Source organism: Pinus tabuliformis, chromosome 8 (genome assembly GCF_031772625.1).
Source record: "Pinus tabuliformis cultivar Carrire ecotype Pingquan chromosome 8, CPIR1, whole genome shotgun sequence".
Lineage (NCBI taxonomy): Eukaryota > Viridiplantae > Streptophyta > Pinopsida > Pinales > Pinaceae > Pinus > Pinus tabuliformis.
The window spans coordinates 265,297,296-266,450,728 of NC_142294.1; the positions used below are offsets into that span (position 1 = coordinate 265,297,296).

The following is a 1,153,433-nucleotide window of genomic DNA, read 5'->3' on the forward strand; positions in this document are numbered from 1 at the left end:
TTGCCGATTTAGGTCTGCTTGCCATTCACAGTCAAGGCCCTCCTTCTAGTGCCAATTTTGTTGAGGCCTCGAAGATCGCTGCCACAACAAATGGGAAACCACCCGGTCCGGACCTTAGTGCAGCTCCTTTTCCGTTTGGAATAGTGGTTCCGACTGGGGATAATGGGACCAGTTTCCCAAGAACTATAAGTGAATGGGATGGATGAATGACTTATGACATAAGATGGTAATAAGCGGACAGCTAAACTACAAACCAAAATGTAATAACTATAATTGGATCCCGGGACTTATCACTTGGTAAAGCGTAGCGTTTGATGGTCTGTGCTTTAAGGCAGGCATATAGATGACTCTAACACTTTAAGAATAGACGTTTAAACCATTTAAACATTGCTCTGCATAATTAGTTATGCAGAGCGATAAGAGCAAATTACTACACTTAATCATTCATATCATTGATACATACATGAGTGAAAGAGATAACAAATCACCAAAACATTCAATAGTGAAACGAAATGAAGATTCGTTGTTATATCGCATACATGCATTCAACAATAGCAAAGATAATAACAGAGCAATTCATATAATAAGAAAGAACACAGATACAGATAATAGTACCATGTAAGCTGATCGATCAATCCAGGATATTAATCACTATGTCGCAGTTCTTCCTTCAAATCGGAAAGCATTCCAAACAACAGACAGTCGTGCGCAGTTGTATAAAATAGCCTTCCAATCAAAATTAAGAACCGTTGGTCGAGTTTCACAAAAATAATATAGACTGAAGCACAATAGTGCAAACTTCAGCCTTTAAGTCTTATTACAAAATTTTACGACCCTTTCCAAAACAATGAAAGGGTCTATAAATACTATACTAATCTAAATATCTAAACAACTGAAAAGCTATTAAATTGGCATCAATAAATGTTTGTTCCATCTTTCTTGGCAATCTGGCAGTTGGCGGCAATGCTTCATTCGGTGGGTTCTTTGGCTTTACACCTTAGCTGACATATCGCCAGCATTGGCTCTACTTCTGGTGGAGTGTTGAGACACGAAGTTAGCTGGGCATCATATGTAGCATCTTGAATGTCGGGGATCAGGCATCCGAGGGCATCTGTTAAACACTTGAGAGCAGACCTTTGAGTATGTGGCTTGACTAGAAAGAGCCAATATGTATCAGAGGTTAAAGTATTTACTCCTGTAATTAACTTCCTCTGTTCCTCCAAGTCATGGTAATTTGTTTGTTCAAGCATATCTGCTGTTGTTATGCTTCCAGGTGTGCACTTGGAAATCATGTTAGCCAAATAAAGTGTATCATTGACTAGGTCAGTCATATTGCTGGCAATTATTTTACACCTGGAAGCCGCCCTTTCTGCTTTCATTACCTGAGTGTTCCATTCCGTGAAGAGGATGTCTTTGTATGCTTCATGGATTCGGGACAAATTCGCCGCTTTCCCTTCGTTAGTGTCTTGCCACTCAATATAATCGGATATGGTTTCTTCGGCCTGATCTAGCTCATTCCTGGCCTTCTCTATTTGCTCACACACTGTTGTAGATATTTCGCATAATTGCTCAGCCTTAGTAAGTTTTTGACATAAAAGTCTGATCTGAGATATTAATGCGCCATTTATTTGAGTTGCCTCTGCTCTGAAGACTTTCACATTCTGTGTGCTCTTGATACCTTCAAGCTGTGTTGATAGTTGAGCTATTCGCTCATCTTTTGATTTCATCATCAACTCATTTGATGCTTTCAACTGTGATAATGCCTCCGACAATTCTTTTGCCTTCTGAGTTTCACTTTGGTCTATCCTTTGTCTTTCAATTTGCAGTTGCTGGGTTAACAAATTGTTTTCCTGCTGTTGAGCCAGCAACTGCTCTTCCACCTGCGCTGCTTTGTTTTTTGCTTCAATTACCTCTACCTGTAATGCATATATTTCATGGTCCTTAGTCTTCAACATAAGACTTACCTCCGATGCTTTGTCGATGGTTGCTGCAGAATAAGCTCCCGCGAATTGCGACAGCTTTTTCAGAGCATCGGAGGGATCCAAATCCTCCTTCCAGACCATATTGCCCGTGACTGTTTGCTCAGGCAAGATAGAAGGTTGATCAAGCCTTCGTCTTTTCTTAGAGCGCTTAATAACGGCTCTATGCTTTGGGCTGTAGAAAATATCCAGGGGAGGAATTTCTTCCACCTGGAGAACAATTTGATCGGAAGGGTCCTTATTGATTACCTCGACATCCTGTGAAATGGGTGGGCCGCTGGTCCCTCCTAGAACCTGAGAAGAAGTGGTATCGGGCGCATCGCTTGTTTTAGAGGAGCCTTTGTCTTTGGAGCCTTCCTTACCACTGATAATGGAATCGAATTGGTTCCATTGTTTAATCAATTCAGAATCGGTGGAGGTTTGCTTATGTTGCTCCGTAGGGGCTTTGCTCCGTTCCTTTTCTTGTTCTAACTTCTGCTGTTCTTCAAGTGCTTTCCGCTGTTGCTCCTCTAATTCCTTTTTCTGCCTATCTGCCAGTTCTTTCTTTAGTTTCTCTTCTTCCTTCTTCTTCCTCTGCTCTTCTTCCTTCTTTGCCTTTTGCTGCCTTTCTATCTGCTCCTTTTTCTGCCTCTCTGCTTGCTCTTTTCTCTGCTTCTCAGCCTGCAGCTTCTTCTGCCTTTCCTCCTGTTGTTTATCCTGTTCTTTAGTTGTAACCGGAGGTGAATGTATTTGTTGCCGACCAGGCTCGCTTGAGGAAGACGCTGGGGTTGTGGATAATAACTCTAGGGGCAGAGTTTGCAACCTCTGTTCCCTAAGTTTATTAAACTCAGTCAACGCCTCATCATTGTATTTCATTATTGCAAGCTGTTTGGCTTGGCTTATTGTCTCTATACCTACGAACAGGTCATCAAACAGATCCTCTTGATGATCAACTTTTGTCAATTTTGCTTGTTCTAGGGCAGTGTAGGCAGTTTGCTTTGGATCATAGAGTCTGCTTGGGAGAGTGGCCAAGGATAAAGATTGGATTTTTGTTGCTTCTTTTTCTGCGTGCTTGTAATTAAGCAGAGTAAAAACCCCAATTCTTAAAGGAAAAGAGGGCCAACCTTTCTTCTTCTCTTCTTTGAGAGTTTGTGTGACGCTCTCGGCCATAATCTGGTAACAGATTTCCCGGGCTAACAGCTTGTCTGGGATATATAAGGGGAGGACATGCGGCCTAGCCTTACTCCCAAAAACTCTGATATAGGTGAAATACTCCTCCCCGAACCAACTTGCTACGGCTGGTAAGTCGAAAGAAGCTTCATAGGAAATTCTGGAAATGGGTCTGTCATAAATAGAATAGTAAATGGGCACCATGAAACCATTACAAATTTGGTACAAATGGTCCTTGTAAGAGGACTTCCACAATTTCTGATGGTATAGATGAATGGGTGTTGGATCTTGGGTGGTCCATCTCCAACCGAGAACAGGAAACTCAGAATTAAGACACAGAGTATCCATAATGTAAGCAGAATAATAAAATGGCGGGATTTTCCTTTCGGAGACTATAGTTTTGTTTCTGAATTCACGAACAGCTACGACCAACTTATCAGAAAGAATAGTGGCCCAATCCATGATTATAGCATTGATAGCCGCTTCCATTAAGGGAACCATGTCAATATTGATATTAACAGAGTCATGTAATCCCCACAGTCTACACATCATAATCCCCGCATAGTAATAGGGAGAAGCCAAAGAAACGTTGGAGTACTTACCCGAACTTTCATGCTTGTGCTTGGCTGGGTTCTACCTCCAATCTCGGAGGGGTTCGGATGGTGATTCATTTTCACTTGCGAATTTTTCCACGAAGGTTCTGTTGTAGACTAGCTCTGGTTCAGGCAGATGATACATTCGCCTCAAGTCATCAGGCTTGAATGACCCGAAAATCCTTCCGTCCCTTGTATAGAAAGTTCTATCAGTGATGGGGATTTCTTCAATTGCCCAGCGCACCACATCTGTGTAAGGGAGAACCTGCTCTCTGGCCGCTATTCTGTGTAAAAAGGAGTCGGCCAAGTCTTTGAGCGTTGCATCAGATTTCCTTAGTACATCAACACTAGCTGTTCTCACTGTCACTTTTGGTTGCTCGGCCTCCAACAGATTATATGTGCCCTGCCATGTGGTCCTAGCAAGACCAGCGCACGTATTGTCCGAGATTAAGCCTTTCTTCGAAATTGAAGCAGCTTGACCTGCAACAGGTGTTGTAGTAGAACCAGAACTCTTCTTATTTTTCTTCCCCATCACGTTTAGGCTTTTCTCAACAAACGAACTCTACACAAGCGCAAGAGAAATCGTAACACGAGAAATAATGAAAACAAAGCGTAATGGGAAAGATATATATCACTTGAAGCGTGGCGCTATTAATTTTCAAAAAATGGCTGCGGATCCAATCACTGGTAAGGAATCGTATATGCATTAATGGTGATTTTAAGGCCTGCTGTCCATTAAATGACCTTTACGTTGTTATTCAGTTGAATGACCTCCCAACGCGTGCAACAGATATGATATGCCTTAAACGCAAGTATTCGTTAACCGAAGGGGAAAAGTTATTAAATACGCATGCCTTACCTTATCCCTGCATTTAACGGCATTTTGAAAACTGCGCTTTATCCACCGGATTTAAATATAACTTTAAAGCTTAAAGCAATCACTTTTTTGGAAATGCCGATTACCGATGAATAATGTCGCATCGCATGGGGGAAAGAGTTACACTATCGTTTGAAAGTAGCCCTGGCGAACGCCGATAGCGATATCGCATTGCATCGGGGAAAGACCTGAGCGCCTTATGAGAGTGCATAGGATACCGCCGACGACCGATAGCGATATCGTATCGGGTCGGGGTTTAAAACTTAAAGCGTTTTCCCATAAGAGGCCGGGCCGATAGCCGATCGCCGATATAGCGTTGCATCGGGGTGTAAGATATGTGCTCTTTATGTGTATGCATCGAATACCGCCGATCGCCGATAGCGATATCGCATCGGCAAAGACCAAAGTGTCATTTAAATGCATCTCTCTTGTCATTGCGATATGCGATCTTTCGATCGCTTTATCGCAATAACAAAGATTGTTTTATTTTGGAAACATTGTTATTCGAAAAAGGCTCCAATTCACTAACACTTTTGATTATCATACCTTTTTCGAACAAATTCATTAATACCAATTAATTTTTTTAAAAGGGACCCATTTCATATGTTAATCATTTGTAAATACATTCAGAACGAAATGGGGGGTTGTTGTAGGGCACAACAGGATAGTAGGATTGCATAAATGTTAACTTAGCATCCCTTTGAAGAAAACCCTCTTAGCAGCTAGTTATAAAAATGGTGTGTTTTAGCATTGGATTTCTGTCTTTTTCCTTTTTGCAGCTGACAAGATTTTCTTTAGTGTAGATTTCTCTTATCCTCATTGGTAATCAAGCTTCTTCTGAATTAATAGAAGTATGGTTTAAAAACCTTAGTGGTTCATAGTAGTGACAAAGAGTGCACCCATCACATTTACTTGTGTATATAACATTGTCACCTCCAAGTTTTTACAAATGGTGGGTTGATAAAGTAAATTTGGCAGCCCTAGGTGTTGCAGCAATATTGTTGCAGTACTAGTGCTCATCACCACTGCTCCCCGAACCATGTTGCATGTATCTTTCTTGGACACTATTTTTACACCTGCATCATCTAGCTTGCTTACAGAAATCAAATTTCTCGCTAATGCAGGAATATGCAGAACACCCAGAAGTGTTCTAATCCTTCCACCTTTCAACTTCAACTTGAATTTTCCACAACCAATCATCATATTTCTCATACTCATAGAACCACTCTCTATGGGGAGTGAAGTGAATGTATGCACCTGATTTAATCAACCATGACTCAAGATATACATGTCTACTTGAAGAAGAAGCCAAGTACACATCCCTACCTTCATCTGAGGTTGTTTTCTCCTCTACAGAAGGAGCATCATCATATCTCTTTCCTTTCTCAGGAGCTTTAGATTTATAGTCCCTTATGTAGTTCCCTTCCTTTTCACATTTCTAGCACACCTATATAGGTTTTCCTTGAGATTTAGGTCTCTCTCTAGATTTAGATCTCCCACTTGAGGACTTATTTTTGTTTTTGCTCTAGGACCATCCTCATATAGACAAGGAATCACCATTATAGCTCTCCAAATTTTTTCGTCTCATCTCCTCTGTCAGCAAGGATGAGATTATTTCATCAAACTACAAGGCAGTTTCATTGCTACCTCTTGCAACAAACAAACTGTCCCACAAATTTGGTAGAGAACACAACAAACTGACGCACTTATCTTCATATGAAATTTTAATATCAACAAATAATAACTGGCTTACCACAGTATTAAATGCGTTCAGATGCTCTGTCACCGAGTCTCCGTCTTTCATCCTCAAGTTATACAGTTTTTCCCGTAGGAATAGTTTATTCACAAGAGACTTAGATTGGTACAAAGTCCCCAACTTGTCCCACAACCCCTTCGCCGTAGATTCCCCTAATACATTCAACAATACTAAATCTAAGACACACAATTGTATTGTATGTTTTTCCTTCCGATCCAACTTCTTCCAATCTTCATCAGTCATTGTCATTGGTTTAGTACCCGGATCTACTGCAATCCACTGATCTTTATTGCCCAATAGATCCTCCATCTTCATTTTCCACAACTCAAAACTCTGACCATTAAATTTTGTGATCTCTATCTTTCCACTTCTCGCCATCTTCTTTTACCGCAAGAATTGATTCCACAAATCTCCCACTAAACAGGGTCTACCACATGCCCGAGAAAAATCCCTCAGCAGGAAAGGTGTCCCCTTGAAGCCAAAACAACTTTGATACCAAATATAGGTTTTAACCCCATACAAAAATTACCTTCATACGAATTCTAAAAACAGAAAATAAACAATGGTGAGAGCATAACACATAAAATAAATATACACAAAGATTTTCCCCTGGATCCCAAAATCAAGACTACCAGATTGATTTTTCATTATGTTTCTTGCAATGTTACAATACATATATATACATGCCAAAGAATCCATAAACCCAATCCATTAACCTTGGATAAGAACAATTGTAGTTCCCTTGACCGGATCTACAAAATACCATGGACCGAAAACCATCGCGCCCAAAACCATCTGCGAAATCCATGCACAAAACCATAGGTAGGTCCGCCCACCTAATATAGGGCACAAAAAAAATTTCCCCAGGGCACTTCCTCGGACCCCATAGAGGGTGCCTCCTGCCCCCCCTTTGACCCACTCGATACACCCAGTGCAACAAAGCGGGATCTCGACCGCCCTCCAATTTAACTACTGGGGCTAGTCATGTAGAGAATATAACACCACCCAACATGTCCTCCTTTCAAAAGTCATCATTTGAATATTCTATACCGACTATTGATACCTTTTGTATTTCATCTTTGCCATAAGTACATGAAATTCTTCAATGACTTGGTCAAAGCATTTATAGTACTTACAAGTCGCTATGGGGTTTTTCCAATCTCTTGGTAAATGACCTAGCTGGCTACAGTTATAGCAAATGATCTGCCCATATCCTCGACCAACTCCACCACCTCGACCTCTTCCTTGGTAACCTCCTTGACCACCGTGTTGTCAATTGTCCTTATGTCCATGCTCTTCTGATTGCATTCTATAAGCGTCAACACCATGCTCCATCATTAATTCGTAAGCCCCACAATTATTCTCATCGTGTCCTACTGATTTACAAAATTTTCAATATAAATTCCTCAGAGTTTGTTTATATTTCTGTAATAAATAACAATATTTTGAACAATTTTGGCCTCTAGTATTATATATTTTGCACCATAGGCTCGATATTGCATTCAAGGGATTCAGTGCCCCACTATCCATGTAATTCCTGAAGATAGGGCACTCTTCTTTAGAATGGCCCTCTGATGTGCACATCGTACACCACATTTCTTCACTAACTTATTTTATTTTCTTGATGTCTTGTATTTGTAGCGTTACGTTTGATAGTTGATTCTAAAACCATTTCATGCCTGCATTAGTATCTCCTATAGGCAAAGCTTCCAATTTCATTGCAATCTATAAAGCTTCGGCTTGACTTTCTCTCTTTTGTTACATCAATGGAAATCTAATATATGGTAGCAGCACCACTATAAACCATTCTTGATGTTGCTCTGAATCTAGATCGAATTTTACCTGATCCAATAACACCTTAAATCTATGATCAAACTCCCAAACAAACTCAGTGGGTTTCTGTTTGATTTCTTTCAACTTGATGATTCACTTAGACTTAGACTTTGACTTCTTAAACTCTTTTATCAGTGTTGTTTGAATATCTACAATTGTTCTGTTATGATTATTTGAATACATAATATACCATGTCAATTCTCTATCTCAGAACTCCATAATGAGCTACAGTTTCTTTATATTCTCATAATTGATCTGCATTGTTGTCCATAAAAATTCACATAAGAACCAAAACTTCTATGGATCCTCCGATCCAGTTCCTTTGAAAATAGGCATCTTAATATCATGGGACAGAATTCTTCTTGGAGTGGGAGGTGGAAGAGTAAGGGGAGGGTGATGGGCGATAGGAGGGGGAGGGGTAGGGGGAGGGGGAGGGGGAAATCCCAAAATACCTTGTCTATTACTGGATTTTGGCTTCCGCAAACTGTCAAGTTGGAAGGGTGAATCTGCAAAGTTACTTGGGGCTTATTAGGATGGATTTATTCTCTTTCACTTTAAGGTCCACTCAAAAGAGGATTATAATCAGTCTCTATGAAGGTCTTCAAGCCTTTTCCATGAGATATCTTTTTGGTATCTACTCTATATCTCTTTCCATGTCATGTTACTCAGATATCTTGTTTAGATTTATTCTCTCTTATTTTAAACATAAGTAAACTAGTAATTTGATTGCATATGTAAAACTCCCCTTTCACACAGAAGCATCTTAATGCAAAGTTTCCAAGAATGTAAATACTTACGTCACAGTCCTTTGAAGAATCATCATTCCCCTTCATTGTAGGACACAATCGAGTCTACAGTGAACTAAGTAATGAACCCTCCCAAGATGTTACCAATCAAGAAATCAAAAATCATTGAAATCCTATTGTCAGTGCTCTTGAGTCACTGTATCAGTTCAGGGGTCCACACTAGAGGTTCTTCACCTTTTAAACAATTCTTCCTTTCGGTCAACCTCGATATCCACTCGTACAGATCGAGAAAAAATGGAGCAAAAAAATACCTTATTGATCTATAAAAACATACTTTTGTAACCAAGCTTTAGATGTCGGATGAGGGTTTTTGTTTTCTTGATTTGCAAATTCTTGCTCTTTTAGGTCTATCCAGTCTTTAATCTCCTTTTTTGACGGGTAACACATCCACATATCCTTCAATTTGATCTCGGTCCTCACAATGGAAACATTTTTTTGCTTGTTTTGGGGTGACCCAGGTTCAATCTATATTGCACACCAACAAAAAACCTCAATCACTGGTCCTTTCGACAACAACGTGCAAGTAGATTGCAGTCTCACCGAAAGTGACTATGGGAGGATGCAGAAATAGGTTTATGTATCCTTGAAGGATTAGGATATGTGGAATTATTATGTTATATTATTCTTAACATTTATAAAACACTTTCCCACATTAGATTAATCACTTAAACATGCTATATGAAACCATAAATCATCACCGCGTTGAATTAAAATGCAACTATAATAATTGTTACTCTACAACAAATAATAAGAAAATATACCCATAAAAGCACCAATTTACTATGGTTCACCCTATTGTAGTGTTACGTCCACAAGAACTGTTGCTTAATAAAATGAATCTTTGAACAAAAAATAGTTCTTGGCCTGCACACTAAGTTTTGGACTGTCTACGCACTCAACTGCAGAGTCTCGCCTTCTCTACCAAATTACAGATCACCATAATTCACCCATAACATTGATGTAGATCTAAAGATGATTCTCTTCTTATTATTTTACCCTATATATACTATTACATTGAAGGGTTACTTCATCAAAATACCATGGTTGAAATACCATGGTCTCCCTAAACCAAGCAATTATGGTCCAAAAACCATTGATCTCTTGCAAAATGGCGTGCTTTTATAAAAAGGAGGGCCTTCAACCCAACCTAAATCCCTTATGAAACCACGCGATATATTCAAAATTCTCCACTGTGTGGTCCACTTCGCATTTTGCTGCATGCTCCAATGCACGCTCTGTCGCACAAAACATAGTTTTTGCTAAAATATAGGCCAAGTTGGGTTGTCCCCAATAGTAATAACTCACTATCACTTCATTCGTTGACTTGCATCTTTCATAATACCTCTCACTACGTTTCAATTACTGCGGGGCTCCAGCTAATGCATTCACTGACTTCCTGTTGTTCATTCCCGCCACGACTAGCAAAATTGATGTGACCCACCTTCCATAATTATTGCACTGAATAACCTCCCAGCTACATGGATTGACTTCTAAAATGGATTTCATTTCTACAGCTTTAAAGAACATTCAAAGAAACTACAAAAATGACTTAATTTTTAAAAGTGCTATTCCATGCACCGACAAAGAGTAAACACTGCAAATCATAGGTAATTGGAAAAAATAGCACAAACGATTTTATAGTCTAACTCTCATCTTCTACCTTGCACTGTTGCTTTGTTCAAAAGACTTGAAGAACGTTATGACCAATTTGGTTGAGTATCGGGTAAATATAGGTCTAGTGATTCCAAAAACGATGTTGAACAAACACCACATCATAACCCATTTTTATAAGGAAAGAGATGTCGCCCTTTCTTGGGCCTAACCCACCTAGGAGTTTCTTGACATAGCGGCTAGAAATGAAACCTCCAGTAAATGAGACATCATGGCTCTCAGCCCCCTTCTAACTGTGAATAAGAGTGGCAATGACAAGATGCACATAAAAACAATAGCTTTGATAACTGAGCATAAACCCCTACCGACATTGACCAGACCACCATCCATAAAATTCATGCCACATTATTGGTAACCTTGTCGTCTTCTAACAAAGTAATATTCATACCATGCATAAATGTACAAGCTTAAATCTGGGTAAAACACATCCATAACCAAGTGAAGATGCGGCTCAAGAGATGAAGGATAATTTGATAGCAGTTGGTTCGCCCATGGAAAAAATGGTTGTGATGATCACCATATTTCAATCAACTTCCTGAGTCAAGGTACACTCATATTAATCTCATTCCACTCCTGCTCATAAATTTATTGAAAATAAGTGTGATTCTAGCCCTACAAATAGATTGATTACGACCTCTGTTGAGTGGATGTCTCCACGAGTGACAAAGATGCCTAGCCATGCCCTAGTGCTTATCTGACTTGCTACTTTGGAACTGCATGTGCTACCTATACTAGTGAACAGAGAGGCCTTGGGAATTGTTCATTTTGCATTAGGTGAATTGCATGCATCGTAATCCAATGGTAGTGACCTAGAGGTAGAGGTAGTAACGGCTGTTAAGCGCTGCAGAAGATATGGAGAAATCCATGTGAACTAGGGAAGATATATAAGTGATGCCAAATAACATACCATCTAATACTGTCAATTAATGTTAGCATTAGTCTACACATGTGACCACATATGACTGAAAAAATGCACATAATATATTGTCTTCGTCAAGAAGAGGCCAAATAAGACGATGACATTGCATGCAATGCTCATTTAACAGCAAAACACAATAATACCCAGCTTAAAATAATGTTAGCATCACCATTTTGATTATTATAATGCTAGTCTTGCCTGTGGTAGGGACTAATAAGGCATATGTTAAGAAGACATGAAAAATCAATATGTGCAATGCGCATCATTGACTATTTTAGAAGGACACTTAGTCTTATTCTATGTTTGGGATATTCATAAATTTTGGATAAGTATGTTCATAATAATATGGCATGATCCTTGTATTGTGAGGAGCGTTTTCAAAGTGAAAGGTTGTGATCTAGTAGACTTTGAAGTGACCCCTTTAAATTAGCCCTACGTTGGAATTTTTCTAACAAGGTATCATTCATGCGTAGTAAATCTTTGTGACACCTTTGCACATCTATATAAGTGTTTTTAGAATTTTATTTTGTTTTTTTATTTTGAGATCATGTTTATCATTATTTTTGGTTGATTAGTAGATGACGTTAGACATTCTCATATATATGTAGGAATCTTCCATTAGTGGCAATGAATATACTCCAAAATGATGCGTTGTGGATTTATTATCTCACTATATTTTTTTCTGAAACTAGGCTGAGTTTATGATAGTGAAATGATATTTTAAGTATAACCACTACAATTAATATCTATCATACGAATGTCCACATATATTTGTAACTAATATTGCCTTAGTGGAATATCATCTACCATTCACATGATGTTACGATCTTACACTACGCTTAAAATAATTTAAGGGTAACATTAATTCAATGTTATCCACTTTATTAAATATATTCATGTGCCAAGCAAGCTTAATGAATGTAGGTGAAAATAGTTACATAAACAAATAATGTGGGAAATGATCACATGTCAAATTTAATATAAAATTATGAAACAAGTTTTAATGTTCTAAAATTTCTAACAAACATGCATTATAGTTATATATTAAAAAAATAAAGTATAAAAATAACAATTAAATTTATTAAAATTATAAATTATAAAATATATAAAAAAATTCAAATTATAAAAAAATGATATCTACAAGTTTTTTTTATAGACAGTGATGGGTGCTCTGTTAAGACATTATTTAATGTGGAGTCGCTTATTCAATTCCCCACCCCGAGCGAGGTGCTATATTGGACATGATGAAGATATACTCTCACCAACCTTAATTTGTTATATATATATATATATATATATATATATATATATATATATATATATACACTCATTATTTGGAGTTATTTAAAGTGTTTGGGATGAAAGAATGAAATTCTCTCTACCCATATTCAATTTCCACAAGTAACATAATAAATCTCTCTCTCTCTCTCTCTCTCTCTCTCTCTCTCTCTCTATATATATATATATATATATATATATATATATATCATATAAAATATCTAGCTTCTATACACACATATATATTCTCACATTAAGAAAAAATAAACTCATTTAAAAAATAATAATTCCTATAAAAGTCAAGAATTACAAATATATAAGTATTAAATTTTAAGTAATGTTTCACAATATTTTACTGTGAATATGAATAATAATTTATAAGCGTTTATAAATCTACTTTTTAACTAGCCATTTCAGAATTTTACATTATTTATGATATCAAATTGAATTTCATATATTATATTATGGTGGAGTTTGGACCAAATGTATAATGCCTATTAACATGTGAAAATTACATATTCCTTTCCATCACCCTTCATCACCAACAAGAGGCTTTGCTAAACATGGTCATCAAGGATAAACAAACTTACAACTACAAAATATTTGCAAGATAGGAAAAAATCAAACGCATCATGAGAGACATTCACTACAACTTGGATGACATAGCGATAAGGTTGACACAGGTGGAAAGTTATATTGTTTGAGACTATGACATTGAATCCAAAGGTCATGACTAAAAGGATGCAATTATTAATGCAGTCCCTCTCAATTCCATCCCTACTAAATCATCTATACCAAAAAATATCTCATGAATTTGGCTCTCCAGGATCGACAATCAACATCCTTGACTAGTCTACTTATATCTTTGATTTAGTGTCTTTGGGTTGAAGTATCTATGTTGACACTACTATTATACTTTGTAATAGTTATATTAATTCGTCGAAATAGTAAGTTTTTTTGTATAGTGTGGACAAAAGAAGGATGGAATAGTTTGAGTGACTCCTTATTATCTAGGTCTATATATAACTAGAATGACTCTTTTTCTTCTTTTGTAACCAGGATTTTTGGTCCCAACAGGACTTACAATATCTTGATTTCCTTCATAAACATAATTTTATGTAATTCCGTCAGTTTCTGATAATAATAGAAAGTAATATTTATGAAAAAAAATGTATGAATGAATTAGACCTCTAGGCTTCCTTATCCTTATCACTTAAGGTGATAATTTACATTTTCAATAAAACTAGATCTGATATTTAAACTAGTGCCATGATCTGCTTCTTCATCTTGTCCTGACAATGAACCACACTAGAAGGTTTAGAACACATCGGTAAATATTTTCCCTATGTGATTACTACTAAAAACATTTATTAACATTCAATATGGATCACAAATGCTTGAATTAAGAAATCATAATAGATTTTTAAAATTACATTATTAAATTTTTTGACATGATATTAAAATTACCAACTTTTTAATAATAAAATTTCAATCCTTTATTTATACTAAATAATATTTATGTACCATTTATCTTCCTCTTATCTTTGTTTGTACTACTGATTTTTGCCTATCTTTTTCATTTTATCACCAAGCCAATGTCTATATTTTTGCTTATCTACCATCATCACATTGTAAATATTCATTCACAATAACTATGCCCATATTGAGTTTATGTGAAGAATATGCTTTGAATTTTTATTTGATTGACCTGATAGGCTCATTCTATAGCCCAATATGATGTGTAATCTTGTCCGTCCATCATCAAAGTTGTAATTTCGCTCATGTCAACGAAATATTTTTTTTTAAATCTAAAAAAAAATAACTATACAAAACATTTAAAGAATGTCTCACATTATGTCCCTATAATACTAGTGATTCCCCCATTACTATTGTCATTGTAGCCCTTGTTTTTATTATTGTGCCCCTATTGTCCCCATATTGTTGTTATTGTGCCCCATAGAAGCAGACTATTATTATTGTTGTGCCTTTATATTATTATTGTTATGTCGGTTTTGATTATATTGTGACCCCTTAGACTCCTATATATAGAAAGGAGGTTTTTTCATTTCTATCATCCAAGAATTGTTCATTTATGTAATGTAAAGGAGGTTTCCCCCTCGAAGAGATTGATTTTGAAGTCGTTGATATATCTTTGCTTCTATTTTGTGAGCTGGTTACATAACATTTGGTATGAGAGCTTTGCATTATAGGGTTTCATTGTTCCAAACAGGTTATCATGGAATTTTAGCAATAACCTTTTTGATACGACATTTCAAAAGCTAAAATTGAAACCCATTTGATTTGAAATCTCAGTGAACCTTGAGTCCAAATTTCCCATCATTTCCACGGAAGTCATAGTTTTTTGCAGGCTCCCGAATTATATCTCAAACAGGTTACCTTGGAAAATCGTCATAATGTATTGTATGAGCATTAGATTGAAATTTTGTCAAATGTTATAGAAAGATGATAGCCTATAGTTTTCTTTTTATTGGTTTTAGGTCCTAACGTCATTATTGTGACACATGGCACTTTGTTCAAGTTCACTCTACTGAACCAATCTATAATCAGGTCATTGTGGGAGATTTGGCATAACTCTTCCTTGGAAAATCCAATATTGATCAGACTTGCGAGGCAGAAAGAGGATTCAGAGAGCTACCACAGGATGTAATTTTAGACCTTAAATCTCTAGCATGACTCGTGAAGAAGAGGAATAAATGCAACACGATATATCAAAATTACGAGACCAAGTGCAACAAAATTTACTCTCACAAAAACTAAGAAAAGCTAAGATGGATGGTTTAAAGAAAGGCGTGGAAGATAAGATGGAAGGTTTGGAAGTTAATATGGATGGTTTAAATAAAAGTGAAAAAGCTAAGATGGATGGTTTGAAGAAAGGCATGGAAGCTAAGATGAATTATGTGGAAGCTAAGATGGATGGTATAGAAGAAAAAATTAAAGGAAAAATGGAAGGTTTGAAGACATATTTGGCAAATTTTGTACAAGAAATGCTTACTAATGGTGAAAGGGTAGTAAAGGAAACTCATGATCACAAAAAAAGAAATGTTAATCATGATTTCATAGACTCTAACGTTGGATTGGAGACCCACCATGTTCCAAAGATTGATATGAGGAAGTTTGATGCAAAGGATCCTGTAACATGGATACGACAGATGGAGCAATATTTCGATCTCCATAATATGAAAAACACACAAAAGGTATGCATTGAAACTTTATATTTGGAACCAAATCAATTTGCATGGTATCGATGGCTTCGCTCTCGTAAAAAAAATGTTACTTGGGAAAATTTTATGGAAGAAATGATAGCACATTATGAGGATACAAAAAGCATCCTCTTTTTTAGGAAATTGATAAATTAGAACAAAAGGGTTCAATGTTGGAGCACATTGAGGACTTCTAAAAATTGAATATAAGGGTAAAAGATATTCGAGAGGAGCATAGGATTGACATGTTCATAGGGAATTTAAAGGATAACATCCAACATGAGGTTCACCTTTGGGAACCTGATTCATTGGAGAAGGGATTCAGGTTGGCAGGAAAAATGGAAAGCAAAATTATGGAAACAAGGCAGCCTACCACTCACAAATATAAATATGGAAGTGTTGTTGCACCCAGCCTTCCAAAACCGACAAGGTTGACACCACAACAATTGGAAGAAAAAAGAGTAAAAAGGCTTCGATACAGTTGTGATAGAAAATACATTAAAAGTCATAAGTGTGTTGAGAAGAAATTATTTTACATAGAATGTAAAGAGGAGGAAGAAAAGGAATAAGAAATGTTAAAAGAAGAAGATATTCACCAGGAACAAACCCTAGAGAAAGATGAAATGAATCCGACCATATCTTGTAATGCATTGGCCGTATTTACCACTCCTTAAACTATCAAGAATAAAAAGGTAATAGTGTTGATTGATTCGGGTAGTACCCATAATTTTATTCATTGTAAGATATCCAAGGAATTGAATTTCTTCCTATATCCAACACCAAAGTGTTAAGTGGAGGAACCATAAATTTCTCTAGAAAGTGCCATAATATCAAGCTATTCATGGGAGAATATGTTTTGAATAGCCCAATGCTTTCCATTACAATGGGTGGTGCTGATGTTGTACTAGGAGTCCTGTTGCATAAAATATTGTCACCATGACATTCTGTAGTCAGTGTGAGTCTATCACTACTCATACTGTCCTCCTTTGCAAGTCTTAAACTTTAGCTCTTCATGTCAAGCCTTAAAAATGAGAGAAAGTCCTTGAAAATCTCTAAAACTCTTGTTCCACACTTTCTCTTAGAATTACCTGCGGTCCCGCACCCCCTGGTCATGTCCCCTATAGACCTGCCCGCTCTGTCTCTAAAGGAAAGGGTGTGGACCCCTGTAAAAGTAAAAAAGGCGCAAGTTTATTACTAAAAATTCACTTTGGGTTAAATCTGGATGCTTCTAGAAGGAATCTTGAGGTGGAAAGTTCGCTTCTAGGTGGTTCATGCATCCCATAACTAAAGGAGCTAACCCCTTGATGAGAGGAGCTTATCCCTTTGAAGGAGGACTCTATCCCTTTGAAGGTGGACCTGGTAACTTCCTTCCTCTGCACTATAAAATGAGGTGTTGGGCTGGTTGCTAGGGAGGTTGAAAGCTAAATATTTTTGAGAGTAAATGCTGTTGGAATTTAGACTTCCTAATTGAGCTTGAGAGGAGAGACTACATACCCTTTGACTTCATTGGGAAGAGTTTGAAGCTTGTCAAAGTAGGGGAGATTCTTGTTGGACCCTGGGAGGAGCTTGTACAACATCAAGGCACCAAGTTTGTAAAGTTCTTCTTTGTTTAAAGTTAATACAATCAAGTTCATTTTTCTCAATAAGCTGTCTTCTATGGTTTATTTCATGAATTCCTTGATCATCATGATAAATATGGTTTACTATATTGGCTATACAGGTGTTATTTGATGTGTGCTTTCTTGTGTTTACAGGTTCTTTAAAAGGAAGCTCATTTGGATGGTCAAAACATGGCTGCCACAAACTAGCGTTGGACTTAAGGTAGGGTCTAAAACACCTCTTCGCTTTTATTTATAAATCGAAATATTTAGAGAAAGATAGAATTTGCTTGTTTTGCATGTCACTAGATATCTGTAGATACTAGGGAGATCGGTCTTGTCCGCAAGAACAATTTATCTGGTCGACAAGTCCAATGGCTACAATCCTTGGGTACAATAGCTTTTAATTTTCAAGAACTTTTCATGAAATGTTTTTCAAAAGGAAAGCAGTTTGAATTAAGGTGTATCATATGGAAACCGAGAATGATAACCAAATCTAACAAAATGACAAATCTTCTAAAGAAAGTTCAATGAGGCGTAATTTCACAATTATGTTCACTAGAGGTTCCCACATCGAAATCATATATTTCTCCAAATCTCCAAAAAGTCTTGGGCAATCATTCCAAGGTATTTGAGACTCCCAAAGCCCTCCCACCTATTCGTGATCATGATCATGCTATTAATTTGATTCCAGGAAGTGTTCCTCCAAACATCAGGCCTTACAGATATCCCTATGCCAAAAAGAGTAAAATTGAACATATGGTTGCATAAATGCTAGAGTCTAGTATAATTCAACCTAGTCAAAATTCTTTCTCTACACCAATATTATTGGTGCAAAAGAAGCATGGATCATGGTGCATGTTTCCAGATTATAGGGAGCTCAAAAATCTCACTATTAAAGATAAATTTTCCATTCGTGTCATTGATGAGTTATTGGATTAATTGCATTGATCAATTTACTTCACTAAGTTGGATATTTGTTCAGGATATCATCAAATCAGAATGAAGACTGAAGACATTCTAGAAACAACATTTAGAACTCATGAGGCTCATTATGACGTTTTTGTCATGCCTTGTGGCCTTACCAATGCACATTCTACATTTTAAGGTTTGATTAATTCCATTTTCAACAGCTTCCTTCGAAAATTTTTGTTATTTTTTCTTTTATAATATACTAATCTACAACAAGTCTTGGAAGGATCATGTTCAACATGTTGACAAGGTCCTCAAACTATTGGAGGAGAAACAATTATCTGCAAAAAGATCCAAATGTTTATTTTGAGTACAAAAAGTGGAATATTTGGGTAATACTGTATCTTATGAAGGTGTAAAGGTAGACCCTATCAGAATTAAATCCGTTAAGGAATGGAAAATCCCAACATCCATAAAGCACCTGCTAGGATTTCTCTAGTTGACAAGGCATTATCGCATGTTTGTTAAGAATTATGGGAGAATAGCAACACCTCTAATAAAACTATTTAAGAAAGATGCATTTTCATGGACTGCATAAGCAACGAAGGCCTTTGAACATCTTAAAGAGGAAATGTGTCAAGCACCATTCTTAGCTACGTCGGACATCACAAAATTTTTTATTGTGGAATGTGATGCCTCGGGAAATGGAATTGGAGTTGTTTTAATTCAAGAAGAAAGACCCACTACTTTCAAAAGTTTTCCAATCAAAGGAAGGTAATTACACAAAGCTATTTATGAGAAGGAAATGTTTCCAATACTACATGCACTTAAGAAATGGCGACCCTAGCTAATATGAATACACTTCAAGGTAAAAAGGGATCATGATAGTCTTAAATACTTTTTGGAACAAATATTATCTTCAGAAGAGCAACAACAATGGGTGACAAAGATCTTGGGTTATGACTTTGAAATAATCTACAAAAAAGGGAAGAGAAATGTTTTGGCAAATTCACTCTCAAGAAAGGATGATGATGCAAAAGCATTGTTTTGCGTTGTTTCTATTATCTAACCAGATTGGAAAGATGAAGCGAGGGATGAATTGAAGAATGACGAAGAAGTGTAGGAACTCATTCAAAAGTTACAACAAGATCCTAATACATCTGATAAATTTAGCTAGAAAATTGATTCGTTATGGTACAAAGATCACTTATAACTATGTAATAATTCTCAAGTCAAACAAAATATTCTTATCGAATTGCACACCTCCACCTTAGGAGGGCATTCAAGATTTTTAAAAGCTTACCACGATGTTAAGAAGGAATATTTTTTGGATGATCTTAAATTAGATATTCCAAAGTTTGTGGCAGAATGTTTGGTTTGCCAACAAAATAAATTTGAAACAATTAAGACCCCAGGTATATTACAACCTTTATCCATTCCAAGCCAACGTTGAGAGGAGCTTTCAATGGATTTTATCACAGGTTTAGCCAAGTCCAAAGGAGAGAGTGTCATCATGGTGGTAGTTGATAAAGTTACCAAGTATGCACACTTTTGTGCATTATCTCATCCATTTAAAGCCAGTATAGTTTCTACTGCATTTATGGAAACAATTCAAAAGATACATGGAAACCTAAAGATTATTATAAGTGACAAAGATCCCATTTTCACCAGAAATTTTTGGACATAATTATTTTCTTGTCTTAGTGCTCAGTTAGCTCACAGCTCATCTTATCATCCTCAATCTAATGGGAAAACTAAGATAGTAAAAAAATGTTTGGAAGGATATCTTTGTTTCTTTGTATCTAATAAACATACATAATGGGTAAAATCATTTCCTCTCACTAAATGGTGGTATAAAACTTCCTTCCATACTGCAGGCAAAATGACCCCATTTATGGCACATTATGGATATCATCCACCTTCCATCAAATCATATTTAAGAGAAAATTCTAAGGTTCAATTAGTGGAAGATCACATTGAGAATCAACAACAAGTTCTCCAAATCTTAAAGGATAACGTCACTTTGGCCCAGAATAGAATGAAACAACAGGCAGATCAACATCACAACGAAAGTAGTTTTGATGTAGGTGACTAGGTATTCCTACCCCTACAACCATATAAACAAATTTCCCTCAAGCAAGCTACGAAGAATAATAATTTATCATCAAAATATTATGGCCGTACAATGTCTTGCAAAATATTGGTGCTATGGCATACAAATTGGAGCTTCTTGCAGCTTCCCAAGTGCACCTAGTTTTCCATGTTTCATGCATAAAGAAGGTTATATGTGACAAGCTCCCAGTTGAAACAATAATGCTAGAACTTGACGAGGAAGGAAAAATCATATTGGAACCTGAAGCAGTCACAAAATCACGAACTTGACAGCTATGAAATCAATCAATTTCAGAGTATCTGATCAAGTGGAAGAACCTACTCGCTAAAGATTCCGCATGGGAGGATGCTAATTTTATACAGAAGCATCTAGAACTACTCAAACATTGAGGATACCACATTTTTGAAGGAGAGGGGCATGTTAGGTCCCTATAATACTAGTGATTTCTCTATTACTATTGTCATTGTAGCCCTAATTGTTATTATTTTGCCCCTATTGTCCCCATATTTTTATTATTGTGTCCCATAGAAGCCCACTATTGTTATTGTTGTGCCCTTATATTGTTATTGTTATGTCAACTTTGATTATATTCTGACCCCTTAGAATCATATATATAAAAAGGAGGTTTTGTCATTTGTATCATCCAAGAATTGTTCATTTGTGTAATGTAAAAGAGGTTTCCCCCTCGAACAGTTTGGTTTTTAAGTCATTGATCTATCTTTTCTTCTATTTTGTGAGTTGGTTACATCAACTTACAAACATTAAAACTACCAAATTCTTAATAATAAATTTTCAATCTTTTATTTATACTAAATAACATTTACTTACCATTTATCTTCATCTTCTCCTTGTTTGTACTACTTCTTTTTGCCTATCTTTTTCATTTTATCACCAAGCCAATGTCTATATTTTTTCTTATCTACCATCATCACATTGTAAATATTCATTTACAATAACTGCGGCCATATTAGATTCATGTGAAGAACATTTTTTAATTTTTATTTGATTGAGCCAAGAGGTTCATTCTATAGCCCAGTATGATGTGTAAGCATGTTCACCAATCATTAAAGTTGAAATCCCACTCATGTCAGCCATTTTTTTTTTTTTTTGTAATTCTAAAAAAAAATTAACTATACAAAACATTTAAATCATGTCTCCTCATAAAAAAATTTGCAAGTGTAGAAATTGGATCCCTCTCAACTCATGTTAGATTTGTATTTAAGATGGATCTATGCTTTTTTAACAATATGATAATTGTTTATATAATGCACTTTGTAATTAAGATTATCATTTATATTATTTATGTCGTAATTTAAAATTGAACTTTCATAATATTACCTAAAAGATTTCTTAATTTCTTAATTATATTTAATGCTGATCTAACGAACCATATATTTATATAATAAAATACATTAACTTGTTTTTCAAGTAATATATAAAAATTAATATATATATATATATATATATATATATATATATATATATATATATATATATATATATATATATATATATATATATCTAATTCCATTTGATCAAAATCTCTTATTATTCAAATTAATTAACATTAAATTTTGAGAAGGGAGTTTATTGTCTCAAGAGGTGTATTTCTTTTTATTTTTATTTTATAAGGAAATATTCATGCAGATCTACCTCAAGGGATTACATATTTCCTGCTTATTAGTACAGCCTTTAACCTCGAGGGCATCAAGGATAATTGACACTATGACCTCCCATTAGCGAGGTGCTTTAGCAATGGGAACTCGACCAATTGAACTAACCCTTGGGCCTTCAAGATATGTATTTTATTATGTGAGAGATGTATAATTCCCCTCGTTCTCAACCTTTAGTTCACATGTGTCATTTTTATAATTAATATTAACTATTTTTTAAATAAAAATACAGTGTTGCCTATAATAAATTTTGAAATTTTGAAAAGTTTAAATTTAAAGAATTATAAAACATCAATAATCTCACCCTCACCCTGCTCACTAGGCCTTTTGCTGATATTACGAGTATATATCCATGTGTGTAGGGATCCACCTTAATCACATATCTAGCAAGTGACAAGAGGGATCAAATCCTTCGAGGTGAAAACCTCTTTTAGAGTTTGAAACTTTTAAAGAAGTTTTCAATATTTGACCCGCTTGATATAATGTGTGTGTGTGTGTGTGTGTGTATACACACTATGTGTAATGTTTCATTGTTTAATTTATACATATGTCAATTTAGTGGATGAAATAGTAAATGAAACAAACACGTGACAAATCCATGTTGATCAAAGTATTGAAGTTATTTATTTACTTAAATTACACCTTTGACATATGCATGAATTCATATATTATAAAATATTAAAGTTTCCAAAATTATAATAGTTTTAGGAGTTTCACTATAATTAAAATATCTATTGATGAATTATAAGGAAGAAAGTTATGAACTATTATGAAGGAAATTAAGAGCATGAAGAGGCAATAGTTGTTGGATCTCTGACATTAGATAATAACGAGTAGAGGGAGCACAAACACATTGGATATGGTGCTTGATGTGATCAAGTCTAGCAACCAATTGTTTTAACCAATTGATTCCTTTGTATATGTTTGTCTTCTTCTACACATGAAAATACATTATATATTTCTTACTATTTTTTGTGAGCACTCTACCCAACAAGGTTTTCACTTGTCAGTATAGTGATATAGCACTAGAATACAACTTCCTCCTTCCGCTTTTGTTGAAGTGTCAATAACCAAGTGACCGACTTCGTCCATAATCTCAAAATCTGTGAAAATATGTTTGTCCCTAATGAGGCTTTCCAAGTGATGGATTTCATTTTGGATTTTAGGGGGAGGGGGTGGGAGGCAGTCGAATCCTAATTTTGAATGTCCTCTTGGGCCTACTATTGGACTCAGTCTTTCTCTTGGATGTCACCTCCTTACCCCTTTCTCCCCACCACCACCCTGCTAACTTCTCATCCTTTGGCATTTCATATTACCTATCATGCATTTTTAATTGGTGTCAAATTATTTATAAATTATTGTGCTGAGAGGTGCTCTACAACCCAGTATGGTGATAGATCTGACATAAAATGTAAATGTAAACATTTAACATGTAATTTTGAACATTTAATATTTAACATTTTTAATATAATGTTCCTCCTATTTAAAACTCAATCGAATTATTATTATGTATAAACACAATATAAATTTAATATATGAAGAGGTTTACGAACACTCAAAAAACAGGTATTGTAAATAAATGAAAATATAAATAGACTAGAGGTATGGAAAATAAATAAAACCACTTTTTGTACTTACTCAAGGGTATGGTAAATAAATAAACAAACTGGAGTTATTGTAAATAAATAAAACCTCTTTTTATATTTATTCCATAAACCTCTTTACATTTAAAAAACTTAAAAAGGAGGTTTTATTTAGGTGAAGCCTATGTGGAAAATACTATGGGACAAATTTAATTAATACCATGGGCCAAATATCATATTTATAAAATAGGCATGGTAAATACAAAAATATAAAAGAGGTATAAAGAGGCATGGTAAATAAATATAAATATATCAAATGGAATTAGAAATAAACATCTAATTTATACCAAGCCTATGGGAAATAAATAAAACATCTTTTTATATCTACTCCATAAATCTCTTTATATTTACAAACACTAAAAATAGAGGTTTCATTTAGGTGAAGTCTATGGGCCAAATAAGATGGACCAAATTATTATGAATAGCATGCAAAAAAAAAAACTATTATTATTATTATTACTAAATCTAATAGTCATATTAATATACAATAATATTCATATTAATGTATTGTAATATTAATATTATTAAATTTAATAACTTTGGATTAATACAATATTAATTTTTTTATATTATAATATATATTAATATATCGTTATATATATTAACTTTAGATATATATGCAAGGGAAGAACATAGACATAGAGTGATAGAGGTGGAGGGATAGGGGGAGTGACAAGGGAGAGATGGAGATGAACTAAAGGAAACGGGAGATGAGGAATGAAGATAGAGAGCGAGAGAGGAGTGAGAGAGGTAGAGGAGGGTAAGGGAGGGAGACATAAAGATGGAGGTGTGAGAGAGGGAGTTAGTGAGAGGATTGGATGGTAGAGAGAGAGAACGAGAAAGATATAGTGAGAGGATTGGAGAGTAGAGGGAGAAAGAGAGAGAGATGGGGGAAAATAGAAAGAGGTACGAGAGAAAGGGAGAGAGAGAGAGGACTTGAGAGAGAGGAAGAGAGAGGGAGGGAAGAAGAAATACATAAGTAGTGACAAGTGGAGAGAGAGAGGGAGTGGCAAGGGAGAGATGGAGAGAGAGTGTGTATGTTTAGGGGTGAGATAAATAGACAAAGAAGGAGAGATGGAGAGAAGGGAAGGAGAGAGAAGGAAAAAGGGATGGATATAGTAACATATTTTGAGAGAGAGAGAGTGATAGTGGAAGACATAGTACTGGAGAGAGAGGGGGGAGAGAGAGACGGAGAGAGAGAGAGTGATAGTGGAAGACATAGTACTGGAGAGAGAGAGGGGGGAGAGAGAGAGAGAGGGAGAGAGAGAGAGAGATAGGAAAGACGAGAGAAAGGAAGAGAGAGATGGGAGACGATAAAAGGAGGCAGGAGAGAAACAAAGAAAGAGGAAGGATGAGAGAGAGGAATTGAGAGAGAAGAGGAGAGAGATGGATTTGGAGGGGGAGAGAGGGAGGGAATAATAAAGACATAGAGAGGGAGAAGTGGAGAGAGAGAGTGGGGGTGACAAGGGAGATATGGAGAGAGAGTGTATATGTTTGGGGGTGAGATAAAGAGATAAAGAAGAAGAGATATAGAGAAGGAGAGAGAGAAGGAGAGAGGGAAGCATATAGGAACAGAGTTGGAGAGAGAGAGAGAGAGAGAGATAGGGGATGTGAGGGTGTGGAGAGAAGTAGGGAAAGAGAGATAGAGATGGAGGTAAGAAGAAATATATAGAGAGAGAATGTGGAGAGAGAGGGGGGGAGTGATAAGGAAGATGGAGAGATAGAGATAGAGGACAACAGGAGGGAAGATAAATAGAAGTAAGGAAGAGAGAGAAAGCGAGAGGAGGAGGGAGTGATAGATATATAGATTGGAGGAAGAGAGTATATGTTTTAGGGGTGATATAGAGAGATGAAGGGAGATAGAGATATAGAATAAAGGTGAAGAAAGTGAAGAAGACAGAGATAGAGAGAGGGAGGGATGGAGAAGAGAGATTGATAGTCATATGGAGTAAGAGAGCATGTGTGTTTGGGGAGGTGAGATAGAGAGACAACGAAGGAGAGATGGAGGGAGATATAGATATAGATGGAGGGAAGAGAGAGGGAATAATATTTCTTGCACTAGATGAATTGATTTCACTGTAGATGGTGATTTCTAATCCTATTTTATTTCTTAAACTAGATGCATTGATTTTAGTGTAGATGTTTATTTATAATGATATTGAATTACTTGCACTAGATGAATTGATTTCAATGTATATGATTTCTAATCCTATTCGATTGCTTCCACTAAACACATTGATATCAGTGTACACGGTGATTTATAATCATATTTGAGTGCTTCCCCTGGATGCATTAATTTCAATATAGATATTGATTTCTAATTATATTTGATTTCTTTCACTAGATGCATTGGTTTCAATGTAGATGTTTTCTAATCGTATTTGATTTCTTTCAATAAATGCATTGATTTTAGTGTAGATGGTGATTTCTAATCCTATTTGATTTCTTGCACTAGATCCATTATTTTCACTATGATGTTGGTTTCTAATCCTATTTTTTTACTTGCACTAGATGCATTGATTTGAGAATAGATGTTGATTTCTAATCCTATTTTATTAATTGCATTAGATGCGTTGACTTCATTGTAGATGTTGTTTTCTAATATTATTTGATTGCTTGAATTAGATGCACTGATTTCAATGTAGATGATTTATAATCCTATTTGATTGCTTGCACTGAATGCATTGATTTCAGTGTAGATGATGATTTGTGTTCATATTTGATTGTTTGCACTAAATTCATTAATTTCAATGTAGATTTTGCTTTCTAATTATATTTGATTATGTGCAGTATATGGATTGATTTTAATGTAGATTATTTCTAATCCTATTTGATTGTTTTCACTAAATGCATTGATTTCAGTGTAGATGGCAATTTCTAATCCTATTTGAATTTTTGCATTAGATGAATTGATTTTGGTGTAGATGTTGGTTTCTAATCCTATTTGCTTACTTGCGCTAGATGTATTGATTTGAGTGTAGATGTTCATTTCTAATCCTATTTGATTACTTGGATTAGATGTATTGATTTCAATGTAGATGTTGTTTTCTATTCTTATTTGATTTCTTGCAATAGATGCAATGATTTTAGTGTATATGTTGATTTCCGATTTGATTTAATTGGATGTATGATGGTACATTAATTTTAATGTGATTGGATTAACAATGTGCATTGATTTCAATATAATGAGAAAAAATTATTTTCAATGTAAATTGATTTTTGTGTTATAATAATTCAACCTATTAATATTGGAGAACAAGAGAGACAAGGTGTGATGTTTACTAAAACAACTCGAGCTAAATATTTAAATGTTCTATGATTTCATCTATCCTTTTCATATAATCAATATGAAAAGATGACATAACTAACAAGGGTGACAATAAGAATAGTAGAAGAAAATAGTTTGAGATTGATGACAATGAATAATATTTGTGATTGGCTACATTCTTATTATTCACATTTTCTATCATTCAACAATATTACATTGCCACTTTGCATTCAAACATTCTATTTCATCATTTTTTATTATTAAAGTTATTAACGATATTTATCATCTCAAAAAACTAAGGTAACTAAGAAAATTTTAATTTAAAATAACGAGATAAATATCAAACATATTTAGCATAATTAAAATTATTATATTAATATTATATGTATTTACATACTATTAATAAAATTAATCATATGTTCGATAGATTTTCCTTGGCTGCACATGACTAAAACCATCTTAGATCCATCTTAACTCTTGGTCTATCAAGCACCGAGAATCATCAAATCTCTCGAGGTGCAAACTTTTCCTCAAATTCTACACTCAAAAGAAACTTTCACCTCCGGAGATTTGATCTGTCTTGATGCTTAATAGATCCAAAATTAAAATGAATCTAGGCTAATTTTATAAAATCTAAAAAACCCCTTAATAAATCACATTTTTAGATATCTCTAAACGTACATTAATTATATATTTCAAATTTTAAATAACTATATATGCTTTTATTAAGTATCTTAGCCATTACCATGCTAGCCTTTTTCCTTTATTATAAATCATTAAAAATTGTTTTTTATTAAATACTTAGTCATTACCCACGCTTCCCCTTTTCCTTCATTATAAATCATTAAAAAGGGATCCTTTATTGTAAACCATCAAACCCATATATATATATATATATATATATCAAAATTTATTTTTATATGAATAACCATTTTTTATTTGGTGAAAAATAACAAAGAAAATTATATAATTAAATTGTTTATTTAATTACTTAAACTAAATCTATCCAAAATCACTATCAAACTGAATGAATCTTTACATTATTAACCCATAAAATTTCCAATTATCATTTATATCTATATTATTTAAAAACTAATTTAAAATATTATAGATTTGAGGCTTCTGCGATCAACATTTCGTGTAGTGATGTCTTCCAGAGTCATCGCATTCATGTTTTATTGTATCGATGTTTCAAACCAACCTTCATGGTTCATCATCATAATCAGATGTGCGAGAAAGTAAGACAATGATGGGGCAATAAATAGAGGAAAGGTTGAGATGGTAATGTAAGGAGCCGACAGATTTGATACTATTAAGAAATAAATTAAGTTTAATTAATTAAATATCTAATATTTTTTTATATTGTATGTTTATATTTATTTATTTATTTATATATTTATTTATCTTTTTTCTCTAGATTTAATTATAATTATTTAAATATAATATAACATTGCAATATTATAATGTTACTAACTAAAAATTTTATTTTTAGTTATTTTTTATAACAATAATTAATACCTAATGTTATTATTCTAGTATGATATAATCTGACATTATAATATTATAATGTTCCAAATGTTATAATGTTATTTGTCGAGCAACAAAAGTTTTGTATTAATTAATTTTGTTGACTTTAGGATTATTAATGTTAAATTTACTATGTGTTACCATTAATATTTTAAATATTGCAAAATAATTAAAACATGTAATATAATGATGAAACTAATTAGGTCTTCTAAGTATTACTAATTGAATTTTTATTAATTAATAATTTTTGAGATGTATTGCTAATGATTTTCCTAAATTTTTAATGCTAACTTAAGTTTAAATAAAATTATTTGAATTTAATCTCACTAAAGTTCTTTTAGGGATTGAAAGAGGGTTCTTGATTAATGTTATTTATTCAAATATTTGATTAATGTTATTTATTCAAATATTAATAAAATGATATTCGGGATAGGTGAACCATAAGGAGCACCAAGAGATAATGTGGACGGGAGTACCTAGGATATGGTAGAAACCCGAGTTAGTGTAGGAATCCAATTATCACTTATTTTCCAACCATCATCGCAGTTGAGGTTATTGGGGTGTTTTCCTATTTCAATAACTTCTCTAAATTTTCTATGGTGATAATGGTAGATTTTAGCCACAACACAATAGTTTTCTATGTAAATGTGATGATTGGTTTTACTAGAGTGCTCAACAAAAGTTGAGGTTTTGGAACAATTACACTTGATGTCAGTGGCATCTTCTTGAATCTTAGTCAATATAGAATGACCAGTTTCACAAATGTAGGCTTTGGCACATGAACATGGAACCAAATAAACCCCTATGCGGTGTTTAGGATCAATAGGATCCTTTACCAATTTCAGCCATCTCTTGATTGTATTCAAGGATTTGAAAGTGGTTTTTCTATTATTATTTTTTTAAATGTTTGAAATCTTATCAGTGGTGCCTAGAATGTTGGGTATGTGAACCTTGCCTACACAATCATCTATTTGTTATTTATTTTTAGGATTCTCCATTTTTTTGAAAGCTTTGATTCCTTGTTGTCTTGTATATCCATTATTTTCAAAAACATCGAGGAGGTGGTTATTTTCTTGATCAAAATGATCATAATATGAAATTCGTACTGCCCTAGTAGCTAGAGTGCTAAGCACCCTGAGTTTTTGAGCAGGATGATGGTGAGAGTTGGCATGCACGTAGTGTTCTATGTGGGTTTTCTTGCGATAGACCTGGTGAGATATTGAGCCATATTGGTTTCTCTTGCTTAGGATGTCAAGAAAGGGAAGATTGCCATTCTCTTCTCACTTCCATTGTAAACTTGATAGAATTTATTTAACGATTAAGGTGCCCTAGGAATTTGTCCAATTTTTCTTTTCCATGAGGCTAAATGACGTAAGTGTCATCGACAAATATTTTCCAAAGCTTAGGTTTTAAAGGGGAATACTCAATGGCTTTGGGTTCAAAATGTTCTATGAACAAATTGGCAATAATCAGGGATAGAGGTAATCCCATGGCCACACTGCAAGTCTACTCGTATATATCATCCCTAATGCTAAAAAAGGTGGATTTCAGACAAATTTCTACTAATTTAGCTGTGTCAGGATCAATTATTTTTTGGACTACTTCCATGGCTTCATCTATGAGTATATTGGTATAGAGAGAGTTTACATCAAAACTCACTAAGATGTCATTATTGTCTAGTTTTATGTGTTTGATCTCATTAATGAAGTGATTGGAGTCCTTGACAAGGGAGCTAGTGTTCCCTACCATAGGTTTAAGCTTCTTAAGAAGATGTTTCGCAAGATGGTAAGTAGGACCTCCAATGGTATTGACTATGGGTCTAATGGGGATACCTTCCTTGTGAATTTTAGGGATTCCATTAATCTTAGGGGTGTAGGGATTGGTTTCAATAAGATTCTTCATATTGTGTTCCTTGCTCATTTTTATTAAGTTATTAACATATTTGGAGATCTTCCTTATGGGATTATTTTATAGTTTAGTGTAACATCCACTATTGGTTAGGTGGTCTAGCATATTCTCATTATAATCTTCTATGTTCATTATAACAGTCACAACACCTTTGTCAGCATTCAAAACCACAATGTTAGGGTTTTGGTTTAAGGTCTTGTGAGCAAGTTATTCCTGTTTGGAGATATTGCTTTTGGGTGGTTCAACTTTTCTAAGACTGATGGAACAATCCTTTCTAATAATCTCTTTAATATTGTCTGGTAAATGCTTAATCCCATACTCAATGTTGCATAATTGTCTTCTTTGGGGATGGCACGAGGGGAAATAGAAAAATTTAGGCCTCTTTTAAGTAAATCTAAAGTGACTTGGTCAATATTGTTATTGGAAAGATTTATGATGCTTACTTTCCGAGCATCTGGTGTCAATGTCTCATTGTTTCTTTCGATTTCTTGAGTTGTGGATGCTGTCCTATCATCCATTGTGAGTTTATTGTCTTCATCAGGGGCCTTATCGTATTTATTGTTTCTGCTTTCAAACACCAAATGGATTGTTGTTTCATGTTGATTATTTAATGTTTCCATCTCACCAATTTCTATTTCTATGGCTATGAGCCTAACACCTGTGTCATCGATCTTATCGCATTCTATGGTAGTCCCAATCTTCCTAACATCATTGTTTAAAATTGTTGATTGTATTTTGTTGTTTTGTGGTGGATCATTAGTTCCGTTGTTCAAAGATGTAGAGTTCTCTATTCCTACAAATGTTATGTTTGTACCAAGACATGCGTTTGTCTCAGGAGTGATTTCGTTGTTAGCTATATGATCTGCGGATTCCAAACACGCTATCTTTGTATTAATACCAATTTTTGATTCAGCGGAAGTTGTCACCGTGGGCTCAACATTTTTGTGAGAGGTCTCATTGCACTTTTCCATCAACATGAAGCCCAATGCATGTGACCTTGATCTCTATGACATAGAATGCGCCATGTCAGTCATGTGAGAACCTGCGCTAATCCATATAGTTTGAAAAATTCTATGGAATTTATGATTAGTGTTTTGATCAAAGGATTCCCCATAGGCTATAGCCAAATTGTTCCTTTCAGGAACATCGTAAGAATTTTGCTTCACTATGATGTGTTGTGACTTGGGATTGTTTTCTTTCGATATAAGAGAGTTAAGAAAGGATATCTATGTAGGTTTAATTCTAGATCTGTTGGGTGCTGTCTAGGAGTTGGGATGAACGCTGGCTTTCTTTTCCAATTTTTCAAATTTTAGGGTTTGTTTGATGTTTTTCGGTTCCTCAGTTTTAAGAGATTTCAGAGCTGCACCTGAGTCTATTCTGGACCACAGCGCTAGTTCAATATGGTTAGATAGACTAAGGAGTAAATCATGAGGCTTCTTGTTTAATAGGTTCAGTTCTGAATGCAATTTACTTATCTCCGAGAAAAGGAGTGATTGGCTGGTTTGGTGAAAATGTGATTGTTCCTATGGTTTTTGAGGTTGTGTTTGATGCAGGAAAATGGATGAATAATGGAGGCACCTCTGTAGCGTTTGAGAAAGGTGAGGTCTGACTTCTTCATTGCAATTTGTACCCTAGATCATACCAATGCACAAACTTCTTGACATTTCTCCCTTCTGTATAGGTTGAAAATTATATATTTGAGGCCTTTGTGATCAATATTTTGCATAGTGAGGTCTTTCGGAGACATCACATTCATGTTTTATTATATTGACATTTTGAACCAACCTCCATGGTTCATCATCAAGATCACATGTGTGGAAAAGTCACACAATGATGGGGCAATAAATGGAGGAAAGGTTGGGATGGTAATGTAAGGAGCCAACAGGTTTGATAATGTTAGGAATTAGATTAAGTTTAATTAATTAAATATCTAATAATTTTTTTTTATTTTTTTTTCATATTGCATTTTTATATTTCTTTATTTCTTTATTTAACTTTTCTTTAGGTTTTAATTATAATTATTCAAATATAAGATAACATTTGCAATATTATAATGTCATTAACTAAAAGTTTTAGTATTAGTTATTTTTTATAACATTAATTAATACCTAATGTTATTATTCTAGTATGATATAATGTGACATTGTAATATTATAATGTTCCAAATGTTATATTGTTATTTTTCCAGCAATAAAAGTTTTTGTCTTAATTAATTTTGTTGACTTTAGGATTATTAATGTAAAATTTACTCTGTGTTACCATTAATGTTTTAAATGTTGCAAAATAATTAAACATGTAATATAATGATGAAACTAATTAGGTCTTCTAAGTATTACTAATTGAATGTTTATTAATTAATATTTTTTTATATGTATTTCGAAAGATTTTCTTATATTTTTAATGCTAACTGAGGTTTAAATAGCATTATTTGAATTTAATCTTACTAAAGTTCTTTTGGGGATTGAAATAGGGTTCTTGATTAATGTTATTTATTCAAATATTAATAAAATGATATTCGGGATAGGTGAACCATAAGGAGGACCAAGATATAATGGGGACAAGAGTACCTAGGAGATGGTAGAAACCCTAGTTAGTGTAGGAATCCAGTTATAACTTATTTTCCAACCATCATCGCGGTTGAGGTTATTGGGTGTTTTCGTATTTCGATAGCTTCTCTAAATTTTCTATGGTGATAGTGGTCAAAATTTGCCACAACACAGAACTTTTCTATACAAATGTGATGATTGGTTTTACTAGAGTGCTAAGCCAAAGCTGGGGTTTTGTAATGGTTATGCTTGATGTCAATGGCATGTTCTTGAATCCTAGTCAATATAGAATGACTGGTTTCACCAATGTAGGCTTTGCCACATGAACATGGAACCAAAAAAACCCCTTTGTGGTGTTTAGGATCAATAGGATCTTTTACCGATTTTAGGAATACGTTGATTGTATTCAAGGGTTTGAAAGTAGTTTTTATATTATTCTTTTTTAAAATGTGTGAAATCCTATCAGCGGTGCCTAGAATGTAGGGTAGGTGAAGTTTTCCTGCACAATCATCCATTGGTTGTTTATTTTTAGGATTCTTCGATTGTTTGAAAGCTTTAATTCCTTGGTGTCTTCTATATCCATTCTTTTTAGAAACATCCAAGAGGTGGTTCTTTTCTTGATCACAATTATCATGATCTAAAAATGTACTGCCCTGGTAGCTAGAGTGCTAGGCACCCTGAGTTTCTGAGCAGGATGACGGTGAGAGTTGTCATGCACATAGTGTTCTGTGTGGATTTTCTTGCGATAGACCCGGTTAGATATTGAGCCATCTTGGTTTCTCTTGATTAGGATGTCAAGAAAGGGAAGATTGTCGTTCTCTTCCACTTCCATTCTAAACTTGATAGAATTTGATTGACTGTTATGGCGCTCTAGGAATTTGTCCAAATTTTCTTTTCCATGAGGACAAATGACGTAAGTGTCATCGAAAAATCTTTCCAAAGCTTATATTTTAAAGGGAAAGAATCAATGGCTTTGATTTTGAAATGGTCGACGAACAAATAGGAAATTATGGGGGATAGAGGTGATCCAATGGCCACACCACAAGTCTACTCATATATATCATCCCTAAAGGTGAAAAAAGTGGCTTTCAAACAAATTTCTACTAATTTAACTGTGTGAGGATCAATCATTTTGTGGACTACTTCCATGGCTTCATCTATGGGTATATTGGCATAGAGAGCTTTTACATCAAAACTCATCAAGGTGTCATTATGCTCTAGTTTTATGTGTTTGATCTCATTAATGAAGTGATTTGATTCCTTGACAAAGGAGCTAATGTTCCCTACCATAGGTTTAAGCTTCTTAGAAATATGTTTCGAGAGATGGTAAGTAGGACCTCCAATGGTATTGACTATGGGTCTAATAGGGATTTTAGGGGCTCCATAAATCCTAGCCGTGTAGGGATTGGTTTCAATAAGATTCTTGATATTGTATTCCTTGCCCATTTTTATTAAGTTATTATAATTTTTGGAGATCTTCCTTATGGGATTCTTTTCTAGTTTAGTGTAACATCCACTATTGGTTATGACCTAATCCATTTTAATTTAATAACACACTATGACCTTAATAAAATACAATTCAACAAAAAATCATATAAAATAAACATCAATTGAAAATATCTCAACTATAATACACTCCTCAACATAGGATAATATGTAGGAAACCTTAATAAATAATCTTGACTTATAACAAAAAACTAATACAAATACAAAGTAAAAATAACTCATTAATAAACAATTTAATAAATAAATTGAAATAATTATAAGCATAACAATTAAAATTAATAAACTAATACAAATTAAAATTAATATTTGTATTTGTTTTAATTATTATAATTAAAACTAATACAAATACAAAGTAAAAATAACTCATTAATAAATAGTTTAATAAATAAATTGAAATAAATATAATCATAATAATTAAAATTAAAATTAATAAATAAATTGAAATAAATATAATTATAACAATTAAAAATCATAATAATAATTAAAATAAATAAACAAATAAAATAAATAGAATTAAAACAATTAAAATGAAAAGTAATAATTAATTAAAATAATAATTAAAAAAAAACAAATAATTAAAATATATACCATTAAAAAAAATAAAAAATTATATAATCAATATAATTACAACAATTAAAAGTAATAATTAAAATAATTATAATCAAAATAATTAAAATAATTAATTAATTAAAATTAAATAATTAAAATAAGTAATTAATTAATTATAAAAAAAATAATATAATAAAATAAAAAATCATATAATAAAAAATCGATTAAAATAAATAAATAATTAAAACTAACTATCAATAATTAAATATAATTACAACAATTGAAATTAAATTTAATAATTAAAAGAATTATAATTAGAATAATTAAATTAGAAATTATCAATTAAAAGCAAATTAAATTAATTAAAATAAAAATAATTAATCAAAATTAAATTAAAATAATTATATAATTAAAACAAATAAAATTAATACAACAATTAACCATAAACCTAAAAAGAAAAAGAATAATTAAATTAACTACATCTATCGGCTAAGCATCTCTATATATATAAGCGAAAAATAAAACGAGTTTTCCAATATTCTTTCACATCTGGAAGATGAACCACCGTCGCTGGTTCGAAACGTCGATAAAGAGTAATCCTTATGCGATGTATCCGGAAGATAATCTGAACAAATACAGATTTGTTAACATTTTTATTTTATTATTTACCAAAATAATTATAAAATAAAATTTTATATAAATATTACAATTAAATAACATAATAATATTTTCATTAAAAAAATCAACAACCTCAATTTTTGAAAACAAAGTTAAATTAAAACTTTCATAATTCATTAAAACTTATATGCTTGAAAAAATATTTATTTAATTATTTAAGTCAAATGTATCGGAATAACCTTCACCTTGCTTACGACTTTTCAGATATGAATGAGTTTGTTCCTTAGTTACTTATTGAAAAATTAATCTAAATCTTTTATTAAAAAATAATATATAATATCAATATTTTTTTATTTAATAAATTTTATTAAAATATTATATTTTTAATTATTTAATTGATAAGATCATAACAATAAGATTTTTATGATATAGAAATGAATTTTAAAAATATGAAAATCTGTTTTATTTTAATTTACTATTTATAGTGATTCTCAAGGGAATATTCTTAACATATGCTTAGTCTTAATTCTTATCAATAATTGTAGTGTGTTAAAGAGTTTGTTGGTTGCATTGTCTTCTAATAAAATTAAAAATTTATATTAATCATATTTGTGCGACGTGGAGCCCACCAATTTCTTAGGGATTTAAGTTTATTCCAGTTCTAATAAGCTCATATTCTAATTAGATGGGAAAATTAATATATAGGGAAAAAATATTTAGGAAAATGGTCCATTTTACAATAAGATGTGTAATTTTTTTTTTTGTCAAATTAAATTAGATTAGTAACACATAGCTCCCGACCCACCAATTTCCTAGGGATTTGAGATTATTCCCATTTTAATAAGTCCATATTGTAATTAGATGGGGAAATTAATACATAAGTAAATTTATGGCAAAGGCTTCTTATTTCAACTTACAATGGATGAGGCTCTGTTGACTAATTTTTATTTATTAATTGAGGGCCTAGATTGATTCTGATGGGAATATGCTCAGCATTGCATTGAATTTTCTAAGGGATTTGAAATTATTTCAATTCTAATAAATTCCTCCATAATAATGAGGTAAATTTGTGCATTAGTAAGGCATTCTTCTTGTTGCAATAGTTTTTTGTTATATTTATGAAGTCTTCCGCTATATCAACCACATTAATATTTTTAATATTAATATTTTTAATATGGTTGTACTAGTATTAGTTTTTTTTTTTTTTCAAGTAAAATTGGACCCATATTTTTATACAAGGTTAATCAAGTAAATGAATACATTGGTAACACATCCTTCGTGTTGCAATACTTTTTTTTTGTTATATTTATAAAGTTTTAGGCTATATAAACCACATTAATATTTTTAGTGTGGTTGTACTAGCATTAAAAAAATTGCCTTGTATCTTAGTTGTAAAAAATAGAAACTCTTAACACTTTTATTTCTTTTTATGACATCTTATTTTTAAGGTTCAGTAAAATTGAAGCAAATAATAATATTTTTGTTATAATAGTTAATAATAATAATTTTGTTGCAATAGTTTTTTGTCATTGAGCAAAGAGACTCATTCTACAATCTAGTATGAGAGACATGAGTAATTAAAGGTAAAATAAGGTAGTTACTTCTTAATAAGAGGAAAATGTGTAACTCATCCAAATTTTAATATAAAATATTAATAATGATAAATTATTCAAAAATACAATTCAAACAATGAAAAATTACTACTCTAGATCTATCTTTATCACATATTTACCACGCACTAAAAGGGATTAAATGTCTTCACGTGTAAATCTATTTTCAAGTTTGAGATTTCCTATGAGATCTTAGTAGATCCATAGTTAAAATGGATTTATCCATATATATTTATTAATGGGAAATATAAATAAAACTTTTAACTATATTAACCAATTAATGTGAGATAAATTAACTATTTAAATGATTTTTTATATCATTATTATTTTAAAATAAAAAGGGGCAATAATGAAGACTTCCATTATCAGATAGTCTTTTACGGCTATCTTTTCTGGATATCGATGGTACGCTTCCGATGATTGATCAGCTGCGCATATTCGCAAATGGTTCCTCATAAAACAATTTAAATTCCATTGGAGTATACAACATGCTGGGCTGGTTCGGAACACCTACCCTTTACATGTTGGGATGAAAGTCTTTATACAATGCAATGTTATAAGCAACGACAAAGTGGGAGATCTCGAAGATGGCGGCTACGATTTGTATTATACGAATGAGAATAATCTCCCTCGCTGATTAGCTACAGGGAAGTCACACCTGAAGTAGGACCTGTTGGCCCCTCTGCGACTTACTAGTTTTGGGTATGCCGTGCAATGAATTAGCTGGCGTTTAATCTGATTCTTAATTTGAAAAAAAAAACAAGTATGATGATGACTTATATTTTAGATTAAAAAAAAGGTAAGCTTTATTACTCATAAAATCTTTACAGTTTGATATGGATATCTAGAAAACTTTGTCGATGATCTCTGAGCATTGTATATTCCCAAACAGTTCATGGACACAACAATTTCAAATCGCATTTGTACGTACAACTTGGTGGGCTCGTCGGCACACCTATTTTATATCCATTTTCATGATACAACTTGGTGAGTTGGTGGGGAACACGTAGTCTTTACGACAGAAATGTTGCGATGAAATAGTAGTGCTTCACATTTTTCACTTAACAGAGTGTTGGTTGGCTGGCCGCCCATTGATACAATCCAAATGATGTAGGTCTTTATAAAATCTAATCTCATAAACAACGAGAAAGTCGGAGATCTCCAAAATTCCAGCTATGAATTTTATTATACCAATGAGAATATGTATTCGCTATGAATTTTATTATACGAATGAGAATATGCATTCGCTACAGACAGGTCACACATGAAGTAGGTCTTTATAAAATCTAATCTCATAAACAACGAGAAAGTCGGAGATCTCCAAAATTCCAGCTATGAATTTTATTATACCAATGAGAATATGTATTCGCTATGAATTTTATTATACGAATGAGAATATGCATTCGCTACAGACAGGTCACACATGAAGTAGGTCTTTATAAAATCTAATCTCATAAACAACGAGAAAGTCGGAGATCTCCAAAATTCCAGCTATGAATTTTATTATACCAATGAGAATATGTATTCGCTATGAATTTTATTATACGAATGAGAATATGCATTCGCTACAGACAGGTCACACATGAAGTAGGCCCTGCGGTTCCTCTTGCGACTTTGTAGTTTTAATTAAACGTGGTCTTGAAAATTTATACTATTTTTTTCATGAGAAAGAATTTTCTACTAAGGCAATAAATTGTATTTTCAACCATTAAATATACAGTTAAAAGTTGAGTTGGTAAGTAAAATAATACTTTCCCATCCTACTGTAACAAAAAGTGAGCACTAGTTTAAATTTCAGGGCGTTTTAGTATGAGGAAAACAACCCCAACAGGAACTAACCAGTGACCATTCGGTTAATGATGTTTTTCTTCTGTTTAAAAGGAATAGTAAAGAAAAACACACAAGTATTGATTGTCTCTTGCAAAATAATTGTCTATATTTTCTGAGAGCAAGAAATTGAGGTAAAAAAAAAACAACAACCCGAAAAGAGGGGTAACTGGATATCATGTAACTTCAAAGTGCAAAAGGAGCATGATCCGACACACAGATCACATCTTGTTATGTTTCTCTTATGTTCCAACCGTCCATAGCCTATTGTAGACCCTCCTTAGATAGGAGGTCTGCAACCTATGTTTCGTTCCTTGTAAATATGACACACAGTAATAGAATTTAAATGTTCTTTCAGATTTATGAATTCTTCTAACGAAGGATTTAACATATAATCTTCACATATGTACTCTCCATTAAACCATCTGATAACATTATGAGAATCACCAAAAATCTGAACCAAACTGACACCCAAGTGTATAAGCTAGAATAGTAGGAGTTTTAAGGTTTGTATTTCTGCAAAATTGTGGGTTCCTCCTCCAAGCCCCACTGAGGCTTTTAAGCATTTCTATGCATTTAGGTGGATTACAATTCCTGCCCCCAAAGATGTTCCTCTGATTAAAAGCCCCGTAAAAATAAGCCCAAGAGATATCGCCTCTGATATGTTCCTCCCTTCTCCCCTTCTATTATTATTATTATATTATTTATAATATTTATATAATATTATTCTAAATAATATTTTTATAATATAGATTTTATTTTATTTCTTCTAGATGAAGGTGTAACTTCACGGATATAATGGGTTTAGGGACGTGCCCGCTACATTATGGAAAGGATCACATTAAATGGAGGGGGTGGCGTGCCCACCCCATCCATGAATAAATATGAAAGTTATTAATAACCCAATTCTCACGGGTTGTAGTATTCAAAGAAATGCGGGAGGCCAGTGTTTCTCGTTTCAAGCGAGAGAACTGAGGGGAGATAGCTTGGGGCCCAAGAGAAGGTGGTATGGCTTAGCGGTAGCGAGAGTATGGAGACTCTTGTGAGTAATTGGTTGTCATCAAGGTTGGGATACTTGTTTGTGGAATCCATTAGAGAGATTTTGGAGAGGATTGCACTAAGATTGACTTTCTTAGCAAGCTACTTTGGTCAGATCTTTGAGTTTGATCTCAAAGATAAGAGGATATGGAATCCTAATAGCATTTGGTAGCTCTCCCATAAAAGACAATTGTTTCTTGGCTACTCCTAAAGAAAACATCTTGCAAGTGTTTTCTTAGTAACGCAATATCGATGTGTAGAGGTTATCACAACATGGGTAAGTCTGCACTCTTATTCAAATATTGTTAATTTATGGGCATCCATTCCCATTATAGTTTGGTATGGCTATAGTCCAGCATGGCTTAGAGGTTTGGTGATAGTTTTGTATCTTCTTCTTCACCTAAAGAGTGTGCTTGTGTCCCTATCACATGGTTTTTTTCAACTCAAACTACTATAGGCTGCATATATCAGTGCTTTCTTTATGCATGTTATTGGTTGTACCTATTCTTTAGGTGGGTTCTAGTCCTATTGTGCTACCACATTTTAGTCTTTTCATCAGTCCTAGTCTGGTTTAACCTCGTTCAACTATCTATCATAATTTACACATGTTTTGACACGAGTTACATATGCATGATACTCGATACACAATGCCATAGGATGAGAAGTCAATAAGGTGGGTGATGGGGAGGGAGGACGCGACACCCACTGGTGAAACTTCGTCCACCAGCAAGCCCAAGAGGATGCTGAAAATTATCATTTGACAGCTTGCCACCCCCTCCCCCATAAAACCCAGAATGAAATCCATCAATTGGAAAGCCTCGTTGGGGGCAAACATGCTTTGCCCGATTCTGAGATTATAGGTGAAGTGGGTTACTGGGTTCCCAACACTCAAACATTATAGGAATGAGGAAGTTGTATTGCAGGGTTGTATCACTATATTGATAAATGAAAAACCTATTGGGTAGAGTGCTCACAAAAGAAATAAGAAATATATAATATCTTTTCATATTTAGAAGAATTCAAGAATGTACAGAGGAATCAACGGGTGTGCTTTAAAAAAATGGCTGCTAGATTGGCTCACATCAAGCACCATATCCAATGTGTTCTTGCTCCCTTTGCTCGTTAGGATCTAATCACAGAGATCCAACACCTATTACCTCTTCAACCTCATATTTTCCTACGTAATAGTGAGTAATTTTCTGCTTCATAATTCATCAATAGATATTTTAATTATAATGAAGTTGTTAAAACTATTAGAATTTTGGGAACGATAATAATTGATAATATATGAATTCAAGCATATGTCAAAGACATGAGGAATATGTTTAATTATACTAGATTTTGGATAAAAATTTAATTTAAGTAAATAAATAAATTCAATACATTGATCAATGTGAATCTGTCATATGTTTATTTTATTTACTATTTCATCCACTAAATACATATATTTACAAATTAAACAATGGAAAATTACACACAGTGTGTAAGTATATATTTTTTACATAGTATATATATATAAAGAGATTATATCAAGGGTGTCAAATCTCTTAAGGTGAAAACTTATTTGCAAGTTTTAGAGTGTAAAAGATGTTTGCACTTCGAAGGATTTGATCACTTTTAGCACTTTCTACGATTCTTTAATCAAGGATTGTCTAACATACTTTAATTCTGCATCAATTCTTATAGCTCCACCATTTCCTTCTTCACCCACGCATCATGTATTATCTAATTGCCCAACATATAAAATGAGATAAACCTTGATCCAATCACTGAGTACCTTTCATCATCACCTATTTATTCATTCTGTATGGTCCAGTCATATAGATTCTCAAATTCCTTATCAAAGGAAACATAATTTTAACACCTACAGATCTATCTTAGTTTTAATATCGAATTGATCATTAATGAAAGGCAGAATAGAATAGAATATTGAAATTGGGTAATTTTTGCAATTATTTCACGATGTTGTCATTTGAATCGTGTCTATTTCTCTCATTCTTTTGTATCTTGACAAATTCCAAAGGTCTCCTGGAGGAACGCATATCGGTAATTTTCTGTAGCAAAAATAAGAAGTGGCATATTCTTGATGACATTACGTAGAAATCATCCTTCAACAATTTTAGCAGAGGAGGAGAATATATGGTAGGGAATACAACATCTCTAAGGATGTGGTATAGCACTGAAAATATGGTAGTCCCTTAATAATGGAGGCCCCTGAAATTTCGATCTTGATGACCTTTCAGGGGGACGCTTGTATGTCGGGCCTTCGTAGCATTTTAATAGTAGGGAGATATTGGACATCCTAATTTGGGAAACATTTATGAGAAATTGGGAATTGACCAGGTCTCCTCGTGAAATCCATTAGTTATTCATTATAGCCTCTGATTAAGTCAGGGGTTGGGATGCGTTGTGGATTTATCTTGAGCTATATTTAGAGGAGACTTGTCGAGAGTGGTCTCAGGTGGGCTCTCATTATGAACAAGGATTGGATGACAGGAAGTTGTTTTCAAAGTAATTTCAGAGGAAGAAAAAGTGATTGCATTAACATTGTTACTGAGATTGGCAACATAGCCTTCTTGGTGTTGAAGTGAGGATTTATCAGGCCTTTGAATGCTAGTGAAGTGGTTGCTCACGCTTTCACTTCATTATCACAGATCACCTAGACGTGAATGCACAGGACATGTAGGCGTACATCATAGGATAGCATGAAGGGTAGTTGTGTAGTTCAATCACACATATAGGCATACATCGTAGGCGAGCACAAACATTGATTCGCAGTTCAATTTACCATACATATACGAAAATAACTCTTTGGGATTGACTCGGATGAATCGTGTTTTCCCATCAAACTTCATAGAGGAAACACCTTCACTGTAGATATCATTTTACTATACTTTGCAATTTTATTAATCATAAGAAGAAAGAAAACTCATCCAAATTGTACAAAAAAATTAGAGCAAGGGAGTAAATCCACATAGCCTAGTTTTAGAGTATATCTATTGCCAGAGTGAATGATTCCTGCATATATATATGAGAATGTCTAACGAAATCTACTAATCAACGAAAAATCATGCTAAACATGATCTCAAAATAAAATAAAACCCAAACAACACTTATAGACATGTGGAAAGGTGTCACAAAATTTTACTACGTATGAATGATACCTCTTTAGAAAAACACCAACGTAGGGTTAATTTAAAGGGGTCACTTGAAAATCTACTAGATCACAACCTTTCACATTTAAAACATGCCTCACAATGAAAGGATCATGCCATATTACTGCTAACATACTTGTGCAAACTTCATCATTATCTCAAACATATATTACGACTAAGTGTCCTTTTGAAATATTGAAGGATGGGTATTGTCACATATTGACTTTTCACGTCTTCTTATTGGCCTTATTAGTCCTTGCTGCCTATGCCATAGGACTATAGCAATCAATTTTTAATTTTAGCATTAATCTATTTGAAAGTAACATAGAGTTTGATGTTGCCATTTAATGAAATATGATTGATCAACCTATCAAATAGAGCCATTGGTTTTTATGGCCAATAAGAGTCTTTGTCATCTTATTTGGCCTCTTCCCGAGGTGAAGAGGCTACACAGGTTTCATAATAATGAATGGTTTCATTAGTATTTTCAAAAGATAAAATAATGTTGGCATTAGTTCCTGGCATGAAATGTTTGGTTTGCGAGGGCCTCATTCAATTATTTACCGAATGTGCCTGGTACCACGATGCTTAGTCCACCTCCACCCATCAACTTCCACACTCCCGTATAGAGAATTCACATATTTAAACACATGGGTAACACCTGTTGAAATTTTGACACATCTTGAAAGTAGTTTGCATGGTGGTACCCATTTGGTTACTTCCAAAGACAATACCGCAACCAGAATTCATTAGATTTTTTCATATTTCACAAACATGAATTGCTCCAATGTTGGATGCTTTGATGTTGAAGCCACACTACAGATATGGATTTGACGCTAAGGACACACTGCAGATATGGTAGGATGCTTGAACTACATTCTACGGAGAACAAATAACACAGAAAACTAAGGTGATGACACAATGAAACAATGATGGAGAACAAGGAGAACAACAAACTAAGGTTGCTACAAAAAACTAAGGCATTTACTACAAGACTAAGGATAATAAATCTACAGCTATAATAATCTTTATTACATGGGAGAACACAAAATGAACACTTGATCCTTGCAGTGCAGTAATTGAGAATAGTAGGGGTAGCCTCATCTTTGAACTCAAAACTCATACTACTCTGATTATGGAAATGGAAAATTCAGTTTTCCCATATATGGGAAAAGTAGTGCTCTTAGATGAGCCATCATATATGGGAAAGTTAGTTTTCCCATTGTTTTCTATAGTTCATAATTTTGGTTCCAAGGTCTCCTGTTGAAATCTCTAGGCATGTTCCTATATTTAACTTGAGAAAAACTCTGCCAATGATATCACTACCTGAAACTCCACACCATGCCAATAAGAGTATTGTATTTTCTTATTACTGAACATTGCCATTTCACCATTCTGGAGAAGCCACAGTGCGATAATTTTTTCCCTGTGAGTAGAAAAAAATACGAAAAAAAACTTGATTGGATCGAGAAGTAGAATAAGTGGACAAAGGTGCTTATCAGAAATTTGATTTGGGCTCCCCGGGACTCAAACCCGAAGCTCGTTGGATGGAGTATATGATCTTCTCCTTCAATTCAATTATAAAGTTGAAACACTATTTTCTTAACTATTTTCTTACTTGGATTTGTAAAAATGAATACAACTACAATTGCAGGAACTATGTTTATGTAGCCTTGCATACAAGAAGGCCAAATTTCAATCTGCAAATCAAGCAACATAGACTTATTATGATGAAAAATAAGTTGCCTCATCAATATGACCATACTAATGAAAAAAGAAGTTATGTATCAGATTTATAGATTGATAACCATATACCATGATTATCTATAGCCTAAAAAATAGTTTACACTTGGCTTAAATAACTGTTTACCTTAATCCTCATCACATAGAAAAAGATGGAAAAATATAGAAAATAGGACAAATTTTTCATAATATACAAGTTGGCCACCCTTTTTTTCCTTCTTGTTACTTTTATTGGCCTCACAGAGAATCTTCCTCTTATTGTAGAATTCCTCTGTAAATGCTTCTGCCTCATCCATAATTTGATGCAGCCTTTCCTTCTAAATACAAGTGGAGTTTGAAACATCCAAGAGTATCTAGACACAATACATGAAGAGTCTAAAACATCCAATAGTGTCCAAACACAATACAAGTGGAAATTATTCTAAACAATACTGCTGATGCAGATAATTATGGTGATGTAGAGAATTAGAGGCCTAAGGGTGAATTGTGCACAAATAATTCTAACTCCTCTCTCATTTCTTTGTTTTATCGACTGAGGAGTTCCCCGTTTTCCCACCACCTGTTTGATCACTGGTTTTCCCTGCACCATCTATTTGAAAACGGGTACTTACGATAAAGGATTATGAGAATTGTCAGTGAGATATATACTACTGAAGATATGCCACACTTGCACCAAGGAACAAAACTAGTGACAAAACCCTTGTTATGACCCATTGAGAAAGGGATGCTAAAACAAGGGTCAAAGGAGAGTCAAGCGGATTCCCTTTGGTCGAGTGATTTCATTCATTTTACTTATTGGTCCTAATCATGCGGGAAAAGTTATGGCGATTCCAAAACATCATAAGGAATAAAATCATCATAAGTGAGGGCATAGGTGAGAACAACGTCAGAGACATGAGTGGCAGAAGTGATTCCTCTGAAATGAAGTGATGAAAATAAAGAAAGGAATGATTTTCCTTGTTACACACTTCAACTTGCGCTTCTGCGTTGACTCCCTTTAAAACCTCCCCGTATAGCCCTGGTATATGTAGCGCTTATTTATGTATAGAACTGGGTTTGAAGAGAAATCTTTGAGACACCTATGGTCAACATCATATTTGTGGGCATACCACCGAATAAAATTAAAATTTTTGGAAACCAAAATGTTTCATGCACAACAACCTACCCCATGTTCCTCGTGGAATCAAGTTTCTTACTTATCAAAATTGTTTAGCCATAATAAACCGTTGAATCTAATTTTACTCTATCAAATGGAATGGCTTCAACTAATGGTGATAAAACTTTTGAAGAATAAATGAGACCTAGAAATAATGGAAACAACTAAAGAGTAACTGAGATATGGGAATAAATTAGAATGGCACTATGATTCTATCATCATCCCTGTAGAAAAGAGAAAATCTACCTACATATAAAAAATTGGAGGACTGACACTTCAAGCTATGAAATATTGGTGGCTTCTTTCAATCGCTCACTCTGACACATGAAATGTTCTTTCAATCACTCTCTCTAGCACGCGAAGTGCATGCAAGGTCAGCGTCACTATGTCTTTTCCCTTTATTTTTAATTTTACCTTATTTACTATTTATCTTATTTTTATTAAGAAAAATAAAATTATAGGTGTAGGCATCAATTAAACGTGTACACTCCATGCATCCATGGGTGCACACCCTGCAACCATGTCTGAGTGTCCATGGGAATCTCGAGGACCTTCTCTTTCCCAAGTATTTTTGAGGAAGGAATGGTTATATAGATATATATAATATTTTTGAGGAAGGAATGGTATATATATATATATATATATATATATATATATATATATATATATATAGATAGATAGATAGATAGATATTCCCCATTTCACATTGGAGAAATTGCATGTCCATACATGTTTTCCTTAGACAAAGTTGCTACATATTCTCTTTATACACAAGATAGATGTCAAGAAAAGTTAAATAATCTATGCTCCAACAAGTTTGTCAAATTTACAATCACATTTCATTTGCAACCTTAATCTTATGATTACAAATACCAATATTAGAAAAACATTTTATTTTTACTTCTAGATAGTGTTGCAATGCATAGAATTACAAGAGGCCACAATTTTCAATAGCCTATTTTAAAATTAATTACATCATCATGACAATGTTTAACATATCCCCACAAATTTGATGATCCGGTTTCACTGCCAATGCTTGTTTCACTACCAATATGCCATGTTTTTCCAACAAACCAACAAGGAAAAGAAAAACAATGGGAATTGACAACGACCATCAAATTCCAATAAAGGAAACTCAACTTGTGGTAAAAATGAATTGCACCATCAAACTTGTTCTGAAAACTAGAATACATAATTTAGAGCAATGGATGCCTTTCTTTATATATAAAGTTGTGAGTAATATAAAGTTGCGAGATGCCTAGTTCTTGTAATTGGAGAGATTGGATAAAAAATATCTTAAGCTCTTAACAAAGATATCTCGAGAGATTGGATAAAAACCACCTTAATCTCTGAACAAACCTATCTCCCTGCCCCACAACTTCTTTCTTTGATATAAATATGTTTTGATATTATTCGACAAGGAGTTTCACATAAATGAGGCGCTCCTTCTCATGTAAAGTATTGGGGAAGATCTCAAAACATAAATTTAATGAAATGGTTTCACATGGAATTAGAAGAACCTTCTTCACAAACTTCTTCACTCCATATATAAATTATAAAGGATAAATATGTATAAATCAGAACAGGTAAATATCTGGGAATTTTTTATTGAGGTTTGTTATTCCCAAAAAGATGGAATAACTAAATTCCAATTGGATCAATTCTTATTTTCCATCCTCTAAAAATGGTTTAAATAACCGTGTTAACAATTTCAAATATAGGTTAGCTTAAGGATAGTATGTTTATGAGTATTCCTAGTGGAAATTGAAATCACAGTTAATTTCGTGATGATTTTTTTCTTAAAATGTCATTGGAAAATTTTTGAGGTCTAAAATGTGCTTCAAAAGAAACATGTACAACCAAAATAGACTTTATAAGAAACAATAGGATTCAATATGACGATGTAAACCATGGGGGATGATTCACCATTTTTCATGTAAAAAATAAAAATATTAAAAAATAAAGAAAACTATTTTTTCAACTTGTATTTTCAACTTATCTCCCTACGGTTTTACTCAAATTTCGAGCGGGGGCACTCATTGGACCCATAATTTAATTTCTCATCTAAGGAGTATCCATGTTACATACTTTCGATGGACCCTGCTACACCAAAACTGAGAAATACATGAAAACATGATTACAGTCATGATTTTTCATGTATTTCTCATTTTTCATCTAGTAGGGTCCATTGAAAGTATGCAACATGCGTACTCCTTGGATGAGTAATTGAATTCTACTTCCAATGAGTACTCTCAATCAAAATTTGAGTAAAACTACAAAGAGGTAAATTTGAAAACATGAGTTGAAAAAATAGTTTTCTTTTTACCCTCTAAAATTTGATGATGTCAGCTAATCTTATTTTATTATTTCCATTACTATTTTATAATATTCCCTTGGAGGCCCATTTTATACCTCAAATTTTCTCTAATGTTTCCATAATTTGTGAAAATATCTCATCATCCACCAAACATGGCATTGTCATGATTGAATGTGAGGAGTTCTATTTTATTACTATCATTCCCAATAATCAATATGGGTTCTACCAACTTATATGATTAATCGAAGAACATAACGATTTACTTATGACCATATATAGAAGAGGGAACATCATCCATTCCACTCGCCCCCTAGATAAGGGACCAATAGTAAATGCAAGGTGCAATGGAGCAAGAAGGGCAAGTATTTCCTTCATAAAAACATGAAAATGATGACATTTCCTAATAGCTTGGATGTGAAATTTAAATATTGATAATAAAAAATTTCATGCGTGAAAAAAATTGAAGTTTTGGAATCCCATATAAATGATAATATCCACATTCGTAATCATTTAGAAATTGCTTATCCACCTTGCGAATTGAGCAATAGTCCAAGATCTTGTCAACTTCTTGATGAAACAAAGTGTGGTGGAGACTGAGGTATTTCTTGGCTTGGTGTTGAATATGTTAGTGCTTTTCATGAGATAGGTGAGAAGTATGAAATCATGTCTAAATATACACATGTATATCTCAATATTGAGGATTAGAAGAGTAAAACAGGGATAATTTTTCATTAAATACATGTCAACTCATAATACACTGCTTGTTATCCTTGGTAATATTTAACATTAACTCAGTAGAAGCCAATGAATTCTTGGATTTAGATGTCACAAATCCTAGATAAACTCTTGTAATATAATGATCCATTTACAATAGTTACCCTTAATCATTCATGTGCTACAGATATACTATGTTGGGTTATAATGTACAACAACAACTGTTCGTTGAAGAATAATATAATGTTGGAGCCTTTAGATAAATCCAAATTTCACAAGCCTAAATTCTCCACATGAGTATGCTTTAATTATTATCAAATGATTCATTTTCTAAGATAGTAAATCACATTCTCTAGAGATTACTAATATTTCTAGATGAAGACCATACGAGTGGTTGATTCAAATGCTACAGGATATTACAATAAGTTCCTATTTTAGTTAGGCTGATTTAGTTGGGCATTGATGTAGGATATTTCTTTAAAGTGTTTGTTTGGAAGACATACCTTTTCCTGTGGACAAGACATATCTCTCTAGACTTGGAACCAAGTGTAGAAACAAATAGAAAAATGCATGAAAGCATTCCATAATTTATCATTAAATCACAGATGCAAATAAGATGCAAAGATCAGTCCTTTTTTCTAAACTGCTTGATGATGAGCCTCACAATTTTCCTTTGTAGCTTTCAACATTTCTCTCTTGATGCTCTGAGAAGAGACATGCAAGGAAAAAAAACATAAAAGAGATGAAAGCATATAAAACATCAATAATTCAACTTTGTAGCTTTCAACATGTCTCTCTTGATGGTCTGAGAAGAGACATGCAAGGAAAAAAACAGAAAAGAGATGAAAGCATATAAAACATCAATAATCCAACCAAAAACTATGTAGGTGTTCAAGGAATATTATAATAAACGTCATACAAATACCATATGGGAAAGAAACAAGTATGTGTATTAATAATGAAGAAAAGGACAATTACGGCTAAGCTGTGATGTTGGAAGCCTTCTTGCCATGATCCTCCATCCAAACCCATGCAATCAAAAGAACTCCAATGGATAGTTGGACAACATGTAAGTATAGTTTATAAGTCTAAAATCGTAACCCAACAATATTTGAGTGCATCGCACATATAGGAATAAGTGGAAGTTGAGATATCCATGAAGGGACGAGAGAGATCCATAATGAGTTGGGTGGATCCACTATAGCTGGAAGGAGGTCAAAGATAAAGGGAGCTCGAGCTCAATCTCAACTACTTCAGATTAGATACCAACCATAATGCTTGTAGAACAGGAAGGTTTGTCTACTTTTTGTTTTTTACCTCTATAAGAAGACCATGGTGACCTTAACATAGGAAGAATGTGATGTAATTTCTCTATGTTTATTTTTCAACACGCGTCATCAGAGGTTGTAAATTGAATACCTGTGATCTCCTAAAAAAATAGGTTTTTTTCAGGTATTTAACTGAATATTCGTATACATCATGGAGAGGAATTTTTTCCGTATTTCCAGGGGATTTATGATAATAGTTCACTGGATAGTGAAAGATGCATATTTGGAATCATTTGCATAAGTATGACAAATTGATGTGTAACAGGTTGCCCCTAAAGTATAAAGCCAAAATGGGTATAATGGCTAAAGTGATTTATCATGCAAATGTAGGAATTAGGGAATCACCGATTGGAGACCTGCAAATCAGCAGTCAAGTAATTATAGTATAATAATATTATATTATCATTATTGAGATAAGAATTTCCATACTTAACAAGTATCTCAAAAGTAAAGTATTGAAATATTCAAAAATCCATATCAAAGTGGAACCATTGCCACTAGATATACATCGTGGAACCATCCTCGTGGAACCATCCTATAATCATGAATACTCAAAACTCCATGCAACCTAGATATATATAAAAAATATAGGGTCTTCATTTCTATCAATCCACAACACAAATATAGCCATGTGAATAAATCCCTTGAAGTCAAACATGGTAGAAACGATATAATTATCGGCCTGTGATGCAGACCGTTAACAATGTTAGAGAAATCGCCAATAATGGAAATAGCTCTCAAGGTCCTATAGTACAATCTATGAGGTGTGAATAAATGTTTTGATGTCAAACACCCATAGAATCATCCAATCAAAGGCTGATGATGAGAAATAATCAATGAAAGTGAGAAATTTCTCATTGAGGCATGCATGATCCAAGGTACTAAAGGAGGTTTCTATATCAACTTCTTAGATAATGAGTTGAAGCTGATAGGAAGTGATGCGTATCTAGAGGGCCTATGACACAAAACACATGTCAAGTTTTTATGAACAAATTAGAAGTGATTTAGGACTGACTCGGGGATGGCTAAGGAAATTGAAGGCTTCAAATATTGCAAAGTAATTTCAAGTGATGTTGGACTTCTCTTGAACATATTAGCGACACAACATCTCACTTAGAAATGTTTGACTGAGAATAGGAGCAAGACGAATATGAAAACTTTCAGTGAGGTATCCTCAAATGAGAGTTAAATGGATTTACTAACCCTAACACAGAAAAGTGATGAAGTGTCATGTTCAAGAGCGACATATTGCCTCTCCAAATAAAAAAGATGGATGTTCCTTTCCCATTAATATTGAGGAGGATAACATATTCTTGTTATATAAGCTCATTCTTTGGATGAGTCCTTCAGACTATTTTTAAAGAACCCTCGGAAGGAGTGGCTTGGTCTCATCATGATTGACAAGTCCTACATTGTTTGTTTTTTATAATACAATGAAGGGGTAACTTGAATTATTTTTGATGTTTAGAGAGCTTTAAAAATAAATGAGAAGGAAACTCCATAAAGTCCTTTCTCGTAAATTTAGTCACTCGAGGCCCAAAAAGGATAATATAATACACTAGGAAACTATTTTAGTCATGAATGACTAAAGCATTCCTTTTTTGTAACTAATTTAATTAGTGTAGAAAAGGTTTAAACTTATATTGGGTAAATGTTCCTTCGAATTTTTTTATGAGCGTTAATGGAACAAGCTTGCTCGACTATGTTTTCATATTTCGAGAGTTAGGAAAGAGCTTAATGATAATTCTAGGGGATTCCTTTTTCGTATAGTTTTAATGAGCCTGAAAAAGTATACTCTCTCCATTACGTTATATTTCAACATTTAAACCTATTATCTACACACTAAAGCCAAGAAATCAAAAAATCCACTTAAAAAAGGATAAAAGGCATTAATTTTGACTAATTTAGGAAAAAATTAGTAAAAATAATAATTAAAGATAATTCAATTTTCTATAAAAGAGAAAAAACTAATTTTATTTTTACTGTTTGCATTTTTACCAATTTCATACCTAAAAACCCCTTTTCCAAGCTTCGAACATCAGGAGCAGATCATGATCAATCTAGTGAACGATTTCAAGCATTGTTTCTTCTAGGTAGGAGATCTCTCCTTCCTCTCAAGTTTCATAGTTTAATTTTTTATTTTCAACGGTTATTTTTTTAATTCAATAATTTCAAGAAACATAGGTAGTGGTCCAAGATAATCATGCATTATTTCTTCAACCACTCGATGTTCATAGGTTCAAAGAGAAAAGTCGCAATGACATCACCCTGTTTAAAAAAATAAGCACACAAATGTTTCAGAATTTATCATGAAATCTCTTCAAATTTTTCAAATTATTTTGATGTAATATTTTCTTTCTTTTGCTTTAATAGGAGGGAGTATGAACATGATGGTTTCACTGTGGAAAATGACCCCAACACTTTGTTGGCACTTCGATGATGCAGTTTGGCTAAATTCTTTCTAACTCCTGGAATGAGAAATCACTCGACACTCTTATAGTTCTTGGTAAGGGCATGGGATGCAAACGAGAAAGGTTTCTAAATTGGTTCTTGTTCCCTTCCAATTGAAATAGATGGCATCTATTTTCTCAGCAGATTATCCAAGAGAGGAGCTGGAATTCAACAATTTATCCATCGTGGTGGTGGTGAAACCATCGAGTATTAAATTTATCAATACTGCATCCAAGGATCTCGTAAAGAGAGTAGTGGGAAGATTTAGATCAAGGATGTATAAGAATTTTCCTTGAAAACAATCCTTTTTACCATGTCTTGAGTTGCCAAAAACGCAAATCCTGATGTAGCCATGAAGTCTTAGGTGCAATATGTTATTGAATGTATGGAGCCAAACGTTTTTAACTAGTATGAGGGGCTATTTATTAGCATGGAATAGCATCTGACTAAGTGTAAGATAGGTTGGTTGAGATAGTTTTCATATGGCTCAATATTGGTATCTTTCTTCCTAGAAAGGGTACCATTGTTCCAGTCTCAGAGGACAGATGTGGAGGCTCATGAGCTAAGGGAACCACATATAAGGAGGTAAGTTGACCTAATGGCATGTCATGGTGGTGGCTAGATGATTTTATTCACTATTTCATTCTTAAAATGGCTTCGTTGTTAGATTATCATGATCGAAGACTATCATTATGTCAGTACTGACTTTTTCTGGAGTTTGAGATCTAGTTCAAAAAACAAGTCATTCAGTGGAAGGAGTCAGGTAAAAATATATCTTTTTATTCTTTTAACATTTTGAGTTTTTAAATTGTATCAAGTCTCACTCGACTATTATGCAGATATTGGACTAATTCGGCCAGCCAATATTCCCCCTAACCAGAGGTGGAACCAACAAAAGGTAGAGATCAATGAACATAACTTAGAGGTTATTGACACACTATCAGAGTTAGAGAAGAACCCATATGGACTTACCCAGGGTATTCCAGACTGTAGGGTGGATGATATATGACATTGCTACCAGAGGCATACAATGGGTGTGCATGCACAACTACATCAGTTACTTGGACATGTTGTTAGATTGGTAGTTTGATGTCATTAACATTGTGCCTACGGTTTAGGAATTTTAGGTTGGTTTTTTAGGTTTTGATCTTATTAGCATAGTAAAGGATTGAGAGCCTCTTGTGTCTTGAAATTTTTTTTGATGTATAAATTCTTTTGCAAACATAGATATAAATACATATCTATTTTTATCTTGGCTAATTACCTTTGTACAATGATGCATGTCATCGTATTCTTTACAAGTTGTGCAAATATCAATCTAACACATAGTTAACTAATGCATATGTCAATGTATTTAAATTTATTGGAATGTGTTTATATTTAATATAATACAAATTTATTTCCAAGAACTGAACTCTTAAAAATAGTCTTAACATCGATGGCTGTCTCAAACAATAAACACTACTTAGTTGTAGAACTATGAGTTGAGAGTCAAGTCTAGCAACCAAGCAATTAGTAACAAAAGTGATCACATTAGATTATAGTTAAATTACCACACTATACTCCATGGTTTCATTAGTTTTATGACCCAAACATATCCCATGCAGCCTCACTATCTTATCATTAGTTGTGAAAATTAACCAAGAAATAGATGAAATATTCTAAGTATTATGGCTAGCATCGTCAACAAAGCCGATATAAGGTGAAGATTTCGTTGACATCTACGAACTAGGGGCAACACAAGATAAGAAATAGAGCTAAAATTCATTTGCAAAATGAAAACACAACACACCAAAAAATAAAAGTACAAATGTTTACACCCATGCAAAAATCTAGGCATATTAATTTTTTAGATAAAGCCCATTTTTGGGCTCAGATAAAGGAATTCCATCATAATCTACCAGCTCATAAGAGCCTTTTACAAATGCACATTTGACAATGTAAGGACCATGCCACATGGGCTCAATTTCTTTAGCTCCTAACTTGTCGTGTTCTTGATCATATATCAAGACCACATCACCTTCCAAAAAGACTCAAGGATTAACGCTTTTTTCAATTTGTACTTTACAATGGTTCTTATGAGCCTCACTAGCCAAAGTTGCATTGTGATGAGTCTCATCTAAAGGTGCTAAGTATAGAAAACACTCTTCATATATAGAGGTAGTAGGGATAAATTCAATAGCTAGTTTTAATAATGGAATTTCACATTCTATAGGTAATACAACTTCCAAACCATATACAAGTTCAAAGGGCATACACATAGTTGATGTTGTTGTCGAGGTACGATATGCCCATAATGTTGAGAGAAGAATAATATGCAAAGTACACTTTTGAATTCATCATCCATTGAAGCATAGTAGTTAAAAATTTGTTCACGACTTCTATTTGGCCATTGGCTCATGGATGGTTTGAGCTATCATGATGTAGACCCAACTTGGCAGTCAACTATGACAATATAAAGTTTCGGAAGTAGGTGCGATGGTCAATGATAATGGCTTTAGGGACACCAAATCTAAAAATCACGTGATTAAATACAAATACAATCAAGAATGATATTCCTGATTAACTATGTGATTGTAAATTTCACAAACATAACATTTACAGACCACGAGAATATAGAATTTGAACATAGAAGGTTAGAAATATCCATCATGAAATATTTTTTGGGCAGTGGAATACCCTAAAATATGACTCCCACATGCTCCAAAATGATAATCATTCAATTTTTTTTGTCTTAATCATATGTTAAACATTGACGAAAAATTGAATTGCCACCATGAAGATAAGGGTTGTCACCAGCAATGTTGTATTGTTAGGATTGGTAACGGATTGGACAATGTTCACTACATGATAAATTTGGCCTAAATTTTCAGAATAGATATAAATAATATTGTCTCCACACCATGGATAAAGAGACCTGATAAGAAAGAGAGATTCATTTCTGATAGAGTACTCCTCCATAGTTTCTGTCTCAATGTAGCGAAGGTCACATATTAGTTCAAAAAACACAAGTGATTTCTTAGATTTACATTTAATGAATTCCAAATCAAATTCATGTATAATGAAAATCCATTTGGGTTAAGTTTAGGTGTGTTCTATGCTTAGAGAAATTTATTTCAATTTTCACAGTTAGCTCAATATCTTTTCTAGGTTAGCAATCACATCATCATTAAAGTAAATTCCAAATATAACATAAACATAGATCACAGAAGACAAGCCAAGACAAGAGGACACAAGATGTGGTGCTAGCTAGGGACAAACCCCAATGTGGGGAAACCCTTGATTAATTCTTCTTATATGTTCTTCAATAGATCAAAAGAGAGAGAGAGATAGAGAGACAATACATTTACAACATAAGTCAACACTTTGACTTATCTAAATAAGAGCATAGATCATTTCTAAGAAGATGATACATGAGATAGTTGAAATCAGTTGAAGACATGCTACTTCAACTGATTCTCCAAGGTGACTCCTTCACCTATAATTTTGTTCCACCTCGTCATCATGTTGCATCTCATCGTGCTGCACCTTGCTGCACCCATCATAATTACATTGGACCTCATAACCATGTTGCACACATCATACTGCTGCACCTTATGCTGCCACTACTATCCCATTTTTCGTCACATTGTTGTACCATGCCATCATTTCTATCATGTTTTCATTATAACATTGTTGTACCATGCCATCATTGCTATCATGTTTCCCATGCATCTTGCTGCACTATCATGCATTCCAACTTCATGTGCCACCTTGTTGTCATATTCCTAGCACTTATGTCCCACTGTAGCCTGGTTGTACTTTGTTGTTGTCCCATTGTGCCTTTGTTGCCACATGTCATTGTTGTTGTCCCAATTGTGCCTTTGCTGCCACATGTCATTGTTGTTGTCCCAATTGTTCTTGATGGTCCGATGTGTTTGCTGTCCCAATGAGTTTTATGTCCCAATCTTATTGTCGTTGTTCCAATGCGTTTGTTGTCCCAATGTGTTTTCTATCTCAATCTTATTGTCACTATTCCAATGTGTTAGCATCACTATCCTATTACTGCTATCCCAATGAATATCACAGCTCCCTTCCAACACTTTTTGACCCCTGTTTGCCCTTAAGATTGTCCTGAAATCAATGCTGGAATTTCCTTTCTTTGATGCAGCCTAACTCAGAAGTTATCCTCCTCAACAAGCTCCTTTTGGATGTATTGTGTGTTGCACAGGATTGCGCCTATGGCTTTCTTAGGTCTATGTCTAGGGATTCCTTAGGACTGTGTCTAGGGCTTCTTTAGGGCTGTGTCTAGGGCTTCTTTAGGATATCGTCTAGGGCTTCTTTAGGACATCATCTAGGGCATCTTTAGGAAAACATCTGTGGCATCTTTAGGACAATTTTTAGGGCATCTTTAGGATAGCGTCTAGGTCATGCGTAGACACTTGGGCTAGGACTGCGACTAGGCAGATTGTTAAGCCTCCTTTCCTCCTGCATCTTAGGGATACCTCCTCCTAGATTTATCTCACACTATAACCAAAGATAAGTGGAGAGAAATCAAGAGAGAACTTTCTTTGAAATGACTCTCAAGCCATCTCCTTTTATACAAAAAAAATGAGCACATGTGGGTGTTATTTAGTTGCTAGCCAACCTTGACGAATTGTCTTATAACACAAATAAATTCATAACTCCATGAATACTTATTTGAAATGGATAATATTTAGGTCAATCCTACACCTCTCGATGAGAGGGATCCAAGAAAAGCATTAGCTGCCCTAAATAAGATGAACCACATGGAGTTTTTCCCTAGTTTCCAATTTTAACACTCCCTCACAACTAGGGAGAACTCCATCCACTGATCCATCTGCCAGACTGTACTATCTCTACCATCAGTGCCCTGCACTACTCTACTCTGTTGAACCATGAAGAAGAAGAATTGATCAAGAATGTCTCATACCATTCTCTACTAACTCGAAGTCACTTCCATATGAAGAGAGTTTGTCATATCACTCTTACTAATTTCTTAGATTAGTTGCAAGAGAGTGAGTCATGTCGCTCTTACTGACCTAAAGTCAGTTTCATTGATCTGATATAAATCTCACAAGAAAGTGTCTCAAACCACTTATACTGATCAGAGATCAGTTTCATTAATCCCAGATCAATGAAGGTCATCCTAGCATAGGGAGTACGGTAGATACAATGATGCATCCATCGATAGTACTACTATGGTCCCTAACCCCATTTCCTTGCTCATTAGCTAGATGAGAGGTACTCCCCATGAGTCCCAGACTACATGGGTAGGATGCCTCGACAGGGGAATCACTCATCCGATCCATAGGTCACCATGGGGTATCACAGGGGAAGGTTGAACCATTCACCTTGTACACAACACACCATTAGGGGAGGGTGAGTCACCCTATGGTTGCTTGCTGCTCCAAGAAGTACCCCAAGATCCTTGGAGCTCCTAGAGCTCAATGCATGCATCACATAGGACCCTCATAATGGGGTCTCTCAATGACTCCATGTTGTTCAGGAAAGTCACAAATTCGACCTTTCCCCGGGGCTTTGACAGAATGTCTGTGACCTGTATATTAGTATCAGTGCAATGGAGCCTCCTCCCTCATCGATGTACCACATCCCAGATAAGGTAGTATCTAATGTCTATATCCTGGAGAAATCATAGAATATGAGATTCTTCAATAATCAAATCCCCCTCTGGTTGACATAGAAGATCATGATGGTATCCATCAGGGGTACAAACAACTCACTTAGGAGCTTCCGCAAACAGGTAGCTTCACACGAGCTCATACTCATAGCTATGTATTCGGTCTCAATGGAGTTTATAGCGATCGACTTTTTCTTCCTGCTCATCCCAAATATCGAAGCATAACCGAAAGGGAACCAACACTTAGAAGAGCTCTTGCGATCCTCCACATTGCCTACCCAGTCAACATTCGAATAATCATGCAGCTTCATATTTTTGATAGTGTATCTCAATCTATGAGAGATGGTGCCCCAAAGATATCTCATAAGATCCTTGGCACCAATCTAATGAGGCTCAACCATATGTGAGCTCACCATGCTAATTGCAAAACATATATCTGGATGGGATTTTACCAAGAAGATCAACACTAGTATTAGTTTTCGAAACTCAAAGGCATTTCCAAAATTAGTTCCGGTATCCAAACCACATAACTTCTTTAAATTAAGCTGCATCGAGGTAGTCGCGGGTTTGTAGTTCACCATTCCAAATCTGAAATCCAACTCCCTCTTACTTTTGCAAATGAGAGGGTCATCAGCTGTCAGAATGGTGTCATCCTCAGAAGGTGCCAATATGAAAGGTATATCATCCACAACCTTCAAGCAATGGTTTTGATTTGCTTCACTTCTAGTGAATCTCACCTTCATGAGACAACAATTAATCCTCTCGTATTAAACCCAAGGTGTTTTCTTGAAGCCATAGAGGGATTTCTTCCACCTGCATACATTAGATTCCTCATCATGAATCTCAAACCCCTCAAGTTGTTCCAAACCAGTGGACCTGCTTCATGCGTGGAATAGTCCCCATGTATGATTGTCCTTCGGTACATCTGAGACATGTACCTACATGCTCTTTTTGAATTCAGGCATCCATGTCACCATCTAACTCACATAGGGTAGGGCACCCTAATAAATAGACATCCAGTGCTATAGATGAGATGTCACAACTGACATGGTCCCCAATGGACTTCCTGCAACTTGATACAACCCTGAACTCAAAAAAATCTTTGGAAATTTCATTTTCAAAGACATACCTTTCCATCGATGAACGTCATCCTGAAACCTTTGACTTCCATTGCTAAAATGGACACTAGGTTCTTCTTGCGATCAGGTACATAAAAGAGATTCTTATAAATGAATCAATTTACCCTCATTAAATTGAGGGGTAACATTCCCTACACCCTTTCTGGGATCGGTGGCATTGAATCCGAGTATAATCCCATGGTTGTTTCCATCTCTACCAGATTAGAGAGAGCACCCTTCTATTCAATGAAGCTCCATGAATCACTACAATCAATAAGCTACATTCCAAAAGAGTTGGAAGGAGAGGGCCAATACAAGATAAAGCTTCTTTATCTTATCAGAAATAACATTTGATTCTTCGTACCTGGGGTTCCTTGCTTTCTTTGAAGCACTGATTATTTCCTTGATGACCTGCATTACCTGTCATTCCTTAGATCATTGAAGATGTCGGGAATGATTGTTATCACCATCAAGTGATGTGTCCGTACCATTCGGAAACTCCTTCACATGATGGCTGAACTTATTACAAACAAGGCATCTTCCTTTACTTCCACCCTTAGATTCAAACTTCCCATTGAAGTGCTCTTTAGGTAGGCCACCAGAAGTTTCCACTGCACCATTCTCATAATATTCTCTGTTTCAACTTCACCCTTGGTGAATTTGAAGAGGGATGAGGAATCCATTGAGCCTTTTGTCCTGTCCCAGTTGTCTTCGATGATTTCTCTTTTACTCTTTCTTGGGATTTTTGTTCACCTCAGCTCCGATACCATGTTAATTTTAGGTATTTTCTATGCTTAGAGAAGTTTATTTCAATTTTCACAGTCAATTCAATATATTTTCCAGATTACCAATCACATCATCATTAAATTAAATTGCAGAGAGAACATAAACATAGATCATAGAAGACAAGCCAAGATAAGATGACAGAAGATGTGGCAGTAGCCAGGGACAAACCCCAATGTGGGGAAACCCTTGATCAATTCTTCTTATATGTTCTTCAATAGTTCGGTAGAGAGAGAGAGAGAGAGAGAGTACATTTACAACAAAAGTCAACACTTTGACTTATCTAAATAAGAGCATAGATCATCTCTAAGAAGATGATACATGAGATAGTTAAACTCAGTTGAAGACATGCAGATTGAACTGATTCTCCAAGGTGACTCCTTCAACTCATTGTGTTGCACCTCATGATCATGATGCATCTCACCGTGTTGCACCATGTTGCACTCATCATCATTATGCTGAACCTCATAACCATGCTGCAAACATCATACTTTTGGACCTTATGCTTCCATTGGTGTCCCTTGTGCCATTGTTGCACCATGCTACTACAATTGTCCCATGTGCCATAGAAGCACCATACTAGCCATTGTTATCCCATGTGGCAAACTATTGTCCCATTGTTAGTGACATTGCTATACCATGCCATCATTGTTATCATGTTGTCATTATAACATTGTTGTACCATGCCATCATTTCTATCACACTGCCCATGCATCTTTCTTCATTATCATGGATTCCAACTTCATGTGTCACCTTGCTGTCATATTCCTAGCACTTCTATCCCACTGTAGCCTTGTTGTACCTTGTTGTTGTCCCATTGTGCCTTTTCTAGCAGATGTCATTGTTGTTGTTCCAATTATGTGTTTGCTACCACATGTCATTGCTATTGTCCCAATTGTGCCTTTGCTGCCACATGTCATTGTTGTTGTCCCAATTTTGCCTTTGTTGCCACATGTCATTGTTGTTGTCCCAATTGTGCTTGTTGTTCCAATGTGTTCGTTGTCACAATGTGTTTTTTGTCTCAATCTTATTGTCGTTGTAACAATGTGTTTGTTGTCCCAATCTGTTTTCTGCCCCAATCTTATTGTCATTGTTCCAATGTGTTAGCATCACCATCATATTGTTGCTATCCCAATGAATATCACAGCTACCTTCCAATACTTTTGGACCCCTATTTTCCCTTAAGATAGTCCTGAAATCCATAGTGGAGTTTCCTTTCTTTGATGCGACCTAACTCAGAAGTTATCCTCGTCAACAAGCTCCTTTTGGATGTATTGTGTGTTGCACAATGGATTGCAGCTAGGGCTTTCTTAGGTCTATGTCTAGGGTTTCCTTAGGACTGTGTCTAGGGCTTCTTTAGGGTTGTGTCTAGGAATTCTTTAGGACTACATTTAGGGCTTCTTTAGGACATTGTATAGGGCTTCTTTAGGACCCCATCTAGGTCATCTTTAGGACAACATTTAGGGCATCTTTAGGATAGCTTCTAGGTCATGCATAGAAGCTAGGTCTAGGACTGCGACTAGGGCAGATTGTTAAGCCTCCTTTCCTCCTACATCTTAGGGAACTAAAGTCCAATACAAGTGGAGAGAAATCAAGAGAGAATTGTGTGTGAAATGACTCTCAAGTCATCTCCTTTTATACTAAAACGTTGAGCACATGCGGGTGTTATTTAGTTGCTAGCCGACCTTAACGAATTGTCTTATAACACAAATAAATTCATAACTCCATGAATACTTAATGGAATTGGATAATATTTAGATCTATGATACATTGTCGATGAGAGAGATCCAAGAAAAACATCATTTGCCCTAAATAAGATGACCCACATGGAGTTTTTCCCTAGTTTCCAATTTTAACACTCCCTCTCAACTAGGAAGAACTCCATCTTTTGATCCATCTGCCAGAATGTACAATATTTGCCATCAGTGCCCTGCATTACTCTACTCTGCTAAACCATGAAGAAGAAGAATTGATCAAGAATGTCTCATACCATTCTCTACTAACCCGAAGTCACTACCATATCAAGAGAGTGTGTCATACAACTCTTAATGATCCTAGATCAGTTCCAAGAGAGTGAGCCATGTCACTCTTACTTACCTAAAGTCAGTTTCATTGATCCCAGATCAATGGGGGTCATCCTAGGATAGGGAGTACGGTAGATACAATGATGCGTCCATTGATAGTACTACTATGGTTCTTAACCCCATTTCCTTGCTCATTGACCAGATGAGAGGTACTTCCCATGAGTCCCAGACTACATGGGTAGAATGCCTCGACATGAGAACCACTCATCCTATCCATAAGTCAGCACGGGGTCTCACAGGGGAAGTCTGAACCATTCACCCTGTACACTTCACACCATTAGGGGAGGGTGAGTCGCCTTATGGTTGCTTGTTGCTCAAAGAAGCACCCCAAGCTCCCTGGAGCTCCTAGAGCTCAATGCATGCATCATGTAGGACCCTCATAAGAGGGTCTCTCAATGACTACAAGTTGTTCGGGAAAGTCACAAATTTCACCTTTCCCCGGGGCTTTCACAGAATGTCTTCGACGTGTACATTACTCTTAGTGCAATGGAGCCTCCTCCCTCATCGACGTATCATATCCCAAATAAGGTAGTATCTAATGTCTATATGCTGGAGAAATCATAGAATGTGAGATTCCTCAATAATCGAATCCCCCTCTAGTTGACACAGAAGATCACAATGGTATCCATTATGGGTACAAACAGCTCACTGAGGAGCTTCCACAAACAAGTATCTACACACGAGGTCATACTCATAGCTATGTATTCGGTCTCATTGCAGCTTATAGCAACTGATTTTTGCTTCCTGCTCATCCAGGATATCGAAGCATAACCCAAAGAGAACGAACATTCAGAAGTGCTCTTGTGATCCTCCACACTTCCAACCTAGTCAACATTCAAATAATCATGCAGCTTCATATTTTTGGTAGTGTATCTCAATCTATGAGAGATGGTGCCCCAAAGATATCTCATAAGATCCTTCGCACCAATCTAATGAGGCTCAACCATATATGAGCTCAATATGCTAACTACAAAACATATATCTGGATGGGAGATTACCAAGAAAATCAACACTAGTATTAGTTTGTGAAACTTAGAGGCATTTCGCAAATCAGGTCCGGTATCCATACCACATAACTTCTGAAAATTAAGCTCCATCGAGGTAGTCGCGGGTTTGCAGTTCACCATTCCAAATCTGAAATCCAACTCCCTCTTACTTTTGCAAATGAGAGGGTCATCACCTGTTAGAAAGAGGTCATCCTTATAAGGTGACAATATGAGAGGTATATCATCCACAACCTTCAAGCAATGGTTTGGATTGGCTTCACTCCTAGTGAATCTCACCTTCATGGGACACCTATCAATCGTCTCATATTAAACCCAGGGTGTTTTCTTGAAGCCATAGAGGGATTTGTTCCACATGCATACATGAGATTCCTGATCATGAATCTCAAACCCCTCAGGTTGTTCCAAACCTATGAAACTGTTTCATGAGTAGAATGGTCCCCCTGTATGATTTTCCTTTGGTAGATCTAAGACATGTGCCTACATGCTCTTTTTGAATTCAGGCATCCCTATCACCATCTTACTCACATCGGGTAGGGAACCCTAATAAGTAGACCTCTGGTGCTATAGATGAGATGTGACAACTGACATGGTCCCCAATGGACTTCCTGCAACTTGATATAACCTTGAACTCAAAAGCATATTTGAAAATTTCATTTTCAAACATGTACCTTTCCATCGATGAATGTCACCATGAAACCTTTGACTTCCATTGATAAAATGGACACCATATTCTTCTTGCGATCAGGTACATAAAAGAGATTCTTATAAATGAATCAAGTTACCCTCATTAAATTGAGGGGTAACATTCCCTACACCCTTTCCAGGATAGGTGGCATTGGATCCAAGTATAATCCCATGATTGTTTCCATCTCTACCAGATTAGAGAGAGCACCCTTCTATCCGATGAAGCTCCATGAAGCACTACAATTAATAAGATAGATTCCAAAAGAGTCTGAAGGAGAGGGCCAATATAAGATAACACTTCTTTATCTTATCAGAAACAACATTTGATTTTTGATACCCAGGGTTCCTTGCATTCTTTGAGGAGCCAATTATTTCCTTGATGACCTACATTACCTGTCATTCCTTTGATCATTGGAGATGTCCTTGGAATGATTGTTATCATCATCAAGTGATGTGCTCCTTCCATCAAACACTCCTTCACATGATGTCCGAACTTATTACAAACAAGGCATCTGCCTTTCCTTCCACCCTTAGATTCAGACTTCCCATTTAAGTGCTCTTTAGGTAGGCCATCAGAAGTTTCCACAGCACCATTCTGATAATATTCTCTTCTTCAACTTCACCCTTGGTGAATTTGAAGATCGATGAGGAATCCATTGAGTCTTTTTTCCTTTCCCAATTGTCGTCGATTATTTCTCTTTTACTCTTTCTTGGGTTTTGTCTTCACCTCAGCTCTGGTACCATGCTAATTTTAGGTATGTTTTATGCTTAGAGAAATTTATTTCAATTTTCACAGTTAATTTAATATCTTTTCCAGATTAGCAATCACATTAGCATTAAATTAAATTGCAGAGAGAACATAAACATAGATCACAAAAGACAAGCCAAGACAGGAGGACACAAGATGTGGTGCTAGCCAGGGACAAAACAATGTGGGGAAACCCTTGATCATTTCTTCTTATATGTTCTTCAATAGTTCAGTAGAGAGAGAGAGAGAGAGAGAGAGAGAGAGAGAGAGAGGAACTGCATTTTCAACAAAAGACAACACTTTGGCTTATCTAAATAAGAGCATAGGTAATCTCTAAGAAGATGATACATGAGATATTTGAACTCAATTGAAGACATGTAGATTCAACTGATTCTCCAACGTGACTCCTTCAGCTATTGTTTCGTTGCACCTCATGATCATAATGCATCTCACCATGCTGCACCATGTTGCACTCATCATTACTATGTTGGACCTCATAGCCATGTTGCACACATCATACTATTGGACCTTATGCTTCCACTGGTGTCCCTTGTGCCATTGTTGCACCATGCTACCACAGTTGTTCCATGTGCCATAGCAGCACCATACTAGCCATTGTTATCCCATGTGGCATACTTTTGTCCCATTGTTAGTGACATTGCTATCTCATGCCATCATTAATATCATGTTGTCATTATAACATTGTTGTACCAAGCAATCATTGCTATCACGTTGCCCATGCATATTTCTTCATTATCATGGATTCCAACATCATGTGTCACCTTGCTGTCACATTCCTAGCACTTCTGTCCCACTGTAGCCTTGTTGTACCTTGTTGTTGTCCCATTGTGCCTTTGCTGCCACATGTCATTGTTGTTGTTCCAATTGTGCATTTTTTCCCACATGTCATTGCTATTGTCGCAATTGTGCCTTTGCTGCCACATCTCATTGTTGTTGTCCCAATTGTGCCTCTGTTGCCACAGGTCATTGTTGTTGTCCCAATTGTGCTTGTTGTTCTAATGTGTTTTTTGTCCCAATATTATTGTCGTTGTGACAATGTGTTTGTTGTCCCAATTTGTTTATTGTCCCTGTCTTATTATCATTGTTCCAATGTGTTAGTAGCACCATCCTATTACTATTATCCCAATGAATATCACAACTCCCTTCCAACACATTCGGACCCCTATTTGCCCTTAAGATAGTCCTGAAATCCATGCTAGAATTTCCTTTCTTTGTTGTAGCCTAACTTATAAGTCATCCTCCTCAACAAGCTCCTCTCTAATGTATTTTGTGTTTCACAATGGACTACAGCTAGGCATTCCTTAGGACTATGTCTAGGGCTTCCTTGGGACTGTGTCTAGCGATTCTTTAGGATTGCGTCTAGCGCTTCCTTAGGACAATGTCTAGGGCTTCTTTAGTACAGCTTCTAGGGTTTCTTTAGGATAGTGTCTATGACATCTTTAGGAAACTGTCTAGGGCATCTTTAGGACAACGTCTAGGTAATGCATAGAAGCCAGGGCTAGGACTATGACTAGGGACAATTGCTAAGCCTCCTTTCCTCATGCTTCTTAGGGCTACTTCCTCCTAGATTTCTCTCACACTAAAACCCAAGACAAGTGGAGAGAAATCAAGAGAGAAGTGTGTGTGAAATGACTCTAAAGTCATCTCCTTTTATACTAAAACGTTGAGCACATGTGGGTGTTAAATAGTTGCTAGCCGACCTTGACAAATTGTCTTATAACACAAATAAAATCATAACTCCATGAATACTTATTGGAATTAGATGATATTTAGATCAATCGTACACATCTCAATGAGAGGGATCCCAGAAAAATATCAGCCGCCCTAAATAAGATGAGCCACATGAAGTTCGGCCCTAGTTGCCAATTTTAACAATTTGGAATAATTTCCCCCAGGTAATTATTGTGTGAGAAAATATATCGTGGAGTTACAATAAAAAAAAACTATGGTTTTACATAACATAATGTAGTGACAAAATATTTAGGCAACTTCAACAACTACCAAGGCCAACTTTTCTACATGCGAGTATTTAATTTCAAAAGTGGTAAGGTTCCTACGGAAATAGTATGTCACATGTCCATTGTTTGAATCATCCTCTTAAACAAGTACGACAACAGTGTTATCATCTAATGTAGCAAAATACAAGTAGTAATCCAAATAATGATTAGGGGGATGCAACAAGGGTGGATGTGTCAACACATGTTTTAATACATCAAAATATTTTTGAGAAATATCACGTAGGTGAAGGGGATCTCTTTTTTCAAAAATCGATTAAAACACTTGGTAAGCTTAGCATATTTCATAATGAAAGAGTGTAGAAAGTTTGCTCTCCCTTGGAAACTCTTGAGTTGGCATAAGTGAGAAGGAGGAGCAAAATTCAATATAGCCTCTACCTTCAGCGGATCGACAAGAATTCCTTGTTTGGAAATAATGAATCCTAGTAAGCAACAAGATTCCACAAAAAATCATAGTTATGTGGATCTAAACAAATATTATAGTGCTGAAATTGAATGAATATTGCTTTAAATGTATTGGATGATCTTGAAATTTCATGGAAATTTCACGCAAATCATCAAGATATGGTTGTACAATATGTTTGATATCATGAAAAGCACAAGACATAAATATCCTAAAGGTGGTGCCAACATTCTTAAGTCCAAATGAAGGCTTTTGATAGGCAAAAGTTTACCATCGACAAATGAAAGTAGTTTTATGATGATCCAAAGGAAGTATGTGAATTTGGTTATAACTAGAGAATCAAACCATAAATGAAAATATTTCATTCTCTGTTAGGAAACCAGCTCACAAAAAGATAGAAAAGATAGATCAATGACTTAGAATTCAACCTTTTCAAGGGGGAAACCTCCTTTAGTTTAGACAAATGAACTATTCTTGGATGATACAAATTAATAAACCTCCCTTCTATATATAGGAGTCTAATGGGTCACAATATAATCAAGCCGACATATTAATAATAACATAAGGGCACAAAAATAACAATAGTGGGTTTCTACGGGGCATACTAATAACAATATGGGGACAATAGGGGTGCAATAATAACAATAAGGGATACAGTGACAATAGTAATGAGGGAATCACTAGTATTATTGGGGCATAACATGCCCCTCTCCTTCCAAAAAGCATTGTCCTTAGCGCTTTAGTTGTTCTAGATGCTTCTGTATAAAATTCTCATCCTCCCATGTCGAATCTTCAGCAGATAAGTTCTTCCACTTGATGAGATACTCCGAAATTGATCAATTTCGTAGCTATCAAGTTCATGTTTCTGTGACTGCTTTTGATTCCAATATGATTTTTCCTTCCTCATCAAGTTTTGGCAATAATGCTTGAACTGTGAGCTTGTCACCTATAACCTTCTTTAAACATGAAACATGGAAAGCTGGGTGCACTCAGGAAGTTGCAGGAAGCTCCAATTTGTATGCCATAGTAGCAATCTTTTGCAACACCTTGTACATACCATAATACTTTTGTGATAATTTATTATCCTTCTTAGCTTTCTTGAGGGACATTTGGTTAGAAGGTTGTAGCTGTAGGAATACCCAATCAACTACATCAAAACTTCCTTCACTGCAATGTTGATTTTCCTGTTGTTTCATTCTATTCTGTGCCAGTATGAGGTTATCCTTTAAGAGTTGGAGAACTTTTTGTTGATGCTCAATGTGATGTTCCACTGCTTGAACCTTAGAATTTTCTTTTAAATATGATGTGATGTATGGTGCATGATATCCATAAAGTGCCATAAATGGGGTCATTTTGCTGCAGTATGGAAGGAAGTGTTCTACCACCATTCAGCTAGAGGAAACCAATTGACCGATTATATGTTTATCAGATACAAAGCAACGAAGATATCCTTCCAAAAATTGTTTATTATCTCAGGTTTTCCATCAGGTTGATGATAATAAGATGAGCTATGAGCTAACTGACTACTGAGAGAAGAAAATAATTATGTCCAAAAATTTCCATTGAAAATGGGATCTCTATCGCTTATAATAATCTTTGGGTTTCCATGTAACCTTTGAATTGTTTCCATAAATGTAGTAGAAAATGTACTGGATTTAAATGGATGTGATAATGCACAAAAGTGTTCATACTTGGTAATTTTGTCAACTACCACCATGATGACACTCTTTCCTTCGGACTTGGGTAAACCTGTGATAAAATCCATTGAAACCTCCTCCCAACGTTGGCTTGGAATGGATAAAGGTTGTAATAGACCTAGGGTATTAATTGTTTCAACTTTACTTTTTTGGAAAACCAAACATTCCACCACAAAATTTTGAATATCCGATTTAGGGCCATCCCAAAAAAATTCCTTCTTAACCCTGTGGTAAGTTTTTAAAAATCATGACTGCCCTCCAAAGGGAGAAGTGTGAAATTCCAGCAGAATCTTTTGTTTGAGTTGGGAATTCTTACATAGGTATAAGTGATTTTTGTACCATAACGAATCGTTTTTCCAGCTAAATGTATCAGATGTATTGGGATCTTGTTGTAGCTTTCAAATGAGTGCCCTCACTTCTTCGTCATTCATCCTTTCCTCCCTTGCTTCGTTTATCTAATCTAGTTGGATAATGGAAATGGTGCACAACAATGCTTTCACATCCTCTTCCTTTCTTGAGAGTGCATCTGTCACAACATTTTGTTTCCCTCTTTTGTAGATGATTTCAAAGTCATAACCTAACATCTTTGTGACCTAAAGTCATTTCTTAAGTGCATGTAGTATTGCCAACATTCCTTCTCATAAATAGCTTTGTGTAAATACTTTCCCTTGATTGGATGACTTTCGAAAGCAATGGGTCTTTCAGCTTGCATTAAAACAACACCAATTCCATTTCTTGAAGCATCACATTCCACAATAAAGGTTTTTGTCAAGTCCGGCATAGCTAAGACCAATGCTTGGCACATTGCCTCTTTAAGATGTTCAAATGCCCTTGTTGCTTCTGGAGTCCACGAAAATGCATCTTTCTTGAATAATGTTGTTAGAGGTGTTGCTATTCTCCCATAATTCTTAACAAACCTGCGATAATACCCTGTCAACTAGAGAAATCCTCGCAAATGCTTTGTGGATGTTGGGATTTTCCATTCCTTAATGGCTTTAATTTTGCTAGGGTCTACCTTAACACCTTCATGAGATACAATATGACCCAGATATTCCACCTTTTGTACTCCAAAGAAACATTTGGAGCTTTTTGCATATAATTGTTTCTCCTCCAATAGTTTGAGCACCCTGTCAACATGTTCAACATGATCCTTCCAAGACTTGTTGTAGATTAGTATATCATAAAAAAATTCTAACACAAATTTTCTAAGGAATGGTTTGAAAATGGAATTCATCAAACCTTGAAATGTATAGGGTGCATTGGTAAGGCCAAAAGGCATGACGAAAAATTCATAATGACCCTCATGAGTTCTAAATGTTATTTTCTAAATGTCTTCAGTCCTCATTCTGATTTGATGATATCTTGAATGAAGATCCAACTTGGTGAAGTAAATTGATCCATGCAATTCATCCAATAATTCATCAACGATAGGAATGGGAAATTTATCTTTAATAGTGAGCTTGTTGATCTCCCTATAATCTAGACACGTGCAACATGATCCATCCTTCTTGTGCAACAATACTACTGGAGCAGAGAAGGAACTTTGACTAGGCTGAATTATACCAGCCTCTAGCATTTCTGCAACCATACATTCAATTTCACTCTTTTGGGCATAATGATATCTGTACAGCCTGATGTTTGGAGGAACACTTCCTGGAATCTAATGAATAGCATGATCATGGTCACGAATAGGTGGGATACATTTGGGAATCTCAAATACCTTGGAATGATTGTCCAAGGCATTTTGGAGATATGGAGAAATAGATGATTTCAATGTGGGAACCTTTAGCGAACATAATTGTGCAATTACAACTCATTGTTCCTTCTTTATAAGTTTTTTCATACCATTAGAGCTGATTATCTTTCCTAGTTTCCCTGCACTACCCCTTAATTCAACTTCCTTTCCTTCCGCACAAAATTTCATGAAACATTATTGAAAATAAAAAGCTATTGTACCCAAGGATTGTAGCCATTAGACTCCTAGTACAACATGAGCACCACCCATTGGAATGGAAAGCATTAGACTATTCAATACATATTCTCCATGGATAGCTTGATATTATGGCACTTTCCAGAGCAGTTTATGGTTCCTCCACTTGAGACTATCACTTGACACTTTGGTGCTGGATATAGGAAGCAATTCAATTCCTTTTCTATCTTACAATGAATAAAATTTTGGGTACTTCCTGAATCAATCAACACTATTACCATTTTCTTCTTGACATGTCCTTCTATCATGATAGTTTGAGGAGTGGTAATTCCACGCAATGCATTACAAGATATGGTCGGATTCATTTCTTCTTTATCTAGGGTTAGTTCCTGGAGTATATCCTCTTCTTTTGACAATTCTTGTTCCTTTTCTTCCTCCTCTTCGTAATCTATGTAGAATAATTTCTTCTCACCACACTTATGACCTTTAGTGTATTTTCTATCACAATTGTAACAAAGCCCTTTTACTCTTTTTTCTTCCAACTGTTGGGGTGTCAACCTTGTAGGTTGTGGAAGGCTATGGGAAACAACACTTCCATCTTTATAGTTGTGAGTGGTAGGCTTCCTAGTTTCCATAATTTTGCTTTGCATTTTTCTTGCTAACCTGAATGCCTTCTCTAATGAATCAGGTTCCCAAAGGCGAACCTCATGTTGGATATTATCCTTTAAAGTCCTATGAATACATCAATCCTATGCTCCTCTGCAATATATTTTACCCTTATGTTCAATTTTTGGAAGTCGTCAATGTGCTCCATCATTGAACCCTTGTGTTTGAGATTTATCAATTGGCTAAAAAAGGTGTTTCTTTTTGTATCCCCATAATGTGTTATCATTTCTTTCGTAACAATTGCCAAAGTGACAATTTCTTTATGAGATAAAATCCATCGATACCATACAGACTGATTTGGTCCCAAATATAAAGTTTCAATACATACCTTTTGTGTGTTTTGCACATTATGGAGATCGAAAAATTTCTCCATCTGTAGTATCCATGTTCCGGGATGCTTGCCATAAAACTTCCTCATATCAATTTTTGGAACATGGTGGGTCTTCAATCCAACATTAGAGTCTATGAAATCATGATTAACATTTCTTTTGTTCTCATCATGAGTTTCCTTTACTACCCTTTCACCATTAGTGACCATTTCTTGTAGCAACTTATTCAAATTTATCTTCAATTCTTCCATCTTATCATCCATGCCATTGATCCTAGCATTTATGCCATTCATCTTAACTTCCATACCATCCATTTTAACTTGCATGCCATTCGTATTAGCTTCTAAGCCATTCATCTTGGCTTCATTTACCTTTAGTGAGAGTTAAATTTGTCGTACTTGGTCTTGTAATTTTGACATATCATGTTGTATTTCTTCCTCTTCTTCACGAGTCATGCTAAAGCTTTCAGGTTGCTTACTAGGTGTTTCCATTTTATCTATTCGGGGCATTAATTAATGCTAATAATTCTTCACTATTACCTTTGAATTCATTCAAACTAATTTTTCAAACCAATCTTATGCAAAATTAAAAAAAACTACACACCGTTTTTTCACTTTGTAAGAGCTCGACATTGAATCTGTTGTATCTCTATAACTATGGATCTCCAATATCTAAAATCTCATCCTGTAGTAGCCCTTTGAGTCATTCTAACCCCACAAGTCTGATCAAGATTGGATTCTCCAAGGAAGAGTTATGCCAAATCTCCCATTGTGACCTGATTATAGACTAGTTCAGTAGAGATAACATGCACGACATGCCACATGTCACTGTTTCGACCTTAGTAGGTAAAATTGATACACATAAAACTACATGCCATCCTATTTCTGAAACCTCTTATGAAATTTCAATCTAATGTTCAAAACAAATTTTATGATGATTTTCCCCAGGTCACCTGTTTGGAATGTAATTCAAGAGTCTGCAAAAACCCTAATTTTCTCAGATAATATCTCCTCATATATACCAAGACAAGCTCTAAAATTGAGACCTGAAGTTCAGAACGATTTTGGCCCAAATGAGCTTTTGTTTTAGCTTCTGAAATGTCGCAGAAAAACGTTATAGAAAAAATTCCACGATGACCTGTTTGGAGCAGCGAAACCCTAGAATCCAAAGCTCTGATACTAAATGTTAGGAAACCATCTCACAAAAAGATAGAAAAGATAGATCAATTCCTTAGAATTCACCCTCTTCGAGGGGGAAACCTTGTTTACATTACACAAATGAACAATTCTTGGATGATACAAATTACTAAACCTCCCTTGTATATAAGGGAGTCTAAGGGGTCACAATATAATCAAGAGGACATAACAATAATAACATAAGGGCACAAAAATAACAATAGTGGGTTTCTATGGGGCATACTAATAACAATATGGGGATAATAGGGGCACAATAATAAAAATAAGGGATACAATGACAATAGTAATTGGGGAATCAATAGTATTATTAGGGCCTAACATTCTCGGTGAAATCATCAACCATTTGGTCAACATAGGGGGTTGGATAGGTTCCTCCAACAGATTTTCCTAGATATGGAGGATATGTTCTTCCAACAAATTTTCCCACATATAGAGGATAGGTTCCTCCGAGACATTTCCCTCTTGGAGGAAAATATCGACTATAGGATGATTTCACCCCAACTGGAAAATAAGATATTGTTGGGGTCTGTTGATGGATACTTACACCACGAGATAATAAGTTGAAATGTTGGTCAAATGTTGTTGGAATTTCAGGAGTGGAGGTTTTTGAAAATGTCATGGTTTGGGAAATAGGTTTTACATTAATTAACGATAAACCTGATAATATTCGAGAAGACTAAGTTGAAATTTGAGAGGAAGGAATATTAGGTGCAGCTCTTGAAAAAGTGTCGCTGAGTGCCTGATACCCAGTAGGTACAGAGGGTCCACCATATAAAAATTATTTTGGGGGTCTTGTAAATATGGAAGTAGTAATTATTTGGCTAGGTATACTCTCAAGAGCATATGAAGGTTAACTTATAGTTGAAGGTTATGCCATTGTTTGCCTGGGTAAGAAAGATAAAGGAGTGTTTAATCGAGGAGTTCCCTAGGTAAATAAGAAAAAGGAAGTTATTACCAATTGTCTAGTCCTGTTTAGTAATGTCTTCAAGGCGTAATAGACCAAGTTGTAAATGATCTACTTTGTCACCTAAAGTTACAGGTTCTTGAGAAATAATCGATAGAGGAGTAGAAGCTAGACCAAGAAAAGGTGAAAAGTGAATTTTTGAGCTTACTAGTTTGACGAACCAATCTTCAGGTATATCAAGTTCTTAAATTTCAAAATAAATCTCAGACTCAGTTACATTGGCTTAAGGTTCAATTATTTCTGGTTGTAAAGTTTCAATTAGCTCAGGTTTTGATTGAATTATATCTAGTTCTAGAGTTTTAGTTAGTCAATGTTCTACTGTTAGCATTTGAACTGTATCATGTTTTTTTAATCCAGGTTCTGTAACTAAAGGTATCATAGTGTTAGATGATTTAGGTGTAATTTAGGGGGTAAACATTTCATTCTAGGAGAATGTTTAGGTATATGTACCATAATGAATTTTAATTAAGAATTTTAACAAGATTAATTAATCAAATTCACCATTTAGACCTAATGTCTCACTAAAAAGTAAAAAAAAACAATATAACACATTCTAACAAATATAGGGAGAAAAAATGATGTAAACAACCTTTTCACAACAAAATCACTAATTGGTGTCAAACCCAATGTTGTAGAAATTGATGTGAAAAGTGGCTAGAGATAGAGTGGGTGTAACTAGTTATGTTGAAAACCTACTTAATGGTCATGACCTAGTGCAAGTAAATCCACATATGCCATATTGTGTGAGGTACCTTCCAAGAAGGACCAAGTGGGTCTAGTCAATGTTTTTTTCTAGGTAAAATAGGGACTTCTCCCAACAAGTACCTTGGGTAAAAGGCCTAAAATTATGGTGATTAAGGTTACCATGTGCAACAACCTGACTTGGGTAGGACAGTCACCGATCAGACATACGTGAAAGGGAAGAGTAACAAAGCTCAATACCCTTTAAATATCCATCACAAGGAATTATACCTTTCAATCATTTCCCGAGTAACTTTTGGTGCAATATTTAGTGCGTGAAAATCACGCTACTATAAAAAATGAAGTAGAGTCGATCACTTCACTGGGTTCAATATGATCTTGTGCTTAACTCCCGTGTAAGAGGAGCTTCCGAGAGCCAAATTGTAATAAATGGATCTACCCCCTACCACAGAATATTATTGTTTGTTTTCAACTTTGGAGTGTTAAGCGTCACTCCTATTCCAAAGTTGTACACTTGATCTAATGTAGGTGTAATTAGCCCTAGAAATATAAAAAGTCTAATTCATTTTATTAGCATTACTTTTTAGACTGTTTTTACTCAAAATTTTGATGAAACTGAAACTGATGATATTTCAACGACCAAAGTGCTAATGTAGGAAATATGATAATGCAAACTCTTTCATCTAGTGAACTCCTATTTACAGGAAGGAGAAAAATTCTTTTAATTTTCAACAATGCAAAGATCGTATATTTCGCAAATCCTTTTATACCAATATTATATGATTCCAAAAGCACTCTTTCAAAGAAAAAAACATACTTTAAGAAATGTAAGAATTAATTTGTAAGACAAAACAAAAGAAAATTATCCAATGAAAGAATTTTAAGAATGACATAGTCAATGCAAATCAATCCAAGAACATTTTTTTCTTTTTTTTGTGGAAACAATATTTTATGTAACATAATAAAACTTTTTCCAAAATATGAACAACAATATTTTGAGGATGATAATTGTAGATAGAGAAATATGGATCTAATAGAACTAATCGTCTACAAGAGTGACTCTTTACTTCAATATGTCAATAGAGAAACCAAACACAAATATTGTAAGAATGGAAATTTTCATAACGAAGGAATTAAATGAAACCAAAGAAAAATTTCCATTTACAGTAGATTGATAATTAACCCACAAACGAACTTGATCCTTTGATTGAAGATCAAATCGAGAAAGACAAAAAAATGTAAATATTTCCTTAATCATCATCGGTCAACCTTAGAAACCATAACTATGGTCGCAACTGTTGAGAATAAAATCACGATGTTAATGGACTGCCTCTCACAGTAAGGTGTGATGGGCACAAAAACTATGAAAAAAAAAATTACAAACAATGCGATAATTCTAGGTTTTCAAAATTTATGAAGCTTCACTAAAGACTCACAACACAATTCATATTTTCAAAAATAATGGAAACTTAAGAGCATCTTATCCTACAGATATGCCAAATATCCCTAAAATTAGAAACCAAGTCTAGAAACAAACAAACAAACACATGAAAGCATTCCCTAATTTATAATTAAATCAAAAATGTAAATAGTATGCAAAGCTCATAATTCTTTCCATAATACTTAATGATGATCCTCATCGTTGTCCTTTTTAGCTTTCAACCTTTCTCTCTTGATGCTCCAAGAAGAGGCCTACAAATACAAAAATAAACAAGTGATCAAAGAATATAACACATTAATAACTCAACCACAAACTATGTAAGTAATCAAGAAGTTTTACAATAAGCATCATAAAAAATGTATATGGGAAAAGAACAAGTATTTTTATTAATAATGAAGAAAAGGAGAATTAAAACCAGGCCTTTATGTTTGAGGCCTCCATGTAGTGATTCTCAATCCAAACCCTTGCAATCAAAACAAATCCAATGGATATTTGAACAACATGTAACTATAATTCAGAAGTCTAAAATGGTAATCGAAAAATCTTTAAGTGCATTGTAATTATAGGAAGGAGTGGAAGTTGAGAGATCCATGAAGGGAGGAGAGAAACCGACAATAAGTTACATGGATCCACAATAGTAGGAAGCAGGTCCATGATAAAGGGATCTCAAGTGCAATCTAAACCACCTTGGATTAAATACCAACCATGAGGCTTTGAGAAGAGGAAGCTTCATTTCATTTTTATTTTTTACCTTTGTAAGAGGACCATCGCGAGCTCAAGATAATAATATTACAATGGCATCTCTCTATGTTTATTCTGCAACACGTGTCATCATAGGTTGTAAATTGAATACCTGCGATGTCCTCTAAAATTAGGGTTTTTTAAAGTATTTAACTGAGGATTCCTATACATCATGGAGATGATCATTTTTCTTGATCATCCCACGCAAATAAATCTTATTTTTCAATAAGTGCATGATAAAGTTTGTAATATTAACATATGTTGAAATAATGATTGCAAAAAACATTATATCGCTCCAAAGATTTAAAGTTATCCAATGTTCCATTCCGAAGGAAAATATAGTATTTCATCAACATTCAAAGAGTTAACCATGATCCTATGCAAGGAAACAACAAAAGCAAATCAATATTTAGATATAAAAAAAATGTACATGGAATTTTCAAGTGGAAATTATAAATATATTCATTTTTCAAACGCAGTGCAAAGGTGACCTTCACACTTATCCATTCTCTGTGATTGGGGAGCTAGTCATCTAAGTTGACTTCCATAATGGATTTTGGGTTATGGAAAGCATAATACATACTTTGTTGAAATATCTATCTAGAATTATTAGGAACCAAATGATATTTCTCAAAGAGAAAATATTCCCCAAGGATAACTAAAATCACTCTCATCTTGCTCCTACTTATGTGTTTGCATTTGGTTATACTAAAAAAACATCCATAAAAATCGAGATGATATTTCTGGTGTAGTCATTTATAATCTAATTAACGAATAACATAGGTTTTTCATCATCCAAATGTACTATTCAATATTGAAATTTAGTAAAAAAAAATATTTACATGGTGTTGAGTATGATCCTTCAGGAGATTTAATTATCGTAGTAACTTTTGGATCTTTCCTTCGAACCATGTGAGAAAAAAATAACAATACCTGTCTTTATCATAACTTTCATTAATCGAAAGAAATGGAACTTCTAATTGAAATTTATTGTCACTCATAAGCTATGTAGCTTTAAAACCTTAATTTGTAGATTATATATATGGTTTTCTATTGTTGTTAAATATTTGTAAGGGCTTGTGCCCTTCTAAATCTAAAACTTTATCATGTAATACTCTACATGTATTTTTTGAAATTTAATCATTTAAAAATATTAGATCGTCGATGTAGATGTTAAGGAGACTTCCCGAAATCTTGTTGAATTTTGACATATTCCTAGGAGAAAACTTGTATGGCATGGCATATGTCCAATTATTTAGATATGATTTTAAAATTTTTACCTAACTCACTTTGACATATCTTAGATATCAAAGTATTTCACAATATGAAGTGTCCTATAAAGGAGGAAAAATTATAGGAAAATGTCATAATCACTATTTTCAAATTGAATTCAAGACCATTCACAAACTCTAACTTCCATAAGCTATCTCTTTAAAATTATAGAGAACTAGAATATGACATTTATAACAAATTTATTTTGAAATCCTTTCTAAATGTAGTCGAAATTTTATGATATGAATATCACAAAAAACAAATTATATCATAACACCCATGTTCACTCCTTTAAAATTAATCATAGGGGAGATCAAAAACACTTACTTCCATTGAGTTATATGAAAAATTATAGTGAACTAGAATATAAAGTTTATTTGTAAACTATCATCGATATTCCACTATATAGTTTGTCACAAAAGGTCTACTAAAATATATATGAAAATATGAAAACTATTGTATGAGAGTTTACTTTTCCTTATATTTTTTAATTCCTTAATTACAACATTGTGATTATGCATGTAATATATAAAATATATAACATCAAACTAAAACCAGAAACGAAAATGGACATAACATGTTATTTGGAAAACCATTATGGAAGAAAACATGATTGGAAGGTGAGGATGATTTACTCTCTCTTTCTTTAAATTAAAATGGATGCAAGTATAAAGGAGTAATAGTTGTATCCTGTTGGCTTATATAGTAAAGTAAAACTATATATTTTATCTCTCACTATCCACTCTCTACATTTCTCAAATATGGTACAAAATGCACTAAAAATAATGAAACCCATTTTCCTCCTACTGGCCCATTTTGTAACAAAACCTTATAGTCTATTGGCATTTAATTTTGACTCCGTCAAATCTTAATTGGAGTTATAATTTCAACTATTTTATAGTATTCTTCATCCTGATCACATGATTTCCAATTTCCAGTGATAATCATTAATAATGGGGATTATTATGGCATCCTCTTGAATCTTGTGTTGTTGGAAAGGTATATGTGTGTAGAATATTACTAAGAAGTGTGACACTTAAGCGGAGAATTTTTACGCTAAAAAGTAGAGTTAGACATCCCGAACTACTTCTAAAATTTGTCAGATTGCATTGCCCCAAACTAGGACTTGTTCATAGAAATTGTCCCATGATATGATTCCTCTAATTTTTCCACTCTACAAACATCAAGATGGATGGAAAACAATATATGGATCGAACATATATGACACATCCTAATTTTCGGAGGCCTTTTCAACCAAAATTCTCTACTAAATAAGGTGAGGAGAAATTTCCTCCACATTATCTGTAGTGTACCATTTATCATTTCCTAAAAGTTACCCTTTAAAGTCGATCTACCAAAGTTCATGCAACCCATGGATTGTAGTTTTAGACCTCTTCTGCAAGATTGTATCTTATATCAACTCTACTTATGAATCTAGTGTTAAAAGCTTTAATAAAGGTGGCACATATTCCTCTTCTTGATCCAACATGGAAGGATCATAGAGTTTTATATTATCTACATTCATAATTAAGTAAGTGCATATGTATGTGAGTAGAATGAGTCTATGGCATTATCTCCAACCTTATCTAATATCACAAAGAGATCCTACCATAAAGCCCTCATTTTCTCACTGGGACCCTAAAGACTCTATTTGATCACATGTACTGATACTCTATCTCCCACCTTCAATGACTTCTCCATTCTATCTTTGTTCTATGTTGATAATGTCTAGATTTGTATTTTTTCTATAAAATCTATAGTGCATCTTGTACTTGTAGACAGATTTCCTAATCTTATATATATATATATATATATATATCTTAAGGATTCCATTGTAATATCCTCCCACACTCTTTGCCACCGATATGCAATATTTAAAGGTGATGATCGAAAATACACAAAATATGTTTCAAATGAGGAATTACAAGTAGAAGTGCATATTTATTCATTATAAGAGTGGTATATATACATTATATTTTTATTACATTTTTGTATGCTTCTAATTGTAACCCTGCAAAATCTACACTAAAGTCATTTTGACCACTATTTTCGCATTGTATGTGGATGGCAAGTTGTATACCTTTGCAACCTTATCTCCATCTTGCTACATAATGTAGCCCAAAATCCAATGAATAATTTCAGTCACTCTCTCAAATGATGCTCCTTAGCATTCCAAAATGTGTTGATACCTCTCCAAAATAAAAGCTCATTTATGGATCCGTAATAGGGAATTTGAGCAAAGAAATGTCCAAACCGATCAATTACAGTGAGTAGGTATTCGCATTCCTTCCTGGTTTTTGATAAATCTCCCACAAAATCTGCAAAAATACTTCCCCAAGGAGGACTGGGTGTAGGAAAGGCACATACACACTATTTTGTGTTACTAGGCTACTAGGTACAACAAAGCATGAATTATCATAGGAATCTAGCTACATCTTCTTTCTTCATGGGTCAATACACATATCTCTAAAAAAAAATATTGTCTTTGCTACACTAAAGTGTCATGCTACCTTAGTGTTGTGGACTTTCACTAAACAAAACCCTATATCTGAAGATGCTCAAATAAATACTTTTTTGACTTATACCATGGTGGGATGTGTTGTTAATATCTAAAACCAAATGGTGAGAGTCCAACATGACTGACCCTTTTCACATTTGAGCCCTTCTTCGAATTCAATGGCGAGTTTCAATTTACTTCCAAGAGCCATTTAGGGACATATTGAGAATTTTGTCTGACTGGTTTAAAAACTGAAACTGAGCAGTAGAAACAACTCTCATAAGTGTGTAATTAATTGAATTAGAAACTATCCATGGGAGAATGTGTGTCTCTTTCACTAATTCCTTACAACACGAGTTCCCACCTCCAATTTTAATGACATATTGAATTGGGAGGTGGCTCACCTGATCATTTAGAAAAAAGTTGTAGTTTTTAACATTGTCACAATATTTTCTAATTGATGCACTATGGACTTGTTAGGGCACAGAAAAGGATCCCAATGTATTCAACCTTTGTCTTTAAATATTACTAGATCCTCTTAAATAAGATGTTGAGCTTTAGATATACTAAAAGGTAGCTAAGGCTAAGGTGTCAAATTTGATCCTTGGAGTCCCCCATCATGACCAAATTATAGAGATTAAGTGAGTTAAATTGGAGAATACCCTAAGGACAACATAAGTGTATGCTTTTTTGTTGGTTAACATCCATAATATCCATGAAATATATAATTCTACTTGTCCATGATTGTAGAGTAGCACCCAAGCACTTCTATGTTGAGAGTGGATTTTAATTCATAATGCATGACCATTATCCTCATCATTAGTGTTGAATAATTTAACTAGTGTCGGTTGTCATAATTTTATTCGGGTCATAATGAAATCTATTTGTCAAAATAATTAAAAGAAAATCTTATTTATAGCATAAATTACTTATTAGAATATGTTTCATTCTTTATTATTTTATTTCTATGTAAAATCCTACCTTGTAGGCTTCTAGGGTTTCTGTCTTAAGAAATAGTCTTTACCATCATGTAAAAAACCCTTCATGGGATTTATCTATTAAGAAATAAATTTATTTTGATGTAAATTAAGTGATTTAGTTCTAGTCCACCAAGTCGGCCTCAATTTCTACAAGTCGACGTCAAAATGGAACCAGAAATAAGTATGAATAGATAGCTACTCGACCTCATTTAGAAACTCGCTCAAGCAAGTTTGATTTGTAATTTGAAGAAGAGAAAAAGGTGGAAAAAGGACAAGAAGAGAAGGAGAAAACCTAAAGTGAAGAAGGAGAAAACCTCATGAATGAAAAAGACAATTTCATATTGTCTCTATGTCACATGTACGAAGAAACTGAAGTTGTAGAAAGAGCCAAAATTATAGAGTAGCTGGGTCAAAATTCTGGAGTAGCTAGGCCGAAATTCTTGATTAGATGGGTCAAAATTCTATCTATGATGTGGTGCTGATACAGTATTGATACAATATTGATATTTCAAGTTTGGAAGAATTTTTTGAGGGCTGAATTCGTGGAGAGAGAAAAGTATTTTGGTCTAAGATCTTATTATATCTCAATTTGATCTACTAGTGGAAGAGTTTGACTAGGTTTTCCACTATAGAGGGACCAGGGGTTTTAGCCCTGGTTGAGTGCCTATATATTGGTGCCATTGATATTCATGTTTTGATTTGTTTATTGGTTGATGGAAATAAGATAAAAGAAGAACATAAATAAATTTAATAAGACTACAAGAATATCACAAATAAGTATCAACATAAGAGAATCTTTTAGGCTTTGTGGTTTTCTAACATGGCATCAAAGATAAGGTAACGATGATCCGAACTTAAATAGGAACACAAAAAATTAAATATATAGACATAAACACAGATATGAAGTAGAAAAACACTTCATTTCATTAATAGAAAAATACAGAACTATGCTTACAAACAAAATGGAAATAAGATACGTCGAGCGATGGTAGCTTATCTCTGAGAAGAGATGTGGCAGTTACATGCCTCTAAACTATGTTATAATGAGGTTCTAGGGTCTATTTATTATTGGAAGACATGAGAAAACCCTAAACAACCAAAATCCTAACCCTAGGAGATGTAACCACAAGAGTTTGTGGGCCCCGTTGGGGTTAGTTGGGAAGCCAACTTTCCAGGGTCGTAATTTGGTCATATTATCTCTGCTTGGCATGTACAAGACCTTGTTGGAAAGGCCTCCTTGAGAACTACAGGTTTCACAGTAGGCCCTTGCCTATGGCTATGGGCCTACTGTGCACCCAAAAAACATCTTTTAAGGGGTAAAAACTGCTTCGAAAGTTCATAACTCGAAAAACTACTAAAAATAGTAAATACTGAAATGAACAAGGAAACAAATGAAATTGAATGGGGGTCTCGGTGGAATAGGAGGGTCACCACCAATATCCACTTGGATCATTCCTCCGCCCTTAGGAAGCAATGGTCCCTTGCGTGTAGATCCTCCATGAGGTGAGGAAATTTTTGTTGAGCCAAGTCCCTAGTGAAGGAATTGGTCTACTTTGACGACTTGATATAGTTGTATCCTCTATTCGTAAGTGTTCTTGATCTGTGTGTCCATGGTTTGATCAGTTGTGGCCCATTCCATGCAAATCGACTTGAGCTTTGTTGGTGTGAGATGTTCTACAATGTCAGATGTGTACAAGGAACACCAGGTGCAGGCAAAGGAATGGTGGGATGCTGAGCTCAAAGGCATTGCAACTAAAGACCTTAGTGATGGTGTATGGTCCATATCTCAGAAAGTGAAGCTTGCGGTGGGGTCCCACAAGGCACTCCTTCTCCAAATGTAGCCAAATTTTGTCGCCCACCTGCAACTTATGTGATAGTCGATGTTGATCATGGTGTTGCGTGTACTTAGAATTGGCTCTGTCTAATAACTCAATGAAAATCTTATCCCTTTCAGCTTCAGACTGAACGTAAGCCAAATTTTGTTGAGTGGCTGCAAGTGATATGGCTACATCAATGGGGCATAATTGATGAAATCCTAGCCCTACTTGAAAGGGGTTCTTCCATATTGAACTATGGAAAGCTCTATTGTAGCTGTGTTGGACATAGGCGAGACTTTCATCCCACGTGCGTGGATGCTTCATGTTGTACATATGCAGAATGTGTACAATCATCATGTTGACAACTTGTTTGGCGATGAAATTTATAGACTTAGTGTTTTGTATCGAGCATCGACCAAGGACTTGACCAAAATGAACTCAGGAATACGTTGTCCCAATATGAGACAATGAATTGTGGGATCCCAAAGTGTACCTATACTTGCTCAAAGAAGATATTAACAGTGGCCTCTGCTATGATACTCTTCTTGCGGGCCACCATGATGGCCATATTAGAGATTCTTTTGATAGCCATGAAAATGCAATCATTGTTGTGCTTAGTAGAAGGAAGGCCTGACATGTAATCCATGGAGACAATTTCCCAAGGCTGGCTAGGAGTAGGTAGAGGAGTATACAGGCCTTGATTCTTGATAGTTATTTTGGCAATGGCGTAGGTGGTGCAAGATCTAAAGTACTTCCTGACATCCTGATGAATTTTCGACCAATAAAAATACTTCTATAATACCACCATTGTTTTCTCTACTCTGAAATGTCCAATGACCCCACTGTAGTGCACCTCCCAGGTGGCATAACAATGCATACTGAAGGTGAAAATTTGGAACTTTCCTCCCTTCCAAGAATGTCTGGTATATGCTTCTGAATTCTGGATCGCTCTTGAAAGATGTGGTCATCCCGATGTCTCGTTCCCACAAAATTCTAGCACAGTGATCAACGCTTTGACTGGTGGTTAGCTAAGGAAATCAACAACATTATTGGTGTTTCCGTTCTTATACTTAATGTTCAAATGTAATTGTTACAAATAAGTGGATAATTTCTGATGGTGATCGTTCTGCAACTTCTCTGTGTTTGTATGAACTATAGAGGTCTGTGATCTGTGTGGATGATCATTTCCTTCCCAGAATGTAATTATTCCATTAATGATAGGATTGCACAATGGAATGGATTTCTTTCTTGTAAGTGGGGTACTTTTGGACTGTTTCTGAAAGTGCCTCACTGTTGTAAGTCATTTTATGCCCAGGTTAAGTAAGAACCACACGAATAGCATAGTTAAAGGCATCTGTCTCAATCTTAAATAGTTGTTGTAGTTATGGTAATGTGAGCACTAGTTGATAATAGACGTGATTCTTCAACTCGGAGAACTCCTTTTGTTGGGTTTCCGACAAAAAATAATTTTCTTTCACTCCGCCCTTGGTGACTTGACTTAAAGGACAAGTGATATGAGAGAACCCGAACATGATCCTATGGTATAGATTGGCAAGACCCAAAAATATGTGGAGCTCTGTTATAGTGGTTGGGGCTGGCCAATCTTGAATGACTTGTATCTTGGATGGGTCCACATTTACATCCTGGTCACCAATGATGTACCCTAAATATTGAACTTTGATCAGGCTAAACAGGCATTTCTCCAAGTTAGCACACAACTTGTGTTGGCGCAGGGTTTGAAGGACATGTCTAATATAATGGAGGTGCTCTCGTGAACTCTAGCTGAAGATCAAGATATCAGCTAAATACAACACCATGAATGCATTGGAAAAGGGTTGTAAGATGTCATCCATCAATCTCATGAAGCTTTTAGGGGCCTTCGTCAATTTGAATGACATCACCAACCATTCGAAAAGGCAGTTTTCCACAGATAGGAGGGTTCGATAAGCACCTCTTGATAACCTGACCTCAAGTGAATCTTGTTGAACTATTTGTCCCCCTTGATCTAGTCCATAAGGTCATCAATCTACTAGATTGGGTACCTATTCTGGACAGTGATCTTCTTCAATGTGTGATAGTCAATACAGAGCCTCCAGGTTCTATCCTTCTTCTACACCAATACTATCGGGCTACCACAAGGTGATGAGCTTGGATGGATGTGCCCTTTCTAAAATAGTCCCTGAATCTGTCTCTTGATCTCATCATTCTCCAGAACACAACATTGATAGGTCGGTCCATTGGGAAACAATGCACCTGGAGTCAGATCGATGGAGTGATTGAATTGACAGTGCAGAGGTAGCCTTGTGAGTGAGGCAAAAATATCCATGTACTCTATGACGACCTTGTTCATCTACTATCGTTGTGCAGAGGAGACCTTCTTGGAATCCATGGGCACAACCTTCTTCTTTCCCTAGGGAAAATTATGAGGAAAACAAATTACCTCGTTTAGGAAATGATCTTAATACTGCATTGATCTGCAGTGATCAAAGAGATAGCAATAGGTAGGGATACCTCTGATATCTTGTACATGTCACTTCCACAAGTATGGTTGTACTAACAATACATCACAAACTTCAAGAGGAGAAACATCACACAATACCTCATTTTTGAAGGGCTTGATGTTGTAGGGAAGGTGGAATTGCTGGCTGACATGAAGATCTCGTCCTTTGTGAAGCCACCCAATGGTGTATGGTTGTGGATGTGTTATAGTATTTAGGCCCAGCCACTTCATGACCTCTACTGAAATGAGGTTCTTTGGGCTGCTGTTGTTGACAATGAACTGCAACAGATAACCCTTCACCCACATCTATGAGTGGAAGGGGTGTTCCCCCTCCTCTAGATAGTCAAGCTCAATCTTCCAGATCTTGGTGGTGGCCATGGTAGCACTGGGCTCTACATCAATGATCTACTTCCCCTTGTCAGTTCCATTACTAGGATTTGATTTAGAGTCAGAACTTGCGTTTGATTCGGAAGCCTTCAACTTGGCCACCAATGACTTCTTGGCCCAACACTCACTTGTATTGTGAGTGGAGCTCTTATGGACCTCACACCATTTTTTGTGTCCTTCCACATCTTCGGGGTGTTGTTCTATGCTTGCAGCTTTGGCAAGTTCTACTAGGTAGTGCAGCCTTAGCTTCATCCTTTGTTCTGTGGTTTGGGAGCTCCTTTTCCTTGCCTTGGATTCATAGATCCAAAGTCCCACTTCTTCTTTTTAAACTTCTGCTTAATCTTGACAACGTACAGATACATCGTGCTGAGCAAGGAAATGTCTAGGAACTCCATCTCGTCTTGGATGTACTTGTGTAGACAGTCATGGTGCTTGAGCACCAAATCTCTCTTAGTATCCTTGATACCCAACTTCGTGAAAAGGGTATGGAAAGAATTTGTGAACTCTGGCATATCTTGATCCCTTCCCTATCGTAGCATGGTCCACTTTATGTATTTGTCTTCATAGCTCCCCGCAGGATAATATTGTTCCTTGATGGCGTCTCGAAAATAATTCCAAGTGGGTGTGACTGAAAACAATGAGGGTTCACTCTGGTCATTTTGTTCACAGTAGATTTCCCACAAATCCTTGACATGTGGTTTGGCTTTAAGAAGTGAAAAAGTAATATACGACCAATTGGAAAAGTTATGAAATAAAAAATATCCTTCTAATAGATTTAACCATTTATCTATGACATCTTTATCTACCAGGCCTTCAAATATGGTAATAGCGAAGTTAAATTGTACCTTAGAAGGAGTGGCGCCTCTAGGGTGGTTGTTGGATTAAGATGCATCGCATGTGGGTAGCCGTCAAAGGATTTGGGCAAAGTTATCCATCATAGTGTCCATTTGTCACTCGAGCAACATTTTGAAAGGATCTCCTACACCGCCATCTTTATTTTCTTATTCCATGTGAGGTTGTTGGGTTTTGCAAGGCTGATTTGGGAATGGTTCAACTAGATCAAGACCTAACTCATTATACCCTGACCTCGTTGGGGACATGCAAAGAAAAACAGAGAAAGATCAGAAAACTTTAATACCACTAATCCAAACTTAGACAGAAACACAATAGCTTACATATAAAATCATAAACATAGATGTGCAGTAGAAAAACACTTTATTTCATTAATAGAAAAATACTGAACCATGCTTAAAAATAGAACGGAAATAAGATAGCTTGGGCAATAGTATCTTATCTTTGAGAAGAGATGTGGTGGCTACATGCCTTTGAATTTTGTTCAAATGAGGCTCAAGGGCCTATTTATTATTGGAAAGCATGGGAAAACCCTAACACCAGGAGATGTAACACCAAGAGTTTGTGGGCTCCGTTGGGGTTAGTTGGGTAGCCAACTTCCCGGGGTCGTAACTTCGTCATATTATCTCTGTTTGGCGTGTACGATACCTTGTTGGAAAGGTCTTTATGAGTACTACAAGTTTCTCTATATGCCCCTTCCTATAGCCATGGGCATGCCGCGGACCCCAAAAAAAATGTCGTTTAGGGGTCAAAACTGCTTTGGATGTTCAGGACCTGAAAAACTGCTAAAAATAGTAAACGCTAAAATGAACAAGGAAATAGATGAAACTAAATGTGGGTTCTAGGTGGAATAGGTAGGTGGTCACCATTATTCACGTGGATAAAATGAAGGAAAGAGGAAGGCAACTTGAATATCTATTGAAGGATTCAAAGAAAAAGATCATATAAGAACAGGAATGCCTGTTATCTATATCAAGAAAATAAGACATTATAAAATTCTATGGAAACCTCAATGAAGACATAAAATAATCTAGAAGGATCCTCCAACTATAGGGAGTGGAAGAAGAGGATAGGTGTCATCCTTGCTAAGCACAAAGTAGGAAACAAATGATGTAGGAAAAAAAAGTACAGGGAATCAAACATCTTGGCCATGAATCTAATAGTAGGTAGAGTAAAGGACAATTTCATCCCTTGCATATCCAACATAGATACTACACAAGGGATGTACGAAGCTCTATCCAAAATATTCACCATCAAGAGCATTAAAAAAAAAGTGAGTCTAAAAAATGATCTAAGAATAACGAAGATGACAAAAGATGATATTGTTTCTTCATATTCCATGAGGATCTCTTGAATATGAGATGAACTATATTCCATTGATGAAGCAATACTAGAAAAGGAACTTGTGATTGTTTCACTATTAGGTATACCAAAATCATGGAACTCTTTCACATCAGGAATTAGTAGTTGGAAGGACACACCACCCTTTGAAAAAAAATGGAATATTTGTAGTCGAGAAGAATCCTACATCTCATTAGAAAATAATAAGAAGAAGATGAGGAAAATACCTTGAATGCATACACTGTTAATCAAAAGAGGGATGGAGGATATAATAATTTCAAAGGAACAAAGAAGAATGTTGATCTACCAAATATCTAATACTACAATTTTCATAAGATGGGACATTACAAGAGTCAATGTTCTAAAAATCCAAGGAATAAAAAGTGAGAAAGATAACATGCAAATGTTGTTGATGAAGCTCCACCAAAGAAGAAAAATATTGAAGAATCTGCAGTCAAATAATTATTTTCTGATGTCACTTAGGGATGTTATCCCTTGCATATCATTGTACCTTATGTTTTGAAATTTTTTATACTTTATTCTGGTCTCTAGAAATCATAAATCTAATATGTTTTGCTACAAGTTCTTGAATAATTTTGATAAGTTATACGTATCCCTCAAAAAAAATGAATTAAGAGGGAGCCTTCACCATTTTAGCAAAATAGAAGTATATTTTTCTTTGCTTCCATTTTCATGTTTGATTTCCTCCACATACTTAGATTTATTTGTATTGGATACTCATAATCCTTTCTTTGTATTTTCGCTAGAAGAAAATCTTGCAGGAATAAAGGTTGTGGAGGAAACGTCAAGAAAGGACATCTTTCATAAAAATAAGCTTGTTGCTAATGAAACTCTACAAGGTTTGTTAAAGAACAACTGAAGGTATGTTTGATTTTATTTTGTTCTAGAAGAAGGTATGAATATTATTCATTTTGAAATTTGATTCTTATTTCTAATTCTCTCATGTCTACGGTTTTGAATCATAATGATTCTTGTTGGGGTGATTAATCGCTAGATTTAATCTACTCTTATCATCCTATGTCTTGTAATTTTGATAAAACCCCAAGCTTAGGGTTCACTATAAAACCCTAGTCTTTCAATTCTTAGGGTATGTTAATGATGAAACCCTAACCTCCTTAGGGATTATTGATAAAGTTTATATATCTTTTCAAAGTCCTACTCTCGTAACGTATATGAATTTTATGGTAGATCCCTAGCCTTTTAGGGTTTGTTGTTGATCTCTAGAATCCCTAGTCTTTCTTAGGGTTGGTAAATTAGGATTTTTGTTACAACCCTTGTAATATTGGATTTCAGGCATCTGTGGTTCATTTTCTTATAGTTGAATCTCCGAGTACGCACAGTAATAGTCATACTTGTCAACGTTTCAAATCCCAACAAGGATCCATCATCAGGACAATTACTGAATGATGATAGAAGAAGAGCTTACTCAGAGTATAAATAGTCTTAAGATATTTTTAGGATAATTTTATTTAAAGGAAATGAGGCTCGCTTTAAAATTTTTATATTTGTTTTTATTTTTATTATTTTATAATAATTATTGACCATGGTTTAAATTTTTATTGTAATTTTATAATAATTTGTATTTTATTATAAAATCCCTTGTAATAGTCAATATAAAATCCTATAAATGTATCTCTAGGTATATGTGCTTCTGTATAATTGAAACCCTAGCCTAGTCAAAATTGTTGTATATATAATTTTGGAGTTTGATGTTTGTGTCTAGGATTTACAATAAAACCCTAATGTGATACTAATATAAGTGTCTCAGAAATAATAATGGAACCCTAGAAATGAAATGTTGGTATGATAACTTGATTATTGTTATTCATGATTTATTTTTTTAAATATAAGGTTTGTAATAAAATCCTCATAATTGATTTTCTAGTGTATGGTAATGAAACTCTAGAAGTATAATGTTTTCGATTAACGATATGATTTAGTTTTGATGATGAAATATAGTGTTAGTGATAAAACCCTAGGAAACATTTCTACACAAAGTCTAATGGATAAATTTCTTGATTGATAAGACCTAAATAGGTTTTGGTATTGAACATATAAAATCTAATTTATTATGTTCCTATTATAATGACATGATTCATGCTTGTGTATATATATATTTTTGTTTGGTTACACTTGTTGTTGAAATTTTACAAGTACATAGTGTTCAAGATGATGAAGATGCTTACCTCGTATTGGATGATAATTTGATGATGATGTTAAACATGATGGAAAGAGGGAGGTGCGAGAACCTCAATGACAATAAAGTTCAATATATGATCTTGTTTCCATGTGAAGTAATATTTAAAATTCTCTGATGAATTCTTGTTAGGAAGGAGAGAACCTATAAGATAGTTAATGGACTTGTCCTTGTCTATCGAAAAGTTCATATTTCCGTAGTTGAGATGGACCTTGAAGAGAAATGCATGAATCTATGAAGAGACGATGACGATGTTTCTAGTTGAAGAAATACTAATGGTTATTTGTGATTGATAAAATTATGAACAAGACTTGGATTTTTTGGAAGAAGAGTTTGGAACTGCTGGAAAAGTTGAAGTAAATATTCTAACTATATGTGTTTAATATGATTATGACCTAAGTATCATGAAAATCATTAATGACCCATAAGATTTTTGTTAAATATGTATAGTAAAAAGTTTATTACTAATTGGGGTTGTGTTTATGGAAATATCTCCATAAGAAGGTTGAATGTTTGAAGCATTCTTAGGTTGATGGATACATATGGTTTAGTTCATAAGGAGAGATAAGGAATCTTGGGGCAACAATATGCTTTGGAGGACATTTGGTAAACCTATGATGATGTCTAAATCTTGAATCAGGGAGGGTGGCATTGGCCTTAAACTTATGTCCTTTGATACACACGTATATCTCTGGGTTAGCGTTAGAGAATAAGCTTGATGTACTTATAGAGGCTGAAGCTTGGAACACATCTTAGGCCCACCCTGTTAGATTCCCTCATCAGTATCTAACCTGTAGGACTGCATGTGTTGCGACTCTTGATAGAGCACATAATATTGAGATTTTCCATGTATCTATGTATATATGTAATTATGAATACCTCCCTAGTTAAGAGGGAGTGTTGAGAAATGTAATTATTGTCAGTATTTGTAATTGTATTTGCATCATAATGAATGTATTTGTTAAAGGAAAGAAAAAAAATTAGTTATAAAAGAAATTAATTATTAGCATGGGTTTCATGGTTTACTATTTTATTTCTAGGTCAAAGAATTCATTGTAGGCTTCTAGGGTTTATGTATTCAGCCTTACTTGATGCCATCATGTAACAAACCATTCCTAGGCTTTATCTCTCAAGAAAGAAGTTTATTTGATGTAAAATAAGTCATTTATTCCTCCTCCACCAAGTTGGCCTCAAGTTCTACAATTTGGCCTCAAACTAGAGGCATAAACAAGTATAAATAGATAGCTACTTGACGTGATTTGAACACTCATTAAAGAAAGTTCTATCCGCAATTCAAAAAAGAGAAAAAATATGAAAAGGAAAATAAGAGGAGAAAACCTAATGTGAAGAAGGAGAAACACTAGGGAACAAAAACTACCATTTTATCTTGTGTCTATCTCACATGTGAAAAGAAACTCAGGTTGCAGAAAGAGCCGAAATTATGGAGTAGCTAGGTTGAATTTATAGAGTAGCTGGGCCAAAATTCTGGAATAGTTGGGTCAAAATTCTATCTATGATGCAGTGTTGATAAAATATTGTTGCAGTTGAACTTTGAATTTTGGAAGAACAGTTTGATGGCTGATTTGGTGGAGTGAGAGATGTATTTTGGTTTAAGGTCTTGGTCCATCTCAATTTTATTTACTAGTGGAAGAGTTTGATTGGGTTTTCACTTATAGAGGAGTTTTATCCCTGGTTGACTATCCATATGTAGTGTCATTGATCTTCATGTTTTGATTTGATGATTTCTTGATGAAAAGAACATAAAAGAAGAACATAAATAAATTTAATAAGGCTACAATAACATTAATTTAGTAAAGAAACCTATAATTATAAAGTAAATATGATATTCTCCTAGAGAAATTACTTCTAAAAAATCCATTGTTATTTCAAATATTTATTAATAATAGTAAAACCATATTTTGATGAAAAAATATTTGGATAAAATCACTCACAATTAAGACTCAGTAATAATCATAAGATCAAATTTTAAGGAGGAAAAGGTTGCATAAACAATCAACCACATAACTTTGAGGTAAAACCTGCATAAATAATTAATCACATAGCTTGGTAAGGGTTCTCAAGTTTAAGTGATAACATCAAGGAGACGTATAAAGGCCTTAGTCATTTTTTTTTGTTTTTATTTTTTTTAATGAAATGAAATTTAATCCAACATAATTATACTTCAACATTTTGTTTACAAACTTCTATAAATACAACAATCTTCACTCTAATAAAATGATTTTACTGTTCATGGGAATCTTTACCTTCACAAACTGACCTTATTGTTACTTTAATCTTTGCTAAAACAAAATGAGTTTATTGTTCACAAGAATCTTTACCTTCACAGACTCACCTTATTGTTACCTTAACGAAATGACCTTACTACTCACAAGAATCTTTACCTTCACAAACTGACCTCATTGTTACATTAGCGAACTGACCTTACTGTTCACAAGAATCCTTCCCTTGAAAGACAAACCTTAGTCAGCACAAGAATCCTTACCATGACAAACTAACTTACTATTATCAACTGAAGAAACCTTTACCTACAAGTCATAATTTTGTTATCTGAAATGAAGATAAATAAATAAAAATATATTCTAAGTCTTTCATTAAAAATAATGCACAATACAAATAAATTTTTTTCAATCTTTGATTAAACAAGAATGGTTGTGGAGCAACAAGTCCTTGCCAATAAAACAAGAGGTAATCAACTTTGTTTTGTGACTAATTATTCTAGAACTGTTAATGCTCCTTCAGTGGGTTATGGATAAATTTAACATAGTTCTTAGAAGTAGTAATTTACATTTTTTCAACGGGTTATGGATAAATGTAACATAGTTCTTAGAAGTAGTAATTTAGAGTTGAGGTAGTTGACTTTGTATTGCAACTAATTATTCTAGAATTGTTAATGCTCCTTTAGTGGGTTATGGATAAATTTAACATATTTCGTAGAAGTAGTAATTTAGAGTTTTTCCCTGTAGGGTTAGAAGTTTAACAATTTAACAAAGAACTAGTAATTTAGAGTTGTTCATGTAGGGTTAGAAGTTTAACATGGTGTTAGGGCTTAACATCCAAAATCTTCCAGATTTTGTGCATGGAGAGACAAACTATCTGGAATAGAGAGTTGTCAGAATATTTAAGTGTAACACATCCAAGCTTCAACAATCAGAACAAAATAGTGCAATCAAAACAAAATGGTGTTAGTAATTGGCACCCGAACCTGTTGAGATATGATGTGAGAAGACCTTGTGCTTTCAGTGATTGTAGAGTGTAGCAGGTTCTAAAAAAATAATATAGGCACATACTATAAATGTATAAATGAAATATAAATGTATCAAAGCAACTGAGCAGGGAAGCTTATTAGTAAAATGCAGTGTGGACTTTCATTAATTTGTATGTTACTATGGGTCAAACTACAAATGGAATTTTTGATGAAAGAGAGAAATTTGACTCGATACATATGTATGTAATATATCATTTTCTTATTAATTTTTTGCATTATAATGAGTCAAGCTACAAATGGAAATTCTGAGGAATAAGAAACCTTTTGGGTTTTTCAAAATATATTTGAAAGTCTAACAAAAATTTTATATCAACAAATTTCATGGAAATTCTAAAGACTAAGAAACGTTTTGCATTTTTTAATAGATATTTTAAGGGTAAGGGAAATTTTATATCATCGAATTTCATCATGCATGATGCAGTTGTCAAAGAAGAATTACAAACAAGTTACATATTATTAAAATGTTGAAATGCTCGATAAATGGTGTGAACACCACTCAAATATTATTCAAATGTGTATTGTTCTGTTTATAAATAATAAACATAACAGATAGAGGACCTTATAAATATTAGATTATGATTATGACCAATGTTATGATTATGGCATTCGTATATCTTTTAGAGGAAAATGATTATCACCATTATCGAAGTCACCTTTTAAGCATGTTTGGCCAAATAAACTCCAACTGGCACTTTCTTGATGAAGGAATACTCATGTCAATTTAACTTATCACATAAGGCACACACAAGAACCCAAATCAACACAAGTGTCTTATGTTAAGCTCCATTGATTTTACACAAAAGCTACCTTGATTTATGGAGTTGCAGCTTTTCTTAACTTATGGAAACCAACTGCAGTAGTTTCCTTAAGTTAAGAAAATCAACTGCAATTACTAAATTTATAATTGGGAGCTACTAAAGTGGTCCATTACTTTGATCTGATCTCTACCTTGATTTGTGGTTTTTCTAACACATAGCTTTTAGAAGCTTGATGGAAGCTTAGCTATATGTTCATCTGTTTGGTCCCCAAGCTCATATCTCAAACCCCCTTCAGTTCTACACCATCTAGCTGAGATAGCAGAGCTTGGAAGTGCCTTCAGAATTTTGTGTTCTTTTGCTTGGACAGAAGCTGGAGTGCTGAAGGAGAAGCTTGTGGACTGTGGCCTGCATCAATACATCACCAATGGTTGGAGGTAACTCGTATCCCTAGGCAATAAGGTTTAATGATTCTTTGAGTTTATTCCGCATGCAGAATCATTGCTGAATTTGTAGAAATTCTAACATTTGGTATCAAAGCCTTAATTTACTTCTGCCTTGGTGTACGATTCGAATAGCATTAGAAAATTTATTTATGAAGATTGCGCAACCATTAGAATCATATATTCGACCCACGGTTTGCGCAAAATTTCGGATGCATGCCTGAAACGAATAGAAAATATACCTTCAAAACAAACATGAGAAGAGTGGATATTCTTCTCATGCGAACATATATGAATAATGATAAGGGAGATTTAGGTTATTATTGGATGTTAGACTTAAACGCCCTTTCTGTTTCAATATCCAGCGGAAACTTTAGAGCTACATGTTGAGTTTTGTGTCATATAAAGGCTTTTTGCTATCCCAATGTCACTGCATGTAGAAGAATTCTTTTCATTATTAATTCTTTGATGATGAAACCTCGATGCATTTTTGATGGGTTAATTGCAACGGTTGTATTAAATTTGACGCTCTTCCCATGTTCAAGCCAGAAAATAAAATAGTTGCTCTCCGAAATTTATATGGGGCAGGCTCACCTATCCCATATCTGGAATTTTGATCCTCAGGGCCAAATGATAAAATTTAGTTGTGTAGAGATATGATCGCCATTATCTTACGTTTCTGCTTATGTGGAAACTGGCATTGATTAACAAATATGCATGTGGCCGGTAAAATAAATGCCAGACATCGCATTATCTGCTTCAGCGCTTTGATATGAGGTTGCTTATATAAGTGGAGGTCAATGTTTTGATGTGATATCAAATTACATAGAATATATTTTTGATTATTATGTGTTAAGTTTACAATTTGAACATTCATATAATAATAAATTAATTTGGAGACTGGGGAAAAACTAAATATCCGTATGAGACAAGTTTTTTATTCTCATTTCCTCTTCCTTGGTTCCTCGAAATTAAAGAAATTCCATCACGAATTGATGTGATTTAAATATGCTCACCTCTGTACTTAAAGTCATTTTGGAGGCACAGTATAGATTGGGAGAAATAATTTTGGTTTATTATCTCGAGTCGGCGGCCAACCGTCCGTTGGATTATAGCTTGGCTTTAATTCTATTTTGAAGGTAAAGATGCGTATTTTAATCTTTTAGAGAGAATGGTTAGGCTGGAAGCCTGTTACGATTTATGCTCTTCAACGTAAAATAAAACCAGCCATATTTACATTCACTTCCTGCTTAGCAGTGGTTTCTATCATGCAACTATAATTAGACCAATCGAGTTATGTTTAGATTAAATCTGTGAATTTTGTGCTTTTCTTGGCTTTTATTGTCAAGGTTGGTGTTGCCTCAATGAAAATTTCTACACTTTTGTATCTATTGCCATCATAAATTTGCAGTTGGGTGGGGATTCCTTCGACTGCTCGGTGTAAGGTGTGTTGAATATGCAGATTTATCCAAACCCATCTAAACCTGGGTTTAATATGACATGCACCTCGAGGGCAAAAGGTTACATGATGTGTATTGTTTTCTAGTGGGAGCTATGAACCCCAAGGCGCTTTAATATGATATATATATTTTGATTATGTTTTTATGGTTTGGTTATAATTTGTATAGTTAATTTGGATAACTATATAAAATCAACAATGAAAAATGCAAAGTAAGTTTTATAATTGATTACATATGTACATTAAAGTTACATTTATGAACATTTGTAATTAAAGAGAAATAAGAAACAGTTTATTTCTCATTTGGGCATTCAGTTTATGAACATTGAAGAGAAATAAGAAATGGTTTATTTCTCATTTGGGCATTCAGTTTTGATTCTATGTTTATTTCACATGAAGTTCAGATTTAGCGTTGTTGAAAATTAATTTTGTGAGTCAATCTCCGGGTTAAGTTTATAAATTGAACAATCAATTTGTAATCATACTGACTGCTTTAACCTGCTTTTGAATTTGCTGGAGAATTATTACAGTTATATGGAGTTTATTAAAATGTCATTTTGACTTACTCCTTTCAGTAAACATTAATTTTCTCTCTGGTTAAGTTTTGTTTATGCAACAAAATTAATGTCTAGTGATCCATGTAATTTTAATTAATTAGAGAGTAGCCACAACATCTTTAATTAAATAAAATTATATATTGATTGGCAAGATCACATAAAGATTATTTAGACATTAAATTGTAATTAATTACACTGAATATAATAAATTTTATCCCACAGGAATTTTTATTATATTTATGTGATTAATTAGGATAAAATTTCATAACCTACCCACAGGAGTTATGAATTAGTAAGTTTTATCATAAAGTTGTATTGAATCTGTTTGAGTTGAAAATTTAGCCCACAGGCAATTTTCATGTCATTTGATTCAATTCTTTTTAACATCATCATAAAGTTTTATTGAATCTGTTTGAATTGAAAATTTAGCCCACAGGCAATTTTCATGTCATTTGATTCAATTCTTTTTTAGCATGTTTTACATTGGTAAAACATAAAAGTTCATAAAAGTTTTATTGAGTCTGTTTGAATTGAAAATTTAGCCCACAGGCAATTTTCATGTCATTTGATTCAATTCTTTTTTAGCATGTTTTACATTGGTAAAACATAAAAGTTCATAAAAGTTTTATTGAGTCTGTTTGAATTGAAAATTTAGCCCACAGGCAATTTTCATGTCATTTGATTCAATTCTTTTTTAACATATTTTACATTGGTAAAACATAAAAGTTCATAAAAGTTTTATTGAGTCTGTTTGAATTGAAAATTTAGCCCACAGGCAATTTTCATGTCATTTGATTCAATTCTTTTTTAACGTGTTTTACATTGGTAAAACATAAAAGTTCATAAAAGTTTTATTGAGTCTGTTTGAATTGAAAATTTAGCCCACAGACAATTTTCATGTCATTTGATTCAATTCTTTTTTTTAGCATGTTTTACATTGGTAAAACATAAAAGTTCATAAAAGTTTTATTGAGTGTGTTTGAATTGAAAATTTAGCCCACAGGCAATTTTCATGTCATTTGATTCAATTCTTTTTTGCATGATTTACATTGGTAAAACATGAAAGTTATTAAGCCTCAATTTAACATAAGCATGTGATTCTTTATTTTGATGCAGTAGTACAACCTGCAAATTTCTCTGAAATTCGTTCTGACATTCCCCGAACTTGAGGAAGTAATCTCGTTTGTTTGTTATGAATCTAATATGGTTAATGTTAATATTAACACATGGTGGATTGATTCTGGATCAACAATTCACATTTCGAATTCCTTGCAAGGTTTGTAAAACCTAAGGAAGCCAGTGGGAAGTGAGCAAAGCATCTTATCAGGAAAGAAGATGGGCTCGCATGTGGAAGCTAAAAGAACATGTTATTTAACTTTGAGTAGTGGCTTTGTTTTGGAGTTAGAAAAGACCTTTTATGTTCCAAGTTTTTCTAGAAACTTGATCTCAGGCTTATACCTTTTGGATATTCCTTAAACTTTTCACAAAAGAATCTTTCAGCCTATTCTATAAATCTGATTATGTTGGGAATGGTATTTTGTCTAATGGTCTTTACTGCATTTATTTACAAAACAATGTCACATATGATTCAATGCATGTTCACACTGGCACTAAAAGACGATGGCTATTAACACTTCTTCATTAATAACACTTCGTCATTAATAATTGACAACACTTCTTCATTAATAACACATCTTCATTGATTCCCCTCTAGTCATGGTGAGCAATTGGTTTGCAAGCTCAAGAAGTCATTATATGGTTTAAAACAAGCATCCTGCCAATGGTATTTGAAATTCCATAATGTAATTTCTTCTTTTGGTTTTGTAGAAAACACTATGGATCAATGTATATACCTGAAGGTTAGTGGTAGTAAAATTTGTTTTCTTGTTTTATATGTGGATGACCTTTTTGCTAGCAAACCAATGATAAGGGTTTGCTACATGAGGTGAGACAATTCCTCTCTAAAAGTTTTGATATGAATGATATGGGTGAGGCATCTTATGTCATTGGCATTAAGATCCATAGAGACAGATTTCGAGGCAACTTGGGTCTGTCACAGGGAACCTATATTAATAAAATTTTAGAGAGATTCAGGATGAAGGATTGTTCACCAAGTGTAGCTCCCATTGGGAATGTTGGGACGATGTCAGAATGATCCAGGTTTAGACCACTGGAGAGCTGCAAAGAAAGTAATGAGGTACCTTTAAGGAACCAAAGACTACATGCTTATGTATATCCTGTTTGAGGCTGCTTTACATGGTGTATGGCTTAAGAATTTCATTTCTGGGCTTAGAATTATGGATTCTATATCTAAGCCATTGAGAATATATTGTGATAATTCAGCTGCTGGTTTTATGGCTAAAAAGTGGGAGTCGAAATAAACACATCGACATTAAGTTTTTAGCTATAAGGGAACGTGTTAAAGAAAATAAAGTGGTCATTGAGCACGTCAGCACTGAGTTAATGATCAATGATCCTTTGACTAAGGGCATGCCACAGTTAATTTCAAGGATCATGTATTGAATATGGGACTTGGTTCCATTATGCATTTTTTCATTGTATGGACAATGTTAATGAAATTCTTAATTATTGTGATGTTTTTTCTCATATTTATGTGCACCTTAAGTTGATTTGAGAAAATTCATTTAAGAAGGACCAAGAATAAACATAAGGTTTATTCATTAAGATATTGTTGCCACATAAATTATAATAATAATAAATGCATAGTAATACATGGAAGATAATACTCGTCATAAGAGGACTTATCGCCATGATTCATGTATCTATTACTTAATAGAGATTGTCAATGGTTTTTGAGACATTAAGTTTGGAAGTATGGACCAAGTGGGAGAATGTTAAGCTCCATTGATTTTACACAAAAGCTACCTTGATTTATGGAGTTGCAGCTTTTCTTAACTTATGGAAACCAACTGCAGTAGTTTCCTTAAGTTAAGAAAATCAACTGCAATTACTAAATTTATAATTGGGAGCTACTAAAGTGGTCCATTACTTTGATCTGATCTCTACCTTGATTTGTGGTTTTTCTAACACATAGCTTTTAGAAGCTTGATGGAAGCTTAGCTATATGTTCATTTGTTTGGTCCCCAAGCTCATATCTCAAACCCCGTTCAGTTCTACACCATCTAGCTGAGATAGTAGAGCTTGGAAGTGCCTTCAGAATTTTGTGTTCTTTTGCTTGGACAGAAGCTGAAGTGCTGAAGGAGAAGCTTGTGGACTGTGGCCTGCATCAATACATCACCAATGGCTGGAGGTAACTCGTATCCCTGGGCAATAAGGTTTAATGATTCTTTGAGTTTATTCTGCATGCAGAATCATTGCTGAATTTGTAGAAATTCTAACATCTTATGCATTGTAGGTGTCAAGCATAACACTTATTTAGTATGGAGGTGCCTGAATTAGGTTGTTTGATAAATGTTTTCTTTTGTTTTCATTTTAGTCACTAGTTTTTTCAGGGTCTGGTTTTCAAATTCAACTTCCACCACTCTGGCATTATTTCTTACAACCTCCAGTTCCAGAGAGTAGCCTCAGAAGCTAAGATAGAGGCATAGTAGTGTAGCAGCACTTGCAACATTCAATTCGGCAGAGATACCAAGGGCAATTTACGGCATCAACTGATTCATTGTCTAAGTTTTCTGCGACATAACTTAATCAGGGTTTTGGCCTCTATATCAAATGATGTTTTGTGGACCTTTTCTGGTTCGAAATGATGATGCCCAGATGACCAAATCACTGTTTTCCTTAAGCTGAATGACTAAAGCCCATTTTCAAGGCATCTATAACTATAAATTTTGATACTTGGGTTGATCCTTGTGAGACCCTCATCCGAGCAAAGAAAGCACAACAACATTGGTATGCCTCAGGTTCGATATCCAGTAGAGGAAGAATTTCAAAATAAAATCCAAGCCTCAGTTTGGGCTCATAGAGGTTTCATGAATTGGGCCTGTAGGTTCCAGTCACAAAATTGAAAGCTATCAATGTTGAGCTAAAGTTTGGGAAAAATCTAAGCTCTCAGGGAATGGGTTCCCGCACAATGATGTCCTCTAATGGCGGGTGGACACTCAACACTTATTCGTCAGAATTCTTTATACATTTTAACACTTGAGGAGGTCTAGAACCAACTCGGGTACATCAGCAAGTTGTTTAGTAGCATGAACATGGACTGTACTTAGGGACACCAACAAGCTGTTTAGCAACATGAACATGGACAAGCTCTTGAACAAAATTTGGACAACAGAGGAAAGGCATCATTTTCTCAGCTCCCTAGGCATTCTGGCTGGACCTATTTCAAGCTTTGCATGGGCATCACTGAAACTCAACGCATCCAATTTATAGAATTCCACTTCGAAGGTACAACTTGAATGGTTTTGGGGATTCGAATGCACATTTTTTGACTTGAAACAACTTCAAATGTTGTTAAACATCCTAAAAATGAAATGAATGGTTTAATTCAAGTATTTTTTCACAATAATAAACTTACAAAAATATATTTTCCTTTTTAGGTACTGAATCTATAGAAATATAGATTCAATATTTGTTTTCTCGGGGTTTAGAAATATATGATTCAATATTTATTTTTTAATTTTTTAGGCTCTTAAATTAGTAAGGATTTAATATTTTTCTTTTTAAGAATTTAAGCATCTCAAAGTTTTTAAAAGCAATGATTTCATAGAAATTCAAGCTTAAATGCCTCTGGATATCTTAGGATTTTTGTATTCAAGATAGTATTTAAGATATTTTATATAGAGTCTTTTCTAGATATATCCATGGAGTTATAAGCCTAAATATATCTAATAGTGACACCATAGATCAATATGTGAATATCAATATGATTATAGTATTGAACAAAGCTTTAACAATTATAAGCCTAAATATATCTAATAGTGACACCATAGATCAATATTTAAATGTCAATATGATTATAGTATTAAACAAAGCTTTAACAAAATTTACAAAGGTGATAGTTAGCTTGTCAGTCTGACTACCATTACTCTTTCATCTTATACTATTAGCTTGTAAACAGTGACATTTCAACCATAATCAAGCTAAATGCTATTCAAAAAATGGAACCTTATGGAATTAATAGGAAGTGATATCACTGGTTACTACACAATGAGAGATTCAAACCAGCATAATTAATAGTTCATAATCATATACATTAGACTCATCAATTTATTTGAGCTCAGCAATAGCAAATCCATTACTAGATGTTGGCCATAATCTTTTGCAGGTCTACAACAATCGAGTATATATGGGAAAGACTAACAACAACTACACATATACGGGAAGAAATAGATCACATGCACAAGAAGAGGTCTCTCACATGCTAACAACATATAACAAGTAAAGGTAGGAGAGGTATTAATGAAAGAGGTAATTTGTTACCGAGTTTCAGTTTCAGTTTCAATTTTCATGTATGCAGGAAACATGTTATCCTATAGGTGTGACTTTCAAGCAGGCCTGTGATGTAGGTCTCATATGATAAACAATAGCGAAACTTAGTAGCCTTCTCAATAGCCTTCTATGTTAGAGAAGTGAACATGCATAGAAGAGGTTCATAGAAGAGAATAGAAGAAGTGCCAATGTTGGTTAAGATCTCTCCCGAAATATGCGCAAAGGCAGATGTCATTAGTCCCAGAGCTAGATGTCACTCGTGAGAAACTGTCACTAGTCACCAACAGCAAGATGTCACGTCAATAGAGAGATGTCATGGAAGAAATCATCTAGATGTCATGAAAGGCAAGCAGTTACATGGTAATCTTGGTAGTCTCGATGAACGATTGAAGCGATGAATGACTAATAGCTTTGATTCATATCGTTGGTAAACTATAGATAATACAGGGTAATTTTGCTTTATAATTTAAATAACTAAATAAAATTTAATACCATGAACTAATACTAGCATTAGTTTTCTATTGCGAAACATAGGAGATAATATACATGCTTATGGTCTCCCCCCTCGGGAAGAGGCCAAATAAGATGTCCAAGAATTTTAGCGAAATTTTATTGGTCCTTAGGAAAAAGATTGTGTGAAAACTTAGATAAGACGATGAAATACTTAGATACTTTTAGTAGGGACTAATGTTAACTCGACCATTTCAATTACTATAATCTGTGCCTAATGGTAGGGACTAATAATATTGAGAATTATTTTCAATATATTTTTAAACTAATACGTAAAAGTATTTATGCCCTGAAAGTTAAATAAATCTATGTCTAGCTAGTCTCCATACACATTTAATAAAAATATATTTTTGTGATTTAAAAATGGCATGAATACTAGAAGAGTTTATAACCAATTTCAATGGTATTCCATGCATTTTGTTTGTTTTTCCAAACTTTACTAGCATTGGTGGAATGAAATATATATATGAATTGATGTTTAATATGATTCTTATTTGAAATAAAAAGAAGGGCTAATGATGACTTCCATTTTCATATTGAAAAGTAATGGCTTTACTATTGATAGACAATAAATGCCTTTTACGGGTTGTCGGTATCGATAGTATCCTACGGATGATTGACGGGCGATCAATGATCAAATTTGAAGGGCTTGTCTGAATTTTATTTGGAAGGGCATATATTTATCTAACCCTTCAAAGATGAAAAGTTATAAAAAAAATATACTTCTATTAACAAGTGTATATTAAATAAACTATTTATAAAAAAAAATGCCAAAATGAAATAGTGTCCTGAATCTTTAAAATTTAAAAATTGGCTACATTAAAACACTATAGAATCTTAATAGAATTTAGTAAATAAGCAAACATTTTTCTCAAATTCTAAAAGGTAACCATATATTTCTTCTATTCATTAGATAATCTTCAAAAATATTTGAATTTATATCATTGAAAATATAAATCTGTTTGCACAATGCAAAAAAAAAGAAAAATAGTTTTATTTGTTTCTAATTTATAGTATCTATTTTGTTCAGCTTGAAACAATTTAAAGCAAACTAAAAAAATAAATATATACCTTCAACAACCAAGGGAATTGAACTTTTCTCTTAACATTGCTCAATCGAAGAACACTATCAATAGACTTTCATCTCCATTAAAAAATTCAAGCTTTATAGATTCAAAAATTTATGTAATTAAAAGGAATGTTTTCCACATCTAATAGGGAAATATTGTAATATGTAATACAGATTTGCACAGTTGTTGTTGTTGTATGGCTTGGCTGGTTGTTTTTGTTGTTGTTTAAGAATGGTTTTCAAATTTGGTATGCGGTTTCTTTTCGTTGATGTCTTTTTCTAATAATATGGTTTCTTTTCATTAACAATGTCATTTAATTTTTCTATGATTTCAACATCAACTTAAAAACCATCCATAGCTACATGGACACCCACACACACAGCGTATTTCCTAGACGTCAAATGGAGAAAATGAAGCAAGAGACACAATAGTAGTTGTATGGATAGCTATTGGCATTCTATATCTTTTGGGAAGAACAACCTGAAAAAGAAAATTAAGTTGTAGCCATGTAGGCACGGCAATATTATTTTGTGTGGTCATTAATAGAGCCTCAGAGTTTCATTTTAACACTTCTCCCTGGTTCAAAACTCTACATAATTTTATGGGAAGCACACTTGTTATTTCCCAAATTTCTTTTTATAGCATTAATTTCTATGTTTTCAAAAACTAGAGAGTTAGTAAAGAAAAATTCTTTTTAAGATAAGAGAAGAAATACAAGGTTTTAAAAGAAGTTTGATTTTACAAATGCTAGGCTTAATAGTAAGCTTGATTACAGTGAGTTCAAATGGAAGAAATGCTAGGGTTTTGTAAGCATTATGGTTGTGAGTCATAGAATCATCTAAAAATAGAAAAGAGATGGTAGTAGATTTTCCAGAAGAAAAAGCGATATAGATTATATTAAGTCAATATAAAGAACTACAATTGAAAACATATGAAAAGAAGAGATGGTAGTAGTTATTTACAAGAATATAAAAAAACGTTTGAATCACTAAGTGTAGTTACCACCGTCTAATGGGGTAATTTCATAATTGAGAAATCTTGTCTGAATGGTTGTCAAAATTGAACAATCTTGTCTTAATGGTTGGTTGACAAGAAAGAAAGAAAATGTTGCAAATTAGGAATGAAATGAAGATACAACAAAAAATGTTGTTATGATGTAAAAATGTCAATATTATCACTTTAATCTATTTTTAAACATGATAAAATTACATCTTTAACTAATTTATTTCATTTATTACTATAAAATGGGAATGTATTCATTTATTACTATAAAATAAGAATTCAAATTAATAAAGAGATTGCTTTGTCTATATACCCATTTTAGCTAAAAAGAAACCCTAAATAAAGAACCCCATCGGCCTTATTATGCTATCTCAAGATTTCCATGTCGAACATCAGAGTTTCAAAGTAATGATGTCTTCATGGAAAATGTAAGGAACCCCATCGGCCTTATTATACTATGTCAAGACATCTATGTGGAAAATCGAAGTAATGTCATGAATATGTCCTCATAAAGGTAGGATGGAAGATGTTTTCATAGCGGTAGGATGATCAGTACTCGAATATATTTGGCATGATCAGTACTCAAATATATTCAGCTTCCTCGAAGATGTAGTAGATGGCAGTAGTTATTTACAAGATGAAAAAAATTGTGAATCAGTGAGTCTAAGGAGGTAATCTCATAATTGAACAATCTTGTGTTAATGGTGAGTTGACAAGAAAGAATAAAATTTTACAAATTAAAGAAAGTGGAGATACAAGAAAAAATGTGGTATGTGGTTATGATGGAAAAATGTCAATACTGTCACTTTAATATATTTTTAAGCGCTTGACAATTATGAAAAATAAAGTTTCAAATGTTGAACTGCATATTTGTTGAAGGCCATTGATTGGGACCGTGAAATTGTTTGCCTTTATCGACGCTTCATAAGTTTCATAACTCCCCTTCCAATCCCCTGGAAAAATGAATATATGAAAAAATATGAAGTGAAATATTTTAATGGATTGATTTTTTAGAGTTGAGCAGAGCAAGATGTAATTGCAAGCAGAAGTAAATATAAGGAGATAGAAATCCACATCAAACTTTAGAGTTGAATGGAAAGATTAAGAGATTCTGCTTGATACGGAGTATAACCTTGATGGTTCTTATTCCGCAACAATTTCATCATTTCCTCCTTAAGAAGGGAAAAAAGCCGTCGACTTTGCTCAAAGACTTAGTCCAAAAAATCTTCATCAATGACATGATGGACGATATAAAAAAAATACAGAGTCTACACATTACTATATAAAAATCAATCAACGATTCCATACATAATAATTTTAATTAGTTTTGCCTAAATCTATGAACTGAATGAAAGGCCAATGAAATGAAACTTGAAAATTAAAACTGAGAGTTAAAATACCTTGCGAACTTGTGCTACACATTACTATATAAATATCAATCAACCATTCCATACATAATAATGTTAATAGGTTTTTCCTAAATCAATGAACTGAATGAAAGGCCAGTGAAATGAAAGTTGAAAATTATAACTGAGAATTAAAAGACCTTGCGAACATGTGCTGCGCTCCTCGTAAGGTTGGGATTGGAAAAATCAATGCAGGGAAGATTCATAAGCTCAGAATAATCCAACCCAGTCATCGTTAATTCTCTCTTTTGTCATTTGTTTCTTTTAAATCTCTGATACCTTCAAAATATGCATGTTCACGAATACCAATACATAGTCCTACCGACAAGTAACCCTTTATTGGGCATTTTATAATATTATTTTAATTTTATTTAAAACTTGTAAAAATCAAAATTTAAATTATTTTGACTCGTAAATTTTGCTGAGCACTTCTTTGACGTGCTAGAGGGCTTCGGACAGGCTGTGATGTGTTCAAATTTGAACACTGCGGGCGATGTATATCCTTGAAGAGTTTGTCGATACAAGAATTCTAAATCGCATTCGAATATGCAACTTGGTGGGTTAGCGGCGAACACGTTCCATTTACAACAGTAATCTCCAAATGTTGAGATGATATGTCAGCCCTCCAGATTTTTCGCATAAACAGACTATTGGCAGGGGGGTTGCGGATTGATACAACCCAAATGATGGAAACCTTTATACAATCTAATGTTATAAGCAACAAGAAAACCGGATTTTTCAAGATGACGAAATTCAGAGATTGTGGATGAGAATAATATCCCCGGAGGATTCGGTACAGACAGGTCAAACGAAGTAGGATCTGTCGGCCCCCCTCTGATTTGTTTTTTGATTTTTTCTTTTTTCAATGGAAAAAAGGTTTTCGTTTCATTTCATTGTATATTCACTGATATTTTTTAAACAAAGTCACAAGATTTCATGGATTTTTTTGTCTCTGCCCATTAGTATATTTTTACTGTTATCTATCTTGCAACTGAGAGAAAAAGATATCTGTAATCCTCACCTCCAGTTTTACAAAATCATATAAAGCCATCAAAAGATGGATGGATCCAACGTACATAAGTTGGCCATGACATAAAAAGCCATAAAAAAATAGGGAAAATATTCCCTATATGGAGTTGATAGATCCAGTATTCGTAACTTCTAAGTGCTTTCTGTTTGCTTGGACGGTATACCCTTCTTAGAAAGAAGATCTGCAACTTCGTTCTATTACGTGTAGGGCATTTAAGTTGATTGCAGATTCTCTGAATATTCGGGAATCGGACTGACATGGGCGTAGTCAATTTCTTAATCGCGTCCATGTCCATCGGATTCCCAAATATTCGGGAAATCTGCAATAGACTTAAACTCAGGGTTACTTCAAAATGCTATATAAATATAGATAACTTTATCTCGATTACTGATTCACAAAATGAATCAAAATATTCGGTAACATGAGAACCGCTCACGTCCATCTAATTGCCCAATATTAAACAAATCAACAATCGAGATAAAATAAGAGTGTAATCTCAAAACAGGTCCCCGGCAAGCACATTTTCCTCTGCTGGTTTTCACGGGAGGCTAATTTGAAAAGCCATAAGGAACAGTCCAAGATATCGCTTGTTTGGAAGGGGTCCAGACTAGACTACACGAATTCATTGTTTATTATGGCAATCAAGAACACTGAAAAATGATGTGCATAAGGTGGGCTGTGGTATCTCATCCGAATAGATAAGTTGTCTGGATACTCTGTATTCCATAAGATTCTTTATTTATTGAAATTCGTTGTTTCACTATTCAACCCCCGATGGCCCTACATCCAGCATCCTTTAATAGCTTTCTTCACCCCGAAGGAGGCAAGTAACGACGCCGTCCTGACCACTGTATGACATTCCTTTGTTTTCGAAATGGACTGAAAGTAAGCACCCTCTGAAATCTTTATCTGGTGAGTCTTTTATGTTACATTGAGTAAAAAACTCGGGACTATTAGGGTTAGTGTGGCCAGAATGGTTTTAGAGGGCGGTTTCTTTTACTTGTTTTTTTTTATTCTATTATTAGTATAGAATTATTTTAAATAGAGATTTAATATGAATATAGAGAGGACCGTTTCTTTTACTTGTTTTTTTTTATTGTATTATTAGTATAGAATTATTTTAAATAAAGATTTAATATGAATATAGAGATTTTCAATTTTTTTATTTGTAAAATTTTTTATGAGTCAATATTATTTAAATGTTTTGTATAGTTATTTAATTTATTTATTTTTTTTATAACTAATTTTTTTTTTATATATATAATTACTTGCTCACTAATTCTAATATAATACTACAAAAATTCAAATGAAAAAAATACATATCTTAAACATTCAGATATATATATGGTTTTTTTTCCTATAACAACAATGCCTTTTTGTTTATTTTCTTCCCTAAATAACATGGGCTCTTTTTTTCCAAAATCTGTGTTGTTTTTATTTAAATTTGTTTGATAAAAAATATATATATTCAAAAATTAAATATTTTAAACTTATTTACTTGGATTCCTTTTTGATATAAATAGGAGTTGTCTATAATGCGACTTTTTGAGATTCCGGTGACGGAATCCGGCGGAAGAAATTGAGCTGAAATCATGATTTGTTGCAGTTAAAATGGTTTTTTAACTGCATATTCGGATTCAGCACCCTGAAAAACCCCTGGGACAGTTTCATTGTGCAGAAATTAGTTATCAAACTTGGATTTCCATAAATCACTGCCGGATTTTCACCGGAAAAAATCGCCGGAAAGGCTTTCAAAAAGTCGCGTTAAAGACTACGGCATATAAATATATTTAAAAGAATCTATTATTCTCTATAGAATCAGCTCACCGTTACAGTCGAGGCTCAAATATTTAAGAAATTATATTCGAGGCTCAAGTACTTCGAAAATTCAGGGTTGTAACATTATTTCTTCTTCCAAAATTCACGGTTGAGGCTAAAATTTTTTCTTTTCCGATTTTCTCGGTTTTCTAAATACTGCCGGGAAATACGGAAATTGAAAAATAGAAAATTTTCATGGTTCACAATTAGTTACCATTCCCTACACACCATTCCACCGCCATCGATTTGGTGCTCAGGGCTGTTGGGTATTTTTGATGGGAAAAATACCAAAAACCAAACATTCAAACACACAGAGGCAATGCTCTGTTTTACCTCCACATGATCCTCTTGTGCACAGATAAGATTAAAAAAATTTCACTGAGAGACAGAGTATTTCACCACCATAAAAACATTCTACTCATTAAAAACTGATACAAACTTCATCCTCTATTACTGAGAGGGATTCACCACTGTAAAATCCTTTTTATATTCAGTGCTGTGAAAAACAACTTACTGTTGTAATAAAAATTTACATAAGTTTACTTCTGTAAAACAAATTCATTATACGCTCATGGATTTTACAAAACCTTCAGCACATAAAACATTACGAGCTTTGTTCTCATTTCACCTTGCGTTTTCACGGTTCCATTACAAAGGGTCAAAACAAAACATTACCAAATATTTCTTGTGCACTGCTGTGCATACACCCTCTGGTTCTCTTTTACGCTGCTGCGAACACAAACATTCTTTACCTCCCGTGTGGTATAAAAAAAATGTCAACGCAACAACATTGAGCACATTTTTCATGGCTCATATATATGAAACTTAATACAAAAAAAACATATTAAAACATACAACTATCACATATAAAAGAAAACTTCACGTGCCGTACGTGAAACTTAAGTATTCACCTAATCCTATGACAATGCATTAAAAGAAGTATGGTCAACGAAAATTGAGGAACACTCCACGCAACTTGATTTAATGCTGGTCGTATGCAGGTTCAATCGATCAACGGCGGAGAACAATCAATTAAATCGGATGGTGGACAAAGATATCGGAAGCCCTCACTTGAGTGAACGATAGCTCCCGATATGTCAGAGTTGCTTACGTCAGGCGAGAGCCACGTGCCTGCACCAAAACGCATCGGAGGCCAATATACGGAAACTGCTTTTCGTTGGATGGCGGTGCGATATCCCTTGGCGGTTTTATGGTTTCGTTCGGTGGTTTTGGGCTGCGTACGTAGGCAGTTGTTATAGACATTTTTGTGCCTTACAGCATAGAGCATGAAATGTCAATAATCTAAGGGATCCAAAGTCCCTAAACATGTTGTTCCTACCCCTAGAGGAACAAGGTCAGCAAACCACAGCACTTCAGATCAATTCTCCACTGAAAAACACTCAAAAACAGGTCAATTGTGGATCAAAGCAGCTGCTCCACTAAGCATCTGCGCTGAATGTCAAAAGCTCTATGGTGTACCTGCGCTGCATAGCAAGTGCAACAAAGGCTCCCTGCGCTGGGCGTACTTTGACATGTGGAGGAATCTTTTCTCAATGTGCCAGTGCCCAGGAAGCTTCCAAAATGACACTTGGATCAGAAGATTCGCCTAATGATGAGTAAAGAGGTTCTAAAACTCCAAGTGGAAGGTAGAAACTCCGAGTGGACTCAAGGACTGAAGAACAACTGGAGTTGAAGAAGACAACAAGTCACACATCAAGCTGACTTATCTTCACTCCAAAACTCTATATAAGGATCTCATCCCATGGGATCTGGAGGCCGGAATTTAGTGCAAAGAATTGCTGTTGGTTTATAGTTGTGAGTATTGGGTGATTGCTTGAGGGAGGTGAAGAGGAGATTTCTTTCCGTCGGGAAGGTGATGCTGGATTGGACCTCTTACGGTTGTATCACCGCCTGAACCTTACTTCCTTATATTAATAAAGCATTTGAGGTTCTTCTATTCGCATGTGTTTCAATGGTGTATTGTCTTACTTGCGTATTTGATTTATGCTAATCCTTGAATCAATTATGAATGCATGCTTCTTGTAGTGTCCTTTTCTTGTCTTGTTCGCAGGATCTCGTGTAGCTGGGCCCGTGAGAAGACTTGGAGCTGGGAGCAAGCGGCAAATAGAGGAGATTGGATCGACCATTTGCGCAAGACATCGGTAAGTGGATCTCTTCCTTTCATCTCTTGCATGTCATAAAGAAGTAACTTTAGATAGCTTTGCTTCAGCTGTTGCTAAGGAACTATCACCCTTAGAGTGGGATAGGGTCATTCCGTGTTGGATACTTTTCCCCACAACAGCAGCGTTGAAATTATGATTTCAACACTCCCCTTTAATTTCAACAGCTGGGCATTCGGTCATACCGAGACACTTCCTCAAAAATTCAAAGCTTTTCTAATCCAGTGGCTTTGTCAAGATGTCCGCAACCTGTTCTTGAGTCCTGCAATGTTCCAAGACAATTTCTCCATTGTTCACCAATTCTCTGATGTAGTGAAACCTTCTATCAATGTGTTTCGTTCTCTTATGAAACACTGAATTCTTTGACAATGCAATAGCTGAGCTATTGTCACAAAAAATCACTGTCGCTTTTGCCTGCTCTTGGCCTAAGCTTCTCAACATTCTTCTCATCCAAACTGCTTGACATGCTGCTGCTGTAGCTGCCACATATTCAGCCTCTGTTGTAGACAATGCTACAATGGACTTCTTCTTAGAAGCCCATGAAATGGCTTCTGAACCCATATTAAAAACATAACCAGAAGTGCTCTTCCGATCATCTACACTTCTAGCCCAATTGCTATCAGTGTATCCAACCAAATCTGAATGTTCTGAGGCATGATATAGAATTCCAAACATTTTGGTACCTTTGACATACCTCAAAATTCTCTTTGCTGCCTGCCAATGTGCCTCCTTTGGCCTCTCCATGAACCTGGAAATTAAACTAACAGCATACATTAAATCAGGCCTAGTTGCTGTTAAATACATAAGGCTGCCAACAATACTTTTGTACAAACTAGGATCAAAATCCTTGCTGCTGTCCTCTCTGCTGAGCTTTAATCCCATTACTGTGGGAGTGATCGCTGCCTTGCACTCTTGCATGTTAAATCTGCTCAATACTTGATTTACATATCTAGCTTGTGAGATAAAAATTCCTTTTTCATTTTGATCTACTTCTATGCATAAGAAGTATCTCAAGAAACCCATGTCAGTCATTTCAAATTCCTCCTTCATGACTGATTTAAAATTCTCAATGAGCTGATCATCATTACCTGTGAAAATCACATCATCAACATACAAGACAACAATTAAAATTTTACCATCTTTTTCTTTGATGTAGATGGTGGGTTCTCCTTCACACTTGTCGAATTCATTATCCAATAGATATGAGTCTATCCTACTGTACCATGCTCTTGGCGCTTGCTTCAGCCCATAAAGAGCTTTCTTCAATTTGCACACTTTGTGCTCTTCACCTTTCTTCTCATAGCCGAGAGGCTGTTCCACATAGACCTCTTCCATTAACACTCCATTTAGGAATGCTGATTTCACATCCATTTGGTAGACTTTCCATTTGTTTTGTGCTGCTATGGACAGCACTGCTCTCACGGTTTCCATTCTTGCAACCGGTGCGAAAGTCTCCTCATAATCTCTTCCATACTGCTGCTTGTAGCCTTTGACAACCAGCCTTGCCTTGTGCCTTTCTATCTTGCCTTCAGCATTGCTCTTGGTCTTATAGACCCATTTCACACCAATAACTTCTTTGCGTTTTGGTAGCTCAACCAAATCCCATGTTTTGTTTCTCTCTATGGCATTGATCTCCTCATCCATAGCTTCTATCCATTTCTTATCTTTGATTGCTTCTTCGAAATGAATAGGATCATCAACATGACAATACAAGGCAAATAAGGAATTCATTCCTTCGTCATAAATGTCACTTAGATTTCTAAATTTCTTACCTCTTTCATTTGGTGTGCAAGTGCTTGAAGATGCACTTGAATTTCCTCCTTGTGGTGTGCTTGGAGAAGCACTCTCATTTATCCTCAATGGTGTCCCTTGCTGTCCTTATGTTGGCGCTGCTGTTTGGGGATGCATTTCAGCCACCTCCTCTTCATCTTCATCATGAGACAAACAGTTCTTGACATTCACTGTTTTCTCTATGCTTCCATCCCAAGCTTCTTCCTCAATGAATTGAACATCTCTGCTGACAAAAAACTTCTTGGTAGATGGGATATATAACCTGTAGGCTTTGGATTCCTCACTGTATCCAATGAATAGACATTTCTCCCCTTTGCTGTTCAACTTCCTCCTTAGCTGATCTGGTATGTGTGCATAGGCCACACACCCAAAAACTCTCATGTGGGTGACTCCTTGCTTTCTCCCACTCCATGCCTCTTCTGGCACTTTGTTCATGACTGCTTTTGTAGGACACCTGTTCAATATATAAACTGCACTATGTACAGCTTCAGCCCAATACTCATTTGGCAAATGCTTTGCCTTCAGCATGCTCCTCGCCATATCCATGATGGTCCTGTTCTTCCTTTCAGCAACTCCATTTTGTTGTGGGGTGTACCGAGTTGTGAACTGTTTATGTATTCCATTTTCTCTACAAAACTTTAGGAATTCATTTGAGATATACTCACCTCCTCTATCAGTTCTCAATACTTTTATGTGCAGCCCGCTTTGATTCTCCACAAGTGCTTTGAAGTTTTGGAATTTCTCAAAGACTTCACTTTTGTTCTTGAGGAAATATATCCAAGTCTTTCTTGTAAAATCATCAATGAATGTCAAGAAATATAGGCTGCCAGCTAATGATGGAGCTTGCATTGGTCCACACAAATCTGAGTGGATAATCTCTAAGGGTGTCTTTGCCCTTATACTTTTCCCTGATGGAAAACTCTCTCTATGTTGTTTGCCCAATATACAACCTTCACAAAGGCTGTCCGGCTTCTCTATCAATGGTAATCCCTTTACCATTCCTTTTCTACTCAACAAATTTAGGCCTCCAAAATTCAGATGACCAAATCTCAAGTGCCACAACCAATTCTCATCTTTTGGCACGCTTTGGAAAGCCTCTTGGGTGACTGCTGCAATCTCATTTTTGTTTTTCAAATCTGCCCTGATCCGGAGAGGGAACATCCTGTTCCTTGTCATCTTCACTTCAGCAATGCATCTTTTGCTGGGTGGTATGTCCTTGATGGTGCACACATCATTTACAAAGTAAACATTGTAACCCTTTTGGACAAGCTGTCCAACACTCAAGAGGTTACATCTCATTCCGGGGACATAGTAGACATCTGCTATGGTTTTCCTTTCTCCTTGTTTTGTAAATATTTTTATCTCCCCTTTTCCCATAACAGACACTTTACAATCAGTTCCTAGTGTGACTTCTGATTTCACATTTTTATCTAGGGCAAAAAAGAAAGCTATGTTTCCGGTCATATGGTTGCTGCAACCTGAATCTAAAAACCATATGTCCTCACTATGTGTTTCAACCATGTTACATGCTAACAACACACTATTTTGACTGCTGTTTTCTCTTGTAACATTTGCATTTTGTCTGTTGTTCTTATCATGTTGTTTCTTTCTGCAATCACTAGCATAATGTCCATACTTTTTGCAATAATAGCATTGAACATTAGATTTATCATACCTTTGTCCTTGAGCCTGATACTGATCTCTTTGTTGGCTGCTGCCTTGACCTTGGTTCTGATTTGGATTGCTGCCTCTTCCTTGTGCATTTGATGGGCTGTTCCTTCCACCTCTGTTCTGGCTTCTGCCTCTTCCTCTTTTGTTTCCTCTTCCTTGACCTCTTCCTCTTCCAAAGGACATCTGGGTCTTGAAGGCTTGCTCAAGAGATGAGTTTTCATTCCTACTCAACCTCTACTCATGTGTTATCAGTAATGCATGTAGCTCATCAACTGAATAGTTTGAGAGATCGTTTGTCTCTTCAATGGTGGTGACTATGGCATCAAACCTTGAGGGTAATACCCTCAATATTTTCTCCACAATCCTTCTATCTTCAATGGTTTCTCCATGAGTTCTCATTTGTGTGATTACACCAATCACATGAGTGAAGAATGAGTCAATGTTATCTGACTCCTTCATGTTCAAGTTTTCAAAATCCTTTCTCAGCAATTGTAGTTTTGCTGTCTTCACTCTCTCCATGCCTTGATAGGCTGTCTTGAGTGTTTGCCATGCTTCATTTGATGTTTTAGCTCCTGCTATCCTTGGAAATATACTCTGGTCTACTGCTAGATGCAACAATAAAATGGCCTTTGCATCCTTATTCCTATTGCTCTTCAGGAGATCTCTCTCTCCCTGAGTTAATGCATTGAACTCAGTTTCATCTGCTGGTTCTTCAAAACCTTCCTCAACTATTTCCCATAAATCTTGAGAGGCAAACAGGGCTCTCATAGTTATTGACCAGTAGTCATAGTTCTTCCCATTAAACTGTGGGAGCTGGGTGTTAAACATACCCATACCAGTGCTTGTGCTAGCCATTCCTTGACTGTGTATGTTTAAAAACAACTGACTGTTTCTTCAGCAACACAAAAAAAACTTTTGAAATACCTGAATCCTTTGATGTCTGAGTCTTCTGTCTGCCTGAGAAGTTTTGCTGCAGCAACAACCTTCTCCCTTCAGCTTCTTTAACTTCTTTAAAGAGCCTGAGCCTGCTTTGATACCACTGTTGGGTATTTTTGATGGGAAAAATACCAAAAACCAAACATTCAAACACACAGAGGCAATGCTCTGTTTTACCTCCACAGGATCCTCTTGTGCACAGATAAGATTAAAAAAAATTCACTGAGAGACAGAGTATTTCACCACCATAAAAACATTCTACTCATTAAAAACTGATACAAACTTCATCCTCTGTTACTGAGAGGGATTCACCACTGTAAAATCCTTTTTATATTCACTGCTGTGAAAAACAACTTACTGCTGTAATAAAAATTTACATAAGTTTACTTCTGTAAAACAAATTCATTATACGCTCATGGATTTTACAAAACCTTCAACACATAAAACATTACAGGCTTTGTTCTCATTTCACCTTGCGTTTTCACGGTTCCATTACAAAGGGTCAAAACAAAACATTACCAAATATTTCTTGTGCACTGCTGTGCATACACCCTCTGGTTCTCTTTTACGCTGCTGCGAACACAAACATTCTTTACCTCCCGTGTGGCATACAAAAAAATGTCAACGCAACAACATTGAGCACATTTTTCATGGCTCATATATATGAAACTTAATACAAAAAAAACATATTAAAACATACAACTAACACATATAAAAGAAAACTTCACGTGCCGTATGTGAAACTTAAGTATTCACCTAATCCTATGACAATGCATTAAAAGAAGTATGGTCAACGAAAATTGAGGAACACTCCACGCAACTTGATTTAATGCTGGTCGTATGCAGGTTCAATCGATCAACAGCGGAGAACAATCAATTAAATCGGACGGTGGAAAAAGATATCGGAAGCCCTCACTTGAGTGAACGATAGCTCCCGATATGTCAGAGTTGCTTACGTCAGGCGAGAGCCACGTGCCTGCACCAAAACGCATCGGAGGCCAATATACGGAAACTGCTTTTCGTTGGATGGCGGTGCAATATCCCTTGGCGGTTTTATGGTTTCGTTCGGTGGTTTTGGGCTGCGTACGTAGGCAGCGTTGAAATTATGATTTCAACAAGGGGCACTATGGTTAGCAAAGAAATACATGCCGATAAACTAACTATGCACTTGTTGTTCTGTTATCCATGGAAAATAAAAAAATTAAACTATAAATTGAATTTACTCTCCCATGCCTGAACCCAATGTCCGTACTTAACTTTGAATTAACGTATTAATCCACAAATTGAATCCAACATAGGATTTTTCCGAAAAAAATTGGTCCATTTTACTGAATTACACATTTTTAAAGTAAATTGTTTTAAGTTGAGACAAAAAAAAAGATTTGGGTATTGTTTTGAATTAAGTCTTTTAAGGGAGTGTCTTAAATTATTGTTTTAAAAAAATGTCTCTATAAGGATAATATATAACACAAACATTAAAGATAATATATAACACAAACATTATTGCCTTTTAGGAAACAATTTAGTTTTTGTTTCTTGAGAGACAATAGTTGGATTAAAGACATTTTGTCTTTATAGAGACAATGTCTTTAATGGTACCTATTGTCTCTCTAAAGACAATAAAAAATTATTTTTAAAAACAACATACTATCACTTTTGTCTCTTTAGAGACAATATAAAACAATGAATCTAGAAAAATAGCTCAATAAATAAATATAAAAAGTATTTAATTAAAAATAACCTACAATATCACTTTAATCCTAGCTATTGTCTCTCTAGAGACAATGAAAAATTATACTTAAAAACAATATAATATCACTTTTCTTTCTTTAGAGACAATATAAAACAATGAATCTAGAAAATTACCTCACCATCGGAAATAAATCAATATAAAACGTATTTAGTTAAAAATGACCTACAATATCATTCATTAATTAATGTTAGGTCACAGTAGAATTGGTCCACTTACCTTGTTCGTATACAACAAGTGCTCTTCTATTGAGCTATCACCCTTTAAAAAACGAACAACTTTATATTATTATTGTTTGAGATAGTTTGAACCTGATTTGTGAGTTTATAATCATCTAACATATTAATTGATTTACAATTGAAAAACTTAAACTTACTATTGCTTGAGACAAGTTTGAAACCAATTTGAGTTAGTAGTCATCTAACATACTAATCCATTTACAACTATGTATTCAGTAGAGACTAGCTTTTCAATTTGTAATCGCATGTTCAAAAGGTTCACAAGTTGCAGCACAATAAATATAGAGAATTTGTGAAAGTAAATACACAATAATGCAATGTAACACTTTAAGTTTATATACTCCTTACAACCAAAAGAAAGATCAACAATGACAAAAAGTATGAAACATAAATGATTCTTCAACAACTATATCTCATCTATGAATACATGAGATTGTGGTTTTATTCCTTGATTATTTTGTGAAATAGTTTGCAACTAAAAATTTTAGTTGCAACTAGTTGTTCTGTTTGTGATTGATTACTCAGTTTTTACTTTTAGCTAAGCACATGCATTGGAATTATGTAGTTATCCCATACACCTGGGCGAGAAGCATGATATAATCTCAACATCTACTAGACCAAGTAATTAGCCAAGACAATCCCTCGGTAAACCAATGAAAGAAACATTCTAAGATATTGGAAGGCTAAGGATACATAGGATTGTGAGTGAAGCATTTCTAGTAAAGATTTAGCTCCAACTTGTACTCATATCAGAGTAAAGAAGGCAAGAGACAAGTGTTGGGTAGGAAATTCCAATGGCCAAGCATGAAAATGGAATCCATTTCAACCAAATACATTTTGTTTCTATCTTTGTTCCAGTGAAAACCAATTTCTAATTGTCTTTGCTATGGAAATTAACCAATTACCATTTATTTTGTATTCATAAAACATACATGGTGTACCATCAACAGAATAATCACAATCTATTTCAAGCAATATATTATGATCATTGTGTTAACACTCTGTGATTTCCCTAGCCTAAAAAAGGAATTCCAATGGTAACCACAAACTGCTTTAGGCCAGAATCTTGCCCTTCTAGCCTGGAGAGTGATCTCTCACTTAGATTACTCAACAAATATGATATTATGCTAGGTAATAATCTCAACAAAGTTTGATTTTTTGAAGGTATGCTGATGAGAAAATAGACGAATCCATTGGGCATGGAGTAATGTCAAATCAGTTTTTGTCAAGAGAGATGATGGCAAAGAGAGGATTTCTCCATATGAGCAACGTAGGTAGATTTTATGGTGGGATTTAGGTCAAGTTTTGGTAGGGGCGAATGTAGAAAATGTGAAAGACAACACATTAGAGCATCAAACCATGGATAAATTCTAAAATTTCTCTTTAAGCTGAAAACATTGATAACTTGGCAAACTAAAACAGAGCATCATTAAACATGAATTCTAATTCAAACATTTGTTTTTTCAAGCAATAAGATGCACATTAAAAGGATGTAAATGCACATATAAATAACAAGATCAAAGGATCACAAAACCACAAAACTTTCAGACTTACGAATCCATGTAAATCACCTTCTATTTTATTCATTCACTAGCATAGTTTTGAAAAATACAGTGCACAAAAGTCTTTTTCCCTAATATCAACCAACATAACCATTTAAAAATTCTCTAGATCTATATATACATCATGAAGGATTCAATCTCCAACTTTATTCGATCGAAATCATTGACCAAAGAAAACTTTTAACTAGATACATCCAAAAACTAGTGCATATACTCAAAAATAGGCACAGTTCTCCTTACAACCAATCCAAGCCTAAAACATCACCACTTTAGAATATTGACCAATAAACATTAACAAAAGTACCAAATATAATTTTACACCTATTTACATGATCTAAACCACTTCTAGAACTCGAAAATTTCCAAATTTCAAATGAAAAGCACTCACCCTCCAGACTCGCAGTGCATTACGCAGTTTCAAAACAAAATGAAGTAGCTCCCTTGCTCTGTACGGTTGTACCTAATTTTTGTCAAAATGAAGCAAATGGATATGCTTGAAATACTCCTGTGATGGTTTTGAACCTCCCAAATTATATTCCAAATGGTCACAGATGTCCCTTTGACCTCTTCCCTACTTTCGCAACAACAGTGTCTATTTTTGCACTGCCTCCAAAAATCAAACATATAATGACTCCTTTTTAATATAAAGTTCTTGAGACATCAAAGTGGATGCTATAACCTTCATATAACTCCCTCATGATAGAAAAAATTCCAACTTCACTATCCCACCATTATCAACATTTATATAAAAAGTGTAGCAAGACCCTTGGTACGTTTTTGCAAGTTCCATCAAAATTTACTATTTTTGATCTCTTGAAATAAAAACAAAGTTTCAGAGATGAGTTGACATTTCTTGTTGGAGAATCACCTTTGTACTAGCCTCTACAAGAATGTCCAACTTATCTCTCTTCCTCTTCCTTCCAACTTCCTTGACTTTAGTGAGCTTCTCCTTCACCAACCTATGTCTTATTTTTAGGACCAATTTTTGTACATATAATTTTTCCACTTTCCTATGTAGAGGATAGGTCCACTTCAGTTTGTATTTAGCCCTGTCAAGGACTCGTTCAACAGCATGTACCTCTTTAAAACAATTCATCTTATACCTATGATCTTTCTCTATAAGTTTATTTACTAGGTGTTGTATTCCTTCAAGTTGTTTTAGTAGCTTCTTGAATTCTTTCTTCTCATCAAAAACCATAGGTTGAGAAAACTTCTTTACTTTCGTTTTCACCTTGGCAACAAACCTAGTTCTAGGTCTCCTTGAGTTCTCAATTGGCTCCTTCAGCTCTTCGACATCAATGACCATTTTTCCTTTGTCTTTGGAAACATGTGCCAATGTTTCCTTTGATGGTGTTGCTCCACTAGGTGGATATTTTCTTATGACAATTTATGCCTAAGATCCCTATTCTCCTAATCCAACTATGTTATTTTCACATGGTCCTTTTCCAACTGACCTTATAACTCTCCATTTTTTTGGACCCTTTCATCAATTTCCACTTCTCTATGTGTGACATCTAATTCCATAACTTGAACAGGTAAAGATGTAGGACCCACGGGTAATCTATTGGTTGCATCTCTTGTTCTTGGCACCCTTACCACCTTTTCTAACTTAGGGGAGAAATGTAGCTTCTTAGCACATATCTTATCAACCAATTTTCTTTTAGTCAAAGGCTTATTGACTGAGCTTGCTGTTCCAGGTGAAGCTTCTTTAATCACAACTGAAGTACTACCTTCGTTAGTGTTTTGATTGTTCGAAGATTGTGCTTCCCATCCTAAAGAAACCAAAAACTGCTATCAAGATTGCGTATTGTTGCCAAGCTCCTTCATTAGCAGCACTTTAGTTAACGAAAAATGAAACAAACTAGCCTCAACTTGACTTCCTTTTGTATAAAATCAGTGAGACATCTTACATAGACTCCTAAACAAATAATTGGGAAGATTAAAACATTTATTGCCAGTAAAATGCACTAAGATCATAATGTGATAGTGATACACCTTACTGAAACTCCCTTTACATGTGAAGTACCTTTGAAAGACCTGCAACCATTTTCTTCATGATCTTCGAAATAATTCCTTGAAATAGATGAACCATACTACTTCCAGTGTTTTGGCTTTGAACCATTCCTCTCAACTAAAAGGGATTGTAGTGCCCTTTACCATGAAGTATTTGAAGGCCCTTCTCTCCAATATGTCCAATTTTTTCATTCCATAGCATGGTCTTTTCTCCACATACCACTAGATTTTTTTCTCCACTTTCAGGAACCACAGAATTGTTGCACCCATCAGTAACAGTGCTACCTTGTAGCTTGTACAGTGATCTAGTTGGATTTTGGTGGCCACCAAACTATCCCACTTGGACCCCCACAATTGTCTCTTTCAGTTTTTCAGTTTCCGTAACTGTAGCACAATTTACTATTTTTAGCATTTTTTTAAGTCTTGAACTTCTGGGGCCGTTTTGAGGCCCTAAACGACAATTTTTGGAAAAATTGGGAGCAACATGGGTTCCCCAGATAGAACTTTCTAATGAGCTATTCTACGTGTCAAATGGAGATCGGATGCCAAAGTTACAACCCCGAGAAGTTGATGTACCAATTTACCTAAACAGGACCCACAATTTGGCGTTTCATCTTCTAGGGTTAGGTTTTTGGATGCTTAGGGTTTTCCATTATTTCTCAACAATAAATAGGCCTTCAAGCCTCATTGTAACATAATTTAGAGGCATGTATTCGCCACATCTCTTCTTAGAGATAAGCTACCATTGCCCTAGCTGGTTTATTTCCATTTCTATTTGTAAGCATATTTTAGTATTTTATATTAATGAAATGAAGTATTATTTCCGTTGCATGTCTGTGTTTATGGTTATCTCTGTAATTTGTTGCATTCCTGTTTAAATCTGGATCATACATAGTTCCAATCCGAACTCCCCGCACTAGTACTAGTGCTCCCCGAACCATCTCGCAGGTATCTTTCCCGTACACTATTTTTACACTTGCATCATCCATCTTTCTGACAGAAATAAGATTTTTTGCTGATGCAGGAATATGAAGAAGACCCGGAGGTGTTCTAATCCTTCCACCTTGCAAATTCAACTTTACTTTTCTACGACTAACGATTCTATCCTTCCTATCATCCCCTAAGAAAAAATCACCACCATCATATTTCTCATACTCATAGAACGACTCTCTATGGGGAGTGGGGTGAAAGGATGCATGTGAGTCAATCAACCATGCCTCATGATCTACATGTGTACTTGGAGAAGAAGGCAAGTACACATCTCTACCTTCATTTGAGGTGGTTTTTGCCTCTACAAAAGTAGCATCATCAGATCTCTGTCCTTTCTCAGGAGCTTTAGATTTATAGTCCCTTTTGTAGTGCCCTTCCTTTCCACATTTCTAGCAAACCTTTATAGGTTTTCCTAGAGATTTAGATATCCCTCTAGATTTAGATCTCCCACCTGAGGACTTATTTTTTTTCTTTCCTGGGACCTTCCTCATATAGACAAGGCATCACCATTTTGGCTCTCCATATTTTTCTGTCTCATCTCCTTCGTTAGCAAGGATGAGACTATTTCATCAAACTGCAAGGTAGTTGTATTGCTACCTATTGCGACAACCACACTATCCCATGAATCCGTTAGAGAACAGAACAAATTGATGCACTTTTCTTCATTTGAACTTTTAATATTAACATATAATAACTGGCTTACCACAATATTAAATTCCTTGAGATGCTCTGTCACCGAGTTTGCATCTTTCATCCTCAGGTTATACAACCTTTTCCGTAGGAACAATTTATTGACCAAAGACTTAGATTGGTACAAAGTCCCTTAGTTGTCCCACAAAACCTTTGTCATAGCTTCCCCTGATACATTCAACATTAGTGAATCAGAGACATACAATTGTGTTCTTCTTTCTACCTTCCAATCCAACTTCTTCCAGTCTTCATCGAACATTGTCGTTGGTTTAGTACCCAGATCTATTGTGATCCACTGATCTTCGTCCACCAACAGATCCTCCATCTTAAGATTCCACAACTCATAACTATGACCATTAAATTTCTTGATCTCTATCATTCCACTGCTCGCCATCTTCTTTCACCACAAGAATCAATCCTGTTAATCTCCCACTGAACAGGGTGTACCAAAGGCCTGAGCAAAAACACTCAGAGGCAAAGGCTTCCCCTTGAAGCCAAAATAGCTGTAATACCAAATGTAGGTTTTAACCCCATATAGAAATTACCTGCATATGAATTATAAAACTAGAAAATAAACAATGGCGAGAGCATTACACATAAGAAAAATATACACAGAGATTTTCCCTTGGATCCCAAAACCGGGACTACCAGTTTAATTTTTCATTACGTCCCTTTAAATGTTACAATAAATATATATACATGCTAAAGCATCCATAAAACCTAATCCATTAACCCTGGATTAGAACATAACCATAGTTCCCTTGACTAGATCTACAAAATACCATGGACCGAAAACCATCGCGCCCAAAAGCATGTGCGAAATCCATGCACAAAACCACAAGGAGGTCTGCCAACCTAATATAGGGTCCAAAAACAATTTCCCAGAGGCGCTGCCCCGAACCCTGTAGATGGGGGCTATGACCCCCTTGTAAGCCCCTCGTTGCACTCAGTGCAACAAAGCGGGGTCTCCGCCCACCCCCGATTTAACTACTGCGGCTAGTTGTGGAAAGAATATAACACAACCCAATAGGTCCTCATTTCAGCAGTGATCATTTGAATATTCTATGTTGATTGTTAATTCCTTTTTTATTGAATATTTTCCATAAGTACATGACATTATTCAATTACATGGTCAAAGGATTTACAATACTTACATGTTGTTGTGGGGTTTTCGCAGTCTCTCGCAAAATGACCTAGTTGTCTGTAGTTATAGCAAATGATTTTTCCACATCCTCGACCAACTCCACCACCTTGACCTCTTCATTGGTAATCTCCTCGACCAACGTGTTGTCAATTTTCCTCATGTCCATGCTCTTCTGCTTGCATTCTATAATCATTAGTACCATGCTCAATCATTAATCTGTAAGCTCAACAATTATTCTCATTGTGTCCTACTGATTTGCAAAATTTTCAATATATATTCCTTAGAGTTTTTATATATTTTTGTAACAAGTAATATTCTTTTGAATGATGTTGGCCTCTAGTCTTATATATTTTGTACCATAGGATGGATGCTACATTCGAGGGAGTCGGTGCCCCACTAGCCATGTATTTCCTGAAGATAGGGCACTGTTCTTTAAAATGGCCCTCCGATTTGAACTTTGTACACCATATTTCTAGACTAACTTATTTTTTTTCTTGATGTCTTTTATTTGTAGGGTTAGGTTTGCTAGCTGATTCTAAATCTGTTTCATGCCTGCATTAGTATCTCTTATAGACGAAGCTTCCAATTTCATCGCAATCTCTAGAGCTTCGGCCTTACTTTCTATCTTTTGTTACATCAATGGAAATCCGATATAAGGTAGCAACGCAACTATAAACTATTCTTGATGTTGTTGCGGAGCTATGTCAAATTTTACCTGATCCAATAACACCTTAAATCTTTGATCAAACTCCCAAACAGACTCAAGGTTTCTATTTGATTTCCTTCAACTAGGTGACGCACTGTGACTTAGAATTCCACTTCTTAAACTCTTTTATCCGTGTTGTTTTAATATCTACAATTGTTCTATTATGATTATTTGAATAATTCATATATCATGTCAATGCTCTATCTCAAAATGTCGTAACGCGCTACGCTTTCTTTAGATTCTCATAATTGATCTGCTTCGTTGTCCATAAAAAATCACATAACAACCAAAACTGTTATGGATCCTCCAATCCAGTTCCTTTGAAAATAAGTATCTTAATATCGTTAGCCATAATTATTCTTAGAGGGGAAGGGGGAGGACCATGGGGAGGGGGGTGGCAGGTGGAAGGGGAAGGGGTAGGGGGAAGACGAGGGGGAAATCCACAAAAACCCTCGCTATTGCCGGATTCTGGCTTCTGCGAGCTCTCAAGTTAGAATGGTGAATACTGCAAAGTTACCTGGGGATTATGAGTGTGGATTTTTTCTCTCTCACTTTCAGATCCACTCAAAAGAGGACTATAATCAGTCTGTACGAAGGTCTTCAGGCCTTTTCCATGAGACATATTTTTGGTATCTACTCTATATCTCTTTCCACTTCGTGTTACTTTGATATCTTATATAGATTTATTCTCTCTTCTTCTAAACATAAGTAAACAAGCAATCTGATTGCATCTATAAAGCTTCCCTTTCACACAGAAGCATCTTAATCCAAAGTTTCCAAGAATTTAAATGCTTACCTCATGGTCGTCTGAAGAATTTTCATTCCCCTTCATTGTAGAACACAGTCAAGTTTACAACAAACTCAATAATGAATCCTCCCGAGATGTTTTCAATCCAGAAATCAAAAAAACTTGAAATCCTATTGTCAGTGCTCTTGAGTTGCTGTATCAGTTCAGGAGTACACACCATAGGTTCTTCACCTTTTAAAGAGCTCTTCTTTCGATCAACCTTGATATCCACTTGTACAAATCGACAAGAAATGAAGTGAAAGAATATCTTATTGATCTATAAAAACATACTTCTGTAACCAAGCTTCGGACGTCAGACGACTGATTTTGTTTTCTTGATCTGCAAATTCTCACTCTTTCAAGTTTATCCAGTATTGAATCTCCTTCTTCAATGGGTACCACATACATATATCCTTCAAGTTGATCTTTGTCCGGACAATAGAACCGTTTGGTTGTTTGTTTTGGGGTGACCTAGGTTCAATCTATATTGCACACCAACCAAAAGCCTTAATCACTAGTCCTTTCAGCAACAACCTGCAAGCATATCGCAGTGTCTCCCGAATTGACTATGGGAGGATGCAGAAGGAGGTTTATGTATCCTTGCAGGATTAGGATATGTGGTATTATTATGTTATAGTATTCCTAACATTTATAATTTAAAAGCATTTCTACATTAGATTAATCACTTAAACATGTTATATGAAACCATAAAGCATCACTACATTGAAATAAAATGCAACTGTAATAAATGTTACTCTACAAAAAATAATAAGAAAATATGCCCATCAAAACACCAATTTACCATGGTTGTTCCTAGTATGTCCACAAGAACTTTTGCTTAATATAACGAATCTTTGAAGAAAAAATAGTTCCTGGCCTGTGCGCTAAGTTGCGGACTTTCTACGCACTTGGCTACAGAGTCTCACCTTCTCTACCAAATTACAGATCACAATAATTCACCCATAACATTGATCTAGATCTAAATATGATTCTCTTCTTATTATTTTACCCTATATATACTATTACATCGAAGGTTTACGTCATCGAAATACCATGGACTCCCTAAAAGAAGCTATTATGGTTCCAAATCCATTGATCTCTTGCAAGATCACGTGCGTTTACAAAACGGAGGGGCTTTCACCCAACCCAAATACCTTATTACACCATGCAATATATTCAAAATTCTCCACTGTGAGGTCCACTTCACATTCCGGTGCATGCTCTAGTGTGCGCTCCACCCCAGAAAACACGGAATTTTTCCAGAAATCTAGGCCAAGTTGAGTTGTGCCAAATAGTAATAACTCACTATCATTTCATTCATCGACTTGCTTCTTTCTTAATACCTCTCATTGTGTTTCACTTCCCGCGGGGTTCCAACTAATGCATTCACTCCCTGCTTGTTGTTCGTTCCTACCACGACTAGGAAATCACTGTGACACACCTTCCATAATTGTTGCACTGAACAACCCCCCAGCTACATGGATTGACTTCAAGAATGGACTTCATTTCTCTAGGTTTAAAGAACATTCAAAGAAACTGCAAAAATGACTTCATTTCTGAAATTTCTATTCCACACAACGGCAAAGAGTAAATGCTACAAATCACAGGTAATTGGGTAAAATAACACAAAGGATTTTATACTCTGATTCTCATCTTCTACCCTGCACTGCTTCTTTTTCAGAAGACTTGAAGAACATTATGACGAATTTGGTTGAGTCTTGGGTAAATATAGGGCCAGTGATTTCAAAAATGATGTTGAACAAACACCACAACATACCCCATTTTTAAAAGGAAAGATATGTCGCCTTTGCTTGGGCCTAACCCACCTAGGAAAGTTTCTTGACATAGTGGCTAGAAATAAAACCTCTAGTAAATGAGACGTCATGGCTCTCAGCTCCCTTATAGCTGTAAATAAAATTGGAGATGACTAGCTTCACATAAGAAAGCTTCACATAAAAACAATAGCTTTAATAACTGAATGTAAACCCCTATCGGGATTGACCAAGCCACCTTCCATAACCTTGAAACCACATTATCGGTAACCTTTTCATATTCTAACAAAGTAATATTCATACCATGAAGAAAAGTACAACCTTAAATCTCAGTAAAACACATCCACAAACGAGTGAAGATGGGGCTCAAGAGATGAAGGATAATTTGACAATAGTTGGTTCACCCAAGCAAAAAATTGTAGTGACAATCCACATATTTCAATCAACTTCCGGAGACAAGGTACACTCATATTACTCTCATGTCACTCTTGCTCATAAATTTATTGAAAATAAGTGTCCTTCTAGACCTACATATAGATTTATTATGACCTTTGTTCAGTGGATGTCTCACGAGCGACAAAGATGCCTAGCCATGTAGCCATTCCCTGGTGTTTATCTGGCTTGCTACTGTGGAAATTCATGTGCTACCTAGATTATTGAACAGAGATGCCTTGGGAATTGTTCATTTTGCATTAGGTGAATTGCATGTATTGTAATCCAATGGTAGTGACCTAAAGGCTGAGGTAGTGGCGGTTGTTAAGCGCTGCAGAAGATATGGATAAATCCATGTGAACTAGAGAAGATATATAAGTCATGCCAAATAACATACCATATAATACTATCAATTAATGTTAGCATTAGTCTACACACGTGACCATATACAACTAAAAAAATGCACATAATATATGGTCTTCCTCAGGAAGAGGCCAAGTAAGAAGACGAATCTACATGCGATGCTCACTTAACAACAACATGCAATAATATCGAGCTTAAAATAATGTTAACATCATGATTTGGATTACTATAATATTAGTCGTGCCTGTGGTAGGGACTAATAAGGCCTATAATAAGAAGACATGAAAAACCAATATGTACAATGTGCATCCTTGACTATTTTAGAAGAAAACTTAGTCTTAGTCTATGTTTGAGATATTGATAAATTTTGGATAAATATACTCATAGTAACATGGCATGATCCTTGTATTAATATATGTGTTTTGAAAGTTAAATGTTGTGATCTAGTAGACTTTGAAGTGACCCCTTTAAATTAGCCCTACATTGGAATTTTTATAAAGAGGTATCATTCATACGTAGTAAATCTTTGTGACACCTTTGCACATGTATATAAGTGTTTTTAGGATTTTATTTTGTTTCTTCTATTTTGATATCGTGATTATAATTCTTTTTAGTTGATTCGTAGATGATGTTAGACACTCACATATATATGTAGGAATCTTCCATAGTGGCAATAAATATACTCCAAAGTTATGCTTTGTGGATTTATTCTCTCACTATATCTTTTTCTAGAACTAGGCTGAGTTTATGTATAGTGCAATAATTCTCATGAAGCTGGCTCTCAAGGATCGACAATGAACATCCTTGACTAGTCTACTTATATCTTTGATTTATTATCTATGTGTTGAGGTATCTATGTTACCACTGCTGCTATAATTTGTCATACATATATCAATTGGTCGAAATAGTAAGTTTTTTTTCTATAGGGTGTTGAAAAGGAGGATGGAATAGTTTCAGTGACTCCCTATTTTCTAGGTCTATATATGTCTATAATGACTATTTTTTTTCTATTGTAACCAAGATTTTGTTCCCAATGAGAATTACAATATCATGATTACTTTTAGAAACATAGTTTTATGTAATTCCCTCGGTTTCTAATAATAAAAGAAAGTAATATTTACAAAAAAAAAATGTAGCAATGAATTAGACCTGTAGGCCTCCTTGTCCTTATCGGTTTCTGATAATAAAAGAAAGGAATATTTACAAAAAAATTGTAGCAATGAATTAGACCTGTAGGCCTCCTTGTCCTTATCACTTAAGGTGATAATTTACATTTTCAATCAAATTAGATTTAATATTTAAACTGGTGCCATGATCTGCTTCTTCATCTTGTCCTGATGAAGAACCACACTAAATGGTTCGAAACATGTTAGTAAATATCCTATGTTATTACTACCAAATTTTTTCTTAACATTCAATATCGATCACAAATTTTTGAATTCAGAAATCATAATAGATTTTTAAAATTACGTTATTAAATTTTTGGAGATGATATTAAAATTACCATTTTTTTAATAATAAAATTTCAATCTTTAATTTATACTAAATAACATTTACTTACAATTTATCTTCCTCTTCTCTTTCTTTGTACTACTGTTTTTTCCCTATCTTTTTCATTTTATCACCAAGCTAATGTCTATAGTTTTTCTTATCTACCATCATCACATTGTAAATATTCATTTACAATAACTACGCCCATATTGGGTTTATGTGAAGAACATTTTTTTAATTTTTATTTGATTGAGCTGATAGGCTCATTCTACAGACCAATATGATTTGTAAGATTTTCCGTTTGTCATCAAAGTTAAAATTTCGCTCATGTCGGCCAATTCTTTTTTTTTTTAATCTAAAAAAAAAAATATACAAAACATTTGAATAATGTCTCCTGTTAGGTTCCCTATAATACTAGTGATTCACCCATTACTATTGTCATTGTAGCTCTATCGTTATTGTTGTGCCCTTATATTATTATTTTTATGTCGGCTTTGATTATATTGTGACACCTTAGACTCCTATATATAGAAAGGAGGTTTTGTCATTTCTCTCATCCAGGAATTCTTCATTTGTGTAATGTAAAGGAGGTTTTCCCCTAAAAGAAACTGATTTTGAAGTCCTTGATCTATTTTTTCTTCTATTTTGTGAGTTGGTTACATAACATTTGGTATCAAAGCTTTGGATTCTAGGGTTTCTCTGCTCAAAACAGGTTAGCATGGACTTTTCGCTATAACATTTTTGCTATGACATTTTAGAAGCTAAAATTAAAACCAATTTGAGATGAAATATTGATGAACCTTGGGTCTGAATTTCTGATATTTTTGTATTATACTTTTAGAGATAGGATCCACGAAAGTCACAGTTTTTGCAGGCTTCCGAATTATATCTCAAACAAGTGATCTGTGGAAAATCGTCCTAATGTTATGTCTAAGCAACAGATTGAAATTTCATAAAGCATTGTAGAAATAGGAAAGCCTATAGTTTTCTTTGTATTAGTTTAAGGTCCTAGGGTAGAAACTATAGCACGTGGCGCTTCATACATGTTCGTTCTACTAAACTAGTCTATAATCAGGACATCGTGGGAGATTTGGCATAACGCTTCCTTGGAGAATCCAATATTGATCAAACTTTCGCAGTTGGAAAGAGGACTCAGAGGGCTACCATAGGATGCATTTTCATACCTTGGAGATCCAAAATTATAGAGATACAATAGATTCAAAATCGAGCTCCTACAAAGTGAAAAATGGTGTGTAGTTTTTTTGAATTTGCATCAATTTGGTTTGAAAAATTTATTTTCATGAATTCATAGGGCATAGTGAAGCATAATTATCATTAATTGATGCTTCAAAGAAAGAAAATGGAAACACCTAGTAAGCAACCTAAAATATCTAGCATGACTCATGAAGAAGAGGAAGAAATGGAACATGATATATCAAAATTACGAGACCAAGTGCAACAAAATTCACTCTCACAAAAACTAACAAAAGCTAAGATGCATGGTTTAAAGAAAGGCGTGGAAGCTAAGATGGTTGGTGTGGAACTTAATATGGATGGTTTAAATAAAGGCGTGGAAGGTAGGATGGATGGCTTAAAGAAAGACGTGGAAGGTAAGATGGATGGTTGAAAGAAAGGCATGGAAGCTAAGATAAATGATGTGGAAGCTAAGATGGATGGTAGAGAAGAAAAATTTAAATGGAAAATTGAAGGTTTGAAGGCATATTTGACAAAGTTTCTACAAGAAATTCTTACTAATGGCGAAATAGTAGTAAAGGATATTCATGATGAAAACAAAAGAAACTTTAATCATGATTTCATAGACTCTAACATTGGATTGAAGACCCACCATGTCCCAAAGATAGATATGAGGAAGTTTGATGGAAAGGATCTCATAACATGGATACTACAAATGGAGCAATATTTCGATCTCCATAATGTGAAAAACACACAAAATGTACGCATTACAACTTTATATTTGGAACCAAATCAGTTTGTATGGTATCGATGGCTTTGCTCTTGTAAACAAATTGTCACTTGGGAAATTTTTATGGAAGAAATCATAGCATATTACGAGGATACAAAAAGAAACACCCTTTTTAGGAAATTGATAAATCTAAAAGAAAAGGGTTCAATGTTGGAGCACAATAAGGACTTCCAAAAATTGAATATAAGGGTAAAATATATTCTATAGGAGTATAGGATTGATGTTTTCATAGGGACTTTAAAGGATAACATCGAACATGAGGTTCACCTTTGGGAACCTGATTCATCGGAGAAGGGATTTAGGTTGGAAAGGAAAATTGAAAGAAAAATTATGGCAACATGGAAGCCTACCACTCACAAATATAAAGATGGATGTGTTGGTGCGCCTAGCCTTCCACAACCTACAAGGTTAACACCACAACAATTGGAATAGAAAAGAGAAAAATGGCCTTTTTATAGTTGTGATAGAAAATACGCTAAAGGTCATAAGTGTGCTGAGAAGAAATTATTTTACATAGATTATGAAGAGGAGGAAGAAAAGGAACAAGAAACATCAAAAGAAGAGGATATACACCAGGAACAAACCCTAGAAAAAGACGAAATGAATCCGACCGTATCTTGTAATGCATTGGCTGGAATTACCACTCCTAAAACATTCAAGATAAAAGGAAATATCAAGAAGAAAAAGGTAAAAGTGTTGATTGATTCAGGCAGCACCCATAATTTTATTGATTGTAAGATAGCAAAGGAATTGAATTGCTTCCTATACCCATCCCCAGAGTGTCAAGTTGAGGAACCAAAATTTCTCTAGAAACTGGCATAATATCAAGCTATTCATGGGAGAATATGTATTGAATAGCCCAATGATTTCTATTCCAATGGGTGGTGGTGATGTTGTACTAGGAGTTCAATGGCTACAATCCTTGGGTACAATAACTTTTAATTTTCAAGAACTTTTCATGAAATTTTTTTCAGAAGGAAAGGAGGTTGAATTAAAGGGTATCACAGGGAAATTGAGAAAGATAATCATCTCTAACAGAATGATAAACATTCTAAAGAAATTTCAACGCCGCGTAATTTCTCAATTATGTTCGCTAGAAGTTCCCATATCGAAGTCATTTATTTCTCCAGATCTCCAAAAAGCCTTGCGCAATCATTCCAAGGTATTTGAGACTCCCAAAGGTCTCCCACCTATTTCTGATCATCATAATGCTATTCATTTGATTCCAGGAAGTGTTCCTCCAAACATTAGGCCTTACAGATATCACTATGCCAAAAAGAGTGAAATTGAACATATGGTTAAAAAATGCTAGAGTGTGGTATAATTCAACTTAGTCAAAGTTCTTTCTCTTCTCTAGTAGCATTGGTGCACAAGAAGCATGGATCATGGTGCATGTGTCTGGATTATAGGGAGCTCAAAAAGCTCATTATTATAGATAAATTTTCCATTCCTTTGATTGATGAATTATTAGAAGAATTGGATGGATGAATTTACTTCACCAAGTTGGATCTTCATTCAGGATATCATCAAATCAGAATGAATACTGAAGACATTCCAAAAACAACATTTAGAACTCATGAGGCTCATTATGAATTTTTGGTCATGGCTTTTGGCCTTACCAATGCACCTTCTACATTTCAAGGTTTTATTAATCCCATTTCAATCGCTTCCTTAGAAACTTTTTGTTAGTATTTTTTGATAATATACTAATCTACAACAAGTCTTGGAAGGATCATGTTCAACATGTTGACAGGGTGCTCAAGCTACTCGAGGAGAAATAGTTATCTGTGAAAAGATCTGATATTTCTTTGGAGTAAAGAAGTGTAATATTTGGGTCATATTGTATCTCATGAAGGTGTTAAGGTAGACCCTCAAAAAATTAAAGCCATTAAGCAATGGAGAATCCCCATGTCCAAAAAGCATATGCGAGGATTTCTCGGGTTGACAAGGTATTATCAGAAGTTTGTCAAGAATTATGGGAGAATATAAGCACCTCTAATAATATTATTGAAGAAAGATGCATTTTCATGGACTCCAGAAGAAACAGAGGCCTTTGAACATATTAAAGAGGAAACATGCCAGGCATGGGTCTTAGCTACGTCAAACTTCATAAAAAACTTTATTGTGGAAAACGATGCCTTAGGAAATGGAATTGGTGCTATTTTAATTCAAGAAGAAAGACTCATTGCTTTCGAAAGTATTCCAATCAAAGGAGAGTAATTACACAAAGCTATTTATGAGAAGGAAATGTTTGCAATACTACATGCACTTAAGAAATGGTGACCCTACCCAATGGGAAGACACTTCAAGCTAAAAACGGATCATGATAGTCTGAAATACTTTTTAGAACAAATATTATCTTCAAAAGAGCAGCAACAATGAGTCACAAAGATCTTGGGTTATGAATTTGAAATCATCTATAAAAAAGGGAAGAAAAAAGTTGTGGCAGATGCACTCTCCAGAAAGGATGAGGATGTGGAAGCATTACTTTGCACCATTTCTATTATCCAACTGGATTGGATAAATGAAGCAATGGATGAATCAAATAATGACGAAGAAGTGTGGGCACTCATTCAAAAGTTACAACAAGATCCCAGTACATCTGATACATTTAGCTAGAAAACTGATTTGTTATGGTACAAAGATCACTTATACCTATGTAAGAATTCCCATCTCGAACAAAATATTCTTATGGAATTGCACATCTCTCCCTCGAGAAGGCACTCAGGATTTTTGAAAATGTACCACAGTGTTAAGAAGGAACCTTTTTGGAGGGGCTTAAATAAGATATTCGAAAGTTTGTGGAGGAATGTTGGTTTGCCAACAAAATAAATTTGAAACAATTACAACCCCAGGTCTATTACGACCTTATTCCATTCGAAGCCAATGTTGGGAGGAGGTTTCAATGGATTTTATCATAGGTTTACCCAAGTCGGAAGGAAAGAGTGTCATCATGGTCGTAGTTGATAGACTTACCAAGTATGCACACTTTTATGCATTATCTCATCCATTTAAAGCCAGTACAGTTTATACTGCATTTATGGAAACAATTGAAAAGCTACATGGAAACCTAAAGATTATTATAAGTGAGAGAGATCCCGTTTTCACTAGAAAAAAGTGGACAAAATTATTTTCTTGTCTTAGTACTCAATTAGTTCATAGCTCATCTTATCATCCTCAATCTAATGGGAAAAATGAGATAGTAAACAAATGTTTGGAAGGATATGTTTGTTTCCTTGTATCTGATAAACATACACAATGGGTCAAATGGTTGCCTCTTGCTGAATTGTGGTATAACACTTCCTTCCATATTGCAGCAAAAGTGACCCCATTTATGGAAATTTATGGATATCATCCACCTTCCATCACATCATATTTAAGAAAAAACTCTAAGGTTCAAACAATGGAAGATCAAATCAAGCATCAACAACAAGTTCTCCAACTCTTAAAGGATAACCTCACTTTGGTGGAGAATATAATGAAACAACATGTAGATCACCATCACAGTGAAAGAAGTTTTGATGTACGTGACTGGGTATTCCCGCGTCTACAACCATATAAACAAATGTCCCTCAAGCAAGCTAAGAAGGATAATAAATTATCACCAAAATATTATGGTTCATACAAGGTCTTGCAAAAGTTTGGTACTATGGCATACAAATTGGAGCTTCCTGCAGCTTCCCGAGTGGACCTAGTTTTCCATGTTTCATGCTTAAAGAAGGTTATAGATGACAATGTTGGAAATAATACTGAGAGGGGGGGGGGGGGGGGGGGGGGGGGGGTGCGGCAGTGAATCAGTATTATAAAATCAATATAGCTTTTTCATTTCCATATTAAGATTCATATACGCTACTTCAGTTAAGGCAAACCGCGTGTATACGCAACTTTGTGTAATGCAACAAGCATATATATGGTAAACTTATGATTCAGTTACTTGATCCTTAATGAGTGCATTAGAAAATTATGAACAGTAAATAGGAGTAGTAAAATAGAATAGATCATCACACATAAGCAACACACATGAACACCATGATATAAGGTGGAAACCCAATGTGGGTGAAAACCACCTGCTGCAATTCGTCTCTATCTTCTCTAATAAGAAACTTCCTTTTACAATGGTTCTATACTGGTGCAGTCTTATACCAGGACGCAGGCTTCTACCTGCAGAAGGCTACAACCTTCTCTTTTCTTCCAGGGACAACGTTTCATAAATTTTCAGACTGAATCCATAAATACAAAACAATCACCACTGCAATACAATCATCAACTTATACCTGCATCATCAATCTCTAAATCACCCAAAACTGAATCACTAAAACCCTGTCATCAAAATACAGTTACCTGAACACAGACCAGAGCCCAAAACTCTACAACAACCACTAGAACCAACAACAACCTGAAACATCAAATCTCATAATGTATATGCTACTTGACTGTGTCAAAACCACATGTACATGCTCTTTCACCAGAGAGAACCCGCGTACAGATCTAAAGATAATTACTTATACCTTCGCTACCATTTCCAACTTGATTCAGATCGAGCCAAGCATCACAAACCCATAACCAACATACTAGATCTTCACACTTCATCAAACATTCATTACTTGCACTTCCACCATTGGCCTAATGATCTTCTCCTTATATAGGTTTAGGCTTCTCTCAATACCATGGTCCAAAACCATGTAGAAATAATACCTTTGACCCAATACCTGGGGTCAACACTTCAGACCAAATACCACGAACCAATACCAAAATACCATGGACCAAATACCACAGACCAAAACTTAATTTTCCAACATGTATGCACCTTTCCCTCTATGAACCTGCATGTGTACGCATACGCTCCTTTTGTTCTTCTCACCCACGTGTATACGCACTTTCATCAAGGTTAACCTGCGTATATTTCTCTCTTGACCTATTTTACTAAGATATGTTCTCTAATTGAGTTGCCATCACCTGTATCATACCTCTAAGTGAGTTTCCATCAAGGAAAACACTTGTATCATAATGCCAACAATCTCCCCCTTTGGACTTGATGGCAACCACCACACCAAGTCACTCCCTCCCTTTGACATCAAGGACAAAGGGCAGACCAAGAACTTCTCCCCCTCTGCTGTCCATACTCCCCTTGAGTACCTGCTGAAATCTCTGATTGGGCTCCCCCTTTGTATATGCCAAGATGTACCAATCTGTCCATGATCCCCCTAAGAACATGCAAGGTATTTATAACAAAGACCAGCAATCCATTCAAGACCATGATAGTCATTAGCCACTATCATACACCAAATATGATCTGCACCATAAGCATCAGCATCTAGTTCTGTAACCTGCAATACCATTTTTTTGATTAAACAACAAGATGTATCATTTAGCCACATAAGCATCATCACCAAAGACTTCTAACCATAATGCCAACAATGCTTTATTTGAAGTATATGCTCCCCCTAAGCTTATACCAACCATTATATACCATGACCGAACCATTTCCTGAGTCTCTTCTGCTGCCTTTTTCTTCTGAGCTCCATATATGTGACTCTGCAGCCTCTAGCTCGCGTATATACACAACTTATATTCATTATATCAGCGTATGCAAGATGGAATACTGAAGGTCTACGCTTTCAGTTTCCCTTGTGTCTGTTATGTCAGCTAACTGAGTTATGTCACACCTTTCTGTCTCTAATTCTGTCTTCTTCAATTCCTAGAATTGTGATGATGTATAATCCTCTTACTTTGGAGTTTGAATTTTGCTCCTACATTCCATTGCTTTATGTCCAAACTTGTTACATGCATAACATCTTACATGTTTCATGTTCCTTCTATTGCAATCAATTACTTTGTGGCCAAACATATTGCAAGCAAAACAATATCCTTTGAAGTACCTAGAATGTGATGATCCTGTGTGACGGTATTGAGCCATTCTACTTCTGCATCTGGCTGCAACATGTCCAAGATTATGATATACATAACATTCAACATTATTCAATGGAGGAAATAATTTTCTATCACTTCCATAGTTAGGAGTAAAGGATTTTCGTTGAGGAATTTCTTTCCTTGGATGTTGATGACGTTGTCCTCTCATCTCCTTGTTGAACATTTCAGAATTCTCATTAGAGTTCCTTGCCTCACCTTGTGAGCTAGATTCACCTTCAACAGATTCATAAAAGCCAAGACTAGTTTTGATAGTAGGGGATCTTTGACTACCAAGAATGTCATCCAAAATATTAGCACTATCTTGAAATCGTAACAGTTTATCCTTTTCTTCTAATTTCTTTTTAACATATTTACATCAACCTGATGTTGTTCTTCCTTTTCCAAATACTGCTTCCTTATGTTTTCTTCAACTTTTCTTCCTTCTTCCACTTGTTGCCTTAATTCGATTACTTCATGTTTTTTTTCTTCAAGAGCTTCTTCATTCTGCTTCTTTCATTCTTTAAGATCTTCTTTTAGAGAAAAGATATTCGATTCAAGTCTCTGAATTGTTATGCTTTAATCTTTTACTATATCCTGCAATTGCTCCATTACTCTGGTTACTAACTCCAATTGTTCTTTTAATCTGGTAACTTCTTCTGGTTCTACATCCTTATTTTCATATGCCATGAGAATTCTATTTTCTTCATCACTATTGGATGAGTCATTACTTTTATCATCGGTATAATAACTTCTATTACCTTCTTCAGACATCTTTCCTTTGTTATGAGGGCATCTAGCAGTGACCAACTCTACCACATGAAAAGCGTTTGAAAGGTAGATTACCTTTGAACCTTCTAGATCCTTGTTCAAGATTCTTGACAAAATTTACCTCATCTTCTCTTTCTAAAATGTATCTTGATTCATTTGCTGACACTTCGAATGTGGCTTCTCTCATATCTGATGGTCCTCCTTTTCTCATCTCAAAAGCAGTTAAGATTCCATGAAGCTATGTCATAGTGATTTTCTATAGATCCTCCATTTCTTATATGGTAGAAACTTTGGAATCAAATTTAGCAGACAGGGATCTTAAAGCCTTTTCAACTAAGACAACTTCCTTAAATTCTTCACCCAGATTCCTCATACAATTGACAATCTCATCTATATGCAGGAAGTAATTAGCTATGCTTTCATTACCATGCATCTTAATATTTTCATACCATATTCTGAGAGTTTGAAACTTTTCTCGTTTTACCTGTTCATCTCATTCGTAGCTTAGAATGATTTTATCCCATATTTCTTTGGCTGATTTGAACTGCGTGACCTTGACAAATTCTAATTTTGACAAACTTCCCAATAAGACAGTAACCGCTTTGGCATTGAGTTCATATTGCTTTCTCTCTACTGTATCTGTAGGAATTGCTGATGGATATGTGTATCCTCCTTCCACGACTCCCCAAACATCCGTTCCAAGCGACTGTAGATATGCTATGGTTCTTATCTTCCAGTGGACAAAGTTGCTTCCATCAAGGACTTGTGGCCTGATGGATGCCTCTCTTTCTTTATTACCCATTCTGATGGATCTTTCCTTCAAGCGATCAAGCTTCTTCTAAAAGATTTTCTCCGATACCAATTGTTGGAAATAATACTGAGAGGGGGGGTGAATTAGTATTATCAAATCAATATAACATTTTCATTTCCATTTTAATATTCATATACGCTACTTCAGTTAAGGCAAACCGCATGTATATGCAACTGTGTGTAATGCAACAAGCGTATATCCACTAAACTTATGATTCAATTAGTTGATCCTTAATGAGTGCATCAGAACATTATGAACAGTAAACATGAGTAGTAAAATAGAATAGATCATCACACATAAGAAAGACACATGAACACCATGATATAAGGTGGAAACCCAATGTGGGTGAAAACCACCTGCTGCAATTCGTCTCTATCTTCTTTAATAAGAAACTTCATTTTACAATGGTTCTGTATTGGTGCAGTCTTATACTAGTACGCAGGCTTCTACCTGCAGAAGGCTACAACCTTCTCTCATTCTCGAGACTCTCCTAGAAGGGAGATACAACTCCCTTAGCTCTTGTACTAGCTGATGTACTAGTACGTAGGTGCTGGCATACAAAAGGCTAGAACCTTCTCTTTTCTTCCAGGGACCACGTTTCATAAACTTTCAAACTAGATCCATAAATACAAAACAATCACCACTGCAATACAATCATCAACTTATACCTGCATCATCAATCTCTGAATCACCCAATACTGAATCACTGAAACGCTGTCATCAAAATACAGTTACCTGAACACACACCAGAGCCCAAAACCCTGCAACAACCACTAGAACCAACAACAACTTGAAACATCAAATCTCATAATGTATACGGTACTTGACTATGTCAGAACCGCATGTACATGCACTTTCACTGGAGAGAACCTGTGTACAGATCTAAATATAATTACTTATACCTTTGTTGCCATTTCCAACTTGATTCAGATCGAGCCAAGCATCACAAACCCATAACCAGCATACTAGATCTTCACACTTCATTAGACATTCATTACTTGCACTTCCACCATTGGCCTAATGATCTTCTCCTTATATAGGTTTAGGCTTCTCTCAATACCATGGTCCAAAACCATGTAGAAACAATTCCTTGGATCCAATACCTGGGGTCAACACTTCGGAACAAATACCATAGACCAATACCAAAATACCATGGACCAAATACAACGGACCAAAACTTATTTTTCCAACATGTACACACCTTTCCTTCTGTGAACCTGTGTGTGTACGCATACGCACCTTTTGTTCCTCTCACCTGCGTGTATACGCACTTTCATCAAGGTTAAACTACGTATATCTCTCTCTTTACCTACTATACTAAGATCTATCCCCTGATTGAGTTGCCATCACCTATATCATACCTTTGAGTGAGTTTCCATCAAGGACAACACTTGTATCATAATGCCAACAGACAAGATCCTAGTTCAAAAAATATTTCTAGAACTTGACAAGGAAGGAAAAATCATATTGGAACCTGAAGCAGTAACATAAACAAGAACTTGACAACTACAAAATCGATCAATTTCGAAGTATCTCATCAAGTGGAAGAACTTACCCGCTGAATTTTCGATGTGGGAGGATGAGAACTTTATACAAAAGCATTCAAAACTACTCAAGCATTGAGGAAACCACTTTTTTGAAGGAGAGGGGCATGTTAGGTCCCTATAATACTAGTGATTTCCCCATTACTATTGCCATTGTAGCCTTGATTGTTATTATTATGCCCCTATTGTCCCCATATTTTTATTAGTGTGCCCCATAGAAGCCCACTATTGTTATCATTGTGCCCTTATATTATTATTGTTATGTCATCTTTGATTATATTGTGACACCTTAGATTCATATATCTAGAAAGGAGGTTTTGTCATTTGTATCATCCAATAATTGTTCATTTCTGTAATGTAAAGGAGGTTTCTCCCTCGAGAAGGTCGATTTTCAAGTCGTTGATTTATCTTTTCTTCTATTTTTCAAGCTTGTTACATAACGTTACCAACATTAAAATTACCAACTTTTTAATAATAAATTTTCAATCTATTATTTATACTAAATAACATTTACTTACCATTTATCTTTTTGATTTTGTCGCCAAGCCAATGTCTATATTTTTCCTTATCTACCATCATCACATTGTAAATATTCATTTACAATAACTACACCCATATTGGGTTTATGTGAAGAATATTTTTTGAAATTTTATTTGATTGAGCCGAGAGGCTCAATCTACAGCCCAGTATGATGTGTAAGCATGTTTGTCCCTCATCGAGGTTGAAATTTCACTCATGTTGGACAATTTTTAATTTTATTTTCAATCTAAAAAAAAAATTAAGTATACAAAACATTTAAATAATGTCTCATCATAAAAAAAATTGCAAATGTAGAAAGTGGATCCCTCTTTGCTCATGTTAGATCTGTATTTAAGATGGATCTATGTTGGTTTAATAATATGATAATCATTTATTTTGTGCATTTGGTAATTAAGATTATCATTTATATAATACTCAATTATATATACGATATTATTTATATGACATAATTTAAAATTGAACTTTCATAATATTACCAAAAATATTTCTTAGTTTCTTAATTATATTTAATGATGATCTAACGAACCATATATTCGTATAATAAAATGAATTAACTTGTTTATTAAGTAATATATAAAAATTATAATATATATATATATATATATATATATATATATATATATATATATATATATATATATATATATATATATATATATATATATAGGTATATAATTCCATTTGATAAAAAAAAATTATTTTTCAAATTCAATAACATTAAATTTGGAGAAAGGAGTTTATTGTCTCAAGAGGTGTATTTATTTTTATTTTTATTTTATAAGTAAATATTGACGCATATATACCTCAAGGGATCACATCATGCCTGCTTATTAGCAAAGCCTTTAACCCCGAGGGCATCGAGGATAATTGACACTATGACCTCCCATTAGCGAGGTGCTTTAGCAATGAGAACTCGACCAATTGAACTAACCCTTGGGCCTTCAAGATATGTATTTTAATATGTGAGAGATGTATAATTCTTCTCGTTCTCAACCCTAAATTCACATGTTTCTTTTTTATAATAAATATTAACTATTTTTTAAAGAGAAAAACAATGTTGGCTATAATAAATTTTCAAATTTTGAAAAGTTTAAATTTAAAGAATTATAAGACATCAATAATCTCACTCTCACCCTACTCACTAGGTTTGTTGTTGATATTACGAGTATATATCCATGTGTGTAGAGGTCCATCTTAACCAAATATCTAGAAAGTGACAAGAGGGATCAAATCCTTCGAGGTGAAAATCTCTTTTAGAGTTTGAAGCTTGCAAAGAAGTTTTCAATATTTGACCCACTTGATATAATGTGTGTGTGTGCGTGTGTACACATACACTATGTGTAATTTTTCATTGTTTAATTTATACGTATATGGATTTAGTGCATGAAATAGTAAATGAAACAAACATGTGTCAAATCCATCTCGATCAAAGTATTACAATTATTTATTTAATTAAATTAAATCTTTATCAAAAATATCATATAATTAAACATATTGCTCATGTCTTCAGCATATGAATGAATTCTTGTATTATAGATTATTAAAGTTTCCAAAATTATAATAATTTTAGGAGCTTCACAACAATTGAAATATCTATTCATTAATTATAAAGAAAAGACTATCGACTATTATGAAGGAAATTAAGAGCCTGAAGAGGTAATAGTTGTTGGATCTCTGACATTATATACTAACAAGCAGAGGGAGCAGGAAGACATTGGATATGGTGCTTGATGTGAGAATGTCTTGCAATAAGTAAACCTATTGAGTCCTTTGTACATGTTTGACTTCTTCTACACATGAAAATACATTATATATTTCTTACTATTTTTTGTGAGCACTCTACCCAACAGGGTTTTCACTTGTCAGTGTAGTAATATAGCATTGAAATACAACTTCCTCCTTCCCCTTATGTTGAAGTGTCAGTAACCAACTGACCCACTTCATCCATAATCTCAAAATATGAGAAACTATGTTTGTCCCTAATGAGGATTTCCGACTAATAGATTTCATTTTTCATTTCAGGGGGGGAGGGGGAAGGAGGTAGTCAAATGGTAATTTTCAATGTCCTCTTGGGCCTACTATTGGACTTAGTTTTTCCCTTGGATGTGGCGTTGTCACCCCTTTCTACCCACCACCACCATGCTAACTTATCATCCTTTGGCATTTCATATTACCTATCATGCATTTGTAATTGGTGCCAAAATATGTATAAATTATTGCGCTGAGAGGCACTCTACAACCCAGTATAGTGATAGATCTCACGTGAAAACATAAATGTAAACATTTAACATGTAATTTTTAACATTTAACATTTAACATTTTTAATCTAATGTCTGTTCCATTTAAAAATCAATCTCATTATTATTATGTATAACCGCAATATGAATTTAATATATGAAGAGGTTTATGAACACTCAAAAAAGAGATATTGTGAATAAATGAAAATATAAAAAGACTAGAGGTATGGAAAATAAATAAAACCACATTTTGTACTTTTTGTAACTGATTGAGGTATCAACCATGAATTCAGTCACAAATCCTCCTATGATGCGATCGAGCCAATGATCCACAACACGTGTGATCTTATCCTCGGATGCTTCCAATCTGTATACTAACTGCGGGGTCTAGACAATAGGACCATCAAGTCTCCACCTTCCTAGGCTATCCACTTGCTTCATGATCCACTCGTATAGCTCAACCGGAAAGGAACAGAAAAATATCTCGTGAATTTCTGTATATAGGTACCTATCCAACCGTTGTTCCTTTGCCAGTCGCAAGTTTTTGTTCTCCTATGCCACAAATTCATGGATCTTCCTATCCAACTAGTCTCCAATCACTTTCTTAGTTGGATTCCAATGATACGACATCACACTTCTCTTATGCAGATTCTGGTCCCAGCAACAGAACCATTTTTTGGCTCAGTGGGGCATGACACTAGTTTAGCGTTAGTTAGCCAAACGAATCCCTACACTACTAGCGCTTTCGGCATCAGCCCGCAGAGCACAGACTGAAGTCTCACCCGAAGAAGTATGGGTGGATGCTGGAACTAAGTTTTTGCACCCTGTGATGGTTGTGATGTAAGTTTATTCCTTCTATTCTTGCTTTCGCACAGGTCGTTGAGCTCTAGGGCTTTGTCAGTCTAGCACGGGGGCTTCACTCAATGAACCTCTGACCTATCATGTGCGTTCGTGGAATATTAAACAATACCCTTATTTGACTACATATTGGAAAATACCCATAAAAATCACATTATTTAACCCCCTACCACTACAAACCCAATACACTTCCCAATTTAAAAAACCCATACTTACACTAGATATTGTAGGTATCCATTTTTTCATTAACATTTTTTATACCCCTTTATATTTTTTCATTAACTTTGAGGTCCATTTTTTATACCTGCTAATATAAAAACCCTTTACCCCTTATATATCCCCCGATATATTGTCCCATTCTTTCCTCAATATATATTCCCCAATATTAACCCACATGGTATGGTATTGCTCACTCAGTGATCCCCTGTGCAATCCATCCCCTTATTTAGACTTTCGGTACCTCCGCGAAGGGGTACGATTTACCTTTGCATCACCATAACCTATGGTAGGTACTTTCGCGTTGGTAGGGTAGCGTATCATGCAGATTCCCTAACTAGATTAGGCATCTTACTTATATTATTAAACAACCACATTTAGCGTCGCATAAACAAATATCCTTAGTTGTGTTTAATTATCTAACATAATTACATACATTCGTGCATCACATAAGCATTATAAATGAAATTCATACACAAAATGACAAGATGTATTAACATGACAAAAAGATACATAATTAGTAGAAAGCTTCTCTTTATTGATATCTTAAGATGATTATAGACTTTATACACCCTGCGCACACAGCTACAAAGGTCCACACACTCAGCTGCAGACTTCCACCCCAAGCCTCTGCACACTCAGCTGCAGAGCCTCTACCTACACTATTACCCAAAACATAGACTTCTCTCCTTATCGCTCGAGACTTCTTACTTCTTCCAAACTTATTAAAAACCTAGAGCTCACTTACTCAGCTCTTTTTATACAATCCCATGGTCCGCGGACCATGGGTAAGTCTCTACAGCCGACATTACTTTACAAAATAATAGCGGACAACCCTTTATGGCTCATGACACCTTCACACTCCGCGACCCCAAAATGTGGAGTATTTACAACTTTATTTTAAAATTCGACCGAAAACATGGGCTTTTAGCCCCAAAGCTATCCTTGGGGGATCTCCTTTCCAACAATCATTCTTGCTACAATACTGGTGCTCATCACCTTTTGGTGTTGTTACTGGGGAGGTGTCTGAGTAACATGTGATTACTGCTCTCTTTCTTCCATTTATTCCCTCTCATATTCTTCTACTAGTTTCATTTCTGTAAAGGTAATTTAGTTTTCTTTCTTTTCCATTCTACAAGTGATATTTCATTCAAGTAGTTAGTTTTCATTCAGTCAATTAGTTTCCATTCAGTTTGCAATTTCAATTCTGCAATTATTCTCAAAACTAAAAAAGAAATAAAACTTCTTTCATGCCTCATAGGAATAGGGATAACTTAGGGAAAATTCTGCCAAATACCCCCACCACTTCAAGCAAACAACCTTCCCTCTTCTTCGATGGCTATGAATTGGAGGAACCCTTAGGTGAACAACTAGAGATATTTGAAGATCCTATAGGGGGAGAAGAAGAAGAAGAAGAAGCCATTCCAACTGACCCAATGGCTGAAAATAGAAATGATAGATGAAATAGAGAAAGAGTTGAGGGTACCTTTCCCATAAGAGAAACTAATGGGTATACCAAGATGAAGAACATAATCCCCTCTCCTCTTCCTCATCTCCATGGCCTAACCTCAGAAGATCCACACACTTTCTTGTTTGAGTTTGATTTCATATGCAGAACCTATGATTACACAAATGATGAGTAGAAGTTGAAACTATTCCCATCCACTCTCAAAGATGCAACTTTACTGGTTCATGGGTTTACCTGGGGATAGCATCACAACTTGGGCTCAGATGTAGCAAGCCTTCAACAACAAGTATCGAGACTACTACAGGTTCAAAGACACTAAAGAAGAAATTTTTAGGATGACCTTAGGGCATGATGGATCCCTAGAGGATTATGAAGAAAGATTCCAGATTAACTACAAAAGGGCCAGGTGCACACTTGATCCTAAGTCACTGAAGCTAGTCCTGCTTAGAGGGGTAAGGGAAGATCTTCTCGATACCCCAAACCTGCTAGTATGACACGCCATCTACCAACTACCCTATGAAGATATCAAGACTATCTATAGGAACCATTCTAGGGTGGCTAGGAAAAAAGGTAGGGGTAGTCAACCTATGGTAAGTCCATCCTCTTCCAATACATCCATCAAAGGTGAAATTGGAAATATGTTGGAAGATTTTAAGAGTGAGATGCCGGAAACACTTTCCCTACAGATGGACACTATGCACATCAAGAGAATGTAGGAGGAGGCAGAGAGGGCCTTATCCATTGAATCTGATTGAAGTCTGCTTGGTCTGTGAAGAAAACTACTCCATAGATAAGTTCCCTTCTCTACATGGACTAAAAGTTGTCTATCATGGGACTGAAAGGGTGACTGAATAACTCTGCTACATAAATCAAAGGAGACCTCATGGGCCTCATCCATACGAATAGGGCATGCAAGGGTCATCCCATGCCTTTTACAACCCTAACCAGACCACATCCATTCCCTCTTGGGGGCCCCCTACTCATCCTTCCTGGTCTACACCTCCTCCTTGGTCCTTTGCACGTTAGTACCATTCTGAGCCAACCAACTAGTCATTTCAGCCATATGCTCCACCTCAGCCTTAGTGGAAAGCACCGCCCCAAGGATGGAGGCCCCCATACAATAATTCTCAAAATTTATTTCCTTCACCACCTACTAAACCACATATTTTACACATTTCTCCACCTAAATGACCCTAGATGCCTGCCCAACTAAATCTAAACCCAAACAACAGACATGCACAACAAGTATATAGTGGAGAGACATCCTATCATGCTTATGCTATATACATTCAGGAAATCATCCTAAGATATTGGAGAGTACTCCCAGACAACCAACCCCTACCTACACCTAGGGAGAGTGAGGAAGAAAGAGAGGAAATCATGCCTGGAGTAAATCCTCCACCCTTTTCTGAGAGATTAACTCATCCAGTCCAGCCTATCCAAGAAGAGAATGAACATCTAGGTGAATTGAAAAATCTATCTATCAAAATTCTACTTCTCCGAGCTATAAACGATGTACCTATTTACAACAATTTTATTAAGGGTAAGTGCTTAAAACATCCAAGGAGGCGAAAAAGAGACACCACTACCATTAGTTTCATTGGAGAACTGTCTAACTTAATGTTGGGGTAGCTAATTTGTCCAAAGTATTTGGACCCTAGAAGCCTTGTAGTAGATGTGCACATCAATGGCACCATTGTCCGACACACTATGATTGATCTTGGGGCTTACATTTATGTGATGACTAAGGACACCATGCTCTAGCTCAACCTCCAAGGTTCATTGAGAAAGACCACAATAATCTTGCAACTTGTAGATTGTTCCATAGTGACCCCTGAGGAGATTGTGGCACATGTGATGGTCTCCATTGACTATTGGTAGTACCCTGCACACTTCCTAGTTCTCCAGCCTAAGGCCAAGCTTATTGGTTACCCTCTCATCCTTGGGAGGCCTAGGTTATCCACTACCAATGCCTACATCAGTTGTAGGGTTGGAGGTATGACTATAAAAAATGGGCATATGTCCAAGTAGTTAGTCCTGTACCCTCCTGCTCATCCATCTCTAGAACATGAATTACCTTTATGGCTAGAAGAGGAGGAAGAAGATGAAGTTTATTTAGCCCAACTCTATATGTTAGAAACAGACATGGGAGGAGGACAAGTAGATGAAGATGATTTGATTGAACACATAGTCCAAATTCCAATTCCCAGCACATTGTCCTTAGAGGATGTAGTAAAGGAAATGCATAACAAGCATTAAATTAACCTATGCTTAGTTGATTCAAACCCTACCCATGTCAAAACAATAGAATTTGACCCTGAGAGAGCTTTGAAAATCAACTCATTTCTTTTTGTACACAAAGAAGAAAAGTTCTACAACATGTTGAAGGAACATCTAGATGACTTTGCGTGGAGTTACAAGGAAATGAAGGGAGTGCACCCCTCGGTGTGTACTCACCACATTTATATCAAAGAAGTTTTAAAACTAGTCTGATAACCCCAAAGGAGAATGAATCCAGCTCTCAAGGATATAGTCAAAGAAGAACTACAAAAGTTGCTAGATGTAGGATTCATTCACCCTATCTCGGACAGTGATTGGGTCTCTCCTTTGGTGTTGGTTCCAAAGAAAAATGGAAAGTGGAGGATTTTTGTCGATTACAGAGAGTTAAACAAAGCGATAAAGAAGGAGCACTTCTAGATGGCCTAGCAAGGAAAAAGTTTGTCTCTTTCCCAGATGGGCTTGATGGGTAAAATGAAATCTAAATCAGCCCAAAAGACTATGATAAAAGCACGTTTACTTGTCCTTGGGGTATTTTTTCCTATATGGTCCTTCCTTTTGTCCTATGCAATGCCCCTGCCAATTTCCAGAGAGCAGTCGTCAGTATCTTTGTCAAGCTAGTCCATGATGTACTAGAGATTTATATGGATGATTTTACACCCTGTGGGTGTGATTTCCAGGAGGTTCTATCTAACTTGGGTAAGGTGCTAAAAAAATTCATTGAAATGAACCTGTCCCTTAGTCCTGAAAAATGTGAGTTCTTAATGACTGCAAGGACTGTTCTATGTCATTCAATATCCCAGCAAGGACTGCAGGTGGACCCAAATAAAATAACCATCATCCAAAGGGTTCCACCTCTGCAAAAATAGAGAGACGTTAGAAGTTTTCTTGATTTAGTTGGATACTATCAGAGGTTTATAAAATACTTCAACAAGTTAGCTTCTCACTTATCTGGGTTATTGGCCAAAGACTCTGAATTTTTATGGTCAAAAAGTTGTCAAGAGGCCTTGGACACCCTAAAGGACAAGTTGACCACTCTACCTATTCTTCAAGGCCTGAATTGGTCCCTTCACTTTCATATACATGCTAATGCTTCACACAAAGCCATAGGAGAAACTCTAGGCTACATAGATGACAAGTTACCTTATACCATTCATTTCATCAGTAAGAATCTGTCAAAGGCTGAACTGAACTACAGAGTGGCCGAAAAGGAGCTCCTAGTTGTTGTGCATTCATTGAAGACATTTAGGCATTACATTATAGGTTACCAAAAAATTTTACATACTCACCTTGTTGCAACTAAATACTTGATGAACAAACCTGATGTGAATGCCCAGATTATTAGATGATTACTTTTATTACAACAACTTGATCTAACTATTGTTGATAAGCCTGATAAGGAAAATGTTGTTCCAAATTTTTTATCCAGGTTAACTTTTCTTATGGAGGAGGAAGGAATGGTTGATGGTTAGTTACCAGATCAACACTTATTCACCATTTCAGTTCTCTCTCCATGGTTTGCTGACATAGCAAACTATTTGGTGTCTAAATAGTTCCCACGTAATTTGTCCTCTAAAGAGAAAAGCAAGATTGTGAGTAAGAGTTCTCCATTCACTTGGATTGGGGGAAACATCTTCAAACCAGGTCCGGATCAAATTTGGAGAAGATGTGTCAGGGAGGAGGAAGTCTTTAACATCCTTCCGACCTACCATGAAGGGCCTTGTGGAGGTCACTTCGCAACCAAGAGGATAGCATTCAAGGTGTTACAAACTGGTTATTATTGGCCAAATCTTCATCAAGATGTGAGATGGTATACTAGTTAGTGTGATCGGTGCCAAAGGATGAGAAAGCCTACTCGAAGGGATGAAATGCCTCTGCAACCTCAAGTGACTTTCAGGCCACTTGACAGGTGGGGCATGGATTTCATTAGACCTATTGACCCTCCATCCAAGCAAAAGTAGTACATCATTTTGTGCACTGACTACTTGACCAAGTGGGTTGAAGCCAAGGAAATCAAGGCAACAACATAGGAGAAAGTGGTTGAGTTCTTAAGGGAAAATTTATTTTACAAGTTTGGGCACCCTAGAGAACTGGTCACTGATCAAGAAAGCCAGTTTACATCTCACATAATGGAAGACTTGTTAAACTAGCACAATATTAGGCATAGAGGCTCTACTCCCTATCACCCACAAGCTAATGGGCAAGTAGAGGTGACCAATAGAACGTTGGAGGGCATTCCGACCAAAGTGGTTAGTAGCAATAGAAAAGATTGGACAGATAGATTAGTTGAGGCCACTTTGGCCTACAATACCCCTGGAAGACCACCACTGGATTCACGCCCCATGAATTAATCTATGGGAAAAAGACCCTATTGTCCATTTAATTTTAGCACAATACATTGAGGATGGTAGCCCAACTAGATCTAGATCTCAGTAATGCACAAAAAGAAAGATTTCTCTAGCTGAATGGGGTATATGAGTTTAGAATGCAGGCCCTCCTACGCATAGAGGTGACTCAAATTCAGAGGAAGATCTGGCATGACAAGAACATCAAGGACAAGTAATTTCAAGAAGGTGACTGGGCTTTGCTCTATGATTCAAGATATAAGTATTTTAAGTAAAAGTTAAGGACAAGATGGTTAGGGCCTTATTTCATAGAGAAATGTCATGATAATGGTTCAATGAACATTAGAACCACTGATGTAGAGGCCATTCATTTTACTTGTTAATGGGCATAGATTGAAGGTTTACAAGAATCCATTATCAAAGAAAGAGTTTGTCAATGGCATCAACAAGACAATGATGGTGGTGGAGCAAGTCTCAACTTCTACCTCATCAATTCACTGAAAAAGAAAAAAGGGAAAAAGAGAAAACATAAGGAGACTCGGGTGAAAACCTTCATGGGGCGCCTGGGTCCCACTGTTGGGTTGAGAACCTCTTCAGGTAGCCCAATGGTATCAAAAATAAAATAAAAATAAAAAAAAGACATCTAGGCAAAAACATGTTCTAAGGCACGCAAGGCAAGCAGCTAGGATGAAAACCTCTTGGAGGTAGACTAGTTGCTTTCAAAAAGAAAAAAAATAATAAAAAAGAAATATATAAAAAAAAGAGAAAAGAAAAATTTGAGATATTGTTTGCAGGTTAGTAGGAGGAGGATCAGAGCAACAAGAGAGGAACAAAAGGGACCTATATAGTTCATAGTTTTATTTATCCATTCATTATCCTTCATCATTCCATCATTCCCTCCACTTTTCCACTCATTTAGCTCAGTTTGCAAGGGTTCTGTGTTTTCTAAAGGATTCCTTGTAAACCTATAAGATTCCCTGAAAACATACAGGAGGATCTTGTAGGAATTACAGTGGCTTGGGAATACCAAAGGAAGTAACCCTAGAGCAAGGGGATGACCTACGCATGTAAAAAAAAAAAATTCTACACCATCTCATCACCATACCTCTCTCCACCACGATCACCCCTGCATTCATCCGAAAAATGTCGATTTCAATTTTATTTATTTATTTATTTATTTTTAATTTTTTTTATAGTTTTCAAAGAAAAAACATCGATAAAAGACGATGAAGACAAAGAACAAGGGGCTAGCACTTGAAGTCTATTTTCCTCATTCATGAATCACTAGACCCCTTCTCTACCCATGCCAAGCATCCTCATGCTCCAGGAGTGGAAAATGATTAAAAATTTTTGAGGGAGAAGAAGCTACAGGACATCCTATAGGAAATCATGTAGCAGCTTATCCCACAAAACAAAAAATCATAGGTTATAGTTAGCGCCAATAATGGATATCTAGAGGTCAAAGGAGCTCGTCCAAAGCTTAACAACAACATCAGAATCATCATCATGAACACCTAGTACCTGCACATCAAAGAAAAACATCATAGAAAAATGATAGAAAAAAGAGAGGAGAAAAACACAGGCAGCTACTACATAGCAAGGACTTCATTCTTCAACAAACAACATCAAGGAATAATTACCACAGGTATTATCTCACTTGCACTCTCTTATTATCATAATATTATGAAACTTGTGAACGTTGTGAAAGAGTGGGTTTATAAGAAAAGGTGGCCAGTTAACTTCGCCACCTATGCTCAGTCAACAAGGAGAAGACAGTTTGTCATTACACATGTGGCAGCAGTCAAGTCAAGGAAAAAGAGAGATGGGGTTGAAAGTGCTTAAGCTATGAAGTAGGAGTTGATCATGAGGTGAGGAGAATGATGATGTGGTAGTGCGACCAACGGTTCAAAAGTATATATTCCTATCTCAGATTCCAGCACACCACCCCACTCAAATCACCCATATGAGGAATAAATGTTGATCCCCATGCACATTCGCATTCTCTAGGCTACACGCTAGCAAAGTCACTCTTGGCCCTCAAGAGTCTACATGAAAGGCAGAATTTGTTTTTTCCTATGTAGCAGCACCTACAAGATCGTAGACGAGATCCTATAGGATACAGAACAACGCATAAAACATTGGCAGTGAGCAGTTCTACAAGGGAAAAATAGAGGTTGGCTTCATCAAGTAGTGATAAGGAGGTAGGCTCTATACTTTTCCACAATTTCCAAGTGAAAAGAATATAGAATGGCCTTCTATTGTGTTGAAAAAGATTGCAGTATAGGGGAATTGTATACACAAAATTTTCATTTAAATTTCCTCATTCATTAAATTTGGTATCAGACATATACAACCCTCCGTCCATCAGAGAAGGTGATAGGGGGGTTTAATAAGAGGGAACCCATCAGTACAGTGAGGATTCATCAACACCGTCATGTACTAAAGATATTCACAAAGAACAATTGGATGGGTTTCTTTGAGAAATTGAGGGGATATGATGATGAAGTAGCCAAATATTTTTCTCTCTCCCTCATTCCACTAACTAGGACCCATGCCACTATTGTGGTGAAAGGCCTCTCTATAGAACTCACCCCTAAAATCATAGGCAAAATCACCACCCTTCCTTTAGGGATGCCTTGGAGAAAGGAGGATAAGGGAAATAGCCAAATTGCAAAGAAGAAATTCTTTTTAGAAGGAGAGGAGGAAATGGAAGACAAAAATGGAGTTAGAAGAGCAAGCCTACCATATCCTTGGAATGAAATTAGCTACCACCTTATAAAATATATATCATGTGAAGGTAGGTACAGTGTGGTATATGGATACCACTTTAGGCTTCTCCAAGAGTTGAGGTTTGGAGCAGACACACCTCCTCAAAATAGACTCAGCATGGCCTAATTCCTTCTTCAATCAGTGATAATTATGAGCATTAAGGTGAAGGTAGGAAACCATCAACAGCTATCCCATCATGGGTTAATTAGAGTTATCATAGAAGATGCCCTCCAAAACCTCAGACTCCCTATGACATGGGAAACTTTCAGAGACATGAAAACAGAGGAAGGCATAAAAGCCCTTGAGTATGACAAGGGCCCCACTGCTAGTAAAAGTAATGAAGAAGAAAAAAGAAGGATGAGGAAGAAACCCAAAAGGAGGAAGAAGAAACTGAGAGGTATTAACAGGAAGTAGATGAGGAAGAAGAGGAAGAAAAGGAGAAGAAAAGTAGTGAAGAGACAAAATAAGATGGAAAGGAGGAAACAGATGAACATAGTGAGGAACTAGAGGGAGAAGGAAAGGATAAAGACAAAGATGAGAAGGGGAATGCAAAAGGGGAGACAGAAGACAAGGAAGAATCACCCAAGGTATCCCTAGAATCCACTGAGAAAGAGGGAGCAACTGCCCTCACTTCCCTTAGTATGCCTATAAAAAAAAAATGGAAGAGACGGAGACAAACTCCATTGTAGTTTAGGACAAGAGAAAGTACAAGAATAATGCAAGGAAAACATAAAAATCCCACCAAAGTTGCTATTGTTATTGAAGACTCACCCAAACAATAGGAAATGATAGCTCCTCTTGTGAAAAATCAAAGACAAGGATCATCACGACAAGACTCTCCCAATTCTCCTATCAGTTATGTTAGGAGACCTATCACTAGCTCTACCTCATCCCAAGGAAAAGGCCTCCGACACGATACACAGAAGGACCTACTGGAAGTGGAAGATCACATCAAGCATCAACAATAAGTTCTCCAACTCTTAAAGGATAACCTCACTTTGGTGGAGAATAGAATGAAACAACACGTAGATCAACATCACAGTGAAAGAACTTTTGATGTATGTGATTGTGTATTCCCGCGTCTACAACCATATAAACAAATGTCCCTCAAGCAAGCTAAGAAGGATAATAAATCATCACCAAAATATTACTGTTCGTACAAGGTCTTGCAAAAGTTTGGTACTATGGCATACGAATTGGAGCTTCCTGTAGCTTCCCGAGTGGAGCTAGTTTTCCGAGTTTCATGCTTAAAGAAGGTTATAGGTGATAAGATCCTAGTTCAAACAATATTTCCAGAACTTGACAAGGAAGGAAAAATCATATTGGAACCTGAAGAATTCATGGAAACAAGAAATTAACAACTACAAAATCGATCAATTTCAGAGTATCTCATCAAGTGGAAGAACTTACTCGCTGAATTTTCCATGTGGGAGGATGAGAATTTTATACAAAACCATTCAGAACTACTCAAGCATTGAGGAAACAACTCTTTTGAAGGAGAGGGGCATGTTAGGTCCCTATAATACTAGTCATTTCCCCATTGCTATTGTCATTGTCGCCTTGATGGTTATTATTATGCCCCTACTGTCCCCATATTTTTATTATTGTGCCCCATAGAAGCCCACCATTGTTATCGTTGTGCCCTTATATTAATATTGTTATGTCATCTTTGAATATATTGTGACCCCTTAGCCTCATATATCTGGAAAGGAGGTTTTGTCATTTGTATCATCCAATAATTGTTCATTTGTGTAATGTAAATGAGGTTGCCCCCTCGAGAAGGCCGATTTTCAAGTCGTTGATCTATCTTTTCTTCTATTTTCCGAGATCGTTACATAACTTTACCAACATTAAAATTACCAACTTTTTAATAATAAATTATCAATCTTTTATTTATACTAAATAACATTTACTTACCATTTATCTTTTTCATTTTGTCGCCAAGCCAATGTCTATATTTTTCCTTATCTACCATCATCACATTGTAAATATTCATTTACAATAACTACGCCCATATTGGGTTTATGTGAAGAACATTTTTTGAAATTTTATTTGATTGAGCCAAGAGGCTCAATCTACAACCCAGTATGATGTGTAAGCCTATTTGTCCCTCATCAAAGTTGAAATTTCACTCATGTTGGACACTTTTTAATTTTATTTTCAATCTAAAAAAAAATTAAGTATACAAAACATTTAAATTATGTCTCATCATAAAAAAAAAATTTCAAATGTAGAAATTGGATCCGTCTTGGCTCATGTTAGATCTGTATTTAAGATGGATCTATGTTAGTTTAATAATATGATAATCATTTATTTCATGCATTTGGTAATTAAGATTATCATTTATATAATACTCAATTATATATACGATATTATTTATATGACGTAATTTAAAATTGAACTTTCATAATATTACCAAAAATATTTCTTAGTTTCTTAATTATATTTAATGATGATCTAACGAACCATATATTCATATAATAAAATGAATTAACTTGTTTTTTACATAATATATAAAAATTATAATATATATATATATATATATATATATATATATATATATATATATATATATATATATATATATATATATATATATAGATATAGATATATATATATAATTACATTTGATAAAAAAAAAATATTTTTCAAATTCAATAACATTAAATTTTGAGAAAGGAGTTTATTGTCTCAAGAGGTGTATTTATTTTTATTTTTATTTTATAAGTAAATATTGAAGCAGATAAACCTCAAGGGATCACATCATGCCTGCTTATTAACAAAGCCTTTAACCCCAAGGGCGTCGAGGATAATTGACACTATGACCCCCCATTAGCGAGGTGCTTTAGCAATGAGAACTCGACCAATTGAACTAACCCTTGGGCCTTCAAGATATGTATTTTAATATGTGAGAGATGTATAATTCTTCTCATTCTCAACCCTAAATTCACATGTTTCTTTTTTATAATAAATATTAACTATTTTTTAAATAAAAAAACAATGTTGGCTATAATAAATTTTCAAATTTTGAAAAGTTTAAATTTAAAGAATTATAAGACATCAATAATCTCACTCTCACCCTACTCACTAGGTTTGTTGCTGATATTACGAGTATATATCCATGTGTGTAGGGGTCCGTCTTAACCAAATATCTAGAAAGTGACAAGAGGGATCAAATCCTTCGAGCTGAAAATCTCTTTTAGAGTTTGAAGCTTGCAAAAAAGTTTTCAATATTTGACCTGCTTGATATAATGTGTGTGTGTGTGTGTACGCATACACTATGTGTAATTTTTCATTGTTTAATTTATACGTATATGGATTTAGTGGATGAAACAGTAAATGAAACAAACATGTGTCAAATCCATCTTGATCAAAGTATTGAAGTTATTGATTTAATTAAATTAAATTTTTATCAAAAATATCATATAATTAAGCATACTGCTCATGTCTTTGGCATATGCATGAATTCATGTATTATAGTATATTAAAGTTTCCAAAATTATAATACTTTTAGGAGCTTCACTATAATTGAAATATCTATTCATTAATTATAAAGAAAAAACTATCGACTATTACGAAGGAAATTAAGAGCCTGAAGAGGTAATAGTTGTTGGATCTTTGACATTATATACTAACAAGCAGAGGGAGCAGCAAGACATTGGATATGGTGCTTGATGTGAGAAAGTCTAGCAAAAAGTAGACCTATTGATTCCTCTGTACATGTTTGACTTCTTCTACACATGCAAATAAATTATATATTTCTTACTATTTTTTGCGAGCACTCTACCCAACAGGGTTTTCCGTTGTTAGTGTAGTAATATAGCATTGAAATACAACTTCCTCCTTCCCCTTGTGTTGAAGTGTCGGTAACCATGTGACCCACTTCTTCCATAATCTGAAAATCTGAGAAACTATGTTTGTCCCTAATGAGGATTTCTAACTGATGGATTTCATTTTTGATTTCAGGGGGGAGTGGGGACGGGAGGCAGTCGAATGGTAATTTTCAATGTCCTCTTGGGCCTACTATTGGACTTAGTTTTTCCCTTGGATGTGGCGTTGTCACCCCTTTCTCCCCACCACCACCATGCTAACTTATCATCCTTTGGCATTTCATATTACCTATCATGCATTTGTAATTGGTGCCAAAATATGTGTAAATTATTGTGCTAAGAGGCACTCTACAACCTAGTATAGCGATAGATATCACATAAAAACATAAACGTAAACATTTAACATGTAATTATTAACATTTAACATTTAACATTTTTAATCTAATGTTGGTGCCATTTAAAAATCTATCTAATTATTATTATGTATAAACACAATATGAATTTAATATATGGAGAGGTTTACGAAGACTCAAAAAAGAGATATTGTGAATAAATGAAAATATAAAAAGACTAGAGGTATGGAAAATAAATAAAACCACTTTTTGTACCTTTTGTAGCTGATTGAGGTATCGACCGCGAATTCAGTCACAAATCCTCCTATGATGTGATCGAGCCAATGATCGACAACATGGGCGATCTTATCCTCGGATGCTTCTAATCAATATACTAACTCCAGGGTCTAGACAATACGACAATCAAGTCTCCACCTTCCTTGGCGATGCACTTGCTTCATGATCCATTTGTATAGCACAACTGGAAAGGAACAAAAAAGTATCTCGTGCATTTCTGTATATAGGTACCTATCCAGCCACTCTTCCTTTGCCAGTCGCAGGTTTTTGTTCTCCTGTGTCACAAATTCGTGGATCTTCCCATCCAACTAGTCTCCAATCTCTTTCTTAGTTGGATTCCAATGATATCACATCACACATCTCTAATGCAGATTCTGGTCCCGGCAACAGAACCATTTGTTGGATCTGTGGGGCTTGACGCATGTTTAGCGTTAGTTAGCCAAACAAATCCCTACACTACTGGTGCTTTCGGCATCAGCCCATGGAGCATGGACCGAAGTCTCACCCGAAGAAGCACGGAGGGATGCTGTAACTAAGTTTCTGCACCCTGTGATGGTTGTGATGTCGGTTTATTCCTTCTATTCTTGCTTTCACACAGGTCATTGAGCTCTAGGGCTTTGTTAGTCCAGCACGGGGGCTTCACTCAATGAACCTCTGACCTATCATGTGCGTTCATGGAATATTAAACAATACCCTTATTTGACTACATATTGGAAAATACCCCTAAAAATCACATCATTTAACCCCCTACCACTACAAACCCAATACAGCTTCCTAATTTAAACAACCCATACTTACACTAGATATTGTAGGTATCCATTTTTTTCATTAACATTTTTTATACCCCTTTATATTTTTTCATTATCTTTGAGGTCCATTTTTTATACCTGCTAATATAAAAACCCTTTACCCCTTATATATCCCCCGATATATTGTGCCATTCTTTCCGCAATATATATCCCCCAATACTAACCCACGTGGTATGGTATTGCTCACTCAGTGAATTGCCTGTGCAGTCCAACCCCTTATTCAAACTTTTGGTACCTCCGAAAAGGGGTACGATTGACCTTCGCATCACCATAACCTATAGTAGGTACTTTCGCCTTGGTAGGGAAACGTATCGTGTAGATTCCCTAACTAGCTTAGGCATCTTACTTATATTATTAAACAATCACATTTAGCGTGACATAAATAGATATCCTTAGTTGTGTTCAATTATCTAACATAATTACATACATTCGCACATCACATAAGCATTATAAATGAAATTCATACACAATATGACAAGATGTATTAACATGACACAAAGATACATAATTAGTAGAAAGCTTCTCTTTATTGATATCTTTAGATGATTATAGACTCTATGCACCCTGCACACATAGCTGCAAAGGTCCACACACTCAGCTGCAGACTACCACCCTAGGCCTCTGCACACTTAGCTACAGAGCATCTACCTATGCTACGACCCAAAACATAGACTTCTCTCCTTATCGCTCAAGACTTCTTACTTCTTCCAAACTTATTAAAAAAGTAGAGCTCACTTACTTAGCTCTTTTTATACAATCCCATGGTCCGCAGACCATGGGTAAGTCTCTACAGCCGACATTACTTTACAAAATAGTGGCGGACAACCCTTTATGGCTCATGACACCTTCATGCACTGCGACCCCAAAATGTGGAGACTTTACAACTTTTTTTTAAAATTCGACTAAAAATATGGGCTTTTAGCCCCAAAACTATCCTTGGGGGATCTCGTTTCCAAGAATCATTCTTGCTACAATACTGGTGCTCATCACTTTTTGGTGCCATTACCCGGAAGGTGTCTGAGTAACATGTCATTACTGCTTTCTTTCATCCATTTCTTCCCTCTCATATTCTGCTATTAGTTTCATTTCTGAAAAATTAATTTAGTTTTCTTTCATTTCCATTCTACATTCTTTGCTTAATTTTCCATTCTGTAAGTGATATTTCATTCAAGCAGTTAGCTTTTATTCAGTCAATTAGTTTCCATTCAGTTTTGCAATTTCAATTCTGCAATTATTCTCAAAACTAAAAAATAAATAAAACTTCTTTCATGCCTCATAGGAATAGGGATAACTTAGGGAAACTTCTGCCAAATATCCCCACCACTTCAAATAACCAACCTTCCCTCTTCTTCAGTGGCTGTGAATGGGAGGAACCCTTAGGTGATCAACTAGAGATATTAGAAGATCCTACATGGGGAGAAGAAGAAGAAGAAGAAGCCATTCCAACTGACCCAATGGATGAAAATAGAAATGATAGATGAAATAGAGAAACAGTTGAGGGTACCTTTCCCATAAGAGAAACTAATGGGTATACCAAGATGAAGGATATAATCCCCTCTGCTCTTCCTCATTTCCATGGCCTGACCTCCGAAGATCCACACACTTTCTTGTTTGAGTTTGATGTCATATGCAGAACCTATGATTACACAAATGATGAGTAGAAGTTGAAACTATTCCCATCCACTCTCGAGGATGCAATTTTACTGGTCCATGGGTTTACCTGGGGATAGCATCACAACTTGGGCTCAGATGCAGGAAGCCTTCAACAATAAGTATCGAGACTACTGCAGGTTCAAAGGCACTAAAGAAGAAATTTTTAGGATGACCTTAGGGCATGATGAATCCCTAGAGGATTATGAAGAAAGATTCCAGATTAGCTACGAAAGGGCCAGGTGCACACTTGATCCTAAGTCACTGAAGATGGTCCTACTTAGAGGGGTAAGGTAAGATCTTTTGGATACCCTAAACCTGCTAGTATGAGGGTTCATCTACCAAATACCCTATGAAGATATCAAGACTGTCTTTAGGAACCATTCTAGGGTGGCTAGGAAAAAGGGTAGGGGTAGTCAACCTATGGTAAGTCCATCCTCTTCCAATACATCCATCAAAGGTGAAATTGGAAATATGTTGAAATATTTTAAGAGTGAGATGTCGCAAACTCTTTCCCTACAGATGGACACTATGCACGTCAAGAGAAAGTAGGAGGCAGAGAGAGCCTTATCCATTTTCTTCCCTAGATGCACAAGGAGGCACCCTAGGAATGAATGTCCATTGAATCTGATTGAAGTCTACTTGGTCTGTGAAGAAAACTACTCCACAGATAAGTTCTCTTCTCTACTTGGACTAAAAGTTGTCTATCATGGGACTGAAGGGGTGACTGAATAGCTCTGCTACATAAATCAAAGGAGACCTCATTGGCCTCAACCATATGAGTAAGGCATGCAAGGGTTGTTCCATGCCTATTACAACCGTAACTAGACCACATCCATTCCCTCTTGGGGTCCCCCTGCTCATCCTTCCTATTCTACACCTCCTCCTTGGTCCTTTGCATGTTAGTACCATTTTAGGCCAACCAACTAGTCATTTCAGCCATATGCTCCACCTCAACCTTAGTGAAATGCATCGCCCTAGGGATGGAGGCCCCCATACAATAATTCTCAAACTTTACTACCTTCACCACCTAAACGACCCCAGATGCCTGCCCAGCTAAATCTGAACCCCAACAATAGACACGCACAAAAAGTATACAGTGGAGAGACATCCTATCATGCTTATGCTATGGAGATTCAGGAAATCATCCTGAGATATGGGAGAGTACTCCCAGACAACCAACCTCTACCGCCACCTAGGGAGAGTGAGGAAGAAAGAGAGGAAAGCATGCCTAGAGTAAATCCTCTGCCCTTTTTTGAGAGATTAACTCATCCAGTCCAACCTACCCGAGAAGAGAATGAGCTTCTAGGTGAATTGAAAAATCTATGTATCAAAATTCCACTTCTCCAAGCCATAAATGATGTACCTATTTACAACAATTTTATTAAGGATGAGTGCTTCAAACATCCAGGGAGGCGAAAAAGAGACACCACTACCACTAATTTCATTCGACAACTGTTTGACTTAATGCTGGGGCAGGTAATTTGTCCAAAGTATTTGGACCCTAGAAGCCTTGTAGTAGATGTGCACATCAATGGCACCATCGTCCCACACACTGTGATTGATCTTGGGGCTTCCATTAATGTGATGACTAAGGACACCATGCTCAAGCTCAACCTCTAAGGTTCATTGAGAAAGACCACAATAATCTTGCAACTTACAGACTATTCCACAGTGACCCCTGAGGGGATTGTGGCACATGTGATGGTCTCCATTGACTATTGGGAGTACCTTGAACACTTCCTAGTTCTCCAGCCTAAGGCCAAGCTTATTGGTTACCCTCTCATCCTTGGGAGGCCTGGGTTATCCACTATCGATGCCTACATTAGTTGTAGGGCTGGAAGTATGACTATAAAAAATGGGCATATGTCCAACTAGTTAGTCCTGTACCCTCCTGCTCAACTATCTCTAGAACATGAATTACCTTTATGGCTGGAAGAGGAGGAAGAAGATGAAGTTTATTTAGCCCAACTCTATACCTTAGAAATAGACATGGGAGGAGGACAAGCAGATGAAGATGATTTGATTGAACACATAGTCCAAAGTCCAATTCCCAGCACATTGTCCTTAGAGGAAGTAGTAAAGGAAACGCATAACAAGCATCAGATTGACCTATGCTTAGCTGATTCAAACCCTACCCATGTCAAAACAATAGAATTTTACCCTGAGAGAACTTTGAAAATCAACTCATCTCTTTCTATACACCAAGAAGAAAAGTTATGCAACAGGATGAAGGAAAATCTAGATGACTTTGCGTGGAGTTACAAGGAAATGGAGGGAGTGCACCCCTTTACATGGTTACTTGTATTACAACAACTTGATCTAACTATTGTTGATAAGCCTGATAAGGAGAATGTTGTTGCAAATTTTTTATCTAGGTTAACTTTGCCTATGGAGGAGGAAGGAATCGTTGATGATCAGTTACTAGATCAACACTTAGTCACCATTTCAGTTCTCTCTCCATGGTTTGCTGACATAGCAAACTATTTGGTGTGTACATAGTTCCCACTTAATTTTTCCTCCAAAGAGAAAAGCAAGATTGTGAGTAATGGTTCTCCATTAACTTGGATTGGGGGAAACCTCTTCAAACTAGGTCCGGATCAAATTTTGAGAAGATGTGTCAGGGAGGATGAAGTCTTTAACATCCTTCTGACCTGCCATGAAGGGCGTTGTGGAGGTCAGTTCGCAACCAAGAGGATAACATTCAAGGTGTTACAAACTAGTTATTATTGGCCAAATCCTCATCAAGATGTGAGACAGTATACTAATTAGTGTGATCAGTGCCAAAGGATGGGAAAGCCTACTCCAAGGAATGAAATGCCTCTGCAACCTCAAGTGACTTTTGAGCCATTTGACAAGTGGGGCATGGATCTCATTAAACCTATTGACCCTCCATCCAAGCAAAAGCATTACATCATTTTGTGCACTGACTACTTGACCAAGTGGGTTGAAGCCAAGGAAATGAAGGCAACAACATAGGAGAAAGTGGCTTGAGTTCTTAAGGGAAAATTTATTTTACATGTTTGGGTACCCTAGAGAACTGGTCACTGATCAAGAAAGCTAATTTACATCTCACATAATGGAAGACTTGTTAAACCAGCACAAGATTAGGCATAGAAGCTCCACTCCCTATCACCCACAAGCTAATGGGCAAGTAGAGGTGACCAATAGAGCATTGGAGGGCATTCCGACCAAAGTGTTTAGTAGCAATAGAAAGGATTGGGCAGATAGATTAGTTGAGGCCACTTTGGCCTACAATACCACCTGGAAGACCACCACTAGATTCACACCCTATGAGTTAGTCTATGGGAAAAAGGCCCTGTTGTCCATTGAATTTGAGCACAATACATTGAGGACGATAGCCCAACTAGATCTAGATCTCAGTAATGCACAAAAAGAGAGATTTCTCTAGCTGAATGGGGTATATGAGTTTAGAATGCAGGCCCTCCTACACATAGAGGTGACTCAAATTCAGAGGAAGATCTGGCATGACAAGAACATCAAGGACAAGTAATTTCAAGAAGGTGATTGGGCTGTGCTATATGATTCCAGATATAATTATTTTAAGTAAAAGTTAAGGAATATATGGTTAGGTCCTTATTTCATAGAGAAATGTCACGATAATGGTTCAATGAACATTAGAACCATTGATGTAGAGGCCATTCCTTTACCTGTTAATGGGCATAGATTGAAGGTTTACCAGAATCCATTATCAAAGAAAGAGTTTGTTAATGGCATCAACAAGACAGTGATTGTGGTGGAGCAAGTCTCAGCTTCTACCTCATCAAGTCACTGAAAAAGAAAAAAGGGAAAAAGAGAAAAAATAAGGAGACTCGGGTGAAAACCTACATGAGGCGTCTGGGTCCCACTATTGGGTTGAAAACCTCTTCAGGCGGTCCAATGGTATCAAAAATAAAATAAAAATAAAAAAAGATCTCTAGGTAAAAACATGTTTTAAGGCGTGCAAGGCAAGCAGCTAGGATGAAAATCTATTGGATGTAGGCTAGTTGCTTTCAAAAAGAAAAAAAATAGTAAAAAATCAATATACAGAAAAATGTGAAAAGAAAAATTTGAAAATATTGTTTGCAGGTCAGTAGGAGGAGGACCAGAGCAACAAGAAAGGATCAAAAGGGACCTATACAGTTCATAGTTTTATTTATCCATTCATTATCCTTCATCATTCCATCATTCCCTCCATTTTTCCACTCATTTAGCTCAGTTTTCAAGGGTTCTGTGTTTTCTAAAGGATTCCTTGTAAACCTACAGGATTCCCTGAAAACATACAAGATGATCTTGTAGGAATTACAGTGGCTTGGGAATCCCAAAGGAAGTAACCCTAGAGCAAGGGGATGACCTATGCATGTAAAAAAAAAAAAAAATCTACACCATCTCATCATCATACCTCTCTCCACCATGATCACCCCTGCATTCATCCAAAAAAAGTCGATTTCAATTTATTTATTTATTTTTATTTCTTTTTTATTACAGTTTTTAAAGAAAAAACACCGATAAAAGAGGATGAAGACAAAGAACAAGGGACGCCACTTGAAGTCTATTTTCCTCATTCATGAATCACTAGACCCCTTCTCTGCCCATGCCAAGCATCCTCATGCTCCTGGAATGGAAAATGATTAAAAATTTTTGAGGGAGAAGAAGCTACAGGACATCATATAGGAAATCCTGTAGCAGCTTATCCCACAAAACAAAAAATCGTAGGTTGTAATCAGCTCCAATAATGGAGATCCAAAGCTCAAAGAAGCTCCTCCAGAGCTTAGCAACAACATCAGAATCATCAGCATGAACACTTGGTACTTGCACATAAAAAAAAAACATCAGAGAAAAATGATAAAAAAAAAGAGAGGAGAAAAACACATGCAACGACTACATAGCAAGGACTTCATTCTTCAACAAACAACATCAAGGAATAATTACCATAGGTATTATCTCACTTGCACTCTCTCATTAGCATAATATTATCAAACATGTAAAAGTTGTGAAATAGTTGATTTATAAGCAAAGCTGGCCAGTTAACTTTACCACCTATGCTCAGTCAACAAGGAGAAGATAGTTTGTCATTACACATGTGGCAGCAGTCAAGTCAAGGAAAAAGGGGGATGGGGTTGAAAGTGCTTAAGCTATGAAGTAGGAGTTGATTACGAGGTGAGGAGAATGATGATGTGGTAGTGCGACCAACGATTCAAAAGTAGATATTCCTACCTCAGATTCCAGCACACCACCCCACTCAAATCACCCATATGAGGAAATAAATGTTGATCCCCATGCAGACTCGCATTCTCTAGGCTACACAATAGCAAAGTCACTCTTAGCCCTCAAGAGTCTACATGAAAGGTAGAATTCATTTTTTCCTATGTAGTAGCACCTACATGTTCTTAGAGGAGATCCTATAGGATACAGAACAATGCATACATGATTTGCAGTGAGTAGTTCTACAAGGGAAAAACAGAGGTTGGCCTCATCAAGTAGTGATAAGGAAGTAGGCTCTATACTTTTCCACAATTTCCAAGTGAAAAGAATATAGAAAGGCCTTCTATTGTGTTGAAAAAGATTGTAGTATAGGGGAATTGTATACACAAAATTTTCATTTAAATTTCCTCATTCATTAAATTTGGTATCCGACATATACAACCCTCCGTCCATCAGAGAAGGTGACAGGGGGGTTTAATAAGAGGGAACCCATCAGTACAGTGAGGATTCATCAACACCGTCATGTACTAAAGATATTCACAAAGAACAATTGGATGGGTTTCTTTGAGAAATTGAGGGGATATGATGATGAAGTAGCCAAAGATTTTTCTCTCTCCCTCATTCCACTAACTAGGACCCATGCCACTATGGTGGTGAAAGGCCTCTCTATAGAACTCACCTCTAAAATCATAGGCAAAATCACCACCCTTCCTTTAGGGATGCCTTGGAGAAAGGAGAATAAGGGAAATGGCCAAATTGCAAAGAAGAAATTCTCTTTAGAAGGAGAGGAGGAAATGGAAGACAGAAATGGAGTTAGAGGAGCAAGCCTACCATATCCTTGGAATGAAATTAGTTACCACCTTATAAAATATATATCATGTGAAGTTAGGTACAGTGAGGTATATGGATACAACTTTAGGCTTCTCCAAGAGTTGAGGTTTAGAGCAGACACACCTCCTCAAAACAGACTCAGCATGCCCTAATTCCTTCTTCAATCAGTGATAATTATGAGCATTAAGGTGAAGGAAGGAAACCATCAACAGCTATCCCATCATGGGTTAATTAGATTTATCATAGAAGATGCCCTCCAAAACCTCAGACTCCCTATGACATGGGAAACTTTCAGAGACATGGAAACAGAGGTGGTGGGCTCCAGTATTGTAGCAATAATGCTACAACTCCTGGATCTTCCTTCTCTAATTTTATCAACCCGGTAGTTCGTAACAAACTTGGAAGCGACAGTGCTGTATGCACAAGTACTAGCTCTTGTCGCAGCTGTCACTTGGTCAGCTGGCACAAGTCCGCTAGGGCTCAAGCCAACTTCTATATGTTCTCAGAAGAAGCTTTCTAAATGATGAACGAAGACTATCTGAAAGGAAATTAACCTACTTTGCAAGAATGAACCAAAAGCCAACCAAACATGGAAACCCTAGTAAACCCTAATCTGACTAGCTTAATCCTTACAATGCAACGATGAGAATGCAACTTCTAACAATGATGCCATTACTTCTAGTGATATGAGATGCATGAATTTAAACTACTTCCATTGAGGAAAACATGTTTTTATATTTTTGCTTAAGTGGTTGGAGTTATTATGATTTTGTTTCTGATTGGGTTTTTACTCTGCAAGGGTAGTTCGAAGGGAAAGAAAGCTTGGGAAAGGTCAGGAGGGCTAGGAGAGGTTCCAGGGGATCCAAAACATCATTCCAAAGAAGTCCACAACGCTCAGGTGCTAGGCAACCGAGTTTGCAGGCTTCTACAGGATGTCTGCAGGAAATCCTACAGGAAGCTCAGGATTTCTACAGGAAGTCTGCTAACTTCTACAAGATGTGCTATAGTTGGAGTTCTGGGTGATGGAGGAGTCGAGGAGCTGTATGGGTGGATAGGTAGGATGGAAAGGGAGCTTGTGATGGCTCAGGGACAGAGATATGAGATGGAGAAAGAGTGGGTACAGTTGGTTGGTGAGTAGAAGGGTGGAAGCAACAAAAGGTTAAAAAGATGGACCTATGTGAAAAGTAGAAGGGTTGGAAGGCAAACAAGCTGAACAGAGGATGCGTAGGTGACTTGGGTGCGGTTGAGAAGAAGAAGAAGATAACAGAGTGATGCAATGCAGTGTAAAGGAAACAAATCTGCACAAAACCGAGAATTCATTCACCTATTCTAACTATGTTATTAAACCAACGAACAGCAATGTAAGCTTCAGAGAAAAATCGTGCATGGTGTTGGAATGAAAAAGTATTGCTCCAGATCAGAATGCATGGACGGTTCTATGACTGAAATGATTGTGTTGCATCTTGCATGAACGTATAAGACTGCGTTTTTTGGTGGTTGGTACGGTCTACACCCCAATCTCTAAACAGAGATGGCAGTGAGTGCACTGTCAACCTTTTCTTGGAGCTCTAATGAATGCTAATCCTCCTACTCTAATCTAAGCTATTGAAAGCACTTTAACCATGAACTAATCCTACTCAATCACATTAAAGAAATTAAATCAGCAGACTGTGTTTTTCAAATGCATGTCAAAGCAAAGAAATGAAGTGCTGAAAGGAAAGACAAGTAACAATACAAGGAAAAGGAGGTCTATTGCTCTCAGGTTGGGCCCTAACCTGAGAGCTATAGCTCCCTTAAAAACTCAGAATTGAATCCAAAGCTGCCTGCCTTTATTGAATAATCATGAGTTTAACATCATGCCAAAACTGGCTTACAAAAAGCAAAAAACCGAGCTGGAGCTCGTGCTTAGAAATTGCAACAGTAGTTCAAAAGTTCAAAAAGCTCCTATCCAAGGCTACGGCCTCAATATTTATACATGATGAGGATCAAGCTAGCTTCCTTAATTAGTGGAGCTTGGTTGTCCAACTAAAAGTTAAACTGCTGTTCCTGTAGAATCCGTTGGCTGCCTTCAAGCTCGGTGGGGAGAGTTGTTGGAGCTCGGAGTTAGGGTGGAAATCATGAGGAAGGTCATCAAGAATGTGGACAACCTCCCTAAAAACCCACAATGCCACCTTAGCTGTCTCCTTATCTCCATTTGCGTGGTCTTTTGCTCCCTTTAATGCCAAAAAACCTGAAATCATCATGTATTAGCCACATAGATATAATGCCTGCCCTTCTTCCTACAAATAACACGAATATACCAAGAAATGAATGCATAAGTGATAAAAGATGAAGGGTTGAGCAAGGTAAGTAGGCCAAATGAGCCCAAATTGTTACCAAAAATTGGGGCTCATCATCACCCCCCAGCTAAAATATTTGCTCATCCTTGAGCAACTTAGTCCAACTCTTCATCCTTCATTGCTTTTAATGCTACCCTTACATCCCAAGCCTCTGTAGTAGTGTCCTCCTTGCTGATATGAAACCCAGCTTTCTTGTTCACCTCTTCCCATTGTTCACTGTCATCCTTCTCTGTGTTGCCTTCAATCAATCCTAGCAGCAGTGGTGGGCTGAGTTTAAGGCCAATCCAGCTGGCCTGGAGGTTTTGCATGGATTTCTTGTAAAGGTCTACCCTTACCAAAGCTTCCCTCATCCGAGTTGGGGTATGGTACTCTCGGATTTTCAAACTGTGTGCCAATGTATTCCACCTGCGTGTGCATGCTTGGGCAGCATTTTCTCCTAACAGTCTTTCCATGTCTTCAAAATGAGCTATGGCTTGGGCCTGTTGATCCATATATCTTAATGAAGCTCTAGGATCAGTAGACAAGTGTTGGTGCGCTGAGATGAGTGCAACTGGATCCTCTGGTTCTGCTCGAATGAACAATGGCTCGTTCAATTCTCGGTTCATGACCGATTTTGCTTCTGCTGCTCTTTGATCCTCATGGTTCAACCATGAAGCGAACGCCATCAATTGCATATCACCCAAGGAAGTATTGGGATCCCAGGAAACTACATTAGGCAAGGCCAAATTGTGGAGGTAGAACTCCGCTAATTTAGCCTTATCCTCGGACGAACTAGTACTGCAGAATTCAGAAAATTGCTGTGGGTCTTGGATCTGAGAAATACCTCTTTGTGCCAAGGTATTTATTTGGAACTGCAGCCATTGGTCTTTCGAGTACAAACCATAGGATTTTGTAGGTTGTCTGCACTGTATTGCCTCCATGGCCCAACTGGCCATGCAGGCCAATTGTGCCTCTTTTTGCTGCAGCTGTTCTTTTAGAGCTTGCACTTCAATTTTTTCTTGTTGTTCTACTTCCTGTAGAAGTGTCATTGGCTCCTCAAGACCGGTGGTCAGCTCCTTTTTGCCTTTTTGTTCTTCTGTGGTGTCCTTGGAGGATGTACCTGCCCCTGCCCTCAGCTCCTGTAGCTGCAATATTAGCTTCTGGTTTTCTTCCTGTAGGTACACTCTTTGGCAATTAGCCACATGTTTAGCCATGGCTAATTCACTCCTGACCTCCTTGAGTTGCTCTTGTAAAGGACCTATGTCCACCACACCCTTTGACTTGGTGATCTTCATCCACGTGTGTGTACGGACTCTTTCTTCCTCTAATGCAAAAAACAAGGGTACAGTAAATTTCTGCGTTATGATTTTGCCCGCCTCTAAAAAGGTGTAGTATGAACTCAGACTAGGCTGAGGGCTGGGCTCTGGTATATGTTCTTTTTCTACCTCTTTAGGTGGCTCTACCTCACCCTCCCTTGGTGGTGATGAGGGTCCTTCTCCTTCCCTCTTCTCTGTTTCCTATAGCCGGGCCAGAGTTTCCTGTAGAACATTTTCAGCCTCCTGTAGCCGAGCTTTTTCAGTCAACAGGTCTAACTTTTCTTGCCACGTAGTTTTCTTTGGGCTCCCCCTCTCATAGGTGACTGATATCCTCGAGGGGGACGTTTCCTTGCGCGATGTAGGGGCATCTTCAATAATAATCGGGCTACTGGACGATGGCTGTGGCTTGCCCGTCTTTATCCTAACACCTCTTCGAGCTTTAAAGTATAGAGGGGTCTCCCTCTTTCTCTTCTCTTTTGGCTTAGGTGGCATGCTGAGGGTAGCCAGCACAGCTGCTGCCTCCCTTGCTAGAATGTCCGCCTTCTTCTCCTTGGGCTTCACTTTTTCAGGGCTTCCTGTAGAAGACCCTGTTTTAGTCAATTTCGGGCTTCCTGTAGAAGACCGTTTTTCTGTTTTCGGGCTTCCGGTAGAAGCCTGTTTCTGCTTTCCTGTAGACACAGGTGTCCCCACCTTGGCTTGCTTTGTTGCATGAGTTTTGCTTTTTGGTTTGGTTGCGGGTGCTGATGAGGTACTTTTGCTGATGTGGACCTTCTCAGCTTTGTCCGTTCTGCCTTGCAACCTTTTCTCTCTTGTTGTCAAGATGGGTGTGTCACCTTTTTCTTTGTCATCCTTTTTCTCATGCTTCCTCCTTTGTTCTTTCTTCTGCACTGTGGTCGAGGTCTTCTGGCCTGTTTCTTTCTTTCCCACGGCCACTGATTCTTTTTCCTCACTGCTGGAGGAACCACTTTCTTCAGTCAACATCCTTATATCTCCATCTCTTGTCAAATTTCTGAATGCTTCCCATGAGAGGGGAACCTTATATGAATGAAGCGCATCCTTCACGAGAAGTTTGATCAATCCATGGTGGGCTACCTGGTCGGGTATGCCTTCTTTTAACTTTGTGGCACACTCAATTAGAGACTGTAGCAGGAAATAAGGGATGCTCAGTTTATTTTCTACAGGGAGATCAATCTGGTTCCTTAATTCAGTGAGCAACCTAAAGTGATACCCGTACACAATGCTAAAACGGCCTTCACAAGTTATATACTTCATGATTTTCAGGCTAACTTCATTCCATGGTGGCAGCAAACTAGTTCTACGCACCCCATTTTTGTCCTCCGAGAATTCCTCCTCTGGGGCAAAGAATTCTTTCTTGGCCTGTTGGCTCAACTTCCTTTCTTCCTTATCCCATGGAAAACCCATTGGGAGTTCAGTAATTCGACTGATATATTGCGGGGTGAGCTTGAGGCTTAGGCCCCTGAAGTTCACGGTGGCCAATGTTTTGGATTTCAGCCTCAAAGCTTGTAAAAACTCTTCTGCCACTTCGTCGTCATAACCCTGCAATTTGTCACAGAAGGATATCCATTGCACTCTTGTGAAGAGCTCCACTACCTCAAGATTTTCCCTTAACTTTGTTGAATCAGTGGGTTCCCGTCGAATAAACCCACCCAGCATGATGAAAATTGTTGCTTTAACTAGAGGTGGCAAATGCGGAGGAAATTTGGTCTACTGAGACAGAGCGTAGAATTACGCTTCTATCATGCACATAATCCATGAAGCTTATCTCTGAGGACCTTAACACAGCTTAATTACATTGACATCCTGTAGAATGACAGTTTATGCACAGTAGACAACAATTGCAACAATTTCCTACGACCAGACTGTGGACGACGATTCTGCCACCTTCAAAAGCCAATTGCATGGAGAGTTCAGGTTTACCTTTTTATATGCCACCTTTTTATGTGAGGAACCCGCCTTCCTATAGAAACAGCTTTCCTGTAGGAGCAGCGCACGATTTCTGGGAAAGACTGTAGTCGGTCTGCGCTCTCGGTGTTGCTTCACAGGCGTTCTGATAGCCAAAGGCTCGGCGCATCGAACTACAGAGGGATCCAGATAATCACTCGAGTTCCAAACGGTGAATGATAAATGCATGGGGCAATCTAGCCGATTAGATTTGAATCAGCGGAATCCGTGGCGCGGGGGTGAGCTGTCCCTGCCGGACCGTTGGGCGACGTCATCCCATCATTTGCCTTCGAGTTCCCTTACTGCCGCATCACCCCCCCGCAGATCCGCCGCCGTCTCTCCTGTTAAACTCATTTTTCCCGACGGGATTGCTCTCACGTGTGTGCTGCCCATTCCTTTTTTCATCGCCGCCACCAAAACATCCGACTAGACCATTAACTGGTCGACGTGGCCAGTCAAATGGCCATATAGCCGCTCAACCCATTCACCTCACACTTTGCAAACAATTTCAAAGTAAAATTCATGCAATCTGACGAAAGAAAGGGTGGAGACACTTACCTGTGCGGCCGCAACACGATTTTTCGATTTTTGGACGATGATGAGTGGATTCGTTTGCCACTGATGAATTTGCACAGGCCCGGAGGTTCATGTCTACAGGCTGCCGATGATGGATTTGGACACTTTGGCTGCATGCGCCCGCGTTCTCATTGCATATGGCCAGCGCTGTCAATGGTATCCACTCTAGCGGGCTTAACTGTTACAGGACTCCCGCAGGATGTCTTGTAACAGTTCTTCCTCCTCGGGTGCATGCTGCATGATGAAGGATTTGGCCTCACAATCATGCTCCCAGAGCTCATGGATGGCTGGGATGGATATGGTATGAGATCTCAGCGCTTTTTCCATTTAAAAATTGCTTTCTCTTTGATAACTCAACGATCTTCTTTGCTGGTGCAGGTAACTTCATTGCATGTCGACAAGGATGGTAGAACGAGGTGACAACAGTGTGCAAGGGTGACAACAATAGCTTGCATGCGTCCGAACCGATCTTTAGTCGTTAGATCTCCTCATAGAATGGATTCTGGGCCGTCCCGAACTTCTATAGGAAGTTTCCTGTAGAAATACAGAGCTTCCTGTAGAAAGTTTGCGTTTCCTGTAGAAAGTCTGCACCTTCCTGTAGAAAATCTGCATCTTCCTGTAGAAAACTCAAGTCATGATGAAATTGTGCACATACCTTGGAGAAAATCAGTATTCTTGGAGGAGGTGCTGGTGAGGTCTCCTGACAGCATGATAAGGATCCTTAGCTTTGAGTTGAGAGGCTTCCTCTCCTCCATAGAACACTTGCAACCTGCATGCAATTTCACATTATGAACTTGTTGTCCTTGCCTTTTTTCATTGTTTTTTCTTTTTTCTCTTTTTTTCTTTTTTCTCTCTTTTTTTTTGAAAGATAATAGGGGCGCCTCAATGAGGTTTTCACCCTTGCCATCTGCCTTAAGCGCCTCAGAGAGGTTTTCACTCAAGGATCTTTTTCAAATCTCCTTTTTTTTTTTTTGAAAGACGATAGGGGCGCCTCAATGAGGTTTTCACCCCTACCACCTGCCTTGGGCGCCTCAGAAAGGTTTTCACCCAAGGATCTTTATTATTTATTTATTTTTATTTTTTATTTTTTTTTAGATCTTTCAGGGTATGCCCAAAGGAGAGGCAGAACCCTTCTCTATGACCAACACTGATTTCTCCATAGTTTTGATGAACTCTTGTCTTGAGAGAGGCTTCCTGTAGATGTTCAATCGATGCCCATTGACAAGCATGGGGATGGCTTCCTCATCAATGGTCCGAATGAGAACAGATCCATTGCCATGACATTTTTCCACTGCATATTGTCCTAGCCATCTGGTTCTCAACTTCCCCTTGAAATCTTTGTATCTGGAGTCATACAACAAGGCCCAATCTCCCGGCTGGAATTGCTTGTCATGGAGGTGTTGGTCATGCCACACCTTTCTCTGAAGTTGAACTACTTCCGAGTGAAGGAGGGCCTGCATCCGGTGCTCGTCCAGTCCATTCAGCTGCAATAACCTTTCTTGCTGTGCATGGCTGAGATCTAGGTCCAGCTGAGCTGCAATCCTCAAAGTGTTGTATTCAAATTCAATGGACAGCAAAGCTTTCTTCCCATAGACCAGCTCATAAGGTGTGAAGCCGGTGGTGGTCTTCCAGGTTGTGTTGTAAGCCCATGTGGCCTCAACCAGGAGATCTGCCAAGTCCTTTCTGCTGCTGCTCACCACCTTAGTCAAGATCCCTTCTAATGCTCTATTGGTGACTTCCACCTGCCCATTTGCTTGAGGGTGATAGGGGGTGGAAGTCCTATGCTTGATCTTGTGATGAGCTAGTAGGTCTTCAACTAGGTTGGATGTGAACTAGCTCCCTTGATCGGTGACCAGCTCTCTTGGGTAGCCAAACTTGTAGAAGATGTTTTCTCTTAAGAACTCGGCCACCTTTTCTTCTGTTGCTGCTTTGATTGCTTTGGTCTCTGCCCACTTTGTCAGGTAGTCAGTACACACAATGATGTAAGACCTTTGCCTTGAAGGAGGGTTGATTGGACCCACAAAGTCCATACCCCACTTCTCAAATGGCTCAAGAGTCACTTGAGGTTGGAGAGGCATCTCATCCCTTTGAGTCGGTTTCCCCATTCTTTGGCATTGGTCACATTGGCTGATATATCTTCTGACATCTTGATGAAGTGTAGGCCAATAGTAGCCTGTCTGCAGGATTTTGAAGGCAGTCCTCTTTGCTGCAAAATGTCCTCCACAAGGCCTGTCATGACAGGTGAGGAGGATATCAAAGGCTTCCTCCTCCCTTACACAACGCTTTAAGATCTGATCGGGCCCAAGCTTGAACAGATTGCCCTCGATCCAAGTAAATGAGGCACTTTTTCTGATGATTCTTCTCTTCTCTCTTGAAGATAGGTGCGGAGGGAACTGTGCTGAAACAAGGTAGTTTGCTATATCAGAAAACCATGGAGAGAGTGCTGAGATAGAAAACAGATGCTCATCAGGCATCTGGTCATCCACTGTTCCATCCTCATCTGCAGACAAATCCAATCTAGATAAAAAATCAGCAACAACATTTTCTTTACCTGGTTTGTCAACAATGGTCAAATCAAACTGCTGCAACAAAAGTAACCATCTAATAATACGAGCATTCACATCTGGTTTATTAATTAAATATCTAATTGCAGCATGGTCAGTATGTACAAATGTTTGATAGCCAGTGATATAATGTCGGAACTTGTTCAGTGCATGGACCACAGCCAAAAACTCTTTCTCAGTTACATTGTAATTCAGCTCAGCTTTGGACAAGTTTTTACTAACAAAGTAAATGGCATATGGAAGTTTTTGTTCAACTTGTCCTAAAGCTGCACCTATGGCTTTGTTCGAGGCATCAGTGTGGATGTAGAAAGGTAGGGCCCAGTTTGGACCTCTCAAGATTGGGGCTGACACCAACTTGTCCTTTAATTCATTCAAAGCCCTCTGACAATCGTCAGTCCATTTAAACTCCACATCTTTTGCCAACAGGCCAAACAATGGTGAGGCTAGCTTGCTGAAGTCTTTAATGAATCTCCTGTAATACCCTGCTAATCCTAGGAAACTCCGAACATCCCTTACCTTTTAAGGAGGTGGAACCTTCTTGATGAGAGCAATTTTGTTAGGATCCACCTGTAACCCTTGGAAAGAAATGGTATGGCCTAGCACGATCCCTTCAGTCATCAGGAATTCACATTTTTCAGGACTAAGGGACAGCTTCATCTCAATGCATTGGGTTAGGACTTTTCCCAGATTGGACAATGCTTCCTGGAACTTGGCCCCATAAGGAGTGAAGTCATCCATATAGATTTCCACTGCATCATGGACCAGCTCCGAGAAGATGCTCAAGACAGCTCTCTGGAAGGTAGCAGGAGCATTTCATAGCCCAAAGGGAAGAACTCGGTAGGCAAAGGTACCCCAAGGACAAGTGAAGGTGGTCTTATCTTGGTCTTCCGGGCTGATTTGGATCTGGTTGTACCCGCTAAACCCATCCAGGAAAGAGAAGAACTTCTTTCCTGCCAGTCCATCCAACACTTGATCTATGAAAGGTAGAGGGAAATGGTCTTTCTTGGTAGCTTTGTTCAGTTCTCGGTAGTCCACACAGATTCTCCACTTCCCATTTTTCTTGGGAACCAACACCAGAGGGGACACCCATTCACTATCTGAGATGGGGTAAATGAATCCGGAATCCAGCAGTTTCTGCAATTCTTCCTTGACAATGTCCTTAAGGGCTGGATTCATTCTCCTCTGGGGTTGTCTAACCGGTTTACAATCCTCTTTGATGTATATGTGATGAGTATAGACCGAAGGATGGACTCCTTTCATCTCCCTATAGCTCCAAGCAAAAGCATCTAGGTGACTGGCCAACAGGCTACACAGCTCCTTTTCCTGGGAAGGAGATAGGGAGAAGCTGATCTTTAACGTTCTCTCAGGGCCGAACTCCACATTTTTGACTCTGGGAGTGACAGGGTTGGTTGTACAAAGATCCACTAAGGTGCTGGCTTGGGCATCCTCCACCAATTTCTCTAAGGATAGTGCACTGGAAGGTGGATTCTGGATCAAGGTCTCAATCAAGTCATCCTTGATTGGGGGGTCTCTTCTAGTCGTATCTAGGGTGCACAGAGGTGTTGAGTACACTTCATCCTCTTCTCCTTCCTCCAACCAAAGTGGTAAGTCATGCTCTAAGGAGGGTTGGGCAGGAGGGTATAGGACTAGCTGCTTGGACATAGGACCATTTTTGATGGTCATATTTCCTGCACGACAACTTATGTAAGCATCTGCAGTGGCTAACCAAGGCCTTCCCAGAATAAGAGGATATCCAGTAAGCTTTGCCTTGGGTTGCAGAACCAAGAAATCTACAGGGTATTCCCAAGAGTCGACAGAGACCAAGACATCCTCCACAATCTCTTCGGGAGTCACAGTGGAGCGATCTGCAAGTTGCAGAACTGTCGAAGTCTTCCTCAAGGAACCCTGAAGATTGAGTTTGAGCATGGTATCCCTAGTCATCACATTAATGGCAGCCCCCAAATCAATCAAGGTGTGAGGTATGATGGTGCCATTGATGTGGACATCTACTACAGGACTCCCAGGATCTAGATACTTTGGGCAGATGACTTGTCCTAACATAAGGTCAGACAGTTGTCCTAAGACATTGATGGTTGAAGCATCTCCCTTTCGCCTGCCTGGGTGTTTGAAACACTTTTCCTTAACCAGTTTGTTGTATATTGGCACATCCTTGATGGCTTGGAGAAGTGGTATTTTCACACACAACTGCTTGAGCTCACCCAGAAGCTCATCCTCCTCTGAGTTGGGTTGTGTGGTGGCTGTTAGTCTCTCAGGAAAGGGTGGAATAGCCTTTGGTTCACTTTCCTGTTTATCTTCCTCATCCTCTGGGGGAGGAGGTTGGCGATCCGGAAGAGTCTTTCGAGATCGAAGATTGATCTCCTGGATCTCCACAGCATAAGTAGGGCATGATGTTTCCCTAGTGTATACTTGCTGGGCCTGTCTATTGTTGGGGTTCGGGTTCGGTTGAGCAGGTATTTGAGGTTGCCTTGGAGGAGCAGGAGGTAATGGTTGAGGTTGAACTGGTGGTGGAGGCAAAATGGCAGGCAGAGTGTTGTACTGGGGCCTCAACCCCGATTGAGGTGCATTCCACTGAGGCTGCGGCTGCGCATGTGAGTGATATGAATGAGTAGTCGGTTGAGTAGGGTATTGAGGTGGGTAAGACCATGGAGGCAGCATGGACCAAGAAGGATGAGCAGGGGGACCCCAGGAAGGCATAGGAGTCGATTGGTTGGGGCTGTAATAAGCTTGGGGTGCCCCTTGCATCCCCTGCTGGTAAGGTCTAGGTCCTTGTGGCCTTCTTTGGTTGAGGAAATAGAGAGGTTCAGTGGGAGCTTCTGTCCCTTGGTACATGGCTTTAAATCCAGGTAAGGTTGGACATTGGTTTGTGGGATGGTCCTCCTCACAAACGAAACACACTTCAACTGAATGCAATGGGCATTCGTTCTTAGGGTGTCTCCTTGTACATCTAGGGCAGAAGATAGCCAAGGCTCTCTCAGCTTCTTCCTTCTTCTGCTGGATCCTGAATGTGTCCAGCTGCATGGCAATGGTCTGTCTCACCTCACTCTTAAGATCTTCTAATTGATTTGCAAACTCATGTTTGGAGAAAGGGACACCAGCTGAAAGGAGGTTTCCTCTACCTCATTTCCGAGCTGCCTTGGAGTGGTTTCTAAACACAGTCTTGATGTCCTCATAAGGCAGTTGGTAAATACCCCCCCCAGCTAACATGTGAAGGGTATCTAAGAGGTCTTCAGGGACTCCTCGGAGCAGGACCAACTTGAGGGATTCAGGGTCAAGTGTGCACCTGGCCTGCTTATAGCTAAGTTGGAACCTCTCCTCATAACCCTCTAAGGACTCATCATTTCCCATGGTCATCCAAAAGATTTCTCCCTTGGTTTCCTTGGACCTATAGTAGTCCCGGTATTTGGTATTGAAAGCTTGCTGCATCTGAGCCCAAGTAGTGATACTATTCCCAGGTAAGCCCATGAACCAGCGTAATGCTGCATCCTTAAGAGTTGAAGGGAAGAGTTTCAGCTTCTGCTCATCTTCAGTATAGTCATAGGTTCTACAAAGGATAGCAAACTCAAACAGGAAGGTATCAGGATCTTCAGTAGTCAGTCCATGGAAGTGAGGTAGAGCGGAGGGACTAATGTTTTTCATTTTCATGTATCCATTGGTCTCTCGGATGGGGAAGGCACCTTCTATCCTCTCATCTTCTCCTCTATTGTCAGCAATAGCTTCAGATGGGATGGTCTCTAATTCTTCTTCTGCTATAGGATCTTCGTATATCTCAGGAGGTTCACCTATAGGTTCTTCTGGATCACTGTCACCGAAGAAGAGAGAAGGGTGACTCAGTGATGTGGTGGGGGTGTTGGGTAAGAATTTGCCTGTTTTATCTCGATTCCTACGAGGCATGAAATGGAAAGACTTTTTTGATTGCTTTTGTTTTTCTTTGGTACCTACAAAACTGAAGCAGATTGATCTACAACTAACTATCTTACTAAAATAAAGATGCAGAATTGAATTGAAAGCAGGAAAGAACTAATCTACTTTGCTCAAATGAAATTGCAGGAATGGAAATACTAGTCTACGCTTGCAGAATTGAAAATACTACTCTACGCTTGCGAAATTGAAATTGCGGAATTGAAAGGCTAATCTATGAAAGCAGGAAATGTCTATGCTACTTTTGCAGAATGGAAATGAAATAAACTACTTGGCAGAAAGCAAGAGTAGGAAAGTAGAAGAAAAGCAACAATTACTAATACTCTGATGCTTCCCCGGCAACGGCGCCAAAAAGATGGTGGGCTCCAGTATTGTAGCAATAATGCTACAACTCCTGGAGCTTCCTTCTCTAATTTTATCAACCCGGTAGTTCGTAACAAACTTGGAAGTGACGGTGCTGTATGCACAAGTACTAGCTCTTGTCGCAGCTGTCACTTGGTCAGCTGGCACAAGTCCGCTAGGGCTCAAGCCAACTTCTATATGTTCTCAGAAGAAGCTTTCTAAATGATGAACGAAGACTATCTGAAAGGAAATTAACCTACTTTGCAAGAATGAACCAAAAGCCAACCAAACATGGAAACCCTAGTAAACCCTAATCTGACTAGCTTAATCCTTACAATGCAACGATGAGAATGCAACTTCTAACAATGATGCCATTACTTCTAGTGATATGAGATGCATGAATTTAAACTACTTCCATTGAGGAAAACATGTTTTTATATTTTTTCTTAAGTGGTTGGAGTTATTATGATTTTGTTTCTGATTGGATTTTGACTGTGCAGGGGTAGTTCGAAGGGAAAGAAAGCTTGGGAAAGGTCAGGAGGGCTAGGAGAGGTTCCAGGGGATCCAAAACATCATTCCATAGATGTCCACAATGTTCAGGTGCTCGGCAACTGAGTTTGCAGGCTTCTACAGGATGTCTGCAGGGGATCCTACAGGAAGCTCGGGATATCTACAGGAAGTCTGCTAACTTCTACAGGATGTGCTATAGTTGGAGTTTTGGGTGATGTAGGAGTCGAGGAGCTGTATGGGTGGATAGGTAGGATGAAAAGGGAGCTTGTGATGGCTCAGGGACAGGCATATGAGATGGAGAAAGAGTGGGTACAGTTGGTTGGTGAGTAGAAGGGTGGAAGCAACGAAAGGTTAAAAAGATGGAGCTACGTGAAAAGTAGAAGGGTTGGAAGGCAAACGAGCTGAACAGAGGATGGGTAGGTGACTTGGGCGTGGTTGAGAAGAAGAAGAAGATAACAGAGTGATGCAACGCAGTGTAAAGGAAACAAATCTGCACAAAACCGAGAATTCATTCACCTATTCTAACTATGTTATTAAACCAATGAACAACAATGTAAGCTTCAGAGAAAAATCGTGCATGGTGTTGGAATGAAAAAGTATTGCTCCAGATCAGAATGCATGGATGGTTCTATGACTGAAATGATTGTGTTGCAGCTTGCATGAACGTATAAGACTGCGTTTTTTGGTGGTTGGTACGGTCTACACCCCAATCTCTAAACAGAGATGGCAGTGAGTGCACTATCAACCTTTTCTTGGAGATCTAGTGAATGCTAATCCTCCTACTCTAATCTAAGCGATTGAAAGCACTTTAACCATGAACTAATCCTACTCAATCACATTAAAGAAATTAAATCATCAGACTGTGTTTTTCAAATGCATGTCAAAGCAAAGAAATGAAGTGCTGAAAGGAAAGACAAGTAACAATACAAGGAAAAGGAGGTCTATTTCTCTCAGGTTGGGCCCTAACCTGAGATCTATAGCTCCCTTAAAAACTCAGAATTGAATCCAAAGCTGCCTGCCTTTATTGAATAATCATGAGTCTAACATCATGCCAAAACTGGCTTACAAAAAGCAAAAAACCGAGCTGGAGCTCGTGCTTAGAAATTGCAACAGTAGTTCAAAAGTTCAAAAAGCTCCTATCCAAGGCTACGGCCTCAATATTTATACATGCTGAGGATGAAGCTGGCTTCCTTAATTAGTGGAGCTTGGCTGTCCAACTAAAAGTTAAACTGCTGTTCCTGTAGAATCCGTTGGCTACCTTTAAGCTCGGTGGGGAGAGCTATTGGAGCTCGGAGTTAGGGTGGAAATCACGAGGAAGGTCATCAAGACTGTGGACAACCTCCCTAAAAACCCGCAATGCCACCTTGGCTGTCTCCTTGTCTCCATTTGCGCGGTCTTTTGCTCCCTTTAATGCCAAAAAACCTGAAATCATCATGTATTAGCCACATAGATATAATGCCTGCCCTTCTTCCTACAAATAACACGAATATACCAAGAAATGAATGCATAAGTGATAAAAGATGAAGGGTTGAGCAAGGTAAGTAGGCCAAATGAGCCCAAATTGTTACCAAAAATTGGGGCTCATCAAGAGGAAGGCATAAAAGCCCCTGAGTATGACAAGGGCCCCACTGCTAGTAAAAGGAATGAAACGAATGAACATAGTGAGGAACTAGAGGGAGAAGGAAAGGACAAAGACAAAGATGAGAAGGGGAATGGAAAAGGGGAGACAGAAGACAAGGAAGAATTACCCAAGGTATCCCTAGAATCCATTGAGAAAGTGGGAGCAACTGCCCTCACTTCCCTTAGTACGCCTATCAAAAAAGAAGGGAAGAGATGGAGACAAACTCCATTGTAGTTTAGGACAAGAAAAAGTACAAGAATAATGCAAGGAAAACATAAAACTCCCACCAAGGTTCCTATTTTCATTGAAGGCTCACCCAAACAATAGGAAATGATAACTCCTCTTATGAAAAATCAAACACAAGGATCATTAGGACAAGACTCTCCCAATTCTCCTATCACTTATGTTAGGAGGCTTATCAGTGGATCTACCTCATCCAAAGGAAAAGGCCTCTGACACGATACACAGAAGCACCTATTGGAAGCAGAGGCAATCCTACAAGAAACTCAGAAATTTCACAAAGAAGGGAGTATGTAGCAAGAAACAAAAAGGGAGGATCTAGAGCTGAGGGAACGTAGTCCTCAACCTAACCTTGACTCCTACTACATGTTCATTGAAGGGGGTAGGGTCATTCCACATAAATTTTCCATCCCATTATTCTTTGAGCAAGAGAAAGAAAGGGAAAGAACACATAGATGGATGAAAATTTCCAAATCCAAAGGAGTGGAGGACATAGGTCACATGGAGGAGAACGTAAAGGAGATGGGAGGAGAAAGTAAAGGAGATGGGATAGAGGGGAAATGATGAAGGCTCAGTTGGAGGTAAAAAATTCATGGTTAAGAGGACATCTACAAGATGGAGAGAATATATTGGCATCCATGGCCAGTCTATCCTTAGAGGTAATCCAGTGAAAGACGCCAACTAAGTCCTATGCATTACGTATTAAGGAACAGTCTCTGCAGTTCCAAATCAAGAGTTTAGGACATAGAGGCACTATGCCATTCCAATATTATAGACAATTCATTGATCTTTGTGATCAAAGCACATTGGAGGATAGGGCTAAAATGTCAGAGTTCTACCTACATTAATTAGGCTTGACGCATCTGAATGTGTGGGACCCTAATTCAAAACTAAGGGAGTTACAACTGATGACTTTGGAATCATGGATGAACCATGAGGAAGAAAGGGCTACAGAAATGGAGAAACTAATGGCAAGGGAAGAAACAAAACCTCTCATGATAAGATTTGAGTAGTAAAATCCAATGGTTGTCATCAACACCCATAACATGATTGCAAATAACCCCCAACTCTCACCTAGGTACCTTGCTACCCAAGAGCAATAAATCACACACTTTGACAACATGTTTAGGCTCTTAGGGGATGACATCATGCAAGCTTGCCAAAGGATATGGAACACACTGGCCTACAAATTGAAAATCAGAGAGTACCATTCTCCTCAGAGAATGCGAGAAGCACTGAATGGGACACCCATGTACAAGCAAGCTCTCTAAAGACTCAAAGTCAATTGGATTGGCTTGAGACTCAGTCCACCATTGCTCTTAGGAATGCTGGAAGGAAGGAAGGAAGAGGAAGAAAGAAAAAAGTGGGAGGAGATAACAAGGAAGGAAGGATTCTATGCACAGCAAGTGGAAACTATAGCAGAAATATGGGATTTCATGGAGGCCACTAGAGTAATGAAGGACATGGATATTGATTGAGTTGCTCAGAGGATGAGCAACACTTTCAGTAGTGGGGTGATTCTAGGCCTCATCATTGGGTAACTATATGGACCTTAATCCACCTCCTAGCTTATTCAAATCAACTCTTCTCATAATCTATTACATATGTTGATTGTATTTTTCATAATGAGATGAGTCAAAGTGAGATATTATGCCTAGTTGACTAATATGCATTGATTGTAGGTTTTTGAGAGAAAATCATGGAAATGTTGGCTAATTAAGGGATGAAACTGAAATGATACAAGGAGGATAGATTGTAGGATGTAGATCCTCGTCATTTACTCCTCACTCATTCGAATATTCCACCATCAATCAAACTAGCTCGGAGTACAAGCAGCCAAGTCATCGAGATCAAAAGACAATCGAGCAAGTGACAGTCGATGAGGTAGTTTACCTGGTGTTTGGGAGCCAAGCCTCCCTATATTTAAGGAAGTCATTGGAGACTTCAATTGTATACAGAAGAAGGCCTAGAGCCTCATTAGGATTCTAATTTTTGCAGTAAAAACACTAGTCATTTTCAAGTTCAAAACTTATGGAAGACATTGTTATGTAATTTTCTATTTTGATAATGAGAATGAGAATTTCCTTGATCCGACAGTGAGTTGACTTAGGGCGCTGCAACTCTTGAATTGTCTTTAAAATTATTTCATTGCAAGTAGTTGTAGATTTGATTAGTTTGCTTCCATTTGTACTTTACCTGAGCAGTAGCTTAGAAGAGATAAAGAAACATCTCAAACCTATCATTAGGTGGATTTGGCCTCACCCCTTCCTTCAGGGATCATGGTTTGAGGAAGGAACCCCTATGCAGCCCACAAAAGACAGAATTCTAGTTTCTCATGGAATTTAGGGCCTTTTGTACTTAGGCAAACATTTGATCAGTTTGTAAGAATAGGATTTCGTCATCATTTCTTCTATCTTCAATCCTACATTAGATCTCATCAAGGTTTCATATTATTTTGCAAGGTTTCCTCATGCATGAAATAGGTAGCTAGCTCATGAAATTATGTTTTCCTTAGTTAACTGAAATCCTTTCTGTTTACACGAATGTCAATGGTTGATGTTGTGCCAAAGTTTCAATAGCACATAGAGATTTCATGATCAACAACCTCATCCAAACGTCATCCATCCATGATCATTCCTTTCTTTCACTAAAACCCTCAGCAATTTCATCTTTTCACATGAGTACTTCTCCAAGCTTGTTGAGCAAATCCAACCATCTCCCAACACTGGTTTTCAGTTTTGAATTAGTACTAGTCACTCCTAGCCTCATTCCATCAACCAACCACCTTCCCTAAGCCTTCCATCACCTTCAACATCCCTCGTTTTTCTCTCGGTTATATCCTGTAGGAGTACAGGTGATCCTATAGGAATTCAGGACATCGTGTAGAACCCATTAGAACATCCCGTGGGTTGACTTGTAGTGGCCTGTTTCAAGGCTGAAATGTGAAAACGTAGCCTATGAAGATAGAAAAGGACCCCTACTTGTCTCCCAAGCCTTCTAAACATTCATCACCATCCCTAAGCCACCTGCCACATCACCAAAAGAAGTTATCTTTCACAATTTCTCACGAAAAAAGACAAGAAGAAAAGCAGAGTTATTTTATTCATTTACATGCACAACAATAGAATGTTTGATTTTTCAATTTACATACCTAGGATAGTAGGATTACATGAATGTTAACTTAGCATCATTTTGAAGCAAAGCCTCTTAGCAGCTAGTTAGAAAAATGGTGTGCTTTAGCATTTGATTTCAATATTTTTCCTTACTGCAGTAGACAAGCTTTCCCTTAGTGTAGATTTATCTTTTCCTCATTGGTAATCAAGCTTCTTCAGAATCAATAGAAGTATGGTTTGAAAAACCTTAGTTGTATATCATGAGCTTAGCGGTGACAAAGAGCGGACCCATCACATTTAATTGTGTATACAACACTGTCACCTCCACATTGGTACGAACCGCAGGTTAATAAAGTAAAGTTGGTAGCCCTAGAAGTTGCAACATTATTGCTGCAATACTAGTGCTCATCACCACTACTCACCGAACCATCGTGCAAGTATCTTTCTCGAACATTATTTGTACACCTGCATCATCTAGCTTGCTTCCAGAAATCAGAATATGCAGGACACCCGAAAGTGTTCTAATCCTTCCACCTTGCAACTTCAACTTGAATTTTCTGTGACCAACGATTAAAGCCTTCCTATCATCCACTAAGAAGACATCATTATCATCATATTTCTCTTACTCGCATAACCACTGTCTATGGTGAGTGGAGTGAAAGGATTAACCTGAGTCAATCAACCATGCCTTATGATCTACATGTGTACTTGGAGAAGAAGCCAATTACACATCCCCACCTTCATCTGAGGTGGTTTTCTCCTCTGCAGAAGGAGAATCATTAGATCCCTTTCCTTTCTCAAGAGCTTTAGATTTACAGTCCCTTTTGTAGTGCCCTTCTTTTTCCAAATTTCAAGCACACCTTTATAGGTTTTCATGGAGATTTAGGTCTCCCTATAGATTTAGATCTGCCACTCGAGGACTTATTTTTGTTTCTGTTCTAGGGCCATCCTTGTACAGACAAGGCATCACCATTCTATCTCTCCATATTTTTCTGTCTCATGTGCTCCATGAGAAAGGATGAGACTATTTCATCAAACTGCAAGGCAGTTGCATTGCTACCTATTGCAACAATGAGACTCTTCCACGAATCTGGTAGAGAACATAACAAATTGACCCACTTATCTTCATATGAAATTTTAATATCAATAAATAATAATTGTCTCACCACAGTATTAAATGCGTTCATCTACTTTTTCACCGAGTCTCCATATTTCATCCTCAAGTTATAGAGATTTTTCCATAGGAACAATTTATTCACCAGAGACTTAGATTGGTACAAAGTCCCTAACTTCTCCCACAACGCCTTCGTCGTAGCTTCCCTGGATAAATCCAGTAATACTGAATCTGAGAAACACAATAGTATTGTACTTTTTCCTTCTGATCCAACTTCTTCCAGTCTTCATTGGTCATTGCCATTGGTTTAGTACCCAGATCTACTGCGATCCACTGATATTTATCCACCAACAGATCCTCCATCTTGAGTTTTCCACAACTCAAAACTCTGACCATTAAATTTCGTGATCTCTATCTTTCCACTGCTCATCATCTTCTTTCACCGCAAGAATGGATCCTACAAATATCCAACTAAATAGGGTCTACCACATGCCCGAGAAAAACCCCTTAGCAGGAAAGGCATCCCCTTGAGGCCAAAACAATTCTAATAACAAAATTAGGTTTTAACCTAATACATAAATTATCTGCATATGAATTCTAAAAATAGAAAATAAACAATTGCGAGAGCACAACACATAAAATAAATGTACACAAAGTTTTTTCCCTGGATCACAAACTTGGGACTACCAGATTGATTTTTCATTATGTTCCTTCCAATGTTACAATACATGTATATACATGTCGAAGCATCCCTAAACCCCAATCCATTAAACTTAGATTAGAACAACCATAGTTCCCTTGACTGGATATACAAAATACCATGGACCACAAACCATTTCGCCCAAAACCATATGTGAAATCCATGCACAAAACCATAGGTAGGTTCGCCCACCTAATGTAGGGTCCAAAAAAAATTTCCATGGGGTGCTACCCTGGACCCCATAATATACATGTCGAGGCATCCCTAAACCCCAATCCATTAAACTTAGATTAGAACAACCATAGTTCCCTTGACTGGATCTACAAAATACTGTGGACCACAAACCATTTCACCCAAAACCATATGTGAAATCCATGCACAAAACCATAGGTAGGTTCGCCCACCTAATATAGGGTCCAAAAAAAATTTCCATGGGGCGCTACCCCGAACCCTAGAGAGGGGGGCTCCCACCCCCCTGTGACCCACTCTATATGCCCGGTGCAACAAAGGGACACCCCTCTAACCCCGGGTTTAATTACTAGGGCCAGTCATGGAAATAATATAACATAACCTAATAGGTCCTCCTTTCAGCAGTTTTCATTTGAATATTCTATATCAACTATTGATTCATTTTTTATTTCATCTTTTCCATAAGTACGTGACATTCTTCAATGACTTGGTCAATGTATTTACAATACTTACATGTTGTTGTGGGGCTTTCACAGTCTATCGCAAAATGACCTAGCTAGCCACAGTTATAGCAAAAGATCTGTCCACATCCTCGACCAACTGCGCCACCTCGACCTCTTCCTTGGTAACCTCCTCTACCACCGTGTTTTCAATTGTCCTTATGTCCGTGCTCTTCTTCTTGCATTCTATAAGTGTTAACACCACGCTCCATCATTAATTCGTAAGCCGGACAATTATTCTCATCGTGTCCTACTATTTTACAAAATTTTCACTATATATTGCTCAGAGTTTGTTTATATTTCTGTAACAAGTAACAGTCTTCTCATTAATGTTGGCCTCTAGTATTAAATATTTTGCACCATAGGATGGATCCTGTATTCAAGGGATTCAGTTCCCCACTAGCCATGTAATTCCTAAAGATATGGCACTGTTCTTTAGAATGGTGCTCTGATAGGCACTTCGTACACCATATTTCTTCACTAACTTATTTTCTTTTCTTGATGTCTTTTATTTGCAGGGTTAGGTTTGCTAGCTTATTTTAAATCTATTTCATGCTTGCATTAGCATCTCCTATTGGCAAACCTTCCAATTTCATCGCAATTTGTAGAGCTTAGGCTTGACTTTCTATCTTTCTTTACATCAATGGCAATATGATATATAGCAACAAAGCAACTATAAACCATTCTTGATGTTTCTATGGAGCTATGTCGAATTTTATCTGATCTAATAACACCTTAAATCTTTGATCAAACTCCCAAACAAACTCAGTAGGTTTATGTTTGATTTCTTTCAATATGTGATGCACTATGACTTAATGTTTGACTTCTTAAACTCTTTTATCAGTGTTGTTTTAATATCTACAATTGTTCTGTTATGATTATTTGAATACTTCATATACCATGTCAATGCTCTATCTCGGAATGTCGTAATGAGCTGCGCTTTCTTTATATTCTCATAATTGATTTGCTTCGTTTTCCATAAAAATTCACATAAGAACCAAAACTGATATGGATCCCCCAATCAAGTTCCTTTGAAAATAGGTAGCTTAATATCGTGGGCTATAATTCTTCTTGGAGGGGGAGGGGGATGTGAGATAGGAGGGGTAGGGGTAGGGGTAGGGGAATGGGGAAATCAAAAAATACCCTTTCTATTACTGGATTCTGGCTTCTCCTAACTCTCAAGTTGGAAGGGTGAATATTGCAAAGTTACCTAGGGATTATCAAGATGGATTTCTTCTCTTTCACTTTCAGATCCACTCAAAAGAGGACTATAATCAGTCTCTAGGAAGGTCTTCGAGCCTTTTCCATGAGATATCCTTCTAGTATCTACTCTAGATCTCTTTCCACTTCGAGTTACTCTAATATATTGTTTAGATTTATTCTCTCTTCTTCCAAACATAAGTAAGCTAGAAATTTGATTGCATTTGTAAAACTCCCCTTGCACACAGAAGCATATTGATCCAAAGTTTCCAATAATTTAAATACTTACCTCACCGTCCTTTGAAGAATCATCGTTCCCCTTCATTCTAGGACATGGTTGAGTCTATATCGAACGAAATAATGAATCCTCCCAAGATGTTATCAATCCAGAAATTGAAAACCCTTGAAATCCTATTATCAATGCTCTTGAGTCGTTGTATCGGTTTAGGAGTCTACACCAGAGGTTCTTCACCTTTTAAATAGTTGTTTCTTTCGGTCAACCTCGATATCCACTCCTAAAGATTGACAGGAAATGAAGCGAAAAAATATCGTATTGATCTATAAAAACATACTTATGTAACCAAACTTCAGATGTCAGACGAGGGTCTTTGTTTTCTTGATTTGCAAATTCTCACTCTTTTAGGTCTATCCAATCTTGAATATCCTTCTTCAATGAGTACCAGATCCACATATCCTTCAAGTTGATTTTGGTCCCCACAGTAGAACCATTTATTTTCTTATTTTGGGGTGACCCAAGCTCAATCTATATTTCACACCAACAAAAATTCTCAATCACTAGTCCTTTCGGCAACAACGTGCAAGAAGATTGCAGTCTCACCCAAAGTGACTATGGGAGGATGTAGAAAAGGTTTATGTAGCCTTGAAGGATTAGGAGATGTGGTATTATTATGTTATATTCTTATTAACATTTATAAAACACTTTCCCACGTTAGATTAATCACTTAAATATGCTATATGAAACCATAAATCATCATTGTGTTGAAGTAAAATGCAATTGCAATAACCTTTACTCTACAGCAAATAAAAATAAAGTATACCCATCAAAACACCAATTTACTGTGGTTCACCATAGTTTAGGGCTACGTCCACAAGAACTGTTGCTTAATATAATGAATCTTTGAACAACAAATAGTTCTTGGCCTGTGCACTAAGTTATGGATTGTCTACGCACTTAGCTATAGAGTCTCGCCTTCTCTACGAAATTACGAATCACAATAATTCACCCATAACATTGATCTAGATCTAAATATGATTCTCTTCTTATTATTTTACCCTATATATACTATTGCATTGAAGGGTTACATCATCAAAAGACCATGGTTGAAATACCATGGTCTCCATAAACTAAGCAATTATGGTACCAAAACCATTGATCTCATGCAAAATCACGTGCTTTTATAAAAAGGAGGGCCTTCGATTGAACCCAAATCCCTTATGAAACCACACGATATATTCAAAATTCTCCACTATGCGGTCAACTTCACGTTTTGCTGCATGCTCCATTGTGCACTCCGCCCCACAAACCATGAAGTTTTTTCCAAAATCGAGGCCAAGTTGGGTTGTGCCCAATACTAATAACTCACTATCACTTCATTCATTGACTTGTGTCTCTCTTAATACCTCTCACTATGTTTCCCTTCCTACGTGGATCAAGCTAATGCATTCACTCACTTCATGTTCTTCGTTCCCACTAGGACTGGGAAATCGATGTTACCCACCTTCCATAACAGTTGCACTAAACAACCTCCCAGCTACATGGATTGACTTCTAGAATGGATTTCATTTCTACAACTTGAAAGAACGTTCAAAGAAAATGCAAAAATGGCTTGATTTTTAAAAGTTCTATTCCACGCATAAGTAAAGAGTAAACGCAACAATTAACAGGTAATTGGCCAACATAACACAAACGATTTAATACTCTAATTCTCATCTTCTACCCTGCACTGCTGTTTTGTTCAAAAGACTTGAAGAACATTATGCACAATTTGGTTGAGTCTTGGGTAAATATAGGGTGAGTGATTCCAAAAACGACATTGAACAAACACCACACCATACCCCATTTTTATAAGGAAAGAGATGTCACCCTTGCTTGGGTCTAACACACCTACGAAAGTTTCTCAACATAGTGGCTAGAAATGAAACCTCCAATAAATTAGACATTGTGGATCTCGGCTCCCTTCTAACTGTAAATAAAAGGGGCAATGACTAGCTTCACATAAAAAAATAACTTTGATAACTCAGTGTAAACCCCCACCGACATTGACTAGGCCACCTTCCAAAACCTTCAGGCCACATTATCGATAACCTTGTCATATTCTAACAAAGTAATATTCATACCACGCACAAACGTACAAGCTTAAATCTGGGTAAAACATATCCATAACCGAGTGAAGATTGGGCTCAACAGATGAAGGATAATTTGACAACAGTTGGTTCGCCCATGGAAAAAATGGCTGTGACGATCCACATATTTCAATCAACTTCCTAAAACAACGTAAACTTAGATTACTCTCATGTCACTACTGTTCATAAATTTATCTAATATAAGTGTGCTTCTAGACCTGCAAATAGATTGATTACGACCTCTTTCGAGTCAATGTCTCCATGAGTGAGAAAGATGCATAGCCATGCAGCCATGCCCTGGTGCTTATCTGACTTTCTATTGTGGAACTGCATGTGCTACTTAGATTAGTGAATAGAGAGGCCTTGGGAATTGTTCATTTTGCATTAGGTGAATTGCATGTATTGTAATCCAATGGTAGTGACCCAGAGGCAGAGGTAGTGACGGGTGTTAAGTGCTACAAAAGATATGGAGAAATCCATGTGAACTGGGGAAGATATATAAGTGATGCTAAATAACATACCATCTAATAGTGTCAATTAATGTTAGCATTATTATACACACGTGACCATATATGACTCAAAAAATGCACATAATATATGGTCTTCCTCAAGAAGAGGCCAAATAAGACGATGGAGCTACATGCGTTGCTCATTTAACAACAACACACAATAATACCCATCTGAAAATAATGTTAAGATCTTCATTTTAATTACTATAATCCTAGTCGTGCCTACTGCAGGGACTAATAAGGCCTATGTTAAGAAGACATGAAAAATCAATATATGCAATGCACATCCTTGACTATTTTAGAACGACACATAGTCTTAGTCTATGTCTGAGATATTAATAAATTTTGGATAAGTATGTTCATAGTAATATGGTATGATCCTTGTGTTAGTGTTAGTGTTTCACACTGCCATCAGTGATGAAAATCTGCTCTTTAGCATTTCATAGTAGGAGTCCCATACTGATGAGTTTGCATTCCATTAGGTCATGGATTCACTGATGGTAGGGTTTACTTCAATTTTCCTTCATGATTTGTACTTGCTAATCCTCTTCCATATATTTCAGTCATGGCTCATGTTCCCTTTGCAATTCATTTCATTATGTCTTAGGGTTTGGTCTCATTAGCTTTTAGGGTCCCACCATGGTCAAATCCAAAAATTACATGCCAATAATGATTAGCAAGGACATGAGGAGGCCAATAATGATTAGAAAAGCCATAATTTATCATTTTGAAAGCCTAATGTAGTTCTCACCTCAAAACTTGTTTTGAGGTGAAAACAAGGTATGTTGTTTTTTTCTCTATTAATGATGTAATTTTATGTTTTCATATGCAATATTGGTTCACGACTGCTCCTAAACATCTTGTGATGTTGCCAAGCACCTGCCACTGCAAAAAATCAAGTTATCATGAGCACAAATCCACCTGCAAAAGCAAAAGAGAACAAGCACTAAACCCTAATTTCCTCTCCCATTGAGCTAGGGTTGGCTATGGGATTAGAGATATCTGAGCAGAGGAGGCATAAGAGGTATCAAAAGGTATGAGGCCATTTCATATCATCAAGCATCACGTCTCCGTCATTTGTCGAGAAGTCATTCCAAGGAACAAGCCGTTCACCACACATCAGGGCCGGTTTTTCTTCAAACTATGTTCTAGACCAAACAGGGTAGAATTTGGGAAATGTGAGAGCTTTTTTTGTCAACAATAGGCCAAGGAAGAAAAACCTTCTTCACTTTTTACATAGGTATCATGGTTTTAGAGAAATGTCAAAAATACAACCGCTATAAGAGAGTTGTTGCAATTTTGGAGTGATCTTGGGAAAATCAATTTTTGTCCTAGATGGAATGACTAAATGACTATCTTGATGAGTTAAATGATAACTAGACACAAAGAGATTTCCAATGAGCTATCATGAGCTCAATTTGGAGTTGAGGAACACCTCCAAATGTTGACTGAAACAACACTCTACATTTTGGCAACCTCATTCTACACATTTTGACCAGTCTTGGGAGATTGGACTTTTGACACGAAAAATGAACTCCAAATCAAAACATTCAAGATATTATGGAAACTAGACTCGACAAGCTTTCCAACCCACTATTCCTCGTCCAATTTTGACATCGTGAAGGAAGGAAAAAGGCATCCTAAAGTGGCACTTTGCTTAGGGAAGGAGGCGCTGCGCTTAGGGCAAGGCGCTGCACATAGGGAGTTTTTTGCCAGTGTATTTTTGAACGGGAACTACGCTTAGGGAATGGCACTACACATCTAGGCAGGAGTGCTGTGCTTAGAGTAGACAGCCATCCCATCACTCCAAACTTCAAATTTTCGCCCAAATTGCCTCCAATCTCGTATTTGCAAGTAAGTACCTGCTCTTATACAATGTTTAGATTGCAAACTTCATGTTGTAGACCTCTCCTCCATTCTCATTATTAAACCCTAATCCTCTTCCATTAAAACCCTAATCACTTGGTCCATTTCACTATCTAGCTTCATAACTAAACCCTTTCATTCATCATTCCCTCCATACTCATCTACTTTTCATCACCTATATTTCATTTCCATAACCCTTCCTTCACTCTCATAGCCTATGCTATCTTTATAACTACATAAATTCACTTACAAACCCTAGAGCATACCCATCATGCCATTTACATTGTCCCATCTACACTGTCAACATTTGTGCAACTAAATAGCTAGTTCAATGGATAGAGGAAGTGATTTTGATTATGATGAGGAGACAACAAGTGATAGTTTAGTGGGGAGACATAGGCAACAGAGAAAGCCTCATAAGGGAGGAAAAATCATAAGAGAAGAGCCCAATAATTTAAGAGAATTGGAAGCATGTCCACTAGCAGTTTCATGTTTTAGGCACCTTGGATGTTATGAATTTTGTGAACTAGTGGAGAGGGTCCAGTTTCATCATGAGCTTGCTAGAATTTTTTGCAGCTCACTTGCATAACTATGAAGTGACACTGGCTGGAGTAACTTTCACAATATCACCATCTATTATTTCAGAGGGCTAGTAGAGATAACCAAATGATGAGGTACATGGCCTATCACTACAGGACACAGAAAAAGAATTGCAACATGAGAATGAAGAGGATGAAAGCTAGGTTGAGGAGAGACTTAGAGGGAAAGAAAGAGCAATATCAACTAAAAATGTTGGCTGAAGCTTCTTTGGCTAACCAAAGCACTTGATGGTGGTGCTCCATGCCAAATTTGGAAAATTTTGAAAAGTTTTTTTATTTTTGAAATTTTGAAATTCACAACACAGAAAATTTGTCGAGAAGCACAGCACCACTGGCGTTGCGTTTCTTCCTGGGACATCCATTGGAAAAAAATTTGACCTTTTTGGATTCATAATGATGAGGACATGCACCCTGGAAATTTTTAGAAGTTTTGGAGTAGATCTAGTTCACCAAAAGGTCCAAAAACTACCGAAAAATGACATTTCTGCCTTCTTTTGGACACATAGAAGCAATCTTGGGAGATTCAATTTTTGAGGGGGAAAATGATCTCCAAACTTAAAAATTCCAGGTGTTCCAAAAACTAGACTTGAAGGCCTTTCCAATGTGCTACCATGGGTGCAATTTGGCTAAGGGGAAGGCCTCCAAAATTAGGTGGAAAGTGGTGTTGTGCTTAGGGCCATTTTGCTCAAGGAACTAAAATTTGCCTGTTTTGACTGTGAATTTGATTTCTCTCTCCTCATGGATGATTTCACTGATGTAATTGATGACATGGCATGTAAATATAATGGTAAAACAATGTTAGAGGGTATATTTATTAGTTAGAGGTGGTTTTGAGGCAAATGAATCGGTTTCCCCTCTCTTAGAGGCATGTTGTTTGACTTTCTATATTCTAGTTCTTTGTTGGGAAATGGTTGAAACAACCCCTCTTCTCATGGATTCAACCAATGAAAGTGTGGATGAGTAGTTTATATGTCTATATTATGTGATTTCTTGATCATTTGGTGGGGTTGGACTCACTTGGATGCTCTGAGCTTGATTGTACACCATTGTAAGCAGTTTGGCAAGGAAATTAACAAGAATTGCAGCTATTTTTATGGGATCCCTGTGCTATGGTGTTTTAGCATAGTTTCTTCTTTCTTTATAAGTTGTTTACATATTTTGTGTATGCCATCATCTATTTCAATGCTTCTAATTGAATGATATCAATATAGATAGGTAGAATCCATTGTTTGCAGTGATCTACCTTGGGAAATCATTCAGTATTCTATGTTTTCTGATGTTTGAGAAGGATCCATGATTATGAAATGCCCTCCTCAGCTCCTCACCAGTCTTATACACCTCACCTCACTTAATTTCAAGTGCTAAAGCCTATACCTACCTTTCCCCATAGAACACCCTGCATTTTGACCCAATTTCCTAGACCAAAACTACCCAGCTCCATCTGATCCAGCAAACACCAACAAGTTGAATCAAAACCTTTCGAGCTACTATACCTAGCCTAAAATTCATATTTGATCCAGTCACCTTGACTAAGATCATAAAGGAGAGAGCTCTCTCCGGACCTTGTAGGGCAAGCTACGAGGTTAAGTGGTTTGTGGTTACCCTAGAAGCTTTCCTTCTTCATCTTGAGGCAAATCTAGGTGATAACACCTTGTATTATGAGGCGCATTTTCAAAGTGAAAGGTTGTGATATAGTACACTTCGAAGTGACCCCTTTAAATTAGCCCTACCTTGGAATTTTTCTAAAGAGGTATCATTCATATGTAGTAAATCTTTGTGATACCTTTGCACATGTATATAAGTGTTTTTAGGATTTTATTTTGATTTTTTATTTTGAGATCATGTTTATCATTCTTTTTGGTTGATTAGTAGATGATGTTAGACATTCTCGTATATATGTAGGAATCTTCCATAGTGGCAATGAATATACTCGAAAAACTATGCTTTGTGGATTTATTCTCTCACTATATTTTTTCTAGAACTAGGCTGAGTTTATGTATAGTGCAATGATATTTTAATTATAACCACTACACTTAATATCTATCTTACAAGTGTCCACATATATTTGTAACTAATATTGCCTTAGCGGAATATCATCTACCATGCACATGATGTTACGATCTTACACTACACTTGAAATAAATTAAGGGTAACATTAATTCAAAGTTATCAACTTTATTACATATATTCATGTGCCAAGCAAGCTTAATGAATATAGGTGAAAATAGTTACGTAAACAAATAATGTGGGAAATGATCACATATCAAATTTAATATAAAATTATGAAACAAGTTTTAATGTTCTAAAATTTCTAACAAACATGCATTATAGTTATACATTTAAAAAAATAAAGTATAACAATAACAATTAAATTTATTAAAAATATAAAAATATAAAAGATTCAAATTATAAAAAAATGATAATTACAAGCTTTTTTTATAGACAGTGATGGGGTGCTTTATTAAGGCATTATTTAATGTGGAGTCACTTCTTCAATTCCCCACCCTGAGCGAGGTGCTATATTGGACATGATGAAGATATACTCCCACAAAGCTTAATTTTTTTTCATATATATATATATATATATATATATATATATATACACACACACACACACACACTCATTATTTGGAGTTATTTATAGTGTTTGGGATGAAGAAATGAAATTCTCTCTATCCATATTCAATTTCCACAAGTAACATAATAAATATTAGCTATATCTATATATACCTTCTATACACACATATATATTCTCACATTAAGAAAAACTAAACTCATTTAATAAATAATAATTCCTATAAAAATCTAGAAATACAAATATATAAGTATTAACTTTTAAGTAATGTTTCACAATATTTTACTGTGAATATGAATAGTAATTTATAAGGATTTATAAACCTACTTTTTAACTAGCCATTTCATAACTCTACATTATTTATCATATCAAATTGAATTTCATATATTAGATTATGGTGGAGTTTCGACCAAAAGTGTAATTCCTATTAACATGTGCAAATTACATATTTCTTTCCATCAGCATTCATTGTCAACAAGAGGCTTTTCTAAACATAGTCATCAAGGATAAACAAATTGACAACTACAAAATATTTGCAGGATAGGAAGAAATCAAACGCATCATGAAAGACATTCACTACAACTTGGACGACATAGTGATAAGGTCGACATAGGTGGAAAGGTATATTGTTTGAGACTCTGACATTGAATACAAAGGTCACAACGAAGTGGATGCAATTATTAATGCGGGCCCTCTCAATTCCATCCCTGCTAATTCATCTTCAATGGAGAATAATTCTCATGAAGTTGGCTTTCCAGGATCGAAAATCAACATCCTTGACTAGTCTACTTATATCTTTGATTTAGTATCTATGTGTTGACGTATCTATGTTGACATTGCTCTAATATTGTGTCATACTTATATCAGTTTGTCAAAATAGTAAGTTTTTTTTGTATAGGGTGGTCAAAAGGAGGATGGAATAGTTTCAGTGACTCCCTATTTTCTAGGTCTATATATGTCTAGAATGATTATTCTTTTTCTTTTGTAACCACGATTTTTGGCCCTAATGAGACTTAAAATATCTTGATTTCTTTCAGAAACATAATTTTATGTAATTCCCTCGGTTTCCGATAATAATAGAAAGTAATATTTACAACAAAAAAAAATGTAGCAATGAATCAGACCTCTAGGACTCCTTGTCCTTATCACTTAAGGTGACAATTTACATTTTTAATAAAACTAGATCTAATATTTAAACTAGTTCCATGATCTGCTTCTTCATCTTGTCTTGATGATGAACCACAGTAGATGATTTGGAATGCGTGGGTTAATCTTTTTTCTATGTGATTACTACCGAAAACATTTCTTAACATTCAATATGGATCACAAATGCTTGAATTCAAAAATCATAATTGGTTTTTAAAATTACGTTATTAAATTTTTTGAGATGATATTAAAATTACCAACCTTTTAATAATAAATTTTCAATGTTTTATTTATAATAAATAACATTTACTTTCCATTTATCTTCCGCTTATCTTTGTTTGTACTACTTCTTTTTGCCTATCTTTTTCATTTTATCACCAAACCAATGTCTATATCTTTTCTTATCTACCATCATCACATTGTAAATATTAATTTACAATAACTACCCCCATATTGGGTTTATGTGAAGAACATTCTTTGAATTTTTATTTGATTGAGCCGATAGGCTGATTCTACAACCCAATATGATATGTAAGCTTGTCTGTCTATCATCAAAGTTGTAATTTCCCTCATGTCTGCCAAAAGAATTTTTTTTAAATCTTAAAGAAAATAACTATACAAAACATTTAAATAATGTCTCCCATTATGTCCTTATAATACTAGTGATTCCCCCATTACTATTGTCATTGTAGCCCTTATTGTTATTATTGTGCCCCTATTGTCCCCATATTGTTATTATTTTGCCCCATAGAAGTGCACTATTGTTATTGTTGTGCATTTATATTATTATTGTTTTTCAGCTTTGATTATATTGTGACCCCTTAGACTTCTATATATAGAAAGGAGGTTTTTTCATTTCTATCATCCAATAATTGTTCGTTTGTGTAATGTAAAGGAGGTTTCCTCCTCAACGAGACTGATTTTGAAGTCATTGATCTATCTTTTCTTCTATTTTGTGACTTGGTTACATAACATTTGGTATCAGAGCATTGCATTCTAGGGTTTCGCTGCTCCAAACAGGTTATCGTGGAATTTTTGCCATAACATTTTCACTATGTCATTTCAAAAGCTAAAATTAAAACCCATTTGAGTTGAAATCACGATGAACATCGGGTCCAAATTTCCCATCGTTTTGCACTACAGTTTTGGAGATAGGATCCATTGAATTCACGATTTTTGTAGGCTCCTGCATTATATCTGAAACATGTGACCTGTGGAAAATCATCATAACATTATGTTTGAGCATCAGATTGAAATTTTATAAGATTTTATCGAAAGAGGAAAACTTGTAGTTTTCTTTGTATTGGTTTTAGGTCCTAAGGTTGCAACTGTGACACGTGCCGCTTCGTACAAGTTCGCTCTACTGAACTGGTCTATAATCAGGTCATCGTGGAATATTTGGCATAACTCTTCCTTGGAGAATCCAATATTGATAAAACTTACGAGATTGGAAGGAGGACTCATAGGGATACCACAGGAGGTACTTTCGGACCTTGCAAATCTGAAATTACAGAGATACAATATATTCAATATTGAGCTCCTACAATGTGAAAAAAGGTGTGTAGTTTTTTTTAAAATTTTATGTAAGTTTGGTTTGGAAATCTTGCTTGCATGAATTCATAAGGCATACTAAAGCATACTTATCATTAATTGATGCCTCGAAGAAAGAAAATCGAAACACCTAGTAATAAACCTTACATCTCTAGCATGACTCATGAAGAAGAAGAATAAATGCAACATGATATATAAAACTTACGAGACCAAGTGCAACAAAATTTACTCTCACAAAAACTAACAAAAGAAAAGATGGATGGTTTAAAGAAAGGCATGGAAGATAATATGGATTGTGTGGAAGTTAATATGGATGGTTTAAATAAATGCATGGAAGCTAAGATGGATGGTTTAAAGAAAGGCGCAGAAGCTAAGATAGATGGTTTAAAGAAAGATGTGGAAGCCAAGATGAATGATGTGGAAGCTAAGATGGATGGTAGAGAAGAAAAACTTAAAGGAAAAATGGAAGGTTTGAAGACATATTTGACAAAGTTTCTACAAGAAATGCTTACTAATGGCCAAAGGGTAGTAAAGGAAACTGATAATAAGAACAAAAGAAATGTTAATCATGACTTCATAGAATCTAACGTTGGATTGAATACCCACCATGTTCCAGAGATTGATATGAGGAAGTTTGATGGAGAGGATCCCGTAACATGTATTCTATAGATGGAGAAATATTTCAATCTCCATAATGTGAAAAACACACAAAAGGTATGCATTGCAACTTTATATTTGGAACCAAATTAGTTTGTATGGTATCGATGGCTTTGCTCTCATAAACAAGTTGTCACTTGGGCAATTTTTATGGAAGAAATGATAGAAAATTATGAGGATACAAAAATAAACACCTTTTTTAGGCAATTGACAAATCTAAAACAAAAGGGTTCAATGTTGGAGCACATTGAAGACTTCTAAAAATTGAATATAAGGGTAGTAGATATTCCAGAGGAGCATAGGATTGACATGTTCATAGGGACTTTAAAGGATAACATCCAACATGAGGTTCACCTTTGGGAGCCTAATTCATTGGAGAAGGGATTCAAGTTGGCAAGAAAAATGGAAAACAAAATTATGGAAACAATGAAGCCTACCACTCACAAATATAAAGATGGAAGTGTTGTTGTGCCTAGCCTTACACAACCTACAAGGTTGACACCAGAACAATTGGAAGAAGAAAGAGAAAAATGACTTTGATACAATTGTGATAGAAAATACACTAAAGGTCATAAGTGTGCTGAGAAGAAATTATTTTACATAGATTGTGAAGAGGAGGAATAAAAGGAACAAGAAATTTCAAAATAATAGGATATACACCGGGAACAAACCCTAGAGAAAGAAGAAATGAATTCAACCATATCTTGTAATGCATTGGCTGTATTTACCACTCTTCAAACCATCAAGTGAGAAGGAAATGTCAAGAAAGAAAAGTTAATATTGTTGATTGATTCGGGTAGTGCCCATAATTTTATTCATTGTAAGATAGCCAAGGAATTGAATTTCTTCCTATATCTAGCACTAGAGTGTCAAGTGGAGGATCCATAAATTTCTCAAGAAAGTGCCATAATATCAAGCTATTCATGGGAGAATATGTATTGAATAGGCCAATGCTTTCCACTCCAATGGGTGGTGCCGATGTTGTACTAGGAGTCCAATGCCTACAATCCTTGGGTACAATAGCTTTTAATTTTAAGAACTTTTCATGATTTTTTTTTTAAGAAGGAAAGGAGGTTGAACTAAGGGTATCGCAAGGAAACCGAGAAAGATAATCAACTCTAAAAAATAACAGAACTTCTAAAGAAAGGTCAATGAGGTGTAATTGCACAATTATGTTCGCTAGAGGTTCCCACATCAAAATCATCTATTTCTCTAGATCTCAAAAAAGTCTTGAGAAATCATTCCAAGGTATTTGAGACTCCCAAAGGCCTCCCACCTATTCGTGATCATGATCATGCTATTCATTTGATTCCAGGAAGCGTTCCTCCAAACATCAAGCCTTACAGACATCCCTATGCCAAAAAGTGTAAAATTGAACGTATGGTTGTAGAAATGCTAGAGTCTGGTATAATTCAACCTAGTCAAAGTTCTTTCTCAGCTCCAGTAGTATGGGTGCACAAGAAGCATGGATCATGGCGCATGTGTCCAGATTATATGTAGCTCAAAAAGCTCACTATTAAAGATAAATTTTCCATTCCTATCATTGATGAATTATTGGATGAATTACATCGATCAATTTACTTCACCAAGTTGGATCTTCATTCAGGATATCATCAAATCAGAATGAAGACTGAAGACATTCTAAAAACAACATTTAGAACTCATGAGGCTCATTATGAGTTTTTGGTCATGCCTTTTGACCTTACCAATGCATATTCTACATTTAAAGGTTTTATTAATTCCATTTTCAATCCCTTAGAAACATTTTTTTAGTATTTTTTGATAATATACTAATCTGCAACAAGTCTTGGAAGGATCATGTTCAACATGTTGAGAAGGTGCTCAAACTATTGGAGGAGAAACAATTATCTGCAAAAAGATCCAAATGTTTCTTTCGAGTACAAGAAGTGGAATATTTGGGTCATATTGTATCTCATGAAGGTGTTAAGGTAGACCCTATCAAAATTAAAGCCATTAAGGAATGGAAAATCCCCACATCCATAAAGCATCTATGAGAATTTCTCTAGTTTATAGGGTATTATCGCAAGTTTGTTAACAATTATGGGAGAATAGCAGCACCTCTAATAACATTATTGAAGAAAGATGCATTTTCGTGGACTATAGAAGAAACAAAGGCCTTTGAACATCTTAAAGAGAAAATGTGTCAAGCACTGGTCTTAGCTACGCCGGACTTCACATAAAACTTTATTGTGGAATGTGATACCTCAGGAAATGGAATTGGTGTTGTTTTAATGCAAGAAGAAAGACCCATTTCTTTCGAAAGTCGTCCAATCAAAGTAGAGTAATTACACAAAGCTATTTATGAGAAGGAAATGTTTGCAATACTACATGCACTTGGGAAATGGCGACCCTACCTAATGGGAAGACACTTCAAGGTAAAAACGGATCATGATAGTCTTAAATACTTTTTAGAACAAATATTATCTTCAGAAAAGAAGCAATAATGGGTGAAATGATCTTGCGTTATGACTCTGAAATCATCTACAAAAACCGAAAGAAAAATGTTATGGTAGATGCACTCTCAAGAAAGGATAAGGATGTGGAATCATTGCTTTGTTCCATTTCTATTATCCAACTTCATTGGATAAATGAAGCAAGGGATGAATTGAAGAATGACGAAGAAGTGTGGGCACTCTTTCAAAAGTTACAACAAGGTCTCAATACATCTGATACATTTAGCTAGAAAACTGATTCATGATGGTACAAAGATCGCTCATACCTATGTAAGAATTCTCAACCCAAACAAAATATTCTTATGGAATTGCACACCTCTCCCTTAGGAGGGCGGTCAAGATTTTTAAAGACTTACCATATGGTTAAGAAGGATTTTTTTGGGGATGGCATTAAATCAGATATTCCAAATTTTCTAGAGGAATGTTTGGTTTGGAAACAAAATAAATTTGAAACGATTAAGACGCCAGGTCTTTTACAACCTTTATCCATTCCAAGTGAGCATTGGGAGGAGCTTTAAATGGATTTTATCACATGTTTACCCAAGTCTGAAGGAGAGAGTGTCATCATGGTCTTAGTTGACAAAGTTACCAAGTATGCACACTTTTGTGCATTATCTCACCCATTTAAAGCCAATACAGTTTCTACTGCATTTATGGAAAAAATTCAAAATCTACATGGAAACCTAAAGATTATTATAAGAAAAAAAGTTCCCATTTTCAATAGAAATTTTTGGACAAAATTATTTTCTCATATTAGTACTCAGTTAGCTCATAACTCATTTCATCATCCTTAATCTAATGGGAAAACTGAGATAGTAAAAAAATGTTTGGAAGGATATCTTCGTTTCCTTTTATTTGATAAACATACACAATGGGTCAAATGGTTTCCTCTAGATAAATGGTTGTATAACACTTCCTTCCATACTGTAGCAAAAATGACCCCATTTATGGCACTTTATGGATATCATCTACCTTCCATCACATCATATTTAAGAGAAAATTCTAAGGTTCAAGCAGTGGAATATCACATCAAGCATCAACAACAAGTTCTCCAACTCTTAAAGGATAACCTCACTTTGGCACAAAATAGAATGAAACAATAGGTAGATCAACGTCACAGAGAAAGAAGTTTTGATGTAGGTGACTAGGTATTCCTGCGGGTACAACCATATAGACAAATCTCACTCAAAAAAGCTAAGAAGGATAATAAATTATCATCAAAATATTATGGTCAGTGTAAGGTCTTGCAAAATATTGGTACTATGGATACAAATTGCAGCTTCCTGCAGCTTCCCAAGTGCACCTGTTTTCCATTTTTCATGCTTAAAGAAGGTTATAGGTGACAATCTCCCAATTCAAACAATATTGCCAGAACTTGACGAGGAAGGAAAAATCATATTGGAACCTGAAGCAGTCGCAGAAATAGGAACTTGACAGCTACCAAATTGATCAATTTCGGAGTATCTCATCAAATGGAAGAACTTACCCACTGAAGATTCCATGTGGGAGGATGAGAATTTTATACAGAAACATCCGTAACTACTCAAGCATTGAGGATACCACCTTTTTGAAGGAGAGGGGCATGTTAGGTCCCTATAATAGTACTGATTCCTCCATTACTAATGTCATTGTAGTCCTGATTATTATTATTTTTCCCCTATTGTCCCCATATTTTTATTATTGTGCCCGAGAGAAGCCCACTATTGTTATTTTTGTGACCTTATATTATTATTGTTATGTTAGCTTTGATTATATTGTGACCCCTTTGAATCATATATCTAGAAAGGAGGTTTTTTCATTTGTATCATCCAAGAATTGTTCATTTGTGTAATGTAAAGGAGGATTCCCCCTCGAAGAGGATGAATTTCATGTCGTTGATCTATATTTTCTTCTATTTTGAGAGCTCGTTACATAACTTTAACAACATTAAAATTACCAACTTAATAATAAATTTTCAATATTTTATTTATACTAGATAACATTTACTTACCATATATCTCCCTCTTCTCTTTGTTTGTACTACTTCATTTTGCCTATCTTTTTCATTTTATGACCAAGCCAATGTTTATATTTTTGCCTATCTATCATCATCACATTGTAAAAATTCATTTACAATAACTACGCCCATATTGGGTTTATGTGAAGAACATTTTTTGAATTTTTATTTGATTGAGCCAAGAGGCTCATTCTACAGCCTAGTATCATGTGTAAGCATGTCTGTCCATCATAAAAGTTGAAATTTCACTCATGATGGCCAAACATTTTTTTTTTTTAATATAAAAAAAATATTAACTATACAAAACATTTAAATCATGTCTCCTCATAAAAAAGTTTGCAAGTGTAGAATTTGGATCCCTCTCGATTCATGCTTGGTTTGTATTTAAGATGGATCTATGTTGGTTTAACAATATGACAATCATTATCTCATGCATTTGGTAATTGAAATGATCATTTATATAATACTCAATTATATGCGATCATATTTTAAAATTGTACTTTCATAAGATTACCTAAAAGATTTCTTATGTATATTTAATGATGATCTAACGAACCATATATTTATATAATAAAATATATTTACTTGTTTTTTAAGTATATATATATATATATATATATATATATATATATATATATATATAATTCCATTTGATCAAAATCTCTTATTTTTCAAATTAAATAACATTAAATTTATAGAAAGGAGTTTATTGTCTCAAGAGGTGTATTTTATTTTATTTCTATTTTATAAGGAAATTTTCACGGAGATCTACCTCAGGGGATCACATCTTGCCTGCTAATTAGTAGAGCCTTTAACCTCGAGGGCGTCATGGATAATTGACATTATGACCTCCCATTAGCAAGGTGATTTAGCAATGGGAACTCGACCAATTGAACTAACCATTGGGCCTTCAAGATATGTATTTTATTATGTGAGAGATGTATAATTATTCTCGTTCTCAACATTTAATTCACATGTGTCCTTTTTATAATAAGTATTAACTATTTTTTAAATAAAAAAACAAATGTTGGCTATAATGAATTTTCAAATTTTGAAAAGTTTAAATTTTAAGAATTATAAAACATCAATAATCTCAATTTCACCCTACTCACTAGGTTTGTTGCTAATATTACGAGTATATATCCATGTGTGTATAGTTCCTTCTTAATCACAGATCTAGCAAGTGATAATAGAGATCAAATCCTTTGAGGTGCAAACCTCTTTTAGAGTTTGAAACTTGCAAAGAAGTTTTCGATATTTGACCCACTTGATATAATGTGAGTGTGTGTGTGTGTATACACCCTATGTGTAATTTTTCATTGTTTAATTTATACATATATGGATTTAGTGGATGAAACAATAAATGAAACAAACATGTGACAAATCCATCTTGATCAAAGTATTGAAGTTATTCATTTACTTAAATTAAATCTTTATCAAAAATTTCATATAATTAAATATACTCCTCATGTCTTTAACATATGCATGAATTCATATCTTATAAAATATTAAAGTTTCCAAAATCATAGTAGTTTTAGGAGCTTCACTATAATTAAAATATCTATTGATGAATTATAACGAAAAAAATTCTCAACTATTATGAAGGAAATTAAGAGCGTGAAGAGGTAATAGTTGATGGCTCTCTAACATTAGATACTAACGAGCAAAGTGGGTAGGAACACATTGGATATGGTTCTTGATGTGATCAAGTATAGCAACCAATTTTTTTAATCACACCTATTGATTCCTTTGTATATGTTTGACTTCTTCTACACATGCAAATACATTATATATTTCTTACTAGTTGTTGTGAGCACTCTACCCAACAAGGTTTTCACTTGTCAATATAGTGATATAACATTGAAATACAACTTCTTCCTTCCCCTTGTGTTGAAGTGTCAGTAACCAAGTGACCCACTTCATCCATAATCTCAAAATATGAGAAAATATGTTTGTCTCTAATGAGGCTTTACAACTGATGGATTTCATTTTGGATTTTAGGGGGGGCGGGGGTGGGAGGTAGTCGAATCCTAATTTTCAATGTCCTCTTGGGCCTACTGTTGGACTCAGTTTTTCCCTTTGATGTCACGTCCTCACCCCTTGGTCCCCACCACCACCCTGCTAACTTCTCATCCTTTGCCATTTCATATTACCTATCATGCATTTGTAATTGGTGTCAAAATATGTGTAAATTATTGTGCTGAGAGGTACTCTACAACACAATATGGCCATAGATCTCACATAAAAATGTAAACGTAAATATTTAACATGTAATTTTTAACATTTAACATTTAACATTTTTAATCTAATGTCTGTCCTATTTAAAAATCAATTTAATTATTATTATGTATAAACACAATATAAATTTAATATATGAAGAGGTTTACGAACACTAAAACAAGAGGTATTCTAAATAAATGAAAATATAAATAAACTATAGGTGTGGGAAAAAAATAAAAACACTTTTTGTACTTACTCAAGGGTATGGTAAATAAATAAAACCTCTTTTTATATTTATTCCATAAAGCTTTTTACATTTAAAAAACTGAAAAAGGACGTTTTATTTAGGTGACGCCAATGTGGAAAATACTATGGGAGAAATTTTATTAATACCATTGGCCAAATATCATATTTGTAAAAGAGGCGTAGTAAATAAATAAATATAAAAGAGGTAGAATGAAGTATGTAAATAAATAAAAATATATCAAATAGAATTAGAAATCAACATATAATTTATACCAAGCCTATGGGTCAAATACCATGGTAAATAACAAAAGTATGGGAAATAAATAAAACCTCTTTTTATATCTACTCCATAAATCTCTTTATATTTATGAACACTAAAAAAGAGGTTTCATTTAGGTGAAGTCTATGGGCCAAATACCATGGACCAAATTATTATGAATAACATGCAAAAAAATTTCCTTATTAACCCTACTATTAATATTAAAAGATTAATATTATTATTATTATTAAAGCTAATAGTCATATTAATATATTATAATATTAATATTATTAAATTTAATAACTTTGGATTAATACAATATTAATTTTGTTAGATTATAATATTTATAAATATATCATTATATATATTAACTTTAGATATATATGAGAGGGAAGAACAAAGACATAGAGTGATAGAGGTGGAGGGATAGGGGGAGTGACAAGGAAGAGATGGAGATAAACTGAAGGAGAGGGTAGATGAGCAATGAAGAGAGACAGAGAGAGGAGTGAGAGAGATAGAGAAGGGTAAGAGAGGGAGACATAAAGACGGAGGTGAGAGAGAGAGAGAAGGATAGAGAGAGGGAGATAGTGAGAGGATTGGAGGGTAGAGAGAGAAAGAGAGAGAGATGAGGGAAGAGAGAAGGAGGTACGAGAGAAAGGGAGAGAGAAGAAGGATGAGAGAGAGGACTTGAGACAGAGGAAGAGATAGCGAGGGAAGAAGAAATACATAAGGAGTGAGAAGTGGAGATAGAGAGGGAGTGGCAAGGGAGAGATGGAGAGAGAGTGTGTATATTTAGAGGTGAGATAAATAGACAAATAAGGAAAGATAGAGAGAAGGGAAGGAGAGAGAAGGAAAAAGGGATGGATATAGTAACATAGTTGGAGAGAGAGAGAGAGAGTGATAGTGGAAGACATAGTATTGGACAGAGAGAGAGAGGGAGGGAGAGATACAGACAGGAAATACGAGAGAAAGGAAGAGAGTGATGGGGAAAGAGAGAGGATTGGGGGGGGGGGGAGAGAGAGAGAGAGAGAGAGAGAGAGAGAGAGAGATGGGGGAAGATAGAGGGAGGTAGGAGAGAAAGGGAGACGGAGGAAGGACGAGTGAGAGTAATTGAGAGAGTGGAGGAGAGAGAAGGAGTTAAAGGGGGAGAGAGGGAGGGAATAATAAAGACATAGAGTGGGAGAAGTGGACACAAAGAGAGTGGGGGTGACAAGGGAAATATGGAGAGAGAGTGTATATGTTTGGGGTGAGATAAAGAGACAAAGGAGAGATATAGAGAATGGGCGAGAGAAAGAGATAGATAAGCATATAGTAACAGAGTTAGAGAGAGACACGGAGAGAGAGAGGATGTGAGAGAGTGGAGAGAGGTGGGGAAAGAGATATGGAGATGAAGGGGGAGAGTGAGGGACGTAAGAAGAAAGACATAGAGAGAGAAATGTGGAGAGAGAGAGGGAGCGATAAGGAAGATGGAGATAGAGAGTGAGATAGAACAACAAGAGGAAAGAGAAATAGAAGTGAGGAAGAGAGAGGGGAGGGGAAGAGAGAGAGAGAGAGAGGAGGAGGGAGTGATAGATAGATAGATTGAAGAAATAGAGTGTATGTTTTAGGGGTGATATAGAGAGACAAAGGGAGATAGAGGTATATATTAAAGGTGAGGAGAGCGAAGAAGAGAGAGATGGAGAGAGGGAGGGAGGGGCAAAGAGATTGATAGTCATATGGAGTAAGAGAGCATCCGTTTTTGGGGAGGTGAGATAGAGAGACAAATAAGGAGAGATGGAGGGAGATATAGATATAGATGGAAGGGGGAGAGAGGGAAGAATATTTCTTGCACTAGATGAATTGATTTCAATGTACATGGTGGTTTCTAATCCTATTTGATTTTTGCACTAGATGCATTTGTTTTAGTGTAGATGTTTATTTCTAATGATATTCAAGTACTTGCACTAGATGAATTGATTTCAATGTAGATGATTTCTAATCCTATTTGATTGTTTCCACTAAATGCATTGATTTTAGTGTAGACGGCGATTTCTAATCATATTTGACTGCTTCCACTATATGCATTAATTTCAATGTAGATATTGATTTCTAATTATATTTGATTTCTTTCACTAGATGCATTTATTTCAATGTAGATGTTGTCTAATCCTATTTGATTCCTTTCACTAAATGCATTGATTTCAGTATATATGGTGATTTCTAATCGTATTTGATTTCTTGCACTAGATCCATTGATTTTCAGTGTAGATGTTGGTTTCTAATCCTATTTTTTTTACATGGACTAGATGCATTCATTTGAGTGTAGATGTTGATTTCTAATCCTATTTTATTACTTGCATTATATGCATTGATTTCAGTGTAGATGTTGTTTTGTAATCTTATTTGATTGCTTGCATTAGATGCACTGAATTCAATGTAGATGATTTATAATCCTATTTGATTTCTTGCATTAGATGCACTGATTTCAATGTAGATGATTTATAATCCTATTTGATTTCTTTCAATGAATGCATTGATTTTAGTGTAGATGGTGATTTCTATTCCTATTTGATTGCTTTTACTAGATGCATTAATTTCAATGTAGATGTCGATTTCTAATTATATTTGGTTACGTGCAGTAGATGGATTGATTTTAATGTAGATTATTTCTAATCCTTTTTTATTGTTTGCACTAAATGCATTGGTTTCAGCGTAGATGGTGATTTCAAATCCTATTTGATTGTTTGCATTAGATGCATTGATTTTGGTGTAGATGTTGGTTTCTAATCCTATTTTCTTACTTGCACTAGATGCATTGATTTGAGTGTAGATGTTCATTTCTAATCATATTGGATTACTAGGATTAGATGTACTTATTTCAATGTAGATGTTGTTTTCTAATCTTATTTGATTGCTTGCAATAAATGCAATGATTTCAGTGTAGATATTGATTTCCGATTTGATTTAATTGGATGTATGATGGTACATTAATTTTAAAGTGATTGGATTAACAATGTGCATTGATTTCAGTGTAAGAGAATAAATTATTTTCAATGTACATTGATTTTTGTGTTATAATAATTCAACCTATTGATATTGGAGAACAAGAGAGACAAGGTATGATGTTTACTAAAACAAGTCGAGCGAAATATTTAAATGGTTTATGATTCAACTATCATTTTCATATAATCAATATGAAAATATGACATAACTAACAACGGTGACAATAAGAATAGTAGAAGAAAATAGTTTGAGATTGATGACAATGAATAATATTTCTAACTCACTAGGTTCTTATTATTCACATTTTCTGTCATTCAACAATATTACATTGTCACTTTGCATTCACAATTTTTATTTCATCCCTTTTTATCATTAAAGTTATTAACAATATTTATCATCTCAACAAACTAAGGTAACTAAGAAAATTAAAAATTAAAATGACTAGATAAATATCAAACATATTTAGCAGAATTAAAATGATTATATTAATATTAGATGTATTTACATATTATTAATAAAATTAATCATATGTTCGATAGATTTTCCTTGTTTGCACATAACTAAAACCATCTTAGATCCATCTTAACTCTGGATCTATAAGCACCGAGAATAATCAAATCTCTCAAGGTGCAAACTTTTCCTCAAATTTTACATTCAAAAAAAAGATTACACCTCTAGGGATTTGATCCATCTCGACGCTTAATAAATCGAAAATTAAAACAAATCTAGACTAAATTTATAAAATCTAAAAAATTTCTTAATAAATCACATTTTTAAATATCTCTAAACGTACATTAATTATATATTTCAAATTTTAAATAACTATATACACTTTTATTAAATATCTTAGCCATTACCATGCTTGCCCTTTTCCTTTATTATAAATCATTAAAAACTGTTTTTTATTAAATAACTTAGTCATTACACACGCTTTTCCTTTTCCTTCGTTATAAATCATTAAAAACGGATCCTGTGGTATAAACCATCAAACCGATAAAGAGAATATATATATATATATATATATATATATAACAAAATTTATTTTAATATGATTAACCATATGATGAAAAATAATAAAAAAGTTATATAATTAAATGGTTTATTTAATTACTTAAATTAAATCTATCCAAAATCACCGTAAAAATGAATGAATCCTTACATTATTAACCAATAAAATTTCGAATTATCATTTATATCTATATTATTTATACGCTAATTAAAAATATTTTTTCTCAATTCTTATTATTATTTACATAAATAATTATAAAATAAGATTTTATATAAATATTACAATTAAATAACATAATAATATATTCGTTAAAAAAAATCAACAACCTCAATTTTTAGAAACAAAGCTTATTTAAAACTTTCATAATTCATAAGAACTTATTTGCTTTAAATTTTATTTATTTAATTATTTAAGTCAAATGTGTAGGAAATAGCCTTGACCTTGCTTACGACTTTTCACATATGCATGAGTTTGTTCGTTAGTTACTTATTGAAAAATTTAATCTAAATCTTTTATTAAAAAATAATATATAATATAATTATTTTTTTATTTAATAAATTTTATTAAAATATTATATTTCAATTATTTAATTAATAACATTATAATTATAAGATTTTATGATATAGAAATAAATCTTAAAAATATCTAGCTTGTTAGCCAAAAGATTTTTTATTTCAACTTAAGGTAGATGCGGATTTATTGATTTTTTTATTTTTTCCTAGAGTTTTTCAAAGTATACTTAATTGCTAATTTCAACTTAAGGTGGAATTCCAAATCAAGGGAATATTCTTAGCATATGCTTACTCTTAATGTTTATCAATGGTTGTAGTGTGTTAAAGAGTTCTTATGAATTTAAGCCTATTCCAATTCTAATATGTTCATATTTTAACTAGATGGGAAAATTAATATATAAGGAAAAATTATTTAGTAAAATGGTCCATTTTACAATAAGATGTGTAATCTTTATTTTTTTTCTCAAATTCAGTTAGATTTGTGCCACATAGATTAATCCCATTTTAATAAGTTCGTATTGTAGTTATGTGGGGCAATTAATACATAAGTAAATTTTTGTCGAAGGCTTCTTATTTCAACTTAAGGTGGATGAGGATCTGTTGACTAATTTTTATTTTTTTAATTGAGGGTCAAGATTGATTCTCAAGGGAATATGCTCAACATATGCTTAATCTCAATGCTTATCCCAAAGTTTGTTAGGTTATATTGACTTTTCTAAGGGATTTGAAATTATTTCAATTCTAATAAGTTCCTCCATGATAATCAAGTAAATGTGTGCACTAGTAAGGCATTCTCCTCATTGCAATAGTTTTTTGTTATATTTATGAAGTCTTCCGCTATATCAACCACATTAATATTTTTAATATGGTTGTACTAGTATCTAGTATTTTTTTTCAAGTTAAAGTTGACTCATAACCTTTTTATACATGGTTAATGAGGTAAATGAATACATTGGCAACACATTCTTCATGTTGCAATACTTTTTTTGTTATATTTATAAAGTCTTCGGCTATAGAACCCACATTAATATTTTTAATGTGGTTGTACTAGGTTTAGAAAAATTGTCTTGTATCTTAGTTGTAAAAAATGAAAACTCTTTAACAATTCTATTTTTTTTATGACGTCATATTTTTGAGGTTTAAGTAAAATTGAAGTTAATAATAATATTTTTGTTTTTTTTTGTTTTTTTGTTTCTATGGTTTTTTCTTTTTTTTTTTTTTTTTTTTTTTTTTTTTTTTTTTTTTTTCTTTCTGCGTAAAGACTATTTCTATTAAAAAAAAAAAAAAGAGAAAAAATATGTACAAAGAGGTCAAGGCCTCAGAGGGGGGCTGAAGCCTGCCCTCAACCAGAAATTCTGATACACACAAATCCCTTTGACCACCTTTCCAGGATTGAGAGACCTTGAAACATGATTTATAAGTCCCTGACAGACAAGAAAGTAAACCAGAGCTGTGTTTAACACTACAGTACTATCGCCGACTATGGCTTTGCTGATCAACACTCTGTCTTGACAGCCATATACAAAATTAGAGCAAAAACAAGGCTTGCTGAGCCATGACCTGTTACAGTTCATAAGACTATACTGGCTCGCATCGATACAAAAACAAGAGCTGAAGCAAAAACAGAGTTGGCAGTATCCAGAGATGCATAACAAAAAAAGAAATAGATCAGAAGCGAGAATGCCATCAGTAGGCATTGAACCAAATTCATTAAACATGTTTAGGAGAGTCGAGAGCATCCTTTTCCACCTGGTTAGGAGAGCCAATCCACTTGACGACCGCATTATCTACATCTCCCGTGACACCACCATCTGGAGGAATCTCCAAATTCAAAATGCTGCCGGGAGGATGTTCTGGCTCACCTGCAAGAACATTGCGCTGAGTAGAGTCTGCCGGAGGCTGAGGAGCTTCAGGCACATTGCCTTCTTCCTGCATGTTGTCACCGTTGAACATGACCCCCGCCACCTCCCCCTGAAGAACACTATCATCCTGGGACTGAGACGTAGTGGTGTGGGCCGAGCTGCTGGGCTTGTCCTCCTCCTCAGCAAGGATTACAGTGATACTGGCTGACAAAACGGGCTTATTGAGCCAGCTATGGAATTTGAAGCGGGTTGTTTGAAAGGAGTTGTTGCAGGAGAGGCCTGGCATGACCAAAAGGCGGAGAGGACGAGGAGGCAGAGGCTAGAGGGAAAATGTTCTAGGGAGCAGATTGAGAGTCACGACCTCGATTGCCAGTGGTGCCTCGACGGTGAGAAACTCCACGATGACGAACCATTTCCAAATTAACTGAGAGACCAGGGAAGGGAATTCGACAGGACCAAATGGAAAAAGGCCAAGCGCAAGCAGACCAGGCCAGACTCAGAAACTAGATGAGCTTCCAAGCAGCCTGAACGAAGCAGGGGTGCAGGAAGAAAAGCGGACGGAAGTAGAAGGAGCCGAGGAGGGCAATTGCTTGAACCAGAGACCAGGCCATGGATAAATCACCTCGCGCAGTCTCTCGAGCCGAGCGCGCATTCAATACCAAATGCGTGACCATAATTCTGTACCCTGGCGAATTCATATCATATGCTGTGGGTTTGTGGGATCCGCGTCCACGAGCCAAGTGCAGGGACAGCTGCCGGCGGGGAGTTATTCCTCATAAATGATCTGCAGTGACACCCGCATCCGGGTGTGTATCATCCTCTTGATTCATATCGTTCTTCACAATATTATGAAAGTTTGAGAGCTGATCCTCTGAGGCTATGCTGGAGATTGAACCTACAAAGAAATCTACCCCAATTTCCACTCCTATATTAGCAAGAAAATCAGCCAGCTTATTTCCTTCCCGCCTAGTGTGTTTGAAAGAAATTGCTTGGTGTTGAGAAAGCCATTTGTCAATAAGCTCGAGTCTTTGAGCCATTCTCCAACTGCTACTGACCTTGTGTGTGGGGGAACCCTGCATGAGTTTTGTGACCATGTTTATGATGATTTGCGAGTCCCCTTCAATGATGAGTGGAAAAAAACCTCTGTCCTGAGCTAGGGTAAGACCTCGCCATAATCCTTCCAGTTCCGCTGAGTTGTTAGAGTCCCAGCCTTTTGAGCCGAGAAAGATCAGTAAAGGAATGCCATGATGATCTCTGAAGACTCCCCCATATCCTGCTTTTCCTGGATTACCCTTTGAAGCTCCGTCGAAATTGAGTTGAAACATGTTACTGGGCGGCGGAGTCCATCTTGTTGGGATTTGGTTACTCTTAGTAGGGTTGTCTTTATGAGTAGGCTGTTGATTTAAATGTATTTTCCAGTTGGCCCAGACAGATTGTTCCTGCGGCAGTGTTGGAAAATCTTTTTGGGACCAGGCCTTAATGGACAAAGTTTCTTTATTGTTCTGATGTAACCTTGTCCAGATAATATTTTTGTTATAATAGTTAATAATAATATTTTCGTTGCAATAGTTTTTTGTTATTGATCAGAGACCCTCATTCTACAATCCAATACGATGGACAAGAGTAATTAAAGGTAAAATAATCTAGTTACTTCTTTATAAGAGAAAAATGTGTAAATACAATTCAAATAATGAAAAATTACTACTATAGATCTATCTTAATCACATATTTACCAAGCACTAAAAAGAATTAAATTTCTTGATGTATAAATCTTTTTTCAAGTTTGAGATCCCTTTTGACTCTTGGTAGATCCATAATTAAAATAAATTTATATTAATATATTTATTAATAGTAGATACAAATAAAGCTTTCAACTATATCAACAACATTAATATTTTAATGTGAAATGAATTAAATATGTATTATATGATTATTATTTTAAATTAAAAAAGTGTGTTATACGATTATTATTTTGAAATAAAAAAGCGAATAATCCAGACTTCCATTTTCATATAATCTTTTACGGCTATCGTTTATGGATATAGATGGTACCCTTTCGATGATTGATGAGCTGCGCATATTCGCGAATGGTTCCTCATAAAACAATTTTAAATTCCATTTGAGTATACAACTTGGTGAGTTGGTTCGGAACAAATACTTTTTACAACAGTGTTGTTGAAATGTTGAAACATGTGTAAAATTGTTCTTTGTATTTTTAAGCTAGATTGTTTCAAAGATTAGTTATATGTCATAGTGAACTTGACATTTTAATCTTTTATATATATAAAAAGGGAGACACTGAGGAAGAGAAACACCCAAAGAATATATTTTATATAAAAGAGATTATATATTTAAATTAATTTTAATATTTGAATATTTTGATTCAATATTAATTTTGATTATTATATAAATATATAATTAAAAAAATATTTTTTATTTTTTTATTATATAATATTATCGCTCCCCATTAATAGTTTTCTGTAAATTTTGAAGAAATCTCTAACCATTTTGGACACCCGTACCCAAGTTCCCAACATTCCCACTTTCCAAAAATTCATACAACATAGAAAAAAAAGTAAACTATAATACTCATAGAATCTTTGCAATGTGATATTTACATCTGCAAATCTTTGTCCATGACCTATGAGCATTGTATATTCCCAAACAGTTCATGGACTCAACAATTTCAAATCCCATTTGTACGTACAACTTCGTGGGTTGGTGAGTTCGTCAGCACACCAATTTTAAATCCGTTTTGATGGTACAACTTGGTGAGTTGGTGGGGAACACGTAGTCTTTACCACAGTAATGTTGCCATGAAATAGTAGTGCTTCAGATTTTTCACCTAACAGAGTGTTGGTTGGCGGGCCGCGCATTGATACAATTCAAATGATGTAGGTCTTTATAAAATCTAATCTTATAAGCAACGAGGAAGTCGGAGATCTCCAAAATTGCGGCTATGAATTTTATTATACGAATGAGAATATGGATTCGCTACAGACACGTCACACATGAAGTAGGCCCTTCCGCTCCTCTTGCGACTTTGTAGTTTTAATTAACCATGGTCTTAAAAATAATTGTTGTTGAATTTTTTTGATGGTATAGGAAAGAAAAATCTATATTATTTTAAAAATCGATTTGTCTATTAACCCGATAAATTATATGTTCAAAGACTAAATATAGAGTATAAAGCTGCGTTGGTAAGCAAATAATACATTTCCATCCCACTATAACAAAAAAATGAGTAGTAGTTCAAATTGTAGGGCCTTTTCCGATGAGGAAAACAACCCAAACACGAAACGAACCAGTTACCATTAAGAAGTAAACCAATTACCATTCAGTGAATGATGTTTTTCTTCTGTTTAAAAGTAAATGTAAAAAAAAAGACACAAGTATTGGTTGTCTTCCAATATACATGTTTACATTTTCAGAGAGCGAGGACGAAAAAATGAAAACAAAAGCCCAAAACCAAGTGAAACTAGATATGCGACTTCAAAGCGCAAAAGGAGGATGTTCCGAACATACAAAATTTTAGGGGCGAATGTTCGCCCTTTGGCGAAATTAAGGGGTTTTAAATTTTTAGTGGGCAAATATTTTGTATCATAGTACATTTTTACAAATCACCTCAAATAGCCCACCTTATTTTAAGGGAGAGGGTAAAAAAGGTAAATTTAGCCCTTGAAATTAGGAGTTGCAACCTTCCATTCGCCCATTTTCAAGAATAGGTTTTATTTAAGTGAATCCATTCGCCCATTTCCAAGAATAGGTTTTATTTAAGTGAATCCTATTGGCCAAAGGCCCAAATACCATATTTATAAAAGAGGTATGGTAAATTAATAAAAATATAAATAAATGAGAGGTATGGTAAATAAATAAAACATTTTTTATATTTACTCCATAAGTCACCTTATATACATGCAAGGGTGTAAACAAATAAAAATATAAGTAAAGTGGAGGTATGGTAAATAAATAAAACATATTTTTATACTTACTCAAAAGGTATGGTAAATAAAAATAAATATAAATAAACTAGACGCATGGTAAATAAATAAAACCACTTTTTATATTTAGTCCATAACCCTCGTTCTATTTATGAAGGCTCAAGAAAGAGGTTTTATTTAAGTGAATCCTATGGGCCAAATACCATATTTGTAAAAGAGGCATGATAAATTAATAAAACTATAAATAAATGAGAGGTATGGTAAACAAATAAAACATTTTTTTATATTTACTCCATAAGTCACCTTATATTTATGAGGTATGGTAAATGCATTATATTTAGGTGAAACCTATGGGCAAAATACTATGGACAAATACCATGGACTAGATTTTTAGTAATAGCATGCAAAAAACCATTATTAACCCTAATATTAGTATTAATAAAAATAAAATGGCACATGGTATTGATCCATGGTATTCACCGAAATGGCACATGGTATTGACCCACGGTATTCACCTAGAATGTAGCCTATTTAAATGGGTGAATTAAACTAGCATAGATCCATCTTTACTCTGGATCTACTAACCCCCGAGAGGTATCAAATATCGTGATATGCAAACTAGAATAGAGTGAAAAAATATTTGATCCGATCAAGAGTAAAAGTGGATGTTGTAATTTAATGTATGTTAAACATTTTAGCTTGGTTAAAATAAAAAATAAAATAAAAATCAACTATTAATTTTATTAATTTTTATAAATTACTAATAGTAATTTTTAAGCTCCAGGTTTATGATAACCCATGGTATTGACCCATGGTAATACCATGGTATTCATGTGAGCATAGACTATTTAAAGGGGAAGTTCTATCATCTTAGATCCATCTTAATTCTGGGTCTACCAAGTGCTCAGAGGGATAAATATGTTTCATCCCCCTAACAGTGGTAGATGTGGAGTTAAGATGGATATAGGTTGGTTTTTATGAAAATGAAGATATTAAATAGACTTAGGAAATTATATTGTAAAACCATCTTAAGGTGAATGGTTAAAGCATAGACATTGGACAAGTATATTTGTATACTTCTGTTTTAAACTGAAACAAATCGAGGGCTAAAAAGAATGGATTGATTGCACTAGTCATCCTTCTATAACTTTCCAACATATGCTGGAGTAAACAGATTGTAATTTGGGTAATTTTTCTAATTGCAAACAGGAACATACTTGTGTATTGGCAGGGTGGTTACGAGGTCCCTAGAAGTGATGAATTTGAATTTTTCTTGGTTTTATATATAGTATTAGGTTTTTTCTCATGCTTTCTGTGAATGGCACGGGTGAATTTTATCCTACACCCACTAGGGTTCGGTAATTTTGATTTCAAAAGATATTTTAAAGAAATGCAATGATTTCATTTGTGTATTCAATAAATGATTTTATAATTGAGTAAAATATTCGCCATGCCTGGTGAGAGATTCGCCAAAAAATTATATATACATATCATATTATTGATAAAATCGCCTTCCATTTTTCCTATATACCATGGAGATTCGCCCATTTATTATATATGTAAATTTAGGGGGGGTTCTTAAAATCTTCCCTGGTTCCGACGCAAGGATCACATCTTGTTCCATTTCTCTTATGCTCCAGTTGTCCATAGCCTATTGTAGACCCTCCTTAGATAGGAGGTCTGCAACTGTTTTCTGTTCACTTAAATATGACACACAGTAATAGAATTAAAATGTTGTTTCAGATTTATGAGTCCTTCTAACAAACGATTCAACATACAGTTTCGACATGTGTACTCTCCATTAAACCATTTGATAACATTATGAGAAACACCAAAAATCTGAACCAAACTAAAACCCAAGTGTATAAGCCAACATAGTAGGAGATTTAAGGTTTGTATTTCTACAAAATTGTCAATTCCTCCTCCAAGCCCCATTGAGGCTTTTAACCATTTCTGTGCATTTAGTTGGATTACAATTCCTACCCCAAGATGTTCCTCTAATCAGAGGCCCCATCAAAATAATCCTAAGGGATATCGCCCCTTCCTCCCTTCTCCCCCTCTATTATTATTATTATTATTATTATTATTATTATGTTATAATATTTATATAATATTTATCTAAATAATATTTTTATAATATAGATTTTTTTTTTCTAGATGACGGTGTAGCTTCAGGGATATAGTGGGTTTAGGGACAGTGCTTGCTACAATATGGAAAGGATCACATTAAATGTAGGGGGTGGCGTGCTCACCTCATGCATGAATAAATATTGAAGTTATTAATAACCCAATTGTCATGAGTTGTAGTAATCAAGGAAATGTGGGAGGCCAGTGCTCCCCATTACAAGTGAGAACTGAGGGGAGATAGCTTAGGGCCCTAAAGAATGTGGTATGGCCTAGTGCTAGTGAGAGTATGGAGAGGCCTATGAGTAATTCGTTGTCATCGAAGCTGGGATACTTACTTCTGGAACCCACGAGAGAGATTTTGGAGAGGATTGCAATAAGATTGAATCTCTTAGCAAGCTACTTGGGTGAGATCTTCAAGTTGTAGCTCAAAGATATGAGGATATGGAATCCTAATAGAATTTGGTAGCTCTCCCATAAAGACAATTGTTTCTTGGCTTCTCCTAAAGTAAACATCTTGTTAATGTCTTCTTCGGTAACACAATCTCAACGTGTAGAGGTTATCAGAAGCTGGGTAAGTCTGCACTATTATTGTAATATTGTTAATTTATGGGCATGCATTCTGATTAGAGTTTGGTATGGCTATAGTATGGTATGGCTCAGAGATCTAGTCATAGTTCTGTATATTATTCTTCGCCTAAACAGTGGGTTGGTGTCCCTATGCCATGGTTTTTTTCATCTCAAACTACTATACGCCACATATATCAGTGTTATCTTTATGCACGTTATTGGTTGTACGTATTCTTTGGATGGGTTCTAGTCCTATTGTGCTATCACATTTTAGTCTTTCATTAGTGTTAGTCTTGTTTAACCTCATTCAACTATCTATTATAATTTACACATGTTTTGACACTGGTTATAGATGCATCGTAGTCAATACTCGATGCCATAGAATGAGAAGTCAATAAGGGTGATGGTGGGGAGGAAGTGGGGAGGATGCGGCACCCACGGGTGAAGCTTAGTCCAACAACAGGCCGAAGAGGATGTTGAAAATTATCATTTGACAGCCTCCCATCCCCCTCCCCCCAAAAACCCAAAATGAAATCCATCAGTTGGAAAGCCTCATTGGGGACAAACATGCTTTGTCAGATCCAGAGATTATGGATGAAGTGGGTCACTGAGTTCCCAGCACTTGAACGCTAGAGGAAGGAGGAAGTTGTATTGCAATTTTGTATCACTATACTGATAAACGCAAAACCCGTTGGGTAGAGTGCTCACAAAAAAATAAGAAATATATAATATCTTTGCATGGTAGAAGAATTCAAGCATGTACAAAGGAATCAATGGTTGTGCTTTAAAAAAATGGTTTCTAGATTAGCTCACAACAAGCACCATATCCAATGTGTTCTTGCTTGCTTTGCTCGTTAGGATATAAATTGTATATTCAAAAATTAAATATAGACTATAAAGTTAAGTTGGTAAGCAAAATAATACTCCCCCATCCCACTGTAACAAAAAGCGAGCACTAGTTGAAATTCTCGGGTGTCCTTGTATGAGGAAAACATCCCAAATAGGTAATGAACCAGTTAATATTCAATTAATGATGTTTTTTTTTTTTTGTTTAAAAGAAAAAGTAAAGAAAAACAGATAGGTATTGTTTGTCTCTTGCAATATACTTGTTTACATTTTCTGAGAGCAAGAAATTGAGATTGAAAAAACAAAAACAAAAGCCCAAAACTAGGGGCAACTTGATATGTAACTTCAAAGTGAAAAGCGAGGATGATGTTGAAAATGGCAACAAGAAATGCCAAAAATAGCATTGCTATAAATAGTATTTCAGGTACCAGTGTTGGACATAGCAACAAGGAATGAAAAAAATGGAAATGCTAAAAATAGCATTTCTATAAATAGTTTTTCGGGATATATTCCAATTTTAGTTAGTCCCTGAACTAAAATTCAGAAGTAAAATTCAAATTTGATCTTAGCAGCTATTTGTAAAATCATTAATTAATTAATTCATTTTGAGTTAATTAGTTGTAGAAAATCAAACATGAAGTCTATGTGAAGACATGCAATAGTTTCTCCATTGATTGAGGAAGTTATCCCTTGATTAAGGAGATTAGGATGAGTTGTACTTTGAGTTGTAATTAGTTAGCTCAGTTAACTGAGTTAACTCTAGGTAGATTAGTTCCAACAGTTTGTGGAATTAATTGTGAGTTCAATTAGTTAATGCATGCATGCATGTAACTGCTGCACTTCAGATAACTGAATATTCTCTCATAAATAACTCATGCATGTTCGTTCAGTCAGAGACCAAGTTGAGATCAGAGGAAGGGACAACGTACTATCAGTTGGATGATTTCTCCTATATAGGAAACTCATCCATGAAGCAGGAATCAACTCCTTCAGGATTACACAGTTGTTTCAGAGGTCAGTGTTGTGTGTGAGGAGAGAATCACATAGGTTGCAGCTAGAGGACCCATGAGAAAATATGCAAGGAAATATGAGGCTTGGAGGGAAGAGGAGAAGGTTTGTGAGAAGCCTTGGATTGTCTATGAGCAGCATTGAGGGATTGTACTTAGAGCTGGATAGCTGTGACAGCTAAAGCTTTGTGTAATCCTGAGAGATTTCCACTTGTATGATAATACAAATAGAGGGGTTTCTAGCTAAGGCTTTCCCCAAAGTATTCTTCTATGTTTCATGTGTATTTATTCTTCTTCTGGTAATATGTGTTCAGCTTCATCTTGCTCAAAGTTTTTAAGCTTCCGTAAAGTTTGATAGTAGAAGTAGATTATGGTATTTTGCTTCAATACATTGCATAATCAGTTTAATCTACAATGAGAATTTCTAAAAGGTATCAGAGCTAGTTGATCTATAGAGAAATTTCTACATGGTATTAGAGAAAAGGTGATCAAAGCAAAAAACAATATACAAGAAGGGAGAAGTTCAAAGTTTCAAGTTCTTGAATATAGAAATCGAGTTCTTATCGCATCTCAATTTCACCAATGGCGTTAAACGGTTTAAGACTTGAGTATGCCCTTGATGGTAGCTCAAATTATATAGCCTAGAAGGATTGCATGGAAGTAGTATTAGAGGATAATGGTCTAAAGGACTTCAATGATCAAGAAGTCCCCAAGCCAACTGATGCTACAGAATTGGCAGAATGGAAGAAATGTGCGGCTAGAGCAAGGAGAATCCTCCTGGAGGGAGTTCAAGACCACATTGTCTCGAGCCTCCATGGGAAGGAGACACCATTTTGAATGTGGAAAACATTGAAATATCTATATGAGAACAACAACGATCAGAGGAAGCTGGCGCTGAAAGACAAGCTACGGAAAATCAAGTGTGAAGAGGGCGACACGATCTCTACATATCTGAACAAGCTCGCCAACTGGAGGGATGAGCTTGGAAGCGTAGGGATCATGACAGCCGATGATGACATGGTGAGTTTTTCTCTCCTCATTCTTCCTAAGAGCTGGCATAGCTACCAAGACTCAATGAATGGACGAGAGAAACTGCCAGATTCAAAATGACTTTGGTCAGATCTGATGTAGGAGGAGATAAGGAGAAGCACCAAAGATGGTTCTTCATCCAATGAGGATGAAGAAAATTGTGTCTTAGTGAGTAAGGAAAAGAAAGGGAAGAAGAATGATTCTCATCCCAAATCAAGTTCTTCCTATTGTGGGAAGAAGTTTGACAAATCGAAAGTGTGATGCTTTCATTGTCATGAGGTGGGCCATCTTGCAACAAATTTTCCACTGAAGAAATCCAAGATGGGATCCAAGGAAGGATCTGAAGGTGAGGCGTTGGCCTCATAGTTCGAGTTGGATTTCACCCTCTTCGCATGCATGGTTTCTTCCATAGTGGGATGTGGTTGGTTTCTTAACAATGGAGCTTCATTCCACATGACCGGTGATAAGAGTGTGTTCAATACCTTGGAGGAGAAGTATCTCTAGATACTCATAGCAATGGGTAATGATGAAAAGTATATTGTCTCAGGAGTAGGCACAATTGTTTTTCAGAGGGAGCATGGAGCTCACATTACCTTGACAGATGTGAAGTATGTGCCAAGACCGAAGAAAAATTTGGTATCGATCACAATGCTAGAAGACAAAGGCTATGATGTAGTCTTCAGTAAGGGAAAGGTTTTCCTTAGATATGTCACCACGAGACAGGTGAAGCAGATCGATTCACGAGTTAAGAACCTATATGGTCTTGAGGTTCAAGATGCATGCAAAGCCTTGAGGAGCAAGGAAATTTTTGGAGACTTGGTGGTTGAGAGGGAGAGTACATTACCTTTCAACATGGAGTGGCAGAAGAAGTCTTAGACAATTGTCGAGGAGCCACAATTGGTGAAGCAGCTTCAGGAGGTTGTGGAGTAGCCACAACTAGAGAAGCTGAGAGGAGATCAAGTGGAGGCATCCACTCATGCAGAGACCTCCAATAGGGGGAAATTTCGAGCCAAGTGAGCAGAGGGATCACATGCATCCATACCTCTAGGTCGGAGGTGGGGCGATGTGGAGTGACAATCCAAAGAAGGCTAAAATAGGAGTAGGATCTTTGAAGTACCCAGCCTCTTGGATTAGACCTTGCTACGGGAGCCTCAATGAGGAGTAGCCGGACTGGTTGAGTGGGTAGAGACAGATGCAGATGAAGCGACAGAGAGAGCTACAGTGCAAGAATCCCAGGACATAACAGAACTAGCAGGCCACAACAATGGAGAGGCATAAGAGTGTTGCACCAACGCAGGATGGCACAAAGTGGTGTGCAACGGTGTGAGATGCATGGAGTGTTGCTGCAGCTTAGAGGTCACAGAGGGAGCCCTTGTTAGTGACGGAGGGAGCTTCAGCATCAGAGGGTGTTTCTAGCCCAATAGAGAGGTTAGTTCAGAGATTTTTTTGTTTCTAGAGTTGTTGGAGCAAGAACACTTGGGAGAATTGTTGCATACAGAACATTCCAAAGGTTTATGATCAGGTTTGATTTGAATGCCTTTCTTGTTGAGAGGGAGTGTTGAAAATGGCAACAAGAAATGCTAAAAATAGCATTGCTATAAATAGCATTTTGCGTACCAGTGTTGGACATAGCAACAAGGAATGAAAAAATGGAAATTTTAAAAATTGCATTGCTATAAATAGTATTTTAGGATAGATCCCAATTTTAGTTCTAAGTCCCTAAAATAAAATTAAGAAGTAAAATTCGACTTTGATCTTAGCAACTCTTTGAAAAATAATTAATTAATTCATCTTGGGTTAATTAGTTGTAGAAAATCAAACATGAAGTCTATGTGAAGACATGCAATAGTTTCTCCATTGAGTGAGGAAGTTATCCCTTGATTAAGGAGATCAAGATGAGTTGTACTTTGAGTTGTAATTAGTTAGCTCAGTTAACTGAGTTAAGTCCAGTTATATTAGTTCCAACAGTTTGTGGAATTAATTGTGAGTTCAGTTAGTTAATGCATGCATGCATGTAATTGTTGCACTTTAGATAACTGAGTATTCTCTCATAAATAACTCATGCATGTCAGTTCAGTCAGAGACCTAGTTGAGATCAGAGGAAAGGACAGTGTACTATTAGTTGGAGGATTTTTCCTATATAGGAAACTCATCCATGTACTATTAGTTGCAGTTATTTTAGAGGTCAGTCTTGTGTGTGAGGTGAGAATCACACAGGTTGCAGCTGGAGGACCTAGAAGAAAGTGTGCAAGGAAATAGGAGGCTTGGAGGGTAGAGGAGAAGGTTTGTGTTAAGCCTTTGACTATCTATGAGCAGCAGTGATGGATTGTACCGAGAGCTGGATAGCTGTGTCAGCTAAAGCTTTGTGTAATCTTGAGATATTTCTGCTTGTATGATAATACAGATAGCAGGGCTTTTAGCTGAGGCTTTCCCTAGAGTATTCTTCTATGTTTCATGTGTATTGATTCTTTTTCTAGTTATATGTGTTCATCTTGATCTTGCTCAAAGTTTCTAAGCTTTTACAAAGTTTGATAGTAGAAGTAGATTATAGTATTTTTCTTTAGTACATTGCATAATCACTTTAATATACAATGAAAATATCTACAAATGATCCGACACATAGATCACATCTTGTTTAGTTTCTCCTATGTTCCAGCCATCCATAGTGTGTTGTAGACCCTCCTTAGATAATAGGTCTGCAACCGTGTTCCATTCCATGTGTTCCATTCCCTGAATTAAAATGTTCTTTCAGATTTATGAATACTTCTAACTAAGGATTCAATACATAGTTTTCACATATGTACTCTCCATTAAACCATTTGATAACATTCTCAGAATCACTGAAAATCTAAACCAAACTCAAACCCAATGTATAAGCGAGCATAGTAGGAGCTCTAAGGTTTGTATTTATGCAAAATTGTCAGTTCCTCCTCCAAGCCCCACTGAGGCTTTTGAGATTTTTGTGCATTTAGGTGGATTGTGGTTCCTGCCCTAAAGATGTTCCTCTGATTAGAGGCCCCGTCAAAATAAGCCGAAGGGATCTCGCCCCTGATCTGTTCCTTCCTTCTCCCCAAAGAAGGTGGTATGGCTTAGCGGTAGTGAGAGTATGGAGACACTTGTGAGTAATTGGTTGTCATCAAACTTGGGATACTTGTTTCCGGAACCCACAAGAGAGATTTTGGAGAGGAATGCATTAAGATTGACTCTCTTAGCAAGCTTCTTGGGTGAGATCTTTGAGTTGGAGCTCAAAGACAAGAGGATATGGAATCCTAATAGCATTTGGTAGCTCTCCCATAAAAGATAGTTGTTTCTTGGCTCTGCTAAAGCAAACATATTACAGGTGTCTTCTTTAGTAACACAATCTCGATGCGTAGAGGTTATCACAACATGGGTAAGTCTCCACTCTTATTCAAATATTGTTAATTTATGGGCATCCATTCCGATTATAGTTTGGTATGGCTTAGAGATTTGGTGAGAGTTCTGTATCTTTTTCTTCAGCTAAACAATGGATTGGTGTCCTGATCGCATGGTTTTTTTCATCTCAAACTATTATAAACTGCATATATCAGTGCTATCTTTATGTATGTTATTGGTTGTACCTATTCTTTGGATGGGTTCTAGTCTTATTATCCTAGCACATTTTAGTCTTTTCATTAGTCGTAGGTACTCTTTTTTAACTTCTTTCAACTATCTATCATAATTTACACATGTTTTGACACCAGTTACATATGCATGATAGTCGATACACAATGCCATAGGATGAGAAGTCAATAAGGGGGGTGGTGAGGAGGAAGGAGGGAGGATGCAACACCCACGAGTGAAACTTAGTCCACCAACAGGCCCAAGAGGATGTTCAAAATTATCATTTGATAGCATCCCACCCCCTCCCCCATAGAACCCAAAATGAAATCCATCAGTTGGAAAGCCTCGTTGGGGAAAAACATCCTTTGTCAGATTCAGAGATTATGGGTGAGGTGGGTCACTGGGTTCCCACCACTTGAACACTATAGGAATGAGGAAGTTGTATTGCAATTTTGTATCACTATATTGATAAACGAAAAACCTGTTGGGTAGAGTGCTCACAAAAAAAAATAAGAAATATATAATATCTTTGCATGTGTAGAAGAACTTAAGCATGTACATAGGAATCAACAGGTCTGCTTTAAAAAAGTGTTTACTAGACTGGCTCACATCAAGCACCATATCCAATGTGTTGTTTCTCCCTTTGCTCATTAGGATCTAATCCCAAAGATCCAATACCTATTACGTCTTCAGCGTCATAATTCCGTACATAATAGTCAATCATTTTTTGCTTCATAATTCATCAATAAATATTTTAATTATAGTGAAGCTACTAAAACTATTAGAATTTTGGAAACGATAATAATTGATAATATATGAATTCAAGCATATGTGAAAGACATGAAGAATATGTTTCATTATACTAGATTTTGGATAAAAATTTAATTTAAGTAAATAAATAAATTCAATACATTGATCAAGGTGAATTTGTCATATGTTTATTTTATTGACTATTTCATTCACTAAATACATATATTTACAAATTAAACAATGAAAAATTACACAGTGTGTGTAAGTATCGGTATATATTTTTCACATAGTATATATATATATATATATATATATATATATATATATATAGAGAGAGAGAGAGAGAGAGAGAGAGAGAGAGAGAGAGAGAGAGAGAGAGAGAGATTATATCAAGGGGGTCAAATCTCTTAAGGTGAAAACGTATTTGCAAGTCCTAGAGTGTAAAAAAAGGTTTGCACCTCAAAAGATTCATCCCTCTTTTCACTTTCTACCATTCTCTAGTCACTGATTGTCTAGCATACTTTAATTGTTTATCAGTTCTTATAGCTCCACAATTTCATTCTTCACCCTCACATCATGTATTCTCTATTTTCCCAACATATAGAATGAGATAAACCTTGATCCAATCACTGAGTACCTTTCATCATCATCTATTTATTCATTCCGTATGGTCCAGTCATATAGAATTTCAAATTCCTTATCAAAGGAAACATAGTTTTAACACCTCCATATCTATCTTAGTTTTAATATTCAATTGGTCATTAATGAAAAGTAGAATAGAATAGAATATTGAAATTGGATAATTTTTGTAATTATTTCCCAATGTTGTTATCATTTGAATTGTGTCTATTTCTCTCATTATTATGTATCTTGAGAAATGCCAAAGGCCTCTTGAAGGAAATCATATGGGTAACTTTCTGTATCAAAAAAAAGAAGTGGCACATTCTGGATGACATTATGTAGAAATCATCCTTCACCAATTTTAGCAGAGGAGGAGAATATATGGCAAGGAATACAACATCTATCAGGGTTTGGTATAGCACTGAAGATATGGGAGCCCCTTAATAATGGAGGCCCCTAAAATTTCGATCTCAATGACCTTTCCATGGCCTTCAGCAAATTTATTAGCAGGGTATGCTTGTATGTTGGGCCTTCGTAGGATTTTAACACTAGGGAGATATTGGATGCTAATTTGGGAAACATTTATGAGAAATTGAGAATTGACCAGGTCTCCTCGTGAAATCCATTAGTTATTCCTTATAGCCTATGATTAAGTCAGGGTTTGGGATGGGATGTGGATTTATCTTGAGCTAGATTTAGAGGAGACTTGTCTAGAGTGGTTTTAGTTTAGATCTCATTATGAACAAGGATTCGATGATAGGGAGTTGTTTTCAGAGTAATTTTAGAGGAACAAAAAGTGGTTACATACACTTAGTCATTTTTTTATTGGATGAAGGAGGACGAAAATAACTCTTTGGGATTGGTTGGGATGAATCGTAAGGAAACACCTTCACTATAAATATCATTTTACTATACTTTGCAATTTTATTAATCATAAGAAGAAAGAAAACTCATTCTAATTCTAAAAAAAAAAATATAGCGAGGGAGTAAATCCACATAGCTTAGTTTTAGAGTATATCCATTGTCACTGTGAATGATTCCTACATATATATGAGAATGCCTAACGATATCTACTAATCAATGAAAAAGCCTGATAAACATGATTTCAAAACATAAAAAAAATAAAATAAAACCCCAAAAACACTTATATACATGTGGAAAGGTGTCACAAAATTTTACTACGTGTTGTGGGGAAAAGTATCCAACTCGGAATGACCCTATCCCTACTCTAAGGGTGATAGTTCCTTAGCAACAACTGAAAGTAAGGCTTTGATATTTTTCCTTTATGAAAGTACAGAGAAGGAAGAAAAGATTGACCAACCGATGTCTTTCGCTTTTGTCGATCCTGTCTTCTCTCTTTGCCTCTTGTTCCCAGCTCCTTGCTCCCTTTGCCGGCCCAGCTACACAAAGATCCTGCAAAAACAAGAGAGGGAAACTACAAGAAACATGTACTCATAACTGATGCATGGATTAGAATGGATCAAATATACAGATAAAAACAATACATCATTGCAATACAAGTATATAGGAGAACATCAAAGCTTTATTGATAGAAGAAAAAGGTTCTGAGAAGGTTACAACCATAAATGGCTCCAATCCAGCAGCACCTCCCCAGCAGCAAGAAATCTCCTCTTCTCCTCTATAAAAGCAATCACCCAATAGCTCTAACTGTAAACCAACAGCACTTCCTTGGTTTGCACAAAATTCCAGCCTCCCTAGACCTCATGAGAGAGCTCTATATATAGGAGATTTGGAGAAAGGATGAGTCAGCTTGAGGCTGGCTTCAAGCTCACTAGTGTCCTCTCCCACTTCAGTTATACTTCAGTTCTTGAGTCCACTTGGAGATCCTTGCTTCCACTTGGAGTTTAAGAACCTCTTACTCATCACTGGGCGAATTCCCTGATCCAAGTGTCATTTTGGAAGCTTCCTGGGCATTGACACCTTGAGAAATGAGCCTTCCACTTGTCCAAACACGTTCAGCGCAGGTAGCTAGTGTTGGAGTTGACATTCAGCGCAGGTAGCCAGTGTAGCAGTTGACATTCAGTGCAGGTAGCCAGTGTAGCAGTTGACATTCAGTGCAGGTAGCCAGTGTAGCAGTTGACATGATCCAGAATTGCCTTGTTTTTGAGCGTTTTCAGGTGGAGAACTGATTTGAAGTGCTGTGGTTTGCTAACCTTGTTCCTCTAGGGGTAAGAACAACATGTTTAGGGACTTTGGATCCCTTTGATTATGGACATTTCATGCTTCATGCTGTAAGGCACAAAAATGTCTATAACAGTTGCCCCCTAAAGTATGAGGTCGTTTATCGGGTGAAATGCTTTATCCAGAGGATCCGAAGTTCATTCAAGTGCTGAGAGGTGCCCTGTAATACGATACAATACAATACATTATTTTTCATTCTGTTTTCATGATCTAGCTGAGGTGGGCATTCCCATGCTCAGCTTTATAAATACATTTTGGTACATAGAACAGACGATCGTCTGATGGTCCACTGATAATTCTCTGCTGAAATTATCATCCTTTGAATAGGATGATCATCTGCTGCAATGATGTACATGACAAATGTTTTTATATTTCCTGAATATATTTCGCAGCCCGGATGGATGAAACTAGATCCGGGGTCTTCAAACTGACTCGATCTTCACTCTAAGTACAAGTCGATCCATGTGAGAATTGCACTGAAGTCGAACATGGAAAGCCATCGCTTGATTACCGGTCAATGATGAAAACCATTAACAAGTGCGAGAGGAATCATCGATAATGATAATGACCCTCAAGGTACTGCAGTACAATTCACGTGGCGTGAATAAAGGACTTGGCGTCGAACGCCATGCAAAATCTTCTGGTCGAAGGTCATTGATGTATACCGGTCGCCGGAAGTGAGAAACTTGCCATTGAGGCATGCAAGCTTCAAAGTACTGATGGGGTTGTTCCTAGATCAACTTCTTGGATAATGAGCTGAAGTCGACAAGAAGCGATCCGTCAAAGGAGGGCCTTAATGAATCCCACATCAATGACACGGAACGGAGCTAATGATTTTAGTGGAGGTGAAAACAAACTGTGACATATGATTCAAGGTGGCGATCATGAATGGATGAAGGATAATGTATGGCAGTGGATGGGACACGGTTGACACTTTCAGAATGACCTCTCTTGAACATATAACGACACTGATGCGATGGATCGGTAGCATTACCCCAAAATGTGGATGGTTTGGCGAAGACCATGGCGATGAGACTGGTGAATGAAACAACCCAACCCGATGTGGTACGGAGGAAAAGTGTCATGTTCAAGAGCGACTTGCTACCATTAAGCTTTGATGTTCTCCCAATTTTTCCCCAGTCATTTCTGACCAGTACCTCTTTATTTTTGTCAAGCTTGAGGAGGATAACATATGCTTGTTCTATAACCTACCCTTCGGGCAAGCCCATCGCTATGTTTTAACGAGCCTAGCGATAGGGAAACTCGTTCTCGTCTAAAGACAAGTTTGTCGCTATTTAATCATTTTAACGAGTCTAACGACAAGGAAAACTCGGTCCTTTTCATTTTTAGAGAGTCTGAAAAGGTACAGAAAGTTAACTCCAAAATTCCTTTTTCGTCATCTAATCCCTTAAGTCCGAAAAAGTATAAAACAATACAGAAGGGATGAGTGTTCAGTACTTTTAACGAGCCGAACAAAACAAGCGCTCGATCTTTTTGTGCAATAATCCCTCAGGTCCAAAAAGATTAAAATCTAGAGGAGGGATAGCTCTTCCGGTCGCTTTAACGAGCTGGAAGGCCAAAACTCGGCAAACTTTTCATATTTTACGAGTCAGTGAAAAGAGCTCAAAGAAGACTCGTCTTTTGAGGAACGAGTGATTAACAGGGCAGCAGTAGATTCTAGGTACAGGTTGGAATATTCCAACCACGGTAGTGTCACAAGGATGGCTTAGTGAGATCACTCTTCGCAGCTGTTCCTCAAAATGGGTAAACAAACATATGGAGATGAACGATTGGCCAAATGAACGGATGGAGGTGAGACTGCAAGAACACGACCAAGGGCTTTAATATGGCTGTCAAAGGTTACATTCACCAAGGTTATTTACCGGTTCATTTTTTCTGGGTGAGCTTGAACACTAGGGGAAGATTGCTCACAACTTATGTTTATTTTTTAACGAGCATGAACTATGCGCTAAAACTGCTCGGATCTCGCGTTTATTTTTTAACGAGCATGAACATTGCTAAAACTGCTCGAATCTTGCATGCCCCCAGCATCATAATAACGCATGTCAAAAGGAGGGTGCCCCCCAAGCTTCATTGCATTCAACTTGGTGATTGGAATGAAGGTTTACCTTTGAATTTTGAAAAGGGGATTTGTTTCATTTTTTAATGAGGTTGACATAGTAAAAGAACTATCCTCATAACTCCTTGTTTCATTTTTTAACGAGGTTGACACGAGATAAGAACTGTCCTCGGAGCCGACAAAATATTTAGGAATCTTCCGAATCCAACCAGAAGATTGGATTAGATTTCATTTTGTAGGTTTCCACTGTGGCCACTCCCGCCAGATTACTTGGAGGCGGTAGGGCGAAAGTACCCATTAAGGCAGGGTCTTTTAGGAGACCTACTCCGATATTTTGAAGCAAATGATTCCTTCCATGGATCATTGGAATGCTTCCTGTAACTTGTGAACTGTTGGGGAGAAAAGTTTGTTGGTCGACGATTGTAATTCCTTCTTGGAAGGGAAATGCAATCTTCCTGAAGTAGGTCGACACAACCGCGGCCATGGCGTAGATCCAGGGCCTTCCTAGTAGGATGTTGTAATCGAGGTTTCCATCAATTACTTCAACATCAATTCCTACTGTTTTGCCCCCCAGTTCAACTTGCAAGTTACTTAAAATCCCGTATGGAGTGTATGATCGTCCATCAAATGCTTTTAATGTCGTTGACGGTTTCGACAAGGGTGGTGAGCCTAAATCTTTCCAGCAACTCATCGACATAAGACATGTAGATGCCCCCTCATCAATAATTGTTTGATGAACAGTTTTGTTGAGGGCTTTCACTTGAATAAGGAAAGCTAGTTGAGCTGGTAACTGAGGGTCATATCCTTTATGATCAAAGGCCACAAGATTGGAATCCATTGGGCCAATCCCACCTATTGCTGATAATAAAGCTTGCTCTTGGGAGGGGCAATTTTGTGGTACTTCAAGTGTCGACGTAGTGGACGGCGATTGGGCCAGGTCCTTTACTATATTATAATTCTGTGCTCCTTTGGCACGAGGATTAAATGTCGATTTGTGTACTACTCCCTTTGGCGACTTTATCATTGGCTCAGGAACGATGGGTGGCACAACTTCGGTCAAAGTTGTTGTTGAACTACTAGGTCGTTCATTAACCTTGTTGTTCGACAACTTTGGATTCCCGTAATCTTTACTCCTTGTCAAAGCATTATTTTGTTGCTTCGAGGTAGACAACATAAGCACTTGGGATCCGGAAGCATTTTGATTAGCAACCAGATTTTGACTTGGATTAGGAAACGGATCAGTCAATACTGCTGGGGTTTTTGAACTCTTGAAGAGTTTCTTAACTTCAGCTATATGTGGACAATATTTCGTCCAATGATCCTCATCGCATATATGACACCCTGCCGGGGGTTTCCTTTTTCTTCCTGTCTTTTTCTTCTTGCCCCCTGGTTGCTTCAGTTGTTTGCGCTTGTCGGTCGACATGGCATTTACTTCTGAGGCAAGAAGTTTTTCATTTGCATTTTGACTGTAAATTTTGTGCTTGCCAATCACGTCATCGTCGGTGTGAGAGTCATTGTCTGATTTAGGAGGAGGAGGAATTTAGAATTCCGGTCTAGGGGCGTCAGGTATTTTGTCGTAGAGCGTGCCAGACTGAGTATAAACCAAGTCTAGATATTGCGCACGAGCTATAACTTGCTCTTCTGTTACGACTCCGCCCTTGGCCACATCTTCCGTTATGGCCGGAAGTAATGACTTTATAAACCATTCAGCTAATAGCTGATCGGGAACATATGTTTTTACCATCCTTCGACGACGTCGCCATTCATGTATATGATCAGATATATGAGTGGCCGTTGTCTGTTTGAAGTTGGTAAGGAGTTCTGTTCCCGTTTCATACCTTATCGGTAATTGAAAATGGGTTAAAAAGGTTGTAGCTAAGGTACTGAAGTTGTCGAACGAAGCTCTAGGCAATTCAATATACCATTTTGCCGCTGGACCCGTTAACGTCCTCTGAAAAAGGTGAAGTCTTATCGAATCATCATTCAGGGTGTTTGAAGAACACCATAGATGGAATGTCATCACGTGATTCGACAGGTCTTCACCTGGATTTCCATTAAATTTAGGAATGTCTGATGGAAGTTTGTGTGGAATCACTGGCCACCAAGGGGCATAAGTAATTGGATCATTCGTCAGCCGGTTTAGATCTGGTAATTCTAGAGTTGCTACAAAGGGCAACTGTTGATTCAGGTTAGGCGAAGCATATCCAGGATAAGATGGAATCGCCTGAGCAGTGGGTCTTTGCATACCAGCATAATGTTGGCAACTTTGACAAGGTTGATGGGTATAACCATTATAGTATGGTTGCCCATTACTTACAAAGACTTGTTGCTCAGGTCCTTGATATGATTGCTGGAATTGCAGTTGTTGAGTTCTTACCAGCTCTGGTTGTTGGACCATTTGCTGATGCCCAATACTAGATGATTGACCAAGATGAGGAGTCACAGTACTTGTTTGATCCTGAGTCGCTCCAGATAAGGAGGCACTGACCTGAGGTTGCGATTGAGATGTCGAGACAAGAGGCTGTTGTATGGCAACCTGAGAAACTTGGGGTTGACATACAGTAGGCAGCGCTTGTACTTGCGACGCAATCATCATACCAGGTATAGTGGCAACATTCGACACAGGGTGGACTGGTTGCATAGAATATACAACTCCTGGTTGTTGAGGCAGTATTGGTACCCAATCGCTGGATGTAATTCCAGTTTGACCTGAACTTTGTTGTGAACTCACGGATGGGCATCCTCCCGGAGGAGGTAATGAAAGGGCATACTGCCCCCCATATGGTATCAATCCGGAACTCAAGGGGATCGATTGCCCAGATTGACCTCCAAATGGATCAATTTGGTGAGTTTCAACATAAGAAATACCAGATGATAATCCGGATGAAGAAATAGGAACTAACCATGTCGTTGTCCCTGATTGGGCTCCGGCTTGTTGTTGACAATTTTCCGGGACAGATGGTATACCAGCGAACATCGTTGGAGTAGCAGCAGGAGGCTCTGCTGCAGCTGTGTCGGACGACACAGTCCTAGATGTCGACGGTTGTTCAGACATATCTAGTCTATCCAAAAGATTTCTTAGCGATTCTACAGGAACTTCCACTTGTGGTGGACTAACTTCGAAGATCAACGAGGGAAGGGTGATGATTATTCCGCTTAAAATAAATTTTATAACGACGCTTTAGACACAACTTGCTTTTTCAGTTTTAAAGAGTCGAGAAAAAGCTAAAGATGACTCTAGTCTCCTTCGATGTTTTAACGAGCCCGAAGTGACAAATGCTCGGATGGACTTTTTCAGTTATAGAGTTTGAAAAAGGCCAAAAGAAACTACTCTGGAGTTCTAGGCAGAGGGTGTGCCAAACTTTTCGCGAAACCACAGAATACGTTTTACGGTACGGGTGGTCGATCTTCGTGAATGCTGTGTTCACTGCATCGCGATCAGTAGGGCGGCCGACACGGCTTCCTAAGGGTAAAGGATAAATGCCTATAGGGGTCTCCCAATATACGCGACGGTACGCGGGAGCACAAGTCCGTATTAGTGCTATCGTCCCTCAGGAGGAATCACCCACCTTCGTAGAGATCGACAGTCACTACGTTTAACGACGCCGGAACACGTCTCTACCTAGACCTCTATTGTGAGCGTTATGTTACAAAGCGTTTTTAGATTCATTCAATATATTTTAAGTTGATCTTGTTTAGCAGTTTGTCTTTCAGGATCACCACGAGATGTATTGGTACAAATTCCTAAATGCAGCTAAAATGATAAGCAAGCTTTACAATCTTTTTAGCTTTGAAAATCCTAACTACTGAGGGGAGAGAAAAACATTATCTTTCCACACAGAGCACAAAGCACAAACTAATGCACTTTCCCCTAGATCAATCACGCAAACTTATCAAAAAATGCAAATGCAAGATGCATGTATTTCTTTTCTTTTCCCTTAATGTTGATGTAGACAAAAGGAAACTGTCGTATAATTTTCGAATTCAATTTGAAGCGTAAACAAACAAGTTTTGTCTAAAATCAAAAGACGCCTTACAGGTACTTGTTTCGACACTAAAAATGTATGAATTCAAACCATAAAATGAAAAACAAACAAACTCAAACAGCCATGAACAGTAATAAAACTAGCTCTTAAGATCACAAAGACACTTTTACAGTTCAGGATCTAAGAGGCCACAGCTATACTGGTTTGCTTTTCACAATGGGAAACTGTAACTGAAACAAGAAATACTGAAAGAACAATCACAGTTTCATCACACAACTGAGGCTGAATAATGTCAAGGAAAGTTGGTTTACAGCAAGTACTAATGACAAGCAATCAGCAGCAAAATAACAGTGAAAACAGGGCCAAGACTCAGTGGGAAACCTCAGGAAGACATAGCCTAACTGGTTCAGCGCAGGCTCTGGTCTGTCAAACTGACTCTCAGCGCAGTTCCCGAAGGGAGTACCTGCGCTGAAATGCAGACTGCCTTTGGACAGCCTGCACTGAGACACGAGAGTTGCGTTTACAAGGATTTCTGGGTCATAAAAAGCTCAAAAATTCACTGTTTTTGCTGAAATAAAAAGCTATAGGTCAAGTACAAGCTAAGGGATGATCAAGAGGATGAAAAGCTATCACAAAGAGCACAAGAGTCTTTCATAGATCAGCTCTTCAAATCATGAATCTGCTCAGAAAATGAGCAAGAGTAGCAGCCCCTCTACTTCGCTTTTGATATAGTCAAAAGCTTTTCGATTTGGTACTCTTTTGTTCAGGAAATGAATAGCAAAGATACTACAAACACCAACAAGATACTAGGCTCCCCAGTGGAGTCGCCAGTTTGTTGTGGGGAAAAGTATCCGACTCGGAATGACCCTATCCCTACTCTAAGGGTGATGGTTCCTTAGCAACAACTGAAAGTAAGGCTTTGATATTTTTCCTTTATGAAAGTACAGAGAAGGAAGAAAAGATTGACCAACCGATGTCTTTCGCTTTTGTCGATCCTGTCTTCTCTCTTTGCCTCTTGTTCCCAGCTCCTTGCTCCCTTTGCCGGCCCAGCTACACAAAGATCCTGCAAAAACAAGAGAGGGAAACTACAAGAAACATGTACTCATAACTGATGCATGGATTAGAATGGATCAAATATATAGATAAAAACAATACATCATTGCAATACAAGTATATAGGAGAACATCAAAGCTTTATTGATAGAAGAAAAAGGTTCTGAGAAGGTTACAACCATAAATGGCTCCAATCCAGCAGCACCTCCCCAGCAGCAAGAAATCTCCTCTTCTCCTCTATAAAAGCAATCACCCAATAGCTCTAACTGTAAACCAACAGCACTTCCTTGCTTTGCACAAAATTCCAGCCTCCCTAGACCTCATGAGAGAGCTCTATATATAGGAGATTTGGAGAAACGATGAGTCAGCTTGAGGCTGGCTTCAAGCTGACTAGTGTCCTCTCCCACTTCAGTTATACTTCAGTTCTTGAGTCCACTTGGAGATCCTTGCTTCCACTTGGAGTTTAAGAACCTCTTACTCATCACTGGGCGAATTCCCTGATCCAAGTGTCATTTTGGAAGCTTCCTGGGCATTGACACCTTGAGAAATGAGCCTGCCACTTGTCCAAACACGTTCAGCGCAGGTAGCTAGTGTTGGAGTTGACATTCAGCACAGGTAGCCAGTGTAGCAGTTGACATTCAGTGCAGGTAGCCAGTGTAGCAGTTGACATTCAGTGCAGGTAGCCAGTGTAGCAGTTGACATGATCCAGAATTGCCTTGTTTTTGAGCGTTTTCAGGTGGAGAACTGATTTGAAGTGCTGTGGTTTGCTGACCTTGTTCCTCTAGGGGTAAGAACAACATGTTTAGGGACTTTGGATCGCTTTGATTATGGACATTTCATGCTTCATGCTGTAAGGCACAAAAATGTCTATAACACTACGTATAAATGATACCTCTTTAGAAAAATACCAACATCGGGTTAATTTAAAGGGGTCACTTGAAAGTCTACTAGATCACAACCTTTCACATTTAAAACATGCCTCACAATACAAGGATCATGCCATATTCCTGCGAACATACTTGTCTAAACTTTATCATTATCTCAAACAAATACTAATACTAAGTGTCCTTTTGAAATACTCAAGGATGGGCATTGTCACATATCGATTTTTCACGTCTTTTTCAAGACCTTATTAGTCCTTTTTGCCTACGCCATAGGACTATACTAATCAGGTTTTAATCTTAGCATTAATCTATTTGCAAGTAACCTAAAGTTTGATGTTGTCATTTCATGAAATATGATTGATTAACCTATCAAATAGAGCCATTGGTTTTTATGGCCAATAAGAGTCTTTGTCATCTTATTTGGCCTCTTCCCTAGGTGAAGAGGTTATACAGGTTATATACTAAGGAATGGTTTCATTAATATTTTCAAAAGATAAAAAAATGATGGCATTAGTTCCTCCCATGAAATGTTTGGTTTGTGAGGGGCTCATTCAATTATTTATCGAATCTGCTTGATACCACGACGCTTAGTCTGCCTCCATTAATCAACTTCCACACTCCCGTATAGAGAATTCACATGTTTAAACACATGGCTAACACGTATTGAAATTTTGACACATGTTGAAATTAGTTTTCAAGACGGTACCCATTTGGCCACTTCAAGAGACTATATCGCAACGAGACTTCATTAGATTTTTGCATATTTGACAAACATGAATTTCTCCAATGTTGGATGCTTTGATGTAGAAGCCACACTGCAGATATGGCTTTGATGTTGAAGCCACAATGCGGATATGTATTTTATGCTGAAGCCACACTGTAAATATGGCAGGATGCTTGAACTACATTATATGGAGAACAAATAACATAGAAAACTAAGGCGACGACACAATGAAACAATGATGGAGAACAAGGAGAAAAAAAAACTAAGGCGACTATAGAAAACTAAGGTGTCTACTACAAGACTAAGGCTACTAAAACTACAACTATAATACTCTTTATAACACGGGAGAACACAAAACGAACAGTATATCCTTGTAGTGTAGTAATTGAGAATAATAGGGGTGGGCTCATATTTGAACTCAAACCTCATACTACTCTTATTATGGAAATGGAAAAGTCAATTTTCACATATATGAGAAAAGTAGTGCTCTTAGATGAGCCATCATATATGGGAAAGTCAGTTTTCCCATCGTTTTCTACAGTTCATAGTTTTGTTTCCAAGGTCTCCTATTGAAATCTCTAGGTATGTTCCTATATATAACTTGAAAAAAATTCTGGAAATGATATCACTGTATGAAACTCCACACCTAGCCAATAAGAGTATTGGATTTTCTTATTACTGAACATGGCCATTTCACCTTTCTGGAGAAGCCTTAGTGCGATAGTTTGTTCCCTATGAGTAGAAACAGATATGAAAAAACATGATTGGATAGAGAAGCAAAATAAGTGGAAAAAGATACCTATCAGAAATTTGATTTGGGCTCCCTAGGACTCAAACCCGGAGCTTATTGGATGAAGTGTATGATCTTCTCCTTCAATTCATTTATAAAGCTGAAACACTATTTTCTTAACTATTTTCTTACTAGGATTTGTAAAAATGAATACAACTACAATTGTAGGAACTATGTTTATGTAGCCTTGCATACAAGAAGGCCAAATTTCAATATGCAAGCCAAACATTAGTCTGTAAATCAAGTAACATATACTTATTATGATGAAAAGGAAAGTTGCTTCATCAATATGAACATACTAATGAAAATAGAAGCTATGTATTAGATTTATACATTGAGAACCATATACCGTGATTATCAATAGCCCAAAAAATTGTTTAAACTTGGCTTAAATAAGTGTTTTCTTTAATCTGTTGGGTTGTGTTATATTCTTTCCATGACAAACCTATGTAGTGAACCGAGGGGTTAGAGAGGGGGGGGGGGGTGTGGAGCGACCCCTTTGTTGCACCGATTACGCAACGAGGGGGTCACAGGGGGGTTGGTAGCCCCCCTCTATGGGATCCGGGGTAGCGCTCCGCGAATTTTTTTTTTGGACCCTATATTAGGTTGGGCAAACCTACCTATGGTTTTTCGGTCCATGGTTTTGGATGCAATGGTTTTTGGTCCATGATATTGGATGCTTCAGCATGTATAAATATGCATTGTAACATTGAAAGGAATATAATGAAAAAATCAAGCTGGTAGTCTCGGTTTTGGGATCCAGGGGAAAATCTCTATGTATATGTGTTTTATATGTTATGTTCTCACATTGTTTATCTTTTGTGTTTTAGAACTCGTATGCAGGTAATTTTTGTACGAGGCTAAAACCTACATTTGGTATCAGAGCCAAGTTTTGGCTTCAAGGGGACGCCTTTATTGCTAAGGGGTTTCGCTCAGGCCTATTATAGACCCTGTTCAGTGTGAGATCTATGAGATCAATTCTGGTGGTGAAAGAAGATGGCGAGCAGTGGAAATATAGAGATCAAGAAATTTAATGGTCAGAGTTTTGAGTTGTGGAAACTCAAGATGGAGGATCTGTTGGTGGATAAAGATTAGTGGATTGCGGTAGATCCGTGTACCAAACCAATGAGAGTGTCTGATAAAGAATGGAAGAACTTGGATCGAAAGGTAAAGAGCACAATACGATTGTGTGTCCCAGATTCAGTATTGCTGAATGTATCAAGGGAAGCTATGGTGAAGCCTTTGTGGGACAAGTTATGGACTTTGTACCAATCTAAGTCTCTGGTGAATAAACTATTCCTGCAGAAAAAGCTGTATAACCTGAGGATGAAAGATGGAGACTTAGTGACAGAGCATCTGAATGCATTTAATACTATGGTAAGTGAGTTAGCATCTATTGATATTAAAATTTTAGATGAAGATAAGTGCATCAGTTTGTTGTGTTCTCTACTAGACTCATGGAATAGTCTGGTTATTGCAGTAAGTAGCAGTGCAACTGCCTTGCAGTTTGATGAAATAGTCTTAGCCTTGCTGACGGAGGAGATGAGATGAAAAAATATGGAGAGCCAGAATGGTGATGCCTTGTCTATATGACAACGGTCCCAGAACAGAAACAAAAATAAGTCATCAAGTGGAAGATCTATATCTAAAGGGAGATCTAAATCTCCAGGAAAACCTGTAAAGGTGGTGTGCTGGAAATGCGGAAAGGAAGGCCACTTTAAAGGGGAATGTAAATCTAAAGCTCCTGACAAAGGAAAGGGATCTAATGAGGCTCCTTCTACAGAGACGAAAACCACCTCAGATGAAGGTGGGGATGTATACTTGGTTTCTTCAAGTACACATGTAGATCATGAGGCATGGTTGATTGATTTGGGTGCATCCTTTCACTTCACTCCCCATAGAGAGTGGTTTTGCAAATACGAGAAATATGATGGTGGTGATGTCTTCTTGGGGGATGACAGGAAGGCTAGAATCATTGGTCATGGAAAAGTAAAGTTGAAGTTGCAAGGTGGAAGTGTTAGAACACCTCCGGGTGTTCTACATATTCCTGCATTGGCTAGAAATCTAATTTCTGTAAGCAAGTTGGATGATGCAAGTGTAGAAACAGTGTTCGAGAAGGATACCTGCAAAACGGTTTGCGAAGCACTAGTATTGATGCAGGGAGTTTGGATTGGAACTTTGTATAAGCTGCAAGGTAGCACTGTTATTGATGGGTACAATAGTTCTATGGTTCTTGAAAGTGGAGCAGAAAATCTAGTGGTCTCTGGAGAGAAGACCATGCTATGGCATCAAAGGCTTGGACATATTGGAGAGAAGGGCCTTCGAATACTTCATGGTAAAGGTATGGTAGAAGGTAGGAGTAATAGGTCTCTGGATTTTGATTTCTATGAAAATTGTGTATATGGGAAGCAGAATCGGGTGAGCTTCCCCTCTGGTAGTAAGAGGGTGAAATAGACATTAGAACTTGTGCACAATGATGTGTTTGGACCTGTGAAGGTTCCATCACACGGTAGGTCTGTGTACTATGTATCATTTATAGCTGAGTTCTCAAGGAATACATGGATATATTTCCTTAAGAAGAAATTTGAAGTCTTTGACAAGTTTAAAGAATTTAAGGCTCTGGTGGAAAACCAGACAGAGAAGAAGATAAAGGTGGTGAGGATAGATAATGGTGGAGAGTTTTGCAATAAGGAATTTGAAGAATTCTATAAAAGTGTGGTATTGCATGGCAGAAGACTACTCCATATACACCTCAACAAAATGGAGTTGCAAAAAGAATGAAAAGAAAATTGATGGAAAGGGCAAGAAGCATGCTCAGTGGTGCCGGGTTAGGACAGGAATTCTAGGCAGAGGCAGTGGAGACAACATGTTGCCTGGTCAACAGATCACCTTCATCAATGTTGGAGGATAAGACTCCACAAGAGGTATGGACTAGTAAGAAACCCTCTCTTTCACATATGAGGGTATTTGGATGTGATGCATATGTACATGTTCCAAAGGAGAAATGGACCAAGTTGGATAGTAAATCTGAAAAGTGCATCTGTATTGGGTATAAGGATGGTTTAAAGGGTTATAAGCTTTGGAACCAAACAACAAGGAAGGTTGTGTACAGCCAAGATGTGGTGTTCAGAGAGGTGAAAGATGTTTTTAAACATGAACTCCAACCAAAGGAACCCGAGAAGATAGAGTTTGAGCTAAAGGAGGAAGAATTAGACCCTATAGTAGAGGAGGAATCAGAAGATGAAGAGCCACAAACTCTGGGTGTAAGAAGATCAACTTGAGAAAAAAGGCATCTAGAAAGGTATAGTCCATCTGCTTTCTATTCAAATTTTGCTTTATCTATTACTGATGGTGATCCTAGAACTGTGAAGGAAGCAGTAGATTCAAAGGATGGAAAACTATAGAAAGAGACCATCGTTGATGAAATGGCATCTTTGCACAAAAATGAGGCTTGGGATCTGGTAGAGTTGCTGGCTGGAAGGAAACCCATTGGTAGCAAATGGTTGTTCAAGAAGAAGACAAATGTAGAAGGAAAGGTGGAGAAATACAAAGCTCGGTTGGTAGCAAAAGGTTATTGCCAGGTGCGGAGAATTGATTTTGGTGATATTTTTTCTCCTTTTGCCAAGGTAACTTCTATTATGTTACTTTTATCTGTTGTTGTTGCTTTTGATTTTGAGGTAGAACAGATGGATGTGAAGACAACATTTCTTCACAGGAATCTGGAAGAAGAGATATACATGAAACAACCTGAAGGATTTGTGGTGAAGGGTAAGAAAGAACTAGTATGCAAGTTAAAGAAGTCTTTGTATGGGTTAAAACAGTCACAAAGGATGTGGTATCAGAAATTTGATACATTTATATGAGGACTTGGCTTCACTAGAAGCAAAGAAGATCATTATGTGTATTTTAAATTAATTGGTGACCGTGTTATTTATCTGGTCTTGTATGTGGATGATATGTTGTTGGTTGGAAATGACAAAGAAATTATCTAGGATTTGAAGACACAATTGTCCTCCAAATTCGACATGAAATATCTTGGTGCTGAAAACTATATTTTGGGCATGGAAATTAAAAGAGATCGGGAAAAAAGGAAGCTCTAGTTAAACCAGAGGAAGTATGTCAAGACAATACTGCGGAGGTTTAATATGCAAGAGAGTAAATTGGTGAAGGTTCTTATTCCTGTAGGTGTCAGGTTATCTGCTGAACAGTGTCCCAAGACACAAGAAGACGAAGAGGACATGTCCCATGTTCCATATGCAAGTGCAGTCGGTAGCTTGATGTACGCAATGGTCTCTACTAGACCAGACATTACACATGTAGTGGGAGTATTGAGCAAGTTTATTTGAAAATGAGAAAAGGAGCATTGGACAACAGTGAAGCGGGTTTTCAGGTATTTGCGTGGCACTAGTGATTATGGTTTGTGCTACCAAGGAAGACCACGATCCTATATTAGGTTGGGCGAACCTACCTGTGGTTTTTTTGTCCATGGTTTTGGACGTGATGGTTTTCAATCCATGGTATTGGATGCTTTGACATGTATAAATATGTATCGTAACATTGAAAGGAATATAATGAAAAAATCAAGCTGGTAGTCCCGGTTTTGGGATCTAGGGGAAAATATCTATGCATATGTGTTTTATGTGTTATGCTCTCGCATTGTTTATTTTCTTTGTTTTAGAATTCATATGCAGGTAATTTTTGTATGGGGTTATAACCTACATAATCTTCATTACATGGAAAAAGATGAAAAAATATAGAAAGTAGGACAAACTTTCCATAATATACATGTTGGTCACCATTTTTTTCCTTGTTGTTACTTTATTGGCATCACAAAGAATCTTCCTCTTCTTGTAAAATTTTCTCGAAATGCTTTTCCCTCATCCGTAATTTGATGCAACCTTTCCTTCTAAATACACATGGAGCTTGAAACATCCAAGGGTATTTACACAAAATACATGAAAAGTCCAAAACATCCAAGAATATCGAGACACAATACAAGTTGAAATTATTCCAAACAATACCAATGATGTAGAGAATTATAGGCCCGAGGGTGAAGTTTGCACAAATAATTCTAATTCCTTTCTCACTTGTTTGTTTTATGCTCTAAGGAGTTCCCCTTTTTCCCTCCACCTATTTGATAACAGGTTTTCCATGCACCAACTATTCGATAACAGGTCCTTATGTAAAAGGATGATGAGCATTGTGAGTGAGCTATATACTATTGATGATATGCCATACTTGCACGAAGGAACCAAACTAGTGACAACACCCTTGTTATGAGACACTGAGAAAGGGATGCTAAAATGAGTGTCAAAGGAGAGTCAAGATGATTCCCTTTGGTCAAGTGATTTCATTCATTTTACTTATTGGTCCTAATCATGTGGGAAAAGTTATGGCAATATCAAAACATCATAAGGAATGAAATCATCATAAGTGAGGGCATATGTGAGAACAACATTGAAGAGATGAGTGGCAGAAGCAATTCCTCTGAAATGCAGTGACGAAGAAAAACCAAACAATGATTTGGTTGGTTACGCACTGCAACTTGGTCTTTGACTTTAATTTCCTTTAAACCCTCTTCGTATAGCCCTGGTATATGTAGCACTTATTTATGTACATAACTACGTTTGAAGAGAAATATTTCAGACACCTGTGGTCAACATCATATTTGTGGGCACACCACCGAATAAAATAAAAATTTTGGAAACCAAAATGTTTCATGCATAACAACCTACCCCATGTTCCTCATGGAATCAAGTTTACTACTTATCAAAATTGTTTAGCCATAATAAATCGTTGAAGCTAATTTTACTCTATCAAATGAAATCGCTTCAACTAATGGTGCTGAAACTTTTGAAGAATAACTGAGATCTAGGAATAATGGAAACAACTAAAGAATAACTGAGATATGCAAATAACTTAGAAGGGCACTATGATTCTATCATCATCCCTATAGAAAAGAGAAAATCTGCCTATGTATAAAAAATTGGAGGATTGACACTTCAAGCTGTGAAAGATTGGTGGCGTCTTTCAGTCGCTCACTTTGACACATGAAATGTTCTTTCAATCGCTCTCTCTAACACATCAAAAGCATGCAAGGTCAATGTCACTAAGTGTTTTCCCTTTATTTTTAATTTTACCTTATTTACTATTTATCTTAGTTATTGTTAAAAAAAAAGAATTATAGGTGCAGGCATCAATTAATCATGTACACTCCATTCCGCCATGGGTGCACTCCGTGCAGCCATGTCTGAGTGTCTGTGGAAATCTTTAGGACCTTCTCTTTCCCAAGTATTTTCTAGGAGGGAATGGTTATATATATATATATATATATATGCCCCATTTTACGTTGGAGCAATTGCATGTCCATAAATGTTTTCACTAGACAAAGTTGCTACATATTCTCTTTATACACAAGATGGATGTGAGCAAAAGTGAAATAATCCATGCTCCAACAAGTTTATCAAATTTACAGTCACGTTTCATTTGCAACCTTAATCTTATGATTACAAATACCAATATTATAAAAATATTTTATTTTTTACATCTAGATAGTGTTGCAAGGCATAGAATTACAGGAGGCCACAATTTTCAATAGTTTATTTTACAATTAGTTACATCATCAAGGGAAATGTTTAACATATCCCCACAAAGCTGATGATCAGGTTTCACTACCATTGCTTGTTTCACTACCAATATGTCATGTTTCGTGAACAAAACAACGAAAAAAAGAAAAACAATGGGAATTGACAACGACCATCAAATTCCAATAAAGGAAACTCACCTCGTGGTAAAAATAAATTACATCATCAAACTTGTTTGGAAACTAGAAGACATAATTTAGGGCAATGGATTTCTTTCTTTTATATAAAGTTGTGAGTTATATAAAGTTGTGAGATGCCTAGTTCTTGTAATTGGAGAGATTGGATAAAAACTATCTTAAGCTCTTAACAAAGATATCTCGAGAGATTGGATAAATACTATCTTAATCTCTAAACAAAGCTATCTCCCTACCCCGCAACTTCTTCGTTTGATATAAATATGTTTTGATATTATTCGGCAAGGAGTTTCAAATAAATGAGGAACTCCTCATCTAAAATATCGAGGAAGATCTCAAAACATAAATTGAATGAAATGGTTTCACATGGAATTAGAAGAACCTTTTTCACAACCTTATTCACTCAATATATAAATTAGAAGGGGTAAATATGTATAAATTAGAACAAGTAAATATTTGGGAAATTTTTATTGAGGTTTGTTATTCCCAAAAATATGGAATAACTAAATTCCAATTGGATCAATTCTTATTTTCCGTCTTCTAAAGAATGGTTTAAAAGCCCATGTTAATGATTTCAAATATATGTTAGCTTAAGGATAGTATGTTTATGAGTATTCCTAGAGGAAACTAAAATCACAGTTAATTTCATGATTTATTTTATATTTATTTATTTATTTATTTTATTTTTTATTTATTTTTATTTGTTTTTGAAAATGACATTGGAGAATTTTTTAGGTCTAAAATGTACTTGAAAAGAAACATGTACAACTAAAATAAACTTTATAAGAACCAATAGGATTCAATATGATGATGTCAACCATGGGGGCTGATTCACCATTTTTCGTGTAAAAAAGAAAAATATTAAAAAATTAAAAAAATAAATGAAAAAACTATTCCTTCAACTTGTATTTTCAACTTATCTCCTGACGGTTTTACTCAAATTTCTAGTGGGAGCACTCATTGGATGCATAATTTAATTTTTCATCTAAGGAGTATCCATATTGCATACTTTTGATGGACCCTACTACACAAAAAATGAGAAATATATGAAAAACATGATTACTGTCACGACTTTTTCATGTATTTCTCATTTTTCATGTAGCAAGGTCCATTGAACATATGCAACATGGGTACTCTTTGGATGAGGAAATAAATTCTACATCCAATGAGTGCTCCCAGTCAAAATTTGAGTAAAACAACAAAGAGATAAATTTGAAAATATGAGTTAAAAAAGTAGTTTGTGTTTTTTCCCTCTAAAATTTGATGATGTAATCTAATCTTATTTTATTATTTCCATTACTATTTTATAATATTCCCTAAGAGACCCATTTTATACCTAAAATTTTCTCTAATGTTTCCATGATTTGTGAAAATCTCTCATCATCCACCAAACATGGCATTGTCATTATTGAATGTGAGAAGAACCATTTTATTAGTATCATTCCCAATGATCAATATGGGTTCTACCAACTTATATGATTAATCGAATAACATAATGATTTACTTATGAAAATTTATAGAAGAGGGAACAACATCCATTCCACTCACCTGCTAGCTAAGGGACCAATAGTAAATATAAGGTGAAATGGAGCAAGAAGGGCAAGTATTTTCTTCACAAAAACCTGAAAATAATGACAATTCCTTATAGCTTGGATGTGACATTTAAGTATTGATAATAAAAAATTTCATGTGTGCAAAAAATTGAGGTTTGGGAATCCCATATAAATGATCAGATCCACATTCACAATCATTCATAAATTTCTTATCCTCCTTGTGAATTGAGCAATAGTCCAAAATCTTGTCAACTTCTTGATGAAACAAAGTGTGGTGAATACTGAGGTATTTCGTGGCTTGGTGATGAATATGTTAGTGCTTTTTATGAGATAGGTGAGAAGTATAAAATCATGTTTAAATATAGACATGTATATCTCAATATTGAGGATTAGAAGAGTAAAATAGGCATAATTTTTCATTAAATACATGTTAACTCATAATACACTGCTTGTTATCCTTGGGAATATTTAACATTAACTCAGTAGAAGCCAAGGAATTCTTGGATCTATATGTCACAAATCCTAGATAAATTCTTTCAATATAATGATCCATTTACAATAGTTACCCTTAATTATTCATGTGTTGAAGATATACCATGTTGGGTTATAATGTACAATAACAATTGTTTATTGAAGAATAATATAATGTTGGAGTCTTTAGATAAATCGAAATTTTCCAAGCCTAATTTCTTCACATGAATATGCTTCAATTATTATCAAATCATTCATTTTCTAAGGTAGTAAATCACATTCTCCAGATATTACTAATATTTCTAGATGAAGACCATACGAGTGGTTGATTCAAATTTTACTGGATATTACAATAATTTCCTACTGTATTTAGGTGGACTTAGTTGGGGGTTGATGTAGGATATTTATTTAAAGTGTTTGTTTGGAAGACATGCCTTTTCCTATGGATGAGACATATCTCTCTAGACTTGGAAACCAAGTGTAGAAACAAATATAAAAACACATGAAAACATTCCCTAATTTATCATTAAATCACAGATGTAAATAAGATGCATAGCATAGTATTTTTTCTAAAATGCTTCATGATGAGCGTCACTATTTTCCATTGTAGATTTTGACCTTTCACTCTTGATGCTCTAAGAAGATACATGTAAGGAAAAAAACATAAAAGAGATGAAAGCATATAACACATCAATAATTCAACCAAAAACTATGCAAGTGATCAAGGAATATTACAATAAGCATCATACAAATGCCATATGGTAAAGAAAAAAGTATTTCTATTAATAATGAAGAAAAGGACAATTACAACTGGGCCTTGATGATGGAAGCCTTCTTTCCATGATCCTCCATCCAAACCCATGCAATCAAAAGAACTCCAATGGATATTTGGACAACATGTAAGTATAGTTTAGAAGTCTAAAATGGTAACCCAACAATATTTGAGTGCATCGTACATATAGGAAGAAGTGGAAGTTGAGATATCCATGAAGGGACAAGAGAGATACACGATGGGATGGATGGATCCACTATAGTTGGAAGGAGGTCCAAGATAAAGGGAGGTCGAGCTCAACCTCAACCACTTCAGATTAGATACCAACCATAAGGCTTATAGAATAGGAAGGTTTGTCTACTTTTGTTTTTTACCTTTGTAAGAAGACCATGGTGACCTTAACATAGGAAGAATGTGATGCAATTCCTCTGTGTTTATTTTGCAACACGGGTCATCACAGGTTGTAAACTAAATACCTGTGATCTACTAACAAAATAGGGTTTTTTTAGGTATTTAACCAAGTATTCATATACATCATGGAGAGGTATTTCTTCCATATTTCAAGGGGATTTATGATAATAGTTCATTGGATAGCGAAAGATCCATATTTGGAATCGTTTGCATAACTATGACAAATTGATGTGTAACAAGTTGCCCATAATGTATAAGGTCAGAACGGGTATAATGGCTAAAGTGACTTATCATGCAAAGGCAGGAATTAGGGAATCATTGATTGGAGACCTGAAAATCAAGAGTGAAGTAATTATAGTATAATAATATTATATGATCATTACTGAGATACGAATTTCAATACTTAGAGTACAAGTATATCAAAAGCAGAGTATTGAAATATGAAAAAGGCCATATCAAAGTGGAACCATTGCCACCAGATATACATCGTGGAACCATCCTACAGTCATGAATGCTAAAAAATCCATGCAACCTAGACATATTAGACAAAATCTAGGGTCTTCATTTCTATCAATCCACAACATGAATATAACCATGTGAATAAATCCCTTGAAGTCAAATATGGTATAAACGATATAATTACCGACCATTGATGAACATTGTTAACAGATGTTAGAGAAACCGCCAATAATGGAAATGTCACTCAAGGTAATATACTACAATCTACGAGGTGTGAATAAATTTTTTGAACTCAAACATGCATAGAATCATCCAATCGATGGCTGATGATGAGAAATAGTCATTGAAAGTGAGAAATCGCCCATTGAGGCATGCATGATCCAAGGTAATAAAGGATGTTTCTATATCAACTTCTTAGATAATAAGTTGAAGTCAATAGGAAGTGATGTGTATCTAAAGATCCTATGACACAAAACAAATGTCAAATTTTTAAGAACAAATTAGAAGTGATTTGGTACTAACCTAGGGATGGCTAAGGAAATTTAAGGCTTCAAAGGTTGCAAAGTAATTTCAAGTGATGTTGGACTTCTCTTGAACATACTGGCGACACGAAATCTCACTTAGGAAAATTTGACTCAGAGTAGGACCAAACACCAATAAGAAAAATTTTAGTGAGGTATCCTCAAATGAGAGTTAAATGGATTTACTAACCCTAAAACAGAAAAGTGACAAAGTGTCATGTTGAAGAATGACATATTGCCTCTCCAAATACAAAAGATGAATTTTATTTTCTCATTTCCCCCCACCATTATTAGAAAGTACCACTTTATTTTTAAATAATCTTGAGGATGATAACATATTCTTGTCATATAAGCTCATTCTTTGGATGAGTCCTTCAGACTATTTTTAAAGAACCCTCAGAAGGAGTGGCTTGGTGTCATCATGATTGACGAGTCCTACATTGTTTGTTTTTGATAATCAAATGAAGGGGTAACCTAATGTATTTTTCACGTTTAGAGAGATTTAAAAATAAATGGAAAGGAAACTCAAGAAGGTCATTTTTCGTAAATTTAAGCACTCGAGGCCCAAAATGTATAAAATAATACACAAGATAACTATTTTAGTCATGAATGACTGAAGTATTCCTTTTTGTAACTAATTTAATCAATTTAGAAAAGGTTTAAACTTATATTGGGTAAATGTTCTTTCAAAACTTTTTACGAGTGTTAATGGAACAAGCTTGCTCGACTATGTTTTCATATTTTGAGAGTTAGAAAAGAGCTTAATGATAACTCTAGGGGATTCCTTTTTCATGTAGTTTTAATGATCCTGAAAAAGTATACTCTCTCCATTACATTATATTTCATCGTTTAAACCTATTATCTGCACACTAAAGCCAAGAAATGAGAAAATCCACTTAAAAGGGGATAAAAGGGATCAATTTTGACTAATTTAGATAAAAATTAGTAAAAATAATAATTAAAGATAATTCAATTTTCTATAAAATACCAAAAACTCATTTTATTTTTACTATTTTCATTTTTACCAATTTTAGACCTAAAAACCCCTTTTCTACCTTTGAACATCATGAGAAAATCGTGATTAATCTAGTGAATGATTTCAGGCATTGTTTCTTCTAGGTAGGATATCTCTCCTTCCTCTCCATTTTCATAGTTTAATTTTTTATTTTCAACGGTTAATTTTTTAATTCAAGAATTTTAAGAAAAATAGGTTTTGGTTTAAGATAATCATGCATTATTTCTTCATACCCTCGATGTTAATATGTTCAAAGAGAAAACTTTTGATGACATCACCCTATTTAAAAAAATAAGCACACAAATGTTTCAGGATTTATCATGAAATCGCTTCAAAATTTTAAAATTATTTTGATCTAATATTTTCTTTATTTTCATTTAACAAGATTATAATCCATCATGGTCCTCGAATGGAGGGAAAGGGAGTATGAAAATTATGGTTTCATTGTGGAAAATGACCCAAACACCTTATTGGCACTTTGACGATGCGGTTTGGCTAAATTCTTTCTAACTCCTGGAATGAGAAATCACCTAGCACTCTTAGAGTTCTTGGTAAGGGCATGGAATGTAAATGAGAAAGGATTCCAAATTGGTTCTCATTCCCTTTCAATTGAAATAGATGGCATCTATTTTCTCACTAGATTATCCAAGAGAGGAGTTGGAGTTCAACAATTTAGCCATCATGGTGGTGGTGAAACCATTGACTATTAAATTTATCAATACTGCATCCAAGGATCTGGTAAAGGGAGTAGTGGGAAGATTTATATCAAGGATGTATAAGAATTTTCCTTGAAAACAATGCTTTTTACCATGTCTTGAGTTACCAAAAGTGCAAATCTAGACGTAGCCATGAAGTCTCAGATGCAATATTGTTATGAAACCAGCTCAAGAAAAGATAGAAAAGATAGATCAACGCCTTAAAATTCAGCCTCTTAGAGGGGGCAACCTCCTTTACATTACATAAATGAACAATTCTTGGATGATTCAAATGACAAAACCTCCTTTCTATATATAGGAGTCTAAGGAGTCACAATATAATCCAGCCGACCTAACAATAATAATATAAAGCCACAAAAATAACAATAGAGGGATTCTATGGGGCACAATAATAACAATATGGGGGCAATAGGGGCACAACAATATTAATAAGGGGTATAACTACAATAGTAATGGGGTAATCACTAGTATTATAGGGACCCAACATGCCCCTCTCCTTCAAGAATGTGTTTCCTCAACACTTGAGTAGTTCTGGATACTTCTGCATAAAATTCTCATCCTCCCATGTGAAATCTTCAGCGGATAAGTTCTTCCACTTGATAAGATACTCTGAAATTGAACGATTTCATAGCTGTCGAGTTCTTGTTTTTGTGACTGCTTCCGGTTCCAATATAATTTTTCCTTCCTTGTCAAGTTCTGGCAATATTGTTTGAACTGGGAGCTTGTCGCCTATAACCTTCTTTAAACATGAAACATGGAAAACTGGGTGCAATCGAGAAGCTGCAGGAAGCTATAATTTGTATGCCATAGTACCAATCTTTTGCAACACCTTGTACGGACCATAATACTTTGGTGATAATTTATTATCCTTCTTAGCTTGCTTGAGGGACATTTGCTTATGTGGTTGTAGCCGTAGGAATACCCAATCACCTACATCAAAACTTCTTTCACTGCGATGTTGATCTGCCTGTTGTTTCATTCTATTCTGTGCCAACACGAGGTTATCCTTTAAGAGTTGGAGGACTTGTTGTTGATGTTCGATGTGATATTCCACTGCCTGAACCTTAGAATTTTCTCTTAAATATGATGTGATGGATGGTGGTTGATACCCATAAAGTGCCATAAATGGGGTCATTTTTGTTGCTGTATGGAAGGAAGTGTTATACCACCATTCAGCTAGAGGCAACCATTTGACCCATTGTGTCTGTTTATCAGATACAAAGCAACGAAGATATCCTTCCAAACATTTGTTTACTATCTCAGTTTGCCCATCAGATTGAGGATGATAAGATGAGCTATGAGCTAACTGTGTACCAAGACAAGAAAATAATTCTGTCCAGAAATTTCTAGTGAAAATGGGATCTCTGTCACTTACAATAATCTTTGGGTTTCCATGTAGCTTTTGAATTGTTTCCATGAATGCAGTAGAAACTGTACTGGCTTTAAATGGATGTGATAATGCACAAAAGTGTGCATACTTGGTAAGTCTGTCAACTACCACCATGATGACACTCTTTCCCTCAGACTTTGGTAAACCTGTGATAAAATCCATTGAAACCTCCTCCCAACATTGGCTTGGAATGGATAAAGGTTGTAATAGACCCGGTGTCTTAATTGTTTCAACTTTATTTTGTTGGAAAACCAAACATTCTGCCACAAACTTTTGAATATCTGATTTAAGGCCATCCCAAAAAAATTCCTTCTTAACCCTGTGGTAAGTTTTTAAAAATCCTGAGTGCCCTCCTAAGGGAGAAGTGTGCAATTCCATAAGAATCTTTTGTTTTAGCTGGGAATTCTTACAGAGGTATAAGCGATCTTTGTACCATAACGAATCATTTTGCCAGCTAAATGTATCAGACGTACTGGAATCTTGTTGTAACTTTCGAATAAGTGCCCACACTTCTTCGTCATTCTTCCATTCCTCCCTTGCTTCGTTTATCCAATCTGGTTGGATAATAGAAATGGCGCACAACAATGCTTCCACATCCTCATCCTTTCTTGAGAGTGCATCTGCCACCACATTTTGCTTCCCTTTTTTGTAGATGATTTCAAAGTCATAACCCAACATCTTTGTGACCCACTTTTGTTGCTCTTCAAAGGATAATCTTTGTTCTAAAAAGTATTTAAGGCTATCATGATCCGTTTTTACCTCGAAGTGTCTTCCCATTAGGTAGGGTCGGCATTTCTTAAGTGCATGGAGTATTGCCAACATTTCCTTCTCATAAATAGCTTTGCTTAAAAACTTTCCCTTGATTGGATGACTTTCAAAAGCAATGGGTCTTTCATCTTGCATTAGAACAACACCAATTCCATTTCCTGAAGCATCACATTCCACAATAAAGGTTTTTGTGAAGTCTGGTGTAGCTAAGACCGGTGCTTGGCACATTGCCTCTTTAAGATGTTCAAAGGCCTTTGTTGCTTTCGGAGTCCATGAAAATGCATCTTTCTTCAACAATGTTGTTAGAGGTGCTGCTATTCTCCCATAATTCTTAACAAACTTGCGATAATACCCTGTCAACCCAAGAAATCCTCGCAGATGCTTTATGGATGTGGGGATTTTCCATTCCTTAATGGCTTAAATTTTGCTAGGGTCTACCTTAACTCCTTCATGAGATACAATATGACCCAAATATTCCACCTCCTGGACTCCAAAGAAACATTTGGATCTTTTTGCATATAATTGTTTCTCCTTCAACACTTGTAGCACCCTGTCAACATGTTCAACATGATCCTTCCAAGACTTGCTGTAGATTAGTATATCATCAAAAAATACTAACACAAATTTTCTAAGGAATGGTTTGAAAATTGAATTCTTCAAACCTTGAAATGTTGAAGGTGCATTTGTAAGGCCAAAAGGCATGACCAAAAATTCATAATGACCCTCATGAGTTCTAAATGCTGTTTTCAGAATGTCTTCAATCTTCATTCTGATTTGATGATATCTTGAACGAAGATCCAGCTTGGTGAAGTAAATTGATCCATGCAATTCATCCAGTAATTCATCAATGATAGGAATGGGGAACTTATCTTTAATAGTGAGCTTGTTGAGCTCCCTATAATCCGGACACATGCACCATGATCCATCCTTCTTGTGCACCAATACTACTGGAGCAGAGAAAGAACTTTGACTCGGTTGAATTATACCAGCCTCTAGCATTTCTGCAACCATACGTTCAATTTCACTCTTTTGGACATAGGGATATCTGTACGGCTTGATGTTTGGAGGAACACTTCCTGGAATCAGATGAATAGCATGATCATGATCACGCATAGGTGGGAGACCTTTGGGAGTCTCAAATACCTTGGAATGATTGTCTAGGACTTTTTGGAGATCTGGAGAAATAGATGATTCCGATGTGGAAACATCTAGCGAGCATAATTGTGCAATTACACCTCTTTGCTCCTTTTTTAGAAGCTTTGTCATACCATTAGAGCTGATTATCTTTCCTGGTTTCCCTGAAATACCCCTTAATTCAACTTCCTTTCCTTCCGTAGAAAATTTCATGAAAAGTTCTTGAAAATTAAAAGCTATTGTACCCAGGGATTGTAGCCATTGGACTCCTAGTACAACATCAGCACCTCCCATTGGAATGGAAAGCATTGGGCTAGTCAATACATATTCTCCCATGGATAGCTTGATATTATGGCACTTTCCAAAGCAATTTATTGTTCCTCCATTTGCAATCATCACTTGACACTCTGGTGCTGGATATAGGAAGCAATTCAATTCTTTTGCTACCTTACAATGAATAAAATTGTGGGTGCTTCCTGAATCAATCAAAACTATTACCTTTTTCTTCTTGATTTGTCCTTCTATCTTAATGGTTTGAGGAGTGGTAATTCCCACCAATGCATTACAAGATATGGTCGGATTTATTTGTTCTTCATCTAGGCTTTGTTCCTAGAGTATATCCTCTTCTTTTGACCTTTCTTGCTCCTTTTCTTCTTCCTCTTCACAATCTATGTAGAATAATTTCTTCTCAGCACACTTATGACCTTTAGTGTATTTGCTATCACAACTGTAGCAAAGCCCTTTTGCTCTTTTTTCTTCCAATTGTTGTGGTGTCAATCTTATAGGTTGTGGAAGACTAGGGGCAACAACACTTCCGTCTTTATAGTTGTGAGTGGTATGCTTCCTGGTTGCCATAATTTTGCTTTCCATTTTTCTTGCTAACCTGAATGCCTTCTCTAATGAATCAGGTTCCCAAAGGCGAACATCATGTTGGATATTATCCTTTAAAGACCCTATGAACACATCAATCCTATGCTCCTCTGGAATATCTTTTACCCTTATGTTCAATTTTTGGAACTCCTCAATGTGCTCCATTATTGAACCCTTTTGTTTGAGACTTATCAATTGGCTAAAAAAAGTGTTGCTTTTTGTGTCCTCATAATGTGCTATCAATTCTTCCGTAAAAATTGCCCAAGTGATAAATTGTTTACGAGAGCAAAGCCATTGATACCATACAAACTGATTTGGTTCCAAATATAAAGTTGCTATATGTACCTTTTGTGTGTTTTGCACATTATTGAGATCGAAGAATTGCTCCATCTGTAATATCCATGTGGCAGGATCCTTGCCATCAAACTTCCTCATATCGATTTTTGGAATATGGTGAGTCTTCGATCCAACATTAGCGTCTATGGAATCATGATTAACATTTCTTTTATTCTCATCATGAGTTTCCTTTAGTACCCTTTCACCCTTAGTGCCCATTTCTTGTAGCAACTTATTCATATTTATCTTCAATTCGTCCATGTTTGTCTTCAAATCTATCTTCAAATCATCCATCTTAGCTTCCACGTCAATCATCTTAGCTTCTATGCCTTTCTTTAAACAGTCCATCTTAGCTTCTACACCTTTCTTTAAACCATCCATCTTAGCTTCTACATCTTTCTTTAAACCATCCATCTTAGATTCTGTTCCTTTTTGTGTAAGGGACAGTTGTTGCACTTGGTCTTGTAATTTTGATATATCATGTTGCATTTCTTCCTCTTCTTCATGAGTCATGCTAGAGCTTTCAGGTTCCTTACTAGGTGTTTGCATTTTCTTTCTTCGAGGCATCAGTTACCGATAATAATGCTCTACTATGCCCTTTGATTCCTTCAAAATAAGTTTTCAAACCAAGCTTAAGCAAAAATTTAAGAAAATCTACACACCTTTTTTCACTTTGTAGGAGCTCGATATTGCCTCTGATGTATCTCTATACTTTCCAATCATCTAGTTCTGAATTTGTGACCTGTAGTATCCCTCTGTTTCCTCTTTCCAATTCCACAATTCTAACCCAAATTGGATTCTCCAAGGAAGAGTTATGCGAAATCTCCCACAGTGACTTGATTATAGACTAGTTCAGTAGAGCGAACTTGTACGATGTGCCACGAGTCACTGTTTCAACCTTTGGATCAGAAAAATGGATACAAGAAACTATAGTCTGTCCTCTTTCTGTACCTTCTTATGAAATTTCAATCTGATCCCCAGAGAGAAAGTTATGACGATTTTCCTCGGGTCACCTGTTTGGAATGTAATTCAGGAGTCTGCAAAAATACCAACTTCCTCAGATCATATCTCCGCAAATATAGCGCAAAAAGCTCTGAAATTTGGATCCAAGGTTTAGCGTGATTTCTTCTCAAATGGGTTTTTTTTGCGACTTCTAAAACATCACAGAAAAAAGTTATAGCGAAAATTCCACGATGACCTATTTGGAGCAGCAAAACCCTAGAATCCAAAGCTCTGATACCAAATGTTATGAAACCAGCTCAAGAAAAGATAGAAAAGATAGATCAACGCCTTAGAATTCAGCCTCTTAGAGGGGGCAACCTCCTTTACATTACATAAATGAACAATTCTTGGATGATTCAAATGACAAAACCTCCTTTCTATATATAGGAGTCTAAGGAGTCACAATATAATCCAGCCAACCTAACAATAATAATATAAAGCCACAAAAATAACAATAGAGGGATTCTATGGGGCACAGTAATAACAATATGGGGGCAATAGGGACACAACAATATTAATAAGGGGTATAACTACAATAGTAATGGGGTAATCACTAGTATTATAGGGACCCAACAAATATGCTATTTAATGTATGGAGCCAAATGTCTTTAACTGTTGTGAGGGATTGTTTATCAGGAGGAAATAACATCTGAGTAAGTGTAAGATAGTTTGGTTGAGATATTTTTGGTATGGCTCAATATTGGTATATTTCTTCTTAGAAGGGGTACCATTGTTACAGTCTCAGAGGACAAATGTGGAGACTCATGAGCTAAGGGAACCACATATAAGGAGGTAAGTTGACCTAATAGCATGTCATGGTGGTGGCTAGATGATTTTATTCATTTTTTCTTTCTTAAAATGGCTTCGTTGTTAGATTATCATGATCGAGGACCATCATTATGTCAGTACTGATATTTTCTGGAGTTTGAGATCTAGTTCTTCAATGAGGCATGCAGTGGGAGGAGTCAGGTAAAAATATATCTTTTTATTCTTTTAACATTTTGATTTTTTTAATTGTATCAAGTATCACTCCATTATTATGCAGATATTGGACTAACTAGGCCAACTAATATTCCCCCTTCCCAGAGGTGGGGCCAACAAAAGGTAGAGATCAAAGAACATAACTCAGAGGTTATTGATACACTTCCAGAGTTAGAGAAGAACCCGGATGGACTTACCATGGGTATTCCAGACTGTAGGGTGGATGATGTATGGCATCACTACCAGAGGCATACAATGGGTGTGCGTGCACAACTACACCAGTTATTTAGACATTTTGTTAGAGTTGTAGTCTGATTTCATCAACATCATGCCTAGTGTTTAGGAATTTTAGGTTGGTTTTTTAGGTTTTGATGTCATTAGCATAGTAAAGGATTAAGAGCCTCCTGTGTCTTGAAATTTTTTTCATATATAAATTATTTTGCAAACTTAGATATAAAGACATATCTATTTTTATCTTGGCTAATTACCTTTGTACAATGATGCATGCCATCGTATTCTTTGCAAATTGTATGAATATCGATCTAACGAATAGTTAACTAATGCATATGTCAATGTATTTAAATTTCTTGCAATGTGTTTATATTCAATATAATAAAAACTTATTTTGAATTACTAAACTCTTAAAAAAATTCTTAATATCGATGGACTTCTCAATGAATAAACGCTACTTAGTTGTGAACTATGAGTTGAGAGTCAAGTCTAACAACCAACTGATTAGTAACAAAAGTGATCACATCATATTATAGTTTAATTACCACACTAAACTCCATGATTTCGTTAGTTGTACAACCCAAACATATCCCATGGAGACTCACTCTCTCATCATTAGGTGTGAAAATTAACCAAGTAACGGATGACATATTCTAAGTATTATGGCTATAATCATCAACAAAGTGAATATAACGTGAAGATTTTGTTGACATCTCCAAACCAGGTGCAACACAAGATAAGAAATAGAGCTATAATTGATTCGCAAAATGAAAACACAACACACCAAAAAATAAAAGTACAAATGTTTACAAAGTACCCATGAAAAAATCTAGGCATATTAATTTTTCAGATAAAGCCCACTTTTTGCTCAAATAAAGGAATCCCATCATAATCTACCAGCTCATAAGAGCTTTTTGGAAATGCTAATTTTACAATGTAAGGACCATGCCACATGGGCTCAAATTTTTTTGCTCCTATATTGTCGTGTTCTTGATCATATATCAAGACCACATCACCATACAAAAAGACTCAAGGATTAACGTTTTTTTCAATTTGTGCTTTAAAATTGTTCTTATGAGCATCACTAGCCAAAGTTTCATTTTGATGAGTCTCATCTGAAGGTGCTAAGTATAGAAAACACTCCTCATATATAGAGGTAGTAGAGAGAAATTCAATAGCTAGTTCTAGTAATGGAATTTCACATTCAACAGGTAATACAAATTCTAGACCATATACAAGATGAAAGGGCATAAACATGGTTGATGTTGTTGTTGAGGTGTGATATGCCCATAATGTTGAGAAAAGCATAATATGTCAAGTACACTTATGAGTTCATATCATCCATTGAATCATAACAGTTAAAAAAAATTTCACGACCTCTATTTGGCCATTGGCCTATGGATGATTTGAGCTATCATGACATAGACCCAACTTGGCAGTCAACTACGACAACATAAAGTTTCAGAAGTAGGTGCAATGGTCAGTGATAATGGCTTTGGGGACACCAAATCTAGAAATCACGTGATTAAATACAAATACAATCAAGAATGATATTCCTAATTAACTATGTGATTGTAAATTTTACAAACATGCCATTTACGGACCACAAGAATATACACTTTGAACATAGAAGGCTAGAAATATCCAGCATGCAATATTTTTTGGATGGTGGAATAACCTAAAATATGACTTCCACATGCTCCAAAATGATAATCATTCAATTTTTTTTGTCTTAATCAGATGTTAAACATGGACAAAAAATTGAATTGTCACCATGAACATAAGGGGTGTCGCCAACAATGTTGTATTGCTAGGATTGGTATTGGATTCAACCATGTTTAGTACACAATAAATTTGGCCTAAATTTTTAGTCTAGATATAGATATTATTTTCTCCATACCATGGATCAAGAGCCTGATAAGAAAGAGAAATTCATTTGTCATAGAGTCCTGTTCCACAATTTTTGTCTCAATGTAGGGAAGGTTAGATATTGGTTCAAAAAACACAAGCGATTTCTTAGATTTAGATTTAATTAATTACAAATCAAATTCCTGTATAATGAAAATCCATTTGTGTTAATTTTAGGTATGTTCTAGGCTTAGAGAAATTTATTTCAATTTTCACAGTTAGCTCAATAATTAAAGTAAATTGCAAATAGAACATAATCATAGATCACAGAAGACAAGCCAAGACAAGAGGACACAAGTTGTGGTGCTAGCTAGGGACAAAACCCAATGTGGGGAAACGCTTCATCAATTCTTCTTATATTTTCTTCAATAGCTCAACAGACACAGAGAGAGAGAGAGAGAGAGAGAGAGAGAGAGTACATTTACAACAGAAGTCAACAATTTGACCTGTCTAAATAAGATCATAGATCATTTCTAAGAAGATGATACATGAGATAGATGAACTCAGCTGAAGACACACTGCTTCAACTAATTCTCCAAGATAACGGCTTCACCTATCATTATGTTGCACCTGTCATCATGCTGCATCTCACCGTCTTGCACCATGATGCACCCATCATCATTATGCTGAACCTCATAACCATGCTACACAGATCATACTGCTGCACCTTATGCTACCACTGCTATCTCATGTGTTGCACCATGCTACCACAATTGTCCCATGTGCCATAGCAACACCATGCTAGCCACTTTTGTCACATGTGGCATACTGTTGCCCCACTGTTAGTGACACTGTTGTACCATGCAATAATTACTATCATGTTGTCATTATAACATTGTTGTACCATGACATCAATGCTATCATGCTACCCAGGCATCTTGTTGCACTATCATGCACTCAAACTTCATGTGCCACCTTGTTGTCACATTCCTAGCACCGTTGTCCCACTGTAGACTTGTTGTAGCTTGTTGTTGTCCCATTGTGGCTTTGCTGCCACATGTCATTGCTGTTGTCCCAATTGTGGCTTTGCTGCCACATGTCATTGTTGTTGTCCCAATTGTGCCTTTATTGCCACATGTCATTGTTACAGTCCCAAATATGCCTTTGCTGCCACATGTCATTGTTGTTGTCCCAATTTTGCTTGTTGTTCCAATGTGTTTGTTGTCCCAATTTGTTTTCTATCCCAATCTTACTATCACTATTCCAATATGTTTGTTGTCCCAATATGTTTTCTGTCCCAATCTTATTATCACTATTCCAATGTGTTAGCATCACCATCCCATTGCTACTATCCCAATGAATATCAAAGCTCCTTTCCAACACATTCAGACCCCTCTTTGCCCTTAAGATAGTCATGAAATCGACACTGGAATTTCCTTTCTTTGTTGCGACCTAACTTAGAAGTTATCATCCTCAAAGAGCTCCATTCTGATGTATTGTGTGTTTGACAATGGATTATAGCTAGGTCTTCCTTAGGACTGCGTCTAGGGCTTCCTTAGGACAACATCTAGGGCACCTTTATGACACTATTTAGGGTATCTTTAGGACAATGTCAAGGTCATGCGTAGAAGCTAGGGCTAGGACTATGACTAGGGAAGATTGTTAAGCCTCTTTTCCTTCTGTGTCTTAGGGTTGCTTCCTCCTATATTTCTCTCACTCTAAAACCTAAGACAAGTGGAGAAAAATTAAGAGATAAGTATGTGTGAAATGATTCTTAGGTCATCTCCTTTTATACTAAAATGTTGAGGACATGTGTGTGTTATTTAGTTGCTAGTCGATCTTGATGAATTGTCTTATAACACAAATAAATTCATAACTCCATGAATACTTAGATCAATCCTACACCTCTCGATTAGAAGGATCCAAGAAAAATATTAGCTTCCCTAAATAAGATGACCCACATGGATTTTTTTACCTAGTTACTAATTTTAACACTCCCTCTCAACTAGGGACAACTCCATCCATTGATTCATCTACCAGACTATACTATCTTTGCCATCAGTGCCTTGCACTGGTTTTCTCTACTCTACCCTGCTCTGTTGAACCATGAAGAAGAATAACTGATCGAGAATGACTCATACCATTCTCTACTTACATGAAGTCAGTTCCATATGAAGAGAGTGTGTCTTACCACTCTTACTGATCCTAGATCAGTTGCAACAGAGTGAGTCATGTTATTCTTACTGACCCGAAGTTAGTTTCATTGATCCCAGATCAATATCACAAGAGAGTGTCTCAAACCACTCATACTGATCACAGATAAGTTTCATTGATCCCAGATCAATGGAGGTCATCCTAGCTTAGGGAGTACGGTAGATACAACGATGTGTCCATAAATATTACTACTATGGTCCCTAACCCCATTTCCCTGCTCATTGGCTAGATTAGAGGTACTTCCCATGAGTGCCAGACTACATGGGTAGGCTGCCTCGATAGGAGAACCACTCATCCTATCCATAAGTCGCCACGACATATCACAGGTGAAGGTTGAACCATTCACCTTGTACACAGTGCACCATTAGGGGAGGGTGAGTCGCCCCATGGTCTCTTGTTGCTCCAAGAAGTACCCCAAGCTACCCAGAGCTCCTAAAGCTCAATGCATGCATCATGCAACACCCTAATAACGAGGTCTCTCAACAACTCCAAGTCATTCGGGAAGGTAACAAATTTCACCTTTCCCCAGGGCCTTGACAGAATATCTATGACCTATACATCAGTCTTAATGTGATGGAGCCTCCTCGCTTATTGACATACCATATCATAGATAAGGTAGTATCTCATGTCTATATGGTCGAGAAATAAAATAGAATATCAGATTACTCAATAATCAAATCTCCCTCTCGTTGACACAAAAGATCACGATGGTATCCATCATGTGTACAAACAACTTGGTGAAGAGGTTCTGCAATGAAGCAGCTTCACACGAGTTCATACTCGTAGCTATGTATTCAATCTCAATGGAGCTTATAGCAACCGAATTCTACTTCCTGCTCATCTATTATATCAAAGAAGAACCCAAAGAGAAATAGCACTCAAAAGTTCTCTTGCGATCCTCCACACTGCCTACCCAATCAACATTCGAATAACCATGCATCTTCATATTTTCGGTTGTGTATCTCAATGTATGCGAGATTGTGCCCCAAAGATATCTCAGAAGATCCTTGGCACCAATCTAATGAGGCTCAACCATATATGAGCTCACCATGCTAACTGTAAAACATATATTCGGATGAGAGTTTACAAAGGACATCAATGTAAGTATTAGTTTTTGAAACTTAGAGGCATTTCCCAAATTAGGTCCAGCACCCATACCACATAACTTATGAAAATTAACCTCCATTGAGGTAGTCGCGAGTTTGCAGTTCACCATTCCAAATTCGAAATCCAACTCCCTCTTACTTTTGCAAATGAGAGGGTCTACACCTATGAGAAAGAGGCTATCCTCAGAAGGTTCTAGTATGAGAGATATATCATCCACAACCTCCAAGAAATGGTTTGGATCGGCTTCACTCCTAGTGAATCTTAGCTTCATCGGATAGATATCAATCATCTCATATTAAGCTCGGGGTGTTTTCTTGAAGCCATAGAGGGCTTTGTTCCACCTGCATACATTAGATTCCTAATCATGAATGTCAAACCCCTCAGGTTGTTCAAAACCTGTGGACCTGCTTCATGAGGGGAATGGTCCCCTTGTAATATTTTCCATCAGTACATCTCAGACATGTACCTTCATGCACTTTTTGAATTCAGGCATCCCTGTCACCATCTGACTCACATCGGTTAGGGCCCCATAATAGGCGGACCTTCGGTGCTATAGATGAGATGTCACAACTAACATGGTCCCCAATGGACTTCCTGTAACTTAATGCAACCCTCAACTCAAATTAATCCTTGAAAATTCATTTTCAAACATGCACCATTCCATTGATGAACGACGCCGTGAAACCTTTGACTTCCATTAATGAAATGGACACCAAGTTTTTCTTGCAATCAGGTACATAAAAGAGATTCTTGTAAATGAATCAAGTTAACCTCATTTAATTGAGGGGTAACATTCCCTACAGCCTTTCCGGGATAGGTGGCATTGACTCCAAGTATAATCCCATGATTGTTTCCATCTCTACCAAATTAGAGAGAGCACCCTTCTCTCTAATGAAGTGCCTTGAAGAACTACAATTAATAAGCCAGATTCCCAAAGAATCTGAAGGAGAGGGCCAATATAAGATTATGATTCTTTATCTCATCAGAAATAACATTTTATTCTTCATACATAGGGTTCCTTTCTTTCTTTGTAGAGTCAGCTATCTCCTTGATGACCTGCATTACCCGTCATTCCTTCGATCATTGAGGATGTCCTTGGAATGATTGTTATCATCATCAAGTGATGTGTCCCTACCATTCAGACACTCCTTCGCATGATGGCCAAACTTATTAAAAACAAGGCAAATTCCTTTCCTTCCACCCTTAAATTTAGACTTCCCATTGAAGTGATCTTTAGGTAGGCCATTAGAAGTTTCCGCTGCACCATTCTGATAATATTCTCTGCTTTGACTTCACCCTTGGTGAATTTGAAGAGGGATGAGGAATCCTTTGAGCTTTCTTTCCTTTCCCAACTATCTTTGGTGATTTCCCTTTCACTCTTTCTTGGGCTTTGTCTTCACCTCAGCTCTGATACCATGTTAATTTTAGGTATGTTCTATTCTTAGAGAAATTTCTTTCAATTTTCACATTTAGCTAAATATATTTTCTAGATTAGAAATCACATCAACATTAAATTAAATTTCAGATAGAACATAAGCATAGACAACAGAAGATAATCCAAGACAAGAGGACACAAGATCTAGCACTAGCTAGGGACAAACCCCAATCTGGGGAAACCCTTGATCAATTCTTCTTATATGTTCCTCAATAGTTCAGCAGAGAGAGAGAGAGAGAGAGAGAGAGAGAGAGAGAGAGAGAGAGAATACATTTACAACAGAAGTCAACACTTTGACTTATCTAAATAAGATCATAAATCATCTCTAAGAAGATGATACATGAGATAGTTGAACTCAGTTGAAGAAATGCAACTTCAACTGATTCTCCAAGGTGTCTCCTTCATCTATCATTGTGCTGCACCTCATCATCATGTTGCATGTCACCATGTTGCACCATGTTGAACCCATCATCACTATGTTGGACCTCATAACCATGCTACCAAAATCATACATCTGCACCTTATGCTGCCACTGTTATCCCATGTGTCATTGTTACACCATGCTACCATAGCTGTCTGATGTGCCATAACAGCACCATGCTAGCCACTATTATCCCATGTGGCATAGTGTTGTCTCAATGTTAGTGACATTGGTGTACAATGCCATCATTTCTATCATGTTTCCCATGCATCTTGATGCACTATCATGAATTCAAACTTCATGCATCATGTTGCTGTCACATTATTAGAACTGTTGTCCCATTGTAGCATTTTTGTACCTTGCTGCTTTCCCATTGTTCCTTTGTTGCCACATGCCATTGTCGTTGTCCCAATTGTGAATTTTTGGCCACATGTCATTGTTGTTGTCCCAATTGTGCCTTTTCTTTGACATGTCATTGCTGCTATCCCAATTGTGCCTTTGCTGCCACATGTCATTGTTCTTGTCCCAATTATGCTTGTTGTTCCAATGTGTTTGTTGTCCCAATATGTTTTTTGTCCCAATCTTATTGTCATTGTTCCAATGTGTTTGTTGTCCCAATCTTATTGACGTTGTTCCAATGTGTTAGTAGCACCATCCTATTTCTTCTATCCCAATGAATATCACAGCTCCCTTCCAACACTTTGGGCCCCTATTTTCCCTTAAGATAGTCCAGAAATACACGCTGTAATTTCCTTTCTTTGTTGCATCCTAACTCAGAATTTATCCTCCTCAATGAGTTCCTTTTTGATGTATTGTGTGTTGCACAATAGACTGTAGCTAGGGATTCCTTAGGACTGCATCTAGGGTTTCCTTAGGACTGTGTCTAGGGCTTCCTTAGGACTACGTCTAGGGCTTCCTTAGGAATATGTATAGGGGTTCTTTAGGACTACCTCTACGGCTTCCTTAGGACATCGTCTAGGGATTCTTTAGAACAACGTCTAGGGTTTCTTTAGGACAACATCTAGGGAATCTTTAGGACAATGTCTAGGGAATCTTTAGGACAACATCTAGGTCATGTATAGAAGCTAGGGCTAGGACTGCAACTAGGGAAAATTGTTAAGCCTCCTTTCCTCCTGCACATTAGGGCTACTTCCTCCTAGATTTCTCTCACACTAAAACCCAAGACAAGAGGACAGAAATCAAGAGAGAAATGTGTATGAAATGACTCTCAAGTCATCTCCTTTTATACTAAAATGTTGAGCACATGTGGGTGTTATTGAGTTGATAGCCGACCTTGACGAATTGTCTTATAACACAAATAAATTCCTAACTCCATGGACACTTCTTGGAATCCAATTATATTTAGACCAATCCTGCACCTCTCGATGAGAGGGATCCAAGAAAGATATCAACTGTCGTAAATAAGATTACCCACATGAAGTTTACCCTAGTTTCCAATTCTAACAATTTGGAATAATTTCCCCCAAGTAATTATTGTGTGAGAATATATATCATGGAGTTACAATCAGAAAATATTATGGTTTTACATAACATAATGTAGTGACAAAATATTTAGGAAACTTGAACAACTACCAAGGCCAACTTTTCTGCATGCAAGTATTTAATTTCAAAAGTGGTAAGGTTCCTACTCAAATAGTATGTCACATGTCCATTTTTTGAATCATCCTCTTAAAAAAGTATGAAAACAACATTATCGTCCAATGTAGCTAAATACAAGTATTAATCCCAATGATAATCAGGGGGGTGCAACAAGGGTTTATGTGTCAACAAATGTTTTAATGCATGAAAATGTTTTTGAGAAATATCGTCCTAGGTGAATGGGTTCTCTTGTTTAAAAAATCGGTTAAAACACTTGGTAAGTTCAACATAATTCATAATGAAACAATGTAGAAAATTTTCTTTCCCTTGGAAACTCTTGAGTTGGCATAAGTGAGAAGGAGGAGGAAAATTTAGTATAGCCTCTACCTTGAGTGGATCGACATGAATTCCTTGTTTGGAAATAATGAATCCTAGTAAGCGACGAGATTCCACACAAAAGGCATAGTTATGTGGATTCAAACGAATATTGTAGCACTAACATCGAATAAACATTGCTCATAATTGTATTGGATGATCTTGACATTTCATGGAAAGTTCACGTAAATCATCAAGATATGGTTGTACAATATGTTTGATATCATGAAAATCATAAGACATAAATCTCTTAAAGGTGGTGCTAGCCTTCTTAAGTCCAAATGAAATATTTTGATAGGCGAAAGTTTACCATTGATAAATGGAAGAAGTTTTGTGATGATCTAAAGGAAGTATGTGAATTTGTTTATAACTAGGGAATTAATCCATAAATGAGAAGATTTCATTCTCAGTGCAATCATCAACCATTTGGTCAATATAGGGTTTTGGATAGGTTCCTCCAACATGTTTTCCTAGATATGGAGGATATGTTCTTTGAACAAATTGTCCCACATATGGATGATAGGTTCCTCCGAGACATTGCCCTCTTGGAGGAAAATATCGACTATAGGATTATTTCACCCCAACCGGAAAATAAGATATTGTTGGTGTTTGTTGATGGATACTTATACCACCAAATAATAAGTTAAAATGTTTGAAAAATGTTGTTGGAATTTCAGGCATAGAGGTTTTTTAAAATGTCATGCTTTGGGAAATAGGTTTTACATTAACTGACGGTAAACAAGATAAGATTCGAGAAGACTAAGTGGAAATTTGAGAAGAAGGAATATTAGGTGCAACTCTTGAAAAAGTTCCACTGAGTGCCTGATACCTAGTTGTTACAGAGGGTCCACCATATAAAAATTATTCTGGGGGTCGTGTAAATATGGAAGTAATACTTATTTGGCTAGGTGTACTCTCAAGAGCATATGAAGGTTAACTTATAGTTGAAGGTTATGCCATTGTTTGCCTAGGTAAAAAAGATAAAGGAGTTTTTAATCAAGGAGTTCCACTATGTAAATAAGAAAAATGAAGTTATTACCAATACTCTAGTCCTATTTAGTAATGTCTTCAAGGCATAATAGACCAAGCTGTAAATGATCTACTTTGTCACTTGAAGTTACAAGTTCTTGAGAAATAATCGGTAGAGGAGTAGAAACCAAACGGGTAAAAGGTGAAACGTGAATTTTTGAACTAACTACTTCGATGAACCAATCTTCAGGTATATCAAGTTTTAAAATTTCAAAATAAATCTCGGACTCAGTTAATTTGGGTTAAAGTTCAATTATTTTTGGCTGTAAAGTTTTAATTACTTCAGGTTCAGATTGAATTATTTCTAGTTTTAGAGTTTCAGTTAGTCAAGGTTCTACTGGTATCATTTGAATTGTCTCATATTTTGTTAATCCATGTTCTGCAACTAAAGGTATCATAGTTATAGGATGTTTAGGTGTAATTTAGGGGGTGAACCTTGGAATCTAGGAGAGTGTTCAAGTATATCTACCACAATGAAATTTAATTAAGAATTTTAACAAGATTAATTAATCAAATTCACCATTTACACCTAATGTCTCACTAAAAAGTAAAAAAAAAAAATATATAACACATTCTAACAAATGTAGACAGTAAAAACCATGTAAAAAACCTTTTCACAACAAAATCGCTAATTGGTGTGAAACCCAATGTTGAAGAAATTCATGTGAACAGTGGCTAGAGATAGAGTGGGTGAAACCAGTTATGCTGACAAACTACTTAATGGTCATGACCTAGTGCAAGTAAATTCACATATGCCATATTGTGTGAAGTACCTTCCAAGAAGGACCATGCAAGTCTAGTCAATGTTTTTTCTAGGTAAAATAGGGACTTCTCCGCGCCATCACCTTGGCTAAAAGGCCTAAAATTACGGTGATTAAGCTTACCATGTGCAACAACCTAACCTGGGTGGGATAGTCATAGATCACACATACATGAAAGGGAAGAGTAACAAAGCTCAATCCCCTTTAAATATTCATCGCAATGAATTATACCTTTGAAGTGATTCCCAAGTACCTTTTGGTACTATATTTAATGCATGAAAATCACGCTACCATAAAAAATGAAGTAGAGTCGATCACTTCACTAGGTTTGATATCATCTCGTGCTTAACTCCCATGTAAGAGGAGCTTCTGAGAGCCAAATTGAAATAAATGGATCTACCCCCTACCACAAGATATTATTGTTAGTTTTCAACTTTAGAATGTTAAGTTTCAATCCTATTCCAAAGTTGTACACTTGATGTAATTTAGGTGTAATCAGCCCTAGAAATATAAAAAGTCTAATTAATTTAATTAGCGTTATTTTTTAGACTTTTTTTTACTCAAAATGTAGATGAATCTGAAACTGATGATATTTCAAAATGTAGAAAATGTGATAATGCAAAATCTTTCATATAATGAACTCATCTTTATAGGAAGGAGAAAAATTCTTTTAAATTTCAACAATGCAAAGATCCTACCTTTAAGAAATCTTTTTATACCAAAATTAAATGATTCCAAGAGCACTGTTTAAAAGAAAACAACACACCTTATGAAATGCACGAATTAATTTGTAAGACAAAACAAAAGAAAATTATCCAATGAAAGAATTTTCAGAATGACATAGTCAATGAAAAACAATCCAAGAACACTTTTTTCTTCTTTTTGTGGAAACAAGATTTTATGTAACATAATAAAACTTTTTCCAAAATATGAACAATAAGATTTTGAAGATGATAATTTTATATAGAGAAAGATAGATCTAATAGAACTAATCGTCTACAAGAGTGACTCTTTACTTCAATAGGTGAATAGAGAAACCAAATAAAAATATTGTAATAATGGAAATTTTCACAATGAAGAAATTAAATGAAACCAAAGAAAAATTACCATTTACAGTAGATTGATAATTAACCCACAAACCAACTTGATCCTCTGATTGAAGATCAAATCAAGAAAGACAAAAAAAATCAAATATTTCCTCAATCATAATCGGTCAACATTACAAACCATAATGATGGTCACAACAGTTGAGAATAAAATCATGGTGTCAATGGAATTCCTCTCACAGCAAGGTGTGATGGGCACAAAAGCTATGAAAAAATAAAAATTTACAAACAGTGCGACAATTCTAGGTTTTCAAAATTAATGAAGGTTGAAAAAAGACTCACAACACAATTCAAATTTTCAAAAACAATGGAAACTTAAGAAAATATTATCCTACAGATATGCCAAATATACCTGAAATTAGAAACCAAGTCTAGAAACAAACAAACAAACACATGAATGCATTCCCTGATTTATAATTAAATCACAAATGTAAATAGTATGCAAAGCTCATAATTTTTTCCATAACACTTGATGATGATCCTCGTTGTTGTCATTTTTAGCTTTCAACCTTTCTTTGTTGATTCTCCAAGAAGAGACCTACAAATACAGAAATAAACAAGTGATCAAAGAATATCACACATCAATAAGTCAACCACAAACTATGTAAGTAATCAAGAACTCTTAAAATAAGCATCATAACAAATGTATATGGGAAAGGAAAAAGTTTTTGTATTAATAATGAATAAAAGGAGAATTAAAATGAGGCCTTGATGTTTGAGGCCTCCTTGCAATGAGCATCAATCCAAACTCTTGCAATCAAAACAAATCCCATGGATATTTGAAAAAGATGTAACTATAATTTAGAAGTATAAAATGGTAAGCCAATGATCTTTGAGTGCATTGTAATTATAGGAAGGAGTGGATGTTGAGGGATCCATGAAGGGAGGAGAGAGATCGACAATAAGTTACATGGTTCCACTATAGTAGGAAGGAGGTCCAGGATAAAGGGAGCTCAGACTAAATTTGAACCACTTTGGATTAGATACCAACCACGACTCTTTGAGAAGAGGAAGCTTCATTTAATTTTTATTTTTTACCTTTATAAGAGGACCATCATGAGCTTATGATACGAATATTATGATGGCATCTCTCTATGTTTACTCTGCAACACGTGTCATCACAGGTTGTAAATTGAATACCTGCGATGTCCTCCAAAATTAGGGTTTATTTAAGTATTTAACTGAGGATTCCTATACATCATGGAGATGTATTTATTGCATCTTTCAAGTGTATTTATGAAAATAGTTCATTGGTTAGTGAAAGATCAATATTTGACATCATTTTCATAATTGTGACAAATTGATTTGTAACAATGTCAAATGATCATTTTTCTTCATCATCCCACATAAATAAATCTTCTTTTTCAATAAGTGCATCACAAATTTTGTAATTTAACATATGTTGCAATAATCATTGCAAAAAGCATTAATTTTCTCCAAATATTTAAAGTTATCCAATGTTTCATTCCGAAGGAAAATATAGTATTTCATCAACATTCAAATAGTTGACCATGATCCTATGCATGGAATCAACAAAAGAAAATCAATATTTAGATACATAAAAAAGGTGCATGGACTTTTCAAGTCAAAATTATAAATATATTCATTTCTCAAACGCAGTGGAAAGGCAACATTGACACTTAGGCATTCTCTGTGATTGTGGAGCTAGTCATCTAAGTTGACCTCCATAATGGATTTTCGGTTATGAAAAGCATAATACATACTTTATTGAATATCTATCTATAATCATTAGGAACCAAATGATATTTCTCAAATAGAAAATATTCCCCAAGGATAACTAAAATCACTCTCATCTTGCTCCTACTTATGTATTTGGGTTTGATTATATTAAAAATAACATCGATAAAAATCGAGATGACATTTCTGGTGTAGTCATTTATAATATAATTAATGAATAACATATGTATCTCATCATCCAAATGTATTATTCAATATTGAAATTTAGTAAAAAACTAGATTTACATGGTGTTAGGTATGATCCTTCAGGCGATTTAATTATTGTAGTAACTTTTGTATTTTTCCTTGGAACCATGTGAGAAACAAACAACAATACTTGTCTTTATCATAACTTTCATTAATCCAAAGAAATGGATCTTCCAATTGAAATTTATTTTCACTCATAAGTTATGTAGCTTCAAAAACCTTAATTTGGAGATGTTATAAATGGTTTTCTATTATTGTTATATATTTCTAAGGTGTTGTGCCCTTCTAAATCTAAAATTCTATCCTATAAGACTGTACATGTCTTTTTTGAAATTTCATAGTGAAATTTCTTACAGGTGGTATCAGAGATACACATACACTACTGGAATTGAAGTAGCTATGACAAATCCCACAGTATGGATCATCTCATATACCAAGAGGTCCATATATTAATAAATGCCCATCATTTGATAATAATGGTCTTTCGTGATCCATGACATCTATCCATGTGTCTTGGCATCCATTTTCTATAGTTCCATCCATGATTTTGAGGTTTCTTGACTTTGAAGATTTAATAAAATGTTTATAATATAGTTTAGTCACTGATGAGACTAAAGTATAGAAAATCCTTAGATCTGTTGCACCGGTTTTTCCACATTGGGTTTTTCCGGGAACTATTGTGTCCAAAAATAAGTGTCTCCTATATATCTTGTTCTTTGTTGTGTTTTGTGTTTCATGAGATCAAATATTTAATTAGTGTAGGCTGCAGAAGTAATTTGCTTCAATTTTTTGAGGAATCACTTGATAATTAAAAAATCAAGTAGGTGTCGGGAACTTAACATCAAAATTTGTTGTCCAAAGAATTAGAGATCATAAAACAAAACCCAAAGGCAGTCTACCAAAGGCCATCCTAAGAAGCAAATCCATTACAAATCAGAGAAGGATGAGTTAGAAGTATTGTTGCCAATCTTTATATAAACTCCCAGGATAGTTGCAGGATCTAAGCCAAGTTAATGAAAAAAAAAACAACATAAAGCCTATGAAGAATAAAGTTTGGTAAGCCATATACATTTAATGCGCAATTTCTTAAAAATGAACAGGATGAAAATTACCTCGATGACAAAGAATAAAAGGAAGAATAGAGGGTCCACAAAGATACCGAATAGACATGATATTACAAAGAACTAATTCCAATGCTTCACCATTTTAGAGCAGGGATTCAGAACAGAAGGAAATCGATACTTGCTCCATCCAACAATTCTCCCACGCATATTTTTTGATCCACTAAAAAATGAGTTATTATTCTGATGCAAAGGCATACTTTTGATAGTTAGCATAACACCAAGGACAACTAGATCTAAAATTATAACCATGATTTTCATATTCATGTAAAAGTATAAATCTGATGATAGGAGACAATATAATGTGTAATTTATGTATTTCATCTAGCATGGTCTTTTGACGACTAAAGGTATCTCCCTAAGGTTAAAATAAGGTGAAATTTCTTATAGGTGGTATCACAGATATAGATACACTATTGGAATTGAGGTAGCTAGGAAAAATCACACAGTATGGATCATCGCATATGCCAAGAGGTCCAGACATTAATAAATGCCCATAATTTGATAATAATGGTCTCTCCTAATCCACGACATCTACCCGTCTTTCTTGGCATCCATTTTCTATAGTTCCATCCATGATTTTGAGGCTTCTTGACTTTGAATATTTAATAAATTGTTGATAATATAGCTCAGTAACTAATGAGACTGAAGTATAGTAAGCTCTCAAAGTTGTTGCACTGGTTTTCTCGCATTGGGTTTTTCTGGGAACTATTGTGTCCAAAAATAAGTGTGTCCTATATATCTTGTTCTTTGTTCCGTTTTATGTTTCATGAGATCAAATATTTAATTAGTGTAGGCTATAGAATTAATTTTCTTCAATTTTCAAAAGAATCACTTGATAATTAAAAAATCAAGTAGGTGTCGGGAACTATTGTGTCCAACTATAAGTGTGTCCTATGTATCTTGTTCTTTGCTCTGTTTTTTGTTTCTTGAGATCAATTATTTAATTAGTGTAGGTTGCAAAAGTAATTTGCTTCAATATTCAAAAGAATAACTTGATAATTAAAAAATCAAGTAGGTGAATTAGATTTAGATTTGTTGCAGTAGGGTTTCCTTCAATGTAGGAATTTTCACATATATGGGTAGCCAGATCCATAAAGATTATTGTGCATAGAGATGAATGTTAGAAACTCGTATGTTCAGGGTTCAGTGCTATAATTTATAGGATGCAAAGATTATAGACTCAGGAACTTGAGGACCCCCACATGACGCCATAAGGACAATACCTTTCAATAATAATAAAAATCTCATGTATCTGAGAAGTTGCAAGGTAGTCATTTACAGATGTTTTATTAAACCTTTTACCCACTTAAAATCCACTAGAGAGTGTCTGGAAACTGGAAAGCATAGGGAAAGCAATCCCTCAATCTGTAAAGCGCAAACATTTTAAACATCAAAAGTTGTTGTCCAAAGAATTAGAGATGATAAAAAGAAACCCAAAGGCAGTTTACCAAAGGCCATCCTAAGAACTAAATCCTTTACAAATCATAGAAGGGTGAGTTGGAAGTATTGTTGCCAATCTATGTATATACTCCCAGGATAGTTGCAGCATCTAAGCCAAGATAATAAAAAAATAAACAACATAAAGCCTATGAAGAATAAAGTTTGTTAAGCAATATACATTTAATGCACAATTTTTGAAAAATGAACAGGATGAAAATTACCTCGATGACAGAGAATAAAAGGAAGAACAAAGGGCCCACAAAGATAGCGAATAGACATGTATTCCATGTAGATGTTAAGGAGAATTCCTCAAATCTTGTTGAATTTTGACAAATTCCTAAGAGAAAACTTGTATGGCATGACATATGTCAAATTATTTAAATATGATTTTAAAATTTCTACCTAACTCACTTAGAAATGTCTTAGATATCAAAGTATTTCACAATATGAAGTGTCCGATAAAAAAGGAAAAATTATAGGAAAATGTCATAATCACTATTTTCAAATCGACTTCAAGACCATTCACAAACCCTAACTTCCACAAGCTATCTCTTTAAAATTATAGAGAACTAGAATATGACATTTATAACAAATTTATTTTGAAATGCCTTCTAAATGTAGTCGAAATTTTATGATATGAATATCACAAAAAAAATTATATCAAAATTCCCATGTTCACTCCAAAATTAATCCTAGGGGCACTCACAAACACTAGCTTCCATTGGGTTATATGAAAAATTATAGTGAACTAGAATATAAAGTTTATTTGTAAACTATCATCAATATTCCACTATATAGTTCGTCACAAAACATCAACTAAAATATATTTGAAAGTATGAAAGCTATGTTATGAGCATTTACTTTTCCTTATATTTTTCGATTCCTTAATTATAATGTTGTGATTATGCATGTAATATATAGAATATAGAAAATATATAACATAAAACTAAAAACAGAAGCAAAAATGAACATAACATGTGATTTGGAAAATCATTATGGAAGAAAACATGATTGGAAGGTGAGGATGCTTTACTCTATCTTTCTTTAAATTAAAATGGATGCAAGTATAAAGGAGTAATATATGTATCAGGTTGGCTTATATTGTAAAGGAACACTCTATATTTTATCTCTCGCTATCCACTCTCTACACTTCCCATATATGATACAAAATGCACTGAAAAATTATGAAACCCATTTTCCTCCTCATGGCCCATTTTTAACACAACTTGATAGTCTATTGGCATTTAAGTTTGACTCCTTCAAATATTAGTTAGAGCTATAATTTCAACTATTTTATAGTATTCTTCATCTTGATCCATGATTTCCAATTTCCAGTCATAATCATTAATAATGGGGGTTATTATGGCATCCTCTCGAATCATGGCGGCCTAAACAAGAAGGTCAACTCTCAGGTGGCATAACTTTTGCATATTGAGGAAATTTCTTGTGTTGTTCGAAATGCACATGTGTGTAGAATATTACTAGGGAGTGTGACACTTAAGAGGAGAATTGTTACCCTAAAAAGTAGAGTTAGACACCTCAAACTACTAAAATGTGTCAGATCGCATTGCCCCTAACTAGAACTTGTTTGTAGAAATGGTCCTATGATCTGATTCCTCCAATTTTTCCACTCTATAAACATCAAGATTGATGGAAAAAAATATATGGATAGAATTTTTATCACACATCCTAATTTTAGGAGGCCTTTTCTCCCAAAATTCTCTACTAAATAAGGTGAGGACAAATTTCCTCCGCATTCTCTGTAGTGTACCATTTATCATTTCATAGAAGTTTCCATTTAAAGTGGATCTACCAAAGTTAATGCAACCCATGGATTGTATTTCTAGACCTCTTCTGCAAAATTGTATCTTCTATCAACTCTACTTATGAATTTGGTGCTAAATGCTTTATAAAAGGTGGCACATATTCCTCTTCTTGATCCAACATGGAAGGATAATAGAGTTTTATATTACCTACATTCACAGTTAAGTAAATGCATATGTATGTGAGTAGAATGAGTCTATGGGAATTATCTCCAACCTTATCCAATATTGTAAAGAGATCCTACCATAAAGCCTTGATTTTCTTACTATGACCCTATAGCCTCTACTTCATCACATGTAGCCATACTTTATCTCCCACCTTCAATGAGTTCTCCATTCTTTCTCTATTCTATGTTGATAATGTCTAGATTCATATTTTTCCTATAAAATCTATATTGCATCTTGTACTTATAGATTGATTTCCTTAATCTTGTTAAAAAAAATTCCTTAAGGATTCCCTTGTAATATCCTCCCACACTCATTGCCATCGATATGCAATATTTAAAATCGATGATAAAAAATATACAAAATAAGTTTCAAATGAGGAATTATGAGTAGAAGTGTGTATTTATTCATTATGAGAGTGGCATATATACATTATATTTTTATTACAATTTTTGTATGCTTCTAATTGTAACCCGTCAAAATCTACACTAAAGTCTTTTTGACCACTATTTTTCCATCGTATGTCAATGGCAGGTTGTATACCTCTGCAATCTTATGTCCATGTTATTGCATAATGTAGCCCAAAAAATATTGAAAAAATTGTGTCACTATCTCAAATGATTCTCCTCGGCATTCCAAAATTTGATGATACCTCTCCATAATACAAGCTCATTGATTCTTTCTCATTGATGGATTCTTAATAGGGAATTAGAGAAAAGAATTTCCAAACCGATCAATTACAATGAATAGGTATTTTTGTTCCTTCCTGGTTTTTGGTAAATCACCCACAAAGTCCAAAAAAATACTTCCCCAAGGACGACTGGGTGTAGCAAAGGGACATACACACTATTTCATGTTGCTAGTCTTGTAGGTACAAAAAAGCATGCATCATCCTAGGAATATAGCTACATCTTCTTTCTTCATGGACCAGTACACGTATCTCTAAAAAAATTGTATTGTCTTCCCTGCACTAAAGTGTCATGCTACCTTAGCACTATGGACTTTTACTAAACAAAACCCTATATTTGAAGATGCTCAAATAAATACTTTTTTGACTTATAGAGTGGTGGGATGTGTTGTCCATATCTAAAACCTGATGGTGAGAGTCCAACATAGTTGACATTTTTCACATTTGAGCCCTTCTTCGAATTCAATGGTGAGTTGCAATTTCCTTCCAAGAGCCATTTAGGGACATATTAAGAATTTTGTCTGACTTTTGTAAAAACTGAAACTGAGCAGCAGAAACAAGTCTCATAAGTATAGAATTAATTGAATTAGAAACTATCCATGGGAGAATGTGTGTCTCTTTCACTACTCCCTTACAACACAAGTGCCCATCTCTGATTTTCATGACATATCAAATTGGGAGGTGGCTCACCCGATCATTTGGAAAAAAGGTGTAGTTTTTAACGTTGTCACGATATTTCCTAATTGATGCACTATGGAGTTGTTAGGGCACAGAAAAACATCCCAATTTATTCAACCTCTATCTTTAAATCAAACTAGATCCTCTTAAATAGAATGTTGAGATTTAGATATACTAGAAAGTAGCTAAGGCTAAGGTGTCAAATTTGATCCTTGGAGTCCCCCACCATGACCAGATTACAGAGATTAAGTGAGTTAAATTGGAGAATACCCTAAGGACAACATAAGTGTATGCTTGTTTGTTAGTTAACATGCATAATATCCATGAAAGAGATATTTCTACTTGTTCGTGATAGTAGAGTAGCACCCTAGCACTTCTATGTTGAGACTGGATTTTAATTCATAACGCATGACCATTATCCTCATCATTAGTGTTGAATAATTTAGCTAGTGCCGGTCATCATAATTCAATTCGAGTCATAATGAAATTTATTTGTCAAAATAAATAAAAGAAAATATTATTTATAAAATAAACTATTTGCTAGAATATGTTTCATTCTTTATTATTTTATTTCTATGTCAAATCCTACATTGTAGGCTTCTAGGGTTTATGCCTTAAGACATAGTATTTGCCATCATGTAAAAAAACCCTTCATGGGATTTATCTATCAATAAATAAATTTATTTTGATATAAATTAAGTGATTCGGTTCTACTCCAGCAAGTCGGCCTCAATTTCTAGAAGTCAACATCAAACTCGAACCATAAACAAGTATAAATAGATAGCTACTTGACCTCATTTAGAAACTCACTCAAGCAAGTTTGATATGTAATTTGAAGAAGAGAAAAAGGTGCAAAAATGACAAGAAGAGAAGGAGAAAACCTAAAGTGAAGAAGGAGAAACCCTTGTGAATGAAAAAGACCATGTTACCTTGTCCCTATGTCACATGTACGAAGAAACTGAAGTTGCAGAAAGAGACAAAATTATGGAGTAGGTGGGTCGAAATTCTGGAGTAGCTATGCCGAAATTCTGGATTAGCTGGGTCGAAATTATATGTATGATGTGGCGTTGATGAAATATTGATATAGTATTGATATTTCAATTTTGGAAGAATAATTTTAGGGCTGAATTCATGGAGATAGAAGTGTATTTTGGTCTAAGGTCTTATTCTATCTCAATTTGATCTACTAGTGGAAGAGTTTGACTAGGATTTCCCCTATAGAGGGACCAGGGGCTTTAGCCCCAACTGAGTGCCTATATATTTTTTTCATTGATATTCATGTTTTGATTTGATGATTGATTGATGGAAATAATATAAAAGAAGAACATAAATAAATTTAATAAGACTACAAGAATATCATAAGTATCAACATAAGAGAATCTTTTAAGCTTTGTGGTTTTCTAACATGGTATCAAAGCTAAGGTAACAATGGTTTGGACTTAGATAGGAACAAAACAAATTAAATATATAATCATAAACACATAGATGCAGCATAAAAACACTTCATTTCATTAATAGAAAAGTACATAACTATGCTTACAAATAGAAAGGAAATAAGATAGCTCGGGCGATGGTAGCTTATCTCTTAGAAGAGATGTGGTAGTTACATGCCTTTGAACTATGTTACAATAAGGTTCTAGTGCCTATTTATTATTGGAAAACATGAGAAAATCCTAAACAACCAAAACCTTAACCCCACGAGATGTAACCCCAAGAGTTTGTGGGCCCCGTTGTGGTTAGTTGGGAAGCCAAATTTCCGGGGTCATAACTTGGTCATATTATCTCCATTTGGCGCGTACAATACCTTGTTGGAAAGGACTATCTATGTACTACAATTTTCACCACATGCCCTTTCCTATGGCTCTGGGCATACCATAGACCCAAAAAAAACATCGTTTATGGGGTCAAAACTACTTCAAAAGTTCATATCCTGAAAAACTGCTAAAAATAGTAATTGCTGAAATGAATAAGGAAATAAATGAAACTGAATGGGGGGTCCAGGTGAAATACGCAAGTCAACACCAATATCCACCTGGATCATTCCTTCCCCCTTAGGAAGAAATGGCCTCTTGCATGGAGAACCTCCATGAGGTGAGGAAATTTCTGTTGAGACAAGTCCCTAATGAACCAATTTCTGTGGTGAAGGAATTGGTCTACTTTGACAACTCAATATAGTTGTATCCTCTATTTCTGAGTGTTCCTGATCTATGTGTCCATGATCTGATCAGTTGTGGCTCGTTCCATGCAGGATGGGTTGAGCTTTGTTGGTGTGAGATGTTTTGCAATGTAGGATGTGTCAAAGAAACACTTGGTGCAGGTCAAGGAATGGTGGGATGCTCAGCTCAAAATCATTGTCATTGACGACCTTAGTGATGGTGTATGACCCGTATCGGATAAAGTGAAGCTTGCGGTGGGGTCCAGCAAGGCACCCCTCGTCCAAATGTAGCCAAATTTTGTCGCCCACCTAGAACTTGTGTGACACTCGACATTGATCATGGTTTTGTGTGTACTTATAATTAGCTTTGTTCAATATACCATGGACCTACTGGTGGATCTATTGAATTTTCTCAATGAAATTATTAGCTCTTTCAACTTTAGATTGAATGTGAGATGAATTTAGTTTAGTGGTTGCAAATGGTGGCTACATCAATGGGCATAATTGCTGAAATACCAACCCTACTTGAAAGGGGTTGTGGCCTATTGAACTGTGGAAATCTCTTTTGAAGCTATGTTGGACATAGGAAAGAATTTTATGCCATGTCCGTGGATGCTTCGAGTTGTACATATGCAGAATTTTTACAATCATCATGTTGACAACTATTTTGGGGATGGAAAGTTGTGGACTTAGTAAGTTTTGTATCGAGCATTGACCAGAGACTTGACCAAAATGAACTCATGAATCTATTGTCCCGATATGATATAATGGACTGCGGAATCCCAAAGTGTACCCACACTTTTTCAAAGGAGATATTAACATTTGCCTTTGATGTGATAGACTTCTTGCGAGCCACCATGATGTCCATCTTAGAGAATCTTTCGATGACCACGAAAATGCAATCATTGTCATGCTTAGTAGAAGGAAGACTGACATGTAATCCATGGAGACAGTTTCCCAAGGCTAGCTAGGGGTAGGTAGAGGAGTATACATGCCTTGATTCTTGATAGTTGGTTTAGCAATGGCATAGGTGGTGGAGGATCTAATGTACTTCTAGACATCCCAACAAAGTTTCGACCAATAAAAATACTTCTACAATACCACCATTGTTTTCTCTACTCTGGAATGTCTAGTGACTCCACTGTAGTGCACATCCAAAATAATCTTGGCACGCTCACTTAAAGGAACACAGATGCATCCCAGGTGGCATAACAATGCATCTTGAAGGCGAAATTTTGGAACTTTTTTCCCTTCCAGGAGTGTCTCATATATGTTGCTGAATTCTAGATCGCTCTTGTAAAGATGTGTTCACCTTGATGTCTCATGCCCACAGGAGTCAAGCATAATGATCAACGCCTTGGTTGGTGGTCGGCTGAGGAAATCAACAACATTATTGGTGTTTCCCTTCTTATACTTAATGTTCAAATGGAATTGTTACAAATAGGTGGATAATTTTGATGGTGATCGTTATGTAACTTCCCTTGTGTTTGTATGAACTGTAGAGGTCTGTGATCTATGTGGATGATAATTTCCTTCCCCATAATGTAATTATTCCACTAACAATAGGCTTGCACAATGGAATGCATTTCTTTGTTGTATGTGGGGCACTTTCGAACTGTGTCTGAAAGTTCCTCACTGTCGTAAGTCATTTCATGCCCATGTTGAGTAAGAACCACACCAATAACATACTCAGAGGCATCTGTCTCAATCTTAAATGGTTGTTGTAGTTATGGTAATGTGAGCACTGGTGCATAACAGAGGGGATTCTTCAACTCAGAGAATTCTTTTTGTTTGGTTTCCAACATAAAACACTTTGCTTTCACTCTGCCCTTAGTAACTTGACTTAAAGGACAAATGATATGAGAGAACCCCAACACAAACCTACGATAGAAATTGGCAAGACCCAAAAAGATGTGGATCTATGTTAGATTGGTTGGGGTTGACCAATCTTGAATGACTTGTATCTTGGATGGGTCCACATTTACACCCTGCTCATCGATGATGTACCCTAGATATTGAACATGGGTCAGGCCAAAGGTGCATTTCTCCAAGTTAGCACACAGATTATGTTGGTGTAGGGCTAGAAGGACATGTTGAATATGATGGAGGTTCTCTTGCCAACTCTAGCAGAAGATCAAGATGTCATCTAAATACAACACCATGAATGCATTGGTGAAGGTTCACAAGATGTCACCCATCACTCTCATGAAGCTTGCAGGGACATTTGTCAACCTGAACGACATCATCAACAATTTGAAAAGGTAGTGTTCCACTCATTAGAGGGTTTGATACACACCCGTTGATAGCCTGAGTTCAAGTGAATCTTGTTGAACTATTTGTCCCCCTTGAGCTAGTCCATAAGGTCATCAATGTGCTGGATTGGGTACCTATTTTGAACAACGATCTTCTTCAGTTCCTGATAGTCAATACAGAGCCTCCAGGTCCCATACTTCTTCTACACCAATAAAATCGGGCTACCACAAGGTGATGAGCTTAGACTGATGTGCCCTTTATACAATAGTCCCTAAATCTTCCTCTTGATCTCATCATTCTCTAGAACACAACGTTGACAGATCAGTCCATTGGGAAACGACGCACCCAAGATCAGATCAATGCAGCGCTTAACTTGGCAGTGCAAAGGTAGCCCTGTGTGTGAGGAAAAAATATCCATGTGCTCTTCGATGACATTATTCATCTGTTTTTGTTGTGCATAGGTGCCCTTCCTAGAATCCATGGCCACAACCTTGTTCTTTCCGTGGGGTGAATTATAAGGAAAGCAAATATCCTGGTCTAGGAAATTGTTGAGGTATAAAAGGTGTCTTTTTAATTCCTAATTATCTTCACATTAGTTATCAATCGGAGCAAGATTTTCTATTTCAAGAGTGTATACAGTTTGTGGCAGCTATTTGCTCAAGAGTAATGTTTCTAAATTGCAGTATAGTTCTCTCAAATACAAGAATAAATGAATGCAGCTAGTGAACTCAAATTGCAATTAAAAGAAAGCTTAACTTCCTAATGAAACAAAATCAAACATTCATTCAAATATCAATCAAGAATACAGTAACAATAACTCATTTCTCTTTTAACTGATTGATATTCCAAAAGTATTTTCTAATTTGAGCAACAGGGATCTCGGTGTGAGAGCATAGACAGCAATAGTCAATGCTCTTGACAGTGGAGAATCTCAAGATAGCATGCTGAACTAAATTACTAGATTGGAAATAGAATGCTCAACTCAAAGGACTAAATCTAAAATAATAATAAAGAAATACTGAAACAGGTAGCTGAATAGCGACTTGAACCAATACTTCTGCAGCATGTAAAACAGAGTAATTACGTTAAGTCTAAGAATATGAAATAGCAAAGCAATGAAATAAATGGAAATCAAACCAAACCATCATAGGGCAGAAATTGTAAAAGAATGATACAAGAACAGCAAGTGAATGCACTAAGGTTGGGCCCTTAGCCGCTAGTGAACACCGTCGGATTACTTTAGTATGAGAGAAGGAACAACAACTGTATTATATATTAATCATTTGCAAAATAGTTACATCTAGTTCATACTATCTTTTAACAAGGAGAGTCGTTGATCAAAGTAAAAATACAATAGTAATTTCTGAATAATGTCCAATCCTCCTTCTCTTTAAAATCGCTGCCTTTTATAATGGCCAAGTGGTAAGAAGTATAAAATAGTAACACCAATCCCTCAGGATCAAGAGATCCTGAGGGATTCACACAATCTTCCATCTTCAGTTAACTCTCTATCTTTGCACTGATGCTGTGATCTTCTTTGTTCTTATCTAGAACTGCGCACTCCATCCTTGGCTTGCTGCCTGTGCATTGTTTCCTAGCTAGGGAACAACAATTGTTCCATTTTGTCATTTTCCTACATGAAGAGTGATAATAGTTAGCTAAATCGTGATGATAGATAATTTCCTTAGTTTTTACCATAATCCCTTGATATATTAACACTTTAGGGTGTAGAGGGGATATAACTAAGGAAAAGGATAATAAAATAAATAATATATGCATGCCTTTTCCGTGACTCAACACACTCCCCTGCTTACCCTTTTTCATGCCCTCATGAAAACCATGTAGTTTGTGTGCAAAGAAGTCAAAGAATAGGGTGGAGAAGGATTGTCATGAAGTGTCCTAAACCCATGATTCTTAGCCAATGCTTCAAAAATGTGTCCTGTCTAATCTTCAGGTAATTCATATATAGCTTTATAGTCTTCTGTGAGATACCAGACAATAGGACTACGAAATCGACAGCCTAGCCAATATGGCCCTTCCCTCAAGATAAGGTTGCTATGCGTAACAAAGCGATCTGCAGCCAATTTAAATTTTTAATAGTTGAACAGTTCTCTATCCTGTAGATTACGATTGGAAACTGTCCATCTAAATTTAGCTGTTGCTAAGGAGTTGTCTTTGATAGAGAGAAAATACTCTACTCCCTGCTGGACAATTTCTTTGTGAATGGGCCCCAATACCTGGATTACTCCTTCCTTTCACATCAAAATTTTGTGTTTGACCAGCATTTGTAGTGGGTTTTTCGGTTCACCCCTGACCCAAAGGTCCAACCCATTTTCCTGCCTCTGGAAAGTATTATGGGCTTTGAAACACTTCAACTGGTTAACAACAAATGAAATGAAAGCTTGAAATTGTATATCCCCCACAAAAGGGCTAGGATTCTTCTCCATTTCTTCTTCCAATATAAAATTATGCAAATAAAATTCACAGAGTAATCGTTGAAATTTCACTACATGGTGTTTACAACAGTTGATGAAATCTTCCACAGTTTTCAATTCTATGGATTTCCCTGCCCTGACAGCCTTAACTTTTAACTGTAAATACCTTTCTAACAAAAATAAAGCATAGTTCTTAGCAGGGACCTGCATGCTAAAACATCTATGTATAGGGAACAGAGAGTATCCCTTTGATGCATGATTGCCTCTACTCTGATCTTTATTTCCTCGATTCTTTCTTCTGCCTTCCGACACTTCTCGAAGGCCTCACTTTCCGACACGTGGATATCCCATAATTGCCTTTGTAATTCCTGGTATCTTTGTTGGGGAATAGTCTCTTCCTCAAGCCTCTCTATGGTCAGTCGAGCCTGTGCCAGATTCTCTTGAAGATTTGTTATACTAGGATCGCTTCCTATCAAAACATATTTGGCTTGGATATCTGTCTAGGTGTCCGCATTGTTGGAGGGTATTGCCTCCGTTTGAACAACTACATTACAAAAATGTACATTCTCTGTTTGGGCAGCTGCTTCTGTAACAATTGCATGTTGTTCCTTATCAATTTGAATGAATATGGGCTCGGTTTGAGTCCCAACAACCCTTGTATTAGGGAATTCAGTTTGAATGGCTGCATTCAGCATTTTCAGGGTTCTACTTGAAATTTCCCCCTTTTTAATGTCCTTATCTTTTGTTTGATTATTTTCACTATACTCTGTAGCTTCTATTGTTCCTTTCTCAACCTCTTAATTTTGTTTTTCTTCTTTTGGGAGGAACAACTATTACACTCACTGTTTCTGCTCTTAGTGAGCTTGGTTGCTCATTTAGGTTTTGATCTTCAAGGGCCGTGTCTCTCCCCTGACTGGTTTCTATTTCCTTCGTTCGACCCATATCTTTTGTGTTTAAATTGACCTGACTAGGTTCTTCTGGAGGGGTATTCCTCATTTGGTCGACCTCCTCCTAAGTGGCTTCCACCCCTGTTTCTACTTCACTAATTATTTCTTCTGATATACTCCTATTGTGGGCAGAGTTTTCTTCTAATTGTGCTACTTCAACATTGAGGTTGAGCAGAATTTCAAGCTATATATATTCACTCATATTAGTCAAAATTTGGGCTAATTCAACATCATGAAGTAAATCTTGTGGTGGACTTGTGCTGGGAGTTAAGGGAAGTTTTGTTTCATCCCTGTCCTCTTCGCTACTATGCTCTGTTTCCTCCTCAAGTTCTCACTCTAGGTTATCTCTTCCTTCCAACTATAAAGGCTAGTCATTTTCGGGGCTCGATATTTCTAAGGGTTGGCTGCTACTACCCAGAAATTTTTCTATTGTTCCTTGACTTGTCCTAGCATATAGTCTACATTTTTGTGGTCTATTTGCTGCGTTGGAAGTCCTTTTCCTTTTTGGGGCAAGTAAGGCTAACCCGCCTTCTATAGTAAACACTAATTCTTCCCAACTGGTTTGCTGTTGAGCTAGATTGTAGCTTACTATCAACCTAATTAGGCAATGATGACTTACAACAGTCTCTATACGCCAAGATTTGTTTATGCTTTGAGTAGCATCATGCAATAAAAATTTCAAATATGCAAGCAAGTTTACATAACATTTTTGTTTTAAAACTGCTAATAATTTAAGGTGGCATGATCTTACCACATCTTTTATTTTGTCGGATGTGATATGGCTCTGAACGATTCTAGCCAGCTCTATCCATGGTTCTCCCAAAGATGAGGGTTGAACTCCTCCGCCTTTAACAATCAGGTTATGTCCTTCATCCCGAAAGGCAACAATGGCGTCTTGTAGCGTCAATTTTTTATGCATCCATATCGTCCAATTGCTGGTAATCCAGATACCTCAGCTATTACTGCATCCGTTACTATTATTCGCCTTTGTCTTCTTATAAAAGGATCATCTCGCAAATTCTGTAAAAATTCGATAGCCACGGTTTCATTAGGTTGTTGCAGTCATGTAAAATATGCGACCCATCTAGCTTGTACTAGAATTTCTTGGGTGGCATCGGAAATAGCTAGTGTCTATGTCTTACTTCGTACTCATCTCCCCCCATTTTGTCTGAATTCTGCACACTATTAGCTTTACACAGGTAACACAGCAATACACAGAGCCAACAATGGAACAACAAGTTGTTAAATTTAGATAATACTTTTTTTAACATAGATATCGTTAAAAACTTGCTATTATGGGATATCATGTAGCCTAGTACAACCAAATGAAAAATTGACACATATGCAAAAGTTCTTTGGAAGTCACTCGCACCCTCTTGAAAAATGATAGGTCACCTTCGACTGGTTAAATGAAGGAACAACGTACTGACGACAATTGTACAGTGGTAAAAATGGCAAGTTGTACATATTTATGACAAGATCACGAAAATATCGAGTTTCTAAAATTGATGCATAGAATGAGACTTATGAATAAATATGGAGATGCCATGGAGTGATGCAAAAAAAGGGAAAAATGTCATCTAACGTGGGTAAGATGCTATGCAGTCATTATTCCACTTAAACCATTATGATTGACTTTTTAAAATGATATTTCATGCGTAAAGGTTCAAAAGGAACTGGGAGCATAATCTCTTTTGAAATAAAGATAAAGAAATAAGAAAAGGGAGTTATAGTTTCTATTGATGTTGAAAAATATGACTCCAATACCATCAACAGAACTCTGCTTCCCACAGGTGTTTATAACCTTGACAGAGTTTCTTTTTCACCCTTTGTAACCATGATCCTTTATGTATACTTAGGAAAGTGCCTTGTGATGTCAGGATGGAGGCCATTCTCTTGGCTTGGTAACCAGATGTATCATAATGCCATTCACTATGAAGGAGTGAAAGGTGGAAAGGTTCGCTCGTGATGAGATCTCTTGTTCCAAGGACTTTTATTTTTTTGATGTGTCCATTGGATCATATCCTTGGTGTGGTGGAAATAGTGCGAATGCCACTTCACTGCTTCCTTATGATCATGGTAGGTTGGCTCATGGTGAGACCCCCTATCCTCTATCTAACAAATCATAGCATTGTTAGTAAAATATATATATATATATATATATATATATATATATATATATATATATATATATATATATATATATATATTTTTCTTTCCTTCTTTTTCTTTTCTTTTATATAGCACTTCCTACTTATATATAGAGGATGGCTCAACACTCCTTAAGAGTAGGGATGGTGGAAGAAGTTTGAACATATCAATGGAAGAAAATATACCCTTATTCTTATTCAATGATAATAAGCAAAGAGAATTATGAGAATTTGGGAAGAACCAACATGGTACAAATAATCAATCAATTTGAGTTGTAGTTGAAATAAGGACAACAAAGTGATATAGATAGTTGTGTCCTCCCTATTTCTAATCAATACAAAGCAATCTCATTAAAGATGATAATTTCTCTTTGATTTGCTTATTCTAGTAACTTTTAAATTTTGTATCCTTGCATATATGTTTGTATTCTTTCCTTCAAAGGATCATTCACATGAAAAACTTCTAATAAAGAATGTTGTTCTTTAGGAGGAACAACGAAAAATGCACACACAAAAAAAGGTGTTGTTCCTTAAAAGGAAACGCCACTGTTCCTTAGGAGGAACAAAAAAAAGACAAATGGCACAAAAAACTGTTGTTCCTTAGGAGGTACAGCAGAAAGATACAAATTGCACATGAAATTAATGTTCCTTAAGAGGAATAAAAATTGTTCCTTAAAGGGAACAATGGGAAAATGGACGCAAGCGGAAGTGCTGATCCTTCAGGGGAACAGCATTAAAACAAACCAAAGCAACATTGTTGTTCCTTAGAAGGAACAACAATAAGCAAATCATGATTAAACTATTGTTCCTTAGAAGGAACGACAATTGTTCCTTAAATGGAACAACGTAAAGCACTCGCGTATCAAATTGTTGTGCCTTAGATGGAATAGTTGTTGTTCCTTTAAAGGGAACATCAACTGTTCCTTAAACAGAACAGCGAAAACAAATGTAAATGGAACTGTTATTCCTTAAATGGAATGGTTGATATTCCTTAGAGGGAACAATAGTTGTTCCTTAAATGGAATAACATAAAGAAACGCATGTGAAACTGTTGTTCCTTAAATGGAACGACTGTTGTTCCTTAAGAGGAATAGATGTTGTTCCTTAGGAGGAACAACAGAAATACAAGCACACAAGATTGGTGTTTCTTAAATGGAACAACTACTCTTCCCTAAGAGGCACAACAACTTTTCCTTAAATGGAACAACAAAAATACAAACACTTGAGATTGATGTTTCTTAAATGGAACATAAGAGGAACAACAGTTGTTCCTTAAATGGAATAGTAAAAATACAAACACTCTAGATTGTTGTTCCTTAAATGGAACAGCTGTTATTCCTTAAGAGGAACAACAGTTGTTCCTTAAGTGGAACAGCAAAAAGAAATGCACAATATTGTTGTTCCTTAAATGGAACTGCTATTGTTCCTTAAATCGAATAGCACAAAGACATAGTTCCTTAAATGAAATGGCTGTTGTTCCTTAAGAGGAATAGTAGTTGTTCCTTAAGAGGAAAAATAGTTGTTCCTTAAGAGGAACAACAAAATGAAAACACACGCAAAACTGTTGTTCCTTAAATGGAATGGCTATTGTTCCTTAAGAGGGATAGCAGTTGTTCCTTAAGAGGAACAACGAAAGAAAACACATGCAAAATTGTTGTTCCTTAAATGGAACGACTGATGTTCCTTAAGAGGAAGAATGCAGAATTGATGTTCCTTAAATGGAATAACTACTATTCCTTAAGAGGGACAGTAGTTGTTCCTTAAGAGGAACAACAAAGAGAAAACACACACAAACCTGTTGTTCCTTAAATGGAAGGGTTGTTGTTTCTTAATAGGGACAACAGCTATTCCTTGCATGGAACAACACACAAATCGTATATACAGGGGACTATTGTTTTGTGAATGGAACGACAGCTATTCCTTAGAAGGAACATCAACTGTTCCTTAAATGGAACACCACGAAAATTAAATAAAGAGAAAAGTGTTGTTCCTTAAATGGAACGATTGTTGTTCCTTAGGGGAACAATAGTTGTTCCTTAAATGGAACAACACAAAAATCTGTACAAAAAAAAATGTAGTTTATACAAGCAAAATAGAAAGAAAAGTCTATATACAAAATTCAAAAACAAATGAGTTGTTCACTGGATTGATGCTGAGGATGGGTTATCATCTCAGAGATAATTTGCATGGTGGAATCTTCCCGTAATTATTGGCAAAAGGACTCCCTGGTAAGCGGTTTGCGATACAGTCGCATTCGATGATCATTCGCTTTAAAAGAATAGCCAAATCCATCAATGGTTGCCCATGTAATGGTGCCAGTGTCATGCACTCTATGTATCTCATAAGGTCCTAACCATCTGGTTTGGAGTTTTCTGGGGAAATCCCGGAACCTGGAATCATATAGGAGTGCCCAATCTCCTTCGTGGAAGATCTTCTTTTTAGTAAGGGCATCATGCCGTTTCGCTCTCTACTATTGGATTAGTGTAGTGTGTTGAAGAGAAGTTAGCCTGATTTCATCTAATTCATTGACCTGTTGTAATCTACTGATTTGAGCTTCATTTAAATTAAAACCCACTTCCTCGGCTATTCTTAATGTTTGAATCTCGAATTCGATTGAGAAGATGGGTTCTTTACCAAAGACTATTTGATAAGGTGAATATCCCGTGGTATTTCTCCACGTTGTGTGTTATTCCCACAAGGCTTCTGGAAATCTGGAAGCCCAGTCATGTCTGTGTGATGCAACTGTCTTTATAAGTTTTGCCTCAGTTACCTTATTAGTACTTTCTACTTGGTCATTTGCCTGTGGGTGGTATGGAGTTGTAATTTTGTGGAGAATATGGTAATTTCTCAATGTTGCAGCAATCTTGCTACCTACAAATTGTGGTCCTCCATTTGTAATTACATCTCTCAGTAGGCCATATCGCACAAATAATTGGAAAAGAAAATGTATCACTGAATCCTCGGCAGCTCTTGGTAGCACCTCGACATCAACCCATTTAGTAACATATTATGTCGCAACCAGTATGTATGTTTTTGATTGGATGATGGGTTAATAGGACCAATAAAAACTAGCTCCCACCACTCAAAAGGCTCGATTACTAATTGCGGGTTCAGAGACATCTCATCAGATTTTCCAGGGTGTCCTCCCCTCTGGCAACTATCACAGGCCAGTAATAGACTGTTTGTAAGACTTTGTGACCAGTTCTGTAGTCTTCAAAATGTCTGCCGCATGGCCCATCATGGCATGCTTTTAGAATGTCAAACACTTCATCTTCTTGAACACATCTTCTAATGTGCATATCTGCCCCTGTGTGGAATAAGTAGCCCCCAATCCAAGGGAATCAGGTATTGTGTTGCACTATTTGTTTTCTTTCATTAGGCATTAGGGGCTTGGGTAATTTGCCTACTGTCAATTAATTTGCAATGTCCGCATACCATGGTGTTTTGACAATAACAAGAAATAAATGTTCATCAAGAAATTGATCCTCAACTGTTGCTGCATCAACTGGTTTTGGCATTGGTGAGAGAAAATCAACTACAAGGTTTTCTTTTCTAGGTCGATCCTTTATTGTGATGTCAAATTCCTGCAAGAGAGTCAACCATCTTGTCACTCTTCTATTTTTAATAGGTTTATTTGCTAAATATTTAATGGCAGAGTGATCTATATATAAAACTACAGGATATCCATTTATATAATGTCTAAATTTATTTATAGCATATATTACAGCTAAAAGTTCTTTTTTAGTCATAGTATAGTTTAATTCAGCAGGAGATAGATTTTCGTTGATATAATATATTTCATATGGATTTTTATCTTCTTCCTTTCCAAGAATTGCTTCGATTGTTGCGTCTGATGCATCAGATGAAATCTGGAATGGAAAATCCTAGTTTGGGCCCCTTAGCACTGGGCCTGTTGATACAAGCCTTTTTAGATCCTTGAAAGCACTATCACATCTATCTATCCAAATGAAATCAATATTTCCTGTTAGTGCATATAAAGGTGCAGCAATTTGAGTAAAATTATTTATAAATCTTCTATAATAACTAGAAAATCCCAAAAAACTGCGTACCTCTGTTTGTGTGGTAGGGGTAGATATTAATAGAATTATCTTAATTTTAGCCAATCTACCTATATTCCAGTTGTTGAGATATAATGACCTAAGATGAGTCCCTCAGTCATCATCATATGACTCTTTTCATGGCTTAAACAGAGCCTGGTGGCAATGCATCTTTGCAGCACTTTTTCTAATGTTTGCAATGCTGGCTCAAAGTCATCCCCATAAGGTGTGAAGTCATCCATATACACTTCAAGCCCTTCATTTATCAAATCTAAAAAAATGTTGAGTACAACCTGCGAAATGTGGCAAGTGCATTGCACATCCCAAAGGGTAAGACCCTGTAAGAAAATGTTCCCCAAGGGCAGGTAAAGGTGGTTTTATCCTGATCTTCAGGGGAAATCTGAATCTAATTGTATCCACTGAAGCCATCTAGGAAAGAAAAGAACTTATTTCCTACTAAAGTGTCCTAGACATGATCAATGAATGGAAGGGGGAAGTGGTTTTTCTGGGTTGCTTTATTCAGTTCTCTATAGTCAACACATATTTGCCACTTTCCATTCCTTTTCGGCACCACTACTAATGGAGAGACCCACTTGCTGTTAGATATTTGGTAGATAAAGCGTACATCTAAAAGGTTTTGCAATTCAGCTTTCACAATATCCTTTAGATGAGGATTTAATCTCTGTTTGGGTTGGCGAACGGGTCTAGCATCCTTTTCTATATAGATGTGGTGCGTACACAACTGGGGATCAATTCCTTTCATGCATGGGTAATCCCATGCAAAGGATTCTTTATATTTTCTTAGAAGTTGAACTAGCTTTTGCTCTTGGTCAACAGTCAGGTTTTTGTTAATGTTCAAAGTTTTTCCTGGCTCAATTTCTATTGTTTTGCTGTTATAAATAGAGGTCGTTGGTATTGATTGATCGTTAGTATCTTTTAGGGGATCTTCTTCTACTTCACTATCGAATGTTGCTTCCATCATGTGACATTCTAAATGGGATCCAGCTTCTCGTTGGTTAATGAAGCTGTTAATGATGTCATCTTCTGTTTCATCTTTAAATTCGAGAGCATCTTCTATGGTTAGTGGTGATCTAATGTTTTTAGTTAGGTATGATACAGGTTGTTTTCTGGTCTTGATTATTGTTAAACTTGGCTGAGCTGGAGGATATAAGGCCAAATTATTTACATTGCTTCCTCTTGCTATAGTCATGCTGCCTATTCAACATCTAATGTAAGCATCTACAGTTGCTAGCCAAGGTCTACCTAGAATTAAGCAGTGTCCATCAAGTTGGCTTCTAGGGTTGATAATCAGAAATTATGCAGGGTATTCCAAGGAGTCTACATACACCATTATATCATGCAATGTGCCTTCTGGTCTAAATACCGATTGCTCAGCCAACTCCAGTAAGGTTGTGGTTGGGTCTAATGATGTAATGCCAAGCTTTTGACAAGTAGTGGTTGTAAGAATATTGAATGTTGCTCCTAAATCAACTAAGGCATTAGGGAAGGAGCATCCATTTATTTGCACCGTGACTATAGGATTTCCTGGGTCCTCATATTTTACAGGTTTTTCTCTTCCTGATAGTAAGTCAGATAAGGTACCGACTACATGGACAGTTGGATTTGTTGTTGTTTTCCTCTTTGGTTTTTTCATACATAATTTCTTAATGGCTTTTGCATAAATTGGGATATCTTGAATAGCCTAGAGGAGTGGTATTTTTATACACAAATTTTTCAATTCTCCCAGAAGATCAAAATCAGGGTGTTCTATTGGGCGAGGTATGATTAGTCATTTTGGGAATGGCAGAGAAGAGGTGGTTGCTTGTTCATGAGTTTTCTGTCTAACCAATTCTCTTCTTGTGGTGTTTGTTTTATAGGTAATGGATTTTCAATTTGAACATTTTTATCCCCCTCTGATTCTATTATACACTGAGATCTTAATTGAAGGTCATTGCACTCCCTTAACTAGGTTTCTGGTTCTGGTCCTTCAATAATTTGCACAATTGAACCAGTCTGCTATTGGGGTTTGGGTTGGGTTGGGCTGGTAGCTGCGGTCTTAAGTTGGTCTGGGGGTTTTGTTGCAATGTATAAGGTGTTGGTAGTGTGGGTTGAGGGAGAGGGATTGTTCTTGCTGGTTGATTTACGGGTCTTTGCCAGTTCGACTGCCAGTTTTGACTCTATGAGGTGGAGGGTGGCCATTGTGTTGAATATGCGTTATTTTTCCAAAATGGTGGATAGTAAGGAAAGTTTAGCCAATTGGTTTGATTTGTTTGATTTGGCCATGGTAACATGGGGAATTGCTGTTGTGACCAGCTGGAGAAAGGTGGCTGATTCTGCCACATTCCATTATACTGCTGAGCATTATACTGAGGAGGCTGAAAAGAAGAGGATGGATCAATGGGAATACCTGTTTGTCGTGACTGCCACTGGCAGTGCTGATTTAGTAGGTAGACCAATTCTGTTTCTTCTTCTGCTTCTTTGTAGACTGCTTTTAGTCCTGGGAGTGATGGGCAGCTTTCTGTGGCGTGATATTTCATACAGATGGCATAGATTTTGACCATATCTAGTAGGCACTCTTTATAGCTATGCTTCTTTCTGCATGTAGGATAGAATATTACCAAGTTTTGTTGTTCTTCTGCTTGCTTTTGTTTGGCTTGCATAACATGCAACTGCGTTGTCAGAGTCCCTAGAATATTAGTTTTGAAATATTCTAGTATATTGTCGATTTCTGCGTGGGTTATACCTCCACCAGAGACTTTGTCATCCCTTGTGATCATGTCACGTTCTGCTGACTTCAGTCTTGTGCTGCCTCTTGAACACCTGATACACAAATTAATGATGTCAGCAAAATTTTCCTGATATATGTCACCTTTACCCATAATGTTTAATGTTTCAACCCATTGTTCTTTCATCCCTTTAATTAGTGTAGTTTTCAACACATTATCAGGCAAGGGCAAAGATGCATAAGGAGATCTCTGGAGATTGTATTGAAAGCATTCTACATATTCCTCCAGTGTTTCACTAGGTCTTGCTGTCATTTGAAATATCTCATCTTTCAATTCCCTGGATCTACAATAGTCCTGATATTTCTTTAGAAAACCAGTTTTCATCTGATCCCAGTTGTTTATAACGCCCCCACCTAACCCCATAAACCATTGTAAAGCTGCTCCTTTTAATGTGGAGGGAAATAACTTTAGTTTTTGGGGATCGATGGTATAGTCATACCCCCAGCATAATACATCAAACTCAAACAGAAATGCATCTGGATCCTCTGATGTTAGCCCATGGAAGGTAGGAATATTCTGGAGGGGAATGCCTTTCATAGGTGCATTAATTGTTGTGTCCATGATGGGATACTGCAGTGTGGAGGTTTGAGGTGTTTTCTGGTTCTAGGCCATTTGGTCAAATTTGTGCCAATACCCTTCTAGGATTTCCAGAGAGTTGTTTCTAGGATGACTAGAAGGAATAGGAATGAGCTTAACAACACTTCCCTGGTCTGGGACAATGAGTGTTCCCTACTGAGCTACCACCTAGGGGATCTTGGCTCCTCAGTTTCTCTTGTTTCTTCTTGGATAATCTTAACAACACTCCCCTTATCTGGGTTCCTGAGTGTTTGAATTATTTCGAGAGGGGATCTTGGGTCCTCTATCTGACCTGTTTCTCCTCCTCCTTCACGGAGATTACTAGAATTCCCTTCTTGTAAATAAATTGGGTGAGAATTTTCAATTTCTTGAAAATTTTGCTCAGTTTCTTCTGTTTTGTTGTGTACCTTAGCAAAGGCTACAGATGGTGAGTCTATGGCTCGAAAGGAGCTAGTAGGTTGTCTCGAAGCAACTTTCTTAGGGCCTACTGAAGGCTGAGATTCAGATTTCTTAATGATATCCTCTATGAAGGTTGATCAACCAAGGGTCACCGGTCCCTTAGCTTTGTCAGGTTTGGGTAGTGGTTTTGGATTATTTTCAAGTTTTTTCTTCTTAGTCATACACAGAACTCAAATATTTATTTCTACCCTAAGTTCTTAACAATTCTGCTAGAAAGTGGGTAGTCTTAACATGCTCCATACGCAGCTTCTTACCTTCTATTATTAATACCCAATTCCTCCTAACAGGCACTCATCAGATGCACACTACTCCTTAGAAATGGCTACACTCTCCCTGGCAACAACGCAAAAATGTTGAGGTATAAAAGGTGTCTTTTTAACTCCTAATTATATTCACATTAGCTATCAATTCGAGCAAGATTTTCTATTTCAAGAGTGTACATAGTTTTTGGCTTCTATTTACTCAAGAGTAATGTTTCTAAATTGCAGTACAGTGCTCTAAAATACAAGAATAAATGGATGCAGCTAGTGAACTCAAATTGCAATTAAAAGAAAGCTTAACTTGCTAATGAAACCAAATCAAACACTCATCCAAATATTAGTCAAGAATACAGTAACAATAACTCATTTCTCTTTTAATTGATTGATATTCCAAAAGTATTTTCTAATCAGAACAGGTGAGATCTCGGTCTGAGAGCGTAGACAACAGTAGTCAATGCTTTTTAGAGTGGAGAATCTCAAGATAGCACGCTGAAGTAAATTACTAGATTGGAAATAGAATGCTGAACTCAAAGGACTAAATCTGAAATAATAATAAAGAATTACTGAAATAGGTAATTGAATAGCGACTTGAACCAATACTTTTGCAACATGTAAAACAAAGTAATTATGTTAATTCTAAGAATATGAAATATCAAAGCGATGCGATAAATGGAAATCAAACCAAACCATCACACGACAAAAATTGCAAAATAATGATAGAGGAATAGAAAGTGAATCCACCAGGGCCAGGCCCTTAGCCGCCAGTGAACACCGCCAGATTTTTTCAGTATGAGAGAAGGAACAACAGCTGTATTATATATTAATCATTTCCAAAATAGTTACAACCAGTTTCTACTCTGTTTTAACAATGAGAGTCGATGATCAAAGTAAAAATACAATAGTAATTTCTGAATAATCTCCAATACCCCTTCTCTTTACAATCGCTGCCTTTTATAAAGGCAAAGCGGTAAGAAGGGTAAAATAGTAATAGCGATCCCTCGGGATCAAGAGATCCTGAGGGATTTGCATAATCTTCCATCTTCAATTAACTCTCTGTCTTCGCACTGATGGTGTGATCTTCTTTGTTCTTATCCATAACTGCGTGCTCCATCCCTGGCTTACTACCTATATGTTGTTTCCTGGCTAGGGAACAACAGTTGTTCCATTTTGTCCTTTTCCTACATGAAGAGTGATAATAGTTTGCTAAATCATGATGATAGATAATTTCCTTATTTTTACCATAATCCCTTGATATATTAACACTTTATGGTGTATAGGGGATATAACTAAGGAAAAGGATAATAAAATAATTAATATATGCAAACCTTTTCCATGACTCAACAAAAATGATCTTATTGCATTGATTTGAAGTGATCAAAGAGATAATGGTAGGTAGGGCTACCTCCGATATCCTGCACAAATTATTATCCAATGTAATAATCACAGAGCGAGGTCTAGATTCATATACAACATGTCACTTCCACAACTATGGTTGTACTAACAATACAACACAACTTCAAGAGGAGCAACGTCACACAATACCTCATCCATGAAGGGCTTGATGTTGTATGGAAGGTGCCACTTCTGGCTGACACAAAGATCTCGTCCTTCGTGAAGCCACCCGATGGTGTACAATTGTGGATGTGTTATAGTCTTTAGGCCCAATCGCTTCATGACCTCTACTGAAAGGAGGTTCTTTGGGGTCCCGTTGTCGACAATGAACTACAATAGACAACCCTTTTCCCACATCTATGAGTGGAAGGGGTGTTCCAACTCCTCTAGATCTTTAGGCTCAATCTTATGGATCCTGGTGGTGGCCATGGTGGAACTGGTCTCTGAATCAATGAACTACTTCCCTCTGTCAGTTTTGTTATCAATTTTTGATTTAGAGTTAGAATCTGTGTCTAATTTGAAAGCCTTCAACTTGGCCACCAATGACTTCTTGCCCTGACACTCACTTGTATTGTGAGTGGAGCTCTTATGGACCTCACACCAATTTCCATGTCCTTCCTCATCTTCGGGGTGTTTTTCTTTGCTTGCGGCTTTGGCGAGCTATCCTGGTAGCATCGCCTTAGCTTTGTCATTTGTTCTGTGGTTTGGGGGTGCCTTTTCCCTAATTTCGATTCACAGATCCAAAGTCTCGCTTCTTCTTTTTAAACTTCTGCTTAATCTTGACAGTGTACATATACGTCATGTCGAGCGAGGAAATATCTAGGAACTCCATTTTTTCTTGGATGTAGTTGTGTAGAGAGTTGTAGTACTTGAGAAGCAAATGTTGCTTAGTATCCTTGATACCCAACTTCGTGAAAATGGTATGGAAAGCATTTGCGAACTCTAACACTTCTTGGTCCCTTCCCTGCTGTAGTGTGGTCCACTTTATGTATTTGTCTTCATAGCTCCCCACAGGGTAATATTGTTCCTTGATGGCGTCTCAAAAATATTTCCAAGTGGGTGTGACTGAAAACAGTGAGGGGTCACTCTCATCCTTTTTTTCACAGTAGGTTTCCCACCAATCCTTGATGTGTTGGGCAACTTTAGGAAGTGAAAAAGTAATCTTTTCCCAATTGGAAAAGTCATGAAACGAAAAATATACTTCCAATAGACTTAGCCATTTATCTACGACTTATTGACCTATCAGGCCTTCAAATATGGTACTATCGAAGTTAACTTGAACCTTAGAAGGAGTCGCACCTCCAGGGTGGCTACTGGATGAATATGCATTGCATGTGGCTAGTCGTCGAAGGATATGGGCAAAGTTATCCATCATCATGTCCCCTTGTCTCTCAAGGGTTTCCTCGATCAACATTTTGAAAGGATCTCCTACCCCCTCATCTTTCTTTGCTTTTGTCATGTGAGGTTGTTGAGTTTCACGAGCTTGATCTTGCAATGGTTCAACTAGATAAAGACCTAACTCATTATACCCTAACCTCATTGGGGACATGCAAAGAAAAACATAGAAAGATCAGCCCGCTCTAGTACCACTGATCCAAACTTAAACAAAAATAGAATAGCTTACATATAAAATCATAAACATAGATATGCAACAGAAAAAGACTTTATTTCATTAATAGAAAAATACTGAACTACGCTTAAAAACAGAGAGGAAATAAGATAGCTCAGGTGATGGTATCTTATCTTTGAGAAGAGATGTGGCAAAACATGCCTCTGAACTGTGTTAAAATGAGGCTCAAGGTACTATTTATTATTGCAAAACATGAGAAAACCATAAGCAACCAAAACACTAACGCCAGGAGATGCAACACTAAGAGTTTGTGGGCCTCATTGGGGTTAGTTTGGCAGCTAACTTCTCGGGGTCGTAACTTCGTCATATTATCTATGTTTGGCGTGTATGGTAACTTGTTGGAAATGTCTCTCTGAGTACTACAACTTTCACTATAGGCCCATGCCTATAGCTACGGGCATGTCGTGGACCCCAAAAAGATTATGTTTAGGGGGTCAAAACTACTCGGGATGTTCAGGACTCGAAAAAGCACTAAAAATAGTAAATGCTCAAATGAACAAGGAAATAGATGATACTGACTGGGGGTTCTAGGTGGAATAGGTAGGTAGCCACCATTATCCACCTGGATCAAATGAGGGAAAGAAAAAGGCAACTTGAATATCTATTGATAGATTCAGAGGAAAAGATCATATAAGAAGAGGAATGCCTGTTATCTATATCAAGAAAATAAGACATTATAAAATTCTATGGAAACCTCAATGAAGACATAAAATAATCTACAAGGATCCTCCAACTATAGGGCATGGAAGAAGAGGATATGTCTTATCCTTACTAAGCACAAAGTATTGGATTTTGTTCTAGGAAAAGTTGTGAAACCAACAAATGATGCAGGAAATAAAAAGTACAGGGAATCAAACATCCTGGCCATTAATCTAATAGTAGGTATAGTAAAGGACAATTTTATCCCCTACATATCCAACATAGATACTATACAAAGGATGTATGAATCTCTCTCCAAACTATTCACCATCAATAACATTAAAAAAAGGTGAGTCTAAAAAATGAACTAAGAATAATGAATATGAAAAAAGATGGTATTGTTTCTTCATATTCCATGAGGATCTCCTGAATACGAGATGAACTATAATCCATTGATGAAGAAATACCTGAAAAGGAACTTTTGATTGTTTCACTATTAGGTCTAACAAAATCATGGAGCTCTTTTACATCAGGTATTAGTAGTTGGAAGGACACACCACCCTTGGAAAAAAAATGGAATATTTGTAGTCAAGAAGAATTCCACATCTGATTAGAAAATAACAAGAAGGAAGAAGATGAGGACAATACCTTTAATGCATACACTATTAATCATAGGAAGGATGAAGGACATAATAAATTCAAAGGAACAAATAAGAAGGTTGATCTACCAAATATTTAATACTACAATTTTCATGAGTTGGGACATTGTAAGAGTCAATGCTCTAAAAATCCAAAGAATAAAAAGTGAGAAAGATAACATGCAAATGTTGTTAATGAAGCTCCACCAAAGAAGAAAAATATTGAATAATATGAAGTCAAATATTTATTTTCTTATGTCACTTAGGGATGTTATCCCTTGCATATCATTTTACCTTATGTTTTGCAATTTTTTCTTTTATATTTTGATCTCTAGAAATCATAAATCTAATATATCTTGTTAGAAGTTCTTGAATTATTTTGATAAGTTATAGGTGTCCCTCAAAAAAATTGAATTATGAGGGAGCCTTCACCATTTTAGCAAAAGTGAAATATATTGTTCCTTGTTTCCATTTTCATTTTTGATTTCCTCCACACACTTAGATTTATTTGTATTGAATACTCATAATCCTTTCTTTGTATTTTCCTTTAAAGAAAAGCTTGCATGAATAAAGGTTGTGGAGGAAACTTCAAGAAAGGGCATGTTTCATAAAAAATAAGTGTGTTACTAATTAAACTTTACAAGGTTTTTTAAAGAACAACTCAAGGTATGTTTTATTTGATTTTTTTGCAGAAGAAGGTATGAATATTCTTCATTTTGAAATTTGATTCATATTTCTAACTCTCTCATGTCTAGGGTTTTGAATAATAAGGATTCTTGTTAGGGTGATTAATCGCTAGATTTAATCTACTCTTATCATCATATCTCTTGTAATTTTGATAAAACCCTAGCCTTAGGGTTCACTATAAAACCCTAGGCTTTCAATTCTTAGGGTATGTTAATGATGAAACCCTAATCTCCTTAGGGATAATTGATAAAGTTTAGATCTCTTGTCAAAATTCTACTCTCTTAATGTATAGGAATTTTATGGTAGATCCCTAACCTTTTAGGGTTTGTTGTTGATCTCTAGAATCCATAGTCTTTCTTAGGGTTGGTAAATTAGGCTTTTTGTTAAAACCCTTGTAATAGTCAAAATAAATCCTAGAAATGTATCTCTAGGTATATGTGCTTTTGTATAATTGAAACCCTAGCCTAGTCAAAATTGTTGTACATATATTTTTGGATTTTGATGTTTGTATCTAGGATTTAGAATAACCCTAATGTGAGACTAATATAAGTCTCTAAGAAATAATAATGGAACCCTAGAAATGAAATGCTAGTATGATAAGTTGATTATTGTTTTTCATGATTTAGTTTTTTAAATATAAGGTTTGTAATTAAACCCTAGTAGTTTATTTCCTAGGGTATGATAATGAAAATCTATAAGTATAATGTTTTCGATTAACGATGCTCTTTAGTTTTGATGACGAAATATAGGATCAGCGATAAAAGCCTAGTAAACATTTCTACAAGAAGTCTAATGGATAAATTTCTTGATCGATAAGACCTAAATAGGTTTAGGTATTGAATATCTAAAATTTAATTTGTTATGTTCCTATAATAATGACATGCTTCATGCTCGTGTACATATATATTTTTGTTTGGTTACAGTTGTTCTTGAAATTTTAAAGGTACATAACGTTTAAGATGATGAAGATGCTTACCTCATATTTGATGATAATTTGATGATGATGTTAATCATGATGGAAAGAGGGAGGTGTGAAAACCTCAATAACAATAAATTTCGATATATGATCTTGTTTCCATGTGAAGTTATATTTAAAATTCTTTGATGAATTGTTGTTGCAAAAGAGAGAGCCTATAAAATAGTTAATCGACTTGTCCTTGGCTAAACGAAAGTGCATATTTCCCTAGTTGAGAGGGACCTTGAAGAGAAATGCATGACTCCATGAAGAGATGACGACGATGTTTATAGTTGAAGCAATAATATTGATTATTTGTGATGGATAAAATTATGAACAAGACTTGGATTTTTTGGAAGAAGAGTTTGGTACTGCTAGAAAAGTTGAATTAAATCTTCTAACTATATGTGTTTAATATGATTATGATCTAAGTATCATGAAAATCATTAATGAGCTATAAGGTTTTGGTTAAATATGTATGGTAAAATTTTATTACTAATTGGGGTTGTGTTTTTGCAAATATCTCCATAAGAAGGTTGAATGTTTGAAGCATGCTTGGATTGATCGATACATATGGTTCAGTTGATAAGGATAGATAAATCATTTTGGGGAAAAAATAGGCTTTGGAGGAGATATGGTCAACCTATGATGATGTCTAAATCCTGAAGTAGGGAGAGTGGCATTGGCCTTAAACTTTTGACCTTCGATACACACCTATATCTTTGGGTTGGTGTTAGAGAATAAGCCTGATGGTACCTATAGAGGCTGAAGCTTGGAGCACATCCTAGGCCCACCCTGTTAGATTCCATCGTCGGTATCTAACTTGTAGCATTGCATGTGTTGTGACTCTTGATAGAGCACATCATTTTTAGATTTTCCATGTACCTATGCATATATGTAATTATGAATACCTCCCTAGTTAAGAGTGAGTGTTGAACAATGTAACAATTGTCAGTATTTGTAATTTCATTTGGGTCATAATGAAATGTATTTGTAAAGGAAAGAAAAGATAAATTTATTTATAAAATAAATTAATTATTAGCATGGATTTCATTGTTTATTATTTTATTTCTAGGTCAAATCATTCATTGTAGGCTTCTAGGGTTTATGTATTGACCCTTACTGGATGTCATCATGTGACAAACCATTCTTAGGCTTTATCTATCAAGAAAGAAATTTATTTGATGTAAAATAAGTCATTTAGTCCTCCTCCACCAGGTTGGCCTCAAGTTCTACAATTCGACGTCAAACTAGAGGCATAAACAGGTATAAATATATAGCTAATTGACCTAATTTGAACACTCATTAAAACAAGTTCGATCCACAATTCAAAAAAGAGAAAAAAGTGTGAAAAGGACAATAAGAGGAGAAAACCTAAAGTGAAGAAGGAGAAATGCTAGTGAATGAAAAAATACCATTTTATTTTGTCTCTATCTCACATGTGAAAAGAAATTCAAGTTGCAGAAAGAGCAAAAATTATGGAGTAGCTGGGCCAAAATTCTGGAATAGATAGGTCGAAATTCTATCTATGATGTAGTGTCGATAAAATATTGTTGCAGTTGATCTTTGAATTTTGGAAGAACAGTTTGAGGGCTGATTTGGTGGAGTGAGAGAAGTCTTTTGGTCTATGGTCTTGGTCCATCTCAATTTGATTTACTAGTGGAAGAGTTTGATTCGGTTTTCCCTTATAGAGGAGTTTTATCCCTGGTTGACTATCCATATGCAGTGTCATTGATCTTCATGTTTTGATTTGATGATTACCTGATGAAAAGAACATAAAAGAAAAAACATAAAAAAAAATTAATAAGGCTACAAGAATATTAATTTAGTAAAGGAACCTACAATTATAAAGTAAATATGATATTCTCATAGAGAAATGTCTTCTAAAAAAGTCCATTGTTATTTCAAATATTTATTATTAATAGTAAAACCATATTTTGATGAAAAACTATTGGGATAAAATCACTCACAACTAAGACTCACTAATAGCCATAAGATCGAATTTTAAGGAGGAAAAGGTTGCATAAACAATCAATGACATAACTTTGAGGTAAAACCTGCATAAACAATCAATCGCATAGCTTGGTAAGGGTTCTCAAATTTAAGTGATAACGTGAAGGAGATGTATAAACACCTTAGTCATCCTTTTCTTTGTTTTTAGTTTTTTTTAATTGAAATGAAATTTAATCCAACATAATTATACTTCAACATTTTGTTTACAAACTTCCACAAATACAACAATCTTTACTCTAACAAAATGGCTTTACTGTTCACAAGAATATTTACCTTCACAAGTTGACCTTATTGTAACTTTAAACTTTGCTAAAACAAAATGAGTTTATTGTTCACAAGAATCTTTGCCTTCACAAACTGACCTTATTGTTACTTTAACGAACTGACCTTACTGCTCACAAGAATCCTTCCCTTGACAGACTAATCTTAGTCGGCACAAGAATCCTTACCATGACAAACTAGCTTACTATTATCAACCGAAGAAACCTTTACCTACAATTCATAATTTTGTGATCTGAAATGAAGTTAAATAAATACAAATCTAAAGTCTTTCATTAAAAATAATGCATAATACGATCTTTGATTAAATAATATTGAGAATTATTTTCAATATATTTTTAAACTAATAAAAGATACGTAAAAGTATTTATGCCCTGAAAGATAAATAAGTCCATGTCCAACTTGTCTCCCTAGCCATTTCATAAAAAAATACTTAGTGATTTAAAAATGGCATGAATACTCGCAGAGTTTTTAACCAATTTCAATGGTATTCCGTGCATATTGTTTGTTTTTCCAAACTTTACCAGCATTAGTGGAATGAAATATATATACGTACTGACATTTAATATGATTCTTATTTGAAATAAAAGGAATTGCTAATGATGACTTTCATTAAAGAAGTGCTAATGATCACTTCCATTTTCATATTGAAAAGTACTGCCCCTACTATTCATAGACGACAGATGCTTTTTACGACTTGTCGGTATCGATAGTATCCTACGGCTGACTGACGGGCGATGTATATTCTTGAAGAGTTCGTCGATACAACAGTTCTAAATCGCATTCCAATATGCAACTTGGTGGGTTAGTGGGGAACACATTCCATTTACAACAGTAATCTCCAAATGTTGAGATGATATGTCAGCCCTCCAGATTTTTCGCATAAACATACTATTGGCAGGGGTCTTGCGGATTGACACAACCCGAATGATGGAAGCCTTTATACAATCTAATCTTATAAGCAACAACAAAACCGGAGATCTTCAAGATGGCGAAATTCAGAGATTGTAGATGAGAATAGGTCACACGAAGTAGGGTCTTCGGCTCAGACAGACCACACGAAGGATTCGGTACAGACAGGTCACACGAAGTAGGGTCTTCGGCTCTCTAATATTTTTTTTTTCAATGGGAAAAAATGTTTTAGTATCATTTCATTATACATTCACTGAGAATTTTTAAACAAAGTCACAAGCTTTCGTGGATTTTTTTTTTTGTCTGTACCATTGCTATATTTTTATTGTTCTCTACCTTACACCTTACCTTAGACCTGAGACAAAAAGATATGTGTAATCTTCACCTCCAGTTTTACAAAATCATATAAAGTCCTCAAAAGATGGATGGATCCAGCATACGTAAGTGGGCCATAACATTAAAAAAATAGGAAAAGCATTCCCTATATAAAGTTGATAGATCTAGTATTCATAAGTGCTTCCTGTACATACCCTTAGCTGGCTCTGAATGGATAACCGTCTTTGAAAGAAGATCTGCAACCTCCTCCTGTTATTTGTATATGTCGGCCCTGTACAAGATATCAGTTCGGGACGGATCCAGACTAGACTATACTACGCGAATTCATGGTTTATTATGGCAGTGAAGAATATTGGAAATGACAAAAATTGAAGAGAACAAAATGATGGAGCAAAGGATTTTTACAAAGTAGAATGGTGGCTGCGTTAATACATTGTCTTCAATGGTGTAGAGTGCATTAATACAGTGACCTTTCAGACAAAAAAAAATTGGAAAAAAATTACGACTTTTAGCTGATTTTTTTAATTCATTTCGTCTTTGCTTTAGCTGGCTTAGCTGTAGCTAGCTTCTTCTTTCTCTTGCTGCTTCTTCACAGGCTTCTTCAAACATTTTCTACTCTCTCAAATAGTGTTACTCTCTCTCTTCACTCAGGTTGCTTCTCTCTCAGGGAGTTTTATGCAAACTTCTCTGATCTCTAGTGCTCCGTCAAAGAGTCTTACACTCTCTCTCTGCTTCTCTCTCTTTGTTCACATTTCTGCTTCAACTTTCTTAGCCACACAAACAATGATTATGCAAGGAGATCAGTTTAGATGATGGTAGAAACACCTCAAGGTGTGATTTTTATCTTGCAACCAATCTGATTTCATGGGCATCCAAAGAGGGAGTTTAGATGAGAGCAAAAGCACCTCAGGGTATGATTTTCATCTTGGAACCAATCTCATTTCATGGGCATCCAAAAAATAGTCAATCATTTCAATATCTGCTGCAGAGGCAGAATATGTAGCAGCAAATTCATCTGCTTGTCAAGCCTTCTGGTTGAGAAGATTATTGAAAGATATTTCAATTATTTAGAAGGAGCCAACTCCAATCCAATGTCATAACAGTTCAGCTATTTCTTTATAAAAAATCATGTTTTCCACAAAAAGAGCAAGCACGTTGACACTTGTTTTCATTTTGTCCTTGAGCTAGTCAATGATGGGGACATAGTACTTGCTTTCTGTGGTTCCAAATATCAACTAGTAAATATTTTCAAAAGCCATTGGGCAAGAATGTATTTGAATTTCAAAGAGAAGAACTAGGCATTGTAAGTGTGACTACATGTAATAGTCAATGATGAGGACATAGTACTTACTTTCTGTGGTTCCAAAGATCAACTAGTAAATATTTTGGCAAAGCCATTAGGCAAGAATGTATTTGAATTTCAAAAAAACCAACTAGGCATTATAAGTGTCACTACATGTAACAATTAAATGTTAGATATTAATTTCAATAAGAAAAATGATATGAATAAACTTGATTGTCGTATCTCATCCAAATAGATAATTGTCTATATATTCCATAAAATTCTTTATTTATTCAAATCCGTTGTTTCACTATTCAATCCCCCATGAGCCTACATCCAGCATCTTTAATAGCTTTCTTCACCGTGAAGGAGGCAAGTAACGACTCCGTCCTGCCACTTTATGGCATTCCTCAGGTTGGTTTTGAATTGGAGTGAAAGTGAGCACCCTCTGAAATCGTTATCTAGCGAGTCTTTTATGTTACATTGAGTAACAAGCTTTGGATGATTAGGGTTATTTGAGAGTAGTGAGGCCAGAATGGTTTTAGACGGTAGCCCTGTTTATATGAGTTTAAGTATTAGAACCATTTTAAACACTGATTTAATATTGATCAAATTTTTTCACTTATAATTTTTTATTAGTCAATATTATTTAAATGTTTTGTATAATTATTTAATTTAATTTATTTTTAGATTTTCTGTAATTTTTATTATTATATAATTATCTATCTAACTAATTTATTTATTTTTGCTGAAGTAAGTATGGATCCTTCTATATCAATGAGTCAAAAAATAGTATACAGTATATAAGACATCCACCTGACGTCAAAGAAACCGAAAATAAATAAAAGCTTAAGCCTCCAAGGGCTACACCGTACAACTTACCTCTAAAAAATTCAATCCTAAGAAATAACTAACATGACTCCAGACTAACCCTCGGAAAGCCTGCAAACTTTCGCGCGGTCTCCCTCCGGTAAACCCAAACGCATAGATCCGACCCATCAAAACAAAAAGATCAACGGCTGAGGATAAAGACGCCTAGCTAAACAACCCAAAGTTTAACTGTCCTGCCCAACTGTGATGGAGGGCGGTTTTCAAAACCCTCACCCTGCCACGTGTTGCAGGATGAATGGGATCACTACGAAAATGCCAAAACCATTACCACTCTAAGGGCAGCGCAATCAGTCGAAAACCATCTGGGAGGTGGTTTTGCCATCTGGATCCCGAATTTTGAAAGCACCCATTTCCGAATGACTTGGTTTCTCTTGCAAATGAAAAACTTCCTTGGCTTGGTTAGGATATTGTAAGGGTGAGAGTGTTCCATTGAGCAAAGATGCTTGTACCTTGAGTCTGGGTGACCAGACTTGGTTCTCTTCTCTTCAGCAAAATTTTCCCAAAATGAAGACACATCCAGGGGAAAATTAAATCGAACTAGTCTCCAGTCTAAACACATCCTTATCTTCTTCCGCTTGTTCGCAGCATACAACTCTCAATCTTCTTGGTCTCAACTCCTGCCACTTTATCGACACATTATTCTTTGTGCAACGGACTCCCTGGTTGGCCAGAAAATCCACCAGCTTATTTGCCTTTCTGCGAACGTGGTGGAAATTGATAGTGCACAATTCCTGAAGATGGCTTTGAATTCTTTGGAAAACTTGAATTAGATTCCAACGCTTAGAGGCTTTATCCAGCATAGTTCCATTAAGAATTTTTTGCACTGAGTTGATAATTATCCCCAAATCTGCCTCTATCATGACATTTAGACAGTTTTCCTGCTTCAGTAAATCCAAGCATTTTTCCATAGCCATTAGTTCAACCATGTTATTGGTGGCTGTACCTAGGTGGCAATGGAAGATAAAAACGATTCTTCCCTCTGCATTTCTGAAGACACCTTCATACCCTACTCTTCCCCGGTTTGCTTTTGAGGCCCCATCAATATCTATGTAACTAATTTTAATGTGATACCACAAATTCAAATAAAAAAACATATATCTTAAACATTTAAATATATATAATTTTTTCCATGTAACACCAATGTAGCCTTTTCTTTATTTAAATTTGTTTGGTAAAAAATATATATACTCAAAAATTAAATATTTTAAACTTATTGACATAGATTCCTTTCTCATATAAATATATTTAAAAGAATCTATTATTCTCTATAGAATTTGATCACCTTTACAGTAGAGGCTCAAATATTTCAGAAATTTAGTGGAGGCTAAAACTATTTATTTTCGGATTTTCTAGTCTCTCTAAATCCTGCCCGGAAATACGGAAATTGGAAAATAGAAAATTTATCTGGTTCACAATTACTTACCATTCCCTACAAACTACACACTATTCCACCGCCATTGATTTGGTACTTAGGGGGCACTACGGTTCGCAAAGGAATACTTGCAAATAAACTAACTATGAACTGGTTTTTCTCTCCTCCATTAAAAATTGAAAACTTAAACTATGAACTGAATTTACTCTCTCATGCGTGAAGCCAATGCCCATACACAATTTTGAATTAGGGTATTAATTTACAAACTGAATCCAACATCCGAATTTTAGATTTGTTTTTTTTCGTTTTATTGAAAACTATGTTACTACAACATAAAAGGGGTTTAACATAATATTTGAGATAATTTTTAGGTAAATTGTGAAAAATAAAAATAAAAATTGTGTATTGTCTTAAATATTGTGTTTAAGCAAGTGTGTCAAATTATTGTCTTAAAAAATTGTCTCTATAAAGACATTATATAACACAAAAATTAAAGACAGTATATAACACAAACATTATTGTCTCTTAAGAGACAATATAAAACAATGAATCTAGAAAATTACCTCACCTTCGAAATAAATCAATCTTAAAAGCATTTAATTAAAAATAACGTAGAATATCGCTTTAATCCTAGCTATTGTCTCTCTAAAGACAATAAAAATTTATATTTAAAAACAATATAATATCACTTTTGTCTCTTTAGAAACAATATAAAACAATGAATCTAGAAAAATACCTCACCATTGGAAATAAATTAATATAAAAAAGTATTTAATTAAAAATAACCTACATTATCATTTATTAATTCATGTTAGGGCACAATAGAATCAAACCATTGACCTCGTACTTATACAACAAGTGCTCTTCCATTGAGCTATAACCCTTTAAAAAAACGAACAACTTTATCTTATTATTTCTTGAGACAATTTGAACCCGATTTGTGAGTTTATAGCCCTCTAACATACTTATCGATTTACAATTGAAAAACTTAAACTTATTATTGCTTGAGACAAGTTTGAAACCAATTTGTGAGTTAGTATCCATCTAACATAATAATCCATTTACAACTATCTATTCAATAGAGCCTGAATTTACAATTTGTAATTGCATGTTCAAAAGGTTCACAAGTAGTAGCGCAATAAATATAGACAAATTGTGAAAGTAAACACACAATAATTCAATGTAGCACTTTAAGTTTATATACTCCTTACAACCAAAAGGAAGATCAATAATGAGAAAAAGTGTGAAACATAAATGATGCTTCAACAACTATATCTCCTCTATGAATACATGAGATTGTGGTTCTATTCCTTGATTATTTTCTGAAATAGTTTTCAACTAAAAATTTTAGTTGCAACTAATTGTTCTCTTTGTGATTGACTACCCAGTTTTTACTTTTAGTTGAGAACATGCATTGGAATTATGTATTTATCCCATACTCCTGGGCGAGAAGCATGATATAATGTAAGCATCTACTAGACCAAGTAATTAGCCAAGACAATCCCTCGGTAAACCAATGAAAGAAGCATTCCAAAAGACTAGAAGCCTAAGGATATAAAGGATTGTGAATGAAGCATTTCTAGTAAAGATTTAGCTCCCATTTGTACTCATATCCGATTAAAGAAGGAAAGATAAAAGTATTCTATAGGAAATTCCAATGGACATGCATGAAAATGGTATATGTTTCAACCAAAAACATTTTGTTCCTATCTTTGTTCCAGTGAAGAACAATTTGTAATTATCATTTTTATGGAAATTAACAAATTACGATTGATTTTGTCATCATAAAAAATACATGGTGTACCATCAACAAAATATTCACAATCTATTCTAAGCAATATATTATGATCGTTGTGTTAGAACTCTATGATTTCCATATCTTGAATAAGGAATTCCATAGGTAACCACAAACCGGTTTAGGCTAGAATCTAGCACTTCTCGCTTGGAGAGGGCTCTCTCGCTTAGGTTACTCAACAAATATTATATTAGGCTAGGTAACAATCTCAACAAAGTTTGATTTTATGAAGGTATGTTGATGAGAAAAGAGACAAATTCATTGGGCATGGAGTCATGTCAAATCAATTTTTGTCGAGTGAGATGATGGGAAAGAGAGGGTTTCTCCATAGGGACAAGGTATGAAACTTTTTTCGTGGGGTTTATGAAAAATTATTGTAGGGGGTGAATGTAGAAAAGGTGAAAAAGAACATGTTAGAGAATCAAACCATCGATGAATTCTAAAATGCCACTTTAAGCTAAAAACATTGATAACTTGGCAAACTTAAATAGAGCATCATTAAACATGGATTCTGAATCAAACATTTGGTTTTCCAATAAAGAATATGCACATTAAAGGGATGTAAATGAACATATAACCTACAAGATCAAAAGAGGATAAGACCACAAAAAGTTCTGACTCAGGAATCCCTAGAAATCACCTTCTATTTCAGTCATTCACTAGCAAAGTTTTCAAAAATACAATTCACAAAATTCTTTTTCTCTAATCTCAAGCAACATTACCATTTATAAATGCTTTAGATCTCTATATAAATCATGAATGATTCAATATCCTACCTTAGGTGGTCAAAATCATTGGCCAAAATCATATTTTAAGTAGATACATACAAAAATAGTGCATATATTAAAAAAATAGGAGCAGTTCTCCTTACAACCAATCCAAGCCTAAAGCGTCACTACTTTGGAATATTGACCAATAAAAATTTAAAACAACTCCTAAGATAATTTTCCACCTATTTACATGATCTAAACCATTTCTACAAATCGAAAAATTGAAATTTGAAATGAAAAGCGGTGACTCTCAATACTCGTAGCTCATTAGGCAGTTTCACAAGAAAATGAAGTAGCTCCCATGATCTGTATGGTTGTAGCCCATTTATGTCAAAATGAAGAAAATGGGTATGCTTTAAATACTCTTGTTATGGTTTTGAACCTCCCAAATAAGATTTAAAATGGTCACAGACCTCCCTTTCACCTGTTCCTCACTTTCGCAACAATATTATCTATTTTTGCAGCACCTCCAAAACCGAACATCTAATGACTCCCTTTTAATATAAATTTCTTAAGACATCAAAGTGGATGTTATAACCTTCATATAACTCCCTCATAATAGCAAATCTTCCAACTTCACAATCCCACCATTATCAAAATTTATATAAAAATCGCAGCAAACCCCTTGCAACGTTTTTGCAAGTTTCATCAAAATTTACCTTTTCTGATCTCTTTAACAAAAAACAAAGCTTCAGAGCTGAGTTGAGATTTCTTGATGGAGATTCACCTTTGTAGTAACCACTACAAGTATTTCCAACCTACCTCTCTTCCTCTTCCTTCCAACTTCCTTGACTTCAGTGAGCTTCTCCTTCACCATCCTAAGTCTTCTTTTTAGGACCAAGTTTTGTACATATAAATTTTTCGGTTTCTTATGCAAAGGCAAGGTCCACTTCAGTTTGTATATAGCCCTGTCAAGGATTGGTTCAACAACCTATACCTATTTAAACAAAGTTAGATTATACCTATGATCTTTCTCTACAAGTTCGTTTACTTGGTGTTGTATACCTTTAAGTTGTTTCAGTAGCTTCTCGAATTGTTTCTTCTCATCAAAAAACATAGGTTGAACAAAATCCTTTACTTGCATTTTCACCTTGGTAGTAGACCTAGTTGTAGGTCTCCTTGAATGCTCAACTGGCTCCTTTAGTTGTGCGAAATAAATGACCATTTTTCCTTTTCCTTTGGCAACATGTACCCATGTTTCCTTTGATGGCTCTCCTCCACTAGGTTGGATAGTTTCTTATGACACTTTATGCCTAAGATCCCTATTCTCCTACTGCAAGTATTCTATTATCACATGGTCCTTGTCCAACTGATCTTGTAACTCTCCGATTTTCTGGTCCCTTTCATCAATTTCCACTTCTCTTTGTGTGATCTTTGATTCCATAACACACAGGTAATATCATGGTTGCAGCTCTTGTTCTTGGCACCCTTACCACCTTTTCTAACTTAGGGGAGAAATATAGCTTATTAGCACTTTTCTTATAAACCAATTTTGTTTTAGTCAAACGCTTCTTGACTGAGCTTGCTGCTACAGGTGAAGCTTCTTTAATCACAACTGAAGTAGTATCTTTCTTAGTATTTTGACTATTTGAAGATTGTGTTGCCCATCCTGAAGAAAACAAAAAGTCCTACCAAGATTGCTCCTTCTTCTCAAGATCCTTCATTACCAGCAATTTAGTAAATCAAAAATCAAACAAACTGGGCTCAACTTGACTTCCTTTTGTGTGAACTTAGTCAACCATATTACATAGACTCCTAAATAGATAATTAGGAAGAATTAAACATTTATTGCGAGTAAATGCATTAAAATCCTAATGTGATAGTGATACACCTTATTGAACCTCCCTTCACATGTGAGGTACCTTTGAATGAGCTCCAACAATTTTCTATGATGATCTTGAAATAAATCCTTTGAATAGCTGAACCATATACTTTCCTGTGTTTTGGATTTAGAAAGTCCCTTAAATCAACCAAATCAAAATCCATTCCTTTCAACCATTCCTCTCGAGTAAGAGGGATTGGAGTGGCATGTTGAAGCACTAGAATTCCGTTGCAACAACATGATGGATAACCACCTAGCTCGGACCTTGGAAGAAACTCCTTTTCCATTTGGTATGGTGGCTCTGATTAGGGAAAATGGGACCAGTTTCCCATCAAGAATTGACATGTTGAGGATGTTGGTTTGATATAAGGTATGATGGATAATGACTTTAACTAAAATGACCTATTTAAAACAATAAAACACATGCATCTCTCTATTCTAACTTTATCTTACTATATGACCGAGAATAACTCAAATCATGCGATCTACAAAGATATCTTAAAAAAAAAGGTAATAAAGATCATTCAATTGCTATAAGATAAGAAATCATTAATGATGTTTATTTTGACTAAATAGTTAGGCAAAATAATTGTGGAAAATATATCGCATATATCACTTGACCATGTATTCAATAATGAATTATATCTAAAACATTTATACAAAAGTCCTTTGATGTCAAACTGTAACTCACATTTCATACATAATACAATATAAGAAAGATTACTGCTAATTCGTAAATAAAACACAATCATAAAGATAGAAGTACCAGATATGAAAGGTCTTACTCATGAGGTCAGTAATATTGATTCGCTTATATTCAACTAAATATACTCTAAGTGTACAAAAATGAAAATTCAGTAGAGTATGCTTCATTCTCTAAGAAACTCAGGATCTTGTTTAAATTATCTAATCAAAATAGTCACAGAAGTGTAGAAGTGCAAGCTCTTGCAAAGTGTTTTTGACAAATTTGTAGACCACTCTCTAAATCCATGAGAGAGGTTTAAAAAATAAAACATATGTATCAAAATACATTATTAAATAAAAAACTAAGGAGGTTTTAAACAACCTTCCTCATAATAAGTAAAATAAAAACTAAAAATTAAAATAAAAACGATGACAAGCTTCTTCAAACTGAATGGTCCTATTCAGCGATTCGGTCTTTGAGCTCGTAGATGTTTATCACTGTCTTCACCTGGGGAGGCTATCCAATTCTAGATCTAAATTGTCTAGTGAATACACCATGAGTGAGAGCTGGAACCATGTTTTGATCAGAATTGGTTAAACAATGTAGATTCACCCAATGACTGTGTGGTTTTATCAGAAACCACTAGTATGTTTCCCAGTCAATCTTAATCAGTTTTTGATTGCCTATGCATTTGTTTTGGTAGTCTGTTTGCACTGTTTTTCTAATAATTTGATGCCTGGGAGAGCTTCTAGCCTGCCTTATTTAATAATGTTTCCAGTGTGAAGGTTTTCGTTCACCGCCTCAATTATATTGTTTGCTACACTTGTTACTCTTGATGCTGCCCTTTCTTCTTACTTTAACTGTATGTCCCAATCTATGAATATGATATATTTGTGGGACTCCTCAATATTTGGCAGATCAACTTTTCTTCCTTCTTTAGATTCCTACCAATAAATAAAATTTGAAATCCTCTAATTCATCTCTTCATATTATAATCTTTGATTAAACCCTTGATTTATTAATTTATCACTTGTTTCATAGTAGGGATTGATCAATGAGATTCTTTGGCAGAACATTTCTTGCTTCTGTGACAACAGATAATTTAATTTAAGTGCATCTTTAATGAATTCAGTTGTCTGAGGGTTGTGTTCCAATTTATCAATTATAGCCTGCATTTGGTGAATTTCTGAGTTATTATCTACAATGTCTATTTGATGTTGTACTCTCATTTTCTCAAAATGGTGTTGAAGTTTTCCATCTGAATTTATGCTTTCTTATTAGTGCTTTGTCTTTCCTCCTCATTTCTTTTTCTAGCTATTGAACTCTTTATTATTTTTCTTTGAGAAAAAGTTGAACTTTTGTTTCCTTATCAATTGTTGTAGTTTCATAGGCACTTGCAAATTGTGATAGTTTTGTAAGATTTTCTGATGGATCAATGGAGGTGTCTTTCCATACTACCTCCATTGATTCACTTCCAAGAGTTGTTGCTATTGGTAGATCCAATTTTCTTTTCTTCCTTTACATTTTTACTACAACCTCATGTGTTGGGCTATAGAATATGTCCAATGGTGGTATTTCCTCAATCTTTAAAACAATTTCTAAATTTTGGTGTGCCACGATGACTTCAATGTCTTGAGTAGTTATAACTTCTTGTATTGTTGTTTTTGGATTTATAACCCACCGATTCTGTTGTGGAGTCTGGAATCCAAAAGTCCCTTCAAGACTAGTCTCTGTTTGGAGCTTTTTATTAAATTGCTCCCACTCTCGATCCAGATCAAAAAGTGTGATATTTTCCGTTTGAACCTCTATGGAACCAGTCTCCACGTGCTCTTAAGTTGAGACTTTTTCGGTTGTTTCTTCAACATTTTCCTTTTGTCCTGTTCAAGGTCTTCCTCAGGGCTTCCTTCCTTATTCCCAGATTGGTGTTCACAGTCTTCTAAACCTTGAACTGACTTCTCTTAAGATTCCTCATCAGAATTGTGCTTGGAACCTTCCTCCAAGATTACGTTGGGAGTAGGTTCTCTTATTTGTTCAATCTGTAATAGGTCCAAAGGGACCTTTGTTAGCCTTGTATTTCTGTAGAGGTGGAATTCATTGATGTCCGTTGGGTCCCGTTTTATTGATGCTAAATGTAAAACCTATGAAAATGTCTCACCTTGCTCAAAGACATCATCAAAATCGTCATCCTCATGAGTAAATTGCCTGATTTTGACCATAGTAGTGAAACTCTTAGTGACCTTGTTAGGGTCATACTGTCTACCTGACATGGTAGCCAGATTTAGAGATGTGATGTTATGTATTTATTTTGTCGCATGCCAAATATCATGTAACGGGAAAGCACTACACTGCAATTGGATGGTCAGCCAAATGGATTTTTTCTGCTCTTTGAGGGTTTTGGTTATACTATCATCCACTGTTTGATAAGAAAATCTCTCTTTCCAGTAGTTTATCCAGAACATACTATGGAAGAACATGGGTAGCTACTATACTCTCAAATACTTTGATATAAGTAAATAATTCCTCACCAAACCATCTTGCCACCCAAAATATGTCTATCATTACTTCCTCTAAAAGCCTGGGGGCTTTCTTATAAAAATGGTCTGATAAATTAGCAACATAAAACTATGACAAATTTTATAAAAATGGGAGCTAAACTGTGATGCTCGCAAAATTGTATGATAAACATGGATGGGTGAATTATCCTTTAAAGTCCATTTCCACCCCATGTTTAGAAAATGTCAACAAAATCATATATCATCCATGACATGAGCACTCATGTAAAAGGGAGGGATAACCCGAGCGGAGGCAATTCTATTGTGCTTGTATTCTCTAATGGACATGACCAAATTGTCTGACAAATTAGTAATCCAATTCATCATCATATAATTTACAACCACATCAATCAATGGAACCCATTTAATAGAAAATCTGGTGGTATCAGCTTTTCCAAATAGCTTACACAACATTGTGGCTGTAAAATTGTGCGGGGCTCGCATAGGTGCGATGTGGTACATACCAATTTTCTCCCGCCTAAACTTATTGGAGCCAAACCTCCTTTCTACATAAGGTCCATTGTGTCTTCATTTTCTTTGGCAAAATTCTCAATAAAGGCTTTATCATAGATCCTCTATGGCTATGCCATGTGATACATTTGGCTCAAATTTTTTGGTTTGAATGACCTCATGAATTCATGCCTAGGATTTCTGAACGTTCTATTTGAAATATCCACATTATCAATAATACATTTTACCATATCTGTGTATTGTAGGATTTCCAGCCTTGCAACTATCCTGTGCAGGAAAGAACATGGTGCTTAGAGGTAAGAAGCATAAAAATTTTCCTCGGTGTCTGTTGTTGCATTGGTTTCTAGAACCTTTGGGTCTTCTTCCTCCAGTAAATTATACATGGCCTCCAATGTTGTAGTCCCACCATCCTTGTTACAGGTGGTATCAGAAAAGAGTGGTTGCATGTCTGACTCCTTAGACACAGTAGCCTCTATGGTCTTTTATCCTTTCTTAACCATTTTTGCAAGCATCGTCTTCTTCAGAATTTTGCTGAAATTTGGGCAATGGAGAAAACTAGGATAAAAACACAGAGCAACAAATTCAGGTGGAAATACAATAGCACAATAAATTCTGAAAGAACATAAAGATGGAGCTTTTATTTCAAACTTGGATAAAAAAAAAGTATCTGCCATCTTGAGTTGTTAAACGAGTAAATGCATTTAAACCTCATTAACTATGCATTAAGGCCCATACATGATTTCCTTTGTGACTTGTCAGAATATTGCATCGCAAGTTTCTAAATTACATTTCAAGTTGGTGTAGGTTATGTGCAATTCCGATCATGTTATTGCGATGAATTAGAATATCGTAATACCGCAAAATCGCAAATTCACAAATCCCAATATCATATTATTGCATTATTGCATTATCACAAATCGCAATATCAAAGATCGTGAATAGAGGAATTCAAAGTTGGTTTAGTGTTTTTTTATTTGTGATTTGCGGCATACCTTTTACATTTTAGAATGCTTTTCCTTTATGCAGAGGCTTATTTCATTAAAATAAATACTTATGATATGTTGGACCCAATTGAAGTTTTATAATAGTTTTAATATTTCGTCGGGTTTGGATCACATTGCATTTTGCATTTTCTTATGGTTTGCATGTTTTGCACCCTCATAAAAGCCATGATGTGTTTGTGATAAATGCTTTAAAGAATAACTTAAGCATTGATTTTTATAAAATGTTTAATGCTACCTTATGTCTTTTTCGAGGGTTTCTTTTATCGCATCTCACAGATTGTTCCTCATGACTAACCTTTGTTAGTTCAAATCCTGTTATTTGCGATAAAGCAAGAATTCCTAATCATAAAGTGACTTGATTTGATATCTTAAGTTTATCGAAAGTTTTATTCCAAATGTTTTCAAAAGGAAAGCTCTTATTTGCTAATTCTTTTATTCTTTTTTAAGGGTCCCCATTTATTAATAGAATACTAATTATTAGTATAATAAATGGGGGGGTTGTTGAATAGTACAACAATTGGCGATTCACTGGAAGAACCAGTTATCTCTGGTAATTTTGAAATTTCTAAAAACTTTCAAAATAAAGATAGTTCAGGAAATAGGAATTACATGAAAAGCTAAGATAACTAACATTTCTCTGAATAAAAAACAAACCCACCTAATCATAGTTCATTTGATATCCTCTTAAGAATGAAAATTTATTTGTCTATTTCATTCTTTACTTTGTTTAACGATAAAGTAGGGGGATCTTGCAGATCATCTTTTAGATGTACTCATTTGTCACAGGTAGAGCCTCTGCTACCAGCAGGCGTCCATAGCCTCGATAGGGTTACCTTTTAATCAACAATGATTTAGTGTGCCATCCTGATAAGAGTGTAGAATTTAGAGATAAAGTCAAGATCATATACTTATTCTCCTCTTTTTTCCTTTTTTAAACAATTTATATTTTGCAATTTTCTTTTTCTTTTTTATTACTTAAAACTCATTGTCTTGGTTTGGTGGCCAAATAGTGACAATTCCATTCACTAGTTGCAATTCAACTGAAAATGTTGGCTCGTGATGAGACCCCTTCTCTTTTGACTAACATAATCTCAAGCCATTACGCTATTTTGGTATGCAGTATTGGTAATGTCAGTTTATTATTTCCCTATGAACATGGTAAGGAGGCTCTTGATTAGACCTTTTATCTTTTAAGTTCCAACATATTTTCGATTCACACTCTAAAAAGAGAAAAGTTTAGTGGATGGGGAGAATCATTGACTCCTTAAGAGTTCTAGATGACAATTATAGAGTTTAAGATGCTTATATGTGAAGAGTCCTTACTTTGTTAAAGATAATTTTCTTGACTGATAGTAGAACAAAAGTTTCTTTATAAAGTTGGAGGTTTCTCAAGGAATAAAATATTTTGGTGGAAACAAGCAAATTTCAGAGAGATAGAACCTAGTTAATTTTCAAATGTTATAATTATTTCCTTAACAATCTCTACTTATAAAAGCAAAAAATCAAAATATTTCAAGAGATTTTTTATTGTAAGGCCAAAAGTAAATACTATTTAACTTTTATTTTCCTAGGAAAAGTAAAGGAGATAATGTATAGGGGATAGAAGAGGTTATCTCCTATAAAAAATATTTCTTCAGAATCTGCCCATTCATATGCAGAGAATCTCTCTTGCCTGATAAATCTTGCAATAGAAACGTTGATGTGCCAATTTGTTCTGTAATCTGAAATGGTCGAAGCCACATTATTTGGAATTTGGTATGCTTACACTTTTCCTCGTGTGCTTTATCCCACTTCAATACAACGTCTCCAAGTTGAAATGATTTTGGACTTACATAATTTGCACCAAAGGAATATCTAACTAAGTGTTGATGATGGGCATGTACGATTTTAGCTTTCTCTCTTTCTTCTTCAAGTTTGAGGATTTGTGATTGCCTTAATTTTAGAGAAGAAGAAGCAGTTTCTTCAATAAATTGAACTAGCGATACAAAGGGAATAACTACATTTGTAGGAGGACAACTTATTTCCCATATGCGAGATTAAATGGAGAAGTGCATATTGAGGCCTTCTATGTTATCTAATCTGCCCATAGAGCAAATGTTAAATGTTTGTGCTAGTTTCTTTGACTCTAATCAATAGTTTCTTTAATGATCCTAATGAGGTTTTTGTTGGTTGATTTGGCTAAACAATTTCCTTAAGGATAATAGTTAGAAGAATACTTGAGTTTGAAATATCTTTTGAGAGAAAATTCTGTCACACTGTTGCCTATGAAATAAGATGCATTGTCAAACATTAGGGCAGTTGGTAGGCCAAATCTAGTGATGATAAATTGATCAATGCATTTGATAATGTTCTCATAATTGGATACATTTAGTGGAATTTATTCCACCCATTTAGTAAAGTAATTAATTGTTGTAAGGATGTATCTATGTTCCTTTGAAGAGTGAGGAATGATCTCACCTATTATGTTGAGTACCAATTGTTCAAATGGTTATTCAATGTTGACTGTTTGTAATGGCAGTGCAGGCATCCTTTATCTTCTAGTAGTAGTTGGACAGGTTTTGTACTTCCTTACATATTCATGTGCATCTTTGAACAAGGTTGGCCAGTAATAATTAGCATGCAAGATTTTATGTGTTGTTGTGTCTCCTCCAAAATGTCCACCAGCTAGTCCATCATGAAGTTCTTGCAAAACCATTTATGCCTCAAATTTTTCAAGGCACCTTAATAAAACAAAACCATAATTCTTTCTAAGCAAAACATCATTGACAATTTAATATTGCTTTGATTTCAATCTCAAAGCCCTTTTGTTTTCGTATCCGAGCTTCATTGATGCATATCAATGTTTTAAATAAAAGATGAGATCGACAGATTGAGATTCAGTATCGTTGAGGCTTACTTGTGATATTTTTATATCATCACCTAAATCTTCTTCTATTGGTAAGTTTGATGCTCCAGTTAACATTCTGTAAAAACCTTGACCCCTAACAGTTTTAGCTAGTCTAATTTCGACATCATATTCTTACACTAGGGTTACCCAGTTGGGCCTTTTTTCTGCTAATTCCATTTGCACGAGTAATTGCCTTACTGTTGGGAATGGAACTATGATTTTGGTGCAAATTTTAAGGAGAAATGGTCTGAAATGCTTTATTGGCTCAAAATAGCAAAGGCTTATTTTTCTAGAGCAAAGTAATTTAACTCAGCACATTGTAGATTTGAATAGAAAAATGAAATTGGTTCAATCTTTTGATCGTTGAGTTGTGTCAAAATGACAACATATGTTGTTTCTTATGAAAATGTATATAAAATAAAAGGATTGGAAAATTTAGATGTTATCTGGGAGGGAGCATTTATAATATCTCGTTTTATTAGATTAAATGCTTCTCTTTCAATGTGACCCCACTTGAAAACTGATTTTTTCTTAATCATAGACAATATAGGTAAAACTATCTGTGAAATGTGAGGAACAAATGTTTTTACAAAATGTATTTGACTAAAGGACTACATGGATTTCTTATTATGGGGTAAGTGGATTTTCTCAATTTCCTTAACCCTTTCTAGATCAATATAAATGCCCTTTTTTGATACGACAAACCCTAAAATCTTACCTTCACTTAAGGAAAAATAAGACTTATTTGGATTGATTGAGATCCCATATTGTTTACATCGTTCAAATATTTGCTTGAGGTTGTTTAAATGACTCCTTCTCTTCCTAGAACAAACAGTGATATCATCTAGGTAAATAACAACTAATTTTCTAATGAGTCGTTTAAAAGCTATATCCATAGCTCTTTGAAATGTGGCATCTGCATTAATCAAATCAAAAGGAATTTTCTGATAAGCATATGTTCCCCATTTAGTTCTGAATATGGTTTTTAATCTATCATCTAGATGAACGAGGATTTTTTTATATCCTAAAAACCTATCAAGAAAAGACATGAGCTCAGAACCAGCTACTAACTGTAGCACTTGTTCCATGGTTGGTAGTGGAAAGTTGTCTTTCTGAAATGATTTATTCAAATTTTTGAAATCTATGCATATACGAATGTCACCATTCATTTTTATAAGAGGCACTAAATTGGACACCCATTTCGAATACCTAACAGGAAATATCATTTTGGCATTAAGGAGTTTCTTTAGCTCCGATTTTATTTGACTTTCGAGGTTCGGGTCAATTTTCCTTAGTTTATGCAGCACTGGTTTATTTTTAGAGATCATAGGAATGGTATGCTATATGATAGAAGTGTCATAAGTTTTGATATCAGAATAATCCCAGGCAAAGATACCTTTGTATTTCCTTAACAAATGAATGAATGATAATTTTTTATCAAAGGATAGATTGAGAGCTAGATTTATGTCCTGAGGCTTGTCTTCATTTCCAAGGTTGACTAATTCAAATCTAAAGGTAGAGCTTTTGACTTTGGCATTAGTTACCTTCTTAAATATTTCTTTGAGATCATAAAGATCTTCTAATTTGATGACAGATTTAGGTATTGGATTTTCTTCAACCTTCTGCTTTAATTGAATTTTGTGCTCATTTTCATATATGATTTGGTCATCGTATGACCCCTCTGATGTTAGAAAGTTTACAATATCATAATCATCGTTGAATACTCGCCAATTAGTGACATTGTCACAAATGCAATGTCTAAAAATTAACTCAATGTAAAACCTATTAGGACTATATTTCTTAGATGGTATGAGTTTTGATGCAACAATAGCTAATAGATTGGCACTGGCATTTTGCATTCTAGGTACATGAGAAATACTAAATGCCAAAAAAATGTGATGTAATATCCTAAACTAATGATACATAACTCTTAAGATGTCCAGAGAGGAAGTGAATAGTTTTTCTTACATGTTTAATTATAATTTCTGTATCTCCAAAAGCCTAGAGATGTTTGACATCGAGGCTAGTTGCTTTGTATAATCCTTGAACCAATTCCTCATATTATGTCGTATTATTTGTACATTCGAATTCTAATATGCAAGCTAACATGGTATTTTCTCCTTTGGGGCTGATTAAAATGCAACCAACTCCTGCACCATCGTTAAATTTGGAAACATCGAAGTATAATGTCCAAAATAAAGTATTAACTATAGGTTTATTTACAAATTTTTTACAATTGGAAGCATTTGTGTGTGAGAAATTTTCGATCTTCGAGGCGACATCTTTCTCTAGAAAGGGAGATTCATGCGATTTAAAGTTCCCTAAAAATCACTGAGCTGAATAGTTTCCAATAATGTTATTATTGAATGCTACCATCTCATTATCACCTTCAAATTCAGTCATTGTATGTTTCATGTGTTTCTCTCGATCAACTCAATTTTGATTTGGCTTTCCATTATATGGAAACCACATGTGAGATCAGTCTGTTGCAAAGTATCCATGCATTTTTCAGACTAGTCTTTATTAAAATTATACCGTAGAATTCAGGGATGTCAGTGACTAGTATATCAATTATTTGACATACTTTGTGATTCGAGGAAAGTTGAATGCTAACTGAATTTATTTCCCCTAGGACCTCTACCTTGGTTCTATCAAGTTGTACTATATGAATAGCATACCTTTGAGGAGTGATGTTCAACATAGCATAGACTGTTGTTGGCATTATATTAAAAGAGGTTCCTAAGGCAATCAAACAATTGTGAAGGTTCCTATTGAAAATTTCATAGGTTAGGAGGAAAGGAGGCATGCTTGAGAGAGATCTATGATCGATTAGGATGATATTTGTAGGGTCGAATTTGTTTGAAGGAGTGGGGGGTTTACCCATGCCTTTAGTAGCTTGAGATATAACAGCAGTAGGTAGGGGTGAAGTAGGAACTGTATTTAGTTCTCTAAGTAGGATTTTCTCTTGTTGTTTTAGCTTGTTAAGTTCATGTAGAGAAATATTGGCCCTAGTCTTCTTCATGTCTTCCATAATGTTATACTACATGGTATTAGTAACTACCAGGGTCTTTGAGGTAGATGGAAGATTTGATGAGGATGGATTTGGCTATGAAGCCTTAGGAGAATATCTTTTGTTGATTTATTTTTCCTTAGCAGCATGAGTTGGATTTTTCTACTTTTGATTTGACTAAGTCGTATCAGCAGGAACTTTTCTTTTGGTGCTAATGGGAAAATATTCTTGCTCTTCTTCGCTTGGAAGGATAATGTACCACATCCCATTTAGGTTGACTACTTCTTCTTCTTTAGTTTCTTCATCGGTCATTGTATTTTCCTCTTCCTCTTCATCTAAGTCAAACTCAACATTAGATATAGTCTTTGGTGGCTGAGAACTGGAAGACTCATTCCTCCTAAAAGATCTAAAAGGTTTTTTAGCAGCAGAGGATTGAACAACTTGTCTTTTCATTTCAACCATTTCATTAGACATGGTTTTCAATACATTTTGAAGGCCTTCAAGGTCAAAAGGATATTTTGGGGCTTTCTTTTTAGAGTCATCTCTGAAAGTAACTTTTTTCAATTTTATGTCTTCCTGAGAGGTCTTCATTTCAAGAGAAAATATGTGTTTCTCAATAGACAAAGATTCCTTCATATTCTCGACCATTATGGCCAAACTTGCTATATCTCCAAAAATGGCTATATTAGAAGGAAGGGAAGATATATACCACTCAAATTGAACATCAGCACTAGGGGCTAATATGGTTGGAATTTTATTGAGTAGTTTGCTAAATCTAGAATTGAAATCTTTAACCTGTTCTTCCATCTTTGCCTTTAGATTGGACAATTAGTTGATGAGTGATGTAGTAGTTCTATCATTTCCAAACTTATCTAGGAATTGTTCTTCGAGCATATCCTAGCTAGTTATGGAGTGGGGGGTAATGAAAAGTATGAGGACCCTACTGATCCTATACGAGTATATGAAAATAATCTGACCACGCAGTCTTCTTCATCGACTACATTTAAATTGATGGTGATCATATACTTATGGAGGTGTTCCTCAACTGGTAGTCCATCATCAGGGTTAAATTTGGGCAACCATCTTTCATGATGCTTAGTGTCACACCTCTATTACCATGTACATAAAAAAATTTTACCACATGTCAACCCACCTTATCATTAAACACATTATGGTTCTATCATATATTAAATTCACCATATCATTGAACACATTATGGTTCTATCATATATTAAATTCACCATATCATTGAACACATTATGGTTTTTCGGGTTTTGAATCTGCACATTGTATTTGAAAGTCGTTTACACCCAACCCACCATATGTTATCAATGTTTAGTCAACATGTGCATTAACAAGGCGTGGCCTGTGATGGTCCGGCCACAGCGCTCACAACCACCACTTCACTTTTGCCTTTAAGACACCAGTCCGGGAAGGGCTATGTGGCGTGCCCTGGCTCCTCCGGCCATGTGATACCTTGGGAGCAGGGATCTTGGACTTGACAATTTCATTTCCCGCCTTGACTCCACGGTTCAGATTACATCCCGCAATCGAACGGCTGTTATATGGTCAAGGGTTTATGGGGATACTTATACCCCTTCCCACGCTTCCGGGTTCATTTACCTGTTCACTTCTATTCTGCTCCGGCTCTGTATACCAGCTTGGGGTTTCGCTTACCAGCAGCACTACTTTGCTCTGCAACTGCTCAGGAGTTAGTCGAACCCGTCCTACGACCATTACAGGTATGGGTCTCGGCCTGTAATTGCATTGAGCTAACAATTTACCATATCTATTTCAATTACAGAGGTTATCGGATTGTGTCATTAACTCCTGGTATTTTGTTGCTATGAGGTTCAGTTGGCGCGTGCATACCCTTCCATAGAGCAAAGCTGGCCACCCACGACGGCTCAGCCTTCTTGGCTACAGGTAAGTAAAGCTTATACCGTTGCTTGTTCCTTAATATCTGAGATTTCATCAATTTAAGACATGGTATTCGATTTGCTGCAGGCCGCCGCTCCAACGCGGGCCTCCTTGTGTTATTTGCCGAGGTATTCTCTGTCGAGAATCCTCACAGTTGCCCCCTCATGTTCTTAGGTTCTTACAGTAACTGAGGATATATATGTTTGACCCGTAAGGGCTTGGTTTCTGAATCAATTTTCATGGTTAAAAGTTACAGTGTTTATGATCTCTGTCTCGGCTTACCGAGTCTACAGATACATATATTTTCCTAAGCTTAGGCTGCGGGTTGAGCCTCCACGCTCAAACCCTGCAACAGATACTTTGCCATAATTTTCGTTATTTTCCTTTCAGGGTTATCTCCCCATGATATTAGTATTTTACTCTTATGGTTGAAAAGAGGATCAAATTTTCAATCGAGCTATGTATAGACAGAGTATTGAAAACTGTATAATCTTCATAGCAATTTGCTTTGGTAATGAATATTACTCTGTTCTCGAAGTTCATTAATATCTATACTGAACATAGGATTTACCAGTTATGGCTTTGATTTCATGTTCTTTTTTGTTAAAGGACGGCTAGACCATATTAATCTTGCTTTACGCTTGTACTTACAGTCTTGCTCTGTTCTCATAATGCATGTTCATTCTTACGCTGTATATTCATGGTTTATGCCGTATGCACAGCATGCATTCTAAGTTTTGTTCTATACTAAGCTTTACTCTTCAAGGAATGCCGTTTTTATTCAATGTCGATTATATACACAGTTTCTTGTATAATGAGTGTTGCTCATTCGGCTGCATGCACCGAATCCACATATGGGTATTAATAAACCCTTTCACAGTTATTTGTAATAGGTTATTTAAACGACTGTATTCCTTCGTTATGACTCCATGCACAGCTATATATATGATTTACATCCGTATCACAGATTTATGCATGGTTGTAGAAATAACATAATGCTCTCATCGTTTCTTATATGCTCAGTACTTTATAAAGATCATGAATATTTCTTTCCATATAATTTCATGGACCAGCTACCACTACCATATCCACAAATGGTTTAACCTTTGTTCACGGTCAAGGGTATTGACTGGTTCTTGTTTCAGATAAATAACTTATCTACAGACTTTGATAATCTAAAGCATATGCATGTTTATTTCCACGACATTCCCTCACCCGGTACCCGTAGGGTTTGAGATTCTTATATCGATGATATCTACCAATTACTGACGGTGCCGCTGCACCTGGTTTCAGAGGTTCTAACCCTCGTATTTGGTCAATCTATTATTGTAAGGTTTTGTTTCCTTTCAAGCATTTAGTATTATGATTACTGTTAACAGAGTTTTCGTATTTCAACCCGTGAGGGTATTTCGACTCCGTCACCCAATACCGAACCTTGGTAATTTCTCTCTTGTTCTACTACTCTCATGTATTGGGTTATTCTGTAGCTACTCTCGTTTGTTAATGACAGTCTACCATACGGATAAGAACTGCATCTGCATATTCACATTAAAGCTACAGCTTCTAAGGAAATGTAATGCGTATTTCCTATTTGATTTTCTTAGTATTTATTGCATATATATTCGTTGTTCAGAGGCTTTACAGTTTTGAGACCGTACCTGGTTTGCCAGAATTGGGAATGGTTCTCAAACAAATAAGTCACCTGAACTTTAGTTCTGCTCGTCCACCCAGCCATGAGACCCATCACTCAGATGGAGTTCTCCCCCCGAGCCATCCTGCAGGCCTCCAGCCCTCAACAGGTTTTGCGCACACTTTGTGCCAGGTTATCTGGTCCTCACCAGACTTAACCTTCCTTTTCTTTCCTTTTTCCTGTTCTTGGAAAAGATTTTCCTCTTTCTTCTGTCTGTCTCTCAGCACCGCATTCTCCATCCACCTTCTCTTCTCCCTGTTAGGGTGCTCGCTGATCCATTTAACCCATGCCAAGAATTAGTTGTAACTGATATGTAATTTAAAATTACTTTTACGCAGGTTTGATTAACTGATTGGTAATTTAAAATTACTTTACGTGGGGTTAATCACAATAGGTATATTACACTTAGGAAGAGGGTGAAGAGGATTTGCCATTGGTACAACACTGGGTTATTCCATGGGTGTACTCATGGTTGTTGTCTTGCCATTGGATTTTGAGTCGATGAGATGATAAGAGGGATTTGAGTTAAAGAAGAGGTAGGCTGGGAACTCAAACTAGAAGAACTAGCACCGGTGGTTGGAATTGAAGTTGTTGGAATCAATGGAGGGAATGAAGGGGTTTGAGGTGGAGAATGAGATAAACCCTCACTAGTGGATGTCTGTGATTCGGATTTATCGGTTTTCTTTTGGAAAGAAGAAATGGGAAATTCAAAAGGAGGAATTCCATTCTTCTCACTTTGAGAACGGTTCAATATTCATCTTTGTTGGAGAACTGAGGAAACACTTCCTTCATATGACTGAGATTTTGTAGGATTTTTAGCTGAAATAGAGATTTTCTCTAACTTCTTTATCAAGGTCTAAACTTCTGGGGGTTCAGACTTGTAGTCTTAAGAAGTTATTCTGTAAGATTCGCTAGGATATTTTGGAGAGGCTTGCTCAACTTTTGATCTCAGGATTGTAGCTCTAGATAGGAATCTAAAGGTTGGAGGAGATCTAGAGGGGGAGCCACTCTTAAGATGTATTTTTTATTTATAGTCAGTTCTATTTTTGAAATTCCATTGCAACAACATAGGGGATAATCACCGGGTCCAAACCTTGGAAGAAGCTCCTTTTCCATTTCGTATGGTGTCTCCAGCTAGGGATAATGGGACCCATTTCCCAGCCATAATTGATATCATGATGATGTTTCTTTGATATAAGGTATGATGAATAATGACTTTAACTAAAATGATCTATTTAAAACAAGAAAACACATGCATCTATCTATTCTAACTTTATCTTAATATAAACCTGGGAATAACTCAACTCATGTGATCTACAAAGATATCTCAAACAAAAAGGTAATAAAGATCATTCAATTGATGTAAGATAAGAAATTCTTAATGATAACTATTTTGACTAAATAGTTAGGCAAAATAGTTGTGGAAAATATATCACATATATAACTTGATCATGTATTCAATAAGGAATTACATCTGAAACATTTATACAAAAGTTCGTTGATGTCAAACAATAAATCAGATTTCATACATAATACAATATAAGAAATATTACTGCTAATTCGTAAATAAAACACAATCATAAAGATAGAAGTACCAGATAAGAAATGTCTTACTCATGAGGTCATCAATATTGATCTGCTTATTTCCGTCTAAATATAATCTAAGTGTGCCGAAATGCAAATTCAGTAGAGTATGCTTGAATATCTAAGAAAATCAAGATCTTGTTCCAATTATCTCATTAAAACAATCACAAAAGTACAGAAGTGCAAGCCCTTGAAAATAATTTTTGATAAAATTCTAGACCCCTCTCTAAATGCATGAGAGAGGCTTAAATAATACAACATATGTATCATAAATAGATTATTACATAAAAAGTTGAGGAGGTTTCAAACAACCTTCCTCGAAATAAGTAAAATAAAAACTAAGACCAAAAATAAAAATGATGACAACCTTCTTCAAATTGAATGGTCATATTCAACCATTTGGTCTTTAAGCTCACAGATGTCTATCATTGGCTTCACCTAGGGAGGCTCGCAAATTCTAGATCTCAATTTTCCCATGAATACAACATCAGTGAGAGGTGGCACCATCTTTTGAGTAGTATTGGTTAAACAACGTAGAGTCATCCAATGATTGTGTGGTTTTACTAGAAATCGCTAGTAGGTTTCCCAGTCAAGCTTAATCAGTTGCTTGATTGCCTATGAATTTTTTTTGGCAGTCTCTTTCCACTGTTTTTCTAATAATTTGATGTCTAGGGGAGCTTTTGTCCTGCCTTCTTTAATAATTTTGGTAGTGTGAAGGTTTTCGTTCACCACCTCAATTATATTGTTTGCTTCACTAGCTGCTCTTGCTACTGCCCTTTCTTCCTGCTTTATGTGTATGTTCCAATATGCGAATAACATATTTTGTGGGACTCCTCGATCTTGGGTAGATTGACTTTTTTTCCTTCTTCATATTCTTGCCAAGAAATAAAATCTGAAATCCTCTTATTGATCTCTTCATATTCTAATCTTCGATCAACCATTTTATTGGTTAATTTAACACTTGTTTCACAATAGGGATTGATCGATGATATTCTTTGGTAGAACATTTCTTGCTTCTGTGACAACAGAGAATTTAATTCAAGTGCCTCTTTAATGAATTAATCTATCTTAGGTTTTTCTTTGAATTTATCCATTATATCCTGCATTTGGTGAATCTGTGAGTTCTTCTCTACAATGTATGTTTGATGTTGTACTCTCATTTGCTCAAAATATTGTTGAAGCTGTGCCATCTGCATTTCCTCTTGCCTATTCATGCTTTGTCTTTCCTACTCAAGTTGTTGTTCCATCTGCTGAACTATTTCTTCTTTTTCTTTAAGAAAAAGTCGAACTTTTGTTTCGTTATCAATTGTTGTAGTTGCATAGGTGCCTGAAAATTGTGATAACTTTGTAATATTTTCTAATGGATCAATCGGGGTGTCTTTCCATACTATTCCAAGAGTTGTTGCTATTGATACATCAAATTTTATTTTCTTTCTTTGCCTTTTTACTACATCCTTATGTGTTGGGCTGTAGAATATGTCCAGTGGTGTTATTTCCTCAATCTTTAAAATAATTTATGAAGGTGGGTGTGTCAGGATGACTTCAATGTCTTGAGTAGTTATAACTTCTTATATTATTGTTTCCAGATTTATGACCTGCTGAGTGTGTTGTGGAGTTTGGAATCCATAAGTCCCTTCAAGACTACTCTATGTTTGGATATTTTTATTATATTTCTCCCACTCCTAATCCAGATCAACAATTGTGAGCTTTCCCATTTGAACATGTGTGGAACCTGTCTCCACATGGTCTTAAGTTGAGACATTTTCGGTCGTTTCTTCAAATTTTCCTCTATGTCCTAATCAGAGTCTTTCTCGGGGCTTTGCTACTTATTCTCAGATTGGTGTTTAGAGTCTTCTGAACCTTGAACTGACTTCTCTTGAGATTCCTCATCATAATTTTTCTTAGAACCTTCCTTCAGGCTTAAGCTGGGAGCAGGTTCTCTTATTTGTTCAATCTATAATAGGTCTAAAGGGACCTTTGTTAGCCTTCTATTTCTGTAGAGGTGGAATTCATTGAGGTCCGTTGGGTCCAGTTTGATTGATGCTAAATGTAAAACCTGCGAAAATGTCTTAGCCTGCTGAAAGAGATCATCAAACTCATCATCCTCATGAATAAATTGCATGATTTTGACCATAGCAGTGAAACTCTTGGTGCCCTTGTTAGGGTCATACTATCTACCCAACATGGTAGCCATATTTAGAGATGTGATGTTATGTATTTCTTTTCTCATGTGCCCAATATCATGTAATGCGAAAGTGCCACATTGCAACATGAAGGTTTTGAAGATGAATTTCTTCTCCTCTTTGAGGGTTTTAGTTATACCATCACCCAGTGTCTGATAAGCAATATTTCTTGCCAGTAATGTATCTGGAACATAATATGGAAGAACATGGAGAGCTCTAATGCTCCCAAAAGCTATGATATAAGTAAATAATTCCTCACCAAACCATCTTGCCGTCGGAAAGATGTCTACCTTTTCTACCTATGAAACCCTGGGGGCTTTCTTATAAAAATGGTCTTATAAATTGGCAACATAATGCCATGACAAATTTTATAAAAATGTGAGCTAAACTGTGATTCCCACAAAATTTTATGATAAAAATGGATGGGTGTAGGATCCTTTAAAGTCTATTTCCAGCCCATGTTTGGAAAATGTGAACAAAAACATATAGCTTCCATGGCATAATCACTCATGTAAAAGGGAGGGATAACCCGAGTGGAGAAAATTCTATTAAGCCTGTATTCTCTAATGGCCATGGCTAAATTGTCCAACAAAATAGTACTCCAGTTCATAATCATAACATTTACAACTGCATCAATCAATGGAACCCATTCAATAGAAATTTTGGTGGTATTAGGTTTTCCAAATAGCCTACACAACATTGTGGCTGAAAAATTTTGTGGTGATGACAAAGGTGCAATGGGGTACATACCAGTTTTCTCCCACCTAAACTTGTTGGAGCCAGAGCTCCAATTTGGCATAATATCCTTTGGGTCTTCATTTTCTTTGGAGAAATTCTCAATAAATGCATTATCATATATCTTCTATGGGTGTGACAGGTGGTACATTTGGATCAACTTGTTTGGTTTGAATGACACCATGGCTTCATTCTTAGAATTTCTGAACATTCTATCTGAAATATCCACATTATTAATAATCCATATTACCATATCTGTGTATTGTAATATTTTCGTCCTTATAGCTATCCTGTGTAGGAAAGAACATGAGGCTTAGAACTAAGAAGCATCGAAACTTTTGTAGGCATCTGTTGTTGCTTTGGTTTCTAGGACCTTTGGGTATTCTTCCTATAGTAAATTATACATGGCCTCCCATGTTGTAGTCCCACTAGCCTCGTTATAGGTGGTATCAGAGAAGAGTGGTTGCATGTTTGACTCATCATATGTAGTAGCCTCTGCGGTCTTTTTTCCTTTACCATTTTTGCAAGCATTGTCTTCTTCGGAATTTCCCTGAAATTTGGGCAATGGAGAAAATACGATAAAAATGTAGAGCAGCAAAAGCAGGCAGAAATATAATAGCACAATAAATTCCGAAATAACGTAAGTATGGAGATTTTATTTCTAAAATGGATAAAATATCTATCTATATATATATATCTATATCTATATATATATATATATCTATATATATATATATATATATATATATATATATATATATATATATATATATATATATATATATATATAGATATAGATATCATCTCGAGCCATTAAACGAATAAATGCATTTAAACATCATTAACTATGCATTAATTCCTATACATGATTTCCTTTATGACATGTCAGAATATCGCATCGCAAGTTTCCAAATAACATTTAAAATTAGAGTAGGTTATGTGAAATGTTGATCATGTAATTGCAATGAATCTAAATATCACAATATCGCAAAATCGCAAATTCACATATCTCAATATCACATTATTGCATTATCACATTATTGTAAATCGCAATATTGGAGATCGAGAATAGAGAAATTCAAATTTTCTTTAATGTTTTGCAATTTGTGATTTGTTGCATACCTTTTACCTTTAGAGAATATTTCCTTTATGCAGAGGCTTATTTCATTAAAATAGATATTTACGATATGTTGGACCCGATTGAAGTTTTATATCAATTTTAATATTTCTCCGTGTCGAGACCACATCAGATTTCACATTTTCTTGTGGTTTACATGTTTTTGCACCCTCATAAAAGCCACGGTGTGATTACAATAAATACTTTAAAGAATATCTTAAGTCTTAAGTTTTATAAAAACTTTAATGCTACCTTAGGTCTTTTTCGGGGGTTTCTTTTACCGCATCTCTGGATTTTGCCTCATGACTAACCTTTGTTACTTCGAATCCTACAATTTTCAATAAAGCGAGAATGCCTAATCACAAAGTGACTTGATTTAATATCTTAAGGTTATCGAAAGTTTTATTCTGAATCATTTCAAAAGGCAAGCTCTTATTTGCTAATTTTCTGATTTTTTTTACAGGGTCACCATTTATTAATACAATACTAACTATTAGTATAATAAATTGGGGGCTTGTTGAACAATACAACATGCCTTCAGCTATTGATTATGATGAGATTGGAAAAGTTAGAATTCCCACCTTTTCTTGTAAAGCATCAAAACCCCTAGCAAATTCCTTTGTCAACTGCCAATGACACCCCTTAATTTTCTCATAGAATCTCATACACCCTACTTGTTAAAAATTTGATCTAATGGTTGGATCTCCATTGATGGTTGTGATATCATGTGGTTCAAAACGTACAATGGCTCCCCCTTTGTGTTTTTTGTCTTTTAGAATTGATATAGCTTCTCTTTTGCAGCAATGAATAGGTTATGGTTATGAACAACTTGTTTGGAAAACAATGGAGGCGTTATGGTATTTAAATCTTGTGAGAATGTTTTAAGATATAGCCCAAAAATAACACCAAGACTCACAACTAGGAAATTTCTTAGGAAAACCCTATACAAATCAAAATTTCACAACTGTTGGCAAGAATCTGAACTAGGCACAGTCACAGAGCACAAGCCAGAAATGCAGCATTAAAGAAATTTTACTTTTAAAACACCTTTTAGCATAAATTTCAATGGAAACAAGTTTGTTAGAATCTTAAGAATGAGGCACCAATTAAATGCAAAGGCTCACACAATGGAAAGTAGAATTGGTAATGAGAAAAGAGGGATATGACCCACTATATGGAATCATGGCGGGTTATGATAAAAATGCATCACACAAGAAGAAAAATGCAATGAATTTCAGATTAGAAGCGACGATAATTTTATCCCTTTTGCAGGATTTAGATGACTTATGCTAGATTCTAAATGAAATTTTAGAGTTGTTTCAAGACTGAAGGATAAAGGTAGAGTTAAACTTTCACTTGTAAGGGGATTTTGATGATAGACATGTGAGAGTTTGAGCACTAGGTGAACTTGCAGCTATTGGAAATAATACTAAGAGGGGGGGGTGAATCAGTATTATTAAGTCAATAAAACTTTTTCATTTCCATACTCTGATTCATATATGCTGCTTCAATTAAGTATACCCGCGTATATTCAATAAACTTATGATTCAGTTAATTGATCTTCAATGAGTGCATTAGAACATTATTAACCATATTAACAGTAAACAGGTGCAGTAAAATAGAACAGATCATCACACATAAGCCACACACATGAACACCGTGATATAAGATGGAAACCCAATGTGGGAGAAAACCACCTGCTGCAAGTCATCTCAATCTTCTCTTAATAAGAAAATCCTTTTACAAAAGTTCTGTACTAGTGCGGTCCTTTACCAGTATGTAGGCTACTACCTGTAGAGAGCTACAACCCTCTCTCGTTCTCTAGTCTGTCCTGGAAGGGAGCTACAACCCCCATAGTTCTTGTACTAGCCAATCCATTTACTAGTACGCAGGCTGTTACCTACTACAATGATCCAAAGTTTTCAACTGCTACTGGAAGGGAGCTACCACCCCCTTAGCTCTTGTACTAGCTAAGACACTAGTACGTAGGTGCCGGCCTACAATCTTCTCTCCTCCAGGTACCACGTTTCATACATTTTCATACTAGATACTCCTGAAGCACAACACATAATCTGAAAGGCCATGTTTCATCCAATTTTCATACTGGACCCATTAATATCATTGAAGCACATAATCAATCAATCTTCTGAATCACCCAAACACCAGATCAATACATATACAAGGATAATATGTGAGTTAGCAACTAGATCTAGTCCATCAGATCACATAAAGATAAGTCATTAAGAACTTGATCCATTCAACCATCAATACTGAAGCTAAACATAATCATGTTGTTACCAGAACTCAATACCAATAACCAGACATCAATTATGCACCTAGAACCCTGCAGTATAGTCAAAGGCAGTTAAAACAAATTTCAAGCAGGGTCCGCAACTTCACCAACAGACATCTGCAAAGATCTGTGCCTGTGTTGCTCTCTGATATGCGGGTATCTGCACCTGCACAGTCTTCTTATCTGTGGGTATCCACACCTGCGCACTCTTCTGCTCTGCTGGTATCCGCACCTGCACTACGTCGCACCTGGGGTCCTGCGGGTATAGATAGTTTTTCAGTCTTCAAGCATACCCCAGACTATCAGATCTACAGATCTGATCATGCGCTAAGAAGATCTCGACCCATCAGTAGATCCCCCTTATAAAGCTCAGGTTCCTTCTTTATTCAGATCTAGATCTGCACATTAACCCAATCACCGTATTCCAGATCTAGCACTTTATCAGATATTCAATTAATCAGAAGATGCCTTGCCAAATGATCACCTTCCTCTTTTATAACCTTAGGCCTTTCACAATACCACGAACCAAAAACCATAACAATTCAATACCATGGACCCAATACTTGGGATCAACACTTTTGGATGCAATACCACGGACCAAAACCATAGGATCAAAAATTGTCGAACTAATACCATGAGCCAACCATGAAAGTGCGTGAACTTTTCTCTTCATGAAAGGAACTTTTCTTTGCATGAAAGTGCGTGAAATTTTTCTTCATGAAAGGAACTTTTCTCTGCATGAAAGTGCATGAACTTTTCTCTACATCAAAGAAACTTTTCTCTGCATGAAATTGCTTGAACATTTCTCTACATGAAACAAACTTTTCTCTGCATGAAAGTGCGTGAACATTTCTCTACATGAAAGAAACTTTCCTCTGCATGAAAGTGCGTGAACTTTTCTCTACATGAAAGAAACTTTTCTTTGCATGAAAGTGCGTGAACTTGAAAATAACTTTGTTGCACTTTAATTTATCATCTGTGTGATTTGCCATCAAGGACAACACTAGTCTCATAATGCCAACAATCTCCCCCTTTGGACTTGATGGCAAAGCTAACTTGTCATACTGAGATTTGTCATCTAATTCCTTTGAGCTGTCCTGCATCCTATGTATTCTGTCACATCTGATATCTCTTCTGTAGATTCATCTAGATATATATAAGTGAGATGTTCTTCTATGAGTGGGTTTCCATCAAGTACAACACATGCATCATAATGGCCACAGCAGCACCCCTACCTCCCTTTCGCAATGAATGAAATGAACCACCCAAGCTTACCAATGCAAAGAATAAAGATCTAAGTGATAAGGGATGAAAAGGAAAGTTAAAATGATCACATGGAATGTCCTGAAGTGGGAGTGAAAGTGTTGATCATTACTTAGAAAGAACATCATGAATGCACTTTGCTTTTCAGAACATGCAGCACATTGGGAAAATAAAGGATTATACTCCTAACCATCATTCCTTGTTGAGGTCATTAGTTTGACCTTTTGAGATGACATCGAAACTAATGCCAAGAACCTCCAAATATGTGTCAATATAATTTCATGATTTTTTTTAATGTGGACATTATCTCTAGACTTAGGTGACCCACTATCTATGACTTAGAATGGGACCAACCAACTCACAATAACGAAGGACTTTTAAAACATGATTTATGTATCTCTTTGTAAGTGAGGGAAGACTTTCCATGATGTCCCTTTGTAAGGAAAAACATAACTTTATACATTGGACTCTTAACAAAATGAAAAGCTTTACAAGATACCCAATCTAGACCCAGACCTCTTTGAACAGTAATAGTCAGGTGATCATGACTAATATTTCCAACTTTTACCTTAGATATATAGTAATACTAACAAGGCTAATGTCCCTATACATAGGACACTAAAACCTTGTAAACAAATAGAGATCCACGTAGGGTTGGAACCTTCATGTATATTAAAAAATGAACTGAAATAAAACTGGTAACATGATATGGAACAAAGAACCAACTAAAACAAAAAAAATTATTTTTTCCCATTATAATGACCATTAAAAAACTCAAGTGTTATCATCTACAACTGAATAAGACCATCTAGATTTAACAAATAAGAATAAAAAGATCACTGACCTCATTTAGTTTCTTTCTCTAGCCTTTTCATTCAATTGGGAAACACCTAAGCATAAATATAAGCATGCAGCAATAGTGAAATAAAGCTTAAAAACTAAAGCTCTTCTATTTTAATCATATTGATGCAACCATAATACTAAATTCAAAAATGGTGAATAAATAAAAATAGTTTCTGCTACATTGCACTACCTTCCACCATAAAATAAGAAACTTGGTGCAACAAAAAGTGGTAGAACTATGGGGATCACATATCTTCTAGGTTAGTACAATATGTGTTTAGTAAATATCATCCACAATAATCACCTATTTTATAATATTTCTCTAAGTTGTAACATTCATAAATAGAGGCCACATCCTTAATTCAAAGTTAAAACTACACACACGTGTGATAATATTATATATAAGATATGATACTGACTTTTCCAAAGAAAGGTGGACATTAATACATGCAAAGAAAAGTTTTCCAACTATATTGGATGCATTGTTATATTCTACCCCAAGGTATACCCAAATCCATGCCTAAAATAAAAAAATCATACTCATAAAAGGTCAGATAGAACTTGACACAACTAAGAGTTACGAAAATTAAGTAAACAGGTATCCAACATCCATCGAATAAAAAAAGTTGTAGATGAAGCTTGAAATAGTTCTTCTCATGTCAGTAGTATGTTCAGAAGATCATATCTACAAACATAATAGCATTCCATTCAGGGTATACTTGTATAAAATATATATCGTCATTGATTATGTAATAGGCAGGTTGAAGAGAATTTGTAGGAATGCTTCTTGCCTGTTAGAGAAGATATGATTAGGAATTCAACCACATACAAAATTTCAATTGTGCATCCAAACAAGAAAAACAAAATATGCAAGGAAAATGTGATCTACTACACTTACCTGATAATAAATATCAACCCAAAACAAGACAAGTAATGTATATGTAGAAAATAACAAAAGACCAGGAAGATCTAGCAGAACAACTATTAAAACCTACAAGTAAATAGGAAACATGAAAATGTAAGAATTAATAGATGTTAAATCCTAAATGAGAACAAAAATACAATGAAATAAAAACTATAATATAGAGAAAATTTCATGAACATGACTATGACTATAATTCCAATGGAGGAATTCTTTCCTTGAAGACACATTCAAAACATTTCGTGATGTTAAGGACTAAAGTTTAGACTGTTGAGAAGACCCTTGAAATTTGTATGTATAATATAATATAAATGTAATGGTGTCATAAATATTAATTCATATAGTTACGAATACTAATAACTACAAATCTATTATATAATTACATTATCCAAATGCATAACTAGCGACATTGTTTGGGGTTGTCTTCAAAGAATGGGGAGGCACTAATGTTTTGTTATAAATAAATCACTCTCTAAATATGACTTTAGGTTTTTTCTTCAATTTGGGTTCACAAGGGACACCTTGGATCGAAAAGAAGAAAGAATCAGTGACATTAAGTTCAACAGAGGTAGAGGACATGTCATCCGACACTACTAGATGTAAAGCCATGAGACTTAGCAAGTTGATAAAACAGATAGAAAGCGAGATGTTCTAGCCAATGATGATCAATCATGACAATTAGAGATGTATCAAACTCTATGAGAATCCATAATTCCATGACTACTCTAGCACATTGACATCAAGTACCACTTTCTTTGGGACAAAGTTTAAAAGGGAACAATAGCTTTACAATAAGTCCAAAAGGGTCAAAAGGTGCCATACATCTTGACTAACGACATGGAAAAGGAGAATCTTTAGATGTTCAAGAAAAACTAAGTTTGATGGTGAACACTTTCCTAGTAAAAGGGAATGTTAAGTTTTTACTTTGTTTGGCTCCAACAATCTTCTCTGCAGGATGGGTGGACTCAGTGAGCAGGTTTAGCAAAAGGTCCATAAAATACCAATAAGTGGACAGTTATTTCAAGTCCATACAACATCAGTATGGTAGTAGTTTTCCCTGTCACTCCACACAATAAAGTGTGACGGAGTCACAATTATATAAGAGAGTAGAGAGAACATGCATGTATATTTCCAGTTTTTCCACCTTGAGTCATATCTAGTTTACTTCCATTATAGAATTCACAATTTCAATTTTTCTTTAGTTCGCTTATGTTTTAGAATGCATGCATGAGTTATCCTTAGACAGGGTGAAAATCCCTATATTTTGTAACTTTCTTGGATCGGAAAAAATATAGTTTAGGTGGAGAGTGCAATTATCAAGGGGACACATGCTTGCATGCTCCGTTTTGTCTTCCAGTTGAGGGGTACACTTATATGGCATAATTATCCATTCAAATAAGGCACACTAGGTGATTATACTAGAGTTAGGGTTTGACTAAGCCACCTAAATAGCTTCATTGAAGTAACCAAATTTATTGTATCTTCCTTTATCTTCATACTATAAAAAGGAGATTGAGGCCACACAATTGTATTGATTCGACAATTTTTATTTCGAGCTATTGCACTGTAATTTATTCTTTCCATATTTGATAGAAGATAGATGTGATTGGAAATTCATATATGTTTTTATTGGTTTCCATTGTTCAAATTTACCTAGGGTTTTTAGAAGTATTCCTCAAGTGCAAAATCTACTTATCGTGTGCTGGAAAAAAAATATATATTTCTCATCAATTTTTTTTTTTTTTTTTTTTTTTTTTGAGTAACCAATTTTTTGTTCATTTGTGATCTTACACTTCACTGGTTTGACTCTAAGGCTAGTAGCGATAACTATGATATACAATATACTTAACATTTTGACACAAGAACCCAATTTTGAATGTCCATCAAAAAAACATATTACACACCTTTAAAGTTCACATGATTTTACTTTCCTCACATGGAAAGGTGTATTATATGGATATAGAAATTTGATTCAAGAACCAAATGCATGAACATGCATAATGTACTATAAAATAATAAAACAAGACATAAAAAACTAGGAAACTAGATAACATTTATTTAAAAATCTAAAATAATTTCACCTATAGAATGGGGAGGTAAGCTTACCTTTGGCCTAAGGATAAATTAGTATAATTTTTGCCATAAGTGTATTCTAACTGATTTGTGAGCACAAGTACAAAAATCTCATGGAAATTTCCCACCTCCTTAAGAATCACATGAGTGAGGCAGTTTCTTGAAAAATATATTGTTTCAAGCGTGGAATGTTTTACAATCCTTGGTGGGATACCTCCATCTAAAATATTTGAAAACAAGGAAATAGAACAAGGTCTAAAAAAATTCCCAAGTTGACAAGGATTTCACATAAGGAAATTATACCCAAGGTTGAGCACATGCAAGGTACTAAGTTCTTTTAATTCCAACACGGTTAGTAGAAGAAATTTCCTAAAGTTGAATTTCTTCCAAGGCCCTTAGTTTTCTGATCTTTCTTCGAATCTTTCTAGATATTTCATTAGAAGGAAATGATAAAATGTGCAAGAATGTAAAATTTCCAACAAATAGAGGCAATTTACACGTAATCCTATAGGCCCCCTGAATACTTTAATTTTTTACCACAAGTTAATGAAGAAGAACACAAGAAAGAAATAGGAATCGATTCTATCAAAATAATAGCTCCCGAAAAACTTGCTAAAACCTATATTCCAGATGTGGAAAAGTGTAGAAACATATAGTAGGGTTCCAAAGGGTTTTTATTCCCATCCCCTGCTTCAAACGTGGAAGAGGAAAAGCCCCCTTCCTAGAAATCCAAGTCACTCCTCATGTTGAGGCCTAGGAATCTTCTGAAGCAATCATATGTAACTGTACTCTGTGAGCAAGGATAGTTATGCCCATCTTCTAGAACATAATCTGAAATATAATCATAGTTCCTAGAAATAGAAAATTAACTTTTTTGTTGTTACACCACATCCAATACAAGATAGTGGATAACAACACTTTCATGAACTCCCTCAGATACCCAAAATAAATCACAACACCAAGAATAAATTTGGAAAACAAACAAAAGAAACCTTATTCTGCCTCAGTTTGGAAGATGGATTTCATCTTAATCTTCTTTTTACAGTGAATTTCTCATCATTGTTCTCTGGGAATTTGCTTGATTTGAGAGGGAGAGGTATCAAGATTAATATTGGCCTCATTGTAGGAGAAAATAAGTAGAATAGACTAAAAATTCCACTCTTCAATCCCTTTTCATTCATCATGCACATAAGCACATTCAAAACAAAATCCACCATAGAATTTGTAGAGTAAGACCTTTCTAACCCCTTTATGCTATTATTTCTCTTATTGAATTTGCTTGGGTGGTTGCACTTCTCTTCAAACCCTTGAACATGATCTTTTCAAAACCATTCCTCAATAGGCTTTTAGAAAATCTCATGGGACTTGTGTTTTGAACCTATGGCCTATAAATCCTCACTTTCAAGTATTTATTATTCATTTGTTGTGTTATCAATTGTTTGATATTAATCCTTAGGGGCCTATAGAGAATCACGTAGCAAAACAATTCCTCCAAATCAAGATCCAAAGATTGGACCAAAAATCAAGCAGAATCATAGTCAATGTCAACTCACAAGGTGGTAACAATGACTGCAACAAGGTCAATGGTTTAATCATTGTAGATATTAGTTTCATGAGATGTTTTGGGTTCTTGGAAAGCTTGGGAGCAGGGATAAAGTTGTAGGGTTTCATGAGGTTGAGTAGCTCCTTCCACCAGCTAGGTGAAAACTTGGGCTCCTTAGGAGATGATTCCTTCGCAATGACATTGGAGTCCATTGGAATTGAACTCAGAACTAGTTTATATGGAGGGATTTGATCAGAAAACTCACGATGTTAACCTATATGATAAGTATAAGCTTATTTTTCCATTCATTTGGTCTACATTACTTTCTCATGAAATCCCAATAAATCCATCCTATCACCATGGAATGATCTCTTCATTCTCATTTCTATCACTATGATTTACTCCCGAAAAACTCCACAAATTGGATTGTGGCCACAAGGTCCTCTAAATGCAATGGAGAAAGCTACCTTGAGTTAAATCTAGCCAGGATTGCAATAATGACTCAAAATTTGGAAAAGTTGTAATAATGAATCTCTCAATCAACAATACCCCTCCCCTTACATCATTTTCTTGTGACGGCATGAGAATAGACCGACTTAGAACAAATATTCCTCTAAATGCATTAGTTTTCAGTACTCAAAAAAATAAATGTATGGCATGTTGGAGTGGACGACGGTATTATAACTTAATGGCTACAAACAGATATTAAGATCATTCCCATGCCCTTACCAATTTCCAATAAGTTGTCTAAACTTGAAAGAATATACATGGAAGCCAGTAATATGATGTTAACATAACATATGGTTATTTCTAATAGGTTCTGGAAAAACAACTAAATTTTGGCAAGGAACCTCTGCTTAGAGAATGCCTTCAATGTAATAATATTGAATATAAACCTTTTTTTATCACAATGAACTTCGACTAGGAGTTGACAAAGGTTTCCCTTCATATAGCGAATTCTTCAAACCAAAATCCTGAAGAGCTTTCAAGTTATAATCCATCATACAGAAATCTTTCAAAATTTGAAACATCAAGAATGAGTATTAGACTCAATGTTTAGAGAACAAGGATAGTTGAGGTAATATGTGGAAGTGTTTAGATGCATATTTGGAAATTTTAATATTGATACAGAAGTCTCTCCTCATTCAACATTTCTTCTAATGAAACCTTAGAAGATTTTGAACACAAACACTTTCATTGTGCCTACAAACACATAAACCCTAAGAGTGCTTCTAGAATTTAAACTGATTAGTTTGTAGATAAGAGAAATCCCTTTATAATAGAAACAAGTAAAATGAGAAATTAAGATATTATGCTAGGGGTTTCATGGGTTCAAATCCTTGACTTAGCCCATCAAACCCTAATACAATTACTCTCATTGTAGATAATTGTCGACAATTTATGTCATTTAAATGGTATAAAGGGAACATTTTTGAAATACCCTCATAGGAACCCTAAGAAAAACATTGAAACCTCGAATTAATTTTCAATCATTGAGAAATTTCCTTCATAAACCCCCAAGATTCTTGCAAACAAAGAGAAAAATATTAATTAGCATAATAATTTCAAAGATCTTGTAATAACTTAGAAAAGAATTATTAATCCAAGATATGATGACCAATTTAACTCCAAAGAATCCCTAGATAGCTCAAGTAACAAACTATTCATCAAAGGAAAATATTAAATTTACCAATTCCATGACGTTCAAATGGAAACCACAAACGCCATTCTTCTTATCTACTTGTATGGAGCCACCTAATTCCATCATACCCACATACAAATTCCATATTGCATGTAGAAGATAGAGGTTCCCAAATAAACCAAAACCCACATAAAAATATAGAAATCAAACACTTAAAGCAATCAATAAATCACTTATCTTCCAACAAATTCAATCACATCCTCTTTTGTTAGATTGTTTGCAAGTTTCCTCACTATAAATGCCATAGGAACTTCACCTGCTTCTTCATCTAGGTATCTACGAACACATAATACACAAAATATATGTTGGCATGAACAAAATATATAGTGATGTAAAATAATGACTTATACTATCCTTTTAGTATTTTATTTGAATTTTTGCTATTGAACGAATCAAATTTCTGTCTCCCAACAAAATAAGTCCCTTGCTAGACTTCTCTTATAGAATTTTTTTGCCCAAAAAATGTAATTGAAAACTAAGAATTCTTATGGTATTAATGTAGAGTCTTCAATTTTTGGATTGCACAGCAAAACCTCTTCCAATTTGGCTAGTGCTATCTGAAATGGTGTTACATGCCATAATAAACAATATCTCATGAATTTAATTATAAAAGTTCTCAAGTGGGTATAATGAAATACGATCAATATTAAACAAGAGATAACTAGAGATACACGGAGTCCTTTGTATTTGATGATCTCTTTTATTCTTTCTATGATATATGCATGCCATTCTTCATTGATATAAAAAATAACTCCATAATGAAACCAATCTTCTGAATCTATAGACAATGATGTTGCTTCTTTGTTGTTGTAATATCCTATAGAGATTCAGAACTAAGAAAACTATATTTTTGATAGTTTGTAAATGAAACCCATGTGAAAATTAATACTTATAAAGAGAAATAAAGGAAGAATATCAAAGTTTGTTCAAGATATTATAGGACCAAAGTTTCTATGACTATAGGAGCCAAAAATAAAGGATGACAGAAAGAGCCGAAACCCTTGTTATTGAAGAGTTGTTTTGGAGGAAGACTACTCTGACTAAAATACTAACTTGAGGGATGGAGAGAGGCCTACATCAAGGGTCTAGCATGGTCCCAAATTGATTTTGATTCTACTAAGGAAGAGTTTGACTAGGTTTTTTACTCCTATGGGTTTCACCCTGGCTGAGTGCCTACATCTTGTGTTCTCCTATTGTCTTTGAAGTTTTGGCAACTATCTTGATGATAAACATATAATATGAAATAATAACTAATAATAACTAATCATAAGCAATTGTCAATTGAAAGAGAAATTAATTTAATAAGAAGCCCTAGCTTTGCTACCCTAGATTTATCAACAATGTTGGTCCAAGATCATGGCTATTACCAGCTGATTTTGATGTAAATTTTCCAATCAAAATATGAATTTTTTCAACGATTCATACTCAATTGGGCTATATTTTGAGCCACACATGCCATCATTAAATGATGATCTGGAAAATACATTCTATTATTGCTTTTCAAATGACAGAGTTGGTCAAATCCTTAGTTTCCTAGTCTTATTGTGAGATAAGTATCTATCATAATTGATATGGGAAATGAGTGTCATGTTTATATTTCTAGAATGGTTTATATACTAAATTCACTGTTTGAAACATGCCTTCTCATGGAATTGGAATTTCTCATGTTAGGATTACACTTAGACTACTGATATGATTGTAGATGCATGGCTAATAGGACCCTTGCCTAATGCTATAGCTAAAAAATTTTAATTTTCATATATATATATATATATATACACACACACACACACACACACACCCAAAAATATATATATATATATACACAAAAAAATAATAAAAAAATCCTACGTATAGTAGTTAAAATCTTGAGGTAAACCATTCTATGTATCACATTGTGCAACAAATTCATTGAGAGATTGATTGTAGTTACCATAGAAAACCCTAGGCTGCAAGGGTATAGACATGAATTTATAGTTCGATCTCGCACAACTTCCAACTCCATCGGTCTTTTAGCGATTATGTTTTCTTTATAGTTTCTCTTTTCAACAAACTCAGGACCAATCTTCTTCAGTTTGAATATATCATATTATCAGTTGTCAAAATAATTCTTGACTGAAATATTAGGATTATGATGGCTTTCATTTATATTTTTGTTATGATTTCAAATAAAACATATTGTAGCCAATTAGGTGTAACTCAAGAATAAATTATCAAAGGCAATAATGATAAGAATGTCTACAAAACCACTAATCACAAAGAAAATGGACTTAGTTGTCAGAGATACAATTAGAGGAGGAAGTTGCCTGCAATAACCAATTGTATGTTGATGATAGCAGTCAACTTGTGTTACAACAATGTCCCAGTTCAATAAGCCCAATCAGAAAAAAAAAAAAAAAACCACCTTGACCATCTTTTGAATTAAGTGGTGCTAATTTGGTTAGTCATAAAGTTATATTATAGGCCTCAAAATAAAGTTATACCAACATGCGAATGATAAGATCTTGAGAGCATACTTCCTTGATATTAAATATATTAACTCGTTCCGCATGAGATAAATTATGACTGTGGACGTAGTTATCAGGAGTCAAAAGAGGAAGAGCTCAAAGAACACGCTCGAGGATCCTAGATCAATCAAACATATAAGATGAATAAGGCCAATTTAAATTTGAATGACCAGCAAATGGTCAATGAATGTTTTAGGACCCAAAAATGTGGATGTTTAATATATTTTTCCTAGTGCATTTAGAGCAGATTGGAAGTCATTATATAAAGATCAAATGTGAATAGGTATTTTTCGCTAATGAAATCTATATTTGAAGTATCCCAAAGAGTGATTATATCACACAATATTTCTCAGACCAAACTTCAAGAATATTAAAACATTAACCAACAAAGTAGGAGAGTAAAAGCATCTAACTACATTATTTAAACAAAACCTTTTAGTGTGTTATGAGAGGAAGTATTTTTTTTATCAATACTCAAATATATATTGAGAAAAAATTCATCAAGTTAGACTTCTTCATGGAATATTTTGCTACTAAATGAAAGACCAACACCACCATAATTATGATTAGATGTATATAGGGAAGTGTTAGTGTCAACCAACATGTAAGAAATTATGCCCTTATGTCGATGCCCTCTGTGTGTGTATATATATACACATACGCACACAAAATTAAGAAGTACCAAATGTTGTAGTCAAAATCTTGAGGTAAACCATTCTATATATCACAGGGTGCAACAAAGTCATTGCGAGACTCATTATAGTTACCATGGAAAAAAAAGGGATCCGAGGGTATAAATAAGAATTTATAGATGGCTCCTGCACGTCTTCCTGTTCCATACGTTTTTCAGGGATTGTGTTTTCTTTACAATTTGTCTCCTCAGCAAACTCAAGACTAATCTTGTTTAGTTTGAATATATCATCTTATCAGTGGTCAAAATAGTTCCTCACTAAAATATTAGGATGATTATGGATTTCATATGTATTTTTGTTATTATTTCAAATAAAATATATTGTGGCCAATTAGGTGCACCTCAAGAATAGATTATCAAAGGAAATAATGATAAGAATGTCTACGAAACCACCCATCACAAATGCAATGGGCTTAGTTGTCATAAATACAATTATAGGAGGAACCTGCCTAGCATAACCAATTGTATGTTGATGCTAGCAATGAACTTGTGTTACAACAATGTCCTAGTTCATTAAGCTCTCTGAAAGAAAAAAATAAATCAACCATCTTGACCATGTTTTCACTTCAATTGTGCTACTATGTTTCATCGGTCATAAAGTTATATTATCAGTGTCAAAATAAAGTCATGCCAACATGTGAATAATAAGCACTAGAGAGCATACCACCTCGAGCCTAAACACAACATCTTCTTGCAATTGAGATAAATTATGAACGCGGAGGAAGTTATACAAGGTTAAAAGATGCAGAGGTAAAAGAACACACTCGAGGGTCCTAGATCATTCAAACATCTAAACTAAAAAAGACCAATTTAAATTTGGACGACTAGTAGATGGTTAATAAATATTTTAGGACCAAAAAATGTGTAGGGTTAGTATATTTGTCCTTGTGAATTTAGAGAAGATTTGAGGTCATGATATAATGATCAAATGTGAATAGGAACGGTTCACTAATGAAAACTATATTTGAGGTATCCCAAACAATGGTTATATCCTTTACAGTACACAAATGAACAATTCTTGGATGATACAAATGAAAAAACCTCCTTTCTATATATAGGAGTCTAAGGGGTCACAATATAATCAAAGACAACATAACATCATAATATAAGGGCACACCAATAACAATAGTGGGCTTCTATGGGGCACAATAATAAGAATATGGGGACAATATGGGCACAACAATAACAATAAAGGCTATAATGACAATAGTAATGGCATGCCCCTCTACTTCAAAAATGTGTTTTCCTCAACACTTGAGTAGTTCAAAATGCTTTTTTATAAAATTCTCATCCTCCCATGTGGAATCTTCAGCAGGTAAGTTCTTCCACTTGACGGGATAATCTGAAATTGATTGATTATGTAGCTGTTAGCTTCTTGCTTATGTGATTGCTTTAGGTTCCAATATGGTTTTTCCTTCCTCTTCAAGTTCTGGCAATATTCTTTCAACTGGGAGCTTATCACCAATAACCTTCTTTAAGCATGAAACCCTAATTTGGGACTCTGCAAAATCCCTGAATTCCTCAGATCATATCTCCAAAACTATAGCGAGAAAATATCTGAATTTCAAACCTGAGGTACAGAATGATTTCGGCTCAAATGGGTTTTTTTTAGCTTCTGAAACTTCGTAGAGAAAAAGTTACACTAAAAATTCCAAACCTCAAACCTCTGATACCAAATGCTAAGAAGCCAACTCAAAAAAAGATAGAAAAGATAGATCAACAACTTTAGAATCAGCCTCTTCAAGGGGGAAACCTCCTTTACATTACACAAATGAACAATTCTTGGATGATACAAATGACAAAACCTCCTTTATATATATAGGAGACTAATGGGTCAAAATATAATCAAAGCCAACATAAGAATAATAATATAAGGTCAGAACAATAACAATAGTGGGCTTCTATGGGGCACAGTAATAACAATATGGGGACAATAGGGGCACAACAATAACAATAAGTTCTACAATGACAATAGTAATGGGGGAATCACTAGTATTATAGGGACCTAACAATTTTTCTCAAACCAAACTTGAACAATATTAAAAAAATAACCCATAGAGTAGGAGAGTAAATTCATCTAACTACATTATTTAAATGGGACCTTTTAGTGGGTTATGAGAGAAAGTATTTTTGTTGTAAATACTCATAGATATCTTGACAAGAGTTGCATCAGGTTAGACATTTTCAGGGAATATTTTTCTTCCAAATGAAGGACCAACGCCACCATAGTTATAAGAGAGTATAGCATTCATATGCATAGAGGGAAGGGTCTGTGTCAAACAACGTTCAAACACAATTATGCCCTTATTTTACTGCAGAAGGATATTAGCCAATAAAACTTCAAAAAAATGTGGCATCCAATGTCTTATGCATAAATGAGATTAAGAATACTTGTAAAATATGTTAAGCACTCAGACATTACCCATAAGTTATATATCATATAAGATTTGAATCATAAATAGTGGCACAAAACATGTGTCAAACGAGTGTATACCAATCAATAAATTTGTGTGCTTGCGCTAAAAAGGTATTATACCATTCAAGTGCTTTAGAGAACTTTTGCAGCAATTTAGTTGTAAGACCTTTGTGACACAGTAAAACCAAAATGATTTTCACACCTTAAGGATTAAGACATGACCTATCCTATGCATCGGTTAGTACCCAGAGTTAGAGATCATTTAAGTAAACCATTGTATTATAATCTTATATGCCAAGGTTGTTCCATTCAAGTAAAGGCCTATGGGGGCCTAGGTGAGTATCTTGTGATATATCAAAGAAAACTACTTTTAAAATTAACAAGCTCATATCTGGAAAAGTTTGAAACCCTAGATGTTCAACTTCAATTTACAAGTGATTCTCTCTATGAGTATCAGACGTTACTCCAATCAAATTCTACTATTACTACCTAGGGTCTTAATTTAACTCTAATTTATTTAAGTGGGAATTCCCCTTCAAGTATGTGGCTAAAACCATATAGGACATGCCTTATGATGATCAAAACATGATGACCTTTGGGCATTTGTATAGTAGAATCTCTATATCTGTCAAATGTTGATATAAAAACACACACACAGATATATATCTATATATCTATATATATATATCTATATCTATATATATATATATATATATATATATATATATATATATATATATATATATAGATATATATATATATATATATATATATAGATAACTAAATATCCCTAAGAACACACTTCAACCTTATTCCTCAATTAAGAAGCCCAGGGTAAAGGAATCCACATTATATTGTTAATAACTCTAAAAGTGAGAATTGAATCCTCCAACGTGTTTGGACAATCACACTTCACCATGCCCAATCCTTATGAGTTTTGTACCATGTGGAGTCAAGTGCATAATTACGCACATCCATTTGGCTAACCCACAAGCTAGCATGATGTGGTTTTTATTTTCCTAGATGGGGCATTCTTTGTCATGAGTTCATATTGATAAGGTCGACCCTGACTGGTTCTAAATCGATATCCATATCCGTATTTTAGAACATCACGGAAGTGTCAATCCAAGGTACCTATTCATGATAGATGAAGAGTTAAATCCAGCTCTTGGAGGCAAGCATATGAGAGCAGGTAACAAAGAATATTTAGTGTATAAATAAAAATAAGAAAGGTTTGGGAGTGTTTAATGATAACCTCCCCATCCAGGTTCAAGTCTCATTGACATGATGCATGATGTATTTGAAAAATGCAACAAGAAATTATCTGTTTGATTTTGCCTTGATTAAATTGAGAAAAAATGAAATTCCACATCCAGAGAAAACTTGGAAGCCTTAACTGAAGTGACATGGATCTTTTCACTCAACTAGATCAGTTAATTTGAGTTAGGGGCATGAATTTTAGTTGTATGTAGTGATTCCTAAATTTTAGGAGCCTGGGTTGAGTTAATTTCCATTGTAATAAGTCAAACTAGTTATAATTGTTAATAGAACTAGTTAGTGGTCAGTGAAGTAGTAGGACATCAATATAACTCAAAGATCATTTAATTAACTGATCAATGAACTAATAATTAGCTCATGCATGCAAATCATTTTAATTTCCTAGTGGTGGTAGAGTTTCTAAGGCAGTTAACCAACAATTGTAAACTAGCTGAGTGTACAAGTGTTGTATGAGGTTAGGTGGACCACATTTGGGAATTGCGCAATCAATTTGAGGAATTTCCTAACTAATAGGGGATAAATTCCACAAGGAAGAATGCAATGATATAGGATTTGAGGCAAAGGAAACACTAGTAAAAAATGATGAAATTAATGACTAAGTGACTAAAAAAGTTAGTCACCGCAATGATTTCAAGTGACTACTACTAAATTTGAGCAATTTTATGTGACCAAACCAAAAATGAATAACTTAAACGACTAATTTAGTCTAGGGATAAAATATATGACTAGCTAATAAGTGACTAAATTAAATGACTAATTTAGTCTAGGATTAAAAAATATGATTACATAATAAGTAACAAAATTATTTCATGATGAGACTAGCCTACACGCCACCACATTTCTATCATATCCATGAGGTCAATAACAATTTGTGGTTAAAGATAGAGCTAATTTGGAACAAAATTATATTTAGAACCTAGGATTTTTTTCCACCTCTAATGTTTATGGATAAAGAGATAAATTTCTAAAGCATGTGTGAGCCAAACTATCACCTTTCCCATGTTGACTCCTTCTATTGAACATCATCGAAAATCTCCATAGATTAGTTACCATTACTAAAACAAACATTTAATTGGAAATGATCATTAATCCTATGACATTACCACTTCACTGTACTTTCTGACCACACAAACCTTATTTTGATGTCTACCCTTCTTATTTCATGACAAGACTACCCTACAAGCCACCAAATTTTTATCAAATGCCTGAGGCTAACACCAATTTGTGGTTCAAGATATAACCAAGTTGGAACAAACTTAGCTCTAGAAGCTATGTTACTTTTCCACCCCTAATGTTTATAGACAAAGAAATATCAATTTTCTAAAACATGTGAGACCCAAAGTATTGCATTTCCCATGTTGAGTCCCTCTATTAAACATTGTGAAAAATATACATAAATTAATTATCCTTATTAAATGAACATTTAATTAGAAATGATGATTAATCATTACACAAAACTTGTTTTGATATCACCATAATTCACTTTTGATAAATCAACCAAAATCCCCTCAAATAATATTGGGTAACACAAAGACCTAACAATTTTCATAAATTAATAAATATTTATAATTATAAATACCTCTTATTAAAAAAAATAACATTTTATTTAATAGAATTTAATCCCCTTGAAAAACACACGAACATTTAACAATAACATTTCATTTAAGTTCCATTCAAAGTTTCATGGATTTGTTTCTTTTAAATATCAAAATTGTTTATTTCCCTCCATTTGAAAGGTTTGTCCATAGGGTAGAAGGAAAAATATTATTTATTTTCCTGCATCTGAAAGGTTTATCCATGGGGAAGAAGGAGAAGGAAGGGCAAGGCCATGTCATCACACTTTGGCTTAAAAATTGACACCTGTTTGCAATGTTTTGAATTTTTTACCCGCAAAATTAGTTTATTCCCAAATAAACACATCAAAAGTGTCATAAAAACTATATACACATGCTGGCAACAGTGCATCACAGACGAAAATTTTGGAAGGATCGAAGGTCGAGGCCACTTTCAGTTTCGCATGCCCGCTAGATTTGAGATCTATTCTCTAAGAGGGGCTCCCAACGTCCCATAGTGAGCTGTTAGGAAAAGCATCCTGTGAAACACATTCCCCTAAAAAATTCCTTGTGTTCATGTTCCTCTTGTGCTAGATTTCCTGTGAACAAAGGAGGCTAACTGGTGTTCATGTTCCACTTTCTGGTGAACTTCATGTGAATAGAGGAGACTGACTAGTGTTCATGTTCTTCTTTCTAGTGGAATTCATGTGAACAGTGGAGACCGCATAAATAAATTAATATATCAATATAGCCCTCATCTTTGGTATGGATATTTTTCTAATTCTCATAATCCCACTTCTGCCATTGACCAGTGACAAACTCAAGAGTCATACAGGTTTCTTTTGGAGTTCCTTCTTCTTCCGATTTGTGCATTTCTTTCTATAATTTTTCTAGCATATCTTCAACTACCTATTGCTTAAATGCCACATCCACATCATTGGAGCCTTTCACTATCAATAGTTGTCTTTCACGATCCCCTCCAGGTTTACAAGTATGACAAATTTATTGTGTGATGTTGCGGTTTCAAGCCATGTTTGGTTGCAAAAGTGGACCCTGTGTGATATGTGTCAAATTTTTTTGATGCTTTGATGGTGGTTTGAGCTATCAAAAATTAGCTTGGTTGTTCTTAAGATGTGGGTGTGATGTGGGGTGGATTAATTTGATGTGGTTATGATCCGTGGAGAAAGACAAGCCATTCCTCAATGTTTTTGGAGTCTCACAATCTGAATCCAAAGATAGTAGAATTGCACAGAACGAGGATCCTCCTATTTGATCCTTGGTGAGCTCCATTATTGAAGAAATAATGTTACAACTCCTGGGGCTTCCTTCTTTACTTTTATCAACTTGGTAGCTCGTAACAAACTTGGAAGCGATGACGTTGTATGCACAAGCACTAGCTCTTACTGCAGGATGTCACTTGATCAGCTGGTGCAAGTTCGCTAGGAGCTCAAGCCAACTTCTATGAATTCTCAGAAGAAGCTTTTAACTATGATCAAAGAAAGGTAACTCGAAAGAGGCTATTCTACTTGTAGAAAGAGAATGAAAACTAAAATGAAACGGAAACCCTAGCAAACCCTAGTTTACCCACTAACCCTAATTTTGCAAGAAAAGAGATGGAAACTACTGAAATGGGTGCCATTCACTACTGAAAAGGTAAATTGCATTTATTCAAGCTACTTCTAAAGAGAAATGAGAAGATATCATCTTTTTGTACTTTTGAGCATTTTTATGTGGAATTATTATGCTTGTGTTTTGACTGGTTGTGGCTGTGCAGAGGTTTGGTGGCAAAGGAAGATGGAGTTTTCTTTTGTAGAAGGTGAGGAAGGTGTGGAGGGGCTTAAGAAGCCCCTAGTACCCTTCTGAAGACTTCCATTGTGACCAAACTTCAAAAAATCACTCACAGGAATTTCTAGAGGAGGTTGTAGGGGATCTACAGGAAGTTCTACAGGAGGAGGTCGAAGATTTTTTTTGGAGGTTTGAAGGTGGAAAATTGATGGAAAGAGGGGAATGAAGGCTGAATGAAGGTGTTGGGGGGTTTATAACTTGTCAAGGAAGATCAAGAATGAAAGAGATGGTTGGATTTGTTCAAAGGGCAAGGAAGCAATTTTGTGAAAAACCGTAGAAATTAGGGCAAATTGGTGAAATGTGGCAAATGAGTGGGGAAATATTGGAGAAGTGAGTTTTTTCTGGTTGTTTGATGGAGGGATAGTGGGATGAAACGTTCTACAAGAGAGTTGCATGCTTACTTCTCAAAACCGACCCAAGCAAGAACCGAAAAACAGAGTTTTGTCTATTTTAACCTAATTTCTGACCTAAAACCAGAGGAATGCTGAACAGTATCTTATGAACAGGAAACTATGTGAGAAAACCGTGGTAAATAAACATAAAATCATCTAAGCATGTGAATCCAAACTAATATCAGCTTCTCCAACTCAAAATATCACACTAGCAATTGCATTGGAAAAACAAAAACAATGTTTTTGGTGGCAGAAGTAGCACCTTGATCACAAATCATGGTCCCAAGGAGGGAGAAAGGACATCAAGACCTGAAGTTGACCTTTTTGGATCTTTTTCTATCACTGCAGCAAACTACTTAAGTAACTTGAAGCAAAAAAAACTATTCTAATCATCAAAAGCAACGTAATTTGAAAAAGCAAGATTAACCTAAACAACATAAATTATCTCATGAATGCAAGAAAAAGCATATAAATACACAAAGGAGGTGCTCGGCAGCTTGGGTTGGGCCCTAGCCCAAGAGATTTAGCCCTCTAGAAAAGATTAGTGCTGGTTCAAAACTTGGTTCATCTTAATTTATCAAAAAAAATGGAAGTTACATCACAAAACTATCTTCAAAAAGAGCTCGAAAATGAGTTGAGTACAAAGCTGCACAAAAGTGTGAAAATATACTATGAAATGGCTAACCTACTGAGCTTGAAGCCTTCTTATTTATACCAGTGAAGACTCCCAACAGTCCTGTTAAACTTAAGGAACTTGGCTGTCTAGAACTGAAGATAACAGGAGCCATACTTAACATGCTCAGCTGCCCCTTGGAATCATTAATGTGGGCCTTTGTACTTCAAGATGCTGATGGAGAATTTGAGGAAGGGGTCATTAATGAAGGGGACACCCTTCCTACAAGTCCTCATCCCTGTTTCCTTGAGTTTGGCTTCCATCTTGCTCATAACTTCCTGGTCCTTGTCCAAAATTGTCTAAAAACATTTGCAATAAATACTTATTAGACTACATGGCAAAGTGATTATCCCCATATAGATAATGGTGGATTAAATGAAAATAATAGGCATAATGAGCCCATATAGTTACCCATTTCTAGGGCTCATCATCACCACCCTGCTGAATGGGTTTCTCATCCTCTGAGCAACTAATCTATTTCTTCATCTTTAATTGCTATAATAGATTCCTTGACATCGCAAGCCTCTGATGTGATGTCTTCCTCTTTGTCATGGAAACCTACTTTCCTATCCACTTCCTCCCATTGTTTCTTTTCTTCCTCCTCCTTAACTCCTTCCCAAATTCCTTGCAGAAGTGGAGGACTGAATTTAAGACCAATCTAGTTGGCTTCCAAGTTTTGCATTGATTGTTTATATAGGGGCACTCTCCTCATAGCTTCCCTCATTCTGATTGGGGAGTTATAGTCCCTGATCTTTAGGCTATGTGATAATGTATTCCACCCTCTCATGCAGGCATGAAGGCAGTCATCACCAAACAATCTCTCCATATCTTCAAAGTGAGCAATAGCCTATGCTTGCTTGTCAACATAGTCAAGGGCAACTTGAGGAATGGCTGCAAGGTGTTGGTGGGCATAGATGAGATCCAATGGTTCTGCTAGATTTTCCTTTATCATCAGGGGCTCACTTAGCTCCTTTGCCATGATTTTCTGAATTTCCACTGCCCTCTTTTCTTCATGGTTCAACCAAGAAGCCATAACCATGAGCTATATGTCTCCCAATGTAGCATTTGGATCCCATAAATTCATGTCAGGAAGTGCCATGTTGTGAAGGTAAAATTCTGCTAGCTTGGTTTTATCCTCGGCTGAACTATTATCACATAAATGCATAAACTAGCCATAATCTTGAAATGGTGTTAGACGCCTTTGGGCCAATGTGTTAATATGGAATTGGAGCCACTGATATTTGAGATACAGTGCATATGATCTAGCTGGATGTCTTCACTATATGGCCTCCATTGCCCAGCTAACCATGCAGGCCATCTGGGCTTCCGCTTCCTGCAATTGTTTTTTCAAAATCAGCACTTCAGTTGGTGCCTGAGATTCTTTTTCTTGTTGTTGTTTCATCAATGTCTTACTATATGTCTGTAGTTCTTCTTCTTGCTGATGTTTCTCTGCTGCTTCACTATCTGCCTGGGGTCCCTCTTTTTGTTGTTGTCCTTCCAAAATTGGCAGTTTATCTCCTCCTTGAGGTCCCCTTTCCTGTAACTACTTTTTCAACAGTTCATTTTCTTCCTGTAGTTGAACTCTTCTAATGCTCTCTATGTGCCTTACCATGCCCAATTCTATGCTCACCTCTCTCAACCTGTTTTCTATGTGCCCTATATCTTTGACCCCTTTAGATTTGGCAATCTGCATCCAGGTGTGGGTCCTGACTCGTTCCTTTTCTACTTCAAAGAGGATAGGCACTGCGAATTTTTGTGGGGTGATCTTCCCACCTTCTAAAAGATTGTAATAGGAGCCTAAATTAGGCTGAGGGCTTGGTTTAGGTATTTCTTTGGCCTTACCTTCCTCTTGGGGCTGTTCTTCTACCTTCTTTTTCAATTTTTTAGTTTCCTTGAGCTTGGCCAGTGTCTCTTGTAGAGAGGTTTGTGCCTCTTGTAGGACTGCTTTAGAGTCCATCAATTTGATCCTTTCCTTCCAGGTGGAGGTCTTAGGACTCCCTCTCTTGTAGGTGATAGAGATTTTGGAGGGAGATTCCTCTCTTGTCACAGTAGGTGCATCCTCAATGATAATGGATTCTTTTGATGGTGGTTGTGGCTTGCATACCTTAATTCTGGTGCTCCTTCGGGCTTTGAAATACATAGATGTCTGTCTTTTTCTCTTCCCCTTTTGCTTAGCTGGAGTGCTCAATGCAGCAAGGAAAGTTGCTGCTTCCCTTGCTAGTGTCTCAGGAGACACTTCTTCTTCCTATTCTTTCCCTTCATCCTCTGTAGTTTTTCCTGTATCTGATGTTTCTATTTTTTTTTCTGTTGTCTCTGGTGGTGTCTTCTCCTTTTCTTCCTGAGTTTCTGCCTTTCCTGTGGTAGTCTTTTTCTGATCTTTCTTGGGCTTGTTCTTCTCGGCTTTTGTCCTCTTCCTCTTCTATGTTTTTGACGTTGATTTCTTTTCTGCCTTAGGTTCAACTGTGGTTTGCTCTGATTTCTCTTCTTCTTTCAGTTTTTCCTCTTTCTCTACTCCTATTTGAATATTTTGTGCTTCCTCATGAGTTTCCTTTCCATGTTCCTCCGTTTACTCCTCCTCTTCACTACTAGATGGGCTAAGGTCATCAGTAAGAGTTTTGAGGTCATCTTCTCTGGAAATGTTCTTAGAACTTTCCCATGCTATAGGGATGGTGTATGTGTGTAGTGGATCCTCTACCAAAAATTTGAGGAGACCATGATGAGCCAATTGGTCTGGAATCCCTGCATTCAACTTGGTGCCACACTCTCTCAAAGATTGGAGGAGAAAACATGGCAGACTGAGTTTTCTAGCTAGAGGTAGGTCCACTCCATATCTTAATTCATGCAATAATCTGAAGTGATAACTATAAAATATACTGAATCTACCTTCACAAGAGATATATTTCATGATCTAGTAGCTAACCTCACCCCATGGATGAGGTAAACTTGTCCTTTTGACCCCATTCTTATCTTCTACAGGATGTTCATCAGGCTAAAAAATGTCTTTTTAGCATCCTGTCCTAGTGGTTTTTGCTCTTTGCTCCAAGGGAGCCCAAGCGGAATATCTATGACTCTGCTGATGAATTTTGGTGTAAGCTCTATGGTCAAACCCCTAAAACTGACTATAGCATGGTTTTTTGAATGTGGTGTTAAGAACATTAAAAATTACTCGGTCACCTCCTCATCATATCCATGAATTCTCTTGAAGAAAGACATCCAGTTTTCCCTGGTGAAAAGGGCCACCACTTATGGGTGCTCATGCAATTTGTTGGAGTTCAAAGGCTCCTTTCTCATAAAACCTCTTGGCATGGTGTTTAGTGACCCTTGAAAATTGTCAAGTGAGGAAGAAGGCAACAACTTTCAGAACTAGAAACAGAGGAATAGCTGATGTTTGTCTTTTTGAAACTAGAGAGGGAATTTCTTCTGTTCTTCTTTTTTCACAACATCAGTTTGCAATTTTTCCGTCCCTTCAAAATGTTTTCACCCTAAATTTACTTCTTGGCTTTTAGAGGGACTTCAATATTTTGACAGAACAGAGAATATATAGAACAATGTTTTTTTTCCTCACAGAGTAAACAAACTTGCAAAATCATTTTTTCACAGGCTTGGTTTCTATGGTTGCATCACTTTTTTTTACAGGAGAATATGGGCAAGGAGAAAAAATAGATTTTTGAATGCGAAGAAGAAAATTGAAAGACTGTATGGAATTCAGGAAACACAGGTAAATGTTTGAGCTCTCTTTCCTTTCTTTTTTTCGACTCAATACTTTCCTTCTACTCCACCACCTTGTATAGACATATCACATGTAGAGTGGGTTTTTGAACCTCCCTTTTTTCAAGCTTGAATTTGACAAAAATTCCAAATTTTTCCTCTGCAGAGCTGCTCTTTGGCCTTCCTATAGAAAACCTCCTGTAGACAGTGTTCTGGCTCCTGTAGAATGCAATAATGCTCCTGTAGAGCCTGATAGGCAGGAGGGTTTTTAAAAACTGGCAGAAAACAACTGGTTCACTATTCTGAAGGTGGCAAGTGAGTGCTGCAGTCAAGAACTCGTCGATGCAAATGAAACAAAAGGTGGTGAAGGCTTAGACCACACTGTACTTAAGCTGATGGCATGATATGTGGTGACGAGTTGAGGTGACCGGATGGGTACATTATCCCCATCCTGACAATTGGTCCTACGCCAGTGTCATTATGGTTTTTCATGTCGCTTGACCGCCATCACCTCCATTATTCCCATTATACACTGCCACCACTACGGGTTCTGAGTTTTTCCTTCCCGAGTTAATGGGCCACACGTGCTAACTACGTATCTGAACTATGGTTTGAATGGGACATATGTTGTTTGAACTCAACAAGGGTGATTTGAACTGAATGAGGGTGGCCAGTTAGCTGGCCACCGATTTCATTTAATCATGACATCCCAATAGTGCATGCAGTTCCTAAATAATATTCATCCAATAGAGGAGCAGGTTTAGCCACTTACCTGTTAGTCGTTGTTGTTCTCTACATGCTCGGACTTTGGCACTTCAGTTTCTCATTGCTGCTACTGCGGGTGCTTTGCATGCTCGAACTATGGAACTTCATTTTCTCATTGCTGTTGTTGCTCGTGCTTTGCATGCTCTAAACTGGTGGCTTATGTTGGTGATTTTTCAATTAGGCTTTGCTCCTTGGATGTTGCATACATCTTGGCTGCGCCGACCCTATCTTTGGAGCTTGTGTTTTAAAGGGATCAGCTGCTACAAGAAGTCGGCAGGATTTCTTGTAGCTGCTTCTCTCTCTGAAAGTTCAAGTTCATGCCTGAGCAGTGGCTCAAGAGACAGCTAAGGAAGGTTCTGAATGAAAGGAATAACAGCTGGAAGGCATTAGGTAGGAACAGGTGAAGAATGCTGCGGTTTTATTCATTATTTTTTCAAAAAACAAAAGAAATAGAATTTTGTGTTTTTTTTTTTTTGTGCAGGGAAGAAAAAGTGAGTGTAAATGTGGATGTGCAGGGATGGAATGGAGAATCAAGAGGGTGAATGGTGGCAGGGAGGTCCGCAGGCCTTTTGAACAAATTTCTAGCCCTCGGATTCTTTCCTAAACTCTATTTTGAGCTCTCTGTGATATCTACAGGAGCCTCTTGTAGAATGCACAGAGTTTCCTGTAGGATGCGAAATTTTCAGAACAAGTGAGACCAAGGCCTGGAAAAAGATAATGGTGATGGAGGAATGAACTATCAAGGGTGTATGCAACATGGCCATGTCCTTTTCTTGTTGTGTGACCCTCCTGCAATCTACAATGCATTCAAAAGAAGTTAGGTTGTTTTCTGCTTTTTTCTTTTTTTTCTTTTCTTGTTTCTTGTTTCTTTTTCTTTTTTTTGAGATAGTTGGGACGCCTCTAGGAGGTTTTCACCGTCACTGCCTACCCTCGACGCCTCCAAGAGGTTTTCACCCGGGGATCTTTTACTCTTTTTCTATTTTTTCCTTTTTCCTTTTTTTTCTCTTTTTTTTTTTTTAACTCAGGGTGTGGGTGGAGTGGAGGTAGAGACCTGCTCCACTACCAACACTGTTTTCCTCAGATTCTCAATGAATTCCTGCTCGGAAAGGGGATTCCTATAGATCTTCAACCGATGCCCTTCACAAGCATGGGGCTGGCTTCTTCATCAATGGTCCGGATCAAGACTGAACCATTGTCGTTGCATTTTTCTACTGTGTATGTTCCCAACCATCTTGTCCTCAGTTTGCCGTTGAAATCTTTATATCTTGAATCATACAGCAACGCCTAATCTCTTTGTTGGAATTGTTTTTTCTTTGAGGTGTCTGTCATGCCATATTTTTCTTTGAAGTTGGACCACCTTTGAGTGGAGAAGGGCCTGTAATCTCTGTTCATCCAATCCATTTAGCTGAAGCAGACTTTCCTTTTGTGCATGGTTGAGATCTAGGTCTAGTTGAGCTGCTATCCTTAAGGTGTTATATTCAAATCCTATGGACAACAAAGCCTTCTTCCCATAGACTAGCTCATAGGGTGTGAACATTATGATGGTTTTCGAGGTGGTGTTATAGGCCTAGGTGGCCTCAGCCAATCAATCTGCCCAATATTTTCTACTACTACTCAATACCTTAGTCAAAATCCCTTCCAAAGCTCTGTTAGTGATTTCCACCTGTCCATTTGCTTGCAGATGATAAGGGATGGAAGTTCTTTGCTTAATCTTGTGATGTGTGAACAGGTCTTCAACTAGATTGGAGGTAAACTAACTCCCTTGATCTATTACTAACTCTCTTGGATAGCCAAACTTGTAGAAGATATTTTCCCTCAAAAACCCAGCTACTTTTTCTTCTGTTGCTACCTTGATCACCTTTGTTTCTGCCCATTTTGTTAGATAATCAGTACACACAATGATGTAAGATTTTTATTTTGAAGAAGGGTTGATAGGACCCACAAAGACGATTCCCCACTTCTCAAATGGCTTGAAAGTCACTTGAGGCTGTAGGGGTATCTCATCCCTTAGAGTAGGTTTCCCCATCCTTTGACATTGGTCACATTGGCTGATATATCTCTGGACATCTTGATGAAGAGTGGGCCAATAGTAATCTACTTGCAGAATTTTGAAGGCAGTCCTCTTTCCTGCAAAATGGCCCCCATAGGGCATATCATGATAGGTTAGGAGGATGTCAAAAACTTTCTCCTCGCTGACACATCTCCTCAAATTCTGATCCGGGCCAAGTTTAAAAAGATTGCCCCTAATCCAGGTGAATGGGGCACTTTTCCTCACAATCTTGCTCTTCTCTTTTGAGGACGAGTGTGGCGGAAACTGTGCTAAAACCAAATAGTTTGCTATATCAACAAACCATGGAGAGACTACTGAAATAGAAAATAGGTGTTCATCTGGCATTTGATCATCCACCATTCCTTCTTCACCTACAGGTAGATCTAGTCTAGATAGAAAATCAGCAACAACATTTTCCTTACCTGGCTTATCAACAATGGTCAAATCAAATTGTTGCAATAAAAGTAACCATCTAATGATATGAGCATTTACATCTGGTTTATTCATCAAATACCTAATTGCAGCATGATCAGTGTGTATGAATGTTTGATAGCCGGTGATGTAGTGTCTGAACTTATTTAGGGAATGTACTACAGCTTGGAGCTCCTTTTCGGTTACAGTGTAGTTTAGTTCTGCCTTCAACAAATTTTTACTTTCAAAGTATATAGCATAAGGCAACTTCTCATCAACTTTCCCTAAGGCTACTCTATCGCTTTGTTCGAGGCATCTATGTGAATGTAGAAAAGTAGAGTCTAGTTTGGACCTCTCAAAATTGGGGTGGTTACTAGTTTACCTTTCAAGGCATCTAGAGCCTCTTGATAGTTGTCAATCCATATGAACTCACCATCTTTTCCCAAAAGACCAAACAATGGAGAGACTAGCTTACTAAAATCCTTAATGAATCTTTGATAATACCCTGCGAAGCCTAGAAAACTCCAAACATATCTTACCTTTTGAGGAGGTGGGACCCTTTGGATGATAGAAATTTTGTTGGGATCCATTTGTAATCCTTGCTGAGAAATTGTAGGTCCCTTCAGTCATTAGGAATTCACATTTTTCAGGACTAAGGGACAGGTTCATTTCAATACACTTCGCTAAAACTTTTCCCAGGTTAGTCAAAGATTCCTAGAAGTTAGAACAATAAGGGATAAAGTCATCCATATAGATTTCCATTGAGTTATGAACCAGTTTAGCAAATATGCTCAGTATTGCTCTCTGGAAAGTGGCGGGAGAATTGCACAACCCAAAAGGAAGGACTTGGTATGAAAAAGTACCCCAAGGACAAGTGAAAATGATCTTATCTTGGTCTTCCGGGCTGATTTGGATTTGGTTGTACCCACTAAACCCATCTAGGAAGGAGAAGAACTTTTTCCCTGCCAGGCCATCTAACACTTGATCTATGAAAGGCAAAGGGAAATGGTCCTTCTTGGTGGCCTTGTTTAGCTCTTGATAATTTACACAGATTCTCCACTTTCCCTTCTTCTTTGGCACTAACACCAAAGGAGAAACCCATTCGCTGTCAGACATGGGGTAGATGAATCCCACATCCAACAACTTTCGCAGTTCTTCTTTGACAATGTCCTTAAGGGCTAGATTCATCCTCCTTTGAGGCTGCCTGACTGGTTTACAATATTCTTTAATGTAAATGTGATGAGTACAGACTAAAGGGTGGACTCCCTTCATCTCCTTATAGCTCCAAGCAAAAGCATCCAAGTGTGTTTTCAATAAGCTACACAATTCTTTCTCCTGAGAGGTGGATAGGGATGAGTTGATCTTCAAGGTTCTTTTTGGGCCGAATTCCACATTCTTAACTTGGAGAGGTGTCAGATCAGCCACACAAAGATCAACTAAAGGATTGGCTTGGGCTCCTTCCACCAGCTCTTCTAATGGCAACACACTAGGGGGTGGATTCTGAATCAAGTTCTCAATAAGATCATCCTCGGTTTGTGGAACCCCCATGGTAGCTTCCACTATGCATAATGATGTTGAATAGACTTCATCCTCATCTTCCTCCTCCAACCAGAGAGGTAAATCATGTTCTAGCAGAGGTTGGGTAGGAGGATATAGGACTAGCTGTTGGGACATATGCTCGTTCTTGATTGTCATGTTCCCAGGTCGACAACTGATGTAGGTATCTGTAGTAGCCAACCAAGGTCTTCCTAGGATGATAGGATACCTAGTGAGCTTTGCCTTTGGCTAGAGAACCAGGAAATCAACATGGTACTGCCAAGAATCAATAGAGACCATTACATCTTCCACAATCCTCTCAGGGGTCACGGTGGAGTGGTCCACTAACCGCAGTACTGTTGAGGTCTTTCTCAGGGAACCCTGAAGGTTGAGTTTGAGCATAGTGTCCCTAGTCATCACATTAATGGCAGCCCCTAGATCAATAAATGTATGAGGGATTACGGTGCCATTGATGTGGACATCGACTACAGGACTCCCATGGTCTAGATATTTCAGACAAATCACCTGCCCCAACATCAGGTCAAATAGTTGTCCCATGACATTGATAGTTGGGGCATCTCTCTTACACCTACCTGGGTGCCTAAAGCACTTCTCCTTGATCATCTTGTTGTAGATAGGTACATATTTTATGGCTTAGAGAAGTGGTATCTTTACACATAACTGTTTTAGTTCTCCCAAAAATTCAGTTTCATCTGGGGTCGGTTGTGTGGTTCCAGTTAGTCTCTCAGGAAAGGGTGGAATGACTTTTGGTTCAGTTTCCTATTTTTCTTCCTCGTCCTCCTTACAAGGAGGTTGGTTATCTGGGAGAACCTTCCCAAATCATAGGTTAATCTCCTAAATCTCCACAGCATAGGTTGGGCATGATGCCTCTCTAGTATATACCTGCTGAGCCTGTCTGTTATTGGGGTTCAGGTTCGGTTGAGTAGGTATTTGGGGTAGTCTTAGAGGAGCAGGATGTAATGGTTATGGTTGAGCAGGTGGTGGAGGCAAAAGAGTGGGAGGAGAGTTGTACTGGGGCCTACACCCCTGAAGAGGTACATTCCATTGAGGCTGTGGCTGAGCTTAAGAGTGAAACGAATGAGCAACAAGAGGAGCTCGATATTGAGGAGGACACGACCAAGGAATGGGTGTGGACCAGGAAGGATGAGCATGGGGCCCCAAGAAGGCATGGAAGAGGCTTGATTAGGGTTGTAATAGGTCTGGGATGTCCCTTGCATTCCCTGTTGGTAAGGTCTGGGTGCATGAGGCCTCCTTTGGTTCATGAAATAGAGTGGTTCAGTGGCTCCTTCAGCACCCTGATATGGAGCTTTAATTTTGGGCAAGGAATGGCACTGATTTGTAGGATGGTCTTCTTCACAAACTAAACAATCTTCCATAGAGTGCAATGGACATTCCTAGGATGCTTTCTAGTGCACCTGGGGAAAAAGATGGCCAAAGCCCTCTCAGCTTCCTCTTGTTTCCTTTTGATATGCAAGGTATCCATTTTCATGGCAAGAGTTTGCCTCACCTCGACCTTGAAATCTTCCAGCTGATTCTCAAGTTTGTTTCTAAGGGATGAACTAGATGAGGATGTACTGGCTAAAGGTTGACTTCCCCTACCTCTCTTTCTAGCTAACCTGGAATGGTTTCTAAACATATTCTTTATGTCATCATATGGTAGTTGGTAGATGTCTCCCCCAGCCGGCAAATGGAGGGTATCTATAAGGTCTTCAGGGACTCCTCTGAGCAGGACCAACTTTAGAGATTTGGGGTCAAGTGTGCACCTGGCCCTTTATAACTGAGTTGAAACCTCTCTTCATAGTCTTCTAAACATTCATCACTTCCCATGGTCATTTGGAAGATTTCTTCCTTGGTATCCTTTGACCTACAGTAATCCTAGTATTTGTTGTTAAAAGCTTGCTGCATCTAAGCCCAAGTTGTGATACTATTTCTAGGTAACCCCATGAACCAGTGCAAGGCTGCATCATCGAGGGTAGAAGGAAACAATTTCAACTTCTGCTCATCTTCTACATAGTCATAGGTTCGATAGAGAACAGAAAATTCAAACAAGAAGGTATCAGGATCTTTGGTAGTCAATCAATGGAAGTGAGGTAAGGCTGAAGGGCTTATGTTTCTCATTTTTGTGTCCCCATTGGTCTCTCGGATAGGAAAGGCACCTTCTATTATTTCCCCCTTTCCTCTAACATTTCTGTTTTCAGCCATGGTCTCAGGAGGAATGGTTTCTTGCTCTTCTTCTATTAGAGGATCTTTGTATATCTCTGGAGATTCACTATAGGTTCTTCTGGATCACTACCACCAAAGAAGAGAGAAGGGTGACTTAGTGATGTGGTGGGGGTGTTGGGTAGGAATTTTCCTGAATTCTTTGTTCCTACAAGGCATGAAAGGAAATCTCTTTTGGGTGATTTTTGTTTTTTTCTGCTTGTACCTACAAAACTAAAATGAATTGAATAACAAATTCCAACTAACTGAAATGAATCTTGCTGAAATGGAAATTGCAGAATTGAAATGAAAGCAGGAAATGACTAATCTACTTTTGCTGAAATGAAATTGCAGAATTGAAATGAAAGCAGGAAATGCCTAATCTACGCTTGTTGAAATGAAATTGCAAAATCGAAACGAAAGAAGGAAATAATATTTCACATCCTGAAGATGAACCATCGTTGCTGGTTCGAAACGTTGATCGGAAGGAAATCTAATGCGATGTATCTGGAAGATAATCTACACAATGATTAATCTACTCTTGCAGAAAGGAAATTACAGAATTGAAACAAAACAACTAGTCTACCTGTGCTGAAATGAACTACTTAGCAGAATGTTGTAATAGAAAATAGAAAAAAAGCAGTAATCACAAAATACTCTAACGCTTCCCCGGCAACGGTGCAAAAAAGAGTGGAGAGCTCCAGTATTGCAACAATAATGCTGCAACTCCTAGGGCTTCCCTCTTTAATTTTATCAACCTGGTAGTTCGTAACAAACTTGGAAGTGATGGTGCTATATGCACAAGTACTAGCTCTTATTGTACGCTGTCACTTGATCAGCTGGCGCAAGTTCGCTAGGAGCTCAAGCCAACTTCTATGAATTCTTAGAAGAAGCTTTTAACTGTGATAAAAGACAGCTAACTCAAAAGAGGCCATTCTACTTGTAGAAAGGGAATGAAAACTAAAATGAAACAAAAACCATAGCAAACCCTAGCAAACCCAAGTTTACCCACTAACCCTACTTTTGCAAGAAAAGAGATGGAAACTATTGAAATTTGTGCCATTGACTACTGAAAAGGTAAATTGCATTTATTCAAGCTACTTCTAAAGAGAAATGAGAAGAAAACATCTTTTTGTACTTTTGAGCATTTTTATGTGGAATTATTATGCTTGTGTTTTGATTGGTTATGGTTGTGCAGAGGTTTGGTGGCAAAGGAAGATCGAGTTGGCTTTTGCAGAAGGTGAGGAAGGTGTGGAGATGTCCTAAGAAGCCCCTATTACCCTTCTGAAGACTTCCATTATGATCAGACTTCGAAAAGTCACTCATAGGAATTTCTACAGGAGGCTGCAGGGGATCTACAGGAGGTTCTATAGGAGGATCTACAAGAGGAGGCCGAAGGCTGTTTTTGGAGGTTTGAAGGTGGAAAAATGATGGAAAGAGGGAAACGAGGGCTGGATGAAGGTGTTGGGGGGTATATAACTTGTCAAGGAAGATCAGAAACGAAAAATATGGTTGGATTTCTTCAAAGGGCAAGGAAGCAATTTTGTTGAAAACCACAAAAATTAGGGCAAATTGGCAAAATGTGCCGAATGAGTGGGTAAATATTGGAGAAGTGATTTGGTGATGGTTTTTTTATGGAGGGATAGTGGGCTGAAATGTTTAAAAAGAGAGTTACATGCTTAGTTCTCAAAATTGACCAAAGCAAGAACTGAAAAACAGAGTTTTGTCTATTTTAAACTAATTTCTGACCTAAAACCAGAGGACTGTTGAACAATATCTGACGAACAGGAAATCATGTGAGAAAACCATGGTAAATAAACATAAAATGATCTAAGCATGTGAATCCAAACTAATATCAGCTTCTCCAACTTGAAATATCACACTAGCAATTGCATTGGAAAAGTAAAAAACAGTGTTTTTGGTGGCAGTAGTAGTGCCTTGATCTCAAATTATTGTCCCAAGGTGGGAGAAAGGAGATCAAGACCCATTGTTGACCTTTTTGGATCTTTTTCTATCACTGCAGCAAACTACTTAAGCAACTTGAAGCAAAAACAACTATTCTAATCATCAAAAGCAACCTAATTTAACAAAGCAAGATTAACCTAAACAACAAAAATTATCTCATGAATGCAAGAAAAAGCATATAAATACACAAAGGAGGTGCTGGGTAGATTGGGATGGGCCCTAACCCAAGAGATTTAGTCCTCTAGAAAATATCAGTGCTGGTTCAAAACTTGGTTCATCTTCATTTATGAAAAAAATAGTCGTTACATCACAAAACTGTTTTCAAAAAGAGCTCGAAAATGAGCAGAGTACAAAGCTGCACAAAAGTGTGAAAATATACTATGAAATGGCTAACATACTGAGGCTTGAAGCCTTCTTATTTATACCAGTGAGGACTCCCAACAGTCCTCCTAAACTTAAGGAACTCAGCTGTCTAGAACTGAAGATAACAACAACCCTACTTGACTTGCTCGGCTGCACCTTAGAATCATCAATGTGGGCCTTTGTACTTTGAGCTGTTGATGGATAATTCGAGGAAGGGGTCATTAATGAAGGAGATACCCCTCCTACAAGTCCTCATCCATGTTTCCTCGAGTTTGGCTGCCATCTTGCTCATAAATTCCTGGTCCTTGTCGAAAATTCTCCAAAAAAATCAATAAATACCCATTAGACTACATGGCAAAGCGACTATCCCCATTCACTCTATTGACATAAATATATTCAAAAAACATGCACAAAACTATTGAGAAAGGTGGATTAAATGAAAATAATAGGCAGAATGAGCCCATATTGTTATCCATTTCTGGGGCTCATCAATCCTCTTCCTCACAACAACCGCAGAGGATGAAATCTTTTGGAATGAGTGCCTTGAAGGATTATTTTACTTCCAAGAATCATCCAATGTATCAAAATTCAATTAAGTCACATTCTCATGGCATAGAAAAATATATGGCAAAGACCCACAATAACAATAATAATAGCAACAACTATATCAGTCACAAGGATGCGGATAGGGTAGTGTTGCTTGTGAATGACTTTTAGAGCCTAGTTCCCTATCCTGGAAGTGCCCACCAATAGGCCCTCCAACAATAGGGTCTTCATCAATAGGCACTCCACCAGAAATCATTGAACAACATGGAATTCAATCAGTTGGGTTCCAGACTCCACTCGAGCCCAGCAGACCGAGACAAACGAAGAAAACTTCATAGCAGACTCAGGAAGAAAAATGAATAAATACAGAGCCAATGGATGCTTATGACAATGAAAGAATTGATTGAAATACCTGATGGGAAGGGCAAGGAAGGGGCAAGGGAGCATGGCCATGGTAGAAAACATGCATAGAGGGAATGATTGTAGATAAGTGTAGTCTCAGTGTACATTTAGGATGACCACCAATCATGAAGAGATGTTTTAAGACGTTAATGTGGAGCCACCCATGAGCAATGGAGAGGAACCTAAAAGAGTGAAGGAATCAAAATTACAACCTGAACTGCATGTAGCAGGTTTTAAATTGACCATCATCACACTTTTTTTACTTTTCAATTGCAACTTCTTCAATGGTGAATTATTTTGAAGTTAACTAGTAGGTGTTATCCCAACATTATCCAAATGACACCTACTATTAATGTGAGTAGGCTTTCAGAAATATAAGGCCATTCACCTCAAAATAGACAGTTTCAACTATGGTTCACTGATTGATTCAGCCAATCATTTGAGTGCCTTTTTCTTATGCATGGATAACAAATGCTTCTCATGGACACTATTTCATGATATTTCCTTTCATGTTTAATTTTTTTCCAAAGGAATGCCTTCATTAATTTCTATAAAGCGTGAGTGGTGTCGCCTTGTTTCAAGATTGTCGTTACAATTTTTTCAATAAAGAGACAGTCCAAAAACATATAGAATATGAATTTGTATTTAGATTAAGTCAGAAGACTACCTTTAGCTACAGTTGTCCTTACCAAAACTGAAAATGGAAATGTCCTAGGCAACAAGTATGACCATTCATTATTGTCTTTCCTATAAAGTATTTTCCTTTTTAAATTTTATCAATTTTGTTTTGTAAGGATTTTGATTGTTTCTTGGTTTCTCCCCAGGGCATATTTGTTGATACTGTTTACTTGATAAATCACCATTTTATTGGAAGAATGTATTTTTGCAAATTGATTATCTCAAGTAGATCTTTTTTTTTGCTAGGTAAGCACCAATAGGGGATTTGAACAAGTGACCTATCTCAAGGAGTGCCTTAACAGTGCACCCATTCACCATCAATGCAAAGCCCCGTGAGCTATCTCTAGTAGATCTTGATTTCTCTTTAATATTAGACAAAATTTCAAATATACTCTTTATTTTAACATTGAATTTCCGGAAACTAAATTGAATGTATTAGGCTCATTAACACAAAGTTCAATACTAGATAAGATTATAAGATTAGATAAGGTGGTTTTATTTATTTTCAATAAATGATCACAAGTGTAGCTCAATGGGACTGAACAATACATCCAACAAACAAAAGGACAATGTGGGAGTGTGAAAGACATTTCCTAGAAAAAAAGTAGAAATAATTATAAATACATGAAGGAATCTAAGTGCTAAATTATTTTTTAAAGTGATAGACGCTGATATCTGTTGAAATATGGCAACAAGAATATTCCAATTTAATTTGTCCTTGAATGAAATTGTGAATTAAAATCAAATTTAGTCTTAACAGCTACTTGGAAATAATTAATTAATTTATTTTAAATTAATTACTCGGAGAAATTCAAGTTAGAAGTCTTTCTAAAGTCATCCAAGAGTTATCCCTTAAATTAAGGAGATAAGATTGAGTTATATTTGAATTATAATTAGTTAACTCAGTTTACTGAGTTAAGTCTAGTTAAATTAGTTCCAAACTGTTTGAGGAACTAATAGTGAGTTAACAGTGAGTTGATGGATTAATGCACTCAACTAGTGCTACTCCATTTAACTGAAGATTCCCTCATCAGAAGCTCATGCATGTCTATTCTGAGAAAGACCCAGTTGAGATTAATGTTAAACGAGAGTGTACTATTAGTTTCATGTGTTTTCTCATGGAGAAAACTCATGAATGCAGTCAAAGATTTATCCTTGAGGATTGCACAGTTTTTATTGTTGGTTTTTCACTTGGTGAGAGGCTAATCATCCACAAGGAACATCGCAAGGAAATAGGAGCTTGGAGGGTAGAGAGGAAGGCTGGAGAGAAGCCAAGATTACCTGTGAGCATCTGTGAGGATTGTACTGAGAGATGGGTAGCTGTGAGTGCTAAGGCTTTGTATAATTCCTATGTATTTCCACCATGTATGATAACACAATAGTGTGGGGATTTTAGCTGAGGCTTTCCCCAAAGTATTTTCATGTGTATTGTGCCATTGATTCTTCTTCTTCTAGTTATATTTCTCATATTGATTTTTAAGCTTCTGTAAATTTATAGTAGATGTAGGTTATAGTATTCTTCTTTGATTTATATTGCATTATCAGGTTAACCTACATAGATTTTCTACATGGTATCAGAGTTGTGAACAATATAATGATAAGAGAATTCAGAGTTTGAAGTTTGAGGTTGCAAGTGCAAATCAAATTCATATCATACTTCAAGGTTGGCCAATGGCGTTCTATGGCTTGAGACTCGAGTATGCCTTGGAAGGTAGCTTGAAGTACATAGCATGGAAATATAGAATTGAGGTTATATTAGAAGACAATGGCTTGAAGGAATTCATTGATCAAAAGATCCCAAAGCCAATTTTAACTAATGCACAAGTGTTGGCTGAGTGGAATAAGTGTGTGGCAAAGGCGAGATGGGTTAACCTTGAGGGATTTTGAGACCATATTGTCTCAAGTGTCCATGGGAAGGATACTCGATTTTCAATGTGGAAGACATTGAAGGACCTCTACCATAATAGTAGCAACCAGAGGAAATTGGCTCTCAAGGATAAGCTTCAAAGAATCAAGATGGAGAAGGGCGATACTATTTCCACATATCTAAACAAGCTCACCACCTACAGAGATGAGCTTGGAAGTGTGGGAATAACTACTACCGATGACGATATGGTGAGCCTCTCTCTCCTTGGCCTTCCAAAGAGTTGGAATAGCTACCAAGAATCTATGAATGGAAGGGAGAAACTGCCCGATTGGGAACGACTATGGTCGGATCTTATGGAGGAGGAGATCAGGAGGAGCACACGAGATGGTTCTTAATCCATGAATTATGATGAAGAAAATATGGCCTTAGCAAGTAAGGCAAGGAAAGGGAAGGGGAAGGCTTCCCATTTCAAATCGAATTCTTCTCATGGAGGGAAGAAGGGTGACATGTCTAAAGTAAGATGGTTTAATTGTCACAAGATGGGACATTATGCAACTAATTGCCCATCGAAGAAGTCCAAGAAGGGATCCTCAGAGGGATCGGAAGGTGAGGCATTAGCCTCTCAGTTTCAAATGGACTTTACCCTCATCGCATGCATGGTGTCATCGATGATGGGTTGTGTCTGGTATCTTGACATTGGAGCCTCATTCCACATGATTGGTGATAAAAAATTATTCAGTGCCTTGGAGGAGAAAGACCTCAAGATGTGCATAGAGATGGGTGACGACAGAAGGTATAGTGTTTCAGGAGTGGGCATGGTTGCTTTTCAAAGGGAGCATGGAGCTCCTCTCACCTTGGCAGATGTGATGTATGTGCCTGGACTGAGGAAGAACTTGGTATTGGTGGCAATGTTGGAGGACAAAGGCTACAATGTTGTCTTTAGTAAAGGACACACGTTCCTAAGACACATATCCACGGGTCAGACCAAGAGGATAGGGATTCGGGTGAAGAATATCTATAAAATAGAGGTAGATGATTATGCAACATTGAGTATGAAAGTAGAATTGGTGCAAAGCGAAGACATTGGCGAGTTGTGGCATAGATGGTTGGGCCATTTTCATGATGGGGCTTTCATGATAATGCAATAGATATCTACAAGATTGCCCAAAGGTAAACTTGAGCAAGTTGACACATGCAAAGGTTGTACCTTGAGAAAGTACACCAAGTCTTCCTTTCATGATTGAGACAGTCAAGCAAGGGCTATCTTAGAACGAGTTCATACTAATTTGTGTGGATTATTCTCGATGGCATCCACAGCAAAGCAAAGGTATTATGTGATTTTCATTGATGACTATTCTTGTAAATGCTGGATTTATTTCATGCAGAAGAAAGGCCAAACTTTAACAAAGTTTTGTGAGTTCAAATCTTTGGTCGAGAAGGATTTAGGGAAGAATATCAAGTCCTTGAGAAGTGACAACATTGGATAATATGTCTCTCAATATTTTAAGGACTTTTGTGCAGCGAAAGGAATTAAACGAGAGTTGACGGAACCTCATAACCCACAGCAGAATGCGGTTGCCAAGAGGAAGAACATAACTATTGTAGGGGCAGCATGGGAAATGTTGCATGACCAAGGCCTACCACTTCACTTGTGGGCTAAGGCATGCAGCACAACAGTCTATTTGCAGAATAGAAGCCCGCATCACATACCTGGGATGAAGACACCAGCAGAAGCTTTCTCCAGCAAGAGAACAGATGTGGGTCACTTCAAGATCTTTGGCTCATCGGTATATTTCCATGTTACAAAGGATTCATGGAAGAAGCTTGAGCTGAAAACAGAGTTGGGGATATTTGCGGGGTAGACTGATACACCTCACAACTATCGGGTGCACTTGCCTACTAGTTGGAAAACAATGGTTCATAGAGATCTCAAGTTTGATGAGTAGAAGGCCATGCGAGTTTCCCTTGAGTTTTGGTTCCTAAGGAGGAGGAGCCTCAGACCAATGCAGAGCAACCGCACGCAGAGGTTCTAGGAGTGTAGACATTGTCTCAAGCAGAGTCTTCCAGATATGGACGGAAACGCACAAGAGAAGATGACAGATTGTTGGAGTATGTGAGAGAGAATTTGGGAGCACTATATTCTTAGCATAGATAGAGGAGGTCACCTAAGAGGTACACTGGAGACATGGCCCTTACTGGGGAATGTGTTGAGACTGAGCCATCTTTCTTTGAGGAAGCAGTGTAGCAGGTGATTTGAGTTTATGCTATGGTGGAGGAGTATGTCTCCACAGTTAGTAACAGTGTTTGGGACATGGTTCCGAGACTGGAGAACAAGTTAGTTGTGAGTTCCTGTTGGCTTTACAAGGTAAAGAAAGCTACTGATGGTAGTGTGGAGAAGCATAAGGCAAGATTTGTCTCCCATGGATTTTCACAAGTTGAGAGGATCATGTTGCTGTAGTATATTTCGATAGAGGAGAAATATGCTGACATTTTGACAAAGGCATTTTCAAATTGTAAATTTGAGTTCCATAGAGACATGATCAGGGTGGTAGATAATCCCTTTCTTATTGAGAGGGAGTGTTGAAATATGGCAACAAGAATATTCCAATTTAATCTTTCCTTGAATTAAATTGTGAATTAAAATGGAATTTAGTCTTAACAGCTACCTGGAAATAATTAATTAATTAATTTTATATTAATTAGTTGGAGAAATTCAAGTTAGAAGTCTTTATGAAGTCATGCAAGATTTATCCCTTAAATTAAGGAGATAAGATTGAGTTATATTTGATTTGTAATTAGTTAACTTAGTTTACTAAGTTAATTCCAGTTAAATTAGTTCCAAACTATTTGAGGAACTAATAGCGAGTTAACAGTCAGTTGATGCATTAATGCACCCAACTAGTGCTACTCCAGTTAACCGAAGATGCCCTCATCAAAAACTCATGCATGTCTATTCTGAGAAAGACCCAGTTGAGATTAATGTTCAAGGATAGTGTACTATCAGTTTCATGTTCTTTCTCATGGAGAAAATGCATGCATGCGGTCAAGGATTTATCCTTGAGGATTGCGCAATTTTGATTGTTGGTTTTTCACTTGGTAAGAGGCTAATCATCCACAAGGAACAACGCAAGGAAATAGGAGCTTGGAGGGAAGAGAGGAAGGCTAGAGTGAAGCCAAGATTGCCTGTGAGCATCTATGAGGATTGTACTGAGTGCTGGCTAGCTATGAGAGCTAAGGCTTTGTATAATTCTTATGTATTTCAACCATGTATGATAATACAATAGTGTGGGGTTTTTAGTTGAGGCTTTCCCCAAAGTATTTTCATGTGTATTGTGCCATTGATTCTTCTTCTTCTGGTTATATTGTTCAACTCAATCTTTAAGGTTACACAAATTGATATTACAAGTAGGTTATAGTATTTTGCTTCGATTTATATTGCATTATCAGGTTAACCTACACAGGTTTTCTATAAGATCAATGAAATGCAGTTGTAGATAATACAAGAGAAGATTATGTTTAATTTCCAACTAATGACCACAATAGTTACTTAGTGGGATTCAAAAGTATAATTAGTGCAATTACATAATGGGAGTGCAAAAGAAGCTCCTAATCCTAATATACAAAAAAAGAAAAACCAACCAAAAGCTAATCCTTAATACTAAAAAATAATATATATAAAAAGAAAAACTCATGTCAAATATAAGATGCATACATTAGAAGGTCATTGGATGTCTCAGTAGAGCTAGAAGTAGGATGAGAGGAGGAAGAATAAATAAAAACAACATAAGAAATGGTTTTAGAATAAATGGCTTCAAAAATCATGTAAATGGTAGAGTTTTTTGTAGGAGGCACACCCAGAGATGTGGGCCCATATCTTTGCCATTGTATATTTATATTTATTTTTAAATTTTCTGTTTTGTTTTTATGGGATTTATATCTTTAAATATTTGAAGTCAAGTCTTAGTACCTAGGCTATCAATAAAACAAATTTTCATACAATGTGTGACCGTAGAGAACAGAGGTGTAGGCAAGACCTATATGTTCATGTCATATATGCGCAATACTTTTCCATCTCTAAGTTCAACTCTCATAAATTTATGTTTGATACTTCAATGTTTTCAAGTGTTTAATTCTATTTCCACTAAATATGTTTTTTATTTGCAAGGGTTTAATTCTTTTATCTCAAAATATGTTTATGAAGAAAGGAATTAGCATAGTTTTTGTGATTTTGTTATTTTATATTCCTTCATTTTTAAAGGCAATGTGCTAACTAGAAAATTGACAATACTTATCTTTTTATAAACTTTTTGATATCATTGATAATGAATAGAAAATGATGAATTTTCATTAATTATGTTTTTATATGAAAAATATTATGCATGGTAAAAGTAAATATTTAAAGTTCTATGAAGGGCAGTTTAAAAATAAAACTGTCATAAAAAAATTCCATGATAGGTAAGGGGACCCATCAAATTTAACCCATGATCTCACGTATGATCTGATTCATTTGGTTGACTTAATGATATTTGATTCTCCATCCCTCTAATCGTGGTGATTTGGTTCTAGCGTAGGAATGTGGACAAGATTGTCCACACTACTGGTTGATTGTCCATACCTAAGCACTCCATCTCTTTGAGAAAACTCAAAATACTTATAGATAAGTATAAATAGGCATTCATCCAAAGGAGATATATCTGAGTTGGTTGGAAATGTCAAGAAATTGGGCTATGGAAATGGGCCTTGCCCCCAGTAAAGATAGCCATATCACAGGTACTACCATCCATTAATGAAGATTTCCACCTGGATTATGTATTTGGGCATGGAGGAAATCCTAACTATTGGTGGGGCTAGGAAGGCACAAATAGGGGCCTAAAATGAGGATTCAAAGATAAAGCCCATCTTTCGTTAGGCTATTTCCATCGTCAAATAGGATTCGATGGAGAATTTATTTGGTTGGTGCACCTCACACTACTTAGGAATCATTTCTCTATCAGTGTAAGCTCAATCGACTATATGTTTATTTTTCTTTATTGTCCTCCTTGACTTGTATTACAAGGCTATATGTCCAGGATTCCATGGATGAAGATGAACCCAAAGTCATAACCAATAATGTATTCATCAAAGAAGACGACAAGTGCCTTTCTGAGACAAAAATCAACCAAGAAAATAAGAAAATAAGAGAGCAAGAATGCATTGATTATGATAAGGAAATCAAATATCCTAAGACCATAAGTGATCAGAAGGAAGATGCTTTAACACAGATGGATTATGATGATCCAATAATCCCTTAAAATGAAAAAGACCCAAAAAGGATCTCGGATTCACCTATGCCTAGGATTTTGAGAGTCCCAAATCAAAGAAATTGAATGCTGAGGAAATGGAAATGGACTTAGACAATAAATATTGAGGTTTTGTAATAGAGGAGAAGCTTTGAGAGGCCAAACCCACTCAAAAGGTAGCTAACTGCATTTTATCTTTATTTTTTAATTATAATAATCATTTTTTCTTGCCCATGAGGAACTTCTGTTGGCTTAGGTGTTGAGTCTGAATAGTGAATATTCTGCCATGGATTTCGTGTTATGCCATATAGATGGCATGGATCATAGTGACAATGCAACCTGTTGGTTGGGATAAACTTTTCTGACCATAATAGTGAACAACCGTTAACATGGGTGTCGTAGGCTGATCATTTGGGTTCATAGCATTCTCATTTGTTCACTACTTTAATTGTTGCTTCATTTTCAATCCTTCTTTCCTGGCCTTTTCCCATAATTGTAATTTGTTGCGGCCCTATTAAAATTTTATGATTACCAAAAGAGCATCTTTTTTATTGTGGTGTCATTAATTCATGATGTTGGAAACACAATTTTCATTTTAGAAGTAAATTTTATTATAATAGGAAATAAGTGGGAAACAAGTAATATAATGACTTGTTCTGTAAACTTTGTGCCTTGCTTTGCTTCGAGAAAGTTGATAGAGGATTGAATTAGCTATAGTTGATGTTGTTTTTGTGATTGATGATCTCAAGTTGAATGACATGCATTGATTGAAAGTGACTATAGTTGATGTTGTTTTTTGTGATTGATGATCTCAAGTTGAATGGCATGTATAGATTGAAAGATGACACCATAAATCAAATGACAGTGGAATCTTGAAGGATAAAAGAAAAGTTGATAGACTCAACCCTGAAAATTGAGTAAGTGTTTGACCATGATTCAATTAAATCTATGCAAAACTCTATTAATAGTGAATGTGTTGGGGTTCTTTTCTCCCAATGGAGAAATATGCCTGAGATAGAATCATTATAGCAGTGTTACTAGGAATCCATTCTTTAAATTCTCTTAACTTTCTTAGAATTCCAGGATGAGGTTCCTTCCATGGAGCACTCTTTGACACTCCATAGACATAAACTGACACAAAATTATGATATTGCCTAGCCATCTTGGTCAAATCTTTGTCATATTTTCCCAAAACAACATACTTTCCCTCAAGACCTCAATCAATAATTTTTTTTGAAACCCATGAATTCATTTTATAGTACTTGTGAGATTCTTCAAACAAACCTCAATATCAATAAACAACTATTGTTGAAACTATTTATCTCATGTGAATGCGAGAAGTAGATGTCCCATAAACACAAAGGAATCTAGTTATTCTTTCATCAAATCCTTTGTCCCATTGACATTATCCTTTCTTGTTACTAAAACAAATACATCTCAAAACATGGGAGTTTGTTGTATTTCTATTTTCTTATGTTTTCTACTGGTTCATTATCATGGACCATAAACTATCTAAATGGACATTTTAGCATTCTTATAGATAGTGGCTACTCTAGCCCCTTTCATATGTTATCCCACCTGTGTCCACATTCCCATTCTAGGTCCACATATGGCTAGCCTCCCTATCCTCTTTCCCCCACCTTGGGTCATGCATAGAATGATTCCCCAGAGGTCGAAGTGATTAAAATAAAAAGTGAAAAGCATAAATGGCTACATTTAACAGGACATTCTACCACAGGATGCAAAATATGGCTGGGACAAAATAATTAGCATGTGGGAAAAAGATGACATAGGAGCTCTACCCCATCCATCGCCATCACCCTTGTTCCATAGGCCCCAAATGAGCCTCCTCTATCATTTAGGAAACCGTGATTGTCCCGACCCCTATAGGGAAATGAACTACCCTACCTCAAAAGGGGTAATCATTGCTATATTATACACATCATGCTTTTGTCTTTTGAGGTTCGAGCAGTTAACTAAAGAAAAATATATAAAAGGAAAAATTCACATAAAAAAGGGTGGAAAAATCAATGTTAGGAACGTCATGTACCATGACTACTACCTCCTATACATTACATGCCTAGGTATGGGCTTCCCCTTATCTAGCTACCACTATGCCCCATTATGTGGCCTAGGACTGCCCCTCACATTCCCTATTCCATATAATTCTTTTGTCACTTGCCACTGCCATTAGAAGGATGTACCTTGGACATACTATCCCCTCTAGGGGCTGAATCCACCTAATAAGGTGCTTCGCTAACCCCCTTTAGAGTTTGGAGACACTAGCACAGGCCAACGCCCACTATGAAAGGGCATGCCATAATGAAATTCCCACTTTGTTATCCATGGTCTGTAAGCTCCTTTACCCAAATATTTTAATGACTGATTGTACTGGAAGCCTAGGGGAGGAATTGGATCTTATGCAGGATTGCAGATGGTTTACATTTGGGTTGGTCTCCCTATATGTGATCTTGACCTCCAGAGGTCCACATTGGCACATGTAGGGTGTGCATAGAGAGCCATGGGCCTCTGTAGCAGCAAACAACACTCCACATATCTTCATGGATGTTCAAAGACTACTAGCAATCCACTTTTGGGACGATGGTGACCCAATTGGTACACTATAACCATAGGCCCCCATAGGAGCCCCACACTCTTGAGAGGTGTCCCAACACTTGTACAATGTCATGGAAGCCTTCATTCCACCACCTGGACAATTGTCAAGGATTCACAGACATCTCTGGTTCATATGGAGACCCATGGGGTCATTGATGTGCCCTAAGACCACTAAGAGAACCACAGGTCTACTACTTCGAGAACAAGGTTCCACCCCCTTTTCCATCATATTCCAAGGAATTTATTCCTCAATATGGCACTTCAGGATGTTATTGAGCCTTTGGAGGGTGCTACGACATGCATACATCATTATTTGGTCCCTTATGAGCCTTATTTCTACATTATGAGCTAGTATGGTGGGATTGTCACCATTAGGAGTTTCTATTTGCACATTATTTTATCTTTAGGGGCCCATAAACTAATTCAAATTAAATTTGGAGCCTATATATTGATGTTAGATACATTCATTTGTATCATCACTTGATATGGGAAATCTCTATCCTTAGAGAATTTTTGCACTTTTTCCTTGTTGGATATTTGCTGGAGATGGATGAATTTTGATCTATGGATTTGGGTTATCTTTCTTATCTTGGAGCTTTGTTATGAAAATGAATTTCTGGTTGGATATACTTTATAACGTTGTAAGTGCTTTTTGTTGTTGTTATTATTGTTGCTGCATACAACTAAAATTAGGGCTAGTTGCTACATTATTGTAATGTGGAATTGAGCTATGTTTTAGTTATTAAATATATGGGCCAATGTTATATGAATGAAATTTCCTAGAGATTATTTTATCTTGAGAAGCTTGCATTATTTTCTTTAAAGTATAAATGCTTGAATGTCACTTTTCTTTTCTTAATACCTATGTTGGATGAAGTTGACTTTTTCGGCCTCCTTGATCAAGAATGCAAGTCCCTACTCATTAACATCCTTGACTTTATACCCCCAAGTGGATTAGGCACTTGTTCCATAAAAAGGGGGATCATCTCAAGAATCATTTTACCACTTTTCCCCTTTTTCCCAAGTCTAGCCCCATTAGGTCACCCAGGGCATCTATTTCCTGACAATTGAGCTAAGGAAAAATTTTGATCTTCCCTAGGCTACTACCCTAGTAGGTCCCCTCCCTCTCCAAATTTTAGGCCATTCTGACAAAGGAATCTTGAGGAATCTCAATCACTAGCTCTAGGACTGAATTTTTCCTAGGTATCCCAACAGCTAGACCTTAGTAGGATCAATTTTTGTTACAAGTCGGTGCACTTTCTGGAGGTTTCTCTGACACAAGAACTAGCTTAGAGCCACCAGAAGTTGTAGAATTTTGGGTAGCAGTTCAGTTATATTATGAAGGAATTGAACCAGACAAACTTGCTTGTTGGCTATTGGGATGAGGCCCTGTAGATTGATGTAGGGGTTTTTCCATGAGATATTATGAATGGTGTTGGTTGTATATTGATTAGTTGTCTTTTACCATCTGATGGAATTATGAATACTATTGGTTTATGTTTCATGTGGAATTGTGAATATTATCGTTCATAATCTATCATGTATGTTTAAAAATTATTTGCACTTGAATCTCCTTCAGTTTCTGCATTAACATTTTCATTGTTCTAGGCTTTTACATATTTAATTTGTAATAACAATTTCTATATCTTTAATTTTTCTTCTTGCCCCCATTCTACTGTCGATTGTTTAATTCTAGGGTAACTTCTATCCATCACCAAAATCCCTTCTCCTTGCCCCCTTCCCGTGAAACTTGGTCTAACATTGGTGAAGACAATTCTTCTCAAGAAGCTCTAATTTATGTTTTCTTTTGTTATTGGACTTACAGGAAAAAAATTGTGCTTGAAGATCGGAAGATACAAGACTTTTGTGTCTTTTTGAAAACACCATTTGATATAAGCATAGACACATCACCATGTCCCTATACTATATTTTGGTTACTTGCACCTCAACAACTGCTCCTCGCATTCGATTTTTCATTTCAGAAAACTAATCCCTACCATGTTAAAGAATATTTTTTACATGTATAACATGTACTTATATCTATTATCAATTTAATTGTCATTATTAGTGTATTTTGCCTTCTTTTATTGAAATCCATGAGATTCTCAACCGAAAAATATATCTTAACTATAAAACCTTAGAGTTCAGTTCTGACACATTTTTGAATGGAAATCCAGTTAATGTTTCCAAAGATCCCCTCAAACATGAATTCTACAACCATACTTTTCCATTTACTAACACTAGTTCTGGTGACCATATGGAGCGACGCATGGAAATATCTCTAAGCTCATGAAGACATGTCCCCATTTGACTCTCTGGGATCAGATTTTGTGTTCTAGGTGAAAGATGGCATAAGCCACCCACTCACTTTCGCCTATTCAGCGTAACTTGAAAACCTTTCCTTAGCTTTTGGAATATCCAAGGCCAAGTCATTAAGCTACCCTTGCGAAAACTTTCATCATCTGATTTATTGCAATAAAACCTTCACTTGAACAATCCTATAGTAAACTCAACAACCTATCAATTTTTTTCTCCACTGCCATAACCAAAGATTTTCTCACAACCTCGTCGGGGAGAATGGCATATTATAGTCCGATATAAATTGGCATGCTTCTCCAATATCTGTCCCTATCTCATATTCCTCCAAAAATTTGTTTCTTTTTTCCCTTGCATCCTCAACTATTCAATCATTGCCACCATGATAGGAATTAACTTGATGAAAACCATTTCGAAATACGTTGTTCAACTTCTGAAACTATCCTTCAATTATCTAGGTAATTATGTGGCCTAAATATCCACATAAGTTTCATGTCTTTGACCATTCTTTTAACTTCTCCACGGCAATAGAAAAGGACTTCAAGTAAGATATGTATGTAAACCTACAAAACTTTCAACTTTTATGTGTTGAACTCAACCCAATGTTCAAACTGAAACTAGATCTCGTACCTATATCCATTTCAGATAACACATCCCTATTTAAGGGCATCTAATTGTCACAACAGAATTGTGTAGATGTGTTAATGTTGTGGAGCATAATATCAAGTCTTAGAGGAAACTAAGCTCTTCTCTTCACACTATGATAATATAGAGACTTGTGTAATGAACAAACGTAGATTAAGGCCTTCATCATTAACCTCATTTATGACGTGGATATTCAACATGACAAAACATGTATAGTTTGAAAAATAAGAGGATGCCATATTTAATCCACTTTGGAAAAATAACCATAAGAAAGTTTGTAGCATCCAATCTTTTTTACATGAGGTGCTTACATTAGTGGGTTCCATTGCAAAATTTAGTGTATCTATAGGGAATGGGAACCATAGGAGTTGAACCTGGATCAAGGTTCTGATACCATGTGAATGTTTTCCATTATAGAAAAACTTGTATTCATTAATAGACACCAAAACTTGTTGCCATTAATAAACTTCCAAATCAGTAATGTCATCTTGCAGGGATAGTTAATCCCATTTTCCCAAGATAACAATTATTCTATGGGATCAATTATGAGAGGTGTGGTAATTATTCCAACAATTTGTTGATATAGTGTCTAAATGCATCAAATTTAATGGCAAACTCTATAAACACTGTGTAGCAGTAAGTGTTATCTTGATGGAATATTTCTTGTTTTTATTGTCAAATCTTATAGACATAGGCTTACCATTAGAGGAGAATCCATCGATGATAGGATTGGTTAGTTATATTTCTTTGTTTATGAAACTATAGATCTTGATATTTTATCACTTTGAATAGTTGTCATATTCTGTCACAGTGTGGGTTAGCCTCCCCAACCTACTGCTAGAGCCTTGGCATGAATGTGTATTTTCTTGGGTGCAAAACTCTAGGTTCTTATTTGATGCCAGCAAAGCTCACAATAGAATGAACCAACCTCTTATACACAATATTGGGTGTGGATTTTAAGCCAGACTTAACCTTTATCAACTTTAACTCCACTTGAAGCTAAAGGACTATTTGTGGGAGAAACATATTTGAATATGAAAACGTCCCTTTGAATTGTAAGATCTTCTCTGAAACAGGGAATTTGGAAAATTAGTGTGCAAAGGGATATGCACCCTTGGAAATCATTAGGGGTGTTTGTATAGGAAGTGTAAGGAACATAATTCTGGGTAGCGTACAAAATCAATTGCAACAGTCCTTCCTTTTGACTAAGTTGCAATAGTTGAAGTGTATTTACCCTTTCAAAATCACCCAGGATTTGCATCTGGTTTCGATTCTCATCTACAACACACTATTGGACATATCACATTTGTCTATTTTGCTACAAAATCTATTATCATTATGCTTGACTACAACCTCCTGCTCTTTGTGAAGCCACAACTTACTACTGGATCTTACCATGTGTACTAATATCCTTACTGTCCCTTTCTTTTTTGGAAGGCATTATCACTCCTCTGGATCTCCAAGGTTGAGGAAGAGTCCAGCTAAGGTAACCAGAGGCCAACCTTTTGACTTGGTATATAGCCCTACCAAGATGGAGAGGGCTCTCCCCAAAGAATCACAACCAAGAGGGCTGCATAGATTAGGTTTTTAGGCTAGATAAAGTAGCTCAGGGTTTGTTTGATTTGATTTTGATTGGGGTAGTCACTAGATGAGTGAACTAGGTCAGGGAAAAGAGAATCAAAATTGTAGACATTTGATAGGGTAAGGTAGGAAAGTTACTTTAACACTTTGTAGTATAGTGATGAAATGGTTTAGACTAGTGAGGTGCTAAAAAGAGCATGAAAACCATGAATTCTTTTTAAACTGAAGAAATGAAACAATTTATGATGATTTTCCCAAAATAGAGCATAGAAGATGAATTATTCTTACCACACCTTGAAAATAAAACATATTTAAAGTGAAATGGATCATTAAAGGTACAAAAAATTCACACATATGTAACTGAAGAGGAAACAACATCAAAATACCATGCCATAGGAAACCCACCAAAATAGTTGCAGCTCATCTAATATATTTCATGCCAACATCTAAAACACTAGTACAACATCCAATTGAGTCCAACCTGTAGAATGAATAAAATATCACATGATATATGCCTCAGAACCAACTCATCCTAGCCTCACGGGTCAAATCTATGAGAGGAGGAGCAATTATAACAAAAATTGAACTGATAGCTAGAGGGTAGGGTGGTCAAAGTGAGTCATCCCTAACTTAAGTGAACTGATTCATTATATGTCATGGAGGCCATTTACCTAATGTAATTACCCTAGGTAACAGTAAAAACATAATAATTATGTCAACCACATCAATTACATCAGTAAAACATTAATTTCCCATAGGTAAAAATCAAATTAGGAGCGAAACAGTGAAAAACTCGGCCAACTATTAAACACATAGCACCATATTTAGACCGACTTTGACCTACCTTGCAAAACTCCATTGTCCCAAGAATACTTAAATGCGCAGCCCTTGGTCTAGAAATGAGGCAAAAACATGATTTTTAGGTAGTCTTTTGCCTTTTTCACCTACTAGTTTTGCATTCTATGGATGGAAATATAGTTTTCCTAGATGTATTGATCGTTATGAATGCACTGGTGGCTTCCATTCCTCCAAAAAGTGCCTAAAAAGGACAAGAAAGACAATATTACAACAAATGAACCAAGTGCCTTCAAAATTGATAAAGGAGCCGATGTTTGGTGTGGCTAGGCATGGAGTGAAGCCTCTAAAACTATATCATGCTTCTTTTCTTCTTGGTGAGTTAGGGCTTCAATTATTTCCCTAGCAGCCTTGAGATTTTCCATTTCTATTTGGTTTCTTTGGCAATAATACTTTGTAGTCTTTCTCTAAACGTTAGTGTCTCTTTTTGGCTTGTCTAGGAGCTTTTAAAGATGTTTGTTCACCCTCTCAAGCCAATGCTCCCGGTTCTCATTGATCATTTTGGAAAATTGTTCATTTAGGGTGAGCTCATTAGCTAGTTCAACTGCTTTCTATTTTTCTAGCTCCAATGCTCTTTTTAGGCCTCTGGTCCTTGGCCTTCTTCTTAGCACCTGTTCCTCCAGCTGGTCACTACATTCTCCATATGATTCATCAAGTAAAGCCCTGGCCTTTTCAGCCTCCATCTTTTCCTTGATGAGCTGAATCTCCATCACCTCATGTTTCTTCTCTATCTGTTTCCTCTTCCTCACTGTGTGGTTTGTATTCCTCACCTACCATAGTGTTTAATATCAAACCCTAGGGAGGTATAAGGTAGTCGGAATGTATTTTTTTGGGAATAGGAAATGGGCAAGGGTAAATATGAAGGAGTTGGGTGAAGGGATATATGTAATGGAGGACCATATAGGGTACTATTATGATAACTTTTGAGATGGGGGAAATTGTTTGCAATGTAGGGGTTTTGGGAGCCTAGATAGATGTGGCACCTAGGAATTAGGGTTTTGGAAAAGAGGTTTAGAGGGCATTTGGGATAAAAGGTTTAGGGAAAGGGAATGAAGGTGTAGGGGAGTGTATAAAAGGGATTGATAGGGCAAGGGTAGTTTTGTAAGAGATCTAGGGTTTAGATATAGGGAAAACACCAAATATTCAATTAAACTTTTAAAACACATTGGGAGTGACTTAAGGAGGAAGAAACACACAATCCTTAGTTGTTACTTGCTTGTTTGGAGGTCGAATGCACATTGGTGGAGCTGAGGAGGTGTCTGTAGCCTTTCTGGACAAACATGCGATGCCAATGTGTTATAGACATATTTGGGCTGTTCAACCCCAATATTATATGTCGATAAACTAGGGCTCTTTAACCCCTAAAATAGTTGTTTCATACCCTAAAAGAACACGGTCATCTGATTACATCATTCCCCAAAAGTTCCACCTAAAAAACCATTTAGAAATGGCCTAAACTGAACCATACTGACTGCTACACTAGCCGGGTGTGATGCATAATGAGTGATACACTGCTCAGGTGCGATGCATACTGTTTGGGCCTTCTATAGGGTGCGATGAGCGAGGATGGAAAAATGGCTAGAACAGTTTGCTAAGTGGATGCTCATAGAATCTTCTAGAAACTTCCCCTCTGACACTTGCCTCTCTGAATTCACCCATCGATGAATAAGAGATATAAACTTTAGTTATAACCCCTCTTGTGGAACCAAATGTAAAAAGTGGAATGACACTAATCAAACCCCAACGATGAGTCACACCCTTGCACACATCTATAAATGGATCCCTCATCTAAGAGATCTAGGGGCTGGATTATTGGGAATTGTAAGTAAGTGTTGATAGTTTGAGGAAAGAGAATTGTATTGTTGGTGTGATATTGCTATTTCATGAGGTGAAGAGGGCTTGATGCTAGGAGGATGATGCTAGATCTGACAACTGGGTTGTAATTCTCCCTTCTATTTAATAATGTTCTTCGAGTTTTTCTTCCATATAACTGTGCAATTGTGAATGTTATTATTTGTGAATGCCATTGTATGTTCATTATATTTCTGATTCCATAATGATTATGATATAATAGATCAAGATTCATTGACGGTTCTTTGTTACTGTGTTCCTACCAGTACTCTCCAAGCGGGATAAATACGGAGAGGAGTTGTGAGTTCTGTCAAGGGGGAGAGAGATCAAGCAAGGAGTTAAGTGGAAGATCCAGGTTGGTTCCTTTGTCTTTGTCTTATCTATTATACATAGAAGAAATCACGAATTGCTTTAAATTGTTGTTTCTAGGGTAGGTGCCAAACCTAGAGTGCTAGCCGATCGAAAAGAGACTAGTTTTCCCAGAAACAAATTGGTGACTCCACTAGGGATCAAATAGATGTTTGTTTGTTGTTATTGTTAGTTTTATAAACTATAGATGAAGCTTGGAGTCAGCCAGGTAGCCTTCAAATTTCTCTTGCTTTGTAATTGCATAGTAGATGAATGCTGCTTCAGTCAATCTCTGGTTTAGTTTATGAATTAAACATTTGAATTAAAAGCATTCTAGATGCCCTTTTGGTAGCTTAGTAACCTCTCAAGGCATTCCTCTATACTTTTCTCTTTACTATCCATCATAGCTCAGCTTAACTCACTGAAATCAACTACAAATTTGAGCCAAAACTCATTTCAGTTGCACTCCCTGGCCCATCGCACTTTTTGTCACTGTGAACCAATATGAATTGCACCTCCCAAGTCTATAAAGTGTGATGCATCCCTATTTTTGTGAAGCACAGGTGCGATGACTGACTAAACCTATTTCCATTCTTGAAATTTGGGGTTTTTGTACTTGTTTTCAGTTCTGTTTAGTTGATTTGCTGCTTATGAACAGTTCCTCCTTACTGAAGCCTCCTTGCATCACATAGATCAAACTCCGTTGATTAGGATTAGTAAATGTTTTTATGTATTTTTCCATCATTTACAATCCTTTGTTGAAAAGTTTCTTAAATCGATCTGTCATTTTGGTACAAAAAGTGTCGTAACTATCGTTTTGTGTCAAAAAGAGAAGTTTCATTGAGTCTTCCTTCCCTGGATAGTCAATTGAACTTTTTGTCATGTACTTGATTTGATTTTTTGATATTTGAAGTGTCAAAAGCATCTTCTATTCGAAATTAAAAAGTGTCGTTTAGTTTTCCTTTCTCTATCGAAGAAGAAATTGTCGAAAATGTCGCTTTGAAAGAAATATTTCATATCTTTGTTGCATTTAGTTTTCTTTTTTGGCCTTTTACACATTAAAGAGAACGAAAAAAAGTACATGCATTTGCATTTTCATTTAGTTTGTGTGTGAAATATGATTTAGGAAAGCGTGTGCTCTTTGCTCTTTGTTTGAAAGAAATTTAATCTTCTTTCCCTAATAGCTAGGATTTTCATTGCTCAAAACAAACAACGATTTTTTATCACTGTAGATTGCATTTTTACGAATTTCCAATCAACATCCCACGGTGAACCATCGAAAGGAAAACTTTAGACAAGATCAACTCTAAAATAAATTTCAATGAACTGAACAATGCTTTGGAACTTAATGCAACATATCTAGAGGTCTAGGCTAGAGACATGTTTCGGCATCATAAAATCTAGTAACAACCGTTGTCATTGAAGGTTGGGTGATTCCTCCTCCTTGATACGACAAGTGCTAACATGGACTTGTGCTCCTCGTACTGTCGCGTACATATTGGGAGACCACAATAGGATTATATACTTTATTCATAGGAAGCCGAGTCTACCGCCCTATCGATTGCAATGCACTAAACATAGTATTCAGGAAGATTGACTACTGTACATAAGTCATTGGTAATTTCTCTTTAATTCATCACCAAGGTGTATTTTGCAGTTTTGTCATTGGTTTGGTAAACCCTCTACCTAGATTTCCAGAGTAGTCACTTTCGTTCCTTCTGGACTCTTTAAAAGAAAAGGTCCATTTGAGCACTTGTCACTTTAGGCTCATTAAAAATCAAAGGGGACTAGAGTCATCTTTAGCTTTTTCTCAACTCTCAAAAATTGAAAAAGCAAAGTTGTGTCAAAGCGTCATTCAAATTTATTAATTTGGAATAACATCCCTGTTCCTTCGTTGATCTTAGGTTGAGAGAATGGAGTCCACCAATCAAGGAATCCCTTTTGAGGGGAATCCTAGTCCTTTTACTTCTTGGGGAAATATTGGTGCTCCTCATATGGCCACATTGTCGCTTCCGGGACATACCATTGGCCTGCCAGTGTGGTTGTTCTCAACCTATGTGGTTCAAAATACTGTGATTCCTCCGCAATCAAATTAGCATCCAATTGATACTAAATTTTACCCTTCACCTTCTTCTTCGTTTGTTTCTCCCTCCCCTTCTTCCTTTTCTCTTGGTGAAAATAGTGATGCTAGTAACCAGGTGGCTGAGAAAAAGAAGAAAGGGAAGGAGAAGAAGAAGAAGAAGCCAATTCAGCAAGGCAGTAACCATGAATCATCTGGTGAAAATCCAAACATTAAATCTCCTAAACCTAGATTTTCGTGCATAATTTGTAGAGGAGACCATTTTCATAGAGACTGTCCATGCCTCCCTCGGATCTTGAGAGAATGGTCCCCCCGTTTGCACAACCAGGTGTCATCAACCTCTGGTGATCATGTTGACAGCACACCATTAACTAGTAATAGTGAAGTTGATGGACAAAAATGAAAAGTCAAAGTTCCATGTAGGTTATGTGAAGGGAACCATACCCTTCACCGTTGTCCTTTTTTGGATGAAGCCAAAAGAGTCTTGGATAATCGTCCTGCTTCACCACAGCAACTCCCATTTGGATACAGGAAACTCTCCCCATGTCCTTTACTAGTAGAAAAACTAACTGACTTAACTCAACCGTCGGTCGAAACACCTATCGCTGAAAGTGAATCTTCAGGGTCCATACTCGACAAAAGTCAACAAGCTTGAGGTGACAGTTGACCCAGTTTTACCTTCGGAAGACCATAGCCTTCCCGAAGAGAGTAAGAATGATACCATTCAAATTCTTTTTTTTACTTCAGAGTCAGATGAACTTGGGGGAAATATGCCCTTCCTTCACAACAGGAGGAAAATCCCACAGTTCCCGCTACTGAAGGGGTTAATTCAACCATTTATTCAGTAACCCCTCCAAGCAGTCTAGTCACTTCCTTTGATTGGAATCGACTAGCAAGATCCCGCCTTCCATCTTACATGCCTTTCCGGATCATAGTATAAGTTTACAAAATGATCGTGTCTAGCACTATCGTAGATGAAGTGGCATCAGTGAGTATCCTCTCCTCAACTACTTCGAAAGCGCTTAGTTCGCCATCGCTTATGCCTGTTATACAAAATTTGTCAGGTTTTAACAAAGGAAACAGCCGATTGTTAGGGATCCTTCCTATGTTACTAATAACTTTGGGAAGGAAATCCATTCACCTGAACATGATGGTAGTCCCAGGACCGTTAGATTACAATCTACTCCTTGGACGTGACTATGTTTATAACATGGAGGCTATCATTTCAACACACTTTGAAGTATTGTGTTTCCAACATGAAGGCAAAATTGTCACTGTTGACTAGCTTTCATTTCTCGGTTCAAGCATAGCTCCAAGTCGATCATCATCGCTAAATGGTCCTTGTACATTAGTAGTGTCTCTCGAACCTTCATTCCATCCACCTAATTATCGCGAGTAGTCTAGTGAATGTAACAAATCTTAGGGGTCATACACCCTTGTCTATTTGGTGGATGAATGATGCAGGAGCATCCAGGCCTAGTCAGCAATGTGGAGGATTGTCCACATGTTGTGGCTAGTCGCAGTAGAATTCATTAACTGTCGGTCAAAATTAGATTCACTGAGGAGGTTGGATTCCACAAATAGTTTGTTATTGTAATAAATAAGAGATTATCTTATTTAAATGTAGAGATAATAGTTGTTAGTCTAGGTGTGCTTGAAAGAAACAAAATAGAAGCTTTCTATTTGATTTTTAATGATATGAGATTACATTATCTGTTGTTAGAGGAATTAGTGGATAAAATATAGTGAAAATTGTAATAAGGAGGAGACTCTTCGTAGAGGTTTGGAGGAGAGAGGAGCGAAAGCTTAGGTTTTAGTGTGAATGTAACTGTGTATTAAAATTGTTAATTCTGGAATAATTTAGAAAAAGAAGTGAGGTTCTGTTTTATTTTGGGTATTATGAGCGCAATGGAATTCTGCCCAAATCGAATGACAATTGACGAAATTGTGTCTTAATGTCTGTGTAATTGATTGAAGAACTTCGATCTGTGTTTGTTTTGGAAATTGTATGCATTGTTATATACGAGCCTGTGTGATTCGATAATTGGCTTCTTTGGGTAATTGCTTGAAATGATAGTTGTCCATGTGTTATTTTGTTTATAAAAGCCCTGTGATTAAGACAAACGTGGCATAGATTGAAGCTGCGAGCTGTAAAAGTTGTTAATACGGAAACTTGGCGCAAAGACACTTGGTGAACCTCTGAGTGGATTTAAAAACATATCTGTTGTTTTGTATTGCATATTCGGTCCGATAACACCGTTGGATCGGATCGGAGAGAGGATTCAATTATCACATTCAGTTATCAAAGGGCGTGGATGCAAGGTTCATAAAATTGTTTTGAATTGAAGTCGGATCCGTTTGTAATCATCGCCTCGGCGCTGGAGTAGCAATTGACAGTTGTAGTGGGCTGCAAATCGTGATTTATGAATGCCGATTGATATCATTTTTCTGCCACCGATTGCTGATTGATATCATTTTTCTGCCACAGATTGCTTATGATGCTGTGAAAGAAGCATTGGGGTCATTGATTCATGTCCAATGGGCCAATGGTTCTAGCGTTGGCCTGGACTTCTGCTTTCACGACAAACGCTCTTTGAATTCAACCTTTTCTGCTCTGACATTCCATTTCAAGGAAGGAGATTACATTGTGATCGAATGTAACTACTTATTGGATATTGGTAATGGCATAATTTTCCTGGCCATGGCACCAAATATGAAACCAGATGTTTGGGAGCTGGAAGGGCTGCATGACTAAAAAGCACGAATTCTCTGGCCTAGAATTAGAGAGATCAAATAATACTGATCGTTTACTTAAAAATCCATTGTTGTTGATTGAGTCTGGCAATCCTGCATTCATTTGGTTGACTGATATATGCGTAGAAAGCCTTGGAGCAATCGATTTGTAGAATGGTTGGAAGGGATGTTCAATCTTGAATCTAATTTATTGAGGTCGAATGCAGAAAGACCATTCCGATTCTATGGTGAATTTGCAGAACTTTGTTTCTACGCAGAGCTAGAGAACGATGAAGATGATCCAAAGGTCGATGTGTGGATGTTGACAGAGTGAATGGTAAGTTAATGGGTGTGCAACTATTGATGATTTTCCAAAACTGAATGGGTGTGGGAATTAAAATGAAATTGATATTCAGCCCGATCAAGAGAAGGGTGTTGCATTTAAATTTATATATGGGTGTTGGCAATTACACTATGGCTTTCGATTAAAGGTGTGTCGATTGCTGAGTTGTAGTTTGAACCAGAGTTTTTGAGAGGAACTGAAATTACTGACTTTTGAAATTGTGAATCAATATCACATACTTCCGCAAATTGAAGTGTATGCAATTGCCAGCAATCTGAAATTTTATATGGACAGTTTTGATGTATTCGTTGTGTGCATGAATAGATTGTGATTCTGGGTATCGCAGGGGTTTTCCCTGCATCATTTGGTATCAGAGCTTGGCTCTGTGGAAATCAAAGAGAATGTTTGCTGATGAAGATTTAAAACTACAGAGGTATGGAAACAGTAGCATGTTGAAAGAGTCAAGACTGCAGCAATATAAATCAAGAGAAGTTGTGAGAGAAGAACCAGATAGAAGTGGCAGTGAACCTGAAGAATCCAACAAGAGATTGGACAGAGAGGACAATTGAGGTGTTCTCGAAAGAAAGAGTGAGAGATTGCAGAAGCCTAGAGGGAGCAAAGGTGTTGCTCAAGAGAAGATTCCGGATAGGGGATCGTGCTTACCAAAAGACTGAGTGAGGAGAGCTTAGTGAGGTAAGGTTGCAGTAAGAAGGACTTGCTGTGCAGAGGCTTGTTGCAGAGGTGCGAAGAGCTCATGGAAAGAGAGGAGCAGAAAATGACTACAGATAGTCATAGCGGAAGTTCACAAAGAAGCCACAGTAGAAGGGAAGATGCCAAAGCAAAAGGCATGAGGATGAGTCAAGAAGAGTTTGACCGAGAGAAAGCTGAGATAGATTTCCAGATTGGAATATTGATGAAGATGCTGCAGAAAAGTGTTTGGACCATGAGGAAAAGAGTAAAATGGCCAAGGCTACGAGAAAGGAGAAATCAGCAAGTGAAGTCAGAGATAGTAGAAGAATTGAGAAAGATTGAGCAGATATTGAGTGCTCAAGAGGAATCAGAGAAACTCAGAGAAGCAGAGCTAGAATTGGAAGTTTCCATTTGCAGACCAGAACAAGGTGAAATGTTAGGGGAAGAGGATAATGAGAGGTCAGCTGAAGATCTCATGGACTATTGGCAGAGTTCAGAACAATTCGAAGATATGTTGACAAAGGAAGCAGATGAGGCAATGAAGCCTTGTGATTTTGATTCTTACAGTTTGTGTATGTTTGCAGGATATGCAGAGGATGATGGACAGTCGATTGAAATTGTCACAACCAAGAATGAAGCTCTTGAGGTAAAGTATGATGGTGAATCCCTTTTAGAGGAAGAAGGCGTTGATCTATTGCAATAGAAGGAGTTCATAGATGAAATCCTATTTGGTATGAAACAGTCAGATGAGGTTGATATAGACCAGCAGTCTAAAGACAATTCCATAGTGGGACTACAAAAAGGTAAAGTGATGAATTTGTTTAATGGAATTAATGAAAGATGCCTGCAATATGATGATGTAGAAAACAGGTCAACTCAAGAGGATTTCCAAGAAAAGAATGAAGCTGAGAAGGGAAATTGTGATGATCTGCTAGAGAGATTTCACAAGGAGATAGAATTCTTGGAAAGATTACTCGAGGAACCCAAAGGAGAAAAAAAGCTTACAGAACCTGATGGAGGAAAAGGTGAAGAAAACAACATTAATAAATATGATGATAAAATTAGAGAAATTGAGCAGCGATTATTTGAAGGTGGGATGAAAGATCAGGAGCAACAAGGGAATTATGTCCTCAGAGGCATGAAGGAGACAGAAATATTAACTCAGCAAGATGGAAGTAACTAGAAATTTAGAAGGAATGATCAGCTACATGAGAGTGAATTTGAGGAAGGCATTAAATTGCAAAAGTATAGAAGCTGGCAGCAGAATGAAGAACCAGAAATTGGTCTGGTAGTACAAAGAAAGATAAGTGAAGATCGAAGATACAGATGGAGACCGAAGAAAAGGGTGAAATGGAAGTTATTGCAATGGAGGTTGAATGGCAAACTGATGAACGAGTTCAGGAAACTAGAACAAATTCATATTGATTTGAAGTCACCGCAAGAAGGATCAGCTGAAATCCAAAAGATCTATGATGGAGGAATGGTGCTTGAAGCATCAAAAGAAAATGGAAGGTATTGTATTTTGAAAACTAAAGGTTGTTGTGTGTTTGCAGGTCATATCGATTTGAGGAAAGACAAACAGTTATTGAAGACTGTTGAAGAAATGGCTACTCATAGTCATATGCAGAATAAGGAGGATGGCAAAAGAATTTTTGAATTCAAAGGATACACTGAGTCATTGAAGATCATTGATCTTGAAGAAAGCCAGAATGAAGGAGGATTAAAGACAGATATTGCGGACAATGCAGTTAGTAAAGATGGTGCAGAACTTTTGAGAGAACTTCCAGATGAGATGGCAGATTTGTATAAGTTGAATCTTTTGATGAGGAAGCCAGGTAAAACATTTGTGTTTATTGAGTTGATTAATTTTGATGAAGATTTATATGCAGGAAAAGGACAGTGTGAAGTCGATCTGAACCAAGAAGAACAGATCGGATTAATGGAAGGTATGCTGGAATTTGAAGCAAGAAATGATGAAGTCATGAATGAGAAACCAGAAGAAGAACCTGGGAAAAGGCATTTGTACATTTCAGAAATGTATATGGAAGATTATTGGCACAAAGATTATGATGTTCTAATTCAAGAACACAATCAGTTGTAGCAGAATAGTATTCAGCACATGAGAAGTGAAATGGACAAAGAATTGGATGAGTTGTGGAAACTCATGCTACAACATTCTAGTAAAACAAATACAGGACAAAAGAAGAAAAGAAGATTGGCTGGAAGAAATGGTACAGGTGAAGGAAATGAAGAATTGCAAATTAGAGTGAGCAAAACAGCAGTGAGGTATGTGAAAAGGACAGTAGCAGATGGTGATGCATTACAGCATAGTGGACAGAGACTTGAGGGACAAACAACAACAGCAGTAACCAAGGACAGACTATCAAACCAAGTATGGGATCTAGGAGGACACAGACATGAAATGCATGATCAGGAGATCATGGTTAATTTAAACTTTGGGAGTCTGATGCAGGAGCATCCAGGGCTAGTCAGCAATGTGGAGGATTGTCCACATGTTGTGGCTAGTCGCAGTAGAATTCATTAACTGTCGGTCAAAATTAGATTCACTGAGGAGGTTGGATTCCTCAAATAGTTTGTTATTGTAATAAATAAGAGATTATCTTATTTAAATGTAGAGATAATAGTTGTTAGTCTAGGTGTGCTTGAAAGCAACAAAATAGAAGATTTCTATTTGATTTTTAATGATATGAGATTACATTATCTGTTGTTAGAGGAATTAGTGGATAAAATATAGTGAAAATTGTAATAAGGAGGAGACTCTTCGTAGAGGTTTGGAGGAGAGAGGAGCGAAAGCTCAGGTTTTGGTGTGAATGTAACTGTGTATTAAAATTGTTAATTCTGGAATAATTTAGAAAAAAAAGTGAGGTTCTGTTTTATTTTGGGTATTATGAGCGCAATGGTATTCTGCCCAAATCGAATGACAATTGATGAAATTGTGTGTTAATGTCTGCGTAATTGATTGAAGAACTTCGATCTGTGTTTGTTTTGGAAATTGTATGCATTGTTATATACGAGCCTGTGTGATTCGATAATTGGCTTCTTTCGGTAATTGCATGAAATGATAGTTGTCCATGTGTTATTTTGTTTATAAAAGCCCTGTGATTAAGACAAACGTGGCATAGATTGAAGCTGCGAGTTGTAAAAGTTGTTAATATGGAAACTTGGCGCAAAGACACTTGGTGAACCTCTGAGTGGATTTAAAAACATATCTGTTGTTTTTTATTGCATATTCGGTCTGATAACATCGTTGGATCAGATCGGAGAGAGGATTCAATTATCACATTCAGTCATCAAAGGGCGTGGATGCAAGGTTCATAAAATTGGTTTGAATTGAAGTCGGATCCGTTTGTAATCATCGCCTCGGCGCTGGAGTAGCAATTGACAGTTGTAGTGGGCTGCAAATCGTGATTTATGAACGCCGATTGATATCATTTTTCTGCCACAGATTATATCATTTTTCTGCCACCGATTGCTGATTGATATCATTTTTCTGCCACAGATTGCTTATGATGCTGTGAAAGAAGCATTGGGGTCATTGATTCATGTCCAATGGGCCGATGGTTCTAGCGTTGGCCTGGACTTCTGCTTTCACGACAAACGCTCTTTGAATTCGACCTTTTCTGCTCTGACATTCCATTTCAAGGAAGGAGATTACATTGTGATCGAATGTAACTACTTATTGGATATTGGTAATGGCATAATTTGCCTGGCCATGGCACCAAATATGAAACCAGATGTTTGGGAGCTGGAAGGGCTGCATGACTAAAAAGCACGAATTCTCTGGCCTAGAATTAGAGAGATCAAATAATACTGATCGTTTACTTAAAAATCCATTGTTGTTGATTGAGTCTGGCAATCCTGCGTTCATTTGGTTGACTGATATATGCGCAGAAAGCCTTGGAGCAATCGATTTGTAGAATGGTTGGAAGGGATGTTCAATCTTGAATCGAATTTATTGAGGTCGAATGCAGAAAGACCATTCCGATTCTGTGGTGAATTTGCAGAACTCTGTTTCTGCGCAGAGCCAGAGAACGATGAAGATGATCCAAAGGTCGATGTGTGGATGTTGACAGAGCGAATGGTAAGTTAATGGGTGCGCAATTATTGATGATTTCCAAAACTGAATGGGTGTGGGAATTAAAATGTAATTGATATTCAGTCCGATCAAGAGAAGGGTGTTGCATTTAAATTTATATATGGGTGTTGGCAATTACATTATGGCTTTCGATTAAAGGTGTGTCGATTTCTGAGTTGTAGTTTGAACCAGAGTTTTTGAGAGGAACTGAAATTACTGACTTTTGAAATTGTGAATCAATATCACATACTTCCGCAAATTGAAGTGTATGCAATTGCCAGCAATCTGAAATTTTATATGGACAGTTTTGATGTATTCGTTGTGTGCATGAATAGATTGTGATTCTGGGTATCGTAGGGGTTTTCCCTGCGTCAATGAACCCAGTTGAAAAGATAAGTTTCCCTGTAGAGATAAGTTTCCCTGTAGGTTATGTGATTGGTCTGACACACCATTCACCTTTGTCTATTCTACGGACGAAGCCAAGGAAGTGTTTTGTCTACTCTATGGATGAAACCATCTTGCATAAGCACAGTAAGTTTCCATATAGCTACTGGAGAATCTATTTTTCTCCATGCTAGGGGCATGGAAACTTTTCATTTCTTTTTTTCTCTTTTCATTTTCTAGCTTTTTAGCTTTGTTATTTTCTATCTTTTTTAGCTTTCTTGTTTCTAGCTTTTTAGTTTTGAACTTGCGTAGAAATAGAAACTAGACTAAGCATATGTTTATTCGTTTCAAGCTTGTAAAAACAATGAAACCCACACCGAGTGTAGCCCCCCCATGGTTCAAGCTTGTTAAAAAGGAACCCACCTTGTGTAAATACCCTTTGTGATTGCCATGTTATTAGCCTTTTGAGCCTTGGTTATGTACCTCTCAACACCTCCATTCTTTTGGCTGATCATGCACTTCCACTTGGTTGTTTACCATTTTGAGGAACAGCTGCGACGAGTGGTCTTGTTAGCCAACCTCTTCCTAGAAGTCACCATTTTTTAGAAGTTCCAAGCTTACTCGGAACTACTTGATACCCTAAACACCACTCATTCCTCAAAAACGAGCCTTCTTTAAACCCTTTTCAGACTCATTAAATATGAAAATATTTTCGAGCAATCGGGATTTCCAGCTCGTTAAAGTGATTGGAAGTGCCATCCCTCCTGTATATTTTAATCTTTTTCGGACATGAGGGATTATCTCACAAAAAAGTTCGAGCACTTGTCTTTTTTAGCTCGTTAAAGTGATCGAAAATTCATCCCTTTTGTATTATTTTAATCTTTTTCATACTTAAGGGATTATCCTACAAAAAGGAACTGCTGGAGTTTCCTTTTAATCCCTTTTCAAACTCTCTAAACATGAAAAGGACTGAGTTATCTTCGTCGTTAAACTTGTTAAAACAATAGAGACAAACTCGTCCAGACGAGACAAAGTTTCCTTTTCATCCCTTTTCAAAATCCCTAAACATGAAAAGGGCTAAGTTATCCTTGTCATTAAACTTGTTAAAACAATAGCGACAAACTTGTCCACCTAGCTAAGAACGAGTTTCACTATCACTAGACTCGTTAAAACATACCGACAGGTTTACCCAAAGGGAAAATTATAGAACAAGCATATGTTATCCTCCTCAAGCTTGACAAAAGTAAAGAGATATTGGTCAACAATGATTGGGGAAAAAGGGAAGAAAACTTGAAAACTTTATGGTAGCAGGTCGCTCTTGAACATGACACTTTCACTCCATCACCATGATTGGGTCGGGTTGTGTTATTCCATTCACCAGTCACATCACCATTGGTCTTTCACACCATCCATTTTTGGGGTTAATGCTACCAATCCATCTTAGTGTCACCAATATGTTCAAGAGAAGTCATTTAGTTGAGAATTCACCGTCCATTTAATGCCTCATCCACTGCAATACCTTCGACCTCCATTTCTCATGACCACCATTCCTGAACCTTGTGTCGACAGATCGTTTTCACCTCCACAAAATCATTTGCTTCGTTTCATGTCGTAGATGTGAGATACATCGAGGCCCTCCTACAACAAGTCACTTCTTGTCGACATGAGCTCATTATCCAAGAGGCTGACTTAGAAACAACCCTTTCAACGCTTTGAAGCTTACATGCCTCAATGGCAAGTTTCTCACTTCTGATGACAGGATGACATTAGTGGCCTTCGACCGAAAGATTTTCCGTGGTCTTTGACATTGGATCATACATTCACACCACGTGAATTGTACTGTAGTACCTTGAGGGTCATCATCTTTATCGGTGAATCCTCTCGCGTTTGTTAATAGCTCACATTATTGGCTGGTAGTCAGGCGATGTCTTTCCATGTTTGACTTCAGAACATCTTTTCACATGGATCGACTTGTACATAAGGTGAAGATTGAACGAGTTTGAAGACCCCGGATCTAGTGTCATCCATCTGGGCTATGATATATTCAGGGATATAAAAACATCAGATGTACAAAGCCGTTGCACAGATGGTCATCTAAACCAAGGATGATGACTCTACATATGAAGAATCACCAGTCTGCATTTGCCGACAATTATTTGATCTAGGTACATGAAATGAATTTGTAAAGTTGAGCATGGGAATGCCCACCTCAGCTAGATCATGAAAATTAGATTATGATGACGAATTGTATTGTATCTTATACATGTCACCTTCCAGTTTCGAAACCTCGGATCCTCATGATAAAGCATTTCACCCAACATCAAAGATTCATGACTTCATGCTTTAGGGGGAAATTGTTATAGACATATTTGGGCACTTCAATGCCAATCTTATATGTCGATAAACTACGGCTCTTTAACCCCTAAAAGATTTGTTTCATACCCTAAAAGAACATGGTCATCTAATTACATCATTCCCCAAAAGTTCCACCTGAAAAACCATCCAGAAATGGCCTAAAATGAACCATACTAACTGTTACACTGCCCAGGTGTGATGCATACTGAGTGATACACTACTCAGGTGCGATGCATACTATTTGGGCCTTCTATAGGGTGTGATGAGCGAGGATGGACAAATTGTTGGCATTATGTTTCTGGTATGGCTATATGTTACAGATGTTGTACTTGATGGCAACTCCCGTGGCAAGGCTCTCAATATGTTGAAAATTAAGAAGTACGCAGGAAATCAGCTCAGAAGGTGTGTACCCGCAGGTACACCATGCAGGGACCGCATCCAGATACGTAGGCCAGCCGTTCAGGAGGTGCGTACCCCCAATGCACACATTTCAAGGCAGAGAAAAGCACACGTGGGGTTTCTTATGTTTTACTCTTGGTATTTAGCCGACGGTATTTTGTGTTATTACGGTTTTGGCTCGTGGTATTGTTCCATGATTTTAGGAGGAGCTTTCCTATATAAAGCAAAGGAGATCACTTGGCTAAGCATCTTTTGCAATTGAATATCTTTAGATCTGAAATATTGGGTTATGGTCTTAAAAGCTTGATCTATATGAAAGGGAAGTTGAAGGCGAATCTCTGAAGGGTGATCTCTCGAGCGCATGATCAGATCTGAGCAACTGTGCCACTCTGGTGAACTGCCTATTCGGCCCTAATCAGAAGTACGCAAGTGTTTAACAGAAGAGCTGCGTGGGTACACAGAGCAGAAGCAAGAGATGTGCGTGGGTACGCAGAGCAAAAACAGGAGACCTGCGTGGGTACGTAGAGCAGAAGAAGGAGAGCTGCGTGGGTACGCAGAGCGACTAACGTTCAGGTGCGTACGCATAGTAAAAGTACGCAGCGCGAAAGTATTTCTGGGTGCGTACCTGCAGTAATAGTACGCGGCGCGATAATGTCTCTCGGTGCGTACCTGTAGTAATAGTACGCAGTGCGGTTGAAGGAACAGTGCGTGGGCACGTAGTACGGCAGAAGGATTTCTGCGGGTATACGCAGGAAAGCAAAAGGTGAACTGCGTAGCGATGCAGGCCACAGAAGAGAAAACTCTGTATCTGTCTTAAGATGTTCTGTTGATTGAATTTTTCTGTTGATAAGGTGTTCTGGGTTAGTTCTGTTATTGTTGATCTGATAACTGTAGTGGACTGTAACTTTTATGTACTTGATGATCATTTGATGTTTTATGAAAAGAAGTAGGGGGTTGTAGCTCCCTTCCAGGACAGACTGGAAAACAAGAGAGAGAGAGTTGTAGCTCTCTGCAGGTTGCAGCCTGCGTACTGGTAAAGGACTGCACCAGTACAAAACCATTGTAAAAGAAGTTTCTAATTTGAAAGAAGATAGAGACATATTACAGCAGGTGGTTTTCACCCACATTGGGTTTCCACCTTACATCTTGTGTTCTTTGGTGTGACTATCTATTTTTCTTTGTTCATGCTCATTATTTTATGGTACTGACATGCAAAAATAATTTAGAGAACAAATAAGGAAGATTTATTAAAAGAATTAGATAATACTGATTCACCCCCCCTCTCAGTATTATTTTCAACAATTGGTATCAGAGCAGGTCCTTTAGAGAAGCTTGATCGCTTGAAGGTAGATCGTTCATCATGAGAAAGTATGAGAGAGAAGCATCAATCAGGCCACCGGTTTTTGATGGGACAAACTTCAATTATTGGAAGGTAAGAGTTACTGCCTATCTTCAATCTCTTCGTACAGAAGTTTGGGACATCGTAGAGACAGGCTATGCTTTTCCTTCAGCTACTCCTACAGATGCAGCCGAGAAAAAGAAGTATGAAACAAATGCGAAAGCAGTCAGTACTCTATTAGGATGTATATCTCAATCAGAATTCATGAAGGTAATGCACTATAAATCCACAAAAGAGATATGGGACAAAATTGTCACGAGCTATGAAGGAGACGAACAGGTAAAGCGTGCTAAACTTCAAACTCTCAGAATTTAGTATGAGACTCTCAAAATGTATAATGATGAAAGTGTGGCTAACTATTTTCTTCGGGTAGATGAGGTTGTTAATTGTATGAAGAATTTGGGTGAAGAAATAAAAGAGGCTATTGTGGTTGAAAAGGTCCTAAGATCATTGTCCCCCAAGTTTGAATCTAAAGTATCTGCAATAGAAGAAAAGGAAAATCTTCGAATTCTTACTATGTCTCAGCTACATGGAATTCTAACTGCTTATGAAATGAGAAAGGGAGGTCCATCAGACAGAAGAGAAGCTGCTTTCAAAGCATCAGGCAAAGGAGATTATTATGAAGCAAGCCATGTCCCGGAAGAAGAGGAAGAAGAATCAAATTTTGTCAGAAATCTTCAAAGGGGTTCTGGAAGGTTTAGAGGTAAGTTACCTTTTAAATGCTTTTCTTGTGGAAGAGTAGGTCATTATGCTGCAAAATTTCCTTATAAGGATAAAGGAAAGGAACCTGCTAGATGGAACAAGAAACAGAACGCAAATAAGAAAAGCTACTACACTCATGAAGATAGTGATGGTCTATCAAACAATGATGAAGATGAACAAGGTAATTAATATAAGTTGTTAATGGCATTTGAAGATGATGATTATATGGATGCTATAGATGTGGATAAACTTGATGATGAAATTACTAGACTCAAGAGATGTATAGAAGAAAAGAACATGATCATTGATACTCTACAATTTCAAATTGATGAAAAGGAAAAACATCTTGAAAAATTAGAAGGTGAAATTGTTGGTCTTAGAAAAGAGATTGAGAAAACAAGAGCTATTAATCTCAAGTTTGTCAAAGGATCTGAAACTTTGGATGAGATTATCAATGTGCAGCGGTCTCCACTAAACAAGACAGGTCTGGGCTATAATGGAGAAACTTCTCAAGCATCCACCTCAAAACATTATCTTGATGCAGCAAGAAGAAATGAGCAAAAGAACAATGAAGATCATCAGGTAAAGCAGGGACGAATTACAAACAGAAACTATCAGGGGCAATCCATCTTAAGGGTGAACAAAAGCTACAACCAACCACAGGTAAAATCTTCTCAATTTGGTTCAAGAATAGATGAAAATAGAAATTACAATCAGTTGGCTGGTAGATTCGATAACCGCAGAAGTTTCTTCAATGGACAATGCTTTTCTTGCCATAACTTTGGTCACAAAGCAGCTCAATGTGTTGCATATAAAACGATCATGACTAGGGAAGCTCAAAAACAAAGAAGTATGACAGGGATTACAAAAAGGACCTATAACAACTTTTCGGTTCTTGAAAATGAAGCTGAATGTTCTATTTGCAATAACTTTGGTCATGAAGACTCTGAATGCAGGAGCAGGTTTCAGCAGAAAAAGGAACAAGCCTCAAGCACCAAAACATGGAGAATAAAGGAACCTCAAACAGAAAGATGTGGGATAGCATTTTATGCAGAAGGACAGGAAAATCTATGGTACATTGACAGTGGATGTTCGAAGCATATGACAGGTGATAAAGAAAAACTTGAGTCTTATTCTGCTCTAGAAAAGGGAAAGAAAGTCTCTTTTGGAAATGATACTCCTGCAACTATAAAAGGAAAGGGCATTGCTCAGTTAAAAGAAAAGGTCAAGGCTGGAAATGTTTTGTATGTTGATGGATTGAAGCATAATCTTCTAAGTGTAAGCCAGATGTGTGATCAAAGAACCGAGGTTATATTCAGATCAAATGGATGTCTTGTTCGTGATCTTGATACAGGTAAAACAGTGATCAAAGGCAAAAGAACTCCAAATAATCTGTACATATTTGAAGAAGGACAACAACAATGCTATCTGAGCAAGGATGATGAGCACTGGCTATGGCATCGGAGGTTGGGGCATCTAAGCTTTTCACAAATAAGGAAAGCATGCAAATATCAGGCAGTTCGCGATCTTCCAGATATCAAAATTCCTGACAACACCATATGCAAATCATGTCAGTTTGGAAAACAAACCAGAACTAACTTTCCAGAGAAGGAAGGATTAGCTAGCATGCCTCTTGAGCTAGTAATACAGATACATGCGGTCCATTTAGGAAAAGAACACCTAGAGGAGAAGAATACTTGATATTATTCATTGACGATTTCTCCAGGTTTGTCTGGCTAGGACTTATGAAGCACAAAGATGAAGCATTCGAAAAATTCAAATCCTTCAAAGCTTTGGTTGAAAATGAATCAGGCCACAAAATTAAGTGCCTCAGATCCGACAGAGGTGGGGAGTTTACCTCAAATGAATTTTTCGATTTCTGTGAAGAACATGGGATAAGAAGAGAATTCTCTACAGCTAGAACTCCTCAGCAAAATGGAGTTGTGGAAAGAATGAACAGAACAGTCCAACAAATGGCTCGTGCTATGCTTGATGAATCAGGAACTCCCGCAACTTTCTGGGGTGAAGCTGCACATGCTGCGGTTGTTATTCTCAACAAAACAAATGTCAGGGTGAACAGCACTCAAACTCCTCATGAGCTCTGGAGTGGTAAGACTCCTTCGGTAAAGCACTTCAAGATCTTTGGGAGCAAATGCTATATTAAGAATACTGATGAGCGGCTTGGCAAACTTGAACCTAGAGCAGATGAAGGCATTCTTCTTGGTTACTCTCTACATAGCAAAGCATACAAATGCTACAATAAAAGACTTGGCAGAATTGTTGACAGCATTGATGCAGTGGTTGATGAGAAGGGATACATTCCTAGGCAAGTTCATCATGAAGACATCGGAGAACATGAAGGCTACCCTCAAAGACAGAATGATGAAGAAGAAGAACCTCAAGAAGAACCAGAGGAGCAGACAAGAATAGAAGAGAAAACCCCATCCAGATATGTTCAGAAGAATCATCCAGAATCTCAGATTGTGGGGCAGAAAGAAGCAGGTGTACAAACAAGAAGAACAGTTGCAGAAGCCTCAAGCTGTTTGGAATTACTCTCCTCCACTGAACCACAAAATGTGAAAGAGGCATGCAAAGATGAATGTTGGGTGAAAGCAATGGATGAAGAACTCGAGCAAATCGAAAAGAACAACACTTGGGAGCTGGTTCCTAGACCAAAGGATAAGAATGTTATCGGAACAAAATGGGTCTTCAAAAACAAATTGAATGAAAATGGAGAAGTAATTAGAAACAAGGCCAGACTTGTTTGTAAAGGGTATGCGCAGCAAGAAGGAATAGACTTTGAAGAAACCTTTGCTCCTGTTGCAAGACTCGAGGCCATCCGAATGTTCCTTGCTCTCTCAAGTTTTCAAAACTTCAAAGTATTTCAAATGGACGTGAAATTAGCTTTTCTAAATGGAGACTTGGAAGAAGAAGTATACATTGAACAACCAGATGGGTTCATTCTTGGAAATGATCCAAATCTTGTATGCAGATTGAAAAAGGCTCTCTATGGTCTCAAACAAGCTCCAAGTGCTTGGTACTACCGTTTGGACAAATATCTTCATCAACAAGGTTTTTCAAAAGGATCAACAGATAGCAATCTTTATATAAAAGTTGAAAATGACAAATTGCTAATACTTGTTGTGTACGTAGATGACATTATTTTTGGGAGCAATGAAGAAGCTATGAGTCAAAGCTTTGCCTCGGTCATGCAGAAAGAATTTGAAATGTCCTTGCTAGGAGAACTGACATATTTCCTTGGTTTGCAAATCCAACAAAAAGAAGGAGGAATCTTTTTATCTCAAACCAAGTATCTCAAACAGATTTTGAAGAAATATGGTATGGAAGATGCAAAACCAGTATGTACACCCATGGTCACAGGATGTAGCCTCAGTGCAAATGATGAATCTGCAGCAGTACATCAACCAACCTATAGATCTATGATTGGAAGTTTACTTTATTTGACAGGTACCCGACCGGACATCATGCATGCAGTTGGAATAGTTGGAAGATTTCAGGCAAATCCAAAGGAGACTCGTCTTCAGGCAGTGAAGAGAATTTTCAAATATCTTCAAGGGACTCAAAATTATGGCTTATGGTATCCTAGAGATACAGATCTTACACTTCATGCTTATGCAGATGCAGATTGGGCCGGAAGCGTGGATGACAGGAAAAGCACAGGTGGTGGTGCATTCTTTATGGGTTCCAGACTGGTATCTTGGTTCAGCAAGAAACAAAGTTCAATTGCCTTGTCTACAGCTGAAGCGGAATATGTTGCTGCTGCATCTTGTTGCACCCAACTCCTTTGGATGATGCATACTTTGCAGGATTTTCAAATCACTTGTACACCACCAATCCCCATCTTATGTGATAACACAAGTGCAATCAGCATCTCAAAGAATCCTGTTATGCATTCAAAAACCAAGCACATACCAATCAAGTACCATTTTCTCCGGGAACAAGTACTTGAACAGAAGGTCAAGTTGGAGTATGTTCCTTCTAAGGAACAAGTTGCTGATATTCTCACCAAACCATTGCCCAGGGACACTTTTGAATACCTCAGGAAAAAGTTGGGGGTTGTTGATGCATCATCCTATTGTTGAACCTTTTCTGATTGATGGTACAGGTTCAGGGGGAGCATATAATGCATTGTTGGCATTATGGAGGATGGTCGGGAGGAGATCTTGGAAATAGCTGCAATATATCTCTATCTCTTTCATGGTGGATTATGGTTCTTTGTTGCAGATCTGGTTCATATTCAGGGGGAGCATGTTCTTAGGGGGAGCATACCCCTTCGCCCTTGATGTCAAAGGGGGAGAATGAAGCTGAAGATTGTGAGGTTGCCATCAAGTCCAAAGGGGGAGATTGTTGGCATTATGTTTTTGGTATGGCTATATGTTACAGATGTTGTACTTGATGGCAACTCCCGTGGCAAGGCTCTCAATATGTTGAAAATTAAGAAGTACGCAGGAAATCAGCTCAGAAGGTGCATACCCGCAGGTACACCATGCAGGGACCGCGTCCAGATACGCAGGCCAGCCATTTAGGAGGTGCGTACCCCCAGTGCACACATTTCAAGGGGGAGAATGAAGCTGAAGATTGTGAGGTTGCCATCAAGTCCAAAGGGGGAGATTGTTGGCATTATGTTTCTGGTATGGCTATATGTTACAGATGTTGTACTTGATGGCAACTCCCGTGGCAAGGCTCTCAATATGTTGAAAATTAAGAAGTACGCAGGAAATCAGCTCAGAAGGTGCGTACCCGTAGCTACACCATGCAGGGATCGCGTCCAGATACGCAGGCCAGCCGTTCAGGAGGTGCGTATCCCTAGTGCACACATTTCAAGGCAGAGAAAAGCACACATGGGGTTTCTTATGTTTTACTCTTGGTATTTAGCCGACGGTATTTTGTGTTATTACGGTTTTGGCTTGTGGTATTGTTCCATGATTTTAGGGGGAGCTTGCCTATATAAAGCAAAGGAGATCACTTGGCTAAGCATCTTTTGCAATTGAATATCTTTAGATCTGAAATATTGGGTTATGGTCTTAAAAGCTTGATCTATATGAAAGGGAAGTTGAAGGCGAATCTGTGAAGGGTGATCTCTCGAGCGCATGATCAGATCTGAGCAACTGTGACACTCTGGTGAACTGCCTATTCGGCCCTAATCAGAAGTACGCAGGTGTTTAACAGAAGAGCTGCATGGGTATGCAGAGCAGAAGCAAGAGATCTGCGTGGGTACGCAGAGCAGAAACAGGAGACCTGCGTGGGTACGCAGAGCAGAAGAAGGAGAGTTGCATGGGTACGCAGAGCGACTAAGGTTCAGGTGCGTACGCATAGTAAAAGTACGTGGCGCGATAGTATTTCTGGGTGCGTACCTGCAGTAACAGTACGCAGCGCGATAATGTCTCTGGGTGCGTACCTGTAGTAATAGTACGCAGTGCGGTTGAAGGAACAGTGCGTGGGCACGCAGTATGGCAGAAGGATTTCTGCGGGTATACGTAGGAAAGCAGAAGGTGAACTGCGTAGCGACGCAGGCCACAGAAGAGAAAACTGCGTATCTGTCTTAAGATGTTCTGTTGATTGAATTTTTATGTTGATAAGGTGTTCTGGGTTAGTTCTGTTATTGCTGATCTGATAACTGTAGTGGACTGTAACTTTTATGTACTTGATGATCATTTGATGCTTTATGAAAAGAAGTAGGGGGTTGTAGCTCCCTTCCAGGACAGACTGGAAAACAAGAGAGAGAGAGTTGTAGCTCTCTGCAGGTTGCAGCCTGCATACTGGTAAAGGACTGCACCAGTACAAAACCATTGTAAAAGAAGTTTCTAATTTGAAAGAAGATAGAGACATATTGCAGCAGGTGGTTTTCACCCACATTGGGTTTCCACCTTACATCTTGTGTTCTTTGGTGTGACTATCTATTTTTCTTTGTTCATGCTCATTATTTTATGGTACTGACATGCAAAAATAATTCAGAGAACAAATAAGGAAGATTTATTAAAAGAATTAGATAATACTGATTCATCCCCCCTCTCAGTGTTATTTTCAACACAAATGTCCTAGATAGTTTGCTAAGTGGATGCTCATAGAATCTTCTAGAAACTTCCCCTCTGACACTTGCCTCTCTAAATTTTCCCAAGGATGAATAAGAGATCTAAACTTCAGTTATCTCCCCTCTTGTGGAACCAAATGTAACAAGTGGAATGACACTAATCAAACCCCAGAGATGACTCACACCCTTCCACACATCTATAAATGGGTCCCTCATCTAAGAGATCCGGGGGCTGTTTTATTGTGAATTGTAAGTAAGTGTTGATAGTTTGAGGAAAGAGCATTGTATTGTTGGTGTGATCTTGTTTTTTCATGAGGTGAAGAGGGCTTGATGCTGGGAGGATGATGATGGATCAGACAACTAGGTTGTAATTCTTCCTTCTATTTAATAAAGTTCTTTGAGTTTTTCTTCCATATAACTATGCAATTGTGAATGTTATTATTTGTGAATGCCAATGTATGTTCATTATATTTATGATTCCGTAATGATTATGATATAATAGATCAAGATGCTTTGACGATTCTTTGTTACTGTGTTCCGACAGGTACTCTCCAAGCGGGATAAGTGCGGACAAGAGTTGTGAGTTCTATCAAGGGGGAGAGAGATCAAGCAAGGAGTTAAGCGGAAGATCCAGGTTGGTTCCTTTGTATTTCTCTTATCTATTATACATAGAATGAATCACAAATTTCTTTAAACTAGTGTTTCCATGGTAGCTGCCAAACCTAGAGGGATAGTCGATCGAAAAGACATTAGTTTTCCTAGAAACATAATGGGGAGTGCGGAACGCCTCAGGCAAACATGCAACACCTTAAGGGAATGTGGAGCACTGAGTAAATGCTCATGAAGAGAGTGTGAAGCGCCAAAAGAGAATGCACAACACTTGCTTTGTTCTATTTATTTTCGCCTATAATTGTGAAAAGGGTCTCTTGGGGTTTGCTCAATCAGTGGTAGGAGGAAAATGAAGTTGAGTTTGAAGCTAAGAAGTCCTTTATAGCTGAGTGAATTTGATATTTTAACTTTAAAACCCACTTTCTAATGTTTCATTTCACCTTTTTGACATCTTTGCTAATTTCCTTTCTAACTTTTTCCTTTACAGGTGGATGATGTTGGATTTTTGGCAATCTTTACTCTTGAATTTTTCTTGGATGAAGTTGGCACATAGATTTTGAGTGAACATCTTAGGAATAGTAACTTATTACATATAATGGATATAAAATTACATAAATAAATAAATAAAATTACATCTGTCTTTTTGAAATAAAATTACAATCTTGAAACAAAACTCATACTTTGGAATGAAAATTAGAGCTCGGGAAACCATAGTTACATGTTTTCAAATCCTCTTTGAATGAAAAAGGGATATTATTTCTTTCACTCTCATGCTTTTGTTGGCCTTATGGAGTGAATGGTGTTTTATTGGACCTTAGAGGAATGAAACCTAGTGACCTAATGGGACCTTGAATAACCAGAGTTCATGTAGACTTGACTAACACAAGACATGATGAAATGAGATTTTATAATGAATGTATGCTTAGTAAGACATAGGAAGGTGGGCCAGAAAATATTGATTTTTTGAGGGCGAGTGGGATTTTGACTTGGGCTATGATTAGTGAGTAAATTTTTGCATGAGAACCTAGGTGGAATGATAAAAATTTCAGCATGGGAAACTAATATGATATAAAAGAGGAGTTTTGATCACTAATGGCAATATGAAAATATTGACTCTAACAGAAGCAATGTTTTTTATTTCTTCAGTTGTTTGACTTTATGTGGAATTAAGTGGTCTTTCCAAGGTTTCATGTTTTTGCATTCTTCTTTCCTTCTTTTTTTCCTCTCTATGTTTTTTGCTTGCCATTTTATCGCCTGGTCTTCACTTCTCTAGATATTTTCTTTAATTCCCTCTGAATTACATCAAACTCTTTTATTATGTCACTAGTCCTTAGAGTATGTTTGTACAAAATAGTACATGTCTCAAGTCCATATCAATATAAAAGTTTGCACGTGTAATGAAGGCCTCATATTTATAAATATTATGAAAGAGAAAAAGCTACCAATAGACTCCAGGGTTACAGGTAGCTACAAATAGAATGTTAGTTCTTATAATCATGAAGACCTTGTTCATATATGATCACCAAACATCTCAAGAAGTTGTGGAGGATGACATATCAAAAGCACTAAGAGAACCTGAATTTGTAAAAACATTTGATGCTCCTCTTGTTCAATCTACTAATAAACATGTGAAGGTTTGGTTTCTTTTTAGATTCCTTAGCACTGTTATTCATGGGAGTCAATAAGAAGCCAACAACTTCCACATTAGCTTCAACAGTATCATGACTTTCTTCGTGAAGATTGTAAGCTCATATTTTGTGTCCCAAGCCAATACTACTATGCTCATGACCACACAAGTAAACAAACAATCCTATCCCAACTAGCTCAATTTTTTACATAGTTAGTGCCAGTTGGTTTTCATAGTCACACCCAGTCGACCCATATATATCTCCTGTGAGACATTCACAATGAACCCTCACCTATATAGATAGTCCATCACCCATGTTACTCTTAACCATGGCAATATGTTCCATGCAATCCAACTTTGAATGGTAGAAATATGCCTAAAATGGTCCTAAAATTGTAGGCAAGATAAGAAGAGCACTCAGTTCAACCAACTTTTCATGTTTGATCCTGTACCTAACAAGATATGCAATAGATATAAGTGGTAAATTATGCTCCTTTGCAAATTTTTGCAACCTTGCTAAGCAAGCCATTGAACCATCATCCTCAACTATCTCATAAAGCATTGCAGTAGGATTTAATATTGCTAATGTTGGTAGATTTGTAGATGCTTTTGTATGACCAGATCTATGTAGGACTCCCCCTTCTCTGTATTTTAGAGGGAAGGTATGACTAGGTCTCCTAAAATCACCAGGTTTAGAATATGGAGATGTGAGGGCCAAAATTGTCTTCACCCTATCTGTTGTTGATACCTCAGTAGTTGTACCCTCTTTTGCATCCACATATATTCTAAATGCAGTAAGAAGCTTCTATTCATTTTCTTTGTTTAATACCATAAGTGGCAATTCAAGCCTTCTTAGGACTTCTTCCTTTATGGAAGATGATTTCTGTAGTTGATTCAAGCTATTTATAGTTTCCACTTTAGTGTAAAGTTCTATATTCTTCACTTTTGTGTTATCCCTTTTGTTTGATTCTTTTGTAATAGTCATATATTTTTTATGACACTAACATACACATGAGTGGCGATGGATTTGCAAGCTGTGTTGGGTTGGAGCTTACTTGTCACTTAATTTTTGTTATGCTTGGATTCATTTCATTACATAGGTTACTTTGTCCCATCTTCTCATCACCTTTCTTTAAACAATCATCTAACTTGTGATTATTATCAATTGCCTACCAAGGAGCGATATCAGGCATATCAGGTAAAGTTGTTGGGACACTATTATTTTTTCTTGCCAACACATATTCTGGGTCTCTAATAGAAGAAACAATAGCTAGTGTTTGTTCAAGGTTACTAGATGGACTCTTTGTATGTAACATAAGAATAACAGGTTCATACATAGGCAGAATATACACATGCTTCCCATGCCTAACATATTAGCATTCATGAGCCTGCATTGCATCCCCTAATCTTATTTTAAGATATTATCTAACAACTTTGTTCCTTCTGACCTTATTCTCTTCACAAGTGTCATCAGCCACAACAATGCAAATCATATCCTTTCTCTTTTCACTCTTAACAAGGGTACTATTTCCCCTGAAAAATTACACTTCTTTCATAGAATCCTCTTGCTATAGTTCCCAACTAGATTCATTACCTGAAAGTACTTCAAGAAATCCTTAAAGATTAGAAACGCATGTCAAACTCAGGAAAGGATTATCTTTAAAAATAAATGGCATGTCCAGTCAGATAAGTTTGGGTCTTAAAAGTGATTCTAGTTGCATATGTGTTTTAGGCAGATCACCTAATGGAAGAGGCTTGTCTTGAAATTCCTCGTAAAAGTCTTCCTTTATGACAATGAAATTCTCGAAGGGATATAGACCATGGAAAATTTTAGAGGACATCAGTGCTGATTCAATAGTGTGCTTCTGGGGTTCCTTCTGCAAACTAAGATTTTTTTTATTCTCCTCTCGAAATTGGTTGATTCCATACTATCCACATGCATACAACAATTGCTCAGGGACTTTCCTATGCATGCAGAGAGCAGCTTCAATTTAAATGGGAATAGAAGACAATCTCTAGGGTGCATATGTATTAAGGCTTACTCTACTATGTTGCATCTCATTCCAAAGAATAGCTCCTAGATCGTGAAGATGATTAGAAACACTTCCATATAAAGCTAAAAATTCAACTAAGATGTGCCCTTCACTAGCAATAGGGTCATCTACCCTTTCAGCTGGGAATAATAGTAATGCTAGATATAGCTCCCTTTGCTTTCAATTTGAATATTTCAAGAGTGGACTGCAATTATTCAGGGTATAGTCTCTTTGGAAAACTAAAGGAGATCTATTTCTTGGTTTATACTTCAAATGATCACCCTCAACCACTGTAAATTTTCTTTCAACATACGTTCAGTTTCTACAGTGTTCAAAACAACGGTGTAATTTATAAACAACCAGGTCAAATTTACAAAGCCCACACCAACTTTTTCTAAAAAACACTAAGGCATCCTTCACATAATAGTGTTGTTTCCTTCATTGCAGACCAGTAAAGTTTCTTTGGACAATGTTGTTATTGCTAATTTCGTCTTCTCATGTTTTGAGACATGCTTAACCAAAGTCTTATTTAGACCTTCCTCATTATTTCCACTATGGACGTCTTGCTTTATCTATAGAGTCTGTTTTATTTTAATGACATCGGAGGCATTCTTTACCATAAGAATATCTTATTCAAAATCCTAGTCAATACCATTTACATGATTCACATCAATTTCCATATTTTCTTTCTTGGGAAATCCTAATTTTGGTTGATGTAACTTTGTACATTTTTCTTTAGTGAGAGTTAATTGTTTTCTTTCTGGCATATGGGTCTTTTCAACCAGGATTGCACCCAAAACTTCTGTGTTTTAGGTTTTCTGACACTTGGATTGTTAGCTGGTTATGTTTTACAATTTCTCTTACAAGCTAAGTATTTGTTTCAAAATAAATAGTCTTTGCTGAATTTTTAAACAAACTTTCACCATCTTTAAAAGAGTTCACATCTTATGCGGGAAAATACATTTGAACTGTTTTATTGCAAAAATCAGAATCCTTGTATGGACTATAGGAGCCTTGGTCACCCAACTTATGACTTCCCTGGTCCTTATGGCCACTTGTCTTATTCTTGTATAGTCATGACCATGCCTTCACCTTTGCTTTAGTTGTGGATTTTTTGTTGAATTCTTCTATTCTAAGGATCCTTTTTGCTTGTTGCTCTTCTAGCATCTTCCAAGGCACTCCTTGCTCTTCCAAAAACTATGCATACTTTTCCCAAAAATTTTCTTGGGGTATTTCCATCTTCACATACCATTTAGGATGGAAAGACTTCTACTCTTATACCACTATAACAATATAGGGCAATTTTTCCGACTTTATTTTTAAAAGAACTAGTGCTTCCAACAATTTTAGCACCACAAATTTATCTTTCTTTCAATTTTCCTTACAAAATCAATCTAATTTCAAAAGGAAGAGATAGGTTTGTATTCTGTAAAGCCTTCCAATGCATGATTAGATCCAAGGCCCCATGCCTTGAGGTATTCCATGTCCATCTAGAAGGAGTTCTTAAAATCAAAATTTTAATGGGAAAATACAAGTTGTGGACTCTAAAGCTTTCAAATGTGATATTCGCTCCAAAGCCCTATGATTTTGGATATCGTGTGTCCCTCCAAGAAGTCATTTTATCCATACCCTTCTAGAACTACTCTTTGATGGAATTTCCAAGGGGAACACAAGACCTGCAGGTGCTAGGGGCACCAACTGAAACCTATCTGGAAATTCCATCCATAAGTTATCTTAAGGATGAAAAATGATAACAAACAAAATTTTTGAACCTACAAATATCTTCCAAGGGCTTGTCCTTTTCAAAAATATTAACATGCAGTAGATTAATTATGTGAGGGATTCTTTTCCAAATGTCTCCACCCTTTAAAGTTCCCCAGTAAGACAATTTTGTGTGTGGACTATGAGGACTATGTTTCTTTTGTAATCCTTTGAGGGTTTACGAGGATGCACGTTACAAAAAAATAAAATAGGGAGGTTGATTTACTATAAGTTCAACTTTGGTATTGAATGCATATCCTAGGAAAAGTCTGAGATGGATAAAAATGTTCCTTGACAGAATAATCCTACCCCAGCCCCCACCTCTCCTCAGATGTTTCATTGAGAATCTACATCAAAGAACCCAATCAAGCGGGTCATGTGAGAAACAATTTTAGAAGATTGAAGAAGAATTAAAATACTCACATTTTCTAATATTACCATGTTCTTGAGTAACCACATACAGAAATAGGAAAAGTGAAAAATGTTTTATACTTCTCCACTAGTGAAAAAGAAGGACCTCAAAGGAGATCTGATCCAGATTCTCCCTAATGCCCAAAACCAGAAGAACTGCATGCCAAATTTTCTTAGCAGTAGGACAACAAATAAAAAGATGATCAACAAATTCATCAAACTATTTTTAGAGGAAACAATAGTTTGGTCTAGTGAGGCATCTTTTTTGTAGGTTCTCTTAGGTTAGAACTTTGTCTTGAAGAACAAGAAAGGTGACTCATTTTAGGTTTTTGGGAATATTCCATTTCCCAACAAAAAATTTCCATGAACTGGAATCTTGGACCATTGCATAATGGGCTATTTCATCATATTAAGCAAGACCAATTGTTTCCTTACCTGAGGAGGAATACAACTCCAGACCTGGAAGTCCTTGGAGTTACTTAAATAGACCCCATTGATAATTTAGCTCCTTAATGAAAGAGTTCCACTCCTCTTCCAAAGAACCATCTAGTCCCAACTTAGAATAACTCAACTAGTAGTTCTTAGAAGATAGAGAAAAGACCATTATTTAGCATTATGGAGGGAGAAGAGGCATTTTCCATTTAGGTATTGGATCATATCAGAAGATAATTTGAGGACATAAGAACCACCTATAAAAGTGTCCTTTCCTAAGATCACTTTCTTACCATCCCCAAATTTCCAGCAAAGCAAATTAAAAAGGAACGGGAGAGTTTAAATAAGGGCCTTCCAAATAATGGATCCCCTCTTCACAAGTTTGTTTGCTTCTCTTGTAAGAAATTCCATCACCAACATTATTTTTAGATTCTTTTCCTTTAAAAGTTGGCCCCAAAGTCCCACACCAAATAGGCCTATCCACATAATTTTTAGGGCAAAAGCTTTACCAAACAAATGTAGAGTTTTAAAACCCCACCCACCAAGACTTTTGGTTTAGACAGGGAGTCCCAATAGGCTAGGTGAATACATTTCTTACTATTTTACCATTCCTCCATAGGAAGTTGAACATTTTTTCCTAATATTATTTATAATAGAAATAATCATTTTAGCTATAGACAACCAATAGAAAAATATTTTATAGCACAAATTTTACTAGGACCTGAATGGAGTAAAAACAATGGAGAATAAAGTTCTTGCTAGTTTCCTCTTGAGATCTACAAAGGAGACATATTGCAGGAATTATTTCCACTTGAAGAAATTGATTGCAAGTAAGGATTTTACACATAAGAGTATGCCACAACAATATTTTTGTTTTAGTTGGTTCAATTACCTTCTAAAGAATGGATCAACACCTCTTAGCATTTACTTCTAAATTTAAACCATATTTATATGCTAACTCTATTATGAAAACCCCTCCAACTTCATTCAAACTCTAGATCAAAGAATCGTAGTCTTGTGTTAATATATACCGATCCATTTCTAACTCACATATAAATGTATGCAAAGTAAGAATAAAATCTGCAATCAGGCTTGATATTTAGAAAAGAACCACCCTTGTGACTATCAACTTGTAGTCTTTGGTTTGTTGATTTGATTTAACATGAAATAATTGGATTCATGTAGGTGACAAATCATGTTATCTAACAAAAATACGTATTGACTATAGCACATAATAGCATCTTTTCCCAAACTAATTTTAAACCATTCCCAACCCTCTAAGCTAGAAATTTCTTCACAAGACAGAAAACTAATGAAAAATATTTGCAATGATTAGAACCTCGCTAAAATCATTTTAGCTCCTAGTGGATTCAGTGAATAATTGAACCAAGAGAAATACAATTTTGCACAAGAATTTTTTCAAAAGTATTTTAGAGGAAATGAATAGATTTAGCCATTAATGAACACCCAAAGGTAAAATATCCTTCAATCCCCAATCTCCCCTAGCCTTAGGTTTTGTTATCTTTTCCTAGCCATCCCAATGATACCTCTTAAAGTTTAAGCACCCTTTCTAGAGGAAATTGTTACAATAGTTTCTAATATTTTTTCTACCACACTCTTTGGGATTGAGGAAAGAGTGTTAAAAAATAAGGATAGCTTATATAATGTTATTGACCAAAACCAACCTACCTCTATGAGAGATCCATTTGTGACACCAAAGACTAATCCATTTTTCTAATTTTTTAACAATCCATTTCAAGTCGTTTCATCTATGAAGCAAACCCATGGCACATCCTCATTTTTCCAAGGTTATTCAGTCTCATCCTTATGAAAAAATCCCTCTAATGTTTTCAATGCTTTGAACACTTCCTATGAGAATCGTTGGACCAGAACTATATCCCTTCAAGTTGTAGGTTCCTTCTCACCTAATATGGGTCATATCCCATTTTTTTCAACCAATCATGCTAAAATTTCTTTTCATGAGTAGATTTTTACCAAGAGGTTTTGATTCCAAAGGAAACATGAATCATGTCCAAAACTTAGGGAGCTGTCTTGTGCAAAATCCCACACACATCATGTCAACACATGCATATCATTTCAAATTCATGTCAAACTATGTGTCACTTCCTTCATCGCAATACCACCTGGTTTGTCATATAAGTCATTCTACCATCCACCAACATCATGTGCTCTAAAAAAAAAACAAAATGTAGGCATAAATGGTCTAATCAACCTCCTTATGATGCACTTGGAACTTTATACACCTAATATTCTCCACTTTCTCATTACATATATTGATTTCTTCCTCATGTATCAAGTGCACTCATCCACCTAGTCCATAGTTGTTCTGACCATTTGTCTAAGAACATGTTGGTTACTCAATTATGGGCATTTCTTTTCCTACCACACAATTTGTGTTGATGAGCCTTATATAGGTCTGTCACACAATGTTTGGGCCTAAAACTAATATTGAGACACCACATGATATGTGCATCCACAACCCCTTTTTTAGTTTGTTACATGGTGTGTGCGCCCAAGCCCTAGTCTCGACTTGTCACATTGTATGTGCACCCAATATGTCTAACCATCCCCATGAAAGCCCCTTAGCATGTCAGATTCCCAAGGTTTACCAACATCCATGTTATAAGGTCCATCTCAACCTTTTTCACGTCAAGCACATTGTGCAATGCTGCAGACATTCATGCCATGACTCAAGCTGTTATGTTTCCCTTGACAAGGGCTTCAAAAACTCCATTTCCAAGCATATATTTTGAATTTTTTTGAGAAATAAAATAAATGAAAGGAGTATTACAATTTTTATTACGATTATAACTAATAAAAGTGAAAAAGAATTCTACCCATTCTCATTAAAGAATGTGAAGTATTCGACAATATATTCAACCTTGTGATGTGAAGAACTATACTCTTGGGCCTCCTATCTCAGCCAACTTTGAGTGGGCCATGACAAAGTCACAGGTTTGAAACGTACCCCACATTGTTCACCACTAATAACTCTACAAAATGAGGATTTTTTCATTGGTTACTATTTCATAACATGGATATTCCAATCCTCTTCAATGTTAAGTAATTGAAATATCTCAAAACTTCCACGACATTGTTAGTTCCATGACGATGTACCAATATTACTGGCTATTCTTCTATTTCTGCAAAGGCAAAGTGAACTTCAATGTTGATGACTCATTAATTGATGACAATTTCTCCAAATTTAGGTAGTCATTATTGCTAAACAAATATTTCTAAAACTTTCTCGAAAATATTATAATTGTTTCTCGACAAGACCATTTCTGAAATTTAGGAAGCCCATGATGAAGATGTTGGTTTCTCTCATGATGAAGATGATGAAAAATACCAGAGACAATGCCAATTGTCCATTCAATTTTGATCCAAACTGATTGAGATGATGAGCATCCCAATCCGGCCATTGGTATGAAGCCTGCAATGTAAGTTGATGGAAAATACTACATATAACTAGAAAAACAACCATTACAAAATTGGTTTATTTATTGATATTGCACTATGACTTTAGATGCAAGCACCTGGACCACTGCATATTTATTATTGCAACTAAATTCATTCATGTCCTATGTTTTCCCAAGAAGTGGGCCTAAATTGTCAATCATCTAGCTCAAGTAGTATTGGTCTTATGTTGCTTCATGAAGCCATGTTGTTGACCATAACAGTTCATCCTACACAAGGCAGACCACAATATCGAAACCTAAGTTAGAGATCTATCTCTTCATGAACATAATTTGTGCTAACTTGCTTTGAGTTGAAAATAACTCACATCATATCCAATAATTTACCCATAATATTCTCCAAATTGTTTAATATTGCTATCATACTTCAGCATTTGTATGGTTGAAAGTAGACTCCTTCATCATATCTTGTGTTAGTGATTCATTTTACAACCTTTATAGGGCTAGATAGTTTGCATTTTAGGGATTTTATATTCCCTTTAATTTCAAAATTTGTATGTTAATTAAAATATAGTGTAATTTTTCTTTTCAGCCCTAGTTTTCATTGGGATTCAAGTTCAAGGGCTAATTTATTCGTTGTTGTAATAACTTGTGTTCCAAAATATACTATCTTAATTGCAATATTCGCAACAACCATAACTTTTTCTTCATTTGTAGTGTTTTTGGTTTACTCTTTGACTTATGCTATCTTGATAAACATCCCAAAATGGTCTTAGAAGGTTTATATGCTAAAATCTGCAAAATCCTTTCACAAACCATTTTATTTCTTACCTTGAATGTTAGGTTTAACTTGTAGTAATAAGTAGTTAGTACAAAAGGTTCTAGACTTGATTTTTTCTTGCCTAATGATTCCTTGAGGCTACAAGGGAATCCTCCCTTGTGTTGGATCTATATTTCACTAAAAGGAGGAACTAGTTACTTATGTGATAGTGGTAATATTCCCATGTTACATTTTATTAGCCCCTTGTAGCTTTGGAGGTCCTCCAAGCCCTAACATTCGAGGGTTGGAGGTCAAAGCACCGCAAATGGTCTTGTGGGCTTCAGGACCAAGATTGGTGGTTTTGGAACCCATCATGTTTTGGGATAAAACCATGATGATTTCACAACATATGATCGATGAGGTTGATAGTTATCGGAAAGACGATTCCAATGCACTGCAAATCATATGGATCTGAGTTGTTATTTGGGAAAAAATGTGTTTTTAAGTTGACATGGTAATTATGGATTTTTTCAACTAGGTGACTTCAATTAAATACGAATTAGACATGTCTATTCAAATTATTTTCATGGAGGCTTTCAAAGGATATATATAGCAAACGTGAGGTCTCATTTTGAGCATCCACTATGGAAAATACATTTGAAGGAGAGCTCTGAAATTAGAGGAGGCTGAGCCGCACATAGAAAGGGCACAAAAGGACAACCTAGAGGAGCTTAAAAAGTAGCATGGAGTTCTGTGTGGTGACCGTTTGTTGTAGGTGACAACAAAGTTATTTTAGGGTTGTATTGGGTGCATTCTAAGGGTTGTTCAAGGGTCGATTTTACTAGGCAGGAAGGCCGAAATGATGACAGAGCTAACATTGTTGTTTGAAGGTTGTTTTGGAGAAGGTCACAACTACAACAAGATGTTGTGCTAGGCTACAGTCTTAGCAAGTAGCTAATGGTGTCTTTAGGGAAAATTTAAGGAGAACAAAGCCTAGAAGTGATAGTGTGGTATGGGAGGTGCCTCTCCAAGGCAAGTCGCAACCCTTGAGGGATTATCTTGCTAACTGCATGGAGGAATAAGAGCTACATGGTATGTCCTAACCAGAATTGCAATGGACATCAAGTGCAGACAACGGACAATAATGGTTTGAGGAGGTTTGTTGGTCAAACGTGTTGACCAAATTTTGATTAGGGTAACGAAACTATGGGAGTCAAGGAGAGGGGGAATATTTTTTGATCATATTCCCTATTGACAAATCCAAAAAAGATAGTGCGGTGTGTTGAATAACAACCTGCTTAGAGTTTTTTTGGGTCAAGGGTTGACTCTTGTAAGGATTTGTTTGATGTGCTGATTATAGCAGCCCTTAGAAGTTGTTTGGTTGATCCCACATGGACTATTGGGAGGCCTATCAAGCAGCCGAGGTGACAGCAGTCAAATTAGATCAAGAGGCAGGAGCACAACAACAAGGTATGTTATAGATGCCAAAGGACAGTGTGATACTGTCCAAGTTAGATCTTGGTGAGCAACACCTTGATGGACAAAGGTAGTTGCGAGAGACAAAGTTATAGAGCTCAAGGGTTGATGAACCACAGTAGTAGTTGCAGAGCTTGAGACTTGTTTGTGGAGAAGGACTTCGACAGAAGATGATGGAAAATGCTTGTAGCCCATGTTCATTCTGGGAGATGGACATCTTATAGCGATAGTGGCAGTTCTTCATGCCCTATGTTGGTCTTCATCAGTGTAGTGTACGAAGACCATAGTGGTTGAAGTCCTTGAGTAGATGAGGAGAAATAGTGGGCAGTTGAGAGTTGTTCACTAGTGGAGTTGTGAACAACTCGAGAGGAATCTCGATGTGTTGTGACCTTGATGGACGAATGCACAACTAGAGAGAACATTGGATAGTCGAGGCTCAGTGGCCAGATGGACTTGGAGCATTGAGAGAGGCAGGAGCTGCATATCAGGAGTCGAAGGACCGGGCAAGTAGAGGGTATGACCAAGAGGATCTTACAGAGAATGCGAAAACCAGATGATCAGAGTATCCTGTCTTGTACTATTGGATGTATGAGGTCCATTATCCCTGGTATGGAAGCCCTAGACTCTTGTATTATATGTTGTTAATATAACAAAGTTGGATTGAAAAATAAAAAATTTGTCTATGTTTTGTGCATATGTGATTTACTGCTTTATATTACCGCTGTCCAAAGTAGTTTATGGTTGAGATTGTGGGTTCAGTAGAATTAGTGATTTGAAGACTCTAACCTAGACCCAAGGTCATGGAAATTCAACAGTGAAATGATTTGCACTAAGGAAAAATATTTTGTCATAAAAATCCAATAAAATATATTTCTTCATGGTTGAACAGAACACTGAGTCCTTGCATAATCTATCTATAGCTGAGAATTTCGATTTTTTTGTAAGTTTATTACTTCTAACATCTCGGTGTACCTAGCACTGAGTCTCCTCTTGTAAGATCAATTGGCTTTGTCATTCTGAAATTGGAGGAGTGGATCTTGATTTTTTTTCCTTATTGCTTATGATTTATCTTCCATCCTTTAAAATACAGAGTGGTCATTTCCATGTCAATATACTTTCTTCATGTCTGACGCCAATCACTAGAGAAAGAAGGATAAGGATCTTACATAATTCCTTCCATATAATGTCCAGCAGGAAGAGTTGCAGAAAATTTAGAAATGACAATACAAAAACACTTCAATAGGTCAATTCCATCTACATTTTATGTTGTAGAGCTAACTAGCATGCTAAAAACAATCTTCTCCAGTATTTGATGGTCACACCGTTTTGTATACTGGAATATTGATGCTCATCCTTGCCACAAGCTGGCAAGCCTCTTCTTGTATTGACATATGAACTGTGATATTTAATTTCTATCTCGCACATTAAACTTTGAATAAATCATAATTAGAGCTCATGGTATAGGGACAATGAGGAGTGACGTTCCTTCCATTTGAAACTAGTTTTTTTTCTTGTAGCAAAGATGTTGCATTTGTTGAGTGATCTACATTTTGGTTTAGTCCTCTTAGCGCATGGTAGAAATCAATCAAATCCAACGTTTTTTTTCTATCGTTTGATTCTTGAGATTATTTTTGCATGATTAAGAACCATTGGACTAGATAAATTTGGCATGTATCTCATAATAAGAGAAGAATCTCCTTTGATGACCATTTGATCAATTATTTGATGCATCGCTAGACTCCACCCACAACTATTTCTATTCCCCCCCCCCCCCCCCCACACCGGCCAGGGGATCGCCCTTTGAGTCTATTGAGAAAGAGTATTTTTTCTGAGATCTGTCATTTTCATGATTCATACTCATCCATTCAAATTTTCCATAGCTCAACTAATTTTGGTTTCTCAAGGATACATTTTGGATGTGCCATCCCTTTTGGAAATAGATCTTTGATCCAACTCTTTTACTTCCCCTCTAGTATCGGGATATTATTCCTCTTCATTCCATTAGCCTGTATTGTTTCCATCAACATCCCTAAACTTTGGATGTTATTTTTTTTGACATATTGTTTTCTTGAGGGAATCCAACCACATTTGCAGACATATGAATTTAGGCATGGCCAACGAGGTGTTTTTTAGAATTTGGCTTGTTAACAAAGTTTTGTTCGTATTTTTTGTGCCATGAAGTGAACATCTCTGCTCAAGTTGAAGGCAGAGCCAACCAGGGAAAAATTTAATGTGGCCATGGCAATGAAAGGTATGATTATTGTTGTTAGTGTGTTTTTTTAACTTGTGACACTCAGGCCTCAACCATAACCCGATGGTTCACACTTAGTCTTTTGCGTGGGAGTCCACAATGGCCATTTGTGTAAGCTGGGAAATTCCTTAAGTTTTTCCTCTTATTATAGGTGGCAGGTAGTTAAATATTATTGAATTTCCTCTGATGTCATGGAAAGGATCGTGTACACTATACTTACAATAATATTTGCTCATTTATCTTGAGACAACGATTTGTGAAATATGTAATAATATTTTTTTTCATAAGATGATGGATTGACTTCTTAAAGCTTTAGAGTCATGGGATTTAGAAATGTTTATATAGCCATTGGTCATAAGACACTTTTGCTTGTCATTAATATTCTTGTCAATGCTCAATGTGTTGGTTCTTTTGTAAATATGAAGCTACTACCATGCTATGATTTCCTCACCTGGAGTCCAATGCATTCAAATGGATTTATGGGTGTTATTGTCACTTCCCATAAATATTATTGCATAGATATTGATAAATTCTATAGCCTACCATGTGGTACGAATGATAGTCTCCTTGTAATTATGTTGGAAGATGATAAAGTGAGTATTTTGTTCTTAAAAACACCATATTATCATGTAGTTTGTTTGCAATTTGTTTGTTTTGAAATTCATTTGCTAATCTTTTACACAAATTTTTATGTATGATTTTTGAAATTTCTACCATCATATGAATATCATGAATAAAGGATTTCTTACTGTTGGGCCTCTGTTTTGCCTTGCTTTATATCACCTTTTACTCGAAATCACTCATGCTTTTGTTTAGCTTGACTAGTCATTGTCATAGTTTTGTGCATTCTCGGATATAGCAAGTAAGTATTTGCTATTCCTTTGTTTGAATGAGATTTAAACATTAAAGGCATATTTAATAATAGTTTGTGTGTTTGCAGGTTTACAAAGTTGGTTATATGCCTATTCTGATAGAGGTGAAGTTCCTACACCACACATTCTTGCACTAGTACTGGTAGGATTCCTGCACCAGTTCAGATTTTACAACCTCCACCAGAATTCGCAGTAGTTTCCTGATAGCCAATTTACTCCTCAATTTCCACAATGATTGTTGCAAATCTCAAAATTCTGAAACATGGGTTTTTTTTCCCAGTATAGGAAATTGAGTAAGGTCTGGGTCATTTTCCAAAATGTGTAATAGTTGAGGAGATATGAAGAGGTCTTTGGAGGAAGCTTGTTAAAAATAACGATTTTTCCAGAAATCTACAAAACGCCTAGATTTGGAAAATTCCTATTAAATCTCTATTTTCTAATAGGGGAATGGTTGTACTGATATTCTATTTAATTAGAATTAGTTGGGATGAAATCCCCATGATTGTTTACAAAGGATACGATTAATTATCATGTGAAGATATTATAAAAGGAGGAGTGATTATGCACATAGGGGGGAGGCAGTAATAGGACTGTGTTTCTAAATGAGAGATTGTACCTTTTGTTATCGCCCAAATCAAGGCTGGACTTTGTATTTCATGACGTACTTTGCCTTTGTGAATTAATAGGAATAAGGAGCTCCACCTCATGCTTTTTGAATCTTATTTCTTCCTTTAAACAAATGAGTTTGATCTGAGTTACTGAGCAACGTTTTTATTTAAAAGGGAAACGCACTGGTTGGCTAGGGCCCAACCAACCCAACACATTTACCCCATTTCATTTCCCTGTAGTTTTGTTTACCTTATCAAGTGTGATTTAATTTCCAGCTCATGCATTCCTGTCTAAGTGAAGGAGAATCCGTTGTCTGAAGTAGATAAATTTCATTTTCTTGCAATTTCTTTTCCCGCAATTGATTTTAGATTGGTTTTCCTTGCCTGGTCTAAGCAGGAGAAATGAACCTACACCAGTGCACATTGGTGTGATATTTCCTTTCTTGCAATTCTGTTTGATTGGTTTTCCCCGCCTGGTCCAAGCAAGAGAAATGAACTTGCACCAGTGAACATTGTTGTGTTGCATCAAATTTTTTTAGCTTACTTTCCACAATCTTCTTTTCTTTCATTAAATGCTTATGACAAGATAAATGTATATTTATTGTTTCTTCATTATTGCATTCTGTTAAGATCAGGAACATTCACTTTTTATGTGTGCAATTTAATTTGACACTAGCAATAATTAAGCGCTCATTTTAAGAATTAATAGCTAAGTGCAGGAAGCTCTGTTTAGGTTCAAGAACTAGTTTTTTGTCATAGGATCTGAGTGCTCTGAACCCTAGAATTTCGAGCCCTTGCATGAAGTAAAAATTCTTTGGTAAAGACAACATTTATACCTCCTGCATAAACCTCTATTCCTAGACTAGTGCAAGTAGACTGCGATAGTGCAGGGCAGATTAGTTCAAGAAGGAAATATCTAAAGAAACAAGTTTAAGTGTTAATTCTATGAGATTGCCAAGTGTCTCTGCTAAAGAAAAACATAACACATACTCAGTAAGTAAAAATTGATTAGTTGGAGTGATTGGCATTTTATTTTGATTCCTTTTCAAATGCATTCTTTCTTGTTCCAGCACTAGATTACTTTGATGACTCAGTTATATTTTACTATTTCAATTCTACAACCTTTTCTTTAAGAAAGTAGGAATTTCTATCAGGAAAATTCATACCATCTCTGGCACTACCTGTAGTTCGTCTCTAAGTTTACGAATCCCCTGGGTTGACAATTAAGTGTTGAGGAGTTTGCTTAAGTGGAGTTGTTGAGGATATCCATTGGAACCTGAAAACAAAAGGTTCTTGACATGTCTATCAGTAGATCCAAAATATGATCAAGAGACTAATCTCCCTAAGGAGGACAATCAACATGAAAAGGAAGAAGAAGATGTACAGCATGGGCCAAATCAAGAAATAGACCAAGGCTACCATGATTACATCGGACATTGGTTCCAAACAACTACTCAAGCAAGGCAACATTATCCTCTTCCAAAACTCTTATTGTCATATGATTTACATTCGTTGGTTTTTCATGTTCATGCTCACTTCCAAGTTTGTATGATAAATTTGAGCATGAATATATATTTTCACCTGATCCCTACATGGCTTCATTGGAAGTACTCCTATACATAAAAGGAAGTCTTCCACCTCTTAGGTAAAGTAGGGTAGGTGAATAAAATGCTATTAAGGTTTTTGATTTTTAAAGTGTAGTCACTAAAACTACTTTTGATCTGCATTGGTTGTCAACACACACATCTATGACACATATTGTTGAGTATGATTCACTCTAATACCTCATGATTTTTCAAAGTAACCATGACTAATCACTCTAAGAATTTGTCATCTGATATATATGATTTCAGTTTCCCTTAGAAGGTACTATTGGAAACACCCTATGGAGGACCACTCTTGTTAAGATCATAATAAGCTATTCATGAGAACACTAGCATTCTTAATTCAAGGAGTCTTTTAGTCATTATCTGGGATATCTTTAATAAGTCTTTGGGGTAGAGGAACTAGTCAGTAATGATTAGTCATTAAAAACCTTTCACTCCATCACATTCTCTTAAGGAGTAGATTTGTATCCCCACTTATTAAGTAACCTTTTAGTTTAATCATAATCAGAGTATACAAAAGATTTAGGGGAGGATGGGAGGTCTTATGATGAGCCTACCTACCATGATCATGAGACGTAACATGCATGACATTACTGCTTCTGGTCACAAAGCCAGAGTAATGGCTTTCAACCGAAAAGTTGGAAGACAGTAGGTCTCATCACGAGCCGACCTGTTTATCCATGTTACTTCTTGTGAGTGGCACTACCATTAGTTGGTTACCAAGCTAGAACAGTGGCCTTCGTCTAAAATTAAAATAAGATAACTTTGAATCCATGCCTAGTAAGTGGAACACAGACATTTCGATGGGTCAAAAGACACCCCTGCTGAGGTTATGGACACCTGCGGGTAGCAGGGCTATGTATGTGGTATTAAAATTAATTGCATACTATGATTTGCTTGGCTATCTTTCTCTTCCCCTAAAATTATCCTTTTTTTTTTACAATGGTTTTAAAGACGATTTGAACATGATGCTTTGAGTTATATCTTTAAAAAATCAAGAATCTTTAAGGATGTGGTATCCTTAGTAAAGGTTATTCTTTGTTCTATATTAAGAGGAAATTTAGTTTGAATCCGGATGAAAATGGAATTTAGAGTGTTCAGTAAAGAGGTTGCTAATTTGTATCATAACTCATTTTGACTTTCATGGTATTTAAAGTGATGAATTACTCGATGTCTACTCACAAGATGCTTGTTGGCAACAATGTGTATTGATGGTGCTTGCCTCTAAATATGTGCTGCATAATCTAGGTATAAGATTGCTATAGTAGGTGCATGAACTTGTGGTAGTTATTTTGAGATTGCACCTTTTCAACAAAATTTGATTTTCATTATAAGACTTTGGGGAGAAACAAAACAAGGAATTCATTTGGGACAAGGTAAAAGGTATGTACCATACTCTTTTGTCTATAATTTCTACTTGTTGTACCTAATCTTGTTGCATTCTTAAAATTGATATTTTCATTAGAACTATAACGTGGTTAGCAAGCAGAACTTCCTGAAATTTTCTGCCTTTCTTCATATCCCATTTTCATAATTCCCCATCATTTTCTTCTTCAATCCCAAAATTATTAACTTCCTATCCATTTCATAAATCCCACTTTACCCCTTGAATTTTTTTTCCTATCCCACTTCTGTTTACAGCCTCTTGATGGGACTGTTCCTAGAATCCCTGTAATAAACTTCCTTCCCATTTTGAATTTTTCCCTTTTCCCACTTCTTTGTTCCCCCATGAACTTATTGGAGGATCTACTGGAGAAAGAGAAAAATGATATGCACAGAAGCATCAAAGAAATGGTGAAACAAACCTTCTATATGATTGAGGAAGTCATGTTAATGTCCAGCCCACATTTTACGAAAATTCCATGCTTTTTTAAGTAGATTTTATGCTTGCACTAGTGCAATCACATTGTAATATAGAGTAGTGCAAGCAAAAAAGTGCCAGCAAAGCAGCGCAGTTTAGGTAGTGTAAGAAGATCAGTGCAAGCATGCACCATCCCTGCAATTTGCTATTTTTATTGTAGTCCTTGTGATAGATTTTCTTGAAATTAGTATAAATAATCAAAGAGTCCAGTAAACACTCTATTCTTGAAACAAGCTTTATCTACCATAGGAAAAGTCATCACATAGAATTGCAAGAAACATCATAACGAATGCCCATAAATGTTTTTAATATTTCTTTTTGCAAGGGAGCAACAACGCGATAATTGATTTCCTTACATGAGGACATGCAAGAAGGTCAGCATGGGGGGATGTTGGGCCTCTGTTTTGCCTCGCTTTATATCACATTTTACTCGAAATCACTCATGCTTTTGTTTAGCTTGACTAGTCATTGTCATAGTTTTGTGCATTCTCGGAGATAATAAGTAAGTATTTGTTATTCCTTTGTTTTAATGAGATTTAAACATTAAAGGCATATTTAATAATAGTTTGTGTGTTTGCAGGTTTACAAAGTTGGTTATATGCCTATTATGATATAGGTGAATTTCCTGCACCACACATTCCTGCACCAATTCAGATTTTACAACTTCCACCAGAATTCGCAATAGTTTCCTGACAGTTGATTTACTCCTCGATTTCCATGCCGATTGTTGCGAATCTCAAAATTCTGAAACATCGCTTTTTCCTCAGTATAAGAAATTGAGTAAGTCATGGGCCGTTTCCAAAATGCGTAATAGTTGAGGAGATACGAAGAGGTCTTCGGAGGTAGTTTGTTAAAAATACCATTTTTTCCAGAAATCTAGAAAACGCCCAGATTTGGAAAATTCGTATTATATCTCTATTTTTTTAAAAAGGCAATAGTTGTACTGATATTCTATTTCATTAGAATTAGTTGGGATGAAATCCCCATGATTGTTTACAAAGGATACGATTAATTAGCATGTAAACATATTATAAAAGGAGTAGCGATTATGCACATAGGGGGAGGTAGTAATAGGACTATGTTTCTAAAAAAGAGATTGTACCTTTTGTTATCACCCAAATCTGGGTTGGAATCTGTATTTAATGATGTACTTTTCCTTTGTGAATTAATAGGAATAAGGAGCTCCACATCATGCTTTTCAAATCTTATTTGTTCCTTTAAACAAATGAGTCTGGTCTGAGTTACTGAGCAGCGTTTTTATTTAAAAGGGAAACACGTTGGTTGGCTAGGGCCCAGCCTACCCAACATGTTTACCCCATTTCGTTTCCCTGTAATTTGTGTCTACATTTTCAAGTGTGATTTAATTTCCAGCACATGCATTCCTGACTGACTGAAAGCGGATCCGTTGTGTAAAGTAGATAAATTTCCTTTTCCTGCAATTTCTTTTCCCGCACTTGATTTCAGAATGGTTTTCCTCACCTGGTCCAAGCAGGAGCAATGAACCTGCACTAGTGCACGTTGGTGTGTTGCAGCAACAATTTTTAGCTTACTTCCCGTAATCTTCTCTTCATTCATTAAATGCTTATGACAGGATAAATGTATATTGATTGTTTTTTCATTATTGCATTCTGTTAAGTTCAGGAACATTCACTTTTTATGTTGGCATTTTAATTTGACAATTGCAATAATTAAGCACTCATTTTAAGAATTAATATCTAAGTTCAAGAAGCTCTAATTAGCTGCAAGAAATAGTTTCTTGTCATAGGATCTGAGTGCTCCGAACCCTGGAAGTTCGACCCTTGCATGAAGTAAAAAGCCTTTGGTAAATACACCATTTATACCTCCTGCATAAACCTTTGTTCTTGCACTAGTGCAAGCAGACTGCGATAGTGTAGGACAGATTAGTGCAACAAGGAAATCTCTAAAGAAGCAGGTTTAAGGACCCATTCTACGAGACTGCCAAGTTTCTCTGCTAAATAAAAACATAACACATACTCAGTAATTAAAAATTGATCAATTGGAGTGATTGCCTTTTTATTTTGATTCCTTTGCAAATGCATTCTTTCTTGTTCCAGCATTATATTACTTTGATGATTCAATTATCTTTTACTCTTTCGATTTTGCAATCTTTTCTTTAAGAAAGTAGGAATTTCTATCAGGAAAATTCGTACCATCTTCGGAATTGCATGTGCTTCGTCTCTAAGTTTACAAATCCCCCGGGTTGACAATTATGTGTTGAGGAGTTTGCTTAATTACAACTCCTACACCCAACACTTACTCTTGGTAAGTAGATGACTGTGCAAGAACTACCTCCATATTCAACTATGAAGGATTTGCTAGACAAAATAGGTTATGGAAGTTAACTTTTTACATTATATGGTTTTCCAATAGAAGAGGAGCTGAGGCATTTGAGCCATAGACTTTAGAAATGTCTCTAGTAGGGATTCCTACGGTTTTTAATGTTATGATTATTTCACCTCATGATTATTTTGGGCAAGAAATGTTTTTAGGAATGCTAGACAAAACACTCATGGACAGGTAAAATCTACAAAATGTATCCCTACATTTGAATCTTTGGAAAAAAACATATGATTGTTATCATTTAAATAATCCATATCTCTTGGAGCCCAAAAATCCATTTTGTTTGGATAATATTTATCCATAACCTCAAAAGAAACTCTATTATAAGCTGAAGGACCATTATGTCCTCTTGAGTCTTGAAAAAGTATGATAAAATTAAACTATGTGAGCACCAGATTGAGGTTTACAATGTCATAACCTAGGTTCATTAAGGTGAAGATCTTGGTTTAAGGATATGCACTATGCAAACTAGGACAACCCATACTTATCATTTCAATCTCTCTTTCATCATCAAGACTAACATACCAAGGACTTGTAACCTATGGAGGCCCATGGTAGTCATTGCAATGCAATTTATTAGAATACATGCCTTGTCCACAAGTTTTTATATTTAGTCTCTGCATCCAATGTGGCGATTTATTATTATGATATTTACCACATCCGAAAATGACATCATTCAGATCATTTTCAAGAAGTCTACAAAGGTCAACCTAATTTTTTTCACAGTTACAAGTTCCCTCACAGTTGTTGGTTTTTGAAGCTCAAGCACTTTCATAACAAAAAAAGGCAAAGTCAAGTAACAAAAATGGTCCACTCTCTTTTCATCTGCTCATATTAGAATGAAGTTTTATTAGAGGCACAGTTTGTTTGTTTGTTTTGGTTAGAAAAGGGTTTTCTCTTGGTTTCATGTGACTTTCAATTTATCATATGTAACATGTTGAGAAATGGGAAAGAATAATGTATGACATTTCTCTTGCAGAAATTGATGTTGAATGAAAGGATACAGAGTTTAACCAAGCTATAGTTCACTTTGGTAAAGGCGAAGGAACATCTTAAAAACTTGTCTAGGAATACACCATATACAGAGTTTGAACATAAGAACTATATGGATTTTTCTTTTGTAGATATGTTCTTCTTTCTACCGAGGATATCATAGTAAGAAAAATATTGATATGGTAGAAATTGGATTTAAGACATCTGTGGTTTATATCTTTTGACTTAGTTACCAGAGAATCCACAGTAAAAACCATTTTCTGTCAATGTTTCAAATCCCACCTTGGATCCATCATCAGGACTTCTTGAATGATAATAGTAGAAGAGCTTAATTTAGGTATTTAAATAGTTATGAGAGTAGATTTTAAGGAAGAGATTAATGTCGGCTTGTTTTAATAATATTAAATGCAGATTTGTTAATTTATTAATTTAAATTATTATTATAATCCTTAATTTTAATAAAAACATTGATAATTAATATTAATAACTAAGGTAGTAATCATTATTATAAATATTTAGTAATTATTATACTAATAATTCATATAAACATTTAATATTTAATAATTAATAAATCTTAGTATAATATTATTAAGTTTAAATTAGTATGTGAACTCTTTATTTTTAATATATATTTGTATTTAATGAATATTGATATTTATATATTGTATTAAAATAAATATTTTAATATTCATAATAATTAATATATTAAAATTAGTTAATATTAATTAATATTAATAGTATCAAAAATCAATATTAATAATTAATATTAATAATTAAAATTAAGACATGTTTAATTTTTATAAATAGATTAACTAATTAATATATTTAATAATAGATTTGAATAATAATAATTGTTAATCATAATAGTATGTTAAACATTTATTTTTATATAAATTAGTATTTAGTGATTAGTAATATTAGTGTATTGTATTAATATTAAAATTAATTAATCAAAATTAATTAATATTAATAATATTAAAAATCGATATTAATAATTAATAATCACTTAATAATTGAAAATAATTATTAATTAATTATTTTCAATTATTAAGTGATTATTAACTATTAATATCGATTTTTAATATTATTAATATTAATTAATTTTGATTAATTAATTTTAATATTAATACAATACACTAATATTACTAATCACTAAATACTAATATATATAAAAATAAATGTTTAACATACTATTATCGTTAACAATTATTATTATTAAAATCTATTATTAAATCTATTAAATATTTAATCTATTTATAAAAATTAAACATGTCCTAATTTTAATTATTAAATTAATTATCAGGTCTTGAATATCAATTATTAGTATTTATTATTTATTAATTATTAATTATTAAGTATTAATTATTAATATTGATTTTTGATACTATTAATATTAATTAATATTAGTTAATTTTAATATATTAATTATTATGAATATTAACATATTTATTTTAATACAATATTCTAATATTAATATTCATTAAATACTAATATATATTAAAAATAAATAGTTCACATACTAATTTAAAATTAATAATATTATACTAACATTTATTAATTATTAATTATTAAATGTTTATATGAATTATTAGTATAATAATTACTAAATATTTATAATAATGATTACTACCTTAGTTATTAATATTTTTTATTAAAATTAAGGATTATAATAATAATTTAAATTAATAAATTAACAAATCTACATTTAATATTATTAAAACAAGCCGACATTAATCTATTCCTTAAAATCTACTCTCATAACTATTTAAATACCTAAATGAAGCTCTTCTACTATCATCATTCAAGAAGTCTTGATGATGGATCCTGGTTGGGATTTGAAACGTTGAAAGAAAATGGTTTTTACTATGGATTCTCCGGTAACTAAGTCAAATGGTATAAATTGTTTGAGGACCTCATTGAGGTTGATTTTTTAGATGTCATGCTTGATTGATACCTTCTCATATCCCAGTAAGACTATAATATGAATCAATATGTTCCTGAAAAAAATCAGATTCAAATTTTATAGATATAAAAGATAAAAACAAATGTTAATTCCTTCATTTGATTATTACTTGAATTTGTTGTGGACAGGTTATATGAAATTTGATTTGAAAAAGGATGGGGAGACAATGCAGAGCATGTCTTGGATATGATTCATTTGTTGTTAGAGATCCTTCAATCACTTGAGCCATCGACTTTGGAAATGTTTCTAGTAGGGATTCCTATGGTTTTTAACATTGTGATTCTTTCACCTCATGGTTATCTTGGGCAAGAAAATGTTTTAGGAATACAAGACGAGATATCAGTGGATAGGTAAATAGATTTTTTATAATTGCAATCTCCATTCCCTGATATCCTCTCTCTATTGTTTGGTTGTATTCTGAACGTTTCTCTTGATTTTGTTTTGTGCTTTAACTATGAAATAGAAAATACTTTGTATCATGTCCATTTAAACAACAACCAAAGCTTGAAGATGAAATTAGTATTACACGATATTGATTGGAATCCTTATAGCTATTTTGTGTTAAAAAAAAAATCATGGCTATAAAAAAAGTTTACTTTCGTGTTCTTATTTGAGCACATGTTGTTTATATACTTGACCAAGTTCATGCATTATAAAATAAAATGTTATTGTGAATAAAATGACAAGAATTAAACATCACACCTCAGATTATTTGTTTTCACAAGTTATTTACAACTTGAACTTTTTAGCATGTAACTTAATTAGTTGGCATGATTGTGCCTAAGCTTTCCTTGAAGGTTGAATACTAAGTTTCTAAGGTGTTAGTTTATATGGTGGCATTTTATTTGATTTGTTTATATGGGTGACCTAGCCACATCATAGTGGCCACTATTGCCCAATTGAAAAAAACTTGTTCGAGTTTATTGCTTGCATGGGGAGAGATGACTTTGACATTGCTGATGTTAAGGTATATGTCATATAAACTCTTTACAATCTACTTTAATTTATATTATAATGTTCATTGTATTTAATTTCGTACACTATGCACTGTATATTCTTTTGTTTTCAAAAAAGGAATTGAGTATTGATGTTAAGAACCAGGAATTGAAGAAAGAGGCTGAGAGGAATAACACTAGCATGACAAATGTAAAAAGAGAGAGACAAGAGAGCAGGTCTAGTGATAATCTTAGAGTCAATATCCCACATAAAACACACACATAGGGAGTAATGGTCAAGTCTTCAGAGTTGGTGAATTCACTTGCAATGCCTTGGAAACACAATGATAATGTTCTGAAGTGATGAAACATCATTTCATGTGTAAATTGTAGTCCAACCAATATTAAGTTGGAAACTCATATTGTAATACTTTAACATTTCATATAATATAATTTGTGTGGTTGAAACTATTTATAGTTGCACTTGATATTGTTTAGTATTGTAATTAACATATGCAACTTTGTGTTTTCATATTAGATGAGCATGCACATTGTATGAATTTTTTTTAAAATTTAGTCGTAAAATCACACTAATTAATTTATGTTGATTAATAATGAACACATAAAATCAATCTAAAACTACTAGATTAGTAGGTTATATTGATGAATGATGAACACAAATAAAATGAATATATGACTAAATTAGTCATTTATATAATGAAAATGAAACTACAAAACAAGATAAATGACTACTACAAATGATAAATTTGTTATTACAAATGACGATTATGACTATTATTAGCTAATTTATAGTATGTTATAACAAGAGAAAAATATAGTCATATTTCTCTGGTCATTAATTGGTTTCAAACGATGACTAAAATTTGCATATATATGACTATTAGTAGCTAATTTATAGTATCTTATAACATGACTAACATTTTGGTCATGTTGCTTTGGTCATCAATTGGTTTTCTCGGGTGATCATATAGTAATGTATTTTGTTGTATATTTGGTCGTTAATTGTGGCAATTAATGACTAAATAAATGACTAAATATACTACTAGACGATAAAATTGAGACAACCAATTAATGACTAAGCTAAAAATGAATAAAAGTTGGTCAAGTTATAAGATACTATAAATTAGCTACTACCGGTCATTGATAGAAAAATGGTCACTTATAAGAAAATTTTAGTCATTTTTTAGTAATTAATTATCCTTTTTGTACTAGTGAAAATTTTGACTAAATCTGGGTTAGAGGCCTTTAGTGAGTAGAGAGATAGGTTGTGCACTCACAGGGTGATCTCAGTTTAACAAAGAAATTGTTATACCTTTATTCATTTCATTAATGCAAGAGGCATAGAGGTTTTTAGTATAGTGTTGTAACTGACCACCCTCCAAATTTTTTCCTTAGCTTCATTTTGGAGTCTCCCTAACAACCATCCTCAACAACATGTCTTGCATCATCAATCATATAGGCTTTAGTTGTTTCTCAATAACTTGTCAGCCTGTGCATGTCAGTTTGCTTCACTCCCATCATAGGTTGTATTTCGAGACTTAAACCATGTGCTGGCCAAGCAGTTCCCCCAGAAAATTACACAATTCTAGAGGGGAACCAACCTTCCCTCTAGAAATTTCATAAATCAGTTGGCCAGCTTGCTGAGTTCAAGAATTGTGAAAATCTGTCTGGGAGGCTTCCCTCAGAAAATTGTGTAATTCTAGAGAGAAACTAGCCTTCCCTCCATAAATTATGGAAATTAGCCTCACAGCCTGTTGGGCTCTATAATTGCACAGACCAGTCAGGTAGTCTTCCTCCATAAAACAATGAAATCTAACCCAACACTGTTGCTCAACCCAGAAATTGTGTATTTCTAGGAGGTAGTTACCTGATGACTCTAGAAATTACACAATCCCTCTCGAATAGCTAGCCCAACTCAGCCTAGTAACTGTGAAAATTTTCATCCCAAGCTCACAGACTGATGCATGTGCCTTTAGGCTGACCAGTTACCTTCGGGCTGAGAAAAACTAATTTGCATGCATGGACTACTTTTCCCAAGGCATCATACAAAGGCATCCCTAGATTTAAGGATCTATTTTTAGCTCCTAGAGATTACATGCAATGCTCATTTTAGAAGCCTCCCATCAAGTGTCATTTTTCCTAGCTTTGTGGCATGTGCATCATAACCATGATTTTATCAAAACTTATGAACCCGACACTATAGAGCTCATTCCTCACATCGATCGTGAAACTCTGACATCCCACATCAGATCTAGGAGTCGTTGGCACATTCAGCTCAACTATGTCACGCTAATCTCGCTTTGCATGTCTTGCATTGCGTTTCTGTCACTTTTTGTGTTTTGGCTACTGTGAGTGATTTGTGATTGATTTCATTGAGTGCTTGTTATCATTTCAATGTATGTTAGCTTGTAGAGGCATCTTTTTAGTTTTCCTTTGCATCTCACTACTAACACATGCAAGACATTGTTCCTACACTAAAGGTCTTTGATGCGGCAACTAGCTTCACACATATCCATGCTTTCCTATTTTCTAAATCCCACACTTACTATTTACATGCATGATCATTTAATCTTGTTTACACTCAGTATCACCATGCATTCAGAATTCTCATGTTTTCAATTGCCCATCGACGGGTTTGAGTTGCCTTAGCCTAGACCTTTCCTGCTTAGCTAGCATTGCACATCTCGGGAAGTGAAGGCTTTTCCTTCCCTCCATAAATTGCACAAGTCTATCCCAACACTAACCTCCATGCTCGCAGTACCCAATTCTAGGAGGCAGTGCCTTGCTGGCCCCAGAAACTGCGCAATGCAGTTTGTTGGTTTGCATGTCACTACTGACTAAAATTAAACATTGTGCAGTTTCAATCCTCAGCAGGCCAAGATGGAATGTAAGTTGGCAGTTCCAATAGTTAGTCAACCTCCCGACAGCTCGGACTATGCCTTACGGAGTTTTGGGAATCAGTCTCACATCCTCTCAGTGAAAATTGCGCAATCTTCATAAATAGTCACACAGGTATGTTTCATGTAAGTCCTCTAGTTTGTTTTGGTTTTCAACTGACATATTTCTTATCATGAGTGTTTATATGTCTGCAAGTATCATAGGTGTTCGTCTACCTCTTAGTAGCATAGGTACAATGGCTTCCAAGAGAGGAGATTCGATGACATCATTTAGGACACAACTGGGGATGCAGACAATCAAGTGTCTATGTACTTGCTTATCTATGAATACATCAAGTTTTTTATGGACAAGGATATCAAGATGAAATGGCAGCGGTGTCACAACAGGAAGCACCATCAGTAGCAGCAGAAGGTAGCACACCTACATGCGACAAATGTAAGAGGAAGGTTTCTGACAGTGTAGAGGTGGGACAAAGTTGTGAGCTCAAGCAAATCCACTTGTGATGAAAGAAGCTTTGGATATTGCGGCTATGAGATGATGGTATGACAAGAGGATCGTGTGAAGCTAGAGAGAGATACAAATAAGGAGTTTCATGTGTTGAAGCAACAACTCAAAGAAGAATAGGAACAGGCACAATAGGAGGCACAATATGTATAGACTGATGAAACTTTGCTCATACAAGTTATGGACCCATCCAATAGTTGTCATGGAGCAGAAAAGGTGAGTAGTATTGTTAATCACATGCAAGGGTATTCAGGAGAATGGATGACATTGTGCGCATGCATGAAATCCCACCTATTTGGCACAATAACCAAAGTGAAGACAAGAAGAAAGTTCAACTGACGCTAAACATGTATTTCGACAAGTTGATGCACATGGTCACCAACACACACTTGGAGATCAGCACAGACACTATGGATCAATATGTTGGTAGTCTAGCTTCACTCAAGACAATGATGCACATGTTATCATAAGATTTCGATAGAGGAGCCATATCAACATACCCGGCTGCAATAGAGACAAGAACTCACTTTCGGTAGGATGGCACCATTGAGCACACAAACACCATCATAAATGATCAAAGCTTTGCATTAGTTCACAACCATCAACCATCACAAGGATGTTGAAGAGTTGGTATTACGACAATTGTTTGAGTGTTAGTGATGCCTTGCATGGCTTGCTCAAGCCTATTTTGTCTCACATGGGTACGTGTGTAGATGGTATGTAACATCTAATCAAGTGGAAGTTCAAGTCTCAACAGTTGAATGTAACAGTAATGTAGTAGGTGAAGAGTCACAAAGGGAAATGTCAAGTGTAACCCCACCCTTTGCTATATATAATACCTCATAACTCATTGTAGAGGCTTTTGGTTAGCCAAGCTTTCGATAGGAGTATATTAGAGAAATCTTGGAGAGTATTGTAATGAGCCTTGGCCCCTCCATAATGTAGAGCTCGTAGATCTCTCTGGAGGAGCAGGCAGTAGTGAGTGTAATGTTCCACTGTCGGGACTAGTGGTGGGTTATGGTTGTGCTGTATGATTAGAACTTTCAGTTCTTAATATAACAAAGCCAACATGTTTCATGCATATGTTGTATTGTATTTCAACTATCTTTTTTACTCTAAGTGATATATGTATATGTTTGCTTACACATGTGTATATAGACTCTTTTTGTATATGTATGTATGAATCTTAGTGAAATGTGTTGTTGGTTTGACCATCACTTTGGATTGTCAGCTTACTTGCCTTCCAGTTTGTGATGCATCCTTACTCATGTGTTCCCTTATTAACCACATGATTTCAAAGGTTTCCAAGGGGAACACTCACCTCACTATCTATGTTTTAGAACCATTCACACACCTTCCTTGGCTTGTCACAATTTCATGCCCTTGCTACCAACAGGGATATCTTACTTGCCTTTGCGTGCAACTGTGGTCAAAGCGATACCGTACGACTCACTACTGTGACTGCTACACTAAACAGTCTGAGGTCTAGTTGGTACTTCTTATTGAGGACATCCCCTGACATGTTGGCAAGTCCAGCACCATCAACACCTAGATAAAAATAAATGTTTCATGTGTATTATTTCTTCTTAAATGTCTGATATTTTATTTGTAAATTTTGAATTAATTTATGCAAAGAAGTAGAGTAGGTTTGTGTCTTGTGATTTTGATTAAAACTTCATGAGCTTTTGAAAATCTACAAAATAATTTATACATGGTATCAGAGTAGGATTCACATTAAAGCAGAAATTTCCAAGTTCTTTCTTAGGAGGTTCAATTTTGGAGCTCAGTGCAAAAGGATTTCTTCAGAGTTGAGAAAATGACCTTTAATGGACCAGGGCTAGAGTATGCCTTAGAAAGCACCTCTAATTTTGTTTCATGGTAGGTTCACATGGAGGCGTTATTGGATGAAAATGGATTTCTAGAATACATCAAGGAAGATGTTCCAAAAGCACAACCATATGATGCCTAGAACATTGCTTAGTGGAAGAAATATGTGGCAAAGGCAAGGAGAATAATCCTAGCAGGAGTACGGATCACATTGACGCAAATCTCCACAGAAAGGAAAATTCATTCATAATGTGGAAAGCATTGAAATAATTATTTGATAATAATAGTGGCCATAGGAGTTTGGAGCTCAGGATAAACTTTGAAGTATTAAGATGTAGAAGAATGACACAATTCCGCAGTATCTGGGAAAGTTTACACAGTGTCATGATGAACTTGGTGGGGTAAGTGTTATTGTTCTTGAATAAGACTTGGTAAGCCTAGCCTTTCTGGGCATTCCCAAGGGCTACCATGGCTATCTAGATTTAGTGAATGGGAGGGAGAAACTATAGACTTTGGAGCTCTTATGGTATTATTTGGAATAAGAGGAAATAAGGTGAAATACAAGAGATGGGACCTCATCCAAAGAAGATGAAGAGGACTTTGCTCTTGTCAGCAAAGGAATGAAGGCCAAGGGAAAGATGTCCCAAGCTGAGGTTGAATCCAACAAAGATGGAAAGAAGAAATACTTATCGAAATTCAATGATTCTATTGTCATGAATTTGAGCACTATGCCACAAAGTGTCGACACAAAAATACTATAAATAAGGAGCTTTCGGTAGCAGCAGTAGCTGAAGCTTTGGCTCCATATTTAGATCTATATTCCACCCTTATCGCATGCATGGCAAACACTATGATGGGGAGTGTGTGGTACTTGGATTTACGTGCCCCGTTCCACATGAGAGGGTGTAGATATTTTTTTAGTGACTTGGAGGAGAAATATCTCTAGATGAATATTGAGTTTGGAGACGATAAAAGGCACAACGCAACTAAGATTAGTATAGTCACCTTTTAGAGGAAGTCAGGATCCCCTCTTAGACTCAAGGATGTAATCTTAATTATGGGCCTAAAGAAAAATCTTATCTTTGTTGCATTTTTAGAAGACTGTTGTTATGATGTGGTCTTCAACAAAGGAAATATATTCTTGAGAGACATAGTCATGGGATAGGTGAACCAGATCACGGTTCGAGTTATGAAGCTATATGCACTTAAGGTAGAATATGCATGCATAACCTTGAAGAGAAAGGAAGGGATTAGAGATATGGTGGATAAGAGGGACCATCATTTTCCTCTCAAAATGGAGGCTTAGAAGTAGCCTTGGAAAGTTGTGGAGCAGATACAAATGGAGAGGCAGAGAAGAAATCCACTAATCCAAATACCTCCAGTAGGAAGGGAATTTCAGTCCAAGTGTGAAGAGGGAGCATATGCATCCATACCTCCAAGTGTGAAGAGGAAGCATATGCATCCATACCTCCAAGTGTGAGGTTGGGTGATGTGAAGCCCTAGTCTCAAAATTGTAGATATTTGGGTAGGGTCCATTGAGGCGTACTACTTATGCATCATTAACTTGCGATAGGGCCCCACAATATTCAGTAGCAGGAGGATCAATTGTAGTCATATAATGAGGAGTGAAAATGATTTTTGACAATAGAGCAGGAGGCTCAATAGCAAAGTCAGCAACACCACATTTTTCCTAGTAGACAGTTGCAAACATAGTTGATTCAATGTTGTTTTTGGATGCTTCTCATTTCGAGGTTTTGTAGTAGCATCAAAAACAATGTGAGGTGTTGCATGGAGTACAATCCAAAGGTGTAGGACAATGGTGGTTTATAATCCCTTTCTTGCTGAGTGTGACTGTTGAAAAATGCAGCAACAAATTCTCAATTTGATTTTTCCTTAGTTAAATTGAGAAAATTTGAAATTCCACATTAGTAGAAAACTTGGAGGTGTTAATTGAAGTGACATGGATCTTGTCACTCAATTATATTATTTAATTTGATTTACGATCATGAAGTTCAGTTGTATGTATTGATTCATAAATTTTAGGATCCTAGGTTGAGTTAATTTCAGTTGTATTCAGTGAAAATACTTCTAACTATTAATAGAAGTAGTTGGTGGTCAATTAAGTAGTGGGGAATTATTATAACTCAAATATAATCTAGTTAATTGATTAATTAGCTAATAATTAGCTCATGCATGCAAATAATTCAAATTTCCCAATTGTGGTGAAGTTCCCAAGGCATTTAACTAGCAGTTGTAAACTAGTTGAGCGTATAGGTGTTGCATGAGGTCAGGTTGACCATCCTTGGGAATTACATGATAAATTTGAGGAATCTCATTAGTAATAGGAGCTTAATTCATAAATTAACAATGCAAGGAAATAATATCTTAGGCAAACAAAAATTTGACTAAGTCTGGGTCAGAGGTCTTCAGTGAGCAGAGATATAGGTTGTGCACTTGTAAGGTGGGGTCAGTTGAGAAAAGAAATTGTAATAGATATTTATTCATTTGATTAATGCAAGAGGAATTGGGTTTTTGGTAAGTTTATCTCCCCATATGGAAATACTTGTTGAATGTGTGTTATTTTTTCTTGCATGTGTGATATTTTTGTTCTTAATTGTGAATTAATTTCCAGACAGTAGTAGAGTAGGTTTGTGTCTTGTTATTTTTATTAAAACTTGATGAGAAGTTGCAAATATACATCAAAATTTTTACAGATGCTCCTTTGTGAGATTCATATGTAATGTTTATCTTCAATATGTACCTCTTGCTTGATTCCCATAAATATAAATAAGAGAGAAATCCCAAATTAATAGATAAATAACGCCATTTTCATAACTACGCATCAGAAATTGGGTTACCAAAGTAACCACCTCAAGTGATAGTGAGAATAAGAAAGTATGTTACAATATCCATCATCAAATGACAATATACCTTTGTATCAGAGAAAACCACCAACAAGGAGCAAGTACTAGGTTTGATTCCTAATATTTTCTAAATTCCAATATGTTATTAAAGTCATGCTTGTATCTAGGAATACCATATCCCTAGGTATAAATATTTGTTGTCAATTAACAGGGGGTTACAAAATCGAAAGGGCATATGGCCAGTGGCATGGTAGCCCTTCGACTGGGCATATGTCCTAGGTTATATTTGTATCCTATCTAATTTTTCAACGTTTTATCAAAAGCATGGCTATGGATAATAATTCCCTATCCCTGTGTCTAAATGATTGACGTGGATTGCTAGGGGTTGTTGAAATATTAATTTGAGTATTAAAAACTAGAACTGGTAACCGAACCAATCCACCTCAAACCGGTTTATACAATAGAACTGTAAAAACTCTATAGGTCAAATCTTAATGAACTGCTCTTCAAATATTTAAAAGAATGAAATAATTAATATTTTATTAGAAAAGAAGATGACTCCAACTCATTAGAGACAAAACATGCAAAGTTTGATCATCTATATACCACGTAAGGGTGAATATATCAAAATGGCACCAAGTGTAATACATATTAGTAACAAAATGCATAATCAATGAGGCTCTAAATGGCCTCTAGAGTCCAAAAATAATGCCACAAGTTATTGGGCCACTAGCCTACTACAAGTCTACTTATCAATGATCAACATCATCACTCATCATCAAACTCATCACCACTACTACACAAGGTATCATCAACAAGAGCTACCTAATAATCATCTGGCTTAATGTATGAGGACTCTTTAACTACTCTACAACCTTAGTAGTAGAAGAAGAAATAAAACTAGACCTAACAGAAGCACTAGTTGGTCGAGATGCATGACTAGTGCTTCCCATTGGTTTTTTTCCTTTACTTTATTCTACTACTAGTTCTAGTTCCAGTAGCACTACAAAATATGTAATGGGATAAAATTCTATTATGGAATCTTAGTAGCGTTGATAAGATTACCAAAATCATATCTGGAAAAGGTTGAAACCCTATATGTTCAACTTCAATTTATAGGTGATTCTCTCTACGAGTATCAGACCTTACTCCAATCAAGTTATACTATTACTTCCTAGGCTCTGACTTAAACTCTAACTTATTTCAGTGGGGATTCACTTTCAATTATGTTGCTAGAACCCTATATGAAATGCCTTTTGATGATAAAAATATTATGACATTTTAGAATTTGTGTAGTAGAACCTCTAGGTATGCCCCATGTTGATATAAACACAAACACACACACAAACACACAAATATATATATATATATATATATATATATATATATATATATATATATATATATATATATATATATATATATATATATATATATATATATATATCTATATATATATATATATATATATATATATATCAGTTAAAGATGCTTAAGAAAAAAATTTAACCTTATTCCTCAGTCTAGCAACCTGGGGTAAAGGCATTGGCATTATATTGTTAATAGATGGAAAAGTGAGGATTTGAGACTCCACCCTATTGAACAATCACCCCTCCCCATTCCCAATTCTTATGAGCTTTATACCATTTGGAGTCAAGTGAAAAAATTACACACATCCATTTGGCTAACCCAAGCGTTAACATGATAAAGTTTTAATTTTCGTGGATGAAACATTCTTTGTCATGAGTTCAAATTGAGTAAGGTAGACTCGGAGTGGTTCTAAAGAAACATCCATACCCCTCCTTTACAACATCCTGGAAGTATCAATCCGGGTTCCTTATTCAAGACTGATAAAGAGTTAAATCCAACTCTTGGGGGAAAACATATGAGAGCAGCTAATAGAGCATATTTAGAGTAGAAAGAAAAAAAAATGATTGGGAGTGTTTAATGATAACCTCCTCATCAAGGTTAAAGTCTCATAGACATGATGCATGATTCTCCTTTGTGAGCTACATATGTAACATTTATCTTGACTATGTACCTCTTGGTTGATTCTTGCAAATAGATAGAAGAGATAAATCCCAAATTAATAAACGAATAACCCCATTTTTGTAATTGCACATCAGAAACTAGGTCACCAAAGTAACCATGTCAAGAGATCATGAAGATAAGTGGGTGTGTTATAATATCCATCATAAAATGGTCATATAGCTTAATCGAAAAGAAAACCAACAAGAAGGGGAAAGTCATAGGTTGGATTCCTAAGTTGTTCTACTTTCCAATATGTTATTAATGTCATTCTTGTAGCTAGGAATATTGTATCCTTAGGTCTAAATGTTTGTTTTCAATTAATAGGGGGTGACAACGTCAAGATGGTATATGGCTTAGTGGCAGAGAAACCCTCTGGTCGAGTGCAAGTCCTAGATTATATGTGTACCTTGTCTTATTTTTCAACATGGTATCATATGAATTGTTTTGGCTAAGAGTTACCTATCCCTAAGTCTAAATGACTATAGGGTGTGTTGAATTATTAATCATATTTTTAAAAAGTGGAACTAGTAACTGAAAGATTCCACCTCAAATTGGTTTCTAAAATAAAACTGGAAAAACTAGATAGGTCAGATCTCAATGAACTGGTCTTTGACTCTTTCAAAAAATACATGAAATAATTAATCTTTAATTAGAAAAAACCATGATTTGAAACCATTAGAGACAAAATATGAAATTGTTTCTTATCTATATAGCATTTAAGGGTCAATATATCAAAATGGCCCCAAGTGTAATACATATTAAGAAAAAAATGCATAATCAATGAGGCTATAAATGACCTCTAGAGTCCAAAAATAATGCTACAAGATATTGGGTCACTCGCCTACTACATCTCTACATATCAATGATCAACATGATCACTCCTCATCAAACTCATCACCACTACTAGACAAGGGATCATCGACAAGAGATACAGAAACATCATCTGGCTCAGATTCTAAGGACTCTTCTGAACCCCTCTACAATCTCAGTAGTAGTAGTAGAAACAAAACTAGACCTAACATAAGAAAAAAAAAATGAGCTGCACAACTCGTGCTTCCCATTGGTTGTTTTCCTTCCTTTGATTCAGTTACTCGTACTAGTTCCACTAGCGGGATCAACTTCTATGATGGTAGATTTGCAGTGTTTTGTCTATGATTTGACCCTCATGGTCCACTACCATTAGTCTTTGGTCATATACTTGTCATTTCTTCTCATGTGCTAAAATATTTCACGGATAAAGGTCGCATTTGAAAGACCACTAATGATGTTTTCCCTTACTTTAATCCATTATTTATGTACTTCCTAAATGATGGAGAATTCATTTTCATGGTCCCTACCACTCTTCTTATTGCTACAGTCCATGGTATGATTGCAATATCCTTCACTTGGACAAATCTTTGTGGCAATCACAAAATGTATGATATAGTTGAAATATGTTTTCCAAAAATCTAGTTTGAAGGATCTTGGAAACAATGGAGCAATATGTTTTGATGGTAAAGCATTTCTTGGTATAGGAATTTTTCCTATCAAGGTAAAACCATCAAAAGATATTATTAATCCTTCTAGTGCATCTCCATGTCTTATTTTTAATCATTTGAAGAGAAAAACATACATGAGCTTACTTAAGGACTTGGTAGTAGCCTATGTATCTACAAAACATGAATGGTTGCAAGCTTTTCCTCTTGGCTTGGAGCTAGTAAATTCCCTCAGAGATAAAAATATCTTGATATTTTATGCATATGATTTTATTTTTTTTAATTTAGTACCTCCGGTGAAATTTTGGACCATTTAGGTGAGGGTAATAACTAGTAAAAAATAGCTAATTAGTTACTGAAAAAACGACTAAATTTTGCATAAACGACTATTTTTCTGTTGGTGACTAGTAGTAGCTAATTTATAGTATCTTATAACGCAACCAACTTTTAGTTGTTTTTAACTTAGTCATTAATTAGTTATCTCAATTTTATCATCTAATAGTATATTTAGTCATTAATTTGGTCATTAATTTAGTCATTGATTTAGTCATTAATTGCCACAACTAATGACTAAATATACAACAAAATATATTTCTATATGATCACCCAAAAAAACCAATTAATGACCAAAATGTTCGTCGTGCTATAAGATACTGTAAATTAGCTACTAATACTCATATATATATGTAAATTTTAGTCATCGTTTGAATCCAATTAATGACCAATGAAATATGACTAAATTTTGGTCGTGTTACAAGATGTTGTAAATTAGCTACTAATAGTCATATATATGCAAAATTTAATCGTCATTTTTAATCACAAATTTATCATTTGTAGTAGTCATTTATCTTTTTTTGGTAATTTCATTTTCATCATATAAACAATTAATTTCATAGTTTATATTGATTTCATTTACTTTAATTAAAAATCATTATAAATGACTAATTTAGTCATATATTCATTTTATTTTTGTTCATCATTAATCGATATAAGCTAATAATTTAGTAGTGTTAGATTAATTTTATGTGTTCATTATTAATTAACATAAATTAATTAGTATAATTTTGTGACTTTATTAAAAAAATGTCATACAATGTGCATGTTCATCTAATATGAAAACACAAAGTTAAATATGTTAATCACAATACTAAATAATATCAAGTGCAACTATAAATAACTTCAACCACATAAATTATATTATATGAAATGTCAAGTATTACAATATGAGTTTTCAACTTAATATTCATTGGAATACAATTTACACATGAAATATTGTTTCATCACTTCAAAACATCATCATTGTGTTGTCAAGGCATTGTAGGTGAATTCACCAACTCTGAAGACTTGATCATCAGTCTCTATGTGTGTCTCTCATGTGAGATATTGTCTTTAAGGGTATCACTAGACAAATTCTCTCTCTCTCTCTCTCTACGTTTGTCGCTCTAGTGTTATTGTTCTCCTCTTTCTTCAATTCTTGTTTTTGACAATCAATACTGAGTTCCTCTTCTGAAATCAAAGAATATATCATGCAGAGTGTAAGACATCAAATACGATGAACATTAAAATATAAACTAAAGTAGAATACAAAGGATTTATATGACATATACCTCAACATCAGGTATGTCAATGCCATTTTCCTCAAGAAAAGAGAAAAACTCGAACAAGTTTTCGTCAGTTGGCGATAGTGGCTAGATGACCTATATCAACAAAAAAAATAAAATGTCACCGTAGAAAAAGAACACCTTGGGAACTTAATAACGATCATGTCAACTAAGTTACAATCTAAAAATATCAAGTTGTAAATATCTTGTGAAAGTAAATGGAAAGAGAATGACAACATTTAATAATTAATGTATGACTGCTAGCTAAAAATTGCATCATAGAAGAAAAATAATCTCCTATGGTTATCTATACATGTGGGTGGATAACATGCCCCAATATGCCATGATCCTTAGGGTCCAAAGGAAGTAAACCTTCTACTAACATAATGATTAATTGGTTGCATTTTGGTCTTAACTTCCTTTGTGAGTCCAAAAAAAATAAAAATACGTCCATAATTAACTAGTTGTACTCCATAGTATCATTTTTGCATGTTATCTCCACATGCCCACCAAAAATGTCATATATGCGAAACAAATGGCATTTTGGAATTGTTTCTAAAACTATGTCATTTCTACCCCTTCCAATGTATATAACCAAATGTACCCACTTGATTTTCTTCTTTCATATTCATTTACATCCTAAAAAATATTCGTTTCAAAAATAAAAATACGCCCAATATCTCTAGATCCTAATGCTCATCCATATTTTCAATAAACCATAGGAATTAATATTTTCTTATCATCAACATTGTACAGAAATGAAGCTATTGGTATAAAACAAACAATGAAGCCACACAATGAAGCTTAGTTTCTATTAGTATAATGAAACTTAATTTCTATTGGTAAGTACATAAAATAGAAATGATGTTATATATATATAACAAACAACAATGAAGCTACACAAATTACTCATTCAATTGGTACAAATTCCAAACATAATGAGAAAATGAGAAGTGCATCATTCTCTACCATGTGTTCCACCAAATAAAATGGTAAAAATACTAAGAAGAAAACTCTCTTCTTTACAATGCATTTTAACAAGAATAAATGGATATTCAATTCCTTATATTCTATTTTAAGAAATCCATTTGCATTCCAATGTCAAAGTACCTCCACATAAAGAGATATAACATTTCTTGTTTCCAAATACATCATAGAAATTCAGGATGATACTTCCATAAACAAGAAAATGAATTAGAACCACACAAATCACATGTTTGTTACAAGAAGAAATATGAAAAGCATTGGTTATCTTGCATAGATAAAAAAGTTTCACTGTTTTTTTGCAGATCGTGTAGCCAATACCCACTCACTGAAAGAATTGAATGCAAGACAGTTAAATTGAATAAATACGAATACACTTTATTAGAAGAAAGAAAAGTAATACCTCAACCCAAAATAAAATTCATACTACAATAGAAACAAAAAAACAACCCTTATTGATATGTGCATGAATTGGAAGAGCAATGAGAACAATCGCACAAGAAAGAAAATGCAAGACAAAATCAAATTGTACACTCTATATTATATTAGGTATATACAAGAGTAGACTTAAGAGAGTGATAATGTTTCACCCACCTCATTGTAATAAACTTACATATGTATAAATATTGGACCAAATCAACTAGGCCTAAGTCTCATCACTGAACTAAGTTACTAAAATTACATCATGGAAGAATAGCATAGCCTCAAAAGCAAGTTTTGATACAAAGAAAAAAAAGGGTTATTGTGAGTATTGGCTGTATTTTTTGTCTTCCTCCTACAACTTATTTGGATGGTCTTTATAAACTTCTCATTCAATCTAATTTAGCACCTTATAAGTTATATCTTGTTTTATGTCTCTAGATTTGTATTTGTTTAGAATGTAGCTTTCATAACAAACACTGAAAATGTTTTCTAAAGAATAAACCTCGAAACCTGGTATAATTTGTCACAATCTTTCATCTTAACTGGGTCAAAAGCAAAATTATTGAGTTTTCTGAGTTAATGAAGAAATTATTAATCCTTTTTCGATTTTCTATGTATCACCAAAAGGAGAATAGAAGTAGGGCATGTTACATCTATCTAACAAGAGTTCCTATTAAACCTAACTCTATAATTAATTGCAGTTGAATCCTTAGGATGCTTGATATATATCACATAGAGTGAAAAAGGTTTAATCAAAGGCACTCCCCTCCCTAAACAAGGAACCAGGTAGCTAATTAATGGGAATTTTGCAGATGATTCCTCACATCCTAGAGGAACATGAATGAGTGGAAAATATGATGGACTACCTTCAAACCTACCCATCTTCAGGATCATGAATTCAATGTGTCAAAACACAACCAAGTGTTCCAAACAATGTTTGTGAGACCACACTAGTTTGTTAGCTGATCAACTCTCATCTTGAATTCAATAGGGTCAAAGATGTAAATTCATTGGTATCCCCTTCAACTTCCAGGCTTGACACAAGAATATTTCAGACATGGTCATTCATGGAGTGGAAAAGTAATTCAAAATTTGTTAACCAAGATAATGGCTAACATTACTAGATTTCAAATATGAACTAAGGTTCTAGCTGCTACCTCGTCTATATTCATCATGTTAGGTTTCATCGTCTAATCCATAACAACGTCATGAGAAATCTCTCCAAAAATATCTAGGCTAATAAGGGAGGAGGCAAAGGCTTCCATCGCATCAACAAGAACACCTATTGAATCCAAGGAGACATGAGGTATAGGAATCATCAAAGCCTATACCTAATGCTCAAGCCTTATCTTTTTTATTTCGTGTGGATTCCTTGAAGTTTAGAAACTGGTTTTTAGAACAAACATATACAATATTTGTGCACAAGTACTTCACCTTGTTGACCACAATCTTAGAACATTCATTCATAAAGGCGTTTTACAATTCTAAAAAATAGAGTCAATAAATTGCATTTATATGTGGGCATTTATATGAATTAGGGGTTCTAAAGAAGGTATTTAATAAAAATAGGGTTTTTTATTGGAAATATATATTGGTAATGGGGTTCAATAGAAGACTTTTGGAAGAAGATTGATATTCTAATAATATATTCCTGAGGGAGGGCTGAGATTTCAGGGGTGATTGTTCTCAGATTTCGCACCATATATTATTATTTTCAGGAGGATAGATTAGAGACCAATCATCATATTCTAAAGCTGAGATAATACATATGTTTCTTGCAGAAATTTGAGGCCAAATTATTTTTGTTGAGAAACATCACTAAAGGGTTCAAATTTCTGAAGGAGGCTTACATTTTGTACCTTCTTTCTGAGTTTATACCAGTTTTTACTAGTGGGCCGAGATTGGTCAAAAGTTGTCACCAAGTGAAGCTCTAGTTTCCTCAATCTTCCTATATTGTAAAAGCTTTCTAAGTTAAGAAATAAAATTAATGATTTCCTCTTATTTCCTCTTGTTGTAGTATTTCCCTTACTGTGCATGCTAAGTATTTGATGAAATTATTGGACTCTAGCTATTTGTAAAAATTTGTCAAAGAATGTTTATTTATGAAGGAAAAAATTGCATAATTTAGAATTGGTACATCACAACGGTATCAGAGCATGCTACTAGCCATCTACAGAACTAGAGCATATTGAAAAGGAATTCTAGAACTAGAATGAAAGGGTCTAAGGTAACTAGGAAGAAAAAAAAATGTTTCCAAATAAAAAATTTGAAGACTATAGCCAAGCCTTCATAAAGGTAACAAAACTATTGGAAGCCTAGGTATCATCAAGGGTTGCCAAGAAGGGAAGAAGTAATGACAAATATGAAGTTGATACAAGAAGGACTGAAGGCTTAGTACATTTAGTTGAGAAGACACATAAAGATGAGACATGGAAGCAATTGATTCCATAGAGGATCTAGATGCAGTTGAAGCTTTAAAAAATACATTTAGAGGGAGTCAAAAGGTAAATAAAGGTATGGGAAAGATGTTAAATCCTACAAAAGAGAGAACACCTATATTTGAAGGTAAAGTCAGAGATCGAGATATCAAGGACAAATTTGGAGGAATTTTCCCTATTCAAGAAATGTATAAGACATATGAATTAGTTTCATTATTTGTTAAGCAAAATCCTTCTACTGAATTATTTGACAGAACAATTATAGTTTATGATCAAGGCAAGGGAAGATGTACACTTAAAATGTGAGGTTGCAGTATCTATGAGGATTTCTCAAGTACGAAGGTGGGCCATTCTATAGATGTTTTGGAGGCAAAGAACCTAAAGTCCCATAATCCACAAGAGGTGGATCATTATACACAGACACTACAAAGTTTCCCAATCCTGCAAGTTACTTGTCTCATGGTTTCTCAACAAATGCAAGAAGTAAAATGATATGGTAGTATATGATATCAAAACAATGGAATGAAATCTAAAACGAACATACTAGAACCCATTCCTAAGCAATCAAAAAGGCTTGACAGTCTAACAAATTGCAATGGTTTATTGGAAATGAGAATTTTGCAAATGAGTGATGGCTATGTGAAACTTTGGAATATTAATAAGGAATAAAGTGTTCTTCAGTTTCCAATAGGATCTGCATCGGCTACTTGCATCCAGATCTGCAGATTATAAAATATATTGTGACAATCTTCGAAACATAAAAACACCATGGTGAATTTTTTCACATCACATGAAAACAATGGATAATATCAAGTCTCTTGATTCAACCAACCTTGCATCAGCTTCAATTGATGGTACACTCAAGCCTTGGTACTCGAAAACAAGTACAAAATGTGTACATTGCAACCCTATTCTAACATATTTTGGGCATAAAATGAAAAGAGCCTCATCGGGCTTTCTGTTGCTAATAGGTATAATTCCACTGGTTCAAAGTAAAATAAAGAGTTTGTATATCATGAATATTTTCTAATACCAGTGGCATCTTACAAGTTTAACTATGTAGACCTAGTGAATGGTCAAGAGGTATATGATGCCAATGGATAGTTGGTTTCCTCTGCGTGCTAAAGAAGGAACACACAAACTTTTGTTGTATCACCATTGTCAAGATCTGGAGGCCTCTATTACACTTCATTTGTAAACAAAATTGGATGTAAGGTGAAAATAAGACTTCTTGTAGCTCACGGAGTTGTCAAGAAATCTACATAATGTTGCATGAGGAGCAAGTCTGACATTATAGAATATCATGAATTTGTACCATTTATTTCAAATGAACCAACCCTCCTTGAAGAATGTTGGATTGGGCTTCTCCAAAATCATACACTTCTACATATGTATGTGTTCTCAAAGGAATACAAGCTATTTTTGGATGGTACTCCATCAATAGCCATTGGATCAGTTGTGCTACCATATCTACATGAAGTCAGACCAAGTATTCTTCAATCTGGTGTTTTGGATGCAGCCCCAACGAAGTTTGGGAATGGAAACCCTTACACCCAAAATACCAAAGAAATGAATTCATTGGATACTAACATGTTTGGTTGGATCATGGTTCAATTGGGAATTATATTTTAGTTTTGTTTGGGGCCTTGCAATATTGATTTTGCGTGAGCAATACCATGCAAAATCATTACCATCATCCATCTCCTACATGTACAGTTGATCCAGGTGGATGTTGGTGGCCACCCACCTATCCCACTTGGACCCCCACAACTATCTCTTTCAGTTTTTTAGTTCCTCTAATTGTAGCAAAATTTACTATTTTTGGCAGTTTTTTTGGTTCTTGAACTTCCAGAGTCGTTTTGAGGCCCTAAACGTCATTTTTTGGGAAAAATGGGAGAAACAGTGGTTGCAGACTGATGTTGCTCATTCAAAAAGTTGTAGCCCTCAAATAGATATTTCTAACAAGCTATTGTGTGCATCAGATGGAGAACGTATGCCAAATTTATGACCCTGGGAAGTTGATGTACCAATTTACCCAAACGGGACCCATAGTTTGGTGCTTCATCTCCTAGGGTTAGGTTTTTGGATGTTTAGGGTTTTCCATTGTTTTTCAACAATAAATAGGCCTTCGAGTCTCATTTTAAGACAATTCAGATACATGTAGGCACCACTTCTCTCCTCAAAGATAAGCTACCATCGCCGGAGCTATTTTATTTCAATTTCTATTTGTAAGCATATTTCGATATTTTACATTAATGAAATGAAGTGTTATTTCTATGTCATCTCTTTATCTATGCTTCTATCTGTAATTTTTTGCATTCCTGTTTAAATCTGGATCAGTGGTATCAAAGCGGTATGCTCTTTCTTTGCTTTTCTTTGCATGTCCCCAACGAGGTCAGGATATGAGTTAGGGCTTGAACTGATCGAACATTTGCCTGACTAGCCTCAAAAATCCCAACAACCTCCTATGGTAGGTAAAAAGAAATATGAGAGGGTAGGAGATTCTAGAAAAATATTCCTCAAAGAAGCCCTAGAGTGACAAAGGAACGTGATGATGGATAACTTTGCCCAGATCCTTCAGTAGCTACCTAGGGGCGACAAAGCTAGTTCCAGCAGCTACTCTGGAAATGCCACACCCTTTAAGGTACAAGTTAACTTTGAAATCCCCGTATTTGAGGGTCAAATAGATTCAAATTGCATAGGTAAATGGTTAAATCTGATAGAAGGGTATTTTTTGTTCATGATTTTTCCAGCTGGGAAAATTATACTTTCGCGCTTCTCAAAGCCACCTCCCATGTCAAGGACTGTTGGGAAACCTACTACGAGCAGAAGGATGAAAGTATAGCCTCATTGTTTTCAGCGGCACCCACCTAGAATTCATTCCGGGATGCCATCAATGAGCAATATTACCCTGTTGGAAGCTATGAGGATAAAAATGGACCATGCTGCAGTAGGGAAGGGACCAAGATGTGGTGGAGTTTACCAATGTTTTTCATACCGTTTGAATGAAGTTGGGTATCAAGGATTATGAGAAACATTTGGTACTCAAGTACCGCAACTGTCTACATATGTATATCCAGGATGAAATGCGGTTCCTAGACATCTCCTCGCTTGGCACAGCATACCGATACACTGTCAAGATTGACCAGAAGTTTAAATAGAATAAGCGAGACTTTGGATCCACAAATATGAAGTAAGGGGAAGGTTTCTCGAAACTACAGAACTGAGAACAAAGCCAGGACAGTGTGACCCAAGACAGCTCGTTGAAGCCACAAGAAAAGAACAACACCACAAAGTTAAAGAAGGACATAGGAAAGTGGTGTGAGTTCCATAAGATCCCCACTCATAACACAAGCGAGTGTTGGGCCAAGCAGTTGCTGGTGCCCAAGTTGAAGGCTTCAGAATCAGATGCATGTTTCGACCCTGAGTCAGGACCCAACAAGAGGAATGGTAAAGGTAAGTAGATCATTGATGCAGAACCCAATGCCACTGTTGCCACCGCCAAGATCCAGAAGAATGAACCTGAAGATCTAGAGGAGGGAGAGCATCTTTTCCACTCACAAATGTGGGTGAGGGGTTCGCCACTAAAGCTCATTATTGATAGTGGAAGCCAAAAGCACCTCATTTCAGAATAGGTCATGAGCATCTTGGCCTACTGCCCATACGACACCCACAACCGTACAACATCGGGTGGCTTGACCAAGGACGTGATCTCCGAGTCCGTCAATAGTGCCACCTTCCTTATAGCATGAAGCCCTTCACAGATGAGGTATTGTGTGATGTTGCACCTCTTGATGTTTGTGATGTATTACTAGGCCAACCATACTTGTGGAAGTGACATGATGTGTATGAGTTAAGGCCTCGCGCCATTATTATTTCTTTGGGTAATTCATAATATAGGATACCAGAGGTAGCCCCACTGACTGCCACCTCTTTGATCTCTGCTAAGAAATGCGGTAAGATCATCTCCCAGACTAGGAAATTCATTTTCTTTCTGGTTCGCTCTCAAAGTAAGGGGAAGATTAGCCACATCCATGGCCCCTGGGAAGGGTTCCTCCATGCAGAGGAAGCACGTGGATACAGTCATGAAAGAATACAGGAACATATTGTCCTTACCCACACGGGTACCATTGCACTATCAGGTCAAACATTTCTTTGATCTAACTCCGAGAGCACCTCTACCCAACGGGCGAATATATTGCCGCTCCATTATGGAAAATGCACACTACAAGTAGTGACATGATAAAAATTGGGTGCCACACCAATTTCAAGTGGATGACCAAGTCTGGCTGCATCTATAGAAAGAGCTCCTTAGAAGAGCCCATCAGAATCTCAGAGCACTACGATATGGTCCTTACACCATTGCCAAGGTTGTGCGAAATAATGCTTTGGAGAACAACATTTCCCCATTCCTTGAATTTTACCGATTCTTCAATGTGGACCACCCTTGACTATGCTTCCCACCATTACTGGACACATCAGAGATTGCAGAATAGCTCACCGAGGACCATGTTCAGTAGAATTTTCCCCATCTCATGGAGGCACTCAGCGCAATGGGGACCATTGCTTCCTAAGGGGGGAGGAATGATCTAGGTGGACGTTGGTCGCAACCCACCTATCCCACTTCGACCCCCACAACTATCTCTTTCAGTTTTTCAGTTTCTTTAATTGTAGCACAATTTACTATTTTTGGTAATTTTTCAGGTGCTCAACTTACTAAGCCATTTTGAGGCCCTAAACAACATTTTTAGGGAAAATTGAAACCAATGTTTTTCATTAAAAAGTTGTATTCCTCAGATATATGTTTCTAATGAGGTATTGTTCATGTCAATTAGAAATCACATGCCAAAGTTACAACCCCAGGAAGTTGATGTACGAATTTACCCAAACGGGGCCCATAATTTGGTGCTTCATCTCCTAGGCTTAGGTTTTTGGATGTTTAGGATTTTTTATTGTTTATCAACAATAAATAGGCCTTTGATCCTCATTGTAACATATTTTAGAACCTTGTAGACACCACATATCTCCTCATAGGTAAGCTACCATTGCCCGATCTAGTTTATTTCCATTTCTGTTTGTAACCATATTTCAGTATTTTACATTAATGAAATGAAGTGTTATTTCGACTGCATCTCTGTATTTATGGTTATATCTATAATTTGTTTCATTCTTGTTTAAATCCAGATCAACATTATAAATGGAAAACTAGCTCAAGACATCCATACAAATGTAGACTCCAAGTTTCTCTCAAAACAAGACTTTTATGACAAAGAGATGTTTTCCTACAAATTTTGTCTAGAGGTCTTGTAGATGCTTATATAGGTGGTCACATTAGCCGTATCAATCTTGGAACAAATTCTCAAGTTTTATCTGAATTATTGCATAAACAATGAAATCCTTTTATTTATTGCACTTGAACTTTGTATGTACTGCAACATTTTTGGAAATGATAACTCTAATATTCCTAATCATGGTGATCTAATAGCTACCTTTTAAAGAATTGTTGGAAGCCTTGAGTATTGGCTGGCTCACAAGTTGTTACTTTCAAAGGTCCCAAACAACAGGTTGAATCATGCTAAGCTTTTGAACAAGTGTTTGGAATTTTTAAATGAATAAGAGCATTTGGTGGTTTGTGCATGTGATCATGAACAACTCAATTCCATGATGAACACTGAAAGTGATGTGCAAGTTTGTGTTGTTGGGTATATTCTTGCTATGCTACAACAAGAGATGCATGTCAACACTATTGAAATGAAGGAATATGACACCACACCAATAAAATTTGACAGGTTTTTAGAGACCTCATTAAACAAATTTCTGAAAATTGATGCTATAGGTTATGATGCCTTACAATTTTTTCAAGTTGATAAGCATCCAAGCAGCATGGGCATTGGCAAAGCCAAGGAAGGATTTTTGTTATTTGACATGTTTAAAAAGTGTTTCATTGTCATGGGTTGACATCTTTTAAGGACTTGATTCTTAAGGCCTATATTAGATCTCAACATTTTGAATGGTCGTTTCAACACTATACCATTGCTCCATCATTGTGACAAAATGATGTCTGTCCTACACAACACTTTGGAATTTGTGAAAGATATTCCACATATACTCAAGATTTTAGTGTCCAGGTTATCTAGCAACACTGGATGATTGGACAACAATGTCAAAGAGTATGAGTTCCATTTTACATACAAGGAAAAAATTTTAAATTGGGATTTCAGAAAGACAACATGAGCATGCAGGAATGTTCAATTTGAATATTGTAAGATAGGATTTTACATGCATTACAATTGATCTGGTCCATATCTATGAAGTTTGCACTGATAAATGGAGTCTTTGACATTAATAAAAGAAATAGAAATAGATATAGAATGATGATTGCATCTGACATTTCTCTAGAGTTGGATGAATTGAAGGAAATATACAAGGGCTTGCTTGAGGAGATTTTAGCACTTGAGGTAAAATGCCTCCCATGCCAAGTTAACAATACGAAACATGGGTCCATTGTGTATATACCTAAAATTGGTTATCAATTGTGCGTTTCTGGACTAAAACTCGATGATAGTCAATTGGAAAATCTTAAACACACGGAGTTTGCTTATGTAGGTGAAAAGGAACATCACGAAGCGCACTTTTATTTTACTTCAAAGACAAAAGAGTTGGATCTTCTTCTAGGAGAAATCTATCATAAAATGTTAGATATGGAAAGACCCATAATAAGAGATTTGGAACTGCAGCTTTAACCTTTCTCAATGCATTTTCATATGACATCAAAGTTCATTGGGGAGTTGGACTACATGCTCTCGTTGGCATTAGTTACACATTAGTACATGTATGTCAGGCCAGTGATCACTACAGAGGATGTACTTGATATATTAAAAAAAAAAGAAGTAAACCACTCATTTTCTGTAGGGAATAATGCCTTCTCCCTCTCGGCAACACTGACAAGCATTGATAGCCTAACTGTAAAGAATGTTGATGGCACTATTGTCCTTATGATCAGAAGGTGAATACATAAAAAATTTGAGACTAAGGAATCTAATCTATCCTTGACTGGTTTCCTATGTGTGATAAAGAGGGCAGACCCAAACTTTGGTTGCATCACCAATGTTAACATATTGAGGCCTTTATTAACCTTCCTCTGTAAAACGGATTAGATGTAAGGTGAAAATCACACTTCTTGCAGCTCAAAAAGTTTTCAAGGTATATGCATATTGTTGTTGGAAATAATACTGAGAGGGGGGGGGTGAATCAGTATTATCAGAACTATAAAACTTTTTCAATGCTCAGAAACATATACGCTACTTCAGTTAAGTGAACCCGCGTGTACACGCTACTGTGTCTAAAGAAACTTGCGTATATCCAGAAATCTTATGATTCAGTTAGCTTAGTCTTCAGTAAATACATCAGATCATTATTAAGCATATTAACAGTAACCAGGTGCAGAATAACAGAACAGAACATCACACAAGAGCCACACACATGAACACAAAGATATAAGGTGGAAACCCAATGTGGGTGAAAACCACCTGCTGCAAGTCATCTCAATCTTCTTCTTAATAAGAAAATCCTTTTACAATATTTGTACTGGTGCAGTCTTATACCAGTACGGGAGCTACAACCCCCTTTGCTCTTGTACTAGCCGATCCATTTACTAGTACGCGGGCTGCTACCTGCTACAATGCTCCAAAGATCTCCTTTAGCTTTTGTACTAGCTTAGATACTAGTACGTAGGTGCTTGCCTACAATCTTCTCACCTTCAGGTACCACGTTTCATCAATTTTCAGACTGGATACACTGAAGCACAACACATAATCTGTAAGGCCACTTTGGACCCATAACTATCATTGAAGCTCAAAACAATCATCAAACTCTGAATCACTGAAACCCTATTAACAACAGTCACCAGAACACAGAGCAGACACAGAACTCTGTAATAACCATCAGATCCATCTGCAACTTCAAATATCAAGCTTTACAATGTATACGCTACTTTGATGAATCAAACCCGTGTGTGTACGCGCTTTTACCAAATACAACCCGCGTACAGATCTAAAAATAATTTCTCATAACTTGCAGCTGTACCAGACATCAGTCATACTTATAACACTTATAGAACTATACATGCGTCAGTATGTAGATCTAGAATAAGCATCATAAAGATAGTTCATTTCAAACCATTTGATCCCGATCTCTCCTTAGATCTAGTTCTCCATCAACCGGTGAGATCTCTCCTTAGCTCAGATCAAGCAATGCATCATCAACCCATAACCCTGCATACTGGATCTAATGCATACTGGATCTAATGCTTCATCAGATATTCAAGACATTTCCAATACATTGCCTAATGATTTCCTTCTCCTTATATAGCCTTAGGCCTTGTTCAATACCAAGGGCCACAACCATAGAAATCCAATACCATCAACTTCAAAACTAGGGATCAACACGTCCGTCGAGACACCAAGGTCCAAAACCATAGGCACAACTTCCAAGGAATAACCGCCGTGGACCAAAGATAAGTTTTCCATATACACGCTCTTTTACTGAAGCCAACCTGCGTGTACACGCGACTTGGGCTTAATGAACCTGCGTGTATGAACTTTCTCTTCTTCTTATAGTCTGATCATCAATTCCTTGCTGCTGACCTTCTGCACTATGATTTGTCATCAGTGTGGTTTGCCATCAAGGACAACACTTGTCTCATAATGCCAACAATTGTTGCATGAAGAGTAGGCCTTACATTACAAAATATCAGGTATTTCTACCCTTTATGTCAAATGACCCAACCCTCGTTGAACAATGTCGTATTGGGCTTCACCAAAATCATACACTTCTACATACGTGTGTTCTCTAAAAGGAGTACAAGCTATTTCTGGATGACACTCAATCAATAGCCAATGGATTAGTTGTTCTACCATATCTACATGAAGTCAAACCAATTATTCTTCAATCTAGCTTTGAATACAACCCCAACTTAGTTTGGGCATGAAAACCCTTACACCCAAAATAACAAAGAAATGAATTCAATGGATACCAACACGTCTAGTTGCATCATGGTTCAATTGGGAATATAAGATTTTAGTTTTCTTTGGGGCCTTGCAGTACTGATTTTGTGTGACTAATACCATACAAAATCATTACCATCCTCTAGCTCCTGCATCTACATTATAAATAGAAAACTAGCTCAAGACAACCATACAAATTTAGACATTAGGTTGCTCTCAAAACAAGACTTTTATGACAAAGAGATGATTTCCTGCAAATTTTGTCTCGAGCTCTTGTAGATTCTTATATGGGTAGTCACTTTAGTCTTATCAATCCTGGAACAAGTTCTCAAGTTTTATCGAGATGATCGCATAAACAATGAAATCTTTTTATTCATTGCACCTGAATTTTTTATGTACTCCAACATTTTTGGAAATGATAACTCTGATATTCCTAATCATGCTGATCTAATAGATACCTTTTCAATAATCGCTCGAAGCCTTGAGTATTGGTTGGTTCACAAGTTGTTACGTTCAAAGGTCCCAAGCAACAAGTTGAAGCATGCTAAGCTTTTGAAAAAGTGTTTGGAATTTTTGAATGAACAAAAGCATTTTGTGGTTTGTGAATGTGCTCATGAACAACTCAATTCCATGATGAGCACTAAAAGTGATGTGTATGTTCGTGTTATTGGGGACCTTCTTGCTATGCTACAAAAAGAGATGCTTGTCAACACTATTGAAATGAAGAAATATGACACCGCACCAATAACATTTGATAGGGTATCATAAATCTGATTAAAAAAATTTCTGAAAATTGATGCTACAGGCTATGGTGCCTTGCAAATTTTCCAAGTTGATAAGCATCCAAGCAGCATGGGCATTGGCAAATAAAAGGAAGTATTTTTTGTTATTTGGAATTTTTAGGAACTGTGTCATTGTCACGGGCTGCTGTATTTTAAGTATTTGATTCTTAAAGACTATATTAGATCTCAACATTTTGAATGGTCATCTCAACACTATACTACTGCTCCATCATTGTGATGAAATGATGTCATCCCTACACAACACTTTGAAATATATGAAAGATATTCGACATCTACTCAAGATTTTGGTGTTCAGGTTATCTATCAACGTTTTATGATTGGACAATAATGTCAAAGAGTATGAGTTCCATTTCACATACAAGGAAAAATTTTGAATTGGGATTTCAGAAAGATAGCATGATCATGCAAGAAAGTTCAATTTGAATATTGTAAGACATGATTTTACATGCATTACAATTGAGCTTGTCTATATGTATGAAGTTTGAACTGATAAATGGAGTATTTTACTTTAATCAAAGCAATAGAAACAAATATAGAATGATGATTGCATCCGACATTTGTCTAGACTTGGATGAATTGAAGGAAATATATGAGGGCTTGCTTGAGGGGATTTCAGCACCTGAGGTAAAATGCCTCCCATGCTAAACTAGTAATCCCAAACACAGGCCCATTGTGTATATACGCCAAATTGGTTATCAATTGTGACTTTTTGGACTAAAAATTGACGATAGTGAATTGGAAAATCTTAAAGACACATATTTTGCTTGTGCAAGTGAAAAGGATCATCAGGAACCATACTTTTATTGTACTTCAATGAAAAAAGAGGAAAATCGTCTTCTAGCATACATCTATCATAAAAGGTTAGATATGGAAAGAGGCATAATAAGAGATTTGGAATTCGAACTTTAGCCTTTCTCAATGCGTTTGCATATGACATCAACGTTCATTAGGGAGTTGGATTGCATGCTCTCGTTGCTATTACTTGCACACCCGTACATGTATGTTAAGCTAGTGCTCACTAGAGAGGATGCACTTGAGATAAAAAAAAGGAAAGCACTCATTTTCTATAGGGAATAATGCTTTTTTCCTCTCAGAAACCCTTGCAAGAATTGGGAGCCTACCTGTACAGAATGTTGATGGCACTATTGTCCCTATGACCAGAAGGTCAATACATAAAAAATGGGAGAGTAAGGAATCTAATTCATCCTGGACTAGTTTCCTTTGTCTGCTAAAAAAGGTAGACTCAAACTTTGTTTGCATCACCACTGTTAACATCTCGAGGCCTCTATTACACTTCATTTGTAAAACAGATTGGATGTAAGGTGAAAATAATACTTCTTGCACCTCACCTAGTTGTTAAGGCATATGCATATTGTTGCATGAAGAGCAGGTCTGATATTACGAGATATCAGGCATTTGTACCATTTTTTTCAAATGACCCAACCTGCCTTGAACATTGATGAATTGGGCTTCTCCAAAATCATACAATTCTACATACGTGTGTGCTCTCAAAGGAGTACAATGTATTTCTGGATGACACTCAATCAATAGCCATTGGAATTGTTGTTCTACCATGTCTACATGAAGTCAGACCAACTATTATTTAATCCAGCGCTTTGGATACAACGCCAACGAAGTTTGGCCATTAAAACACTTACACCCAAAATACCAACATGTATGGTTGAATTTTAGTTTTATTTGGGGCCTTGTAATACTGATTTTTTGTGAGAAATATTGGGAAATTAGCTCAAAACATCCATGCAAATGTAGACTCTAGGATCCTCCCAAAACAAGACTTTTCTGAAAAAGAGAGGTTTTCCTACAAATTTCGTTTAGAGCTCTTGCAGATGCTTATATGGGTAGGTCAATTTAGTCTTATCAATCTTGGAACAGGTTCTCATGTTTTCTCTAGATGATCACATAAACAATTAAATCTTTTTATTTATTGCACCTGAACTTTGTATGTAATGCAAAATTTTTTGAAATGATAACTCTGTTATTATTGTGATCTAATAGCTACCTTTTGAGGAATTGTTGGAAGCCTTGAGTATTGGTTGGCTCACAGGTTGTTACTTTCAAAGGTCCTAAATAACAGGTGGAAGCATGTTAACCATTTGAACAAGTGTTTGGAATTTTTTAATGAACAAAAGCATTTGGTGGTTTGTTCATGTGCTCATGAACAACTCAATTCCATGATGAACACTAAAAGTGATGTGCAAGTTCATGCTATGAGGGACCTTCTTTCTAGGCTACAACAATGTATGCTTGTCAACATTATTGAATTGAAGGAATATGACACCGCACTAATAAAATTTGACATGGTTTTAGAGATCTCATTAATTTTTTTTTTGAAAGTTGATGCTACAGGTTATGATGCCTTGCAAATTTTTCTAGTTGATAAGGATCCAAGAAACATGGGCATTGGTAAGGCAAAGGAAGGATTTTTTTCATTTGGCATGTTTAACGACTGTGTCATTGTCATTGTCTGATGTCTTTTAAGGACTTGGCTCTTAAGGCCTATATTATATCTAAACATTTTGAATGGTCATCTCAACACTATACCACTACACCATCACTGTGATGAAATGATGCCAACTCTGCACAACACTTTGAAAAATGTGAAAGATATTCCACATCGACTCAAGATTTTGGTGTTAAGGTTATCTATCAACATTGGATGATTGGACAATAATGTCAAAGAGTATGAGTTCTTACATACAAGGAAAAATTTTGAAATTGGGATTTCAAAAAGATAGCATGAGCATGCAGGAATGTTCGATTTGAATATTGTAAGAGAAACTTTTACGTGCATTACAATTGAGCTTGTCCATATCTATGAAGTTTGAACTAATAATGGGAGTCTTTCATGTTAATCAAAGCAATAGAAACAAATATAGAATGATGATTGCATCTAGGATTTCTCTAGTGTTGGATGAATTGAAGGAAATATATGAGGGCTTGCTTGACGAGATTTCAGCACTTGAGCTAAAATGTCTCCCATGCCAAGCTAATAATACCAAACATAGGTCCATTGTGTATATGCCTCAAATTGGTTATCACTTGTGCCTTTCTAGACTAAAACTTGATGATAATGAATTGGAAAATCTTAAAGACATGGAGTTTTCTTGTGCAGGTGAAAAGGAACATCAGGAAGCATACTATTATCGTACTTCAAAGACAAAAGAGTTGGATCCCCTTCTAGGAGTCGTCTATCATAAAATGTTAGATATGGAAAGACCCATAATAAGATATTTGGAATTGTAGCTTTAGCCTTTCTCAATGCATTTGCATATGACATCAAAGTTCGTTGGGGAACTAGACTGCATGCTCTTGTTGACATTAGTTGCAAACCAAAACATGTATGTCATGCTAGTGCTCACTATAGAGGATGCACTTGAGATAAAAAATGGAAATCACTCATTTCTTGTAGGTAGTAATTCCTTCTCCCTCTTAGAAACCCCTGCAAGTATTGACAGCCTACCTATACATAATTTTGATGGCACTATTGTCCCTGTGATCAAAAGGTCAATACATAAAAAAAGGTGGAGACTAAGGAATCTAATATATCATATATTGGTTATGTTGAGATTTCTTACAATAGAAAACTATCAGACAATGAAGAAGGGTGTTAGGTCCCTATAATACTAGTGATTCCCCCATTACTATTGTAGTTGTATCCCTTATTAATATTGTTGTGAACCCATTGTTGCCATATTTTTATTACTATGCCCCATAGAATCCCTCTATTGTTATTTTTGTGGCTTTATATTATTATTGTTAGGTCAATTGGGTTATATCGTGACTCCTTAGACTGCTATATATAGAAAGGAGGTTTTGTCATTTGAATCATTGAAAAATTGATCATTTGTGTAATGTAAAGGAGGTTTCCCCCTCAAAGAGGCTGAATTCTAAGGCGTTGGTCTCTCTTTTCTATCTTTTTGTGAGCTGGTTTCATAACATTTGGTATCGGAGCTTTGGATTCTAGGGTTTCGCTGCTCCAAAAAGGTCATCGTGGAATTTTCACTATAACTTCTTTTCTGTGATGTGTCAAAAGCGAAAAAAAAACCCATTTGAGATGAAATCACACTGAACCTCGAGTCCAAATTTCAAAGCCTTTCGTGCTATATTTGCGGATATATGATCTGAGGAAGTTGGTCTTTTTGCAGACTCTTGAATTACATTCCAAACAAGTGACCTGGGGAAAATCGTGATAACTTTCTCTCTGAGCAACGGATTGAAATTTCATAAGAAGCTACAGAAAGAGGACAGACTGTAGTTTCTTTTATATATTGTTTAGATCCAAAGGTCAAAACAGGGACATGTGGCACGTCATACAAGTTTTCTCTTCTAAACTAGTCTATAATCAGGTCACTGTGGGATATTTGGCATAACTCTTCCTTGGAGAATCCAATTGGGATTAGACTGGTGACATTGGAAAGAGGACATAGAGGGCTACTACAGATCACAATTTCATAACTTGATGATGCAAAATTACAGAGATACATCAGAGGCAATATCAAGCTCCTACAAAGTGAAGAAAGGTGTGTAGATTTTTTTTAAATTTTTTCTTAAGCTTGGTTTGAAAAATTATTTTGAAGGAATTCAAAGGGCATAATAGAGAATTATTATTGGTAACTGATGCCCTGAGGAAGGAAAATGAAAACACCTAGTAAGCAACCTGAAAGCTCTAGCATGACTCATGGAGAAGAGGAAGAAATGCTACATGATATATCAAAATTACAAGACCAAGTGCAACAAATTTCACTCTCACAAAAGCTAACAAAAGCTAAGATAAATGGCGTGGAATCTAAGATAAAGGGCGTGGAAGCTAAGATTGATGATTTGAAGATAGATTTGAAAATAGATTTGACAAATTTTCTACAAGAAATACTTACTAATGGTGAAAGGGTAGTAAAGGAAACTGATGATGTGGACAAAATAAATGTTAATCATGATTTCATAGACTCTAATGTTGGATCGAAGACCCACCATATTCCAAAAATCGACATGAGGAAGTTTGATGGTAAGGATCCTGCAACATGGATATTACAGATGGAGCAATTTTTTGATCTCAATAATGTGCAAAACAGACAAAAGGTACGTATTGCAACATTATATTTGGAACCAAATTAGTTTGTATGGTATTAATGGCTTTGCTCTCATAAACAAATTATCACTTGGGCAATTTTTACCGTAGAATTGACAGCACATTATGAGGATACAAAAAGCAACACTTTTTTTAGCCAATTTATAAGTCTAAAACAAAAGGGTTCAATAATGGATCACATTGAGGAGTTTCAAAAATTGAACATAATGGTAAAAAATATTCCAAAGGAGCATAGGATTGATGTGTTCATAGTGACTTTAAAGGAGAATATCCAACATGATGTTCGCCTTTGGGAACCTGATTCATTAGAGAAGGCATTCATTTTAGCAAGAAAAATGGAAAGCAAAATTATGGCAACCAGGAAGCATACCAGTCACAACTATAAAGATGGAAGTGTTGTTACCCCTAGCCTTCCACAACCTATAAGGTTGACACCACAACAATTGGAAGAAAAAAGAGAAAAAGGGCTTTGTTACAGTTGTGATAGAAAATACACTAAAGGTCATAAGTGCACTGAGAAGAAATTATTCTACATAGATTGTGAAGAGGAAGAAGAAAAGGAGCAAGAAAGGTGAAAGGAAGAGGATATACTCTAGGAACAAAGCCTATATAAAGAAGAAATGAATCCGACATTGGCTGGAATTACCACTCCTCAAACCATCAAGATAGAAGGACAAATCAAGAAGAAAAAGGTAATAGTGTTGATCGATTCAGGACGTACCCACAACTTTATTCATTGTAAGGTAGCAAAAGAATTGAATTGCTTCCTATATCCAGCACCAGACTGTCAAGTGATGGTTGCAAATGGGGGAACCATAAATTTCTCTAGAAAGTGCCATAATATCAAGCTATCCATGGGAGAATATGTATTGACTAGCCCAATTCTTTCCATTCCAATGGGAGGTGTTGATGTTGTATTAGGAGTCCAATGGCTACAATCCTTGGGTACAATAGCTTTTAATTTTCAAGAACTTTTCATAAAAATTTCTACGGAAGGAAAGGAATTTGAATTAAGGGGTATTGTAGGGAAACTGGGAAAGATAATCAGCTCTAATGGTATGAAAAAGCTTCTAAAAATGGAACAAAGAGGTGTAATTGCACAATTATCTTTGCTATATGTTTCCACATTGGAATCATTTATTTCTCTAGATCTCCAAAAAGTCTTGGGCAATAATTCCAAGGTATTTGAGACTCCCAAAGGTCTCCCACCTATTCATGATCATGATCATGCTATTCATCTCATTCCAGGAAGTGTTCCTCCAAACATCAGGCCGTACAGATATCCCTATGCCCAAAAGAGTGAAATTGAATGTATGGTTGTAGAAATGCTAGAGGCTGGTGTAATTCAAACTAGTCAAATTTCTTTCTCTGCTCCAGTGGTATTGGTGCACAAGAGGCATTGATCATGGCACATGTGTCCAGATTATAGGGAGGTCAACAAGCTCACTATTAAAGATAAGTTTCCCATTCCTGTCATTGATGAATTACTGGATGAATTTCATGGATCAATTTACTTCACCAAGTTGGATCTTCGTTCAGGATATCATCAAATCAGAATGAAGACTGAAGACATTCCAAAAACAACATTTAGAACTCATGAGGGTCACTATGAATTTTTGGTCATGCCTTTTGGCCTTACCAATGCATCTTCTACATTTCAAGGTTTGATGAATTCCATTTTCAAACCCTTCCTTAGAAAATTTGTGTTAGTATTTTTTGATGATATACTAATCTACAACAAGTCTTGGAAGGATCATGTTGAACATGTAGACGGGGTGCTACAGCTATTGGAGGAGAAATAATTATATGAAGAAAGATCCAAATGTTTCTTTGGAGTACAAGAGGTGGAATATCTGGGTCATATTGTATCTAATGAAGGAGTTAAGGTAGACCCTAGCAAAATTAAAGCCATTAAGGAATGGAAAATCCCCACATCCATAAAGCATCTTCTAGGATTTCTCGGGTTGACAGGGTATTATTGCAAGTTTGTTAAGAATTATGGGAGAATAGTAGCACCTCTAACAACATTATTGAAGAAAGATGCATTTTCATGGACTCTAGAAGCAACAAAGCCCTTCGAACATCTTAAAGAGGTAATGTGCCAAGCACCAATCTTAGCTACACCGGACTTCACAAAAACCTTTATTGTGGAATGTGATGCTTCAGGAAATGGAATTGGTCTTGTTTTAATGCAAGATGAAAGACCCATTTCTTTTGAAAGTTGTTCAATCAAGGGAAATTTTTTACGCAAAGCTATTTATGAGAAGGAAATGTTGGCAATACTACATGCACTTAAGAAATGGCGACCCTACCTAATGGGAAGACACTTCAAGGTAAAAACAGATCATGATAGCCTTAAATACTTTTTAGAACAAATATTATCCTATGAAGAGAAACAAAAGTAGGTCACAAAGATGTTGGATTATGACTTTGAAATCATCTACAAAAAAGGGAAGCAAAATATGGTGGCAGATGAACTCTCAAGAAAGGATGAGGACGTGGAAGCATTGTTGTGTGCCATTTCTATTATCCAACCAGATTGGATAAATGAAGCAAGGGAGGAATGGAAGAATGATGAAGAAGTATGGGCACTTATTCGAAAGTTACAACAAGATTCCAGTACATCTGATACATTTAGCTAGAAAAATGATTCGTTATGGTACAAATATCGCTTATACCTCTGTAAGAATTTGCACCTCAAACAAAAGATTCGTATGGAATTGCACACTTCTCCCTTAGGAGGGCACTCAGGATTTTTAAAAACTTACCATAGGGTTAAGAAGTAATTCTAAGGCGTTGATCTCTCTTTTCTATCTTTTTGTGAGTTGGTTTCATAACAAAGGGGATCCTATTAAGTTCAGCCTTGGAGTATTAACAAATAGCAAAGTGGAAACAAAAGAAGTGGAAGATGTCAAACATAATGTCACGTAGGAAAATGTCACACATAATGTGAGGGTACCAAAATCATATGTATGAATTAATTGCAACTTGGAGTTAATGATGATCATCCATGTATGCTCAATCAAATAAGCCTATATTATTTATGCCCTAATGGACTTTCATGTGCTATACTACAAACATCACTTTCCATCTAGATAGTATCAATGCCTATATATCCTCAGTCCTGAGAAGAGTCCTAGAAATCCACAATAAAAGAGGTTGTGGCTCCAAAACTTTACATGTTGGCTAAGTCCTCACAATATATGTGGAGTCTTTTGTAATACAAAAGTAGATTCAAAACTTGTTCCCATAGTAAATCTGGGCAATTGTATTCGTACTGTCTTAAATTTTTTTGTTATTCCTATACTCCTATGTCAGACTAGTTACATTGCAATGCATTTATAGTAGCTTTTCATTTACACATTAATTATTGTGTCATTCCATTTCCCAGTTTCCAATAAATTTGTAAGTGGAATTTTTAAACATGTACCATTTTCCAATACCAAATGCACTTTTTGATTCCCAATGGCAAGAATCACATCAAGTGGTAATGTTATGTTGTTGAATTGTGTTTGTATGGTGAAGAGAAGACCTTAAAAGCATATATATGGTAGCTGTCCATTCTTCCTAATCCAAATTGTCCTCCAATGGTATTGTACCACCACTTGATTCTATAAAGAAGCTGCAATCAATTGAATACCACAAAGATGACACCATATTTCATGGTTTTACGACTCATATTCTAACTGTAATTATATCAAATGATAGAACATAGTCATAGGTTGAAGTACTTTGTCCACTTAAAAAGCATCTGATACTAGCCAACAGGATGGAAATTCACTAGTGAGGTCGATGGAATGCTAAGCCACCACCATTGTTCCATTCCTTTAATTGTCTCAATAAATTCCTATCTAATTTGTTGGAGAAGGGTCATTTCACAGGAAAGGGGAAAGAAAATTTTATGAAAGAGTATCAGACCATGTAGCACATATCCTGGTCTTCAATCTAAAAAAGGACTTCCATTTTTTTTACTAGCATAACTTCCCATTACCTAGAAGGACAACACTCTAATTACTAAATGAGAGTTACAAGAATACTTGGACACATTAGAGAACAAATCATACTAAAAGACATGTACCTACAGAAGTTGGTTCTTTAAATAGAGAGAAAGTTCCTTCCATATTTTCGACAGATAATGTAACATCCCACTACCTAGAGAGACCACAATCTAATTACTAAATGGAAGTTACAAAACCACTTGGACACATTAGATGATAAAACATATTAAAATACATGACCCTATGAAAGGAGATACTAATGGGCCCAAAAATTTCTTGTAATCTACATTAAAACACTCATGGGCTTCTCCCTACTTAGTGAAATTGTCTTATCTTTTGAATAAACAATTTTCACTGTATTTACAGACCATAAAAACTCATAAAACAATCTGAATCTCCTTCTAATGTAATTGGATTGATGCAGATAGTAGAGATACCATCCTTCCAAATTGTGAATTGGCCTTCACTAGTTGTTGAAGGAGAACAATCATATGCTACCATCCTAGCTTGTTCTATTAAAGAGGAGATGTCATCCATATAATTTATTACATGATTAGTCAAAATCCTAGCTATATTTCATCTTTTGGACAGTTGGTCAACACAATTTATAATTGTAATGATTTCAAGATGTACAGTTTTCTAAACTATTTGAATGTCCTCAAAGGAGGTAACAAAATAACCTACCTTTTTACTTTATTTTAAGTACGTACCAAAGTAGAAGAGATGAAGGAGGCCTTCCAGTCATACAAGTATTCACAAAATCATAACTCCACCCTTTTTATATCCAATCTCATCATTCTCTCATTGATAGTCCTAAGCTTTAGAAGCAACCGATTTTAATTGACCTCAATAATCCTTTGATCTTCTAGAAATCATGTAGTAAAGCTTTTATTCTTTTGATATGCATGCTTTTGAACATGTATAATTAAAATTTTCAAGATGGTTTTGTCCTCTTTGAGGTAATATGGCAATTTTTTGACCCTAGGGTCCATGGCAACTCACATCAATACAATCATTTGTTGGTTGCCCCATAGACGAAACCAACAACTCTTCTCTCTTGAATAAGAATGTAAACCTATCAACCTTCTTCATAACTCTAAGAACCATACGAAATTCAATGAATCTATCATCCAAAATAATAAAAAGTGTCTGGACGATGTTGAAATATCATATTGATGTTTCTTTGACTTTTGTCTTATATTTATCCGAGAAGAAGACACATCAAAGCGGATCTCTCTAGACCTCAGTAGACTAATCCATCTCTGTTGAGCATTCAGAGGCTACTCCTAAGTATAAGAAGACATGAATATAGTAAACTGAGGAGAAAGAGCATATGTAGATGTGAAAAAGGTTACAAACATCATCCATTTGTCATGGCCATGACCAACCATGCTTACATGAGAATAAGGCACTTTCTAATGCATGTCAGGGAGATGAAATTGATGTGATCAGTTCCATATGTTGAGGGAAGGGCAAGGACATTAATGTTAAGACTGTCCCTCAAAGAAATATGGAGTTGGAAGTATCGATGACATGCAAGGTACAAATACTATAGATGATATGGCATGGTACATCGTGGTCAGTGAAAATGTATTGAAAGAAAATGAACATGGCTAGAGAGGTAGTTTCATATTGCATAATGGAATAATTTGGCAGTGAAGTGCCCTCTTAGAAAATGGTATACACAAGAATAGACTGTAGTTGAGGGATTCCTTACATCATGAAAATATTCGAGTGTGTTGGTAATGGGAGTAGTCCCGTTTACAAGATGTTTAACCATATCTAGACACCCATTTGGATACATTGAATACCCTGGTGATGTCCTGTTAAATGGGTATGCATAGGGTATCATAGATGGGTATGAACGGAAGGAGTTTATGCTAAACAAGGGTTCAATTTTCATCATTTTGAGGGAAAATGAAGTGAAGAATCACTTAGTCTGTATAAATTTAATTTCACATTAATAGAAATCATCACGCATAGAATGGATTTTTACATATTGGTTTAACACCAATTAAGATCCTGACGAATGGATAAAATCTCCAAATATGTGCAGGGTTCAGGCATTGGTTCTTTCAAAATAATCATGTTTCTCTGCAAAGGTGACCACCTCAAAGTACTCACAAAAGAATTTGTTGCAACTTGTAGCATTTTCTCCAAGAGAATTCACCATCCTTGTTACAACTGCTAGCCCTATACCCCATAACCCATCACACTACCTAACTTTGTGCAACACAAAGAATGGACCCTCTCTGTCTCTAGAGCTTGATGAAAGTTCATCCCATAGGAAGTGGCTAAATGTTGAATAGCTTGAAAAAATCCTAGTAGACTGCAGTATCTTAGCACCTCCTCTAACACATGCTAAAGATAAACAAAAATTCAAGATTATAAGAGCTAAATCTCTCCAACTATCATGTCGAAGCTAACTAATTACACGTTGTGTTGGAAAATGCTCTTGAAAAACAAGCATCTAGGTGTTAGGTGCCGGGAAAGCTTTTAAGAGCATATCAATTAGAACTAAAGATAGGTTTGTAGCATTGTTTTTTTCAACACGACTACAAAGAACATGCATAAATCCCAAATTGACAAGAGAAACATCAGAAAGGACATCTCCCACATTCTTCTTATCTGTCTTTGATTCTCCATTTTCCTAGTACCTTTTTTGTTGAGAATTAATAAGCTCTAATAATGTTAGAAGCACTTCTGGAGACATCTAAGCATTGTTTCAAATCCATCTGGAATAAATGGCTTGATATCCATCAATGATCTTAAACTTGTGATCATTGTTTTGATCTCCTTTGCATAGAGTGTCCAAGTTTGCCTCCTATTTTTTGTTGATATTATATAATTGGACATCCATCTCATAGAAATAAGAAAAAATTGGGTCTGTTTTAAGAGAAAATTTAGCATGTAATTTGTTGGATCACAGGGCCTCACAACTGCATTGATGCAAATAGATAATTGAAAATATCTTCAACACATAACCCTATTGATTCTTCTGACAAGGCTACATTTAGGTTTTTTGATCGCAACTTTTTCCCCTATTCAACAAGACACAATATGAGGTCCTATAAATAGAATGATAAGAACAAAAATAGATTGATCCAGAAATACGATACCAGAAACAAGGAATGTAGGTAGAGTCTAGGGACATAACAATCACAGAACTTGTTTTGGATAAGTATGATATTTCTCAAGCATGAATGAACTTACAAATTTTTTGTCGAATATTGAAAAGGCTAACACAGTCATCCATGTTTTTAATGCATTCAACTGCAAATCTGCAAGACAAGAGGCCTTGTTTACATAGCTGAAGATATCTAATGCCTTTTCTTTTGCAGCTATGAATCCTTTGTCATCAGAGTGAGACCACCACTCTATACCCAATTCTGTTTCAAGGGATTTGGTATCATAAATATACTTATCTTCATACAATGGATGAAGCTCCTTTAAATGGAATTGTTTATCAGTTTGCAAAATTTGATCTATCTCCAACTTTATGAGGTAGTTTGAAACTCTCTGAAAGGAACCTAGGGGAATTTTTTGACCTTCCAAATTTCCTTGAAGACGATAATACAAATTATTTACAATCAAAGCATGAAGTTCCATACCATAGATGCTAATCAAATCAAAATTATTGTTCAGGTTTAAAATACAAGAAGACTATCAATTTCAATAATACATTTTCATACACATAAAACTTAAAAATATAGCATCTTAGCTAAAGGATACAATCAGCCATCAGCGGAGGAACTCCTTTATGGGAGAAACTATGAATATATTTCAATTAAACATTAATACCCATGAATTTAAGGCAAATTTTCACATTTATATTTTACTTTAAAAAAATGATTTACATCTCGTTCTATATATCGTTTCTATAATTCAATAAAAAATTATGTATGTGTGTGTCCTCTGTATCTTGTTTTGGCAGATCTATGTGTATGTGTCATACACTATAGTACCCATGTCAGGTGATTCCAAAGCTTCTGGAACTGGCAAGGAAGGGATCCTACTGGCCATAACTCTTCCTGACTCTGTAGCTCCAGAAAAAGGAAAGAAGGTTCACAAGATGACAAAGGAGGTGATTAGAGAAGCAAGTGATCTTTGGTTCAATTCGTGAGAAATGGGGAAACTGGTGAATTATTTCTCTGTATTCATCCAACCATCTCAATGAAAATCATCTTGGAACATTTGGGCCTGCAAAAGCAAAGGTAAGATCCTATATCTGAAAGATAAAATCAATAAAGTCAAACTGAATATTGTATTGTTACAGGAAACCAAAATGACAATAGATAAATTGTTGGAAACAAGTCAATACAACTGGAAGTTCAGAGAATTTATGATGATAGACGCCATAGCAATGGCTGGTAGAATTGCAGTATTATGGAATACCCAGCAAGTAATCTTCAAAGACTAGATTAGAACATGCTACTCTCTCAACGGATCATGTCGGCCCATTAGCTCTGATGTCTGGCTCAGCTTGATGGCAGTTTATAGACCTTCCACCCCAATGCCAAGGAGTGCTTCATCAAAGATATTTATGCCCTGTGCCCTCAAATCTCCTCCCCCCTTGAGATCCTAGGTGCGGACTTCAATCTTATTTGGAACCTAGAAGAGAAAATGGGAGGTGTCATAAGGTTCTATTCAAGCTCCATTTCCTTCAACGAGTTGATCAATGATCTCCAGCTAGTAGACATGCAAACAAAGACAAGGCTACACACTTGGAACAACTGGAGAGGAGGCACACACCAGATTTCCTGCCAAGTTGATCGCTTCATCTTGTCAGAAGAACTGCTCTTACAAGGCCCTCTCATTGATGTTTATATTTTTTCATCTCTTGGCTTGAACCACTGGCCAATTTGCCTAAAGATGATGACCCTCTCTCCCTAGAAAAAGAAGTCATTTCATTTCGAAAGCTTCTAGCTAAGGCATCCTAGATTCATTGAGAAGATAGAAGCTTGGTGAAATTCCCTAGAAGCTCATCTAGGGATGCGCACGCAATATTTTCAAAAAAAACTCCAAGCTCTGAAATTAAAGATGAAGGTTTGGAACAGAGAGGAGTTCAGGGATATCCTAAATGAGAAGCATAGGCTGAAGAAACAAATGGAGGAGCTCCAAATGCAGATCATATGTGATGGTCGATATGAGGACTTAGAAATGCAAGAAGGACACCTACTAGCCCAGATAGAGGAAAGGTGAATCCAAGAGGAAACATTATGGTGTCAGAAATCTTGAATCCAATGGCTCTGAGAGGGAGAGCGGAACTCGAAATTCTTCCACCGATTGAGGATCAGTCATCGCCAACATAATCAAATGGCCTTTATCACTATAGAGGAGGGGGCTTGCCTAGAAAACCACCAAGATATGGAGAGGGATTCCTACAACTCTTCTCTCTTAACTAAAGAAGATATCAACAAAGCCAAATATATAGAGAGAATCACCTGTCATATTACCAAGCTTGTGACCGAGGATCAAAAAGAGGCTTTTATGCGACATGTATTGTATGAAGAGGTGGAAGAGGTGGTGAAGGGAATTCCCGATAATAAGGCTGCTAGTCCAAAAGCCTTCACTTCAATATTATTCAAAGCATGGTTTCCTTTCCTGGGGCCTCAGATTATAGATCTTATGGAGAAGTCTCGCCAGAGATGTCAGATCTGGTCAGGTATCAATGCTACTTTCTTCACCATTATCCCTAAGACCAAAGAGGAAAATACCCTAGGCAGGTTTGTTCAGGTTCGAAGATTGAAGCCCATCCTTCACAACATAATTATCCAACAGCAGTCTTGGTTTGTCAAGAGGCAACAAATTCTGGATAGATTAGTCTTCACTCATGAAGTCATCCATTCTATCATGAGCTGAAAGAAAAGGGGAATGTTGCTTAAATTGAACCTATCAAAGACTAACAATCGGCTCAGTTGGTCTTATCTCATCTCAGTCATGTGAGCTTTTGGCTTTGCAGATGAATGGTTGCACTCGATTTACTCAATGATCTCTACCCCCTTCTTCTTTATCTTGGTCAACGGAGCCGCTTCCCCTACCTTCCGATCCTATTGAGGACTTAGGAAAGGATATCATCTCTTTCCATTTCTATTTATTATAGCAGCTGAGGGCTTGAGTCCTGTAATTAAGGCATCAAAATTGGAGAATGATCTGAGGGGCATCCAATTCCAATGCACTAACATCAAAATGACCCACCAACAATTTGTGGACGATAACTTGTTGTACAACGCGACGATGGTTTGAGAATCCCTAGTGTATAGTGGAATCATAGAAGAATTCCAAGCTACTTTAGGTATGGTTCTGGACAAGGAAAAGTCCAATGTATTTTTTTCAATACTCCTCAGCCCATTCATGTGTTTTTGGCCCATATTTTGGGGTTCCCTTTTTGGGCGCTTCTATCAAAGTATCTGGGAATTCCATTGTTCATAAATCCTTTGCGTATTAGCCACTGAAAGGAGTTATGCTCAAAAATAATGAAAAAACTGTCAAATTGGACCTCTAGAATTATGAATCTAGCTGGTTGAGCTACACTCTTAAATTTGGTCCTACAAGCAATCCCTATTTATGAACTCTCTATTCTCCCTACCCCAAGGGAATATACTGAGAAATGGTCTCTATCTTCAGGCAATTTCTATGGCAAGGTGCAAATCCAGAATGGAAATGGACCATCACTACTTAGGAAAAGCATTGTCTTCCCAAGGGCTGAGGGGGTCTTGGTTTGGGAGATCCTAGAGGTTTTAACACATCACTAGCAGTGAAGCTATGGTGGCATTGGATACAGGGTGGAACAGAGCAATGGAAACAAATTTTGACCCAAAAGTATGGTCAAAGAAGAATGCAGAGTATGCTACTAAGAGATCACTCCTACCCACAAGGCTCTCCCATTTGGAGCTTGGTTAACCAAAATAACTACCTCATTACGGAGAATTTATTATAGGAAAACAAAAATGGCAAAACAATTATCTATTGGGAGGAATCGTGGCAACAATTACCACACTTGGCATAAGAAGCCTCTCTATAGGCTCTTCACCTCTCGCTTCTTCCTCATTCTAAGGGTCGTATAGGTAATTATTGGATTGAGAATGAAGCTCCTTAGGAATGGTGACAATGGAAATTTGAATTTGATTGGAATCTAAAGGTCACTCAGGTTGATTGGTAGCACTTTATGCAACAGATGCAACAAAGACACATCCCCTTCTCCCTGGAACACGATAAACTGTGCTAGGAATGCTCATCTACATGAACTTTCTCCCTTAAAGAGGCCTACATTAAGAAGAATCGGGCCCACAACACACCGAGATAGAAAATATGAAGTAGACTTTGGAGGGGGCAACGTATGGTGCAAAGTCGCTCATTTCTTATGGTTGATAGGGCACAAGTGGATCATTACTTGGGACTGCCTGATGAAACAAGGATTTTTCGGTACCTCTTAATGCCCTTTGTGCTGAGTAAAGGAGGAAACTATGGAGCACATTCTACTCACTTTCTCCTTTTCCAGGGAAGTGTTAGATCTTTTTGTTGATCTCTTTGGAACCACATATTGTCATCAAGAGGACCTTCTCGCTATGATTGAGCAATGGCCCAAAAACTATTTGAAAAACCCCATTGTTAACCAATCTTGGAGCCTAATCCTAGGGTTTATCCTTCTGAATATATGGAAAGAAAGGATAAAAGCGATATTTAAAGACTAGCCCTCTTACATCGCCTCTAGTTGGGGTCTTATGAAAGAAAACACAAGGGAGACAATCATGTGAAAGAGATGGGATCTAGATGATTGGAAGGCCAACATGCATGAGACACCCATTCTTGTAGCCCTTAACCTGGCTCAAAACATGTCCATTCCTCAAATACCTTCTATAAAAGATTCCCCCATATCTTCACCATTTCTATTCAAAGTACCCCTAGAAGGATTCGTTTAAATAAATTTCGATAGAGCCTCTAAAGGGAACCCAGGACTTTCTAGGTATGAGGGTATCATAAGATCCTCTAACAGCTCTCCCATTGGGACCTATGTTGCCTTATGTAGCTCCACAAGAAACAATGTAGTAGAATTGATGGCTCTTTAGAAAGGCCTCTCCCTTGCTCAAAATCTGGATTGTCACAAAGTTCATATCATAGGAGACTCAAAACTAGTCATCCAGATGGTCCAGAAGATGATTAATGGTTTTCCTACCACCAGAATTGCCAAGAGTGGGTGGCTAGAGGCTCAGCTTGAATGTATAAGACATATATTTGAAATATTTGATTATGTCACTACTCGTCATGTTCTCTGAGCTGGTAACAAACTAGCAGAGTGGGTGGCTAATAAGAGAGCGTCACATAAGTATCGTGATTTCGCCTCCTCTTGACACAAAGTGCTCAGTACAGCTAAATTAGACCCTAGGAATGCTCATCTACTTTAGGACCTCACAAAAAAAGACTCTCCTCCCCCCGATGGAGGTGATTGGACGATGGTACAAGTGGCATCAGAGCAACCCTCAAGACCTGCTCTGACTCCACGCACTTCATAACTTCAAACTCATGCAAAATTAGTGCATTCAATCCAAAGGTATGTGGGAGGATCCTACCTTATTTATAATTTCAAGATAGTCGCAAAGGAAGTTTAATGTGGAAGCTTGGGAGATGAGTTTTGATATGCAGGGAGTGTGGGTCTGTATCCATGGTGGCTCCTCGGGGTTTCAACCTTGTCTGAGAGGTGTTTTGGGGGATCAAGGCCCCGTGGTGTGGTTTGGGGTTCATGGCTTTATTTTCCCTTGGGACCCGGGGATGTGAACAAGCACGGAGCTAAGCCGCCACCAAGCTTTGCCCCATCACTGGTTCGCGCAAAAGGAATTTGTCTCACCGAGCCTTCTTGCCTACGGGTGGGATAAGGAGTGTGAGTGTCTTCATCTCTCTGTATGGTGGTTAGTCTATAACTCTACCCATCTGGTGGTGCTTAGACAATAATTAGCAAGTTCTTAGTAGATTGAATTACGCCTATGGTGTCTCTGAGAGAAGAGGTGAAGGCCATTTGGTGTGGACAACGGCTTCTTTGTCTTATTCCTGTCAAAGGGTGGTGAGCAGTGTGTGGGTGGAGGAGCTTCAACCTCCCATATAGCTTGGGTTATTTTATTAGAACCTCGCCCATCTAGTGGTGCTCGAGTGTGAATTTGTGGGATCTATGTGGCTATTCTTTGGAATTGCATGGTGTAAAGTCGATCTCGGCATGACTGGGGCACATACGGTGTGCCTTTATGGGTTGAAGTGCACTTAGGGTGGTTGCAAAAGAGGTGGGTGCAAGCCACCTGTTGTGGTTAGCTACTTTTTTATCACAGCCTTGCAGGAGGATGGTGATCGGTGCGGTGTAACAGTCTCATTGGCGGTGGTTCAGCAACCCAAGTATTGGTTATTGTTATTGCAGGTGTCCTTCTTTTCAGGGAGACTTTCGCTTTTGTCTCATTAATTTGCTTCTTTTCTTATTGCCCAGGAAAAGGGGTTGACCCCACCATGGGGGTGGGAAGCAACAACAAGAGAGGCATCTTGAGCCTGGACATAGTGCATCCTTGGCCAATTCTAGTAGTTGGGACACTAAGGAAACAAAGACTGTCTCTCCAATTCATTTTCATGGCCAAGTTGTAGCTCCGGTCACTCTAAAATCTCTTGCAGTGAAACTTTGTCAAACCTAAATCAATAGGGATATCTTCTTAGATCACAGGTATGAAGACAAGAATGAGACTATGCCCTATTCCCAGAATGTCCAATATAGCCAGAATGAGATATTAGAGTAGCTGGATAGTCCCTAACGTCATCATTGTCGTACAAACAACCACCTTCACAGTCTGGAAGTCTGGGAGCAAGGATGGAGCATATTGACTTCCATATCCATGAGCATGTCAGTTTCTTTGCTCCTCCTCTAGTACTTCCTCCTCACCCGCCACCATGATATGCAATTATCAGTTATTGTTTTTTTTTATTTTAGTTATGTCTAGGCTTGAACACCCTCATAAATAATGTATGTTAGTTGTCCTTTTTGGTATGTCCCAGCCCCCACTCTCAAAAATTTTGGTCAGAATGAGAGAGCAGAGGCTGCCATGATGATCTTTGTAAGCTGTGTTTTATTGAAAATCTAAGGAAAGAATTTTTGACCGACGAAACAAAATGCAGTTAGCATAACAAGGCTTAGTTGCATGCACAATAAACATTTGTAGGGGCTTATTTGTGTCTGACAAATGATGCAAAAGTCTTAGTTTTGTGTTGATTTGTGGCCAAGAACCAAGAGGTGTAACTGCAATAGAAAAACCCCTTTGCCGAATGGACAATTTTCCACTGATTGAGGCAGTTGATTGTTGGCCATTGGATTTGAAAACCAAAAAGTTTCAAAAATAAAAATGAGTGAAATCTTCTTTCTATGAAGCCCAAATTCAAGGATAACCCTGGTGCATTTATGAGGCCTTATTAATTTAAGGGAGATACATGGTTCAAACTCTCTCCCTCCATGATAAATTGGATTTTGGAGTTCATAGCTACCAATAAATTCGATAGCCATTATGACAGTCGCATAGGAGGAGAGGAAAACACAGAGTATCATTTGCATCCAAAGCATGTATTAAAATACTTATCTAGATACCCAAATTTTCTTCCACACACCATAAACCGATGGATGATCTAATAGTGTATTGGAAAACATGTTGTTAATGAATGATATAAAGAAGTGCAAGTTCAAAAATCTTGGAATATCTTCGACCAGGTGAAATATTTCTTGTGTATCACTGATCAATAAAAAAGTGAAATGTAATTATAGGAAATTCCTACTAACTCTGAACCCAAAGGAAACACAGTAATCATTTTACCTTCTAATTTCCTTGCAATATTATTAAGGTGTCTTGATGAATTTGACCAGGGTTCAAAACTCCTATGATTAAAAGTCTAAAGGGCATAAAAATAGGGTATGAACACAAAATCAAACCCTCATTATGGCCAACCTTTACGATGTACTTACAAAGGATATGAAGCACCAGATCAATGGGCTTCTTCAAGGATCTGCCTTGCTAATGTTGTTCCAGAAGATGACCATTCTCAAAACCACAAACCATGTCTGCCCTGCCCCACACCAGGTTGCCTTGCTAATGTTGTTGGTGTTTCCTACCTACAGGTGAAACGGGTTGCTTGCCTCTTCTTAGCGGTGCCATAATGCTTAATTAGATTAATGAAAACCAAAGACTTTGACTACTCGCAGATTGAAGCCATTGCAGACCCTGAACAATAGATCAATGATGTTTTGCACTAAAAGAGAATAACTAAACTCAGAAGGAAGTGTTCTCTGGGAGTCCAAAGTTAACATGGATTTTTTTGGAGGGATTACACTTTCACACGATGAATTTACTCATTAAAATCGTGTAACTTAAAAAAAAAAATGTATTAACAATAATTTTGTTGTAAATTTTTATTTATTTTTTATTTTGAAACATGTAATATTTCAATCTAATTAACTTAATTTTAATAAAAACTCAAAGAAATTTAATTTTAATAAAAGCTAACCTATGTAAATTGATCAATTTATGTTTTCTTGATAGTAGAAAAAATTATTATAATTTAGTTGTTAAATTAGTAGTGAGGATAACATATTTAAGGAAAATTGGGTGACTTAAAATGAACCATTGGTGGTCTATAAATGGCTAGGCCTTCACTATTATTAGATGCCTCTGTGTCTTGGGTGGTTAGCCAACCTCCTTACTTTTGAGGAAGACGAGCTCTTATCTAAGAAAAAGCAAGTTATTTTAAGGCATACTCAAGACCCAGTCGATTAATTTATATTTTGAAAAATATGTTAAAATTAATGGTTGGTTTTTATTTATTTATTGGATCTTATATCAGTATATCATACTATATTTTAATAAATATGATTTTATTTTTGAAAATATAAATTATAAATATTATGATAGATATAAATATTTTTTTTATGTTTCTTATTTTCAATTATGAGTTTGATAGAGATAGTTTATGGTATTATTATATATCTATATGTGAGAAAGTTAACCATAATTTTGGAGAGAAAAATTAATGAAAATTTGACAACTGAAATGGTGAGGTTCAGGAAATTATAAAGGGTTCCAACTCAATGTGAATTGACGTCTAGGATAAGGGTTTCATTATGAGGTTTTCAACATCATATATGGGATTTAGAGCTTATATCTTGGCCAAGGAATGAAAAAGGACCATAGGACTAAAACAATTATTTATCATGTTTAATCTTCATATTGAACAAGATATTAGAATGGGAATATGGGCACAATTAGTATTTTTTTCATAATAAGATTGGGTTTTATGGCCTCTACGATAGATAGGGAAATAAAACAAGATTTTTAGTCCCTAATAAAAAATTCTCTAGTAGTTCAATGGATATGAATAAGGCCTCAAACCACCACACATATCCTATCTTATAAAATATAACTAGCCTTCAGGTACATTATGGGTGTCATTTGAAGGTTTTTTCGGCCATAGTTGGTTCTTCGGGCCTCTAAAGTTTGGCCTCGATATCATTAGGAGGTTTTCTATACCATGTATGGCACTTAGGCCCTTAATCCTTGTGAAGGAAGGATCATAGGGTGTTTGGGTCACATTTTAATCTTCCCATGATCAATCCTCTTGAACAGGTATTTGAATTACCACACAGAACATCTCTAGGGAATATTTGGCACCTGTGGGGAATCTTTGTCACCATTGGTATGGTTTACATGAAAAGAATGGGTCTTGAGAAATGTACTATCTTGAGCGAAGGATAAAAGATGGCCTTAGGCCCCAAATGAAGCTTCTAGAGTTCAAGGAACATGAAGTAACCCTCAAACATCCACATAGATACTCTCTAAGGGATATTTAAATTTAACTTGGATATGGGAGCCATGGCATGTTATTCTACATAAATAAACACGTGAATTTTTAGTATGTATGGATTTCTAATAATAGTGTGTGCACATTCTAAGAATGTGAATGTACTATTAGGAGTTGTACACATTTTTGTAAAGCAAGAATCTGTAGAATTATTTATAGAATAATATGGCTTTAAGAGCAATCTAGATTTATATTAATTAAGTTTAAATCAACATACTTTGAATTCAAAATAATAAAATCATTATCTCTATGAATCTAGTGCAATAATCAACCATGGTATGTAATGACACCACAAAAACCCCACAACAAATAATGAGTCATCTATTTAAGATGTGAGGAACAAATTTCTTATATTAACCCTTAAACCCTTCTATATCAGTTTCAAACTCGCTTTTTTGACCCTTCTAAAACTAATATATATTGTAAACGTATACTCTGTATTGAATAAAATTGTTGTAATTTTAGCATTATAGATGGATTCATATACTCCTTTAAGGGGATCATTGAATCTATCTAGTTAAATTTTAACATTACAAATGGATTTAGAAACCCCTGTAGTGAAATGAAACATTTCAATATCAAAAATGCAATTTTCCATTTCCAGAGTGACACAGTTAAAAATTACTATCATAAATGACTAATTCATATACTTGTTGTACATTTTATTTGGTCATATTTTTATTCTTGCACTATAGTAGTCATTTACATTGATCATTACTAATTTTTTGACTTTATAATCTAGTCGTATATTTTAGTCTCGAACTAAATTAGTCATTTCAGTTAGTTGTTTTTAGTCTGGTCACTTATTGTCTAGTTGTATATTTTATCCCTAAACTAAATTGGTCATTTAAGTTAGTAATTTTTAGTTCGGTCAGTTAAAATTTCTCAAATTTAGTAGTAATTCACTTGAAATAATTGCGGTGACCAATGTTTTAGTCACCTAGTCACTAATTTCATCATTTTCTACTAGTGAATGGAGGTCGTTTTGGGCATAGACATTTGGGTTTAGTACTAGCATCTATATTCAATGACTTAGACGCATTAGTTGTTATCTTCTCAAGTGAGATAAAAAGTAGAGTATTAGTTGGGGATGACTCACTCAATTGTGATTCAATCTTGTCTAATGGATTGGATGTAAGTTCTCCATGTGGTGTTGTATGAGTTCATATAGATCAAGAAAGAAGAGTATATAATGAAAATAGTCCTTTCCTTATACTAACTAGTTGTCATTGTTTTTAGAAAGCTCCTTTGGTGGGTGATACAAGAACGGTTATTATTTGTTGTGGCATTGAGGATAATTCAAAATATTCAATTTATAAGGGTGACACTCCTTGTGGGAAACCATGGGAAAATGTTTTCTGTAAACTGGGCATTTGAGAAAGAAATTTAAGGAAACAAGAACAAATTAGAAGTATTTATGGAATGCAAATCTTTTCTTATTGTGCCACACATTGAGGACCTGAAAATAGTCACGTGGCTCATGGAGTTTAATTTGGATAATGAAGATATATGACATTTATGGGAAAATTCTTAGAGCGTCAGCTTAGAAGAAATCCATCGCAGTATATATTATTGATGATTTCGTGCAAAATCTATTAATCATCAGTCAAACATTCGAGCTACAAGTGCTAAATATTGGATCAACTATGGGTTGCTTGGTCACAATTTTTCTAGACTTTGTTCAAAGAATTTTGAGGGAGAGAATAATGGAATTGATATTTGCAAAAATTGTCTTTCTTTGTGTAACAATCTGCAGACTAGAAAATTGAGTTTATTGAATTTACTACATACCATAGGATAACAAGCCTAGGTTGGCCTACATAAAGTTCACAGGAAACAATAAAGTGTAAATATAATAGAGGAAAGTGTATGGACAACAATAGTTGTTGAAATTGTTGCAACTGTAAGGCAGGATCTCGAAACCCTCAAATCCTCTTAACGGTGTAGCTACATAAATATGTGATTGATATGAACATAATCACATTGAAAATATTTAACCATTGTAGCAAAAAGAGAACATGTTTATTTACTAGTTCACGCATATTTTATTGTTGGTTGGAGTGATACTCCGCTATGGAGCCTAGATAGAATTGAGTGTGCTTTGAATATCAAAATACATTTGGAGGGAACTTGTCAATATAGGTATCAATAGTTTTGATCTCAAGAGAGGGAATTTAACACGTGATGATGTTGGAAAACAATTGAATTTTCGTGATCTCATATCCATTGCTCCATTTTATGAGGTTTATCAATTTCAGAGAAAATTGCACTTACTATGACTGACAATGAATAGCATTGTCAATCCATATGACAAAATCATGTCATCAATAGGCCTTGAAATAAGTACATGGGTTGAGGTTCCATTTCATAATGGATTGGGGACATCAGGTATCATGAAAACTACTATTATAAAGTCATTGCAACATGTAATAGGTGGTGATGAGAGCTATGAAAATGTTGCCAAGATTGTTTTAGTCTTAGAGAAGATGTGGTCACAAAATAAATTTTCAATAGATGAACACTTTGGGTGATATTATTATTCATAAGAAATGTACATGGAAATTATCTTTGGTGATATTTAACTACAATGATTTAGATATTTTATTTGCATTCAAGGGACTAAAATTTTACTATGTGGAGGTGAGTTTTATGATGGGTATTGTTACCCCTCAAAATTCATGAGCATTTTTAGACCTTTACATGCATGCTAGTAGTCCTATTATAGGAAGAAAACATTTTTATGTAGCAATGGTATTTCTCAACTTCAAACTATAGTTTCATGTCAAGGAAATATTGATGTGGCCATGAGAAAAAATGAATATTGTCTGGACTATAACAATCATCATCAGATTAGAGAATCTATGACCTACTAACTAGCACATGATATAAAACCCATATAAATCTCCATGAATTATAACACACAATGAAAAACCAAGGAATTTAAGAATCAGTAAAGAATAACAAACTCAATACCTCTCACTCGTCTTGAAGATAGCTCCAACATTTTTTGGAAGAATGTTCAATATCTCTAATGTTGTTGTATTTACCCACATAAGAATCATATCTGAGGTGGCTTCTTGAGGTATATCCTTCATTGAGAGTTTACATTATTCCTTGAAAACCAAAAAAATGTTTGCATTAGCTAGGTTGTAGGAAGCATACCTCTCAACGACAAGGGTAGCAAAGGGAACTTCTGTCGATTGTTGTTGTTTCTTAGAAGGTGGTTGTGCAACCGAAAGCCTCACCAGCAGGCTTTGCATTCTTGCTACAACTTGGAATGCTTTCCCCATGAAAAAATATTTTTGACCTTATGTGGGGTCGAACCTATTACAGCCCCAGACAAGAATCTAAAAATAGGTGACCTGATATTTCACCATTGATTTGATATTAGTAGTTACATTTGAGACCAGAATTTCTATGTGACTATATTGATATACATTCTTTTGAATGATATCCCTCCTCCATTCTTGACTGGAAACATGGAAAGCCACTCCCAAAACATCAATCCCTTTGGCTCTCATCCTTTCAAATTCTTCCTTTATATTTTTATGTTTTCATGATGAGACGATAATGAAAGAACCTTTCAGGCTAGGGTGCTCTGCAATGGCCAAACCTATGCCCTGTGTTGAAGTGTTAACCACTGCAACCTTTCCTTTGAATCTCTCACTCATTCCTTGCATCCCACCTTATCCTCTCTCTCAATGATGCTCTAGTGATAACATAAATATATGAGGGTGTTTCGCAGATGCTGCCAAGGCACTCTGCAATGACCATACTTATGCCTTGTGTTGAAGCTTTCACCACTACAACCTTCCATTGAATCTCTTACATGTGCCTTACATCAAACCTTTCCCTCGCACCTTCCCCTCCCTCTCAAAGATGCTCCAATGATAGAAGAAATATATGAGGGTATTATTGTGATAGGGCATCCTGTCTACTCCTTCTTTTCATTATAGAAAAAACTTGTTGATTCATTTTTATTTTATTAATTAAAATAAATGAAAAATAAAAAAAAAATTGAGAGGAAAAGGTTATTTCTTATCAAGTTAATATCTCAAAACACCCTTTGGTGTAGTAGTGATTGTAACATTGAAATTACAACCCTTCAATAATTTATTACGAGAGGAAACAACAAAAAAATTCAAAATTGCCTTGCTAGTTGCTATTGTCATATAAATCAAGTAATTCTCATAAGAAAAATATTAATTGATTCTGTCATTTTTTATAAGTGCACTTTTCCTCAAATTTCAAGTTTCTCATGATATTTGCATAATAGAATAAGGGATATAGATAAAAGGGGTGATTATTTAATTACTCTTTGTTTTCATGTATTAATACTTGTGTTGAATATAAAGTCAGTTATGCACACATTAGCATTCTAACTTGTTATGAAATTTTGTGTATATTTGTTCTTCTTTTGTCAATAAATTTATGAATGTAAACCCTAAAATTATTTTATATATTATCAACACTCTTAGATCCTTTATATTTATTTGTCTATGATAAATAAATTCAAAAAAAACATCCATGATATAATATGCTAATAGTTGTATCAATGTGACATCCATATATATCTTTTAGTGGTATGAGGGTCAGGCATGTTGATTGTATTATATGATATTCACTCTTTTCTTAAACCCTAATTGAGCATTCACTAGAATTCATAGGTTTCTCTACAAGGTTTCCTTTCCAGCTAGAGTCTTGCTTCCTCCTTTTAAGCAAGTCGAGAGAAAACCAAGAAGGAGGTGGAGTGGTTTTCTAGGTGATAAGGAATGGGTTGGTCAACTAATGGAATGAAGCAAGAGATTGGGGGTTGAGTGTAAGTCCTCTCTATGGTAGGCAAGGAACCCCTAGAGTCACCTCCTTTTGCAATAAATTAGGGTCTTCTAATGTAGGTCAGAGAACTATTAGCTTGTTAGGGCCTAACCCAGGTTCGGAGTTAATTAGCCAAACAAACCCTTGTACTACTATTCCTTTCGGCAATGGTTTGTAGAGCACAGACTGAGGTCTCACCTGAAGTAGTATGGGGGCGGGTGCTGGAACTAGGTTTCCACACCCTTGAGATGTATGAGGAGTTGATTCGATACAACTATTAGTTCCTTCATGTAGGTTACTTCTCGCACTTCCTTGGCCTTCATGCCATGAAATATTTGTCTTTGCATAGCCCTAACCAGGGGCTGTGGGGCTTCCGCACTGCTAGAGAAGTGATTTGTACTAATTCCCTAAGTCACACCAGAGATCTTACTTATCTTCTTATAGAGGTTAGTTATCTTCGCGTAAACGGATGCCTTATGTTATATTTAGTTATAAATAGTAAGCTTTGCAATTCATACCAAATGATACATAAAACAAGAAAGAATACATATAAATATGGTAAAAATTCCCTTTATTAATGCTTCCAATGGTTACATACTCGACCCACCCTATGCACTGAGCTACAGGGGTCCGCGCACTCAGCTACGGACTACTAGGCCGAGGCGCACTCAGCTATAGAGCCTTCTCCTACACTACGATCCAAGGACACAACTTACACTTTGACTCAATGCTTCATCAATTACTTCTATCCCATCGATTGATGTCTCTCTTACACTTAGACCCTTACTCTATTTATACAATCCCATGGTCTGTGGACCAAGGGTGGATATTTCAAACTGACATTACATTACAAAAACAAGGGTAGAAAACCCTGTGATTCTCTTATGACATCGTGCTCCGTGCCCACAAATAGAGGAGTCTTTACATTGGACTTAGTAAAAACTTTGGTTTTAACCCCAAAAATATGCCTTGGGGGGGTTCCAAGCCCAACAAGCCCCCAACACAAACATCGTGACTCACCCTCGAGTCACTCTATTGGTGTGGAGATCTTCGTGTGGAGACCCTCCAACTCTACTTGAACAACTGCAAGGTCAGCAGTGCACTGAGTGGCTGCATGCTGAATCTCCTATACACATTGCTCTGAAACCTCGGTGTCGGAACTGCTTCCTTGGATCTATTCCTGCGTTCCCTGCATTTTCGCGAGCTTGCATTGAATTGTTGTTGTAATGATGAAGGCCTCGTCAATCCAAGGCTGAATGCATGCCTTCAAAACTACTTCTACATCCACTTGCTCTTTTAGCACTTTGGCCTTTTGCATTCAAGCAAGCCTCTGACTAAGGGCCACCATCTAAGTGGTCCCTTTGATGCTATCATACTGTTGGTGGAGCTCACATGCCTCTGTCTCTAATTGCTAAATGTTAGGGTCCTCCTGCAGATTGGTGAGGACCTCAAATGACTCCTCGAACATTCTCGTGCAGTCCCTTACTGCACTACCGATCTCTTTCATTCCCGATGTAATAGCACTGGAGCACTGTTCTCTAACTTTTTGGAGTAGTGGATGGCTGCACCTTCAACCACAACTCTACTATCCGAAGGTTCAACTCCAGCTGAACGTTGGTCATTTCATCTCGCGCCTAGCGCACCCCTACTACTAATCTATGGTGCAGGTGCGTCTGCTGGGATGGCTAACTCAGGGACCATCTGGCAGGCTTCTTCCAATACCTATACCATTTGCATATTCTGTGACACAACCTCGTCACACAACAAGCTCAACTACTCCATGTTGATCTTCTACTCACTCATCACTTGCAACATGCGGCCCTCCGTAGCCTGCATCTCTACAGTAATCCCATCCTACAGAACATAGAGCGTCTCCTGTGGGAGTGCAGCCATGTTGATCCTTACCACATTGAGTGCACTAACCGTAGCCCTGTCAGCCCCATTTGTTGTAACCAGTGCCCCTTCTCGCAGCACTGTTGTGTTGGTTATCCGAGCGCATAGAATTTTCTTGGCTGCAGCTATCCCTACTGCGAGGTTGGTCGAAAGAGTACCGTCCTGAGGAGTGCACACATGCAACTCCTAAATCTATGCTCAGAGGGTCCCCAACACAATTTGATTCTCCTCCCAGAAGTTTTGAAGGGCCTCGATGGTGACATCGTGTGTCATCTCATCTATGTCGTGCAGATCACCCTGAGTAAGGGTGATTTGGTCAATTAATAGCTTGGATGCTTTCACCTTTTTGCACGACCCCATCTTCTTGCTTAGGCGCTGACACTTCAATAGCATTGACACTATTTTTGGGTCTGCGTCACCCTCTTCTTCCTCTGTTTCCATTTATTTCTCATGCTCCAGCAGAGGAGTTTTTTGGCCCTCTCACGCATTTTTTGTTGCCTTCTGTACCACTACTGTTGCGACCATTTTCTGTTCTTCTACTGCCTACGCAGCATCTCATGCCTCCTGCAATTTTGCTACCATTGCTTCTTGGTTTCTCTTTTCTGCCAACTACACCATGCACAGTTTGGCCTCATCTTTCTTCTTCTGTGAAGTAGACTTCCCCACCGCCGTGTTGTCTGGGTGTTCCACTCAATCGGCCATGTCTCCAGTACATCAAAAATTACATGATATGTGGCTATGAAGGGTAGCTCACTCCATTTCTTGGCTAGGTCCTTGCGTGCTCTGAGATATATGTTATGGAAGTCCACTTTAAATTCTGCAAACGTTTGTACGTTGTTCAAGACAATGGGTGATAACCACAGTTTGTAGTTAATCCCCATTTTTATGTTCATCTCCATGAACACCCAAAATATCGTGTCGTTCGTGTCTTTCATGGCCCACAGTGAAGCGTACTTCCGGCCTCTAATAGATCCCTATCAATTGTGGGGAACTAGCTCTCCTTCGGAAATTCCCTTGCCACCAACATTATGGATAGCAGAATCCATGCATAGTGGAACATTTTTCCTTGTTGTTGGGCCTCGTGGAAATTTTCCAAGAACTCTTTGCATAAGAACTCGGACTAATTAAACTGGACGCCCTCCGTGCACTGACTAGCAAGTGCAACCACCGGCGTGGGCACCTCGTCCATGTGACACTTCCGCATGAGATTGCTTGCCAATATCTGGGTCACAAATTTAACTTCTTTGTTGTTGATGTTGGATATGGCATAGCCCGCTTTCTTCTTCTCCAGCTTGTATTTGTTCTTCATGGCCTCTGCGATGGCCAAATCGCTGCTTTTCGCCTCCGAGATCTCTGTGGGGTCCTCTCCTCTCCACGGAAGCTAGGTAATGTGATGGATTAAGCGGTCTATGATAGGGATGAGCTCCTCCAACCACAAACACCCACCATGCACCAGGCAGAGTAGCTTCCTGATGACGAAGATCGTCATTGGGGCGTGAGTAAATGCTGCACCCATAGTAGGTTTAATAACCCTACGTTTTCCACTCTGCATAACCACTTTCGCAGCTGCAATTATATAACCCCTACTGCGGTGTTCTTCTTTGGCTTCATGAGCTACGTGGTCTCTAGATGAGGGAATTTCTCGTGGTCAGTGAGATCCCAATCTTCGAATTTCAAGTTCTACACTCGTCCCAGGTGCATGCCCTTAACGATGATGTCATCTAGGAGGAGCGAAATCTGGAGAGAGCTCTTGCTCTCATCAAGGTCCTTGGGCACTTTTGCCTTCCCCTTCCACAGGAGTTTAAATGTGGGTAGCTTTGTTGGAGGGTGTGCAAGCTCAGTTTCTTCCTCCATTCCCTCATCCTTCTCTTTTTCAATTATGAGGTCCACTAGGTCTTCCTCCTCCTCTTCAGTTTCAAAGTTAACTACTTTCCCTTTATCCTCCATCATTAATTTGGTGCGCAACAAGTTTTGAGGGGACACACGCACCAGAATCATCGACTGTTTGTCTTTATTCAGCCTTGGCATGCACGGTAGTTTAGGTATTTCTGCCACAATCCATATGCCTTCAGGGGCATCTTCCACAGTCAGGGCCTATGCGGCCTCTTCAGCGATCATCTCTACAATTTCCCTAGCTTCCTCAGATGTTGCCATCTTGCTCATCCAGAACTCTCTCATTTGCTCAATCAACGCTCTGCATAGGGAAAATAATTCTTGACTCAGAATACGTGGGGAATACGATAGCTCAATTTTTAAATGACCAAGTGTTTTTTGTTGGGAAACCCTTTGTAATTTATAACGTCTTTTGAATTTGAATTCGACCATTCCCCCAAAATCCAGTTTATTAATGCTCCCTCGGCAACAGATTTTCCCAAATCTTGCCCATTAAGTGCGTCTTAAATTCCTGCCGCTCACTCCATTTGGTCTCAAGTCGAGCATCACATCATGAATAGTGACTCCAATGGTCACTTTCTAGCCAACCCGCGTGGCAGTGTAGCCCCCCTTGCGTGGTCGCAGACCGTGTGATACTTTTCTCCTGTGCACAGCTCCAACATCCCACATCTCTCGGGTAGAGTAGTTTATAGTCCCGTGCCTCCTTTCAACTTCCTGGAGTGTTAAGACTTTATTTCACACGACTGGTTAGGTGGCCACGCCACCTGTATAAGTTTTCAACCAGTCATCCATCACTTTTCCTGGAAAATATCCACGTTTTCTTGTTACTGGCTGTGTCGTGCACTTTATCATCTGCAGCAGGCCACCATGGTTGATGCGTTTAGTCATATGTTTTCCAATGCAAGTAATAGGGCTGATCAACTCTTGATGGTAGTCCCCAAATTCATCAAGGTGATCGTGCATACCCTATTTTATCCCCATGGTTTTCTTATTAAGAAAATCTTTCTTTATTTTGTCCTCAAGATTCTTGACTTTTTCTTCCACCAGAGTGCTTTTCTCCCTTAATCGCACGCTTTCTTTCATAAGGTCTTGAAGCCTAATATCATCATGTCGAATTTCTTCCTCAGGTCCTAAGTGTTCTACTTTGCTGAGCTACGCAATCCCTGCTCCCAAGTCTTCACGAGCCATCATATCTACTAGCACTGCTATGCACAGACTAGGCATTTTATGCTCTATGGGGTTCTTAGCGTATGCTACATACTCTAGCCTCGGAGGTGTCTATGCCATCAGTTTCTTGCACATGGTCCTATAAGCCCATAGAACCACTGGTACGTGTAGATCCCAATCACTCGTTGTGCATCATACACCTTGTTTAGTGCTTCGCATACTTTGTTAAAGGCTTCTATGTGGATAACCTTCTGCACACTCGTTCTTCCCATACTTTTTTGTTCCAACCAGAGGGGTCATTTGTGTAATTGCCTCACCCACACATGCTTAGTGACTATGTCTCCCAACGCGAAGGGTGTGTCCATCTGCGGAGGTTTTTTAAGATATGCCTATATCCATCTGGGCAGGTGTGCGCACGGATCATTATGTCTAGCAATCTTGTCTGTTAATTCCATTTGAGGCTTCCCAGACTGCATGAGCATCATTCTCCTGCATTCATGTCAGTCCTTAAAGCTTCCATCGTGCGCACCCCACCACCTTGTGGGCGTAGGGCATAGTACCCATTTCAAAGCCTCAAAACGTTTTTGTTCTGGCACGTCCCTTTTGAATCTGTTTAGGAATTCATCTACCTTTCTTAACCCATCATACGTAAGAAGATCCCTTACCTTCGTTGATATGCATTGCAATGATCCCATCATCATGCTACAGTTTAGCTTGGTTACCTCGTGTAACTGGTTCTTCCATCACTCTATTTCTTCGTCTGAATCTGATGTACAGGAGCTTTCACACTCCCAGGAGATTTGTCCATCCATGGTGGGATTTATGCAGTCTTGCTCTTGCATTGTTTTATTGTAGATGCAGTCCAAATCATCATCGCCTTCATAGTCGCACACTGGCTCTGTGTAGCACCATCCTTCTGTAGGGTCCAAAGGCACGACTACGCGCATAGACTTTTCCTCAAAAATCATCTTGCACTTCTTTAGATTTATCACTTCGTTCATGTCAGTGGCACAATCTATTCCTAGTAGCACAGGGTAGGGATTTCTGTCATCAACAATCTCTATCACTTCAAAATCTACTAGCATGCTCGTTCCTTCGATATCTATGGTGATTCCCTACAATTTTCCCATAGGCAGTATCTTTTGTTGGTTCACCATTCGTAGTTGGATAGGAGACCATTGCAGTGTAGGCCTTCCCATGCACTCCCATGTCTGCTTCGGTAGAAAATTTGCATCCGATCCTAGGTCTAGAATCACTTGGTCCATCTCATATTCTCCAATTTTCGTGGTCAATCTCGTCTCTCTTCTCGTCGTTGTCACATGCTTTCCAATCTTTTGGATTATGCGAGGTTCTCCTGGCACAGCCCCAGTGCATCTATTTATGAGTTCCTACAGTCCCTTTACAACCTTGCTATCGCATAGTAGCTTGATGCATGTTTCCAACAATGTTGTGAGCATCGAGGAGTCCATTTCCAGCTCCGATCTATCTTTGCTTCCTGAAGTGGAGGCATCAACGAAGCCCTTCCTAGCTTCCATGAAGGTTTCCTTAGCACGCTCCAAATCAAACTATGGTTATTTCGTTGGAGCCTTACGAACCCAAGTACTATGTTTAGGCTGCTTGCCTTTGTCATCCCCTATCATAATTCCACTTCAGAGCATAATGTTCACATTAGGGTATTCCTCCCGTGGCTCAGACCTCATCATTTGCAGGTTTTGAGTCGGGGGAGGTTGGAGCAGTCCCTTGTCATGTAGCCTTGCTATCAGTGTGGGACAATCCTCCATCTCATGATCAGACAATGTACAATACAATCATGAAGGATGCATCAGATTCATACAATTGTGGGCATAATGTCCTGGCCCTCCGCAATTGTAACATATCATCAATCCGCAACCTTTTCCAGGTCCTCCTCCACCTCGGCCTAATCCGCGCCCCTAAAATCTGGTTCACGCCAACCCTGCGTTCTAGTCAAGGGGCCATGTTTCAACATGGAATCAGTAGGTAGGAGTCCTATCCATCATCAACTCATAACTTCTATAGGTGCGGTCATCATGTCCCACTAATCTATAGAAATTATAGAACAACCGTTGTGAATTTTGTGTGTACTTCTGCAATAAACAACAATTGTCTATAGCATGCTTTCCCCCTATTTAACAAATTGTGCACCATAATGAAGTTGCCGCACTGGGTCCTGCGTGTGCCTCTAGTCCTAACGGCATAAGTCATCCTCCTGCAAGGTAATTCGTGAACATTGGGCACTGGTCCTTGTCATGTCCCTGACCCTTACACTTTACACACCATACCTCATCACACACTTCTGGGCAAGCTATTCTGTCTTGTTTCAAACTCTGCATCTCAAGGCACAAGATTTTCAACTGTGTGTGGATCTTCTGAACTCTTAGGTTGGGATCATGTATCGGGGTTTCATGCAGTATCATCGCAATCTCCAAGGCCTTAGCCTGAGTTGTTAGCCTCTATTATGATAGGGCGTTCCTTAAATGTGGCGTTAAAAATGCTACAAACCATTGATGGTGTTGTCCATCTGTTAAAGACATGTTAGCTTCGCAAATTGTGCACTTCAGTCTCTGATCGAACTCCCAAGGAGTCTCACCTAGTAGCATCATGATCTCCTTAAACCCAATGGTTGACTGCGCCTCTAAATTTCGCCTGCTAAGCGCTGACCAATGTTTCTTTCTTTATATTGTCATCTGTAACTCCCTGTGCTTCCCATACAACTTTTATCATGAACCAAAACTGGTCCGGATCTTCATTTCGTACTCCCTTGAACACTGGCAACTTTATCGTGCTTGCCATATTCACTTGCGGTGGTGGCGGAGGTGGTATGGGCAAAGATGGGGGTTAAGATGGTGAAACTGGTGGTGGTGTGCGTGGGGGTGGTATGCGCAGAATGCTCTACCTTATAAAATTGATCACACTTCTTGGTGAGACTTTCGTGAACTCTTCCTCATCCCCTTGCAGAGGTGAAATCAAGGGGCTAGTTTCTAGATTTGCATTAACTTCATTTCTATATTTCCATAGCCTACTTTTCACACAGTAGCATTTTGATCCAAGTGTTCAAAGACTTAATGTAATTGCCTCACGGTCCTTTGAGGAAGCGTTTCTCTGCCTCGCTATAGCTGACTAAAGTATCTACTGTGAACTTAGTGATGAATCCTCCTATCCAACCAATTTTCAATCTCTTTCTTGGTTGGATTCTAGTGATACCACATTAGACATCTCTATCCAGATCGTGGTCTTAGCAACAGAACCAGTTGTTGGCTTGTTGAGGCCTGACCTAGGTTCGGAGTTAATTAGCCAAACAAATCCATGTACTACTGGCCCTTTGGATAACAGTCCACGGAGCACAGATTGAGGCCTCACCAGAAGTAGTATGGGGGGGTGATGGAACCAGGTTTTCACACCCTTGAGATGTATGAGGCGTTGATTCAGTCTAACTGTTAGTTCCTTCATGCAGGTTACTTCATGCATTTCCCTAACCTTTGTGCCCTGAGATATTCATTTTTGCACAACCCTAACCAGGGGCTATGGGGCTTCCATGCTTCTGGAGAAACGATCTGTACTAATTCCCTAATTCACACCCAAGATGTTACTTATCTTCTTATACCAGTTAGTTATCTTTATGCAAACGGATGCCTTATGTTATATTTAGTTATTTAACATAGTCATATCAGTTCATGCAGTAATTAAACACTATGATTTGCAATTCATACCCAATGATAGATAAAACATGAAAGAATACACAGAAATATGGTAAAAGTTCTCTTTATTAATTCTTCCAATGCTTGTAGACTCGACCCTTCCTGTGCACTCAGCTACAGGGGTCTGCGCACTTAGCTGCAAACTACTAGGCCTGTATGCACTCAGTTGCAGAGCCTTCTCGTACTCTACGACCTAAGGACATGTCTTACACTCCAACTCAATGCTTCATTGATTCCTTCTATCCCATCGACTGATGTCTCTCTTACACTTAGAGCCTTGCTCTATTTATATAATCCCATGGTCCATGGACCAAGGGTGGATCTTTCAAACCGACATTACATTACAAAAACAAGGGCGGACAACCTTGTGACTCTATTATGACTTCGTGCTCCATGCCAAAAATTGTGGAGTCTTTACAATGGACTTAGCCAAAACTTGGATTTTAAGCCCCAAAACATGCCTTGTAGGGATTCCACTCCCAACAAGAACTACGGTTTGAGGGTTTTAAGAAACTATTTGCAAGAGTTGTCATTTGCATAGTTGCTCACCATGAGTTACCCCTACCTCTGAAATTGCTCATTGAATAGAGAGAGCCTCGGTCGACATTGAACCAAATATGTCAAGATAACCATTTAAAATGATTTATTTATAATAAATTTTCCCAGTTCCCTTTGCCACCATCTTTCCAAAAAGTCAAATGACTTCCTACAATTCACCGTATTCATTATATTCATTCATCAACAACATGAGGGCTTATATTTCTCTCTACCATATTGTCAAAGTACTCTAAGCCCTCTTTCATCTAGGAATCCTTGTAGAACCCATGATCACAACATTATATGACATGATAGTCAGTATGAACTTCTTTGAAATAATGGAAAACACATCCAATTCCTTCTAAACCTCTCCTGCCTTGAAAAATCCTTAAAGAAAATTACAAAATGTCAGCATGTTGAAGTTCAAACCTTATCTCCTCATCTCCAGGTAGAGACCCTCTACTTTCTACATGTCCTCTCCCCATGGAATTTCTCTAACATTTCCCAAAGTCTCCAAACAATTCGAAAATTCCTCAAAATCCCTAAAATCCTCAATAGTAGCAGCGTATGTAGGATGATCAACCCCTAAATGTATCAAAATCTCCAAAGGTCCTAAAATAAATATCTCATACAACCTTCTTCCAGTTTTCAACTTCCTTAAACCTAAAAATCCCATACAAAGGAACAAATAAGCACCAAATAAAAATAATGAGAGGTTTTCATTTTAATTACCAAATCAACACCAAATAAAAATAATGGAAGGTTTTCATTTCAATTCCAAATAAAAATAACAAAAAATTTTCATTTCAATTACCAAATGTGAATTATTCAGGGATATCAACCTTTCCTTCGTCAATATCAACTTGTACATCATAAAGATCCTTTACATCCACCGTGTAGCTGGTTGAAAAGCATGTTCCTAGAATCTCTCTCACCATCCCGCACAATTCCTTTTGCATGGACCTCAGCCTCATAACCCTAGTGATATAGATGATGTGATCGAGGGACATATTTACATTATGCTTGATGTTCTTGAGGGAAATGTCTGGTTGCATAAGAAACTGAAGATTCTGGGTTGACGAAATCGAATCCCATTTGATGAATATGCTTATTGTTGAGTTGTTTCCTGTCGATCCCAAAAAGCTTCGCCAAATGTGTGTTTTATGAATCAAAGGAACACATTGTTTGGGGGTGTCATAATTGGTTCCTTTGTAGTTAATAAGCTAGTTTATGAAGTAGGTAATTCCATTCATTAAGGAATCTTCTTCATATCTCTCTGATTTTATTGAGCGGTGATGGGCCTCTAAATTAGACATAAATTAAGGCCCGTGCCTCTCAATTAAACATAAATTAAGGCCTATGACCATCCTTCCGCACATTAAACCTCCCCTTTTGCATTAGATAATGTATTTTTAACTTTAATATATTCATTAGGAAGGTTTATGAATAATTTCATATTTGTGCCTAATATTATTTATTTTGTTGAATATTATGAGAATATCGGGCAAATTATGAAGATTTGGAGGAGGAGATAATTTAGGGACTTCCTCCATACTACAAGAGGATCACTATTAAATAATATGTCAACAATATATTATGGAATTATGGCACATATTGTGGAATTCCAATGATTGAGAAAATCTACGAATGTGTTCCTTGTTATTTAATGCAGATTCCTAGCATTGGGAACCAGATCAGCTAATCAAGAGATTTTGGTGGGGAAAGCTTCCTCATTTCATGGTGAATGAATCCAATAATTTTGTATAAGTACCAAGTCGAATTATCCTCTAGAGGGAAACTTTTATTAGTCTTCTTGTGGAGAGAACTCGTATTTTCGTAGCTCTAATGTATTTTCTTACAGGGATCTAATTGTATTGATGAAAATAATGAAGATTGGTGTCATGTTCAGCTTCTAAATCTTGTTCTCTTAAATAGGTCTCTGATTTTCCTTGGACTTGGCCATCCTAGGAGCCTCAGAGCCCTTTTATATCATTTTCTTTTCTTTTTTTCACTTCTTATTCACATGCATCTCTTGTTCTTATTTCTTTCCATTTATGTATTTAGTATTAATGATTTATTGTTGTAGGATTGGGTTAAATGGTTGATGTAAGTTCTTTTGTAGGGTTATAAGCATCATTTCATCCTTGGAAAATATTTGGAAGGTCATAGTAATCACTAAGCTGCTTGGATTAGTCTTCTTATTCCCAAATCTAGATTTCTAGAACTCCCTTTTAGCAAAGAACAATAAATTTATGTTACCTTTAAGAGCATGCTAATGAGCTTCAATCCAGTTGGTTCCACTTGCATTAAATCAAAAAAACATTTTATTTAATAAAAAAATTTATGCAAATTTCTGGAACTCCCTTTTAGCAAAGAATAGAAAATTTATGTTACTTTTAAGAGCATGCTAATGAGCTTAAATCAAGTTGGTTCCACTTGCATTAAATCAAAAAAACATTTTTCTTAATAAAAAAATTTATGCCATTGCATTTTCACTTGATTAGGTGAGGCATTTGATAGATTTACTAACTCACTAGTTCTTGAATTTCTGATTTTTAGACTAGTAATTTTCTATTATTTAATAAATATTTCCCATGCATAAATGAATTTGTGGATAGATGGAGACAATAATGTGTGTGGTTGTAGGAGCTTCTACATTCTAAGGATTCCTCATCTTGCCTCATCCACCCATGTCGCCAAAATCCCCTAAAGTCTCAATCCAAATTCTTGTTTTATAAGCAAAATTTGTCATTTCCATTGAGAAAATATACCCACCTTGAAGCCCTTGCTTAAATTATGGCTAGTGTACACCACCTCCATGCCTTATTATCCCATTATCCACCTTTCCCAAGCCTCATTTCACCTTCTAGAGCACTACCTAAGCTTTCGGCCTGCTTTTTGTAATAAACCAAGGGATCTTGTAGACATCCTGTAGGAACTAGTACTTGCTATAGACATGTTGTAGCAAAACCTGTAGTGGCCTATTTTGAACCCAAATTGGGAAAAATAATCACTAGAAACCAAGATTAGGCCTCTACTTGCCATCCAAGCCATTTGAGCCATTGTATTCCTTTTCCTCCAGGCCTATCATCCTTGCCAAAGAATCAAGTAAGATTAGCATTTACCTTTTTAAAGAAAATAGATAAAAAAGGAAAAATTTATTTTATATTTATTCATGCACATAGCAGTTAGCACTATCTAGATCAGATTCCATGCTCAATTAGTTTAAATCATCACATGTGATAAATAGGGTTAAGTTAGGTTTATTTTACATTTAGTTCATGATCTTTATGCAATTTGAATATGTTTCTTTCCTTCTACTTTATTTCTTGCAATAGGTTAGGGTTTCCATTTCAGTTCGTTTTCTATAATTAGTTTAGGGTTTGATTTCAATACATGCACTCCATTACATCATGACAGAAAAGGAAGGACACATTGTGTGTTGCACATATAGTGGTGATACCTCTTAAGTTTGTACAAACCCTGGGTTGATAATTTTATGTCGGTAGCCTTGGGAGTTGCAATATTCTTGTTGCAATACCAAGGCTCATTACTTTTTGGTGTCGTTTCTAGGGAGGTGTCAAAGTATGCATTCTTTTATTCCCTAGTTGATTCATTTCTTGTTAATTTTTCAAAAACAAAAATTATTTGCATTAGGAATATTTCATTTCAAAAATACAAAAGTGCATTGCATTAGTGTTTTGATTCAATTATAAAAACAAAAAAAATCTCCAACACCAACGCACCCCCCCCCCCCATTTGATCATGTGGTGTAGTAAGGGCCACATCACCATTCACCTTTGAAGATAGAAGAAGACTATGAGAAAGAATGTAGAAGAAATGGATGAAGATCATGAAAATGAGTAACATCCTCTCACATTTTCCATTCAAGATACTGATGGTAGTGTGAACATGAAGAACATCCCTCCATATTTTCTTCCAAAATTTCATGGTCTAAGGTCAGAGGATCTCAAAACCTTTCTCTTTTAATTTGAAATTTTTTGTATATATTATGGCTACTTATTAAAAAATCAAAAATGGAGATTGTTTCTGGCAACATTGAGGGATAGAGCTCTTAAATGGTTCATGAGTTTAGGGACTAATTCAATAAAATCATGCAATGATATGCAAAAAATATTTCTAGAAAATATAAATATCATGATCTTAAAGATAAATCTTCAGAATGATTCAAAGATAAGATGAGAGTCTAGAGGATATAATAAAGAGATTCATGTATAATGTTAAGAGGGAAAAACTACATCATTTAGGATCTGACACACTAAAATCCCTCTTTCTTAGAACAATTAGGGATGAGGGGATTGATATCCTTGATCTCATGAGTAAAGGTGATGTATACCAATTATCATTTGAAGGAATTTGTGAAACATGCAAAGACATATCATGAGGAAGGGCAAGAGTAGGTAAATCAGCATCGAGATCAGTAAGTCAAGCTAAACTTGGAAATTTGTTTGATGATTTTAAAACAAAAATTCTTAGCAATCTAAGAAAACAAGTAGAAATGTTAAGAATTCAAGATGAAGAAAAATACGATGCTAATATTTGTGTTGTCCATGCAGAATCACAAGATGTTAAACATTTTCCATCATTACCAGGGTTGAAGGGATTTCACCGAAAGGACAATGGAACAATTCAATTGCCAGTGCAGTTATGTTATGTAGCTCGAAGAGGGCCATGGCAGCCTATTCAACCTAGTATACTACAAAAACCTAATTCACAATTTCAAGCTTATGAACATCCAGCTCAAAGTAATTGGAACACACCATTTCCTTGGCAACATTGGCCATCTCAACCCCAAAACCAATTTTGGCAAGAAAGTTGGCAAGGAATTTATGGGATCCATCCACAATATCCTCAATACCTCAATATCCTCCATACCTTCCTCCATGTTATCCTTACCATTCATCTCCACCACAACCACAACCCCAACCACATCTGTCTCAAATATCCACTCCCACTCAACTACCTGCACCACCATTTCCAAACCCATACAATGAAGTAGCTCAACCCACTTACAATGTTGAGGTACAAAACTTCCAAATATATCCTTTTGATCTCAATGGTATTCATCTCAGCTTAGGAAGAATATTAAAAAAGACAGATTCTCTTGATGTTATTGAAGGACAACATGCATAAAAAGAGTCAAAATAGAAGATCAAAGAATCACGGGCTACACTTGATGAAGCGCCGACAGTAAAATCAGAGATTGGGAAATAGCCATTAAGGTTACCATCAAATCCTCCATGTATTTGAGAGAAAAATCAGCAAAAAGATGAAGATTTTAAGTTCATGGTAGAGGAAGATATGAAGAATGATCTAGATAAGCAATAAAACCATGGACATCAAAGTTATTTTGATGTTTGGTTCCAGAAAATCAACAAGATGGAGCATCACTCTCTTCTTCAACTATGCTTGATTCTTTCAAAGTCAAATCATTTGATCTTTGAAATCCAAGTACATGTCAAATCATATAATGCAAGCCTACACATTAATTTGTGTGTCATCTTGATGTGCGCATGGCTCCATTGGAAGTATTCTTATACTTGAAAGTGATTTTGTTTTTCAAGTAGAGTAGGGTAGAAAATAAAATGAGAAATAAGAGAAAAAAATAAAAAGCTTAGGTGAAAACCTCATTTGAGGTGCCTCAGATTCGCTCATTGATTGAAAACCCCCATGAGGTAGTCAATGGGTTTGGAAAAAAGAAAAAACAGAAACCAAAAAAATAAATAAATAAATAAATAAATAAAAAGAAAGAAGAGAGATCCTAGGTGAAAACCTCCTTTGAGGTGCCTAGGCGGACCTACTAGTTGAAAACCTCCTTGAGGCAGCTAGTAGGCCTAGAAGAAAAGAAAGAAAAAAAATTAAAAAAATTTGCTCCATTTATCTATCTGATGAATGTAGGTGCTCTCCAACATCTGCAAGCAACAAAAAAAAGTTGGTACCAAAAGAAAAGAATTGGTCAAGCCTACTCAAAAGAAGTCAAATTTTGACTTTCTCCTCCTTTTCTCAAATGCTCCAACAAGGCCAAAGCCATGCCAATTAATAAACCTCATCTATTTCCACCATCCACACATCATTCTTAGGCTTTTCCTATTCAGTTTACTTGTTGTCCAAAAAAAACTATAGGAATGCTCTGTTTTATTACAAGAAACAAAAATACATAGAGCATAAATTTATTTTTGCCATAACTGGAAAACCATGAATCCATTTTCTAAGCTATTTCATGGGGAGATGCAGATGGATGATGGTAACATGGTCAACCAATTTTAGCAAATTACAGTGCACGGTTTGGAAGAAATTGACCTCCATCACCTTCCATCATTTTTAGTTTTTCTCGAGATTCGTGCACGCATTGGCCAAGAATTTTTTATGGAGAGGTGAATAATGATGATGGAAACATGCTCAAAATGTTTCAGGACAATCCATTAAACTATTTGGGAGATATGGACAGAACAAGTCTGCTATAAGAGGTTTCCATAAATTACTGCAGGATCTCTATAGGAAGGTCGAGAAGAAGCTACAAGAGGCAATATGATGGAGAAATGGGTCAAAAGGCCAAATAGTCTCTAGGGATGGTTGATATAGCTGCCCCAACACCTACACATCAATAAGAAGAGAAACCATTAGAAAAATAAGATCAACAAAAAATAAAAAGGTAGTCAAGAATATATACATGAGTCATGAGCAACACAAAAACATCAACTCAGAAGCAACATGCATGTCTCTCCAACAACCATCAGGTAGGTACAGGTATGCAATATTCTTGACCTCTTCTCCTGAGCATACTATAGTTAGAAATATGTTGTCAGTGCATGAGAGATGAGGTTCTATAAGCTAAGAATGGGTCAACAGTCTCAACTACCTTCAACTGGTTAATTGCAACTCACTCCTTCACTCATGCAATGTTGAAAATTCAAATTATGAAGGGTGATCATTTCAAGGAATGAGGAAAACTATTTTTTTTGCAAAGTCTAAGTTACCATAGCACTCCAAGCCCTACATCCACTTCATATTCATTATCTGTCCATCATTCATCCATCCCATTTCATAATTTCAAGAGCAAACCCCACACTCTATCTCACCCTGAAAATTTATTGAAAAAAACAAACAAAGCATCCTCTCCATTTTCACAAAACTACATCATTTCTCATCAGTCCCATATAGTTAGAAGACTCTGAAGGAAGAAGGAATGACTGCTACAGGAAGGAAAAATGATGGTACAAGAAGGAAGAAAGGAACAAATTATGCTAAAAACAAAAAACAAATGGTAGTGCCTAAGATAGACCTAATCAAAACAGGAAAACTCCAAGGCCATTAGGCAATCATCTAGGCCACAAAATAAAAGAAGGCAAGCTAATGGTCTAAAGAAACAATAGATTTTCTTTGCAAAAATATGTTTTTGGGCTTGTCCTTGCATAACTTATAGCCAATATTCTTAATGCACAAGAGAGAGGCCACCAGGGCCATGAATGAGGCACAATGAGGTCACAACGTTGCTCAGAGGATGAGCAACACTTTCAGCTGGGGGGTATGAAGGGCCTCTAAATTAGACATAAATTAAGGGCCATGCCTATGAATTAAACATAAATTAAGGCCTATGACCATCCTTCAGCACATTAAACCTCTATTTTTTCATTAGATAATGTAATTTTAACTTTACTATATTCATTAGGAAGGTTTATGAATAATTGCATATTTGTGCCTAGTATTATTTATTTTTGTGGAATATTATGATAATATTTGGTAGATTATGAAGATTTGGAGGAGGATATAATTTACGGACTCTCTCCCTACTACACAAGGATCAATATTAAATAAAAAACCAACAATATTTTATGGAATTATGCCACATATTGTGGAACTCCAATGATTGAGAAAATCTAGGAACGTGTTCTATTCCATTTAACGCAGATTCCTAGTATTGAGAACCATATTAGCTAATCGAGGTATTTTGGTGGGAAAATCTTCCTCCTTTCATGGGGAATGATTCCTAATCATTTTTTATAAGTACCAAGTCGAATTTTCCTCTAGAGAGTGATTTTTATTAGTCTTCTTGTGGAGAGAACTCATATTTTCATAGCTTCAATGTATTTTCTTGCATGGATGTAATTGTATTGATGAATATAATGAATATTGGTGTCATGTTCAACTTCTAAATATTGTTCTCATAAATACGTCTTTGATTTCTCTTGGGCTTCATCATCCCATGAGCCTTAGAGCCCTTTTGTATCATTTTCCTTTCTTCTTTTCACTTCTTATTCACATGCATCTCTTGTTCTAATTACTTTCCATTTCTGCATTTAGTATTAATGATTTCTTCTTGTAGGATTCAGTTAAATGGTTGATGTAAGTTATTTTGTAGGGTTAAAAGAATAATTTCATCCTTGGAAAATATTTGGAAGGTGATATTAATCATTGATATTCTTGGATTAGTATTCTTATTCCCAAATCTAGATTTCTAGAACTCATTTTTAGCAAAGAAAAATAAATTTATTCTATTTTTTAGAGCATTCTAATGAGCTACAATTGATTTGGTTCCACTTGAATTATATCACAAAAATATTCTATTTAATAAAAAGATCACCCCATTTCATTCTCACTTGATTACGTTAGGCATGTGATAGATTTACCAGCTCACTAGTTCTCGAATTTCTGATTTTTAGACTAGTAATTTTCCGTTATTTAATAAATATTTCCCATGCATAGATGAATTTGTGGATAGATGTAGACAATATTGTGTGTTTTTGTATGAGCTTATAAATTTCAGGGAGACCTCATATTTCCTCATCCACCCATGTCACCAAAATCCACTAAAGTCTCAATCCGAATTCTTGTTTTATAAGAAACAATTGCCATTTCCCTTGTGAAAATCTACCCATCTTAAAGCCCTTGCTTGAGTTTTGGGTAATTTATGCCACCTCCATGCATTATTCTACAATTATCCACCTTTCCCAAGCTCCATTCCACCTTCTAGATCACTTCTTAGGCTTTCAGCCTACTTTTTGTAATAAAATGTGGGATCCTGTAGACATTTTGTAGGAACTAGTACTTCCTATAGACATCCTGCAGGAAAACATGTAGTGGCGTGTTTTGAGCCTGAATTGAGAAAAATCATCACTAGAAGCTAGGATTAGGCCTCTACATTCCCTCCAAGACATATGAACCGTTGTATTCCTTTTCCTCCACACCTGTCTCCCCTTCCAAAGAACCAAGGAAGATTAGCATTTACATTTTTCAAGCAAAAAGATAAAAAGGAAAAAGCTATTTTATATTTATTCATGCACATATTAGTTAGCACTCTCTAACTCAGATTCCATGCTCAGTTTGTTTAAATCATCACATGTGATAAATAGGATTAAGGTAGGCTTATTTTACATTTAGTTCATGATCTTTATGCAATTAGAATATGTTTCTTTCCTTGTACTTTATTTCTTGCAATAGGTTAGGGTTTCCATTTCAGTTCATTTTCTACAATTACTTTAGGGATTGATTTCAATACATGTACTCCATTACATAATGAAAGTAAAGGAAGAACACATTGTATGCTTCACATATAGTGCCAATACCTCTTAAGCTTGTATGAACCATGAGTTGATAATTAAGAGTTTGTACCCTTGAGAGTCATAGCATTATTGTTGCAATACCAAGGCTCATCAGGCGGCAGACCCACAGGACCGATCTTAAGTGGTAGTGATTAAGGATATCCCATTTTTCCCCTTTTGACCCTCACGTAGACATCGACCAATTAGGATGGATTGAGCTTGGGAAGTATCCCCACTACTACTAGCCATTGTTGCCTCTGCAAAATACCTTATCCTCAAATCCAAATTAATTGTAAAGGCCCAAATTTGAATGAACTATAAATATCTAAATTGAGTGAAAATGAGAGAGTTTTTGTCTTGCTATAGATATTTGTATAGCTCACATCCATTTCCCTATGCCGATTACTTATTTTGGTTCTCTAATAGAAAATATTTATTGGATTATCAATTTTGGTCAAGTGTGGTAACATTCTAATAAACACAATTAAAAACTTGGATATTTGATCTTCTCATATTTGAGATGCTTCACAATGGTAGTTTTTATTATAGATTTAATTTAATGGCCTTGGCCATCATCTTCATTCCATTGAAATTATGGACATTGGATTGCAGGGTAAGGTTTTATCCTACATTGTGGATCTCTTATCATACTATGAAATTTTATCATAAGAAAATCCAAAAACCTCAAATTGGAGAGTGCATGATACTAGGCATAGTTGGATAAATGATTATAGTATAAATGGAAAATTAGAAATTCGTTTAAATATTATATTCTAGGATTGTAAATGACTCTTAACAACATATTAATGGTTAAATATTATCTTCATTCTTCTCAACTAACCGATGTCTTGTCTAGTTGCAAGAAAGAGTACAATGATGGTTAAATCTTATCTTCATTCTTATTAATTAACTGACATATTTTCTAGTTGCAAAGAAGAGGAAAATGAAGTAAATGGATGCAAGGTGGATTGGTACTTCAAAGCATGCATTTCAAGAGAATTTTCATTTATTTTTGTTGGTTAGCTTTGATCGAATGGGGCATTGCTAAGATACATTTAGATGATTGGAAAAGAGGAAAAGGACTTTGTCGTATCATTTGGCTTATACCTATTTATTCTTGTGGAGCATAAAATATAAATCTACATTCAAATAAGGACTCCACCAGTCTACAATTTGAAGAGAGGATGCCATATAAGCTACACATGAGCACATGGATGTAACAATTGATGAAATCATGTTGAATATTTAATGCAATATCAGATGCATTATAATAATAAAAAAATGGAACATCCAATACCATGTTTAAAAGTGCTTTCTCCACATGGAATAATACTTTAGAATTATGAAAACCTTTTTGAATCAACCACCATGTTTCATGAAATTCCTCAAGAACCATTGCATAAACATCATCCCAAGGAAAATTTGGTTATAATATTTTTTTCCAAAACACAATAGTGTAATGAGGACAAAGTCGTCTCTACATATCTAACTCATGCCATAGCCAAACATTAAAGAATGAGAGAAAAGGCGCTGATGATTTTGGCCATGTACCATATGCAAATATAATGATTTTTAAAATAACATAGTTTCTCTATACATTTTTAGTTTTAAATAGTTCATATGATATCTTGGGAAAATTATATAAATTTGGTTCACAACAATGTTTGATCATAATTCCAACCTAAAAAGTTTCAAGATATAGTAAATTTCTCAAATTCGACAAATATTTATGCTTATTACTTCATCTCATAGCTAAAATCTCACAACAAAACATGACACATATGTATCTAAGTTGGGGAAAGAGGAAATAAGTAAATTTGATTAGCCAAGACTAAATAATTTGGAACAATATAGTATGAATAAAGGTTATTTTAGTCATTACCAACATCATTCCACAACCTGGTAATTAGGCCTTTTAGCTGAAGTCTGAAAGAAGGAACTAGAACATGGTAATTGGGTCTTTTGGCTAAAGTCTTAAAGAAGGAACTACTGAAGTATTTTGGTCAATTCGTTCAGAACCAAGGACCATGCTTTCTGCCAATGGCACCAAAACTCCGATTAAAAGTACATCTAAAAGAAACTAGGTATGATGGGGAAATAAAATATCCATCTTGCATATAATTAATATGTCTAGTAAAGACAAATAGTGTAGTGTGGAAGACAAATATCCACAGAACCAAGCTAATCTATTAAAATAATTTGAGAATAATACATATAGTAATCCAATATTTTGTAGACTTGTGAGTATAGATTACATTAAAGGAAACGAGAAGGGTATCCCTTTGTAAATAGGCATACATAGGCCTGTTAGAGTCATTATGAATATTTACTAGAAGTTGAGTAGTCTTCACATCACCAACAATATCCAATAGAAAGGTACCAACCCCTACAATACGAATTATGTATCCAAATAAGGTGCAGTCAATATGAACAATATCCTTTGAGTCTACCACAATATGATTTGCAAAGTATGTTTCCATACATGTGTGAAAGAAACAATCCATTTGGTTAGAAGAAGGAAATCTTTTAAAGAACTCAAGAAACCCCCTGGAAGGAGACAATAAGGCTTTGAAACCATATAATACAAGTTGATCTATGAACCCTAGTTCTCCAACCCTTAGGAAAAATGCTACCAGTGAATAGTTTGATAGATCAATTAAATAACCCATGAAAGGTTTTTCCCATACGAGTGTGAAAGAAATAACCCATTTGGTTAGAAAAAGGAAGTGTTTTTAAAGACCTAAAGAAACCCCATTGAAGGAGACAAGAAGGGTACGAAACCATATAATACAAGATGATATATGAATTAGACAAAATTTCAGCCTAAAAGTGGACTCCTAAGGAAATATAATAAAATAATAGTTAAAATAATAAAGTAAGAGTTATGAATTTTGGAAGGAAGAGAACAAAACTACCTTTTTTTACTTGTATTTTTGGCTTATCTCGTTATGGATTTATCGCAATTTCAAGTGTATACATTCGTTTTGTTGGGTTTTGTTATATTCTTTCGATGACTACCCCATGCATAGGAGGGTCATAGTGGGGTCTGCAAGGGGGTGGTAGACCCCCCTGCATGGGGTCCGAGGCAGTGGCTCTAGAAACTTTTTTGTACCCTATATTACATAGGCAGACCTACATATGGTTTTGTGCATGGATTTCACACGTGGTTTTGGGTGTTATGGTTGTCTATGCATGGTATTTTGTAGATCTGGTCAAGGGAAATACAATTATGTTCTAATCCAGGGTTAATGGATTGGGGTTTATGTATGATTTGGCATGTATATATATCTATTGTAAAATTGAAAGGAACATAATGAAAAACCAATCTGGTAGTCCTGGTTTTGGGATCCAAGGGAAATCTCTGTGTATATTTGTTTTATGTTGTATGCTCTCACCATTGTTTATTTTCTATTTTTTGATTTTGTATGCAGGTAATTTATGTATGGGGTTAAAACTTACATTTGGTATCATAGTTGTTTTGGCTTCAAGGGAACGCCTTTGTTGCTTAGGGGTTTTTTTCTCGAGCTTGTGGTAGACCATGTTCAGTGGGAGATCTGTAGGACCAATTCTTATGGTCAGAGAATAATTAATTAATAACTAATTAATTATTATTCTTTGTTAAATTTGACTAAATCCCTCAGGAATAATTAAATAAATCCTTATTTGTTTATTGTTTTTTAACTAATTCATTGGGATAATAAATAAATCATTTATTTATTTATTATTTCTAAATAAGAGTTTAAATACTTTTTCCCTCCTAAACAAATATAATAAAATATTCCAAGTGGTAATTCCAAGAATGCGATCAATAATATTTTATTATTGCTAATTATTTGAGGATAACTCAATATTTTGTTCTAAATAGGAGGGTTTTCCATTAATTATTTACTTTTGATTATTTTCATTGTTGCAACTCTGATTATTGTCATTGTCACACACCATATTTTTATTGTGTTGATGCATTATAAACTAGAGAGACTCTACAAAAGTTGAAGACGTTTGAGGATAGACAAGAACCCATCCCATAGAGGGGGACTGGTAACATATACTTGTTCCCTTCATAAGTGCTATAATAAAATAATTCTTTATATATCTAGTTTCCATTGGATGTTTTGGGGTTATTACTCATTATTTCACTGTTCAACTATGGTTGCAGCATAGATCAGAATTTTGGCAGGTTTTGTTTCTATCAATAGTTGCAGATCTAGAATGTTTAGTAGTCATTTCTATTGTTGAGATCTTTTTTCATCCATGATCTTAAGTGGGTTCTTTTCGTACACCATTGTGAAGAAAACACTCTAACAAATTGGCGACTCTGTTGGGTTTTATACTTGAGATCCAGAAACACGAGTCACAGGAACTAGTCGCGGTAAAGGCGACACTATTTTTTGAAATTTTCAGACCAGAAATCTCGAAATAGAAATCATAGTTTTCAGCCCAAAATGTGCGATCTAGGCTCCTGAATACAAATTTCTGCCAAAAGGTGTGATTTCACCAAAAAACAGGTTAGAACCTGTGATTTATGTGTTTTAGGGTTTTTCTTAGATCTATTCTAGGTTTTTGCTAAGAGATCTCTACTAGGTGTCTGACCTCTATCTCATCCCACTTAGGCCTTCATACATTCGGTTTTACTCCTCAAAGTCAAATTTGGTCTCCCTTATGGCTTCTAGTATACTTCCACCCTTTTAGGAGGAGTTTAGCTGAGTGAGAAGTTTGAGTTTCTACAGCACTTTCAACCACATTTTTCAGATCTCTAACATTTTGTTTCAGATCTGATAACATAGGTTGCTACCACCCTTAGTTTCACATTCAAACGTTTTTGTTCATTCCCTCAGGGTCCCATCTGTTGCCCTAGGTGTTTTACCCATCTCTATATCTTTTTGCAATGATGTTACCCTCTAGTTTTTTGTTGTTGCTGCACCACTTTCTAGCAGCGTAGAGTCACTTGATCCTAGTCACACCAACATTCATATCTCTTGACCGTTTCAGTCTATTTTCCATCGGTTTAGCCACCTAGGATTACAGTGTTCTCAAACCCAGTTTTGGGGGTTTAGTTAATTGTTTTGATGTTTATTTTTTGTTATTTATTTCAGTTTATTTACATTAATTTTTTTTCTTTTTTACAAACATGATCTAGGCTTAATCAATTAATACACTTGCACACACAAGCACACCTTATGTGAAGAGCGCTTGGTTTACACCGCCAAGAGAAGACTTAACATAATAAATTTACCTCACTGCATTGGAGACAAAATATATACTGTTGATCTCCCTCCACCATTTCCATGTTTTGTGTGCCCTTCCATCATTACACCACCAAGGCATGAGTCGTAGAGATGATTAGGCCTTCAACTTCAGTTTATGGATGGGAATATTACTCCTCCCCGTCGGGTTCAAGTCATAGCCCTCTTAGTCCCCGTATTGACTCTTCTCTTGATTCCTCATTTGATTCACCATGTCTGGACCCACAACTGGTGTAGGAACTCGACCTGGTGGAGGCGTCGATTCTGCACTAGTAATCACATCAAGTGGAACAGTCTCAGGAAACATTCGGTAGCCCCCATGCTCCCTTTTATGTTTGGGTTAAGTCTACCAGATCTTAACTAGTTGATAAAAGACCCCATGAACCATGATGCTGGTTGGCCCTCTATGCTGACTAAGCCTCCCTCAGACATCCCAAACTTTTAGGGTATTGCTCGAGAGGATCCTACCAACTATGTTCAATCCTTCCACATGTGGTGTTTATCCAACTCCATAACCGATGACTCCATTAGTCTTCAACTCTTCCTGTGCACGCTCACTAGAGACGCTACAAAATGGTATGTAGACCAGCCCGCCTCCTCTTATTCCATTTTCGCAACACTTGCTAAAGCGTTCTCATCATATTTCCAGTTACCTCTCTAGTATGACACTGGTACTGAGCTTTTGACCACATTCTGTGAATCCTCCTCTACTCACCTATCTGACCATGTTCAAGAGTGGCATCGAAGGAGGAGCACATGTCATGCCCCGCCTTTCGAAGACAGTGTTTATATAGATTGGTTCCTAAAGTGCCTTTTGTCTCCCATTAGGAAAGATGTCAAGTCCCATTTTCCTTACACCGAGGAAGAATCTCTCCAGAACACTTTGAGACATGATTTGATTTATGCTCAATTAGGTTACGTCTATACTGTTATTTCAGAGCTCCCTCATCCAGGTAGTGCTAATGCACCCGAGACATCTCACACCACTGACATTATCATTGGATCCATTTCACACTCTTCACCATATTCTCAACAGAGTTATGGCTACCCATAGGGGGGCACCAGTTCCTCCAACATTTATGCCCCTGCTACTAGCAACATGTTTCCAAGGCCCCAACCCATCAACCAAACTATTTCTCCTTCTTATGCACATGTTGGTGCTCCATCCCCTCAAGCATTAGTGCCACAACCTCCCATGCATCCTCAGCCCCAGCAGCGACCAACCCCTTAGGGTCAGGTGTTTGCATAGAAGAGTGATACCAATTCCAAGAATTCAAGGAAAAAGAATAAGGGGAAGGGTACTAAGGGTAACCAGGGTAACCAAGGTAACCAACCTAATGAAACCTGGGGGAAGCAACCTAACACCAACAATTAGAAACAGGGTGGCCAACCTAAGAAAAACATGTCTATCTATATGAATAAGCCTTGTGCATGTTGTGGTTTACATGGCCACGACACACATGAGTGTTCCCTTTTACCCCAGATGTGCCAACTAAGGGAAGCTCAAGCAGCTTCTTAAGGTCAACAATCGCCTCAGAATCATGTGCGAACTCAACTAGCCCTACTCACAAATCCTTTCCCTGAGCAAGGATTTGTTGGTTCTTAGCCCTAGCCAGGTCAAGCAGCTCACCTCCCCTAAACTTCTAGTCCCTATGACTACCAGATCATGATGATCAACTCTGATGATGTTAACCCCTCCAATATCAACCTACAAACTCGATCACATCAATATGACAAGCCCTCCACTTCGTCAGCTGTCAAGTCCAAAACCAAAGTGTCTGTTTAGCCTCTTACAACACCAAATTATCCTTTACATATCCATCAACCCAAATTTGAGGCCATTCCTAAGCTCCAAAAGGAAGAATTATGTCGTAATGCAGCTTCTAATATAGATGCCCATACATATAGTATAATAGATGACTTTGCACAATCACTTGTTGCCATGTCAACACTGGAGGTCCTCCAGTCGTGCCCTTCCCAAGAGAAGGCTCTACTAATTGCCTTGGGTGCAGTGGCTCCTTCCGATGATCGTTTGATCGTCATTTCGATTGATACATCAGAGAACCCCCCATTACCTTCATATGTTTCTTTCCAGATACCAGTTAGAGTCCATAACACCATCATCTCCAGATGCATTATTGACGAAGGCACATCCATGCATGTGATGTCCATTGTTGTTTGGAAACAACTAAAGTCATGTGAGTTGTCCCTTCCACCATCACTTTGTGTGCTAGGGATGGAAACTCCTCCTAGTGCCTTCGCATGTACCACAACTGTATAGTGACCCTTGTAGGCAAGAATTTCCATGTCGATATCGAAGTCATTGATGCCGCTTTGGATTACAACATCCTCTTAAGTCGTAGTTACATATATACCATGCCATCTATCATGTTTGTGGTGTTCCAGAAGATGTGCTTCCTCCATGAAGGGAAGATCATTACCATTGATCAGTTGACTTACTATGAGCCGGCATCTGTGACATCCCCCGAGTCCATCGTCTCTTCGGTGTCCAATAAATAGTCATCAAAACCTTGCACTAGTGTCTCACCTAGGGTCTATAAACATTATTGATTGTTTGGTGCCTTCCCTGGTCCTCCCCCTCCCATTTCTAAACCTACTTTCATGAGTGTTTGCATGTTATAAGAGTCACGAGATTCCCTTAAGTAGTTCAGTACACCTGATCAACAACCAGCTCCTCAGCATCCTACTGTTTCTCTTCCAGTTGAACCCTCTTGACCCACTCCCCTAAGACCTCCTCCATTTGTGGGTGCCTCTCATATGTTCCCACCTGGAATAGTTCCACAAGGTCTCAACCATCTAGGAGCTATTCCACTGGGACATTATCCTACTAGTGAGATACCTTTTTTATTGCCCCCTTTGGGAGGTTTTTTTGCACCTACCATGGCTTCGCTGGTCCTTCCTAATGTGAATCTTTGGATCCCAGTATGTTACATCGATCCCCCTGCAAACATTCTACCTAGTCAACCAAGACTATATCATGCTTTGACCACGGTTCAACAGGTCCCCATGACCCATGCCACTACTTTAGTACCATCACATCCTCAACAGGAACCAGATCCTATTGCAAAAGCATCTAGCCAGGGGGGCAAAGCCAAAAAGAAATATTCGAAGGATAATTCTTCCCAATCTCCTCTAGACCCCAAGGTCCCAAAGTCGTGCGCTTTGTGTGAAGTTGTTGGGCATGCCACCACCAATTTTCCCGAACTTCCTCAACTGAAACCATTGGTTCATGAAGCATTCCCCAAGTCAAATATTTTGGAAGCCCATGTTGACATACTGGTCCCACCTAAGAAACTCAAAGTGCTTCGCACAAACCACCATTGTGACCTTTGCGACCTTCATGGTCACTATTCTCATTATTCATTATTACCCTCGTCTCGATGAGTTTTGCGATTACCTTGGGATGATTCATGAATATGAGGCTGCTCATAGTAGAGCCTCTACTCCTCTACTTTTGGATTCTAATACCACCACTCAACCCGAACAGAGAAACTGAGGCCCCTCTATTTTGATCCCCTCCCACGATGTCGAGATGACAAACACCATAGGACCCATTCTTTACCTATCATCATCCTTGAGTTCCTCGCTGACAAACATTCTTGAGGTTGCTACATGTATTTCTATTGAACCTCTTTCAATAGAATCGGAGGTCTCAACATTAGTAGACCCTCTGTCTGCAAACCCATAATCTACCATTTAAGACGATAAGTATGTGAACCTTATTCCTGAGGTTGATGCACGAGGTAATGCCACTGCATCATGTAGTCAACCTTCCTCTCATCCACCCATCTCTGAACCTGATGAGGACCCCATCGAAGCTATGTCTACCCATGATTACCCCTACACTTGAGTAAGGGTGCATTCCTTCAAGAGGATTTCGAAATCCATCTCCTTCCTAATTCTCTCAATGCACTCTACCTCTAGAAATGTTTCTCACAACACATCCCTTTGATTTGTGAGTATTTGTTTCTACCAAGTAGTTAGGTAGATCACATCATCTCATGCATTGTCTTTTTCACCTTTCAAATGGATCCATCATCCACATCATATATCGATCATGCCAATGGTGTGAGTTGCTTCTCTCGGAATCGAGCCTCGTTAACCTGGGCCATTTTTACCCTCCTGCACATGTTAGTCCTGTCAAACAAAATGTGTATTGGATCTACCAACAATAATCAAGCTGAATATGATGTAGTGATACATTTGTTAGTCGATGCCCTCACTCATTACATCCTTCATCTTCATGTTCATTTAGATTACTTGCTACTTGTCATGCAATTGAATGGTGTGCATCATGCACATAACCAAGTCCTATTTATAAAATATCTATGAGTGGAGCTATTGCTACGTGAATTTGAAACCCTTACTTTCAGTCATGTTCCTAGAGCCCAAAATCACTATGTCGATACCATTACAAACAACATTCTATAATGGCATTTATCACATGTATACCACAAAAGATAACCACACAAATGGTAAACCATCATCGTCATACAAAATGCATAATCATATTATGTATCATAAAAGTTTTTGGAGCCATATCTCTAAATATATCTGGCATGCCCATAGCATGTTGAAAAAATCACAATGAAAGGAACCCACATGTGCATGCATCTAGTCACTGTTCGACGGATCTCACACCAAAGGCTCTACTCCACCTGCATGTAGAACACATACTGCCTGACCTGCCATTACCACATGCCACAAGATACCTTGCCACTCTGAGGGAAGACTGGTGCACTCATCTATGTATCAATCCTCTAAGTCATTCCATCTATGGTTTGAAACCCCTGGTCAATAGTACATCAATCTTACAATGAAAATCAGTGAGCAGTGCAGTATCCTCTGGACCTTGTTGTGATGATGATGTCTCCCAATATGTAGCCCTAGGTGCTACAGCACAAGCTGCATATCATATCGTATTCACTGGTGCTATGTCTGCATACAAGATATTTGACACGCAGTACCATATACATGTCATAGAGATATAAAATGCACCATAAAACATAGCAACTTAGCACTTACTGTCTAGTCCCCATGCTCGCCCAGGCAGAAGTGGTAAGTCAGGATCCCCCTAATAGTTCATCCCGCTATAAGGGTAGTCATCAATGTAAAGCAACATCTCATCCCAGTGTACAAAATGCTCAGGTTGGAACACATGTACAACTCCCCCTCCTCCTCCTCTCTACAGTAGGTACCCCCAGTAGTGCATCTCGAGCTCTTGTGGGCCCCATCTAAAATCTGTACATGAGGACAAATAGTGGTTATCTTCTCAAAGAATAATACACATAGTATTGTACCGAAAGCACAGTCGCAATTCACCTGCCTCTTACAGAGACACAATTGTCATTTCACTAACGAAAACATCATCTGGGCCGACCCATAGTAGGTCCCAGCCAAAACACTCTCAACTAAAATCATCTACCCTCTAGTGATGTGGTGGAATATCTAGCTTCCTAACACCTATAGCACAATTGTGCTAATAGCCTATATCTATAGCCTCTCTAGATGAACAAGTGGGATACTCATGCCCTTGACACAAACACCCCATCGACAATGGCTCTCCATGAACTCAGTAATGTTCCTCCCATGAGGTAACCCTGGATGAATATCATCCACCACTCCAAGGGGAGGAAGTCTAGTCAAGTAGTAAATATCCTATAATTTGAGCTTGATCTTGTGCCCCTGAATGACAAAGACGTCTTGGTCTAGATCACAATAGCTCATAGTTATGGATATAAAGGGTTCACCTTCCCTCATCAATGGGTTCTCTACCAACTTGAGGACCCCATAACGAGCCAATGCCCCTCGAACTGCCTGATCCCCTTGGATCTCGAATTGAAGAGTATCCAAGTCTTGTTCACGCCAGTTGATTTTTAGTGCTACCATATTTGGAAAACACCACATGTCTTGTCAGATCGGAAAATAAAACAATAGGCTAAACTGATCAACCTACAACCCCCACTAGGCTAGCAAACCAACCATTCCCCTAGCCACAAATCTGAGTTTTGAAGCCATAAATTATGAGCTCGCAGGTTTCTATCTATTTTCTGCGGGCCAGATCACACTTCTGGACCCAAAAAGTCTGATGTGACCATCAAAAAGGGCAAGGCTCTCACAGGGAGCTGGCAGGTGCCAAAAATTAGGAAATAAACCATTAAAATTGAAGAGATGAGTAAGGCCACCTTCCCGAAAGTCGCAGATCCTGATTCCAATGGTTAGTTTTTCCACTATAATCTCCACAAGATTTAGGGCATTTTCCTCCTGTCCAAATTCACTATAGCTCGCTTGGCAAATGAATCCAAACTGGAGGGAGAACGTCCTTTCATAGAAAAATCCACAATTTTCCTGTTGCCCATTGTGACTGGACTGTAGCTCCATTTGACGAACCATCAGAATTGTTGGAAAGCTCTCACTGAGCTCTAAAATGGGTCTTCTTTAGTTTGATATGATTTGACACTTCACCACGAAACCGTTTTTTCAAGAAGGTCACTTCATCGCCCCTCAAAATCAGCTTTCATCATAAAGCGACACTTGTACTTTGAGGTCCACCTCCTCTAAATACTTGTCATGCCATATGTCGATTGTCATCATGAGTAACCATCTGCAAGTCATGTTCCCCACCGAGCCTAGTCTGTGTGGCAGCGTGATCGAGTCACCCTTGTTCAAAGCATTCGCGATTACTCACCCTTGCATCCTTGGAGTCTATTTCATGTCCCATCATCCCATGTCACAATATTCCATCCATATTTGCATACCGTCTACCATGTGTTGCCCATTTTTGCCTCCAGTCATACTATCTCCATCCCCTTTGGAGTTTAGTTAATTGCGGCCAAGTCAACCATGCACTTTATGCTCTGATAAGGGTAGTTGTTTGTTTGTCCCTCAGTCCCATTTTCCCCATTATCGATGTTGTTAGTCCATCAGTCACATTACTATTTTCCCTTGTGATTTATTTGAGGATCCTCATTGCGTCATCTATCATGGGCCCTTTTCTGTCGACATCAGCTCATTTATTCTAGAAGAACAACCTAGAGAGTGGTGTATCTTGGTTCCAGCTTCCATTCTTGTTTGGTGACATGGATCGAGAAGAAGGTCTCATTATTTCCCTTTGACTTGGTCCTTTCATGTTCATGATTCTTACACTTGATGGTCTAGTGATGCAACAAGTTGTACCAGTGATTCCTGGATATGTGTGAGATGCCTCAAACCTCATGAGGGGGTGGCCCTTCAGGTACCCCCCAACATGCCCAGATGCATACCTACTATGCTATAGCCTCAGATGTAGTTCCGTAGAGTTGATGGGTTTAGTTCCTACTGATCACATTGTTCATAGAATGCATGTCTCCTCGAGATGATCCATTCAGTTTTGCAGAGCCCTCCCTTGTTCAGCATGGCTTCTTTGGTTGTTCTACCCTCCCTCCCACCCATTTTTTGAGGGAAGGTAATTTTTATCTCATGTACTCAGATATTATTGTATTCAGTCTCGGCTCATGTTTTTACCAGGTGCATTATGTATATGGGACACATTGTATTTTTTGCTGGCTCTATTATGCCAGCGTGTCATGTACCATTCAGCATGTATTTTATTGCTCAGTTTCATATTTCTGGGTGAACCATTATTTTTGTACTAAGTTGTCTCGATGGGTATGGGTATGCCTCCCCCACCTCATTGGTACCATAACATAAAAGGATACTTGCATTAGTCTTGCTCCCTCTCTCACTACCCTCTCCTAGATTTAGCTTCATTGGTCTCTTTCTCCCTCTCTCCTTGACTCCCATGTGTTGTCTATAAGTGATTGTGTCTTTACAATGTACTTCGGTCATACGTTTTTCTCCTAACACTCATATGTTGGGGGGAAATCTGTTATCACCAAAATATTGATCATCTAGCCTAATTTACTAGATGGATAAAAGTACTCCATGTAAAGCCAATTTCACCATAGTAAAATTGTTTTCACTATGAGGAATTACCTAATAAACGACCTTTATTAAGTAATTTATAGTTAAACCCATGAAGAATAATTAAATAAATCATTATTTATTTCATTTTATTCTAGGAATAATTAATTTAACCATTGTTTTATTATTATTCATTTTTAAATTTGACCCAATCATGAAAAATAAATAGATAAATCATTATTTATCTTATTTTTCTATAAGAATAATTAATTAATCACTAATTAATTATTATTCTTTGTTTAATGTGACTAAATCCCTTAGGAATAATTAAATAAATCCTTATTTGTTTATTATTCCTTAACTAATTCATTGAGATAATAAATAAATCATTTATTTATTTATTATTTCTAAATAAAAGTTTAAATACTTTTTCCCTCGTCAACAAGTATAATAAAACATTCCAAGTGGTAATTCCAAGAATGAGATCAATAATATTTTATTACTAATTATTCAAGGATAACTCAATATTTTGTTATAAATAGGAGGGGTTTCCATTCATTATTTACTTTTGATTATTTTCATTGTTGCACTCATTGTTGTAACTCCGATTATTTTCATTGTTGCACACCATATTTTTACTGGGTTTACGCATTATAGAGGAGAGAGACTCTACAGAAGGTGAAGACGTTTGAGGATACCCAAGAACCCATCCCATAGAGGGGGACTGGTAAAATATATTTGTTCCCTTCACATGTGTTATAATAAAATCATTCTTTACATATCTAGTTTTGATTGGATGTTTTGGGGTTATTACTTGTTATTTCATTGTTTAACTATGATTGCAGCATAGATCAGAATTTTGGCAAGTTCTATTTCTATCAATAGTTGTAGATCTACAATGTCTAGAAGTCATTTCTGTTGTTGAGATCGTTTTTCATCCACAATGTTAAGTGGGTTATTTTCGTACATCATTGAGAAGAAAGCACTAAAACACATAGCATTGGCAAAAAGTCTGATTTCTATAAGCAAGTTGGATGATGTAGGTGTAAACACAGTGTTCGAAAAAGAAACCTGCAAGATGGTTTTTGAAGCACTAGTATTGATGGGGAGAGTTTGGATTGGAACTTTATACAAGCTTAAAGGTAGCATTGTTATTGATGGGTGCAACAGTTATGTGGTTCATGAAAATGGAGCAAAAAATATAGTGGTCTTTGGAGAAAAGACCATGCTATGGCATCAAAGGCTTGGACATATTGGCAAGAAGGGCCTTCGAATACTTCAGGTTAAAGGTATGGTAGAAGTTATGTCTAATTCCTCTCTGGATTATTATTTCTATAAAAGAGTTGTATATCGGAAGAAGAATCAGGTGAGATTCCCCTCTGGTGGTAAGAGGGAGAAACAAATCTTACAGGTTATGCACAGTGATGTGTTTGGACCTGTGTCGACTCCATCACTGGGTAAGTCTGTGTACTATGTATCATTTATAGATGACTTCCCAAGGAATACATGGATATATTTCCTCAAGAAGAAATCCATATACATGACTGCTTCCAGTTCCAATATAATTTTTCCTTCCTCATCAAGTTCTGGCAATATTGTTTGAACTAGGAGCTTGTCGCCTATAACCTTCTTTAAACATGAAACATGGAAAACTGGGTGCACTCAAGAAGCTGCAGGAAGCTCCAATTTGTATGCCATAGTACCAATCTTTTGCAACACCTTATATAGACCATAATACTTTTGTGATAATTTATTATCCTTCTTAGCTTGCTTGAGGGACATTTGTTTATATGGTTGTAGCCGCAGTAATACCCAGTCACCTACATCAAAACTTCTTTCGCTACGATGTTGATCTGCTTGTTGTTTCATTCTATTCTGTGCCAACACAAGGTTATCCTTTAAGAGTTGGAGAACTTCTTGTTGATGCTCGATGTGATGTTCCACTGCTTGAACCTTAGAATTTTCTCTTAAATATGATGTGATGGATGGTGGCTGATATCCATGAAGTGCCATAAATGGGGTCATTTTTGTTGCAGTATGGAAGGAAGTGTTATACCACCATTCAGCTAGAGGCAACCATTTGACCCATTATGTCTATCTATCAGATACAAAGCAACGAAGATATCCTTCCAAACATTTGTTTACTATCTCAGTTTTCCCATCATATTGAGGATGATAAGATTAGATATGAGCTAACTGAGTACCAAGACAAGAAAATAATTTTGTTCAAAAATTTCCAATAAAAATGGGATCTCTGTCACTTACAATAAGCTTTAGGTTTCCATGTAGCTTTTGAATTGTTTCCCTAAATGCAGTAGAAACGGTACTGTCTTTAAATGGATGTGATAATGCACAAAAATGTGCATACTTGGTAAGTCTGTCAACTACCACCATGATGACAGTCTTTCCCTTATACTTGGGTAAACTTGTGATAAAATCCATTCAAACCTCCTCCCAACATTGGATTGGAATGGATAAAGGTTGTAATAGACCTGGTGTCTTAATTGTTTTGGCTTTATTTTGTTGGCAAACCAAACATTCCACCACAAACTTTTGAATATCTAATTTAAGGCCATCCCAAAAAAATTCCTTCTTAACCCTATGGTAAGCTTTTAAAAATCTTGAGTGCCCTCCGAAGGGAGAAGCGTGCAATTCCAAAAGAATCTTTTGTTTGATTTGGGAATTCTTAGAGAAGTATAAGCAATCTTTGTACCATAACGAATCATTTTTCTAGCTAAATGTATCAGATGTATTGGAATCCTGTTGTAACTTTCGAATAAGTGCCCACACTTCTTCGTCGTTCTTCAATTCCCCCCTTGCTTCATTTATCTAATTTGGTTGGATTATAGAAATGGCGCACAACAATGCTTCCACATCCTCATCCTTTCTTGGGAGTGCATCTGCCACAACATTTTGCTTCCCTTTTTTCTAGATGATTTCAAAGTCATAACCCAACATCTTTGTGACCCAATTTTGTTGTTTTTTAGAGGATAATATTTGTTCTAAAAAGTATTTAAGGCTATCATGATCCATTTTTACCTTGAAGTGTCTTCCCATTAGGTAAGGTCGCCATTTCTTAAGTGCATGTAGTATTGCCAACTTTTCCTTCTCATAAATAGCTTTGTGTAAATACTTTCCCTTGATTGGACAACTTTCGAAAGTAATGGGTCTTTCATCTTACACTAAAACAACACCAATTCCATTTCCTAAAGCATCACATTCCACAATAAAGGTTTCTGTGAAGTCTGGTGTAGCTAAGACCAGTGCTTGGCACATTGCCTCTTTAAGAGGTTAGAAGGCCTTTGTTGCTTCTACAGTCCATGAAAATGCATCTTTCCTCAATAATGTTGTTAGAGGTGTTGCTATTTTCCCATAATTCTTAATGAACTTGTGATAATACCCTGTCAACCCAAGAAATCCTCGCAAATGATTTATGGATGTGGGGATTTTCCATTCCTTAATGGATTTAATTTTGCTAGGGTCTACCTTAACTCCTTCATGAGATACAATATGACCCAGATATTCCACCTCTTATACTTCAAAGAAACATTGGGATCTTTTTGAATATAATTGTTTCTCCTCCAATAGTTGTAGCACCCTCTCAACATGTTCAACATGATCCTTCCAAGACTTGGTGTAGATTAGTATATCATCAAAAAATACTAACACAAATTTTCTAAGGAAGGGTTTGAAAATGGAATTCATCAAACCTTCAAATTTAGAAGGTGCATTGGTAAGGCCAAAAGGCATGACAAAAAATTCATAGTGACCCTCATGAGTTCTAAATGTTGTTTTTAGAATGTATTCAGTCCTCATTCTGATTTGATGATATCTTGAACAAAGATCCAACTTGGTGAAGTAAATTGATCCATGCAATTGATCCAATAATTTGTCAATGACAGGAATGGAAAACTTATCTTTAATAGTGAGCTTGTTGAGCTCCCTATAATCCAGACACATGCCCCATGATCCATCCTTCTTGTGCACCAATACTACTGGAGCAAAGAAAGAACTTTGGCTAGGTTGAATTATACTAGCCTCTAGCATTTCTGCAACCATACGTTCAATTTCACTCTTTTGGGAATAGGGATATCTGTACAGCCTGATGCTTGGAGGAACAGTTCTTGGAATCAAATGAATAGCATGATCGTGATCATGAATAGGAGGGAGACCTTTGGTAGTCTCAAATACCTTGGAATGATTGTCCAAGACTTTTTGGAGATCTAGAGAAATAGATGATTTCGATGTGGAAACATCTAGCGAACATAATTGTGCAATTACACCTCGTTGTTCCTTTTTTAGAAGCTTTGTCATACCGTTCGAGCTGATTATCTTTCCTGGTTTCGTTGCAATGCCCCTTAATTCAATTTCCTTTCCTTCCACGTAAAATTTCATGAAAAGTTCTTGAAAGTTAAAAGCTATTGTACCAAAGGATTGTAGCCATTGAACTCCTAGTACAACATCAGCACCTCTCATTGGAATGGAAAACATTGGGCTATTCAATACATATTCTCCCATGGATAGCTTGATATTATGGCACTTTCTAGAGCAACTTATCATTCCTACACTTGCAACCATCACTTGACACTCTAGTGCTAGATATAGGAAGCATTTCAATTCTTTTGCTATCTTACAATGAATAAAATTGTGTGTACTTCCTAAATCAATCAACACTATTACCTTTTTCTTCTTGATATGTCCTTCTATCTTTATGGTTTGAGGAGTGGTAATTCCAGCCAATGCATTACAAGATATGGTCTGATGCATTTCTTCTTTATCTAGGCTTTGTTCCTAGAGTATATCCTCTTCTTTTGACCTTTCTTGTTCCTTTTCTTCTTCCTCTTCACAATCTATGTAGAATAATTTCTTCTCAGCACACTTATGACCTTTAGTGTATTTGCTATCACAACTGTAACAAAGCCCTTTTGATCTTTTTGCTTCCAATTGTTGTGGTGTCGACCTTATAGGTTGTGGAAGGCTGGGGGCAACAACAGTTCCATCTTTATAGTTGTGAGTGGTAGGCTTCCTGGTTGCCATAATTTTTCTTTCCAATTTTCTTGCTAACCTGAATTCCTTCTCCAGTGAATTAGGTTCCCAAAAGAAAACATCATGTTGGATATTCTCCTTTAAATTCTCTACAAACACATCAATCTTATGCTCCTCTCGAATATTTTTTACCCTTATGTTCCATTTTTGGAACTCCTCAATGTGCTCCATCATTGAACTCTTTTTTTTTGAGACTTATCAATTGGCTAAAAAAGGTGTTTCTTTTCGTATCCTCATAATGTGCTGTCATTTCTTCCATAAAAATTTCCCAAGTGATAATTTGCTTACGAGAGCAAAGACATTCATACCATACAAACTAATTTGGTTCCAAATATAAAGTTGCAATACGTACCTTTTGTGTTTTTTGCACATTAATGAGATCGAAAAATTGCTCCATCTATAGTATCCATGTTGCGGGATCCTTGCCATCAAACTTCCTCATATCGATTTTTGGAATATGGTGAGTCTTTGATCCATCATTAGAGTCTATGAAATCATGATTAACATTTCTTTTGTTCTCATCATGAGTTTCCATTACTACCCTTTCTCCATTAGTGACCATTTCTTGTAGCAACTTATTCAAATTTATCTTCAGTTCTTCCATCTTGTCATCCATGCCATACATCTTAGCATCCATGCCATTCATCTTAGCTTCCATGCCATTGATCTTAGTTTCCACACCATTCATCTTAGCTTCCATGCCATTCATCTTAGCTTCCACGCCGTTTATCTTAGATTCCACACCATTTATCTTAGCTTCTGTTAGCTTTTGTGAGAGTGACATTTGTTGCACTTGGTCTTGTAATTTTTATATATCATGTAGCATTTCTTCCTCTTGTTCATGAGTCATGCTAGAGCTTTCAGGTTGTTTACTAGGTGTTTCCATTTTCTTTCTTCAGGGCATCAATTAATGATAATAATTCTTCATTATTCCCTTTGAATTCCTTCAAACTAATTTTTCAAACCAAGATTATGCAAATATTAAAAAAATACACACCTTTTTTCACTTTCTAGGCACTTGATATTGAAGATGATGTATCTCTGTAATTTTGGATCTTTCTATTCTAGAATTGCGACCTACAATATCCCTCTATGTCCTATTTCTAATGCCACCAGTCTGATTGAATTTAGATTCTCCAAGAAAGAGTTATGCATAAACTCCCAAGATGACCTGATTATATACCTTTTCAGAAGAGCGAACTTGTATGAGGTGCCACGTGTCACTATTTTGACCTTCAGGTCTAAAAATTATACACAGGAAACTACAGTAAGTCCTCTTTTTGTAACTTCTGACGAAATTGCAATCTGATGCTCAAAACAAAAGTTATGACGATTTTCCCAAGGTCACCTATTTGGAATGTAATTCAGGAGTCTGCAAAAGGACCAACTTCCTCATATCATATCTCTGTAAATATAGCGCGAAAGGCTCTGAAATTCGAATATGAGATTCAACGCGATTTCATCTCAAATGGGTTTTTTTGTTTGCTTATAAAACATCGTAGAAAAAGAGTTATAACGAAAATTCCACGATGACCTATTTGGAGTAGCGAAACCTAGAATCCAAAGCTCTGATACCAAATGTTATGAAACCAGCTCACAAAAAGATAAAAAAGATAGATCAATGCCTTAGAATTCAGCCTCTTCGAGGGGAAACCTCCTTTACATTACATAAATGAACAATTCTTGGATGATTCAAATGACAAAACCTCCTTTCTATATATAGGAGTCTAAGGAGTCACAATATAACCAAGCTGACCTAACAATAATACTATAAAGGCACAAAAATAACAATAGAGGGCTTCTATGGGGCACAGTAATAACAATATGGGGACAATAGAGGCACAAAAATATTAATAAGGGATATAACTACAATAGTAATGGGGGCATCTTTAGTATTATAGGGACCTAACAAGGACAAATAAAGGTGGCGAGTTTTGCAAGAAGGAATTTGAAGATTTTTGTAAGAAGTGTGGTATAGTATGGCATAAGACTACTCCTTACACACATGAGAAAAATGGAGTTTCAGAAAGAATGAAAAAGACACTGATGGAAAGGGAATAAAACATGCTCAATGGTGTTGGGTTAGGACATGAATTCTCGGTAGAGGCAATGGAGACTACATGTTACCTGGTCAACACATCACCTTCATCAGTGTTGGAGGATAAGATTCTACAAGAGATATGGACTGGTAAGAAACATTCTCCTTCACATCTGAGGGTATTTGGATGTGATGCATATGTACATGTTCCAAATCATAAAAGAACATGGTTGGATAGTAAATCTAAAAGGTGCATCTTTATTGGGTTTAAGGATGGTTTAAAAGGTTATAAGATTTGCAACCCAGAAACAAGGAATGTTGTGTATAGTCAAGAGGTGGTGTTTAGAGAGGTCAAAGATGTTATTAAACATGAATTCCTACCAAAGGAACCTAAGAAGATAAAGTTTTAGCTAAACTAGGAAGAATCAGACTCTACAGCAGAAGAGGAATCAGAAGATGAAGAGCCACAAACTCTGGCTATGAGAAGATCAGTTCAAGAAAGAAGGCAGCCAAAAATGTATAGTCCATCTACTTTCTCTTCAAATTTTTCTTTATCTATTATTGATGATGATCCCAGAACTATGAGGGAAGCACTAGATTTACAGGATGGAAAACTTTGGAAAGAGGCTGTGGTTGATGAAATTGCATCCTTTCACAAAAATGAGTCTTGTGATCGGGTGGGTTTGCTGGATGGAAGGAAACCCATTGGTATAAAATTGGTTTTCAAAAAGAAGATGAATGCAAAAAGAAAGGTGGAGAAATACAAAGATCAGTTGGTAGAAAAAGGTTATTCCCAAGTACCAGGAATTGGTTTTGGTGATATTTTTTCTCATGTTGCCAAGGTAGCTTTTATTTGATTAGTCTTATTTGTTGATGTTGCTTTTGATTTTTAGGTAGAATAGATGGATGTGAAGACAACATTTATTCACGGGGATCTAGAAGAAGAGATCTACATGAAGCAACCTGAAGGCTTTGCGGTGAAGGGTAAGAAAGAGCTAGTATGCAAGTTAAAAGTATTTGTATGAGTTAAAACAGTCACCAAGGATGTGGTATCAGAATTTTGATACATTTATATGGGGACTTGACTTCACCACATGCAAATTAGATCACTATGTGTATTTTAAATTAATTGGTGACCATGTTATTTATATTGCCTTTTCTATGGATGATATGTTGCTGGTTGTAAATAAGAAAAGAATTATCCAAGATTTGAAGACCCAATTGTCCTCCAAATTCGACATGAAAGATCTTGGTGCTACAAACTATATTTTGGGCATGGAAATTAAACGAGATCAGGGAAAGAGGAAGCTTTGGTTAAACTAGAAGAAGTAAGTCGGGAAAATATTGTAGAGGTTTAATATGCGGGATAGTAAACCAGTGAAGGTTCCTATTGCAGTACGTGTAAAGTTATATGCTGAAAAGTGTTCGAAGAAACAAGAAGAGGAAGAGGAAATGTCTTGTGTTCCATATGAAAGTGGAGTTGGTAGCTTGATGTATGCAATGGTATGTACTAGACAAGACATTATACATGCAATGAGAGTATTGAGCAGGTTTACACCAAAACCATGGAAGGAGCATTGGACAACAGTGAAGCGAGCTTTTAGGTATTTGCACGGCACTGGTGATGATGGTTTTTGCTACCAAGGAAGAATATGATTACATAGAATTTTGGACATTTGTGGCTTTCCTGTTGTAGAATGGGTTGGAGATTTGGATTAGAAAAGATCTACAAGTGGGTATTTGTTTAACCTATTTGGAGGTGCAGTTAGTTGGATGAGTAAGAGACAACATTTAGTGGCAGTTTCAACTACATAGAAAGAATACATGGTAGCCACTCATGAAAGCAAGGAAGCAGTTTGGTTGCAGAGATTGTGTCCAAGTATGGGGTTAATACAACTTTCTATAAGGATAAACTGTGAAAGCCAAAGTGCAATTTTCTTGGCAAAGAACCCTTCTTATCATTCAAAGACAAAGCACATTGAAGTTCAGTGTCACTTTGTGAGGGATATGATTAAGGAAAAAAAGGTGTTGCTAGTAAAGGTGGACACTTTGAAAAATACTTCAAATGCATTCACAAAGTCTGTGAGCATTGAGAATTTCTCTTGGTGTAGAAAAACAATCGGCATTACTTGGCTCGATCAATGGCTAAGATGTCCCATGGAAAGAAAATAACAAGTGGGAGAATGTTGTGTTATATTCTTTCCAAGGCTATACAATGGGTAGGGGGGCAGCAGTCGCCCCTATACGTTATGTGGGGCGCCGTCAAGATGTATGTAGGTGGCTACTGGCTGGTGGTAGCACCCCGAGAAATGTTGTTTGGACCCTATATTAGGTGGGCAAACCTCCATATGGTTTTTTCCATGAATTCCGCACATGGCTTTGGCCATGATGGGTTTTTGTCCATCGTATTTTGTAGATCCGATCAAGGGAACTACGGTTATGTTTTAATCTAGGGTTAATGGATTGGGGTTTATGAATGCTTTGGCACAGATATATATATATATATATATATATATATATATATATATATATATATATATAACATTGAAAGGAACATAATGAAAAATCAATCTGGTAACCCTAGTTTTGGGATCCAGCGGAAAATATCTGTGTATATTTGTTTTATGTTTTACGCTCTCGTCATTGTTTATTTTATGTTTTTCGAATGCGTATGCAGGTAATTTCTGTACGGGGTAAAAAACCTACACATTGGATGTGGAGTTAAATTCCACATCCAATGAGTACCCATTACGCATACTTTCAAGAAGACCAACTTTCATAAAAATTCGAGATACATTAAAAAAATTGTGTTGAACACACGTTTTTAATGTATCTTCAATTTTTTTCAATGTGGGTCTTCTAAAAAGTATGCATAATAGGTACTCGTTGGATGTGAAATTTAATTCTGCATTCAACAAGTGTCTACACTTGAAATTTGGGTAAACTTATAAGGAGATAATCTAAAATTACAAGAAAAAAAAAAGTAGCTTTTCTTCTTTTCCCTCAAAAATATTAACATGTATCTCTTTTTAACTTTAAATGATTTTGGTTGGTTTACATATTATGCCATGGAAATTATGTGAAAATTTAGTAGGCACTTTTAAGCTGGAATTTCCTCTAATCAACCCTACTTTTGCAGCCCTTAGGAGAAATGCTACTATTCAATAGTCTGACGGATCAATTAAGTAATCGAGAAAATTATATTGCCAAGTAATCCTCTGGATGAAATATCATTAGCAATTCCCTCCAAAGGATCTAAGGAAGAGATCCACTTTTTTCTTAATAAATTGGTATGTGCAAAATGTAGATTAGGTTGTCTGAATACTATTTAAGTATCTTTCATTATAGCAGCAATTTCTCTTGCAAGATTTGACATAGGATTGTTAGTGTCAATCTTGTACACTTTTATTGGTGTTGTAATATGTTCTGGATTTTTCCAAGAGTAATGATTTGAGTTAATATCTCCAAACTAAGAAAAAATATAGGACTGGAGATGCTTGAAAAAAGAGAACAGAATTTTGGACCATTGGGAGATTTGACCAGAGAAGTAAATACATGACTTGATGGTTTAAGAATGGGTTTACTATGTTTAACATAGCATGTGGGTAGGGAAGGGCTATATCTCTCTCTTTCGTGAGGGTTAGAGAAACTAATAATAATAATATCAGGGCACATTACAATTAATAAATAAATGGTAAGGATTGACCCAACTGTATTCAGGGAAATAACCAAAACCAGTTAAATTAAAGTGGTGTTAGAGAATACCCCCACCCATCAGAGGTAAAATGCAGGAGAAGCCTCGATCTGGCTCTAATTAAGACTATGATACTGATAATACTAGTGCCTTCAAAAGGATAAATTTAATTAATTAAGAATGGATAATTAGGTTGTTTTCAACAACTCGTAGTCGGGCCGAGGGCCAACTAACAAATGATGGGACAACGTGAGGTGCACCAATTGAGAAAAGTTATCTGTGATACAACTACCAAAACCATGAATACTTGTAGCTAATGTAAGACCCTTGCTACAAATATAAGAGAAATAAATTATGAAGTCATAAAATTTAATCAAATAGAACATCTCTAACACAAAACCAGACATAAATGAAAAATATAATGAAGAGGAAAATAAAACCTTTGATGTGTTTCTTGCTACTAGATGAGATGCTCCTCGCACCTTTGTTGTCTACAATGTTCATAGCTAAAATGCTTCGCATGCCTCTGTTTCTCTGATCAAACCCAGGAGAGTATAAGCCGTAATTTCAAAAATACCAATTGGAAGCAACTTGGATATATAGACACTATGAAAATTTGGCCCACACCTATGTTTTACACTCCATAAAACAATTTTCAGCTAGATAGTTGAAATCATTCTTGTGTGGTAAATGAACAAGTGGCTCGGTCATTGGAGGAATGACTGATTGATATCTATCTGTGGTGAATTCCTTGTGGACAAGCTAGCTACTAGAGGAATGGGACAGTTGTACACAGGTGAACCCTTTGTTTTGGTGAATAGTTTTATCGGTGGACGACTGTCTTGCACTTAGGCCACTTATGGTGTTCTCATACTAGCGTGGTCACTTTAGAAATATAGAATATTGTAGTTTTATTAAATATAATGATAATTATGTAATGATATCTTATAAAAAATGATATTAATTTTGAAATTCACTTGACATTTCATTTTGTTAATGTGAACATGGGGTAATTCTATATAGAATTTACCACAAAGTATGAAAGTGACAGAGAAAGAAGAGACTATAAATAATGAAAGTCTTGGTATTTAATATAGGTGATGCTCATTAATTTTTAATTAATTAATACATATAATAATAGAGATAAAGTCTAAAGGAAATAATTAAAATTATAAAGGTATATATATGTTGTTAAAGCTACTCACTAATAGGAGAAAATAGCAAAATGTTAATTTTGAAAACTATATATATATATATATATATATATATATATATATATATAAAGTGACATTTGAGATAAATGTCTAGTAAAATAGATATAATTGTATTGATATGAAATTGAAGGTTAGGAGATCATTGGAGAGTGATAATAAATATATTCTTATTCAATAAATAAGTCTGGTTATTATTATAAATTTTAAGAGAAAATGAAGAAAGCTACATATAAGACAATGAAGGATTATAACCTAGTGAAATATATGTTAAATCACATAAACTTCTCTCAAATCTGAGGAATTAGATGAAGTTATCTTTCAAGTTTGTGATTTAGATTACACTTTTCCCTTTTTTACTAAATATTCAATACTACTCCATGCCTATTTTAGTAGATATCTCCTAGTTTTACCAAATACTCAATTTAATACCTCCAAAACATATAACCCTCTACCCAAAATCCCCATCCCCAATATCTATAGCATATTGGCTTTATTATTCACAACTTTAAAACCCCCTTTATGAATTAACATGAGAATTGATAAAGTGAAACCCATATGGCTTACGAGTGTGATCATCAACAAGAAAATAAATAGAAAGACTTTAGATTGGATATGTTGACACCTAATCTTTGGGATTAGGAAAGCTTATGTAAATATTGTAAATAAAAAAAAGTAAAGGAAGATAGATTACAAAGAAACATTGGGAGATGAAACCCAATAGTCTCCCTCTTCTTGTATATATTTAATATCTCTATTAATGTAAAACTTAATTTCATTCAGAGTTAAAAACCTGCCCTGACACGGTATTAGAGCAACATGTCCCAATTCATATCTTTGCTCGTGTAACTCATATTCACTACCATATTCCCCACCATTATGTCCTCCCATATTTTTTCCCTTTGTGCTCTATATAGCTATGCACTTATTCCAAACGTTTTCCACTAGTGTATATTCCTTGCAAGTTCATTTGAAGTACTAAGAAGACCACTAAATTGTGCCTGGAATTCCTACAAATTGTGATTGATTCTTATAAGGTTGTGTGCTCTCCTGCAATAATGTTGATTTTCGACATGAAAACCTTAGATTGAAATGTTATTGGATTGGATTCAAAACCCCCCCTAGTTATGACCATATGAGTCAACCTTAACTTAATTGTTACTCAACTAGGCATGATACACTTGTAATAAAAACGTTGACTAAAAAAATGTTTTACATTGCAGCTTTTTCTTTTTCATTTCTTCCATATTCTACACCCTTGAAACAACTTAATTTTTAGTTGCACTTTCTTGATGTAAGCTCCATATTTCTTCAGTTTCTGCTACTGCAATTTATCTTTCAATTATTTTATAATTTTTTTAAAAACCAAATTAGGCTTCAAGATCTTATCTTCTATAGCTTCCTCTTAAAATATTTTTTCACTCATGGACTACTACCACAACTCTTAATATTGAAACTATGAACTTTGACATGCATCTTCCACTTCATGTTCCTGATCTTCTTTCTGCCATATTTCTTGATGGTACAATTTTATTTTTTCTTGACTACATGGTTGAAATTTTGTTTCAATGCTTTCTTCTTCATCTTAAGAAATTTCCATTACCTTTCCTACATATTTTTCTTCATCTTCTCTTTCAACTTTAACTATAACTCGACTATTTTTCTTGTGTACTTGCAAATTCAAAATCAATGTTAACATCATCTTCATTATGCTATGCAGTGAGAGCTTTATATACTCTTTATTTCTTCTCTACCTCTTCAACTACTTTGAGGATATCTTCCACTGTTATGATGTTAGTGGAAATTATCCTCAAAAACACTTGAATCACTTTATCCTCTTCTCAAACATCAATTGTTTCTAGATCATACACTGCTTCATTAACAATTCTAACTATTGTTTCATAACATGGTGCTACAATGGTAGCCCCAACCTTCAATTCTTCATCAAACATGACAACTTCCATATTTCCATAATCAGTCCTTGTTTCAAAAAAGAGACCACAAATTTCATCAACATATTTTTCATCTACTTTGTGGTGATATATCTGAGCATGCATGTGCTCATTAACAATTTCAACTTCACCAAATTCATCATTTGTTGTTGGATTCATGACAGATGCAATTTAAACTATACAAACCATTACTGCATATGAAAACATATCTTTGTTATTCTCAAATGTAAATATCTCAAAATCTGATGCAAAGAGGTCATCATCAATTGCAATCATACCAACTAGATCAAACATGTTATTCACTTATTTATTGAAAACCTTGCCATCATCAAGAAGGTCTATTGTTGGATTCACCAGTTCACAACTCACTTTGGAATCACCATCCACATGTGTCTCTTTGCAATGGGATTCACCGTCATCTTCACCATCCATGTGACAGTGGGGTTCTCGAACATCTATATACCCTTTCTCTACTTCAAACGTAGAGGCTTTAAGTTCTCACTCTACAATACTTTCTATGTCTTATTCATCCATATGCATGTCTATATGATGGGTTTCACTTTTATAGTCTTTAAGGCCATCATCCACATTCAAGTGGGATTATCCAAGCTTTGTTTTCCTCCTAGAGCCTAAGTCATTTACATATACCAAATTTTACTTCGAGGGTCTTCCATGCTTACTAGGAAGATGTAGATTTTGCTACCTTACAAAAGGACTTCTCATCCAATGCATGTTTTATAAGATCTAATACTTAGGCATCACATACTTCATCATATAGGTTATCTGACTGATACTCAATCAACTCTTTACATCAAAGAATTTTTTTCATTTTAAAAGTTCCAAAAAATAAAAAAAATTACCAGTGAATTTTGGAAGTTTGATCTATCCTAATCAATTCATCCTTGAATTTTTCTACTTCATCTACTTCTCTTTTAGATGGACTGACTGTGGCGAGAACCTTTATGAGTTCTTTGAAATACTTTGTCTCTTACTTTCGATTTATTTTCGATTTTCTTCAGTATTCCTTTCTGACCAATGACTGTTGTCCTTATTTTATCTTTTGTCTTCATGCCTTATTATGTCAGCATTAGAGAAGTAAATGTCACGTATACTGGATTACCTTTAAAACTAAAAATTTTAACCTTCATTTTAACGGACGCTCCCAAGAACTACTAGAAACTTTACTAAGCTTTTCTACGCATATTCTTATGGAGGCTCATGGATACAACTTATGGTGGAGACTCCTTATTTCGTCAGTGATGATGGCTCTTACCCCTTGATATGGTGGTGGCTCTATAGGCTACTCATCCTAATATTTTAGTAGTTGGGTTTACAAACTCTCAATGAGCTCTAGTATCCACTTGTGGACCAATTCATGCAAACTTCAATTTTTGGGCTACTCAAATAGCCAAGGATCTTAGTGGAAGGAGCTCATGACCTTCTATACTCGATTGGTTATTTGAATCCTTGTTAAACCTTGATCTGGTACCACTTATTATTTAGAGGCGGAGATAAACATGCAAACACAAGACAAATAGGTGCACAAGCTTGTGCTTGAATAAATAAGTTTTATTCATTAATTATTCTGTCATATAAATCCACCGAGTTGATGTTATTCTCTCTTCTTACTTCACATTACAATGACCCAACCATGAGTATATAATCACTAAACTATCTAAATATTGAATCACGCAAACTCTAACTTTCTTTTCCTGATGCAAACTATGACTTGACGCTTTAACTACACTTTCCTAACTTCACTTTAACATAAATTGACTTTTTTATTTTCCCTAACTTAGATTTTCTTGACAAGACATTAACTTTTTAACTCTGACTCACTTGACTTCTAATATTAGACTTAACTTTCTTTCCTTCACTTAACTTAACTATTCATATATTGCATGGATACGCAAGTAGTTGCTATTTCTGTCAAGTGAAATGATTTTGATATATGACGAAGTTGCAATCGATGGCAGTAAATCAAAGAGGAATTTTGGGGATAGGTTTGTATAACTGGTGTGCTCTTATAATTTTTGAATTACTATATGAGACTAGAGTTCACCTGGTTGGAACACATTTAAATATTTGACAATTGTTAGGCCAATTGGGTTGTTGATTCTATAAGATTACTTTCATTCATATAATTTACATATTGGTTTTGTTAAGGCATAATTATATGGAATGATTATCTACATACTTCAATAATTGTTAAACTTAGGAATTTTAATAATTGTTAAATACAAAGAGTGAGGTGTAATATGGAATACCATAGTTTCATACTGAGAAAATCGATCAGATGAAATGAGTCACAATGCACCACAAACCTATAGTGATGGGCCATTTGGGTGTGCTAAGTCAACCTCCAATGAGAGTGATTAGATGGTAATGACAATGGTTTTTTAGGTTAAATTAAAGTTTATGTTAGAGGTACTCTTTCAACCTCATTCATAATTTATTTAACGAGGAAGATAAATTACATAGCCGTTATTCACTAGGTTGAAATGATATCAATTAGTAATATTACTTGGTTTCTTAATAGTGCATTTATGGTTTTCTAATTACTAGATGAAAATCTTTACCAAAATATTAATACATGACAATAAATTAATATAAAAAATTACAAAACTACATTTTGTATTATTTCTTTTACAAAATTAGTAGAAAGGTTTTTTACAATAAGAAAAAATTAAATACAAAAAGATTATCTAATAAATGATTAAATTATCGTTATATATATATATATATATATATATATATATATATATATATATATATATATATCATTGAAAATGGCTTTCATTACATTTTCAAATTGTCATAGTGTAAAAAAGTGAGCTCAACAACCTTCACTTTCTCATTCTGACGAGAATTTTTGAGATTGGGGGATGGAGAATACCACGATAGAAAATTTGCATACATTATTTCTGGAGGACCTTTGTATACTATGAGTGACACAAAAGGAGACGTGAGGTGATAACAACATATGAAGGAGGTGGATGAGGGGGCATTATAGGGGGAGTTGTAGAGAAACCAACATGATCATGAATGTGTAAGTCAATATGTTCCACATGTTCTTCAAAGCTTCGGAGGTGGTCATTTCTGTATGGTTGAATCCGTCGGAGGTTGTCCAACTTCTCTGAAATGACACTCTGTTTGTATTGAATATAAGTATGATAGGTTGGGATATAATGTCATTGTGGTCCTCATACTTGTGATTCCTAAAAATTTAAATTTAAATTTTCATTTGTCGCAACTGTTGCACGAAAGATTCCATGGTGGCGAGAGCCACCAGGTGGCCTAGCCTAGTGATTTAGATGGAGAAATTTCCTTTGCATCCTTTGTTTCTTGGCTGGTTGAGTTAACAGAGAACAATTGGTGGCCTGGCTCTGTACGTCCAGCCTAGGTATTTTTCGGCCTCGAGCAACAAGGATGACCTCATTGTGGTGGCATCCTGTAGGTCACGGTGGTTAATGGGTCACTGCAGGGGAATCCCACAAAGATATATGGAGAGAACCTACATAGAATATAAGCTAGTCCACTCCCACGGACCCACGAACCCGACCAAAAATCAAACACCGAACCGAAACCACTATCAGAGGGGCAAGATGGGCAAGCGTTTACCCAGACCGGGTAATGGAGTGTTGTAATTCCCACAAATAACCCTAAATCTTCATCAGATAGAACACACAACCCCAAGTATTGACATAGAGACTATGGTTACCTTTAGGCTATAAGAGAGACCTGAACCTAGAAAATGAATTACCAGAACTTGGATGGATACCCACACACATGTGAAGATTAGCAAGAGACCTTTTGAGTGGGAGTGGAGCTAGAAGCTGCCACAGGAGGGAAGAAGACTTATAGCCAGCGAAGGCATGTCAGCAAAACAAAATCATGACTGTCTAGGTGCTTGGATCCAAAAAGAAGACGAGGAGACATCCCAATCCACACCAGGAAACTGCAAATGTTTGCGAACGACATCGTGTCCACAACAAGGATGTTATCAACTTTTACTGTGATCTGAAAAATCAAACTTCGAGCGCGCCTGACACACTACATGAGGTCTGTACATCTCAAATACAGGGAACAACATTGTTCCATAAGGTTTGAAAGCATATCAGCCCGTGGACACCAAGATTAAATAGCTTTTGGTCCTCAAATATCTTCGGTATTAATTTAATTAATATTTCTCATCGCCGTAGTTAAAAGTCGAGTATTTTTTGGTAGAGGAATGAATACAGGAACACCAAGGGTTCCTTGAAAACTTGGAACGTCATGAATTTGTTAATTCCTGGATGCTGCTGTCTATAACTATCGAGGTTTGATATAAGCATATATGCGTCGTTTTCATAATCAGATTGACATACTCATCGTTTACTAATCTAATTGTGGTAATCGATGACCATCATACATGGGAGAGAATAGTAAATAATACATGGGAGGGAATAGTAAATAATGACCAATAAATGTAAATGTATTATTTGATGATTTATTATTAATAATTATAAAAAGTAGAAGATTATGATATTAATATTTATAATATTGAAGAAGAAGTTAATTTTAATATTAATATTATTTTTATTATTAATATTTATAATATTGAGTAACAATATTATTAGATATTTTTAAATTTATATTATTATTGATTATGGTTGATTTTAGTTAATTATTGTTATTTACAATTAAATATAAAATATAGTGGAGTTGAGTTGACTAAAAATTACAATGAATGAACAGGATTGATTATTATTCACTATAGTAAAAATTAGTACAACCATATTAAAACTATTAATGTGGTTGTTATAGCCCAAGGTTTGATTTCTATCTACCATTGATAAATATATAACAATAAAAATAAACTTTATTCCTTATCAAGATGAACATTTTTTAATTTGTCATTAATTATTTTTTACATTTTACATAGTGAGCGGGACATAATATTTCAGTTTGATTCTCTATGTATTTGTGTGGCTTTCAAGATATTCGGCTACAGGTACGTAAAGAAATGTTTCTACACCTTCCTCTTGAAGTTAAGACGACAATATGAAGGTTACAATTAAAAACACTGACATCAAATTTTTTAAATTTATTAAAAGTCAATACAACCTAACAAAATTTGTAACACACTATAGCCATTGATAAGCATATTCCCTTGAGAATCAATGATCGTCAACTAAAACAATAAAAAAAATCAAGAGATAGTCATCCACCTTAAGTTGAAATAAGAAACCTTCGACAATAGGATTGACTATGTAAGATGATAATAAACTATTAATAATATATTTAATCGTATTATAATCTTAGTAAAAAAAGTAATCAATCTTAATAATAATATAAATATTGAAATTATGTCACTAATCACTCACGCATGAAGAGTTGGTCCTTAGTCAGAAAAGGTTAAATACCCATCACTGGGTTCATAAGTTTTTGTGTGATCAATAGAAGAGCCACAACTAGTGTTACTGTGTGTCATTTACTTGTGTTATTTTGTGTCTTTCCTCCTTTATCTTCCCAAGAAATTGGTAGCACAGCTAAGGAAGGATCGCAAGATCCATGGTGCCTCCAAAAGCATTCAGAAAAGGTCCAAGTGAAAAAATCGACAATTTCTTGTTAAAATCGCAAGATCCGAATCACAAGATCCATAGTGCCTTCAAAGGCATTCAGAAAAGGGCCAAGTGAAAAAGGTGGACAATTTTTTGTAAAAATCGCAAGATGTGGATCACAAGATCCATGGTGCCTTTGATGGCATTCAGAAAAGGGCCAAGTGAAATAGGTCGACAATTTTTTTGTAAAAATCACGTTGCGAAATTATCGCACAGTTAAAAGTTAAAAATGTGGAGATCAAGCGCAATTTGCACACCGTTAGTGCAAAAGCTCAGCAATTGTGTCGAAACTTCAAAACTCTCCAATATCGAAAAAATTACGCGGGCCTAAAATTTCGGGGGGTGCGCACACCGTGTGAGAAAATAAAAGGTCAAAAGTTCGTAAAAAATTACGAAGTTAATTACGAAAGTCGTATGTTTTCAAAAAGAGCCACATATGTGAAAGGTTCACTCATAAATTAATTTGTTAAAGTTTCAATTAAATTCTAAAGGTTTTATTAAAAAGGGCTTTATATGTAGTGTGAGTGGTTTAAAAGTATTATAAAAAGGTTTTTTTATAAATATTTTCTCATATAAAATATTTTATATGTAAAAGAAAATTAATTAAGGATTTTATGGAAAGGGTTATGAAAAAGGCTTAAAAGGATTTGAAAATTCATTTTTTTATTAAAAACGAGAAGTGTGTTTTTTATTATTTGAAGAGAAGCCTTGAAGAAAGATGATTTTTTCAAATTTCCAATCCCAGTTCCTACCATTTACAGGTAAGGATTGTGATGTGTGGGCCATTAAGATGGATACCGCATTGAAGGCTCATGATGTTTGGGATCATACCTAGTTTTAGTTTTCAGGACCTAAACATGATGAAAAAGAACTAGCTCTTACTAATGCAGAGAGGAAACTATGGAAGAAAGACAAAAATAAGAATGCGCAAGCATTGCATGTTATCCACCAAAGAGTGGTGCGAGAAGTGTTGCAAAAAATTATTATCATGCCTTTAGCAAAGACAGCATGGGAGACCTTGGCGACAAGCTATAGAGGTATGGCCAAAGTTAATATTATTAAGTTGCAGAATACTAGGAGATATTTTGAAAGTTTGCAGATGAAGGAAACAGAGGAAATCGATTCATTCATGAGTCAAGTCATGACGGTCGTAAATAAGTTAAAAATTTATGTTGATAAAATTAAATATTAAACAATGGTTGAGAAGGTCCTTAGATATTTTTCTACCAAATTTGATGTTGTGGTAGTAGTCATAAAAGAAAGCAAGGATTTGACATCACTAACAGTTGATGAGTTGACATGATAACTTCTCTCACATGAGGCAATGATAGAGAAAAATAAGGATTCCACTTTAGAAACCGCTTTCAAAAGTCAAGTTTTGAATTTCAAGAGACAGAGGTGAAGGGAGAAGTAAATCGAGAGGCAGAGGATGAGGTGGAAGACATGATGGTCAGAGAGGTGGTAAAGAAGAGAATGAACATGAAAGTGGAAGAAACAATAAAAGCTCCAACAATAATCAAAGAGTTGATGAATCAAAGGTGATATGTTATTATTGTAATAAATTTTGTCATTATGCCCGTGATTGGAGAAAGAGGATAGCTGATCAAGGAAACTAGAGAGCTATTGTCAATACAAAGAGTACTAACTCCATGTTCCTAGCTTTCCATACCATGCATGAACTTTTTGATAATGTGTGACTATTAGGTAGCGGTTGTAGTAACCACATGACAGGAAACAAGCATTTAGTTGCAAATTTGGATCAATCTATGAAGACAAAGTTAAAGTTGCGAACTGACAAGACTGTGTATGTAGATGGAAAAGGAGTGATCAACATTCTGACCAAACAGGAGGGGGTCGAAGATTATGTCCTTGGTCTCAAACATTATTTTATAAGTTGTCTTTGGTTGACACAAAAGGGACACAAAGTTATATTTCAAGGAAAAGAGTGTGTTATATATGACAATCCCCCACTCAAGTAGTTGATAGCAAAGTTGTAGATGATGAGGAACAAAATTTTTCCTCTAGTTATGAATTACAGTGATCAGGTCAATTCTTTTACAGTTGCATCTTCTAATGATTATTGGTTATCAAACTTTTACTTTGAACAGTTTGATTTTTCTCATCTAAGATTGCTGCAGCAGAAATAGATGGTTAGAGGATTACCTCCCATCAATGAACCTACTAGTACTTGTGAGTGTTGTAGATTAGGAAAGCAACACCATGATTTTTTTCCAAAGGGAGTTGCATATAGGGAAAAGAAACCTCTTGAGATAGTGCATACAGACTTGTGTGGACTTATGAGGACACAGTTTATTGGTGGAAGTTGTTACTTCCTCACTTTCATTTGTGATTATAGAAGAAAGATGTGGGTTTACTGCTTGAAGTAGAAGTCTGAAACTTTTACAAAGTTCAATGAATTTAAAGCCTTAGAAGAGAACCAAAGTGATTGACAGATCAAGGTATTGAGGTTAGATTGTGGTGGATAATATGATTCAAAGTAATTTCATGATTACTACAAATAACATGGAATCAAAAGATAATTTACAACCAGGTACACACCACAACATAATGTTGTAGTAGAGAGAGAGAACACAACCATTATGAACATGGGAATGATCATGTTAAAAGGAAGAAACTTGTCTAATGAGTATTGGGAAAAATCAGTTGCATATGTTGTTTATGTGATCAGCACATCTCCTACACAGAGTGTGATGAATAGAGTATCTGAAGATGCATGGTCAGGTATATCTTGCAACTTATCTCATCTTAGATTATTTTGATGTGTAGCTTATGCACATGTTCCCAAAGAGATAAGAGGGAAATTTGATGAAAAAAGTGAAAAAATCATATTTACTTGTTATAGTGAGCAATCAAAAGGTCAGAATTATGTAACCCTGTCATCAAAAATACCATAAATAGCAGAGATGTTGTGTTCAAAGAGAAAGATTCATGGAATGGTACTATAGACAAAAGTGTTGATGCACAAGTGTCATTGATGGAAGAAGATGATGTAGAAGAAAAGGAACAACAATAATCATATGTGAAGACACAAAACAGAGACACACAAACAACGACTCCAATATTTTTTGACGAGTATGGATCTTCAATCAAATCAACAGACCATAATTATCGTAACAACCAATCAGGTTATCAAGCAAGCAATGGTAAGAGAAATATGAGAAGTCTTAAAGATATTTATGGTTATTTGGATGTTATTTCAAATTTTTCATTGTTGTCTTTTCAACCTTCTTCGTTTGAAGAAGCTATCAAAGATGAAAATTGGGTGCAAGCCATGGATGAATAAATTGAATCTATTGTAAAGAATGATACATGGTATTTGGTTGATTTGCCAAAGGACAAAAATATTATTGTTGTGATGTGGGTGTACAAGACAAAGTTGAATGGGAAAGGTTAAATTGATATATTTAAAGCACGACTTGTAGAAAAAGGTTTCTCATAGTAACCGGTAATAGACTTAGGAGAATGTTTACTCTGGTAGCTAGATTGGATACTGTAAGAGTAGTTCCAGCCACAACATCTTAGAACAAGTGGAAATTATATTAGATGGATGTGAAATCATCCTTCTTGAATGGAATTCTAGAAGAAAAAATCTATGTGCAACATCCTCTAGGATATGAAGTTGAAGGTAAAGAAGACATGGTTTATAGGTTGAATAAAAGAAAACACCTAGGGCGTGGTATAGCAGAATTGGTAGCTACATGATCAAGAGTGGATTTTGTAGAAGTAGCATTGAGCCTACCTTGTATAGAAAGGTAAATGAGCATAGACATAGTTTGATTATTTTCTTATATTTTGATGATATGATTTATAATAGTGACTTTGAATTGGATGAATTTAAAGTAGCCATGATGAAATAATTTGAGACGACAGATCTTGGTCTCCTGAAATATTTTCTTGGCATATAAGTTGAGCAATCTGAAAAAGGAATTTTTTGTAGCACCCTCCTTCCACATCCACCCATGTAATAATGCCAACCAGGTTAAAATGAGACAAGAGTCTACTATTATCATATTCAACCTCATATGTGACGTTAAGGAAGAGGAATCGACAAAATATCACACACAATCATCCAACATCATCAACAGAACATTCAAGAGAGAAGTGAACCACTCAAACAATATGTCCCTGGGTCCCATTGTTTTTCTGGTTCTCTTAGGCCATAGTCGCTCTCATGCTATGGATAAGGGAGTGACCACCAACCTAAATTCTCTCTCAGAGGCTTCCCTACCAGTGACTGGAGACCAAAATTTCCAGTTCTATGCTAGCGACCTAGAGATTTAAACCAAACTTTCATGCCTAGAGCGCAGGCCACTGACCAAAATGGAGTGATAGCTTAGAATTAGTAAAAATGCATGGAAACAATGATGTGAAATAAATAAACTAATAAATACCATAACCATACCCCTACTATCCATGACAGGCATTTTGTCAAACACTTCATCAACATGTAACCTACAGGTGTAAACAACAGAATTAAGTGTAGGGATCTCATACTTATCTGAGAATTGTTATGAACCATTGTTCCCTTATGTCAAATGTTGCATTATCATCTATGAGGTCATAGACGCATTATCCATTAATATACAAGGAAAAACATGCTAAGAGCCATACATAGTTGTTGTCATAAATTATACATATAACCACCATAATAAGAATAGAAATACCATAAACATATCTTCAATCAAAATCCACATATACATCAATACGTTTACACATGAGAATCAAGGGAATGAATTTCTAATTCATGAATGCAATGAACCAACTGAAGATGGGACTACCACATTCCACCCGACCATAGATTGGCTGAGCGAAGTCTCTCTTTAGCTAATCAACCCTATTCCATATTCCAAGAATGAATGTGGGACTCATAAAACACATGAAAAACAAAAATCAACATGGATGCCAACCGAGTTCTTCACCTACACCATGAGGAATTTGGGTGCCTCATAGTCCCTCAATCTTTATTGTGCATTCACAATCTGATCCAAGTAGCAGTAGGCCCTACACTAAGACATATTCTCCAGGCTTACCGTGTATCCCATCGCGGGATCACTAGGCCCAACAGAGAGAAAATCCACCTCCTGTCTTTAGTGTATATCCCACAATTCACCGACAAGGATTTCTAGGACAAGAGAGGCACACAATTTGGCTTTACCGCAACCCACAACTTGGTTTAGGGGTTACTAGGCTAGTGGGTTTGTGATCCTCATTCCAGTTCAGTGACCACCCATACCATGTGTTTGTCAATTCGGAGATCCTCCCCACTCAAAGTCGAATCCAATCTTGCAATCTCGCATAAACCGTATGAGAGAACCCATCTCATGAAAGCTATTAGCAAATGGCAAGGCTAGGCTAAAAATACTCTCACACGTGACAAAATCCATGCCATGGTAGAAAATAAACACTTGCAATCTCATGCATGCCAAATCTAGCAAGGAAAATAAAAATGCAAGTTGATACTTGCAATGAAGGCCATTGTAGCTACTTGATCCCGCCTTTCCCTGCTGGCTATTTTCCTTTCTTTCTCCAATGCCAAATTTTCTCCAAGAAACTCTAAGAATCTAAGAGTGACAGAGAGAGAGAGAGAGAATAATGAGAGAGCTCCAAAAATCAACTGACAAAAGGTTACCAACTGATCCTGATAAGCCTTTTTATGAATGAGGCCTCTATTTTCTTCATTTTCCTCCTCACTTGCAACCTGTGACCTTTAGCCTCCCTTTTCTCCTATATTCCATTACTTTCATAAATAAATGTGCCAAAAAAGTCATTTTTTCTTTCCAAAGCCTTAGTCATTGCCTTTGCCCATTTCCTTATCCATAAACAATCAAATGAACACCCCTTAGGATGTCTTGCCCAACATTCAGCTTGGAATAAGTGTCCCATCAACTGTGGCTATTGTTTTTAAATTTTATTACATGGAATTTTCATGAGGGCTGTTATAGAACCCTCCCCTTTGGGGGACACTTTCCTCAGTGTTTAATCATGCATATACCATGAAAACACGTTAAAATAAGACATATTTCTCATGGAGCTTTATAACATAGCTCTATGCAGTATTTATAATGAAGGACCTACTGAAACAAAACATCAAGACACATGAGAACATACCGCATAGTGGAGCTTTATAACACATCTCATTACAATATTTACAATGATCATCCTTCTAAGTACCAACCAACATGACATCACAACATCATGATAACATGATCACATGATAACATAGTAAGTTCAAACATAACCATAATGACATAACCCCCATATCACATAGTGGAGCTTTATAACATAGCTCAAGGCAATATTTACATCCATATACATGTGTACATATAGCAACATCATCGTAAGGTATACCAAAAACATATACCAAATCTTATACCAGAGAATATATCAAAAGATATACTAAACACCATATCTAGGCATATATCAAAACATCCTATAACATATACAAAACCATCATAAAGAATATATCAACCACCATAAAGCATATATCAAACCACCATAACGCACATATCAAACCACCATAAAGCATATACCAAACAACCATAAAGCATATACCAAACCATCATAAAGCATATACCAAGCCACCATATCGAAGCTTCTTTGCCTCAACTGACAAATAAGGAAGGATACACAACCCGCATCTAATCCACCATCTCCCATGTACCTTCATCGGGCCCAAAGTGCTTCCATTGCACTTTAACTTGCTCTATTTCTTGGTTCCGGAGTATAAGCACCTTTTTCTACAATAGACAATGAGACTCCAGCTCGAGTTATCCATTTGGTTCCACCTGCAATACAAACCAAGCAATCACATGATGAACATCCTTAACATACTTCTTAAGAAAAGATACATGGAAAACATCATGGAATTTCACTTTCTGAGGCAGTGTAAGTCGATAGGCTAATGGACCAATCCTCTCAATTATACTAAATAGTACAGAAAACCGTGGTTCCAGCTCGACACATGATCCAATCCGCAAGGAGCTCTTGTTCGGTTCTATGCACAAGTACACCTATTCCCCAACCTGAACACCTTAAACAACATGTTCCTATCTGAGCCAACCTAGATCCATCTTAACTTTGGATCTATCAAGCACTGAGAGGAATCAAATCTCTTGTGGTGAAAATATTTTATTTTAGCGGAAAACATGAGGAATGGTTTGCACCTCAAGAGATTTGATCCCTCTCAGCACTTCATAGATCTGGAGTTAAGATGGGTCTAGGTCATGTGCGGCTAAAGAAAATATGATTAATTTTATAAAAAAATATGTCAAATCATCTCATATTAATATAATAATTTTAAATATGTTAAATATTCTAAATATGTCTCAGATTAATCTAGTCATTTTAATTAAACATTGTCTTAGTTACCTCAGTGTGTTGAGTGATAAATATTGTGAATAACTTTAATTATGAAAAATGATAAAATAAAAATTTTGAATGTAAAGTGACAATGTAATAGTCTTGAATGATAGAAAATGTGAATAATAATAATATCGTAAATTACAAATAGTCTTCAATTTGGTTAATCTCAAACTATTTTCTTCTACTATTCTTATTGTCACACTTGTTACTTTTGTTGTCTTTTCATATCAATTATATGAAAAGGCAGGTTAAACCGTAAACCATTTAAATATTTAGCTCGAGATATTGTAGTAAACATCATACCTTGTCTCTCTTGCTCTCCAATATTAATAGGTTGAATTACTATAACACAAAAATTAATGTACGTTGTCAATATTTTTTATGCTTACACTAAAATCAATGCACAATATTAATCAAATCACTTCAAAATTAATGCACCATCATAAATCCAATTACATATAATCAGAAATAAACATATACACTCAAATCAATGCATCTAATGCAAGGGAATCAAATAAGATTAGAAAACAACATTTACACTGAAATCAATGTATCTAATGCAAGCAAACAAATATGATTATAAATCAACATTTACACTCAAATAAATGCATCTAGTGAAAGTAAGAAAATAGGTTTATAAACCAACATCTACAAATAAATCAATGCATCTAGTGCAAGTAATAAAATAGGATTATAAACCAAAATATACACTAAAGTCAATGCATCTAGTGCAAACAACAAAATGTGATTAGAAATCACTGTCTACCCTGAAATCAATGCATTTAGTGAAAGCAATAAAACAGGATTAGAAATCATCTACATTCAAATCAATGCATCTAGTGCAAGTAATCAAATATTATTAGAAATCAACATCTAAACCGAAATGAATGTATCTACTGCAAGCAACCAAATAGGATTACAAATCACCATCTACACTGAAATCAATGCATTTAGTGAAAGGAATCAAATAGTATTAGGAATCATCTACATTCAAATCAATGCATCTAGTGCAAGCAATCAAATATCATTAGAAATGAACATCTACACTAAAATCAATGCATCTAGTGCAAGCAATGAAATAGGATTAGAAATCACCTTCTACACTTAAATCAATGCATCCAATGCAATAAATCTTCTTCCCTATCTAGCCCCTCCATCTATATCTATATCTACCTCCAACTCTCCTTATTTTTCTCTCTATCTCAACCCCCTAAACATACCCGCTCTCACACTCCATATCTATCAATCTCTCTATACCTCTCTCTCTCTCTCTCTCCATATCTCTCTTCCCCCCTCTGTTTACTTTCCATATATATCTCTATCTCCCTTTTTCTCTCTATATGACCGCCAAAACATACACTCTCTTTCTCCAATATATCTATCTATCCCTCCCTTGTCCTCTGCCTCTCTCTCTCTCTCTCTCTCTCTCTCTCTCTCTCTCTCTCTCTCTCTCTCTCTCTCTTCCTCTTCTCTCCCTGTCCCATTCTTCTATCTCTCTTCCATCTCGTTGTCCTCTCCACCTCTCTCTCTGTATTCCTTATCACTCCCTCTCTCTCTCTCTACACCTTTATATCGCTAATTTATTCTTCTTACCTCCCTCTCTCCCCTTCCAACTACATCCTCTTTACCTCCCTCTCTCTCTCTCTCTCTCTCTCTCTCTCTCTCTCTCTCTCTCTCTCTCTCTCTCTCTCTCTCTCTCTTCACCCTCCATCTTTTTTACTATACCCTTCCCTCTCTCCTCTCACCTTCTCTCCTCCATTCTCTCAATATCTCCTTCTTTGCCTCTTTATCTCACCCTCAAACATACACACTCTCTCTCTATATCACCCTTATCAATCTCTATCTCTCTCCATTTCTCGCTCTCTATTTGTTTCTTCTTCCCTCTCTCTCTCATCCTCTCTCCCTCCATCTCTCCTCCTCTCTCTTAAGTCCTCTCTCTCATGCTAACTCTCTCCCTTTCTCTCCTACCTCCCTCTCTCTTCCGCAATCTCTCTCTCTCTCTCTCTCTCTCTCTCTCTCTCTCTTTGCCCTCAAATCTCTCTCTCTCTCTCTCTCTCTCTCTCTCTCTCTCTCTCTCTCTCTCTCTTTGCCCTCAAATCCTCTCTCTCTCTCTCTCTCTCTCTCTCTCTGCCCTCAAATCTCTCTCTCTCTCTCTCTCTCTCTCTCTCTCTCTCTCTCATTATGTTACTATATGCCTCCCGTTCTCTATCTCTAGTCCCTTCCCTCTATCTCTCTTTCTTTGTCTCTGTATCTCACCCCAAAACATACTCTCTCTCTCTCTCTCTATCTCTCCATTTAAACTCCCTCTCTCTCCACCTCTATCACTCTATGTCTTTGTTCTGTCGTCCTATATATATTTAGAGTTAATATATATATATCATGATATATTAATATATATTATAGTATAAAAAATTTAATATTGTATTAATCCAAAGTTATTAAATTTAATAATATTAATATTATAATATATTAATATGAATATTATATTTAATAATAATATTGATATTAATAGTAAGGTTAATAATATTTTTTCCATGGTATTAATAATAGTTTACCAATGGTATTTGGCCCATAGGCTTTGTATATAACTACATGTTGATTTCTAATCCTATTTGATATATTTTTATTTATTTATCATACCTCTTTATACCTCATTTATAAATATGGTATTTGGCCCATTTTTATCTATTTATCATATTTCTTATATTTACTAGGATATTTGGCCCATATGATTGGTATATAATTACATGTTGATTTCTAATCCTATTTGATATATTTTTATTTATTCATCACACTTTTTTATACCTCTTTTATAAATATGGTATTTTGCCCAGATCTTTCAACTAAATAAAACATATTTTTTGAGCTTTTGTAAATATAAAGAGGTTTACGGAATAAATATAAAAGGATGTTTTATTTGTTTACCATACATCTAGTTTATTTATATTTTTATTTATTTAGCATACCTCCAGAGTAAATATAAAAAAAGGTTTTATTTATTTACCATACCTATAGTTTATTTATATTTTTATTTATTTACCATACATTTTTTTTGAGTGTTCATAAAGCTCTTTATATTTTAAACTTATAATTTTTTTATACATACTAATTATACCTTATATTAGAAATGTTAAATTTTAAGCCTTACGTTTACATTTATATTTAAGTTTAACAATTACATGTTTAAGTTTTTATGTGATATTCTTCTTGATCACTTGCATTTCCTATTCCATGTCCACCAACATATCTGATCCAATCAATACCCTCCTAACTGGATCACTCCAATTGATAGGAGGGTTACAACTCTGCCCATACAATGCCTCAAAATGACTCATCCTCAATGATTCCTGATAACCATTTTTGTATGAAAACTATATGAAATGGAGATACTCCTCTCACATCCTCTGATGATGCATCACATATATCCTCAACATGTCCTTTAATATCCTGTTGACCCTCTCTGTTTGTCCATCTATCTATGGATGATAAGTTTTGTTGAAGGCTAACTCTATGCCCAATCCTGCAAATAACTCCTTCCAAAAATTGGAAGTGAACTTCGCATCCCGATCTAACACAATCTCCTTAGGAACATCATGCAGTATAACCACATATCTCATGAATACCTATGCCACATCACTAGATGAGAATGTAGACTTCAGCAGAATGAAGTGTGCAACATTTGTTAACCTGTCCACAATGACCATAATGGAAACATGTTGCTTCACTGTCTTCGGTAACCCTGTGATGAAATCCATGGAAATAACCTTCAATTTCCATTTTGGAATCACAACTGGATGTAGTAGGCCACCTGGATGCTTACACTCTACTTTCACTCGCTGACATTCGAAACACCTCACCACAAACTCTGCTACATCCCTCTTCAAATTCGTCCAATAATAATATATCTTCACTTTTGTTAGTGTATTTGATACCCTGGGTGACCTAAATAAGGTTTTGCATGAAATTCCCTCAATATCACCTTCTTTAGCTCACTTCTATCTGATACATATATCATGTCTCGGAACTTGACCAATCCATCCACTGGAAGACAATAATCCATAACCTATGCACCTTCACCTGTACCTATACTTGTAACCTTTCATGTACCTATACGACCACCTATACCTATAGAACTACATGTACATGTACTTGTAGTTGTAGCTATAATATCACATGTACTTGTACCAACACCATACTACAACTTGTGCACAATATCCATATACCTAACATCCTATTAACCTGCCTGTAGGATCCTATCTTGTAAGTATGTGCTATAGGATCTCAAAACTACCAAGTGATGTACCTGTACCCCTCTATTGAGAGCATATGACACCCTGTTCTCTTTACCTTTGATATACTTGATCTAGAAATTAAACTTGTTGATCATGGCCAAACATCTAGCTTGCCTGGCGTTCAGGTTCGGTTGGTTAAACAAATACCTCAACGCAATATGATCACTCATCAATACAAACCTCCTGACCAAAAGATAGTGCCTCCACATCTTCAATGCATGTATTATCGTTTCTAACTCAAGATCATGTGTCGAGTAGTTATGCTCGTGCTCATTTATTTTTTAGGACTCATAGCATACCACCCTTCCATCCTGCATAAGGACTCCAACAAGCCCTATTTTTCAAGCATCCATGCATACTACAAACTATTTTTCCTGATTTGCAATCTGTAGCACTACTGCATGGGTCAACAACTCATTAATCTACTCAAAGCTAGCCTCGCACTCCTCGATCCATTCGAAATTCATACCATTCCTTTGCGATGATGTAATGGGATAAGAAATTTGCAAGAAGTTTGTGATGAACCTCATGTAATAGCTCGCCAGACCCATGAAATATCTTACCTCATCCACACTCTTAGGAGGTAACCATTCCATGATGGCCCTTATCTTTTTAGGATGTACTGCAATGCCCTCCATGGAAATAACATGCACCAAGTAGTTTACCTCACTCTAAATCAAACTACACTTGTTGAGCTTAGCATATAATTGATGCTCTCTCAACAACCTCAACACTAAAGTTAAGTGCTCGTCATGCTCTTCCTCATTTTTAGAATATATCAATATATGATCAATGAACACAATAACAAAATTATCCAAATATAGACGTAATACACTCTTCATCAGGCACATAAACATAGTTGGACAATTAGTTAAGACAAATGGAATAACAACAAACTCATAGTGCCCATACCTTTTCTTGAACATAATCTTGTAAATGTCCTCCTCTTTGATGTGTACCTGATGGTATCTTGATCTCAAGTCGATCTTCAAGAACATTGTTGCTCCCTCGAGTTGATCAAACAAGTCATCAATCCTCAACAAAGGGTACCTATTCTTGACAGTCAATTTGTTCAATTGCCTATAATCAATGCATAATCTTATAGTACCATCTTTCTTCTTCACGAACAATACAAGTGTACCCTAAGGTGATACACTTGGCCTAATGTATCCCTTGTCTAACATCTCCTTCAACTGCAACTTTAGCTCAAGCACCTCAAGTGTGCTCATCCTATAAGGTGATTTTGATGATGGAGCTGCACCTGACACAAACTCAATAGAAAATTCTACATCAATGTGAAGTGGCAACTCTGTAATTTCCTTAGGAAATACATCCGGAAACTGCTGCAAAATTGAGTATCTTCTCAATACATCTACATCATCAACCTCCTTACCCTTATCACTAGAAATGTGTAGTGCAAATAGTTTGCACCCTTTCCTGTGGCTACACTTTACTTGCATAGTTCCCACCATTCCAACTAATGTGGCTTTCTTCTTACCCTGTACGACTCTTTGTTCCCCATTGCCATCAACACACTCAATGGCTTTATCATAGCACTCTACCTTGGCTTTATGAAGATACAACCAGTCCATACCAAACAACATATTGGATGAACCCAACAGTAATACATTCAAATGTGTTACGGTAGGCATACCATTCAAATAAAATGTACAAGCTCTTACCCAATTTTGAGCCTGCTTCCTTCTACTTATATCCAACTAAACTAACCAATACTTTGAATGAAATTCATTACTCAAACCACACTTATCCACCAAGTCAAGACTAACATAGCTATAATTAGATCCAAGGTCAATCGAAATAGAAATTACTTGATCACAAAGCTTATCGTCCATCTCAAGGATAAATGCCTCGTCCTCTGCTTGCATGATGTCCACTGCTGCATAGATACGTGGAATACTCTGACCAATGTTTCCAAGTGTCTGTGCCTCCTATTCACTGTATATATTAGTACTTCCACTCCGATTTTCTGGAGAATATCTCGTAATTTGTTCCTCACCACATGTCCAAAACTCCAACCGACCAGTGACCTCACCTCTATGTTGTTTCTGTTGTTGTTGTGCCCATGCCCATGTCCAGCTGCATTAAAATTCTCTTTTGGTGCCACATTCTCTTTCCCATTTGCATTATGTGGCCTTGTGCTCTTAGGCTTCCATTTACCCTCTACCTTTGTCTTTAACCTTCAATCCATGTTGAGATTCATTCTTACGCTTTGACTGCTATTAATGCTTCAATTTCCCAATTACTTCCTCAATTGATCAAGGCTCATCATAATTAATCCAATCTCTGAATGCTAATGGAAGACCACTGAAAAATCTTTGAACTTTAGCCTTCTCATCAGTAAGATATGACACATACCTCAATATCTCTAGAAACTTGGTCGTGTACTCTTCATTTGTCATTTATCGCATCTTTAGCTCATAGAATTATTTAGCCTTACTATCGTAGTACCTCTTTGACAAGTACTTCTTCCTCACAAACCTCTTCAACTCCTGCTAACTCAAGTCATTTGTCCTCATATATTTGACCCACTTAACATCTTTCCACTAGATGTGTGCTTTACCTTTCAAACTAAATTGACCTTCATGTTATCTGTGTACTCATGCAACTCAAATAATTTGTTCACCCCAAGTATCCAAACCTCGGAATCTTCCAACTTCTACACATCTCTATCAAAACTAGGTGTTTTTTCTTTCTTGAATTCTTCCGAAAAGTATCCCCCATCACTCCTCCTGTAAGGATGATAACGATGATGATCATGATATCAGAACCAAGACTAGAATAGTACATGTATTCATTGTCGCTCCAATCGAGAGTGTCCAACAACCTTCCATCTCTCGCTATAACAAATCTATCTGACCTGTGTCTAATAGGAGACCTAATTCCATATGCACCATAGTTCCATCCTCATGTCCATGGCTAATCCCAAGTGGCCCTTTTCGCTGAAATTCTGACAAACTCTAAAGAAGTATAGAATTAACCTTTGCTTACTTCTCTTGTGCCCGTATGAACCGGTCATTATCCACCTTACAACTCCTTATCTTGTCCTTTAAATTCCTTAGTGTAACTACCAAATCAGAAGGATTTACAACGCCATACTGATCTTTGGATTCCAAGGGAGAGTATTTGTAGTCAACAATCTTGCTATCCATTCGGTCTTTCTTCCTGCAATGCATAATATGTCAGATAAACCAAATCACAATAAATCAACATACCTTAGTATAGCTCGGGGAGGATACGTTGTCTACAAGATGACCAAATCAGTGTGATACATGTATAACATAGACATAATAACATATAGATATACAACAAGTAAGTACATCAACGCATAAACATCATTATAGATAGGGTCCAATCATCAATGCAAGGCCATATAAATAATGCACGCTATGAATCATGCATGACAACAATAATTACTCCATTATAATCATTACCACATGCAACCAACAACATGCATAAGCAATTCCTAATCAACTACACATATGCATAAATGTATGTAGTTGAACATAAGCGATCAATTCTTTTAATCAACCTACAAGACTTATACATGTAATCAACATATTCAAGAATGTGACCTAACATTCAGGAATGTAAGTAGGTGACATAAAATCAACATGTAATAGACACATAATCCATATGAAACCAGTCACATACTGATGACAAATAAATTTCACAAAATTAATATCAAATTCTCCATAACAACCATATTACAAACATAATCAATCATCAAGCCAATCCAACAAGCACATGAAATTCAATTGTAAGAGACACACATGCAACTGACATGAATGCATAATCACACACACACTACCTGTCCAGTCCGAGAGTTGAACCATGCTCTAATACCACTCTGTAACACCCTCCTCCCACATCCACCCAATTAAACATGCCAACCGACTTAAACATGAGACGAGAGACTACTATGATCATATTTGACCTCCTATGTGACCTTAAGTAAGTGAAATCGATGAAACATCACACATAGTCATCTGACATCATCAGCAAAACCCTCAGGAGATAAGTCAGCCACTGAGACAACCTATGCCTAGATACCATTGATGTTATGGATCTCTTAGGCCATAGTTTCTCTCATGCTATGGGCAAGGGAGAGACAACCAACCTAAAGTCTCTCTCACAAGGTTACATACCAGTGGCCAGAGACCAAAATTGCCAGTTCTGTGCCATCAACCCCACGATTTAAGCCACTTTTTTAGGCGCAGAGCCCAGGCCACTGCCCAAAATAGAGTGATAGCTTAGAATCAATGAAAACATGAGCAAACGATGATATAAAAGAAATAAAATAAAAAAATGCCATAACCAAACTCCTACTAGCCATGATAGGCATTTCGTCAAACACATCATCAACATGTAACCTACAGGTGTAAATAATAGAATTAAGTGTAGGCATCTCATACATATCTGAGAATTTCTATGAACCATTTTCACTGATGTCAAATGTTTCATTATCCTATATTAGGTCAAAGTCACATTATCCATTCATATACAAGTAAAAACATGATGAGATCCATACATAGTTGTTGTCAAAAAATATACATATAACCAGCATAATAGGAACATAAACACCATCAACATATCAACCATCAAAATCAACATATAAATTAACACATTTACACATGAGAATCAAGGGAATGAATTTCTCATTAATGAGTGCAGTGAAGCAACCAGAGATGGGACTACCACATTCCACCCGACCATAGATTCATTGAGCCAAGTCTCTCTTCTACCAATCACCCTCATACCATATTTCAAGCATGAATGTGGGACTGATAGAACACACCAACAAACCCAATCAACATGGATGCCACCGAAGTTTTCTTTCTACACTGTGAGGAATTTGAGTGCCTCCTAGTCTCTCGGGCTTTACTGTGCATCCCATCTCGGGAGCAGTAGGCCCAGTAGAGAGAAAACCTGCCTCTTGGTTTTACCAAATATTCTGCCATTCACTGACAAGGATTCCTAGGCCCACCGATGAACACAATCTGGCATTACCACAACCCATAGTTTGGTTCAGGGGTTAATAGGCCAGTGGCTTCGTGATGCTTAGTCTCATTGAGGGACCAACCAAACCATGCATTTTTCAATTCAGCGATCCACCCCACTCAACTTTGAATCCAATCCATCCATCCCCCATAAGCCATGTGAGAGAATCCATCTCATTAAAGCTATCAGGAAATGGCAAGGCTAGGATGGAAATAATGTCACACCTGGAAAAACCCATGCCATGGTAGAAAGGAAACACATGTGATCCCATGCATGGCAAATCTAGCAAGGAAAATACACATGTAAATTGATACCTACAATGAAGCATATTGTAGCTGCTTGATCCTGCCTTTCCCTGCTTGATCTTTTCTTTCTCTTGCCTTCTTTTCCTTTCTTACTCCAATGCCGAAGTTGCTCCAAGAAAATCTAAGTGTCTGACAGTGAGAGAGAGAGAGAGAATAATGATAGAGCTCCAAAACTCAACTGAGAAAAGGTTACCAACTAATCCTGATAAATATTTATGAATGAGGACTCTACATTCTTCCTTTTCCATTATTTTCCTTCATTTTCCTCCTCACATGAAACCTGTGACCTTTCACCTCCATTTTCTCCTAATTCCCATTAATTTCATAAATAAATGTGCCAAAAATGCCATTTACCTTTACAAAGTTGTAGCCAATGTCTTTGCAAATTTCCTTAGCCATAAAAAAAAATGAACACCAGCTAGGATGTATTGCCCAACATTTATCTTGGAATGAGTCTCCCATAAACTGTGGTTATTGTTTTCAACTTTTATTACATGGAATTTTCATTAGGGTTGTTACATTTTTATTTGTCAAAATAAATATGCTAGAGATTTGCTAAAAAGATTCAGGATGGAAAATTGCAAACTTGTCCCTACACCAATAGTAAAAGGTACAAAGTTAAGCAATGATGATGAAGAATGAGATGTCAATCCAAATCTATTTAAAAGGTTGGTTGGCAACCTCATGTATCTCACAGCTACAAGACCAGATATTATCCAAGGGTAAGTTTGATTTCTATATTTATGGAGACTCCAAAAGACACACATCAGAGAGTAGCAAAACGAATTATGAGATACATAGCAAGAACTAGAGATTGTGGAATCATGTATGAAAACACATAAAAGAAGGATTTGATTGGATAAACCGGCAGTGATTTTGCAGGTAGATTGGATGATAGGAAGAGTGATGACAACTAAGCTACTTTTACCCAACAAAGCTTCATCTTTACAAAATTAGCGTATGTGGACCTATGGTTTATGGCCCACGTATATATTGGAAGCCTTTAAACTAGTGGAATCATAACATAAAACATGACCAATCACCATCAGCGTTCTTTGACCTTTTCATTTTGTTAGGCACTTCAATCCATGTTGTTTATTCCACTCCATCATATAAACGACTATCACACGTTCTCCAACTTTAACCCATTTCTCCCAAAACTCAGAGAAGTTAAACTTCTTTGAATAATTCATCAGGTCCACTGTTAGGATACTTCGACACATAGGAAATAGTTAAGTATAACTTGGTCTAGTGTAGAGTTAGGTAAAGTGTGTTTATTTACTATGTACTTTTCTAACTTATAATCCGACAGTCATGATATGTTCTAGACATGAAGTGATTTGGCAGTTCATTGTATCCTCGGTATTACCGACACTTGATCCATGGCTTAACACCTGATTAGTCCATGTTCTCTATTTAAAGAGAATGGAGGGTCATTTGTAGGGTAACCGTTCCTAAGAGAAGCATATGTAAATTTTCATTCTTTTATTAATAAATTGCCTGAAGTGGCTACGTTGGCTTAGGCTATTGACTATTTCCCTCTTTGTGGGTTTTAACCATGTCAAGAATACTGATGTATTGATTTGTGATATGTTTGTTAGTGGTCTCCTTTGGTGTTCTATCTGAGGAACTTGTAAAATCCTACATCCGCCCAGTGTGTTAACCCGCACACACATTCTAGTGTGATTACCATCCGATTGGACACCCAACGAACGGTCTGGATGGCCAGAACTCAACGGGGTCTTAACCTTGTTGTATAAACCCTCATCGCATCCATTTTTCGAATTAATGCCCGTGATTGTTTGCACGTGATATGCATCCAATTGCCTTTCAATGGACGGTTTGATCACCTCCAAACTTTAAACTCATTTTAATGATTTCTCGGGTCCGCTTTTAAAATTAAACCTCATCACTTGTTACCACGTGATGACCGTAGATCTGTTGGATTTGTCGAACTGACGGTTCCCATTCTTTTTCATTTTAATTCTTTCTCCACCGTCAATCTTCCATTTTCAACGATGCAACTTAATCTCCACCGTTCTTTCGCCCTTCACTGTCTCTTTATAATCCTTTAGGAAATTGATAAAAAACCTGCATCCTCCACTATAGAAGATAATTCTCAATTTCCATCTGTCTATTGTGAAAACCAATTGCACTCACTTCCAACTGATCCCTCCATTCATTTAGAAGGAAAATCTCGATCTCTACATGCCTATACACAAGTTTTATTATACAATTAAATTCTAATCTCATAAAGTAAATTTCGCCAGTCATTCATGTTATTCAACACAAAAATTCCATAGTATTTATTAAATTCACAATCAACGCACCATAAGGCTATTATGACACATACAGACACAAATTCCCACACATGATATATATACAAATCCAAACTGTTTTGGTATTTTTATAACATATTTACAAGGAAAACAGTTGCACTCGACTGTGTCAGTTCTTTTCCATAAAATCCATCTACTGTTCTCCTAACTCCTCAATCTTGCTTTTACTATCTTCTAGCTCTCTAACCCTTAGCTAGCCTCTAGCTAACTTCAAGCTAATCTCGAGCTAACCTCTAGCTAACCTCTCGAATTATTCAAAAGATCACAATTTATACAAAAATGGATTCATGAACCAATTTAGTTGAGATCCAACAATCTCTCACTCTCTCCTAAAGTATCTCTTCACCTCCACTCTTTTCTCAAACAGAAACCCAAGTTAATCATTTAAATCCCTCAAATCCTCACTCTCCCTAGGATTACTTAACTATCTCTAAGATCTCTACATTCACGACATATTCTCCTTTAATCAAATTACATTCTAATCTCTTTAAAACTCAATAGAAACTTAGAAAATTAAATAAATAATTAAGGGAACCGACTTCTTTTAGTAAATGCATGATAAGACACTTAGGTCTTATAAACATTGAAGAATGCTCCTACATCAAACTCCTGTTCATGAGTCTTTCCACTTCGTCTGTTGTAAACTTCATAAGATTCCATCTTCCTACTGGTTGTCTGACCTCTTTCAATTGCAAATGCATTTACTGCCTTCTCTCTTTCTCCTGGATGCCAAACTCTATGTTATGGATGTCCTTTTGCTTTGCCTTTTTTTTTTTTGATATCTAGCAGAATCGGTGATGACGGTGGTATTGTACTTGCGTTACACGAGATCGAATCCCACCAGTTGCCACTATAACAGCTAGGAGGAACCACCCAGTCCGCAAGGAATGACCCCTCAGGGTAAGGCGAGACTTGAACCCATGACCTGCATAGCAGCAGGAACAACTTAGCAGACCATTTGCTAACCACGAGACCAAACCCCTGTGGGCCCTTTTGCTCTACTATCATAATCTTCTCCTTTTCATAATGTTTTGGTGTTGATATCCTTCATAAACAACTCCTCAAACAACATAAATTTTTGCTCCTCTATTTGTTGTTGTCTTGTCATCATATCAATAGAATTGAGCTCGAACTTTATGTATTTTCCACTACCTTGTACCTGAATGTTCATTCTGATTTTTCTCTCACATCTTCTTCTATCTATAAATGATTTCCTTTATGTTGTCCTATATATCCTTCCATCTTTCCTTGAATTGCTGACTTTGACAATTCCTCATGCTCATCACCTTTGTAGTTTTCATCATCCACCTATCTAATATCTTCAGTAGAATCCTCTTAATCTCAAAAGAAAATTGTTTCTTGTTTGATACAAGAACATATAACCTTTCAGCTATATATTGTCCATCAGCTGCAAATAATTTGGCTATTAACTTGGTTCAATTTCCTCCATATTCCTATTAAATTTAACTGAACTATTCATCCCAATTTTCAATTGCAAATTCAAAATAAACTCTCTATATTCCAATCTTCTTTGAATTAAGAACAAAACATGTTTGTGGTCTGTACTTTCACATCCTCTTCAATTCTCTTTCTCTTTTGCAATGACTTGTTTAAGAGCTATGCCAACTCTCCTTCCTTCATCCTAAACTTCTTAGTCAACTAGTTGTGTACTCTCATCTTCTTGTGTCCATAAGGAAAACAATCTTTCTGCAATTCTGGAACTTACATACTCCTTCATGTTTACTTGTTAAAACATATCTCCAAGAGCAATTTGTCCTTCATCCTGAAAACCACATTCAACAATTAATAATTCAAAATCATAAAATACATTACATTTTCCATCTCTTTCCTCATTAACTCTGCTCCAAGTTTTCTCTGATTTGTCATCCTCTTGATATGCATATGACATGCCAAACTTATCGTTTTGCCTTGTCTTGAAAAGGTCTTCTTTGTCTTCACTTTGTTTTGAGCATTGTCTAATTTCTGAATTTTGTTCTCTGCTCTTCTCTTTGGCCTTCCTTCCATTCACACTTCTTTTCATTCTTCCTATTTCTTTCCTACAAATCTATAAGCCACTAAGTTACCTTTTCCATTCCTCCTTCTTTTCAATCAAAATCTTCCAATCTCTACTTTTCTTTCTTTCTATACATCAAACAAAATCATCATATACAATAGATTTTACATTCCCATGTAAAGTCCCTTTTACAATAGTAAAAATTACTGTCAACACCATGAATATCACATTACACTGAACTATTTTTCCGCTCACTGCATATGCATAGTTCACGAAAACATCCTTACCTTCATCCTCTGATATTGTCTGTCTCTTTCCAAGTTGCTGATTACATTCACCCTTACTCTTTTTGCAATTTGTACAAATAACATCGTCTTCAATTTTTTGTTGTGCATTAGTCTCTACGAACCTCTCTATGTTCTTCGTTTTCCTCCTTTCCTCTCATCTTCATAGCTTTTAATGGAATAATTGTACCTCCTTGGGCTGAATTATCTTTATAAATATCTATTCTACAATCATCCCTAGTACACTCTTTAGTAAGAGTCCTTTCCATTAATGTTCCACTATGTCCTTCCAAGACAATTTCTTGTGCATTAACTATCAATACAGGTTCATAATCTTTGAATAAAAATTTAAGAGATAATTCCATTACCTCAAGTGATTGTTCTACACATACACTCTTTCTTGCTCATGTCATAAGGTTATCTTCATACCTATTTTGTACTTCCCCTTTTCTAATCTGCACTTTCCTTTCGTCTTCAGACTGTCTGCTATCTTTTTTCCATTTCTTACTAGATTCGTCATCCTCAATCTCCTTAGTAGTATTCAAAATTTGTCCATCTTTAGTGTCTTTGAATACATTTTTAATCAAGAACTATTCTATTACATCCATCTCTTCTAACAGTTTCATTTCTTCAGCAACCTACATAAACATATCTTCTAAAGGTTGCTCATCACCTGCATACATACACAAATCATGAGTTTCAAAAATACTAGGCTCCTCTTTCTTTGATGTTTCAATCATCACATCCCTCTGCTGACTCAAACTTGTCCAACAATTCAGAAAATCATCAATGATTCCTTCCTCAGCAAGGTAAACCTCTTGCTCAGGTCTACAATAGCTATCTTTCACCTCTAACTCAGCCTCTCTAAGTTCTTCTCTTAATTTGATATACATTCTCCTCTTTATCTATTTCTACAACAACTTCCACTTTACCTTATTTCTTTCCATAGTCCAACCATACCTTTGGTCCTTTTCACATTTTTCTAGTAGCATTATTATGGCTTCCACACTTGCTTTCAATTCTGCAATGTATCTGTCAAATATCTCTTGACTCATCTCCTCTCCTTTGCCATTTTCCTTGGCATCTTTCTTTCTTCTGTTGTGGCTTCTCTCTTAACCCCTGCTATGACTACCAGTATTCATTTCCTTGTTATCTCTATGAGCTCCTCACTCATTATGAGCTGCACTAAGCCTCTGCAGCATCAAGTCCTCCCTGCTGTCACTTATGCCACCAATCCCCTCTCTGGACTTGGTCTTTTGACAAACACTGGTTCTCTATCTCTGGAACCCCTTGAGCACTCTCTTCGGCTCTCTTTAGGCTTATACTCTCAACTCACCTTCTCTTGAGAGTAGTTTAATTTCCTCCCTCTCCAACTTTCAGTTGGAATATTTAGGTTCACTACCACTAACACAACTCCTCTCTTTCTTCAAATAGTTGCTACTGTGTGTTCCTACTATCATTCTATTTCCCTATAAAAACAATTCAAATGAACCAACATCAAAATACAACTCATACCTGATGATCTATTTCTTTAACCTTTCACTGGCCTGGCAATACACATGCTGCTTTACTTTTCCCTGTGTGCACTTCAGTTCTTTTAATTGAATTTTTTTTCTTGTTGAGTATATCCATATTCACTTTATTTCCTTACAATATCTCTGCTACAATTTCTTCATTTGATTCTTTGTCATAGCTACCTGGTTTAAACTTCATTACCTTCTACTTTCATTCACCTACATACATCATTAAAGTTTTGAAACCTACAAGATCCTTCCTAATCCTCTCTTCCTCAAATCCTTTTTCCACAGTCTATCTTGAATGAACTGATTGAAGTCTTCATTGCCTATAACATCTCAGGTTTCCTCTATGCATAATCATTGTGTCTTATTCTCCCTCTGTATCAGATCCATTACAATGAAAATCATATACATGCTGAGAATAAAATTTAATCTTTTAACGAATCTCCACAGAGCATTACTCTAGCTCTGATACCAAAAATGATAACATCTAAGTTTCTTTTACATAGAAAAGCTTCATCTTTACAAAATTAGCGTACGTGGACCTATGGATTATGGCCCACGTATATATCAGAAGCCTTTAAACTAGTGGAATCATAACATAAAACCCGACCAATCACCGTCGGGCTTCTTTGACCTTTCCCTTTTGTTAGGCGCTTCAATCCACATCGTTGATTCCACTCCATCAGAGCAACATCTATTGCATTTTCTCCAACTTTAACCCATTTCTGCCAGAACAAAAGAAGTTAAACTTCTTTGAATAATTCATCGGGCCCACCAATTTGTTAACCTGCGTGCACATTCAGCATGATTACCATCCGATCAGACACCCAATGAATGGTCTAGATGGACAGAACTCAACGAGGTCTTAACCTTGTTGTATAAACCCTCATAGCATTTGTTTTTTGAATTGATGCCCGCACTTGTTTACACGCGATATGCATCTGATCTCCTTTCAACGGACGGTTCGATCACCTCCGGACCTTAAACTCATTTTAATGATTTCTCAGGTCCACTTTTAGAATTAAACCTCGACGCTTGTTACCATGCGATGACCGTATATCTATTGGATCTGTCTGATTCGACGGTTCCTATTCTTTTCCATTTTAATTATTTCTACATCGTTGATCTTCCATTTTCAACGATGTGACTTAATCTCCACCATTCTTTCACCCTTCATTGTCTCTTTACAATCCTTTAGGAAATTGATAAAAAACCTGCATCCTCCACTATAGAAGATAATTCTCTATCTTCCTCTGTCTACTGTGAAAACCAATTGTGCTCACTTCCAGCTGATCCCTCCATTCATTCAAAAGGAAAATCCCGATCTCTACATTCCTATACACACGTTTTATTATAAAATTAAATGCTAATGTTGTAAAGGAAATTTTGTCAGTCATTCATGCTATTCAACACAAAAATTCCATCATATTTCTCAGATTCATAGACAATGCACCATAAGGCTATTAAGTCACATACGGACACAAATTCCCATGCATGATATATATACAAATCCACACTGTTTCGGTATTTTTATAACATATTTACAAGGAAAACAGTCACACTCGACTGTTTCAGTTCTTTTCAATAAAATCCATCTACTATTCTCCTAACTCCTCACTCTTTCTCTTACTACCTTCTAGCTATCTAACCCTTAGCTAGGATCTAACTAACCTTGAGCTAACCTCTAGCTAACCTCTCAAACTATTCAAAAGATATCAATTTATACAAAAATAGATTCATGAACCAATTAAGTTCAGATCCAACAATATTTCACTCTCTCCTAAAGTATCTCTTCAGCTCCACTCTTTTCTCAGAAAAAAACCCAAATTAATCATTTAAATCCCTCAAATCCTCACTTTTCCTAGGATTTCTTAATTGTCTCTAAGATCTCTACATTCACGACATACTCTCCATTTTATCAAATTAAATTCCAATCTCTTTAAAAATCAAAATAAACTTGGAAAATTAAATAAATACTTAAGGAAACCCACTCCATTTAGTAAATGTGTGATAAGACTCTTATGTCTTATAAACCTTGAAGAATGCTTCTGCATCAAAGAGCACTTTCGGTTATGTGTTCAATCTTAGTTCAAGTGTTATTTCATGGGCATCTAAGAAGGAGCCTATCGTGACACTTTCATCGGTAGAACAAGAATATGTATTACCAACATTAGTAGCATGTCAAGCAGTATGGTTAAGAAGAGTATTTTATGGACTCAAGCATAAACAACAAGAATCAACAATAATATATTGTGACAACAGTTCAACGATTGCACTATTCAAGAATAGTGTGCTTCATCAAAAGAGAAATCATATTGATGCTAGATATCATTTTATTAGAGAGCTTGTGAGCAATGCTGAAGTTCACTTGAAGCCTTGTAAATCTACTGATCAATTAGCTGATATATTTACTACGTCATTAGCAAAATATGTGTATAAATTTAATAGAAGAAAGAGGGGTGTTGTAAGCGTAGCTGAGACATAGACTAGCAGGCATCTTTGAGTTGTTATGAGTCAGTCTTAGTTTAGCAGTCGTAATTAAGAGGGAGTGCTAAAATAAGCTAATTACTCACGCATGAAGACTTGGCTAAATTTACAGAGTCAGGTCAAGTCAATTCAAGTCAAGTTAAGTCATAGTTGAATTTAGTGTGTGGTTGCATGTCAAGTTATTTTAGGTGAGTCATGAGTCAGAAAATGTTAAATACCCATCACCGAGTTCATTATAATCATCAAGTTTTTGTGTAATCAATAGAAGGGTCATAGCTCGTGTTATTGTGTGTGATTTATTTGTGTTATTTTGTACCTATCCTCCTCTGCCATTCCAACAAATATGGTGAACCTGGAGTAGTTTTGTTGATACATGACATTTTTTTCGTCTGCAAAGTTGAACTTTAGTTTTTCAATTTTTTTTTTTAAGTTGAAGTTGGCAGTGAGCACCACCTAGTCTCTAGTTTTAGAGTTAACCCAACATCCTTGAGAGATTGTGCATGGTTATATAAAGCGTGCTTGGTTTGAGGATAATTGACATGAAATATTACCGATGGTTAGTGGAGACTAAACCTCTCAACTATTTTCTAAACCTATTTAACTCTTGTTCCTACTTCACACCTGGTAAATAGCCATAGGTATTCTCTGCTAAATTGGTTCTATCTAAGAATGAATATGTGAGCCTCTGGGCATGGACTGGCTCAGCCGCTTGGCCAAGCTCGACCATGACCTCATCGTCGACACAAGCATATAATGGCTTGAATACTCATAGCAATTGTTTTTGTTTTTCTTATTTAGAAAGGATGAGAAGTATTGTAGTGCAACACTTTGCATCTTTCATAACTAATAAAGAAATTTATACCTTCTTCAATAGAGTTTTGGTAGAATTAGCATTTGGCTTAACACATGCCAATACGCTATAGCCTCGCATAGTTGAGAGTTGTTTTGTATAGAGAAATCGAAACAAAATAGCATAGGTCGCCACACCTTACATATCCTAACCATTGTTAATCACATGTTAATTTTATCTTTACTAATTAACTAAAAAGTGACATATTCTAAAACTACAATAAAATAAATCTTTAAAATAGTAATAATATTAACGCAAGGATAATAATATTCAAATATGTATGTTTTTTCAATTTTAAAATAAAATACTGCGTTAAAATTGTATTTTTCTTTATTAATATGAATTTATTAAAATAATATTTTATTGTTGTTTGAGTATGAAAATATTAAAATAAATATTACGAAAAGTCTTTTGGTAGAAATCACATAACATAATTATTTTGCCGACACGTTTCGAACCAATGAGTGTGGTTCATCATCAGGACCAGATTGAGAGACAAACCATGACAACAACTTAAATAGAGTGCAATGTAGAGACAAAAATTTCAAATAATGGCTACTTCAAAAAAATGATATTTAAATTATCATATTAACAAATATTTTTAAGTAACAACTACATTAAACGACTGCTTTTTGAAAAGTAATATTTAAATTAATTTATTAAAACCAAATCTTATTAAAAAAATTATTAATGGGAAATAATCGAAAAATATAACTAATAGGAGTAAAAAAGTAAAGGTCAATAATATTTAAATTATGAGATTAGTTTATTAAAAACAAATATTATTAAGTAAGTTCTATTAAATGACTAGTTTTTGAAAAATAATATTTATAATAATTTATTAAAATCAAATATTATTAAAAAGTTATTATTAATGGGAAATAATCGAGAAATATAACAACAATTAAAAAATTAACTAATTAAAAAAATCAAAGTCAATAATATTCAAATTATGATATTAATTTATAAAAAAGAAATATTAATAAGTAACGGTTATCTTAAACGACTAGTTTTTGAAAAATAATGTTTAGAATTAATTTATTGAAATCAAATATTAATGAAAATTTTGTTAAAGGGAAATAATAAAAAAATATAACTAACATGAAAAAAGTGAAAAGTGAAACTCCAAACAAGGAGGGAAGTCAAAAATTATAAAAAGGAGTCAAGACCCTAATCGAGACAAGATCATATAACAAATAAAAATAATTAATGGAAAATAAATAAAACATAACAAAAATATACACAAGTGAAATACATACATACATATACATACATACATACATACATACATACATATATATATATATATAATTAAATTCAGCATTAAAATACAAAGTTGAGGTCCATTAAACAAATAACAAAAATACTAAAAGGAGTTAAGAATGAATAAAATACTTAAGAAAACACGAAAGATCATGAATATAAACTCTAATGAAGAATAAACCAACAACAAATACTATAAAAAGGACACCAACTCCTCCACAGATAAATAAACAAACGAAATAAACCCAAAAAGAAAGAAACCTAAATAACTAGGAGGACAGGAGAGGGACCCAACTTCTACTAATAATCCAACCATCATCTCCATTCAAATTATTGGGCCCTTTTTCAATTTTAGGGCCTCCCTCAATTTACGATGATGGAAATGACTAACCCTAGCAATGGGTTGGGTCTCCTCAATGCAGATGTGATGCGTAGATTTCTCTGCATGCTCTGCCAAAAACAAATCCATTATTCTTCAATTATTTCCCATTAATAGAATTTTCAATAATATTTGATTTTAATAAATTAATTTGAAACATTATTTTTCAAAAACTAGTCTTTTAATATAACTGTTACTTAATAATATTTGTTTTTAATAAATTAATATCATGATTTAAATATTTTTTCTTTGATTTTTTTAATTAATTAATCACTTTATTTATGGGCGGCAGGGCCATTCGCGGGCGGGGATCTGGTCGGCCTCCAGACTACTCCTCGCCGGGGCTTGCTGTTTCTGCGGTTCCGGATCTGGAGGTTTTGAGACTGCGGTGAGACACCCTCTTCGGTGACCCGGGGTTTGACCTGCGAGGCGGCGGCGTTCTTCTGCACATTTTCAGTCTAGGCGGTTTTTACAAGGGGTTTTGGCATCTGTGCGTTTTGTTTCCGCGCTGCTGTGTGGAACCGGGGCTTCGGGCCTGAAATCCTTCATGGGGGCGAGGTGGCTGCCCTAGCCGCCTCTGCCCCCGCACCGACCCGCCGCAGCATGTTGGGACCTGTTCGGGCTCTTTTGCTGATGCTGGGTTCTATTTTTGGTCCTCTGCTTGTCTACCATTGCAGCGTTGGAGAGTGTTGAGGGATCTGCGATTCGTGCCCCTCTTCTATGGCTGTATTTGGTTCGTTTTTTCTGGTTCCACTGGACAGTTGCGTGGATTTCTGCGGGTATTTGGTGGAGAGTTGAGGGGATGGGGGTGTGGCCTCCATTTCGTGCCTCTTCCCTCTGGTTGCATCTTCCTGCACTTCCCACTGGAGCCATCGATATTTACTGTTTTTATTAGCTGTTTTGGGTAGGGTATTCTCTTGTATTGGGGTTTACATACCCGGTTTCTGAGCATTTGTTTTATTTACTGTTTTTATTAGCTAGTTTTGGGTGGGCGTTTCCTCCTGCTGGGTTACATACCCTGTTTCTGGATGCCCCCTGAGGGCTTTACTTGCATACTTCCCTGAAGTATTGGATATTGTAAGTGGTTTATCGCCACACTTCTGCATATGCCTTGGCATTAACAGCATGTAATCTCTATTATCTACTTTTAATAGAAATTATGAACTCTATTTTCCCCGGAAAAATTAATCAATTTATTTATTTATTCTGGTTATATTTTTCGATTATTTCCCATTAATATATTTTTTTTAATAATATTTGATTTTACTAAATTATTTTAAATATTAGTTTTCAGAAACTAGTTGCTTAATATAGGCGTTACTTAATAATATTTGTTTTTAATAAATCAATATCATAATTTAAATATTATTTTTCAAATGTAGCTATTATTTGAAATTTTGGTCACTACATTCCTCCCTATTTAAGTCGTTGTCATTGTCTGCCTCTTCATCAGGTCCTGATGATGAACCACAGTAGTTGGTTCCAAACTCATTGGCCAACAAAATCTATTATGTGATTTCTACCAAAAGACTTTTCGTAATTCATTATGGATCACATAAGCCTGAATTGAAAAAGAAATATTGTTTCTAATATATATATATATTAAAAAAAGTATGTGTTTTAATATTATTTTATTTTAATTTAAATTTATTAAAAATATATAATAAATTTTACTATTAAAGAGTGTAGGTTACTAATTCAAAACTTAATTAATGTAATTAATAAAAAAAAACATATAAATAAATATACCACTACTGATGCAAAATTATATATATATATACACATAATTCATTTTTATGATTTGGATTTTTTATTTATTTATTTTTATTCTCTACATGTTACATAATACTAAGGTATTTAGTCTATTGTTTCACTCATTAATAAAAAAATATGATATTGTAGAACTACAATAAACTGCAAGTACCTAGGAATTGATATTTATCACAAGCTCAACTGGAACTATAGCATTGAGAAAAGGATTAATGGGGGATGGAAAGCTTATTTTGGTCTTGAAAATAATTGTAAAATGACAAACCTCGTAATGTGGGATAGAAAGAAGTTCCTCTTTGAAACTTTAGTCACTCCAGTTATCTTGTATGGATGTGAGGTTTGGGGTTGTAGCATCTCTAGAAAATCCTAGAGAAAGATTGAGAAAATGCAGAAGAGTTTTATAATGTACAACCTCAAAATTAAAAGCAACACACCCTATCCTATTCTCCTTATAGAAGTTGGTATTTCCCCTATCGAGAGCCTAGCTATGACTAGGCTTCTGTTTTACAAGCACAAACTCAATAACATAGGAGACCATAGACTTCCTAAGCTAGCTTTAAATTCCAGCCAAAATCACCTAAGACTCAAACGAGATTGGTATAAAGACACCAGGGCCTGGTTAAACCGTTGGGAGATTGATGAGAATGTTGCATGCAAAATATTAATAACATTAAAAATATTGTTACTTTGAAGTTTGAAGAAAAAATGTGTTTCGAGAAATATTTAGCAGCTAAAAGAAAATTAAGATATTATAAGGAGGTCATCAACCCCAACCTAGAAGATCAAAAGTATCTCTCTGTTTTATCTAGCTAAAAGAAGACAATTAATATAGCCAAGATTAGAATGAACTCTCCTAAGCTCCATAGTGAAACAGGTCGTTGGGCAGTTCCTAAAACAACATGGATGGAAAGGTTTTGCCATCTCTGTGAGAATATAAACATTGAGGATGAAAATCACTTCCTCTTAGACTACCCTGTGTACAACCACATTAGGTCTCAGTTTCAAAATCTGCGTTGCAATACTGACCTTCCTAGCCTTTTATGTTGTCAAAATTACAGTGAACTCGGGAAGCTTCTCTCCAAGCTTTTTGAGCATAGGAATAAAATATTAAATCAAACTAAATAATTTGTTTCTTTAGGTCTGATAGAACAAAGTTTGGTCTCAGTGGACGTTAACCATCATTATCATCATTATCATCAATAATAATAGTATTAGTGTCACTGTTATATATATATATATATATATAGATTATTATTTTTAATCCATGGTGATTTGAATTTTGGATCTCATGCTTTACATATTACTTCAAAACAAAGTAATTTCTAGTTGAACTACCATGTGGGCTTCAGTATATACATATTAAAATAAGTAATTTTTTTTAAGTAAATTATATCATTAAAAATGTAATTTTATTTATTAATATGAATTTATTAATATCATCTTGTATCCTTGTTTCAGTATACAAATATTGAAATAAACAATGTTTTTTTAATAAAATATATACTTAAAAAAAGTTGTTTTTAAAATATCAATTTATTTAAATTTAAATTTATTAAAAATGTATAATACAACTTACTATTAAAGAGTGAAGGTTACTAATTCAAATAATTCAATAAATCGATTAAAAACATATAAAAATAAATATCTCTCTCTCTCTCTCTCTCTCTCTCTCTCTCTCTCTATATATATATATATATATATATATATATATATATATATATATATATATATATATATATATATATATATATATATATATATATATATATATATATATATATGGGAAGTTTAACTTATAGACTAAATATCCTTTTCCACCAGAATCTGACAATACAATTTCAAGCAAGATTATGATTTTTTGTTATTTAAAATAAATTTTTGAATGCATAAATGGATTAAACACCTTGAAAAATGCACGAGGCACTCAAATTCCACAGGTAAAACAACTTAAGCTTGAGTTTATAAAAATATTTGTAGGTTTCTCGATGAGGGTGGGAAATGACCATGTGGAGGTCCCATTTCAGGGCATAGTTGGGCAACCTTCATGTCATTAATGATCGAGAGGTATGTGAAGAGAGGTCAATGATGCATTGGGGAAAAGAAAGTTCTAGAGATCATCATGTTTATAAGTGAATTGGGTTGGTTAAGCCATGACATTTGATTAGGAAAAATGAGGAAAAGTTGGGGAGCTTGAGGAGATGCGACTACAAAGAAATGGATAGGCTCTCTGGTAAGGTTTCGCCCGTTTTCAGGTTAGAAAGTGCATAGGAGGAACTTAATTTGGAAGAATGGTGGCACTGCGTGAAACCCTAAATTGGTGCAACATGTTACTTGAGATCCTAACTTGCTTGGAACTTTAGTGAATGCAACATTCAATCTGCAGGCTCGGGGGAAGGGAGTCATTGTCTTTGGGTCCTTTTCCAGCTAGTGTCAAGGGTAAGTTTTAATTTCTCATTGGCCTACTTCTATTGTTCAAATTATGTTTGTTTCCAACTGCATTGGTCTCTCTCTTATTAGCGGATTGAGGAAAGTGGCTTGGAGGTTGAACTGATCTTTTTCATTTTGTTGGTGGTCGTGGTGGCATTTTCCATATCGTCTCCTTGATTTATGGGTGGGTCTTGCATTGCTCTCAAGTGGGTTGTGGGTTTGTGGAGGTTGCAGTTTATTTTCTTTTTTGTTAGAAGTTGGTGAGAAACCATTACAGGTATGTGGTGAATGCTGGTGGTTTGGGTGGTTAATTCATGTTAGCTAGAGACCTTGGGCTAGAGTATTATATAGATGGTGAATTAGGGTTGCAAAGCTCGTGGGTATTTTTCAATTTCTACTATTTTATAGCTATAGTAGTCTCTATCTTGTTGGGGGCATGTGGCAAGTTTGATAATGGTTAAAAGGGCCTATGTGTATAGCGAGTGGTTTTTGTGGCTTTTTTTTAGCCATCACCTCTATCTATTTGATGGTTTTGAGTTTCACTCAAGTGTTATGTGGGTATCTAGAGGATAGAGTTTTTTTATTGTATGTTGGTAGTTTGTGAGCAGTTATTACTGCTCTTTGGTGGTCGCTGGTGGAATGGGTGGTTAATTGAAGCCAATGAGAGCACTTTGAGTTGGGGTATTATATTGACAGTGAATGAAGGTGGAAAAGCACATGGAAATCATAAGCGCAACAATTTTTTTATAGTTGTGAAAGGTGGTGTTTTCACTTCTAGAGAAAGCCTTGGATCACTTACAAGTCCAGTGCCTGGCAACATCTATCTTATATGTGTCTTATATGATCTCCAGGAAACCAGAGACATCATAGACATTTTATACACATAGTAAATACAAATATACAATAAAAAACATGGACTGGTTCCTTCATCAAAGGATATAAGACATGTGTTTCTGGTATCCTTTCATATATACCACTCATAGGAATATAGGTATAAACTAGTGGAGGCCAAGTAATTCGAGGACCTACAGCTTAATCAACTTTTGCAGAGTAATGAAAGAAGAGAAGGAGATAGACTAAATCATCACATAGAGCTTGAAACATCAATACTTTTATGCTTATCTAAGTTAAGGATAGACATAATGGATGAAAGATGATTGGATGCTATGATTCATGGAGCACAAATTTAGAGATATAATCTCAAAGATACATACATTCATGTGCATTTACTAGTCAACATAAATGAATCCATAAGAACATATGAGACATTTATGGTAGCTACAATTGCATGAAATCGGAGAGGAAATGTGAACATATTGGAATTCAATAGAGAGGTAACATATTGTACTACTCAAAGGTTGGAATCGCCACAATTTCATTTATATTATGAAAGATGCAAATCTATAATTCATACAGTTTCAGAAATCGCATGTAGTTTTTATTTAGAATTCATAACATTTCCTAAGTGCTTCTTCCTCCCTTTTATAAGTAGAGGGAGAACAAGAAAATTAAAAAATACCTTAGGCTAAACTTCTAGCTGCCTACATGAGAAGCTGTCTCAGCGTGTTGGCTCCGTCGCCTCCAATTATTACAACAGAAAGATACCTATATTGGAAATAAAACAACATAACAATATCAATAAAAAAATAGGAAAATATAATTCACAAATGAAATGAAATGATGGTCTTGTAAGTATCTCCACACCACTCTTCTTTGTTGGCCTCTGGTCAAAACATGTCTCTGCTAAATTACACCCCGTACACTCTTAGCAGGTTCCCCGTCACTTTCGGCCTTAACCACTTTAATTTTTCTTTTGTAGGAACTGAGAGTGACACGCATAATGGCTATAACAGACTCTCAACACAACTATTGTCTCATCCATCCCTTCTTACAATCTTGATTAACCCAATAGAACCAATCGTTCCCCATGGAACAAATCATACAAGTGTATCAGGAATCAATCCATTTATGAACTTTAAACAGAATGGTATTCATAAAGCTATGATTGTGGATTTCCTTTGGCCCCTTATGCCTTATCCCTGGGTGATTAGGTGAAAAATGCATGGCAGAAAGCTAGGGAATCAAGGCCTAAGCCTTCTAGAGCTAAAAGCCTTTAGGTGGGACAGGGGCCCATTCTTTGATATATTGCATTGTAATAGGTCCCAATGCATAATATGTGGGACCATACTACATATGTACATGGAACCCATTTCCAATATCGAAGCTCGGGGATTGGGAATCTCTAATATTTGCTTATGATTTCACCCTCCCAAAATTTGTGACTGCGATAAGAGACGCGGTTTGGTCCATGTGGGAAGAGGATAAGGGAGGGCCAATGCAAAGGCTTTAGCACATAAAAACATTTAATAACTTCTTCACCAAACCATTTTATTGATAGATAAGGCTCACATAATCAGCAACCCGTCTTATGCCACCTGTCCCCCTCGCTTCAGGGCCACAATATTGGGGGCTTGCCCGATATGCACCTTTATAGAACGTCGATTACATGCCACTCCATGGTTGCGATCAATGATCTATGAGATGGTGTCATCCTTTTCCATGTGTCGTCCATACCACCATGTCATGCTGACGTCTGCTGCCATGTGTCTTTCTGGGACCAATCCTGTGCTGCCACGTGGCCCAACAAGAGGAGAGAGAAAGAGCTCGCCTGCCTTCGCATTTTTGTTGAATTTATTTGTTAATCACAATCGTACCTTCCCCATAGATTTAAAGCATAGGCTCAAGTCCCGACAATTTTAATGTTAACAACGTTCGGTTGTTTCATGACACTATATCTGTTCACAGCGTTTGAAAACACCGATCATGGATTTACGATATAGCTCTTAGTGCAATCGTTGATATGCGAGATGACATCATCCTTTGCCACATGTAACCCTGTGAATGGTGACCCATGTCGCTGTATTTTGGCCCCTTATGACCCCTTAAAATTCCAAATACACATGCCACATGTCCTTCGTAACATCATGTCATGCAGACGTCAGATGCCATGTGTCTTTCTCGAGACTAATCATGTGCTACCACATGGCCCTACTAGAGGAGAGAGAAAGAGCCCACTTGCCTTTGGTTTTTCACTAAATTTATTTGTTAATCACAATCGGCCCTTCCCCAGTGATTTACACTATAGACTCAAGTCCTAACACTTTTAATATTATCAGTGTTCGATAATTTCATGAAACTATATCTGTTCACATCCTTTGAAAACACCGATTACTGATCTGCGATATATGTCTGAGTGCGATCGCCAATATGCAAGATTGCTGGAAGCTTCGATATGCGATTTGTGTCATACCTCTGAAATTTGCAATTTGTGATATTGACAATCATTCATCATTCATCTCACTGCCCTCCCTTCCTTTTGTTGGGAACTCCGATTGCGATTTGTGATGATCCTTACCATTGGACTTTTTCTCTTTGTTTTTTTATCTTTCAAAGGATAGCTTCAATATGCTCTAACTTTTGATGGGGAACTCCATTTTTGGACATCCATATACCATTGGAAATCTTATTACGAGCACTATCTAGTGGAGAGGGTCTAATTTAGCATTGAGATATTATGTTGCTTGCAAGTTGGCTGCAAACTTCTGGCTTCTTTGGTCCTCTTCGTACAACTGTCACTCTATTTTCCTCAGGTGACGACATTGGCTCCACCTAGGGACAATGGCTTGCTAGCAAGGTGCTGAGAACCTAAATATTGCGAAATTCTCTTTTTTGTGCATGGAGTCTTTTTAAACAAGTGAAAATTTTGTGAAAGTGTAACTTTTAAACAGAAAACTGGAAATTTCATATGATAATTACAAGACACACTATTATTTATAATGAGTACAAGACAATATCTTTTAATTTTGGAAATAGAGTTTGAGGAACTGAACATTTACTAGTAGCTCCAGTGATTCGCCTTGTAGATTTTCGAGTAGGTACGTATTATTTCCTTTTTCTTCTGAAATTTTGAAAGGGATGAACCAAAGGGAATCAAAATTTCTATGTTTTCCATTTTATTCTCATCGTACCTCCCACCAAAGAAATAAATCTCCTAGTTGAAGAGGTTGATCCTTGGCCCTTTTGTCAAACATAGATTTCATCTTTTGTTGGTAGTTTTCCAATTTAACCCCCACCAGTTCCCTGTTTTCATGAAGCTTAACTAGTTCATTTATCCTTGTGTCAAAGAACTTGGATCCTCCTCATCTTCTTGTAGTAACTTTTCCATTGGCATTGCTAATTGGATTGGGAAGACTACAGCCTTACCATACACTACCATGAAAGACGATTTCCCAGTGGAACATTTAGGAGTCACTCGGTTGGCCCAGAGGGAAAACTTCAATTGGGTTTCCCATTTTCTCTGATTCTCAGTGATGGTCTTCTTCAACACTCTCACAAGGGTTTTGTTTGAAGACTCATCTCAACCATTTCCTTGAGGATAGTAGGTAATGAAGTGCCTAGTGATGATATTGAACTTATGAAAAAAGCTGGTGAATTTGGTAGATTTGAAGACTTGAGCATTGTGAGTGATAATTTTGATGGGACAACCAAAACGAGCTAATATGATTTTGTCCATAAACTTGAATACCACTGAATATGTAGCATTTTTGGATGGGATGGCCTTTACCCACTTAGTCAAATAATTCGTGGCCGTTATATCCACTTATGCTGCCCACTGGAAGGTGGGTTTATGTTTCCTATGAAGTCTAGGCCCCACTGTCTGAAGGGTTCATCCACATGCATAGAGATTAGGGGAAAAGGAGACAAGTTTTGTCTCTCAGCAAAGACTTAACACTTCTGACATGACTTGACATGTAAATGCACATTTCCAAAGAGTGTAGGCCAGTAGAATCCCACTTTGAGGATTTTGTGAGATGTGGTCTTCCAGCTACAATGACCTCCATAAAGTCCCCCATGAAATTCTTCAATTACTTTATGAGTTTCACCTTCTACCAAGAGTAACAACAAAACTCCCACTAGGTCTTTCTAGTCAAGTTGACCATTGGATATGATATACTTTTGAGCTTGATGTCTCAACGTTCTGTATGTGGATTTTCCCAACCCTAGTGGGAATCTCAAGAATAAGAGATAATGGATGACATTCTTATACTATGGTGATCCCTCATATTTAGCATAGATCTTTTGCTCTACTATTTTAATCCCACTCTGCTAAACTTCTGTTTTGTCTTCCTCTATTATTAGGTTTATTCCCAAAGCTTGGTAGTTAGATTCTAATAAAATCCTATCCAACCCTTGGCATTTTATGAGCTTAGTGGGATTTGTGTCTAACCCATATTCCTATATCTTTGCTATCCACCTACCCCTCTTCCGTTCACTGTCTCCTTGCACGAGGATGTCCTTGATCGCTGTCGTTGGGGCAAATGTTGTAATTTCTGATTGTAGCACATACACTTGAAATGCCTTCAAAGATTTGACTAGTGCATATGCTTGTTTCTCCAAGATGTTATATTTCACTTCAACATCCCTCAGGACTTAGCTGAAGAAGGAGATGGACTACTCATAACCATCTTTATTTTTCTATAGAAAAACTGTAGCAATAGAAAGGCATTGAGTAGTCAGGGCTAACTAGTACCAGTTCTTCAAAAAACGTTTCTTTGATTATAGTAAAATAATCTCGAGAGGTAGGGCTCCATTTGACTTCATTTTATTTTTTATGCATATTTGTAATACCCTTCACTATTTCAACATAGTTGGGTATGAACCTTCTCAGGAAATTGATTCTTCCCAAAATGACTTGGACCTCCTTCTTATTTCTGGGTAGAGGAATGTGAATGATGGCTTCAACCCCCTTAGTATCAATTTTCACTCCCTCTTGCTCTACTATGTGTCCTAGCAGATTCCCCTCACTCAAGGAAAACTGAGATTTCTTGGGATTGAAAGATAGTCCATACCTCCTGCATTTCTGAAAGGTGATATTCAAGTGGAGGATGTGCTCTTCATTGGTCTTAGAGAAGACTATGATATTGTCCAATTATACCACTACAAGATTGTCTTACTCCCCTACAAAATATATATCCATAACTCTATGAAAAGTGGCCCTTGCATTCACAATATCGAGAGGCATGTGAGCATACATTAAAGTTCCCCAAGGGGTGGTGAAAACAATCTTCTTCTTATCATCAGCGTGGATCTCCACTTGGTTGTATCCAAAGAACCCATCCATCATGGACACTCTAACTGATCTCACCACCTTCTCCAATATATAATCCATCTTTGTTAGTGGGTAATTATCTTCTAAAGTTGTCATGTGAGGGTTATGAAAATCTACACATAACCTTCTTTTCCATTCCTTTTTCAGACTGGGACTAGGTTGGACACCCATTCTGAGTACCATAAACGAACTATGATTTTAGCCTGTAGAAGTTTAATCACTTCTTTTTCAACAGAAGGGAGTGAGAGTGGATTAATTTGCCTGAGATTCTTCTTGCATAGTCTTATTCCACTCTTCAAAGATATCTTATGTTGTATGATGTTAGTATCAAATGATTTTAAATCCTCATAACACCAGGTAAAAACATCCTTATATATTTTGAAGAGATTTAAATAACTTTTTTTTATTGTGAGGGGATTCACTTTGATAACCTAACCATCTGGGGATCTTCTACTTGTTCATCCATCTCTAGAGCCATTGTTTTGGAGGCTATGTCATTCTAGTTAAATAATATTTCTAGTGGAACTAGCCCACGAGGAACACTATTCCCCTCCAATTGTAGAATTTTTTGTCTGGCAACCATGTTCTCCCATGAAGTTGGTTCTTGATCTACCTCTTTTTCCTCTTCCTGATCAATAGTTGAGCTAGTGAACTCCCCAACTACTTCTATAAGTTTTATGATCTACTCATCATCCTCAAATACCTGTCAGTGCTTGAAATTATTAGATATAAAGGGTTTGTGTCTAAGCTCCAACTCATACCTGAGAAGAGGATTTTGAGGAGATTTCAAATTTCTTGCTACTATAGCAAGGGAATCATCGATTCTACTTTCTTCTCTAGGCAGAAATTGGATATTCAAGGCCAAGAAGAAGTTATCAATTAAATCCCATACTTCATTTTAGTAAGTCCTCAATATGGGGTGTTTAGCCTGCCACTAATTTCGGATCTCCTTTACAATCATTTTGGAGTCTCCATGCACAACTAAGAATTCAATATTCATATTCCTTATTTTTTGTAGCCTAAGGAGAAATTCTCCATACTCTGGCACATTGTTGGTTGCCTCAAACTCCAGCTTGAATGAGAGGGGTATCAAGATGCCCTTAGGACTTACCAACAATACTCCTACTCCATTTACATCTTTCGAATTCCCTCCATCAAAGCATAATTTCCATACTTTGTTTTTATTTGTGTGTTGGTCGTTTAACTGCAGTATTATATGTATTTTTGTTTCTTCTGAGATGGTCTCATCTTCTTCTAGGAACAGGTAGGAGTGATCACTTTCTTTTCCATACATAGAAGAATTCCTAGAACCCTCATCTGGGGTCACATTTTTTACAAATATAGACTATCTGTACAACCTCCTTTCTTCACCTCCAAAGGGGGGAATAGTAGCATAAGTTAGATCTAATACGATAGAGCCCCTATCTTGGAACCCCAAGACCTAGATAGGAGCATGACAAACCTAGGGAGAATATCTCCCACTACTATGTCCACCACTACGCTCTTCACAGGGATGTGAGCCAGGTTTACCACAAAATCTTTTATCATTCCCAAGCATTTGACACTCTTAGAGTAAAATAAGTATAGGTCATTATAGGTTTTGGTGATTTGCAAGCCAAGTTGTTTTGTCATGGCTAAAGGCATGAGGTTATGTGAGGCTCCAGAGTCCAACATATAGTTATGAAATAAGAGGTCATGGATTACCAAGGTCACATAGAAGGGTGCAGTGGAAGAGTCAAATTCTTCAACATGAGGTGCAAAAACAACCATTGGTCTTTCCTGTTGAATGTTTAAACAACCATGGGTTTGTATTGGGGTGGATGGAAGCATGAACTGGGAGACTTGAGATTTATAAGTGGGTTGTTTTATAAGTTCAGTTAGGGGAACATGGATATTTACCTTCTCGAGTTCCTTCTGAATATTGAATGCAGACTGGCCCTTTTCTACACCTCTGAACTCATCCTCTCTTTCTTTATCGCCAGTAGTTCTCATCATAATGGGTGCCTTCTCTTTTGTATGTTCCTCAGAGCTATTGCATTCGTTATTTAAGGAGGCTTTTACCTTGGATGGTTCAGTGTTCAGCTTCCCTTTTCCTTTATTTAATACTGAGGGAATATTTTAGGGAGCAATTTCCTCTTGATGTTTAGGTTCCCTCAACCTCTTTTATGAAGATCTGAGATCATACTCTCAATGTATTTGTGCTTGCATGAAATATGCTAATTGTTTAGAATAATTCCCTATGACCTCCTCATGTACTGTTGCTTCTTTATCATGGCACATCTCATGGTCAGCCATGTTTTCTTGTTCCTCTTCATAGAATGAAGAATACAAGCTTCCCTATGTCTCATGTGTATCTGTTGTTTGTTCATATGGATCATCTTCTAAATATAGAGGAGTAGGGATTTGATCGAGTTGATATTTTCTTTCCCTTTGAAGTATTTGCAATGGTGGCCTTCCATATTGTGGGTTGTAACCTTGGTTGTTACCTTGATAATTCTGTTTAGGGATATTCTTGTTCTCAAGCTCAAGCTTCACCACCTTTTGCAATAAACTCTTAATGATCTTATCCATTTCTTCCCACTTCAGATTTGGTAATTATTTACCTTGACCAAAGGAGGATGCATCTTCTTTCCCCCTTTTCTTCTCATGAGGATTACTCTTTCCTCTTGACTTCCCTACTGATGTGACATTTTCTTCTACCTTAAGAGAATCCACTTGGAGTTGATCTAAAGTACGAGACTTCCTCTCCCTCAAGGTAAATCCAAATTCAGACTCAAGGGGTACCAAAAATACTGCTCGAGTAGCAAATTGAAGAGGCTTTATCCCAACTGGCTAGTTATTATAGTACTTTTTGAATATTTTTATGAATTTTGATATATCGTCTTCTGGCTTCTTCCTTATAGCATTTAACTCTTTGAATACATACTCGTGATCTCTATGTTCACCCCAATTTTGTGTGAAATGGTTTTCGAGTTCTTCCCAGGTGGTGATGGATACATTAGATAGGGCTTTAAACAATTTTCTGGCTTATCCATCAAGGGATTGCACAAAGACTCTCAGGATCACATCCAATTGTTCTACATTTGGATTCTCAGTAAAAGCACATAAGATTTTAGTGTGTGTCTACGAAGTATTTTTGTCTTCACAATTGGACCTAGGCAAAATCTTTAGTTAGTCCTAAGGCATAGCAGTTAGGGGTTGAGGTAAATCAAGAGGGGAATATTTATTCAGTAAGAAACCTAGAACAACCATCTAGATTAATGGAGGGGGATTGAGATTCGCTAGAGGAATTTGGGCCAAAACCATAGGGGTTGGAGTAACTACAGTAAGAGAAGTAAGGTTGAGTGTATAGGGGATATTTCTATTATTGATGATAGCTTTACCTTTTTCAATTTCATGAGGAGGAGGAAATGAAAAAAATGCAGTTGCCACACATGTTTCTTTCTCTTCAATCTCTGATATGGGGGCACGATGCTCTAGCTCATCTTCTGTAGGGTCTATAAGGACCTTAGGAGTAAAATTTGAGAAGTGGATGGAAGTGTGTTGGGAGCTGGAGGAGGAAGATTCAAAGAACAATGAGACAATAGCACAGGTAGTAGGAGTTTTCTCCTTCCAGACTCTCCTGAAAATTAATTTCTGTGGTTTAGATACATCAGGGGTTTTCTATTGAGAGGTATCTAAGTGAGTGCGAGGCTTTCTAAAATCTAGGATGATAAATGATAATGAAATTTGTGGAGTCACCAAGGTGATGAGGATGCAATTAGAACATCTTTTCTCACCTACACAAAGAGTTCTTAATGTGTTGTATTGCAGGGGAAAAATCCTTTAATACGTTCCCCAAAAACGGTGCCAAAAGATGTTGTCACTTCCAGAGACCTTGGATTTCTGACAAGACCAATGCTTGGTAACATCTATCTTTTATGTCTCTTATATGATCTTTAGGAGACCAGAGACATCATATACATTTTATACATAGTAAATAAAAATATGCATTAAACATCATGGATTGGTTCCTCCATCCAAGGACATAAGCCACATATTTCTAGTAACCTTTCACATTTAAAACTCACACGAATATAGGTATAAACTAGTGGAGGCTGGGTAATTCGATGACCTACAGTTTAATCATCTTTTGCAGAGTAATGAAAGAAGAGAAGGAGATAGACTAGCTCATCACATAGAGCTTGAAACATCAAGAATTATACACTTCTATGAGTTAAGGATATACATAATGGATGAAAGAGGATTGGATGCTATGATTGATGGAGTGAAAATTTAAAGATATAATTTGAAAGATACATACAGGCATGTGCATTAACTAGTCAACACAAATGAATCCTTAAGAACATATGAGACAATTCTGGCAACTACAATTGCGTGAAATCAGAGAGGAAATGTCAACATAATGGAATTTAACATAGAGGTAACATATTGTAGTAATCAAAGGTTGGAATTGCCACTATTTCATTTATATTCTAAAAGATGCAAATCTGGAATTCATACAGTTTCAGAAATCACATGTAGCTTTTCTTCAAAATTCATAACATTTTCTAAGTGCTTCTTCCTCCATTTTATAAGGAGAGAGAGAACTAGAAAATTACAAAATATCTCAAGCTAAACTTTGAGCTACCTACATGACTATTTATCTCGGTGCACTGGCTCTGTCACCTCCAATTATTACAACAGAAAGATAACTTTCTTGGAAATAAAACAACATAACAATAACAATCAAAACTAGCAAAATGAAATTCACAAATGAACTAAAATTATGGTCCTATAAATATATCCATGCCACTCTTCTTTGCTAGCCTCTCGTCCAAAAATGTCTCTGATAAATTACACCTCATACTCTCTCAGCAGGTTCCCTATCACTTACGGAATTAACCGCTTTAATTTTTCTTTTGCAGGAACTGGGAGTGACATGCATAATGGCCATAACAGACTCTTAAGATAGCTAACATCTCAGCTATCCCTTCCTACAATCTTGATTAAGCGCCCAACAAAAGAAATCGTGCGTTGCGGAACAAATCATACAAGTGTATCAGGACTCAAGATATTTAGAAACTTTAAACAGAACAGGATTCAAAAAGCTATGATTGCCAATTTCCTTTGGCCCCTTATGCCTTAGACCTGAGGGCTTAGGTGAAAACTGCATGGTGGAAACCTAGGGACTCAAGGCCTAAGCGTTCTTGAGCTAAAAGCCTTTAGGTGGGACCAGGGCTGATTCTTTGATATATTGCATTGTAACATGTCCCAACACATAATACGTGGGACCATACTATATATGCACCTCCGAGCCATTTCCAATATTGGATCTCGGGGATCGGGAATCTCTAATATTTTCTTCTCGTTGAAACCTTCCAAAACTTGTGATTGCGATATGTGACATGGTTTGATCGATGTGGGAAGAGGATAAGGGATGGCCAACGTGAAGGATTTGGCACATAAAAACCTTTGATAACTTCTCCGCCCAACCATTTTATTGATACATAAAGTGCACATAATCACGCGACCCACCTTATGCCAATTGCCCCACTCTCTTCGGGCCCACAATATCAGGGGCTTCCCCGATATGTACCTTTATAAAATGATAGTTACATGTTGCTCCATGGTTGCAATTGTTGATTTGTGAGATGACATCATCCTTTGCCACGTTTCCTCCATATCACCATGTCATCGTGACGTCATCTTCCATGTGTCTTTCTTGGGACTAATCTTGTTCTCCCACATGGCCCTACTAGAGGAGAGAGAAAGAGCCCACCCGCATTTGTTTTTTTGCTAAATTTTTTTGTTAATCATAATCGATGCTTCCCTAGTGATTTATAGCATAGGCTCAAGTCCCAACACTTTTAATGTTATCATATTTAGGGGTTTGATGATACTGTATTTGTTTGTAGCCTTTGTAAATGCCAATCGTCAATCTGTGATATAGCTCTAACTATGATCGCTGATATGTAGGGTGACGTCATCCTTTGCTACGTGTTACCCTATGAGTGGTGACATGTGTCATCCTATTTTGGCCCCTTATGACCCCATCAAATGCCAAATCCACATGCCACGGGGCCTCCATACCACCATGTCATGCAGACGTGAACTACCATGTGTCTTTCTCTGGACCAATCATGTGTTGCCACATGGCCCTACTGGAGGAGAGAGAAAGTGTTTGCCTACCTTTGGTTTTTCACTTAGTTCCTTTGTTAATTGCAATCAACACTTCCTCGGTGATTTACACTATAGGCTCAAGTCCCGGAACATTTAATGTTATTGGTGTTTGGTAGTTTCATGACACTGTGTCTATTCATGGCTTTTGAAGATGTCGATTGTCGATGTGTGATACAACTGTAAGTGTGATCGCCAATATGTGGAATCACTGGAACCTCTAGTATGTGATTTGCATCAGACCTCTAAAATTTGTGATTTGTGATAATGGTGATTGCTAATCTCCTATCTCATTGCCCTCCCCTGCTGCTGGTGGGAACTTCGACTGTGATTTTCAATGAGCATTACCCTTGGTATTTTTCTCTCTATTTTTCGGGCTTTCTAAGGGTAGCTTCAATCTTCTCTAACTTCTTATCGACAAGTGCATTTTTTGACTTCTGGGTACCGCTGGATAGCTTATTCTGAGCAATATCCAGTGGAGAGGGTCCAATTTAGCATTGAGATTTTATGTGGCTTGGAAGATGGATGTAAGCTTATCATTTCTTTTGTCCTCTTTGTTTAACTGAAACTCTATTTTTCGAAGGTGAGAAGAAGTGGTGTTTGGGCCATCATTAAAGGTCATGGTCTTGGCCATATTATTCACAGGTTCGGAGTGGGAAGTGAGCTATTATCTATAGCTTTGTGGTGTAGGTGGAGTTGGGAATCCTATGGGGTGGGTGTTAGACACTTCTCAGATATGCTTTGTCATATAAGGAGGCCCATAAGGAGGGTGGGGCCCTCATGGTCAGGGTGTATCCCATCTGGTTGCTCAAATTGACAAGGAGGAAGGTCTCATACAACCAAAAAAGACATCCCTGGGGCATATGGACCTTCCCCACCCTTTGACTCTTTATGGGCCTAACAAGAGATAGGCAACATGAACATAATATGGTCATAATTTTTTTGTAGGATACACAACACAATCAGTGGAAAATCTTGGATTGACAAAACTCCCTTCGTATATGAAAAAAGTGTCTTCAGGAGGAGATGGATGGTTACGAAGGAAGAATGGCACACATGGAATACGTTCATGAAGCATTTTGACGCCCTAGAGGGGGATATCCTAATCACTCAGACTCATGTAACATAACCGGTTAACGATGATCTATGGACACTTTTTTTTTTGTGGACAATTTTATTCACTATGGGTCATTAATTCCCAACCTACATGTTTTCTCTAGTTTTTCTCTCTATTTATTTTTTTTGTACTTCAGGGACCATAAATTTAGTAGGAGTGAGGCCTCAATTATTTTGAATCGGTTCCATACACGATGTAATCTTCTTATGAATACTAGAAAAAAATTTACATACAAAAAAAAATCTTTATCGAGTTTTGATTAAAATTAACCTAAAAAATGCTATGAAAAAGGTCATTTTATCTATATGTTAGAGTATGCCTATATATATATATATATATATAATTCATTCTTATGATATGGACTTTAATTTTTTAAAATTCCAATCCCCACATGTTAGATAATTATAATAAGCACTTCATCATACTAAATTACAATTACATATATTATAATACATATAACTTCTCCCAATGCAATAAATACACTTATACTATTATTTCATGGTATTGAAACAAGATTCACGTGGTGGCACTACTTTTTCTTTTCTGTATAGATTTTTTTTTGTTTCCACACAATAGTTTTTGGTTTCTGTCAAACCATGAATGGTTTATTGCCAGGGCCCACATGATCTTTCACTTGATTTCAAAAATGCCAATATATGTGTTATTTTATGATGGATTAAAAAGGGACTATGTTCTAGCTAGTTTGACCAGTCATTGGGGTTGAAACTTGAGGAGACAATATTTTTTGGCCAAGTTGTGCCAAGGATTTCCATGGTGGAAATATTTGTAAGGTTACTATTAATTGCACCGCAGTCATTGTTTCGCTTCAATAATACCACGCCACATTGGATCATCCAACCAATTGTTTTATCCCTAATGAAGCTCAATTGTTGTGTGTTTCATCAGTTTTCATGTCAACATGGATACATTGCATTTGTTGCACAATAAATAAGAGCCATGTGGTGGAAATTTCCAAAAAAAGAAAAATAAGTGACATTGCCACCAATGTCTCATGTTATGGTCATTAGTCATCAAATTTATTAATATTAATGTAATTATTATTAAACATTATTAAGTATTAAACCTTATTCACAAACCTTGATATTATTGTTAAATATCAAAAGTTAATCACAAATCCTAATAATATTATTATTATGAATTGTGAATAAGGTTGGCCAAGTCTATAATATTATTATTATAGGGTTGAATAAGTTTGATCATGGTAAATTATTAATAATATATCAAATCATATAATAATATATTTAATCAATGTTTGTCCCTAGTTAACTAAGTTTGTCAATGTTTGACTTTAGACAATCATGGTTCACTATAACTTAATATGGTTAATATAGTCAAGTTTAATATTACCCTTGATCATAATATTATTTTTAATATTAATATCAATATAATAATAATAACAATAAAAGGAGAGTTATAACAAAAATTAATTATAATAATAATAATATTGTTATTATTATTATTAAAAAAAGAACTTGATTGTAACTGATCAAGAATTACCTTAGTTAACTAAGGTTGAGAATGTTTGAATTTGCTCAGTCATGGTTGACTATAATTGAATATGGTGAATATAGTCAACTTAAATATTAATACTCATCTTAAAATTATTAGTAATATTAATAGTAATCGTAATATAATAACAACAATAATAATAATAATAATAATGATAATAATAATAATATCATTATTATTAATAATTAATTAATGAGCAAGAATATTTATATTACTATTATTATTAATTAATAAATATTATTAACTTTCTTTAAATCTTGAGTGTGACCGACCAAGTATGATAATTGCTGACTATGGCTGATAATATTTTACATTCGTCAACCATGGTTGACTATTGTTAAATATCGTAAACATAGGTTAGAACAAATTTGACCATGGTCAACTTTATAAACATTCAATATAAAAGGTCACTTTGTTTGACTATTCTTTACAAATGTGGTTGTCTATGATCAATTATTAATATTGATCAATAATATTAGTAGGAAATTATGTTTGACTGAAGTTGAAAAGTGTTCATTGTGAAAGATAGTCAAACATAGTCGAGCATAGTTGACCACATCAGTAAATGTGGTTGAATAATTTTTTAATGTTATAATATGATGTTGGATAAACCACAACATAATGTGACATTGTAGTAATAATTGTCATAATTCAACAATGTTTGTCACAATGCAACGTTTGATAGATTTTTGTACCATTCGAACATGACAACATGTTTGATTATTGATTTTAATCAATAATATTAATAGGTGATTATGTTTGACCAAAGTTGAAGAGTGTTTACTATCAAACATACTCACATATTCAACCATAATAACAAATGTGGTTGACTAATTATAAAAGTTTGCATCAAATGCTCCTATGCCCACATAGAATGCTTCATTGCTAGGTGGGTTAAGCATTGTAGGATCTGTAATGGTAATATTCTATCCTTTTCCTTTTCGTTTCTTCAAGAACTTGTTAGTCGAGACTATATTCAAAAATTGGATGTACAGAAAAATATTGTAAAAAAAAAAAATTGTAGATTTCATATGCAAAAATTAGAACTGGCCGCAAAGACTTACTGTGGTAGAGCTTTGGATTGGCATAGTGAAATTGGATAGAAGTGGATGCAATTATTTTATATAATATGAGATTGAGGCCAAGGAATAAATCACAAACACGCTAAGGAAGGAGTGACTGAGGGGGTTCAATAGGATATTCTTAGAAGGAAGAGAGAGTATGGTGACTAGATAAGGCCTTGTTGACGGTGTTGGACCCACAACCATTCAAGGGGTCTCCTCGATATGTGTTCCCAATTAGAGCTAAAATTGTTTGGTATAGAATCCCCATCGAGAATATGGAGCAATTACTAGTTATCTAAAAAATATGCTTTGACTCTAACTGTAAGCAAGAGAGAGGAGCGCAAATGTGCCTTCAAAACACAAGGGGTTGTGCTTGGTGAGTGTTCGATCGTATGTGTATCAAATTTATTTCACTATGGATGGGAGGAGAAGTGAGCATCTAAGAGAGAGGTAGTAGTACCACCCTAGTAGAGACACACATAAACAAAGAAGGATATGTACAACACCAAGAAGAATAGTCCACAAGGCTGTGATGATCATTGCAACCAATGTAACAAGGAATATTTTTCTAATATCTAGCGGAATAATCAACAATTATGGGACAACGATAATAGAAAGTGAAAAACATTCTCAATATGATAAGTACCAAAATAACTGTAATAGTTCAACTAGTTTAGCATAAATGAAAGAAAACAATAATTACAAACATTCGTAGAATAGTCTTACAAAGATCCATAATACATGCATGAATAATTTGCTAACCCATAAGGATTCTTATATTAAGTAAAATTTCCAATACACATCATTACAATGAACATCACTAGCTCCAATAGTGCAGCATTGGGGCCACTCCTTGCTCCTCAAAAGAACTAGCTTATCTCTCCAATGCTTTGCAGGAGGAGCCAAGGTGAAAATTAACCTTGCTCTTACAGTGAGGATGTATATATAACAATGAGGAAGTGATGCCTCCACTACCTTATGACTCTTTATCTACCCTCATAATGATTCAACTTTGTATAACTTTTCAACTTTACGTGACTCTTAATATTCCATACATGTCCTTTGGACTTCCACTTTACAATACATTTTTGAAAAATAATTCACATCATTAACCGCAATGGTGTGGAATATGATAACTCATGACATGACAAGAGATGACACTGGTAAGAGACACTACTTGATGATCTGGCAATGTCAAGCCACTATTGCGACTATGTCTTGCAGGTCTGGTTGAGAATACTATTTCTTCACCCTTCCATGGCTTGGTGATAAAGGGTCTTCAATGGTCTCAACTCCTGAACAGTGATTAAAAATTGGTGCCCCTTTTCTTTCTCTTGATTGATCAGCTTTCATAGTAAACTATAATAATTCCTTTCATTATGTTACACTCCTTCATCTCCTTCATCATCTCGCCATGGCATGATAAGGTACCTATTTTTGAAATTCAATCATGACGAGACGACATTAATCTCAAAGCCCCCTAGTCGAAGATTGTGCATATTGATCCATTAATATAGTAGGAACTAGATGAAAGGCTAGGAAAAGGGCTCAGTGAATGCATAGTTACACAATTTAAGTAGTAAATGGGATGCTTGAGCCTTGAGACTGCATAGTACGTACTTTAGGCTAGGATGATGGAGAAAACTGTGTAATTCTAGAGATCGACATGAGAGGCTGATGGGAAGAGCACTGGGTGAGCACATTTCATAGTTCCGAGAGACAAGGGAGACTAGGCCATTATGAAGTTTCATATTTCAGGAGCTCAAGGGTGAGGTTGGGCCTAGAGACTGTGTAATGTGAAGTTTAGGCTAGGCTCCGATGAGGAATTGCACTATCCTGTCAGTTAAGGTCGAGACTTGACTACAAAATCTACGCATTGCAGCAGTCTTGGGAGGTAGCAATTGCACATTGCGCAGTGCCAATATGCAAGGTCACAGCTAGAGGAATGATACTGCAATGTAAGCACTTTAGGGAGGATAGGTGAAGCTAGGTTTCTTGATCGGGAAGTTTTTTCAAAAAATGAGTGTGTGGGAAGTGTGAGACTAATGTGAACAGTGATAAGACTTCAACTAGGATCGCAAACTTAGAATACTTGATGAAAAAATAACATAATTCTTCTAGGACACATGATAATGCATTTCCCTCCTTGCAACAACTTTATGATGACATACGACAAGTGCGACACTTAAGATACTCTTTGCGACGACCATGACGACACTTGTGCTGCAGTGCTTAAAAATTTAGAAATGAGTGCGATGAATGTTTACATAGTTATAACATCTCATTTACACAAAAGTGACCTCATGAATCCACCAGAACAAGCTTATATACATGATATGACAGCTAACATGTGAAAAAATGACATTTTACCTATCTTGCAAAGGGGGCAAAAAATCATGAAGAAAACACAGGGAATGAGTTTCAAAGTTTGTGATGACAATGTACAAGAATGAGGAAGGCTCCAAAATTGAGAATAGGCCAAAATTTTGGATGGTTTTGTACCAACGACAATAGTTGGTGACACACTGGTAGAATTACATCTTCTATGCCTTAGTTAACTCTTCTGTGCAGGGTCTTGGTTCCTGGGGGAGTATTGATTCATCATGGAGATTACTTTGATATCTCAACTTAAACCATTAATAAACATGGTCCCCTCTGTACATTTCTTGGTTGAATACATCATAAGATTAAACGACATCGTAAAGTTTTGAGCTAGGAAGGGTAGTGAAGTTCGCGAGCTTAATATTTTCAGAGTATGTTTTTTCATCTATAGTGTTGCTCCACTCCCAGTAGGCTTGCACAGTACCCCGATGTAGTCACTATAAGAACACAAACATTGCTTCACTTACAACGAGATTGGATAGTACCCTGCCGAAGTTACTTGCTTGACCTCTCCGTGCAGGAAGCCTTTCTCTTCTTTCGGGTTTATTTATCTATTTTATAGGACTGTGAATTGTCACTTATTTATTTTATGGGTGGAAAAGGGATCCAAACTTATTGAGAGTAGAAGAGGTTGTTCCTTTAGAGAATAATTTAGAGAGCTTTGATTTATGTTTACTCATTTAGGTTTTTACCCTTATCATTCTCTACTAATTACATAAGCATGACAAGACTGAAACATAAAAACTAAGTATGGTCATGAGGTTTTCCTAAATAGACACAAGTTCGTGGTTAGACCAAAACTCTCCTCACGGACTAGTCATATTCTATGTCAGAACTTCATAGACCAAAATATATAACCAACACAACAAAGACGGAAAAAATGTTAGCCAAATGTTGAAGTGTCAGAAGAATCTCTTTTAACTCAGCCAGAAAAAAAGAATCCAGGAAACATGTTTACGTTCAACATTTATTTACATGACACACAGAGAAAATGAAAACAAAATAAATAAATAAACAAGAAAATACCATGTACATAATGTATGGCACAACTCCATATCATCATTGAAAATAATGCTTTAAGTCTTGGCCACTGATGGGCAAAGAGATAATCCTCTTAATAAGTGATTGAAGACGATACATGTGTTGGCCAAGATTTTCATGAACTGTGAATGGTCAAATCCATAGGGATTGAGACTTGGTGTGTTTTCCTTGTCCTCGCGGGCTTTGTCCCACTTCAAGAATATGTCACCCACACTAAATTTATTCTTCCCTGCAGACTTCTTGTTGAACCACCTCTTGATATGGTTTTGATGGAGTGAAAATGTTTCTTTTGCTTTCAACCTTTCTTCCTACAACTTGTGAAGGGTGTCCACCCTACGTTTCACTAATAAGCATGGATTTCCTTGGGATTCTTGTGAGAGTTGGAGAGTGAGCAAGTAAATGTTAGGAGGGAGGGTGGATTCTTTTCCCTACGCTTAGAGGTAAGGGGAGGTGTTCAGAGAGGGATATGGTGTGACTTAGGTAGCCCATAAAGAATTTACCAAAGCACAATGCTAGTTCCTTTGTTAAGAGAATATGGGTTTTTTTATGATACAAATGATCTTCTTATTTATGGACTCAGCAAGAACATTCCCCTGTGGGTAATTATTAACTCAATTATTCAACACAATTCAATTTTCTAATGAAAATTCATAGATTTTTAGTGATGAAAACGATGTTTCATTATCGAAAACAAGTGAAGTAGGAATTCCTAAGCTGAAAACGATATTCTGCTGAAGCAAATTGATGACTTCCTAATCATTCACATGTCTAAGAGGGATTTCTTATGCCCACCATGTAAATTAGTCTATGGAAGTGAGAATATAGTCGTGTTGCTTTGACGAAAGAAGAAATATTTCTACAATAACATCCAAGCCCCAATGTTAAAAAGGTTATTCCACTGCAATAGGATACAATGGGGTGGTTGACTTCTTGTTTCAGCTGACACACCTTTGACAGACCAGACACTTGCGTGTGTAAGTGTGATCATCATTAGATAATGTGGGCTAATCGAAACTAGCTCACATGATTTTATGCACAGTTGTGTTGACCACCAAATGTCCCCTGGCTGGTCCATTGTTGAAGTCATGTAATACTTTCTCTGAATTATGTGTTTCTAAACACCTGTGAAATATTGCATTATGGTGCTTTTTCAAAATCACCCCATGCACCAACAGATATGATAATACTTTGAGTTTAAGTTACCTCTTCTACCATGTGGATACGTGGTAGAGCACGGTTCCATGCGGGAGATATTAGTCCACATCTGTGTACCAATACTCTATGATAATATTGGGAAAAGTTTAGTCTACATGGTACAATTTGATTTCTTCTTCCCATCCAAAGGGATCTTCTTCTTCTTTTGCATCCACTGCTTCTGCTTCTAGTTGACATAGACCATGGACCTTAATTTTTTGAAGTGGTATGAACTCTAAATCATACTCCTATAAAACATCCAACTAGCTTTCTCTTCTCTCAGACAACTCTTGTTGAACAGACAATAATCTCACCATTCGGTGCGAAACAAAGATGATACAATGATATTTCAAAAGATAGGTCCAAAAGCACTTCACTGCCTTGTATACTATGTAAGCTTGTTTATCAATGGCAAGATAGTTATGTTCAAGTCCTTGATGACTAAGGCCCATGAAATATATTGGTCACTCATTTTTCTGATCATCCTTTTGCGTAAGAACAATGGTGAATGACTTGCCATAAGAAAAGGTGTAGAGCATAAAATATTTATTCAAATTTGGGCTCTATAGAGTAGGTTATTCTGTGATAACTTAATTGATACAGGAAAATGCATCATTTTCCCTTGTATCCCATATGTATATTGAATCCTTATTTCCGATCATCTATACTGGCTTGACAATCTGAGCATAATTGTAGATGAACTTATGAAGGAAGTTGATTTTCCTGAGGAAGGACTGCATAGATTTCTTGTTCATCAGGAAGGGAATCTACACAATTACTTTGACCCTCTGTGGGTCCACTTTAATCCCCCTTTCGGTAATGTTGTGGCCCAAGAGATTACCCTCAGACACTACGAAAATACGATTTTTGGGATTAAGTGATATCCCATACATATGACATCACTCGAAATTTTTTCCACAAATGGCATATGTGGTCGGATCTCTTCTTAGAAAACACTGTGACATCATTGAGGTAGACCACCATGTTTTTTCCAATCAATCCATGGAATGCAATGCCCATGGCATGTTGAAATGTTTCATTGACATTAATCAACCCAAATGGAATTCTCTTGTCTGTGAACATAACCCACATTGTGTGAAACGTTGTTTTAAATCTGACAGGCTTTGAGACTAGAACCTAGTTGTATCTCGAATACTAATCTAATAAACAAAACAACTCTAGCCTTGATACTATTTGCGGTATCTATTGCATAGATGACACATGGTAGTTGACTTTGTTTAATGCGTGGTTTAGGTTACGGAAATAAACACACAATTGAATTTCCCCAGACTTATTATTTACTAGGACTAAGATTGATACCTAGGTAGAATGTTGCATTGTATATATTCTCTGGACAAGAATCCAATAAATTCCTTAACTCCTTTTAAATGAGAGGCTCAAGCATTGGATGTACCTTCTGCAAATTTTGTTGGAATGGCTTAGCCCCTTCTATGATTGGAATTACATGCTAGATAATTCACATGTCATAAGCTTTGAGCTCATCATATTTCCATGGGAATACATCTTGGTATTGCTTGAATAAGTGGATAAAAGCTTGTCGGTCCTATGGTGTGCAACATGTGCCAAGGTTTACATACATCAAATCCTTTTATGTTCCCATATTTATCTTCTCGTGCGACAACATTGAGCTATGGGTTTTTGCATTGACTGACGTTCGGAAGAAATTCTGCAAGTCATATAGATTTTCTAATGATACCACACCTTTAGGCAGGAGGTTTTCTTTACTTTTGCTAGTTGCATACTGTAATGCCTTCTGGTATTCTTTTTCATTGATAGTTGCATCTTTGAATACATCAGTGTTCATGATAAAGCGCAGTGTCTATTGGTTATCATTGAAAACATGTAAATTAGTAATATTATCAGGGATGGATGGATTATAAATAATTTATACAGAAAAAACATCCCTAAGTTGTGATAACCTAGCAACAACATCTTCTAATGCATCCACAGTTACGTTCCACATTCTAGGAACTAAAATAATATTAAAATCTTGAAATGTGAAATAAAATGCCATACCTCTTATTGTTAACTTTTAAGATGAGGTGACACACAATGTATGTTATACCGTAGATTTTGTACAATAATTTTTGGGTCACCTATTTCTTGGAGAACTGCAACGTTGAGGTCGATGGCTCTTTGGAAACCCAAGATGAGTGCTTCGTATTCTGTATTGTTTTTCATGCACTCAAAATCCAAAGGGCTAGATATCAAATATTTTCTCTGTCATGGGTCTATTAAAACACAACCAGCTCTAGAGACCTCATAGGTTTTGGAACCATCAAAATACAAATTCTACATGTACTATGTACCAAGGCTATGTACTACACTAGTTCTATTATTATTATTACTACTAACTATACAAATATCATTTTCACCAGTTGGACTAGGAAGGAGCTCCAACTGTATATCTGGTGGGACTAGGGATGGGGGAGTAAAATAACAACCCAATTGACTTTCCAAAAATCAGTTACCACAGATAAGATTTGTGAAATCCACTGGATCATTCTCTCGCACTAAGGGAGTTATCGTGTGTTTCATGTACCGCTCTAAGTTGACCTAGATCTAATTATTTCTACTCTTATATAGAAGAAGAATATGTGACAAGTCCAAAAAATACCCTTGTATCTTGTTGGAATAGTCTCTGTTGAATAATACACGATATGCTTCCGAAATGTACATTGGTAAAATCAGTGATCAAATGATAAACGAGTAAGAACATTATTGAGTTCACCAATCTCATGGAAAAGAGTCTTGTCCAAATGAATGATCTATGCATCTATTTTATCCCACTTACCGATGCACCAAATTCAACTAAGAAATTATGCACGTTATGATTGAAAATTCAAAATGTCAACATAATCAGAGGGCAGAGTGTGTTTACATCAAATGTTAAAGAATTAAGTACAAACTCTAGGGAGCTAGAGGACTTACCAAATTCATTTCCCTTTTGTGAAGAAGAATTGTTACCTGTGACAGACTATTCGAGTGCATGTAGGAGCATGTCCCACTCGCTCGTGATATTTGTTAATTCAAAAAGTGAGATGTTTTTGTGAACCTTTTTCATTTCTTAAACTATCTTGTAATCTAGTGTGGGAGATAATTTTGAAGTGTCTAGGGAGTTGGCTTGTTTACTACTTCTGGATTGATGGGATTACTTCTTTCAGAAGTAATTTTCGTTGTATGTTCATTTCCACACTTTTTCTGATTGTTCTATGTTAAGTTGACTAGTGAACTGATCTTTCTTAACAAATTCTATTTCAATTTCGGCATCGTCAACCCTTATGTTGGAGCCAATCCCTAGATTCTTAAGTTATAACCAGTGTTCTGCATCTGGGCTGGGTCATCAATCAATGGTTTCTTTTTGGCATTTATTTTTCTAATTGCAAGTACACAACTAAATATGTTCAGTACATGCCCCGTTCTTGGAGTCTCTTTGGTCACAAAAATTTCTTCCTTTTCTTCCAAGGGCCTAGCCTACTCGTTGGTAAGCATTGTGTCAATAAAATGCACAGCTAGAGTGTTCATGCTAGGGTTCCATTACATACATGTCTTCTCTAAATGATATCTTTAATGAAATGAACAATATTGATCCATGCCCATACTCTTGATGTTAAGCATAATGTTCGAGCTTTGTGCAAACTTGTCCAACTAGTTGTTGTTGTTGCTGTAGTTGGAAGTCCTTCTGAGAAGGTTGAACTTGGGAGGTTTGCTTCTCATGGTTTTCTTGCTTTACCTTTGTTTCAATTCTGCCAACTCATTGGACAAAGACTTGATATTACGGGTCAAGTTCTCAAGATCAATTGCTTCTTTCTCTTTGGCCTTGCTTACGGAGTCCTGAGACCATTTCCCCATGTCTCTGGAGTCTTTTGTTGTTTCGTCATATGTGATGAATCCCTTCACAAAAAAATTATTTTCAACTGCAATCACCTCTACAAACGATTAAGCCAAAGTCTGTTTTGTAGTTCTTTTCACGAACTACGGAATGCTTGATGGTAAGGAAGATGAGAAAAAGTCGATAGTGATGGAATCATGAGGTTTTCTGTTTGGAAGAAATCTATTTGAGATACGCTTAAACCTATGATTTAAATATTTCACCTTTTATTTATGCTCCATCTTTGGATTTCTCAGCTCTTTTAAAAGCATGGCGAGGGTTTTATCATGAACAATTTTTTCAAGAAATAATTTCTTAAAACCCCTCCGGCTTTTTAATTGAGTTCGAACGAAGGCTATGGTACCATACAATGGCATTGCCATCTATAATACATGGGAACAACCTACATGTAACATCATCATAACATACCTCATGTGTTTTCAAATGTAGGTATAAGTTGTCTATATGGTACTTGTAGAGCTTTGAAATTACTCCTCTCGTACACACTTTCCTAGAACTTTTTCCACTCACCTAGACCTGCTAAGCTATCAAAATCATTGCAGATTGATTCTAAAAGAGCATTTAACATCGTTTTCTAACTATGTTTTGTGTTTGCTGTTTGAACTAGATTTTTCTCATTAGCTACGGAATCCATTCAATTTCCATAGCTAATTCAACTTTCCACAGCTGTTTTTGTTAAACTCTATGTTGCAGGTGTCACCAGGAAAAACAAGCCACATGGGCAAGTTAGAAATGACCTGGACATGGAACAGGTCCTATTAGTTCAGCCGAATTCATGAAGTGAAGTTGTGGTCAACCGTGGTCAAACGGTGGTCCTACGTAAGAGTCCTACGATAGCCAGGCCCTGTTTTCCAGCACGTGAAGGATTTTGAAGGGTGCATGGTCTGGGGTCTATTGCTACCTGTAGACTGACCCATGATGAGAATCTAACAGCCACAGTTGATAGATTTAATATTCTCGGCAACCAGTATGCTAAATCCATAGATGCAGTCTTTTACGTGTCCCCTATTCACGCAGTTCTACAAGAAAGCAGTTATGTAAATAGTTATGTAAACTTTGTTATAAATAACGCATTTCTATAACACATAGTTTAGTTTTTGTGAATGTAATTTTTGCTGTTCAAGCCCACTGTGCCGTGACACTAGTTTTATTGTTGTAACCGTGTTATGAAATATATGAGAAGACTATGTTTCTACATGATTGCATGAACATAATCTTGGATTGATAGCTTGTTGACCGAGGCTATGCAGAGGGCCCCTGTATGCTGAGGTTTTGTTTCTCTTGTTGCTGTAAAGTTTCATGCATTGTTTTCCTTATTTTCATTTGCATATATTCCACATGTGCATATTTCAATTGTCATGGTATTAACATTCCACTTCTATTCATGATTTTACAGCTTTGTATAACACTGATCAGTGCATGTATGTTTCAAGATAGAGTGGGCAGCCTAGGCATATGCATATAATTTTCACAATGACTAATGAAATGGGATTAATTCTCTACTGACTTTGCTTTTCCTAGTTTTTAATTCCAGTTCTGTTTTGTTGATTTCAGTTTTGTTTCCTTTCTTTATTAGTTAGCCTAGATATTAAATTGGTCATATCATTGTCGGTTACCTCCGAAATCTAGAGCTAGACTACTGGCGAGGGATTGAAGTATGAATGTGTAATTTGATTTTAGTTTTACTTTTCTGCAATTAGATATTAAATTGCTCATATCATTGCCGGTTACCTCCGAAAGCCATAGCTGGACTACCGGCGAGGGATCGAATTATGAATGTGTAATTTGATTTTAGTTTTACTTTCCTGCAATTAGATATCAGATTTCTCATGACATTGTTGGTTACCTCCGAAAGCCATAGCTGGACTACTGGCGAGGGATTGAATTATGAATGTGTAATTTGATTTTAGTTTTGTTCTCCTTGCAATTTTTAATTTCTTTGAGTGCAGTAGCTTAAATCATTTTTCGATATTTAGACAACAGTAGACATGATAGTTTCATGATCAGTATTTCATCATTTACTTGTTTTAGATAATAGCACATTATTTACTTGTTTTAAATAGCAGCACATTTTCATTCTTGTTGAAGTAATACTTTTATCACTAGTATGTTCTAAGACCTTCTGAAGTGTTAAGTTTTGGGAACCATTATAGAGGACACGATCGCCTTAAAATCTATAACCATACTTGCCTTCTAGAGACTTAGGAATAGGAATTCCATTAAAATTAGGAGATAAACGAAAATAAAAACCCCCAAAACAAAATAAAAACTGAAAAACGACAAAAACATAAGAAAGAGGCTATCTTGCACATATAGTGCACCACACTCATTAGTTTACGACTCCCGGATTGATAATTAATGTAGAAATTTAGGACACACTAAATTGACCAAACGTTTTGGAGTCATTGCCGGGGAAGTGTAACTAGGTAGCCAATCTCTGGAAAAAAGGGAAAAATTGATAACTTCTTGAAATATGCTCTCCTCTTGCACCTAGTGTGATCTGGAGGATCAGAAAAGAGAGTTGTTAGCTTAATAATTTCTTTATTATGCTCTCTTCTTGCACCTAGTGTGACCTGGAAGATCAGAAAGAGAATTATTAGCCCGACTTTGAAAAAATTAAATAATAATAATAATAATAATAATAATAATAAAATGACATGCATAGAGCAAGAGATTCTAGGGGAAGGTTTACAGCTAGGGCCAAAAGTTTGATTTTTACAACTCCAGCTACTTCAAGGCATATACAAGATACACCTCCATCATCTCTCGCTCACACTCCCAGCCTTAAGATTCCTGGAATTCAAGGGGAAGCAGTTGAATTAGGAGACTCTCCCACACTATCCATCAAATCTGACCTAGGGAAAGAACCTTTCTTCACTTCTACAGGGGAACATATTGTAATAAAAGAAGTAGAATCACCTAAAGAAGAAGAGGGAGAAATTCCTCCTCGTTCAACATTAATAGAAGAACCAGAGGACTCTGAGAACTCTGAGGAAACTATCATGACAGAGGAAGTAGTAAACAGATTTGGAGGAGTAGGTAGAGGTAGAGGTAGAGAAGGAGGAAACAATGGAGGAGGTAGAGGTAACAATGGGGGAAATAGGGATGGAGATAACTCATTTGGATTTCCTATAGCCGATGAGGAGACCCATACAACAATGAAAAATATTTCACCATCTGTCCTCCCAAACTTTTATGGGTTGCGAAGTGAGGATCTTGAAACATTTCTATTTGAGTTTGAAGTGTTGTGTTGAACCTATGACTATATGGAAGACTCTCAAAAACTCAAATTGTTTCTTTCAACATTGAAAGGAGCAGCTTTGAAATGGTTCATGGGATTAGTCACTCAATCTATTAGAACTTGGAATGATATGAAACAAACATTTTTGGATAGATACTTGGATTATTGTATGCCCACCAATCATAAGGATGACGTATTCAAGATGATGCAAAAAGAAGATGAAAAATTGGAGGGTTTACTTGAAAGATTTCAATACAACTTAGAGAGAGAAAAAATGAGTAATTTAGATGAGGAAACCTTGAAAGCCCTTCTATTGAAATCCATTAGAGATGAATGGATAGATATTTTAAACATGATGGGGAAGGGAGATATTTATCAACTTCCACTTCATGACATAGCATAACTATGTGTCCATCTCTCAAGGGGAAAATCTAAAACTGGAAAAGGGCCTAGAGATCCTTCCCTTATTAGAGCAAACAAATCCGCAACTGGATCAGTAAGTAGGGAAGAGATTGGCAATATGCTTGATGAATTCAAAACTGATATTCTAGGGAGCCTTAGTGAACAACTAGACACCCTTAAAATACAAAACAAGAAGAAAGCAGAAGCCGAAGCCTTAGCCATATTTTGTCCAAAATGTAGAAAGAAACATGCTTTAAGGGAATGTCCCTTGGATGCAAAAGTTGTAGAGACATGTGTGATTTGCTCAGAAAGCCATGAGAAAAAGGATTGTCCTTCAATTCCTGTGCTCAAAGCTGTCTTTCAAGAAGATCCAAATTTAGTAGAATCCCTTTGTTTTGTTTCAAGAAGACCATGGCAAGGGCCACAAAATCAAGGATTTAACAATCCTATGAATTTTCAACTCCCACCAAATTGGAATTCTTGGCAACAACCTTGGCCCCAATCTCAAAATCCATACCAATCATGGGCACAAGGGATGCAAAATCCTTATGGGAGATTTGCTCAATTTTATCAATATCATCCATCTTTCGAAAATCAACAAAATCCACAAATTCCAAATCAAAACCCACAACTTTCATTACCATTTCCACAACAGCAACCTTCTCAACAAAATCCAAATTCTCAACTCTTGATTCCATTTCAACAAAAGACAAATCAACTACCAGCCCCGCCATTGCCAAATCCCAATAACAAAAATCCTCAGAATGCTTACATGGTAGAAGGACAACAATTTCCTACCTATATGATTGTTCCTCTCAACGATGTACAACTCAGGTCTGGTAGAGTTTTAGAAAATCCTTCTATAGATGTTCAAGAGCAAGATACCTCTAAGGAGGATTCTCTTAAAGCCAATAAAGGTTCTAAAGAAGCATCTCTTCAAAACCCAACCATTCAAAAAGAAAAAGAAAAAGAGTCAACCCCCACAACTCCTGTAGTTGAGCAACCTACATCTTCATCCACACCTCCTTTCCTTGAAATATTACAAATTGACAAAGCAGTGGAAAAACAAATCTTGTTTCTGACTATGATTTTCTAGATGAATTAAAGAATGTCTCTATCAAGATTCCCTTGCTACAAGCCATTAGAGAGATTCCTATTCTAGCAAAAACAATAAAGGAGTTGAGTCTCAAAAGACCAGGAAGGAAACCAAGAGATACAGAAGAATCCACCTAGTAGGAAAAATTTCAAATAGTCGATGGGTTTCTCCTTTGGTTATAGTACCCAAAAAGAATGGTAAATGGAGGGTATGCATTGATTACAAGGAATTTAACAAAGCAACCTTGAAGGATCACTTTCCTTTGCCATTTATCGATCAAGTATTAGATATATTAGTAGGCAAAAAGTACTTTTCATTTCTAGATGGTTTTAGTGGTTATAATCAAATTTAGGTAGCACCTGAGGATCAGGACAAGACCACATTTACCTGTCCATGGGGAACTTTTGCTTATCGAGTGCTTCCTTTTGGATTATGTAATGCACCTGCAACATTCCAAAGAGCAGTACTAGGAATCTTTTCTGATCTAATCCATGATTGTGTAGAAGTTTATATGGATGATTTTATAGTTTATGGTAATTCGTTTGAAGAGGCATTAGAAAATTTGGGAAAAGTCCTTATAATATGTAAAGAGACAAACCTTTCATTAAGTCATGAAAAATGCTTTATGATGTTTACTGAAGGTATTGTTTTAGGACATCATATTTCAGGGGATGGGATTAAAGTTGATAGATCAAAAGTTGAAGTCATCTCCAAATTGCCTATTCCAAATTGTCAAAAAGATGTTAGAACTTTTCTAGGATTTACTGGATACTATATAAGATTTATAGAAAACTTCACTAAAATAGCATCTGCACTCTTCAAATTGCTTACAAAAGATTGTGAATTCAAATGGGATCCCGATTGTCAATCAGCATTTGAAACTTTGAAAACAAGAATATCTGAAGCACCTATCCTAAGAGGACCAAATTGGAAACTCCCTTTCCATATTTCTACAGATGCTTCAAAAACAGCTCTAGGAGCTGTGTTGGGCCAAAAATATTTAGTTCCTTATGCCATTTACTATACTAGTAAAAATTTGACTCCCACTGAGTTGAACTATACTGTAACTGAAAAAGAGTTCTTAGCTATTGTTCATGCAATCAATAAATTTAGACACTATATAACAGGCTATGAAACTTTTATTCGTACTGATCGTTCTGCGATTAGATATCTAATGAACAAACATGTTACTAATGGCAGAGTTACAAAATGGCTCCTACTTTTACAGGAATTCAATATTACTGTGTTGGATAGACCAGGGAAACAAAATACAGTAGCTGATTTCTTGTCTAGGATTTAGAATACTAAAGAGGATTCTCTTGTAGAGGATAAGTTTACTGATGAATATTTATTTGCAGTAACTACTAAGACTCCTTGGTATGCAGATATAGCTAACTATTTGGTTACAGGGAAACTACCTCCACATTTATTTCCTAGTGAAGGAAGAAAGATTATTCAAGAGAGTTCAAAATATTCATGGATTTCTAACGAATTGTTTAAAACAGGGCCAGATCTTGTGATCAGAAGATGTGTTAGGGAAGATGAAATGCCTGATATCCTTAAAGCATGTCATGATGAACCATTTGGCAGACACTTTGCTGACAAAAGGACAGCCTATAAAATCCTCTCTTTAGGATATTTTTGGCCATCCCTCTTCAAAGATGCAAAAAAATATGTCAAAAGGTGTGACAGTTGCCAAAGAGTAGGGAAACCTACCCTTTCAAATGAAATTCCATTGCAACTATAGGTACTCATCGAACCCTTTGAAAAATGGGCTTTAGATTTCATTGGACCTATTAATCCACCATCTAAACAAAGAAAGTATATATTGGTATGTACTGATTATGTCACTAAATGGGTAGAAGCCAAAGCATTAGTTTCTGCTACTGAAAATTCAGTTGTTAGTTTTCTTTATGAGGATATTTTTACTCACTTTGGTGTTCCAAGAGAAATTGTGACAGATCAGGGAAGTCAATTCAAATCCAACCTGGTGGAGAAGATGATGGAAGAATACAAAATCAAGCACAAAAAATCTACTCCTTACCATCCGCAAGCAAATGGCCAAGTGGAGTCTACAAACAAAGTTATTGAAGGCATGATCACCAAAATTGTTCATCTACATAGAAGAGATTGGGCAGAAAGGCTTCGTGAAGCCTTGTGGGCCTACAGAACTACATGGAGGAATACAACAGGACATTCTCCCTATGAACTTGTTTATGGGAAAGAAGTCATGTTCCCCATTGAGTTGCAAGTCAAAACTTTTAAGATGGCAGTTCAGTTGGGAATGGATCTATCAGAAGCCCAAAAGCATAGAATGGAGCAGTTGAATGAGCTAGATGAGATCAGACAAGAGGCAATCCTAAGAACTAATCTAGTTCAATATCAAAGAGCTAAGTGGCATGACAAATACATCAAAGAGAAAAAGTTTCAAGAAGGAGATTGGGCATTGCTATTTGATTCCATGTTTAAAGATTTTAAAGGAAAATTTCAGACTCATTGGCTTGGGCCATATGAGATTGACAAAATCTTTAGCAATGGAGTGGTAAGAATCAAAACCATTGATGAGCATCAAACTCCTCTTATTGTGAATGGCCACAGATTAAAGATCTATCATAAGCCACTCTCAAAAGAGGAATTTGTCAAAATCATTTAGGATAATTCTGGAATAAGGCTGGTGAAGAAGAATCATTCTTCTCCACCAGCCTAGCCTTTGTTCCTTTCTGTTCCTACAAAAAAAAAAAAAAAAAATTTATATATGTATAAGCCTGAAAACCAATCACTGATTGGCAGTCTTATACAGAAAATATAGGGCGAAAATCAGGAACTCCTGATGCCCTATATTTTCCAAAAAAATTCTCTCTTTCATTTCACAGTTTTGTGACACTCCACTTCATTTCATTCCACTTCATTCCACTCCACTTCACTTCATTCCACTCCATTTCATCCATTTCATTTCATTCCACCAATAAAAGTTTTTTTCATGACCATTTTCATTCAGTTAGTCATCATTTATCCATCTCCATTCAGTCATATGATTGGTGTGTTAGTTTTCGCAGCTGAACCCAGTTTCCACAGCTATCACTCTGTTTTTCAAAACTGACAGTCATATGTTAGTTAAATGATCACGAAAATCAAATGCAGGTATGACCAAGGACCTATTTTGAAGATATTGGGCACCTAAAAGCATCAACAAGGAGTAGCTGATCAAAGGTTAATGGACAAAAAGTGGCAAAAATTCCAAGGTATGGGTAAGATTTATTTCAAATAGCATTTAAAAACACATTTTACATAGTTTTGAAACCACGGCTCCATTATATGAAATGATTGGCGTTGATAGCTCCATAACCGTTCCACGACCTCTATATGATTCCTCCACAAGCCCTGCATTTATTTTCAAATGGCCTTATGATCAGCGCTCCAGTTTTAACTCGTGTTCAGTTGTACTTTGACACTTCTCCGCCGCACAAATTCCGTAGCCATTTCTTGAGCATGTTTACATCTACTTCAGTTTAAAACTTTGTTGAGCTCATTTTACTCCCCTACTATCCTATTCAAATCGCGTTGGTATTCCTACCCTGTTCACATAAGCCTCTGCTCTGCTGCATAAACTCACTTCCACTACCTGTTCTCTGTTTTCTATTTACAGTCACTGGTTTCTTACATAAATCCTATCCATCTCCCGCTAACCCAGCCGTCTCACCTCCGTTCATCCAATACCGATGTAGACATGTTAAGACAGGGCAAAAAGAAAAATGGGTCCTCTGTTGAGAGCAGAATCGGAAGGGCCCAAATTTATGGAAGTGTATCCGCAAGTGAAAGGCATGCTAAGGAAGGCCCGGTGGTTACAATTTATTCAGAAATTCAAAGGCTAAAACAAGGAAGTTACGAAGACTTTTGCGATGTCCTTCGATGGCATAGAAGCGGAGATTGGAGACCTTAAATTCACAGTCATGGAGGCATCCATAGTGGCTGCAACCGGACTTCCACAAGAGGGAGAACGCTGGTTCAAAAATAAGAGCTTTGATGAAAGAGCATGGAGAGTTATCCTACAAAATCCAGGTATGGATGTAAGCATCTTTAATAAGGGAATCCTTGTCTCTACTTTACAAGAAAAATGGGCTAGTTTACTTTAATAATCTAGAAACTCATTACCTGTGAGGGAAGATTCGGGTCAATGTACATGTATCACAACCGGTTGTTGATGAATTTTCTAGAGAACCAAACTCTTAATTTTCCCTATTTCTTGCTAAATAGCCTGAAGAAAATGTCCACCACAGTCCAAAAGAATCTAGGGGACGTAGAACCCCACTTGTATCACCACGGCCTTGTGAAAATCTTGATAGAAAAATAATTAAAAGAAAAGAAGGACACATGGGAGCAGTTTTTGGTCAGAAATTTCTTTAAAGATCCACAAGAAACCCCTGAAAGTAGCACATCAAGGAGAAGCATAAGAATGAGAACAAGTGATAAAACTCAAGGTACTCCTACTAACATAGTTGAAGAAACTAGTAGAGAAGAAAGACTATCTGAAAGTAGGAAGGAAAAGACTGAAAGTAAAAAGCCAAGAAAATCAAAAGGGAAAAGAAGTATTGAGGGTGTCCATCAAACCCCAGAACCTTCCTCAGAAGAGGACCACCAAATACTATCTGAAAGACTAGTTTACCTTCAGGAATAGTCAGCTACAGCCAAGAAGAAAGGGAAAGAAAGAGGACACCAGCCCACAAAACTTAAGGATAAGTTCTAGACTTAAGGGGAAGTTGAAAAAAATACAAACTAAAGGACCCCACTTTATTGATTTAGGAGGGGAAACACCGGAGCAGCCATCAGCAATCCCTCCTGGCTGTGGTCCGCACCATACTCCTATCTCCCAGCCAGATTTTGACATGAGTCCTTCTCGGCCAGATTTTGAAATCAACCCTTCTCAACAGGATTTTGGGGTCAGCCCAAGAAAGACCACACCTGAGATAGACCCGAACCAGCAATAAATGTATGATTATATAGAGTCCTTGGAGAAAATAGTCAAAGACCCAGGCACTTCATCTGCCCAGCCTAATACAGCTCAAGAAGCTCAAATCCAATCACTGAAACAGGAAGCTTTTGAGCTAGAGGTCTTAAATAGACACATTAAAAATAAAAATGAAACATTGAAGGAACAAAGCAATTTAGATAAGATCATTTATGACAACACCATGTTGCATCTTGGGCTATGGCAGAAGAAAAATAAAAAAATAAAGAGAAAGAACAGAAGGTTGAACATGGCTCTCATCGACCTTAAGTTCAGGTGTCTAATGAGGAAGCCAAGGATGGTAGTGGTCTCAAGGAAGAAGAAAAGAAGATTGGATGTATTGGCAGACGTCTCAAAACACATGAATTGAAGGAGGATGATCAGATTTTTGGTTGCATGGGGACATGCAACACCTTCACAGTGGAGGTATGTAGAGCTTTGAAATTACACCTCTCCTACACACTTTCCTAGAACTTTTTCCACTCACCTGGACCTCCTAAGCTATCAAAATCATTGCATATTGATTCTTAAAGATCATTTAACGTGGTTTTATAACTATGTTTTGTGTTTGCTATTTGAACTAGATTTTGTTCATTAGTTGCAGAATTCAGTCACTTTCCGCAGCTGATTCAACTTTCCGCAGCTGTTTTTGTTAAACTCTATGTTGCAGGTGTCACCAAGAAAAACAAGCCACATGGGTAAGTTAGAAATGACCTGGACATGGATCAGGTCCTATTGGTTCAACCGAATTCATCAAGGGAAGTTATGGTCAATGGTTGTCAAACGGTGGTCCTACGTAAGAGTCCTACGACAGCCAGACTCTGTTTTCCAGCACGTGAAGGATTCTGAAGGATGCGTGGCTCTTCCTAACTCTTTGGGGTCTGTTGCCACCTATAGACTGACCCATGATGAGAATATAATAGCCACAATTGATAGATTTAATATTCTCGGCAACTAGTACACTAAATCCATGGACACTGTCTTTTACGTGTCCCCTATTCACGCGGTTCTACAAGAAAACAGTTATGTAAACTCTGTTATAAATAACACGCTTCTATAACGCATAGTTTAGTTTTTGTGAATGTAATTTTTGTTGTTCAAGCCCACTGTGCCATGACACTAGTTTTATTGTTGTAACCGTATTATGAAATATATGAGAAGACTCTGTTTCTACATGATTGCATGAACATAATCTTGGATTGATAGCCTATTGACCGAGGCTATGAAGACGGCCCCTATATGCTAAGGTTTTGTTTCTCTTGTTGCAGTAAAGTTTCCTGCATTGTTTTCCTTATTTTCATTTTCATATATTCCACCTGTGTATATTTCAATTGTCATGGTGTTAACATTCCACTTCTGTTCATGATTTTACAGTTTTGTATAACACTGATCAGTGCATGTACGTTTCAAGATAGAGTAGGCAGCCTAGGCATCTGAATATAATTTTCACAAAGACTAATGACATGGGATTAATTCTCTACTAACTTTGCTTTTTCTAGTTTTTAATTCCAGTTCAGTTTTGTTGATTTCAGTTTTGTTTCCTTGCTTTATTAGTTAGCCTGGATATTAAATTTCTCATATCATTGTCGGTTACCCCCAAAAGCCATAGCTGGACCACTGGCGAGGGATTGAAGTATGAATGTGTAATTTGATTTTAGTTTTACTTTTCTGCAATTAGATATCAAATTGCTCATATCATTGTTCGTTACCTCCAAAAGCCATAGCTAGACTACTGGCGAGGGATCAAATTACGAATGTGTAATTTGATTTTAGTTTTACTTTCCTGCAATTAGATATCAGATTGCTCATGACATTATTGGTTACCTATGAAAGCCATAGTTGGACTACTGGTGAGGGATTGAATTATGAATGTGTAATTTGATTTTAGTTTTATTCTCCTTGCAATTTTTAATTTCATTGAGTGCAGTAGCTTAAATCATTTTTCTGTATTTAGACAGTAGCAGAGATGATAGTTTCATGATCAGTAGTTCATTATTTACTTGTTTTAGATAATAGCACATTATTTACTTGTTTTAAATAGCAGCACATTTTCATTCTTTTTCAAGTAATACTTTTATCACTAGTATGTTCTAAGACCTTCTGAAGTGTTAAGTTTTGGGAACCATTATAGAGGACACAATCGCCTTAAAATCTATAACCATACTTGCCTTCTAGAGACTTAGGAATAGGAATTCCATTCACATTAGGAAATAAAACGAAAATAAAAACCCCCAAAACAAAATAAAAACTAAAAAACAACAAAAACATAAGAAAGAGGCTATCTTGCACATATAGTGCACCACACTTCATCAGTTTACGACTCCCGGATTGATAATTAATGTAGCAATTTAGGACACACTAAATTGACCAAACAGTACTTTGCCTTTATTTATTTATGAGGGATATACTACATTAGTATCTTCTTTGAGTACCTTCGCATTTTGTGTAACACATTAGGTATTACGAGTAGGGCCTGAGTCATCTAGTCCATATCTTGGTCTTTCATGTCTTCATCACTATGTTCCCCTTCTTCGTCAAAATATGATCGGTTTCCTTCTTCTTCTTCTTCACCACTTAACCCGTGGAAAGTATCATCCAAGAGTACCACGCTACCACCCTCACCACCCTTGAAGGTTGGACATTATTCTAGTCTTTTTGCATTTTCTTCAGAATCTGCTAACTCTTTAAGGGTGGCCAGAACCAAATCTAAACTGTTGAGACCACTATCCTGTGGGGGTGGTTTAGTACTTCTTCGGAAAATATGGAATATTATCTACTCTGGGTATCAATCTGATATCTCTTGCAAACTTTTGGGTGATGGGGCGGATGGCCCAGATGTGGTCGTAAGAGATTTGGTAATACTGTACATTCTTAGTGTGCAAAGAATTACCAACTTCAGGAATGTGCAAAAGAGAGGTTGTGGGAATGTTAATGCCTTGACCAAAGGAAATAAGATTGGGGTTGGTGAGGTTATCAACCATAAAAATATGGATTCTCTCCTTCTAACACTGAAGGTTTTTGATGGTGCTAGACCTGCCAACATTCAACGGGTCTCCCCGATATTGGGTCCCATCTTGAATATGTGGTCCTGATATGTGGTCCCATTCTCAATATGGTGCAGTTTCCAGTTATCTTAAATATATGCCTGGAATCTAACTGTGAGAAAGAGAGAGGAGTGAAAATGTGCCTTCAAAAAGAAAGGGGGTGTGCCTGGTGAGTGTTCAATCATATGTGTTTCAAAGTTCTTTCACTATGGAGGGGAGAAGAAGAGAGCCTCTAAGAGAGAGGTATTAGAACCACCGCAGTAGAGACACACGTAAACAAGAGGGTTTCATATAACACCAAGAAGAATAGTCCATAGAGATGTAACAATAATCAGAGCAAATATAATGAGGAAGATCTATCTAATATACAGTGAAATAGTCCACGAGGAAGCGACAAAGCTAATAGCAATTACAACACATTATCAATATGATCAGTACCAAAATAACCAAATTAGTTCAAATACTTTAGCACATATGAAATCGAACACGAATTACAAAAATTCTCGGAAGAGTCTCACAAATATCCATAATCCATGCAGGAAGAATGTGTTGGCCCATATAGATTCTTAAATCAAGTAAAAGTTTGAAGACACGTCTATATAATGAACATCACTAGCTGCAATAGTGGAGCATTGGAGCCACCCCTTTCTCCTCAAAAGAACTAGCTTATCTCTCCAATGCCTTGCGAGAGGAGCCAAGCTGAAAAGTCCTTTTTTCTTACAATGAGGGTGTATATATAACAATGAGGAAGTGATGCTTCCCCTTCCTTATGACCCTTCATCTACCCTCATGACTGTTTGACTTCCTATGAGTTTTCAAATTTACATGACTCTTTATATTCGATACATGTCATTTATACTTCCACTTTACAAAACATTTTCAAAACATAATTTACATCATGAACCACATTGGTGTGGCATGTGACAACTCATGACATGACATGACATGACATGACATGACACTTATGGAATAGACTAGTTGATGATGTGGTAATGTCAAGCTAGTGTGACTACTGTGTGTTGTAGGTCTTCTTGGGAATACTTTTCTTTTCACCGCTGCATGGCTTGGTGAAAAGGGGTCTTCAATGATCCCATGTCTTGAATCGTGATAACAAACTGGTGCCCCTTTGCTTTCTCTTGATTGATCAACTTTCATACTCAACTACAAGAATTTCATTCAGGATGTGGTGCTCCTTCATCTACTTCTTCTTCATCTCACCATTGTATGATAAGGTACCTATTTCTTTAATTCACTCATGATGAGATGACATTAGTCTAAAAACCCCCTAGTCTAAGATTGTGCATACTGATCCATTGACTAAGCGAGAACCATATAGAAGGTTGGGAAAAATTCTCAGTGACTACATAGTTGCGTAGTTCAGGAAGTCAAGGGTAGTCCTAATCCTTGAGACTACACAACGTGTAGGTTAGGTTGGGCAAGGGATAAAACTACACAATTATGGAGATCAGTGTGATAGGATGAGGGGATGAGCACTAGGTGAGCACATTTCATAGTTCTGGGACACAAGGGAGACTCGAATATTGCACATTTTCCGAGTTCAAGATCTCAAGGCTGATCTTGAGGATAGGGAATGTATAATGCACAATTAAGGATAGGTTCACACGAGAAATTGCACAATTTTGGGAGTTAAGGTTGGGGCTTAAGCACATAAACTGCATAGTGTAGCAGTAATGGGAAGTAGGAACTACGTATTGTGTATTTCCAAGAGTCAAGGTAAAATCTATATGAATGATATTGTTCAATGCTGGGGAGGTAGGCTGAAGTTACGTTGCTTGATTGGGAAGTTTTTTGAGAAAATGACTAAATGTGGGGAGGGTGAGACTCATGTGAATAGTGATAAGACTTCGACTATGATCACATACTTAAATAATTAATGACACAACGACATAGATCATCTATGACAAATCACAATGCATTTCCCTTTGTGTGACATCTTTACGACAACTTACGACAAGTGTGACACTTAAGATACACTTTGCAACGACCATGATGACACTTTTGCAACAATGCTTAAAACTTTGGAAATGATTGCGAAAGATGCTTACATGGTTAAAGCAAGCCATTTACCTAAATGTTAACTCTTGAAACCACTAGAATAGATTTATATACATGATATGATAGCGAACATGCGAAAGTATGATATTTTTTCTATCTTTCAAAGGGGGAAAAAACTCCTCAATAATCGAGGAAGGCTCTGAAATTGAGCATAGGCCAAAATTTTCTAAGGCATTTTAGCAACAAAAATAGGCCCCAATGCTTGTACAATAATGCAACAACTAAAAGATTTTAATTATAGTGGGAATGTGTGGGAAAAAGCACAAGGAAGAAAGTTGTCCACATTCTCGAACCTAGCCATTATCTATTAAATGATACCATCATCGTTAAACACAATTCATTACGATATTTGTGAGGGGATTGACATGGAGGATCTCGAAACATCTTAGTCTTTAATGTTATAAATCCATGTCAATTGTCGTTATGGAAAATGGAAAAATGGTACGTTGTGGAATAGAATAAATTTACATGGTGCCGATAGGTAGGCCCGATAAGTAACGCCAAAGAAAAGGGTTCCAACAAAAAAAACATATAATATATAAAATAAAATCGACATGAATTTCCATATGGACATGTGTTGTCCTGTAAGACAATCAAATTCAATGTAATCTAATTGGCTTGAGTTCGAACTAATTGACTTGGAATTAATAGAAAGGCCAACCGATGAAGAAAGTGAGTCAACTATGACTTGACTTATTCATGAGGGATATTCAACAATCGTGACTTCAATCAAAGATACCTAGGCTAGATACATGTAACAGTCATGGGGTAAGAAGACCAACATCACAAGAAATTAGAGTGTAGTAAAGTTATTGTCATGGAATTTTCTTCGCCTTCCACTTTTCAACTCAGGAGATATAAAATAAACATATAAATTTCTCTACTAGTGTGTTAGGATCAGAGGATCTAAAGAACATCAAACTTCTTGTTGTCATGAACTTTAAAACTTCCAACCTTTGACCTTCAATATGAAGTATTATACAAGTAATAGGAAAGAAGGATCTCTCATATGACATGGGTCTTTTTGGCTGTCTTTTATAACAAAGGAAAAATGTCAACTTGAATAAGCTTTTTCAAATTTGATGATTATGAAGGTTGGGAATATAGAGACTCAATTACGTCACTCATTTCCATAGATGAATTGTTTATGAACGGGCCCCCGCAAAATCTAATTTTAACTAGAAGAGGGTTGTTGGGCACAACAATAATTAAAGAAAGCTATATATAAGTTCCATGTCATGAATGGAACATTTAAAATACAATAAAATTAAAGTTTTTACTTATGTCATTATTTAAGCATGACGATCCATAAAGTGTCTTGAATATTCCACTTCATATTTCATCAAAATAGATTCGATAAGCTTTTACTTAAAATATGAAATTTGTAGTATGAGGTGTATATTTCTTAGGACTTCTTGATTTATTAAGTTAATTTTTTCATGCATGCAATATTTAAAATGTTGAAAACACAGAAAAGAAAAATACAATCACTCATAACCATAATAACACAAGATATGACTTTTGAAACCTTTTTGGGAGAAATGCAAGAGGAAGATGATGTTGTTATGCACTCTCTCTCTCTATGAATTGAAATGGATGCAAGTTCAGAGAAGTGATACATGTGGTATATGGTTTACTACAATACATAAACCCTCTTTTCCTCCTGTCTCTATCCAATATTACCTACCTTTCTCTCCCATTCTCTTAATGGAAATGGATGCAAGTGCAAAAAAGTGAGACATGTGGCTCATGGGGTACTGCAGTGTGAAATCCCTGTCGTTTTTCTCTCTTTATGCATTGTTAGCTTCTCTACTCATCTATGGAAAAAAATGTACTTGAATATAATGGAGCCCATTTTCCTCCTAGCATCATAATTATAACACAACCCGATAACCTACTAGTATTACATTCCACTTCTTCAAATCTTAGCTAGAGATGCAATATCAGTTTTTATAGAATATTCTCCACAATTATCATGTGGCTAATGCTCTTTACATGAGTAATAGGGATGACATGGCATCCTCTCAAATCATGGTGAAAAAAATGGGAAGGTCAACCTCTAAGTGGAATAACTTGTGCATACATTTTCGAGTAGAGGAACATATTGTGCTACTCAAAAGGTACCTATGTTTAGAATTGTCAAATGGGACTTTTTTTTAACTCGAAAAATAATATCCCCAAAACAAAAGTAATTTTGACGGTGTTGGACCCACCAAAATTCAAGGGTTCTCCCTGATATGTGGTCCCAATTATACCTCACACTATTTGGGACAAGGGCCCTATCCCGAATATGCCCCGATTATCAGTTATGTTAAATATATGCCTCGACACTAGCTGTTAGCAAGAGAGAGGAGTGAAAATGTGCATTCAAAAAGAAATGGGGTGTACCTAGTGAGTATTCTATTGTATGTGTGTCAAAGTTCTTTCACTGCAGAGGGGAGGAGAAGTGATCCTCTAAGAGAGAGGTAGTAGTACCACATTAGTAGACACACATATAAAAAAGATGGATCTATACAACATCAAAAGGAATAGTCCACAGAGATGTGATGGTCATTGGAACCAATGTAATGAGGAAGATATGTCTAATATCCAATGGAATAGCCCACAAGGATGCGACAATGATAATAGATATTACAACACATTCTCAATATCATAAGTACCAAGATAACCGAAATAGTTCAAATAATTTAGCATATATGAAAGCAAACATGAATTACGAACATTCTCGAAAGAGTCTTACAAACATCCATAATACATGCATGAAGAATGTGCTAGCCATAGGGATTCTTATATTAATTAAAAATTCCAACACACATGTATATAATGAGCATCACTAGCTCCATTAGTGGAGATTTGGAGCCACTCCTTGCTCCTCAAAAGAACTATCATATCTATGCAATGCTTTACGGGAGGAGACAAGATGAAAAGTCCCTCTCTCTTACAATGAGGGTGTATACATAACAATGAGGAAGTGATACTTCCCCTTCCTTATGAACCTTCATCTACCCCCATCATTGTTGGACTTCCTATCACATTTCAACTTTACGTGACTCTTTATATTCCATACATGTCCTTTAGACTTCCACTTTACAATACATTTTCAAAACATAATTTACATCATTAACCACAATGGTGTGGCATGTGACAACTCATGACATTACATGACACGACATTGCTGACATAGACTACTTGATGATGTGGCAATGTGAAGGCTCTACAGCTATTGTGTTGCAGGTCTGCTTGAGAATACTTTTCTTTTCACCTCTGCATGGCTTGGTGATAAGGGGTCTTCAATGATCTCAAGTCTTGAATGGTGATCGCAAACTAGTGCCACTTTACTTTCTCGTGATTGATCATCTTTCATACTCAGATATAAGAGTGTGTTTCAACATGTTGCACTCCTTCATCTTCTTCTCCATCATCTCTCTATGGCAACCTATTTCTACAATTCACTCATGATGATATGACATTAGTAAAAAAACCCCCTAGTGTAATATTGTCCATATTGATCCATTGATTAAGCCAAAACCAGATAGAATGATTGGAAAAAGGCTTAGTGACTACGTAGTTGCACAATTCAAGTAGTTAAGGGGAGCCTTGATCCTTAAGACTACACAATGTGCAGTTTAGGCTAGGATGAGGGAGAAAGCTACACAATTATGGAGATTGGTGTGATATGCTGACGGGATGAGAATTAGGTGAGAACAGTGCGTAGTTCTGGGAAATAAGGGAGACTCGTACATTGCACAGTTACATATTTTAGAATCTCAAGGGTGAGATTGAGGCTAGAGTCTACACAATGCGCAATTAAGGCCAGGTTGGGAGGAGAAATTGCACAATTCTAGGAGTTAAGTTCGGGGCTTAAGCACACAAACTACATAGTGAAATAGTCATGAGAGGTAGGAACTACATATTGTACAATGTCAAGTGATAAGGTCAAAACTAGAAGATTGAGACTGTGTAGTGCGCAGTTCAATGATGATGGGTGAAGTTAGGTTCCTCGATTTGGAACTTTTTTTGAGAAAATGACTAAGTGTGGGGAGGGTGAGACTATGTCAACAGTAATAAGACTTTGACTGTAATCACATTCTTAGACTAATTAACAAGACAACAACATAGATCATCCAGGACACATCAAAATGTATTTCCCTCTGTGTGACATCATTACGACAACTTACTACAAGTGTGACACTTAAGATACACTTTGCGATGAACGCGACGAAATTTCTGTGATAATGCTTAAAGCTTTGGAAATGAGTGCGACAAATGTTAACATGGTTAAAACAAGTCATCTACACAAACGTGAGCTATTAAAACCACCAGAACAAACTTATATACATTATATGACAACGATCACGCGAAAAGATGAAATTTTTCCTATCTTGCAAAGGGGGAAAGAAACTCTTGAGTAAAACACCAAGGGAGGCTCTGAAATTGAGCATAGGGCAAAATTTTGGAGGGCATTGTACCAGCAACAACAAGCCCCAAGGACTGAACAATAATGCAACAACTAAAAGATTTCAATTCCAATGGGAATGTGTGGGAAAATCCACAAGGAAGAAATTTGTCCACATGGTCGCACCTAGAAATTATCTATCAAATGATGCACCCAACGTTAAGCACAATTCATTACGGTATTTGTGAGGGGATCGATAGGGCTAATTTGGAAACATCTCATTCTTTAATGTTATAAATCCACATCAACTGTTGTTATGTAAAATGGTAAAATCATAGGTTGGTAAATAAAATAAATTTACATGGTGTCGATGGGTAGGCTCGATATGTAATGCAAAAGAAAAGAGTCCCGACAAAAAAAAACTTATAATATATAAAATCAAATGAAAGTGAATTTCCACGTGTACATGTTTTTGGCTTTTGAGACAATCAAATTCAATGTAATCTAGTTGGGTTGAGCTTGACCAAATTGACTTTGAGGTAATTAATTTTTCAATGACTTCATTGAATCGTCTTCTTAGTCAAATTAATCAAATATATGGAAAAAATGACTAAACCAACTGATGGAAATAGCTCTCTAATTCTCGTCGACTTTGGATGAATAGAAAGGAAAACCAATCAAGAAAGTGAGTCAATTATGACCTGACTTATTCATGAGGGATATTTAGTGATTGTGACTTCAACTAAAGATACATAGGCTAGATACATGCAACAGTCGTTGTGTAAAAAGATTGACATCACAAGAAATTAGAGTGTAGTAAACCTATTATGATGGACATTTCTTTGCCTTCCGCTTTTTAACTCAGGAGACATAAAGGAAGCATATAGATTTCTCTGCCAGTGTGTTAGGATCCATGATCTAAAGAATATTGAATTTGTTGTTGTCATGAACTTTAAAACTTCTTACCTATGACCTCCGATATGAAGTATTATAGGCATAATGGGAAAGAAGGATCTTTCATGAGACATGGGTCTTTTTGGCCTTCTTTTCAAACAAAAGAAAAATGTTGACTTGAATAAGGGTTTTCCAATTTGACAATTATTAAGGTTGTGAATATAGAGACTCAATTATGTCACTCAGTTCCGTAGATGAATTGTTTATGAACGATCCCCTACAAAATCTAATTTTAACTAGAGGAGGGTTGTTGGGCACAACAATAATTAAAATAAACTATATATAATTTCCATGTGATGAATGAAACATTTTAAATACAATATAATTATATTTTTTACCTATGTCATTATTTAAGCACGATGATCCATAAAGTGTCACAGATATTTAACTTTATATTTCATCAAAATAGATTTGATCAAATTTTACTTAAAATATGAAATATGTCATATGGGCTTTATATTTCTTAATATTTCCTTATTTATTAAGATAATTTTTCCATGCATTCAATATATAAAATGTTGAAAATAGAGAAAAGACACAAATACAATCTCTCATAACCATAATAATAAAATATATGTCTTTGCAAAGCCTTTTGGGGGGAAATGTGAGAGGAAGATGATGTTGCGATGCACTCTGTTTCTATGAATTGAAATGGATGCAAGTTCAAAGAAGAGATACATGTTGTATATGGTCTACTACAATACACAAATCATCTTTTCTTCTTATCTTTATCCAATATTACCTACCTTTCTCTCCCTTTCTCTTAATGGAACTGGATGCTGTTGGAAATAATACTGAGAGGGGGGGGGGGGGGGGGGGGAATCAGTATTATCATATCAATAAAACTTTTTCATTTCCATAATTAGATACATATACGCTACTTCATTCAAAGGAACCCGCGTGTATATGCAATTGTGTCTAAAGCAACTAGCGTATATCCAAAATACTTATGATTCAGTTAATCCATTAAATGTTGATCTTTAGTTAGTGCATCAGAACTTCATTAACCATATGAATAGAATAGATCATAACACACAGAAGCACACATGAACACCATGATATAAGGTGGAAACCCAATGTGGGTGAAAACCACCTGCTGCAAGTCGTCTCTATCTTCTTTTAATAAGATACTTCATTTTACAATATTTTGTATTGGTGCAATCCTTTACCAGTACGCAGGCTTCTACCTATAGAGGGCTACAACCCTCTCTTGTTTTCCAGACTCTCCTGGATGGGAGCTACAACCCCCTTAGCTCTTGTACTAGCTGATCCATTTACTAATATGTAGGTGCCTGCCTACTGAATGCTCCAATCTTCACTCGTTCTCCAGCTGCTACTGTAAGGGAGCTACTACCCCCGTAGGCGCCGACCTACAATCTCCTTTCACCCTCCAGGGACCACATTTCATACATTTTCAGACTGGATACTCCTGAAGCACAACACTATAATCTGAAGGCCATGTTTCATCAAATCTTCATACTGGAACCATAAATATCATTGAAGCACAAAACAATCAATACTAGCATCATCAATCTCTGAATCACTGAAACACTGAAACCCTGTCAACAACACAGTCACCAGAACACAGAGCAGACAACAAAACTTTGCAACAACAATCAGAACCAACTGTACCATCAAAATCATGCATCAGAGTGCATATGCTACTTGGAAGTGCCGAACCTGCGTGTATACGCAACTTCATCAAGGTGAACCAGCGTATATGTCATTAATTACTTCTTCATAACTTCGCTGCACTTCCTGACTTCAGACATAACCAGATCATTACATATACAAGGATAATATATGTGTTAGCACCCAAATCTAGTCCATCAGATCACATAAATATGAGTCATTATGATCCTGATCCAATATTAGTTCTCATCCATCAATACTGAAGCTAAACACAATCAACCAAACAAGATATGCAGAATACTGACACCTTTAAACTGTCATCAGAACCCTTCAACAACCAGAACCACCTGTAACTTCAAATATCATAGCTCAAATTGTATACGCTACTACAATGAACCAAACCTGCATACATACGCGCTTACACCAAAGCCAACCCGTGTACAGATCTATAAATATTCAAACATGACTTGCAGCGATTTCAAACTTAAGATATACCCAGTTCAGATCATTACAAGCGTCAGTATACAGAGCTAGAATAAGCATAATCAACTATATAGAGATAGTTCATTTCAAACCATTTGATCCCAATCTATCCTTAGATCTTGTTCTCCATCAACCGGTGAGATCCCTCTTTAGCTCAGATCCAAATCTGCACCATAACCCAATCACAATATTCTAGATCTAACACTTTATCAGATATTCAATAATTCCGATGATGATTTGCCAAATGATCTCCTTCCTCTTTTATAGTCTTAGGCCTTTCATAATACCACGGTCCAAAACCATAATAATACAATACCATGGACCCAATACTTGGGATCAACACTTTTGGATGCAATACCATGGACCAAAACCATAGGATCAATAACTGTCGGACTAATACCATGAGCCAACCATGAAAGTGCGTGAATTTTTTCTCTTCATGAATTAAACTTTTCTCTGCATAAAAGTGCATGAATTTTTCTCTACATGAAATAAACTTTTCTCTGCATAAAAGTGCGTGAACTTTTCTATACATGAAGTAAACTTTTCTCTGCATAAAAGTGCGTCAACTTTTCTCTACATGAAATAAACTTTTCTCTGCATAAAAGTGCGTGAACTTTTCTCTACATGAAATAAAATTTTCTCTGCATAAAAGTGCGTGAACTTTTCTCTACATGAAGGAAACTTTGCTGCACTATGATTTATCAAATAAATTTGTTGCACTATAATTTATCATTTGAGTGATTTGCCATCATGGACAACACTTGTCTCATAATGCCAACAATCTCCCCCTTTGGACTTGTCATACTGAGAAGTGAGTTGATCTTCTACGAGTTGGTTGCCATCAAGTACAACACATGCATCATAATGCCAACAATCTCCCCCTTTGGACTTGATGGCAACAATACCAAATCACTCTCCCCCTTTGACATCAAGGGCAAAGGCCGGACCAAGATATTCTCTTCCTTTGCTGTCCATACTCCCCCTGAGTGCCTGCTGAAATTTCTGAATGAGCTCCCCCTTTGTATATGCCAAGGTGTACCAATCTGTCCATTCTCCCCTTGAGTACATGCTGAAGTCTCTGCTCTACTGAAGTGTGCTGTTCATGCTCCCCCTGACTATAAGCAAGGTCTGCAAAAAGATGTTTTACAAGAAGAACATGACTCTATCATAAATGACCTTCCTATCACCAAGGACCCATACTTACATCCATTTCCCAACCAAGTGGGGATATACTAGAATTGACTCATCCACCCAACCAAGTGGAGATATATCAAAAACAAGAACATTACATCTTCATCCCAAGCATAGTGGGGAAACCAATATAGGCCGTTACATGACCTTCACACCATAAAAGAGATACATGACATAGAGACGAAATATCTAGAGCAAGACTTATGAAAGTCACCAATAACTGATAGCAGCAGCATCTGTCAAACACTTTTCAGATCAGCAACCATGATCTCCTTCTGTTATCCTTCTGCACCTGTTCTAACCAAAACAGCTTGTGTACGCGAACCAAGAGCTTCTAAGGTAATGCCAACAATGCATTGTTAGAAGTTAATCTGCTCCCCCTGAACCTGTGCCAGATGGTCTCTATCAGACCCATATCAGACTCTTCTCACCCAGAGTCTGGCCCACTGATTTTATTCAAACCAACATATACGCGACTGTATCCACAGAAACTAGCGTATATACGCGGATACTCCTTGTGAAACTCGCGTACAACCAATTTCAGATCAGCAACCTGTAAATGTCCTATGACAGGGTATGTCTGCATATAGATATCAACTCATCATCATAAAATCATTCACATTATATCATATGTGTAAAACACCATAGCCATCTTATCAACAAGATCATCCATGTATCATCACTTGGGAATATCTGCATCAATCAACATATGTAAGTATCAACATATAGGTAAGAACTCATCATCATCATGTCTCCAACAACCGACACTCTGTATCTTGAGCTCAAGATCATTTGTCAAGACTTATTTATATCATCAACATCAACAATCCTCATTCACATGAGCACAAAGAACTATAGGAATCCTGCATCATAACTGTATTATATGATCTTTATGCATGTGACGACAGCAGCATATGAGTGACTCATCATCAAGTAATGAAGATGTGTATTCAAGCTTTGTACTTCTCCTTATCCTTATGAAGATCACCATGTAAGCATCATATATGCACCATCTAAGAATCAATCCACTAATATGGTCTGAACATCAACTATGTAACCCCAAGAATCATATGGACAACTCATAACCACATCATAGCAAGATATATCATTTAGCCATATAATCTTCATCACCAAGGACTATTAACCATAATGCCAATAATGCAATATTAAAGGCATATGCTCCCCCTCAACCTGTGCCATCTATTTTACTGTTAGACATCATCATCATCAAGATAGGATCAAAACACTTCGAAACATCTTAAAAGAATCAAGACATTTCCACACATCCTCAACAGACTATAACTATTAACGAATAGAGCAAATAATGGACTGAATCATATTAGACACCTTTTTTGAGCCTGTCCCCACTGCTTTTCCTTAGACTGACATATACGCGACTTTGCAGTGTCTAACTCGCATATATACGCAACTTACCTTTAAGAAACTTGCATATTAGATTCAGGACACTGAAGTTTTACACTTCCAGCTCCCTCTGATTCTGTTATGTCTGTATGTTTTGCTATGTCGCCTCTTTCTGACTTTACTTCTTTCTTCTTCCACATCTTCAAGTGTGATGATGATGTTTTCTCCTTTTGGTATGGTGCCCATACTTTGTTCCTAAATTCCTTAGCTATATGTCCAAGCTTGTTACATGTGTAACATCTTACATGTCTCATATTTCTTCTATAGCAATCAACAGCTCTGTGACCAAACATATTGCAAGCAAAGCAATATCCATTAAAGTACCTTGAATGTGATGATCTTTCTGCATGATGGTCTTGAACCCTTCTTCTTCTACATCTGGCTACAACATGTCCAAGATTATGACATACATAACATTCAACATTATTCATAGGAGGACTAAAAGATTTTCTTTGAAGAATTTCTTTCCTTGGTTGATGATGAGATTGACCTTTCATTTCCTTATTGAGCATTTCAGATTTTGTAGTAGAGTCCCTTGTCTTACTTTGCGAACTAGATTCATCTTCAATAGATTCATGAAAACCAAGACCAGTCTTTATAGCATGAGACCTTTGACTACTAAGAATATCATCCAAGGCTTTAGTACTATCTTGAAATCGCAACAGTTTATCCTTTTCTTCTAATTTACCTTTTAAGATATTTACCTCAATCTGAAGTTGTTCTTCCTTTTCAAGATACTGCTTCTTCACGTTTTCTTCAGCATTTCTTTCTTCTTCCAACTGACGTCTTAGTTCAAGAACTTCATTTTCATGAGCTTGGAGTAGTCCTTTATTCTGCTTCTTTGATTCTTCAAGATCTTCTTTTAGCGAGCGGATCGTGGCTTCAAGACTTTCATAGTAACCAAATCTATCTCTGAGTTTCTTGATGGTTGTGCTTCTTTCATTGACTTCACCTCTTAGTGATGTTACTTCATCCTGTAACTTTTGATGTTTGTCCTTGAATAACTTTCTTACCTTGTTTCCTTCCTCTAGTTGAGCTTTTAGTTTGGTAGCTTCTTCTTTGAAGTCACATTCTCTTTTGTTCAATAGATCTTGTTGATCTTTGATTTTGTCTGAAAGCCTTTTAAATTCTACCTCTATTTGATACCTTTCTTGTTCACCCATAAGAGAAAATTCAGTTGTTTCGCTATCACTTTCATCTTTTCCAAATGGATAGATAGCTGGAACATCAGAGGATAGAAAATTCATCCCTGATAGTTCATCTTCATTCTGAAATGATTCTAAATCTGATTCTGAATCTAAAGAGCTTCTTACACCTAATCCCCAATCGATTCTCCCACTGTCATAGTTCTTCTGAGATGTCTTCTTCTGCTTATGTGCTTTCTTCTTAAGCTTCTTTCCCATTGTTCCATAGATCTCCTTTAAGCGATCAAGCCTCTACCAAAGGACCTGCTCTGATACCAATTGTTGGAAATAATACTGAGAGGGGGGGGGTGAATCAGTATTATCAGATCAATAAAACTTTTTCATTCCCATACTTCGATACATATACGCTACTTCATTCAAAGGAACCCGCGTGTATACGCAACTGTGTCTAAAGCAACTAGCGTATATCCAAAATACTCATGATTCAGTTAATCCATTAAATGTTGATCTTTAGTTAGTGCATCAGAACTTCATTAACCATATGAACAGAACATATCATCACACACAAGAAGCACACATGAACACCATGATATAAGGTGGAAACCCAATGTGGGTGAAAACCACCTACTGCAAGTCGTCTCTATCTTCTTTTAATAAGATACTTCATTTTACAATATTTTGTACTGGTGTAGTCCTTTACTAGTACGCAGGCGTCTACCTATAGAAGGCTACAACCCTCTCTTGTTTTACAGACTCTCCTGGATGGGAGCTACTACCCCCGTAGGCGCCGGCCTACAATCTCCTTTCACCCTCCAGGGACCACATTTCATACATTTTTAGACTGGATACTCCTGAAGCACAACACTATAATCTGAAGGCCACGTTTCATCAAATTTTCATACTGGACCCATAAATATCATTGAAGCACAAAACAATCAATACTAGCATCATCAATCTCTGAATCACTGAAACACTAAAACCCTGTCAACAACACAGTCACCAAAACACAGAGCAAACAACAGAACTATGCAACAACAATCAGAACCAACTGTACCATCAAAATCATGCGTCAGAGTGCATACGCTACTTGGAAGTGCCAAACCTGTGTGTATACGCAACTTCATCAAGGTGAACCAACGTATATGTCATTAATTACTTCTTCATAACTTCGCTGCACTTCCTGACTTCAGACATAACCAGATCATTACATATACAAGGATAATATATGTGTTAGCACCCAGATCTAGTCCATCAGATCACATAAATATGAGTCATTATGATCCTGATCCAATATTAGTTCTCATCCATCAATACTGAAGCTAAACACAGTCAACCAAACAAGATATGCAGAATACTGATACCTTTAAACTGTCATCAGAACCCTTCAACAACCAGAACCACCTGTAACTTCAAATATCATAGCTCAAATTGTATACGCTGCTACAATGAACCAAACCTGCATACATACGCGCTTACACCAAAGCCAACCCACGTACAGATCTATAAATATTCAAACATGACTTGCAGCGATTTCAAACTTAAGATATACCCAGTTTAGATCATTACAAGCATCAATATACAGAGCTAGAATAAGCATAATCAACTATATAGAGATAGTTCATTTCAAACCATTTGATCCCGATCTATCCTTAGATCTTGCTCTCCATCAACCGGTGAGATCCCTCTTTAGCTCAGATCCAGTTCTGCACCATAACCAATTCACAGTATTCCAGATCTAGCACTTTATCAGATATTCAATAATTCTGATGATGATTTGCCAAATGATCTCCTTCCTCTTTTATAGTCTTAGGCCTTTCACAATACCACGGTCCAAAACCATAATAACACAATACCACGGACCCAATACTTGGGATCAACACTTTTGGATGCAATACCACAGACCAAAACCATAGGATCAAAAACTGTTAGACTAATACCATGAGCCAACCATGAAAGTGTGTGAATTTTTTCTCTTCATGAATTAAACTTTTCTCTGCATAAAAGTGCGTGAATTTTTCTCTACATGAAATAAACTTTTCTCTGCATAAAAGAGCGTGAAATTTTCTCTACATGAAGTAAACTTTTCTCTGCATAAAAGTGCGTGAACTTTTCTCTACATGAAATAAACTTTTCTCTGCATAAAAGTGCGTGAACGTTTCTCTACATGAAATAAACTTTTCTCTACATAAAAGTGCGTGAACTTTTCTCTACATGAAGGAAACTTTGTTGCGCTATGATTTATCAAATAAATTTGTTTCACTATAATTTATCATTTGAGTGATTTGCCATCATGGACAACACTTGTCTCATAATGCCAACAATCTCCCCCTTTGGACTTGTCATACTGAGAATTGTCATCTGATTCCTTGTCACATCTGATATCTCTTTCGTAGATTCATCTAGATATATATAAGTGAGTTGATCTTCTATGAGTTGGTTTCCATCAAGTACAACACATGCATCATAATGCCAACAGATGCAAGTGCAGAAAAGCAAGACATGTGGTTGATGGGGTACTACAGTGTGAAATGCCTCTCTTTTTTAACTCCTTATCCATTGTTAGCTTTTGTACTCATCTATGGGAAAAAATTTACTTGAATAGAATGGAACCCCTTTTCCTTCCAGCAACCTAATTATAACACAACTCAATAACCTACTAGTGTTACATTCGATTTCTTCAAATCTTATCTAGAGTTACAATATCAATTTTTATAGATTCTTCTTCATAATTATCATTTGGCTAACTCATTTTCCATGAGTAATGAGGATGACATAGCATCCTCTCAAAACATGGTGGAAAAAATAGGAAGGTCAACTTCTAAGTGGAATAACGTTTGCATACATTTTCCAGTAGAGGAAAGTATTATGCTATTGGAAAGGTACCTATGTGCATAATTATCAAATGGGGATTTTTTCTTAAGTGGGAAAGTATTACCCCAAAAATAACACCATTCTATGCCTCAAATTTCTTTGAAATGTTTTTGTAGCCCAATTCACCAAATAGTGATTTGGTGATAAAAATGGTGTAATTCATTCATTTTTTCCACTTTGAAAGAATCAATATGGATGAAAAATAATATAATGATACAAACAAATTCACATTAAATAAAAGAATTATTATGAAAATAGTGTACATCCATGTCCTCTAATTTATTCACCAACATAAATAGAAGGAAACTATTAAGTCATAATCAGACTCCTCTTTCATTATAATTTCAAGCATACAAATATAGATAAAAAAATTCAAATTCATAGTGCAATAGGAACTATATCACTTAAAAAACTATGAATGTCATTTCCCTAATATTATATAACAATTATATTGCAATATAAATCACAAGAGACTTGATTATTAAACTTAGAGACACCTATAATTGATGAAGGGTGATATATTTTCCAGCAAATCATATTCTCAACTACTTGGTTAATTCATCTATAGCTACCCAACCTGTAGACAAACCTTGATGCCATTAGGGGTAAGCGTTAAATCAACAACAAATGATAAAAAAATGAAGGGCACTATACTTCATATCATTAAATTAACAAAACATTCATTTAAATGACTAAATCAATTCCTCACATAATGTCATGGATGATTTGTTAGGTTGTTTTAATAACATCAGAGTAACACTCCATAAACATAGTATTCCCTTAGTCACCTCTCCCCTCAATTCCCTTTTCCTTTCCTAGAAACCACCCAAAATTATAGCTCTATTTTTCAAATCTTGTTGAGGAAACATCTACTTGATTTTCTTAGGGGATAAATGAACCTAATAGTTCCTTACTATTTTTCAACCAACTAGAACAAATTTTAGCATTATTTTTACTGCTAATTCATGCCAAGACTCATTTATGTGCATCCCACAATCTCTAATCCTGAATTGATTTCTTTATTTGTTTCATAGCACCATAATTAATGTGAGAGAGTTGAAACCTTTTTCCCTCAATAGAGGAGATTTCACCTTAAAAGTGACCTCTTAAGGAAAACTAATCAAATAATAGCTTAAATAATGAAATAATAGTTATGTAATTTGGAGAGAAAATAAGAAAACAATTTTTTTTAATTGTATTTTTGGCTTATTTCCTCACAAGTCTACTCAATTTTCATGTGTAGACACTCATTGGATGTGGTATTAAAATCGACATCCAATGAGTACCCATTATGCATAGTTTTGAGAAGACCCACGTTGATAAAAATTGAAGATACATTCGAAAAGTGTGTTTAAACACATTTTTTTCTTCCCCATCCATCTTTCCCTTCCCCTTCCATCTTTCTCTCCTCCTGACCCTATGGATCTTGGTGCTAGTCAAATTTTCTTTGTCACCCTGGAATAGTCTTTCCATAGTAGGATTTTCAAAAACGGTTTCCCTTATCCTAGTGCATTGTCTAGTGCACATCTCTCTTCTTTTCCTCCTGATCTCACGTATGATAATAGTGTCTCAATAGTGTATGGCCCTTGTTTGCAAGATATGGAAGTTGGGGGTTCGGTAAAGGTGACTTCTCCTGGTGTGAAGAAAGGTCACTCTAAAGTTGAAGGAATCCTCTCTCATGGAAAAAGGAAGAAGAGTCACTTTGTTAAATAATCCCCCAATCATTAGATGGTTTTGGTGCTAGGTCTGGATCTGACTATTCACCAAGCAAAGGATTTTAGCAAAAATTCATTGGTCGGCAGAATTTGTGGCCAGAAATTTAGCCCAACATTTCTTAAGGAATGGGTGGAGTCCTTAGTGTACCTTCTTACAATTCATTTGATCGTTATATGTGCCCTCGCCAAAACATTAGGTGCATACGATATTTTAGGATGAAGCAAATGCAAAGTTTTTTGAAGGTAGGGTGATGACGATTGACTCCACCCCGACCATCTTCAAACAATGGACCCCTCATTTCAATGCACAGTGTTAGAAGATTGATTCAACATTAGTGTGGGTTTGTTTTCCAGGTCTTTTGGCAAAATTGTCGGATGAATTTTTTTTATTTGGTCAAAAATAAACTGGGTTCTTACTTGGACTATGATGCATCTTATATCACCTTTGGTGACACATAAATGGTTCGTATTCTAGTTAGTGTTAATATTCAAGGTGGTCGGCCTAATGCAAAGTATTTGGATGAAGGGATAGATCCTGTTATACTTGATTATGATGGGATCCATTTTTTTTGTCATCGTTGCCATAAACATGACAATAGAACAAAGGAGTGGGTTTTTCCTATCAATAAGAAAGTTGATAGGCCCTCAAGTACGCATGTTGGGGATTGTTTGGGCTCAATTTCTTACTATATGTCTTTATCTTCTTTGGTTTCACACTCACCCTCCCTAGATGTTGAAGGTACTTTGTCAAGTCCATCCTTTTTAAATTAAGTTCACGTTCTTTTGATGTTTCTTAATTTATTCCTATTTGTTCTTCTAGTCTTTCCTTTTCATCGGTGGTCCCGAACCCTTTTCTTTCCCTCCCCCTTGTCTTTGAAGCTATCTTCTCATATGTCCTTGGCCCTGTGACCCTTTCATGTTGCTTTGGGAGATTTATCCTCTCCTTCATTAGTGGAAATTTCAACCTAAAAGTGGCTTCCTTAGGAAAAATAATAAAATAATAGTTAAAATAATAAAATAAAAATTATGAATTTTGGAAGGAAATCAAGAAAACTATATTTTTCAATTATTATTTTTTTCTTATCTCCTTATAGGTTTACTCAAATTTCAAGTGTAGACACTAGTGGGATGAATAATTAAATTCCATATCCAATGAGCACCCATTATGCATACTTTTTAGAAGAGACGCATTGATAAAAATTGAAGGTATATTGAAAATGGACATTGAACATGTTTGTTTAATGTATCTTTAATTTTCATCAATGTGGGTCTTCTCAAAAGTATGCATAATGGGTACTCCTTGGGTTTGGAATATAATTCTACATACAACCAATGTCTACACTTGAAATGTGAGTAAAGCTATAAGGGTATAAGCCAAAAATACAATTAAAAAAGTTATATTTCTTCTATTCCCTCAAAAATATTTACATGTACCTCTTTTTAAATTTAAAGTATTTTAATTGGTTTAGATATTATGACATGGAAATTACATGAAAATTTCATGGGCACTTTTAGGCTGAAATTCCCTCTAATCCTTCGCTAGCCTCATTGATTTCTTCTGAGAGACTTTTACATGATGATGCGCTGTACAATTTTCACTCCCAGCTAGTGATTCCTCAGTGGGGCGATATTTCTTAGGTTTTGGGGCAGCTTTCCCTTATAGCTAGGGAAAATTGTTATTGGGGTAGAAGATGAAATATTTCTATTGCATAGGAAAAGTCTACGTTTGACTTTATTGCGAGGAAACAAAAATTCATTCTTTGGGCAAATAGAGCTAGCCCAACCTAATCAGTCATTGCACAATGAAAATGGTATCTTTTAATTGTCAAGGTCTCGTTTGTCCCTCTAAAAGAGAATATTTTAAAATACTTGTGGAATCCTCTTTGTCAGATATTATATTCCTTGAAGAGACTCTGGGTAAGGGTGAATGTATTTCATTTTTCCTTGAAACCTTGTTGAAGAGTTAGTGTTTTTCTATTGTGGATGCTTTGGGTCATTCCAGGGGTATTTTTAGGGGTTGGTTACCTAAGAAGGTCATGGTGCTTAGTACTTTTAACTCAAATTTGTTCATGGCCTTAGAGTTACCTCCTTTCGTTTTGGGGTAGGATATCTCTCTTGTCAACATTTATCACCCTTCTCAAAATCGATTGGATTTCTAGGATTCTACTCTTAGAAAAACTATTTTTCAAAGGAATAATGTTATTATTGTTGGTGACCTAAATTTCTTCTTGGTATCAGTTGAATCGTTGGGGCATCAAGCTTGTTTTGATTCTTAGATGGATTTTTTTAGAAGTCAGCATTTTTTGGAATAATATTATGAATGTGGAACCGTCCAATATCTCCTCGACTTGGAGGAATATACATGATAGTGAGGATTAGGTTGGAAAATGTCTCGACAGTTTTCTGATCACTAAATATCTAATTGAATCTCTCCCTATGCTTAAGTAGTGGGTTGGTGAGGGGGGAATATCTAACCATTCTCCTATATTCTTAGAGATTAGGGTTTTTCCTCATAAATAACTGAGTTCTTAGAAATTCAATTTAGTGTGGTTGGCAAAGGAGGATTTCATATCCCTGATAAAGAGAAATCAGATACTTTTGTCTCCCTCAACTACTACCCAGTTGGAAGAAAAATTGAAAATAACTAAAAAAAAGGTGAAGGAATGGGCTAAGATAAAACAATTTCTGGAGGTCAAAGAGTTGGAATAGGTAGAAAGGGAGCTAGAATCCATTTCTTCCAAGGAGTGGGAGGGATTATCCTCTACGGATTGTTTATAGTGGTGAAGATGTCTTGAAGGTGGGAGGTGAAGTCTTCTAAAATCAAAGGAGAAGGTATAGATGTTAAAAAGAAGAGTTATTTGGCTTAAAAGCAAGGATGAAAATATAATGTTTTTCCATTCCTTTGAAAATGGTAGGAAAATAATGAACACTATTTGGAGTTTATTGGATGAGAAAGGAATCGAGGTTTCATCTTTTAATGGTCTAGAAAATTTATGGAAATAGTTCTGAAAGGACCAATTCGAACCTCCTTGTGACTCCTCCATTACTGAAGTTGTCCAATTGGATCATTTGTTCTCTCAGATGTTAGAAGAAGATGAGAATAACACTCTGATGGAAGAGGTCTCGATGGAGGAACTAATAGTGGCTCTATAAACATTTCAAAGCGACAAAATTCTTGGGCGTAATGGATGGGGTGTAGATTTTTTGTGAGATATTTTCAATTTCTTGGGTTAGGACATGCCTTCAGTCATTGATGAATCTCACTAAGAGGGGATTATTTTCCCTACTTTCAACCCTAATTTTATTTCTCTCTTTGCTAAATCTTGGACTTGTCCTTCCTCCTCTATTTTCATACATATCTCCTTATGTAATGCAGTCTATAAAGTAATTCCTAAAGTCATCGTTATCATACTAAAGCATATCTTCACTAGGTATATCTCTCCTGAAAAGTTTTCCTTTCTAGAGGGGTGATAGATTCATCAAGGCATAGGTGTGGCTCAGGAAGTTTTATATAGTATCAAATTATAAAATATGAATGGGGATTTCATGAAAATTGAATTATCTAAAGACTATAATAGGGTGAACTAGATTTGTGTCGGACTTCTTCTTATTCATTTGGGTTTTGGTCTTGATTTCATGAATTGGGTGATGGCTTATAGTAAATTTGCCTCATTTTCTTTATTGATAAATGGTGTTTCTTCCCCTTTATTTAAGGTTATGTTGAAGCCTCGAAATTCCCTGTGACAACATAGGGGATAACCACCCTGTCCAGACCTTACAAGCAACTCCTTTTCCATTTGGTGTAGTGGCTTCGACTGGGGATAATTGGACCAATTTCCAAAAAAGGATTGATTTTATAATGTTGTTGGGGTGATATAATATATAACGAAGGATGATTCGACTAAAAATGATCTAATATAAACAATAAACACATGCATCTATCTTATTCTAACATTATCTGACTATAAATATACCTGGGAACAATATGCGATCTAGAAAGATGTCTCAAAGAAATTGGTAATGAAGATTATTCAACTGCTAAAAGAAGTTAAATCACAAATGATAATTGTTTTCACTAAATAGTTAGACAAAACAATTGAGAAAAACATATCACATATAATAATTGTGTTTGTATTCAAAAGGAATTAGAGCTGAAACATCATACAAAAGTGTAGTAATGTAGAACTATAAATCGACTTTCCTACATAACACAATATAAGAAAAAGTATTTCTAATTCATAAATAAAACATGATCATCAGATAAAAGTACAATATATGAAAGGTCCTGCTCATGGGCTCTGCACTATTGATCCACTTTCATCCAATCAAATACACTCTAAGAGTACAGAAGTGGAATTTCAGTAGAGTATGCTTCGATATTCAAGAAAATTAGATCATGTTCCAATAATTTAATTAAAAGCTTCACAAAAATACAGAAGTGAAATGTCTTGCAAAGTCTTTTCGATAAAATGTTGGACCCCTCTAGAAATGCACGAGAGGGGTTTAAATACCATAATACATGTTTCAAAAATAGATTATTAGAAAAAGAGTTGAGGAGGTTTCAAACAACCTTCCTAATTGTAAGAAAAGATAAAACTAAAGATAGAAACTAAAGTAATGACAAGCTTCTTTCAACTTGAATTATCTTAGTTGGCCACTTGATCCTTGAGATTGAAAATACCAATCATTGGTTTAACTTGGGGTGGATGTCCGATTGTAGATTTTAACTGTCTTGCAAATATGGCATCTGATAGAGTTGACACCATTTTTTGTGCAGATCTAGTTAAGCATCACAGAGTCGTCATCTGGCTATTTGGTTTTACCAAATGTTGCCATTATGTTTCCCAATCAAGTTTGTTAAGCTATTTGATTTCTTCCTCTTTGGTTTGAGCTATTTCTTTCCATTGTTGTTCTAGTTGTTTGGTATTAGGGAGAGCCCCTGGTATGTATTCTTTGACAAGGTTGGCACTGTGAAGGTTTTCATTAATGGCCTCAATTATGTTGTTTGTTGTACCTGCTACTGTCCTTATCATCCTTTCTTCCTACTTTAGCTAGGTATCCCAATCTACAAATAGAATGTATTTATGTGATTCTTCTATCTTTGGTAGATCATCCTTTCTTCCCTCATTAGATTCCTATCAGGAAATAAATTCGGAAATCATTTTACGGATTTGCTCATATTCAAATCTTAGATCAATCACTTGATTTTTCAATTTATTACTTGTTTCATAGTAAGGATTGGTCTGTGAGATTTTCTCACAGAAAATATCTTGTTGTTGTGTCAATAGGGAATTTAGCTTGATTGCCTCTTTGATGAACTCATCTGTCTGAGAGTTATCATTGAATCTATCTACCATGGCCTGCATTTGGCAAATCTATGAGTCTTTCTTTGACATGCTTGTGTGGTGTTGTAACCTCATTTCCTCGAATTCCTTCTAAAGTTGAGCTACCTATTGTTCTGGTTGCTCATTTGTACTTTGTTTCTATTGTTCCAATTGTTGTTCAAGTAGTCGAATTCTTTGTCCCTTTTCTTTTAGCAGTAGTCAAAATTCTGTTTCTTTATCAATGGTCATTGTGGGATAGGAGCCTGCAAAGTATGATAAGTTCGTAAGATTCTCAGATGGGTCAACAAGAGTGTTTTTCAACACAATTTCCATTGATTCATTCTCAAGAGTTTCAACAGTCATGGTGTCTAACTTCCTCTTCTTTCATGGTCTTTTTACCACAGCCTTATGTGTAGGGACATGGAATATGTTGTGCAGGGGTATTTCTTCAATTTTTATCACAATTTGAGAAGTGGGAAATGTCAGAATGACCTCAATATCTTGAGTGTTTGTGGCATATTTCTTTGTTGTCTCTGGATTTTCTCCCTGTTGAGTCTCTTTGGGGGTCTGAAATCCAGATTTACCCTCAAGACTTGTGGTTGCTTAGAGATTTTGATTGAATTTCTCCCATTCCTTGTCTAGGTCAATGACTGGAATCTTCCCTATTTGAGCTGATGCGGAGTCGACCTTTGTATGATTCTTGGCCAAGGCCTTCTCAATCGTTTCCTCAGTATTCGCTTCTTTACCTTTCTCAAAAACTTTATTGGGAATTCCTTTTGCATTCTGAGATTGTTTCTCTAAATGTTTGGACTCGTGAGTTATTTTTTCTTACATTTCTTCATCATAATTTTCCTTAGAACTTCCCTCCAGGCTCATGTTAGGAGTAGGTTCTCTTATTTGATCAATTTGCAATAGGTCCAATGGGACCTTTAACAATCCTTTATTCCTATATATATGAAAAGCATTCATATCGTTTGGGCTTAACTGTAGTGATGCTAAATGTAAGACCTATGCAAATGATTCAGATCCTTCAAAGAGGTCATCAAATGGATCCTCTTCATGAGTAAACTATCTTACTTTAACCATGGTGGTGATATATTTAGCAACTTGATTTGGGTCATACTTTCGCCCTGGAATCATGGCCAATTTTAGAGATGTAATATTATCTATTTATTTTACTATGTGCCCATAATCATGTAGTGTGAAAGTGCCACACTGAAGTGTAAAGGTTGGCCAAATAAGCTTTTTCATTTCCTTTAGGGCTTTGGTTAATCCATGCCCTGTCGTCTGGTAAGCTATCTCTCTTACCAGTAATTTGTCTGGAACATAATATGGGAGGACATGTGGAGCTGCAATGCTCCCAAAAACTCTAATATAAGTGAATATTTCTTCACCAAACCATATTGTGACTGGAAACATGGCTATATTTGCCTCTTTAGAAAGCTTGGGGGCCATTTTATCAAAAATGGTTTTACAAATGGGAAACATAGTACCATGGAAAATTATGTAAAAATGGGAACTAAATTGGGATTCCCACAAGATTTTATGATACACATGGATGGGGAGAGGGTTTTGTACAGTCTACTTCCAACCCATGTTTGGAAATCGAGAGCAAAAACAAATGGCATCCATTACATAAGCGCTCATATAAAAAGGGGGAATAGTTCTTGAGGAGATATTTCTCTTTTGCCTATATTCCCTAATATCCATAGCTAAATTATATGATAAAATATGACTCCAATTTATAATCATTGTGTTAATCGCTGCATCAATCAATGGAATCCACTATATAGAAAATTTGGTACTATCAGCCTTCCCAAATAATCTACACATCATCACAGTTGTGCAATTATGTGGAGCCGAGAGGGATGAAATTGGGTACATACTAGATTTCTCCTATTTGATTTTCATGAGCTTAACCTCTAGTTATGTGTAACATCCAATGGGCCCTCGTTCTATTTGGAAAAATGTTAAGGGAAATCTTTATCATAGAGATTTTGAGGCTTTAGTAGATGGTACATCTGACACAAATTTTCTAGTGTGAAAGACCCCATGACCTCATGTCTTGCATTTCTGAATGTTCTGTCTGAAATATTCACATCATCAATCACCCATTTCACCATATCTATGTATGGTAATATCTTGGGACTTGCAGCTATTTTGTGTAAAAGTGAACATGCTGCCTCAAAGTAGGAAGCATCACATAATTCTTCCACATCAACTATTGCCTTAGTTTCTAGTGGTCTTGGTTTCTCTTCCTCTAGTAAGTTATACATGGCTTCCCACGATGTGGTTCCTCCGTCTTTGTTGCAGGTGGTATCAGAGAAGAGTGGGGTCATGTTTGATTTCTTAGACGTAGTAGCTTTTCCTTTCTTTGCCATCTTTTCAAATATTGTTTCCTTTGGAGGTTCCCTGAAATTGAGCAATGGAGATTATCAGATAAACACACAGAGAGAAAATGAAATGAAAATGCAATGATATAGTTAATTCCGAAAGATAATAAGGACGAAGCTTTTATTCGAAAATGCAGATGAAAGATATCAAATCACGTTGAGCCTTTTTAAACATAAATTCCATTAAAACACATTAAATATGCACTAAGGTCTTTTCATTATTTCCTTTATTATTCATTTAAACCATCGCATCGCAAATGTGTAAGAAATACTTCAAGTTGATGAGTTAAAGCGCGCGATGTTGATTATGCAATTTCCATAAACATTATTGCAATATCGCAAATCATAACATTGCAATATTGGTTTATGCATTATTTTGATGTTATTGAGTATTTTGCGACATGCGATGTGAGTGGCATACCTTTTATCCTCTTGAGTGCATTTCATTTGAATGAATAATTATTCCATAAACTGTATTTCTGGTGTGTGATGGAACTGATCTAAGTTATAACAATTTTCGCATGCTTCCATTCGGTCTGGGTCATATCACATTTTGCAACTTTTCATGGTTCACAAGTTTGGCTTTTGTGTAAAAGCCACGATGCGATGAATGTTCGTCTTTTCATGTCGCAATATCACAAATTGTGTGTTATTAAGGTTAGCTTGTTTTGTGCCTTCATAAATTCCGCTATGCGATTGTGATAGGTACTTTATTTTTTTAATAAATGCTTTAAGCCTTAGTTTTAATAAAAAGTTTAATGATATCATAAGTCTATTACGGTGGTCCCTCTTACCGCAATTCACATATTCTGATTATTAATTAACCTTTGACATGCAACGTTCAACGATATGTGATAAAGCGATAATCAGACAAATAGAGTAAAGCTTTGGTGCATTCGAACTTACTTCTATTTAAATTCGAAGTTTCCTAAATAGCAGATCTGAGGTAGGTGACTTCTCCTCAACCGAACATTTGCGCGCACACAACCTCTCTCCTTGGGTCTTCAAAACGCCTTCGCCTTACAGCTCAAGGTTCTTTTGGATTACAGAAACTGTCCTCAGACAGGTGGCCTAGTAGGCTTCGATATTAATAAAAACAAGCAGAATACATAAAGCTTATTACAACAAGAGATCTCAGAGTTCTCTGTCAAGCGATGATCTTGAACTTCTGCAGACCCTTTCTTATATAGACTTCCTAGCGAATCTAATCCTAGCTAAGAGATGACGTAAAAGTGGAAATTATTGAGGGTCCTGTCGGTATTTCTTTCACCGACGGTGTCTACTCAATCTTTTCCAGTACAATGATTTTAGCTACAACATGTGACCACATTATCACATTGCTAGCTAAAGATTCTACCATGGTCCCATCGGACTCCTATCTGAATCATAATCATTATCATGATCAGAAGAATCATGTGCTGGCTCGTACTCATCGAGTATCTTCTGGTAGTGGCGTTCTATCAGCCGGTTGTATTCTTCATCGATATCTGCTGCTGGGTCCTGAGCATCTGTCAAATCTTCTGGGAAAGTAGATGTTGTTACTTTTCCTTTGGCATCTTCATCTAACATTATTGTCCTCCTGGATGCTGCTTTTGAAGATTCTCCCTTTTCCGTATTTGTCTTTATCCTGTGGAGGCCCAGTTGCTGAGGTGTGTACATGGCTTCTTGTTTCTCCCACTTGTTAAGAAAAGGTAAAGCACTGATCTCGATGTCTAGAAAAGAATCTTTAAAGACATTTCTTACTGTGGGTGATCTTTGCACTGCCAATTCGATGCCATTTAGGAGTTCCCATTTAAAAATTTGAAACATATTAGTTGAACTCTCGATTGCATATGAAACCCATTGTTTGCAATTATTACTCATAAAATCTTTGTGTTGCCAGCCTAATTCGAAAATCATTGATGTGCAGATCCTTTTTGAAATCATCAAACTTATTATATGGATGACATTGTTATTCCAATTAGGTGAGATAACACTGATAGTTACCAAAGCCTTTTGATTAACCACAAATTTTAGTACTTTGGGTTCTCCTTGTAAATCATCCATTTTTTGCAGAATCTGTAGTTTTTCTGCCAGCTTTAAATTTCCAAATTCATGGAACCAACCAGCATGCTGCTTAATCATTTCTTCATTGTTGCTGGTTTCAATTTCTCCTATCCTTTCATGGCTGAAAACCTGTGCAAATGGATTGGGATCAATACTTTCTCTTAATCTGAGGCTGTGAAAATCCCAAGGGGATGAGAAAGTTCTGAGATACTGCAACGTCCTTTGAATGCACTGAGATATTCTGGTAGTTGGCTTTTTTCTGCAAAAGCCATCTTTGATCTCCCGATCAGCAAATCCTTCAAATATCTCATACTGAGGGAAAGTGTCGCTTGCTGCATAATTTTCATCAAACCTCTGCAAGAACAAGGCTTCTACTTCCTCAAAAATGTCGGGAATTCTTAAAGATAAAATATTTTTTTCTAAATCAGGCTTTATAGGAATTTCTTCAAGATCCAGTAGTTTTGCTCCTGTAAAAATGCTGAGAGAAAAATCAATTCCTCCAATGAGTTGATAAAAATTTTAAACTTTGAGGGTCCAGATCATTTTTTCAGTGTATTGACTAGACCATAGATCAGATAAACTCCTGAAAAAGAGTTTTATCTTCATATTAGGCAAAGGATATATCTTTACCAGAGTATCGTCTAGGCCCAGAGAAATACCTATATTTTTTGACTGCCATGCTTGGCATTTTCTTATCCAAGTATTCTTTTCAGTCTCATTCCTACAACCTTTTTTATTTCTTCTGCAAGGTGACATGCATGTCCTTCAAAAATTCTGAATCTATCAACAAATGTAGAAAAACTGTCGTCCTGTGGACCTTTTCCTGGAGTGGTAAAGCATGAACCTGTACAAGTCATGAATGCTTTATTCATATCCGTGGTTAATGAATCTGTTAGGAAATTTGAATTACCTGGGATCCACTCAACTTCAAAATCGAACTGTTGGAACCAAATCTGCCAAGCAAGAATTCTTCCCTTTGCAATTTGTCTTGATATTTTGGCAGATAGAAAATATTTGAAATTCTTAGAGTCTGTTCTGATCAAGAATTTTACGGGAGTAAGATATAACTCAAATTGTTGTATCCCGTTGAATATAGCCAATGTTTCTTTTTCGGCTATGAAATAATTCTTTTGACTGGGTGTAAATTCACCCGAAGCATAAGCACAAAGTTTTTCTTCACTTTTTCCTTCACCGTTTTCTCTCCTTTCTAAAAGAACAACTGCCCAAAAATCTAAAGAAGCATCAGTTTGAAGTATAAGCAAACCATCACCTGGTGGCTGGAGCTTTGGTAGTTGTTGGTATTCTGCTTTCAATTGTTTAACAGCTGATGTTGCTTCTTGTGACCATCCCTGTTTGAGATGTTTCCTGATCGGCACTGTTTTCTCTGTCAGATTTGGGATATACTTGTGAAGATAATTCAGAACTCCTAAGAATCTTTGAATCATCTTCGTATCCTTCAATTCATTGGGAAACTAGGTCAATTTGGTTAATACATGAGGTTGCATTTGAATTGCACCATTGACAACATTAATTCCCAGAAAATCAATACTATCTTGGAATAAAGACATTTTCCTTTCTGACAAAACTATACCATGCCGCTGAACTTCTTTTAGAAAAATTTCTAAATGCTTTAGATGGGTTTTTACATCTGGACTGTGAATGAGAATATCGTCTATATATGTAACAATGAAATCACATTTAGCAAAAATAAAATCCACTCTTCGTTGGAAGAATGCAGGGGCGTTTTTCAAACTGAAGGGAACAACCTTCCACTCGTAAAATCCGGCTGGGCAAATAAAACCACTTTTATGCCGGTCCTCTGGCTGGATCTGAATGTGATAATACCTAGACTTCATGTCAAATATACTAAATACCTTGCTATGCTGGATTTTTTGTATTATTGTCTCAGGTCTTGGCAATGGATAGTTAAAGCTCTAAGTGATGGCGTTGAGGGGTTTATAGTTTATCACCATTCTCGGTTTACCCCTAACTCTCTCAGAATGATTCCTTACCAAAAATGCTGAGCAAGCATAATGGGACTCGCTTGGCTGAATGAGTTGCATTTGTAGCAATTCGTTTATCTGTTTCTTTATTTCCTGCTCATCTGAGGGAGTGCAGGGAATCAACTTTCCTTTGACTCCATTGTCATGCAACGTTATAATTTCTTGTATCGGACTTTCTGTTTCCCAAAATTGTTGTGGGTTTTCTAAGAAACTTTTTAGAAGTCCTTTTTGGATATCATCTTGTTCTGTAGACCAATTGGGATCTATGCATGCCAATTGTTTTGTTTTAGGTTTTGCTCTTTCCTCATTAAACTGCAGGACTTCCTGCCAATCATCAAAATCTTTTAATGGCTTTCTAGCTCCTGCTCTTTTCTGGCTACTTTCATATCTAGCTTCTGAGTTTGCATTAAACAACCTAGGGATAGAAATAGCTTTCTTTTTTAAATTGATAATCAACTTATCTTGGCTGATTGTTACTGGAAGCACAAAATTTAAAAATGGCATTCCCAACATTAAACTGGCTGAGGGATCAAAATGTTGTATTGCAGAGATCTTAACAATACTCCCCCAAACTTTCAAAGAAATATTGTCTACATAATGAGTTAAACTGACAGATCCTCCAATGGTTTCTGAAACCAGTATATTTTGCAATGGTTTCCATAGAGATTTAAATAAAGATGGTCTAGCCAAATTATTAGATCCACTGGTATCAATAAATGCATATACAGATATCCACTCATTTCTTACCTGAACTTGAACGAGATATAAATAAGGCTATTAGTCTTGACTATCTTTTTAAACAATGTATTTTCTCCTGTTCTTTTTATCTCTGGTTGTGGCAGACTAGTTGATGCTGTTGTTCTTTTCTCAAATGGGCAAAAAGCATTTATTTCTAGCAAAGGTAACACAGGGTGCTTACCTTGTTTTACTGTCAATGATACTGCACTTGCCGATTCATCATCTGAATCATCTATTCTTTCACTTGTGACCTCCATGTCAGTGTCACTCTCTTCTTCACTATAGTGCTGTTCTTCTGAAAAATCATCATCAAAACATGATGGGAAAATATTCATTTTCTGAGCATTTTCTTCTTCTTCTGCATCTGATATTTCAGTTAGAATATATATATCTAAAATATCATGCTCTGACTCTACTATCGACCAATCATCCTGAAATTCTTCTATATCTATACAGGCTTTAATCTTACTAGATGAATTCTGTTGGCACTTTCGTGCAAATGTCCTTTTTTACAAATGAAACAATAGTTGTTGTTTCTCGTTCTTGATATTTTTTTCAAAAATTTATATCTACAGAAAGGCTTCCTTGGATTTGAGACTCTCTTGGGTTTAAATCTACCATACCTTTTTGTTTTCTTCTTCTTTCGGAAAGGTTTCCATGGTAGAATTATTTTGCAGACATCTGAACTGGGTGTGATGTCATGCGCCTTCTTCTGCCAGCTGATGAGCCCCAAAAATGGATAATTATATGGGCTCATTCAACCTCCTAATTCAACTTAATCCACCATTCTCATTAGTTTATTGCATGTTTTTGATTATATTTATGCTAATAGAGTGAAATGGGTTAGTCATTATGCCAACAAGTCTAATGGGTGCTTTGTGCAAATTTTTAGTCAATTTTGAGACAAAATCAAAGGTTTTAATGAGCACTTGGCAGCCAAATTCGTGGAAGAACAAGGGAGAGGATTTGTAGGAAGGTGTCCCCTTCATTTATGGGCCCTTACCTCGAATTCTCCACCATCAGCTCAGAGTTCAAGGGCCACCAAATCAATTATCACAAGGGCAGCCGAGCAAGTGCTAGTAAAAGTGTTGTTAACTACAAGTTTTGGCAGCCGAGTTCCTAAACTTTAGGAGGGCTGTTGGGGTCCTCAATTTGTATAAATAAGAGGGCTTAGGGCCTCATTCCAGTTAGTCACTTTGTAGGCAGAAGTTAGCTAGTTTGTAGTTCGATTTTAGTCAGTAGATTAGCTTTGCATTTCAACACATTTTCAAGCTTTCCCCTGTGGACAGTTTTTTATGTAACTCTTCTTTTCTTGCCCAATAAAGATGAATCCAGCTTTGCACCAGCTCTAAATCTCTCTTAGGAGGCTGTAGCTCTTGGGGTTGGGCCCATCTCAAGTGCCCAGTACCTCCTTTGTTTACTTTCATGTGTCTTTGTTGCATTCTTAGAATAAAATCTGCTATTTAGATTTAAATCTTGTTTTGTTACTTAGGTTGTTTTTGATGATTAAAATAGATTTTCATGTTTAGATTGATTTGATAGGTTATTAGCAGGGAAGATCTTCAGAAAAATGCCATCAAGCACCTCTGATCTCACCTCTCCCTCACTAGGATCATGAGCTGGGACAAAGGTGACTTTGCTGCCAACAAAAACACTTTCTTTGCTTCTCCCTGCAATCATTAGTGTTTGATTCTTATTTGAAGAATTTGGTTACATGTTTAGATTCTTGATTGCTTCGTTGCATAAGTTATTTCATCTGATTTCAGTGTAAATAAACTTCTGTTCCATTTCTTTGCTGTTATCTAGGTTAGAATAGACTAACGTAACTAGGTCTTTGATTTTCCAAATGCTTGTTTGTTTCGTTTGAGAAACAATTTGCAGAGCACCTGTAATACTTCTTTATCTGCCCATTCTCCATCAATCCCACTTGCTTCATCCTCTACTTAGAATCCTTGCCTTACATTTTCCATTTGCTCACTCTGCCCTAAATTCCCGTGCAACATTGCTCTACCTCTCCTCGAACAAATCCAACCATCCTTGCCACTCCTAAGCTCCATCCACCAAGTCCTGGACCTCCTCACACCCTTATCTTACCTCCATACCCACTCCTTCATATTTTTTCCTCCGTCCATCCTCCAAAATCCCATTTCTGAACATCCTGTAGAAAAATTACAGACATCCTGTAGAAAATCACAGACATCCTATAGAACGCCTACAGACTTCCTGTAGAAGCTCACGAATGAGGTTTCTTGATAGCCAAACTCTGTGAAACTCTCTCGAAGGGTGTTAGGGACCCCTTAGGCCCTCTTTGAACCTTCCCGACCTCCTCCAAGCATTTCCTCTCGCCAATCCACCTCTGCACAGTCAAAACCAGTTAAAAGCACATGCATGATAATTCTAACAACTTATTCAAAAATACAAAAAGATGTTTTTTTTAGATGTTAATGTAGAAGTAGCTTAGGCACATGCATTTTAACTTCCTAGAAGTCAATTGCATCTCTTTCAGTAGCTTGCATCCTCTTTCTTGCATCAGTAGGGCTAGCTAGTAAAATTAGGGTTTGCTAGGGTTTACATTTCCTTTCAGCTTTCCAGTTTCTTTCTGCAAGTAGATTAGCCTTCTTTGAGTTAGCTTTCGTCCATCAGTTAAAAAGCTTCTTCTAAGAGCTCATAGAAGTTGGCTTAAGCTTCTAGTGGACTTGTGCCAGCTGACCAAGTGACAGCCGCAGCAAGAGCTAGTACTTGTGCATACAGCACCGTCGCTTCCAAGTTTGTTACGAACTACCGGGTTGATAAAATTAAAGAAGGGAGCCCCAGGAGTTACAACATTATTGCTGCAATACTGGGGCCCACCACTCTTTTTGGTGCCATTGCTGGGGAAGCGTCAGAGTATTGGCGATTGCTGCTTTTCTTCTATTTTCTACTACAACCTTCTGCTAAGTAGTTTATTTCATTTCCATTCTGTAATTTCATTTCCAAAAAGTAGAGAAGATATTTCCTGCTTTCATAGATTAGCATTTCAATTCTGCAATTTCATTTTGCAAGCATAGATTAGCATTTCAATTCTGCAAGCGTAGACTAGCATTTCATTCCTGCAATTTCATTTGAGCAAAATAGATTAGTCCTTTCCTGCTTTCATTTCAATTCCGCATTTTTATTTCAGCAAGATAGTTAGTTGCAGTTCAATCTATTTTAGTTTTTGCAGGTACAAGCAGAAAAAAAGAGAAAAAATAAACCAAAAAGATTTCCTTTCATGCATTGTAGGAGTAGAGATAATTCAGAAAAATAATTGCACAACACCTCCACTGCTTCACACAGCCAACCTTCTCTCTTCTTCGATGGCTGTGATTAAAGAACCCTCAGGTGGAAAACAAGACATATTTGAAGAACCTCTAGGGGAGAAGAAGAAGAAAACATTCCTCTAGAGCAAATGGCTGCAAACAGAAGTGTTGGGAGCAGTACCTTATCCAAAAACGAATTTTCAAATCAGATGGAAGATTTCAAGAGAGATATGAGGCAGTTTCTTGCCATGCAACTGGATACCTTACAAATCCAAAGGAAGCAAGAGGAAGCCAAGAGGGCTTTGGTCATCTTTTGTGATAGGTGCACTCGAAAGCATCCTAGGAACGAATGTCCAATGCACTCCCTAGAAGTGTGTTTCGTCTGTGAAGAATACCATCCTATGAATCAGTGCCCTTCCTTGCCTAGACTTAAAGCTGCATATCAGAGAGCCAAAGGAGCCACTGAATCACTCTATTATATGAACCAAACGAGGCCACATGGACCCATACCCTACCAGCAGGGAATGCAAGGTACATCCCAGACCTATTATGACCCCTATCAAGCCACTTTCATGCCTTCTTGGGGTCCCCCTGCTCATCTTTCCTGGTCCACGCCCCCTCCTTGGTCGTATCCTCCTCAATATCATGCTCAACCAGCTGCTCATCCATTTCACCCTTATGCTCAGCCACAGCCTCAGTGGAATGCACCTCATCAAGGGTGGAGGCCCCAGTACAACTCTCCTCCCACTCCTTTGCCTCCACCACCTGCTCAACCACAACCATCACCTCCATCTCAAATATACACCCCCACTCAACTACCCATACCAACATTTCCAAACCCACACATTGGAATAGCTCAACCCAATTGCAAAGCTGAGGCACAAAATGTCCAAATGACTCCTCTTGAGCTCGATGATCTTCACCATAGCTCAGGAAGAGTGTTGTAAAATAGAGATTATATTGACAACATTGAAGGACCAAAGGCAAAAGAAGATTCAAAAGAAAAGATCAAAGAACCATGGGCTGCACTTGATGAAGAGAAGGCATCAAAATCAGAGATCGAGAGAGTTCCCTCATGGTTACCATCAAATCTTCCATGTATTCAAGAGAAAGATCAGCAAAAAGAGGAAGATGAGAAAGTCATGATAGAAGGTGACATGAAGAATGATCCAGATCAGCAAGAGCACCAAGGATATCAGATCTATATTGAGATATGGTTCCAGACAGTCACTAATTTGCAACAATACTCTCTTCCTCAGCTATGTTTGATCCCTTCAAAGTCAAATCATTTGTCTCCGAAATCTCTGAAATCCGGTCAAAGTCAAAGCATGCATTTCAAGCCTCCACATCATTTTGTCTCTAATCTCGATGTGCACATGGCTCCATTGGAAGTATTCTTATACTTGAAAAGAATTTTGTTTTTCAAGTAGGGTAGGGTAGAAAAAAGTGAAAAAAGAAAAAAGAAAAACAGAAAAAAATGAAAAAATGGAAATAAGAGGAAAAATCTAAGGTGAAAACCTCCTCGGAGGCGCCTTAGATTGGCTCATTGATTGAAAACCTCCATGAGGCGGTTAATGCATTGAAAAAAAAGAAGAAAAAAGAGAAAAGTAAAAGAGAATAAGATCCCTGGGTGAAAACCTCCCTTGGAGGCACCCAAGGTAGGCAATTAGGGTGAAAACCTCCATGAGGCACCCTAGTTGTTTTCAAAAAAAAAAAAAAAAAAGAAACCAGGACTAATCTTTGTGAAAAATTGCAAGTTGCAGTGAATACTTTGCAGGAAAAGAGGGGTGCGCAAAACGAGGACAGGAGTCCGTACCAGGCTCCAGGACATCCCTTCAGACACTCCCTCCATGGTCACTCACTTCTCCTAGGATTTGGTCACATTCAGGTCAGGATTTGGCTTTCTATAGGAAGTTCCAGGCTTTTCTACAGGAAGTTCCAGGCGTTTCTACAGGAAGTTCTGAAACATCCTGTGGAACCTTCGGACGAACCAAATTCAATTTTAAAAGGGAATCTGATGGTTGGAATCTGTTGGTTAGGCCTGCAAGCACCCCTGTTTCCATCCCTCACCTTTCTCCATCATTTTTTCCACCTCATTGTGCTTCTACAGGAAGTTCCTGTAGAAATTAAAGGAAGCTAGAAATGGATTTCAAAAAGTTAGTTTGGCAAACATGCTAGCTTCCTCAAGGGTTCAGAAATCCTCCTACTATCTTCAAACTCCTCCTCCATCATCTCCATGCCTGCATCACAGCCCAAGCTCATTTTTTCTACCATGCAAAAACTTGCAGAATGCTTTGAAGAAAAAAATACATAGAACATAATTTGTTTTTTCCCTAGCTTGAAAACCGTGCATCCATTTGCAAAATTGTTACAGGGGGAGTTGTATAGGGACAATGGCAACATGCCTGAGAAATTTCAGCCCATTACGGTGCACGGTTTCCAAGAAACCAGCCTCCATCACCTTTAGCCATTTTTGCATTTTCTCCATATCCGTGCATCCGTTTCAAAACCTGTTTCATGGGGAGATGCACATGGGTGATAGTAGCCTACCCAAGCAGTTTCAGTCAATTCCGATGCACGATTTTCGAGAAATTGATCTCTGTAATCTTCAGCCATTTTCCGTTTTTCTCGAAATCTATGTATCCATTGATCACAATTTTGCTATGGGAGGTGCATAACGATGATAGGAACATGCTCAGCAAGTTTTAGATTGATCTGATCTATCGTTCGGGAGCAATGGCGAAAACAAGTTTCGGTCCTGTGAAAATTCGACATCAGTAGCTTGAGGGTGCAGATCTGAACGTGAAGCCAGCTCCTACAGCATGGATCCGGCCAGAGGATACCTGCACAAGAAAAAATAGATGAATCAGCAACCAAGCCACCATGCAACCATAGAAACCAATGCATGCAGCAAATGAAAGGCCACAACACCTCACAGCAACCATTTGACTTCCAGGTATGTGACTAAAACTCATTCCTCTGATTGCATGAATGTAATTTGGAAACTGCATGAGCAATGAGATGGTTGGGATTAAAAAAATCGGTGGCCAGCTAACTGTCCACCCTCATCGAGTTCAACAGCGCTCGGTGAGTGAATGAGACATGTGCGCTCATCCATCTCAGGGGGAAATTGGGAAATAGGTAATGGTGATTGTTTGACCTTCAACGTAATTGATGGAGTGATCACAAGTAGGAAATAGGATGTTTCGTGACAGCACCGCCGTCTGCATGGGCTAGCGCACATGTTGGCCACTTCACTCCCTCGCCGCAAATCAAACAACAATTAAAGAATGCTCGGCTGACTCTCACCACCCACTGATTAATTTGACTTGCAATGTTCTTAGCCTAAGTACATGTCCTCTACTCCCACAATCTGTTAACCCATCGTCCTCCACGAGCTTTTCGGACCTGGTTCAAAATTCTCCCACGTAGCAGGCTCATTCAGAGGCACAATGGTGCTCTACAGGAAACGGGGGGGTCTTCTATAGGAAGTACGACATATCCATCCGAAGTAGGGAACCTGAACTTTTCTTCATCAAGATTGGAGTTCTGAGAAAGGTAGGCTCGAAACACACTCTCCCGTGCATGATACGTTCGAAAGTTGGTGAATTAAACTGTTTTGAATAAGAGAGTATGAAACAAGTCTGCCTGTGAGTCAAAAAAAAAGAAAATAGCAGCTGCCTGTGTGATACACGGAGTTTTTCCAGTTGGTTCTGCGTCACATTCTCCTCCATGGTTCCTGTTAACAAATTCTTCCTATAGAAATGATAAACCACTGTAAGGGCTAACCTGTGCACAAAGAATGTGACTTTTATGAGGTTGGGGATAGAAATTAAGCTCTGCACTCTGTCTGTGAGAGCCTAATTCCCTTTTGACAGTCGAGTTTTGGGCAGCAACAGCATTCTAACCAGGGATTTGGTGCAAAGTGGAATATATACACCTGAGGGATACTGTCTTCAAAGTTCTGGGGAGGAAACCATACACAGAATTCCCCTTCTGATCAGAGCACAAGCCAAAACAGAGCATTATATCTGAATTTTGGCCGAGGAACTCACTTCATCCAGCAGTGAGGAAAGGGAGCACATTGAGGCAGAAGAGAAAGCCAAGGGTAAGGAAACCCAGGACAGACCACCATAGAAAGAGCAAGAAGAGAAACAAGAGAAAGGCCAAGCTACTGAGCCCAAAACTGTGGGTGGAATAAAGACACAAACGCCAAGGGAGAAACGATTGCAAATCAGGGCAGAGAGGACTGAAAAAGTCCAAGCAAGTGAGAGCACACCCAAGGTAACCACAACAAAATTAAAAGAGAGGCACCCCCAGCCAAGCAAGCCAAAACAGTGAAAATCGTTTCTACAGGAAGTCAGAAAACCGTTTCTACAAGAAGCCAGAAAACAGTCAACACAAGACTTTCTACAGGAAGTCTGGAAACGGGGCAACAAAAGGAAAAATCACCTGAGATTTTAGCCAGGGAGGTAGCAGCTGTGCCAGCCACCCTAAGCACATCTCCCAAGCAGAAGGGGAAGCGAAAGAGGGAGCCTCCCTTGTATATTAAAGCAAGAAGGAGCGTGAGGATAAAAACTGGCAGACCCCAACCACAGTCAAAAGAGCCAATTACAATGGTAGACACCCCAGATACACAAAAGGAGAGGTCTCCCTCCAAGGCATCCATCATGTATGAACGAGGAAGCTCGAAGACATCCACCTAGAGAGAAAGAATGAAAATGTTGGACACAAGGGCCTCTCTACAGGATGCTGAGACGGTTCTACAGGAAGCTGAGAATTCTCTACGAAAAGGAGCACAGGCAATGGGAAGAAGCTGAGAGAAAAGCATGGTTTCATGACCGATAAGAGGACATCACTTCGGGAGCTTGGCATGACAGGGAGGCCACCAGGGCCATCAGAGATGAAGAGATAGATTAGTTGCTCAGAGGATGAGCAACACTTTCAGTAGGGGGGTGATGATGAGCCCCGAAAATGGATAATTATATGGGCTCATTCAACCTCCTAATTCGACTTAATCCACCATTCTCATTAGTTTATTGCATGTTTTTGATTATATTTATGCTAATAGAGTGAAATGGGTTAGTCATTATGCCAACAAGTCTAATGCGTGCTTTGTGTAGATTTTTAGTCAATTTTGAGACAAAATCAAAGGTTTTAATGAGCACTTGGCAGCCAAATTCGTGGAAGAACAAGGGAGAGGATTGTAGGAAGGTGTCTCCTTCATTTATGGGCCCTTACCTTGAATTCTCCACCATCATCTCAGAGTTCAAGGGCCACCAAATCAATTATCACAAGGGGAGCCGAGCAAGTGCTAGTAAAAGTGTTGTTAACTAAAGTTTTGGCAGCCGAGTTCCTAAACATTAGGAGGGCTGTTGGGGTCCTCAATTTGTATAAATAAGAGGGCTTAGGGTCTCATTCCACTTAGTCACTTTGTAGGCAGAAGTTAGCTAGTTTGTAGTTCGATTTTAGTCAGTAGATTAGCTTTGCATTTCAGCACATTTTCAAGCTTTCCCTTGTGGACAATTTTTGATGTAACTCTTCTTTTCTTGCTCAATAAAGATGAATCCAGCTTTGCACCAGCTCTAAATCTCTCTTAGGAGGTTGTAGCTCTTGGGGTTGGGCCCATCTCAAGTGCCCAGTACCTCCTTTGTTTACTTTCATGTGTCTTTGCTACATTCTTAGAATAAAATCTGCTATTTAGATTTAAATCTTGTTTTGTTATTTAGGTTGTTTTTGATGATTAAAATAGCTTTTCATGTTCAGATTGATTTGATAGGTTATTAACAGGGAAGATCTTCAGAAAAAGGCCATCAAGCACCTCTGATCTCACCTCTCCCTCAGTGGGATCATGAGCTGGGACAAAGGTGACTTTGCTGCCAACAAAAACACTTTCTTTGCTTCGCCATGCAATCATTAGTGTTCGATTCTTATTTCCAGAAGTTGTTTACATGTTCAGATTCTTGATTGCTTCGTTGCATAAGTTATTTCATCTGATTTCAGTGCAAATAAACTTCTATTCCATTTCTTTGCTGTTATCTAGGTTAGAATAGACTAACGTAACTAGGTCTTTGATTTTCCAAATCCTTGTTTGTTTCATTTGAGAAACGACTTGCAGAGCACCTGTAATACTTCTTTATCTGCCCATTATCCATCAATCCCACCTGCTTCATCCTCTACTTAGAATCCTTGCCTTACATTTGCCATTTTCTCACTCTGCCCTAAATTCCCATATTGTTGTGCAACATTGCTCTACCTCTCCTCGAACAAATCCAACCATCCTTGCTACTCCTCAGCTCACCCCACCAAGTCTGGACCTCCTCACACCCTTATCTTACCTCCATACCCACTCCTTCATATTTTTTCCTCCATCCATCCTCCAAAATCCCATTTCTGAACATCTTGTAGAAAAATTACAGACATCCTGTAGAAAATCACAGACATCCTGTAGAACCCCTGCAGACTTCCTGTAGAAGCTCACGAACGAGGTTTCTTGATAACCAAACTCTGTGAAACTCTCTGAAGGGTGTTAGGGACCCCTTAGGCCCTCTTTGAACCTTCCTGACCTCCTCCAAGCATTTCCTCTCGCGAATCCACCTCTGCACAGTCAAAACCGGTTAAAAGCACATGCATGATAATTCTAACAACTTATTCAAAAATACAAAAAGATGCTTTTTTTCAGATGTTAATGTAGAAATAGCGTAGACACATGCATTTTACCTTCATAGAAGTCAATGGAATCTCTTTCAGTAGCTTGCATCCTCTTTCTTGCATGAGTAGGGCTAGCTGGTAAAATTAGGGTTTGCTAGGGTTTACATTTCCTTTCAGCTTTCCAGTTTCTTTATGCAAGTAGATTAGCCTTCTTTGAGTTAGCTTTCATCCATCAGTTAAAAAGCTTCTTCTAAGAGCTCATAGAAGTTGGCTTAAGCTCCTAGCAGACTTGTGCCAGCTGACCAAGTGACAGTCGCGGCAAGAGCTAGTACTTGTGCATACAGCACCGTCACTTCCAAGTTTGTTACGAACTACTGGGTTGATAAAATTAAAGAATGGAGCCCCAGGAGTTGCAGCATTATTGCTGCAATACTGGGGCCCACCACCAGCATAAGTATTTAACTTTCTCTGTAACTCTGAACAAAAGGTCAACCCAATAAATCTGATCTAGTCTTTTGTTCTGTACATCTAGATCTTTCATTGCGAGGTCTCGTAGACTGCCTGGTAACTTTGACAAAAATGAAATCTTTTGAGCCATGAAATCTTTACTAAATTGATCAGGGTATTTCAGATCCTTTAATTCTGTGTGACTAAGATCTGTTATTAATTGCTTCTTCTCATCAACTGGTTTTGGCAGGAACTGTGTTTTTAACAACAATTCCAATGTGGTTAGTCCGGCTTCCATGGCGGCTCTTCTTTCTACCTCTGATGGTCCCATCCACCAATCATAGACTATTCCAGTCATTTGGTTTTCTGCTAGGACCATGATGGATACACTATCCAATTTTGTAGTAACCTGCATTTGATACAAAGCTCCTATCCAAATCCGAATTGATTCCCCAGGGTTTGAAGAATTATCTAGATCTAAAATATAGCCACTGGTATTGGTTGCATACAGGTCCTTCTTCAACACGAGGGTATTTATTGACTTCTTTCAAAATGTGTGCCTTATTCTGATTATTTATAGATGGCAAGATGATAGAAGGGAATTTAGAGGCAGCTTGTTCAAGGGTTATGACTTCTCTCTTTGACTCAAAAGGTTTATCAATTTTGTATGTCTCTCTTTCACTGGTTATCTTTCCAGTGTCTTTAGAAGTACCCTCTTCTACACTAGTTGCAGTTTCTACGTCTTCTTCTTCCTCTAGATCCCAATAATTGGGTGCACTCATATCTATATGAAACTTGGAATTTCTTTGGCCTTTTTCTTCTGTCTCCTTCTTCTCCTTTCTTCTTTCTCTAGCCTCTCTGATTGTTGCTCATCATAGAGAAATTTGAGATTTGCATTTATCAGGTCAGCTTGTTTGCCAAGGTCATCTAGAACATCTTCTGCATGAGCACACCAAGTGGTTAGATAGTTTCCTATCTCATAAACTTGGTCCATGTCATTTGGATTCTGTGAATTCTGTTCTAGTAATGGGGCACAGTCAGCTCTTGTAGGTGGCTGTCTGGTATTGGATGAAGAAGTACTAAACTTTGTTTTAGGTGGCCACTTACCTCCTTTTGCAAGTCTACGATTTGCAAACTGAAATTCCTCTACAGGTGGAGTAGTATTGACATAAGTTCTAAACATTTTATTTACAGAAAAGAACGGTTTTTCTTTTGGTATATACAACTGATTTGTAGACAGCGGTGTGCTGGTGGAAGAACTAGGCTCTTCTGGTGTAGGAATATGGCGATAGAAAGATCTTCTTCCACTGACAGGAATTGGTTCATTTTCTGAGATTGCTAGTAGCACATGTTTTTCTGGCATAACTATTGGTCGTGGTATTCTTGGTCTGTTTGGAATAATTCTAACACAACCATCTGACACAGACATTCTTTTGAACATGCTATTTGAGCTATCTATAGTGGCCAGAGACTTATATTTGATGTACCAGTCGTTAGCCAAAGCTTCTTTGTCATAATGAACTCCTTCTACATGTGCATTGCTTATCCCTACAGCAACACAATCTTTTAACACTGGTTGTCTTAACTTAGGATGTACAATGTTTGTTAACTGAAATGAGGTTTGGACTATCACAGATAAATATTCACTGTCTTCAACCATTTTGAGACCTTGTACTCCAATCAGGGCTTTCCAAGAGTCTTTGAGATGAATATCAAACAAACTAATGGCATAGTCTGGATAGATAGTGCCATGTTGACATCCCGAGGATAGATTCCCAAGTATAGTTCCTATTCGGGCATGTTCATATATATTGTGCCTGGTATCGAAAAGTTCAGCTATACAGGGAGTGTTAAGGCCATGACGGAATAATGGAGCTAGTCCAATTCTAATTCCCCCAAAGTGCAAATAGAAAAATCTCTTTTCAGCAACATATTTTCTAAACTTTCTAATTTCATCTTCAGAAAACAAATTTAATCCTACAATTTGTACAGATGGACCTTTGATTCTTATCTTGAGCTCAACTTCTTTAAAATAGGCCTTCTTGGTTAATTTGAATAGCATCGGAACTGGATAAATTTCTTTTGAATTTAATGCAGGAGGGTTCCAGTTTTCCAGGTCTTCGACCTTCTCATGTTCTACCAAGTCAGACTCAAGGGATCTACTATCTACTTCAGATACAGATCTTCTATCAATGGTAGAAAAGGATCTTAAGAAGTTGGCCATGTTGAACTCTTACAATCTATGCTAGAGATAGATTGAAGCACATTTTATTTACTCAGCACTCGTAAAACAAGATGCTTTTCAAAGGCTACCTGGCTAACTCTAGGCTCTGTCTATAGAATGTATTATGTCCAGGGAACAGGGTGTGGCTCTGATACCAGAATAATTAAGACAATCAGACAAATAGAGTAAAGCTTTGGTGCATTCGAATGAGAATAGCTAGTCACAAAGTAATTTTGGCTCGATATCTTACCACTACAAGAAAAAATGACATTGGTGAGGGGCGAAAAATGTCACCATAAGCTCATTGGTGATGGTCAAAAGAGCCTTCATCACCAAAAACTGAACGTCACCAAAAGTGGCGTCGCCAAAAGTATAGGTGTTGTAGTGACATTCAAAGTCTGTCACTAATAGTGATTTTAATGACAGATAGCCACCATCACCATTTCATATGAGCGATGGTGACAAACCATAGCGTCTGTCACCAAAAACTGAATGTCACCAAAGATGGTGTCGCAAAAAGTATAGGTGTTGTAGTGACATTCAAATTCTATCACCAATAATGACTTATAATGATGGATAGCGACCGTCACCATTTCATATAAGCAATGGTGATGGGCCATAGCCTCGATCACCAAAAACTAAATGTCACCAAAAGTGGCGTTGCCAAAAGTATATGTGATATGGTGACATTCAAGGTCCATCATGAATATTGATTATAATGATGGATAGTGACCATCACCATTTCATATGAACAACAATGATTTATTGGGATGAATCTTTCATGCTCATCACTATTGGTGCATATATATGGTGACATTCGTTGACCATCACCAAAAGCTGCATTGCTAGAAGTATAGGTGTTGTTATGACATTCAAAGTCTATCACAAATAATGAATATAATGACAGACATCGACCATCACCATTTCATATCAACAACAATGATTTATGGTTACAGACTTTTGAGGGTCGTCACTATTGATGCGTATATATGGTGGCGTTCATTGACCATCACCATTTCATATTTTGGTGAGAGTCGAAAAATGTCACCAAAGCTCATTGGTGACGGTCAAAAGATCCTCTGTCACTAAAACTTGATCATGGCCATACCATATGGATATCAACGCACGATGGAATCGAACCACCAACCTCCTTCTTTTAAAGTAGGTGCTCTTCCATTGAGCTAGAACCCTTTAAAGAATTATACTTTTAAAAATTAGACCTTGAAACTTCATAAATTGTAAATTCTACAACTTTCAATAAATTAAAGTCTTGGCAACATTTTACTAAACAAGCAAAGTAGCATCAAAGCTACAGGTCCCTACCTAATGGTTATGGAAGTTATGAAAAGTGGGTGGAGGGAAAAATAGTTATGTATAAGAGAATCAATATGTTCAGTTGAATACTCAATTAAAAGTGAAACTTTGAAGACATTTATAACCTATAAATGACCTATAACTAGAAAATGCACCAAATATTGCAAAGGAAATGTCATAAGTGGATAGCATATGGAAGAAGTGCATTGATGAAGACAGATGCAATATATTATAGGTCGAGTGAAAGAAAAATCTCAATGTTGTTGTTGTTTCGCGTTTAGATATCTGAATGATATTGAAACTTCTGTGCAAATGTAAGATGGATATCTGGAAACCATGAACAGAATATGACATATATATATATATATATATATATATTTCCCCTTTACCTAAACCAACATGCAATTTGGAATTTCACAAGTCCGCACTCAAAACATGACAGCAACCAACAAATAAAAAAAATTGACTTGGACAAAAAACAATAACTTCAACTTCATCCTTGAGCTGCTTCTGTTTATTTGAATTTGACTTGGGACATTCTTTATCTAACAAGGAATCAAAATCATCACTAGTATTAAATTCATCCAACACGGACTTTGGATATCCCACTGACATCTGTGTTTTTGTTGCCATGCCTGAAAACCATGGAGTTTCTTGGCGATAGTAGAATAAGATGTGTGCCTGTTACTCAAGAACACATTCCTTATTAACCATTGTTACTTGACATAAACCAAAGAGACAACATAATATCAACGTACACAAAATCCCCTACCGAAATATAATCATAACTTAGCTAAGAAATCTAAAAGAGGTTCTTAATTAAATAACTTTGTATTTCTTTAGATTTAAAAAAGACTATGTTGTATAACAATTCTGTCTATTTGTCTAGGCAATTATATCATAGCATATGTCACATAGCAGCAATCTATAGTACCTAAAGTAAAAAGACAATTTTTCTCAAGAAGATAGATTTAGAAAAGATCTTTGAAAATTATAAGTTTGTCATGAAAGCTTTAATTAGTTTAGCATCAAACTAGTTGGAGTTTGAAAATCAAATTCATTCATAGGAAACGAACAGGGCAATGACCAAAGTCGCTATTCATACAAATAAAGCTAGAGTCACTATTGCCATTGCAGATAACTGAAATTTGGGCAGTGGTCTAATAGTTAGAGCTTATTTGTTGGGAAGACTCATGAATACCATCATTTGTTTCCACGGTCTGTTGTGTCTCTAGATCCAGATGAGATAGCTTGCCATTCTCAAGTTCTACCATTCAAGTATTGATTTTTGGCTCATCCTTTAAAACACAATTCTACCACTCCATTTTATTTTGTTTTGTCAAGAGAATTGGCAGGACCTTCCCATCCTCTGTTTTACATCATCAATAACCATCCATCAATGATATAAAGAATAACAAATACACAACAAAGGCAAAAGATGTGACTGTTGTATACCTATGTTCTATGACTCATTTGACCTTACTGGTGCAAAGAGCTCACCCTGGAAAAATAACATCCACGTGGAATTTACAAAACTTTTTGAAATCAAGCTCTAAGTAAACCAATCAAAATATGAACATCCTTTTAATCAATAAATCTCTGACTTAAAATAAAAGTGGCCTAGAATTGAATGTTATATCAACCATGTTAACTAACATCAGGTGAGAAATAGAAGCCATGCATATTGGATTAGTGAAATAATTGATTTGGTAAAGCTCAAAATCAAACAGATGACTTATAGCTAAGAAACACAAATAAATGACTTAGAACTAAGACATGAGGTAGCCCTTTCAACCCTATCATTAAATAACTCTTCTTTATGTCACAGACCATTAAACTTTTTTTGATACCAGGTGGAAGTGGTATTGTAACATTAACCTCTGATAGTCTGTGTCCACGACTACTTCTCAAGATCTGCTCCATTACCAACATTTGGGCTAGATAAGATACATGCAAAAACCATCAACATGAAAATAAAATCTGCATCCTTGTAAAACAATGGGAGAAAAAAATATATCCACAAATTGAAACAGACTGTAGGATACCTCATTCCTGCAACATGATTATCTTGTCATGAAACATAAAAAAATAAATCGGGAGAAATGTAATTTCTTCCACATTTTGACAATGAAATCTTTTGCATATTCAATGGACAATTGATGAAAAAATTCAACTAAAGCTTGTCAACATGAGGATTATAGTAAAGCATAAAGGATCCACTACAACACATATATAATCCTAAGCATAAGTATCTATACATATAAGTATTTATTGAGGATATTGTATTTTGTGAAAATATAGAAGTCAAATCTTTGAAATAACACAATTTATCGTACCACTACCTTACGAAGTCCATTCATTCGAGTATTTACGAAGTCCATTCAGGAATTTCTTCAAAGTTCAAAGTTTAAACAATTAACATGTAGCCTAAAAAAGCTCAGATTTGAAAAAGAGATAACCCAAAGATGTAGAGTATATATCTCACATTTATATATCCTAGTTTCCAAACATTGAAATGACACTTTTTAGCATACTATTGTGAATTCAGCACAAAATTCTAGAAAAAAATATTGATGGTTATTTTTCTAATATAGAAGTTTTATACATGCATTTATTTAAACAGTTATCTTGCAATCTCAAACATATCCAAGGATGCACACAAGACGTTGCATCTTTAGTGTTGGTGTGTGAACTTGAGACAATGAAGTCCAACATTTAACAGTTTGCCTACAATATGCACTAGCCAAATAGGTGACCAATAGTATTGTAGGTATGTGTTATGAATATATGTATCGCGGGCCAATAAGAGTATGGTTGGAACAGTCACGTCCAACCCTTCCAATTTTGCCTATAATTTGCATTGGTCTAATAGGTGAACCTGTTGAGGGCCCCGAAGTCGAGTCAACAACAAGGGGGATACCCACCCGGTCTGGAACCTGGTTGGCGGCTCCTTGTTCGTTTGGAGTAGCGGGTCCGACTGGGGATAGCGGGACCAACTTCCCGATGCATGGGATGTGTATATGTGTGTGTGTGGAATTTTGGTTAGGTTACTTCTAGGAAACGTTCTAAAGACTACTGTAAATCTATCTTACAAACTTGAGCCTAAATTACTATAATCAAATGAAAACAACACACAGAATTTACATTAACCCGGGATGTTTCTTTTATCATGCGATCTAGAAAGATTTCTAACATCAGCTGGTAATAAAGATCATTCAACTGATATCAGAATATAAATCGATAAAGATAAACCATTCTGCATAAGAAGTTAGACAGAGCGGTTGTGAACAACACATCGCATAATCAAATCATTCGCATATTAAACATAAATAGACAAATCCACCGTACAGAAGTGCCAAATAATAAGTTATATATTCATACATTAACATGCAAACAATATCAGCTGTATATCGCTTTAAGAATACAAGCAGAAACTAATCAAGAGATAAAAGTACCATTAATGACTAATTCTTACCCATAGACTTCAAACAATAACGATCTACCTCTACTTGCTTCTAACGTCTACCAAGAGTACAGAAGTGCAACATCAGTAGCAAACATAAGAATGCAAACATAAATAAATCACGATCCTTCCATTCATCAAAACCTCCTCTGAGGGTGCAGAAGTGCATGTTCTGAGGACAAGTTTTTGACAAATATCTGGACCCTTCTCCAATGCAATGAGAAGGATTGAAATACTACTATATAATCCTAATAATAGTATTATTACAAAATTTTAGGATACGGCTCTCAAATGACCGTCCTCTTTCTAATTCAGTAAAACAAAAAGAAAAACAACTTTCTAATTTGAAATTACTTCTTAATCTGGTCCCTGAAATTGCAGTTATCAAGCATGGGCTTGAGAAGAGTCGGTTGGCCGACTTCCGTGCTTAGTTGGGCTGCGAAAACAGCGTCCATAAGAGCTGGCGCTATTTTCTCGGCCGCGTTCATGATGCACGTTATTGTCATGCATTGGCTGTGAGGCTTAACTAAGTAAGTCTAGTAACTTTCCCAGTTTAACCTGGCCAATGCCTGAATTGTCTTTCCACTTGCCTTTGCTTTCTGCTTCCATTCTGCTTCCAGCTGTAACGCACTTGGTAAGTATCCAGGGTGGATTCTGAAATCAAATTAGCTCTGTGCAAATTTTCATTTACACAATCGATAAGTATGGTCGCCTGTGTTGCTGCTGACTCTGCTGCCTGCTCCGCCTGTGTGATTTGCTCGTCCCATTTGTTGAAGAGCAAGTCTTTGTGATTTTCATTAATCTTGGGCGCCCCTGCTCTTTTCCCTTCCTCGTCATTTTGCCAAGCCAGATACTCTGTTACTCTTTTGTTGGCCTGTTCATAGTCATTCCGTAGTTCCACTACTTGGCTGGTGATCTTGTCGCTCAGCTCACAAAAATCCCTCCACTGTGATATTCTACGTACCATGTCCTCCTGTTGCTGTGACAGTTGGTTGTTCAAGCTGATGGACTCTGAAATAAATTCTGTCAGCTTGGGTTCATCCTTGTGCATTTCTTGCACCGTCTGCAGTTGCTTTTCCTTTTCTTCAATATTTCTTTGGTGGCTCAGCTGCATCTGGCGAAAATCTTCTTGTAGTTTTTCAAGCTGCTTGGAAGCTTCAGCGTTTATATTGGCTTGTTGCAACTATTGTTGCAGCAGTTGTATTTGACTCTCGCGTTCTTTTAGAAGTTGCTGAACTTCAGAGGCCTTGTCGATGGTCGCAGAAGCATATGCTCCTGCAATCTGAGACAACTTAGTGAGGTTTTCAGTTGGATTGCTATTCGGGTCTTTCCACAAGACATCTAGGTGTTCAGCATCTTGAGCTAGTGCATCCGCAAGCTTTCTTTTCTTTCTTTGTCTTCTTACAACGGCCCTGTGCTGTGGGCTGTAGAATACGTCTAGTGGAGGGATCTCTTCTATGCTAAGTAGAAGTTCTGAGGATGGAGCGATAGGAAGATGCTCCATCTCTGTGGTGCTACTGACGATGGTTGAGAGGACTTCTTGCGCCACCTGCGTGTTGTCCACAGGTGTTTTCGGGACTTGACATTCAAGATTAATCAGTTCATTGAAGGTCTCCCATTCTTTATCTAATTCTACTGTAACAAGAGGTGCTTCGGTGACGGGGGGAGGAACTTCTCTTGATGACGAGGCGGCAACTTACTGCTGAGCCATAGAACTTGACTGAGCTGTGTCCTTGATTGTTTCTTCGTCTCTTTCTTCTTTGTGGACAGACCCTTCAAGATCTGGAGATATTTCTTGCACGGCACTGGAATCAGATTTGGAGGCACCGGAGTGTTCACTGAGGCTGACGCTCGGAGTCGTTTCTTTGGTAGCTATTCGCAGTCCTTCCAGTGGAATGCTAGACAGCCTTCTTCATTTATAAGAGGTGAACTTCCGAAAGTCGTCCGGGGATAGCCTCGATCGTGCTTCCTGCAAAACTTCTTCGAGCGAGTTCTTTCCCTGAAAAAGATCGTCAAACAGATCTTTGTGCCCAGAGAACACACTTATCCTGACGCTAGTTGTAAATTACTGGGCCACTTTATTTGGGTCGAATGGCCCTGGTGGGAGTTTAAATAGTTTGAGACACGTCACATTCTCCACCTCACCCAAAGCGTGCCCTACATCAAATAAAGAGAAGACCCCACACGTGACTGGGAATGGAGGCCAAATGGCCTTCTTTTTGTTTTTTAGGTCTTTGGTTAAACCACCTTCAGAACAAGTCTGATAAGCGATTTCTCGGGCCAATAATTTATCTGGGATATATAAGGGTAGGACGTGCGGGGGTACTGTGCTTCCGAAAACTCGGATATAGGTAAACCACTCTTCCCCAAACCATCTTGCGATGGAGGTGATATCAATTTGTGCCTCAGGGGAGCATCTTGGGGGATCTTTACCATATATTATCCTATGCATGGGTAATATAAGACCATGGCAAATCTGATAAAAATGGGGGGCAAACTGGGAATCCCACAGAATTTTATGATAGACATGAATGGGCAATGGGTCCTGGGTAGTCCATTGCCAACCCATGGTAGGGAACTTGGATACAAGACAGATAGAATCCATTATATAGGCAGACAAATAAAAAGGCGGATAGACTCTTTGGGAGTGGGATCTTTTAGAACGGTAGTGGAGGATCGCCTTATACAGAGTGTCAGAAAGGATTTTGGCCCAATCTACTAACTCAGAGTTAGTTGCAGCGTCAATTAGGGGCAACCAGTCGGTTGGAAATTTATTGATATCTGGCTTACCGAATATTCTACATAGCATAGCCGCAGCGAAACAATATGGAGAAGTAAGAGAACCAGCACTATACATACCGTTCTTATCCTTCTTCAACGGTTCATCTCTTTTCGACCACTCCTTAGTAGTATCTGATAGGTCGGGATTCTCTGCTACGAACTTTGTAACGAACTCTGCACTGTAGGTCGTCTGCGGCTCAGGTAGATGATACATGAGCCTTAGGTCTTGAGCTGCAAACGCTGCCACGATCCCATGTCCTTGGGCTCTGAACTGTCTCTGGTGCAACTCCGCATCATCTAGTATCCATTTGATCATATCTGTGTATGGCAAGATCTTTGGCCTCGCTGCAATTCTATGGAGGAAAGAACATGCCAGGTCTTCCAGAGATGCTTCTGATGAACGCGATGCATCTGCGACAGCCGGAGTTGCTTTGATTATTCTCGGATTCTCTTCCTCCAATATCCTATACATGCCTTCCCAAGTCGAGATACCCGCATCCTTATTGCATGCAGTGTCTGTGTAGAGGGGCGCCATCTCTTTGGTCTTTTCCCTTGTCTCTGAGCTCTGAGCTTTGTTCTTTTTCCCCATCTCGCTTAGCGTTTCTATTTGGTTTTGCCTTCGAGCTTTGCTCCTGCAAGTTAAGAGAGAAATGGAAAGATCGATGAGAAAGGTGATGGGAAGGCGTTAAATGCAAGAGATAGATTAGATACGCCACCTTACGTGAAGCAAAATCCGCATTAAGGCACGCGTCTTTATGCCACTTAATAACTGACAACCAATTCATTACTAACATTGAATGCGCATAATTCCCAAGTCAGTTTATGGTAAGTGGATTTTCTTTGGGTGGCGTGCAGGAAAGAGTCGTATCAAGGTGCTTTTATGATTTGCCAACGCATCTTTTCATATCGCGCGATCGCAAACGGCAGTGATCGCAACATCGCAGATCGGCATATCGCAGATCGCAACAATTCAATGTTCGCCAACGTACCTTGCCTGGTTTCTGCGATATGCGATCGTGCGATCGCAACATCGCAGATCGGCGGGTTTATAAGTTTTTCTTTATGGAGGCTAGTGCATTGCGATGTGATGTTGTTTACCAGAGCCGAGGCGATACGCATATTGTCATTTTCTAGAGAGGAGCGAAGGTGTTTTTATCTTTTTAGAGATGCACTCTTAGAGATTTGCTTTTATGAACATAGGTTTTAGGCTTAAATCGTCTAAGGACCTTTTTCTACGTTTTATGCTTGTAATTTCAAAAAGAAATCTTTTGTTTTTTAAAGATTAACTAAGGGTCCCCAATTCAATCTATCATCATGACTGATATTAGGCTGAATAAGGGGGGGGTTGTTGCTGGCCACAACAATTGGTGATTCACTTGGGAGAACCAGTTATCTCTGCTCTTTTTCTATTGATGTTTTCAGACTTTTCTTAAAAAAAAAAAATTTCTCAGGGAATCCGAACTTTATTATAAAAAGATAAGAACAAACAATACTTCAAAGCATCAATGATGTTTTGTTTTATCCCCATCTTATTTCAATTACTTGCATTCCCAGGTTGTTTTCCGAGTTTTAGATCAGTTACTACTTGGTCTTGTCAGACATAAAAATAAAGAGTTCTCTTATGTATCAACCCCTTTTTAAAGAATGCCCTTTAGTCGCAGGTAGAGCCACTGCTGCCAGCAGGCGTCCATAGCCTCGACAGGGTTACCATATTATCCAGGAATGATCCTTTGTCCTGCTTTGGGTTTTTTAACAACTTTTTTCAAAAGAAATATACCTTTCTTGATGCTGTTTCCTTTTTTATTCTCTAAAGAACAATGTCTTGGTTTGGTGGCCAACTTATGACACAGTCATTCACTGGATTTATACTTTTGCTGAACAAGCTGGCTTGTGATGAGACCGCTTGCCTTTTGATCGCAACAATCTTGAGTCGTTGCCTTGTTTTGGTAGACAGTTTTGGCAAAGTCAGCGAGTTATAATATCTGTGATCATGATAAGTCGGCTCGTGATGAGACCTCTTATTCTTTGAGATATAGCATCTTTCTAGGTCATTTCTCTGAACGTTGCGTTTTCCTTTAGCAGGGAGGAAGTCAAATTCTCTTTCCTTAAGAAAGTTCTGGACGACAATGATAGGGTTGCTTTTGATAATGGCTGTTCTTTACAGAGAATCTTTATTCTAATATTGATACCTTTCATTGTGCTGATCTAAAAACGAATTCCTTACTGAGATAACTTTCTTTGAGAATTTTTCGAGTTTAAAATTTAACATCATCTCTGGGTTAAAGATCTATTGATAATAAAGGCCAGACTCTCCCAGGATTAGCCGTTCATAAGAGCCGAAATTCCAAAATCTTTAACAGAGACAAGGTTTCTTTGGCAACCGTCAAATACTGTTTTAGCCAGAACAAACTTTTATTTTGGATAGGCAATTGTTATCTAGGGTCATGTAGAGAATACGACTAACCTTTCCTATCTTTATTTGAAGCAAGCTAATATCCTATCTAAATTACCACTACTCCTACTCTAATTATGTACAGGAAATAGCTAAGAAAAATGGTATTTCCAGTGGAACCAACGATTCATTATTATTCCTAGCCGCATAGATTGCCTAAGTATAAAAAAAATGAATCGAATTCCCCATGGGTAGGACTTGTTGTTCAGGGGATAAGGAATCATGAATCCAGTTGGAATCTTGTTTGATTTTATTTTCCTGTGATAGGTTTCTTCCAACTGAATACCTATCGGATCACAGAAATTGGGATGAATTTCTTTTGTGAATGGGCGATCTTTCGATGGAAAGGACAGCAAGCCAATCCGTGAGATATGTTCTTCGATTTTGGTGGCTTGTGACCCGTCGATTGTTAATTCTGAGTTTTTAGCGATCTCGTTTGAAATGAAAGTTTTTATACATAAATCGCCAAAATCTAATCTATCAAAATTTTGGAGTTTTAAAAAGAAATTCGATTTTGTACACGAAGAACATAAGTGAGAAAGAAAAGATTGGGTAGCTGTATATACAGTGGGGTCGCACGTCTGGGAGTTATCTGTAACTTTCTGCTTTTCACAAGAACTGGCCGGGTTCTGTGAATCAGGATTTGAATGATGATTGCGATCAGGGATGGAGATCTCCTCTGGATATGAATCGTAGATAGGAGCGTCATCGTGGATAGTAAAATCATCCAAATGGGATTTTGCTTTGAGATGAGGGTTAGATGGGATTGCTTCTGATTTGAGATGTTTCTTATGTTCTGACCCTAATTGGATTACTCGTGATAATTTGACACTATCACAATTGTCAAAGCAATTATCTCGAAAGACTTTACTATTTTCCCTATGATCCTCTTTTTCATTGTGTGTTTTTAGACAAGGCAGATGAGGTAGCTCTTGTTCAATATAGGTCGTAGGCTTTGATATGGTGGTCTCTTTACTTTGAAAATCCAGCGACGTCTTGTTTGAATAACCCTCTGATGGAATAGACTTGACATTATGAGGGAGAAGAACATTGTCACTGAAAACATTAGAATAAAGAGAAAAGTGTGGTTCGGGAGCAATGTATTTAAAAACACTAAATAAATCTCGTTCATCAGATTCATAATAAGTATCAGGCCTTAGATCATACCTTCTTTTGTCGATATCTTTCGAAAGAGAAAGAGTGGATGGATCTAACCTTGGCATCAGCATATGTTGATTTGAAAAAATACTGTTTGACTTTGTTTCAAAGTTGTCTTCTGGTGTCAGGGCGCTCTCCTCTCCAGTACTTTCGCCTTCGCCTTTTGGTGTCAGAGCATGCAGAACTCCTAGGATAAATTCTATTTGGTCAGGTACGGGGGGTAGGGAAACCTCATCATAATCCGGGGATTCTTCATCTGTGAGCTCATCCTCAAGATCATATTGTAGGCATTTAAGATGAAATCGTATATTGAAATCCCTCACGGGTTCGTCTTGTTTTCGCAGATAGTCGATTTCATCATACACCTGGTCGTATTCATAGCAATCAAATTCCAAGATGAAAGCTTTAACGAGTTGGTCCCAGCTGTGGATTGATGCAGCTGGGAGGTTCCTGCACCATCTCCTACCTTCTGCTGTGAACGTGAGAGTAAAAATCCTGCACAGAACGCCTTCGTCAATTTTCTGAATATCAGCACTAGAGACTCTATGAATGAACTGTAAGGCGTGATGAAATGCAGAAGAATTATTCTCACCATTAAATTTTACCTGAGATAATAGTCTTACCACGTCCAGTGGAGTGTTGGAAGATGTAGGAACCTGGATGCAACTCCAAATGGGAATTCTGTGAGTAGACATCCTTTTCCAGGACTTCTAGTTTTAAACATATCCCAACAGACAATATGCTCAGGCCCTCCTTCTAGCGCCAGAAATGTTGAGGGCCCCGAAGTCGGGTCAACAACAAGGGGGATACCCACCCGGTCCGGAACCTGGTTGGCGGCTCCTTGTCCGTTTGGAGTAGCGGGTCCGACTGGGGATAACGGGACTAGCTTCCCGATGCATGGGATGTGTATATGTGTGTGTGTGGAATTTTGGTTAGGTTACTTCTAGGAAACGTTCTAAAGACTACTGTAAATCTATCTTACAAACTTGAGCCTAAATTACTATAATCAAATGAAAACAACACACAGAATTTACATTAACCCGGGATGTTTCTTTTATCATGCGATCTAGAAAGATTTCTAACAGCAGCTGGTAATAAAGATCATTCAACTGATATCAGAATATAAATCGATAAAGATAAACCATTCTGCATAAGAAGTTAGACAAAGCAGTTGTGAACAACACATCGCATAATCAAATCATTCGCATATTAAACATAAATAGACAAATCCACCGTACAGAAGTGCCAAATGATAACTTATATATTCATACATTAACATGCAAACAATATCAGCTGTATATCGCTTTAAGAATACAAGCAGAAACTAATCAAGAGATAAAAGTACCATTAATGACTAATTCTTACCCATAGACTTCAAACAATAACGATCTACCTCTACTTGCTTCTAACGTCTACCAAGAGTACAGAAGTGCAACATCAGTAGCAGACATAAGAATGCAAACATAAATAAATCACGATCCTTCCATTCATCAAAACCTCCTCTGAGGGTGCAGAAGTGCATGTTCTGAGGACAAGTTTTTGACAAATATCTGGACCCTTCTCCAATGCAATGAGAAGGGTTGAAATACTACTATCTAATCCTAATAATAGTATTATTACAAAATTTTAGGATACGGCTCTCAAATGACCGTCCTCTTTCTAATTCAGTAAAACAAAAAGAAAAACAACTTTCTAATTTGAAATTACTTCTTAATCTGGTCCCTGAAATTGCAGTTATCAAGCATGGGCTGGAGAAGAGTCGGTTGGCCGACTTCCGTGCTTAGTTGGGCTGTGAAAACAGCGTCCATAAGAGCTGGCACTATTTTCTCGGCCGCGTTCATGATGCACGTTACCGTCATGCATTGGCTGTGAGGCTTAACTAAGTAAGTCCAGTAACTTTCCCAGTTTAACCTGGCCAATGCCTGAATTGTCTTTCCACTTGCCTCTGCTTTCTGCTTCCATTCTGCTTCCAGCTGTAACGCACTTGGTAAGTATCCCGGGGTGGATTCTGAAATCAAATTAGCTCTGTGCAAATTTTCATTTACACAATCGATAAGTATGGTCGCCTGTGTTGCTGCTGACTCTGCTGCCTGCTCCGCCTGTGTTATTTGCTCGTCCCATTTGTTGAAGAGCAAGTCTTTGTGATTTTCATTAATCTTGGGCGCCCCTGCTCTTTTCCCTTCCTCGTCATTTTGCCAAGCCAGATATTATGTTACTCTTTTGTTGGCCTGGTCATAGTCATTCCGTAGTTCCACTACTTGGCTGGTGATCTTGTCGCTCAGCTCACAAAAATCCCTCCACTGTGATATTCTACGTACCATGTCCTCCTGTTGCTGTGACAGTTGGTTGTTCAAGCTGATGGACTCTGAAATAAATTCTGTCAGCTTGGGTTCATCCTTGTGCATTTCTTGCACTGTCTGCAGTTGCTTTTCCTTTTCTTCAATATTTCTTTGGTGGCTCAGCTGCATCTGGCGAAAATCTTCTTGTAGTTTTTCAAGCTGCTTGGAAGCTTCAGCGTTTATATTGGCTTGTTGCAACTGTTGTTGCAGCAGTTGTATTTGACTCTCGTGTTCTTTTAGAAGTTGCTGAACTTCAGAGGCCTTGTCGATGGTCGCAGAAGCATATGCTCCTGCAATCTGAGACAACTTAGTGAGGTTTTCAGTTGGATTGCTATTCGGGTCTTTCCACAAGACATCTAGGTGTTCAGCATCTTGAGCTAGTGCATCCGCAAGCTTTCTTTTCTTTCTTTGTCTTCTTACAACGGCCCTGTGCTGCGGGCTGTAGAATACGTCTAGTGGAGGGATCTCTTCTATGCTAAGTAGAAGTTCTGAGGATGGAGCGATAGGAAGATGCTCCATCTCTGTGGTGCTACTGACGATGGTTGAGAGGACTTCTTGCGCCACCTGCGTGTTGTCCACAGGTGTTTTCGGGACCTGACCTTCAAGATTAATCAGTTCATTGAAGGTCTCCCATTCTTTATCTAATTCTACTGTAACAAGAGGTGCTTTGGTGACGGGGGGAGGAACTTCTCTTGATGACGAGGCGGCAACTTGCTGCTGAGCCATAGAACTTGACTGAGCTATGTCCTTGATTGTTTCTTCATTTTTTTCTTCTTTGTGGACAGACCCTTCAAGATCTGAAGATATTTCTTGCACGGCACTGGAATCAGATTTGGAGGCACCGGAGTGTTCACTGAGGCTGACGCTCGGAGTCGGTTCTCTGGTAGCTATTCGCAGTCCTTCCAGTGGAATGCTAGACAACCTTCTTCTCTATAAGAGGTGAACTTCCGGAAGTCGTCCGGGGATAGCCTCGATCGTGCTTCCTGCAAAACTTCTTCGAGCGAGTTCTTTCCCTGAAAAAGATCGTCAAACAGATCTTTGTGCCCAGAGAACACACTTATCCTGACGCTAGTTGTAAATTCCTGGGCCACTTTATTTGGGTCGAATGGCCTTGGTGGGAGTTTAAATAGTTTGAGACACGTCACATTCTCCACCTCACCCAAAGCGTGCCCTACATCGAATAAAGAGAAGACCCCACACGTGACTGGGAATGGAGGCCAAATGGCCTTCTTTTTGTTTTTTAGGTCTTTGGTTAAACCACCTTCAGAACAAGTCTGATAAGCGATTTCTCGGGCCAATAATTTATCTGGGATATATAAGGGTAGGACGTGCGGGGGTACTGTGCTTCCGAAAACTCGGATATAGGTAAACCACTCTTCCCCAAACCATCTTGCGATGGAGGTGATATCAATTTGTGCCTCAGGGGAGCATCTTGGGGGATCTTTACTGTATATTATCCTATGCATGGGTAATATAAGACCATGGCAAATCTGATAAAAATGGGGGGCAAACTGGGAATCCCACAGAATTTTATGATAGACATGAATGGGCAATGGGTCCTGGGTAGTCCATTGCCAACCCATGGTAGGGAACTTGGATACAAGACAGATAGAATCCATTATATAGGCAGACAAATAAAAAGGCGGATAGACTCTTTGGGAGTGGGATCTTTTAGAACGGTAGTGGAGGATCGCCTTATACAGAGTGTCAGAAAGGATTTTGGCCCAATCTACTAACTCAGAGTTAGTTGCAGCGTCAATTAGGGGCAACCAGTCGGTTGGAAATTTATTGATATCTGGCTTACCGAATATTCTACATAGCATAGCCGCAGCGAAACAATATGGAGAAGTAAGAGAACCAGCGCTATACATACCGTTCTTATCCTTCTTCAACGGTTCATCTCTTTTCGACCACTCCTTAGTAGTATCTGATAGGTCGGGATTCTCTGCTACGAACTTTGTAACGAACTCTGCACTGTAGGTCGTCTGCGGCTCAGGTAAATGATACATGAGCCTTAGGTCTTGAGCTGCAAACGCTGCCACGATCCCATGTCCTTGGGCTCTGAACTGTCTCTGGTGCAACTCCGCATCATCTAGTATCCATTTGATCATATCTGTGTATGGCAGGATCTTTGGCCTCGCTGCAATTCTATGGAGGAAAGAACATGCCAGGTCTTCCAGAGATGCTTCTGATGAACGCGATGCATCTGCGACAGCCGGAGTTGCTTTGATTATTCTCGGATTCTCTTCCTCCAATATCCTATACATGCCTTCCCAAGTCGAGATACCCGCATCCTTATTGCATGCAGTGTCTGTGTAGAGGGGCGCCATCTCTTTGGTCTTTTCCCTTGTCTCTGAGCTCTGAGCTTTGTTCTTTTTCCCCATCTCGCTTAGCGTTTCTATTTGGTTTTGCCTTCGAGCTTTGCTCCTGCAAGTTAAGAGCGAAATGGAAAGATCGATCAGAAAGGTGATGCGAAGGCGTTAAATGCAAGAGATATATTAGATCTGCCACCTTACGTGAAGCAAAATCCGCATTAAGGCACGCGTCTTTATGCCACTTAATAACTGACAACCAATTCATTACTAACATTGAATGCGCATAATTCCCAAGTCAGTTTATGGTAAGTGGATTTTCTTTGGGTGGCGTGCCCGAAAGAGTCGTATCAAGGTGCTTTTATGATTTGCCAACGCATCTTTTCATATCGCGCGATCGCAAACGGCAGTGATCGCAACATCGCAGATCGGCATATCGCAGATCGCAACAATTCAATGTTCGCCAACGTACCTTGCCTGGTTTCTGCGATATGCGATTGTGCGATCGCAACATCGCAGATCGGCGGGTTTATAAGTTTTTCTTTATGGAGGCTAGTGCATTGCGATGTGATGTTGTTTACCAGAGCCGAGGCGATGCGCATATTGTCGTTTTATAGAGAGGAGCGAAGGTGTTTTTATCTTTTTAGAGATGCACTCTTAGAGATTTGCTTTTATGAACATAGGTTTTAGGCTTAAATCGTCTAAGGACCTTTTTCTACGTTTTATGCTTGTAATTTCAAAAAGAAAACTTTTGTTTTTTAAAGATTAACTAAGGGTCCCCAATTCAATCTATCATCATGACTGATATTAGGCTGAATAAGGGGGGGGGTTGTTGCTGGCCACAACAATTGGCGATTCACTTGGGAGAACCAGTTATCTCTGCTCTTTTTCTATTGATGTTTTCGGACTTTTCTTAAAAAAAAAAAAATTCTCAGGGAATCCGAACTTTATTATAAAAAGATAAGAACAAACAATACTTCAAAGCATCAATGATGTTTTGTTTTATCCCCATCTTATTTCAATTACTTGCATTCCCAGGTTGTTTTCCGAGTTTTAGATCAGTTACTACTTGGTCTTGTCAGACATAAAAATAAAGAGTTCTCTTATGTATCAACCCCTTTTTAAAGAATGCCCTTTAGTCGCAGGTAGAGCCACTGCTGCCAGCAGGCGTCCATAGCCTCGACAGGGTTACCTATTATCCAGGAATGATCCTTTGTCCTGCTTTGGGTTTTTTAACAACTTTTTTCAAAAGAAATATACCTTTCTTGATGCTGTTTCCTTTTTTATTCTCTAAAGAACAATGTCTTGGTTTGGTGGCCAACTTATGACACAGTCATTCACTGGATTTATACTTTCGCTGAACAAGCTGGCTCGTGATGAGACCCCTTGCCTTTTGATCGCAACAATCTTGAGTCGTTGCCCTGTTTTGGTAGACAGTTTTGGCAAAGTCAGCGAGTTATAATATCTGTGATCATGATAAGTCGGCTCGTGATGAGACCTCTTATTCTTTGAGATATAGCATCTTTCTAGGTCATTTCTCTGAACGTTGCGTTTTCCTTTAGCAGGGAGGAAGTCAAATTCTCTTTCCTTAAGAAAGTTCTGGACGACAATGATAGGGTTGCTTTTGATAATGGCTGTTCTTTACAGAGAATCTTTATTCTAATATTGATACCTTTCATTGTGCTGATCTAAAAACGAATTCCTTACTGAGATAACTTTCTTTGAGAATTTTCCGGGTTTAAAATTTAACATCATCTCTGGGTTAAAGATCTATTGATAATAAAGGTCAGACTCTCCCAGGATTAGCCGTTCATAAGAGCCGAAATTCCAAAATCTTTAACAGAGACAAGGTTTCTTTGGCAACCGTCAAATATTGTTTTAGCCAGAACAAACTTTTATTTTGGATAGGCAATTGTTATCTAGGGTCATGTAGAGAATACGACTGACCTTGCCTATCTTTATTTGAAGCAAGCTAATATCCTATCTAAATTACCACTACTCCTACTCTAATTATGTACAGGAAATAGCTAAGAAAAATGGTATTTCCAGTGGAACCAACGATTCATTATTATTCCTAGCCGCATAGATTGCCTAAGTATAAAAAAAATGAATCGAATTCCCCATGGGTAGGACTTGTTGTTCAGGGGATAAGGAATCATGAATCCAGCTGGAATCTTGTTTGATTTTATTTTCCTGTGATAGGTTTCTTCCAACTGAATACCTATCGGATCACAGAAGTTGGGATGAATTTCTTTTGTGAATGGGCGATCTTTCGATGGAAAGGACAGCAAGCCAATCCGTGAGATATGTTCTTCGATTTTGGTGGCTTGTGACCCGTCGATTGTTAATTCTGAGTTTTTAGCGATCTCGTTTGAAATGAAAGTTTTTATACATAAATCGCCAAAATCTAATCTATCAAAATTTTGGAGTTTTAAAAAGAAATTCGATTTTGCACACGAAGAACATAAGTGAGAAAGAAAAGATTGGGTAGCTGTATATACAGTGGGGTCGCACGTCTGGGAGTTATCTGTAACTTTCTGCTTTTCACAAGAACTGGCTGGGTTCTGTGAATCAGGATTTGAATGATGATTGCGATCAGGGATGGAGATCTCCTCTGGATATGAATCGTAGATAGGAGCATCGTCGTGGATAGTAAAATCATCCAAATGGGATTTTGCTTTGAGATGAGGGTTAGATGGGATTGCTTCTGATTTGAGATGTTTCTTATGATCTGACCCTAATTGGATTACTCGTGATAATTTGACACTATCACAGTTATCAAAGCAATTATCTCGAAAGACTTTACTATTTTCCCTATGATCCTCTTTTTCATTGTGTGTTTTTAGACAAGGCAGATGAGGTAGCTCTTGTTCGATATAGGTCGTAGGCTTTGATATGGTGGTCTCTTTACTTTGAAAATCCAGCGACGTCTTGTTTGAATAACCCTCTGATGGAATAGACTTGACATTATGAGGGAGAAGAACATTGTCACTGAAAACATCAGGGTAAAGAGAAAAGTGTGGTTCGGGAGCAATGTATTTAAAAACATTAAATAAATCTCGTTCATCAGATTCACAATAAGTATCAGGCCTTAGATCATACCTTCTTTTGTCGATATCTTTCGAAAGAGAAAGAGTGGATGGATCTAACCTTGGCATCAGCATATGTTGATTTGAAAAAATATTGTTTGACTTTGTTTCAAAGTCGTCTTCTGGTGTCAGGGCGCTTTCCTCTCCAGTACTTTCGCCTTCGCCTTTTGGTGTCAGAGCATGCAGAACTCCTAGGCTAAATTCTGTTTGGTCAGGTACGGGGGGTAGGGAAACCTCATCATAATCCGAGGATTCTTCATCTGTGAGCTCATCCTCAAGATCATATTGTAGGCATTTAAGATGAAATCGTATATTGAAATCCCTCACGGGTTCGTCTTGTTTTCGCAGATAGTCGATTTCATCATACACCTGGTCGTATTCATAGCAATCAAATTCCAAGATGAAAGCTTTAACGAGTTGGTCCCAGCTGTGGACTGATGCAGCTGGGAGGTTCCTGCACCATCTCCTAGCTTCTGCTGTGAACGTGAGAGTAAAAATCCTGCACAGAACGCCTTCGTCAATTTTCTGAATATCAGCACTAGAGACTCTATGAATGAACTGTAAGGCGTGATGAAATGCAGAAGAATTATTCTCACCATTAAATTTTACCTGAGATAATAGTCTTACCACGTCCGGTGGAGTGTTGGAAGATGTAGGAACCTGGATGCAACTCCAAATGGGAATTCTGTGAGTAGACATCCTTTTCCAGGACTTCTAGTTTTAAACATATCCCAACAGACAATATGCTCAGGCCCTCCTTCTAGCGCCAGAAATGTTGAGGGCCCCGAAGTCGGGTCAACAACAAGGGGGATACCCACCCGGTCCGGAACCTGGTTGGCGGCTCCTTGTCCATTTGGAGTAGCGGGTCCGACTGGGGATAACGGGACCAGCTTCCCGATGCATGGGATGTGTATATGTGTGTGTGTGGAATTTTGGTTAGGTTACTTCTAGGAAACGTTCTAAAGACTACTGTAAATCTATCTTACAAACTTGAGCCTAAATTACTATAATCAAATGAAAACAACACACAGAATTTACATTAACCCGGGATGTTTCTTTTATCATGCGATCTAGAAAGATTTCTAACAGCAGCTGGTAATAAAGATCATTCAACTGATATCAGAATATAAATCGATAAAGATAAACCATTCTGCATAAGAAGTTAGACAGAGCGGTTGTGAACAACACATCGCATAATCAAATCATTCGCATATTAAGCATAAATAGACAAATCCACCGTACAGAAGTGCCAAATGATAACTTATATATTCATACATTAACATGCAAACAATATCAGCTGTATATCGCTTTAAGAATACAAGCAGAAACTAATCAAGAGATAAAAGTACCATTAATGACTAATTCTTACCCATAGACTTCAAACAATAACGATCTACCTCTACTTGCTTCTAACGTCTACCAAGAGTACAAAAGTGCAACATCAGTAGCAGACATAAGAATGCAAACATAAATAAATCACGATCCTTCCATTCATCAAAACCTCCTCTGAGGGTGCAGAAGTGCATGTTCTGAGGACAAGTTTTTGACAAATATCTGGACCCTTCTCCAATGCAATGAGAAGGGTTGAAATACTACTATCTAATCCTAATAATAGTATTATTACAAAATTTTAGGATACGGCTCTCAAATGACCGTCCTTTTTCTAATTCAGTAAAACAAAAAGAAAAACAACTTTCTAAATTGAAATTACTTCTTAATCTGGTCCCTGAAATTGCAGTTATCAAGCATGGGCTTGAGAAGAGTCGGTTGGCCGACTTCCGTGCTTAGTTGGGCTGCGAAAACAGCGTCCATAAGAGCTGGCGCTATTTTCTCGGCCGCGTTCATGATGCACGTTACCGTCATGCATTGGCTGTGAGGCTTAACTAAGTCCAGTAACTTTCCCAGTTTAACCTGGCCAATGCCTGAATTGTCTTTCCACTTGCCTCTGCTTTCTGCTTCCATTCTGCTTCCAGCTGTAACGCACTTGGTAAGTATCCCGGGGTGGATTCTGAAATCAAATTAGCTCTGTGCAAATTTTCATTTACACAATCGATAAGTATGGTCGCCTGTGTTGCTGCTGACTCTGCTGCCTGCTCCGCCTGTGTTATTTGCTCGTCCCATTTGTTGAAGAGCAAGTCTTTGTGATTTTCATTAATCTTGGGCGCCCCTGCTCTTTTCCCTTCCTCGTCATTTTGCCAAGCCAGATATTCTGTTACTCTTTTGTTGGCCTGGTCATAGTCATTCCGTAGTTCCACTACTTGGCTGGTGATCTTGTCGCTCAGCTCACAAAAATCCCTCCACTGTGATATTCTACGTACCATGTCCTCCTGTTGCTGTGACAGTTGGTTGTTCAAGCTGATGGACTCTGAAATAAATTCTGTCAGCTTGGGTTCATCCTTGTGCATTTCTTGCACCGTCTGCAGTTGCTTTTCCTTTTCTTCAATATTTCTTTGGTGGCTCAGCTGCATCTGGCGAAAATCTTCTTGTAGTTTTTCAAGCTGCTTGGAAGCTTCAGCGTTTATATTGGCTTGTTGCAACTGTTGTTGCAGCAGTTGTATTTGACTCTCGCGTTCTTTTAGAAGTTGCTGAACTTCAGAGGCCTTGTCGATGGTCGCAGAAGCATATGCTCCTGCAATCTGAGACAACTTAGTGAGGTTTTCAGTTGGATTGCTATTCGGGTCTTTCCACAAGACATCTAGGTGTTCAGCATCTTGAGCTAGTGCATCCGCAAGCTTTCTTTTCTTTCTTTGTCTTCTTACAACTGCCCTGTGCTGCGGGCTGTAGAATACGTCTAGTGGAGGGATCTCTTCTATGCTAAGTAGAAGTTCTGAGGATGGAGCGATAGGAAGATGCTCCATCTCTGTGGTGCTACTGACGATGGTTGAGAGGACCTCTTGCGCCACCTGCGTGTTGTCCACAGGTGTTTTCGGGACCTGACCTTCAAGATTAATCAGTTCATTGAAGGTCTCCCATTCTTTATCTAATTCTACTGTAACAAGAGGTGCTTCGGTGACGGGGGGAGGAACTTCTCTTGATGACGAGGCGGCAACTTGCTGCTGAGCCATAGAACTTGACTGAGCTGTGTCCTTGATTGTTTCTTCGTTTCTTTCTTCTTTGTGGACAGACCCTTCAAGATCTGGAGATATTTCTTGCACGGCACTGGAATCAGATTTGGAGGCACCGGAGTGTTCACTGAGGCTGACGCTCGGAGTCGGTTCTCTGGTAGCTATTCGCAGTCCTTCCAGTGGAATGCTAGACAGCCTTCTTTCTCTATAAGAGGTGAATTTCCGGAAGTCGTCCGGGGATAGCCTCGATCGTGCTTCCTGCAAAACTTCTTCGAGCGAGTTCTTTCCCTGAAAAAGATCGTCAAACAGATCTTTGTTCCCAGAGAACACACTTATCCTGACGCTAGTTGTAAATTCCTGGGCCACTTTATTTGGGTCGAATGGCCTTGGTGGGAGTTTAAATAGTTTGAGACACGTCACATTCTCCACCTCACCCAAAGCGTGCCCTACATCGAATAAAGAGAAGACCCCACACGTGACTGGGAATGGAGGCCAAATGGCCTTCTTTTTGTTTTTTAGGTCTTTGGTTAAACCACCTTCAGAACAAGTCTGATAAGCGATTTCTCGGGCCAATAATTTATCTGGGATATATAAGGGTAGGACGTGCGGGGGTACTGTGCTTCCGAAAACTCGGATATAGGTAAACCACTCTTCCCCAAACCATCTTGCGATGGAGGTGATATCAATTTGTGCCTCAGGGGAGCATCTTGGGGGATCTTTACCGTATATTATCCTATGCATGGGTAATATAAGACCATGGCAAATCTGATAAAAATGGGGGGCAAACTGGGAATCCCACAGAATTTTATGATAGACATGAATGGGCAATGGGTCCTGGGTAGTCCATTGCCAACCCATGGTAGGGAACTTGGATACAAGACAGATAGAATCCATTATATAGGCAGACAAATAAAAAGGCGGATAGACTCTTTGGGAGTGGGATCTTTTAGAACGGTAGTGGAGGATCGCCTTATACAGAGTGTCAGAAAGGATTTTGGCCCAATCTACTAACTCAGAGTTAGTTGCAGCGTCAATTAGGGGCAACCAGTCGGTTGGAAATTTATTGATATCTGGCTTACCGAATATTCTACATAGCATAGCCGCAGCGAAACAATATGGAGAAGTAAGAGAACCAGTGCTATACATACCGTTCTTATCCTTCTTCAACGGTTCATCTCTTTTCGACCACTCCTTAGTAGTATCTGATAGGTCGGGATTCTCTGCTACGAACTTTGTAACGAACTCTGCACTGTAGGTCGTCTGCGGCTCAGGTAAATGATACATGAGCCTTAGGTCTTGAGCTGCAAACGCTGCCACGATCCCATGTCCTTGGGCTCTGAACTGTCTCTGGTGCAACTCCGCATCATCTAGTATCCATTTGATCATATCTGTGTATGGCAGGATCTTTGGCCTCGCTGCAATTCTATGGAGGAAAGAACATGCCAGGTCTTCCAGAGATGCTTCTGATGAACGCGATGCATCTGCGACAGCCGGAGTTGCTTTGATTATTCTCGGATTCTCTTCCTCCAATATCCTATACATGCCTTCCCAAGTCGAGATACCCGCATCCTTATTGCATGCAGTGTCTGTGTAGAGGGGCACCATCTCTTTGGTCTTTTCCCTTGTCTCTGAGCTCTGAGCTTTGTTCTTTTTCCCCATCTCGCTTAGCGTTTCTATTTGGTTTTGCCTTCGAGCTTTGCTCCTGCAAGTTAAGAGCGAAATGGAAAGATCGATCAGAAAGGTGATGGGAAGGCGTTAAATGCAAGAGATAGATTAGATACGCCACCTTACGTGAAGCAAAATCCGCATTAAGGCACGCGTCTTTATGCCACTTAATAACTGACAACCAATTCATTACTAACATTGAATGCGCATAATTCCCAAGTCAGTTTATGGTAAGTGGATTTTCTTTGGGTGGCGTGCCCGAAAGAGTCGTATCAAGGTGCTTTTATGATTTGCCAACGCATCTTTTCATATCGCGCGATCGCAAACGGCAGTGATCGCAACATCGCAGATCGGCATATCGCAGATCGCAACAATTCAATGTTCGCCAACGTACCTTGCCTGGTTTCTGCGATATGCGATCGTGCGATCGCAACATCGCAGATCGGCGGGTTTATAAGTTTTTCTTTATGGAGGCTAGTGCATTGCGATGTGATGTTGTTTACCAGAGCCGAGGCAATGCGCATATTGTCGTTTTCTAGAGAGGAGCGAAGGTGTTTTTATCTTTTTAGAGATGCACTCTTAGAGATTTGCTTTTATGAACATAGGTTTTAGGCTTAAATCGTCTAAGGACCTTTTTCTACGTTTTATGCTTGTAATTTCAAAAAGAAATCTTTTGTTTTTTAAAGATTAACTAAGGGTCCCCAATTCAATCTATCATCATGACTGATATTAGGCTGAATAAGGGGGGGGGGGTTGTTGCTGGCCACAACAATTGGCGATTCACTTGGGAGAACCAGTTATCTCTGCTCTTTTTCTATTGATGTTTTCGGACTTTTCTTAAAAAAAAAAAAATTTCTCAGGGAATTCGAACTTTATTATAAAAAGATAAGAACAAACAATACTTCAAAGCATCAATGATGTTTTGTTTTATCCCCATCTTATTTCAATTACTTGCATTCCCAGGTTGTTTTCCGAGTTTAGATCAGTTACTACTTGGTCTTGTAAGACATAAAAATAAAGAGTTCTCTTATGTATCAACCCCTTTTTAAAGAATGCCCTTTAGTCGCAGGTAGAGCCACTGCTGCCAGCAGGCGTCCATAGCCTCGACAGGGTTACCTATTATCCAGGAATGATCCTTTGTCCTGCTTTGGGTTTTTTAACAACTTTTTTCAAAAGAAATATACCTTTCTTGATGCTGTTTCCTTTTTTATTCTCTAAAGAACAATGTCTTGGTTTGGTGGCCAACTTATGACACAGTCATTCACTGGATTTATACTTTCGCTGAACAAGCTGGCTCGTGATGAGACCCCTTGCCTTTTGATCGCAACAATCTTGAGTCGTTGCCCTGTTTTGGTAGACAGTTTTGGCAAAGTCAGCGAGTTATAATATCTGTGATCATGATAAGTCGGCTCGTGATGAGACCTCTTATTCTTTGAGATATAGCATCTTTCTAGGTCATTTCTCTGAACGTTGCGTTTTCCTTTAGTAGGGAGGAAGTCAAATTCTCTTTCCTTAAGAAAGTTCTGGACGACAATGATAGGGTTGCTTTTGATAATGGCTGTTCTTTACAGAGAATCTTTATTCTAATATTGATACCTTTCATTGTGCTGATCTAAAAACGAATTCCTTACTGAGATAACTTTCTTTGAGAATTTTCTGGGTTTAAAATTTAACATCATCTCTGGGTTAAAGATCTATTGATAATAAAGGCCAGACTCTCCCAGGATTAGCCGTTCATAAGAGCCGAAATTCCAAAATCTTTAACAGAGACAAGGTTTCTTTGGCAACCGTCAAATACTGTTTTAGCCAGAACAAACTTTTATTTTGGATAGGCAATTGTTATCTAGGGTCATGTAGAGAATACGACTGACCTTGCCTATCTTTATTTGAAGCAAGCTAATATCCTATCTAAATTACCACTACTCCTACTCTAATTATGTACAGGAAATAGCTAAGAAAAATGGTATTTCCAGTGGAACCAACGATTCATTATTATTCCTAGCCGCATAGATTGCCTAAGTATAAAAAAAATGAATCGAATTCCCCATGGGTAGGACTTGTTGTTTAGGGGATAAGGAATCATGAATCCAGTTGGAATCTTGTTTGATTTTATTTTCCTGTGATAGGTTTCTTCCAACTGAATACCTATCGGATCACAGAAATTGGGATGAATTTCTTTTGTGAATGGGCGATCTTTCGATGGAAAGGACAGCAAGCCAATCCGTGAGATATGTTCTTCGATTTTGGTGGCTTGTGACCCGTCGATTGTTAATTCTGAGTTTTTAGCGATCTCGTTTGAAATGAAAGTTTTTATACATAAATCGCCAAAATCTAATCTATCAAAATTTTGGAGTTTTAAAAAGAAATTCGATTTTGTACACAAAGAACATAAGTGAGAAAGAAAAGATTGGGTAGCTGTATATACAGTGGGGTCGCACGTCTGGGAGTTATCTGTAACTTTCTGCTTTTCACAAGAACTGGTCGGGTTCTGTGAATCAGGATTTGAATGATGATTGCGATCAGGGATGGAGATCTCCTCTGGATATGAATCGTAGATAGGAGCGTCGTCGTGGATAGTAAAATCATCCAAATGGGATTTTGCTTTGAGATGAGGGTTAGATGGGATTGCTTCTGATTTGAGATGTTTCTTATGATCTGACCCTAATTGGATTACTCGTGATAATTTGACACTATCACAGTTATCAAAGCAATTATCTCGAAAGACTTTACTATTTTCCCTATGATCCTCTTTTTCATTGTGTGTTTTTAGACAAGGCAGATGAGGTAGCTCTTGTTCGATATAAGTCGTAGGCTTTGATATGATGGTCTCTTTACTTTGAAAATCCAGCGACGTCTTGTTTGAATAACCCTCTGATGGAATAGACTTGACATTATGAGGGAGAAGAACGTTGTCACTGAAAACATCAGGGTAAAGAGAAAAGTGTGGTTCCGGAGCAATGTATTTAAAAACATTAAATAAATCTCGTTCATCAGATTCACAATAAGTATCAGGCCTTAGATCATACCTTCTTTTGTCGATATCTTTCGAAAGAGAAAGAGTGGATGGATCTAACCTTGGCATCAGCATATGTTGATTTGAAAAAATACTGTTTGACTTTGTTTCAAAGTCGTCTTCTGGTGTCAGGGCGCTTTCCTCTCCAGTACTTTCGCCTTCGCCTTTTGGTGTCAGAGCATGCAGAACTCCTAGGCTAAATTCTGTTTGGTCAGGTACGGGGGTAGGGAAACCTCATCATAATCCGAGGATTCTTCATCTGTGAGCTCATCCTCAAGATCATATTGTAGGCATTTAAGATGAAATCGTATATTGAAATCCCTCACGGGTTCGTCTTGTTTTCGCAGATAGTCGATTTCATCATACACCTGGTCGTATTCATAGCAATCAAATTCCAAGATGAAAGCTTTAACGAGTTGGTCCCAGCTGTGGACTGATGCAGCTGGGAGGTTCCTGCACCATCTCCTAGCTTCTGCTGTGAACGTGAGAGTAAAAATCCTGCACAGAACGCCTTCGTCAATTTTCTGAATATCAGCACTAGAGACTCTATGAATGAACTGTAAGGCGTGATGAAATGCAGAAGAATTATTCTCACCATTAAATTTTACCTGAGATAATAGTCTTACCACATCCGGTGGAGTGTTGGAAGATGTAGGAACCTGGATGCAACTCCAAATGGGAATTCTGTGAGTAGACATCCTTTTCCAGGACTTCTAGTTTTAAACATATCCCAACAGACAATATGCTCAGGCCCTCCTTCTAGCGCCAGAAATGTTGAGGGCCCCGAAGTCGGGTCAACAACAAGGGGGATACCCACCCGGTCCAGAACCTGGTTGGCGGCTCCTTGTCCGTTTGGAGTAGCGGGTCCGACTGGGGATAACGGGACCAGCTTCCCGATGCATGGGATGTGTATATGTGTGTGTGTGGAATTTTGGTTAGGTTACTTCTAGGAAACGTTCTAAAGACTACTGTAAATCTATCTTACAAACTTGAGCCTAAATTACTATAATCAAATGAAAACAACACACAGAATTTACATTAACCCGGGATGTTTCTTTTATCATGCGATCTAGAAAGATTTCTAACAGCAGCTGGTAATAAAGATCATTCAACTGATATCAGAATATAAATCGATAAAGATAAACCATTCTGCATAAGAAGTTAGACAGAGCGGTTGTGAACAACACATCGCATAATCAAATCATTCGCATATTAAGCATAAATAGACAAATCCACCGTACAGAAGTGCCAAATGATAACTTATATATTCATACATTAACATGCAAACAATATCAGCTGTATATCGCTTTAAGAATACAAGCAGAAACTAATCAAGAGATAAAAGTACCATTAATGACTAATTCTTACCCATAGACTTCAAACAATAACGATCTACCTCTACTTGCTTCTAACGTCTACCAAGAGTACAGAAGTGCAACATCAGTAGCAGACATAAGAATGCAAACATAAATAAATCACGATCCTTCCATTCATCAAAACCTCCTCTGAGGGTGCAGAAGTGCATGTTCTGAGGACAAGTTTTTGACAAATATCTGGACCCTTCTCCAATGCAATGAGAAGGGTTGAAATACTACTATCTAATCCTAATAATAGTATTATTACAAAATTTTAGGATACGGCTCTCAAATGACCGTCCTTTTTCTAATTCAGTAAAACAAAAAGAAAAACAACTTTCTAATTTGAAATTACTTCTTAATCTGGTCCCTGAAATTGCAGTTATCAAGCATGGGCTTGAGAAGAGTCGGTTGGCCGACTTCCGTGCTTAGTTGGGCTGTGAAAACAGCATCCATAAGAGCTGGCGCTATTTTCTCGGCCGCGTTCATGATGCACGTTACCGTCATGCATTGGCTGTGAGGCTTAACTAAGTAAGTCCAGTAACTTTCCCAGTTTAACCTGGCCAATGCCTGAATTGTCTTTCCACTTGCCTCTGCTTTCTGCTTCCATTCTGCTTCCAGCTGTAACGCACTTGGTAAGTATCCCGGGGTGGATTCTGAAATCAAATTAGCTCTGTGCAAATTTTCATTTACACAATCGATAAGTATGGTCGCCTGTGTTGCTGCTGACTCTGCTGCCTGCTCCGCCTGTGTGATTTGCTCGTCCCATTTGTTGAAGAGCAAGTCTTTGTGATTTTCATTAATCTTGGGCACCCCTGCTCTTTTCCCTTCCTCGTCATTTTGCCAAGCCAGATACTCTGTTACTCTTTTGTTGGCCTGGTCATAGTCATTCCGTAGTTCCACTACTTGGCTGGTGATCTTGTCGCTCAGCTCACAAAAATCCCTCCACTGTGATATTCTACGTACCATGTCCTCCTGTTGCTGTGACAGTTGGTTGTTCAAGCTGATGGACTCTGAAATAAATTCTGTCAGCTTGGGTTCATCCTTGTGCATTTCTTGCACCGTCTGCAGTTGCTTTTCCTTTTCTTCAATATTTCTTTGGTGGCTCAGCTGCATCTGGCGAAAATCTTCTTGTAGTTTTTCAAGCTGCTTGGAATCTTCAGCGTTTATATTGGCTTGTTCCAACTTTTGTTGCAGCAGTTGTATTTGACTCTCGCGTTCTTTTAGAAGATGCTAAACTTCAGAGGCCTTGTCGATGGTCGCAGAAGCATATGCTCCTACAATCTGAGACAACTTAGTGAAGTTTTTAGTTGGATTGCTATTCGGGTCTTTCCACAAGACATCTAGGTGTTCAGCATCTTGAGCTAGTGCATCCGCAAGCTTTCTTTTCTTTCTTTGTCTTCTTACAACGGCCCTGTGCTGCGGGCTGTAGAATACGTCTAGTGGAGGGATCTCTTCTATGCTAAGTAGAAGTTCTGAGGATGGAGCGATAGGAAGATGCTCCATCTCTGTGGTGCTACTGACGATGGTTGAGAGGACTTCTTGCGCCACCTGCGTGTTGTCCACAGGTGTTTTCGGGACCTGACCTTCAAGATTAATCAGTTCATTGAAGGTCTCCCATTCTTTATCTAATTCTACTGTAACAAGAGGTGCTTCGGTGACGGTGGGAGGAACTTCTCTTGATGACGAGGCGGCAACTTGCTGCTGAGCCATTGAACTTGACTGAGTTGTGTCCTTGATTGTTTCTTCGTTTCTTTCTTCTTTGTGGACAGACCCTTCAAGATCTGGAGATATTTCTTGCACGACACTAGAATCAGATTTGGAGGCAACGGAGTGTTCACTGAGGCTGACGCTCGGAGTCGGTTCTCTGGTAGCTATTCGCAGTCCTTCCAGTGGAATGCTAGACATCCTTCTTTCTCTATAAGAGGTGAACTTCCGGAAGTCGTCTAGGGATAGCCTCGATCGTGCTTCCTGCAAAACTTCTTCGAGCGAGTTCTTTCCCTGAAAAAGATCGTCAAACAGATCTTTGTGCCCAGAGAACACACTTATCCTGACGCTAGTTGTAAATTCCTGGGCCACTTTATTTGGGTCGAATGGCCTTGGTGGGAGTTTAAATAGTTTGAGACACGTCACATTCTCCACCTCACCCAAAGCGTGCCCTACATCGAATAAAGAGAAGACCCCACACGTGACTGGGAATGGAGGCCAAATGGCCTTCTTTTTGTTTTTTAGGTCTTTGGTTAAACCACCTTCAGAACAAGTCTGATAAGCGATTTCTCGGGCCAATAATTTATCTGGGATATATAAGGTTAGGATGTGCGGGGGTAATGTGCTTCCGAAAACTCGGATATAGGTAAACCACTCTTCCCCAAACCATCTTGCGATGGAGGTGATATCAATTTGTGCCTCAGGGGAGCATCTTGGGGGATCTTTACCGTATATTATCCTATGCATGGGTAATATAAGACCATGGCAAATCTGATAAAAATGGGGGGCAAACTGGGAATCCCACAGAATTTTATGATAGACATGAATGGGCAATGGGTCCTGGGTAGTCCATTGCCAACCTATGGTAGGGAACTTGGATACAAGACAGATAGAATCCATTATATAGGCAGACAAATAAAAAGGCGGATAGACTCTTTGGGAGTGGGATCTTTTAGAACGGTAGTGGAGGATCGCCTTATACAGAGTGTCAGAAAGGATTTTGGCCCAATCTACTAACTCAGAGTTAGTTGCAGCGTCAATTAGGGGCAACCAGTCGGTTGGAAATTTATTGATATCTGGCTTACCGAATATTCTACATAGCATAGCCGCAGCGAAACAATATGGAGAAGTAAGAGAACCAGTGCTATACATACCGTTCTTATCCTTCTTCAACGGTTCATCTCTTTTCGACCACTCCTTAGTAGTATCTGATAGGTCGGGATTCTCTGCTACAAACTTTGTAACGAACTCTGCACTGTAGGTCGTCTGCGGCTCAGGTAGATGATACATGAGCCTTAGGTCTTGAGCTGCAAACGCTGCCACGATCCCATGTCCTTGGGCTCTGAACTGTCTCTGGTGCAACTCCGCATCATCTAGTATCCATTTGATCATATCTGTGTATGGCAGGATCTTTGGCCTCGCTGCAATTCTATGGAGGAAAGAACATGCCAGGTCTTCCAGAGATGCTTCTGATGATCGTGATGCATCTGCGACAGCCGGAGTTGCTTTGATTATTCTCGGATTCTCTTCCTCCAATATCCTATACATGCCTTCCCAAGTCGAGATACCCGCATCCTTATTGCATGCAGTGTCTGTGTAGAGGGACGCCATCTCTTTGGTCTTTTCCCTTGTCTCTGAGCTCTAAGCTTTGTTCTTTTTCCCCATCTCGCTTAGCGTTTCTATTTGGTTTTGCCTTCGAGCTTTGCTACTGCAAGTTAAGAGCGAAATGGAAAGATCGATCAGAAAGGTGATGGGAAGGCGTTAAATGCAAGAGATAGATTAGATACGCCACCTTACGTGAAGCAAAATCCGCATTAAGGCACGCGTCTTTATGCCACTTAATAACTGACAACCAATTCATTACTAACATTGAATGCGCATAATTCCCAAGTCAGTTTATGGTAAGTGGATTTTCTTTGGGTGGCGTGCCCAAAAGAGTCGTATCAAGGTGCTTTTATGATTTGCCAACGCATCTTTTCATATCGCGCGATCGCAAACGGCAGTGATTGCAACATCGCAGATCGGCATATCGCAGATCGCAACAATTCAATGTTCGCCAACGTACCTTGCCTGGTTTCTGCGATATGCGATCGTGCGATCGCAACATCGCAGATCGGCGGGTTTATAAGTTTTTCTTTATGGAGGCTAGTGCATTGCGATGTGATGTTGTTTACCAGAGCCGAGGCGATGCGCATATTGTCGTTTTCTAGAGAGGAGCGAAGGTGTTTTTATCTTTTTAGAGATGCACTCATAGAGATTTGCTTTTATGAACATAGGTTTTAGGCTTAAATCGTCTAAGGACCTTTTTCTACGTTTTATGCTTGTAATTTCAAAAAGAAATCTTTTGTTTTTTAAAGATTAACTAAGGGTCCCCAATTCAATCTATCATCATGACTGATATTAGGCTGAATAAGGGGGGGGGGTTGTTGCTGGCCACAACAGAACCATAGAACTAGAGGTGTGCATTTTTCATCACTTACCTAAATCCAACACCTTCCGCATAAAAATTTCAAAGAATATGTCCATAACTAGTAGGTAATTTGTAAAATGAAAGAGTTGGCTTGATTGTTTCTGGAAAAGACTAGATTCTTACATTGTTCAATGTAAATTCATGACCCTTTTCCAAGGTTATATGGAACAAAAAGGAACCAAGCTAGAAGGTTATTTAAAGAATCCTTACTTAACCAGGGTAACAAAGCTAACAAACCACTGACATAAACAAAGCTAACAAATACTGCTTTGTAAATGTGATATTCATGGTCAAATTAACAAGAAAGTGACCTTTTAGCATAGTTAATGCACTAGTGTTGCTGTTACAATATTTGGCCCAAACAATAAACAGAAAAACCTATTTTAAATTTAGTGGGCAAATAATCTCACAATAATACCAATCATTGAACATTCTTACCCACTAAATCACTTTTACATCGTTTTGAAGTCCTTCAACAAAGTACTTAAAAGTTGTGAGCAATGTCATAACAATACATCTAGTTATAGAACAAGCATTTCAAGCTTACCTCTGTTTTATGATATGGATATTTGTCCTTCAAACAAAGTTATGTGGCACAAAACCACTTTCACCCTTAAGAAAAAATGTGGTTGTAAATTCATGGTGAACTCTCTTAGCACAAATATGCTCTTAGTATGGTATAGGATTCTTAGACTAGTGCCAGGTTTAAGGGTGTTGTTATCACTCAGGTTGTTCCCTAAAAGCAGTGGAAAAGGGAATACGGCCGAGGTAACCACTAACCAGTCTTTTAGCTACAGATTCTAGCCAATCTGCAACCAGAGAGGGCTCTCTCTTTATGATTTAGCTTTGTTTTGCTATATGTTAGGCTATTTATGAAGTGCAGATAATTTGTTTGATGTTTGGATGGTGAAATTCAATAGAACAGGCCTGCAAAATATGAGAAGTTCAGACCATTGTGTTAATGGAGTCAATCAAAATAAACTTTTGGGTATGGTTTCTTTGGCAAAAGGGGGAACTACAGAGCAAGGTAATTAACCATGGAACAATCTTCAAGCTGAAATAAGATGAAATGGAGTCAGGGAATGAAAGGCAATCAAGAATATTTCATTATGATAACAGAGGGAATGTGTATGAATATTACCAAGGAGCAGTTAAGAATTCCTTAATTGTATTCAAAGTGTAAGAGCTAGGGAGATAGGAGCAGTCAAGAATTCCTGCCTATACTAGTCCTGAGGAACACATAAAAATTGACAGGAATTGAACACAGAGTACAGTAAAGTAAATTCTGGGCTATTCTTTTTTCCTGCAATTTAGAACATGATATATAGATGATATATAAAACACAGAAATAATAAAACAAGAGTTAAAAAGACTTATTGATCCATGAGGTAATACAAGAATCCTATAACATATTCTTTTGCCATTAATTCCACGACCAGCAAGTTCATCAGCAAAGCCTTCCAACAATCTTTATTCAGCAGAGTTCTCAAAATTTACAGTGCAATTCCAAATGATATTCACCAACCAACCCCCAATACATCTCTAGGGGAGGTATTTATACAAAAAGAGTTACAAAATATCTCATAGAGAAAATATCAAGCAATAAATTTATCCATCTACTTCTTCAAAGGCAGTAAGTGACATTGAAAACAGAGTGCAATGAATGTAGGAGTAACTTCAGCTATACTGGCTGCCTTAGGTGGTCTGCTATATTTGACTTTTTGACTCAACAAGTCGGCTGGTAGCTGTCTCTTTAATTTGCATTCCTGCGTTGCTGTCCTAGCCCTTTCATCTGTTCCTGATTCTGCTTTAATGTGTTTTGGCATGGATTCCTTGCTCTGTTATTTTCATTTCTCTCATATGTGACACGTGCATTTGAATTTGATTATATGCAGATGATCAAAAGAGGATTAAAACTACCTTGGTAAAACCTCTAACATGCTCTGCCACCATTGGTCTGTTGGCAACTGGTGTCTTTGTAGTTTTATCAATATTTCATCAGCTTCAGTATACCTGTAGAAATTGGGTTGGACTTCAAAAAGATGTGTTATTTCATGCTCAATATAGAACAGATTCTCCAACTTGTCATATAAGCTTTGTCCAGAGGGAGGCACTATGTCTTCTGAAGTGCTTGATGATGCTGTGATCTGATTTGCAACATATGTATTCACCCTGTGAGCGTATTGTTCATGTGTCAATAGCCTCTGATTGGTAGTTAACAAACTGGGTAGACCCTTTTGCTGCAAGGCTGTAAACTTTTCTGTAAAAGCATTTATTTCTATCTGCGTTTCTTGACACTTTCTCTCCAGATTTTGTACAAAATTATTCATAGTCAGAACCTTTTTAATTGTCAAAATGGTACCTGTTATGTCCCCGATATCTAGAGCTGCTAGTTGTTCTCTGGTATGAGTATTCAAAAAATGAATTAGTCTATTGGCCTGTTCGGGCATGTTTCTCAATAATGCTCTGGCCTTTTAAATCTCCACTCAGGCTATTTGTATTAGTTCAATTTTCTCATGGATAGTCTGTATTGATCTCCATTGATCAGTGATGGACTGGGCAATCTTAGTCCATAAAATTGTTTTGATTTCTGATAGAGTTTTATGAAGAGTAAGATCTTTCTCCAAAAAATTTACCTTATTTTCCAAGGCCTTTACCTCTCTTGTTTTTTCAACCATAGTTATTTTGGATTTATCATAGCTTACCTCTAACTTGGCCAGTTTTTCTTTGGCTTTCTTTAGCTCTGCCATTTGGAGTTCTAAGGCCCTTATTTCTTCCACCATCTTTTCCATGCTCATGTTGGTATTTGGTACTATTGTTGTTGCTACTACTAAAGTATTTGAGGCTGATGTGCCTGTTGTTGATGCTGGGGCAGTGGGAGAGACTGATGTTGTTGCTGTAGGAGGAGCAGTTGTAGCTATTGAGGCTGTTTAAGCTGGCTGAGAGGCCAACTCTCCCTGTTTTTCCTGCAATGCTTTCTCCAAAGCCTATTGTGTTTCACTTAGCCTTTGATTCATTTTTATTAACAACTCCATCATATTTTCTTCTTCTTTTTCTTTCACCATCTCTATGGCCTACGGATGCATAGTAACTGGCAATTTTAACTGTTTCTTGAGGGAAGCTATGTCATCCTCCTTTTTCTTTATCAGTGCTTTTATTGCCTTAGGGTCCTTGGGATTATGTCCCAGCTCAATGATGATTTCTTCTAAGGACTTTATCCTGTTGTCCTTGGCCAGAGAGGATACCTTTTCCAACTCTAATTGAGAATATGTATTGTTTAGTGAATTCTGCAATTGCTGATCTAGTATGGCTTTATCTGCTAAAGTGGAATAAACCATTTCACCGGTTTGTTTATGCAACTCAACCTAGTCCAAAGGGTGAATGTCTTTGGCAAGAGCCTCCAGATTTGTTCTAATATAATTTGCAGCTGATTGTGGCTGCTGCACTGTGGGCTTGAAATGACTCAAGATCAATTTCCCTTCCTTCATATCATATGCGGACATCAATCTCTGCTGTTTGGCAGGAGTCATTTTGAGGAACTGATCGTAAAGCTGCATTCTTATTGGCTCATTTTGTGCCTTGATCTCCATGAATGTCCTCTTAATATCAGAACTTTGTTTGCTTTGTGGCCGTGCTGATGAAATTTCCATAATAGGTTGTTTTCCAAATTGTTGTCCATGAGAACTGGTAGGTGATTCTGTCACTAGGGAAGTTAGTGGATGGCTGCCTTTTCACTTCTTGGACTTTCAATGATCTCATCTATAGCTTCCTCTTTAGGTAGAGGATCCACCCTCTGCTTCTTTGCTTCTGGCTGCTCTGCTGGCCCACTTATTGGTGTGTCCTCTTCCTGGTCCCTTTTTCTGCCCTTCTCCTCATTGAGAGGAGTCTGCAATGCTGGTATCTCTGGTGCATGGGTCTGGGCAGGAGGAATTTTCCCTTGGCCTTGCTGCTATGATGATGTTGGCTGATCTGTCATTTATTGTTGCTCTGAATGCAACACTTCTTTGCCTTTGGATGTCCCTGTAGGTGGAATATCTTCTTGGGCAAGTTGTTGTGAAGTTGTAGTAGCTGATGTGCCCGCTCCAATGTCTTGAGGCAATTTGAAAGAGACCTGTCCAAAAGAGTCCAGGTCAAGAGTTTTTTCAAGCTCTTTCATTGCCTTCTCCATTTTCTCTTCCTCAGTAATCTGTTCTACCAATGTTCCCTCTACCCATTCATCTTAATTAGCATACTGTTCTATATCAGGGATTCTATAATGTTCATAGCCTGATAGCCTATATTTTGTCTTTCTATCATGGATAAATCCTCTTGGGTCGTAGGGTACCCACTAAAAACTCCTTTTTAGTTTGAGCTGCTCAGCTAATATCTTTTCACCATGTTTCCACCCTTCCTTTTTGTTGATAATGAGGGGGCCTAGTTGGTTTCTTAGCTTTAGCTGAGCCTTTTTCTTGGCCTCATAAAAATGAGTCAAATCTGAGCTAATAAATTGCCTAAAGTACTCAAGGGAAAACAATCTCATAGGAACATACTTTGACAGCTTGTAGGGGCACAATTCACAGCCATAAATCTTGATCTCTGTGTGATTTTGGTAAAAGTACCAGTCACCTATTTTATAGCTTTTGGACAGCTGCAAGATTTTCTGCATTTCAGCTGAGAGTCTGCGAGGGGGATTTCTCATCAGCAGAGATGAGACTGGATATATGAATAGGTCAATGAAATCACAATAAGTATAAGGAGAATTATGGACTATATGGAAGACTGGGGTCCAAAATATGACAGATCTCCTTTCTCCTTTTGCATCCAATTTCTTGACAGGGAACTGAAAACTATCTGTTTGATAGTATAAGAACAGATGATATATATATGCTGTATACTTGAAAACCCCTTCTCTATTCAAGCTCATGAATTTTTGATGGATTTTGTTGCTAATGAAGGTAGCAAAGTCAAACTTGATGCAGGAGGGTGTCCTAGAATAAATATAGACATCAGAGCTAGAATGGTTTCATCAACATACTCACTTGTTCTAAAACCCAGGACATAGGATATCATGTCAATAACAGTTCTCCCAACTTCATTGAAATAGACCTGGTAAAAAGGAGGTGAGTCCCTGGGCTGGGAGTCTGGGCTCATGAATAACTTGGCAATTCGGCCTATTTCTGCAGAGGATAGTGTGGAGCCTTGGTCTAGCAAATGTTTCATAGATAGAGGGGCCAGAGGCTGATTAGGCTTGAAATGCAACATCTCATTGATTGAGTCAGGAGTGATATAGAATAGGACAGTGCCATTTGGGGACATGACTACTCTTTGAGTGGGCTCATAGTTAGCACAGCACAAGTGGATTATATCTGGAAATACATTAACTGATGGAAGATAATATATGGGCAGGTTGGATTCCCATATGCCATAGAGATCAGTCTTGTTTAGGTAGCTATTTCTAATTTCACAAAAGGTTTGCAAATGGTTTTTGATACCCATTAAGTCTTGTATTTGGAATTCCCTATCAGCTAAGGGCAACCATTCCAACTCCTTGTGTGGTGCATTCAAGGGGGCAACATTGAGGGCCACTGGAGGTTCTATTCTTCAAATTATTTTATGACTCTTTCAACTTGTAGTTAGGGCTTTTGCAGCAACAATATGGTAAAATGATAGTTTGTGGTATTTTCTGTGGAAATTGCAGGCGGAAATAACATTAATTTCAGCTTGATGGGCGAATTTGCAGAGGGAAACACAGTTCACAGGTTTTCTTTGGAAAATATGGGCCGAAGAGAGGTTAAAATGCAGAGGTTCATGGGTAGCACTGTGTTTTTAATTCGAAATTTGGTTCTATGGGCAATTTTTGGAGAAAAACTTGGAAAAACAGGGTTTGGGAGAAGAATTCGGGTAAATACCTGTTTTATGGACGCCTGGTGCATAATGTGGGTGGTAGACCGAGCTGAGGGACCGAGCAGCAGAGTTGATTTCCCTAGGGGTGGACTGTGCAGCGAAAATGGCGTTTTGGACGTTGAAAACCATGGAAACATCGCGTAGAAGAAACCAAGTGAAATGGACAAAAACAACGTTTTAATGGATTTTTGGTAAAAATTTTGATTTTGGTGGGTTTTTGGTGCGCTTTGGTCAGGTGACGTCATGATTTTGTTGTATAGCAAGGGTACAGAGGCTAACTTGGCAGTGACGTGGCGGACACGTGGGATGATACGGAGGCAGGGTGGTGGATGACATGTCTGATGATGTGAGGGTGACGCGAGGGTGACGTTGGCATAGAGGGGGCATAGGCGGTAAGTGGTTTGGCCCCCTGCACCACCTTTGGGCCATAGTGGTATTGTCAGAGGGGGCAGCGATCACGCCGGGCGCCTGCCACGTGTCTCGTGTACGACGGAAATACCGCCTATCCCCCGGACGCTATCGTTCGGCATATGAAGGCTTGTGATATTCATGCGGACCGTCCGATTTGGGGGATCAGATCGAACGGTTGGTGGCATAATAAACAGGCGGAGGGGTAATATATGGGACCCGCCACATTATTTCATCATTTTTTAATGTTTTTGCGAAGAATTATAGTGTAATTCAATTTGTGGGTTTCGCGGGTTGGTTATTTAATTAACCAAGAGTTAATTAAATCCCCATGTTTGTGTATGCGGAGGGGTTATTATAAGGTTCCAAGTGAACCTATAATTCCCGAAACATTATGGTATATGGCTATATTAAGCTGGGGGTTGGGATATTTAGATTTTTAGGGACTTTTATGTTATTTTATATAATAGGGCGAGGAGTTTAGTTTAGGGATTTATACACTATATGTTAGGAATTAATATGGGTTTTCTGGATAGAAAACGCTAAGTTTATAATGTAAAAACTTAATTTTTTAGGGAAATGAAAGGGAAATAGAAGGATATTTTTACACAAGAAATGTGGCTTGTTTTGGCTAAGTAAACATAGAGTTTCACTTAGTATTCCTTATAAAATGAAATTTACTAGGACTATTGAGCAGATCCCAATGTCCTTGAAGGGATGTTAGTAAGTGTTCTTGGGGAAATGAGAGGGGAAGTTAGTCATGCTTCAACTGTTTTGCCACCATATTTTGCCAAGGTAGATATGATACCTTTGAGATGAATCATCTTTAAAAGACAATATTATTCATGAACCTGCTTCTGCAATACCAAAATTACCTACCCATTCTGCTACACCTAACATTTTTTTCTTCCTTTTGATTGGGTGCATTTGAACTAGCAAACCCTTTCTCTTTAGTTTTCTTTCAGCTGCCCTCCTATCTAAGTCTGCCCTTATCTCTTCCAAGGGCTCAAATTTAGCTATTGAGCACCCTTGCTTCTCTACCTAACTAATGATCTGCCAAGCTTGAACTGCTGGAACAGATCTTACTCTCTAGTTACACAACAAGAAATTTAAACATGGACTAGCCAAGATTGAGCTGTTTGGCCATCCATCAAGTGTGACAGAAGTCAATGATTGCACATTCTGAACTTGTTTGCAAAAAATAGGATAGTAGTGGCATTCTGGACTAGCACACTTTCCTGGTCCTTTCTTTGGGGTTCATTTTCTTTCTTTCTTGACCAATTCATTCTTTTTTCCTTTGATTTTTCTTTTAGGGCATATCCTCTTTACATTTTTTAAAAATTTTTGGAAAATATGCAACCTTTGTAGCGTGGAAAGGATGATCATATTTGGCATTTCCACAGCCAATAATGAAATATGACACCTATTGGTATAGGAACCTAACAGTGGCTCCACTTGGGGATGGATTTTTCAGGTGAAAAGCCAAGAACAGTAGGTCAGATGGCCTTATTATTCAACTCTTGCTGTAATCTGAAATTTCCTTTTGCTGTAAACCAACAAACTGTAACTTTGTGGCATATATACATTTCTCATGAGCTGATTTGAACAGAATTATAGCTCTGTCTTTGCTAGTTTGTTTGAGTATTTGTCATCATTTTTATAGCTCCCAAGTCTTCTTCCTTAAGTCTTCCAATAGACTCAAAATGGAATACAAAAAGGTGGCACAAATCCTTGATCTTTGCCTCAGAATTTGCTGCATCTTATTCCCTATCTTATTGCTGTAATAAAATGTAGAAAATAGACACTATTATGTACAAAATATAGTCCTGATATGTTAACAAAGAGGATCAAAATAATGCTTGAGCATCCGACCATTGACTGGCCCATCCTCTGCTTCTGCAACATCTAGGCTTCTCAAAAAATAGGTGTTGTTTCCTTGTACCGCCTGAATGACAAAAGGTCCTTTCCATAGGAATTCAAATTTGCCATGTTTTCCTTTATCTTCTCTCCTGGAGTCCCACTTCAGCACTTTGTCTCCTATGAAAAAATCTTCGGCCTTTGTCCCTTTGTCAAAATCTTCTTCAGTTTCTCTTGTAGGATCTGAGATCTATGATACACTTCTTCTCTAGTCTGCTGTAAATGAATTGTTTGATTAATTCTTCTTTGAATGTCATTGGGTTCTGCCTGTATTTCTTGCATCAATTTTATCACAAGGATTCCCAAATATGAAGGAAATAATGCCTCCATGCCATAAACCAACTCATAGGGACTTGTCCGAATAGATCTCTTGGTAGTTAGCCTGTTTGCCCAAAGTGCATTGACAAGCTTTTTGTGCCAATTCTTCTTATTTTCCTCCAATACTTTCTTTATGATGTTGATCAAGCTCTTATTGGATGATTCAGCTAGACCATTACCTTGAGGGTAATAGGTTGTGGAGTGGCCCAAGGTAATGTGGTACTTGTGGCAGAAATTAATCATTTTTTTAGATTTAAAAGCAACAACATTATTTGTTATAATCTTCTCCAGACAGCCAAATCTAGATAGGATATTGGTTTCTAGAATTGCATGATGATTGAGTCATTGGCTTGCCTACAAGGGATGGCTTCTATCCATTTGGTGAAGTAATCTCTAGTAGTTAAAATCCACTTATGTTGGCCAGAAGAGGAAGGGTGAATTTCTCCAATGAAATCTAAACCCCATTGTTGAAATGGTCTTTCAGTGGAAATGGGTTTTAGGGGTAAAGGTAATAGTTTTCTCTTGCCTTCAATGATTTGACGGCAAGAAATTACAAATTTATTTACATCGCCAAACAAGGAGGGCCAATAAAACCCATCTCTTAAGATTTTATCAGCTGTTGATTTCCAATACAAATGTCCACCACAGTCCCCTGCATGAAATTCTTTAAGCACTTTGTTAGTTTCATCCTTTGTTAAGCAATTTAGTAAAATGCCTTCATGATTTTTCCAAAATAAAACATTGTCTACTATACAAAACTTTGAAGCTTTAATTTTCAAGAATCTCTTTTTAGTTCTGGATAACCCTGGAGGAGCCTGTAGGTTTAACAATACATAAGTTATATCAGCATACCAAGGTGATTGTAAGAAGGCTTGATTGATCTGTGGAGTCGCCAGCTCCTGTTCGTTATCCAGTTCATTGATGTCAAGGGCTTGAAAATTGGTTTCAGTTATCAATTTAGCTAAACCTTGTCCTTTTATCAGTTTTGTTGGCTTAATTTCAAGCTCATATTCCAAAATGTTAGCTATCCATTTGCCTCTTTTTCCTTCAATTCCTTCTTGAGTCAGAATGTCTTTGACCACGAAATTTGGGACATAAGCAATCACATGAGAGTACAAGATATAAACTCTGAAATACTTGATGGCTTTTACAAGGGCATAAGCTTGTTTTTCCATGATTTGATACTTTAAAGGTGCATCTCTAAGTGCTTTGTTGAAGAAAGCAATTGGCTTCTCACATCCTTGGTCATCCTTTTGCAATAGGACAACAGCAATAATATGTTCTGATGCAAAGGAAAAGATTATGAAGTCTCTATCAAACTTTGGGCTTGTGAGGACCGGTGTTTCTGTTAAAGCTATTTTGATTTCCTCAAAGGCCTGCTTAGCTTCTATTGTCCATTTGACTTTGGAATCTTTCTTCAGCATGTTATTCAACAATCTTATTAGTTCAGCCAAGTTGGGTATGAATCTTCTTAGGAAATTGATTTTTCCTAGAAAAGCTTGCAATTCTTTGATATTTCTTGGGTGAGGCACTTGGAGGATAGCTTGTATTCTGTCCGGGTCGATTCTAATGCCATCTTTTGAGATTATGTGACCTAGGAGTTTGCCTTTTTCTAGGCCGAATAATGATTTCTTTGGGTTCAATGATATGCCATATTTTCTACAAATTAGGAACACTTGCCTGAGATGTTCTAAATGTTCTTGATCTGATTTGGAAAAACCAGTGAGGTCATCAAGATATATGACTAAAAAATCATGAATCTCTTTCGCAAAGGCTATGTCCATTTCTCGCTGAAATGTTGCCCCTGCATTTTTAAGTCCAAAAGGCATTTTTACATATTTGAAGGTTCCCCAAGGCGTTGTAAAGGCAGTTTTATCTTGATCATCCAGATGAACTAGGATCTGATTAAATCCTAGGAATCCATCTAACAGTGAAATCCTAGAAGCTCCCACTACCCTTTGTAAAATGTGATCCATCTTGGGCAAGGGGTAATGGTCTTTGAGAGAAACTTTTTTCAGGTTTCTTAAGTCAACACATAGTCTTATCTCCCTCGTTTTCTTCCTAGTGGGCACTAGATTTGAAATCCATTCTAAAAATCTAATAGGTGCAATTATTCCATCTTGGTACATTCTTTTGACTTCCTTTTCAATGAGAGGAAGGAGGACTAGATTAACCCTCCTAAGTTTTTGTTTAAAAGGTTTTTGATTTTCTTTTAAAGGTATTGTGTGTTGGATGACCGAAGTATCATAGGACTTGAGGTCTTCATATCTCCATGCAAAGACATCTTGAAACTCTTTAAACAGCTCAATGTATTTCAATTTTTGGTTGGGAGGCAAGGCTTTGGACTATTTTACCATCTTAGGATTTTGTGCAGTCCCTATATTACAGTCCTCAATTTCTGCATTTAAAGGCTGCAATTTTGGCTTTCTTGGAATATCATTTGAATCAAATATATCTTCCAAAGGAGTCAAGCCTGTAGGCAAAAAATTGTCTTTCAAATCAATTACTTTAGATTCTTCCTCAGCAATTTCATCAAGGTCCATTTGTTTCAGCTCTTGTAAATTTTTGCTGGTAAAGATTGTGGCATGCAAAATGTGATTTTCTATTTCAGCTGATATATTTTTCTCACTTTTGTCTACTTGATGTTCATCACAAATGGTACTTGTGTCTATGTTTGTGCTTGAAAATTCCTCTTTCAAAGTCAGGAAATTATTAATTTGTGTGTCATTTTAAAACACCTGCCAATTTTCGACATTGTCTAGAACATCAGATCCATGTTTAATCTCAGTAGTAAAGTAATGGTTAGGTTCGAATGGCAGCTTACAAGTGTTGGCAAATGTTGCCAAACTGTGAGCATGTAAATTGTGGCTTCTCGGAATTTTGGTTAGCTGAGATTCTAGGAAGGTGCTGAGTATTTCAATTGCTGCCCCTCTATAAACCCTTAGCCTGAGATCATTTGTAACAAAGTTTCCCTTCATCTGTTGGATGATCAAATCTGAGTCCCCTAGAATTGAAATCTTAGTTGCCCCTAGACTTTTAATCAATTTGAGTCCAAGCAAAAGGGCTTCATATTTAGCCATATTATTTGTACATCTAAAATTCAGCCTATATGCATGTCCTTCAGCATGATCATTTTGCATATTGTGTATCCAAATCCCTGCCCCTGCCCCTAAATTATTCACTGACCCATAAAACTCTAAGTACCATAAGGTTTCTTGATTACCACTAGGATGAGGAGTTTTAGAAACTATTTTAGTGGGCAGATTTGGATTCTGTGACTCATATGGTCTGGCTTGTTTGCTTGTTGCATCAATCACTTCAATAACTTTTTGATATTGAGGAGTGGATTGTTCATTTATGCTTCTTGCTTGTGTTGATTCTAGAAACTTTTGATCAGTTTTGGGACACATTTCAGCATTGTATAAGATGAACGAATCCATATCAGAATGCATGGAGTAAATGGGGAAATTTTGGGGTTTCTCTTGACTGCTGACCACATATTTCATCAATGTTTCTCGGTACAATCTCTTTGGCTGGCCAAAGACTGAAATGGTGGCATAAGATATGTCTAGCTGTAAAGATACTTGGAGTTTTTCACCCCAAGATCTGGACAAAAGCTTTCCATACTTAGGTGTGATGTAATTGTCTTGGCAGGGTATTGCACTAGAGATACACATAAATCTTTGATCAGGCCTAAACACCTGACCTGGCTAGAATCAAATGAAAACAAGTCTTTGTATGGCCTTGTGATATCTAGGTCCAATCTTTCCATTACAGACTTAGGTATCAGATTGTAGGAAGCTCCCGAATCAAACATTGCATTATACAGTACTTTGTCATGAATGTTTAAGCTTACATAGAATGGAGGGACTCCTCCATCTAATGTTTTACCATTTACCTCAGGACCAAAAATTAGTTCTGGTTGGTCATCTAAAACATTCATTGCATCTCTATTCTCTGATATTTGAAGTGACCTACTGATTTGTTCCCTATAAACCTCATGTTTAACCAATTCGTACAGTGGAATGGCTATTTTTAACTTGCCTATTTTTGTTTCGAGGTTGAAAGGTTTTTCCTCTTGAATTTTTATATTGCGGGCAGCAAGGTTTTCCTTTGCTGCTGTGTTTTCAGTGGTTTTTTCTTCATCATGAGTGTTGTTATGTATTAAATCTACTATGAAATTATTTTCAGGAGAGCTGTTTGCATTCTCTTTTGGAGGAGAGGAGGTAGATGACTGATTTTTTAAGGGCTGCAAGTCTGATATGTCCTCAACTGTAGGTTCGTTTGGGTTGAGGTCTATTTTAGCATGGAGTTCTGTCAGGGGAGTTTTATCCTTTGCTTTATTAGGCTGCTTGGTATCTTTCAGCTTGCTAGGTTCAGGCACATATACCATTTTGCTTCTCGATTTGTATTGTTTATGGACTTCATAGACAGCTGCATCATATCCTTCTCTGAAATCAAATGATTCTCCGAATTTGATTTGAAATTGGTTGAAATTATGAGCTTCTTGGTCATCTTGTGTCAAAAAGATTTGTTGTTCACTGTTTAGACCCATTAGGTTGATTTGAGTATCCTCTATTGGCTCAATAGAGGTTGAAGCTTCAGCATAGTTCTCTTGGAATGGAGGTTTGATATTCTGATCAGGGCCAGCCTTCCCGATGTTAGGATTTTGATTTTTTCTAAAGTTTGGATTTCTAGTGGTGTTACTTGGTTGACCTTCCCAAGAAGATTTCCTTTCAATGGTTTCCACTCTATCACCCAGTCTATCCATTCCTTTGATTATCGCATCTAGTTTTTGCTCAAATGCAGAAGGCTCTTCTTTGAAGAGAGTCCTTCTTTCAGCTCTAGCTCAAGCTCTTTTAGAGATCAGATTGGCCTCTACACTAACAGTTATGCTCAACATGTCTTCTAAGCTTGGAGGAGCTCTTTCCCTTAGTTGATATGCCATGTCAGAATCAAATCCATCAGGGAATTTGATCAAGGCTAAGTCAGGTGGAGGTCTAAGGTTCTGAGGAATAGCATTGTACACGTTATTAAATCTAGCACAGTAGTCTTGGACAGTTTCTTGTGGGCCTCTTTTCAAACTCTCATATTCTGATAGGATATGTAATGGGTCCTTCTTCTTTTCCCATCTATTAAAAAAGGTTTGGTACAAGGCATCCGGATCAGCAATTGTGTTTGTAGCAAGTGACCTAAACCAGGTCCTCACATCACCTGTTAAGCTTTGGACAAAAATTTTCATCCTGACATCGTTATCATCAATTTCATAGTTCTCAAAGTAGTCCATCATTTTCTTAGTGTGTTGTTGTGCTGTGTAGGAGCCAGTACCATCAAAATATGTAATTTTGCTTTGATAATCTTGAGGCATAGCCCCTGGATTTGCAGGCAACTGCAGAGGAGCATATCGGTTTGCCATATTTACAGGTATAAATGGGACAGCTGGAAGCATAGGGATAACAGCTGAGATAAATGGAGTGAATGGGGGAGTGGAAGAGGTGCTTTGAAGTGATGATGGTGAACTAGAAGAAGCTGCAACCACAGTAGAAAGGACTACTGCTTTTCCAGGAGGTGATTGGGTAAGGTTTTGTTGAAGTATATGAAGATTTAAATCGGCGGAATTTTCTAAACTTTCTTGTCTTTTAAGATTCTTAGAGATCAAGTTAGGGTTTTCAAAAATAGCTGGAGGATTGGGATGTGGATTTGATCTAGTGTAACGAGTTTTCTTCTTTGAAGCCAACTTCTAAATCTGTTTTTGGTATTTTCTAGAGATATTTGAAGGATGATGCTTTTGACAATATCTTTCTTAGGAAAGTATGAATTATGAGGGTCTTGAATTTTCCTAAAGATCTTTTGAAAACAGAAGGAAACTGATCAAATTTTTGAGACAGCTGTATAAAGCCTAATGCTAGACTGGAGATTGACTGAAGCAACTTTTATTTACTCCTGTAAATGCACAACAAAAATAGTTTCAAAGGCTACCTAGCTAACTTCAGGCTCCATCTGTAGCTTTAGAAAATAGACAGTAGTAACAAACACAGTCATTCAGGTCCCCAGTGGAGTTGCCAATGATGTTATCACTCAGGTTGTTCCCCAAAAGTAGTGGAAAAGGGAATACGACCGAGGTAACCACTAACTAGCCTTTTAGCTGCAGATTCTAGCCAATCTGCAACTAGAGAGGGCTCTCTCTTTATGATTTAGCTTTGTTTTGCTATATGTTAGGCTAGTTATGAAGTGCAGATAATTTGTTTGATGTTTGGATGGTGACATTCAATAGAACAGGCCTGCAAAATATGAGAAGTTCATACCATTGGGTTAATGGAGTTAATGAAAATAAACTTTTGGGTATGGTTTCTTTGGAAAAAGGGGGAACTATAGAGGAAGATAATTAACCATGGAACAATCTTCAAGTTGAAATAAGATGAAATGGAGTCAAGGAATGAAAGGCAATCAAGAATCTTTCATTATGCTAACAGAGGGAATGTGTATGAATATTACCAAGGAGCAATTAAGAATTCCTTAATTGTATTCAAAGTGTAAAAACTAGGGAGACAGGAGCAGTCAAGAATTCCTGCCTATGCTAGTCTTGAGAAAAACATAAAAATTGACAGGAATTGAACACAGAGTACAGTAAAGTAAATTCTGGGCTATTCTTTTTTCCTGCAATTTAGAACATGATATATAGATGATATATAAAACACAGAAATAATAAAACAAGAGTTAAAAAGACTTATTGATCCATGAGGTAATATGAGAATCCTGTAACATATTCTTTTGCCATTAATTCCATGACCAGCAAGTTCATCAGCAAAGCCTTCCAGCAATCTTTATTCAACAGAGTTCTCAAAATTTACAGCACAAGTCCAGAATGATATTCACCAGCCAAACCCCAATACATCTCTAGGGGAGGTATTTATACAAAAAGAGTTACAAAATATCTCATAGAGAAAATATCAAGCAATAAATTTATCCATCTACTTCTTCAAAGGTAGTAAGTGACATTGAAAACAGAGCGCAATGAATGTAGGAGTAACTTCCACTGTACTGGCTACCTTAGGTGGTCTGCTATATTTGATTTTTTGACTCAACAAGTCGGCTGGTAGCTATCTCCTCAATTTAGGTTCCTACATTGCTGTCTCGACCCTTTCATCTGTTCCTAATTCCGCTTTAATGTGTTTTGGTGTGGATTCCTTGCTCTGTTATTTTCATTTCTCTGATATGTGACACGTGTATTTGAATTCGATTATATGCAGATGATCAAAAGAGGATTAAAAATACCTTGGTAAAACCTCTAACATGCTCTGCCACCATTGGTCTGTTGGCAACTGGTGTCTTTGTAGTTTTATCAATATTTCATCAGCTTTAGTATACCTATAGAAATTGGGTTGGACTTCAAAAATATGTGTTATTTCATGCTCAATATAGAACAGATTCTCCAACTTGTCATATAAGATTTGTCCAGAGGGAGGCACTATGTCTTTTGAAGTGCTTGATGATGCTGTGATCTGATTTGCAACATATGTATTCACCCTGTGAGCATATTGTTCATGTGTCAACAGCCTCTGATTGCTAGTTAGCAAACTAGGTAGACCTTTTTGCTGCAAGGTTGTAAACTTTTCTGTAAAAGCATTTATTTCTATCTGCATTTCTTGACACTCTCTCTAGATTTTGTACAAAATTCTTCATAGTCAGCACCTTTTTAATTGTCAAAATGTTCTGTCCCCGATATCTAGAGCTACTAGTTGTTCTCTGGTATGAGTATTCGAAAAATGAATTAGTCTATTGGCCTGTTCGGGCATGTTTCTCAATAATGCTCTGCCTTTTTAAATCTCCACTCGGGCTATTTCTATCAGTTCAATTTTCTCATGGATAGTCTGTATTGATCTCCATTGATTAGTGATGGATTGGCCAATCTTAGTCCATAAAATTGTTTTGATTTCTGATAGAGTTTTATGAAGAGTAAGATCTTTCTCGAAGTATTTTACCTTATTTTCCAAGGCCTTTACCTCTCTTGTTTTTTCAACCACAGTTATTTTGGATTTATCATAGCTTACCTCTAACTTGGCTAGTTTTTTTTTGGCTTCCTTTAGCTCTGCCATTTGGAGTTCTAAGGCCCTTATTTCCTCCATCATCTTTTCCATGCTCATGCTGGTATCTAGTACTGTTGTTGTTGCTGCTGCAGAACTATCTGAGGCTGATGTGTCTATTGTCGATGCTGGGGCTGTGGGTGGGACTGATGTTGTTGCTGTAGGAGGAGCAGTTGTAGCTATTGAGGCTGTTTGAGTTGGCTGAGAGGCCAACTCTCCCTGTTTTTCCTACAATGATTTCTCCAAAGCCTACTCTATTTCACTTAGCCTTTGATTCATATTTATTAACAACTCCATCATATTTTCTTCTTCTTTTTCTTTCACCATCTCTGTGGCCTGCGGATGCATAGTAACTGGCAGTTTTAACTGTTTCTTGAGGGCAGCTATGTCATCCTCCTTTTTCTTTATCAGTGCTTTTATTGCCTTAGGGTCCTTGGGATTATGTCCCAGCTCAATGATGATTTCTTCTAAGGACTTTATCCTATTGTCCTTGGCCAGAGAGGATACCTTTTCCAACTCTAATTGAGCAGATGTATTGTTTAGTGAATTCTGCAATTGCTGAGCTAGTATGGCTTTATCTGCTAAAGTGGAATAAACCATTTCACCGGTTTGTTTATGCAACTCAACCTGGTCCAAAGGGTGAATGTATTTGGCAAGAGCCTCCAAAATTGTTCAAATATAATCAGCAGCTGACTGTGGCTATTGCACTGTGGGCTTGAAATGACTCAAGATCAATTTCCCTTCCTTGATATCATATGTGGACATCAATCTCTGCTGTTTGGCAAGAGTCATTTTGAGGAACTGATCGTAAAGCTGCATTCTTATTGGCTCATTTTGTGCCTTGATCTCCATGAATGGCCTCTTAATATCAAAACTTTGTTTGCTTTGTGGCCGTGCTGATGAAATTTCCATAATACGTTGTTTTCCAAATTGCTGTCCATGAGAACTGGTAGGTGATTCTGTCACTGGGGAAGTTAGTGGGCTGGCTGCCCTTTCACTTCTTGAACATTCAATCATCTCATCTATAACTTCCTCTTCAGGTAGAGGATCCACCCTCTGCTTCTTTTCTTCTGGCTGCTCTGCTGGCCCACTTATTGGTGTGTCCTCTTCCCGGTCCCTTTTTCTGCCCTTCTCCTCATTGAGAGGATTCTGCAATGCTGGTATCTCTGGTGCATGGGTTTGGGCAAGAGGAATTTGCCCTTGGCCTTCCTGCTGTGATGATGTTGGCTGATCTGTCATTTCTTGTTGCTCTGAATGCAACACTTCTTTGCCTTTGGATGTCCCTACAAGTGGAGTATCTTCTTGGGAAGGTTGTTGTGAAGTTGTAGCAGCTGATGTGCCCACTCCAATGTGTTGAGGCAATTTGAAAGAGACCTGTCCAAAAGAGTCCAGGTCAAGAGTTTTTTCAAGGTCTTTCATTGCCTGCTCCATTTTCTCTTCCTCAGTAATCTGTTCTACCAATGTTCCCTCTACCCATTCATCTTGATTAGCATACTGTTCTATATCAGGGATTCTACAATGTTCATAGCCTGATAGCCTATATTTTGTTTTTCTATCATGGATAAATCCTTTTGGGTCATAGTGTACCCACCAAAAAATCATTTTTAGTTTGAGCTGCTCAACTAATATCTTTTCAGCATGTTTCCACCCTTCCTTTTTGTTGATAATGAGGGGGCCTAGTTGGTTTCTTAGCTTTAGATGAGCCTTTTTCTTGGCCTCATAAAAATGAGTCAAATATGAGCTAATAAATTGCCTAAAGTATTCAAGGGAAAACAATCTCATAGGCACATACTTTGGCAGCTTGTAGGGGCACAATTCACAGCCATAAATCCTGATCTCTGTGTGATTTTGGTAAAAGTACCAGTCACCTATTTTATAGCTTTTGGACAGCTACAAGATTTTCTGCATTTCAGCTGAGAGTCTGGGAGGGGGACTTCTCATCAGCAAAGATGAGACTGAATATATGAATAGGACAATGAACTCACAATAAGTATAAGTAGAATTATGGACTATATGGAAGACTGGGGTCCAAAATATGACAGATCTCCTTTCTCCTTTTGCATCCAATTTCTTGACAGGGAACTGAAAACTATCTGTTTGATAGTATAAGAACAGATGATATATATATGCTTTATAGTTGAAAACCCCTTCTCTATTTAGGCTCATGAATTTTTCATGTATTTTGTTGCTAATGAAGGTAGCAAAGTCAAACTTGATGGCAGGAGGGTATCCTAGAATAAATATAGACATCAGAGCTAGAATGGTTTCATCAACATACTCACTTGTTCTAAAACCCAAGACATAGGATATCATGTCAATAACAGTTCTCCCAACTTCATTGAAATAGACCTGGTGAAAAGGAGGTGAGTCTCTGGGCTGGGAGTCTGGGCTCATGAATAACTTGGCAATTCAGCCTATTTCTGCAGAGGATAGTTTGGAGCCTTGGTCCAGCAAATGTTTCATAGACAAAGGAGCCAGAGGCTGATTAGGCTTGAAATGCAACATCTCATTGATTGAGTCAGGAGTGATATAGAACAGGACAGTGCCATTTGGGGACATGACTACTCTTTGAGTGGGCTCATAGTTAGCACAGCACAAGTGGATTATATCTGGAAATACATTAACTGAAGGAAGATAATATATGGGCAGGTTGGACTCCCATATGCCATAGAAATCAGTCTTGTTTAGGTAGCTGTTTCTAATTTTACAAAAGGTTTGCAAATGGTTTTTGATACCCATTAAGTCTTGTATTTGGAAGTCCCTATCAGCTAAGGACAACCATTCCAGCTCCTTGTGTGGTGCATTCAAGGGGGAAAGATTGAGGGCCACTGGAGGTTCCATTCTTCAAATTATTTTATGACTCTTTCAACTTGTAGTTAGGGCTTTTGCAGCAACGATATGGTAAAATGATAGTTTGTGGGCTTTTATGTGGAAATTGCAGGCGGAAATAACCTTAATTTCAGCTCGATGGGTGAATTTGCAGAGGGAAACACAGTTCACAGGTTTTCTTTGGAAAAAATGGGCCGAACAGAGGTTAAAATGTAGAGGTTCGGGGGTAGCACTGTGTTTTTAATTTGAAATTTGGTTCTATAGGCAATTTTTGGAGAAAAACTTGGAAAAACAGGGTTTGGGAGAAGAATTTGGGTAAATACCTTTTTTATGATGCCTGGTGCACAATGTGGGTGGCAGACCGAGCTGAGGGACCAAGAAGTGCAGTTGATTTCCCTAGGTGGTGGACTGTGCAGCGAAAATGGCGTTTGGGACGTTGAAAACCATGCAAACATCACGTAGAAGAAACAAAGTGAAATGGACAAAAATGACGTTTCAACTGCTTTTTAACAAAAATTTGATTTTGGCGGGCTTTTAGCGTGCTTTGGTCTGGTGACATCAGCATGACGTCATGATTTTGTCATATAGCGGGGTTACAGAGGCCGACTTGGCAGTGACGTGGCAGACACGTGGGATGATATGGAGGCGGGGTGGTGGATGAAATGTCTGATGACGTGAGGGTGACGTTGGCGAGGAGGGGGCATAGGCAGTAAGCGGTTTGGCCCCTGCACTGTCTTTGGGCCATAGTGGTATTGTCAGAGGAGGCATCGATCACCCTAGGCACCTGCCATGTGTCTCGTGTATGGCGGAAATACTGCCCATCCCCCAGACGCTATCATTCGACATATGAAGGATTGCGATATGCATGCGGGCCGTCTGATCTGGGGGATCGGATCCAACGGTTGACAGCATAATAAACAGGCGGAGGGGTAATATATGGGACCCGCCACGTTATTCCATCGTTTTTTAATTTCTTTGCGAAGAATTACAGTGTAATTCAATTTGTGGGTTTCGCAGGTTGGTTATTTAATTAACCAAGTGTTAATTAAATCCCAAGGTTTGTGTATGCGGAGGGGTTATTATAAGGTTCCAAGTGAACCCATAATTCCCGAAACATTATGGTATTTGGCTATATTAAGCCAAGGGTTGGGATATTTAGATTTTTAGGGACTTTTATGTTATTTTATATAATAGGGGGAGGAGTTTAGTTTAGGGATTTATACACTATATGTTAGGAATTAATATGTGTTTTGTGGATAGAAAACGCTAAGTTTATAAGGTAAAAAATTAGGTTTTTAGGGAAATAGAAGGATCTTTTTACACAAGAAATGTGGCTTGTTTTGGCTAAGTAAACACAGAGTTCCACTTAGTATTCCTTATAAAATGAAATGTACTAGGACTATTGAGCAGATCCTAATGTCCTTGAAGGGATGTTAGTAAGTGTTCTTGTGGAAATGAGAGGGGAAGTTAGTCATGCTTCAACTATTTTGCCACCATATTTTGCCAAGGTAGATATGATACCTTTGAGATGAATCATCTTTAAAAGACAATATTATTCATGAACCTGCTTCTGCAATACCAAAATTACCTACCGATTCTGCTACACCTAACATTTTTTTCTTCCTTTTGATTGGGTGCATTTGAACTAACAAACCCTTTCTCTTTAGTTTTCTTTCAGCTGCCCTCCTATCTAAGTCTGCCCTTATCTCTTCCAGGGGCTTAGATTTAGTTGTTGAGCACCCTTGCTTCTCTACCAAACTAATGATCTGCCAAGCTTGAACTGCTGGAACAGATCTTATTCTCTAGTTCTACAACAAGAAATTTAAACATGGACTGGCCAAGATTGAGCTGTTTGGCCATCCATCAAGTGTGACAGAAGTCACTGATTGCATAGTCTGAACTTGTTTACAAAAAATAGGATAGTAGTGGCTTTTAGGACTAGCACACTTTCCTGGTCCTTTCTTTGGGGTTCATTTTCTTTCTTTCTTGACCAGTTCATTCTTTTTGCCCTTTGATTTTCTTTTAGGGCATAACCTCTTTACATTTTTTAATTTTTATTTTTTATTTTTTGGGAAATATGGAACCTTTGTAGCATGGAAAGGATGATCATATTTGGCATTTCCACAGCCAATCATGAAATATGACACCTATTGGTATAGGAACCTAACAGGTGCCAAAGACTTTAGATTTTAACTATGATATGGTGCACGCTTGGCTTCAAGACAACATATTCTTTAGGAATTTCATGTTGGGAAACCTCCAAATCTGGTTCCAGGAAAACTCAAGTTAAATGGAATTTTTTTTGTATAATGGTTGTGATTCATATGGATGCACATTAATATATATGTTTTTTCCTAAATTTGAATAAATTATGTATTTTTTGGTGACCTTTTTGCATAGTTAATGCACTAGTGTTGTTGTTACAATCTTTGGCCCGAATAATAAACAGAAAAAAACCCATTTTCAATATAGTAGGAGCATGCTGGGCAAATAATCTCACAATAATACCCATCATTAAACATTCTAACCCACTAAATCACTTTTACATCCTTTTGAAGTCCTTCAAAAAAGTACCTAAAAGTTGTGAATAATGTCATAACAATACTTCTAGCTATAGAACAAGCATTTCAAGCTTGCCTCTATTTTATGATATGGATATTTGTCCTTCAAATAGAGTTATGTGCACAAAACCACTTTCAACATTAAGAAAAAATGTGGCTATAAATGCATGGTGAACTCTCTTAGCACAAATATGCCCTTAGTATGGTATAGGATTTTGAGACTAGTGCCAGGTTTAAGGGTGCCAAAGAATTTATATTTTAACTATGATATGGTGCACGCTTGGCTTCAAGACAACATATTCTTTAGGAATTTCATGTTGGGAAACCTCCAAATCTATTTCGAGGAAAACTCAAGTTAAATGGATTTTTTTTGTACAATGGTTGTGATTCATATGGATGCACATTAATATATATGTTTTTTCCTAAATTTGAATAATTTATGTATTTTTTGGTGACCTTTTAGCATAGTTAATGCACTAGTGCTACTGTTACAATATTTGGCCCAAACAATAAATAGAAAAAACCCATTTTCAATTTAGTAGGAGCATGTTGGGCAAATAATCTCACAATAATACCCATCATTGAACATTTTCACCCACTAAATCACTTTTACATCCTTTCGAAGCTCTTCAACAAAGTATTTAAAAGCTATGAACAATGTCAAAATAGTTCTAGCTATAGATCAAGCATTTGAAGCTTGCCTATGTTTTATGATATGGATATTTGTCCTTCAAACAGAGTTATGTGGCACAGAACCACTTTCACCCTTAAGAAAAAATGTGGTTGTAAATGCATGGTGAACTCTCTTAGCACAAATATGCTCGTAGTATGGTATAGGATTCTCATACTAGTGTCAAGTTTAAGGGTGCCAAAGACTTTAGATTTTAACTATGATATGGTGCACGCTTGGCTTCAAGACAACATATTGTTTAGGAATTTCATGTTGGGAAACCTCCAAATTTGTTTCTAGGAAAGCTCAAGTTAAATGGATTTTTTTTTTTTATAATGGTTAGAATTAATATGGATGCACATTAATATATATGTTTTTTCCCTAAATTTGAATAATTTATGTATTTTTTGGCCAACCAGTTATTTTATATGGTTTTTATCTAGTTCCAATTCGATTTGACAGTAGAAAGAACTCAGGAAGTTGAGAGGATAAATTAATATCCTCCCCAACCAAGTTCAATTGCCGCTTATGATGTGATTGTTGTTCGTGAGACAATTGTTGATCCGTACAACAAATGTATATATTCTTGGAATATGATCTAACTATGAATATGGAAGTGTTCAACTATCTTTTTGAGGACATTGTATTTATGAAAATCTGGAAGTCAAATCTTTGAAATAACACAATATATAGGAGTGACAAGGTATGTTAGGCAGTGGTAAGCTGGAAGTCAAATCTAAAATAACACAATTTTGGACCGTTGAGAACTTCATATGTGTGTGTAAGAACTGAAATCCATGAACACAATCACAACTCATCATATAATGCTCTAAGTTCTCCAAAACCCTAGATAGAGAAAACCAATAGAAACCTTAGCTCCACCAAAGATATTTCAAAAAGATATTCAAAAATATTGATTGTTGGAGTATCTTTGGTGGAGCTAGGGTTTCTCTTGGTTTTCCCTATCTAGGTTTTTTGAAAGCATGGAGAATTATATGATAGGTTGTGATTGTGTTCATGGGTTTCATTTCTTCTTTATATATATGAATTTTTTAGGTGAATGCTCCAAGAAACACTAGCACCTTAAGACAAAAAGACATAAAGTACAAAGAATATTGAAGAGAGAGAGAGAGAGAGAGAGAGAATGTAGCACTACTCTTACATCCCTAACCCAAGTATGAAAAGAAATATTCACAAGTGAATGGTCGACTATAATAACAACTGACTCCTTCCTCTATTTATATGATAGGTAAAGGGGCTTTACAATAACAAGTGGACCTAGTCCACTACAAGCAAACTTGCAAGACACAAGTAGGTCCACCCATGTGAAGCACTCTACTCTAAGTGACATGTGTGAGTCTCAAAGGTGACAATGATTAAGAAGCAAGGCCTCCATGGCATGAGCACTACTCCCCAAGGTCCAACAATCCTCCAAAGCTCCAAAGCTCCAATGCATCTCCATGGTCATGTGTCTCCTTAAGGACAATGCATATCCAGGGTCATGTGTCGCCTTAAGGACTCCCACACCTACATATCCACTCCCTCAACCCAAGAGTCCACATGTCAAGTGTAAACATCCATGTAAGCAACCAAGCAACCCCGTGCTATCTAGGGCTCAATAACCTCCATTAAAATACCCAGCTCTACTCCAAGCACATAAACTCCATTCATGCATCAACAACATGAAGTCACCAGGCTCCATACGTATCGACCACTTCGCGGAAGAATGTCTTTCAAACATCCAAACAAGGTCTAACAGCAAATAGTAAACCACCTCCAATGTCCAAGTCCATCATGGAAGAGCATGGTCCAACCATACACCATGCACCCCACATCTTTCATTTCTTCTTTATATATATGAAGTTTTGAGGTGAATGCTCCAAGAAACACTAGCACCTTAAGACAAAAACACAAAGTACAAAGAAGATTGAACAAGAGAGAGAGAGAGAAAGTAGCACTACTCTTACATCTCTAACCCAAGTATGAAAAGGAATATGCACAAGTGCATGATCGACTATAATAACAACTCACTCCTTTCCCTATTTATATGATAGGTAAAGGGGCTTTACAATAACAAGTGGACCTAGTCCACTACAAGCAAACTTGCAAGACACAAGTAGGACAACCCATGTGGAGCACTGTACTCTAAGTTACATGTGTGAGGCTCAAAGGTGACCATGATTAACAAGCAAGGCCTCCATGGCATGAGCACTACTCCCTAAGGTCCAACAATCCTCCAAAGCTCTAATGCATCTCCATGGTCATGTGTCTCCTTAAGGACAATGCATATCCAGGGTCATGTGTCGCCTTAAGGACTCCCACACCTACATATCCACACCCTCAACCCAAGAGTCCACCTGCCAAGTGTAAACCTCCATGCAAGAAACCAAGCAACCCTGTGCTATCTAGGGCTCAATAACCTTTTCTAAAATACCCAACTCTACTCCAAGCACATAAACTCCATTCATGCATCAACAACATCAAGTAACCAAGCTCCATACTTATCCAACACTTCAAGGAAGAATGTCTTTCAAACATCCAAACAAGTTCTAGCAGCAAATAGTAAACCATCTCCAATGTCGAAGTCCATCATGGAAGAGCATGGTCCAACCATACACCATGCACCCCACATTTCATGAACGACCCCCAAGGCTCAAACATGGTGTAAACATTTTCAAAGTAACCTGAAAAGCTAAAAATTATGTCCCTCTCCTCATAAAATACTTTGTAACTCCATGCATATTTGATTACAACTTTCACTCATAAGTGTCACTAACCAAATTTTGCAGCTCCTCTTCTCTACAAAATGTGGGAAGACTAACTATAAAATTACCATTAGACATTGGAGTAGAGGCTTTTTATGAAGGTGGTCTGAAAGAGACCATTTGGGGCAAGGGCAATATCCATATTGCCTTGGTCCTCAGTTGGCATCCATACCTTGATGAAGTTGCTTGTGAAGTGTGTCATTGCATTGATTTTGGAAGAGACTATTTGGGGTAGGCAGCATCCATACCTTCTCAGAAGAATTTCTTTCTATCATATTTATTTTCTGGGTTACTCAGCTACAAATTACTTCATGCTAGCATTTACATTTGTTCTTCAAAGTCAGTATCCAGTTTTGGTTGAAATCACTAGTATTTTTTGTCGTTGCTTGTCTTCATATCTTTGCTATTATTTTGTAATTATTCAAGTTTTTGCTACAGTTAGGGCCTTCTTAATTTCTGATTTTTGGTTCATGGATTCAGATAACTTTAGAGATTGAGTGAAGGTAGTTGAATGCATCCAAATTAGGTTCCAACTCATAGGATATTATGATTTTTCCAACAAATATAAAGGGATGGAAGACCTACATCAACACATAGGTTTATGTGCACAATAGTGGAAAAAAGGAAGATATCGTGGGCCCAATGGGTGCAATAGTTTTCCAATACCAAGGATTTGGTCCCACAAATCTAGTACATTTAGGAGAAAACACAAATGAAATGAGAGATTGGGATGAAATCAATCAATAGTTATGTGCCATGTTCACTTTCACCTCTGGCAATGTGATACTGATGAGTGTTGTGCAAAGCATGAAGTAGTTTATTTATTTTGAGCAGTTTATTGTTCCTGCACATAAGATAGTATGTGCACAACATAAGAAAATGGTGAATTTATAGCAAGCAATGCATTATTGTAACATTGCACACAAAACAATATGTGCACAATGTTAATGCTTTGTAATTGCCTCCAAGCTGAGGAGAGGAATCACAAAGGTAGCCATTTCAAATAGCTTCTAGGTTGGTAACTAGCCACTTCCAACCTAAGAGAGGGCTCTCTCTGGATCAAATACTAGATCTGACCTCTATTTGACTCAGGAGGCTAGATTAGGGATTAAAAAGTAAAATGATTGAATCTGGTTCCTTGCAACACAAGTCAAGAGATCCATTGGGCATGGAGTCAAGAGGTCTGAAAAGAAAACAAATCTGGGAAATCCACTCTGGAATTCATCAACAGAGGCAAGATAGACATATGGACTGTGCCAAAATCAGAGGTTTTTCATTGCAGTGGGATGGAAAGAGAAACATTCAGTAGGGCATCAAGGTCTTAGTTGTAGAATACCTTGAAACCATGCAGAAGACTTTACATACAGATGTTAGAAGGCAGAAATCAGAGCATTGTGAGAATGAATTCTGACACATTTCTCAATCTAAACATCTAAATAGATATGAAAGACCTGGAAAATAAAGAAATACATACATAGAGAAGACAAACACCATCCAATACATCACAAGAATCTCTGCAAATTGAATCCAAGCTTGCAAAACCCAATTTTATTGAATTTCAGGAAAATGATTACAACAGCTCCAGGAGCTCAGAACAGTGCTACAATTCACCCAAATCCAACCCTTTACACATTAAAATTACAATATTATATAGGAAATAATTCTCCCCCAGGCTCAGGAGGTCGAATCTAACCAAATTTCCAAAGATAGCAGCAGTTACATTGAAGTTTGGAACTATCTGCCATGAAAAATGGACCAGACTGCTGAAAACTAGGGGTCACTTCAGGAGCTCGTATCTCCTAACTCATGATAGTTGTGTAAAATTTGGAGGAGGTTTTTGTATATCCGCTTGTTTTGAGAAAAAACCTCTCTCAGTTTTTTGAGATTCGTCTCTATTTACCCGAGATTTGCATTTGAAAAATATGTGTTAAACAGGAAAATTATGAATCCCAAAAACTAGGGCTCAAAGATGCATTTGATTCTCCCAATCTGTGACACCTGTAGGAAAATTGAAAGAGGTTAATGTTCCTTAATCTGTGATTGACCATAACCTCTCTCATATTTTTAGAACTCATCCCTGTTTACCCAAAAACTGTCTCGGAAGTTAACTCGGTAGAATGGTGAAAATGTCCAGTAAATCCCATGTTTTCAGTTGTGACATCCATCTCATGGTTCAAGAAGGTTTAGAAAACCCCATGCAATAACTTGAGCATAGAATAAATGAGCACCCAAAATCTTTTTTTCTACCCGAAACACCCAGGAAGCTGGAGCAACTGCCAATGCATGCAAAAGAATGTACAAATACAAATGAAGAGCAAATTCAAAGGATGTTCCATGAGTGTTGCCTCCAACCACCATCTGATGAAATCCTCTTAGTGATATTCCTTGCCAATTCAACAGCCTGAGAGTAAACTTCAACTTCAACATGCTCTAGTGAGATATTTCATATGGAGAAAGCCCCTTAAGGTGTTTAGTTAAGTACAACTTGTTGGCAATTGTTGGTTCTTGAGACAACATAAAACAAAGTCCATCGAAGGAATCTTCTGCAATATCAATGAGCTTTTCATACCACCCACGAGGAGTTTTCTGGAATTGGTGCACTAGAAGAGCATCATAAAATTCATGGGCAGTAATGATGGTTGGCACTCCCCGAGGAACTTGTTCCAAATCAACATGCCAATAAACTGGAGCTCCAGAGAATGCACTGGATGCATCTCCATCCTTACCTTATCCTTTTGTGCATCATGTTTAGTACATCATAATGCATTATGCTAAAGCTTTCTCAATGCAGGAATGCACTCAACCAAATGCACACAAATACTTTATGAAAACTCCTTGAACTTTGCAGTATCCCAAGGAAGGTCAGCCATAAGTGTTTCACATTCTGGACCCAACTCCATAAGGTTCATTTGCTTTAGCTGGCCCATTTGGTCCCATAAGCACATGCTCCATACTCCAACCATTTGAAACTTATAATTTTTTGGAATGTATGCACCTCCTCCTTATTAACATAAGCAGACCCTAGTTTCTCAGATTCACCATCAACAATCTCAAAGTCAGACTTAGATTCACCTGGTGTTTGCACTGTCTCAATATCAGGAGTTGTGATATGTTTTATGAGGATTAATTCCTGAATTGGAATTTCTTTGTTAGGTATAAGAAAAGAAGTCCTTTTACTACTTGGGGAAGTTTTTCACCACCTTCACTATTCAAAATAACTTTGCTACTAAAATCAACAACAGTTTAAAGATGTTTTCAACCTTTGCCTCCTCTATTTTCAAGTAATTCTTGAGTTGTTCACCACGAAGACAATGCTCTTCATTGTCATAACAAACCTTACCCAAAACCTGCTACTAATAAAATAGTATGAGCTATGAAATCCTTAAATTTGGGAATGTCGCAAAATGAGCTCAATATGCTCATGAATTGGCACGAAAATTATAGAGTGCCAACACACAACATAGGGAAATTGTGAAGTTATAACAATTAACCCACTATTGAGGGCTAGGGGATGAGTTTCAAGGATTGTAAATTATGGAGACACTAGCAAATCTCATGATTTAGGAAAAGGCTTCTAATCGTGTTGCACATTTCTATGCTAAACCCTTGAAAACAAATAAATATAATATTGGTACTAAAGATGCTAAAAAATGGAAACCGTTGGTGATTATTCAGACCGTGAGACCATTACTTAGGTTGTGGACACCCTAAAAGAATATGAAGACTTATTTTTGTGAATATTTGAGGAAATGAATGGAATTTCAGGTTCTTTAAGGGAGATTATAATCCAATTGCATCTTGATGCTAAGTCCATTAAAATAGGTTGTATAGATTGAATATGCCTGAACTTCTCCTACCTGCCAGAAAGAATTAACTACTCCAATCCTTATCCTGCCCTAACTATTTGGTGGGAGAGGCTGCATGGGGAAGTTGCAGGGTATGAGTATTGATCTAGATCTTTATAGTTAACAGGATCAACGTATGCTTCTTAATCACCTGGACCTGGTCCTAGAAAAGGTGCACAAGACGATATATTAGAAGATGGGATTATTTTTCTTGTGGATGAATCATAGTGGATTATCCCAATGGTCATAAAAGAAAAGAAGAATAGTGACACCATAATATGCATGGATTTGTGTGGATTAAACATATCCTACATGCATGATCCACTCCCAACACCATTCACTAATGGAGTTTCAGAGAATGTGGGTGTTGGAGAGGCTTGCACATTCACTATCAGGTTTTATAGACACCATCAAGTGAATATCATAGAGGAGGATAGGACCAAGATGTCATTTAAGATAGAATAGGGATCCTTTTCATATATAGTCATGCCATTTGGTTTAAAGAATGCACTAGTTGTATTCTCTTGAATTGTTTCCAAAACATTTAAAGAGTTTATCCATAGGTTGCTAGAGGTATAATTAGATGACTAGATTATATTCAACTTATTAAAATATCACATATAAATCCTAATATTGGTGGTTAATCAATTTCAGAAACTCCAAATTTCACTAAATATTAAGTATTATATCTTTGGCACTCATTTTGGCACATTATTGGGCCATATTATTTGCACAAAGGGTCTACTAGTAGGTCTTGCAAAGATTGCATTAACTATGGATATGAAGGATCCTATGTTTGTAAGGCAGTTGCATCCCACATTGGGGCATATAGGAAACTATATAAAGTTCATCTGAGACAATGTGAAGTTGTCACACCGATGGAACAATTACTAAGGAAAGACACCAAATACAATTGGACATAGGAATGCTATAAAGTGTTCAATACCCACAAGAAGAAATTAGTTACATGTTGATACGTGTCTTTCCATTTTGGAAATAAATACTTCATGTGCTTGTAGATGGATTATTCATAGCCCTAGGTTCAATTCTTGTGCAACCATGGGATAGGAACATTAATCACCCTATTTTTGTCACTAGCAGAAAGTTGTTTGATCCAAAGAAGAATTATACCACCATATGCTTTTAATTGATAAGCAATCAAAAAGTGGAGTTTTTAGATAAGTCTCCATGGTCTCCTCCATCTACAAATATCTATAATATGATGTAGTCTCTCTCAAAATATGTGAGTTTTCCTTGGAGACAGAGCTGCAGTTCTAAGGCAGACAGCTATGAGGCTTTAGGGTAGTTTTGGCTCAGATCTCTTGTAGTCTTAGGCCTCTGGTGCAGAGGTAAGTAAGGGTGTTTCATGTATATTCTGATATAATTTGGATCTTTGTTCAGGGCTGTAGGGAAAGTTGTAGGTACAGCTGGTTGTGAAGACCTGGTAGGAGGGCCAAGAGAAAAGACCTCTTCTCAAGCCTTCACCACTCAGATTGTTAGCACAGGTGCCCAACGCCTATAATAATATCTTGAATGCTTAGGAAACATCAGATAGAAGAAAGTACAATTCTAAAGTTTATATTTGTTGTATGTGGACTCAAAAGTGAGTCTAGAAGTCAACCTATGCAAGTTACTCTTTTATCAGAGGTTTTCATCTTTGAAAGGATGTGGAGTTCTGGCCATTAATAAGGTCGGGTTACCTTCTCTGTGGGCCACATTCTTCTCCTATTCACTGTTGGTTGAGCACACTCCATTAAGGGCCTGCACGTTCACTATCAGGTTTTATAGACACCATCAAGTGAATATCATAGAGGGGGATAGGACCAAGATGTCATTAAAGAAACAATAGGGATCCTTTTCATATATAGTCATGCCATTTGGTTTAAAGAAGGCACTAGTTGTATTCTCTTGAATTGTTTCCAGAACATTTAAAGAGTTTATCCATAGGTTGCTAGAGGTATAATTAGATGACTAGATTATATTCAACTTATTAAAATATCACATATAAATCCTAATATTGGTGGTTAATAAATTTCAGAAACTCCAAATTTCACTAAATATTAAGTATTGTATCTTTGGCACTCATTTTGGCACACTATTAGGCCATATTATTTGCACAAAGGGTCTACTAGTAGGTCTTGCAAAGATTGCATCAATTATGGATATGAAGTATCCTATGTTTGTAAGACAGTTGCATCCCACATTGGGGCATATAGGCTACTATATGAAGTTCATCTAAGACAATGTGAAGTTGTCACACCGATGGAACAATTACTAAGGAAAGACACCAAATACAATTGGACATAGGAATGCTATAAAGTGTTCAATACCCACAAGAAGAAATCAGTTACATGTTGATACATGTCTTTCCATTTTGGAAATAAATACTTCATGTTCTTGTAGATGTATCATTCATAGCCCTAGGTTCAATTCTTGTGCAACCATGGGATAGGAACATTAATCACCCTATTTTTGTCACTACCAGAAAGTCGTTTGATCCAAGGAAGAATTATACCACCATATGCTTTTAATTGATAAGCAATCACAAAGTGGAGTTTGTAGATAAGTCTCCATGGTCTCCTCCATCTACAAATCTCTATAATATGACCACAGTCTCTCTCAAAATATGTGATTTTTCCTTGGAGATAGAGTTGCAGTTCTAAGGCAGACAGCTACGAGGCCTCTGGTGCAGAGGTAAGTAAGGGTGTTTTGTGTATATTCTGAAATAATTTGGATCTCTATTCAGGGCTGCAAGGAAAGATGTAGGTACAGTTGGTTGTGAAGACCTGGTAGGAGGACCAAGAGAAAAGACCCTCTTCTCAAGCCTTCACCAGTCAGATTGTTAGCACAAGTTCCCAACACTTATAATAATATCTTGAATGCTTAGGAAACATCTGTAATGTCCCTTAATAATAAATAATAAATAATATAATATAATATTAAAATACAAGAAAATAAATAATAAACAATAAATAAAAAAATAGTAATATTAAATAAATAATAAATAATAATAAAATAATAAATAACAATACTAAAGCTCTAAATAAATATAAATAGAAATAAAACAAGAAAGCAATAAAGTTGCATGTTGACACATGGAGTGTGTGCATGTGGTTCCCCTTCCAATGTTTTTTCTATTTAATAGATGGTGAGGAAGATGAGAGGCATTCCATCATTCCATCATTCCATTCTCTTGGGAGAATAGTGTTGTGAGACAAACGATCCCTGGTAGTAGTACGTTGACTGAGGGCTCGGGGGTGGCCAGTTGTAGCAAGATTTTGTGCAATTGAGCCTACGGTTGGGTGGAGAGTCATCCCCAAGACATTGTTGCAGTTAGCATAATTCAACTGGTGTTCAACCCTAAAATCACAAGTGAGAAACATCGTCACCATAGGTAAGTTGTCTCTACTCATATTTTTGAAATTTGATGTTAATTAGTTGATAAATTGCATGTTGATTATAAACCGCATGATTAATCTAATTAATTACATGTTTTTATTTCGGGGTTGTTACATATGGTATCATAGGTTAGGTTCAACTCTTAGGGCCTATAGACATTTTAATGTAGAAAACTTCGATCTAAATATTTTTTCCCATGAGCGATCATCGATCACCCACCAAAGGATGTATGAAAGCTAGAGCAGATATCAGTCAAAAAGTGTTAGGATGTTGGATGGGGGAACATGCAATTTTTATTTTTTCCTATTAGGTAAATCACTTCATCACAATGCTAAAAGTTATGTAGTAATCTCGGTGACTTATAATCTTCACGTATCCGTTGAGAGTATGCATGGATTGTATTTGGAGAATGTAGAACACAGTAGAATTGTAATTATGGCATAAAGTTGATCCTGTAGTTTTGTTTATATGGTTTCCTTTGTATCTTCTATTGGGAATTAGCTATTTGTCAAAGATTTATGAGGGGGTCCTTAGGGATATAATGACGTGATTTTTGAATCTATGATTATATGCAAAAGCTTTGGATTATTTGGCATTCGATCTAGTACATTCTTTTAGTCCTTTTTCTTTTTTCATTAATCTAGTATTGGCATGGTTGTAATGACTCTTCTTGGTTACGAAGTGTGGATGTGGGCAGCCAAAGCACTAGATTGTATATTTGAAGTCAAACCCTGATAATAAGCAGCCAAAATATTGGGCCGCAGGGAAAACAGAACATTTCCATTATATAAACGGAAAATGGACAAACCGCAAGGGGTTAATTTAACACAAATGATTTGGAAGTGTGAAGGCACTTAATGAGGCATTTGCGTTATGCAAGAAGAAGCTCGAGGGATGTTACAAAATGTGGGTTTATACTAACGGTTGACGGCTTCCTAACTGTTGGGTTTTTAGCATGAGCTTTTGCATACAGAAAGTATATTCATTTTAAATTTTGCAGTGGGCTATGTTAGCATTCACACTTAAGAATTTCCAGATTTTAAATATCTTCCCATCCCATTTAGTCTGTATGATTTTGTATGATTGGCTGCATCTCTGCCAGATCTGTATAGTTGGTCCAATTGTAGCCAATGTTTTTTTATGTGTGTTTTGATTTTGTCTTTTTTTTTCAATTAATGTGGAAGTTCAATTAGATTCCAGGGTTGATTTGGAATGTTTTAATTTTTGTTTTCACGTAATGAGTAAAGTTTTAATTTTATGAATGGCTTTCTTAACGGGAGTTATTTTTATGAGTGGCTTTCTTAAAGGGAGTTATTTCCAATGATAATTGTATTTATCTTTGTCTTTGTGTTGTATTTTAATTTTATTTTGTTGATCATGTAAGGAATAAGTACACAATATTATTATAAGAATCCAGGACTATGAGTTGTGTGCATCTTCATGACTGGACTTGATTATGGCTATTCTACGACATCCATTCCTGTAGCCATCTATATCTGACTGGTGTGATCTGTAGTCATTCCAAATGTTTTGGCTTTTGTTGGTGCATTTGAATAGTTGAAAATTGAATTATTTGATTCTCTGTTAGTTACATTTAAATAGATGAACTATTTGGAGAGTCTTTCGCTAAAGGTTTCAGCCCCTGTGTAGTTTTTCTCTCTACCCTAATTTTAGGGTGTAAATACGGGGATCGAACCCGGGTCACCCACGTGACAGGCGGGAATACTATTCCGCGCAAGTAACTAGCATTTTCTTTTGGGCACATGACATATCAATGAAATTGCAGATGTTTCCCTTCCAAATTTAAAATGTTGTAGTCTTTGTTTTTTTTTGTGCATCGGATCGTGATTTTATGCATTAAGTAAACAAATTGTAGTATATATATAAACCACATGATGGTATGTTTTAATCTCAGTGGAAAAATCATACAGATTTGGAATAGTTTGTTTGATTAAATGTCTGATTTGCATCAGAATTAATTTATTGCTATTATTTCATTCTATGGTTGCATGAAATCGATTCTTTAAATAGAGTTTCGTGGTGTCTATGTAACTGATCTCTCATTACTGATGTAGAAACCCAAACACAATTTTGTAATTAATTGAGTTAAATAGCTCACCCTTATGACCATTTGAGACCTAGTGCCATTTAACTTTGCAAACAATTTATAGAGGAACAAATAATTTTACGTAGATGCTAAATAATTGAGCACAAATTTTCTTGAGTTCTCTTACAGTTATTTCCTTGTTTCCTTACTCTCACTAAATTTTAAATTTGTTTTCACTCTTTATTGAGCAATTTAATGGTTTCATTGCTCCATTTTATCTGACTAGGTTGTCAGATCTCAGTTTATTTAAACTGTTATATCTTATAAAACTTTGATTTATATCGTTGCTAACTAGTCCTTTCATGACAAACCAATTAAATTTGGCACAGGCTAGGGTAGATCTCTTTTTTTACTCATTTTTGGATCTACCCTCTATCAAATAATATAAGTCGAGGATGCATAGTCTGCTGTCATTTCATGTGAGTTACTATTATTCAAGTTTAGAAAAATATGGTGAATACTGGTCTTGTTCCTCGTTGAGCTCAGTAATTTATTTCTGAATGGATGTTCATATTCTAACTCATACCTTTCAGCAACATCTTCCATCCAAACACCATTAATAATCAAACAAACCCTATAATGCTTGAATGACCTTTTAATGGATGCTAACAATTGATTGGTTCAAGTGATTGTTTTATTTCTTTAAGGACTACAACATCTAAGTCTATGGAATAGAAAAAAAAAGTCAAGGTCATATAGTTTATTCTCACAATCCTAGAGATGTTTTCACATTGAACAAACTTTTCATATTCCTTAGGCTTGCTGAATCACTGCCCAAGAGTTTTTGTGAATGATTTGGTTTTATTTGCAAATTATTAAAAGGGTAGTTGAGGTGCATGCTTTGCTACATCCTCATGGGCTATAAATTCTAAATATTTTCTCTCTAGTTATCGTCACACTTAATAAACTTGTGGATGGTGATAATCTACCCATAATTGACGATGTATAATTCTCTGAAAGATTGGTATATTTTCTGTCTATCGGTTTATTTTCACATGAATTTTGCCTTGAGAATCCTGTGATACCATGCTATGATGTTAAACATATCTTGAATGATGGTCATTTCTAAACATTGTAAACAACTGAATTTCACATCCTAAACATTCATTTCTTGTGATTGAACAATACGCCAACTGACATGATTCGATCCACATTGGATGGCATTTTCCCTAAAAAAATTTAGCATTATTGATATGGTATACTGGCATGATTTTGTGGAGGCACAACTCTTTAATGCTGGTGTATTTTCTTAAATACTCATCACCGGTTCATTTTACAACACAGCTTACATAGTGCTTCAAGTATTTGGATAACTGATGTTGACATTTGTAATATCGTCACCATTTGAAGTGCTCTAAGATAGTGAAATATGTTCCAATTCACAATGGTATAAACTTTGATATCTTATTACCTTTAGATGATCATTGTTTGTGTGGCAAAATTTCTAACTCTGTCCACTTGCATCTGTTCACTATTTTATGGTTTCAATCTGATCTAAAAATACAAATATAACATTCCTTGAATGTTGATCATATTATTCTCTATTTATTTGGGTTGGATTGTTGTTCTCATTGTCCTTTAGCGATAGCACTTTGCTTGGAATTTCTCTGGTCTATTATTGCAAGAACACAACTCTCTGAATATGATCTTCTAACAATGACAACAAATCCTTGACGATTAAGATGTGGTGAACTAATTAGGAGTGCTTACTTAGCTAAGACAGATACTTTTCTAGAGCATCTAAATCATGTTTTATTGTTTAAACTTTATGATACATCTAAATCATATACTATGATTTCAGTTTAATTTAATTAACTGTTATGATGTTGAATATAATGTTACATGAGGTTTCATGATATAATGGTAGGAGGATAATGATGCACATGTGGTTCTTATAGTGATGATGTATCCTTATGATGATGATATGCATAAGCATTATGATGTTATATCAGGGTAGATTGACATATTCATAGGTATTTAATGTTGAATACTCATGATGGATATGATATGCATAATGTGGCATAGGAATTATGATGCTATAATATGAGGTTTATTGACATGTGGTTCATTTATTATGTGATGTCATGCAAATATGTTGATGTTATAACTTATGATGGTATTTCATGAGGTGAAGCATGTGATAGTTGTGTACAAATTTAGGACATGCATGAGCATGCAGTTCGTTATTATTCATAATGTTACGATTAACAATGATGAATGTTCTCATGATGAAATGCAAGACTTGGCATGTGGATTATTTTCTATGATACTATTATGGTATAGCTAATGCATTGGTTGCATGTTGAGGTGTGATGATTGACAAGACTCTACAAATGGGCCGAGAGGGCCAGTTTATTTGATGATCTCGTGCGAGCCCATACCCATGAGGGAGAATAAATAACACCATATGGGCTGGGGACAAACTCAATCAACACTACATATGCCAGTGGTTCCTTTGTCTTGTGTAGCTCTTGAGGGATAGATCTTGAAGGGCTATGGGACCATCTTGAGGATGCCAAGTGCCTGATGTTCTAGGCTAGGTGCCTATTATTGGATTTGGATGTTGAACTCTGGTGGGGGTGTAAGGACATCGATGCCTAGGGTTGTGAGCCTTAGTAGTTGTGGAGGGAGTGGGCCAACCTTGCGAGATGCCCAGAGTCATTAAGTACCATACCAGATGCTTGTCTTGGGGCAGATGAGGTCTGAGTTGGGCGTGAGCCTTGGGGCCAGCCTTGGACTAGGATACAAACCGAGGATGTTTATGTCTGGTTCCGAAAGTGGGAAAAAGGACAGAGATTCCTTGGGATTTCCCAGGTGCTGTGAAACTTTCGATGTCTGCTAGTTATACTAGTTCAGTAGAGGGTGTCAGCAACATGAATTAATAAATAACAAAACAAAATGTTAAATAATTCAACTTAACTTCGGGACAAAGTTCCTTAAAGTGGGGGATTATGTAATGTCCCTTAATAATAAATAATAAATAATAATAAAAATAATAAATAATAATATAATATAATACAATATTAAAATACAAGAAAATAAATAATAAACAATAAATAATAAATAGTAATAGTAAGTAAATAATAAATAACAATACTAAAGATCTAAATAAATAGAAATAGAAATAAAACAAGAAAGCAATAAAGTTGCATGTTGACACATGGAGTGTGTGCATGTGGTTCCCCTTCCAATGTTTGCTCTATTTAATAGATGGTGAGGAAGATGAGAGGCATTCCATCATTCGTTCTCTTGGAAGAATAGTGTTGTAGACAAAGGATCCATGGCAGTAGTATGTTGATTGAGGGCTCGGGGGTGGCCAGTTGTAGCAAGATTTTGTGCAATTGAGCCTACAGTTGGGTGGAGAGTCGTCCCCACGACTTTTTTGCAGTTAGCAAAATTTAACTGGTGTTCAACCCTGAAATCACAAGTGAGAAACATCATCGCCACAGGTAAGTTGTCTCTACTCATATTTTTGAAATTTGATGTTAATTAGTTGGTAAATTGCGTGTTGATTATAAACCGCATGATTAATCTAATTAAATACATGTTTTTATTTCGGGTTTGTTACAACATCAAATAGAAGAAAGTACAGTTCTGAAGTTTATATTTGTTCTATGTGGACTCAACAGTGATTCTAGAAGTTGACCTATGGAAGTTACTCATTTTTTAGAGGTTTTCATCTTTGAAAGGATGTGGAGTTCTGGCCATTAATAAGGTTGGGTTACCTTCTCTATGGGCCACATTTTTCTCCTATTCACTGTTGGTTGAGCACACTCCATTAAGGGTCGAGAAATTACCTTTTCTAGATGTGAAGGAAATGTTGTCATTACTAGAGAACTATTTCTTATTTAAAGAGAAGATGGGTATGTTTTGTTGAATGTAGAAGTTAAAAACTCTATTCCCTATGCATATATTCCTAGAACAACACAAGTTTCAATTTGGACAATAGACCAAACATCCTATGCAAATTCAGGAGATGAATTTATATGTTGAAGGGATCATACTACTTTTGGAAGTCAAAATTACCAATCTAATTTATCATGACTGAAGACTGGAGGTGCATAGCTTTTTGCCACTAGCTCAAGCTGACCAAATCTTGTATAGAGTATAGATATTGATGATACAACATTGTGATAGTTGTAAGACTCCTGATGGCAAGTTCTGCAATAACTATTTGAGCTCCAATTCACCCTCAGTATTATCAAACTGACATTTTAATCAGTCCTCTTGTAACCCTTATGAACAACTGAAGAAATACATTTTTTTTTAAAATCTCAGTCCTCTCAGTTGGAACAACGAATAAGTCTTATTTCTAAGTTGCAAAATTAGGCCATTTGAAAATCTTATGTGAAAGACCTTAATTTGCATAACGAATGTATTATATCTGGAGCTAAATATATATTTTGAGACTCTATGAATTTGCTACAGTTTAGAAGTATATTTTCTAGATGGCAGTGTTAAGTATAGGTAGCATCATATAGAACCAAATTTTATATGTGAAAGATATTCACTCAGATGCAACTCATTAGTACAAGCATTGTACATCTTTGACCTTGACTGAAAGACAGTCACACTATTCACTTTGGTAGTAATAATGTAACAATATCTCTTGACAATAATAGGGTGACAGTCTCACCTTAATCTCATCAAACCTTGCATGGCATTGATCTATTTTCAGAGACAGGTTCTTGGACTAAGTAACTTTGGACAATAATGCATATGTCAATCTAAACATGACAAAATCCTTGTATGAAAGTAACAATTGGACAGCATGCCTGTGATAGTTTGACAAGAATTGTATGCAATAGATATACAGGAATATGATAAAGGAAGGTTGACAGCAAGAGAACTGGATGTTGTGAATAGATAAAATGGTAGTGTTAGCAGAAACAGTGGATTGTCGAAAGCCACCGGCAGCAATGGTGTAATTTAGAATGCTGCCCTATGTCATATGGCAGCAAATGGAACAACAGCACATGGGTGATGGATACCTTGTCAGTTATATATGGCATCAAACCTAATATAGCACTACCCCATGTATGGCTTCTCAGCATATACAACTCAACATCATTTATGGTTTCTTTTTAGTCCAACATGATGTATGATATCATTACCATACAATAGCAGTATGTCGTAGCCTCGGTAAATTGATGACAATCTTATAGCTTTGTTCACAAACGAAGTTGTGAACAAGACAGATGTAAACTTTGGATAGATTATCTATTATGAAGAAGCTACAAAGATCTTCTAGTAAAAGAAATTGCAGGGGTGCATCACGCTTGAAGCTTTCATGCTTGAAGAACTCCTAGGAGAAGAAGTACATGACACTTTAGATTAGTTCTTTGTAACACCCCTTATCAGCATGAAAGAAGAGGTACCTTGAAGAAAGTGCATGACAAATTCTATGTCTTGACATGCAGAAGTCCCTGATTTTGACATCTTGGTTGCATTGAGCCAAGATCGTATGAAGAATGGTTTTATAGATATGGATGCTCAAATGAGAAAGTCTCCTCCTCTTCATGGATTGGGTAATTTGATGGCGGGCCCTCTAATAAGTGAGGAGTCTTTGGGAATAGACACTCATTTACAATAAACAAGCTCCAGGAGTCCATTTCCAAAAATGGGAAATAATGCTCTGGTAGGTGCAGGGAGACTGCTACCTCTTTGATTTAAGGGCTACACAATAATTATGGTTTAGAAACACAACCATACCTCCTCCCTACATTCCATACAATGAGAATTTTATCACTAGAATTTATCAGGCAAAGAATGGACTATGATTAGGTCCATTTTGTCAAAAATAAGAGCTCAATAACATTCAAGGTACCACAGGAGGTGGGTCCTTTCATAGTGAAGAAAAGGACTGCTTCATTTTATGTAGATAACATGTTGAGTTCATTAGACCTTCAAAAGGGAATTAGATTTAGGTATGATCGTCATGGAATGATAAGTGGGATGGGAAATATCAGCATACAAGCATTAGGTAGATGAAGTTTTGGAAGAAGCAATGAAATTGGATTCTTGGGAACAAGTACAGCAGGCTTTGCCTGCTTATTATTTGAAGCAAAAACCTACAACATCCACCACTGCAGCCTCTAAAGGGATAGTGTATCAGAAGAGAGGGGACAAAAGGCCAATCAGTGAAGTCATTTCAATTGCTAAGGTAGGGGAAACTAGCGAGAAGGCCAAGCAAGAAGAGTCTTAGAAATGGCATCTCCTCAAAAAAATAGATCAATTGTCCTCCACTGCATTAGTACAAACACAACCTACTACCTCAGGGATTCAGCAAGAGCCTCCTCCTCTTGAACAAAGTGACATATTTTGAGAATATGCTAAAAAAAGAAAAGAATCCATGCATCTGCAGAAAGAACTATGTACTAAGGTCAGAAATCAGAGAAAAGGCCAAGCCAGACTCCTCACAACCTTGGATGTTAAGAGGGACCTAATTCAATTTGTAGTACTTGAACCAAAGGTCCCTAAGCCCAATAATGCATATGATTACCCTACCACAAAAACCATTGTGGATATCAAGAAAATTAGTAGTGTTTACAAGCTGGAGATACATAGGCAGACTGGAGAGATAGTGGTCATTGGCCAGAATGTTTGTAAGTATTGCTACATCATTTATTTATACTCCTACTGAGTATGTTAAACAACAGATGCAAAATGGTTTACAATATTGCAACAATTGGTATGTCTATTGGAAGTGGAGTTTCCATTTCCAGAGATAGATCTCCAACAGCAAGAAAGTAATGTGAAGAAAACATATACCACCTGGGTAGACTAGACTAGACCAGAAATGAATAAAATTCAATGCCAAGTTCTAGAAATTGTTAAGTGGTAAGCAATAGAATAGGAAGGAATTCTTTTAGCTACTTGAAATCAATATCATCATGTTATGTTAAATGAAGACTTCCATTACATGATCAACTGGGCAAGAGTTGGCACAGGTATCAATTTTTGTAGAAGTAGATTGTTGAGAGGTTGGCCTATTGGAAACTATCAAAAAGTTACAATGCTGAACCTGGTAATTGTAGAGGTGCCAAAATTGTGGACTCCAATAAATTTAGCTCATTGAATTTTCCTAGTTGGATAACCATTCCAATAAAATATGTTATTGGCTCTACTGACATTTTACGTAGATGCACATGTACAAAATCAAAATGCTACTTTCCCTAATATAGATTTCGTTCATCTAGCCATAAATGAATAATGCTGGAATTGAACTAACCTTATCTGGATGTACATGGTGAGTGTCATTAAAGATGTCTCTGGATGGTGCTCAATAAGTTTCAGATGGATACATATGGTGTATGGAAAGTATGGTCTCATAGCATTCTACTACTACTCAACAAAATTTGTACCTTTCCACTAGTGTTTCCTAAAGGTAGGATGAAGGTAGCAATGTTTATGAAGAGGCTGCATATGAATTTGATCTGGTCGAATGCATATGAATATGATTAGTATAGATCAAATAGTTGTGGTTAAATGAAATCTCAACATTGATGGACAAAATTCTACATTTGAAAAACATGAATGTCAACAAGGGTTTTCTGGCTTGAGTGCTTTTTCGGGCTGTTAGTTTTAAAATTCAGGATGTAAGACACACTCTCAATGGGCATACATCACAGTCAATAATTATTTTGACCATTCTAACTAAATGGTGGCCACAACTACATACAGAACTTCCTAACTTGCTTCATCTACCTGAGATGCCAAGTGGTATTACATCTTACAATTTGTTGAAAGGATCAGCCACCCAAAGAAATTTATACCATGAATAATGATTCATCAATCTACAGGTTGCACACAAGGTACGTTCATGGAAGGTGCTATGACCTGGTTGGAAGCCTGTTGAATCTATTGAAGAGGTGGGTAATAACACCACTAACAACATAAATTTTGACCATAAGAAATAACATATACAAACAACAACAAAATGAAAATTATTCCTACTTAACCGCTGCATTCATATACTCTCACTCTCTCCAAGACAACCTGGCAATCAACACACCCTCAGGATTATAATCAGAAAAAACTATAGATGTGCCAAAGAATGGTAGCAACAATATTTGCATGTATCACTTCACTTTCCGATACTCCATATATTGCTAGATCCAGGAAGATTTCACCACTTAGACAGAGACTTTAGTAGGTCCCTTGCTACCTTCTTTTGTTACCCACACCATATATGCCTAGCCCTATATATTTGGAGACAACTACTTTTAGACAGAGAGCCTTACATGGAATTCAAGGTCAACTAGGTTAATTACCTCCTCCTTTTAGGCCATCTCAACCACATGATGCATTAAGCATATGGCTGATATTGGTGTCAAAGACATGGATAATAATAGATCTATGGCACGATGCCTCCCAACACAAGAGATCATGGGGCCATCTCTTCTTACCATCCTTACACCTAGTGTAGAGGAACTGCTACCTTTCCTCATTCTCAACATGGCTCATGGCAACAGATGCTCATCACCAGGTTTCTGCCCCTCCCTAGCAGATTCATCAAACTTGGATGTTATAAGAGGAACAAGGTTCCTAACTTCTCCCCCATCGGATAGCATAGCCCAATCCTTTTAGGCTACTCTCCAGAGGATATTGTCAGGCTCAACATTGGCATGTTTGTGATGGTGGGCAGGGATAATGAGTACTCTTATGATCCTAGGGTGCAAGCCAAAGACCTTACAATTATAGAAGTACTAGACCAATTTTGATATTAGACCAATTAATGACATTGTTGGGTAGAGTATATTTCTTGAGTGCATCTTCAAGGAGTTAAAAACATATGTTCTAATTGAGATAAATCCTTGCTTGGAGGGCAATGCATATTTGAAGGTGTCTATGATAGGAATGAAAATCAAACCTTTTGTGTGATTTCCCCCATAATATACCATTCATACAAAAAAAATCTTAATCTACCCTAGTGTTACATTGATCATTGCATTAGGAGATGGTGGTGGAAACTAGAGCCATCCTAACAATAGTCGAAAAGGAATACACTACCAATTTTCCTCTACGACACAAAGGGATGTTAAAATGTATGGTTCTAGGATCTTGTGTGGATTTGATTAGACAAGTTGTGTGACAAGAAATAATCTAGAACATACTGCTAGTTTCTAATGATATCAACTATCTTTTTCTAGAGAATACCCATTTGACCTTCATTATTGTAAGCATACAAATTATTATTTTTACTTCTTATATGATTATTACTTCTTATATGATTACCAAAAACAAACAATTTCCTCATACAAAAGTCCTCAGAATAACCATTGAAAGAGTCAAAGCATTGACTTACAATTTTTGTTGTAGCTAGAGCAACTTCTTCAATAAGGGACCCACTAGGACCTCAATGTTCAATTCCTATTGCATCCCAAACCTAGAAAACAGAGGAAATAAATGACCACTTGTTATGTAAATATGAAATTTACTTAAAAAAAAATGTTCAAAAATTAAATGCATTTCATCCATGGTAAAAAAAGGTCCTTTCCAACACATAATACTTTTTATTTAGTCTAGGTTTTCATGATCAATGTCAAGCCAATGAATGGTTGCACTTCAATATGTAGACAAGTGTAGAGACCATTTCATGAATAGATTTTAGATTTTTCATGGAGATTTTTTAAAGCTATATCAATTTCCTTTTCTAGAATTTCATATTAGTACTTATGTCAACTCCATCAAGTTCAAAATAGGAATGTCAAGAGGTTATTCAGTGATTGCAACAAGGAGCTAGACAGAGCAATTTCAGACAAAGAGAGACTTTCAGACAGAGATTAAAGACTAAACATACAAGTGTGGCTGCAAAAAAAACAATGGATTTTGAATCAGAAACCTAACGTGCGTGTATTCTCTATGTGGAAGACCAAATGTGGGGTGAAAATGCATTGAAGTTACAAATGGAACATACCTTGGCACCATTAATACACTGAAGAGCCGATGGTGGGGGTTCGATACCGGGTTCTCAAGATTATAAAATTCGTGATGGTCTCATTTGTGGCATTTGAAAATAAAAGTTGAAATATAGAATAAAAATTTCGAACATGCATATCGTCCGCTGGGGAATCGTGCATCGCATGTTCCCCTAGGCAATGCCATTTTCTGCTGTGAGAATAAGGTTTTACTGATAATTTTAAAGCATTGAAGTTCAGGGACAAATTAGCAACATCTCCAAAACTGAAAAGGCGACAAATCTTTGCCCCTGTCTGTTGAGATTTCTGCTCCACTTTGGCTGTACACCAGTCTGTTGCCACAAAATATCTTATAAATTGCCCATCACACCCATGAAAGCACAGTAAACTGTCAGTAAGCATCCTCCCTGAAGTTGCCATAGCACGAATGGTGAAGAGCCGATGATTTTCATCGGTGGCTAAATGTTACTCAGGTCCATAAAGTTTTCGTATTCACCTTGAAGTTCTTGGATATGCAGAGCAAGAATGAAGAGAGATAAAACCTCGGACCATCTACCTATTTTACCATCACCTGCCCAATAGCCTCTTGTTTATCGACATCCAGAGAGATTGACAGAGGGTATTGGAATTTCAGAATTCATACGTTTTGGCTCCTGCCTTTTGAAAAATGAACAAATCCTCCTTAGTCCTGAAACGTAAATGCATTAATGCTTAGTTTTTTAAAAAATGTTGAAATTTTCCCTCGTGCTAAATGAATTAATGCTTAGTCTTTTAAAAAATGTTGAAATTTTCCCTCGCCAAAAACAATAGATACAATTTTAGTTGTATTTGAGCAATTAACTATTCTTACTCTTACATATTTTTTGGTTTATGTTTAAAAATATTTATCACAGAGTGGTATTTATGATAATAACAATAATTATCTAATTTTAAGGTTAGGGTTTATATACAATGATTTTGTTGTTAAAGTTTATTAGGTAGAATTTAAGATCTCTCAAAGGAAACAAGTGATTTTAACTTGGTTGTACTGAAAACATTTATGTATTCTTGCATATTAGGTGGGTGCAAGCAAAAGAGAGTATATAGTAAGTGGATTTAATAGTTAAAAACAAGTGTTAGTTTCTTAAAATTCAAAATCATAGGATAAATTTGGAAGGGGTGGGGTATGTATCCTTATCTAGGTTAAATAAATTCAAATTGTTGTGTGAATGGGGTTGTAAGACCCTTTGTTTTCATCTTGTGAAAACAGAGCCCTCTCCTAGTCACTCGCATCTTTTAGGTTATCATAAGAAAAATAGGTTTTTGCCTTAAGATGTGAACATTTCATTTTAAGCAGTGTGATAATACAATTTCAGCAAGGCATTAACAGATGGAATGAGTATGCACATTTGGGATGCTAGTGTTATGTTATACTTGAGGCAAGAGTGCACGTCTAGGAAGACTCTAACAAGGGTTGAAGAGGTGGAATATTTGTGAAGTAAACTTAATACATTTGACAAGTTGCATGAAGGAAACTTGGCACTAGTACTAAGTGAACATTCCTTGATCAATGTTGATACCTTCTCCTTGGCACAACCACTTTGCAAGATGAAGCAGAAATGTGAAATACATGTGTGAGCCACTAGAGAAGTTGGCAAGGTTGTTGCAACATATATAGATGGTTATGTCGTGTTTCAAAAGGAGTTGTTGGAACTTGGAAGGCAACCATTGGAGTAGATTTGTCATGGAGTGCCAAGGAGGTGCAAGCATCTGATAAGGAGCAAATTATACAAATCCAACAAATAGGCCATATTGGCTTAGGATATTACTATTTTGGGATATCCAAAGTTGAAGGTGCATTTTATGGTGATGTAGTCTAAGCACTTGGGTGCATGCCACATCTTAATGGTATCTTGGAGTTTTGGTGTGTGTTAGTGGAGTTAGTGCATTGTGTTTAATGAGCACTAGCTAGAATGTGTTCCATGAAGGCAAAAAGGCCACAAGTTAGAGATGACTTAACCATTTGGCATTGTAAGGTGTGTTATGCCATAGTTTGGAGGAGACAACTGGAACCATCTTAGAGTGTGATGGGTTGTGCCATTGACTTAGGTCCACTTACATGGGTTGAGATGTAAAGGTACCCCATGAGTTGAGGAAAATGATTACAATGCTTACCTATATAAAGTGTTTATGATATAAGATTAATGATTTTTGTTGGAGAATGGAAGAGGAAAATAATAAAGGAGAGGCATTGAGGTTTGTTGTAAATTAATCAAAAGGAACTGAAAATGTCTCTTTTTAGGTGGATTGTTCAAGTTGTCTCTTCAAATAGGACTAAATTTTAGTTGTGGCTAGGGAGTTGGCCTCAAAAGCATTGTTTGGGTACTTTGGAAATCCAAGAACTAACATATCTAAGTTATTCCATTAGATATATTCTTCTTGGGAAAAGGTTGCAAAGGCTAAGGTGCAAATCTCCCCTCTCTAATGTGGGTTTTAGATCTTGCATTTGAGAATGCTAAAAACAAGGTCATAATCTTGAAAGGAGGTCCTTGATTTTACCGAAACTCAATGCCAATGCTTAATCCATGGATTGATTCTTTCTATTTGGGTTTCGCCTTGAACGATGAGATCTATATTTGTGTCAATTTATTAATTTGTCATTTAATTTATGTGTTTAGAAGATATTAAGGTCTGTAGGGGATAAAACAATTATTTTCAATACCCCTCCCTTGAAACCCCCTTGAAACCATATAAGAAGATGTGTGCCCCATTTTGTTGTAGTAATATTCAACCTTGGGCTCTCTTGTGAGGATATCGTTGAAGGGAGGGTATGCAAAGGAAGTGGAAAAAATCAAAACTTCATGTTGATTCAAAGGAGGAGTATGTATTATAGGTGTCTCTAGAGGTCTTACCAATATCATGTTAGGGAGTGCCACAAAAACACAAGGGAGAACTAGTTCAAAATGCATGGAAATGAATGAATAAGAGTGTGTGATAGGGAGTGACAGTGAGTCCCAAGTGTGTTAAGGAGGGAGTGACAATGTTATATATCTAGGTAGAGTCAAGGCATGTTAGAGTGCTAGGGTGTGTCAGGGAGTGTTAAGGTGTGCTTGGGAGAGCCAAAGCATGCCAAGGAATGTAGGGGATGTTAAAACGTAGGGAGAGCCAATATGTGTCAGGTGCCAAGGTGTGTCAATGCATGACAGGGAGTGTTAGGGAGTGTCGGGGAAACACAAGGGAGAACTAGTTTCAAATGCATGGAAATGAATGAATAAGACTGTGTGACATGGAGTGTTAGCGAGTTTTAGGTGTTCTAAGGAGGGAGTGACAAGGTATGCTAGGTAGTTCCAAGGAATGTTAGAGTGCTAGGGTGGCATGCAAAGATGTGTTAGGTGACAGGGTGTGTCAATGTGTGCCAAGGAGTGTTAGGGAGTGTCATGGAAACACAAGGGAGAACTAGTTCAAAATGCATGGAAATGAATATATAAGAATGTGTGATAGGGAGTGTCAGTGAGTTTTAGGTGTGTTAAGGAGGGAGTGACAAGGTTATATGCTAGGCAGTGCTAAGGCATGCTAGAGTGCCAGGGCATGTTAGGGAGTGGTAGGGTGTGCTAGGGAGTGCCAAAGCAAGCCAAGGAATGCAGGGGGTGTTAACACATGCCACATAGTGCCAAGGGATTGTTAGATGTGTAAGGTACTATGGCATGTCAAGATGTAAACTATGTTGCTTAGCTATTTTATGGCCATGCTTGGACATGAGCCTTGACTTGCTAACTTGTAACTTGTTAAGTGGGATAAGTTGAAATTGGACGTGAGTAGCCTACGATGAATTATTGTTTACTCTCATGTGAACAATGCATAGTCTAGTCAGGGTGCTTAGAGTAGCACATAACCCCTCCCTTGGTTCTAAATGATCATTTTGTCCTTCAACCATAGAGGGTTAGCTAACACCCCTAAAAAGCTGCCCTTGAAGGCTCTCATAAATTCCTATAATTTAGATGTGCTTCTGTTGCAAGAAACCCTTGGATCGGGTGAGGAGATTAGTAGAGCTTTACACAAAATTTTGTCTAGGTGGGATTTTCAGTCACTGGATGCTAAAGGCAGATCTGGGGGTTTGGCTACAGGAGTGAAAGAAGGAAGGTTGAAGGTTCTTACCACATGGGGAGTTTATCAAGCTCTAGGTGTAGAGGTTTACTCTCTAGAGCTTTGCACCAATCTTCTAATTCTAAACATTTATGGGCCCTATCAGGATAGGGTGATTTACTGGAACAATTTGTTCTCAAAATCATTCATGGAGAATCTGAATTTGGTTATAGGGGGGATTTGAATTTCTCTATGGGCCTGTCAGAAACCTAGGGACCATCAACACATGTTGATCACCTAACTGATTTCTTTACGAATAAGATCAGTTCCTTAGGGGTTAGTGCCTTAAGATTTAATGAATCAAGGGGTTTATGGATTATGAGTTGTGAGTGTAGGGGTTAAGGTATTATGGATTGGGGGTTAAGAGGATAGGGAATTTAGTGGTTATGGGTTAAAGGCTTATGGTTTGTGATAATTGGACTCTAACCGCCTTATCACCACTATTGGGGGTTCCCCTATCAATTTATCTTGCTACCTTCCCTCTAGGTCCCCTATGCCCTATGAAATTAAGTCCTAAGCCCCCTTCTCATTCTCTAATGCTAGGATTATAGATATTAGTAAACCATGCTAGGGAGTGACAAGGGTGTATGCTAGGCAGTGCCAAGGCATGCTAGAGTGTCAGGGCATGTTAAGGAGTGGTAGGGTCTATAAGGGAGTGGAAAATCATGCCAAGGAACACAGGGGATGATAATGTGTGCCATGTAGTGCCAATGGATTATTATACGTGCCAAATGTTATGGCATGTGAAGATGTAAACTATGTTGCTTAGTTGTTTTATGGGCACAATTGGATGTGAGCCTTGACTTGCTAACTTGTTAAGTGAGATGATCTAAGATTAGACATGGGAAGCCTGAGATGATTTATAGTCCATTAGGGGAACAAGGCATAGTCTAGTTGCAGTAAATGTAAATTGGTAAAGTTGTTGTAGTCGAGGCAGGACCTAGTTGGGTTCCTAAGTCTAAAAGAAAATAAGGGTAGTTATGACGGCATGATAATTAAGGAGTGCCATGGCGTGCCAAGGAATGAAAAGGTGTGCTAACCTATGCCATATAGTGTCAATGCATGTCAAGGAGTGTTTGGGAGTGTCAGGGAATCACAAGGGAGAACTAGGTCAAAGTGCATGGAAATGAATGAATAAGAGATTATGCCAGGGAGTGTCACCGAATTCTAGGTGTCCCATGGAAGAAGTGTGTTAGGAGAATTTCATATTAGGACTTGTAGGAGGAAATCCTACGGTTGTGTTAAGAGGATGGAAAAATTAGTTTGAGACAAAGGGAGACTTTGGTCTAGGCACAACACTATTTTTTCAATGACTTGGTTGGGTTCGTAAGTCACAAAAGAAGTAACGTTATCTATGAGGGCATGAAAACTGGGAGTGCCAAGGTGTGCAGGGAATTTCAGGAAGTGTTAACACATGTTAGAAAGTTCAAAGGAATGTTAGGAATGTCAAGACATGCCAAGTGCTGAGGCATGCCAATGTGTGCTAGGTTCTAGGATGTGGCGCCAACACATGCTAGGGATTTCCAAGGAAACACAATGGAGGACTTGTTTGAATTACATACAAATGAATGAATGTGTGTGTGTGATAGGGAGTGTTAACAAGTTATAGGTGTGCTAAGGAGGGAGTGAAAACATATGATAACTAGTGCCAATAGACGATAGAGTGCTAGGAAAGCCTACTAAGATGTGTCAAGTGCCATGGAGTGCTAATGTCTCCCAAGGAGTGTTAGGGAGTGCTAGGGAAACACAACAGAGCACTAGGTCATAATGCATGGAAATGAAGGAATAAGAGTGTGTGGCATGGAGTGTCAGTGAGTTCCAAGTGTGTTAAGGAGGAGTTACAAGGCATGCTTGGTAATGCTAAGGAATGCTAGAGTTCTAGGATGACATGCGGCCGAGATGTGCCAATGCGTGCAAGGAAGTGTTAGCTGGGAGTCCAGGGAAACACAAGGGAGAACTATGTCAAAATGAATGGAAATGAACAAATAAGAGTTTGTGATTAGAAGTTTCAGTGAGTTCCAGGTGTGCTAAGGACAAATTGACAAGGTATGCTAGGCAGTGTTAATGCATGCTAGAAGCTAGGGCAACATGCCAAGATATCATAGGTGCTATGGTGTAACAACACGTGTCAAGCATTGATAAGGAGTGCTAGGGAAACACAAGGGAGCACTAGGTAAAAATGCATGGAAATGAATGAATAAGAGTTTCTGACCAAGAGTGTCAGTGATCTCTAGGTGTGCTAAGGAGAGAGTGATAAGGTATACTATGTAGTTCCAAGTAATGCTAGAGTGTTAAGGAGATAGGCCAAGATCTGTCAGGTGCTAGATTGAGATAGGGAGTGTTAAGGGGTGTCATGGAAACATAAGGAAGCACTAGGTCAAAATGCATGGAAATGAATGAATAAGAGTGTGTGAGAGGGAGTTTTAATGAGTTCTAGGTGTGTCAAGGAGGGAGTGACAAGGTTATATGCTAGGCAATGCCAAGGTATGCTAAACTACCAAGGAATGTCAGGAAGTTCCACGGTGTGCTAGGGAGTGTAAAAACATGCCAAGGAATGTAGGGGATGTTAATGCATGCCACATAGTGCTAAGGCATTCTAAGACATGCCAGGTGCTATGTCATGTCAAGATTTAAATTGTGTTGCTTAATTGTTTTATACCAAGGTTGGATGTGATGATCCTTGTCTTGGTAACTTGTTAGGTGGGATGAGTTGAGATTATACATGAGTACCCTAATATGAGTTACCAGTAGTTCTTAGGTGAATAAGGCATATGTTGAATTTCCATGGGACATGAGAATCTGGGTTTGGCCTTAGAATTTTTTATGGGAACACACTCAAGTGCCACAACACATGTATTATGCAGAACGAAATCTACCATGAAAGAAAAAGTAATGGATTGAATGCACGGAGTTTAGGGTCTGCCACATCTTCATATGTTAATGCTTATTATTGTGATATACAATAGCCATTTATATGTCTGGTGTAAGAATCCTCTGAAGATTTCTATCCAACAACAACACCTCTCTGGTAAAATGTGTACTGTCAGAGGTTGCTCCATCAAAAATAGTATCCAGAAGGGACCTTACTACGAAAATAGATGAATAATTAAGAAGATTGTTATCTATGAGTGCTTATGTGGAGTTATGGGACAAAATTACACAGGCAACAAACCTTTTTGTTCAACCAATCAAGATCTAAAACGGAAAATGTGTGATTATATATACATGTGTGATAGTATTTGGAGAAATGCCAACCTAACCCACAAATTTGTTGACATTTTGCTAATGCTGACCTATAATTGTTACTAATGTTAATAAACATGTAAAATAGGACTAACATTTCAATACGAAATATAAAATTGATAGGAACATGGCCAAATTGTGAAAGTGTAAAAATTGGTATGGTTTAAAGGGACCAGTCCCATTGAAAAGTCTTAAATGTGGAAATGAAGGTTGAGCCTCCTTTTAGAACCCATTTGGGCATCCATCTTAGGAATTAGTGTAGGATGCAATACTTCAGAGTAATTTTTGTAGCAGTGATGTCAACACTTATATGGTGACATGGGGTTGGCGTTGTCCTGTCAAAGCTCATTGGTCTACTTTGGAGCTTCTCTAGGGTGATGCCTTAGATGCTTTTGAGTATGAGGGAATGATTTGATATTTAGTTTGCATTGAAGATGCTTTGGAGGGTAGATACTGTAGAAAAACCCCTTGTTCTAAATAGGGAAGCACATTCCACTGAAGAAAGTAACAGAAAGTACACAAATTTGAAACTCAAATCACATCACTATTTATTACTCTTTGAATCAGGAAATAGCTAAAAATTTCAAACACAACTATTGAGTTTCCCTTTAGTCTAGAAGGTACAATGAATCTGGAAACACGTACAACAATGTCTCAACTTTCTTAACTCCTAATCCTAATGCACCTTCCTTGCATGGAGAGACAAGACAATTAATGTCTGCCTCTATTGAATATGATATGAGATATGCAAACATGCTTCCTTAGCAAAGGCTGAGAATTAATAACTAGGGAAGTTCTCCTTTGAACTGTGCATGCAAAAACTAAATAAAGCAAAGCATTTCGCTACTCCAAGTGCTAGAAATGAATCCACTGCCTAAGGTAAGTGCTTTGCTCGAAACAAGCTATTAAGGACTCAAAAACTTTGTTGCTTCCTTCAAGAGAGGTGTATTCCAAATAGAACTAAGTTATCTCGCACTATCCTCCAAATTCATCCACCTTTAACAGAAATCTTGTGCCCAGAAAAAGACAAGAGACCAATATCCAACAGAATTCGCTGACCAGCCAAAGACCCTTGTGCCCAAATAGAGAGATAATAAGGGAATGTCAACTAGGGTGGAATCTTTCACCACCGAAATTGACAAGAGATAGAAGGGGTCAAAAAATATTAGACCTAATGCTTAAGAACAAATGAACTAATCCACACTTGGTGATCCAAAATGAATTCAATCCTTTTTAATTTATAGATTTTCTAGAGCGGTCTCATCTTCTTAAGTGATTGAGTAACCCTTACTGCAAACCCCAAATTTGGGTTTTTTAAGCCTAGTTTCCCCAAAAATTTCCCAACAATGGGCATTTTTGGGTTCCTTCCCCTTTATGGAGGACTATAGCCTACGGGGATGGATAGGATATTATGTCCCATTCGTCCTCAATTTGTAGAGGACGTTACATGGCACCTAATAAAAGAAGCATTGCTTTAGTTTAGGATGTAATAACTAAATGCTTATTTCTTTCCACACAAGACATACATCTTGTAAATATGATCATGGGGTGAAAATACTACAAAAGGCCTAAATCTTACTAGCATTGTCATAGTCCAAGAATAAAACCCCTTTCACGTGAAACAAGGTCTTTACCACATACTATAAGCACAAATGACAAATTCAAAAACAATATACTTACTCAATGAAAGAATGATGAATCTTATCAGCGCACTTTAAACTGAATATCTCTAGAGTTGCAGTGTCAATCAAAATTTCTTAGGTTGGATCATAATTAAGTACTCAATGTTGTTTTGGGTCCAATTTGGGGAAAAGGAGGAGTTCTTGGTGACAATGGGATGATCAGTATTTTCAGAAGGGAGCTCTGCTATAATTTTCAATGTACAAGCCATTCATTCTAGTGGAGGAGATATAAAGAAGCCTTTAATAAGGACCTTTCCAAGATAAATTTGGAGGAAAATCCATTTTCAAATCTTAAACATAGTTCTAGATTCAAACAAGAGTAGTCTTTTTTCAAAAGAATTATTAATTCCCATGAAATTGGAGCCAAGTTGACATGTTGACCATTTATTCTTCTACTGGACAAGGAAACATTTATGAAAAGTCCTTGGCCCTTTGATCCAGTATTTGATGTAAATGTCTTGATTAGAAATGTAATAAGAGATGCAGTTTATATTAAGAAAAAGGGAAAATTAGAGGGCCAGTTAATAATTATCTTTAAAAAGAACTCGATAGAATCCTAACATAATTGAAATGGAAAAGGTTAACTCCATGGTTATTTTTTTCTTTAGAAACTTTGCTAATTTCCATGATTGAAGCAAGTATTCATGCCTTGAAAGAAGCTCACAAATGCTTTTGATATTGGTTGAAGCAAAGAAAATGTGCAAGGTTACACTCACATAGAGGAATGGAAAAAAAGTATGTGGAGCTTGTTGTCCCAGACTCCACACAAAGAATGGACAAAAGGTGAAGAAACCAAGTCAAAAGGTATGTGTAGCTTTTGTCATGCAGAGGTAGGTGTTAACTCCACACTCTACAGCAAAGGCTTTGTGCCGCAGGTGACACAAAGGTTTGCATGTATAACTTTAGATTAAAAGTAGTGGAGCTTGATACTAGATGTCCACTATTAACCTAGTTTCTGTATGAGTTATAGGAGATAAAAATAATGAGATACGGGAGATACAGAGTATATACTATTATGATTCAAATTTAATAAAAAATATTACTATGCCTTCCTCGACATAAAACAAACATCTTCCATAAAATATTTTCTCCATGAACCTAATGTAAAATGAATCTCTTCCGTTGATGCACCCAGCCGCAAATAGAAACGATGTCGATGGACCAATTTCTGTTCAGAAAATCACAACTAGGTTCAATTGTAAGATCTACTATTTTCAGTTCAGATTTCATTTACAAACAGTGAAACAGGACTCGCTAATCAATCGTGATTAATCACAAGTCAGAATCTGCTTGCTCTCCAAATGATCCGATCCAAATATTTGCAAGTCAAACTCACGTTGACTAAGTTTAACTAGTGGTCAATGCAAGTTTGACTTGAAACTTGGCGATTAAAGCAGATTCCTGCGATTGATTCCAATTTTTTTTATTTTCGGCCTTGACTGAAGGAGCACAAGTTTTTCAAGTTTAAGTATGCTGCATTGTTGAAAACTAAACGTCGGTCATTCCAAAATTTATTTCTCATTTCTCAGGCCCACAACTCATACATCGAGACCTTTAGTAATCAATCACTACTCACTATTACACAGTCCAGACTCCATATCGGGGAACCGCCAACGTGAGCCTAAGTCCAGAATCCATATCGGGTAGTCGCTAGCGTGTGCTCTATTCATACTCCATATCAACCCTTGGGTAGTTGCACATCACCTTCAACATGTGTTACCTTCAGGCTTAGCCTCTTCACTATTCAACAATCGAGGTACGTTGGCACCTCAATTAAATAATAGGTATATTACTATATTGAAGTTTCAATGTCATTTTCAATGGCAAGTTTCAAGTTTCACTATTCAACATTCGAATATTTGGTGTATTCCTTTGGTTATGACTTTTCAACCCTATAAATGGTGCTTAAAAAGATTTACAGAATTCACTAAGAAATGGTTTCATACCAACCACTGGTCAAGTCATCAAGCATTCCTTCCTTAGTCGATGTCTTGCCGACTCCAAAGGCTTTAACCATGCATTCACAATTTTGGGTATTTTTTTCCTTCCATGATCTGTTATTAATGTATTGGTTCAATTGTCTTATGTGAAATGAACTTGCAAATTCAAGATTACAATGCAATATATGTTGATAATATTTCCTTTACGTATCATTTCCTCATATATACCTAATTGTGTTTCAAGGTCATAATGATATATTAGGTTGAAATGTACTTGTGTTACTGGACATACTTCTCTTTTATCCTTAACAAAACCTCATATCCTTTATAACCAACCCTCTTTTATAGGAGCCAAATTAAATAGAAGGCACAAATCCAAATCTAAATAGAAGTCACAATTTAAACACAAATCCAAAACAACAACAATGCCGAGGGAGAAGGACTTTGCTTGGGCTTATTGTGACAAGATTCTTAGAGACCCCAAGCTCCTTTGTAAATTTTTCAAAGCGAAATCTAGTGGAGGAATTTATAGATTCAAGTACCACCTTGCACAAATACTCGGCCATGATATAGCTCTCTACAAAAATGTTGATGAAAATGTCAAACACCAAGCAACCTTGGCCATTGATATGTTGAGTCAGCATAATGCAAAGAAATAAAAGAAAAAAAAAGAAATAGGAACTCTTTGAGTTCACAATTTTTCTTCCACTACCCCATTGTCATCTACCTCTATTGAGTCCCTAATGCAGTTCCCAAATTTCCCACACATGCCTCCAAGTCCAAGTCAAACTCAAGGCCAAATGAATCCTCCTGCATTCAACATTGGAGGTGGAAACATAAACACCCTTTTTTCTCCCCGCACAAAACCCGGTTCCCAACCTACCTTAGATACCACTGGTTGGAAGAAAATATCCATAGTCAGGAAAGGAAGGCCATTTCTAACTTTTAGTACTATTATGACATACCTTTCCACTGTGTCATAAGTCCTTATTGGCAAGCTATGATTGATGCAGTTGTTGTTGCAGGTCCAGGGTTCGAAGCCCCTTCATTAGATAGAATTATGACAGATTTGCTATTAGAAGATGTTGAATATGTCATGCTTGTGCTATCTGAGTTTCCTTCATCATGGGTCAAAACAGGGTGCACCAACATGAGTGATGGATGGACAGGTCAGAGGATTAGAAATTTAATAAATCTGCTTGTATCTTGTCCAATAGGTACAATGTTTCTCAAATCAGTGGATGCCTCAGACAAGGTTAACACTGCACAACTTATTTGTGAAATGATGGAGAAAGTCGTTCAAGAAGTGGGAGAAGAACATGTTGTACAAATTGTCACCGACAATGCAACTAACTATATGGCTACTGGTAGACTTTTTGAGATTAGGTACCCCACTATTTTTTGGACCTATTGTGTTGCCGATTGCATATATTTAATGCTTGAGGACATTGTTAAGCTTCATTGGATATATGAGGTTGTGGAGAAGGAAAAATCCATAATCAAATACCTATACAACCACACTATTGTCCTAAACATCATGATTAAATACACTGAAGGTAAAAAAATTGCTCGACGTGCAATGAGTAGATTTGCAACAAATTTCATATCTTTGTAATTTGTGGTTGAGGAAAAGATAAATCTGAAGAGGATGTTCTTGGGACCTAAGTGGATGGCATATAAACATTCCAAGACCCTTGAAGGCATTGAACTTGTTGCACTTATGTTTAATGACAGTTTCTAGAAAGATACCGAAGAGATTATTGTTGTGATGGAGTCCCTTGTTAGAGTTCTCAAGTACTTCAAGTCTTTTAACTTTTTCATGTTTTAAATTTCATTTAAAGCTTCTTTTTATTTTTAATGTTTCATATTTATTTAAACTTGAAAGCTTGAACTTTCAGGATGGTTGATGGTGACAAACCTGTTATGGGTTACATTTATGAGGCGATGGATCTTGCAAAGGAGACCATCAAAAGAAGATATGGGGATGAGGAGGCAAAGTATATGCCTCGTTGGGACATTATTGATTCACGTTGGGATAGGAAATTGCATTCCCCCTTACATTTTGCTAGGTACTTCTTAAACCCATAGTGTTTTTATGATAAGAGAAAAATTAATGAGGATGGGGTGGTTCGCAAAGGACTTACGACATGCATGGAAAGGTGCTTCCCTGATCCAAAATTTAAAAGTCATGTCTTTTCTCAACTATAGGATTATAGAGCACTAACTAAATTATTTGCCTATATCAGTGTTATACGAGAAAGGTCTAAGATGTTGCCAGGTACCCTTTGAGGCTTGAAGGCTTCATCACTTCATTAAATTTGTTTAAATTTTATTTTGTATGTTAAATGTTTTATTAAATTTTGTTGTTATTTTAGTATTTTACTATTTATTATTTAGTATGTCTACTCACAAACCCATACCACTTGCTAGGTATTTGCTGGAAAAACTTTTGTAGTGATACACCAGATTTGAAGAGATTCACCATTGAAATCTTAAACCAATCATGCAGTGCTTCAGGTTGTGAGTGAAATTGGAGCATGTTTGAGAGAATAAATTATAGGAAGCGCAATTGATTAACACAAAAGTGCTTAAATGAATTTGTATTTTTCCATTACAATCTACGAGTTTGCAACAAGAAAATATTAGGTGAGAGCTTGAATTTGAAGGTTTCATAATCTGATTTGCAATTTAAAGTTTAAACTTTTAAGTTCAAATTCAAACTTAAATTCACGTTTCAATGTCTCATGATAATGATAGGTTTGGATCATTAACCAATAGACCTTGAAAAGATAGATTTGCAAACTACAAATGTAGCAGATTAGGTCCAATTAGTGGAGGCTCCTCTTCTAAGCCTACATGACTTGAAGAACTTCGAGAGTCAAGCAAGCAAAGGAATGGGAGGAATTGCTTCTAGTTCTCACTCTTAAGAGTCTTAGACTCTTAGTTACTTATTTTTTTCTAATTAGTATGCAGTTGTTTGTAAACTTTTAGAGGAAGTTACTTCTAGTTCTATGTAGTCACTAGTTAGCAGTCATGAATCAATACTTTTGATCATGTTTGGACTCATAACATAAATGATATGCTTATTCATTCATGATATTTTGGACATCTATTGATATTATTAATTTCTTGGACATGGCTTTACTGAATATCAATGAAAAATGTTTTCTTTAATTCAATATATGTGTATATTTTTATTTATTGAATTCACTGATTTTTTCCTGATTTTCCCCCAATCCGATTAAAACTCTTAACTCTTTTGCATCACCGATTTATTGTTTATTTCGAGTCTAGTAACATTGGTTACAAGTTTCATTCTTCACTTATGAGTGATGAGGTATGCTAGAGAGTGCCAATGCATGTTGAGGAGGGTTAGGGAGTACTAGGACAACACACAGGATCACTAGGTCAAAATGCATGGAAGTGAATGAATATGAGGGTGTGTCGAGGAGTGTCAATCAGTGCTAGCTATCATGCTAAGGAGGGAGTGACAATGTATTCTAAGCATGGGTAAGGCATGCCAGGGAATATCAGGGAATGTCAAGAAGTGCTAGAGTGTGATAATGATCCAGGTGGATGTTGGTGGCCACCCACCTATCCCATTTGGACCCCCACAACTGTCTCTTTCAGTCTTTTTAATTTCCTAAATTGTAGCGCAGTTTACTATTTTTACCAGTTTTTCGGGTCCTGAACTTTCGGAGCCGTTTTGAGGCCCTAAACGATGTTTTTTTGGGAATCTGGGGCAACATGAGTCCATGGACCGATGTTGCCTCCCAAAGTGGTAGTGCTCGGATAGATCTTTCTAACGAGCTATTGTACGCATCAAACGAAGATCATATGCCAAAGTTACGACCCTGGGAAATTGATGTACCAATTTACCCAAACGGGGCCCACAATTTGGCGTTTCATCTTCTAGGGTTAGATTTTGGAATGTTAAGGGTTTTCCATTGTTTCTCAACAATAAATAGGCCTTCGAGCCTCATTGTAACACAGTTTAGAACAGTTCAGAGGCATGTAGCCGCCACATCTCTTCTTAGAGATAAGTTACCATCGCCCTAGCTGGTTTCTTTCCATTTCTGTTTGTAAGCATATTTCAGTATTTTCCATTAATGAAATGAAGTATTATTTCTGTTGCATCTTTGTGTATATGGTTAACTCTATAATTTGTTGTGTTCCTGTTTAAGTCCAAATCAGTGGTATCAGAGCGGTCTGCTTTTTCTCTGTTTTTCTTTGCATGTCCCCAACAAGGTCGGGATATAAGGAGTTAGGGCTTGAACTGGTCGAACCTTTGCAAGACCAGCCTCGCAAATCTCGACGGCCTCCCATGGCGGATGAGAAGAAAGATGAGGGGCAGGAGATCCCATCAAAATCTTGCTCGAAGAAGCCCTCGAGCGACAACGGAACGCGATGATGGACAGCTTTGCCGAGATCCTTCAGCGGCTACCCAGAAGCGACGCGTCGGCTTCCAGCAGCTACTCTGGAAATGCCACGCCCTTTAAGGTACAAGATAATTTTGAAATCCCCATATTCGAGGGTCAAATAAACGCAGATGCCATAGATAAATGGTTAAATCTGCTAGATGGGTATTTTTCTGTTCACGAATTTTCAAGTTGGGAAAAGATTGTTTTCGCTCTTCTCAAAGCAGCCCCCACGTCAAGGACTGGTGGGAAACCTACTGCGAGCAGAAGGATGAAAGTACAGGCTCACTATTTTCAGCCGCACCCACTTGGAATGACTTCCGGGATGCCATCAAGGAGTAGTACTACCCTGTCGGAAGCTATGAGGACAAGTACATCAAATGGACCACACTACGGCAGGGACGAGACCAAGATGTGCTGGAGTTCACAAACATTTTTCATACCCTTCACACACAGTTGGGTATCAAAGATTCTGAGTTGCATCTGGTACTCAAATACCATGGCTGCCTACATAGATACATCCAGGAAGAGATGGGATTCTTGAACATCTCCTCACTCGGCACAGCATACCGATACGCTGTCAAAATCGAGCAAAAGTTCAAACAGAAGAAGCGAGACTTTGGATCTGCAAATCCGAAGCCCAAAGGACAAAGCCAAGGCGGGGTGACCCAAGACAACCCGTCGAAGCCGCAAGAAAAGAACAACACCATGAAGCCGAAGAAGGACACAGGGAAGTGGTGTGAGTTCCACAAGAGTCCCACTCATAACACAAGTGAGTGTCGGACCAAGCAGTCGCTGGTGGCTGAGTTGAAGGCTTCCGAATCAGATGCATGTTCCGACACTGAGCCAGAACCCGACAAGGGGAATGGCAAAGGGAAGCAAATCATTGATGCAGATCCTAGCGCCATTGTTGCCAATGCCAAGATCCAGACTAATGAACCTACAGATCCAGAAGAGGGGGAGCGTCTTTTCCACTCACAGATGTGGGTGAAGGGTTCGCCGCTCCAATTCATTGTCGACAGTGGAAGCCAAAAGAACCTCATTTCAGCAGAGCTCGTGAAGCGGTTGGGCCTACTGACAACACCACACCCGCAACCGTACAGTATCGGGTGGCTTCACGAAGGACGAGATCTGAAAGTTCGCCAGCAGTGCCGCCTTCCCTACAGCATCAAACCCTTCACAGACGAAGTACTATGTGATGTTACACCTTTGGATGTTTGCGATGTATTATTAGGCCAGCCATACTTGTGGAGGCAACATGCTATGTATGAGTCCAGGCCTCGTGCTGTCATTATTTCTTTGGATAATTCATTATAGAGGATACCAGAGGTAGCCCCACCTACTACCACTTCTTTGATCACTGCTAAGAAAGGCAGCAAGCTCATCTCACAGACTAGGAAATTTATTTTCTGTCTGGTTCACTCCGAAAGTAAGGGGAAGATCGTTGCCACATGCATGACACCTGCAAAGGGTTCCTCCATGCAGCAACAGCAGCAAAGGGATACAGTCATGACAAGACACAGGGACAACTTCTCCTCACCCACAGGGGTACCACACAAGATTCAGGTGGGCGACAAAGTTTGGTTGCATCTGTAGAGAGAACGCCTCACCAGAACCCATCAGAAACTCAGACCAGTCCAACATGGTCCTTACACCAGTACCAAGGCTATGGGTAACAATGCTTTGAAGCATAACATTCCTCCATTCCTTCACTTGCACCAAGTGATCAATGTGGACCGTCGTCGACCATGCTTCCCACCATTTCAGAACACATCAGAGATTGCAGAACAGCTCACCAGGGCCCAAGTTCAGCAGATGGAGGAACTCAACACAATGGGGACCATTGCTTCCTAAGGGGGGAGGAATGATCCAGGTGGATGTTAGTGGCCACCCACCTATCCCATTTGGACCCCCACAACTATCTCTTTCAATCTTTTTAATTTCCTAAATTGTAGCGCAGTTTACTATTTTTAGCAGTTTTTCGGGTCCTGAACTTCCGGAGCCGTTTTGAGGCCCTAAACGACGTTTTTTAAAGTGGTAGTGCTTGGATAGATCTTTCTAACGAGCTATTGTACGCGTCAAACGGAGATCATATGCCAAAGTTACGACCCCGGGAAATTGATGTACCAATTTACCCAAACGGGGCCCACAATTTGGCATTTCATCTTCTAGGGTTAGATTTCGGAATGTTAAGGGTTTTCCATTGTTTCTCAACAATAAATAGGCCTTCGAGCCTCATTGTGACACAGTTCAGAATAGTTCAGAGGCATGTAGCCGCCACATCTCTTCTCAGAGATAAGCTACCATCGCCCTAGCTGGTTTCTTTCCATTTCTGTTTGTAAGCATATTTCAGTATTTTCCATTAATGAAATGAAGTATTATTTCCATTGCATCTTTGTGTATATGGTTATCTCTGTAATTTGTTGCGTTCCTGTTTAAGTCTGGATCAGTGGTATCAGAGCGGTCTGCTTTTTCTCTGTTTTTCTTTGCATGTCCCCAACAAGGTCGGGATATAAGGAGTTAGGGCTTGAACTAGTCGAACCTTTGCAAGACCAGCCTCGCAAATCCTGACGGCCTCCCATGGCGAATGAGAAGAAAGACGAGCGGGCATGAGATCCCATCAAAATCTTGCTCGAAGAAGCCCTCGAGCGACAACGGAACGCGATGATGCACAGCTTTGCCCAGATCCTTCAGCAGCTACCGAGAAGCGACGCGTCGGCTTCCAGCAGCTACTCTGGAAATGCCACGCCCTTTAAGGTACAAGTTAATTTTGAAATCCCCATATTTGAGGGTCAAATAGATGCAGATGTCGTAGATAAATGGTTAAATCTGCTAGATGGGTATTTTTTGTTCACGAATTTTCAAGTTGGGAAAAGATTGTTTTCGCTCTTCTCAAAGCAGCCCCCCACGTCAAGGACTGGTGGGAAACCTACTGCGAGCAGAAGGATGAAAGTACAGGCTCACTATTTTCAGCCGCACCCACTTGGAATGACTTCCGGGATGCCATCAAGGAGCAGTACTACCCTGTCGGAAGCTATGAGGACAAATACATCAAATGGACCACACTGCGGCAAGGACGAGACCAAGATGTGTTGGAGTTCACAAACATTTTTCATACCCTTCGCACACAGTTGGGTATGAAAGATTCTGAGTTGCATCTGGTACTCAAATACCATGGCTGCCTACACAGATACATCCAGGAAGAGATGGGATTCTTGAACATCTCCTCACTCGGCACAGCATACCGATACGCTGTCAAAATTGAGCAAAATTTCAAACAGAAGAAGCGAGACTTTGGATCTACAAATCCGAAGCCCAAAGGACAAAGCCAAGGCGGGGTGACCCAAGACAACCCGTCGAAGCCACAAGAAAAGAACAACACCATGAAGCCGAAGAAGGACACATGGAAGTGGTGTGAGTTCCACAAGAGTCCCACTCATAACACAAGTGAGTGTCGGACCAAGCAGTCGCTGGTGGCTGAGTTGAAGGCTTCCGAATCAGATGCATGTTCCGACCCTGAGCCAGAACCCGACAAGGGGAATGGAAAAGGGAAGCAGATCATTGATGCAGATCCCAGCGCCACTGTTGCCACTGCAAGATCCAGAATAATGAACCTGCAGATCCAGAAGAGGGGGAGAGTCTTTTCCACTCACAGATGTGGGTGAAGGGTTCGCTCGCTGCAATTCATTGTTGACAATGGAAGCCAAAAGAACCTCATTTCAGCAGAGGTCGTGAAGCGGTTGGGCCTACTGACTACACCACACCCGCAGTCGTACAGTATCGGGTGGCTTCACGAAGAAGTTCGCCAGCAGTGTCGTCTTCCCTACAGCATCAAACCCTTCACAGACGAGGTACTGTGTGATGTTACACCTCTGGATCTTTGCGATGTATTATTAGTCCAGCCATACTTGTGGAGGCAACATGCTGTGTATGAGTCCAGGCCTCGTGCTGTCATTATTTCTTTGGATAATTCATTATACAGGATACCAGAGGTATCCCCACCTACTGCCACTTCTTTGATCACTGCTAAGAAAGGCAGCAAGCTCATCTCACAGACTAGGAAATTTATTTTCTGTCTGGTTCGCTCCAAAAGTAAGGGGAAGATCGTTGCCACATGCATGACGCCTGCAAAGGGTTCCTCCATGCAGCAGCAGCAGCAAATGGATACAGTCATGACAAGACATAGGGACAACTTCTCCTCACCCACAGGGGTACCACACAAGTTTCAGGAGGGCAATAAAGTTTGGTTGCATCTGCAGAGAGAACGCCTCACCAGAACCCATCAGAAACTCAGACCACTCCGACATGGTCCTTACACCAGTACCAAGGCTACGGGTAACAATGCTTTGAAGCATAACATTCCTCCATTCCTTCACTTGCACCAAGTGATCAATGTGGACCGTCGTCGACCATGCTTCCCACCATTTCTGAACACATCAGAGATTGCAGAACAGCTCACCAGGGCCCAAGTTCAGCAGATGGAGGAACTCAACGCAATGGGGACCATTGCTTCCTAAGGGGGGAGGAATGATCCAGGTGGATGTTGGTGGCCACCCACCTATCCCATTTGGACCCCCACAATTGTCTCTTTCAGTCTTTTTAATTTCCTAAATTGTAGCGCAATTTACTATTTTTAGCAGTTTTTTGGGTCCTGAACTTCCGGAGTAGTTTTGAGGCCCTAAAGGTAGTGCTCGGATAGATCTTTCTAATGAGCTATTGTACACATCAAACGGAGATCATATGCCAAAGTTACGACCCCGGGAAATTGATGTACCAATTTACCCAAACGGGGCCCACAATTTGGCGTTTCATCTTCTAGGGTTAGATTTCGGAATGTTAAGGGTTTTCCATTGTTTCTCAACAATAAATAGGCCTTCGAGCCTCATTGTAACACAGTTCAGAACAGTTCAGAGGCATGTAGCCGCCACATCTCTTCTCAGAGATAAGCTACCATCGCCCTAGCTGGTTTCTTTCCATTTCTGTTTGTAAGCATATTTCAGTATTTTCCATTAATGAAATGAAGTATTATTTCCACTACATCTTTGTGTATATGGTTATCTTTGTAATTTGTTGCATTCCTGTTTAAGTCCGGATCAGCTAAGTAGTTCCGGGGTGTGCTAACATGTGCCAAATAGCGCCAAGGCATGCCAGGTGCTAAGACATGCTAGGATGTGTAGGGTTCCAGAGTATGCCAATATGCGTTAAGGGGTTTCAAAGCAACAAAAGGAATAACCAAGCTAAAATGCAAGGAAATGAACACATAAGAGGGTTAATAAGTTAGGACTTTATCTTTTTCAAAGGGGCATTCTAGGCACACTAATAATATGTTGCAATACATGCCAAGTGCCAGTGTGTGCCAAGTGTTAATGTTTGTCAATGCAATATTATGCCAAGGATTTCCAGCGAATGCCAACACATGATAGGGGAGTACTATGCTATGCTATGGCATGCCGACATGTGCTTGGGAGTCCTACTCATGGCAAGATGTTCTAGGTACAGAGATGTTCCAGGTACAAAGATGTTCCAAGACATGTGAGTTGCCAAGGAATGTTATTGTACTATTCCAAAGCATGTTAAGGTGTGCCATGATTATTGAGGAGCGATAGGTCTCTCTCATTAATAGAATTGACATAGCTTGATTATGTATTAAATAATATAGTTCCTACACACACTAGTGGAACTTTATTTAAAGAAAATTTGCTAGATAATAAACCTAATAGAGATGAATCATGTGTTGACTCATAGGAATACTATATTCTTATGACTTGAGGAAAAATGATACACAATAATTACTTCTTAACAAATTGAATGACTATTATAACCACTATGACCTTGGACACATAATGAAAAATACTCCACAACAATGGTCTTAAATTGTTATATTTTGACAAAAAATAGTTACAGGTACATAGCATCATAAAAAACTCATTGGAATGATCAATGATGACAAACATTTTTTGACTGTCACCAAAAGTAACCAAAAAGAGCATTGGTGAGGGTCAATAAAGGATCATCACTAGAAGTGTCACCAAAGAGAGAATTAGTGATGGGCCTTTAACGAACCTCACCGAAAGTGTAACCAAAGACAGAATTAGTGATGGACCATTAATGACCGTCACCAAAAGTGTCATTGAAAATGGCTTTGGTGATAAACCTTAAAGGACCATCACTATGTACACTTACAACAATGATTTTTTAAAGACCGTCACCATATGCGACATTGGCAATGGACCTTAAAGGTCCATCACAGGCATGAAGCTTCATAAAAAACTCATTGGAATGATCAATGATGATGAACATTTATTGACCGTCACCAAAAGTAACCAAAAAGATGCTTGGTGATGGTCAATAAAAGATCGTCACTAAAAGTGTCACCAAAGAGAGAATTAGTCATGGGCCTTTAATGACCCTTACCAAAATCGTCACCAAAGAGAGAATTAGTGATGGGCCTTTAACAACCCTCACCAAAAGTGTGATTGAGAATGGCTTTGGTGACAAACCTTAAAGGACCATCACTATATACACTTATAACAATGGTTTTTTAAAGAACGTCACCATATGAGACATTGGTGGTAGACCTTAAAGGTTCGTCATAGGCATGACCCTCACCAATGACCCTTTTTCTTGTATTGTATATTTATTTAGAATTTTATTTCTAATAATTCAAAAATAAAGATCGTATGTGCTAAGTTTCTTGGATAATTATTATAAAGGCTCCCAATTTATCAATATAATATTAATTATTAAATCAATAAATGGGGGGGTTGTTGAATAGCACAACGGGTGTAGACGGGACTAAGGTAGGAGTTTCCTTTATATTTCCTTCTCTTTCCCTTAGTTGTGGATGGTATGATCCATATCATAAATGATGCAAAGAGGAGAGAATGATTTAAAGGTTTATGTATTCCAAGGAATTGTTCTATTTCACATCTATTATTTGTGGACGAAATTTTAATCTTCTGCAATGGGGACATTCAAGAATTTTCGAAGCTTGTTCACATTTTATTCCCTTTCGAACATGCCACTAACATGTCCATGTAATTTCAAAGGTCCTCCATCACACATATTATTATTTTTATCGGAAGCTTTGTCTCTTATCTAGTTTTCTCCCTTATCCTTCCAAACTAATGGATTGAAGCCTAAAGTATTTTCATTTTCGTCTTAAGCAAAAATTCCATGTTAAACAATACTGGGCTTGGATGGTGGAAAAGGTGGATAATCATTTCAATCATTGCAGTCATAGGTGGCTATCAAGAGTTGGTTACCTTATGCTAAAAAAATCAGTATTAGAAGTGACTTCGGTCTATTGGGCCTCTTTGGCCTGGACCCTGAAATGCATTTTTGAAAGAATCTATAATGTCCCATAAAAATAATAATAAATTTAAAACTATTAACATATACGTAAATAAATAATAAAGAATAAAGAAAATATAATAATAGTAAATAATAAAATAAAATTCCAAATAAATACATGTAAATGTAAATTATAAAAATAGTAAGAATGAGTAAAGTTAACCAAAAGTAAAAAGGAATAAAATAATAAAGAGTTAAATTATGAAAAATATTGAATTAATTAAAACTTAAAAAAAAAAAAAAAAAAAGTTGACATGCTGACACATGGATTATGTATATGTGGATCCCTTTATATTTTTGGAATTGCTTGTTTTATATAATGGTTGAAAAGGGAGATGAGAAGCATTATTCATTCCTCTCAAAGGAAAGTTCCACAAGACAAAGGATTCACTAGCGTTAGTAGTAAATTAAGGCCTTGGGGGTAGCCAATAATAGAAAGATTGTGTGCAACTAGGCCCATGGTTGGGTGGAGAGTCGTCCCCAAAATGTAGTTGTGGTCAGTACGATCTGAGTAGCATTACAACTCTGGAGTCAAAAGTAAGGTATATCATAGTATAGGTAAGTCTTCTTTTCTTTCAATTTTTGAAAATTCTATGCTAAATAGTTGAATAGTTGTGTGTTGATTATTAATGACATAAATTCATATAATTACTTGTATATTTTAATTATGGGTTATTACATATGGTATCAGAGCGAGGTTGAAATTATAAGACATATGAGTCTTCACACACATATCTAGTTTTGGTTATGATCTATATATAATTTCGATTATTATCCTTCTCAAATATCTCCATAATATTTATTTAACAATTAAAAAAATATATCTAATATAATTTTATTGTTAAAAAAAGTTACTTCATAATACTAAATTAAATTATATTTTAAGTTAACTTTATATATATCTATATATATAAACCTAATATGGTTATTGTAAGAAAAAAAATCAATCCAATTATTACACTTCCTAGATCCATTCATGTCATCATTAAATGACATTTGGAAATGCTATAAACATAATATTTGAACTAACATTTATAAGAGAACCATAGGAATGATTTATTGTGATTTTGGACGTAAAGAATTGAGGGATTTCAAGTGAATTTGAAGGAAGATTGATGAATGAATTAGTCAATAAACCATCTCCTTGTTCTCAAGTCTTTATAAGAATCCCAGGGTGAAGGGTGAGAAGGTGAATCTTTATATGATTGGTGATATGAACTATGCAACAATAATTGAACCAAATTATATTCTGACTAAACATTAATTTTGACCACCTCTTACTGACATGTATACATACCATAGAGTGCTGACATGTATAAATACCATGGAGTGTATTATTATAATTTCATACATACATACTTTAAAATATATTTATTATAAATTTTTATTTTTAAAATATAGTCCAATTATTCAAACATATTTTTATTTGTATCATTGCAACACTACTTTGATTGAAATTCGTGAGCTCACTCTTTGTATCTATGAGTAGAAGAAAATTTTGGAGGCACAGTAAAAAAAACCATGAGTGATCTCGCTAGTGCTATCAGCAACTTCGATGGCCACAGGATTGATAATCAACATCTATTGTTTCCTGTCGGTCTTCGCCTTTGTGTTTCCTGTGGGTCTTGACCTTTGTGGCTACCTGTCATGATACAACCCCAATTTGTACTCTCCATCACTAAACAGTCACTTAGATCTTGTTGATTTATACTCCCCCAAGGACAATAGTTTTTCTGAGAATATAGTGACTACAATACACGATAGATTTTTTTTCCATCTCCACAAACATCTTTCCCCCCTTGAAATGTGCACATTTGACTACCCGTTGGATCTAAAATAAATGGAACCCTCAAGGTTAAATATATTTTGAGATAGGGTTGAAGTTTTTCTTTTTTAACAATTATTTCTTCCAAATTAGAGGAAAAATCAAGGGTTTTTGAAGGAGGGTCATACTTTTTCAAAAATGTGTTGCTCTTCATCTAATTTCATAAGGAGTAATATAACCTAACGATGATTTCTTTGCATCCCTGGTTTGGATCTATCTCTTTTCTATTCAAAAGGAATAATGGGACGAGGAAATCCCTGGAGTCATTAATAATTCCATTGGAATATTTTTCAAAGTATCAAAATCTACCAAGAGAGGGAGGTACACTTCATATGAAAAGATCTATATTGACATGAATATCTCCTAGCCTCTTCCAACCTCCATAAATATTTATTATCAGGATAATCTTTGGAAGAAGTTTCTAGATTATGAACAAGTTCCTATAAGAAACTAACACTATCATGACTATGAGAATCTTATTAGGGACCATTTGATGAAAAAATGAATCATTTCAAGAAATATATTTTAAAAAAGGACTAGTTGATTTGAGAAAATTATCACAAAGAGGAAGTGAAATGTAACAACCTTGGGTTAAAATTTCATGTAATAAATGTTAATAAAGGTAAAATAAGACCATAGGAAAGCAACACTTATTCAAAGCTGAATGTTGGGAAACATATTCTAGTGGGCATCACTTGTTATGTTTATGGCTAAGGGAAATTGGAAAAGGCAATGGCTAAGGCTTTGGAAAGGAAAAAAAGGTATTTTGGCACATTATCTATGAAAATAATGGAAATTACGAGAAACGGAAGGTGACAGGTGACAAGTTGCATGTGAGGAGGAAAATCAACAAAAATAACGGAAAATTAAAGGCATTAGAGGCCTCATGCATAAAAATACCTCAGAGCATCAGATGGTAGCATTTTGTTAGTTTAGTTTTAGAATTTTTTTCAAATAGGAGAAGAGCACCAAGAGAAGAAGGAAAGTAAGCAAGAAAAGGAAGGACAAGGAAAGGAAAGGAAAACGAAAGAAGGAAAAGCAAAGCAAAGGAAGGTAAGGATCAAGCAACTTCAGTGGGAATAATTGTGGGTAACATGTTGCATGTATGATTTCCTAGATGGTTTTGACATGCATGGCATGTGCATGTTTGTATTTGGTTCTTTTGATGTCATTGGCATGTATTCTTCTAGGTTTCGACAATCAATTTTAGCCTAACCTTTCCATTTCCAAATAGTCATGGTGTGATGGTATTGTTCTTGGTTTTAAGCTTTGGATTGTCGAAAGATTTTGGATCTAGGTGAGGTGGTCTCAAGAAAATTCCCAAAGGCTTTGGAATCTCTTAGACCGTAATGGTGGGATACCAGGTAAAGTGTGAGGGTGGAGAGAGGAAAATTTCTCAAGGTATTGGTGACAAAATTATGAGGCATCCAAGCTTGGTTTCATTTTTTGATATCGACACCACTTTAGGTGACATCACAGTATGGTGATCGTGGAGGTGATTTAACCTCTAGATTCCCTTGGTTGTTTTGTATTGGTTTATCCCATGAGATACCACATTCATGCTTGGAATATGGCACATGGTTGATTGGTTGAAATAAATATATGGTTCAGCCAATCTATGGTCTGGTGGAATGTGGAAGTCTCAAACCTAGTCGATATTTTCCTATGTTTAATAAAATCTAAGATTTTCTTTCTTTTGATAAGGAAATGTATTGGTTATTACATGGATTTAATGGTTGTTCTATTATTATTATTTATCTGGTTATATGTTTGATATAAGCATGGTTTTATGATAGATCTTAGTCAAGGTTGTTTTCATGTTTTCGCTTGTATCTAAATGAAGAATGAATGCAAGAACTAATTGGTGTTATGACAACTAATGTGAGAAGGATGTGACCCTTATTGTTCAACCTTAGATAATTTCTCAGTCCATTATGATAAGAATTACATTCATGACCTATAGGTTGTATATTCACTAAGTGTTTGACAAAATGTCAATCACAATTAGGGATGGTCAGGTCGAGTTCTGGTTTCAGTTCTTGGTTTACAAGCATTGTTTCTATATCATTTATCTCCTCTACAACTTTCATTGAGTTCTCATAAGAGACTTGAGTCCTGCCCTTGAAAAAATGGAACATAATTTGGACTCATTGGAAAAGCACTAAGTAGAAAATTCCATAGTCACATGGATGTAGGCTTAGGGGAGAAACTTGGGACACATAGTCACATGCAAGCCTTGGAAAGTGAGTGACTAGGGCTCTAGGTCGGTGAAAATGTGAGTTTTATTAGGGGTTGGACACATGGAGGGGTTGGGATACTCCTCGAGGTCCTGTAGAACCTAAGGGAGTCTTGGTCTAGACTCGAAACATCGACGAATTAAACATGAAAACTGTGGAATATCTGAATTCATCTTCTAAAAAAAAGTATTAAATTGTCCACTCCATTTCCTTAAGGTCACATAGGAGGTTGGTTCTTGTCATAGTGACCCTCAGCTCATGTTTTTCCTGGGAAAGCAAGTGAAAGTGGGTAAATGTGGGATGAGGTGTTAGAGGGTGGTATCAGAGTGAGGTTTCGCTCTCTTTGGGTAATACCTGATATCACAGAGTGGTATCAGGGTAAGTGGAACTCTATTTGGGTAAAGTCTAATGTTTTCAAGGTTATGGTTGTCATGAATAAGATCATGGTAAAAATTTGGTATAGTCATTCATGATCTTGTTGTGATGTTATGTTATTATATGGATATGGTATATGATTATATGTGTACACGCCAATGCAGACTGATCTTGCAAATGAGATATGCCTCCCCTGAACATCACTAAGGTATGGATTTGATTTTGGTTTATTTTTGGTTTATATGACATTTTACACTTGCAATAATAAGAGAATTTAAGATGACAAGAAAAATGGTAGACTATAGTTCCTGTGACTCCCCCTATAGATCAGTTGGGTGGTAAGGAGAAGAGTATTCTTCCGGTATAGTAGATACATTGAGAAGCTTGAGGACAGATATCATAAGTTGTAAAGCAGACAATGATAGATTGGTTGAGGCATAGGGAATACTTGCAAGGGCTCAGCAGAAGCAAGTAGAGGTTAATGCTAATGGAGCCTATGGATCAGAGCTTATCAGAGTTGTACAAATAGGGATAGACAAGGATCATTTAATAGAAGGAAGAGGCAACTAATGGAACCTATGGTAGTATATATTAGTGCCGATATAGATGGGATATAGGGGACATAGTTAGAGGTGGCATATCATTGGATACACCTAATAGGAGGATTGGGATGTATGGGAATCATTCTAGTTCTTCATCTGGGAGACATCCTCAAAGTCATCATCATTATCATGTTTATAGGAGGAGGGAGTATTTACCTGAGTATTTCAAGAAAGTGAAGCCTTCTACATTTGATGGGGAGATAGAGAAGTTAGAAGATGCAAAGGTATGGTTTCTTGGGATGAAGAAATTCTTCAGAATGCATAGCTATTAAGAGAACATGAAAGCCATGATAGGCACCTTCAGTCTTAAAGGGAAAGTAAATATCTCATGGGAAGATGTGAAAAATGTCAAGGACATTCGGGAGGAAGAATTGATTTGGGATTATTTCAATAGAATCTTCAAGAAGAAGTACTTATCATATAGGTACTATAATGACAAAGTTAAGGCATTTTATCAACTACAGATGGGTTCTATGACATATGATGAGTATACTAGCAGGTTATTGGAGTTGCTGAGGTATGTCCCATATCTCAAGGAGGAAAAGGCTAAGACTCATAGAGTCGTTAGTAGATTTCCAACAACATATAAGGACCGAATTGAGTTTAATGAGCCTAGATCACTAGAGGAAGCCATATAGAAATTGAAGCATTGTTATGAGTAGTCAAAGCGCAAGGCTAAGCCTAAACGTGACTTGAACAAAAATGAGAAGGTAAAAGGGAAATGGCCATGGAATTGGTGGATACCTCAAGATGTAGGTGAGAAAGAAAATGTTACTCACAACATGTTCAATGCAGTTAAAGAGGGACCTGTGTTGCATCTTGGATAGCAGCAGACTAGAGGTTATGGTAGAGCACCATTATAATGTTGGATATGTGGCAAGGCAATTGTAAGAAGGATTTTCCATTGTACTAGGGAGGTAGGCCTACGATCTATAGTTCTCACGAGGAAGAGACAATTGGGGATGTTGGTCTAGTATTCCTCGGGTTTATGAAGGCGTGGAAAATAGGTAGGTGGATCACCAGGCATATATTATTAAGATGGACGGTAATATTTGTCATCAAGTTATTTCTATTTTGATTGATCCTGGATGTAATTATAGTTATGTTCATCCTGACCTGGTGGATAAATGTGGCTTGAGAGAAGAAGTTCATGTAGAGTCTTGGTTGGTGCAACTGGATACAGGTACTAAGAAGAGAGTGCATCACTAGGTAAGAGCTTCTGCATTTGAGTTGAATGGTATGCCTACAACAATAGATTTGAATGTACTACCATTGGCATCATATAGTATGACTTTTGTTATGGATTGGTTGTATCTTCATAGGACCAAAGTAGATTTATATGAAAAGCCTATTAAGTCTCTAAATGATAGTGGGGAAAGAGAATCTTCCAGGGAAAGAAGAAGCCTGCATTGGTTAGAATGGTCACTGATATGGGGGCTAAGCGCATTTACAAGAAAGGGCATGTGATGTTTGCAGTTCATATTTTCCGTGACAAGGGTAAGGATGTTGAGGATGCATAAATATTCAATAGGTTCCCTATATTGCAATAGTTTTAGGATGTGTTTCCAGTAGATATTCTAGAGTTTCCTCATCGTAGAGAAGTAGAATTTTCTATTGAGTTGGTAAGAGGTGAAACAACATCATCAAAGGCACCTTACACAATGAGCACACCAGGATTAATAGAGTTGAAGTTGCAACTGGAGGAAATACTTGATAAGGGACAAATTAGACAAAGTGAATCACATTGGGGTGCAACAATATTGTTCGTAAAGAAGAAGGATAGTACTCCCAAGTTATGCATTTGATTACAGGCAGCTGGACAAGGTGACGATCAAGAATAGGTATCCATTGTCAAGGATTGACAACTTGCTTGATCAGTTGAACGGAACAACAATGTTCTCAAAGATTGATCTATGATGAAGATACCATTAGCTAAACATCAAAGAAGAAAATATCTACAAGACTACCTTCAGGACCAGGTATGGGCATTATGATTTTGTTGTAGTTCAATTTGGTTTAACTAATTGTCTAGCTACTTTTATGTTTTTAATGAATAATGTGTTGCATCCTTATTTGGACAATTCTGTTATTATGTTCATTAGTGAAATCTTTGTATATTATAAGAATTAGGAAGAACATGTTCATCATTTAGTAGTAGTTTTGAGATTCCTATGACAGCGTCAGTTCTATGCTAATCTTAGCAAGTAAAATTTCTTTCAGACATAAGTACACTACCTAGGACATGTTGTTTCCAACAATGACATAATAGTAGATCCATAAGAAATAAAAGCCAGCATGTATTGGGAAGCTCCTAGAAATGTGGAGGAAGTCAAATTATTCATGGGGTTAGCAAGTTACTACAATAGGTTCATCAAGAAATTCTCATGCATTTCATATCATATTACATCATTACATAGGAAAGGTAAGAAGTTTGAAGGGACATAGGAGTGTGCAGCCAATTTTAAGTAGTTGAACCGGTTCTTAACAAACTCTCTAGTGTTAAATATTGTCGATCCAGATAAAGAATTGGTAGTGTCTATAGATGCTTTGAAGAGAGCGCTTTGTGGACCCCTTACGAAGGAGGGATAGTTGATTCAAGAATTTGAATGAACATGAGAAAAACTATGTGACTCATGATCTTTAGTTGGCAACTATTCTTCATTCCTTGAAAATGTGGAGACATTATCTTCTTGTAAGGAGTTTTGTTTTGATGATAGATCAAATTGGGCTATGTTATCTATTTGACCAACAAAATTTGGATTCCAAGAAAGCTAGATGGTTGGCTACCATTATTGAGTTTGAATTCGAGATTATGTACATTAAGGGAAAAGAGAAGACAGTTGCAGATGCTGTCAATAGGGAAGTGGAGTTAAACCATGTTGTAGTAGTGAGCTCATATGGGACTGATTTACATGATCATATCTTATAGGCATAACAACATGATGACAGGTACAGGGAGCTTGTGCATATGTTATAGTAGGGTACAAGGGATCATGATGTGGATTATCATCTCATGTCAGATGGCATGATGAGATTTAGGGACATGATCAATGTTCTAGATGAAATTGAAATCAAGAAGCTTATCTTCATCAAGGAAGACTACTTATTCCATTGAAGACTACTTATTTAGTTGGTGAGGTAACACAGGTCTTCATCAAGGAGATCATGAGATTTCATGGTGTTCCAAACAAGATTGTGTCAGATAGGCATGCCAAATTCACTTCCAAGTTTTGGAAGGAGTATTTTGCAAGATTGGGGACAAAGTTTGCCTTCAACACAATTTATCATCCACAGACTGATGGATTGACAGAGAGGGTCAACAAGATGCTGGAGGATATGCTAAGGATGTACGTCTTAAATCAATAGATGATATGGGAGGATTACCTTCCATTGGTTAAGTTTTCTTACAATAATACTTATCATGATTCACTGAGGATGAGTCCATTTAAGGAAATGTATGGGTGGATTTGTAGCATTTACATCAACTAGAGTGATCTAGTGAATAAGGTACTTATTTTACCCAACATGTTGGTAGACATGGAACATGAATTTCAGGTTATAAGGAAGAATCTAAATCCAACACATGACATGAAGAAAGGTTATGAAGACCAACACTTGGCATTTAAGGAGTTTATGGTTGGGGAGAATGTGTATTTACATGTGAAGCCCAAGAAGGTCTCCTTGAGCATTAGATAATGTGCCAAGTTGGCACCATAGTATTGCGAGTATTTTGAGATCCTTTAGTGGATTGGACCAGTGGCTTACAGACTTCTACTGCCTCCGACAGTGAAAGTCCATGATGTTTTTCATGTTTCAATGCTTAAAAGATATGTAAAGTATGTTGATCATATTATTGATTGGTTTGTATTATAGGTGATGAAATAAGGATAAGTCCCTCTGCAAGCTAAATGCATATTGTAGTGGAAACATATCGTGCTCCAAAACAGAGCACTCAAGCACGTTAAAGTGCATTGGAAGCACTTTGGGCCCGATGAAGCTACATGTGAGATGGTTGATAAGATGTAGACTATGTATCCTTCATTGTTTTCTAGTGAAGGAAAATGTGATTTGTTATTTTTACATATTTATGTATGGTTTCTATTGTAAACACTATAATGAGAACAATTATAAAGCTCCAATAAGTAGTATGGTTGTCATGTTGTGATGTTTTACAATATGGTTTTTCTTTTGAGAAGGATGTTATCATAAATACTATAACAAGATGGGTTGTAAAGCTCCATAGGTATTATGTTTTTACATTTTAGCAGTTTTGTTAGGTATAGGTGTGGTTTAACACTAAGGAAAATCTTCCTCTAAGGGGGAGGGGCCGGTGAAAACCCCAGGGTAAAACTTCATGTAACAAAAGTTAATAAAGGTAAATAAGACCATGGGCAAGGGACACTTATTCCAATTTGAATGTTGGGAAAATCTCCTAGGGGGCATCACTTGTTGTGTTTATGGCTAAGGAAAATTAGGAAAGGAAATGGCTAAGGCATTGGAAATGCATAAAGGTCTTTTGGCACATTAATTATGAAAAAAGTAGAAATTAGGAGAAAAGGTAGGTGAAAGGCCACAGGGTTTACGTGAGGAGGAAAATGAAGGAAAATAATGGAAAATTGAAGGAATTAGAGGCCTCATATATAAATATACCTTAGAGCATAAGTTGGTAGCATTTTCTCAGTTCAATTTTCGATTTTTTCTTAGAGAGGAGAAGAGAACCAAGAAATGAAGGAAAGAAAGCAATCAAAGGAAGGATAAGGAAAGGAAAGGAAAGGAAAGGAAAGGAAAGGAAGGAGAAGTTAAGAAAAGGAAGCCAAGGATCAAGAAACTTCAGCGAGAATTATTATAGGTAATAGGTAGCATGTATGATTTGCTAGCTAGTTTTGACATGAATGGTGTGTGCATGTTGGTATTTGGTTATTTTGTTATCATTTGCATTGATTTTACCAGGTTTCAACAATGGATTTTAGCCTAACCTTACCATTTCTCGATAGCCATGGTGTGATGGGACTGTTCTCAATTTTGAACTTTGGATTTCCAAAATATTTTGGATCTGGGTGAGGTGGTCTCAGGAAAATTCCAAAAGGCCTAGGAATCCCTTGACCGCTAATGGTAGGATACATGGTAATTTAGGAGGGTGGAGATAGGAAATTTCCTCAAGGTAGTGATGAAGAAATTTTGAGGCATCCAAGCTCGGTTTGGTTTTGTGGTATTGGCACCAGTTTAGTTGATATCACGATATTGTGAGGGGTGGAGTTGGTTTAACCTCTGGATTCATTTGGTTATTTTTTGTTTGCTTATCCCATGAGATCCCACATTCATGATTGCAATATGGCATGGGCATGATTGGATGAAAGAAATAAATGGTTCTGCCAATCTATGGTTGGGTGGAACATGGAAGTCTTGAACCTGGTTGGTATTCTCCTATATTTAAAAAAAGATAGGTTTGTCTTGCTTTTGATAAGGAAATGTAATGGTTATTATGTGGCTTTAATGGTTGTTCTCTTATTATTATTTATCTATTCATATGATGGTTATAAGCATGGTTTTATGATAAAGCTTAGTGATGACACTTTTCATGTTTTCACTTGTAACTAAATGAATAATGAGTGCAAGACCTTATTGGTGTTATGACAACTAATGTGAGAAGGTAGTGACCCTTCTTTTTAAACTCTAGATAAGTTTTTAGTCCCTTATGATCTTAATTTCATTCATGACCTATAGGTTGTATATTCACCAAATGTTTGAAAAAATGTTAGTCATGGTTGGGGATGGTTAGGTCAAGTCCCGGTTTCAGTTCTTGGTTTACAATCATTGTTTTTATGGCATTTATGTCCTCTAGAAGTTTCATTGAGTTCTTGGTGGCGACCTTAGTCCTCTCCCTTAAAATGTGGTAGAGAATCCAGAGTCTCTGGCATAGAATTGAACAAAAAAATCCCATAGTTGCATGGAGGAAGGCTTTTGGGAGTGATTGGGAAGCCGTAGTCACATTTAGGCCTTGTCAAGGGAATAAATTGGGGTCTATTTTAGGGAAGAATTTAGTTGTCTCGGGAATTGGACACCTAGAAGCCTTGGATTACTCCTAGAGGTCCTGTGGCACTTGAGGGAAGTTAGTAAGGTCTTAAGTTGTTGACTCCATTTCCTTAAGGATACATAGGAGGTTGATTCTTAAAAAAGTGACCCTCATCTCATCATTACCCCGAGCAAGCCGGTGAGTGTGGGTAAATTTTTGAGGAGGTGTTACATGAAATTTGAGTTCCTAGTGTACCTGAAATCTTGACTAGATCCCTAGATCTGAAAAATAGGTTCAAGTAGCTCTCTTCTCCATTGGAGTATCTAAAACAAGCCAAAATACAATCAACAATGCAAGCATCATAAGGTAAATACCATAACCCTACAATGACCATGTAAAAGTCTCTTGAAGAGTACCAACAAATATATTAACACAAGAAATGAATGTCTCCTCTTTGGAAGAAATTGGTGTAGGAGACCTAACTGAGGATATGCATCTAGTTGACCCACAATTGATTTCCCTTATAAGATAATAGCATTAAAAATATGTGAACAATGTACTACCTTATGAGGCTAGGATTTTGTATAACACCTATCATTGAAGCAAGTGATTGGGTTTGAGTTCTTCATAATAGAGTCTCTAGGTTTAAATGATGGATTTCAAGGTTCTCTCTAATAAATGAGTCAAATGACAAGGCTGCAAAAGAGATAAGGCATAAATACACAAAGATAGTCAAGAATTAGTCAACTCAGAAAAATTAATGCAAATGTCAGAGACATTCCCCCTTCAAATCTTGAATCCTCAAGGACTTTTATATGTTGTTATAATTAGTGTAGTCATTTTATAATTTTCGATTATTGATAGGTAGCTTGTGAGTCTCAAGTATCTCTTTGAATTTTACTCCTCTTTTGGACAATCGATCCATATGTAACTTTTTCTGATTATTGAAAAGATCCATTTACCCCATAATAATAATAATAATATGGAATATATAACATAAGCATAATATAAATTCAATATTTGTACTATATATAATATAATATGTATATTAAAAATAATAATTATATTTATATTTCCAGTATAATAAGTATGTTATTGAGGAAGAATTATATATAATTACATAATATTATTAACTGATAAATATAGAATATCACATTATTATATAGTGGTATTAATATTTACTAATAAATAGTGGAAGTATATATTACTATTGATAAAATAATAAATTTTGATAGATTTCATGTAATAAATAATGAGGGTATTGAAAGTTGATATTTCATATTACATATCTCAAATATATTGAGCATATCTGGATTTGATCTCAAAAAGATATTAATTAATATTAGACATACATATGGTGAAATACAAAAAAGCCACATAATAATCCCTGAATTTCAAATGTCCAATTCAATAATTATCATATGAAATTATGTTGGTTATTGAATTTCCAATTCAAGAGAGAAAAAAAAAAAATTCTTATAAGGACAATTTTATTCTCAAATTTTATTTAATGATTCTTCTATGAAGGAGGGTTCCTATAGGGACATACTTTGGGGGACTAGCTACCTACAGATAAGGGAATATCAAACCATTCTTATTGATTCTTGTAGGTGTTTCAAATACTTCTTAATGTTTTCTAAGCACCAAATTCAAAATTAAGTGAATTTAATATCAAGAATATCCATAACCTTAAAGGAATTAAATTGGAAAATAATTATAAATTTCCACTACTAGGAGAGATTATTTGAATGGTGACAATTGATTATTATAGATAAGTATTATTAATTATTAATGAATTCATTCTCATGTTAAGATTTTTGTCTAAGTTTTACTACAAGGATTTCTATCTTTTATCTATAAAAGTAATGTCCCTTGTGAGAATAACATGGCGTAGACATAGAGATACTCAAAAGGGATAATTAATGCATGGGGTTTCACATTGTTGACCAAAAACGTATCATGGTCATTCATAAAGGGATTTTTTTAATTATGGAAATTGAAGTCATTATATTTTTGGTGGGGGTTTAAGAGGATGTGGGGTATGAAAGTATATATATATATATATATATATATATATATATATATATACACTAATGAAGTAACTAGTAAAAATTAGGGGTTTTTTAATTTCAGATAAATATTGGGAGAGGGGTTCAACAAAAAGATTTGGGGAACTATTTATCAATATCAAGTGAATTCAAGGGTATTAATTTTAATGTCTCATGAATGCATGTGTTATGACACATGATCATTGAGTAAGCACCCCATGAATTAAAGTAGTTTGCTTTGAATTATGGAATAAGCTAACTTTGTAGTTGGAGGGTAGTACATCAACACAATAATTAGTTAGAGGGAATAATATAGTAATACAACATAGCTAGAATATTCCGCAAGGCATAGTCATGAGAAAGTATATATACACCTGACTACGGACATAATTGTTGTTTTGCAAGTTAAATAGTATATTGTAGGAAACATGAGTTGTGGAGTGATTCGTTTCATAACAAGTAATTAATTGTATTTCCCTACCTTGAGATTTTTGCATGCATTCTTGTATTATATATAATGTGAAAACATTTTAATATTTCTAAGATAGAGGTTTTTCATTTATAATTTTATATACTAAACCTTAATATGAGTGGTATTAGATATCTTTATTAGGAAATAAAGTGACATGTTCCAAATGAAAAATAGAAGAAACATGCATTGTTTCATTCATGTAGCTTTCCTATAGAATCTCAAGAAACAAATTGCATATGTGATTCCTTTAAAAAAATACCCAATTTTAGAAAGGAAAAATTTTAAAAATATGTTTTCAAAGTGATGATATTACTAATTTAAGATTATCTATTTCATTTTATTTTTCTTATTACTGATGTATTAATCCAAACATGGTCAAGAATATATCACGTTCCATGTTCTTTAGATTGAGGCCAAAATAATTATAGGTGAAGAAGCACTTCAATATATTCTATTTGAAATTATATATGATACATATATGCCATATTGAATAATTTATAATCATTTTGAATCATTTCCTCAAAACCCTAGCCACAAAAAGTAGCCCTAGTGGTATATAAGCTACCCTTTTAAAACACTTATTCCACTAGTGGTTTTTTATTCAAGAATGATTTATTGTAGAAAGAGGTATAATCATCCTAACATTGAAAAATTCATATATTGTTGGAATACCAAATTACCATATGATTGGAGAGATGAAGTAGGTTATAATCTAAAGGAATATGTTATAACATGGTGGAATTCAATTGACTATATATATATATATATATATATATATATATATATATATATATATATATATATATATATATATCTGTGTGTGTGTGAGAAACAAAGAATAATACAAAGAATTATAAGGGTTTATTTCTAGTTTCAAACTTGTTATAATAGCTTCATAAATGTCTTCAATATGAGAATGTTGTTATTCTTATAAAACCTAGAAAAAAATACAACTTCATCAAATTTAAATTGGTAAAAATATTTAAAGTAAGCAAATAGGATATTCCAAGCATACAATTTACGGTGAGAATGTTCAACTATTTAAATTTTTTAAAATTAATATTGAGAATATGGTTTACATTCAAATTTTAATGTTATAATTATAGATGAAATAGATTGGATATCCTTCAATGGACTTTATTCAATATTTAATATTGATGCGCAAAAAAATTTATGAAGCTTTATTAGAAGAAGATGAAAATGTAAATGCAACATTTATCAGTAGATCCCAGCGTGGAGAATGAAGAAAAGATTGTGGGGAAGCTAATTCCAGTACCTATAGACATGAAAAATAAACACTTTAACGCTACTTGAATATAGAAGTCCATAAAATAACCTAAAGGAGAGCTTGAAGAACGAAATAATAAATTGGATTAAAAATATGCAAACTTCAATTTTCTAAATTAAATATGTATCAAAGAATAACCAATTGCTATTTTTGTAGTATATTTCTAGTAATACCACCCAAAGAAACTATAACAGTTAAGGAATATTCATGAGAATTACTAGTCTTACTATGGACCTACATGGAATAAAAAAAGCAAACAATATAGAAGTATAATGAGGGATAAAAGAGGTTGTTGATGATATTAGAATAGCACAAAGATAATAGGATGCTAATCAAACAATTATTCCAGAGATAACGATGGATAGAGAGTTGTTGGATCCAATTTCCACTATTAAAATGGATGGGTGAATGCTCATGCTTGCTACTAGTTGACAACATTAATTATCAGAAAATATCATATTCATTTTTCTCATGTTTTAAGGATGAAAAAAATTAAAGGGTATGGATTGCATTGTAATTAGGTAGGATATTATGGGGTACCTAAGGAGACACCCAATAGGGGATAATAAACATGATGTGTTTATAATCCTGAAATACACACACTTGTTAATTTTTGGGTAACAAAATGGTACACTGAGGTAGCTAGATGGAATAATGTTATGCAAACTGATAAAAAAAATAAAGGAAAGGATAGATCATTGACTTGAGAATTAGCTCTTTGAGGGGGAAACCTCATTTACATCACATAAATGAACAATTCTTAGATGATACAAATAAAAATACCTTCTTTATATATATAGGAGACTAAGGAGGTACAATATAATCAGAGCCTATGTAAAAATACTAATGTAAGGGAACAATAATAACAATAGTGGGCTTCTATGGGGAATTCAAATAATAATATGGGAGATACATGAACAATAACAATAAGGGGACTACACTAGTATTATGGGCACCTGACATGATCCTCTCCTTAAAAAAAAGTGTTTTCATTAATGGTTGAGTAGTTGTCGATGCTTTTGTATAAGATCCTCATCCTCCCATGTGGAATCTTTGAAGAATAAGTTCTTCCACTTAAAGAGATACTCTGAACGTAATCGATTATGTAGTTGTTAGGTTCTTGCTTCGATTATTTATTTAGGATCCAATATGAATTTTACTTCTTCGTCAAGTTATCAAAATATTGTTTGAATTGAGATCTTGTCACTGATTACCTTTTTAAGCTTGAAACATGGAAAATGGGGTGTCCTTGAGAAGATGCAAGTAGCTCCAATTTGTATCCATAATACCAATCTTTTGCAACACCTTGTAAGAACCATAGTACTTGGGTGATAATTTATTATTCTTCTTAACTTGCTCGAGGGACATTTGTTTGTATGGTTGTATCTGTAAAAATATCCAATCACCTACGCCAAAACTTCTATCACTGCGATGTTTATTTTCTTATTGTTTCATTCGATTTTGCATGAGGATGATGTTATTCTTTAAGAGTTGGAGAACTTTTTTCTTATGCTCAATGTGATATTCCACTGCTTGAACATAGGAAGAATACATGGAAACCACTCATGAAAGCATGGAAGCAGTTTGGTTGCAGAGATTGTGTCCAAGTATGGGGTTAATACAACTTTCTATAAGGATAAACTGTGGTATGGAAGGAAGTGTTATACTATCATTGAGCGAGAGGTAACCAGTTGACCCATTGTGTTTGTTTATCATATACAAAGAAACAAAGGTATCCTTACAAATATGTATTCACTATCTTAGTTTTCCTGTCAGATTGAGGATAATAAAATGAGATATGAGCTAATCGAGTACCAAGACAATAAAATAATGCCATTCAAAAATTTCCAGTGAAAATGGGATCTCTGTCATTTACAATAATATTTGGGTTTCCATTCAGATTTGGAATTGTTTCCATAAATGTAGTAGAAATTGTATTGGCTTTAAAAGCATGAGATAATGCACGAAAGTGTGCATACTTGCTAATTCTATCAGTACCATCATGATGAAATTATTTCCTTCAAACTTGGGTAAACTTGTGATAAAATCCATTCAGACCTCCTCACAAAACTGACTTGGAAAGTCTAAAGATTGTAATAGACCCATAGTCTTAATTGTCTCAACTTTATTTTGTTGGCAAACCAAACATTCTCCAACAAAATTCTAAATATCAGATTTAAGGTCATCGTAAAAAAAAATCCTTCTTGACCTTGTGGTAAGTTTTTAAAAATCCAGTGTGCCCTCCTAAGGGGGAGGTGTGAAATTCCAAATTAATATCTCTTTTGAGTTGATAATTCTTACATAGATATAAATTATCTTTGTACCATGATGAATCATTTTAAAGATAAAGGTATTAAATGTATTGGGATCTTGTTGCAACTTTTGAATGAGTGCCCACTCCTCTTCATCATTCTTTCATTCATTTTTTACTTCGGTTATCCAATCATGTTGGATAATAGAAATGGCAGGGTCAATGCTTCCAAATTCTCATCCTTTATTGAGAGTGCATTCGCAAGAACATTTTGCTACCATTTTTTGTAGTTTATTTCAAAGTCATTACCCAACATCTTTGTCCCCCATTTTTTTGTCTCTTGTAAAGATAATTTTTGTTCCAAAATGTTTTAATATTATCATCATTTTATTTTACCTTGAAGTGTCTTCCCATTAGGTAAAGTTTCCATTTCCTTAGTGCATGTATTATTGCCAACATTTTCTTCTCATAAATAGGTTTGCGTAAATACTTTCCCTTGATTACACAACTTTCAAAGGAAATGGGTTTTCCTTCTTGTATTAAAATAAGACCAGTTCCATTTCCTGAGGCATCACATTCCATAATAAATGTTTTTGTGAAGTCTGGTGTAGCTAAGCCTGATGCTTGGGACCTTTCCTCTTTAAGATGCTCAAAGGCCTAAGTTTCTTCTATAGTCCAAGAAAATGCATCTTTCTTCAATAATTTTGTTAGAGACACTGCTATTCTCCCATAATTCTTAACCAACTTTCAATAATACCCTGTCAGCTTGAGAAATCATCAAATATTATTTAAGGTTGTAGGGATTTTGGACTCATTAATAGATTTAATTTTGTTAGGGTCTACCTTAACACACTAATGAGATAAAATATGACCCAAATATTCCACCTCCTGTACTCCATAGAAACATTTTGAGGTTTTTTCATATAATGTTTTCTCTTCCAATAGTTTGAACACTCTATCAATATGGTGAACATAATCCTTCCAAGTCTTGTTATAGATTAGTATATCATCAAAAAATTCTAACACAATTTTTCTAAGGGTTTGAAAATGGAATTCATCAAACCTTGAAATGTGGAAGGTGCATTAGTAAGGCCAAAAGGCATGACCAAAAATATATAATGAGCTTCATGAGTTCTTAATTTTGTTTTTCACAATTTCATCGATCTCCATTCTAATTTGATGATATCATGAATGAAAAACTAGATTGTTGAAGTAAATTTCTCCATGTAATTCATCCAACAATTCATTAATGACAGGAATGAGAAATTTATATTTAATAGTGAGCTTGTTGAGCTCCCTATAGCAAAAACACATACGCCATGATCCATCCTTCTTGTGAACCAATACTATTCGACCAGAGAAATAACTTTGGCTAGGTTGAATATTAACGTTCTCTAGAATTTATGAAACCTTGCATTCAATTTCACTCTTTTGGGCATAGGGATATATGTAAGACCTAATGTCTGAAGGAATGTTGCCTAGAATCAAGTGAATAACATGATCATGATCATGAATAGGTGGGATGCCTTTGGGAGTCTCAAATAACTTTAAATGATTGTCGAAGATTCTTTGGTGATATGGATAAATGGATGATTTCAATGTTTGAACATCTAGTGAGCATAATTGTGCAATTATGCCTCGTTGCTCTTTCTTAAAAAATATTTGTCATGATGTTAGAGCTCATTATCTTCGCTCGCTTTCCCATGATGCACCTTAATTCAATTCCATTTTCTTCCAGGAAAATTTCAAGAAAAGTTCATGAAAATTAAAAGTCATCATCCCCAAAGATTGTAACCATTGGAATCCTAATAAAACATCAACATCACCCATTGGAGTCGAAATCATTGGACTACTTAATACATATTCCCCCATGCCTAGGTTGGTATTATGACACTTCCCAAAAAATTTATAGTCCCTCCACATGCAACCATCACTTCATACTATGGTGTTGGATATAGAAGTCAATTTAATTGCTTAGATATCTTACAATAAATAAAATTATGGGTACTACCATAATCGATCATCACTATTACCTTTTTTTTCTCGATATATTCTTCTATCTTAAGAGTTTGAGGAGTGGTAATTCCTTCCAATGCATTATAATATATGGTATTATTTGTTTATTCTTTCTCTATCATTATGGGTGTATATTCCTCTTCACTGTATATGTAAAATAATTTCTTCTCAGCACACTTATGACCCTTAGCATATTTTCTATCAAAACTGTAACAAAGGAATTTTTCTCTTTTTTCTTCTAGTTGTTTTGGTGTCAACCTTGTAGGTTGTTAGAGGCGGGATGAACCAACACTTCCATCTTTATAGTTGTGAGTAGCAAACTTCCTTGTTGGCATAAGTTTGCTTCCAACTTTCCTTTCCACCTTGAATGATTTCTCCAATGAATCAGATTCCCAAAGGTGAACCTAATGTTGGATGTTATCCTTTAAAGTCCCTATGAATACATAAATCCTATACTCCTCTGGAATCTCATTTACCTTGATATTTAATCTTTGGAAGTCCTCAATGTGATACAACATTGAACCCTTTTTTTTGAGATTAATCAATTGGATAAAGAAGGTACTCCTCTTTGTATCCTCATAATGTGCTACCAATTCTTCAAAAAAACTTTTCCAAGTGAAAATTGACTTACTAGAACAAAGCCATCAATACCACACAAATTGATTTTGTTCTAAACATAAATATGCAATGTGTACCTTTTGTGTGTGTGACACATCATGTAAATCAAAGAATTACTTTATATGTAGTATCCGTGTTACCAAATCCTTTGAAATAAACTTCTTGATGTATATATTTGGAATGTGGTGGGTCTTAAACCAAACGAGTCTCTAAAATCATAATTCATATTCCTTTTTTCCTCATTCTAATTTTCATGGATTACCTTGTCACCACTAGGAAGCAATTTTTGCAGCAACTTTGTCAACCCTTCCAATTTTATATTCATCACATCCATATATATTTTAAAACTGCCATATCTTATTTTAAACCATCCATCCTAGCTTCTAGTCCATTTTTTGTTACTTTTTTCAAGAGAAAATTTTGTTACACTTGGTCTCATAATTTTGATATATCATGTTGCATTTCTTCCTCTTCTTCGTGTGTCATAGTAGAGCATTCAGGTTGCTTAATAGGTGTGTCCATTTTTTTTTGTTTCAATATGTTTTGCAATGAAACAATGATAACTATGCTTCAGGTTTCCTTTTGAATCACTTGAAACTTAATTTTCAAACAAAAGTTATGAAAAAATTTAAAAGAATACACATCATTTTCTTGTTTGTTAGGATCTTGATATTGAAATTCTTGTATCTTTGTAATTTTAGATCTCCAAAGTCAGAATTTTTTTCCTATGGTAGCCCTCTGAGTCTTATTTCCAATTCCATGAGTCATACTGATATTGGATTCTTCCAGAAACCGTTATGCCCAACCTCCCATGATGACCTGATTATATATTGGTTTAGTAGAGATGAATTCTATGAAATTCCATGTGTCACCATATCGACAAGTGTCTACTCAAACAATACAATAATATTTCAAGAAATCCTTCTATTATAGAATGTATAAAGGAGTTTTAATGATGTACCTATCACAGAGAAATATGACAGTCAGTTGGTGTGACCAGTTGAGGGATGTTTCACCTCTTGATCTCCAAGCTCATGCACAAAAAATACCATAAAAAAGAAAAATTATTCCTATAAGATAAGATCAATATGATAAAAATATATGAACCAACATTATATTAAAATGAAAAACATGTATACATGATCAACACTAGAAACATAAATGGAAGGGAATATTTATTGTATTTATGAAAATGAGATACAAATAGTACCCCAAATCACATGAGAAACCTCTCCTTCAACTTGCATCTTGGTTTTCTTCTCCCAATGCAGAAGGGATCTATTGCTATAGTATAAAACCTAGATATTGCGCCTTTCCTCATGATAGGGTAATATTATATAGGTTCATTCTTTCCTCTGTGAGAATGTATTTAGACAACTCTTGAGAAGTCAAGAAACATCTACAATAATGAAGCCCTAGCCATCTCATACATAACTGGGTCAAGTTGATCTCTTGAGGAATGATAAACTCCTTAACATTTTTCTCAATTATATCAATTATGAAATAATTATTATTTCATAATTTTAAAATTGTGAAAAAATAATTCTGAGAAATAATTCATTATATAATTTCACCCTTTTGACATGGAATTGTTCCCTTATAAGATAAACAAAAGTAAAATCTAGGGTGAAATGATATGCATTATTTCTAGTGACTAAGGTAAGTTGAAATTAGGTTTCTCTCACTATAGTGGAGTGAAAAATAGGGTTATTACACACTGGAATCATTTTCAATTGTTATCTTATAAAAAATGTGTGCTAATTTCCTTTTTTCTAAAATAATTGACCCAAAATTTATATGATAAATTATTTTTCTCTAAAATTTTAAAAACTTTGTAGAAACTCTATAACATCCTTAGAAATTTGAGAAAATATTATTATACATTTTATAGTTTTCATTTCAAAAATTACTAAGACTTGCCAAAGTTTATGAACTTTAAGATAATTTTGTACCTTTAAATTTTTCCCTAAATTGATTGTACTATTCATCAAGTTGGATGATATTTCTACACATGGTCATGTTATAGGTATTTTCCATGGAGCCTTTAGGTCACCTATAAGGGCTACCTAGGATTTATACCAATGTGATGAGCATAAAGTGTGATGTTATTCTTGATAGGTTTCCCTTAATATTTCGAGTTGCTCTAAAATACCCTATTTCTAAACCCTAGTAGGAGTATTACACATGTTGGAGCTTTAGTACAATGATGAAATTTAGAAATTATTGACATTCCAATGAAATTGTCTTTCAGCTATCCATTTTGTAGACATACAATTTGTAGGGTCTTAATGGAGAATTAATGTTAAGTTTTATACCTAATGTCCTCCAATAGTAGTACTTATTCAAGTATCTCACAGTAGAAACTAAGTAGGATAGACCATACCCTTACTTGTAACACCTAAATCTCTAGTACAAAAGAGTGATCTCCCTGAGTGTTTTCTTGGTGTAATATAGTAATATGAGCTTTGAGGCTTATGTTGGGATACTTTTAGGTACAGTTGAGGGGATTTCATTACGCATAGTTATAAGTGGAATATAATATCGATAAGTAAAATATGTCCAATGTAGTACTTCTTAGATGAGTTCTAATAGAGGGGTACAATGGTGTGAAGCCATATGAATAAAAATGTACTATTTTTGTATATGCATCATGGGTCATCGCCTTTTAAGGTAAATAATAAATTCTTGTGTTTGAAGATGCTAGAACATGTCCCTAGCCTAGTTCTTTTTCTATATTTTGGTTGCATCTTGGTTTAGGAAGGAGATTTGAAACCGCTTGAAATGTAATTAACAATTGAAAAAATATACAACATGAACAATATTCATAAAGATGTAATTGTAGGAAAGAAAATAGAAGAGGTAATGAGATTAATGTTGTAGAATATATCCCTTATATTGATAATTCTAAAATATATTAGAATATTCATGAGCCTCTTGTATGGTTTGACACCGTTTAACTAAAGTTATAGTATGAACCAATCCTTGACAAAGAATTACATAGTCTACTATTTTTATAAATAGATTCTTAATAGAGAAGCCATGACTACTATTTGTCAAATTATTAATAAATACAAACTAGATAATGGACCTTACTTCATAATTATTACTATTTTAAATTAATTAACTACCCATAAGTATCTAGTTAGCCTTACTTGAGGAAGATGTGAGCATACATGCATTTACTAAATCCTACGTATTTCAATATGGGTGGTTAGGATAGGAATTAAACAATAACTTCCCAACTAAATAAATGCATGCATAGAAATTTTCAAATAAGTATTATAAATCTTCTTGGTTTCTTTTATTTTATATCTAACTATTTAAACCAACTATTAATCTTTTCAATTTTACCATAACCAATACACAATAGTATTGAAATGTTTAATTAAAACTTGAATTGAGTGCAAGATAGTGAAGGAAAACATTCAATATTAGCCATGTAAACATGATTCTTACGTTTGGATTAGCCAATGACCTTACTAAATATCATTTTTTTATTGTTTGTCCCAAAATTTGTGTTACCATTTCAATCGAAATGACAAACCTTTCTCTAAACTAGAAAGAATGTATTCAAAGTCTTTATTTTTTACTTATTCATTAGAATTTCTCATCATTATTTTCTTTCTAATCATTTCAGGACCTTAAAACAATTGAACTCCTCTATTATAGTACTCAATGTTGGTGCTTATCATACATATTTTCCGTCAAATGTTCCCAAAGATGGACATTGATACTAGTATGATCCATGATCAATTACCACGTGGAAAACATAATTCACTAGCATGAACATCAAATTAATTTATTAGTGAAAAAATTATTTCAAGTGTGCAAACATAATGATTATGAATTTAAAACTCAAATAAATTAATGTAATAAATATAGTTAGACATAATAAATCACAAATATTATTTTGGATAATCCATATGGAAAAATCCCATTTTAGGGGTTTTATTAGCTTCTTACTGATCCTTGTGATACTTATAGGTTGCAAAAAATTTTCATATATCATACCATCACTACGATCTAGTAGTTTCCCTTATATCTCGTTCTCTAATTGAATTCATATCATTCTCTTCAACTGATTATTTATATATTTCCATCGCTTCCAGAAGGTAAAATTTGCTTAGAGTTAATTTAAGGAGAATGGAGGCTATAAATTTGAATTATTAGGAGTATATTTAGTCTATATAGTCTATGTAGATGTATAAGTCCTTGTGTCAACAGGTTTTTCTATCCTGGACTAGAATGTAGTATATGAATTTTTGTTTATTTACTAGTAATGCATATGTGTATATGAAGAATGGTTAAAGACCAATTAATGTAATATATGAAATGTTACATTGAAGGACAATAAAAAAAAATTTGCCACAAGTTGAAAAAGGGGAAGGAGAAAATAATCGAGTTTATGCCTCCATAAGAGATGAAGGAAAGGGGCTTAAGGCTATGGAAAAAAGTAAAGTTATTTTATTACAACCCTATGTTCTTAAAAATTATCTTTATTGAACTTTATATATGGTTATTAAAAATAGATTTAACTTTGTAATTAGTGATTAAGAGACATATGTGTGCTTTTGATGAAGGCATGTGGTCCCTCCTATGCATCTAGATATATTATGTGATTTTTGGATGTGCAAGAGGGGATTCACAATAAGTCTTCCAAAATGTTTGTGTCTCTCAAATTATGCTACCATATGACTACTATAATAAACATATGGAAAATGAGAACTTTGTTGAGATTTATGACAATCTGTAAGTGAAACTGTTTTCATTGAGGAAATTAATCATAATTGATAATCCTTGGAATCCAAGGAGTGAAATTTCCTAGTGATTCTATGCTAGAGTTGTAGAGGGAAGTAGATTAGCTCAATGTACTATGTGGTAGAGAATGAAATCCAAGTCCATGGTTTTTCCAGGCCAAAGGAAAATATTGCTGATGGATTGGGATAATTGTAACAATTGATACATTGTATTTTAGAAATTGTGTTGCAAAATAGAGCTAGAGCTAGCCATAGGTAAATTGATCGTTCTAGGATTACAAACTTCTCTTAGGGTTGTCTTTTTTTCCAAAGATATTAAGTGTAACTGAGATACTACGGTTGGGTTGAATATCATTTTTCTATATCGTACCATGGTATATTTAGCTTTTAGTTTGTTTAGATTTGTTTCATGTTTTTATCATGCATCTCTATCATTGTGTAATTTTCCATGAAACTTTTTAATTATTTTTGCATAAGTGTGTATTGTTTCTATTTCATGCATTAATTAATTAACAATATTAGAGTGTCGAAATGTAAATCACATCAACAAATTTAAAGTTAATTTGTTGTTTTGGATTAGCCAATAGAATCTATAAAGTGTGAAGAATGTTCAGTATGTTACAATGAGGCCACATCTCCTAAAAAAAATGCACAACCACTCTTATGCTTAAGGAGGTCACATCCATAAATCAATCCATTGAACCCACCATCATGGAGTTCAATCTATCATTCTAATTCCTTTAATGTTCTTGGTCCCACTCCTCCATTATTCCCATCAAGTACAAAATAATGTGTGGTAGTAAGCATCAGATTTATGAAGAGGAATTCACATACATAAATTCACTCTAGATGAAAAAATATGTTCCTACCTACAATCTGACAACCCAAAAGCATCAACATAGTAAACAAGGCATTAATAAAGGGTTTTTCTCATGATGTACATGAGAATATCTAAAAATATAATTAAATCCTTTCCATGTCACCTCTAAACATCTTCCCCACCACTTGTTCCATGATACAACCATTTGCTACCACATATTATTCTTTGATGAAGCTCTATCACCTAGATGGTAGACCATGATTTCATAACATACTCCAAATCATTATTTTAATTTAATTTGACTTGAAATAATAACATTATGACTTGTTTCCTTGTGCCATCATGTTTTTATAGGATAAAACATTGTTCCTATGCATCTCTTGAATGTTAGCCACACTTTCGTAGAAATCTACTAAATCATTTGAAATGCCATTTAATTTAGTATAATTGATTTATATAACTACTAAGAAAATAGATGTTATAACAATTCAATGTTGACTAATAATCAATTATAAGTTCAAGATTTGAATATACCTTTAAAAAGGAATTCAAAGGCATATAACAGGATATTGCAATATGCCAACTTTTTTCTAACAAGGTTAATAGTTGTGATGCAACATAGTTGTTGCCTCTACCACTAATTAATTGACTTTCCCCGCAGAAATATTTCCACACAATGGAAGTTGTCGGAACAAGAATTTATTCTCTGCACACTCTTTCTCTCCATAGCAACCTCTGCAGAACTTCCACCATATAGCTATCTCCACACACATTTCCTCCACGGTGCTACCTCATCACTCAATAACACCTTTAAGTCAATAATTGAAATTCAAATATGTTATTAATATATGTGGGTCCCACATGTCATGGATAAGGAGCATTCCTTGCTAAATTAGTTCCTAAATAATAATTAAAAATAATATTTGTATATTTTTTGTTTTAATAAAAATCATGTTATAAATATAACATGCACTAGATTTAATATTATTAAAGAATCATTGTTACAAATGGTTTGAAGGTGGGTTGTCTTTCTTCAAAATGACAATGTAACACTTTGAAATATGTGTGGAAGGATGATGTGCAGAACGATAGTGTGTGGAGCAAGGAACATAAAACTCCTCACTCGCACACCTCCACACTTCAATGAAGCACAATCGCTCAACAACATTCAAACATTAAATATGTATAAAAACATAGTGTTAAGAGAAATGAACATAAACTTCTGCACTACCACAACTCTCACTTTGATGAGGAACAATCTATCAAGAACTTTCGAACCTTAATTAGCCCTAGTCGTACATTGTATTCATGTAACTATTTTGGGTAAGTGTTGGGGCTTTTTCTTTGCAATGGATAAAGCCTAATTGTTAAGGGGTACTCAACTAAAAAGGAGAGGTGGGTCTTCGAATTAGAAACTTTGGTTATCTGATAGGTTGAGACAATTTGTGATGTTATATCCATCTAACTATAGCCATATGCATAGTAACCACTTGTGTTAGTTAATGAATCTTCAACTTTCTCTGGGCTTCTTCAATGATAGATCAATGATTTCTCACTTTGTTGCCACATTTTCCTACCCATGCTCTTTCTCTAAATTCCACTTTATTAAGGTTGGGCTATGGATGGCTCATAGAGTAGAATTTATTCCTTGGTGAACACATTTTGATATAATAATAAAACATTACAACAAAAGTAGTAAGAGGAGGTGCAATATGTGTAGTTTCATGTTGTTGCATTTGGGGTTGAATATAAAAAGAAAAATTATATTTAAATAATTAAATTATATTTTTTTTAATTTTAAAGATATTAATTATTACTCGTATAAATTAATAATTTGTCTAAAAATGTGTTGAAAATAAAAAAGAACATAATCGAAGCAGTAAATAATGCATGGATGCAAAACTATATTAAAAAACATATTAGCAAAGTTAATGTTGATGATTGTGTGGACCAATATGCCAAACTCCACATCAGATGCCAACAGGAGGATGTGGAGCAATACTTCATTGGAATTGTGCTATGACTACACCTTGTGCAATGGAAGTTTTCTCGCTAACCTAAAACGTGACTAGCCAAATGTGGTGATTATGAATAATAAAATAAACTCAAGGAAATATAGAAAAATATGTATGGCTCTTGCTGGAATGATGGTTTTGAATAGTAAATCCATTTTGATTGTAATGATTGCAGAGATGTATATGGAAATAAGTAAGGTTTATTCTTAGATCGATGAACCTTGGTGCCATAAATATATTGGTCAGAGAGCATGATTTGACAAGTTTCAAGCAATGAGTATTTGTTTTTTTTCAAAATTTGTACCACTCATTAATAGCTCTTCAGCTTGGAGGGAGGAAAGGATTAACATAAACACTAATTCTTATATCATTTATAATGTAGGATTCATATATAAAATTTTATGTTTAAAATGGTTATAAAAAATGAGATATGTATATACCATTTTAACCTAATAAACAATAGTTATCTTTTATTGATTTTGATAAATATCACAGAATTTAGTAGATCCTTTATTTCACATATTATTTAATTTGCAATATAGTTATTCCTATTTTTTTACGTTCGATAGTTTTATAAATCTTGTTGAACACAATGAACACCCTCAGTGAGTATGTGTGCATGCATTAGTATTGCTAAGAATCATTATGTTTTTAAGCCAGATGACCAATACATTTCATTAGTGTTTTATTGTGTGGAGAGTTATTTTATTATCACTATGTAGTATGTGCAGTTTTTGAATCATGAATTGGAGTTTTATTTGGTATTTATTTGCCTCTATTAGTTAAACATGAAAGTGATAATAATTCTACTGAGATTGAGAAAACTAATAAAATGGGGCCATAAATTAGAGAAACGAGTATGGCGTTGATACTCCTTAGATAGAGAGAGAGAGTACCAGGTGCATGAAGCTTAAATTTCTACAACGTGAGTGCAGGCCTATTCAAATCATAGTATATCTAGCTCTAACTCCACACCTGATTGACAAAAAGTTCATTCTCCTCATAATGAACTTTCACACAAAGGCAAGGGCATAGTAGGTTTAATAGATCTCCCCATACTGAAACGTTAGAATCGATCTTCATTTGTCTTCCATAAGTTTGAAATGCTTTACATCTTTCATTGGCTAAAATTGATTGAATTTCCCCCCTGCATAGTTTGGTGAAGAAAAAATGATATTTAATTTGCATTCATACCACCCTTCTCATTACCGTGCTAGGAAAGAGAATTATGAAGCACCTATTTTATGTTAAAGAACCATTGACCAAACTATCATTTACAAGAAATGACGCTTAGCTTTAACTATGCAACATCCAGGAAAATACAAGATGATGAAAAGTACAGTGATCAAGAAATTGCATTGACTGGTTTGCAATGGGCCCTACCAATGTCTTAGCATACCATACATTTTTCTTGGATGCCCATACATCCTAAACCACACTTCTTGTTTATAACTTGATGGTTTATTTTATAGTGCACTGAGATTTTCTTATAAAGACAAGTAGTGTGCATATTATTGCTTTTGCAAATCTTTGTGCACAGTGAAATCTCTGCAAAGGTTACCAGAAATGGAACGGTTTCCATCGTTTCCAGGAAAAAAATTACAAGAAACTCAACGAGACAGAAACATCATTTTCTACGGTTTTTCTTGTTAATAGGTGCAGAATATCCTTAATTATTTCTTACTCCATCAAAGCATAAAGTCAAAAGTGATTTTAGGAAGCTCTATTTTCATCAGAGGGTGTAGAGTATAGGAATTTACAGGGTGAGTTCCTTAGATAGAACACCAAAGGACACCACTCACAAAAAAATCACAAATCAATACACCAATATTCTTGACGTGGTTAAAACCCTCAAAGAGGGAAATAGTCCATGGCCTAAGCCAACATGGCCAATTTCATGCACCTTATTAATGTAAAAGAAACAAAATTTACATAAGCTTCTCTCATTAACGGTCACCTAACAAATGACCCTCCATGATATTTAAATAGAGATCATGGACCAATCAGGTGTTAAGCCATGGATCAAGTGTCGGTAATACTACGAAGAGAATGAACCATCAGATCACTTCATGTCTAGAACATATCATGACCGTCGAATTATAAGTTACAAAAAGTACATACTAAAGAAACACACTTTACCTAACTATACACTAGACCAAGTTATACTTAATTATTTCCTATGTGTCAGAATATCCTAACATATACCCTTAAGAACAACTTGGGATAGGATTGAAGGATGTACAAATATGACACAATAGGAGAATGAATGAGGCATAAGACCCTATCCCCCCTTAGTGACCACTTCCTAAACTCCAACCATAAATCAAAGTTTAGTAAACTTCGCCTCTACTTGAGCCTTTGTAGAGATGTCTGAAACTTGATAATCGGTTGAACATATTGAATTTCAACAACATGGTCATGAAGGAAATTTCTGATGAAGTGCATGTGTAGTTCAATGTGTTTTCTGCAACGATGTTGGATTGGATCTTTTCGTAGTTGAATGACACTTTGATTATCACACCAAACTGTAGTCATATGTTGTTGTTGAAATCCAAACTATGACACGATCTCACAAAGCCACAGGGCTTCCTTACTACCTTCAATGACACCATGATACTCTACATCGACTAAAGAAGGAGAAATGGCACTTTGTTTCTTGCAATCTGATGTAATAGTTCCCAAACCAAGAGTGAAGACATAACCTGTAAATGACTTCCAATCATGAGGGTTACCACCGCAATAATAATCACTGAAACCATCCAATAGAGGAGATACTTCTGCACTATAATGAATCCCATACTGAGTTGTACCTTGAAGATAATGAAGTATTCTTTTACCTTTTCTCCAATGACTTTCATGTGGGTTTTGTATAAACTAAGAAACAAGGCCAACATCAAAGGAAAGGTCAGGACAAGTATGGGTCAGATACAAAATTTGTTGATGGCATAAGGTAGCACGAACTTCAAGGGAAGTAAAAGTGACTGAAAGTTTGGCTCTAGACTAAAAGGGATAAGGGGGTGGATAATAATCTTCCATGTGAAAGTGGCATAGAAGACCAGAGGCATATTTGGACAGGGAAAGGGAAATATCTTCTTTTGACTGCAAGACTTCAAGACCAATAAAATAATGCAAGTGTCGTAAGTTTGTCATTTGAAACTGCTTTTCAAGGCTTGATTTCACATCGTTTATAAGGTTGGGATCACTACCAGTAAGGATAATATCATCAATGTAAATAACAAGAATGATAAGAGACTTACCCAACTTCTTCATGTAGGCATTATTGTTAGAATGACACCTAGAAAAACCAATATCTAAAAAAACTATCCATTTTGGCATACCAAATCCAAGGGGATTACTTGAGACCATAAAGGGATTTCTTAAGCCCGCATACAAGGCTGGAGTTTGTTTTTATAAATTGAGGAGGTTCTTCCATGTAGATTTCTTCATGCAAGTCCGCATGGAAGAAGGAAGATTTAGCATCCATCTGATGGACTTCCCATTTGAAAGAGGCAACAAGGGAAAGAACAAGGCAAATATAGTTCATTTTGGAAACAACAGAGAAGGTTTCAGTATATTCAATGCCTTCAACTTGTGAAAAAGACCTTAACAACAAGATGATCTTGATGTTTATCAACATTTCCATCTGGTCTAAACTTGGTTCTATAAACCCTTTTGTATCTAACAAGTTTTCATCCCTTTGGAAGAGGAACAAGGTCCCATTTATCATTTTCCAATAATGAATGATATTCTTCATTTGTAACTGTGTCCCAATCTGGATAGCCTGAAGCTTCTGCAAACGTGTCAGGATCATAATTTCCTGAAGCTGCAACTAGTAAATAAGAGGCTCTATTGAACTGAGAACCTGTATGACGTTGATCTGTAGGATCACTTGCAAGAGCACTTACTACATCCCAAGTACCCTGAACCCATTTTGGAAGTTGAGGAACTAAAGGAGGATCCCGAGAAGGTTGCGGAGGATTTTGATCCTCGCTATCATCATCTGAAGAAGGAATATTTTCAGAAGTAGAAGGGATAGAGAGAGGTCGCACATCCACCGAAATAGGCTCGTAGGCCATTATATTTTTAGAAAACTTTATATCTCTTCTGATGATAACATTTTTTTATTTAGGTTGAAGAAGTATATATCCTTTGACATCTTTTGAATATCCAACAAAAATACATATATTACTCTTAGGTTCTAAGGCTTTATGTTTGTCATCTAGAGTATGGGCCAATGATTCACTTCCAAAAACATGAAAGTGACTTACATATGGTTTAATTGAGCCCCATGCTTCTTTTGGACTGACATTCTTTAAAACTTTAGTAGGAGTGCGATTTAATATGTATTTTTCATAGTTAATTGCTTCTACCAAAAACTAAGACTCATTCCTTTAGATTGAAGCATATAATTAGCCATTTCCTTTAAGATGCGATTCTTCATTTCAGCTACAACATTTTGTTGTGGAGTATATGGAACAATATGTTGTAACTGAATTCCATGCTCAGTGAAAAAGTTGATGAATTTGTTGTTAATATATTCTCCACCATTATCAGATCTTACCTTAATAATTTGATGTCCAGATTGTTTCTCAACAAAGGGCTTAAAGGCTAAGAACATGTTAAATACTTCTTTCATGAGTTTTAAGAAGTATACCCAAGTGTGTTTGGAGAAATCATCAATGAAAGTTAAGAAATACTTGTAGCCAGAGAATGAAGCAACTGGAAGTGGACAACATAAATCACTATGCGCAAGTTGTAAAGGGGTTGAGACGTACCAAGAGGCACATTTTTCAAGACTATCAAGATGATGTTTTCCGAGAACACATCCGGAACAAACACCATCTCTGCAAGATACCATAGCAAAACTTGTCCCTATATTTTATTTACATATATTTTTAAGGGAGCAATAATTTAAGTGACCAAATCGCTCATGCAAAAATTTTCTCACTTCATCATTATGAGCAACAAATACCAAGGGAATAGTTGATGACCCAAAGTTGTTAAACTTATACAACCTTGTACAATCATTAGCAATTCCAGTAGCTAAAATATGTCTAGGATCTCTTAGGTCCTTAATTAGAACATCATGAGGTGAAAATCCAATGGTTTTACCTTCACTTGAATGAGTTATCTAATATACAGATAAAGGGTTGCAAGACAAGGTAGGAACACATAATACATCATTAAATTTACCATTATCTAGTTGAATAGTTCTAGTCCCTACAACAATAATAGATCTATCAACACCAACATATATATTTTTTGTGTTACAATCATTTAAAGAAGAAAACATGGCTTTGTTTTGGCCATGTGATAAGAAACTCAAGAATCAATAAGCCAATGATGTGAATGAGAAGAAGAAGATACATTGAATGCATAACTAGACTAAGATGCTTGACAACCACATGCAGAAAGTGTTATTCCTGAAGATGAAGTTGAAGCGGAAGAGTGCTCCAAATGGATGTTATGCTTATTCATTTCTTCTTCCAATGATTCCATCTTATTAAAGCATTTGGATTCTAAGTGGCCATCATGATTACAAAAGTTGTAATTTCTATCAATCTTCTCCCCTTTGCTTTTAGTTGTCTTATCATTTTTCCGAGTTGATTTTTCATAGTGAGACTGGAATTGCTTAGGACCCTCGGTTGGTTTAGGACAATTCTTTTTAGGATGTTGCTTCTTAGGATTCTTTGAACTTGGTTGCTGTTGGGATGCTAAGAATATCTTAGAAGAGTTTCCAGTATTAAGAAGACCAAGATGTAAGAGTTTTTCTTGCTCTCTTATTAAATAATCACAAATGGCATCAAAAGACGGGGACTTTTAGTCTTTTCCTAGAGAAATAAAGGCTTCTATAGTAGAACGGAAGGTGGAAATAAACATAGAGTAGGCTGGTCCTAACTTAGTAAAAATGGAATAGATAAGGCGACCATGTTCTTTCTTAACCTTAACACCTTCCAAGGGAAGTCTAATGGTCTTAAACTTGGAAAAAAATCTTCAATGGAAGAAAAATTATTGGGGTCCAACGTAAGAAAATCATTTTCAAGTTGATGGGCTCTAATTTCATTTTTAATTCCAAAAACCTTATTGAGATTTTCCATTGCTTCATCGGGGGTATCAATTTATGTTATATTGAATCTAAGGTTTGAAGAAATAGACATCCCTATCAACCCACATGCTTTATCTTCCTTATTTTCCCATTTGGCTTTCTTATCTTCATCTTGAGGTTTAGATTCTTGGCTGGAGGCTATTCTATAAACACCTTTACTTTTAAGTAAATCCACAATGTAGGATAACCATTGGAAGTAGTTGGTGTTGTCAAGAATAAATGGGCATAGAATTTCCATTTTAAAATAAAATGAGGTTGTATATGTTGAAACTAAGTGTTCAAATGGAAATATTTCGAAAAATTAGGCCGATTAAAAAAAAAAACGGTTCTGAAAATGTCTTCCGGATGAAGAAGTAATGGCTTTTTGAAGAATAATTGTTGAAGATGTCAACAAACCATGTGAATATTTGGAAGTGGATGCTAATGTTATATTTAAAAAAAAATCCTCCCCCTTTCCAAACATAATCAATTTAGCTCACTTTTAAAAAAAGATTAATTTATATGACCCACTTTTATAAATAAGTGAAAGTCACTTTTACAATGGTATTTTATGAACTATCCACTAAATTGTAACCTAAATAAAAGATAAAGTAACTTTAGAATTATAAGTGACTCACTTTTTATAACAGGTGAGAACACTTTTACATAAAGTAACTTTAAAACATAAGGTGCATGTGCGTTTTGAAAAAGTAACTCAACAAAAAGAAAGACTTGAACCCAAAACCTCTATTCTCATAAAGTAATTTTAGACCAAGTGAGCTACTTTAAAATGTTAATATTTGTTGGAAAGGAGGAAGGGTTTTTTTTTTTTTTTTTCTCACTAAATATTTGGGGTGCATTCTTACTTGAAGAAACTCTTTTTTCAAAGAAAACAAAAAATATAGACACACAAATCAAACAAAAAAGAAAAAGTATCCAAGCCTTACGACTTAAAATTAGATTTGGATGGAAACTAGATATTTTCCTCAATGTTTCTTATTTTTGAGATCACAGTAAGGCGCGGTGAACAAAAAACATATGCATGAGAAAAATCATTTTTTCTGTTTCTGGTTTGCCCAGATTGCACAAAGTCGTGGGGAAAAGGGAATACGCTGAAATGAAATGTATAGGTCCGGTAATAAAAAAAGTATAGAGGACTATAAACCGAAATAAACAGAGTGATAAATAATTATAACTGCAAATAAAGACTGTATACCTCCATATCTTAAAAATTACATAGCTAGGGCTCCCAGAAACTTTTTCGCGTGAAACAAAAGAGGTTATTCACTGGAACATATGATCCTAACACAATATAGAAGTCCTCTCAACCTGAAAGTGGTCAGAAACAATAGATCTAGGAAACAACAATCGCATGTAGTTGTAACGGCTTCTGATTTGGATCACCAACGAATGTGGCCCCCAAATAGCTCTAGTACCCTGTAGGAATTTACAGGGTAAGTTCCTTCGATAGAACAACAAAGGAAATTGCTCAAAAATAGATCATAGATCAGTACACCAGTATTCTTGATGTGGTTAAAACCATCAAAGAGGGAAATAGTCCATGACCTCAGCCAACACAGCCACTTCAGGCAATTTATTAATGTAAAAGAAAGAAAATTTACGTAAGCTTCTCTCATGAACGATCACCTAACAAATGACCCTACATGCTATTTACATAGAGATCATGGACCAATTCGATGTTAATCCACAAATGAAGTGTTGGTAATACCAAGGAGGGAATGAACCGTTAGATCACTTCATGTCTAGAACATATCGTGACCATTGGATTATAAGTTACAAAACGTACATACTAAAGACACACACTTTACCTAACTATACACTAGACCAAGTTATACTTAATTATTTCCTATGTGTCAGAATATCCTAACATAGTGTAGTGGTTTCATTATTGGGAAAATTGAAATTGTCATCACTATTATAGTCTTCGTAGCGAAGGAAAGAAATAGAATTGGCTAGATGATTGGTTGTGACCTGTGCCGCTATGTTTCAGAAGTTATGGCTATAGATAATAAATAAGGCAGTTCAACGATCTAAGCTAAAGGAAAAACCTCTCGGTACCATCATCCCCATAGGAGCATGCTACTACTATAAGCCCTTCCTTGGCTAATTGACCCCATCCATCCAACGGCCTCCATCTAGTGAACATATAATAGGTACTTTTCCATGGTTCACTCCTTTACAGGTAGTTTCCAGTTGTGTATTTTCACACCTTATTGTAGCTTTCATGTATATATTCATTTAATAGTCTAGAGGCTTATGGAGAAAGTTGAGCATTTATGTATTATTGTCTTTTTTTTATAGTTAGTTTGTTTCTATTTAACATGAATATTAAAATTCATAGCTTAAAAATAATTCTATATATGGTTTAAGAAGTTCACATTCAATTGCAGATTTTATTTATTATTTCTCTCGAAATGGTGTATCTTGGTCTTAGGTTATATATATAATTATTTGGATTTTCCTCACAAAAACAATAATTATACACTTAATTAATTAGAAGGCATAAGAATGTATATATTTAATAGTCAATTTCTGAGCATCAGTATAGTACTCAAATTATTTAGTATTTTAATAAAATTTGGACTGTAAATTTAGGTGAAATTATATTGAAAATTGAAATCAAATTTGTATTTTTCATTTTTATTTTTGTTTTCTCTCTCCTCATTTCTTGAGTGTGAAATCTCCCAACTTTGTTGTTGTACCATTGTTGTTTCTCATTTCATTCCTTTTTCTCGTTTCTAGTAATATATTATGCATTCCCCATGCCACACAATGACCAAAATGATCTATTAGATGTAAAATACTTAAATGCCTTGAGCTTAACTATGTTCAAGAAATGACCTCTTGGCATTTTTCTTTCTGTAAGGGTTTCTTTCCTAAAGAAACTTTCATTCCTTATATTTTATATGACTTGAATATGCAGGTCATAAGTTAATTTTCATGGGAGTTAACTGTAAAATTCTCAACGAGAGCTCTAAATAAATGCATATCTTGAAAAGTGTCATCGTTGAAGGTTTGCAAAGTATTGTCAGAAAAATTAGATTTATAATTTCCTTGATTAGAATACTAATTCAGGTGGAAAACTTAATAGTTAGTTAATTTCATTTAGTGGCTAGCACCTTTGTATAACAGTCTTGAAATTTGAAGCATTATATTTAAGGTTAAATTGAACTAAGCTTAGACCTAGGTTTATTACCATGTATAATAATGAGGCTAAAGAATTAGCTCGTAGATCCCTTTATCTTATTGAACTTGCAAAAGGCCTCAAGCTTTGTTGGGTTGTTCAAAGGATACTTGAACTCACATAGGAATTCAAGATTATTGAATACTTCCATGTCTTTCTTGGGAAAAATATATTGGTGGATGCGCTAGAAATTTATGGGGTTCGATATGGTAACCATTGATAATAAATTTTTTGATCATTCTGGAGTTTTCATCTAATTATTTTATTGATTGCTTTCAACATTTTATATTTTGTTCTCTAATAGACATCTCACTCTTGCCATTAATGAAAGCAGTATTAATTTCCTAAGATAAGACATTAACCTCCATGTGCACCACACTATTTAAAATGTTGTTCGAATTTATCAACGCGTTGTGAGTTTCTTCTTGACCTTGTTTTCCTTTCAAAATAAGAAGCCACTGAACTTTGGAACACAATGACGATTGGAATCCTTAGATATTTATCCATGTAAATATGAGAAATAATATGATATATTCTCTATAAATATGCAATTTATATTATAACTTCCATGCTACGACTAAAATGGAAATAGAACAAAAGCATACCAATAAATAGTGAATGCTTCCTTATGAATTTTAACTTTCTTAACTATCTTGGAGTTTAACCCATGGTAAATATCTATACATTATTTCCAATTGAGGTAATAGAGAAAATATAAGATACTACGAAATAACGAAATAACATACTATGAAATACAATACAAAATGAAACACAAAACAAAATGGAAAATGATTCATGGAAAATAGCATAGACAAGGTAACATATCTTTACTAACTTACCATATTAATATTAAAGGGAGCTAATTGACTTGAGGGAAAATTCTCTATCATGGGATGTGATTGTATCCTTTCATTATTTTTAAATTGAAAAGTTTTGAGGAGAGGTATTTTGATTTTTGTTCAAATTTGGAATTGTATATCCTCAGATCTCAAATGTCATTATTGGATTTGCATATGAAAGCTTCAATTCTATTGATATTGATTGTGTCCCACTCACGACAGCCATGCTATTGATGTTGTCAATAAAGAAAGGAATGTTGGGTTGTGTTATATTCTTTCCACGACTAACCTACGTAGTGAACTGGCGGGTTAGAGGGGGGGCGGAGAACCCCCCTTCGTTGTGTCGATTGCACAGTGGGAGGGCCACAGGGGGTGCGGCAGCCCCCCCTGTCTGGGGGGTTTGAGGGGGGCAGGTAGCCCCCCTCTACAGGGTCCAGGGAAATGCCCCAGGAAAAATTTTTTGGACCCTATATTAGGTTGGGCGAACCTACCTATGGTTTTCGGTCCATGGTTTTGGGCGCGATGGTTTTCAGTCCATGGTATTGGATGCTTCGGCATGTATAAATATGTATTGTAACATTGAAAGGAATATAATGAAAAATCAAGCTGGTAGTCTCAGTTTTGGGATCCAGGGAAAATCTCTGTGTATATGTGTTTTATGTGTTATGCTCTCGTATTGTTTATTTTCCGTGTTTTAGAATTTGTATGCAGGTAATTTTTGTACGGGGTTAAAACCTACATTTGGTATCAGAGCTGTTATGGCTTCAAGGGGACACCTTTGTTGCTGAGGGGTTTTGCTCGGGCCTGTGGTAGACCCTATTTAGTGGGAGATCTATGAGATCGATTCTGGTGGTGAAAGAAGATGGTGAGCAGTGGAAAGATAGAGATCGAGAAATTTAATGGTTAGAGTTTTGAGTTGTGGAAACTAAAGATGGAGGATCTGTTGGTGGATAAATATCAGTGGATCGCAGTAGATCTGGGTACTAAACCAACGGGAGTGTCCGATGAAGAATGGAAGAAGTTGGATCGAAAGGAAAAAAGCACAATACGATTGTGTGTCTCAAATTCAGTATTGTTGAATGTATTAGGGGAAGCTACGATGAAGGATTTATGGGACAAGTTAGGGAATTTGTACCAATCTAAATCTTTGGTGAATAAACTGTTCCTGCAGAAAAAGTTGTATAACATAAGGATGAAAGATGGAGACTTGGTGACAAAGCATCTGAATGCATTTAATACCGTGGTAAGTCAGTTAGCATCTGTTGATATTAAAATTTTAGATGAAGATAAGTGCATCAGTTTGTTGTGTTCTCTACCAGATTCGTGGGATAGTCTGGTTGTTGTAATAGGTAGCAATGCAACTGCCTTGCATTTTGATGAAATTGTCTCATCCTTTCTGATGGAGGAGATGAGACGGAAAAATATGGAGAGCCAGAATGGTGATGCCTTGTCTATACAAGGACGGTCCGGAATAGAAAAAAAAAAAGTCTTCGAGTGGGAGATCTAAATCTAGAGGGAGATCTAAATATCTAGGAAAACCTGTAAAGGCGGTGTGCTGGAAATGCGGAAAGGAAGGGCACTACAAAAGGGACTATAAATCTAAAGCTCCTGATAAAGGAAAGGGATCTGATGATGCTCCTTCAGTAGAGGCAAAAACCACCTCAGATGAAGGTGGGTATGTGTACTTGGCTTCTTCAAGTACACATGTAGATCATGAGGCATGGTTGATTGACTCAGGTGCATCCTTTCACTTCACTCCCCATAGAGGGTTGTTCTGCGAGTATGAGAAATACGATGGTGGTGATGTCTTCTTGGGGGATGACAAGAAGGATAGAATTGTTGGTCGCGAAAAATTAAAGTTGAAGTTGCAAGGTGGAAGGGTTAGAAAACTTTCAGGTGTTTTGCATATTCCTACATTAGCCAGAAATATGATTTCTGTAAGCAAGCTGGATGATGCAGGTGTAAAAACAGTGTTCGAGAAGGATACCTGCAAGATGGTTCGGGGAGCACTAGTATTGATGTGGGGAGTTTGGACTGGAACTCTGTACAAATTGCAAGGTAGCACTGTTGTTGATGGGTGCAACAGTTCTGTGGTTCCTAAAAGTGGAGCAGAAAATCTAGTGGTCTCTGGAGAGAAGACCATGTTGTGGCATCAAAGGCTTGGACATATAGGAGAGAAGGGTCTTTGAATACTTCATGGTAAAGGTATGGTAGAAGTTATGAGTAATAGCTCTCTGTATTTTGATTTCTATGAAAATTGTGTATACGGGAAGCAGAATCGAGTGAGTTTCCCCTCTGGTGGTAAGAGGGCAAAACAGATATTAGAGCTTGTGCACAATGATGTATTTGGACCCGTGAAGGTTCCATCACTGGGTAACTCTGTGTACTGTGTATCGTTTATAGATGAATTCTCAAGGAATACATGGATATATTTCCTTAAGAAGAAATATGAAGTCTTTGACAAGTTTAAAGAATTTAAGGCTCTGGTGGAAAACCAGACAGAGAAGAAGATAAAGGTACTGAGAACAGATAACTGTGGAGAGTTTTGCTGTAAGGAATTTGAAGAATTCTATAAGAAGTGTGGTATAGCACAGCAGAAGAATACTGCATATACACCTCAACAAAATGGAGTTGTACAAAGAATGAACAAGACATTGATGGAAAGGGCAAGAAGCATGCTCAGTGGTGTTGGGTTAGGACAGGAATTTTGGGCAGAGGCAGTGGAGACAACATGTTACCCAGTCAATAGATCACCTTCATCAGCATTGGAGGATAAGACTCCATAACAGGTATAGACTGGTAAGAAACCCTCTCTTTCACATCTGAGGGTATTTGGATGTGATGCATATGTACATGTTCCAAAGGAGAAATGAACCAAGTTCGATAGTGTTTAGCGACAAAGTCTCCTAGGGTCTTCCGTCAATACCCTAGTAGAGCGGGGGTTATCTACAAAGAAAAATAGGCATTCCACACAGCCATGATGCTAATATAAACAAACTATGCGAACAGAGGTGCACCTGGGGGTCCTTTGTTTGGGTAGATCCAGCCAGGGTCTAAACCCTCTTGCAGTTCCTTTCAATCCTTCAACCTACAAAACAATCAATTCAAGAAAGCATAGTAGTATATGGACCAAGCATCATAAGGTATTCAACTTCATAGCAGATTGAAAGTTAGTTATACAATTGAAACAACCATTCATATGTAAATCATAACATTAATATCATAAGCATGAAGAAGATTCATATCAGGAACGAGACAAGTGTTTCTTTTATTATAGATAACTAAAATACAGTAAGGAATGATTTCACCTGAGTCTTCCTTTCGCAGGCTCCAAGCGGAACCGTCCTCCGGATTCGTCCAATCTCAAGCCTTCAACAAGCTCCTTCCATAACTCACTCAAGGATATCTCAACTAATGGAAAGACATCATAACTCAAGGAAACAAGGGTTTCCTATAATGGGGGAAGTGCTGGAAGCATAGGGATCTTCAGACCTGATCTGAGATAATCTTAGGGAAGTTATTTTTTTCTCTCTTCTCTCCTCCCTCAGGCCTTCGCATTGAAGACTTTTTATACTTCTCCCAAAGTATTTTTTTAGTTGGAAATTCGTTAGGAATAGCTGGGCCATGGGCACTAATAGGTAATCAATAGGTAAAACCCATGATCTCCACCCGAAATTAAGAAGATTTAATTTTTTAAAGTGTTTTAAGACATATACGCAGGTTGGGTATACACGGACCCACGTACACATGCGTTTAGCTTAGGGAAATGTCGCGTATAGGGAGTAAAACATTGTTTTTTAAGTATTTGGACCAGGTGTGGAAGGAGGGGTTTCCCTAGGCCATGAGTGCAGCATCAAAAACACCAAGAGTGAGATTTGGAGCTGTAACAGATGCCCCTTAATATATGAGGTCAAAAGGGGTACATGATGGCCGAAATGTATTATGCAAGTACATGGAAAGGAAACATATCAAAAACTGAGAAGGACTTCACCAGAGTTCAGCATGCCAAGCCACAAAAGGAGATCAGAAAGAAACACTGTCTGATGTGGGCATACCCATGCTCAGAGAAAGTAAAGCATGTCCGCATATCAAGTACAAGCGGATCCACTAAGTATACATGTATAAAGACTAGAAAATATATAATGGATCATTTGAACACCATCAAACAAGTACATGTCTGAATATCACATATAAGAATTTTAATGATGTTGAAGGATGAAGTAGATCACTGATATCAAAGACTGATCCCAAAAGTACCAAATGAACGTGATGGAGCAAGATGGTACTACACTGCAAACTCAGGTGCCAATGTATAGGATGTCGTGATGAATGACTACAACATATAAGGTGGAGTGGTATCAACTAGCAGCAACAGGAGCAACTGTCAAGTGAACCAATGAATGTTGATGCAACTTGAGGTCTTCACTGACCACCATGGTACATTTCTACACTATGGGAATAAATGATCTAAAGTCAACCATGTGATAAATCTTTTGATTACCATTCGTTGATGTATAATGTTAACAAATGTGACACTACTCACTGATAATGATAATGAGTGTCAAGGTACCCAGTACAATCTAACAAGTGTGAATAGATGAGTTGGAGTCGAACACCTATAAGAATCTATCAGTCAAGAGACAATGATGGTTCCCACTGTCAATAGCAAAGGATCTACCACTAATGACTGCAAACCCCAAGGTACTGCCAAATGGAATCTAGATCTTTGCCTCAAATCAATGAGTCGTAGTTGATAGGGAAATATCTGCTAGAAGGAAGGCATTAAGTCATCCTTCATCAACCTAGTGTGGGTGTAACCCGTAGGCCAATAATGTGGAAGGAATCGAAAGAAAAAAGATGTAGTAACTTGACCGAAGCACGTTTCCGGCGTACACAAGATGTGGCTAACGCATGACAGAAATCCTCTGAACAAACCAATAATGAAAGCTGACACAGAGGTGATGTATCCACCAATAGGGTCAAATGGAAACCAAGGTATTGCACGAATCCCAATGTGTGATAGTGTAAGCTGATGTCGAACACAAGGGAAACCAATCAGTCAAAGACCCATGATACTGATCGATGTTGAGCACAAGGTGACCTATCAATAATGAAAATAAGGCTAGGGTGTGGCTCTAGGCCTATCCTCATAGCAAGATGTCGTCGTCGATAAGGACAAGACCTGCCAGGAAGAAGTCAATTGAGACCTTCTCAAACCGGCACAAGTAAAGTACCAATATAACTGATGTGATGATAGACAAGACACTGACAACCAGGGACGGCTGACTAAAAAATGAGTCAAGAGACACCGCAGAGAGGCCGACTCAAGCTAACTTTCCTTGAACAAAAGGACGACTCAATGTAACTATGTGGCAGCATATGATGACTCTGTATAAGTTTGTCATGCAGGAGGAAAGAATGAACCCTCCATATGATTGGAAGAGATAACCAATCGTGGGAGAACTAACTCAATAAAAAGGTTAAGGCGTACCTAAGTCAAACTAAATCCTGCCCAAATGGAGGAGACTTTTTTTTGAGCGCTTTGTTCAAGGGCGACACGACTGACTCTAGCTGCCAACAATAAGTGGAAATATTGTCCCATTCCCGCTCTTTTTCAAATATGTAATTTTTTGTGTTTTTATTTAAGCTGGAAAAATAATAAAAGAATGCTATAGTACTGTGGAAGGAATGAGTGTCGGTGAAATAGATGATCTAATTCCTGGGATTGGAACAATCCTATGCTCAACGCAGGGAGGTGAAAACTAGTCAAAGACACTCAAAGATGTGTTCCTTCCACGGGTTGAGGTGTGTCAAGCTGCAGAAGTGAAGGAAATGCAAGTTTGATTTTGCAGTCATCATGGTGAAAAGTTGGCTTAAACACGAGTCCAAGTGAAGCCGGATCAAGGCTAAAAGGTGCAAATAGTCAAAATGCAATGCAGTAGTACAACTCAACACAAAGGAGCCTCTAGGGTATAAGGCCAGAACAAAGCAAAGAAGCAAAGAGGAATGAGTCTTCATCGCATAAGTCATGGCAGGACTACAGAGGACACCTGAGCCTACTCAGATCAAAGCAGCATGGGGAAAAAATGTTAGTGTGGTGCTAACTACGATGACCATGAAAAGGATGGCTCTACCATCGTGTCATGATTTAAAAATCGGCAAGTGAAGATGGTTTACGAACCATAACACAATGGGATCAACCCTATCGCAAGTGTAGTGACAAATGGAGGCTAGTATGCATAATGAAATGGAAAAAATGGCTTCCCTAACCTATATGCCAGTGAAAAATGATACCTGCCATGATGGGTCAGCAGTCATGGAACTATCTCGGAACTATCGAAAAAGAGTCCAAAATGTCCTAAAAGTGAATCCATTCTCGACATTCCAAGCTCCCAAGTTAAAAGTTACATGAGACAAAACAAAATCAAGTTTTGAAAAAATTTCACATTTTCAAAGCTTATAAAATAGTTTTTTGACTCACCATTATAACCATTTGATTTGAAAGCAAAGGAGTGAAGCAAAAGGAGCAAGCATTGCCATTTGCCAAATTTCACTGTTCAAATCTTCCCAAATTCACCAGGTAACCCTTAAACTTATCTTGCATTCAATTGTGATTGGTTTTAGAATTTTTAATTCAAGTTTCACCATTGAATTATTGTCAAAAAAAAATTCGCGGCATATACGCGGGTTGGCTATATGCAACCCACGTATACGTAGGCCCTAGACGAGACTGTGTATGAAACGTACCCATGTATACGACGCGAAAACTTCAAAACAAAAATCTAACAATCTAAATTTGTTTTCTCTTCAGGATTCCAGTGACTTAGAGAGAAAGAGAGCATGCCTTAGTGGATGATAAGGTTATGAATGATCCTAATTCCTTGGATGCCTTAAGAGGATGTGGTTTGCTAAAGTTCTTTAAAATGCCAAACATGAAAGCAAACACTCGCCTGCTTGAAATGCTCATTCACTACTAGAGCATCGAGGATGACTCATTTATGATTGATCAATTGCCACTCAAGATAGAGGTTGAGGATATTTATTTCATCACAGGCCTTTCTCAGAGGGGAGAGGTAGTACATTCCATGGGCAGATCACAAGGCAATCCCTCTATTGAGGACTACGTGCATATATATTGCCCGGGTCATCCAGAAAAGGTTGGAAGTCAAATTCCAATCAAGGATGTGGAGAGTTTATCATTGAGGATCATCCTGTTCACCATAGCCAGAGGGAATGGATCAGCTTCCTTACACCAGGCTTCACGACTAGCCATGAGCTTGGTGGTACACTATCTCACCACCGTCTTTGATTGGTGTACTCCTCTTCTCACCAACCTGAAGAGCCAGCTTACTTCTATTAAGAAGGGGCAGACCAAAAACTTCAAATATGGAATTATTTTGCGCTTTTTCTTGTTTAAGAGGGTCCCATCACTCTGTCCTAAAGTACCAGTTTCGATTAGCACCCCATGAGATCCACGAATGGGCAGGTTGGTTGACTTGATGAAACGACTAGGAGGTGGGAACGTCCCACAGCCTACTTTCAATGATGACTTCTTCTCCTGGTGGGAGCAGCAGATCATTGCCATAGACAACTACCCTTATGCTGGGTTGGATTTCCGAGGAGATCTTGATCTAGCTTTACCACCGACTGTAGCATGGGGTGATATAGGTAACAAATGTTTTTGATTTTATGATTTTTTTTATGATTTTTCAAACATAATAATGAATTTTGAAAAATATTTTTGATAGGATTCAAATGACTAATATGATGATAATGTTCCAAATATTGGGCCAGTACGACCAGATGGGTTCCCACGGCATAGACGTCGTGACCGAGGTGCTGAAGAGGCAGTTGCAGACACAGAGCAACTTCTACACACAGTTCAGCGGCACTTGGTGACACTAACTCACTGAGTACTGATGGAGGCTGTAGAGGATCTCCCTATAGAAATGCAGCGTCATGTGGTTGGCATGCCACGAGAATAGGTTCGCACTCTTAGGCATGTGGCCAAAGCAGTAGTTGCATACTTAGCCGCTCATCCTGAGCTAGGGCATTAGATGTACAGGACATGATTATGGGCATTTGAGTCGCAATTTATCTATATTATTTTGGACACAATTATGTACACTCGAGATATTTTATGATATATATACACAGTTTTGACTTTTTGATGCTTGATTTTATTATGATGAATGAATGATATGCTAGTCTAATGCTTGATTAGTGATAGAATCAGCTAACCAATTATGAGATCTTGGAATGTGCAAATAATTAATGCAAGTAAATGATCTTTGCAACAACCTCACCCTTAAATACTGGCGATATAAACATGGATCCTTTACCCAATAAATGTTATTCAGTTATGATACTATCAATTGTGAATCAAGATAGACTACCAATGAATTGATTTCATAAGAAATTGCTTCGGATAGTAAATTAATGACGGCAGTATACTCAGCCATATTATTTGAAGCGGGACCAATGCATACTCCCCTTGACACCATCAATTGACCAGTTGGATAGTAGATTACCCAAGCCGTGGAAGCGAGGTTCCGAGTGTGCTGATTAGCACCATCGGCGAATCCAAAATATACCAAGTCATCCATCAACACCTACCACAGTAGACCAAAAAGTGTCGATATCAAAAAACTCCCGATGAGATATGTACAAACATACAAATTGTACAAAGAAGCCATTGCCTAGCTGTTAAGCAAAGTACTTCTTAAGGTAGAGCCGATCAGGGGGCTCTGCCAACTTGCTCCTAGGGATGTTTATAGGTATAGTTATTGAACCAATCAATATACTTCCTTCGGTGAATAACTGTGTTGGAGCTAAAAGAACCGTACAAACATTGCTAGTCAGACTGAAGGACCTGGATTCAACATCATGCAAATGGGGAGTGATGAGCCCCAGAAATGGATAACTATATGGGCTCATTCTAACTATTAATTTCATTTAATCCACCATTCTCAATAATTTTGTGCATTTTTTTGAATATATTTATGTCAATAGAGTGAATGGGGATAGTCACTTTGCCATGTAGTCTAATGAGTATTTATTGCAGATTTTTTTTGCACAATTTTGGACAAGGACCAGTAATTTATGAGCAAGATGGTAGCCAAACTCGAAGAAACAGGGACGAGGACTTGTAGGAGGGGTGTCTCCTTCATTAATGACCCCTTCCTTGAATTCTCCATCAACAACTCGGAGTACAAAGCCCCACATTGATGATTTCAAGGGGCAACCGAGCAAGTCAAGTAGGGTTGTTGTTATCTTCAGTTCTAGACAGCTGAGTTCCCTAAGTTTAGGAGGACTGTTGGGAGTCCTCACTAGTATAAATAAGAGGGCTTCAAGCCTTAGTAGGTTAGCCATTTCATAGAATTTTTTTGCACTTTTGTGTAGCTTCGTACTCAGCTCATTTTTGAGCTCTTTTTAAAGACAGTTTTGTGATGTAACTACTATTTTTTTGATAAATGAAGATGAACCAAATTTTGAACCAGCACTGATCTTTTCTAGAGGGCTGAAGCTCTTGGGTTAGGGCCCAACCCCAGCTGCCCGAAACCTCCTTTGTGTATCTATATGCTTTTGCTTGCATTCATGAGATAATTTCTGTTGTTTAGGTTAATCTTGCTTTGTTAAATTAGGTTTCTTTTGATGATTAGAATAGTTGTTTTTGCTTCAAGTTGCTTAAGTAGTTTGCTACAGTGACAGAAAAAGATCTGAAATGGTCAATAGTAGGACTTGATCTCTTTTCTCCCTCCTTGGGACCATGATTTGAGATCAAGGCACTACTGCTGCCACCAAAAACACTGTTTTTTCTTTTCCAATGTAATTGCTAGTGTGATATTTTGAGTTGGAGAAGTTGATATTAGTTTGGATTCACATGCTTAGATCATTTTATGTTTATTTACCATGGTTTTCTCGCATGATTTCCTATTCATAAGATACTGTTCAACATTCCTCTGGTTTTAGGTCAAAAATTACGTTAAAATAAACAAAATTCTATTTTTTGGTTCTTGCTTTGGTCAGTTTTGAGAAGTAAGCATGAAACTTTCTTGTAGAACATTTTAGCCCACTATCCCTCCAAAAAAACAACCAGCACCAACTCACTTCTCGAAGATTTCCCCACTCATTCACCACATTTTTCCAATTTTCCCTAGTTTCTGTGGTTTTTCACAAAATTACTTCCTTGCCCTTTGAACAAATCCAACCATCTCTTTCATTCTTGATCATCCTTGACAAGTTATAGACCCCCCAACACCTTCATCTAGCTTTCATTCCCCTCTTTCCATCATTTTTCCACCTTCAAACCTCCAAAAACAACATTTGGCCTCCTCCTGTAGATCCTCCTCTAGAACCTCCTCTAGATCCCCTGCAGCTTCTTGTAGAAATTCCTGTGAGTGATTTTTCAAAGTCTGATCACAATGGAAGTCTTCAGAAGGGTACTAGGGGCTTCTTAGGACCCCTCCACACCTTTGTCACCTTCTGAAAAAGCCAACTCCATCTTCCTTTGCCACCAAACCTTTGCACAACCACAACCAGGAAAAACACATGTATAATAATTCGACATAAAAATGCTCAAAAGTACAAAAAGATGATTTCTTCTCATTTCTCTTCAGAAGTATCCTGCATAAATGCAATTTACCTTTTTATTAGTCAATGGCACCCATTTCAGTAGTTTTCATCTCTTTTCTTGCAAAAGCAGGGTTAGTGGGTAAACTAGGGTTTGCTAGGGTTTGCGTTTGATTTCAGTTTTCATTCTCTTTCTGCAAGTAGAATATCCTCTCTTGAGTTAGCTTTCTTTCATCATAGTTAAAAGCTTCTTCTGAGAATTCATAGAAGTTGGCTTGAGCTCCTATCGGACTTGCACCAACTGATCAAGTGACAACCTGCAGTAAGAGCTAGTACTTGTGCATACAGCACCATCACTTCCAAGTTTTTTACGAACTACTAAGTTGATAAAAGCAAAGAAGAAAGCCCCAGGAGTTGCAACATTATTGCTACAATACTGGAGCTCTCCACTCTTTTTGGCGTCGTTGTTGGGGAAGCGTCAGAGTATTTTGTGATTACTTCTTTTCTTCTATTTTTACTACAACAATCTGCTAAGTAGTTTATTTCAACACAAGTAGAGTAGTTGTTTCGTTTCAATTTTCCAATTTAAATTCTACAATTTCCTTTCTGCAATAGTAGATTAGTCATTTCCTGCTTTCATTTCAATTCTACAATTTCATTTCAGCAAGTGTAGATTAGGCATTTCCTACTTTCATTTCAATTCTGCAATTTCATTTCAACAAAAGTAGATTAGTCATTTCCTCCTTTCATTTCTATTCTGCAATTTCCATTTCAGCAAGATTCATTTCAGTTAGTTGCAATTTGTTTTTCAATCCATTTCATTTTTGCAGGTACAAGAAGAAAAAAACAAAAATCATCCAAAAGGGATTTCCTTGCATGCCTCGTAGGAACAGAGACAATTCAAGAAAATTCCTACCCAACACCCCCACCACATCACTAAGTCACCTTTCTCTCTTCTTTGGTGGCAGTGATCCAAAAGAACCTATAGGTGAACCTCCAAAAATATACGAACATCCTATAACAGAAGAAGAGCAAGAAACCATTCCTCCTGAGACAATGGCTGAAAAGAGAAATGTTAAAGGAAATGGGGAAAGAATAGAAGGTGCCTTTCCTATCCGAGAGACCAATCGGGACAAAAAAATGAAAAACATAAGCCCTTCAGCCTTACCTCACTTCCATGGATTGACTACCGAAGATCCTGATACCTTCTTGTTTGAATTTGTTGTTCTCTGTTGAACCTATGACTATGCAGAAGTTGAAATGGTTTCCTTCTACCCTCAAGGATGTAGCATTGTGCTAGTTCATGGGGTTACCTAGAAACAGTATCACAACTTGGGCTCAAATGCAGCAAGCCTTTAACAACAAATACCGGGATTACTGTAGGTCAAAGGATACCAAGGAAAAAATCTTCGGAATGACCATGGGAAGTGATGAATCTTTAGAATACTATGAAGAGAGGTTTCAACTCAGTTATAAAAGGGTGAGGTGCACACTTGACCCAAAATCTTTGAAGTTGGTCCTGCTCAAAGGAGTTCCTAAAGACCTTCTAGATACCCTCCATTTGCTGGTTGGGGGAGACATCTACCAACTACCATATGATGACATAAAGACTGTGTTTAGAAACCATTCCAGGTCAGCTAGAAAGAGAGATAGGGGAAGTCAACCTTTAGCCAGTACATCTTCATCTAATTCATCCCTTAGAAACAAACTTGAGAATCGACTGGAAAATTTCAAGAGCATGGTGAGGCAAATTCTTGCCGTGAAAATGGATACCTTGCATATCAAAAGGAAAGAAGGGGAAGTCGAGAGGGCTTTGGCCATCTTTTGTCCCAGGTGCACTAGAAAGCATCCTAGGAATGAATGTCCATTAAACTCTATAGAAGTTTGTTTGGTTTGTGAAGAAGACCATCCTATGAATCAGTTCCCTTTCTTGCCTGAAATTAGAGCTGCATATCAAGGGGCTAAAGGAGCTGTTGAACCACTCTATTTCATGAACCAAAGGAGGCCTCACAGACCCAGACCTTATTAGCTGGGAATGTAAGGGACATCCCAGACCTATTACAACCCAATCAAGTCTCTTCCATGCCTTCTTGGGGCCCCCCTACTCATCCTTCCTGGTCCACAACCCCTCCTTGGTCGTATCCTCCTCAATACTAGGTTCCTCCTGTTGCTCATTCGTTTCACTCTTATGCTCAGCCACAGCCTCAGAGGAATGCACCTTATCAGGGGTGGAGGCCCCAGTACAACTCTCCTCCCACTCTTTTGCCTCCACCACTTGCTCAACCACAACCATTACCTCCTGCTCCTCCAAGACAGCCCCAAATACCTACTCAACCAAACCTGAACCCCAATAATAGACAAGCCTAGTAGGTATATACCAGAGACACATCATGCCCAACCTATGTTGTGGAGATTCAGGAGATTAACCTACGATATGCGAAGGTTCTCCCAGATAACCAGCCTCCTCCTAAAGAGGATGAGGAAGAAAAAAAAGAAAGTGAACCAAAAGTCATTCCACCCTTTCCTGAGAGACTAACTGGAACCAAAAAACTGACCCCAGAATAAACTGAACTTCTGGGAGAACTAAAATAGTTATGTGTAAAGATACCACTTCTCCAGCCCATAAAAGATGTAGCTATCTTCAACAAGATGATCAAGGAGAAGTGCTTCAGGCACCCAGGCAGGCGCAAGAGAGATGCCCCAACTATCAATGTCATAGGACAACTGTCCGACCTGATGTTGGGGCAGGTGATCTGTCTGAAATATCTAGACCCTCTGAGTCCTGTAGTCGATGTCTACATCAATGGCATCGTAATCCCTCAAACCTTGATTGATCTAGGGGCTGCCATTAATGTGATCACTAGGGACACTATGCTCAAACTCAACCTTCAGGGTTTCGTGAGAAAGACCTCAATAGTACTGCAGTTAGCAGACTACTCCACCATAAGATGTAATGGTCTCTACTGATTCCTGGGAACACCCTACTAATTTCCGGGTTCTCCAGCCAAAGGTAAAGATCACTGGGTATCCTCTCATCCTAAGAAGACCTTGGTTGGCTATTGCAGATGCCTACATCAGTTGTCAAGCTAGGAACATGACAATCAAGAACGGGCATATGTCCAAACAGCTAGTCCTATATCTTCCTGCTCAACCTCTGCTAAAACATGATTTACCTCTCTGGTTGGAGGAGGAAGATGAGGATGAAGTCTATTCTGCACCATTGTGCACAATGGAAACTACCATGGGGGGGTCCACAAACCAAGGATGATCTTATTGAGAACCTGATTCAGAATCCATCCCCTAGTGTGTTGCCATTAGAAGAGCTGGTGGAAGAAGCCCAAGCCAATCCTTTAGTTGATCTCTGTGTGGTTGATCTGACCCCTCTCTGAGTTAAGAATGTGGAATTCGGCCCACAAAGAACCTTGAAGATCAACTCATCCCTATCCACCTCTCAGGTGAAAGAACTGTGTAGCTTACTAAAAACTCACTTGGATGCTTTTGCTTGGAGCTATAAGGAGATGAAGGGAGTCCACCCTTCAGTTTGTACTCATCACATTTACATTAAAGAAGATTGTAAACCGTTTAGGCAGTCTTAAAGGAGGATGAATCCAGCCCTTAAGGACATTGTCAAAGAAGAACTGCAAAAGTTGCTGGATGTAAGATTCATCTACCCCATCTCTGACAGTCAATGGGTTTCTCCTTTGGTGCTAGTGCTAAAGAATAACGGGAAGTGGAGAATCTGTGTAGATTATCGGGAACTAAACAAGGCCACTAAGAAGTACCATTTCCCTTTGTCTTTCATAGATCAAGTTCCAGATGGCCTGGTAGGGAAGAAGTTCTTCTCCTTCCTAGATGGGTTTAGCAGGTACAACTGGATCCAAATCAGCGCGAAAGACCAAGATAAGACCACTTTCACTTGTCCTTGGGGTACTTTTGCATACCGAATGCTTACTTTTGGGTTGTGCAATGCTCCCACCACTTTCCAGAGAGCAGTACCGAGTATATTTGCGGAATTGGTTCATGACTCAGTGGAAATCTATATGGATGGCTTTACCCCTTATGGTTCTAACATCCAAAAAGCTTTGACTAACCTGGGAAAAGTTTTAGCCAAGTGTATTGAAATGAACCTGTCCCTCAGTGCTAAAAAACGTGAATTCCTTATGACTGAAGGGACCGTGCTAGGTCATACAATTTCTCAGCAAGGATTATAGGGGGGTCCCAACAAGATTGCTATCATCTAAAGGGTCCCACCTCCTCAAAAGGTAAGAGATGTTCGGAGTTTTCTAGGCTTAGAAGGGTATTATCAAAGATTCATTAAGGATTTTAGTAAGCTAGCCTCTCCATTGTTTGGTATTTTGGGAAAATATGTTGAGTTCATATGGACTGACAATTGTCAAGAGGCTCTGGATGCTTTGAAAGGTAAACTGGTAACTGCCACAATTTTGAGAGGTCCAAACTGGGCCCTACCTTTCCACATTCACACAGATGCCTTGAACAAAGTGATAGGAGCAGCCTTAGGGCAAGTTGATGAGAGGCTGCCTTATGCTATATACTTTGTAAGTAAAAATTTGTCCAAGGCAAAAATAAACTACATTGTAATTGAAAAGGAGCTCCTAACTGTAGTCCATTCCCTAAATAAGTTCAGAAACTACATCACCGGCTATCAAACATTCATACACACTGATCATGCTACAATTAGGTATTTGATAAATAAACTAGATGTAAATGCTCGTATCATTAGATGGTTATTTTTATTGCAGCAATTTAATTTGACCATTGTTGATAAGCTGGGTAAGGAAAATGTTGTTGGCGATTTTTCTGTCTAGACTAGATCTGCCCGCAGGTGAAGAAGGAATGGTGGATGATCAAATGCCAGACGAACACCAATTTTCTATTTCAGTACTCTCTCCATTCTTTGCTGATATAGCAAACTATTTGGTTTCAGCACAGTTTCCACCACTCCTGTCCTCAAAAGAGAAGAGCAAGATCGTGAGGAAAAGTGCCCCATTCACCTGGATTGGGGGATTTTTTTTTTAAATTGGCCCAGATTAGATTTTGGGGCGATGTGTCAGGGAGGAGGAAGTTTTTGACATCCTCCTAACCTGTCATGATGGGCCCTGTGGGGGCCATTTTGCAGCAAAGAGGATTGCCTTCAAAATTCTACAAGTAGGTTACTATTGGCCCACTCTTCTTCAAGATGTCAGGAGATATATCAGCCAATGTGACTGATGTCAAAGGATGGGGAAGCCTACTCCAACGGATGAGATGCCCCTGTAGCCTCATGTGACTTTCGAGCCATTTGAGAAGTGGGGCATGGACATTGTCGGTCCTATCAACCCTCCTTCAAAACAAAAATCTTACATCATTGTGTGTGCTGATTATTTGACAAAATGGGCAGAAACAAAGGCGATCAAGGCAGCAACAGAAGAAAAAGTAGCTAAGTTTTTTAGGGAAAATATCTTCTACAAGTTTGGCTATACAAGAGAGTTAGTCACAGATCAAGGGAGTTAGTTTATCTTCAATCTGGTTGAAGACCTGCTCACACATCACAAGATTAAGTACAAAACTTCCACCCCTTATCATCTGCAAGCAAATGGACAGGTGGAAGTCACTAACAGAGCTTTGGAAGGGATTTTGACTAAGGTAGTGAGCAGCGGTAGAAAAGATTGGGCAGATCAATTGGTTGAGCCCCTTGGGCCTATAACACCACCTAGAAAACCACCACAGGGTTCACACCTTGTGAGCTAGTCTATGGGAAGAAGGCTCTACTATCAATAGAATTTGAATATAACACCTTAAGGATGGTAGCTCAGCTGGACTTAGATCTTAGCCATGCACAAAAGGAAAGACTGCTTCAGCTAAATGGATTGGATGAACAGAGACTATAGGCCCTTCTCCACTCAGAGGTAGTCCAACTTCAAAGAAAAATATGGCATGACAGACACCTCAAAGAAAATAATTCCAGCAAGGAGATTGTGTGCTGCTGTATGATTCAAAATATAAATATTTCAAGGGAAAACTGAGGAAAAGATGGTTGGGACCATACACAGTAGAAAAATGCAAATAAAATGGTTCAGTCCTGATCCAGACCATTTATGAAGAAGCTTTCCCCATGCTTGTCAATGGGCATAGGTTGAAGATCTACAGGAAGCCCCTTTCCAAGCAAAATTCATTGAGAATATGAGGAAAATAGTGTTGGTAGTGGAGCAGGTCTCTACCTCCACTCCACCCACACCCTGAGTTTTAAAAAAAAGGAGAAAAAAAATAGAAAAGAAAAACCTCCTGGAGGTGCCCCAACTGTCTAAAAAAAAAAGAAAAGAAAAAAGAAAGAAGAAAAAAAAAAACAGAGAACAACCTAACTTCTTTTGAATGCTTTGCAGATTGCAGGAGGGTCACACAAGAAGAAAATGACATGGCCAGGCTGCATACACCCTTTATAGTTCATTCCGACATCACTATTATATTTTCCCAGGCCTTGGTCTCACTTTTTTTGAAAATTTCGCATCCTACAGGAAACTCTGTGTTCTATAGGACGCTCCAGTAGAAATCACAAAGAGCTCAAAATCGAGTTTAGGAAAGAATCCGAGGGCTAGAAATTTGTTCAGAAGGCCTTTGGACCTCCCTACCACCATTCACCCTCTTGATTCTCCATTCCATCCCCACACATCCACATTTCCACTTGCTTTTTCTTCCCTGCACACAAAAAAAAACACAGAACTCTGTTTCTTTTTTTTTATGAAAAAATAATGAATAAAACAACAACATTCTTCACTTGTTCTTACTTGATGCCTTCTAGCTGTTATTCCTTTCATTCAGGACCTTCTTCAACTATCTCTTCAAGCCCTGCTCAGGCATTAGCCTGAAATTTCAGAGAGAGAAGCAACTACAAGAAATCTTGTAGGATTCTTGTAGCAGTTGATCCCTTTAAAAAACAAGCTCCAGAGACAGGGTCGATGCAGCCAAGATGTATGTACCATGCAAGGAGCAGAGCCTGATCAAAAAATCACCAACATAAGACACCAGTTCAGAGCATGCCAAGAACCAACAACAACAACAATGAGAAAATGAAGTGCCACAGTCTGAGCATGCAAAGCACTAGCAGCAGCAATGAGAAACTAAAGTGCCAAAGTCCGAGCATGCATAGCACAACAATGACTAACAAGTAAGTGGCTAAACCTGTTCCTCTGTTGAATGAATATTATTTAGGAACTGCATGCACTATTGGGATGGTCACGATTAAATGAAATCAGTGGCTAGCTAACTGGCCACCCTTGTTCAGTTCAAATCACCCTCGTTGAGTTCAAGCAGGCTTCGTCCCATTCAAACCATAGTTCAGATATGCATTCAGCACATGTGGCCCGTCAACTGGGGAAGGAAAAACTCAGAACCGGTAGTGGTGGTGGCATATAACAGAAATAATGGAGGTGATGGCAGTCAGGTGACATTGAAAACCATAATGACACTGGTGTAGAACCAATGGTCTGGACAGGGATAACGTACCCATCCGGCCACCTCACCTCATCACTGCATATCATGCCATCAGCTTAAGTACAGTGTGGTCTAAGCCTTCACCACCTTTTGTTTCATTTGTGTTGACGAGTTCTCGACTGCAACACTCACCTACCACCTTCAGAACAGCAAACTAGTAGTTTTCTGCTAGTTTTTCAAAACCCTCCTGCCTATCGGGCTCTACAAGAGCATTTTTGCACTCTACAGGAGCAAGAACACCGTCTACAGGAGATTTTCTACAAGAAGGCCAGAGAGCAGCTCTACAAAGGAAAAATTCAGAATTTCTGTCAAATTCGAGCTTCAAAATAGGTAGGCTCAGAAACAGACTCTGCATGTGATATATCTATACAAGATGGTGGATTAGAAGCAAAGTATTGGGTTGAAAAAAAGAAAGGAAAGAGAGCTCAAAAGTATTCCTATGTTTCCTGAATTCCATACAGTCTTTCAATTTTCTTCTACGCACTCAAAAATCTTTTTTTTCTCCTTGCCCATATTCTCCTATAAAAAAAAGGGATTCAACCATAGAAACCAAGCCTGTGAAAAAACGAATTTGCAAGTCTGTTTACTCTGTGAGGAAAAAAAACTATTTTATATATTCTCTGTTCTGTCAAAATATTGAAGTCCCTCCAAAATCCGAGAAGTAAATTCAGGGTGAAAACAGTTTGAATGGAGGGAAAAATTGAAAATTTATGTTGTGAAAAAAGATGAACACGAGAAATTCCCTCTCTAGTTTAAAAAATACAAACATCAGCTATTCCTCTATTTCTAGTTCTAAAAGTTGTTGCCTTCTTCCTCACTTGTGTATTTTTAGAGGTCATTAAACACCATGCCAGGAGGTTTTATGAGAAAGGAGCCTTTCAACTCCAACAAATTGCATGAGCACCCAGAAGTGGTGGCCCTTTTCACCAGGGAAAACTGGATTTCTTTCTTCAAGAGAATTCATGGATATGACGAGGAGGTGACCAAGGAATTTTTAATGTCCTTATGACCACATTCAAAAACCCATGCTACAGTCAGTTTCAAGGGTTTTACGATAAAGCTTACAACAAAATTCAGCCGCAGAGTCACATATCTTCCACTTGGGCTCCCTTGGAGCAAAGAGGAAAAACCACGGGGACAGGTTGCTAAAAAGACATTTTTTCAGCCTGATGAACATCCTGTATAAGATAAGAATGGGGTAAGAAGGACAAGTTTTACCTCATCCATGGGGTAAGGTCAGCTACCAGATCATGAAATATATATCTTGTGAAGGTAGATTCAGTATAGTTTATGGTTATCACTTCAAATTATTCCTTGAATTAAGATATGGAATGGACCTACCTGCAGCTACAAATCTCAGTCTGCCATATTTTCTCCTCCGGTCTTTGATAGAGTGTGGCACCCAGTTGAATGCAGGGGTTCCAGACCAACTGGCCCATCATGGGCTCATTAAATTGTTGGTAGGGGATGCCATACATACATACACCATCGCTATAGCCTGGGAAATTTTTAGGAACATGTCTAGAGAAGATGACCTCAAAACTCTTACTGATGACCTTAGCCCATCTAGCAGTGAAGAGGAGGAGCAGACGAGGGAACTTGGAAAGGAAATTCATGAGGAAGCATAAAATATTCAAATAGGAGAAGAGAAAGAGGAAAAATAGAAAGAAGAAGAGAAACTAGACCAAACCACAGTTGAACCTAAGGCAGAGAAGAAAACACCATCAAAAACAGAGAAGAGGAAGATAACAAAAGATGAGAAGAACAAGCCCAAGAAAGCTCAGAAAAAGACTACGACAGGAAAGGCAGAAACTCAGCAAGAAAAGGAGAAGACACCACCAGACACAACAAAAATAAAAACAAAAACAATAGATACAGGAAAAACTACAGAGGATGAAGGGAAAGAACAACAAGAAAAAGTGTCTCCTGAGACACTAGCAAGGGAAGTAGTAGTTGTCCTTGCTGCATTGAGCACTCGAGCTAAGAAAAGGGGAAAAGAAAAAGATAGACATCTATGTATTTCAAAGCCTAGAGGAGCACCAGAATTAAGGTAGGCAAGCCATAGCCACCATCAAAAGAACCCATTATCATTGAGGATGCACCTACTGTGACAAGAGAGGAATCTCCCTCAAAATCTCTATCACCTACGAGAGAGGGAGTCCTAAGACCTCCACCTGGAAGGAAAGGATCAAATTGATGGACTCTAAAGAACAGTCCCAAGAGGAAGGTAGGGCCAAAGAAGTACCTGAGCCAAGCCCTCAGCCTAATTTAGGCTCCTATTACAATCTTCTAGAAGGTGGGAAGATCATCCCACAAAAATTCGCAGTGCCTCTTTTCTTTGAACTAGAAAAGGAACGAGTCAGGACCCACACCTGGATGCAGACTTCCAAATCTAAAGGGGTCAAAGATATAGGGTAGATGGAAAACAGGTTGAGAGAGATGAGCAGAGAATTGGGCATGGTAAGGCACACAGAGAGCATTATAAGAGCTCAACTAAGGGAATAAAATGAACTGTTGAAAAAGCAGTTACAGGAAAGGGCACCTCAAGGAGGAGATAAGCTTCCAATTTTGGAAGCATAGCAACAAAAAGAGGGACCCAGGCAGATAGTGAAGCAACAGAGAAACAACAACAAGAAGAAGAACTACAGACAGATAGTGAGACACTAATGAAACAACAGCAAGGAAAAGAATCTCAAGTAGCAACTAAAGTGCTGACTTTGAAAAAACAGCTGCAGGAAAAGGAAGCCCAGATGGCCTACATGGACAGCTGGGTAATGGAGGCCTTATAGTGCCGACAGCCAACTAGATTATACGCACTATATCTCAAATTTTAGTGGCTCCAATTCCAGATTAACGCATTGGCCCACAGGGGCATAACACCATTTCAAGATTATGGCTAGTTTATGCATTTATGTGATAATATTTTAACCAAGGATAAAGCCAAGCTAGCAAAATCTTACCTTCACAACATGGCACTTCCTCACATGAATTTATGGGATCCAAATGCTGCATTGGGTGAGCTATAGCTCATGGCTATGGCTTCTTGGTAGAACCATGAAGAAAAGAGGGTAGTGGAAATTCAAAAAATCATGGCAAAGGAGCTAAGTGAGCCCCTAATGATAAGGGAAAAACCAGCAGAACCATTGGATCTCATCTATGCCCACCAGCACCTTGCAACCAATCCTCAAGTTGCCCCTGACTATGTTGACAGGCAAACACAGGCTATTGCTCACTTTGAATATATGGAGAGATTGTTTGGTGATGACTGCCTTCATGCCTACATGAGAAGGTGGAATACATTATCACATAGCCTAAATATCATTGAGTATCACTCCCCAATCAAAATGAGGGAAGCTATGAGGAGAGTGCCCCTATATAAACAATCAATACAAAACTTGAAAGCCAACTGGATTGGTCTTAAATTCAGTCCTCCACTGCAGCTAGGACTTTTGGAAGGAGTTAACGAGGAGGAAGAACAGAAACAATGGGAGGAAGTGGACAGGAAAGCATATTTCCATGACAAAGAGGAAGACATCATATCAGAGGCTTGGGATGTCAGGGAATCTATTAGAGCTATTAAAGATGAAGAACTAGATTAGATGCCAGAGGATGAGCAACCCATTCAACAGGGGGTGATGATGAGCCCTAGAAATGGGTAACTATATGGGCTCATTCTGCCTATTATTCTCATTTAATCCACCATTCTCAATATTTTTTTACATGTTTTTGAAGATATTTATGTCAATAGAGTCAATGGGGATAGTCACTTTGCCATGTAGTCTAATGAGTATTTATTCATATTTTTTTTGGACAAGGACAAGGAATTTCTGAGCAAGATGGCATCCAAACTCAAGGAAACAGGGATGAGGACTTGTAGGAGGGGTGTCTCCTTCATTAATGACCACTTCCTCGAATTCTCCATCAGCAACTCAGAGTACAAAGGCCCACATTGATGATTCCAAGGGGCAGTTGAGCAAGACAAGTAGTGCTGCTGTTATCTTCAGTTCTAGAGCATCGAGTTCCTTAAGTTTAGGAGGACTATTGGGAGTCCTCACTAGTATAAATAAGAAGACTTCAAGCCTTAGTAGGTTAGCCATTTCATAGTATATTTTCGCACTTTTTTGCAGCTTTATACTCAACTCATTTTCGAGCTCTTTTTCAAGACAGTTTTGTGATGTAACTGCTAGTTTTTTTATAAATGAAGATGAACCAAGTTTTGAACCAGCACTGATCTTTTCTAGAGGGCTGAAGCTCTTGGGTTAGGGCCCAACCCAAGCTTCCCAACACCTCCTTCATGTATTTATATGCTTTTCCTTGCATTCATGAGATAATTTCTATTGTTTAGGATAATCTTGCTTTGCTAAATTAGGTTGTTTTTTATGATTAGAATAGTTGTTTTTGCTTCAAGTTGCTTAAGTAGTTTGTTGCAGTGACAAAAAAATATCCAAAAAGTTCAACAGAAGGTCTTGATCTCCTTTCTCCCTCCTTGGGACCATGATTTGAGATCAAGGCACTAATACTGCCACCAAAAACACTATTTTTGTTTTTCCAATGCAATTGCTAGTGTGATATTTCGAGTTGGAGAAGCTGATATTAGTTCAGATTCACATGCTTAGATCATTTTATGTTTATTTACCATGGTTTTCTCGCATGATTTCCTATTCATAAGATATTGTTCAGCATTCCTCTGGTTTTAGGTAAGAAATTAGGTTAAAATAGGCAAAACTCTATTTTTCAGTTCTCGCTTTTGTCAGTTTTGAGAAGTAAGCGTGCAGCTCTCTTGTAGAACGTTCATCCCACTATCCATCCATCAAACAACCAGCACCAACTCACTTCTCCAATATTTCCCCACTTATTCGTCACATTTCACCAATTTTCCCTAATTTCTACGGTTTTTCACAAAATTGCTTCCTTGCCTTTTGAACAAATCCAACTATCTTTTTTGTTCCTGGTCTTCCTTGACAAGTTATAGACCCCCCAACACCTTCATCCAGCCTTCATTCACCTCTTTCCATCATTTTTCCACCTTCAAACCTCAAAAAATAGCCTTTGGCCTCCCCTTGTAGATCCTCCTGTAGAACCTCCTGTAGATCCCCTGCAGCTTCCTGTAGAAATTCCTGTGAGCGATTTTTTGAAGTTTGATCATAATGGAAGTCTTCAGAAGGGCACTAGGGGCTTCTTAGGAACCCTCCACACCTTTCTCACCTTCTACAAAAGCCAACTCCATCTTCTTTTGCCACCAAACCTCTACATAGCCACAACCACTCAAAACACAAGCATAATAATTCCACATAAAAATTCCCGAAAGTACAAAAAGATGATTTCTTCTCATTTCTCTTTAGAAGTCAATGAAACCCATTTCAATAGTTTCCATCTCTTTTCTTGTAAAAGTAGGGTTAGTGGGTAGACTAGGATTTGCTAGGGTTTGCTAGGGTTTGTGTTTCATTTCAGTTTTCATTCTCTTTCTACAAGTAGAATAGCCTCTTTCAAGTTAGCTCTCTTTCATCACATTTAAAGGATTCTTCTAAGAATTCATAGAAGTTGGCTTGAGCTCCAAGCGAACTTGTGCCAGCTGATCAAGTGACATCCTGCAATAAGAGCTAATACTTATGCATACAGCACCATCGCTTCTAAGTTTGTTAGGAATTACCAGGTTGATAAAAGTAAAGAAGAAAGCCCTAGGAGTTGTAGCATTATTGCTACAATACTGGAGCTCTCCACTCTTTTTGGCACCATTACCGGGGAAGCATCAAAGTATTTTGTGATTACTGCTTTTCTTCTCTTTTCTACTACAACATTCTGTTAAGTAGTTTATTTCATTACAAGTAGAATAGTTGTTTCGTTTCAATTCTGCAATTTCCTTTCTACAAGAGTAGATTAGTAATTTTCTACTTTCATTTCAATTCTGCAATTTCATTTCAGCAAGTGTAGATTAGGCATTTCCTACTTCCATTTCAATTCTGCAATTTCATTTTAGCAAAAGTAGATTAATAATTTCCTGCTTTCATTTCAATCCTGGAATTTCAATTTCAGCAAGATTCATTTTAGTTAGTTGCAATTTGTTGTTCAATCCATTTTAGTTTTGCGGGTACAAGCAGAAAAAAACAAAAATCATCCAAAAAGGATTTCCTTTCATGCCTCGTAGGAATAGAGACAATTCAGGAAAATTCCTACCCAGCACCCCCACCACATCACTAAGTCATCCTTCTCTCCTCTTTGGTGGCAGTGATCCAGAAGAACCTATAGGTGAACCTCTAGAGATATACAAAGATCCTATAACAGAAAAAGAGCAAGAAACCATTCCTCCTGAGACCATGGCTGAAAGCAGAAATGTTAGAGGAAATTGGGAATGAATAGAATGTGGCTTTCCTATCTGAGAGACCAATGGGGACACAAAAATGAAAAACATAATCCCTTTAGCCTTACCTCACTTCCATGGATTTACTACCAAAAATCCTGATACCTTTTTGTTTGAATTTGTTGTTCTCTGTCAAACCTATGACTATGCAGAAGATGAGCGAAAGTTGAAATTGTTTCCTTCTACCCTCAAAGATGCAGCCTTGCGCTGGTTCTTGGGGTTACCTGGAAACAATATCACAACTTGGGCTCAGATGCAGTAAGCCTTTAACAAAAAATACAGGGATTTCTGTAAGTCAAAGGATACCAAGGAAGAAATCTTCTGAATGACCATGGGAAGTGATGAATCTTTAGAAGACTATGAAGAGAGGTTTGAACTCAGTAATAAAACAGCGAGGTGCACACTTAATCTCAAATCTCTGAAGTTGGCCCTGCTCAGAGGAGTCCCTGAAGACCTTCTAGACACCCTCCATTTGCTGGCTGGGGCAGACATCTACCAACTTCCATATGATGACATAAAGACTATGTTTAGAAACCATTCTAGGTTAGCTAGAAAGAGAGGTAGGGGAAGTCAACCTTTAGCCAGTACATCGTCATCCAATTCATCCCTTAGAAACGAACTTGAGAATTGGCTGGAAGATTTCAAGAGAAAGGTGAGGCAGACTCTTACCATGCAAATGGATAACTTGCATATCAAAAGGAAACAAGAGGAAGCCGAAAGGGCTTCGGCCATCTTTTGTCCCAGGTGCACTAGAAAGCATCCTAGGAACAATGTCCATTGCACTCTATAGAAGTGTGTTTAGTCTATGAAGAACACCATCCTATGAATCAGTGCCCTTCCTTGCCCGGAATTAAAGCTGCATATCAGGGGGCTGAAGGAGCCACTGAACCACTCTATTTCATGAACCAAAGGAGGCCTCATGGACCCAGACCTTACTAGCAGGGATTGCAAGGGACATCCTAGACCTATTACAACCCAAATCAAGCCTCTTCCATGCCTTCTTGGGGCCCCATTACTCATCCTTCCTGTTCCACACCCCCTCCTTGGTCGTATACTCCTTAATACCAGGCTTCTCCTGTTGCTCATTTGTTTCACTATTATGCTCAGCCACAGCCTCAGTGGAATGTACCGCATCAGGGGTGGAGGCCCCAATACAACTCTCCTCCTGCTCTTTTGCCTCCGCCGGCTCCTCAACCACAACCATTACCTCCTACTCCTCCAAGACAACCCTAAATACCTGCTCAATCGAACCCAAACCCCAATAACAGATAGGCCCAACAGGTATATACTAGAGAGACATCATGCCCAACCTATCCTGTGGAGATTTAAGAGATTAACCTATGATCTGGGAAGGTTCTCCCAGATAACCAACCTCCTCCTCAGGAGGATGGGGAAGAAAAACAAGAAAGTGAACCAAAAGTCATTCCACCCTTTCCCGAGAGACTAATTGGAACCACACAACCGACCCCAGAAGAAACTGAACTTCTGGGAGAACTAAAACAGATATGTGTAAAGATACCACTTCTCCGAGCCATAAAAGATGTACCTATCTACAACAAGATGATAAAGGATAAGTGCTTCAGGAACCTGGGCAGGTGCAAGAGAGATGCCCCAACTATCAATGTCATAGGACAACTATCCGATCTGATGTTTGGGTAGGTGTTCTGTCTGAAAAATCTAGACCTTGGGAGTCCTGTAGTCGATGTCCACATCAATGGCATCGTAATCCATCATACCTTGATTGATCTAGGGCTGCCATTAATGTGATGACCAGGGATACTATGCTCAAACACAACCTTCAAGGTTCCCTGAGAAAGACCTCAACAGTACTATAGTTGGCAGACCCCTCCACAGTGACCCCTGAGGGGATTGTGGAAGATGTAATGGTCTCTATTGATTCCTGGGAGTACCCTGCTGATTTCCTAGTTCTCCAGCCAAAGACAAAGCTCATTGGGTATCCTCTCATCCTAGGAGGACCTTTGTTGGCTACTGCAGATGCCTACATCAGTTGTCAAGTTGGGAACATGACAATCAAGAACGGGCATATGTCCAAATCATAGATCAAGTGCTAGATGGCCTGGCAGGGAAGAAGTTCTTCTCCTTCCTAGATGGGTTTAGTGGGTACAACCAGATCCAAATCAGTAAGGAAGACCAAGATAAGACCACTTTCACTTGTCCTTGGGGTACTTTTGCATACTGGGTCCTTCCTTTTGGGTTGTGCAATGCTCCCGCCACTTTCCAGAGAGCAGTACTGAGCATATTTGCTGAGCTAGTTCATGACTCAGTGGAAATCTATATGGATGACTTTACCCCTTCTGGTTCTAACTTCTGGGAAGCTTTCACTAAGCTGGGAAAATTTCTAGCCAAGTGTATTGAAATGAACCTATCCCTTAGTCTTGAAAAATGCGAATTCCTGATGACTGAAGGGACCGTGCTAGGTCATACAATTTCTTAGCAAGGGTTACAGGTGGATCCCAACAAGATTGCTATCATCCAAAGGGTCATACCTCCTCAAAAGGTAAGATCTATTCAGAGTTTTCTAGGCTTAGCAGTGTATTATCGAAGATTCGTTAAGGATTTTAGTAAGCTAGCCTCTCCATTGTTTGGTATTTTGGGAAAACGTGCTGAGTTCATATGGATTGACAACTGTTAAGAGGCTCTGAATGCTTTGAAAGGTAAATTGCTAACTGCCCCAATTTTGAGAGGTCCAAAATGGGACTTACCTTTCCACATTGACACAGTTGCCTCGAAAAATGCGATAGGAGCAGCCTTAGGGAAAGTTGATGAGAAGCTGCCTTATGCTATATACTTTGTAAGTAAAAATTTGTCCAAGGCAGAACTAAAATACACTGTAACCGAAAAGGAGTTCCTAGTTGTAGTCCATTCCCTAAATAAGTTCAGACACTACATCATTGGCTATCAAACATTTGTACACATTGATCATGCTACAATTAGGTATTTGATGAATAAATCGGATGTAAATGCTCATATCATTAGATGGTTACTTTTATTACAGCAATTTAATTTGACCATTGTTGATAAGCTGGGTAAGGAAAATGTTGTTACTGATTTTCTGTCTAGACTAGATCTGCCTGTAGGTGAAGAAGGAATGGTGGATGATCAAATGCCAGACGAACACCTATTTGCTATTCCAGTACTCTCTCCATGGTTTGTTGATATAGTAAACTATTTGGTTTTAGCACAGTTTCCGCCACACCTGTCCTCAAAAGAGAAGAGCAAGATCATGAGGAAAAGTGCCCCCATTCACCTAGATTGGGGGCAATATTTTTAAACTTGGCCCAGATCAGATTTTGAGGCGATGTGTTAGGGAGGAGGAAGTTTTTGACATTCTCCTAACCTGTCATGATGGGCCCTGTTGGGGCCATTTTGCATCAAAGAGGACTATCTTCAAAATTCTGCAAGCAAGTTACTATTGGCCCTCTCTTCATCAAGATGTCAGGAGATATATCAGCCAATGTGACTGATGTCAAAGGATGGGGAAACCTACTCCAAGTGATGAGATTCCCCTGTAGCCTCAAGTGACTTTAGAGCCATTTGAGAAGTGTGGCATGGACTTTGTGGGTCCTATCAACCCTCCTTCAAAACAGAAATATTACATCATTGTGTGTGCTGATTATTTGACAAAATGGGCAGAAACAAAGGCAATCAAGGTAGAAACAGAAGAAAAAGTAGCTGAGTTTTTGAGGGAAAATATCTTCTACAATTTTGGCTATCCAAGAGAGTTAGTCACAGATCAAGGGAGTTAGTTTACCTCCAATCTGGTTGAAGACTTGCTCACACATCATAAGATTAAGCACAGAACTTCCACCCATTATCATCAACAAGAAAATGGACAGGTGGAAGTCACTAACAGAGCTTTGGAAGGGATTTTGACTAAGGTAGTGAGCAGCAGTAGAAAAGATTGGGCAGTTCGATTGGTTGAGGCCACCTGGGCCTATAACACCACCTAGAAAACCACCCCAGGGTTCACAACCTATGAACTGGTGTATGGGAAGAAGGCTCTGTTGTCAATAGAATTTGAATATAACACCTTAAGGATGGTAGCTCAGCTGGACCTAGATCTCAGCCATGCACAAAAGGAAAGACTGCTTCAGCTAAATGGATTGGATGAACAAAAATTACAGGCCCCTCTCCACTCAGAGGTAGTCCAACTTCAAAGAAAAATATGGCATGACAGATACCTCAAAGAAAAACAATTCCAGCAAGGAGATTGGGCGCTGCTATATGATTCAAGATATAGAGATGTCAAGGGAATACTGAGGACAAGATGGCTGGGACCATACACCATAGAAAAATGCAATGACAATGGTTCAGTCCTAATCTAGACCATTGATAAAGAAGCCATCCCCATGCTCGTCAATGGGCATAGGTTGAAGATCTAGAGGAAGCCCCTTTTCAAGCAGGAATTCATTGAGAATCTGAGGAAAATAGTGTTGGTAGTGGAGCAGGTCTCTGCCTCCACTCCACCCACACCCTGAGTTAAAAAAATAAATAAAAGAAGAGAAAAAAATAAAAAATAAAAAATAGAAAAAGAATAAAAGATCCCTGGGTGAAAAACTTTTGGAGGTGGCCAGGGAAGGTAGTGAGGGTGAAAACCTCCTAGAGGTGGCCAAGGAAGGCAGTGAGGGTGAAAACCTCCTAGAGGCACCCCAGTTGTCTCAAAAAAAAAAAAAAAAAAAAAAAAAAAACAAAAAAAGAAAAAAAACAAAAAACAACCTAACTTCTTTTGAATGCATTGTGGATTCCAGGAGGTTCACACAAGAAGAAAAGGACATGGCCAGGCTACATACACCCTTCATAGTTCATTCTTCCATCACCATTATCTTTTACCGGGCCTTGGTCTTACTTGTTCTGAAAATTTTGCATCCTACAGGAAACTCTATGCATTCTACAGGAGGCTCCTGTAGAAATCACAGAGAGCTCAAAATCAAGTTTAGGAAAGTATCCGAGGGCCAGAAATTTGTTCAGAAGGCTTGTGGACCTCCCTGCCACCATTCGCCCTCCTGATTCTCCATTCCATCCCTGCACATCCACATTTCCACTGGATTTTTCTTCCCTACACACACAAAAAAAAAAAACACAAAATTCTGTTTCTTTTGTTTTTTTGAAAAAATAATGAATAAAACAACAACATTCTTCACTTGTTCTTACCTGATGCCTTCTAGCTATTATTCCTTTCATTCAGAATGTTCTTCAGCTGTCTCTTCAGCCCCTACTCAGGAATCAGCCTAAAATTCCAGAGGGAGAAGTAGCTACAAGAAATCCTACAGGATTCCTATAGCAGCTGATCCCTTTAAAAAACAAGCCCCAGAGACAAGGTCGGCACAACCAAGATGTATGCAACATGCAAGGAGTAGAGCCTAATCGAAAAATCACTAGCATAAGCCACCATTTTAGAGCATGAAAAGCACTAGAAACAAAAGCAATGAGAAGATGAAGTGCCACAGTCCGAGCATGCAAAGCACCAGCAATAACAGCAATGAGAAACTGAAGTGCCAAAGTCCGAGCATGTAGAGCACAACAACGACTAACAGGTGAGTGGCTAAACCTATTCCTCTATTTAATGAATATTATTTGGGAACTACATGCACTATTGGGAGGGTCATGATTAAATGAAATCGATGGCCAACTAACTGGCCCCCTTCGTTCAGTTCAAATCACCCTCGTTGAGTTCAAACGGGCTTCATCCCATTCAAACCGCAGCTTAGATACGCAGTCAGCACATGTGGCCCATCAACTCAGGAAGGAAAAACTCAGAACCATTATTGGTGGTGGCATATAACACGAATAATGGAGGTGATGGCGGTTAGGCGACATGAAAAACCATAATGACACTGGCGTAGGACCAACGGTCCAGATGGGGATAACATACCCATCCGGCCACCTCACCTTATCACTGCATATTATGTCATCAGCTTAAGTACAATGCGGTCTAATCCTTCACCACCTTTTGTTTCATTTGCGTCAATGAGTTCTCGACTGCAGCACTCACCTACCACCTTCAAAACAGCGAACCAGTCATTTTCTTCTAGATTTTCAAAACCCTCCCGCCTATCAGGCTCTACAGGGGCATTATTACATTCTACAGGAGCAGGAACACTGTCTACAGGGGGTTTTCTATAGGAAGGCCAGAGAGCAGCTCTGTAGAGGAAAAATTCAGATTTTTTGTCAAATTTGAGCTTAAAAAGAGGTAGGCTCAGAAACCCACTCTACATGTGATATATGTATACAAAGTGGTGGATTAGAAGCAAAGTACCAGGTTGAAAAAATGAAAGGAAAGAGAGCTCAAAAGTCTGCCTGTGTTTCCTGAATTCCATACAGTCTTTCAATTTTCTTCTCCGCACTCAAAAATCATTTTTTTCTCCTTGCCCGTATTCTCCTGTAAAAAAAAGGATGCAACCATAGAAACCAAGCCTATGACAAAATGAATTTGCAAGTCTATTTACTCTGTGAGGAAAAAACCATTGTTTTATATATTCTCTGTTCTGTCAAAATATTGAAGTCCCTCCAAAAGCTGAGAAGTAAATTCAAGCTGAAAATAGTTTGAAGGCAGGTAAAAATTGCAAACTAATGTTGTTAAAAAGAAGAACACAACAAATTCCCTTTCTAGTTTCAGAAAGACAAACATCAGCTATTCCTCTATTTCTAGTTCTGAAAGTTGTTGCCTTCTTCCTCACCTGAGAATTTCCAGAGGTCACTAAACACCATGCCAGGAGGTTTTATGAGAAAGGAGCCTTTGAACTCCAACAAATGGCATGAGCACCCAGAAGGGTTGGCCCTTTTCACCAGGGCAAATTAGATGTCTTTCTTCGAGAGAATTAATGGATATGATGAGGAGGTGACCGAGGAATTTTTAATGTCCTTAAGACCACATTCAAAAACCCATGCTACAATCAGCTTCAAGGGTCTAACCATAGAGCTTACACTAGAATTTAGCAACAGAGTCACAGATCTTCCACTTGGGCTCCCTTGGAACAAAGAGGAAAAACCACTAGTATAGGTTGCTAAGAAGACATTTTTTCAGACTGATGAACATCCTGTAAAAGATAAGAATGGGGTCATAAGGACAGGTTTACCTCATCCATGGGATGAGGTCAGCTATCAGATTATGAACTATATCTCTTGTGAAGGTAGATTCAGTATAGTTTTTGGTTATCACTTCAGATTATTGCATGAATTAAGATATGGAATGGACCTACCTGCAGCTAGAAAACTCAGTCTATGATATTTTCTTCTCTAGTCTTTGATAGAGTGTGGCACCAAGTTGAATGCAGGGGTTCTAAACCAACTAGCCCATCATGGGCTCATCAAATTTTTGGTAGAAGATGTCGTGCACACATACACCATCCCTATAGCCTGACAAATTTTCAGGAACATGTCTAGAGAAGATGACCTCAAAATTCTTACTAATGACCTTAGCCCATCTAGCAGTGAAGAGGAGAAGCAGATGGAGGAACTTGGAAAGGAAATTCATGAGGAAGCACAAAATATTCAAATAGGAGAAGAGAAAGAGGAAAAACAGAAAGAAGAAGAGAAAAAGGACCAAACCACAGCTGAACCTAAGGCAGAAAAGAAAACAACATCAAAAATAGAGAAGAGGAAGAGGACAAAAGCTGAGAAGAACAAGCCCAAGAAAGATAAGAAAAATACTGCCACTGGAAAGGCAGAAACTCAACAATAAAAGGAGAAGACACCACCAGAGAGAACAGAAACAAAAACAGAAATTGTCGATACAGGAAAAATTGCAGAGGATGAAGGGAAAGAACAGCAAGAAGAAGTGTCTCCTGAGACACTAGCAAGGGAAGAAGCAGCTATCCTTGCTGCATTGAGCACTCCAGCTAAGCAAAAAGGGAAAAGAAAAGGACAGACATCTATGCAAAGCCCGGAGGAGCACTAGAATTAAGGTAGGCAAGCCACAACCACCATCAAAATAACCCATTATCATTGAGGATGCACCTACTGTGACAAGAGGAGAATATCCCTCCAAAATCTCTATCACCTACGAGGGAGGGAGTACTAAGACATCCACCTGGAAGGAAAGGATCAAATTGATGGACTCTAAAGCAGTCCTACAGGAGGGACAAACCTCTCTATAGGATACACTGGCCAAGCTCAAGGAAACTGAAAAATTGGAAAAGAAGATAGAAGAACAGTCCCAAGAGGAAGGTAAGGCCAATGAAATACCTGAGCCAAACCCTCAGCCTAATTTAGGCTCCTATTACAATATTCTAGAAGGTGGGAAGATCATCCCACAAAAATTCGCAGTGCCTCTCCTCTTTGAACTAGAAAACGAATGAGTCAGGACCCACATCTGGAGGCAGATTGCCAAATTCAAAGGGGTCAAAGATATAGGGCACATGGAAAACAGGTTTAGAGATATGAGCAGAGAATTGGGCATGGTAAGGCACACAGAGAGCATTAAAAGAGCTCAACTAGAGGAAGAAAATGAACTGTTGAAAAAGAAGTTACAGGAAAGGGCACCTTGAGGAGGAGATAAGCTGCCAATTTTGGAAGGACAACAACAAAAAGAGGGACCCTAGGCAGATAGTGAAGCAGTAGAGAAACAACAACAAGAAGAATAACTCCAGAAAGATAGTGAGACACTGATGAAACAGCGGCAAGAAAAATAATCTCAAGAAGCAACTGAAGTGCTGATTTTGAAAAAACAACTGCAGGGAAAGGAAGCCCAGATGGCCTGCATGGCCAGTTGGGCAATGGAGGCCTTACATTGTAGACAACCAACTAGATCATATGCATTGTATCTCAAAGATCAGTGGCTCCAATTCCAGATTAACACATTGGCCCAGAGGGGCATAACACCATTTCAAGATTATGGACAGTTTATGCATTTATGTGATAATAGTTCAGCCGAGGATAAAGCCAAGCTAGCAAAATTTTACCTTCACAACATGGCACTTCCTGATATGAATTTATGGGATCGAAATGCTGCATTAGAAGACCTACAACTCATGGCTATGGCTTCTTGGTTGAACCATGAAGAAAAGAGGGCAGTGGAAATTCAAAAAATCATGGCAAAGGAGCTAAGTGAGCCCCTGATGATAAGGGAAGAACTAGAAGAACCATTGGATCTCATCTATTCCCACTAGCACCTTGCAGCCAATCCTCAAGTTGCCCCTGACTATGTTGATACGCAAGCACAGGCTATTGCTCACTTTGAAGATATGGAGAGATTGTTTGGCGATGATTGCCTTCATGCTTGCATGAGAAGGTGGAATAAAATATCACATAGCCTAAAGATCAGGGAGTATCACTCCCCAATCAGAATGAGGGAAGCTATGAGGAGAGTGCCACTATATAAACAACCAATTCAAAACTTGAAAGCTAACTGGATTGGTCTTAAATTCAGTGCTCCACTGCTGCTAGGACTTTTGGAACGAGTTAAGGAGGAGGAATAACAAAAACAATGGGAGGAAGTGGATAGGAAAGTAGGTTTCCATGACAAAGAGGAAGACTTCACATCAGAGGCTTGGGATGTTATGGAATCTGGTAGAGCTATTAAAGATGAAGAACTAGATTAGTTGCTCAGAGGATGAGCAACCCATTTAGCAGGGGGGTGATGATGAGCCCCAGAAATGGGTAACTATATGGGCTCACTCTACCTATTATTTTCATTTAATCCACCATTCTCAACAGTTTTGTGCATGTTTTTGAATATATTTATGTCAATAGAGTGAATGGGGATAGTCACTTTGCCATGTAGTCTAATGAGTATTTATTGCAGATTTTTTTTGAACAATTTTGGACAAGGACCAGGAATTTATGAGAAATATGGTAGCCAAACTCGAGGAAATAGGGATGAGGACTTTTAAGATGGGTGTCTCCTTCATTAATGACCCCATCCTCGAATTCTCCATAAGCAGCTTGGAGTACAAAGGCCCACATTGATAATTCCAAGGGGCAGTCAAGCAAGTCAAGTAGGGCTGTTGTTATCTTTAGTTCTAGACAGTCGAGTTCCTTAAGTTTAGGAGGACTGTTGGGAGTACTCACTGGTATAAATAAGAAGACTTCAAGCCTTAGTACGTTAGCAATTCCATGGTATATTTTCTCACTTTTGTGCAACTTTATACTCAACTCATTTTCGAACTCTTTTTGAAGACAGTTTTGTGATGTAACTACTAGTTTTTTGATAAATGAAGATGAACCAAGTTTTGAACTAGCACTGATCTTTTCTAGAGTGCTAAAGCTCTTGGGTTAGGGCCCAACCCAAGCTTCCCAGCATCTCCATTGTGTATTTATATGCTTTTGCTTGCATTCATGATATAATTTCTGTTGTTTAGGTTAATCTTGCTTTGTTAAATTAGGTTTCTTTTGATGATTAGAATAGTTGTTTTTTCTTCAAGTTGCCTAAGTAGTTTTCTATAGTGACAGAAAAAGATCCAAGAAGGTCAACAACAGGTCTTGATCTCCTATCTCCCTCCTTGGGACCATGATTTGAGATCAAGGCACTATTGCTACCACCAAAAACACTGTTTTTGCTTTTCCAATACAATTGCTAGTGTGATATTTCGAGTTGGAGAAGATGATATTAGTTTGGATTCACATGCTTAGATCATTTTATGTTTATTTACCATGGTTTTCTCACATGATTTCATGCTCATAAGATATTGTTCAGCATTCCTCTGGTTTTAGGTCAGAAATTAGGTTAAAATAGATAAAACTCTATTTTTCGGTTCTTGCTTTGGTTAGTTTTGAGAAGTAAGTGTGCAGCTCTCTTGTAGAACATTTCAGCCCACTATCCCTCCATGAAATGACTGTTAGACTCTCTCATAAAACAATAATAAATCCAAAAACAAATAAATTAATTAAATATTCCAAGTTAGGAATTTGTGCCTAATTCTTGGGTTGTTGCTCTAAGATAGGAGTTAGTTTAGGTAACTCCTATATTGGTGTGTGTCTGGTGAGAAATTATCTCAACCAAAGTAGAAATTATCTCAACCAAAAGTGTCTAAGATAGAATGCACTATCTTGAGACCAATATGTCTCATCTATTTATTTGTAACACTATATTCAATTATTTAAGAAGAATGAATGAAAATGTGAGAGAGAAGCATGAGGCTTCAACCTTTTTCTGCCAATATTGTGTCTCTGGTTTTTATGTGTGATTTATATATTTTTCTGAGTTAATTGCATTTTTATCATGTGGTATCGGAGCGCACGGTTCACTCTTTGGGATTAAGAGAGTGAGAAGCTTTATTTGTAGTTGTGTTCATCCCCATTTCTGTCTCAGCAAAGGAAGGGAGGAGGAGGAGCGCAAGTTCTGGGTTTTGGTGCGATTAAATTTCATGTTGCCATGTTGCCACTCTTCACATACTGATAAGCGTGTTGAGATAAGTATTCTTGCATCTGTATCCTCTCCATAACCATTATATGATCTTCACACAATGATAAGCTAGATCAGATCGATGTTCAAATCCTTTCCTGAACTAACCGGATCATCGTCTACCACGATACTTCTCATGCTTTCTTTTTATTTTGCATCTGTATTCTGAATCGGAATCAGAACTAGAACCAGACTCAGATTCGGAATCACTCTTAGATGTGCTATTCCTCTGATGCCTTTTATTATTGTGTTTCTTTCTTCTCCTCCGCTCTTCTTCAGAATCGGACTCTGAAGCTGTTCCAAAAGAAGTGGAATCGCTACCACTTGTTTCAGTCTCAGAGTCTGACTCTTCAGTAGATACGGATGCCTCGCTTACACCACTGTCGCTGCTATCATCAGACCTTTGCTTCCGTTTAGTCTTCTTTCTCTGGCTTTTGTTCTTTCTTTTTCTCTTCTTGCCGAGCCTCAGAGAGTCCGATCGATCAGACAGACCAGGTTACAAGCCCAATGCATTTTGAGGATTGTCAGGGTTGTCCAGCTCGTACGGAACTGAAATTCTCATCTTCAGCTTTGGATTCTTGAGCTGTTGTGTTCGGGAGGGACGAGACATGTAAACTCTCTCGTTCTTGCATTCGTAAGTCCAATGCCCAGACTGAAAACATTTCTGGCATTGCTGAGACGCACCTCTAGATGAAGGTGTGGGTTTCAAGTCCTTTCTAACGCCCAATTTCACAGCCTTCTCAGTACTCATCAAATACATCTGCCGCTTCGCTTCTTTCCGCTCCTGCCATCGACTGGGCCCTTCTTCCTTCTGGCCATAAGCATTCACATTCCTTGCTGCTGCTGCAGCTGCTCGTTCGGCCTGAGCACGGCTAAGACCTTTGGCAGCGCTTAGTGCAGCAGCCTTGATTCGATCAGCCGCTGCTTATGCTGCTTCATCTTTATTGCTCGACATTATCTCAAACAAAAATAGATAAAACCCACTCTCCAAGCAAGCCTGTCTGTTCAAGGATGCAGCGTGTGTGAGGTCAGAACTGGAGAGGTCTATGGCAATTAGGCTCTTGCTACTACCGTCGTCTACTGACACGGCCATTGCTGATAAGCCGGATTTGCTTGAAGAGAAAGGATGAATCTTACACCTCTTCGTTGGATATTTTGTGTATAGACAGCCACTACAGCTTAGCTCGCAAGCTTGCATAGCTTCCATGTGCTGGACAGATATATCTTTTGACTTGAATTGTATGAAAAGCGGGCTACTGTACTGTCACCACATCGAACCTCTCGCTTTGGGGAAAATGATATAGAGCTCGTTCGACACTGCAGTAAGCCTACAGAGTACGCCGGTTGGAGCAACTCGGACCTATTTGTGGCGAGATCACAGTTTAATGTACAAATTTATACAGTTGACGGCAAACTTGGACCTCTATTTATTTAGAAATCGGCAAACTTTTTTATTATGATTCACGCCCAGAGCAGGAGAGAAACTTGATTGTATGATGTTTGGACATCGCTAAAAACTTCAGTTCAATTCCCCTTCTCTTGAGTGCATATCACTTTTTGGAATATTTTATTATTCCATTACAACAGAATGAGCCATATGGCGAGCCGTATGGTGCATGTTTGAACACAAAGTTTGAAGTGATATTTTCACTTTTTTATAAAGTGATATTGAAGTAAAGTTCTTGGAGGAATAAGAGTGGTATGTGATAATGAGGGCATGTTTTAATACTTTGGAGTGATAAAGTTTTTTTTGAAGTAAGAAGTGATTTTGTATTCAAAGTGATAAGTGGAATTCTTTGAGAGAAATTCTTTTTTGTAATCCGAAGTAATATTTTACTTTGAGAGAGATTTTGAGAGTGAGTGAGTGCAGGTAGTTTTTTGAAGACATTTTCTTCTTTCAAAAAATTCTAGAACTCTGATTCCATGAAGATGTTGTGAAGCTGAGCGCTTATGTACTCCAAAATTTAATAAAGACATATTATTTGTGGTGATTGTGTCCTAGATCCGCCCGAAATTGAATAAGGGGATCTTAGGTACACGAAGAGTGTGTTGATGATGGTGCATGCTTCATGTTTTTTGCTTATGATTTGTGTCTAGTTTTGACACATAAATGATCTCATTTCATGCACACATAAAATACAATGCCAGCAAGCACAACACCTATATCGAAATAGTTGCAAGGAAGGATAATTAAGCTCCACACATGCATTTGCGTCACTACAACAAATAATCAAAGTTTTCAACATCGACATTCTACTTCAACAAGCAAATTCAATCAAGTTAATGAATTTGTAAACTTCAATGTTTCAAAGCAAAGTCTACATCAACATTCTTGCAACCAAATTTAAGAACTTGTAAATCAAATTCCAATTACATTGAATTGTAAGGGTGCACTCTCGGTTGAAACCGACACCCATGTTTTGATTTGATCAGAAGTCAAGCACGTCAATTCTCTTCAACTTAGTCAAATTAAGACAAGTGAATTCCTTGTTTTATGTGAGTCATTAAAACCATTGTAAGCTTTTTTGGGTGCATTTTCGACAGTGTTCGACACCCTTCCTTTAAAGCACAATCAAGTGAGTCCATGAGTTTTAACTCCTTGAAACAACCATCACAGCAACCACAACAAGTTCAACTCTAACACCAATCAAGCAAGTTGAGATCAACAAATCAAGCGAGCGTGCCAGTCAAGTCCCATAGCAAGCGAGCCTGTCATTCAAGTAAAGTGAAACAGTTCAAAGCACGACATCTATGACAAGAGAGCCTAACTTCAAGTGAGCAAGTTCAGATGGCACAACATATTCAGTTGTTAAACATTCTTCACAGTTTGATCATCTCCAGTGATGAAGACATGGTGCACATCAGCAAAGAAACTCTTGCTGATATTTCACGGCATCTACAACAAACACATGAAACCATTGAGTTTCTTCAACTTGAGTCCCAACTTCAAAGGAATGAATTGCAAGAAAAGAGTGATACTTTCAAGTCTTTGAACCATCCAGATGATAAGTCATTCATCCCAACAACTTCAAGTGTCGAAGTTGTTCATGATCAAATTCAAATTTCTTCCAAACCCATCATCAAGCCCTGGGAAGAAATTCAAAATAACAAGAATAGACGAGGCTTAGGATATGTCACTGATGACACCAACTTACATATCCCAGATTATTCCAAGCCAATTAAGTTCGTGCGTGCAGGATTTCTTGAACCACTCACCTCAGTAGGTTCTGAGAAAGTTGTAGACAAACAGAATTGCACGCAACGTGAAGTTGATGTCCAACCAAAGTGTTCTCATTGTCAAAGAACTGGTCATATGGAAGATCAGTGTTTTGATCTCCATCCGTGTTTCCATTGTGGTAAGCCCAATCATTCCTCAACAAAATGTCGCAACCACCAAAAATCAGGCAGATTGAAGATACATTATGAATGGATTGATCCTTGGGAATGGTCATCCACAGTCAAACGACTGTCTCAGTTCTACAACCGACTACAATCACACATAGTGCAGCCAGCAGTGAACAAATGATGGTACTTTGATGCAGTAGAATGAGGGAGTACGACAGTGAAACTCTCCTACACCTGAAGGGGGGGAGTTCAAATATATTTTGAAGATTGTCTCTCCTTTCAGCTGACAAAGGGGGGGAAATGTCAATGAAATTGACAAGTGATTGTCAGACTGATAGTCTTGACAACATCAGCGAACCAGCCTGTGGGCATCTTCATCAGCCAGTGGGCATTTGTCATCAGCAGTGAGCATCAGCAAATTCGCCAGTGGGCGATCGATAGCCAAAGTAGCAGTGAGCAACTTTCATCATAGCAAAAACAACATTGTGTTGTTTTTCGAAATCTTCAGCCAGTGGGCGATCATCATCAACAAACACGCCAGTGGGCATTCATCAAATTGTGTCAGTGGACACTAGATGTTGTTTTCAAACAAAGGACAGTTGGATCCTTTTGCGGCTTGGCACGTGATGGAGTTGTCAAGAAACATTCAGAGATGAATCAGACATGCAGCTGATTCATGTTCTCTTCAGATTTGACTTTTTTCCAGCATCCAGATTTGGCGGTTTTTTCAGGCAATGTTTTTGAGGATCAACATGAGAACTTGGAATATGGTTCTCGTTCTTATTTTTGGATTTATCATTGAGGGGGGAATGTTAGACTCTCTCATAAAAAAATAATAAATCCAAAAATAAATTAATTAATTAAATATTCCAAGTTAGGAATTTGTGCCTAACTCTTGGGTTGTTCCTCTAAGATAGGAGTTAGTTTAGGTAACTCCTATATTGGTGTGTGTCTGGTGAGAAATTATCTCAACCAAAGGAGAAATTATCTCAACCAAAAGTGTCTAAGATAGAACGCACTATCTTGAGACCAATATCTCTCATCTATTTATTTGTAACACTATATTCAATTATTTAAGAAGAATGAATGAAAATGTGAGAGAGAAGCATGAGGCTTCAGCCTTTTTCTGCCAATATTGTGTCTCTGGTTTTTATGTGTAATTTATATATTTTTCTGAGTTAATTGCATTTTTATCAATGACCAACACCAACTCACTTCTACAAGATTTCCCCACTCATTCGTCAAATTTCACCAATTTGCCCTAATTTCAGTGGTTTTTCACAAAATTACTTCCTTGCCCTTTGAACAAATCCAACCATCTCTTTCGTTCCTGATCTTCCTTGAAAAGTTATAGAGCCCCCAACACCTTCATCCACCCTTCATTCCCCTCCTTCTATTATTTTTCAACCTTCAAACCTCCAAAAATAGCCTTCGGCCTCCTCTTGTAGATCCGCCTGTAGAACGTCCTGTGGATCCCCTACAGCCTCATGTAGAAATTCCTATGAGTGATTTTTCGAAGTCTAATTGTAATGGAAGTCTTCAAAAGGGTACTAGGGGCTTCTTCGGACCCCTCCACACCTTCCCCACCTTATACAAAATCTAACTCCATCTTCCTTTGCCACCAAACCTCTGCACAACCACAACCAGTCAAAACACAAGCATAATAATTCCAGATAAAAATGCTCAAAAGTACAAAAAGATGATTTCTTCTCATTTCTCTTTAGAAGTAGCCTGAATAAATGAAATATACCTTTTTAGTAGTCAATGGCACCCATTTCAATAGTTTCCATCTCTTTTCTTGCAAAAGTAGGGTTAATGGGTAAACTAGGGTTTGCTAGGGTTTGCGTTTCATTTTAGTTTTTATTCTCTTTTGCAAGTAGAATAGCTTCTTTCAAGTTAGCTTTCTTTCATCACAGTTAAGAGCTTCTTCTGAGAATTCATAGAAGTTGACTTGAGCTCCTAGCGAACTTGTGCTAGCTTATCAAGTGACAGCCTGCAGTAAGAGCAAGTACTTGTGCATACAGCACCGTCGCTTCCAAGTTTGTTACGAATTACCGGGTTGATAAAAGTAAAGAAGGAAACCCCATGAGTTGCAGCATTATTGCTACAATACTGAAGCTCTCCACTCTTTTTGGTGCCATTGCTGGGGAAGCGTCAAAGTATTTTCTGATTACTGCTTTTCTTCTATTTTCTACTACAACATTCTGTTAAGTAGTTTATTTCAGCACAAGTAGAGTAGTTGTTTCATTTCAATTCTGCAATTTTAGTTCTGTAATTTCCTTTCTGCAAGAGTAGATTAGTCATTTGTTGATTTCATTTCAATTCTGCAATTTCATTTCAGCAAGCGTAGATTAGACATTTCCTGCTTTTATTTCAATTCTACAATTTAATTTCAGTAAAAGTAGATTAGTCATTTTCTGCTTTCGTTTCAATTCTGCAATTTCCATTTCAACAAGATTCATTTCGGTTAGTTGCAATTTGTTGTTCAATCAATTTCAGTTTTGCAGGTACAAGCAGAAAAAAACAAAAAATCACCCAAAGGATATTTCCTTTCATGCCTCGTAGGAACAGGGACAATTCAGGAAAATTCCTACCAAACACTGCCACCACATCACTAAGTCACCCTTCTCTCTTCTTTGGTGGTGGTGATCCAGAAGAACCTATAGGTGAACCTCTAGAGATATATGAATATCCTATAATAGAAGAAGAGCAAGAAACCATTTCTCCTGAGACCATGGCTGAAAACAGAAACGTTAGAGGAAATGGGGAAAGAATAGAAGGCGTCTTTCCTATCCTAGAGACCAATGGGGACACAAAAATGAAAATCATAAGCCCTTCAGCCTTACCTCACTTCCATGGATTGACTACCAAAGATCCTGATACCTTCTTGTTTGAATTTGTTGTTCTCTGTCGAACCTATGACTATGCAAAAGATGCGCAGAAGTTGAAACTGTTTCCTTCTACCCTCAAGGATGTAGCCTTGCGCTGGTTCATGGGGTTACCTGGAAATAGTATCACAACATGGACTCAGATGCAGCAAGCCTTTAACAACAAATACCGGGATTACTATAGGTCAAACAATACCAAGGAAGAAATATTCTGAATGACCATCGGAAGTGATGAATCTTTAGAAGACTATCAAGAGAGGTTTGAACTCAGTTATAAAAGGGCCAGGTGTACACTTGACCCTGAATCTCTGAAGTTGGTCCTACTCAGAGGAGCCCCTGAAGACCTTCTATATACCCTCCATTTTCTGGCTGGTGGAGACATCTACCAACTGCCATATGATGACATAAAGACTGTGTTTAGAAACCATTCCAGGTCAGCTAGAAAGAGAGGTAGGCGAAGTCAACCTTTAGCCAGTACATCCTCATTCAGTTCATCCCTTAGAAACGAACTTGAGAATCGACTGGAACATTTCAAGACCGAGGTGAGGCAGACTCTTGCCATGCAAATGGATACCTTGCATATCAAAAGGAAATAAGAGGAAGTCGAGAGAGCTCTAGCCATCTTTTATCCTAGGTGCACTAGAAAGCATCCTAGGAACGAATGTCCATTGCACTCTATAGAAGTATGTTTAGTCTATGAAGAAGACCATCCTACAAATCAATTCCCTTCCTTGCCGAGACTTAAAGTTGCATATCAGGGGCCTGAAGGAGCCACTAAACCACTCTCTTTCATAAACCAAAGGAGGCTTCATGGACCCAGACCTTACCAGCAGGGAATGCGAGGGACATCCTAGAACTATTACAACCCCAATGAAGCCTCTTCCATGCCTTCTTGGGGCCCCACTACTCATCCTTCCTAGTCCACACCCCCTCCTTTGTCATATCCTCCTCAATACTAGGCTCCTCCTATTTCTGATTTGTTTCACTCTTATGCTTAGCCACAGCCTCAGTGGAATGCACCTCATCAGGGGTGGAGGCCCTAGTACAACTCTCCTCCTGCTCTTTTGCCTCCACCACCTGCTCAACCACAACCATTACCTCCTGCTCCTCAAAGACAGGCCCAAATACCTGCTCAACCGAACTCGAACCCCAATAACAGACAGGCCTAATTGGTATATACTGGAGAGACATCATTCCCAACCTATGTTGTGGAGATTTAGGAGATTAACCTACGATTTGGGAAGGTTCTCCCAGATAACCAACCTCCTCCTAAGGAGGATGAGGAAGAAAAATACAAAAGTGAACCAAAAGTCATTCCACCCTTTCCTGAGAGACTAACTGGAACCACACAACCGACCCCAGAAGAAACTGAACTTCTAGGAGAACTAAAACAGTTATGTGTAAAGATACCACTTCTCCAAGCCATAAAAGATGTACCTATCTACAACAAGATGATCAAGGAGAAGTGCTTCAGGCACCTAGGGAGATGCAAGAGAGATGCCCCAACTATCAATGTCATAGGACAACTATCCAACTTGATGTTGGGGTAGGTGATTTGTTCAAAATATCTAGACCCTGGGAGTCCTGTAGTCGATGTCCACATCAATGGCATCATAATCCCTCATACCTTGATTGATCTAAGGGCTTCCATTAATGTGATGGCCAGGGACACTATGCTCAAACTCAACCTTCAAGGTTCCCTGAGAACGACCTCAACAGTATTGCAGTTAGCGGACCATTCCACTGTGACCCCTGAGGGGATTGTGGAAGATGTAATGGTCTCTATTGATTCCTGGGAGTACCCTGTTGATTTCTTGGTTCTCCAACCAAAGGCAAAGCTCACTGGGTATCCTCTCATCCTAGGAAGACCTTGGTTGGGTACTACAGATGCCTATATCAATTGTCGAGCTAGGAACATGACAATCAAGAACAGGCATATGTCCAAACAGCTAGTCCTATATCCTCCTGCCCAACCTCTGCTAGAACATGATTTACCCCTCTAGTTGGAGGAGGAAGATGAGGATGAAGTCTATTCCGCACCATTTTGCACAGTGGAAGCTACCATGGGGGGTCCAAAAACCGAGGATAATCTTATTGAGAACTTGATTCAGAATCCACCCCCAGTGTGTTGCCATTAGAAGAGCTGGTGGAAGAAGCCCAAGCCAATCCTTTAGTTGATCTCTGTGTGGCTGATCCGACCCCTCTCCGAGTTAAGAATGTGGAATTTGGCTTAGAAAGAACCTTGAAGATCAAGTCATCCCTATCCCCCTCTCAGGAGAAAGAACTGTGTAGCTTATTGAAAAAGCACTTGGATGCTTTTTCTTAGAGCTATAAGGAGATGAAGGGAGTCCATCCTTTAATTTGTACTCATCACATTTACATTAAAGAATATTTTAAACCAGTCAGGTAGCCTCAAAGGACGAAGAATCCAACCCTTAATGACATTGTCAAAGAAGAACTGCAAAAGTTGTTGGATGCATGCTTCATCTACCCCATCTCTGACAGTGAATGGGTTTCTCCTTTGGTGCTAGTGCCAAAGAAAAATGGGAAGTGGAGAATCTGTGTAGATTATTGGGAACTAAACAAGGCCACCAAGAAGGACCATTTCTCTTTGCCTTTCATAGATCAAGTGTTAGATGGCCTGACAGGGAAGAAGTTCTTCTCCCTCCTAGATGGGTTTAGCGGGTACAACCAGATCCAAATTAGCCTGGAAGACCAAGATAAGACCACTTTCACTTGTCCTTGGGGTACTTTTGCATACCTTGTCCTTCCTTTTAGGTTGTGCAATGCTCCCACCACTTTCGAAAGAGTAGTACTGAGCATATTTGCTGAACTGGTTCATGACTCAGTGGAAATCTATATGGATGACTTTACCCCTTATGGTTCTAACTTGCAGGAAGATTTGACTAACCTGGGAAAAGTTTTAGCCAAGTGTATTGAAATGAACCTATCCCTCAGTCCTGAAAAATGCAAATTCCTAATGACTGAAGGGACCGTGCTAGGTCATACAATTTCTCAATAAGGATTACAGGTGGATCCCAACAAGATTTATATCATCCAAAGGGTCCCACCTCCTCAAAGGTAAGAGATGTTCGAAGTTTTCTAGGCTTAGCAGGCTATTATCGAAGATTCATTAAGGATTTTAGCAAGCTAGCCTCTCCATTGTTTGGTCTTTTGGTAAAAGATGCTGAGTTCATATGGACTGAAAACTGTCAAGAGGCTCTGGATGCTTTGAAAGGTAAACTAGTAATTTCCCCAATTTTGAGAGGTCCAAACTAGGCCCTACCCTTCCACATTCACACAGATGCCTCGAACAAAGTGATAGGACCAGCCTTAGGGAAAGTTGATGACAAGCTGCCTTATGCTATATACTTTGTAAGTAAAATTTGTCCAAGGTAGAAGTAAACTACACTATAACCGAAAAGGAGCTCCTAGCTGTAGTCCATTCCCTAAATTAGTTCAGACTCTACATCACCACTCTACAAGGTGGTGGATTAGAAGCAAAGTATTGGGTTGAAAAAAAGAAAGGAAAGAGATCTCAAATGTTTGCCTGTGTTTTCTGAATTCCATATAGTATTTCAATTTTCTTCTCCACACTCAAAAATTTGTTTTTTCTCCTTGCTCGTATTCTCCTAGAAAAAAAAAGGGATGCAACCGTAGAAACCAAGCCTGTGAAAAGACAAATTTGCAAGTCTATTTACTCTGTGAGGAAAAAAACATTGTTTTATATATTCCCTGTTCTCTCAAAACATTGAAGTCCCTCCAAAAGCTGAGAAGTAAATTCAAGGTGAAAACAGTTTGAAGGGAGGGAAAAATTGCAAACTGATGTTGTGAAAAAAGAAGAACACGAGAAATTTCCTCTCTAGTTTCAGAAAGACAAACATCAGCTATTCCTCTGTTTCCAGTTCTGAAAGTTGGTTCCTTCTTCCTCACTTGAGCATTTTCAGAGATCACTAAACACCATGCTAGGAGGTTTTATGAGAAAGGAGCCTTTAAACTCCAACAAATTGCATGGGCACCCAGAAGTGGTGGCCCTTTTCACCAAGGCAAACTAGATGTCTTTCTTAGAGAGAATTCATGGATATGATGAGGAGGTGACAGAGGAATTTTTAATGTCCTTAAGACCACTTTAAAAAAGCCATGCTATAGTTAGTTTCGGGGGTTTGACCATAGAGCTTACACCAAAATTCATCAGCAGAGTCATAGATCTTCCACTTGGGCTCCCTTGGAGCAAAGAGGAAAAACCACTATGACAGGTTGCTAAAAAGACATTTTTTCAGCCTAATGAACATCCTGTAGAAGATAAGAATGGGGTTAGAAGGACAAGTTTACCTCTAACACCACTTTTAGGTGTTTAAGGTGATTGTTGCTATTGTGGTTGTTGTTCTGGCTGTTGATTGTTATGATTTTCAGGCACCATCACTTTTCCTGTGATCTCATCAAGCACTGTCTATTCTCTATTTTCTTTTTCCTATTTCTTTTCCTATAGCTGATCCTTATAGAAAACCTTTTCATTGAATATGACATCTCTGCTCCTAATAATTCTGTGTTTTTCATAATCATAAAAGGGATAACCAAAATCATTAATACCATATCCAATAAAAGTACATTTCTTTGATTTTGCCTCAAGCTTTGTTCTATTTTATTTATTAATGTGGACAAAGGCTTTACAACCAAAAGTCTTTAAAAAAGAGTAGTTTACCTTTTTACCTATCCATGCCTTCTTTGGAATACCACCATCCAAGGAACTTGAAGTCCCTCTATTTATTATATAAACAACAATATCTACAACATCTGCCCAAAATTGTAAAGGCAATCCTACATGCAATCTCATGCACCTTGCATGCTCAATGATTGTCATGTTCATCCTTTCTGACACACCATTTTCTTGTGGTGTTCCTGGAACTGTCTTCTCTCTGCGAATTCCATTCTCTAAATAGTACCTACCAAACTCTTTGCTGCAATATTCACCTCCATTTTCTGATCTGAGACACTTTAACCTTTTTGCTGTCTCATTTTCAACCAAAGATTTCCATTTCTTGAAAGTATCAAATACATCAGATTTATTTCGAATACAATAAATCCAGGTTTTTCTGGTTGCATCATCAATAAAAGTAACATAATAATGAGAGCCACCAATAGACGCTACCTGAGCAGGTCCCCACACATCTATGTGCACAAGCTCTAATTTTTTGCTCTTCTTTTCTTTCCCAACTCTAAGGAATTTGACTCTCTTCTGTTTTCCATAAACACAATTCTCACAGAATTTTAGATCAACATGCTTCAAACCTATCAACAAATTTCTTGAATGAAGAATATGCATCCCCTTCTCACTCATGTGCCCGAGCCTATGATGCCACAATGCCGTATCTTCTCCTATAGAGGTTAAAGCATTAAAAGAATTATAAATACCATTGCATAAATACAATGTACCAACCTTCCCTCCTTTCGCTATTACTAGGAATCCTTTAGTGAAATTCCAAGTTTTATCTGCGAAAGTAGTTACGTAACCTTCACCTCCCAACTTCCCTGTTGAAATTAGATTTTTCTTCAGATCTGGAACATGCCTTACCTCCTTCAATAGCCACTGATTTCCATTTTGTTGTTTTATGAAAATTGTACCCATTCCAATGATTTTATAGGGTTTATCATCACCCAATCAAACCTGTCAAAAATATCCTTGAACATAATCGTAAAAATGTTTCGTATCAGATGTGGCATGGAATGAGGCCCCTGAATCTACCACCCAGGCATCAATAACATTTTCTAATGAAAGAATCAAAGCATCTTGCAACACATCACCTGTTACATTCCCTTCATGATTATTTTCTTGTTGCACATTTCCTTCTTTTCCCTTTCAAGACTTCTAGTCTTTGTTCAGGTGACCTTTATTCCCTCATTTCTAGCACACTATCCCCGATCTATACTTGGATCTGCCTTTTCTTGACTTACTGCGATATCCAGGGCTCTTCCCTCTTTCCATTTTTCTTCCCCTAGTCTCTATAGTCAAAGCATTACCTGATGTCTCACCGGAGCTTTTCCGTCGCATTTCCTCGCTAAGGATTGCGCCGACAACATCATAAAACTTTAAAGTACTAGATCCAGAGACAGAGTTACTAATGGCCATAACTAAACCATTCCAACTTTCTGGCAATGATCATAGAAATAATAGAACCCTAACTTCATCATCAAAAGTTACCCCTACAGAACTTAACTAACTAGTAACTGTATTAAACTCATTTAAATGATCATCAACGGATCCACCTTCTGACATCTTCATATTAAATAAACGCTTCATAAGAAATACCTTATTTGAGGCCGAGGGTTTTTCATATAGTTTGGCCAATGTTGACGTTAAACCTTCTGTTGTCGTTTCCTTTGAAATATTAAATGATACCGACACCACTAGGCACACCATATTGTTCCAAGTGCTTCTCTATCGAGAATATCCCATTCTGTGTTTATCATACTCGTTGGTTTCTTTGTCTTTCCACTCAATTCTTGGTATAAATCTCTCTGACACAGATAATCTTCCATCTGCATCTTCCACAGCTGGTAGTTTTGGCCGTTGAATTTTTCAACCATAAACCTACCATCTTCCACCATTGCTCCCACTCGAACCAGGAACCCTTCTCTCCAGCAAGTTTATCAGCTAAATAGACCTTTGGCTCTAATACCAGTTGTTAGACAATTATATATTACAAAGCAATGGAATACATAAAATATTGCTGAAATATAAACACAGAAAATGCATAAAACAAGAGAGACACAGATATACACGGTTCACCCAGTTTGGGCTACGTCCACAGAGAAATAGCCAATCCTTCTTTTTATATTATCCAGCAAACTGAAGAGATACAACCTACAAAAATTTCATTGTAATTCCCTCTTTGCTCTCAATCTCCTCTCTCTTCCTTACTCAGAATACAAATATTCATAGACGCAATACAATTCCCTCATATATAGCAAGGGGTTGCCTTCTAGGGCAAAAAACCCTAAATTAAACATAACTTCTACCGTCAGATCTCTACCCCCTGGACCCCCCCTGCAACAAATATTTTACGGGTGGCGTTGCCACCCCATTACAAACTGGCGTCCAATGCGGTGATACCTTTGAATACAAAAGATAATCAGGCTTCACACCCAACAGACTCTTTGAAATAAAGTAACCCATAGAAGCATTCAGCGAGGGAAACCCAGCACCACTTCAATTAAATCTACCAACAGGAGTGTTGGAAGAGGGCCTCCAAACACAATAATTGCAAGTGTTCGTAGCACCCTTGACAAGAAACTAATATTTTGTGAATTGGAATGAGTTTGTTGACCAGAAGCAGGTAGGGAGGACTATCAGAACTGTTGAATGTTGATCACTTGCCAAAAACCCAACCTTCTTATGATGTAAACAAGATTAGCTGTAAAAAAGGTCTAAAGAAACATTTAGCTATTAGATATTTTCACCGTGGAAAAGGATTAGTGAATAATGTAAAGTGGATAATAGCGGGAAAGAAATTTGGATAATAAAATCCTTTCTTATCACAGCTAAATATACATTTCCGTTGACGTCAGGGCTCCTTCCACTCAAGGGAAAGAAAAACAGAGGAAACATATATGAGGAATACATTACTTACAACAACTCAATAATATTTAATAAAATTTTGGAATAATTATGGGTATGCATGGAGGATAGCGTAGTACCTTGAAATAGGTTAATGGAGAGTTACCCATACATAAAGTTGTCAGCACTGTAACCTATCAAAGGAAGGAATTTGATCCATCATAAGATTACATAGAAGCAAAAAAGAAATGCTAGTTAATGAAACTAATGAACCAAAGTGACAAAGGGTGGGTTAAGAAAGTAAGCTACCTATCGAGACGCATCGACCACCAGAAGATTGTGTCCAATAGCTAGGATGATTGATAACCACCACTTCTAAACACAAGTACTGACCTTAAGAATATTTTAAACACAACAAAAAATAAGGAACCCTTGACTTCATGTAGCAGGTGGCACCAAAGGAACAAAATGCATGCCCAAATTAGAAGTAAGAACTGCGGTCGATAAAGGACTAGGTTGAGAAAAAAAAAAAACCCAGTTACGAAGATTAGCTATCTAAACCCTATCGTGCAGCCAAAAAAGGAGAAGGATTGATGTTTAAATGTGGAAATGGGACCATACCTAGAAATCACAATGTGTTTTAGTGTGAGGTGGGCAGTTACAGAGGAAGGTGCCCGGTGGTGGATGCCATGAAAGCCACATCTTCATGTTAGCAAAACCCTACTGTGGAAGACCCAATAATTCACACCAGAAGGAAGAAAAGGAATATGCTATGGCTAGGGTTACCCGGGTTAGATCGACACCGTTCACAAAGCCTAAGACCATCTGAACCATCTAAGCACCCATCTCTTGGAATGTGCGGTAGGCCATGTGAGGAGTACCACTAATCACATGGGACATAGTACAGGTCTAAATTCAATCCAACAATATGAATTATGTGATGGACACCTGGCGTGTTTATAAAGCTTAGGTTTAATGAACATAATCGTTGAAATAACTCCAACTTTTCTTAGTGCGTATTTTCGAAGCATATGGATTGACCACCAGAAATGTTATGCATAATATAGGTCAGTTATTAGCCAAAGGATTGCATAAATTTACCACCATTTAAACCTTAATCCAATGTAATGTTTATACATTAAATAATGTGAAATGATAAGTAAACACTAAGGAAATACCTGACCCTTGGTCACATATTAGTGGGATGGTATTAGCCGACGACATCTCACCAATATCTAGATGTCATTGAGAATGGTGGAGCAGCTAATGGTAGTTGGGTTATACAAAGGTGAATCAGCATGAGCACATAGTAGAAAGGTGGATACATATTCTATCGAAGTCATAGGGTGGTAAATTATATAAGTCAGGGATTAATATCGTGAGTATATAACTTAAGATCAATAGTTAGTGTTGAGCATACTTAGGAAGTTTGTATACATGTTGTTCAATAAAGATATGTGTAGAAGAATAACTAAAGTTGGGAAGATGTAACCCTTTCTTTATATTACAGAAGTTTTTATAGGAAAAAAATAAAAAATTGGCACTGAGGCACGTGATACCAAGGACCATAGACTATGGTTTGTTCTAGATTATTCTTTTCATCTCATAACAAATCTGATCTCATGGGAATCCAAGAAACAATCAATCATTTCAATATCCTCTTCAGAGGAAAAATATGTAGCGACAAATTCAATAGCTTGTCATTCAATGTCATTGAGAATATTATTGAAAGATCTATGAAATGTTTAAAAGGAGCAAACTCCTATTTACTTTCACAAAATTTCAACAATTTCTTTATAAAAAAATCATGTTTTCCACAAAAATCGCAAGGACAATGACATTCATTTTCATTTCATCCGTGGGCTTTTCAATGACGGGGACATAGTACTTGCTTTTTGTTGTTCCAAAGATCACCTTACAGATATTTTCAAAAATCCATTGGGCAAGAATGTATTTTAATTTCAGAGAGAGAAATTAGGCATTGTAAGTTCCTCCACTTGTAACAATTGAGATTAGGAGGGGGTGTTTAGATATTAATCTCACTATTTGTTAGGTGTCAACACATTTGATTATGTTTTCTGCTAGGAGTCATAGACAATTCAGTTTTACTTCAGTTCTAGTCCATAGCCGTCAAGTTCTACTCCAGTCACTTATTATTGATGTTTACAATGTAATCTATTTAGTTGTTTTGAACATTGAGAAGAGCAATCTCCTCTCGACATTTTCTCTTCAATTTTTTTCGATTATGTTCGATTGACTTCTAATCGTGCAATTTCGTTTTACCTTAATTGAAATTATGGTTTTTGTATTGATTTTTTGAATGGTGAGAAAATAATTAAAGTGATTGCATTTGTATGAAGAGGAGATGCTCCCCAAACAGTAAATAAAGTAACAAGTTTGGTTCAAACCATCCATGCTCGAAAAAGGTTTTTTTAATTTGCATTGAATGGCAATGTTCTAGGCATTGGAACCTCGCTTTCATCCCTATTTGATATATGGGTTTTTCAATATCATAAAAATGAATTTTGTAAAACAAAATTCACCAATCATGAAACCATGATCCAACGGACAAAGAAATATAATTCCTACCTCATCTAATAAGAATTATAACCGAATTATAAATTATATGTATAGAAGTTTCTCATCACATTCTAATTAGTTATGTAGACCGATATAAGTGGTGAGCACCAGTATTGCAGCAATAATGCTGCAACTCCTAGGGCTTCCTACTTTACTTTTATCAACCCAGTAGATCGTAACAAACTTGGAAGCGACGATGTTGTATGCACAAGTACTAGCTCTTACTGAAGGCTGTCACTTGGTCAGCTAGCACAAAATCACTAGCAGCTCAAGCTAGCTTCTATGAATTTCTAGAAGAAGCTTTTAACCATGATGAAAGAAAGCAAACTCTACAGAGGCTATTCTATTTGCAAAAATAGAAAGAAGACTAGAATGTAAGGCAAACCCTAATTTATCCAACTAACCCTACTTTTGCAGAAAAAGAGATAGAAACTGATGCGCTGAGTGCCATTAACTACTGAAAATGGTAAACTGCATTTATTCAAGCTACTTCTGAAAAGAAATGAGAAGAAAAAATCTTTTTGTGCTTTTGAGTGTTTTATGTGAAATTATTATGCTTGAAATTTATCTGGTTGTGGTTGTGCAGAGGTTTGGTGGTGAAGGAAGATGGACTTGGTTTTTGTAGAGGTGGAGGAAGGTGTGGAGAGGTCCTAAGAAGCCCCTAGTACCCTTCTAAAGACTTCCATTGCAATCGGATTTCGAAAAACCACTTACAGGGAATTCTACAGGAGGCTGTAGGGGATCTATAGGAGGATCTACAAGAGGAGGCTGGGAGCTATTTTTGGAAGTTTTGAAGGTGGAGAAATGATGGGAAAGGGTAACTGAGGGCTAGATGAAGGTGTTGAGGTGTCTGGAACTTGTCAAGGAAGATCAAGAGGGAACATGAAGGTTAGATTTGTTCAAATGCCATGAGGGAAGCTTATGGAAAAAAATGCAGAAATTAGGGGAGATTGGCGAAATGTTGCGAATGACTTGGGAAATATGTGGGAAGTGAGCTAGTGCTAGCTACTTTATGGATGTATGGTGAGCTGAGGTGTCCTGCAAGAGATCTGCACATCTACTTACAAAAACTGATCAAAGAAAGGACTAACTATACCATGAAAATAGAAATTTCTCTAACTTGACCTAATTCCTGACCTACAAATAGAGAATTCTGAACAATAGCCCTTGAATAGAAAAGCATGTAGAGAGATCTATTGTAAAATAATAGGAAATGATCTAGGCAACTGAATCTGAAGCAATACATTAATCTTTCCAAATCAAGTCATCACACTAGAAATTGCATGGGAGAGAAAAACTGTGTTTTTGGTGGCAGCAATAGTGCCTTGACCTCGAGTCATAGTTCCAGAAAGGGAGAAAGGAGATGAGGGCTTGTTGTTGGCATTTTTTGAATCTTAGCCTGTCATTGCATTAACCTACTTGAGCAACTGAAACAAAAATAGCTATGCAAACCATCAAAAGAAACCTAATCTAAACAAAGTAAAATGAATCTATGTAACAGAAATTAACTCATGAACTGAAGCAAAAACATATAAGTACAAAGAAAGAGGTGCTAGGTAGCTTGGGTTGGGCCCTAACCCAAGAGCTTCAGCCCTCTGAAAGAGATCAGTACTGGCTTAGGAAATATTTCATCTTCATTATCAAAAATAATAGTCACATTACATGAACTGTTCTAAAAAAGAAACTCGAAAATGAGTTGAACAAGTGCTACACAAAAGTGCGAAAATTCTACTAATGACTGGCTAAAATCCAACTAACCTACTGAGGCTCTAAGCCCCACTATTTATACAAATGGAGTCCTCCAACAGTCCTCCTAAAATCAAGGGGCTCAGCTTGTGGAACTAGGGATAGACAACAGTTCTTCTTGACTTGCTCGGCTGCCCCCTTGGATGCATCAATGTGGTTCTTTGTGCTTCGATTTTCTAATGGAGGATTCGAGGTAGGGAGTCATAAATGAGGGGGACACCCTCCTACAAATCCTCTCCCTTGTTTCCCTCAAATATTGGCTGCCAAATGGTCATTAATCCTTTGAATTTGACCAAACATTGACCAAAAATATGCATAAAGCACACATTAGACTTCATGGCATAATGACTAACCCAATTCACTCTATTAGCATAAATATAATCGAAAACATGCAATAAAATAATGAGAATGATTGATTAAGCTGAGTTATGAGGTTAAATGAGCTCATATAATTACCCATTTCTAGGGCTCATCATCAACCCCCTACTGAATGGGTTGCTCATCCTCTGAGCAACTAGTCTATCTCTTCATCCATGATGGCTCTGATGGATTCCCTGACATCCCATGGTTCTGATATGATATCCTCCTCTTTATCATGGAATCCTGCCTTTCTATCCACCTCCTCCCACTGTTGTCTTTCTTATTCCTCTTTTTCCTCTTCTTTTGTCTTCTTTGACTCTGTTAGCTTTGCTTCCTCAAGCTCTGTTTAGGTTTCCTTCTCATCTTGTTTAGTTTCTGCCTTCTCTGCTTTAGTCTTTTCTTCTCTGGTTTAGCCCTTTTCTTTTCTGCTTTACTCTTTTTCTTTTCTGTTCTTGGTTTCCTCCTCTTTGCTCTGGTCTTTTTCTTCTCTCTTTCAAGTTCTTCCTTCTCATCTTCTGTCTTAATTTGTTCCCCTATTTTAGGTTCTTCCTTCTCATCTTCTATTTTGTTTTCCTCCTTTGTTTCAAGTTCTTCTTTATCTATTTTGGTCTTTTACTTTTTTTCTGTTTCAAGTTCTTATTTCTCTATTTTGGTCTTTTCCTCTTTTTCTGTTTCCTCCTCATCTTCCCCTTTTTCTTGTTCTCCCTCACTTTCAGATGGACTGTGGTCATATGTGAAGGCTTTCACATCATATTCCCTTGTCACATTTCTAAAAATCTCCCAGACTATGGGTATTGTGAAGGTGTGGAGGGCCTCTTCCACCAGCAGTTTAATCAGCCCATGGTAAGCCAATTGGTCTGGAACTCCTACCTTCAATTTACTACTGGAATCTATTAGGGATTGGAGGAGAAAATAAGGAATATTGCGTTTTTTCAGTGTAGGAAGATCCATGCCATATCTTAACTCATGTAAAAGTCTAAAATGGTACCCATAAACTATATTGTACCTTCCTTCACAAGAGATGTACTTGATAAACTGATCGCTGACGTCATCCCAGGAGTAAGGTATGCTTGTTCTCTTGATGCCATTTTTGTCCTCTACAGGATGCTCATCTGGTTGGAAGAAGGTGTTCATGGTAACTTTACCCAATGGTTTTTCTTCCTTGCTCTAGGGTAGTCCAAGTGGGAGAATGGTAACCCTGTTGATGAATTCTGGGGTGATTTCTATAGTGAGACCCTTGATACTAATAGTGGCATGATGTTTTGAGTGAGGTGTCAAAGACAAGGCAAATTTCTCTGTTACTTCTTCATCATACCCACGAAGCTTTTCAAAGAAGGGCATCCAATTTTCTCTAGTAAAAAGGACTACCACCTTTAGGTGTTCATGTAGCCTGGTTGAGTTCAGAGGTTCCTTCATCAAAAATCCACTTGTCATGATGTAAAGAGTCTTGTGGAATATCTCAGGTGAATAGGGAGACAACAATTTTCAAAAACCAAGAAACAGAGAAACAACTATGTTTTTCTTTAAGAAATAAGCAAATTTTTTATTTTAAGGCAATTACTCTTCTCTTCAGGCTTAATTCTTCCCTAAAATTGCATCATTCACTGTATATGTGAGTATCCAAGGTGGAGAAGGAGACAACACTTGTTTTGCAGAACTAGGAAACATATGAAAACTGTGTTTTTTTTCAAGAAACAGGCAGACTTTTGAATGCAATTCCTCTCCTTTTTTAGGCTTAATCCTTCCTTAAAATTGCATCACTCCTTGTATATGTGAAAACCAGGGTGAAGAAAAGACAATACTTCAGAAACGGAGAATAGATGAAAACTGTGTTTTTCATAAGAAGCAGGCATAATTCTTTGAATGCAATTCCTCTCCCTTTTCAGGCTCAATTATATCTTACAACGAAATCACCCCTTGTATATATGAAAATGCAAAGTAGGTTTGCACCGAGCCTACCTCTTCAAATCCAAATTTGGATGAGAATCCCATTTTTTCTTCTGTAAGATTGTTCACTGGTCAGCCTGTAGAAATGCCTGGAGGTTCTCCTGTATAACTGTTACAACTTCCTATAGAATGCCGATAGCAGAAAAATGGCTAAAAACGATAGAGGATGATGATTTCGAGGTTATGGTGGTGGTATAGAGCTTACTGTAGCTAAGTGGATTAGGATGAAATGGAAGAAAAGGTGGTGAATGAGTTTCGAGGAAGCATACTTATGTTTTCTTTGAGATATTTCCACTGATGGTGAGCTAGCAAAAATGTGCATTGGCATTATTTGGACTATTGGTCCCTACTACAATGTCATCATGAGACTTTATGCTTTCTGCCCGCAATCACTTCCCATCATTTGCGTTGGAGTTCAACATCTGCCACTACCTGTCTTTTTGGATATTCCATGAGTTGACTAGACACACGTGCAGTGTGATCTCCAGATGAGCACAGTCGAACTGGATGAGGGTGGCCAGTTAATTGGCCACCTTTCAGGTTTAATCTTCAACCATTCCATTCATTTATGCAGTTTCGAATTATATAGATGCAATAGAGGAACGGGTTTAGACACTTACCTGCAAGTCGAATGTATTGGCTGTGAGGCATCCTTTTGGTTCCTTTTTGCTACTGCATGCTCGTATTTCAGTTGCTGCATGCCTGTATCTCCTCTGTTGTATGCTTTCTGCTCCTGATGTGTGGCTTGTTTGCTATGTGCAGGTTCCTTCTTGGCTAGATCTGATCTTTAGGAGTCTGCTTCAACCTTCAGATTTGCACCCTCATGCTGTTGATGCTAGATTTTAATGGGACAGTGACTTGTTTTGTTCATTTCTCCCAAACAATAGACTGGATTGACCTAAAATTTTCTGAGCATGTTTCCATCATCATTATGCACCTCCCATAGAAAAATTTTGGTCAATGGATGCACGAATTTCGAGAAAAACCAAAAATGGCTGAAGGTGATGGACGCCAATTTCTTGGAAACCGTGTACTGGAATTCGCTGAAATTGTTTGGGCATGTTACCATCATCCATATGCATCTCCCCATGAAACATGTTTTTAAATGGATGCACAGATATTGAGAAAATGCAAAAGTGGTTGAAGCTGATGGAGGCCAATTTCTTGGTAACCGTGCACTAGAAGTTGCTAAAATTGCTTGAGCATGTTACCATCATCCATATGCAACTCCCCATAAAATAGTTTTTAAATGTATACACAGTTTTTAAGCTAGAGGAAAAACAAATTTCTGCTCTATGTATTTTTGTATCAGCATCTTGCAATTTTTGGACAGTAAGAAAAATGAGCTTGGGGTGTGATGCAAGCTTGGAAATGATGGAAGAGAGGTTTGAAGACAGTAGGAGGATTTATAAACCCTTTATGAAGCTTCCATGTTCCCCAAACCTCTTTTAAAATCCATTTCTAGCTCTCTGTAATTTCTATAAGAGTCTCTTCTAGAAAACACAGTTTTCAGAAAAGAAGCACAGTGAGGTGGAAAGAATGTCAAGAATGATGGAGAAGGGTGAGGGAAGGTAGGATAGGTGTTGTTATTGGTTTCAAAGCTTTCTTGGCACCTGCTACTACTTCTTGAAGTTCTTCTTTTTTTTTAAAACAACTAACGCACCTCAAGGAGGTTTTCACCCTACTTGCCTACCCTGGGCGCCTCCAAGGGAGGTTTTCACCCAGGGATCTTATTCTCTTTTTATTTTCACTTGTTTCCAACCCATTGACCGCCTCATGGAGGTTTTCAATCAATGAGCCAATTAGAGGCATCTCCGGGGAGGTTTTTGCCTTAGATTTTTATTTTTTCTCTTATTTTTCATTTTTTCCTTTTCCCTTTTTTTCTCAACCCTACCCTACTTGAAAAAACAAAATTATTTTCAAGTATAAGAATACTTCCAATGGAGCCATGTGCACATCAAGATGATAGATAAAATGATGTGGAGGCTTGAAATGCATGCTTTGACAGGTATCCGGATTTTGGAGACCAAATGATTTGACTTTGAAGGGATCAAGCATAGTTGAGGAAGAGAGTATTGTTGCAACTTGATCACTATCTGGAACCATATTTGAATATAGTTGTGATGTCCTTGGTCCTTTTGCTGATCTGGATCATTCTTCATGTTACCTTCTACGATGACCTTCACATCTTCCTCTTTTTATTGATTTTTCTCTTGAATACATGGAGGATTTGATGGTAACCATGAGGGAGCTCTCTCGATCTATGATTTTGATGTCCTCTCTTCATCAAGTGCAGCCAATGGTTCTTTGACCTCCTCTTTTGCATCTTCTTCTCCTGGATGTGGTCCTTCAATGATATCAATATAATCTCTTTTTTTCAATACTCGCCCTGAGCTATGGTGAATATCATTGAGCTCAAGAGGAGTTGTTTGGAAGTGTTTTACTTCAGCGTCGTAATTGGGTTGAGCTACTCCAATGTGCGGGTTTGGAAATGGTGGTTCCCCACTATATATTTGTTGGGCCTCTTTGTTATTCAGGTTCGGGTTCGACTGGGTAAGCATTTGGGGTTGCCTTGGTGGAGCAGGAGGAAATGGTTGTGGTTGAATAGGTGGTCGAGGCAAAAGAGCGGGAGGAGAGTTGTACTAGGGCCTCCACCCCTGATGAGATGCATTCCACTAAGGTTGCAGTCGAGCATAGGGTTGAAATGAATGGGTGGCTGGTTGGGCATGATATGGAGATGTGAATGACCAAGGAGAGGTGTGGACTAGGAAGGATGAGCATGGGGGCCCCAAGAAGGTATGGATGTGACTTGGAAGTGGTTGTAGTATGCCTGAGATGTCCCTTGCATCCCCCGCTGATATGGTCTACGTCCATGTGGACTGCTTTCGTCTATGTAATAGATCTGTTCAGTGTCTCCTTTGGCCTTTTGGTATACATCTTTAAGTCCGGGCAAGGATGGGCACTTGTCTGTAGAATGATTTTCTTCATAGATTGAACAAACCATTATAGAGTTCAATGGGCATTCATTCCTATGATGCCTCTCGGTGCATCTAGGGAAAAAAATGGCCAAAGCCCTCTCTGCTTCCTCTTGTTTTCTTTTCATATGCATGGCAAGAACCTACAACATCTCATTCTGAAGGTCTTCCAGCATGCTTCCAATTTCACCTTTAATGGATGAATTGGAAGAAAAGGTACTGCTCCCAACATTTCTGTTTTCAACCATTAGCTGTAGAGGAATGTTTTCTTCTTCTTCTTCCCCTATAGGTTCTTCAAATATGGCTGGTTGTTACCTAAGGGTTTTTCTTGATTGCAGCCACCGAACAAGAGAGAAGGTTGGCTGTGTGAAGCAGTGGAGGTGTTGGGCAAACATTTTCATGAATTATTTCTATTCCTACGAGGCATGAAAGGAAATCTTTTTGGTTGATTTTTAATTCTTTTTCAACACACTGATAGTACCTACAAAACTGAAATTGATTGAACAAACAAATTGCAACTAACTGAAATGAATTTGTTGAAATGAAATTGCAGAACTGAAAGGAAAGCAAGGAAATGACTAATCTACCTTTGCTGAAATGGAAATTCCAGAATTGAAAGGTCTAATCTACTTTTTCTTAAATGGAAATTGCAGAATTGAAATGACTAATCTACTTTTGCTGAAATCGAAATTACAGAATTGAAATGATTAATCTACTTTTACTGAAATGGAAATTACAGAATTGAAATGAAAGCAAGGAAATGACTAATCTACTTTTGCTGAAATGGAAATTGCAGAATTGAAAGGGCTAATCTATTTTTTCTCAAACGGAAATTGCAGAATTGAAATGAAAGCAAGGAAATGCAGAAATTGAAAGAACAACTACTCTACTTTTGCTGAAATAAACTACTTAGCAGAATGTTGCAGTAGAAAATAAAAGAAAAACAGTAATCACAAAATACTCTGACTCTTCCCCGGCAGCGGCGCCAAAAAGTGGTGAGCACCAGTATTGCAACAATAATGCTACAACTCCTGGGGCTTCCTACTTTATTTTTATCAACCCGGTAGTTCGTAACAAACTTGGAAGCGACGGTGTTGTATGCACAAGTACTAGCTCTTACTGCAAGTTGTCACTTGGTCAACTGGCACAAGATCACTACAAGCTCAAGCCAACTTCTATGAATTTCTAGAAGAAGATGTTAACCATGATGAAAGAAAGCTAACTCTATAGAGGCTATTCCATTTGCAGAAAGAGAAAGAAGACTAGAATGTAAGGAAAACCCTAACAAACCCTAATTTATCCAACTAACGCTACTTTTGTAGAAAAAGAGATAGAAACTGATGCGATGAGTGCCATTGACTACTGAAAAAGGGAAATTGCATTTAGTCAAGCTACTTCTGAAAAGAAATGAGAAGAAACATTTTTTTGTGCTTTTGAGTGTTTTTATGTGAAATTATTATGCTTGTGATTTATCTGGTTGTGATTGTGCAGAGGTTTAGTGGCGAAGGAAGATGGACTTGGTTTTTGCAAAGGTGGAGGAAGGTGTGGAGAGGTCCTACGAAGCCTCTAGTACCCTTCTGAAAACATCTATTGCAATCGGATTTGGAAAAACCACTTACAGGGAATTCTACAGGATGCTACGAGAGATCTACAGGAGGATCTACACGAGGAGGCCGAGAGCTATTTTTGGAAGTTTTAAAGGTGGAAAAATGATGGAAAATGGTAACTGAGGGCTAGATGAAGGTGTTGAGGTGTTTAGAGCTTGTCAAGGAAGATCAAGAGGGAACATCATGGTTGGATTTGTTCAAATAGCATCAGGGAAGCTTATGGAAAAAAATGCAGAAATTAGGGGAGATTGGCGAAATGTTGTGAATGACTTGGGAAATCTGTGGAAAGTGAGCTGGTGGTGGCCGCTTTATGGATGTATGGTGAGCTGAGGTGTCCTGCAAGAGATCTGCACATCTACTTACAAAAACTGATCAAAGAAAGGACTAATTATGCCATGAAAACAAAAATTTCTCTATCTTGACCTAATTCCTTACCTACAAACAGAAAATGTTGAACAGTAACCCTTGAACAGAAAAGCATGCAAAGATATCTATTGTAAAAGATCAGGAAATGATCTAGGCAACTGAATCTGAAGCAATACATTAATCTTTCCAAATCAAGTCATCACACTAGAAATTGCATGGGAAAACAAAACTGTGTTTTTGGTGGCATCATTAGTGCCTTGACCTCGAATCATAGTCCTAGAAAGGGAGAAAAAAGATCAGGGCTTGCTGTTGGCCTTTTCTGAATCTTAGCCTATCACTACATTAACTTACTTGAGCAATTGAAACAAAAACAGCTATGCAAACCATCGAAAACAACCTAATCTAAACAAAGTAAAATGAATCTATGTAACAGAAATTAGCTCATGAACTAAAGCAAAAACATATAAGTACAAATCAAGAGGTGTTGGGCAGCTTGGGTTGGGACCTAACCCAAGAGCTTCAGCCCTTTGAAAGAGATCATTACTTGCTCAGGAAATATTTCATCTTCATTATCAAAAGTATTAGTCACATTACATGAACTATTATAAAAAATAAACTTGAAAACGAGCTGAACAAGTGCTGCACAAAAGTGCGAAAATTCTACTAATGACTGGCTAAAATCCAACTAACCTACTGAGGCTCTAAGCCCCCCTATTTATACAAATGGAGTCCTCCAACAGTCCTCCTAAAATCAAAGGGCTCGACTTGTGGAACTAGAGATAGACAATAGTTCTTCTTGACTTGCTCGACTGCCCCCTTGGATGCATCAATGTCGCTATTTGTGCTTCGAGTTTCTGATGGAGGATTTGAGGTAGGGAGTCACAAATGAGGGGGACACCCTCCTACAAATCCTCTCCCTTGTTTCCCTCGAATATTGGCTACCAAATGCTCATTAATCCTTTGAATTTGTCCAAAAATTAACCAAAAATCTGCATAAAGTGCACATTAAACTTCAAGGCATAATGACTAACCCAATTCACTCTATTAGCATAAATATAATAAAAAACATGCAGTAAGCTAATAAGAATGGTGGACTAAGTCGAATTAAGAGGCAAGATGAGCCCATATAATTACCTATTTTTGGTGCTCATCAATAACATTGGTGCAATTAGATCAATTCTTGACACATGAAATCTATCAATAGCATGAAACATATGTATGTATTAGAACCTAATCAGATTCTAAATATCTGATGATGGCAATGAAAAGATGGAAACATTTGTGAACCTGCTCGTATATGTGTTTTGTAACATGCCGAGCCTCCATAGCTCTTGTGCGGAGAGGGAGCTTCCTCTACAAAGTGAATGCTACGCACAAGGAAGCTTTTCACAATCACATTTAAGATATTTAAGTTTCCTGTACCTATTTAAGATATTTGTATTTTATTTTTCCATAACGCTTTGTGTGAAACAAACACAAAAATGATATATACCCTAAGGTTCCAATTAATAAAACGAAAAATTGCACTTCACATAGTGAATTCAAGATTCGTTTAGCCTGCCACCCTGCACCACCCACCGTAAAGCACTTGCAAGCCCCGCATGATTAGGTATTGCAGTAGCCTAACAGTGTCAGTCTTTGTGCCCCGTCCCCCAATCCTCCCACTCCTTCATCTATGTAAAAGGCCTGCAACCATGTCAATTCTGCCATCATTGGGTGGTGCATCAGCATAAAGTTTAAGTGTCATTGTGAGTGTGAGAGCACTCTCTGATGGAATGGCTACTTACAAAATTAGCATTTTTTTAATTTTAAAATTTTTTGTGAGGCACTTAGGAAAAATGAAACTCTCTCTACCAGGAAAATTATGTCCTATGCTCAATCAATAGAAAATTAAAAATAAACTTAATAAAACTTCTTTTTAAATTTATGCAAAATTTATGTTTCATACTCAATCAATTGAAAATTAAAAATAAAATTAGCAAAAATTATTTTTGAACTTATCAGAAAATAAAAATATTAAGCATTTTATTCAAACTTTAGTTAGTAATAAACTCACAACAATATTTAAAGCTAACACACTTTCGCATGAGTCGATTATTATATTCACTAGCAAGAAAAAAAACTAATAAATTAAAATCAAGATTAACTGAGTAAAGAGACACTCAAAAAACATCTGAAACCAGAAAAGAGCAACTAGAAAGGATTTTGAAAATGAATTTACAAAAGTTTATGACTTACCTCAAAGATAAGTAAGCCTTGGATCAATTAGCGTTTTCACCAATCCCTAATGTGAACACAATCAAGCGTGACAACAACACATAGATACCTAATTATTCTTTGGATCAACCTTTTCGCATCAATGAGAAAAATCCAAAATTCGTCATTCCATATTGTCGTTTAGTGAAAAGCCGACAACCTGAACCACTCATGTAATTGTGTATAATATTCTTTAAAATTTCATATGGACAGTTTTGATTACTTATATTAATATTGAAATACCATATAGAATATAAAGGTGACTCTGTTGTATTAACCAAAGTCTGGAGGGAGCATTAAATTAAGTTTTAGAGCCATGGAGATAATGCCATATTAAAAGTATAGGCATGTTTGTCGACTTGAGTGTGAATTATTAACGAAACTGGATAAGATAAATAAATATTTATATTTATGAAGATAGAGTCCCGAATAGAGCGCACATCAGATATAATGGGTCATCTGCCCACATCTATAGATTAAATTTAATGCTCATTTTACATAAGTCAATATTATTGCAAATTAATATAATGTAGAAATGACGGAGTGATCAAGATAAACTGGGAAAAAAACTGTCAAACAAAATACTTTTGTTCTCTGCATTTCTCATTCATTACTTCTTTAGTAATCTGTAAATTTAACTGTGAAACATTCTTTATAATTTTGTCAATTACGTTTTTTAAACATTATTTATTATTTATTATTTATTTAGTAACCTGTAAATTTCACTGGGAAGCATGCTGTATAATTTTGTTCATTGCATTAGTTATATAGTAATTTGTCAATTAATTTTTGTAAATGTATAAATATAATTTTGAAAAATACAACAATTAAAGGATTAATATTTTTTTTTTTTTTTAAATATTATCAAAAAGATATGTAAAATTTTAGGAAGGATGACGATAATATTGGTATTCCTTATTTTTATTAAATATTTATTAACTAATAATAAATTTATCTCGTTTATTTTTTTCAATAATAAATTTCAATGAACTATTAATAAGTTTTATCTCTTTTGTCAAATAAGTTTTTTAAGGCCAATACATTGTTAAGGTTTATGCAAAAGATCAAGAGTGTGCTGGATAAGTTTTTGCCCATCATGATATTGAAATATGTAAGTTAAATTTAAACCAGTTTTTTGTGAAATAAAAATAACATGGCTGAAATATTATATACTCAACATGAGTGGAAAAAATTATAATTTTGTGATTTCTGAAAAATATAATTTAAATATAATTTATTTATTTAATAAAATTATTAAAATTATAAACTAAATTTGAATTCTAAAATTTATATAATTTAAATATTTGAAAACATTCTGGATAAAAATTTAATCAACCAAAAAATTATATGTAATTTTGCTACTGTAAAAACACATAACACATAATTTGCATATGCTTCAATCTCACTTTACTGCAAAACACATAAATATCTAACATGATGTTAAAACACATTATCTATCATGGTGTTTGGAAAAAAACGTTCCATATGATGGCTAGACAATTTAATTAATTTCAACGAAATTATTTGAAGCTAAATTTAGAAATAGAACCTATTTTTGTCAATTCCCCGTAGCTATCTTATGATTATCATCAATCATATCTCTATGTTGGAAGGAAATTAAACAGTTCTTAATAGCGAAATCTGTAAAGAAAGAGCAGGAGATTCGAGACATCTTTAATAGCGTGGTGTTTAAATTGCAAATATTCAAGTTTTCTATTATAAAATTAATGTGTACTTTGGTGGTACATGTTTTAGGGTTTCTTCACAGAGATTTCGGAGTCCATTCATATGCATGGTGACATGCCGTGCCTACACAGCGGGCACTCTCCAACAAGTGGGAAATTCTGCTCACTACCATCGAATGTGCACACCCAATCCAAATTGGCTGCTATGGTCCCTTATAGAAACGAAATTACTGCGTACACGGCCGCCGGCGGAATTCCAGTGGAATACATAGAAATGTGACATATTTATTATAATTACTAGGTTTTCAACTGGAACTCAACTTTTTAGTGGCAGGGACAAGCATTATAAGACACCCAACCATGTGCATCTGAGTCATCACATTAGATAGTGGACACGTTTATTGTGATCCTATTCGATGTTCTGAAAATGATTGACAATGCTGTAAGAGATTCTTTATAGCTTCACAACGACTTTAATGTATTAAATATTGAACGGGAGAACCTGCCAACGTCATTAACGCAGGAAATTTGGGTATACAAATAGGGAAGAAGCCAGCCACCATGACTGGCATTAGAGTTTCTCCTACAGCGAAAAGTAGCCTTTTTCTTGTTGTCATTGTTGCTCAGGCTTGTTTTGTCCTGCTTAGAGCTCTTCAGTCATCGAATTCCAGAGGAGGAACAGATTATCTCATTGGTTATGGAGGTTTCAACGGGGGAATTCAACATAACGAGGGTTCTAACTTTCACGTTGTCAACTGGTAGGAAGTTATTGGGTTCTGCACCTGCACCTGCACCCTCTCCGACGCTCTACCACGACGTGGGGGTATCTACTTCTTATGCCAAGCAAAGCAGTCTGGAGTCTGACCTAGTTGTCGTTCTCGCAGCTATGATCTGCGCTCTCATCTGTGCGCTTGGCCTCAACTCGGCGCTCAGTTGCGCCATTCGATGCAGCAGACGAATGGGGATGGAACACTCCGATATTGAAACCATTCGGCTAGCCAACACTGGAGTGAAGAAGGCGGCCATGAAAGCAATACCCATTATTGTTTACACATCTGTCTCTACCCTGCCACCGGGCTTGGGCGTTGATTGCTCCATCTGCTTGGCCCAATTTAGGGAAGAAGAAAAGCTCCGAGTGTTGCCCCAGTGCAATCATGGCTTCCACATGGAATGCATTGATAAATGGCTTGCCTCGCATTCTTCCTGCCCTATTTGCAGGCACTCTCTTAATCCCCGACGCCCTTCAGGTGCTCAACCTACCCAATCACGCTGCAACGCAGCGCGTGTAGTTCTAGATACAACGGATTCAGGCCAAGCGATGCTTACAGGCACTGAAACGTTGGAGATAATTGCACGAGAGGCCACCGAGGTTACGACTGTTTCGCCGTTGTCGGAAAATCAAAGCTCATGATGTTCTGAAGAAGGTAGCCTAAGTTATTTATGAGAGGTAAATAAATTGATTTGGGTTGGGTTTAGCCTTCATCATCTTTCTAAATTTTATCGTTCAAGGGTCTTTACTCATAATAGAATGTAGACTTAACAGAATCTAGTCGGATCTTTCTCATACTTCATCTTTTCATTACAAAAAAAATCATTATCATATCGAGAGTGTGGAAAGTAGAATGAAGTGTCATTACCCATAATAGAATCTAGACTTAATAGAATCTAGTGGAATCTCTGTGATAGTTCATCTTTTCATTAGAAAAAAAAAAATCATTATCATATTACATAGATAGTTTTTTTATTTAATATGTCTTTTCACTCTAACCTAAACTAGATTTAATAGAATCTAGTGGAATTTTTGTGATAGTTCATCTTTTTATTAGAAAAAGAAAAATCATTATCATATTATATAGATAGTTCTTTTATTTAAGATGTCTTTTCACTTTAACCTAAACATAATTTAATGGTGGAAAAAGAATATAAGTTAATTTTTTTTTATCAAAATTTACTTAATGATTTGTTATAAGTGTTGTTTATTTATTTCTATTAATTAGCAAAGGTTTTTTATTTCAATTTAAAGTGGAAGAAGATGTTTTGAATTTTATTTTTTTTAATTGACGACATAGATTGTTTTTCAAGGGAATATGCTCATGATATCTTAGTCTTAATGTTTATCAAGGGTTGTAGTGTTTTAAAGTTTGTTATAAATTTAAAAAATAGATTTCTGCAAAGTGGCTCCCGGCCCACCAATTCCTTAGAGATTGGAGATTATTCCAATCATAATAAGCTCCTCCATTATAAGTTTCTCATTATTATTTATAACATTCATTTACATATAACCAAATTTTATTTAGCAACTCGTCCATTATTTTTAATAAATTTAAAGCACTAGATTCGTGCCAAGTGGCTTCTGACCCACCAATTTTTTATGGATTTGAAATTATTCCAATTCTAATAAATTCTTCCATGATAAACTTTTCATTATTATTTACAGCATTCATTTATAAGTTCTTCGTTATTTATTTATTTATAAATTTCTCATTATTTATTATTTATATATAAACAAATTTTATTGACTAAAATAATTAATTTAAAAAAAATATGTAATTTCCTTTTTTCTCGAATTAAAACTAATATTAATAAGATATTATTCACGTTACAATAGTTTGCTTTGTTATATTTATAAATCTTTAAACTATACCAACTAATTTAATATTTTTTATATAATTATACTGGTCATCCTTTTTTTATTTATAATTATATTCAAATTGTTCGAATGGTTGTGTTACATATATGTATAATGAATTATAATTCTGTCAATAATCATAACGTACTAAGGCAGAACTACATTTAGTTAAGCCAAGAAAAAAAAATCAAAGATAAAGGGACTTAGCATTAGCTGATTGGTTATGTCCAACGCATGTTGTATATTTACATTAAAAAAACAAAATGTCAAAGATCAAAGGAATTAGTATTGGTGGAATGGTTATGTCCAATGCGTATTGCACACAATAAAAGCTGGATTTTAGCATCAGCATTGGTGTCAGTAAATAATTTAATGGCGACGAAGATGCATGCGGCACTACGTCATCATCTTCTTTTCCGACAGAAAAATCCAAGACCGGAAACATCCAAGACGCTTATGTAAGCAATGAAAATATCATTGGGCACACTTTTTCATAAAATAAAATATATGCAAAGTGAATTGTATATAAAGTCATTGATGGATATATTAGTGTATGAGTTTCCTTTCACCATAATTATTATATTAAATGGCCGTTTATATTACTTTAGTATGAAAATATAGTTGATATTTTTTCTATATGTTTATAGTTTTTTCTTTTACATTATTAATATTAGTCTTGATTCATTTTAACTCTCGATTTATTAAGTTTTCAGAGGGATTAAATTTCTTAAGGTGTAAACTTTTTGTTGAGTGTAAAACTTGAGGAAAGGTTTGCACTTAGGGATTTGATCCCTCTCTCGGCTTCATAGATCCGGGGTTCAAATAGATCTAGACTAGTTTCATAGATCTGGGGTTCAAATGGATCTAGGCTAGTTTCAGTAGTGTATGGTCATACAAAATTTGTTGAACATTTATTTATTTTTATCATTTTAATTATGCTAAATATGTCAAAGCTTAATTTGGTCAATTTAATTAGGTTGGTTTCAGTTGTGTATGGTCATACAAAATTTGTTGAACATCTAATTATTTAGATTATTTTAAATATGCTAAACATGTCTAAGATTAATTTGGTCAATTTAATTTTAAATTTACTTAGTTACCTTAGTTTGTAAATTTGTTGAACATCTAATTATTTTGATCATTTTAAATATGTTAAATATGTATAAGATTAATTTGGTCAATTTAATTTTAAATTTGTTTAGTTACCTTAGTTTGTTGAGTATTAGTAACTTGAGAGATGAAAAATGATGAAAATAAAATTTTTGAGTGCAAACTGATAATGTAACAATAGATATATAGATAGAGAGTGTGTATGTTTGGGGCATGAGATAGAGAGATAAAGGAGGAGAGACAATGGGAGATAGAGATATAGATGGAGGGGGCAGAGATATGCTTACACTGAAATCAATGCACATTATTAATCAAATTACTTTGAAGTTAATGTACATCATGCATCTAGTTGCATCAAATTAGAAATCAGTGTCTACACTGAAGTCAATGCATCTAGTGTAAACAATCAATTAGGAGTAGAAATCAATATCTACACTGAAACCAATGTATCTAGTGCAAACAATAAAATAGGAGTAGAAATCAACATCTACACTTAAATCAATGAATCTAGTGTGAGGTACTAAATAGGATTAGAAATTGACATCTACACTAAAATCAACACATCTAGTGCAAGCAATAAAATAGGAGTAGAATTCAACATCTACACTCAAATCAATGCATCCTTTGTAATGTATTAAATAGGAGTAGAAATCAACATCTATAATAAAATCAACACATCTAGTGTAAGGTATTAAATAGGATTAAAAATCGACATGTACATTGAAATCAATGAATATAGTGCAAGCTGTCAAATAGAATTAGAAATCAACAACTGCACTAAAACCAATACATCTATTTTATGGAAGGAAAAATATTTATGACTTTCTAAGTCTAACTTCAATGTCTATATTTATCAGTGTGTCTCTCTTTATTTTTCCCTCTCTATCCACCTTCCAGTCTGTGTCTATCTCCCACCCTCTCTCCTCCCTCTCCCCCATCTCTCTCTCTCTTCACCTCTCCCTCCCTTTCTCTATCTTTCTCTTATTCCCTCTCTCACTGCCATCTATATCTATACCTCCCTCCATATCTCCTTATCTATCTCTTTATCTCAACTCCCTAAACATATGTCACGCTCTCTTGCCCTGTCCTTCTCTCCATATTTATCCCTCTTCCTCCCTCCCTCTCTTTTTCTCTCTCTTCTTCCCTCTCACCCTGTCCATCTATATCTTTATCTCCTTCTATCTCTCCTTCTTGATCTCTCTATATCAACCCACAAACATATGCAATCTATCTCTCTCCATATCCATCTATCTGTATAACTATCTCTCCCTCTCTATCACTTCCCCTTCTCTCTCTCTCTCTCTCTCTCTCTCTCTCTCTCTCTCTCTCTCTCTCTCTCTCATTGTCTCTCTATCTTAGCCCACAAACAAACACACTCTCCCTCCATATTTATCTATCTATCTATCCGTCTCTCTCTCTCTCTCTCTCTCTCTCTCTCTCTCTCTCTCCCCCCATATATCTATCTTCTCCTACCTCTGTCTCTTTACCTCTCTCTTTTTCGCTCTCTCCCTCGTCCATCTATAGCTCTATCTACCCTTGTCTCTACTTCTCATCCTAAAAACATACACTCTCTCTCTTTGTATCTATATATATCTCTCTTCCCCCCTCTTCCTCTCCCTCTCTATCTTCTTCTTATCCCTCTCTCTCTATCTCCCCCTTGTCTCGCTTTTTCTCTCTCTCCTTCTCCCTCTCTCTCTCTTCCCTATTTCTCTCCTCTCTCCCTCACCGTCTCTCAATCTCTCCCTATCCCCATCCACATTTCTCTCTCTATGTATTTCTTCCCCTTACAACTCCATCTATCTCTATCCCCTCTCTCAAATACTCCCTCTCTACCTTCCTCTCTCCCCCTTTATCTCCTACCTCCCTCTATCTCTCCCCCCGATCATACTCTCTCTTTCTCTACACCCTCCCACTTTATCACTATCTTCCTCCCTCTCTCCTTCTCACTCGCCCCCCTCGATATCTATGTCTCCCTATCTTTCTCTTTCCCTTCTTTCCATATCTCTATCCTCTCCTTTTATCTCTATTCCTCATTTGAGTCTTGTTTCCCTCATTCCATCTTAATATCTCCCTTGCCACTCCCTCTCTCTCTCTCCACCTCTATATCTTAATGTCTTTTTTCTCCCCTTCCTCTCTCCCTCGCCAAATCCATCTCTCTCTCTCCCTCACTCTCTCCCCCTCCTCTCTCTCTTCCTTCCTCTCTCTCCCTGTCTCTCCCACCTCTATGTCTCTCTGCCCCACTCTATTCCCCCACCATCTCAACTCTCCCTCTTAAATGTGATCCCATTGTATTGTATTTAAGAAATTATCTAAATTAAAAAAAAATAAAAATAAAAAAACATAATTGGTTGTAAAATATTAAACCTGTATTTTGGATAAATCATGTCAAAGAAAATGCAATATTAAAAAACTTGAAGGATCTTGAAACTGTGCAGTTGTGTCCTCCTAGGGCCTCATCCCGCAACAGTCACTACCCATTGAAATTGTGCAATTGTGTCTCTTAATGGCCACGAAGAAGGATGACATTCTAGATGACTCTAAAGGAGTTGAGGAGAAACATCAGGAGACCAACAAACCTAGGGCATGATAGAAGATCAGGACCGCATGAAGACTCCATCTGATGCATAACCCTTTGGAGGGTAGGTATGGAAAAAAAAATTATATTTTGAAATACACCTCTTAGTGTAGCATCAAGGACTGCTTATCATTGTTGCAAGCATTTACAGTCATTCCATGTGTTTCCTTTAAGTGTTTTTTTCCCTTTTTCTTGTTGGATCTATTTTCATATTTTGGCATGTTTGTGAGACTTTATGGTGACCTAAAAGGTTGGTCTTTGTGTATGAAAGTTATCCTAGCCTTGTAAACACCTATCACACTCATACACAATTTTTTAAGCATTGTCAAACAAGTTTCACCATAGTCGTCCCAAGGCCTATCTCAAGTGTTGTACTTGTCACTTTTAATTCTAGACAGTGTCATAGAGTGTAGTTCTTTTCCTTGTTTTCCTGGTAGTCTATGTTGTCGTGTCATCAAAGTATGCTAAGTGTGTGATCAAAATGTCAAGTTCCTCATGAGTTCACTTGGCTCCCACACTTAGCCATTTTCCTGAAAATCCTTCCGACTTGGCAGTTGTTTCTCACCTCACATTGACTTAGTTGCAGATTATGCATTCTCAACCCTCAGTGATGTTGCTCTACCACCTGGAATTTCCCAGTGTGCAAAGATTGTCCTAGGGAAGTTGCACTACACAATCCCAAAGTTGAGAAGCCTACCTTCCTTCCCATAATTTTGCAAAAGCTCCTTCAAGCCCAACCTGAAGTACACATTTCACAAGATTAATCATCAAGCCTCCTATTTGCCTATTGTAACCCCACAATACACATAGACCCAAGCTTTCTTTGCCTCCTAGAACTACATAGAGGTGTCCCCCCAGTGAGCTCTCTGAGTGGGAACTCACTAATCCCAAAAATTGCGCAGCTATGTTCTTTCTCGGACCTCTGCTTCCCAGTCCTACCTTCCCTCATAAATCTACGTAGACCTGCCTCCAAAGGTCTCATGTTGTAGTTGTCACTAATGATCTCAACTGCACAATCCTGCCTACCTGTGGGCCTCTACACAATTTTTCCTAGCAGTGAAGACTGTGCTCAGGAGTTCCCCAGCCAATCTTGAGTTGCGCTCTGTGAAATCTCAATGACCAGTCTCACTCCTTGTAACCTGGAACTATGCAATGAGCATTTGTTGGGCCCTCTTCCCATCCTGTCATCCATCCCAGGCCCAGTCGATGGATAACAATGCATCGTCTGAGACTAGGATGTTTTGGATTTGATGGAATCTTGTCGTGAGTGAATTGCAGGAATAGGTACACTCTTATATCATGGATAGACGATGAAGAATGAGAAGGTTGGGCAAACATGGTAGAAGACTCACTTACAGTTGGATGGAAAAAGAAGCTTATAAAGTACAAGAAAAGGGAACACATGCATGTAACCACCTCCCAAGACGAAAGATCATTGAATACCCCGCATCATCAAGTTATGCAGAGGAGAAGAGAGTTCGCATCTAAGAACACATCTATCACTCAGCAGCAATAATGACTTGACATTGCCATGTCAACAAGCTAGTATATGTCATCAATGTCATGTCAATTCGTTTCATGAGTTGTCAAAGGCCACATCACTACTATGGGCATTGTTTATTGTAAATTGAATGTAATGTAAAGTGGAAGTCCAATGGACACACATGAATATGAAGAGTCATGTTAGTTGAAAAGCCATACGAAGTTGAATAGTCATGAGGTAGTCGAAGAGTGATAAGGGTCAAGCATCACCATTAGTTATATATACCCCCTCCTTCTATGAGCAAAGTACTTTTCACGTTGGCTCCTCCCACAAAGCATAAAGAGTTTTCAGTAAGTTCTTTGAGGAGCGAGGAGTGGCTCCATGTCCCACTACTGGGGCTAATGATGTATGATGTACATATGTGTCTTGGAATTTTTTCTTAATACAGAAGCTTGTTCACACCAGCATGTTTTCATGCATATATTGTGGATGTTTGTAAGACTATTCTTTTTGGATTTGTAATTCACGCTTGTTTCACATGTACTAAGATAGTTGAACTATTTCAGTTATTTTATTACTTACCTTGTTGGGAATGTGTTGTATTGGTTATCACTGTTTTCTCATCCTTGCGGACTACTCCACATGATAATAGACATACTTTCCTCATTTATTCGTTATAATGACCGTTACATCTGTTGTGGACTCTTCCGCTGGATGATGGATGGGTTTTCCCTTGTACTTTGGTATTAATGGCTACTGTGTCTGCTCTGGACTATTCCGCTAGATGCTGGACAAAACTTCCTAGTTCGCATGTGTCTCTTCCTAGGTCGTACTATTACCTCTCACTTACAGGCTCACTTTTCTCCCCCCTTTTTGAGTAAGAGAACCTTAACACAGTTACGTTACGCACTCACTAGGAACACTTACATTCCTATTTGAAGATACCAGTGTAACACTCTCATGTGCTGACAGCTAGTGCCAAGGTAGATCTCTAAGTGTATGGAAATCAAGCCTTTATACCGAATGGGACTCCTACACCAATCGGTGTGAGGTCTAGTTGGTACATCATATCAGGGAGATCCCCTTGGTTCACAGATATCTAGCAATATCAACATGAGATAATCCTCCAATTTCAAGTGATTCGGGTTGGTCTCTCACACACCACAACAGGTATTCCTTGATTATATTTATACAAATTTTCAATAGACAAATTACATAAGATGAGCTATTGATAAAGATGAAATGTTGTAATAATCGAATGTCATAGACAAAACATATTACAATTCATCAAGATGTAATATTATTGACTCAACAACAGAGTTCATATAGTTGAAATGAGTATCTAGATAGAGGAAAAAGTAAAGAAAAGAAGAAATCATATATATAAAAAGAAAATTGAAATAAGGAAGAACCTTCTTAATAGTAAATTTTACATTCTAAATAAATAGAGTTGCAGGAAACAATACAACATGTATAGTCGCTTTCCCAATTTCCAAACCAATCCAATAATAAACATTGAGTCAATAATATAAATATATAAACAGGAATATCATCAATAATCTGGTTCATGTTAAATTAAACAAGAGAAATTAATTTTTTTAGGAGTTGATCCATAAACACAAAAAACTAATGTAACCATAAAATATCTATAAACATCGAGTAGTTAAAATTTATCTAGTAAATGACCAATGTGAAGTTCATAGGTAAGCTCATGAAGCTTCAACTGAAGAATAAATACTTTAACACCTAACCTCCAATAATATAATATTAGATAAGTGAGGAAATGAGGTAAATGAGATGTTCTGGAATCACAAATCAAGTTTAAAAACAAATAGCATCATATACTACTTTGGACACACAACATGAAAAAAAATATTTGTTCATTAAAGTTTCATGAAATGATTCATTCAGTTAATAATGGATCTCTGTAATGAGTACATAAAGGTATTTCAATATGAAAACGAATCCTTCTATCCCGGATCCCCTCTGAACGAGAAATAGGGTCATTTATAAGAGTTTTTCAAAAATAATGGTTCAAAGGTAATTGTCTTTAAATTAAGAAACATTAAAATTTTAAATAACTTAAATGATAAAATAAATCATACGAGTGCCTCCTCATTTCAATACACAACTTGGTTTCCTTTGACGTTTTGGGCATTGCAACTGGTGATGAACTCTAAGCTCCCTAATTTTTAGATTTAGTTAATTGAGGAATATTAAACCCCACTTCGACCCATTCTTGAAGTTGATCAGTGACTTTGCTACATGGGCTGAACTGCTTGGATAGATGTCTTCGAACTTTAGTGATCTTATCCCATTCCAATAGCGATAACCATGGTACATTCATGTATTTCACTACTACCACCATTAACTAATACTTAAGTTAGTAGCGGTTTGCCGGGACGCTCTATATCACTTTATCTATCCCCAAATAATATGTTGAAATCTCTGCACAAAGCATTGAGTAGTAATTGAGGTGAAATAACCTCTTCACTAACAATTGAAAAACAACCGAGATTGTGCTAAGTGGCTTTCAACTTCCCATAAAACACTACATCCTCTATTAGCCAATTTTCCTTTACCCAAAAGGAAGGCATCTCAAATTTACCTAAATAATTCCATTCAATTTTGAAATTTTTAATGTGCTTTTAACCTTCTCGAATTTACTTCCATGATTAGCACACACCCGTGATTTTCTTTTATCATGGACAAAGAGAAGATGGAATCATCCCTTTTAGGTAAATTCTTGTATGTCAATGTTTCATCCTCGAGATTATTACTAAGATCTATGAGACGGTTAACATCTTTAAATCTCTCCTCAAGAACATAAGAGATATTTTTTGTCTCTAGATTGACATTCTTTATTATCACTTTTTCAAAATCTATCGAAATCATAACATAAGAACAAATTTTAGGAATATTTCGTATTGATTTCCCTTCATATTTCTTCCTGGGCTTGAATGAATAAATGTCTCCTAGTAGATGGTACATTAATGACCTCCTACAAGGACATTATTTTTCTTTTCTTATCCTTTAGGGTGTTTCTTATTTGCTCGGTCATTTCATTTTTATGTTGTGCTTATATAACTCCCCCTTTTTAAGTTTGTTCTTTATCAAGCCTTAGATCAATCAACTCCTAGTATAACTACAAAGATTTCAACTAGAAGAAGTTTAAGCTTTATATTTTCGATGTCTTGGGAGTGGTGAGAGCTTTGTTAATATCCTCCTTATATTCTCCGATGGCACTTAGATATTGCTTCTCTTTCACTCCAAATTCATCCCTTAAATTTTTCATTTGGGTTTGTTGTTCTCTGAGCTCTTTATCATTTTCTTCAAGGGCGTCCTACATTGCTTGCAATTTAATTTCAATTTCCTCTCGCTTTTCAAATGTTTGTATGAAGACATTAGCATCATAGTTCAAGATTTTTGCGACTGCCTTAAAAATTCTTATTTCTTTTTCTTTGTCTTATAATAATTTCTCAAAGCACCTGAAAACTTTGGGTTGCCTGAATTATTTTACTATTCTATCTTAAATCTCCTTTATCCAATTAACCCTAGTTTTGAAGGTGACTCATGCAATGTAGAGTTTTTCGGAGACATTTTTAAGCATGACCTGCATTTTCGTGTTACTATTAGTAGATTTAAGTAACTACCTAGCCTCGATCTCACCCATTTTCTTGAGCCAGTTCAACATATCAAATTTTGATAGCTTGAACAAATTAATGGCCATGAAGGAAACCCTGGAACTAACTAATTGTTGGTTCTCTTCAATTTAAGTTTTTTCCACAATCATATTGAAAGTATTGTTTTTAAAATTGGTAGATTAAATAAACCTCGACACAATTGTGGGAGCCATCTCATCTAATGTCATTATTTCAACCACCTAGGCCTGTTGAGTTAGTAATATTGACTCATTTACTAGAGTGTCTATTGAACTTCCTTTAATGAAGTTATGTCTGACATCTTAGGCTTTCCCTCCTGAATATTTGGGTCAATCTTTTTTGATAGTTTGTTGTGTTTCTTTAGTTAACTGCTTTACTGCCTCTTCAAAATCTTTGATATTGATTTCCGCACCTTCTCTCATTTTACCAATGTGTTCTAATCCTTCTAGCTAAAACAAGTCAGACATACTTTTCATAGCAGGGGGAAATGTCATTGTTAAAGGTTGACAAGATTCAACATTGGAAGTCTGAGTAGATATAGGTATAAGAGCTTGATCTTCCTTCCCATTTCCTTCTGCTCCTATTTTATGTTGTTCCATATTCACCTACATAAACACTTCGATCTGACCATTTGGGGGTAGAGACAAAGCATTAACTATTTTTTCACTTCTTTCCTAGTCTTATGAATATAGGGAAAGATACCTTCGTGTTTTCTCAAACTAGAAGTTATTCAATGGGGAGCAGAGTGCCAACAACCATTATGTACCAAACCAAACATAAGAATCTCTTTTTCAATATTGTCAATAGGATTCTTATTTTTAATGATAAGAAAAAAAATTGGATATGGATAACTAAAGTCTGCCTTTTTATTTTTTGAAACAAAATGAAGTTAGTTCACAATCATTAACTACCTTAAATATTTGTAACAAAATATTAAGGGAGCAATGAATTTAGGAAAGCAGTAAGGTTCCTTTTCAAAACCATACATCCTAATCACATAATAATCAGAGTAAAAGAACCAAAAACCAATATTATTCTCTTCGTTCAACCTTAAAATCCTCCTTTCGTCTTGAGATATTCTATTTGCGTATTTCCAATGTAATTTGATTATCAAATAAAAGGAAAAATTGTTAATGTACTAGTGGTAACCATAAGGGGCATGACCTTGACATATGAGATCTATCTGTTGATAGATGTTTGTTTCCCTTTTATCTTTGTCTTTAATGGTATGTAACAACTTGGTAGGCAAGAAATAGGTAAGATAATTGAACATGATTAGATGTACTAAATAAATGAAATCACAAAACGCCCTTAAATGGATCAACAATGGTAAGGTCAACAACAATAGCTCTAGCCAAAGACATAGGAAATTGATGACAATCTTGTTAGGGTTGGAAGTTATGAAAAAAATAGCCAAAAATATGGTTTCATCCATTTTTAAGTCATTTACGAGACAAAATATGATGGAAAAAGGTGAGGTTAGAATCTGGATAAGGGTTTCAGTGAACTAGTGGATAAGGGAAATTCTAATTTCTGTTCCCGGCTAGGGTTTTTAAGTATCTTTTTTAAGAATTAGGGTTTGTATTCTTTCACCCAAGTTATAAAATATTGGTTGAGTCCTTTATCTCTAATATCAATGCCCAAGATGGGTAGGTCCAACAGTTTAGAAAGAACAACTTCATTAATCTCCAAGAAAACTAATTATTTCCTAGCGAGACAATAGTTTGAGATTTTGACTTGAATTATTTAGCTGAGAGTAGAATAGAGTCCGGTTCAAAATGAATAAGAGGTAGGGTAGTAGCTAAAACACCAAATTGGTTAAGATAATCATTATCTTATATTTTATGAGAGGAGACATTAAGAGTTTGTTTTAACGTTAAAATGTTAGTAAGATGGGTTTAGGTATATCTATCTCCTACTAGTTCATTGATACAGACCTCTTTCAAGAGTTATTTGAAGATTTTAACATTTTTCATATTAAACTAACTTTAAAATGCGAGGTAAAAGAACTGGGTAGCCAGTGGGAACTTTCTGGTAATAAGCAGGCAATGGGTCGAACTTAATTTCAAGCTTTGCGTAGCAATGACCATTGCTATGGTAGAAAGGCTACAAAGTGAAATGCAGCGAAAACCAAATCGTGTGAGAACAAATGAGCTTGAATGTTAGTGGAAGGGGGTATTTAATTCAAAATGTTGTGTTTAATGTACAGCCCACACCCATCATAATATAATTAAATGGGATTAATTATGATAAAAAATCAACACACCATCCCATCCATCGTGTCCGGTGAGGGCAAGTGCTATTTCATGGACTATAGCATTATTAATGCTCCCTTACATCACTGTCATTCCGTGGGCATAGACGGTAGTACAATCACGCTGACACCCCGGATTATTTCTGGACAAGCGCTTTCCGGTAAATCATACCACGGATAACCACCATGTACAATACATAAAACCATACCATGCTATGCTATGCATCTGGACGGGGCATCTGAGATGTGACGCGCTGATAGCATGACCATACCATGCTATGCTATGCATCTGGACGGGGCATCTGAGATGTGACGCACTGAGCAACCATGTTACTCCATGTTAACCGAACCATTCAAATTCAAATTCGAAATTTGAACTGGTGAATCCGCCCCGCCAAATTCGAAGTTTGAACTGGTGAACCCGCCCGGCCCAAATTCAAAATTTGAACATCGATAATTTCTATATCTCGCATTTCAAGTCGTCTAGCATCATGGTTCAGGGCGGGCACGAGACATATATCCGGAATTCCTTCCTGGGGCAGCGCATTACCGCCGGTGGAAGCCCGGACGAGAAGAAATTCAGCGGCGTGGGCATAAGCCTCATGGGCAACCACAACGCTGTAACGGACGTTGTCATCTTTTCGGCTGCTGTGGGGATTACAGTGACAGGTCAAGCCAATATCCTCACAGGAGTTCACTGTTATAACAAGGCCACAGGCTTCGGAGGAGTTGGAATCAAACTAATGCTCGGTGGATTGACTCAGATCTGAGGAACATCGGTTCTTATTTGGATTATAGAGCTCATTCTTCATGCACTCCATGGCAACAAATTTGGGAAAGCTGAGAGAATCGTTGCTCTCACAGAACAAAAAGGTACCTACAATGCCTCTGTTTACAGTCAGGCTCCCCCATATGATTACCTCTACTGTGGTTCCTCGCTGTACGGTGACCTGAATCCTCAGAGAATGAGAGAGTGGATGGCTTATCATGCCAAATTCTTTGGCCCTAGATCGCACTTTGTTTTTCACGATGCTGGTGGAGTCCATTCCCAAGTTAGAAAGGTGTTGGAGCCATGGATTCGAGCAGGTCGTGTGACGTTGCAGGATGTAACAGAGCAGGAACAATATGACGGGTATTACCATAATCAGTTCCTCATTGTGAACGATTGTTTGCACAGGTACAAATTCATGGCAAATTGGACTTTTTTCTTCGATGTAGATGAGTATCTCTATATTCCTCGGCGGAAAACACTGCAATATGTGTTGAATAAGCTCTCTGGCTATACCCAATTCACCATTGAGCAATATTCCATGTCTAACAAGCTCTGCTTGCAGAATAAACTGGCCAGCATCTCGGCTAACAGTACTTATTCCAGGTAATAGTCATTATGGTTTCTATTAATCCGAAGAAAAAATTCGAATATGTTTTTGGGGTTTGAAATTCAATGTGATAATTCTGTTGCGTAGGGAATGGGGATTTGAAAAGTTATTATTCAGGGATGTGGAGAGAGGCATAAGGAGAGATCGCAAGTATGCAGTGCAGGCAAGAAATGTGTACACAACTGGCGTTCACATGTCTGAGAATGTGATGGGGAAAACACAGCACAAGACAGAGGGTTTGATGAGATTCTATCATTATCATGACACCATCACCAGTAGAGGAGAGCTGTGCAGGGAATTTGTGAAATCATCGATGAGAAAGAACGTGAGTTGGGTGGGAGGCATTCCGTATGTATATGATGGCACCATGAAAGCTGTTGCTCAATCCATTAAAAAATTCGAGAGAGACATGATGGGATCCCAGCTCGCATCCATTCAGCAGTGAGCGATTATGTTGGGAAAATTCTGCAAATTGATAAAAGCAAGTACCATTTATGAAAGACCAAATCATTGCAAGAGCTTTGATTTGATCAGGCCGAAATCCAGAGCTCATCAGACTTAGTGTTTAGTGATCGTACCATTCTTTCTAACTCTTGAGCCTGCATCTATCTCTTGTAAATTTCCATGCTTGTTTACCGCGGGGGCGGGATTCTGCCCTGCCCTGCCCGGCCCCGGCATGGTTGATGCATGTAGGTTTATGGTACTGTATTCTTTTGTAAAGTATGAAATTTCAATTTGAGTGGACTTTGCTGCTCCCCGCCATCATTTGTTCACAGATCACTCTCACCTCACCTCACTTTGTACTGTCTTTCACACCACGAGATCCTCGCTTTCAATACCATGCGTTTGGTGGATGACTGGAATCGGTTCATTTCCTTTTCTGTTCTACTATCAATAATAGTATTGCCAGAAATTTGACATTATATGTTACAAAAGTGGATTTCATTTCATTTTCTGTTCTACTATTAGTAGTATTGCCAGAATTGTTTTATAAATTGTTATGACATTATAGGTTACAAAAGCGGAATTTAAAGTTAAACGGAAAAACTAATTTCCTTCGTACTTATTTGTATAATATTCTTTAACATATATGAAAACTCTCTCTTTTATATATATATAGTATTTTATAAAAATTAAAAAATATATAATTATCCACTAGTCACCGTAACACATTTTTTCACCTAATCGTCTACAACTCTGAAATTCAATTGCGTCATACAGCACGGGCATGTCTATGCATAAAATAGATTAATCATTCAGCCATGGTTAAAAACTGTTATCTTACAATCCTACCTCCATCCATTGGTTTAAAACGTCAACCCTTTGGATTTCAGTAAATAAAATTCACCTTTGGGACACCACCGAGGATATTAAACTTAGATTTGAGATACTATTGTATTGAATTTTACATTTACAATTTTATTGGTCAATGGTTTAAACGTTACAGTTTTATTTAAGTCTAATCTGTGTTATCATCATTTAACACATTTTAATTTATGATTCGAGAGGGTTTTAAAAATGGTTTGTTTGGTAAGGAAATAATTTAACAATTTAAAATCTAGAGGTATTTTATAAGAATAAAAAGTTATCTTTTTAAATAATGTTGATGAGTCACTCAGCATTTGTCAATAACAATGATTTTTAAATAATGTTGTTGAGTCATTTTACATTTGCCAATAACAATAAGTGCATAACAACCAATAACGGTTGTCTCAGTATTGGTTTGACAATTGAATTATGATAGGTTTACCTACTTTTCAAAAAAAAAAAAAAATATAAGCATACACCAGTACATTTGAGGATAACAACCTGTGATCGTTGTCCCACTGCTGCTTTCACAACTGAGTTATTATATGTTTTCCTACTATTAAAAAGATAATTAAAAAAAATCAATTTATGAATAAGTGTACTTGGAAGAAGGTTTTAAAATATTTAATGCATTTGAGGATAACAACCTGTGATGTGATCGTTGTCCCACTGCTGCTTTCACAACTGAGTTATTATAGGTTTTCCTACTATTAAAAAGATAATTAAAAAAAATCAATTTATGAATAAGTGTACTTGGAAGAAGGTTTTAAAATATTTAATGAGAACCGCTCATTAATAACCATTTTAGATCCATCTTAACTCCGAAACTACCAAGAATCTAGAGGGATCGAATTTCTTTGCACCTTAAGTAAATCTATGGGGTTCAAAGGTTTACTACCTCTCCTCCTTTCTGTAACTGGAACCTTGGATCTCTCATTTTCCACAGATTTCACATTATTTCCATCACCAATTGAGCTGCTCCCAAGACAAATAGATATATAACTTAGAAAAAAAAATATTAAATATATAATTTTTATATGCTTATTAATTAAATTTAAATCTAAAATTATGAAATATAATAATTATGAATTTGAATCATTATTTTAATTTATATGACCAAATAAAATTTAATAAATAACCATATATAATTAACATTTCAAAAAAATTAAACTAAAGCTATTTAAAAAAAAGCTTATATTAATATGTAATTCTTTTAATGGGAAAAAATCAATAATCACATGAAATTAAATAATTATAAATTTAAGCTTTCTTATTAAAATTTAACACAGTTATAAATTAATTATTTATAATACTACATTCATATTTATTTTCAATTTCAAAAAAATATTTTAATAATTAAATCTCCATTTATAGATTCATGAAGTAGGGTCACAATTATTTTTTTTATTTGGACAACTTCTTAAATTTGATACCAAGATTATTTTGTAGTGTTTTTTATATTTGATAAATTATAGTCTACTATTAAAGATGATTACTAATCGTGTTAAGAGGTGTTTTCGAGTTTTATATGACAGATATTTGCAACAAAATTTTATTTAGACAATTTCTTAAATTTGATAATAAAATTATCTTGTAGTACTTTTTGTATTTGGTAAATTTTATTATTATATTATTAGAGTTGATTACTAATGGCTTTGAGAGGTTTTAAATTTGATAATAAAATTGTCTTGCAGTGCTTTTTATATTTGATAAATTATATTATATTATTAAAATTGATTATTATTTATGTTGAGAAGTGTTTTCAAGTTTTATATGAAATAGATATTTGTAATGTTATGTGATTTAAATATTAAGATTAGGTAAAATAAAAATTAAAAAGTAATTTTTGGGTTTAGGTTTTGAGAAGTCATGATTTTTCTTATAGTATTTGTTATGATGAAACAAAAGTTTGAAGAAATTTATTATGAAATGCAAGCATATTACTTTAGATCCATCTTAACTTTTAAATTGATACGTCAATACTTAATAAATTTAAATTTAAAATCAATTAAACTGGTTTTAAAGCTATAATAAAAACAACGATATTACCCATCGATAAATGTGGGTGATATCAAAGATTCCATCAAAAATTGTTTTTTTGGTACATTGTCATAAAAAGGCATTAATAAACGATTAAATTGTACATCGGTAGAGTCAATAAATTAACTTGGTTCAGTGAAGCTGATTTAGCCCCTTACGGTATTTTTCATCCTGGGCACGCACTTCCCTTTCATCCAATGCATTGCGGGGGAGGAACATACATACGAGGTCTGCTAGTCTGCTCTTTCGAAAAGTTAGTCTGCTCCTCCGTCGATTTATATGATCCAATCCAGCTTATTTTTATCCCCTTCCCCCAGTATTGGTTTGGTCTAACTTGGGGAGATACGGCTAATGAATCACTATAAATAAAGTACCTAATACGCCTATCCCAACACGCCTATTGCAATAAGTTGTGGTTAGCTCAGCAATTGCCCTCTCACTCATTACTGAAAGTTGACGGAATGTGATTAAACGAATCTTTGGTTTAAGCACCTTTCCCCGTTCATTATTGAGAAGGGCTGGTTAATTAACTGATTTAAAGTGAACTGCTTCTTTCTAAAAGTTCCTCTCCTCATGGTGAGACCCCAATGGGTCTTGAACTGATGGACAAATAAAGCTAGGAGGTGTATTTGACTAGCAATTGTCTCAAAATGTGCAAACATAGGTCGATAGGTTTTTTAAATTGGAAAAATGATATGAGGAACGCATTTGCATAATATGTATTGGAAAATTTAAATTTTATATAGATATTGTAAAAGATAATATTTTAGTTTTATGGATCCTGGAGTTCGAAAGCATACCAGTGAAGTTCTTAGACTATCTTGTTCTTGAAGGGCAACATGGACACCAGATTCGACCTCTAGAAACTCAGATCAATGTCATAGCTCAAACCTGAGAGAATAACAAGGATACTTTTAAATTCAAGTGAGTTAGAAACTACCTCCTCAATTTTGGGAAGAAAAGAGTTATAAATTAAATGTAGTCTTCAACAAATGTGAAACTTATAATATTTAAAAAACAAATAAAAAATAAAGAAACTTATGCAAATAGTTACATGCATCCATTGCAAAGTACATCCATCACACAAAAAAAAATCCATCATACACCACTAAATAACAAAAAACCAAATTTATAAAAAATATTAATAATATTCAAATTATAAAGTGAATTGACTTTAGAAAATTGCTAGATTCAACTCTCTTGCTCGTGAATTTGGCGTGTTCATATAATGATAACGGAACAATAAATGTAAGTCAAAATGTGACAAATTTATAAAATAAAATAAATTTTATTTTACCAAAATCACAACGGTCAAATTCAATATTCAAGCTTCCATACATGAGAATTGTAGATTTTTCCTTGGCCAACACACAAATTATGAAGGGCAGATTGTCTACAACTAAATTTCCTATATCGGCTTGCAGCTGGAAAGTTCCAAGAAAACTAAAAATCTTCTGAACCACAAGACTAAATTCATTGCATGCTCAAGTATATCATGCTCCATGATTAATAACTAGGCATACCATATACAAATCTACAACTCTTTTCTAGTGTCCTGAATAAGTATGAAAGGATTTACAGTTACATGTGCTAGTTATAACATTGTAAATTCCCCAGGATTCCCAAGATTGAAAGGACCAACATGCCTCCATAAGTCACATAAGGCATTCAACCTTCGGGGTTTCCAAGGAAGTGTTTGTAGTTAATTTTTATTTGAGAAGTGAAAGAAAACAGTACCATATTACTTCCAACAACACGGAGCGATAAACAATGGACCAATATTTCTGCTGCAATTGTCAACTTACCAGATCATAAACGAACTAGAATCTCTGTGTATGTTTCCCATCTCCATAGAATGTCAAAGGCTCCTTGCACAAAGGCTATACATAATAATAAGGAATTTATCAAAATTATCTTAGACAAGAAAAAGGAATAAATCCCAAATTAACTCACTATAGAAAGAAAAGATTAAGCACAAAGGAACTAGAAAATAATTAAGGCACATAATCAAAAGGTTATACAAAGGCCCTAAGTGAATAGAAAAGCATAATTCAAAAAGATAAATGATTATAATCATTTGGGGAAATCATCAAAGCAGTGGAAAAAAAATTGTCTTAAGCAAAAGCACCATTAAGTGCAATAATACAATATTACAAACATAAGAAATCCAAATACTTCCCAAAGTTCCATAATACCTGCCAAAGTTCCTTAAATACATGCTTCTTCTTACTGAACCATATAAGATGTTTTTTAATGACCCTGTGAATGACTTATTACTTCATATAATTTTCGGGTAAATATAATTTTCAAAGATTTCTATTAGAATAATTAGGTTTCTATTCGGTATTTTGTGGTACCTATCAAACTACTAAAGGATTGCTAACCTTTATTGGACTATGTCTTGCAATAAAAAATCTCTAGGCCTTTTGAAAAACACACCAAATAGTACGACACTTTTGAATAGGAACCAAGCTAAAAAGAAAAATCAAAGTACCAATAAACAGATAATGTAGCTCTAGATTTTTCTTCAAGGAGAATCATCGTATGGTCTACAACTACACAACCTATGTAACACCAACATTCAATGCATAATACAACTACAAAGTTATGAGATCATAGCCTTGAGAGTCTGGGAAGAAAATCAATAACTTACCTGAGCAACAAAATTACTTACAATCTAACCATCATCAAGGCACATTCGCAGACTGTATGTATTGAAAATTTGAGAAATATGAACTTGAAAGCACGATATCAAATAAGTATCTTGGCAAGTGTGATGTGAAATAAGGTTTAATATATTTAGATTTAATACAGATATTAAGACAAACTCAGATTCACAATACACCTCAACATTTGCTCCCCTGTGATAATCCATTGTTAGAGTTTCGGTTGTTTTCTTACCCTCATCATAGCAACTGCGGACTCTTGAATATCACCATGAAAACGATAATTCTTTTAGTTTTCAATACAAGGAAAACATCGAACAATAATTGAAAATAAAACATGGTGACTGCCTTCATCCAAGGTAAGTCCGATAAGAAACTAATCGATGGGATTAACATTGCTCCAATATGCTTCAGTTTGAGGATGTTCAAGAGGATCTCCATAAAACTCACTTGTACTTGTAAGCAAAAAGCATGCCCCAACATGCTTGGAAAGTCCGAGCATGTTCAAGGTTCCCAGAACATTAGTTTTGTAAAGCTCGAGTTAAGGATTCAGAGCAAAACATAACAATTTTATAAAAAAAAAATACTGAATAGAAACCTCCATTGTGAAAAATAGCAAGATCTACAGAAATTTACTTAAAAAGCATAGATTCATTTCATATTTCGATGAGTAAAGGATATGATAGTATTCACATGATTATGTTTGTAATGCACAGGGGAAGCATCACAAGCCAAATGGTAGATTTTATCAACCTCCAACAATAAGGATTCCAGAACATCATGCCTTATCAGTTCAAACCTTAGATTGCCAAAATGATGCAAAACATTCTCCTTTCTTCATGTAAAGAAATCGTCAACAATAATAACATTGTCACCTCTTTTCATGAGCCTGTCAACTAGGTGACTTCCAACAAAGCCAACTCCTCCCATCACGACAACTCCCAGGGACTTTATTTTCAAACCTAGGGGCAATTATTTATTTTTTAGATGGAAATTAGATTGAACACGAAGTAGCAATAGTCGATGTGATTGCTTGGTATCGTAGATATTGAGTTTAGAAATGCCTATGGTTTTTGTAGTCGAGGTTGTATCTTGTGTCCATGCCCAAAAAGCTGCAGTATCTATGGTATAACATGATTCCACCCCATTCTTGGTTGCTTATTGTGCCTGTGTCGTATTCCAACCTGTCGTTTATGATATTAGTAAACATTCCATATCCCGCGACTTTGTCGGCGACAGTATCGACGTATCAAAAAATGTCATCTTTTTCTTTGTCATGAAGTCATGCACCATAAAACTCATGTTTAGTGCCATAAACTCCATGAAGAATTCAAACGGACTCTCCTGGAACTCTAGTGTAAAAATGGTGTGCACAGATGTCTCTGGGTGGCATAAAAATCTATGTACAGATGTCAGATAGACATGAGAAGTGTAGACTAAGACAAGAGGTGCACTGATTCAAAAGAGAGGCCTATCAACCTAAAGATAAGCAGTCAAATTACTTCATTCCCTCTCCTTGACTTATGGATGTATTTTTTCCATTTGGTATGTCGAGGAATTGAACCCTGAATGGTATCTTTGTTTGTTCATGCCCAGTTTCCGTATATGCGCACATCTTCCGTATATGCCCAGTTTCCGTATATGCACACACCTTCCGTATATGCCCAGTTTCCGTATATGCACACATCTTCCGTATATGCCCAGTTTCCGTATATGCACACATCTTCCGTATATGCCCAGTTTCCGTATATGCGCACATCTTCTGTATGCCCACATCTTCCGTATATGCCCAGTTTCCGTATATGCCCAGTTTCCGTATATGCGCACATCTTCCGTATATGCCCAGTTTCCGTATATGCGCACATCTTCCATATATGCCCAGTTTCCCTATATGCTCACATCTTCCGTATATGCCCAGTTTCCGTATATGCACACATCTTTCGTATATGCCCAGTTTCCGTATATGCGCACATCTTCCGTATACGCCCAGTTTCCGTATACGCCCAGTTTCCGTATATGCACACATCTTCCGTATACGCCCAGTTTCCGTATATGCACACATCTTCCGTATATGCGCACATCTTCCGTATATGCCCAGTTTCCGTATATGCGCACATCTTCCGTATATGCCCAGTTTCCGTATATGCACACATCTTCCGTATATGCCCAGTTCCCGTATATGCCCACATCTTTCGTATATGCCCAGTTTCTGTATATGCGCACATCTTCCGTATATGCCCAGTTTCCGTATATGCCCAGTTTCCGTATATGCACACACCTTCCGTATATGCCCAGTTTCTGTATATGCACACATCTTCCGTATATGCCCAGTTTCCGTATATGCGCACATCTTCCGTATATGCCCAGTTTCCGTATATGCACACATCTTCCGTATATGCCCAGTTTCCGTATATGCGCACATCTTCCGTATATGCCCAGTTTCCGTATATGCTCACATCTTCCGTATATGCCCAGTTTCCGTATATGCACACATCTTCCGTATATGCCCAGTTTCCGTATATGCGCACATCTTCCGTATATGCCCAGTTTCCGTATACGCCCAGTTTCCGTATATGCACACATCTTCCGTATACGCCCAGTTTCCGTATATGCACACATCTTCCGTATATGCGCACATCTTCCATATATGCCCAGTTTCCGTATATGCGCACATCTTCCGTATATGCCCAGTTTCCGTATATGCACACATCTTCCGTATATGCCCAGTTTCCGTATATGCCCATATCTTCCGTATATGCCCAGTTTCCTTATATGCACACACCTTCCGTATATGCCCAGTTTCCGTATATGCCCAGTTTCCGTATATGCACACACCTTCCGTATATGCCCAGTTTCCGTATATGCACACACCTTCCGTATATGCCCAGTTTCCGTATATGCGCACATCTTCCGTATATGCCCAGTTTCCGTATATGCGCACATCTTCCGTATATGCCCAGTTTCCGTATATGCGCACATCTTCCGTATATGCCCAGTTTCCGTATAAGCCCAATTTCCGTATATGCACACATCTTTCGTATACGCCCAGTTTCCGTATATGCACACATCTTTCGTATATGCGCACATCTTCCGTATATGCCCAGTTTCCGTATATGCGCACATCTTCCGTATATGCCCAGTTTCCGTATATGCACACATCTTCCGTATATGCCCAGTTTCCGTATATGCCCACATCTTCCGTATATGCCCAGTTTCTGTATATGCCCAGTTTCCGTATATGCGCACATCTTCCGTATATGCCAAGTTTCCGTATATGCACACATCTTCCGTATATGCCCAGTTTCCGTATATGCACACATCTTCTGTATATGCCCAGTTTCCGTATATGCGCACATCTTCCGTATATGCCCAGTTTCCGTATATGCCCACATCTTCCGTATATGCCCAGTTTCCGTATATGCCCACATCTTCCGTATATGCCCAGTTTCCGTATATGCACACATCTTTCGTATATGCCCAATTTCCGTATATGCGCACATCTTCCGTATATGCCCAGTTTTCGTATATGCCCAATTTCCGTATATGCACACATCTTCCGTATATGCCCAGTTTCCGTATATGCGCACATCTTCCGTATATGCCCAGTTTCCGTATATGCCCACATCTTCCGTATATGCCCACATCTTCCGTATACGCCCAGTTTCCGTATATGCACACATCTTCCGTATATGCGCACATGTTCCATATATGCCCAGTTTCCGTATATGCGCACATCTTCCGTATATGCCCAGTTTCCGTATATGCACACACCTTCCGTATATGCCCAGTTTCCGTATATGCACACATCTTCCGTATATGCCCAGTTTTCGTATATGCGCACATCTTCCGTATATGCCCAGTTTCCGTATATGCGCACATCTTCCGTATATGCCCACATCTTCCATATATGCCCAGTTTCCGTATATGCCCAGTTTCCGTATATGCGCACATCTTCAGTATATGCCCAGTTTCCGTATATGCGCACATCTTCCGTATATGCCCAGTTTTCGTATATGCGCACATCTTCCGTATATGCCCAGTTTCCGTATATGCACACATCTTCCGTATATGCCCAGTTTCCGTATATGCGCACATCTTCCGTATATGCCCAGTTTCCGTATAAGCCCAATTTCCGTATATGCACACATCTTCCGTATACGCCCAGTTTCCGTATATGCACACATCTTTCGTATATGCGCACATCTTCCGTATATGCCCAGTTTCCGTATATGCGCACATCTTCCGTATATGCCCAGTGTCCGTATATGCACACATCTTCCGTATATGCCCAGTTTCCGTATATGCCCACATCTTCCGTATATGCCCAGTTTCTGTATATGCGCACATCTTCCGTATATGCCCAGTTTCCGTATATGCGCACATCTTCCGTATATGCCAAGTTTCCGTATATGCACACATCTTCCGTATATGCCCAGTTTCCGTATATGCACACATCTTCTGTATATGCCCAGTTTCCGTATATGCGCACATCTTCCGTATATGCCCAGTTTCCGTATATGCCCACATCTTCCGTATATGCCCAGTTTCCGTATATGCCCACATCTTCTGTATATGCCCAGTTTTCGTATATGCCCACATCTTCCGTATATGCCCAGTTTCTGTATATGCACACATCTTTCATATATGCCCAGTTTCCGTATATGCGCACATCTTCCGTATATGCCCAGTTTTCGTATATGCCCAATTTCCGTATATGCACACATCTTCTGTATATGCCCAGTTTCCGTATATGCACACATCTTCCGTATATGCCCAGTTTCCGTATATGCCCACATCTTCTGTATATGCACAGTTTCCGTATATGCCCACATCTTCCGTATATGCCCAGTTTTCGTATATGCCCACATCTTCCGTATATGCCCAGTTTCCGTATATGCACACATCTTTCGTATATGCCTAGTTTCCGTATATGCGCACATCTTCCGTATATGCCCAGTTTCCGTATAAGCCCAATTTCTGTATATGCACACATCTTCCGTATACGCCCAGTTTCCGTATATGCACACATCTTTCGTATATGCGCACATCTTCCGTATATGCCCAGTTTCCGTATATGCGCACATCTTCCGTATATGCCCAGTTTCCTTATATGCACACACCTTCCGTATATGCCCAGTTTCCGTATATGCACACATCTTCCGTATATGCCCAGTTTCCGTATATGCGCATATCTTCCGTATATGCCCAGTTTCCGTATATGCGCACATCTTCCGTATATGCCCAGTTTCCGTATATGCACACATCTTCCGTATATGCCCAGTTTCCGTATATGCGCACATCTTCCGTATATGCCCAGTTTCCGTATATGCCCAGTTTCCGTATATGCACACATATTCCGTATATGCCCAGTTTCCGTATATGCGCACACATCTTCCGTATATGCCCAGTTTCCGTATATGCACACATCTTCCGTATATGCGCACATCTTCCGTATATGCCCAGTTTCCGTATATGCGCACATCTTCCGTATATGCCCAGTTTCCGTATATGCGCACATCTTCCGTATATGCCCAGTTTCCGTATATGCGCACATCTTCCGTATATGCCCAATTTTCGTATATGCGCACATCTTCCGTATATGCACACATCTTCCGTATATGCCCAGGTTCCGTATATGCGCACATCTTCTGTATATGCACCATGTTCCTTTCACCATAAATCCGATGTATGATACTAATTACCAATTAGAATGATATCATAATAGTCAATTGATTCATATGCAACAAACACCATTAGCCTCTATCATGCAAAGCATAACTTATACTAGTTAATGATACCAATTCTCAATGCATAATCTCATACTCAAATATTGACTTGAGTATACTCCCCTTGTGGTCATGCTCCCTCTTTGTGTTAGGAATAAGACCTCTTTGTGTTAGGTCCCTTTTGTTGGCACCTTTCCTGTTATCCACCATAAGACCGAGTCATGGCGAGCATTGGCTTAGGCCCTAGGCACTAAGCCCTTTTAAGTCCTATAGGCAGCCTTTTTCCTTTGTTAATGGCTCCACATCATTGGTCACATTTTTAGGCAAATGACCACCCATCAACCCAAAGGACGGAGCTCCCTATTTGATAGCCCCTTTGTTTATTATGTGTTTCACTCCTTCCTTTCTACGCGAAACAATCCAAGGAGCTAGTGCTTAGATGCTCCTAGAGCCTCTGCGACTCTTTTCTCTATGCCCAAGATATTATTTCTATGTGAAACAAGTCGAGGGTAGTGTCCAGGTGCTAAGCTCGAAACTCCCTTATCCACGCACTTCCCTCTTGTGCATGTTAACAAACTCATCGGGGTTTGCCTTCCGAGTTGACATGTCCCATGGGGACCGCCCGAAACGCTCCCCATTGGCCATCATTGTTGCCTGTTGGTGCTGACGTATCCCAATGCCCTTTCTCTTGACACTTTCATTTTCATGACCTCCATACCTCCCTTGGGGTCGATCTGTGGGTCGATGTGTCCAATGGAGACCGCTTGGTGATATGTGATTGGTTGTCTCCCTCCGTATATGTCAATTGTCGTGTTTGGTTATTCTACCAACTTTGGCTATGCGCTAAAGGATCCTCCATTCTTGGAAAAACTCAGTCTTGGAAAAAAATCATGTAAACAGTACTCTAAATTAAATGTACCATAAACTAAAGTTTTGAAGAGAAATGATAAAGAGCTGAACATAGTGATTTTATAATCACAGCCCTCAACGCAAATTCTAAATAAACAAATAGTCGTTTCATAATTTTTATAATTTAATGTTTTGGAAAGAAATGATAAGGAATTGACAACATTGATTTTAGAATCTTAATGCAATTTTTGAATAAACAAATAGCCATTTCATAATTTAAATTATAAAGCGCTGAACATAGTGATTTTATAATCACAACCCTCAACGCAATTTTTGAATAAACAAATAGTAGTTTCATAATTTTTATAATTTAATGTTTTGGAAATTTTATAATCACAACCCTCAACGCAATTTTTGAATAAACAATAGTCGTTTCATAATTTTTATAATCTAATGTTTTGGAAAAAAATGATTAGGAGCTGAGTACAGTGATTTTACCAACCCTTGGTGATCTTTTTGAATAGGTAAATGGGTGTTTCATAAACTAGTTTCAACCGTCTATAATCAGGAACATGATGTCATTTATATCCCTACGACTGTAAGGCAATGATCAGAAATCAACTGCAAATTATCCGGACGATCACTTCGTTCCGGCGCAGACAACAGCCCAGTCTTCTACTCCTCAAGGAGTCGGTCTATGCTGGCAAGTTATAACACGGAAACCAGAATGCTGGTTATTCAAGAAAAATATATTGCGATTGCGCCATTGGGTATTAAGCATGGTAGTGCAGAAGATAAATCTATGGTTTACAAAAGTCAAGTATTTCTGTTATGTGTCTTCTCTGGCAATAATTTTAATGGGGTGCCTTCCTCTGTTTTCTTGCGGTTATGACAAGAAAATCCCCGCTGGTGGGCAATGGGATTTTTTCACTCCACACGGCTTACAGTTTTCATCGAATGAAGTAGCTATACCTCGTGGTGGGCCGCTGCCACCTTATATGATGAAAACTGTAAGCTGTGTAGAGTCAGAAGCTCCCATTGCCCACCGGCTGGATTTTTCTGCCATAAGCGCATGAGATCGGAGGAATACAGAAATATTGGGCACTTGCAAGTGGTCAACTTAATGCGTCGCCCCAGCATGCCTAAATACCAATGGGACAATCCCAATATCGAGGCAAAGGCAACGTTGGCTTCTCCACCACAAACAACCAGTGGACTGTCAAGAGCAAGAACACTGCGCACAGAATGAGGACCATGATGAGCTGATCCATCAGACCCTCCAGCGCCGATTAGTAGGTCATGTACCAAGACAACGTAAGAAGCAACGCCACAATCACCAGAATGAAGAGCAAGTGAAACGAAAGCTGCCGCTGGTACCGCTTATCTCTCTTCTCCGACGTTTGAGACATCCATGGCGAATTCGTGCACCACCAGAATGACGCTTCTCGGAGCTGATGTTAAACAGATAATACAAATATCAGTATTTAGGCGGGTTTCCAAATTCAAAATGAGTGATGTATGGATGGTATGCGGGCGATGGTATGACATGGGACGGAGGACGTTGGTAATACAAATATCAGTATTTAGGCGGGTTTCCAAATTCAAAATGAGTGATGTATGGATGGTATGCGGGTGGATGAATGCGAATGCGAATACATACAGAGACATCGACACATTCTTTTATTAATCGGAATCTGTTCGTCGGGAAAGGGCGCACACGGGTTGACAACCATAGTCGATGTCAGAACCCGTCTCCCAAGACTGTCGTCAGAGTCTCTTAAGAGTGCATTAACTTTTCTATGGGGTAAGAAATAGGAGTTCCCCGACACTTAGTCTTCCTCTTTCCAACACTTTGCTCCCTAGCACTTCGTCCTTCTTCTGGCAACTAATAGTAGTCCTTGTTATGTTTCTTCTATAAGAGATATTCCTCTTTGCTCCTTGGTAGATTCCTTTACATATGAAGAGTACTTTATGCTTCCTCCAACCGAGCTCTTTCTTGAGATATAGTTGCAGGTTTGATATGACAATAGTGTATCACTATTTCTTCACGCGTGTGAGGGGATTCCTTCAAGACTCTTATGTGGAGGTCCTATTTTATTCTTCACTTGAGTGAGCTTCCTTTTCGCTTGAGTGAGAGGCCTTATAGGCCTACTTTACTAGCCGAACCAATGAGATATGTATGACTGTGGTGGAGGGCTTCTATGGCAACAGAGATACCTTCTTTATCTTCGCATGTGTGACTACATATTTCCCTAGAAACAATCCTCTTAAGCTCGGTTGTGCACCCTTCTTCTTCGTTGCACTTGGAGAACCTTTCTTTGTCCTTCCTTCACCCTTTTCTTGACTTCCTACCTTCGTTGATTTCAAAGATGAAAGCTTGATGTTATGATGGAGTGGACAACCTCTATATATAGAGGATTGTCCCTCCTTTAGGCCGACTTGAAGGCCGACTTGAAGAATGTAGGCCGACTTTACTTATTTGCTTTGGTAGGCTTCTTTTGATGGTGCCACATGCTTGGAGGAGACTTGACTTTGCTTGAAGGTGTCTTCTTTGACGTAAGTGTACCTGTAGTAACATGCCCTTAAGGTCCTCAACATAATTATTTTGACTCTTTGACCCTCCTATAACACTTTAACATTTGCTAGACCTATTTCAATGAGCAAGAAACTCATTGACATATATTATAAAAATAATATTTCTTTTCTTGAATAAATACAAGTATCAAAAGTGCATTTATGAACACTGAACTTAGTTACATTTCCTTCAATAGTTTGTCGCATTATGGTTTTGATGACGGGCCTTCAAGCCTTTTTATTTTATGCTTCTCAATTGGGGTTTTCTAACCCTCTTTGTAATGGGTTTTTACTGTAGACCTGTGTGTTTGTTATTTTTATAAGTCTATTCGAGCGTCACTAGGATTTACTTGCCAGTCACAATATCTTCCTGTGTCACTAGGATTTACTTACCAAGAGTATCTTCCGACTTGTTAACTTTCAGTCTGAGTATTTTTTGGCGCTAGTCGAATGATGAGTGGGTGCCTATTTTTGGGATATATCTGGTGCTCCCTACGAAATTTCTTTAACGGACCTGCTCGCCATGTATCTTGATATTAATCATATGTAATATGAGGATTTATGTGGCACATATGTTACATGCATGCTATATGTAAACATCTCTTTATTTAATAGAAAGTGAAAATATATTTAGTTTCACGAGTATGAAGTCCATATAACATGAATGGAAAATGCTTCACCATCACACTATCTTCCTTTTGCGTTTAGTAGCCAATGGGACCAACCAAGGATTGTTATGCTTACTCTGCTTAAGAATAAAATTATCAACAAGATTAGGAGTAACATAATAACGGAATCTCATGGTATCACCTAAAATCCAAATTAGTTTGCTTTACAATTTTACCTTAACCTTCAATTACATTTGACTTACTGTATGGTTGGAGATTAGCTAATGTTGAATAGATGTGGGGAATGTTTGGTGCTAGATAATTCACTCTAGTCACTTCCTAGATGTTGCAAACACTCCTCATTTCACGTTTGCAATATGGGTAGTCTTTTCACATATGATAATATCCACAACTTCCACATTTACTTGGTTTGCTTTCATTTTTTTCCCAAGTTTTAACCATCTTTGTCCCATTTTGGGCTTGCTGGTTTCATTGGAAAATGTTAGGATCACTTCTAAAGAAAAAAAGGTTTGAAACCCTTGTTCCTTTGATCTTGTTTCTCTATTTTATTTTCATTTTAAGGATTCTAAAATTTGATTTTCCTTTACTATGTTCATAGAAATACTTGGATTTTTGGATTCCTTCAAGTATTTTGGGTTCATCAAAATGATGAAGAAGCAATTTTTCATATACTTACATGATGGCCATCCGTATCTGATGTTGATGGAAGGCGATGAGATTCGAACCTGCAGAAAGCCCCAATTGCGGCAACCGCAGCTGCTATTGTGAACACAGGCGTATTCACTGCCATTTTTTTGACTTCTTTATCTGCCGATTTGCCACAAATTTGTATGAATCGCCGAAACATAGATTGATACTCCCTTCAGTTGACACCGAATTCTGAGTACATTGTGAAAATTGCAGAGATTCGGACAGAAATTCCAGATTTCAAAAGCATTCAGACGATATTGACTGATAAAGCAGGGAGGAAGTGGAGGGCAGTAAATAGGAGAGAAAGGCGCGAGTCAGTATTTAGGCGGGTTTCCAAATTCAAAATGAGTGATGTATGGATGGTATGCGGGTGGATGAATGCGAATGCGAATACATACGGAATCGGAATTCGTTCGCCGGAGAAATGATGCACACCGCTGACCGCCAAAGCCGATGTCAGAACCCGCTTCCCAACACTGTACTTAAGGTCTCTTAAGAGTGCATTTATAATGCTATAGTCCATGAAATAGCACTTGCCGAATTATGACAAGTTTCACATATATATATATATATATATAATAACTGATTTGCCACCTTACGTGGGAAAACTTCAGTGTCCTTTATTGTTCACTAAATTATTTAATGTAGCAGACTCAATAAATCAATTAGTATCAAGATTCACCTATATTGGAAACTTGCTAATTGGCTGCATTATGTAATTTGCAATGAAGGCTGCCTGTAGAGGACAACTACTCAATGCTCTATTTGCTAAATAAATTGAATGCTTTTGTGGCATGTCGCATAACAGATTAAGCCTTGCTCGGAACCCTTTTTTCATTAAAGCACTGTTGTAATCGTTAAATCCTAATTCGTAACTGACAGTGAGTCGTGACACCTGAATACCTAACTGCACCTATTATTGAACACAACCTGATTTTTTCAAATTCTAGGTTTTTTGCATTTTGTACTTTTGTAAGCTCCATGAGAACTTCCAAGGATTCGTCCTCAAAACCAAACTCGAGTGATAATCTAGTTAATACTATGTTTGTAAAATAATGTATGTAATCTAGTGACTACATTATCTCATTGACAAAAATCTCTATTAGCCTTCCTCGAGTTGTTCTACATTTGAAGAGTGTAGGATAGGGAAGCATTGACCGTGTGTTGTATTGGGTAAACATATACTCAAATAGACTTTAAGAGAATATGATAATGGGCATAATCTAATTTAATGTCACAACCTAGCTAGGCCAACCTCAAATTGATGTTTGATCTACTAGACTCATTGAGATGGATTTATGTGTAAGACCTCTTTATGTGTGAGACATGAGAGCATTCTCTAGAGCTATTAGACTATTTAGTTTTAGGAGGCGTACACATCTTTCCTTATTTAGTTGTACCAAATTTACAAAAACTTGAAATAAGTTGTGGTGAAACACAAATTTACTTGCTTGTTTTTCTAAATTTGATGTTTTCTTTATTGGGTTCTATAAATTTATATTAGCAATTGATTTCTTTACGAGGGTATATAAGTTTATAATTTTTATTCACAAGAGAATTGGTTTATGGTGGATTTCAAAAGTTGGATTTTGCCTATTTGCAAATTTTCACCTTTTTCATTGTATTGACTTTACATGCTTGCACCTATAGTTGTGCTTGAATAGCATACTTTTGCATTGGATTTTGGAATTTAGTTTTATGTTTGGTAGTTATAGAGGTATAGGAAGATTCTAGGTTTGCGAAATTTGCAATTTCATTTATTACATTAAAAGTGCATATTAGTTATGCCACATTCCCAAAATTATGCATTTTGGGTCTTCTGAATTTTACCGAAATACCGAAATACATTGTTTTTTTTAGAATCGAAGTTTTATGTATTCTATTATGGTGATTTCGAATGATATTATATGGATTTCTTTATTGGGCCACAGTGAATTTATGTATCACTCTTAAGTTAACTTAATTGAGTTGTATTTAATTTAATTTGTGGACTTTGGGTGAATAATCACAAATAATATAATCAAAGTAAGAGGTTTAATCATGTTGACACATGGAGCGTTTGTGCTGCATTATTTAATTCCTCAACTAGGAAAGCTAATTTTGAAGCCTGCACTTTTCAATTTTGGAGATTCCAATTTTAAAATAATAATATATATTTATAAATAATATATTAAATATTAATATTTATTTAAAATTATTTACCTATATGTTAAATATATACTTTATGTTGTTAATGTTTTTGTTAAATTAAAAATTTCATAAATAACTATTCAACTTAATATTGTTTTGGCTAATAAATATAGTTTGGATTTTACTACTAACAAATTTGTTTATTATTTAGTCATTATCATTTATTGATTCTATACCGGTGAAATAATGATAAGAACATAATGTTTTCATAAGATGATGAGTAGGTCGATTTCCCGATTTTCTTCATCCAGGTATTATTAACCTCTTATATGATTTATTTAAAATTTTATTTGATTTTTTATTTTAATTTCAATTATTTGATCCTATAATATTGTAATTACTATACATTTCTCTATATTTTATATATAAAGCTCAATATTCACCTTAATGAGTTGTAAAACTTAATAGTCACTATAATGAGTTCTAAAGGACACCTTTAAATTTCCATATTTTGAAGTCTCTTATAATTTATAATTTAATAGTGTGAATTTGGTCTTTGACATGGATGGTATTACCAAATTGTTACAATCCGGGTTAAAGCTTGGATTATTAAAAGCCTTGATTTTTATACGATCTTTTCATTTTGTTTAACTTATTTTTTATTTTTATTTATTTTTTAAATGAAACTTATATTTTAACCATGAGATTTTAAAAAACATGAGATTGATACCTTTGTTTGAAGATGATTTTTTTTGGTAATTTATTAAGTTCGTGCCAGATTAATGTTTAAATATGTTTTTAATTGATGAATTGAAATTCATGTATATCTAATTAATTTGTTTTTATTATATAGGTATTATATATCAAAAATATCTTAAAAAAAGGAATCAACTTTCTATTGAAAGGATTTTTGGATGGTCTACTACATCTCAAGTTCCGTGGCCTACACAAATTATCCAAAATTTAGTCCATTTACATGATGATAATGAATGTACTATTTGAACATTTACATAGTTCACGCACATCATGTTTTTTTGTTTGAAACTCATTTCACAAATAGTGTTCTTTTAATGAGATTGACTTTAAAGTGACTTAAATGAAAAACATGATATGTGTATTTCAATTTCTATTTTGTTAAATTTTATTGTTTAATTTAGTTGCAACAATATCTCCATTTACTATTTTCATGAGAGTAATTATGAATATAATTTGTAGAAGTTAGATAAAACCAGTAAAAATTAATATTAAAAGTCATATGAAGGACAGTTTAAAAATAAAAACGTCATAGTTTTTTTTTTTGATGCGAAGGGGACGGGTCAAATTTAATCTCTCACTCCACATGAAGTGTCTATCCCTTGTATTTGCGTTATTTCCATTTAAAAGGAAAAAGAGCACAACATTTTCGCTTTTTAATTGTGTTTTTTTGGAATGTATTATACTCATAATAACGATAATGATATGTGATTGTATTTTTTTCTATATTTTGTCAATTTCACATATTTAAAAAGACTTTAATTAATAAATTTAATATTTAAATTTAAAAATCAATATATTTATGGCAACATATATAAATGTGTCTCTATAAACTAAATTTTAAACAAATTAATAAACTTACATCATTTTTCATATTTTGTCAATTTCATATATTTAAGAAAACTTTAATTAATAAATTTAATATTTAAATTTAAAAATCAATATATTTATAGTAACATATGCAAATGTATTTCTATAAACTAAATTTTAAACAAATTAATAAATTTACATCATTTTTTCTTAACCTGAGAAGAGAGTGCTAAAATCATGTCATTTATTAAATAAAATATGAATATAATTATTTGGAGTGAAATGTTGAAATAAAGTTAATATGTATTACTAGAATTTTTTCGAAACAACCCCAAAGGGAAAAATAAAATTAAAATCCTCTTATGCTTTATACATGTTTAAACGAAAAAAAAAAATAGGTTAAATATTTGGCTTTTGAGAAAGTAGTTCTGCAACAAACTCTGTGCTGTTAAAGAATTTGCTAAATATACAAACAAACGAGAGAAGTATTATTATTTCTTGCTGGACACGTTATTGTTAGAAAATAATTCACTAAATATACAATAAAACGGAGTATTAAACCAATACTTCAAACTCTACATTGTTTCTGGCTTTATTATTACAAAAGAATAATTTCCCTAAATATACAATAACAGGAAGTATTAAACCAATACTTCAAACTCTACATTGTTTCTGGCTTTATTATTACAAAAGAATTCCCTAAATATACAATAACATGAAGTATTAAACCAATACTTCAAACAATGACATTGTTTCTTGCCAAGCACATAATTATTAGACAAGGATTCGTTAGATATGCAAGAAAAAAACTGTGACAAATCAAATCCGTTCATACAAAATTAATTCATTTCGATATGCATTTAGATTGTTGCAGAGCATGTGTGGCGTATCAGAGCTATATTATGTATTAAAAAACAAAGGTAATTGATTGAATTAAAAAAGGAGATCATTCTTTACCAGATGCGCAACACACCTATGCAAATTGGAGACAGAAAATTAACCGGATTTAATATAGTGTAGGTAACCCCTGCATCGAATATTGAATAGTTCCAGCTGGTCTGTACTTGAATATTGATGTTAGCGAAATTGTTCAATATTTGACTGCATCAGGTCTCTAAGCTTCCGCCTGCACTTGATAATGGTCTCTAACTTTAGCTTCCATTGTCTGCATGCGCTCAATCTCAACTGTGCAGTCCTCCCAATTTAGCTTCGGCAAGACACATTCCACCAGAGCCGAAACATCTTCCAGATGGTCTTCCGTTTTCATTTCTGGCGGCAGGGGAAGAATGAGATCTCCAAATATGGAGAGTATTTTGGCGCCGGAGGTTTCATGGCGGAATTGGCTTTGAATGCAGAGGCCATGTCTGTCCCAGAGAGCACGGAATGAAGCATTCGCCACTGACAGAAGGAAATAGAGATGCCCCAAATAAGAGCGACCGCTTTGGTGCTGCCTGCGTTGTGAAAGGCGGGGATGAGTTCTGTACTGACATGGCTGAGCGCATCCTGAATATCATAGCCGATTATTTACGGAGAGCGCCAAATAGATTTCAAATTTCAAATTTGCTGGAGTGCATTCCATGGATGGCTATGTGATGGTCATCCCGCAGAGGCAAGTGCTATGACATGGGACGGCGGGTGATGTATGGATGGTATGCGGGTGGAGGAATGCGAATGCGAATACATGCGGAATCAGAATTCGTTCGCCGGAGAAATGATGCACACCGCTGACCGCCAAAGCACCCGCTTCCCTTCCCAACACTGTACTTAAGGTCTCTTAAGAGTGCATTTATAATGCTATAGTCCATGAAATAGCACTTGCCGTCCGGTGAGTGGGTTATCTTACTTGAATCCTCGAACCCAGGGCTTTTATGAACCATTGATTACATAGATGTCAGGCGGTCAGATCCTATTAGACAGGGAAAGGCTCATTAATGCATGTGCTCCCCCATCCTCACAACAAGAATGAGAGCCATACGATGTAAAGGGATCTAGCAGCTTTGATTCATCAGGAATCAATTAGTTGTTTAAATGGTAAGCATATTGGCGCCTGGATGCACATCTTTTCCATAGATTTAAAACAAACAGACAAATCTCCATGGATTGAGATCATGATATAATTCATCGGGTGCATATTAATTTGTTAAATAAGTTTTAATTAAATGCTCGATGGAAGAATGTGAGCCATTGGTTAAAATCATTGACCACTCTGTAATTACCTCTTATAAGTTTTGGCTAATAATTTATTAATTAATGCGTAAAATTGTTTCCTTTGGTATATGGAAGGAAAAATATATGAGACCTATCCCCAAATATGGATTAAAGACTATATAATAGAAAGCGGTGCGTAGGGCTACAATAACTAGCTCCAACTAGGGATACCATTCCTCTGCAGAATAGTAAGAACGTGGCCATTCGCGTTCTCCACTGGACCACGGAGTCATCCAGTAAATGAAAACATTTAACTATCATATAGGAACATTTTCCACGGGGGGAAAAAAATTTCGTACTAGTTATGATACAAAAATCAATGCAAAAAGATAATAAAAATGGTATAACATAGATGATGGAAAAGATAGAGGTTGTTAAAGGCTATTATGAGAAAGTTACTTATCATTTTACGTGGATCCCCTAGAGAAAATAATATCTTGGGTGCTAATTCTTCTTCCAAACTTGACACTATGGGACATTCTTCAGGGGACGAGACTAATAGACAAGAAACTATACACATGAAATTGGATAGGTTGTTGGGCATTATGGAAGTTGTCAAGGTTCCACTGACTAAAATGGAGGAGAAGATGGCGTTCTTGCTAGGAATTTACATGACGGTCCATACGGCTGGCACAAGGGAAGGCATAGGAAATGGTCCCTCAGTGGTGGGATAATAATTTACTAGAGGGTGTGATTGCATTATCGAACTAAGAAGCTCGAGATGCAAAGGATTAGTATAACGTTTACAGTTTTGGTACCCATATCTCTTTAGATAGACGTAATGGAAAATGGATTGGTAAGTCTCTTGTTACTCTAATCTTATATAATTGTAGGTATATTGTAATTAAAAATAATCTTTGAATTATAAGGATTTTATCTAGGGTTTTAGGCTCTCTTTATACATCAAATATGATGGATTTTATGGGATTCAAAAGTTATTTTGTGATTATTGTTTGGTTTGAGCACATGGATATATGTAAATTCTTAGTCGCTCATACAATTATGCTTTTAAAATGTTATATAATTGATTTCATTGTATGATAATTATATGTTTTAAACGCAATTTTGACACACACATATATATATATATATATCTGTGTGGTGTGTGTGTCAAAGGATAAGTGTATATAAAATTTTGTAATTAAGCAGAGGTGCTGATATGAAATTGCAATATTTTGATATTTTAATGGTGGTATTATCACTCCAGGGACTAATATTGTTCTTAAAATTATACTATCCTACCGTAACTACCATGCTCCATGATTTAGATTTATGGACTGTAAACGAAGAGGGGAAAAAGTCCCTTTAAAACACCCTTTTACATGACATTTGATGTTGCTTGTCACTTCGCTTATAGCGAGCCTTTTGAGTACCTTGATAGAGTCATTCACTGTGCTTTAGTATAGTTCCCTTGTCCCCCTTTTTTGGCCTTGTGTAAGTGAGCCCTGATTATGCCTTGCTTAAAGATTTGGCTTTTTAGGTTTGCATCATAATTTAATAGTTGTATTTTGCCTTTATATTGGGCGAGATGGCAAGATGACAAACTGGGTATCCCTAATGACACTAGTATTTCTCCACTACCAACGAGCATCCATAGCCCCAACGGGGTTGCTATCATACCCATTGAGAGAGATCAAAATAAAAGAGAGTGCCTAGGTAATGGACAGGGAAAGACCAGTACCACTCACATCGCTCCGCTACGAAGGAGAATCCATGGCCCCGATGGATATAAAAGAATACCCCACTCCAAAAGGGATAGGTAAAGATATGAGACACAGTATGGCAGCATCAATTAACTAGTGAATGGGGAAGAGAAATTCGTTTACAAGTCCAAATTAATATATTTAAAAAGAAAGAAGTACACAATGGTGATTTAATAATGTAGAATGGTTTCAAGATTTCCTAGTGGACCAAGTAGGGGGTTTTTGTACTTTTTGATATTGTTGTCATCTCAGTATCAAATTAGAAAAATATAGAAAAAAATTATGATGGTTATAACAGTCATATAAAACAGGGAAATATTTCTCTCTCTCTCTCTCTCTCTCTCTCTCTCTCTCTCTCTCTATATATATATATATATATATATATAGATATATAAGTACACAATGAGGATTTAATAATGTAGAATGGTTTCATATTTCATAGTGGACCAAGTATGGGGTCTATGTACTTTTTGAGATTGTGGTCATCTTAGTATCAAATACAAAAGTATAGACAAAAAATTATGATGGCTATAATAGTTATATAAAACAGGGAAATATTTCTCTCTCTCTCTCTCTCTCTCTCTCTATATATATATATATATATATATATAGATATATATATATATATATATATATATATATATATATATATATATATATATACGTTTGACAATATTTATTTTATTTATATGTTTATGTTTATTTTTATGTTTTTATTTTTAAATATAGGAAAAAACTTTGTATGTGAGATAATGTTTAAGAAACTGGTCATTTATTGATGGGAAAACTTCTTCACCTTAAAAATTCTTGAGGGAGTAGGTATTTTCTCCCTCAATATGGTTAGTAATAAAAGGAGCCAAACCATAGATTATCAAATTTTCCATGTTTTCTTTGTTCTTCATTTTTTTTATCCCACTTTAATACAAACTCACCAGGAAGAAAGACTCTATGCTTTGCATGTTTTGTCAAATAATTTTTTTCTTTTAGCTTGATACCTAGAAATCCTATCATATACATTCTCTCTTTCCTGGTGTAATTGAATCATTTGATTAATTCTACGTTCCAAGTCATTATGTTCTTCATTAATTACTTGTAATATTTTCATAATTTTTGAGCCAAGGTATAGTGGGATAACAACCTCTAAATTGTAGACTAGTTGGAAAGTGGAAGTACCAATAGACTTATTTATAGTAACGCTACATATCCACACAACATATTTTAGCATTATACGTGAGTTCCTCATTTTTAGAGATTAAATATTTTTTTAGCATTTTCATGATGTCTTTATTAGTGGATTCGGTTAATTCATTACCCATTGGGTAATAGGCAATTGAATATCCTAAACTAAAATCACAATTTTCACAAAGAAATTGGAATTTTGTAGAGAAAAAGGGTTTCGTGTTATTAGTGATGATTTTCCTAGGGCATCCACAATGCAATAATATATTTTCTACCAGAAAATCCATTATTTCCTTATCATTAGTTTAGTTTAAATGGATAGCCTTGACCCACTTGGTAAAGTAGTCCATGGAAGTTATAATTCAGCGGTCCTGACTGTAAATAGGATGCTAGATCTCACCAATGAAGTCTATCCCTCATGGCTAGAAGGGTGCTTCGTCTATAATTGGTTTCAAAGGTAACATAGCCAATTTCTTCTTTCCAAAAAAAAAAATATTGTTGATAGCAGGACCAAACCTTTTTTATTTACATTAGTAAATAATGTGGGCCAAAACAGGTCAGTCCTCCAAATCCTATATGTGTGGCCTTCCAATTATAGTCGAAACCATATACATCACTCTAATATTCGAAAATAAAGTAATATGTTTTATCTGGTTATGACACAATTACCTAAATTACTTACTAGGTTCTTTAATACAATTTACCATCTATTATACAATATCTTACATATTTTAATTTTAAAGAACACTTGGCTAACTTACTCAAGTCGACTGACAACTCCAAGGTCTGGAGTTAGGTTATGATTTCCACATACCATTCAGAGGATGATAATATTTTACTAGCTAGACATGGATTTGTTTGAGGTAGCAACAACCTTGACAACTTATCCTACTCTACATCACCAAATAATCTAGCTGGGTTCACAAGGTTATACTAGTTTACTCTTACTGCCACTAAGTTAGCCTTAGTTAATAATTTTACTAGTCGTTGGCCTTAAATTATTTTGATAGACTTTAAGTCAAGTTCATATTCTTAGATTTTCGTTATCCACTTCCCATGCATTTCCTCTCCATCATGCTGTAATAAGATGTCCCTACCTACCGGCTAAGGGAGGTAGTCGATGGACTAAAGCTGCAAAATATATTCCGTAAATGTCTTTAAGGTTTTCACTAACGTGTAGGTCTGCTTCTTAATGATATTATATTTAAGCTCAAATGCTTGCAGGGTTTTCCTAAAATAGGTAATTGGTTATTCATAACCCTGTTGATTTTTTTGTAAAAGTACTATAACTATTCTATGTTCATAAGAGAAATGGAAAATGATGAAATCTTTGGTATAATCTAGGCTAACCAAAATTGGGACCTGCATAATGGCTTGTTTAATCTTCTCAAAAGAAATTTTAGCTTCCTCATTGAATTTCATTTCCTTCCCTTTCTTGTTCATATTAGTTCTATGTTTGACTACCTTTGCAAAATTTCCAATAAATTTGTGAAGGAAAATGATTTTACCCAAAAAAACTTGGACTTCTTTTTTAGTTCAAGGAAGAGGAATTGCCTAAATGGCTTGGAACCTCTCAAGGCTGATCCTAACCCCATGTTGTGACATGATATGACCAAGCAAGTTACCTTCATTTGTAGCAAAAAATGATTTTTTCAGGATTCAAGGACAAAAATGTATCTTCTACGCTTTTGTAATACAATTTCTAAATGTTTTAGATGTAATTTGTCAATCTCAGAGAAAATATTCATTTCATCTAGGTAGACAACAATGAAATTATCCTTTTCATTTTCAAAGGAAATATCCATAGCCCTTTGAAAAGTAAACTCGACATTCATAAGCCAAAACAAAATTTTTTGGTACATGAAATTTCCCCAAGGGGTAGTGAAAACAATTTTAAATATATCTTCTCTATGTACTATAATCTTATTATACACAAATAAAAAATCCATCATAGAGATACAAGTCACTCCCACTATTCTTTGTAGGGTAGAATCCACCTTAGGTAGCAGATAAGTTTCCTTAAGTGAAGCACGACTTAGATTTCTAAATTCCACTCACTACCTAATTTTGTCATTCTCTTTTATAACTAGAACCAGATTGGCAACCCAGTTGGAGTACAATAAAGGAACAATTAGCATAGCATCTAAAATAGTTTTAATTTCGTTTTTTATTGACTGTAATAGGAGGGGATTAATATGCCTTAGTTTTTGTCTAAAAGGCTTAACACCATCATTCAAGGGTATTCAATGCTCAATTATGCTTTGATCGTATGCCTTTAAATCATTCTGGGTCTAGGAAAATACGTCAAAGTACTTATGGAGAAGATATATATAGTGTTTTTTAATCCCATGTGGAAAAGTTAAAGGAAAATTAACTATCTTTGTTTTCTCCTCGTGGGAAATGCCTACCTATTCTATTTCTAAACTGAGAGGTCTAAGATTTGGATATGTGGCAACATCATTCTAGTCAATTTTTTTCTAGAGGAATGAGTACTCTAGGGATATAATTATTCTTTAACTAAACAATGTCGTGCTTTCCTATCCTAGTTCTGAAGTAAGAGGTGTTAACATCTATCTGACTGTCGACGGGTTCGTCATCTATACAGTCCTCAAAAAACATGCCCATAAGTTCGATGGACCTTTTAATTTCTTGATCATATTCAAACACTTGCTAATGCTTCACATTGTTAGGTATTGAAGGTTGATGTAAAATTTCAATATAATATTTAAATTTTGATTTGATAGGTGGGGTGAATGTTGCTACTATCATGCCAAAAGCATCCATTAATTCATTTTTTTTCTTTGGGGACTATGGTAAAATTAATAGTTGAGAAAAAATTATCAATCAAATACCAAACCTAATTTTGATAAGCTCTCATTTGAGGATGCTTAGTTTGATATTTATTGGATACTTGTTTAATTTCTTGTTTAGTGTCACCGAATATAGCTAAATTTTGAATGTTAACCTTCCACATTTTCTAAAGCCCCAGTTAGAGAGCTTCATACTCGATGACATTATTTGTAGTTTCAAAATTTAGCTGAAAAGGAAAGGCTATATTTTGTTGATTCTGTTGGATTAAAAAAATTCCTGCGATGACTTGGCTTTGGAGGATGTACCATCGAAGAACATTTTTCAAACAACATTAGATTATCTTTGTATTCTAGGGACACACTCCTTCTCATGCATCAAAGCATTTTCTTCGTCGGATATGGTGAGGAAAACATTTCCTAGGTTGTCATCGTAAGCATACACTAGAGGTTTCGTAGGGTATTTCTCTGGCATAATGGTATAAGTATGTTAGGATTATCTATGCAAGTGATGGGTGCTGCCCAAATATGGGAATAATGGGGTAAGATAAATCTAATTGCAAGGAGCCATCTAATCTAGCTCCCCAATTCCTAGAAAGAATCATACCATATTTTGGTGGGACATCATTCGTCGCTATATCCAAGAGTATTCTATTTATAAATACTTGTGAAAGAACCACAACTAGTTATTTAATCATTCCCAAACACCTAACCCTCCAGGAGTCAAAATAATATAAGTCCTTATATTCCAGGGTAATATCCAATACCAGCTTGTTCATGATTTCTTTGAGCACTAAATTATGGGAGGCCCCAGAATCCAACATACAATTGTGTACAGCCCAATCATGGAATTTTAGGATAATATAAAGAGGTAAAATTAAGTTCTCATCCTTACCTAGGTGTGGTCCTATGGTGATCTTCAGGGCATCATCTTGGATATTAATTATATATGCAAATTCAATATCATTGGTAGGGGTGGTAGTATTATTTAGAAAAGTGTTAGTGTCTTGTTTGTGAGAGGGAACTTTGATAATCTTTGGTGAAGGCATATTGATCTTTAATTTATTCAACTCATTTTGTAGACTAAAACTAGACACGACGAGAGGATTTAAGTCCTAGGGATCAAACTTCTTCGTAGTATCTTGAACTTTATCATGGGGAGGAGGAGCTTCATTTAGTATTTCATCTTAAGGTACATGCTCTTTTCTTAGTCTTAAATTATACTTCTATTGGAACTGAGCCTCCAGGTATTCTACAAAATGTTGGAGTTCTAGAGTCCAATTTTTTCTTCAATATAGTTAGTAGGCTTTAAGACAGAATTTTCCAATGGATTGATATATTTTATCTCAAGTGTTCTAGCAACTACAACCATCCTCCAAAAATTTTCCTTAGCTTCGTTTTGGAGCCTCCCTACCAACCTTTCACAACAGCATGTATTGCTTCGTCAAGTACACACGTGTCAGTGTTATTCTTATAGAAAGGAAGCCTTTCTATCATAGATTTATGCATCCCCCTCACAAGTTGTTTGTCCGGACTTGGTCCAACTACAAGATGAGCATCTCCCTTAACAAATTGTGCAATTCAGTCTAGGAGCTTGTTGGGCTTGAGAATTGTGCAATTCTATCAGTCATGCTTGATCCAGAAAATTGGGCAATTCCGCCCAGTAGGGTTGCTCAGCCCAGGAATTGCACAATCCTCAGCAGCAGTTAGCTGCTCTACCTAGAAATTGCATAAATCTCTTGGGTAGCTAGCCCAACTCCCTTCCAAAAATGCACATTTTCTCCCAGCAGTTGAGTAGGCTCTTGCATGTGCAGTTGAGTTGATCGGTTCCCTACGGGACCGAGAAGAACTAATTTTCATGCATGGGCTACTTCTCCCAAGGCACCATGAAAAGGCATCCCTCGATTCAAGGATCTACTTGTAACAGATGGAAGTTGCATGGAAGGATCATCTCAGAAACCTCCCACTAAGTGTTGTTCTTCCTAGATTTGTGGCATGCACATCACATCTTCGATTTTATCAAAAATCATGAACTGGACACTACAAAGCTCATTCCTAACATCAACCTTGCAGCTATGACATCGCACATCCCATCTAGGAGTCATCAACACATTCAACTCAACTATTTTGGGGAAAGCCCGCTTTCAATGTCTTGTGTTGCATTTCTGGCGCCTTTTGTGTTTCACTTCATATTAATGATGTCTCCTTTATTTCATTGAGTGCTTGATGTCGTTTTGATACATACTAGCTTGTACTAGAACCATTTTATTTTTCATTAACATCTCACTATTGTGGCATGCATGAAACTATTTTTCACAAATGGTCACCGATTCGGTGACTCGCCTCACCCACATGCAAGTTGTTCCATTTTTTGAATTTTTCATTCACCATTTGCATACATGATCATTCACTTATGCTTACACTCAGTATCGCCATTCTTTTGCTTTCAGTTGCCCGTCGGCGATTCTGGGTAGTCTTCACGCAGAATCTACCTCACCAACACAACATTATGCAATCCTGAGAGGGAAGGCTCTATATTCCTCTTACAAAATGTGCATTTACTCCTAGTGACTATCCTCCAATCTTGCATTACACAATTCTGAGGGATGGTGATTGCTAGCCCAGAAAATTATGCATTGCAGCCACTGAGCCTGCAACCATTTAATTTGAGATTGTACATTGCACAATTCCAACAGTCAGCAACCATAATGGACTCTGTATTGCATAGTTCCAGTAGTCAGTTAGCCTCCCAGCAGCCCAGAATGTGACTTGCACAGTCTTGGTAATTAGTCTCCCGACCTCCTAGTGGAAATTGCGCAACCTTCATGATTAGTCACACAGGTATGTTGCAAGTCAGTTCTCAAGTTCATTTTGGTTTTCCACTAACAGATTGCTTGCCATGAGTGTTTCCATGTCTCCAGGTATCACAGTGGTTCATCTTCCTCTGAGCAGTATAGGCACAATGCTTTCCAAGAGAGCAGAGTTGAAGACACTGTTCAGAGCACAATTGGGGATGTAGTCGATCAAGTGTCTATGGACTTGCCTACCTATGAAGACATCAAGTTGTTCATAGACAAGGAAATCAAGATATGATGGTAGCAGAATCATAGCGAGAAGAATCATGAACAACAGCTTAAGGTAGCATACCGGATGCAACGAATGCAAGAGGAAGGTTGTCGACAACACAGAGGTAGAACAAAGTAGCAAGCTCAAGCAAATCCACTTGTGCTGAAAGAAACTTTGGAGACTTGGGCTATGAAGTGACAACGCGACATGAAGATCACGTGAAGGCAGAGTATGGAACAAAGAAGGAGTTGCATGTGCTTAAGTAGCAACTCAAGGGAGAACAAGACATGCATAGACAAGAAAATAAGTGGCAGTGAGAACAAATACAACAGTGGGCACAACATGCACTTACGATGAAAGATGAAACTGCGCCCATACGGAGTAGACATGGTAAGCAATGTTGTTGATCACATGCAAGGGAATTCAGAGGAAGGCATGTCATCATGCACACGCATGCCATGCCACCCATTCAACACACTCATAAAGGCAAAGACAAGAATCAAGTCCAACTGGAGCTGAACATGTAGTTGACAATTGATGTGCACGACCACTAGAACACTATGGAAGATCAACACAGACACTATGCATCAGTGTGTTGTTGGTTTGGCGACACCCAAGAAGAGCATGTGCATGTCAACAGATGAGTTGGATGAAGGAGACACACCAATGCACCCGGATGCAAAATAGGCAAGAGTTCGCTTAAGCAAGATGTCACCATGGAGCACATGCACACCATCACGGATGACCAAGCTTGGCATCATCTCACCAACTTCACCATCACAAGCATGTCAAAGAGCTGGTCTCACCACAATGGACCGAGTGTCAATGATGTCTTGCATGGCTTGCTCAAGCCATTTTGTCTCACATGGGCACATATGCATTGTAATGTAACGTCTTCTCAAGTGGAAGTTGAAGTGTCGATAGTTGGATGTAACAACCATCAAGTAGATGAAGAGTCATGAGGGTAGACGAACTGTCACAAAGGGGGATCTCAAGGGTTACCCCACACTTTGCTATAAATAGAACCTCATAACTCATTGTAAAGGATTTTTGTTAGCCAAGCTTCTGATAGGATTATCTTAGAGAGAGCTTGGATAGTATTGTAATGAGCCTTGGCTTCTCTAATGTGAAGAGTTAGTACACCTCTTTGGAGGAGCAAGTGGTTGTGGTTTTAACATTCTGATATTGGAACTAGTGGTTCAACACAGATGTATTATATGATTGGAACTTACACTACTTAATAGAACAAGAGCCAACACATTTCATGCATATGTTTTATTGTCTTCTATTTTATCTAGTTTACTATAAATGATATATGTATTGGTTTGCTTATGCATGCATGTATATATATGTATGTATGTATGTATGTATGAATCTTTCTAAAATGTGTTGTTGGTTTAACCATGACTTTGGATTTCCTGCTAACTTGCCTTCCATGTTGTGATGAATCTCCGCTCGTGTGTTCCATTCTTAACTGCGTGATATTACAGGTTTCCAACGGGCGCACTCATCTCAACCCTAGTGCGTTAGAACCTCTCATGCACCTTCCTTGGCTCACTATAGCTGCCACACCTTTGCTACCAACAGAGTTATTCTACTTGCTTCTATGTGAAATCGCGGTCAGGGCATTACCATACAACCCAATGCTGGGACTCCTACATCAAATAGTCCGAGATCTAATTAGGACTTTTTATCATGGAGATCCCCTTACAAGTTGATGGCTCTAGCACCATCAACATTTTTGCGGTAGAAGGATGGGAAAATGACAAGCTAAGTCCTCACATCTATTTTGAATCTCTACATATATATCATGACTAACTAACAAGTTGCTCTTCTGGAGTGTATGTCTTATGGAAACTATATCATCATCTCGGAAAATCTCTTCTATAAATTATCTCATAAAACATATGATGTTGGAGGCCACATAGCCTTGGTTAGGCATTCGATTAGTGTTGTAGGCTCATGCGAAAGACATGGATTCTTTGAAGAATACATGAGCTATGCACTGTTCATCTACACACTTTGAGGAAACTCAATGCACTGGTGTGCCATGTTGCTCGAAAAATCTATTCATTCTCTTGCTCATATGGTCACAAAGATAGACCATGTTTTTAATCACTTTAAATATAAACCACTCAACAAAGAAATTCTGGAATTATGAAAAGCACCCGATGAATCCATTGATTAGTTTTACAAATGCTCTTGTAATCTTTCATACTAATTCCCCGAAGATGATATTGATTGGGAATTTCTCAATGGAATATTTGAGTATCTTATTCACATATATGAACCCCACCCAACACACTTTGGTGATGGAGTTGCGCAATCACAACCATGAATAATTGTTGTCACAAGCGACTCTACACCTTCACCTAATCAAACAACTCCACCATTGCGAAGTGGTGTGGGATATCATGCACACACATTTGTTTAACTGTCACATCCTCCCACCCCACCTGCTCTTGATATATGCACAGATTTGGCTAGCAAGCCTGTTGGTTGTCACATAGATTCATTCCCTCAACCTCCATCGTCACTCTCTTTTGATCCTCTGTATTGTATTGTCTTGTGTTCTCCATTCCCGACTCCTCACCTGTTATGAACGAGGATCAAATTTTCGACAGAGTTGGTGTTATGCAACCAACCTGTGCCATCATTCATGATGAGTGTGTGTAGGAATCTAAAGAAGAATTGGTGGTGAAGGATGACTCCCTTCCAGTCATGCCTCATCCGCTTTATCCTGACATCGCTTGTAATTCTGCCACTGCTAATTTCCCCTGTGAAAACCAATTTCCGGATGTTTCTACTTCCAATCATTCACAGGACATGTCGGATGTCAGTCTGTCATTACCTTGTGGAGAGGACACATCTTCCTTGTAAAATCCATCTAATATTTCATCTATATTTTTTGAAAACTCAGAGGGTGAACATCTTTGTTTCTCATCTACCCCTCTGCCCGATTCATCAAATCATGATGATGCCAACAAACATCCTACATTTTATGATCTTAGTCATCGAGATCTCTCTACTTACTTATCTGATCACAATGTTGATTCAAACATTGTTAATATGTCCAAGACATTGGTCTATGATGATCTATCTGTCAGCAAAGTCGAAACCCCGCAGGCTATAGAGGCACTTTAGCCCAAGCTAGTGGTTATGTCAGGCCCTCACTATCTTGAGGTTAGTTTCACTTCCAGTCAGGAAATTGTTGAAACACTCAAGGCTCGTCATCACTCTCTCCTTTGCATTGAAGATCAACCAAACCCCCAGATTATGCTTCCTCCACTTGAACTACATGATCCCATCACTCATGCATTGGAGGAATCTTACACAACGATCACACATGCATAATGTAAGTAGTCTACCTTTCTCATGTTTTCTTGCTTATCACAGTTAAGAGAATACACACACTCGACATCTGCATGCAGTGTAGCACAACATCATGGCAAGTCCACTGAGTGCATCTCATGCACTTTGACTCATTTTTGTTATGTGGACGCTTTTAATCTTGAAGTGTGTTTGTCTTCAATGTTACATCTTTCTTTTTTGCTAGTTCGCACAACTGTCTTGTTCGCAAACCATGCCTTCAACAACATGGGTCAACCAATTCACCAGTGGTTGCATTGGAGGTATCACTTCACATGAGATGGCCCATTCCCCATTAGCTTAGAAGTAGGAGTAGTGTTTTCTTTCAGTATATTTGCTTGCATGCTTTTTTTGCTTACTTTCTTTGTTGGGTTGTTTGTCTACTTGCTTGTTTTTTTACTCGCATTTCTTTTAATTTTGCTTTTGCTTCTGGTTTTCTTTGTTGTTTGTCTATGTTATTGTTTCTTTTGTAGGTTAGTTTCACATCAAACCATGCATGAATCTTGAAACAAGCTGGGTAAAGTACAAGAGGCCTTATGCAGCTATCACTACTTTGTTATCTGTCATCCTGACTCTCTATGAAGAACTTGTTACTTTGATTCCATGATACGTCAATAGAAAATATGTATTGTCAAAATTAACCTTGGTGAAAACACAACAGTTACGCTCTAACTAGTGTCACCTACTCTAGTTAGTTGTTTTTGAGTTAACCCTTCTTAGCTCAGTCAAGTAGAGTAAGGTGAGGGGGAAAACCTTAACAGTCACCTCTGAGGTACATAACAAACTAGTTCTCTATAGGAACAACCTCTTCAAATCTCAATAAGTCAGGATCCCTCTTTAGCCTCTGAAATGAATAAGTGTTATGCACAGATATGAAGATGAAAAATAAAATAAGTAAAAAAGAGACAAAAGTTTGAAAAAATGAAAGTAAATAAGGTGAAAGAAGAGAAAGGCTTCCTATGCAAAGGGGTGATGCAAATAAATTCACCAAGGTACTAACAAGACTCGCTAGCAGCAGAGCCGTGCTTGTGTTCCTATGTGACTTCGCTGGGGTACTATTTAGGCCTACTCACAATGGAGCAACACCAAGGATGAAACTAAGACTCTGACGGCTATACTGCTTGTGCACCAATATACCCCTCAGCCTCAATCCAAAAAACTGTGTTGACCTAGCTTGGAATGTGTGTCAATCGACCAAGAGACTGGCATATGCTACATCTCACAATGAAGCAAATGTAGAAACCAAGATGAGCTAATAACTGAAAAATACTTCTAGAGGTGTTAGACTTGATTTTCACAAACAAGTTCCATTTAGAGAGTTGGAGTTCTACCAGTGTGTCACCAAGTGTGGTAGCGGATACAACCACCCTCTAAATTTTTTTCTTAGCTTTGTTTTAGAGCCTCCCCAGCAACCTTTCACAACAAGATTTCTTGCTTCGTCAAGTACACAAGCTTTAGTGCTTTTCTTGCAAAAAGGTAGCCTATCTATCAGAGCTTGATGCATCCCCCTCACAGGTTGTTTGTCTACACTTGGCTCAGTTGTAGGCTAAGCATATCCCTTAAGAAATTGTGCAATTTTGGAGGGAAACCAACCTTCCCTCCAGAAATTGCACAATTTACTATGGCAGCCTGCTAGGCTTCAAAATTGCACAATTTTGCTAGTCAGACTTCATCCAGAAAATTGTGCAATTCCTCCCATTAGGGTTGCTCAGCCCAAGAATTACACAATCCTAGGTCTTAGTTAGCTTCTCTACCTAGAAATTGCACAAGTCTCCTAGGCATCCAGCCCAGCTCCCTTCGAGAAGTGTGCATTTTCTCCCAGTAGTTGAGCAACCTATTGCATGTGTAGTTACATTGACCAGTTCCCTTCGGGACCAAGCAAAACCAATTTTCGTGCATGGGGTGGTTCTCCTAAGGTAGCATTCAAAGGAATCCCTCGATTTAGGGATACTTTTAGTAGCTGAAGGTTGCACACAAGGATCATCTCGGAAACCTCCCACCAATTGTCACTCTTCCTAGATTTGTGGCATGCATGCCACATCTTCTATTTTATCAAAAATTGTGAACAGGAAGCTACAAATCTCATTCCTAACATCAACTTTTTAGCTCTAACATCCCACAATGCATTTAGGAGCCATTAGCACATTTAGCTCAGCTTTTTCGGGGAAAGCCTGCTTTCAATGTCTGCATTTCTGGTGCTTTTTGTGTTTCACTTTGTATGAATATTGTCTTCTTGATTTCATTGAGCACTTTATCTCATTTTGATACATAATATCTTGTACTAGCGCTATTTTAGTTTTCGTTAACATCTAACTGTTGTCACATGCATGAATTTTCTTTTCACGAACAGTCATCGATTCGGTGACTTGCATCACCCACATGCATGTTGTTCCATTTTATCAATTTTTCATTCACCATTTGCATGCATGATCATTCACTTATGCTTACACTTAGTATCGCCATGCATTCGCTTTCACATTAACTTTTAGTTGCCCATCGCTGAGTCTGGGCAACCTTGGCTTAGACTCTACCTCACCAACCAAGACACCGTTGCACAATCCTGAGAGGGAAGGCTTTTTCTTCTTCTCAAGAAATGTGCATTTTTGTTTAGTGACTATCCTCCAGTCTTCCAGCAATTCTGAGGGAGAGTGACTTCTAGCCCAGAAAATTTCACAGTGCAGTCATTGAGCCTACAACCATTAGCAGTTGAAATTGCGTATTGCGTAATTTGAGAAGTCAACAGCTAGATCGGATTGTGAATTGCAGTTCCATTAGTCATTCAGCCTCCCAACAATCCAAACTGTGCCTTGCGTAGTCTTGACAATCAATCTCCTGACCTCTCGGTGGAAATTGCGCAACCTTCATGATCAGTCACACAGGTATGTTGCAAGTCAATTCTCAAGTTCATTTTGGTTTTCCACTAACATTTTTCTTGCCATGTGTATGTCCATGTCTCTAGGTATCACAGTTGTTCATCTTCCTCCCAGCAGTACAAGCATAATGGTTTCCAAGAGAGCAGAGTTGAAGACACCATTCAGAGCACAATTGGGGATGTAGTCGATCAAGTGTCTATGGACTTGCCTACCTATGAAGACATCAAGTTGTTCATTGACAAGGAAATCAAGATATGACGGTAGTAGAATCATAGTGAGAAGCATCATGAACAACAGCTTAAGAAAGCATACCCGATGCAACGAATGCAAGAGGAAGGTTGTTGACAAAACAATGGTGGAACAAAGTTGCAAGTTCAAGCAGATCCACTTGTGGTGAAAGTAACTTTGAAGACTCTGGCTATGAAGTGACAGCGCCACATGAAGATGATTGGAAGGTAGAGAATGAAACAAAGAAGTAGTTTCATGTGATCAAGAAGCAACTCAAGGAAGACAAAGAGCTGCATACGCAAGAGAATAAGTTTTAGGAAGAACAAGTACAACAACGGGCACAACATGAACTCACGGATGAAATTGCACCCATAAAAGTTAAACTTCTATCCTAGCAGCTGGCACAGAGTCGACATGGTGAGCAGCTTTTTTTATCGCATGCAAGGGAATTCATCAACATTCATGTCATCGTGTGCATGCATGTGATCCCACCCATTCAACACACTCACCGAGGCAAAGACAAGAAGAAAGTCCAACTGGAGCTAAACATGTAGTTGATAGTTGATGCACATGGCCACCAACACACACTTGAAGATCATTACAGAAACTATGCATAGGTGTTTTTTCGGTTTGGCTACACCCAAGAATACCATGCGCATGGTAGCAAGCGATTTCAATGGAAGAGCCACACCAATGCACCCAGATGCAATGAAGGCAAGAGTTTGCTTCAACAATATGTCACCATGGAGTGCATGCACACCATCACGGATAACCAAGCTTGGCATCAACTCACCACCTTCACCATCAAAAGCATGTCAAAGAGTTGGTCTCACCACAACAGACTGAGTGTCAGTGATGTCTTGCATCGCTTGCTCAAGCCATTTTGTCTCACATGGGCAAATGTGCATTGTAATGTAATGTCTTGTCAAGTGGAAGTTCAAGTGTCATTAGTTGGATGTAACAACCATAGAGTAGATGAAGAGTCATGAGTGTAGATGAACTATGACAAAGGGGAATGTCAAGGGTCACCTCACCCTTTGCTATAAATAGAACCTCATAACTCATTGTAAAGGCTTTTTGTTAGCCAAGCTTCTCATAGGGCTATCTTGGAGAGAGTCTAGATAATATTGTAACGATCCTTAGCTTCTCCACTGGGCAGAGCTAATACATCTCTTTGGAGGAGCAGGAGATTATGGCTGTAATGTTCTGCTATCGAAACTAGTGGTTGGACATCGATGTATTGTATGACTGGAGCTTACACTTATTAATATAACAAGATCCAACATGTTTCATGCATATGTTGTATTATATTCTATGTTATCTGGTTTACTCTAAATGATATATGCATTGGTTTTCTTATGCATGCATGTATAGCTACCTGTGTATGTATGTATAAATCTTTCTTAAATGTGTTGTTGTTTTAACCATCACTTTGGATTGCTTGCTAACCTTCCTTCCATGTTGTGATACATCTTCGATCATGTGTTCCCTTCTTAACTGCATGCTATCACAGGTTTCCAAGGGGTGCATTCATCTCAACCCCCACGTGTTAGAACCTCTCATGCACCTTGCTTGGCTCACTCCAGCTGTCACACCCTTGCTACCAATAGAGTTGTCCTACTTGCCTCTGTGTGAAATCGCAATAAAGGCACTACCATACGACCCACTACTAGGACTCCTACACCAAACTGCCTGATGTCTAATTGGGACTTCTTACCGGTGAGATCCCCTTACATGTTGGCAGGTCCAACACTGTCAACACTCAGGGTATTCTTCTTCCTCAAGGTTCATAAGATGTCTAGTGATTTCATCATCATAATCTTCTAAGAGATTGGTATTATTTATTAATGAAGGCTAGATGGGGGTTTGTCTCCCCATTGGCCCCTTTCTAGGATTTTAGGGTTCTAATGGTGATGGTAGGGAAGTTGATATCTAGGGGAGTGATTAGGATTTTGATTAGAAACATTTTGGGAATTTGGGAAAAAATAAATTGTATAGGTGGATTTTGGAGAGTAGGGAGTAGTGTCGTGTTCCCAATTTCTAATATTTAAATTTGATTAGTTAAAGACTTACTATGCTTGACCATCTCCTCAATCTTGTGTTCGTGAGAAGACAAAGACCTAGGGAGCTTAGGGGGAGGTTCACTAATCATTTTCTTCCCTTCAACCCTACTCTCTATGACAGCATGTTTCATAGTGGCTAATATATTTCCTTCACCTAAACAAGCCATAGCTTGTGTGTCATATAGAGTGGAAGGCTCTCAATCTCTAAACACAAATTAAAGGTCGTCGTTGAGAGTAGAATAATAAGTGAAAACAACCACACTATCAGATGGGAACACATTGAATATCAAATGGTTGTAGCATTTCATAAGCCTCTTATTGAAGTCATTAAGAAATTCTTATAGTCCGAGCTTCAAAGCTTTAAACTCAATCAACTATAATTAGTTTATTTTCTTTACTTCGAACTACTTAAGAAGAAACTCAATTAATATTTCCATAGAGTTAATCGTATTAAGTCCTAGGGTTCTAATCCTCTTGCAAGCATCTCCTTTAATACTTTACACGAAAAACCTCATACAAATATCATCATATTCATCTATAAGGTTTTTGAAGTAGTCTTGGAACTTAACAACATCTTCCTCGGTTGTGCATTCATCTTCATTATCAAAGCTAGGAAGATTCTTATCATATATTTCAAGAATATCATGTAGTATACCTTAGAAATTAAGGGGCTAATAATGCACATTGACCCACACGTTAATGACAGGAGTGGAAGGGGGAGAAGTTGCTAGCGATTGGTAAAGAGAAGTAAGTGGAATAACTGTAGGAAATAAGGTAATAGGAAAAATATGAGATTCAATTTGAGAATTTGATGGTCTCCCTATAGCCTCAGGCTCCTAAGTAGGCGTGAGAGGTTGTAACCTCTCCCTTGTTCTAGGATTAGGGATTTTGGGTGATTATGTCTAAATTCCTTGAATTTTTTTATTCTATTTGAAATATTTACTAAGAGTCTTGAGTCCTCTAAAGTTGTGTGACATAAATTGGAGGTTGAACTCATGACATATTTTAGGGTATCTAGTTTGGAGTCGCTAAGAATTTTTAGATATCATATCATTAAAACATGAAAAAACATATAGGGCATTTGTGATGAAAGTACGTAGTCCTGTTGTGAATGTGCACCTTTGCCATCAAGATCAGGGCCTCATCCTTTCTTGTCAATCTCGGGCATTGGGATTCCACTGTGTGTGCTCATCTTCGTAGGCTAGAACCTCCCAATTCCATCAGAATTCATTCGGAGTACAATAGACTTGTAAAATCAATTTATAAAGATAGTTTAGAATGTTGCGTTAGTCAGCTAACCCAAAAGTAATATGAGGCTACAAGAGGTTAGGAATATTCATGAAAGAAAAAATTGGAGATTTTGTTCCTCGGAAATGATGCGAGAAGAATGTTGGTTCTTAAATTGTTCCCTTACATAAAATCTTTAAGGATATAGTCGATGAGGAGCTATTCCTCCCACTTTAGGTGATTCGGGTTGGTCTCCCCCACACCACAGGGGGTATGCCTTGATTACAGTTACATAAATACTAAATAGAAAAATCAAATAAGATTGTTTATTAATAAAGATTAAATGTTGTAATAATTGAATGCCATAGATAGAAAGAATTACAATTTAGGAAGATATAATATTACCGACTCAACAACACAGTGCATACAAATAAAATGAATATTGAGACAGAGTAACAGTTATTGAAAATAAGAAAGAATATATATATAAATAAAATCAAAACGATGAAGAACATGGTTAAGATTCAACTTGATATTCTAAAAAACAAAATTGCAAGAAACACTACAACAAGTGTAGATGCTTTCCTAATTTCCAAACATTCCAGTAATAAACTCTAAGTTAATAGTATAAGTATCAAAATAGGAATATCACCAATAATCTTCTATGAGTTAACTTGAGCAAGTCAAATTAATTCAGTGCAATACTTGACTCATAAAAGTAAAAAACTAACGCAGGCAGAAAATAACAATAAACATCCAACAGTTGCAATTTATCTAGTAAACGACCATACAAAGTTCCATAACCATGCTCACGAAGCTTCAACTTCCAATTCAAGGACTAAACATGTCGACAGCTAACTTCTAGTAATATAATATTAGGAAAGTGGGGCAATTAAGTAAAGGAGATGTTATGGAATCACGAATCAAATTCAGAAATTCATAGCGTATATATTGCTTTACACACACAACATGAAAAGGAAAATGATTCGTTCATTAATGTTGCATGAAATGAGTCATTAAGTAAATAATGGATCTATGTAACAATCACATGCGTATCTTTCAGTATACAAATGAATATTTTTGTCCTTGATCCCATCTAAACAAGATACAGGATCATTTATAAGATTCACTCAAAAATAATGGTTCAAAGTTAATTGTATTTGAATTAACAAACATTAAAATTTTAAATAACTTAACTAATAATAGAAATATCTATAAGTGCCCCTAATTTTAACCGACGAATTGGATTCCTTTGACTTTTTGGAAGTCACAACTAGTTACAGATTATGATCTCCTCACATTTTAGATTTAGGAAATTGAGGAATATTAAACCCCACTTTGGCCCATTCTTCAAGTTGGACAGTGACTAATTACATGGTTGAACTAGTTGTGTCGCGACGCGAGTTAGCGATCTTATCCCAATCTGTTGGTAATAACCCTGGTACATTATTGTATCTGGTTACTACCACACCATTAACTAAGACTTAAGTTGGTAGCAGTCTATGGGAGGCTTTGTATGACTTTATCTATCCCAGTTTATATGTTGAAATCTTTCCACAAAGCATTGATTACTAATTAAGGAAGAATAACCTTTTCGCCAACAATGGATAGGACATCGAGATCCTATTGAGAGGATTTTGGCTTATCCTAAAAATCTACATTCGAGATCATCCAATTTCATTTTCCCCAAAAGGAAGGGAGACCAAATCTAACTAAATAATTCCATTCATTTCTCAATTTTCTTTTTAACCTTCTCAAATTCTTCTTTCATCAGTAGCATACACCTATGTTTTTATTGTAAATTCACATCTGCGAGTGTCTCTTCCTCAAGAGTATTAATAAAATGTATGAGACGCTCAACATTTATTAATCTCTCGTCAAGCATAGAAGATATATTTTTGGCCTCTAGATTAGCATTCTTTATTATCAAAGATAATAATATCAAAATAGATTTTGATTGATTTCCCTCCATATTTCTTCCTCGGCTTGCATGAGGTCCTACATTCTAGTAGATGTTACCTTAATGACCTCCTATAGGGACATGATTTCACTTTTCTTATCCTTTAGGTTGTTTTGTATTTGCTCGATCATTTTATTTTTACATTGTACCTGTATAACTCCCATTTTTTTTAACTTGTTCTTTTTCAAGGCTCAGATCATTCAAATCCTATTATAACTACGAGGATTTCAATGAGAAGAATTTAAAGCTTTTTCATTTGAGGCCTCGGGGGTGGTGACAGCTTTGTCAATAGTCACCTTATATTCTTGGAAGGTACTGAGATATTGCTTTTCTTTAACTCCAAAATATTCCCTTAAATTTTTCATTTGGCGTTGTTCTTCTCTTAGCTCTTTTTTATTTGCTTCAAGGGAGTTTTTCATTACCCACAATTAACTCTCATTTTCCTCTTACTTTTAAAATGGTTATATTAGGACATTAACATATAGTTTAAGATTTTGATGATTTCCTTAAGACTTCTTATATCTTTTTCTTTCTCTTCTAATATTTTTTAAAATGAGCTCATATCTTTGAATTGCCCAGATTGTTTTACTATCATGCCTTCAAGATCCTTTATCTTATTAACCTTAGTTTTCAAGGTGATTCATGCAATGTGTAGTTGTTCAAATACTTTTTCAATGATGGTCTACACTTTCCTGTTACTCGTCATAGAGGCATGTAATCGTCTGGAAATAGTGTCACATTAGAGGAATTTTGAGGTCTAAAATTGGCCTCCTAAGGAAATCATAAAATAATAATGGAAATAATAAAATAATATTATATTACATCGTCAAGTTTTGGAGGGAAAAAAGAAAAAACGATTTTTTTCAACTTGTATTTTCAACTTATCTCCCTATGGGTTTACTCAAATTTTGTTTGAAAACACTTATTGGATGCTGAATTTGATTCCTCATCCAAGGAGTACTCATGTTGCATACTTTTGATGGATCCTGCTAAACAAAAAAATGAGAAATACATGAAAAACATGACTGCAATCACATTTTTCATTAATTTCTCATTTTTCATGTAGTAGTGTCCATTAAAAGCATGAAACATGGGTAGTCCTTGGATGAGTAATTGAATTTTTCATCCAACAAGTAATCCCACTCAAAATTTGAGTAAAACTTTAGGGACATAAGTTGAAAATACAAGTCGAAAAAGTAGTTTTATTATTTTATTATTTTTTAATATTTTTACTTTTTTACTCAAAAAATGGTGAATCATCCCCCATGGTTGACATTATGATCTTGAATCTTATTGGTTCTTCTAAAGTCTATTTTTGTTTTACATTTTTCTTATGAGGCCAATATTAGACCTCAAAATTCCCCTAATGCGTGCCTACTTGTACCTATTCAACATATCTAAATTGAACAACTTGCCCAAACTAATGGCCATGGAGGAATCCTTGGAACCAACCAATTGTTGGTTCTCATCAATTTTGGGTTATACAATAATAATATAGAAATTATTTCTTTCTAAATCGACATATGAAATAAATTTGTTTAGAAACTTTTTGGCGAAATCACATAATTGATCATTTGTCGACGCGTTTCGAACCAACTAGTGTGGTTCATCGTCAGGACAAGTTGAACCACACTAGTTGGTTCGAAACGCGTCGACAAATGATCAATTATGTGATTTCGCCAAAAAGTTTCTAAACAAACGTTATGGATCACAGAAGTCTAAATTCCTTGATATGAAATAAATGTTGGCCCAATGGTGGGAGCTATCTCATCTAATTCCATTCTTTCAACCACTTGGGGCTGTTGAGGTAGTAACATTAACTCCTTTCCTAGAGTGTCTACTAACTTTTCTTTAATGAAATTGTGCCTGATATCTAGGGCTTTTCCTCTAGAATATTTAGGTCAAGCTTGGTAGATTATTTGTTATGTTGCTTTAGTTAACTTCTCTACTAACTCTTCAAAAGCTTCAATATTGATGTCTTCACCTTCTCTACATTTAATAATGCATTCAACTCCTTAAAACTACAATGAGTGCAACTTCCCTTTCATAGTAGGGGAAATGTCACTGTTAAAGGTTGACCAGATTCGACATTGACAATGTCAGTATATACATGTATAAGAGCTTAATCTTCCTTGCATTCATCATCTTTTTAAATTTTATCGTTATGAGAGTGTTGAAACTTGAAAGTAGAATCAAGGGTCTTTACTCATAATAGAATCTAGACTTAACAGAATCTAGCCAGATCTTTCTCATAGTTGAGAAAGTTCATATTTTCATTACAAAAAATAAATAATTATCATATCGAGTGTGTTGAGAGTAGAATGAAGTGTCATTACTCATAATAGAATCTAGACTTAATAGAATCTAGTGGAATATTTCTCATAGTTCATCTTTTCATTAGGAAAAAAAAATCAGGATCATATTCCATAGATAGTTCTTTTATTTAAGATGTCCTTTCAATTTAACATGAACATAATTTAATGGTGGAAAAATAATATAAGCTAACTTTTTTATAAGAATTTAGTTAATGTTTTTTTTATAAGCATTGTTTATTTATTTCATTAATTAGTAAAGGTTTTTTATTTCAATTTAAAGTGGAAGAGGACGTGTCGATTTCATTTTTTAATTGATGGCCTAGATTGATTTTCAAGGGAATATGCTCATCATAGCTTAGTCTTAATGTTTATCGAGGGTTGTAGTGTTACAAAGTTTGTTATAAATTTAAAAAATTAGATACCTGCCAAGTGGCTCCCCACCCATCACTTTCTTAGAGATTTGAGATTATTCCAATTATAATCAACTCATCCATTATAAGTTTCTCATTATTATTTATAACATTCATTTATATTTAACCAAATTTTATTTAGCAAATGGTCCATTACTTTTAATAAATTTAAAAAATTATATTCGTGCCAAGTGGCTCGCGAACCCATCAATTTCTTAGGGATTTTAGATTATTCCAATTGTAGTAAGTTCTCCATCATAAGCTCTTCATAATTATTTATTATATTTATTTATAAATTCCTTATTATTTGTTATTTATATATAAACAAATTTTATTTAACAAAATAATCTATTTTACAAAAAAAATATGTAATTATTTTTTTCTGGAATTAAAACTAATATTAATAAGATATTATTATTTTTTTTTTATATTTTTAAAACTTTCAACTATATCAACTACATTAATATTTTTAATATAATTATACAGATGATATTTTTTTATCTATAATTCTATTCAAACTAACTCACTGATTTTGTTCGAAAGGTTGTGTTACCTGCCTAATGAAATATATCTCTATAATGAAATATAAATCTGTCAATAATGATAACGTACTAGGGCAGAACAAAATTTAGTTTAGCCAATAAATGAAATCAAAGATAAAAGCCCTTAGTATTAGCTGATTGGTTATGTCCAAAATTTACACTAGAAAAGAAAAATGTCAAACATCAAAGGAATTAGTATTAGTGGAATGGTTATGTCCAATGCGTATTGCACATAATAAATATTTATATACGATGCATTCAAATGAAAGCTGGATTTTAGTATCAGCATTGGTGCCAGTAAATAATTTAATGGCGAGGAAGATGCATGCGGCACTACGTCATTATCTTTCTTTACCGACGGAAAAATCCAAGACCGGGAAAATCCAAGACGCTTAGGTAAGCAATGAAAATATCATTGGACACACTTTATCATAAAATAAAATATAAGCATAAATTGTATATAAAGTCATTGATGGATATTTAGTGTATGAACTTATTTTGACAATAATTATTATATTAAATTGCAGTCTATAATATATATTAGGAAAATAAAATATAATTGGGAAAATATATTTATAGTTTTGTTTTTATATTATTAATATTAGTTTTGATTTATTTTAATTTTGGATTTATTAAGTTTTGAGAGGGATTAAATTTTTGGAGGTGCAAATTTCTTTTTTGAGTGTAAAATTTGAGGAAATGTTTGCACTTTTAGAGATTTGATCTCTCTCAAGGCTTGATAGATCAGGGGTTAAAATGGATCTAGGCTAGTTTCAATAATGTATGGTCATACAAAATTTGTTTAACATTAAATTATTTTTATCATTTTAAATATGCTAAATATATCAAAGATTAATTTGGTCAATTTAATTAGGTTGGTTTCGGTTGTGTATGGTCATACAAAATTTGTTGAACATCTAATTATTTTGATCATTTTAAATATGCTAAATATGTCTAAGATTAATTTGGTCAATTTAATTTTAAATTTACTTAGTTACTTTCGTTTGTAAATTTGTTGAACATCTAATTATTTTGATCATTTTAAATATGCTAAATATGTATAAGATTAATTTGGTCAATTTAATTTTAAATTTTCTTAGTTACCTTAGTTTGTTGAGATGAGAGAGACCATTAGTAACTTGAATGATGAAAAATGATGAAATAAAGAGAGAGTGTGTATGTTTGGGGTGTGAGATAAAGAGATAAAGGAGGAGAGACAATGGGAGATAGAGATATATATGGAGGGGGCAGAGATGTGCTTACAATGGAATCAATGCAAATTATTAATCAAATTACTTTGAAATTAATGTACATCATACATCTAGTTGCATCAAATCAGAAATCAACATCTACAATGAAATCAATGCGTCCAGTGTAAACAATCAAATAGGAGCAGAAATCAATATCTACACTGAAACAAATGCATCTAATGCAAACAATCAAATAGGAGTAGAAGTCAACATCTTCACTAAAATGAATGCATCTAGTGTATGGTACTAAATAGGATTAGAAATTGACATCTACATTGAATTCAATGCATCTAGTGCAAGCGATAAAATAGGATTAGAAATTGACATCTACACTAAAATCAATGCATCCTACCTAATGTACTAAATTGGAGTAGAAATCAACATCTACAATAAAATCAATGCATTTACTGTAAAGTATTAAATAGGATTAGAAATCGACATGTACATTGAAATCAACAACTACACTAAAATCAATACATCTATTTTAGGGAAGAAAAAATATTTTTGACTTTACAAATCTAACTTCAATGTCCATATTTATCTCTGTTTGTCTCTTTCTTCTTCCCTCTCTCTACACCTTCCATTATGTGTTTATCTCCCACCCTCTCTCCTCTCTCTCCCCCATATCTCTCTCTCTTCACCTTTCCCTCCCTTTCCCTATATTTCTCTTATTCCCCCTCTCTCCCTACCATCTATATATATACCTTCGTCCATCTCTCCTTATCTGTCTCTCTATCTCAACCCCCTAAACACATGCCATGCTTCTCGCTCTCTCTTTCTCTCCATATTTATCCCTCTTCCTCCCACCCTCTCTTTTTATCTCTCTTATTCCCTCTCGCCCCCTCCATCTATATCTTTATCTCCATCTATCTCTCCTTCTTGATCAATCTATATCAGGCCACAAACATATGCAATCTCTCTCTCTCTCTCTCTCTCTCTCTCTCTCTCTTAGCCCCCAAACAAACACACTCTCTCTCCATATTTATCTATCTATCTATCTCTCTCCCTCCATATTCCTCTCTCTCTCTGTCTCTCTCTCTCTCCATATATATATCTCTTCCTAACTCCCTCTCTTTACCTCTCTCTTTTTTACTCTCTCCCCCCTCCATCTATATCTCTATCTCCCCTTGTCTCTACTTCTCATCCTAAAAACATACACACTCCCTCTCCATATCCCAGACAAAAGGTACATCCTTTTTCAAAAGACGAGTATAACCTTTAGCAAGTTCTGCGTAATTTGGAATGAACCTCCTCAGAAAGTTTGCTTTCCCTTGGAGTTTCTGAATCTGAAGCAAATTTGAAGGTGGAGGCAAATTAATGATTGCCTGAACCTTGCAAGGGTCGAGACGAATCCCATCCTTGGAGACTACAAAGCCAAGTAAATGACCAGAACTGACGCAAAACACACATTTATGTGGATTGAGTCTTATCTTGTAGTGTCGGCAACGTAGAAATATCGCTCTTAAATGCTGCGGATGATCAGTCCGCTTTCGCGAATGAGCCGGAAGGTCATCGAGATATGGTTGAACGATGTTCTTGATGTCATGGAAGGCATAATTCATTGCCCTCTGAAACGTCACCCCTGCGTTCTTTAAACCAAAGGGTAATTTTCGATAAGCGAACGTGCCCCATGGACAAATGAATGCAGTCTTTGACTGGTCCTGTGGGCGGATATTTATTTGATTATACCCGGAAAATCCATCCATAAATGAAAAGATTTCACATCCGGCGCATTCATCAATTATCTGGTCGATGAAGGGTGTAGGGTAGTTGTCTTTCGGACAAGCTTGGTTTACATCCCTATAGTCGACACACACTCTAATCGTCCCTTGTTTCTTCATAATAGGGACAATATTCGATACCCAATCGGTTAGAGGAACCGGGTAGATGAAACCAGCATGGAGAAGCTTTTCAACTTCTGCTTTAATGGCAGCGGCTTTCTTGGGGTGCACCTGCCGAAGCCGTTGTCTTACCGGTTTGACATCAGGATACATCTTAATTTCATGTTCAACAATACTCGAGTCAATGCCTGGCATTTCATCATATGACCAAGCAAAGACATCTCTGAATTCGCGGAAAAGAGCGTTATATATTTCCAGTTCTGAAGGAGAACATCCTTTGCCGACATAAATATTCTCTACAACATTTGTTTTAGTCGAGATATTTATGGCTATAGTCTCTTCAATATTGGATAAGTTTCGCTCGGAATCCACCGTGTTTACAGTATTTGATAGGAATTCAAAAACTGAAGGGTGATAAAGGTCATGTTGAGTATCTTCTTCATATTCTGGAAAAAGGGAACGATGGTGGTGATCATTCCATGGTGCCCCCTCAATCAACATTGATTGTAGGATTCCTTCGTCAGTTCCATGCACTTTCGACCAAGGATCTAACGGGGTACCATATTCCCTAGACCTATCTACCCAAACGCTTGACGAGCGTTGATTCGGGTTCGCCTCCCATGCCTGGAACATTGATTGCTACAATATTTCTATAGGGCTTGGGGGCAAAACCATTGCATGATCCATGTCTTCATTTTCTGTGACCTTCGTGGAAGATATCATGTTGCAGGTTGCTACTAACGCTATATTTCCTATATAGATGGGAGGCGGAAGCGCGAAAGTTCCCATCAATGTGGGGTCTTTCAGTAGGCCTACTCCGATATCTTGAAGCAAATGGTTGCTCTCATGGATCATGGGAATGCTTCCTGTAACTTGTGAACCATTAGGGAGGAAGTTCTATTGGTCGACGACCGTAATCCCTCCTTGAAAAGGGAATGCAATCTTCCTAAAATAAGTCGACACTATAGCCGCCATGACATATATCCATGGTCTTCCCAGTAGGATGTTATAGTCTAGATTTCCATCAATGACTTCAACATCTATTTCTACTGTTTTTCCTCCTAGTTCAATCTTCAAGTTATTTAGGATGCCGTACGGGGTGTACGTCCTTCCGTCGAATGCTTTTAGTGTTGTCGAAGATCGCGACAAGGTTGGAGATCCTAGAGTTTTCCAGCAACTCATCGACATGATACATGTAGATGCCCCCTCATCAATAATCGTTCGGTGAACAGTTTTGTTGAGGGCTTTCACTTGAATAAGGAAAGCTAGTTGAGCTGGTAACTGAGGATCGTATCCTTTGTGGTCGAAGGATACAAGATTGGAATCCTTGGGATCAACCCCACCAATAGCCGATAACAAAGCCTGCCTTTGGGATGGACAATTTTGTAGTACTTCAAGAGTCGACATAGCGGATGGCGATTGGGCCAAATCTTCCACTATGTTATAATGCTGCGCCGCTCTGGCGCGAGGATTAAATGTCGACTTGTGTACTACTCCCTTCGGCGGTTTTATTGTTGATTCAGGAATGATGGGTGGTACAACTTCTGTCGAAGTTGTTGTCGAACTACTCGGTTGATCTTTACCTTTGTCGTTCGACATCTGTGGATTCCCGTAATCTTTGTTCTTAGTCGAAATCAAAGCATCATTTTGTTGCTTGGAGATTGACAACATTAGCACTTGCGATGGGGAAGCATTACCAGTTTCAACCAGATTTTGACCTTGATTGGGAAACGGATCAGTTAACACAGCTGAGGTGTGTGAACTTTTGAAGAACCTTTTGAGCTCAGCTTTGTATGGACAATTTTGTGTCCAATGATCCTCATCACATATAAAACATGGACTTTTTGGTTTCCCTTTCTTAGGAGGGCTTGAAGAAGTTTTTTCAGGGGATGACTCACCTTGTTTCTTCTTGTTCCCTTTGTTTTGTTTCTTCTTGCTTCCTGGTTGATTGGTTTCTTTGCCTTTATCTGCTGATACGGCATTTACTTCCGAAGCAAGAATTTCTTCTTTTTCATTTTGATCCGAATTCTTACGGGCTTTCTTAGACGAAGCCTTTGTCGATTTTGCGTTTGTCGTGCCAATCACACCATCACCGGCATGAGAGTCACTATTTGATTTAGGAGGAGGAGGAATTGAGAATTCCGGTCTAGGGGCATCAGGTATTTTGTCGTAGAGCGTGCCAGACTGAGTGTAAACCAAGTCTAGATATTGTGCACGAGCAATAACTTGCTCCTCTGTTACGACCCCCCCGTTGGCCACATCTTCCGTTATGGCAGGAAGTAACGACTTGATAAACCACTCAGCTAATAGCTGATCGGGAACGTAAGTCTTCACCATCCTACGATGACGACGCCACTCACGTATATGATCGGATATATGAGTTGCCGTCGTCTGCTTGAAGTTGGTTAATATTTCCGTTCCCGTTTCATACCTTATCGGTAACTGAAAATGGGTTAAGAAAGTCGTGGCTAGGGAACTGAAATTGTCGAAAGAGGCTCTAGGTAATTCAATATACCATTTAGCCGCTGGACCTGTCAATGTCCTCTGAAAAAGGCGAAGCCTTATCGAATCATCATTCAGGGTGTTCGACGAACACCACAGATGAAAAGTCATCACGTGATTCGACGGGTCTTCGCTAGGATTTCCATTCAATTTAAGAATGTCTGATGGAAGTTTGTGAGGAATCGCTGGCCACCAAGGGGCGTAAGCAATTGGATCGTTCGTTAATCGGTGTAAATCCGGTAATTCTAAAGTTGCCACGAATGGTAACTGTTGATTCAGGTTAGGTGAGGCGTACCCAGGATACGATGGAATCGCCTGAGCAGTAGGCCTTTGCATACCAGCATAATGTAATTGATGTTGGTATGATTGATATGGTTGGTGGACTTGACCACTGTAAAGCGGTTGGTTTTGACCGTTTTGAATATACGGTTGTCCACTGTTCGCAAAGATCTGCTGCTCAGAACCTTGGTACACTTGCTGGAATTGTGGTTGTTGGTATTGCACCAGCCACGGTTGTGAAGCCATGCTCTGCTGCGCTATACTAACCAGCGGACCAAGATGTGGGGTAATTGTACCCGTTTGGACCTGTGTCGCCCCACCAGTTGGTGATTGTGGTTGTGTCACAGGGTCAAGGGGCTGTTGTATTACAACCTGAGAAATCTGAGGTTGACACACGACAGGCATCGTTTGAACTTGCGACATTGTTACAATAGCTGGCGTTGTCGGGATGTTCGACACAGGTACACATTGTTGCATAGAATACACAACTCTTGGCTGTTGGGGTAGCATAGGTACCCAACCTTCTTGTCGTAACTCCAGTATAACCTGAATATTGTTGAGAACTGCCGTATGGATATCCTCCCGAAGGGGGTAATGAAAGGGTATACTGCCCCCCATACGGTAGCAACTCGGAACTTAAGGGGATTGTTTGCCCTTGGGGACTAGATGGCCCAAATTGACCTCCATAGGGATCAATTTGTCGAGTCTCGACATAAGAGTTACCGGATATTACTCCGGAGGAACAAACTGGAACAGACCACACTGTCGAAATAGTCCCTGGGTGGACTCCTTCTAGTGGTTGCGAGCTAGTTGGGACAGATGGTACACCGGCAAACATCGTCGGAGTGACGGCAGGGAGTTCTGCTGTCGCTATGTCATTTGACACAGTCCTAGATGTCGATGGTTGCTCAGACATTTTGAGTTTATCCAATAGATTGCCTAGTGATTCTACAGAACTTCCACTGGTGATGGACTAACTTCTGATGTAGAAGGAAATAGAGTGACCCCTACTCCAAAATGGGTTGGAGTACTTGCTTGCGGATCCTCTACAATTTCCTCTATCGCAATCAGACCAGGTGGAAGAGGAAGACCGTCAGGTCCGTAAAATATTTCTGGTGCCGAAGAAGTGGTTGAATCGACAGTGACAGTTGTTTGAGGAACAAGACTCTCTGGACCGGTCATAGATGGAACTGGTTCAGCTACACAAGTACTTGTTCTCAGACTAGGATCAGTGTCACTGTCCCTCTATGGCTGTTGAACTTCTTCAATAGAGGCAGGGTTTCCAGAAATGTTTGGAGTAACCGCAATCTCAGATGTTGTTGGAACACTTGTTCTAACTTTGATAGGAGATTTCGAACCGGTTAAACGAGTTCGCTTTGTCTGTACTGTTTTCGATTCTGGAGACAAAGACGGTTGACTCGTAAGCCTCCGCGAACGACGGGGTTTCAATTGACTTTCTTCCACGATTGTGGATTACTTGATCAACTAAAATACAAAAGGGGAAAGTGTGTTTCCGAATTGAATGAATTTTTTAGACGCTTTAGACACAACTTGCTTTTTCACTTTTAAAGAGTCGAGAAAAAGCTAAAGATGACTCTAGTCTCCTTCGATGTTTTAACGAGCCCGAAGTGACAAATGCTCGGATGGACTTTTTCTGTTATAGAGTCTGAAAAAGGCCAAAAGAAACTGCTCTGGAGTTCTAGGCAGAGGGTGTGCCAAACTTTTCGCAAAACCACAGAATACTTTTTAAGGTACGGGCGGCCGATCTTCGTGAATGCTGTGTTCACTGCATTGCGATCAGTAGGGCGGCTGACACGGCTTCCTAAGGATAAAGGATATATGCCTATAGGGGTCTCCTAATATATACGCGACGGTACATGGGAGCACAATCCGTACTAGCGCTATCGTCCCTCAGGAGGAATCACCCACCTTCCACGAGATCGAGAGTCACTAGGCTTAACGACGCCGGAACACGTCTCTAGCCTAGACCTCTATGTTCTGCATTATGTTGCAAAGCGTTGTTAGGTTCATTCAGTTTATTTTAAGTTGATCTTTTTAGAAGTTTTCCTTTCAAGGTTCACCACGAGATGTATGATACAAATTCCTAAATGCAGTCTAAAGATGATAAGCAAGCTTTATATCTTTTCAACTTTGAAAATCCTAGCTACTAAGGGAAAAGAAAGACACCATCTTTTCTCAAAGAGCAATCAGCACACTCTAATGCACTGTTCCTAAATCAAGCATGCAAACTTATCAAAATGCACAATGCATGTGTTTGTTTTCCGCTTTCTTAGTATTGATGCCTAGAAAGAAAGCTTTTTGTACAACTTTGAATTTGCTTTTAAATGACAGATACAAACAAGTTTACTTTTTTCGAAATCAACAAGGGTAGAAGAGATTACAACACTTTGCGACTTTCGAAATGAACAACTTGTTTCGACACTTAAAAGAGACAAACTTAAACCAATAAGCAAAAGTAAATGTATAATCAACTGTAAACAGCCAATGAACTCTCTCCTAAGATCACAATCAACAGATCTGAATCAAGGGCTACAGGATGATTATTTCACTCATGCAAAGGAAAACTGTAAATGATGCCACAGACACATAAAAACACTCACAGTCTTTTTGTACAAAAGGAGGCGGAATTTAAGCAGAGAAAAGGAGTTATCAGACTGGTACCTATGCTGGTTACAGGCTGCAAAAAACAGAGATCAAAACAGGGCAACAGAGAGCAGAGAACCCTAGCTACACAAGGCAAGACTGGTTCAGCGCAACCTCAACACTGTGGTTTTGACATTCAACGCAGGTAGCCTTCACGGGAACTGCGTTGAAATGCAGAATGCCTTCATAGCAGTTGCGCTGAAGGAGAAACTCTCGTTTCTCACTGGGTTCTGGGTCACAGATTGCTCAATAATCAACGGTTTCAGGCCAAATCAGAAACACAAGCAAGGTATAATCAAAGGGATGCTTTGAGAGGGTACTAAGATCTATCACAAAGGATCATCAAATCATTTGTGAGTCCATTGTTCAGATCATAGACAAAATCCAGTGAAGGATCAAGGCAGCAACTGTCTACTTTGCAACTGAGAATAACAGAAGCAGTTCGATTGTTGCTGTTGAGTCTATGAGGTAAACAATGATAGAAACACAAATAAAATGACTAAAACAAATCTCCCCAGCGGAGTCGCCAATTTGTTGTGGGGAAAAATGCCTATGCGGGATGATCCTATCCACCTAAGGTGTGACAGTGCCTTAGCAACAAACAGAGACAGCTATTCTGGTTTCTTCCTTTATGAAATGTGAAAGAGGAGAGATCAATGGACTTACCGGTGTCTTCCGTTTGTCCCTCAATCCAGATCCTCTTCTCTTTGGGTGTTCACAGCTACTTGCCTCCTCGCTCGTCCAAGAGAACAGCTACTTGATTCCTGCGAGATCACAGGAGAACAGCTACTTGCGACAAGAGAACAGCTACTTGTGACAAGAGAAGAACACAACACAAAGGCAAATATTCATATTCATAAATGATTCAGGATTAGAAGTAAATCAAATACACTAATGCGATCATACATCAAAGATACATCAGTATATAGGAGAGAACCAAGATAGCTTTATTGATAAATAACAAGGTTCAGGAAGAGATACAACCCAGAGGGCTCCAATCCAGCATCTCCTTCCCAGCAGAATGGAATTCCTATCTTCACCTCCCTTCAAAGCATTAAGCAACCAATGATTCCAGTCTCAAACCAACAGCAATTCTTTGCAATAACAAAATTCCAGCCTCTGGATCTCATGGAGGAGAGATCCATATATAGATGTTTGGAGAGAGGATGAGTCAGCTTGAGATCTGACTAGTGTCCTCTCCCTCTGTTAGTTCTTGAGTCCACTTGGAGGTTCTTGCTTCCACTTGGAGATTTGGAACCTCTTACTCATCACCAGTCGAATTCCCTGAGGCAAGTGTCATTTTGGAAGCTTCCTGGGTTTTGACACCTTGAGGAATGAGCCTGCCACATGTCCAATCTCGCTCAGCGCAGTAGCCAGTGTTGGAGTTGACATTCAGCGTAGGTAGCCAGTGTAGCCATTGACATTCAGCGCAGATGGTCAGTGGAGCAGTTGACATGATCATGAATTGACTTGTTTTTGAGCAGTTTCAGGTGGAGAACTTCTGTGAATTGCTGTGGTTTGTTACCCTTGTTCCTCTAGGGGTAGGAACAACATGTTTAGGGACTTTGGATCCCTAAGATTATGGACATTTCATGCTCAATGCTGTAAGGCACAAAAATGTCTATAACACTCCCTGTCTCTCTCCACCTCTATATCTCAATGTCTTTGTCCTCCCCTCCCTCTCTTTCCCGCGCCAAATCTATCTCTCTCTCCCTCTCTCCCTCTCTCCCTCCCCAAATCAATCGCTCTCTCTCGCTCCCTCCCTCCCCCTCCTCTCTCTCTTCCTTCCTCTCTCTCCATGTCTCAACCTCCTCTATGTCTCTCTGCCCCTCTCTATTCGCCCTCCATCTCAATCTCCCTCTTAAATGTGATCCCAATGTATTATATCTAAGAAAGTATCTAAATTAAAAGTAAAAATAAAAATAAAACATAATTGGTTGTAAAATATTAGAACTATATTTTGGATCAATCATGTCAAAGAAAATACAATAATAAAAAACTTTAAGGATTGACCTGAAACTTGAAGGATCCTGAAATTGTGCAGTTGTGTCCTCTCAGGGTATCATGCCACAACAGCCACTATCCATTGAAATTGTGCAATTGTGTCTCTTAGTGCCCACGAAGAAGGATGAAATTCTATATGACTCTCAAGGAGTTGAGGAGAAACATAAGGAGACCAAGGAACCCAGGATATGATAGAATATCGGGACCGCATGAAGACTCCATCTGATGCATAACCCTTTAGAGGGTAGGTATGGAAAACAAAACACATATTTTGAAATACACCTCCTCTTAGTGTAGCATGAAGGACCACTTATCATTGTCATATCATTATGTATTCAATGGCATGCATGGTTGCAAGCACTGGCAATCATTCCATGGTTGCAAGCACTCGTAATCATTCCATGAATATGCCATTGAAACTTTTTAAGTACACACAATGATCATACTCACTTCTTATAAAGTTTTGGCTCACCATGTAGGAATCAAACTTCTTGTACCATTGTCTGGGAGACTGCCTCAGACCATACAATGATTTCCTGAGCTTGCAAACTAATCTTCTGCTACGACCTCGTACAAAACCTTCTGGATGTTCCATATATATCTCTTCGTCCAAATCACCGTGTAAAAAAGTTGTTTTAACATCTAACTGTTCTAACTCGAGATTAGGAAATGCAGTTAGTGCCAACATAGTACGTATAGAAACAAGTTTTACAACTGGAGAAAAAATCTCATGAAAGTCTATACGTTCAACCTGAGAATACCCTTTTGCTACCAGTCTCGCCTTATACCTTTCGATACTTCCATCAACTTTCTGTTTCAGCTTCAAGACCCATTTGCATCCAACAACACTTCTCGCTTCAGGAAGCTCTACAAGATCCCAGGTATTGTTCTTGGCTAAGGAGTCCATTTCTTCTTCCATAGCCATTTTCCATTTCTCACTATCTGTATCATCTACTGCTTCCTGATAACAAGAAGGTTCCCCATCTTCAGTAATCAAAGCAATAGATGAAGCAAAATCTTCATACCTTTTGGGAGTTTTCCTTTCCCTTGTAGACCTTCTTAGAGCAACTGGTTGCTGAACTGGTTCAAAAACTTGCACTGGTTCAGAAGCTTCAACGGCTTCCTTTGTGTCGACAACACCTTTTTCTCCAGAAGTCTCTCCTTCCTTTCAACTGTCACCGAAAGGTCTAGCCTCCAACTGAACTCGTTGATTCGGTGATACATGTTCCTGTTTAATTCTTTCAACATTTGATTTTAAGAGAGAGGATTCATCAAATGTTACATCTCTACTAATAACTATCTTCCGCAATGTAGGATCCCACAACCTATATCCTTTCATTGCATAGTAATACCCAACAAAGACATAACATTTCGACTTTGGATCTAATTTTGAACGCTGATTTTTCAGAATGAGAGAATAAGCATCACAGCCAAATATCCTCAAATGTGCATAATCACAAGACTGACCTGTCCAAACTTCTTGAGGAATTTTACAATCAATTGCTACTGAAGGTGATCTGTTAACTAAATAACAAGCAGTAGATACTGCTTCTGCCCACAACTCCTTTTGCAAGTTAGCATTGTTGATCATGCTTCTGGCTCTTTCCATAAGAGTCTGATTCATACGCTCAGCAACACCATTTTGCTGAGGAGTATAAACAACAGTTTTGTGTCTAACAATTCCCTCATCCCTAAAGTATTTTTCAAATTCAACTGAAGTGAACTAACCACCATTTTCAGTTCTTAGACATTTAATAGATTTGCCTGTTCTTTTCTCTACCATTACTTTAAATTGTTTAAAGACATTTAATACATCATCTTCCCTTTTTAGCATATAGACCCAAACTTTATGAGAGTAATCATCAATCAACGTTAAAAAATACAGTGCACCTCCATATGACATAACAGGGGAAGGCCCCCACAGATCAGAATGAATGTAGTCTAAAACATCTTTACTATTATGATTTCCAACTTTAAATCTCTGTTTACACTATTTTCCATACACACAATGTTTACAGAAATCTAAATTCAAGGATTTCAGACCGGGAAGAGATTTACGTTTCATCAGTATATGAAGACCTTTCTCGCTCATATGACCCAATCGTTGATGCCACAGACGAGTACCTGCTTCTTCCTTTTCTGACGCAACCGCTGCTTCACTGACCTAAGTACTTCCTTTTAACCTGTAAAGATTTCCTACCTTTTCTGCCTTCATAACCACAAGGGCTCCTTTAAAGACTTTCAAGACGCCATCCTAACCTGTAAAATTATAACCATCTGAATCCAACACTCCCAAAGAGATTAAATTTTTCTTCAAATCAGGTACATGTCTAACACTAGTTAATGTCCTAACTGTGTTATCATATATCTTAATCCTGATATCTCCCATCCCAACAGTCTGACATGACACATTGTTACCCATAAACACAGAACTACTGTTTACATTTTTATACGAAGTAAACCAATTTCTATGTGGGCACATGTGATGCGAAGCACCAGAGTCTAACAGCCAACTATCAAAACTCTGAGAGACATTACATTCAGGTGAAGTTTCATCTATCATACATAATTCTTCAGCAGATAAAACTTCGTCTATCATACCTGAATCGACCTGATTCGTTTCGTTCTTCGGGTTTTCGGATTACTTTCGTTTCCAATAGTCCTTCTTCAAGTGTCCAACTTTACCACAGTTCCAACATTTTGCCTTACACTTCTTTCCCTTCGATTTCGATCTGGAAGACCCCCTTGGTTTTTCTCCTCTTTCCTTTCAGCATCCTCTAGCGACCATGGCTTCTGATGCAACTGTTTCAGTGCTGGATTTCCTTCGTACTTCTTTAGACAGGAGAGCTCCCATGACTGATTCAAACTTCAAAGAATCAGCAGAGCTGAAGCTGATTGAAGTTACAAAGTGATCCCACGATTCAAGCAGAGAACACAACAAGGTTATGGCTTTATCTTCTTCCTGTACTTTGACTTCCATATCTGTTAATTGACATATTAGTGTATTAAAAACTTTCAAATGTTCTTCAACGTTTGAACCTTCTTTCATTCGAAGACTGTATAACTGTCTTTCCAGATAGACTCTGTTGGTTAATGATTTTGTCATATAGATATTTTCAAGTTTTTCCCACAATCCTGACGCCGTAGTCTCTTCAACAATATTGAAGAGAACTTCATCCGCTAGGCATAACCAGATGGTACTGAGAGCTCGGGCATCCAAGTCCTCCCAGTCTGAAGTAGTCATGGTTGCAGGTTTCTTAGTTGCCCCATCCAATGCCTTGTGCAACCCTTGTTGCACAAGCATATCCCTAACCTTTAGTTTCCAAAGAGCAAAATTTCTCTTTCCGGTGAATTTCTCCACCTTGAATTTTGCATTCGACATCTTGGCCATTTTTTAAGACTCTCAATCTTCAATCTGGATTTCTTTTGCTGATCGAAATCCTCTTTTCTGGTTTCCTTCAAACAACCAGCACTGACAGCACGCAGAGTAGTCAGCGAATGTCTGGCAAATACAGGTCACACCTTCCCAGCGTATACCTCACGCAGACTCAGGGGTTTTCTTTGCACGCAAAGCAGCCCACACTCTGGTCTTCATACGCAGGAGAAACAACGTTCTGGTTTCTGGTCTTTATACGCAGGTTCTGAACACTTCAACCTCACGCTCTGATACAACCACCAGCTCTGTGCCTTTTTTTTATAACACGCAGCAATGAAACTCCTCACGCAGGTCTTTCAGCCTCATGCAGGTCTTGACACAGTCACGCAGGTCTTGGTCTCACGCTCGATTCACGCACAGATAGACAACCTTTCACGCCTCGCTAGTACAACCGCTTTATTCACACACAGACTGCCTTTCATGCCTCGCTGGTACAGCCGCTTTCTTTCACGCCCAGACTCACCACCCTTGGAGCTCTGATACCACTTGTTGTACGAATAACAGAAATAATGAAGAAAAACAAGAAACAAGAAACTGAATTGGATTGGAATTTGTTATTCAACAATGATTCTCCGCACATTACATTTCATGGGCATTTGATAGTTTTATATCATAGACCGTCGTTACATAACTAATATTTCGGTATAAAACTGTCTAGTTACATTTTACCCAAAGTTACTAATTCGTTGTCAAACTAACAAGATCGTAGTGTTTTCCATGAATTTGAGGATCCTCTTGCATTTTCGCTGGAACCATGGAACATTCCTCATTTTTTAGACTTTGCCAATAATAAGCTTGTTTTCCAGTTTGTACATGGGTTGCCTTTAAACAAATTCTGCATTTTGTTCCCAAGTAAAAGAATGCATGAAAGTCAAGCAGTCAATAAGAAATTTGTGTGGCTGTTGGAAAAGTGATTTCACCTAATGCAAACAGTTGATTTGTTTTAGCGTAGGGTGTATATAAATAAGCTTATAGGAATGAGCGTGCTTAATTTTTTAAATTACTGTAGTTTTTTTCAACAATATATAGTGTCCGTTTGTAGTTTAATAGTGGTTTGGTTAGAGCTTGAACAACTTGCCAGTTTTGTGGACAGAGTTAAACTTGGTTTTGATCGGCACTGGCCAATGGGTTCTTTGGTACCTAACAGGGAGAATGACATCCCAAGACGGAGCTAGATGTTAGCACATACAAATTTTTTAGGTGCTAGTGCTTTGGAAATTTGAAAAGGTAAGGTGTTTTTATCATGGAGGAAATGAACCTCAGAGGAACAACTTTCATGACCTCCTATTGTGGATAAAACTAGAATTGCTATTCAGATGGGTGTATCAACAGGCTTGGTACCATGCAGACGATGGTGTTTATTCCAGGTCGATGTCAATCATGGGAAAGAAGGGTGAAATTCGGCTGGCCATGTGGCTCTTTTCATAGATGCACATGATTGGATGTCGACCTATCACTTCTGTTGATAATGCGGTAATCCAAGCACACTTTCATGGTAAAGATAAGGAAAAGTATCTCGCAAAAGGCTACAGATACTTTGAGAAAATGAAGGAGAAATTTAGGTGTCAACCCAACATTGTAACCTACAACATTCTTCTTAGGGCTTATGCTCAAGTTTCCCAGGTGGATAAGGTTAATGCATTGTTTAAGGACGTCGAAACAAATGAGACTGAGACAAATGTAAACCAGATATCATTACTTTCAATCTACTTATAGATGCTTATGGAAAGCATCAATATTTCAGCAAAATGGAACAAGTATTTAAAACTTTCTCCTGTCATCGGCTAAGGATATGTGGGTCACTATGAGAGAGAAAGGGCATTTTGATTAAGAGAATTGGAATGAGGGTTGTAGTATTTCTTGTTGGAGAGATGCACAGCTAAATTAAACAACAAATAACACAGCAGGAAAAATCAAGCACATAAGACACAGCTTTTAACGTGGTTCACCCAACCAATCTGGGCTACGTCCACCAAACATAGGCATCAGGAATATATTAATCAAATTTGGAGATTACATCAAGAAATCCTCACACTCTCTTAGCAAACATCCGAATGGTTGCCTGTTATATAGCCTAGAGAATCTAACAGCCTCATAACTCCCTCACATCAAATATAGGAGGCATTAACTCCCTCCCAACAACCTGGAGCTAATCTAGGAACTGAATCCCTATTGTTGTCATCAGCTGAGATTTTTCCTATTGTGCTTAAACAGAAAATCTCAACAATCTCCACCTTGACAACAATTCGCCTGATGCCCTGTTATTATTATTTTATCTTTTCTGCAAGCCAAGAGAAGCCAAACACCAGCGTAGCTTCTCCAACAAAACTGGTTTCGTGAACATGTCTGCACAGTTCTCCTTTGTATGCACCTTTTCAAGAGAAACTCCCCTTTCAGTGATAACCTGTCTTACAAAATGATATTTGATTGGAATATGCTTTGACTTACTATGATAGGTCAGATTCTTAGCCAAATGTATTGCACTTTGACTGTCACAAAGTAACCTGATGTTATCCTGTAACCTACCAAACTCACCAAGCAAACCTTTCAACCAAACCACCTCTTTGCAAGCATGAGAAGCAGCAATGTATTCTGCTTCAGTAGTGGATAAAGCAACAATATTCTGTAGCTTTGACATCCAGCTTATAGCTCCACCTGCAAGAGTAAAGACGTACCCTGCAGTTGATCTTCTCTTATCCAAATCACCTGCAAAATCGGAATCAACATATCCGCAAACAAATTCACTACTCTTATTGTAAGAAATACAATAACTACTTGTGCCTCTCAAGTACCGAAGCACCCATTTCACTGCTGACCAGTGCTCTTTACCCGGATTTACCATGTACCTGCTGACAACCCCAACTGCATGAGAAATATCTGGCCGCGTACACACCATCGCATACATCAAACATCCTACTACATTGGCATAAGGAATTCGAGACATATAATCTTTTTCTTCATCTGTATTAGGACATAAACTCGAAGAAAGCTTAAAATGGGAAGCTAAAGGGATTGACACAGGCTTCACATTGTTCATACCAAACCTCAAAAGTATTTTCTCAACATACTTCTGTTGTGATAGCCACAGCTTACCATTACTCCTGTCTCTGAAAATCTCCATGCCCAAAATTTGTCTTGTCACTCCTATGAGGACATAAACCCTTTTGCAACCAGCCGAGCTTTGTACCTGTCTTCCGTATCATTCACACCCCGTTTCAGCTTGAACACCCACTTGCATCCCACAGTTTTCCTGCCTTTCGGAAGTTCAACCAGATCCCACGTGCCATTCTTACCTAAGGCCATCATTTCTTCCTTCATGGCTGCTTTCCATTTGTCACTATTTGAACCTTCTACAGCTTCCTGATAACACAAAGGTTCATCATCATTAGCGATCAAAGCAACTGAAGTAACATGATCATCATACCTTCTCGGACGACGTTTGATCCTTGTAGATCTCCTTAAGAATGTTTCTGGTGCTTCCACAACTGGCTATCTATCAACTGAAGGAACTTCTTCATGATCGCCATCTGAGACCTGTTCATGTCCTCCATCTGAACCCTGTTCATAATTTGATTCTGAAACCTGTTCATGACTAGAATCTGAACTATGGTCGTTATGACTATCATTAGAAATGCTGTCAAACTGAATATGCTGGAAATCAGATACATCATCCTGTTTCAATCTTCTATCTACATCTAACTGTACAAGAGAGGATTCATTAAACCTTACATCTCTGTTGATGATGATTTTGCGGGTAGTAGGATCCCACAATCTAAATCCCTTTGTTCCATCACCATACGCAACAAAGACATACCTTTTCGATTTCAGATCTAATTTAGTTCGCTGATGTTTAGGCACTAGAGCATATGCATCACAACCAAACACTCTGAGTTTAGAATAGTCACAAGGGTGTCCTGTCCATACCTCTTGCGGAACCTTGCAGTCTATTGCCGTTGATGGAGATCGGTTTATCACATAACAAGCAGTTGCCACTGCTTCTGTCCACAACTCCTTCGGTAACCCGGTGTTACTCAGCATACACCTTGCTCTCTCTAGAAGAGTCCTGTTCATGCGTTCAGCAACTCCATTCTGCTGAGGAGTATAAACCGTGGTCTTATGTCTCTCGATCCCTGCATCCTTGCAATAGCTGTCAAACTCCTTGGAGGAAAACTCACCACCATTGTCAGTTCTTAAACATTTTATAGTCCTACCAGTGCTGTTTTCTACCAATGCTCTAAACTGCTTGAAAACTGTAAAAACATCAGACTTCTTTTTCAACATGAAGACCCAAACTTTCGGAGAAAAGTCATCAATGAATGATACAAAATAAGACGAACCACCATATGACGCTGTAGGAGCTGGACCCCACACATCTGAATGGATATAATCAAGTATGCCTTTACTAGTATGTTTGCCTGTTTTAAACTTTTGTTTACTTTGTTTACCAAACAGACAATGTTTACAAAAATCCAATTTTCCAGATCTTAGATTAGGAAGTAACTTTCAGTCAGCCAAAATTTCCAATCCTCTTTCACTCATATGCCCCAATCTTTGATGCCATAAGTGAATGGAACTACTGTCATGTTCAGACACAGACACATGATCTGACCCAGTTCTACCTTCTAACTAAAATAGATTTCCTACTTTCTTAGCTTTCATCACTAGTAAGATACCTTTATAGATTTTCATAACTCCACCTTGAATTACAGTTTTATATCCATTTGAATCAAGTGCTCCTAATGAAATCAAATTTTTCCTTAAATCTGGTACATGCCTCACATCAGTTAATATTTTGGTTGTGCCATCAAACATTTGTAGTTGTATGCTTCCAATCCAACCAATATTACATGTTACATCATTACCCATGTACACAACACCATCATCAATTGATCTATATGTTTTAAACCAATCTTTATGTATACACATGTGGTTAGACGCCCCAGAATCTAACAACCAATGTTGATCATGTTTTGAAATATTAACTGACAATACCTCATCACTCATACCTGAACCTGATACTGAACCTGTATCCGTGGTGTTGGCTTCCTTCTTTTCTGTCAAAGAGCCTTCTTTAGCAGCCTGCTTTCGCTTCCAGCAATCCTTTTTCAGATGTCCAGCCTTGCCACAATGCCAACACTTCACCTTAGGCTTCTTTCCTTTGGATTTTGAACGAGAGTCGCTATGCTTTCCCCCAGAGTGTCTCTCTCGTGAGCGACCTCTGGTCATCATTACCTCTGATGTAGAGGTGTCTGCATTCGACCTCTTCCTCGTCTCCTCAGCCAACAAAGCTCCAACAACATCGTCAAACTCAAGGATATCTGATGTACTAAAACTTATGGAAGTAACAAAGTGATCCCAGGATTCGGGCAATGAACATAATAAAGTTATCGCCTTATCCTCTGAATCAAATTTCACATCTAGACTGTCTAATTGCACCAATAAGGTATTAAAAAACATTCAGGTGATCAGCAATTGAGGTACCTTCTTTCATCCGCAAACCATAAAGCTGCCGCTTCAGGAGAATCCGATTTGTCAAAGACTTCGTCATATAGAGCTTCTCAAGCTTCGTCCACAGGCCTGCGGCGGTTTTCTCTGACACAATGTTGAACAGAACATCGTCCGCCAGACATAACCGAATTGCGCTCAGAGCTCTATCATCCATCTCATCCCAATCATCCTCCGTCATGGAAGGAGGTCTTTTGTTTTTCCCCAACAGTGCTTTCGCCACACCTTGTTGAACCAGCAGATCGTGCATCTTCACCTTCCAGATCTAAAAATTATTCTTGCCATTAAATTTCTCAATTTCAAACCGGGCACTTTGTGTTTTGGCCATCTTGTATCAGCAAAAAACACAATAATCTCCAACCAGCAATAAAAAAAAAAAAAATTGCCTATGCCTCTGCCTTTGCCTTTAAAACAAAAAACTGCCCTTTGCACTTATATTTAAAAAAAAACTAACTTTCTGCCATATGCATTTCACAAAAAAAAAAAATTCTTGTTTGCTCTTCACAAAAAAAAATATTTTCTTGTTTACACTTGTTGTTTTTTATTTGCACCAATTAACCAATCTTATGAATGTTGTCACTGCCTTTTAAAAAAAAATTGACTAACTGGCCCTGCGTTTTCATTTGGCTTTCTCTGCCAACGAAACTCACTGGAGTCACTGAGCAGAAGCCACATCTGAATGTATCAAAGGAATCAGGCTCGAGGTTTCGATCCCGGGACATGTGAATTATTTGGCTACCATGCTTCTGCGGCTCCACTCTAAATCGTTTTGATACTTTCTGAATTGTCAAGCTAGGATTTAACCGTTTTTAAAAAAATTTCTGTGCCATATAAGACTAACATCTGCGTTTTGTAGACTGCCAGAGTTAGTCTCTACAGAACACGGTCAGACGGGTTATTACTCAATCTGAGGTTGAATATGTTCGAAAAAACTTTGAATTTAAATTATTTTGCTGAAGTAATTCTGCTTTCCATTCTCTAATAGAATCATTACCACGCTGACGATAAAATTTCTTCTATTATTCGGAGCAGGTAAATGGTAATAGACAACAGCAATCGACCTTGCATCGAATGAGTACCGATGCAATTCATCACAACAGCTCAGAGAGCCCGCATCCTCATTTCAAGTTCTTGTATGTGACACACAGAACTGGTATACAGACCGGTTTCAAGACATGTATCAATGCCGTATTAAAAAAAACATATCAACGTTGTTTGCTGAGCATACCTTTTTCAAGACACGCTGTTCACCTCTGTTTGCAATTCATATACACACCGTGTTAGATACCACCGTTTGCAATTTATAACCATGCGCGCAGCCTTCACACGCTGCCAGCAATATACAGCAGGCACCAAAACGCCCCAGCGTTACAGCTCCAGCAAACGCCCCAGCATTACAGCTCCAGCAATCCACGCACAGAACAAGCCACTTCTCCAGCGCTCCACCTTCAGCAGTGCGCTCCTCCAACTTGCTCTGATACCAATTGTTGGAGAGATGCACAGCTAAATTAAACAACAAATAACACAGCAGGAAAAATCAAGCACATAAGACACAGCTTTTAACGTGGTTCACCCAACCAATCTGGGCTACGTCCACCAAACATAGGCATCAGGAATATATTAATCAAATTTGGAGATTACATCAAGAAATCCTCACACTCTCTTAGCAAACATCCGAATGGTTGCCTGTTATATAGCCTAGAGAATCTAACAACCTCATAACTCCCTCACATCAAATATAGGAGGCATTAACTCCCTCCCAACAACCTGGAGCTAATCTAGGAACTGAATCCCTATTGTTGTCATCAGCTGAGATTTTTCCTATTGTGCTTAAACAGAAAATCTCAACATTTCTCTCGTACCTGGAGAAGGAATCTGTGTTGCAGTTTGAGCCTCTGCAGTAGTGGAGCCTCATGGAACGTGCTCAGTAGTTTTCGCTTTAGCATGGGCCTCTCCTAAAGAGAAATTTGTGAAAGGAAGTACTTATTTCAGGAGGTATACAAAATTCTATGGTACCTCTGTGGATGCAGCTACAAATTTGGTACATGATGCTCTGATGGACTATCAGAGGTGGGAGACAAAAATTGAGAATTGGCAACATCCTATCCTAACAATGAAAGGCTTCCTGAATGGTACAGGTTTACATTGTTCAATGAACTGTACTACCTGGTTGCAGGAGGAACAATTTGGACAGATGGTGGACTCCCAGTTGAAGAAGACAAAGACAAGATGTCATGTTCTCAGAAAAGGTCTAGGAAAAAGGAAAATAAAGCAGAAGTGAGAGTAACAGTTTCAGTGGAAAATGATCAGACTAATCATGTTGCAGAAGTTCAGAGGTTGAATGGTTACAATGGTGCTGCTGATACAGATTTTAATGCTGTACAAGATCAGAATTTTGAAAATTGTGGACAAAGAACAGAAATGAACTCTGGGTCCTCCAATGACTATGACTATGCTTTACTAGCTGATGAAGAAAATGTTGGTCGCTTTCTGTATTTGGAAGGTGTGGAGTATATGATGTGGTGTACATATGATGTACATTTCTATGCATCTTTTGCACTACTTGATCTCTTTCCAAAGATTGAACTTAATATACAACGTGAGTTTGCAAAAGCTGTATTAATTGAAGATAAGAAAAAAGTTAAATTTCTAGCTGAAGGTAATTGGGGAATTAGAAAGGTACGAGGTGTTGTACCTCACGACCTAGGATTGCATGATCCCTGGCTTGAAATAAATGCATACAATATTCATGATACAAGTTAGTGGAAGGATCTGAACTCAAAGTTTGTACTAGGGGTTTATAAGGATTTGGTTGTCAACTGGTGACATGACTTTTAGCAAAGGTGTGACGGCAGCTACCTGTGCTTCCATTTTATACATGGAGAAGTTTGATCGGGATGTTGATGGTCTCATTCAGAATGATGGAGTCCCTGATCAGACATATGATACTTAGATAGTACATGGCTTTAGTGCATACTGGGGAGGTCTACGGATTGCTGCACTTCAAGATGCCTCTGTAATGGCCGATAAATAAGGTCGTAAAGAGTACGCAGCAAAATATAGGAGGAAATTTCAAAGGGCTAGAGCAGTATATGAAGAGAAGCTTTGGAATGGATCATATTTTAACTATGATAGTGGGACGAGCAGCAACAACAACTCAATTCAGGCAGATCAATTGGCTGGACAATGGTATGCTTGGGCCTCAGGCCTACCATCACTTTTTGACGAGAACAAAATACGAAGTGCTCTGCACAAAATATATGATTTTAACGTTATGAAAATTAAAGGAGGAAGAATGGGTGCAGTGAATGGCATGCATCAAAATGGAAAAGTGGATGAAACGTGCATGAAATCACGGGAGATATGGACAGGTGTAACATATGGTGTTGCTGCAACAATGCTTCATGTAGGATTGGAGCATCAGGCCTTCATTACAGCTGTGGGGATTTTTCTAGCGGGCTGGTCAGAAGATGGTTTTGGGTACTGGTTTCAAACACCTGAAGCTTGGACAATCGATGGCCACTATCGGTCCCTGATCTACATGCGTCCTCTTGCAATATGGGCGATGCAATCGGGTTTTATCCTCCTAAAGCTATTCTAGAGACACCCAAGATAAATCTGATGGAGAGAGAACATGCATCCCAGTTTCGCACCGGAATTGCAGCAGTTGTTGAGGCTTTGAAGGATGTGCATCAAAACAGACCATGTAGTTTCTCGAGTTCTCAGTTCGGGTGTCGTTGGAAGTGTGCAGCTAATTTTAGCATTATTCAAAGAAACACAAATGAACTTTGTTGAATTATTCGCCACTTTTTGAAATTATTCTTAATATTGTTTGTTTAAATATTATTTGATTTTGTTGGAGAATTTTATTTTCAAGTTTGTAAAATGTATTTTATTAAAAATAGGCCTTGGAATTTGCCTATTTATTGCGTTGTTTGTAATAGAATGAATGGGGAATTTTTCGATCGTTATTGTAACAATGTTTTGGGCTTTGGACCTTGTAGATACTTTCTAAAGAAATATAATAAAATTTGAAGTTTTCAGTTTCAGTGACTCATCTGTAGGTTTCTTGATGGTCAGTGTTTCCTATATTAAGTCTTTCTATCCTTTCACTATATTATGTTTTTCTATCTGTTTTCCATCTTGTTATTTTCTTTTTTTCTTCGATAAGAGTAAATGATTTAGAATTCTTGCGCTATTTCATAATATTCAAGCAACCAATGTTGTTCCTTTTTAAATAGACATAATTCATCTTTGTATTCTTTGTTTAGCCAAATTCTCAGTTCTACTTCCACCCTCGTTAAAATTGATGTCCTAGTCAAAGGTTTGCTATCTTGCCTCTGTTCAGGACTCATTTAAAAAATCACTCATGAGAGATATATTGACTCAATCACTCAATGGATTTTTCCCTTATATTCGCCTTCAAACAAGCTCATTTTCCTATTACTCTTGATAAGTAGCCTAACATCAAATCTTTGTGTACTCTAGTGAGAGAGTCGTCTGAAGAACCATAAAGGCTAGATTCTGGCCTAAAATTGGTGTTTGGTTAACTCTGTATTTTCCTCCTTAACCTAGGAAAATTATGGAGGGATAACAATACTCACCCTAGAAATATGGCCTGGTTTTAGACACCCATTCCTCTGGCCAGGCTTTTTCCTAGTTCGTTTTTGTATTGTGTCTTGTGTACCTGTAGCTTCTTTTTCCAGCCTACGTGATTTCTTCTCCGTAACCTTCACACATCATTTTGTAGTGAGGAGCACAGTAAGAATGGGCAGTGACAATGACACCTCTCTCCAAAGTTTGTATAATAAAACCATGGAGCTCGCGGTAGGATTCTAGCCGCATTCAGCTTGAGATTTTGAACATTAAATCTGCAAAAAATTTGACGTTTTTTTATGCAAAACGCGATTTTGTTTTTGTAAGTGTGTCGAAGGATGTCTTAGTATAATATCCTTTTCATTATATTGTGTTATGTTTCAGAGATTTTCTCGTAAATATCCTTTTCTATTGGTCTTTGCGGGGATGTAGAATTTGAAAGGGAAAGATGATCCCCCGTCTCACACCCTGTGGTTTAAACTTTTTTCACAATGATTCAATATGAGCAGGAAGGACCATTTGAAGATGAATTTCTTAAGTTATGATATTGGTTCAATGTTATTTAATTTGTAGTTTTTAGCTTTCTCCTTTTAGAGAATGGAAGACTTGGGGAAAATTACGGTTTTCACAAAGAAAGGTTCTGGTAGGTTTCAACAATTATTTACTTGAACATACTAAGCAGAAGGGTTTGACATCTTTTATTGAAATTGTTAATTCATGTGTCTTTATTATACTCTGCTACTTGTGATATTGCACGGAAATTTCAAAGTATTGGTGGTTCAAAATGGTTTGGAGTGCCTCTTGGGAGCTTGTTTGCATCTAGAAATTGGAGATGACTTCCGATTGATGTTGATGGGAAGTCAGTCCTTTCTTTTCAGCCGCCGAAGATGTGCAAGACTCAACTGACATGTTGGTTACTCTCAAAACCTTGCCTTAATTATGGTTTATACTTTTCACTTGTTCCTCAACCAACTGACCATTCAGAGTTTGGTTTGGTTGGATGCACAATACAGTGGAACCTGCAAATCGATAATTCGCCCCGCAAATCGATAATTCACTTGGATTATCGTGATTGCCAAGGACTTGTGAGTAGTTGGGGTGCGCACACATTATTCATTTCAACTTATTGTAAGGTTTCATTTTCATTTATTTCTCTCGAATTAAAATCTGATACATGGAACAATTAAACCTAACATGTCTGTAATCAATTTTAAATCCCATCCAATTTCCTCTACACCTCTGTCCTTGTCTCCATCTAAATCTCACACACCTCCAATTATATTTCATTATCCATATATTTCACTTAATTTTTATCACTACATTCCCATCCAATTTCCTCTACACCTCTGTCCTCGTCTCCATCCAACTCTCACACACCTCCAATTATATTTCATTATCCATATATTTCACTTAATTCTTATCACCACATTACCTACCCCTCCCTTCACTTGGACCTACAGTTGCAATTGCTACTTAATTGAAAATTGTAGAATCTATCTATTTTCGTTGTTTAAAGCATTAATAAAGGCGTTGCTTTTTCACCTCACTTTAAATAAGGTGTTGTCAGCCTCCGACATAGATAAAACTTACGTGGACATAAAGTCATGCATTATAAGATATATTAATTAAATAAAAAGTAAAGATAGTGATTGTAGAGGCAAAATCCAAAGTAGATTTAAAGTTAAGTTTAGTGATAAGTATTAAGAGAAATAAATTAAATAAAATGAACTTGAGTGATCGTTCCAATAAGTTCCAAAATGTATTTCCGTTAAAAGGAAGCTTCCTTGAAACTTCTTTGACCGACATGGCATGGAAGATGTTCACCTTTTACATATAAATGAAAAAAGTGATTGGAAAGTAAGCTCTAAATAATATTTAGAGACGAGGATTCTTATTGGTTAACAAGGAGTGGCTTGCATAGCCTTTACATTGGAAGATTCGAAGAGTTTAAACACTATATAATTTAACTATAAAATATATAAACTTTATTTATTTTATTTGTGTATACAAAGAGTGATCGATAATTCATTTCATTTAGAAAATAGTATCCGTTTGCCTTTCCATACATACTATATGACTGGCCAAGCTCTAATGAATTGGATATTAATTATCTTTGTAATCTTCTGATATTTAGACGTTTAAAAGTTTTGGGGGAAATTGAAATATAGCAGTGAACTTTTATGGCATCTGAATTAATGGAATTTGTTTTTTTTTATTATTAAAAGATTAGAATTTTAAAAATATGGATAAGTTTTATGAGTTTAAAGTGAAACATTATATTATGGTCAGTGATGTTATTATTTTATTTTTGTAAGAATAAAGTTAATTATTATTAAAAATATATAGTAAAAATAGTTTTTGTAATGATTATAGAGATATTACTTTTTTGGACATAGTGTTTAAATTGAAATTATTTTTGTAATGGTTTCTAAGTCTTATATTTAAGTTTTAACTAGAATTTATTTTTAGTTTAATTGTTATATTGGTAAGTTGGCTAGAACTTTTCATGGTAACATTTTATTATAATTGTATCCTTTGTCTCCTATATATACACAAGGGGACTCTATTTTAGGATCACCAAAATTTTGTCTTGTATATTGTATTTATTGTAAAAGCATGTTTCATCGCCCTGAACTGGACAATAAATACTGGTTTCTTATAATTTTAAAGGAACAAGGCTCAGATAATTTGGTATCAGGATATATAAACCTAGGGTTTGGCTATGTCAAACAAGTCGTCTTGGTGTATTCGTTAAAACTTATTTTCTCAAAGGATTTAGATGTGCAACTTTGGACCATCTTGAGAAGTAATCTCAGGGAACATATGGTTAATTTGAAATCTCGTTTCTTTATACTTTAGAGATATGTTCTGAGGATTTTTGGGTTCAAGGATGCTCATTAAATCAATTTCAAACATACCAGTTTGGAATTCTCACTCTAAAATATTTCTCGGGACATTCAACATGTTAAAATTTGGACCATATCGAGGATATATCTTGGGAAATGCTAACTTAAATTATCATTGTTAGATTCACTATAATTTTTGAGATATACTCTTTACAATTTAGGGTTTGTGAAGGATCCTGAAATCGACTTCAAACAAGTGAACTTGAAATTTTTTCTATAACCTATTTTTGATGATACCTTAAAATATGAAATATTTAGAGATATGAGGATACTTAACAATGTACGTCAAATAAAAACATCATAATTATATTTGAGGAATTGAAAATTTGGTAAGCTATACAAGTTTTCTCTTGGTCATAATACACAAATCAACAAGTCTTGGGAAATTAACCATAACTTTCACTTGATAGTTCAAATTTTGATCAAACCTATGGGATTCCAAATAAAAAGTAATAGAGTAGTAAAAACAAAAATTTCATATTTAGAAGGGCTCAAGTATTAAATATATTTTAAGAAAATTTCAGCCATTTAGATATTATACGAATTAAGGTTCTAAGGTACGTAACTTGCAAGTCACATAATATTTTACTAGAAGACCATTTTCTTTTGGGTTATTGAAAGTTTTGATAAAGAGGAGTACTATAATTATTATTATTGCCCCACATTCCCCACAAGATATATCCAAAATATACAACACCAATGAAACCTCCTAAAGGTCCATTCATGGCTCATGAAGAGATAAAAGATGTCAGCTTTTGGGTAACCATGTTGGAAAGTGAGTTGTCATAGTTGCAAGAAATAGATAGAAAGGATATTTTATGAAAAAATGAAGACAATGAGGAAGATATGGATAAGAATATGAAACAAATTGAACAAAATGTTATAGAAAATGTAAATGAGAGTTTATTTAAACTTGATAACATGTATGTAGGAATTCGTGAAAATAGAGGTAATATTCAAGTTGAACAATTTGCAAATAATAATATTTTTTCAATTGGATTCAACTCTAATGGTGGAGCTACTCATGAATGGTTCCATGAAGGTGTAAATGTTCCCAAGGTTGAATTAAAGAATTTTTATGAAATAAGTGCACCAAATAGAGCAATATTTTGAATTGCATAATATTATGGATAACAAGCAAGTGATTTACATAGCAACTTTGAACTTTAAGATAAAATCCTATTGATGTACAGTGGGTAGTTAAAAGGAAACCACATTCTTATAATTATACATAAGGCTTATGTATGTTCATTTTTCTTAGGGATATATTGTTCTTTGCTTTAGATAATTGCATTGCATCATTTACACATTGAATCCAACCCACAAAATTATAGCATTATTCAACAACATATGAAATTATATCGAAAGAAAAATATCATCATCAATGCATTGAAACATAAAGGAAAAATAGAATATAAACATTCAAACATAGAGACACCAAGATTGGTCGGAGACCATGGCAAAACCCAATCAAGGGGAAAAACCTTTCAGTTTCTTCTTCTTATTAGATAGTCATTGAATGTTTCAACAAAGAGAGAGTACAATGATCCATATCTTCAACCACAAAACTATCTAGCAAAATCAACTAAACAAAATCCAAGAGATGAACCCAACAATGCTAATAATCAAATCTTTGATTAATAAGCATGTGGTAAACTATCATCGGCTCTCGGAATTTGCAGTCAATTGTCAAAATTAAACCCTAAGTTTCAACCGCAAGGAGAGAGAGATGTGTGTGTGGTTGGAACCCTCCTTTTGCACTCATAGGCCTTTGCATCTATGGTTGCAACCAAAAATATCTTGTAGCATTCCTGTGGCTAAGAACCAAAAACTCTACTCACAAGTTCGAGATTCAGACCCTGTGACTTCAGACTTGTACGAACCGATCTTTGTGAACTACTTGAGACCTATGCGATTGAAACCAAATAAAGTAGAATTATCATGATGATCATGATGATCAAATGTGGGTAAATTTTCATGTATTTATAGCCATCCATGGGTATCCAATTTCCTTTTGTGACAACTTGTCTTTTTTGTCCTAATGTGGGTTCCCATAAAAAATATTTTTTCCTTAACCAAATCAAATTATTCCAAGGGCTAATACGGGTGTTTCTTGATGTGGAAGATTGTCTAAACGAGGGAATTTATCCTTGAGATACCAAAAATTAACACCCTTTCAGTTAGGCAGAAATTATTGATTCCAACATATGTCCCATCAAAAATATCTTGTTAACATCAAATATCATCTTTGCTCATCCCTGCTTATCTTGCTCATCCCTTCTCTACTCATCTCTTCTCATATTGTAGACACTCTTGAATCTAGAAGAAGAAGAATTTGACATTGGAGGGGAGCTCAATCTAACACCCTCTCTCAATCTGCTACCACCCGGAATCACTACTAGTGGGAAGCCAATATTTCTACCCAAGAATCCTTTCCAGTGGGGAGCCAATGCTACAACCCATGAAACTTTCCCATCAGGGAGTCAATGCTACAAACTCGAGAAACTCTTCTATCGCGGAGCCCAATGCTACCACTCAGGAAACCACAAAAAATAGGAGGAATGTTAGTTACCTTCTGGGGGAAGGATTGTGCCTTTCCCACTGCCTAGCAATAATAGCAAGGATACGAATTACCATAAATGGTAAGGATCAAGCCTATCCTATTATTTGTTGATATTCCTAACTTGACCCTCAACAGTCAGTGGTAGAGCACCTTCATCTCTATTTTGATCAGGATTCTACTTAGCATAAATGGGAAGGATCATGCCTAACTCAAGCATCCAACACCCATTGGTCAGATGGGTGGGGAAGATAGATGCTAACTGGGGTATACTCTGCATAATCCGAGATAGAGAAATTACATCTTCCACCCTATGGGTAGCAGATGGGGGTGATACCCTATTTTCTAGATATTCCTCAACCCAGGAGCCCTACATCTCAATTCATCACCTTAGGAGCTGAGATAAAGGGGAGGAGTGGACTCATTATCATCGATTAGCTCATACTCTGACTAGGGATGGTCACGTCCATTAATCCATGCTTCTCTCTATATAACAAAAACATATCAACGTGCTCATATCTGGTACCAGCTTAACCAACCCATTGAAGATTTCAATCACATTGCCTCATACATTACCAAGGGCAACAATCCTTTACTTTCCTTTTTGTGCAGGACATCAAATCAAATACTATGTTAAAACAAATATATGTTAGAAAAGGATACCATATTCATCCTCCTCATGGAGAAAGTAACTGCAAGAATAAGCTTGACTCATACAACATTGTCTCAATTTATGAAGATATATCTATCCTAACTATATACATGATTTTCTTCCAATCTAATCCCATCTTTTATTGTCACAATATATCATTGTCACAACCAAAATCTGATGAAACAACTCTCCAAAGAGATTCATCAACCAAACCTCCCCACATCTAATCATGGTAGTAACCATGTACTCAAACATAGTGATGGTTAAATATAGACTTTTATTTCTTGCTCATCAAAATGTCATGGTAGAGCCCAAGCTAAAGCAACACCTAGATGTGATATTTCTATCAATAATGTTTTCTAACCTAGTTAATATTAGAGTATCCATGTAGAGTCATATCTCAGGTAGTATATCTCACAACATTTCATTTGGGATGTAGAGTCCAACTCCCTATTATGATTGATCATCAAAGGCTCACTACCTGTCAAGAATATATTTTTAACATATAAAACCAAAAATCAAGGCCTACGGTGGACAAATTTAGAAGTTTGAATCGGCACATCTTCCAGGATGCACCAGTTAACTATCAATTTGTACATGCCAAGCTCGAGGAGCTTGCATTGAACCATACAATTATTTATGCTCATAGAACTCTCCATCATCTCATCCATATCTGTATGTCTACCATACTCCTGGTGTGATTTTGGTATTTTTCATAGGATTTTAGATTTTGTATCCTTTAAGCTCAATTGCACCGATATACCTTATGTCATGCTGTTAGGAGGCTTATAACAACACCCTTAAGACTTTCTCCCAACAGTGTTGAAAATGTAGCAAGGAATGGATTCTTTGACTTGTGCCTTAGTCAAAGATGCCAATTCAAATTCAATCTCATATATGATTCAATTAGCTGCTAGTAAACATGTGTGATGTGGCCTATGATTGAGTTATTTACAGTTAATTTGAGTTAGATGGCTTTTGAGTGGGATGTGTACAAGTTGATGGCTAAAATTAGCTATCTAGTGGAGATAATTCTAGCATATGTTAGTTGACTAATATTTAGTTCAAGAATAGAGATACTAATGATTTTACTGGAGTAGTTGACTTTATGTTATCTAAAACTTACTCTTGGGTAGCTAGTTGCAACTACTAAAATTTTCCCTAGTATGCCATGCAATTTGATTTTCCTATCAGGATTAAATGAAGGCAAAAAATATATTTATTTTGGTACATAGTTTTTTTTAGGTAGAGCTTCAGAAGAAATTAGATCAATTCTCTTGGGAAATTTCTATTTTTCAAGAGTAGAATTGCAATAGGAAACATGTTCTCTTAGCAAGCATTATTTGCCTAGGTGTTGGGCAAGCCTTGAGAGAGAGTTGATGAATATTGCATGGAGCTTAAAGCTCGAACTAGATTCTATGTAATAGATCATATTTCTCAGTTGATTTAATACAAGAAATATGGGTTTTTCCCAGTTGGGTTCCCTAGATAAATTTTATGTTCTATGTGTCATTGTGTTTTTATTCATTGTTTTATTTCCGTTAATTTTTGGTAGAGAAATATTGTGGATTTTGTAATGAGTTTTCTACATGGTATGAGAGTTGAAAAATAAGATAGAGATCAAGTTCCTTGATCACATTCAAAGCGCATTGGAAAAAATGTCAGTGAGTGCAAGAATTCTACAAGTGCATAAATCATGTCATCATATTGCTTTAGGAGAGAGCATGCCCTATAAGGGATTTCAAACATTTATTCATGGAGGGATAGAATGGAGGTCGTGTTAGACGATAATGGGGGTTTTGTTATACATGAAGGTTGTTATTCCTAAACCTCCTGCATCATATGCACAACAACTTTCTCAGTGGAAGAAGGATACTTCCAAAGCTAAGAGGATTATCGTAGAAGGATTTTGAGACCATATTGATCCAAATGTGCAAGGAAAGGATACAACATTCCAGATGTTTAAGGACCTTATTGGTCTTTCAAAAAGAAATAATGATGCTAGAAAACTTTATTTGAAGGAAAATTTGAGGAACATTTGAATGGGCAAGAATGAGCCCACTGGAACAAATCTATTTAGGTTTCCTCAAGTGAGGGATGAACTTGGAGCTGTTGGAGAGATAGTTCCACCAACATATCTTGTGAGTCTTTCTCTTCTTGGGCTTAAAAATGTTGGCATAGCTTCCAGGATGCAATGAATGGTAGAGATAGTAGAGATAATCTCCTTGATTGGGAGAGATTATGGTTTGATCTTTGGTAGGAAGGGATAAGGAGGAACACAAGGGATGGAGTCTTAGCTAAGACAAAAGATGAGGGGAACTTTTCTTTAGCTAGCAAAAGGAAGAAAACCAAGGGAAAGATGGCCGAAGGAAAAATTGAGTTTAGTTAGAATGGAGGCAAGGAAAAGAAGGCTCTTAGCAAGAACGTGTTTTCATTGCCATGAGTTTGGAAATTATGCTACGAAATGTCCAAACAAGAAATCCAATAAGCATGTTATAGTAGCAACAAGAATAGAAGCAGTCTCTTCTCAGTTCGAATTCAATTTCTCCTTGATAGCTTGAATCAAAATATCACTACGGGGAAATGTGTGGTATATTGACTCAGATCTTCATTCCACATGACAAGGAAAAAATGTATCTTCATAATTTTGGAGGAGGAAGACATGAAATTCCATATCAAGCTTAGAGATAATGGAAAACACTTGACCAAAGTAGGTTTTTTAGGTATATTTGAGAGGGATTATGGTTCCCTTCTACATCCCAATAATGTTATGTATGTTTAATGATTGAAAAAAACCCTTGTATCAGTAGAAATCATTAAATAAAAAGGGTATGCTGTTGTGCTCAACAAAGGGAAGGCCTACCTCAAGTATTGTGCTTCAAGGAACGTCAAGCAGATTGGGGTTATAATCGAGAACATCTAAAAATTGGAGGTTGATGTATGTGCAACCTTGAGAAGGAAGGCATAGAGTTCCTAGAGTAGAGATGTTGTGGTTGAGAGAGAGAAGGATAGATCTATCAATATGGAGCCTCAAATAATATTGTAGTTTTAGTCTAAGCTAGTTGGTAGTTAGGTAGATCAATAAATTGTTGATAAGGACCATAGCTAAGGGTGAGTAGAGGTAGCCACTCAGAAAAAGGCTTCCAGTATAGGGAAAGTTTGAGCAATGTGGGTAGAGTATTTGGTTAAGGGGTCTTAGAAGAGAGTTGAGGCCCCAAACACCAAGATTCATACAAACATATACACAAGGTACATGGTTGTTTCTAGTTTAGTGGGAACAATTATAGCAGTAGAGGACTTGGTAAAGCTGAAGGAAGATCCAGGTGGATGAGGTTCTTCCATGAAACCCTTCCTTGCTAAGAGGGAGTGTTGAAATCTAGCAAGGAATGGCCTATTTAACTTGTGCCTTAGTCAGAGATGCCAATTTTAATTCAATCTCATAGATTCTTGAGTTAGTTATTAGTCAACATCTGTGATGTGGCCTATGACTGAGTTATTGTTAGTTAATTTTAGTTATATGGATTTCTTTGAGTTGTGGACTAGTTGATGCCTAAAATTAGATATCTAGTGGAGTTAACTCTAGTGTCTGTCAGTTAACTGATCTCTAGTTCAAGAATAGAGATACTTATGAGTTTAGTTGAGTAATTGACCTTCTTTTAACTCAACTTACTCTCTATTAACTAGTTACAATTACTAAAATTAGCCTGAGTAGGTCATACAATTTGAATTACCTATTGAGGTTGAATTAAGGTGGAAATTGTATTTATTATGGTAGATAGGTTTTTGTGGGTAGATCTTGATAACAAAGAAAATAAATTCTATTGGGAATTTGCACAGGGAAATACGATAAATTACTACTTTTTAGGGGAAAAATTGGGCTAGGAAATAAGAGCTCTTAGCGGGTCTTATTTTCCTAGGTCTTAGGAAATCCTTAAGAGAGATTTGATAACTACTACATGCAGCTTAAACATTAAATCAAATTCTATGCAATAGATCAAATTTCTCAGTTGATTTGATACAAACAAGAAGGATTTTCCTAGTTGGGTTCCCAAGATAAATATTGTGTTCTATATTTTACTATGTTTTTATTCATTATTTTCCTTTTGCAAATATTTGGTAGAGAAATCTTGTGTCTTTTGTGATTATTTTTCTCTCATTAGCAAGTGTGAGGTTTCAAAGATTTTATATAAGAGGTTGGGGCTAGGGCTGGGAGAAACCTTCTCTACACAAATAAAAACTTGCCAAAACTTCTTCAACAACATCATATGGTTATTCATGTCCATAATCATTCCTTCAATAGTAAAGTGTCTTCTTTTGAAATAATACTAGTTGTTAAAATCTCATGAAGAGTTTCTCCCTCTAAATGAGAAGGATCTTCAATAATCATCATTCATGACATCAACTTGTGTATCATAATATTGTCATGGTATAAGAAAAGTGTCAGATCACAAAATATATCAGTTTCTCAAACATATATCATAATAAGTGATCATCAATTTCTTCATGATCACCTATGAACATGTCATCAAACATTCATCAAGGGCTAGTGTCATCAAATTTCATTAAATAAGAGGAGATACACTAGGAACAAACCCTAGAGAAAGAAGAAACGAATTCGACCATATCTTGTAATTCATAGGCAGGAGTTACCACTCCTTAAACTCTCAATATAGAAGGACATATCAAGAAGAAAAGTGTGCTAGTGTTGATTGATTCGAGTAGTACCCATAACTTTATTCATTGTAAGACACCCAAGGAATTAAATTGCTTCCTATATCCACCACGAGAGTGTCAAGTGATAGTTGCAAATGGAAGAACCATAATTTTCTCTAAAAAGTGCCATAATATCAAGGTATCCATGCGAGACTATGTATTTAATAGTACAATGATTTCCATTCCAATGGGTGGCGTTGATGTTGTACTAGGAGTCCGATGGTTACAATATTTGCTTACGATAGCTTTTAATTTTAAAGAACTTTTCTAGGTTCCAACTTCACAGAGAGGGATGTGCTTGTGGCTAAAACCCTCTAGTTGTACTCATAGGATTGCATTCATATGGTTGCAACAAAAAATATCATGTAGCATCCCTATGGTTGAGAATCAAAAACCTTAATCACACGTGGAAGCTATGAACCCTACAATTTCATACATGTACAAACCAATCTCCACAAATCACTTCAGACCTCTACGAGCCAAACCAAAAATAGTAGAATAATGATGATGAAGATAAAATGAGGTTTAGTTGTATTTATAGCTATCCATGGGTGCCCAATTTCCTTTTTAGCCGACCTATCCTTTTTGTGCACATGTGGGTTTCCATATTAAAATATATTTTTCCTTACCAGAATTAAATTATTCCAAGGGCTAAGAGGGGTCTTTCTTGATGGGGAAGAGTGTCCAAATGAGGGAATTTGTCATGAGCTACCAAACATAAACAATTCACAAGAGACTTAGAATTACAATATGGAAAAGCTTTGGAATAAGACCATTTTAGAAAATTGAAAAGAATCAAGCTTTGGTCATATTGAAGCGTAATTTAGAATTTCAAATTTTGGCCACATGGATGCATAACATAAGAAATGGATATTTATTGAAATATTACATGGGAGGATTAGAGGAAGCCATTAAACATGATATTTTTTCTGAAACATCCTAAAATTGTTATGGAATCTATGAAATTTTCTTGTCATATTCAAGCCAAGAATAAGGCTACACACAAGTCTACCTTGAGAGCATAGACAAAAGGGAAACATTTTTTTTTGCTTCATCACACAACCCAACTTCAACCTACTATAATATCATAGAATTAAATGGAGGAAAGAATTAAAAAAAAAGAATATTTGTTGGTTGTAACAATAAATTGTAAAAAGGGCATAAATGTCAAGGAACAAAATTGCTCACCTAAGAAAATAATAATGAAGAGGAAATATATTAATGTATACAAATGAGGAAGAAATTTTAACCTTAAAAGAGAAGGAAATACAGTTGTAAATTATATAGAATGTTGATTCACATAAGTGTGATATATTTTTCATGGATTGATAGGTTTTTTAGCTCCATTGAGACCCTTAAGAATGACGGTTACATTAAAAATAAAAGATTCATATGTCTTGTTAACTTTGGTAGTACACATAACTTTTTAAATAAAATATTGGTGGATCACCTCAATTATGTTGTATATCCAATGAAAAAATCTCAAGTTTTAGTTTCCATTGAAGTATTGGTTGTTTAGGAAAGTACCATAGCATTAAAATTCCTACGCGAGAATCTGATTTGTAAAGCTCAATGTATGCCATTCTGACTAGAGGCATACATTTTGTTCTAAGAATTCAATAATTTAGAAAATTGGGTACAATTTCTCCAAACTATAATTAACTATTAATGACTTTTGAATTGTAAGGAGTTCAATATGAGATAAAAGGGTTAAAATCTAGAACTTTTTAAGCAATCAAATATCATAGAATGGAAAAACACCTATAAAGGGTAGTAATGGAATTGTTTATAGATTCTATTCTATGGAAGTTAACGGGGAGGATGAAAATATTATTGAGAAATTAAAAGACACATTGGAAAGGAACTATAGGGTATTCTAATCAATTCCTAAAAAATCTACATCCATCACAAGATCATGAACATAAAACTGAATTAATACTTGAAATGACTCATAATAAAACTATCTATAGATTCTCATCAATAGAAAGGGAAGATTGAGAAAATGGTACAAGACATGCTAGGTTTATGTGTTATTGAACATGCTAGTAGTTCATTTTCAGCGCTTATATTGATTGTGAGGAATAAATATCATTCTTGGAAAATGTGTGTTATTTATAGAGATATAAAAAAAATCACCACTGAGGATAAATTTACTATCCATAATATTGATGCGATACCATACTTGAGTTTCATGTAGTGGTTTAGTTTAAAAATAATAATCTTATATTGGGAAACCATCAAATTATATGAAGGAAATAAGAGTGTTATACAAGATTTACGATTGTGGAGAGAAGCATCTCCCCTAGGTTTGGTGGCTAACCTAGAACAACAAAGAGACAAACAACCCAATGGTTTCATTACAGTAAATAGATGACGGAATGAAGCCTACATGGAATCCGTTGGGGCCTTCACTCTGTATTTAGCTTGAATGCTCCAATTTCAAATTTGAATTCCAAAATTACAACCTTCACTGGTAGATAACACATGCAAAGACACTACGAGATCGATGCACTATCATCTAAAAAATCTATTCAATAGACCAAGGAATACCAGTGGAACAATAACATCTATGAGTTTAGCATATCATCTACAAATAAATCGTAAAACATATATAATTGATGGATTATCTATGGTGTTATTCTTTAAATAATCAATCTGAATGGATAAAGTGACTTATTCTCACATAATGATGGTGTAATCGTACCTATTATACATTTATTAATATAACCTCATTTGAGGCTCTTTGTGGGTATTTGGCTCCTAGTATCTCATATATTGTTTTATAAGATAAGTCCAAAGAATCAATAATGGAGTTATATATGGAAAATAGTAAAGAAATTTTCAAAATTCTTAAGTAAAACCTTCAAATGGTGCAAGATAGGATGAAGTACCAAGCATATCGTGAAAGGAAGTTTGACGAGGTTGATTTTGATATTTCTAAGACTACAACTTTATAAGGAATCTACACTCAAGGAAAAGAGAATTGTAAATTATCTCAAAAATTTCACGTACGCTTCAAGGTTATTCAAAGGATTGGACAAGTGGTGTACAAGTTATTTTTCATTTTCCTTACAGTCATAAGGTTCTTCATGTATTTTTCCTAAAAAAGGTTGTGGAGCAATCAACACAAGTGCAAATTGAACTTCAAAAATTAGATAAAGAATGAGAGTTCATTGCTGAACTAGAAATACTTATGGATCAACATTCTCTATCCTTACAAAATCAAATTATTATGGAGCACCTAATCAAGTCAAACAATATGCATTTAGAAAAAGCTACTTGGGAAAATGAGCAGTTTGGGAAGAAACAACCTTAAATACAAGCTTTTAGGGAAAAAAAAATTTAGGCTATGTTATGGCCCTTGGGCCCTATATTAACACCCTAATAAGAATTAATTATCAGTTTAATTGCTATATTACGAGGTCAACTAGAACATTTTGAGGTCGTATTTTATTATAATTGTACCCTATATATATATATATATATATATATATATATATATATATATACATATACATATACATATACATATACATATACATATACATATACATATACATATACATATATATATGAAAGAGACCTAGTCCTACAAACAACACATTTTTTTTGTACATTGTCTTCATTGTAAAAGGAGGTTTCACCCTTTAATTATAACTATTAGTATCTTGTCAATTTTAAAGTAAAAGATTCATAGAAAATTTTTGGTTTTGAAGCCAAATTTAAAATTGCTTTTGATTTATTAAGAGGTCAATTTCATATATACAATACGTTTAAAAATATGAAATGCAAAGAAATTTAAGTCTCTTTCAAGTAATTATATTGGAGCTTATTTTAAATAATATAAATCTATTTAGGTAATTATGACAAGTCAATTTAGTTAGTATTTATTTATTTATTTATTTAACTAGGTTGAGCTTAGGTCATGGCCAATTTTGTATTAGTTTGTGTATTGTATCCAATAACTATCTATCCACAATGGTATGCTATCTCAATTTCATATATACAATAGCTTTAAAAATATGAAACACAAAGAAATTTAAGAGTCTCTTTCAAATAACTATATTGGAGCTTATTTAAAAAATTATAAATTTCTTTATCTAATTATGAGAAGTCAATTTAGTTACCATTTATTTATTTATTTATTTAACTAGGTTGAGCTTAGGTCATGGCCAATTGTATATTAGTTTGTGTATTGGATCCAATAACTAGCTATCCACAATTGTATGTTATCTCAATTTCATATATACATTACCCTTAAAAATATGAAACACAGAGAATTTTAAGAGTCTCTTTCAAATAATTATATTGGAGCTTATTTTAAATAATATAAATTTCTTTAGCTAATTATGACAAGTCAATTTAGTTAATATTTATTTATTTACTTAACTAGTCAGAGCTTAGGTCACAGCCAATTGTGTATTAGTTTGTGTATTGGATCCAATAACTATCTCTCCATGATGGTATGCTATCTCAATTTCATATATACAAATCCTTTAAAAATATGAAACAAAAAGAAATTTAACACTCTCTTTCAAATAATAATATTGGAGCTTATTTTAAAAAATATAAATTTCTTTAGCTAATTATGACAACTCAATTTAGTTAGTATTTATTTATTTAACTAGGTTGAGCTTAAGTCATGGCCAATTGTGTATTAGTTTGTGTATTGGATCCAATAACTATCTATCTTGTGTATACTATCTCAATTTCATATATACAATACCTTTAAAAGTATGAAACACAAAGAAATTTAAGAGTCTCTTTCAAATAATTATATTGGACCTTATTTTAAATAATATAAATTTCTTTAGCTAACTATGACAAGTCAATTTAGTTACTATTTATTTATTTAACTACTAGGCTGAGCTTAGGTCATGGCCAATTGTGTATTAGTTTGCGTATTCGATCCAATAACTATCTATCCACAATGGTATGTTATCTCAATTTCATATATAAAATACATTTAAAAATATGAAACACAAAGAAATTTAAGAGTATCTTTCAAATAATTATATTGGAACTTATTTTAAATAATATAACCTTCTCATCCTCCCATGTGGAGTCTTCAGCAGATAAGTTCTTCCACTTGATGAGATACTCTGAAATTGATCGATTTCATAGTTGTCAAGTTCTTGTTTTTGTGACTGCTTCTGGTTCTAACATGATTTTTCCTTCCTTGTCAAGTTTTGGCAAAATTGTTTGAACTGCGAGCTTGACACCTATAACCTTCTTTAAACATGAAACATGGAAAACTCGGTGCACTCGGGAAGCTGCAGGAAGCTCCAAATTGTATGCCATAGTACAATTCTTTTGTAACACTTTGTACGGACCATAATACTTTGGTGATAATTTATTGTCCTTCTTATCTTGCTTGAGGGACATTTGTTTATATGGTTGTAGCCGTAGGAATACCCTGTCACCTACATCAAAACTTCTTTCACTGCGATGTTGATCTGCTTGTTGTTTCATTATATTCTGCGCCAATGTGAGGTTATCCTTTAAGAGTTGGAGAACTTGTTGTTGATGCTCGTTGTGATGTTCTACTGCTTGAACCTTAGAATTTTCTCTTAGATATGATGTGATCGATGGTGGATGATAACCATAAAGTGCCATAAATGGGATCATTTTTTCTGCAGTATGGAAGGTAGTGTTATACCACCATTTAGCCAGAGACAACCGCTTGAACCATTGTGTCTGTTTATCAGATACAAAGCAACGAAGATATCCTTCCAAACATTTTTTTACTATCTCAGTTTTCCCATAAGATTGAGCATGATAAGATGATCTATGAGCTAACTGAGTACCGAGACAAGAAAATAATTCTCTCCCAAAATTTCCAGTGAAAATGGGATCTCTGTCGCTTACAATAATCTTTGGATTTCCATGTAGCTTTTGAATTGTTTCCATAAATGCAATAGAAATTGTACTGGCTTTAAATGAATGTGATAATGCACAAAAGTGTGCATAATTGGTAAGTTTGTCAACTACCACCATGATGACACTCTTTCCATCGGACTTGGGTAAACCTGTGATAAAATCCTTTGAAACCTCCTCCCAACATTGGCTTGGAATGGATAAAGGTTGTAATAAACCTGGGGTCCTAATTGTTTCAACTTTATTTTGTTGGCAAACCAAACATTCTGCCACAAACTTTTGAATCTTTGATTTAAGGCCATCCCAGAAAAATTCCTTCTTAACTCTGTGGTAAGTTTTTAAAAATCGTGAGTGCCCTCCTAAGGGAGAAGTGTGCAATTCCATAAGAATCTTTTGTTTGAGTTGGGAATTCTTACATAGGTATAAGCGATCTTTGTACGATAATGAATCATTTTCCAACTAAATGTATCAGATGTACTGGGATCTTGTTGTATCTTTTGAATGAGTGCCCACACTTCTTCACCATTCATCCATTATTCCATTGCTTCGTTTATACAATCTGGTTGGATAATAGAATTGGCTCACAATAATTCTTCCACTTACTCGTCCTTTCTTGAGAGTGCATCAACCACAACATTTTGCTTCCCTTTTTCGTAGATGATTTCAAAGTCATAACCCAACATCTTTGTGACCCATTTTTGTTTCTCTTCAGAGGATAATCTTTGTTCTAAAAATTATTTAAGACTATCATGATCCGTTTTTACCTTGAAGTGTCTTCCCATTAGGTAGGGTCACCATTTCTTAAGTGTGTGTATTATTGCCAACATTCCCTTCTCATAAATAGCTTTGTGTAAATACTTTCCCTTGATTGGATGACTTCGAAATCAATGGGTCTTTCATCTTGCATTAAAACCACACCAATTCCATTTCCTGAAGCATCACATTCCACAATAAAGGTTTTTGTGAAGTCCGGCGTAGCTAAGACCGGTGCTTGGCACATTGCCTTTTTAAGATGTTCGAAGGCCTTTGTTGCTTCTAGAGTCCATGAAAATGCATCTTTCTTCAATAATGTTGTTAGAGGTGCTGCTATTCTCCCATAATTCTTAACAAACTTGCGATAATAGCATGTTAACCCGAGAAATCCTCGCAGATGCTTTATGGATGTGGGGATTTTCCATTCTTTAATGGCTTTAATTTTTCCAGTGTCTACCTTAACACCTTCATGAGATACAATATGACCCGGATATTCCACCTCTTGTACTCCAAAGAAACATTTGGAGCTTTTTGCATATAATTGTTTCTCCTCCAATAGTTTGAGCACCCTATCAACATGTTCAACATGATCCTTCCAAGACTTGTTGTAGATTATTATATCATCAAAAAATACTAACACAAATTTTCTAAGGAAGGGTTTGAAAATGGAATTCATCAAACCTTGAAATGTAGAAGGTGCATTGGTAAGGCCAAAAGGCATGACCAATAATTCATAATGACCCTCATGAGTTCTAAATGCTATTTTCGGTATGTCTTCAGTCTTCATTCTGATTTGATGATGTCCTAAATTAAGATCCAACTTGGTGAAATAAATTGATCCATGCAATTCATCCAATAATTCATCAATGACTGGAATGGGAAATTTATCTTTAATAGTGAGCTTGTTGAGCTCCCTATAATCCGGACATATGCGCCATGATCCATCCTTCTTGTGCACCAATACTACTGGAGCAGAGAAAGAACTTTGACTAGGTTGAATTATACTAGCGTCTATCATTTCTACAACCATACGTTCAATTTCACTGTTTTGGGCATATGGATATTTGTATGGCGTGATGTTTGGAAGAACACTTCCTGGAATCAAATGAATAGCATGATCATGATCATGAATAGGTGGAAGACCTTTGGGAGTCTCAAATTCCTTGGAATGATTGTCCAAGACTTTTTGGAGATCTAGAGAAATAGATGATTTCGACGTGGGAACCTCTAGCGAACATAATTTGCAATTACACCTTGTTGTTCCTTCTTTAGAAGCTTTTTCGTACCTTTAGAGTTGATTATCTTTCTTGGTTTCCCTGTAATACCCCTTAATTCAACTTCCCTTCCTTCTGCACAAAATTTCATGAAAAGTTCTTGAAAATTAAAATCTGTTGTACCCAAGGATTGTAGCCATTGGACTCCTAGTACAACATCAACACCACCCATTGGAATAGAAAGCATTGGGCTATTCAAAACATATTCTCCCATGGATAGATTGATACTATGGCACTTTCCAGAGCAATTTATGGTTCCTCCACTTGCAACCATCACTTGACACTCTCATGTTGGATATAGGAAGCAATTCAATTCCTTTTCTATCTTACAATGGATAAAATTATGGGTACTTCCCGAATCAATCAACACTATTACCTTTTTCTTCCTGATATGTCCTTCTATCTTGATAGTTTTAGGAGTGGTAATTCTAGCCAATGCATTACAAGATATGGTTGGATTCATTTCTTCTTTATCTAGGGTTTTTTCCTGCAGTATATCCTCTTCTTTTGACATTTCTTGTTCATTTTCTTCCTCCTCTTCACAATCTATGTAGAATAATTTCTTCTCAGCACACTTATGACCTTTAGTGTACTTGTTATCACAATTGTAATAAAGCCCTTTTGCTCCTTTTTCTTCCAATTGTTGTGGTGTCAACATTTTAGGTTGTGGAAGGCTAGGGGCAACAACTCTTCCATCTTTATAGTTGTGAGTGGTAGGCTTCCTAGTTGCCATAATTTTGCTTTCCATTTTTCTTGCTAACCTGAATGCCTTCTCCAATGAATCAGGTTCCCAAAGGCGAACCTCATGTTGGATATTATCCTTTAAAGTCCCTATGAACACATCAATCCTATGCTCGTCTGGAATATATTTTACCTTTATGTTGAATTTTTGGAAGTCCTCAACGTGCTCCATCATTGAACACTTTTGTTTGAGATTTATCAATTGGCTAAAAAGGTGTTACTTTTTGTATCCTCATAATGTGCTATCATTTCTTCCGTAAAAATTACCGAAGTGACAATTTGCTTACGAGAGCAAAGCCATCGATACCATACAAACTGATTTTGTTCCAAATATAAAGTTGCAATACGTACCTTTTGTGTGTTTTTCACATTATGGAGATCGAAAAATTGCCATCTGTAGTATCCATGTTCCGGGATCCTTGCCATCAAACTTCCTCATATTAATTTTTGGAATATAGTCGGTCTTCAATCCAACATTAGAGTCTATGAAATCATGATTAACATTTCTTTCATTCTCATCATGAGTTTCCTTTACTACCCTTTCACCATTAGTGACCATTTCTTGTAGCAACTTATTCAAATTTATCTTCAATTCTTCCATCTTATTGTCCATGCCATTCATCTTAGCTTCCATTCCATCCATCTTAGCTTCCATCTAAACGTTCATGCCACTCATATTAGTTTCCACGCCATTGATCTTGCCTTCATTTACCTTTTGTGAGAATGAAATTTGTTGTACTTGGTCTTGTAATTTTGATATATTATGTTGCATTTCTTCCTCTTCTTCACGAGTCATGCTGGAGCTTTCAGGTTTCTTACTAGGTGTTTCCATTTTCTTTCTTCAAGGCATTAATTAATTCTAATAATTCTTGACGATCCCCTTTGAATTCCTTCAAACTAATGTTTCAAACCAATCTTAAGCAAAATTTAAAAAAAACTACACACCTTTTCACTTTGTAAGAGCTCGATATTGAATATGTTGTTTCTTTGTAATTGCCAACCTCAAATATCTAAAATTTCGTTCTATGGTAGCTCTCAGAGTCCTCTTTCTAACCTCGCAAGTCTGATCAAGATTGGATTCTCCAATAAAGAGTTATGCCAAATCTCCCATGGTGACTTGATTATGAACTAGTTCAGTAGAGCAAACTTGTACAACATTCCACGTGTCACTGCTTCAACCTTAGTACCTGCAACAGATACATAGAAAACTACAAGCCGTCCTCTTTCTGAAACTTCTTACGAAATTTCAATCTGATGCTCAAAACCAAAATTATGGCAATTTTCCCTAGGTGACCTGTTTGGAATGTAATTTAGGGGTCTGCAATAACCCTAACTTCCTCAGCCTATATCTCTGAAAATATAGGGGTACAGGATCTGAAATTTGGAGTCAATATTTGGACCGATTTCTTCTCAAATGGGTTTCTGTTTTAGCTTCTGAAACTTTGTAGTGAAAGAGTAATAATGAAAATCTCACAATTACCTGTTTTAGCTTAAATTCTAGAGCTTGCAAAAACCCTAACTTCCTCAGATCATATCTCCGAAAATATACTAAGGCGAGCTCTAAAATTCAGACTCGAGGTTCAACGTGATTTCATCTCAAATGTGTTTTCTTTTTTGCTTCTCAAACATCGAAGAAAAAATGTTATAGTGAAAATGCCACAATGACCTATTTGGAGCAGCGAAACCCTAGAATCCAAAGCTCTGATACCAAATGTTAGGAAACCAGCTCACAAAAAAGATAAAAGGATAGATCAATGCCTTAGAATTCAGCCTCTTTAAGGGGGCAACTCCCTTTACATTACATAAATGAACAATTCTTGGATGATTCAAATGATTAAACCTCCCTTCTATATATAGGACTCTAAGGGGTCATAATATAATCAAGCTGACATAATAGTAATAACATAAGGGCACAAAAATAACAATAAGGGATACAATGACAATAGTAATGGGGGAATCACTAGTATTATAGGGGCCTAACAGCTTAAGTCATGGCCAATTGTGTATTAGTTTGTGTATTGGATCCAATAACTATCTATCCACAATGGTATGTTATCTCAATTTCATATATACAATACATTTAAAAATATGAAACAAAAAGATTTTTTTTTTTTTTTTTCCACAGAAAAAGTGAACAATCTATTAAAAAAATAGAGAGTTACAGAGCATATGCAGAGCATTTCAGAAAGACTCGTTCTTTGCCTTATAAAAGTGAGAAGAAAAGAGTCTCAACTGGTTGACAAAAACCAGCGCAACAGCCTCAACTGGTTGACATAGAACCAGTGCATCAGTCCCAACTAGAGGACATGAAACAAAAATAGAAAAAGAAACCAGAAGAAGTATTGTACAAAAAAGGGAGGAAATTATGATTTTCTCCCCTTTTTCTTCTCAACCTTTCGCCACTCCCCTTGAGTTTGTGATAAAGAAAAAAGAACAAGAGAAGAGTCCTCCACAATGCAAGGATTGTCCTTATCTGTATCAGAGTGTTCTAGAGAATGATGTCTTTTGGCCCCGCTAGTGTCCTCAAGAACTGGTATTTTCTTCGGCAAAGAGGCCATCATTCCCTGAGCTGCCAATTTCTCAGATTCTGGCGACTTATGTGTCTGATTGTTTGCTATGGGGGTGGTTGCCATGGGTTCGTCCCCAATTGGATCATCGTCATGTTCAGGTGGAGGGTTAGCTACCTCCTCGTCTTCCGTTTCTTCTTTTGGATTCACTGTGTGTTGCCAGCCTCTTGGTTTTTGTGCTTGTTTCTTGTTCCTTCTGCTTTCTCTTTTGACTTGAGGACAGTTATTACGGAGGTGACCTGTTTGTTGACAGCCTTGACACCTGAAGGTCGTGTTTTCATAATCTAGTGGTTGTTTCCACTGTGTGTTGTTATGGATCAGAATAATGATATCAGGTAGCCCTTGACTGAGATCAACCTCGACACAGATTCTGGCAAAAGTATGTATGCATCTAGCAATTCTTTCCACATCTTGCTTGATGTATTTGCCTATCGCATTCCCCATTGCTTCAAAAACTTTGGGAAGCCAGAAGTGTAATGGGAGGTTGTGTAGCCTGACCCAAACCGGCATTTTGGAAACCACCATAGAGGAGGGGTCAAAACCCGGGAACCAGGGGGTCATGAAGAGTCCTGCATTGCCCCAGAACCATGGCCCCTCATGGAGGACATATTCTTTTTCCTTGACTGTGTCGAATTTGACAATAAAAAATCCTTTGGAGCATAAATGGATGTCACAGTTTGTTGACCATGTGGAAAAGATCCATTGTCGTAAAGCATCTGTTTTAGGCCAAAAGCCATTGAATCTACAAATGATAGCCAAGGAAGAGAAATCAATATGAAATTTGTTTACCTCAGGCAGATCGATTGTCAAAACTGGTGTCTGCTTTCTTTGCTCCACTATATAGGGACCAGGTAGATCTTGTGTTGGTGTTGGCTTGTTGATGGCTTCCCCCTTCCCTTTGACAACATCCTTGAAAGAACCTGTGCCCTTTGAGCTAGATCCAAAGCTTCCACCTCTCAACCTCGTGCTCAGAAAGATGGTTGAATCTCTCACTACTCCATAGTGCTGCACTGTAAATTTTTCCTATAAAATGTGTCCTACATATACCAAGCTCAGCAAGTTTGCTGATATGCCTAAAAATTCTTGTATTTCATCCTTTAAATTTTTTATTAGCATCCTTGTTCTGATTTGCTTGCAAATCGTATTCCCTGATAGGGTTCTGATTAAGATTTGTATCATTTCATGGCTTGGATCCTTGATTGCTAGATTTGCTTTTTGCCTGGATTCTTCTGCTAACTGGTTCTCCAAAGCAGGAAGTTGTGTTGGCTTGCCAAGGTTAATTCTCCAGTGCTCATTTAAAAGATCTAGAGGACCTGTGAGAATCAGGGAAACCCTGGCCTCTCTACATATGGTATTCTTGAAAAGGGTTGTCCAGGGCATAAATTTCTTCGCTGTCGTGATGTCTACTGCCCACATCTGTCCAGAGGTGAACAGGGGAGCCTCTAACCGCAAGAAACACGGTCCCAAGCTCCCGCCCCTTTCTTGTTCATTGACCATACCTTTAAAAAAATGCCAGAGAGCGGCAGTTCGGTCTTCCCGCAGTAATCCGAGGTGGGGGAGTGGAACAAATAGCTGCATCTCCTTCCAAATGACGCAGACATTTCTGCCTAGCCAGGCCGAATCACCCGCGTAGGAGAGCACATCTACCCAGAGCAGGGCAGGGTCTGGTTGATTTGAAACAAAACGCCCAAGGCATTGTGGAATAATGCCCAGATCCGCCTTGAGAAAACTGTCCTGAGCCAAGAAGGGAGAAAATTCCTCCGGCCCCTGTTTGCTTTGATTCGTTCCATGGGACTCCTTTCCAGCAAAAGATCTGGGCCAAATCCAAAATGGAGAATCGTGCTCTGTGATCCCGGCTGCCAGGCTCCAAGCTGTTCCAGAACATAGCTGATCTCTGGGAGCTGCAGCGGCACAAAACGATCCTTTTGTAACCCTAATCATTCAAGCACCCACCATCGCTCCAATTTTCTTCCCTCCAACCCCTATGTTATAATGTTAACATCATTGAAACAAAAAGAAATTTAAGACTCTCTTTCAAATAATTATATTGGACGTTATTTTAAATAATATAAATTTCTTTAGCTAATTATGACAAGTCAATTTAGTTACTATTTATTTATTTATTTATTTAACTAGGTAGAGCTTATGTTAAGGCCAATTGTGTATTAGTTTGTGTATTGGATCCAATAACTATCTATCCATGATGGTATGCTATCTTAATTTCATATATACAATACCTTTAAAAATATGAAACACAAAGAAATTTAAGAGTCTCTTTCTAATAATTATATTGGGGCTTATTTTAAAAAATATAAATTTCTTTAGCTAATTATGACAAGTCAATTTAGTTACTATTTATTTATTTAACTAGGTTGAACTTAAGTCATGGCCAATTGTGTATTAGTTTGTGTATTGGATCCAATAACTATCTATCCACAATAATATGCTATCTTCAAAATAAATTGTGAGCAATTCATCAAACTTGAATTTTCCATAACATAATTTAATTCCCCAAAACAACTTCCATCCTCTAACCCCTTCTCATGAAAAAAATTTTCAAACCTAAAACAAAATATATTCATTTATATTTCATTAAGCTAAAAAAATATTTAACACACAACGAAATTACAATGAATTTTCTCAATTAAAACTTTCTCATTACCGATCAACAGTTAAATTAAATATATTTCGTTACCTCAAACTTTTCACATAAAAACAACCGACTCTGTTCCTTAGATTATGCATTGAATATCTGCATTCGTTTACGCATTGGATACCTGAGATGACCTTTATGTACAAATTCAGTTCATATGAATAAATCGATGCAGATGAATATCTAGCCCACATTGTTCATAGGATCACATGACCTTTGATTTTCAGAAATTGAAGACGGCTGCAACAGTGAAGAAGTTGTAACCTCCGTGGGCTGTGGTGGAGTTATCTCCAACCTGACAGTACGTGGAAGAACCGTCTGACTTGAATAAGTTATCTCCATATCTACAGGCATCGCGTTACAGTTTGACTCTGTGGCCTCAGCAACTGGAGCTCCTCTGGGATTTCTGTTTGGGAGATTCAGAAAATGTCTACACATAGGGCAGGAAGAGTGCAAGAAAGAGCCATTTATAAATGCATTCCATGTGGAAGCCATGGCTGCAGTTGGGCTTAGAACGCTCATTTTTCTGGATTGGACTTTAAATCCTCAACGAAGCTCTCTGCTCCCTGGAAATTGATGACTAAAGAGTGCTGAGCAGTACAAAACAGAGCTTAACTGTAATTGCAACAAAATCATCACTACTTCTCTAGACTGTAGTTTGAGCAGGAGGAGGGAAAACGTGATGGCCAGTCCGGGCGGCTTCATCTATATTTAAACGCTAGTTTATAGTTGGCATGATGCCTTTTCAATGTTTAAGATATTGCACTTGCTATTGTTTTTCTCCCTAGGTGTCAAATATGATTATATCGAATCTAATGTAATATCTTATGGATTTGATGATGATTTGGCGTGATACGGTTAGGAATGTTATTATTGCTCAACTGGATCACTTAAAATATCTCCTTACCTCGGCGGCTAAGCCCGTTGGGTCTGCACATATGCTTGTTGCGATTTGCAGGTAGAGTCCCCACCGTGTTGGACAGTGCTCGGTGCGTAAGCAGTGCCCTCACAATCCATATGGATCGCTTGGCCCTTGTGGACACACCTGAGATCTATATTGGTGGTGGATTCACACTGACATTCATGTTGATTGGTAGACAAAAGCGACGAACCATGGTAAAGTTGTTTATGTAAAATTGTTGGAGGGACTTACTGAGCTGTTATGTTGGCGTACTAAGATCGGTGGTGTTGATCTTAAGGCTGTATCTGTGGGAACAGATGATGTGGGTTACTCGTTTTTATGGTAATATGAGACTAATTACCCATTCAATGTAATGTTATGCGTTTGAACGTTTTGGCAGTAGATGATATGGATAATGATATCAGCCTTGGTCTGGATTTAATTTCCCCCAGTTATTTCGAAAGAAAGTTTCAAAGGTTATGACCTATCTGAAATTGTTATGAACCTTGGTCTAGATTTGATTGTCCAAATTATATTGAAAGAGAGTTCAAAAAGAAGATTGTTAGAATCGTTTTGTTGTAATGACAAATTTGAAAATGTATGAACTTTGGTCTAGATTTGATTCTCCAAATTAAATCGAAAGAGAGTTCCAAGAAAGAGAATTCCAAAAAGAAGATTGTTAGAAAAATTTAACGACCATCATAAAAACATGGAACTAACTACCCACTTAGTAAAATGTTACAAGCTTGGAAATTTATACATGCAAGTTTTACGGTAATAATCAACCTCAACAAATGGATCTATCAATAAGGCTGAGCAAGACAGACTAACGAGGTGACGGATGTTTTTCTCCATTAAAAAGGTGTAATGTTATTACTCTATCTCATCTTTTTATATAAGGATGGACTTCCTTGGAAAAGTATTTTTTATAACCATTGCAATTTGAGTCGTATTCAAGTTGACGTGTCCATGGGTTGGACCAATTAAACTTTTTCTTCCACCAGTGAGAGTGTAAACTTTGCTTTGTCATGACTTTCATTTGAATGGGAAAAGTTATGCAAACTTAGTATATTGTGGAAGATGTTTTAATTTGTGTGGTTGAATGAGTTTGGGGCTTCATCCAACATTTCGATTTAAAATATTTTGAGTAAAGTGTAAATTTTGATTGGAATCGTGAAGGTTTTATGCAATGAAGAGTCTATATTTTCATTAATACATTTTAGTGTGGATTTTTGGATAAAGATTTATCATTTTATTTAAACATTTTTAGCGCCCTTTAATGTTTACATGAGATCATTACAAAGGTTATTATAAAAAAGACAAATTGAAATTTATAATGTTCTTTTCTTAACCCCAATCTTCAATTTTCTCATTCAACTCATTTAAGGCATAACAACCTCTGACAATGTTTGAGGAACTTTGTATAATTGACACTTCTTGATCTCCCCAAAGACAATCTTGATACTAGACAGTATCAAGTAGTCAATTACGCAATTGACCTCTCTACACACATGGATCTCATAAGATAACATGTAACTGATGCTCTTGAAGCCCAAATCCATCAGCATATAACAGATTCACACAATTAACTTAGGGATGCCTCCTCTGGGCACCAAAAAAATTGAGAACCACTAATTTAATTATTTTCTTCCTTTCATTAACTAATTCTCCATTTCTACAACCTCACCTAGAAACACACAAACTTTACACACCAAAAGAAATGAAACCAATCTTCTGCACATGGCCATAAAAACAATATTATGCACAGTAAATCGACCAAAACTCTAAAAAGATAGCCAACGGTTTCGAACAGCCCCTTGCTGCCATGTCTGGTAGAGGTAGCGCTGCACCAGACGAAGGGTCTTTCTCTAAGTGCTACTCTGATAAGTGGCATTCAACTACGATTGAAGTGATCACACTAGTTAGCTTCCATATAGAATATTACCAAGACCCTCGGTGTAGTCGTTCATAATGTAATAAACCATTCTTTTACGGTATTGGTTGTCTAACATCAGCTTTCACCATTCGAGTTGCATATTTCCATGCCCGCACGGTAAGGAGTTGTAACCATATCCTATGAGGCAGAGGCTTACTTGCAAGATCCCGTCTACCAGTGTATTGGTCAGATATTCGCCTCCCACCAATAGGTTGTGAGTTTATAGGTTGAGCTAGCATTTATCCAAGAACGCCTCGCCAGCCAAAGTTCCCAGCGTGTTGGAGCCCGACCTATATGCATTCTCCTCCAATCATCTGTAAAAAAAACTTATGTAAAGGAATATTTGCCTCAGCCAAATCTATGTTGCATCATATTTTTTGACTACTGCTGCCAAAGATATTCCTCCTGCACTAATAACTATTGTTTCTTATTCAATTATGCCATTTGTGAAAAGTGATCCTCTAATAATATGACCCGTATAGTACACATCAAGTAAAAGAAGTTGTTGATTGATGATGTAGAAAATGCCAAAAAAATCCTTCCACGCTAGTATCGAAGTGAATGTCTCTCGACACTATAACTCGAACTGCATGTCTCTCCACACTGTAACTCCATACCAAGACGGGCAAAAAAATTCTTTGAAAAATAGAGTTGTCTCTCCTACCGAATGACATCCATGGAAACATGCACAAAAATCACAGCTCCCTGCAGGCACATCCATGGAAACATGCACAAAAATCACCGCTCAGTGCAGGCATTTACCGAAAAGAGATTATCGAGTATCTGTTCTATGAATTTCTCGGTTGCGACCTCATAGGCATTGAGCAGAGCGAGGACGCCCCCAGGTTGTGGTCCGTAACTGCGATCACCTTTTCGTTTCTGTGTATCTACATTCGCCAGGTAGCAGAGCTGGTTTGAAAAACACAGATCAACCAAAACTCACACAAGAATATCTGTCCTACCCTTAATCTAATCTACGTACAGAAAACAAAATCTCAAATATCTTCCATCTCCCTGGGCCCTCCTGCTCTAATACCAACAAAAAGTTGGAAGAGTAAACATTGTGCACAAATTACTCAAATTAATTGATATTATTCAATCACAAACCTCATAAACATGCCACATAAATAGTTTTTTAAGAGATCCAACAGATTCCAAATAAAGAAAATATTGATGAGAAAATCTCTCAACAAAACTTCAACAACACAATCCTTCCTATATAATATGTTAAACATTATTCCAAGTAAAATATTTAATATAAAGAGTAAACTTTGTAAAAAATATTTGGATGTGAATTCTTAAATATCAGCATAGATGTATTTTAATTTTATATTTACCAAGTGCCTAGATGGATCAAATGTTTCAAGATGCAAACCTATTTGTGAATGTAAAATATGAGGAGAGGTTTTCACCTCAGGGCATTTAATGCCTTTGGGGTTTTCCTAGATCTAGCGTTAAAATGGATCTATGTTGGTTTTAGAACAACACAAAAATAAAATGTTTTAACTATAATAATTTCACTAATTTTGTATAATATATAAAATTATATTTTTGTTAATAATTTCTCTTTCTCTAAAATTATTTTGATATTACTACTTTAATATGTTACATATCAACCTTGTACTAAGCATTGAAGGAATTACAAATCTCTATCATACCTTAAATCAGAAAGAATTTTTAATAGAATAAAAACACACTCTCTATATATATGTGTGTGAGATATTAAAATGTTTTACTCAACACGCATATTGAAATATTCGATTTATAATCTACATTATCCTTTTTTTTTATAAATATTATATAGGAACTTCATATAAAGAAAAAAATAAATTAGACATCTCCCTCACAAGAGAAAGTGAAATTATAAAATAATTTAAGTGACAATAAATATTTGTTTCGTTTTTAATTTTTTTTAAAATGATACATGTCTACTTAATGAAGAATGAACTACAGAGTATGTAGTTACAATAATATTAACTTTTACATGCCATTTTTCAACTCCATATTAGGCACTCAAGGAATTACATATCTCCCTCATACTAAAAAAGTAAATTAAATGTTTATCCTTTAAATTACATTATATCTATATATAATGTTCGATGTAAAATTAAGATGAAAATTGACGTATTTTATTTATGGATGAGATTGATTTTTTTTTGTTATGGATATTTTAAATTTTTCTATGTAAGTATTATTTCATTATGTCACAACATCTCCCCATACTTGATTGTAGAGTGGCTCACAGATTATGGGATTTTTAATAACTTATGCTAAATTTTACAAAATATTTAATGTTTTTCATTTAAATATTTTGTAAAATTTAGCAATCAATTTACCTGTTGACCACTATTAATTTAGCATTGACTAATACATCTTATAATGTTTAACTTTGCAAAAAAAACAATATTATTATAAAAATTATCTTTATAACATTTGATTGAACCATAAACTTGAAGGTCTTATTGTAGCCTTTGCAGCACGTCAATAACTACCTCATATTTCTCTACCATAATTTTTAGATGAAACTGTAATATTTCTATCATAAAACTTGTATATTTGTGGAGTGATTTTTCATTGTTAATATTCTTAGGAAAACCAACAAGAATTAAAATATTTGAAAATTAAAGCAAGTATTTGCATAAAAAATGGAAAGTAACAATATATAAATAAATATACTTACTAACAATCATTGCCCATCATTATTTATGTTTTTTTAGAACTCTAATAAGTGAGAGTAAGTATGTAAATGTGGAGAGTTACTAGTGGATACTACCCACCAAAATTTATTCAACACTTTTCCTCTTAGTTGGAAATTAATATTTCCATTTCTTATGTCAATTTATAATTTATATGAAGTCATAATTTCCACTTAAGTGGAGGGACAAAGATTCCTTGGGGATGTGATGCATTTGTCTTAGCAATGTGATGCATTTTTCTTCGTGAAAAGAGAAAGAAATATTAGACTTTGCTTATGCAAAGATTATATGAAAAATTACAAATATATACTTTACATTCACAATATTGATATATAAAGTGAAACATTAGAGTTTTTTTTTGAGATTCTATGAAATATATATATATATATATATATATATATATATATATATATATATATATATATATATATATATATATATATAGGTAGTCAAAAATCAATGTGGTGTTGAGTAGAAGTTAGTTGGAGTGGGACCTGGACCTGGACCCCTACATAGAACATATTCGGCGTAGCTAGATAAATTTTTTTATACTTTTTTAATTTTTCGGTAAAAATATTTTCTAAGGATTGTTAGTTGAGATGATGTTTTAAGAGAAAAATGATATTTTTTCAAGAATGCAAATGTTTTTCAAATTCTCTTCAAATAATGTAATTTTTAAAAAAATGTCTTCTTTTGAATAGATGTTTCATAAAAATATTTTTAGCATTTTTAATATGATAATTTGCATATTTAATAAGATGATAACATGTGCTCTTTTCATACTTATGCATGAGCTCTAAGTAAGAGTGGAAATAAATTCTACCATAATTCCGTGTATGAACATTAAGATAGATCAACCTATCTTATCTCCTAAATTATGCTAAATAAGCATCATTTATTGACTCTTAATATCATACCCACAAAAGTATTATACTTCTTTTACAAAAGTCACATATGAGTGTATGAGTATTAACCTACCTATAGCAAGGTAACTAAGGGAAGAATTTGTCTCTCTTCATAAGTAAATCTAATAAAGATGATATTTTTATGAAATAGAATCACAAAATATATTCACCCAACAACATTTCCAAATTAATCAATTAAAAATTCTCAATAGCAATTATTAAGGCAAAGTTGCAATCATGAGAATTATATAATGAATGTTGCAAAAAAAGAAACTATTGTTACTAATTCAGAAGCATGTTATTTTTCAAAAGGTTCCATGTAAAACAATGGAACTACATAAATTGGGCACAAATAGTTGTTTTCTACATTCATTTAAGCAAAAGAATGTACCCATTAACACATGCAACTCAATCAAAACTTACTTATTATGCTGACTTGCACAAAATCCTACAGAAAGTCTTTGTAAAAATATTTCCAACAACCCCCTTTTTTTTATGAAAAATTTGGATAATAAAAGTAACAACAATCTATTCTCTTTACACAATTCAAAAAATTGTTACATTAATTTCCACGTTCATACCAAAAATGTGCAAGGAAGCTACAACCATGACATAGTCTATTCATAAATTTTTAGTACATAAAAAATACGGTAAGTAGGACTTTTACTCTAACAATTTACAAGCACAAAAACTACACCCATTCATTCCTTTTGAAAAACACTTTGCAAATATGCAATTTATAGCCATTGAGGCATTTTGAAAAACACTTTGCAAGCATGCAATCTACAACCATTGTAGCATTTTTCCAAACACTTGGCAACGATGAATTTGAGATTTTTCTTCAACCTATTCAACTCATAAAATTCAGAAATTGAAAGTTCGAATGTTGGCATATTAAAATAGACTCTAAACAATCTTAGTTTTTCATCAAAAACTCAAAAACAGACGCAAATAATTGACAACAACAATCTATAAAATCACCCAGATTTTCGATCTGGGTTCTGTAAAGTACTTTTTTGGAATCAAATAGGGAGTTAAGTGGACATTAGGCACAGACACCCCCTGATGTTGAGCGGAACACAACAAAAATTTCCATAGATGCGATTTATAAAAACAACAACAACAAAAAACATTCCTACTATCTCATTTACCAATTTTGTCAAACAATTATTGTGAAAACTTCATCTACAGTTGTACATGGAGAAAAATAACTCGAATTTATGATAATATGGTATTTGAGTCAGCTCATGGAAACCCGCTACAGAAAAAAAAAATCATTATAAAAAGAACTTAAAACTTTGGCAACACATTATTGTTTTAATCCGCTTGCATGTACATTCTCAAGTACAATTGCCATTCATTACTGGTTAGCTCATAACTAACTCTATAAATATCTTATAAACACTCACTAGTAATAATTTCCAATGAATTTTAAAGTTCTACAACATTTTTAAATTAATAATAAACTAAAATTTCAAGAATGCTTATGAACATACCTCGCAGTGTATTTATACAATTCCAAAAAGATGGGAATATGTTCCAGCTCTAATGAGATTATGCTTTGGCTCCAATATGCTTACCAACTCATTTGTGAACCATTAAGTTTTCCTCCCAACCATATCCAAGAATAACTTCTCCCCCTGGAAACCTCGAGCCATATAAACTAACAAACAATACCAAAATATAGCAGTAGAGAGATATACAAGGCAAACAGAGGAAAATAAATTTCACTTCCTCTCAATACCACTCATGGATAACTCCACCTGGTAGAAATACTTAGTAATTTAGTTTAGGAATTTCAAATTCATTTCAACAACATTTGACTACTCTCCAAGACTCTCCCTCTCACAATCCTCTTCAAGTCTCTCAATCTCTTGGTATTACAATGTATTTCCTCTGAAGTGAGAATACATGAGACATACATATATAGGAGGAGCAACAAATTATTGTCATAAAGGAGGAGTAATATGCATGCGTTGTATTCCATTAGAGGAGCATAACACATGCCATTAAGGAGAGATTTGCATGCCTCAGTTAAGGAGAGTGTAACTTATGCATTAAAGAGAGAGTAAGAAGAATATTGTATGACATTTCTTTAATGAGTATAAGAGGAATATGACATTCTTTGATGGGTGAATAAAGGAGAGTGTGATGTATTATTATAAGAGAGAGATATTTACATAGAGCCCTGAGAGTCATCAAGGAGAGATGAGATGAAGGTGACTTCTAATTCCTTTTTAATAATAATATCATAGGCTTATAAAAGATAATAATAATATTAAAAACATTGAGAATTAAGTCGAGATTGAACTATTAAGATTTATTAATGATAAGTTAAGTGATTTTCCTTCAACTCTACTTGATTAACCATTGATTGAAGGTGATTTACTATTTTTGGAAAGTCATACTTGAGATGCTAGACATGACTTTCTATTTTTAGAAAGTCAGTCCATAATTGTCAGAAATTGGATTTTATTAAGGAAGTTCATCCTTGAGCTACCCATGAGGGGTATTTTTCTTTCAGAGAATAGGGATTCCACATCCCTATAACATACATCTCCATGCCTTAGTAGATCGAGGACTTTGTTCCCTGATCTACTCTAAAGATTTAAGATTCCACACCTTGATCTTTTTAAATATTCAAGACTCCACGCCCTAAATATTTTATTATAGATCCAAGACTACACATCTTTATCTTTCATATATTTAGGAATCTGTGCCCTAATTTCAATAGCTTCTCATCTACACTGCTTTAAAACTTTGTGCTTCACCTTAAGGTATTGATTGTGAGCTCATACCCATTTGATGGTTCATTGGTAAGGCCTTGTTCCAATACCTTCATGCATCACAATGTCATAGATCAAAGGAATCAATTGAATTTCATAATTAACTTGTTCACATTTTACCAAAGATTGTGCATGAATTCCACTGTCATTTTGGTTATGGGGAAATGACTTCCGCAGTCACTTATAATTTGAACATCCTTGTTTGAAAATAACCACATCCCTTGTCACATCCTTCTCATACAAGATTAATCATATATAATCATAAAAATTATGTAACACGATTTCTAGAGTCATTTACAATTTGAGCATCCTTTTTTGCAAATAACTATGTCCCCTGCCAAATGTGTCTACATGTGTCATCTACTTGGTTCTATAGTATGTTGAGCTTGCCAAGCTATAAATAGCTCACACGTTGGTTGTATAAACAACCATTATGGTCCATCCCATATCACAATCAAATTTTCATACAAGAAGCATAAAATCATCCATATGCAATTGTCAATGAAACGACACAACAAAACCTGATGTGATATATAAAACTCACCCTTACATCCCACTTTATTTATCTATTCTCAATCCAAGTTTCCCTTTCTCATTCCATAAGACTTCCTTGCAATCAAAATCTTTAGGATCTACCTATAGGTTTTTCTAAGTGCTTACTCTTTAGGAAAAATTACAATTTGAGGTTCAAGACAATTTTTTTTAACTAACAAGCTAAGGTTCCATACAATCCTCATTTACCCAATTATGTCTTATAGACCATTCCTTTGTTCCCCTAATATTCATTATTATTCACTTCTCTTACTTGAGAATCAACTATGAATGACTATTAGAAGATCTTCATTCTGAAAGCAAATTAATGGTATCTTTTCGAAAGCGACTTCTAATAAAGAACAACTCTCATAATTATGCAATTACAACATCTATATTTTTGAATCTATCTTGATAATTGTAAGTCAACCTATTTTCTAACTATAAAATCACTCATGATTTCTATTCAAAAATTAATCAATTCATTTGGTTTTACGTATTATTCCTTACTATTAATAAACATGAAAAAACAAGCTATGAAAACCATACATTTCTCAAAATATAACAATATTGTTGAATTTAAATAATATTTAGACTATCACAAGGGAATTTCCAGCCTAAAGCTAACCCATATTTTTTGTTTTTAAGACAATTACCACCCTCTCAAAAGATTACAACCTTTTGTAGGACTAATAACTACTCATACAACTATACATGCAAGCACAGATTACTAATTCCAACAATCTCTTGCATTCCACATACAATACAATCATCTAAGGCTTCTAAATCATGCAATAATTCCAATTCATCAAAATTTGATCTCACTCCCCTAAAAAAATATATCGCAAGCACATATTCCTATAAATGATAACTCAAATAATTTTTTTATAAATCACCTAGATTTTCATATAAAACAAAGCTCTCCCCACATAAAATGTTTATCTTATAAACATGTTATTCTCTTAACAATATACAAGTTAATCAAATTCGAAAAAAGTAGTTCATCAAGTTGATAGCAATATGAATTTAGACTTTATTGCCTACTAACAACATATTAGAGCAGTTCATGAGTTCAATCCTCATAATTTCTCTAATTAATTTGGTTAAATACAAATTCCACCAGTATGAAATTGATAAAACCGGTTAGGAGACTATTATTGCATTTCCTAGACATAATTTGTCTAAAGCCAATAGAAAATATATTTTATCAACTTATCACAATAATATTTTTCTACACTTCAAGAATTTGAAAATCAATTTAATTCTACCTAACTCCAATGTGTACAAAATAATTACAATACTAGAGGACAAATACCTATCTCACACTTAGCTCCATATATCAAAATAAATTATTCCAAACATTCTAAACCACCTAATGGTGTTCCCTATACCAATCTTATTTTCTTCATTTGAAATAAAATTAAAATAATGGATTTAAATCTAAAGAAAATTCATGTTACAAATCTACATTCATTTAACTTTAGTTACACATAATCAATCCTCCTTAATCATGTCTATGGGATTTCACCAAAATAATTTGTTCATTCTAACCAGAAGAATTACTTAGCTCATAAATATATGTTGGTATAGATTCCACACTCATACCTTACCTAATAGATATATGCTAGTATGGATTCCCCTCCCATACATAACTTGAGAAAAACATAACCTTCAAGTGTTCCTTAAAATGGCTTTCACAACCCTACATGGAACAGTCATTTGAGCCTCTTGTTTATTAGAAAGGTCATACCAAAACCTAGTATTTGAGTAATTTAAAGTTATTTGATGCATAATTTCAACGCAAACTACACAAAATCTTGTCAAGGAAATCATAGGAATTCCATTCTTAATCGTTAAGAATGTATTCCCAAATCATATTTTAGCACATCAAATTGATGCACATACATTAATCGTGAATATACATTCACAGTTAAAAGTGACATCCTTGAAGGTAACTTTTGTTAAGTTTCCATTAGTGTGGATAAGGAAAGAGTCAAAATTAACATGATGAACTAAATCACCACATTAATTTAATCTCATCCGCCTTACATTTGCTACACATTCCCAAAGCATACACACCAAGGTCGTCATACTATAGTAAAGATTACACCAATATTTTTCTTGGTACATACAATTTTAGCTAGTAAAGATGGCTAGTAGGCCCATATCACATTGATAATGATGCATTAAACATATATGAAACCATGCATGCACTCCACATATCTCACTCACCCATTGACAATCAAGCCATTCACATTTTTGGGTTTAACCATAACTTCTCAAACACATACTTTCCCAACATGTATTTAATTCCTTTATAATATTTCTAATAATTTGTCTTCACATAAAAATATAAAGGAATATGAGAAGGCATTATTTTTCTTTCATGAGTTTCTAAATGGCATACTAATAATAATATATTTTATGCAACCAATATGTTTCCAAGTCAACATACACAATAATTCAACATCCATGCAAAATCAACATTCATACATCAACCTACAAGCAAGCATGTTGGCCCATTAGGCCCTAGTCTTTTAACCTAGCTCTAATACCATATGTAAGGTCCAACCTTACCGACCGTCAATAATATAGACATGTAGAGGTCAAATTAATCAGTAATACACAAAATAATTTTTTTTTTTCCAGCTTATAATATGAGTAACTTGGTTTTCACGAAGATCAAGTTCCTTCACCTATTTCAATATAAGAATATCACTTAATAAGTCAGGGATAACGTTCCCTTAAGACCAATTCGAAAACACATTTCCTCTCAGGTTTAAAAGATGATATCATGTGCTCTTTCCATACTTATACATGAGCTCTAAGTAAGATTGGAAATAAATTCTACCATAATTCCGTGAGCGAACATTAATATAGATCAACCTATTTGATTTCTTAGATTATTTTAAATAAGCTTCATTTGTTTACTATTGATATCATAACCACAAAATTATTATACTTCTTTTACAAAAATCACATATAAGTGTATGAGTATTAACCTACCTATATCAAGGTAACTAAGGGAAGACTGTCTCTCCCTTCATCGGTAAATCTAGTAAATATGATATGTTTATGAAATGGAATCACAAAACATATTGACCCAATAACATTTCTAAATTAATCAATTAAAAATTCCCAATCCCAATTATTAAGGCAATGTTGCAATCAAGAGAATTATATAATGAATGTTGCAAGAAAAGCAACTACTATTACCAATTTAGAAGCATGTTATTCTTCAAAAAGTTCCATGTAAAACAATGAAATTGCATAAATTGGGCATAAGTAGTTGTTTTCTACAGTCATTGAAGCACAAGAATGCACCCATGAATACATGTAGCTCACACCAAAGTTATTATGCTCACTTGCACAAAGTCCTACAGAAAGTCATTGTAAAATTGTTTCCAACAACCCCCCTCTTTTTACCAAAGATTTAGATAATAAAAGTAACAACAATCCCATTCTCTATTTATACTTCAACAAATTATTACATTAATCTCACTTCTTGCAATCAATGTGCCGATACAATATTTGGATTTCTTTCTTTTCCAGTTGGTATCAAGGATAATTTCTTTGTTGGATATTACCTTAATGACAAAGGATAAATATCTCAGTTGGAATTTCCTTTTCTTCACTCTGGATACTTAATTCAATGTACTGTTGGATCGATGATTTTGTTAACTGAGTATGTAACATGTTTGCATTCTAAGAATTATTTCATAACAAATCCTTTTACAAAGACCTTTAGAAATCTTGGAAGTATTACTATTGGAGACTGGGGATTCTTCTCTTTGTTGGAGAAATTTAGTCCGCGAAAATATGGTTGGGTTATGCTGAAACATGTATGCAAAATCATGGAATCAAATTTTTTATTTGCGCGAGTGTAGACATGGTTTGGATAAGGATGAAGCCTCCTTTAGGGGTTGTAATGCCCCCAAATGAGGCTATCTCTCACAAAGAAAAAAATTTATGGTTATATTTAGACAAAACTATGATGATTACTCTTGCTATGGCTAGATTATCTATTTTTTGGGTGTTATAAGAAACTTGTGGGGTTTTTCATTTGTTCCTATCCCTAACATATGATCTATGACATTAAGATTGTACAAGACCAACTAGTTTTCCTTGTCAAAAATGGTTGAACATTTGTTTGGTTGCTTGAAGTGATAGAAAATTTTGAATTTGGCCAAGCTTCAATTGGACGAATCTTAGAATATTTTGAAGATGACTGAGGTTTCAGTTAGAGATTCCTTCATACTATCTCAATGGATAAAAATAAAAAATTCCTAGGATACATACCTTTTCGTGTAGCTAAAGAAAAGTACTTGTGTTGGGTTATATGGAAGTGCAATTAAAGTTATAGGATATGGTGATTGGATTATGTGCAGTGACTATTGGTGATGGCGTCTCCCTCTCAGAACATGCAAGTTCCATGTGTAGTTGGTTGAAGGTTTCAATGATGATATTGAAAATGGAGATGTTTTCTCACTTTCTCCCATACAGATTCTTTTGGCGATATACCACTACTGCCTGTGGATAACCTGATTTAGCCTTTGATGCTTCCTGAATTTTTTTGGTGGAAATTGTTGCAGATGTCATTCTTCTTTAATCTTTGCAGAGATATTTTGGGGATCACTATGATATGAATTTGGAATGTTTGATGAAAACATAGCCATGTAAATTTTTCATATGTTTGGTGGAGATTACTTGCATTGATCTTCTACTTGGTAGATCGAACAATGCACATTAATGTGACTTTTTCTTGTGTATCTTTGGATTGTATAGAGACTTTTTCCATTGCTTATGTCAAACTACACAAATTATGGTTCTCTTTGTATTTGTAATATGGAATGTTGATTGTTTATATTGAAACATATTAGTATTGAAATTTAGTTGAAGTAGAATGTGAGTGAGCATAAAGAGTAGAACATGTTTAATATTTAACAAGATATGCAAGATTGAAAATCAAAATTTTAGACAAGCAGTGTAAATACAGTGTGAAGAACAAATTGTTAAATAGAAGTGGGAACGAAGGAAACTTGTTGAATTTTGTTTAAACCCTCATGAAGAGCAATAATGCATTCGAATGGAAGGTGTTAATTTTTCATTAAAGTGATGAGTAAGGAATTGAGAACAATATTCTCAACTGGAAGAAAATTTCTCTCTCGATGATTTGTTGGTGTTTATCATAAAGCATGTAATGCACAAAAAATGTAATGAAGCACATGATAATAAAGACTAAGTAGTAACTCTGATTTGAATGCCATTCTCAATGACATGCTTAAATTTACTTAAAAACAACACATGATTAAATATAGAGAAGTAGCAAGTCACCTTACGGGCCCTAGTGAAGGACACACGAGTTTGGATGAAAAGTTAAAAGAAAAAAGAGGGCTCAGAGACCCTTTTCATGTAAAAGGTTACATGTGGACCAACTGTATGTGAAGGGTATGAGTGTTTTTGTCGACTCTTGGTGTATCCACTTCTAACCTCTATTACTATATAGAGAATGTGGTGTGGGCCTTGACAAATTTATTTCTTCTTTTGACTCTAAGGGTAGCTTGAGGCCCTTATAGGAAGGCTTAGCTAGCCTTACATTTTAAGTAGACTGGGTATCTGCCACTAGCATCCTTGCATTGTTGGTGGGACATTAGAAGGTTGTACATAGTGGCACAGATTTTTCTGTAGGCTCGAGAAGGTTCCTCGCAAAAATGGTATTTACTAGGAGAGGTGTAACCCTTTCAGGATTTCATGTCAAACTCATGGGGAATAATTTTCAATGGAGCACTTAAGCTGCCATGCCTGGAAGTTGTCATTTGAGTTCGGCGAAGTAAGGTGTTATAGGCCATTTTTTGACATCCGATCAGTGAGTCGCCTAATGGGATCAATCAACATCCTATTCCCCCTTGTCACTATTAGTGTCAGTCAGTTCAGCCTATCACCAGATATCAAATATGCTCTTATAATGTGTTGTTAGGGTGTCAAGTCAAATTTATGTCATTTGATTGAGTTTTCAGATAAAAATTTGGTCACTGGTCGTTGTGTCTAGGTCATTGTTTCTCCCTTCACTTACTCATGGTCTTCATCACTCATCATGGTCATTGTATTCTTCGAGGTATCATATCTTCATTTAAGTGTCTTAGGTCACGAAATGGTTAAATTCCTCATTTTAGGTCATGCTCTAGGGTTTCACTCCATGTGTCATCATGATACCGTATGTCAAAACAAAAACATGTCCATCATGTAATTAAGTGGGTAAAGGGAGTTAGCATCTTAGGGAAAGAAAAATAAAGGTAAACGTAACTTTTTATTTCAAATAAGACAATGTTGTAGTACACTACCTCGTCTCATCATTTCTCATAGGGATAGTTTTGCTTCAAAATATGTTTTTGATCAAATGGAGAAGAATTCTACAAAAGTGAAAGAGGTTATTTTCAATGATAGGCCAAGAAACAAAAAAGCCCTTCATTTTATGCATCTATTTTATGATTTGAGAGAAATGCCCAAGCTACACTTGCTACGGGAGAGTTGTTGCACTTCTGGACAACTTGACTTCAAGACAGTTTTTCAGGGGTTTGGAGCAGGTGTTGGTAGTTCTTAAGGACTCTATTGTGTATAAGACATTAGAATATTTACAACCATAGCCCTTTCATCCTAAATATCCTCCAAGAAGGCAGTCAAAAGTTCTCTACAAGCCGGCACTACACTTTTGTTAGAGATACCCTACGGTTTTGGAGTGACCTTGGGAAAATCAATTACATTGTTGGGAAAATTACATTCTTGAGGTGTCCATCTTGTAGCATACTTGAAGATCTTCCCAACGAGCTATCAAGTTCACAATTTGCAGAAATTTAAGGCCTCCAAAAGAGGGTTGTAAGTTGGCGTTGCGTTTTTGGAGATGGTATTGTGCACAAAGGCACTGCGTTGCGTTTTAGTGCTGCACACCAGTGAACTGCACTACACATGGGACAAAGTCTCCCAAAAATCATCGAAAATCACTCAAATCAAAACTTCAATCCTGCATTTTAGTTTCTTCATCCTCTAAGCCTCATAAAAAGTAAGTACACTCATTTATGAAGTTTGATGATGTAATCATGAATAACTTAGCGTCATATGTTGTTTTTATGGTTAATTAGGACTCATAAATGAAGAAAAACTCAAATCAAAGTCTACGAGAAGAGTTTGTTTTTGACCTTCTCACTCTCACTTGTTGGTTGAGAGATTCTTGGAAATTGTTCCACCACTTAGGGATTAGACCCATGAAGGTTGGGAAATTGTTTATCTTAGTCCATATGTATCATTTCTCATTCATAGAGAAGGGTTTCTTCTCTGTTATAGTTTCATATGATAGACATTCATCCGTTCTTCTATTCATGAGTCTCTTCAGTGATTATTCCTAAGTTTATAAGCAAAATTCTTTCCTTAAAGCTCTGTTTTGATGGAATTATCACTATATGTTATTTTATTTCTAGCTTAATGAATTCATGACATATATCCTCATTAAGTCTTCTTATTTCTTCTAAAACACTACACTACAATGACAAACCCTAAGCTATCACAAAAGTACTGCGACCTTGCTCTATATTTTTGCTACTACTACACTTTGATATTTTGACCAAGTTTACTTGTTTTCACCCCTTGTTCCACATCAAAACCCTGAATTTTCAAACCTATCTAAGCCTAACCTACCTAACCTAAAATCCTTTAATATTCTAGTCAAATATTTGGCTGTGATCTCATAGAGAGAGCCCTCTCTAGTCTGTTAGGGCTAGCTACCAAACTAAAAGCTCAGTTTGTGCTTACCTCTGTCAATTCCTCTTAGCCTAGGACATTGTGGGTGATAACAGTCACCATATTTTAAGAATGTTCCCATCATCCCCTAGAGTTTCAACCCTAAACTACTTCGTTTGATCCAATTTGAGGAAAAATACTCCCTGTAAGCCTACCGAGGTGCATTCACTAGTAGGTTGCTCCATTGTGGCCTGCATTGGTCACCAGCAGGTTGCTCCCCTTTGTACCTCCATTGGTTATAGAAATTTAGGATAATGATTGGGATTTTGGAAGCTTCCCCTTCTAGGAGTTTCCAAAAGTTGTTTCAATTACTTACCTTGGATAAAATATTCAGATCCTATCCTTCCCTACCTTGGAGTTTTCACCACTTTTCCTTTTATCCTATCCCTCCATCAAGGATGGATCTCTTACCCTAGATTGCTAATTGGATAAGACTCCCAACATACCCTACTTCTCTATATATTCCCAACCTTCTATGTAGTTGGGAGTTGGATTTCATAGAGTGGTTATGCCCTTATGTTGCTGTATTGAGTGGTCATCATCTCATGCATTTAGGGTGATTGGAGGTGCATATTGTGAAAAGGAAAGGACAAGTTAACAACTTGGAGGAGCTCTTCTACAAGATCAATTGCTACTTATGGTTGAAATCTCCTTCCATTTATATTAATGTAAAGAATTCAATGTTTTCCTATATGTGATTTTGTTATGTCATATAGTTAAATACCATGTTGATATGTTGAATGAAGTATTTATATGATATTGCATAAATCTCATAGTTTCTTGGCTTGTGTTATCTAACTGTGCAAATTTTGATTTTGATTCTGAATTTTTCAGTCGGAGTGGGAATTGGAGTTTCCAAGATAAAGAAGGAGTGAAGTGTGCGAAGGATTCTAGGTAGGTCTGACTCGGTCATCTATTTACTTTAAGGAAAAGCATTGTGTTCCTTGTATCTTTGTTGTTCTAGGTTAGCCACCGACCTAGGGGATATACTTTTGTCTGCAATCATAAATCTCATATAACAAATTCGCAACCACACTCGTGAATGAAGCATTCCCTTGTTGGTTTTCTTGTCCATTTTGTTTGATTACCTACTTGATAGACCTTTTTTGTATCATCCAACCAAGAACAGACGTAGGAAGTGATTTCATAGAGCCTTTTTTGCAATTTTTGTGTCAGAATTCTCTTTCCTAGGACCAACTCACCCATTGTACCTTTCACAGAGCATTACACCTCACCCTGTCCCACAATGTACTAGCATTACAATGCACTGGTGCCTCTTCTAGACCAACCCTCTATTTTTTCATGATTTTTTCCTTGGATCTTGGGCCTATCTTTGGTCAGCCTACTTCCAATTGAACTTCCCTAAGTCTTTAGTGCCTTACGTTTGATCTTTGTTTGCTTGTATGAATTGTTGTTCTAGCCCTCATTCTGAAAAGTGTAATTGAATCAGTAATTGAACATTCACATCTTAGTTTTCTTCATTTCGAAAATTAAGTGTGGTGAAAAGAAAAAAATTGCATCAGCATTTAAGGTTTTGCATGTGAATTAACATAAGAACAATTTTATTGGAAAGGAAATTTCATCTTGCATCTTATTTGCTACATATCATGTGTTGCATCTTGATTTTTTCTCCCCTTCCTTAGCTATATTTTCATTGAAAGAGAAAGGATTTCTATTTTCTCATGCTAGATTTGAATTTTAGGATATTTACGTGACATTCGGGGTAAGCCCCAACAATGAAACATAATCAAAGATAAATAGTAAAATTTATTGAATCAACCTAATGAGAATTTGTAACATTAATGCAAACATTTAGATGTCTAGGCTAGGCACATGTTCTAGCATCGTTAGAAATAGGAGTTGTCATTGTTTGGCAAATTTGCATCCTGAGGATGAAATCTCATTCCATGTATGTTAATATATAGGACCTTACTCCACGTACCTTCAGGTATATTGGTGGGATGGGGACTCCAGGTCCAATTTTGTCTAAGTTTTGAATTTTGTATTATTGTAAACTCTCTGCAATTTGAGGAGTGTAGAACAAAGAATTCTAAGAGTCAAAGGGGGCGTTTAGGAAGGTAAAAGCCCCTTATTTTGTAAAATGGTGGGCTATTTTGATGATACAATGAACTCCGCCCATGGTTCATAGACCATGGTGATGCAATGAAAAATATATAAAAGGGAGTCATCTAGGAGTCATTAGAAGTAAGTATTAGTTCATGAATGGGATTTTGAGTGTAGTTTGTCTGTAATTATATATTCTGGTGAAGGGGAAGGCTCCTGCAAATGAGTGTGCGGAGAGCTTGGTAAGTCTGCAACTGAGTACGCGGGCCCCTGTACTTGTTTGCACATGGTCAGAAGGTGTCTATGTATTGAGGATCTTAAGTAATAAAGAAAATTCGAAGAAAATTTGTGCGATCAGTGTTTATTTATATGTTATGTGTCTTTATGCTTAGTTATGATTCAGTTCTCTATTATATTGCTTTAATTGCATCACGAAGGTTAAGATCTAATTTGGTTTAGTAACTTACGCATGTTAGGAACACTTAAGTGAAGATCGTAGATCTAATTAAGTAGAAATATGGTTAAGCCTGTGATTCAGAAAATAAGGCTTTGTGAAGGCCAGATAGGGCCCTAATTTAAGGAAATTCCTCGCTGCTTCATCACATAGCCTTTGGATGCATAAACCTGGTTCTAGCATTACCCAATACTGCCTTGGGTGAGACTGCACTCTGTGCCAAGAAGATTGCTGCTGAAATGGCCGGTAGTGTAGGCTTCTCCTCGTTAGTGCAGCTAAGACTGAACCTGGCTCCAAGCCCCCTCAAGCCAACAAATGGTTCTATTACCGAGACCAAGATCTATCTGAGGGATGTGTGATGTGGCATCCATGGATACCAACTAGGAAAGAAATCGAGAAGTGATAGACCAAAAGTTGCACGAGTTTGCAAGTCAAGAAAATAAAAATTTGCACTGGTCCAAAGAAAGGTGGTTATAGAGATATCTCGACATAGAAGAGAATGATATTTTATTTTCATCGTTCCCTTGTGAATTACATGATTCGATGTCTAAGTTAGCAGACAATGAGCCTACCTAGAAACATGATGATCTTATTGTGTGGTCTCCTGAACCAATTAAGTGCTTTGAAGAGTCTGATTATAAGGTTGCAAGGGTTGTTGACTATTGGATCGATGGTGTTTTGGGTGGTTTCATCACTGAAATTACAATTGACACATTTGTATCTTATAGCGAAGCTGAACATGATTCTTTAATAGTCCGAGAGGTAAGTACTCAAGATTGCTAAAAACTTGGATTAAAATGTTGTTGTGAAAAAAGGGTGTTATGCCTTTGAATTGATGTTTAAAAGAGGTCAGATCGGATCTATGTGAAGCAAAAAAATATTCGGACCTAATTCAGAAAAATACACTAAAGTTCTATACGATCCATTATTGGGTGAATCAGACAACAAATAAGAGAGGACCATCCCTAACACATCTGGGGGTTCGCCGCAGGTAGAAGGTTAGGGCACTTCTGGGATTCTGCATCCATCTACCCCATATCCACCTTCATCACCACCTCATACACCTATGCATCCACCCCCACCTCCACCTCCATATCCATTGTTCAATATGGAAAATATAGTGAAAATTCTTGTATTCAAGGGTCATGGATCATAGGATCCTGGTCAATTTTGGTTCATAGCCGAAGCTATGCAGAAGGTGTAGCAGATCAATAATAATGGCATGAAGAAATCACAACTGGTTACACTGCTACAAGATAGAGACCTTGCATGATATATGAAATATAGCACAACCATTCCAAATGCTATGCTGCCTAAGACAAAGGTTGCACTAAACATTTTAGAAAGTTGAAATCAGAGGCTCAGTGTGTTACTGAAATAAACGAGATCAAGAAGACAGTGAATGACTCTATGTGGGATATGGATCAGAGGTTGAAGTGCCTATTGAGACAAGTTAATCTACATATTTTAGATGAAGAACATAAGGAATGGTAAATAGCTTTGATATCGCCACATTTAAGATTGCCTTTGTCTCAAAAAAAGATCATATCTCTGGCCAAAGCATTAAAGATTGCGATGAAGTTGGAGGCTTCATTGATCAATGATATGAATATAGGAGTCCAATAGAACTAGTCATAGTTAGCAAGCCTGTATATGGAGCTACATGATCTGAAGAAGGGAAAGGTGGTTCAGTCAGGACTATGCCTTGAATTTTTGTGCACGAAGTGCAAGGCTGTAGGCCACTATAAGGATCAGTGCCCTGGGTACTGGGATTATATAGTTGTTGGAGGTCCCAACCCGTTGAAACTAGATTCTTCTGCTGGATCAAGCACTGGTTCAAGCATCTGGTGTAATATCTACCAAGTATCAGTAATTCATACGACAGTCCATTGTTATCTATTACAAAAGTTTGTGCAGCGACCAAAGCAAATCTTTTGAAAATTTTGTAAATCGATTGGCCATGATTAATGAGATTGCTGAATGTATGATTTGGTGACAGACATAAGCCTGATGTATAGGATGCAGGCTGAAAGCTATACGTAGAACAATGAAGGCTCACCTACGGTTCATGAAGGATTCCAAGGATGTAGAAGAGGATGAGGAGGAGGCACTAAAAGAGGTCGAGGCCAAATCATTTGCTACAAATGTGGAGAACTAGGACACTTTGCATGCAACTGTCAGAATCAAAATCATCCTTCTTGTCAATATTGTAAGTAGTTTGATCATGTTATATAAGAATGTCTTGTATTAATAGAAAATATGCAGGAAAAGAAGAACCAACAACCAACACAAAACATCCAGATGATGCAATCTAAACCGCGTGAAGAGAATCCTAGTGTCAATATAGTAACGCGAAGTGGTATATCCACTAGTGAAGACAATGTAGAAGGTAAATCGGATACGTGGGTTGCAGGGCTAGTGAAATTGACTTACACAGAGAAAATGAGACATTTATAGAGGCAACGAAAATTTGTATGGATTGACCTGTGTTTATGTCTAAAACTCAGAAACCAATAGTCCCACGAAGAGAGAAATCTGAAGAAAGTACTGCGATAGAGAACTCTGATCGCACAGTGCTGAAATCGTTTCTAGAGACATGCATGAAGTTTTTGATGGAATAAGAGGGATTTGAAGGACTCCAAGAACTGATAGATAATTGCACTAGTAAGGACAAGCCACTCCCAGAACAGTGCGTAGTAAGTAAGGTGAACTGAAGAAAGAAGACCACTGGTAGGGAAATGCGGTTGTCAACACAAATTGGTGATTTTTGATATGGACCATATAATTCTAGATTTGGGATCTAATGCTAATGTATTGCAAAAACATACTTGGAAACATATGGGTAAACCTAAGTTTCTATGGTCGCCAATCCAGCTGCACATGGAAAACCAACAAAAGGTAAGTCTGATGGGTCACCTACATGGAGTGGTTGTAGATATTAAGGGAGCCATCGTGCTCACAGATTTTGAAGTTATTGAAATAATATATGACAATAATGCATGGCTAGTATTGCTCGGGATTGATTGGGCTTTCAACATGAATGTTATTATTAATTTGAAGAAGTGAAGAATGATATTTGAATAGAATGGCCTTAGAGTAGTTGTTCGATTCGATCTAGTTGAAGGTGTGTGCTACACCAAGCTAGTGTGTGAGACGAAGACTCGAATAATCCCACTACAGATGGGCGTATCAATTGGGAGAAGGATAATTCATGCCAATTAGACTCAAATGAAGAATTAGAAAACTCACAGAATTTGTTGAATTAGAATTACAAAGTCTTTGCTCGATATATCAATAGATGTACGTAAATTCAATTATTATGATGGTGTTGTAGCAGCTAGAACCACCCTCCAAAATTTTTCCTTATTTTGTTTTGGAGCCTCCCTACCAACCTTCACAGCAACTTGCCTTGCTTCATCAAGTCCTCAAGCTTCAGTATCTTTCTTGCTTAAAGGCAACCTGTCGATCATAGTTTGATCATTTCCCTTCATAGGCTACTCACCCCGACTTAGTCTAGTTGTAGGCTAAGAAGCTTCCCCTTGAAAGTTACGCATTTCTGGAGGGCAACCAACCTTCCCTCCATAAATTGCGCAGTCCTCTCTGAAAGCCTGCTGGGCTCCAGGATTGCGCAATCTTGTCAGCCAAACTTCCCCGCACAATTTGCACAAATTTTCCTAGCAGTAGGCTGTTCAGCCTAGGATTTATGAAAATCTGGGTAGTAGTGAATTGCTATACCAAGAAATTCCACAAATCTATTGGGCAAGAAGCCCAGCTCCCAGCCAGAAATGAGCATTTTTCTCCAGCAGTCAAGCAGTCTCTTGCATGTGTAGCTGAGTTGACTAGTTCCCTTTGGGACTGAGAAAAACAAACTTGCATACATGCGCTGCTTGTCCCAAGGAAACATGAAAAGGAATCCCTTGTTTCAGGGATCTATGTTTAGCAGTTGGAGGTCACATGCAAGGAGAAATTCATAAACCTCCCACCAAGTGTCGCTTCCCCTATATTTCTGGCATGCACGTCACAACCTCGACGTTATCAAAACTCATCAACTAAACGTTGTAGATTTCACTCCTCACATCAACCTTGTAGCTCTCACATCCCACATCAAATCTAGGAGAAGTTGGCACATTCAGCTCAACTGTTTTGGGGTAAGCCTGCTTCGCATGCCTTGTGTTGCATTTTTGTTTCTTTTTGTGTTTTTGCTTGTGAGAGTGTTGTTTGATTGATTTCTTTGAACGCTTTTTGTCGTTTACATGTATACTAGCTCGTCCTAGCTCTGTTTCAGTTTTCATTGCTATATCACTATTACCACATGCATGAAATTGTTTTGCACGGACGTTCGCCCAACCGATGAACTACCTCACCCACGTGCATGTTGATTTGTTGGTTGAATCTTTCGTTCATGTTTTGCATGCTCGGTTAATCACTTATGCTATCACTTAGTGTCACCATGCATTCACTGACTTACTTGCTTTCAGTTTCCCATCGATGAGTTGAGCCAACTTTGGCCCAATTTCTAGCTTCACCAAGGCTGCATTGCAGAATCTGGGAAGGGAAGGCTCACCTTCCTCTTGATATTTGCACATTCCTACCCAACACTAGACTCCACGACTATTTTGCGCATTTATGGAGGACAGTGGCTGCTTGGCCCAATAAATTTCGCAAATCTGTCCCTTGGTCAGCAGTCCTTCCCAGCTGGAATTGTGCATTGTGCAAACCCAACAGTCTGCAGTGAGACTGGATTGTGCATTGCACAGTTCTAGCAGTCGGTCAATCTCCCAGTAGCCCAGAATGTGCCTTGTCCAGTCTTGGCAGTTAGTCTCTCGACCTCCTGGCCAAAATTGCACAACCTTCATGATCATTCACCCAGGTATGGTACAAGTCAGTTCTCATGTTCATTTTGGTTTTCAACTCACAGTTTCCCTACCATGAGTTTCACCATGTCTCCAGGTATCGCAGGTGTTCATCTGCCTCTCAACAGTATAGGTACAATAGTTTCCAGGAGAGAATAGATGAATACACCATTGAAAGCACACTTGGGGATGCAGTCGATCAAGTGTCCATGGACTTACCTACCCATGAAGACATCAACTTGTTCACAGACAAGGACATCAAGATATGACAACAACAACATAACAACGAGAAACATCATGAATAGTAGCTAAAGATAGCATACCAAATGCAACAAATTCAAGAGGATGTTTGTTGAAAACACAGAGGCGAAACAAGATTGCAAGCTCAAGCAAGCCCATTAATGATGAAAGAAACTTTGGAGACTCCAACTATGAAGTGACGTGTGACATGAAGATCACGTGACGGTAGAAGATGGAATAAAGTAGGAGTTTCATGTGATGAAGTAGCAAATCAGGAAGAACATGAAGTTGCATAGATAGAAGAATCAGTTGCAGCAGGAATAGGAACAACAGTGGGCACATCGTGCAGTCATGAAACTACGCCTGTACAAGTTAAATATCCATCCCAATAGCTAACACAGCGTAGACATGGTGAGCAGTGTTGGTGAATGCCTGCAAGGGATTCAACAGTATGCATGTCATTGTGCGTACGCATGCAATCCAAACCATTCAACACACTCACCAAGGCAAATACAAGAAGCAATTCCAACATCAGTTGAACATGTACTTCAACAAGTTGATGCACAGGATGACCAGTACACACTTGAAGATCAGCACGGACACTATGCATCAATGTGTTGCTAGTTTAGGCATACCCAAGAAGACCATGCACATGTTAGTAGATGAGTTAGATGAAGGGGCTGAATCAACACACCAATTGCAATGGAGGAAAGTGTTCACTTCAACAAGATGTCACCATGAGGTGCATGCACACCATTATAGATGACCAAGCTTGGCATCATCTCACCACCTTCACCTTCACAAGCATCTCAAAGAGTTGGTCTCATCTCAGTAAACCGAGTGTTAGTGATGTCCTGCAAGGCTTGCTCAAGCCATGTTGTCTCACATAAGTACATGTGCATTGTAATGTTGAGTCATGTCAAGTGTAATTCAAGTGTAAACGGTTGGATGTAACAGTCATAGAGTAGGTGAAGAGTCACAAGGGTAGTTGAACTGTTACAAAGGGGAATGTCAAGGGCCACCCCACCATTTTCTATAAATAGTCCCTCGTAACTCATTATATAGGCTTTTGGTCAGCGAAGCTTCTACTAAGACTATCTTGAAGAAGGCTTGGATAGTATTGTAATGCACCTTGGCTTCCCCACTGCACGGAGCTAGTACATCTCTTTGGAGGAGCAAGAAGATGTCGATGTAACATTCCACTGTTGGGGCTAGTAGGTTTACATGGTGTATTGTATGATTGTGACTTACACTGTTTTGATAATAAGAGCCAACAAATTTTTATGCATATGTTGTTATTATAGTTGGACTGTTCCGGTTGCCTTAATTATATATGTTATTTAACTTACGTACTTGTATATGAACTGATTTGTATGAAATTATATGAATCTTGTTGTTAATGTGTTGCATATTATGTTAATGTTGTCACCATCCATGTTGACTGTTCTACCTAACATCAAACAGACCTTTCTCATGAACCTTGCTATAGGAACCGTCACACTCGTCTTGGACTGATCTGTGAGTGATGTTTGTGTTATCTTACCTTATTTTTGTGACTTCCGCATCTAAGTGGACTGCTCCATTGGAAGTTGTGCATGTCCTTTGTGCGGTGTGTTCCTAGCTGAGTTGGGACTGATCTCTTTCAACCTAGAACTCACCTTCACCTTCCTCTCCCTTCGAAGTGTTGGTGTTAGAGCCTGGATTGACCTCGAGCTGAAGGGAGGCAATCCTAGGAAAACCACAAACTAAGAGAGGGATCTCTCCTTGTGAATATCAGTAAAGATGACTAAATAAAATATGGATTTTAGGCTAGGTATAGTAGCTCTAGGGTTTTTTTATTGATTTTGTTGTTGGATCAAATGGAGCAGGCAGCTTTGGGTTGAGGAAATCATGTCAGGAATGCAGGGTGCTCTATGGGGCGAGATAGGTAGGTGTTTTGGCACTTGGAATTGAGTGAGATGAGAGGTCTAAGACTAGTTAGGAACTGAGGAGGGAATGCAAATATCATGTATCCTTCTCAAATAGTGGAACACATCAAAAACTGAATGGTTTCCCAATGCAGAGCACTATAAACAATGTATTCTACCTATCTATCTTGATATCATTCAACTAGAAGAAATGAATTAGATTGTGGGACACATAACACATGAGAAAAACTAATAAAAGAAGAAGAAACTATGCAAAAACACTTTCCCACAAGTATCCCATAAAAATAGCTACAAATCCTAGTTTATTTCCTTGCCAAACATCTGATAAAGGTGTACAATGTAGCTCAAAGCATCCAAGAGAGTCCATCCTTTCCTAATGACTGAATAAATACATAATATAGACATAAAACCACCTATGTTAGCCATCAAGGGTCAAATCCAAGAGATAAGGAACTATTACAACCATTTCCAAACAAGGAACAAGAATATAGGCAGTGGAACAGCTTGCCTCTATAAGCATGAAAACTGATTCATTGACCCCCCAAACCACCTCAAACTGATGAATCTACCCTCTAAGAACATTTCACAATTACATTTACATAGCATAGCATTAATTACAATCATAAATTCATCCATGAAGAGAGAAAAAGTCAACTTGTAGAGAAATTAGGCGAAAATTAGATTTTTTGGGCAAACTGGCTCTATGCTCAGTGCCACTAGCCAGGTGCATAGCGTCGCTTCACGGCCACTTTGGAGGCCTTCCCCTTAGCAAAATTAAGCTCAAGATAGAACATTGGGAAGGTATTCCTATCTAGTTTCTGGAACATCTTGAATTTTTTCATTTGGAGGTAATTTGTCCCCTCAAAATTGAAATCTCCCAAGGTTGCTTCTATGTGGCCAAAAAGAGGCAGAGAGGTCATTTTTTGATGGTTTTCTGACCTTTTGGTGACCAAGTTTTGCTCCAAAATTGATTAGAGTTTTTGGGTTTTATGCTCTCATCATGCTGAATCCAAATATATAAGCCATTTCTTCAAAAAGTCCTCTAGTGAAAAGCGTAGCGCCACCTAGGGCAATTTTCTGTGTTCGAAATTTCAAAATTTGAGAATGACAAAAATTTATAAAAACTTGCCCAGATTTGGCACAAGGCTCCACCATTAGTTGCTTTGATGGGCTAGTGTGGCTTCCGCCAAGATTTTCAACTTGTCTTGCTCCTTTTTCCTCCTTAAGGCCTTCCTCAACCTAACCTTAAGCTTCCTCATTCTTGTATTGCAGATCTTGTTGCAAGTCATGTAGTGGTAGGCCATGTGGTGAAGCATCTTCTTGTATCTGTTGGCCTTCTCAATCAACCCCTCAAGGTGTATATTAACCCTCTCAAGCCAATTTTCCCAATCATTCTTGATCTCTTGCTCAATTGAAGTCAACTTGACCTTGGCCTTCTTAGCCTTTTATTTGTTTTCCTTGATCTTTTGCAGCTCCATGAGGACTTGCTTGTCGCTCAATTGCTTGTTTTCTTGCTCTAGGTATTTGATGACCCATTTAGCCCTCTCTAAGTTGTCTGACAAGGCTTGTAGCTCAGCCTCTTGTTCTTTTATGATCATGTCTTTGGCAGTATTTGGGTCTTGAGTTTCCAAGTCAATGACATCAACTCCTTGTGTCTCTTCATGATCAACAAGGTCAAAATCTCTTTCTTGCTCCTCACCCTTCCTATGCATCTTTTTCTTGCCTTTACCTTTGCCCTTGCTTTGCTGCTCAACTTGTACCTGTTTAGCTAAAGAAGAAGGCAAGGCCCCTTCCACACCTTGTGGAGATAATACTTGCCTAGCAACTACAAAAGGTTTCCTAGTGCCCCTCTCATATGTCACAAACACTGGCACTCCAATAGTTTCAGTTTCTTTGACCTTTTCATGTCCTAAAGCTCTAGCTTCTTCATGATGCATTAATGAAAAGATTTGTGGGCCTTTGAACATATCATGAGAAATGAAAGTCTCCCATGTCATGTTAAGAAGATTCAGTTGATATAGAACAATGATTTTAATTAATGAGTAGTGGTAAATGCTAGTCAACTGCTAGGGATATGGTTTCTTCTTTGCAATAAGTTCCATCTTCTCAATGTTTCTGAACATGAAGTAAGGGATATTCATCATTATTACTCTAGTGAAATGCATCAACAGTCTAATGTGGTAGGCATACAACTGGGAGAACCTACCTTCACAAGTCAAGTACTTGATAATTATCTTCATCAATGGAGCAAACCTATCTTCCAAAAACTTGAAGCGAATACTCTCTTGAGTTTGTCTTTGTACCTAGCCTTGACGTAAGGCTCATAGTACTCCCTTTCAATATCTTGACCTTTGTTCCATTTTTCAACCACATTTGGAATACCTGTAGCCTCTGAAATGACAACTGGTGATAAGGTGAATGTAATTCCATCAAGGTTTACTTCATTGTTGTCCAAATGTGTCACAAACAACATAGCCAACTCATGATGAAATTTAACTCTTTCTACCATTTCACAAAAACCAAAACATGACTGGTGTATAAAGAAAGAAATGGAAAGTGCAGGCTTGCAACTCCCTCAAACTAGTGGGATCCTCTCTAATAACCCTTCCTCCTTTATGAGGCTTCCTGTGTTGTATGTTTCTCTCCTTAGAACTGTCACTAAGGGTGACTTCTTCAAGCTCATATTCACTGTCTCTTTCCATTGTTTTTATTGTTGTGATCACTTGTGGTGAATGAAGAGATAGGGTGGAGGAATGAAAGATGAGTATGAAGAGATTTTATGGATGAGTAGGTGAGAGTGAATGAGAGTGTGAATGAGATTTAGAGAGTGAGTAGGGTTTGGGGATAGTGTAGGGTTTAGGGATGTATGTATAGGGTTTGGGAAATTTGTAAGTGAGAATGGGATTTAGGGAAAATATATGAGGGAATGGTGTTTAGGAAATTTACATGAGGGAATGGGGTTTTAGGGAACAATAGCAAATGGATGAGATAGGAAAGCAATAAATGAGTGAGCTTTCAAATTTTATGAGACAGTTTGGTGAAAACACTAGGGTTAGACTTTATGAGTGAGAGAATCACCAAGACTTGATATAAAAACCTTTTTTCAACAAGAAACACTGAGGTACTTACTTGCAAAGAGGTAACTTGGAAAATTTAAGGCAAATTGGAGCGATTTGGAGTGATTTGAGGCTTAGCTTCCAGGTGCACAGTGCCTCACCCAGGTGCGTAGTGCCTCCCAGGTGGATAGCGCCAGTTCAAATTAACACTGAGGAAGTTTGCTAGGTGCATAGCGTCGGTCTGAACTTGTCCAAAAATGCAACGATTGCACACTTTCGCTCAATGACACTTTAAAATCGCCTTTTAGCTCTTGAATTTCAACTCAAACAATGAAATGATCAAAAGAGGGATGATATTTATATAGATATTCAACTTTTTGATTTTTTATGTTCAAAACCCACTTTGTAATGTCTATTTGCATTTTTCAAATACTCTATTTTTTGATATTTGACTTTTTTCTTGGATAGGTGAACTGATGCTCAATTTCTTTGACTTTTTGCAGTGGCATGTACTTGGAAATATCACCAGGTGACCAGAAGCAGCATGGAACCATTTATTACATATAAGATCAATAAAATTACATGAAATTTAACATTAAAATACAAATGCTCTATTTTCACCTCAAAACTACTTTTGAGGTGAGAACTTTGTTAGGTTTACAAATTAAGAGATTATAACTTTTCTGATCATTGTTGTCATCCTCATGTGTCTGATGACCATTATTAATCAATATTCACTGAAATTTGACCATGGTAAAACCCTAATACCTAATGAGACTGAAACCCTAGACCTAATACCTAATTGATGAAATGTACTAAAAATAAGCATGAATCATTGACTAAAAAGTATGAAAGGAGGTCAGCAGATATATGTCAGGAGGAAAAAAAATGAAATGAACCCTACGATTAGTTGATCCATGACCTAATGGAATGCAACTAATCAGAATGTGACAGCTAGTATGAAATGAAAAAGAGTAAATTTTGATCACTGATGGTAGTGTGAAAACACTGACACTAATAATTGGAACCTCTTGTACACATTCCTTGACTCTCTGCATCAGTCACACCCTTGCTACTGACAGAGTCATCTTACTTGCCTCTGTGTGACATCGTGATCAAGGCATTACTTTACGACCCACTGCTGGGAATCCTACACCAAACAATCTGAGGTCTAATTGGGACTTCTTACCGGGGAGATCCCCTTGACATGTTGGCAGGTCCACCACCATCAACATTTCTGGCGCTAGAAGTAGGCCTTGATGACAAGCAGTGTCCTCTCATCCTATTTTGAAACTTTGAATATATTTCATGGAGTCTTGCATTCTTCTTCCCCTGAGGTGTTCCTCGAATCAGAAAGATGTCTCCATCTCAGGCAAGCATTTCAATCTCTTGTCCACTCACACATATTATGGTGAAGTGGAAGTGGCCTAGCCTAAGCTCTTACATAACTTACATTCCATTATTTGTGAGGAAGATGAGTTTACTAATGAATAGGTCGGGTTGTTGCTCGCATACACACTTTGCGAATCTCCATTTCATTGGGTTCTCAACCTATTGGCTGACACGTGCACTCATGTGAGCACTTCTGTGATCTTATTGAATAGATGTTCTATCATTTTGATCCATACCATCTTGATCGGAAACTATTACAACAACAGAGGGCTCCACATGAATCCATTATTGATTTTTGGCAGCGCTTCCGTGACTTGCAGTTTCAAGATCCTAGGAGCGAGATGAAGTTCGCTTATCTCTTAGACTGGTTCGAGTACTATCTTATGAAATCTTCTAAACCCAAGAAGAAGCTTGATGTCAAGCCTCATTCAACCTTCTTCATTGATGGAACTGCGCAATCCCATGTGGGAGTAGGCACTGTGTCAATGGACTATCTGCCTCCCTTTCATTCAACAGTTCCACCATCACCCAATGATGCTGACAATCATGTTCGCACATTTTTTCACCCTTCGCACCCTCCCAACATCACTCCACTCAATTTTTGCACAGAGTCGGTTGTGAGTCCTACGAGTTCCCATATTCATTATTTTCTTCAACCTTCATCTTCACACTCATGTGTTCCTCTGGATGATGCTATCTTGTGTTCGTCCATTTTGGACTCTTCACTTATTGTGAATGAGGAACAATCCACTAACGGAGTTGGTGTTGCACAACCAACATGCACTGTCATTCATGAAGAGTATGAGTGGGATCTTGAACATCAACACTTGGCAAAGGATGACTGCCTTCTGTTTGATCCCCCTCCATTCCTTCCTAGCTTATTTGGTGAACCTGCCATCCATGATTTTGCATGTGCGTCTTCATCCATGAATGCATCCATTGTTGATCAATCACAGGACTCACTGGATGCTAGTCCATCATTTGACAATGGAGAGGATAAGTTATTCATTGAAGATCCACTTGATCCTTCATCTGTCTTCTCTAGAAACACATAGGATGAGTTGGTTTTCTTTTCATCTACCCCTCTGTTTGATTCAACTGATCATGAGGATGCCAAAGAATTAATTGATTTTTCTGATCATGCAAGTCGTGATTCATTTTCTTCCATTTTTTATCATGATCATGAATGTATCGCAGTTGATCTTTCGATGCCATCAGTTTATGATGATCTACCTGATGATGAAGATGAGACATCCAAGACTGTTGAGGCACTTTAGCCTAAGCTGATGGTTATGTCAAGCCCTCTCTCTCTTCAAGTCAGTTTGAATTTTGATCATGAAATTGTTCAATCACCCAAGGCTCCTCGTCACTCTTCTGTATGCATTGAAGATCCATCTCACACACAGATCACACTTCCTCCACTCGAACTACATGATCCCATTCCTCATGCATTGGAGGAGTCTTACATTGCAAGCACTCATTCATGATGCAAGTTATCTTTGTTTCTTTTGTTTGCTTGCATGTCTCAGTCAAGAGTGTGCTTTTGCTTCAAAGTTGCACATAGTGTCACATAGCACCATGATAACTCCACGTACTTTCCATCATGCACATACACTCACTTCTGTCCCTTGGGTACTTTGAAACACAAAGTGTGGCTGTCTTCACTGTTATATCTTTCTTGTATGATGGCCCACATGACTAGGTTACTCACAGACGAAGCCTTCACCAACATGGGTCTACCAATGTGTCAGTGGCTTCATTGGAAGTATCACCTCATGTGATCAGGCCCATGAACCGTTAGTGTAGGAGTAGGATTAGTGTTTGCTTTCAGTTCTTTGCTTGCATGCTTGTTTTCTTACGTGCTTTGTTTGCTTGCTTCGATTTCATTTTTGCTTATGCTTTTCTTTGCTTTGTTGATTGTTAGTTCATTCACTTGTTTCGTTTGTAGGTTAGTTTTGCATGAAACCATGTATGACTCTTGAAGCGAGCTGAGTAAAGTACAAGAGGACTTGTACAACTATCACTACCTAGTTATCTGTCATCTTGCCTCTATATGATGAGCTTGTTACTTTTAGTCCATGATACATCGAAGGAAAATATGTACTGTTCAAAGTGAACCTTGGTGTAAACACAATGCTTGCGTGCTAACTAGTGTCACCTTCTCTATTTGATTGTTTTTGGGTTAACCCTTGTCAGCTGGGTCAAGTAGAGTAAGGTAAGGGGAAAAACCTTAACAAGCACATCAAAGACACAATTAACTACTTCTCTGCTGGAACAACCTCTTCTACTCTCAATAAGTTGGGATCCCTCTTCTGCCTCTCAAATGAATAAGTGCTATGCATAGTGAAAAAAAATATGAAAAGTCAAAAATTCAAAATGAAAAATGAATCAAGCAAAAGAAGAGAAAGGCTTCTTGCACAGGGAGGTGATGAAAGTAACTCGGATGGGGTACTAACCAAGCTCGCCGACAGTGGAGCCATGGTTGTGCACCTATATACCCCTGAACCCCAACCAAAACAACTGTGTTGCCTTGGCTTGGAATGTGTGTCAATCGACCAAGATTCTGGCAGATGCTACACCTTACAATCAATCTAGTGTGAAGCCAAGACAAGCTAAGAGATGAGTAATATTTCCAGAGGTGTTAGACTTGCTTTTCACAAACAAGGTCCATTCAAAGAGTTGGATTTCTACCTATGTGTCTTCATGTATTGTAACAGTTACAACCACCCTCCAAAATTTTTCCTTAGCCTATTTGGTGCCTCCCTAACAACCTTCACAACAGCTTGCCTTGCTTCGTCAAGTCCTCAAGCTTCAGTGTCTTTCTTGCTCAAAGGTAGCCTATTGATCACAGTTTGATCCTTTTCCTTCATAGGCTTCTCACTCGGACTTGGTCCAGCTGCAGGCTGAGCAGCTTCCCCTTAAAAATTGTGCATTTTGGGAGCACAATCGGCCTTCCCTCTAGAAATTTCGCAATCCTCTCTAATAGCCTATTGGGCTCTAAGATTGTGCAATCTGATGAGCACCAATATTGCATCAAGAATGTTGTGACTCCTGGGCTACCAGCTTTACTTTATCAACCTTGGGTTTGTACAAACTTGGAGGTGACAGTGCTATATACACAAGTGAAAGTGGTGGTTCTGCATTTTGTCACTGTTCAGCTAGTGAGAGACCACTATGGTTTTCAAGACAGACTTCTATGGATCCATAATAAGCTTGGTTGCTTGACGAAAAAAATAGAAATCTACTATAAGAGAGAGATGATCTACTGTAATAATGAAAAAGACTAAATTCAATGCTAAGGCACACCATTTCCTAATTAACTGCTAAGATCTATGCTTTACAATAATGCTAAATTAACATGAACAAAATGTTGTTGTCCTAAGCATGGAAGTTAAAAACATCAAACGACACTACTATGCATGTAAAGGACTATAATAAATCTGTTTTTTCTTTTTATGATTTTCATGAAAAATCAAGTGTGCAAGATAATCTCTTTTGGTGATGTGGCAAGTGGCTTAGGGATGTTGGTGGATGGTTGGAAGGTTTAGGAGATGGTTGGAAGGTTTGGGAGACCCTTTAGTAACCTTGGGTGGCTTCCTAGAGGTTTTCCCTCAATTCGGCCTCAAAATAGGCCACTACAAGAAAACTTAAAAGATGTACTAGAAACCTACAGGATTCCCTATATTTCTATAGGATACAGCCGAGAGAAAAACGACGGTTGTGGAGGCGATGGAAGGATTAAGGAAGGTGGTTGATATGTAGAATGGAGTGAGAAAAGGCCTAGGATCACTCAGAAACCAAAACCCAGTTTAGGAGATGGTTGGATTTGTCCAACATGCTTCGGGGAATTTCTATGTAAAATGATGAAATTGGTGAAGGTCTTTATGAAAACAAGGAATTCCTATGGGTGGATGAATTTGGAAGGTGGTTTCTTGCTATGAGATCTCTTTCTACTTCTAAATCACCTACTCTACATCAAAAATTTGTAATTTCAAGAAATTCATGTAAATTAGAAGAATTCTCATGAGCTAGAAAAGCAGAATTTAATGAACTAACTTTCTACCTTGTGCATGAGTCAACTGTTCAATAAAATGGAATCATGGATGAGATCTGCTACAAGAATGAGGATAGAAGAGATAGCGATGAAATCCTACACTTGCAAAACTGATCAAATGCTGGTTCAAGTACTATAAACTCTAAATCTCATGAAACAAATGGACATCTATCTTTTTGGGGCTACATAAGGGTATTTTCCTCAAATCATGATCCCAAAAGGAAGAAGTGAGGTCAGGACACCTACTGACAGCTTTGTGGTGCTTCTTTTATCTCTTCTAACCTACTACTGAGGTAAGTCACAAATGGAAGCAAACTAATAAACATTAATCAAATCTACACTACTTGCAAAGAAATACTTCTAAAGATAGTTTAACCATGAATCTATGAAACTAAGCTAAGCATATAGATACAAGAAGAGGAGCCTTTGCTGCTAGGGTTGGGCCCAAACCCAAGAGCTTCAATCCTCTGAGTTAACTAAGTTCTGGATCAAGAAAAAGCTCATTCTTATTACCAAAACAGAAAATTACATCAAAGTCTCCCACAAGTATGGAGCTCGAAAACAACTAGATTTTTTACAACAAAAATTTGAAACCTAATGAGGCTCTAGGCCTCTCTACTTATACAACCGATGTCCCCAATGACATCCTTAAATTTAGGGAGGATCGTCTCCCAAACTCTAGATGAACTAACTCTTTGTCTATCACTTGCTCAACTGCCTTTTGATCTTCATGGCTTGGCTGCTTGCACTCCATGCTGGTGGGATTAATGGAGGAATATTCAAATTGGGGAGGAGTAAATGAGGAGAATTTACCTCGTACAATCCATCTCCCTTGTCCCATTCGAGTTTCAAACCTTTGTCTTGCCAAAATTCTTTGATTTTCTCTTCCAATCCTACATTCAATGCATATTAGTTCACTAGGCATAATATCTCACTTTAACTCATCCCATTAAACAAAATATAATCAAAACATGTAATAAGTTGTGATAAGAGTTGGTTTGACTAAGCTAGGAGGTGAATTAAATCTCGTATAATTACCCAATGATGAGGATCATCATCACCCCTCTACTTAAAGTGTTTCTCATCCTCTGAGAAACTTAGTCAATATCCACGTCTTTCATAGCTCTAGTGGTCTCCTTGACATCCCATGCCTGTGTTGTGGTTTGTACTTCTTATGCATAGAAACCTTCCTTCTTTTCTATCTCCTCCCACTAACTCCTTTCTTCTTCTTCCTTCCTTCCTTCCTTCTAGCACCCCTAAGAGCAGTGGTGCACTGAGTCTTAAGCCAATCCAATTGACTTTGAGCCTTTGAATAGATTTCTTGTACATGGGTGTCCTGTTCAGTGCTTCTCTCATTATTTGAGGAAAGTGGTACTCTCTTATCTTTAAACTATATGGAAATTTGTTCCATCTCCTTAGGCAAGCTTGAATGCTATCATCCCATAAAAAGCTAAACATTTCTTCAAAATGTGTAATTTATTTCTCTTGGGCAGCAAGATACCTGGGTGCAAGTTGAGGATCATTTTCAATTAAATTGTGAATTGATGAGGGACATTGGGTTGGATTTCTCAGATCTGATCATAAGAGGCTTTGTTTGTTTTGTTTCCAATATCTTCTTCATTTCTCAAGCCCTTGCTTCCTCACAGTTCATCCATGTTTCCAAATCCATCAACTGTAAATCTCCTAGTTTGGCATTAAGGTCCCATACATTCATGTCTATTAAGGCCATGTTATACAAATGAAAATCAGACATCTTGGACCTATATTCCAATGTACTCTAATCATAAAGATCAATGAACTGTCTATAATATTGAAATGGCATAGTGCCTCTCTGTGTTAGGGTCTTCATTTGGAACTGTAACCATTGTTCCTTAAGGTATAGGGCACAGGATTTAGCTAGCATCCTACACTGGATTGCTTCGAAAGAGAGATTGGCCATGGATGCTAATTGATTCTCTCTTTCTTACAGTTGTCCTTTCAACCATGCATTTTTTGTCTTTAACTGATTTTTCTTTATGGCCTCTCTATCTCTCAAGCTACTTAGTTCTCTACTCATCTTCTTGAGCTTTTCCTCAATGTGACCAATGTCCTCCACCGCCTTGGACTTGGCAATATACATACTTCTATGAGTTCTAGCTCTCTCCTTCTCAATCTTAATGAAAAATGGAATAGAAATTTTTTGTGGAATGAACCTGACCCCTTCAATAAATTGTAGTAGGAGTCAAGGTTAGGTTAGGGGCTAGGTTCCCTTAGCTCTGGGTCCTCTTCATTAGTTCAATTCTATAGGTTTCCTTCCTTATCCAATTTTTGACTCTCTTGTAGGTTTAGGAGAGTCTCCCGTAGGACTGATTCTACTTCCTGTATGTCCTGATGTGTATCCTATAGGATTTCTTTTCCTTTGGATGAGGTGGATCTAATTACACGCCTTCTCACATAGGTGACAGGAGACTTAGGGGATGTTTGTGCTGAGGATCCTCTTTCTTCAGTTTCCATAGGAGGAGGCAACTTCTCCTACTTTTCAGGTGAGTCGTCAATTACAATGGGAATTTTGGCTGGAGTTTGGGGTTTCCCCTAACTTATCCTTGTGCTTTTCCTTGTTTTGAAATATAAGGGGGTATGCCTCTGTCTTTTTCCTTTTCTTTGATAGGGGTGCTAAGAGTAGTGAGGACAGCTATTGCTTCTCTCTCAGTGGGTTCTGGAGACACCCTAGGTGACTCCTCCTTGTCTTCTACCCCCTCTTTCCCATTGCACTTTTCTCCTATGTCTTTCCCTTCTCCTTCTCCTTGTAGATCCTCATCATGTTTATCTGTTTCCTCTTTGTCATCTTCTCTTGTTTCTTCATCATCCTCTTTCTCTTCCTCCTCTTCTTCTTCCTCATCTCTCTCCTCATCTATCTCATCTTCATCCTTCTCACTGATAGTAGGACTAACATCATATGTGAGGGCTTTGATATCCTCCTCTGTCTGCATGTCTCTGAAAATTGACCATTGGATAGGAATTTTGAGGTTGTGGAGGGCATATTCTATAATGATTCTAATTAATCCATGGTGAGCTAACTGTTGGGGGTTTCCCTCCTGCACCTTTATGCTTGTGTCTATCAGTGATTGTAGAAGGAAGTATGGTATGTTGAGCTTGTGGTGAGGAGGTGTTTCTGCTCAAAACCTCAATTCTTCAAGAATCCTAAAGTGATATCCATAAACCACACTATACCTATCGTCACATTATATGTATTTGACAAGGTGGTAGCTCACCTCATTCCATGGATATTGTACGCTTATTCTCCTTACTCCATTCTTTTCCTCAATGGGCTCCTCACCCTCTAAAATTAATTTCTTCTTGGAAGTATGGCTATCTCCCTTGTCTTCCTTTCTCGCAACCACTCCTAGGGGAAGTGTGGTAATTCTTCTTATGAGTTCAGGGTGAGATCTATAGAGAGGCCTCTCACCACAACAGTGGCATGGACTCTGGTCAGTGGAATGAGGGAGAGAGAAAAATCTTGGGCCACTTCATCATCATACCCTCTTAATTTTTCAAAACACCCGATCCAATTATTCCTTGTGAAGATTTCTAACACCTGAGGGTGTTGGTGGATTCTCACAATTTTAATGGGCTCCCTTCTATTAAACCCCCTTGTCATTTTTTGGTTGGTGAATTTTGAGGAGCTGAGATGGTTGATACAATTTGTAAATGCAGAAGTAAATAACTGAAAGAACTGTGGAGAAAATTTCCTTACACAGCTACCAAATTCACTCAATACTAGGGGATTTTATGTTCTATTCACTTTGAAAAAGGGAAGTAATTATAGAGCCTACCTCCTCATAGTGTTGGTTGTATCCAACCCCTGTATTTTCCCCTCTGAAACTCCACTCGGCCAATCCTGTAGACTGTCTATCTGTATCCTGTAGGATTCGTATGTGATCTTGTAGGATTTCCTGTGTAATCTTGTATGAAGTCCTGCGAAGGAGAAAGATGGAATTTTCCTCTTTTGTAGGTTTCCTCGCTATGAGAGTGACTTTGCTAGAGTGAGTCTTGAGAAAATGAATGCATGAGTTCATAGGGATCGAAGATTATTTCCTCTTATGGTTGAGTTGGGTGAGGTCGTGTGCTTGTTATAGATCCATTTGGACACATCACTCCCAACATTCAAATCAGTACTATTAGGGCTCATCAAACCCTAATCCAGTTGCTACATGCCCTAGACAAGTCATAACTTTGAATGCCTCCTTCCCTAAAAGTTTCCTGGCCTAAAGTCCTCCAGAAATTCCTCCAGTGCAGGTAGGGGTAATTGCACTTTAGTGCAGGTAGGCCCATGTAAGGGTGCATTTTAGTTCACTTACGCCCATTTTGACCTGCGCTGGGCGAGATTGAGAGAATTCTTCATAGGCTTCTGGGAATATTCTTATCTTCTAGAGCATTCTAGAAGATTACCACACTTATCATATTCTATGGGCTCGAAATTGGATAGGGAATGAGTTAATTAACCTCCTGTCCTCTCATCCCTTCCTCCATGAAAAATAACTCTAATTTTGGAAGGCCATTCAATACCGTCATTTATGACCAAACCACCTCTATTTTCCTATAAATTGAGCACTCATCTAAGTGATCAAGGGCTGGACTTTGAAAATTTGAAAGGAGATAATTTTGGTGTGAGGCTTGAGATTGTAAGCAAGTGTTGTTATGCTATCGGAGTGTTGTGCTTATGGTGTGATGAAGGATGGAACTCTTTCTTTTACAATGGTCTTTTGTAAACTTTCAATCTATGTCCATTAACAAGTAAAGGAATGGCCTCTACATCTATGGTTCTGATCTACACTGGACCATTATCATGACATCCTTCCATTACATAGGGCCCTAGCGATATTGTCCTTAACTTTCCCTTAAAGTCTTTATATTTGGAATCATATAACAAAGCCTAATCACCTTCTTGAAATTGCTTATCCTTGATGTTCTCACCATGCCAAATCTTGCTATGATTTTGGGTTACCTCTATGTGTAGGAGGGCCTACATTCTGAACTCATCTAAACCATTCAACTGGAGCAATATCTCTTTTTGTGCACTGCTGAGATCTAGATCTAGTTGGGTTGCCATCCTTAATGTGTTATACTCAAACTTAATGGACAACAGGGCCTTTTTCCCATAGACCAACTCATAAACTGTGAATCTAGTGGTGGTCTTCCAAGTGGTATTATAGGCCCAGGTGGCCTCAACTAGTATATTTGCCCAATCTTTCCTACTTCTATTAACCACTTTGGTCAAGATGCCCTCCAGCGCTATGTTGGTCACCTCCACTTTCCCATTAGCTTGTGGGTGATAGGGAGTGGAGGTTCTATGCTTGATCTTCTGTTGGCTGAGCAAGTCTTCAATCATGTTGGAGGTAAAATAGTTGCCTTGATCAGTGACCCACTCTCTAGGGTACCCAAATTTGTAAAATACATTCTCCCTTAAGAACTTAGCTACCTTCTCCTTTGTTGCTGCCTTAATTGCCTTGGTTTCAACCCACTTAGTGAGATAGTCAGTGCACACAATGATGTATTGTTTTTGCTTGGAAGGAGGGTCAATAGGTCCAATGAAGTCCATGCCCCACATTTCAAATGGCTTGAAAGTGATTTGAGGCTGCAGAGGCATTTCATCCCTTGAAGTAGGATTTCCCATCGTTTGGCACCGATCACACTGACTAGTATATATTTTGACATCCTGATGAAGAGTGGGTCAATAATAGCCTGCTTGTAGCACTTTGAATGCTGTCCTCTTTCCCGCAAAGTGACCTCCACAAGGCCCATCATGATAGGTTAGAAGGATGTCAAAGATTTCCTCCTTACTGACACACCTTCTCAAGATTTGATCTCGGCCATGTTTGAAGAGATTTCCCCCAATCCAAGTGAAGGGGGTGCTCTTCCTTATAATATTGCTTTTCTCTTTGGAGGACAAGTTTGGTGGGAACTTTGCAGATACTAAATAGTTTGCTATGTCAGCAAACCATGGAGAGAGAACTGAAATGGCGAACAAGTGCTCATTCGATAATTGGTCATCAACCATTCCATCCTCACCTACAGGCAGAGTTAATATGGACAAAAAGTTTGCAACAAAATTTTCCTTGCCAGGCTTATCAACAATAGTTAGATCAAACTGCTGTAATAAAAGTAGCCATCTTATAATACGAGCATTCACATCAGGTTTATTCATTAAATATTTGATTGCAGCATAGTCAGTATGGACAAATGTTTGATAGCCTATAATATAATGCCTAAATGTGTTCAATGAATGCACAACATCGAGGAGCTCCTTTTTGGTCACTGTGTAGTTTAGTTCGGCCTTTGACAGATTCTTATTGATAAAGTAAATGGCATAAGGCCATTTTTTTTATCTATGTGACCTAGGGTTGCTCCTATGGCTTTGTGTGAAGCATCAACATGAATATGAAAAGGAAGGGACCAATTTGGGCCTCAGAGATTGGCACAGTGGTTAACTTGTTCTTTAGGATATCTGTTGTAGCATACATCATTGTTTAAATTTCATTTTTAATATTATCACAAAAAATAAAAATAAAAATAAAATAAAATATTTTGTTTTAAAAAATAAAAAGAGAATGTGAAAGTCCGAAAGCAGTGATTTATTTTATATTATTGATGGCAATCAAATTCGATGTAAGGTGGTTCCTCAACCCATATATTAATGTTCGAGCAGTATCCCAATATGTAAGCAAGCATGGGCTAGGGAAGCGGATAACATGCTCTACGAGGGGGACAATGAGCACGAGTTATAACTCAGGATCAACCCCCGTAGTTGACCATGACGTCAAGGTGTTTGACTGAGATCTATGGCCTAAGATTGTTGTGGGGGTTCAAGCCCGATGAAACTCCCGTACACTCCCTATCCACGCAGTGGACCACCCCCATCGCTTCACTCCATTTCACCTCCTCCACGTCGTCTGCCACCCTCATTCATTACCATCCACCTAATCCATCGTACCCCGTCACTTCATCTACCACTCCATTAATTAGTTGCATTAATTACAAGTTTTTCCCTCTGTTTGATTATCATATGTATAAAATACAAGAAAAACCCTATTGTGTTAGCTTTTTTTTTAGTACTAGGCAACCTTACATCCAATTTAGTAGTCTGAGTCAGCAACTATCCCGACAACTATCATTAGCAACTGTCACTAGAAACTGTCACCTATAGTCACCATGGCCAAGAAAGTAAGTTCCTCATCAGTTATCCATACCCCACTGATGGATGTTGAACGAGATATTTCTGATACCCTCTTTACAATTAAACATCCTTCACTGTATCAGGAGGTTATTCTGAACCATAAAAAGTCTCCCATATTCATGGCAATGGTTAAGTCAGGTGTTTTAGTTGCTTTTGTCTCTATAACTCATTTATTCCCTGAATTTATTCAATGGCTAGCCTCAACAATATACCCCAAGAAATGTATTGCAATGAATCAATCAGGGGAGAGTGTCTTTTAAGTAACCTCACAATTAATACACCAAGCTCTGAATTACCGTGTGTCTGGAACTTACACCACCTTTACTAAAGAATCTCTAACTTATTATTATGATAACATGTCTCCTCAAGAGCTTTCTCATGTCACCTCTTTCCTAGCCCCTAAATCTGGTGAATTCCCCCTAGATGGCAATCTCTTCTCTTTAGAAATATTTGCAGTTGACATAAGACCTGTTTTTCAAGTAATTGCCAAGATTCTAGGAAAAGAAGACTCCAATCAAGTGGATAAAGTTGTGTTGGGATTTTTATCCTTAATGATGAACCCAGAGATAGTCCTAGACATTCTAGAATTCTGGGTAGATGCTATCAATATCCAATTTATGCCTTTGCCTCTCCCTTGTTCCTTCAAATTTCCTTCAGTCATTACTTATTTATTTCTGTATCAGAATGTTGAACGTTTTTCTAATTTGGGACTAAATGTTGTTAATATCAATAAAAAGAAGCAGTCAATGGTATTTTCGACAGGCATGATAAGGGGTGATCTAGAAGATAGTGGTTTATTTGAGTTTACTTCTTTATTCCTTCCAGTGGCTTATAAAATTCTAAATGGAAGCCTACCCCCAACTTTTCTTCCTAAATCTCAAGAGTGTCTTCAATTGAGTAAGGATGTGAGATGTGGGGATTGGTTCATATTTGAAGAGCATGCAGAGATTAGGCTTTATGGAGCCTCTGTCAAGGCTTACAGGTTACCTTAATTTGTGCCAATGAGGCTTTTTTCCCTTGAATTTATCAAGCAAAGCTTAACGTAGATCAAGTTCATTTTGTTCCTATGAAGAAAGGCTTCTTCTCCAAATTTCCTATAGCAGTGGGATCCTTCATTGTAAACACGAGACAGGCTACCCAGCAGCTTGAAAGATTGTTGAATGAAACATGTCTTTTACAGGTGGTTGAGTGTGTTTGTTACCAATTATTTCAAAGAGAAGACTAGAGAATGACTATTTAGCCTTTGTACATGAAAGAAGACCTAAAACAGAGAAATTGGCAAATGGAGGTTTGCAAAATGCTTAGGGGACAGAGATTTCAACCCCTAGAATTAAAGAAAAAGGTGTTAAGAGAGTTAGAGAGGAAGTTATTGATCTAGACGAGGAAGAATCTGAAGCAAGAAAAAGGACTAAGCTTTAGGTTGTAATGTCTTCAGCACAACCTGGTTTAGTGATTCATTTAGGAGAAACAGAAGGTTCCCCAGCTTCCCCATCTTCTAGAGAACCTATTCATGATCAAGTTGCTTTAATTCAAAGTATGCTTTCTTAGATAGCTAAGAGAAATCAGAAGGTGAAGCTATGTATGGAGGCTCAAGATGAGTCTCAGGTAACTCCTGAACAAACTAGATTTCTATCTGCCATTGATTTGGAGAAGAGCCAACTTAAATTTTTTCTCATCATACTAAAATATCAGTGGGGTCTACTAGATATTTCAAGAGTGTGAATTTAACTGTTCACACTCACAAGCTTCCAATGCTTGACAAGATCAATTTGCATATGCAAACTAGGCAATTGATCGTAAATGATCTACATAAGACAATGCAGTAGGTATCAAGGAAGAAAAAAGGCTAAATAACGTAATTTAGCAGTTAAAGTTGGAGAAAGCCAACTCCAGAGCTTTCAATGCTCAAGTGGATGAGCTAAAGAAAATTATCATTAAAATAGGTGTCAATCCTAATGACCAACCTGCTGTTCAGAAATTATTACAATCCGCCAAATCAAAGATTGGGGTTTTGAGAAAGAAGTTGAATCTCCCTGCAGGTGAGCATCCCATAGTTGCAGGGATATCTGAAGTAGAAAACGAAAACGAAAAGCTCCTACAGGATGTGTTGTAGAAGACTGAAGAAGTTTGTTTACTTCAAGAATCTTTGGACAAACTACAACGACCGGTGGACACTCATGTTTGTACAATAGTAATTCCAGCCAACATAGATGATCCAGCAGCATAGGTTTTACAGTTGGGAACATAGCTTAAAATGGATGAGCATGATGTAAATAAAGCCCAAATAGAATTCGAAACAGCTTGCAAGCTACTCAATTTGAGTGAAGAAGATGAAAGAAGAGAGAAAGATAATGCAAAGAAGTACAAGGAAGATCTCTTGAGGGCTGAAGATGAAATCAAAAGGCTAAAGGAAAAAATGAAGGGTTATATGTCCTTAATTCGAGCCACAGAAATCCTATGGGATGAAGTCATTAAGGTTATCAAGGGAATTTGGGAGTTTCTTATGATTATGTCTAAAGAGAAAACACTAGTTCGGGATATGGAAGAGGTGGTCATAAAAGATAAGAAAAAAGACCTAGATAGATAAAAATTTACAAAGAGGATGATAGATTTCATTAACTCTAAATCTACTACAGAATTGAAGGAACATGAGATGCCAGACAAAACATCATGTGCAATATATTTTAACAAAATGATTGTCAGAAACATTTACAGGAATACTGCTGAGAAGAAGATAAATGAGATGAAGGAAGCAATTTCGAAGTTTAACATCTTGTTTGATAAAAGAGTTAGGGATGGACTTCCTTCTTGGTGGGATCTACAGGGAAACTTGTTGCCATGGAAAACATATGAGACTTTGCTGGTTGAGGCAAAAAGCAAAGTTGATAACACTCATGAAAAGACAACGGTATTAAAAGGAGTCACCATTGTGAACTACCTGAACAAAGAATTTAAGCTTCTCTGGATGGTGAAGACTCTATTTACAAACAAGCCTACTTATGGTAGGATTACAGCTTGCAGAATAGCACTTGACAACTTAGAGGAAGCACCAATTTCAAATGTACCATTATGGAGAAAGTGCAAGGAATCGATGACAAATCAGACCAAAGATGCATCCACACGACCACCTACTCAAGCCACAGATTCAAGCAGTGAGCAATAATCACCAATCATACTCTAATTTCTGTTACTTCTTGTTATCTTATTTCCTTGAGAAGAATGAGGTGTGTTTTACCATCTAATGTAATATTCTGTAATGAATTTTACTTTAGACAGTTAGAAGGTAGTTAAGCAGTTTGACAGTTTTCGTGTTACCAAATGTCCCATTATGTATAAAAAGAGGCAAAATTATAGAAAAAGGGTTTGAATTTTGAAGAACCTATGGACTAGGCTATTGTATTTTTGATAAGTTGATGATTAATGAAAGAATCAGGAGTTTTCCACACATTGTTGGGTATGATTTTGTAATTTCTCTGTTAAGTGCCATCATGTTTCTTCTTTTATTTAAGTATGGTAATGAAGTTGTAGGTCTTTGTTTACATATGTGAATGAAGTTAAAATTCCTTAAAAGAGTGATCCTATACTTAAAGTTTCTACTTCTATTATTCTTCTAAGTTACAGATAATAGTTTCTGTGAAAAACAACATATTATCTCTAACTTCTCAAGGTAATATTCACACAACATTTATATCCAGCATCACATGGAATTCTAAGATCTTCATGTCAGCTAATTATTAATGGTTAAAATTCAGGTCCTTCAGGCCCTTCATATGAGGATACATTATACAAATAAGTGACATGCATAAACAAAATTAATCTCTTAAGCACAATTTCTACACAGCCAGGAAATTGGTTTCTTGAGGGACAACATTAATTGGCGTCGTTTCCAGGGACCAAAATCAAGAACATTTTTCCCTAGGTTTTTAATATTTTCCTCTAGTTTTTTAGTGAGGAGGAAATATTTGGCTGTATTGAACAAAAAAAAAAAATCTAGCTTCAAAAAGGCCTCATAAGAGGTCAAATACCTCACAGCAAAAGGCTCAAACACTTTCAGACCCTAAGAGACTAGTTTCCAAGAGGGTTGGAAGGCCAAAAGCTCCATTTACACCAAGTCCTACACTGTTTGCACCTAACAGTAGTTCAACACATCTTTCATCCAAACATTGACCTTTTATTGACAAAGAGCTTCCTTTTACATCCACTTCATTTCAAGAACCCAACTCTCAAGAATAGTCTTTAGAGTCTGTTTCTTTCTCAGTATTCAAAAATATATCTGCTATAGTTGATCAACATGAACCAATAAATACATTGCCACCTTTTCATACTCCATTTACTCCTCAAACAGGTTCTACATCTGCTGGTACTCAAGGTTCAGTAAGTTCAAGTGCAAACATGGTAGCACCTACATTCTTGTTAAATAGGTATGCACCTATTCAGTTTCCACAACAATTAAATCTAATGCCTCAAGAATACTTAAAAATCCTTCCTCGTTTCTCAGGGGAGGATGAAGAAACAACAGAGAATCATATAGCAGTGTTTTTTAATTTTGCAGAAAATCTTAGTGTTGAACACCTGGATGTTTTTTTAAGACTTTTTGTGCAATCCTTGGATGGTGAAGCAAGAAAGTGGTTTAAAGGGCTTCCTAATACCTGTATTCCTACAAGGGAAGAGATGGAGTGCCAGTTCACCCAGAGATGGGGAGAGAAATAAGATCATGGGTATTCACTTACAAAGTTTAATTCTATTAAAAAGAAGTTTGATGAAAGTGTTGTTTAGTTCATCAGAAGGTTCAATAAACTTTACAACACTCTTCCAATGGAGATCATGCCCCCTCCTAGTGGTGCAAAAATAAATTTTGCAGGGGCATTTGAATCAGATTCTGGGTAGATATTAAGGGAGAGGAGATCCACAACCCTTGATCAGATCCCAACAGATGCTTTAGAAATAGAAGCAAATCTGGTGGCTGTAGGTAAAGCAGTAGAGGTACAATCCACCCAAGATAACTGAAAGGCCAAAGTGGAATCCTCTCAAAGTCAATCATTAGAGGATCTGGATAATGTGATTGAAAATTTGTCTATTAAATTGATTAAACTCGAGTTGTATAGTAAGATTTCTCAGAGACAGGTACAACAAAACAAAAACTTTAGCCCTCAATATAGAAGACAACCTTTGCAAATTTTGCAAAAAGAGAGAAAAGACCAAGATCAGGTTCAAGCACCACTTTACTTAGGGGCAGATCCTAATGAAGTACCAGAGCATTCCAAAGATCACGATGATCATATTTCCACATTGTATGCAAGAGATGAAGATGAACTAGGTGTTGAGGGAGAAAAATATGAAACAGATGCCATTTAATATGAGAATGAAATTGATGAATATTGGAAGCAATTTACTAATTTTATGTAGGCAGAATTACATAAGAAATATGACTTGAGATCAAGGAAAAGATCTAGAATTCAAGAAAATGAAGGTGAGCAGCAAGTTCCTGCTCCCCTACAAAAGGCGACTCCACAAGAACCACAACTTGCAAAACAATTAAATAAAGGAAAGCAACAGTAGAATACAAATAGAAAAACTTAGATACTTCAAGGTGAGTCTTCTCAAGATAAAATTGATAAAATTCCTTTAGAAAAAATTGTTTCCATTCCACAAGAGATTTCAGTGATGAAGAGAAATGAAGATGAAACTGAAAAGAATACCAAACAGGTCCATGTATTTAGTCTCACTAAAGAGTTAGAAAAAATCATAATTCAAGTGCCCCTCACAGAGTTGGTCAAAACACCAATTTATCAAAGAGAGATTGTCGAGTTTATCAACCTGTCTCGGAATGTGCATATAAATGACATTGTGAATCTGCAAGAAGAAAAACCAGTAATGGTTTTTGGTCCACATTTCTTTATTGATTCATGATTTCCTCTTGCATAATTGTATGTTTGATTTAGGACCTTCACACAACCCTATGCCACTATCAGTAATGAAACAATTAAACCTACAAGTTACTAAACCTTATAGATAATTGTATTCTTTTGATTCAAATAAAGTCAAGTGTCCCGGGGTCATTAAAGATATGGTGGTGTCATTAGCCGAGATCCCAAATAGAAGCTTGGTAATGGATGTAGTGGTAGCATATATCCCTGCTAGGCTTGGAATGTTGTTATCTAGGTCATGGAGGGCTAAATTGGGGGGAGTTCTGAAATTGGATTTTGCTTATGCTATTATACCAATTTTTGGTGGAGAAGAGAGAAGGTTGTACAGAGAAACAAGATTTGTTAAAACAATCACAAAGAACAAAGGAAGTAATTCACCTGTGTACAACCAAGAAAAGGATGACTTTTCTTGTTTCATGCTGCATGACAATGCAGAGTTGGCTGAAGATAATCAGAGGCAACTTACTTCAGTCTGTGTAAATATAGAATTGCAAACAGAAGGGGTGTGGAAGTGCTTCTTTGATGGAGCCTATTCTAAAGAAGGAACATGTGTTCGTTTCCTTTTAATTACACCTGGAGGTAATATGATGCCATTTTCTTTTAAATTGGAGTTTGAAGCAACTAATAATGTGGCAGAATATGAATCCTTGATCATTGCTCTTCAAACATCAAAAGAAATTGGAGTCCAGCGAGTTTCTGTTTTCGGAGATTTATAGTTGATTATAAATCAAATTAAGAACCATTGTCAAACAAAACACCCTAGTTTTAGGGCATATAGAAATGAAGTGTGGGATTTAGTTGAGAATTTCTTTGAGGCTTTCAACATATAGTTCATTCCAAGAGATGGGAACAAAATAGTAGACTCCTTTGCTGTGGCTGCCAGTACCTTTAGGCCTCCTATAAATCCAAAGCTGAGTTATGAGGTTGAAATGAGGCACATGCCTTCTATTCCAGATAATATAAAATACTAGCAGGGTTTTGAGGATGATCGGCAGATTAAGGAATTCTTGACTATGATTGAAGATTTTTAGGGCACCAAAATTGATCAAGATGGAGATGAAACAACAAAAGGTGCAGAAGTAAGTGGTTTTAAAAATTCCATAGTTAATAAAAAATTTATTCAATTGAAAGATAATATTCTGCCAAGAGGACTTGTCCTCTTGAAAGAATTTTTAACTCTAATGATGTAGTTGTTACTTCAGAGAAAGCTTCATAGGATGAGTAGATTCAATATCATAATATTGGAACCCAGAAGGAGCCCAAGTTAGTCAAATTGTTTAAGGGAGTTCCCTTAAATTATAAAGAGAGATATATTGAGTTTTTCAAGAAGTACACTGAAGTTTTTGCTTGGTACTATGAGGAACGCAAGAAATATGATGTAGGCATTATTCAGCACAAGATTCCCTTGAAGAAAGGGATACAACCGTTTAAGCAGAAACTCAGGGATATTAATCCTTTTCTTTTACCATTGATTGAGAGAGAATTTAAGAAACTTCTTGATGCCAAGATAATAATTCCACTCTGATACTCTGTCTGGGTGGCCAATTTAGTACCTGTAAGGAAGAAAAATGGAGAAATAAGGTTATGTGTAGATTTTAGAAACCTGAATAGGGCTCCCATAAAAGATAATTATCCATTCCCTAAATTGGATCATGTGTTGCAGAAGGTAAATGGATCATTCAGAATGTCAATGCTGAACGGGTTCTTTGGGTATAACTAGGTGGTTGTTGATAAAGAGGATAAAAAAAGACTGCCTTCACAACTCCTTGGGGAACCTTCATGTATGATTGAATGCCTTTTGGTTGATGAATGTAGGTGCAACATTTTAGAGGGCTATGGACATTGTATTTGTGGGTGATAAGTTTGTAGTGATATACTTGGATGATATCACTATTTTTTCTAAGTCATATGAGGAGCATCTAAACCATCTTGGAAATACTTTTGAGAAATGTAGAAAATTTGGGCTTTCTTTGAATCTTAAGAAGTCTATTTTTGCTCTAGAAAAAGGAAAACTGTTGGGTCACATTATTTCTAAAGATGGAGTGAAGATAGATATAGCAAGGGTGCAAGCTCTGAAAAAAATACCCCTGCCCAGGAGTAAGAAAGACATTAAAAATTTTCTGGGAAAAATAATTTTTTTAAGGAGGTTTGTGTCCAATTATGCTGAAATTGTAAAAGAGATTACCAATATGTTGAAGAAGGAAAATGAAGTACATTGGACCAGGGAAGCTAGAGAGTCATTCTATGGGATCAAACAAGCATTACAAGAAGCTCCCATTTCAATTAGCCCAAATTATCAAAATCCCTTTTAATTTTTTTCATTTGCATCACTTAATTCGATAGTTGTTGTTTTGTTACAGAAAAATGATGAAGGAAAAGAGCAGCCAGTTTCTTTCTTTCGAAAGATTCTCAGATATGCTGAACTCAAATACAATATCCTTGAAAAATAGGTATATGCTTTGGTAAAATCCCTAAAGGCCTTCAAGACTTATGTGTTGTAGTCACAGATCATTGCTTATATGCCAAATGTTGCAGTAAAGGATGTCTTAGTCCAGAGTGATGTGGAAGGAAAAAGAGGAAAATGGATAGCTAAGATCCAAGAGTATGACCTGGACATAAAGCCCACAAAGCTGGTGAAAGGGCAGGGATTGACAAAGATGTTGACAAAGTCAAATTTTTAGGCATTGGGAATCAACTTGCTAACACCTGTAAATAAGGAAATAACTGAGGAAGGTGAAGAAAAATTAAACCCGGGGATGAAGATCTGATATAAATTTTTATGTTCAGAATGGTATAATAACATAGTTCATTATTTATGTTTTCTCTCTTGTCCCTAGTCAATGGATCGAACAAGATATAGAGCATTAAAAATCAAGGCACAACCATATGTCATTGTGGAGGGCAGATTGTATTAGAAGGATCCTATGGGAATTTTATTATTATGTTTGACAAAAGATGAATCTACAGAGAATATTGAAGATTATCATGAGAAGTTATGTGGTGGACATTACAGTTGGAAAGCTACTGCACACAAATTCCTCCAGGCAGGCTTTTATTGGCCCACCTTGTTTCGTGATATATATAAGTTTGTCAGAAGTTGTCAGAAGTGTTAGCTTTTTGCTGAGAAAAAGAGGTTAGCTCCCTTGCCATTAATCTTAGTCTTCATAGAAGAACCATTCAGACAATGGATGCTAGACTTTGCTGGAGAAATTAACCCACCTTCAAGTGGATTCTTATAGCTACTGATTATTTCACCAAGTGGGTAGAGGGTATACCTATTAAAAAGGAAAATGACAAGGTGCTGATGAAATTTTTAGAAGAAACAATTTTCAGCAAATTTGGGTGCCTTGTCAAATTCATAAATGACAATGCTCAAGTGCTTAGTTAAATTAAGTTTGTTGCTTTTTATCAGAAGTATAATTTCATTTTATCTCAATCAACATCTTATCATCCTCAGGGAGATGGGTGGTTGAATCCACTAACAAAAAATTGATGAAAATTCTTAAGAAAACTATTGTAGAGAATCAGAAAGAATGGGATTCAAAAATAAAGTTTTCTCTTTGGGCTGTCCGAGTGTCTAGAAAAAGGTTTATAGGTAAATCACCTTTTGAGTTAGTGTATGGAACTCAAGCTCTTTTTCCTAGTCAGCTTGTGAAACCTGTGATTGCAATGATTCAGGAGGCAAAAGAAGAACCCAATGCTCTGATAAGAAGGATGCATAAGGTAGTGGAGTTGAGTGAGAGAAGAGATAAGGTGAGAGATAATTTGATTATGTATCAATCAAAAATGAAGGGCATTTTTGACAGAAAAGCCAAAGAAATTGATTTTAAAACTGGAGACCTGGTGTTAAGGTGGGATACTAGAAGAGAAGATAAGGGCAAACATGGGAAGTTTGATCCTCTCTGGTATGGCCCATTAGGGATTATATAAGCAAGGGAAAATAATACATTCCTCCTTCAGAATCTTGAGGTGAAACTTTACAGCTACCTGTCAATGGGCAGTACCTCAAACATTATTTCCAATTCTGAAGCACAAGCATCCTGTCATTGTAGATACCAGAGTGAATTCATTGTACAATTTCCATAGAATTAAAATTGGCAAAACAATATATGACTCCATGCCCGAGGTGAAGGCACTGATCTACAGTTCTTAGTGCTTCTATGGCAAAAGCATTATCCCTAGGTGGAGCCATATGTTGTAGCATCCATCATCATTTAAATTCCTTTTTTAATATTATCACAAAAATTAAAAATTAAAAAAAAATCAAATATTTTGTTTAATGTGAAAGTCCGAAAGAAGTGATTTATTTTATATTATTGATGGAATTCAAATCTAATGTAATGTGGGGCCCTGACCCATATATTAAAGTTCAAGCCGTATCACAACATGCAAGAAAGCATGGGCTCGGGAAGCAGATAAAGTGCTCTACGGGGGACAATGAGCACAAGTTATAACTCAGGCTCAACCCCCACAGTTGACCATGACGTCAAGGTTTTTGACTAAGATCTACAGCCTAAGATTTCTGTGGGGGTTCTAGCCCGATGAACCTCCCGTACACTCCCTATCCCCGCAGCAAGCCACCCCCATCACTTCACTCCATATCACCTCCTCTACATCGTCTGCCACCCTCATTCATTACCGTCCACGTCATGCACCATACCCCGTTACTCCATCTGCCACTCCATTAATTAGTTGCATTAATTAGAGTTTTTTTCCCTCCGTTTAACTATCATATGTATAAAATACAATCAAAACCCCGTTTCATTATACTTTTGTTTTAGTACTAAGCAACCTTGCATCCAGTTTAGTAGTCTGAGTCAGCAACTGTCCCGGCAACTATCATCAGCAACTGTCACTAGCAACTGTCACCTGCAGTCACCATGGCCAAGCAAGTAAGTTCCTGATTGTTATCCATACCCCATTAATGGATGTCGAACGAGATATTTATGATACCATCTATACAATTAAACATCCTTCACTCTATCAGGAGATTATTCTGAACCATAAAAAGTCTCCCATATTCATGACAACGGTTAGGTGAGGTGTTTTAGTTTCTTTTGTCCGCAGAACTGATGTATTCCCTGAATTTATTCAATGGCTAGCATCAACAATGTACCCCAAGAAATGTTTTGTAATAAATCAATCAGGGGAGAGTGTTTTTCAAGTAACCTCATAATTAATACACCAATCTTTGAATTACCCCGTGTCTGGAACATACACCACTTTACTGAAGAATCTCTTATTTCTTATTATGATAACATGTCTCCTCAGGAGCTTTCCCATGTCACCTCTTTCCTGGCCCCTAAATTTGGTAAATTCTCCTTAGATGGCAATCTCTTCTCTTTAGAAATATTTGCAGTTGACATAAGACCTGTTTTGTAAGTAATTGCCAAGATTCTAGGAAAGGAAGAATGCAAATAGGTGGATAAAGTTATGCTAGGATTTTTATTCTTAGCGATGAAGCCATAGATAGTCCTAGATATTCCAGCATTCTGGGTAGATGCTATCAATACCCTATTTATGACTTTGCTTCCCACTGGTTCCTTCAAATTTCCTTCATTCATTACTTATTTAATTCTATACCAGAATGTTGAACGTCTTTCTAATTTGGGACTAAATGTTGTTGATATCAATAAAAAGGAGCAGTCAATGGTTTTTTGGACAGACCTGACAAGGGGTGATCCAGAAGATAGTGGTTTATTTGAGTTTACTTCTTTATTCCTTCTAGTGGTTTATAAAATTCTGAATGGAAGCCTACCCCTAACTTTTCTTCGTAAAGCTCAAGAGTTTGTTCAATTGAGTAAGGATGTGAGATGTGGGTATTGGTTCATCTTTGAAGAGCATGTAGAGATTAGGCTTTATGGAGCCTCTGTCAAGCCTTACAGGTTACCTAAATTTGTGCCAATGAGGCTTTTTTCCCTTGAATTTATCAGGCAGAGCTTAAATGTAGATCAAGTTCATTTTGTTCCTATGAAGAAAGGCTTCTTCTTCAAATTGCCTAAAGTAGTGGGATCCTTCATTGTAAACACCAGACAGACTACCTAGGAGGTTGAAAGATTGTTGACTGACATGTATCTTTTATAGGTGGTTGAGTGGGCTTATGACCCTCACGAAATTATTTCAAAGAGAGGATTGGAGAATGGTTATTCAGCCTTTTTACATGAAGGTAGGCCTGAAACAAAGAAATTGGTAAATGTAGGTTTGCAAAACACTCAAGGGACAAAGATTGAAACTGCTAGCATTATAGAAAAAGGTGTCAAGATGGTTAGAGAGGAAGTTATTGATCTGGATGAGGAAGAATTTGAAGCAGTAAAAAGGACCAAACTTCAGGATGCAATGTCTTCAACACAACCTTGTTTGGTGATTCAGTTAGGAGAAATAGAAGGTGCCCCAGCTTCCCCATCTTCCAGAGAACCTGTTGATGATCAAGTTCCTTTAACTCAAAGTAAGTTTGTTGAAATCGCTGATAGAAATCAGAAGGTGAAGTTAAGTATGGAGGCTCAAGCTGAGTCTCAGGTAACTCCTGAACAAACTAGAATGATATCTGCCATGGATTTGGAGAAGAGCCAACTTAAAATTGCTTTTTTCTCATCCTACTGAAATATCAGTGGGGTCTAGTAGCAATTTCAAGACCGTGAATTTAACTGTTGACACTCACAAGCTTCCAATGCTTGACAAGATCAATTTGCATATGCAAATTTGCAATTGATCGTAAATGATCCACATAAGACAAATGCAGTAGCTGTCAAGGAAAAAAAAATGCTAAATAATGTAATTCAACAGTTAAAGTTGGAGAAAGCCAACTCCAGAGCTTTGAATGCTTACGTGGATGAGCTAAAGAAAAATATCGTTAAAATAGGTGTCAATCCTCATGACCAACCTATTGTTCAAAAATTATTGCAATCTGCCAAATCAACGATTGGGGTTTTGAGAAAGAAGTTGAATCTACCTGTAGGTGAGCATCCCATAGTTGTAGGGATAGATGAAGTAGAAAAGGAAAAGGAAAATCTCCTACAGGATGTGTTGCAAAAGACTAAAGAAGTTTCTTTACTTAAAGAATCTTAAGACAAGCTGCAACAATAGGTGGACACTCATGTTTGTACAATGGTAATGCCAGCCAACATAGATGATCTAGCAGCAGATGTTTTACAGTTGGGAACAATGCTTAAAATGGTTGAGCATGATGTAAAGAATGCCCAACGAGAATTGGAAACATCTTGCAAGCTACTCAATTTCAGTGAAGAAGAAGAAAAAGGGAGAAAGATAATGCAAAGAAGTACATGGAAGATCTCCTGAGGGCTGAAGATGAAATCAAAAGGCTGAAGGAAAAAATGAAGGGAAATATGTCCTTAATTCAAGCCACAAAAATCCTATGGGATGAAGTCATTGAGTTTATCAAGGGAATTTGGGAGTTTCTTGTGATTATGTCTAAAGAGAAAACACTAGTCTGGGATATGGAAAAGGTGATCATAAAAAATAAGTAAAAAGATCTAGATAGATCAAAATTTGCAAAGAGGATGATAGATTTCATTAACTCTAAATCTACTGTAGAATTGAAGGAACATGACATGACAGACAGAACATCATGTGCAATAGATTTTAACAAAATGATTGTCAGAAACATCTACAGGAATATTGTTGAGAAGAATATAAATGAGATGAAGGAAGTAGTTTCAAAGTTTAACATCTTGTTTGATAAAAGAGTTAGGGCTGGACTTCCTTCTTTCTGGGATATGTAGGGAAACTTGCTGCCATGGAAAACATATGAGACTTTTGTGGTTTAGGCAAAAAGAATATTTGATAACACTCATGAAAATACAATAGTATTAAAAGGAGTCACCATTGTGAACTACCTGAACAAAGATTTTAAGCTTCTCTGGATGGTGAAGACTCTGTTTATAGACAAGCCTACTTATGGTAGGATTACAACTTGCAGAATAGCACTTGACAAGTTAGAGGAAGCACCAAAGTCAAATGTACCATTATGGAGAAAGTGCAAGGAATGGATGATAGAGCAGACCAAAGATGCATCAGTAGGACCACCTACTCAAGCCATAGATTCAAACAGTGAGAAGCAATCACCAATCATACTCTAATTTTTGTTACTTCTTGTTATCTTATTTTCTTGAGAAGAATGAGGTGTCTTTTACCCTCTAATGTAATATTCTGTAATGAATTTTACTTTAGACAATTAGAAGGTAGTTAAGTAGTTTGACAGTTTTGGTAGTTACCAACTGTCCCATGATGTATAAAAAGAGGCAAACTTATAGAAAAAGGGTTTGAATTTTGAAGAACCTAGGGACTATGCTATTGTATTTTGGATAAATTGATGATCAATGGAAGAATCGGGAGTTTTCCATGCATTGTTGGGTATGATTTTGTAATTTCTCTATTAAGTGTCATCATGTTTCTTCTTTTCTTAAGCACGGTAATGAAGTTGCAGGTATTTGTTTACTTATGTGAATGAAGTTAAAATTCCTTAAAAGAGCGCTCCTATATTTAAAGTTTCTACTTCTATTATTCTTCTAAGTTACAGATAATAGTTTCTGTGAAAAACAACATATTATCTCTAACTTCTCAAGGCATTCTTCACACAACATTTATATCCAGCATCACATGGCATTTTGAGATTTTCATGTCAGCTAATTATTAAGGGTTAAAATTCAAGTCCTTCAGGCCCTTCATATGAGGATACATTATACAAATAAGTGACATGCATAAATAAAATTAATGTCTTAAGCACAATTTCTACACAGCTAGGAAATTGGTTTCTTAACGGACAACAATATCCAAGGCCTCTTGATAGCTTTTTGACCATATAAACTCAAAGTATTTGTACAACAACCCAGATAAAGGAGAGGCCAACTTGCTGAAGTCATTTATGAACCTTTGGTAGTATTTAGCTAACCCTAGGAAACTTCTGACATCACTCTGCTTTTAAGGAGCTGGGACCCTTTGGATGATAGCAATTTTGTTTGGGTCCACCTGCAGTCCTTGATGAGATATTGAATGACCCAGAACAGTCCTGACAATCATCAAGAATTCACATTTTTCGGGACTGAGAGACAGGTTCATTTCAATGCATTTGTGCAGTACTTTACCTAGGTTGGACAGAGCCTCTTGGAAATCACATCCATAAGGTGTAAAATCATCCATATAAATTTCTATTGCATCATGGACTAACTCAGCAAAGATACTCAGGACAGCTCTCTATAAAGTGGTGCAAAAGTGCCCCAAGGACAAGTGAAAGTTGTTTTATCTTTGTCCTCCGAGTTGATCTAGATTTTATTGTACCCATTGAATCCATCTAGGAAAGAGAAAAACTTTTTCCCTGCTAGGCCATCTAGTAGTTGGTCAATGAAAGGTAGATGGAAATGGTCCTTCTTTGTGACTTTGTTCAACTCCCTATAATCGACACAAATCCTCCACTTACCATTTTTCTTGGAAACTAACACCAAAGGAGAGACCCACTAACTATCGGAGATGGGATAAGTGAATCTTGCATCTAGCTGTAGTTCTTCTTTGACTATATCTTTAAGAGCCAAATTCATCCTTCTTTGTGGTTTTTAGACTAGCTTGCAACCTCCTTTGATGTAAATGTTGTGAGTACACACTGAGGAGTGTACTCCCTTCATTTCTTTGTAACTCCAAGCGAAGGCATCTAGACATTCCTTTAGCATGTTGCACAACTTCTCCTCTTGGAGAACAGAAAGAGATGGAATGATTTTCAAAGTTCTGTCAGGGCCAAATTCTATGGTTTTGACATGGAGAGGGTTGGAATCGGCCAAGTACAGATCAATTGGATGGTTTTTCTGGGTTTCCTTTAGTCGATGTTTTAGGGAGAATTTACTGGGAGTTGGACTTTGGAGTAGGTGTTCAATCAAATAATCTTCATCTTGTTTTCCACCTCCCATGGTTGTTTCTAAGGTATACAGTTGGGCAAAATAAACTTCATTTTCTTCCTCCTCTTCTAGCCATAAAGGTAAATCATGTTCTAGAGATGGTTGAGCAGGATGGTACAGGACTAATTGCTTCAACATATGCCCATTGTTGATGGTCATATTCCTAGCTTTGCAACTGATTTAAACATCAACAGTGGCAAACCAGGGCCTCCAAAGGATGAGAGGGTAACCAGTAAGCTTAGCCTTAGGCTAGAGAACTAGGAAATCTATAGGGTACTCTCAACAGTCATTGGAGACCATCACATCCTCCACAATCCCCTTAGGGGTCACTATGGAGTGGTCTGCAAGTTGCAGGATTGTTTTGGTCTTTGTCAATGAACCTTGGAGGTTAAGCTTGAGCATGGTGTCCCTGGTCATCACATTAATGGCAGCCCCAAGATTGATCAAAGTGTGTGGGACAATGGTGCCATTGATGTGCACATCTACTACGGGTTCCGACACTCCAAATACTTTGTATAGATTTCCTGCCCCAACATTAAGTCATACAGCTGTATAACAACATTAATGGTAGGGGCATCTCTTCTTCACCTCCCTAGATGCTTGAAGCACTTCTCCTTAATCAACTTGTTATAAATAGGTACATCTATAATGGCTTGGAGAAGTGGAATCCTGACACATAGGTTTTTCAATTCTCCCAGAAGTTTAGTCTCTTCTGGGGTAGGCTGGAGTGGTTGAGTTAATCTCTCAGGAAAGGGTGGATTTACTTTAATAATGATTTCCTCTCTTTCTTCTTCAACCTCTCTAGGCAGAGGTGGAGGTTGGTTATCCGGGAGAACTCTCCCATATCTCAAATTAATTTCCCAGATCTCCACAACATAAGTTGGATATGATGTCTCTCCACTGTATACTTGTTGTGCCTGTCTATTGTTCGGGTTCAAATTTGGCTGTGCAGGCATCTGGAGTTGTTTAGGTGGAGCAGAGTGTATCTGCTATGGTTGGGCACGCGGTGAAGGTAATAAATCAGGAACATTGTTGTACTGGGGCCTCCACCCCTGGGGTGGTGCATTCCACTAAGGCTGTGGAGGAGCATATGGTTGAAATGACTGGCTGGCTGGTTGGGAATGATACTCAGATGCAAAGCACCAAGGAGGAGGTCTAGACCACAACGGATGATCAGGGGTTCCACAAGAAGGTATGGATGTGGTCTAGTTGGGGTTGTAATATGCATGGGATGAACCTTGCACGCCCTATTGGTATGGCCTAAACCCATGAGGTCTCCTTTGGTTTATGTAGCAGAGCTACTCAATGACCCCTTCAACTCCTTGATATAAGAATTTGAGTCCAGGAAAAGAAGGGAACTTGTCTGTGGAGTGGCTTTCTTCACAGACTGGGAAAATTTGAATAGAATTCAATGAACATTCATTCCTAAGGTGCCTCTTGGTGCATCTACAACAGAAAACGGCCAAGGTTCTCTCTGCTTCCTCCTGCTTTCTCCTAATGTGCATAGTGTCCATCTATAAGGCAAGGGTTTGTAGCATCTCACTCTTGAAATCTTCTAGCATGTTTCCAATTTCACCCTTGATGGATGAATTGGAAGAGGATGTACTGGCCATAGGTTGACTTCACCTTTCCTTTTTCCTAGCTGCCCTAGAATGGTTTCTAAAGAGAGGCTTGATATCCTCATTGGTTAACTGGTATATATCTCCTCATGCTAACAAGTGTAGGGTATCCAAAAGGTCTTCCTTTACTCCTCTAAGCAGGACCAACTTCAGTGACTCAAGGTTAAGTGTGCACCTAACCCTTTTGTAACTAAGATGGAATATTTCTTCATAATCGTCTAGGGATTCATCATTACCTAAGGTCATCCTACAAATTTCATCTTTATTATCTTTAGACCTATAGTAGTGTCGATACTTGTCATTGAAGGCATGGTGCATCTAAGCCCAAGTTGTGATGCTATCCCTAGGTAAACCCATGAACCAATGCAAAGTTGCATCCTTGAGGGTAGATGGAAATAGTTTCAACTTCTGTTCATCATTTGTGTAGTCATAGGTTCAGTATATAACAACAAACTCAAATAGGAAAGTGTCACGATCTTCTTTGATCAGGCCATGGAAATGAGGAAGGGCAGATGGGCTTATATTTTTCATCTTAGTGTCCCCATTGGTTTACCTGATGGGGACGACACCCTCAACTCTCTCCCTATTCCATCTGTCATTTATGTTTTTAGCCATTGGCTTGGTAAGAATGGGTTATTCTTCTTCTTCTTCTTCCCTTGTAGTTCTTCAAATATGTCTGGTTGCTCACCTAAGGGTTCCTCTAGTTCACAACCACCAAAGGAAAGGGAAGGTTGGTTGTTTGATGCAGTGAGGATATTTGGCAAAAATTTCCCTAAGTTATCCATATTCCTATGAGGAATGAAAGGAGATGTTTTTGGTTTGGTTTTTTGTTTTTTTTCAAACTTTGGGAAGTACATTGCAGAGTTGAAATTGCAGATTCAGTGAAAACTACTGACTAAATGAAGAACTAATTGTTGAATTGAAATCTTACTTGCAAAATGGAAATGAAAGCAGAGAATGTAGAATGAAAAAGGAAGCAACTAAATTACTTTTGCATAAATGAAACTAATGGTAGAATATTAGAAATAAGAAATAGAAGAAAGAAAGTAATAATCACATATTACTCAGACACCTCCCTGGCAACGACGCCAAAAAGTGATGAGCACCAATATTGCAGCAAGAATGGTTGAACTCCTGGGATACCAGCTTTACTTTATCAACCCAGGGCTCATACAAACTTGGAGGTGACATGGCTATAAACAAAAGTTAAAGTGATGGTTCTGCCCTTTGTCACTGTTCAGCTGGAGAGAGACCGCTAGGGTTTTCAAGATAGACTTCTATGGATTCAGAAGAAGCTTGGTTCATTGATGAAAAATATAGAAATCTACTCTAAGAGAGATGAACTATTGCAATAATGAAAAAGGCTGAAATTCAATGCTAAGGCACATCATTTCCTAATTAACTGCTAAGAGCTATGATTTTCAATAATTCTAAATTAACATGAACAAAATGCTACTATCCTAAGCATGGAAGTTAAAAATATCAAACATCACTATTGTGCATGTAAAGGACTGTAATAAATCTATTTTTTCTTTTTATTCCTTTCAAGAAAAATCAAGTGTGCAAGCTAATCTCTTTTGGTGATGTGGCAGGTGGCTTAGGGATGCTGGTGGATGATTGGAAGGTTTAGGAGATGGTTGGAAGGTTTGGGAGACCCTTGGGTGACCTTGGGTGGCTTCCTATAGGGTTTCCATCAATTTGGCCTCAAAACAGGCCACTACAGGAAAACCTACAGGATGTACTAGAAACCTACAGGATTCCCTATATTTCTACAAGATCCAGCCGAGAGAAAAACGATGGGTGTGAAGGTGATGGAAGGCTTAGGGAAGATGGTTGATGGGTGGAATGGAGTGAGAAAAGGCCTAGGATCACCTAGAACCCAAAACCAAGTTTAGGAGATGGTTGGATTTGTTCAACATGCTTGGGATAATTTCTATGTAAAATGATGAAATTGGTGATGGTCTTGATGAAAACAAGGAATGCTTATCGGTGGATGAAGTTGGAAGGTGGTTGTTTGATATGAGATCTATTTCTACTTCTGAAGCACCTGCTCTGCATCAAACATGTATAATTTCCAAAAATCATGTAAACGAGATGAATTCTCATGAGATATAAAATCATAGTTTAATGAACTAATTGTCTACCTTATGCATGAGGAAATTTCTTAATAAAATGGAATAATGGATGAGATTTACTGCAAGAATGAAAATAGAAGAGATGGAAATGAAATCTGACAGTTGCAAAATTGATCAAATGCTGGTTCAAATCTGTCTTTTTGGGGCTGCATAAGGGTCTTTTCCTCAAATAATGATCCCATAAGGATGAAGTGAAGCCAAGACACCTACTGACAACTTTGTGGTGCTTCTTTTATCCCTTATAAAATGCTACTGAATTAAGGCACAAATGTAAGCAAACTAATAAACGATTAATCAAATCTACAGTACTTGCAATGAAATACTTCTAAAGAGAATTTAACCATGAATCTAGGAATCTAAGCTAAGCATACAGATACAAGAAGAGGAGCCTTTGCTGCTAGGGTTGGGCCCTAACCCAAGAGCTTCAGCCCTCTAAGTTAACTCAGTGATGGATCAAGAAAAAGATCATTCTTATTACCAAAATAGAAAATCACATCAAAGTCTTCCACAAGTTTGGAACTCAAAAATAACTAGAAATTTTAAAAAGAAATCGAATCCTAATGAGGCTCTAGGCCTCTCTACCTATGCAATTGAAGTCCCTAGCAACTTCCTTAAATTTAGGGGGGATCGACTTCCAAACACGAGATGAACTAACACTTTCTCTATCACTTGCATCGCTAATTTCTAATCCTCATGACTTGGCTTCTTGCACTCCGAGTTGGTGGGTTTAATGGAGGAATATTTCAATAAGGGAGGAGTAAATTAGGAGGATTTACCTCCTACAATCTCTCTCCCTTGTCCCATTCTAGTTTCAAACCTTAGTATTGCCAAAATTCCTTGATTTTCTCTTCCAAGCCTGCATTCAATGCATATTAGTTCACTAGGCATAATATCTCACTTTAACGCATCTCATTAAACAAAATATAATCAAAACATGTAATAAGTTGTCAGAAGAGTTGATTTGACTAATCTAGGAGGTGAATTAAGGCCCATATAATTACCCAATGATGAGCCTCATCAAAATCCTACCAGCCAACCTTCCCAGCAGGATTTGTGTAAATTTTGCCAGTAGCAGGCTGTTCAGCCCAGGATTTGCGCAAATCAGGGCAACCGTCAATTGCTCTGCATAGAAATTGTGAAAATGTCCTTGGCAACCAACCTAGCTCCCAGCCAGAAATGAGCATGTTTCTCCAACAGTCAAGCAGTATCTTGCACGTGTAGCTGAGTTGACTGGTTCACTCTAGGACTGAGAAAATAAGACTTCCATCCATGGGTTACTTCTCCCAAGGTAGCACGAAAGGCATCCCTTGTTTTAGGGATCTATGTTTAGTAGTTTGAGGTTACATGCAAGGAGAAATTCAGAAACCTCCCACCAAGTGTCGCTTCCCCTATATTTGTGGCATGTGTGTCACAACCTCAATGTTATCAAAACTCATCAACCAGACGTTGTGGAGCTAATTCCTCACATCAACCTTCGAGCTCTGGCATCCCACATAACATCTAGGCATAGTTGGCACATTCAACTCACCTGTTTTGGGGCAAGCCCACTTTCCATGCCTTGTGCTGCATTTCTGTCGCTTTTTGTATTTTCATAGGTGGGATTACTTTTTTCTTGATTTCCTTGAATGCTTGCTGTCATTTACATGTATACTAGCTTGTCTTAGCTCTATTTTAGTTTTCATTGCTATCTCACTATTGTCGCATGCATGAAACTATTTTTCGCGGGCGTTTCTCCAACCAGTGAACTACCTCACCCACATGCATGTTGATCTGTTGGTTGAATCTTTCATTCATGTTTTGCACATTGCACTGTTAGTCACTTCTGCTATCACTTAGTGTCGTGATCCATTCACTGACTTACTTGCTTCCCAGTTGCCCATCGGCAGGTCCGGCCAACCTTGGCCGAAGCTCTGCCTTCACCAAGGTTGCATTGTGCAATCTAGTAAAGGAAGGCTCACCTTCCTCTTGAGATTTGCACATTCATGCCCAGCACTGGCCTCTAGGACTATTTTGCGCATTTCTAGACTACAGTGGTTGCTTGGCCCAAGAAATTGTACAAATCTGTCCCCGGGCGAGCAATCCTTCTCAGCTGGAATTTTGCATTGCGCAAACCTAGTAGTCAACAACTAGAATGGACTGTGCATTGCGAAGTTCCAATAGTTAGCTAGTCTCCCAATAACCCAAACTGTGCCTTGTGCAGTCTTGGCAGTTGGTCTCCCGAACTTCCAACCAAAATTCCACAACCTTCATGATCATTCATCCAGGTATGATAAAAGTCAGTATTGTATGATTGTGACTTACACTTCTTTAATAATAAGAGCCAACACATTTTCATGCATATGTTGTTATTGTAGTTGGACTGTTCCAGTTGCATTAATGATATATGTTGTTTAACTTACGTACTTGTATATGACCTGATTTGTATGTAATTATATGAATCTTGTTGTTAATGTGTTGCATATGTTGTTAATGCTATCACCGTCCATGTCGACTACTCTACTGGACATTAGACAGACCTTTCTCATGAACCTTGCTATATCAACTGTCACACTTGTCTCGGATTTATCTATGAGTGTTGTTCATGTTATCTTACCTTATTTTTGCGACTATCGCATCCGAGTGGACTCCTGTGCCAGAAGCTATGCATGTCCTTTGTGTGGTGTGTTCCTAGCCGAGTTGGGATTGATTCCTTTCAACTTGGAACTCACCTTCACCTTCCTCTCCCTTCGAAGTGTTGGAACCTCCCTTACACATTTATTGACTCTCTGCATCAGTCACACCCTTGCTACTAACAAAGTTTTCTTACTTGCCTCCGTGCGACATCACGGTCAAGGCATTACCTTACGACCCACTGCTGGGACTCCTACACGAAATGGTCTGAGGTCTAATTGGGACTTGTTACCTGGGAGATGCCCTTGACATGTTGGCGGGTCCAACACCCTCAGCAAATGGGCTTGACGATGTCAATACTTTTCTCAACCATTTTGAAATAGACGTACCATAGCAGCATAGGTTCCATGCTCTAGATTTGGCTTGAAGAGTTATGCCTCCAAAGATGGTGGGGAACCCACAAGGATAAAAATGTTGATTGGATATAATATCGTAGGTTGATGAGATTAAGATTTGACTCTGTAACAATATGGCTCAGTGAAAAGTACATAGCTAAGGATGACTCGCATGAACATTTGGCTCGATGGACTAAGGCTTGGGTGAGGTACCTCAATCAGAATGGCTACATATCTTTATTCATACCTTATACGTTATACCATCAAAGTGGTATTTGGAGACAAAGCTACAACACGAGACTGCTGATTGGGATGAAATGAAGTAGAGTTTTCTGCTTACATTCAACTTTGAAGATGGGTTCAAATGCATTTATAGGGCACTTTAGGTGATTAAGGGAATGATCTTCTGAATGCCAATAGAACCTATAACTTGGATGCATCCTGACTGGAATGTGCAACTAAAACATGTGATGGAATGCTACAATGTTACTATGGAAGAAGGTGATGAGGATCCATCAAATATAAAGATTCCTGAGTCAAAAAGACTGCGTGAAGTAGCAATACCTGATGTAAAGATCCCTGATATCTCATAGCTGGTAAAGACAAAACAAGTAAATATTGGCTCAGAAGTGTAACCAAATTTCCTGCACATTGGTGACTAATGAAATGAAGACATGATGAGGAAGGTTGTTGAATTATTTCATGAATATGAGGACTTATTTCCAACAAAATTCTCTGAATTGAAGGGCATAGTAGGTGATCTGCGTCTGATGAAGATAAATTTAAAGTCAGATGTGAATCTGATTAAGAAATGCCCATATCTATTGAACCAGAAGTACAAGGAAAATGTAAGAGAATAGTTGGATAAGATTCTCATAGAAGGTATAATTGAGTCAGTGGAAGAGTCAGAATGGGTCAGTCCAATGGTGGACCAGGAAAAGAAAACAAAGGGTGATTTAAGGATCTGCGTAGATCTACGAAAGTTAAATCATGCATGCATGCATGACAACATTTCCTACACCTTTTACAGATGAGGTTCTTGAAAATGTTGGTGGACAAGAGGCTTGTTCATTCACAGATGTATTTTTAGGATATCACCAAATTAAGATTGCATCAGAGGATAGAAGCAAGACTACCTTCGTTCAAAAATGGCGGTCATTCCAATATAAAGTTGTGCCATTTGGACTGAAAAATGGCCCTGCAATATTTTCAAGGGTGGTAGTCACAAATTTTGTTGAAATGTGGCAACAAGAATATTCCAATTTAATTTGTACTTGAATTAAATTGTGAATTAAAATCGAATTTAGTATTAATAGCTACTTGAAAATATTTTGACTTAATTAGTTGGAGATATTCAAGATAGAAGTCTTTCTGAAGTCATGCAAGGGTTATCTCTTAAATTAAGGAGATAATTCTTAAATTAAGGAGATAAGATTGAGTTATATTTGAGTTGTAATTAGTTAACTCAGTTTACTGAGTTGAGTTCAGTTAAATTAGTTCCAAATTGTTTGAGAAACTAATAGAGACTTAACAATAAGTTGATGCATGCATGCACTCAACTAGTGTACTCCAGTTAACTGAAGATTCCCTCATCTGAAACTCATGCATGTCTATTATGAGAAATACCCAGTTGAGATTAAAGAGAAGGACAATGTACTATCAGTTGCATGTGTTTTCTTATAAAGAAAACTCATGCATTCAATAGGGAATCATTCCTTGAGGATTGCACAATTTTGACAGTGTGTGAGATTAGGTGATCATCCAATGGGTAGAATTCCACTTGGTTGAGGGAGAATCATCCCAGAGGAACCACATAAGGAAATAGGAGCTTGGAGGGCAGAGAGTAGGGCTTGTGAGAATCTAGGATTGCCTGTGAGCACCTGTGAAGATTGTACTGAGAGCTGGCTAGCTGTGAGAGCTAAGGGGTTTTTGGCTGAGGCATTCCCCAAAGAATTTTCGTGTGTATTGTGTGATTGATTTAGCTTCTTCTAGTTATATTGTTCAGCTCGATATTTAAGCTTCCACAAACTTTGATAGTAGAAGTAGGTTATAGTATTCTACTTTGATTTATATTGCATTAATGAGTTAACGTACATAGAAAATTTTCTACATGGTATCAGAGATAGATGATTTGTAGAAGATTTTCTACATGGTATCAGAGCTGGATTTGTAGAGAATTTTCTACATGGTATCTGAGCAAGGTTTATCGACACTCTAAAAAGTATATTGAGAAGAGAATTCGAAGTTTGAAGCTCGGGGTTGGAGGTGAAAATCAAATTCATATCGTACTTCAAGGTTGGCCAATGACATTCTATGGCTTGAGACTCGAGTATGCCTTGGAAGGTAGCTCAAATTGCATAGCATGGAAAGATTGCATGGAGGCTGTATTAGAAGACAATGGCTTGGAGGAATTCATTGATCAATAAATCCCAAAGCCAGCTTCAACTAATGCACAACAATTGGCTGAGTGTAAGAAGTGTGTGGTGAAGGTGAGACGGATCATCCTTGACTGAGTTCGAGACCATATTGTCTCGAGTCTCCATTGGAAGGATGCTCCATTTTCAATGTGGAAGACATTGAAGGACCTCTACCAGAACAACTGCGACTAGAGAAAATTGGCACGTAAGGATAATCTTTGAAGAGTTAGTAAGGAGAAGGGCGATATTATTTCCACATATCTGAACAAGCTCACCACCTGTAGAGATGAGCTTGGCAGTGTGGGAATAACTACTTCCAATGAAGATATGGTGAGCCTCAGTCTCCTTGGCCTTCCAAAGAGTTGGAATAGCTACCAGGACTCTGTGAATGGAAGGGAGAAACTACTAGATTGGGAACGACTATGGTCAGATCTAATGCACGAGGAGATCAGGAGGAGCACACGAGACGGTTCTTCATCCAAGGATGATGATGAAGAAAATCTGGCCTTAGCAAGTAAGGCAAGGAGAATGAAGGGGAAGGCTTTCCATTACAAATTGAATTCTTCTCATGGAGGGAAGAAGGGTGACAAGTCTAAAGTGAGATGCTTTAATTTTCACGAGATGGGACATTATGTGACTAATTGCCCATTGAAGAAGTCCAAGAAGGGATCCTCAGAAGGATCATAAGGTGAGGCATTAGCCTCTCAGTTTGAAATGGACTTTACCCTCATTGCATGCATGGTGTCATCGGTGATGGGTTGTTTTTGGTATCTTGATAGTGGAGCTTGATTCGACATGATCGGTGATAAAATTTTATTCAGTGCCTTAGAGGAGAAAGACCTCAAGATGTGCATAGAGATGGGTGACGACGGAAAGTATAGTGTTTCAGGAGTGGGCACGGTTGCTTTTTAGAGGGATCTTTGACCTCCTCTCACCATGAATGATGTGATGTATGTGCTCAGACTGAATAAGAACTTGGTATTGGTTTGATGTTGGAGGACAAAGGCTACGATGTTGTCTTCAGTAAAGGAAAGGTGTTCCCAAGACACATAGCCACAGGTCAGACCAAGAAGATAGGGATTCAGGTGAAGAATCTCTATAAAATAGAGGTAGATGATTGTGCAGCATTGAGTATGAAAGAAGAATTGGTACAAAGCCAAGACATTAGCGAGTTGTGGCATAGGCAGTTGGCCATTTGCATCATGGGGCTTTGAAGATAATGCATCAGATATCTACAGGACTTCCCAACGGTAGACTTGAGCAAGTTGACACATGCAAAGGTTGTACCTTGGGAAAGTACACCAAGTCTTCCTTTCATGATCGAGGTAGTCGGGGAAAGGATATCTTAGAGTGATTTCATACTGATGTGTGTGGACCATTATCGACGGCATGCAGAAGAAGGACCAAGCCTTTACAAAGTGTTGTGAGTTCAAAGCTTTGGTCAAGAAAGAGTCAGGCAAGAACATCAAGGCCTTTGAGAAGCGAAGACAGTGGAGAATATGTCTCTCAAGAGTTTAAGGACTTCTGTGTAGCGGAAGGAATTAAACGAGATTTGACGACACCTCATAACCCACAACAGAATGGGGCAACTGAGAGGAACAACAAAACTATTGTAGGGGCAGCACGAGCGATGCTGCATGACCAAGGCCTACCACTTCACTTGCGGGCTGAGGCATGCAACATAGCGGTCTTTTTTCAGAATAGAAGCCCGCATCGCATACTTGGGATGAAGACACCAGAGGAAGCTTTCTCCAATAAGAGACCAGATATGGGTCACTTTAGGATCTTTGGCTCATTCGTATATTGCCATGGGACAAAGGATGCATGGAAGCAGCTTGAGCCAACATCATAGTTGGGGATATTTGTGGGGTACACTGATACACCTTACAAATATCGAGTGTACTTGCCTACCAGTTGGAGGACAGTGGTTCACAAAGATCTCAAGTTTGTTGAGAAGAAGGCTATGCAAGTTTCCCTTGAGAGGGAGCTCCATCTACAGGCTGTGCAGGAACTATTGGTTCCTAAGGAGGAGGAGACTCAGACTAATGCAGAGTAGTCGCATTCATAGGTTCTAGGAGTGGAGACATCCACTGAAGTAGAGTCTTCTAGAGATGGACGAAAGCACACAAGATACGTTGACAGATTATTGCAGGATGCCAGAGAGAATGTGGGAGCACCATCTTCTCAGTGTAGATAGAGGAGGTCACCTAAGAGGTACACTAGATCCATGGCCCTTGCTAGGGAATGTGTTGATGCTGAGCCATTATCCTTTGAGGAAGTAGTGAAGCAAATGATTTGGGTTGATGCTATGGTGGAGGAGTATGACTCCATAGTTCATAACAGTGTTTGGGATGAGATTCCGAGACCGGAGAAAAAGTCAGCTATGAGTTCCCCTTGGCTTTCCAAGGTAAAGCAAGCTACTGATGATGGGATGATCATGTTGCTATAGTCTAATTCATTTCTTGTTGAGAGGGAGTGTTGAAATGTGGCAACGGTAATATTCCAATTTAATTTTTCCTTAAATTAAATTGTGAATTAAAATCGAATTTAGTCTTAACAACTACTTGAAAATAATTAATTAAGTTATTTTGACTTAATTAGTTGGAGATATTCAAGTTAGAAGTCTTTCTAAAGTCATGGAAGAGTTATCCCTTAAATTAAGGAGATAAGTATTAAATTAAGGAGATAAGATTGAGTTATATTTGAGTTGAAATTAGTTAACTCAGTTTACTGAGTTCAGTCCAGTTAAATTAGTTCCAAACTGTTTGAGGAACTAATGGAGACTTAACAGTCAATTGATGCATGCATGAACTCAACTAGTGTACTCCAGTTAAGTGAAGATTCCCTCATTAGAAACTCATGCATGTCTATTCTGAGAAAGACCCAGTAGAGATTAAAGACAAGGACAATGTAATATCCTTTGCATGTGTTTTATTATAAAGAAAAGTCATGCATGCACTAAGGAATCATGCCTTTAGGATTGCGTAGTTCTGACAGTGTGTGAGATCAGGTGATCATCCACTGGGTAGAACAGGTTTTCCACTTGGTTGAGGGAGAATCATCCCAGAGGAACTATGCAAGGAAATAGGAGCTTGGAGGGTAGAGAGGAGGGCTTGTGAGAAGCCAGGATTGCCTCTGAGCATCTGTGAGGATTGTACTGAGAGCTAGCTAGCTGTGAGAGCTAAGGCTTCGTATAATTCCTATGTATTTCCACCTTGTATGATAATACATATAGTGGGGTTTTTAGTTGAGGCTTTCCCCAAAGTATTTTCATGTGTATTGTGTGATTGATTCAACTTCTTCTAGCTATATTGTCCAGCCCAATCTTTAGGCTTCTGCAAACTTTGATGGTAGAAGTAGGTTATAGTATTTTGCTTTGATTTATATTGCATTATCAGGTTAACCTAGATAGAAAATTTTCTACACATTCAAGGAATTTATTCACAAGTTTTTGGAGGTCTACTTTGACGATTGTACAATATTTGGGCTGGTTAAGAAACATGTTTCTAGTTTGAACCTAATGTTGGATACGTGCAGGAAGTATCATATATCCTTGAATTTGAATAAATGTATTTTCTGTGTAACTTATGGAATACTATTGGGACATGTCATATGCAAGCAGGGATTGATGGTAGACCTTGCCAAGATTGTTGTAATTATCAATTTTTATCCACCTAGGAATGTAAAATAGCTATGCAAAACTTTGGGTCATACAAGGTATTACAGGAAGTTTATAAAGGTGTACGCGCAGATCACTAGGTCAATGGAGAAGTTATTGAAGAAGGATGCTACATTTTTCTGGGATGATGACTACCAAAAGAGCTTGAATGTTTTTAAGGAGAAGATGGCCACTACGCAAATCCTAGTATTCCCACATTGGAAGAAAGAGTTTCACCTGCACGTGGATGTGTCCTGTATAGCATTGGGATATATTTTATCTCAACTAGGTGAAGACGATATTAACCATCTGATTGCCTTTGCAAGTAGGAAACTATCTGAGGGATATAGAAACTATTAAACCACAGAATGAGAATGATTAGCCATGGTCTACATACTACAAAAATTCACGCATTATCTCTTAGGTGTGCACTTGAAAATGTATACAGATCATTCTGCATTGAAGTACCTGGTCAAAAAGCCTATGTTGGGGAGGGGAGATCTATATCTAGTTGCTTCTCTTCCAGGAGTATGATTTTGAAGTGATAGTTAAGACAGGGTGTTAAATGTTGGACCTGATCACCTCTCTAGGATGGAGAATGGCAAAGAACACACTAATATTGATGACGGGTTACCTAGTGCATAGATCTTGACTGTCAGACTTGCTGATGACCATTTTACGGAAGCTATTCATTTTTTGTCTACTAGCATAGCTCTTGAAGGACACACAACATAGAAATAGAAGGAACTAGTGGTAAGGGCTATAGATTTTTTAGTCATTGTAGGACACTGATAGAATATGGGACCGGATGAAGTTCTGCACCGATATGTACCTGAGTATGAATGACACAGTTTTTTGGCTGAAGTGCATGGTGGTGTCGTAGGAGGACAATATGCAGGCAAGGAAATTACGAAAAACATTTTTTGAGTAAGAATATGGTGACCTACGGTACATAAAGATTATAAGGAGCATTCCAATGCATGTGATGTGTGTTAAAGGACTCGAAGACCATCACAAAGATATGAATTTCCCTTGAACCCACAATTAATTTGCAAGCATTATATAAATGGGAAATTCACTTCGTTTAAACAATTAATCCACCCGAGAAGAGGATGGGTGTATGTTATATTATCACTGTGAGACACTACTTGACCAGATGGGCTGAGGCATAGCCTATGAAGGATTGCAGTGCAAAAATTGCACCAAAGTTTATATTCGAGTACATTCTGTCATGGTTTGGATGCCCAAAGATCCTGATGAGTGACCAAGTTCTCACTTATTGAAAGAAACAATGAAGGTGTTAATAGAAAAGTTCCAGATGCACCATTAGAAGATTACGACATATCATCCCCAGAAGAATGGTACTATCCAAGCTTTTAATAAAATACTAGAGATTTCATTAACAAAGATCTGCAATGTTAATAGGAATGACTGCTATGTGTGCATACCATTGGTTCTCTACGCATATAGGATGACTTGTAAGAAATTGAAAGGGAAAACATAGTGTAGACTAGTATATGGACAAGAAGAAGTAATGGAAATGAGGTATACCGTGCCTAGCTTAAGGATCCGAATAGTAAATGAGATGGTTGATCGTGACTACATGGAGGAATAATTAGCGCAACTATTTACGCTGGAGGAGGATCGATTTCTGGTTTGTTTTCATCAGTAGGTGTTGAAAGAAAAGGAAAAAGTGTGGCATGATCACCACATTAAGGAGTGAAATTTTAAGAATGGGCATTTGGTCTTGATGTATGACGCTAAGTTCACAATGTTTCCAGGAAAGTTTTATAAGCATTGCCTAGGACCCTATGTAATCAGGGATATTATGGAGGGTGGCATAGTTTAACTCAAGAAGTTGAATGGGGAGATGTTTCCTAGAAGGATTAATGGAAACAGATTGAAGGTATACAGGGTCGATCGCGTTCTTGCAAGGGTGCGATGACTATATGAAAACAAGAAAGTATTAGTGCTTCAGGTAGCTGAAATAAAGTGCAGGACTATATACTACTCTGCCAAGCAATTGTTCCATCAAAGAAGGAGGGTTGCATGATGTTCAGGGAGATAGTGCAATTGGAGAAAGATGTGACAATGTAGCTGCACCATAAGGGAGGATCCCACACAGTCTGCCCAAAATATGACCATTATAGAAGCTATAGTTGATTTGACCTTGATGTTTCTGTTAAAGGGGGCGGGGAAAGTGACTTTATGGAGCATATCTATAGAAATATGCCACCAAATTCTCATTTATGAGGAATATCTAGATGTGTTCATGACATTCAAATTTGAATTTGTCTATAAATATGAGCTCGCGCTCTACCTTCTGACACTTTTCTTATTGAAGAATTCTTATGAGCATTTGCGCCTAACTGTGAGCTGAGAGAGGTTTTTCATGTCTGGTGAGAATTGGCAGGACATCTATTCATCATTTCTGGAACAAGGATTAAAATGAATCATGACTACTACTACTCCTACACAAACGACAACTCCCTGATCATCGAGGCTGAAGCCCACAACTATAGGAGCATCGCAACAATGCTGGTAGAACTAGCGGGAGAAACAATAGAGAAGAAGAAGAAGAAGCCACTCGTGTGATAGTCACCTAGGAAAATGATTACTGAGTAGAGGAGTAAGGGAAGCTGGACAAAGAGAAAAAGAAGCAACCAATGGAACCGATTGACTTGGAGGAGGAACATCTTGGGGTAGGAATTCAGGATATAAATGTCCACGAAGCTGAACCAATTTCATGGTTACTGCCATATATGCCGCCAAGGAAGTCGATTGCCAAGGTGACCAGGGACCCTAATGCAATGAAATTTTCCATTTGGAAACCTTTGCTACCTAAGGACATGCCCTTTGAAGGAGCATTTCTATCACAGGTACTTCAACTGCGTATGGAATATTGGGATTTTGCAGACAAAGCCAAATCCCTCATTTTGAGCCAAGTAAATACCTGAGGATGGTATATTATGAGGAGGTCAGTGTCACACGTGTAGAACCAATGACATGGGCAGTGAGAATTTAGTGCGTCGAGTAACAAAATATGTCGAGTGTGCCTCATTTTTGGCACAACAACATCAATATTATCTGTGCGCACCATTTACTGACCTTGGTACATGACAAAGCTTTATGGCTAGGGGAGAGGATCCTAATTGACGTTATGTTGATCAAAAGGATCGCCACACTGCCATGTGTAGACGTAGACCCTACTTGTGATTTTGTTAGAAAGTATCAAGAAAATAAGCTTGCAGACCAAGTGAAGAAGGATTTTCATGTTGTCAAGAAGTCACGAGGCTACAATGTTAGCTTGATTTCTAATCAGGTCATCACCTTTTACGCGTCCATTTTGGCGAGTAAAATTATGGGGAAATGCAGGTCAGACAAATTTCCAGCCCCAGTCATTTATTTGGCGACGTAATGTGCTCAAGGGGTACAATTTAATTTGGCCAGCTATCTCGGCCAGGAGTTTTTGGATGATTGTCATGGGGCCTAGGAAGAGGGGAAATCATTCCACTATGCATGGTCATTGTTGTTAATTGCTTTGAAAACTTTGAGAATCGCCGATGAATCACAGTTCCCTAATGTACACCCAAACTTGTGCAAAGCTGCGAGGTACACATTGTTGTGGATGTCCAAGGATCCAAGTTGGGTGGGACAGAATAAACAATTTTAGGTGTTGTTTGAGATGGATTTTTGCACCGTGGTCAGGAAAAAGTAGCAGCTATCACCGATGTTATTTTCTCAACACTACGGAGTCAGAAACATCAAAGGGTATTTCCACAATGTACATACACAAGAGAAGAAAGATGCAGAGGGCATATGTTATGAGTTGCTCTATTTGGTCTCAAAGAAGGACATTTTTTTCGTAGTCTATAAATGGTAAAGTGTGTTCCTTGACCCTAGCAAGGTAGCTCAAGGACACCAGGCAGGGACGCAAAAAACACATGGTACGCCAAAGGAATACCCCAAGAAGATACCTTCGAAGGTCACCATGGAACTTGGGAAGAATACTCCATAGGAGCCAGAGCGCGGAGAAGAAGAAGAGCCAGACATAGAGGAACCAGAGCAAGGTGGAGCAGACCCTTTGAAGGAGACAGAAGACATTGAGTGTCCCTTCATAATAAACAAGAGGAATAAATCCATCTTTGGCGGTGCACGCATGAAGCATAAGTATGACAAGACTTCTAGAATTGAGTCATTGGTCCTCACTGAGGGGTACATCGATGAGATTGCGTACACTATGTGCTCCATCACCAATGATATCTGGGGACACGTCGAGGATTAGTACAAGTAAGTACTGTTGCAAGTCCAACAGGGCCTCAAAGAGCTCAAAGTGCAAGCAAGCACAATTCAAGCGAGCGTCATTCATACGAGCAAGAATTAAGCAAGCATGGCAATGACTAGTGCAACACCAACATTGCCTTCAATATTGGTGATCACCAAAGAGATCCGCACAGTGCCTATTCCAAGACGTTCACTGTGATTTGCTGTCGTGCCAGATCAGGTAGCGGAGCAATATGGAAGGAACTCGGATCTAAACTTAGTGTTACTTCCCATTCAGGCATTACAGCAACTCCACGAGGCAGTATCTATTGAACTAAAACTTCGAGAAGAGCGGGTGCTCTTCTTGATTAAGGAGATCAAGAACCATAAAGAGCAGTTAGTTGAGAAAATTGTGAAGGCGATGAGGAATAGAGATGCAACCACTGCATGCAAGAAGGAGTTGGAAGACGCCATCACTCAGACTTGCATTAAGCTGCTAGAGCTCCTCATACAGACAAAATAAGCTTACGAAGAGAAGCTCCAAAAGCTAGCAACCATGGTGAAGGAGTCCAAAGCGGAGGTTGAACGAGCCCCATTTGAAATGCATATGCAAGTCACAGAGCTGCAGATGAAGCTACAACCCTCAACACCTCTAGAAGTTTTTGAGTAACACAAGGCTCCTATAAACATCAATATGTAAATCTTAGAATCTCCAGTTAAGGACTGCAACCAAAATTTTGAAAACACCATGGAGATGTGGGCCACACTATAGGAGGACCCACATGTACAAAGTATTGAAGTAGACATCTGGGACAAATAGCTGCAGTTTGATGAGATCAAAGCAACAATGTGGACCTTAGCACCTGTGCAACAGTTCACCGGACTTCAGGAAGGGAAGCACCTTCATGATCAGATAGACGAGCTCCAATGAAAAGCCTCAATCATCTTAGCAAGAATGCAACCTTGGGCTGATGAAGCTAGTAAACTCTCTTAGTCTGTCAAGAGTAAACTAAAAGGAATGTAGTAGATGTAGCATACCATTGGATTGGAAGTTGAGTGGACAACTATTGAGAAGTTGGTCGAAGAGGTTCAGTAGGCCATCACGTAGTGTACGTCAGAGATTCATGCATTGAAGGGAGAGTTCAGTGGCCTCAAAGTGCATGTCTAGGACATAGTAGCAAAGTGACTCAGGATGAGTCACATATTTGTGTTGGGGTCCTGTTGGCATGCGGACCCCCATGTCGAATTTGTCACAGTTTTGAATTTTTTATTATTGTAAAGTCTTCGCAATTTGAGGAGCAGAGTTCACAGAATGCTAAGAGTCAAAAGGGTCTTTTACGAAGGTCAAAGCCCCTTTTTTTGTAAAATGGTGGACTGTTTTGATGATACAATGAACTCCTCCTATGGTTCACAGACAATGGTAATGTAATGAAAAATATATAAAAGGGAGTCATCTAGGAGTCATTGGAAGTAAGTCTTAATTCATTAATGGGATTTTGAGTCTATTTTTTTTGTAATTGTGTATTCTAGTGAAGGGGAAGGCTCCTGTAGCTAAGTGCATGGAGACCTTCGTAATTCCACAACTGAGTGCGTGGGCCCCTATAGCTATGTGCACAGGGTTATAAGGTGTGTATGTATTGAGGATCTGAAGTAATAAAGAAAATTTTAATAAAATATGTGCAATCTATGTTTATTTATATGTTATGTGTATTTATGCTTAGTTATGATTCATTTCTCCATTATATTTCTTTAATTGCATAAAAAACGTTCATATCTACTTTTGTTTAGTAACTTATGTATGTTAGGAACACTTAAGTGAAACTCATAGATATAATTAAATATAAATCATGTTAAGTCTGTGATTCTGAAGATAAGAGTTCATGAAGGCCAGATAGGGCCCTAATTTAAGGAAATGGCTCATTTCTACATCACATAGCGTTCTAGATGCAGATATCTGGTTTTAGCATCCCCCAATATTGCCTCGGGTGAGACTTCAGTTTGTTCTAAACAAACTGTTGTCGGAAGGGCTAGTAGTGTATGGTTTTGTTGGTTAGTTCAACTAACTCTGAACCTTGGTCCTAGCCCCATCAAGCTAACATATATTGGTGGTGCTCCACGCACGTAGATTATATGGGAACTCTCTCATTGAATAGTTACGCATTAGCCAACACTACTATGGACTACACTCCCACGTACCATTGTGTATATTTTGGGAGTTCCCAATAGGTAGATATCCATCCATAGGTAACCAAGTCTGCTGAATTCTATACCATAATGCACCAAACACAACATTCAGGGAGATTGGTTGCCATATGTTAAGTCCTTGGTTTTCCAAGGTGTATATTGTAGTTCATGGTTGCTTGGTAATCCTTTATGCCTAGATTACCCTATTTTCAATTTATTTCTTTTTTGTTAATAAAATTTATTATCCAATGTGGAAGAACAAAATCCCCCTCCCCTTCGTTCGCGTAGAATGCAAAATAAGCCTCCACTTCCCCCATAGGCTACTCCTAACCATTGTCCAAGGAATAGGAGAATGCAAACTACCAAATTAGGAACATTGGGAACTACTTCTAGCCTTCCTCCCGAAATTGATCAGTTAGAATCATCTGTCCCTTTGGGTTCCAAACCCAATATTACATATATTCCTGTTGGTGACACAAACACTATTGAAACATAAGTCCTTGAGGCTTTGTTACCTAAGTTCATTCAATCTAATCTCCCCGATAAGAAGCTTTGTTTCCTGAGGTTATTGAACCTAATGAGCCTTATTCATCTTCACCTGATTCTTTGGGACCTTCCCCCTCTCTTCCTTTGTCTCATACAAAACCAATATATCTTGGGCCTACCAGTGAACCTTTTCCCCATGGACCTCTGAGTATTTAAGAGATCCCTCAAGAAGAGCCTTGTCCTTCTACTCCTATTAACTAGGAAGGAATTTATTTTTATCAAACCAATCCTCTTCCATCTCCTCAACCTCAGACACAATATCCTTTACCTCATTATTTGGGCCTAACCATGGATCTCTCGTGAAAATCTTCATAATTATTGTTACCCATGAATGGAACTGATTCAAACTCCAACCCTCTTTCCACCACTATGGTTGATACATCAAAGATCACATCCTCATCTTTGTTTGTAATGTCAACAAAAGTTCATTTACATGGTGGCCAGTCCGTCCCACCTGGCTATCAGTCATTATCTTGTACCTTTTCTGGTGCAGCTTCTAGTCCTTGGACCTTTGCCATGTAATGCAATTAGGGAGTAATGTCTAGTACTTCTCTTATAAATATAGTTGGTAATGCATTGAGAGAATGCATGAAAATGTGGGATGCATGGAGTAAATGTAGGGATTGCAATTTTGATCATGATTTCACGAGTATTATCCCAATAGCTTCTAAGTTGGATACAATTTAGTCTATAATATAATTTTGAGTTGTTGGTAAGGAACATGTAATTAAAGTATCCACTTTTCCTAGTTAATGTGAAAATTGTACGGAAATGTTGATAAATGAAAGAGAGTTTGTCATTAATACATAGTGGGTTATGAAAAAGGAAGGAATTCATTAGTGTGTAAATATTTCAAGGATCTTCGTGATGCATCCATGAGTTACTATGGCATGATTTGGTCACACTCATATTATGAATCGTGATGGTACATATGCTTGGTGCATTCAGAGCATGTATGGTTGTATGGTACAACCAATTGTATGATTGAATGTCCTAAAAGGAACTAACCTCTAATAATTTTAAGGAATTGTTGAGTAGTGGAATGAATCCCTCATCTTGTAAATTAAAGTGGAAGTTGATTACTCACTAATTAAAAGATATGTATCCTTCATTTTTGACCCTTTGGTTGTTGGAATAAATTTTTGAATGCATTATGGAAGGCTTAGAATATTTGTGATACAAATAAATAATGCATTGCAATCTTCATTTCACTTTATTTTTAAATCAATTGAAAGTGATTTAATTATTCTATCTAAAAATTATGAGATGGCTTTACGATATGTTTTAAGTCTTCGAATGATTTTTTTATGTAAGAACACTTACCACTATTTTGCTGACTTAATGTACATATTGGAATTTAAATGCCCTTAGTTATGATAGTAAAGGATGATTTTACCATATAAAGATTCAAACATCATGAGAAAAACCTCATATTTATGAAATCTGATTTGTATATGAAGCATGTTTATGAAAGAAAATAAAAATAAAAAATATTTGATTTAAACTATTATAATTAATGTTATGAAAAATGTATGGTGATGTGGTGATTTGTCCAGGAAGGATAGTTGATGGTTTAGATGCTGAAAATTCTATGGACAAGACCATTGCGGTGACATTGGAACCTTAAGACATTTATTGATCACCATGATTTTCGGTATGAAAATTGAGTTGTGCTATTTAATGCAAGACAAAGGAATTCCTTCATTGTGAGACTCTATAATTCTTAAATGTCTTCTTGTGCGAGGAAGTCTTTCCAAGGAATGGATCACCCAAGGTACTTGGGAGAGTGATTAGGGGATTCTTGAACTTGGATTGTGTGTTACTCGAAATAGGGGGAGACGTAAATGAGTTGGTTTCCAAATATTCATGTACATACTCATTGGGATCATAAATGCATTGGTTGTGTCTAAAACGATAATGATCTTAAGTTGTTCCCTATTGTTAGAGGTCATTTTTTCACATCATTTTTTCACATTCACTCAAATGGCCTCGAAACTGGATCAATTGATATCCCTGGAACCTTGTGATCATCCCTTTACAAACACTCAAGCATTATCTATCCAAAAAGTCCAAGAATTCTTGGTTAATCAACTTCACAACATAGTTTTTCTACTAGTGCACACTATCTTCTAGCCACTTGCACTCATTTCATATTATGTAACTTGGAATCTACACTAACCAATGCATGTTTCCTTTTCTGCAGGTGTGATGGTGATAGAATTTTGCGAAAAATAAAAATAATTACGAAAATTCTCTTTCTATAAGCTTCCAAAGTGGTTTTAACCATTCATTATTGATTGAGATATCAAACTCATATCTTAGAGGTCTTATCTATTATCCCCAGATCTTATCTTCCCTCATATGTGGATCTAATACCTAGATTGGCAAAACCCAAACTAACCTATATACCCTAAAACTTCATTTCCTCCCATAGTGTCTAGGTTGGCTTTTGGAGACTCTTAGCTATGCCCTCATGTTGTTTCTTTTTATGTAAGGATCCATTACCATCCTTGAGTTGAGATTAAAAGCTTTCTTGGTGGCTAAGGAATGACATGTTTTGGCAGGAGACATCTACATTGTCAAGAACTGCAAAAGGGTTATAATCTTCTCATACATTTCATTAATACACAAATCTTTGTTTTCCTCTACTTGAGTCTATTTGATGCTTATGTATTTCAATGCCCTATTTATTCATCGGTTAGAGCCATTGTCTATAATATGTATAGATTGTATTTTTATTTCTTGTTGTAATTATTTTGTAGGTCCCATTTATAGTATTGGATCTAGAGCTAAAGTTCACAAGTCGAAAGAAGAGGAGGAATTTCGTTGGAGTCCAGGTATGATTTCTCCTCTATTTTCTAATTTATATAAGGAAAACACAACTATTTTGTTTCTATTGATTCTATATTAGACCACTACATCTAGGGGTTCCACTTTTGTTTGCAAAAGAGAATTTTCCAAATAATAACTTGGTGACTCCACTAGGGAACGAGATGTTCATATAGTGGTTTCCTTTATGTATTCATTTTATACTTTTTAATCTGAATTGCAGTGACTTTCTCGTAGAGTAATTAGTGTTGGGAAAACATTAGTCTGAGATTGGTAGGGTTTTTTGTTTCATTTTTTGAAAAAAATTAGCACCAACACACATTCTGGTCTGAGATAGCACAACCTAGTGCACTTGTCTCTCTCTGTAAATGAAATGGATCACATTGGCTTTTATGTCTAGCCTGTGATGGTTCCTATGGGAAGTAAAAAATTCATTTCTATTCCTTTCTCTATGTTTTGATTATGTCCATAAAATTTTCCTCAGTCTCTGAACTAGTCATTGATTCTGTAAAAGCCTTCAATGTGTTTACATTTTGGTTATTTTTCCTTTTGATGGGAATTTATTTGGTTTTCTTTCTTCTTATCAATTAGGGTTTCTAAATAATTATTTATTATATAAAAGAATTTTCATATTATAGTTGCAGTCTATGTTAGTTTTTTTAGTCAATAATCTAGCTTCATTTTCATTTTCATTGCATTTGAAATTGAAAAGAAAAGAAAAGAATTTTTTCCATTTTTTTAATTGCATATAGGGTTTTCGATTTGCATTGGAATAGTAGATTGAAATATCTTCTTAGGAATCTCTTGTTTGATGCATATTTGATTGTTGCATCATTGTTTGTTACTTCCTTCCTATGGGTAGATCTTGAAATGAACGAGTTATTTTCATCATATTATTTTCATCATAAGAAGTTTAGGTTAATTCATGTCATGAACATTGAAATTGAAACTTAATTGAGGGCCAACCTTAAAAATCATTCAATGAAATTAAGGAGCATTTGGCACATTAACGACACACATAGTGGTCTAGGCTAGAGACACATTCTGATGTCGTTAAACATAGGAGTTGTTTTTCCTTATTTGTGTTACATTATGGGGGTAGTCATTATTCCACATAAGTAAGTATATTATAACATTCTCCACATACCCTTGGGTATATCAAATGGCGATCAACATATTAAAAGTATATTGAAGTACTTCCTATCATACATGACACATTAGACAACAGTACTACAAACTGTGCTTCCACATACCTGTAGGTAGATTTTGGAAGTACCCTTTAGGCTGTTATCCTGACATAGGTAACTAAGTTGGCCGCCTTTTTAACTTTGATACATTGAAGACAACATTTAGGGAGATTTTCTGCACATACTGGAAATGGTATATTTCAGTTGGCCGTGACTTGGTAAAACCCTTTACCTAGATACCCCTTTTATTTTATTTGTATTTTTAGTTCTTAAAATCAATTATTTAACTGTGGAGAAACATCATCATCATGGAAAAACTCCTTAGTAGATCTTAGGTTGAAACTAATGGTAACAATTCCTGAGTCTACCAGTTAAGGAAAGCCCTTTGATGCAAATCCTAGTCCTTTTCCTCCTTTCATAAATATTGGTGTTCCTTATATGGATATGTTGTCCCTTCCTCAATTTACCATAGATTTATCCTCAAATCAACACATTACCTTCTTCCCCTGTTGTCTCTTCTTCCCTTTCATCTTCTTCTCCTAGTGAAATTCTTGATGCTAGTAACCACGAGGCTAAGAAGAAGAAGAAAAGAAACAACAAAAAGAAGCCAAATAATCAAGGGGACAAGAAAGCAACCATTGCTGTAGATGTAGCTAGTCCTTCAAAGCCCCGTAAATTTAGATTACCTTGCAAGTTATTTAAGGGTGATCAACTCCTGATAGATGTTCATGGTATTCCACGGGTGTTATAAGTGTGTTCCACAAGCTCATGTTAGCCCTGGTCATCAGCCTTCTAGAGATCATGTTGGTGACCAATCTTCAAATAGTGTTAATAAGGTTTCTGGAAAGAAGGGAAAAGTTAATTTTCCATGTAAGTTATGTGAAGGGAATCATCCAATCAACCTTTTCCCTTTTCTAGATGATTCCTTCAAACAGTTGGAAACCCCTACTACTTCCCAACCACAAATTCCACATGGTTACCAAGAACTTTCCATGAATCCTCCACCAGTTGATGAAGTAATTGACTTGAACCATTTCCAGTCAATCTCACTCTCTCTGATTGTTATTCCCATGAGTCCATTCCCAACCAACCATTGGTCTAGAAAGTGGTTAACTTGATTCCACCTTCAATCGATTGTGCCTTTCTTGCAGAGAGTGGAGATCATACCACTCAGGTTCTTCTCATTTATTCTGATTCCACTGAATAAGGGGGAATTTCTCCTATTTTCATGGAAATTCCTCCAAGTAAGGAGGTCATTTCCTTTGTTTGGCATTAATTTATAGAACTTCATCTCCCTTATTACATGCCCTTCCAGATCAGGGTGAAGTCTTATGATATGGAAATATATCACATTGTTATTGACAACGGTGCATCTATCAACATTCTATCCTCGATTGCTTGGAAATATTTGGGTTCCCCTTAGCTTGTGTCTTCTCCTCCAAATATGTTGGATTTTAATAGAAGAACTAGTTAACCTTTAGGGATCCTTCCTCTGTTTCCTATTACCTTGGAAGGTAAAATTGCATGTATTTATTTTATCGTAGTATTTATCCCGTTGTATTTTAATTTAATCCCTGGGCGAGACTATGATTTTTCTATGAACATTGTTGCATCCACACCCTTTCGAGTGATGTGTTTCCCACATAATGGAAAAATTGTGACTATCAACCAACTTTCGTTTGTTGGTCTTGATTTGAATGCAAATCATCCAGCTTACCAAAATGTTCCAAATATGTAAGTGGTATCTCGTCTGCCACATGTTAATTATGTTGCAACATGTTCCATGCCCATAACTACTAATGATGATGAGATTTTTTATTGTGTGCTCAAATTATTTTGACGTAGATCTAGTAGGTCATATAATATATCATTTACTAGGGGAATTGGAGGTGATATTTCTATTAGATCCATTGATCCCTTCTAGAGAATTATTCTCCCCTATGATGAGAACTTGTTGGAATCCATGGCCACTTAGAGGCCATGATCTCATCTTCAAAGTAAAGTTCCTTTTCTTGTGTCAAGCTTGTTAAAAAACAAAAAATGGTCCTAGAGCAGAGTTCCTTTTCTTATGTCAAGCTCATTAAAAAATGAAACAAGGACCCTCGAGTATAGCTATTTTTTTTTCAAGCCCGTTAAAAAAAGAAATAGATCTCCCTCTAATTGAAGTCTTTCACTATATCTCATACATGTCGAGTCGAGTCTTTCACTTGATCTCATAAATGAACATTCATTCCACCCTACTATTAGTCATTATTAATCGAATTGGGTGAATGAAGTGAAGCTTGGGGGGAATTTATTTAGAATTAATTCATCATTCTGGGGATATGGAAACTTATCTCAAGAGTAATTTTCCTTTGGTTGATCTTTTGTAAAAATGAAACCACTCCCAAGCAAAGTTTTCTCTACATTTCAAGATTTTCTAAAAATGAAACCAATCTCAAGCATAGTTTTTCTTTTTTCAAGTTTGTGTAAAAATGAAAACAATTACACTTTATACCTTCTGTTTGCCATTTCTATTAGCCTATTTCTACAATATAAGCCTTGATTTTTCTTTCCATTGTCACCATTTGCTTGGTTGATTATTCAGTTTCGCTTGGTATTTACCCTTTCGAAGGAACTGCTACGATGAGTGGTATTATTAGCTAGCCTCTTGACTTTTATGTGTTTTGAGTAGGTCCATCATGAAAGGAAACAATTTCTACCCTTTATACCACTTTTTCTTCTAGGAGGAGTCATCTTTAAGCTCTTTTTAAACTCCCAAAACATGAAAATATTATCGATCACTTGTCCTTTTCACCTCGTTAAAGTAAATGAAAAGACGTCTACCCAGTATAAGTTTAACCCTTTTCAAGACTGGGATAGACTATTTATGAAATAAAAATACTTTATTTGAACATGGTTAAAAGGTTCTCCTTAGTATGTTTTATGTCTTTTCGAGCCCAAGAGGCCAAATCTATGAAAAGAAACATCTTGGAGTTTTCTTGTTCACCTCTTTTTCAAACTCCCTAAATATGAAAAATGAGTAGAGTTGTAACTTTGTTGGACATGTAAAATTACTAAAAAGTGATGGACTCGTTAAAAATGAGGAGAGAGAACCACTCCTTATCAGGTTTTGTTCAAAGTACTCAGAAGGATTCATTCAAAGCATGAACTTATATATCAAGCACATTTTATCCTCGTCAATATTATCAAAAATAAAGAGGTATTGGCCATAAATGCTTGGGAATTTTTTAAAATAGGGAATCTTAGCTATCAATGGGATTGATTCACTCTTGAATATTACACTCTTTTACTTAATCTCCGTGACTTCTCTGGGTTGGGGAATCAACTTGTCTCTCTTTTTATTACACCTTATTTAAAATATTCATGATGTGCCTTTGATTCAATGCTTCCAACTCCATTTAATGTCTCTAATATGTTTAAGATAAAGCCAACCCTTAGCTGACATCTGCTACAATACCTTAAGCATTATTTCATGTCTGCCTTTCGTGAACCAATTTTACATTGCTACATTCTGTCTCAAATCTTGATACCTGATTCATGTCATTGATGGGGAATACATCAATGCCCTCGTACAATGGGTCACTTCATATCAAAATTAGCACATTATCCAGGAAGTTGACTTAGAAAATCCCTTCAGTTCCTTGGAAATTTCATACCTCAATGACAAGCTTCCTCTCTTTCTGTGACAGTAATCATATGGTTTCTACAATGTTCGACTCTAACTCATTTATTCACATGGTTAGACTTGTACTATCAAGTGGTAGAAGACCTCAGATCTGGTTTCATCCATATGGGTTGTGCTTTCAGGATTAATACTAGATCACAAAGTATGATGATTATTACCATTCAAAAATTAATATGAGCACTGGTCCATCATTTATCATCAGTGGATGGGACTTTTGATCAATGTAAATGTAATATTGACAATGTAATATTGGCTTATATGCTGATTATTGGTATGCCTACATCAAAAATGATATCATAATGATTATGTATTGTAACAAATCATGATCTCAACCAACATTTTCGTGATCCGATATTGTTATAAAGTAAAGAACTTTAGTCCTCAGCCACTAGTTCTAACTTTGTACTTTGTGGGCCAATATATTATAGGTCATTTTGTCACATTCACTCAAATGACCTAGAAAACATATCAATAAATATTGTTAACAACTTGTGATCACCCATTTGGAAAGCCTCAAGAATTTATATCTCGAAAATGTCTAAGAATTTAGGGTTAGTCGACTTAACAACCTAGTTTTGGCCCCAGTGCCCCCTACCTTCTAGCCACCTTCACTCATTTCATGTTGCATAATTGTGCACTTGAATTGAATCACACATGCTTCCTTTGTTGCAGGTGTGATGATTATAGAATTTTAGGAAAAATAAAAAATACTTACAGAAATTCTCATTCCATAAGCTTCCAAAGTGATTTTAACCATTTGTTATTTATTGAGAGCTTGAACTCCTATCTTCCCTCATATGTGGATCTACGCCCTAGATTGGTAAAACCCATACTAACTTATTTACCCTATAAATTCACTGTATCCCATAGAGTTTGGGTTGGCTTTTCGATACTCTTAGATATGCCCCGATGTTGCTTCATTTTACCTAAGGATCCATTACCATCCTTAAGATGGGTTTAAAAGCTTTCTTTGTGGCTAAGAAAGGACAAGTTTTGTTGGGATACATCTACATTGTGAAGGATTGCAAAAGGATTGTAATCTTCCACGATATTCCATTAAAAGGAAAAGCTTTGTTTCCCTATATTTGTGTGTATTTGATGCTTATGTATTTAAATTCCCTCTTAACTCATTGATTAGACATATTAGTCTATGCCATGTAAATCTTTTAGTTCTCTTGTTGTAATTATTCAACAAGTCCCATTTATAGTAATTGGATTTGGAGCTTAAGTTCACAAGTCAAGAGAAGAGGAGGACCTATGTTGGACTCCAAATAGTGAAAGTTTTTGAAGATGAAGGATCAAGGTGTGATTATAAAAACAATAGGTAGGAGAAACCAATGGGTTATTCTTCTTGGTTCTTAAGCTTCTATTTATTCTCTCATCTATTACCCTCACTTAAATCTCTCTCTCTCTCTCACTTAGATAATTTGAATTGGAAAAATTATTGGCGATAGAAAATAGAGAGTTTCAAACCTTATGATTGATTAACACTTGTGAGTCACAACTTATGTGACAAAAAAAGAATGTATTGAAGTGCGTTTTCTTTGGTCTAGATGGTTGTGAAAACTAGGTATGGTCATGTTTCTATGTGGCACATATAGCATTGAAATGGGGAGGGTTAAGGGAAAACAAAGATCAAAGTAGGACTATATTTTGTTCTATAGGCATATATTTTCACTTTTGAATGTTTATGGACTTGGTCTAGGAATGGAATTGATGAACACCGAGATTCTTCTCTATGTGTGGATGAGAGTGGGCTTCACTTTTCATGCTAAATATAGTATGAAAATTGTGTGATAAATCTCCAAGTTTAGTTTCTCCCTCAGGCGATCATGATCTTATTTAGGGTGTCCATCTATGAGAAATACTATGGCATAGCAAAGCCTATGGTTGGGTGGATTTTGGATCATCGTCCTCCATTTTCTACTCTGCAAAAGGTTTGACACAAGGTGAGTATCTTTTATACATGATTATTTAATTGTTCATTTCCACAAATTTATATGTACATGCATTTACGCTCTAAAAAATTTATCATGGTTGTCACTGTTATAATATTTGAATGTAGCCTTTTATATGTATTAAATTTTGTAACAATGCATGTTGAGGAAAATAGGCTTCCTCGTTAAGTAGGAAATTGTTGGGCCACTAATTTGTCATTATTATTATCACTTTTTAACGCCTATTTCATCCATTTCTACCCTTATTTATCACGTGATTTATCATAAATTATCATATAATTCCATTTTATAATTATTTATGCCCTTATGGATAAATATTATTGTTATAGCACCATTTACCACCGTTTGTATTTGTGATGCTTGGTTTATGGCCTAGGGTAACCACTCCTTCCAAACTTGGTCCCAATATTTAAAGAAAAAGTGTTTTATTCCCTGTACACTACTTTGCATGTACACGCGAGTTAGTCAATACCCAACCTGCGTATATGTGTTAAAACACTTAAAAAAATTAAATTTCCTTAATTGTGGGCGGAGTTCATGGTTTTTACCTGTTGATTACCTCATATTTCCCATGGCCCAATTGTTTCCCAACTAAAAGAATAATTGGGAGGAGTATAAATAGACTTCTATGGGAAGGCCTTAAGGATGAGAGGAGATAGAGTTATTATACTAAGATTATCCCTGACTGAGTCTGAAGTATCCCTATGCTTCAAGCACTTCCCCAAGTTTTAGGAAACCCTTGTTTCCTTGATTGTTGATATTCTCCCTCTTGCTTGAGATATCATGGTATTGGCTATGGAAGGATGCTATTGAATACTGGGACTGAATGGATCTGGAGGACAGTTCCACTTGGAGCCGAAAGAAGAAGACTCGGGTGAATTCTCTTCGTGTTAGTTATAGCTTTCTACAATAAAAAAGAAGTGTTGTCTTGTTTACGAGATTAACTGTGTTTATGCATCAGATATTGTTGTAACTCATATATGAATGTTATTTTGATGTATAACTAGTCATTTTCTTATATGATATAAAGTTAGTTTCATTAAAATGATTTATCTATATACTGCTATGTATGTTCGAATTGAATAATTTTCAAGTTTGGAGAACATCAGGAGTTGCAGAGGGCCTGAACCCTGCCGGATCTACCCGAATGAAGGACATCCGGGTACGGTCACTCTCACGTAGTTTGTTTATTTAAGCATTTTGCTTGAGTTGTATGAGTGTTTCTTACTTTAGTTTTCTCTTGCTTTCTTGGGGTTCTAACCCAAAACCCTAGGGTACTTATTCCTGTAACAGAATTGGCGACTCTACTGGGGATAACAATCTTGTTATTACTAGGTTGGATTGTTTAGTGTCAATTAGGGCTCAGTTCTTGGTTTTCTTGTTGTGACAGTATTATTTGGTCTAGAAGAATCTCAGACCTTAAGTCTAATCTTTTCGATCTAGATTTGTTTTTTATTTTTTTTGCAAAGCTTTATATACGCACTTCAGTCTGTTTAAAGTAACATACACACACTTGTTTCTATGAAGTGAACCCGCATATACATGAGTTTCCTTTAGGAGAAGCACATGTACACGCCTCTATGCTTGAACACAATCGCATATACTATTTTTTGCATTGTTTTTTCAAATCTCTCTACCCAAAAATATTTGTTTCTTGATCTATTCAGTCGTTGAGAAGTCAATTTCTGTTTATAGAATTTTATTATTCTGCGAGCTTATTGTTTTGAAGTCTCTTCCACTTTCAAAAGATTTGGCCTAGGTTTGCTTTTGAGTGAGTTTTTTGATTTGTGTTTGGAACACAAGACTTCGTACAGAGGTTCTTGATTGTTCTAGTCCTCTAGAATAATATATTGTTTTCAATCTTAGTGTTAAGCTCGATTATTGGTCTACTTGCTTTGCTTTTCGTCATTTTGTGGCCTTATACCTTTTCTTAATTTTTGAAAGTCCATTTTTTGACTAATATGAAAGTATTTCTTTACTAACTTCTTGGTTAGTTTGTCAAGCTCTTTGCTGCTGTTACAGTTGTTTAGGACAAGTTGAAGTCTTTTTGTTCAAGTTTTCATTCGTTGTCAAATTTGTAAGTTGCAAAGATTCCTTGTGCTCTTCTTTTGGTCTTTGAGTCTTAGTGGCATATAGAGTGATTTCAAAAGGTTGTTTTGATTATTTCTTAAAAAAGAAAAGTTCTTAAAAAACATTGTTTTTGTTTTCTTTTGCCAAGTTTGATTTTGGTTTCTTTTGATTTTATGCAAGTGAATTGTAATATTTTGGGATTTGTCCTTCTTGTTTGGAGAGGATTTTGTATTCAAAATTTGTATTCTTTTCAAACACTTAAGTTGGCTTATTAATTGTTATAAACAATTTCTTTAGTTCTTTTTTAGAGTAATTTAGGATCTTGCATCTTCATTTACACCTTGCATTAGGGAAGGTTTGCATTATCAAAGCATCAATAGTCTTTTTAGTTTTTGTATGTGTGAAGTGTGTTTTAAGAAAATATTTTTTTTTTCTTCTCTATAGAAGTTTCGTAGAACCCACGTAGAGATCTCTTTTCATCGAATAACAAAACATTGCATTGATATAAGGTAGTTTTTCATTGATTTCTTTGCATCATACAAACACCATTGCTTTGATTTCCACTTATACCCTTGACTTAAATGAACAACCATTACAAATCAAGCGCTTAATGAAATAAACTAGAACTTTTGTATTGTCATTAGAATATGCAAACAATTTTAGGTTTATTAGGGCCTTGGATTAGGCAAGACGAGAGTTAACTCTATAAGGCCTTTGTACATTATAAAACATTGAAGTTTGATTAAAGAGCGAAATCCAATAGCATTAGGGAGATCGGGAAAGCTCCGTGACTGGGAGTAAAGCACGAGGGTTAGTGAAGATAAGGACGAGAGATACCCCCTCTCTTACTTATCAGATCCTACCTCACGACTGTTCTGCCCAGCTTCTGATATGAGTTGGTGACCATAGTTGCCTATCCTAGGATCCACATAGGTGGTTGCGAAGGAGAATCATGTGGCACCTGAGGTTGACATTGTATCACGTTCAGTAGTACTTCTGGAGGGCACCCTTACGAAGCTTGGGGGCTTGGATCGACAAAGGTTGTTGTCTGGAGGTCAACATAACTACTTCTAATACCTTCACTAGGAGGCTTGGGGCGTAATTGCCCCAGTCTATTTTTGGAATGCCCTTATTATTAACTTTATTGTATTTTGGTGTATCGTCCTAATCACCCAGAGAAGAAATACTTGGGAGTTGTTTGATTGCTGATATCTTTAGGGACAATTTAGTGAGTGTTCTGTGCTCCTAGTTGGCCTAGCTTTATAATTTTCTTGAGTCTTTAAGTAGATTTTCTTTAAATAATTCAAAGTGGCTGACCAACCATCTCGACGGTCTCACAGACTTCATGGGATTTCACCTACAAGTCTAGAGCCTTCTCCTAGAAGGCATGGGAGAGATTCTGCCAGTGGTTTCCTACCAGTGGCAGCAATCACATCGGAGATTGATCCTCTGCTTGGGGGCATTAGTTCACAAGATAGACCTGGTACTATTATAGAGTTAGAGAGGAACACACCAGTTCTTTCTCGATTACTCTTCCAATCGGAATATAGTATTGAAGTGGAAGAGCTTTTAGAGTCAATTGCGGCTCCGAATTCTCCTCTTCCTTCTAATCATCCAGACGTTTTGTTATATGTTGGGACTTCGACTCACAGGCCTTCGAGCCTAGGTCCACATACATCTATCCCTTTGATGCCCACTGTTGGAAGCATGGCATCCATGACGAGTGTTGCGAGCATGCAGTCCATATCTGTACAAGGGGGAGGAACTATTTCCATATCTTCTAACACTCCCAACACATCTATATTTGGGTATACTTCCATTCGTGGATGAGTGGAAGTTCTCAAGCTAATGCATCCAGTTTTGGATCTTTCCCTTTTTGAATGCCCTATGAAGGTATTCCTTCGGTTCCTTTGAATATGCCATCAACCGCCTCTACATCCATGATGAGTGGATTGACCTCTTTTTAGTTTTTTTCATTTGGAAGTGGTCATATACCACATTCCAATCCGATAGTGGGTCAATGCCTTTTCATTTTACAAGTCAAGGTAGTAACCCCTTTCACAGAGTTGGAAAAACCCTACGGTTAGTGGGATAGGAGATGAGAATCAATTTTTCAGCCAAAAGGGGAATGTTTCGTATTCTTCGGTTAATTAATTTCAAAGGTTTTCAACCTTTTCTAATGCATGGAACCCTTATCAGGGGTTGTCAGATGCTTTCAATACTTTGTTATGGGGTAACTTCACCGGTTACGGAGGATTTTCAACAGGAGTTGGTCAAACTCCGAATTTTGTTGGACCACAAGGATCACCATTTGGTTTAGTAGGCTCTACGAGTTACTTCGGGCAACATGGTGCCTTTCAAAATCTAGGTCATTCTTTTCAAACCTTCGGGAACCCCGCCCATTCCAGATGGAATTCCCAAGGTTCTCCACGACTTCCTTTTCTGGCCACGCTTAATTTTCAAGACTTAACTAAATTAATGAATGATCCAATTAGGTACAATCCGACTTGGCCTCTAGTCCCAACTAAACTTCCATTGGATATTCCAAAGATCGAAGGGAAAAGTGTTGAAGACACAGGAGACCATGTGACCACATTCCACTTATGGTGCTCATCTAACTCCCTGATAGATGATTCAATCAGGTTGAGGTTATTTTAGTGCACCCTAACCGGGAATGCGGCCAAATGGTATATAGAATTGCCAGGGGGAACCTATACTTCTTTCGCTAATTTGGCTAATATTTTCTTGAACCATTTTTAGTTTCCTGTCCGCTATGAAGCCGGAACTGAGCTTCTGGCCAATTTTCATCAAGACATAGCGACTCACATTTTGGATCATATCTATGAATGGAGAAGAAGAAAAGGACTATCAAAGCCTAAATTCCACCAGATTTTTCTCTTGAATGGTTTCTCAAATCATTACAACCTGAGATGTCAAAGGGTGTTTCTCTTTTCGGTGTTTATTTGAAAGAGTAGGCTATTTTTTGATCCCAACAATTAGAACTGATATATTCTCAGTCTGGGACTCTTAATAAAGTCCTCCCTGGACGCTCCTAGATCCAAGGTTGATTTAGCCAAACCGAAGCCAAGCCCTCACGCTGATGGTATAGTTGGATCAATTGACACAAATACGGTGAACCTTTTGAACCAATTGCAGCAGTTGTCTCTACAAACTACTTATTCTAACTAGGCAGCAGCATCTACACCTTCGCCTTGCCAACCTACCTCCATAAACTCCATCCAGGCCTCTAATCCTAAAGGAAATCAACAATTCGATGGGAAGAAGAAGGGACGAGGTAAGAAGAAGAACTAGGAAGGGAAGGGTAATGTGAACAAGCCCGGAAATGGTGTCGGTGAGGGTAGAAAAGAGTCCAAGAAGAAGGTTAAATTTCCATGCAAATTATGCAATGGAGATAATTTGACTCACCTCTGCCCTAAGATTCAAGATTCTCAATGCTTTTTAGTGCAGCAAAGGTCCTCTAGCTCCCAAGTTTTCATGACTAACCCTTTTCCCCAAGGGCAGTAATTAATTGTTGGCACGAACTCGAACGCTGGTACCTTCGTAGGCGGCAACCAAGAAGGGGAAAATTCCTCAAATGTTTATATGATGAACCCTCATGTTGACGTTGCCACACGAGCATGTGATTATGGTGAAACATAAGCATCTAAGGCTAAATATGTTCCTGAAACCACAGACACACTTCATATTGAGCGACCCTCTGCTAAGTCTATACCTCGGGTACCAAAAGGTTCCGCAAAGCACTCGACTATTAACCCTAATGCTAGGGCAGCCCAGAACTACTCGATTGTAGAAGATATGGCTCAAAGTCCTTATGCTATGTCTACATTGGAGATACTCTAGTCGTGTATTGCTTAGAGAAGTTCTTTGCTTTCGATGATCGGGGTAGTGGATCCAAATAATTCTTTAGTGCTCACTTTTGATATGCTGAATGTCAAAAAGGGACTTTCTCACCATATGGATTTCCAGATAAAGTCCACTGACCGAAAAACCAATATTTTTGAAATAGCTATAGATGAGGGAGCTTCCACATGCATAATGTCTATGTCATGTTGGAAGGCCATTGGATCACCTTTAGTCGTTCCTTCACCGACTCTCTTAACAGCATTTGATGGACATTCTCATAGGTGACACATAATTATCCCAGGCTTTCCTATATGTGCTCGAGGAAAGGTCATTAATATTGAGGTAGAAATAGTTCATGCCAACCTGGTTTACAACCTCCTCTTAGGAAGGAATTAGATTTACAAGATGGATGCCATAGTTTCATCTTTATTCTGCATCCTCTGTTTTCCTCCTAAGGGGAGAATTGTTAAAATTGATGAGTTAGATTATTCTCCAGGTGGCTCCTGTGCGACTTCGGATTCTACCATTCGATTGGTGGATAATCCCCATCAAGCTATTGAGAATTTACGAGTTGGGATGTACTCTTCCTTTATGGGTATATCTGACCTTCCCCCTCCTACAGCTAGAATCGATGCAATTTCATCCTCCAAGGGGCCTTCACAGAAAGAGTTATTTCGAACTCATTATTTTTTAGACCCTTGGACCTTACTTTCATCTATGGCCACATTAGATGAAGGGCAAGTTGGTGGAATGGATTTTCCCATGTTTGCAGCAGAGCTTAGCTATCAATCTATCGTTAACTCTACAAACAACCATCCCTTTCCTTTTTTAGAGGAGGAGTTAGATGGTGATGTGGCTCCAGCTTGGACCCTTGACTTTACTTCTGCTCTGGATTTCTTAGATACAGTTTTACCATCTAACGAAGCAATTTTAGAAGAAATGATGGCTATAGATCGACCATGGGAATATTTACATCATCGTTTATATTTTCTTCCTCCATTGCATGAAGTTGAATCTAGGTTCTCCAATCTTCTTACTAGCGATGTTTGTATAGTTTCAAACCCTTTCGCTCCAACAAAATTATCTGCCGAAGGTAATATGTTGGTTATCTAAAGAACTACATCTATAAACATCTCTAGGAATAAGTTGGCGGAGCCCCGAAATGGGCTCTACCTTAAGAAGTATTCTACTTAGGTTCCGGCCGAACAATTTCCTGTTTGTATATATCGTATTTTTGTACATATGTGTCGGGCAGTTTTTGATATTGACATTTTTTGATCTGCTTTGGCAGATGTTTCTCGATGATTTGATATATTTCAGATTCATCGATGGTGCTAGTCGACACACTCGGAATCTTGCTTCCACAGCTTGGGTGATTTATTATCCATCTGGCCAGTTGATGATGTCAAGGGGAGTATGTATTGGTCCTGATTCAAATAATATTGCCGAATATACTGTTGTTATTAATTTACTATTCGAAGCAATTTCTTATGGAATTGATTCATTGGTAGTTTATCTTAACTCACAACTAGTAGTGTCACAATTAAATACCATTTATTGGGTTCGTGATCCTTATTTATATCGCCAATTTTTGAGAGTGAGAGTGTTGCAATGATCATTTGTTTATATTACATATGTTCACATTCCATGATCTGAGAATTCATTAGCAGACTCTATTGCTAATCAAGAGTTAGATTGGCATATTAATCATTCATCAAATTAAACAAACATCAAAAATTTGGTTATGTATATATATCATAAAACTGCTTGTTTATAGATAAACTGTTCAAAAAATAATATACAAAATTGGGACGAAATTCCCATAATCATTTCTGGTCTGACTATCGACCCGGCTCAGGATGAGTGACTAAAAAGTTAACTACTGCATTGGCTACATACCGAAATATGCAGGCCCAATCCCATGGTACCCCTACCATGCGGTGCTGCATCGCCTCAGGTATAACCTCTATGGTTATCATCAGTACCTAATGAGTCAGTCTCACCAAGTTTCTCTAAACTGCATATAGGACTCTCTTTATCTTAGCTACTGTTCTTTCGCACCTCTTTCGCGACACCTGTGCCTTGAAAATCCATCTGGTCTCATTGGACCCACATCTGGAACATGGTAATTTTGTCAGTATTTTGTCCCATCAAAAATATTTCTAAATTCATTTCATCTTTAAGAAAAAAAATCTTAAAAATTTACAAAAACTTAAAAATTGTTACCTATGTCTCCCCATGCTACATTTGGTGGCAACACCAAGTCTGGATCTCCTCGGAAATCCATACTAGCATACGGGTAGTCATCGACTGTGATGATCTGTTGGTCCCACTAGGAAAAAAACTCATCATCGAAAGTCGTCCTAGGCATGTCCCTGCCTCTAAGGTGTTTCATCAAGTTAGCTCATCTACCCATCTGAGGATCTCGAGGGCTGCTGATGGAGACAGATACTTTGGGACGTAGCCAAGGTACCTTCTCAAAGAAGAAGGAGCATAAGATAGTCCCACATCCAAAGTTATTTGTCTGACCCTTCTGAATAAAGGTCAGTTGGCTCTTCATGTTGGTCAGAAGAGGTGTGCACCAATCAAAAACCATAGTAAGGCATTCCACTGCCAGGATCATGGACACTCATGAAGCCTAATGCATTGAAGCTGATACATTTACCCTCGCAATAGTAAAGAGAAGAATCCTCGAGATAAATTATCCACGTGTTTGATTGGAATCTAACTTCCATTCTTTTCTAGATGCCCAGGACAATATATATGTACATAGTCTTCTACTAAAAGACTACTTCTTATCCTGCCAGTCGAATGCAAAACCTCCCCTCTTCGAGAGAGACATGTAATAAAGTAGATGTCTTCAACCTCGATCTATCATGAAGGCATCATCCTCTACACTCCAGTAGTGGATCAACAATTTGAGCAACCATGTGTTGGCTTTCATGTTCGGCATTTTGAAGAATTTCAATAAGCCACACCCTCTCAATGCATCTAGTGCATTTCAGTCATTCATTACCTCATTGTCAATTGTGGTATGCTCTCTCTCTCTCCGTGTGATGGTCATCCTGAAAATATTTGAGTTTCAACTGTTAGATTTTGTGTTTAAACTTCAACTCATGTACACGGGTTGATCACATCCAACCCACGTGTACGCAGAGTTGGATATTTTGGCATGAATTCCCACGGTCAAATCTTAATGAAAACTTCTAAAAACTATCACAAAACATTGCAAGCATGATTTGATGGTTACCTGATGACTTTGATATGATTTGAATGGCCCAATTCTTTAGAGGCGGGTTTGCTCCTTTTTGATCCACAGCTCTTTGCTTCAAACAAAAATAAAAAAATTGTGAGTCCAAAAGTCATTATATAGCTTTGAAATTGCAAAATATTTTCTCAAAACTTGATTTTTCATCTCATGAATTTTTTGACTTGTGGGCTAGGATTTTCGAGAATGGGTTATTTTTCAGGATATTTTGGAGACTTCTTCGGGATGTTATTTCAGTCCCATGACCGTTGACCCGTCATGGCAGGTATTGTTCACTCACTGGCATATAGATTAGGGAAAACCATTTTTTCGATTGCATCATGCATACTAGCCTCCGTTCACCGATACATTAGCCATAAGGTCGACCCCATCGTGTCTTGGTTAGAAAACCATGTTCACTGACCGATTTTTAAATCATGATGTGATGGTAGATCCATCCTTTACATGGGCATATTTTTTAGAACCTCTCTGACATTAGTTGTCCATGCTATTATACTGAGTAGGCTCCGGAGTCCTCTTTAGTCCCACCATGAATTTTGCATTGAAGACACATTCTCCTTGCTTCTATGGTTATTTCTGGCCTTATACCCTGGAGGCTTCTTTGTGTTGAGTTGTACTGCTACATTGCGTTTTAACTATTTTCACCTTTTGGCATTGAGCCGACTTCACTTGGACTCATGTTTAAGCCATTTATTTGACCATGTCTTCTGTAAAATCAACCATTCAATCACTTAGCTTCCGCAAATTGACACATCCTTTGACCCGTGGAAGGAACATCCCTTTGAGTGTCCTTGACCAATTTCGCCTACCTGCATTGAGCATAGGATTGTTTCCATCTCAGGAACTAGATCATCTGTTTCTCTGACACTCGTTTTTTCCACTGTGCTGTAGCATTATTTTATTCCTTTTCTAGCTTAAGGAAAAAGACAAAAAAATATATATTCCAAAAAGAGTGGGAATGGGACAACATTTCCATATATTGTTGGCAGCTAGAGTCAGCCGTGTCGCCCCTGAACAATTCACTCAAAATAAATGCTCTCCTCCATTTTTCGCAGGATTTAGTTTGACTTAGGTACACCTTAACCTTGTTATTGAGTCAGTTCTCCTCTGATTAGTTACCTCTTCCAATCATATGGAGAGTTCGCTTGTGCCTCCTACATGACGAACTTATACAGAGTTATCATATGCTACCATATAGTCATCATTGAGTCGTGCTTTTGTTAAAGGGAAGTAAGCCTGATCAGCCTCTCTGCAATGTCTCTTGACCTATCTTTTAGTCAACCATCCTGGTTGTCAGAGGGTTTCTATCGTGTGCTAGCTACATCTTTTGTACGCTAGAAACGTGCTTTGGTTGGGTTACTACATCTTTTTCATCTGATTCCTTCCACATTATTGGCCTACGGGTTACACTCGTGCTAGATTGATGAAGGATGCCTTAATGCCTTCCTTCTAGCGGATATTTTCCTATCGACTATGACTCATTGCTCTGGGACAAAGATCTAGAGTCCATTTGACAATACCTTGGGGTTTGCAGTCATTAGTGGCAGGTTCCTTCGCCATCAATAGTGGGAAACCATAATTGTCCCCTTATTGATAAATTCTTCCAGGTGTTTGACTTCAGCTCATTCATTCACACTTGTTAGATTGTACTGGGTACCTTGACTCTCATTAACATTATCGTTAAGTAATCTTGTGTTTGTTAACATTATACATCAATGACCGGTAATCAAATTATTTCTCACATGGTCAACTTCAGATCATTTAATCCCATTGTGTATAAATATACCATGGCATTTGGTGAAGACCTCGGGTTGCATCGACATGTTTTGGTTCACTTGTTAGTTGCTCCTGTTACTGCTAGTTGACACCATCCACAGTATATGTTGCAGTTCTTCACAATGACATCTTATACGCTGGCATCCGAGTTGCGATGTAGTATAATTTTATTCCATCATGTTCATTTGGTAGTATTGGGATCAATTTTTTACATCAATGATCAGCTTCATCTTTCAGCTTCATTGATCATCTTATATGTGATATTCAGACATGATTTTTTCGATCACGATGAGATGATCCGTTATGTACTTTCAGTTCTTTATACTTGTATACATAGTGGATCCACTTGTATTTGATATGCGGACATGCTTTACTTTGTCTGAGAATGGGTAAGCCCGCCTTAGACAACAGTTTCTTTCTGATCTCTTTTTGATGGCTTGGCAGGCTGTATTCTGGTGAAGTCCTTCTCAGTCTTGGCAGGGTTCTTTCCATACACATAATACATTTCGGCCATGATGTACCCCTTCTGACCTCATATATTAGGAGGCATATGTTATAGAACCATTTACCACCCTTGTTATTTGTGATTCTTGGTTTATTGCCTAGGGCAACCCCTCCTTCCAAACTTGGTACCAATATTTAAAACAAAAGTGTTCTATTCCCCGTCCACTACTTTGCCTTGAGATAAAAGCATGTACACATAGGTTAGTCAATACCCAACCTGCGTATATGTGTTAAAACACTTAAAAAAATTAAAATTCCTTAATTATGGGCAGAATTCATGGTTTTCACCTGTTGATTACCTCCTATTGCCCGTGGCCCAACCATTTCCCAAATGATTTGGAGGAGTATAAATAGACTTCTATGGGAAGGCCTTAAAGAGGAGAGGATATAGAGTTATTATACTGAGATTATCCCTGACTGAGTCTGAAGTATCCCTATGCTTCAAGAACTTCCCCAAGTTTCAAGAAACCCTTGTTTCCTTGACTGTTGATATTCTCCCTCTTGCATGAGTTATCATGGTATTGGTTATGGAAGGAGGCTGTTGAATACTGAGACTGGACGGATCTAGAGGAAGGTTCCACTTGGAGCCGAAAGAAGAAAACTCAAGTGAGTTCTCTTTGTGTTAGTTATAGCTTTCTACACTAAAAAGAAGCGTTGTCTTGTTTCCAAGGTTAACTGTGTTTATGCATTAGATACTATTGTAACTCATATATGAATGTTATTTTGATGTATAACTAATCATTTGCTTATATGATATAAAGTTAGTTTCATTAAAATGATTTATCTATATACTGCTATGTATGTTCAAATTGAATAATTTTCAGGTTTGAAGAACATCAAGAGTTGCAGAGGGTCTGAACCCTGCGGGATCTACCAGAACGAAGGACATCTAGGCACGGTCACTCTCACATAGTTTATTTATTTAATCATTTTTCCTGAGTTGTATGAGTGTTTCTTACTGTAGTTTGCTCTTGCTCTGTTGGGGTTCCAACCTAAAGCCCTAGGGTACTTATTCCTGTAACAATTATTTATTCTCATTTATTTTTAGTAAATTGATGATTATTATGTATGATTTTACCAATGATGGTTTATTAATGAATTTGTTATAACATCACTCACAATTTTAGCCTCCAAAATCTTTTCTAGATTTCAAATATGATTTCCAGCTCATAATCAAATATTCGAACTCTAAAATTCATTGCAATAAGAAGTGACAGTTTTTCATTGTACGTTTCAGACAAATGAGGGAGAATCTAGAAAATCCAAGACATGGGTTTTGTCCAGAACAAACCAAACTAGTCTTCGAACATGCAGTTTTCCAAAATTGAGTATGTATTAAGAGAAACGTAAGGTTCTACGAAGACAATTTTCTTATATTAGTTATTGTAGCTATTTTCCAAATTCTCCCAAATGCAATACCAGATTCGAATTATTCCAACTAAATCATGATGGGAAGAAATGTCAGATCTGATCTTGTTTTTCAGGATTGTGTAATAAATCCAAAATTGTAATGGAAATCATTTTGTAATCAACTTTATTGTAACTTCCCTCTACTCTCTGTGTATTTAAATCAAAACATAGATCAAAGAGGAGGGGGATAATTGAAGGGATAATTGGGAGATAATGAGGAGATAGGAGATGAACAATTATTAGATAGGATGTAGTAGAAGAGGTAACAGATGAGAGATGGGAGATGAACAATTATTGAATTTGAGGAAAAGCTAAGAGCTTCATTATGCTGTAATTATTTCTCTCATATATTTTAATGAAGGAAGCTATCCATTAATTTCTACATATGTTACTTGTAATTTGATTTGAATTAGTTCTCAAGGCAGAACTGAATCTTGGGCAACTAAGCCCACTACCCTGGATGACGTGCGGCCTTGAACATGTCTTTTTTTTTCCCGTGGAAAAATTTGTAATTTCATTAAAGAACATAAATCACATTTTGTAGATGCCCTTGAACATGTAAATTAGTGTAGTTATGTATTTGTTTATTTTAATTTCAATTGCCATTGCTTAGAGTAGATTTCCCTTCTTCTAACTAATTTGTTGTCTACTGCGTGTTTCCAGATTTGTTATTTCATCCAATTTCCAGATATTTAATTTACTATTGTAGATTAACATTTGAATTATGTTGGGTGCAATAGATTAAATTTCCAATTCAACAATGTGTGGTTTAATTTAGCAATGATTTAAGCTGTGTGACTAGCATAATTGTTTTTCCTCTCATTTACTTTCTTCTTTTTAATTTTAGTTTTATTATTCAAGTCTTACATTTTATTTCTTGTTCAATGAGCCTGATAGTATAGAACACAATCATATAGAACCAATGTTAGATGTTGGTATTGTTATGCATATATTTTTTCGATTTCCTTCAAATAAAAGGATGCTCCATGGGTTGATAATTAATGTCTATGTGAATAGTTGTTTTATTTTTTTATTAAGCAATTAATTTTACCCAACATTTTGGCGTCGTTGCGTGGAGGCAGTCAAATAGCACTACCACACTAATATATGGTTGCATATGCATACCTGAGTTCATGAGAGATGGAAATTAGAGACGTGAGGTAAGAACCTACGTGCATATCCCGGGGAACCAGTGATGGGTCTACTGTGAGTAGTCAGGCTTAGGTCATATAACATGCACTGATAGAAGTAGGAATTTTAGAGGTAGAATTTTGAAAAAAATTCTCATGATTCCACTCAAGTGGTGATGTAAGCACCACCCATTTCACTAACCAATTCACAAGAACATTTGAAGGAGGAGCCGCAAAGAAACACATGAATAACATCTTCTATTTTGGTAAGAAATGGATCACGTTGCTACTTTCTACTTCCCTATCAAAGATCTAGGAGTGACACAAATGCACATCATTCGCCCAACTACTCTACAAAATTTTTATGGTTTGGCAAATTAAAATCCATGTACATTCTTATTTGAGTTTCAAGTACTTTGTAGAGGATATGATTATTGTACTAATGATCAAAGGTTGAAAGTGTTTCCTCTTTCTCTAAAAGGAGAAGCTCTCTGATGGTTCATGAACCTTGGTGGGAACTACATCCAAACATGGGAGGACATGAAAAATGTATTCTTGAAGAAGTACCAAGAATATTGCAAGGCTAGTCAATATATTTTCAGTATGATACAAGGGTAATATGAAAGCTTGGAGGACTATGTAGAGCGATTTCATTACAACCTTCAAAAATCAAATCATAATCATTTGAAAAAAGAGATCTTGTAAACACTCCTTCAACGAGTCAAAGATGAATTTTTAGAAATCTTAAATCCGATAGGAAAAGGTGATGTTTTTCAGTTATCATATGATGATGTTTGTGAATTATGCATAAGTTATTCCATAGGAGTCTCCAAGGCTAGTAAGAATTCTAGAGAAGCTTCTTATTTCTTTTCCAAATCTACTACAAGAAGAGGAGACATAAGAGCCGAAATCAATGTTTTATTTGAAAATTTTAAATATGATTTTATTAGCTCTCTAAATTCACAATTGGATGTTTTGTAGGTTGATAAATGTCAAGAAATTAAAGAAGTGTTTTTCCCTCATTGCCAAAAGGGGCATCACATAGATAGTTGTTCTTTCTTATCTAAGATGGAAGCATCATGTCAAATAGATGGAGAAGTTGCTACAATTTTACAACCATGGAATTCATGGCCTACATGTATGGTTCAAAACACTTCCTCTCCATTTTCTTACTTGCATAATCCATTATGGAATACTCATGGGTTAGGGCAGGATGTCAATCTCAATATAGCCCCCACCAATCTTGTCTACAAGTTTGGCATGGTTCATCTTATAATTGAATGACTACTCTCCCACATCTTGTAGCACAAACACATCATCCATATTCTTCACTAGCTCTTCCAAAACATCTTGCTTGCCTATCAAAACGATCCACACAACCCAATGAACTTGATCATCAATATTCTCCATGCCCTACACAATTTCCTGCTCAACTCATTCCACACCCTGACAGTAATAAACCGGTATGACATTCTTACAATGTTGAACTCCAAAATTTACCTACCCTTCCCACCTATTCTATCTCACATGCACCATTGCAGAAAACTTAAAATGAGATTGGGAATGTTTCAAATCCAAAAATTGTAGAAGTTATGGAAGAAAATGAGGTTTCTTCTAGTCTGCATCAACAAGCCATTTTAAAAACTCAAGAAGGTAAAGGATATATTGAACATTGGTTTCACTCCATCATTTGTTTGCAGCATGACTCCATACTTCAACAATTTTTGACACCATTTTTTCAAGGGAAGTTGGCTTCTCATATCCTACTAGTTATTAACATGAACTTTTCAAATTTGGGTATGTAAATACTTGAGGCCTTATTTAGAAAATGGCTCCACTGGAAGTAATCTTATACGTAAGCATATTCATTTTTTAAAGAAGAGTAGGTTAGTGTAGAAAATAAATAAGGACATAAAGAAATACATTTTTTTTAATGTAAAAAAAGTTGTTTTAGTTGTGGAAATGAACATTGATGATACATGTTTTAATTTATTTGTGTATGTAGATTCTTTATAATGAAAATAAAAATTCTGCAAACGCTCATATTTATTTTTATCACCAATATGCAAAAATTGTTTGAATATCATATTTTTTGTCTTGTGGACTTGATGAAAGTTCTGAAAACACAGTCGGGACAGTCATGTTTTGAGGGACCAAAAGAAAATATTTTTAAAACATGTTTCTATCCTACGTATATCTTGATGCCTACTTTCCAAACCAATTTGAATCACTCAATTTGTATTTGAAACAAAAAAGTTATAACCAAAACATTGACATGGTGTATAGTAGGCAACTCAGGAACAGAGTTGGGAGAGTCAGTTTTTGGAGGCCTAAACGACTATATTTTTAAAACTTGTTTCTATGGTATATTCCCTTATTAATATAGTTTATAATGAAATTTTAATCACTCAATTTTGATATCGTATGAGGAAGTTATGACCAAAATACTGACTGTCTATCATAAATCTGTACTTTTAAAACTCTGTTTTTCCAGTTGTTCACTTGCGTATTTCACATATCAATTATTCTTGTATTAAAAATCTATTTATATTGGAGATATATAAATTAATATAGTTCAATTTACAATTTGAATCAGCTCAATCTATCATCAAATGAAAAAAGTATGCTTAAAATATCCATTGTTGGTCTAAGCTGAGAAATCGAAAATGACTCTGTTATGCAGGTCGCTCCAAGTAAATTTGACAGATCATTTCATGAAATTTTTAAAACTTATTTGATCCGGATCTTGAGAGGAGGCCTCAAATATCTAAAAAATTGAAATGGATCTTGGGGGGAGAGACCCTCAGGATCAGGGAGATTGAAATGCCAGAAGAAAAAAAAGGAGGAGAATGCCCAAAAAGCAACACCACAAAGAAACTTTTTATTAAAAACGACTGATCAGGATTTAAATAGGAACACCACAAAATGCTGAGATAACCATATACAAAAAGATGTAGCAGAAATAATGCTTCATTTAATTAATGGAAAATACTGAAATATGCTTACAACCAGAAATGGAAATAAACCAGCTAGGGCGATGGTAGCTTATCTCTGAGAAGAGATTTGTGGCTACATGCCTCTGAACTGTAAAGGCTACATTGTGGCGGACAATCTGTCCTTTTACAAAATGTGACTTGTTACTTATAGTATTTTTCAGTGACAATACCACGAGTCAATTCCATGGGTGAATGAATACCATGGGTGGATTTTACAATACCACGGGTGAATGCCCTTTACAATACCATGGGTAAATTCCATGGGTCGATGAATAATATGGGTGGATGAGTACCATGGGTTGATGCCATTTTCCATTCGGATCATTCCTCCCTCCTTAAGAAGCAATGGTCCCCATTGCGTAAAGTTCCCTCCTACAAAGCCTTTGTTGAATATGGAGAGCCACTGAAGATAAGGGTTTTATGTGGTTAACCCAAAACCGCGATAAACGAAGATCCGAGGATAGAGATACCCTGTAATGCTTGTGACCAATTGTGATTCTGACAGTGTGCAGCCTAGAAAATGGACTTCGATGACAAGGATTTTATGTGGTTGACCCATAACCATGATGTTGGTTGCTGATAAAGTAGCAGGTGCCTACATAGCCTGGGGTGGGAGGGCACGTCTCCAAATAACCCAAGCCGAATGTTGCTATGTTGAAACTGATGAATGTGAAGTAGGTGCCTATTAAAGTGGGGTGGGAGGGCACATCTCCAATGGGAACCCACTCCGAATGCTGCTTCCAGAATTAAAATGGACATAACTCGGCCAATATAACTCAGAATATTTATTATAACCTATTTTTAGAAGCAAAAGGATCATTTTGCATCTTCCCATGAGCTGGAAACCCTTATCTGGACACTCTGAGATCTCAGATTCGCGCTACAACAGTTCCACTGTCACAAAAAGTCTGATAAAATAGCTGATTTTAAATCAGCGATATCTCCCTCATCTGGACTCCGATTCGACCCATTTTTTTTTTGAAATTGGGTGATTTTTCACAAGGAATCCAGATCTAGTATTTGTTTTTGTAAATTTTGTACCAAATGTTTCAGATCTGATCTGAAAAGTCGCCGCCCAAGAACATTCCTGCAAAAAAATTAAAAAAGAAAAATTCTTCTTGCTTGACCCAAGAAAAGTGCTCTGTGGAGAAAGTTTGTTGAATATTGCTGCAAAATTTGAAACTAAAATATGCATCAAACCCTCATTCCCATGGAATCATAACCTGCTCTGATACCACTGATCCGGATCTTGGGAGGAGGCCTCCAAGATCTAAAATATTTAAATGGATCTTAGCGGGAGAGACCCTCAAGATCTGAAAGATTGAAATGCCAGAAGAAAAAAAAAAAAGAGGAGAATGCCCAAAAAGCAACTCCATAAAGAAACTTTTTATTAAAACCGACTGATCTGGATTTAAACAGGAATGCCACAAAATACTGAGATAACCATATACAAAAAGATGTACCAGAAATAATGCTTCATTTCATTAATGGAAAATACTGAAATATGCTTACAACCAGAAATGGAAATAAACGAGCTAGGGCAATGGTAGCTTATCTCTGAGAAGAGATGTGTGGCTACATGCCTTTGAACTGTAAAGGCTACACTGTGGCAGACAATCTATCCTTTTACAAAATGTGACTTGTTACTTATAGTATTTTTTAGTTACAATACCACGGGTCAATTCCATGGGTGAATGAATACCATGGGTGGATTTTACAATACCACGGGCGGATGCCATTTACAATACCATGGGTAAATTCCATGGGTTGATGAATAATATGGGTGGATGAGTACCATGGGTTGATGCCATTTTCCATTCGGATCATTATTTCTGTTGTAGATATCCCTCTAAATTTACTTTCATTTTTTTTTGGAATCACTTAAATCAGACAAAAAAAGGAGTTAAGATTAAAACACTGATAGCTGGTATGGTCGACCACTACTCTCCTACAGGTGACAAATAACTTTTTCTTTGTTTATCTTTGTGTGGATTTGTTTTAAAAAGTAACTAATTGTTATTTTTTTCATATGCCTTGGATTGTGAGAGCCCGATCACGTCTCTTCTTCCATGATTTCATGTTTTATTACAGGTAGACACTCGTTTTTTGCATGTTCCAGGAGAATAAAAGAAGTCAATTTATGAAAGAGTGATTCTTGAAAGGAATGTTAATTAAATAAGGACATTTCATTTAATTCATTAGTTAATAGATTCATAACAGAAGAAATGGAGAATTGATTTCCATTTGAAGATTCATGTCACTGCTGCCAAAACATTTTTCCAAGAGATCATTTTTTTCCATTGACAGATTGATATTCCCTTAGGAAACGACATCATAGCATTGTAACTTAATTTATTTATTTAGTTACTATTTTTAAATAAATGTTGTTTCTTTCCTGATTTCTCTTATGTTTTTGTGTTTCGCGTGTTGCTTCCTTCAAAGTTGTAGTTTCTGTTCCATTGGCAAATGAACAACTCTTGTTCGGTAAAACAAATAAATACGATTTGTCTTTGGGTGTGTTTAGTAAGTGTTGTTCAATCAATTGAATGATTGATGTTCAATTAATTGAAAAACACTTATTTTTGTCTATGTGTTATTGTTCAATTGATTGAATGATTGTTGTTCAATCAATCGAACAACACTTTTTTCATTTTTTCTATTTTGTCGTTCAATCAATTGAATGAATGTTGTTCAATCAATTGAACAATACTTTTGTGTCTTTTCGATTTGCTGTTCAATCGATTGAATGGTTGTTGGTCAATCAATAATCAATTAAACATCACTTTTAGTGTTTATTGTTTTGTTGTTCAATCGTTTCAACGATTGTTGTTCAATCAATTGAACAACACTTTTTGCATTTTTACGATTTTGTTGTTCAATCGTTTCAACGATTGTTGTTCAATCAATTGAACAACACTTTTTGCATTTTTACGATTTTGTTGTTTAGTCGATTGAACGATTATTGTTCAATCGATTGAACAGTTGTTGTTCGATCAATTACACTTTTTTTATTTTTTTTATTTTTGTTGTTCAATCGATTGAATGATTCTTGTTCAATCAATTGAACAAAACTTTCACGGTTTTATAATTTTGTTGCTCAATCGATTGAATGATTGTTGTTCAATCAATTGAACACTTTTGCGTTTTTTTTAGTTTGTTGTTTAATGGATTGAGCGATCGCTGCTCAATCCATTGAACATCAATTTTTGCATTTTTCGATTTCTGTTATTCAATTGATTAAACGATTGTTGTTCAATCAATTGAATGATTGTTGTTCAATCAATTGAACAACACTTTCACGTTTTCATGATTTTGTTGTTCAATCAGCTGAATGATTGTTGTTCAATCAATTGAACAACAGTTTTGCATTTTTTTTCAATTTTGTTGTTCAGTCGATTGAATGATTGCTATTCAATCAATTGAGCAACACATTTCCATTTTTTTCGATTTTGTTGTTCAATCGATTGAACAATTTTTGTTCAATCAATTGAACAACACTTTTGCATTTTTTTCGATTTTTTTGTTCAATCGATTGAACGATTGATGTTCAATCAATTGAACAACACTTTTTGCGTTTCTAAAATTTTGTTGTTTAATCAATTGAACAACACTTTTATGTTTTTGTGTTGTTGTTCAATCGATTGAACGATTGTTGTTCAATCAATTGAACAACATTTTTCAGTGTACATTGTTTAATCGATTGAATGATTATTGTTTAATGAATTTAACAACCTTGATTTCTCTTTTTGTGTTTGTTTTTTAAATCGGTAAAACGAATAATTGTTATTTGTCTTTGTTGTTTCATCGCTGGTGATTATTTTTTCTATTTTTCTTTCTCTTTTATGTTTCGAATAAAAAACCATCTGGTTATATTTGTGCCTAAGATACAGAAAAATAGTAATCTTAATACCATTATAACCTATGAAATCTTTTGATGGTTATCTTTATTCAAAACAGACATGGTGCATCTCTATAATGACTAGCTATATATCTTCCCTTTGGACACATCATAAAATGATTTATTATTCTAATACCATGTGAACAACATTTCTAATAGCCAACATGCATGTTAACCTATATCTTATATACATGATATCATTGTTGTCAAATCATTTTACCGACAGTCATTAATATTTATCATCGGTCATGTGTTTGCCACTTTTACAGCTAAGGTAAATATCTATTTACATCATGTTATAAATCTCTATTTTATTTTACGGGCATTTCAAATCTTTTTATGTGTAATCCTTTGATTGCCTTTGTCATATTTTACACTGTTTTTATTTGATTGGTTGCCTGCATTTATGAATCTTCAACATCCTTTCCCTTTTTCCTATGATTTATGGTCATGGATGCTCTTTTCTAATTGGAAGGGGGAAGGTATGTATTGTGGGATAGCATGTGTCATAATTACCAAACTCTGCCATAACTTGTTGATTTGAAAAAATATTATTATTTCATTTATACAAAATATTTTTCTGATTGAAATTTTTGCATGCGGCTTATCTATTGATGTCCAAAACTAGAACTATGGGTTCAAGAAAATTGCATGCAGAATAGTGAATTGTTTATAGAAGAACAACAAGTATAGGGGGTAACTCTCTTCGTAGTGAGATCACACTATTGTAAGTAACAGAAGAGACTTGAGCAACTCGTGAACATGAACAATTGTTTAGACAAGATGTGCTTGAATGGATTCCAACTTTTGCATCACTTTCAACATTAGCTCAGCCTACATCAGCTTCAACAAATTCCAGTCCATACATGTCATTCCACATTTTTTCAGAGTTAAAACTTGAGGTCAAATAACATAAGTTTCTTATTTATTAAAAGTTTAGGAGAATTTCATGAAAATACATTTAGCATTATTTATCATAATTCATTCCACATATTTACCACTTCCCATTTTTCAGAGACATAGAAGATTTTAGTTTTGGAAAGTGTTATTTTCATTCATTTATTTATCATGACTATGCCACTAATATTATTTATCATCCATAGATCTCCTTATTCATTCTCAACACCTCCCTTATTCCATTTTTTTTTACACCAAGCATATATTTCAACAATGGTTGTAGCACCCAACTCAATTTGTTTTCTAATATTGCATGAGGGCATGCTAATTTTCCAGTTCGGGTGAGGAATTACTACACATGATGGACATTTTCCACTTTCTTTCTCATTTAAGGCATACAATTTCATTTTTATACAGTGAAAGAATTGATTTCTATATATCTTTAAAACTATAAACTGAATTCTTGTGATTTTTAGACAGCAAAGAGGTATCATTAAAATACACAAACCCAGAAAATTTGAAGTTAAATTAGTTTGTAAAATTTCAGAAATCATGCACTGTAACCTACAACCATTTTCCTTATATCTCTTGATTTGTGCATCAAAACGATCTGATTTTTGGATTAGAGAAGCATTAATATAGTAGAAATCTGCTTGCAAAATTTCAGCAAAATCTGGTTTGTAATTTTTGAGAAAATGGTTAATGAAGTTTGCCATTACTTATATCATATTTTGCTGCAACTTCATATACATATAGTTGAAAGTCAATGTGAAAATTGTTATGCCCTCATCAACATTGCTAAAATTGAATATTCATTATTTGCAGAAGAAGTCATTTGTTCCATCAATTTCATGAGTTGGGATGAACATTTTTATTATAGCTTGGTTAATACAAAGGCTTTGGGTTGCATGAGGACATGCAACATATTTAGTTTGTGGGTATGTTGGGCCACTAATTTGTCATTATTTTCATCACTTTTTAACGCCTATTTCATCCATTTCTACCCTTCTTTATCACATCATTTATCATAAATTATCATATAATTCCATTTTATAATTATTTATGCTCTCATGGATAAATATTATTTCTACTCCTTTATTTTTAACAAATTGATGATTTTTATGTATGATTTTACCAATGATGGTTTATTAATGAAATTTGTATAACATCACTCACGATTTTAGCCTCCAAGATCTTTTCCAGATTGCAAATATGATTTCTAGCTTATAATCAAATATTCCAACTCAGAATTTTGCTCGAATAACAAGTGATAATTTTTCATTGGACATTTGAGACAAATGAAGGAGAATCTGAAAAATCTGAGACATGGGTTTTGTCCAGAACAAACCACATTAGGCTTATGATGAGCATATTTCCAAAATTAGGTCTGTATTAAGGGAAACATAAGGTTGTTCAAAGACAATTTTCTTAGATTTGTTGTTGTTGCCATTTTCCAAATTCTTTCAATTGCAATACCAAATCCGACTTGTTCCAACTGAATCATGATAGGAAGATATGTCACATCTGATCTTGTTTATTAATATTATGTAATCAATCCAAAATTGTAATGAAAATCATTTTGTAATCATATTTGTTTTAACTCCCCTTTGTTGTCTATGTATTTAAATCAAAACGGAGATCAAAGAGGGAGATAATTGAAGGGATAATTGGGAGATAATGAGCAGATAGGAGATGGATGATTATTATATAGGATGTAGGAGAAGAGATAAGAGATAAGAGATGAGAGATGGGAGATGAACAATTATTGAATTTGAGGAAAAGCTAAGAGCTTCTACACTGTAATTATTTCTCTCATATATTTTAATAAATGAAGCTATCCACTGAGTTCTACATCTGTTACTTGTAATCTGATCTGAATTATTTCTCAAGGCAGAACTGAGTCTTGGGCAGTTAGGCCCACTACCTTAGACGACGTGCTACCTTGAACATGTAAATTAGTGTAGTTATCTATTTGTTTATTTGAATTTCAATTGTCATTCCTTAAAGTAGATTTCCATTCTTTTAACTAATTTGTTGTTTGACGCATTTTTCCAGATTTGTTATTTCATCCAATTTCTAGATTTCATTTAATTTACTGTTGTATATTAGCATTTGAATTATGTTAGGTGAGATTGATTAAATTTTCAGTTCAGCAATGTGTGGTTTAATTTAGCAATGATTCAAGTTGTGTGATTAGCATACTTTTTTTCCTCTCATTTTCTTTCTTCTTTTTAATTTTAGTTTCTTATTGAATGATTCAAGTCTTACATTTTGTTTCTTGTTGAATGAGCTTGATAGTATAGACACAATCATATGGAACCGGTGTTAGCTGTTGGTATTGTTATGCATATATTTTGTTGATTTCCTTGAAATAAAAAGACGCTCCTTGGGTTGATAATTAATGTGAAGGTGATTATTTGTTTTATGTTTTTTATTAAGCAATTAATTTTACCCAACAAAAATGTTGCAATTTTTTTTCTATAGATTAAATTTATTCTAGGAGGTTATAAAAGCTAAAACATGGACCATAGTTAAGGGAAATTTTGTTCATCCTCTAGTCCAATTCTCATGTCTCTCATTGCAGAATTTTTCGAACTATGATTAGAGGAAGTTGGGCTTCCTAAACGCATCTTTAAAAAGGTCATGAAAGAATTTATGTTATACTTCTCTTCTGGGAGGTTCCAGAAGGTGAAACATTCATCGTAGTAAGTGAAAAATATCATTTATCATCTAGTCCAATTTTTCATACCTTTAGTCGCAATATTTTATCATATATGACCAGAGGAAGTTGAGCTTCCTAGATACTCCTATAATCATGCATGAAAAAGGAAATATTGGCATTATTGTTATAAATTTTTATCTGGGAGGCTAGAGATGCTAAAACTTGGACCATTATAAGGGGAAATCCAACTGATCATCTAGTTCAATTTCTAGCACTTGGAATTCTATAATTTAATAAATAATCCCTAAGGATGTTGCTATATTAGTATGCATGATTTTTTTTTTTAAGAAATGCCAAAATCAGTTTAGTGATTCGTTGCCTACAATTTTTTTTATGAAATGTGCTAATGAAAATGTTGTTTTGTGGTTGGGGATACTATTCTTGTATGTTAGAAATGTTGCATGATAATAAAATTATAACTAATTTATTCCTATTTGCAGGAAAAACATTTGAAATAATGTGTGAAATCCATTTTCTTACAATTTTCATACAAACTATTAAATAAAATACATCAAAGAAAGAAAGAAAAAGTTGCATGGTTGAGTGGTATACTTGAGTTAGTATGTTACACATGAAATTAGATCAATGTATATTATTTTATTTCATACAAATGTTTGACAAAATAACTTCAAGAAGATGAATACTTAACTAATTGTCTATAAAGTATTTGAAGAAAGGTTTACATGTAAATTTTTTTTAAAAATATATGAGAGGTGAAAATCAAGTTTTTCCAAGTCTAGTTAGGGTAAATTTAGTAAGGGTATGTGTGAAAGTTGTATCAAAGCTCAGTTTCAAACTTGTAAAAAGACAAGTAAAATTTTGGATACCATGCAATTTTCGCAAGTCATTGAGGTACTGTATATGTTATAAAGCACAAAGTATTAAAAATTGAGAAATCCTAATAGTTGTTGCATAGGTATATTTACTTAATTAATTTTATTAGATTTCTAATATTGACTACTGCGATAGAATTATGTATAACAAATATCTTTCTATGGATAAAATACATTATATATACAATAGATAATAAACAAATATAAAAAATAGATTTATAATAGATATTAAAATAAATAAAGTACAACATATCGAGGAAACATATTTAAAACAAAACCTAATAAATTTATAGATGTATAATATTTAAAAAAGGTAAAACTACTCTTCTAATCCACAAAAATTAGTAGATTGTCACATTTATTAAATTATATAATTGGGAAAGCCTATAAATCTTAAGGGTTAGGACCAAAGCTTCAATATCATATGTAATATTTGAATTATTAAATCATATTATAAAAAAAAAATTAATGATATTGATAATATTATAATTCAAAGGAATAATACATACGTACAGGAATGTTACTTATTAAATAAAAAAACATGTTTACAATGCCATAAATGCAGAATCAATGACCTCCATCACTTTCATATAGAATCAATTACATCCATCAATTTCATATTGCTATTGATCACAATCAATGTGTGGGAAATAAACACGCTACCCAAAAATAGGCCTAGTTGCACAGTATCGCTTTACAATGGACCACCTGCAAATTCTCAATTAACTACCATAACAACTATTTTTATCCTTGTCCTTAATTTCCACGGGCAAAAAGCTAATATTTCCCCTCCTTCCTTAAATAAAATCCATCCATCGTAAAGGATCTAATCCTTAGGATCCACTTATTTTATTTATTGTTTCTTTAATTTTCAGTTTCGATATTTGATTATTTATTTATTTAATCTTATTTCTGTTATCTTATTTATTTAGTAATTTAAGTTACAGGTTCCATTTCAAAGTGTATAGAAAATGTATATTATGTAAATTTTAGCCATCAAATTATTATGTAAAGTTAAATTTCTTGTTTCATAAGAATACTCATATCTCATTTTATATTTAATTTGACTATAACTTTAAAATTAAAAAATATAAATATAAACAATTACATTCAAAATATTTCTAAATATTTAAAAAAATTAATACACTTACATATTTATAATCAAAATCCATAATAACATAAAATACTTGGATATACGACTTTCAAATCCATCACATTTTGTTTTTTATCTAGATTGTTATATTATTTATATAATTTCAAGTTGAATCTCCAAGAATCCACAGTAATAATCATGCTTGTCAACGTTTCAAATCCCAACAGGCATCCGTCATTAAGACAATTTCTGAATGATGATAGAAGGAAAGCTATAGTGATAGAATAAATAGTAAAAAGATCATTTGATTTTAAAGGGATGAGGTCGGCTTAAAAACAATTTCATTTCTATTTTTAATTTTTAATTATTATTTTTAATAATTATTAATCATGTTTTAATATTATATTATAATCTTAGATTGTATTTTATATTATTATTTAAAGATCCTTTAATGAATAGTTTTCTTATTATTCTAGTGTTATTATAACGTCACTAATTTCTTTTATTAGGTTTTAATTCATTATTATCGTTAAATTCTAATTAGTTTAATTAATTAATTACTAGATATGATAATGATAAATTCATATTTGATAAAGATAATTATTTCTTTTAATTTTGTTATTAATAAAAGATAAATTTATTTTTTTTATTACAATAATATAACTAATTTTATTGGATTTAATTTAATTAATAGATATTATAATTAAATACTAATTGTTATTGTAAATGAGTTATTTTATTATAATTAATATAATTAATTGATTGATTAATTAATTCCTTAATAGGTATTGTAGTGATTGGTTATTCTTATGTGTTAAAAATTTTGTTATATAATTAGTAAAATACAATAGTAAATTTTTGTTATTTAATTATATGATTGTCATTATATAATTTTTGTTATTGTTGTGTTATAATTTTTGTTGTGTTAAAAATTTTGTTATATAATTAGTACAGCAATTTCGATGGAGTAGATGTCCGATACGAAGAGAAATCATCGAACCTAATATTGATCCAGAGGTAGGGGTAGAAGAAGATGAACATGAAGAAGTTCCTATTGATACACTTGGAGGAGCTAATAAAAAATCTATAGAACAAGGACTGCCAAGTGATAAACCTCGAAAAACTTCAAAGGTCACAAGAAAATATGAGCCTGCCAGAATACTCAGAGCTCGAGCATTGAAAATCCGCTTGAATGCACTTGTCATGGTTGAACTTGAAGGCAAGACTGATCAGATAGACACTGCAATTAAGGAAAACAGTAGGCGGAAGATTCCTTTTACGATTAGCCGATATTTGCATGATGAAAGTTATGAAGATTTAGGTCTTGCTGAGCTTATTGTTTAATATTCATGGAAAAGACACATTGATGGAAATTGAATGGATTCTGGAGCTGAACTGGCAATCCATGTGGTATGCTTGACAAAGCTTCCTGTAGTAATTTGAGAGGCTTCATATTGCAAGTGTCACTGAACGACACTTGTAACCCCGTAGATGCAGATCACATTATAAGACAACAGGGTGGGCTCAGCAGTCATTCTTTTCAAAATTTCATTTTACACTTTATGGAAATAATGTTTTTTTTTTCTCGTTAAAACTATTCTATTATATACATAAACAGAGAACAATTACATCATTACAAAACAGAAAGAACCAGCTACCTGGAAGTAATGGCAGCCTGGAACAGCTGAGACTTCAGTCTCCAAGGACTTACTAGAGCAAACAAAAACCAACCCACGCAGGGGCGCCAGTGGAACAACAAACTAATCCCGCACAGGGGAGACACACACTTTCCATCCATAGAGAAAAAATTCCAGACCCAACCATAGACAATTTTCCATCAGCATTGACAGAGAGACAGTAACACATATCCAAAACATATCCGAAAAAAACAAGAGTGGCCGAATGCCCTCACAGATGGGCGGCAGAGACTGGGTAAGAAGGCGCATCTAGCCTTCAGGATCCTCCTCCACTACCCTGCACCACCCGAATTCCGCCACCTCCACTGCAGTTTGAATGGTCTCCATATTGACATCTTCTTTTTGGCTAATCATCGCCTCCTCAGCTCCTGAGGGACTAACAAGAGGGCTTTCTGAAGCATTCATAGGGTCTGCAGAGGGAGTCTCCATGGCTTTCATGGGGCCCTCAGCTGGCATCATCCCCCGACTGTCTCTCGAATCGCTTCCATTAGGGGACTCCTCAACGAAGAGCACCGAAACATGGGCGCTGATCCAGGGACAGTTCAAAGAACTGTTGAACTTGAAAATGGTAGAGCCAAAGGCGGGCGAGGAAGAGAAATCAGGAGCGCTGGAATCCAGGAATTGACTGGACCGAAGGGGGTTTTCTTCTTGAGTGCGATGGCAATGGCATTGGCAGCAATGGGGAGAAATTTCGTCGATGGGGGGGCGCGAAGGTCCTCCACGGGAGGTGCCTCGACGGCTGAGCATTTGTTGTCGAGGCCGAACCATGATTGCAGGGCCCAAATGAATAGAGCTCAATGCGAAATTGAGTTCCAGAACAATCCCAGGGAGACCAAAAGCAGGCAGGGGATTAGCCCAAACAGAGAGGCAAACACTTGGAGCTGGTCGCAGTTCCAGAGACTACATAAACATACCATGAATGTGCACAGTGAACAGACCATGAATTTGCGCAGTGAAGCCCAACCCACAACCGCATATATCACACCTGCCTGCGCCTCGAGGCCCTCCCACCATTACTGCAGCCTTCATGTGAGCCGAGGAGCTGGACCCTGGCTTGCGTGCTGAGGCGAATAGAGCATTTATGCTCCCCTGTTGGATGCCATAAAACCCACTCTCGCGCAGCTGATAACGATCTTGCCCCCATGTGTGATCCGCTCTACTGCGCATGGCTGGCAGGTGGCCGCAATTAATCGCCCGTCCCGTCCCTTCAACCACCCGCATCCGGGGATGGAAATAAGGTTTTAATTCGAATGTAATTTTATAATTATTTTTATTTTAAATAACAAGAGTAATATCACCATTTATTATTTCTAAATTCATCCAATCAAATTAAATGTCCAGTCAAATCACATGCCAAATTGATTTAAAAAGGTATATATTCTTCGCTTTCATCAATGAAGGAAGGATGACATTCATTCTAAAACTCATAACTTCACTCTATTTAATTATGGAGTATTATTCACATTCAAGATCACTCACCCTAATAACTTATTTGCAAAATTATGAGGTGTAAAAAGTGGATTATTCAATATTATAAGAAATTGGTTAATTTTGATTAATGTACATGACATATTCGTTATAGATTAATGATTCGTTTAAATGATCCAGAAAAAAACAATTGCTTAATTTTGATTAATACCCATAAAATATTGGTTATAAATGAACGATTCACTTTACTTAAATAATCTAGAAAAAAAAAATATTTTAGAGTCCAAAGGTCTATTATTACTTAAATATCATGATTTTGTTTTAGGTAATCATGGATTATTCTTTCTATTATTTAGGATCAATTTTGGTTTATTGAACTTTAGGAAAAATCTTAAAGAATTAATAAGTTTCTTTAAAATTTATATATATATTTCCAAAAATATAGAGAAACTCTTTTAAAATATCTATACACTAATAAGGTGGGTATCACTAGATTTCAGGTAGGCATATGCATGATATTTTAAGACAAACCATTTTGCATCCTCCAACCTTCTTAGTATAGCAAAGATGAAAATTCTTTGATCAAGAGATGTCTTATAAATTGTTCAACTCCCTATCTGACTATAAGAATTGTGAGAGTTTGATCTTATATTCACAATATATATTTTCTTCATTTTGCTAGCTATACAAAAATATGTTCTATTCTTCTAGATTGAGGTTAATGGTCCATCTCTATAATTCCTCAATTTTCTATTATTCTCTATTTCTTTGTCACATCATAACTTAGGCTTAAATTTAGATGTGATAATATTCGGTATTAGTATTATACAAATTCCCTCCTCTATTTTTCAATGATGTGACCAAGGCTTACCATATTTATGCCACCTTCTCTTAGGTCATATGTGAAATTGATGGGAGTTTGAGGCAATCGTAGAAACCTCTTGCACTCTTTTGTGTTAGTTATTTTTTGTTTGGAAATTAGGTACTTAGTCATAGCCATACTCAATGGGGGAAAACTAACTGTAATGAGAAGAAGAAGATAGGGAACCATATTTATTTTATCTTTAAAATTCTAAATATAAAATAATTTTAAGGATTCATACCCTAATCTAAAAGATTCTGGGTACGTATGTGAAGTCCATATCAATGTTCCCATATGCCACCTTGTTGCACCTTTAGACAAGCCACATTGGAAATAATGGTTAGGCTTACATGGTTCTATGGAAATCATATTAATTAATGTACTTTTGAATTCTTATTGATAACATTTAATAGTTTAATTTTGTTGTCATCTTATATATGTCTTATAAGATCTCCTTAGTCATATATCATATATACAAATTCTATGGAATTTCGTAGGTCACGGAGATTTGAATTTAGGCTTATGGATATTTTCGTGTGAGTGTTACAAGCAATTTCAAACCAAGATTCACGAAGTCATTTGTGTGTTATTGTCATTTTGTTTTTTTCTTATGTTAAACATGTGAAATTTTTTAACATAATTGTATTGAAGGTTAATTTTTTAACCGAACCTTTATTGGTTAAAGGCTAATTTATTAACCAAACATCACTCATGAAAGGTAAAATTTTGAACATAACATTCCTTGATGGGAAGCACAAAAACTTAAAACATTAAAAAAAATTGTGTGACCGGTATAGATAAATTCAAATTCCAACCCTGCTCGGAACCTACAAGAATTCGTAGTTGTTCTAGGTCTAAGGAGGGTGTAACACCCCCTCCTCCCAAGTCCACCCAAGAAACATCTAGCCGAGGTAAACATAAGATGAGAACCCAAGCAACCATTCAACTTACTTGGTGAACTTAAGGAAATGGAACCAATGGAACATATCAAACAAACCCATCCACATTAGTAACAATGCCCTCAGGAGACATGTCAGCCACTCAGACATCCTATCCCTGAGTCCCATTAACGATTTAAGCCTTTTACCCTTGGTCGCTCTCATGCTATAGGCATGACAACGTTTAGCAACCCAAAGTCGCTCTCATAGGCATATGTGGTGGCAACTGTGGACTTTTCTCAACAGACCATTGCCAGCGATCTTGACCCCGAAATTTGAGCCATTGTTTTAGCCCAGAATCCCGACCTCTACCTAGAACTTACTACAACCTTTAGAATCCATCAAAGACATTATAACAATGTTGATTAATAAGAAGTCAACCTAAGGACTAGGCCTGAGCATCCCCAACCGAGACTAATATTATGTCAAACACTTGGCATCAATGGAACCTATAGGTCTAAAACAAAGCATAAATGATTTAAACAACTTTTGAAACATAACCATAAATATCGTCTCCTTCTCCATTGGACTATTATATCATAAATTAGCCCTTGCATCTGTCCATGTAATAATTCCATGTAAATACATGAAATAACCATGACATGAACCAATCATTTAACCATGCTTATGACCAACATAAAACCATATAAATATCAAATATATGACAACCATCAAATATACATATAAATTAGTGAAATAGTAAGAGAAATTAGCTTTTATTAATTATAGGAAAATCCAACCAGCTTCGGGACTTCCAAGTACCACCCCACAGTTCACATGGCTAAACCAAATCTCTCTTTCAGCCTGTCACCCCTGTGCTATATTCCAAGCATGAATGTGGGATCTCATAGAACAACAAATCCAAGAAGCACGAAGGGAATGCAGAGGTTAAACCACCTACACCCTCACCAAACCGTGATCACACCAAAACCAGTGCTCCGATCATAACCAAACTAAACTTGGAATCCCATTCGAAATCCATCACTATCCTTGAGGAATTTTCCATCTCCTTGTCTCTCAGGCTTTAACGCAATCCAATCTTGGATCACTAGGCCCTAAACCAAGCCAAGTCTCTCAGGCTTGACCACAATCCAAACCTAGATGGTTAGGCCTTAAATGGAGACTTCTCCATGAGGTTTTACTGTCTTGGGTCCCTATAATACTAGTGATTACCCCATTACTATTGTAGTTGTACCCCTTATTAATATTGTTGTGCCCCTATTGCCCCCATATTGTTATTACTGTGCCCCCTAGAATCCCTCTATTGTTATTTGTTTGGCTTTATATTATTATTGTTAGGTCGGATGGGTTATATTGTGACTCCTTAGACTCCTATATATAGAAAGGAGTTTTTGTCATTTGAATCATCCAAGAATTGTTCATTTATGTAATGTAAAAGAGGTTTCCCCCTCGAAGAGGCTGAATTTTAGGGCGTTCATCTATCTTTTCTATCTTTTTCTTGAGCTAGTTTCATAACATTTGGTATCAGAGCTTTGGATTCTAGGGTTTCGCTGCTCCAAACATGTCATCGTGGCATTTTCGCTATAACTTTTTTTCTGCGATGTTTTAGAAGCGAAAAAAACCCACGAAATCGCACTGAACCTTGGGTCCAAATTTCAGAGCTTTTCGCGCTATATTTGTGGAGATATGATCTGAGGAAGTTGGTCTTTTTGTAGACTCCTGAATTACATTCCAAACAGGTGACCTGGGGAAAATCATCATAACTTTCTCTCTGAGCATCGGATTGAAATTTTGTAAGAAGGTACAGAAAGAGGACGGACTGTAGTTTCTTGTATATATTTTTCAGAGCCAAAGGTCAAAACAGGGACACGTGGCATGTCGTACAAGTTCGCTCTACTGAATTATTCTATAATCAGGTCACTGTGGGAGATTTTGCATAACTCTTCATTGGAGAATCCAATTTGGGTCAGACTGGTGGCATTGGAAAGAGGACACAGAGGGCTACCGCAGGTCACAATTTCAAAACTGGATGATCCGAAATTACAGAGACACATCAGAGGCAATATTGAGCTCCTACAAAGTGAAAAAAGGTGTGTACATTTTTTAAATTTTTGCTTAAGCTTGGTTTGAAAAATTATTTTGAAGGAATTCAAAGGGAATAGTAGAGCATTAGTATCAGTAACTGATTCCCCAAGGAAAGAAAATGAAAACACCTAGTAAGCAATCTGAAAGCTCTAGCATGACTAATGAAGAAGAGGAAGAAATGCTACATGATATAACAAAATTACAAGACCAAGTGCAACAAATTTCACGCACACAAAAGCTAATAGAAGCTAAGATAAATGGCATGGAATCTAAGATAAAGGGCATGGAAGCCAAGATTAACGATTTGAAGATAGATTTGAAGGCAGATTTGACAAATTTTCTACAAGAAATACTTACTAATGGTGAAAGGGGAGTAAAGGAAACTCATGATGCGAATAAAGGAAATGTTAATCATGATTTCATAGACTCTAATGTTGGATTGAAGACGCACCATATTCCAAAAATCGATATGAGGAAGTTTGATGGCAAGGATCCCGCAACATGGATATTACAGATGGAGCAATTTTTCGATCTCAATAATGTGCAAAACACACAAAATGTACGTATTGCAACTTTATATTTGGAACCAAATCAGTTTGTATCATATCAATGGCTTTGCTCTCGTAAACAATTTATCACTTGGGCAATTTTTACGGAAGAATTGATAGCACATTATGAGGATACAAAAAGCAACACTTTTTTTAACCAATTGATAAGTCTCAAACAAAAGGGTTCAATAATGGAGCACATTGAGGAGTTCAAAAAATTGAACATAAGGGTAAAAGATATTCCAGAGGAGCATAGGATTGATGTGTTCATAGGGTCTTTAAAGGATAATATCCAACATGATGTTCGCCTTTGGGAACCTGATTCATTAGCGAAGGCATTCAGGTTAGCAAGAAAAATGGAAAGAAAAATTATGGCAACCAGGAAGCATACTACTCACAACTATAAAGACGGAAGTGTTGTTGCCGCTAGTCTTCCACAACCTATAAGGTTGACAGCACAACAATTGGAAGAAAAAATAGCAAAAGGGCTTTGTTATAGATGTGATGGCAAATACACTAAAGGTCATAAGTGTGCTGAGAAGAAATTATTCTACATAGATTGTGAAGAGGAAGAAGAAAAGGAGCAAGAAAGGTCAAAAGAAGAGGATATACTCTAGGAACAAAGCCTAGACGAAGAACAAATGAATCCGACCATATCTTGTAATGCATTGGTGGGAATTACCACTCCTCAAACCATCAAGATAGAAGGACAAATCAAGAAGAAAAAGGTAATAGTGTTGATTCATTCAGGAAGTACCCACAATTTTATTCATTGTAAGGTAGCAAAAGAATTGAATTGCTTCTTATATCTAGCACTAGAGTGTCAAGTGATGGTTGCAAATGGAGGAACAATAAATTGCTCTGGAAAGTGCCATAATATCAAGCTATCCATGGGAGAATATGTATTGACTAGCCCAATGCTTTCCATTCCAATGGGAGGTGCTGATGTTGTATTAGGAGTCTAATGGCTACAATCCTTGGGTACAATAGCTTTTAATTTTCAAGAAATTTTCATGAAATTTTCTGTGGAATGAAAGGAATTTGAATTAAGGGGTATTGCAGGGAAACCGGGAAAGATAATCAGCTCTAACGATATGACAATGCTTCTAAAACAGGAACAAAAAGGTGTAATTGCACAATTATGTTCGCTAGATGTTTCCACATTGGAATCATCCATTTCTCCAGATCTCCAAAAAGCCTTGGACAACATTCCAATGTATTTGAGACTCCCAAAGGTCTCCCACCTATTTGTGATCATGATCATGCTATTCATCTGATTCTAGGAAGTGTTCCTCCAAACATCAGGACGTACAGATATCCCTATGCCCAAAAGAGTGAAATTGAACGTATGGTTGTAGAAATGCTATAGGCTGGTATAATTCAACCGAGTCAAAGTTCTTTCTCTGCTCCAGTAGTATTGGTGCACAAGAAGGATGGATCATGGCACATGTGTCCGGATTATAGGGAGCTCAACAAGCTCACTATTAAAGATAAGTTTCCCATTCCTGTCATTGATGAATTACTGGATGAATTGCATGGATCAATTTACTTCACCAAGTTGGATCTTTGTTCAGGATATCATCAAATCAGAATGAATATTGAAGACATTCCAAAAATAGCATTTAGAACTCATGAGGGTCATTATGAATTTTTGGTCATCCCTTTTGGCCTTACCAATGCACCTTCAACATTTCAAGGTTTGATGAATTCAATTTTCAAACCATTCCTTAGAAAATTTGTGTTAGTATTTTTTGATGATATACTAATCTACAGCAAGTCTTGGAAGGATCATGTTGAACATGTTGACAGGGTGCTACAACTATTGGAGGAGAAACAATAATATGCAAAAAGATCTGAATGTTTCTTTGGAGTACAAGAGGTGGAATATCTGGGTCATATTGTATCTCATGAAGGAGTTAAGGTAGACCCTAGCAAAATTAAAGCCATTAAGGAATGGAGAATCCCCACATCCATAAAGCATCTGCGAGGATTTCTTGGGTTGACAGGGTATTATCGCAAGTTTGTTAAGAATTATGTGAGAATAGCAGAACCGCTAACAACACTATTGAAGAAAGATGCATTTTCATGGACTCCAGAAGCAACAAAGGCCTTCGAACATCTTAAAGAGGCAATGTGCCAAGCACTTGTCTTAGCTACATCGGACTTCACAAAAACCTTTATTGTGGAATGTGATGCTTCAGGAAATGGAATTGGTGCTGTTTTAATGCAAGATGAAAGAGCCATTGCTTTTGAAAGTCGTCAAATCAAGGGAAAATTTTTACACAAAGCTATTTATGAGAAGGAAATGTTGGCAATACTCCATGCACTTAAGAAATGGCGACCCTACCTAATGGGAAGACACTTCAAGGTAAAAACGGATCATGATAGTCTTAAATACTTTTTAGAACAAATATTATCCTCTGAAGAGCAACAAAAGTGGGTCACAAAGATGTTGGGTTATGACTTTGAAATCATCTACAAAAAAGGGAAGCAAAATGTTGTGGCAGATGCACTCTCAAGAAATGATGAGGATGTGGAAGAATTGTTGTGCGCCATTTCTATTATCCAACCAGATTGGATACACGAAGCAAGGGAGGAATGGAAGAATGACGAAGAAGTGTGGGCACTTATTCAAAAGTTATAACAAGATTCCCGTACATCATATACATTTAACTGGAAAAATGGAATTGCACACTTCTCCCTTAGGAGGGCACTTGGGATTTTTAAAAACTTACCACAGGGTTAAGAAGGAATTTTTTTGGGATGGCCTTAAATCAGATATTCAAAAGTTTGTGGTGGAATGTTTGGTTTGCCAACAAAATAAAGTTGAAACAATTAAGACACTGGGTCTATTACAACCTTTATCCATTCCAAGCCAATGTTGGGAGGAGGTTTCAATGGATTTTCTCATAGATTTACCCAAGTCTGAGGGAAAGAGTGTCATCATGGTGGTAGTTGACAGACTTACCAAGTGTGCACACTTCTGTGGATTATCACATCCATTTAAAGCCAATACAGTTTCTACTGCATTTATGGAAACAATTCAAAAGCTACATGGAAACCCAAAGATTATTGTAAGTGACAGAGATCCCATTTTCACTGGAAATTTTAGGACAGAATTATTTTCTTGTCTTGGTACACAGTTAGCTCATAGCTCATCTTATCATCCTCAATCTGATGGGCAAACTAAGATAGTAAACAAATGTTTGGAAGGATATCTTCGTTGCTTTGTATCTGATAAATAGACAGAATGGGTCAAATGGTTGCCTTTGGCTGAATGGTGGTATAAAACTTCCTTCCATACAACAACAAAAATGACCCCATTTATGGCACTTTATCGGTATCAGCCACCATCCATCACATCATATTTAAGAGAAAATTCTAAGCTTGAAGTGGTGGAACATCACATCGAACATCAACAACAAGTCTTCCAACTCTTAAAGGATAACCTCGTGTTGGCACAGAATAGAATGAAACAACAGGCAGATCAACATCGCAGTGAAAGAAGTTTTGGTGTAGGTGATTGGGTATTCCTACGGCTACAACCATATAAGCAAATGTCCCTCAAGCAAGCTAAGAAGGATAATAAATTATCACCAACGTATTATGGTCCATACAAGGTGTTGCAAAAGATTGGTACTATGGCATACAAATTAGAGCTTCCTGCAGCTTCTCGATTGCACCCAATTTTCCATGTTTCATGTTTAAATAAGGTTATAGGTGATAAGCTCCCAGTTCAAACAATATTTCCAGAACTTGACGAGGAAGGAAAAATTATATTGGAACCAGAAGTAGTCACAGAAACAAGAACTCGACAACTACGAAATTGATCAATTTCAGAATATTTTATCAAGTGGAAGAACTTATCTACTGAAGATTCCACATGGGAGGATGAGAATTTTATATAGAAGCATCTAGAACTACTCAAGCGTTGAGGACAACACTTTTTTGAAGGAAAGGGGTATGTTGGGTCCCTATAATACTAGTGATTACCCCATTACTATTGTAGTTGTACCCCATATTAATATTTTTGTGCCCCTATTGTCCCCATATTGTTATTACTGTGCCCCATAGAATCCCTCTATTGTTATTTTTGTGGTTTTATATTATTATTGTTAGGTCGTCTGGGTTATATTGTGACTCCTTAGACTCCTATATATAAAAAGGAGGTTTTGTCATTTGAATCATCCAAGAATTGTTCATTTATGTAATGTAAAGGAGGTTGCCCCCTCGAAGAGGCTAAATTTTAAGGCATTGATCTATCTTTTCTATCTTTTTCTTGAGCTGGTTTCATAACATACTGTGTATCCTGCCAAAAGTGGTCAAGGGCTTTCCAGGTCTTTGGAAATTAACCTTGAGACCACCTCTTCCCCTGATTCCGAAATCCATCTGGAAAACCAAAGCTCAAAACATAGGTAAACATCCCAACATACCATGGTATCCAGAAAAAGGAAACTCTAGGTTGAAAACCACTTTCATAACCCGACAAAACCATGCCACCGACATTAAGAGAACCATACACCAACATGTAAAGCCATTCATGTCCAAACTAGCTAGGAAATCACACATGCAAAAGAATACCTGCACGTATTCCTGCTGAAGTGGCTTCATCCTACTCTTCTTCCTTGATCCTTGCTTTCCTTCCTCCCTTTTCCTACTTTTCCTTCCTTGATCCAAAACTAGAGTGCTCCAAGAAAACTCTAAGTGACCAAGAGTGAGAGAGAGAGAGAATAATGAGAGAGATCTAAACATGAACTGAAAAAAGGTTATAAAAGGCTTTCCCACTGATCCTCAAAAGCCTTTTTAAATGGGGCCTCTAAATTCTTCATTTTCCATCATTTTCATTCAATTTCCTCCTCACATGCAACCTATGACCTTTCACCTTAATTTTCTCCTAATTCGCTTTATTTTCATAAATAAATGTGACGAAAAATTCCTTTTTTCCTTTTAATGCCTTTATCTTAGCCTTTGCAAATTTTTCTTAGCCAAAACAGACATCCAGTGATGCCCACTAGGATATCTTTGCCCAACATTCAACTTGGAATAAGTGCCCCTTAACCATGGTCTTATTTTTCATTTATTAACTTTTATTATGTGGAAGTTTCACCTGGGCTGTTATAGAACCCTGCCCCTTGGGGAACACTGTCCTCAGTGTTAAACCACACCAAGACCTAAAAGAAATGCTGGAAAACAAACATACTACCCATGGAGCTTTATAACTTAGCTCGATCTAGTATTTACAATGAAAGACCTTCTCAAAAGAAAAACATCATGACAACATGACAATATAGCAACCATAATAAAATGACACCCATACCACTTGTTGAAGATTTATAACTTATCTCATGGCGATATTTACATCCATATACATATATATGCATATACAAAAACATCAGAAAGACATATTCCAAACATATACCAACATCAAACCGAAATTTCTTTACCTCAACTTGCGAACAATGAAGGATTCAAGGCCCACATTTGATCCACCATCTCCCATGTAGCTTCTTCAGGCCTAAAGTGTTTCCACTACAGTTTAACTTGCTCTATGGCTTTGTTCCTGAGCATGAGATCTTTCTGCTGCAATATGCACTAAGGCTCCCACTACAACTCTCGTTCTTGGTCCACCTGTAATACAAACGAATCAATAACATGATAAAAATACTTTATATACTTCTTAAGCAATGAAATATGGAAAACATCATGGAATTTCACTGTTGGAGGTAGTGAAAGTCGATATGCCACCTCTTGAATCCTCTCAAGGATCTTGAAAGGCTCGCAATACCATGGTGCCAACTTGGCACATGAACCAATCCTTAAAAAAAAATTCTTTGGCTTGATGTACAAATACACATGCTCCCCAACTTGGAACTCCTTGAACAACTTGTCATGATCCACATATCTCTTATATCTATCTTGTGTTGCCTTTAAATTCTTCTTTATAACATGCATTTATTTCTCTATGTCTACTAACATGTCCGGTCCAATGAGTTCCCTGTTCACTGGATCACTCTACCTAATGGGAGTGTTACAACTCCACCCATACAATGCATCTAAATGACTTATCCTCAATGAATCCTGATAACCATTGTTGTATGTGAACTCAACCAATGGACGATACTCCTCCCATTTCTTCTGTTGGTGCATCACGTACATCCTTAACATATCCTCCAATATCATGTTTTCCCTCTCTATCTATCCCTCTATCTGTGTATGATTAGTTGTGCTCGAGGCCAACTCTGTACCCAAACCTACAAAGAGCTCCTTCCAAAATTTGGAACTTAACTTTACATCTCTTTGCGATGCAATCTTCTTGGGAACACCGTGCAGTATCACTATCTCTATCATGAACACCTATGCTACCTCACTGGATGAATATGTAGTGTTTACTGGAATGAAGTGAGATACCTTACTCAACCTGTCAACCACAACCATAATAGAATCACCCTGCATCATTGTCCTCAGAAGACCTGTGATAAAATCCATCGAAATGATCTTCCATTTCCATTCTGGAATCGCTATAGGTTGTAGTAAACCACATAGATTCTTACATTTTGCCTTTACCTACTAACAATCTAAAAATCTAGCCACAAACTCTGCCACTTCCTTTTTTTGATTCGACCAATAATAGAACTTATTTACCGTCGTCAACGTCTTCTGATATTGTGGATGACCTGATTATGGTTGTCGTGAAACTCCATCGAGATAAGCTTCTTGAGCTCACAAAAATTCGTCACATAGATCCTGTCTCTAAATCTCACAAAACCATTTACTGTGAGATGATAGTCTGCATCTTGATCACCTGTACCTGTACTTGCGCATGTACCTGTACCAGTACCTGTGCTCTGCTATAACCTATGCATATTCTCCATGTATTTTTCATCTTGATGTCCTACCTGTAAGAACTTATCCTGTAACTTTGTCCCACAAGAGCTCATAGCTATTATATGATTTATTTGTACCTTCCTTCTAAGAGCATATGCAACCCAAATCTGCTTCCGTTTGATGTATCTGATCTCAATGGCCAACTCACTAAGGATAACCAACCACCTAGCTTGCCTCACATTTAGATTCGGTTGATCAAACAAATATCTCAACCGACTATGATCTCTCATCAACATAAACCTCTTTCCAAGAAGATAGTGCCTCCATATCTTCAACAGGTGTATAATCGTTGCTAGCTAAAGATCATCCATTGGATAGTTCTACTCATGCTCAATTAGTTTTCGTGACTCATAGCACACTACCTATCTTTCTTGCATGAGAACTCCACCAAGTTCTCTCTTGAAAGCATCTGTACACACTACAAACTCCTTGTCCGGATCCACAATCTTTAGCATTGATGCATGTGTCAACAACTTCTTAATCTTCTCAGAAATAGCCTCACATTCTTTTGTCCATTTGAACTTCTTACCCTTCCACTAAAATGATGTGATAGGATATGCAATGCATGAGAAGTCCTAGATGAGCCTCTTGTAGTAACCTGCCAATCACATAATTGATCTCACCTCATTCACATTCTTAGGGGTTTACCACTCGATGATGGACCTTATCTTTTCTGGATGTAGTGCTATGCCATCCTTTGAGACAACATGCCCCAATTAATGCACCTCAATCTGAAAGAAGCTACACTTTCTAATTTTAGCATACAACTGATGATCGCCTACCAATATCAACACTATTGTTAGATGCTCGTATGTTCTTCCTTGTTCTTATAATATACTAGTATGTCATCAATGAATACAGTAACAAACTTGTCCAAATAGGGACACAATTTACTATTCATCAAACACACAAATGTAGCTCGAGAATTAGTCAAACTGAATGGAAAAATAAAGAAGTCATAAAGCCTATACCTAGTCCTAAACGAAGTCTTGAAGATATCCTCTTCCTTCATGCGTACCTGATGGTATCCCAATCTCAAGTCGATTTTAGATAACACTGCGACTCCCTTCATGTGGTCAAAAAAATCATCAATCCTCAACAAAGAGTACCTCTTTTTTATCGTGACCTTGTTCAACTATCTGTAGTCAATGCACAATCTATGACTACCATATTTATTCTTTACAAACAACATTCGTGCACCCCAAGATGATACACTCAGCCTAATGTACCCCTTTTCCAACATTTATTTCAGCTACAACCTTAACTCAACCAACTCAGGGGTACTCATCCTGTAAGGTGTTGTTGATGTTGGGGCTGCCCCCCGAACTAAATTAATAGAAAAATATACCTCCCTGTGAGGTGGCACATCTATAATGTCCCTAGCAAATACATCCTTAAACTGCTACAAAACTGTCTACCTTCTTAACACATCTGCATCCTAAACCTCCTTACCCTTTTCACTAGAAATTTTTACTCCAAACATCACACAACAGTTTCTATAACTACACTTCGCCTACATAGAAGTAACTATCCTCACTAAAGTAGGCTTCTTCTTCCCCTGCAAAGTCCTTTTTTCTCCAATATCATCCACATACTCAATGTCCTTGTCAAAGCAATCCACTTTGGTTGTGCGAAGGTCTAACCAATCCATACCTAAAAGCATACTATACGATCCCAATGGAAATACATTCAAATGTGTTGCTATAGTTATACCATTTAACTTAATGCTCAAGCTCTCACCCAATCGTGAAATCTCTTCTTCGCACCTGTAGCCAACTGTACCAACCAATATTTTGCATGTGCTTCTTTTCTCAAGCCATAGTTATCCACCAGGTCAGGATTAATATAACTATAGTTACATCCAAGATCAAACAAAATATAAATAGCTTGATCACAAAGCTTACCATCCATATCAATGATCGATGCCTAATGGTCCACCCGCCTATTGTACATAGTTGCATAGGTTCGATGTATGCTATGACCAACATCACCAACTTTATGTGCCTCTTAAGCACTATATATCTTGAGTCAACCACCACTCTAAAACTACAGACAATCCCTCTTACGATGATCCTTACCACATATCCAACACTACAATGGTTCCCTACCAATGCCTCTAACTTGCTTCTCTCCACGTCCTTTCTTAGCTGTATTGAATCTCTTGTAAGGAACTGCATTTTCTTTCTCACTTGCATCTCACTTGCATATTGAGGTCTTCCTCTCTTTGGTGGCCATTTTCCTTTAGCTTTCTCATTTCTATTCAAGTCATGATTAGGCTCAACTTTGTTCTTCAACTGCTCATAGCAATTATTTAACTTTTATATGGCCTCCTCCAACAATTTAGGCTCATCGAAATCAATCTGGTCTATGTATGCAACTGACAGTCCACTGATGAATCTCCGAATCTTGGCATTCTCCTCCTTGAGGTAAGACACATATCTCATCAACTCCAAAAATCAGTTAGTATACTCGTCATCTGTCATAGAACCCATTTGTATCTCATAAAACTCCTTAGCTCTTCCATCATAGTACCTCTCAGACAAATGCTTCTTCTTGAAGAGCCTTTCAAATGCATGACAAGTCAAATATTCCTCATGTATACCTTTGACATTCTTCACGTCTTACCACCAAATATTCGTTTTACCTTTAAGACTGAAAGTGGCTATCTTTGCTTTCATGTTTTCTGAATAATCATGTAATCAGAAGAATTTCTTCATACCAACAACCATGATTCTACATATTATGATTTCTTCATCTCTCCATCATAGGTAGGTGGATTTTCCTTCTTGAACTCATTTGGAAACTATCCCTTATCACTCCTCCTGTAAGGGCGATAACGATGACTGTCATTATACCTATCAGAACTAGAACTGGAATAACACCTATCTCAATCACCTCTCAAATCCGGAGTATCCAACAAAATACCATCTTTGATCATATCAGATCTATCTGACCTGTGTCTACTAGGAGGCCTACTTCCATATGCCCCATTAGTTTTTTCCTCATGTCCATGGCTGATCCAAAGTGGCCCCTGTCATTGCAATTCTGACAAACTCTGGAGAAGTATAGAATTCACCTATGCTTGTTTCTCTTGTGCATTTTTTCATTGTCTACTTTGCAACTCCTTATTTCTTCTTTCAGGCCTCTCAATGTTTCTGCCAATTTAGAAGAGATCCCCATACCGCGCTGCCCATATGATGCATAGGGAGATTCTATGTAATCTACCACCTTGCTAGCCATATGATCTCTTTCCTCCGAGGCATACTATGTCAACTAAACCAAATCATAATAAAGAAACGTACCTTAGTATATTTTGGGGATGATGCATTTCCTGCAAGATCATCAAATCAACATGATACATGTATAGCATAATCATAAAAGCATATAGAAATTTATCAAATAAGTGTATCAACGCATAAACATCATTCTAGCTAGGGTCTAGTCATCAATGTAAGGCCATATCATTAGTGCATGCTATGACCTCATGGATGACAACAACCATTACTTCATTGCACAAATTGCCACATGCAACTATCAACATGCATAAGTAGCACCTAATCAACTACGCATATGTATGAATGCATATAGTCAATCATAAGTGATCAATTCTTGTAATCAACCTACAAGACTGATACATACGATCAAAACATTCAAGAATGTACTTGACATACAAGGGATATAGTGAAGTGACATATAATCAACATGTAAGCAACATATAACCATATGCAACCAGTCATATACTTTCGACGATGCATCCCACAAAATCACATCAAGTTCCTCATGACAACCTTATTACAATCATGATCAACATGATGCAATCCAACAAGCACATGGAATCCAAGTGTAAGAGACACACATGCAACTAACATGCATGCATGACTAACACTTTCACACAAGGAGAGCACAATGACGCTTAGATACCAATCCGTAACAGCCCCTCCTCCTAGGTCCACCCAAGAAACTAATGATATGGGGTAAACATGTGATGAGAGAGGCTACTATAAGGGATTCAACTTCGTTGGTGACCTTAAGGAAATGGAACCGACGAAACATATCAAACAAACCCATCAACATCCATAACAACACCCTTAGTAAATTTGTCAACCACTCAAACATCCTATCCCTGAGTTGCATTGATGATTTAATCCTTTTATCCCTAGGTCACTCTCATGTTATAGGCATGATAGTGTTGAACAACCTAAACTCTCTCTCATAGGCCTATGGGCTAGCGACTGTGGACTTTTATCAGCAGACCTGTGCCAGTGACCCTGATATTTGAGCCACCTTTCTAGCTAAGAATCTTGGCCTCTTCCCAGACCTTGCTACAACCTTCAAAATCCATCAAAGACATGATAACAATGATGAGAAATAAAAAAACAACCTCAAGACTAGGCCTGAGTATCCCCAACCGAGACTGAAATTCTGTCAAAACACTTAGCATCAATGCAACCTATAGGTCTAAGACACAAGAGAGAGTCGAAATGACTGAAATAACTTATGAAACATAACGATAATGATAATCTCCTTCTCAATTGAACTATTATGTCATCAATTAGGTCTTACATCCATCCATTTAATAATTGCAAGTAGATACATGAAATAACCATAACATGAACCAATCATTTAACCATGCTAATGACTCGAATAAAACCATATAAATATCTGAGATATGACAATCATTAAATCTACATATAAATCATTGAAAAAGTAAGAGAACTTAGCTTTTATTAATCATAGGAAAATCCAACAAGGTTTGGGACTTCAACTTGCCACTCGACCATATACATGGCTAAACCAAATCTCTCTTTTATCCAGTCACCCCCGTGCCATATTCCAAGCATGAATGTGGGATCTCATAGAACAACCAATCGAAGAACAACCAAGGGAATCTATAGGTTAAACCACATCCACCCTCATCAAAACATGATCATACCAAAATCAGTGCTCCGGTCACAACAAAACAAAACTCAGAATTCCATTCGGAATCGATCACTATTCTTGAGGAATTTTCTGTCTTCTTGTCTCCCAAGCTTTATAGAAATCCAATCCTAGATCATTAGGCCATAAAACGAGACCAATCTCTTAGGCTTTACCACAATCCAAACCCGGATCACTAGGCCATAAACTGAGACTACTCCCTCAAGATTTACTAAGTATCCCACCAAAACTGGTCAAGGGATTCCTAGGCCTTTGGGAATGAACCTTGAGACCACCTCGGCCTTGGATTCCGAAATCCATCTAGAAAACAAAAGCTCAAGACCGAGATAAACATCCCAACATACCATATCATCCTGAAATAGGAAAGGTTAGACTAAAAACCTCTGTCATAACCCGACAAAACCATGCCATCGACAACAAGAGAACCATACACCAACATGCAAAGAAATGCATGTCCAAAGAAGCTATGAAATCACACATGAAAAATAATAACTACAAGTATTCCTAATGAAGTTGTTTGATCCTTCTCTTCTTCCTTGATGCTTGATTTTCTTCCTTTCCCTTTGCTTGTTTTTCCTTCCTTCATCGAAAACTAGAGTGCTCCAAGAAAACTCTAACTAACGAAGAGTGAGAGAGAGATAATAATGAGAGAGCTCAAAACTTGAACTGAAAAAAGGTTATAAAAATATTGCCCATTCATCCTCAAAATCCTTTCTTATGAATGAGGCCTCTAATTTCGTCATTTTCCATTATTTTCCTTCAATTTCCTCCTCACAAGCTACTTGTGACCTTTCTCCTTACTTTTCTCTTAATTTTTGTTATTTTCATAAATAAATGTGCCAAAAATGTACTTTTTCCTTTTAATGCCTTTTCCTTAGCCTTTTCCAATTTTCCTTAGCCAAAACACACATCTAGTCATGCCCACTAGGATATATTTGCCCAACATTCAACTTGGAAAAAGTGTCCCTTAACTATGGCCTTATTCTGTGTTTATTAACTTTTATTACATGGAATTTTCACCAGTGCTGATATAGAGGGACATCCAAATGAAACCACTCCCCGCATTTGATTTGTATATGGGTTACACATGCCTAATTTTTGGTCTAATTCGAGGCACCTGAGCTAAAAGGGAAGGGGGAGGAGAGCCAATTTATTCCCACCATTCCTACTACACCTCTTGCCATCCCTGACAGGAGGAAGGCAGAGTGCAGAAGAAAGTGAACCTTGGGAATTTATTTTTTCTACCATCAATTGTGGATGGGGCCACTATGTCATGGGGGAGTTCTACACGAATACCTTTTTATGAGTCATTGCCTTCATCAGGTCTTCAACACACGTATTAGATTCACATATTGTACCTAACAACACATATTGGAAATATTCACAATTGAATAGTGAAGATCCAGAGGCAGTGCAGAGAGGTGTGTGACATGGAACATGAAGGTATGTTGATGATTAGTAAACATCAAGATTACACTAAACCCACATTAAGTATCCAAACAAATCTAGCACCAATTTCACCTTCTGCAATGGAGTCTTGTATTCGACATCCTTGACATATTGAAGAGTGCACAGTTATGGTAGAATCAAATGAATGAGATCACACTCACCCTAGAAATATGCACTAGTTTTAGACACCCATTCATATTGAAATATAGCCATGCTTTCTCCTAGTTCTTTTTTATATTTTGTCATGGGTACCTGTACATCCTTTTTCCGGCCTACGTGATTTCTGTTGCAAAAACCTCATACATCATTTATAGTGAGGAGCATGATTAGAATGGGTAGAAACAATGACACCTCTCTCCAAATTTTGTATAATAAAACCATGAAGCTCGCACCAGGATTATCGCCGCATTAAAATTGATCTTTTGAATGTTAAATCTACAAAAAAATCACATTTTTAATGGAAAATGCAACATGACAGGATCTCAATTTTTCAATGGTAAGTGTGTCAATGGATGTATTAGTATTTAATCGATTTCTTTATACTATCTTATGTTTAAGATACTTTCCCCATGCATCCTTTTATATTGGTTTTTGCGGGGATATAAGGTTTCAAAAAGAAACATGATCCCTCGTCTCACACCCTGTGGTTTAAACTTTTTTCATGATGATTGAATATGAGCATGAAGGGCCATTTGAAGATGAACATCTTAATTTATGATATTGGTTTGACATTATTCAATTTTTAGTTTATAGTTTTATGTTTTTAGAGAATGGAAGACTTGGGGAAAATTGCAGTTTTCGCACATTTTTTGGCAATGAAAGATTCTTGTAGGTTTCAACAATTATTTACTTGAAGATATTAAGAAGAAGGATTTAAGATCTTTTGTTGAAATGGATGTGGATGGTTGACCAAATTATCTGGAAATCAACAATTAGACTAATCTTTAACCTGAAAACCAATCAGTGGCGCATTAGTCCGATCTTGTACATGTACTTTCTTTCCGACGGTCCCGCTAACCTAAACAAACATTGTCGGTCCCACTTTCACTTTTCCACTCCCGAGCACTTCAATATGCACCCTTGATCTCACTTCTCTAGATCCAATGGATATCGCGCAATCTCGTGTGAATTCTTGCATGGACGTTATCAGATCGAGAGCGTGTGAGATTTCTGGTTCTCCCGTGCTACATGTCACCTGCTAAGGTTTCTCTTGTGAAATTGCAAAATACCATTTACGATTTCTGAAGCATGCAAGATACTACTTACCACTTGGCAATACTACCCACGTGCTTAATACGCACTTTTAATAAATACGTTTTAACAAAGGTTTAGCACTTAAGCTGAGAATAACCCTTAATGCAAATCGACTGTGATTTATCAATAAAATGCATAAACAGAAAATAATACCTAATTAGGGTCCAAAATGTCGATACATAGATTCAAGAGAATTTCACACCATCTATAATACGCAACACCACACTTAATAAATTTATTCAATAAAATAGAAATTACAGAGTCTAGGCCCTCTCACTTGATTACAACATTTGTTTGACCTATGTTTCACTCCCAAACCCTATCTCTCCCTCTCAATCTCTTACTCATTCACTCTCCTAATCCATCTAATCCCTATCATTACATCTTTTTTCTCTTTTATGGATCCAATCCTATCCTAACTACATTGACAGCTCAATCTCTATTTTTATCAGTTTAACAATAAAATTTGTATTCTCAAGCTCTAAGACACACCTATTCTAACACTTATCTCCTATTCTAAAAATAATATAATGATTTAATTATTAAAATAATTGAATTAAAGATCAATTCGAGAGATCCAACCCTCTCTAATAAAACTGATTTTGACCACTCAAGTCAATGAGATTCATCTCATGTTAACCACAACATGTGAACATACAATGACATTGTTGGCTAAGTCTGAATGCTCCTGCATTAGACTCCTGGGGAAAAATGGAATCATTCGTCGAACTTTCAGGATTTATTCCATACTTCTATAATTATGTTGTTGTTAACCAACTGGCATCCTCCATTGGTTGTCCCTTCCATTTGACTAGATACTGAAAATAAACCTGTCCTCTCGTTCTTTTGGATACTCTTTTCTCCAGAACAGCGTCCACCTCTTTCGTAACTATCTTTAGCATTTGTTCTTTCCAATTTGAAGTCTAAACTTCATTCTCTGCAGGTTCATTCTGTAGCTTTGACTCTATCTTCTTGTATGGATACAAATCTCCAACATTGAAGATAGGTGATATTCCAACCCCTTCTGGAAATTCAATTTCATAAGCATTGGTTGAAAATTTTCTCACAACTCTGCATGGCCCTATATTTTTCATCTTTAGTTTATTGTAAGTCCCAATAGGAAACCTTTCTTTCCTCAAGTGTACCATCACTAGCTCTCCCACTTGGAATTCTTTTTCTCTTCTCTTCATATCAGCTATCTGCTTGTATTTGCCACCGCTTTCCTGCAATATTTATTTGACATCTTCCTGTAGTCTATGCATCTGCTCTGCAAACTCTTCAGCCTTTTCACTTCTTGTCTCCTGTTTGCCCAAATTTCCGAGCTCATACACACCTCTTGGATTCATTCCAAAAACAATTAGAAATGGACTCATCCTAGTACATCGGTTTGGAGTATCATTATAAGCAAACTCAACTTGAGCAAGTGCTAAATCCCACTGCTTAGGATTGTTATACACTAAACTTCTCAATATGTTTCCTAGGCTTCTGTTTACCACTTCGGTCTGCCCATCTATTTGAGGGTGATACGTTGAACTTAAACTAAGGTTGGCACCTAGTTTCTTCCAAAGCGTTCTCCAAAAATGCCCAACAAACTTTGTATCCCTATAGGCAATCCATGTAACCTTACAACTTATGAAAAAACTAGATTAGCAATATGTGTTGCATCACTAATATTTTTGAATGCAATGAAATGTGCCATTTTCAAAAATCTATCTACCACAACATAAATGGAATCATTTCCTCTTTGAGTTCTAGGTAATCCCAAAACAAAATCCATACTAACTACATCCCATGGTCGGTCTGGTATTGGTAATGGCCGATACAATCCTGTATTTTGGCTTCTCCCCTTAGCATGCTGACAAATCCTACACTTCTCAACAAATCTCTTAGCATCAGTTTGCATCTTTGGCCAGTAGTAAAAATCATTTAACTGAGCAAAGGTTTTGTCTTGTCCAAAGTGTCTAGATAACCCTCCACTGTGTTTCTCCTTGATTATGTTTTCCCTCATAGAACATTTGGGAATGTACGGTTTGTTACCTTTAAACAATAAACCTCCTTGGATAAGATAATCTAACCACTGGCTTCTATTATGAACTGCTGGATTTTGTACAAATGGTAAATATCTTTAAATTTTGCATCATCTTTATACATATCAACCATTTCTTCAAATCCTGCAACACCAACTCTTAATTCTTGCACAATGAAGTTTACCCTGCTTAGAGCATCAACAAATTTGTTCAACTTACCACTTGTATGTTTTATCACAAAAGTGAAACTCTGCAAAAATTCTACCTACTTGGCATGTTTCTGGTTCAATTTTGGTTGGTTGTTTATGAATTGTAATGCCCGATTGTCAGAATACAATACAAACTCCTTTTGTAGCAAATAATGTCTCCATTTTTTTAAAGCTTGCACAATAGCATAAAATTCCTTGTCATAAGAGGAATATTTCTTCTTAGCTTCATTTAGTTTCTCACTAAAGTATGATATTGGTCTCTATTCCTGACTTAAAAATACTCCAATTGCAACTCCACTAGCATCAGTTTCAACCTGGAAAACCTTTCCAAAATCAGGCAAATCTAAAACTAGTTTTTCTGTAATTTTCTTCTTCAGCAACTTAAAATTTTGGTCTGTTGCTTCTGTCCACTTGAATGGCTGATTAATCTCTTTGATTGTTTGAATAATTGTTGCACAAATCTCACTAAAACTTTTGATAAATTTTCTATAAAAATTTACAAGACCATGAAAACTTCTAACCTCAAATATGTTTCTTGGAGTTGGCCAGTTCCAAATTGCTTGGACTTTCTCTGGATCCATTTTCAGACCTTCTTTAGAAACTACAAACCCAAAATATATTAATTCTTCTTTCATAAAACTACATTTCTTCAGATTTATCAGTAGTTTCTCTTTCTGTAGAGTTCTTAGAACCATCTTAAGATGCTTCAGATGTTCCTCTTTGCTTGGACTGAAAACTAGAATATCATTAAGATAAACAATGACAAACTTGCCAGCATTTTCCTTCAAGACTTCATTCATCAATCTCATGAATGTGTTGGGTGCATTAGTGAGTCCAAAAAGCATCACTAACTGCTCATACAACCCACTGTTTGTTTTAAATGCAGTCTTCCATTCATCTCCTCCTCTAATCCTTATTTGATGGTATCCACTCTTCAGATCTATCTTAGTAAAATACTTTGACCCACTTAAACAATCCATCAAATCATCCATTCATGGTAAAGGAAAACTATGCCTGATAGTAATCTTGTTTATGGCTCTGGAATCATTACACATATGCCATTCACCTCCTTTCTTTGGACTGAATACTGTTGGTACATCATATGGACTAAGACTCTCTTTGATTAATCCCTTATCCATCAATTCTTGGAGTTGTCTCCCAACTTCTACATTTTCTTGAGGAGTTAACTTGTATGCTGCTTTATTTGACAAACTTGCTCTAGGTATTAGATCAATGTGATGACTAATACTCCTAATTGGTGGAAATGCATTTGGTAACTCATCCATAATAATATTAGCAAAATCATTCAACAGATTTTTGGTTTCTTCAGATAAATCATCTAAGTTTGTGGAAATCAAAATTACCTTAGGTCTCCTTATGACAGCAAAATGTATTTGTTCATCCTTCTTGACTTCTTGCAGCAATTCTTTTCCACTTATCAGCGTAACGTTGTTTCCAAGCGCTTCTTTTCCTGCGTCATCCTTCAATGGCAGTAGTGTGTGTTTATTTCCATCCTTATTTAAAGTGTAAGTGTTTCTTCTTCCATCATGTATAACATTTAGATCAAACTACCAAGGTCTTCCCAGCAATACATGGCATACATCCATTGGCATTACATCACACAATACCAGATCCTTATAAGTACCAAACTGGATCTCTAACTTGCATTGTTCTGTCACAATAAGCTAATGTCCTTTTTGCAACCATGATACTTTGTAATGAGTAGGGTGTACTGTTTTCACTAATTCCAACTTGTCCACCATTTCTTTAGAAACAAGGTTATCAGTGCTTCCACTATCAATTATCACTTTACAGCTTTTCCTTTAGACTTGCATGTAGTTCGAAATATACTCTATCTCTGAGCTAGTTCACCTTTCCGTTTCTTTGCTTTAAACAATACGCTTTTTAATAACAAGGATTCTGCTACTTCAGGTGATTCTTCCTTATTTGCAATTTCAGGATTTTCTTCCTTTGCCTCAACCACATTCACATTCCATTGATTTGTTGGTTTATTATGAGAACAATCCAATGATCCATGTCCCCATTCGCCACATGTAGAACACCAAATTTCTCTTCCTCGACCTCTTCCTCTAGGTGCAAATCTCCCTCTACTAAAGTCTCCTCTTTGTGGTGGTCTCCTACTTGAACCTTCTACTTCAACCTGAGGGTGCTGAAATCTTGATCTGTTAGTTCCTCTACCTCTTGCTAAACTTTTCCCTCTATTCTTCTAATTTTTCTTCCTCAACATCTTCTCCTCTGCCTTCAAAGCTGCTTGATAGGCATCTTCAATTGTCTTCAGACTCAACAAACTGATTTCATCTTGTATGTCATATCTCAAGCCATTGATGTATTTGGACACCTTTTCTACCTCATCCTTTGCATGTCCTGCTCTAATGCTCGGCTTAAAAAATTATTATGTATATTCTTTGACAGTCATTCCCTTTTATCTCAAATTTTGTAACTGTCTGAAGATATTTAACTCATAATATTTTGGAATGAATTTACCTTTCAACCTACTCACCATTTTATCCCATTGTTTGATCATGGGCTTCCCCTTTCTCTCTGTGGATGTTTGTAGTTCTTCCCACCAAATAGTTGCTTGACCCTTCAATATGATAACTACAAATTTCACCTTATTTTTTTCATCAACCCCTCATAGTCGAAATACTTGTCCAATGAACTGATCCAGTCAATCAATTCTTCTACATTGAGATTCTCGTCATACAATGGTATTTCCACCTTTGGCCTTCCACTTGCTTTAGCCAATATCTTGAGAACTTTGACAGCTTCACCTTCATCCTCTTCTTCTTCCTCAAAAGTTTCTTCTGTGGCACTCGCATCTCGTTCATCAGGTGCTCTCCTTTGAGTAGTTTCCATTGTCTCAATCCTTGTACGCAGGTTTCGCATCTCTTCTAGCAAAACTGCATTCACTACAGGGCTCCCCCGACCTATGCCAACTCCTCTCCTAGGTGGCATGTTTACTGTAGCAAACTTAATCATTGGGCTCTGATACCAAACGATGTGGATGGCTGACCAAATTATGTGGCAATCCACAATTAGACTAATTTTTATCTTGAAAACCAATCGAGCGCACATTAGTCCGATTTTGTACCTGTAATTTCTTTCTGAGGCTCCTGCTAAGCTGACCAAACACCGTCGATCCCACTTTGACTTTTCCACTCCCGAGCGCTTCAATATTCACCGTTGATCTCGCTTCTCTAGATCCAACGATATCACACAGTCGCGCGTGAATTCTAGCATGACCGTTATCAAATCAAGAGCGCGCGAGATTTCTGGTTTTCCCGTGCTATGTGTCACCCACTAAGGTTTCTCGTGTGAAATTGCAAAATACCATTTAGCATTTCTGAAGCGTGTGAGATACTACTTACCACTTGGCAACACTACCGACATGCTTAATACGCGCTTTTAATAACTACGTTTTAACAAAGGTTTAGCGCTTAATCTTAGAATAATCCTTGATGCCAACCGACTGCGATTTATCAATAAAATGCATAAATAGAAAATAATACCCAATTAGGGTCCAAAATGCCGATACACAAATTCAAGAGAATTTCACACCAGGAATAATATGTAACGCCACACTTAATCAATTTATTCAATAAAATAGAAATTATAGAGTCTAGGCCATCTCACTTGATTACAACATTTGTCTGACCTCTGTTTCACTCCCAAACCCTATCTCTCTCTCTCAATCTCTTTCTTACTCACTCTCCTATTCCAATATGATCCCTATCATTACATTTTTTTTCTCTTTTATGGAACAAATCCTATCCTAACTGCATTGACAACTCAATCTCTATTTTTATCAGTTTAACAATTAAATTCCTATTCTCAAGCTCTGAGACACACCTATTCTAACACTTATCTCCTATTCTAAAAATAATACAATGATTTAATTATTACAATAATTAAGTAAAGATCAATTCGAGAGATCCAACCCTCTCGACTAAAACTGATTTTGACCGCTCAGGTCAATGAAATTCATCTCATGTTAACCACAACATGTGAACATATAATCACATTGCTGGCTAAGTCCGGATGCTCCTACATCAGAAATTTGTAATTCACATATCTCTATTATACTTTGTTGCTTGTGATATTGCATGGAAATTTCATAATATTGTTTGTTCAAAATTTTTTGGAGTGTTTTTTTGGCACTTGTTTGCATCTAGAAATTGGAGATGGCTTCCAATTGATTTTGATGGGAGGCCAATCCCTTCTTTTGAGCCGCCGAAGATGTGTAGGATTCAACTGACATGTTGGTTAGTCTCAAAACCTTGCCTTAATTATGATTTATACTTTTCACTTGTTATACAACCAACTGACCATTCAGAGTTTGGTTTGGTTGGATGCACAATAAAGTGCAACCTGCAAATTGATAATTTAACGTGGATTGACTGCAAAATATTTAAGAATAAGAATGGATTATTTGTGGGGTTGAAGTCAACAGACACCGTTAAACCCAACTTATTGTGGGGCCTCATTTTTGTCTATTTCTCTTGAATTAAAATTTGACACATGAAACAATTGAATCCTAACATGTGAGTGATCAATTCCAAATCCCATAAAATCTCCTCCCCAACTTTATCATCTCTCCATCCACATCTCACACACCTCCAATTGTTTTATTCTCTATTTCATTGTCTATATATTTCACTTGATTCTTACCTTCTGCGTTTCCCACCCGGCCTATCCAGATTTCTTTGCACCTCGGTGCCATTGCTAGTTAATTGAAAAATGTAGAATCGACCTATTTTCGTCGTTTAAAGCATTAATAAAGGCGTTGCGTTTTCACGTCACTCTAAATAAGGTGTTGTTACCTTGGGGACATAGATAAAGATTACGTGGACATAAAGCCATGCACTGTAAGATATATTAATTAAATAAAAAGAAAAGATAAGAAAATATAGTGATTGTCGAGGTAAGCTCCAAAGCAGATTTAAAGTTAAGTTTAATGATAAGTATTTAGAGAAATAAATTAAATAAAATGAGTCATCGTTCCAATAAGTTCCACAATGTATTTCCTTCGTTAAAAGGAAGCGTCTTTGACCGACATGGCATGGAAGTTGTTTACCTTTTATAAATAAATAAAAATAATGATGGGAAAGTAAGCTCTAAATAATATTTGGAGAAGAGGATTCTTTTTGGTTAACAAGGAGGTGTCTTGCATAGCTGTGACATAGGAAGATTCCAAAATTTTATAAACTATATAATTTAACTATAAAATATATAAACCTTATTTATTTTATTTGTGTGGACAAAGAGTCATCGATAATTAATTTCATTTAGAAAATATTATCCGTTTGCCTTTCCATACGTACTATATGACTGGCTAATTATTTTTGTAATCTTATGATATTTAAACGTTTTGGGGAAATTTGGAATATAGAAGTGAACTTTTATGGGATTTAAATAAATGGATATTATTTTTTTTTTTAAATGATTAAAAGATTAGAATTTTGAAAATATGAATAAGTTTTATGATTTTAAAGTGAATGATTATATTAGGGTTAGTCATGTTATGTAGTTTTTTTTTAAGAATTATTATTTAAAGATATAGTAAAGATAGTCTTGTAATGATTATAAAGATAATTTTTTTGACATAGCTTTTAAATTGAAATTATCTTTTAATGGTCTCTAAGTTTTATATATAAGGTTTAACCTGAATTTATTTTAATTTTAATTTTTATATTAGTAAGTTGGCTAGAACTTTTTATGGTAACATTTTATTACTATTGTATCCTTTGTTTATATATATATATCAAGGGGACTCTATTTTAGGATCACCAAAATTTTGTCTTGTATATTGTATTTATTGTAAAAGGATGTTTCTTCTCCTCAAACTAGACTGTAATTACTGCTTTCTTATCATTTTAAAGGAACAAGGTTCATATCGTTTGGTGTCAGAATATATAAACCTACGTTTTTCTACGTCAAACAAGTCATCTTGGCATTTTTGTTAAAACTTATTTTCTCGAACGATTTAGATGTGGAACTTTGTATCATATTGAGAAGTAATCTCAGTGAATATATGGTTAGTTTGAAATATTGTTTCTTTATACTTTAGAGATATGTTCTGAGCATGTTTGGGTCTAAGAATGCTCATTAAATCAGTTTCAAACAGGTCAGTTTGGAATTCTCACTATAAAATATTTTTTTGGCCATTGAAAATGCTAAAATTTGGACCATATCAAGGATATATGTTGGGAAATGTCAACTTAAATTATCAGTTTTAGATTCACTATAATTTTTTAGATATACTCTTTACAATTTAGGGTTTGTGAAGGATCCTGAAATCGACTTCAAACAAGTGAATTTAAAATTTTTTCTATAACCTATTTCTTCTGATACCTTAAAATTTGAAATTTTTAGAGATATGTGGATACTTAACAATGTACATCAGGTAAAAAAATCATACTTATATTCGAGGAATTGGAAATTTGGTAAGTTATACACGTTTTCTCTTGGTCATAATACAAAAATCAACAAGTCTTTGGAAAGTAACCATAACTCTCAATTGAAAGATCAAATTTTGATCAAACATGTGGAATTCCAAAGAAAAAGTAAGAGTAGTACAAACAAAAAATTCATATTTAGAAGGGCTCAAATATGAAATATATTTTAAGAAAATTTCATCCATTTAGATATTCTAGAAATTAAGGTTTTAAGGTACATAACTTCCAAGTCCCATAATAGTTGATTAGAAGATCCATTTTCTTTTGGATTATTGAAAGTTTTGATAAAGAGGAGTACTATAATTATTATTATTACCCCACAATTCCCCAAGATATATCTAAAATATACAACACCAATTAAACCTCCTAAAGGTTCACTCATGACTCATGAAGAGATAAAAGATGTCAATGTTTTGGTAACCATGTTGTAAAGTCAATTGTCATAGTTACAAGAAATAGATAAAATGGATATTTTATGAAAAAAGAGGAAAATGAGGAAGATATGGATAAGAATATGAAACAAGTGGAACAAAATTTTATAGAAAATGTAAATGAGAGATTCTTTAAACTTAATAACATGTATGAAGGAATTCGTGAAAATAGAGTCAATATTCAAGTTGAACAGTTTTCCAATAATAATAATTTTCAATTGGATTTAACTCTAATGCTAGAGCTACTCATGAATGGTTCCATGAAGGTGTAAACATTATGAAGATTCAATTAAAGGAGTTTTATGAAACAAGTGCACTAAAGGGAGAAATATTTTGAATTGCATAATATTATGGATGACTAGTGAATGATTCACATAACAACTTTGAACTTTAAGATAAAACCGTATTGATGTACAATGGGTAGTTAAAAGGAAACCTTCTTATCATTATACTTAGGGATATATTTTCCTTTGCTTTAGATAGTTGCATTCCATCATTTAAACATTGAATTCACGCCACAAAATTATAGCATTATTCAACAACATATGCGATTATATAGAAAGAAAAATATGATCATCAATTCAATGAAACAAAAAACAAAAATAGAAGATAAGAATTCATACATAGAGACACCGGGATTGGTCAGAGACTAGGGGAAAAACCCCATAAAGGGGAAACCCTTTCAATTTCTTCTTATTATTAGATAGTCATTGAATGTTTCAACAAAGAGAGAGTAAAGTGATCCATATATTCAACCACAAAACTATATATAAAAATCAACCAAACAACATCCAAGAGATAAACCAAACAATGCTAATAATCAAAACCTTCATTCGTAAGCCTATGCTCATCTATCATCAACTCTCATAATTTGTGGTCAATTGTCAAAATCAAACCCTAGGTTCCAAATGCAAGGAGAGAGAGATGCGTGTGGTTGGAACCCTCCTTTTACACTCATAATCTTGTGTGTGTATGGTTGCAACTAAAAATATCTTATATCATACCTACATCTAAGAATCAAAATCCCTAATCACACGTCTGAGATTCAAACACTCTGATTTCATACCTATACGAACCGATATCTGCGAACTACTTTAGTACTATGAGAGCCAAACCAAATAAAGAAAAATGATGATGATGGTGATGATGATCAAATGAGGGTAACTTGTCTTGTATTTATAGCCATCCATGGGTATCCAATTTCCTTTTGGGACAACTTGTCCCTTTTGTGCACATGTGGGTTTCCATATTAAAATATATTTTTCCTTAACCAAATTAAATTCTTCCAAAGGCTAGGAGGGGTATTTCTTTATGTGGAAGATTGTCCAAAGGAGGGAATTTATCCTGAGCTCCCAAAAATTAACACCCTTTCAGTTAGGGAGAAATTAATGTTTGCAACATATGTCCCATCACCAATATCTCGTCAACATCAAATGTCTTCTTTGCTCATCTCTGTTGATCCATGCTCATCCTTCTCATCCATTCTCTACTCATATATGTTAATATGATAACACTATTGAATCTATAACAAGAATCATTTGACACTGGAGGGGAGATCAATCTACCACCCTCTCTCCATTGGGGGTCCACTATTACCACCAGGAATCACTGCCAGTTGGAAGTCAGTGTTGCTACCCAAGAATCTTTTCTAGTGGGGAGGAAATGCAATGACCCATGAAACTTTGCCAACAGGGAGCTTCTACAGACCCAAGAAAATATGCTAGCGCAGAGCCAAATTATACCACCCAGGAAACCACAAAAAATAGGACGAATGTTGGTTACCTTATGAGGGAAGGAGTGTGCCTTTCTCATTACCTACAGATAATAGGAGGGATACCAATTAACATAAATCGTAAGGATGGCGCCTATCGTATTATCTATTAATATTCCCAACTTGACCCTCAATAGTGAGTGGTATAACACCTGCATCTCTAGCTTGAGCGAGATGATACTTACCATAAATGGTAAGGATGAAACCTAACTCAAGCATCCAACACCGACTAGCCAAATGTGTGGGGAAGACAGATGCTAACTGGGGTATACTCTGCATAAACCAAGATAGGGGAGTTACAACTTCCACCCTATGGGTAACAGATGGGGGCCATACCCTATTTTCCAGATATTCTGCAACACCAGGAGACCTACATCTTAATTCCTCACCCTAGGAGCCAATATAACAAGGAGGAGTCTACTCATTTTCATCGATTAGCCCAAACCTTACTCTGGATGGTCACATCCACTGATCCATGCTTCTCTCTATATATCAGAAACATATCAACGTGCTCATATTTGGTACCATCTTAACCAACCTACTGAAGAGTTCAATCACATTGCCCCATACATTACCAAGAGGAACAATCCTTTGTTTTCCTATTCATCCAAACATCAAATGAAATATTATATTAGATCAAATATATGTCACAAAAGGTTACCTTATTCATCCTCCTTCTCATGGAGGAAGTAACCACAAGCCTAAGCTTGTCTCATATAACAAAATTGTCTTAATTTATGAAGATATATCTATCACAACTATATACGAGGTTTTATTCCAATCAGATCCCATCTTTTATTGTCGCAATATATCATTATCACAATCAGAACCTCCTCAAACAACTCTCCAAATAGCTTCCTCAACCAAACCACCCCACAGCTAGTCATGCTAGTAACCATGTACTCAATCTTAGGTGTTAAGATATGGACTTCTATTTCTTTCTAATCAAAATGTCATGGTAGACCCCAAGCTAAAGAAACACCTATATGTGATATTTTTTTCAATAATGTTTCTAGCCTATTTAATATTAGTGTATCCATGTAGACTCATATCTTAGGTAGTATATCTCACAACATTTCATCTCAAATATAGAGTGCAACTCCCTCTTATGATTGATCATCAAAGGCTCACTGCCTGTCAAGAAAATATTGTCAACATATCAAACCACAAATAAACGCATATCATGGGCAACTTTTGAAGTTTTAATCATCACATCTTCCAAGCTTCAACTGTTAACTATAAATTTGTACATGCCAAGCTCAAGGAGCTTGCATCAAACCATACAATGTTTTATCCTCATATACCTCTCCATCATCTGTTACATATCTGTAGGTCTACAATACTCCTGGTGTGTTTCTTGTCTTGTGTGTAGGATTTTCGATTTTGTATCCTTCAAGATCAATCGCACCCATATAGCTTCTTTTGTGTGGTTAGGAGGCTTATAACCAAACCCTTAAGCCCTTCTCCTAGCGGTGTTGAAAATGTAGCAAGGAATGGCTTCCTTGACTTTGCCTTAGTCAAAGATGCCAATTCATATTCAATCTCATATATGCTTGAGTTAGTTGTTACTAAACATGTGTGATGTGGCCTATGATTGAGTTACTTATAGTTAATTTGAGTTAGATGGATTTTGAGTAAGATGTGGACTAGTTTATGGCTGTTATTAGCTATCTAGTGGAGTTAACTATAGCGTATGTTAGTTAACTAATATTTAGTTTATGAATATATATACTAATGAGTTTAGTGGAGTAGTTGACTTTATGTTATCTCAACTTACTCTTAACTAACTAGTTGCAACTACTAAAATTTTCCCTAGTATGTCATGCAATTCGATTTTATATCAAGATTGAATGAAGGAAAAAATTATATTTATTATGGTGCATAGGTTTTTGTAGGTAGAGCTTGAGAAGAAAGAAGAACATTTCTCTTGGGAAATTCCTATTTTTTGGGAGAAAAATTGCAATAGGAAACAAGTTCTCTTAGGAGGCATTATTTTCCTAGGTGTTAGGCAAGTCTTGAAAGAGAGTTGATCAATATTTCATGGAGTTTAAAGCTTCAAGTATATTATATGTAATAGATCACATTTCTCATTTGATTTAATACAAGAAAGAGAAATTTTTCCTAGCTGGATTCCCTAGATAAATTGTATGTTCTATGTGTGATTGCGTTTCTATTCATTGTTTTCTTTCTATCAATTTTTGGTAGAGAAATATTATGTCTTTGGTAATGAGTTTTCTCTCATTAGAACTTGCAAGGTTTCAAGTATTTTCTACATGATATCAAAGCTGAAAAGAAGATAGAGACCGAGTTCCTTGATCATGATCAAATTGCATTAGAGAGAATATTAGTTAGTGCAAGAATTCTGCAAGTACATAAATCATGTCATCCTATGGCTTGAGGACAGAGCATGCCCTATAAGGGACTTCAAATGTTTTTTAAAGGAAGGAAAAAATGGAGGTTGTGTTAAATGATTATCGGGTTTTTGAACACATGAAAGTTCTTATTCCTAAACCTCATGCATCGGATGGAGAACAACTTGTTCAATGAAAGAATGATACTACCAAATCTAAGAGGATTATCATAGAAGGATTTTGAGACCATATCGATCCAAATCTGCATGGTAAGGATACAACATTCTAGATGTTTAAGGACCTTACTAGTCTTTTAAAAAGAAATAATGATATAAAACTTTATTTAAAGGAAAATTGAGGAACAATTGAATGGGCAAGAATGAATCCACTGGTACAAATATATTTAGGTTTACTCAAGTGAGGGATGAGCTTAGAAGTGTTGGAGAGATTATTACATCAACATACCTTGTGAGCCTTACTCTTATTGGGCTTCAAAAATAGCAGCATAGCTTCCAGGATGCAATGAATGGTAGAGATAATATCCTTGATTGGGAGAGACTGTGGTCAGATCTTGGGTAGGAAGAGATAAGGAGGAACACAAGGGATAGAGTCTTATCTAGGACAGAAGATGACAGAAACTTTGCTTTAGCTGGCAAAGGGAAGAAAACCAAGGGAAAGATTGCCCAAGGAAAAATTGAGTCTAGCCAGAATGAAGCCAAGGAAAAGAAGGTTCTTAGCAAGAATGTGTTTTCATTGTCATATGTTTGGACATTATACTAAAAATTGTCCAAACAAGAAATACAACAAGCGTGTTACAGTAGCAACAAGTGTAGAAGCAGTCTCTTCTCATTTCAAATTGGATTTCTCCTTGATAGATTGAATTAAAATATCACTACGAGGAAATGTGTGGTATATTGACTCAGAGCTTCATTCAACATGATAGGGAACAAAGATATCTTCATAATTTTGGAGGAGGAAGACATGAAATTCCATATCGAGCTTAGAGATAATGGAAAATACTTTACCAAATAAGTTTTTGTAGGGATATTTAAGAGGGATTCTAGTTCCAATCTGCATTTCAATAACTTGATGTATGTTTCATGATAGAAAAAAACCCATCTCCAGAGAAATCATTAAAGAAAAAGGGTATGATGTTTTACTAAGAAAAGCGAAGGCCTACCTCAAGCATTTTGCTTCAAGAAAAGTTGAGAATATTAGGGTTAGGATCAGGAGCCTCTAAAAATTGGAGGCTGATGCATGCACAACATTGAGCAATAAGGTAGAGAGTTCTGAGAGTAGATATGTGGTGTTTGAGCAAGAGAAGGATAAAGCTCTCAATATGGAGCCTCAACTAGTATATCAATTTCAGTCTAAGCTAGTTGGTAGTTGGGCAAACCAGTAGGATGACGATAAGGAACATAGCTAAGGGTGAGTAGAGGAAACGACTAATAAAAAGGCTTTTAATATAGGGAAAGTTCGAGAAAAGTGGACAAAGGATTTGGTTGATGTGTCTTAGAAGAGAGTTGAGTCCCCAAATACGAAGATGCATACAACCAGATACACAAGGTAGACGGTTGTTTCTAGTTCAGCGGGAACAATTGTAGCATCTGAGAACTTGGTAAAGCTAAAGGAAGATCCACATGGACAAGGTTCTTACAGGAAACCCTTCCCCACTAAGAGGCATTGTTGAAATGTAACAAGGAATGACCTATTTAACTTGTGCCTTAGTCAAATATGCCAATTTGAATTCAATCTCATAGATGCTTGATTTAGTTGTTAGTCAACATCTTGGACGTGGCCTATCACTGAGTTATTTTCAGTTAATTTAAGTTATATGGTTTTGTGAGTTGTCAACTAGTTGATGGCTAAAATTAGATATATAGTGGAGTTAAATCTAGTGTTTATCAGTTAACTGATCTCTAGTTCAAGAATATAGATACTTATGAGTTAAGTTGAGTAGTGCATGCAAATAGAATTACCTATTGAGATTGAATGAAGGCACAAGTTGTATTTATTGTGGTATACAGGTTTTTCTAGGTAGATCTTGAGAAGCATGAAGAGAAATTATATTGGGAATCAAGCAAGGAAATAGGGTAAATTCCTATTTTTTATGGGAAAATTGAGCTAGGAAATAAGAGTTCTTAGCGGGTCTTATTTTCATAGGTATCAGGCAAGCCTTGAGAGAGAGTTGATAAATACTACAGTGAGGCTCATCCTTGAAGCAAATACTATGCAATAGACTAGATTTCTTAGTTGATTTAATAGAAGCAAGAAGGGTTTTTCCTAGTTGGGTTCTCAAGATAAATATTGTGTTCTGTATGTGATTGTGTTTCTATTAATTGTTTTCTTTATGAAAATATTTGGTAGAGAAATATTGTGTCTTTTGTGATTATTTTTCTCTCATTACTAGTTGTGAGGTTTCAAGGATTTTCTACAAGAGGTTGGGGCTAGGACTGGGAGAAACCTTTTCTGCACAAATCAAAATTTGCCAAAAATTCTTCAACAACATCAGATGGTTATTCATGTTCATAATTGTTCCTTCAATAATCAAGTGTCTTATTTTCAAATAATACTAGTTGTTAAAATCTCATGAAGGGTTTCTCCCTCTAAATGAGAATCCTCTTCGGTCATCATCATTCATGAAATCAACTTGTCTATAATAATATTTCATGGTACAAAAAAATTTTCAGATCAAAAATATATCAGCTTCTCAGACATATATCATAACAAGTCATCATCAGTTTCTTCATGATCACCTATGAACATGTCATAAAACATTCATCAAAAGAAGAGTATATGCACAAGGAACCAACCCTCGAGAAAGAAGAAATGAATCCGACCATATCTTGTACTACATTGGTGGGAATTACCACTCCTCAAACTCTCAAGATAGAAGTACATATCAAGAAGAAAAATGTAATAGTGTTCATCAATTCAGGTTGTACCCATAACTTTATTCATTGTAAGATAGTCAAGGAATTGAATTGCTTCATATATCCAGCACTATAGTGTCAAGTGATAGTTGCAAATGGAAGAACCATAAATTTCTCTGGAAAGTGTCATAATATCAAGCTATCCATGGGAGAATATGTATTGAATAGTCCAATGCTTTCCATTCCAATGGGTGGTGTTGATGTTGTACTAGGAGTCCAATGGTTGCAATCTTTTGGTACAATAGCTTTTAATTTTCAAGAACATTTTTAGGTTCCAACTACACAGAGAGAGAGATGTGCTTGTGGCTAAACCCTCTAGCTATACTCATAGGCTTGTGTTCCTATGATTGCAACCACAAATATCTTGTAGCATCCCTATCAATGAGATCCAAAAACCTTAATCACAAGTGCAAGCTACGAACCTTTCAATTTCATACATATACAAACATATCTCCACAAACCATTTCAGACCTATGAGAGACAAACCAAAAAATGTATAATGATGATGATGATGATTAAATGAGGTTGACTTGTATTTATAGCTATCCATGGGTACCGAATTTCCTTTTCAGCCAACCTATCCTTTTTGTGCACATGTGGGCTTCCATATTAAAATATATTTTTCCTTAGCCAAATTAAACTCTTCCAAGGGCTAGGAGGGGTCTTTCTTGATGGGGAAGAGTTTCCAAATGAGATAACTTGTCTTGAGCTACCAAAAATTAACAATTTACAAGAGACCTAGAATTACAATATGGAAAAACTTGGGAATAAGACCATTTTAGAAAATTGAAAAGAATCAATCTTTGGTGATATTAAAGAGTAATTTAGAATTTCAATTTTGGCTACATGGACGCATAACATAAGAAATCGATATTTATTGAAATATTACATGGGTGGATTAAAATAAGTAATTAAACATGATATTTTTCTTAAATGTCCAAAAATTGTTATGGAATCTATACAATTTTCTTGTCATATTCAATCTAAGAATATGGCTACACATAAGTCTACTTTGAGAGTATAGACAAAAGGGGAAGAATTTTTTTTCCTTCATCATACAACCCAACCTCAACCTAATATAATATCATAGAATTAAATGGAGGAAAGAATATAAAAAAGACTATTCATTGGTTGAAACAACAAATTGTAAAAAGGGCATAAATGTCAAGGAACAAAATTGTTCACCTCAAAAAATGATAATGAAGAGGAAATACATTAATGTACATCTCAAGTTTTAGTTTCCATTGAAGTATTGGTTTTTTAGGAAAGTACCACAAAATTAAAATTTCTATGGGGGAATACAATTTGTAAAGTTCAATGTATGCCATTCTGAGTGGAGGCGTAAATTTTGTTCTAGGAATTCAATGATTTAGAAAATTGGGTACAATTTCTCCAAACTATAATTCACTATTAATGACAATTTGAATTGGAAGGAGTTCAAGATGATATGAAAGGGTTAAAATCTAGACCTTTTTAAGCCATCAAATATAATAGAATGGAAAAACTCCTATAAAGGGTAGTATTGGAATTGTTGCTAGATTGTATTATATAGAAGTTGAGAGGGAACATGAAAATATTATCGAGAAATTAAAAGATACATTGGCAAGGATTTCTACAATATTCTAATCAATTCCTAAAAATTCTACATCCATCCCAAGAGCGTGAACATAAAACTGAATTAATACTTGGAATGACTGATAATAAAACTATCTATATATATTCTCATCAACAGAATGGGGAGATTGAGAAAATGGTGCAAGACATGATAGTTTTATGTGTTATTCAACATATTAGTTGTTGATTTTCAGTTCTTGGAGAATGTGTGTTGATTATATATATCTAAAAAAATCACCATTGAGGATAAATTTCCTATCCATGGTATTGATGAGATACCATAAGAGTTTCACAGAGTTGTTTAGTTTACAAAGATAAATATTAGATTGGGTTACATCAAATCATATGGACATAAGAGTGTTATACGGGATTTACGATTGTGGACAAACGTATCTCCCTAGGTTTGGTGGCTAACCTAGAACAACAGAGAGATAAGCAACCCAATGCTTTCCTTAAAGTAAATAGATGACGGAATGAAGCCTACATGGAATCCATTGTGTACTGCGCTCATTATTAGGCTTGAATGCTCCAATTCTAGCTTTGAATGCCAAAACTAGAACCTCCATTGTCAGATAACACAAGCCAAGAAACTACGATATCTATGTAGTATCATCTAAATACTCTATTCAGTAGACCAACATGGTATTGAAATACATTAAATAACAACATCACATATAGGAAAACAAAGAATTCTTTGCATTAATATAAATGGAAGGAGTTTACAACCATAAATCAGTGTTGATCTTGTAGAAGAGCTCCTCTAAGGCCGACTTTCCCTTTCATTGTCACAATGTACACCTCCAATCACCCTAAATGCATGAAGTAAAACCTCTCACAGCAAGATCATAATGGTAGAACCACTCTCCGAAAGCTAACCCCTTGCATATGGAAGGTTGTAAATATATAGAGGAGTGGGGTAAGTTTGGAGTTCTTATCCAATTACCAATCTAAAGTTTTAGATCCACCTTGGATTCAAGGATGGGATAAAGGATAAGGTATGGAAACTCTAAAGTAGGGTAGGATAGGTTCGAAATGTTTTATCTAAGGTAAATGGTTGTAACAAATTCTGGAAGCTTACAGACGAGAAATCTTCCAAAATTTCTCTCTTTTTCTGAATTTCTAGAGTTACCGACGTAGGTGCAAAGGAGAGGAACTTTCAAGTGATCAACGCAAGCCACTGTGAAGAAACCTATAGGTGAACAATGTCCTATGGATGATGCAGTTTGAGGAAGAAACTCTGGGGAATGTAAGAGAGATTCTTAGGGCTTTGTGCATGATAATGATAAGGGGGAATAGGATGTTGATTGATCCCATTAGGAGTCCTATTGATAAAATGTGACAAAATGGTCTATAATAAAGAGATTCCCAAAACAACTTTTGGAAAACATGAAGGGCAATATGAAAATACATTATCTTGTCTTTTCTATTGACTAAAAATTATTCTACTTTTCAAAGCCTCGCGAAGTAGATTTTTCAAACCCATCTTAGAATTCTTTCTTTGTTTTCTCTGATGATATTCCTATCTATATAAAACCATGTTTAGAGAACATCAAACACGTTGATAAAGTTTTGAAATTTCTTGATAAAAAACTAGTATATGTTAAAAGATCCACATTTGCTTTGGGAAATAAGAGGTAGAGTATTTGGGTTATATTGTTTGGAAAGAAAGAGTTAAGGTGGACCCTCAGAAGACCCAAGCCATCACAAAATGGCCTCTTCCTTGGAACATCAAGAGTCTTATAGCATATTTGATACATTCAAGATATTTCCAAAAATTTGTTAATATTTATGCATGCATTGTAGGCCCACCCACACCTCTCTTGAAGAAAAAATAATTTGTATGGAATGATGACTCTACTTTGGGATTCTCTCTATTAAAGGATGTATTGACTTTGATACCGGAATTGGAAACACCTAATTTTGGGAAACCGTTCATAGTGGGATGTCATGCATCAAAACAGTGAATTGGAGCAATAATGACACAAGAAGAGATAAAAGTAATTTATGAATTTTGACAATTCAAAGGGAAAGATTTAGTGAAATCGACATCTGAGAAAGAAATAGAAGAAATTACACATGTAAGAAAAAAACAATGAAAATATCTCATTTGGATATGCTTTAAGGTCAATACATATTATGATAGGTTAAAGTACTTTTTGGAGCAAATGGTGTCATGAAAAGAGAAAAAAATATGGGTAGAAAAATAGCAAGGGTTTCATTTTGAAACAATATACAAGAAGGGGAATGAAAATATCGAAACAATGCTCTTTCTAGAAAAGAAGACACCTAAATCATATATATATATATATATATATATATATATATATATATATATATATATATATAATCTTATATCCCAATATGGCTGGAAGAAGGTCGCAATGAATAACAAATGACAACAATACTAAAAAAATACATTGTATAAATGACAGAATGAACTCTATGGAACATTGACAGTAGAAATGAGATATACTTTGGTGTAAGGGTACGATATTTTTAATCCCTAAATAAAAATTGAAAGAAGATATATTAAGGGAGTCCCATGAATCTCTAACGGTAGGAAATGAACAGTTCATTAAAACATATCAAATTATTAAAAAATAAAAAAATAAATATTTTGAGGAAGGAATAAAAAAAAATATTAAAATTATCAAGTGAATGTTAGCTATGCCAAAGAAAGAAATGAGAGAAAACAAAATATTCAAGTATACTTCATCCATTACACATACCTAAATAGAAAGGACAATTAATATCAATGGAATACCTTATAAGGTTACCAAAATCTAAAGGTAAAAATTCAATTTTTTTGGTTATCAATATATTCAAAAAAATATGTGCATTTTGTGAAATTCAGAGTACATCCAAAATAAGGTAAGTGGCATAATTGTTAATGAAGGAATGCCATAGACTTTAGGGTCTTCTTATGGTAACATTATGTGACAAAGATCCAAATTTGCAGCTAATGTTTAGAAAAAACCGAGGAATGCGAGTGGAACAATAATAGCTGAGTTTAGCATATCATCTACAAATAAATAGTAAAACATAAATAATTGATGGATTATCTATGATGTTGTCCTTCAAATAATCAATGTGAATGGATAAAGTGACTTCTTCTAGCATAATGATGGTGTAATGGTACCTATTATACATCTACTAATATAACCTCATTTGAGGCTCTTTATGGATATTTGGCTCATAGTATGTCATATATTTTTTACAATATAACTCCAAAGTACAAGAAATTGAGTTACATATGGAAAATACTAAAGAAATTTTCAAAATTCTTAAGGAAAACCTTCAAATGGTGCAAGTTATGATGAAGTACCAAGCATATCGTGAAAAGAAATTTGACAAGGTTGATTTTGATATTTCTAAGACAACAACTTTATAAAGAATCTACACTCAAGCAAAAGAGAATCGTAAATTATCTTCAAAATTAAATGTATGCTTCAAGGATATTCACAAGATTAGACAAGTGGTGTATAAGTTAGATTTTCCTTTTCGTCACAGTCATAAGGTTCTTCATGTATTTTTCCTAAAAAAGGTTGTGGAGCAATCAAGACAAGTGTAAATAGAACTCCCAAAATTAGATAAAGAATGAAAGTTCACTCTTGAACTAGAAATAGTTATGGATCAACATTCTCTATCGTTACAAAATCAAATTATTATGGAGCACCTAATCAAGTCGAAGAATATGCATTTAGAAGAAGCTACTTGGGAAAATGAGCAGTTTGGAAAGAAACAACCTCAAATACAAGCTTTTAGGGAAAAAAAATTTTAAATAAGGGGGGATATGTTATGGCCCTTGGGCCTTATATTAATGCCTTAATAAGCATTCATTATTTGTTTAATTTTTATATTATGAGGTCAACTAGAACATTTCAAGGTCCTATTTTATTATAATTGTACCCTCTATTTCCTATATCTATTAAAGAGACCTAGTCCTACAAACAACACATTTTTTTCTTGTACATTGTATTCATTGTAACAGAAGGTTTCACACTTTAATTATAATTATTAGTATCTTGTCAATTTTAAAGTAAAAGGTTCATAGCAATTTTCAGTTTGGAAGTCAAATTAAAAATCTCCTTTAATTTATCAAGAGCTCAATTTCATATATACAATACCTTCAAAAATATGAAACACAAAAATTTAAGAGTCTCTTTCAAACAATTATATTCGAGCTTATTTTAAATAATATAAATTTCTTTAGCTAATTATGACAAGTCAATCTAGTTACTATTTATTTATTTATTTAACTAAGTTAAGCTTAGGTCATAGCCAATTCTGTATTAGTTGTATATTGGATCAAATAATGATCTATCCACAATGATATGTTATCATCAACATTGTGGGAAGTTCATCAAACTTGGATATGTTATTATCAACATTGTGCGAAGTTCATCAAACTTGAATGCCCTGTAAAATAGTTTAATTCCCCAAATTGACTTCCATCCTCTAACCCTTTCTCATAAAATTTGAACCTAGAACAAAAATATATTCATTAATACATCATTACAAATTTAATTAATAACTAACTTACAATGAATTTTCTCAATTAAAACTTTCTCATTTCTCATTACCGTTCAACAGTTGAATTAAATACATTTCATTAACTCAAACTTTTCACATAACTAATTCTCCACTGAAACAACCGACTCTGTCCTTAGTGTATGAATTGAATATCTGCATTCATTTACGCATTGGATACCTGAGATGACCTTTTAGTACAAATTCAGTTCATCTGAATAACTCGGTGCAGATGAATATCTAGCCGACATCGTTCATGGGATCACATGACCTTTGATTTTCAGAAATTGAAGACGGCTGTAACAGTGAAGAAGTTGAAACCTCCGTGGGCTGTGGTGGAGTTATCTCCAACCTAACATCATAGTCAGGTTAGTCTAACTAGCCGGAGGAATTCCTCGGAAAGTTATGGAAATTCTGGTGATATTTAGAGAAAATTCGGCAAGGATTTTTCTAAATCCGAGTTATAGTTGTCGAACTTCAAAATATTAGGTGCGTTAGACGTTTTTGACGGTGCTGAATCCATTTCCACCATCAAAAACACGATTCAAACACTGTGATTTTTTGAAATTTTTTTCCTAAATTCCAACAACTTTTAACCATGCGGGCAATTCCTCTGCCTCTTTAGATGACTCCCAACCTGACAATACGTGGAAGAACCGCTGGACTTGAATCCGTTATCGCCATATCTACAGGGATCGCGTTACAGTTCAACTCTGTGGCCTCAGCAACTGGAGCCTCTGGGATTTCTGTTTTGGCTAAGGAGATTCAAAGAATGTCTACACATAGGGATTTTGCGAGTTTGTGGTGGATTTGAGTTGCAGACACAGAGACCATGCTAGATTCATGGCAGATCGACCAGATCAGAGGTAGAATGGGTGGATTGGTGGCAAATCAGAAAGGTTTTTGATCATTCCAAAGGTTCTGCTATGTTTTGAGATTATTTTTTTTTGTAGCTTGTAATTATTCACTTGGTTAGAATCGACTGAAGATCGGGGGATCTGGAATCTGATCATTCCAAAATGAATAATTTCACAGAAGCTTATCTGAATGAGACTAACAAACTCAATGGGACCAATTATACCAATTGGAAATTCAAGCTACAGATGTTTCTTGAGGGATCGAGCGCATGGTTGATCGTCAATTGTGATGAGCAGAAGCCAACCATTTTGGCAGGTGGTACGAAAACTCTAATACAGGATTGGGATAAAAGTGAGAATAAGGCAAAAGTCTTATTGAAGATGTATGTTAAAGACAATATTATCCCACATATCAGACACTGTAAATCGTCCAGTGAGATATGGACTACACTCAAGAACCTTTACCAGACACATAACACCCATCACATATTGTCACTCAAAGGGAAGTTGTTTTCCATGAGGATGGAGGAGAATGAATCTGTCGTTAGATTCATTGCACAGGTCAAGGACCTGAAGGATAAATTGGGTGACATCGGGGAGAAAGTGTCTAATTCTGATCTTGTCACAATTACATTGAACAAGATGAGGGATGAATACCATATTTTCATCACAGGCTTGTGAGCAAGGGAAAAATCCCTTGCATTTGAGGAGCTAACATGAATATTGATATAGGAAGAAGAGCAACTGCAGAATTGGAGACCACAGAGTGTCGATCTTCCTCTGATGGCAAAGAGGAAGCCATACAAAGGGAAACAACCACAGGGATAGAAAGATAGTGGTAGTTTTCAGAAGAGACGATTTAGAGGTATGTCTCCAAGTAACAATGGTAACAAATCCGACATTAAATGTTTTTACTGTGGGAAAAATGGTCATTTAGCTAAGTTTTGTTTTAAGAAATAAGAAGACGAGGCTAGAAATAAATAGAGAAAGCACACAGGGCACTTTGTCGATGAAGGTGACTTTCATGATCTTTGATTATTCATAGTTGATTATGCTCTTTTAGCTCTTGAGGAGGGTGAGGCCGAAATATGGTTCGTCGATTCTGGCTTGTCATCACATATGACAAGTAATAGGCATTCGTTCAAAAATTTTGAAGAAACTACTTGTGGAGCTAACATATAGTTAGGTGATGACAAAGGTTATCAAATCAAGAAGCATGGTGATATTCTGGTGATGTTTCCTGATGGCAATATCAAATATATTAAATATGTGATATATGTACCCGGGATCAAGAAGAACTTGATCCATGTTACAATGATGGCACGTCAAGCCCTACAAGTTGAATTCTTCAGATCATACTGTATCATAAAGGACAACAAGAAGGAACCAGTGCATCAGGAGTGTGTGTGGGAGGCCTGTATAGGTTTAACGTCAAGAGAATTCCATGCCAAGCTCTGGATTCAATAGGACCAACAACCGAGAATCTTTGGCATCAAAGATTCGGTCATCTTAACCTACAAGATCTCATGTTGTTGAAAATAAAAGGTATGGTTGATGGACTACCTACTTTTTAGAATGTTCATTTAGATTGTGATGGATTTTCATTAGGGAAAATGGATAGGGAAGAGTTTCCTTTGAATGTTGATAGGAAGAAAAGAGATATTATGGAGCTTGTGCACACAGATATATGCAAACTAGGTCGCTAGGTGGTGCATATTATTTTCTACATTTTACTGATGATTGCACTAGATTCTCTTGGGTATATTTTATTAGAGAGAAAAGTCAGACATTTGAATGCTTTAAAGGATTCAAGAATATGGTGGAGAAGCAGACAGAGGGAGAATACAAATTGGGAGAGTACATGAAATTTTGCAGGAATCATGGGATTATTCAATAGTACACAGCACCTCACACTCTACAGCAGAATGTAGTTGCATAACACAAGAACAGAACGTTTGTGGAGTGCGCATGAAGTATGCTTCAAGGTAAGGGTCTATCTAATGGTTTTTGGGCTGAAGCCATTAACATTGTAGTGTACTTGAAAAATAGGAGTCCAACTAAATGTCTCAATTTTAAAACCCCTTTTGAAGCATTTTATGGATATAAGACTGCAGTGAATCATTTAAGGGTTTTTGGGTCAAAATCCTTTGCCCATATTCCCAAAAATGATAGGAAAAAGTTAGATCCTAAGGCCACGAAATGCATTAGTGTAGGATATTGCACTGAGTTTAAAGCTTATAAGTTGTTTAATCCTTTGACTCATAAAGTTTTAGCGAGTCGAGACGTGCTATTTCATGAGTAGGCCGAGGAAAGAAATAAGGAGAATAGCCTTGAAGAGTGGCACATTCCATTGTTGATGGAAGAAAGCAGTGAGCACATGTAGCAGTGGCAACAAAAACAACAATAACAATAGAAAGAGGAAGAAGTAGGTGATACAATCAGTAAGTCGAGCCCACTAAGGTCTGAAGCAAACATATTTGAGGTGAGTCCCTTACTAAGAAGATCATGTATGTAGACTCAACTACCAGCCAAAATGAAAGAATCTGCTTTAATGTCAAACATTTTAGATGTTATAGAACCCATAAATTATAAAGAAGCTAGTCAATCTCATGAGTGGAGTGTTGTAATGAATGAAGAATTTTAATCTATTATTAGAAATAATACTTGGGAACTAGTTGAATTGCCTGAAGGTAAAATACCCGTAGGTTGCAAGCGGCTTTATAAACCTAATTTTAATGTAGATGGGATTATAGAAAAGTTTAAAGCTAGACTAGTAGCAAAGGGTTATTCAGAGAAAGAGGGAATTGAATATGAAGAAAACTTTTCTCCTGTAGCCAAAATGAATACCATTAGGATGTTAATTGTTATAGCTACAAACCATTAGTGGAAGCTACACCAGTTAGATGTTAAGTTTGCATTTTTAAATGGTGATTTAAAGGAAGAGGTTTATTTAATGCAGCCTAAAGGATATGTTAAATAAGGGCATGAGCATTTAGTTTGTATTTTGAAAAATACCCTTTATGGTTTAAAACAAGCACCTCGGTCTTGGTACGAGAAGATTGTTTCATTTTTCTTACAGCATGGTTTTCATAGGAGTAAGAATGACCCAAATCTATATATCATGTATCATGAACAGTGGTAGATAATTTTGATTTCCTTGTATGTGGATGGCATGATTATAACAGGTAATGCAAATGCATTAATGAAAGAAATCAAATTGTAGATGTCACATGTTTTTGAGATGAAAGAACTCGGAAGTTTACATTACTATCTAGGTCTGGAAGTGTGGAGAGACTCTAGGCAGACTTTCCTTACTCAAAGGAAGTATGTCAGAGGACTGCTCAAAAAGTTTAGAATGGAATAGTGTAAGACAACATCAGTACCTTTGTAGTAGAACCTGAAATTGTGCAGAGACGATGGCTCTAAGGAGGTGGATGATACTTTGTATAGGAAACTAATTGGTAGTCTAATATATTTGACTACAACTAGACCAAACTTAGCATACTTTGTTAGTGTGCTGAGCCAGTTTATGTCCAAACCTCCTGAAATTCATTGGGTAGCAACAAAAGGTGTACTGATGTATGTTCATGGTACTTGTGATTATGGTATTTTATACACTGATACATATGATGTTACATTAACAGGTTTTTCAGACTCTGATTGGGTAGGTAACCTGGATGATCGATGACATATCATGGGTTATGCATTCAGTAATATTGGATTTGGGGTAATAGCATGGAGCAACAAAAAAGTAGAGCACTGTGTCTTTATCTTCAGCTGAAGTCGAGTACCAAGCAGTATGCGCAATGACATGTGAAGCTATCTGGCTGAGGAAGCTTCTCCATGATGCATGAGAAGAGCAGAAAATAGCGATCATCATCAAATGTGACAACCAGATTTCCATTAAGTTGGCGAACAATCCAATGTTTCATAAGAACACGAAGCACATAGATACTCGGTTTCACTTTGTATGGGAAGAAGTCTAGTCAAAAGAAAATTTTATTGAATAATGTAAAACATGTGACAATGTGGCTGATATTTTTACAAAGCCCCTTCGGAAAGTGAGGTTTGAATTGTTTAGGGGGCTGTTAGGACTTCAAGATAATCCCTTTTTTATTAAAGGGTAGAGTTGAAAATAATTAATATTATATTGTATTAATGGAGAAATGGTTACATGGTAGTAACATAACTCCTTAAGTTAGGATTAGTTCCTAGGTTGTAGGAGTTTTCTCTCACCTCCGTATTCTTTTGAGATGTATTTATTATCTCATCTTGGATTAATTGAATATGAGAGTGTATACTGCAGTTTGTGCAGCCTCCAGGTGCATCTTGCTCACATGTGAGCTGCTGGTTTATTGAATTCATTTCTTTTCTTTCCAGTTTTCTAACATTATGGTGGGTTACTAAGTGGGAATAGATGATGTGGATTGCTTGTTTTCATGGCATTATAAGACTAATCACCCACTCAAGGTAATGCTATGGGTTTGACTATTTTGGAAATAGATGATGTCAATTAATTGTTATCATGGGAATATGTGAGAAAACCATGGAGTCAAGGTAATGTTATGAGTTTAGCAATTTATTTGTTGTAATGATAAATCTTAAAATGTATCAGCCTTGATTTAGGTTTGATTCATTAGGTTATTTCAAAAGAAAGTTCAAAACAAAAAAAAATTGTTGTAATGGTAAACTTGAAAATGGTATGAGCCTCGTTCTAGGTTTGATTCCCCAAATTCTATCGAAGGAGAGTTCCAAAAGAAATTTAACGCCCATCCTAAATATATCTAACTCACTACCCACTTAGGAGGAAAATGTTACCGGTTTATAAATAGATGCAAGTTTTATGGTAATAATCAACCTCAACGGTAATAAGGCTGAGCATGAAAAGTAACGGGGTGACGGATGTTTTTCTCCATTAAAAAGGTGGAACGCTGAAGGATGAGTAATGCTATCTCATTTTTTTATTTATGGATGAACTCCCTTGGAAAAGTATTAAGTTTGTTTTGGGTAACCATTGGTATTTGAGTCTTATTCAGGTTGACGTGTTCATATGTTAGCACCAATTAAACTTATTCTTCAACCAGTGAGAATTTAAACTTTCCTTTGTCATTAGCATTTTGTGGAAGATATTTTAATTTGTGTAGTTGAATAAGATTGGATGGCTTCATCCAACATTTCGATTTAAACTATTTTGAGTAAAGTGTAAATTTTGATTGCTATACAATTTTGATTGGAATCGTGAAGGTTATATGCAATGTAGAGTTTATATTTTCATTAATACATTTTAGTGTGGATTTTTGGATAAACATTTATCATCTTATTTAAACATTTTTAGTTAAAATGTTATGGATAAGTGTAAATTTTATTTTATGGGGCATGTAATGTCGAGTTTACATTTTGATTAATACGTTTTAGTATAATATAGATTATTAAAGAAGGATCGATTAATACTTAAATTTTTATATAAATTTTTATTGTTTTATTTACAAGTTTAAGTTAAAAGGTTTTGAGTATTGTGCTAATTTTATATGAAATTTATAAAATTGAATTATTTTGAAAAAATTCAAATTAAAAAGTTTAGATTATTTCATTCAAATATTCAATTTAAAATAATAAAGAAGGTTGAAGAGTAAATATTGTGCATAAATTACTCACAAATTAATTTGTATTATTTAATCACAAATTCGAGATACATGTCACATAAATAGTGTTTTATTCTAGAGAAGGAGAATATTGTTAAGAAAATCTCTCAACAAAACTCCAACAATCAACAAACCAATCCCACCTATATATTAATGTAAACATTATTTCAAGTCAACCCTTTAATGTTTACGTTACATCATTACAAAGATTATTACAAAAATGACAAATTGAAATTCACATGTGATATCTATCTCACTGGTATTCCTTGACATTTATCCCCACTCTAAAGTCTCCCCTCTTTTCCCAACCACAAGCTTCCCATTCAACTCATTTAAGACATAACTGCCTCTCACCATGTTTGATGAACTTTGTATAATTGACACTTCTCGATCTCTGGAAGCACAATCTCGATAATGGACTGTATCCAATAGTGAATTATGCAATTGACCTTTCTACACACATTTATCTCATAAGATAACTTGTAACTGATTCTCTTGAAGCCTGAAGGACAACATGATCCATCAACATATAACATATTCACACAATTAACTTAGATATGTGTTCTCTTGACACCAAAAAACATTGAGAAAATCTAATCTAATTATGTTCCTCCATTAATTAATTAATTCTACATTTCTACAAACTCACGTACAGGCACACAAAGTTTACACACCCAAAAAAATGAAACCAATCTTCTGCACATGGCCATAAAAACAATATTATGCATGGTAAATCGAAACAAAACTGATGCTGCCCAGCCCAAACGCCCTTATAACACTATGATATATGACATGATTTGGTGTGTTTAACGAATGTCTGTGGAATGATTTATGCAATAGTTATGCGGTTGATTAAAACAAACAATAGAACGGACACATGTATGAAATGCACAGGATGTAACTTATGGTGGGTAGGCCTCACTCCATCATCTATTTACTTTAAGGAGAATAATTTTGTTTCTTGTCTTTTTGTTGTTCTAGGTTAGCCACCGAACTAGGCAAGATACTTTTGTTTGCAACCATAAACCCCGTATAAGAAGTTGGCGACCACACTGGGGATCAAATCATTCCCTTGGTGGTTTATTTGTCTATTTTGTTTGATTACCTGCTTGATAGACCTTTGTTGTATCATCCAACCAAGAACAGACCTAGGAAGTGATTTCATTGAGCCTCTTTTTCATTTTTTGTGCTCGATTTCTCTTTCCGAGGCTGAAACCACCACCTGTACCTTTGACAGAGCATTTCACCTCACCCTAGCCCACTCTATACTAGAATTGCAATGCACTGGTGTGTCTTGTGCACTAGCATTGGCCCTTATTTTTGCATGAATTTTTCCTTGGTTCTTGAGCCTATCATTGTTCAGCCTCCTTCCAGTTGAACTTCCCTAATCTTCAGTGCCTTGTGGGCTTTGTAAAGCCTATGTTTCATTTTCATTTGTATTGTTTTCCTTGGGTAAGAATTTATTTTGATTTTTCTTTGTTCTTATCATTTGGTCACTTGAAAACTGATTTCATTTGATTGTTGGTTTCTTGGATGAATTGTTGTTCTAGCCTTGATTCTGAAAAGTGTAATTGAATCATTAATTAAACATTCACATCTTAGTTTTCTTCATTTTTGAAAGTTAAGGTTTTGCATGTGCATTAACATAGGAATAGTTGCATTGGAAAGGAGCTTGCATCTTGCATATTGTTTGTTGCATATTGTGTACTACATCTTAATTTTTTCTTCCCTTCCTTAGCTAGATTTTCATTAAAAGAGGAAGGACTTCTATTCTCTCATGCTAGATTTTCATTTTAGGATATTTAGGTGACATTTTTAGTGAGCCCAAAACTGAAACATAATCAAAGATAAATAGTAAAATTTATTGAATCAACCTATGGAGAATTTGTAACATTAACGGAAATATTTAGAGGTCTAGGGTAGAGACATGTTCTAGCATTGTTAAACATAGGAGTTGACGCTCTTTGCTAGCGTTGCATCTCGGGGGTGAAATCTCGCTCCATGTATGTGAGTGTATAGGATCATACTGAACGTAACTTCGGGTATATTACTGGTGCTCCATACACATAAATTATATGTGAACACTCCCATTGAACAATTACACATTAGACAACACTACTATGCACTGCATTCCCACCTACCATTGTGTATATTTGGGAGTTTCCAACAGCTTGTTATCCGTCCACAGGTAACCAACTCTCCTGCATTGTATACCTTAATACACCGAACAAAACATTTAGGGAGATTTATTTCCATAAGATAAGTCCATGGCTTGCCAATGTGTGTATTGCAGTTCACGGTTGCTTGGAAATTCTTTATGCCTAGATTACCCTCTTTTTGATTTATTTATTTTTGCTTTCATAAAATTTATTATATAACCTAGAAGAACTAAATTCCCCTCCCCATCCTTCATGTAGAATGAAAAATAAGCATGCACTCCTGCAGAGGCTACTCCTAACCATCATCCAAGGAACAAGAAAACCCAAACTACTGCATTAGGAACATCGGGAACTACTTCTAGCCATCCTACTGATATTGATCAACCAGAATCATTTGCCCCTTTCAGTTCCAGACCCTAGATTACATCTATTCATATTGGTGACATAGATACAATTGAAACAGAAGTCCCTGAGACATTGTTACCTCAGGTCATTAAATCTGATCTCCCTAGTATGAAACTTTGTTTCCTGAGGTTATTGAACCTGAGGAGCCTTAGTCATATCCACCCGATTATTTGGGACCTTCCTCCTCTCTTCCTTTGTCTAAAAAAAAACCAATGTATCTTGGGTCTCGTGGTGAACCTCTTCCACATGGACTTATGAGTATTGAAGAGATCCCTCAAGAAGAGCCCCATCCTTCTACTCCTGTTCATTGGGAAGGAATTTATTTTTATCAAAGCAATCCTCTTCATCTCCTCAACCTCACACACAATATCCTTTACCTAATTCTTTGGCCTACCTGCGGATCTCTCGCGGAAATCTTCGTTGGGATTGTTAACCATGAGTGGAACTGATTCAAAATCCCACCCTATCTCCACTGCTATGGTCGAGACCTCAAACGTCACATCTTCATGTTTGTCTGTAACATTAACAGAAGCTCATTTACATGGTGGTGAGTTTGTCCTGCCTTGCTATCAGTCATTATATGGTACCTTTTCTTGTGTGACTTCCAATCCTTGGACCTCTCCCATGTCATCCAATTAGGGAATAATGTCTGGTACTTCTCTTATAAATATATTGGGTAATGCATTGAGAGAACAAATGAAAATGTGGGATGCATGTAGTAAATGTAGGGATTGCAATTTTAATCATGATTTCATGAGTATTATCCCAATAGCTTCTAAGTTGGATACAATTTATTCTATCATATAATGTTGAGTTCTTGGTAAGGAACATTTAGTTGAAGTATCCATTTTTCCTAGTTAATGTGAAAATTGTATGGAAATGTTGATAAATGAAAGAAAATTTGTCATTAATACATAGTGGGTTATGAAAAAGGAAGGAATTCATTAGTGTGTAAATATTTCAAGGATCTTTGTGATGCATCCATGAGTTACCATGGCATGATTTGGTCATAACACTGATATTATGAATCCTAATGGTACATATTCTTGGTGCTTTTAGTGCATGTATTCTTGTATGGTACAATCAATTTCATCATTCAATGTCGTAAAAGGAAATAGCCTCTAATAATTTTAAGGAATTGTTGAGTAGAGGAATGAGTGGAATGAGTTCCTCATCTTGTAAACTAAAGTGGAAGTTGATTACTCACAAATTTAGAAATATGTATCCTTCGTTTTTCACCCTTTGGTTGTTGGAATAAATTTTTGAATGCATTATGGAATTCTTAGAATATTTGCGATACAAATAAATAATGCATTTCAAACTTCAGTTCAATCTATTTTTAAATCAATTGAAAGTGTTTTAATTATTTTGTCTAAAAGTTATGAGATCGCTTTACGAGAGGTTATAAGTCTTGGAATGAACTTTTTTTATGTAAGAAAACTTACCACTATTTTGTTGATTGAATGTATAGATTGAAATTGAAATTGCCTTAGTTATGATAGTAAAGGATGGGCTTACCATATAAAATTCAAACATCATGAGAACAATCTCATATTTATGAAATATGATTTGTATATGAATCAATATTATGAAAGAAAATAAAAATAAAAAATATTTGATTTAAATTACTATAATTAATCTTACGAAAAATGTATGTGTGTGATATAGGTGAGGTGATGATCTATCTAGGAAGGATCGTTGATGGTTGTGATGCTGAAAATCCTATTGGCAAGGCCATTGTGGTGACGCTAGAACCTTATCACATATATTGATCACCATGATTTGCATTATGAAAATTGACTTGTGTTATTTAATGAAAGACAAAGGAATTCCTTAATTGTGAGACTCTATAATTCTATAAACTCTTCTTGTGCAAGGAAGTCTTGCTAAGGAATGGATCACCCAAGGGACTTTACAGACTGAGTAGGGGATGCCTGATCTTGGAACATGTGTTACTCCAAAGAAGTGGAGACTTAGATGAATTGGTTTTCAATGATTAATGTACATACTCGTTGGGGTCATAAATGCGTTGGTTGTGTCTAAAAAAATAATGATCTAAACTTGTTCCCTATTGTTACATGTCAATTTTTTGCATTCACTCAAATGGTCTGAAAACTATATCAATTGATATCCTTGACACCTTGTTATAATCCCTTTGCAAAGACTCAAGCATGATATCTCCAAAAAGTCCAAAAATACTTGGTTAATCAGCTTCAAAACCTAGTTTTTCCCCTAGTGCACACTGCCATCTAGCCGCCTGCACTCATTTCATGTTGTGTAATTTGGCACCTGCATTGACCAATGCATGTTTCCATTTCTGTAGGTGTGATGGTTATAGAATTTTTTGAAAAATAAAAATAAGTAAGAAAAATATCTTTCTAGAAGTTTCCAAAGTGGTTTTAACCATTTATTATTGATTAAGATCTCAAACTACTATCTTAGAGGTATTATCTCTTATCCCCAGAGCTTATCTTACCTCATATGTGGATCTAAGACCTAGATTGGAAAAACATAAACTAACCTATTTACTGTATAAATTCATTTCCTCCCATAGCGCCTGGGTTGGCTTTTGGAGACTCTTAGATATGGCCTGATGTTGTTTCCTTATACCTAAGGATCTATTGCCATCCTTAAGTTGAGATTGAAAGCTTTCTTGGTGGCTAAGGAAGGGCAAGTTTTCGTGGGATACATCTACATTGTCAAGAACTACAAAAGGGTTATAATTGCCTCATACATTTCATTAATACAAAAATCTTTGTTTTCCTCTACTTGTGTCTATTTGATGCTTATGTATTTCAATGCCCTATTTATTCATTTTTTAGAGACATTAGCATATAGTATGTATATCTTGTAGTTCTCTTTCTTTTTGTAATTTTTTTGTACGTCCCATTTATAGTATGGGAGATGGATCTAAATTTGAGAAGTCGAAAGAAGAGGAGGACTTACGTTGGATTCCAGGTAGGATTTATCCTCCATTTTCTAATTTCTCTAAGGAAAACACAAGTGTTTTGTTTCTATTGTTTCTAGATTAGACCACTAGATCTAGGGGTTTCAATTTTGTCTACAAAAGAGAATTTTCCAAAGAATAACCTGGTGACTTTCTTGCAGAGTAATTAGTCTTGGGAAAACATCAATTTGACCCTGGTTGTGTTTCATTTTTTGAACAAAATTAGCCCCATCACACTTTCTGGCCTGAGACAGAACAACCTAGTGCATATGTCTCTCTCTATAAGTGCAATGCATCACATTGGCTCTTACATCTATCTTGTGAAGATTACTGTAGCATGAAAAAAATTCATTCCTATTCCTTTCTCTTTGTTTTGATTATGTCCAGGAAATTTTCCTTAGTCTATCAACTAGTCATTGATTATGTAAAAGCCTTCAGTATGTTTACATTTTCGTTTGATTTCCTTTTGATGGGAATTTGTTTGGTTTTTCTCTCTTCTTATAAATCAGGGTTTCTAAACACTTCACTTGATTGTTTATTAGATAAAATAATTTTCATATTATAGTTGCAGCCCGTGTTAGTTTTTTTGGTAAATAATCTAGCTTCATTTTCATTTTCATTTTCATTGCATTTGAAATTTAAAACAAAAGAAAATTAAAAGATCCATTTTTTGCATTGCATATAGGGTTTTCAAATTGCATTGGAATGGTAGATTGCAATATCTTCTTAGAAAGCTCTTGTTTGCTTCATATTTGATTGTTGCATAATAGTTTGTTTCCTCCTTCCCGTGGGTACATCATGATTGAATTGAAAGAGTTATTCTCATCATATTAATTTCCTCACAAGAAGTTCAGGTGAATTCATGTTATGAGAGTTGAAATTGAAACTTAATTAAAGATCAACCTTAAAATTCATTCAATTAAACTAAGGAGCATTCAGATCATTAACAACACATATAGTAGTCTAGGCTAGAGATGTGTTATGACATTGTCCAAAGTAGGAGTTGTCATTACTTATTTCCGTTACATTATGGGGGTAGTCGTTATTCCACATATATAACTATATTATACAATTCTCCATGTACCCTCACATATATTGGATGGAAATCAACATATTAAAAGTATATCGAAGTCATTCCTATCGTACATGACACATTAGACAACACTACTACAAAATGCGCTTCCAAATATCTCCATGTATATTTTTGAAGTCCCCTTTATCTTGTTATCTTGACATAAGTAACTAAGTCAACCACCTTTCTAACTTTGATACATTGAACACAACATTCTGGGAGATTTCTTGCACGTACTCGAAATGGTATATTGCAATTGACCGTGTGTTGAAGCCCCGAAAATTGGGTCGACAACAAGGGGGATACCCTCCCAGTCCAGACCTTGGTTGGCAGCTCCTTATCCGTTTGGTATAGCGGGTCCGACTGGGGATAATGGGACCAGTTTCCCAATCTATGAGTGTGTGTGTGTAGAATTTGATGTTCCTGGTCTAACAGTTCCTAATTAAGATATTCTAATTCTAATTCTGATCTAATGCTATGTTATTGTAATCTAATAAGCAACAACATCTAAGTCTATACTAACCAGGGATGTAATTCTTCTGTTATGCGATCTAAAAAGATTTCAAACAACAACTGGTAATAAATATCATTCAGCTATTATAAGAAAAGAAATTAATAAGGATGAACCACTTGGCATAAAAAGTTAGACGAAACAGTTGTGAAAAACATATCGCATAATGAGCTATTCATACATTAAGCATAAATAAATAGCTATCACCGTACAAAAGTGCCAAATGATAACTCAGGCATTCATGCAATAATACATAAACAACTAAAAACTATATATCACTTTAACATATAAGCAAAAATCGTCAAGAGATAAAAGTATCATTTATGACTAGTCCTACTCATAAGCTTCAAGCGACAATGATTTATCTCTCCTTGCTTTAACATCCACTAAGAGTACAGAAGTGCAACATCAGTAGTAGATATCAAATGCAAACATCAACAAATCTTGATCCATTCATTCACCAAAACCTCCTCTGAGGGTGCAAAAGTGCATGTTCTGAGGACAAGTTTTTGATAAATTTCTGGACCCTTCTCTAAATGCATGAGAAGGGTTTATATACTACTAACTAAATAACTTAATTACCCAGATTCAGGATATGGTTTAAATGAACGCCCTTTTTCTAAGCAAAAATAAAACAAAACTATTTCTAAAAATTAAATCTAATATCTAACTATTTCTGCATTTGCTCCTTAATGTTGCAAGAATTCACTATTTGCCTGGGTAGAGTCGGCTGACTGTCTTTCGTTTTTGGTTGAGCTAAGCAAACAGAAATGGTAAGAGTTGGCACCATCTTTTCAGCAAATACGATGATATACACGAGAGTCATCCTCTGACTATGTGGATTTACTGCGTTTGCCCAGTAATAATCTGAGTTCAACTTGGTTAACCCTTTGGATTGCTTCTGTCTTTTCTTCAGCGTTCTATTTCTAGTTTGCTTTTTACCATTGCTTTCTTGCTCTTCTAGGGTTTATAGGTGACTAAGCAGTTAGAGGCTTTCCTTCTCGCACAATTTTCTCAACGATGCACGATTAGCGCTAGGCGCTAATCGCACATCAAAAACTGCCTCCGTTCTTTGATCCAGGCTTCGCTAATGCGTTTTTCGCCATCCGTGCCTCTTCACCTTCATCGGGTATAAAGCTTCAAAATTTGTAAAAATAATGCTTTCGTGAGCTCTTGACCCTGAGCATTAAACTGCCTGTTGATATCAGCATCGTTCAATACTCATTCAACCATGGCTATATATGAAAGGTCTGTAATGGATGGCTCAGCAGCATTCTGTGAATCTGCAGCTCTGTTGCATGCAGTATCTATTTATGAGGGCGTCTTTTCTCTGTCTTTGAACATTGGAGCTTTACCCTTTTTCCTCATAGCTTCGTGCACATTGCTTTGTGTAAATTTTGTTTTTCATTCCTGCAGTTCACAAGTGAGGAGAGAGTAATGATAATAAACAACGACAGGAAAGTTTTAAATGCTACGGATATGAAAAAACATGCCACCTGATGTGAACTGGCTCTTTGAACAATGCAAAACCATATTTTAGTAACAACTCACATATAATACATTAATTATCATTAAAGCGCGTAACTAGTTCTTGGTTTATGGAAAACGTTTTCTTGAATATTGAGCCAGGAAAATCTGCGATGGAATGTTTCTGCGATCTGCATCGCAGTATCGCATTTCGCTGTATCGCATAACCACAATTTCATCGTGTTGTGCTAACGCAAGGTTGGTTGATCGCGCTATCGTAAGATCACGGATCGTAGTATCGCAAGATTGCGGATCGCAGTATCGTTATAATCGTTATGTGTCTTTCCTGCAATTTTACGATATGCGATATCGCATATCGCATATCGGCAATTTTGCATATCGGCGTTTTTTAGGGTTTTCTAATGTGAGCTTTTCTTGATGCAGGCGATGCGATGGAGTTCACATCGCGATCTCGTATTTTACCATTTTGACTCATAAGAAAATATCCTATCATTCTTTGCGCGATGCGATGTTTCTTAAAGAGTAACATGTATGAGCACTAATTGATTTTTTGAATTTTTTAACTAAGGGTCCCCACATACATAGTGTTATTGCTAATACTAAATAAGGAGGGGGGTTGTTGGTGGCCACAACAATTGGCGATTCACTTGGAAGAACCAGTTATCTCTGTTTTTCTATTGAATTTTCTAAACTTCCAAAATAGAAAATTTTTCAGAAAATTAAACTTTATTATGAAAAGATAAAGCACATTATGCTCTAACCTGTCAGTGATATTTTGTTTCAACTACTTTCCACTTTGATTATTTGCTTCCTTAGGCTAGTCCTTGAATTTACATCAGTCATTACTTGGTCTTGTAAAGATAAAACAAAGTATTCTCTGTAAACCAGTTTTAAATATGCTCATTTGTCGTAGGTAGAGCCTCTGCTGCCAGCAGGCGTTTATAGCCTCGACAGGGTTACCTGTTACCCAGCAATGATCCTGTATCCTACTTAAAGCAGCCTACAACTTTCAAAGAAAAATCCATATCCACACTTGTTGCTTTGATTTTCCTTTTCTTCTTAAAGAACAATGTCTTGGTTTGGTAGCCAAATTATGACACAGTCATTCACTTGATTTATAACTTTGCTGAAGAAACTCGCTCGTGATGAGACCCCTTGTCTTTTGATTGCAACAATCTTGAGTCATTGCCCTGTTGTCGTGTATAGTATTGGGAAAGTCAGCAAGTTATAATATCTGTGATTATGATAAGCCAGCTCATGATGAGACCTCTTATTCTTCAAGATAAAGTGTATCCTTGGGTTGTTCCTCTGAAAGTTGTGATCTCCTTAGCAGGGAGGAATTCATTGTTTCCTTAAGATAGCTCTGGACGACAATAATAGAGTTTTTGGAAACAGTTGTTCTACAGAGAATCTTTATTTTGTTATTGATATCTTTCATTGTACTGAGATAAAACAATTTCTTCACTAAAGGTTGTTTTCATCAAACTTTTTGATGTTGAAACTAGTATCATCTTCTAGGCTAGAGTCTTTAACTGTATCTATCAATAATAAAGATCAATTTTCCAAAAGATTTGCTATTTATACAAGCAAAAAGTTCAAAATCAGAAAGAGAATTGGTGTCTTTTTCGTAAATGCCTAATGTAACTACTCACAATTGGTTTTATTATGAAAAGAAAAACAACTACTCTACAAAAATAGAAGAATAATTTTCTATGGAAAATATTTCTTGAGAATTTGTCCATTAACAGGCAAAGGATCCCTCTTACCTGCTAAATCCTGTAACACAAACGTTGATGGACCTATGACTTCTACAATTTGAAAAGGACCAAGCCACATTCTTTGAAATTTTGTATGTTTGCCTTTCTCTTCATGAGCCTTGTCCCACTTTAAAACTAAATCTCCCATCTGAAAATCTTTTCTGGTCATTATGTTTAAATCAAAAGAGGATTTTACTAGTGCTTGATGATGAGAATGCGTTTTCCTAGCATGTTCTCGTTGTTCTTCTAATTTTATTATTTCCATTTGTCTTAGCTGTAAGGAGGAAGTGGGTACTTCATCAATGTATTGAACTAGAGACAAAGAGGGAATCGCTAAATGAGTCGGAAGAACCACTTCTTTCCCATAAACTAAATTAAAGGGAGAAGTGCCGATAGAAGCTTTTTGCGTTATTCGGTCTGCCCATAAAGCATATCTCAAAGCCTTATGCCAATTCTTATGATTTTGGTCAATTGTTCTTTGATAATCCTGATTAGGTTTTTATTTGTGGACTCAGCTAACCGATTGCCTTGTGGGTAATAATTGGCCGAATACTTAAGTTTGAATCCTCTTTTAAGTGCAAATTCAGTCATTGCATTCCCAGAAAAGTATGATGCATTATCAAACATTAAAGTGGAAGGCAATCCAAACCTGGTGATTATAAATTGATCTATGAACTCAATGATATTTTCAGCATTAGCCGTCTTGAGTGGAACTGCTTCTACCCACTTAGTAAAATAATCTGTTGCTGTGAGGATGTATCTATGCTGCTTAGAAGAGTGAGGAACGATCTCACCTATTATGTCCAATCCCCACTGACTGAAAGGTTGCTCGATGTTTATCGGCTGTAGTGGCAAGGATGGCTTCTTTTGTCTTCCAACAGTAGTTTGGCAGACTTGACATTTCCTCACGTAACTGTGCGAGTCTTTAAATAACGTGGGCCAGTAATATCCTGCACACAAGATTTTATGTGTAGTAGCATCCCCAGCATAGTGTCCGCCTGCTGGCCCGTCGTGGAGTTCCTACAAAACTTTTTCAGCTTCAGATTTCTCGAGACACCTAAGAAGAACAGAATCATAATTTATTCTAAAAAGAATATCATTTATGAGTTGATATTGTTTGGCTTTCAACCTTAGAGCTCTTTTCTTAGTATGATCGAGGTGTGAAGGAGCATACTCGTTCTTAAGATAATAAATGATATCAGCATATAATGACTCTGCATCTTTTAGGCTTACCTCGCATATTTGTACCTCTGCAGATGGAACTTCAGAAATTTGCGACGCTCCAGCCAACATTTTGCAAAAGCCTTGGCCTCTTACAATGTTTGCTGGTTTAATCTCAATGTCATATTCCTGTAAGGCAGTAACCCAATTGGCTTTTTTCTCACCCACATCTTTCTGTATTAGAAGATTCCTTACCGCTAGAAACGGTACTATGATTTTGGTAAGGATTTTGAGTAAGAAAGGTCTGAAGTATTTGACCGCTTTGAAAATAGCATAATCCTATTTCTCCATGTTTGAATAATTTAATTCAGCACCCTGTAAATTTGAACTAAAAAACGCAATTGGGGCTTCCATTTTTTCTTGATTTGCTTGAGTGAGTATCGCAGCATGTGACCTATCTAAGGCAAATGTGTATAAAATAAAAGGTTCTAAAAAAGTCGGAGTTGCTAACGATGGAGCATTAATAATAGCTTGTTTGATTAGGTTGAATGCTTCATGTTCATCTTGGCCCCATTTAAAATTTGAGTTCTTTTTAATCATGGTTTGCAAAGGAGACACGATTCGTCAAAAATCTGGAATGAATCTCTTTACGAAATTGATCTGACCAAGGAAATATTGCATGGCTTTTTTGTTAAGAGGTAAGGATATTTCAAAAATTTCTTTGATTCTGTCAGGATCGATGTGAATACCGGATTTTGACACTATGAATCCTCGAAGTTTCCCTTCACTTAATGCGAAAAAAGATTTCTTTGGGTTAAGTGAAATTCTATACCTTAAACACCGTTGAAAGATTTGTTTCAAGTCTTTAAGATGGTCGCTTCGTTTCTTGGAATACATTGTTATATCATCCAAATAAATTACTACAGATTTATTGACTAAACCTTTAAATGCGATGTCCATGGCTCTCTGAAATGTGGCAGCAGCATTAATCAAACCAAATGGCATCTTTTGATATGCATATGTGCCCCATTTAGTTCTGAATGTGGTTTTCAATTGATCATCAGGATGTACCAACACTTGATTGTATCCTGAAAATCCATCCAAGAAAGACATTAATTCTGAGCCTGCTATTGCCTGCAATATCTGTTCCATAGGTGGTAACGGAAAATTATCTTTTTGGCAGGCCTTGTTAAGGTTTCGAAAGTCAATGCAGATCCTAATATCTTCGTTTTTCTTTCTAACAGGCACCATATTGGAGACCCATTTGGAATGTCTGACGGGAAAGATTATTCTGGCTTTTAATAACTTATTGAGCTTAGTTTTTATCTGATTTTCTAAATTGGGATGGATCTTTCTCAGCTTTTGTTGGATAGGTTTTTCATTATCAATCATGGGAATAGTATGTTTGGATGATGGAAGTGTCGTATGTTTTCAGTTCATCATAATTCTAGGCAAAAACATTTTTATATTGTCTCAAAAGACGAATATACGCTAGTTTTTATTCAGGGGCTAGGCCGAGACCTAGATTAATGTTTTGTGGTTTAGCATCGGTTCCTAGGTTTACTAATTCGTAGTTCAAGGTTGAACTTTGTAGTTTTGAATTGGTAGACCTTTTAAACCGATCCTTCAAATCATACAGGTCTTCTAACTTTACTACCGACTTAGGTATAGCATTGTTTGTGCTATCTTGTTGCAATTGTCGATCGTGTTGGTCTTTGTGAATTATTTGATTGGAGTAGGATCCTTCAGATGTGAGGAAATTTATAATATCAGGATTGTCATTGAATACTCTCCAATTTGTGATGTTATCAGGAATGGATGGTCTAAAGATTAATTCTATTGAGAATCTATCTGGACTAAAATCTTCTGAAGGAATAAGCTTAGAAGCTACGTTAGCCAAAAGGTCTGCACTTGCGTTTTGCAGTCTGGGAATTGAAGAGATATTAAACGCTATGAAATTCTCAGTCAGATCCTGAACTAAGGATTGATAATGTTTTAAATGACCTGATAAGCAATGTATATTGTTATGTACCTGTTTAACCACAATCTCAGAGTCTCCAAAAACTTGAAGGTACTTGACGTCTAACTCGATTGCAATGTACAACCCTTGGACCAAAGCCTCATATTCTATTGTGTTGTTGGTGCAATCAAATTCGAGTCTACATGTTAGCATGATTTTGTCTCCTTTTGGACTAATCAAAATGCATCCTGCTCCTGCTCCTTCGCTAGATCTAGAACCATCAAAAAATAATTTCCAAAGCAAAGATTTATTTACAGGTTTATCTAAAAAATTGATACATTTTGAACTATTAGTTCGAGAAAAATTTTCGACTTGAGACAAAACAGAGTGTTCTAAATAGGGTGACACATGAGCATTGAAATTGCCGAGGAAAGAATCTACCAAGTAATTGCCAATAATGCTGCTGTTATATGCTACTGGTTCATTTTCCCCCTCTAGCTCCGTTACTATGTATTTCTGCTGTAGTTCTCGTTCATCTTTTATTTGATTCGGTTTATCATTGTAGGGCAGCCACATGTCCGACCAGTCAGTTGCGAAGTATCCATGAAGCTTTTTTGACCAATCCCTGCTAAGAATTAAGCCATAGAATTCTGGAATATCAGCAACTAAAATGTCAATAACTTGACATACCTTTGGGTTGGATGACAGTCTTATGGTTACATGATTTAGCTCGCCAATCACTTCGACTTGAGATCGATCTAGCTGAACTATGCGCACAACGGATTTCTGCGGCTGAACGTTTAGCTGGGAACATATGGATTTTGGTAAAATATTGGATGAAGCACCAGAATCTACCAAACAATTGTGCACATTTTTATTGAAAATTTCGTAAGTAAGGAGAAACGGGGAGAATGAAATCTTGATCTTCCTCCAATTAGAGCGATGTCATTTGGATCAATCTTATTGATCGCGTTAGTTGGAGGTCTTCCCATGTTATGGGAAGCTTGAGAAAGTACAGCGGCAGGCAAAGGTGCAACTGGCACAGCATGTAATTCTTTCATCATTATCTTCTGTTGATGCTTTAAATTGCTCAGTTCTTAAAGAGTGATGTTGGCCCTAGTCTTTTTCATGTCTTCTATAATATTTTACTCCATTTCATCCGAAACAATCAATGTTTTAGATGGAGTCGATTCATTTGTTTGGACTGGGCTGGTTTGAGTCGATTTAGATGTCGTTTTCTTTGTTGCGACTTTGTCCTTTATTGCAAAGCTTGCGCTCTTTGGCTTAGGGATAGTTTGGGGAGGATCAAGCTGATTTTTGCTTCGTGTGCTAACTGGAAATACTTCTTGATCTTCCTCTTTTGGGAGGATGAAATCCTACATTCCTTGTGATTCCACAACTTCTTCTTCATCAGTTTTCCCTTCAGTGGCAATTTCCTCTTCCTCTTCTTCGGATTCAGCATTTGAAATAGCATTGGGTGGCTTCGAATCCATTGAAGGGCCTCTTTTAAAAGCTCTGTAGAGATTTTTTGAAGAAGTTTCTGCTACTTGCTTTTTGATGTCGACCATTTCATTAGACATGGTCTTTATAACTTTCTGCAATCCTTCCAAATCGAATGGATCTTTTGCTTGTTTCTTCTTGGAGTCTTCCTTGGTGGTGACTTTCTTGGACTTACGTTCCTCTATTGCGAATTTCTTTTCCATGGCTATTATACGTTTCTCTAGTGCTATTGCTTCTTTCGTGTTATCGGCTAAGGTTGTTTTATTAGCCCTGTCCACGAAGATTGCTATGTTTGATGGTAGAGTGGTGATATACCATTCACATCGTACTTCTTCACTGGGCTAGGAAGCAGTAGGAATTTTGTTTAGAATTTTGTTGAAATGTAAATTGAAATCTCTGATAGGCTCTCTAGATTCGGCCCTAAGGTTGGATAGGTCATTGATTAACGTTGCCGTAGACTTGTCATCACCAAACTTGGTCAGGAATTGCTCCTGGAAGATATCCCAACTAGTGATAGATCCAGAGGGTAATGAAAAATACCATGATCTGGCTGTTCCTTGCAGAGTATAAGGAAAAAGCCGAACAATAGCATCTTCATTAGTAACCCAATTGAGATTAATGGATAGCATAAAGTTGTTTATGTGCTCCTCTGCTAGCATGCCTGCCTCGGGATTAAACTTAGGCAGCCATTTCTCAGGATGGGCCGGTATTTGACTCAAGGGTGCAGGCATTAAGACTGCCCCAAGGTTATTCCATGGAGACTCGGCCATTGGTGTGCTACTAACAGTGGAAAGTGCAGAAGATGATCCATGTGGCTGGGAAGATGAGGTTACTACGATTGTAGATGACTGAGGAAGAGTTGTGGGGGTTCCAGTCGATGGATGGACGATGATCTGGAGTGGTGGAGTGGATGGTTGACTTCACGGTGAAGAAGTTGAGATGGATGATGTTGACGAAAGAGTCTCACTGTCAGACTCTTTAGGTGATTTCCTTTCTCTTTTCCTGGTGGGAAGAGGTAATTCGGTTGGCTGAACGCCAAACTTTTCACTCTTTAGCCTAGTCAGGGGATGAGTAGGGTTATATTGCGAAGTCACGCTGCCTTGAGATTTATCAGACCTTTGAGGAGAAATGGAAAATCGATGAAGTTTGTGAATCAGAGATTCGACTTCAGGAAGTTCAACGGTAGATTGTTCTGAAATGTCAGGGTTTGTAGTAGCGGTTGATACTCGAGTGACTTCTAACTCTGGATTTAAATGTAATGGAGAAGTCGGGGGAGATGATGAGGGCGATTTACTCTCAGAATGGTATTTAGATTTAGATTTACTTGCCATTCATAGTTCAAGCCCTCCTTCTAGCACCAAATATGTTGAAGCCCTAAAAATCGGGTCGACAACAAGGGGGATACCCGCCTAGTCCGGACCTTGGTTGGCAGCTCCTTATCTGTTTGGTATAGTGGGTCCGACTGGGGATAATGGGACCAGTTTCCTAATCTATGAGTGTGTGTGTGTAGAATTTTATGTTCCTGGTCTAACAGTCCCTAATTAAGATATTCTAATTCTAATTGTAATCTAATGCTATGCTATTGTAATCTAATAAGCAGCAACATCTAAGTCTATACTAACCTGGGATGTAATTCTTCTGTTATGCGATCTAAAATGATTTCAAATACCAACTGGTAATAAAGATCATTAAGCTATTATAAGAAAAGAAATTAATAAGGATGAACCACTTCACATAAAAAGTTAGACAAAACAGTTGTGAAAAACATATCGCATAATGAGCTATTCATACATTAAGCATAAATAAATAGCTATCACCGTAAAAAAGTGTCAAATGATAACTCAGGAATTCATGCAATAATACATAAACAACTAAAAACTGTATATCACTTTAACATATAAGCATAAATGGTCAAGAGATAAAAGTACCATTTATGACTAGTCCTACTCATAAGCTTCAAGCGACAATGATTTATCTCTCCTTGCTTTAACATCCACTAGTAGTACAGAAGTGAAACATCAGTAGCAGATATCAAATGCAAACATCAACAAATCTTGATCCATTCATTCACCAAAACCTCCTCTAAGGGTGCAAAAGTGCATGTTCTGAGGACAAGTTTTTGATAAATTTCTGGACCCTTCTCTAAATGCATGAGAAGGGTTTAAATACTACTAACTAAATAACTTAATTACACAGATTCAGGATACAGTTTAAATGACCGCCCTTTTTCTAAGCAAAAATAAAACAAAACTATTTCTAAAAATTAAATCTAATATCTAACTATTTTTGCATTTGCTCCTTAATGTTGCAAGCATTCAGTATTTGCCTGGGTAGAGTTGGCTCACTGTCTTGCGCTTTTGGTTGAGCTAAGAAAACAGAAATGGTAAGAGCTGGCACCATCTTTTCAGCAAAGTCGATGATATACTTGAGAGTCATCCTCTGACTATGTGGATTTACTGTGTTTCCCGAGTAATAATCTGCGTTCAACTTGGTTAACCCTTTGGATTGCTTCTGTCTTTTCTTCAGCTTTCTATTTCCAGTTTGCTTTTTACCATTGCTTTCTTGCTCTTCTCGGGGTTACAGGTGATTGAGCAGTTAGAGGCTTTCCTTCTCGCACAATTTTCTCAGCGATGCGCGATTAGCGCTAGCGCTAATCGCGCATCGGAAACTGCCTTCATTCTTTGATCCGGGCTTCTCTGACGCATTTTTCACCTTCTGTGCCTCTTCAACTTCATCAGGTATAAAGCTTCAAAATTTGTAAAAATAAAGCTTTTGTGAGCTCTTGACCCTGAGCATTAAACTGCCTGTTGATATCAGCATCGTTCAATACTCATTCAACCATGGCTGTATATGAAAGGTCTGTAATGGATGGCTCAGCAGCATTCTGTGAATCTGCGGCTCTGTTGCATGCGGTATCTGTTTATGAGGGCTTCTTTTCTCTGTCTTTGAACATTGGAGCTTTACCCTTTTTCCTCATAGCTTCCTACACATTGCTTTGTGAAACTTTTGTTTTTCATTCCTGCAGTTCACAAGTGAGGAGAGAGTAATGATAATAAATAACGACAGGAAAGTTTTAAATGCTACGGATATGCAAAAACATGCCACCTGATGTGAACTGGCTCTTCGAACAACACAAAACCATATTTTAGTAACAACTGGCATATAATACATTAATTATCATTAAAGCGCGTAACCAATTCTTGGTTTATGGAAAACTTTTTCTTGAATATTGAGCTAGGAAAATCTGCAATGGAATGTTTCTGCGATCTGCATCGCAAAATTCGCATTTCGTTGTATCGCATAACCACAATTTCATCGTGTTGTGCTATCGCAAGGTTGGTTGATCGCGCTATCGTAAGATCGTGGATCGCAGTATCCCAAGATCGTGGATCGCAGTATCGTTATAATCATTATGTGTCTTTCCTGCAATTTTGCGATATGCGGTATGCGATATCACATATCGGCGATTTCGCATATCGGTGTTTTTTAATGTTTTCTAATGTGAGCTTTTCTTGATGCATGCAATGCGATGGAGTTCACATCGCGATCTCGCATTTTACCATTTTGACTCATAAGAAAATGTCCTATCATTCTTTGCATGATGCGATGTTTCTTAAGGAGTAACATGTATGAGCACTAATTGATTTTTTGAATTTTTTAACTAAGGGTCCCCACTTACATAGTGTTATTGCTAATACTAAATAAGGAGGGGGGTTTTTGGTGGCCACAACACCATGACATGGGAAACCCGGTTTCCTAGTTACCCCTTTTATTTTATTTTTGTTTTTAATTTTTAAAATCAATTATTTAACCATGGAACAACACAATCACCATGGAACAACTCCTTAGTATATCTTAGGTTGAAACTAATGGTAACAGTTCTTGAGTCTACCAATCAAGGAAACCCCTCTGATAGGAATCCAAGTCCTTTTCCTCCTTTTAGAAATATTGGTGGTCCTTATATAGCTACGTTCTCCCTTCCTGGATTTACCAGTATGCTTTTTTTCAACCTTCTTGGCTCCAAATGTCTCAGTTGCTCCACAACCCAATACTCCACCTGAACAACATCAACCTCAAGTTGATCCTCAAATCAACACTTTTCCTTCTACCCCTGTTGTATCTTCTTCCCTTTCTTCTTTCTCTCTTGCTAAAATTCTTTATGCTAGTAACCATGAGGCTAAGAAGAAGAAGAAAATTAAGAACACAAAGAAGCCAAATAATCAAGGGGATAGGAAAGCAACCATTGTTGTAGATGTATCTAGTCCTTCAAGTCACCATAAATTTAAATTCCCTTGCAATTTATTTAAGTGCGATCACCTTCTGATAGATATTCTTAGTATTCCACAGGTGTTATAAGTCTCATCCACAACCTCATATTATCCCTTGTCATCATCCTTCTAGAGATCACATTGGTGACCAATCTTCAAATAGTGCTACTAAGGTTTCTAGAAATAAGGTTAAAGTTGATTATCCCTGTAAGTTATGTGAAGGGAATCATCCAATTAACCTTTTTCCTATTTTGATTATTCCTCCAAATAGTTGGAAAACCTTACTACCTCCCAAGCACAACTTCTAGATGGTTACCAGAAATTTTCCATGAATCCTCCACTAGTTGATGAAGTAATTGACTTCAATCCATCTATAGTCAATCCCACTCTCTTTGAGTGTGATTCCCATGAGTCTATTTTGAACTAACCATTGGTTTATAAAGTGGTTAACTTGATTCCACCTTTAGTCAATTATGCCTTTCTCATAGAGAGTGGAGATCATACCACTCATGTTCTTCTCATTTCTTCTAATTCTACTGAACAAGGGGGAATTTATCCTATTATCACAGAACCTCCTCAAAGTAAGGATACCATTTCCTTTGTTCATAATTAATTGATACAACTTCATCTCCCTTCTTACATGACCTTCCAGATTAGGGTGAAGTATTATGATAAGGAAATATATCACACTGTTATTGACAAGGGTGCTTCTATCAAAAATATATCCTCGATTGCTTGGAAAGCTTTGGGTTCTCCTCAACTTGTGTCCTCTCCTCCAAATATGTTGGATTTTAATAGAAGAACTAGTCAACCTTTACGGATCCTTCCTATGTTTCATATTACCTTGGAAGGTAAAATTGTATGTATTGGTGTTATGGTAGTCTTTAGCACCTTTGATTTCAATTTACTCCTTAGGCGATACTATGTTTTTACTATGAACATTGTCATGTCTACACTCTTTCAAGTGATTTGTTTCCCACATAACGGAAAAATTGTGACTATCAATCAACTTTTGTTTGTTGGTCCTGATTGGAATGCTAATCATCCAACTTCCCAAAAGGTTCCAAATATTTAAGTGGTATCTCCTCTGCAACAAGCTAATTATGTGGCAACGTGTTCCATGCCCATACCTACTCCTGATGATGAGTCTTTTATTGTGTGCTCAACTTCTTTTGACGTAGATCTAGTAGGTGATACAGTACATAATTTATTAGCGGCATTGGAGGTGATCTTTCTATTAGATCCTTTGATCCCTTCTAGAGAATTATTCTCCCATCTGACGAGAACCTCTTGGAAGCCATGGCCGCTTGGAGGCCATGATCTGATCTTCAAAGTAAAGTTCCTTTTCTTATGTCAAGCTTGTTAAAAGATGAAACAAGGTCCCAGAGCAGAGTTCCTTTTCTTATGTCAAGCTCATTAAAAAATGAAACAAGGACCCTTGAGAAAAGTTATTTTGTTTTTTCAAGCTCGTTAAAAAATGAAACATCTCTCCCTCTATTTCAAGTCTTTCACTAGATCTCATACATCTTGAGTCGAGTCTTTCACTTGATCTCATAAATTAACATTCATTCCATCCTCCTATTAGTCATCGGTAGTCAACTTGGGTGAATGAAATGAAGCTTGGGGGGCATTTCCTTAGAATTAATTCATTATGCTGGGGACATGGAAACTAATATCAAGCATAGTTTTCCTTTTGGTTCAAGCTTGTGTAAAATTGAGACCACTCTCAAGTAGAGTTTTTTCTCCATCTTAAGCTTGTGTAAAAATAAAATCAATCTCAAGCATAGTTTTTCTTTGTTTCGAGCTTGTGTAAAAATGAAAACACTCACACTTTATCCGTTGTGATTGCGATTTTTATCAGCCTATTTCCATAATATGAGGCTTGCTTTCTGTTTCCATTGTCACCATTTGCTTGGTTGATTATTTGGTTAAATTGGTATTTAGCTTTTTGCGAGGAACTGCTACGATGAGTGGTTTTATTAGCTAGCCTTTTGACTCTTATGTGTTTTGAGTAGGTCCATCATGACAGGAAACAATTGCTACCCTTTATACCACTTGTTCTTCTATGAGGAGTCCTCTTTAAGCTCTTTTTAGACTCCCAAAACATGATAATATTATCGATAACTTGTGTTTTGGACGTTGTTAAAGTAAATGAGAAGACATCCATCGAGTGTAAGTTTAACCCTTTTTGGGACAGGGATAGAAAATTTACGAAATAAAAATACTTTAGTCGAACATGGCTAAAAGGTTCTCCTGGGTATTATTTTATTTCTTTTCGAGCCTAAGAGACTAAATTTATGAGCAGAAACATCTTGGAGTTTTCTTTTTTGCCTCTAGTTTAAACTCCCTAAATATGAAAAATGAGTTGATTTGTCACACCTAAGATTATTAAAATGTGATGGACTCGTTAAGCGTGAGGAGACCGAACCACTCCTTATCAGTTTTTGTTAAAAGTACTTAGAAGGATTGATCTTAAGGATGAACTTGTAGATCAAGCATATGTTATCCTCCTCAATATTGTAAA

The 1,153,433-nt window shown here is 36.5% G+C and overlaps 3 pseudogenes; 2 read left to right on the top strand and 1 right to left on the bottom strand.

Moving 5' to 3' along the window:
• Positions 1–826,903: 826,903 nt before the first annotated feature.
• On the bottom strand, positions 826,904–827,871 carry LOC149235172 (uncharacterized; annotated as a pseudogene).
• Positions 827,872–870,430: 42,559 nt separating this feature from the next.
• On the top strand, positions 870,431–871,763 carry LOC149235173 (galactan beta-1,4-galactosyltransferase GALS1 pseudogene; annotated as a pseudogene).
• A 66,470-nt stretch (positions 871,764–938,233) lies between these two features.
• Positions 938,234–940,719, top strand: LOC149235174 (uncharacterized; annotated as a pseudogene).
• Positions 940,720–1,153,433: the final 212,714 nt, after the last annotated feature.